This window comes from Ovis canadensis, chromosome 13 (assembly GCF_042477335.2).
Source record: "Ovis canadensis isolate MfBH-ARS-UI-01 breed Bighorn chromosome 13, ARS-UI_OviCan_v2, whole genome shotgun sequence".
Classification (NCBI taxonomy): Eukaryota; Metazoa; Chordata; class Mammalia; order Artiodactyla; family Bovidae; genus Ovis; species Ovis canadensis.
In genome coordinates, this window is record NC_091257.1 from 42,794,118 (window position 1) to 43,890,373 (window position 1,096,256).

At 43.1% G+C, this 1,096,256-nt stretch overlaps 3 protein-coding genes, 2 long non-coding RNA genes, 1 other non-coding gene and 1 pseudogene across 19 annotated transcripts; 4 read left to right on the plus strand and 3 right to left on the minus strand.

Moving 5' to 3' along the window:
• Positions 1-14,302: 14,302 nt before the first annotated feature.
• On the minus strand, positions 14,303-18,222 carry LOC138417328 (mitotic checkpoint serine/threonine-protein kinase BUB1 pseudogene; annotated as a pseudogene).
• Positions 18,223-20,871: 2,649 nt separating this feature from the next.
• BEND7 (BEN domain containing 7) lies at positions 20,872-106,612 on the minus strand. Of its 5 annotated transcripts, none has more exons than XM_069547502.1 (9): positions 105,371-106,612; positions 102,899-102,982; positions 76,134-76,433; positions 73,049-73,171; positions 69,231-69,496; positions 57,657-57,882; positions 35,539-35,658; positions 26,537-26,590; positions 20,872-23,190 (listed from the first exon to the last, which is right to left on the minus strand). In XM_069547502.1, the coding sequence occupies exons 1-9, from the start codon at positions 105,429-105,431 to the stop codon at positions 23,129-23,131; spliced, it is 1,296 nt and encodes a 431-aa protein (XP_069403603.1). In that variant the 5' UTR covers positions 105,432-106,612; the 3' UTR covers positions 20,872-23,128. The 5 variants fall into 5 exon arrangements, with proteins under 5 accessions (XP_069403603.1, XP_069403604.1, XP_069403608.1 ...); XM_069547503.1 differs by having other exon boundaries at positions 20,872-24,803; XM_069547507.1 differs by lacking the exon at positions 76,134-76,433 and having other exon boundaries at positions 105,371-106,086.
• A 56,410-nt stretch (positions 106,613-163,022) lies between these two features.
• On the plus strand, positions 163,023-224,037 carry PRPF18 (pre-mRNA processing factor 18). Of its 2 annotated transcripts, XM_069547517.1 has the most exons (11): positions 163,023-163,302; positions 181,748-181,825; positions 181,941-181,967; positions 184,496-184,600; positions 187,449-187,562; positions 194,042-194,188; positions 195,630-195,698; positions 197,157-197,297; positions 197,420-197,491; positions 200,038-200,193; positions 221,412-224,037. In XM_069547517.1, the coding sequence occupies exons 1-11, from the start codon at positions 163,237-163,239 to the stop codon at positions 221,490-221,492; spliced, it is 1,056 nt and encodes a 351-aa protein (XP_069403618.1). In that variant the 5' UTR covers positions 163,023-163,236; the 3' UTR covers positions 221,493-224,037. The 2 variants fall into 2 exon arrangements, with proteins under 2 accessions (XP_069403618.1, XP_069403619.1); XM_069547518.1 differs by lacking the exon at positions 181,941-181,967 and having other exon boundaries at positions 163,070-163,302.
• Positions 224,038-230,068: 6,031 nt separating this feature from the next.
• LOC138417421 (uncharacterized) lies at positions 230,069-233,534 on the plus strand. The gene is made up of 2 exons (XR_011248120.1): positions 230,069-230,423; positions 233,168-233,534. It is a non-coding gene; the product is annotated as an uncharacterized lncRNA (long non-coding RNA).
• Positions 233,535-233,921: 387 nt separating this feature from the next.
• On the plus strand, positions 233,922-244,970 carry LOC138417420 (uncharacterized). 3 transcript variants are annotated; one of them, XR_011248117.1, is made up of 11 exons: positions 233,922-234,386; positions 234,587-234,741; positions 236,839-237,075; positions 238,174-238,280; positions 239,344-239,452; positions 240,106-240,178; positions 240,789-240,976; positions 241,118-241,265; positions 243,331-243,524; positions 244,078-244,594; positions 244,747-244,970. It is a non-coding gene; the product is annotated as an uncharacterized lncRNA (long non-coding RNA). The 3 variants fall into 3 exon arrangements; XR_011248118.1 differs by lacking the exon at positions 234,587-234,741 and having other exon boundaries at positions 234,222-234,386; positions 241,129-241,265; XR_011248119.1 differs by lacking the exons at positions 233,922-234,386; positions 234,587-234,741; positions 236,839-237,075; ... (2 more) ...; positions 240,106-240,178; positions 240,789-240,976 and having other exon boundaries at positions 241,144-241,968.
• FRMD4A (FERM domain containing 4A) lies at positions 234,135-752,188 on the minus strand. 7 transcript variants are annotated; one of them, XM_069547510.1, is made up of 23 exons: positions 751,904-752,188; positions 453,362-453,427; positions 402,176-402,270; positions 387,465-387,557; positions 373,361-373,445; positions 358,198-358,254; positions 357,305-357,327; positions 341,997-342,080; positions 336,465-336,530; positions 336,139-336,196; positions 331,024-331,110; positions 305,142-305,218; positions 300,019-300,157; positions 293,676-293,817; positions 266,399-266,532; positions 261,635-261,757; positions 258,390-258,618; positions 255,901-255,957; positions 254,026-254,263; positions 253,100-253,267; positions 250,455-251,314; positions 247,817-247,913; positions 234,135-235,244 (listed from the first exon to the last, which is right to left on the minus strand). In XM_069547510.1, the coding sequence occupies exons 1-23, from the start codon at positions 751,934-751,936 to the stop codon at positions 235,142-235,144; spliced, it is 3,114 nt and encodes a 1,037-aa protein (XP_069403611.1). In that variant the 5' UTR covers positions 751,937-752,188; the 3' UTR covers positions 234,135-235,141. The 7 variants fall into 7 exon arrangements, with proteins under 7 accessions (XP_069403611.1, XP_069403610.1, XP_069403609.1 ...); XM_069547509.1 differs by lacking the exon at positions 751,904-752,188 and adding an exon at positions 602,147-602,817; XM_069547508.1 differs by lacking the exon at positions 751,904-752,188 and adding an exon at positions 559,623-560,201.
• TRNAE-CUC (transfer RNA glutamic acid (anticodon CUC)) lies at positions 548,475-548,547 on the plus strand. Its single transcript has one exon. It is a non-coding gene; the product is annotated as a tRNA-Glu (tRNA).
• Positions 752,189-1,096,256: the final 344,068 nt, after the last annotated feature.

A 1,096,256-nucleotide genomic window follows, 5' to 3' on the forward strand; every position in this document is an offset into this window, starting at 1 on the left:
CTGCATCCACTGGACCACCAGGGGCATCTCCCCACCCCCTCCCCGTGTCTGCATCCACTGGACCACCAGGGACATCTCCCCACCCTCTCCCCGTGTCTGCATCCACTGGACCTCCAGGGGCGTCTCCCCACCCCCTCCCCGTGTCTGCCTGGACCTCCAGGGGCGTCTCCCCACCCTCTCCCCGTGTCTGCATCCACTGGACCTCCAGGGGCGTCTCCCCACCCCCTCCCCGTGTCTGCATCCACTGGACCACCAGGGGCGTTTCCCCACCCCCACCCCCCATGTCTGCATCATCTTCCTTTTGTGCATGTCTGTGTTCAGATCTCCCCTTCTTACAAGGACACCAGTCATATTGAATTAGGGCCCACCCTAATCATGTCACTTTAAATTAATTACCTCTTTAACGGCCCTATCTCCAAATATAGCCACATTCTGAGGTACCTGGGATATAGGGATCCAGTATATGAATTCTGGGGCCAGTTCAACCCATTGCAGTCTTTTACCAACTGGTCTCAACTTCACCAGCAGAGAAATAATGGGTGAGCCTGTGGTTTCCCAGATTTCTCCCACTTTTAAGCAGATTAAGGTTCAGCCTAGAATTATGCATTGACCTGCCAAATGCAACTGAATATGTAACTTAGACCGCGTCATCTTTCCAGGTTAACATTTATTTATAAACCGCAGATAATAAAAATAACATCTATTTGTCTCCCTCAGAACACTCAAGGTGTTCTGAGCCTTAAATTATGGATGCAGCAATTATGCCTTTCAGAACCAAGCAAATCAGTCCTTAGGACAGACGACTCAGGCAAACCAGCCAGCACCACTGCCAGCAGCACAAAACAAGCTTTCAGACCCACACGAGAAGACAAGATTGTAATGCCTCCGTGACAACATTGCTTTATTGATGCAAGGCAAGGAAAACTACATTAGATTCTATTGATTCTCTTGGAGATCTAATAATATGCTTTATTCAGATCTTATTCACATCCCTCTTTCTCCACAGGGCTGTCTCAGGAGCTGAAATGGGCCAGTTACAAACAGAATTGGTTCTGCCGTCATAGAAAACCACAGAAGCGTATGTGCTTGCAGACACAAAAGCACCACGCTTTCTTTGGAAAAGAAGGCACAGGTGAAAAAAAAAACTCACTTCTAAACAGAATGGAAAGTATGGCTAACTTGAGATTTATCTGATTACAGTGTCTTTCTCCGGGCGAATCAGTTTTAAAACCCATTCCTATTGGTGCCGATGAGCCAATAAAAGATCCAGAAGAAAAGAAGTATTATATCAACTCAGAGACACAAGGTTGTTTGTTGTTGTTTTTTTTTTAAGCATTGACTTAATGTTTACACCACTGAGTCAGATTATTTATACATAGGCTATAGGTTTTGCGTCTCCAGAATTTGTTGGCACTTAAGAGTATGATAAATTGTACCTGACTGACTTGTGAAAAATCATCTCGAGAAAGATTTTTCCCCCTAGGAAAATATGGAAATGACACAATGGTGTGTACAGCCAGAAACAGCGAAAGGAAAGGCGGGTTTTGAGCTGTCACAGTGGATGGTTAAGAATTTCAGCTTTGGGGCAGAAGTTTTGCTCAAGTCACATTACTTCAAAACCTCATCGTCTTCATCTCTAGACTAGGTTCCAAGCTCAGGGTTTTCTGTGTATATTCAATGGGATACGGACTTCCCTGGTGGTCCAGTTATTAAGAATCCACCTGCCAATGCAGGGGCATGGGTTCGATCCCCGGTCAGGGAACTAAATCCCACATGCCACAGGGCGGCAAAGTCCACATGCCGCAACTAGAGAAGCCTGAACACTGGACAGCCAGAAAAATTCAGTGGGATAATTCATGCGCAAAGTTCAACATTAACCTCCCAGAGGCCAAATAAGAATCCAGTAAATGCCAATGTCTTTACCATTATTAAAAGGAATCTTTGCATGCTTTATCTCTCATCTGGAAAAAAAAATCACAAAAAAGGATTAAATTTGTTGGGGGGAATAAAGGTGAATCTTGGGTCCCCCTTAGCACATGTGCACTCCATCCTTTCTAAAAAGTGACGTTTGTAAGTTTACAGGTTTTAGGGAGAAAGGGAAGCAACCAGAATGCTCCTACCTTACTGGTGGGGATGTCAAAGGTCACAGACCTTTTGGAAACTCTTTTGTGGCTCCTCAACAGTTAAACACAGATACAGCTCAGAAGTCCCACTCCTAGGTGTATACTCAGAAGTGAAAACATGCATTCATACAAAAACTTGTTCATAAATGTTCACTTCAGGATTGCTGAAGTGAAATATTAGTTGCTCAGTCACATCTGACTCTTTGCGACCCCATGGACTGTGGCCCACTGGGCTCCTCTATCCATGGGATTCTCCAGGCAAGAATACTGGAGTGGGTAGCCATGCCCTTCTCCAGGGGTTTCTCCCAATCCAGAGATCGAACCTGAGTCTCCTGCATTGCAGGCGAGTTCTTTATCGCTGAGCCACCTAGGAGGCCCTAGCCAAAAGATGGAAAGACACAGCTCAATTGTCTATCAACATGATAGACAGATAAAATAGATTAAAAAAAAAATGCTGAACAGCCATACCATGGAATTTTATTTGGCAACGATAAGGACACAAGCTACAAGTGGATCAACCCTGAGAACGATTCTAGTTGTGAAGAAATCAGTCACAAAAGGCTACACACTGCATGACTTCATTCATATGAAACATCCAGAATAAACAACTCTGTAGAGACAGAGAGTGATTAGTGATTGCCTGGGGCTGGGAGGGAGGGCAGGTATGGGGAGTGATTGCTCTTGGAAATAAGGTTTTTTTGTTTGGTTTCGCTTATCTTAATATTCACTAGTATTTGTTTGGCTGTGCCAGGTCTTAGTTGTGGCATTCCGGAACTTCAGTCTTCATCACAGCACTCAGGTTCCTTTTAATTGTGGCATGTGGGATCTAGTTCCCTGGTTCTCCAGGGATCAAACCTAGGTCCTTTGCATTGGGAGCACAGTCTCAGCCACTGGACCGCCAGGAAAGTCCCCAGGGTTCCTTTTTACAATGATGACAATTTTCTGGAATTAGACAGTGATGATGGTTGTACAGCTTTGTGAATAATCTCAAAAACACTGAACTGTACCTTCTAAAATGGTGAATTTTGTGGTTTACCAATGGTATCTGGGAAAAAAATCAGTGAATGGTTGATGTGGAAAAAAAGAAAATAGAGAAGGCAATATTGTCATTGTAGCACCCAGAGATAATCACTGCAAATGCTTTGATGTAGATCCTTCCAGACTGATGCAGATATAAATATTTAAAAAAAAAATAAAATGGTGTCATACCGTACATACTGTTGAATGAAAGTTTTGCTTTTTTTGTATTACTGTCACTTTTCAATATTAAGAAATTGCCTCTCTAAACATAGGTGGCATCTAACTCTGAATCTTCTCAAATGTCTTGCCTTTCCACTTCCCTCTGCCAAACTGTGTTTCTTCTCTTTCCAGAGTCTTCTTAGGACTTTGCAGACAAATCTGTTCACCTTGGCTCATCAAAATGTGTTCAGTGCTTGCTGTCACAACTTGACCTATGTTATAAGCTCTGTCATTCATATCCATGATTTCAGTGGCATTGATCCCTAAATCCGTATTTTTACTTTGACCTCTACCCTATATACTAGACCTTTATCTCCAAATGCCTACTAGAAATTCCCACTTGGACATTCATCACTGACACTATCATAAGACTAAAATCGAACTCATTATACTTTTTAGTCCTCCAGCTGGGCACAGAGGAAGATGTGAATTATGAATTTTGAAATGGAGGTTCATGCCCACACTTAACCTTTCTCGTTCAAGCCAAGCTTCTTACAAGCCATGGAAGCCTACCCTAGCTAACTTAGGAAAGGTTGATTTGGAGGGAGACAGGGTGGCTCACGCCATGGTCAGAAGAGAAGGCCAGGGAACCAGATTTGGAAAAAGGGCAGGTAAATGGCCTCCCAGGGCCTGCACGGCAGTGACAACAGTGACGTTGGGCCCTGAGCACAGTCTGGGCTGATGTCTGCTGGCTGGGATGCGAATGATCCTCATTCACCTCAAGTAATTCCTCAGAGTGCAGAGAGGAGTCGGATATGGGGCGATGTAACGAAAAACAAACTCCTGTCCACATAGTCTGGGTTTCCTTAAACCAAGGAAAACAGAAGTAATTTTCCTCCCCACCTCATGGGATTGTAAGAAAGAGCTGGTGTGTTGGAAGATAGTCTGTGACCCACGGGTCCCTCCACAAAGTGTAGGTTGTTTCTCCAGGTTTTCCTTCCAGTCTCTGTTCCTTACTTTGTGTACCTCTGTTCCCCCTCAGGGCTTCCATATTCCCTCAGTGTCCCCAGGCCCCCCTCTCAGCCCCCACATCGCCTCACTGATCCCCATCCCACTCATGGCCCCCGCATCTAAGCCATAAAGTCTTTGCCTATAATTCCTTCTTCACCCCAGCTGTCCCTTATCGTCTTCATTGGCCCTTAGAATTCAGCTGCAACAGTGAAAACCAGTTGCTCCCAAGCTTGATGATACATTAGACTCACCTGGGTCAGTAGCTGCTTCAGAGGAGCTGTGAAGAGACCTCCAAAGCTGTATTTTTCAAAAAAACTGCTGAGGAAATCATAGCAAGAACAGACCCACTGACCCACCGACTGAAATCTACAAATTGAGCTTGTGACATGGCGCACTAGCCCTCAGTGAAAGGGTTCTGTATTGAAATGTTTGTAAAATGTAGCCTGCAACGTACCCCTCCAGAGATTCATAATTGAAGAGGTCATGCAGGTAAGATACCTGTGAAACCATCCAATCCAGGATATGTAAGACCTATGAGACTGCAAGACTCTTTTGTCTGGGATATTGTGATTTATAGTAAGAAATAAGCACATGGTTTTCATCCTATTTCTGGCAGAGAGCTTCCTGAACTCTAGGGATTTTCTAAGTGGTGATAGCCTCAAAGGTGTCTTTTGTTAACACTAGTGAGGTGACTTTTGGAGGCACATAAGGGTGGGGGCTGGTTGCCATGGAGTCTACCCTGTGATTGGAGGGCTGGAACTTTTAATCCCACCCCCCTGACCCAGCAGAGAGGGGCCAGTGGTCAATGATGTAATCAATCATGCTTACATAAGGATGTCAAACCATTGAAAATCAAAAGGAGTGGGTTAGAGAGCTTCTGGGTTGGTGAACACGTGAAGGTGTGAGGACAGTGGTACCTGGAGAGAACATGGACTCTCCAGGCCCCCTTCCCTTTCCCTACACATCTTGTCAGTCTAGCTGTTCCTGAGTTACATCCTCTCCTGCTGGTATAGTGAAATGAAAGCTGACACAGTGGACTTTTGAGCAAACTCCAGGAGATAGTGAGGGACAGGGAAACCTGGCATGCTGCAGTCCCTGGTGTCGCAGAGTCAGACACGACTTAGTGACTGAACAGCAATAACAATGATCCGGTAAGTAAAATGTTTCTATGAGCTGCTTTAGCAAATTACTTGAACCTGAGAAAGCTGTGGCAACCTCTGGTTTATAGCTGGTTCATCAGAAGCATAGGTGACAACCTGGACTAGTCTGAGGGGAGCAGGTGCAGTCTTATAGGACCAAGCCCCTAAGCTGTGGGATCTGATGCTATCTCTGAGTAGAGACTGTCAGAACTGAGTGGATTTGCAGGATGCCTGACTGGGGTCCTGAGACTTTACCTGTTGGTGTGGGTGGTAGAACCCATTTAGTCCCATAACATGTATTAAAATTCTACCTAGAGAAAATTCTGAGAAATGTACTTCCACTATGGGGAAACCCTGGCCTATAGAATCTGTTCGGAATTAGTTCCTCTAGTTTCCAAGGTTTTTGACTACTTGGCTTCAAGCTTCACCTCCTCCCATGTCTCTGTATATACAGTCAGCCCTGGGTGTCTGCAGGGGATGGGTTCCAGGAAACCCTGCAGATACCAAAATCCTTGCTTGCTCAATTCCCTTATGTGAAATGGCCTAATGTTTACATATAACCTACCTAATACCATTAATACCTAACACAATGTAAATGAAATATAAATAGCAGGCCAGGCATGGGGCAAATTCAAGTTTTGATTTTGGAAACTTTCTGGATTTTTTTTTTTTCCTGAATGTTTTCTATTGGCAGTTAGAGGAACCTGAGGATCCAGAGCTCCTGGAGCTTGTCCAGCCTCTGTAATTGTGCTGTGTGATGTCCTATGCTCTCATCTACCCCTAAAAGGCAGGGACTGCATGTTGGGTACCTTAGTCCCCTTTCCTGGGGCAGGACCCCCTGCCATAGTAGCCTGGTAAATAGCTGTCAATTTGCTGAATGTCTTTTGGGGTTTCTGGGCTTGGTTTCTTCTCCAGCTGATGCTGCCCAACCTCCTGGGCATTGTATCTGTGGGGTTCAGGCTCATCCTGGAGGGCAGAGTGCTAGTCAAGGCTGTGGAGTGGGTTACGTGACTGTCCAGGGCAACCACAGAAGGGATGGAGGGGAGGTCCACAAGGAACACGCGCTGAGCAAGTCTAGGGGAGAGAGTGGCCAGCTAAGCATGTTGCCCAAGGGAGTGAGGGTTCTGGGGTTAGTCCCTGCCCTCTAGGGGCCTCTGTCCAGCAGCTAAAATAGAGAGGGCCCAGGTCTGAACTTCTTTACATGCTTGCCCTGCCTCCAACCAGCCACTGGGGGACTGGCACCTCCAGTAGCTTCTGTGATTAATACCTCCCGGTTCCCTCCGATCAGAAGGCCAGGGGCAGTGATGCTAGCCCGGGGAAAGTGCTGAATCCACCCTGACTTGTTAAGGGAGCAAATTCACATTGTCGTCCTTAGTCACTAGTTGCTGGTTGTCCACGTTGTGCTCTGAGGTTGGGGCCTCCCCATATCTCCCAGCTCTCCTGGGGCTGTGGCTCTCGAACTTCGGCATGCATCTGGGTGATCTGCAGGCCTCGTCCAAACACACTGAGCTTCCACCAGATCTGTTGGGTCGGCAGACCTGGGGCAGGGCAGGAGGTTTTGCATCACTAAAAAGTTTCCCAGGTGATGCTGCTGCCGCCCATCTACAGAATCATACTCTGAGGGTCATTGATTTGGGGCATCACACCCTCTGGCTTGCCCAGCCCTGCTACCTGCAGCAAATGTCTCCCCACCGACATGGAAGGTTTTCAGTGGCTCTCGTCATTCTGGGGATAGTCTGACCTGCATTTCAGTGTGTCTCCTCTAATTTTTTGAGTGGACAGATGGACAGTGACGAGGTGGAGGAAATTAGGAATAAAAAGATAGCTGAGAGGACTTCCCTGGTGGTCTGGTGGTTAAGAATCTGCCTTCAAATGTAGAAGACTTGGGTTCCATTCCTGGTCGGGGAACTAAGGCTAAGATGCGGCCAAGTAAATAAATATTAAAAAAAAAAAGATAGCTGAGTCAGTATTTAAACCGTGGTCAATCTGATGACAAAAGTCTATCTGCTAACCACTCTGCTGTGTACATCTGGAACCCTGTAACAAAGAAACTGTTTCAGATTAAGACACTGGCTATTTCCCTGGCTCTTTCTGACAGTATGTTGAGGGTATTTCAAACAAGATGATTTAGTTAAAACACTTAAAACAAGGTCTGACAGAGAACAGACATTCCCAAGACGTGTACCTAGAAGTACATCCTATAGCACAGAGATTAGAAGCACAGGCTCTAGATCAGAATGCCTGGGTTTGAATCCCATCTCTGCCACTTATTAGCATTCTGGGCAAGTTACTTAAGCTAACTCGGTCTCCTCATCTGTAGAATGGGAAGAATCCTAGTAGTATTTCCAAGCTTAGAATTGAGATAAACTGAATTCTTGTCTGTAAAGTATATACAGACAAGAATATGTATAGACAGTGTTATCGCTCTTGGTTCAATGCTTTTGTGTGAACTAAAATGCAGTGTAAATAAAAATGCAATGTAAAGAGCAGGTTGGGCATGGGGCAAATTCAAGTTTTGCTTTTTGGAACTTTCTGGAATTTTTTTCCTGAATATTTTCTATTGGTGGTTAGAGGAACCTGCAGGTCCAGAGCTTCTGGAGCTTGTCCAGGTTCTGTAATTGTGCTGGGTGATGTCCAATGCCCTCATCCACCCCTGAAAGCAGGGACCACATGTTAGGTACTCTTAGTCCCCTTTCCTGGGGCAGGACCCCCTACTGTAGTGGCCTGGTAAAAAGTTGTCGGCTTGCTAAATGTCTTTTGGGATTTGTGGGTTTGGTTTCTTCTCCAGCTGATGCTGCCCAACCTCCTGGGAATTGTGTCTGTGGGGCTCAGGGTCACCCTGGAAAGTGGAGTGCTGGTCAAGGCACTCTGACCAGCCTTGAGGTCAAGAATAAAGGGCTTAGTAAAGGTGACTCCTATAGGCCTGGCCCTCAGAGGGGTTATTCTGAGCATTTTACTGAAAGTCTGGGTGAATGGGAGCTGGTGTCACACTTCCTGGATTCAAATCTTGGCTAAAAATGACTCCTTAGTGAATTGGAATAAACTGCCTCCCTTATTTCATCTGTTAAATGGGGATAAACGTAGTAGTTACTTCACAGGATGGTTTTGAGGATTAGGTGAGTTACACTGGACTTTAAAGCATTAGGACAATGCCTGGCCTGTGCTATGTGTCCGATCCGTGTTGGTTGGTAGCCACAGAGAGTGGGTGTTACCTGTGGTCCTGACAGCCATCAGTCCCATCTGTTAGGTCCCTGTCACCTTGCACAGAGGGATAAGCATGTGAGTGAAGACTGTGGTGGCCTGGCTGCTCACGTCTTGGTTTCATTTATTACAGGAACCCACCGGTTTTATTTTTCTTAGGTAGCCATTCTCCCCAAATCCCAAGGGCCCTGGTGGAATTGTCTTCTGAACTGATGTGTCAGATGCATTTAGACGTCAGATGGGTTTCTTCTTATCTTGCAGCTGATACATTTTTTATAAAGCATCAGCTCCAGTGTCCTTTCAAGCTACAGAGACAATATGCTTTCCGTGTTAAGCTGCAGAATGACTTTTCCCCCCATTCAGAGTGAAGCACTGACTCCCCGAGCTCTGTAACTGGGTTCAACATACTTATTATTGGAGCAACAAGGTGAAGTTTTCACTGGAGCTTATATGATTCTTTGGAACTCTGTGTTATAAGACTTTACATCGATATTTCAGGTATTCCTAACAGTATCCAAGCAGTAAGCATGACACACATACACACAATATAGACCTGTGAGCCTTTTCTTCCTTTACCTTCAAATATTTAAATTTTTATTGGAATATAGTTGATTTACAATGTTGTGTTCACGTTTTCATTTTAGAACATGATAAGTGAACCCTGGTGTGCTGCAGTGCATGGGATTGCAAAAAATCGGACACAACTGAGCGACTGAACAACAACAAAAAGTGTTCATTTTAGAAAACTTACACAAATAATTTTTTCAGTCACATATAGTTCTAACCACTGTTAACAACTTCTTTTTTTCTGTGTGTGTGTGTGTGTGTAAATATTGCTTTTACAGAATGTGATCAGGCCAGTGGGTAACACAACATCTGTACCTTTTTAAAGCTGTAGAAGGTTGTTGATGTAGGTATGCTTTTGAACATGTTGCAATTTGGCTATAGTTGCACACAATGACCATTAATCTAACTTTATAAAAATAAAGGCGTTTCTGAAATAAGAAGTGTGATCAGGCTGAACATACTATTTAATATTTTGTTGTCATTTAGTTGCTCAGTCGTGTTCGACTCTTTGCTACCCTGTGGACTGCAGCACACCAGGCTTCTCGGTCCTTCACCATTTCCTGGAGTCCACTCAAACTCATGTCCATTGGATGCCACCCAACCATCTCATGCACTGTCACCCCCTTCTCCTTTTGCCTTCAATCTTTCCCAGCACCAGGGTCTTTCCCAGTGAGTCAGCTCTTCGAATCAGGTGGCCAAAGTACTGGAGTTTCAGCGTCAGCCTCAGTCCTTCCAATGTATATTCGGGGTTGATTTCCTTCAAGATTGACTGGTTTGAGCTCGTTGCTGTCCAAAGGATTCTCAACAGTCTTCTCTAGCACTACAGTTCAAAAGCATCAATTCTTCAGTGCTCAGCCTTCTTTATGGTCCAACTCTCACATCCGTACATGACTAGTGGAAAAACCATAGCTTTAACTATATGGCATTTCTTCATGCTATAAATATTTTTCTGCACTATTAAAAAGTCTTAAGAATAACCTCCCTTTTCATTCCATGTTCATTACAGGAAAGTTAATTTAGGTAAATAACAATAAAATTTTTAATTTCCCATAATCTAAGCATTCAGAGGTAGCTATCAGTAGTTGGGCGTATGTCCCCTTAGAATTTGTTTTGAGTTTGTGTATTTAAAAAAAAAATTTAGTATTGTTCTTTTTGCTCATCTGCTTTTTTTTTGTCTCTTGACTGTTGATCTGTGTATACCACTGAAAATGAATGTATAGTATTCTTTTCTAAAAACGTATTGAAGTTTAGTTGATTTACAGTGTTGTGTTAATTTCTGCTGTAGAGCAAAAGGACTCAGTTATACATATATATGCATTCTTTTGCATATTCTTTTCCATTATAGTTTATCACATGATATTGAATATAGTTCCCTGCACTATAATAGGACTTTGTTGTCCATTCATTCTACAAATAATAGTTCGCATCTCCTAATTGCAAACTCCCAATCCACCCTTCTCCTACCTCCCCAATTTGACAACCACAAGTCTATTCTCTGAGAGTCTGTTTCATAGATATATTCCTTTGTCCTTTAAATTCCACATATAAATGTTATCATATGATACTTGTCTTTCTCTTTCTGATTTACTTCACTTAATATGATAATCTCTAGGTCCATTGATGTTGCTGCAAATGGCATTATTTCATTTGAATTGTTTTTTGTTGTTGTTGAGTTGTATGAACTGTTCATATATTTTGGAAATTAAGCCCTTGTTGGTCATATTATTTGCAAATATTTTCTTCTGGTCCATAGGATGCCTTTTTGTTTTGTTTATGGTTTCCTTTGCTGTACAAAAGCTTGTAAGTTTGATTAGGTCCCATTTGTTTTTATTTCTATTGCTTTGGCAGATTGACCTAAGAAAACACTGGTACAATTTATGTCTCAAAGAATGTTTTGCCTATCTATGTTCTTTTCTAGGAGTCTTATGGTGTTATTTCTTAAATATTTAAGTCTTTAAGACACAAAATGCCTGTATAGTATTTTAAGGATGTATTATAATTTAAACATAAATTTACATTATAACATGTAAATTATTTTAATTTTTAAAAATATTTAAACAATATTGTGATTAATACCCTGTACCTTGATTTTGGGGCAAATCTTTCTTTCTTACAGATGAATTCCTTCAGGTAAAATTGCTGGGTCAAAAGTTTTAAACAAATTTGATATTTATTTCCAAACTGCCATCAGAAATATTGTAGCAATGAACATGCCTATTCATAATGGCTAAGAGTTCCCTTCAGCACAGAGAGAAACACTGGTGCTATCTTTCAATATTTGGCAACTGAATAATTTTCTTTCTACTACTTAATTTGCATTTCTTGGTTTAATTTTTAGCATTTTAATGTTTATTGGCCATTTGATTTATGAGAGTTGGATATGTGATAAGTATATTCTTTCTTAAAAATCATTTATTCTGCATATATTTTTCTCATCTTGTCACTTGCTGTTTTTCATTGTAAACTTTTTGAAGTACACTTAAAAAATTTTTAATTAAATAATTCTTAGTTGATTATTTCTTCCTATGGCAACATATGTAAGAAATCCTTTCTCTCCTCAAGCTTGTATAAATATTAATTTCAAATTTTCTAGTTTTTTATTCAAATTCTTGAAATATCTGGAATTGTCACACATAGAGTAGGATAAGAGGGTCCAACTGTACTGTAATTTTTTAACAGCTTGATTGAGGTATAATTCACATACTATAAAACTTGCCCTTTTAAAGTGTATAGGTGATATTCTTGGTGGTCCAGTGGTTAAGACTGTGTTCCCATGGCAGGACCACAGGTTTGATCCCTGGTTGGGGAGCTAAGATCCCACATGCTACCAAAAAATAAAATTTAGAAAAAGTTAAGTATACAAGTCAGTGGTTTTTAATGTATTCAGGGTTGTGCACCATCACCACTATCTAATTTTAGAACATATTCATAATTCCAAAGGGAAACTCTGCATCCCTTAGCAGTGACTTCCTATTACTGCTCCCCATCCTGGCGCTAAGCAACTGCTAATTACAATATTCTCAGTCTCTTCAGATTTGCCTAATGTGGACATTTCATATAAATGGAATCATAGTATATGTGACCTTTGTGTCTAGTTCCCTTCACTTAGCATAATGTTTTCAAGATTCATCCATATCAACATGTATCAGTATTTCATTTTCTTTAATTGCTGAATAATATTTCATTGTATGGGTATACCACACTTTATCCATTCATCAGTTGATGGACTGATGTCCAAAAACTTGAGTCCGAATATTCAAGTTTCTGGGCTTTGGCTACTATGAATAATGCTGCTCTGAACATTTGTGTACAAATCTCTGTGTGCTCAGGAGTTTTTCAGTTCTTTGACTTTCCCCTCCACTCTTTTCTTTTAAATTGTTTTGTGGGATCTTCTTGGATCACAGATTGAATCTGTCTCCCGCATTGGCAGGTGGGTTTATTTTTACCACTGAGCCACCAGGGAAGCCCCATTTCCCCTCCATTCTCCTCCTCTCCCCCTTCCCAGAGTCTTAAATATAGACTTGTGCTGGTGAGTCAGCTTTGACCACTTGGGTGAGGATGTTTCCCAGGGGTGATAGCACAATAAGATGGATATAACTGGGTTTCTGGATGACCACATGAAGCAGAGCTGCCTATGACCACCCTGAACCCCGAAACCCACTTCTAGGCTATTATCAGTTGGAGGGGAAAAAATCTGTTTTGCATTTGAGTGCCTTACTGGGTGGCGGGGCTCTTTGTTATAGCAGCTGAACATAAGTTATGCTAATTATAACAATACTTTTAATATATGCTATATAGAGACAAATTTTTCCTTAAATCTCCATTCTGTTTCATGGATCTGTCTATTTTTATACCAAAACCACAGCTTCAATTTCAATAATTTTATGTTTAAATGGGAGAAGGATGGGAGGGACCTATGTCTCTCTCACAATTTCTAGAGCATTTCCTGACTTGTCTCTTGCATTCAATCTTTCAAATGAATTCACACTCATTTTGTCAGCTTCTACCACCTCCTCTTTTCTACCTCCAAAGTCACTGGGTACTGTCCAATCAAAAGTCATTTTTTGATCTCTGAGAGTTTGCTCATTTTCTAAAGCTATATGTCAAAATGCTAGCCTCAGCATTATCAAAGTGTATTTGGGCTCCTCTCTCTTAATATGCAATGGCAACCCACTCCAGTACTCTTGCCGGGAAGGTCCCATGGATGGAGGAGCCTGGTAGGCTGCAGTCCACTGGATAGCTAGGAGTCAGACACGACTTCACTTTCACTTTTCACTTTCATGCATAGGAGAAGGAAATGGCAACCCACTTCAGTATTCTTGCCTGGAGAATCCCAGGGATGGGAGAGCCGGGTGGGCTGCCGTCTATGGGGTCACACAGAGTCGGACACGACTGAAGCGACTTAGCAGCAGCAGCAGCTCTTAATATGACCACCAGCCAACATCCAGGAGTCAGCTGGACATTTAAAATATACCCAGTCCTCCATGACCGTTGAGCCCATCCACCCAGAGAGAGGGAAAGACCAGCTGTGGTTATGGCTTCCAGGGAGGCAGGGAGGACACATACACTTGAACTGTCCATGACACAAACCACAGAAACAAGCAAAATCGTACTGAGTCCAAGATGCCCACAGCTCTGGGTCTGTGTTACAGGGAGCGTCTGTGAGGTCGCAGTGGAGGAAGGTGGCATTGCTTCACACCAGTGAGATACTTCTCCTAAAGACAGTGCAGTGCTGCAGTGTTGATTACAATAGAGGAAGGGGACTGTTAACTGAGCCTGATTTCCCCCTATTCAGTGGTTAGGAATACGTCACTGTAGAAGAATTCTTAATTCGGTCATATACAGAGTGAGTGCCATCTATTGAATGTATCCTTCCTCCCTCCATTGCTCGAGGACGGCAGAAAGCAGTTCTCCTACTGGAATGTGCAGTTGGTCCACCACTTCATTACCGATTTAGGATGCTCAATTTCCTTTTTTTTTTTTTTTTTGCTCCCTATTCACATCGAGGGCCCTCGACATTTGGAATCTGGATGGCATCATTTTGGAGAGCATGCACATCTGGAGTTTAGGAATGTTCTCCGTTTAACACACTTGCATAAGCTTAATTGTTTTTCTAAAATTCATTTCTATATTGTACAGGTTGTTTACCTTAAAAACAAATTTCTCCTTATTTTTGCTATTGTTCACATCTCCATGGGTAACTTCATAGACTTGGGCAAAATCCCCGTCTCCAAGAAGGTGATCAACGTAGACCAGCAAAGAGCCTAATTGGAATTCAATCTTGGGCTTGATGGCTGGAAGCTTACATGTCCATTCATAAGTATTTGGATAGGAACTCACTGGTTTAGAAAGCCTGGATAAAAGTTTGAGAATCAATTCCTCATCCCAGGAATTCTCAACAGTGAAGTTTGGAACGTCTACAATCCCAAGCGAGCCAGCCTGCATCAGTTCAGCCTGGAGCCCGGCGCTGGCTTCTGCCGGATCCTCTGCAATGGCAAAGTCAGGGGGTCCCATTCTGCCTTGCTGGTCAGCATGGCTGAAGCAGGCTGGCCCAGACGGAGCAAGGATGTAGAAGGGACATCTGTGAGGCACACTGAGTCTCGGCTTATGTCTTCAATTGGATTGAACTTTCTCTCTTTCAAGGGTTTCACCTTGTTTCTTTTGAAAGAATCCAAAGCCACATGGGTGTACTGGTTTGCTACCATATTTTCTTTATCTTCCAGTGGGTGCATGGAGTCCACAGGAAGCCTCTGGAAGGGCATAGACGTGAGCTGCATGGAGAACCTAAAGTCTCCTGGGCTCTTGGGGCTGGGCACCAGGCTTTTGTTGCAGTGGACACCCCCCATGGCTGAATCATCCAGAAACTCATCAGTGTGAGGCACTTCAGTTGGTTTTGTAGGAAACCAGCTCATGGAATGTTCTCCAAAGGTCCTGGCTCCTGCAGGTTTATTTTTTGGCTGTGGTAATCCATAATTTTCTTTGTTTCCATCTTCAAATACAGGAAAAGCAGATGACAAAGAAGAGATGATTTTACTGACTTCCCAAGCCCCAGATGTTACATTTTTTTGAAACTTGGCTTTGAATGCATCTTCATTTTGACCTAGAGATGGCCATTCCTCTTTGTCATCAGAAATATCAGGAACTGTAGGAGCCTGAAACATATTCATGATGAAACCAAGAGCTTACTTTGTGTGCACAGTGGGTGATGGCTGCACTTTGGATGGTGTTGCCTGAAACAGTGCCAGTGATGTGTTTGGAGTTGTGTGAAAGGAACTTGTGTTAATAGCCTCTGTGTCTCACACCCTCCTTTGATTTCTGCTCCACTCTGTGGCCTAAATTCATGAGTACTTTTGTTCACATATCTGGCATCTTTGCTGGCCCCTGAAAACATGGCGTCCATCACTGGCTGGCCTGCCAAAGGAACCGGGCAAGCTACACTCTGGTTGACGGCTGGGAACACCAAACCAGTGGTGACATCATTTGCCATAACAGGAACAGAAGTTGCCTCTTTGGGTTTCTTGTCTGCATTCTTCAAGGTCTGCTGAGGGATGGCTGGAAGACTCAGAGCTCTTAGTTCCTGCTGGGAGTCTGTGTGTGTCCCCAAACATGTTGGACTGACTTCAGACATCCCCTAGGAAGAGGGCAGGTTCTCATGAGACATCTCTGCTACTTGCTGTAACTTATTATGAAACTCATCCATTTTCTGTTTTAATAGTTGTTCTTCAAAAGTATTTACTTCTTTCCTTTTCATATAATGTCTCTCTTCATTTACCATCGTTCATGCTTTCTCCGTAGATTGTATTTCTGGGCTCTCAGCTCTTTGAAGGAAAACTCCGATTCTCCGCGAATAAGCTTCTCCTTGCAATACATGACAAACTGCCAAACATCATCTTTGTCTGCTGTAGATGGGTGTGCAGAATATCCCAATTTAGAAATCATGATCACCCTTTGTTCCATGTTCGACCCTTTATCACCAGCTGCAGGTGTTGCTCCAGAAAGTTGTGGACTCTGATTCTTAGAAATGCAGGCTGAGTTATTTCCTGGATTTGATTTTGAGTTACCTTTGATTTAAAATCTGAGCATTAAGCAGAGGTGCTGAGGTTCTCACTTGAGTTGGCAAATGGTTTTAGTGAGGCGTGTCTGAAACATCCTGTACTGTTGTTGCAGTAGCTCCCTAGGTTTGACAGAGGAGCTGACCAGGTTCCGATCCCCTGGTTGTACAGAAACTCAAAACACTGGTGATGGTCACTGTTGCACTTGGCAAATTTTAAACAATGGTTGATGAACCTTGGGTCACTGTGGTATCACTTCTTATCTAAAAATTCCTTCATTAGATGCTCTGATGAAGTTGTTCACAACAAACTGTGGAAAATTCTTCAAGATGGGAATACCAGACCACCTGACCTGCCTCCTGAGAAATCTGTATGCAGGTCAAGAAGCAACAGTTAGAACTGGACATGGAACAACAGACGGGTTCCAAATCAGGAAAGGAGTACATCAGGCTGTATATTGTCACCATGCTTATCTAACTTATATGCAGAGTACATCATGAGAAACGCTGGACTGGATGAAGCACAGCTGGAATCAAGATTGCTGAGGAAAATATCAGTACCTCAGATGTGCAGATAACACCACACTTGTGGCAGAAAGTGAAGGAGAACTAAAGAGCCTCTTGATGAAAGTGAAAGAAGAGTGAAAAAGTTGGCTTAAAGCTCAACATTCAGAAAACTAAGATCATGGCATCTGGTCCCATCACTTCATAGCAAATAGATGGGGAAACAATGGAAACATTGACAGACTTTATTATTTTGGGATTCCAAAATCACTGCAGATGGTGATTGCAGCCATGAAATTAAAAGACGCTTACTCCTTGGAAGGAAAGTTATGACCAACCTAGACAGCATATTAAAAAGCAGAGACATTATTTTGCCAACAAAGGTCCATCTAGTCAAGGCTATGGTTTTTCTGGTAGTCTTGTATGGATGTGAGAGTGGGACTATAAAGAAAGCTGAGCACCGAAGAATTGATGCTTTTGAACTGTGGTGTTGGAGAAGACTCTTGAGAGTCCCTTGGACTGCAAGAAGATCCAACCAATCCATCCTGAAGGAGATCAGTCCTGGGTGTTCATTGGAAGGACTGATGTTGACAATACTTTGGCTACCTCATGCAAAGAGCTGACTCATTGGAAAAAACCCTGATGCTGGGAAAGATTGAGGGCAGGAGGAGAAGGAGATGACAGAGGATGAGATGGTTGGATGATATCATTGACACAATGGACATGGGTTTTGGTGAACTCCGGGAGTTGGTGATGGACAGGGAGGCCTGGCATGCTGCAGTTCATGGGGTCGCAAAGAGTCAGATACAACTGAGTGACTGAACTGAACTGACAGCATATTAAAAAGCAGAGACATTACTTTGCTAACAAAGGTCCATCTAGTCAAGGCTATGGTTTTTCCAGTGGTCATGTATGGATGCGAGAATTGGACTATAAAAAAAGATGAGCACTGAAGAATTGATGCTTTCGAACTGTGGTGTTGGAGAAGACTCTTGAGAGTCCCTTGGACTGCAAGGAGATCCAACCAGCCAATCCTAAAGGAAATCAGTCCTGAATATTCATCGGAAGGACTGAAGCTGAAGCTCCAATACTTTGGCCACCTGATGCGAAGAATTGACTCATTTGAAAAGACTCTGATGCTGGGAAAGATTGAAGGCGGGAGGAGAATGGTTGGATGAGATGGTTGGACAGCATCACTGACTCAATGGACATGAGTTTGTGTAAACTCCAGGAATTGGTGATGGACAGGGAGGCCTGGCATGCTGCAGTCCATGGGGTTGGAAAGAGTCAGACACGACTGAGCAAGTGACCTGAAGTATTCTTTATTCTCAGGAAAATTCTCTTCTACCCATTGCACGTAACTTTCCTGTTAACCAAGTGGGTCATCGCCCTTTTAGCTCTGCGTATGGGCTTCAACCATTTCAAAAACATTTTCCGGGTTATCCATGGTGAGAGGACCCAGGCCAGTAGCAGTTTCAACTGTTCAGCTTCATTTTTGAAATGTGTTTTAAAGGAATTAGCTTAAGTAGCTTAGTTTCAAAGTTTAAGTTTAAAATGTCCTTCAATTTCTCAGCATTAACAGATAAAAATGGCAAAAAAAAAAAAAAAGTAAAACAATTAAAAGGCCCATAAGCATTGAGTCTATTTGGAACATCAGTATAAAAGCACAGAATGCTGTGGATTCTCCCACAAGGGCTCCATTTCTTTATTGTTCTTCAGCTTTCCCATTATGACTCATTTTACATTCTTTTAATTTCACCAGTAACGAAATAGAAATAAATAATACATGCATGCATATAACATGTATTTTGGGAGGGATGATGAATATCATACCTTTCAGAGGTTACAAAAATGCAAACAGTTGGTTTGTGAAAATTCAAAGCTTTGTTCTGAATCATTAGTTACCGGATTCTACTGGGGAGCACCCATAACTCCAGCAGTTACGGACACTTGTGAAGTGTCAACATAGGGACAGAAAGTCCATGTGATCGAAGGTTATGGGACACAGAAGAGGGTGAGGGAAGTGTGTGTCCTAGTCTGCCTCTGCTGGAGAGGATGGGAAGTGGGGGTTCTGAAAACATGTTTTCCCCAAGGACTGAAATCTATGTAGCCTTAAACATCCCTGTGACATCATGGTGCTTAGATTCCAGAGGGAAAACAGATAATAAACATAAATAAGACAATCTCAGAGCATGGTAAGTGACCCAAAGGGACTGAAAGACTGACTTGATGGGGACTGGGGGCTTCTCATGAGCTGACAGACCCCTCTGTTATGGTGTAGTTTAGTTCAGACTTGAATTATGTGGAATGAATGGGGCTTCAAATCTTGATCAACTCTAGCTTGGGACAAAGCTGCTCAGTTTAAGTTCCCTCTTCTTGTTCCGGAACTCAGGAACTCAACAGAGTTAAAGCGCTGATGTTCCCTGGGGCTCACGGCTGTGCTCCCAGCCCCCAGACTGTACCAGGCAGACCCTAAGGGTTCAGCGACCACTCACTGAAGGAAGAAACAGAGTGCCATGTGCACTCTGTCATCTTTTCCCAAACTGCCCCTCCCCCCATGTTTCCAATCTCATGGTTCTCCAGCCAGAGACCTGGGTGTCGTCTTCCACACCTCCTCCTCCAGCCGAGCTAGTGCATCACTGAGTCCTCTTGGTCCTCCTGTGCTTTAGCATGTGGGGCTTGGTCCTCTGGGGGTCTTCTATCCATCCTTAGTTGTTCCCACCATTTCTTAATGGGACTCCCTGCTCCTGAGTACCCCTCCCCGCAACTTAACATCCCAGACTTTGGCCAGACCCATCAAGGGTGCCTGTAACTCTGATCAGACCTCTTACTCAGAATCCTTCGGTGGCCCCCACAGCTGCCCCATTTTGTGGGATGGTCCCAGGCTGCCCCAGCTCCAGCCCTCAACCCTTGCTTCCCAACCCTGGCTGTGCTAAACGAACACAGCATCTACTGACAACGAGTGTTCAGTAAATGCTTGGGCAGGACTCGGAGGGCAGGACTGGGAGATGAGTTAGCCGCCATCCACCCATACTTAGTTTTAAGGGCGGGCCTGTAGGAGGGAGACAAGTGAGGCAGGTGTGTGAGCTCTTATTCTAAAAAAATGCAAGCGGTGCCCCTTCTGGTGGTGAAACTCGACCCCCTCCCCTCACTGGATGAGAAAAGCTCTTCAGGGTGTCAACCAGGAGAACTAGAGAGCACAGATCTTCACCAGTAGGTGGGAACAAAGGTGTCCGGGGCCAAATCACATGACATAGCAATAATTAAAAAAAGAAAAAATACAATTCCCCGGCAAAAGGGCCATGTCGAGCCCTGTGTGGGGCTGGGGGGAGGCGGGCAGGGGAGCAGTTACAGCATGAGGGGCAGGTTGGGGCCAGACCCTCAGCTTCCAAGGGATGCGGGTACATGGAGGGTTCATGAAGGACCAGTTGGCAGGAGTTTCAATTTCCTTTCTTTCCAAGCAGCTCACCCTTGTCACCTTCATTCCTGAAGTCCAGCGTCTTTCTTACCCTCCTCCCAGCGGTGGACTAGCCCCACCACCCCCATACCCCCAAACGAGGGCCCAAGAACTGGACCTGAACCAAAGCCTGGACAGAGCTGACAGACCCTCCCGGGGGGCCTTTGGAAGCAGGAGGGGGCAAGGACCCATGAAGAGCAGCGCCCTTCTGTGTTCAGAGAGGAGAATAAAAGCAATTAGGTTTGAACAGCCACTTTGCATTAGAGGAGATTGACTTGTCCTTCTGATGTGTTGTTTCCATAGAAGCGGGGCTTAACCTTTTAAGTGAAGATTATGAAGGCACCTAATTCATTTAAAATTAGGCTTCAAGCATATCAGTACTTACTGCTCAAGTGTTACTGTGGGGCTTGCCATTGATCTGATCACCAGGCACAGCCTGTGACTTGAGACGCTCCAAGACACTCTTTCTGGTGGCGATCTGGTCCGTGCGTTTATTTTTTAAAATTAACTTCATAAAGAGATGATAAAACTTTCATGTAAGATCACCAGAGTATTAATAAATACCTTTTAATTAATGGCTTGCACTGGCTCCTCTTCATAAACACGGGAAGGCTGGCACACAGGCACGAGACAGGCGCATTCAATTAAAGTAATTTATTGTTTTCTTCCAGAACAGACATAAAGGGCGTCTTGGGACTTGATATCACAACACATGTTATACACCATTTTCACAACTAGCCTTGCGTGGAATTTTTTTTTTAAAGAACATAGTAATCTTAAAAAAATCTAAATATTTACATATTAATAAAACATATATACAGAAGATTGAGACATGATCCATTGGTATGGAATAATTTTTTTTTTTGCTAAGAAAGCCTATAAAAAGGATTTCTGAGTAGAGTCTGAACAGTAGTCACAGTTAAGTAAACACAAATACACTTTTAATTTACAAAAATGATTTTGCTGTTGCAGTTTTACAACACATATTTCCAATTTGTGAATCCATTGCACATATCTGTGAGCTGAACAATCCCCACCCCCCTCTCAAGTAGTGAAAAATTCAAGCTCTCGCCCAGTCTTGGCAGGAAGTGCTTTGAAGTTTCATGGTGTATATTTAACAGATTCCACAGCCGTAAGGTAAATGTTTCTACCTTTATTCCCAACCTATTCATCGTATTCATAGTATTGTAACAGAGGTGAAAGGTCACTAATTAATCTTTTCAATTCCCTTAAGACTTCCTTCTGAGAGGCAGAAGACAAATTTTAAAACATGCCTTGCAGAAAAACAAAAGCTTGGGTTCACAGTACTTCATTAGACTCTGTGATGAACAGAGGGGTGGGTTTCAGGGAAGGGGTTATTAACTGGCCTGAAATGGAAAAGGCTGACTAAACTTGTGATGGAAACCATTTCTCTGAACCATCCTGGAGGCTCCAAAAAGGAGACAAAAGACACACATGGATGAGATGTAGCACGCTGCGACCAGCCTTGTCATTTCACAGGGACGCCTCCCATGGCCTTGGGTTAACTAGCTGGTCTTTAGTGGATTCCAGAATCCCCCTGGAGCTCGCCTCCTGGCTCAAGGTCAACTGCCCTGTGTCACATGTATGGCACAAGTACCTTGGATAGGGTAGGAAGGAACTGAGGCTCCTGGTTTCGCTAGCTAGTTGACGAGTTGTTGCCCAGCCCAGGATGGCCCTAGCCCTCACTCCTCAGCCGCCTTACCGCAAAACGAGGGGATGGGACTGAGGGCCTGAGCTATAACTCTGAGCCCTAACACTCTCTGCTTCGATCAAGTAAGTGTTAGGGACATGTGTTAAATGACAGCGTAGCATACCCCCTTTTCCAAGGTTTGGTGTTTGTGCTGTCCAAGTTCCTTTCAAGCCAACTTTTGGCCTTTGGGTCAAGTGTCAAAGATTCAAGGTAATTTGCTTTCTACAGTAAATGAGGTGTAAAAGTAATGCTTCTAAACAAATAGGTTATTTTAAATTCACCATCTCAACTAGAGAAAGGAATCTGGAGATAAATATCTCTGTAAAACAAATACCCACGTGCCAAAATACTTCTTGGAAATGAACCCACATTTTCATTTGTTGGTTTTATGTCAAGTGGAGAGCACGTGTGCTAGAACTGAATGAAGTGTGAAGGGTAAGTACATTTGTGGCCAGTTGCCACATGATGCCACAAGCCTGGACTACTCAGTTAGAGCCATATGTTAAAACAGTTGTTCGGTATCATGTGGAAGGCTGCTTACTCTGAGTTTCTCACCTTTCAGTTAGGTATTTTGTCACTGTGTTGACACAACCTACGTGAAAGGTTTTTCTTTCCTGACAATTCATGTATCATTTGCACTTATCAGGGACATGATTATTTTGGGGGGAAATGATGTCACAAATGATTTGGTTTTTGGTAATTGGTTAGAGTCACCCTGTCTCTCAAAACAACTTTTCCATCTTCGAGGCTGATGACAGTTTTAATTAATCTTGGCTTTCACCACTGCTCCTTCAGTCCTGAAAGGGCCACCCTCCTTTATAAAATGCATTGAAGCAATTTATGTTAAAATGTGTGCTTCCAAACTCTCTACCATATTCACATTGAAAAAAAAAAAAAAGAAAAGAAAACTGCTCCTTTTTGATGGACAACGAACCAACTGAATGATATGTTGGATGTCAAAAGGCTGAAAGTTCAACTCTAAAGATGATTTTTTAAAAATCTTAGACCAAATTGGAGGCTTGATTATTGCATATGACAAAGAAAGAATATGAAAACTATTCAGACATGACGGGTCAGCTCCACGGAACGCCCACACCTTGCAGTGACCTGAAATGCTAGTGGATCTTTGAGGAGATTCAAGTGAAAGAGCTGTGTGTACTAAGGAGCAGGGTCACTAAAGAAAGTCTAGGCAGTGAAAGCTGTCCCTGTGTCTTCCGGTTTTTCTCTCCTGGTGTCAAGTATATGACCTACAACAGAGATAAGAGCGTGAAGGGGGTCCCTTTTCTAGGGAGGCCTTGTGTGCTCTTCTATGACACAGCCAGACGTAGGACCTCTTGAGGAGGCGTCTGTGTCTTATCTCTAAATCACTATTTCTTAACCAAGGCTTTAGGTGTGCCAGATGAGCAATTTTAGGCCATTAGAAATCTGCAATAATGATTTTTTTACAGGAAAATCCATGAAAGTGTGTTACTTCTAGAGGATGTTCACATCTATTATCCAGCAATAGAAAATGGCTAAATAAAATATGATTTACCTATAAAGCAGAATACTGTGCAGCTATTAAAAGAATGTGTATGGTGATTTGTAATAAAATGGAAAATTCTTATTAGGTGGTCAACCAAAACAGAACAAAACCTTAGGGAACCAACTGGATGGATTTGACCTCCAGCATATAAATTTTTAAAAAATACAGAGAAAAGGCTGGGAAAAAAAACACCCAATAATAATGACTGTGTCTGGGTGGCAAAAGTAATTTACTTTTTCTTTGTTACACTTTTCTGTATTTCTAAAAGTATGTAAATGGATGCCAAATGATGACCCCAAAATCTAAGCCTAGGTACACTCTGCACTAACCTATTTCAAATTCAAAAGTCTCCCAACTCAGTGCTGATTCCTGGCCTTGCTCAAAAACGCTTACTGAAAGGGTTGAGGGAAGAGAAATTAAGAAAATGTTTTTCCACTATAAAATCTGTGTTCATTTTGTTAAAACTAGACAAACAGAAGGTTGCTTAAGTGTGGTGGATTGAGATTAATGTCATCTGACGCCTGACTATAAACTTGGCCTGGTTGGTTCTGGTTCATAGAAACACTTGGGGAGTTATACCCCTGCCCTAGCCCTCCTCAACACACAGGAATTTGGAAGGGGCAAAAAGACCTTAACCGGATAATAAAGGCATTGTTAAATCTTTCATAAAAGACCAACTGTGGCTGGCTCAGATAGACCAGATGACCAGATGAGGACGATCTGGCCAGTGAGTCTCAGATCTAGGAAGGAAGCTGCATGGGACGGTCTCAGACGGTCTCATTAGGAGACTCATAAGAAGAGAGCATGCGGTGGTGGCGCTGTGTTCAGAGAAGCCCCAGGACATGAGTTTAGGTTAGAGGCTCTGGGGAGACATGCTAGTCTAATCAAGATCATTTAATTCCACAACCGCAAGATTCGGGCACCAATCCGTGACTTCTTTTCCCTTTTCCGAGATGATTAAGTGGTATTATTTCTCATGCTGTCTAGTGATTTGTATCAAATCTCTAGCAGGAGTCTAGTGAAAAGACCTGCTGGGGGTGTCCCACAACTGCCCTCACTGGGACCTCACAGCCTCAGAATCTGAGGACAAACCCGAGAGCTGAACTGCAGCAGACTTCAGGCCGGCTTACGACAGGGCGACACTGAAATGGAATCCTACAGGGATTAGTACATCCATCAATTCTTAGGATCTTTAGGAAACATGCAGAGAAGGTTTAAGAAAGCTACGCAGTGGACCGGCTGGGAGTTGAGAGGCCTGGGCTCCGGCCAGGCCACCAACCAGCTGTGAGACCTTGAGAAAGTCATTTAGTGTTTCTGGGCCTCAGGCTTTTTTACCTGTAAAATAAAAGGACTGGATAAAAACGGGGGACGGGACTAGATGATCTCTAATGTTCCTTTTTTCTCAGAGTCCTTGAAAGTGTTTTCAGTTCCATGAGGTGGTTCTACCATCCCAGATTCAATTTTCTCATCTGAACCATCTTTCCGCCTCCATCTTCAGATGGGAAAATGCAAAGGTATTATTTCAAGGGGAGTGGTTTTCAAATAATATACTTCTTAAAAGCTCACTGTGGCAGATGGTAGCCGGGATGGGCAGTGCAAATGCCCTGGGGACAATGAGGCTGGTTGGGGAGGAACCCTGAAAAGTACTGGGTTGGCCAAAGAGTTCATTGGGGGTTTTCCATAAGACTTTGGAAACAAAAGTTTCCAATGAACTTTTTGGCCAACAGATACAAGTAGAACAGCCAGGGGTTCCTCCAGAGGGCCTCCCGAAAGGGGACAATCTCATCATTAGTAGCAGCGCTTCCTGCCTCTACTGAGAGGGGGAGGTCAGAACAAGGATAATGGGAATTGTCCTGACACTCAGAGAAGCACAGGAACAATAGAGATCATGCATTTCAGTTCTCTTCCTTCATAAATATGGACACATAGCCAAACTAGAAGAGAAACCACTTTTCTGGCATTTCTGTAATGACTATATCCAGTGAGACCTTGATAGAAGCAGGTTGCTGTTGGCTTCCGCAGTTTATTTCATTTATCTATCCATCTAGCTGTTGCTTAGTTACTCAGTGACAGAGAAGGCACGTTCTCACTTGTGCAGCCGTGCCTACTCTGAAGTTCACTAATGTGTGTCTGTGCACCTTGAAGTCAGGGTGAGTGCTGCCTGTGTACACGTGGCCTGGCAGAGTTCCTACACATGCCTTTCATAGTTGCTGGCTTTATCATGTCAAAGGGAGAGAGAACACTGAGCTGAGCTTGTTCACTGACAGGGTTTTTGTCGGGGAGGTGCAGGGTAGGGGGTGTCTGGGTTTGGTTGGTAGAGGCTCTTCAGGTATTTCGAGAGCAGTCAATACAGAGTCTTGAGACCAACTGAGGGATAAACTCTGTCACGTGGCTCACTGATCGGACACCTGTCCCTCGGGCTTTCAGGTGAGAACTGAGGCACAGGTAGAGTCCAAGGTTGGAAGGATTACTGGAGAGTTAAATAATAAGTTTGAATGAAGTCTGCAGCTTATCCCTGCTGCAGATGCAACAGTGAGATGCTATATTCAGCTGATCCGGTTACAGTGTTAGCCACCCGGCTAGATGGATCAGCTTATTCACTCATTCAAAGCACAGTATTCAAAGGGTGCCCATTATAGGGAAAGTGGTGATACTGCCCCTCAAAGCCTTTGGGGGGAAGGAGGGAGAGGCCAGAACAGACAGGAGTCCCATCATAAAACAGATGATCCCCAACCTAAACAGAAATATCATTTTATGTTAAAATAGATATCTTTTTAATGTCCCAAGGTTTGGGAAGGCAAAATGTGACACTAAATTCTTAGGACTTGCTGTTCTGAGGTTTTGAAGAAGATGAAACAGAATGTGAGAAAACTGTAGCTTTTCATATTCAATTTGCAAAATCTCCCTGAACGCAGGGCACTGAGCTCCTCTGAGGACTAAGGGCTGGGTCTCTTAATGGAAGTAGTCTGCTCAAGCATCGGCATCTCTGATGTTAAAAATATTTTCAACGCAAATATTCTCATATGCCATATTTTCCAGTGGGTGATGAAAATGGAAATGTGTTTTACCTGTTGGGGTTAGAGAAACACTGTCCAGCCGTTCATCACCGTCAACTGCCTCTGCTGGTTACAAACATAAAATACAAATCTCATTAGTTTCAAGGCATTCATTCATTCTGCCTAATACGGTAATACAATTTAAAAACTCCAGCATACGTAATAGTTTTCACCTTTCTTTTCCCTTCTCAGTTTACGCTGGATCACATTAGAGATTTTAGGAGCATTATTTAAATGAAAAAAATTTTTAATGATATAAAATCTTTTTGTGTATTAAATTTTTTTATATCTTATGATCCTTATTGTATCACTCATTGATGATTTCGGTTCATTTTCACTTATTTACATAGGCTTCAGTATATACCCAGAATCTGGGGTGTATTGTTTAAACATGATTGTTGAAAGCATGGAGGTCAGTGAATTCCTATGGCAGAATTTTACTGGTCATCCCCAGAAACATTCCAGTGGGGCAGGCTTATGATAGCTTGGGAATGAAACCTTTTTTGATGGCTGGAAACTCAATCTAAAATTGATATCAAGTCATGGATAAAATCAGAATAATAAGCATTTTTTCAAAAGATTCATGACTTCTATGCTTTAAAATGCAAAATGCTGCTCATCTCATATATTTCAATCGCCCTGAAGAGTTTTCCAAAGGTAGATCCTTTTGTCACAGAGAACCTTCCACCAAGTACAAAAAAAAGAAGGTGCCTGTTTGTTTCCTGGTAAGTGATGAGCTTGTCAATTTCCCGGACGTGCCGTGGACGGGCCAGAACATTCCACGGCTACTGGGATCACTCTGGCCTGCTCCCTCTGTCTGAAGGCTGTGGCTCTGTTGGAATTTCCTGCACGTGTGCCCAAGAGGGCCGTTGTGTGAGGGCTGATGTGCAACACGCTGTAATGCTGAGTTTGTGGGATGCAAACTAGTGCTTTGTTCTTGTTCTGCTTGCTATGGTTTTGTTTTTTGGCTGCTTGACATCTTAATTCCCCCACCAGGTATGGAACCCATGCCCTCTGCAGAGGAAGTGCAGAGTCTTAATCACTGACTGCCAGGGAAGTCCCTGATCGTTGTGATTTTAGACACAATCAGGGTTCAGAGATGGATGGAGACATTCAGAGATTTCCCCTCGTTTACCTCTCTACCATCCTGTCTGCAGATTGCCACACGCTGGCCCGTGAAAAACCCATCACCCCTCACCTAAACCCACCAGAAAGAGAAAACACCGAGAGAGTAGTCAAGACCAGTTTTGGTTGGAGAAGATGGCGATGTAGGTGAATGCTTAATAATGAAAAACATATCCAGATGGGACAAATGGTAAGATTAGAATTCTGACAATAGATTTATGGGCAAAATACGCTCACACTAAAATGTTAAGTGTTTCTCTCTGCATGAAAAGTTTATGGCTATTTAAAATTTTGTTCAAGTTTAACAAATTTTAAAATTTTATTTCATATTTAAAAAATAACAAGCATGTTATTTTCATATTTAGAAGACATTATTCTCTTAAAAATTATTTATTTATTTGGCTGTGCTGGGTCTTAGTTTCAGCATGTGGGATTTATTCCCCTCACCAGGGATTGAACTCAGGCCTCTTGTATTGGGAGTTTGGAGTCTTAGCCAATGGACCACTAGGGACATCCTGACATTATTCTCTTCTGATTGGTTTCAGTGAACTTAAATAGGAAGATGATCTTTCATTGTCTGGGATTTAAAATTTTCTTCAGTAATATTAATAGCTCTGATAGGCATCACCATTTACTAAACGCTTACCACCTACTAAGCACTTACTATATGCACCGTGTCATCTAATCCTTAGCAATCCCTACAAGGTAGGTCTAACTTATGCCCATTTTAACAAATGAGGCAATGGAGTCAGACATTAAGAAATTTACCTAAGGTAATAAAACAGCTAGTAAGTGACTCTGCCAAGGACTTGACTCAGGTTAATGCCTTGACTTAATCTCTTTGCTATTAATAGTCCAAACATATATAACATGCATCACTATATGCTACATTTTTAAAACTTCAGGTTTTTTACATTAATTTTTTAAATTGCAGTATAGCTGATTTTACAATGTTGTGCCAATCTCTGCTATACAGCAAAATAACTCAGTTACATACATAAAGACATTCTTTTTTTATATTCTTTTCCATTATGGTTTATCCCAGGATATTGACTATAACTTCCTGTGCTGTACAGTAAAGCCTTATTGTTTATCTGTCCTATGTATAAAAGTTTACATCTACTAATCCCACACCTTCCCTCCCTCACTCCACTTCCCCTTGTCAACTACAGGTCTGCTCTCTAGGTTTATGAGTCTATAAAACTTCAAGTTTTAGTTCATTTTACACTTTAGTAACTTTCTCTACTTCCTATGAAAAACTGCATTTCACTCAGTGATGACAAAACTCAGTTCCAGGGATGAAGTTGATCACTTTGTAATTCAGCTATCCTCATTTTTTAAAAACAGGCCTGTGCAAATATGTGCTCTGTAAGAACCAAACATACACAACCCCCACATCTGTAAAGGATTATGTATAAATTAGCAGCTGACCGCTGCACGAACAGGGCCAAGTGTCTCGGATGAAGAACACGACTGTTACTTAAATTTAATTATAACATCTGCCTGTAACAACAAGCTCACAGTCTGTCTTCTCTGGTGACAGGCAAATTGTGAGATTTGAGGAAGATTGAACAAGTCCAATAAAAATGTAATAGCAGCGACAGCTTTACTCTTAGATCCAACAACAACAAAAAAATTGTGATTTCCGTGCCAAGGAAATAATCTAATGAAAATTATAAAAAAAAATCTACACCAGGAAAGGAATCATTCCAGTTATCGAAGAAAAATTATTACATGTGATGAGAGCCCTGAATGAGTTTCTATTTGGATTTGCAGAACAACCTTTCAAGTCTGTGGGGGGCACTCTTTTTTTTCTGGAGGCTGTGAGGGCTGGCTTTAGCAGTGAGTTGATTGTTTGCCCAGGTGGAGTTGTGTACCTAATTCCAGGAACTGGGCCAAATACGATAAATCAGGTCGAAGCTGTGGAATACCTTTGAGGCACTGTATTGTCACTTAGACCAAGAAGGAGACACAAAAAGAGCAAGCAATAGAATTGAAGCCCGGCCCCTTAGTTCCCATCACATGACGACAGCAACACACGTGGCTCCTGCTCGTTTGCTGGGGTCCCACTTCCGTGCTGCTTGGAGAGAATGAAGTGGGGCAAGATTTGACAAAACTGGGAGACAGAGCCGACTTGGCAGTCACTGCAGACGCGCTGCCATTTTTGCTCTCCCGTGGTCTCTGTGTGGTCTCTATGTCACCTTCCACTTCTCAGACACTGATAGAACCTGCTAGAAGGGCAGGTGAGAACTGCCAAGGTGCCAATCACAGCTCTCTGAGCAGAGAATCTAAAGCCAGGGCCAGAAGTGAAAAAGTCCTAAATCAGATAAGACAATGACCCCAGAGCAGGGTAGGCAGTCATCTGGGCAGGTGAGATGGGGGAGGGGGCGGAGACTGCACCCCATTCTGTACCAACAGGCATGGGAATTACTAACCCAAACCCTGAGATGGTTAAGAAGTGTGTTCCCTGGCCAATCTATCTGGGGGATGTGGAGGAAGGTCCCCACTGTGTGTGTTACAGGGAAGCGAATGGAGGCCAGAGCTTAGAGTAATTGGTCTCAGCATCCAACAACGGAAAAAAGCAACAAAAAAGAGGCGTGTTTATGTATAAAATATACACAGGAGTGGGGAACAACATCAAAACGGAGCCTATTGCTCTAGTCCAGCGTCTCTGAGAACAGTGCTCTCCAGTGTACTCAGCGCAGGCCCGGCGCGCTACACCCGATGCACGTCTTCTGCCTTCGAAGGTGACTCTTCAGACCAGAACTTACCGGTCCTTTCGGGATCAGTGAGTCACTCGCCATCAGTCAGGTGCAGGCTCTGGGACACCGAGCCCGCTTCCTCCGGGTGGTCTCTGTAGCTCCTCAGGTAGCAGCGTCAGGATGAGAATTTATCCCATCCTTCCCCCACAAGCTTCCGAGGAGCTCCGAGCACTCCCTACACCCTCCGTGTGCTCCCATCAACCCCTTGTAACACAGGGAAGCGGTTTTGGTGGAAGGAGCCTGTACAGATTTGCTGGAAGCTGATGGCATGACTGGGACCAGGGTGCAGGGACCAGGGTGCAGGGACCACAGGGCAGCAGGTGGCCGGGTGGGGCGGCTGTGGCTCGTGGGAGTAACCTTGTATTACATTTCAGTCTCTTCACAGTGATAAATCTCAGTTCTGTCTGATAATAGACTTAGTGTCTTTTGTTCTGGGGGTTCGAGAATTTGCTCTGAAAAGCAACAGGTAGATACAAGTGCTCACATACTCAAAACAGTCAGGATGGGTTAATGCAGAATTCAGGCAACATAAGACTTAATACTAACAGGGACAGTGTTCAGGCTTATTCTTGAAATTTGATTAGGGATCATCTGAGACATGCACCCAACATGACACCAGGGCTCACTGAACAAGGGGCGACTCACGCTGCTGTCGTTCCTAACACCTGCTAGTCAGCTGCAAAGAGCTCTTTCCTTGGAGCCTGAGATCTAAGGGGTCAAGAGTCACAAGGAGGCCTTTGTAAGGCGTCTCCAGGTGGAGACAGGGGACCTTCAGTCTGAGAAGAGATGAGACCCGTGGCAGAAGGTTGACCTTCCCAGGTGTTACTCAGTTAATCCACTCGGCGTGAGGTCCAGGCATCCTGACCCACGACTCTGAACCTTTGGGGGAGGCTGGGAGAAGCGGCAATTGGGAGGGAAGAAAGAGGACTGAGGAGATGGGGGCACAGAAGTGAGAGGAAAGACCCGAGGAGGAAGGCCAGGCACCTGGAGAGTGGCTACAGGGGTGCCCAGGACACAGCCACCCCCAGGCTCTGGGGGTGTGGGGAAGCATTGGAACCTCAAGGAACCGACAGGTTATTCTCTGGGATTTCACGTGACTGCAATGAGCTAAGTCCTGTTTGCTGTGGACTGCTGTCCCTTTGTTTCTATTCATTGGTTCATTGGTTCATTCAACAAATATTCCCACGTGTCCACGCTATGGCACACACTGCTCTAAACATTTAGGGACACACAGCCTCTGCTTCCAAGGATCTCATGGAGGAGACACGTGTGTCCCTGTCATGATTCCGGTGGCGGAAGATCGAAGTGTCTGGGCTGCCTGTGAGGCCTCCGGGAGGAAGTAGCCTTTCAGATGCTGCATGTTTCCCAGGCAGAGAGAAAGTGGGTGTGGGGGTGGCAGCCGATTTCAGACCAGGGAGGGGGCTGATGTGGCTTAAGGGGCAGAAGCTGATGGCAGGAGATGAGGCTGGTGCTAGATGGTGAAGAACCATGCATGCCGTGCTGAGAGGGGTGTTGAGCAGGGATTTTATTTGGGAGCCAATAGGAAGTCAGATGTATTTAATCTGGGGAGGGGCATGAACAGACCCCATTAGCAGAGGCACAGGGAATGAAGACTCAGGTCTCAGGATATGGCCAAGCCTAGAGCCGAATGCTGGGGACGATGGGTCAGTGCACGTCACCAGGGAGGATGCAGAACAGAGGAGACAGGCAGAAGTGAAAGAGCCAGGGAAGGAGACCCCAGACACTGAGGGGGAACCTAGAAGAGAACCAGAATGAAATCACAGAACCTGGGGGAAGAGCGTGTCAAGAAGGAGACTAGACAGGGTAAAAATCACTATGGAGGTCAAGTTCAACTGTTAATATAAACAAGTGAAATCTGATGATCCGATGCGAACGTGGCAAATGTAGAGGAGTGAAGTCAGAGGGCAAAATGCAGTGGATTCTAAGCGTGGGGAGCTTAGCCAGTGACCTGTGATGACCCAGCAGGGTCGGATGGGAGGGAGGGGACTATGTATATATATACATATAACCGATCCACGATGTTGTCTGCAGAAATTAACACAACATTGTAAAGTGATTATCCTCCAGTAAGAAATAAAGTGAACTGGGATGGGGACGTGAACTCTGGGAACACAGACCCTTTGGGAAGAAATCTGACCAACGATGCCAGGAGAAAGACATGGAAGTGCTTTTAAGATGTGCAAGGAAAAAAGAGTCACTTTGTTTTGTTTTGAGTTGGCAAAGGGAAGGAGAATAAGGTCATGGGCATTTTTTGAGCATTATATATCTGCTCTCCATCAGTGGCAATACTTTATCTAATTTTAACTCTGAAAACACCTCGTGGAAGGCATCAGCCTCGTTATATAAATGAAGAACCCAAGGCTCAGAGGTTGAGACATTGGTCTAGGTTGCCAGGAGATTGTAAATGGCAGACCAGAGCTAGCAGGGCAGTGTGTCCTCTGCACTGCACTGTGCTGTTTATTGCTGATGATTTGGGGATGCAGGAGGCAGTGAAAACCGGAGACAAAGATGAGGTTGAGGGCATGACTTACTGTACAAGCCTGAAAACCTTTGAGAGCAAAAGGAGCATCACTGATAATCACGCCTGGACCGTAAGAGCAAAGCGGCTGCCCTGGCATAGCAGGCCGGTGGGTCTCCTGACTCAGGATGCAACTGTGGCTGCCCCAGGGACCCCCCACTGCCAAGCACGGCTGTGCCCAAAGACAGACCTCTTCTGAGAGGTACGCTAACTTCATTGATAGACATTCCTGTACAGCACACATCAGGAGCCTCAGGACAGCGCTGAGACTGGCTGTACTTCTCGACCCCTTAGTGATGGAGACTCAAGGATAAGAAGGACCTAGTGACTGGTCTGAGGGCCAGAGCTGGTGAAGAGCAGACATAAGTCCTGGGAACTGGATCTACTGACTTCTCTGTGACTTGTTACCTAAAGCGATAATCCATTTGTTTACCAGTTAAATTAGTAGTCCACTGCTCTTTATAAAGAGAGAATCAGTTAAGTGTAAAAAGAAGCCAGAAGGGTAAAGAAGGAGGAAGGGAAAATTTTTAATAGAAAACTCATCCAGGAGTTGAGTCCTGCTGCTGCTGGTGCTGTTGCTAAGTCGCTTCAGTCGTGTCCGACTCTGTGTGACCCCATAGACGGCAGCCCATCAGGCTCCCCTGCTCCTGGGATTCTCCAAGCAAGAACACTGGAGTGGGTTGCCATTTCCTTCTCCAATGCATGAAAGTGAAAAGTGAAAGTGAAGTCGCTCAGTCGTGTCCAACTCTTAGCAACCCCATGGACTGCAGCCCACCAGGCTCCTCCATCCACGGGATTTTCCAGGCAAGAGTACTGGAGTGGGGTGCCATTGCCTTACTTTTATAGACCTGTAGGGGTTTATTTATTTATTTATTATTTATTTTTGGCTGTGCTTATGGGCTTTCTCTAGTGTGGACAGCAGGGGCTATTCGGTGTTTTGGTGCAAGGGCTTCTCACTGTGGTGGTTCTCTAGGTGTAAGAACTTCAGTAGTTGCGGTGCACAGGCTTAGTTGCTCCGTGGCATGTGGAATCTTCCTGGACCAGGGACCGAACTCGCGTCCCCTCCACTGGCAGGTGGATTCTTACTCACTGTGCCACCAGGGAAGTCCGACTATAAGGTTTTTCACACCAAAAAACCACGCAGTCCCTCAGTGCTCTGTGTCCTGTCAAGGGCACTCTGAGCCTGAGCCCAGAGCTTTCCTTCCAGGGGCTGGTAACTGGGCTCCTCAGCAGGCTTGGTCACTGTTACTTCTACTCATGGTGAGAATTCCAAGAGGCTGTGTTACAGATAGTCTCCTGAGTTTGTACTGCTGTTCTCATGGAACCTCCAAATCTCTGTTAAATCCCAAAGTATGACATTCTAGCATCTAAAATCTGTCTCCCCAGATGATGGGAAAATATATAGTACATATATGCAATGGAATATCACTCAGCCATAAAAAATGAAATAATGCCATTTGCAGCAACATGGATGCAACTAGAGATGATCATACCAAATGAAGTAAGTCAGAGGGAGAGATGCCACGTGATGTCACTCATATGTGGAATCTGAAATATGGCACAAATGAGCCCGCCCACGAGACAGGAACAGACTTAGAGAACAAGCTTCTGGTTGCCAGAGAGAAAGGGGGAGGGGGAGGGATGGACTGGGAGTTTGGGGTTGGTAGATGCAAATTATTATATTTAGAATGGATACACACAAGGTCCTTCTGTACAGCACGGGGAACTATATTCAATATCCTGGGGTAAACAATAATGGAAAAGAGCATAAGAAAAGAATGTATGAGTTAGATGAGTCACTCTGTACAGCAGAGACTGGCACAACATTGCAAATCAGCTATATTTCAATAAAAATAAATAAAATCTGTCTGCCAAACTCTCACATCACAGCCACAGAAGCACAGAAGGCTCTTAGAAGGCCAGGGGTCCTGAGGTTTGATTAGAAATTTTTTTTTAATAATAACTACACAATGGCAGAAAAATGACTCCAAAGGGATTCTTCACTGGTAAACTGTCCCATTGCTAATTTGAGGAGACTGCAAATGCAGATACCCAAATCTAAATGGGCAAATGCAACCGCTGTTCACTTTTCCTGGAAGAATTATCCCAGAATAGCCAAGCCCAGGTTGAAAAAAAAAAAAGGTAAGTTAATATTTTACTTAAAAAGCCCTTTCTACTTCACATGGTATTTCTGGTAGGATGATTATTGTTATTTCATTTTTTTAAACCTTAAACAACTAGTACTTTTTATATAGGCATGCAGATCCAAATAAAAAACCAATAGGTAACATAACAGATCATAAAAGAGAGACCTTGTTTCAAACTTAAAACTACCAATGAGATTAGCAATCTTTTTCATTTGTGCTAAAATAAATGGCCTGATGTAATTTTCACTGTTTAATCTTAGGATGAATTTCAAAATCATTTGAATAAGATTTTAAAATACAAAACCAAGGCAAATTATATAAAGCTTCTCCTTCAAAAGACAAAAGACAATGAAGTATCCGAGAGTAAAGAACTGTATTTTGCAACATCTAAGAATTCAGTTGAGGGCTTCTGCAATTAATCTTCTTGCAGCTTATTCATACCTGAGCCTCTTTTTAACCTTCTTCTCGCCAGTTTGATTTGATCCTGCAGAATCTGAACCCAGTCTCTTGGGCCAGGAAGTTTATCCACGTGATTAGCAGTGCAATATTTTTCTGTGAAGACTGAAAGAAAATGTGAAATATTGTTAAACATTTGAAAAAAGAGAATGCATATTTGAAATAGGAACATAACCCCAAGAAGGGGGGTGGGGAAGAGTATATTTCTAAAAGATGTCACTTCTGCAGTGGCTATCGTCCAAATCCATATGACATTCTTTTGGTGAAGATGGAGCTTGGCGGGGCCCATCCTGCACACCATATCCTGTGCTTCTACTGAAACTGCTTTTTCTGATTGCTCCATGTCCATGTGTATGTGTCTTATGGACAGAGAAAATGCTTCCTAGGGGGTACCTTGGCCCCATGACAGAATTCTGCAAGTGTATTAATGTATTTCACTTTTCTGTTGTTAACTCAAAATCAAATGGAGGGGACTTCCCTGGCGGTTCAGTGGTTAAGACTTCCAATGCAGGAAGTGCGGGTTCAATCCCTGGTCAGGGAGCTAAGACCCCACACGCCTTGAGACCAAAAAACCCAAACACAAAACAGAAGCAATATTGTAACAGCTTCAATAAAGACTTTAGAAACGGCCCACACCAAAAAAAAAATCTTAAAAAAAAAATCAAATGGAAAATTACACAGAGAGATGATGTTCTCATGGTGATTCCCGCTAACTGGATCAGCGCTCAGTGGAGCAATGCAGTTGGGTCATAGTGAAAGCCCCAATCCTACTTTGAGTCAACTTCTTGCATCCTGAGCTAGCAGCTCCTAGAGAAGAGCTCCCTAAAAGCACAAAGGAAGCTCTGGGAGTTGTGTGCCAGGACACAAGGGAGCAGGACAATTATCTGAGCGAAGCCACACAGCGTGCGGCGGTGCCGGGGCTGGCACTTCTGCTTCGCGCTGCGTTCCCGAGCACTGTTCAGCCTGCTCCCCTCAAGGCCAAGGCCTGCCACGCGGTCACGGCACACTGCCTCTTCGGTGTTTAAAATAGTGATGGTTTTAATGTTTCAAAGGTTTCTTTTAAAAAGAAAAGGACAGAGGAAAATGTCAGATTCAACTAACTGTAAACAATTTCTATTGAATAAAAAATAAAATTTTCATTTGAATGGGCAGAGCTAGTGGCACTAAATCCACCACCACAGGAAGAGCTCGTCCCAAATAAAAGTGTAACTTTAAGCCTCCATGGATAAATGGACAAAGCAGACTTAGCAAAAACAATATGGAAGACATTCAAGTAACATGTAAGCCTCTAAGCTGCAAAACACACTTTATACCTACTAAATTAGATAAGCGATTAAGATAACACTAATATTGATAAAATTGTGTCGACCTGGCACATGCAAGTTTGACTGTTGGCATAAACTGGCAAAACCCTTTTGGGAAATAAGATGGCTGTGTATGACGAGGGATATAAAACTGTTATTCCTCTGGATTGGTAATCCTATGTTGATAAATTTATCCTAAGTAAACAGTAATGTGAAAGAAGGGGAGAAAGTCATAAACAGTCTAGAATCTGTGGGGGATGGGTTTCAGGACCCCCATGGGTACCAAAATCCATGGATGCTTAAGTCCCATAGGTACAATGTGTATTATAGGCATACCTTCCCATATACTTTAAATCATCTCCGGGATGATTTAGATTACCTAATACAATGCAAATACTATGTAAATAGATGCCTGCACTTGGCAAGTTTGTTTTGTTTGGAACTTTCTGGAATTTTTTCCCAAATATTTCGATTGGCAGCTGGTTGAAACTGCAGGTGCAAAATCCGTGGATGCGGGAGCAGGGTAGGGTTGGAGGGAGTGTACAAACATCAACAATCCAGTTGTGCAGGAAGAGATGCAGGGTGGCCTGGGGCGGGTAGCTATGTGTCGGGGTTGGGCGGGGGAGCACGGATGCCTTTGAGGAATGTGCATAGTCATAGAGTCAGGGTGGCGCTAGTGAAGACAGAAAGGACGATGGAACAGATGGGGAACTGGCATTTCTGGAGACTCACACGACTTGTAAATCCAGGAGGAGGGATTGTGAGGGGATGGGCCAGACGCATTAGGCACGGTTTGGGACACACTGAGTTTGGGGCATCTGTGGAGCCCCCACGGGGGATGGCTGGCAGTTGTTTCAACACAGATGCCTGTAGTTCAGGGAAGGGGTCTCTGCCGAAGACGTAGACTTCAGGGGCACAAATGTGTGTGGTTGTTAAAATGACAAGAGAAAACACAGTGGGCAGGGAGGTTTCAACAGAGTGCTGGGCAAGCACAGAACAGCTGGAACCCCTGGGGTCTGAGGGAGGCTAAGGCACAGAGTCCAGGAAGCAGCTGGGAAGCATGGTCTGGTGCAGGTGGGAGTGTGTGAATACACTAAAGGGGAGAGACCCACAGTCCCCAGTGCAGAAGAGCCAGGAAGGTGTGGAGAGGGTCCCTGGCAGCCAGCAGGGACGTGGGGAGGGTGACCAGAGATAGCACTCTCCAAACACCAGGTTTGTGGGAGTAGGGAAGAAGAGGAGGAGGAAGGCTGGGGTGGGGGAAGGCAGGCAGCACTGTTGGAGGGGGTAGGATCCAGAGAGAAGGAAGGAACAATCAGAGGGACCATACACCAGAGGAACTGGGGGTTGGGATTCTGGAGAGAGAGGGGTGACCCTCAACCAGAATCAGGAGGAAAACTTCCTCCTCTGAACCCAGAGAAGGGGAAGACAGGGATGGACTTAGAAGTGGCGAGAGGTGGTCATCACTGCCCCTGATGCCTCACTGAACCTGGAGAGTGCGGGAACATCTGGAATTGTAAGGCAGTGAGGATGCAGGGTGCTGAGCAGGAGGGCCGCATGCTTGTGGCGGCAACTGCAGGGCAGGCGTTTTCTCCAGGGCACCTAGCAATTCCTTGTCCAGAGTGGAGATAGCGATGGGAGGGCTGGTCTAGGGTTAGGCATTTGCTGGCTGGCTTTGGCAAAGGTACAGGATATAAAGGACAGCACTGGAGATGTTGGTGAAGATGCCCACTCCCCTCCCCGGAATGAATTACTGCTTCCTTCAGCCATTTTCCTTTCCACCCAAATCTAGGAAGCAAGTGAAGCCAGAAAATGGTTCAGACTTAGGACGATCTAAGAGACCAGGGAATGGAAATCTCAGTGGGGTTGGCAAGGAAGTGCCAGGGAGAAAGGGCAGCAGGATATGCGGTTAGTGGTGTAGGGCTGAAGCGGAGGCTGAGAGCCAGTGCGGACGAGGTCGGGACACTCTAGCTCTAGGAAGTCACGTGGATGGTGAGGTTTTCCCAGATGCCAGCAGGACCTGGGGGAGAGAGGACGATGTGGAGTGGTGCTGATGGAAAGGCTGTATCCTAACTCCCAACTGAGAGGAGGAGGAGGCAGAATTAAGGTCCAGGGAAAACATGGACAGGCTGCCCACCACAGGGCACATGGGCCATGCAAGTAAGCAGCCTCCACCCGGGAGAGAGGCAGAGGGGACAACATCCTGGGGGTGGGGCTGCCTGTGAGTCTCCTCTACCAGATTGTAGACAACTGCAGGGGCCTGTGTCTTGTCTCCCTAAAAGCACCTACTGCAGTGCCCCCAACTAAGAGCCCCATAAACATCTGAAGAATAAACAAACGTACTTTCTGCTTTTGTTTCTGATGGAAGTAAATACAACAGCTCAGACATTTACGCCAATTGGAGGAGCAAGGCCTATCTGAATTAATAGAAAGTCTTAATGGCATATATTTAAAGTAACAGGTTTTATTATAGTCAAATACCCACAGTGACATTTCTTATTGTGACACTTCTTAATCAGAGTTGCAGGAAGGTTCTTGAAATTCTGTTTGAATGACTATAAAAAAGTACCTGTATTTGGCACCCTATTAGTTTATAAGAAAATTGTACCACAAAATGATTGAGTGTACCATCTTACAGGTAAACATCTCCCTCCTTCCTCATAATATTATTTATGTAATTAATTTCCATAGCAACCCCTCTCTTCCTAGACTGGGAAATGCATGCATCCAAATTAGCCCAGATTAGGAAGTAAAGATTTGAAATAAACCAAATAGATTTGGATTATGCTGACATCGAAGTGATTCTTAGCAGATGCATGTTCAGGAGTAGAGGGAAGGTCCCCTAACATGTGGGTGGCATCCAAGGGGATCTTTCTAATCTCATCCTGAGCTCAAGAATTCTGCTGCATGTTCAAAAGGCAACAATTGCTGGCTATTTTTTTCTCCTTTCAGCAAAAGCTTATCTGCTTTCAATCACAAGAGACCAGGGAACTCTCTGCCTCCTGGGTCTGCATCTGAGACCTTTGAAGGCAAAGTATTAGGAAAAAAATACATCTATAAACAATTATTTCCACTGAACATATTACTGACATTCTCGTTTCTGGCTTACATTCAAACTTAAAAGAAACTTTTAACTAGAATCTACCTACAGAGGACGAAATCGTATTCCTTGTGACATGGGTAGATGAGGCCTGAGAAAGGGGCCAAAGGTTTGTGGTTGGATTGATCTGAAAACATCCCATATGCTATGTGGATAGGTATTGGGTAAGCAGGACATATTTTTGCTATCTGAATCCATAGCTAAAGGTCAAGCTATTACCCTGCTAACAGTTTCATTAGGAGTAATGATGTGAAAAGAGGTATTGCAGTAATGCGTTGGGCTTCCTACTATGTTAATAGTGGGCCATTAAGAATCAGAGGAGAACAATTTGCGTTTATCCTTAGAATGCGATAGGTCCTGGAAGAAATTTCCCTTCTCTCCTAGTTTAATATATTAAGAGGAAGCGAGGGATGATTTTACACAAGTCCAAATCATCTGAACAAGTGGATTAAGGCCAACCATTAAACTGAATACAACTGTGGAAGCATCCACTCTGCTTGACATCATCTGAGCTCCCAAGGCACAAAGATGCGTGAAGTTGCCAGGGAAATGACAACAGTTCAGTTTCATCTGTAGACAAATAAGGACTTTTCCCAGATGCCTGCATGCATTCAAACCCTGCCCTTTAATTGGGCATCAATAATCAATAAGCTAGTGGTGGCTGAGCGGATCCTTCCCTGGGAACCTGGCATCTGATGTCATCATCAGTGAACACAGTGGTGTGGCGTGTGTCTGGATGTGGCAGGAGAACAGGTCGGATCAGCCATGTTCCCCAAACAGCTGTCTGTTCAGTGATGGTTTCTAGAGCAGTGGTCCCCAACCTTCTTGGCACCAGGGAATGGTTTCTTGGAAGACAATTTTTCCATGGACCCGGCGGGGGGTGGGGGGACGGCTTTGGGATGATTCAAGTACTTTACATTTTGGGGCATGTTCTTTCTATTATTACATCAGCTCAGATCATCAGGCATTAGATCCCAGAGGTTGGGGACCCTTGTTCTAGAAGGCTCTCCACGTGGGGTTTTCTGGCTCTCTGCACTGGGAAAAGCAGGGCACTGTACAGATGTTGAAAGCAAGCCCCTGCATCACACAGACAATGTAAGAAGCAGGGGAAGGCTTGAATAACTCAAGGCAGCCCTGAGAGCCTACTTCTGATTGGCAGACTTGGTATAAACTTCTGATGAGAAAAACGAGCAGAAATCAAGGTTTATATCAAACAGAACTGAAAGTGGAGTCTTCCTTAGATCTGCCAAACACTTGGACCTTGTGAGGGGCTGGGGACTAAGGGTGAGAAAGACAACTGTCCACAGCAGGGTCCTGGGGATGTGCAAGTGGGGAGGAAGCTTGGGACCAACCCCAGAGGAGAGGTGGAGAAGCCGACTAGGTTTCCCTGCAGGCTGCTTGCACCTACATCCACCCACCTAAGTGAGTATAAGACAGCCAGCACCCTAGCCCACAATCAACCATTCCCTCTTTCCTTTGCCTCTTTCCAAGCTATGATTTGAAACTCCCTGTGTGCTGAGCACAGTCTATCTCATTTAAGCTTGGCAGGAGCCTGGTGGCACAGGTATTGTGATCCTATTTCTTTTGTGATGACAAGCTGAAAGCTCAGGCAGGTTAAATAAGTGGCGCAAGGTGGCACAGCTAATAGAGATTATTTTCCATATAAGTTATTTAATTTTTAAGGCAGTCATGAAATTAAAAGACACTTGTTCCTTGGAAGAAAAGCTGTGACAAACCTAGACAACATATTAAAAAGGAGAGACATCTCTTTGCTGACAAAGGTCCATCTAGTCAAAGCTATGGTTTTTCCAGTAGTCATGTTTGAATGTGAGAGTTGGACCATAAAGAAGGCTGAGCACCGAAGAACTGACGCTTTCAAACTGTGGAGCTGGAGAAGACTCTTGAGAGTCTCTTGGACAGCAAGGAGATCAAACCAGTCAATCCTAAAGGAAAACAATCCTGAATAATCATTGGAAGGACTGATACTAAAGCTGAAGCTCCAGTACTTTGGCCATCTGATGTGAAGAGCCAACTCATTGGAAAAGATCCTAATGCTTGGAAAGATTGAGGGCAGGAGGAGAAGGGGGTGATAGAGGATGACATGGTTGGATGGTACCACTGAATCAATGGACATGAGTTTCAGCAAGCTCTGGGAAATTGTGAAGGACAGGGAAGCCTGGTGTGCTGCAGTCCATAGGGTTGCAAAGAGTTGGACACGACTTAGCGATTGAACAACAATGAGAACACAGATTCTGGAAAAGAACAATGGTTGAATTGTCTGTCCATAGAACAAATCTATAGCTGACTGAGGTAACGCTTATGTATGACAGCTGTGAACGCTGGTGGTACTTTACCCACACGACACAGAAGGATGGCAGCCATTGGGTGGGAGACCCCTCCCCGGGTCTGTGGGATCATGCCTCCCCCTCCAGAGCAAGGGGCCCCAGGTGGCCTTGGTAAGGGACACAGCCTCAGGCAGCTTGGGTGTATAGCAAGGATGAATAAGACATAAGCACAACAAAGATGGAAAGACAATGCCACATTGTGTTTCCGCATTCAAAGAATGGCCTAAGGCTGCACCTGAGGCAGAAGAAACAGAAGGTGGGGGGGAAGAACAGGAAGGCGGGGGTGGGGGGGGGGGGAAGCGGACAGGACCTGTGAGATGGTAAGAATTACAGCAATGCCAGACTGATGGAGACTGAGTGGCACTGGCTCAGAGGCAGATAGAAGACCAAAGGTAGACACGGAAAAGGAGCGATTCGTCTATCACAGAGCTGGATTACAATTCACATTAAAAGAAAAAAAAAGGATGGTGTTAAACAACTGACGACCCACAGGAAAAAAAGGCATTCAATCCCTCCCTCAAATTTTATAGCAAAGGTAAATTCCAGATGGATAAAAGACTTGAATATGAAAGAGAAAACTTGAAAACTTTGTTGGGGGGGCGGGGGAGAATATCATTACATAATCAGGGCAAGGAGGACTTCTTAAAAAGGGCACAAGAAATGCACTAGGCATAAAGTAATCCATCTGACTGCTAATTCTAAACTCTGGTATGATAAAGGTCAGAAGTTTCTACAAGCTGGAAAATAAGAAAAAAATATTTTTAACACCTGAAAACAGAGTAAAGAATTCATGTAAGTCAATATGGAACCAGCAACCTGATGCGAAACACAGGAAAAGGATGGATGTTCACAGGCAAATAACCAAATAGTAATAAATATGAAATGATGCTCAACCTCATTACTTATCAGGGAACCCACCCCTGAGGTGCTACTTGAGACCCATCAGACTGACAAAAGTCAAATCTGTTAACACCAGATGTCAGTGAAAATAAGGAAAAATGGGATTTTGGATCCATTGCTGGAGGATGTCTAAACGATACTGTTGGCATTACAGAGCTGTTGGACAAATCTTCGTGGTGATGACAACACTTCTACCCTGAGACTTGGTTCCACTGCCTGCTGCACATCGCCTTCCACAGAGAATAAGAGCAAGGAGGACCAACATAACTGTCTCTTAACAGAAGACGGGAAAGAAAGTGCTTTATTTATACAGGGGTGAGCAGTTAAAAGGAATAAACTAGATTTATAATGGACTGATATGGATCAACTTGAGAAAAAAGGACACAAACTTGCAAAAAAAGTACCACATGAGGCCATGTATGTACACTCACAGATTTGCAAAATAGTAAATGTGATGAATGGATACATGAGCAGTAAAGATGGAAAAACACGTAGAACAGGGAAGATTCACACCAACTTCATGATACTCTGGAACAGGAGGGAGAAAGAGCAAGAGAGTCTGGTGGAGGAACACTGTGATTCTTAAAAAATTAAGGAGCAAGGCTGGGGTATGAAGTAAGTCTAACATCTGTTTTTGATCTCGGTGGTAAGACGGAGAGAAAACGAATCTTGGAAAATATCTCCAACACACTCAAGATGAAGAGCAATGTATTATTTCCACTTTTGACCTCAAGACTACTTACTGCTAATTCGGACAAATGCTGTTTGTAGATCAGTCTATGAACATATCAGACAACGTCTCCTAGGATGAGGTCGTGGATCTACCAGTGCTGATGGGTCTCAAGATCATGCCTTACACACACTTTTTCTTGGAATGAGCATCAGCAGCTTTCTGTAAAAGAGAGCCAGCAGGGACTTCTCTGGTGGTTCAGTGATTAAGACTTTGAGCTTCCACCACAGGGGACATGAGTTTGAGCCCTGGTCGGGGAACTAAGATCCTGCACGCTATGCAGCAAGGCCAAAATATAAATAAAAGAGACCCAAGAGAAGTCTGGGTGATTTGCCTGCTAGAAATAACAGGTGAAGGTGAGAATCCATCATCCTGCAGGTCTCAGCTGAAGTGTGACCTTCTCAGGAAGGGCCTCCCTGAGTTGGTTAACCAGTGGTTTTTAAATCATACCATCTAGTGATCGTCTGGACTATCAACTCAACAAGCACAGAGATCGCAGCTCTCTTGTTTGTGGCTGGCACATGACAGGCAGCGTAAGTGCGTGGTTGGTGGAAGAATGCATCAGAGAAACTCTTTTTCTCAGGTCTGCGACTCAACTCAAAAAAACTGAAGGAAGAATTCTTCAGTAAATAGTCATCAATCTTGAAAGACACTGAGTCCTGGAGTTCATTTTGGGTTTGATTTAACAAGACTGAGCTTAAGTGTATCAACAAATACACCTAAATATGAAGTCTTCAGATTAGAAAGAAAGTTAAGGTAAAGCAGTCATGCAAACAATAATGTGTTTACACATGAGATCAGAATATCATACTGAACTGCATACGGAGGAGCCTGCAGGGCAGTCAGCTGGCCCAGCAGAGTCATAGCTGACCTCAACGACCATGGAATACTTTGTCCTTGGTGCTGAGCCTTCCACAGGGCATGAACTTCTAGGTGGTTGTTGTAATGAAGAAGACTTTGGATAGCCATTTAATTATGAGAATTTGGACAAATTTACTGAAGGTGGCGTGAGTGGTAAAGAACCCACCTGCCGAGAGACATGGGTTTGATCCCTGGGTCAGGAAGATCCCCTGGAGGAGGAAATGACAACTCACTCCAGTATTCTTGCCTGGAGAATGCCATGGCCAAAGGGGCCTGATGGGCCACAGTCCATGGGGTGGCAGAGTTGGACATGGCTGAAGCAACTTAGCAGCATTGAACCACAGAATTTCTGAACTAGAAGCAGGTGAAAAATTAGCCAAGTGACACTCCCCCCCCCCGCCCCCCCCAGGAGAGGGTAGCATCTCAAGACCTTACGTGGCAGTCGGGAGTAAGTCTACATCCACGATGCCCCTTTCATTGTCCCCAAACTGGTGGGACTTGGAGGTTGAACAGTCTTGGGGAAATCACAGCAATTCTCAAAGTATCAGAGGCCAGAGAAGAGTCAAGAGGAAAAGAACTAGATCCCTTGTCTCTTTTTTTAAATTTGGTTTTGGCTACAGTGGTGTGTGTCTAAGAGGAAGTGCATCAGTGGTGTCTTATATTAAACAAATTTTATTTTAATTTACGTTTATCTAAGGAAGCCCTCAAGGAGCCCTTGTGAAATACAGGAGATGCCAGAGACGTGGTTTCCATCCCTGGGTCAGGAAGATCCCCTGGAGGAGGAAATGGTAACCCACTCAACCCATGGACAGAGGAGCCTGGTGGGCTACAGTCCTTGGGGTCCTAACAGTTGGACATGACTGAGCGTGAGCACGCACACACACACAGGAGGAACCCCTCAGTAGGGCTCATCTGTAACACAACTAGTGAGAAGTGTAACACTTTCCTCTGGCTTGTGGTGCAGCACGTGGAAACGTTCACTTCCTGTGCTGGGTGTGTTTCAAGGGGATGAATTATACCTGCTAAATACTAAGGTCTGGTTAATAACAAACTTTGACCTAATGGTGTTTCACTATGTACCCCCTTTTTTGGCAAAGAGAAAATTTTCAAGATCATAGATGAAATTCTGCTTGGAAGGCATCCTGGAAATAATGTGACTCCTTTACTTCATAGATCAGGAACTGAGAGCCTCGGGTAAAACTAAATTTAAAAGCTCAGGAATCATCAGCTCAAATAGTTGGGCAGCGGCGTAAATCACGCATCCGTTGAGTGGCTAAGTATCTGTTCTTTATAGAAACAAATGAGGGGAAAGTGCTGAGTTTTCTTTCCTCTTGGTTTTTAAAGCTAGGATTCTCGGCTTGTGAACTTTTGAAGTCATTCCATGAGGTCCTGAGCACACCTGCTAGCCAGTTAATAGTCATAGGACCAGAATGAGTGATAACATATTTGGGAAGCTCAGGGACCACTCTGTCCCTCACCACCACCTAAATTCAGAGATGGCTGAGATGGGAAGTACAAGAATGACAAGCTGTGCAAGCAGTAGGGGTGCTGAGGTCTCACCCATGGGGATCAGGCCAGCAGAGCAACACACTCACCCCATCCCTGCCTCCATCCGCCCATGGCTGATGTTGTTAGGGAGCATGGCAGTGAAGATGCTGGGCATTAGGACAGGGCTGATGCCTCGGAGCTGGGGTTCTATTTCCTCTTCTTTCTTAACGGTGAACAACTCCCTTCTAATTGAGGTCGGCTTAAGGAAATTTGGGAGTTATGTTGAGACTGACAAGAGGAAGTTCTCAATCTTTCAGTACTTTCTTTTTTGAGCCACTGAGGTGCTGTGATGATGGATGCTAGGGATGGATAACTATGCCGACATTATCAAGAAGCCTTGAGATGGTAAAGACCGGAAATGGCATAGTTAGCTTGCTTTGGAATTCAATTTGGGAGTTTATTTAAAATCAAAATCCCATGAGGAAATTATTACACTTTACCTTTTGGAGATGATTACTTTCTGGTGTGAATGAAAGTGGGAAAAACTACACTTCCTATATTGCATACTGTGGTGGCTGCTCTTTGATATATAATGATAATTCATGCTTTCAGAGCCTTCACAGAATACAAATTAGGCTTTACAGTCAGGATTGCTTTGATGGTTTTGACTGACAAGATTTATACCATCCTCAACTGCTCTATACCACCTGATTTGTCTGTTACTGTTGTTTCTTCTATCTTCAAACTTATAATTCTGCCTTCTCTAATTTCAGTGGCTCTCTTCCAACTGGTCATGGAGAAGTTGTGTGCTTACCCTGGTTTCCTGTCCTGTGGGGTAGAGTTGTTTTGATTTTTAAGACACCAGCTTTTTCAGTGAGGATGAATTGACTGCCTAATTCCCTCCATCCATCTTTCCTTCCTTCCTGCATTTATTGATCATTAACTGCATTTCACATACCAAGGAGCACGCAAAGCAAATATCCCCCATGTAAGATTTGCCCTCTAGGCGTTCACAGTCTTGGAAAGATAAGATGCCCAAGCACAAGTAGGATGACCAAAGATCCTGATTTTCACTGGAGAGTTCAAAATGCCTGTTTTCCCAGTGAAGCAATTAACAGCACCATTTTCACTCTCAAAGGGTTCCAGTTTGGGCAATAAATGATAGAGCCATCCTCCACCTAAACTATGAGTAGCAAAGCTAAGGGTGAGGATGTACTGCGAAGCTGGATAAAGGTAACGTGTGCTGTAAGAGTTTAGAGAAAGGAAAAATCGATGGAGGCTCAGGCACCAGGATAGTCTCACCATCAAGGTAATGAGACCTGGGCTGGACCAAGAATGGGCAGGATTTGTCTACAAAGAGAGAAGAGCACTGTAGCCTGGGGAACACAGAGAGACTCAAAGTCCAAGACAAGCAAGTGATGCTTAAGGAACAGTGTCAGTGCTGGGCTGGTTCACCACGTAGGAGCCTGGGGGAAATGTGGTCAAGCTCCGGGGAGTCTGGGGAAAGGCCAGAGATTGCACTTGATTTACCAGGCAAAGAGGAGGTAGGAAAAATGCCATGGCTCTTATCTTACAAGTGGCTGTTAGTATACCGTTAGTACAACCTAGATGAAAAAGTGAGGGGTAGGAAGTATATTTAAAAAGTGTTTCTGCAGAGCTTCAGGGTCAAAGTGATAGACAGCTGGACTAGGATGGTGTCAGAGAAGCTGAGACCAGTGAACGGGAGAGAAAGGCCAGAAAGCACTGATAGGACTGGGTCGTGATCAGACCCAGTGATCAGTGGCAGAGAAGAAGAAAATGGCATTCATGATGTCTGAGCTTTCAAACTTGAAAAGCAGAATGCTGATGCTGCTGTCAATAATGATGTGTCTGGTGGTCCAGTGGTTAAGACTCTGTGCTTCCACTGCAGGGATTGTGGGTTTGATGGCTGGTCGGGGAACTAAGATCCTGCATGCCAAGTAGAACAGCCAAAAAAAAAAACAAACAAACAAATTCCTGCCAGGGAATGTTAGTGTAAGAAGGCCCAAGCCACCTTTCAAGTGATGCACGCTTGGGTAAGAAGGACCAGCCCTGACTCTAGGAAGAGGCCAGGACAGGTCCCCACATCTTCTAGTGGTTAGGTTGGATGGCCTGCATGTCTTGGTTCCTGCTGTCACCTGTCTCCTTAGCACCTGGCTTCCATTCACATTTCTAATTAAGATTTTCTCCTACTTAGTTGTAGGTGGCTAAGCTGCTTCCATGTGGGACGGGTGGTGATGGAGAGGTGTGGGGACTCCTGTACGTAACATAAGGCCTGCTGGATGGGCTCTGTGATCAAAAGGAAAGGGTTGCTAAGGGGACGATATGGTTCTGAGAAATACCAGGAGCTGATGATGGAGAAGCATCACAATCAAACCAAGTGCCAGAAGGAAGAAAGAAGATCCTGGAAACACAGTCAGTGTAACAGACTTGACTATAGGGAGAGTCGGTGTGAAAACCCGACTAATTCCAAGAGGCAGTTTCTCTCTCTTCTAAGACAGCTGCAGCCAGGCTTGCTGTTATACGGAGATGTCTTCCAGGCACCCACAATCCATGACAGCTTTCAGTTCAATTTTAAATAAAGGCCTGTGGATTTTGAGGCATTTTCTTAATGGAAACTGACATGTATCCTAGGTTTTTTGTGAGCTGACCACCAGTCCCTGGTACCACAGTGACAGCAAATATCCCACGATCACTGCATAGACATCTGTGGGGCAGCTGTCCAAGCGAATGTCAGTTCTCAAGTCTCAGAAGTCTGTTGAGTCTCTTGTAGGAGACAGTCAGCAACTGTTCATGGAAATGAATTAAAATAATTGCCAGATCACTAGCACCAATGATAGGTCCAGGAGAAAAGTAACGAGGAATGTAATTTGACTAGTTTGGGACTTATTATCCAATTCTGCTCCCTGGCAATGGGAAGGAAAACAGAGACGAGGCATTACCTGAAGATGCTGATGAGCATTTCAGATTAGCCGCGCAATTCAGGGATTTAAAGAATAGTGAGGTGGGCTAAGCAGAAAATACTGCTTCTTCTGTCCAGAACTGTGGCTAGGCCACATCATACTGTGCCGTGGCTAGAGATTAGAAAGGTACCTCTCCCTTAGGACATGCGACTAGCATCTGCCGGAAAAGTGTCATAAGAAATAAACAAATCGACAACGTCCACCCCAGGAAGGGTGCCTGTAACGTCACAAAACGCACAGTGATGTTGTGGTGGCCCTGCCTGTGTGACAGAAACAGGAGGCTGTTTACTTCAGCCCTGGCTGTGGTGTTGAAAGGCTGGCTGGGTGAGAATTCAGTACCCAGGACTTAGAACTGAGTCCCTGTGAGTTAATCTAGGGCAGGCTCCCATCTGTGATGAAATGGGGTGGAGACAACATCAACAAAAGACAACATCCTTCTCAACAGTCTCCATGTGTCCCTTTGCTCCTTATGCAGATTGACTTGTCACTTTGAGGAAGGGGAGGAGGTTCCTTTTCTGAGCTTACAGATGACCAGTGACAAATGAGGGACAATCTGGCTACTCCCTATGGCCCCAATCCCAAGTTTTCTGGTTCATTAAGTCCGGGATGGGGCTGAGGCAGCTTTAAGAAGCACCTTTAAGAAGCACAGCCCCAGGGACTTCCCGGGCAGTTCAGTGGTTAAGACTGAATGCAGGGGGTGCAGGTTTGATCCCTCCCACTTAGCTGGGGAGCTAAGATTCTACATGCCTCCAGGCCAAAAAACCAAAACATAAAAAACAGAAGCAATATGGTAGCAAATTCAATGAAGACTTAATACTTAAAAAAAAATAAAAAGCACAGCCCAGGTGGAAAACCCCTGAGCGTAAACTATGTTTATGTCCATGGCAATTGGCGTTTATATTCATGAAGTTAAACACTCGAAGGTAAACAGCTTGGCGAGGACTCAAGGCCCTATGCTTAGAACAGACTTTAAACTGTTCTGGAGGCGAAAGGCTCCAATGTCTTACTGTGTTGAAGCTTCATTAATCTTACTCGGTAAGTTAACCTTTTCCATTCTCTTTGCATCTAGGACACTGCTCATCCTTCAAGGTTGAGTTCCAACGTCACCTGTTCCGTGGGCCTTTCTCTGAACCGGGATTTGCAATCACTCCATCAGTAACGGGCACCTGACGTTCATCCTGTCCTGTCTTGGAGATGGTGCTAGGTTTAGCTCACCGTTTACAGCTCTGTGGCTCTGCGGGACTGCACACCCTGAAGGTCAGGGCACCTTTTCCCAGCTCTCAATGGGTCGGTAATAAGCCTGAGTGTTGTTACCAGAAATGTCTTGCCTGCTGATGATTTCTAAGTTTGTGAGGTCAATGAAAACACTGCAAATGTTTGGGTGTTCTTGTGACTTAACTGGAATCAGAAAAGCGGCCAAGACCACGTCTTCTGTGTGACACTGTTTGGTGTGGAAGTTGGTGGCAAAGTGCTCCAGATATGCCAGTGAGGAGTCTGGGCAAATGCTTGCCAAGAACAGAGATGACTTTCTGTGCAGTGACAGTAGAGCCTCCCAGCATCTACACATGTGTTTATTGATCCACACACTAGTCTCCAGCTGAGTCTGGCTATGCCCTTTTTCCATTTTGGGAAACGAGGCAGTTCATCCCGCGAGTCCTGGGGAGCCACTGAGGGTGTGTCTGAAACCAGTACCCTTGTGTCAGACAACAGGAAAAAATCAGGCTAAGCCCAAGACAGTCTGTGGACATAGGTTATCTTGTCATTTGCTCCAGGAGAGACGCAGGGCAGCCTTCAGAAAAGAAGCACTCTTAGCAAGAGGGGGATGGACATGTGCAGGAGGGCCAGGCAGCCCAGACAGACAGTGTCTCATTGGAACCAGTCATTACAACCTGAGCTGCGATGGTGCTGCTCTGCCAAGTGTGTGTGTGTTAGTAACTCAGATGTGTCCAACTCTCTGCAACCCCATGGATCACAGCCCGCCAGGCTCCTCCATCCACTGGATTTTCCAGGCAAGAATACTGGAATGGGTTGCCATTTTCTTCTTCAAGGGATCTTTCCAACCCAGGGATGGAACCCGGGTCTCCTACATTGCAAGCAGACGCTTTTCCGTCCGAGTCATCAGGGAAGCCCTGCCAAGGGGGTGGTCTGGAAACAGCCGCCATCAGTCATCAGCAGCTGCTTGTTCAAAATCCCGATTCCTGGACTACCCTATACCTACTGAATCAATCTCCAGGAGGGGACCCAGAAATCTGAATTTTTAACCAATACCTGCGGTAATTCTGATGCACCTTGAAATATGAGACCAGCTATGGCAGAGGTTGAACATAGAGGGTTCCAGGTGCAGAATGATCAAGGTTCAACATCACCCACGTGTTGCTGGGCCTCCATAAAAAGAGGAAGAATGCCAATAACAGCAACTAGGTAGTAGTCACAGACAAGTTATGAATGTGATGTCATTAAACAATCTCTTAGAGTTTGTCGTCATATAGTATGCAATCCTGTCCTGTTCTAAGCTGCTCTGATACGTAAACTGATGAACAGATAAATTCACAAATGGTTCAGTTCAGTTCAGTCACTCAGTCATGTCTGACTCTTTGCAACCCCATGGACTGCAGCATGCCAGGCTTCCCTGTCCACAATGGTGAGTCATCTTCTAAAAGGATTCTTTTTTAAAGTAATTTACTTTTTAATTGAAGGATAAATTATGTTTATCCTTTACAGAATTATGTTGGTTTCTGCCAAACATTAACATGGACACTTCCAGTATATAGAACCACAAGAACCACAGAGAAAGAGCATGCCAGTTGCACTGTGACTTCCAATGTTGTAACATGGAAACTAAAAGGATTCTTGAATGAAAGCATTCACTGATTGGCTCCAGTGGGCAAACACTTCACCTAGAACTGAATTTACATACAGTGCTGGAGTCGCTCATGCAGGGGGACTTGCATGCTCCTTCTCTGTGGTTCTATGTTCTGAAAGTGTCTCTTTCCCTAGGGAAAGGATCATGCTTCTATTTCCCTCCCTGCTGTCAATGGGACTGATTCTCACTGTCTTCAAAGAAAGACCTGCCCTTGAAACTAGGAAATAAACTGAAGGAGAGCTAAGCTTATCTAGAAATTTGTTCTGAATACCACACAACTGACCAGTCATTTCAAATCATTAGCATGGCCACCTTCCCAGTGGAATTTATAAAGAATCCAAAATGCTAACATTTAAGATAAAAATTTAAAGTTGAGATACCTTCCTTTCTTTTCAATAGTCTTCATAGAAGAAACGAAGTAATGGCTTTGGGGAGAGGCCTGGGGTTCAATCTTGGTTTTCCCACTTACTAGCTGTTTCCTTTAAGTTTACTTAACTTCTCACAGCCTCAGCTTCCTTTCCCATAAATGGAACGAAAATTATCAGCATCACAGGCGTATCTGAATGCAATCTGATGTTTCAGCCTTGTTCTTAAAGAGAGCTCTCAGAACACAAAGAAATTACTATCAAGAAATAAGTAAGGGCTTCCCTGGTGGCTCAGGGGTGAGGAATCTGCCTGCTAATGCAGGAGACACAGGTCTGATCCTGTTCCAGGAAGATCCCACATGCCGTGGAGCAACTAAGCCTGTGCACCACAACCGAGCCTGTGCTCTGCAGCCCAAGAGCTGCAACTACTGAGCCCATGCGCTCTGGACCCAGTGTCCTGCAGCAAGAGAAGCCGTCTTAGGGAGAAGCCCGTGCATTGCAACGAAGAGCATCCCCCGCTAGCAGCAACTGGGAAAGTCCTTGCAGCAACAAAGACCCGGCACGGCCATAAATAAATAAATAAATAAATATTTTTTTAAAAAAGAAATGAATAAGAAACCAGATGTGGATTCCACCCCCAAACATATTAAAAGCCTATTAGAGACCAGATAGAAAACAGCTATTCACTTTTGGGGAATAAATCCAAGGAAATGAGTGATGATAAAAAGGTGGAGAATAAAGGAGTTCTAAAATGGCAGGGACTTCCCTGGCAGTCCGGTGGTTAAGACTCTGCGCTTCCACTGCAGGGGTTGCAGGTTCGATCCCTGGTCAGGGAACTAAGATCCCACTTGCCAAGAGGCACAGCCAAAAAAGTTCAAAAAAGTAAAATGACAAATATAGACCTCGGATGTCTCTTGAGTTTCTGGAATAAAAGGAGAGGTTTTGGTTGTCTGTTCAGCAGAGCCTATGAAAGGGTGGGTCTCATGAAGTGTCAGAAACAGCACCACCCAAGGAGAGCACCCTCCTGGGGATGCGCTGATCCCTGTGGACCACCCCAGCAGGTCAGCAGCCTAGATGGCCCCAAGGGCAGCATCAAAGTCTGTGCTGCGTCGTGTACTGCATGGAGTGAGCAAACGGCAGTAGAGTGGTTCTTGCAATTGACAAGCAGACATAATTTGCGTTGAATGCAAGAGGATTCAAGAATCTTGTTTGTTGGATAGTACTGGGTTGGCCCAAAAGTTCGTTCAGGTTTTTACTTAAGACCATAGAAAACCCTAATGAACTTTTGGGCCAACTCAATAATAAAACTCTCTCAACTAATTACTCTGAAGCTGAATTAAAAACCATAACCCAGGCTCTAAAAACAGCTTTACTGCAACAATACTTTCTGAAGAGGCTTCAGACAGGAACGATTATGTCAATATCTAACAAAACTCTCACTAGGTCACCCTGCATGGTCTCCTGGCATAAGACATTGAGAACTAGGTGGTCTCTGGCAGGTAAAGCATGAGGGAGGAAGGCCTGCCTAGGTCCTGAACTCAATGCTGCATCCTGGCTGTAAGATCATTTCCAAATTAAATCTAGGATTTAATTTAAACTCTCCTCAGCATCAAAACCCAAGACTCCACTTAATAAGATCCTAAGTTGCTTCTTCCCAGAGTTAAATTCAAAGTGCTCAGGTGGATGTTTCTAATTAAGGATCCTTCCATCATCAACACCTCGGGTCATAACCTATAAATGAATTTTTAATGAATTACCAATAAGTGTTAGCTACCATAAGACAGATGAGACTACGTTGAAAGCATGATCTCTATAAAGAGGTTTATATTTTATTTTCCAGGTACTATATACTATGGGAAATATTAATTATCACTACAAAGAGCTATGTTAACAATCGTACAATAAACTCTGTTTTTTCAGCACATTTCTGTTCCTATCTATAAGCATTTTACAGGTTTTCCTTCATCTTTGTTCCCATTCTTAACCAACCTTATCACTTCGAAACAAAATCCAGCCCCACTATTGTTTTCACTTTGAAGGTTTTATAAAATTGACTGGTCTTTGTATATCCCTAAGTTGTAAAACTTTGCAAATTAATATAGTATTGGTGAACTGTCCCATAAAGGACAGAGGTAGGAAGACAGAACACTTAATATTTGCAAAATCTTTTCAAAGTATGTAGTAGACAGCAGGGGGTACATGAGTAGTCTTGTCATAATTATAAAGAAAGAAACCATTTTATTACTTTGCCAGATTACTGAGATTCAAAAGACTTGGTTGGGGAAATAAATTTCGTTTTTGCTCTAATAATAGCAAGAAAAACTGGGTATAATTATTCTGTAAGACCTTAAATTAAGAGTTGCTTAGATTTCTTGGGTCTCTTTCATGTATGCATGTTATTTTGTTATTTTCTCTCTCTCTCTCTTTTTTTTTAAAGAACTGTGGGAATCCCTTGGTGGTCCAGTGCTTAGGGCTATGCTTACAGTGCTGGGGATCAGGGTTTAATCCCTGGTCAGGGAACTAAGACGCTGCAAGTCACACAGCACAGTGATAAACAAAACAAGACAAAACAAAAAAAGAACTTCAGTTAATAACTACTTCCAAAAATCACTTTATATTGTAGTATGTACGTCAATAAATTTTTAGTGAGTCAAAGTATGATATGAAAAGAAGAAAATTAGGGCATTAAGAGAAGTGTATTCAAATTTACATTCAATTTTTGTTTCCATATTTTTGGTTTCATTGGCACTTTATTAACAAGTAACAATTTATCACAACAACTGATGTCAGCTGTTCCAAATTAGGTGTGAGAAGCCCTGAGGATGGATGCTTAGTACTAGGCCCACTATGTCAACAGATTAAGGCAAAGTCAGCATGAGAAACAAAGACTTAGGTCCATTCACCCCGCATATATTTATGGAAACCCGACTGGGGGTAGAGCTCTCAGTGAGGTGCAACAGGTGATAAAAAAAAAAACCAGGATGACAAAGCTTGTCCTCAAGGTGCTTGTAAGAAATTGTCAGAAAAATCAGGTAAAAATGCTGGCTGATTAGTATGAACAGAATGTTCTCGTTAGAGAGACAAAGCCGACACCTCATTCATAGTTTGAACGAAGATTACAGGAATGCACACAGACACTCTGAAGAGCGGGATGATGGAAGCCTTTCAGCTTTCTGTGTCTTTTCATGGTTTGGATTTCTTTTTTTTTAACAAGCATGTGTTATTTTTGTAAGAAGGAAAAGAAATCAAAATAAAAATGTTTCTATGAATCAACACTGGAAGCAAACAAGTGACTGTGTGGTATCTGTTGACTTAGGCTGTTGGTGCCTGATGGGTGGATTTCCGTCTGTCTTAAAGTTATTGTGTTTGTCTGTTGTCCTAAAACAATTTTTAATGCCAGGTTTAATTCAACAAAAAAAGAGTATGGAAAATTAAAGTTCTTTGGTTTGAATAATCTGCTCTACGATGAACTAGGGTTTGAAGAGGGCTCATTGCCATTTTTATTTCTAGCTAAAGAGGAGAGATGTGAAGAAGATTAAGGCGTGTTTTTTACTTCTGATTGTAATATACTTTCTCAGGCTACGGTATCATGTCCAGTCTAAATGGAAAATGGTAGAAGAAAACCCGTATCGGTTTGATATATGTAACGATATATTTCATTATCATCTGTGATTAGAGTAACTCTTCTACTGTCATGAAAATGAAACGTGGTCTTTTATGATTCCCTAATTTCCAAACACTTTCATACTGTTAATATACTGCCCTGGAAAAAAAAAGAAAATTAAAACAATTCTTGGCTACATTGCAGCATGTTTAAGAGCTTCAGCATGAAAAGCATCATCAGCCTTGACCTTCATGTTTCCACAAGCCCCAGCCATATTAAATCCAAATGGGACCCTTTTTCACTTCAGCAAGCCCTAGTTACATCACTGACTATTTTTCAAATTCTGTAATCTTGTTTTCAGTGTCGCTTCAGGCTGAATCATTCTTTTTAGAAGTGGCACCGATTGTGATATCTCTGTAGCTTATTTACTACAACTCAACTGTCACTTTAAGTGAAAAAACTCTGTTGGAGAATAAGAAATTTTCTGCTAATGAAGGCTTATGTGCTTCTGGCCATGAACAAAGGCTGCCTGGTACTTGCTAGCTCCATTTAAAAATTGTATTATTTTCAAAAGTCAGTCGTGGGTTTCCAAGTATACTCTAAGTGCTATTACGTTCATTGACTCATTTTGCAGGGACCAAGAGATAGAGGGCTGGGGGTGCTTTCTGGGTGCCAGTCCCAGTCCACGGCCAGGAAGGCACATTCCAGTCAGTGATGCTAGAGGGACTAAGGCTTGACCCCAAATTTCACGTTCATGGTGGCTGTGTTTTACATTTGCCAACTCACTGACATTCTTCCTGAAAGTCACACTGAAATACTTCCATTACCTCAAATTACATTTATCAGAATCCTAAATAAAGACATGTTAAAATTAAGGAATAGGAAAAATTAAATTAAAAAATACATCCAGGATGTGGAACTGGAATTAAATGAAGATCCACATATGCATGCACCTGGCTATACTAATGCAGTGAGATTCAGACACAGCTTCACAGGTGTGAATGGGAAGGGTCTTGTCTACATGTAACTGGCCCCACTCACGTCACAAAACCCCAGGGAGCAGAGTAGGGTCTGGCTTCACAGTGGGTTCACTTCCACTTAGGGTGTCTTTAGAAGCAGTGACCTGGTAAAGCAACTTCTCAACTTTGGAGAGAACTGTTTTACCTTCTTTCAAAAGAGCATCACAGCTGTATTCCTTCTGACAACTAAAAATCTAAGTAGAAATTCTGTGTTGAAGAAGTTCTTAGTGTGAAATGACTGAGAGGAAAACGTACTTTCATTTTCAAAGTTAATTAAGGAACAACTTCATTTTGGTTCTGCAGCAGATCAGACTGGCTTTTAAATTCTGATTTTCACAGGTTAACATCACCTCGAAACAACAAGTTCTAGTGGTATTTGGGGCGGAGGGTTAAGGATCTCATACCCCAAAGCCATGCCGGTGGGCAGATGTCCAACGGCAAGTTAAGTTCATCTCTAGTTCACTGACTACAGTTTCAGCTGCATCTTTACGGAATGAAGGCAAAGCTTAACAAAGACCCCGTTAAAATGAAATGAGGCAGACCAACCTTTTATTGCACCCACAATATTTTGGTCTAGTCCTTTCCGGTTGTCATTGAGTCCTCTTTTCCTCTTCCCATTGGGTAAGGAGTTAGCCAAAGTCTTGTCATCAAAAAACGCACACACCAGTTTTCTAAACAGAAGGCTTCCTGAGCGAGTGTAGTTTGACAATATAGAGTCCAGCTGAGATTTAGGCATAAACACATCGAAGCCTTCAGCAAGTTGCACTTCTGGCTACCAAAAGAACATAAAAATGTCATTAAAAGCAAGATTTGAAGTTACCAATGTTGGGCATATGTGCAACAAAAAAACATCACCAGCGCTTGCAATGGCCATATATCGTGAAAACCACACAGCCTCAGCTTTGTATGCCAGTGTTTGCGATTTACAAACCCAGGGACTAGCTGTAATTCACCAACAAGATGCTCTAATCCCAGTATTAAGTCTTGTCAAAAACAGTGCAAAGGAGTATACTGAAAAAGCATTCTCGTCCTCAGAAAGAGTTAAGAGAAAGCTGGATAATTTCCAAAGCATTTAAGTCTAGAGCTAACCCAGGGGACTTGAGACTTCTGGGTGAAACGTCTTCATTTTGTAAAGGAAGGAACTCAGGCCTAAAGAGATCATAACAAAAATAACTTAAATAATTTAGAGGTATTCAATTGCATTACAGTTTACAGATCACTTTCTCCTGCATTAAATAACTTGATCTCATTTGCCTATGGACATGGGGCTACCCCAAAGGCCTCATGCTCTTTGTACCAGGCCAGTGGTTTTTAGCTGTGGAACTGTTATTCCCCCCGCCTCAAGGAAAACTTATGTCAACTAATGTATAAAATAAACCAAAATCCTGAAGGTGCCCTGACCCCTTCTTTGGGGAGGGAAATCTGAAGCTCTATTCCAGAGCACCATTGGGAGACCAGTGTACTAGTACCAGTGTTTCCTTGCTAGGGATTTCCTGGCTGGGGATACTGGGTCAGAGGACTGATAAGGGGCCTTTCAACCTGAACTCTACCATATAAGCTCAGACACTGATAATACATTCTCTGTGTATATGCCATGGATGTTTACAACCCATCCTTTCATCTTTCAACCCGCTCATACCATTTCCTTTTCAAAGCTTTTCTTAGCTCCTTCTTTCCCAAGGAGGCTTGGGGGGAAAAAATTTATTTATTTATTCATTTATTTGGCTGCACCAGGTCTTAGCTGTGGCACTCAGGATCTTCAATCTTCACTGCAGTATTCACAATCATTTTTTTAGATGTGGCATGTGGGATCTAGTTCCCTCACCAGTGATCGAACCTGGGCCCCCTGCATTGAGAGTGTGGAGTCTTAGCCACTGGACTATCAAGGATGTTCATATTTATCTGACTGTATTTATTATATTATAATTATTGATTAAATTGTGGCCCTTCCTGATGCCTAGAACTCAGGCTTTATGTCTCCAGGGCCTGGAACACAGTAGGCACTAAATAAATTCTTGTTAAATGGATAAAAGTTAATTAGTCATTACATAAACTACTAAGTCATTTACTACTGATTAGAACATGATGACTCTAAAATAGTAACTTTAGGATGAAGAAATGCAGTTGGTAAACTTTCCTTTGAAAAAAGTCAGCAGGAAATCTCACTTAAGATATACCATAAAAGCTAATTCTTAGATCTCTTATTGCAAACGTGGCTAACCTGATGCCGTTTTAGATTTTCTAAATCATATGAGATATGTGAGGATCTGGGTCTTGTTTTTCTCCTGGAGTATAGGAATTATTGTTTGTCCTGTTGCTTCTCAAAATGCATAGCTGTGTGCACTATGCCCTGTGGTCAGAGAGGAGGTTCAGGGCGCATGGTCAGTCACTGAGTCGTGTCCAACCCTTTGTGACCCCACGGACTGTACCTATCCATGGAATTTCCTAGGCAAGAATACTAGAGTGGGTTCCCATTTCCCACTCCAGGGGATCTTTCCGACCCAGGGATCAAACTCCAGTCTCCTACACCTCCTGCATTGGCAGGCAGATTCTTTACCACTGGTTGCCACCTAGGCTTGGGGAAAGGCTTAAATGACTCAGACTGTGTGGGGACCATCTAGGGCCCTGCTCCTCCTCCAAAGTGGAATTCTCAACTGGATTGTCCAGAAAATCATCTCCCTTCTTTGCTTTGCTCTCCCACTTGGCTTTTGGTCTCTGAATGCGCAGTGAATATCACTCTAAAAACAGTGTTGCCGGGTGGGTCCCTGACTTTTTGCCCCTCGATGCTGGTGATGGTCTGCAGAGGAGACTGATGGGAGCCGGGGTCTGGGCCCCCAATTCCTGGGACAGAAGCTGTACACTCAGGCAACTCAAGGCACATCTGTTGAATGACTCAATGTAGAAACGTTAGGATTGAAGGAATTCTACATCCAAATCTAAGATAAAGTTGTATCCATAGTCACAATTTTATTTTGCACATCCTATGGTTGCCTAATTTAGACCTTTTATGCTAAATGAACTGACCAGATTTTGGCTGAATGCTCCTGTATCATTTGAAAACCATTTAAAGAGTCCCTGTCTACTTTATAGAAATAGCAACTCACAGCTATTTGAAGATCCGGGGCTTTAGGGGGGTGGTACAGAAGCTCTTAAATTCACGAGAGAGAAAAGGGAAAGATGAACCATGGTCTCTCATTCATGTATGTCTGCTGGGCTCTGATAAGCACCAAGCAGGGGTTTGGAGCAGCCACCTGACCTGAGACTCCTAGTACCTCCCCTTGGATTCATCGTGTAGGACTTGAACCTGGTTTGAGAGACTGACCTAGACTAGCCCACCAGGCAGGACTGGCCACTCCTCTCTTCACAGGCGCAGTGTTTTCTATGAACTACATTTCTGGCACTTTCCATGATGCATTTGTTTAGTTGGGAGTTTGTTTCTCATCAGAATGTGTGCTGTCTTTCGCATTCAGAGTGCCACACACCCGGCTAGCGCCTGATAGATTTTTCTCAGGATGAACAAAACACTATGGAAGAATTCATTCAAAATGACTAGTATTGATTTCAAGGTCTTTTATCCCCACATAAAGGAAGTGGCTGTGGAAGTCGGCTGTGCCCCAGTCCAGCCCACCAGCTTTCTCCTAGCAGGGCTGGAGCTGGCTGGGGGAGCAAGCTACCAAGAGAACACGGCCCTGATTCAATCAGTATTTACTTGGCATCCTCCATGTGGAAGGAGTTTAAGGTCGGGCTCACTAGGTGAAACATACATAAACCCCGATCATACAGAGTGGAGAATGACCAGTGCTGCAAGAGGGGTAAGGACCATTGGGCAGAGTTGGCTGGTGAGGGGAGAAGGGATGTGGATAGAGGGGGCAGGATAGCATTTTATTAGGACCTTGGAGGTTTTAGGATTTTGGAGAGATGCAGTTGCTGTTTGGGGCATCTACTCCGCCTCCTAAAACTAAAGCATCTGGAGGTTTCTGTGGAGCTGAGACTCCCTATGGGATCAGAGCCGTGTTCTGATTTCTGAGATGCTATCCCGATGCACAAACTGTCAATACTTTGTGCTCTACTTTCTATTGCCAGACGTTTGTTGTTATTTTGAAGACTTCCCTCCAGATCAAGGAACACGAACTCGCCCAGTTATGCCTCCTTTACAAAGGACTCAGTTTTATTAGTGGAGGCAACAGCCAGGGGCAGCAGTAGAGGCCAAGGTGACTGGTCTCTGGCCCTCCCTGCTCCTCAAGTCTTTTCTTTCAAGCAGATTTCTTAGCTGGTTGTCACCTTAGTGAGCACTAAGGTGTCACAAAACTACAAACCAATTCCTTACAAAGAAAGAAAAGGGGTGGGGAGCCTTACTTCCTAAGGCACGAAGAATTTGATGGTTGATTAATCTCAATGTTTTACAATGAAACCTTTTTATCGCCTCCATTTTATAAATATAATCACAGTGGCCCTGGTAGTGATCCACAGCTTTGTACTTACATTTAAAAACAGGTTAAAACTCTGTATGCTTGAATCTCTTCTTTTTGTTTACTGTCTAGTCTAAGTGAGATCCCTCTGCTTACTGATGATGGCTGTGATAGAAACCACCACTATTCCAAATGAATATCATTTTAAAAGCTAGACTTCCTTTGACAGAATTACTGTCTGATATTCTAGCGAGGACAGACAGCTAATACACTGATTTACAGATTCTATTGATTACTGAAGTAATATGATTTTTAAATGATGACATTCAAAGTATGGGACAGGATTTACAGCTCTTGGAGTCATCTTTTTAAGAGTCGGGAGTCTGAATGCCCACTATAAATTTGGATTCCCATGGATGGCCTGCCTATTTTCAGTACCTCAGCCACTTAGCACAGTAATGTATCAAATGTTGAATTTTCCTATCCAATGGTATTGTATCTTATACCCAGTGAAGTTTGGGAGGCAAAAACTGCATGTAGTCATGACGATGCTTAAAAATGTTCCTGGCCCCAAGCCTGTAGACTGACCATCTTATTTCTCTTCACGGTTGCATTTCAACTGTGGTTCCCCTTTGATTAGAAGTAGGTGAGGTCAAGATCTAGTTTGGTTGAGGGATCCCATAACACCTGGTAAATTAACAGATTTCCCCAGGGACTTTCCAGGTGGTCCAGTAGTTGAGAGTCTGTGTTTCCACTGCAGGGGCTTGGGGTCGATCCCTGGTTGGGGAACTAAGATCCCATATGACGCAAAGTGTGGCCGAAAAAGAAAAAACATTTTCCCCCTAAGTCTCTCTGAGTATATGACTCCCCTGTATAATCTAAAGAAAAATACAAAAAAAAAGAAAAATACATAAAACAATTTTGAGATCATACAAATTAATCACACAGGCAATATTTCTGATATTGGCTCTTTTATGTAAGGCATTGTTGGCTGCCAGTTATAGGAAGACATGTAAAAAGTGACATATAGTCATCAGGTTAAAGTAAACAAGTACAGGAATATTCATCTTGGGCATTAGTCCCAGATTTTCAATCTCAAATTAATTAATTATACACAATAGTTTGGAAACTTGAGTTGCTACCTAGTCAAGTTTCAGACTGGCTTAAGATTGAAACCTATAAAGAAAACTATGGATGAAAATTTAAGGAGTCTTTCAAGTAAGACTACCTGCTTTTGAACTGAAAATGTATAACAAAACTTATAAGAACAGTGAATTCAGTCCTTGTGTTCATAACATTATTATATACAATGATCTGTTATTCTCATTTAAGAGTTTATTTAGCAGTGCGCTAGATATACTTCTAGGAAAATAAGCTTTAGTTTATGAAATTTAAAAAAAAACACCCACAAAACCCTTTCATAACTGATTTTGTTTTGCTCGCAAATGTGATCTGCCTCTCTTTGAGAGACTGAAAATGTTCCCTCTAACTCAGGTCTGCTCCAGGTAGATTTAGCAAGTGTTACTGTCACTATTTATTAAGCCATGCCAAGATCATGGCCAGTGAGCTGGGCAGACTCAAGAACCCACTGGATTGAAAGGCAGACCTGATTTTATTAGTTCAGCTGTCATAGCCCCAAACAGTGTGACCTGTGGATGTGGCACAGCCCTGAACCACTGCTTTGATGGGGCAGAGTGGGTGGACTCATTGTGTAAAAAGGATGTTCTGTAATGAGTGAAAAATGCTCAGGCAGGAGCTGTATCAAAAAGTGTACATAATCTCTTAGACTAGCATACACTGAATGTTGAATAGGGTGATAATTACCAGGAAGTCATTAAAGAGCCAATCCTTGATTGATTTTTGTTCAACATAATGTTGGTAGAATTTAAAGTGAGAAAAGAAAACATAGGGGGTCACTCACTGGCGGTCCAGTGGTTAGGACCCACCTGGCTCCTTCACTGCCCAGGACCCAGGGTTCGACCCAGGGTTCAATCCCTGGTTATGAAACTATGATCCTGCAAGCTGCAAGGTGTGGCTAACTAACTAACTTAATTAATTAACTTAAAAAAAAAATAAGGGAAAGGCAGTACAGTTTGAAATTGACCCCACGCACCTGCAGAATGAGATATTTCAGTGCCTTCCTTTCTCAGGTGGTAAATTAATGACTCTGTGAACTTGGGCTTGATTTATGCTCCTGCTATTTGAGCCAAAATGTTTCATAAGATTTCAACCACTGTGGTCTAATCTCTCCCATCACAACTCCATGGAAACTGCTCTTTGAAGAAAATGGCCACCTCGGAGAGCCTGTCCTTAACACCCCGAGCAGAGGACATCTCCGCTTACATCCCATTACCCTATGATTACTGCTTATGTGTTTTCCTTATATGGTCCTTGAAGGGCGAGGACTATTTCATTAGCCCTTGACAATGGTGCAATAATTAGCATGTCCATCCTGCATTACATGGGTTTCCTAATTCAATTCTCATCATCCTATGAAGCAGTCACTTTCATGATCCCCAATTTGCAGATGCATAAACTAAGGTTTAGAGAGATTAGGTAACTTGTTAGGATTATCCAGCTAAGTGGTGAAGTAGGGCTGTGAACCCAGGCAGTCTGCATTAGAACTTTAACTCTCAAGCATACATTGCCTTAAACTTCAATGTGTCAGTGAATAAATTAAAAAATTGCTTGCTTGGTGGACATGCTTTACCAGTTCCCAGTGGGTTACTTTACTTATTGGGCTATGAAGAAATTAAGAAACAAATTCTGAATTCAGTAGCTATTTATGTTGAAAGCACCAATTCATTTTAAACTATTTAAGAATGATATACATTAACAAAATTATCTTAAGTTGATGGATATGCAGCTTTATCTTCTGATAACTTTTGTGTAATCTGGGATTACTGGAAAATATTCACAGTAACTACAGAAAATAGAGAAACATTTTCTATGTTTTTAAAAAAATATTTAAAATATAAAAGAACTGATCTTAGTGTTTCATCAAGACCAATCAATAAGCCAAACAGGAAGCAACAACAAGGAAGTAAACCTAAGCCATGTGTATCTACTCTGAAAAAAAAATCAATAAATCCAACTAGGTAGGGAAAACTGTCAAACATTTACACCTGTCTTCTCTGAGTCCTGATAGAGTACTGGGTTGGGAACTCCTAAAGAAAGAATTGAAAAAAAAAAAAAAGAAAGAAAGAAAGAATTGAATATTGTGTTTAAACCTGAAATTTGGTTTGGGGTTTCTGTTTTTGCTTCTGTGCAGTTCAGATTTCAGTTTTATTTAATGCGCTAACTTAAAACGGGTCAAGTAATCTTGCCCCCAGAGAGAACCATTTCTGGCCACTCTCTTTTTAAAAATACGATTAGTTCATGTGTATTTGCTCAAGTGTATATACTTGTAAGTTTACTTAACAAAGTTATATTTATCCCTATAAAGGTACTTAGCTAGGACTGCTACGGTTTAAAAAGGAACCAGTATTTACTGAGTGCTTAAAAAGGTACCAGGTACTATTCTAAGTGCTTTACATAGATAATGTCATTTAATTCTTCCAGCTGGCCCACACTGTGAGGTCAGTACTACTATTACTCTCATTTTACTCAGGGAAAACTGACGGAGGTGAGGGTGGGTACCTTTGTCAGGGTTACACGCAGGGCTTCTAGCCTGGGGATCCTGACTAGACATCCTGGACATTTCAGAGCTATACCCTTGACCAGGAAGGTCTCCCCTGGAAACTTCCAAGTGAACAGCATACACGGGGACTTCCATGGCAGCCCAGTGGTCAGGACTCTGAGCCTCCTCTGCAGGGGGCACGGGTTCAATCTCTGGTTGGGGAATTAGGATCCTGCAAACTATAGGGTGTGGCCAAATAAATAAATAACCCAAACCAACCAACCAGCCAGCATACAAAGCCATAGTCTAACCTTTCTCTTCTCCTTTGTGTTGCCATCACCTCATGAACAGTGAGTGCTGGTCACACACCAGAGCTGGGCTAGTGCAGGCACTGAGTCGAGCACTGGTGGACAGGGTGCACTCAGCCCTGGTCTGAGAACCAACTCCACCTCTGACTGCATGGGCTCGAGCAGGCTACTTAACCCTTTATGCCACAGTCTTTTCATCTATCAATTAAAAAAAAAAAAAAGGTATTTATTTGGCTGTGCCAGGTCTTAGTTGTGGGCATGTGGGATCTTGTTCCCTGACCAGGGATAGACCTTAGGCCCCCGGCATTGGGAGCATGGAGTCTTAGCCACTGGACCATCGGGGAAGTCCTTCCTTATCTATAAATTGAGGATAATAATAATACCTCAAAGAGTAAGGATGAAATTTGAAAAATTACTTAACAAAGGATAGCATACAAACACAACTACAACTACTATTATTATTATTTTTTAATTTAATCCCTGCCCTTGAGAAGCCAAGGGGGAAGGAGGGAAAATCACATTAAACTGAGGAGAGGGTTCTAATTAAAGCCAAATCCTAGAACCAAAGTTCTATAAGGTGATTTCGTATATTGTGCTTAATGCAGCTGCGATGCGTGGCTGTTTACTGAGCACCTTTTCTGGGCCAGGCACTGGGGCAGGGTTCCCTGCATGCTTGAGGTTCTTTACTGCGGGTAGTGCTGACTAGGATGCCCTGCTTTTCCGCACTGAGCAGGGCTGCCCATCAGGTGTCAGGGGCTCGGTGGTCCCCTTGCAGTGATCCACAGCCCCTCATGTTCCTGCTTGTGCCCAGACACACAAATTTGTATTTGGGCAATGCTAAAAGCCACAGCATAAAAAAAGGTAACTTCATACATTGTGAACTTTAAACAATTTACAGTATTTTTTTTTTTTTAACATTTAAAAAGCAATAAAGGAGCATCCCTGGCAGTTCAGTGGTTAAGACTCTGCACTTCCACTGCATGGGGCACGGGTTCCATTCCTGGTCAGGGAACTAAGATCCCACACTCTGCAAGGTGTGGCCAAAAATAAATATATAAATGATTTTTTAAAAATTCTGATTAAAAAAATTTTTTTTAAAGCAATAAAGGCACAGGTTTTATGTGTCCTTTTTTTCATTGCTTCCAGCTCTAATATTTTTCCTGGGCTTCAAACATCTACTGGACTTTTTGAAGATACTCAACCTCCTGTTACTTCCCACCCAGAAATGAAGGCCTGCTCCTGCCTTCCCTGTCTCAGGTAAGGAAGTCAATACTGACTAACCTCATTTTCCAGGATAGACATGTGGGGCTTGCTTCTCCCAAGGCACCAGGTCCCCTGTGGGGGGTACCTCCTGGGCGCCGCTCACTTCTCTGTCCCTTCACTGCTCATGGCTGGACTCTACCCATCTCTTGCCTGGCTGGCTGAAATTATCTGTCTCCTGGTCTCTGGTCTCTTCTCTGTGTTGATCAGTCATCCACAAGGCGCTTCCAGATTCCTGTCTAAACATGGATATATGACTATTCCTCTACTTAAAACCTGCAGTGGCTTCCTAGTGCCCACAAGATAAAAAAAGCCAAGGGCCTTGGATAACACGTTGGGGCTTTCACCGTCTGATACACTGCTGAGCCCATGTTCACGTGATCATGTGCTACCAGCGCAGCCACAAGGCTGCTCCAGACATACTGGCCCACATGCCCACTCCTACAATTCTGGACCTAATCTCCTCAACACTGGGTATTTTCAGAGCCTGTCTTCAGATACATAATGCCCATCTACTTACATATAATCCTGCTTTATTACTTTTTTCTCCAAGCAGTTTTATAGAAGAATTCCTATAAGATCATTATCTATTTTCTATTTTCTCCTCTGGACTTCCACAAAAGTGTAAAAGGTTCATGGCTAAGGAATAATAAAAGACGAGAAGGGCATCTAAATTTAGACACCTTCAGCACTGATGGACCCACCACCTAAGGGGCCAGCCTCATCCATGCCAGCAAGACTCTCGGAGGACAGTTTCCAGTGATGGACTCACTGTGTGGTTCTCTAAGGGCAGTTAGTTTCCATTCAACAGATGACTCAAAGGGCCAAGCAGCTGGATAACATAAAGATAACATCTATATACAGTTTTGGGTTTTTTTTTTTTAAGAAGCATGTTATTCTTCTATCAAAGATAGTCAGCCCCTGAGTCTTCATGAACAATTCTGAATGTACTTTTTTAAATTTAATAGTTCTTGTTAGCAAAACTCATCATGAATAAAAAGCAAATTATTTTTTTGGCATTCTGACATTGGTAAAGGAAAGTTCTATTTCACTAATGTACATATAGCCTTTATCAGATCTTTCTCAATTTATCTCTGAAGTATGTTTAGAGCTTAAAAATTTAAAAAAGGAGGAAGTTCAGTGATTAGCATGAGATTGACTCATTTAGAAGATGATTTTCACAGCTCCAGTGATTGCTCCTGATACACTAATGCCTATCACAGGAAAGAAGGCTCTAAATAATTCAAGAAAAATATAAAAGTATTGTGAAAGCTGCTTCAGGCTGAATGTACTTTGTGCTAGGGTATCATCTGCCTCTGCTTCCAAATGTGTGATTGACAAGGGTTTTGAACCTAGGGCCTCAGCTACAACAACCGGATAGGATGAAATGAACCAGCTAGTCCAGGGTGGAAGGCTGTCACCATTAATGACTTTCTAAGGCTAAGTTTTTAGTCTGGAAGGACTTCTTAACAATCATGTGTGTTCCTGGATAAAAAACAAACATGAATTCTTCTCATCAAGGAGGGGATAAAAGTTCAAGTGATTTTCTAGTCCAATAAAGTCACAAGACGATCATTTTCGTTGCCTCCCTTTATTAAAGACCCAAGCTAGCAGCTTGTCTTTCTCCAATGTGAAAGGAATGCTGTTTTAAAATAGCAATGTATTTCTTATTTAAAGTTGAAGAGTAGGACCACACTTGCATCCTATATAGGCCTGTGGGAGTTCTCAGCAGGGTTCTCATCCTATGCCATCTGGTAATAATAGCCCACTCGTTCTGGTTTATTTTAGGAACTCTCCCAACAAGTTGGGGTTCACAGCATCAGCGTACTCAGACACTAAGGCAAGTTTGCTGTGGCCAACAAAACACGTTGCTAAGTTCGTTTATGGCCATGTGACTCTAAAACAGTAAGTCAGACGGTTGTCTTAGATGCCATCCAGTATCTTGGGCTGTGATGACCTTCGAGCTATGATATTAAAATAGAAAAACCTTTGCAGAGTGTTAACCTATCATTACACAGACTCAATGGCACGGCACTGCAACCTAATTAGCAGTGTGGCTTGCATCCTTGCATCTATAAAATAGAATTAGTGTGAGTACTGCTCTTTTTTTATTATTAGTTTGTGTTTCTAGAAAGGTGTGACCTTATCTGTAGGGTTCTGCTCATTTATGTCCATCTACAAAGGATTTAATTACATTCTTTTAGCTCTCTATGCTGAGGAAATTGAAAACGGCCGCTTCGAAATTACAAATGTTAACGAAATTAGTGAACAGAATATTTACTCCATCACCCGTCTCCTTTCGGAGAGAATGGAAACATGCTGAGGTAAATAAGGCCTAAGATTTTCAGAAGAGAAAATTCTGGGCAAGGAGAGCATTAAGAGTTCTCCTTTCCTCTTTCCCACGTGTATTCTGCAAGTTTCTCTGGTTTTCTTGGGCAGAACTAGTGAAGGGCAAAGTGTATAAATATGGCACAGTGTCTGAAAGTTACATATTAGCATGAGCAGCTAGAAAACATCAACTTACATCGGAGGCTGGTGATTCGAGCACGATGCCGAATCCTAGAATGTGGCTCTCCCCAGGGGAGGGGTGCTCGGCCACGGGGAGACTGGAATTCTCGGGGGCCCCTGCAGCCTTCTTCTCAGCTTCCAATGCACTGGGCTTCTGTTTCACAGTGAGAGGTTCCATAGTCTTTGGGGGCACTTTTTTCTTTTTATTTCTCTTGCGCGAGACGGCAGTTCGCTGGGAGCAGATAAGGGAAATTGGGGGTTGTTGTCTGTTTTGGGTTCCAACTGTGAACAACAAACAAAAATATGGTACAGGCATGTGTGTCTAACCTAGGAGAATATTCTTGCTCCATCAACTGAGGCTGAAACGGGTTCACTGGAGGATGAGGCACATCAAGATCAACCTCACACTGAACCTGAGCGTGACCAAAAGCTGCCTCAAAAGGTCTACAGGCAGGAAAAACCCAAGAGAAAACTCTCCTCCAAATCCTGGTGGCTAATTGATTACCTGGTGGGTAATCAATAGGAGGAAAGGATGATGAGCTATAGGAAAACAGTGAAGCATGATTTTACGCATCACATGACATTTTTGTATAACCAAGAACCCCAGAACTTAAATTGAGGTGTAGACATCTGTTTTTTGGAAAGCCAATCTCGGGAATACTCCACTTGAGATTAAAATGATTGGTAGCCAGCAACCTACAGGTGCCGAAATTAACAAAAGTCGGGTAACGATGCTCATTTGGGCAAGTCTGATCAAAAGCATCGCTTGAGAATGACCAGTAAGCATGTGGGCTAGGTCTGCTGGTCAATTTCAGGTCCAGTTACTCCTGCCTCACAAACCAATACTGTGCACACATCAGCCATCTCCACACACTATGCTACTGCGTTCTGACCAGGCTGTTTCTCCATAATCCAGTTTTATGTAGCTGAAAAATAGGAAAAATATAGTTCAGTACAAGAACAAATCAGTAAGGTCCAGGAATGGTCTGAGTTCCAAAGACGAGAAGCGCTCATTGAGAGCTGAGTGCTGATGTTGAATATATACTTAAGGGAATCAAGGATGGTAATTACAGTTCTCAGAGGTACCCTTCAAGATGTAGTGTTTGTTAACCATTTAAAAATACTCTGATTTAAAGTTTAGTAGGGAAATATGGCATTATTACTTAAATCTTCATGTGTTAATATGGTTTTTAAAACTATGACCACAGCTGCTTTTTCACAGAAATACAGCTCTGAAAGTAAGCCAGATGAAAACCTAAAGATCTTGACATGCACATATGGATCATTTCTTATCAGGTTGTAAATGGGGAATATTTGTACTCTGAACTTGATATCTGCATCTCTCAGCTGGACAGAAATTTATAAATAAGTATTAGAAACACTACTTGCACTGCAAATGAGCACTGAAGTTTTTTTAATCACCCATGCAGTAAGCAGTCTGGCTCACTGGTTCTTAACCTCAGCTACACATTAGTCTCATTGGATTCACCTTTAAAAAAAAAAAAAAGAAAGCCAGTGCCTCAGCCTCAATCCAGACTAATTGGGACTGGAATTTCCCAGGGAGATGCCTGGGTATCGGGATTTTTTAAAAGCTCCTCCAGTGATCCCCAATATATAAGCCGGACTGGAACTTTTCTCTGTTAGATCTGAATCTTCAGCTGAGGCTAGGTCTCCATTTGGAAAGTTAGACAAATGGAAGCAGTCATCAGTGATCTAGGACTCCAGCCTCACCAAGCCTCACTTTCCAAAATTAAAAGCGAAAATGTTTCAAGTTTAAAGAACACAGGGTCTGAGGTTTTCTTCTCCTTCTGCAAGTCTGGACAGAGCTGTGTTCTTTCGAACCAGATCTTATCGCTTGATCTTATTCCTTGCCTTCTCCCTGAAGTAAAAGTGAAACTTTCTAAGTAGAAGGTAAATCTACATTTTATAGGTAATAAACCTTAAAGTCAATCTACTCACTCAACACAGATTCTTCAGCTTAAGAAAATTAAAGGAGACTAATTTATTCAGTTCATCCTTTGGGATCCCTGACAGCTCTGGGGTCGTTTACTGCCCTAATCTGCAAAGGTTCTTAAAAGGAAACAGGGAGACACAGTGGCATTTACTTAATAGATTCTCAAAAGGCTTCAGTCAAGGATTTAAATGGTTGCAATTTGTAGTTTGCCATTTTGGGAGTAAAGAGCTTAAGTAACAAAATAAATCATTACCATTTCATACGCATATTTTCTTAAGTGCTAACAAATTCTTCCTCTGAGGAAAGAAATCTGTACAGAACGAAGTAACCTTTCTTTCTGAGCTCCTTATTTAGGAGATGTTAGCCTCTGCTGGGTTAATAAGAACACAGATTATCCTTGTGGAACAAGGTGAGTTAAATGCTTACTGGCCTGACCAAAATGCTTTCATTTTTTCCCTTAGGATAAGACTAAATCCAGTGCATAAAATTAGATGTTGCTTTTCAGAAAACCTTTTGCTCATTTTACTTGCACGTGATCTTGGGTGACTGATATGTTTAAGTTTTTTAAGTATCAAACCACATCACTGAATATTAACATTTTACTAGAATTAACTAAACGGCACCAAGGACAATTTCTGAGCTGTCTGAATACCTTTACAGCGGAAAGGGGGGAAGTTAGTTACATATGACTGGGCCACTTTCCAGCTTAAGGAGCAGTTTTCCCTGATGAAGTGGAAGGCTTAATGAAATGATTTATTATTTTCTGTTGCTGTTGTTCAGTCACTAAGTTGTATCTGACCCTTTGGGACTCCATGGACTGCAGCACGTGAGGCTCCCCTATGACAAAAAAAGCTTTTTCTCTCCTAATTTTGGAGACTAGAAATCACAGCGACTGTAATAAGGACCTAGACTTCCAGACTTCTAAGAAATGCTCCAGGTCTTCGTAACAACACTCACAAAATAGCTGAGGCTCAGATTATGCTTTACCGAGTTCAGTTGCATTTACTATCCCTTCTATTTTCAAAACAACCCTGTGAGTTAGATATTAATACTCTAGTTACAGATGAGAAATCTGAGGTTCAGAGAAGTCACCCAAGCCAAGATAGGGGAGACTGGGACTCTGACCCTAAAATGCAAGTTCACTGCTCTTCTGTTCCTCAACGTTTCTAACAGGAGCGAGAACAACAACAACAAAAGCATCGTGTAAGTAAAAAGACAAAACCAGAGGTGTCTTGGAGCCTCTCTGACCTTAATGTTAGGGAGAAAAGCCACAAGCAGAGCCTGAGTGTCAGCTGATACTCTGGAATCTTTACCAGCAGAGCCCAGGCTTCCTAAGGGCTCCTCTGCATGTACAGAGCTGCTTGGCTCCTCACCTATCACAGGGAGCCCAGTGTGGGAGGCAGGGTGGGCTTCTGCAGAAGCGAGGGTTGTAAGATGCACACAGCCCCTCAAACCGAGCCCCTCAGGAGGGAAGATGAGCCATTCTCACCTCCTTCCCCATCATGAACCTCCTCGTCAATTTACATTAGGGAGATGAGCCAAAGGGCTCTGCCCACCTTCGGGTGTAATTGTTCCGAAGTTTAATTAGCTGACATTTGTGAAGTACCCGAAGCACATGTACAGAAGGACTGAGCAGTATCAGCCAGAAAGCATTTGTGAGACTGGCTAACAGGAAGGTGGGTTCTGGAAAAAGCAGAGAGAAATGGATGCTTGAAGAAGTATCCCATCAACTATACTTCCATGAACATTTTTAAAAATAAATTATATATATATATAAAGGAAACCTTGCTGGTGAGACAGCAAGATGGGAGGCACAGCGTAATCAAAGCATAATGAACATCCCCACTGAAGATCCTCCCGCTGAGGCCGGATCTGCGTACCTGCCTGAATCTGCATCAGTTTCCGCATGGTCTTGAGCTCTTGGAGGATGGCCTGCAACGTCGACTGGCAGTTACAAGTGCAGCAGTTGGATCCAGCCGATGAATTCACCACTGGAAGTTCTCCTGAGCACGAAAAGAGAGAATGATGGCCGCCAAGCAACAGCAAGATTATAAAGAGGAAAATAAAAAAGGTGCCCAGTGATTTTCACAGCCTGCTGGGGTCTGATTTAGCTAGCCGTCCAGGTTTCTCTACTGCCAGGAGTGTGGCATGTCATGGGGTGGCGGAGCCTGTGTGAATGGACACACACAGTTTGCTGTCACAGTGCCCCACCACCACTGTCACCCCAGTTCATCTCAGATAACGATACAGAAAACATTTACTAAGAACACACTTGTGCTATTTTGCACAAAAAACTAGCTCTTTATCTAGTGAACAGCCTTTATCTAAAACCAAACAAACTGGGTAGCTGCACACGTCCTGAGAGTTTATACTAAGAGTTAAGTGTATCTAAGTATTTAAAAGATAGTTTTAGCATTAACCGTATGATTCCAAAAATTAAGAACTGTCAACACATTGCTTTTGTGCTGGGTGTGGTATGCCTGGGTAGGGGGAAGCAGGGGCACCAGGGTCTGGGAGTGCCCATGTGAACTTAAGAGGAGGCTGCTGGTGTGTTGGCTCTTCTCCAGCTTCATAAAAGAGTGCCCTTCTACATTGTCCATTCCCAGTTCTTCAGTTTCATTTTAGTCTCGTTTTCACTGTTTGAAAGTGAAAGTCGCTCAGTTGTGTCCAACTCTTTGCGACCCCATGAACTATACAGTCCATGGAATTCTCCAGGCCAGAATACTGGAGTGGGTAGCCTTTCCCTTCTCCAGGGGGTCTTCCCAACCCAGGAATCGAACCCAGGTCTCCTGCATTACAAGCGGATTCTTTACCAGCTGAGCCACAAGGGAAGCTCAAGAATACTGAAGTGGGTAGCCTATCCCTTTTCCAGTGGATCTTCCCGACCCAGGAATCAAACCGGGGTCTCCTGCATTGCTGGCGGATTCTTTACCAGCTGAGCTATCAGGGAAGCCCTTTTCACTGTTTAATATGTCATACAATTGTCCTACTCTGTTTTCCTTACATGTAAACAAGTATCTTCCTGTTATTGCTGGAATAAAATAGGACATTTGGAAAAACATGCTTTCAGTACAGTACCCCTGGCCTCAGTATCCAGGTTCCCTTAAAGGCGATCAGGATAACAGATGGCTCTCACTCGGGTTTTTCATAGGTGGAAGAGGGAAGTACTCCAGCTATATTCTTTAGTATATATTAAATGTAATTTACACCCTACAATATGCATTCTTTGCAAATATTAATTATTGAAAGTTTCACTGCAGCAGAACCATGGACTATTTAATGTGTGGAGCAGCACAATTATTTACATTCAGAGTTGTAGCAAAATGAGATGTTACAACTTTAAAACTACAAATGATTAAATTAAAACTCCAATGAGATACCAAATGTATTCCAATCGACAGTACTCCATTAACACAGAAGTATTTTAAAACAAATATGGGCGAATTTAGGTTTGTAACTCTGACCATTACTAATATTTTTCAAAGTAAATCCACCATCCTTGTTGGGGCCTGGAAAATAGAACACTATTCACCCAATACTTCCTGATGGGGCCGCTTATTAGCTTCATAGATACCTGAGGCCATTTTATTTCTCTAGTCACGGCAGTAGAGTTAGGAGGACTTTGTGAATATTCCTAGTCATTATTCCAAGTCTATATCATTTAGAAGACAAAACCAATCCTTTTCAGCTTGCTATAAATCATTTTCTAATTTTAAAGAGAACTACCTTTTTATTTTTAAGGACTCTTTAAAGAGCCATCTCTTTCTAACCTGGAAGCACGCCAGCATGAGAATCTGATATTGGCTTATGTAATATTAAGAGAGACAGAAGACACCCATACATCTCTTGGGGTCCCTCCCTCTCTCTTCAGCAGTGGCTAGTGATGGCTTTTTATACCTTTGAACTGGTTATCACAAACTGTGTTTAAAAAAAAAAAATCACAATAGTTGTCTTTTTCTCGAAGGAGGATGAATGGGGGGGAAATCCTTAACTTTTTAAAGAAACTAGAAATGTGTTCTTCCTTTCTTCTCATTCCCTTTGTTAAAACTACAGATCTGCACATCTGTATGTAATTTATAACACGAATAACAGTGTTACTGGAGGGAAAATTAACATGAATGGAGAAATCAAGTTTCTCCTTATGCTTTGGGAAAAAAAAAATTTGCCATTTGAGTTTTTTCCCCCTTAGCAATTAGGAATTTAAAATAGATAACTAATAAGAACCACTGGATAGCACAGGGAACTCTACGCAATATTCTGTGGTGACCTACATGGGAAAAGAATCAAAGAAAGAGTGGATATATTTAAGTGTATCGCTGATTCCCCTTGCTGTACACCTGAAACTAACACAACACTATGAATCAACTATACTGCAATTAATTTAAAAATACCCATTAGGAATTTAAATTAAGGAAATTTTACTTTAAAGGAATAATTGTCAACCTGAATGAAGCAAGTTATAAAATATGGATCATTTGGTTCAGGAGCTTGAAGGGGAGGTTAAAGTCAAGGTGTCACTTGACTGGCGGGGTCATGAGTCCTCCCTTTAAGTGACTCGTCCTGTAATGAAGAAAGCCCAGGACTTAGCAAGGGGATGTGTTAATAATGCACCATGTGACCAGGAAGCTTCTTTTAATGACACAGTGGAGCTCTTTCTGCCCTAATGTTCAGCTGTTTGTGACAATAATATCCGTATCTCAGCCAGTGATGGCTTTGACTTCTTAAAGAGCTAAAGTGTCTATCAAGAAACTATCCCTTCTAATAGAGAACCCCCAGCTTTTCCTGCATCTCAAGTCTAGATTTTTTTATACTCTTTTTCCTTTATGTCTTCCCTGTCTTTTAAAATAACTCAATTAAGGTACGTGATTAAAGGAGGGTTTACTATATAGAACTCGAAGAACATACTGAATGTTTCTAGGCAGAAAACATATTGGGACGACTGTGAGCATCTGAGGATGGCCATACCGTTGGAGGTCCCAGCGGTGTGGGGCTGGCTCTGGAAGGTTCTGGAGCGGGTGCCATACTGCCCTGAGAACTGCCCGCTCTGGGGTGGCAGCTCGTTCCACGCACCCCGGGAAGATGGGTGGAGGCTCGGGGGGGCCTCTGCAGAGTTCAAACGCTGAGGCCAGATCGCATCCAAATCCTGGGGTTCCTCTTTAAGTTTCTCCCCCTCCTTGCCCACACGCTGATATATCCTCCCAGCGCTGTCATTCAGTAATCTTCTCATTCCTGTAATTTGTTTTTTAATTTCCATGCTTTCATCTCCTAATGGAAACAGGGCCAGAGATAGCACTGTAAATTAGTGAAAGAAAAAATAATCCACTACCAGAAAAAAAAACAAAACGAGACACCCTCCCCTTCCTTCTTTGGAATCGGGGGAGGATTACTGACTCCAGATGCAAGCTTCTCTTTTAAGAATCTTCTTTCCTCAGAGGAATTTTTGTTTTTTTGAACCAAGGTATCTGTATTGCACCGAAGGTGCTTAATAAATATTACTTAAAGATGACTCTGAAATTATACAGATATAAAATATTTTCTGTAAATCATATCATTAAAGGAGCTATTAGATCTAGACCTATTAAGGGCTGCTGCGCACACGTGTGCATGCTGGCTCAGCCTCTCAGCCGTGTCCACCTCTGTGTGACCGCATGGACAGCAGCCCCCCAGGCTCCTCTGTCCATGGAATTCTCCAGGCAAGAATACTGGAGTGGGTTCCCATTCCCATCTCCAGGGGATGTTCCCAACACAAGGCTGAACCCTTATCTCCTGCACTGGCAGCTAGGTTCTGTACTGCTGAGCCACAAAGGAAGCCCACCACAAACATACTATCTTCTTAACTTGTCATCAGCCAGTAACTTTACAAAGGTTAAGGGAAGTAGTCTTTTCTTTTTTTTTTCTCTAATCTGGGTTTTAAAATAAAAGTCTAATGCCACGGTATACACTCATACAGTCACTCTACTAAAGGCTTGAAATTTCAACTATGAAGAAAGGAAAAGCCCCGCAGAAAGCATCTATTACGAAAACCAGCTCCTACAAATAAATCTAGCACATTTACTTATTTATTTTTAATTTTTGGCCGCGTCTGTGTAGCATGTGGGATCTTAGTTCCTGACCAGGGATCAAACCCATGCACCCTACATTGGGAACTCAGAATCTTAACTACTAGACCACCAGGGAAGTCCTGAGTACATTTAATATAATTATGTTGTTATAACCTCAGCATCATATTAGCCAGATTTCTCTGTCACACTGGTAACTGCACAATGAATGTAGGTATTTTGCATTGTCTAGTTAGATATTCAGCTTATTAAAACACAAATACATTACTGAATGTAATGGAGAAGGAAATGGCAACCCACTCCATTATTCTTGCCTGAAAATGTCCGCGGGGTCACAAAGAGTTGGACCGTCGAACACGATTCAGCAAACAACAACAGTAACAAAACTGAATGTAAGGAAACTTTCCTATTTTTATGCTGTGAAGTTAGTATCTTCAATTTTTAAAATGGTAACAAAAGTATTAATTGTCTTTAATATCTAACATGAACAAATGCAGAATTAATACATATTTCCAAATTTACAATACTGCTCTGTGTTGGCATATGCTTGAGAGGAGAAATATTTTACGTTGTCATAAAACTCTTTTCATTTCAAACACCTGTGAAAACGACAATACAGAAACAATAAATCACGTTCCAGATTTTTATGAGAACGAATGACCGAGCACAATTGAAGAAATGCGGAGCCAGCATTTACAACTTTCTCAGGATGTCTGGGGAACAGGGTGTGTCTGGAAGAGGTCCCAGAGGAATTCTGAGAGATAAATCTGTAAGCCAGTGTGGCTGCTGTTACTTTCAGCATCCAAACCCGCCCTTTCCCGGCGTGACTAACAGCATAGTTTGGGCAGGAAGGAGCTTCTTTCCTGCAGGGCTTTTATTCTGGACCAGGGACGTCACACACGCATCCAGGCTGCAGCGTGCTGATCTCGGTTGACACTGGCTGGTGGCTGCCACTCCCCTCCCTCCCAGGGCCCTGGCAAGAACCATACCAGCCAAGCCAGGCAGAGGTGGGCACGCTGCCTGGGGCCTGGATCAGTGCCAGCTTATTCCCCACATGAACCCTGACACATCACAGCCAAAGGGCCACTCTCTTTTCAAAGGTTCCACTTCTGCCCCAGTGTCTGAATCCTATAATATAGTGCTGTCTTCAGAAGGAGGGAAAAAAGGTCATGAGGATCCTGGAACTTTCTAAGATCAAAGCTGCTTTGTCATGAGCTTAGTTTCACAGTCCCAGAACCTATAGCTCTGAAACTTATAAGACTGAGAGTACGGTGTGAATTCTGCACACTTGATACTTTCAGGAGGACAACCAGGACTGTGGAAGAAAGAGGGAGATCCTGGCTTTGGGCTGACACTTAGAAACATTTCTTACAAAATCAAAACAAGAGGCAAACCATGGCAACAGATTAGGACCTGGGACTGAGGAGGAAGAAAGGCAGGGGGCTGTGAAGGCAGGTAGCAGAGCTGGCTGTTTGAGAAGAGAGCTCACAGTCTATCCAGCTGCGGGACAGCTGAAAGGACAGAAAACAGCTAAGTGTAAGAATTGCTGGAGTCAAGGAAAGCTGAGAGACGCGGAGAAGGCTGGAAACGGGCTGGTTGTGGGGCAGCCTCTTAGAGGTGACAGGCTGGGCGTCCCCAGAGGGCAGCGGGATGAGCTGTCCTTCCTTTAGCCGGAGAAGTCAGGAGCAGCCCTGACCACACCACCTGGCGAGGAGGCCCTGGGACCAAATCTCTCTCTCTTGAGCTCTGTCTCTGTCTCTCTCTCACACACACATGGGGCGGGGGTTGGGGAGTGGGGGTAGGGTGGGGATGATGCACTCCGCAAAGAGAGGGGAATTGAGTCCTCACATATTCAGGAGGGATGCGGCAGAGGATAGGAGGGAGACCTGAAGACTAAAAGTGGGGACGACAGAGAAAGCTGAGCAGCCTGCACACACTGGGATGGAGAGGGTGAAGCTTGCAGGCTTGGACCACGGATGCTGGGGGGTGGGTCAGGGGTTAGGTTGGGGCTGGGGCTCCCCAGACCTGGACTCATTTCCCAACTGTACTGACTTGCTACTTGATACGAGATGAGCCACCTGCTATTTTCAGGCTTCAGCTTCCCGACCTGTAAAAACAAATTCTGAACCAGACCATGCTTGGCATAACCCAGGGAGAGCAGTCGAGGAGGGATGTAGGTTTTCCCATTACCAAGATGTTCACAGGGCACCAAACAGCTCTAAAAGTCACGTATGTCCTTCTCAGAAAGAGTGGGTTTATTCTGATTGCTACAGTGAAGCCACGTTCTCTGACTCAAAAAAAAAAAAAGTGGGATAAATTAAGATATTGAGATTTGAAGCACTAGTTGACCTCTTTGTCTTTCCAGTTCTAATAAGTTGATGTCCTCTCCATGTATAAATGCCAGGAAAAAGAACCTCTAAAGAAGCATGATTCCAGGGAATTCCCTGGTTGCCCAGTGGTTAGGACTCCACACTTTCACTGCCAAGAATGTTTCAGTTCCTGGTCGGGGAACTAAGACCCCACAAGCTGTGCAATACGGGCAAAAAACAAAAACCCACAACAACAAGCAACAATTCCATAAGGAAACCTGTTCACTTTCCAAACCTAACCATGCCTTTTTTCATGTTTAACCACAAAGGGCTGGATCTTTTTAGAAAAAACGAACAGGAATGTTACAAACATGGATCCATGGTATGTGGCTGCACTACAGTAAAACAATCTTAAATGAAAAACGGTTTGTATGTTTAGTAACTGGACTCCTTGGACAAGACTGACAAAAGATTACAGGTTGGATTTTACCCTTTGCTAAATTTCAAGACTCACTTTCCTTTACATAGATCACTTTCCTTTACGTAAATAATCTGTATACTACACAACAGAGAGCCTTGCAACACAGAAGTCATCATACAGGACGGCTTGGTCAGGAGAGAAGAACATATCCCACAGAACACGATTATTCACGGTTTGGGCTAATGAAAGAAAAAAGGCAGTCATGCTCAAAGACAGAGTGAGATGGGGTACCTTAACATTATATATCCATTTCTATATACCTTCTCTTCACAAAGACTCAAAATAGTCACATCTTTGCATCGAAAATTAACTAGTGTTGAGCTGTAACAGTCATTTCATACATCTTCCTTACGTAAATGAAAGAAATGTTGTATCACAACCAGAATAAAGTCTAGTAGAATTAAATGATACAGGATGCTCGGGGCTGGTGAACTGGGATGACCCAGAGGGATGGTATGGGCAGGGAGGTGGGAGGGGGGTTCAGGATGGGGAACACGTGTACACCCGTGGCAGATTCATGTTGATCTATGACAAAACCAATACAATATTGTAAAGTAGCTAGCCTCCAATTAAAATAAATATATTTATATTTTAGAAATTAATTAATTAAAAAAAGGATTAAATGTGATACTAAGATTATAAACAAACCATATACAGAGAAAAATCCAAATGAATCTTTTGGCCAACCCAATATTAATAGGATGGAGTGAAAAAGTACCAGAAATACAGTAAGAAGAATATGTTACTGAATTAGAGGCATAAAGTTTGGAATAAGAGGAATCAAGTTATTCAGCTCCCATTCCCTTGGGGCTGGGGAGGGTGGCCCCTGAGCATCACTCTTGCAGGCAGAAGCTCACTGTCTGGGTAGATGCCACAGCTGTACCACCTCCCCCTCTTCTTCCTGAACAGCGGTCTGTGTGCCGGGAGTTCAAGGTTCATAAAGAAAAGTGGCAGGTGATGAAGGCAACACATATAGCAAGGTCATCCCATTAAGGTGCCAGGTTAAGGAAGAATAATTTTGCACTGGAGATACTGGGTTATTGCTCTGGGTTATTTATTTCAATATTTTTATTTATCTGGCTGCACCCAATCTCAGCAGTGGCAGGCAGGATCTTTAGTTATGGCACGTGAACTCTTGGTTGAGGTATATGGGATCTAGTTCCCTGAGCAGGGATTGAACCTGGGCCCCCTGCATTGGGAGCATGGAGTCTTAGCCACTGGACCACCAGGAAGTCCCTGCTCTGGTAATTTCAAATTCACTCTCTCTTTAACATAAGGATGGTAAACAATCAGACCTTTCCCTTAGAAAAACAAATCTGGCAAAACTACGGTGAAAGTAGCATGGGGAGAGGAAACCAGCTAGAAGGTTATTGCTAAAGGCTTCATGAATGGCTGTGACAGTCTGGGCCAGGATGGGGGATGGGAATGGAGAGGGAGACACTGAAGAAGGCTCACCAAATGGACTTGCTGATTCACTGGATGTGGGGATGGGGGTGAGGATGTGAAGGAGAACCAGTGAAAGATAAATCCGAGGTTTCTAGCTGGGGTGACTGAATGGATGCTATCTAACATTGGTCAGAGAATTAGAAGGTTGCAGGGGAGTGGGAATACAATGAGGCTAGGTTTTTAAGAAATATATTTATTATTTTATTATTTATTTGGCTGTGTCGAGTCTTAGCTGAAGCATGTGGGATCTTTAGTTGTGGCATGTGGGATCTAGTCCCCTGACAAGGGATCGAACCCAGGCCCCCTGTACTGGGAGCACGGATTCTTAGCCACTGGACCACCACCCTGAGGCTAGTTCTGACAAAGGAAATTTATATAGTCAGCAGGCAGTTGGGAATGCACAAGAAGCTGATGGTGATGAAATGGGAATGCTGGCGGCAGCAGTAGCTACTGTTGCCCCCAGTGGTACCTGGCCCCTCTGGACTGAGACAACCCCTTGGGCTCACAAACAACTCAGGGGGTGGCAGGACATCTTATATGGAGATGCTAGGTTTCCTGTTAATCTAACACGTAGAGAGCTCAGCACCCTCATTTCAACATTAAAAGCTATGAGCTCATGTGTGTCCCAGCTGGCCAAGCGAGTTCCCGGGGCAGGCAGCAGTCACTATGGTCACGACTGTGTCATCTCTAGCTCCTTGCACGCCCCGACCACCGTCCAGTCCATCCCCAGGGTGCCACTCCCTAACTCACGTCTACAGAAGGACTGACGGACACTGAGAGTACTGAGGGACAGTCACCACTACATCCAGTACGCTTTGGCACTTACTGTGGCATCATGTCCAGCCTTTTTGTTTGTTTCTGGCTGAACCACAGAACTTGGGGTATCTTAGTTCCCCAACCAGGGACTGAACATGGGCCACAGCAGCGAAAGCACAGAGTTCTAACCACAGCCGCTAGGGACCTCCCATCACGTCCAGTTTTGCACTCTTTTAAAGAGGTTGTCAAGAAACTTGAGATCATGCAAAAGTCAACAAAAAAGATGAAATGTTCAAAGAAAGGTTAAAGAAGTTGGGTCCTTTCTCTGAGAGACAAATAGCTACTGAGTGACTCCAAACACTTGACGGGTTATCGTGAACACTGTTCGTTATCCATAGGAAAAAGTGGCCTCAGACTGTAGCGTCTAGGCAGGAGGCTGGGCAACGTTACGGTCTAAAGAGCTGACCCTTCCAGTTCTAGAGACAGAGGCAGAACCTCTAAGAAGATATGCTGAAGGAGCGGCATTAAGGACGCCTCCTGTCTGGGATGCTGCAGAAGTTCTGGAAACAGCGGCGATGGCTGCACCATTGTGAACATCCTTTTTGGAAAAGGCCTTTTAAGGGAACTTCCTGGCAGTCCAGTGGTTACGACTCGGGGCTTTCACTGCTGTGGGCCCACGGTTTGATCCCCAGTTGTGGAACTAAGACTCCAAAAGCCACAGAGTGCAGCCCCCCAAAAAGGTTTAAAACTCATTGCAAACAAACAAAAAACAACTTGCATTTTCCAGGTAATGGTAGTTAAACAGAAAAAAGTTGAGTTTATCAATGAGAAATACTGAGATAACCATGATTTATACTGAACAGTTCAAGTACCTCCTTCTCAAACACTAGCAGAAGCTGGCATGGAGCCGTATTGCAGAAAAGGCTGAACTCTGACCTGTCAAATGGCAGCAGTGAGAAAAAGAGCAGGAAAAAAGGAAGCAGGGTCCATCAAGACCACACAGCAGCTCTCTCCACCACAATGCTCGACACGTGAGTGGAATAGCCAGGCATCGGCAGTGGACTCTGCACTCTGAGAAGACCCGAGTTAGCACCATTGCCCCAAACCTGAGCTGACTTGCAGACACTACCAAGGCCCTGACTGGCCATCCCTGGGGGCAGCAGCCACGTTTACCAGGGACATGCAAGCCTAGGGGTGCTAATGGCAAGAAGGGGCTGAAAAGCATAGAGAACAGAGTGATGGCTGCCAAGTGAACCCTTTGCCCTGAAGCAATCTGAAGTGGAATCCCCCAAATAAAGAGGACCCAAGATCTACTGAAGAGACTGTGTCAGAACCTGCATTCCCAAAACAGTCCTTGGAGTCCAGCTGAGAACACTGTGTAGTCTAAATGCCACTGAGAAGGAAGGACGCAAACCTCGGCTGCAGGATCGGTGAACTGGTGGAATCAAATATGTTGATCAGGGGGAGTTAACCCGCACACGTGCTGCCACGTGCTGGGGGACCCTCATATTCAACTGAAGTGTTAGATGGAATATAATTAAGAAGCCCAGGGCATAGATAGTGTTTTCATTGAAAAGACGAGGTCTCTTACAAATCTGTTTAGATGACATCAGGTTCATTCATCTATTCAATAAATATTTACTGTACTACTACTACTCAATATTACTACTACCACTACTACTAGATTTCTGTAGGACCAAAGAAAGAAAAAGACAAGAAAGACAAGATACCATCTCTCCCCTCCGGGAGTTTACAGCCTCGCTTGGAACCCAGATGAACGCACAAGGATTCCGAGGACCCAGGGCCTCTCTCCTGACACGCGGGCAAGCTCACCCAGCCTGGGCCACCCATAGCCAGTGTGGGAGGCAGGAGCTTTTTCTAACTGAGGCTGAGGAAGTGATGCCAAGACAGGTCCCAAGACAGAATGCCATGGGTCCAGGCTGGGAAAATGGGCCTGCAAAGCAGAAAGGGGAAGAAGGCCTTGAGACAGGTAAGAAGGGCCAGGGGAGCAAAGAAACACCAGGACATGAATCAACATGGGCCGTCATGCTGCTTTCTCCAATGTGTCCCTCAGTGGGACGAATTGAGAGAGTAACACTGACACGCACACTGAAGTGAAGTCGATCAGTCGTGTCCGACTCTTTGCCAACCCTCTGTCCATGGGATTTTCCAGGCAATAGTCCTGGAGTGGATTGCCATTTCCTTCTCCAGGGGATCTTCCCAACCCAGGGATTGAACCCGGGTCTCCCACATTGTAGACAGACGCTTTTTACTGTCTGAGCCACCAGGGAAGTCCTCTACCGTGTGTAAAACTGAGAGCTAGTGGGAAGCTGCTGTACAGCACGGGGGGCTCAGCTCAGTGCTGTGATGATCTAGAGAGGTGGGATCAGGGTGGGGTGGGAGAGAGGTCCAGGAGGGAGGGGATATATGTATACATATGGCTGACCAACTTCACTGTACACCAGAAACTAACACAACATTGTAAAACAATTATCCTCCAATTAAATTTTAAAAAGTATGTCCCTCAAAGAACATCTACAGACAGAGTAGGAAAAACATCATGAGAAGTTTAGGGGCAAAGCCCTAAAAGGGGATGAAGGAACAACTTTCTTTGATGGCTTCATGCTTTATCTAACAAAACAAACGCAAGTATTCTCTGCTTTGAGCCCACTGAAATATGCAGATCCCTATCTCCACGGAACAACCCAGGGCCCCATGGTTCCCAACTCAGAACCATTACAGAAGGCAAAGGGCTGTTGCTTATGACTGTCCCCAGCTACTTGCTCTAGGAATACATTTATAGCATGATTGGACAGATTAAACCAAGAGAACACAGGATAAATGCCTTGGATGATGCCTAAATTACGAGCGTTTTGGGAATTGACAGGACGAGATCACTTTGTGAGGATTATGGCTGACTCCACGAAGACAGGAAGCCCTGAGTTGGAGAAGAACACGTGGTCAGCAAGTCCGTGGGCGCTTTGAGGGAGAGAAGAGGGAAGAGCACTGAAGGCAGAGGAAAAACCAGGCGGGCCGTGGTGAGAAGCTGATTAGCTGGACTGAATGATCACCGAACGCGCAAAACAGAGAACACGGGGACCTTGATGTTTTTACTTTATCCTGAAAATGACAGGGTATCAGTGAAGAAAGCAATATGATACCACTAGAACTACCTAACCAATTCAGAGAGTTTACCTACTTTTCTCTTCCCCAAATGTACTTATAACAAGGAAGAATTTGATTTTATAACAAATACAGCATGGCCTCCCAATCGAATGTTCCTTCATCAGACATGGACTGTAACTCCAGCCACATTAAGTGGGTAGGTCAGAAGCCACCACTTCAAATAATGTTAAGGAATAATCAAACCGAAGAGTTCAGATCCCAAATGTACAGGAGAGGTCTTACAAATCAGTGAAGAAGATGACGACACATACCTACTAACAATGGAAAATGGGCACAAGACATGAACATGCAATTCACAAGGGAAATAAACAGTTCAAATCTCCTAATGTCCCTAGCGATTAATGCAACAAAAATTACATAATGGGAAATTCTTTGTCTATTAATTTGGCAAAGACTATAGATTCATAGGGCATCCCAGATGGTGTAATGGCAAAAAATCCACTTGCTAAGCAAGAGACCCGAGTTTGACCCCTGGGTTGGGAAGATCCCCTGGAGAAGGAAACGGCAACCACTCTGGTATTCTTGCCTGGGAAATGCCATGGACAGAGGAGCCTAGAAGGCTATAGTCCATGGGGTTGCAAGAGTTGGACATGATTTAGTGACTAAACAACAACAAACAAATAGATTTTAAAAGCCCATTTTTGATGAAGGTGTAGGGTTACAGTCCCTCTCATATGCTGCAGGTATGGGCCCTTTTCGGGGAAATTCGGCAATTCCACTCATAGGTATTTATCCTACAGAAACATTTAGACAAGTATTCATGACATACTTAAAAGAACATTCACGGTAGCATCATTTTCACTAGTGAGACATTGCAAACCACCCAGACATCAATCAGTGAGTATTAGATACGTGAATTATGGCATATCTATAGACTGAGATTACAGTGTATCTTTACATGTCTGAAAAGGATGAAGTGGACCTTTTTACAGTCATTTCGAAATAAGTGCAGGATTATCCTATAAACTCCACGAAGGCTGAGACCATGATTATTTCCTTCAATACTGGATAGTCAGAGCCTGCCTGGCTTAAACTAGGCACTCAACCTGTGTGGAACAGATGGAGATTTGGTTAAGCAAAAAAAAAAAAAAAACAAAACAAAACATTACACAGGATAATTCTATTTTCCCTGTTTTATGGTTAGTTTATTTTGCACTCGTTTCTGGCTGTGCCGGGTCTTAGTTATTGCGTGCAGGCTTTCTCTAGTTGGAGAGCGCGGGAGCTACTCTCTGGCTGTGGTGCTGGGTTTCTCACTGTAGTGGCTTCTCCAGCTGTGGAGCATGGACCCCAGGGTGCACAGGCTTCAGGGGCTGCAGCTCACGGGCTCGACAGCGGGGGCTCAGCAGTTGTGGTGCAGGGGCTTAGTTGCTCCACAGAATGTGGAATCCTCCTGGACAAGGGATTATCAAACCTATGTCTCCTGCACTGGCAGGTGGATTCTTCTTCACTATACCACCAGGGAAAGCCCCATTCTCCTTTTTGCAATACACACGCCTGTATTTTTTACACATACTCTATGGTTATCGCTGGAGAGGGTGACTGGGACAGGATTTTTTAAATTTTATATCTTTTTTTTCAACTTTATAAATGAAAACTGTAAAAAATGATTTTGAAATGAATATGTATTAATTTTTGTAAGAAAAAAATAATCTGGAAGAATTATGTACACTCTTTTCCCTGTGGGATTGTAAAGTTGGGTATAAGGCAACTGGTGGAAACAGTTTTGGACATTAAAAAAAGCTTCTTTGATGTTTCCCAGGAAAGATGAAGCTGGGCAGGAGTGGGAGGTAGGTGGCCGAAAGGAAGTCAGGGAGGGAAGGGGCTGCCTGGGGAGCACTTTGCAATCCAGGGGCGCAGGCCTAAAATGATTTTCTCTTGAAGCTTACAAACCGTGGTTGTTTTTTGGCTGCATCTGGTCTCAGTCGCAGCTCGCCAGATCTTTGCTGCACCATGTGACTGCCCCTGTTCTGATGCACAGACTTTCTAGTTACGGAACATGGTAGTGAGCTTCGTTGCCCCATAGCCTGTGGGATCTTAGTTTCCCAACCAGGGATCTAATTCGCATCCCCTGCATTTCCAGGCAGATTCTTAACCATCGGATCACCACAGAAGTCCCAAGCTATGTGTTTTTTAAAGGAATTTGGACGTGCTTAGGAGGAAAAGGGTTAGAGTCACCATTTATGGACCACCACTTACTATGTACGGGGCCCTCGGGCAAGCACACTGCCTACCCTTAATCCTGATCACAAGCTAAGAGGTTCAGAGGTTGATGAATACATCCTCCCCAGGAGAAAAGAGAGACTTTGAGTTTAGACATTTGAGACCCATCACGCTCCAAGGTCCATGAGCCTCACTGTTCTACCAGCGTGGGCAGGAATCTAACCAGCTGGCCGGCAGGGAGGGCTCCATCCATGAAGCCCACTGTACTGCATCCAGGAAGCTGTAGAGACCTGCACTGGGCACTGCATGAAGTCGTCACCACCGTAACCACCCACTTATCAGAATACACACGGTGGAAACAATGCAATCTCTGGACCACACTATCTCTATGGCCTCCAACTTTGTTGTGCGGTTTCAAACTAAGAAGGCAGCTCAGACATGTACTTTAAATTCAAAACAGGGCTCATGTGAGTCCTGTTAGTCCTACAAAAGATGATAGTTTATTTGTGCTCATGGTTCTATAAGACATAAGGCAAAAGTCTTCAAAGGCTGACAACACACACAGGAAAAATATAACACGACTGCAGACCAAGAGCTGCTTTCATTTTCCGAGAGGAGCATAAACAAAATCTTGCCCTCGTTTAATCAGAAATAAAATGTTCATAACTGACTGTCTGGAAAGAGACAATCTGTTTCCATATAACCTGAAATCTTGACCCTCTGCTCTGCTGCACAGAAAACTCTTAAAGAATGCTAGTACAGAACTGCACATTGCCCCTACTGACTTAAGTATTAACTTACATATCATATTGTGGGTCAGTCAAGGATGAACAAGATTAAGTACTGGCGGTACTGTTTCTTCGGTCATTTAAATTTTTAAAATATTCCAACTTAAAATACACATGCTGTTGTACAGTTTCGTCTTAAGTATTCAGTTCAGTTTAGTTGCTCAGTCATGTCCGACTCTTTGCGACCCCATGAACTGCAGCACTCCAGGCCTCCCTGTTTATCACCAACTCCCAGAGTTTACCCAAACTCATGTCCATTGAGTCGGTGATGCCATCTAACCATCTCATCCTCTGTCATCCCCTTCTCCTCCTGTCTTCAATCTTTCCCAACATCAGGGTCTTTTCAAATGAGTCAGCTCTTCGCATCAGGTGGCCAAAATATTGGAGTTTCAGCTTCAGTCCTTCCAGTGAACACCCAGGACTGATTTCCTTTAGGATGGATCTCCTTGCAGTCCAAGGAACTCTCAAGAGTCTTCTCCAACATCTTCAGTATAAATAATGTTAATGAGGATGAGAAATGTATGACGTTCACAGCATCTTTCTCTTCCACAAATCTCAAGAAACTGATAATTGTGGGCCCGAAGGCACCTGGAGACTGCAGTGGCCTTCTTCCCTGAGCAAGGCCAGGGATGAGGTGACTGCGGCTGTAAGCAGCAGCTTCCAAACTTTCTGGACTGTGAATCACAGCAAGAATATCAAAGTTTCATGAATTTACCCTTTCTGCATACAAGACACTCTGATATTTTCTAATCTATTTCTCTTATTATTATTGTATTGATAGTTTGTGTGGGTGACAGTCTGCTAAACTGACTTCATGACCCACTTACAGGTCACGGCCACTGCCTTAAATGCTGAAGTTTTCTTGGACCCTGTCCCACGTGGGCCTCTCCCTCTCCACACACGTCCTGGATTCACCCCACCCACCCTACCTCTCTTCTGGCTCCAGTGACCATCTGTCTGTGAGGACTTCAGCCCTGATCCCACTTCAGGGCTCTAGATCCATACATCCAATTGCCCACTGGACAGTTCCACTTGGACATTTCAAAAGCAATCTTAAAACTACGTCCAAGAATGTATTTTATGATGACTATCACCAAGCCTTGATAAACAGCACCAACTTGGCTATCCAAGCCAGAAAACTGGGCCTCATCTTCCATCTCTTCCCTCCCACAGCCACTTAAACACTGAGTCCTGCTTACTGTAACTTCTAGATTACTCAGGAGTCCTTCCACTCTTCTCTCATCATCACTTGATGGGGCGACGGCCAAAAGCCTGCAGCACTGCTCCACCCCGCCACAGTCCATGCTGAAGCCAGGGTGATCTTTCGGAAACGCAGACCTTGTCAAGTGACCTGCCTCGGTAGGAGGTGATGGGGCCCAGCTCTCACACTGGGGGCTTCTCCAGCCTTGGCTCTGGCCACGTCTCCCCCTGTTCTAGGCAGTGGCTCTTGGGTCTGATACACATTAGAATCACATGGATAGCTTTAAAAAAAAAAAAAGCCTAACTTCAGGACAGTTGAATCCAAATCCCATTAGTGACTATACTGGATGGGGAGGCAGAGGGCTCCCCACTTCAGCTCTATGGAAGGTCTTCAGGGACTTCCCTGGCAGTCCAGTGGTTAACACACTGTTCTTCCAGTGCACAGGGTGGCGGGCTCAAACCCTGGTCACAAGCCATTTTCACGGCCAAAAAAAATTTTTTTTAATAAAAGAAAAAAAGAATTACTCTAAGGAGGGTCTTTAGCTCCTAGGATGGGCTTTCACTTCCATACTGTCTCACAGCCTCAGCCCCACCTTATACTTACTCTTTAGGTCCTTCTTTGCTTAAATGTCCTCTTCTCAAGGGTCACCTCCCCCAGGTAAGGTCCCCTGGCTCTGTCTTTCTATCACAACCTATGGGCTGTCAAATTTCCCAGCCTGGCACCAAGGGCTTGCTCAATAAAGACCTACCAATGAGTATAGGAATGGTTAATTCTACAATCAGATACACTGAAGCTACTGTTGAGGAAAGCTAGGAGGGAAAAAAAAACAACCCCCAAACACCACTGATGTACTAGGCATAAACTGACATCTGTAACAGAAGTTCTCCTTGCTTCCGTGGGGTGCGTGGGGTTAGCCAGATGAGGCTACTTGGTGCCTGAAAGTGAAAGGTGCTCCGTCATGTCTGACTCTTTGCAACCCCATGAACTCTACGTCCATGGAATTCTCCAAGCCAGAATACTGGAGTGGGTAGCCTTTCCCTTCTCCAGGGAATCTTCAAGACCCAGGGATTGAACCCAGGTCTTCCGCATTGCAGGCAGATTCTTTACCAGCTGAGCCAGCAGGGAAGCCCAAGAATACTGGAGTGGGTAGCTTGTCCCTTCTCCAGGGGAATCTTCCCAACCCAGGAATGAGACCAGGGTCTCCTGCATTGCAAGCAGATTCTTTACCAACTGAGCTATCAGGGAAGCCCCACAGTTGACAGTGTCTTCCTACAAAAGCTCCCCAGGGGAACATGTCTTATTCTCTGCCTCTTCCCAGTTCACCCAGGAAGACAGACAAGAAATCTGCACCCCCAGGCTCCCGCCAAAACAAACAGATAGGGGCTTCCCTGGGGAACCTTCCAATGCAAGAGGCAGCAGTAGGGTGGGGTGAGGGGGATGATGGTTCTATCCCTGGACGGGGAGCTAAGATCCTACATGCCTCGCAGCCAAAAAACCAGAACATGAAACAGAAGCAATGTTGCAACAAAGTGAATAAAGACTTTAAAAATGGTCTACGTCAAAGACTTGAGTTGCCCAAAATGGCCAAAGGAAATCAGAGGAAGATGGATTAGGTCTGGGTCCATGTCCCTGCCTCTCATAGGAGGAGTTAAACAGTTCACAGGGACACTTCAAGCTCCCACTCCCGCAGCAACAACGGCACCGCTATATTTCACACGGCGCTTATTAAGGTACCCATTAAAGTCTTGCTAGTAATTGAAAAAATTATATATGTGCGAGGAGAATGAGTTAATGTTCACAGAAGAACCTTTACTCGTGCACCTCCTGACTCCTTACTTGCAAGGTGTGCCTTAACCTTGCATTTTTGTGGGGTTCTTTACATCTTATATGTGGGCGTAAAGTCACATTTGAGATATAATTCCATTAGCCACACAAGCAACTTCGGAGGCTATTATGTTGCATCAACTTTTTCTGTAAAAAATAAATTGTTCAGGATATTATTCCTGGAACAGAATAAATTCTTGGAATTACCGAGTAACTTATGTGCCGCACCACTGTTCCAAGAACACATTACTTATTTTATCATGACAAAGTCAAGTTATTAATCTTCTGGCTTCCATTTCAACAATGAGAAATTCTGCGAGATGCACAGCAGACACCTGCATTCCATCTCAGTTCAACTTTATATCGTCCATAAACATCTCTGTTTTGGACACCTCATCCAAACAAATGCTCACGGAATACTCGATGTAGCATTCGATTTTATGAAACTATAAAAGCTCCTTGCTGTTAATTACAGAGACAAATGTCCCATCACACATTCGGTTACCAGATAGCATAATTAGTTTTCTCCATTAACCTTTCAGATGTAAAATTTGATTTCCAAGTTAAAAAAAAAAAAAAAGACATTGTAAACCCTTGGAATTCAGAGAACACACTATATATTTGTACATGCTGGGGGAAAAAACTGCAATACTCAGAAAACAATTTTATGGATTCTTATTTACCAGGACACTATCTGGAAACTTGAAAGAAAACCTGTCTAAAGTTCTTCATGGTTTTAAAATATACGCTCAGATATGCATGCAGTAAGCCATCCATTGTGTGGAAAGGAGGTGCAGTAACCTGACCATGAATGGAATGCACCCTTTGCTCTCTCCTTTCTCGGAATGGTGATGCAGCTGAATTGGTCCATCACAGCCTCTGTCTTTGTTGTCCCCCTTCACACAGGGCATCTGAGAGAGAATGGTGAAGGAAGGATTATCCAGGCTTTTTCCTCACTCAAAGCTAAAGGACCTGGACTTCCCTGATGGTCCAGTGGTTAAGAATTGGCCTTACAATGCAGGGGACACAGGTTCAATCCCTGTGTCCAGGAAGATTCCACATGCTACAGGGCACCTAAGCCCATGCGCTGCAACTACTGAAGCCCATGCTCAGAGAGTCCGGGCTCCACAACAAGAGAAGCCACCGCAATAAGACCACACACCGCAAGAAGAGAGTAGCCCCTGCTCGCCACAACTAGAGAAAACCCATGTACAGGAACCTAATCCCAGCATGGCCAAGAACCCCACAACTCTGGCATGCTAAGGACCATGTGCTGGAGGCCGATCGTCACAGTGACTGAGTGGGAAGCTCTCGACCTGCATGTGTATTTATGATGCCAACATTCAGAGGGTGCGATCCTAACCTCCTTCAATGTGTAAGACAGTCCTGTCCAAGAAAACCTGCTCGGCTTAACAAACCTTCCCACTCGGATCAGCTGATAACTGGAGGCAAAGTACATTTCAACAGGTTTTAACATGGTACTCATTTATTCAAAATTAGCAACCCAGAGTCTACTTGTCACCAGGTATTGTGCCCTGGGAACAGGAAACTCAAAGTCTTGCCCTGCAGGAATTCAAGCTCAGACTCGAGGGTCAACAGAGATCTCACAGACAAGGCAGTTAAGTAGAGGTGATGGCAGGCAGGGACCAGCACTACAGTACTGCAAAATTTCAGGGATACCTTCACACGGTGGGGTCTAAGTCTCCAGGACCCTGGGGGCAGGTGCAGGAACACACACAAGGGCATCCTAGTCTTGAGTTCAACTTTAAAAGGGGGCTAGCTATTAACTTAATAGGAAAGAAAAAAACATGTAATGAAAAGTAACCGTGGACTTCCCTGGTAGTACAGTGGGTAAGAATCCACCTGCCAATGCACGGAACACAGGTTTGATCCCCTGTCCAGGAATATTCCACATGCCTCAGAGCAGCTAAGCCTGTGCACAGCAACTACTGAGTCAGCACTCTAGTGCCTGTGAACCACAACTACTGAGCCCTCGTGCCTAGAGCTCTGCAACAAGGGAAGCCCATGCACCAACCCCACAAAGAGGAGCCCCAGCTCTCTGCAACTAGAGAAGGCACGAGCACAGCAGTGAAGACCCAGCACAAACAAAAATTTTAAAATAAATGAAATTAATTACTTTAAAAATTATTTTCAAAAAAAAAGAAAAGTAACTGTTCTGTTGGGTATTTTACTCCTGACATGTGAGGTCCAGATAACTCCTGAGATGGAGATGTATATTTTCACCTTGTGATGCCAAGACGGGAGCTTGGAGGTAAAAGAGGTGAATGATAAAGCTTCAGAGTAGCTGATCTCACTATTTTTAATTTGAAGTGGAACTCCTTGCTCATTCACTGAGCATCCTTGGATGTTTGTAATGTGCCCAGCATGGTGCTGGGAAGTGGGGACACAGGAAGAGAGAGAGAGAGAATTAAACTGGCAGTGCCTTCACTTTGGTAGAAATGGTGTGGAAGGAGATGGGAGGGGAAAATCAAAGGGACTGCCTGGAAGAAGCAACGTCAACTTGTGTCTTCAGGGATAAGAGACAGCCAAGCACGGAAGAGGGGGCATGGTGCAGGTACAGGGTTGCAAGCAGAGGAGGTGGTCAGTGCAGGCAGTAAAGAGGGGAAGTGAGGTGGCTGCAGGAGTGGAAAGTGGTTTGGAGTGGCTGGAGCATAGGAAGTGGGAAGAGCAGTGTCAGGAATCAGCCTGAGGCAGGAAGGTGACAGATCCTGTGGGATCTTAATCTGTCTTCTGAGTCCTGATCTTAGAGCCAGAGACGATAGGAGGTTCAGCTGGGGGCCGGGGAGAGTGGATCCTCCAAGGGCCCTCCAGGCGCCCCTGTGTCAATTAGCACGGGTCCCTGCAAGTGTCCTGCTACTGCATAACCTTCCTTCACAGGTAACGTTCTCTCCAATACTATTAAGAATAACAGATGTGCTGCGTAAATGTCCTAGGTCTATTTTTAACTTTGAGATGTGAAACACACTGTTCCCCGGTCTTTTCTCCCCTTATGAATGACCATACTCTTTCCCTCCAAAAGGAAAAAAAATCCATATTCCTATGGGAACCAGGGAGGCTAAACTGTTAAGACACCTCCTTAGAGTCTGTCCCTTGTGAAGATTTGTTTTAGTGATGTGGTGGTGATCGGTAGGGGGAAAGCCAACTCTTACAACCCCACCCCAAGTTTCACTCACAGGGCGGTCGCTGAACCACACCGAACTTTTAGGAGAAACAGAAAGAGGTGTGTGTAGACGCAAGCATCGGGGGTGGGGACAGGGGATCCAAACGGGACAGTTCCAGGGTCTGTTGCCATCTGATGCATGGATTTTCTTAAATGCAGGTAGGAAAACCTGCTGTAAGTGGAGCCCAAGAACCAGTCGGTTCTAAATATGGTCTTACGAACAGGGCAGGACCATCTTCAGCTCCTTTGTAAAGTTCTGCCAAGATCGTGGTGAATTACAGAGCCAGCAAAACATATGTTATTTTTCAATTTGGGTTTTCAACATGTGTTGCTTTCGTATGTGAGTGCCTCTCCTTTTTTTGTCTTTACTAGATTTAAAAAATAAAAGGTTTCAAGTTGTCTCTCACCCATCAACATCAGAAACCCCCAATTTCTATGTTAGTTTAATATACGACCAAAGCTTGTTTGGTTAAATGAGACATGTCTTTGGCTCACTGCTGCTGCGGCTGCTAAGTTGCTTCTGTCGTGTCCGACTCTCAGCGACCCCATAGACGGCAGCCTACCAGGCTCCTCCGTCCATGGGGTTTTCCAGGCAAGAGTACTGCAGTGGGTTCACTAACCATCTCTAAAATCTCAGGATGGTGCTGTATTTTAAAGCACATCTTCAGAGTCCTACAGAACTGTATCCGTGTCCAGTATACTCATGCACGGAGATAACATGGATTTGAGTACCCATCATGTGGGGTACCTATTGTATTCAAACAAATCACTGTGCTAAGTGGTCTAAAGCAGTGGTCCCCAACCTTCTTGGCACCAGGGACCTTTTTCATGGAAGATGACTTTTCCATGGACCGGGGGCAGGGCATGGCTTTGGGATGATTCAAGGGTATTAAATTTACTATGCACTTTATTTGTAATCTAATACCACCACTGATCCAACAGGAGGTGCCGGTGCATGGCCCAGAGGTTGGGGACCCCTGCTCTAAAGGATTCAAAAAAGAGTTCAGGTCCCACTTTCTCTGGGATCCTCCAATGTACAGGAGGAGAGGTGGGTTAAAAGCAACCATAGTTCAACGTGGGACGTGTTCAGGGTGACATGAAGCACAGTAAAGGCACGTACAAAACAAGGAACTACTATGGGCAGTCTGCGGTAAACGCTACAGGACAGCGGTATTTCTATTTAGTGCTGAAGTGCCCAAAAGAAAAGATAACCTCTAATTCAGAGAAAAAGGGGACAAAAACAAATGCAGTGTTTTCTAGTTTGAAAATGTGTTTCACCGCAAAGGATGTGTTGAGTGCTGTGGGAGCACTGGATGAGGGAGTTAGGATCTCTATTAGCATTTCACTATAGACGATAAAACTCTCACGAGTCTGTCCAAGGTGTGCTGAACTGTTAACCCGAGATTCAAACCAAGGCTTCACCGACCACAGTAGGCATTAAACAAACCTGAGTCTCTTTCTTCCCAAATGGGTCCCAGGCTTCCCATCGACCAAGCTTTTGGCCATACTGTTCCTTCTACCTGCACTGGGGCCCCCTTTCTCACCTGAAATCCTACTTTGCTCGGGGTAGGGGGGCAGTGGGGCCCAGGGAGATGAGTTACATCGAAGTTGAAGATGGAGATGGAGATTAGGGGCAGACTGGATACTCAACACTAAGTTAAGGGGTTTCAACTTGACCCTAGAATCCATGAGAAGACAGTTCAGTCTCTGAGCATGGGGTAAGATGATGAATTACATGTTAAGATCAGCTTCTGTGAGCAGAAGGCGGGGGTGGGGGGGTGGGGGTGGGGAGGCAGCTCTGGCACAGAGAAAAGAGGACAGAATGAGGTGTCAAAGGATCCGATTTTAAAGCCTGGTCAGCTACTAATTCGTGTGACTTTGGGCAAGTCGCTGTCATCTCTGAGGTCAGCTTCCCATTTGTATTCATCTAAGGGACGTAACACCTACCTTCTGGAGGGGTTGTAGTATTAACTCAGTGATTAGTGGAAGTATGAGACAGCCTAGCAGCAAAAGCTCTCAAACTTCAGGCAATAAAGTGAGTCCTCTCCAAGGACGACTAAGCCTGCGCCCACAGCCACATAAGCGCAGGTACTTATGAGCACTTATGTTTAAAGAAGCCACCAGTCCTTAAGGCTCCTCAAGAGGCTCTCAGATTGGACTTTGCTTGTTCTTGTTTTTGAAACCATTTCTGGACCCACAGTAGAACCAGACATAGCATCAGTGCTGTAGGAATTCTCCGAAACCATCTGAACCAGAGGCTTTCCCACGATGCTGAGGGTACCCTGACCGTTCTGCAGAGGCCAGCAGAGGAGATGGGACATGGGGCAGGTGCTCAGGACCTCCTCCACCTGCTTCTGGCTGCTCTGCTCCCCTCCAAACTTTGCATCCCTGGGAGCTCATTTCAACAAGCTTCCCACGTGGGTAAGAGAGTTTTGGAGACAACAGACCCTGGTTTGGATCCTGGTTCTGTCACTGAATAATAATACTTTTGGGGGACAATTAATGGGATAACATGCAAAGTTCTCCACATGGGGACTGCCGTGGTGGTCCAGTGGTTAGGACTCAGGACTTTCACTGCTGTGGCCCTGGGTTCAGTTCCTGGTTGGGGAACTAAGATCCCACAAGCCTCAAGGTGTGACTCCCTCCACCTCCGCCCCAAAAAACTCCCAAAACAAAGTTCTTAGCATGGTACCTGGCACCCAGATAACTTGGTGAATGATACTACTCTGGTTGGCTGGATTCCTAACTTTAGGAGACACTTCGAGATTCGGGGGACCCTGGCTGGCTGTCATCAAGAAAGCCATTTAAAGATTCAAAACATCAGAGATCTCGACCCTGCTTGCTCAGCTTGGCTACTGCACCTTGAGCTTCGTCTTCTAAAAGCTGTTTCACAGAATCAACATTAGAGAGAACAGCCAGCACAGCACATAACCGGATGTGACTAAACAAATGAATGGGACCAGACACCTGAAAAGACATGTTTCACATCTACTATTACACTAAACCTAGGACAAAATCTAGATATAAAAGGATTTTCCAAAATGTTTGCTACTGTTATGGATAATAAATTCGTTCTTGCATTAAAATACTTCCTAAAAGTGCCCCGATGCTGGCTGAGGTCTCTCCAATGATCCCTGGATTTGCCCAGCTCAACCAGGCAGAGGGAAAGACCTTGGGACAGGAGTCCTGGGTTTAGTCCAGGATCTGCTACTTATGAGCAAGTCACTTAACTCTGAGCTTCAGTTTCTTCCTCTGGGCAATGGGAATAATGACATCCACCCAGGCTACACACAGGTCCGTTGTAAAAGTCATGAGATGGAACTTCCCTGGTGGTTCAGTGGTTAAGAATTCACCTGCCAGTGCAGGGGACGTGGGTTCGATCCCTGGTCCAAGAAGATCCCACATGCCATGGGGCAACTAAGCCCACAAGCCACAACTATTGAGCCAGCGCTGTAGAGCCTATGCTCTATATCAAGAGAAGCACCACAATGAGAACCCCATGCACCACAACTACAGAGTAATCCCCGCCTGCCAAAACTAGAGAAAGCCCACACCCACGGCAGCCCCCGCCCCCCCCCAAAAAAATCAGGGGATGTGACCTCCCTGATGGTCCAGTGGTTAATTAACACTCCGTGCTCCCAATGCAGGGGGGCTAGGTTTGATCCCTAGTCAGGAACTAAGATCCCACATGCTGAAACTAAGAGTTTGCATGCCTCAACTAAAGATCCGCATGTTGCAACAAAGATCGAAGATCTCAGGTGCCACAACTAAGACCTAGTGCAGCCAAAACCAAAAAAACCCCATGACAGCTGGGCCAGTACTGTGCAAACTTCAGAGCGCAACCCTCACTTAAAGTCTGATTATAGTGATACTGAGCTCTCTTCTGAGGCTCCCATCACCTCTCCCACCTGGAATCTTCTCCAGCTCCCCTGCCTATTCAAACCCTCCCTGAGGTCACAGTGTCGCCTTTCCAGCATTCTCCACCCCACCCAGCATTCTCCACCCCACCCGCAATGTGATCCTTTCCTTCTAGCTCAGCTTTTGCCCTAAAGGCTCACATCTGTCATTTAACACACACACATGCTGTGGGGTGTTCCCAGCTCACACAGACTAGTGAGCTCCCAGCGATGGCACCTGCCCCTTGGGAGACCTGTGGCAGCCTCCCTGACACCTCTAGTGAAAATTGCTCAGTTGTGTCCGATTCTTTGCGATCCCACGGACTATAGAGTCCATGGAATTCTCCAGGCCAGAATACTGGAGTGGGTAGACTTTCCCTTCTCCAAGGGATCTTCCCAGCCTAGGAATTGAACTCAGGTCTCCCGCATTGCAGGCAGATTCTTTACCAGCTGAGCCACAAGGGAAGCCCAACACCTCTAGTCTTGTCTACAAAACACAGATAGTGAGGACTCTTAGAGATTTGCTCGGAGGGGTAAATGAGACCCTTCTTGTCAAGGACTCAACTCAACGCTGGGCACACAGGAAGTGCTCAGACTAAGGCAGTTGTTCGGATGACTGAATTTTGCTCCTTCACTGTGTCCTGAATTTGTTCAACTGGATTTTTTATATTTTTGGCTGCACCAGTTCTTAGTTGCAGCATATGAGGTCTTCACTGAGGCCATGTGGGATGTAGTTCTCTGACCTGGGATCGAACCCAGGCCTCCTGCATTGGAAACACAGTCTTAACCACTGGACCACCAAGGGAAGTCCCTGTTCCGCTGGATTTTAATCATTGAGAGCAGGATCCCTGTCCTATCCACTTCTTTGGTTGCCCCCAGTACCACTCCCATTTCAAAACAGTGCTGAGTTTTTCATATATTCTCAAAAAAAAGAGAAAAATCTGTTAAATTGATCAAAAGGAATTAAATTTTCTCCAAAATAGTACTCAAATCTTCATAATGGCCCATCACGGCCAGCCGGACAAGGTGCATGTCCACAGGGTAATCTCTCCTGACGCTGTCAGCAAGTTAAACATGTGGGAGGGATGCACAAAAAGCTCACAGTCAAGTTGTTCACACCACTGAGCCATCCTACCCTGCTGAATATGCTGCCTTAGTCAACAGCCTAAAAATATCCCAGGGAAACTGATTTGAGGCGGGAACCTCTGCCAAATTCTGGCGTGCTCTCCTTCCCTGAGGCATGAACTGTAATCTTACAGGTGCAGATAGTATCAGGTATGACACACGGACATTTGAACACAGAAAGTCCCATGTAGCATGCCAGAGGCCCTGTTTAAGGAATGTGTCACAGGTCAAACAGCTTCTGCTGTTTTGCTAACAATCTCCCTCGGGTGTCACAACCTCATGCAGAATTCTACACCACGATGAGTAATATCACGGGTGGACTCAAACCATTTACAAAGCAAATGTGACTGACATTTGCATAAAAGAACTATAACCTAAAAAAGTCCACTTTACGACACCATCAACAACAGAACTGTGTTTCATACGTTATCAGTAACTATTCTCAATTACTCTAGAAATCAGGTTTGCATAATCGTTTGCTCTTCTGGTTTTGTTTTTTTCCAAACTGACCTGAAGATCACAAAATAGAAATGTTCTATGGAAGCCATATCCCACTTTCCCCAGAATGAGCAAAAGACTGAGAATAACCCAGGCACTTTCATCCTGTTCCATCTTTTGTCTCTTGATGTCTAAGGCCTCTGTGACCAATAGCGACTTAGAAACTTATCGCAAGCCTGGCCTTACACTGATGTTTTCTTACCTTCCTGGGCTCAAGCTAGGAAAGATGAAGCCAGGCCTGCCCTTTGGAGAGTTTGCCTCTTACCAAGTCCCAAGCACTGGTGCCTGCTTGCTCTACACCCTTCACTCTCTTGTACCTGGAGTCCACCCGCTGTATCGCAACCTCACCCTTCTCCGAGTACCCAGCAGACAGGGGGAACAGCCTGCTGTGTCGGAGATGAACTAAACCAAGGATATGATGTTCCTTTTTTATGATAAATGTACCTCTTTCTACTAATTGGCAAGTTCTTCCTTTCAAATGGCTAGATTGAGTGGTGCTTTGATATAGAATTCCAACTGATCGAGTTAAGGGAACTGAAAATACAGGGTTCTGAATAAGTGGAAGGAACTGAACAGAGGGCAGTCCAGGAATATTCTCCTCCTGGGTCACAGCACCTCTCTTGACTGTGAACCTTTTGGGTTCTAGACCCTCAGAACAGAAAACAGGTGCTGAGAGCGGTGCTGGCCCCAGCCACAGTCTCTGCCTGGATGGAAAGATCCACACACCTTCGGTGCTTGCTGGTGGAAGAAATGTCATCATTCCCCTCCTGTTTTACCTCTGTTCCAGTGGTCCCCTACCTTTTTGGCACCAGGGACTGGTTTCATGGAAGACAATTTTTCCAGGGACTGGGGCAGGGAGATGGTTTCAGGATGATTCAAACGCATTCCATTTGTTGGGTACTTTATTTCTATTATTATTACATCAGCTCTACCTCAAATCATCAGGCATTTCAGATCCCGGAAGTTGGGGGCCCCTGCTCTATTTAGTACCCATCTGACTTCTCAGTCCTTTGCCACCCACCCTTTCTCTTCCTTCAAGCAAGATCAAGAGAACCCTCAACTGCCTGGCTTCCTTGTTTTAACTAGCGGTACCCTGAATCTGAGCACCCATCTTGCTTCCAAAAGACCTACTATGTGTAAAATAGATAGCTAGTGGGAAGCTACTGTACAGCACAGCGAGCTCAGATTAGTGCTCTGTAATTACCTAGATGGGTGGGATGCAGGAGGAGGTCCAAGAGGGAGGGAATATATGTATATATTATAGCTGATTTACGTAGTTGCACTTCCCTGGTGGCTCAGATGGTAAAGAATCTGCCTGCTATGCAAGAGACCCAGGTTCGATCCCTGTGTTGGGAAGATCCCCTGGAGTAGGGAATGGCAACCCACTCCAGTACTTTTGTCTGGAGAATCCTGTGGACAGAGAAGCCTGGCGGGCTATAGCCCCTGGGGTCACAAACAGTCAGATACAACTGAGCTAACACTCACTTTTCACACTAGAAATTAATAAAATACTGTAAAGCAATTATCTTCCAATTTAAAAAAATTCTTTTTAATGACCTATCAACTTTCCCCAGAGACACGGCCATTCTGGCCCTTGCTTTCAGCGGCTCTTGCCAGGATTGTCTCTCACTTCTGCTGCCTCATGGGGCACCCAGCTCTCACACAGCCACTCAGGCTCTAGGAGGTGCTGGGAAAGGGTACCGTGGAGGCCCAGTGCCATGATTTGTCCTCCACTCCGACCTCACAGGTACTTCATCCTTAGTGGCAAAATCCTAATTTGTTTCATTTTTGGTTCCTCTGTCCATGGGAATTTTCAGGTAAAAATACTGGAGTGGGTTGCCATTTCTTTCTCCAGGGGATCTTCCTGACCCAGGGATCAAACCTGTGCCTCTTCTGTCTCCTGCATTGAAGATGGACTCTTTACCCGCTGAGCTATCGGGGAAGCCTTTTCGGCTTATGGTCTACAAGTAACAAACTGCATGGGCAAGGCCCCTTGGGTACAGTTTCTGCACTAAAAACCACACGTGGACAGAGCGGCAGCATTTTAGAGAACCTACTCATCCATCATGCAGTTCCTCTTGTCGGAGGACCTCCAAGGTGCTGCTTTGCTCCACTTGGCCCTGGGGTGGCTCAGGAAGGAGGGTGGTGAGAGCACTGGCCTCCCTTCTCTGACATGGTGCGAAGTGAGCACAGAGCTGGGAGGATGAACAAGGAGCAGCTCCGTGATCACCAGTCCTACCTAGAGGTGGTTCAGCGGACCATCACACTTTCCTTTTCCTTCTGCTTTTTGGCTGGAGAGTTAATTTAATTTTTTCATGGCAGGATTAGCAATCAGGCCACAACGGTGAAGGGACATTATCATCAGACAGCATATTAATTCTCTACCCCACCCAAGGAGGAGGCAAAAACCAAACAAATAGCAGCTTTCTGGAAATTGAATTTCTGTTATCCAGATGTCAAAGATGTAATACCCCAATTACACAAACTATTGCCAATGAAGCATGCCAGCGAATATGCGATGTAAATGGGGTGAACACAGAGCCACAAAACTGCACGGTCAGCTTCTGGCTCCGGGAGTGAGTGATAATTAGCACTGTGTGTAGACACTAATAAACATTTATGTCTGAAATTACAACTTTTAGCCATGTTAATAAGGGATCTATTGGCAATCTGTAAAATAAAAGGTCTTGAAAAGAATGTCATACATTAAGCGGTGGCAGACATTTCCCATTCTGGCACAATCTTTTTTTTTCCCCCCTTCCCCCTAATTGCAAATGGCCACACTGTTTTGCTGAGAAATTAATTGACATAAGAACCTACCTAAAAAAATGTGTTGTGTCTCTTTGGCCTCCCCATTAACATCGCTGCTGAAGTCTGAGATCTTATAGACCTCATGGTGATAATCTGGGGTGAGAAAACAGCCAAAAATTAGAATTCTAATGACCTGCAAGATATGAATAAGCAAGAAAGGCGAGAATCTCATTATATACATTATGTGTAAGCTACACTTTATAATTTTTTGAAGTTCATCACAGAATTTGCAGTCACTGGTAATCTCTACTGCTCTGCTTACTCTGGAGAAGTACACAAACTTGAAATTATTATTTTGACTTTAGAAAACAGCTCTGCTTGATCACACAGTTTTCACAGGAAATTTGGTCCACAGATGCCAATTACATACCACGCTTCTTTTCTTCCAAATGACAAGTATTTTTATAAGGAAAAGAAAAAACCTTGCCCAATCATAGACCAGGAGAAGATTCCAAATTTATCTCCACAAGCCATTTGCATGAGTAGATGATAGTACGCTTCAGAGTTACCTGGTACTCTTAGTTTATCCAGAGAAATCCTAGCCTTTGAGCAGCTTGCAGGCAAGCATACATGAAAAATACTGATTTGTACTTCAAATATAGTATAATTTGGAATAAGAAACCAAGTCTTGCATTCGGCTACCACACTTTAACATACAATCGTTTAAGTTCTAAAAATGCACCTGCAGAGCAGAGAGAAAAATCAGACCCGTAATTTTTTTTTTTTAAAAAAAGGAAAAAGACAGACTTGCTATGTCAGTCAGACTTTAAAATACAGTATTTTACAAGCTTCTCTAAAGAGGCTACTGCACTTTGGCAACTGTTTCCAAAAAGTAGGATTGCTTAAGTAAGAAACTAGACAATCCTTCTTAACAGTGATTCCCTTTTGGGGGCCTTATCCCTCCCAGAACAAGGTCTACAAAACTTATCTCACTTTTAAGATAAAGTAGTAAGTTCCATGAGTTTGAGCAAACTCCAGGAGATAGGGAAGGACAGGGAAGCCTGGCATGCTGCAGTCCCTGGGGTCGCAGAGTCGGAGGCAACTCAGCAACTGAACAACAAAGTAAGTTCCCTGAGGTCATAAATAAGAACGCCACCTAGATTCCAGAATGAATCAGATAGACCAACAGGCCAGTCACAAATGGAGGTACTTTTAAAGTACAAATGACTGAGTAATCAACACTGCTGGGGAAAAAAAAAACAAAACTGTACAGAGTAAAAAGCAAAGCCAAATATTTTGAATATGTACAGCTACGGCAGACTTTTTTCATCAAACAGTATCCAAACTAAATTGGAGTTAACAGATAGAGGAGTAGATCTTCAAAATGTCTATAATCAAAATCAGTTTCAGACTCACTGAAAGCAGGCTTTATTGAATCTACACCATAGTTAGCTTAGCTGGAAATTGCAATCGCCCTCTAATTTTCATCAGCTTACATGTGACTTCTCCAGGTTGTTAAAACAATCGCCTTGCTCTCTAGTCTGATGCCAATGCTAGATACTACAAAAGAGGAACAAAGCGAACAGGTTCTCTGGTTTGGTTTTGACTTCAAGCTGATTTAAAGACGACACTTAAACAGGATTATTCTAAACTCAATATTGCGACTTGTGACATGACAGGGAGAAAAAGTCACCTGCCTCTAATTTAAGGTGACACGATGCATTTTGATAGACATAATTTTTTGTCTGCCCTTACATTATCGTTTTTTGAAAAGTCAAATCAGGAAAAATAAAGACTCTTTAACAAGTCACTGAACACAAGCAGGACTATTCAACTTTCCTCTCCCCTAATAAAATAAACCGAAGTCCAGAGACCGCGGTGTACACCTGTTAAATCGTCAGGGACCGGCTGGATTTTTTGGGTTTTTTTTCTTTTTAATGATAACTTATCTGACTGTTACGTGATCTATTCGAAAACATCTTTCCTGCCCAAATGACATATCCGGGAAAGATGCTGCATGTCAACAATTCTTCTCTGGGCTTGGACACCTAATGAGCTTCTTTCTCGGTCTTACAACAGCCACCACCACCTTTTCTCCTTCTTTTTGTAGGAGGGGGGCGGAAAAAGCAAACCAACCCCAAACCACCACGACCATTGGTCCGGGTGGGTGTCCGCACGGCCTCATGGAGACGCGTCCTCCACCACCCGGCCGCCAAGCCACAGGAGAGGAATACCAAAGAAGGCTCCCCGCTCCCCAAGTGTCATTGTTTGCTAATTTCCTGATGTGCCCTCCGACTTGTTTACGCGGAATCACATCCTGCCTCCCCCCTCACCCCCAGCCGCACAACTTTCCTCGCCGCCCGGTGTGTGTGCGGCCGAAGCCCGACTCGGGGAGGGGACCCGGGGGGGTTGGGGGGGTGTACCAGGAGCCCCGGCCCTCGGAGTTGGCCGCACCGCGGGCCGGGGGCTGTTTACGCGGCAGCCAAGTCCTCCCTCGGCCGCCCGCACGCCCCCCGCCCGGCCCGGCCCGGCCCCGCTTACCTCGGTTCACCAGTTTGAAGCTCTGGGATTTCCTGCTCCGCTTCCTCTCCGAGAACTCCATGGTGCGGCGGGGGGGCAGGGCAGGGGCTGCGGCCGGGGGCGGCCAGGCGGAGGGACAGAGAGAGCGGCGGCCGAGGCGGCGGCGGCGGCGCTGGCTCTTGTCACCCGGCAGCGGGAGCGCGGGGACCAAGGTCCGTCTCTTGGATCCGCAGGGGGGAGGCACAAGCAAGGGAAAAACCACTCGAGCCCGCCCGGGGGCTGCGGCCGGCGGGGCCGGGCGGGAGGCGCTCTCCCGGGCGAAGTTGCCCCCTCCTGGCCGCCGCTCAGCTCGCCCCCCGACCCCGGCTCATCCCCGGCTGCCGGGCTAGACGCCGCCGGAGCCGAACTTTCCGTTGGGGAGCGAGTTGGGGGCGGGGAGGGCGGGCCGGGGCTGCCGGCGCCCTGGGCGCTCGCCGCGGGCCGGCCTGGGTACAGCTCCGGACGCGGCGGCGGCGGCGAGCGCGGCCCCGGGGACGCGGCGGGCGGGCCGAGGGCGGCGGCGGCGGCGGCGGCAGGGTGCGAGCCGGGTCGGGGCGCTGACCGCCCCCGCGGGAGGAGGGGCGCCGGGAGGAGGCGGCGCCGCCGGGACCCCGGGGCCACCTGCTGGCGGAGCGCGGCCGCCGCCATCCCCCGGGGCCCGGGCAGCCGCCACCCACCGGCCTGGCCGCGCGGCGCCCGGAGGAGGAGCCAGAGGCCGCGGCGCAGCGCCCTCGGCCCGGCCGGCCCACCCGCCCCCGGGGACCGCCGTCCCTGCCAGGCGCTGGGATCCCGACGCCGGGATCCCGACGCCGGTGCCTCGGGGGCCGGCGAGTCGGGGTGCGGCTGCCCGGGGGAGCCTGGCTCCCGGCTCCGAGCTCGCCTGCATCTTCCCGGGGCCGATCTGGTTCTCAACGGCTCTGGGTGTCGGCGACCCTTCTGGCCAGCCCACTCCTCTCGCCATGAGATTCAGGGTGTCGGAGGGCCAGACACTGGTTTCAGGCAAGTTTTAGGGGGGAAGAAAAATCAACCAAAACCCAAAAACTTACCCATCTGAGCTCTGCAAGGAAAAGAGATTTTAGAATTTACTGATCAGACGAGTATGGAAAAGAGTGAGCTTCAGTTCTTTACTCCAATGCGAGGAGGGATGTAGGAAGATTGGGAGTTAAGTTCAGGGAGAGAACTTCGAATGTGGGGCTTGGAGAGGGTGGATAGGGTGAGCAATGCGACGTCAGTGGGTGCCCCACCTCTCTTCTGACACTTAGGGAAGACATGGCCAAGGCAGGTGCAGAGGGCTCTGCCATTGGGTGTGCTAAAGCCAGAATAATCGGCAGGAATGGAAAGCTTGTGTTCGTTTTATATTGTATCCTTTTCTAGGGAGCTAAGAGTACCCCATTGCTTTTTCAAAACAACTTTATTGTGGGGATGGAAGAGAATTCTATACCAGCGGGGACTGGCAGGTCAGAAATGTGATCGGATAAGCTTGAAAAGTACCGCCACCAAACTGGTCATCTCTAGACGCAAATACAAAGAGAGTAAAGAGATGGACGTCGGAACCAGCAGTGTGACTAGTTCAAGTGACCTCAAAAGAGTGGAGAGGAAATAAAGGGGGAGAATATGTTGATAAATGTGGTAACACTGCCAGTCTCACGCAAATGAGGAGGCAGCTGCTCAGGACTCACTCTTTTTCTTTTTTTATAATTTTGTGTATTATTTATTTTTGGCAGTACTGGGTCTTCCTTGCTGGGCAGGTTTTTTTCTAGTTTTGGTGCTCAAGCTTCCCTTTGCAATGGCTTCTCTTGTTCTGGAGCACCAGCTCAAGGGCTCCGTAGTTTCAGTTACCAGGTTTTAGAGCACAGGCGCAGTAGTTGTGAAACTTAGTTGTTCCTCAGCATGTGGGATCCTCCAGTATCAGGGATGGAACCCGTGTCTCCTGTATTAGCAGGCAGATTCTTTACCATGGAGATACCAAGGAAGCCCCAGGATCCTCTCTTATTTAACAGGAACACCTAAGAGAAAGAGGTAAGTTGGAGGCAACCTGCGTAAGCATATACACACCAGGAAATCAAGGAACCAGATAACCCATCAAACAGCAGAAGCAGAGCCTGGTATACCTTCTGAGGTCTTATGTTAGGCTGTATGTATATATGTAATAAGTGGGGAGGCTGGTTTCAAAGTGAGAGAAAGGACAGTTCAGGGGACTTCCCTGGTGGTCGGGTGGTTAGGACTCCGCACTTACTGCAGGAGGCTCAGGTTCCATCCCTGGTCAAGGAACTATGATCCTGCATGCCAGTGCAGCAGGGCCCCAAAAAACAGGAGTGTTCCTTCTGTTCCCTAAAATGAACCCTTAAATAAGAGGTTTTTAATCTTTTGCTCAGTCTCCTTGGAGATTATATTCAGAGTTCAGGGCTTTTTCCTAGAAGATATGTGTAGGACAAACAAAATTGTATACATTTTTTGGAGTTCTAAAAGGTAGCAGAAAGGATTAAAGTGATAACAAGGATTGGTCAACTACTCTATTTGGTTTTCTACTGTTTTGTTTTGTTTTGCCTCTCTTTCTTTAAAACCATGTACCTGAAGGTGTTTTGAAGATTTCTAAAGAAACAAAGCACCTGATTCTGTCCCCTGGGCAGAGACCCTTTCTTTCTTTTTTTAGTGCCTTTAAAAATGTTATTCCAGAAGCCACAGGCTGAGGACTGTACTGATTGAAGGACGTTCAGGATTGTTCATGCCTTGGAGCATAAAATGAGACTTTATTATGTTTGCTATGATAAAATCGTTGAAGGTACCATACCAAGAAGCAGATCCCTAGGGGGATATTAACAACTTAGCATTTTCAGTTCAAGTGGGAATATGAATTCCGTTTGCTGAAGAAAATATTTTTTATATAGTTAAAAAAAGATATTTCATTGTGATAATGTTTTAAAATAATGAGTGTTCTTCTTGACCCTTCTTCCTGGCTCAACAGAAATGGTCTATGAGCAAGTTGGGCTACTGAGGCCATAGATCAGGCCTGTCCCTATTAACAGGTAGAGAAAATCAACAAATATTTGTTTATTCTCCACATTGTGCAAATCACCATGCCTTTATATAACAAAAAAAGGTAATATATTCAAAATTACCATTAATAAAAGATTAAATAAGAGGGCTTTCCTGGTGGCTCAGTGATAAAGAATCCGCCTGCCAATGCAGGAGATGCTGGTTCAATCCCTGGGCCAGGAAGATCCCCTAGAGAAGGAAATGGCAACACACTCCAGTATTCTTGTCTGGGAAATCCCACGAACAGAGGAGCTTGGCGGGATACAGCCCATGGGGTCCCAGAGAGTTGGACACGACTTAAGCGACTAAACCAGAACAAAAGATTAATAATGATGTTTAATTAGAGATTGCTTTAAGTGGTAGATATTAGTTGCTTGAGCTGCCATACAAAATGCAATAGATGAAGTGGTTTCAACAATTGAAATTGACTTTCTCATGGTTCTGAAGACTAGAAGCCCTGGATTCAGGTCTGGCAGAATCAGTTCCTGGTGAGGGCTCTCTTGTTGGCTTGTAGGCAGCTGCCTTCTCAAAGTGACCTTCTCACGGTGGAAAGAGAGTTCTGATCTCATAATCCCATCATCAGTGCCCCATTCTCTTGGCCTCATCCAAAACCTGATTACCTCCCAAAGGCCCTACCTCTTAGTACCATCACGTTTGGGGGTTGAAACTCCTGTATTGAAACATAGGAGTTTGGGGGCAGGGCACATAATTCAGTTTGTAGCAGTGTTTTTTTTGGTATTTGGTTTGGTTTGGTTTTTTTGGCTGCCATGCAGCATGCAGGATCTTAGTTCACTGACCAGGGAACTTGTGCGCCCTGCAGTGGAAGTGCAGAGTCATAACAGCTGGACCACCAGGGAAGTCCGTAACATATGTTGTTTTTGAGTTTTTATGTAGGGGTGTTCTGCATAATCCTACAGGAGATGTATTAAGGTCATTTCTCTGTCTCAATAGTTCAGGTATCCCCAAAGATTTTAGAACCACAGGTTCACATATTATCAAAGCTCAGGGAAAACTGGTCAAATATTTCATGACTTCAGGTAGGCCAAATATTTTATCATATGACCATTCTAAAATTCAGTTGATTATAGATAAAGATTAGGTTTTAATCTCTGATATAGGCAGGTAATTTGGCCAGAGAATATATAAGCAACTGTAACCCTAATTTTTAAAAATCCTTTTCTGAAAACTCTATCCTGAGAAGAACAGTGCTAAGAAGATCTCCATCTTTATTTAGAGCCCTGCTGTCCAATAGAAATATAATGCAAGCCATATATGGAATTTAAAGTTTTCTATTAGCCACATTTTTAAGAAGTAAAAATGAATTAAATTTATTTGAATAATACATCTTATTTAACACAATATATTAAAAATATTATCATTTTGATATGTAATCAATATAAAAATACTCAGTGATACAATTTACGTTTCTTTTTCTTTGTACACTATTTTGAAAATAGTGTGTAGTTTACACTTAGAGGACAAACCAATTCAGATTAGCCAAGTTCACATATTTAATAGCCACATGTGGCTAGTGCTACCACATTAGATGGCTCAGATTTCCAGGAACTACATGATTTGACCCACACTATGTGCATATATAATGACTATAACCTGGCTGTTATTTATGTAATAACCCTCAAAAGAGATAAGTGGGATAGTATTATGGCTTGAGGCTGTTTATAATCTTTGATTGGAGTCTCTGGAATTGAAAATCCTGTCAGTTGATTCTGGAATCCTTCAGGAAGATTAATAAGTATAAATATGAACTTTTCATTTTGTGATGATCACCCGTCAGAGGGGTCATGGAAAGAATAGAAGTAAGCCTTACTCTAGACTCAGTTTATCACTTTGTTGCTGGCATAACTCAAGTTTCCATTTTCATTTACTTCATGGATTTTAGCAATTGTAACTTAGAGGAGGTAGTATTTGTAAGAGATTACTTAAGTGAAAATGAGATCTTGAAATGTGCCACCAAGAACATTGCCGTATATTTATATGAGGCTTCTCATATAGGAACTCAAGAATACTTATACATTATCTAATGCTGTTAATTGCTATCGGAAGTTGATAGGTATTAATGTCCCAAATTTGCAAATGGGAAAATCAATTTTCATGAGGTTGTGTTTTAGTGAAGCACGAATGCCATATAGGTTTCCTGACTCTTAAGTGTGATGCATTAACCTTACTTACTTTCTGCCATTTCTTTAAAATAAAAATTTAATGTTTTTTAAATGAAGATCTAACATATATAGTAAAGAACATGAATCTTAAGTGTTCACTTCAATGAATTTCTTTTACTTATGTCTACATCCCTATAAAACCACCCTCTGCCAGGTTAAGATCTAGGACATTTTCAGCTCCACTGAGGTCCCTCCCAGCAGATAATCTCCCAAGGACACCGTAAGTCTAACTAACCACTATCACCAGAGCTTGGTTTCCTGTGTTCCTGAACTTCATATAAATGGAATCATACAATGCGTATCATTTTGTATCAAACTTTTGCTCAGCATTATGTCTGTGAGATTCATTCCTCTTGTTGGGTACAAGAGTTCATTCATTTTCTTTGCTCTATATTATTTCATTATGTAAATATACTGCAATTATTTTATCCATTCTACAGTTGATGGGTATTCTTGTAATTTTAGTTTATGTCTTTAGGTAGACATAAGCACACTGTATCTTGTGTATATGTTCTGTTCATGAGTGGAATTTCTGGATTAGAGTGTGTGTGTATTAATATGTTTGGCTTTAGTAAGTATTATCAAATAGTTTTCCTGAGTAGTTGTATCAAAGGTTGTACAGTGGTAAAGAATCTGCCTGCAATTCAGGAGACTTGGGAAACTTGGGCTGTATCTCTGGGTCAGGAAGATCTCCTGGAGGAGGAAATGGCAACCCACTCCAGTATTCTTGTGTGGGGAAATCCCATGAACAGAGGAGCCTGGCTACAGTCTAGGGGGTTGCAAAAGAGACAGGACTGAGCACGCACTCACACACTGTCACCTGCAGTATATGAGAGTGTTAGCTATCCCATATCTTCACCAACATTTGGTATCAACTGGAGCATAGTGGTATGTTTTTGCCTCTTTGGGATTTTAATTTGCATTCCCCAATTGTCCAATGACACTAAGTACATTTTCATGTGCTTATTGGTCAGTTGGACATCCTTTTCTTTCACAAGCCTGTTCAAGTCTTTTGGCCATTTAAAACTTTAATTTTATATTGGAATATAGTTAGTTAACTATTAATGGGCTTCCCAGATGATGCTAGTGGTAAAGTACCCGCCTGCAGATGCAGGAGATACAAGAGACACGATGACTTCAATCCCTGGATTGTGGAAATCCGCCCTGGAGAAAGGAATGGCAACCCGCTCCAGTATTCTTGCCTGGGAAATCCCATGGACAGAGGAGGCTGGCAGGCTACAGTCCAGGGGGTTGCAAAGAATCCAGTACACTGAGCCCATGCAGCACATGCTTAATTAATAACAGTGTGTTAGTTTTAGGTGTACAGCCAAGTGATTCAGTTATATTATACATATACATGTGTCTATTCTTTTTCAAGTTCTTTTTCCATTTAGGTTATTAGAGAATATTGAGCAGAGTTCCCTGTGCTATACAGTAGGCCCTTGTTGGTTATCTGTTTTAAATATAGCAGTGTGTATACATCAATCCCTGTCTCCCAGTCTATCCCTCCTTCCCACCTTTCCCTGTCTGGTACCGTAAATTCATTCTCTAAGTCTGTGAGTCTGTTTCTGTTTTGTAAATAAGTTCATTTGTATTTTTTTAAGATTCTGCTTATAAGCGATATATGATATTTGTCTTTTTCTTCTGACTTCACTTAATATGATGATCTCCAGGTCGAACTCTTGCTGCAAATGGCATTATTTCATTCTTTTTAATGGCTCATTTACCAGTTGTTGGTCTTTTTTCTTTCATTTGAAAGAGTTCTTTCTATATTTGGATATAAGTCCTTTGTAGAATATTATTTTGCAAATGTCTTCTAATCTGTAGCTCGTGTTTTCATCCTGAATGTTCTTAAAATTCTGAATTTTAATGACTTCACTTTCACATTTCACTTTCATGCATTGGAGAAGGAAATGGCAACCCACCCAGTGTTCTTGCCTGGAGAATCCCAGGGACGCGGGAGCCTGGTGGGCTGCCGTCTATGAGGTCTCACAGAGTCGGATATGACTGAAGTGATTTAGCAGCAGCAGCTTTACAGTTGACCCATGAACAACTCCGCAGTTAGGGATGCTGACTCTTGGCATGGTAAAAAATCTGAATATAACTTATAGTCCACTTTCCACCTATGCAGTTCCTCTGTATCCAAGGTCCCACATCTGAGGATTTAACCAACTGTGGGTCATGCATTACTGTAAAACTTACCACTGAAAACACTCCAAGTATAAGTCCAAAAACACTCCAAGTATAAGTGGACATGCACAGCTCAAATCAGTGTCGTTAAAGGATCAATCATGTAGATCTTTTCCAGTCACATAAGAAACTTAAACTTGCATTTTTCAGTGTGTTAGTTTCCTGAGACCGATGAAATTACCACAAACTAGGTGGCTTAAAATAATGGTAATTTATTCTCTCCTAGTTCTGAGGGTCAGAAGTCGGAAATGGGTCCCTTGAATGGACCTGAGCTGGCGTCACAGTTCAGGTGGCAACAGGGGGCTGCGCCCTCCCGAGGCTCTGGAGGGGATCTGTTCTTGGCCTCTTTCTGGGCCTCACCTCTGCTAGCTCCTGGAGGCTGCAGGCATTCCTTCGCTTGTTGCCATGTCATTCTGATCTCTGCTTCCGTCTTCACGACACCTTCTCCTCTGTGTGTGTGAAGTCCCACTCTGCCTGTCTCTTTTGTTTATTTATTTAGCTGGCTGTGTCAGGTCTTGGTTGCATCATGCCGGACCTTTCACTGTGGCACCCAGACTCTCTAGTTAGGGCACACAGGCTCCAAGGACTAGGACGGGGGTCTTTCCGAGATCCAGTTTTCAGTCTCTTGGTCATATGGACTCCAGAGTAACTAAGCTTCAAGACAAGACAGTAGTATTACAAAGTCCCAGCTGGGAGTCGGGAGACTTAAGTACAACTGTGCATGTAAATTTTTAGTGTCTCTGGGCCTCAGTATCTATAGGAATAAAAACATATGCCTTATCACCTCTACAGAGCTGTTTGGGTCAAATCCTGTGTGTGAAAGTGATCTAAAATATTAAATCTATGGTGGTGTGTGGTTTTGTGCATGCTAAGTAGCTTCAGTCATGACAAACTTTTTACAGCCCTATGGACTGTAACTTCTAGGCTCCTCTGTCCATGGGGGTTCTCCAGGCAAGAATATTGGAGTGGGCTGTCCTGCCCTCCTCCAGTGGGTCTTCCCCACCCAGGGATCAAACCTGCGTCTCTTCTGTCTCCTGCACTGGCACTTTACCACTAGCGCCACCTGGGAACCCTACTTGAGGAGATGCATTTGAGTACCTTCCTCCTCTAACACTATTATTTTTTGCCATTGAGTGAGATTCTAGGTAAGTAAGTACTTCCTGTGGCATGAGTGGTATCCAGGCAACAGGGCAAGTTAACCTGAATTTTCTCCTAAATGTTTGAGACAACTTAGCGTGGAAGTTTGGAGTGTGTCCTCTGGTTCCAGATCTCCTGGCTTTGAAGCCCAGCTTGATTGCTTCCCACCAGCAGCATCTTGGGCGGTTCATTGTTTGATATAGCATCCTCCCAGCACTGTATCTGAGGACAATTTAATGTGAAGGCTTGGTAATTAGTAGAAGGCGCTGAGCTACTGACCAGGGTAAAAAGCATCCAAGGGCTACAGAGGCTGCAACCATGACGTCTTGGCTGAAGGAGAGGGGACAGTAAAGGGACAGAGGACCAGGGCGGGGGCTACCTCAACCCCACCCCTAAACCCAAGGCTAAGAGTCAGCCCCCTTCAGAGAGGCTATGGCTACCTCATGTGCTGCAATCCGTGGGGTCACAGAGTCAGACACAACAACCAATGACAACAACAACCTCGTGTGGGGGAAGACATTCCAGAAGGTGGGGCCAGAGCTGGACTGCAGAAACTGTTCCCAGTGAGGACAGAGTGGCCGGAAGTGCAGCTGGACTCCTCCAGGCTGGCCACCAGCCTCCAACATCAAATACCAGCCATGGAGGGCCAGAAGGTGAACAGGATGTCTTCCTGGGGCGGAGGTGTGTCCCTCTGGCGCCCTCTGTTGACAGCCTTGCATTCCACCAGCCTCCAGCTCAGAGAAGGGAGAGTTTGGAGCTGGGAGACACAATACATTGGTAACTGCCAATTATTCAATAATGCTCTTAAAGCCTGATGTTATGAGCTGGAAACTGGGGGGTAAGACTTGTAACCCCCAACATAGAATTACTGTAAAAACAGTAATTTAGTTAACACATAGAGATGCCCAAATCAGGGACTAAAACAGTCCAGGCCAGCTATTCCAACTGGTTCTTATTTATTACTTTATCCCAGGTCCACATCATGAGCTGATATCAAGAGAAAAATGAGACACTGTCTCTGCCTTCATGAGCCTTATCTTCAAGACCATCATTAGATGGACAGATCTTAGATGCTTCCCAGTTACCTTTAAGGACTAACACTATCTTAAAGCCTATCTTTAGGAAATTAAAGAGCTTTTCCCCATTCTGTATTAGTTTTAGGGGGGAGAGTTAGCTCTTTTTAACGGAAAAGTACACATGGTATCTTTCTGTTTTGTTCCTTAACCAGAGAATCAGTGCCAAGCTGTATCTTCAAGCTGTATTCATTAGCTGTCTATTCTGTGTCAGGTCATATCTAGGTCCCCTGGTTATAGAGGTGAGCAAGACAAAACAAAATTTCTGCCCACATGGAGTTTGAATTCTAGAAGGGGTTGGGGGAAAGAATAAAAATAAAGATATAGAGTAAGTGATAAATACTATGAAGTATAATAAAACTAGGAGCAAAAATGAATTTGATCATTTTCCTCAAGTCTCACTACCTAAAAAGATGTGTGTGTGTGTGTGTGTGCGCGCGCGTGCACATTTTGGTGCCAGTTCCATGTACATGCTGTGGTTCTGTATCAGCTGTGAAAACCAGAAACTCCAGGATCCCTGATGAGCCTGTGCTGAGAATAGTTTCCTTTCCACCTAGCAATTTTGGTAAATTTGAGTTAGATTCTCCTTTTTAAAATCTTTCCTTTGCAGTATAAACACCTTTGCTTCTCAGTCAACTCAGACTCATTGTACCAAGTTGCACAAATACTCAGTGGGTGAGAAAGTTCCGTCCTGCTTGTCAATAGTCTTAATTCTCTTTATTGCCAGATTGGTGGTGATAATGTCTGGTGAGTCGCTAAACCCGGTTTTTCTCACATGTATGTCTGAATGTCAACATCTCCGTAAATCTGAGTAGGTCCTCTGTGTTAAATTCTTTTTTTAAAATTCTTCCTCTTTTAAATATTCATGGGAATGGCTGATCTCTATCCCATGAAATAAAAGTAGAAGTTTTAGACTAATCTTCCATTTAATTCCTCCATTCCAAAGACCTTAGAAAACAGGCCCGAAAGTTATATGAACCACAAATTTAAGAAGTGTTGGTTTGATATGTCTGAAATTAATGCTTTAATTTATTCACCACGGAATGTCTTCACACATCGCTGTTTTCTGTAATTTATGCCATATACTGTCTACTCAAGTTAATGTGTGAAGCATGGTTAAATTATGCCTGAAAAGGAATGTGAAAACGATCCACAGTGTGTTGACAAGGGACCGGTCTAAGTAGGAGTAATGGGGCAAAATTGAAATAAGGCAAACTGAAATGGAAATCTCAGAATAACCCTCAGGTGTCAAAGTTGTGCCTAACTGGAATAAGGAATCTTTCCCTGATGGTTCAGTGGTAAAGAATCTGCCTGCCCAAGCAGGAGATGCAGGTCTGATTCCTGGTTCGGGAATGTGCCCTGGAGTAGGAAATGGCAACCCACTCCAGTATTCGTGCCTGGGAAATCTCATGGACAAAAGGAGCATGGTGGGCTACAATCCATGGGGATGCAAAGAGTTGGGCACTACTGAGTGATTAAACAAAAACAACTGGAATAAATTCTTCAGAAAAAGACTGAAACAAGAGCAAATCTACCAGAAATGGATTAGACAAAAGTTCTAGAAAATATTTCTAGGAACTTCCATGGCGATCCAGTGGCTAAGACTTTGCCTTCCAATGCAGGGAGTGTGGGTTCAATCCCTGGTCAGGGAACTAAGATCCCAAGTTAGTTGGGTCGCTCATCATGTCCACCTCCTGGCCAAAAACAAAATTTTAAAACAGAATCAATATTTTAACAATCCAATAAAGGGTTTTAAAAAATCGTCCACATAAAAAAAATTCTTTAAAAAAAAGTAGAAAATATTTCCCTAGGGAACACACAATTTGCACACAGGGCCAAAAAATGTGGACTAGATAATCCAATGGGCTTTTGTTTGTTTCCCATCTTCAGTTTTCAAACTTTGGTTAATCATGTCAAAGAAGGTTTGGGAGAAAGATCCAATGAACAAATTTTATAGAAAGATGAATTTTATCAATGTGATTTCATTTGTTCTTTCCCCAGTGTGTGTGACATGCTAACAGGAACTTTATTCATTTTGTGTTGGCTGATTTAGTGCTGGTCAGAGTTTGGTAAAGCTGCAGCCATATCTTCGGTGTCTGCAGTCTGTTTTCCTCTCCCCTGACCTCATGCTTCAGTCTCATTCTGAAGGAGTCTGGGTGAGAGGTTAGTACAGATCCCAAGAATATAAAGACCTTCTTTGCATCCCCAGCAGGATGGTCTCTGTGATGCAGTCTGGTTTGTTTTTGGAGATTAATAATATACTGCTAGTTAGTGTTTGTAAATGTTAACCATTTGGAGATTGCATTTGTTAATTCTCTGAAACTCCTATCTATGTGCAAAGCACTTGCTTCTGGGTTTTAGAACCCTAGGAAATACAGATCTGAGAGACTTCTCCTGCCATCAGTGAGTATATACTTTGGTTAGCTGCCAAAGTGAGAAAAAGCTGCTGTTTTTCACATGGACTGTCACTTCTAAAACTGAATGAAAAATAGGAAATGGAATTTAGATGGTGAGTGGTTGGGGCTGGGCAAAGAGGATGTGCCAGAGGAGGCCTCCAGGTTGGCAAATATGGGTTCATGTCCCTCTGTGATGCTTCATGGACTTGTTTTTACTCTCCTATTAGGGTTTTCCCAGCGAAATAGAACCAGTCAGTTCAGCTCAGTTCAGATGCTCGTCATGCCCAACTCTTTGTGGACCCAGGACTGTAGCATACCAGGCTTCCTTGTCCACCAACTCCCGGAGCCTGCTCAAACTAATGTCCATCAAGTTGGTGATGCCATCCAGCTATTTCATCCTCTATCATCCCCTTCTTCTGCCTTCTATTTTTCCCAGCATCAGGGTCTTTTCCAAGGAGTCAGTTCTAATCAGGTGACCAAAGTATTGGAGTTTCAGCTTCAGCATCAGTCCTTCCGATGAACACCCAGGACTGATCTCCTTTAGAATGGACTAGTTGGATCTCCTTGCAGTCCAAGGGACTCTCAAGAGTCTTCTCCAACACCACAGTTCAAAAAAATCAATTCTTTGGTGCTCAGCTTACTTTATAGTCCAACTCTCACATCCATACACAACTACTGGAAAAACCATAGCTTTAACTATATGGAGCTTTGTAGGAGAGGTATAGCTATAGATACATGGATACTATGCAAATGAATGAAGGGAAACTTCGCTGAAATGGAGTTGGGAGGCAGAAGAGTACTCACACACATGCTACTTGAAGTCAATGCAGATACCAATAATAAGAGACCTTTTTTGCATCCCCAGCAGGAAGCGACACTGCTTTAATACTAACAACAAAAGCAAAAAAATTTTCTCTCTGCCTGGCAACAGCTCAGCCAATCAGATTGTTACAACCCAACCAATGATTATACAGTGGAAGTGAGAAATAGATTTAAGGGACTAGATCTGATAGACAGAGTGCCTGATGAACTATGGACGGAGGTTCATGATATTGTACAGGAGACAGGGATCAAGATCATTCCCAAGAAAAAGAAATGTGAAAAAGCAAAATGGCTGTCTGAGGAGGCCTTACAAATAGCTGTGAAAAGAAGAGAAGTGAAAAGCAAAGGAGAAAAGGAAAGATATAGGCATCTGAATGCAGAGTTCCAAAGAATAGCCAGGAGAGATAAAGCCTTCCTCAGCGATCAGTGCAAAGAAATAGAGAAAAACAACAGAATGGAAAAGACTAGAGATCTCTTCAAGAAAATTAGAGATACCAAAGGAATGTTTCATGCAAAGATGGGCTCAATAAAGGACAGAAATGGTATGGACCTAACAGAAGCAGAAGATATTAAGAAGAGGTGGCAAGAATACATGGAAGAACTGTATAAAAATGATCTTCACGACCAAGATAATCACGATGATGTGATCACTCACCTGGAGCCAGACATCCTGGAATGTGAAGTCAAGTGGGCCTTAGAAAGCATCACTACGAACAAAGCTAGTGGAGGTGATGGAATTCCAGTGGAGCTATTTCAAATCCTGAAAGATGATGCTGTGAAAGTGCTGCACTCAATATGCCAGCAAATTGGGAAAACTCAGCAGTGGCCACAGGACTAGACAAGGTCAGTTTTCATTCCAATTGCAAAGAAAGGCAATGCCAAAGAATGCTCAAACTACTGCACAATTGCACTCATCTCACACACTAGTAAAGTAATGCTCAAAATTCTCCAAGCTAGGCTTCAGCAATACGTGAACCGCGAACTTCCAGATGGTCAAGCTGGTTTTAGAAAAGGCAGAGGAACCAGAGATCAAATTTCAACATTCACTGGATCATGGAAAAAGCAAGAGAGTTTCAGAAAAACATCTACTTCTGCTTTGTTGACAATGCCAAAGCCTTTGACTCTGTGGATCACAATAAACTGTGGAAAATTCTGAGAGAGATGGGAATACCAGACCACCTGACCTGACTCTTGAGAAACCTATATGCAGTCAGGAAGCAACAGTTAGAACTGGACATGGAACAACAGACTGGTTTCAAATAGGAAAAGGAGTACGTCAAGGCTGTATACTGTCACCCTGCTTAGTTAACTTCTATGCAGAGTACATCATGAGAAACACTGGCTGGAAGAAGCACAAGCTGGAATCAAGATTGCCGAGAGAAATGCCAATAACCTCAGATATGCAGATGACACCACCCTGATGGCAGAAAGTGAAGAGGAACTAAAAAGCCTCTTGATGAAAGTGAAAGAGGAGAGTGAAAAAGTTGGCTTAAAGCTCAACATTCAGAAAACTAAGATCATGGCATCTGGTCCCATCACTTCATGGGAACTAGATGGGGAAACAGTGGAAACAGTGTCAGACTTTATTTTGGTGGGATCCAACATCACTGGAGATGGTGATTGCAGCTATGAAATTAAAAGACACTTGCTCCTTGGAAGGAAAGTTATGACCAGCCTAGATTGCATATTCAAAAGCAGAGACATTATTTTATCAACAAAGGTCCATCTAGTCAAGGCTATGGTTTTCCCAGTGGTCATGTATGGATGTGAGAGTTGGACTGTGAAGAAAGCTGAGCGCCGAAGAATTGATGTTTGTGAACTGTGGTGTGGAGAAGACTCTTGAGAGTCCCTTGGACTGTAAGGAGATCCAACCAGTCCATCCTAAAGGAGATCAGTGTTGGGTGTTCTTTGGAAGGCTGATGTTGAAGCTGAAAGTCCAGTACTTTGGCCACCTCATGTGAAGAGTTGACTCATTTGAAAAGACTCTGATGCTGGGAGGGATTGGGGTCAGGAGGAGAAGGGGACGACAGAGGATGAGATGGCTGGATGGCACCACCGACTCGATGGACGTGAGTTTGAGTGAACTCCGGGAGCTGGTGATGGACAGGGAGGCCTGGCGTGCTGCGATTCATGGGGTCGCAAAGAGTTGGACACAACTGAGCGGCTGAACTGAACTGAACTGAACCAATGAAAAGCCACTACTTCCCGCTCTCAGTTTCCTCCGTTGGACTCTTTAATAACCCCTCCCAACTCTTCCTTCTACTCTATAAAAAGTTTCTTCTCCTTTGTTTTACCACGTGGTTCACCATCATTGTGTGCCCTGAATGGCAATCCTTTGCTGCTCCAGAATGAACCCATTTTACTGGTAAAATAATTGGCTGCTTTATTGTTTTAGGTTAACAATATACATGTAGGGAAAGAGATTTATTTGAGGAATTGACTCAAGTCATTACAAAGGCTGAGAAGTGCCATGAAATGCATCTATAAGCTAGAGACCCAGGTAAACTAGTGGTGTAATTAGAGTCTAAATCTGAAGGTCTGAGAATCAGAGGAACTGATGGCGTAAATCCTAGTCCCAAGTTCAGGAGAAGGTCAGTGTCCCAGCTCAAGGAGGTAGGAAGCAAAAAGGGTAAATACCTCTTTCTCTATTCTGTTTAGGATTCTGCTGCTGCTGCTAAGTCGCTTCAGTCATGTCCGACTCTGTACGACCCCATAGACAGCAGCCCACCAGGCTCCCCCGTCCCTGGGATTCTCAAGGCAAGAACACTGGAGTGGGTTGCCATTTCCTTCTCCAATGCATGAAAGTGAAGAGTGAGAGTGAAGTCGCTCAGTTGTGTCCGACTCTTAGCGACCCCATGGACTGCAGCCCACCAGGCTCCTCTGTCCATGGGATTTTCCAGGCAAGAGTACTGGAGTGGGGTGCCTTTGCCTTCTCCAGTTTAGGGTTCTACACCAGCCTATAATGAAGATATAGGATACTGGATAATGCCCACCGGCACTTGGGAGAGTGATCTACTTTAGGAGCCTGCTGATTCAACTGCTAATCTCATCCAGACACACCCTCAGACACACCCTGAAGTAATGTTTAATCAAACTAGTGAAGTTGACAGATAAAATTAACCTTCATGGCTCCAAAATCATATTTCAGCAGAATAGAGTCTGTTTCCTTCAAACAGAGCTGAGCATGTGGAGTCATTTTTGGACTTTTTCAAAGGAGACATAAATAGCACAATCTTATCTGTGACTACCTGAGCCTTCACTCTAAAGCCTCCTACTGCGTCATTCTTTTTACTTGCTCGGAACACCTCTTCCTGTTTCACTGATCTGTTCTCAAGGAAGCTCTGCTTTCACTTGCACTAAATCTCATCATTGACTCAAACTCACCCTGGATTCACCATCCTATTGGTGGGAATAGCTGTGGGTGCAGGAAGCTGCTTCGCATTCATCATTTTCCGTAGGTGCTGCTACCATTGAACTAGCACATGTTCTGTTCTGTCCTCGCTGGGAAGCCAAACAGTCTCATTTCACCTGTAAAATCCTTTGTAGTTACACCTTTACTCAAGAATGCTTTGATACCTGTATCTAATAGAGGTATGTATTGGTAGTCTTTAAAACAGCAAAACAAGACAAATAAATTGGATATCTGCTATGAAATTTAGGTAATTTGGTGCTTCTTCTGGTTTTATAATTTGATGATTAATAGTAAATAACCCATATAGATATATCTGTGTTGTTTAGTTGCTAAGCCCTGTTGGACTCTTGTGATCCCATGGACTATAGCCGCCAGTGTCCTCTGTGGGTCCACTGAAGTGCGTTGCTGTTCCCTTCTCCAGGGGATCTTCCCAACACAGGTATTGAACCTGCATCTCCTGCTTGGCAGGTGGATTCTTTACCACTGAAACCACCAGGGAGACCCAGATATATCTATGCAATGCTAATAATTTTCACTAATTTAACTGAAATTGTTTATAATTACATAAACATATATTATGTATTTATCTTTAAAATAATGATTTGGCTCCATGAAGTGACTCTGTAATAGTTTTATTCTCTGAAGAATTAGGGTCAGACTTATTTCCTCCTTTTTATGAGAATAATCAAGATTGAAGATAAGAAAGTGAGAATTAGCCAGATTAGACTGGATTTATCACTTCAGATTTTCACTTTTCTACTCAATTAGTGTTTTTCAAGGGGGGAAAATAACGATTTTTTTTTTTTTACACATTGCCTGATACCTACCCTCATCCCTTTTAAGTTTTCCAAGTCATTGTAGTTTTATTTTATTGTAGTAGGATCTTTGATCTATATCATCTCTCAGTTTGGCAATGTAGATTTCCCTCAGATTTTTAAACATTTCTATAAGCATTTTGCTTTGAAATTCCCAACTCCCCCTTCCAGGAACCAAGAAGAGACTTTAAGCTCATCTATACTTACTGACAAGTAAATTTTCATGTGCCTACAACACCGTATACTCTTTTAGGACAAGCTGACTTGGTCTCTCTAAATGTAGGAGACCAATAAGATATGTCTAGCTACTTAAGCATCTTAGCGCTGCAGACTCCCTCTGTCTGATCTTGGTATTTTCAGAGACTGCTTTTTTTTTTTTTAATTGAAATATAGTTGATTTACAATGTTGTGCCAAATGTGCCGTATAGCAAAGTGACTCAGTTATATGCATACAGACATTTTAAAAAGCATTCTTTCCTCTTATGGTTTACCCCAGGATGTTGAATGTAGTGCCCTGGGCTATGCAGTAGGACCTTGTTGTTATCCATCCTATGCATAGTAGGTTTCATCTGCTAACCCGACTCCCAGCCCTTCCCTTCCCCTTGGCAACCACAAGCCTGTTTCTGTTTTGTAGAAAGGCTCATTTGTGCCCTAGTTTACATCCCACCTGAGCGTGATATAGTATTTGTCTTTTAGAGACTGCTTTCTTGATATTTTCATGTTTCAGGTACATTTTCTTGTGGGCAACTCAAGAAGCAGATTATACCTGAGAATTCCCATTTTTTAAGCTTAAGATTTTTTCACTCTTGGTTGATTCTCATAAATTAGGGTTACCAGCCTAGGTAAGAACAGATAATCAAACAGGAGCATCCAGTTAAATTTGAATTTCACATAAAGAACGAGTGCTTTTTAAAATAAGCTTCAGTTGAGTTCAGTCGCTCAGTCGTGTCCAACTCTTTGCAACCCCATGAATTGCAGCACGCCAGGCTTCCCTGTCCATCACCAACTCCCAGAGTTCACTCAGACTCACGTCCATCAAGTCAGTGATGCCATCCAGCCATCTCATCCTCTGTCGTCCCCTTCTCCTCCTGACCCCAATCCCTCCCAGCATCAGAGTCTTTTCCAATGAGTCAACTCTTCACATGAGGTGGCCAAAGTACTGGAGTTTCAGCTTCAGCATCATTCCTTCCAAAGAAATCCCAGGGTTGCTCTCCTTCAGAATGGACTGGTTGGATCTCCTTGCAGTCCAAGGGACTCTCATGAGTCTTCTCCAACACCACAATTCAAAAGCATCAATTCTTCAGTGCTCAGCCTTCTTCACAGTCCAACTCTCACATCCATACATGACCACAGGAAAAACCATAGCCTTGACTAGACGGACCTTAGTCAGCAAAGTAATATCTCTGCTTTTCAATATGCTATCTAGGTTGGTCATAACTTTTCTTCCAAGGAGTAAGCGTCTTTTAATTTCATGGCTGCAGTCACCATCTGCAGTGATTTTGGAGCCCCCAAAATAAAGTCTGACACTGTTTCCCCATCTATTTCCCATGAAGTGATGGGACCAGATGCCATGATCTTCATTTTCTGAATGTTGAGCTTTAAGCCAACTTTTTCACTCTCCTCTTTCACTTTCATCAAGAGGCTTTTTAGTTCCTCTTCACTTTCTGCCATCAGGGTGGTGTCATCTGCATATCTGAGGTTATTGATATTTCTCCTGGCAATCTTGATTCCAGCTTGTGTTTCTTCCAGTCCAGCGTTTCTCATGATGTACTCTGCATAGAAGTTAAATAAACAGGGTGACAATATACAGCCTTGACATACTCCTTTTCCTATTTGAAACCAGGCTGTTGTTCCATGTCCAGTTCTAACTGTTGCTTCCTGACCTGCATACAGATTTCTCAAGAGGCAGGTCAGGTGGTCTGGTATTCCCATCTCTCTCAGAATTTTCCACAGTTTATTGTGATCCACACAGTCAAAGGCTTTGGCATAGTCAACAAAGCAGAAGTAGATGTTTTTCTGGAACTCTCTTGCTTGTTCGATGATCCAGCGGATGTTGGCAATTTTATCTCTGGTTCCTCTGCCTTTTCTAAAACCCGCTTGAACATCAGGAAGTTCACGGTTCACATATTGTTGAAGCCTAGCTTGGAGAATTTTGAGCATTACTTTACTAGCGTGTGAGATGAGTGCAATTGTGTGGTAGTTTGAGCATTCTTTGGCATTGCCTTTCTTTGGGATTGGAATGAAAACTGACCTTTTCCAGTCCTGTGGCCACTGCTGAGTTTTCCCAATTTGCTGGCATATTGAGTGCAGCATTTTCACAGCATCATCTTTCAGGATTTGAAATAGCTCCACTGGAATTCCACCACCTCCACTAGCTTTGTTCATAGTGATGCTTTCTAAGGCCCACTTGACTTCACATTCCAGGATGTCTGGCTCTAGATGAGTGATCATACCTATAAGCTTATCTCATCAATATTGGGGGCATACTAAGAAATTATTCATTCTTTATGTGAAATTTAGGTTTAACTGGGTAACCTGTATTTTATTTGGCAACCCTGTAATAAATAGGAATTTCTGCTCCTGCAGCTTCCCTATACATCAGTCCTCAGAACTTCACCCAAGGTTCAGAGTCCAGAGAGAGCAGAAGGGTGTGGGGATGTAGGAGGGTTCTTGGCACTTTCTGGAGCTTTAAACACCCTTTCAGGCCTAGGAAAGTGGTGCTGAGGTATCAAATAAAAAGAAGGGGTCCTGAGGAATGAGGTAGTCCCAGGCATGAGATAGTTCCTTGTATGTAGTGGTAGTAGTGTTAGTCGCTCCGTTGTGTCTGACTCTTTGCAATGCCATGGACTGCAGCACCAGTCTCCTCTGCCCATGGAGTTCTCTAGGCAAGAATACTGGAGTAGGTTGTCATTTCCTCCTCCAGGGGATATTTCCAACCCAGTGATTGAACCCACATCTCCTGCATTAGTAGGCAGACTCTTTACCACTGAGGCATATTTTATGTAAATGCATGTAAACCCATCCATGTAAATCAACCAATCTAATCAGCTCCCAGCAGGGCTGCAGCCATATTTCTCAGTGACTACGTGGTCCCTGAATTGTTCACCTGGACTCTATAACCAGGCTTTGTTGTACCTGATGATGTCCTAAGAGTATATCTGGTTAAGGTTATCCATCATAGTTTGTAGTGAAATGTAATTCTGCCTGTCAGATGTTGGTATGACAAGAAACAATAATATTTGAGGACTCACAGCCTCACCCCCTTGTCACCTTCAGTCAGTTCAGTCCCTTAGTCATGTCAGACTCTTTGTGACCCCATGGACTGCAGCACCCCAGGCATCCCTGTGCCATCACCAATTCCTGGAATTTACTCAAACTCATGTCCATTGAGACGGTGATGCCATCCAACCATCTCATCCTCTGTCATCCCCTTCTCCTGCCCTCAATCTTTCCCAGCATCAGGGTCTTTTCAAATGAGTCAGTTCTTCGCATCAGGTGGCCAAAGTATTGGAGTTTCAGCTTCACATCAGTCCTTCCAATGAATATTCTGGACTGATTTCCTTTAGGATGGACTTGTTGGATCTCCTTGCTTCTATCCTTGGCAAGGCGAATTCTGTCTTCACCAACGCTGTGTCCCTGGTCCCAGGATTGCACTGGACCAGGTTAATGGGAGAGAGAGGGAATTAAAAACAGCCCAAAACAATTACATTGATCTCAGGAAGTGACAAAACAAGAACGGAGCAGATTCAGAAGATGAGAGCAGTAGAGCAGAAAAGGAAGAAGTTGGTGTATGTATGGAAGGGGGTTATGAGACAGAAGTGGAGAAGGAAGATGGCAGTGGGTGGGTGGGGGTGGGGTGTGTGCGCAAGAAAATGTAGAGAAAGACCAGGACAGTGTTCCTGCCAGGCCCAGTGACACACCAGAGGGGAGAAAGCAAGCAAAGATTTTCAAGAAGTTTTGCTGTGGGTTGTAAGATCTATCCCCCTTTTGGAAATTTTTGAAACACTGTGGTTACTATTTATATTTATCTAGTGACTTTTTGCCATCACAACGATGCTTCCTCTGAATGTAAAGGGTCCTCAGGTATCCCTACCTACAACCTAGCATATGCTGTTTAGACAAAGTGAAGAGAAAGGAAGAAAGCAGGGCCTTAAGGATCCGTTAAATTCTGATCAAACAAATGTTGAGCAGCAAAACTGTAGCACTAGTGCCTCATTTATTCCATCTTAATAAGATGCCCTGAGAGCACTAAAACTGATTCTCAACAGGAATATTAGAAATTAGATTGACATTATCTATTCACGTCTTCATGACATTGTGGATTTCTTTACTGTCTTCCCATTATCCTCATATAGATAAATATATGCGTTACATGACGTGTAACCATGATATAAACACATTTTTGTCATCCCAAGTAGCACTAATACTCCAAGTGGAGTTTTTCTTAAGTTGTCAACATGTATCCATACGTCATTGCTTTGCATTGCATTTGAACATTGCATTGTTCAAAAACATGGAGGTCTCTGTTTGGAATTACCTTCAGAGTTTATGTCAAATTATTTCAGTTCTCAGCAATGAAAAACTTTCATCCTTAAAGATGCATTGGACTTTTGGAAACAGTCAAGGACAATTTGGAACATACTTTGGGGTTCAGTTCAGGTCAGTTCAGTTCAGTCGCTCAGTTGTGTCCGACTCTTTGCAACCCCATGAACTGCAGCACGCCAGGCCTCCCTGTCCATCACCAACTCCCGGAGTTCACTCAGACTCACATCCATCGAGTCCGTGATGCCATCCAGCCATCTCATCCTCTGTCATCCCCTTCTCCTCCTGACCCCAATCCCTCCCAGCATCAAAGTCTTTTCCAATGAGTCAACTCTTCACATGAGGTGGCCTAAATACTGGAGTTTCAGCTTTAGCATCATTCCTTCCAAAGAAATCCCAGGGCTGATCTCCTTCAGAATGGACTGGTTGGATCTCCTTGCAGTCCAAGGGACTCTCAAGAGTCTTCTCCAACACCACAGTTCAAAAGCATCAATTCTTTGGCACTCAGCCTTCTTCACAGCCCAACTCTCACATCCATACATGACCACTGGAAAAACCATAGCCTTGACTAGGCAGACCTTAGTCGGCAAAGTAATGTCTCTGCTTTTGATTATGCTGTCTAGGTTGGTCATAACTTTTCTTCCAAGGAGTGTCTTTTAATTTCATGGCTGCAGTCACCATCTGCAGTGATTTTGGAGCCCAAGAAAATAAAGTCTGACACTGTTTCCACTGTTTCCCATCTATTTCCCATGAAGTGATGAGACCGGATGCCATGATCTTTGTTTTCTGAATGTTGAGCTTTAAGTATATAATCATAATAGGTTACACTTTTGGATAAAAACATGATAGCAAAATTAATGAAACTTTCTGTATCACTCCTCGACTGAAATAAAGCTGAAATAAAAATATCATTCTAAATTATTTTTTGAGCAATGGATTGAGTTGAATGAAAGTATCAGTTCAGTTGCTCAGTCGTGTCCGACTCTTTGTGACCTCATGACTTGCAGCACGCCAGGCCTCCCTGTCCATCACCAACTCCGGAGTTCACCCAAACTCTTGTGCATTGAGTTGGTGATGCCATCCATCCATCTCATCCTCTTTTGTCCCCTTCTCCTGCCCCCAATCCCTCCCACTATCAGAATCTTTTCCAATGAGTCAACTCTTCGCATGAGGTGGCCAAATTATCGGAGTTTCAGCTTTAGCATCAGTCCTTCCAAAGAACACTCAGGACTGATCTCCTTCAGAATGGACTGGTTGGATCTCCTTGCAGTCCAAGGGACTGTCAAGAGTCTTCTCCAACAGCAAACATTATCCTCAATGGTGAAAAATTGAAAGCATTTCCCCTAAAGTCAGAAACAAGACAAGGGTGCCCACTTTCACCACTACTATTCAACATAGTTTTGGAAGTTTTGGCCACAGCAATCATAGCAGAAAAAGAAATAAAAGGAATCCAAATTGGAAAAGAAGAAGTAAAATTCTTACTGTTTGCAGATGACATGATCCTCCACATAGAAAACCCTAAAGACTCCACCAGAAAATTTCTAGAGCTAATCAATGAATATAGTAAAGTTGCAGGATATAAAATCAACACACAGAATCCCTTGCATTCCCATAGGTAATAATGAGAAAATACAAAGAGAAATTAAGGAAACAATTCCATTCACCATTGCAATGAAAAGAATAAAATACTTAGGAATATATCTACCTAAAGAAACCAAAGACCTATATATAGAAAACTATAGAACACTGGTGAAAGAAATCAAAGAGGACACTAATAGATGGAGAAATATACCATGTTTATGGATCAGAAAAATCAATATAGTGAAAATGAGTATACTACCCAAAGCAATCTATAGATTCAATGCAATCCCTATCAAGCTACCAACGATATTTTTCACAGAGCTAGAACAAATAATTTCAAAATTTGTATGGAAATACAAAAACCTCGAATAGCCAAAGCAATCTTGAGAAAGAAGAATGGAATTGGAGGAATCAACATGCCTGACTTCAGGCTCTACTACAAAGCCACAGTCATCAAGACAGTATGGTACTGGCACAAAGACAGAAATATAGATCAACCAAACAAAGTAGAAAGCCCAGAGATAAATCCACGCACCTATGGACACCTTATTTTTGACGAAGGAGGCAAGAATATAGAATGGAGAAAAGACACTCTCTTTAACAAGTGGTGCTGGGAAAACTGGTCAACCACTTGTAAAAGAATGGAACTAGAACACTTTCTAACACCACACACAAAAGTAAACTCAAAATGGATTAAAGATCTAAATGTAAAACCAGAAACTATAAAACTCTTAAGAGGAGAACATAGGCAAAACCCTCTCCAACAAAAATCACAGCAGGATCCTCTATGACCCACCTCCCAGAATATTGGAAATAAAAGCAAAAATAAACAAATGGGACCTAATTAAAATTAAAAGCGTCTGCACAACAAAGGAAACTATAAGCAAGGTTAGAAGAGAGCCTTCAGAATGGGAGAAAATAATAGCAAATGAAGCAACTGACAAAGAACTAATCGCAAATATATACAAGCAACTCCTGCAGCTCAATTCCAGAAAAATAAATGACCCAAGCAAAAAATGGGCCAAAGAACTAAACAGACATTTCTCCAAAGAAGACGTACAGACGGCTAACACACACATGAAAAGGTGCTCAACATCACTCATTATCAGAGAAATGCAAATCAAAACCACAATGAGGTACCATTTCACACCATTCAGAATGGCTGCGATCCAAAAGTCTACAAGCAATAAATGCTGGAGAGGGTGTGGAGAAAAGGGAACCCTCTTACACTGTTGGTAGGAATGCAAACTAGTACAACCTCTATGGAGAACAGTGTGGAGATTCCTTTAAAAACTGGAAATAGAACTGCCTTATGACCCAGCAATCCCACTGCTGGGCATACACACCAAGGAAACCAGAATTGAAAGAGACACATGTACCTCAGTGTTCATTGCAGCACTGTTTATAATAGCCAGGACCTGTAAGCAACCTAGATGTCCATCAGCAGATGAATGGATAAGAAAGCTGTGGTACATATACACAATGCAGTATTACTCAGGCATTAAATAGAATACATTTGAATCAGTTCTAATGAGATGGATGAAACTGGAGCCTATTATACAGAGTGAAGTAAGCCAGAAAGAAAAACATCAATACAGGATACTAATGCATATATATGGAATTTAGAAAGATAGTAACAATAACCCTATATGTGAGACAGCAAAAGAGACACAGATGTATAGAACAGTCTTTTGGACTCTGTGGGAGAGGGAGAGGGTGGGATGATTTGGGAGAATGGAATTGAAACATGTATAATATCATATATGAAACGAATCGCCAGTCCAGGTTCGATGCAGGATACAGGGTGCTTGGGGCTGGTGCACTGGGATGACCCAGAAGGATGGTATAGGGAGGGAGGTAGGAGGGGGGGTTCAGAATGGGGAACACGTGTACACCCATGGTGTATGCATGTTGATGTATGGCAAAACCAATGCAATATTGTAATTAGCCTCCAATTAAAATAAATAAATTTATATATTTTTTTAAAAGTCTCTTCTCCAACACCACAGTTCAAAAGCATCGATTCTTCAGCGCTCAGGTTTCTTCACAGTCCAACTTGAATGAAAGTATAGTTCCCCACAAAATTATTTTTGAAAAGCCATGTGTTTGGAATTGTGTTTATTCTTTTGTTTATTTACCCATTCTTCAATAGACATGTCTTGAGGACCTAAATCCAATCTTAGATGTTGGATTTGAGAATGCCAAGATAAAAGGACAAGCTGTGGCGTTTAATTGCCATTTCTTTTTGTTCTATAGATCAGAGTAAATCAAGAAAAGCTCACTGTGGAGATGGACATGAGTTGTCACACTGTCCCTTTTCTTTAATCTATTTTTATTTATTTATTTATGCTGGTTTCCACAAGTGAACTTTCAGCTGTGGCATGTGGGATCTAGTTCTGTGACCATGGATTGAACCCAGGCCCCCTGCATTGGGAGTACAGAGTTCTAAGCCACTGGACCCACAAAGGAAGTCCCCTGACTGTTCCTTTTCTAATTCAATTTTTTATCCAAGTAATGCATATATCATCTTTACAACATGAAACAGCACAAAGCACAGAATAAAAGCCAATGTGCTCTGTACCACATCTCATTATCCCAGTCTTGTTTCATTAAGTCTCCCATTTTTACTCCTGTAAATGGTTACTTCTGGGATTTACCTGCATGACCTAAGTAATGTGCTCCATCTGTTATAAATAGCAGAAAAAACAATTGATAATAACTTAAATAAGAACATATAATCTCACATAACAAGAAATTCAGATTGGAGAAGCTTCAGACCCTGTGTCTCCCTCCATCTCAACTGGCTCCTCTCATGATCATAAGATGAATCCTTTGGTTCCAAGAGTCACAGAAATAAAAACTCCAGTGGAAAGCAAAGGAGGACTATCCTCACTGCAAGTATTTGTTTTAGTTTATCAGCAAATATTTTTCAGAAGCTCTCTAGCTTTCTTCCCCTCCTGTGCCTTTGGCTGACTTGGGTCAATGCCCTGGGTTGGATTATCCCTTGTTGATTTGGCATCATCATCACCCCTGCTAAGTTCTCCTTTGCTTTGAAGAGGAGAAGCCAGGAGCTACATTTGCCAGAATCCCCTTTATCATATGGTTCCATATTAGAGCATGTGTACAGGAGGAACCCTTGAGCCAGAGTGATGGAAAGATCATTATTCTCCAGTCTGTTTCAGCCAGAATTGTGAGTAGATGTGGTACTCAGAAACTTCAAGGTGAGTTTTGAGAGCCATCTGCTTGAATGCTTCAGGTTGAGAAGATGAGCAGTGATTTATCTGACCATTGCTCTCTTAGGCCTTTTTTTTTCTTCTGAGTAATCCACCAGTTTCCTATATTAGAACCCTTTATATCTAGCCTGCAAAACATAGCTTCTAGTTTCCTGACTGATAGATGACCCTTCCTAAACATATCACTGAAGCAGGGGAGATGAATTACAACACTGATCTAAATGAGTCAGGGTTTACCCCCAGAGATATGTGGGAGGAGAAAGGACATTTAAGAAATATTTATATATTTGGCTGCATCGGTTCTTAGTTGTGGCACTCCAGATCTCTGGTCTTTGTTGCGGCCTGTGGGATATTTAGTTGCAGCAGGCAAACTCTTAGTTGTGGCATGTGGGATCTAGTTCCCTGGCCAGGGATCGAACCCAGACCCCCTGCATTGGGAGTGCAGAGTCAGCCACTGGAAAGTCCTGAGAATGGACATTTTAATAAAATTCATGTATACATACATTCCCTCCCTCTAGAGCCTCTCTCCCCACCTCCCATCCCACCCCTCTAGGTCATCACAGAGCACCAAGTTGAGCAACCTGTATTATATAGCTGCTTCCTACAAGGTGTTTATCTATTTTACACATGGTAGTGTATATATGTTAATGCTGCTCTCTCAATTAGTCCCACCCTCTCCTTCCTCTCCTGTGTCCATAACTTTGTTCTCTTTGTCTGCACCTCTATTCTTGCCCTGCAAATAGATTCATCAATAACCACTTTTCTAGATTTCATATGTATGCATTAATATATCTTTGTTTTTCTCTTTCTGACTTACTTCACTGTGTATGACAGCCTCTAGATTCATCTACCTCACTTCAACTGACTCAATTTTGTTCTTTTTTATGACTGAGTTATATCTCATTGTATATATGTACCACATCTTTATCCATTCTATCCATTCTATCCATTCTATCGATGGACATCTAGGTTGCTTCCACGTCCTGGCTATTGTCAATAGTGCTGCAATGAAGATTGGAGTCTATGTATCTTTTTTAATTATGGTTTTCTTAGGGTATACACCCAGTAGTGGGACTGCTGTGTCATATGGTAATTCTATGTTTAGTTTCTTAAGGAATCTCCGTACTGTTCTCCACAGTGGCTGTACCAATTTACAATCCCACCAACAGTGTAAGAGGGTTCCCTTGTCTCCATACCCTCTCCAACATTTATTGTTTGTAGATTTTTTTGATGATGGCCATTCTGGCAAGTAGTTCTTAAATACTACTAATATGTAATCATGAGAATATACCAGTTTTGATGACAGTGTTGTGATCATGCAGGATAAAATCCTTTCCTATAGGAAATACTATTTGAGAGTGAAGAACATGATATTGGCAACTACTCTCAACTGGTTCAAGGGAGACTGCATTTTGTACTTTATCTGCAACTTTTCCTAAGTTTGAAATTATTTCTAAAATAAATACCCACTTCTAACAACAACAACAAAAAAACAACCAAAAAAAAAAAACAAAAACCCCATGAGATACCATTCTAATGGCTAAAATATATTTTTTAAAATGAGGGTGGAAAATGTTGAGGATGTGAAGCAACTGGTGGGATGTAAAATTGTAATATCACCTTGGAAAAGGTTTGGTAATTTCTTGTGATGTTATCCCTTTCTTTGACCCAGCAATTCCACCCCTAGTTATTTACTCAAGAGAAACAAAGTTGTATATCCATTCAAACATACAAACATGAACACTTGCGGCAGCTCTCTTCATATTAGCCCAAATCTGGAGACAAAGTATCTATCAGTAGGAAAGTAGGTTAAAAATTGTGATATAATCATACAGTGTGATACATACTAGTAAGTAATCAAAAGGAATATACTACTTATACATGCCTGAATGTCACAGGCATGCTGAATGAACAAAGCTGGAATACATACTATTCGATTTTATTCAGTATCTTGCCTGGAGAATCCCACAGACAGAGGAGTCAGGTGAGCTACAGTCCCTAGGGTCACAAAGAGTCGGACGTGACTGAAGCAACTTAGCATGCACACATATTAGGTTTTAGAAAAGACAAAGTTAATCTATTGTAGAAAAAAATCAGAAGAATTCTGTGGAAGGGTAAAGGAACTAAAATATCCAAACCAGTCTTGGAAAAGAACAACATAGATGGTATTCCTCAATTGCTCAGTGATCATAGGTTGTCCTTTTACAGTTAAAAGTCGGATATTTTAGAAGTCCTACTTGGCAACTTAATGAGTATGAACATGGCTTGTTGTCTGGTGTGCTTGCTTCACTGTAGGGTAATTGGCAGGCATATAGCTGTTTTACTGGTTGACCTTCAAATGCAAATGTATGTGCACTCCATCCCCAGGAAGTTAGAGGCAGGGATGGGGAACAGTGGTGAGACAGGTTGGTGGTTGGTGGTCTGAGCTTGGGAGATGACAGTGGAGTAGGGGACCTTGAACTACACCATCCACTATACAAACTTTCATGCAAAGAAATCTTAGGGACATTTCTTCACTGCCTTCCTCTACTCTGTCTGGTGTCCATGTGCAGATTGTAGGGTTAAATTTCTCCAAAAGTAAACCTCCCACTCCTTCTCTGAGTTGGTGAGGAGCACCCAACTTCATAGAGTATGGAAGAGACTTTTTACAGCCACTTTCAACTAATCCATCTTGCCGGGGGCCAGCGTGAGGAATTCCGCCCATGGCAAAGGTCATGAGGAAGGAGGCTTGGCATACGCAAAGGCGTGATCAAGCCTCAGGAAACCCCCTGTTCCCGAGCATCTAACCCCAAAACCAGAGTCTGTTTTATGCTCTCACCTACACCTCTGACTTTACGGGGGGCTCTCCCCCATAACCGTTTCTCTCTGAGAAGGAGTAAACGTGCAGCTCCAAGGCAATAAAGGTTCTTGGGCATGACAAGAGTGTTTCAGCTTACGGACTCCTCTGAAGGTTATCTAGCCCACCTGTATAGGTTTGTCCGGCCACATGTGATTGTTTACAGCCTCCCAACCTGAGAGGCACGAGATGTTTTAGACTTACTAAAGGCAAAATCTTTTGGGGAGTTGGAAATTATTAGTACAGTTGGTTAGGAATTATATTGGTGAAGGGTTTTTTCATTTGTTGTGTCAATAATTGTTGCTAATTCCCTGCTCTGGGTGGGACAAGGATGTCTCAGGTCAAACCTCTCTGCTGACAGACTAGCTTGTGTGACAGGATTATCCATACTCCTGCCACATGATTGTTTACTACCTCTCAACTGTAAACAGCACAGAGAGTTTTGGAGTATTTTGAGAGTCTTAATTAGCATAGGACTTTTTCTTCTTGTTGAGTCAATGATTGCCGCCAGGCCTCCATATCCTTAGGCACTTGGGAATATATTAATCAATGTATTTGGAATATAGCAAAGGGAAATATAGTAGTTTTTGATGTTAGTGATACTAGACTTTTTGAGTTAATGGATTTTCTCTTTTGTAATAGATCACTGTGCTTTGTTATATATCACTGTGTCCTTGCCATGTAAAAATGTAGCTTTATCATATCTTAAGACTAAATAGATCTTAAGAGGAGCATTGGTGAAAGGATTTTCATTTGTTGGGCTGATGTTTGCTGCTAAATCTCCATGTTCCCTACCCTTAAAATGAATATAACTAACATATAGGAGAAATAAGTATTAACCTTTAAACATATAGGAGAAATAAGTATTAACCTTTAAGCATATAGGAGAAATAAGTATTAACCTTTAAGATTAATCATGTTAACCTTGGGTTAAATAAATTCCTTTCTTGATTGTAACTCACTACACCCTCACCCTATAGGAATGCAACTTTATTTGGAGGGTGGTGCCTGGTTTAAGAAAAAACACCCTTGGAAGAAATAAGTTTTTTGGTTATCAGAAAGAAAGGATCATAAAATGTCAGCAGGTCTCACTCATGGCCAGAAGATGATGTAATATCCCTAAGACCTTTTTTTTTATACATTTATGTGAAGCACCTGATTTTGATAAAGGTCAGGACTGCTGACCCCCGCACGACTCTGTATTCATCCCTATGTGTAACAAAAGGTATATAAGCAAACCCCAAAATAAAGAAATCGGATCAGTTTCCGGAAAGACTGATTCCCCCATGTCGCTTCTTTCTTGCTCCCGTTTTTCTGGCTGAATTCCCATCTGGAGCATGGATGCTATTCCACGTAATCCAAGTTATTCAGCCTCCTTTTCTCCACTAATCTTCCTACTACACTATCCATTCCTAATCTCTCTATATCTGTGATTAAATATGTATTTTTCCAAAGACACCGACTCCGTCCCCCCACCTTCGAATCACCCTGGATCCACCGGGGCTGGACCCCGGCACCATCTATTAAAAAATTTTTTTTTATTTATTTGGTTGTGCAATGCAAGATCTTTTTTTAAGTTGTGGCATTCAAATTTTTGGTTGTGGCATGTGGAATCTAGTTCCCTGACCAGGGATTGAACCTGGGCCCCCTGCATTGGGAGTGCAGAGTCTTAGCCACTGGACCTAATGGGAAGTCTTGGTCCCTCTATTTCTAGTTTCATTTCATGCCTCGCTCTGCCTTATTTAGTGCCTCTAATTTCCAGGGCTTCCCATGTTTCTTTGAGGTGAATAGCTTGCTTCTTATTGATTATGAAAAGCAGAGACATTACTTTGCCAACAAAGGTCCGTCTAGTCAAGGCTATGGTTTTTCCAGTAGTCATGTATGGATGTGAGAGTTGGACTGTGAAGAAAGCTGAGTGCTGAAGAATTGATGCTTTTGAACTGTGGTGTTGGAGAAGACTCTTGACAGTCCCTTGGACTGCAAGGAGATCCAACCAGTCCATTCTAAAGGAGATCAGTCCTGGATGTTCTTTGGAAGGACTGATGCTAAAGCTGAAACTCCAATACTTTGGCCACCTCATGCGAAGAGTTGACTCATTGGAAAAGACTCTGATGCTGGGAGGGACTAGGGGCAGGAGGAAAAGGGGATGACAGAGGATGAGGTGGCTGGATGGTATCACTGACTCAATGGACATGAGTCTGAGTGAACTCTGGGAGTTGGTGATGGACAGGGAGGCCTGGCATGCTGCTATTCATGGGGAAAGAGTCGGATACGACTGAGCAACTGAACTGAACTGAACTGATTGATATCCTATTACCAACAAGTCTGGCTGATTTTTAATTTCTCCTACCTACCAAGTAAGTTACCTCTACCATCTGTTTTCCTGGGTCTTGCTGATTAGCCTTTGGGACCCCAACTCACTTCCACTTGGTCTATAAAGGTTACAATAGAATAGTCAAATTATACCAGGTGATGGAAGGCAGACAGAGAAGGATATCTTAGGTAAGAAATTGATGTGACTAAAGTGGCATTTTTGAATAATTAATCTCTTAGTGTTATGCAGGATAGATCAGAAGCTAGGGAGACTGACTAGCATGTGAATTCACTCATGGAGCTATGTGATGCTTAAGATCTGGCCTAGAGTGGTAGTAAATACAAGAAGTAATGAATCTAAAATACTTTATGCAAATAAAATTCCATTTGCATAAAGATGTTCACTGCAGAATAATTTATAATAGCAAAAACTTGCAGTGATCTAAATATCCAACAGGAGCAGAATGATTTAAATTAATTTTGGTTATATCTCAATTAATGAAATATTATAAAACTAAATAAACTTATGAAGACTATTACTCAAAATGGAAAAGTGCATATGATATAATATTGTTAAGAAGGCAGGATATGAAATAATATGCATAGAATTATTGCAAAGTCTATAAATATGATTATAAAATATGTATATAAATGTTATCAAATGATAACAGTGATTATCTGGTAGAATTCAAATTGTGCCTGATTTTATTTTGTTCTATTTCCAAATTTCTATGATGTAGTTGTATTCATTTGAAAGATTCTATAATCCTTACTTCCTATTTAGACTAATGCTTTCTTTGATTTAAATAAATCTTTTTTTTTTTTTTTTTTTTGCTCCACTGGGTCTTTTCTGCAGTGTGCTGGCTCTTTGTTGTGGTGTGTGGGCTTTCTCTAGTTGTGGTTCTTGATTTTCTCATTGTAGTGGCTTCTCTTGTTGCAGAGCATGGGCTCTAAAATGCGAGAGTTTCAGTAGTTGCAGTTTGTGGGCTCAGTAGTTGCAGATCCTGGTCTCTAGAACACAGGCTCAGTAGCTGTGGGGCCTGGGCTTATTTCTCCACGGTGTGTGGGATCCTCCCGGAACAGGGATTGAATCTGTGTGCCCTGCATTGGCAGGCAGATTTCTTAACCACTGGATCATCAGGGAAGCCCCTAAATAATTCTTTTCATAAACTTACTGCTGTCCTGGTGTTTCTTGGGTCCTGGATTGTGCCTTCAGTGAGTACTGTTGTTTTTCAGTTGCTAAGTCATGTCCAACTCTCTGTGACCCCATGAACCACAGCACCCCAGGTTTCCCTGTCCTTTGCTATCTCCTGGAGTTTACTCAAACTCATGTCCATTGAGTTGGTGATGCCATCCAACCATCTCATCCTCTGTCATCCCCCTCTTCTCCTGCTCTCAATCTTTCCCAGCATTAGATCTTTCCCACCTAGTCATTTTGAGAAACTCATCATTTAACCAGCAAAATCAAGTTTGGCTCTTGATTTAAAAAATAAAAACAAGCAGCAATAACAAAAGAACTTCTTTTTCCAGGCCCCTCAACAAAGGTTTATGGAAAATCCCCATACTGGATTTAGATGGATTCTAGAATAGCTAGGTCCTTCTAGACCACCAGGTGCCCATCATTTATACACACTTTCTCTTCCCTTTTGGCTGTGATTGGAATTAATGTTGAAATCAGCAAGCCCTGACCAGTGTCTGACTGATGTGTCCTTCAGTTGTGCTTTTTGTCCCCCAAGACTGTTCTCTACCTTGAGGCAGTACTAATTTAGTTGGTAAGATCATGGACTTTGAAACAATGCCAACCTAGGTTCAAGGTCATCTGCTCAGTGCTATGTGACCGGGCAAGTCACTTGATCAGGTCGTATGTCTTTGCCCAGGGGGTGATATTATTCACCTGATGGGATTGGAGGGTGATTGTAACAAGGTCAAGGAAGAGTACTGATAGAACTGTCACTGTGCTGAGGGGGAAGGGGACTGACCCCCAAGTGGATCCTCTGTCCCCCATTCTGGGGAGGTCAGGGCAGGGCTGTGCGCAAGGACCCTAAGGCTTGTGACTTAGCGGGCTCTGAAATATTGTCTGCATTAATGACTCTCCTGGGACAGTTTGGAAGTCACCATCATCAGTGCCCAAATATTCTTATGCAGCTGTGGAATTTATTGAGGACGACACTTTTCAGAGGAGGTTCGGACAGTGGCACTCTTTGTATTTAATTCCAGCAAAGATGAACAGGTAAGTGAGTTATCCAGAAATAACAGCTCCCGGAACTCACCTCCCCTGGATACTCCCTTTTGTGGTATTTACAGTTTTACCTCCACTTCTTCCTGGTATCATCCTAAACCTCTGTGAACCCAGCTCCTGGTCAGATCCCTGTAGGTACTCAGGTTGCTCGGAAATACCTACAGTCCTCCGTTAGCATGACAAGGGACATTACAATCTAAGGCCTGATCAGTAAGTACCAGAGAGCAAGGGGAGGGATTCAGATGGGAGAGCTGCTGACTCTCCTTCCACCATCCACCCCATCTGTCTTTGCCAGAGAGTCTATTACAAAGTTCAGAATTGCAGTGTTCATAGCTCTGATTGCCTTCCCCATGCAGTTCCCCTGGTATGTGCTGTCCTACACATTTCAGCACCTGGCCTCTATTATACACCTTGAAGACTGACTCCAGCAGTCTTACATGAGGCCCCAGGTAAATGCTTAGTGAAGTTGATATAGCCACAACCTTCAAGACCTGTTCCCACTCTGGTCCAGTAGGAGGGGCCCCCTGAAGTGTGCCCTTGGATACTCATACACACCCAAGAGAGCAGCTCCGTCCTCCATCAAGAAAACTCAGATGGGCAACTCTGGGTCTATCCTGTCTGATAGGAGGGATCTCTTGGACGAGATTTATCAGCCCTGTGTCCTTAAATTGGTTAGCTATCCTAGCACACGAGTCCAGGTCTCGGGAATGCCTGCTCTGACACGCTGTGCAGGCCTAGTGTTTATTTCATGATTGCACTCTGCTTCATGAAAATATTAGAAACATTCTGGCTTTGATCCCTTGCCCCTCCTCCAATTTATGGCCTTAGACTTGTCTCTCTGATCCCATGCTTGATGCTATCCTTTTAGCATGAACTTCCGATTTCTCTTCACAGCAGTAATTTGCATTTACCCCTAAGATTGCCTGTGCTTCCACCTCTCTGAGTCAATACTTCTGTCTGGTCCAATCCAGCCTCCGTAACACCTGACATGATCTTCTCATTCCCCCAGCTCTGTTAACAGGAACTGCATCTAAGAAGCTAACATGTCTGTCTACCGTCTATGCTAAGGACTATAAGCAATTTTCACCTTTTACACCACTAAGTCCTAGTTTGATAGCTGTAGGAGAGCTATCAGGAGAAAGGTCTTTAATAAGGAGCAGAGCAAGAAGGTATCTAAGTACGAGCACTTTAAGGCTGACAGGATAGCAAAAAGAGGTGTGGAATGCTGATTAAACCAGAACCTGTAAATCTTTCATTCATTAACTGTATGCCTTGTGAACTCTGATCTCTGCACTTTGTTACCTATTTTTCCTCTCTAACTGTTCCTGAGTCTACCCTGTTTCCTCTTGGCAGGTCATGAACTTGCTGGTTATTCTTCTTGTCTTACTTCTTCCTCTTGGCATTGCGACAATGGTCCATATCCTCACCCATGGCTTGTCCCCCACCCCACCTAACCAGTATGGATGATCTGGTCTTCCGCACTAACCTTTCTTTTGTCTCAAGGTCTAGCTCTCATTGAACACCTCACCAACACTGGCCAGAGTTGATGCCCCCGAACACCCCAGCTCTGTCCTTTAAGCAACTTATTCCTTTGAATGAGGCTAATAGTCCCTGTGGGGGACTTAGAGAAAAGGTGGTTGAATGATAGGGGAGGGAATGAGGCAAAGAGTTAGTAGGAAGTGGAAAAAAGTGAAGCTGTAAGGGAAGAACCAAGGGAGAGGAAGAATGGTAAAGCTGTTCTTGTGATAATTTGAGGGGGAAAACACTTGGAAGAAGTATGAACGGTGAATAGAATTCCTGAGAACAAAATTAAGTGTGTGGAGGTGACACCTGAATTAGGAAAAGAAAATAGGTGTATTAAGGACTTCCCTGGTGGTCCCGTGCTGAAGAATCCACCTTGGCGTGCAGGAGACACGGGTTCAATCCCTGGCTGGGGAACTAAGATTCCACATGCTGTGGAGAAACTAAGCCCGTGCATGACAACTGCTTAGTCCATGTGCTCTGGAGGCTGCGCCACAACTAGAGAGTCCATGCGCCGCAACAAAAGACCCTGCATGATGCAACAGAAATTCCACACGTTGCAACTAAGACCTGACACAGCCAAAATAAAATAAGTAAATTTAAAAAATTAATTATATTAGTCAGAAGGGAGGTATAAGGCAGGAGTGAAGGTTGGGGAGATGGGATGCAGGGTCATTCCACAGTGAAATCGAAAGGTGGATAACTGAAACAGCAGAGGGAAGGTGTGATTAGCCTCTAGACGGCTCAGCGGAAATGGGCCTCATCTCGCCTGGAGGGGAGAACCTTCTGGATTTTCTCGCGTTGCGGCAGGTGCTCTCGAGTTACGACGGGGACCTCAGGGACCCGCTCTGGTGGCCTCAGGAAAGGCCAGTCCCCATGCGAGTTGCTAGAGGGCCTCTCGGGATTCCTCTCCAGTCGATGCCGGGGGCTAAGACCTTGTGTGGAGTCGGGGCCGGAACCTGAGGATTCCTCTCCAGTGCTGACATGGATCTTGGGGTACTTCTGGAGTCTCCACAGGGAGTCAGTCCTCGTCTCGAGTGGGGGCATGCACGTGCGCTTTCCTCCCGAGCTGTAGCAGCAGCGTCACGCTTCCCGTCGCGTGGATCAAGGGATCTGTGGCTTTCCCTAGAGGCTTTCCCATGAGGCTTTCCCACAGGGCTGTCCCACGTGCCACCGTGGTGTGAGTCGATTCTCTGCGTGAAAGTCGAGGCAGTGCAGGAAAACAGATTCCTCTGGAATGGACTGAGACATCTGGGGGACTCTTGGAATGGTGGCGCAACCCTGGAGTTCCTCTCGCCTTTCCTGTTGAGAATGTCTCCTCTTGAGATGCGACAGGAACGCCGGGAATGTTCTTATCTTCAGGAAAGGTATATTCTAAAAGATAATTTAAATACATACAAAAGTAATTATACAATAAGGTGGACTATTAGCCACAATAAGAAAAGTATAATTAAAGGGTGATAGGGGTACAAAAAAGGGATAATGACGTCAGGAGAGAAGTTGACATCGGAAAGTGTATTGTTGCAAGTGTGTGATTTTTAAATAGCATGGTAGTGGTGGTGGTTGAGCTGCTAAGTCGTGTCCGACTCTTGCGACCTCATGGACTGTAGCTCACCAGGCTCCCCTGTCCATGGGATCTCCAGGCAACAATAGTGGAGTGGGTTGCCATGCCCTTCTCCAGGGGATCTTCCCAACCCAGGAATCGAACCCGGGTCTCCTGCACTGCAGGCAATTTTTTAACTGACTGAGCTATGAGGAAAGTCATGCTGCTGCGGCTGCTAAGTTACTTCAGTTGTGTCCGACTCTGTGCGACCCCATGGACGGCAGCCCACCAGGCTCCCCTGTCCCTGGGATTCTCCAGGCAAGAACACTGCAGTGGGTTGCCATTTCCTTCTCCATGAGGGAAGCCATAGGTGGTGTTTAATTTGCTACCAGTGATTCTCTGTATTGAATCACACTACGATCACTTGGAAAGCTTTTAGAATGACTAATGTCCAGATTCTGCCTTAGTCATTCTGGGATAAGTCCTGGGCATCAGTGTTTTCAAAAGCCCCAAATGATTCTACTGAGCAGCCAGGGTTGAGCAACCTCTGGTCTAAACTTGAAAGGCTAAGGGGCTTGGAATCAAAGGAAGAAATACAAATTTGGAAAATAGAAAGTACAGATGACAGATGTAGCACTAGTGCCCATTAATTAATCTTGGATAATTTCCTTTCAATACAATAAAAAAATCATATCTAAATTCAGAGAAATATTTTTCTCTAGCTCTCTTAGGAATTTTACTAAAAATATTCATCAATCAAAAGAAAATAATTTTTAAATTAAAAAAAGGTATAATTGACATATATTAGTTTTGGAATACCATATTATTCTTTATTACAAAATCTATAATAATGAGTCTGCTTATAACAATAAATTTATGCATCTTGACATATAATTTCATTTATTTCTCTCAAAATCTGTGCTAGTGTAGTATTATCTTTATTTAGCAAATGACTGCCTTACAATAACACCTCCTTCCGTAATGAAGCCACTTTCTATTTCTCTTTTTTCAGCCTTGTATATTTTTCTAGATCATTATTGGCATGCAAACAGCTGGGATATTCTATGATGAATCAATAGTATTGGTTTTAATATAAAGAATAAAACCTTGGCTCTATTTTCAACTAATTGCTTAATTGGCAAGATATCGGAACAAATAAAATACATTGAGGATGGTAAGTAGTTGAGAGTATGAGGAACTAGTGTTTGTTACTGGCTATTTCTAAGCATATTAAAAGGACATAAAGAACAGTGACAAAATACAATAAACTATCCAGCTCCTAGCATCATAACTGCTAAACATGCTTGTTGAAAGAATGAGTGAATGAATGAATGTAGTTTTGAGTATTTACGGAAGTGACTATAATGACACATAAATTATCGAGTATTACCATACGCCAGGCTTGTTTTTAGCCCGGAGATGTTTTTTTATGTTTTAGTCCATGTACTCATTCTGTTAGGTTGGTATGACCATTATCCCTTATTTTACAAATGAAGAAACTAAAGTTCAGAAAGATAAGTAATTATAGTGGGGAAGCCCTGTCCTCTCATCCCCTAGTAGCACTGTGGCAATTTAGTACCTAATTTCATAATGCAGTTGGCTATCCATACTCTCCCTCACCTGCTGCTGCTGCTGCTGCTAAGTCGCTTCAGTCGTGTCTGACTCTGTGCGACACGAGAGACGGCAGCCCACCAGGCTCCCCGTCCCTGGGATTCTCCAGGCAAGAACACTGGAGTGGGTTGCCATTTCCTTCTCCAATGCATGAAAGTGAAAGTGAAGTCGCTCAGTCGTGTCCGACCCTCAGCAACCCCATGGACTGCAGCCTACCAGGCTCCTCCGTCCATGGGATTTTCCAGGCAGGAGTACTAGAGTGGGGTGCCATTGCCTTCTCCCTCACCTGAGCCAGGCCCAAATCCTTTTGTCTTCTCTGTGGTGCCACCTGCTGGAGATGGGACATGCACTTGTTACCTTTCCCTAGCATTATTTCTTCCAGCTTGTTCCTGAGTTTGTTAGCAACTATTTGCCAGCGTACCTCCTCAGCTTTAACAAGGGACAGGAATAAGTGGGGACAGGGCTGTTCATTTCAAATGTAACATGAAGACTCCGGCCCAGGGCATGGTTCCAGTCCTCTGGATTCAAACTTTGCTCTTATCTCTGATTTCTTACCCCAGAAGCCACAGCCACATCCTGCGCATCCTCTGTCCAGCCATCTTGCAGTTTATTGACTCTGGGGTTTGCCATTAGTTCTAAGGTGCATTGTTTGAAAAAAGGTATTGCTAAGAAAAAGAAACACAGCCAGTTATAATTGCATGATGTCATCAACTGAAGATGCATCCCTGTTTCAAATAAGTTAAAATATGAAAAAAAAGCATCTTAGAGTTGATGAAATATAGCATATAATTCAGAGAAGGCAATGGCACCCGTACTGTTGCCTGGAAAATTCCATGGACAGAGGAGCCTGGTAGGCTGCAGTCAATGAAGTCGCTAAGAGTTGGACACGACTGAGCGACTTCACTTTCACTTTTCACTTTCATGCATTGGAGAAGGAAATGGCAACCCACTCCAGCGTTCTTGCCTGGAGAATCCCAGGGACAGAGGAGCCTGGTTGGAGGCCGTCTATGGGGTTGCACAGAGTCGGACACAACTGAAGCGACTTAGCAGCAGCAGCAGCATATAATTGTGCTTGAAAGATTATTCTAACGCTCAGGGGCTGTTCATAGCTGGCTTTTCTCATGACCATTGCTTCTGCCAACTTGCAATGCTTTGTCTCTCCTTATGAACTGTAGTGACTGTGGTCACAAATAATGTCCTCCCCAACAGCCAAACAGGGAAGTGTGTATATTTTGGGTTAGCACAGGACAAGAAAATGGTAGAGGGTACTAAGGAATGGATACAATTGGAGGACTATGGAATACTCCAGATGATAGGAAGTTTAGGATGTGCCTGCTGCTGCTGCTGCTGCTGCTAAGTCGCTTCAGTCGTGTCTGACTCTGTGCGACCCCATAGACGGCAGCCTACCAGGCTCCCCCATCCCTGGGATTCTCCAGGCAAGAACACTGAAGTGGGTTGCTATTTCCTTCTCCAATGCATGAAAGTGAAAAGTGAAAGTGAAGTCGCTCAGTTGTGTCCGACTCTTTGCGACCCCATGGACTGCAGCCTACCAGGCTCCTCCGTCCATGGGATTCTCCAGGCAAGCGTACTGGAGTGCCATCACCTTTTCCGTTAGGGTGTGCCTAGAAGTGTTTTTTTTTTTTTTCAACTTTATGATATAGAAACAATTTCATTCCCCCCGCCCCCCCCCCCCACCCAAAAGCTCCTTCCTGCCCCTTTGTAGTCAATTGCCAGCAAGTCCTGCTCCTAGTTGAAGAAAGAAATGGCAACCCACTCCAGTACTCTTGCCTGGAATATCCCATGGATGGAGGAGCAGTGTAGGCTACAATCCATGGAGTTGCAAAGGGTCGGACACTACTAAATGACTTCACCTTCACTTTCCTGCTCCTAGTAATCACTGATGTGCTATTGATCACTGTAGTTTCCATTTTTAAAGAAATCATATGCATGGAATCACGAAGTAAAAGGTATTTTGTGTCTGCAATATTTCACTTAGCATAATGTTTTGAGACTTTTTCATGTTGTTGCATGTCTCAGCTGTTCATTCTTTTTTATTGCGGAATAATTATTCCTTTGAAAAGATTATACTACCATTTGTTTCTATCCATTTATTAGTTGACATACGTTTGAGTTGTTTCCTCAAACCAATGGGAACCATTCATTATTTCACCATTCAGTATGATACTAGCTGTAGGTTTTCTGTAAATACTCTTTCCTAGTTTTCCATCTGGCTGTAGGTGCTGGATTTTGTCAACTGCCTTTCTCTCTGTCAATTAATGTAGACACATGCTTTTTCTTCTTTCTCCTATTAATAAACTGAGTTACCTTGACTGATTTTTGGATTTTGATGTACCTTGCATTCCACTTTATTCTTTTTATACATTGTTGGATTCAAGAACTTTAATATTTTTTGCATTGTAGTTTGCTGAATTATCCTCTCAATTTCTTTTGTATGAAAAAAATCTTTAGTTCGCCTTCATTTTTAATAGATCAATTTGTTGAGTGTAGAATTCTAGATTGACAGGTTTTTCTTTCAGTATTTAAAAACGTCACTCCTTTGTCTCCTGGCTTATATCATTTCTGATAGGAAGTCTATAGTCAATCTTTTCTTTGTTCCTTTTTCTTCCATTTCGCTCTCTAGTATGCCTGTTTTTCCCTGCATTTTTGAGCCTCTGGGGCATATTTATAGCAGCTGATTTAGAAGCTTTCCTATTTCACCATCTCTGTCATTTCTAAGTATATTTCTGTTGATGGACTGTCCTCTTGGTTATGAATTATATTTTCTGTATGCCAGTAGTTGGATTTTTATATTGTTGGGTGCTAGGTATTGTTGTATCCCTTCAAAAATATTGACCTTTGACCTGACACACAATTAAGTTAGTTGGAGTCAGATTGACAGTTTTGAGGATGGCTTTTCTGCTTTTTTTAAGGTACGTCAGAGCAGCCTTCCATCTAAAATCAGTTAGATCACCGCTGTGCGAGTGACTCCCTTCTGAAGACTCTATTCTATGCCTGGTGTGGGCCTGTCCCTGTTTGAGTTCTGTGTATTGTGTGGTCTCTGCTTCAGGGTGATTCTTTACTCAGTTTCGGGAGTTCATCTAAACACGAAGATCAGGATTCAGTCAATGATCTGAGGGGACTCCTCTGCAGATCTCTTGAGATTTCTCCTTCAGTGCCTCTCTCCTCCCCAGGATTCTGTCCCACAAATGTAGCTTCATTAGTGTCCCAGAACTCCTTTCCTCAACTAAGTGAGACAGCTGGGTTCTGCCTGTGTCTTGTATCCTGGAAACATGTATCCAGGTAGCAGTCCAGAGCAAGCGATCACCTCATTGGTTTCCCTGGTTATAGCGTCACAGGTCTGTGCTGCCTGTTGTCCAATATCTGAAAAAAATAGTTTGTTTCATATATTTCCCCTATTTTTATAATTGTTTATGATGGGACAGTGGGCTTCCCTGGTGGTTCAGTTGTAAAAATCCACCTGCCAATGGGAGAGACATGAGTTCAATCCCTGAGTTGGAAAGATGCCCTGAAGAAGGAAATGGCTACCCATTCCAGTATTCTTGCCTGGGAAATCCCACGAACAGAGGAGCTTGGTGGGCTACAGTTCATGGGTTCACAGAGTCAGACACAACTGAGTGACTAAATTAAACCATAATAGCATGGGACAGCAGTTCCTTAGCAGTTAGTCCTTTAGGTTAGAAGTAGCAATTCAGAAGCCAACACAATATTGTGAAGCAATTATCCTCTGGTCAAAAAAAAAAAAAAAGGTGGAAAAAAAGAAGTAACAATTCACCCACCTTTTCACTATTTTTTGTGGCTATTATTGGAAATATTTACTTCCATGTGATCTTTAAGATAATTTTCTCCTCTGACAAAACCCCACTCCATAAAAAGTATAAGTGGAACAAGAATTTATATATTACATTTTAGAAAGCTGACATTTACATTGAAGGTACAAGAGCAATAGTAAGTTCACTGATGCATTAGCATGAACCAAAACTGTGGCTCTAAACTGTGGCACTAGTCAGATTCTTCATATTCATGCCCTCACACACACGAAAGCCAGCTTCACCTAAAAAGTTCTTAATAAAGCAATAAAAATGATTAATTTTATCAACTCTTGCCACATGGCTAGGCATCTTTTTAATATTCTGTGTGATGAAACCGGAAGTATGCATGAAGCACTTCTGCTGCATACTGAATTCTAATGGTTGGCTTTAGGAAAAGCATATGTGTTGTCTGAATTGCAAGCTGAGCCATCTCTTCTTTCTTTCTGTGTGTGGACTACTACTTTTACTTAAAAGAATAAGCAAGAGACAAAATATGGTATTCAAACTTGGTTATTGGGAGACATCTTCTTGTAAATGAACAAAGTGAGCTTGTGACTTAAACAAGCTGACAATATCTGTTGCTAGTGATAAAATACGAGATTTCAGTAAAAACTAGCATTTTACAATTAGCAAATTGTATCTGCCACCATGAGCTTAATCTCTCCCCTATAATTAAAAGGCTTAAAAAATTTTTTTATTAAAGTATAGTTGATTTACAATGCTGTGTTAGTTTCTGTTGTACAGCAAAATGACCCAGTTTTACATATATATATATATATATATATATTCTTTTTCATATTCTTTTCCATCGTGGTTTATCACAGGATACTGAATATAGCTCCCTATGCTATATAGTAAGACCTGTTTTTTTTTTTAATGCATCCCATTTATAATAGTTTGCATCTGCTAATCCCAAGCTTCCAATCCTTCCCTCCTCCACCTGCCCTCCACCTTGGCCAACCACAAGTCTGCTCTCTGTGTCTGTGAGTCTGTTTCTTTTTTATGAAGGTGTTCATTTGTGTTGTATTTTAGATTCCACATATAAGTGATATCATATGTATTTGTCATTCCCTTTCTGACTAACTTCACTTAGTATGGTAATCTCTAGGTTTATCCGTGGGGCTGCAAATGGCGTTATCTCATTCTTTTTAATAGCTGAGTAGTATTCCATTATATATCTATATATCTCACATCTACTTTATGCATTGTGAATAGTGCTGCTATGAACATACAGGTGCATGTATCTTTTCAAATTATAATTTTGTCTAGGTATGTGCCCAGGAGTGGGATTGCTGAATCATATATCAACTCTATTTTTAGTTTTTAGAGGAACCTTAGACTGTTCCCTAGTGCTGTACAAATTTACATTCCCACCACCAACAAAAGGCTTTTCTGAGGAGATGGAGGGGGTGATATTAATAAATGTGATTTTTAAATTATGTAATATAGTGTGTTGGGCTTCCCAGGTGGCTCAATGATAAAGAACCCACCTGGCAATGTAAGAGACATGGGTTTGATCCCTAGGTTGGAAAGATCCTAGAGAAGGATATGGCAACCCGCTTCAATACTCTTGCCTGGGAAATCCCAAGGACAGAAGAAGCCTAGCAGGCTACAGTCCATGGGGTCACAAAAGAGTTGGACACGACTTAGTAACTAAACAACAACAACAATATAGTGTGTTAGCCTTTGGAAGACCTGCATAAATCAGAGAACTAATATTTTCCAAATGACCAGTGCATGATGTTAGAAAATCATGCATAAGTAAATGATACATTTAAAGTTCAAGATATACCTGAAACTAACTCAACATTGTAAGTCTACTCTACTCCCATAAAAATTAAAAAAAATAACAAATAAGTTCAAGAAAGACTGATGGACATTAACGTAACAGAGTAGGAAAAGTTTATTCATATGGTTTTGATTCCACACTGCAACTAATGTTTAGAAAACTACCATTTGTCATGTTGGGTATAGTATCAAAGAAGAATGTCTACGCTAGTCTGATTAAGGTACTGCTCTTTCCCACCTGCATAGCTGTGTGAAGCAAGATTTTCTTTTTAGTTTCCTGACTGAACTCATGCCCCCCACAGTGAAGTGAGGAGTTCTAATCACTGGACCAATGGGGAAGTCCCCTTTTCACATACTTTAAACAAAATAACATATTACAACAGACTGAATGTCAGAAGTGAATGTGAGAACCTGGATTTCTTTTTGTTTATTCTAGATACTAAATAGATGTGAAATAATGTGAATGAATACTGGGTTTCCCAGGTGGCTCAGTGGTAACGAATCTACCTGCAAAGCAGGAAACGGGAGTTGGATCCCCAGATCAGGAAGATCCCCTGGACCAGGAAATGGCAACCCACTCGTATTCTTGCCTGGAAAATTCCATGAACAGAGAAGCCTGGTGGGTTACAGTCCATTGGGTCACAAAGAGTCAGGCACAACTGAGCAACTGAGCACACACGGCCAGTAAATATCACTCTTATCCCTAAATTTTTTGAAACCATTATTTTCCCACAAAAAAATATCTGTTTTAAGATATAGTGTGTTGTTATTTTAAAATGAATTAATAATTTAAGATTTGTATTTTAATTTTTGGTATGATAATTATTGATAGATATGATTCACCTCAACAAAGCCTTCCTGAAATCTCTAAGAATTTCTGAGCCCAGAAAGTTTGAATTACTGTTCTTTAAAGATTATGTGGATCTCTGCAGTGAAAACATCTGAACCTGGTGTCTTTTAAAATCAGACCACCAGGACCACAGCCTTGTCTAACTCAATGAACCTATGAGCCATGCCATCTAGGGCTGCCCAAGATGGACAGGTCATGGTGGAGAGTTCTGACAAAATGTGGTCCACTGGAGAAGGGAATGGCAAACCACTTCAGTATTCTTGCCTTGAGGACCCCATGAACAGTACGGAAAGGCAGAAAGATAGAACACTGAAAGATGAACTCCCCAGGTCGGTGGGTGCCCAATATGCTACTGGAGATCAGTGGAGAAACAACTCCAGGAAGAATGAAAAGATGGAGCCAAAGCAAAAACAACACCCAGTTGTGGATGTGACTAGTGATGGAAGTAAAGTCCGATGTTGTAAAGAGCAATGTTGCATAGGAACCTGGAATGTCAGGACCATGAATCAAGGCAAATTGGAAGTGGTCAAACAGGAGATGTCAAGAGTGAACGTCGACATTCTAGGAATCAGCGAACTAAAATGGACTGGAATGGGTGAATTTAACTCATATGACCATTATATCTACTACTGCAGGCAGGAATCCCTCAGAAGAAATGGAGTAGCCATCATGGTCAACAAAAGACTCTGAAATGCAGTAAGTACTTGGATGCAGTCTCAAAAACAACAGAATGATCTGTTCGTTTCCAAGGCAAACCATTCAGTATCACAGTAATCCAAGTCTATACCCTGAACAGTAATGCTGAAGAAGCTGAAGTTGAATGGTTCTATGAAGACCTATAAGACCTTCTAGAACTAACACCCGCCAAAGATGTCCTTTTCAGTATAGGGGACTGGAATGCAAAAGTAGGAACTCAAGAAATACCTGGAGTAACAGGCAAATTTAGCCTTGGAGTACAGAATGAAGCAGGGTAAAGGCTAATAGAGTTTTGCCAAGAGAACACACTGGTCATAGCAAACACCCTCTTCCAACAATACAAGAGAAGACTCTACATGTGGACATCACTAGATGGTCAACACAGAAATCAGACTGTATATATTCTTTGCAGCCAAAGATGGAGAAGCTCTATACAGTCAGCAAAAACAAGACTGGGAACTGATTGTGGCTCAGATCATACTGTTCATACTGTTCATGGGGTTCTTAAGGCAAGAATACTGAAGTGGTTTGCCATTCCCTTCTCTAGTGGACCACATTTTGTCGGAACTCTCCACCATGACCCGTCCGTCTTGGGTGGCCCTAGATGGCATGGCTCATAGTTTCATTGAGTTAGACAAGGCTGTGGTCCATGATCAGATTGGTTAGTTTCCTGTGATTGTGGTTTTCAGTTTGTCTGCCCTCTGATGGAGAAGGATAAGAGGCTTATGGAAGCTTCCTGATGGGAGAGACTGACTGAGGGGGAAATTGGGTCTTGTTCTGATGGGCAGAGACATTACTCTGCCAACAAAGGTCTATCTAGTCAAAGCTATGGTTTTTCCAGTAGTCATGTATGCATGTGAGAATTGAACTATAAAGAAAGCTGAGCACCGAATAATTAATGCTTTTGAACTGTGGTATTGGAGAAGACTCTTGAGAGACCCTTGGACTGCAAGGAGACCCAACCAGTCCATCCTAAAGGAGATCAGTCCTGAATATTCATTGGAAGGACTGATGCTGAAGGTGAAGCTCCAATACTTTGGCCACCTGATGGGAAGAACTGACTCATTGGAAAAGACCCTGATGCTGGGAAAGATTGAAGGCGGAAGGAGAAGGGGAGGACAGAGGATGAGATAGTTGGATGGCGTCACTGACTCAATGGACATGAGTTTTAGTAAACCTCGGGAGCTGGTGATGGACAGGGAGGCCTAGCCTGCTGCAGTCCATGGGGTCCCAAAGAGTCGAAATGACTGGGCAACTGAACTGAACTGGAGGGACCTCCCTGGTGGTCCAGTGGCTAGGACTTGGTGCTTTCACTGCTGTGTGCCCAGGTTCAATCCTTGGTTGGGGAACTAAGATCTTGCAAGCCATGTGGCACAGCCTAATATAAATAAATAAATAAAATGGGAGGAGGGCTTTCCTGGTGGTTCAGTGGTAAATAATCCACCTGCCTGTTCAGGAGACACAGGTTCACACCCTGTTCCGGGAAGATCCCACATGCCATGGAACAACTAAGGCCGTGCACCCCAACTACTGAACCTGTGCTCTGGAGCCCTGGAATCACAACTACAGAGCCAGTTTGCCCTAGAGCCCATGCTCCACAACAAGAGAAGCCATTGAAGTGAGAAGCCTGTGCACCACAACTAAGAGTAGCCCCTGTTGGCCACAGCTAGAGAAAATCCCATGCACCAATGAAGACCCTGCATAGCCCAAAATAACGAACTAAAATTATTAACAATAAATAAATAAAATGAGGGATTTAGTGGTTCACTGGTTAGGATTTGGTCCCTTCAATATTTTTATAGATTATACTGCATTTAAAGTTGTTAAAAATATTGGCTATACTCACTATGTTGTATAATATATCCTTGTAACCATTTTATTTTTTAATCTTCAAAATATATTTATTATTTTCAAATGGAGAATGAGCATCCATAGACAATACAAGCTTCTAAGAACAGATAATTAGGATGAACAGTTTTGCAAAATAATGCTCTCTATTATATTGGCAACTATAGTGGAATTTTCCATGGAACAATTGGGTTATTTCTTATCTATACTTTTTTATTTTATACCTTTGAGTCTGTATCTTATTCCCCTTCCACTATCTTGCCATTCCGTCCTTCCCTCTCTCCACTGGTTTGTTCTCTATATCTTTGAGTCTGTTTCTGTTTTGTTACAGCCATTCAATTGTATTTTTTCAGACTTCAGATATAATTGAAAACATACAATGTTTGTCTTTATCTTATTTCATTAAGCATGATACACTTTCAGTCCATTCATGTTGTTGCAAATGGCACTGACTCCATCTTTCATTCATTTCACATACCCCACTAATAAGACAGTATAAAATATTTGAGACAAGGAGACTAGAAGGGATGACTAAAGTAGACAGGAACTGTTAGGCAAGAAAAAAGGGGAACTGATATGGTATATGGTCTGTCCCCTTAATTTGATCCCCAAAAATGTCCTGGAAAACAAGGTATCGGTAGGAATTGTCTGCTGGGGATTGTCTCAACCAGGGCTTCACAGGGCTGATATTTACAAACCTACCAGGATCCAAGCTCTGCTTCTCAAATTTTAGTGTCCAGAAATTCAACTTTGTTTGTGTCACCAGACTAGGATCAGGCTCTGGAGTAACTGGTCAGCCACAATCACAACGACTGATGTCAAAACTAGCAAGCCAATTTCATAATCTCCTAACAACTGAACCACAATACCCATGTCTACCTCTCAAAGCATTTGTTTGCTTTGCACACATGTATTTGTGGTTTCCTAGAGACTGTTCTTGGAGATGCATCTGTAAGGAAGTGAGGAAGGCAGGATTTGGCACAGAGAGAAGCTGGACTGCAGAGAAGTTGCAGCTAAGATCCCCTGTGGTCCTTGGGGAGCTCTGGAGCTAGAATGACTCTTTAGAGTTGCCCCCAAGTTGAGACAATGGAGCTGGACCTTGGAATCTCCAGGCAGTCATTGGTGGTGGATGCCCCCTGGAGGCGCTCTAACTTTGGCTGAGGCAGGTCCCTGCATCCAGAGTCTGTGTCCAGTGAGGGAGGCAGCTGTGTGCCCCCAGTTCAGGGCAGGTGGGGGATGGACACCTTAGCCCTGGGTAGAATACCATAGCAACTCGCTACAAACACACTGGTTCTATAATGCATCCTGAATTCAGAAACATTAAAGTGTGAAAAAAGAGTACCTTAAAATGGTAGATTCAATAGGCTTCTTTCTTTCTTTTTTTGATATGGAGTGGGAAGAACCACGGTAGAGAATTGGGAATCCAGGGGCTTCGGGGACTCATCTCCATTATCTTGTCACTCAGGATTCTTCTTGCAAATCTGTGTCACTTTTTTTCCTTGATATTCCAACTTTCTTCGCTGGATGGTTTAGCAAAGCCCACCTGGGAGGTGAGCCATGGCTGGTGCCGTGCTGGCAGCTGTTTAAATATTGGCCCTCTGGACAAAAAGAAGTGCACACATATATTTGTGTCGTTTTTACTGATACAAAGGAGACAGGAAAATGTATAGGTGATAATGAATGCTATTATACTCTGTATTGTAAATTCCATATAGCCCATTGATTCTCACACAATGCTTTCATTGATTTTTGCAGAACTCTTGTATCCCCAGCCAACCTGCGGTTATAATTGATGAACACGTCCAGCTCTGACATGAATACTGATGGACATTTTGCCTTAAATTAATGAATAAAAAGTGAAACAACAAAGATGCATGTCAGAATGTCACTTGTTGGCCAATGATGTGAGAGGCTTCTTCTTTCATAATTATTACTGAAAGCTGAGTCATTTTACTTATTTTTGTCATACTGGGTCTTTGTTGCTGACTATGGCCTTTCTCTGGTTGCAGCAAGTGGGGGTCACTCTCTGTTGCGGTGCTGGGGCTTCTTATTGTGGTGGCTTCTCTTGTTATGGAGCATTGGCTTTAGGTGCTTGGGCTCAGTAGCCATGGTGCAGGGCTTTGTTGCCCCAAGGCATGTGGGATCTTCTTAGACCAGGGATCAAACCCATGTCCCCTGCATTGGCAGGTGGATTCTTATTCAATGTACCACCAGGGAGTGAAGAAGAACTAAAGAGCCTCCTGATGAAAGTGAAAGAGGAGAGTGAATAAGTTGGCTTAAAACTTAATGTTCAGAAAACTAAGATCATGGCATCCGGTTCCATCACTTCATGGCAAATAGATGGGGAAACAATGGAAACAGTGGCTGACTTTATTTTTAGGGGTTCCAAAATCCCTGCAGATGGTGATTGCAGCCATGAAATTAAAAGAAGCTTACTCCATGTAAGGAAAGTTATGACCAACCTAGACAGCATATTGAAAAGCAGAGGCATTACTTTGTCAACAAAGGTCCGTCTAGTGAAGGCTATGGCTTTTCCAGTAGTCATGTATGGATGTGAAAGTTGGACTGTGAAGAAGGCTGAGCGCCAAAGAACTGATGCTTGTGAACTGTGGTGTTACAGAAGACTCTTGAGAGTCCTTTGGGCTGCAAGGAGATCCAACCAGTCCATCCTGAAGGAAATCAGTCCTGAATATTCATTGGAAGGACTGATGTTGAAGCTGAAACTCCAATACTTTGGCCACCTCATGCGAAGAGCTGACTCATTGGAAAAGACCCTGAAGCTGGGAAAGACTGAAGGCGGGAGAAGGGGATGACAGAGGATGAGATGGTTGGATGGCATCACCGACTCAATGGACATGAGTTTGAGCAGGTTCTGAGGGTTGATGATGGACAGAGAAGCCTGGCATGCTGCAGTCCACGGGGTAACAGAGTCAGACATGACTGAACTGACTGAAGAGGACTGTACCACCAGGGAAGTCCTAGAGGCTTCTTTTTGATTCACATATAGTCTTCAAATCCTGGAAGAAGAACTACACAAATCTTTGTCCTCTTTACTATGTAATGGCCATAGACATGATGCTTTAAATTTCATTTGTATCAATGGTTCTCACCTGGAGAGAAATTTTGCCCCTCTGGGGATGTTCAGCAATGTCCAGAGACATTTTTGGTTGTCATAACTATAGAAAGGGTGTTACCAGCATCTATCGAATAGAGTTAGTGAAATTTCTTTTCCAAAAAAGAATTATCTGGCCTAAGGTTGAGAAACTGTGAACCATATTATTAACTTTTTCCCCATGACTATTTAAAGGTTAGATAAACAATAAATCAAGTCCAGATTGGTAGTATTTGCCAATTTCTGTGGTGTAAATACTCCCATTTTGGCTGATTTCCAGTTACCAACGTGAGCTCCTCAATTGTGGCATCAGGGAAAGACATGCACTGAGCTCAACATTCTATAATATTACCACCACATAGATGCAACAGTCATAATTAACTCCAAGAGCATAAAAAATAGTAAAATGCAGTAATATAATTAGTGAATAATCAGTTCTGTGTATTTATTACTGTTGTTTATAATATAACATGTTTAATTGTTAACAAACATTTAATTTTTAATGATAGCTATGCTTTATTGACTATGCCAAAGCCTTTGATGTGTGGATCACAATAAACTGTGGAAAATTCTGAAAGACATGGGAATACCAGACCACCTGACCTGCCTCTTGAGAAACCTGTATGCAGGTTAGGAAGCAACAATTAGAACTGGACATGAAACAACAGACTGGTTCCAAATAGGAAAAGGAATATGTCAAGGCTGTATATTGTCACCCTGCTTATTTAACTTCTTTGCAGAGTACATCATGAGAAACACTGGGCTGGAAGAAGCACAAGCTGGAATCAAGATTGCCGGGAGAAATATCAATAACCTCAGATATGCCGATGACATCACCCTTATGGCAGAAAGTGAAGAGGAACTAAAAAGCCTCTTGATGAAAGTGAAAGAGGAGAGTGAAAAATTTGGCTTAAAGCTCAACATTCAGAAAACGAAGATCATGGCATCCGGTCCCATCACTTCATGGGAAATAGATGGGGAAACAGTGGAAACAGTGTCAGAGTTTATTTTTCTGGGCTCCAAAATTACTGCAGCCATGAAATTAAAAGACACTTACTCCTTGGAAGGAAAGTTATGACCAACCTAGATAGCGTATTCAAAAGCAGAGACATTACTTTATCAACAAAGGTCCATCTAGTCAAGGCTATGGTTTTTCCAGTAGTCATGTATGGATGTGAGAGTTGGACTGTGAAGAAAGCTGAGTGCCAAAGAATTGATGCTTCTAAACTGTGATGTTGGAGAAGACTCTTGAGAATCCTTTGGACTGCAAGGAGATCCAACCAGTCCATTCTAAAGGAGATCAGTCCTGGGTGTTCATTAGAAGGACTGATGCTAAAGCTGAAACTCCAATACTTTGGCCACCTCATGCGAAGAGTTGATTCATTGGAAAAGACTGTGATGCTGGGAGGGATTGAGGGCAGGAGGAGAAGGGGACGACAGAGGATGAGATGGCTGGATGGCATCACCAACTCGATGGATGTGAGTCTGAGTGAACTCCGGGAGTTGGTGACGGACAGGGAAGCCTGGAGTGCTGCGATTCATGGGGTTGCAAAGAGTCGGATATGACTGAGCGACTCAACTGAACTGATTGATGCATAACAGCTGATTCACAAAATTTTTTTAAAAATGGAGCAATGGGCTCTTTTTTAAAAAGAAATATTTATTTATTTACTTGGCTGCATCGGGTCTTAGTTGCAGCTTGCAGGATTTCTAGCTGTGGCATGTGGGATCTAGTTCCCTGACCAGGGACCAAACGTGGGTCCCCTGCATTGATAGTACAGAGGCTTAGCCACTGGACCATCAGGAAAGTCCCACACAATAGCTTCTTGCAGTTCAAAATGGACTGATCTGGCTCCAACATGTCCCTGGAATGGTTTCCACCACTCTCCAATCCCCACCTTCTCTACTTGCAAAGACTGACTCAATTCCAACATCAATTTTCCAGGGCACAGACTCTGATTGGTCTACATGAGGCCAGGTCCCAGCCCACTCTCTGTGAATACACAGAAGCAGGCCTGTGAACATGGCTGGCTCCAAAGGGAGCCGGCCCCTTCTATTTAGGAAATTTCCCAAAGCACCACTGTGAGTGGGCAGATGCCCTGGGAGGCCCCATGACGGTACTGTAGACACCGACACAGCTTCCTCCCCCGTCTTGTTTATCAGGACTTCCTGCAGACCGAGTTTCTGACTCACCCGATGCTCCAAAATAATATATTAGATCAGTGATTCTCAAAGTGTGGTCCCTGGATCCACAGCAGCTGCCTCACTTGGGAATTTGTTCAAAAAGCAAATTCTTGGGCTCCTCCACAAACCTTTTGAATGAGAAATTCTGGGGACCCACAATCTGGGTTTTTAAAAGTCCTCTGGGTTATTTTGAGGCATGCTGACAATGGAGGGCCACTGTTTGAGATTTTTAAATTTAAATGTTTTAATGAACGGATTAAATTTTTGTTGTTGTTGTTGTGCTTTGTGGCTTCTGGGATCTTAGTTCCCTGACTAGGGATTAAACCTGGGCCCCAGCAGTAAAAGCACCAAGTCCTCATCACTGGATTGCCAGGAAACCTCCCAGTATAAGATTATATAGCTTTCAAAAAAGAAATTACAGTCTATCCTTTAGGACAGCAAAAAAACAAACCTAGATCAGCCTGATTAAATCTGGTATTTCCCCATTTTCTAGAAATGGCAGATAATCTCTTAGAAGGGGTTATTTCAATGGCAGAATAATCTATTGAGTTTTTACTATTTCTTGTTTTATTTTCTGTAAATACTTTTAATAGCCCCATATATGCTACAAAATCATGTTTATCTTATATAATTTAACTTTTAGCTGGTAGCATCCTCACGGGTAGGACTATGTATGGTATCAATATTTGGTTTAGTCCACAGAACCTAAAGTAGTACAGAGCTCATAGGAGACATCAAAATATTTCAAAGTCTTTCCTTATTTCTGGTTGTCCTGGCTTTTCCTCGCTGTGCACAGTCCTCCTCTTGTGACCCCAAGCCGGGGCTATTCTCCAGCTGTGGTGTTCAGACTTCTCTTCCTGCAGAGCTCAGGCTGTAAAGTACCGGCTTCAGAAGTTTTGGCTCTTGGGATCAGTAGTCGTGGCACACGGGCTTAGTTACCCCAAGGCTTGTGGGATCTTCCTGGACCAGCGATAGAACCTGTCTCTTCTGCACTGGCAGGTGGATTCTTAACCCCTGGACCACCAGGGAAGTCCGAGACATCTAACTATTGACTGAATAAGTATGAAGGTTAGAAAACATTCTCTTTTTTGTTTTCTTTTACTGGCATTATTTAAAATTTATTATACATGATTTTTAAAGTAGTAATGCTGAAATTTTATAAAGAATTTCAATAATAATGAAATAAAACAGAAAATGACTGCCTCTCAGGATTTTTCCTCCAAAATTATGGATTTGGTACAATTATAGTATAAAGAAGAATAGGTAATAATCTGATATTTGGATATGTTTCTGTTCAATCATTTTCTAGGTTTACATGCCTTTTTTTTTTTTAACCAAATGGAGACTGTATGTTATACCTCTAGTTTCATTATCTTACTTTCTAATTTTTATTTAAAATTTTTTCTTGGCTGTGCAGCATTTGGGATCTTAGTTCCCCAATTAGGGATCGAACCAGCAGCCCCTGCAGTGGAAGCATGGAGTCCTAACCACTGGACCACCAGGGAAGTCCTCTACCTTTTTTTTAACTAAACATTATGTCATGAGGATTCTCATATCACTGAATATTTTTCTGAACATATTGTTCAGTCATATGTATGAATTATGACTTTATTTGACCATCCCCCCAGATATGACACTTAGATTGTTTCTAATGTTTTGCTCTTTAAAAAACTACGATAGAAGGGGATGCATATTTTAAAAATGAATATGACTCCTTAGAATCAGGATTAACTGGTTCTCTTCAGGATTTCTTAGCTCTCCTGGTCATCTGTTTTTCCCCTCAGTATAAACTGAAAAGCTTCCTTATCAGTTTGCTTGTTCAAGTGCTTGTCTCTCTCACTCTTCCATCTTAGGCCTTTATTAAGATTTAATGCACATATTTACATAAACATCAAGATCAATGAAAATCGGAAATTTAAAAGGAGCCTGTTTATAGAAGCTACCGTCTTCCCTGGTATATGTGAGCTGTTCCTTCTCTGTGAACTTCCATTACTGTTACAATTACTTGTGTCAACCTTCAGGTTTTTGTGTCATCATTTATAAACCCTAAACAGGAATAGGCTAATAAATTATTATTTGCTTATTGAACTATAAGTGACTCAGGAAACAAATCCATGTAAAAATGTGCCCATGTTTAATGATTCAAGACCATTTTTTTTTTTTTTGGTGAAAGTTTTCAAAAGCCCTAAAAATTAGCAAAGCATCTTAGCTCAGACACTGAATTAACTTTCTATGTTGATTTATTTCTGGCAAAAGTCAGATATCTTTTAAAGGAAATATAACCAACACATACACGTATACAGTAAAACTACTTTGTAAATTGAAACAATTCTCTATCATCTTTTATTTTGCTAAACCATCTCACCCATTAATGAATTGACTGAACTGAATATCTCTTTCCTTTTTTGACTGGGGAAAAGTAGTATGTCTAATATTGTTCAGTTATAACTTAACTAGAAACTTAAACAGAGCTTCAGTGGCATAAAACCAAAAATAAATGTAAACAGTTTTTAGGGTCTTTTAAAAATTAAAATCTCTGACATAATTTCCCTCCAATTTAATTTGTCTTCTTGAGAAGCCATTAAAAATTTTTTTCAATTACATCTTTAATCATCTCACTGAAAATTTTCATTGCTGAACACATGACCAAAGAGATTATCTCAGTTTGCTGGGTAAGAGAGTTCCAGAAAAACATCTATTTCTGCTTTATTGACTATGCCAAAGCCTTTGATGTGTGGATCACAATAAACTGGAAAATTCTGAAAGACATGAGAATACCAGACCACCTGACCTGCCTCTTGAGAAACCTATATGCAGGTCAGGAAGCAACAGTTAGAACTGGACATGAAACAACAGACTGGTTCCAAATAGGAAAAGGAGTATGTCAAGGCTGTATATTGTCACCCTGCTTATTTAACTTCTATGCAGAGTACATCATTAGAAACACTGGGCTGGAAGAAGCACAAGCTGGAATCAGGATTGCTGGGAGAAATATCAATCACCCCAGATATGCAGATGACACCACCCTGATGGCAGAAAGTGAAGAGGAACTAAAAAGCCTCTTGATGAAAGTGAAGAAAAAGCACCGAAGAATTGATGCTTTTGAACTGTGGTGCTGGAGAAGACTCTTGAGAGTCCCTTGGACTGCAAGGAGATCCAACCAGATCAGTCCTGGGTGTTCATTGGAAGGACTGATGCTAGAGCTGAAGCTCCAATACTTTGGCCATCTCATGCGAAGAGTTGACTCATTGGAAAAGCCTCTGATGCTGGGAGGGACTGGGGGCAGGAGGAGAAGGGGACGACAGATGAGATGGCTGGATGGCATCACCGAACTGAACTGAAATGTTCAATTATCGCTAAGATATACGAGCAATCTACAACTCAGGGAGGAGGGATATATTTACTTCTGAAATTCAGTTCAATTCAGTTCAGTTCAGTTCAGTTCAGTCGCTCAGTCGTGTCCAACTCTTTGCGACCCCACGAATTGCAGCACGCCAGGCCTCCCTGTCCATCACCATCTCCTGGAGTTCACTCAGACTCACGTCCATCAAGTCCGTGATGCCATCCAGCCAATCTCATCCTGGGTCATCCCCTACTCCTCCTGCCCCCAATCTCTCCCAGCATCAGAGTCTTTTCCAATGAGTCAACTCTTCACATGAGGTGGCCAAAGTACTGGAGTTTCAGCTTTAGCATCATTCCTTCCAAAGAAATCCCAGGGCTGATCTCCTTGAGAATGGACTGGTTGGATCTCCTTGCAGTCCAAGGGACCCTCAAGAGTCTTCTCCAACACCACAGTTCAAAAGCATCAATTCTTCGGCGCTCAGCCTTCTTCACAGTCCAACTCTCACATCCATACATGACCACAGGAAAAACCAGTGCCTTGAGCAGATGGACCTTAGTCGGCAAAGTAATGTCTCTGCTTTTGAATATGCTATCTAGGTTGGTCATAACTTTTCTTCCAAGGAGTAAGCGTCTTTTAATTTCATGGCTGCAGTCACCATCTGCAGTGATTTTGGAGCCCAAAAGAGTCTGACACTGTTTCTACTGTTTCCCCATCTATTTCCTCATCTATTTCCTATGAAGCGATGGGACCAGATGCCATGATCTTTATTTTCTGAATGTTGAGCTTTAAGCCAACTTTTTCACTCTCCTCTTTCACTTTCATCAAGAGGCTTTTTAGTTCCTCTTCACTTTCTGCCATAAGGGTGGTGTCATCTGCATATCTGAGGTTATTGATATTTCTCCCGCCAACCTTGATTCCAGCTTGTATTTCTTCCAGCCCAGCGTTTCTCATGATGTACTCTGCATAGAAGTTAAATAAGCAGGGTGACAGTATACAGCCTTGACGTACTCCTTTTCCTATTTGAAACCAGTCTGTTGTTCCATGTCCAGTTCTAACTGTTGCTTCCGAAATTACTTAAATGAATATACTGTAATTGTCCAAGTTTCCAGGTAGTTTCACCGGCCAGCAACGAACACCTTTTACTCTATACTTATGAGTTAGTATTATTGTTCTAGGTTTTCTCACTTGAGTACATCAATTTTGGCACGCAGGTAGCTTCAGGAACTCCAAAGTGAGATTCTCGTGTAGTCGGTAAAGATCTGACTTCAGAAATCATAAATGAAGTGTTCCGCTATGAAGCTTTTGCACCTCAAGTAGCAGGTACAAAAAGGTATAACCTTTATCTTCTTTTAAAACTGAAGTATAGTTGACATAGGTATATAACATTTTTTTAAAATGCAGCTTCCATTTAGAACACTCTTGTTCATATTTTCCACGTTCGTATCACCACGGAAACTTAGGCACGCTGTCAGAGAGGGCCGCCAGGGGGCGCCAGCCCTCGGCGACTACGTAAACAGTAGGAGCCCTGCAGCGCTCTGTCCCCTCCTCTCGCTCACCTCAGCTTCCGCCGGAAGCCGTCCTGTCAGTTGTTGTCCTCCGGTATTTGGGCTGGGTGTGTGTAAGTAGGTTAGCCGCGGCTGGCTGGGTGAAAAGTCTTGGTCCAGGGAGCTGGAGAAGGAGAAAGAAAGCTCGAGACAGCCTCAACCCGGACAGCAAGATGGACGTTTTGAAATCGGAGATCCTCCGGAAGCGGCAGCTGGTGGAGGACAGGAACCTGTTGGTGGTGAGAAGCCTTGAGGTCGTGGGCGTTGGCGACGGAGGAGCTGAGTGTCTGCGTCGGGGAGGGCCTGGGGAGAGGGGAACGGTGCTGAGAGGGTCCTTGCTGGGTGGGGCTCAGCCAGGACCCCGCCGCGGCCCCAGAGAGCCAGCAGCTAGACCCACTGTGCCCTTGGCACTCACTCGGGAGCCTTTGGGATGGAAGTGTGGGAACTGCAGGAAAACCCGAGACTGGCAGTTCTCTTTCCCCCTGCTGTCCCTCACGCCCATTCCCGTCTGTCGGTATTTTTCGGACCGCCCCAGTCCTTCAGGTCTTACACTTCTGTCGTTTTTCGAAGGCTTTGCACTTTATGTGTACTTCCTGCTTTGTTGCACAGGATACTAAAAAGATGTGGTTAAGGACCACGACTTAGTAAAATCAATAATTTTACAACTTCAAGGAGGTGGTTAAGTGAAACTGCCCTCACTCCATCAGTGCTCAGCATGTTCGAATCTGACAGCCGGTACAGTTTAGTGCTGTTGTCTTGATGGTTGTGAAGTCTTCAGGAGACTCCCTTTTCACTCTCAGTGAAATGTAACAGAGTGAACGGGTAAATAATACCTGAGTACTGAGGATAGTTTTGACCTCAGGTACCCTCTTAGAGGGTCTTAACAACCCCAGGGACTCTTGTGGACTACGCCACTGTGAGAACACCTGACTTAAGTATTTGATGTAGTGTAAGTTGGGATTGTTAGCTTGGCAGATGGAGGTTTCATAATCATGGAAACTTTAAGAAATAATTAAGAAAGTGGAGCTAATTAAATAGACTTATTTAGCAAATGGTGTGGGGCAGAGCTTGTTCATATTTGTAACTTGGTATTTTCATCTCTTAACTGGGGGCCTTTTACCTTTGATGAGTGGTTTCTCGAGTATTTGAAAAAGCTTATTTAGGTGTTGGAATGCACAGTGGGTGTTAGAAAGGGCCAGGTGTTGAAGTACAAAATATTTTGGGGGAAAATGGAATCAGGAAAAGCTCAGCGCATTCTCAGGGTTTACAACATGCATGTTTGCATAATCAAGTTCTTTGTCTTGGAAATAGACCAACCTTTAAAAATGATTAATTATAAACACTGATTCTACATAATTGTTCTTAATTTATCATCATGTATAAACTTTTTCTGGTATGTCTTTAATTTTGTAATTTGATAGTTGATTTAATTACTCAGATATCCCTGGCCAGGAGGTAAGATTGATTTCCCAGTTAGGGCCAGCAAAGGGACATACATGAGATGGGGATTAAAATACTGAAAGTCATAGTTCCAGTAATAGTAATCTGCAAGGCAGTATGCAGAAGGCTTCATATCTGATAGCTTGTTTAATTTGTACATCAATTCCATAAAGTTACTTGTTGCTCTCATTCACAGATGAGGAAATGGAAACTAACAGAAGCTAGGTTGATTTACAGACTGACATAGCACTGCATAGCTAGCAAGAGCGAGAGCCTGAATTGGACTCCTCCTCTTCCACTCTAAAGCTTACATCCTTAACCACTGCAGACCAGCTGTTTATCTTCACCTGTGAACATAGAACTGGTGTTCATAGGGTTAATCTAAGAATTAAATTACTTTAAATTAACATGCACAATTTGTGTTTTTCAAAGCACCATAGTATGCTTTCTCATTTGAGCTTTACAGCAACTCTGCTTGGTATATAGGGCAGTTAGTATGTGCTTTCCACGGATGATGAAGCTGAGGGTTGCATGATTTTCTCCTGGCTCTGGGGTGGATCTCAGTCCCCACTGCGTGGGTGAGTTCTCCTGCATAACATAGGGCAGTATGTATAGTGAAAGTTGCTCAGTGGAGTCAGACTCTTTGCGACCCCATGGACTATATAGTCCATGGAATTCTCCAGGCCAGAATACTGGAGTGGGTAGCCTTTCCCTTCTCCAAAGGATCTTTCCCACCCAGGGAATCGAACCCAGGTCTTCTGCATTGCAGGTGGATTCTTTACCAGCTGAGCCACAAGGGAAGCCCAGGAACACTGGAGTGGGTGGCCTGTTCCTTCTGTAGATCTTCCTGACCCAGGAATTGAACTGAGACCTGCTGCATTGCAGGCGGATTCTTTACCCACTGAGCTATGAGGGAAGCCCGGACTGGACTTTTTCTTTTTAATGCCTGGGGAGACGTCATTTGCTTTGCCGCCATATAATTTTATATGGAATTGTTTGCTTTGTAGCTTTTATCTTTCTATATCATAGTGTCTGTCAGTAACTTTCAAACTTTCCACCACCCCAGCCATAGTAAGAAATAAATCTATATTTCGATCTGATATGTATGAAAAAAGTTTCATGCAACATTTCTTAAGTACATGTGATTCTATCATACATCTCTTTGTTTTAATCCATTGTCCTGTTTCATTTTTTAAACAATTTCTGGTCGCGGGCCAGTGAATCCTTTTCACTACCCTTTCTGTAGCTGGGAAATGCCCATTTCTGCTGTACTGTTTTTCCAGAAGCACCACCTCCTCTTTGGTCATTTTACAATGTAATGTTTAATTTCTGCTGTGACTTCTACAGCAAAGTTGTTGAGTTATATATGTTCTTCTTCATATTTTTTCTGTTATGGTTTATCATGGGATATTGACTACAGTCCTTTGTGCCATACAGTAGGACCTTGTTTATCCATCCTATATGGAGCTTGCTGTTACAGCTTTTTCTTTTTTAAATTAATTAATTAATTTTAAATTCTAGCAACATTTAGAATGTGCTGGGTCTTTGTTGCTGCGAGGGCTCTTTTGTAGTATTGCCAAGTGGAGTCTGCTCTCTAGTTGTAGTGCTTGGGTTTCTCATTTCGGTGGTTTCTCCTGTAGATTACGGGCTCTAGGCGTGAGGGCTTCAGTAGCTGCGACTTCTGGGCTCTAGAACTCGGGCTCAGTGGGCTCTGTTGCTCCTTGGCATGTGGGATCTTCCTGGATCAGGGATCAAACCCGTGTCTCCTGCATTGACAGGTGGATTCTTCACCACTGAGCCATCAGGGAAGCCCCTCAGCTTTTTCTTATTCGTCAGTAGTTGGATATAGTAAATACTTAGCTTGTGAGCGCCCCGTTGTCAGAACTGGAGGAGCTTCTAAAGCGGCCTCCTGTCCCCTGTGTTCAGTGCTCTGCCAGGTGTAACTACTTGGAGGTAAATTCGGCCTCCCGGTTGCTAAAATGCCAGTGCTTTGGAGCCCTGGTGTTGGTGAGTCTTCATTTAATGCAAAGCCTCATTCACGTGGAAAGCCAGGCCACTACAGCACTCAGTGGGGCTTAATTAGCAGTTTTATTAGTTGCAGTTTGGAAGATGGACTTTGTGTAGAATTTTAGCTTTGTTTTTTCCCAGTATTTGTTGAATGTTTCCTCTGTGCAGGTGCTACACTGTGCCACAGAGGATTTTTTTTTTCAATAATGCTTGATCCTTTAAGGAATCCACTTTCAGTTTTATAAAGAGAAGCCATCAGCCAATAAATCCCTCACCTTTCTCCTGTGAAAGTGGATGAGGTATTGGCTGTATATTGGGTCACACCTTCCACTTACATGTTGGAGCCCAACTCTTATCTTCATTAGCATCATCAGAACCTAAATATCACTTGTCTCCTTTCCTCCTGTGTCTTAATCTCTCTGCTGGCTTATCGCCAGCAGCACTGAAACGTACATGGTGTATGTATGTATGTTTCAGTGCTATATGTATGTTTTAACAAACATACATACATCTCCTTTTATTGTTTGTTTAACACAACTGTTATCAAAAATAAAATCAGAAAAAAACCCACACAGCTGTCCTTTTTCTTTACAGCCAAGCTTCTTAAATTCTATTTCTCACTTACTCCTTAACCTGATTTCCGCCCTGGCAGTTACACTGTATCCGTCCTAATCAGGGGCCGCAGTGACTGCCGTGGTTTCTTAACCTCAAGAGCATTTGTACTAGACTGGTCCACTTTCTCCAATCTTCCCTTGGCCTCTTACCCCACAGTGTCCTGCATTTGCGTCTACTTTTCAAGCTACTTATTTCTGATCTCCTTTAGAGGCTTCTCTTTTGTTGTTGTTTTTTTAGTGTTTGGTTTTTATTCGTTAAATGTTGGTTTTCCTTAAAGTTTAGGCCTTGGCTACTTCACAGTGAAAATTCTCATATATATGCATACATATATGTATGCATATATATTTACTTTTCTTGGCTGGGCTGCATGACATGTGGGGTCTTGGTTCCCCGGCCAGGGTTGAACCCGCACTTCTTGCATTGAAAGCACAGAATCTTAACCACTGGACCACCAGGGAAGTCCCTCCAAGTTCTCTTATTTGAATTTCATATTCCCCTTCAGATTTCAGTTACCATCTGTATCAGAGGTTCTTAAGTGGAGCCTTTGGATGGACTTCGCAGTACCCATCAGCTCTTTGAAATATGAGAAAAAGTTTCAGTTCAGTTCAGTCACTCAGTCATGTCCATCTCTTTGTAATCCCATGAACCGCAGCACGCCAGGCCTCCCTGTCCATCACCAACTCCCAGAGTCCACCCAAACCCATGTCCATTGAGTCGGTGATGCCATCCAACATCTCATCCTCTATCATCCCCTTCTCCTCCTGCCTTCAATCTATCCCAGCTTCAGTGTCTTTTCCAATGAGTCAGCTCTTCGCATCAGGTGGCCAGAGTATTGGAGTTTCAGCTTCACTATCAGTCCTTCCAATGAACACCCAGGACTGATCTCCTTTAGGATGGACTGGTTGGATCTCCTTGCAGTCCAAGGGACTCTCAAGAGTTTTCTCCAACACCACAGCATCAATTCTTCGGCACTCAGCCTTCTTCACAGTCCAATTCTCACATCCATACATGACCACTGGAAAAGCCATAGCCTTCACTAGACGGACCTTTGTTGACAAAGTAATGTCTCTGCTTTTTAATATGCTGTCTAGGTTGGTCATAACTTTCCTTCCATGGAGTAAGCGTCTTTTAATTTCATGGCTGCAATCACCATCTCAGGGACTTTGGAGCCCCCCAAAATAGTCAGCCACTGTTTCCCCATCTATTTGCCATGAAGTGATGGGACTGGATGCCATGATCTTAGTTTTCTGAATGTTAAGCTTTAAGCTCCTCTTTCACTTTCATCAAGAGGCTTTTTAGTTCTTCACTTTCTGCCATAAGGGTGGTGTCATCTGCATATCTGAGGTTATTGATATTTCTCCTGGCAACCTTGATTCCAGCTTGTGCTTCTTCCAGCCCAGTGTTTCTCATGATGTACTCTGCATAGAAGTTAAATAAGCAGGGAGACAATATCCAGCCTTGATGTACTCCTTTTCCTATTTGGAACAAGTCTGTTGGTCCATGTCCAGTTCTAACTGTTGCTTCCTGACCTGCATATAGGTTTCTCAAGAGGCAGGTCAGGTGGTCTGGTATTTCCATCTCTTTCAGAATTGTCCACAGTTTATTGTGATCCACACAGTCAAAGGCTTTGGCATAGTCAATAAAGCAGAAGTAGATGTTTTTTCTGGAATTCTCTTGCTTTTCTGATGATCCAGTGAATGTTGGCAATTTGATCTCTGGTTCCTCTGCCTTTTCTAAAACCAGCTTGAACGTCTGAAAGTTCATGGTTCATGTATTGCTGAATCCTGGCTTGGAGAATTTTGAGCATTACTTTACTAGCACGTGAGATGAGTGCAATTGTGTGGTAGTTTGAGCATTCTTTGGCATTGCCTTTCTTTGGGATTGGAATGAAAACTGACCTTGTCTAGTCCTGTGGCCACTGCTGAGTTTTCCCAATTTGCTGGCATATTGAGTGCAGCACTTTCACAGCATCATCTTTCAGGATTTGAAATAGCTCCACTGGAATTCCATCACCTCCACTAGCTTTGTTCGTAGTGATGCTTCCTAAGGCCCACTTGACTTCACATTCCAGGATGTCTGGCTCTAGGTGAGTGATCACACCATTGTGATTATCTGGGTCATGAAGATCTTTTTTGCATAGTTCTTCTGTGTATTCTTGCCACCTCTTCTTAGTATCTTCTGCTTCTGTTGGGTGCATGCCATTTCTGGTATGGTATATAAATAAAAAGTTTAGCATGTATATATATCTATGACCCCACGTCCCCTCCTCCTGTTGATTATATTATTAAAGGGATCTTTGACTCAAAAAGGTCAAGAACTGGTCCTTTCTGGGCTGGTGAACATCTCTGTGCCCATTAATCCCTAGCCCCAGGCAGCTGTCCTAACTCTCCTGACCCTTCTTCATTTATTCCAGTCCTTCAACTTGCCTTTATTCACACTTTCCCTTCATTCTCACAGTCTTCTATAAAACTCTCCAACACCTTTCTCTGTTTAGCGCTTGGTGAGGAGCCTTTCACAGATTTTTTGGTACAGTCAGAAAACAACATGGAAGGGAATTTGTCATGTTGGTACCATGTCTTGACATCTCCTGCAAAGAATTTTTTTCTCAGAACTTCACTGTGAAAGCTTTTAAATGTACAGAACACTCAAAATAATTGTACTGTGAACACCCATATGCCTGCCATTTAGATTTGCAGTTAAACCTGCGATTAACATTTTAATATATTTGCTTTATTCTTTGACTGTCCATCTGTCCATCATTGTATATCCATTCGTCAATCCATCTAGCAGTGCAGAAACTGCTTTTACCTCAGGACAGTAAAACAGGCAGACCATTTTAGAATAGTGGAAGGCAGCTGTTCCACACTTTGACAAGAGACACAGGCTAGGTCGTTACCGTTTCACCTAAAACAGATGAACCATAAAAACCTGGGAAACCGCTTGAAATGACCAAAGATGGCTCTTTAGATGAGTGTTTTCCAGCTGCTTACAGGGTCCTGAAGCCAAGGTACTGATCTTGATGCATTTCAGATTAATTTACAGGCATTGTTAAACTTTACCCTTAAATATATATAATTGCCAGAATATAAGTTGACAGGTTTTTCATCGACTAGTGTTCAGTGTTTGTCTATACATATGAAGAAATACACAAATCGTAAGTGTCCCACTCAGTGATTTTCGATAAATGCATACGCATCTGTGTGACCCTGTGTGTATCAAGGTACAGAATATTGTGTTCATTCCATCTTGCAGTCAGCCTCTACCATCCCCAGAAGCAACTGCTGCTTCCATTTCTTTCCACCATCCATTGGCTTTGCCTGCCCTGCTGCTAAGTCGCTTCAGTCATGTCCAACTCTGTGCAGCCCCATAGACAGAAGCCCTCCAGGCTCCCCCATCCCTGGGATTCTCCAGGCAAGAACACTGGAGTGGGTTGCCATTTCCTTCTCCAATGCATGAAAGTGAAGTTGCTCAGTTGTGTCCGACTCTTAGCAACCCCCTGGACTGCAGCCCACCAGGCTCCTCCGTCCATGGGATTTTCCAGGCAAGAGTATTGGAGTGGCGTGCCATTGCCTTCTCCATTGCCTGCCCTAGGACTTCGTGTAAATGAGATCATACTATGGGCTCTTATATGACCCACTTTGTTTAATCAGAATAATGTGAATTTTATTCGTGTTGTTGCGTGTGTCAGTTGTTTGTTCCTTTTATTGCTGAGAAGTATTGTTTTGCACAAATGTACCAGTCTGTTGATCTGTTACCCTGAGGATGGTCACCTGGGCTGTTTCTAGGATTTAGCTGTGGACCCTCTTGTGAAAGTCTTTTGTTTTTTTAAGTCACTGATTTGTTTTTGGCTGTGCTGGGTCTTTGTTGCACTTTCTCTAGTTGTGGCACATGGGCTTCTCATTTCAGTGGCTTCTCTTGTGGCAGAGCTCGGGCTCTTGGGTTCGCAGGCTTCAGTAGTTGTGGTGCATGGGCTTAGTCGTGCCACGGCCTGTGGGATGTTCCTGGACCAGGGATCGAACCTGTGTCCTCTGCATTGGCCCCTGGGACAATTCCCTGGAACACCAGGGAATCCCTGTGCAAGCCTTATGTTTTCATTTCTCGTAGGAAAATGCCGGGGAGTGGAATTGCTAGGTCATGGTGTTCGTTACATGTTTAGTTTTGTAGAAAGCCTAACCCTAACCCCAACCCCGCCCCCTCCTTCTGAAGCTCCGCCCTCCTTAAGCCCCACCCTTCCCGGCCTAAACCCCGCCCACTAATCAGAACTTTTCCCAGAGTGGTCGGACTGTGTCACACCTCCACCAGCAAAGTAAGACGGTTCAGATCTTGACATTGTGTCAGCAATTTGTGCTTCAGTCTAACTTCAGCCAATCTGGTGGATGTATTGTAATATCTCATTGTGGTTTTAGTATACATCTCCCTTATGATTAATATTAAGTAGATCTTGTGTGTTTTTCTATTTGTATGTCTTTTGTGATGTGGCTTAAAATTACTTGCATATTTTAAAATTGGGTTGGTTGGTTTATCCTTGGTAAGTTCAAGGAATTCTTTATATATATCATGGATATCACTCCTTTGTCAGTATGTATTGTGAATTTTCTAGACTGTGGGTTTTCTGTTCATCTTCTTAAAAGTTTTTAATTTTGATGATGTCCAGCTTATCGATTTTTCATGGTTAATGTTGACTGTATCCTATCTGGGAATATAAAATAGCGTAACCTATTGAGAAACAGTTTGGCAGTTTCTTAAAAGTAAAACATAGGCCTGCTGAGTGATTGAGCTATTCCACTCCTAAGCATTCACTCAAGAGAGTAAGGTATTCTCTTATAATATCTTCTGAAAGTTTTATGGTTTTATCTTTTACAAAAACAAAATTTTTTTGAATCAGTTTTTTGGTATGATGTGAGGCAGGGGTGTGATTTATTTTATTTGGATATCCATTTGTTCCAGCACCCTTTATTGGTAATGTTTTTCCTTTCCCTTTGGATGGTTTTGGTATCATCAAAAATCAGTAATAGTTTGTGTGGCTCTGTCCTGCTCTGCTCTCTTGTCCTAATCTGTTTGTTGATCTTTATGCCAGTGCCTCACTGTCTTGATTGCCGTTGCAGTTTGGTGAGTTGTAAAATCAGGCAGTGTAAATGCTAACACTCTGTTTAATTTTGTGTTTTTAATTGAAGTATAGTTGCTCTACTTATGTAAGTTCCAGGTATACAGTAGAGTGATTCACAATGGTAAAGGTCCTGTTCCACTTAAAGTCATTATAAAATACTGACTCTGTTCCCTGTGTTGTGCAGTATGTCCTTGGAGCTTATACGGAGTAGCTCGTACCTCTTACTCCCCGCCCCTATATTGCTCCTCCACCCTTTCCGCTGGTAACCACCAGTTTGTTCTCTACTGTATCTGTGAGTCTCCTTTTTCTTTTTTATATTCACTAGTTTGTTGTACTTTTTAGATTCCACATAAATTTGTTTTTCTCTGCCTGTTTTCACTTAGCACATGCCCTCCAAGTCCATCCATGTTGCTGCAGATGGCAAAATTTTGTTCTTTTTTATGACTAGGTAGTATTTTGTTGTGTGTATACGTACCACATCTTCTTTATCCATGTGCTTATTGGTGGACACTGAGGCTGCTTCCGTCTTGTGCTGCTTGCCTAAGCAGCTTTATTGGGGAATACTTGACACGCGCATGTTTAAGGTGCACAGCTTAGTGAGTTACGCCACGCCTGCACTGTGATGCTGTCCCCACAATGAGGAGCGTGAACATGTCTGCCTCCCCCCAGAGTTCCCTTGTGCCCCTGTGATCCTGCTTTCTTCCCCCTCCCTGGGCTCTACGTACCCTTCCACAGGCTGCTGTGGGTCCGCCTTCTGTTACTTAGATTGTACTTTCTAGAGTTTCATGCAGAGGTGTTTAATACAAGCTCTCTTGTCTGCTTCCTTTCATTCTAATTTTGAGATTCATTCATGCACTTATAGCAGGATTTCATTATTTTTGTTACTGAACAGTCTTCTACCGTTGTATGATTTTACCCCCAATTTGTTTGTTCATTAGCCTGTTGATAGACATTTGCGTTGTTTCCATTTTTTGGCTCTCATGATAAAGCTGCTGTGAACATTAGTGTACAGGTTTCTGTTTGGACATATACTTTGATTTCTCTTGAATAAATGCCTAGGAGTGAAATGGTTGGATAATACAGTAAGTGTATGTTTAACTTCTTCATTCAGGAGCCTGTGTAAGATTGGCGTTTATTTCTTACATACATTTTTGTCTAATTTTATATATGGTGATATGAAAAAAGTGAAAGTCATTCAGTCATGCCCAGCTCTTTGTGACCCCGTGGACTATAGAATCCATGGACTTCTCCAGGCCAGAATACTGGAGCGGGTAGCCTTCCCTTTCTCCAGGGATCTTCCCAACCCAGGGATTGAACCCAGATCTCCTGCTTTGCAGGTGGATTCTTTACTAGCTGAGCCACAAGGGAAGCACAAGTATATTGGAGTGGGTAGCCTATCCCTTGTCCTGCGAATCATCTTGACCCAGGAATTGAACAGGGGTCTCCTGCATTGCAGGTGGATGCTTTACCAACTGAGCTACCAGGGAAGCCCCCATATGGTGATACAAATATATATAATTATGAAGTACATAGAATTCATCTGTGCAAGGTAAATTTTGGTATAGTTTTCTACTTTGGACGGCATCATTGAGAAAACATATTGCCTAGCTAGCAGGATCCCTTGACAGTTTACAGTTCTTACACTTTGAAAAGTATTGTGTCTGTTTAAATTCTGTTTGGGTGCCCAACCATTGGGTTTGTTTCTCCATACTCTTTCAGGCTTATTTCCATTCTTCAGCAGGAAACTGACCCTGTCCCATGGTTCGTGATCTCTCACGTTCTGCTTTGGGTGTTCAGGCTGTGTATTTGTTAGCTCTCCAGTGTCTTTTTGTAGAACTCTTGATGATGTTTGTGTTTGATGTTCTTTTTTTGTAAACACTAAAAATCTTAAATCTGATGGAAGGAATGATGATTCTAATTAGTGAAATGGTGACAGTCATGTTGCATTTGGTTTTTAGTTTTGACTCTTCTTCATTAGTGTGGGCTGAAGGTTCAGGTGATGTGGTAGAAAAATTTGTTCTCTTTAGGCCTGGGAATCTCAGGTTTATAATCCAGACAGTACAACTTGGACAAAGCCCAAGAATAGCATGTGTGAAGCACCACGCAGGAATGAGGCTCTGTCTTTAAAAGAAGTGCTTTTTATGTATACCCTCTTCAACTTGTTTTTATAATCTGCCGGAGTGAGAGGTCCAGTGGAGAGTTCGAGTGCTTTAGGAGGGAACACACATTTACCTTCGGTTCACATGCTGTCTTAAAATCACTACCAGCCACTTCCAGGCTTGTGTTTGTAGGGCTGTGTTGTATATTCTGTCATTGAGTCAGCAAACGTAGAGTTCAAAGATTTGGAATATAGCTAGAAAGGAAACTAACTTTGTAAAAGGAGTTAACAAGTCCTCCGTGACAGAGGGCTCTTTAAGTTTGGGCACATCCTCTATCCTGCCCAAGTTACCTATAAAGGGGGATGTGTTACTAATCTTAGGTTTTGAAATACTGCAGTGTCAGTTGTGTCATGAATATATCTCCCCTAAGTTCGTTTGGTGTTTTCAGTGCGCCTTAGAAAATGTTTTAAACAGAAATCACCGCTTGATTCCTTTCCTTACAAACTGCTCTTTTGTTTCTAAACAAAAAGTGTGCAGGGTGATAGTGAAACCTGGCTGGGAGCCTTTTGTTTTGAACGACCTTCTTTTGCCCTGACGCGAAGGGTCACATAGTAAGAAGCAAAACACCTACATTTTTCTCAATATAACTTTTAAAAATGAGAAGCAAACTAGTTTTCAAAAATTAAATTTATTGTTAATAGATAACGCATTCAAATGATTCAAAATTCAAAACATACTGAAGGGTGAACAGTAAAAAGTGTCCTTCTTACCCATGTGCTCCAACGTCCAGTTCACCTCCTCCAAAGCAGCTAATATTGTCAACTTTGGGGTCTCCTGTAGTTATTTCATGCTTTAGAAGCAAATGTGAAGAAGCAAAGGTGTGTCTTTTCTCCTTTTTAAATAAAGATGGCAGCATATAGATTCTTTCTTCTGCACTTGCTTTTTTCATTTATAAAAGTATAGAAACGACTTAATTAAAAAAAGAAAAACCTCCTTTAACAGAAATTGACAAAACCCTGAAACTGAAACAATAAATGAAGGAACTATAGGAACCAGTGTGGAAGTTACTGGAAAAAAGGAAATAATAAGTACAATAATTAGGTCAAATAATGCATTAGTATGTTCTAATAAATTGGCAAATCAAAGTGAAACAAATGACCAGAAAAACAAGAAATAGAAAATCTGAACAGACCAGTAAGGAAGAAATAAGAAAGGTGTCTGACAGCTGAGAGAAGGCAATTGAAAACAAAGAGAATTGCAGTTGATTTGAAGATCCTCAGATTAGCACCTTGCAAGTTAGTGATGAGCTCAAGGAATTTTTTGGTGGAGCATTAAGATGGACTCCTGTTGGTGGCCAGCTGCTCAGAGACCTGGCAGTGAGGAGATGGAGACAGACTTCAGTTCAGTCGCACAGTTGTGTCGGACTCTGCGACCCCATGGACTGCAGCACGCCAGGCCTCCCTGTCCATCACCAACTCCCAGAGTTTACTCAGACTCATGTTCATTGAGTCAGTGATGCCATCCAGCCATTTCATCCTCTGTCGTCTCCTTCTCCTCCCGCCCTCAATCTTTCCCAGCATCAGGGTCTTTTCCAGTGAGTCAGTTCTTTGCATCAGGTGGCCAAAGTATTGGAGTTTCAGCTTCAGCATCAGTCCTTGCAATGAATATTCAGGACTGATTTCCTTTGGAGACAGACTAGAGAACATTTTATGGTAGTTCTGCTGTAAATGGTGCTTAGCGTGATACCCAGCACAGGTAATGAATGTTTCCTTTAAGGTTGCAGAGTCTTGAGCCATATGTAAGTGATGATCATTTGCACCAGTAGAGAAATAAAAGGGGGAGATGCAGGAGAGAAAATAGATACTGAACTATGAGAAAGGCAGGAGGATTTGAGATCTGGAAGACAGGTAGAAGGGGTTGGCCTTAGACAGGACAAGGGTTTCCTCTTCCATTCTTAAATGAAGAAGGGGTCGGTGCTGGTAGGAATTCAGAGTTCTTGTTTGCTGGCTTCCCGTTTCTTTGTAGAGTGGCTTCATCATATGCTAAAAGTAACAGGAGACATAAAGGGCTTAGAGGTTTGAGAGAATGGAGAGTGAATAATGATCAGTGTAGACAATAGGGGAGGAAACTGGGTTAAATACACCAGGATCAGTGGGCAGCATTGGGACCCAAATGGCTTCCCAGCATTTAAGAGCTAGCGCAGGCCTGGAGAACGCCAGCAAGTGGACTTTTCTCAGACAGGACACTTTTGGTCTTAGAACACTTGTTGGTCTCTCTCACGTTCTTAATTACAAGTCCAGAGAGCTTTTGTTTGTGTACAATGTATTGTGTAGATCTCTACTCTATTAGAAATTAAAACTAAGGTATTAAAAACGTATATGTATATGCCATGTAGAAGTATAGTTAAGAAAAACCCATCGTGTTAGCATAAGTAACGCATTTTTATAAAAACTGTTTTCTAAAACAGTAGAAGTTTATTGAGAAGAATGGCATGTTTTATGTTTTGCCAGTCTCCCCAACTGTATTAGTAGACAAATGGATCTTCCTGTTTCTTTTTTTCAGCCTGTTGCAGTATGTTGTTTTTATTCAAGTAGCTGAATAAAATTCATCTTGAGAAGGAGACGTAGTTAGAAAAGGGAGTATTTTAATAACCTTTTCAGTAATTGTGGATATTTTTCTTTGATATTATACCAGAACTGGTAACCAAAAGTGGTGAGTTTCTTAAAAATTCCATTCTGTTCAATCGCTCAGTTGTGTCCGACTCTTTGCGACCCCATGGACTGCAGCACGCCAGGCCTCCCTGTCTATCACCAACTCCTGGAGTTTATCCAAACTCATCTCCATTGAGTCAGTGATGCCATCCAACCATCTCATCCTCTGTTGGCCCCTTCTCCAGCCTTCAATCTTTCCCAGCTTCAGGGTCTTTTCCTGTGAGTCAGCTCTTCGCATCAGCTGGCCAGAGTATTGGAGTTTCAGCTTCAGCATCAGTCTTTCCAATGAATATTCAGGACCGATCTCCTTTAGGATGGACTGGTTGGATCTCTTTGCAGCCCAAGGACTCTCAAGAGTCTTCTCTAACACCACAGTTCAAAAGCACCAATTCTTTGGCGCTCAGCTTTCTTTATAGTCCAACTCTCACATCCACACATGACTACTGGACTGCAAGGAGATCCAACCAGTCCATCCTAAAGGAGATCAGTCCTGGGTGTTCATTGGAAGGACTGATATTGAAGCTGAAACTCCAATACTTTGGCCACCTGATGCAAAGTGCTGACTCATTTGAAAAGACCCTGATGCTGGGAAGGATTGAGGGCACGAGGAGAAAGGGACAACAGAGGATGAGATGGTTGGATAGCATCACCAACTCAATGGACATGGGTTTGGGTGGACTCTGGGAGTTGGTGATGGAGAGGGAGGCCTGGCGTGCTGCAGTCCATGGGGTCGCAAAGAGTCGGACACAACTGAGCAACTGAACTGACTAGATGGGCCTTTGTTGGCAAAGTAATGTCTCTGCTTTTTAATATGCTGTCTAGGTTGGTCATAACTTTTCTTCCAAGGAGTAAGCATCTTTTAATTTCATGGCTTCAGTCACCGTCTGCAGTGATTTTGGAGCCCCCAAATATAAAGTCTGCCACTGTTTCCACTGTTTTCCCATCTATTTCCCATGAAGTGATGGGACTAGATGCCATGATCTTTGTTTTCTGAATGTTGAGCTTTAAGCCAACTTTTTCACTCTCCTCTTTCACTTTCATCAAGAGGCTCTTTAGTTCATCTTCATTTTCTGCCATAAGGGTGGTGTCATCTGCATATCTGAGGTTATTGATATTTCTCCCGACAATTTTGATTCCAGTTTGTGGTTAATCCAGCCCAGCATTTCTCATGATGTACTCTGCATATAAGTTAAATAAGCAGGGTGACAATATACAGCCTTGATATACTCCTTTTCCTATTTGGAGCCAGTCTGTTGGTTATCTGAGAGTGAGTTCTGACCTGTATCAGTGGACCTTTCTTATATTAGCGTCTGTTGATTCGGTCTGTTCTAGACCTGTTGTGTGTTCTGGTCTGCTCTTCTCCTAGATCTTTTGCCTGTGCATGGTTTTGTAACATCTTGCCTTTGTGACATCGTGAGTTTCTCAGCTGTGCTGAGTTATGCCGATCTTCTAAATGTTGATTTTCCCATTAGACAGTATTTTAACAGTCACATTTGTTAATATCACCACTGATTTCATCAGTGGAACCTTTATGTGTCAGGAAGCCAGCAAGTTCACAGTGAAGGATACCGCTTTTCTACCATTCTCATTTTCCCTTGACAGGTGGACTTTCATCATAGACAACAAATACTGTCATTGTTTTCCTTTAGGTGACAGGGTTGCTTTGTTTAGTTTCGAGAAAATGTTTGCCAAAAATGCAAGTCTGAATAATCAACCAGTTGCCCAAGTGTTTTTCTTTGAGAGGGCTCTCCTACTTCATTATGTAGTGGAAGTGCTTCATATGCTTCATTTCCTTTCATTTCATCATACCAAGTGTTAAAGGGCCACGTACTTAAGGGTTAAGATTTAGTAAAATTGTTCTTTATCAAAACATTCTTCAGAGAAACTGGCCTTTTTATTTTCTGGCAAGAGCATGGTGGTGAGGAATACAAGCGACTACTGATACACCAACAATGTTTATGCCAAGGTTCTAGTAGTTTTCTTCACCATTGCTTTTGTACCATCAGTGCAGATCTGAGCATAATGAAAAGGGCAGTGGGGTGGGGCACATAACGTCTTAGTATTGGGTTGGCCAAAAAAATTTGTTCAGTTAGTGAATATGTTTTCTAATGAAGTTCTTGGTGAAAATGAAAAGTGTCTTTTATTTTTATATAAAATCGGATGAACTTTCATAACACTGCCCTACTTCACTAGCAGTAACCATAATAATACCTCAATAATACCTCCACACAGGTATTTAGCGCCTCATAGTTCCACAGCTCACTCAGGCAGTGATCATCAATGATGCTATACTCTGACAAGGAAGCGTAATGGTGAACAATGGAAAGATCAGGTTCCCACACCTGAACCCACTGCTCAAGCCTGGCACCAGTAAAACATCAAGGAAATACACAGCAAACCACTGTTTATCATGTGTAAAAATTCAGCTCAGTGTTATGAAAATGAATTTGACCTGTGCAGTCTCTGGAAGGGTCTTAGGGACCCCCAGAAGTCTACATTTTGGGAATGGATGTTCTAGGTTTAAGGTTTTGGTAGGTATGTTCACTGGAATTGACTCATGGTAGTAAAAGATTCCATAGTATAAAGGCTGGACCATGGTCCGCGGCCTGGGGAGTCCTGTTACTTTCTTCCTACATACCAGCTCTTTCTGAGAGGCTACCAGTCCATGTTGTCAATTCATTCATTTGAAATACGACCAGTATGTTCTATTATACATAGTCAAAAGGAACAATTTGCGATGCTGAAGTGCATTTTGGGTGTGAAAAACTGTAATGTGGAATACTGGATCAGCACAAAGGATTTAAGGACCAGAGGTCTTAGTCCTGTCTCTGTTATTCATGAGGCTTATTGAGTTCTGGGAATGTCACCTGACCTTTCTAACTCTCAGGTTTCGCACCTCTCCAGTGGGATTAATTTTATTTGCATCCACCTTTTCCAGAGTAGTTTTGATGTTCAGATGATGCCATCAGTTTCTTACACTGGGTAACGTCTTCCTGTTTATATCTGTAAAGTTGTGCTTGGGGTGCATCAGATAAGTCAGTAAATATTTATTGAGTTAATGAATGAACTTAGAAAAACCTGTTAATTTTAAGCTGTTAGTTTTTAATATATATACAAATAGAGTTGTATAATGAACTCCTGTCTACCTAACACATGTAGCTCTAGAAAATAAGGACATATCTTTATAGAACTAAGATCACACTCAACGAAATTAAAATTGGGTCCTTAATACTATGAAATACTCTTCTCATATTCAAATATCCCCAGTTGAATTAAAATACGTATAAATTAATATATGTTTTTACAGTTGGTTTCTTAAATCAAGTCTACACAAAAATCCAGTCATTGCATTTATTGTGACTCTTGGTTTCTTTTAGTGAAAACATTTTCTTTTCCCTCAGGTCCCCCACTTTTTAAATTCGTCAACCTGTTGAAGAAACTGGGGCTAGTTTTATGAAATGTGTTAGTGTTTGATTGCTTTCCTGTGGTATTTGAGCTTTTTCCTGTCTCCTTTACGTTTCTAGGAAGTTGTATGATCAGAGACTGATTTAGATTTTTGGGGAGGACATATTTAAGTGGTTTGCTGTGTACTTCCTAGATGTTTTACTGGTGCCAGGCTTGAGCAGTGGGTTCAGGTGTGGGAACCTGATCTTTCCGTTGTTCACCATCAAACTTCCTTGTCAGGGTATAGCATCATTGATGATCACTGCCTGAGTGAGCTTTGGAATTATGAGGCGCTAAATACCTGTGTGGAGGTATTATTGAGGTATTGTTATGGTTACTCCTTATGAAGTAGGGCGGTATCTTTATTTGAATTAAGTCATTAGTGAAATAGTATCTAAGAGGCAGAACTGCAGATAGTAACAAACCTGCAAATGAGGAACTGTATTTTTTACATTATAACTGACATAAAATATGACTTTCAAGTGTTGAACATAGTGATTTGATAGTTTTATACATTATGAAATGATCCAAGGGACTGCATTTTTAACAGAATAATTTTATGTATAGCATGGAAAGAACTAACCTTTTATCCCCTGCTACAGTAGGTTGAGTTTGTCTCTTAACATCATGTCATATTAAAACCAAATGCCTTTGAACCATTTTTTTACTAGAGAAGCTCTCCAAAACCATCCTATGTCCAGATTATTTTTTAAAATTGGTTAATACAAATACAGTTAACTAATCATTATAATAAGATTCCAGACGACAAAAAAGAATGTGGACATATCCTTGGAGCTCTCTTGGTAATGAGATTTAAAATGTCAGCTGAAGAGACCATAATTTTTGTTTGATTGGGTCTGTTAGGAGAAAAGAATTAAAGGATCACGTTTTATGTGGTTCACAATGAATCCATTTGTAGAAATTGAATTAAAACCCCAGGAAATTAAATCAAAACAATATTAACATTTGGTAAGTGGGATTGGTTCTTTCTCTGTGCTGTTGGATGATGTCTGTTAAAATGATGCTGCAAGAGAAATGTCTTCATGTTTAGACCAGGGTGGAGGACAGGTGGTGTGTTCAGGAAATCACTATAATCTCTGTGAGACCTAAAAAAACTTCATAGTTCTTGAAAAACTTTCACGGTTGTTGATCAAGAGACATGAAATTTGAACTTCTTTCTTCAGTAGGAAGAAACTTACTTGTATCTTCAATAGGAAAGTTAAAACTTCCATTATTATTAACTTTCTTCTTTCTTCAATAGGAAAATAAAAAATATTTCAAGCGTAGTGAACTTGCAAAAAAAGAAGAGGAAGCATATTTTGAAAGATGTGGCTACAAGGTATGAATGCCTGCTTTTATGTTAAATTATATATTTCTGAGTTTAAATTTATATAGCCATTGTTAAAGTAACAAAACAATTGATCTTTGTTCAATTTATCAATGTTATACATTAGCCTATAAATGAGAAGCCATCTGGAGAGGTATGATTTTGTTTTTCTTTTTTTTCTTTTAATCTTAAATTCAGGAAAATACATGCATGACCTTTGGCTTGGAATGGTTTGGCTTTTTGTGGACAGCATGAAGTGGCTTGAGATCAAAGCTTGAGTTTTTTCCTTTTAATTAAGTCCTGGATCCGATACTACCTCATTTTCATCACTACCACCACTCCTTTCCCCACCTCTCCCAATAAAAGTCCATTTGTAAAGGGTTCAAAACATTTTATCATTCAGCAGCAGTGGTATCAGCAGTGGTATTTCCCCTGCTTTCTCCTGAATATTTTAAGCCACTGTTTTATGTTTGCAATGTGAATCATCCCTTTTGGCCCTCAGTACTTCTACCTGAGATATAGCCATTTTATATGATAAGATATCACATTTCAAACACTGCTCACCCTACTGGATAGAAAATGTGATCTTGAAATATTAGAAATAAATGAGTTGTCTAGAAAACTTTGAATACTTTAGAAACATGACTAAAATTATCTTTGAGATTACCTAGTTAACAATGTATTGGGGTTTTTATTGGGAGGGGTTAAAGGTTACAAGGTGAAGTTGTGTTTAATTTATTTTGAAAGATGACTGATCTAGTCTGATTTTTTTAAACAAAGTTCAGAGGTTCTATTGAAATACTTTTAACAAATCATAAATTTGAAATCGACTCTTTGCTTGTGAAACATTGATTATACAATAATACTCTTGTGCATGTAATGGGGAAAGTTCTGGAAATTAATTTTATCTGGCATAGCATTTCTAGAAGAAAGCCCATGAAGAATTCAAATGGTATGTATATGGATTTGCTTTCATTTTGTACTTTTGGGAGACGGTAGGTGTTAAAACTGTAGTTGTATTTCTGATAGGTTTCTACAATATGAAAGTTTACATTGGTATTTTGATATTTCTCTTAAGTATGTTGATTTCATTTGCTTCTAGTGTAAGAAATTAAAATATGTGTTAAAACCATCTAAATGTCAAATAGATAGTCAGAAAGGATTCCCATTATTTGCTTGCTAGCATTGTCTAACTCACACTTAGAGTAAAACAAGAATCACTTACCTTTGGTTTAGTCCACTGACTCGGTTGCTTTCCCATATCCTTAGATTCGAACCTTTTTAACTTTTTGGTAAGGTTGGAAAATAAACAGTGACAGTTTTCCTTTGTTTACATTGCTCTTGCTATAACAGCAGTTCTTTCTTGCCAGTATAGAGGAAAGCACTGAAGCAAAATCATTGCTGTAAAGATACCGCTTGTGATGTTGAGTCCAGCTGACAGAATGTCTTAGGTCTTTTCCTTAAGGCTATTCACTGCCATTTTATAATTGAAAATGCTTTCCATCGTGAGATTTTGGGAGAAATACCTGTTTTTATGCTTAAAAAGAAAGCACAGGGTTTTCTTTCTGAAGCATATTTAATGTTTCCTTGTTGGTAGTAGTGAATATACAGCATGTTACTTTTATTCACTTATAAAAACTAGTTACCATTTATTGAGACTTGATGCTGATTTGGTTTGTGAAAATGGTGAAAGTTTAATTTATACTTACATTTTCTGTTATCACTATTAACGCTAATTAATATAACCTTTAACCTAAAGTGTGGAATCATCAAGTATAAAATTGTAACCATACAGCCTTTCTTAACTGAATGGTTTCCTTTAATGTTGATCTTCTTTGATTTTTTTTGGATTTTCTTTTGACATATTAGATTTGTCTTAGGGTCAACTGGAAAACCATGTTTCAGTATCTTTTTACAGACCATGCAGTGGGACTTATAAACTGCTGAACTCAATTTTCCTAAACTGTGACTTGGGAAGCTGACTCAAGAAAATGTTAGAAGAGATTTTTTTTCCCTGCAGGTTCATATGAACAACAGTGTCCAGTTTCATCTCCGTGTGCTATGAGTAGAGAGTGGCTGGTTTTCATTATTTTCCTTCATGGCTCAGTTCACGGGCAAGTTCTGTGGAGCACTGGGAAGTTTTTTTACACATCCAGCAATGATTGCTGTGCACTTGGAATATACCTTTCAAAAATCAGGATAGGAAAGAGCTTATGCTTGAGGCTTCACAGGTTTTTGTTATCAAGCAGTTCTTTTTTTTTTGGTGTTCATTTTAAATCTAGAGCAAGGATCAAATAACCCTGTAAGATGATTTTCTCAAAGAGGAGAAGCAAGCTGATTGTTTCCAAGAAGAAAGTAAAAATCTTGGAGTCTAGGGAGAAAGTGAGTCTAGATTTCAACCTTTAAGTTTTTGATTGTGGAAACCATTTTATTAATAACTTCTATTGCTCTTCTGTAGCAAGAATGCTTCCAGGGTGCACGCTCTCTCTTTGGGTGTCCCTGTGCTCTCTCAAGCATGTATGTCAATTATGAGCTGTTTGCTCAGAGGAACACTTGAAAAACCTTCAGTATGTTAAACATGTTTCATTTTGATAGATACGTAATGTATAGAATGGTACATGTTAAAATAAACCATATTGTATTTTAAAAGGAGAATTTCATTTCTTTTGGCTATTAATGTAGATACAGCCAAAAGATGAGGACCAGAAACCATTAACTTCATCGAATCCAGTATTAGAACTTGAACTGGCAGAGGAAAAATTACCCATGACTCTTTCTAGGCAAGAGGTAAGTTTATATATGAGTGCTTTGTTTAAAAAAAAAAATCTCCACAGGATTACATTCATCTCTAGTTCTAATAACTTTTATGTCATCATTTCCCATATAAAATGACTTACCTGACCAGCACAGTATTTTAGTTCAGTTTTCTTTATGAGGTTCTAAATTTCTGCTTTTCTTGATACTGTTGTCTTAAATAGTTTAAAAAATATCTTATGTCTTAAATTTTTTAAAGAATATATTCTTCTAAACTTTGATGGACATGGAGGCCTGGCGTGCTGCAATTCATGGGGTTGCACAGAGTCTGACACGACTGAGCGACTGAACTGAACTGAAACTTTAAAAACTAAACACATTCTAGTACTGCTAAGTCGCTTCAGTCGTGTCTGACTCTGTGCGACCCTGTAAGACGGCAGGCCACCAGGCTCCGCCTTCCCTGGGATTCTCCAGGCAAGAACACTGGAGTAGGTTGCCATTTCCTTCTCCAGTGCATAAAAGTGAAAAGTGAAAGTGATTCACTGAGTCGTGTCCAACTCTCAGCGACCCCCTGGACTGCAGCCCACCAGGCTCCTCCATCCATGGGATTTTCCAGGCAAGAGTACTGGAGTGGGGTGCCATTGCCTTCTCTGAAACTCATTCTAAATAAGTATAATTAAATGCATATATTTGAAATAATTATATTTAGATAATTTGTCAAAATTATTTAAAATAATATCATTTATGTATTAAGAGAAAGTAAGTTACAAAACAGTAAATTTTGTTGTTGTTCAGTTACTAAGTCTGTGCCCAACTCTTTGCAACTCCATGGTCTGTATCCTGCCAGGCTTCTCTGTCCTCCACTGTCTCCCAAGTTTGCTCAAATTCATATCTTTTGAGTCGGTGATGCTATCAAACTATCTCATCCTCTGCTGCCCTCTTCTCCTTTTGTCTTCAATCTTTCCCAGCATCAGCATCTTTTCCAGTGAGTTGGCTCTTCACATCAGGTAGCCAAAGTATTGGAGCTTCAGCTTCAGCATCAGTCCTTCTGATGAATATTCAGGGTTGATTTCCTTTTACTTTCTCTTAATATATCATTCTAAGTCAAAATATAGAAGTCTATATAATTTTTTTATGACTGCATAATTTCCCATAATATTTTAGAACTACTACTTTATTATTTTTAAAACCAATTCTTTGTTAATGGTCATTTAGATTGCCCCAGTATTTCCGTTTTATAGGTTATACTGAGATGAACATCCTTATACAGATGTCATTGCATGTGTAATAATATATGATTAGTTTCCTTTGGAAAATTTTCTGGAAATATGATTTCCGGAGTCTACTAAAGCCTATAGATAAATACATGTCTAACACTTTGGATATGAATTACGAGAGAGCTCTGTAAACACGTTCCACCAGTTCATACTCTAGCCTATAGGCTTTGTCCATACCCTGGTCAATATCAACTATTATTTTCCTTCAACAACAGCAAAATTTTAAGATATTCATGTGAAAAAAGAGTTAAGATTATATACACAAAGTACGCAATGAAATGAACTTTGAGCAGAACGAAATGTTCAGAGGAAAGGAGGGCTGACTCCAGAAGCTGTCATGTGAAGACTAGATGAAGGACTTTTGAATACTTGGCCTGAGGAGAGGAATATTAGAGATTTTTGAAAACAGATCCATTGACCACAGCTCTAGTTTTGAAAAAACATTGAGTATTCTGTCTTTTCATAAAGCTGAGATAATTGAAAGAAGTAGGTTTTCGTTTATCTTGAAAAGCATAGTATAGCTATCCAAAGATGAGGTGGGCTGCTCCATGAAGAGGTGTGATTCCTGTCATTCGTCAGACAGTGGCCTGAAGAAGGTGTTGTTGAGGTCATTTCTGCATTGATTGGAGATAGCACTGCTGCTGCTAAGTCACTTCAGTCGTGTCTGACTCTGTGCGACCCCATAGATGGCAGCCCACCAGGCTCCGCTGTCCCTGGGATTCTCCAGGCAAGAACACGAGTGGGCTGCCATTTCCTTCTCCAGTGCATGAAAGTGAAAAGTGAAAGTGAAGTCGCTCAGTCATGTCCGGCTCTTCGTGACCCCATGGACTGCAGCCCACCAGGCTCCTCTGTCCATGGGAGTTTCCAGGCAAGAGTACTGGAGTGGGCTGCCATTGCCTTCTCTGGGAGATAGCACTAGATGACGTCTAAGTTTTAGTTTCAGTTAACCCAGTGGAAGCCTTGCCAGTGGTTTCTAAGTGTGATACTATTTCAGTTCCCAGACTAAGTTCTTGGTAATTTTTTCTGATTACAGCTTATTTTCTTAATTATGATTTTATTAGTCCTTTTTATGAAATACAGCGTGTATACAGAGTGTGTGTAAAATGTGCAATACGGGGGACAATTGCAAAACAAAGCCGACACTCAGACAACCGTTACCAAAGTCAGGGAGGAATACTATCGCCCTCCAAAAGCCCTGCATGTGCCCCTCCACCCATTTGTAACTCACTTTCTTGTCTAAGGGACTAGTTTTGGGTTTTAATTTATAATTACAGTGCTTACCCTTGCCTGTCTGTGGTCATTGGCTTATCAACTGACTCCAGACTTTTTTTTTTTTCCTTCTGTATGAATGTTATCACTCCTTCCCATCTTAATGGTTTTCTTATGTTGCCTACTACACAAATTGGTCCTTTCTGTAACACTCACCAAATGACCTAAACCATTAGGGTTATTTAAGGTGTGACAGTAATTCAGTATATCTGTTTGTGGAAAACTAAAGAAAAAACAATATAACTTACTTTCGCATCTAATTTTCAAAGTAAGTGTTTAGTCTTCTAAAATAGAAATTACAATTCTTTCTTTCTTTCTTTCTTTCTTTTAAATAGGTTATCAGAAGATTGAGAGAAAGAGGAGAACCAATCAGACTATTTGGAGAAACAGATTATGATGCTTTTCAACGTTTAAGAAAAATAGAGATCCTCACACCGGAAGTTAACAAGGTAAGAAGACCAGAGCTAGAATATCATTGTGCCACATAGCTAAGAATATTGCAGGCTTTGACAGACTTAAATAATTGCCTTATTATAAGGGAAAAAGGAAAAATGAAGTTGCCAGATTATTGCTGCTGAATGTAAATTTTCTTTTAAAAGGCATACATCTTGAGCATGCGATTCAGTGCATTTTGAAAATGCTTGCAAGTGTGTGGCCACTACCCCTATGAAGATATAGAGTATTTTCATCACATACACATGAAAACTCCCCAGCACCCCTTCTTGGCCAGTCCCTGGATTCTTCCTCCTCCATTCCTGGGCAGCCACCGTTTTAAATTCTGTCACCGTCAATGAACTTTACTTGTGTTAGTATTTCACTTGGGTGGAGTCACAGAGGATATGTCTGGCTTCTTTTGCTCTGTGTAAGATTTTGTGGATTCATCCATGTTATTGTGGATGTTGGTAACTTGTTCCTTTTCATTGCTGGTGATATTCAGTAATTTGAATATATCACAATAGCCTTGGGCTGTTATGACTAAAACTGCTGTGAACGTTCTTACACAAATCTATTTTGGCTCTATGTTATTTCTCCTAGGTTAAATACATTTTTATGTCTCTGGAAGTGGAATTGCTAAATAGTAACAGTATATGTATGCTCAACTTTTTAAGAAATGCCAGATATTGCCAGTGTTGTCTCATTAGTGTTTGTTATTGTTAGTCTTTAAAATTTAACCATTCTCTTATTTGTGTGGTAGTATCTCATGTGGTTCTATTCACAGTTCCCTGACAACTAAAGATTATGAGCATCTTTTTATAGACTTACTAGCCACATCTTTCTTTATGCAGTGTTCATGTTTCAGTTGGGCTTTTTATTTTTGAATTATAGTAGTTCTTTATGTATAACCTGGATTCTTCGTTAGATATACAAATTCATGTTTTGTATCTATTTTGTTCCAAAGCTTTACCTGTTTTCTTAAAGGTGTCTTTTCATGGGCAGGACTTTTGAATTTTGACAAAGTTCACTTTATAATTACTGCTTGTGGTGTTTTGCTTAAGAAAATGCTTTGCCTACCCTAAGATCTTAAAGAGATGGTATTTTCTGTATTTTCTTCTGAAACTTTAATAGTTTCAGCTTTACTTTTAGAACTCTGATCTTGTTTTATGGCTCAGCTTATAATCCATCTTAGTGAATATTCCATGGACTCTTGAAAAGAGTATGCTTTATGCTTTTGAAATGTCAATTACAGTGGTGTTTAGATCTTTTGTGGCCTTATTTACTTATTTACTTGCTCTTTCAGTTACTGAGAGAGACAGATGTGTTTATATGTAGTTGTATAACAAACCACCCCAAAACTTACATCTTAAAACAATTCATTATCATAAAATCTTTCTCAGTCATTTGTGATGGTAACAAACCACTCTGAGACCTTGTGTCCTAAGATAGTTTGTCATTCTCCATCACGTTCTGTGGTTCGATTGGGTTAAGCTAGGTAGTGTTTTGGTTGGGGTCTCACCTGTGATACAGTCAGGTGAGGGTTGTGGCTGAGGTCACCTGAAGGCTCCAAGTCTGGCCTTCTTACTAGGCATGCTGACTTAAAGGTGCAGCTTCGTTGTAGCAGAGGTCAGCATTTCCTGCCCTTTTAAAGCTAATATCCCATTGTACGTATGGATGCCATTTTGTAAATCCATTCATCCTTGTTGGACAGGTAGGTTGCTTCTACCTTTTGGTCTATTGTGAATAATGCTGCTGTGGACACAGGTATAAAAATATCTGTTCAAGTTCCTTGATTTCTCTTCTTTTACACATATTCCTAGAAGTGGAATTGCTGAGTTGTATGGTGGTTCTATGTTTAACTTCTTTTTAAAAACATAAATGAATTTAAAACATTTTCTTCACTTATATTATTAACATGCACAGCAATTTGTTTTTATTTTCAGTCCTATCTGAAGTTTCCTTACCTAAATCCTTGGAAAGAGCTGAGTGGTTTTATAATGCCTCATTTCAGCAGTATTTGTTCCTCTTCTATATCCCAAGTCACTTTCCTTATCAAAAGAGTCTAAAATGCTAACATGCACTATTCAGTTTTTGTTACCTGATTTAATTTTTCTGCTACTCATGTCTCATTACTTGAGAAATTTTCTAGCTTTTAATATTAACTTACTACAACCTGCTGTATTCTGATATTATTCAATACTAGAATTTATTTGTTGGAGAAGGCAATGGCATCCCACTCCAGTACTCTTGCCTGGAAAATACCATGGATGGAGGAGCCTGGTGGGCTGCAGACCATGGGGTCGCTAAGAGTCGACACGACTGAGCAACTTCACTTTCATGCATTGGAGAAGGAAATGGCAACCCACTCCAGTATTCTTGCCTGGAGAATCCCAGGGACGGGGGAGCCTGGTGAGCTGCCGTCTATGGGGTCGCACAGAGTCGGACATGACTGAAGCGACTTAGCAGTAGCAGCAGAATTTATTTGTACTTTTAAAAGTTGAGGTATAATTGACGTATAACATATTTCAGGTGTACAGCATAATGACTTGATATTAGTATATATTGCAAAATGATCACCACAGTAAATCTAATATTCATCACTGTATGTAGTTACAAAAATTTTTTTTTTGTGAAGACTTTTTTAAAGATCTACTCTCTGAGTAACTTTGAAATGTGCAGTGTAGTATTTTTAGTCATCATGCTGTACATTATATCCATGTGACTTATTTATTTTGTAACCGGAACTGTCTAAAAGTTAATAACTTAAGTTTGAACACATTCTGAAGCTCAACACTTTTCCTCCTCTCCCTCCACATTTTTTTCTGATACCACATTTTGCATTTTTTTGTGTTGTATAGCCCTTAACTAATTATTGCGCTTATAGTTATTTTTACTACTTTTGTCTTTTAATCTTCATACTAGCTCTATAAGTGATTAATTTACCACCTGTACCATACATTTACTTTTATCACTGGGATTTATACTTTCATCTGTTTTCTTGCCAGCTGAAAGAAGTCCCTTTAGCATTTCTTAACAAGGATAGTTTAGTGGTTAGAAACTCTCTTAGCTTTTGCTTGTCTGAAAACTCTATTGCTCCTTCAATTCTGAATGATAACTTCTGGGTAGCGTGTTCTCAGAAGTTTTTTCTTTTAGCACTTCAAATATATTGTGCCACTCCCTCCTGGCCTGCAAAGTTTCTGCTAAAAAAATATTCTGATAGTCTTATTGCGGGTGTTTCCTTACACAAAGCAAATTGTTTTTCTCCTGCTGCTTTTAAGATTCTTTCCTTTCTGTAACTTTTTTTTTTTTTAAAGTAGAGTGTAATTGATTTACAATATTGTGTTCACTTTAGATAGAGAGCATAGTGATGTATTTTTTGCAGATTATACTCCATTATAGGTTATTACACAATAATGGGTATAATTCTCCATCCTATACAACATTCTTGCCTGGAGAATCCCAGGGACGGGGGAGCCTCGTGGGCTGCTGTCTATGGGGTCGCACAGAGTCGGACATGATTGAAGCGACTGCTGCAGCATACAACATCCTTGTTACTTCTCTATTTTAAATGTAGTTTGTATATCCGGTACCCCTAATTTGTCACTCTCCCCTTTCTTTTTCTCATTGGTAACCGCAAGTTTGTTTTCTGTATCTGTGAGTCTGTCTGTGTTTTGCATATACACTCATTTGTATCATATTTTAGATTCTACATAAGTGGTATCAGACCGTATTTGTCTTTCTCAGTCTAACTTATTTCACAAGACATAACACTCTCAGATCCGTCCATGTTGTTACAAGTGCCAGAATTCCATTCTTTATTATGGCTGAGTAATATTCCTGTGTTTTGTGTGTGTGAGAGAGAGTTAGACAATGCCAAAGAATGCTCAAACTACCACACAGTTGCACTCATCTCACACACTAGTAAAGTAATGCTCAAAATTCTCCAAGGCAGGCTTCAGCAATACGTGGACCGTGAACTTCCAGATGTTCAAGCTGGTTTTAGAAAAGGCAGAGGAACCAGAGATCAAATTGCCAACATCCGCTGGATCAGGGAAAAAGCAAGAGAGTTCCAGAAAAACATCTATTTCTGCTTTATTGACTATGCCAAAGCCTTTGACTGTGTGGATCACAATAAACTGTGGAAATTCTTCAAGAGATGGGAATACCAGCACACCTGACCTGCCTCTTGAGAAACCTATATGCAGGTCAGGAAGCAACAGTTAGAACTGGACATGGACCAACAGACTGGTTCCAAATAGGAAAAGGAGTACGTCAAGGCTGTATATTGTCACCCTGCTTATTTAATTTCTATGCAGAGTGCATCATGAGAAATGTGGGCTGGAAGAAGCACAAGCTGGAATCACGATTGCCAGAAGAAATATCAATCACCTCAGATACGCAGATGACACCACTCTGATGGCAGAAAGTGAAGAGGAACTAAAAAGCCTCTTGATGAAAGTGAAAGAGGAGAGTGAAAAAGCTGGCTTAAAGCTCAACATTCAGAAAACGAAGATCATGGCATCCGGTCCCATCACTTCATGGGAAATAGATGGGGAAACAGTAGAAACAGTGTCAGACTTTATTTTGGGGGGCTCCAAAATCACTGCAGATGGTGACTGCAGCCATGAAATTAAGAGATGCTTAGTCCTTGGAAGAAAAGTTATGACCAGCCTAGATAGCATATGCAAAAGCAGAGACATTACTTTGCCAACAAAGGTCCGTCTAGTCAAGGCTGTGGTTTTTCCAGTAGTCATGTATGGATGTGAGAGTTGGACTGTGAAGAAGGCTGAGTGCCAAAGAATTGATGCTTTTGAACTGTGGTGTTGGAGAAGACTCTTGAGAGTCCCTTGGACTGCAAGGAGATCCAACCAGTCAATTCTGAAGGAGACCAGCCCTGGGTGTTCTTTGGAAGGAATGATGGTAAAGCTGAAAGTCCAGTACTTTGGCCACCTCATGCGAAGAGTTGACTCATTGGAGAAGACTCTGATGCTGGGAGGGATTGGGGGCAGGAGGAGAAGGGGACAGCAGAGGATGAGATGGCTGGATGGCATCACTGACTCCATGGATATGAATATCTGAGTGAACTCCGGGAGTTCGTGATGGACAGGGAGGCCTGGTGTGCTGTGATTCATGGGGTTGCAAAGAGTTGGACATGACTGAGCGACTGAACTGAATAATTAGTAATGTAGAACATCTTTTCATGTGCCCATTAGCCATATGTATGTCTTCTCTGAGAAATGTCTTCTCAGGTCTTCTGACCATTTTTGGATTGGGTTGTTTTTTGATATTGAGTTGTATGAGCTGTTTGCATATTTTGGATATTAATCCCTTTAGGGTCACATCATTTGTAAATATTTTCTCCCATTCAGTAGGTTGTTTTTTCAATTTGCTGATGGTTTCTTTGCTTTGCAGAAGCTTTTAAGCTTAATCAGGTCCCATTTGTTTGGTTTTGGTTTTATTTCTTTTGCCTTAGGAGACTGATTAAAGAAAATACTGCTAAGATTTATGTCAGAGTGCTCTGCCTGTGTTCTCTTGTAGGAACTGTCTTTAACATTTTTGACATTTTAATGTGCCTTGATGTAGGTATGTTTAACTTTTTCAGATATTGCCCTAACATTTTCCACAGCAGCTGTACTATTTTACATTTCCAGCAGTGCACAATGGGTCTGTTTCTCCATATCCTAGCCACGTTGTTATTTTCTGTTTTCTGTTGATAATATCCATCCTGATGGTTGTGAAGTGGTACCTCTGTGGTTTGGTTTGCATTTCCCCAATGATTAGTGAGGTTGAGCATCTTTTCATTTACTTATTGGCCATTATGTATTGTCTATTCAAGTCTTTTGCTTATTTTAAATGAGATTTTCTGTTGTAGTTAACTCTAAAAGTTACAGTTTTATAGTTTTAACCCTTACATTTAAGTCTTTGATCCATTTGTGTTAATTTTTATATGTGGCATATGGTAAGGGTCTGTCTTTAAGGCTTCCATTTTAATCAAATGATCACAAACTAGAAGTGAATAAAATGTGGAGTTTAGTGGTTTGTTAGAAACATAGTGAAGTCTAGGACGTGGTTGAGACTCTGGCTTTATACTGTTGGCGTTGCCAAATGTTTTGGAAGTTGAAAGCAGTTGGATTTGTTAGACGTTTTCAGTGAACCAGGAAAATGGGTGGAGTACCTGGTCACTCTCTCTAGGCCTCATTAGAAAATTACAGCATTTATGCAGATTCTTAATTGGATTTGTCACTCATATTTTTTATTTTTCTGACTGTCAGACTAGCTATTATAGTATATTATTATATATTCTTTTACATTTGAATATGTTCATAAGAATTGACTTTGAATGGACAGTAGTGATAGCTGTGTAATAAACTGAAATATTGTTTGAGTTTCCTTATGGAGAAAAAAATGAATTATACTCATTATCAGAGAAAAAAATCAGAAGTGAAACATCAATGAAATTTCATACTAGGTGTAACTTTTTACCTTTCCTCAGGGATTGAGGAATGATCTGAAAGCAGCTTTGGATAAGATTGATCAGCAGTACCTCAATGAACTTGTGGGTGGCCAAGAGCCTGGAGAAGAAGACACCCAGAATGATTTGAAAGTTCACGAAGAGAACACCACAATTGAAGAATTAGAGGTGATCCCTCCGCCGCCTCCCTCACTGCCCCGCCCCGCCTTTCATTTCCTGGAGCCGATGGCTGAGCTCATTAGGCTGCCCAGTTCACGGCACCCTGGCATCTTTGGTCGCTACAAAGGCCCTTCTTCTGTTTCATGCCTGTTGTTTATTCACTCCCTTTTTTCTCATTTTCTACACACATTCCCCTCCTTCCTGCCTTCAGAAGTATTCATTCTGATATGCTTGATGTGTACATCCTTTTATATTTATTGATGGTCTTGTAAAACCAGTAATGTTTTGTATGCATGTGCTGTGGTGTACGTAAATGATGCTTTACTGTGAAATTCTTCATTCTGTTTTTTATTTTCAAGTTCCATCCTTGATATTCTATGTCATCTAAACCTTTGATTTTAATTGTTACATAGTATTTTATACAGTGTGACTTTCAGTGCCTTTTAATAGCACGATTGCTCCCCTCTTCCTATTACCACAAACAGTTTTGTGACGGACAGTCTTGTACATAACCCCTCTGGACCAGAAACAAGGTTGCTTCTTAACTTGTCTGAATACTGTCAGGTTTCTCTTTGGAATGGGTGTACCAGTCTTTACTCCACCATCAGCAGTATATTTGTACATCCCTGCCAACGTTTGGCAATATCTTGCTTTCTTATTTTTGCCAGTGTATTGAATGTGGAGTGATTTATGTAATATTACTTGAAGTAATTTTGAATTATCTATCTAGCATGAGCAAAAATAATGACTTAAATTTCTTAATAATTGTGAACTCATTTTTCTGTTACCTTTCATTCCTTGCTCTGAACCCATGTTGACTGCTGTGAGATTGTAGTTGAGGTTATTGTTTGTTTTTTTGAGATGTTCCCCCTTTTTATTTATCTTTTAATATATATTTATTTTTAATTGATTGACTGCTTTACAATATTGGTTTGATTTCTGCCATACATCAACATGAATTAGGTTTAGGTGTACATATGTGAGGAAGTTATTTTATTTGTACTCCCGCCCCCTGAATTTTAACTGAAATAATAATTTTACTGAAATAAAACTGGTGAGCAAACCAGTTCTGGGCATTTTAAACAACTTTGGAGATAGTCACATACTATGCAATTTATCCTTTTAATGTGTACAATTCAGTGGTTTTTAGTATATTCACAAGTTTGTACAACTATCATCACAGTTTAACTTTAGAGCATTTTTATTCCCCTAGAGAGAAACCTCGCATATATTAGCAGTCACTCCCTTTATCTTTAGATTCACAAAAGATAACATGCTGTCTAAATTTAAATGGCAAATTGATATTTTTAACCTATCTAGAAATTCTCTCAGGCTTTAAATCAAAATTGGACCGTACATGTAATAAAGAGCCACGTTTGGACTGATGTTAATAGCATATATATTCAGCTGTTCCTCCTGACTAACAAACAGAAGCATTCCTTCTTTTCAGGCTCTGGGAGAGTCTTTAGGAAAAGGTGATGATCATAAAGACATGGACATCATTACCAAATTCCTTAAGGTATGTACTTTCTGGCTAGGAAAGGAGGATGTTTTCTTTAGATAAGAATTGGTCTTACTTTGTTTTTTTTTTTTTTTTTTTTTGGTCTTACAGTTCTAAATTGTTTAAGAGTTAAAGACTGGAAAAGGAGACTCTCATTAAACATTTCTGCATTTGTAGTGTTTATAATGTTGGTATGTGTTTGCATATAGAGGTTAAACAAAATGTATATTTACTATCTTCACGGCACTTGTAAATCTGACTTATTATTGCAAACACACAGAAAAGAATTCATAGCAGTAGAATGAACAAGAAGTTTTAAGGATTAAAAATTTTTTTTAAACATCCTGGGAAAGAGTGTAGTAAGGAGAGGGTTCCAGAAGCTTCTCTGAGAGATGACATAAGGACAAAGTGGCAAGACATTGGCAGTGAAAAAAGCAAACACTCGGGTAACCTTTCACAGGATTATCAGTAGCTCATTCTATCTTCCCAGATTTTCTCTCTTTAGTGGTTTAGGTAGAGTATGTGCAAACCCCAGATTCCTTTTAACATTTCTTCACCAATTATCAATATTTCTATTCAGACCAAGAGATTTAAATGCAAGAAATGCTTTTACGTGTATTTACAATTTAAATGCAACATAATCGGTCATCAAGATTCTTAACCCACTGAGAATTTTGCATGGAATTAGCTAGGGCATGGGATCTAGTATGGACTAGAATTTCCTCTGAGTGACAGCCTCTCCCAATAGCACATGCATAGGTAACACCACCAGGGGAATGTGGCCTCCTCAGCCTTCACTGTTTAGCTGCCTCCAGAAAGGATGCTCTTTGTGTAGTTAAATTCAAGGAGCACCTGGGTAGTTTTCTAGGGTGGGATGGGGGCTGGTCATAGTTTCTTGTATTTTCGTTCCTTTTTTCCTTCTTTCTTTGGTCAAGTGTTTTAGAGGGAATTTTTAATTGAATTGTGGTCTCTACTGCAAAAGTACAAAGTCCAAATACAGCATCATCATCCTTGGAAAATTGATTAAATATCACAGCACATGGCATTATGGCTGATAAGTCTAGGCAGGTTAAATTTTATGTAATAGAAATACAAGTAAAAGTTTATTTCTATCAAACAGTTACCTGTGAAACTTCTTCCTATTTCATCCCAGACACTTGGGGCGCAGAGTTTCTGGCCTGAAAAAGGAACTTTTTCATATTTCAGCCTGGGTTTCTTTTTAGGTGGGAAATGGATTACACTTGAGCTAGGAATATGTGTAGAATAGGGAGGTTTGTGACTTGCCAAAAGCACTGCTTTAAAACATCTATGAGTTACTAAGCAGAAACAGTTCATTAAAACATCAGCAACTAATATTAATCAGTTAAGACATTTACTCTAAGGATGAATGTATACTGTTTTGTGCATCAGAGAACGTTCGTGCTTATGAAACCACTGGGTGGCATTGTAGTCTAAATTTACCCTTTCTTTCCACAGTTTCTTCTTGGTGTTTGGGCTAAAGAGCTGAATGCCAGAGAGGATTATGTGAAGCGCAGTGTGCAGGGTAAACTGAACAGTGCTACTCAGAAACAGACTGAGTCCTATCTCAGACCCCTTTTCAGGAAGCTACGGAAGAGGGTGAGGTTTCTCAAAAAATGCTTTCATTAACTGATTTTTTAAAAATAGAATATATAAAGTTAGGATACATGTGATCTATAACTACATACTGAACTTCCATAATTATTTTTTTCCTTTTCCAGAATCTTCCTGCTGATATTAAAGAATCCATAACAGATATTATTAAATTCATGTTGCAGAGGGAATACGTGAAGGTACATTGTCATGCTGTGCATTGGAATATATTTATGAGTGTATCTAGATTGTGTGCATGATAATTTCATCTCATGTGGGGGTATTTTAATAGCAGATTTAAGAATAAATGTGAAATAAATTTTAAAAACTTTACATTTTATAATTTATTGTCAGCTTTATTGTTAGATATGAATAAATATTGTTAGGTGTGAATAAATAAAAAAACTTTCAGACCACATTTTATTTTTTAGTCATTTTGAAGGAAGGTATAAAGATTCTGCAGAGCACAAATTGGATATAGGCAGTGTTCATTTCATGAATGGGACTGAATTTCTAAGTTTATAGATGGTTGATATGGCTTGGAACAAATTTTCCCATAGAAGCAAAGTTACTAGATCAGTTTCTCAGGCCAGCTGTGAAAGCCTGCTTAATCTATAATATAGCTGAACTGTTGAACTAATGATACCATGGAACTTAACCACTTTCAGGCTGGTTTCTCTGAGAAAATGTTCCAGGTCAGGCTGCCAGAATTCCTTGCCCCCCCTTTCAGTGCTGCAACATAGCAGAGCCTGGTAAGGGAGGACTCTTCCCCTTGCTGCAGTGTTTTTATTCCTGAATGGACTTGGGGAGGAGGTGGCTGAGGAGAGAGATCTGGTGTCCACGTGCTCTGAGGGCAGAGTTTAGAAAGGTGGGTGGAAGGCTCTCAGTTGGTGGTGATGAACAGGAAGAGAAGGGCCTCCTGTACCACTAGCAGCATTGGAAGTATGCCATTGCTCGTAGGCCGTCAGCCAAGTTGAGGAGGGAGGCTCCCATGGGCTGTGTCTTCCAAGGGAGGAGGAGGGGAGGGCTTCCGGGCAGCACCTCCAGTGACAGTTCCAGAGCAGTAGACAGGCTCTACCAGGAAAGCGGGGAAGCCATTGCTTATTCCTGTGCTCTGAGTGTCTGTCCTTAGCTCGGTGATCCTGGGTAACTGAAGGGCTCCCTGATGAGCTACTCCCTCTGCATGGGGGCCAGTTCATTAGTCAAAGAAACTGTTTCTATTTTATGAGTGTCAGCTTTAATTTCAGGTAGTTTCTGTGAGTTGCCTGTTGCTTAGGAAGGGTGATCCCATTGAGATGGATGGATAAGGTCACCATCACTGCAGAGAGAATTCAGGTCACTTGTCTGCTCGAAACCGTGGCTTCTCCTTGGTACTTTTCTCATTCTCATATATTATGTGAGAAGCTGGTGAAAGTTTATTTTATATAAAGTATAGACAGAACTAAAACTTTAATATTTGGACAGTTTTCTTTGAAAATTGGGGAAAACCAAATATTGGAAATTTTATCAGTTAATATCCAGTGATTTCTCATGCACAAGAATCAGTGGTAAAAAATGTGTATACCCTTCTCAAATTCTGCATTATCAGTCTCATGGGTGTTTGATTTTTAAAATTAAAATCTCTTTGAGTCCTGGCTGTATAAGCCTCTCTGACACCATTGGGTCTTCTAGAATTTACTTGCTTTGTGTTTTGTATTTTTCCTTCTTTCCCTCCACGAGTAGCCACGCTTGGTTTAGAAAAAGCTGTTTGTCTTTGTTGCTTTCTGTCTTCTCATTTTGTAGCCTTAAATTTTTTAAAGATACAACTTTATTTATTTATTCATTGGCTGTGCCTGGTCTTCATTGCCGCGCAGACTTTCTCTAGTCGCAGTGAGCGGGGGCTGCTCTCTAGCTGTGGTGTGCAGGCTTCTCATTGTGGTGGCTTCTCTTCTTGCTGAGCATGGGCTCTAGGGCATGTGGGCTTCAGTAATTGCAGTTCCCAGGCTCTAGAGTACAGGCTCAGTGGTTGTGGTGCACGGGCTTAGTTGCTCCATGGCACGTGGGCTCTTCTTGGACCAGGGATCGAACCCGTGTCTCCTGCATTGGGAAGTGGATTCTTTACCACTGAGCCACCAGGGAAACTGTAGCTTTTATTTTTAAGATTCTTGGCAGGTGGGAGGTTTTGGGGGACCAAAGTGAAACGATCTCATCCTTGAGCTATTCGAGGGCCAGTTTTTAATCTGTTTACACATCTGCTTTGGGACCAGTGTGATGGTCCCAGCACACAGAGCCCACACTACTTTCAGAGGCCCACACTGCTGTGTGGGGAGAGGATGTAGCTTCAGGTGGGATTATGAAAAACTAGTTAGCCTCTGTCTTCCCTGTGACCACCTATGGAGAAGACTGGGTCTAACAGAGACTCAGACTGGAGTCTATATCAGTGCGTCAGATTACCTTACCTAGTACTTCCAGATCTGAGCTGCATTAATATTTAATGCCTGAAGGCTGCAAAGAATGTTTGTCTTTTTACTCACTGGGTTAGTTAGCATTGGTTTCTGTTTTTCCACAGACATTTGTGGTTGTGGGCAAGCAATCAGTCACCCCTGTTCTAATTTCTTTTGTTTGAATAATGGGAATAGTAATATTTTCAACATGCCTAAGAGATGGATGAAAATTACATCATGTAGGGCTGTGAAATACTTTAAATGAAAAATTTGGACCAACAGAATATTTCTGCCTTTCTGATCTCTATGTAAACTCTCTTCAGGCTAACGATGCCTATCTGCAGATGGCCATTGGAAACGCCCCTTGGCCCATTGGTGTTACTATGGTTGGCATCCACGCCAGAACTGGCAGGGAAAAGATTTTTTCCAAGCACGTTGCACATGTTTTAAATGATGAGACACAGCGGAAATATATTCAGGTAAGTAGTTTGGAGGGCAAAGTGCTCTGGAGGTTAGCATTCCGCACTTCTCAAACTGAGTTTCGAGAGAAGGAGAATTCCAGCAGTAGGACATAGCGTGGCAGGGTGCAAGTCCACACTTTGTATAAGCAGTGCTTGTATTTAAGACACCTTCACTGAACCGTGAAACAGAAACCTTAGGTGTCATAGATGATGTAAGACAGAGTCAAGTGGTGTGCTTCAGTTACCTTAGTAGTGAAGTAAAACTATTACTGTTTGCTTTGGGAATTTACTGAAGAATGATGAATTTAGAGTATTTTGCAATAAGTCACAATTTTGTTATTTTCAAGGTAAGTTTAACATCTAGACAAAAAAGGTACGAATAGTTAAAATTTGGCTAGTAGTATTTTTTAAATAATTTGTAACAACACTTCTCTATACAAATAAAGTATTTACAGTTTATTTTCTTAAAGTTATTGAGCCTCACATAAACCTGATAATACTGTTGTTGGATTAAACTTTTGTTTTTAGTGAGGGAAAAAAACCTCAGTTATAACCTAGTTTTTGCCTGGTTATCAATGATCCCAGGTTGTGTCTGTATAATTACTTTTGCTGGATGTTAACTCTAAAGCTTGAAGATGAAACTCAAAAGTTTATTTAAAATATAAGATTCACTTAAAATGCATAACGTGTTTTCAGAATTTGTGCCGGACAATAGTCGCTATCATATTCATGCATTACCATTTTATTTCATTTCAGTTCCAAGTGCTAGAGGTTATTTTGCATGTCATACTTTATGCCTTATTCATATGTATTAACATTTTAAAATATGATTTCAACTTGACCCCCTAATGGGAACTGCAGAATTTTAGAGTTCAAATATAGTTGTGGAAATCAAAGACATTTCCATTTTTTAAATAACCACCATTGACAGTATTGAAGGCAAAAAGCTTTTAGTTGGGGGAAAAAGTGGCTTGGCTTTAACAGTAGAATATTGTTTCCAGTGATTAAATTTACTGATTGTCTTCAGCTATACCATGGCCAAAGCTATAGTGTGTATAAAAGTTCATTTTGTGTGTGTGTGGCGCGTGCTCAGTCTTGTCTGACACTTTTTTGCAACCCAATGGACTGTAGCCCACCAGGCTCCTCTGTCCATGGAGTTTTCCAGGCAAGAATACTGGAGTGGGTTGCCATTTCCTCCTATAGGGGATCTTCCTGACCCAGGGATTAAATCTGAGTCTCTTGCAGTGGCGGGCAGATTCTTTTCCGCTGAGCCACCTGGGAAGCCCTGTCTTAAAGACAGCATGCCTTTTTTAAACAGTGGTTTGATTACCATCTTAGAAACATTTTTCCTTTTTTAAAATATGCCTAGTATTTTAAAGATTTCTGGTTTATTTTGGAATACTATTTATTATTATAGCTATGCAATGACCTAAACTCCCTCCATTGTTCTTCATTTTTGTAAAAAAATTATTTTATCTTTGGCTGTGCTGGGTCTTGCTGTGCTTATGGAGAGCAGGGGCTACTCTCTGGTTGTGATGTGTGGGGTTCTCATTGTGGTGGCTTTTCTTGTTGTGAGCTTGGACTCCAGGCACCCGGGCTCTGCAGCACAGGCTCCATAGCTGTGGCGCATGGGCTTAGTTGCTCTGCAGCATGTGGAATCTTTCTGGATCAGGGATTGAGCCTGTGTCTTCTGCTTTGGCAGGCAGATTTGCTACCTCTGAATCACCAGGGAAACCCCAGTGTTCTTTCTTTTTAACTTTTCTCCTTCCGTTCCTTTTTCCCCAAGGTGATTAGGGAATATTGGTGAACATACTATATCTGAACTTTAGGAAGGTGTTTAACCTAAACCTAATGATATTCTTGTGTACAGATGTAAATATGATAAGACAACCAGGTGGACTCAGCTTGTTGAGTGAGAGTAGCCATGAGGACTGAGTAACGAATCCATGTCTTGTCTGGGTGGATGCTGGTGGACGGGGTTCTTAGTGACCTGAGCACTCTCCTGTTCAACAGTTTTCATGACCAACGTGGATGACTCTACCAAAAGGTTTATATATCAGATTTACAGACAGTAAGAAACAGAAGAGATAGGCTGTACGTTCAGATGGAGAAGAAATTTACATTCTGGAAGTTCTTGACAGACTGAAGAAAAAGACTGATTCTAAAAAATTAGTACTTATCTTATTCTAAAAGATTATGATGACCATAAAGAAATTTGAACTGTCAGTTGCTTGAGCAGTTTGAGCAGTGTATATCTGGAAGAATTAGGGAATTTGGTGTACTGTAAGTACAATAACAGTAGTGTAGTATGGCTACTGGAAGGTCTAGTGAGAGCTCATGCTACATTGTTAGAGAGACACAATAATTTAATTTAGTGTACGTTCCACAAGGCAGGAGCATAGCTCACTGATGTGTCCTCAGAGTCTAGAAACAGTGCTCGTGGTGGGTGCTCAGTCAAGATTCGCCCATTGAATGAATGCTCAGAAGCAAGAGAGGTGAAAGTCTGGCTTTTATTCTAGTTCTTGAGAAAGGAGACTCTTGTTGGGGGTCTGGGTAACTGTCAAGAGAGAACTTTGTGGTAGAAAAGGGGTTAAGTTTGTCCTCTACAGTTAAGGCCCTGGTGACGCAATGGTAAAGATTCCACCTGCCAATGCAGGAAGTGCTGGTTTGATCCCTGGGTCGGGAAGACCCCCTGGAAAAGGAAGTGACAACCCACTCCAGTATTCTTTCCTAGAGAATTCTATGGACAGAGGAGCCTGTGTCCTTGTGATCACCAAGAGTCGGACATGACTTAGCGACTATACAGCAGCAAGGTATAGGAAGGAAGACACATTTCTAATCAGTTTAAGGAAAAGATTCTTCCTTTTTTAATCTTTTTGTCTTGAAACAATGGTAGACTGGTAAGAGGTTGCAAAAATAATACAAAGAAACTTTTTAACAGGCAGAATTGCCCCAGAATAGGAGTAGGGCTGCTTTAGAAGATACAGGGGAGATCCCTACCACTTGATATTTGAAAGAATCTGGTTGACTATTACCCTTTTCTGGTCCGTTGATAGCTCTTTGCTGTTTTCCCTAGAGGCCATTGCTTAAACCTGAGGTTGCAAATTAACACGCACAGGGTAGTCAGGTAATGAGTGAGCTGAGTGGTAAGAAACCCCTGACCCTTGATCTGACTTGTCTTTTCCTGCTTTTCATGTAGACAGAGAAGCAGTATTTCATTTTCCTGTCACCTCTGTGATGAGAAAGGGGGACAGGTGATTAACAATGTTGTTAGTTCCATTGTACTCCAATATGAAATAAGAATTTAAAACCGTGGCAGTGCAAGCACAGCATGAAGTGTCAGCTGCATCTTAGCCTTAGCATCACTGGTGTCACCTCAGCTCATTGTTACTTTGTAGGAATATCTTTCTAATGTTGCTCCATCTTCCTTTGTTTTTTAGTGAGATGCCAGAATCCTTAATTTTTTAAAAAAGCATATGTTCCTATTTTTAAAATATTGGCAATAACAAAAACAAAAAATTAGCAGTTTGTGAGGCCAAATTAAGTGCTAGTTTTTTATCTATCTTAAACCCATGGTGCAGCTCAAGGCAAAATGCTGCCACCCCCATGTTAGCATTTTATGAAATTCTTGATTACAATTAACTGAGTGATTTACTAAGCTGTCTTTTGAATCTTTCTCTTATTTTGGTATTTGAGTGAGACTGATTTGAATTATTCCTACAAAGGGATGGTTTAAATATATGATTTGAAGTTGAAGTCAGGAAGTGACCCACTTTTTCTTAAAGGAGTAGTAAATACTTTAGGCTTTGCACTTCACAGGTTTCTGCTACAACTCTCCAACCCGGCAGCTGTGTGAAAGCAGCCAGCGGCCGTGTTCCGGTGAAATTCCATGTATAAAAGGGATGAGCAGCCTGTGGGCTGTAGTTTGTTGACCCCATAGTAAATGTGTAAACCCAAACCTTTTCATCGTTAAGGTATTTGCTGAGGAGGTAATTGTGAAAGTCACTTAACAGGGTATTTTCTTAAACCTTTGTAAGTAGTGAAGCATGTAAAGTGTACTGATCTTAATTGTACAGCTCAGTGATTCTTCATGTACGTGTGATTTTGTATCAAGATGTAAAACAGGTCTAGATAACAGGAAGTTTCTAGCAGCATCCCTGAAGTTTCCCTCATCCCTTTTCTGAGCCTAAGCCCTTCTCCCATCAGAAATGACCATTATTTTGATGTGTGTCATTATTGGTTAATATTGCCAGGTCTTGGGCATCACTTAAATGAGATCTTGGAATGTATAGAAGAATTACTTTTTGCATAGAAATACTGGTAAGAAATAACTGTCTTCTGAAATACAGTGAAAACAATTCAAGGGGATCTTTACTGGGGGTTCCCTGGTGGCTTAGCTGGTAAAGAATCTGCTTATAGTGCAGGAGACCTGGGTTTGATCCCTCGGTTGGGAAGATCCCTTGGAGAAGGGAAGGGCTACACACTCCAGTATTGGGGCCTGGAAACAATTCAGGGGGCTCTTTACTATAACATGATTTCATCTTTGGATTTTATGCAAACCTCTGTAGAATTTAAACTGTGAAAATTGTTTGAAGTGTTCTCTTTCTCACAAAAATTAAACACACCATAGGGAGGGTTTTCTCACCATGCAGATCAAAGAGAAGTTGGATGACATATTAGTTAACTGCAAATCTCAGATGAGATGGAACTGTTGGTAGGAACTTCAAGGACTTTGGTTGGTCTGCCAAACCCAGATGCAACCTTTGGCCCAGATTGGGGTAAAGCTTCTCCACAGTTTACAGGAAGTTCTTCCTTAGTTTGTCTTGGTAATTCAGTCATTTCCAGACATCTCTTGAAAAGGTTCATGTTGTGACAGTTCTTTACTTGTTGGTAAGGAAGAGGAGGACGAAAAGCTGAAATTGACCTCACATGGTGATTTGCCCTCCAGATCCAGTCCATCCTTCCTTACCTGGCCCCGTACCTTGTGCCCTGGAAACCTGGCTTTTATGAACAACAGTGACAGGTTCCCTTGCCCTCTGACTTCTGAATGGGGCGGGCTGTGAGAGAGATGGGAAGGCATTTTGTAGGTGGGAGAGGAACGAGTTTGGGGTGTTTATTTTCCTGGCTTCCTCTTGTGGAGTCACTGCACCCCTCCTCAGGGCCTGGCCATCTCTGTCTACTTTGAGTCACCACTTTCTTCCCTCACCCCCTTGGAAACAGGCTGGCCGTGGCTTTAGGGTATTGCCGGCTGGCGGATGCTGTGCTGTCTCTTGTTGGTCCCGGTCTTGCCCAGACCTTTGTAAAATCCCTGAAACTACTACCATCATATTACCCAACTTGAATGTGCCCTTCCTTTTCCTGTGGATACCCTTCCTAATTCATGTAGATTAACTGCTCTGTGTGCTGTGTTTCAGCACATGTTTCTTTGGGAATTAGAAGATTAAGGAGTAATATTCATCCCAAATAATTTCTCTTAAGTCTTCACTATTCCAAAAGGCAAAATGTTCCTTAATACTCTTCTCCGGTAAGTTGTGTTCAGTAACCTCAAGTTTGTAAATTCCCTGGTGAAAACATCATTCCAGCATTTTATGTCAGATATTTATATCTGCATTTCAGAGTTTGGCATATTTCATCTGGACTTTGCTTAATTTGTTTTTGTGAAACATTTGTAAATTTATAACATGTTTATGTATTGCTGAAAATGGTATAACAGAAACATTCATTACTGCAGGGAGCAATCACAGCTTGATCCATGTCCTGGATACACAATATCATTGTTAGTTGGTAAATACTCTCCATGCATCAGATTCTATGTCACAAATTTGTGGGTCAAGTGGCCTTATCCTACCTTCTGGCATTCTTGGGTCTGAAAAAGCATTTCTTAAAGGCAAGTTACTTTGGTAACAGTTTACCCACTTAATAACTTCCTGGCATATTAAAACAAATTTTTAGAGAAAAATACTGCTTAGCATTTCTCTTTCATCTATATTACCTTAAAAAATTTTTTTTAAGTTTATTCTATTTTCGGCTGTGTTGGGTATTCATTGCTGCACGGGTTTTTCTCTAGTTGTAGTGAGTGGGGGGCTGCTCTTCGTTGGGATGCACAAGCTTCTCTGTTGCAGTAGCTTCTCTAGTTGCCGAGCGTGGGTTCTAGGTGTGCAGGCTTCAGTAGTTGCGGCACGTGGGCCCAGTCGTTGTGGCTCCCGGGCTCAGGAGCACAGGCTTGGTAGCTGTGGTGCCTGCCCTTATTAGTTGTTCCACTGCATGTGGGATCTTCCCAGACCAGGTATTGAACTTGTGTCTTCTGCATTGGCAGGTAGATTCTCTATCACTGGGCCCCCAGGAAAGCCCTACATTACCTTTTAATATAGAACACTCAGGGTTGGTGCCATGATGCTTATTAGCTGGCAGCTGAACAGACATTTTGCTTGGGATTTTAACATATATTTCTCAATCACGTGCATGAGAGAAAAAAAAAGAAAAGATCATCTTGCACTGTGAAGTCCTTGTAGGTCAGATAAATAAAATCTTTCCTCAAATTGGTCTTTCACCATACATTTTTACCTACTTTCATTAAGTAGGTGAGTGCTGTTTTCAAAATGTAATTATCACCTGTCATTTGATACTACTTTCTATGAAATGATAAACCTTTGAATTTGTAATTCTGTTCATTTATGTAACAAACATTCAGACAGGTAAAAATGGGAGCAGCTCTGTTTCTTACTGTAAACTCGAGAAGAAGATTAAGTTAGTCCCAAACTGAGTTTTCTTTAATTTTCCACTAAGTCCTGCAGAGCCTGAGCAGTTGAATACATTTGGCAGTTGCCCCGGGACTCTTCATAGGAAGCAGCGTGAGATTGCTTTTGTCCCAAGCAGCTTGATCCAGATCAGAAATTGAAAAGTCTGGAATGAGTAATTTAGATCCACTCAATTTTAATCATATACACTTGTGTGAAAAGAATTCCTGTGGACACTTTTTGAAGGATTGGCCTTGGTATATACATGGCTATGAGTGTTGAAAGTGTAGAAATTTTTATTAAGTACACATTTTTAGAAAAACACACTTTGGGTTAAAGGTGTATTCCATTGAAGTTAGGATTAATTTTTAACTATCTCATGTTAATTCATTCCTTTATTAGAACATTGGCAGTTCATTCAGTTGCTCAATCATGTCCAACTGTTTGCAACCCCATGGACTGCAGCATGCTAGGCTTCCCTGTTCATCACCAACTCCCAGAGCTTGCTCAAACTCATGTCCAGTGAGTCAGTGATGCCATCCAACCATCTCATCCTCTGTCATCCCCTTCTCCTCCTGCCTCCAATGTTTCCCAGCATCAGGGTCTTTTCCAGTGAGTCAGTTCTTCACATCAGGTGGCCAAAGGATTGGAGTTTCAGCTTCAGCATCAGTCCTTCCAGTGAATAATCTCCTTTAGGATGGACTGGTTGGATCTCCTTGCTGTGCAAGGGACTCTCAAGAGTCTTCTCTAACACCACAGTTGAAAAGCATCAATTCTTCAATGCTCAGCTTTCTTTATAGTCCAGCTCTCACATCCATCCATGACTACTGGAAAAACCATAGCTTTGACCATACGGACTTTGTCAGTAAAGTAATGTCTCTGCTTTTTAATACACCTCTCAGGTTTGTCATAGCTTTTTGTCCAAGGAGCAAGCGCCTTCTAATTTCATGGCTGCAGTCACCATCTGCAGTGAATTTGGAGCCCACCAAAATAAAATTCTTTCAGTGTCCTATCTTTTTGTCTTTTCATATTGTTCGTGGGGTTCTCAAGGCAAGAATACTGAAGTGGTTTGCCATTCCCTTCTCCAGTGGACCACATTCTGTCAGACCTGAATGACTGTTCACTGAAAATGGAACTCTGAAAGATGTTCCCTGAAAGATGAACTCCCCAGGTTGGTAGGTGCCCAATATGCTACTAGAGATCAGTGGAGAAGTAACTCCAGAAAGAATGAAGGGATGGAGCCAAAGCAAAAACAACACCCAACCGTGGATGTGACTGGTGATCGAAGCAAGGACCAATGTTGTAAAGAACAATATTGCATAGGAACCTGGAATGTTAGGCCCATGAATCGAGGGAAATTGGAAATGGTCAAACAGGAGATGGCAAGAGTGAACGTCAACATTCTGGGAATCAGTGAACTAAAATGGACTGGAATGGGTGAATTTAACTCAGATGACCATTATATCTACTACTGTGGGCAAGAAGCCCTTAGAAGAAATGGAGTAGCCATCATAGTTAACAAAAGAGTCTGAAATGCAGTACTTGGATGCAATCTCAAAAACGACAGAATGATCTCAGTTCACTTCCAAGGCAAACCATTCAATATCACAGTAATCCAAGTCTATGTCCTGACCAGTAACACTGAAGAAGCTGAAGTTGAATGGTTCTGTGAAGACCTACAAGACCTTTTAGTGCTAACACCCCCAAAAGGTGTCCTTTTCATTATAGGGGACTGGAATGCAAAAGTAGGAAGTCAAGAAACACCTGGAGTAACAGGGAAATTTAGCCTTGGAGTACAGAATGAAACAGGGCAAAGGTTAATAGAGTTTTGCCAAGAGAATATAGTAAACACCCTCTTCCAACAACACAAGAGAAGACTCTACATGGACATCACCAGGTGGCCAACACCGGAATCAGATTGATTTTATTCTTTGCAGCCAAAGTCGGAGAAGCTCTATACAGTCAGCAAAAACAAGACTGGGAGCTGACTGTGGCTCAGATCATGAACTCCTTATTGCCAAATTCAGACTTATATTGAAGAAAGTGGGGACAAACACTAGACCATTCAAGTATGACCTAAATCAAATCCCTTATGATTATACAGTGGAAGTGAGAAACAGATTTAAGGGACTAGATCTGATAGAGAGCCTGATGAACTATGGAATGAGGTTCGTGACATTGTACAGGAGACAGGGATCTAGAACATCCCCATGGAAAAGAAATGCAAAAAGGCAAAATGGCTGTCTGGGGAGGCCTTACAAATAGCTGTGAAAAGAAGGGAAGTGAAAAGCAAAGCAGAAAAGGAAAGATAAAAGCATCTGAATGCAGAGTTCCAAAGAACAGCAAGGAGAGATAAGAAAGCCTTCCTCAGTGATCAGTGCAAAGAAATAGAGGAAAACAATAAAATGGGAAAGACTAGAGCTCTCTTCAAGAAAATTAGAGATACCAAGGGAACATTTCATGCAAAGATGGGCTCAATAAAGGACAGAAATGGTATGGACCTAACAGAAGCAGAAGATCTTGAGAAGAGGTGGCAAGAATACGCAGAAAACTGTGCAAAAAAGATCTTCATGACCCAGATAATCACAATGGTGTGATCACTCAACTAGAGCCAAAAATCCTGGAACATGAAGTCAAGTGGGCCTTAGAAAGCATCATTATGAACAAAGCTAGTGGAGGTGATGGCATTCCCGTTGAGCTATTTCAAATCCTAAAAGATGATGCTGTGAAAGAACTGTACTCAGTATGTGAGCAAATTTGGAAAACTGCAATGGCCACAGGACTGGAAAAGGTCAGTTTTCATTCCAATCCCAAGGGAAGGCAATGCCAAAGAATGCTCAAACTACTGTACAATTGCACTCATCTCACATGCTAGTAAAGTAATGCTCAAAATTCCCCAAGCCAGGATTCAGCAATATGTGAACTGTGAACTTCCAGATGGTCAGGCTGGTTTTAGAAAAGGCAGAGGAAGCAGAGATCAAATTGCCAACATCTGATGGATCATGGAAAAAGCAAGAGAGTTCCAGAAAAACATCTATTTTTGCTTTATTGTCTATGCCAAAGCCTTTGACTGTGTGGATCACAATAAACTGTGGAAAATTCTCAAAGACATGGGAATACCAGAGCACCTGGCCTGCCTCTTGAGAAACTTGTATGCAGGTCAGGAAGCACAGTTAGAACTGGACGTGTAAAGCTCAACATTCAGAAAACTAAGATTGTGGCATCCGGTCCCATCACTTCATGGCAAATATATGGGGAAATAGTGGAAACAGCGGCTGACTTTATTTTTTGGGCTCCAAAATCACTGCAGATGGTGATTGCAACCATAGAATTAAAAGACACTTACTCCTTGGAAGGAAAGTTATGACCAATGTAGACAGCATATTAAAAAGCACAGACATTATTTTGTCAACAAAGGTCTGTCTAGTCAAAGCTATGGTTTTTCCAATAGTCATGTATGGATGTGAGAGTTAGACTATAAAGAAAGCTGAGCACAGAAGAATTGATGCTGTGGTGTTGGTGAAGACTCAAGAGTCCCTTGGACTGCTAGGAGATCCAACCAGTCAATCCTAGAGGAAATCAGTCCTGAATATTCATTGGAAGGACTGATGGCTGAAGCTGAAACTCCAATGCTTTGGCCACCTGATGCGAAGAGCTGACTCCTTGGAAAATACCCTGATGCTGCAAAAGATTGAGGGCAGGAGGAAAAGGGGATGACAGAGGATGAGATGGTTGGATAGCATCACCGACTCAATGGACATGCGTTTGGGTGAACTCCGGGAGTTGGTGATGGACAGGGAGGCCTAGCGTGCTGCAGTTTATGGGATTGCAGAGAGTTGGACATGACTGAGTGACTGAACTGAACTAAAAATAAAGGTCTGTCACTGTTTGCATTGTTTCCCCATCTATTTACCATGAAGTGATGGGACCAGATGCCATGATCTTCGTTTCTTGGATGTTGAGTTTTAAGCCAACCTTTCCACTCTCCTTTTTCATCAAGAGGCTCTTTAGTTCCTTTTTCCTTTCTGCCATAAGAGCGGTTTCATCTGCATATCTGAGGTTATTGATATTTCTCCCGGCAATCTTGATTCCAGACTGTGCTTTATCCAGTCCAGCATTTCGCCTTATGTACTCTGCATAGAAGTTAAATAAGCAAGGTGACAATGTAGAGCCTTGATGTACTTCTTTCCCAATTATGAACCAATCCGTTGTTCTGTGTTCAGTTTTAACTGTTGCTTCTTAACCTCCATACAGATTTCTCAGGAGACAGGTAAGGTGGTCTGGAGTTCCTATCTCTTGAAGAATTTTCCAGTTTGTTGTGATCCACACAGTCAAGTCTTTAGTGTGGTCACTGAAGCAGAAGTAAATGTTTTCCTGAAATTCCCTTGCTTTTTCTATGATCCAGCAGATGTTCGCAATTTAACCTCTGGTTCCTCTGCCTTTTCATAAACCAACTTAAACATCTGGAAGTTCACCGTTCACATATTATTGAAGCCTAGATTGAAAAATTTTGAGCAATCGTTTGCTAGTGTGTGAGATGAGTGCAATGTGTGGTACTTTAAACTTTCTTTGGCATTGCCTTTCTTTGGGATTGGAATAAAAAAAAACCCAAAACTAACCTTTTCCAGTCCTGTGACCATTGCTGAGTTTTCCAAATTTGCTGGCATACTGAGTGCAGCACTTTAACAGTATCATCTTTTAGGATTTGAAATAAATAGCTCAGCTGGAATTCCATCACCTCCATTAGCTTTGTTTGTAGTGATGCTTCCTAGGGCCCACTTGACTTTGCACTCCAGGATTTCTGGCTCTAGGTGAGTGATCACACCATCATGGTTATCTGGGTCATTCAGATCTTTTTTGTATAGTTCTTCTGTGTATTCTTGTCACCTCCTCTTAACATCTTCTACTTATGTTAGGTCCGTGCAGTTTCTGTCCTTTATTGTGCCCATCTTTGCATGAAATGCTCCCTTGGTATCTCTGATTTTCTTGAAGAGATCTCTAAGTCTTTCCCACTGTATTGTTTTCTTCTGTTTCTTTGCATTGATCACTTAGAAGGCTTTCTTATCTCTCCTTGCTATTCTTTGGAACTCTGCATTCAGATGGATATATCTTTCCTTTTTTCTTTTGCCTTTTAGTTCTCTTTTCTCAGCTGTTTGTAAGATCTCCTCAGACAACCATTTTGCTTTTTCCTTTTCATCATCTTGTGGCTGGTAAAGAATCCACCTTCAATGTGGGAGACCTGGGTTTGATCCCTGGATTGGGAACATCCCCTGGAGAAGGGAAAGGCTACCCACTCCAGTATTCTGGCCTGGAGAATTCCATGGACTATATAGTCCATGGAGTTGCAAAGAGTCAGACATGACTGAGCAGTTTTCAGTCACTTGCTCACTTCTTGGGAATGGTTTTGATCACTGCCTCCTGTATAGTGTTAACAAACCTCCATCCATAGTTCTTCAGGCACTCTATCAGATCTAATCCCTTGAATCTATTTCTCACTTCCACTGTATAATTGTTAGGGATTTGATTTAGGTCATACCTGAATGGTCTAGTGGTTTGCCCTGCTTTCTTCAATTTAATTCTGAATTTTGCAATAAGGAATGCATGATCTGAGCCACAGTCATCTCTCGGTCTTGTTTTTTGCTGACTCTGTAGAGCTTCTCCATCTTTGGCTGCAAAGAATATAATCAATCTGATTTCGGTGTTGGCCATCTGGTGATGTCTGTGTCTAGAGTCTTCTCTTGTGTTGTTGGGAGAGGGTGTTTGGTATGACCAGTGTATTCTCTTGGCAAAGCTCTGTTAGCCCTTGCCCTGCTTCATTTTGTACTCCAAGGCCAAACTTGTCCATTATTCCAGGTATCTCTTGACTTCCTACTTTTGCATTCCAGTCCCCTGTGATGAAAAGAACATTTTTTTTGGTGTGTGTTCTAGGAGGTTTTATAGGTCTTCATAAAACTGTTCAACTTCAGCTGCTTCAACATTAGTGTTTGGGGCATAGACTTGGATTACTGTGATATTCAATGGTTTGCCTTGGAAGTGAACTGAGATCATTCTGTTGTTTTTGAGATTGCACCCAGGTACTGCATTTTGGACTCTTTTGTTAACTATGAGGGCTACTCCATTTCTTCTAAGGGCTTCTTGCCCTCAGTAGTAGATACGATAGTCATCTGAATTAAATTAGCTCATTCTGGTCCATTTTTAGTTCACTGATTCCTAAAATGCCAATGTTCACTCTTGCCATCTCTTGTTTGACCACTTCCAGTTTACATTGATTTGTGGACCTGACATTCTAGGTTCCTGTGCAGTACTGTTTTTTTACAGCATCGGATTTTCCTTCCATCACCACTCACATCCACAGCTGGGCATTGTTTTTGCTTTGGCTCTGTTTCTTCATTCTTTCTGGAGCTATTTCTCCACTCTGCCCTACCAATCTGGGTAGTTTATCTTTCAGTGTCATATCTTTTTGTCTTTTCATACTGTTCATGAGGGTCTCCAGGCAAAAATACTGAAGTCATTTGCCATTCCCTTCTCCAATAGACCATGTTTAGTAAGAACTGTCCACCATGACTACTGTCTTGGATCGCCCTACATGGCATGGCTTGTAGCTTCTTGAGTGAGACAGGCTTGTGATCCAAGTGATCAGTTTTCTGTAATTGTGGTTTCCATTTTGTCTGCCCTCTGATGCATAAGGATAAAAGGCTGTGGAAGTTTCCTCATGGGAGGGACTGGCTATGGGGAAATCTGCATCTTGCTCTGATGGGTGGGGCAATGCTCAGTTCAGTCACTCAGTCCTGTTGGACTCTTTGCGACCCCATGGACTGTAGCACGCCAGGCCTCCTTGTCCATCGCCAACTCCCGGAGTTTATTCAAATTCATGTCCACTGAGTCGGTGATGCCATCCAACCATCTCATCATCTGTCATCCCCTTCTCCTCCTGCCTTCAATCTTTCCCAGCATCAGGGTCTTTTCCAGTGAGTCAGCTCTTCGCATCAGGTGGCCAAAGAATTGGAGTTTCAGCTTCAGCATCCAGTCCTTCCAATGAATATTCAGGACTGATTTCCTTTAGGATGGATTGGTTGGATCTCCTAGCAGTCCAAGGGACTCTCAAGAGTGTTCTCCAACACCACAGTTCCAAAGCATCAATTCTTCTGTGCTCAGCTTTCTTTACAGTCCAACTCTCACATGCATACATGACTACTGGAAAACCATAGCCTTGACAAGACAGACCTTTGTTGGCAAAGTAATGTCTCTGCTTTTTAATATGCTGTCTAGGTTGGTCATAACTTTCCTTCCAAGGAGTAAGCGTCTTTTAATTTCATGGCTGTAGTCAGCATGAAATCTGTAGTGGTTTTGGAGCCCTCAGAAATAGTCAGGCATTGTTTCCACTGTTTCCCCATCTACTTGCCATGAAGTGATGGGACTGGATGCCATGATCTAAGTTTTCTGAATGTTGAGTTTTTAGCCAACTTTTTCACTTCTCCTCTTTCACTTTCATCAAGAGCTTTTTAGTTCTTCGGTTTCTACCATAAGGGTGGTGTCATTTACATATCTGAGGTTATTGATATTTCTCCCGGAAGTCTTGATTCTAGCTTGTGCTTCATCCAGGCAAGCGTTTCTCCTAATGTACTCTGCGTATAAGTTATATAAGCAGGGTGACAATATACAGCCTTGACGTACTCCTTTTCCTGTTTGGAACCAGTCTGTTGTTCCATGTCCAGTTCTAACTGTTGCTCCCTGACCTGCATACAGATTTCCCAAGAGACAGGTCAGGTGGTCTGGTATTCCCATCTCTTTCAGAATTTTCCACAGTTTATTGTGATCCACACAGTCAAAGGCTTTGGCATAGCTAATAAAGCAGAAATAGATGTTCTTCTGGAACTCTCTTGCTTTTTCAATGATCCAACGGATGTTGGCAGTTTGATCTCTGGTTCCTTTGCCTTTTCTAAAACCAGCTTGAACATCTGGAAGTTTATGATTCATGTACTGCTGAATCCTGGCTTGAAGAATTTTGAGCATTACTTTGCTAGCATGTGAGATGAGTGCAGTTGTGCGGTAGTTTGAGCATTCTTTGGCATTGCCTTTTTTGGGGAGGGGCCATGCTCAGTAAATCTTTAATCCAATTTTCTTTTAATGATGGGGCTGTGTTCCCTCCCTGCAGTTGGGCCTGAGGCCAAACTATGGTAGGGTTAATGATGACCTCCTTCAAAAGGGCTTTTTCCAGGACTGTTGTATCCCATGCCCCTGATCACACAGCAGGCCACTGTTGACCCACGCCTCTGCTGGAGACTCCTGGACACTCACAGAGCAGTCTGGCTCAGTCTCTTATGGGGTCACTGCTCCTTTCTCCTGGATCCTGGTGTGCACAAGGTTTTGTTTGTGCCCTCCAAGAGTCTGTTTCCCCAGTCCTGTGGAAGTTCTGTAATCAAATCCTACTTGCCTTCAAAGTCAAATTCTCTGGGGATTCTCAGTCCCTTTGCTGGATCCCCAGATTGGGAAATCTGTTGTGGGCCCTAGTACTTTCGCAATAGTGTGGGAACTTCTTTGGTATAATTGTTCTTCAGTTTGTGGGTTGTCTGCCTGGTCGCTTGGTGGGATTCACATGCTGCGCCTCCCAGGTCTGCTGGAGCCAGAGCCCCTGTTCCCATGGCAGGCCTCTGCTGACCTGTGCTTCTGCAGGAGACACTCAAACACTCAAAGGCAGGTCTGGCTCAGTCTCTGTGAGATCCCTGGGTCCTGGTGTGCACAAGGTTTTGTTTGAGTCCTCTGAGCATCTGTGGTGAGTATGGCGTTTGATCCTAAAACTGATTTTGCCCCTTGTGCTGTCTTGTAGGGGCTTCTCCTTTGCCCTTGGACATGGGGTATCTTTTTTGTTGGGATCCAACCATCTCCTGGCGATGGTTGTTCAGCAGCTAGCTGCAGTTTTGGAGTTCTCACAGGAGATGAGTGCACATCCTTCTACTCTGCCATCTTAGGCACATCTTATGTACCTCAAAGTCCCCGGGAGGGAGGCCGCCGAGGAAAGGGTCCAGCCAACATCTCCAGGCCACGTGACCCCTGCCGCCAGCCACTCTGGAGGGTGTAGGGTAGCTGTAGGAGGCCCTCTACCACAGGCCCCAGTCCCAGGCAGATAGGCACCAAGTGAAGCAATGGGACCCCAGGCAACATGCAGATGTGGAGAATGAGGGTGATGATATTGTCCAGTGCAGATAAGACGCTCGTGAAAAACAGTTATTAAGCATCCTTCGACTTCTTTGAGAGAATTTAAATAGCTAAGTGGAGAACATTCTTAACTTACCCCTGTTCTTCATGTTCCTATGCTGCACCACTAAACACATCTATGCTTTCATTTTGGAGACTCTGTTCTTACAGGGTACACTAGTGACAGGGACAGAAATAATTGATTTAATAATGTTTTCCTTTGATGTTACTCAGGCCCTAAGTTGTATCCAACTGCCGTCCCATGGACTACTGCATGCCAGGCTCCTCTGTCCTCCACTGTCTCTTGGAGTTTGCTCAAATTCATGTCCATGGAGTGGACCATCTCATCCTCTACCGCCCCCTTCTCCTTCTGCCTTCAGTCTTTCCCAGCATCAGGGTCTTTTCTGATGAGTTGGCTCTTTGCATCAGGCAGCCAGAGTACTGGAGCTTCAGCTTCAGCATCAGTCCTTCCAGTGAATATTTAAATGTCTTATATTTCAGTAAAAATATTACTTAACATCTTCCTCAAGTTCTGTTGACTAATGATAGTTCATAAGGTAAGACAAATCTAACTAAAAGGTTATGGTTGTAGTTTGGTTAGATTTTAACAAGTTTTTGTTTTCTGGAGTAATAAAGAATTGGTGTTGCTTCATTTGATGCCAGTTGATTGTTTTAATGGTTCATTGATTTATCTGGATATAAACAACTCTCATTATCCAGGATTTGTATCCTGTATCACAAGCTATCATACAGCAAACTGTAGCCATATTTGATATTCCTATACCTTATCTAGAATATTCTCTAATGCTTACTATTAGATTTTTTAAAACTGAAGTATTTGTCATAAATTTTACCAAGTTGAGCATTAAAAAATTTTCTTACTCAGCTTTACCATCTTGAGTGTACAGTTAAGTGTACCATCTTAAGTGTACAGTTCATCAGACTTCTTAAAATGCAGAATATTTTCCTGGAAACAATAATGATTTAAAAAAATCAATTTAGTTAATACTGTGTGGGGAGAAAGTCACTAAGGAGTCATTAATGAGGAATCTGTAGAATCTAGAAAGGCTCAGGATGTGGGGTGTTTGGGCACTTAAAAAAGGCCAGACTGTGGGATGGGTCTGAAAATGAAGGAGTGGTTGAAATTAGGATAAATTGTCCAGAGGTTCTTTCTCCCTGTGCAAGCGGGCCCCCATTCCTGTCTCCTCTCTTTCAGAAAACAAACGTTCTGAGGGTTCTACGCTCAGGCTAGGTGAGATTCCCTACTCAGAACAGACAATTCACGTGAGAGTGTATGTGTTGACAGATGGGACCCCCATTTCCTCTTCTCTTTTGGTTCCTCTGATGCTGGCAGGTGGGCTTTTACTGCCAGCTCAGGAACAGAAGTTCTTCTCTGAACTGACCCAAGAGAAAAAATGTATAGTTACTAACATTTAGCATTCCAACACTGAAAAAATTGGCTTACTGCCATATTGCCCTAAAATGAAGTTCCACTGATAAGCCCTGCCCATTCAGTGAGTTTCCTTTAGCTCCTTATTGCCTTACTCATAAATATGCATGTTCACCTAGGATCATTAGGTGTTCGTGGAAGTTTCCAACATGAAAGACCGAGACCAAAACACATAGTAACAATGGAGTTGAGAGTAATGGAATTACAGTATAGGAGAAAGAAAAAAAAATCCTTCAATTAAAAATATAGTTCATATTCTTAGATAAAGTTGTAACCATGAGATAAGAATAGTAGCTACAAAAAGAGTCAGAATCAACATTTGATTGATTCTGAGCTCTCAGAAGTTAATCGTTACAGCAGAAATTTTAAAAATTAGATAAAAGAGAAGATGAAGTTGAAGAACTCTCAGAAGTATAGAAAATAAGAGAATGAAGGAGTCAGCCTATAAGGTCTGCAGCTGTTCAAATTCTAGGGAAAGGAGAACAGAGAAATTGGAGGATAGGAAATAAAGAATTAATGCAAAAAACTTCCCAGAACTGAAAGACATGCATTTCTAGAATGAAAAGAAGAGCTCACTGAATGCATGACAAATGAAGAGTCTCATATTGAGGCTCAATATAATGAAATATTGGAGGGCCAAAGATAAAGGCGAGATATCCAGTGCTTCTGGAGAAAAACAGGTTGCTTACAAAGGCTCAGGAATTAAAATGCCCCCATACTTCTCATTCCAGTACTGGAAGCAAGAAGACAGTAGGGTAATAACTTTGTAATAGTGAGGGAAAAAAATCTCCCAACTCTGAATTCTGTTCCTATATGAACTATCAATTGAGTGTAGGCTTAAGATATTTTTAGACAGGTGGTGGCAAAAATTTGGCCCATTTTGTGTCACATGCTCTGTCAGTTTTGTGTCCCATTCTTTGGAATCATTATCATAGCTGACACTTATATGCTGTTTAATACTGTGTGGTCCTTGTAGCAATTTAGCGTACGTATTCTCTCTTCTCTCACATATGTAATACGAGTATGATACTATGATTTATGTGCTTTACAAGTTGGGAAACTGAGGCATGGAGAAGTAAGTTCCCAAGGTCCCACAACCAGTAGGTGGTGGGATTGGGATTTGAACCTCAGGAGTCTTAATACCTCCACTGTGTTATGTTGGGTCTACTTGGAGGATGTGCTCCACCAAAACGAGGGAAACAAACACAAAAGATCCCGGAAATAAGATCCAGCACACGAGCAGGGCAGAAGGAATTCCCAGATGGAACGTGAAGGGATGCTCCAGGATCGTAGCAGTACAAGGAGGTCTGGAATTCAGCTGGTCTAGACTGCAACAGAGAGTGGACCCCGACTACCTGTTGTGCTTGGTCATGTTGTGAGTAGTCTCACTGTTGGAGAAGGAACTGATAGTTACACAGAAAAGCAAAAAGATGGGGGAAAATACCCAAGAAAAAGGATATTGGCTCTGTTTTGGACAGTATTTATGTAGACATTATGAAGTATGTCCTGAATATGTGCTCACTGAAAATTGTGATTTGTGGAAGGAATGGGGAGAGAAAGGTGCGTGCACGCTGTGTGAGGCCAGTGTACAGGTGTAAGAAAATTAAATTTCCAACTTTGGTAGTATTAATAGAGAAAAAAATAAAAACTAGAAAAAATCAAGCACTGTCAATGTAGTGTTTAGAAATACAGCAGTAAATACCAAAAGAAACACTTCAGAGATTTGAAGTGGTTGCGTTTGCGCTGCAGGAATTAGGGATTGGAAAAGATGAGGCAGGAGACTGCTATTATTTGATACAAGAACTATGTGATTAAAAAATATGTATATATATAATAACATGCACACAAAACATGGCATTATCCTTGACTTTTCTCTTTCTCAGCCCACATCAGCAAACCATGATGGTTCCATATTCAAATTACATCTGGAATCTGATCCCTTCACCACCTCCACTGCCCCCACCTGGTTCCAGCCACCAGCCTCTCTTCTCTGGATGGTTGCACTGTCTCTGCTCTGAACTCCTCTCCTTGCCTCTCTTTTGTTCAGTATCTGTACAGCACCCAGAGGGATGCATTTAAAATACAAACCAGACTGTGGTGTTCTCTTGCTCAGAGCGCTTCAGTGGCTCTTGTGTTCAGGGAAAGCCAGAGTCCTGGTCACTTCTCACAGCATGCACACCTCTTGCCTGCCTGATCTTCTCCATAGCACTTACCATCATTCAACATATTAGACATTTACATAGTCATTTTGTTTCTTGTCTTACACCTGTTCTCATCGTCCTTTATTAGAATGCATTCTCAATGAGAATGGTGATTTTTCTCTTATTCTCTGCTGTATTCCCACAGCCTAGAACATTGCTTGGCATATAGTAGGTCCTGAATAAGGATTTATTAAATAGATGTATTATTTTTATATAAGTAAAAACTATATTTAAGAATACTACTGATTTTAAGCTATTCGCAGTAAGCTAAGCTAAGCAGCTCCTTATCTTACTGGTTTAAGCATCCTCAAGCAACTTGAAGCTAAAATCATGAGAGATCTAATTGGGAAGATTTGTTTCCATTTGGAAAATATTCATAGGCTATCATGAGATTATGCCCCTTTAAAAATCTGTGCTGGGTGCTAGCAGTCCTTATTGCAAATACTTATTGTCACATTCCATAGTAACTTTATGATGGAGACTCTTTTTTTTTTTTTTGATGGAGACTCTTTTAATATTTATTTTTAAATTAGAGAATCACCTTAGTGAGTGTATCTAAGCATCACAGTAATCTCCTGTAAAGGCACAGACGCCTAAAATTCTAATTCTGCTGTGTAAGGAAAATGACCCCCACTTGTCTACCATCAGTTTGCCTTTATTGGTTCATAATAATGGTTCATAATAATTCTTGCTGTGTTTTGCTGTGGACTGAAGCTATTTCGTATTTCATCACAGTGTTCCCTTTCCTGGCTTTGCCTCTCTTCTTACCTGTTCCTTCGAGAAAACTTAGGATCCCAGATTAACAATATCGCAGACATTTTCATTGATTTCATGGATCCAATTCTGCATCCACATTAGAATTCACAGTAGGAAAAGCTGGTCTAAAGCCAGAAGGGTCTTTATCCTGAAGCAAATACCCTCTTAGATACAGGATATAACAATAAAAAGCTAGGAAGAAAGCAAATTCCCTGGTCTGTCTTTGCCAGCACGTCTTCCTTCTTGGAAATGAGCTGAGAGATAGCCTCCCTCCACACTCCCAGTCCTTAGACAGCATAATATGGACAGTCTTTGAACCCACAAAAGACTTTAAGTAAGATGTTTGAAAAATCTTGTTTCTCTGATGTTTAATCTCTTAGATTATAACTCACTTCATAGAAGTAATTTATATTTGTGTTATCTGCTTCCTGTGGGACCTCAGAGATTGGCAGGCATTTTTTTCTTGTTGTTTGGTTCTGTTTTTGGTGATTTTACTTACCTTAAGAGTTGTTTGAGGGCTTCCCTGATGGCTCAGTGGTAAAGAATCTGCCTGCCAATGCAGGAGACATGGGTTCAATCCCTGGGTCAGGAGGATTCCACATGCCTCGGAGCAGCTAAGCCTGTGTGCCACAACTTTTGAGCCTGTTTTCCAGAGCTGGGGAGTCACAACTACTGAAGCTCACACACCGTAAAGCCTGTGCTCCACTAGAGGAGAAGCCACCACACCAAGAAGCCTGCGCACTGCAACTGGAGAATAGCCCCCACTCCCCACACCTAGAGACAGCCTGGGCACGGCAGTGAAGACCTAGGGCAGCCAGAAGCAAACAGTTAAATAGAGAGTTTAGAAAGTTTAATCATACCATAGCCAACCACTATTTCTTTTTTAAATTTTCTTAGGGACTGAAGAGGTTAATGACCATTTGCCAGAAGCACTTTCCTACAGATCCATCAAAATGTGTGGAGTACAATGCACTATGAGATCTGTGTGCAGTGTGTAAATATCAAGAGAAGCTTAAGGAAGCCTGTCATGGACTTCTGGAATTACCACCAGTTGCAATGAGGGAAGAAGAAAAAAGGAGTTTGTGGTCTCTGAGTTCTACCTAATGCAGCTCTTGGTTTTAAGAACCTGTGTTGACTCTCATGTCACATCTGACTGCAGAGTGATTTTTGTGTCTTACTTTTAAGTAGTCAAAAAATTAAGTACTAAAGACTTTCCCCAGTAATTTAAATGTGTAAATTTAAAACAGTCACAGGACACGGTTTAAAATAACTTTTCCCCTCTAGACTTAAAAGTTGAAATGAGATTAAAGAGGAACATTTGAGGATGGACTTAATGATTTCTATAAAATATGGTAATTTTCATGTTGCCTTTTATGTTGTGTTTATAGAGAAATATTTTTGTATTTTTCAACAAAAATATGGAACTATGTAGTGAAACTTGATCGTCCTTAAATGTTGCTTGACTTTTGCTACCTTGCAATATATTTGAATGTAAATGTTTTTACTATTAAGTGTCTATCTTGCATTTTAAAGCTTTTATCCTTTAAAGATATACATTATAGTATTGGTCATCTCTCAGAACAGAATTAACAGGAAGTAGAACTTTGGAAAACAAAGATGGTATATTAAACCAACAGAAGTTCAAATTCAGTAGCCCCAGGCATCAAGGTTTCAAGGTGAGGAAATGGATTGTCAGGGCCGCTGCTGGCTCTTCCTAGAATAGGACTGCCTGCTAATGTCATCCTCCTGAGACCATGGTGGATGGCTGGTCCCGCTCCGTCTCACCGGCCAAAGAGAAGGGTGCTGGACTCTTGTCACTGTCCAAGTTGTAGGGCTTGGTCTGATTTCACTCAAGTGAGGACTTCTTTTGACTCTTGCACAGTGTCACACCCAGATAACTGTGATGAATCACTGCGCTTTAGAAGTCGAGAGGACTCCGTGGATAGAGACAGGTGGGTAAATAGAATGGTACTTGACCAGGTGGAGTGGTGCTGGCGGCTCCTGGTAGGAGTGGGGCTCTGACATCAGAACTGCCTCGCCTCAAATTTCAGCAACACAGGCATGTGTATGTCTGTACACCCACAAGCAAGGTACTTCATCTCTCTAAACTTCAGCTTCCTTGTCTGCAGATGGTGGTAGTCATTGTCCATGCCTCTTAGCATCACTGTACTAAGTAAAATAAAATGTATAGCACGCTACCTGGCAAATAACTCAGTACGTAACAATTGTGTCCTTGTTGTTGGTAGCGTGAAGACAAAGTAGCTTTCCCAAACCACTGGTCAGGACGGTGCGTGCTCACCTCATGATGACAGCCATGCTGCTGGTGGCAGCGTCAGCAGGACTCGTTAGTGGAAGTACTTATTAAGCACTTACTGTATCCACGCTGTATAGCTGCTCACACTTTCAGCCATTTCTGAGTTTAGAAGAATCCAGAATGTGGGGCCTGGAGTCAGCTAAGTGAGTGCAGGTGGATTCAATTACTTATTCTGGCCCCTCTTGGAAAGCCTTGAAAGCCAGTTTTGGCCACTTGTGGGGTCTGTGTCTACGCTGGGCTGATTGTGTCCGCTGGTTATTTGCTCGATGGTGGCTGAGGCCTGCTGTCCTGAATTGAATTAGTGTTCCTTGCCCTTCACCCCACTTTAGAAAACCATTTCATATTAAATTAATTAGAACTGAATGAAGCTTGCTGCTGCTACTGCTAAGTCGCTTCAGTCATGTCCGACTCTGTGCGACCCCGTAGACGGCAGCCCACCAGGCTCCCCCGTCCCTGGGATTCTCCAGGCAAGAACACTGGAGTGGGTTGCCATTTCCTTCTCCAACGCATGAAAGTGAAAAGTGAAAGGGAAGTCGTTCAGTCGTGTCTGACTCTTAGCGACCCCATGGACTGCAGCCCACCAGGCTCCTCCATCCATGGGATTTTCCAGGCAAGAGTACTAGAGTGGGGTGCCATCGCCTTCTCTGGAATGAAGCTTAGTAGAGCAATAAGAGACAGACTTTCATAAGATGTGACAACAATGTAGACTTCAGTTATATAGCCTTGTATAGAACTTGTTTATAAATATTGTTGAATGAATACTCCACAGATCACTTTTTTTTAAAATTCATAGGCAGCCCACACCACGGTAGTCAGCTCATTTTGTGTTGTCTTCCCATTTGCTCTGAGTTAATATTCCACACAGAGAAGAAACTGCATCATGTAACACCGGTACCTTCTAGAACTGATCAGCATGGGTAGATGGTTTGAGGGGGAAAAAAAGTGTGTAACATATTCTGTGGCGCTGTGAATGTTAGTCATTTTGGGGCTTGGGTAGAGGGAGGCAGGTTGAAAGGTGTAGATTCCTCATAGAGAAGTTTTCTATTTCCCAGAAGTTAAAGGTCTTCAGAGAACTGTACCTGTCATGGGGGTTTAGTAAAAAATGACCTCTCTCATTCTCCAAATCATGAAAATTATAGTGCAGCAGATGCTACATGTTTCTAATTTTTAACTGTTTCTAAAACAATAAAGGCCTATTTTTTAAAATCAGTTACACTCCTGAAATAAGTATATTCTTCTCTCTCTTCCTCCCCACCTCCCCAGACTCCTTTCCAAAGGAGTTGTGTCTTTCTGGATTCAAATCTAATAAAACACTGGTTCTCCCTCAAAAGTAAATCCTGTGTTTCTTAGGAGTGTTCTTGCCAGCTGCAAAGACAGCAGTATTTTTCAGCATTGCAGTACAGGGCTGTGGCAGTCTGGAGGCCATGGCTCTGATTTCAGCCCTTGGGGAAAAACTAGGAAAAGAAAACTGAGGCCAAAAACAATTGACACATAGAGAGGAGAGGGGGGCAGCCCAGATCTTGTAGGAAGAAGGGGAAGGTCCTAAGAGACCAGAGCTGGGAAGGTAGCTGTTGCTAGTATGAGCATTTAGGATGCACTGCGTCTCTGAAAAGAATTTGGAGGAACAGAAAATAGGGTTGATTAGCAGTACAGCTTCTGAATATCAAGTTTTTCCTTCTGATGATCTCCTGGCCCCCTTTAGCACTTTAGATTGTCCTGGGATTTGACTGCAGTATATATATTAGTACTTACTTAGCAGTAAAGAATCCACCTGCAATGCAGGAGACTCAGGTTCTATTCTTGGGCCAGGAAGATCCCCTGGAGAAGGAAATGGCAACACACTCCAGCATTCTTGCCTGGAAAATCCCATGGACAGAGGAGCCTGGCAGGCTATAATCCACGGGATTGCAAACGAGTCAGACACGACTTAGCAACTAAACAACAAATTCTGTAGAAATCCAATTATTTGAAAGAAAGAAAGAGTTCGGTAGATTTGAACTTATGGATCTTATCACTGGCTCCTTTTCAGCCCTACAGTAACCCCTTTATTATTTTTGGACCTACAAAGGTAGTAGAGCTGAATGGTGAAAGGCGAGCTTCGGTTGAGATGTGGCTGTTCCCTTTGTCTGAATATCTGCAAGAGCGTAACCTTGTGGATCATGCCTCCTTCCTCCCCATCCTCGCCCGTGAAGTCCCTTAACTTTATCCCCTAGAAATTTATGGTATGGAGTCATACTGGGAGGCTTGCACTGAAAGTACTTTCTCACGGCAGGTTTGTGTAAGAGTTTCCAGCTGTCTAGAGTGTGAGGAGCCAACCCCAGTCCCCAGAGGGTCGCTGTGGGAACACTGTTATGGCAACTGGTTTTCATCAGACTCGGCAATTGGATGGGCTGAATTCTGACTACACACTAGTTCGTCCTGTAATGGTTAACAGTAACCTTAAAATCTTTTGAAATTTAAAAATAAGTTCTGGTGGCGTGGACTAAGTCGAGAGAATGCAGTGTGGGTTGGCAGTTGTCACTGTGGTGTGAACTGACCCCTTTCAGGATTTTGGAAACATACTCATTTAAAATACACACACACATAAAATATGTGTGTGTATATATATATTTTTTACATTTTCCAAAACAGTTTATTTTGAAAGTATTGATTATTTACTCCTTTTTCCACGAACTCTTACAAACTCTCCCAAACTAATCCTTGTGTTGATGGTAATGGTTACTCTTGTTTAGCTAGGCCACTTCCTTTTGTTTAGTCTCTCCTCTGTCCTTAAGCACCCGCTTTGAAATCATTGTCAGCTTTCTCCCAGCATTCAAGATGAACACATACTTTGACCACGGAGGGCAGCTGAGGTTTGAGCTGCTTTTTGAGTGTCACTGGTGATCACTGAGGCATTCAGCAAGCTTCCTGCCATGACAGTCAGGAGTCATCTGCACACCCGGCTCTCCTTGCCAAACCAAGTTGCCTTTACTCTCCAACTTGCCCTTCCCTTGAGACTTAGGAGACATCACGAACCATTAGCATTGTCCTCTGAGCCTGATTTTGGTTTTGCCATCTTGTAAAGTGGGAGGATTAAAGTTGTGGCTTTGAGATGTTTTGACTATAGCTCAACAATCAGCCATAACAAATAGGTGGGACCCAGTATCACCTATGTGTATTTCCTGACCATGCCATGAGCGGTGCGTTCTTATTGTTCTTTCCTGTTGTGTTTCTTTTAAAAATATGCTGGTGTGACTCTAAAGTGGCTTACAACTCATTAATGTGTTGTGACCAGCAGTTTGAAAGCCACAAATTAAAAAGAATTAATCAGAGTTACAGAAGGAAGTGACCTGGTGGATGAATTTAGGGCAAAAGGACTCTTTATTTCTTCTATTTATTTTTTAATAGAGAACACTTAGCTCTTAAGGTTTATGTGGAGTTTGGCATATTATAAAACCTTGAGTACTTCAGATGTTAATTTTGGAACAATAATTCTTAGGTTTCAAATGAGGTGACTTGTGCATAGAGAGAACCTCCAGGATAGGCCTCATGTAAGCAAATTGAAGGTAAGAATAGGTGACTACCTTGGGCTGGCTATACATTGTGTAAAGCAAGAATAAATGAAGATATTATAAAATATGAGATTGTTTAAACTATGAGTTAGGGTTGAGGCAGAGAGAGATAGCAGGAGTCTAGTATTAATCAGTTACCTGTTGAGGGTTTGTTTAGCCCTTTGAAGATTATTTCCCAAGACTCACAGCTAGATTTCATTTCCCTTCATTGTAAAGTTTTATTCAGTTGTAACATATACAGCAAAGTGCACACATCAGAAAGATACCATATCATACAACTTTTTCACAGTGAAACTGTCTCAAAGTAAGTATCATCCAAGTCAGGAAAGAATGTTATTAGTGCCCCGGAAATCTCTTCATGCCTCGTCAGGACAGAGCCATGGCCTTGATTTCTGCTGTCATCATTTAAAAAAACATCTTTCTTGATTGGATACATGTACTGTGAGATTCACCCATTCAAAGGGTACCCTAGTCTCTAGAATATTCAGAGCTGTGCAGTCAGCAGCACATGTAGAACATTTTCATCACCCCGAAAGAAACCTGGGGCCCATTAGCAGTCATTCCCCGTGTGAGTGAGTTTGCTCATTGTTTATTTGACTGCACCAGGTCTTAGCTGTGGCAGGCAGGATCTTCAGTCTTCTTAGTTGCAGCAGGTAGGATCTAGTTCCCTGACGGTTTTGAATCCGGGCTCCCTGCAGCTTCTTAGACACTGGACCACCAGGGAAGTCCCCCGTTGTGATTTCTTTTATTCTCATTTCTCTATCCCATTCTACATTTGATAGACATTTGAGTTGTCTCCACTTTGGGTATGAATGCTGTACATGTATTTTTTGGTGAATTATAAATTTCTCTAGGGTCTTTATGAAGTTGAGAAATGTTTGGGTATGTGTGTACTCAGAAGGTAGTGCCAAAGAGTTTTCCGAGGGCTCGTGCCAGTCCACGGTGCCACATGCGGGACTCGAGGGGTCTCGGCCCTTCCTGGAATGTCCTTGGCCACCTCCACTTCAGCTCTTGTGACGGGCTAACATGGTACCATGTTATGGTTTCACTTTGCGTTTTGCTGAGGAAAATTAAGTGGAGCATTTTTCATATGTACTTCATGGCCATTTGGATTTTAACTTTTGTGAAATCTTCTGTTCAAGATTTTACTTTTGTCCACTTTTTCCTACTGAATTCCTGGCCTTTTTCTTACTGATTTAACATAGTTCCTTATATGTTCTGGCTGAGCCCTGTGTTCAATGTACGTTATAAATACTTTTACTCTGTGGCTTGACTTTATGTTAGGTTTTCTATGCATAGAGTTAGTCGCTCAGTTGTGTCCGAGACTCTGTGTGACCCCATGAACTGTAGCCCTCCAGGCTCCTCTGTCCATGGGATTCACCAGGCAAGAATACTGCAGTGGGTTGCCGTTCCCTTCTCCATTTCTCTGTGTAGGGGAAATAATCTTATCACTAGCTCAGATATTGACATAACCTTTGTCAGCTATCTTTGCCAGATAGATTTTATAAAAAGTCATATGAATCCTAAATAATATAATCTTTGCATAGTACAGTGCCTGCACATGGGATTTGAGAGGAGAGAAATAATGTGTTTTTGTATTATTGTTAAACATTGTAGTGGTACTAGATCGCCATTTCGTTAAGACTTGGTTCATTTTTGCCATTCTCATAAGATATGTGTTAAGCATGTCAGCGTTCCCCTGAATGAGCTCGTGGGTATTGGCACCGTGTTGCTTCAATTGCAGGAAAACCCGGACCCAGTGCGTGTTAATGGGAGTCCATAGACGACCAGGTTGTAGAGCAGACAGAGGTCGACCTGTGGTAGAGATTCGTGTCACTCTGTAGGGACAGAGGCATCGAGCTCTTGTTCCTCTGAGTTACTCCCAAATCTCCACTAGGCTTAGGAGTGACTTTGAGAGGAATAATCTCTGGATACCTCTGTGGGTGTGAAAGATATCTGAGAAAACATACACTTGTGATTCTGTCATTCAGGGAGAAAGTGTCTTGGTATGCTTTGATTTGTTAACTACCCTTGTTCCTTCTAGGGCAGTAACTGACATTACATAAACTTGAGCCAAAAAGGTATGTATGGTTTTTGTCCTTTATAGAAAATTGCTTTTTGACTGACAGCCTCTCCCCTGCACCTGCCACACTCTGCTTTGGGATGAGGCTCTGCAGACCACGTTTCTCCTCCGCGAGGCTTTGTGTTAGGTTCTACCGATCATGGGCCGCATGGGAGGCAGGAGCCCCGAGGAGGGAGGGAGGCCCTGTTCCTCCGTGTTCACTACCTGTCCCCAGTGGTGGTGGCCCAGCCGCGGGCCTGCAGCCCACGGTGACACTTGGCATTCCTAGCGAAGGTGGTCCCCGCCCACAGCTTTGCCACACCTCTGTAGAACCATCGCAGCAGCATCAGCCAGTGCCCTTCTCCAGACATTTGAATCCTAGCTCTGTGGGGTCCCGCCAAGTTCCTGAGGCACCCGAGCAGCATCCAGGCCTCAAAGGTCTGATTCCGAGCTCCTCAAGCCTCTAGGTCTTTCTTCAGAGTCCCTTGTCTTTGTTTGCAGCCCTGAGACCAGTGGCTCTTCCCGTGGTTCTCATCTCTGTGACACCTGAGGGTCCCCCTCTTCCTGTCACCTCTTCAGTTCTGGTTGACAGTCTTTTCTGTTAGACTCTTTCTGTTAAATAATTGACATGCTCGGCCTCCGGACTGAACAGGCAGCCAGATTTCTGGTTCCTGCTTGAGGGGAAGTGTGATGGGTCCCCTTCCCACAGCCTTCAGCTCAGGTTGGCTTCCCTCCAGCACACGTGGACTTTGCTTCCAGATCGTGGGGTTCACCCCAAGTGTGAAGAACCAAGATGCTGGGGAAACTGGTGTTACCTCCTGTCTGGTCGTGAAGTCCTGTCCTTGGGCCCTCTCCCTTTAATTCCCTCTCTTCTCTGCCTCAGTCTCTTCAACACCTTCTCTCTGTTCATTCCTCCGCTTCCTTTTACTTACTTGGCGTCTTCCTGGCTTTGCTCTTCTCCGTAATCCATCTGGAGTCCATCATCGTCACTCCAGTTTCTCACCAGGACCGTCTTCTCTCTTCCCCGTTGTCCTCCGGTCACACTGCCCCACACATCTGGGCCTGGCTCATTCCACTGACCCCCCAGCCCGGCGTGGTGCCACTGGAGGGGATTCCCACCCCGTGTCCGGTGTCCTTGGGCGCCAAGGGAGGCCTGGAGCGCGTGCCCCACCCCCTCTCCTCTCGGGGCTGTTCTCCCCGTGACCGCTGCATCCCGATCCTCCTTCCCTTGTCATCTGGAAGGTGGCCTCACCTAGTTTTCCTCAGAGCAGGTGGAACACGGACGCAGGCCTAAGGTCTGCCGCTGCCTCCACACTCACCACCTCTTCTTACCTTACTTGGAGGAAAGGTGTATCCCCACCTGTCACAGGCTGAATCTTCCACTGACCAACCGTGCTTTCTTCCAACCTTCTAATGTGTTACATAATTTATTATCTGTCTCCCTTCTCCCCCAAGAGAACAAGGGCAGGGATTTCACATCCATTTGGTTGGCTGCATATGTGACAAGGACAGGAGGTCATCATGGGTGAGTCCAAGGATTTGGGCCTGAGCCCTGGGAGACTGGAGGTGCCTCTAACTCGGCTGGACGAGGTCAGTGATGGAGCGGATTTGGAGGGCAGCTCAGAAAGTCACTTCCAGACGTGTTAGCACACTAGACATTTGTGTGGAGCTGTTGAGTGGGCTGCAGGATGTGCACGTTTCAGAGAGGAGGTCCAGGGAGAAGTACAGATGCCCTTAGCACACAGATGACATTTTAAACCATGGGCCGCTACAGGAAGTGTCTGCACAGTGAAGCTTGAACTGAGCTCTGGGACACTCTAGCGCGTAGACCTCGGGGAGATGGAGTAAAAGCCATCAAGGAGCTGGACAGAAGCCCCAACTGTATTGAGGAGGAAAAACCAGAGGATGTCCTGTCCTGGATTCAAGTGACAAGAGTCTTTCCATGAAGGAAGCAGAGGGATCAGCCATGCCCAGTGCTGCTGGTAAGTCACCTTACAGAATTAAGAGAATTAACCACCTAAGAGAATTAACCCTTGCATGTGGAGAGTCATTCTTGACCTTGATAAGAGGGGTTTTGGTAGAGTGGGAGGAAGGGAAGCATTATTGGAAAGGGTTTGATGGAAAATAGGATGAATGGGTGAAAAAAGGAAACTACTTGTTTATGGGGATAAAGATTTATGGAGAGCAAAGTGGGTTTCTGATGAAAAAATAAATTTTGGTGCAGCTGCACATGGATGCACCTCATCAGCTAACCTGCTGACCTGCAGGTTCATCCTCGTGAATTGCAGTACAGGCCCTTCAGCTCTTACCTGGGTAGATACTGACTGTGCTGGGAGTGGGACGCTGTGCAAGGCAGCGAGGTCGTGCCTCTGTCCGGTCAGCTTGTCTCTGCTGTCTCACCAGGCAGCCTCTTGAACGAGAGATACCTGAGGGATTCCACTGACACACTTGCTTATCTCCTATCTACCGGACTCGTTTTACCTTCTTCCATTAGATGCAGAGGACCTGGGATCACTGCAGAAGATGCAGTGAAAGGCTGACTTCAGCTGTGGCCACTGCCTGCTGGCTGACCCCCATCAGGGCTTCTCTGATATTCCTCTTTTTAGAGGAATTTCATGTCTGAGCTTGTTTGAACTGGTATTTTGGGAGTAAGACCTGGCTATTTTTAATGCTTTCTACAGGAACCAGCTATTTACTTTGTGTTCTCTAGTAACCAAAATAATGACTCTTTGGGATTGCCTTGTCACAGTGTAAGGGGAGTGTGTGTGTGTGTGTGTGTGTGTGTGTGTGTGTGTGAAAAGGGAAAGTTCCATCTTCCTGTGGGTTGGTTGCTTTCAGGTGATAGAGCTTAATAGGAGACAGTAGATTTATTTCCTGAGCAGCGACATGTTTACATGTAAAAGACTTATTAACAGAAGATCCTGTTTGTTGGAAATCAGTGTTGATTATCTTTTGATAGGAGGCCCTGGTAGCTTTGCCAAGGACACACAGGCTTCGGTGTAAGATGCTGTCCTGATGGGCTCGCTTCCAGACAGACGCACTTTGAGTCCGTTCTCAGTGGCTAGCTTCCCTTTTTGGGAGGGTTAGCCCACATTGGCGGCAGATGCTTCAGCCAGGCTGTCCATCCTGGAGTGCTTTTGCCTGTCAGATTTCTAGTTCTGTGCTAGTGAGGAGGTGCAGTGTGGGTTAGGGGGCCAGGGTGCGATGGCAGCAAAGGCTCCACTAAGTCAGCCCGTTACCGCTGTGTCCCTCAGTGCAGGGCTTTGTACCTGAGGGCCCAGCGGGCTCTTGCTTTGGTGATAGGATTTGGAGGGTGAGGGAAAGAGTCTGAGCTGTGGTACAGTGAACAGCAGTGGTAGGAAAGAGGTTGAGCTGCCTGCCCATCTCCTCAGTTGGCCTGTCAGAAAGGGAGCCCTATGAGGACACAGGCAACCGATTTACATACAGCTCCCCGGAGCGGGCGTAGGCATTGATCAGTCAGACACAAACAGAATGTCCAAGAGGCAGCTGAGATCTTTTCATTTTGAAAATGCTTTAATAAGTGTTGACAACACTGTTTTGCAAAATGTAAAGGTACTATACAAATTCTTAATACAAAAAGAATAAATTAAAAGCAGATTTCTTTTTAATTCTGCAACTTTGTCTACAACATACATCTTTGTCATTGATTACAGATGAACAGAATCCAGTAAAATCATCTTACATGCTCTACAAGTCAGTTTCAGGAGCAACCTAATCCTTTCCTCCCCATTATTAAACTAGAGTCCGTTTTACACAACTTGTAATAAACTATTGACATGAATGTATATGTAAAACTTTACACCTAGTTAATTAAGCAGTAACTGGTCATTTGATAGCACCTGGATGGGGTTTGCTCTATGAAGAACTAAACTAATACTGAATGAAAACAAAGTGGAATTTGAACAGTTTCAACACTCACCTGCATATAAGAAAAGTAAAAAACCCACCTGTCTCACAACAAAGTGTGATGTAGGTGTTTTCACCAGCCTTCTGACTTAAACAGGCAGTTTCTTACACGTATCCAGAGAATCCAATAGGGACTTTATATCAGACCAGGGTTTCGTGTTTCATCTTAGTTTGCTTTAAAGAAATAGGGAAATACAAAGAGCTTGCCAGTGCTTGTGTACAATAACTGTATCACTTCCCACCACACTGATCATGAATCATGTCAGTCTCACAGGACCAACACTTTATGTACATCTTGTAGGAACACGAATGCAGCTCAACAGTAAAACCTGTTTTACTTAAACTCTGTCTTTGCTACCAGACTATAGGGATGTTTTTCTGAACTGTAATTCCACCCCCCTCCCCCACCTCTGCTCCTTTCTGCCTCCTGAATCCCAAACCCACGTGTTGAGAGAGAATTTTTGTCATTCCTTATCACCCAGCTGGGCTAAAGATCGAGTTGACTTCCAACTTGATTTCAAACTAGTGTCCATGTGTATGCCCTGTAGCCATAGAAGCTCGTCACCTCCTCTAGTTCCCTTTTTGACTTTTAACTCTGGCTCAGAGTTCAGTTTGATTATTTGTGCATCTTCTTTTGGGAGAAAGAATCTGGCCTCATAGAGACTTGTTTCCAAATGGGAAGGGAAAAAACTTGCTGTTTCTAACTCTTGACTGTCAAAAGTAAGAGCAACACTGCTCCCCCCATGTCAATCCCCAGAATCCTTTAATAACATTATCATCAATTTTATTTACCCTGCAGGGTCTACCCCCAGAGTGTTCTGTGAATATTACTCCCTTCCGCAAGCTGGTATCACCAACGCAGCCAAGGAGCCAGGCCCTGAACCGTCCTGACTGGCCCCAGCCTGCTTCGTGCCCCAGAGGAGTCCCACGGTGCTTCCCGAGCTGCAGCGGGTGAAATACCGCGGCTGTTGCGTTTTTAACCACTGAGTAAGTATCCATTCCTACCCTCCTGGTCTGGTAGAGTCTATTGTTATTCTTGGATTACATATACACTTAAAAAAAAAAACAAAAAACTTTTCTTTTTACGCTAAAACTAGCTTCAGTTCTGCTTACCCACAAATCTACAGCCAACCCAGCTCCTGTCTGGCTGTCCACTGCCTTTCCAATGGGAAGAGTCATTATAAGTGAGAAAAAAATTAATCCCACCCCCCCCCCGCCCCGCCCCGCATCTCCCCCCACTTGCGCCAGGTAAGCACAGCGTCCCGTCTCTGTGGAGACCGTGTTTGTGCCATTTGAAACAAGCCAACTCAGAGTGTGCACTTGTTAGTATTAGAAAAGTATTTCGAGGCCTTTGAAGAAACAGATGGCTTTCCAGTTGTGTACTGAGCATAGCTCAACACACATGTAAACGGGCAGCTCCCACACACCTGTTTTCTCTCTTCCTTTTTTGGTATCTGCAGACCAATGTGATAATTAAGGTAGCTGATGGTGTCACAGGCATCCGGGCCCTCTGGGAGCCGATTATTTTTTCAACCCTGCTCTGCCTGCCAGCTAGTAGACACGTGAGTACAATCTTCCTATCTAAGGGCATAGTTGGGTTCTTGGAAGAAGTGACACATTGGTCACCGGGTGCGGAGAGACGTCGGATCTGAGCTCTGTCACACAAGTGCTAACAAACAGAAAATGGGCCATGACAGGTAAATACTTTAATGGATTGTAATGTGCTTTTTTCCCTTGGCTTCCCGTAAAAAATCAAATGAAACACCTTGTGCGAAAAAATAGGATACATTTTTACTGGTTGTTTTAATGAGAGAGAACCACTTTTGGCAACCATCACCTTATGCTTCCTACAGATCCCCAGAAGAAAGCAGCTCTGTGTCTTGGACTGAGCCCCCACGCAGACTGGGGCCGAGTGGACTCTCTGTTGCTCCCTACAGGGCTGTTCTTCGTGGCCAAGCTCGTGGAGATCCAAGTCAGCAATGCTAGCTGGGGGCTCTCCAACTTGCCCATCACATTGGGTGAGTTTTCAGGCTCTCGGTGGAGAGGGAGGTGAATGTTCAGGGAAGGGTTACAGAGGGGGACACGTCACAGATGGTCGACTTCCACGTGTGGGATGTGGTAGCAGTTGAGGATTTAAGAAATTTCATTGCAGAAGGAATGTCTTCCTCTTGGGCCCTCTTAATTTTTGTGTGTGTTTTTTTTTTTAAATCTTTGGCAGCATAGAACTGATTGTGATCCTCGGATGCATCTCTGACGTGTTCAGCTTCCTGTTTCCGTTCTTCCCCTCCCCCAACAGCCACTTCTCCTAGGAAATATTTCAGCTGAATAGTCCCCTGAGGCAGCCTCTTCACAACATGCTTGGATGGCCTACAGGTGGGCCTCGGCTTCCCTAGTCTTTCTGGATCACCCTGTACTAAGTCCCTTCCCTGGTCTCTCCAGTGCCACTGGTCCACAGGAATCCATGCCAACCAGCTTCCCCGCCGGTTCCTGGCCTGGGGGCTGTCACGGAGGGGTGGGGGGGCACCAAGATGCCATTGAGGACTGGTGCCTGGCTCTCTGGGCAAGAGAGCCAGGGGACACACAGTGGGACCGGAACCTTCCAGAATGTCTCCTCAGTCAGGTTTTTTGAGGGTGAGGGGTTGTGGAGACAGGAGAAAAAAAGTGCTGAGGGCTGAAGCTGGTGCAGGGAGACAGTGTGTCTGGGTAAGGCAAATGAGAGGCAGTGAGGTGATCTCAGAATGGTGGCGAGGCGGTCAGGTGGAGGCCGGCGGGCTCACACAAGGGTCCCAGGCTTGGCTTTTTCCTGCCCGTACCACTGGACATCAGCTAGGTCTGGATAGAGGGAGGAGTCCAGGAAACAGCTGTCACCGTAGCTCCTGCAGGGACCCAAGGAGAAGAGGAGACCGTTAGTGGGGAATGACACTTTGCAGCCTGCATTCAGAAGGACGTGTTCACAGGGCCTGCGACAGTGCTGTGCACAGCAGACGCTCAGGGACTGGAAACATCCTTGCCCGTCTGTGGAGGGAGAGGGAGCGACCATGCAGCAGTCCTCGGGCTCAGGTGCATGTGGGAATCACCCGGGAACCTTCGAAACACTCCTGTCCGGGCCCCGCTAGCTTAATTGGTCTGGGTGTGCCTGTGTGGCAGGAGCTTTCGAAGCCCCCAGGTGACTCTCCGTGCAGCCAAGGCCTAGAACCTCTTGGGCTGGAGTCCTTAGGATTCTTTTCTTCTCGGGATAGTTGCTTGGTTTGTCCTCCTCAGACTCCAGGCATAACTAAGTTTACTAGATTTTTATTCTGTCCTGGTAGCACATTTGAAGTGGCAGGTTTCTCTGTAGTGAAACTGCAGTGATATTTTTGAATGGAGTCTTAAATGCTGTTTACTTGATAACATGTATTGTGTGATGATCAAAAAAGTGTTGAAAATATATAGGAAAGTGTACAGAAAGGCCGTTAAAGATTTTCAGGTACGTGTCACGATGCAGGTTGGGTGGAGGTACGGTCATCCGTGGGTACCTGGAGGCAATTGGGTCCAGGAGCCCCCTGGATCTCAAAGTCCAAGGCTGCTTGAGCCCCTGATGTACGGACAGTGGCCCCTTCATATCTGCGGTTCCTGCTCAGCAGATATGGAGGGCTGGCTGGCTGTGTATTTACTGGAAAAAATATCTGAGTGTAAGTGGACCTGTGCAGTTCACATCTGTGGTGTTCAAGGGTCAGCTGTAGTTCTTATGTATCAGGAGGCCATCACAGGGCTGTGTCAAAGCCCAGAACCATTACTCGGAATCATTCCTTGGAAAAACAGTCCTTCTGCACTCATCCTGAGCCAGCTCTTGCAGGGCAAGATGAAGATCACACCTCATCTCAGTGAATATAGGCCTGAATTTGCCCAGGAGGCTCCCAGAGGCTGGCTCAGAAAGGCAACCCTGGCACCTGAGGAGAGGGTTCCTGCCTTCCTCTCCTGTCCTGCTCCGCAGGCCCTGATGTGGGGACGGCTGACCTCCGCGCCTTGTACGGAAGCAGCCGTAGGCAGGATGGCCTGGATCACCTCTTGTGCTTTCCCTTCGTGCTGAGCTTCTACTTCTAGTAACTCCAGAGAGTTCACTTGTGCTGATTCCAAACCTGCAGGCCTCTAACCTCAGCCTTCGGTTTTGAGTAACATTCCTGTGAGTGACATTGGTCGGGGCTTCTCGGTTAGTAGGTCTGGGTGGTGTTCAGGCTGGATTTTTGAGTTTGACCTCCCAGAGCACATGCTGCTGGGGGTAGAAACACCTGTCTGGAAACAGCAAAATGTCAGAAGGGGATCTCTCCCCTTGCCCACTGCTGACCCTTCCCATGCCCAGTGCTGGGGCAGGAGGAGATGCAGACAACAGTGGGTTTAAGAGCATCTTACACACAATGTCGTATCCCAGTTTATGACTGAGAATAAGCCATTATCACCATTTTTCTGTTTGATTTTCTGTCATTTTTCTAGGAACAAGGGGATGAAGGCATTCTGGATTTTGTGAAGGTTTCTCATCTGGCTTTTTTAAAAAACCCATCAATGCGGCAAGACCCAAGGCCTCTGGGAGCATTCTGTGGCCTTTAAAGAGAGTCCTGTGCCTGGATCCCCTGAAATGTATGCTGGAGTTAATATGCTGAAAGGTGGCTTCAGAAGCAAAGTGACACCAAGGTCCTCAATTCTGGAACTGGCCATCATCACTGTCTTCAGGTGATAAGTGGCTGACTCCATCACACCCACCCTGTACACTCTCCTCCTGACACAACTGACCTTACCGTTGTGCCTGAGACTTTCCATGGCAGAAGGTGGTTGGACCCCACGTGGACATATGCTGTTTACTGGGGGGGGGGGCGCGAGCCCTCTCTCTCTGTGTTGATCTGGTGGTGCCCTCCACCAGTGTGTCCGCCCTACCCTCACTGAGGGGAGCCAAGTGGCCCAGGGGCACCAGTGGAGTCCTCTAACCCCAGTCACTGGTCAGAGATGGGCAAGTGACTGAGTGTGGACAAGTGGCTTTCTCAGTACAAGGCTGACTACTTCCTCCTGAGGAGGTGACCACCAGGGGCAGGAAGGAAAGGCAGAGATGAAAAGAGAACCGGCAAGCTCCTTGTTTGCCCTTAGCCGCGAGGCAGGTGCTATTATGCAAAACCCTCTAGTTTATAAAAGAACATGCGTACATGCTAAGTTGGTTACTGTGCCCTCCCCTCCAGGGGATCTTCCTGACCCAGGGATCGAACCCATGTCTCTTACATCTCCTGTGCTGGCAGATGGGTTCCTTACCACTAGCACCACCTGGGAAGCCCTTATAAAAGAACAGTTGGGTCCAAGTCATGTTTCTGGAAGCTGGAATAAATTAAGGTTAGCTGCTCAGTTGTGGAGAAGACACTTAAGGCTTTTCATTCACCTAAGCTCCCCATACCCTTGCTTCTCTTTTTTTCCTTCTGATAAGAATTACCTCCCTGAAGTTTCTAAGAGCTAGCCTGGGTTAGAGTTCCTGGAGGAGACCAGGTGGAACATTCCCATCTCAAAGGCACCGGAAAAGAATGGGAGTTCCTCCAAGAAGGACTTTCCTTTCCTAAATCCAGGTCTTTTACAGTGTCTGCACCTCCCCCCTTTTGAGATGAAGAGGGGTTGCCTGGGGATTGATAAAAGGTTGGTTGAGCTTTGAATGGCTTCTAGAGCTGTATTTCTGTTCTTGTAGAGACTAGGTTTGTAAGACAGGACTGTTTCTAATTCCCCAAGGAATTGGTTGCAACTTGAATGAATGAAGCCAACAGGATTTTTACTTAGTTGAATTTTTTTTTTTAACAGCGGTGACAGCCTTGGGATCCCAAGAGGACTTCAGAGTCCAAGATTCCTCTGTTTTGGGTTCTCTCCAACTTTATTCTGGATTTGGACAAAGACAGATTGTCCTTCTGGTGAGTACTTTTTTAGTTTCTGAATTAGAGTGCACTTGGTTTACATTTAAACATGTAGTTTTTCTGAGAGAAAAAACAAAAATTGGAGGGCATGGGTCAAGCACCTGATGAGAGACAACCATCTCCAGAGCCCAGGCTCCCAGATAGGAAAATGTGGTCACGGCCCAGAAGGGGCACAAGGTCACTGGCCACCTGCAAGAAAATTGAGTGTATGGAGGAAGCCCTGGTCAGGGGTCTTGACATACAGGGCACCCGGCCATCTACCAAGAAAAGGACGTATCCTTGAGAGACAGACTGTCAGACCCGAGTCCTGGCCCTCAGTTTACCTCTGAGGCTGTCGAGGATTTTCTCTGCTCTAGGAAAAACTCCACAAATGGATCCCAGTCACCTAAATGTTTTAGGAGTGCCCTCCCCCCCCCACCACCTTAGGAACTACCCCCAGCAGTTTTATGTTAAAAAACATTGTGGTCTCTCCACTTGCACATGGACTGCTCTTACTGAAGATAAACTAGAATAAGGGCGGTCACCAGGAGGAATGTTCTTGTTACACAAGATTGTTCACTTCAGGAGTCCACATCAAACAAGTGGAGTGGGATGCCTAGTTTAGTCGGTATGATAAAGCTTGCAAAAAGCTTCAAAATTCCCAAATAGCTTCACTGAAACTCACTGCAAAAGGCTAATAAAAAACTTAAAGACACAAGAGATACCTAAAGTAAGAGTAAAACTTTAACTCCTCCCACTCCCCTCTATCCTCTTGGATTCATTCCGCTTGTCCTCTGTCTGCATTCTCTCTCCACTCTGAAGAGACTGCGAGATTGTAACAAAAGCCTGTCAAGTTAGTGCTTGTACAGACACCCCTAAATCTATCCCCACCCCCTGGGGAACCACCCCACCCCCACACCCTGCGCTCTCCCAGGGTTGATGGGACTTCATGGGATTCTCCTGTAACTGCTCCCAGTTATTCCCTTCCAAAGCCAAGGGGAAACTAATAATAAAATTAATGGAAAACCTTGCGGAATCTCAGTAGCTAGTGAAGCTACACTCTAAACCCTACTTGTTCCAGAGCCTGCAGATGGGATCCTGGTCAGTCCGGCAGACAACAGCCAGGGTGAGCATCCTGACCAGAGTCAGTTCTCCCGAATCTGCCTGCCACGGCCAGCTGAGAGAGAAAGGTGAACTTTCACATCCCTCCCTTTCCAAATCCAGACACACTGATTGATCTTTTCTCTCTCAGGGGCCATTCAGGTTGGGCGAATACCACAGAAATGTAAATTGCACCTGTCTGTAGCTGAGGTCCTGCCTGATGGGTGCCAGCCCTTAGGGGGAACGGAGTCTTCCCTTTTGGTTATGGGAGTGGCTCTGGATCTGGGAGGGTGGTATCCTTGGCACCCTCTTTGGGAATGCCTCTTGCGTCCATGAGGTCTTTCAGTATGGCCAGGAATATTTATTGTTTGTCCTCCTGACAAGATATTTAAAAGGTTGTTTAAATGGCTCTATGGTCTGATATTCAGAGCCTATTGGGGATAAAGTTCCTAAGTCAAAATGGAACTGTGTACCCAGAGGGAAAGAAAAACATTGCAAAGACAAAGCTCTAAATCTGGAGCATAGGAATCTTTTGAATTCCATCATAGTCAATCTTCATGATCTAAAGAAGCAAACAGAAGATGATATAGTTGGAGGCATGGGACAGCCTGTAATGTCATTCACAGTGCAACCTGTCCTTTGTCTTATAAACCTGGTCTTTACAAAAATAGAAATGCAGGTTTAGAAGCAAATCAAAGGCCACCTATTCTATCAATCTCCAAACATACTCTTTTCACTTCAGAATGCTTGCAGACATTGTAAAAGATCTGAATTTAAGAAAGAAAAGTCCTTGAAGGAACTCCCATTTTGAGCAGGTAAGTTTAACTTACTCCAATGTCCAGAAACAGGATTTGGATAAAACAGTTCTTCTATAAACTAGCAAGTTCTGCTTTACTGTACCTGTCTCAAGGCTAAAATTTTAAAACCAAAGCTTCCCGACCTCTGCATCTGTCTGTATGTTTGTGTATGTACATGGTAGGTTTGTAATGTGTTTCTGCCTCTGATGGGTACTGTATAATCAGTTTGTAAAAAATGCATCTAATTGGCTTAAAGAAAAATGATTATCAAATGAAGTATTCTAAAACTCAGAAATTTTCAAATTCACATCATATGGGATAAATCAAGAGTTATCTTATGTTTGTTGGTTTGATCAAAGTAGGTATGTTAAATATTGATATAATGCAGACATAATTTTGATTCTACCTGTGTTTACTAGTCAAATAAGTTCATGTTATCTTGGTTATAAAATTTGTCCATAAAAAGATAAGACACTGGCTAGCTGTTTAATGGCTAGAGAAAATTTCTAATTAAACATAATTGTTAACAACGAATAAACAAACGGAGAAATACGTATTGGTCATGAGCTGTATGTTTTTCTCTGGGTAGAAGCGTTTTCCTGTTGATAAGCAGCTGCCTCTTTTGTAGCAAAGAAATGACTTCAAAACATCCTCCCTGTGTGGGGCACCCCCATCATTTCTGCACAGTGACTGAGACTCACTTCACTGGCACAGCCTAAGAACTCTGCAGAGTCCCTGCTTCTGCTGTACAGGCTGCCTCCAGGACAGGACAGAAGACTGGTGACATCACTAAAACTCAGTGAGGAGGTGACCAAGGTGCTGTCCCTGGGCCTTCTGAATCTAAGGGCCCCTGCCTTCGGAAAACAGAGGCTCACTCCCTCTGCCTCATTCTCCGCACTCTGACCCTCACATTACCCAGCAGAACCTATCAAAAAATTGCTGGTCATCTATTGTCAGTTCCTCCTCAGGTTGAAGAAACTTACGCTGAACAAGATTACAACCTGCCACTGACACCACTCGTCCACTACTTGCTGGAGAAGATGTCCACTGAAAAAGACACCAGCTGAAGGACTCCTGCTCCTCTCCTGGGAAATGACCTTTTCTGGTACTGCTCACCAGTCCCTGCACAGCTAAGCTTGAAAACCTCTGTCCCACCTACAAGGAGTCACAGGACCTGACTGGACAGCAGAGCCGTCTGCGATCTCAGCCTCAGGCTTTCCTGGCAGCAGAAGCAGATGACGTGGACAGCGGTCCCCAGACGCCGGGCCAGGCCTGCGTAACCTGATTTCTACCACTGTTCTCCTTTACTGTGAAATTCATGGCGGGGCGGGGGAGGGGGGGTTATTAACACATTATTGACCAGAGACATATCAATACACTTTTAGAGGGTGACACAATTAATATCACCGTGAGAAACTGTTAGAGCTTAAAATTGATCAAGGGTTCATTATAAAACTTGTGATCATCGTGATCACATTTTGCTCTGTTAGGTTTCTGTTCCCACCTTGTGTATAAGTGTGACATTTTAAAAAATGACACATTGCAAAATTTTGAGTGAAGAGTTTTATGCAGGTATTTCCTCTGATTGTCCAAGTGACATATATACTAGTGTCTTGAAAGATGGTAGTTCTTCAGAATATAGTTCTGATTCAGACATTTAATTAGACCAACAAGGAGACAAAAAACCTGAGTGATTGATTCTGATAAAGAAAGTGAACATGAAACTCACAGTGCTGGAGAATGCTCCTTTGCTTCTACAGAAGAGTGGATGGAAGGCAACATTGCATGAAAATTAGAAGACTTTACAGGTGTGTCAGATGTAATAACCCATAAAGTGTTAGTGACACAACAGTTTTTGGCCAGCCAGGTCACCAGCCACAAGCATTAGTTTCTGCAAAACTCCCCTGGTCAATAATGAGTTAACCAGACTCCTCCACGTACCCATTTTCTCTTCTGTTTGCCTGCTTCTGTTGCTCCCTGATCAGGAGGATAACGCCTTGCCTGTGTCTCCCGGGTGACTGACTGCCCAGGGAAGAGACCTTTCAGACTCTGGATCTGCCATTTAAAACTCCAATCTGTCCATGATGTTGGCAACTTCCTGGTCTGCCTGTAACCTGATTTTTCCCCTATCCTTAGTGCGATCATACACACCGATGTCAACTACAAAGTTAAAACTTTTGCAGCCAAGCTTCCCGGTGCCTCTTTTTACCTTTCTCTGATTAGAACTCAACTTGCCCAAGTTGACACACACATCTTGTCAACTGTAGTACCGTTGTACCCCATTTCCTTACGGTTATCTTAAATCAGACTTCAAAGGATCTCTTACCTTATGAAAAATGTTATACTAATTAGTTTTATTGTTTAGGTACACAGGACACATTGTCAACTAACTGATGATAGACCTTTTTAGGTTATTTGTATGGATGCATGTTATTAATATAATTAAGTACTCTAGAAATTGTGTGAAATTTCTAGAAATCTATCTTGGTATAATGTTATCAATCATAATTCTGGTTATCTTAAAATGCTGTGTATCACATATCTGGAGAAAAACATCTGTAAGGACACATGCACCCCAGTGTTCACTGTAACACTGTTTATAATAGCCAAGACAAGGAAGCACCCTAAATGTCTATCAACAGGGGAACAACATACACACAATGGGCTATTACTCTGCCCTTAAAAAGAGGGAAGTAATGCCATTTGCAGCAACATGGATGGACCTAGAGATTGTCACACTGAGTGAAGTAAGCCAGACAGAGAAGGAGAAATATCCTATGATATCCCTTATGTGTGGAATCTAAAATCAAATGGTAACAAATGAACTTACTTGGAAAACAGAAATAGATTCACAGACTCAGACTCACAGGTCGCCAAGGGGGCGGGATAGATAGGGAGTTTGGGATGGACACGTACACACTGTCCATCAGTGTGGACATGTACACAACATCCATCACACAATATGACCAACAAGGACCTACTGTGCTGCACAGGGAGCTCTGCTCAGTGTCACGTGGCAGCCTGGATGGGAGGGGTTTGGGGAGAATGGATACATGTAGTATATGTATGGCTGAGTCCCTTTGCTGTCCACCTGAAACTATCACAACATTGTTAATTTGAGCATTTTTAAGTTATTTACAGACAGATCTTTTACCCTAATGCTTTTGCAGAAGTGAGATTCATGGAAAGTAACCTACCATGAGCTCTTGATGGCCACATGGCTGCCCAATCACAAGGCATCAAACCTTGGGTAGAGACGTTACAACAGATGAAGGCTCCACCTACCTTCTGGTCCCTCCCCTCCTGTGCAAAAGCTGGCAATCTCAAACCAAACTGACTAGGGAGAGAAGTGGCCACCACAGAGGTAAGACTGCTTCCTCCCAAAATGTCAGATCAAGGACATTTCTTTCCATTCCTCCTTCACTCTCTGACCCTCCTTTTCTTAACTGTTACCCTGTGAAGGTTTTTTATGATTCTTCTGTCCATCCTTCTGCTTTGGAGAGAGAATGCCATTGTCCCCACATCTCAGACCACTGCAAAGGGGGACAAATCCAAACCTCCAGACGACTATTTGAATGATTAACACTATGATGCTGGTGACCACGTACTTGTGCCCATCACAGCTCCTCCCTGATTTCCAGGGCCTTGGTTTCTCTGGAGAAGCTCAGCCAGTCCCACTCCTTAGCCCGGGGGTCTGCTTTCCTGTCTCTGGTTATCGACTCAGGGAACCTTGCATCCAGGCTGTGTACAGAGAAAGCGACACAGGCAAGGGAGACCAGAATAAAGCCACCTGTGCTGTCTACAGACCCTTCCCTTTTACTGGCTTCCAGGGCTTCACCTTCCAAGTCCCGAGCCACAGACTCAACACGAATTCCCAGGCAGGAGTCAGATATCTCAAAATTTGCTTTCTTTGGCAGATCCCTCATCCCCCGGCCAAGAGCTGATGCAAAGGAGGCCACGATCAGCAATCTCTCCTTACCTCCTGAAGATACTGCAGACCCTGCTGGTAAAGCAACAGCTGCCCAATAAAAAATCTAGACTGACCAGAGTTGTTCCTGATGAGACAAGCCTCTGACAGCCTCTAGTCGAGCAAGGAGCTGTCTGTGCTGTGACCCACACCCCTGTACCTGGATTGACATTTCGCGGGAAGGGGAGACTCAGCCACAGAAGACTACTGAACAAGCCCAGCACTTTCTTAGGCCAGCAGCCCAACCAACACAGTCGTTCTCTGGGGGTCATTCTGGTTACAAGAGTAGTCACCGTAGGGTGCTGTGTTCTCTCAAAACCTTTAAATACAGCTTTGCAGCCACAGGCAGCCAAGTACATGCTCTCCCTCGAACAGAACATCAGAAAAGGAAAAGAATGACTGACTGAAAGAATGTGAACCCAATGTCATGACCTGTGAAGACCACACAGAGATTCAGCAAAAAGCCGGTAAGAACCCCAGAGCCATAGCTGGGGGTAGCCCTACTGCCTTACATTTGGATCATTTGGATGAAAAGGGGAGAACTGTTAAAAACAGCAGACCCGAAATGCAGTTGTATAGGCTAAGCTCCACGTCATCACACCGAGACTTGTCTTTACAGTTTCAGCTCCCCCAGGAATGGAATCCCCCAATCCACACGATGACGACTTCACCTGCCAGACACCTGCTGTCCCCGCCTGCCTCTTCACCTGGTGTAACTGCCTGTGCTTGCCTACACGTCTCTGCCTTTTGTGCAGCATCTCGGAGCTCCTTGCTTTCTGCTGGACTGGAAGCTCCTTGATTCACAAATCACTGAAATAAAGCCAGTAGGATCTTTCAAATTTACTCAGTTGAATTCTGTTCTTTAATACCACCTTCCTCGCAAAGGCTAAGCCCGTTTTCCGAATTCCCCCATCTGTCAGCTCAGGGCATCTGCAGCAAAAGTTGTTCTTTGTCTCTCCTTCTGTTGAGGGTTTGCCCCACCCTATTTTTCAGACTGAGCTCTAGCTCTTTCTCTACAGCAAAAAGGCACTCTCTTGTTCCCCCACACACCCCTGCTTGTTTCTACATCTGTGCTTTTGCCCTTGGAAGGGTGTTCCTCAGCCTCTGCCTGTCAAAGCCCCTGCTCCCACCCTGGGCCTTTGAAGCCAAGTTCACACAGCATCTCTAGAAATTCAGAGTTTTGAATACATAAGTGCTACAAGAGTTAGCACTGCCATCTTTTGATTGAGTAAACTTACCATTCGGAAGTGGCTTTAAAAGAAGCTGTATCATTATCTTCTTAGTTAACCCTTGAAATGCTATTAACTTAAATACTTTGTCACCCTTTAAGAATAGGAACCAGACCAAGTGTTCACATTTTTATGCCCACTGAAGCAGGGCTTTGCAAATTCCAACATGCAGGTGATTCACCCAGGGGTCCTGTTAAAATGCAGATTTGAATTCTGTAGGTCCAAGAGTCTACCTTCTAACAAACTCCTGGCTGACATGGGGGACAAGGCTTGTCTGTGGACCCCATGCTGGAATGCACAGCATTTGGTAGAGTAGACAGCTGTCACTAAAAAACACTGGGAGGAACTCATGGGTGATAGATGCTTCTAGACCAACTCAGTCTGCCCCTGGTGTTTTGAGATGTAAACTGCACGATGCTATTCTTTTCAACAAACACTGGTTACTAAAAGCAGCAAAAGATTCTACAAGTATCTGCATGTACAAAGAGCCCAGGAAGGTCTAAAACACACTTTGAGGTCTTTTTGGGGAAGGAGCGGTGGGAATATCTAACATCTAATCTATATCTAACATCAGGGATGTAGAAACAGACACATAAACATCGAGTCCCACATGTGTCTAGAGATAGGACATGAAGATGACAGCTTCCACACCACTCAGATGTTTCCCCCTGGAAATTATGATCCATACGAGCAAAGGCAACTCCCGCACCACATGTGAGATCTCCGACTCATGAGCAGGGAATGGGGAGGGCTGGAAGAACAACACGTTCCCTTACGATACCTCTATTCATCAGTACTTTGGTGGGCTGGAGACTCGGACCCATCCATAATGGGTGAGTTTTCTGTCGCTTCTCTGAACCAAGGAAAGCAGGAAAAGGAAGAGAAGAGAGGGCATGTTAAAGAGAGGAACTGACAGACATGATGAGTAGCTTATCCATACACTGCAAAGCCCAGCTGACTGCACCCAAGTGTTAGTGACAAACAGGATATTTTCAACCCCGTGCACGACTCAAAGATCACTTTGGTTTTGTTAGGAAGGCTGCCAGACTTTGGCACTTTCTCATTTTCTTATCACATCAGAGAATAGTTATTCTTCATTAATGATAATTCAACCCAATCTGATAAAAGAGCTTAAGGACCAACCAAACATTTTTTGTTTCAAATTGGTCTCGGGTCCTCACTAGCTGTGTGTGATCAAACATAGGCAGCCACCCAGACCCACTCCAGGGTAAAGGTGCTCCTAAGCTCCACAGCCTGCTGTCAGTCAAGTGGCAGTCATACATTTGGAGCAGGTGAGACTGGGTGTGACCCAGAAAATGTGGAGGAGCCGGACAGACGCCCTGAAATCAGAAAGTCCTTACTTGAGGTGAGAAGGCTTGGTCAGTGGAGGTACAGTATACACAAAAGGTCACTCTTATGGATCTGTCTCTTGAAACTCTTGGGCCCGAAGCCTTGCAGCAGCTGCCTGACCACAGGAGCTAGAGCTGGGGTGCAGATGGTACGTAAGGAAGTGTTATAAGGTGTGTAGTAAGGACAGTGGGTAGCTGCTGCCCAACAGACCAGTGAGAGTGGACAGGGAACCCTGGCAGCTGAGACTACAGGCTCTTAATTCAAGAGGAGTAAGAGGCGGCGTGGGGTGGTTCAGTGACATCATCGGAATCCCCTGGAGGGCTTATCACCACACTGACTGCCAGCGTCCTCCACCCTTGACTTAGGTTCTGACTCAGTGGGTCACTGATGGACCCGAGATGTTTGTGCATTTCTAACAGTACCCCAGGTGATGCTTATGCTGCTCGTCTGGGTACTGCATTTTAAGAACCACTGGCTTAGTGGAAAAGACAAGGCTTTGGTTTGGGGTAACGGAGTGCAGGGCTGAAATCCCAGGGTCATCCAACTGTGTAAGATGAAAAGACACTTACTTTCTCTGAGCCTCATCTATAGAACAGAAAAAAGCCTGGATACTTCCCTTACAAAGTTGCAGTAAGGATTACATAAGCTGATATAGGTTAGAAGAAGCTCCTGGTCTTCGAGTACACAGCAAGTACTCAATCTTAACCCTCCTGTCAAACACTAAGACAAAGCCTGGCTTAAAATCACTAGAGATAAATGTGCAGAAACTGAAAAATGTCTGCCAAACACAGACATCTGGTCAAACAAGTGCACTCACCTCCTCCACATTTTTGGGATTATCACCAACTTTGAAAGAGAGTAGAGAGAATCAGCTGAATAAAGAGACCATGCTGGAAGGGGTGGGGGTGACGAGGTACTAGCAGGGCCTGGGGCCTCCCCGGAGAGGAGGGAGCTTCCCAGTGCCGTCCGTCATTCCCAGGACATCGTTCTTCTGCTGACACACTCTCTGTTACTAGGATCTTATACCTGCTATCCTCTAACCCACAGAGAAGGCTGAGGAGGGTTCCAGAACCTGGGAGGGAGAATCAGAGGTCTGCCAAGGGAACTCACCCGGTCTGCCAGGTTAGGATGTGGTGGGGGCTGCTGGGGGGCGTCGCTCCAATTTCACTCGACGGTGTTGAGCTTCTCTGGCTTTGAGGTAAGGCAGCTGCGTGTGGGTGGTGCAGAAAAAACAGGGGTCAGACCCAGGGGAGTGGAGGAGCTTCCTTCCAGAGATGCTCCCAGGACCTGCTGCAGGGTCCTGATGGGAAAACATCGGCCCCTCTCCCCACATTTGGCCAATACGTTTTCTCTCCTGAGCCATTCTAGCTCCATGTGGGTCGAGCTCGCCTGGGATTCCAGGTCCCCTGCTTTGCCATTGGGAAGTGGCCACAAGGATGGTGACAGTCCCCACAGTCCTCAGAGGGGGCCCTGGGCTGACCTAGTGCAGCATGACTGATTTCTCCGGACACCAGCGAGATACGCCCCAGGGAGTTTCCACATGTGGCCCCAAGGTTAAAACTCTTCATTACACAGAATCGAGAACCTCCAGAAAGGTTCTCAGAGCTTGCAGTCTCTGCTGTTTCAGGCTTGTCATTTACCATATTTAGGACACTTCAAATGGGGCAGGGCTTTTCAGAGCTCATCCAAGTTTGACTACTAGGAGCTTATTGATAGGGACAGGATTTTCTTAGTTGGGAAAACTCACTAGGAAGCAAATCCTACTTAAATGCATCCCTTTGCTCCCTTGGGAGGCAATCTTTTTTATTAGGAAAGGTCAGATACAGCTTCCTAGAATTTTTAGCTTAAAATATGTTTCAAAAGATTTACCGAATCTGTTCAGATAAAGCAAATCTACTAGAAAAGCACTACAATTCTGACAGAATATAAACACTCCTGACCTGTCCAACCAAGGCTTCTCCTAATAGGGTCACAGGGAAACACGCTCTTTAAATGCTCAGTTCAGTCGCTCAGTTGTGTCTGACTCTTTGCAACCCCATGAACTGCAGCACTCCAGGCCTCTCTGTCCATCACCAACTCCCGGAGTTCACTCAAACTCATGTGCATCGAGTCGGTGATGCCATCCAGCCAGCTCATCCTCTGTTGTCCCCTTCTCCTCCTGCCCCCAATCCCACCCAGCATCAGAGTCTTTTCCAATGAGTCAGCTCTTCGCATGAGGTGCAATTATTCTCAAAATCCTCCTAAGAAGTTGATGGCAAATGTCACTGGGCTGATTTGACAGATGACAGAGGCATCTGAAGAAGCTTTTAGGACACTGAAGTCCATGGTTCTCTCACAATGGCTTGAACCATGTTTATTCTTGTCTCTGAAATTTGTCATTTGGCCGATGAACCTTAATACATGAGTCAGTGGGGTGCTGGGGAGAGGATGTAGGAGCCCTGTGGCCTGGTATACCCAGAAGCCGGCCGGGCCTTCCTCTTTGCCCTGCCCTTCCTAGGCCCCAAGCATCTCCTTCAGTTCCCCAAAGAGGGACCCCTCGTTTTCCTTAAGATCACTCCTCTTTCCCTGGGTTTTTGCCCTTACTTATCCTTCTTTCCAGTCCCAAGTTATATCCTGACTTGGACTTCCTTCCCTTTGTTGCTGATGTCTTACTCTGAGAATCATTTTTTATTATGTCTCAAAGTCCTCCCCTGTTTTCTTTCCTACAGCCAGGGGAATGCAGTTGCTCTCTTTTTCAAATTGGCATTATCAGGTGATTCAAGAATGAGCAGCACCCATCCACCAACTAGAAAGGTGCTCTTATCACTACAATCTCCCCCCTCTTTGTGGAAACTGAGATAACCTACACAAGCTCGTGTGTGCAGGTGCTGAGAACCCCTCAGGGATGTGGAGAAGGCAGGACACATCCTGGCTGTTGTTACCATTATTCTTTCTTGGAGATGGAGAGGGGAAAGGAATGTAACTGAAGGAGGAGGATGGTTTCTTCCATTTTTTCACTGGATTTGGTACTGCTTAACGCCCAAGTACAAGAATATAAGGTAACCTTTCATCTGATGATGAAAATGTGAAGGTGTAACCTCAGGGCATCAGAAGCACTTGACAAAAATTACTTTGGTTAGATCATAACATCACTGGAAAGGGATACTGAGGTGCAGTCAGGAGTTCCATGAAGTCATTGGGGAACTCAGGCAGAACTGCACTTCTTTCTGCAGCCAGTCTGCCCCACCTGGGGGGCGGAGGACACTGGCCGAATCTCAGGGCCTCAGGACCAAGCATCGCCTGGAGGGAGCTCTCCTCTGCAAGTGTGCCGCTCAACTCTCTACCGCCAAATCCCTTCACCAGGGCAAAGGCGCACCTTTGACTGGGCAAACCTGGAGACACGGACTTCACCACTTCCTGCATCTCTGTCCTTCCAAGGGGAAGTGGCTGGACGGGTGGATGGCACCAGAACTTAGGAAGCTGAAATGGGAGACTGTGCAGCCCGCTGTGGGTGGGCTAGGGTGTCGGATGCACCGCCCTACCCTCTCCAGGGTCTTCCTCCTTCCGCAAAACCAAGGGCAGAATGGAAGGGATGGGAAAGGAGGGGAACGAAGGTCTTGCACATCGCACAGCTAGGTTTCTAGAATTAACCATCTCTCCTTACTGCCAACTCTAAAAGCTGCACTCTCCACCGGTTCACAACCTGACCGATGATCAAGCATGCGCGCGCCCGGCCGCCGCGCCCTCCCAGTCCCCAGTCCCTCCTCACCTGACGTGGCCTTGCACATCTGGGGCATCCGGGTGACCCTGCTGTGCGCCACGAAGGTGCTCTGGGAGGAGGTGCTGTACTGGGAGCCGCTGTCCGAGGAGGCGGAGCTGGTGTGCGACAGGCGGCTGTGCTCCTTGTGCGAGGCGCTCGAGCGCTGGTACCACTGGCGCAGCTCGTCCGAGACGGCGGCGCGGCCGGCGCCCTTGTCAGGGGCGCCCTCGCGGCCCAGGGATGGAGTCCGCAAGATCTGCGAGCGCGAGGGCGTCAGGCGGCCCGCATCGCCCTCGTCGCCGCCGCGCCAGCTCTCCCGGAAGAGGCCCCCGGCCGTGTAGGAGTTGGAGGTCTTGAACTGCGCCTTGACGCTGTAGTGGCCTTCCTGGTCGCTCTCCAGGCTGCGCACCACCACCGGTGTGGCACCGCCCTCCACGTACAGCGGGTACTCCTTGATGCGGTACTGCGAGCTCGGCTGGCTCTGGCTGTGCAGGTAGACGCCGTGGCCGCCGCCGCGCGCCGCTAGGTTGGGCATGCTCCCCGAGTTCGCCGCGCCCAGCGCGCCCGCCGCCCGCTGGCGCTGGCGCTGCCGCGCGCGCGCCTTGGACGGCGAGTCCTCGGCCAGCGTGGAGTAGTTGGCGTTCATCTGCGCCGGGTAGTAGTGCTCCGAGCTCGAGTGGCTGGTGCACGACGAACAGTCGTCCATGGGGTCCGAGCCGTTGCTGCTACGAGTCCGTGGAGTGTAGAAGTCGGGGCTCCCGGTGTCGTTCTCCGAGCCCAGGAGCTTGCCCTGGGACTCCAAGCTGGAGCTCCGGTGCCGAAAGTGCAGGGCCAGGCTGTGCAGCCGCGTGGGGCTGAGGTCCACCGACCTGCGGGGAGAGGACCAGCGAGGTGGGTCTGGGGGCGCCCGGGGGAAGGGGTTGGCGGCTCTGGGATCGCGGTTCGGGGCCTTCGGAAACTGAGTCCAAGAGCCGGTGCTTCCCAACCCTCCCAGGTGAAGGCAGGGCGAGAAGGGGACGGCTGGTCCCCAGGCCTCCGCTCTGATGTTTGATTTTGAATGGGCGGTGGGGTCAGAGACAGTGCCCAGGTGTTACTTCTGAAAAAAGCACGCCAATAGCCAGCGCCCCCACCGCCCCCGCCCCCGCTTTTTTTTTTAAAGATGAGAAAAGAAGCTATAGACACAGCGAATCAAGATTATCCCCGTTTTAGCATTATGTTAAGCCGCTGAAATGCCATTTTAGTAGGTTAAAAAAAAAAAAAAAAAGCCTTGCAGAAACAGTCATATGGTTCCACCCAGTACTATTATGAAACCCATGTCAATAGATTTATATTTCCCTGTGAACACCTGTGTAAAAAGGAAGACTGGTGGCACGTGGAACACTTAAAAATGAAAGAGGCAAATAAACACTTACTCCTCCACTACTTTGTTATAATCCATTCCACTTATTGGAGCCACACAATAAATATCCATCAATATGGCCATGGGGGCAGAGTGTAAGGACTCCACAGAAATTCACCATGGCTGGGTTAACCAAGTACATGAAGAGGCGAGTCCCAGCCGTGACTGTCACTCGGGGTAGACTGCGAAATCCCAATCATGTGGCCCTCTTTGACTCAGGCCTCAGTTTCCTCTCTGTGTTCCACCCCCTACTTCCACTCAAGCTCATGGGAACATGCCAAGTATAAGCCTGAATCTGGCTCTTTGACCTTCTTGTTTCCTGAATATCCTTAGAGCTCACCACCCATCCCACCCACGTCTCTGCTCAAATGTCATCTTATTAGAGAAGCCTTCTCTGTTGGTTTCATTTAAATGATAATCTCTCCCTTCACTCTCTAGCTTCTTGCTTGCTCATTATTCTTCTCAACACTTATCACCGCTGACATTTCTTTACTGTGAACTCTCTTCCGACTAAAACATCAGTCTGATGGGAGCACGGTGTAGTCTTTTTTGTCCCCTGCACTGTGCCCAAGAATGGTACTTGGTACATAGATGCACTTGGTAAGTATCTGTTGTATGACTGAGTGAATGAATGAATGGATGGATGGATGGATGAGAGACTCTTGCCTGGAGAGCTCAGTTTTATCCTGTATAAATGGTTCACCACTTACTGCAGATAACACTATCTGTCCTTTGAACTACAGTGCCTATGAACTTAAGTATTAGAGAAAATTGAGTGATGGCATTGATTTTGCCTCTTTTTAGGAAAAGAAGGTGGGATTCACTGAAAACTCACTTTTCCTTTTGCTGTTTAATTTACCCCCTGGGGCATTCAAGGAAGTCCAGGATAAATTTAGGCTTAAACTTAGGTACAAGGGGACCTCCTCTGGGCAAGGCTGTTCTGGTCCCTGCTAATCCAGCTCAAGTTCCCGCCTCCGCTCTTGTTGGGAAAGCTCCTTCCATATCCACAGTGTCTGGGGGATTCTCCGACCCAGCTCCTGGTGCCCCATTGATGCAGACAGTGGGATATAATGTGTCTCTTGGCTCTTGGGGTCCTTCTGCTGCCAGCTTACTTTTTAATTCTGCTTCACTTACAGAAGAGCCTACCTCATCGGTCCAGTCCTGACTCTAGTTCACCAGTTACCTGGGCCAGTTGTGGGGCCAAATTTTTACAAAGGTGGGGATCTGGCCCATGGAGGGAGATGGGGAGACTCACCTCGTGGAATGCACGTAGTGGGGACTCCGGACGCGGAGGTCGGGTGTGGATGGCATGCTGCACTGCGAGTTCCAATGTGGGAGGCTGCGGATGGGGCTGGTCTGCAGGGAGCTGCTCCCGCCTCCCGCTTCCGCACAGCTCCCCGTGCTGGGGAAGCGCTTGTGGCTGCTGCAAACCAGAGGAGGCCACGCTGGTCACTGCCTGCCAGGACTGCCCCTTCTCCGAGGTTGCTGACTGTGGCCTCAGGACATCCCTTTCAGGGTCAGGGAAGTTTGCCCAGGACTCCCCCAGAAGTGGGTGGGCGTCCTTATCCCTTACCCTTCATGCCTTAGGGCAGTGTGAGATGAAGCCGCTGTTCTGTGAAGCCCCTGCCCTCAACCACAGTTTCTGTTTTCCGTAAGACAAATATGTACCTGTCTGGGCACCCACTGGGAGTTTTACGGGGCATAATGAAGGGAAATGAGAAAAACAGAGAGGCAGACAAAAACCCCCCTCTCCCATATCAGCTGAATAATGAACTGGTAACACACAGCTAAGATTACAGCTGTTTGGCTTTAGAATTTTGTTGGATGATGGTTTAGGGTTCTCAGCCACTTTGGGATTCTTATGTGTGGACTATCATTTGCCATTTCAGAATACTTCTGCCTATGATTTCCTAATTAATTCCAATGGAATTTAAGGACATTCAAGCAAGCTGCTGCCAACGTGGATTGTGAGCCAAAACCCCCAAATTTCCCTGCGAATGACAAATCTGTACCTCCAGCAGGTCGGCAGCAGAGGGCGCTGTGGCGCAGCCCTGCTAGAAGGCAGCCCAGGGGAGGCGCATGCAGGGTGCGGGGGACCCGAGACTCGCAGATGCTACTTAGCCCTTGGATTCTGTCCAAGTGTGGACAGTGACTCCGTGTGGCCTTCCCGGCCCAGCTCACCTGGAGTGACTGTGCGAGGAACGTTTCTTGACCTTCTCGTAAGGCTCATCTAGCGAGGACTCGCTCCACATTTTGGGCTTTATGGGCGACTTGTCATAGTCATTGCGGCGATAGTGCATCTGCCTGAGTCCCTCCAGGGACTGTGGGGGAGGTGGCCGGTTGTGCGATGGTGGCCGAGGAGGGAGCCCCTTGTGAGGGGACTGTAAGGGGGACAGTGTGCTGGTGACCTGAGAGTCTTCTGCACCAAGACGGAAAAAAGAGTAGAAGTGAGCAAGGGGCAGCCTTCCCCCCTACCCCTGCAGGCTCCGCCCACCCCAATTCCACCCCCGCCATCGGAGGTCAGTGGACAGGAGCTGTGGTTCCGCTGTTTTACCCCTCAAATCAGTAAGGAAAGTGCCCCTGGAAGGAGCTACCTGCGATGGGAGTGGGGGGCCCAAGTGATGCAGTCATGCCCCTTGGTAGGTCCAGGGTCTGGCACATGGGGAAGAAACTGACCCCACGCAATGCTAAGGACAATCTATTCCTACCCCAGGTTCTCTTTACAGAGGAGTCTCCCTCAAGTGTTCCGCTTTCCTCCCCGGAAGACTGCAGTCCACAGAGGTCAAGACCAGCGCGGGATCTCTGATATTCAAAACATGGCCCCCACTCCCCTGCAATTCTGGCATTTCCTCCCACCCATGCAATGAATAAAAACATGATGATCTGACTGCAAATAGCAGGACCAAGACAACTGGGTAAGTACCCTGCCAGCCTCATCTCACATCAATGACAACGAATATTATCCTTATAGTTATCATTATGACTAGGAGCAAGATCTTCCATGTTTTCTGTCTGAATCACCCCTTACCACCTTAAGTTTTCCTAAAGGGCAAAAAAATAAATAATTACCACTTAATACAATGGATTGGCCAAAAAAAATTTTTTTTTCCCCAAAAAGTTCTTACAGTAAAACCTGGATGACCTTTTTGGCCAATCCCATATTTCCATGTCATTAATGCCCTGACCTCCCCAGGATGGGCTTAAATTCATGGGAACATTCTCTAATACGGTTCTGTGTTTGGAATTCCTTCTTCCCTGATCGGTGGTGGTGGTGGTGGTGATGGTGGGCTGGGGTTGGGGGGTGGTAGGTGTGCAATTGCTTCTAGTTTTGTAAGAATTTCCCAAGAAAATATCCTGAGAATCACCAGGTTTTTGGAGGTCAATGAGAAATAAGACGACAGCTTTCTAGGTGGCCAGGAGTCTAAAGGGACATCTTTCTTTCACTTTCACCATTTCTCAGGAAGGTATAGAGACTTGCTTTCTTCCGGCTGCCCGTAGGCTCTCCTAGCAGGTTTCAGTCTTTATGACCCAAACCAATGTCCACTTCTTTCCTCCAGAAATTATACTCAGAAGGAAACTATACATGGTGTTTAAATCATCTGTTCAGGTAAAAATGTGGTTTTGGCAACTAAAAAAGTCGAACACCATCCACTCACTTGGATAGCATCACCAACTCAATGGACACGAGTTTGAGCAAACTCCAGGAGACAGGGAAGCCTGGCTTGCTGCACTGCATGGAGTCACAAAGAGCTGGACATGACCAAACAACTCAAACCACTCACCATCACCTTAACTCTTACCTCTGGGCCCCAAGACATAATGAAATTCCAATAGGCATGTGTTTCTGTAGTGCCCACCCACTCTCAGCCAAATAGGTGACCGCTGAGAAGTGAAAGAATCACAGGGAACCCAGTGCCATCTTGATCCAGCTCCTGGCTTTCCATTGAGCTGTTTCAGACTACATATAGCTTAATCCCAGGCTATCCCAGGCTACATTCAGCTTAATCCCAGTTTAATCTATGCTCTGAGTTCTCAAGCAGGAAACAGACAACATACCATCTTCAAGAACAAGGGCATCTGACAGGGAACTGTCTTCACTGGCAATATTTCCATCTGGGAAGACAAAAAGCATAAAAGTATGAGTTAAACACATGCCTTAGACAGAGCTCAATCGGTGAACATCGCTGAGTTTCCCACCATCCCATTTCTTTCTAATCAGAAAGAACCCATGAAACACAATCAAAATGCTGTTAGGCACTTCTTTTGACAGTCTCTGTGGTAGGTCATGACTCACCCCCCATCCCTGACACTGCAATGTGCCCGTTCTTTGTTTCACTGGCGACAGCAATACTGAGCAGCTTAATATCCAGCATAAAGGCCGCCTGGCCACATCATCGCCCCGGCCCATCTCAGGGCGCGTTCCGACTCAACCCAAGGAAGTGGCCTGCTATTTATTCTACACACGCAAAACCAGGGTGAGGAGCTTGGTTTGGCTCATATGACAGTAAATGACTTCTCAATAAACTTCTTAAGCCATTAGCAGACAAAACAAGCTTCTAAGTACAGCTTCTCTCTCCAAAGCTTATTTTCACAGACACCATTCAATTAACCATGAGAACACACCCAGAGAGAGACAGAAAGATAATCCCCTTCCTTTAGCAGCTAGGGAAACTGAGGGATATCTAGGGAGGGATGGCTTGTCCAGAGCTATGTTGCTCTTCTGGCTAAGTCAGCAAAAGATCCCAGGTCTTTAGATCCCAAGCTTAGCCTTTTATCTCTTAAATAACAAACCAGGCTAAGGCATGGAAGAAGAAACGGGAATTACTCTATTTCAAGTGGGCTCTTAAGATGAAACATTATTTCAAGCAGGCAGCAAAATGGAGAAGGTATATTCTTAAGGAGGTAACACACATGGCTAACAGCTTGGACGGGACCATTTGCCAGCTGGTCAGAGAGTGAGTTACAGACGGACTCTGCCGGCTGTCCTCACAGAATGGCCCTCACTGAGCAGGCGGGGGAACCATGCTCTTCTGTGGTCGACCAGCAAGACGTCTGTCCCTCAGCTGTCCTTCCCACACTCTGTCAGCTTTGCTGATGTTTCTGCAGAGCTGGGGACACCCCCCGCCAGGTCCCTTTAAGGGTGCAGAAGGAAGTCCCAAAAGGCAGAGAAGATAGAGGAAGGCAGGCTGACTGCAGCTCTTTTAGGGAAAAATGACAACATCTTCACCAAGGACAATAGGGCAAGAGGCAGAAGGACAGTTATTTTAAATTTCCTAGAGCAAAACAATTGTTTTATGATCTTTCTCTCTCCGAACTAAGAATTCTCTTTATCTGTATTGCTTGATGAACTATGAACTGCTAGGAGACATAGCCTTGACTAGCCTCTTGGAGTCGCCAGTCTATTATCCCCTCCCCAGGATGCCCACAGTTTTAGGCTACAGCGATATATACATACACAGTGGTAAGACATATATAATAGAAAGTTTAGCATTTTAGCTGTACAGTTCAGTGAACTTAAGAACATCCACACTGTGGCGCAGTTATTACCACCATCCAGCCCCAGAACTTCTGTCATCTTCCCCAAACTAAAGCTCTGTCCCCATAAAGCAGTAACTCCCCTGTCCGCCTCCCCCAACCCCTCATAACCTCTCTTCTACTTTCTGTCCTCCTGGAGCAAAAGTATGATAAATGTGTATAAACTATGAAAGAATACTTGATAATATATCTTAAAGAAATTGATAAGGAAGGACCTACTATATTCAGGGAACTATAGTAAATTATCCTGTAACAACCTGTAATGGATAAGAATCTGAAAAAGAATAGATGTATATATCTAGTCTTTTGTGAATCACTTTGCTATACACCTGAAAGGAATGCAGTGTTATACAACACAACTATACTCCCATTAAAAGAAAGAGTTTGCTGACTTAGAAAAAAAAAAAGGATCATGATAGTTGGGAGAGACTTGAGAGCTGATGATTAATTCTGGGTTCTTCCCTTCTAGTGTTCACCAAACATAGTCTCCCCAGCTCCTAACCCCTCCTGGACCAGGGTTTTGGGCTCTAGACCATCAGAGTGGGGAGGCCCAGACCTCTCCAGCTTCAGCAGTGGGACGGAAGCCTATGGAGGCAAAAGAGGGCTGCAGGGGTGCTGGCCTCGGGGTAGCCCAGCCTCCTGCCTTTCCTTCCAGACCTGGGTAGGGTGATCAGGTCCCTGAGGATGTTGGAGCCTAGGCTGGCTGAGGACTTAGTTTTTAGGAGACTGAGAGGAGTGCACTTCCAAGAGGCCATAAGAGTAATAACACTCCTTTGATTTGTATAATCCCTTTTATCTCAGGTTCTGAATGCATCTTATTGCTCTCACTGCTACCAGGTCTTTCTAGCTTCATTTTATGGATGGAAACATTAACGCACAGGGGTAGCTCAGCAGCTTGCTAGATTACTCAAGGGCCTGGGTTTTAGGTCCACGCTCTGGACAGGGACACCCATCCCCTGAGGCCAGTTGGGGAAGGGACACCCACAGCAGGGAGTGGTCTTAGCACTGACCGTCGATGATCAGCGAGGCCCTCTGGGTGGGTTTCTTCCCAGATTTGACACGGTTCTCGTTGATGGCGCTTTCAATCTCCTGCAGCTTCTTCAGTGCATTCAAATAAGAGGTTTTCCTCTGCTTCTTCAGTTTTTTGCTGACATTGGGGTCACTGGCCAGGCGGCGGGCAGCCTCTGTAATCTGGGACTGAATGGCAAACTCCCGCTCCAGGCGCTCCAACTCGGCTTCCTGTAGGAGGGGGAGCCGAGGCCGCACTTAGGTGGATGCTGAACAGGTGATGCCCATCCTCCCACCCCCACCCCGCCCCACAAGACTGGCACACTAGGGAACCAAAGGCCTCAGCGCCCACCCCGGCTGGGCCTGGCCCCTCAGTGCTGGATCTTCCAGTCCCTGGCAGCCAGGGACCTTGACACGCTCGCTTTTGAGACTCTAGGCTTCTGACCCATCCTGCGGACAACCATCAGCCCTGAGACTGGCACCGTCACTGAGAAGCAGGGAGTTTTCAGGCCTGGGGGCCGCTAGGTTTCATTTCCAAGGTCTCCAGCAACGTTCTGGAAGACCCAGCATAGAGGCAATCCAGGGCCCACTGGGTTGGCGTCTGCTTTCCATTAGGGGCATGGTCTCTCTGTACTCTTCTGTGGGTTTGCTAGCAGGGGACTCACAGGGACATCCCCACCCCCACCCCTGCTGCCCCTAGCCGCAGCACATGCCCTCTGTCTCTATTTTGAGCCCTTCATGCTGGGCCTCATCCCTACTTAATCAGGCCTCCTTCAGATGTTTTTCTGTGAGCTCTGCTGTCCACACACACCTGCTCTGCACATAACTTCTGCTGAATGACCAGGGACCCCCTGTGAGTCTGGCTGGTGGGTGGTAGAGCTGGACCCCTGCTCCTTGGATCATCTTGGGCACGCCTTCCTTTCCTGTGTGCCTCCCTCCCTTCTTCCTCTACTCCTGACTTTGGCTGAAAGGAGCAGGGGGATGAATTTTCCCTCAAACAGGGTTTTGAACCCAGGAGAAATGCAACTGTGGCTGCCAGAAGGTGCCTGGTGGGCCCAGAGGATGAAGGGGGAGTTCAGATTAACTGCTGGCTTCTCTGCAGCTCAGCTGGTCCCTTCTGCAGACACCACCCAGACCATCAACACCAGGGGAGCCCAAGCCTGCACTGTAGCTCTGGAGGATCCACAGCCTGGCTAAAACTTGAAAGGAACGGATCTAACCACGGAAGAGCAGATCGCCGAGCTCGCTGGAACCAGCACTTCCTAGTCAATGGCCAAATACTCCACCCTCACCTGTGGGCACCGTGTGCCAGGCAGGGTGCCTCCATCAGGCACAAAACTCTGAGCTGGACTTCACTTCCTGTGGAGCCCTGAAGGGACAGGCCCAGGGGGAGACTGAAAGGAACGAGTAAGGGGCTATAAAAGTCCCCGGGGCCTTCAAACACCCACTGCGTTTCCTTATCCTTGGAGAAGAGTAACCATAACCAGGTGGACTCTTGCCCAGACCCTCAAGACAAAAAAGTCACCAAGGACACAGCCCAGTCTGCAAGAGTGACCTCAGCTCGCAGCTGCTCCTGGGCAGGCAGAACAGCCCTAGCCCAAGACCGTGACTGCGATTTTGTGGGAGCCCAGGACACACTTAAACCGAGCCAAGGACAAGGCTGGCGGCTCGTCCGCAGAGATGGCTGCCTGCGTGTGAACAGGGAGGTCAAGGGCATTCCCAGGAGAAAGAGGCATCTGCTGATGACATCTGCAGGAGACAAGGATTCTTCGGGAGCTGAGGCATCTTTTACTGGGAAGTGTGACAGAGGCACTGTGAGAAGGCGTGATGCGAACGTGGGAAGAACAGCAGGGCACGGGTAGGGTGGGGTGTTCACTCAAGTGGGGTCTCCCCTGGAAAGTTCAGTGCAGGTGTCTGACCAGTACAAGAGGAGTGGAAGTCTCCAGGCAGTTCCGACGACAGCCAGGTTTGAGAAATACTCCACCAGCTGGTTCTTTAAATCGCACCGCCTGCACCCCAGTTCTGACTCTGATAAAGTCCCAGGCCCATCCACAGCCCAGCACCCCTCCTCTGACACCCCTCATGGTTACCAAGCATCTAGCATTTGTCAATACTGAGTTAAATATTCTCCGTCCACTTGCTCACTTAATCCCAGCGACAGTCAGAGAAATGAGGGTCGTGGCCTTCATTCTACAGAAGAGGAAAACTGCCTCCAGGTTTGGGTGAAGGGTTCTGGTGCATCCACCGGTTCCCCCCACTGCCTGGGGATGGGAGGCTGCTATTACAGATTTCAGGAGGCTGCTCGCCCCCCTCAGTCGTCTCCATGTCATGTGTGTTTGCCCCCACACTCAACCACTGCACGTGTTCTGTGACAACATCGGGTTCTCTTTTTAAAAACACTAAGCCCGTACAGAATTCCCTTCTCCACTGGCTCTGATTCCTGCCCTTTGAAACCCTCTGTTCAATAGTATTGTAATGAGTAACTGTATTCGGAATAAATTTGGAAAGCCATTTCCTGGACGTGCCCCTGGGGCCTGAGGTGTGCCTGGCCTTGAATTTCTCTTGCTCTGAGACTGGATAACTTATTAACCAACTGGGTGCCCAAGGCTCACTGGAAAACACTCTGATGCTGGGAAAGACTGAGGGCATGAGGAAAAGCCGGTGACAGAGGATGAGATGGTTGGATGGCATTACTGACTCAATGGACATGAGTTTGATCAAGCTCTGGGAGATGATGAAGGACAGGGAAGCCTGGCGTGCTGCAGTCCATCAGTCCATGGGGTCACAAAGAGTCAGACACAACTGAGTGACTGAACAGCAACAAGGGCAGCACCCCTGCACCTGCGGACATGGGCTCGGCATTCTTCCTGTTTGATTGTTTTCTCTCCTAGATCACACAGCACACTCGGCTCTCAGTGACAAAGAGCCGGGAGGAGCACACATGACTGTTAGGGAATATCCTCCCGTTAACTTTGCTGCCTGCGACAGGCCTACTGAGTCAGACACACAGCCTCTGCAGAAATCAAAATGCTTTCAGATTAACACAGGTAACCGACCCTACCAATGGGCACAGAATACTGACCAAACAGATAATTTAAGAAAAGATTACAGGAGGGCTACTCAGGAGGAAAAGAGGGTGCGGTGTTGGGTAGAATGAAACATCATTAGAGAAAACCCTGGGGTCCTCACAAATAGGCCAGTAAGGCGGGAATCAGAGAACCTAGCCACAGAGAGAAGAAATGCACACCTCTCCTTTAGGCAAGATTTTCTGCTCATCCAGCTTGAACGATGTCCCAATTCTTCTTCGAACAATGGGTGGTTCCTCTCCTGGATCCAGAGGATACTCTACAGGCAGTTTGCCCGTCAGCTCCTATAGAGGTGTGACATCATGGGAGGAGGGATCAGCAGAGTGTCCATTTCTAGGACATGGACACATGCACGCACGCACACACACACACACACACACACGCACACTCTTCAAAGTACAGATCCAATACATAGATTTGAAACCATAACCTTACACAATATTAAGGTTAACAGGAGTTCCTACAGTGCAATTTCATTTCTACAAATGTATGAGAGCACTCCTCCTTTTATAGAACAGAAGCACTTGGAAAAGTTTTTCCCAAAGTAAATTCCTATCAGGTAAGTTAAGTCACTGTTGCTATGCATCATAAAAACCCGAATTTCTTTCACTTGTTAAGTTCACACGCGTGTCTGGCGTGTCTACTGAGTGCCCGGCGAGACTGCACAGCCAGTAAGAGTAGTGGCGACATGAGGTCACTGGTCTTCCTGGGTCTAAATTCTGGTTCTTTTCACTGCATCAACTCTTCCCTCTCAAATATCAAAGTTTAAAATGAGCTTTCTTAGGAAGATTGGCATCTATTGGGCAAATCCCAGAAAAGGGCATTATTACATTATTTAAAACCTGAATATGAGTAATAATTATTCCACTTTGGCCGGATGCTCAAGGAACAGGCTAAGCTCAAAAGAAATTAAATGTGTACAGATATGAGTTTCAGTTGAAAGTGAAACATAATCCACACTACTGACAAAGCTATTTAAAAACATCTGGTGTATGTGCCTTTGGGGCTCTGGAAATCTCACTGTTGTGAGTAGAAGGGCAGTGAATTTAGTGGGCAGATCACCATGGGGACAACTGTCCTAGGAAAAGGCGAAGAGAGGCCTGTGGGATGATTCATGGTTAGGATTAGGCTCTCTATGAGTGGTTAACTTTGGGCTGAATAAAGATTATAGTTGAGTCAGCAGCTAATCCACCTAGTGGAGCCCAGGTGTCTATTGCAAGGAGTCACTTCCAGAAAAGCCTGGGAAACCCACTGCCTGCCTCCAAGGCACAGGTAGCCCTTCCAGGCAGAACCGAGCCCTGGTCTCTAGTCTCAAACCAACATGGATGCTACATAAAGACCCAGTGCAGGCTCTTCTTGGGAACATCTGTCACTCACGCAGAAACTTCTATGCCAGGGAGCCTCCTATGGGCAGGTGAGCCCTGATCATTAGATTCCAGAGGCAGACTGGTCTTCCAACAGAAGGAGTGATCTGGCTTCTCTGCCACTACTGTGTGTGTCACTGGGTGTGTGTCTGTACATGATGGGTTGTGTGTATGTGTGAGTGCATGTGTGGATACACCTGGCATGTACAAGCACACCCACTCCCTGCGATCCCAGGCCTCTCCTCCTGGGTTCAAGCCATCAGGAAATGACCTCTTGGGCTTTTTATGCCCCAGTGTAAGCATTTCAGAGCACAGTGGCCAACTCTCTGAGTACAAAATGCTCTGCAGTTTTCTTCCTTGTGTGTTTTTTTTCCTCTCTTCTTTTTTTAAACGTGGTTCAAAAGTCTCCCAAGCAGTTATGTGTTTACTCAACAACATTTTTATCTACTGCCCTGAAAGTCTGCCTATAAATAACATGACAGATATAGGATTTTATGTTGTTGTGACTTTCTTTTTGACTTTGTGACTTAAAAAAGAAGGGAAAAGTTGTTAAAATGGGCATTGATTTAAAACTCGAAAGAGTCGGTGGTTTTCTAACACAAAATTGCAGATCAATTCCAGTCCAACATAAAATAAAATTTTTTAAAAATCTATGAAAAATTTAAAGGCTGTCTCTAAATTTCCTCTTGCATTGTAAGCTACTACAATGGAAGAGGAAATATTAAAAAGTTGTATTGATAATTACTGCAAATTGAGAATCTGTATCATCCCAGCAACAGTACCAAGCCTTCTGAGAATAATGAAATAAAACTTCAAAGAAGACAAAAAAAAAGTCTGTGGTTTTAAAACAAAATATCTTTTTAAAAAAATGAGGCTACTGATTTTCCACCATCTGCTTGAAGGTATTTGAGTCCAGGCCTTGATTCTCCATATTTAATCTGATTTCACGTGTAACCAGAGCTGCTGGTGAAAGGGGAATTTAACACACTTTGGTGAGAGGCTCAATAGACCCGGTTTCCCTTCTATTCTTATGTCAGTTATATTCTGCCAAACACTCCCACTGCATCTCATTTGGGCTGCCACATGCCCCGGATGACAAAAAGCTTCTTGATACCCTGAACTGAGGGGCATGATGTGTGGAGGACACAGAAAGAGCAGGACTGTCAGGAGACAAGTTCTCCTGTCCCCTGAGTTCAGAGGAGGTGGGAGACTGTGACCAGCTTCTTGTGAAGTCATTTCTGCCACTCGAGCTCTATTTTCTGGTGTCCACATTACAAAAAGTAAGAGCTTTGTTTTCCTTATTTTGCTTTTATATTTAAGAGAGGCCTGCAGACCTTTAACAGACACACTAACCTTGCCCGGACATGTTTCACTAGTTTTCTAGTGCTGGTTCCCTGCTGGGTTTAAGGATGCTGCCTTTATTAAAAGCAAAATCAGGCTTTACAAATTAACAACTGCAGATATCCACACCCATGTTGTCTCAGTCTTTCCAACACATTCTTTATAAAAAAGCTTGCTGATATTAACAGTATCACAGAGCACATCCCCCAGCCGGGCCAACTGCTTTTCCCAAGATTTGCAAAGGATTTGCACTAATGTGGGTCTGCTTTGAGCTGGCTCCGGTTTAAATCAATCCAGAGCATAATTAAGCCAAGTTGAACTGTAATGTGATCTCCTTCTGTGGCCCCTGCTTTCATTCTTCCTGGAGTAAGGCATTATGATTGGGGGAGGGGAGTAACACTCTTCAAGTTAGTTTGGGAACACCTTTCCACTTCCCTTTGGGAGTTTTTGACCAACAAAGCTCCTTATACTGTTACATGCAGGACTATCGCTCCCCCAAGGGTTCCCACCCCATTGTATCTGTGTGCAAGCATGCTCACAGTAATGTGAATTGCATTAAAAGAAATCAAGCTTTCAAACATAACAAAGAACTGTGGAATAAGCAGAAGGTGGTGGAAAAAGACACACAAATAAATATAAATGGTGATCTGCTACAGCCCCTAAATCTCAATGAGATGCGAGACTAGTGTGTGTATGTGTGTGTGTGTATGTGTGTGTGTGTGTATACCTGAAGAAGCATTGCTTTGCATAAATTAGAATATTTTTTAGATGATTAGGCTAAGATTTCATTTACAAACAGCTCATGCAACTCAATATCCAAAAAGTAAACAACCCAATCAAAAAATAGGCCAAAGACCTAAATAGACATTTCTACAAAGAAAACATACAGATGGCCCAAAAAACACATGAAAAGATGCTCAATATCACTAATTATTAGGGAAATATAAACCATAACTACAGTGAGGTATCACCTCACAACAGTCTCAATGGCCATCATCAAAAAGTCTACAAATAACGCTGGAGAGGGTGTGGAGAAAAGGGAACCTTCCTACACTGTTGGTGGGAATGTAAATTGGTACAGCCACTGTGGAAAACAATACGGAGGTTCCTCAAAAAAGTGAAAATAGAGCTACCATATGATCCAGATATATGTCTAGGAGCAATTCAACTCCTGGGCATGTATCTGGAAAAAAACTTTTCTGAAACCAGAAGAACTTTTTTCGAAAGTATACACGCATCCCGGTGTTCACTGCAGTACTGTCTGTAGTAGCCAAGACGTGGAGGCAACCTAGAAGTCCACTGAGAGATGAATGGATAAAGAAGATGTGGTACACAGATACAATGGACTATCACTCAGTCATCAAAAGAAGGAAATAATGCCATCTGCAGCAACACGGACGGACCTGGAGACTGTCACTCAAAGTGAAGTGAGCCAGACAGAGAAAGACAAATATCATAGGACATCACTCAAATGTGAAATTAAAAAAAAGAGATACAAATGAACTTATTTACAAAGCAGAAACAGATTCACAGACTTAGAGAATGAATTTATGATTACCCGGGGGAGTACAGATTAGGTGTTTGGGATTGACATGTAGACACTGATATATTTAAAATAGATAACCAAAGACCTACTGTAAAAACAAACAAACAAAATAGAAAAAACTAAAGGAAAAAAAGCATCATCTACCAAAAAAAAAACCACTAAAAGACACACACCAGATCATGAGTTTTAAAGATATATCAGATGAAATCCTGATTTTCTTGTTGATCCCCAAAGGTGCTTCTCACTATGATCTCAACAAAAATAAATCTGAAATAGACTCAAGAGAAACAAAAGCCATGACACTGATAAACTCAGGCAAAAAGTCTTAGGAAGATGGCAAACCATTCCATCCAACATGGTCCTGTCATATGAGGACCTGCTTTATAAACTATGAGGTGCCCAAATGTTGCTGTTTACCTTGCTATCATGACTGTTATCACTACTTGTCATTTGGCCCCTGGGGGGAGGTTCTCACTGGGAATTCTGCCAAGACGTGCTTTCACTGCTGTCAGAGTGTTTCACTGTGGTCCAGGATGAGAGATGCTCATGCCCGGGGCTGGGTGCCATCAACAGAAGAGGTCCTGCTTCCCTCTTATGCCCGCGGCGATGCCCACCCTTGCCTTGTATAAACACACGAGCGCAGATGAGCGCACAGGATGAACCGGGGTACTCACTGCTTCTCGGAGGCAGAGTTTCTTCAGCTCCTCCAGCCGCTGGCGCAGCGTTTCCTCCAGAGCTTCCTGCCTGGATTTCAAGGCCGCCAGCATGTCTTTCTTGGCCGACTGAGAGCTATCCGATTCCTGAGAACCTGTCAATTAACAGCAGGGTTACCAGGCCAGTCGATGAAGGGATGCACATCTGGACCACAAAGGAACTGAACCGAAGCCCATGCTGTGCATGTGGGATTTACCCCTGGAATCAAGGGAGTGTGAAATAAAACAGGTGCTTGGGGCTCCAAGCTTGAGGAACAACTCAGCACTCTGGGTAATTTGCAACTGGTCAGAAAGACTGGCAGGGAAATGTATATGCCTGAAAGAGAATTTTCTCTTCCTTGATTATCTTAAGATATGTTGCACATCCATTTTAATTTCACTAGCAAATTTTAATAAATATTTTGCACCAAGAAGGCAAAGTAAATTGAGCAAGTCATTTGTTTAATTTTTTTTGGCCATGCAACACAGCTTGAGGGATCTTAGTTCCCCCACTAGGGATTGAAATTGCACCCTTGATAATGAAAGCACAGAGTCCTAACCACTGGGCTGCCAAGGAATTCCTGAGCCAGTCATTTTAATACATAGTTTTAATTTCTTTCAATTTAAAGTGCTTATTTTTTTCTTAGTACAAAGATAATGCACGTTTATCATAAAAATCTGACAATGCAGACAGGAATAAAAATAATCCATAAGCTAGTCACCCAGAGGTAACCGCCAATAAGCATTGTCTTTTGGTCTTTTTAGCTAAGCACATATAGTTAAAAAATAAAATTAGATTTTTATTGTAGTTTTTGAATGCAAGACTGAATCATGACCAAATTCTCTCCTAATAAATGTTATCCCTATTTTTACATGCAGCATAGAAATATCTGCTTGCTGATTCAAATAGCAGCCTGCTAGATAGGAAACCGTTGTGTAAGGCAAACTGTAAACTAAACAGAAGGAAAATAAGCTGAAATGCCAACCGGAGAGATTTACGTTAGATCAGAAGAATCGTTTCTGGGCTGCAATGCATGGACTCTGAAATTAGGTTTCCTGCAGTGAAGATATTATACCTTTTCTACCTGGACGGTTAGACAAGGGACCTTAACTCCCTGGGAAAGGAAACGTTGCTTATTGCTTTGCTTCCTGTGCCATGGAGAATGGAAATCTCTCACACCTAGAGATTCACCGAGTGAAAGGTGGATGGGATCTCCACAATGAAAAGCAGAATACTCTGATAAGGAAAACACAAGACCACCAATATAATACTGTAAAGTAATTAACCTCCAATTAAAATAAACAAATTTATATTAAAAAAAAAAAAGACCTCAAACAAGATAGGGAAGTACTCTGGTCATGGATTGGAGGCTTGGTGTTGTAATGATGTCAGTTCTTCAGGAACTAAATCAGTGAATCACTGTAATCCCAATAAAAATTCCAGCAGGATTTGTTGGAGGGAGGGGTGGGAACTATAATGCTATAAATGCTTCCTTAGGAAGCATTTTGGGATAATTCAGTGAATGGATGACAGATTTGAAAATAATCCAAAAGGAATTCTCAAGAGTCAACTGTTCTGTTACTTCCAGTGGTTAAAGATGGTATCTCAGAATCAATACTAGAAAAGACTTCTATGCTTTTACATCAAAAACCCTGCGATGCTCCAATCATCCCCATAGATATATGATTCCTCCTTCTTCTTTAGGCTCTGAGCAGGAGTCCCCATGTTCCCTCAATTACCAGGCACCTGGGTTCTTATAACCTTAATCCTCGAGAATTTTCAGTGTTTAGGTACACTTTGACTCCCTTTTAGGCTTCCCCTACCCCCTACTCCCTTCTAACTTGAAACAGAGAATCTCCCTCGCTGCAGGAATGGACCATTTTTGTCTCCATACTGGCTAATACATATTAGTTTGAATGAACAAATACTGTTTTCAATCATATGCTTAGATGCTATAATTAAGTTGTATCACATCTTGGTAAAGAAATCTAGTCCCTGTAAGTGGTTTCATTATAGAATCGGCCTTCCAAGCTTTTAATCATTTCTGAAGCTCTTTCCTGGATTTCATCATGCTTCAGTTGCATGTTTCCAAATTCAACAGTAAATGCAAATAAAAACTTGACCCTCACAAAGCGTCTATGACCGCATCTCTCTCAGATTCTAAATCCATATGGTGTGCTCATGTAGCACATGGCTGGACACTGCTGCAGGCTCCCCTTTTTGAAATGCTTCAGGTTTTCTACCCCCATAAGTCAATTACCCTGAGCTTATTAGTCCTGAACTATATCCAGTCTACATCCATCTAACATAATACAGCTATTAAAAAACCATTTTGAATCTTAATTTCATTCTCTTAGCCATAGTCAGCAACCACAGGTGAAGACACAGGAAAATTTAATGAGCTAAGCTCTATTTCATCATTGAAAAGATTAATAAGAATATAAAATAATACTGGAAGGAAGTCAGACTTTAGATTTAAAAAACAGACCTGGGGAAACTTGGGTCCAAGAAGATTAAAGGATTTCTAGCACAAATGAAACATTCATTGTTTTCCCTCTCACCTCTGCCTAACCCCTCAATAGGAAATGATGATTTATGAAGTCTAATCTAAGAATGAATTATATTTAAAGGATGGCAAAAATCACAACATTAAACTCTGGGTGGTAAAGCACAGTGTTTCTGGATGATCTGACCTCTAGTTATGAGACTAGTTAAGCTTTGGTTTTGAGCTCATTAGCACTACCTAAATTATTATTATTTATAATAATTAGCCTAAATAATTCCTAAAATGTGAACATCAACATTTTAGAAATCAGTGAACTAAAATGGACAGGAATCAGCAAATTTAATTCAGATGACCAATGTATCTACTACTGTGGGCAAAAATCTCTTCGAGGAAATGCAGTAGCCCTCATAGTCAACAGAAGAGTTGAAAATGCAGTACCTGGATGCTGTCTCAAAAATGATCTTGGTTTGCTTCCAAGGCAAACCATTCAACATCACAGTAATGCAACTCTATGCCCCAACCACTAATGACAAAGAAGCTGAAGTTGAATGGTTCTATGAAGATTTACAGTACCTTTTAGAACTAACACCAAAAAAAGATGTCCTTTTCATCACAAGCGATTGGAATGCAAAAGTAGGAAGTCAAGAGATACCTGGAGTAATAGGCAAGTTTGTCCTCGGAATACAACATGAAGCAGGGCAAAGTCTGAAAGGAGTTTTGCCAGAGCACACACTGGTCATAGCAAACACCCTCTTCCAACAACACAAGAGGTGACTTTACACATGGACATCACCAGATGGGCAATGCTGAAATTAGATTGATCATATTCTTTGCAGCTGAAGATAGAGAAGCTCTATGCAGTCAGCAAAAACAAGACCAGGAGCTGACTGTGGCTCAGATCATCAGCTCCTTATTGCAAAACTTCAGGCTTAAATTGAAGAAAGTAGGGAAAACCACTAGGCCATTCAGGTATGACCTAAATCAAATCCCTATGACTATACAGTGGAAGTGACAAGTAGATTCAAGGAATTAAATCTGGTAGATGGAGTGTCTGAAGAACAGGAAGCTGTGACCAAAACCATCTCAAAGAAAAAGAAATGTAAGAAGGCAAAGCGGTTGTCTGAGAAAGGCTTCCAAATAGCTGAGAAAAGAAGAGAAGCAACAGACAAAGGAGAAAGGGAAAGATTTACCGAGTTCCAGAGAATAGCAAGGAGAAATAAGAAAGCCTTCCTCAGAGAACAATGCAAAGAAATACAGGAAAACAATAGAATGGGAAAGACTAGAGAGCTCTTCAAGAAAATCAGAGATACCAAGGGAACATTTCATGGAAAAATGGGCACAATAAAGGACAAAAATGGTGAGGACCTAACAGAAGCAGAAGAGATTAAGAAGAGGTGGCAAGAATACACAGAATTATACAAAACAGCTCGTAATGACCCAGATAACCACGATGGTGTCATCACTATCTAGAGCCAGACATCCTGGAGTGTAAAGTCAAGTGGGCCTTAGGAAGCATTACTTCCAACAAAGCTAGTGGAGGTGATGGAATTCCAGTTGAGCTATTTAAAATCCTAAAAGTTTATGCTGTTAGTAAAGTGTTGCACTCAATATACCAGCAAATTTGAAAAACTCAGCAGTGGCCACAGGACTGGAAAGGTCAGTTTTCATTCCAATCCCAAAGAAAGGCAATCCCAAAGGATGTTCAGACTACCATACAATTGTGCTCATTTCACATGCTAGCAAGGTAATGCTCAAAATCTTTCAAGCTAGGCTTCAATAGTACATGAAACGAGAACTTCCAGATGTACAAGCTGGATTTAGGAAAGGCAGAGGAACCAGAGACCAAATTGCCAACATTCGCTGTATCACAGAAAAAGCAAGGGAATTCCAGAAAAACATCCACTTCTGCTTCACTGACTACGCTAAAGCCTTTGACTTTGTGGATCACAACAAACTGTGGAAAATCCTTCAGGAAATGGGAATACTAGACCACCTTATCTGCTCCCTGAGAAAGCTGTATGCAGGTCAAGAAGCAACAGTTAGAACTGGACATGGAACAACGGACTGGTTCAAAACTGGGAAGAAAGTACGTCCAGGGTTTATATTGTCACCTTGCTTATTTAAGTTTTATGCAGAGTGCATCATGTGAAATGTAAGGCCGGATGAATCACAGGCTGGAATCAAGATTGATGGAAGAAATATCAACAACCTCAAATATGCAGATGATACCACTCTAATGGCAGAAAGCAAAGAGAAACTAAAGAGCCTCTTGATGAGGGTGAAAGAGGAGAGTGAAAAAGCTGCCTTAAAACTCAATATTAAGAAAACAAAGATTATGGCATCTGGTACAGAGAAGGCAATGGCACCCCACTCCAGTACTCTCACCTGGAAAATCCCATGGATGGAGGAGCCTGGTAGGCTGCAGTCCATGGGGTCGCTAACAGTTGGACACGACTGAGTGACTTCACTTTCACTTTTTACTTTCATGCATTGGAGAAGGAAATGGCAACCCACTCCAGTGTTCTTGCCTGGAGAATCCCAGGGATGGGGGAGCCTGGTGGGCTGCTGTCTACGGGGTCGCACAGAGTTGGACACTACTGAAGTGACTTAGTAGCAGTACCATCACTTCATGGAAAACAGAGAAGGAAAAAGTGGAAACTGTGGCAGATTTTATTTTCCTAGGCTCCAAAATCACCACAGACAGTAACTGCAGTCACAAAATTAAGACACTTGCTCCTTGGAAGAAAAGCTATGACAAACCTAGACCATGTATTCAAAAGCAGAGACATCATTTTGCTGACACATGTCCATATAGCCAAAGCTATGGTTTTTCCAGTAGTCATGTATGGATGTGAGAGTTTGACCATAAAGAAAGCTGAGCGTCAAAGAATTAATGCTTTTGAACTGTGGTGCTTGAGAAGACTCTTGAGAGTTCCTTGGACAGCAAGGAAATCAAATAAGTCAATCCTAAAGGAAGTCAACCCTGAATATTCATTGGAAGGACTGATGCTAAAGCTGAAGCTCCAATACTTTGATCATGTGATGCAAAGAGCTGACTCATTGGAAAAGACTCTGATGCTGTGAAAGATTGAGGGCAGAAGAAGGGGGCAACAGAGGATGAGACAGTTGGGTGGCATCACTGACTCAATGAATTTGAGTTTGAGTAAACTGGGAGACAGTGAAAGACAGGGAAGCCCGCCGTGCTGCAGCCCATGGGGTCACAGAGTCGGACATGACTTAGTGACTGAACAACAACCTAATAATTAGCCTAAATACCAAGCTCACATAAGATAGAGTGCTGGTTCAAGAGCTGTCTCCATATTGGGCACCACTAACACTTGGCTGGCACTGTTTCACACCTTTAATTTTGAAGTTGCTTCAGTAGGAATATGGTGCCAGGCACCAAGTTAAATCTTGTAAATGAGCTGGCTGGCCTAGACATGCAGAGTGTTATTATCATGGTAACTGGATGGCGAGGAGAGGGTGAAATGATCTGGTCTGTATTCTAAACCACTCACTAGATGAGTGGCCTTGGGCAAGCGACCTGCCTTCTCCAATCTGCTGAAAAGACTAATGAGAGGGCTTCCCTGGCGATCCAGTGGTTAGGACTCTGCACTCCCAAAGCAGGAGGCCTGAGTTTGACCCCTGGTTGGAGAACTAAGATTCCGCATGCCACGTGTGCTAAGTCTCTTCAGTCGCGTCTGACTCTTTGCGACCCTATGGACTGTAACCCACCAGGCTCCTCTGTCCATAGGATTTCCCAGGGAAGTATAGTGGAGTGCGTCGCCATTTCCTTCTCCAGGGGATCTTCCCTCCACATGCCATGTGGTGTGGTCAATAAATAAATAAAAGGATGTCTATAAAATAAAGACTAATGAGATCACACACATTCAGCATTTAGCTTGTATCTAGGGGTAGACTTGAGTGAGCGCTCATACTCACATGGGTCCACACTGGGTAGAATCAGAAAGAGAGATATGATTGAGATGACTTTCTCGCCACTGCTCCAGGAGGCCACTTGCCAAGGAAAAGAAGCTCTCTGTGCCGCCACTTGGGCTCCAAAGCTCATCTTTAGAAGAAGAGACAGAGGTCTGGACACTTCAAATTCTGTTTCTTGAGCCCCTGAGTTTCTAGTTACACTTTTTAGGGTGGATGAGGGTGGGATGGGGATCAAGGAAGTTCAGCAGGTCCTGGGCTCCCCACTCCACTATTCTCTAGCTAAGGCAGCTCTGCACTGGGGTTCTTGTCACAACGCATTTGAAAAAGTTTCCCAGTGCCTCTGTTTCTGAAAAGGAAATGCACCATCTAGGCAAGTGTGCTGAGTTCTTACAGCTGCTCATTTCTAGAGCTTATGGGATCTAAGTCTATGGGGCTCTTACCTGCAACCAGGCAAATATGGCAACCACGAGGGGAGGCAACCGAGTGCCCAGTGACAAGGGTGCGCCAGTAACAGCACCAAAGAAACTCAAGGGCATCAGAAAAAGGAGCCCCAAGTGCTCTATGATGTTGATGCTATTACCCTTCAGACATCCCTGCAAGGCAGGTGTGACATCTAAAAGGTAGACGAGCCAGACAGCTAGAAACTGGGTGGCAGACATTCACTCGCCATCTTATCAAGTGACAGAATAGAATGAATCCTGGGAGAAACACAATCAGAAGCGCCTCAGGGGCTCAGGGCAATGAGCGTCTTACAAACTAAAGGATTGTGAGCACACCTGGAAAGATTCTAAGCACAGAAATAATTTCCAGTCAGCACCTACACATGGTGAATGGTATAAAAGTTCTCGGTTACTACAATTCATCCATTTCCAGGTATGTGAGCACACACATGCCTTTTCACAGGCAACACCACTCCAAGGTTACACGTTCAGACCCTTAGAAATGAACAAGATGGGAATCTGCTAATTTTGAGAGCAGCTGTGAAGGATAAAAGACATCTGGATTTCCAACATAGTTCAGTTCAGTTCAGTCACTCAGTCATGTCCGACTCTTTGCAAGCCCATGAACTGCAGCCCGCCAGGCCTCCCTGTCCATCACCAACTTCTGGAGTTTACTCAAACTCATGTCCATTGAGTTGGTGATGCCATCCAACCATCTAATCCTCTGTCGTCCCCTTCTCCTCCCACCTTCAATCTTTCCCAGCATCAGGGTCTTTTCAAATGAGTCCATTCTCTGCATCAGGTGGCCAAAGGATTGGAGTTTCAGCTTCAACATCAGTCCTTCCAATGAACACCCAGGACTGATCTCCTTTAGGATGGACTGGTTGGATCTCCTTACAGTCCAAGGGACTCTCAAGAGTCTTCTCCAACACCGCAGTTCAAAAGCTTCAATTCTTGATACTCAGCTTTCTTTATGGTCCAAATGTCACATACATACATAACTACTGGAAAAACCATAGCTTTGACTAGATGGACCTTTGTTGGCAAAGTAATGTCTCTGCTTTTTAATATGCTGTCTAAGTTCATCATAACTTTTCTTCCAAGGAGCAAGCATCTTTTAATTTCATGGCTGCAGTCACCATCTGCAGTGATTTTGGAGCCCAAGAAAATAAAGTCTGACACTGTTTCGTCTGTTTCCCCATCTATGTGCCATGAAGTGATGTGACCGGATGTCATGACTTTAGCTTTCTGAATGTTGAGTTTTAAGCCAACTTTTTCACTCTCCTCTTTCAGTTTGTTCAAGAGGCTCTTTAGTTCTTCTTCACTTTCTGCCATAAGGGTGGTGTCATCTACATATCTAAGGTTATTGATATTTCTCCTGGCAATCTTCATTCTAGCTTGTGCTTCATCCAGCCCAGCGTTTCTATGATGTACTCTGCATATAAATTAAATAAGCAGAGTGACAATATACAGCCTTGACGTACTCCTTTTTGTATTTGGAACCAGTTGGTTGTTCCATGTCCAGTTCTAATTGTTGCTTCCTGACCTGCATACAGATTTCTCAAGAGGCAGGTCAGGTGGTCTGATATTCCCATCTCTTTCAGAATTTTCCATGGTTTGTTGTGATCCACACAGTCAAAGGCTTTGGCGTAGTCAAAGAAGCAGAAGTAGATGCTTTTCTGGAACTCTCTTGCTTTTTCAGTGATCCAGTGGATGTTGGCAATTTGATTTCTGGTTCCTCTACCTTTTCTAATCCACCTTGAACATCTGGAAGTTCTTCACGTACTGTTGAGTCCTGGCTTGGAGAATTTTAAGCATTACTTTGTTAGTGTGTGAGAGCATTACTTTACTAGTTTGAGCATTTTTTGGCATTGCCTTTCTTTGGGATTGGAATGAAAACTGACCTTTTCCAGTGCTGTGGCCACTGCTGAGTTTTCCAAATTTGCTGGCATATTGAGTGCAGCACTTTCCACAGCATCATCTTTTAGGATTTGAAAGAGCTCAACTGGAATTCCATCACCTCCACTAGCTTTGTTCGTAGTGATGCTTCCTAAGGCCCACTTGACTTCACATTCCAGGATGTCTGGCTCTAAGTGAATGACCACACCATCGTGGTTATCTGGGTCATGAAGATTTTTTTGTACAGTTCTTCTGTGTATTCTTGCCACCTCTTTTTAATCTCTTCTGCTTCTGTTAGGTCCATACCAGTTCTATCCTGTATTGTGCCCATCTTTTCATGAAATGTTCTCTTGGTATCTCTAATTTTCTTGAAGACATCTCTAGTTTTTCCCATTCTATTGTTTTGCTCTATTTCTTTGGACTGATCACTGAGGAAGTCTGTCTTATCTCTCCTTGCTATTCTTTGGAACTCTACATTCACATGGGCATATCTTTCCTTTTTTCCTTTGCCTTTCACTTTTCTTCTTTTCACTGCTATTTGTAAGGCCTCCTTAGACAATCACTTTGCCTTTTTGTCTTCCTTTCCCTTGGGGATGGTCTTGCTTCCTGCCTCTTATACAGTGCCATGAATATCCGTTCATAGTTCTTCAGGCACTCTGTCTATCGGATTTAAACCCTTGAATCTATTTCTCACTTCCATTGTATAATCATAAGGGATTTGGTTTAGGTCATACCTAAATTGTCTAGTGGTTTTCCCTACTTTCTTTAATTGACGTCTGAATTTGGCAATAAGGAGGTCATGATCTGAGCCACAGTAAGCTCCCATTTTTGCTGACTGTCTAGAGCTTCTTCATCTTTGGCTGCAAAGAATATAATCAATCTGATTTTGTTATTGACCATGTAGTCTTGTCCATGTGTACAGTCATTTCTTGTGTTTTTGGAAGAGGGTGTTTGCTATGTCCAATGTGTTCTCTTGGCAAAACTCTATTAGCCTTTGCCCTGCCTCATTCTGTACTCCAAGGCCAAATTTGCCTGTTACTCCATGTTTTTCTTGACTTCCTACTTTTGCATTCCAGTCCTCTATAATGAAAAGGACATCTTTTGGGGTGTTGGTTCTAGAAGGTCTTATAGGTCTTCATGATGTCATATCTAGGGTTGTAAGAACTTCCCACGTGGCTCAGTGTTGAAAAACGCACCTGCCAATGCGGGAGATGCAGGTTTGATCCCTGGGTTGGGAATACTCCCCTGGAGTAGGAAATGGCAACCCACTCCAGTATCCTTGCCTGGAAAATTCCATGGACAGAGGAGTCTGGCAGGCTATACTCCATGGAGTCACAACTGAGCACACACACACACTTGGGTGTTAACCTCTCAGAACCATGATGTCTCCAGCTAGAAAATGACCAACTAACTAACCCCCAAGATTTCTCCAAACTCAAAGAATCTGGTACCTCAGACACTGCTGACCAGGGCGTTTTTGTGGAAACTAACACCTGTGGCTGGTGATTTGTTATGTAAGTGAATGCTGAAACACTGTATACGTCTCTGGTAAATAAGCTGTTAATAAACGACTTACTGAGGCAGTTCCCACCCACCTCTAGGAGTCATTTTTACATATTTTACAAAAGGAACCTTACATACGGTGTCATCTTCCTCCTCTTTTCTTTCCCATCCCTGCCTCCAGAACAGACAAACATCGTGGCAACTCTGGTCCCTCTCCCAGCTATTGCTACAGAGTGCTTCATATCAAAAGGAAATGTCTAATTATCGACCAGCGCCTAAAGGACTGACCTCTGCATCTTATCAAAAGACCAAAGCAAATAACTGTAGACTTGCACACTGTTTAATCTGAGCTGTGTTTGTGATTAATGATATATGAAGATGCACGGCAATTTCTTGGAGCCAGAAGAGTGATATTTCAAAATGTATAGACTGACAAACAGTAGCCAAGTGCTACTTGGAAAGGGCTGTCCAAAAATAATCAATTGATGTAGCAACCTTGGGAAAAACAGGAGTGATTATGGATATTTATGTAAGATCTAAGTAGCACATAAATACTTTGTTCTTGGTGTCAAAATTTTGAGCAGCACGAAGGTTGTAAGGAAGTGCTGTGAATACACCTTGAGAAACTTCTACTGGTCTTATAGCCTCTGGAGGCAGAATACTACTATCTAGCAGTTTAGAGGTAACAAGTCTAGGCCTGTGTCCTGGCTCTGTGACTTACTTGCTGGGAGGACTCGGCAATGTGACATGACCTCTCTCAATCTGTTACCTCTCTTATACTGTGACAATGAAAGCAGGACTTCTTCAAAAGTTGGGATAATCAAAGGAGACGGTGCTGGCAAGATGTTTAGACCAGAGCTCAGAACATCACAGGCACTACATGAATATTTGTAGTTACTTGTATTAAACAGTCTCACTGACTTTTGTTGGGAGCTGGCACCCTGATTCTGAGGAGCCTCAGAATGTAAAGAGGAAGAATGATGAACAGGCAGGAAATGCAGAAAGCTAGTGGAAGGTCCACATGCAGGAAACATGGGAGAAAAAAGGGAAGGGGGGGATTTTTACAGAACCCCTGACAGGAGTTTCCCACACAGTCTACTTCATTTCATTCTCACAAAAACATTAACCCCATTTCCATAGAAGTCACCAAGGAGGCAGAGCTGGGATTCCAGCTTCCTGTTTGGTCTATTTCATCCTAAGGATGGAAATACCACGAGGGGAGGAACTTTGTCTTGCTGTAATATTGTTAGCATGCAGTCCTTTCTGTCTCTCCAAGCCCAGACAGACCCTTTCTGCAGGATGTATGGAGGAACATATAGGCAGAAAGAAGGAAGACGAGCCCATGGGTCCTTCCAATGCACCAATGAAGCAACAGAAGTCTCTGAAGCACCATCTGTGTATACGGTGGGGGCAGGAGATGGGGAGACAGGTAACCAGATGTAAGCCCAGCTCTCAGAGAGCCTTGGGTTTGGCCACAAAAAACTATCTAGCAGGAGGAAGGAAATAAACCATGCACTTGAATGGAAGAGGTAGTGGCAGCCATATAAGGAGTGAGCCTACATCCCAGGGCCAATTAGATAATTAGCCTGCAGGGCTGATGAGGTCCTTAAGTCTAGTCTGAGGAGTCTGAGTCTCCCTGTGGTCCACTGCCAGGAAGGCCAGCATCAAGATTAGTTCTCTGGAAAACCTTTCATCTTACTCACTGCCTAGTCAACATCTCTTTGAATGAGCCCAGATTGAAAATATCTTTTTTCTTTGCCTATCAGATGATCATATTTCAATCCACATCCTTTATAGAAATCAGTCATTCATCAACTGGCCAGTGAAGGGGAGAAAAAGATCTGAACTCTAAGAAGACAATTCCTAACCAGACACAGCCAGGAGAGTCTGAATGATGTGCTCAAGACCAGAGAGCGACTTTCAATGGGCTTTGGGAAATCTCTGGAGTGAACACCCAGATGCTAGCGATGTTGGCAGGGATATGGAGAAAACTTGTTCTGCCACCTCTGGAGAAACCACATTTAGGACTTTCCAGAGGTTCCAGCTGGGGAACTCCAGTTGTCACCCAATGGGCAGCTGGTTCCCTGGGGCAGGATGTGAGGAGAAGGCCAAATCACACAAACAGCAGCTCCCTGCCCCGCCGGCAAATGGGAAGGATGTGCTCATCAGGCTGAGATGGAGAATGGGCTCCAGTCTTTCAAAAGACTCTGGGCTACTCCGCACCGGATATGAGAATGCATCCTCTTGAAGAGAATGTTGTCAGGAACCAGGCTCATCTGTTTTTACACAGATGGAATTTTGATGACCAGTCCGCTGACCTCAGGAGACAGAAGGGGTGCTTTCCTCTCTGAAAGCAGGGGGAAATTTGAAACAAACAGTCCCCCAAAGAAGAAAGAAATCCGTTGTCCTAAAAGTAAAGGAAGGAAATGACTATCTGTCTGTTTAGACTTTTAGGAAAAAAAAAAAAAAGGAAGAAGGCATATTCCCAGCAGATCTATAAAAGCTGTAAGGAAAAGTTTTGGCAGATACCCCAGGAATAAATATGAGGGAAAGGTCTGAACCCTTCTTTATGATGAGAGATATTTATTTGCCTCACAAATCCTCAATTATGAATTTCTTACAGAAAAGATGTCCTAAGAGAACATGGGAAATAGAGCCACCTGGCAGATTTCAGGATAAATGTGTGATCTCTGGAAAGCGTCTCAGGGAATGAAATGTGATTTTTTTTAATGTGAAAAGTTCATGCCCGGAAAACTTTTCATTAGGGTCAGAAATTTTAAAAATAAAATAGTTCATGTTAAAGAGTATTGAAATGGGAGCAGTTTGAAAATAAACACCTTTTGGTGGCAGCTAAGAGTCTCTGGGACTCAGAAAGAAAAAAAAAAAAGATTCATTGGCACTTTTACCCAAGGGTGAAAAGTACAAAGATAATTAAAAAGAAAAATAGGGGGAGGAGGAGAGAGAATTGAGCAACTTATTTTAAAAATTAACAGCATCTCAAAAGAAACCTGGAGTAGCAATACTCATATTAGACAAAATAACCTTTAAAAAATAAAACATTGTTATAAGAGACAAGGAAAGACACTACATAATGATCAAGGGATCAATCCAAGAAGAAGATATGATTGTAAATATCTGTGCACTCAACATGGGAGCACCTCAATATATAAGGCAAGTGCTAACAGCCATAAAAGGGGAAATCTACAGTAACACAATAATAATGGGGGACTTTAACACCCCATTTACACCAAAGAACAGATCAACCAGATAGAAAATAAGGAAACACAAGCCTTAAATGACACATAAGACCAGGCAGACTCAACTGATATCTATAGGATATTCCATCCAAAAACCAGTAGGATACACTTTCTTTTCAAGTGTGCATGGAACACTCTCCAGCATAGATCACATTTTGGATCACAAATCAAGCCTTGGTAAATTTAAGAAAACTGAAAACATATCAAGCATCTTTTCAGATTACAGCCCTATGAGATTAGAAATCAATTAGAGGAAAAACTGTAAAAACTCACAAACGCATGGAAGCTGAAGAATATACTACTAAATAACCAAGGGATCACTCTAGAAGTCAGAGAGGAAATAAAAAATACCTGGAAACAAATGACAGTGAAAACACAACCCAAAATCTGTGGGATGCAGCAAAAGCAATTCTAAAAGTAAAGTTTACAGCAATACAATCCTCCCCCCAAAACAAGAAAGATCTTAAGTAAACAACCTAACTCTTCACCTAAAGCAACTAGTGAAAGAACCCCTCCCCCGCAAAAACAAAACGAAACAAAACAAAACCCAAAGTTAGCAGAAGGAAAGAAATGATAAAGATCAGAGCAGAAATAAATGAAATAGAAATGAAGAAAACAATAGCAAAGATCAATAAAACTGAATGCTGGCTCTTTGAGAAGGTAAACAAAATTGATAAACCTTTAGCCAGACTTATCAAGATAAAAAGGGAGAGGACTCAAGACAATTAAATTAGAAATGAAAAAAGAGAAGCCACAACAGACAGCACAGAATTACAAAGGATTATGAGATTCCACTACAAACAGCTGTGTGCCAATAAAATGGACACTCTGGAGGAAATGAACAAATTCTTAAAGAAGTACAACCTTCCAAGACTGAGCCAGGAAGAAACAGAAAATATGAACAGACCAATCACAAGTAATGAAATTGGAACGAATTAAAAATCTTCCAACAAAAGTCTAGTACCAGATAGCTTCACAGGCGAATTCTATCAAACATTTAGAGAAGAGTTAATACCTATCCTTCTCAAACTCTTCCAAAAAATTGCAGGGGGAGAAACACTCCCAAGATCATTCTATGACACCACCATCACCAGATACCAAAACCAGACAAAGATATCACAAAAAAAGAATATTACAGGCCAATATCACTGATGAACATAGATGTAAAAATTCTCAATAAAATATTAGCAAACTGAATTCAAGAATATATTTAAAACACTACACACCATGATCAAGTGGGATTTAAGGATGCAAGGATTCTTCAATATCTGCAAATTAATCAGTGTGATACATCACATTAACAAACTAAAGAATAAAAACTACATGATCATTTCAATAGATGCAGAAAAAGCTTTTGACAAAATTCAACACTTAATTTATGATAAAAATTCTCCAGAAAGTGAGCATAGGGGGAACCTACCTCAACATAATAAAGGCCATATACGACAAACCCACAGCAAACATTATTCTCACTGGTGAAAAACTGAAAGCATTTCCTCTAAGATCAGAATCAAGACAGTAGTGTCCATTCTCACCACTATTATTCAACATAGTCTTGGGAGTCCTAGCTATAGTAACCAGAGAAGAAAAAGAAATCAAAGGAATCCAAACTGGAAAAGAAGTAAAACTGTCACTGTTTGTAGACGACCTAATACTACACATAGAAAATCCTAAAGATGCCACCAGAAAACTACTAGAGCTCATCAATAAATTCAGTAAAGTCATTGGTTCAGTTCAGTTCAGTCACTCAGTCGTGTTTGACTCTGCGACCCCATGAATCGCAGCACGCCAGGCCTCCCTGTCCAGCACCAACTCCTGGAGTTCACTCAGGCTCATGTCCAGCCTTTGACTGTGTGGATCACAATAAACTGGGGAAAATTCTGAGAGAGATGGGAATACCAGACCACCTGACCTGCCTCTTGAGAAACCTATATGCAGGTCAGGAAGCAACAGTTAGAACTGGACATGGAACAACAGACAGGTTCCAAATAGGAAAAGGAGTGTGTCAAGGCTGTATATTGTCACTCTGCTTATTTAACTTGTATGCAGAGTACATCATAGAAACGCTGGGCTGGAAGAAGCACAAGCTGGAATCAAGATTGCCGGGAGAAATATCAATAACCTCAGATATGCAGATGACATCACCCTTATGGCAGATAGTGAAGAGGAACTTAAAAGCCTCTTGATGAAAGTGAAAGAGGAGAGTGAAAAAGTTGGCTTAAAGCTCAACATTCAGAAAACGAAGATCATGGCATTTGGTCCCATCACTTCATGGGAAATAGATGGGGAAACAGTGGAAACAGTAAAGTCATAGGATACAAAATTAAAACAGAAGGGTTAAATTTAATTCTGAGAGAAGTCATTCAGTCATGTCCGACTCTTTTTGACTCCATGGACTGTAGCCTATCAGGCTCCTCAGTCCATGGGATTTTCCAGGCAAGAATATTGGAGTGGGTTGCCATTTCCTTCTCCAGGGGATCTTCCCGACCCAGGGATTGAACCCAGGTCTTCCACATTGTAGACAGACGCTTTACCATCTGAGCTGCCAGGGAAGCTAAGCTTTACCAAATCCCAAAACCTACATATAACTTAATCATTCTTCCTTCCCTCTAGTTTCAAGGGAAGAGGTGTTACAATTTTTATATAAAGACAATGCTTACAAGTGCTCTGACATTTATTTCTTTCTTTTGCAGTGATTTGTTTTCTAGATTATACTTTATTTCCTTCTCTTGAATTCTTCTTTTCATTAGTTAGACATTCTCTAGTTTTCTATTTTAAGAATGAATCTTCCTGATTCAATCCTGCTTTCTGTTTCAATTAGCTCAATACCACTCTCCATTCTTCACAGCCAAACTCTGTCTTCAAATATTTCTTCACCTCCTGTTGACAATTCAGTGCTGCACTCCCTACTCCAAAACTCCTTTGGCCAAGGTTGCTCTATTACTCACCTCTTAAAAGCTCACCCACCTCCTTTGGATAGCCTAAAAATTTCACTCTGTGTTATTATTTTTAAGAATGTTACTTGAGATCTCAAATATAAATATGACTAGAAAAAAAATTAATACAGACATTTCTTGCATTCCTATATACTAACAACAACAGATCAAAAGGAGAAATTACGGAAGCAATCCCATTATCATTGCAATGAAAAGGGTAAAATACCTAGGAAAAAACCTATGTAAGTACTGATGTATGGCAGAAACCAACACAATATTGTAAAGTACTTATCCTTTGATTAAAAAAATAAATAAACTTACCTAAGGAGGCAAAATATCTGTATGCAGAAAACCATGATATACAGATGAGAGAAGTCAAAGATGACGCAAACAGATGGAGAGATATACCATGTTCTTGGATTGGAAGAATCAATATTGTGAAAATGACTATAATACCCAAAGCAATCTATAGATTCAACCCAATTCTTATCAAATTACCAATGGCATTTTTCACAGAACTAGAACAGAAAATGTTACAATTTGTACAGAAACACAGAAGACCCTGAATAGCCAAAGCAATCTTAAGAAAGAAAAAAATGGAGCTGAAGGAAATCAGGCTCTTTGACTTCAGACTATACTAGAAGTAATCAAGACAGTATGGTAACTGGCACAAAAGCAGAAATATAGAATGGAACAGAAATATCCAATGGAACAGGATAGAAGGCCCAGAGTAAGTTCACACACCTATGGTCACCTAATCTATGACACAGGAGGCAAGAATATACAATGGAGAAAAGACAGCTTCTTATTCAATGAATGGTGCTTGGAAAACTGGACAGCTACATGCAAAAGAATGAAATTAGAATACACCTTAACACCATACACAAAAATAAACTCAAAATGGATTGAAGACCTAAATGTAAGGCCAGACTCTACAAAACTTTTAGAGGAAAACATAGACAGAACATTCTTTGACATAAATCACAGCAGGATCTTTCTTGACCCACCTCCTAGAGTAATGAAAATAAAAACAAAAATTAACAAATGGGACCTAATTAAACTTAAAAGCTTTTGCATAGCAAAAGAAACCATAAACAACACAAAAAGACAACACTCAGAATGGGAGAAAATGTTTGCAAACAAGGCGATGAACAAAGGATTAATCTCCCAAATATATAAATAGCTCATGCAGCTCAATAGAAAAAAAAGAAAAAAATTAAAAATGGGCAGGGGACCTAAATAGACATTTCTCTGAAGAAGACAAACAGATGGTCAATAAACACATGAAAAGATGCTCAATATCACTATTAGAGAAGTGCAAATCAAAACTATAATGGGGTTTCACCTGGCACCCATCACACGGGCTTCCCTGGTGGCTCAGATGGTAAAGAGTCTGCCTGCAGTGCAGGAGACCTGGGTTCAGTCTCTGGATTGGGAAGATCCCCTGGTGAAGGAAATGGCAATCACTCTAGTATTCTTGCCTGGAAAATCCCATGGATGGAGGAGCCTTGCAGGTACAGTCCATGGGGTCGCAAAGAGTTGGACACAACTGAACGAACATGTCCATCCAAAGAACACAGGCATGCACATACATAATCTGAGCTAAAAACCCAGTTCAGGAAAAAGATACAAGTTCAACATTTAAAAAAAAATCACACCCATCAGAACAGCCATCATTTAAAAAGTCTACAAACAGTAAATGCTGGAGAGAGTGTGGAGAAGAGGGATCCTTTGCACGGTTGGTGGGAATATAAATTGATATAGCCACTATGGAGGTTCCTTAAAAACTAAAAAACAAACTACCATATAATCCAGCAATCCCATTCTTGGGCATATACCCAGAAAAAACCATAATTTCAAAAGACACATGTACCCCAATATTCACTGCAGTCCTATTAGCACTGTTTGCAACAGCCAGGACATGGAAGAAACCTAAATGTCCATCAAAAGAGGAATGGATAAAGAAGATATGGTATATATATAAATGGAATATTACTCAGCCATAAAAAGGAATGAAATTGGGTCATTTGTAGAGATGTGGATGGACCCCGAGACTCACATGGAGTGAAGTCAGAAAGAGAAAAACAAATATATATCAATGCGTATATGTGGAGTCTAGAAAAATGATACAGATGATCTTATTTGCAAAACAGAAATAGAGACACAGATGTAGAGAACAAATATATGGATACTCAGTGGGGAAAAGAGGGGTGGGATAAATCAGGAGATTGGGATCAATCAATCAGTATCACTACTGATACCAGGTATAAAAGGGATAACTAATGAGAACCTACTGTATTACTCAAGGAACTCTACTCAGTGCTCTGTGGCGATGTAAATGGGAAGAAAAATCCAAAAAAAGAGGATATATGTACATGTATAGCTGATTCATTTTGCTGTACAGGAGAAACTAACACAGCACTGTAAAGCAGCTATACTTCAAAAAATTAATAAAAAATTGGCAGCATCTGGTAGAAAGTACCCAGTTGAAACTACCGTTATGAGTTAACTTACATGGTTTCTATTTCTTATATTGTGAAATACTAGGGCTTATCCTTTTGTCTCCAAAATTCTGATTCGACGGCAATATTGAGAAGGCTAGTCTCAATAAATGGGAAGAGTGCAAAAAGCCTATGGGTGGGGACAGTGATTTCTTTATCACTGTTTAAAATTCCATCAGTTTCAAAGTCATTCACTTAGGCTATAGATGATCATTCTGTCCTGGTGTTCTTTAGTAAGCAAATATTCCTTTACACAGGAGGGCATAAATATATCAGTATAAATGGCTTTATTCATGTGTTTTGTTTTTTTTTTTAACCCCATGATGAGAAAGCAGAAAAGGATAACCATGCTGTCTTCTCAGTATTTTGACTCAGGCCTGTCCTTCACAAGCCACGCCAGAAACATCTATTCCACAGAGATTTCACAGCCCTCACCAGTTACACAGTCCTTTATAAACACACCCGGGCAGAAGGTGAGCCCTCTGGCAGTCCTGCAGGCTGACCCCGTCTGCAGGGCACTGAGCCCAGGAATCTGGTCATCATTAGACTTAAGAAGACAACAGAACTTGAAAAAGCTGAAGAGAAATACAGGGAAGAGGTAGAATCGAGAGCTGAAGAGAGAGGATGGAGACGGGACTTTCCTGCAGGTCCAGTGGTTAAGACGCTGAACTTCTAACGCAGGAGGCCCGAGTTCAATCCCTACTTGGAGAACTAGGATCTCACATGCCATGCAGCAAAAAAATTATCAAGTAATTGCAAAACATAAAGGAAATACATTTGAACTATAGGAATAAAATCTACATTAAAAAAAAATGACAAAAAGAAGAAAAAAGCCCCCAAATATCGTGTGATTGATACCAACTACAAGGCTGTGTATTCTGAGCTGAACACAGCCCTGAACTATAAAGCTGGCAGGCGCCTATCAGATCAGTCCTCTGGAAGGAGGAGAGATGGCAGATAGCTGGCACCCTCATTGTTACACTAGTTATTAATAAACTTCCCAACAATGGCAGGAAGTGCTGGCATTCAGAGAAGGTGAGCGTGTGAAGAGCTGAGTCACGGGCATGGATGGGTCCCAGACAGAGCAGGCCCTACGCTCAGTACAACACGTTTTCCCCCAGAGCGGAAAAGGTCAGAGTTGAGGGATCCCAGCAGACTGCAAGGCTTTGTGCTATTTCTTTTTTATTTTATTTTTTAAACCAAAGATTCATCACCACATTCTTTGCACCACATTCCAGCTCTTCACAATGAAGATGACTCAACTGCCATCTCATTAATCCCACAGCCCAATTCCTATTTATAGACACAACATGCCGTTCTGTTTTGGAGAGAGTGGGTGGCTTCTGCCCCTGTATTTCCATTCAAAAAGACAACATGTCTCATTGTTCTATTTCTTTAAGAAAGGATGCACAAGTGACTTTTTTTTTTTGTTTGGGGGGAGGGATGGTTAATGCAACAGTCCACATGGGGAAGCAGAACACATCTCTCCTGAGAGTCCTTGCCATTTTCTTTAAATTGGCTAAAAGCAAAAACACATCTCCCTGAGCCCCTTCCTTCCCATTGAAACCAGAACTGTCCTGGGATGGCAAATTCCAGAAGCAATGCTACGACAATCCTCCACTCTCTCTCACCTTCAGAGGATCTGTGGAAAGGCCATGTGTGTTCCACATGCAGTTCTTGTGTCTTTTATTTTGTCATTCCATTTTTTCTCCCCTTCCCACCATTTTTGAGATTTTAAGAAAAAGATGGTGAAGGACAGGGAAGCCTGGCATGCTGCAGTCCATGTGGTCACAAACAGTCAGACAGGACTGAGTGACTGAGCAACTAGGCAGAGTGACTACAACGTCCCCTGCTCACCCCCACCTCCCCCACAGCGGTCAGGCGGGAGGCTGGCTGGGTACCCAGAGGTGCAGAGCTTGTGAGGAGACCACGATGGGGGCAGTGAGTGGGGCTCTGGGGGCCTGGAAGTGGGACTGCGCCTTGAGCTGCCTCCATATCCCCTCCTCTGGGGACCCTGGGAAGGCCAGGCCATCTCTCAGTAGATGTGCTCTGAGACAAAGGTCCTCATGTCTTTCAAAGCCTGCCCACCGGCACCCCTTTACAAATGGATTTGGGATTCGGTTCCCTAACCTTCCTGGAATCTGAATCTCATACAGTGCAATGTCAGGAAGTAAGAGCTTGACCCCTTTTAATCCAACAGAGCTCAGAAGGCTCAGCACCTCTAAGGGTCTCTACTCAGATCTCCCATGGGACAGCCCTAGGTGTCACCACTGAAAATCTCAGGGGGTCCTGGCCCCAAGCCTTAGTAAATCATTTCAACTCTGAAGATTGTTTCTTTTTGAAATGCTAGACCCTGAATGGACCATTAGTAAGAGTGGACTTCTGACTTCTTTGACGATACCCGTAACATTTCTTCATTTCTTTAGCATCTGAGACCTCAGATTCCTTTAAAATGACTGAAGTCCAGTACTTGGTAATGATGTGGCCTTGTTAAATAGGAAAATCGCCTTCAGAGTTACTAGAAGTTGACAGTATTTTATCTCTGTTTTACATCAATACACAGTATGCAAACTCTTTGAGGAGAGAGGCTATAACTTTTAAAATGCTATGCATAGTTCCTAGTCAAATTCAGGAGCTGGAAAAAAATGTTAATACTGTAAAATACCACAGTGTGGTTATACAGCTCGGTTACAACACAATTTGGAGACAGACAAGGGTGGAAGGATGAATGAAAGAGAATGAAGATGGATGGTATTTGCAGGAGGGGCCTGATCTGGAAAGAGTAACCTCTGATGGTCTGATACCATCATGATAATCTGATGGAAAATGTTGGTGGTAGGTTTATGAGAGATCCTGACAAGGACCAAGATACCATATACTCTGGGAACACAGAAGGTTCTTAAAATGCAGCACATGCAGGATTCTTACTAGTATCCTTCAAAATTTAATTTTAATAACTGTGTATCATTGACATCAGTCTTGGCGATGATATCTTTAAATCTGACACCAAAACCAGAGGCGCCAAAAGTAAAAATAAACAAATGGGACTCAGGACTTCCCTGGTGATCCAGTGGCTAAGGTGTCTCACTGCCAATGCAGGGGGCCAAGGTTCAGTTCCTGGTCAGGGAACTAGATCCCACATTCCACAACTAAAGATCCCACAAGCTGCCAGGAAGATCAGAACTTCTGAGTATGGCAACTAAGACCCAATACAGCCAAATAAATAAATATTAAAAAAAATAAACAAATGGGACTACATCAAACTAGAAAGGTTCTACACAACAAAGGAAATCATCAAAAAAGAGAAAATACCACCCACTGGATGGGAGAGAATATTGGCAAAATCATACATCCAATAAAGGACTAATATTCAAAATGTGTAAAAAACTCACACAACTCAATAACAACAACAACAACAACAACAACAACAAATCCAATTAAAAAATGGGCAGAGAGTCTGAAGAGACATTTTCCAAAGAAGATATACATATGACCAGTATCATTAATGAAAAGATATCCAGAATCATTAATTTTCAGGGAAATGCAAATCAAAACCACAATGGGAAATCACCTTGCATCTGTCAGAATGGCTATCATCAAAAAGAACCCATGTTGGCAACAATGTGGAGAAAAAGAAAGGGAACTCTCCTTACGATGCTGGTGGGAATGCGAGTTGGTGCAGCCACCATGTAACAGTATGGAAGTTCCTCAAAATACTAATAATAGAACTACCACATGACCCAGCAATTTCACTTCTGGGTATTTATCTGAAGAAATGAAACCCTAACGGGAAAAGATCTCTCCATCCCCATGTTCACTACAGCACTCTGCACAAGAGCCAAGACACGGAAACAGCCTAAGTGCCCCCAGTAGACGAATGGGTAAAGAAATTGTGACTTTATAACACACACACACACACACACACACACAATGGAATGTTATTCAGCCACAACAAAAAAATTAAATCTTGTCATTTGCAACAAGATAAATGGACCCCGAAGGCATTATGCTAAGTGAAATAAACTGGAGAAAGGCAGATACTGTTTGATTTCACTAATACATAGAATCTAAACACAAACAAATAAAACCCATAACCTCCCCTGAGCTCATAGATAAAAAGAAGAGACTGGTGGTTGTCAGAGGCAGGGGGTGACAGTGGGGGGAAATAGGTGAAGGGGGTCAAGAGGTACAAATTTCCAGTCATCAAATAAACGAGTTATGGGGAAATAATGTAAAAATTAAAAAAAAAAATCATGTATGGAGCAACTATTGGGTGTCAGGCACTAAGCTAGAACAAAGGATTTTCGAGTGATGATTAGTTTTACAAAATGTTTTTCAGGACTATTAGACACCATCTTTTTTGTCTGTTTGTTTTAATGAGGCACTAGGTGGGCTTCCCAGGTCAGTGATAAAGAATTCACCTGCCATAGGAGGTTTGGGTTTGGTTCCTGGGTTAGGAAGATCCCCCTGGAGGGGGAAATGGCAACCTGCTCTAGTTTTTGCTGGGAATATCCCATGAACAGAGCTTGGTGGACTCTAGTTCATGGGGTCGAAAAGAGTCAGACATGCACACAAATACAAAATACAGGGGAAGGAAATAAAAATAACTGATCAAATAGGACACTGGGTTATTTGTATCCAATTTCCTGAATGAGAGGTAGATCATAGTTCTGGCAAGTATCACAGAAGAGTGTTTAAATCAAGTCCATCCAGAAAGACTGATGCTCTCTCATTTATGCAAGCCCATCACTAAAATTTAGGCCTCTCAATGTGCAGGTGAGAAGGATTCACTAAGGCAGTGGTCCCCTACTTTTTGGCACCAAGGACCAGTTCCATGGGCTCAGGGCAGGGGTGAGGGGGTTGGGATGATTCAAGTACATTACATTTATTGTGCACTTTATTTCTAATCCAATGCTGCCACTAGACTCGGGCACCCCGAGTCTAGAGGATGAAAAGCACAGGTGGGGAGCCAGCCTATATTCTCACCTGGGGGATGGGCAACCATCCCTTCCAGGTGGGACCACAAGGCCTCAGGAGAAGGCATCTTTTTCTCCTGCATATGGAAAGTCAGAGGCGCAGCAAGCACACACCTGGAGGCCACAATGGCCTGAGGTACAGGTCCTAGAAGTCCCCTGTGTTGGCTGATGGAATACTTTCGGTGCACCGTCTCTCCCTCCACTGACCATGGCCTTTCCTAAGTTAGGACGGAAACCTCCCCACAGAGCCTCCGCCTCTGCATTTAAGGCCAGTTCTTCAAGATCTAACTCACAGGGCTGGGTCGAGTGCCACACACTCCATGGCCTGGTCACAGGCACGACTCACACCTCCCCACCTTCTCCTCCACCCAGCCTTCCTCTTGCTTAGCTGAGCAGCAGAGGGCAGGCAGAGAAAAGCCAGAGGGCCTCGGTCCTACTGATGAAGCCACTGCAGAATGCTGCTGTCAGGGGACCCCAGTTGCTTCCATCAACTTCCAAACAGCTTTGCATGGGGTCTTCATCACTAAGTTAGAACAGCTCTAATATCCTGGGATAAAGATATTAGATGTGGGAGTGGATTCGGCAGTTGATTCATCTCCTAGCCCTTTGGATTGATTACTGTCAAGCTGATGGCGATAACAGAGAGGAATTGCTTCCTAGTATTAAAACTGCCTGGATCTCATCTCTGATGGTTGAGTAATGTCGTTCCATGTTAGAAGATTTGGGGCTCCTGCTCACTCGTTCCTCTGTACCTGCTGTTAGCTTTGCATCCCTGGAGGCTGCCAGAGACACAAGGCCCCTGCAGGGGGCCAGGACACAGGTATAAAAGTGGGGAGAGGAGGGACTTCCCTGGAGGTCAAGTAGTTTAGAATCCTTGCAATGCAGGGGACGTGGACTCAATTCCTAGTTGGGGAACTAAGATCCCACATGCCAAGGAGCAACCAAGCCCACACGCCCCGATTACTGATGCCTGCATGCTGCAATGAAAGATCTTGCACGATGCAATGAAGATCCCACATGCCACAGCTCAGACTCAATGCAGCCAATAAATAGTTGGGAAAAAAATACTAGTTAGGTTCATTTGGTAAAAGTGGGGAGACCTAGGTTCCTTGATCTTGAGCTGTACACCCACCTCAGGCTTTTCTCTCTTCTTCGAGAAGAGAGACTCTCAAAGCAAGGTCCCCAGACCAGCGGCATCAACAGCACCAGGGAACTTGTCAGAACTTGCTAGAAAGGCAAACTTCCGGTTTCACCCCAGTCTCATAGATCAGACACTCCAGGGATAGTACACAGCTATTTGAGTTTGAAGGAAGCTCCTAAGGAGTTCTGATATACCCGAGCTGAAAGAATCTATTCTCCTCCTGGGTATAACATATCACGTGCAGAAAGAATGTGGATTTCTGAGTGGATATGAAACCACAGCAGGGATGTGCCCCTAGCTGAGGCTGGAGGAAGAGTCAGCCTCATAGGGGCTAGAGTAGGAGGATGGTGGGCAGATGAATCCAGGCTCAAGTCTGAGACTCTGGGCTCCCAGGTGGCTCAGTGATGCCTGCCAATGCAGGAGACACCGGAGATGTGGGTTCGACCCCTGGGTCAGGAAGGAAATGGTAACCCACTCCAGTATTCTTGCCTGGAGAATCTCATGGGCAGAGGAGCTGGGCAAGTTACAATCCATGGGGTCACAAAGAGTCTGACACGACTTAGCAACTGAGCACGCACATAGGGGAATGTCTCAGGGACAATCACAGTGCTGGCCCTGCCCTCCCTCATTCAGCAGGGAATCAGGAATGGCTGAAATTCCAGGCAGGGGTCTTGGACTTTGGAAGGCATTCTCTTTGCTACAGCATTGTCCATGGTCTTTCCTGGAACACTGTAAGCCTCAGGAATAATGATTACTCAGACCACTGTATTGATGAAAACATTTTAAGGATCCAAGATGGGGAGGGGTTGACAGTGATCCTTAATGGTGGCCTAGCAGAAGCAGAGCCAACTGAGTAGGGCCCGACACTTATATAGTTCTGGTGACTGGATGTATCATGTTCACAGATTTTATAAAACCCATGGCCTTGTGAACATCTGGCCGTGGGTCCCTTGGGACCTTACAAAGGCCTGTCCATCCCCACCCTTGCCTTTCAGGTCTGCATGTGTTCCAGTTCTGACTGGACTCCACCAGCCCAGAAATTAACTAGACAGATTTCAGCTTTTCTCCCTACTCCTGTCTTTTTCCTTTTTTTTTTTTTAAAGTTTATTTTTTATTTTTAATTGGAGGATAATTGCTTTACCATGTTGTGTTGGTTTCTGCCATACAACAGTGCAAATCAGTTATAACTGTAGATATATCCCCTCCTTCTTGATCTTCCCACAACTCTCCCCCATCCCAGCCCTCTAGGTCGTCAGGGTACTGATGAATCTTTTTCCTTTTTAATTTCACTTTGTTATTGTCTGCTGCCACCAGCTGTATAGAAATGACTCTGGAAGATAAGGTAGGGCAAAGCCTTCTTGTTTCACTCTCTGGCTCAGGGGCAAGGAAGAGGACACTGGCCCTAAGAATAATCCGGCCGTGACCGTGTGGCCTGGGAGGTGACCAGCATTATTATACTTCTGTAACACTTTCAGGCAATTTTTGCCTCCTCCTCTTTGATTCCCTGCCCAACTCAAACCACTCCCCTTCCTGTCACTTCAGCAAACAGGGTCTCTTCTCCTGAATCCAGCCAGACCTGAAACCTCAGGGCATTTCTGCCCCTCCCAACATCGCACGAAGATAAACACTTGCCCAGGGCCCTGCAGAGACAGACGACATCAGACCTACTGATCCTCTCTTTCCAAAGGCGCCAGACAGCAAGACTCTCCTTTGCAAATGATCAAGAGTTTTCTGTACTTTTGAAAGCCTCAAGAAGTTCCCCTGGGAACACGGTGCAGGTCATTCAGCGCCATGACTTGGACCTTCAGCCCTTTCTTAGGTAATTCTTCTTGAGTGGCACCCAAGGGATCCCACCTTCCGCCCCTGGAGCAGACACTCCTGGCCATTAGCCTCAAGAAGGATCTAGACGCTACTCTAAGACCCTTGTGCGTCCTCCCCACACTGTGTGGTTCTTCCGCCTCTCCCCACCACCCCCCATTCCTTTGGCCATTTTCTCCGATCCCTGCTGGACTGCAAACCTTGCTCTGGATGCCAGAGCCAGCTTCCGCCAAGCCTGCCACATGGTCCTGACCGCCCTACCTCACCCACCCTCAGAGTGCTCCCCCGCAACCCAGGGCTTGCAGCCTTCCTGCACAGGGACCTCTTTTGGAGTCTGCTCACCTGAGGACAGGAGGCTGCCGCTGCTGCCGCTGATGATCTTGCCTTTGCTGCCCATGTTGGCCAGCTTGGATGTCTTCAGCGTCCCCGTCTCTGTCAGGTCAATGGCAATTTCACTCAGGCTGCGGGCGGCATGGATCTTGGACTAAAAAGATTACCGGGTTGGACAGATTAGGTGGAGGACACTCCCCTCCTGGCGAGGACACGCTGACTACAGCGATCGCTCGTCATCCTGAGATCTAGCAAACGGCCTCATGGCCTGAACTGCAGCATTTTTCTGTGTGTGTCCCAGGGCCCATCGCTCATCCTCTGAAACTTTCCCTCGGGAGCAGATAAGACCCCAGAGGTGACTCACTAGGAATTTTCTAAACCTGTCATCCCGCAGGCTGTGTGTACAGAAAGCTTACAGAGTGTGGATGTGGAGTCAGATAGATCTGGGTTGGGGGGGGGGGTCCCGATTTGGGGAACGACTTAGGCTCATGGAGCCTCATTATTCCCAAGGATGAAACAGGGAAACACCACCTACTGCTCAAGGTTTTGTGAGGGTCAAAGGAAGTCAGACAAGTGAAAAGCTTCCCTCCCTTCTCCTCCCCCTTCTTTTCCCCTCCCCAAGCCACCTCCTACATAGCTGTCAATAAACACTAGTGATTATACAGGATTTTGTGCTTAAAGGAGGAGAAAAAAACAATTGTCAGCTTGGTGAATGATTTAAGAGATGTCTGAAATAAGTTTAGGAAGTTTCAGTAAGTTCTAAAGTGGTTCAAACTCCTAAAGTGTTAGCCACGGAGCTACGAAAACTGAGGGTTGGGAAGTGACCACACCACCAGCCTACAAGCATGGTGTGCAAGCATGTTGTATGAGCATGGTGTGTATGGGTTTCTGGAACAAATGCTCATTGGGATGTTTGGTTCCCATTAAGGGGCACCCGACATGGTGTCCTGCTTCCATTTTGATAGCTAAATGTATGAGCCCAAGTCTTCAGATTACGGTTAAGACTCCACTGACTCCACAAATTAACTGGCCCACTTTGGCAAACAACAGAGCAATCAAAAGAGGACTCTGTGTTCACAATTACATTCCTAAAAGTAACTGCTGCAGGGAAGATTTCTGCTCTAGTTCCCAGCTCTGGAGGTGGAGATGGGTTTGCGTGCCCCCTGACAATTAGAGCGGGTTTTTTTGTTTTTTGTTTTTTTCCTTCATCGGGAAATCAGTTCATGATAATGCTTCAGGCAGGGGCTTCTGCTGTACTGTGGACTTCCAGAAAACAGCTATCAGTGCCAGTGTAACCTGTACACGTGTGCATCTTTCTGTGGTCATTGGCGATATGCCAGGGATGCATGGATAGAACCAGGTGAGGCTCCCCACTGAGGTCTGCAGTTATTTGATGTGTGTTCACTCCTGGATGGTGGGAGGCCCAGTCTGTCCCTGACACAGGAGAAACCATGGAATGTGGGCAGACCACTGCCCGGCTCCCTTCACACCCTGTGCCCACAGTGGTCTCCGGCAGGGTCTGTCTGAACCCTGCCCTTCTTCTGGCCTCCGTGTTGATGCCAAAATTGGTGAAAGACAATGACTTTCAACTGCCAAGTACTTTCCTCACTGAGAGTCTGAAAGGCAGAGGAAATGCTGAGATTTTTTGCTTTTTTTGTTCATCAGGTCTGACTTGTCTTCTTCCTCACACTCTTCTATCTCATTGATCCTTCCTTTTTTTTTTTTTCATGATGTGGCTTGTGGCATCTTAGTTCCCCTACCAGGGACTGAATCGGTGCCCCCTTCCATGGAAGCACAGAGTCCTGGCCACTGGGCCGCCAGGAACTGGTCCCTCCTTAATTGTTGTCTCCTCTCCGACCTCAACTTCTGTCCCTACATTCAGAACCAGGCCGCCTTCCTGGGGTGAAGGCTTCCTTGCTCGTGAAATAATCCCAGCTGCCAGCCCCTGGCAGGGTTTTCTGGCTTATAGCAGAAAGCAGGAAGGCCTCCATTTCGTTTGGACACAGAATATCAATCACATGCACCTGGCTAAGTTTTATCCTCTGAGCAAAGCAGAGAAAGCACAATCCATCACTTCCTTTCTTTCAACACTATTCTCTTACCAAGGCCCACGCGTCACCAAGAGGAGCCCACGCTTGCAGTTATGCAAGAATAACTCATGAAGTCACAGCCCAATTCACCCTGGTGAAGGATCCAGGCACTGGAGTCAGAAAGACCTGGACTGGAATCTTGGCTCTTTCCAGCAAATCACAGATTGACCTTGATTTCCAACCTCTCTGATCCTGAGATCCCTGTTTGTAAAATGGAGCTCTTAAAACCCACATCACAGAGGTGTGATGTCAGGACTAAATTAGATAACAGATATCAAGGTCATTGGAATTGGAATAAGCTATAAATCAGGTCCTGGGAGGAATTTGCTAAGTGAGGTTCAATGAATGACTGCACTGGATATTTTAGGGGATCTCATCAATCTCGTGGGAAACCCGTCCCCCTCGACCCCATCCCTGCCTCGCTAACCTTGGAGACAGGAAACAAATTAGGAAAAAGGGATAATATGTGTGCTTTTGAGGGAGATTAGATGCTCAGAAGTTTTAGGAAATTACTGACTTCTGTCTAGAATGGAAATATCACAATGCCCGCGTGGATCAGAAGGAGAGAAGGCACTAAGAGGAGACAACTTGAGGGGGAGACGCCCTCCTTGTAAAGTCAAGTCTTTGGGTCAAAGAGCCTCCAAAGTTCTAGATGTTTTGCTTGGAGGGTCTTGCTGTACTAAGTATTACTACAGGCATTCTGTGAGCCAGGTTTAATCAGCCTCTACCATGCTTTCACTTGGCTTTTGTTCTAGACAGAATAAAGAATAGCAGATTGGATCGAGTGGGGAAAAATGATTCAGAAGGAAAGATGTTAGATCTGGGGGCCAACTCAACAAGTCCTCAATCTGAATTCAGAGGAACAGTGACTAATATTCACTCTAAACAATTTAAGTTTTCAAATATTTTCCTGTGAACTCTATTAGAGATTCTTGGGTTGGCAGGATCCAGCTGATGACACTTCTGACCTTTGGGGTCAGCAGATGTAATTTACCAAGTGTCACTGGTGACTGTACAGCCCCTCATCCTGAAGGAGCTACCAGAAAGGAACCAGCAGGGCTTCTTTCTGCTGTCTTTAGTGATGGGGGGGGGGGGGGGGCGGGGAGGTGGTGGTGGTGTGTCTGTGTCTGTGTCTGTCTGTGTGTGTATCTGTGTGTGTGTCTGTGTCCATCCTCTTTCTGCTCTGTCTTTAGTGATGGAGGCTCTGTGTGTGTGTGTGTGTGTGTGTGTGTGTGTGTGTGAGAGAGAGAGAGAGAGAGAGAGAGAGAGAGAGAGAGAAGGAGAGATTTTAAGCAATTTACCCAGAAGCAAGTAACCAAGTGCCAGTATATGAATACAAGACTTCTCGGTTACCTACCCCTGCTGACTCCAACCACCAGACCACACTTGTTTCTGGGGTTGAAAAGAATCCCTTGGGAGGCTTGGGCTTTGCTGAAGCACTTCAGAGAAAGGAATGGTTGGCATGGCCCACTACAGTAGAGTGTGAAGCAATGGCTAGCATGCCAGCCAATACTGGCTGCTCAGAAATACTTGGAAACACTTCATCCCAGGTCTGCCAACCATCACTCACCCAGAACCATCCTGCCCACTGGAGATGGGTCATGCTGCTATTGTCTAAAGAACATTCCAGAAGTGAAAGGTGTTGTGACACAATTCCTGAGGCAAATTTTATCATCTCTGGTTTGGGGGTACTTTTAAAGAGTTTAAACTTTACACAGGTGTTGGCCAGGGAACAGTATGTTCGATTAGTAATGATAATAATGAAAGATAGCTCACATCTCCTGAAGCAATCACAAACACTGTGTCACTGGACCAGTCGATGATTTTGGTCAGGGGTTTCTTTGCTGTTCTTTAATTGAGGAAAGCAAGAAGGAGTGAGCAAAGACTTGTCCAGGGTCACAGAAGGAGAAGGCAGAATCCTTGGACTTCCCTATGGGGCAACCTGTTCCTCACCTGATACTGCAGGCAGAGGAATTGGTTCCAAAGGAAATGCATGGGCTCTGGAGCACCTGTGAATATTCAGAGCTTATCTGGGGAAAATTCTCCTGCTCCTAGGAATAGGTGTATTTCCTTCAGCCCTCCAGGGGTTGCTGAGGTGAAAGTTCTCTATAAGCATTTGGTCTGGTCTCTTAAAAGACACTTCTTGCTAATAGGTAATCCTTGATAGTCACTTCTAATTAATTACTTTTGGCTGCATTGGGTCTCCATTGCTGTGCTCGGGTGTTCTCTAGTTGCGCATGGGCTTCTCACTGCGGTGGCTTTTCTTGCTGTGGGGCATGAGCTCTAGGGTCTCTGGGCTCAGTAGCTGTGGCACACGGGCTTAACTGCTCTGCAGCATGTGGGATATTCCTGGATCAGGAATCAAATCCGTGTTCCTTGCATTGGCAGGCAGATTCTTAACCACTGGTTCACCAGGGAAGTCCTTGATGGTTACTTTTAAAGGTTTACTTGCTGTATCAGTGGGTTCACCTGTAAGCCTGCTCCATAAAGCTTCCCCAGCTGCAGGTGACACAACCTTCAATAGGGCTGTAGAACCCTAAGGATGAGCCTCCTGAGGTACCCCAAAGATGTGCTAATGCAAAAAGCCAGCACAAGAGGGAAGAGTTCAAACAGCTGATCCTTAGGGTGAAGCATGCTTTTTCTTTTCTGCATTCAACATTGTGGTATCAGTGTGTGTGGGGTCCTCGCAAGAGGAATTGGTAGTGGGGTTCAGGAGGGTTCTCAAACTCTCTTACCTCTCATCATGCATTGCACAGTACGGAGGATAGAATCAAGGTTCTAAGGTTTCGACCTCCAGCTCTTGCCACTGGAGGGCAAATCGCTGACACCCACCCACTGTCTCAATACAAAGCATGAGTCAAAACACTTTGGCCCAGTTTCTTTGGATCTAATCAGGCCTCAAATTCCTGTGCCAAAGCCCGTCATCACCAGGAGAGCTGTAGAACAGTCTCATTATTCCTGGCAACAAAAATATTCCACCCTGTGCCCACTCATCCCAGAAAACGACCAAAAGTGGGGTCAGGAAGAAGACCTAGGAGAGGAGAAAATGTGTTACAGAGGAGAGAGTGACCCCCACATGGGAAAGGCCATGATTAGAAGCTGAACGATGACCTCAGGGTTTGTCTGCTTTCTTTCTGCTCTATTGTCCTACTATCTTTCTCTTACCTCCCACTCAACAGCTCTCCTTCCAATCCTCTCCCCAAGCCGGGGAAAAAGCATTTCCAACCAGAAGGAAAATAACACAAAAGGGGAAGCCACAAGAATCCCAAAGGGCACCAAATCCAATAAGTCTTGGGCCCAGTAAGCCCAGAGTCCTGCCACCTCCTCCCCTTTCAGGACTCACGGAGTGGGACAAAACCTCCCATGGGGGATGGTATGGCTAGGCAAGGGGCCAAGGTCCATTCCCCACCCTTCCTGAGCCACCAGAATCCTGAGAAAGATACAGAGCTCATCTTGATATGGCTCTTCACCTGAGGGGTAATGGATGGGAGAGGCTTGGGTGGGAAAGGCGAAGGGAGCCCAGAGCCAAGGCAGGAGGAAGAAGGGGCAGAATGTTGACAGGAGCCCTGTGTGAACTGGGGAGATGTCGTTTTCCCACCCACCAGAAAATGCACCCCTCCCCCACCCCGTGTATGTGAACTTGGGCTGGATCAAACCTCCCTTGGAGGATGACTGTTTATCAAGGCCTGAGGCTCTGGGTCTACCTGAGGGAAACAGAGTTGTTGCTTTTAAATATATATTTTTTAATGTTTCCAGTTTTGCATTTTAAGAAATGGAGTTGGCAGTTGGAAAAGCCTGGAGGGTTTTCACAAGCAATTATCCTCAACAGTTAGGTGGTGTCTATTAGTTGAGACTAGTTGCTTTTTTTTTCCCTCAAAAGGAAAACAACATGCCAGTGTTTACACACTGAAAAGGGCTCAAATGCTTTCTCCTGGGAGAGGCTCTAGGGGTTTGAAAGCATGGGCAGAATTCCTACCTGGCTGTGTCAAATGGCTTAAGTGGCTCTGACTGTTCTTGACCAGGTCGCTGAGAAAGAATCGTTCTCTTAAAGAGTTGATCTCATTCCTGCCTCTGATAGCCCTAAATGGCCAGGCTGTACCTGTGCCCATCTCAGAGCAAGGGATGCAGGGCCTCCCCCAGCCATACAATGCCCAATCCCCAAAATACAAGATCCAGACAAGGGCTCTGCCCTTAGGAGAGCTCGAAGGCTCAGTGGAAGGTCTGGTCTCAGCAGAGGCCCTCCCTACCCCAGGAGAGGGTCTTACCTTACTCTGCTTTCTGTCCAGATAGAACTGGTGTTGGCTAATGGCCATAGCCCAGATGGACTTGATCAGTGCTGGACATGCGTACCACGTGTGCACCGCGATGCCGCTGTGTCCAAATGTCCTCCTTGTCACCGAAGCCCTGGGAGAATAAGAACCAGAAGGGTCAACCAACGGCGGTGGCCATGAAGGACTCCAGTCCTCAGTCCACAGCTTTTACCAAGAACCCACTGGGTCCAAAAGTTCTGGCATAAAGGTAACTGAAGGGCCTTGTGTGCACACACGTGCAGCTGGCTGACAAAGGCCAGCTTTTCATTTTATTAAATAGAAATGGATTTTATTTAAGGTATAGAATATGATGATTTGATCTTCATATACACAGTGATCACTGCAGTCAAGCTAAAGAATATCTCATCTCCTCCAATATTACCATCATGTTTGCTTGTGTGTGTTTATGGTCAGAGCACCTGAAATCTGTTCTTAGCCAGTTTCCAGCACATTATTAACTATAGTCACCATGCTGTACACTCTGCCTCTAGGCTAATTCTTCCATAACTACCCCTTTGTACCCTCTGACCAGTATCTCTCCATTTTCCCTGCCTCCTTGCCCTGCCCTACCCCTAGTGATGGCCATTCTGCTCTCTGCTTCTGTGTATCAACTCACTTAGTTTCCATCTATAAACGAGACCATGCAGTTCTGTTCTCTGCGTCTGCCTTATTTCACTTCATAATGTCCTCCAGGTCCATCCGTGTTATTGCAAACAGCAGGGTCTCCTTTTTTTTAAAGGTTGAATGATACTCTGTTGTGCATACGCACCACAATTTCTTCATCTATCAATGTACACTTAGGTTGCGGCTATATCGTGGCTATTGTGAATCCTGCTAATATTTTTATTTACTGGCTCCTTAGGGGTCAAAATTTGGCTAAGCCTCTGCCTTGTCTGGAATAAGATGGGTCATTCGAGGTCATGGGATGGTCTTTTCTGATCTTCAGCTCTTGGCACTGGGCCAAGGCAAACTTTGGAGACAGGAAAAGCCTTTGACAATGCCGTTTATTAACCAGGCAACCCTGCCTGTGGTGAAGGATGAGTAAATTTTCTTCTAATCACCACATCATCTAAGGCAATCAGGACTCCTTACGTTATTCTCAGGCAATCTTCCTTGAAAGAGCTGGTTTCAATTTCATATATTCAGAGGGCAGGTAGGGTATAAAAATAATCAGGATAGGGAAGGCAGAAAGAAATGGGCCCGTCCAATCTCTCCCCTGCTACCCAAACCACTTCCACATACACACGGATGTAGATGTGGAGGATGCTGGATGGTGCAGAGAAAGGCAATCAGACTTTAAATGGAAGGTGGGAGAGACTGGTCCTAATGTAATTCATCACATTAATGGAATCATGGGGGGAAAAAGTTATATGATCGTGTTTTTAGTAAAGTATATTTTATAGGATGGGTACACGATTTTGCAAGTAAAATCTCAGAATGTGTGTGTGCATACTTGTGTGTGTGCATGTGTAGGGCAAGGTGAGGGGGCAAGGGGGTGAGGCTTGGGGTATCTTATGTGCACATCAGAAGAAAAATATGTGTTCCCGATTGAGCTATCGCATTTCCAGAACCTTGGGGGTGATCAGGACTTGTGAATAATCACATTATTTTCATGGCCAGTTTTTTTCCTTGAAGGAAATTAGAAGCTGCTCCAGTCATCTTCTCTTAGGGTCTCAAGATTTAACAGCAAGTGTTCTACAGACCCACTTTTAAGGAGGAATTCCAAACTGGTGGTTAATGCTACAGATTCTAAGCAGAGCATTATTCTTTCTTTTGGTTAAAACCAAAGTTAAAATGCCAGCTCACAGAAGAACACACAGTTGAAAATAACAGAAAAAGAGCCGGCGAGAGAGTGAGAAGGAAACACCCATGGTCTCTGAAACTGCGATGAGAACACTCAATCTGGCTTCCATAGCAATGGCTGATCCTGGGAGTAAATACATTTATTCCCCCCTCCTATAAAAGGTGAATTAGAAAGGAAAAGTCATTTGAAATGTGCTTCAGTGGCAGCAGTGAGAGCAGAGCCAGGTGAGGTGTATTTTTCAGGTAAGGTGGAGGGGTAGGAGGCGGGAGGGGGCTGGCTGGCCTGGGAGTTCCCAGCAGCACCTGAATCAGATGCTCCCAGAGTGTTTCTCACGCTCGATTATGAGTTGGTCTCTTCTCTACAGGGTTCCCTTCAGGCTCTTCCCATCCCACCGTATCTTCTGTTTGGCCAAAACCTTCGAAATGGAATATCTGCCAAGCCCAGTGAACCGCAGACACAATGCTGGGTATTGTGTCAGGATGCATGTCCAGGAGAGAAAATCTTGAAGTATCTTCTGTGGCAGCTGAGCCACCCCCTGTACTCGCCATGTCCTGGGACACTGCTCTTCACGACACGATTCTGCCCCCGCTCTTGCCATCCTATAACTTCAATTCTGGCTTCCTTCCTGGTTTGGGGGAGGGGCTGAATACTGAACCATCCCAACAAAGTACAGACTATTAGATGACTCTTCCGTGTTCAAATAAACACGGCAACAGCAACAGGATGACACGTTTAACTGGAGGAGCGCCAGGAGGCCTGTGGAGGAGCGCTTACTGCAGCACCAGGCGGAAGACAGGTTTGGAGCTTTGGCTACACCACTCAGCTTAGCAGCTAATCTAGAATGGCCCCCTTTGCCTACTCTGGTGCACCTTTAAAGCCATCGTCAACCTGGGTTTCCAGCTCTGACATCAAGGAAGCCACATCTCTGGCCTCTCCTTGCCTCCCCTCTCCTCTCTCTGCTGGTCTCTGGGCTGACAGAGGACTGCATTCCTTGAAGGGATGTGTTCACTGCTCCAGTTCACTGCTCAGGCTGCCTCGGGCTCCTCTACCTTCCTCTTCTCTCTGACACCCACCTGACTGACATCTTTATCCCCCAGAGGGCCCACTTTGAGCTCTACATTCTTAGCTAAAGATTTCTCCTTCTCAGGATGCCTCTCCAGACCAGCCTGGCCAGCTGTAGCATTTATAGGCTGTGTTGTTTGGCACTTGGTACCCGCTGCCCATGTATAATGTGGTGGAAGGCATGTGAGCTATGGAGCCAGACTCCCCGGGTTCACACCCTGCCTCTATCTGACTGCTTTCTGTAACCTGGAGCAGGTTACTGTGCTGCTTCTGTGCCTATTTCCCAAGTAGGACAAGAACACTAGTGCCTACCTCCCAGGGTTATAGCAAGGACCCAAGGAGATAACAGTCCAGGTGTTTAGAACAGCAAACACTTAATAAACATTAAGTTCCTTATTCCTTCTCCCTGGCTGTGCTAGTTCTTTTCAGGGCAAGCAGACCCTGTCTGACCTTTTTCTATACAAAGTAACACATAGCAACTTATGAATACTGTTACGGGACAGTGCCCGAACACCGATGCTACTCAACAAATGTGAGATGGATCACATTCATGTAATAGGCTAAAGGCCCATGTAATAGGAACTTGTGAGGTTTGGACTCTTTCCGATACCCCTGGGCCCTGGGAAAAGGAAGGGAATTTGGTATTACAACACGGATAGGACAACAGGCCTGGAGAGAACAAGAACACAAACCCACAGACACACACGCAAGGATGTGTCCAAGGTACCTCTGCCTTAGCGAGATTCCCAACAGAACACAGGCTTGGAGAGTCTGTCTAGTCCTTACCCCCAGTCTCTTAGGCCACTCAACCTCCATCTTTATGTTGTCAGTTGCCCGTGTTTTCTGCATCTGACCCACTGTAGCACTCATCTGGGGAAACCGTTTTCAGCATCTCTCCCCTACCACCTGTCCTGCACCAATGGATTCCTGCTCTGTAGAGACTGGGTCTCCAGACTGTGGGACCCTTCATCACTGGACCCTGAAAAGTGCCGCCAGCACTCCTGTCATCACCTGAGCACCGCCTGGACTTACTTAGGTCGTTTTCCGCTTGCTGACTGCATAGTAACCATGGCGCGTGGAGGGCGCTCTTGGCTACACGGGAGGCTGCTTCACACAGATTACACGACCAGGCAAGCGGTGCATCAGTCCTCTTGGGTTATCACTGGCTGCAGAAGCAGAGATGCCACCCCGCCCCCCCAAGCCTCACCCTCTGATGGGGCATGAATCTTACTCCGGAGGTCTTGTGCTGAGAGCTTTCTGGGAGGCACCTCGGCCTGAGCGCTCAGGAGCTGTGTGTGGGAAGCTGGTGCCAACAGTTCCTCTGCCCTGAGCCATGGCTGGGGCAGCAACAGCACTTCACATCCCCATTTACTCCCCTAGAGACCCTGCCCTCCGCCTGTCTTTCCAAGGCTTCCTTCCTGTTCTCCGCATTTGGACCTGTTGAAAGTGATTTATCCTTAAGCGTTAGGTCTGTTTTCAGGGAATTTTGCTGCCGCTTCTGAGCTGCCTGTAACTCTAGGACTAGCAGACAAAGAGAGGAAAAGTCACAGTTCAGCCCCCACTGCCCCCCCTCGCTGAGAACCTTCCTCGAAGTGCTTGCTGCATTCCAAAATGGGACCCTATTGTTCGCTGCTGGACTTGGGGAGCACTCATTCTGACACGAGTGCTCCCTGGGGTACAATGTGAGGTGGAGAGAAAAGACTTGCATTTCTTTCATATTCACCCACCACTGCGGATACCCTAAAGTTACAGCTCACGGAATGAGACCATTCAGCACAACTCTTTAGACTGGAGGTTCCCTCTACTGCTGACCATCCAACCAAAAACAGTCTCAGAAACTGACAAGCCGTCTCTCAGACTCTTCTCTGGCAAAAACTTCCTAAAAGGACTCCAGCCACAGCTCACTTTAATTTGGTAATCGTTCCAAAGCGCTACAAATCTTTCCTAAAATGCTCCGGCTTGTAAAGACAACTCCACATAGACGGGCAAGTAACACATGTAGTCAGATGAGATGATCATGGCATTGCTCTTTACACACACACACTACATTTCTCAACACATGGAACAAAAACAAAACTCAATTCTCCCAATCAACCACCTTCTTCCCCCTAAATTATTAATAACACGAACAGTGACAGCACAAAAATAGTAATGTAAGTAACATGTCAGCAGGCCCACGCACTCCCAGGAGGAAAAAACATTTCTAACTTACCTGCGTGGGTCATGAACTTCCACAGAAAACTTCTTCTCTCTGAAATACAGGTTTTCCAACTGTCTCCACTGGAATATCTGGACAGAAAACAACGCAGTTGAAGTTCAAGTGCGAGCGGTTCACGGCTGCAGTCCTCTCCCTGCGGCTGAACTTACAGCTGGCAGTTTCCTTATCAGAGCTGAACCCGTACAGTTGTTTGCACCTCCTATGCCTCTTGCTTCACACACACACACACACACACACACACACACACACACACAGCTCTCCAGTTCAAAACCCTGGCAACGTGGGTGTGGATTTTCCTGCAGGCTTCTCAACAGGAACAAAACAAGTTCTTTTCAAGTGGTTCCCCCTGGCTCTGCTGGGCCTTTGTTGAATTCTCCAAGACAGTTCCCGGCTCCGCAGTTTTCCCTCCAAGGCGAGGGGGAGGAGGAGGAGTGGAGGGCGGGCTGGTGGAGGGAGGGAGGGAGCCGGCGCTCTCAGGAGGGAGCAGTAGCCATCTGCCTGCAGTGCTGATTCGGCTTCCTCCCTGCAGTGCTCCAGTGGTAAGGCGCTCGCATTCCCAGCCTCCCCTCGGGGACTCCACTTCCCGCCCACTAATGTGTCAGCGGCTGGACTCGCCCTGGTGATCTGGGGCGGCCGGGGAAGCTTCCCCTCCAAGGGTAGGGGCTTCTTGGACCCTATTTTGGGGCAGGCGACTCCAGATGACAACAGAAACCTGACAAGCCCAGCTTCTTTCTTCAGCACAAAGAAAATCAGGGCGAGCGGGACACTGCAGCCAGGGGCTTGTGGCCACTGGGGCATCGGAGAGTGAAATTAGGGCTGTTCTGAACAGTGGGAGCTAAACAGAGTTCCTGGCACTGCCCAAAGGCCCTGAAGGCCCTGGTGGACATTCTTCCTTGGCTGAGCGCGTCTGTTCACTAAGATGTTTGAGAGTAATTAGGGTGGCAGCATCGCTCTGTGAGGGGGTTCTTGCATTAGATGAAAAAGAAAGTTACTTCAACTCTGAGGGAAATGTCAAAAGAAGTTCAAGTTATGCCCACAGCATTCATATTTGTATCTGATGCAATATTGCAGTCCCTTCGATAGAATTTGAGTTTGTTTAGCCCAAAGAAGGGCCAAACAGATCTTCACCCTGCAAGTGGCTGATTTTTTCCCCTGGTCCTCCCTTGCTTCGCCCACTGAGTTAAGGTAGATGCTTTTCAGGGTCTTATCTTAGACCCAGAATCCTCTCACCTGACACCCCTGACACTTTCTGATCTGCTCACATTCTCTCCTGCAAGACAACAATTTTGTGTCCCATCAACCCTCCTTGCCAGGCCCAAGACACAGGCCTGGCCAAAGGACTCCGCCTTGTTGTCAAACTGGGCTGGAATAAAAACTGTTTCTGGCAAGGCTGCCTTCTTCTCACAACCTGCTCTGCAGAATCTTATAATGATTCTGTCTGCCTAACGGCGAATAGGACATGGATTTTCTCTGACTTCAGAGCCATCTCTTTTGTTTACAGCTCAGAGTACATTTTGCTCTGAAGTCCAAGGAAAATTGTACTTCCTTTTCTCCTTTCAGGTCATTTCCAAGGAAAGCAAGCCCTACAGGAGCTCAGAGAGCCTTGTGTCCGATCACAGATGAAAAGCCACCTGTGTAGCTGATGACTCGAGTCCCAGATCTGAGCCTTTTGCTCTTATCTGATGCTCTGCTAAACCCCTTAGTGAAATGCACAGAGTTCCTCTCTGATTCCCCACTGATAGGTATTTACCGAGGTTCCACCTGAACTTGGACACAGACATGCAAGCACCAGAACTAATAGCTCCCTGACCTTGTAACCAGGAGGTAGGTAGTACACAGAACAAAGTGGCCAGGCAGATGCTCTGGAGTCCGGCTACATTTGTTTGAATCCTGAGTCCCCTACATCCAAACTGTGTGACATCAGGTAAGTGACCGCATCGCCTTTAGCCTCAGTTTTCCCATCTATAAAATGGCAATAACGCTTCTAAGGTAGAAGCAACAGAGATCCTTAGCATGGTACAAAGTAAATGCTCAGTGAACTCAGGTCTCAGTGCAATTCTAGTTGCTCTTACTTCTCCCAAATCCTGGCAAATGAAGTAGATTAACTCCAAAACAATCAAAATTATTAAGCATTTTTTTTTTTTAACTTCTAGCCCTGTCATTGGGGCTTAAGAGAATAAAAGTCCCAGAAATCTGAAGTGTATGGATTTAGTACCCTGCCTACATCCCATCGCCTTTTCTCCAAAGAGAGGGGTGGGCAGGAGGTGGCTGATCCCTGAGGGGGACTTGCAGCACGTGTGTGGCACCCACCTGGCCAGCTAAGGTGGAGCCTCTGCCAGGACCTGTTTCTCGGGTGTGTGCCCGAGGGCCCTGCGCTTGGTCTGACATTCTGCTGTCTCCATCTCAAAATTCTCAATAAGCTTGATCAACAGGCCCTGAATTTTCATTTGTCCTGGGCCCTGCAGATGATGCCACTGGTCCTAACTGATGCTCATGCCTCAGGCACTGTCTTTGGGGGACAACACGTGGGGGAACATGCATCTGATGGGCAGACCTCCTGGGCTTTATCCTCTTGGCATTGGTGCACTGACGAGCACCTCACATGGGTCTCAGGCTGGGAGCGCCCTCCTTCCTGGTGAAAACTCCCAAAGCCCAACACTCAGGGGGTGGGTTCCCTGGCAATTCCTCCCTTCCTGGCTTTTTGCAAAACAGAACTTACGCCGGGCGTTCCCCAAAAGTACTCCCCATGGAAGGGAGAGTCCCTGGAGGCCCCTGGAGTGGAGAGCCTCGCGTCTGCCAAGGACTAGAACACAACCTTGTGTCTGCTGTGGCCCATCCGCCTGCTGATGGTGCACTGCAGATTCCTGCCTCAGCACGGAGCCCTGACGGCCCAGCTCCCAGCATCTGTAGACATTTCCAACAGGAGCAGAACAGTGGCTTTGCCTCCTGTTTGCTCTAGGCAGGGTTTTTTCCTTAATTTCTTCTTTTTTGTAAATGAAAACATTGGGAAGGGAGGAAAGGAAGGTAGTTTTCCAGGCCAGGAAGGTCCCAGGAACCCAAAAGGAGGTGTTTATGAGGGACCTTTCCTCCCACACCTGGGGGTACATGGAGTGCTTGGGAACAGGCAGGGGGATGCAGGCAGCTAGACGCCCCACACATCAACGTGGCCTCTTGTGCTTGAGGGCCCCTGTGCCCACCGTTCTGAGGCTGTGCCTACTAAACCCTCCCTCTGAGGCTGGTAGAGTCGAACAACAAGGAGATAAACAGCAGACATTCGGCTTGGCCTCCCCTTTGTGAACAGGGTACATGAGGCTCCAAGGCGCTGGTCTGGGGTAGCCCTTGATCATCTGTGTCACTTCAAAAGAACCCCTTTGACTCACTGCAGCCATCATAACCCAGCCACTAGCTAAAGACACCAACATGTTTTGGGACTCCACATAAAGAACTCATTGAACACACAAAGATGGTAACGGCTGGGCTAGATCCCTTCGGAGTTTGGCTAATTCCTATGGCCAGTTCTGCCCAAGGAGCTACCTAAAATCTCAAACACAGGTCTATCAGTAATCAAAGGACTTATTAATTAATACCTATGAAAAAGGCCTAATGCACTTCATTGGGGCATCTTTAAAAAGCAGACACCTCTTTTTTGATCTTTTAGTATCTCCACCCACCCCGCCCCGCCCAAGAAGAGCAAGTGGGAAACTTTCTTCTTGGGGAAAATGAGGCCCAGAGAAATGAGGGGGAAATGCCTAAGGCCACACAGCAAGTCAGTGAAGGAACCGGAAATAAGAGTCAAGGGCACCTGGCCCATTACTTTAACCTCTAACTATGTTCCTTTCCCTACGGGGTCCACCAATTAGCGGGAACAGCTCTTACTCACTAATGGATGGTTAACTTTACGAGTGGAATGATTTTTTTTTTTTTTTAAAACGAGCAGCTAGGTAGGACGTATAAGCCACATCTTTTCCATCCTATACTGTGGCTTTTCTTTCCTTTACAGGCTGTAAATGATAACACATATTACTCCTTTCTCGCCTTAGAGTCCTGGCTTCCTCTGGTTTTCTACACAGAGATGCTTCAGTATCAGCATCTTTCCATCCAGGACTAACAAGTAACAATCATGATTAAGAACAGACTTAATAATATGGCCTTGCTCGGAAAACAAAGAAGAAGAGAAACCTTCCCGAAGTGGTTTTATGGAGACCTTGCCTGTTGCCATGATTGGGCCCACGGCTGGTCGTAGATGTGCATTGGTGGCTTCTGACCCAGATGTGTAGTTTCCAAGCAAACACAGGTCCTCCAGTTCCCCTTGCTGGGGCTCAATGTGATGTGTAAAAGAGGAGACGGAAAATATTTATGCACAGAAAGCAGACAAGAGTGGCTAATAAATACAGCCTCTGTGCCCTGAGTGCTGCAGAGTACACTAAAAACACTTAACAAGCCGGACCAGGTTCCTGGATCCCATTAGCTGGTCTGCCTGATTCCCACATCCTGTGTACGCTAGAGGTCAGGGCTGGGAAGGACTCATGTCCTGTTCTTTCGGAGTGGGTGAAGGCGCAGTGGGGATGGGCCAAAGGGCCTTGACTCCCTGAGACTTCCTCTGTAGCCACTGTTTACTGGGCACCAGCACAGCACGTGGGGTGATGGGTGAGCTCTTGAAATGAGACGGAAATAAAGGCTCGAGAGGAAGCCGGCTCTAGTGGCTCTGATTCTTAAGCAGGACTTGGGGGTGGGGTGGGGGCTTGTCTTCCTCCTGTCCCTGAGGCTGAGTCACCGAGCCTCTTAATGACCTCTCTCTGAGTAACTTCCTGCTGCTTCTAGAGGGGCCATTATACTGAATCCCGGGGGCCATCTGGCCAGCCCCCGCCTCCCACAGATAAAGCAAGCCCAGGGGGGAGAAGTTAAGGGACTGGCAGAGGTTAAATGAGTAACTGATGTCAGGCCCACTCTTGTGGGCTCTTCCTAACACACCAGGAGGATCTGGTAATGAGTGAGAACAGAGTTGTTTCCAGCCGATGGTTAAGTAAGTCATCACTCCTCCAAAGGTTCTTGGCCTCCTGCTTTGCAAACACCAGCAAGGAGTTCTCTTGTATTATAAGAAGAATGAGAATCAGGCCAGGAATAACTTTGGAGCTCAGGATGAAAAATACCAATAGAAAACCACTTCCTGATTTCATTTTTGCTCTGTTCACCCTCTAGAAGTTGTCACCGTCATCTCCAGGTGTATTTATACCTTCAGCAAATAAACATGAGCTGACATACACGGAGACGGATACAGCACAAAAGAAGTCACTCAACCCCAACTGGACGGACTTGAGTTAAAATAGGAGAACAACACAGAAAACCCCAAAGCCTGCACTCAGAAACTTTTACAGGAGTCCCCTGATGAGGCTCCCGTGTCATTCAGGAACTAATTCTACGAACAACAGAAGCAGTGCTGCTTTTAATGGGTTAACATTCTATGCCGGAGGTTTTTATATCAGTTGCATGGGTATTCAATATATTGGGCTGGTTAGCAACTTTGTTTGGGTTTTTCCACACCATCTTACGGAAAAACCCAAACGAACTTTTTGGCCAAGCCAGTATTTTATGCTTAGAGAAGACCGAAACAAGGCCCTGGGGATTTAGGTCACATCCAATCCCCATTCCTCTTTCGAACATTCAAGTCGTGGGGTCTACTCTGCACAAACCTATGCTAACAGGACGGAGGAGGAGATGCCTCACATGTGTCCCTGTGTCTAAGGCGCTTGCTGGGAGGATGTGATGTACATAAAGCAGACTGTATCCATGGCATAGGAACTAACTTCATGATGGGGTTTCAAACCTCCTAGAGTTTCTGTATCAGGCTTTTGTTCTAGGCAGGGACTTCCCTGGTGGTCCAGTGGTAAAGAATCCGCCTGCCAATGCAGGGGGCACGGGTTTGATCCTTGGTCTGGGAAGATTCCACATGCTGCAGAGCAACTAAGCCCATGTGGCCAGAGCCTGTGTTTTACAACAGCAAAGACCTCTGCAATGAGAAGCCCATGCATTGCAACAAAGAGTAGCCCCTGCTTGCCGAAACTACAGAAAGCCTGCGCAGCAATGAAGAGCCAGTGCAACCAAAATAAATAGTATTAAAAAACAAAAACAAAAAACAACTCCATGGAGGCACCGCACCAATTTATGAAATATGTCTTGCACTTCTGTCTCAGAATCAATATTCATGAGCATTACTGAGACTCCCTGGTTTTGGTTCATCATTTTTAGGGATGAGAACTCTGACTTGGAAGTCAGGAGGCCTCAGTGCCAGTCCTGACTCTGTAAGACCCTCTTTATCTTGGCTTCCTTTTCTGCCTTCCCTCACCAAAGGAGGGGCATGTGTGTGGGCCTTCTGCATCCAAAGCCTGGAGTGAAGGTCAGCACTATAAATCCTTGAAATGCCACCCAGCTACTCTTTGGAATTTAAAAATAAAGTCACTTGTTTTAAACATTTCCTATTTATGGGAAACAGTTGACCCTGGATATCCTCAGGAGCTTCATTCTAGGACCTTCCTTGGATACTAAAATCTGAGGATGCTCAAGTCCATTATATAAAATGGAGTGGTATTTGCATAAACCCCAGGCACATCCTCTGTACACTGTAAACCACCCCCAAGTTATTTACAATAACCTAATATAAATATAACCAAAATCACTGCAGATCGTGATTGCAGCCATGAAATTAAAAGACGCTTACTCCTTGGAAGAAAAGTTATGACCAACCTAGATAGCATATTCAAAAGCAGAGACATTACTTTGCCAATAAAGGTCCATCTAGTCAAGGCTATGGTTTTTCCAGTGGTCATGTATGGATGTGAGAGTTGGACTGTGAAGAAAGCTGAGCGCCGAAGAATTGATGCTTTTGAACTGTGGTGTTGGAGAAGACTCTTGAGAGTCCCTTGGACTGCAAGGAGATCCAACCAGTCCATTCTAAAGGAGATCAGTCCTGGGTGTTCATTGGAAGGACTGATGCTAAAGCTGAAACTCCAATACTTTAGCCACCTCATGCGAAGAGTTGACTCACTGGAAAAGACCCTGATCCTGGGAGCGGTTGGGGGCAGGAGGAGAAGGGGACAACAGAGGATGAGATGGCTGGATGGCATCACCGACTTGATGCACATGAGTTTGAGTGAACTCCAGGAGTTGGTGATGGACAGGGAGGCCTGGTGTGCTGCAGTCCATGGGGTCGCAAAGAGTCAGACACAACTGAGTGACTGAACTGAACTGAACTGAACTGAATATAAATGCTATGTAACTAGTTGCTGGCATGCAGCAAATCCAGGTTTTGCTTTTGGAATCTTCTGGAGTTTAAAAATTATTTCTGAATATTTTCAATCTGCAGTTGGTTGAATCCACAGATGTGGGACCTGCAGATAAGGGAGCTAACTATTTCACTGACTAAAAGCATGGTTTTCAAAGCTGCACTGTCTATAACTTGTTGGCTGTTTATCCTTGGCAATAAAATTTGTTTTTCTTTTATCATCTTTGAAATAAGACTACCAACAACATCAGTTTTGTTTTCATAGCGATTCTGTATCAACGACCTAATACATACTAAGTGCTGCATACGGAGCTAGGTATGTAGTTAGCACTTAAATATCAGCCATTATGTTCTCTTTCTGCCATCACTCACAGGACAGTATTACTTTTCATGTAAAAAATATAGTTCTCATTACTTTGAACACATAGCCCAAAGTACAGGTTTATGAAATTCTTTTTTAAAAGATGGCTAATATGGTGCCATGGGCATTTTTAAAAATGATTTTTGTTCATTAAATTTTTCACCACACAAGGATAAGTCTAACCCAGTTTCTCCTGCATCTGCTTGAGTTGGTTTTTGATGTATTCTCTTCAGGTTCTTTGCTTCCGGTTCTTATCCAGTCAGTTCCTGGGTCTACCACAATTTTGACCAGAGTCAGTTTTGACCATTTTCCTGCTGATATTTTTTGGGGGTATCACACACCTTGTGGGATCTTAGCTCCTCAACCAGAGATTGAACACCTGTGCCCCCTGCAGTGAAAACATGGAGTCCTGACTACTGGACCACCAGGGAATTACGCCTGCTATGACTTCTAATCTCACAACATTCACCCTGAGAGGAAATCGCCTCCTATGATACAGCTCAGTAGTATTCACATGGCATGGGCCAGACTGGAATCCAAACCATGGCCTCCAAGATAGGCAAACTCTGTCCCCACGTTACTAGCTCACAGAGTGGTTGTGAGTGTGTCCTCAGGACCAGCATTGATGGAAGGCTCCCTGGCCTCCATCTTCTCCCGAGAGGGCCAGATACCCAGCCAAGAAAACGATAGCTAATTTTTCAGCACCGCCGTACGTAATGGAAACAAGATGTTCCTCTGGCTGACTCCTCAGTGTCAGACTACAGGAGCTCTCAACTGATTTGGTTAATTCAGAGACAGACGTCCGGAGCACCAGGCCCTGACCCTTTAACGGACGGCCTCTTTTTAACCCATCAAAAACCTTTCAGCTTCCTTTGGCTTCTGGGTCGTCACTAGGGGCCGAGAGAGAAAGAAGATCCGCAGATCCTTAAGAGGTCCACGGAGAAAGCAGGCCATTTTCTTTGTCCCCACTGGATGCAATTTTCTTTTAGCTCTCTCCTTGAGGGGCATCTCTCTGTATCATTTTCTTGTGTGTATTTGGGCTTTTTCTCAGGGAGACCTGACCATACAGCTTTGGCAAATGTAAAAACTTTCAAGAGAAGCTGAAAGCGTTTTTCCTTCCTTATCCTTGGCCTCCTGATGGAATTTCTCTCCTCCTCAACGTGCCTCTGGGAGGATGGATGCAAGTTAGTGTCCGAAGGGAGAAACTGGCTAGGGGTTTCTGGCCAGGTAACTCATTTTACCCGAGTTGAACTTTGCTTTTTTCTAGCAGTGAGCATGGGGGCTCAGTTTGGTGTGGCTTCACTTCTCTGCGTGCCAGGCTTTTCTTTAAAAAAACAAAAACTTCAAGGCTTGGGACTTCCTTGGTGGTCCAAGGGAGCTCTTCCTTGGGAGACTCTGCGCTCCTAAGACAAGGGGCCCGGGTTCAATTCCTCGTTAAGGAACTAGATCCCACAGGCCACAATTAAGACCCAGAGCAGTCAAATAACTAAATAAATACTTTTTACAAAACCATTCAAGGCTAATCACATCTGCTATGACTTCTGTGAATGGGATGCTTCAAAGATGGAATTGGCCTGTGAAGTACTAAGTCCATCTCGGGTGGGGAATTTTAATGGGAACCACTTGCAATGGCAAAGATCTTTTCTTGGATGGCTGTTAAGGGTTCTTTTTTTTTTTTTTTTGAAACCTTTGGAGGACAGACTTTGGGTAACTCTTATTTTAAAAAGTTGTTTTTTGGGTGATATAGTTGGCAGTTAGGAGTTGGCTCAGAGGTTAAAGTGTCTGCCTCCAATGTGGGAGACCCGGGTTCAATCCCTTGGTTGGGAAGATCCCCTGGAGAAGGAAATGGCAACCCACTCTAGTATTCTTGCCTGGAGAACCCCATGGACTGAGGAGCCTGGTGGGCTGCAGTCCACGGGGTCACAAAGAGTCAGACACGACTGAGTGACTTTACTTACTTACTTAAGAGTTTGCCTGGAAGCCCTGCCCAGAGGTGTTGCATCACAGTGAGATCTGATTTCCCTGATAGGGGCTACCTGAATCCTTGGGAGATGGGGTAGAATATTGGATAGGATGATAACCAGCTTTACATAAATAAAAGTAAACACTCATAATTAAAAGCCTGGATAATCAAGCTTTAAAAAAAATGACAATACTCTAGTGTTATCTGTAAAACAAAATTTTAAAATGTTAATCAACCAGCAAAGGCTCTTTGGAAATAATCACTTAAGAGGAGTTGGCATGTACTTTAAACCAGCCAGTGTTTCAAGAGCTGGCCCATTCTTCTGGGGAGGGGAAGGCCTGGCAGACCCTGGTTTCTGTGGGGACCGCCCAAAGTGCAGGTGTGAGCTCCAGGCTCTCCTGGTTGGAAAGTGTCCTAGGGAGCATGGGGGCCGGGCAGGCTTGGGGCCAGGGCAGGCATGGGACGGCTGGCTCAGACTGCTGCCGAGAACACTCAGCAGTCCTGCCAGCTGCTCTGTGATGGTAGTGCAGCCAGGAGGGGTGGGGAGGCTGGGGTTGAGCCGCCATCTCTGCAGCTGGTGCCCTGGCTGACTTCGGTGATTTCCCTCTCTTTCTCTCTGGTCCGTCTTACTAAGCAGTTCTGTATCTGCTCCACAACTTAGCCTTCCCAAAAAGAAGAGACAAGGGGATGTTTTAAGGAGATGTGGTAAGGATTCCAATTCTAGAATTCCTCTCTTTCCAGAAGGGTCGCTTCTATTTCAAGCCCTGCCCTGGTTCCCGTTTCCCTAGAGGAATCCTGAAATGGTCAGGTCGATGTGGGAACTGTGAATTTGGGAGAGGAGCCGTGAGGGCAGAAGAGGAAACGGGCACTTCTCTGCAGCCTGCCCTAAACTACATTTTTTCATGAGGGCTGTTCCCACCCCCCTCTCCCCTCAGACGTCCCAGCCCTCAGCTGGGCTGGTTCTCCTTGATATTCATTCATCTCCCTCTGTCAAGCCAGTTCTCATCCTGTGTCATAAAATGTCTTTTTTTTGCTCAAATGTCTTTTCTACTAGACTCTAGGCTTGTTGAAGGTATTTTCCCAGCACATAGCACAGTGCTTCAGGGCATATTAGGCACTCAGCAATTGTTAAGTGAATAAGTGAATGAATGAAGAACTCTATAAGGTAGGTTACTATGGCAACCAGAGTTCAGAGAGGTTAGGTCACTTTCTCCAAGTCACACAGATCATAAATGATGGGAGTTGGTATTTGAACCCCTATCTGCTCAAAATTCAGATAACCTCCATGCCATGAGGAACCACCAGCCCTTGAACCTGTACATCTTGTTAATACATTTCTAAACCATATGGAAAATGGCAATGGGGAAGTGGCAGGGGGCCCAGCCTGGGAGCTGCAACCCAGGAGCTATAGCTCTTCCTTCTTCTGGTAGCTCTGTCTGAATTCAAGTAGGTTCCAAAGTGAGTAGGTCTCCAGGAGCTCAGAAGCTCAAGCTGGAATCCTCTTGAGTCCAGACCTGGAGTGACCCCTCACAACCCATTCTGGCTAGACAGATGGAAGGCTCTTTGCTAGGCATGACCTGGAGCAGGCTGAACCCTCCAGTCAAGTCCCCCAGCCCCACCTCCAGGCTCGGCCAATGAGCCCCCAGGTGCGGGAGTGAGAGCTTGACAGTGTTCAGGCTGTGCTAGGGTTTAGTATGAAACAGGTTCACACTTGAGGAAGATCACCTGGGGATTCCCCTCTGAATCATGCTCATTAAGAAGGAAAAAACCTCACAGAGCTTCCTAAGTATTGTGGGGTTCAGCAGAAACTAGTTGAGAGCCACGACAAGGCAAAGGGTACTGGATCTGACAAGCAGGGTTTCTCAGCATGACATTTCCTGCTTCTAAGCAAGAAAAGGCATCCAGCTGAGTGATTCAATGGCCTGCCATCCTCCAGAGATTCACTTTTGACATCTAGTGACTAGTAGTAATTTGAGTCCTTTTTGCTCCAAGAGACAAAAAATAAAATCAAGAGACAGTCTAGAGCAGGAGTCCCCAATCTCTGGGATATAATGCCTGATGACCTGAGGTGGAGTTGATGGTATAATAATAGAAATAAAGTGCACAATAAATGTAACGCTCTTGAATCATCCCCATACCATCCCCCACCTCACCCCAGTGCGTGGAAAAACTGTCTTCCATGAAACTGTTCCCTGGTGCCAAAAAGGCTGGGGACCGCTGCTCTAGATGGACTGGTAGGGAAATGTTATGCTTTTTGTTTTTCCATCAACAAGTCTAAGCTGTTAAAAGCTCTCCTGACTCCCTCCCTTTCCTTACAGATGTCTGGTCTTTTCCTCCAACCCTTCCTTATAGAAGCTATACTATTTATCCTTCTTTCTCTGAGACCACTATACACATATATATGGAGGTGGCTCACAACATGCTAGCAGATAGCAGAGATATTCCGCTCTGTCTGCCTTTTTTTTCATTTAACCACTATTTTCTACCTTGGGTCAGGCACTGAGATACCAGTGGGCATGTGGCAAAGAAAACACCGACAACAGTCTCCGCACATTTCTGTGCGGTAGGAAAATAAATCAGAGAACTATACAGAGGACACTAGAGGGTAGCAGGTCTGAGGACAAGCATCAGGGGTAGGGCAGGGGTTGTCACTGTTTATAAAGCAGTCAGGGAAGGCATTGCTGAAGTGACAGCCGAGTGGGTACCAGAAGGAAGCTGGGGCAAAGCTCTACCCCCTTATCAGGGAACACTGTAAGTATGAAGACCCAAGGCACCATTTGTGTATATGCCTTTGCTGTGTTAGAGCAGAAAATGCTGAAGTAAACAGAAAATGATGGAAACTTATTCAGCCATGAGAAGGAATGAAGTTCTGATTCATGCTACAACAGGGATGAACCTTGAACAGATTATTCTAAGTGAAAGAAGCCACAGCTTCTGGTTCCATTTATACAACATGTCTGGCACAGGCAAGGCCAGAGAGACAGGAAAGTAGGTTTCTGGGTGACTAGGGCTTGGGGGGTTGTATAGAAAAGGGGGTAACCAGGAGCTCCTTAGGCCTTTCCACTGCTCTGACTGGTAAATCCTACTCTCCATGAACCATAAAACAGAAGATGCTCTTTGGTTAAAACTCAGTGAAATTAATTACTTAAAGGAGCCAGCAGTCCAGGATAAGGCCCCCTAATCCCAGGACTGTCCCTTTTCCACAGGCAGCTTCCGACTCCCCATGCTCTGACGGTCCTTCTATAGGGCTTTCCTTTCGCGTCTGCTGGGGTGGGCTCTGCAGATGACAAGTGACCTCCCCCAGCCCGACTGCTTTGTGCTGTCGTAACTGAGGTATCTCTAGTTACATGACACTACCATGTAAGAAATCTGGCCAGGGACCTGTTTCTCAACCCCCACAGCTCCAAGCATCAGCTCCATGATGTGGTTAAAGATATACACCTGTGCACGGCCACACAGAGGCCATTCCCTCAGCTGTAGCTCCTGATCCTTGCTACAGGCAGGGCTAGCAGCTGGCTTACGGTCCGGGGAGGCCTGGAGAGATGGGCACTCAGAACCCCTTTGATTCTTCGACCTCTTGATAAAAGGTTGGAACAGAAACACTCGTAATGAGGAAGCTGGGTCCACTCGGGGTGGGGGTAACCCACAGGCCAAATTTGGTGATGCTAGTGGGTAAAGAACCTGCCTGCTAATGCAGGTAGATGTTAAGAGACACATGTTTGATCCCTGGGTCAGGAGAACCCCCTGAAGGAGGGCAAGTCAACCCACTTCAGTATTCTTGCCTGGAGAATCCCACGGACAGAGGAGCCTGGTAGGCTACAGTCCATGGAGTCACAGAGTCGGACATGACTGAAGCATCTTGGCATGCATGCACACTTTCTAGAATGATTCTCAAGATTGGTGAGGAATCTTTCAAAAACCCATGTAGCATCAGAAACATCTGATGCAAATGCTGGAAAGACCTGCGCGCTGGGATTGTCTTTGGGTTCACTGGCCAGGGCTCTGTGGGGTTGCCCCAGGTCTTAGCACAGTTGGTCAGGAATTATGTTATCGGTAGGTGATGACACCACTACACAACCAGAGTTGCAGGATCCGACAGCGATGTACTAGCCAGGACTTTATGATAATCCATCTCAGAGGAGTCTGGCGGGCTACAAGTCCATGGGGTCGCAATGAGTCAGACATGACTGAGCAACACACATACACACATACCAGCCCCCACCGTTGCCTGGAGAACTTGACAGGCGTCTCCTAAAGTTAAAGGCTGAAGCTGAGATTGCCACTTGACCCCTGCTCACATCTAAGCAATGAGGAGTGGGCTGCTAGCTGCCATCAGAGGAGGTATGGAGAGATGGAGGCTGCCCAGCTGGGAGAGGGGACGAGATTTAATGTTACATCAAGTTGGGGGCTTTGGCTGTTATCAAGGATTGGGCACTCTCATTTCTTTTGTTTTCAGTTTAAACTTTTTATTTTGTATTGGGGTATAGCCAATTAACAAACAATGCTGTGATCGTTTCAGGTGAACATACTGTTCACCTGGTGGTCCAGTGGCTAACATTGTTTACCTGAAATTATCAGGGACTCACCCATACATACACCTGTATATATTCCCCCTCAACCTCCCCTCCTATCCAGGCTGCTACATAACACTAAGCAGAGTTCCATATGCTAGACAGTAGGGCCTTGTTCGTTATTCACTTTAGGTATAGCAGTGTGTACATGTCCATCCCAAACTCCCTATCTCATTTCTTAATGAAATTAACTTTGCTATTTAAAGTGACTCTGTATTACCTGGGAGGTCAGAAAAGTCATGCACTGCTTTCCTTTCCATCTAGGGAAGAATATTTTTTAAAAGAACAGTGGGAGATAGAAGAAATGTGTCTTTTGAGTCCCAAGTCATTGATATTCTTGTTAGCCTGGCCAGGTCTTTGGTTTTTAAGCGAGAGAAACCCAGCCAGGTCCTAAGTCACTACTAGTTCAGGGCTCCCTTTGGAGTGGGTGGGGCCACTGGAGATGCCTCTACCAAAGACAGAGATCCAACAACAGCCTTTGGTTTTCATTATCATCTTCAGATTACACCAAGGTCTATGGGGCACCTTGGGTAGCAGGAGTCTACTTCTGCTAGTTATCTACAAGTTCGGCAATCTCAAGGGCGCTACTGGCCTGTCTGGCTGGGTGTTTATTTGGATGTTATAAACACAGATAGTTCCATTGGTAAAGAATCTGCCTGCAATGCAGGAGACCCCAGTTTGATTCCTGGGTCAGGAAGATCCACTGGAGAACGGATAGGCTTCCCACTCCAGTATTCTTGGGCTTCCCTTGTGACTCAGTTGGTAAAGAATCTGCCTGCAATGCGGGAGACCTGGGTTCAATCTCCTGGGGGTTGGGAAGATCGCCTGGAGAAGGGAAAGGCTACCCAGTCCAGTATTCTGGCCTGGAGAATTCCATGGACTGTATAGTCCATTGGGTCGGAAAGAGTTGGACATGACTGACAATCTTCACTATAAATACAGAGTGTAGAGTCTGACCCCTACTCCCCACCCTCCCCACTATCAACGTGGTTGTGTATACAGTGATCCTAGTGCTTGACACGTGCTGCTTAATAAGATGATGATGCTCAGCCACGGGTGGTGAATGAGCTCCGGGAGACCTCACACCCCACAGGAGGGACAGATGCTCAGCTAGGGTGGGGGCAGGGTGGGAAACTATTTCTGGTCATCTGCTTGGATCTAGCTGGGGTTTCAGTGGATCTGGACAATAGTCAGAGACAGACAGGGATTTACCCACTTAGAAACTGGTGTTCTCTCTCTCTCTACCACTACATTCTTCCTTTCACGAAGGACTGACTCCCTTCTGGCTTTACAGCAAGCTTGCCCCTAGCTTCATTCCTCTCTCTCATTTCTTGTTTCCTGCTTCTCTTGACCTCAAGATTCCCCATCATCTGCAGCAGCTGCCTTGTTGATAGGCAACTGAGGCCCAGGGATGCAACTGAGCTTGGAGACCTAGATCTAGAAATGAGGGGCCTTGACCACCAGATTGGACATCTTGCCATCAGAAAATAACAGTAGGAGGTGGGAGCAGGAACAGAATACCCAAAGGGTAATGCCAGGCCTGGAGAGTTACCCTGGTAATCAGATAGCACTTGGGTGAGTTCTTCACCCAAGAGGTACCTCTAAGCAGGTCAACCCACGAGAGATTTGGATCTGCTTCTCCTAAAGTAAGAATTGCATTGGGACCTCCCTGAATTGCATTGGTCCAGTGGTGAAGAATTTACCTGCCAGTACAGGGGACATGGGAAGTTCCCACACTTAGCTGCAAGGCAGCTAAGCCTGTGAACCAGAACTACTGAGCCTGTGCTCCACAGCAAGAGAAGCCACCTCAATGAGAGCCTGTGCACTGCGACTAGACTAGCCCCTGATTGCCACAACTAGAGAGAGCCTGCGTGCAGCCACAAAGACCCAGTGCAGCCAAAAACAAAAACAAAACATTTTTAAGAGGAGAACTGCATTCCTGTCCTCCTGTATCTTTCCAGAGAAATGACTCACCTTATAGCTCTTGAAGATCACCCACCTGGATGGGCACATGCTTTTATTTTCTGCTCATAGACATCATGTTCAAAAGGGACAGTCTGACATTAGTACGAGTATTATGGAGACAGTTCCAACAAGAATACAAGTTGGTGAGGGGGAGGGTTTAACTCAGGACCAGGCTTTGAAATGGCCTCCAGAGGAACCTGTGGGAACCAAGGGACCCTGGGTTCTCAGATCCAGTGACCAAGAAAAAAATCAATCATCTTAACAAAGAGACGCTGTTTGCTTTTCATGGTGATCCTGCCTCTTGTGTTCAGCAGAAAAGAGACTGTAACAATATTTGCTACGTCAAGGGCAACAGCACTTTTATCGCGGGGAATAGGTAACTCTTTGAGATGTAAACATATTCACGTTGAAGGTAATTGGACTATTGCTCATGTTTTAGAGCCTCCATTTCACAGACATAAAAACAGAGGCACAGAGAAGTTAAATAAGCTGTTTATCACAACTCTGAATCCCTTGAAGTGAGTTAATAGTCCTCAAATTACTTCTTGGTTGAGATTTTGAGATTTATTTGGGGCCTTTAAGTGGATATGGAGGCCACTGGCTTATAAAACCTCTTTTTAAATCTGTTATAAGAAGGAATTTGACTTTAACTTAGATGACACTATCTTAACAACAAAGCTGAACAACAGAAAGTTTCTGTTACCTGTGTGTAGAGCAGCCATCCTCAAACTCTATAGCCTGTCTCCAAATTTTTCTGAGGACTCGTGAAAACCCACACCGCCACGCCCCAGCCTCTGAATTTCAGAGTCAGATGGGTACCTGGAATACGTGGTTCTCATGTGTTCCCAGGTCACGTAGCAGTGATCTGCTGGCTCAAGGGCCACACTTGAGGAACCACCGCGGTAAAAGCGACTGCACCGATCAGCATCTCCTTCAGGACTGCAGGATTTATCACCTCTGCACAATCTCAGCTGTGCAGAGCCAATCTTGCCCAAGGTCACGACCCCACCCTGGCGGGTCACCTGTATCTAGTGATTGGTTGATGCTGAGCTAAGGTGATGGGTCTGCTGGCTGCAGTTTCTCAGCTTTGCCTGAGGCTGCATCACAGCTCCAGTTCTCCCTCTGCCGGGTCCTGTCTGCTTCCCTTTGTTCTTTGGTGTTAATTGCAGACCATTTCCCAGTACCTCTCCTATGAGAGAATCCACCTCCGACTCTGCTTCTCAGGGGATGTGCAACACTTGGGGCAGAGGCACTTAGACATCACCTCTTCGGCGAGACCACTCCATACCCTCCCCCTCTTCCTTACTGGTTGGTTGTCTTTGTCCAGTTCACCACTCTGACACTCTACGTTAAGAGACCTAATGCTTTGACCATCTTCTTCTCTAGACTCTAAGCTCTGTGAGGGCAGGGACCCATCTCTTTTGTTCACTGTATCATCTTCAGGGACTGGCTCAGGACGGGCAATTGGTATTTCTGGGACCATTTTACTGAAGGATTTCATATTCAACACCTTCTACTGGAGTTCTGAAGCTCCAGCTCAGCACATTCAGGGGACTGAAATTCTTGGATGAGAGGAGAGACTGGGATTCCTGTTCCAAAGGGAGAGAATCCAGCTATGCTATTTCACATGCTTTGAGAAGAGGATGTCTTCTCAGGTGGTACAGTGGTAAAGAATCTGCCTGCCTAATACAGGAGATATAGGAGACTTGGGTTTGATCCCTGGGTTGGGAAGATACCCTGGAGGAGAAAACGGCAACCCATTCCAGTATTCTTGCCTGGAAAATTCCATGAACAGAGGAGCCTGGGGGGCTATAGTCCATGGGGTCACAAAGAGTCAGATACGACCATGCACATAAATGTATGCACCACTGATGGTTTGAGAAGAGCATCTCAGTCTTCCTAGAATACAACTGCTTTTTTCCTTTCCTGGGGGGTTATTTTAAGATGGCAGATGTTGGTGACTCTCTGCCCCCACTTCTTCCCTGCACCCCAGCATCCCTCCAGCAGGCCCACTCCTCAGCTTTGAGGCCGGCTCACCTTGGTGACCTGTGGCCAGGACCTGTCACCCACAGGCGCTGAACGCTTCCTGGTCCACTCAGTGTTGAGTGAGATCTGAAGGAGGCAACAAAGGAGCCCTTTGATCAGACACTGAAAAAGCAAAGGCTGCAAAATGCTTGGAATGCTGAACATACTCCGTGGAGCTCTTTCTCCCTGGGGAGCCCAGGGTGCAGTCTCCCAGGGGAGTACAGATAACGGGATGAGGGAGGCACCCGCCCAGGGCCTGCCAAGGCAGAGAGCTCAGCAGCCCAAGGATGAGTCAAGTGTATCCAAACAGAAGCTGAAAAATAAGTCGGCAAAGCACTTAAAGGCATGCTTATCACGTTGAATAATTCAGCAGGCTGGCTGACTGTGAGCTGGGAGCTGGTTCACAGTTAATGGAATATTTCCTGTAAATATTATTTTCTCTTCCTGTCTCATTGTTTCATCCAGTTCAAAAATCTTTACTAATCTGGGGCGGTGACAAGCAATGCATCAGTTCTCTGAGCTAATGCTCCCGATTCTGAAATGCTCGGAGGAACCATAGGAAGCTGCACTGGCTGCTCTGGGGGGAAGGGGCAGACCATTTACTCTGGTTCCTTCTCCTAATGTCTCAGAGGGGAGCCCTCGGCGCTCCTAATTGTGCATCTAAGTGAACATAAGAGCGCCCCTAATTGCACATCAAATAAATAAGTAAATGTTGTCTGTTGAATACGTAACAAGGACCAGCACTGTCATCCTCCCCCGACAGAGAGATTTCATTAAATATGGGCTGGTGAGTGGGCTGCAGCTATCAGTGATGATTTACAGATATTGAATATTGCTTCCAAGGTTTCTTTGGAGTCACGTGTTTCACACTGTTCTTTTTTTAATGCATATAGTGTCTGATAAAGCCTGATGGACGGATCTTTATTCTGACTCTTCCTGGCGCCCCATTCAGAAAGCGTTTTCTGTTGTAAATGATAATGTCTTCTGATGATTCAATGGCTAGGCTCTCCACAGGATTGGGGAGTGCAGACTACAGCCAGAGGACAGAGCACACAGCTCAGCTTGGTGCTGGTGGGAACTGAGTCTCGGGCGTGGGAGAAGTGAATCACCTGAAGCCTTTGGTCCCCGTGCTCCCAAGAAGAGGCAGATTGTCCCAGAGATCAGAATTTTTCAGGCTCTGATCTAAGGAGTGCAAGGTCCTCCTCTAAAAGAGGGAGCCCTTTGTGATTGACTTTACCCAGCTTTATTTACCTCTGCCCCATGTGATCCTGGTTCCACGGGAGCTAATAAACAATGTCTTTTCAGTATAGATCATTTAATTTTCATTCAAATGTTCTCAGCGAAGTAGAAACACTCATGCTTGTACCAACACAGCTGCCTGAGACTGACATGCCAGCTGATTTGTGGCGTGTCCCCACTGACGGTCACTTTATGTAGTGGCATTTACTCTTGTTTGATGCCTGTGTGTCTTTCCTTGGCCATAAATATAACCCAAGATGAAGTTTGATATTTTCCTTCGAGTGTCCAAGCGCACTCAAACTAACAGGTTCAACTGATAATGTTTCATGATTCCCTGAAGTCAACCGGACAGTTGTTGTTTAGTTGCTAAGTCATGTCCGACCCTGAGACCCCATGGACTGTAGCCCTCCAGGCTTCTCTGTCCATGGGATTCTCCAGGCAAGAATACTGCAGCGGGTTGCCATGCCCTCCTCCAGGGGATCTGCCCAATTCAGGGATCAAACCTGTGTCTCCTGCATTGGCAGGTGGATTCTTCATCACTGAGCCACCAGGGGAAGCTCAACAGGACGGGTACCTGGTGGAATAAAGGATCTCTCACCTGTAAGAGCTCCATTTCTACACACGCAGAGATGTGCTCAAAGGGAATGTGGTACCCCGGAGAAAGTAGGGGAAAATCATCTATGTAACTGCAAGGTTTTTTCTGTTTTTCACCAATGTAACCCTCTCTGTACTTCTGTGACCACTGCTAAACCCAGACAGCTAGACAGGAAAATACTGCCACTCCCGTTCTCCGAAACCCCACTCACGACAGTGCCTAAAATGATCTCCCCATGATCATGGTAAATAAGAGAGGCATGTTTGGCAGTGTGTGAACAAGCGTGCAGGAGTGGGGAGGCAGGCTGAGTGAGAGGGAAAACATCAGTGGGTGAAGGAGAGAAACCACAGGATTCGGTGAGAGTTGATGGTGAGGGGAGATTTAATGACTTATAAACAATTCTACAACCTATCCTCAGACACTGTTTGGGATTCCATCTGTTCATTTTGAAAGAACTCATCTTGAGACTTCCCTGGTGGTCCAGTGGCTAAGAATCTGAGCTCCCAATTTAGGGGGCCTGGATTTGATCCCTGGTTGGGGAACTAGATCCCTTCCACATGCCACAAATAAGACTCCATGAAGCCAAAAAAAAGAAAGTCATCTATGTAAGCAAGCACCACTATTCTAGTACAGATGGGAGCTTGGGTATTTTGTTTTTAGTCCTATGTGTGGGCTTTTTAGGCATCTGGGGGGCTATTCTTGTGCCACACATCATTCTGAAATAGCTCTGAGCTTCTGAACACACTCAAGAGCCACAACATCCTCTTGGGATGCCCACACACGCCTTGCTGTTCCTGACAGGTGTGCCCTGAGGGCAAAGAAGCTACTTTTTTCCCCTAACATCAGCAGCTTGCATTTTGGGCTGTGCTTCTGCAAGGCCAGGTGCCCATCTGTTTAGAAGATCCAGGTAATAGGGGCGAGTGATTGGACGGGGCCTAGAATGCTCTCCCTGCTCCACCTACGAGGGATCCCATGCTTTACTCCATCTCCCCCAAAGCCCCCAGGACTTAAGAGTGAGGATTAAGCAATTTAGGGAAGACTGCAACCAGAGTGGGAAACTAGTACCCCACAAACCCCAGAGAAGCTGGACAGCTGTGGTGCTGCCCGCTTTGGGACAGTCACTAGCTACTCGCTTCTTCTCAGGGCCCCTATGGAGGCACCTGAGTGCATTCTCACAGGAGGCTACTGAGGGCCTGTTTCCGGCTGTGCGCATGATCTGCTGATGCTACTGCAGCCGAGGACGCCGAGAGATGCCTCCAGCTCCTCTGAAGGCAAAGGTGCGGCTCACCCTGGTCCTGCCCCTACTTGAAAGCTGGCTCCCATTGTCTCGGTGCCATAGAGCCTAGCTGCTGTAACTGGGTCAGAGTGTCAGGGAGACTCCTGCCTGGGCACTGTTGCTACAAAAGGGCCTTCAGGTGCCCAGAACTGGGTGCCACTCCCTGTTTCCTGAGCACTGCGGGGGTCCCGGGTGGCAAGCTCTGCCTGGGCCCCTTTGCCAGGGTGTGATTGCTGCCTGGAGGGCCATCCCTCATTCAGAGCCGGCCCAAACTTGAGCCCTGTGCCCAGCTCCCCAGGTGCAGAGGCCCTGCTGGGCGCACCTGCCATGCCTGGCTGATCCTCCTTGAGTCTGAGTTCGGAAAGGACCCACTGCTGGCCGCAGGGGTGATCCTCAACTCTGGCCCCCATGTCAGGATTCACTGTGAGGCTTTCTAGACATACAGCAGTGGGGACAGAAATGAGGGGGGCAGGATCAGGGGGCACTGGGGCCTCTCTCCATTCTGAGAGTTTCATGTGAGTTTCCGATCTTTCGCTGAAGACAGATTTGGGGCACTCATATAAATGTGAACTGGTGGTCACTACCACGTGCCTGCCTCTCCTCAGATCCACAGGTCTGGAGCCTGGGAGTGTGATCTGTGCATTCAGAGATTCTCAGGTGCCTTACAGGGAAGAGAAGTGGCCTTTTATGATGGTGATGGTGCTGGCTGTGAGCAAAAGGGACAGGAGCCTTGCCTTGTGTTCCCTGAAGCTGGGACCTCTTCATTACAGCTCAGGCTAAGTCTTTAGGGCCCACAGCATGTCTCAGCAGAGGTGGATACCCCTTGGGCTAATGAAATTTCTGCTCTTTTCCTCATGGGCTTTTCAAAGTTCTTAATTTTGTATTCCAATTGCACATTTATTTCCTAAGAGGGCTCCCCAAGTTATAGCAGAATCAGGGTGTCCCGGTCCCCAGTCTGCCCTTCAGCCTCACAGGGAATGTCACGATGGGGAACGGAAATTCACTTAAAGCTACTGTAACTTTTTCAGTGTGCTGAGTACCTCTCCCGCTCCTCGCTCTGTTCAGTTATGATTTGGAAATTGATACTGTCGAGCTCCAACTGAAAACTCATTGCCTATCTGCCAAGGCTCCCCGAACGCCCCATCAGCCTAAGACAAGGCGTGTCCTAAACTGCTCTTCTCTCCCCTTCTCTAACATCCCAGGATCTGGTCGATCAAGAAGCCTGGGAGTTGTTCCAGGTTCTCCTCCTCCTCTGACTGCCATCCTCTCAACCCCTGCCATTGATCAGTCACATCACCTTCTAAACATCTCTCTTCCAATTCCCCTTCTCCACCCTCAGCACTGACAGCCACCCCCAAGCCCCCACCAGTTCAGACCTACACTAGTGTAATGACGTCCCAGTCTGCAACTATTATCCTGTATCACTCCACTTATCCTCCACCAGCTGTCAGAATGATGCTCCTCTGGCTATGGAAGTCTGAAACGGCCACTCATCTGCTTCAGAGACTCCTGCTGCCTCAAAGAGGATATCTTCCCAGCAAATCCTCAGGATTCTGGATGCTGGAGCCCCATCAGCCTCCTCTCCTGCTACGTTCCAGCCCCAGTGGTGCCACGTGCTTCTCCATCACGCCATGCTCCTCTCCTTCAAGGTGCTTTCATGCACACCTGTGTGTCTCCTCACCCCACTGGTCCATCTTCAATACCTCTGACACCATTGTAAGATACAACTCCTTCTCCGTGCTGCTGCTACATCGCATCAGTCGTGTCCGACTCTGTGCGACCCCGTAGACGGAAGCCCACCAGGCTCCTCTGTCCCTGGGATTCTCCAGGCAAGAATACTGGAGTGGGTTGCCATTTCCTTCTCCATGCCCAGCCAACTCATCATCATCCCTCATGCAGACCTGTCTTATCTGTAAGATGCGATTATTATACCTGTCTTTCTAATAGCCTGGCAGGACCTGAGGACCTGATGTGTGTGTTATCTCAGAACCCTGCAGACTTCTTGGAGCATAGAGGGTATGCAATACACATTTCTGAAGGAATGAAGAAACGAATGAATAGTGACTCTGATGGCCTGGTTGCCCCTCAGTGAGTGACAGACTTGAGAATCCCAAATGCTTCCTTGGAGGACACAGAAGCAGGTAACATTTTCAGTAACAACCCAGTTTGAATACAGTGAATATACTGAATACATGTATTCACCACCTGCATAAATTCAACCAATGAGAGTAAATTCTCTTATTCAAAGGGTGATTATTCACACATTTTACTTTCCACTTTTCATTATTTTGAAGTCTCTTTTGGAGTCTTACAGGAATAGTTACAATTTATTGAACCCCTGTGCTGCATTTTGTATGTTTCACAAATATCAAGGCTACCTCACTACATCTAAAACCTTCATTAGCACCTCAATTAGAGAAACAAAGCAAGCTTAAACATTAATAAATTGAACTGAACACGTACCAATACTAGTTAGCACGTTTTTCAAAAACATTCAGAGGGAGAGAAGAGTTTAACCATGGGATTTTAATGAATTCCACTGTAGACCCCAATTGTCCAAGCTGGCCTTGGTCTCCACCAGCGGGGCAATTGAGAGATGCATACGTTGTTACTAGGACTGGGTTAAAGGATCTAGGAGTATCTGTGGCTCTTGCAAGCAGAAAAAATAGCCAAGCATGTTGGAGAGAGGGGACAGTCAATGTACAAACGAACTTATTTACAAAAGAGAGGCAGACTCACAGACTTAAGAGAACGAACTTAAGGTTGCCACTGGGGAAAGAGTGCAGGGAAGGGATAGTTACAGAGGCTGGGATAGACATGTGTACACTGCTATATTTAAAATGGATAACCAACAAGGTCCTACTGTATAGCACAGGGAACTCTGCTCCGTGTTATGTGGCAGCCTGGATGGGAGGGGAGTCTGGGGGAGAATGGATACACGTACATGTATGGCTGCGTCACTCTGCCATTCACCTGAAACTTTCACAATGTTGTTAAACAGCTAGACTCCAATATAAACGAAAAAGTTTTAAAAAATAAAAAGAAGAAAGGAGTAAAGAGAAAACTCAAAAAAAGCACAGAAATTTATAAAGGTTATAGAGAAAGAGGTAGAAAAGAAACAGAAAGTTAAGAGTGTTTGAAGAAGTACAGACCCAGTGACTGAGAAAGACAAAGAAGAAAAAATAAGAATGCAGAGTCCAAATCATGTATTGCAGCAGGAAACTGGAGGGGTTTTGAAAATAGTCACAAAACAATCATCCCTGGAACAGCCAGGTTCCTCCTGAATTATCCCCAAGGAAGAATTCCTCCATCACAGGCTCAGGATCTTTTCATAGAACTTAACTGACTTACTGATCAATTGAGTGAAAATCATCCTCAACACAGAGCCATTTTTTCTCTATCAGTTTAATGAGAAGCTGGCTAAGGGCAGATAGATGTCCACTGGATAGACTACAATAAGCTCGGATGTGTAGCGTGGATTTCAATCCCGCTTGTGGATAAAGCAGCTTGGAAAGCATTTTACAGTGACATAACGAAATCATACGGCTTTCTCCCTCCAAAAGCAAGTGTGGTTTTGATAGACTTTTAATCTGTATTTCAGGGTCTGATTCTCATATCATCTCCCCGTTTTTTCCTCTGCCTGGAGGAGCTCAATGACAGCTCTCGCCTCAGAGACATTTTTTCCATTATAATTTTTCAATTTGTTCTGGTCTGAAAAATGTGTAGAAATGAAAACAGAAAATCCAAGTCCTATGTCCCCTTCAAACATTCTGTTTTGGCTTTACCGTGACTCTATACACTCTATTAAGCTTCCCTTTCTTTTTTGGCAAGTGATCTTATTTCTTCCAGATTTCTGATCACTTCTAATATGCCAGAAAATATTTACTGGATTGGCAGGCAAGCCTCTCATGCTTCTTTATTTTTCACCTCTTTTTGACCCACAATCTCTTCTTTTAGGTCCCCCACCCCTTTCTAAAAAAAACAAAAAAGAAAACCTTTGGGAAAACTCAGATTAGCCTCAGGATTCAAGAGAGACACTCCTTCACATTCCCATTAGCACAGCATCCCAGAGAATGAAGGGCCAGAATGGTCTGTCAGAGTCCCGTTGTCCATCTGCTCTGGGTAAGCTGACCTAGTCTTCTTCTTCTATATGCGCTAAGTCACTTCAGTCATGTCTGACTCTTTGTGACCCCATGGACTGCAGCCTGCCAGTCTCCTCTGTCCATGGAATTCTCCAGGCAAGAATACTGGGATGGGTTGTTATGCCCTCCTCCACGGGATCTTCCCAACCCAGGGATCAAACTCGCATCTCTTGTGTTTCTTGCATTGGCAGGCAGGTTCTTTAACACTAGCGCCACCTGGAAATCCGTCTTCTTACCTTAAATAATTTTACAGCTTCCATTTCCTTAGTGACAGGAAGGAAAAGTATTTGCCCAGAGAAGGCAGACTGGATGAGTTTGGAGTAGTTTGTATACACCGCGCTTATCAGGAGACTGGGGAGCCCAGAGGCCCTGAGGCTGCATGACTACAATTTTTGTCACTTCTCAGCCTGTTCCTCCCTCCACCGGAGCACCACTAGCCCACCAAGGAGAGCATGCTTACCTTCCTGGGCTTGACTTTATCATGGTAGTCATACTGGAAGATGCCTTTGTAGCTCAGGCCCAGCCACCACGGTATCCCCTGCTTGTCCTAGGACATCAAAAGGAGCACGGGTAAGCATGGGACCAGAGGATAGAAACATGAGCCAAGAGACCTGCTTCATCTGAAGACAAAGGGAAAAGCAAATTCCTTCAAAGGGATGGAGCCCATCTCTCTACAATTTACCTTGACAGATGTGCTCTATCATCAAAGGATGCTCAGTGATGTGACTTGGAAAGTGCCCTGGGCTGGGGACCCAGCTCTATTCCTAACTAGCAGCACAGCTGTGGTTCTCTCCCCCATTCTGAGTCAAAAGCGGATGCCTTGTTCTCTGTTCTCCTTCGAAGACTTTAGGTTTTCAGCGCCACCCCCCCATCCCCACTAAAGAAAATCTGAGAGACGCTGAGCACTGACAAAATGACCTTCCGAGCCGAGAAACTGTCATCAGCAGTCAGAGCTGGAAGGAACCACGGAAACTACAAAAGGTGACTCCCCTAAAAATTGTGCCTTAAAAGATTTTATTTTATATTTTCTTTACAGCGGTTTTAGGTTCATGGCAAAATTCAGAGAAAGGTACAAGGATTTCCCATATATTCTTGTCCCTACAGCCTCCCCTATCAATAACATCCCACACTGGAATGGTACTTTTGTAGTAACTGATGAACCTACACTGACCCATCTCAGTCACCCAGAGTCCATGGTTTCCCTCAGGATCCATTCTTGGATTGTACATTCCATAGGTCTGGACAAACGTATATAGATACGTATCAATCGTATAGTGTTGCACAGAGTATTTTCACTGCTCTAAAAATCCTGTGTGTTCTAGCTATTCATCCCAGGTTCTGGCAACCAGGTTTGTCTTTTCCAGGGTGTCATTTAGTTGGAATCATACAATATGCAGCCTTTTCAGATTGACTTCTTTCACTTAGTAATATGCATTTAAGACTCCTCTAATTTTAAAAAAATTTTTTTGGAGTAGGGTTAATTTACAATGTTGTGTTAGTTTCTTCTGTAGAGCAAAGTGACTCAGTTATACATATATCAACTTTTATTTTTTCTTAAGTTGTGCATCTCTTCCTTATGTTAGCTATTTTTTTTTTGATGTGGACCATTTTTACAGTCTTTATTGAATTTGTTATAATATTGCTTCTGTCTCATGTTCTGGCCCTTTGGCCCTGAGGCATGTGGGATTCTAGATCCCTGACTAGGGATTGAACCAGCACCCTCTGCATTGGAAGGGAAAGCCTTAACCACTGGACTGCCAGGGAAGTCCCAAACTCCTCTCATTTTAAAGGCAAAGAAATCATGCAAACGTTGCGTCCTACTGTGCTTAGGACCCTCCCTTTCCCCCACCCCCTCCCCACCGCCCCCAGCAGGCCGATGGCAGTGCAGGGTGAGCAGGTGCTTCCCAGTGTATCCTGCTCACTTACTAGGATAGTGGCTTCTGGGCTGGCCTGGGTGACTCAGGCTACAGACAAAGTAACAAAATTGAAGCCTAGACACTCCAGGGGCAGAATGAGAAACGTCAAGACCCTCTGTTTATTCCTTTAACAGAGACTTCTGGCCCCCAGATGGTTAATCTCCATTCAAGTAGGGTGATTGTTAATGAGAAGATCCCAAATGCTAGGAGCTGGCAGCGGGCATATCAAGCAGCCTTTCCCTGGATTTGTTCTAATTGCCACATGGATGAATGGCCTAATAGAGCCCACAGCGGATATCCTGAAAACTCAAAGTTGGCTTCAGAGTTTTGTGGGGCATGAGTGTGTGCTTCAAGGTAAACACAAAGATAAAAAGCAAAAGAACTACATTTTTAATTTTTAGAAGAGCTTCTAAATTTCTTTAAAGGTATAAAGCTCGCGTCTCTGGAAAGTGCCCATGTGACTGCACTGGTTTTGGAGAACAGAATAAGAGGACAGATGAAGGCCACTGTGGTTTCAGATTGTTGAGGCAAGAGGTGTCATCACACTGAGACGTGGCAACTGTGAAATTTACAAGGAAGGCCACCAAACAGTGAGTCTTGATATAGTTGCTTAGGCTCTTTCTCCAAATAAGTGGGAGAGTAATCCCTCAAGCTTGAGATTCCAAGAGTCAAACACACAGGCACACCTGGCACCTGGAAATTCACAAGGTCTGCTTCTGGTCTCTCACAAACAGCAAAGGAGCATATTTCTAAAGTTTCATTGGATGGCAGATAGCGTGCATATCAGAGGTTGTCCTTTTGTCAAGTTCCAGGGCTGACAAGGAAACAGAATTCAGGTTTACGCTGTGTTCGTAAAACCCAGATGAAGTTCTATTTGAAAGCCTTTCCATCTAGGTATCTCAATCTATCTCAATAGTCTTCTAATCCTTAGAAAATTTTTGTGGAGTAGTTGGTGAAGCAAATTTCTTAATCTCTATTTTATTTGTTTATTTTATTATATATATACACACGCATATTATCTTCATTTATTTATTTTTGGCTGTGCTGGGTCTTCGCTGCTTCTCGGGATTTTTCTCTCATTGTGACAAGGAGGGGCTACTCTCTGCTTGCGGTGTGCCAGCTTCTCAGCGTGGCGGCTTCTCTTGTTGGGAAGCGCAGGGTCCAGGGTGCTTTAGCTTCAGTAGTTGTGGCATATCCGCTCAGTAGCTGCAGTTCCCAGGCTCCAGAGCACTGGCTCAGTGGCACATAGGATTAGTTACTCCACAGCATGTGGGATCTTCCCAGACCAGGGATTGAACCTGTGTCTTCTGCACTGCTAGGCAGATTCCTTACCACAGAGCCACCAAGGAAGCCTCCATTTACTTTCAATATGTATTTATTTGTTTAGCTGGGCCAGGTCTTAGCTGCAGCAAGCAGTTGCCATGTGGGATCTTTCACTGTGGAGCTTGAGCGCAGTAGTTACAGTGCAGGGGCTCCTGGAGCTGTGGTGTGGGAGCCTAATTGCTCTGCAGCATGTGGGATCTTTGTTCCCTGACCAGGGATTGAACCTGTGTCTCCTGCCTTGCAAGGTGTTTCCTCAACCACTGGACACCAGGGAAATCCCTTAATCTCTCTTTTAATTATGAGCAGCAGAGGTGAGATCATGCTTAGAACAAACAGCGAATCAGAGAATGGAATGGAGTCAGGGATTCCTGAATTACTGGCTCCATTCATGAATTCAGACTTCTCCGCTAAACATCACTGTGGAATATTTCCACAAGTGACAGAGAGACTCACAGTTTGATTTCTGTGATATGCCTCTTTTTAATAATGTCAGGACTATTGCTGGGTCCTCCTGTTTCCTTTATGGTAGCAAGATGGCAAAATGGGCATGGGCTCTAGACTTGCTCACAGTGTAAGAGTTGAACCCTGGCAGCCAGCAGGGGGGATTTTGAATCTCTTTTCATGACTAATTCAATTTCCTTTTGGGGAGTTGACAGCCCACTGATTTCAGTGGCCATATCCCTGGGCAGAGCAGTACAGAGATTGTCTCCTTAGATGATTCATACTTTTTATGTGGGACAGAATTTAGCCCAGAAGGCCAGGTCATACTTCTCATGACAAGACTATAGCTTAGACTTGAGAAAGGCAGGGATGACTGCCATGGTTCTGAGTTATATGCATCATGGTGAAGAGAGAAGAAGAGCTTCCATTGGTGGGAAGGGTGTTGGAAGGACATCAGGAAGAACTGAACCACTGCAGGCTGTGATAGATCTGGAGATGAGCTGCTGGGTGGGACTGGAGTCCCCACATATGCCTCAAAACTGAGCTCCACAAATATCACTCTGATATCTGTTCCCATCATGGAAATGCATACATCCAACTACTCAGTTCAATTCTCAATAAAGGCACTTGGTAAATATTTGCTGGACACCTACTACATGCCAGGCCCTATGCTAGATTCTGCTGGATTCCAGAAATATATAACATAATACAACACAGTCTTCGCTATCAGAAGGCTGCAGTTTAGAGGAAGACACAGGCCATTAAATGCACACCAAGGATGTGCAAAATGCCGTTGAAGCTGCCGTGGGTGACACAGTAATGAATGAAACACAGCACACTCTGGTCTAAAAGAATTAAAGTCAGGTGGGTCTTCCCTGGTGGTCTAGTGGTTAAGAATACACCTTGCAATGCAAGAGATACTAGTTCAATCCCTGATCCAGAAACATCCCACACAGCACGGAGCAACTAAGCCTGTGTGCCACAGCTACTGAAGCCCGAGCACCCAGAGCCAGTGCTCTGCAACAAGCAGCCACCGCAGTGAGATGACCAAGCACTGCAATGAAGGGTAGCCGCCACTCACCGCAACTGCAGAAAGCCTGCATGTAGCAGCAAAGACCAGTCACAGACAAAAAATAGAGTAACTAAGTAAATCTAAAGAAAAAAAAAATACAATCAGGTAGAAACATGGGGAAGGAAATTGGTGGAAGAGCCTGAGAATACTGGGTTGCTTGGTGGGACTGTCTTGCATTCAGAGGGGTTTTCTGTTCCTTTTGTCCAGACTTGGGGCAATGACTTTGATAAACTTCACGTCCGGGTAAATGAAGGAAAGGAAGTAATCCTTTCTCAGGATAGAAAAAAGAGCCCGGGAACATCATTATCCATTATTTCAAAGGGATCCCAGTCTTGGACATTATGTATCAAATGTAAAAGAATTGACAATGGGGCCAGTATCACAATGGACTTGCCATCAGCATATTTAAGAAGATAGAGGCTGTTGATTTCTCAACCCATAGTCCCACTTCTCCTATTTGGCTGCCTACGTGGCATCTGACCACTGAGAGAAACACTGCTGATTCTGCTTAAGTTTTTGTTCTCTATAGTTCCTCGGAATCTTCCTACTGAGAGGCTCTGTGGTCCTGATCTCCAGGATTCTTCTGAGAATTGAAAGGAAGTAGGCATTTGTCACACCCACTTCACAAAAGGGAAAGTAAATTTTGGAGAGTCTTTGAATCAAGGCTTACTACACTAGGGGGAGGTGGTGGTGTTCCATTGTCCCAACTCCCCCAGCATGCAATCCTCCCAAAACCCCAAAAAACTTCACTAAGATTAAAAAGAAAGAAATGAAAATCTTTTTTAGGGCATATTGGCAGTGTTCACCAAATGAGCTCACTTACCTTCACTGCGTAATAGTGAACCCCATAGGTTGGGAGAGACTCTACGATGCTCATGTAGCTGTGAAAACAAAACAAAACACACATACACACACACACACACGCACACACGCACACACACACACACGTGGTCATTCAGCAGAACTGGTATCATACACACACTGGTGTCTGTGTGTACATGATGAAAGCTTTCAGAATGGTTATTTACTTGAAAATTTAATGGAACCACCACCCCCTGGAGTCTCTCCCAGAAGAACTGAATAACCCTGACATGTTCTATGTGAATACACACACAACCTCATCAGCACTGGGAGGGCTGGGGTACTTACTTGACGATGGCTTGGCCTCTGGTCTGGCCGTTGAGTTTCTTGTAGTGCTCGATGACCCGGTCCTCACTAGAACGAGAAAAGGAGTCTACCTCAGTCTCCAGGTGATGGCCCCAAGCCCTCCTTGTGAAAAGACCATGAGCCCCACATCCTCACAAGAAGCTTCAAGGAGCCAACAGCTCCTGGAAGAATGATTGTCCTGGAAGCAGCATTCTGAAACCCAGCCAAAGTGAGATGTCCAGGGCGACAGAAGTACCAAAAGAGTCCACTTTCCCACTTGTCTTTGTCTTGAGTTTAGCTCAGGTTTTGGGGGTCAGACTCCTTGTGGGAACAGAGGATGAAAGGAGCACGCATCCCAGTGGGGAGGGACATAGGACGAGGACATGCAGATGGCCACTGCTGGGGGTCCACGTGGACGCTCCAGGCAACCTCGGTCAGGCCCTCCTCCCCTCCTAAACTCCAGCTGCCCAGTCAAGGGGAAGCCGGTGCTGACCTCGACAGGACATTCATGGGCTCTCTACCCTGTTAGCAGTTAATGGTTCAGAGTGTCCAAGGAGGATTGGAAAGTTTGGGAATTTGGGGCTGGTTAACACAAATCAACCTCAGATATGCAAATGACACCACCCTTACGGCAGAAAGTGAAGAGGAACTAAAAAGCCTCTTGTTGAAAGTGACAGAGGAGAGTGAAAAAGTTGGCTTAAAGCTCAACATTCAGAAAACGAAGATCATGGCATCTGGTCCTATCACTTCATGGGAAATAATGGGGAAACAGTGGAAACAATGTCAGACTTTAGTTTTTTGGGCTCCAAAATCACTGCAGATGGTGACTGCAGCCATGAAATTAAAAGATGCTTACTCCTTGGAAGGAAAGTTATGACCAACCTAGATAGCATATTCAAAAGCAGAGACATTACTTTGCCAACAAAGGTCTGTCTAGTCAAGGCTATGGTTTTTCCAGTGGTCATGTATGGATGTGAAAGTTGGACAGTGAAGAAAGCTGAGCTCCAAAGAATTGATGCTTTTGAACTGTGGTGTTGGAGAAGACTCTTGAGAGTCCCTTGGTCTGCAAGGAGATCCAACCAGTCCATCCTAAAGGAGATCAGTCCTGGGTGTTCATTGGAAGGACTGATGCTGAAGCTGAAACTCCAGTACTTTGGCCACCTCATCTGAAGAGTTGACTCATTGGAAAAGACCCTGATGCTGGGAGGGATTGGGGGCAGGAGGAGAAGGGGACGACAGAGGATAAGATGGCTGGATGGCATCACCGACTCGATGGACATGATGGACAAACTCTGGGAGTTGGTGATGGGCAGGGAGGCCTGGCATGCTGTGATTCATGGGGTTGCAAAGCGTCAGACACGACGGAGTGACTGAACTGAATTGAACACAAATCATAGAGCAATAAAAGGCCCACAGCAGCATTGTGAGATAAGAAGGCAGCTACCGGAAGTCAGATGGGGACCCGGTAACCTTCTGAAATCTCAGGCAGGTCTAACATAGCAAGAGGTTAGCTCGCTTCTTGAGGGGCATGGGGGCCTCACCCGCCGGTGACGAGGCAGACGGTGTGAAGGGCCTCCTGGGAAGTGACCCTGTACCTCACTGCCTTTGGAAATGCCAAGCCCAACTCAGGAACCACAGTCCACCTGTTGGGGGGTCAAGTCCAAAAACCTGGCCTCTGGGACCTTGGAACCTTCTTCCTCAGGCCTCCACCTTACTCTTTCTCCCCACAGCCTGTGGACTCCACAATGGGAGGTAATTCCAGGGATGAACCCTCAAGACCTCCTCAGTTGAACTTCATGATCTATGATTCATTCATCATCCCAGAGCAGGCAGAAAGCCTTCTTTCACCCACCTCCTGTTAGTGAGGCCACTTCTGGGGAACGGAGCACACATCTGTATGTTCATTACTGAGTACTTGGGGGTAGTTTATTTTTTTTCTAGTTACTCGCTTAATCTTCTGTGAATATCTCTGCATGTTAGTATTCTGAAATTTGACTTGTACAAGATTGGCCCCTGGCAGGAAAGTGTCTTTCCTGATGTCCCAGATGGGGAATGGCTGGCTACGAGGGGCCCTTGTCTAGCTGAGAGTCAAGTCTACGGGGTCCGAGCACCCTCTCTTCAGAAAGGGGCAGATGCAGCCATGTTTCTCCTCAGCTCCCACACACCTCACACCATGGCGGCTCTGCACTGAGGGGGACAAGGCCCTCTCCTGACAGAAAATTCTCCACAAGTGTCCTTGCTGGGGTGACGCCAGCCTCACAGTCCATCAGAGTGCGGTCAGGACATTCTGGGGTCACCCTTCCAGCTTCCTCTCCAGCTGCCCGCTGAATCAAGAGCTGGGTGGGCACACGAGGATGTGGCATTTAGGGAGGCTGACCCTCAGATCCAGAGTCAAGCCACACAGTAGAGCTACGAGCCCACTTCCTTTGTACAGAGTCGCAAAGAGGGTCCCCGGCTCCCTAGGCTGGGATGAGGCGGGGGTGGAATTCAATACAGCGCTGTTGTGGTGAACACCAGCACGGCTCAGGAAAAACACCAGCAGGTCAGAAACACCAGCAGGCAGCTGTGCAGCTGTTCATAAACTAAATGGCCTGACCCTTGGGGCCTTGCTGAGCCTGACAGCTGCAGGGATCTGCCACCCCACCCTCTCTAGCCTAGCTTCTCCTGCTGTCTGAGACCCTCTGCGAGGCCTCGGTATCCTCCTTTTTCCTTGGCTCTCCCCTCTCTGTCGGTCCCAGTGGAAACACCATGGGCAGGCATGTGACAGCGGCTGCCACACTTCCTGGGACTCGCTCCACTCCCTGTCCCTCCATGGGGACTGACGGATGATCATGGCACCAACCACCCCTCCATGGGATTACTGTCAGAGACCCACCAGCCAGAGGAAATGGAATCCCCAAACACCACTTGGAGGATATGGCGTTACATGAAGCAAAAAGGCAAGTGACCGAGGCTGATGGTGCCCCCAGGCAGGGGCTGGCTCGTGCTGCTAAGGTCAATCATCTCTGCACGCAGGGAACCCAGAAACAAGGCGACGGCCATGGGCTCCCTGTCTCGGAGGAGCCGTCAGCCTGCAGCGGCCAGTGATTTCAGAGTAAAGGACCCCTCACGCCCTGTCTGGGTGTATTTGTGGTCCCGCAGCAAGAGAAGCCAGGTCAGGGCCCTGATGCTGCCTTGTGCTGGGGCCCTGGGCACTGCGTGACTCGACGCCACCCTCCCATAAGGAGATCACGCAGGGTGAGAAGTCCAAGCCTGTGGAACGCTTGAGGAAAATGAGCAGAGAGGATTACTGGGTGATGATCTGGCATTATTGTGTACCACTCACAACTTTCCAACTGCGTTATGTGCTTGTTTATTAATATTTCCTCCCTTAATTACAGTCTGGATTTGGCTGCTACGGTTAGTCCCATTTTACAGATGGAAAATCAAGGCAGCAGAGCTTCCTGGACTGTCATCACCCCGTAGCTCAGAGACATGGCTGGGATCCTAAACCTACTCTTCTGCTCACTAAGCTGCAATGCCTTCCCCGCCAGCATGGACAGGATCCCTATGGCTTCTTTAGGCCTGAAGCTTGTCCACTGCATCTGCGTGTATGGGCATTTTTTTTTTTTAAGCTATGCATCATGACAATGGTTCATGCCACTGGCCTGTTTGTGTAGAAGCTGAGCTGTAGAACCTGGGGGCACCTGCTTCAAAAGCATCCCTCCCTTTGTCCTGTCATCCTCCTAGGACATTTAGACAGTAACATGGTGCCTCTGGGTCCCAAAGTGTGGGCCTGGTCACAGAGATGCAGGGCTGTTCTGGCAGGACAGCTAGAGACGTGGATGAGGATGAAGCTGTTCACACTGACGAGAGAGAGAGCACCGGCATGAAGGAAGGAGTCACGGCTCAGTGAGGATTTCTGGGCACAGAGCAGGCTGTGGAGATAACCCAGAAGGAACCCGGAGACAGGAAGGGGAGAGAGGAAAGGACTTCACAGCTCGGAAAGGAGCAGCCAGGGTGTAAACAACATTTGGAAACATACAACTGAGATAACTGAGGGATTCAGTAGGCTCAAAGCAACTCTGACTCCAGACAAGCCAGCAACATTACAGCCTCTGCTGGCTAATACATTTCACCAGGTAGGAACCACCAGTTCTGTGAACTATCTCCTTGCAGCTCCAGTCCCTTCATCACTGGTTTCCTGAAAATAAACCGCTGGGAGGGCAGAGAAGGTAAGGCCCAGGGAGCATGAGGAATTCGGTAGAGGGCAATTTGTTTCCACAAAAAAGGAAACAAGAGTGCCATCTGGGGTGTTTGTATGCGCACGCTGCCAGGCTGGAAGTTTGGAAACTGACACATGCAAAGCCTTTGTGTGTTAAACCAATCTTGTTCTTGAAGGCAAATTATAAGGCTCTGAGCACTGTTTATCACACCTACGCTACCAAAGGAAGACTGGCAACAAAACAGTTCAGAGAAATGAAACCGAGAATGGCAGCACACAGGTGGACGCTCCCAGTCTCAGGGTTCAGCCCTTTTATTTCCTGTCCAGCTGCCCTGTCACTTGGTCTCTTGGCAAGATATGGTTTATGTCCTGGAGTTTCACCCTGCTAACGCCCTCCACAGTAAGATGCACCCCATCCCAGCCAAAGGAGTCCCCTGAAGCCATCCCGATGACTGAACTACTAGTCTGGCAACTGGAAAGGTGTCTGGACAAGATGAAATGTTATACACTGTAAACTTTATAAAGTGTATTAGAGAAATGCTGAAAAGTCATATGTTATGATGCAAGAAAATTGACCTGTTCTGTGATTTATATCTTATTATTTTTAAATAAAAGCCCTTTCAAAAGCCTAACAAAAAGTGCTTTTGGTTACAGAGTCGTAAGAATGATTAGGAAAGTGGCGTTTTGCTTTCAAAGGATAGTGGTTGGGGCTCGCTGGCCCTACAGTATTTCAGCACACTACCCAGCCACGCAAACCCCACTCCAATGTGACCTGAACCACAATCTGGGAACAGTTCAAACGCCCGATTCATTAAGAATCAGTAGTGTAGGGCCTAACAGATGAACTATGGTGTAATGTTACACAGCAGCTACATCGGGAGATATGAAACACTGTGGGAAAAGAAAAGAATCAACCTCCCTCTTCTGCAAAGAGGAAACCCCTCTCATTCTCCCACATCTCAAAATCCCACACATCCTGTCATTAAATGACAAGGATCCCAAAGCGAAATTCTAGCAGTCCATGAAGGGATCTCCAAGGAGGCAAGGCATCCAAAGTGAAATTTTAGAAGTTTTCCCTTTTATTAAAAAAAAGAGGCAAAGAAAGAAAATAGGAAAGACAGCTCTCATATTCCTTGTCATTTAAATAAATGCAAAAAATGGTTTCATGAAGGCTCAGGCCACTGGATACAGTTTGGAATCACTCTCTGATTGGGGACCAGGTTGACCCGTGGTGGTGGGGAGGGTGGACAGTCACTCAGAGTCCCCTGCCTCCCTCAAAGGGGCTCCATCCTTAGGGGGATGACTGGGGCATGCAGAGAAAAGGGTCTTACCAGTAAGCCAGGGAGGGGTGCTCCTTCAGGGCCTGTGTGGGAAGCGCTGGCAGCTTCTTCAGGTCAGTCCTCACCACTTCATTGCTGCAAGACAGGGGCAGACAGCGGGCATGGCAGAAACACACTTGGCCCGGGAGAAGACCACTGCACCATGCCAGGAGACCCGACCCCCGCCATCTGGTCCTCACACCCCACATCTGCGCCCCTTTAGTGGAAAGTGGAGCTTTCTTTGTACTGATTTAGTTACACAAGGGGACACACAGCATGCAGAGCCCGGTGGCCTATCCTTGTGGTGCACACAGCAGGGCAGGGTGGAGCCCTCTGGGACGCCTGAGGGTTCTTTTCAAGCCCTGCATGCCAAGCGGGCACAGATAAGTGTCCCTGGGCAACAGGAATGTGGGAGAAGAGCCACCAGTGTCCCCAAAGTGGGGACCTTAGGGAGCTCCTCGGGACCCAGTTGTGGGCTCTGAGAATGGAGCTGTTTTTGACTGTTCTCGCCTTAAACTGTTTCCCCCACTATCCCATAGGCCAGTTTTCTTTGCCTGGATTAACCACATACTAGAAACTGTTGTCCAAAATCTGACAAATCAATAACATTTGCTCTTTAAAACCAAGATAATTTAAAAATTCATTATTATATAAAATGTGGTGTTCTTTATAAAATGTTATCAGCCTGTAAATAAGGCATGGCTTCACTATACTAAGTTATCTACATTCAGAAATCCTTGGTCTAGTGTATTAACCTCTTTCTTCCTAAGTAATAAAGAAATTCCCACTTACTTATGTTTTGAAATATGATAATTACAATATATTTTCAAATTTTCAAAAAGTTCTACTTAAAAAATTTTTTTGATTGGAGTATAGCTGGTTTACAATGTTGTGTTAGTTTCAGGTGTACAGCAAAGTGATTCAGTTTTACACATATGTATACTGCAAAATAAAGAGCGAACGTTTCTATGCTACACAGCAGGTCCTTGGTGGTAACCATTTTGTATTTAGCAGCATGTGTACGTTAGTCCCAAGCTTCTAATTTATCCCCCAAGCCCTTTCCCCTTTGGTAACCATGAATTTGTTTTCTATGACTATGGGTCTGTTTCTGTTTTGTATACGAGTCATTTGCTTTTGACAAGGTCCAGAAACAACTCAGAAGGTGTGAAGCTGATTATTAGGTACTAGAGAGGAAAACAACAGAATGGGAAAGACTAGAGATCTCTTCAAGAAAATTAGAGATACCAAGGGAACATTCCATGCAAAGATGGGCTTGATAAAGGACAGAAATGGTATGGACCTAACAGAAGCAGAAGATATTAAGAAGAGGTGGCAAGAATACACAGAAGAACTGTACAAAAAAGATCTTCATGACCCAGATAATCACGATGGTGTGATCACTCATCTAGAACCAGACATCCTAGAATGTGAAGTCAAGTGGACCTGAGGAAGCATCGCTATGAACAAAGCTAGCGGAGGTGAAGAAATTCCAGTTGAGCTGTTTCAAATCCTGAAAGATGATGCTGTGAAAGTGCTGCACTCAATATGCCAGCAAATTTGGAAAACTCAGCAGTGGCCACAGGACTGGAAAAGGTCAGTTTTCATTCCAATCCCAAAGAAAGGCAATGCCAAAGAACGCTCAAACTACCGCACAATTGCACTCATCTTACACGCTAGTAAAGTAATGCTCAAAATTCTCCAAGCCAGGATTCAGCAATACGTGAACCGTAAACTTCCAGATGTTCAAGTTGGTTTTAGAAAAGGCAAAGGAACTAGAGATCAAATTGCCAACATCCACTGGATCATTGAAAAAGCAAGAGAGTTCCAGGAAAACATCTATTTCTGCTTTCTTGACTGTGCCAAAGCCTTTGACTGTGTGGATCACAATAAACTGTGGAAAATTCTGAGATGGGCATACCAGACCACCTGACCTGCCTCTTGAGAAATCTGTATGCAGGTCAGGAAGCAACAGTTAGAACTGGACATGGAACAACAGACTGGTTTCAAATGGAAAAGGAGTACGTCAAGGCTGTATATTGTCACCCTGCTTATTTAACTTATATGCAGAGTACATCATGAGAAATGCTGGACTGGAAGAAACGCAAGCTGGAATCAAGATTGCCAGAAGAAATATCAATTTGCAGATGACACCACCCTTATGGCAGAAAGTGAAGAGGAACAAAAGAGCCTCTTGATGAGAGTGAAAGAGGAGAGTGAAAAAGTTGGCTTAAAGCTCAACATTCAGAAAACGAAGATCATGGCATCCAGTCCCATCACTTCATGGGAAATAGATGAGGAAACAGTGGAAACAGTGTCAGACTTTATTTTGGGGGGCTCCAAAATCACTGCAGATGGTGACTGCAGCCATGAAATTAAAAGACGCTTACTCCTTGGAAGAAAAGTTACGACCAACCTAGATAGCATATTGAAAAGCAGAAACATTACTTTGCTGACTAAGGTCTGACTAGTCAAGGCTATGGTTTTTCCAGTAGTCATGTATGGATGTGAGAGTTGGACTGTGAAGAAGGCTGAGTGCTGAAGAATTGATGCTTTTGAACTGTGGTGTTGGAGGAGACTCTTGAGAGTCCCTTGGACTGCAAGGGGATCCAACTAGTCCATTCTGAAGGAGATCAGCCCTGGGATTTCTTTGGAAGGAATGATGCTAAAGCTGAAACTCCAGTACTTCAGCTACCTCATGCAAAGAGTTGACTCATTGGAAAAGACTTTGATGCTGGGAGGGATTGGGGGCAGGAGGAGAAGGGTACGACAGAGGATGAGATGGCTGGATGGCATCACTGACTTGATGGACATGAATCTGAGTGAACTGTGGGAGTTGGTGATGGACAGGGAGGCCTGGCATGCTGTGATTCATGGGGTCGCAAAGAGTCGGACATGACTGAGTGACTGAACTGAACTGAACTGAACTGAGAAGGACGTCTTATGTGTCTGGTCCCCAGACCAGACTTTCCCTGCAGACTCACACGTTCTCAGGTTTGGGAGATACTTTAAACTTGTCAAGTTTAACCAGGGGTTTTCAGAGGCTTGACTCCCCCACATGCACTCAGCAGACCTGCATCCCCACTGGGACAAGACATCTGGGTGTCGGCCCCCACTGTCTACCTCTAGAGCCATCGGCAGTCTCCCTTTGGGATGGTTTTGGTGTGTACTGGGGCCTCTCTGTACTGGTCCACCAGAGTGTCTCGAGGGCCCTGCTGGGGAACAGAGGCCACCTGTGGAGCCTGCCTTCACACACAGGTCTAACCTCAGCTATAGTAGCAGCTTCCATGCTGTTCATGAAAAGCAAGGCAAAGACTGACGGCCTGGACATTGGACAGTAGCATCTAAAAAGCAACGAGACAGGTGCTCAGTAGATAAATAGAAAAGGAAGAAGGAATGCTGGAATCACATGACTTTCTGTGGGTCCCCAACCAGCCAGAAACACTGCCTCCAGCCATGCCTTTTGGATGCCAAGTGTCACTGGGCAAAACCACTTCCAGACTTCGAGTTCACATACATGGTGACAAAGAAACACATGGATGCTACTCCTCGAAAGGGCATTTTTCAAGTGGACTAAGAAACAGAAGCCTTTCCCTTCCCCAGGGGAGCTTTCCAACCCATGGATCGAACCCAGGTCTCCTGCATTGCAGGTGGATTCTTTACCAGCTGAGCCACAAGAGAAGCCCCACAAGAAACAGTGACAGTGAAGTTTATGAATCTTGGCTTTGAACAACCAACTGGAAAGAATAACTCAATTTGTAACTGCTGAAATCAATAAACCCAAGTCTTGAACTGTTATCACTCAAGTGGCAAGAATTTATTGATTAATAATCAATAGGTTGAATGTATTTATGGAGCCCCTGCTATTAGGACGCAGTGTAGGAAATATTAAAATAAAAAGGATAAGACATAGTCCTCAGTCAAAAGATGCTCACAATTAAGGGCATGGAGCAAGAGGTACAAATTAAAAGGCAGCCGATGACATGGGCAGTACTGGATCATGTTGATTCAAACAACAAACTGAAACGCGTGGAGGAAAGGATGGTCTCTGTGGGCTCTAGTGTAAAAGTAGGCTTTAGGGCAGGACCTTCATGAAGAAAAGATTAGGAATCTCATTTTTCTTCTTAGTGGAATCCAGCAGAGTATGGAGGTCAGGCACTATGAACTGAAGAGATCAACCAGGGTAGGTGGTGTATAATAGGCAGCCTGGCCAAATAAAGGGCAGACTAGGCATAAGATTTTGAGGATCTTCCGTGCCAGGCTGGCAGAGTCCAAGTTTGGGTAGGAGACATTTGTCAGTCACTGGAGCTTTTCAAACAGGTCGCCTCCTTATGTTTAGGAAAATTCAATTCCCAAGCACAGCTTGGGATCTTTACTCGTGCTATTAAGACATAGCTTAAAGAAATACTCAGGTCCCCAAACACCCAAGAGCCCATAATAATGAGTTTTTGGGTCTGATCTCTGTTTATTAACTATAAGCTCCCCAAGAACAGGGATTTGATTCACTGACTCATCAGTGCCTAGGGAGGCACCCTATGGGTTGAATTTTACTGGATGCAACTGTAAGAAAGGCAGTTAAGCTGAGGCACGGATTTGGGTTTACTCAGACTCATCTAAAGCATATTTGGGGAAGGATGGAACTAAAGGAGGAAGGGATTGTCTTACCCACTAAACACTCATTTGTTGGCAAACAAGCATCCCTGATGAGAGTCCCAGGCCTGACATCCTGGCTGGAGCAGCAGTGGCTTTTCGAGCGCTCCCCCCAGGGCAAGGTGACACAGAGAAATACAACAAGAAATCACAAAGGCGTGAAACCCGTCCAAATCCATTACATTCTGGAAGGGATCCAGGGCTCTTAAACCTTCCCAAAGGACAGCTATGTAGAAACGTCCTGTTTGCTTTTTTGCTGTCTGTAAACATCTGTGATAACTTAGAGGGGGACCGCCCGTCAGGCGATCTGGCCAAACTCGGACTGCAAATCACAAAGCTGCCTTAACAGGACAGCTGGTCACTCTATCTCCAGGGACTTGGGAAGCTGAAACCAAAAGAATGTACTAGAAGTGCCCAGCTTTCTCTCTCAAGATCTTCCACTTGGACATTTCCCCCAGAGTTCAGGGTACCTGATAAATGCCAACTTATAAAACACTCTAGAACAGTTTTTGGTTCCAAACAAAGGTTAGGTTCCACTTTTATTAACAGAAAAAGAAAAAAGGTCTCTTTGAAAGTCACTTGCTAAACTGAGAGTAAAACTGAAGTCTTATTTTTAATATTTTATTTTATTCAAAACTTTTAGATAGTGATTAATGTTGCCAGCAAAAAAGTGATCTCTCAATGCTCTGTTGGTCTTTGATTTAAGGCTCTTTTTTTCTCCTTAAGATGATGGACCTTGCTTTTACTGTTTACCCTGGTCATAAAACACGGGAAGTTTGAAGGACTTACTCTGGAAAACTAAGCTTTCTAGCAATACATCAACTAGGGGATTTGCCACACACACACACACAAAAACAGCTACAATACATTTAACCAAGACACCATAAAGTGAAGAAAGCAAGAATTAAACTTGATAGGAGTATTAGCAAAATCCACAAGGTGCATGTGAAAGTGAAGTCGCTCAGTCGTATCTGACTCTTGGCCACCTCATGGACTGTAGCCCACCAGGCTCCTTCATCCATGAGATTTTCCAGGCAAGAATACTGGAGCGGGCTGCCGTTTCCTTCTCCAGGAGATCTTCCTGACCCAGGGATTGAACCCAGGCCTCCCGCATTGTAGGCAGACACTTTACCATCTAAGCCACCAGGGAAGTCCTTGTTGTCCTTTAAAAATGAGGGAATGCTTTTTCAGAAGATTCCTTCTGGGTCACGTAAGATGTTCATAATTTACAGGGCAAAACTTGGGCAAATAGAACTGGCTTTCCATGGAAGAATTCTTCCTGAAACCAGTGGTTTTGAGGTCCCCTGGTACTAAAACGCTACAGCACTAAAGCCAGAAGGCTACATTAGTGTTACAGAAAGGATGAACGGGAAACTCAGAAGCAGTAACAGGCAGCTAATGTTCTACCAACTCTTCCATATTTCGTAAGTGTATCATGAAGGTCAAGTGCTCCAGGAAGAGGGGTTTCATAAGTAAAAAAGAATATTACGGGTCCTCATTAGCCACAATTCCAAAATCTGAAAACCTGTAAGAAACAAAGCCTTCTAGGGACCTCCCTGGTGGTCCAGGAGTGAAGACCCAATGCAAGGGGGCCTGGGTTCAATCCCACATGCCACAGCTAAGCACAGGCACAGCAACTACTCAGCCCACATGCTGCAACTAAAGAAGGCCGAGCACCGCGTGAAGACCCAGTGAGTCAAAGAAACAATATAGAAAAAACCCTTCTAGCCAACTGGGTGGCAAACCTAATGTTTGACCTTTCTCTCTCTTCCACTTGGTGTGAATGTCCACATTCTGATGCGGAAGTGTGAACAGACTGGGGTCCAGGGGCTGTCCCAGAGATTGTCGTGGGTGTTACAGGATAGCCTGCATTACCATCTAAAACCCACACAGCTCTCAATTCAGAAACACTGGGAAAAGCTTCAGAGATGTGGGTCTGTATTGCTTTATCCAAGGGTACAACAGATCTAGAAAACTCTGAGACAAATGAATAAGGAGCCTTGTAGATGATCTCTGCTGACTGTAATTAACCATGAAAGAAACAATTTCTCTCCTTTTTCCCTTTTTTCCTTTTGTGAACCAAGCTGAAGTTCAGGTTATAGCACAGAAGGTGATGATCTCTTCCCTATCACCTCCTCTCTCAGGGGTGGAGGGAGGCTCACAGAGCTGGTGGCTGGGGGCAAAGGCTACGACGTTTCTCTTGTCATGACACTTGGAGACACCTGGGAAGCACACGGAATCCCTCTGATTTTTCCAGCATGGGACTATGGATTCCAGGCATGCATCATGGATGAATATGCCCCACTAATTTGCCACCTGGATGGAGGGGCAAAGCCAGTATGTATGTGCCTTTATTTCTGATGTTAAAAGCTAATTTATCTAAATAATGATTTCTTTCTCGATTGGTGAGTTTGGTTTTCTAGGAAGACAGGAACAACTTTTGTGAGTTTCTAACATAGCTGTAAACTTGTAAAATTCAAAGCAAGTTAAAAACTTTTTATAAGCCTACAAGGTGAGGCAAGAATTTTAAGGGCACAAGAAAAAGCAACTGATTAATTTTCTACAACATTATGCTTCTGAGACAGAATCTTAATTCTGAACAACTGACATAATGTCATAGTCGTAAACCTTTTTGCTGTTATCAAGGTTAACTCAAAATATAACATTGATATTAAAGAAATGCTTAGCAAATGAGACAAGCCGTCATAATACACAAGTTCTTCTTTCACTTTTTACTTAAACAATTCCCATAGGATTTGAAGAATATCATCCTGCAAATTACCCTATCTGAATACTTTTCTATGTTTGGAAACTGTGAATTACACACTTGAAAAGCTCAGTGAAACGGACTGTTGTGCACAAAACAAAGCTTTCTGTAATAACTTTTCCATTTGAACATTTTGTTTCAAAATTTCAGATTCCATTCCTTTCAAAAGGTCCTGCTGGTGTGAGAGATTCCAGCTGTTTCTCTCTCAAGTCCTTTATAAGTCAAGGGAAAATATCACATACTCCTTTCTCCTTTCTTGATAAAATAAAATAATATATGAGATTTATATACATTTAAATTCTTCTTACAAAAACTCTTCTTGGGGCTTCCATGTGTTTCAAGCTTAACAGATGACTTTTTTTCCTAGGAATTTTCCAATAGGGAAATTTGCAAGTTTGTGTATTAAAGATACTAATAGGTTATGTAAGTTGTATTCCAAATGTTGACTCTTCCAAACACAGCTGTCCAAGTCTTTTTCTTTTTTTTACTAATTATCTAAAAGTCTCAGTAAATCTATTTCTCTTACTATATGATCATACCAGCTGCTTTCTTTCAAGAGGCCAATTAAAACACTGTAGGAAAATATACCCCAAATGATCAAATGCTCTAAGACTGCTATAAAACTGAGCTCTGACTTGCAGTAGTAAAACTACTTATGTAAGTGCAAAGTAATGATGCTGGAGGCTCAGAATTGTGATTTATAGACTGCCGCCTGCAATTAATCAGCTTTCAATGCTCTTTTAGCACAGCAAGAAAATAATGCTGTCATCTTTTAAAAGATAGTAATCTATATAAATGTTTATGTTACCAAAAAAGTCTTTTAGAAGAAAGTCAGCCCTTTGTCTTCTTTTCCTGTTGATCTTTTAAAGTTCTTCGTTTAACCTGCATGTGTGTGTGTGCTGAGTGGCCTCAGTCATGTCCGACTCTATGCGACTCTATGGACTGTAGCTCACCAGGCTCCTCTCTCCGTGGGATTCTCCAGGCAATAATACTGGAGTGGGTTGTCATGCCCTCCTCCAGGGGATCTTCCCAACCCAGGGATGAAACCCTGGGTCTCCTGAGTTTCCTGCATTGGCAGGCGGGCTGTTTACCACTGAGCCACCTGGGAAGCCCTCCTTTAACCTATGACTGCCTAAAAGGCATCACCTAGTCTGACAAAAAGACCAAAAAAAAAACCAAAAAACAAAAACCAAACCACAACACCTACAAGCCTGGAATTTTCAGATACCAGTAAGCATTATTTCATTCCATTAATTCACAAACGCTCTTTAAAAATGCAGAACAGATATCACACAAAAAACAAAAAAAATCAAGATGGTATATTTTTTCCCCACAGAAATTTCATTTTATCTCTCTGTCTTAGTGAACACATGGTCCCATGGTTTACAGAAGATAAAATATTAAAAGTTCTTCACTTTTTTTTTTTTTTTTTTTGCTTCTAACTGCTCTTCTAGAGACCTAAGGCCAGGTAAGTTTGTGGAAGCTAAAAGGAATTTTTTGGGACAAATAAATACTCCAATTGCTCATCTAAAATGGAGTTAAAAATCAATTTCTTTTGTTAATGAAGGACCACTATTCATTTCTCTTGAGGGAGTAACATGCTGCTCTGTATCTAAAAGTAGTATTATCGTTATTAAGGAGAATTAGAAATCTGCAGGTTGATAAATCAAGGTTACAGTAAGACTCTTACTGACCCTGGAACTCTGAGAGGCAGATATTGTCTCACTAGGACCAGCCCATAACCTGGGACAGGTGTCATAGAAACTCCTTTGACTCTGGTTGCGATGTTTATTTGGAACTGAGAAGCTGCAGATGGAGGGCAGCTTGCTATCATCTTTAAAGCAAGCACATGATGAGCTTTGCCTAACAGGTAAGCAAAGTGTGACTCACAGATCTTTACATGGGATTTCCTCAGTACAAGCCTTTTTCAAGTGCTGACTGCTTACTGGTCCTCATAAGTCTTTCAGTGATTAGCACGGCTTTTCTGATAGCTCAGTTGGTAAAGAATCTGCCTGCAATGTGGGAGACCTGAGTTAGATCCCTGGGTTGGGACAATCCCCTGGAGAATGGAAAAGCTACCCACTCCAGGATTCTGGCCTAGAGAATTCCATGGACTCTATAGTCCATGGGGTCACAAAGAGTCAGACACGACTGAGTGACTTTCACTCTCACTTTTCATTAGTACATCCGGTTATCTGTAGCAAAGCTATTTCCAGGTCCCATCAGGTGGCCCCAAGTAACCGAGCTGTCCTGATCTGGTTTCTGTAAATCTTGTTCACAAAAAATTCTACAGAACCTATTTTATTTTTTACTAGTCCCTATTAATTTGTGGATGATTCTTTATATCAAAGGTAGTGTGATTTGAGAATTTATTTATTTTAACCTTATATAACTTTGACTTCTTTATTTTTTTAAAAATTATATATTTATTTTAAAAATAATTTTATTAAAGAATGACTTTATTTATTTTTTGGCTGTGCTAGGTCTCCAGTGCTCCATGGGCTCTTCTCTAGCTATGGAAAGCGGGCGTTTTGCTCTCGTCGCGGTCCGCAGGCTTCTCTCACTGCAGCGGCTTCTCCTGTTAGCCCAGGTTCTATGGCGTGCGGGCTCAGCAGTTGCAGCACGTGGACTCAGTGGTTGCAGTTCCTGAGCTCTAGAGCACAGGCTCAGAAACTGTGGTGCACGGCTTAATTGCTCCAAGGCATGAGGGATCTTCCCATATCAGGGACTGAACCCTTGTCTCCTGCATTGGCAGGTAGATTCTTTACCACTGAGTCACCAGAAGCCCCCGAATATTTTAATTTATTTATTTGGCTGCCCTGGGTCTTAGTTGTGGTATATGGGATCTAGTTCCCTGACCAGGGATTGAACTTGGGCTCCCTGCATTGGAAGGATGGAGTCTTAGCCACACTGGACCACCAGGGATGTCCTGGCAGCATAAAGTATTTTTAATCAATTCACTGATCTGGTAAAATGTTTAAAATGATCTTTTTTCCTTTTTTTTGGTGGCCCACTTCAGAAGGGCTGACAGAAGGTAAAAAGTGAGGCTATTCTCAAAACCAGAGTATAAAGATTAGACACTAGGGTTTTCAGTTAAGATCTCTTTAGGGACAAAAGCAAAAAAAAAAAAAAAAAAATCAAGTTCTGTAAGTAGTAACTTGCTTAGTACAGTGTACTAAGAAATCTTCTATTAAATTAGAATGTAACTATACAATGTGAGGGCTTCCCTGGTGGCTCAGAGGTTAAAGCGTCTGCCTCCAATGCGGGAGACCCGGGTTCGATCCCTGGGTCGGGAAGATCCCCTGGAGAAGGAAATGGTAACCCACTCCAGTACTCTTGCCTGGAGAATCCCATCAACGGAGAAGCCTGGTAGGCTACAGTCCATGGGGTCGCAAAGAGTCGGAGACGACTAAGCGACTTTACCTTCACCTATACGATTTGAAAGTCCTGTTCAGTTGATTAAATTAGGTGTTCCCTGCATTAGCTTTTTGTTTTTTTGACCTTTTAAAAGGTGAGAATATTATTTTTCTACAGAAACCTAATGTTTAAAAAAAATTTTTTTTTTTTAAACAAGAAAAGTCAGGGTTTGGCATTTAAACCACTGCAGAGTTTGTGGTGAATAAAGTACATATAAATCCTGGAAAATGCATATTAGCTAATGACTACAGGAGAGATAATCTCAGGAGAGATTATCAAAGGAGAACTGTTTGTTTTCAAAACTGTGTTGAGCCTTTTCACCCTAATATTGCCTATGTAGCTGCCATGATGGACAGTTCTTAGGCTATTCAATTGTTTTTAAACAGAAATGCCAACTCCACTGATTTCCTCATTGCTGATGGACATTCATGTTTTCAAACATATGCATGTACCAGGAAATGAAATATGATAACTACATGCTGTGCTAAGGAAAATACTACAAAGGAGAAAATATTATTTTTAGATAAGATGATTTCCTCAACCTTTCAATATATCTTATGAATTTGCCCACTCTATGCCAGAATACGGACTGAGTGACATATATTTCTCCCTGTTGTAAACAACACTTAGTATTCATCTATACCTCTCTCACTCTCTTTCAGCAACACTGAACCCAAGATTTCATTGTTAAGTTCAATAAGACAAGGAAGTGAACAATTCCATTAACTGGAAAGAAAAGGGGGTTACGTAAGAATCAGCCTTCAGGGGTCTGCTGAGCAAAAAGAGTCCAAAAGAAGAAACAGAACAGCTGTGAGTTTCATGAGAAAGAGTAGTTATGGCTCTGGGCTGACCCTACATAGTTCTTATTCTAGTAAAGTAATATCAGCACTTTCGACTTCTCCCTTTTGTTAAAAAAACACTTTTCTTCCTGTGCATCAAGGAACTTGCTCCCATAGATGTGGATTTTTTTTTTCCCCTGCACTGAGCAGCTTATAGCATCTTAGTTCCTCAACTAGGGATTGAATCTGGGCCACAGTAGTGAAAGCTCCAAGTCCTAACCACTGGACTGCCAGAGAATTCCCATAATACGTAGAATTTTAATAGTCATTCTATGTAAATATAATCTGTATCTATTCCCTGAAATGTAAATGTATAGGATAACAGCATCCTGGGCAAAGTAACCTTTTAAAAAGGATGGCAGAGATTCAGGATCTTCAGGCTATGAAGGGGCTACCCAGGAGGCTCAGTGGGTCAAGAATCCGCCTGCAATGCAGGAGACGCAGGTTTGATCCCTGGGTTGGGAAGAACCCCTGGAGGAGGGCATGGCAATCCATTCTGGCATGCTTGCCTGTAGAATTCCATGACTAGAGGAGCCTGGCAGGCTGCAGTCCATGGGGTCACAAAGAGCAGGACATGACTGAAGTAACTTAGCACACACGCACGCACGGGCTATGAAGAGTTCCTTTGCCATTTGTGCAGCCATTCATTTAAAAGGTTATTGGGGGAAAAAAAAAAAAGGTTATTGGATCCTCTAGATTCCAGGAGGTCTCAGAACAAAGCCCTGGACCACATATTATAAAAAAGGTTTCCAAAGTGCTCTGTGTGTTCTAAGCTGACATCTTATGTTACAAATGTTTCTCAGGAAAATGCATTTTATTTACAGGATCTGTATATGAATCAAAGGCTTCCTAGGTGGGTGGCTCAGTGGTAAAGAATCCACCTGCCAATGCAGGAGATGTAAGAAACATGGTTTCGATCCCTGGGTCAGGATGATCCCATGGAGGAGAAAATGGCAACCCCCTCCAGTATTCTTGCCTGTAATATCCCACGTACAGAGGAGCCTGGCAGGCTACAGTCCATGGAATCACAAAGAGTCAGACACAACTGAGTAACTGAGCATGCACATAAGTCAAAGCTATTCAGTTAAACACAATTAAGAATGTAGAATCTGGCATTCATTATTAATAGAGCAAAAACCACATTCTCCAACATTAAATTCTGAGAAGGGGACATCTGAAACAGCTGATGTTCAGCCACCATATCAAATGGGGTCCACTTCAGTGTTACGGGGATTTTCCCAGATATGGATGGAACATACCAACAAGGAATTTTGAATTTTTTCTCTGGTTCCAAACTCCAGGCCACTCAAACATACTAACTGTGGACCCCTATGGAGAACAGTGTTTATCAGGGAATCCTATCTTCCATGATGTGAGTTTTATGCTGGGAGATAAAATGACCTTTTAGATAAGGTGTCTGACCTCTCCCCTCCCTTGACAGCTATTTCTCACTCCAGACAGCTGCTGCTACAAACAAACTTCGATGAACACTTTGACAAATGAAGTCAAACCAGGGTCCTTTGTTTCTCTGCAGCCAACAAGCTGGCATTCCACAAGCTCATGAGGGGGCCATGAGTTACTGGAGGCCAAGCCTGCCCCCCTCACCGCTGGTCACCCCTTGTGGCCCCACGTTCCCAGGATCTGTGAGGCCAGATGATGCTGTTCCTGGCTCACATTCCATCCTATCAGGGGACTCTCAAAAATAAACAATATTTACAGCAGAGTTCAGAGCCGGTGAAAGAAAAGGGGGGTAAAAGTACCTTCAGAGTAAGTAGACCAGACGATGGAGGTCATTAGATCTGTGGTTATTAAACCGTTTTTCATGGGACTCCTGAGCCCTTTTTCAGTAGATATGAACCTGCACTTATCAAGAGCCTCAAATGCAATGAAGGACATAAAAAACTAACAAATAAAAACAGAACAAAGTATAGTTTCTAAATCCTGAAAATGTTTCCCTCAACCCATTTGATCAATGGTTATCGACCACCTACAATGTCCAAGGTCTCCTGCTAAGGTTATAAATAAACCTTTGTCCAAAAAAAATGGACTACCTCTGTTTCATAGCAAGAACTTGGGAAACCTAAATAAAAGGGGCCTGGAGGTCTCCTTCTACAAATAATCAAATTGAGCTGAAGGGACTATATTTTAGGAACAGGGGTCAGCCTACTGCAACCCACTGGCCAGATCCAGCCCCCTGCTTGTTTTTATGTGGCCTGTGAACTAAGACTGGTTGGGGGGAACACTCTTAAGAAAAATATCTTAAAAGGTTGGGAAAAAAGTCAAAAGATTATTTTGTGGTACATGAAAATGTATATGACATTCAAATTTCTGAGTGCATAAATAAAGTTTTATTGGAATACTGACATACTCATTTGACTACCTACTGTCTCTGGCTGCTCTGCACTTAGAAAGGGAGAAGTGATTAACTGCAACAGAGTGTCAACAACTGGGTGGCCTGCAAAACCCACGTGTGCACTGGCTGGCCCTTTACAGAAAATGCTTACTGACCCTTGTTTTACATTGTAGAAGAATTGTCTTGCTTTTGCTAAGATATCTGAATGAGAACATATGCCTCTGCCTTTGTCAGAAAGCCTTAGAAATGCACGGGGAGTAGAAGGAAGGCAGCGAAGACCTGAAAACCTAGTCAGCATGAACTTGACAAAGCTGGACAAGTAGAGGTAGACATCAAGCGAAGTAGGTTAGGTTACATTTACGGATCAGATTCCCCAAAGCATGAGAAAACATCCAAGTTCTTTACTGGAGAAGAAGTAGGGATCCATGTTTTTCATACCACTTTTGTTAATTTCCTTTCAATGGGCCAAAATCCTATGCCCTGATGCTGTTTTTCTGTATATGAGGTTAATCTTTATGTCTCTAGGCCTCAATTCTAAAGAATGGGCTGTTCTGGAGACTTCCCTCAGGAGTGCCTAGTAAAACAGAATCCCAGGAATGGTATCTGTTTTCGAGCAGACAGCTCTGTTGGTGGATGATGAACACCCCCTACCTGACTCCACTAAAGATCAGGAGAGACAGGCAATATAGCCCTGCTAGTCAATGGGTCGTGCTTAATGAAATGAAAGATTGAGAACGAAGTTTGCAGGTCTATAGAGTTATTAAAGCTGGGCACAGTTTTCCCCATGGTTAAGTCTGTTTTTGTTCTCTCCCTAATGTCATACCCAGAAAAGGAAGGAAAGTAGAAGTAGGGTATTTATGTTTAACACTTTCATGAAAGGTATCTTTTAGAGGCTAGCATTTTGTCTGTTCAGGGTTGGAACTAAAAGAGGGGAAAACAAGTCTAATGGCAGCCCTTTAGTAACTTTCATTTTCTTTTCTTTCCGTTTTTGGTCATACCATGTGGCATGCTCGATCTTAGTTCCCTGACTAGGGATCAAACCCACACCCTCGCTAGTCTTGACCGCTGGACCACTAGGGAAATCCCTAGTAACTTTCATTTGGTACAGGATATTCTCCTGCTATTACTACATCTTCTCTGCTTGATGTAATTTTTCCACTGACAAGTCTGGAACTGGATTTCGTCGTTAATATATAATATTAATAAACTGTCCTCCTATGAAGAATAACAGAATAGTTTCTTTTCATACAGATGCAACAGAATACATTTTTAAGCCAAAACACTTAGGGAAACTCACCTAGAAAAATCTCCCTTTGCCTCCTGTAGAAGAAGAAAATTCAACATCAGTGACTCATTCTGATTCGTGTTACAGATTTTAAAATGCACTGTAGAATCATGAACTCCTCTACTGAATCATTCCAACTGACTGCTATTTCATCCTGTCAGCTACCAGAATATAATTAAGGAAGGATGCATGCATTTACCACCTGAATAGGAGACAAACTTTAGAAAGTTCTATACAAAGAAAGCAATTCATAATGCAAAGGTAAGTTTCCACTTCTAAGGCCTGATCTAACTTTTTCCACTGTAAAGATTCTGAACCTGGACATGTGTCTGGGTAGCACTGTGTGTCTTGTGGTACTTGCTGTTCTGTCTTGTACTGTGGGCTTCTGGGGGTAGGGACCATGGAGTCTGTAATGAATCCAGCATAATGCCTGGAGCACAGTAGTTGCTCAATAAATCTTTGCTGAAGGAAAAAGTTAATGACATCATTTCAGTTCATTCTGCCAGTGTTTCTGATCTTGCCCTTGTGGCTAATATTCAGTGATCCCTCTTTTTCCGCACAAGCTTAAAGGTATTTTCCTCGTCTTTCATGACAGTGCTTCTCCTGGCAATTAAATTCTAGCATTTTTTACTTGGCTTTCTCCAGTGACCTGAAGAAAAGGGGGTCACCAGATGATCTCAGTTTCCCCATCTCAGGTTATACACACAATTTTCCCTTGCAGAGAGATACTGTCTTAAAATTTTGGACAAGAACAGAGAATAGAGGAGACACTGTTTATTGCTATGGTGTAGTTTCCCTAATAGTTCTTTCCTGCTTGGCTATAGCAACTGCCACACATGAGGTGTCTTATTCCTATATCTTCTGTGTATGGCCCTGGAATACAAAGATGGAGGGAAACAACTTACCTGTAAAATATACGAGGCCAATTCAAACACTACTTCACTGTCAACATCAATCAGCTCCTGAAAGGAAAACCAAGTAAGATAAGTTTGGTACTTTAACAACGATTTCTTTATGATCTCCCCCGAAAGAGGAGAGGTCTTTGTTATCTGAGATGTTACCCAGAATCTCAAACACCCATAGAACATCTTTTCTGAATTACTTGGACACAAACGCCCCCTGACATCATTTCTACAGCTCTTATATGAGCTCCAGTGGTCCTGTGTCTACACAGTCACTTCCGGGGCTTCATCTCTAGGTCTTCATGAGAAATTAAGGAGTGGATCAGTCTCCAGCTTTTTACAAATCTGTCAATCTGATTAATTGATGGATTAAGGTTACTTGATCACCACATGCATTTTTCTTTGTAAACTCTACTTCAGAACCAGTAGTAAGACTTTGCTAGAGAAAAGGTTATGATGGAATTATGACTCTTTAAAGTTACATAAAGTTAAAAATGCAGTTTCCCAGTTGTGTGAGACACATTTCTTCATGTACTCAATACTTCAAGGTAGCTGTTGACTACCATGATGTCAGAACAAATATGGGCTCTTCACTCACTGCAGAAAGTTTAAAACCATTTCTCTCAGGACTTCCCTGACGGTGGTCTAGTGGTTAAGAATGCATCTGTCAGTGCAGGGGACACAGGTTCGATACCTGGTCTGGGAAGATCTCACATGCTGCAGGGCGGCTAAGCCTGTGTGCCACAGCTGCTGAAGCCTGCACCCTAGAGCTGGTGCTCCACAATAAGGGAAGCCACCGCAGCTAGACAGTAGCCCTGCTTGCTGCAACTAGAGCGAGCCTCTGCGCAGCAATGAAGACCCAGCACAACCAAAACTAGTTACTTTTCTCTGAATTATAAACCAAATTCTGATTCATGGATTTGCTAATGATTTTTGTGTGGTCCAGGACTTGCCCCTGTATTTCAAAACAATGCACTGAAGCACACCTATATCTTTAGAGGGAAGGATATCCTGCAGGCTCCTTCAGGTTGAGGAAATTCAGAGATGGATAATAACGTTTGCTACCAAACCACCTTGGAGTGCGAGCTAAGAGAGACGTGGATGGATCGGGGACAATAATTCTTTATGCTTAACCAGCTACAGGAGCTTTACGGCCACTGTAATTGATACAGACTGTCAGTGCTGGAGTGTGGAGGAATGCCTGGAATTGCAGTCCTGGGATTACCAGGTCCCATCTGAATGTAAATCATTTAACAGTGGACAAATGATTTAACAGAAACACTGTCCAGGGTTTCCACAATGGATCGTTTCTACTCGCACTATATGCTTTTCCATTCCCACCAATCGACTTCCTGAAGTCACCGGTGTGTGCTTGTCGGTGTATCGGTATGTGTGCTCTGTCAAACATTTACACCGAGGTTGCAGGCGATGGTCAACAGTGGCTAACAGTTAACATCCCAGGAGAGGCCAACTCAAAACCGACCATCAGGAACAGCCCTGGAACATGTGCACATGGTTTTTGGTTCATTACTCGACTCATCTGCTAAAGGAAAACATCCACACTTTTGGGGAGGGGACAAATGTGGGGAGGGTGGACGGTGGTCATTTTCTAATTGATTTGGTTTTGCACAGTCCATTCTGCAGTTCTGGGGGGAACTGCCATCCCCTAGTCATGGGGCAACATTAATCATGATGTACCACTTTTCAGAGTCAAGCTACCTAAGATGCCCATTTAAACACTGGCCTGATTTATATGAATTTTTTCTTACCAACTGCATGTGTCCTCAGGATAAATGAAAACTAGCAACTCTAAATGGGGTGAGTTTCCACCTTCTCTGTCCTCGACCACCTCCCAGTGAAGATATTAAAAATACTGAGAATCAGAACATGATCAGTAAGAGTAAAAAGAATTGAAAAATAAGGTGGCGCAGACATCCCCCACTTTTGTAAAATCTGATGGGAAAGAGAGCTGCAGTATTCCTTCTCACTGTTTCTATTTAATATTGAGTTCAAGAATCTCAGCATTAGGCTTCCCTGATAATCTAGTAGTTAAGAATCTGCCTATCAATGCAGGGGACATTGGTTCCATCCTGGTCCAGGAAGATTCCACTGTTATGGAGCAACTAAGCCCGTGCGCCACAACTACAGAAGCCCACGCACCCTAGAGCCCGTTCTCCACCACAAGAGAAGACACCATAATAAGAAGCCTGCGCACCACAACAGAGTAGCCCACGATTGCCGCAACTAGAGAAAGCCTGGGTGTAGCAACGAAGACCCAGCACAGCCAAAAATAAAAAAAATACATCTTAAAAACAAACAAACAAAAAATCACGGCATTGTCTGTCCTCAGAGGAGTCAGTTCAGAGATCTAGGAATGGGGAATGGGGGCTGGGGAAGAGATCCTCCAACTGGGAAGAAAATTCTTTCCTACTTTGCAGTCTCTGCCCAATTCCCTGAGGTCTGTTTACAACACAAGGTTTACAAAGGAGAAAACCTTGCCCTTTGCATCCCTGGCCCTCCCAGGTGACGGTTACCTTTAAAGTTCCCCTGAGATGGAGCAGAGCTCTAGGCTTCCTGCCCACACCACACATTTCCCACTGTGCCTCGAACCCCAAGAGCGGAGTCCCCATGGGGAGGAGTGGATAAATGTTTCCAGGTGTCCACTTCCCACAGAACATTCGAGAGACGACTCCACCTTCCATCTTTCCTTTATCTGGCTTCTCTTGAACACAGGTGGCCTCTTTCAAGTGTTTCTGCTCAAGCAGAGCAGATTAACTGAAGAAGACCACAAAGAGCGCCTGCGAAAACCTTGTGCTTTCCTGGGGCGCTGGGTTTTCCTTTGACGGAGGACAAATCAGAGAAGGATAGGGAGCAGAAGGCCCTTCAAGGAAGGGGTACGGGTGCTTTCCCATTTGGCACCACCCACGGGCTGAACATGTGACACTACTCTGTGTCCCCAGGGCCCCAAGAGCCATTGGGGTGGGGGGCTCTGCAGAGCAGGGCTGTTTGCTGAGCTAGAGTCTTCCTTGGGAATCCAAGGTGGTCTGGAGGGCATGGATTCGTTTTCTTTTGAGATTCGCTGGTAAGACGGAGATGCTGATAGGAGGGAAAGTGATGTCATGGGGTTCACATGTCCTCTGGACATCTGATTTACTGTGTTGTTTTTTAGTTGCTAAATTGTGTCTGATTGTGTCCAACTCTGCGATCCACGGACTGTAGCCCACCAGGCTCCTCTGCCATGGAATTTCCCAGCCAAGAATACTGGAGTGGGTAGCCATTTCCTTCTCCAGAGGATTTTCCCAACCCAGGGACTGAATCCTGTGTCTGCTATATTGGCAGGGGATTCTTTACCCCTGAGCCACCAGGGAAGCACTGTTTCACTTTCCACTGAATGACGCATGCTGCTTTCTCTGATCTTCTGATACATGGTATGGAAAGACAAAATGTGACTCTGCCAGGGGTGTGTGTGTGTGTATGTTCAGACAGGGCTGGGAAGATGGTGCCACTTTCTCCCACTCCACAAGGTTTTATCCCAGGTAATTAAGTTGCTAAAGGAAGAGGCTTGGAGGTCATTTATCAGCAGTCTCAGAGTTAACAATATTCTCAGAAAGATTTCTACTTTAAGGGTCTCCAAGTGTTCCAAAGAAAGAGCCCCCTGAGACCCCCAAGTGGCAGGTGTTATGGACCTTCTCCAAAAGTCCTGAAAGCCGGAGGAACTCGTCACGATTGCCTTGCTCCGGGGACCTTAGTGGTGGTCTTCAGACTCAACTGAGAATCTTAACAAAAAGCATTCCCCCATGGTCAGAAATGAGAGAAATTCCAGCTTTCATGGAATATTCATGAGAGAATTATAACAGAAAAGATGATGAGCAACCACATGGTAGGTTGAGGAGATTTCCATGAGGACAACCTTTGTAAAGTTCAAGCGAAACAACCTGCTGGGCTGTCCAGCCGTTTTCCTAGTAAATCACCCGTTGTAATAACCATCTTTCTTTGCACCCACAAAACGCCTGAAGAAGATGGTTTCCTGCCGTCCTCTTTAAGACACTTTCTACTTTGGGACTTTGAATAAACGCATCACTGGACCTCGTTGAGTTTCAGTTTTTTTATCAGTAGAATGAGAACACTTTCTTTTCTTTTCTTTCTTTCTTCATTCCTCCCTTCCTTGGCCATGCCTTGTGACTTGTGGGAACTCAGTTCCCTGACCAGGGATCAAACCTATGGCCCCTGCACTGGGAGCAAGGGAGGCCTGACCACTGGGCCTCCAGGAGCTCCCAGGAGAACAATTTCAAGTGCTGTGCTGAGTCTGGTGAGGTGGGCCTGTACAGGCGATTTGGACTCTAAGACCCACCACAAAGATCAAGTCTGTATTATTATTATTTTTGTTCCCTGGTCTTTACTGATCATCTGAATGCCACAGAATCTCTGTTCTGTTCACAGTTCTGTTCACTGTTTTTTTTTTTTGCATTTATGTTTTAGAATTTATTGGAATCTTTAATAAGACTTAAAAAAAAAGAGGTGGGAAGCATTGTGCAAGTGTGTGTCTACACGTGTCTGTATATTCGTCACCGTGTATATCATCCCAGTGGGTCCTCACACCCACATTCAGCCTCGCTGTGCCCGGTGACTGCCCATCTCATTGCACAACCTGTAGTGGCTACAGGAAGGTACCCCCAGGCAGTGAGGGGCTGGGGTGCAGGATGAGACTGATGTGGTCTTGCACAATTCCTCTTTCCGAGCCCTTTGCCAGGTTTTCATCAGTCAAGTCACTTCATGTTTGTCTGGGGCACTCGCACTTGGTGGCCCGGGATTTCTCTCAGTGTCCACGGCACACACTGCATTTCATGATCTTGAGGAATCTCTCCTGTGGAGGTCATGGGCACAGCACAGATGATGGGTCTGGGTGCGTTTGTTTCTAGAGAGCTGAGGACGGAAGTCCCTCTCTGTCTTCTTTCCCTTCCTCTCTGTCATGTGAGCACACACACCAAGCCGGCATGCATCCATCTAAGAGATAAGGACTGGGATTCTGTGAGTCTGAGATGAATGCTTACATTGGTTCCTTTGTCCTGTGGGACTTGATTCTGGGCTTTTGTTTCTCTCATCTTCAGAAGGGATATCATCTGCTCATTAGCAAACCTCCTGGAAGATCTTGGCTAAAGACTGCTTATTTCAATTTCAGCAAGAAGATGGTACTTAGATTCAAGTAGCAAATATGGACCAGGGATGACTGTTCAAACTTTAATCATATGTGATATTCTCAGTTCAGTGGGGACATCTCAGTCCAGGAGGCTGGACAAGACCCCCAGCACAAAGGAGGGATTTTAAGCTCTTTTTTTTTTTTCTGACATGCTCTTCTCAATGGAGACATGTAGGCTCCAAACTTGCTAATTCTCTGGGACTGGAAACAATTTATTGAGCACTGACTATGCACCTGGTTCAGTGATACGTCAAAAGAAGCTGATTATCAAAATTTACTTAGAAAACGCTAGTGCCAACTTTTTCTCCAACCTAACAAGACATATTTCTGTGCTTCCTCAGATGGTGACCAGGGGTCCTGCCTCTTTGGTTATAATATTTGACAAGATACATTTTGAGATCAAGCATTTAAATGTGATGGATTTAAATGTGATGGATTTATTTAAAGAGTGGATGGTCATCTCCTTCAGTTTAAATGTGATATTCAAACAAGGCAGCTAGTCATCTTGACCAGTCCCTTACTTCACCCAATTTAAGTCATCTGAGGGTCAGATAACTCCTCTGAGGGACTGAACAGCAGTGTAAGGTCCTTCAGCAAGTGAGCCTCTCTTCTTGTCTCTTGGAAGGTATGCCACTGAAGACAACTGGAAGCTGGACTGCAGAGTTCTTTATTTCCTTATAACTTTAAGACCTATCATCTAAGGGAATCCTTCTTCCTAAAAACTGAAAAAAAACACTTGACATTTTATGGCCTAGAAATTGCTGTTTTGCGAAGCTTTTGAAAATGATTGTGGCAACTGATTTTTGACGGCAATCTCACTCTGCCAGTGGAGAATTCCAAGTAGACAGGATTCCATCCTGAAGGTGGGGAAAGTGCTGGGATTAGAGTCCATGTCCACCCCACCGCTCCCTCCAGCATGACAAGTCCACTGTTCCCTGGCCGGACTAACTGATGGGCCTCTCCAGTTGACGGAGGAAGCTACATCCCAGGAGAGAGACGGCCAGATGGAAAGCCTGGCAGGAGGAGCTCTGGTTTCCTGTGTCGCTTCCCAGGAAAAACACATCATCCCAGGCCCACTTCCCATGTGAGCTTTCCTAGGAACCAGACACACATTTCTGAATGAGCTTTATCCATCCCTTGGCCATGAATTTCCTTTCCATCACCCACCTGAAACACAACCAAGCTGAAAAACAGCAGACATGCTGTTGGAGCAAAATGGCCACATGGGGCACCAGTGACCCCTTTCTAAACCTCCTCCTGCTCCACTTAAAGGCAATACTCCCAGCCCCGGTCACTGCTGACCATATTCTAACATTCTGCATGTTGGACAGATTATGACTGTTATTTTCTGCTCTTTTGGTAGAAAATAGGGGGACTGAAAAGAAAGGAGAAGTGAGAGAGGATCCACTGTAGTTATGTTTTCTGCCTCCTGGTGAAGGAAGAGTGGAGGGCGGGAGCTGGCATTCGTGGCTTGGGGAAAAGGACAAGATAAATAAACAAAACACCTTTCCTCACTTTTGTGCTGTGGAAGAGATCAGAGGTTGGTTCTCTGGAGAGGATGATACATAGGAAGCTGGGATGAAGTAGGCAGAGAGATCAGGGATTAAAAGGAGGTCTACACCCCAGTGGAGGCCACTCCCTCCTCCAAATGCTAAAGTGGGAGCTGACATCCCAGGAGCAAAGTAAGGCAAGGAAGAGTCACGAGAAAAGACCCCAAGTGCTGATACTTGGGGTTCCTGTAGAAAGAACAAGCTCGCCACGGGACACAGACACAGGGACCGTCTCCACCTGGACACTGGGAGCTTTGGGTGTCTCACTCTTAGTTATGGATGGAAAGCCCCCTACATAAAAGGCAGAGTGCATGCTTGCTCTATCACTTCAGTCACGTCTGACTCTTTGCAACTGCATGGACTGTAGCCTGCCAGGCTCCTCTGTCCAAGGGATTCTCCAGGCAAGAATACTGGACTGGGTTGTCATGCCCTCCTTCAGGGGATGTTCCTGACCCAGGGATCAAACCGGTGTCTCTTACGTCTCCTGCATTGGCAGGCAGGTTCTTTACCACTAGCGCCTCCTGGGAAGCCCACATAAAAGACAGAGACCAAAATAAATCAACAGGAAACAAAAAGAACTGAAAAGACACAGAACATGCATGATAATTAATATTACTGGAGAGATAAGAGGATATTTGGTTCAAAGACAATAACAGGATAATATGTATCTACAGGGAGAAATATCAATAACCTCAGATATGCAGATGACACCACCCTTATGGCAGAAAGTGAAGAGGAGCTAAAAATCCTCTTGATGAAAGTGAAAGAGGAGAGTGAAAAAGTTGGCTTAAAGCTCAACATTCAGAAAACGAAGATCATGGCATCCGGTCCCATCACTTCATGGGAAATAGATGGGGAAACAGTAGAAACAGTGTCAGACTTTATTTTTGGGGGCTCCAAAATCACTGCAGATGGTAACTGCAGCCATGAAAATAAAAGACGCTTACTCCTTGGAAGAAAAGTTATGACCAACCTAGATACTATATTCAAAAGCAGAGACATTACTTTGCTGACTAAGGTCCGTCTAGTCAAGGCTATGGTTTTTCCAGTAGTCATGTATGGATGTGAGAGTTGGACTGTGAAGAAGGCTGAGCACCGAAGAATTGATGCTTTTGAACTGTGGTGTTGGAGAAGACTCTTGAGAGTCCCTTGGACTGCAAGGAGATCCAACCAGTCCATTCTGAAGGAGATCAACCCTGGGATTTCTTTGGAAGGAATGATGCTAAAGCTGAAGCTCCAGTACTTTGGCCACCTCATGCAAAGAGCTGACTCACTGGAAAAGACTCTGATGCTGGGAGGGATTGCGGGCAGGAGGAGAAGGGGATGACCGAGGATGAGATGGCTGGATGGCATCAAGGACTCGATGGACGTGAGTCTGAGTGAACTCCGGGAGTTGGTGATGGACAGGGAGGCCTGGCGTGCTGCAATTCATGGGGTTGCAAAGAGTCAGACACAACTGAGTGACTGAACTGAACTGAAAGAAAAATCAGTTAATATGAAGGAAGTCTGAGAAATTCAAAGCATGATAGCAAAGGTTAAAAAGTCAATAGAGGAGATTAAAGATGACATTGAGGAAAATCTTCCAGAAAGTAGAACAAAATGACAAAGAAGGAAAATAGGAGAAACGAGATGTCAAAGCAGGAGGTTGTGCCCAGCCTCTGGTTAACGGGGGCTCCAGAAGGAGGGCAGAGAGGAAACAGAGGGACATCATACAAGAAACAATACAAAAAACCTGCCAGAAATGAAGAGGAATACGAACCTCGGACTAAAAGTGTCTGTCTACACAACATAGAGGATTTACCAAGGCACACCATCCTGCAATTTCAGATAAAGGGGTATAGAAGGAAATCCTAACAGATCCCATGGAGGTCATGGTGGGGGCAGTCCACTTACACTGTTCAGACACGGACTTCCCCAGAGCAACTCTTGAAGACTCTGAGGCAACACCTGAGGGAGGTATTCTGTATTTTCACAGCCAGTGAAACTATGAAATCAGATGTGAAGGTAAAACAAAGACTTTTTCAGGTGTGCAAGGACCCGAACATTTTACTTCCCTTATACATTTTCCCTGGATCACTGCAGGATGTTCTCCGGTGAAACAAAAGTGTAAAAACACAGGAAGACTCGGGACCCAGGAGGCAAAGTACCTACTCCAGAGTTGGGGTGAAGGAAAGACGGGACAGGAACGGGGACATCCTGGGCTGAGGGCTGCAAATGAGGCTACATTCACACAGGAGCAGAAGGTCAGAGCACTCCAAAAGGGAGGTCCCAGGAAGAACAACAAAGGCAACAAAAACCCAGCCAAAGAGAGGAACAGATGAATTACCCGATGTGTATGGAAATTAACGTCAGTAGACATTTGAAAATCTGTAGGCCCTTTTGGGAAAAAAAGATGGATGCATAGAAACTAAAGCAAGTAACGGCAAAATGGTTATTACCTTTAGGTAAAATAACTGGTTGTCTAAAAAGGAATCGCAACCCTAGGATGCTACTTGGGTTAGTCATAACAATGGTATGCTGATGGGTACGCCTTTGGCCTAGGATTGTGGTTATCACCACACTGGGAGAAATGGGAAGGGGAAAGTGTGGGTGGGTGCATAGGAGACCTCAGTCCTCACCTATATAAAAAACGAGTAAATCAAGGAATAAGACCCTGTTCCAATTATTTAGAAGCAGAGGGAGGCAAATACAAGAAGAAACAGCTAAAAATTGTTGGAAGTGGTTGGGGGTGGGCTCTTTTTCACTAACAGCCTCTTGACTTTTAAACTATATCATATATTACTTAGATGAACATAAATGTGTTAAAAGTGGATGAAGGACTTCCCTGATGGTCCAGGGGCTAAGAGTCTGTGCTTCCAATGCAGGAGGCCCTGGTTCAATCCCTCATCAGGGAACTAGATCCCACAAGCTGCAACTAAGGTCTGGCCCAGCCAAATAAACAAATAAATATTTTAAAAAATAATAATCATTTTTTAAAAGAAGTGAATGAAATAAGTTGGAGGAAGCGGGAATGAACAGCTTCTTGTATCTGAACAACGTAGATTTCCATTCTAGTACACTGTAGGAATTGCTTCCCAAGCCACAGGGAGGGTGCTGGGTCGGCCAGTATCAGCATCACCCACCAGTGATGTGTCTGGCCCTGCTCTTGGGCCCCTCAAGTCGCCAGAGGGCAGTGCGGGCTGCACAGAAGACTGCAGCCAAGATGAACTTGGATCTGATTCCAAGCAAGCAATTCTACCTCAATGGGAACTAATAAGGTGCCTGGTGGGGTGCTGGCCACCTTCACATCTATCTCGCTTAATCTTCCCAAGAAGCTGGTGGGTGGGGTTTTTTTTAATATTCTTGTTCAACTGAAGAGGAAAATGAAGTTTGGAGACATCACGGAAGGTGTCCACATTTATCGCAGTTGCTAAGACGCAGAGGTAGGAAGGGAACCCAGAAATCCAAATCCCTAATTACAGTCACTCTGCTCCAGAGCCTCCCGCCATCTTTACATATTTACAGTGGTGCCAAGCCTGTCCCACTACTTCAGGTTCCTTGTCTTTGACTAAGTTACTAAGTTTCTCCAGCACTACTTTCCTCCCTCACTCCTGAGTCTCACATAACGTAATGTATGTGAAAGAAATGTTTAAATGAAACAAGTGAACTTATTTACAAAACCGAAACAGACTTAAAGATATAGAAAACACACTTATGGTTACCAAAGAGGAAAGGTGGTGGCGGAGGGATAAATCAGGAGCTTGGGATAAAACATACACATACCGTTATGCACGGAGATAAAGCCTGAATATTCATTGGAAGGACTGATGCTGAAGCTCCAATACTTTGGCCTCCTTATGTAAAGAGCCAACTCATTGGAAAAGACTCTGGTGCTGGGAAAGATTGAGGGCAGGAGAAGAAGGGGGCGACAGAGGATGAGATGGTTGGATGGCATCACCAACTCGATGGACATGAGTTTGAGCAAACTCTGGGAGATAGTGAAGGGGAGCCTGGTATGCTGCAGTTCATTGGGTTGCAAAGAATCTGACATGACCGAGCAACTGAACAACAACAATCACTACTATATATAAGACAGATGACCAACAAGGACCTACTGTATAGCACAGGGAACTCGACTCAACAATCTGGGATAACCTATATGAGAAAAGAACCTAAAGAAAAAAAGAATATATATATGCTGCTGCTGCTGCTGCGTCACTTCAGTCGTGTCCGACTCTGTGGGACCCCACAGACGGCAGCTCACCAGGCTCCCCCGCCCCTGGGATTCTCCAGGCAAGAACACTGGAGTGGGTTGCCATTTCCTTCTCCAATGCATGAAAGTGAAAAGTGAAAGTGAAGTCGCTCAGTCGTGTCCGACTCTTAGCGACCCCCAGGACTGCAGCCTTCCAGGCTCCTCCGCCCATGGGATTTTCCAGGCAAGAGTACTGGAGTGGGGTGCCATTGCCTTCTCCACGAATATATATATAACTGAATCATTTTGCTGTACACCTGAAAATAACACAGCATTGCAACTATACTCCAATAAAATTAAAAGAAAAATTCTATATACTCTGAGTGTCAATTATGCAAATAAAAATATTATTTTCGATGATGAGAGACAGGTGGCCTTGTGACATGATTCTGTCTCCTTTGTCACCATCAGAAAAGCCATCTCTGGCTCACTGGCAGGACTCACTACGCTCCAGGACAGATGCTGAGAAGAGAGAGCAGGGGCTCTAGAGGGGCACTCAGGTCTGCAGGGCAGATAGGGTCCAGGTCTGATGCCATGGGCACCTGGACCCTATATGTGGCTTGTTCCTAATGTATCACTTCCTCCACTTGGGGAACCTATAATATTTAGTTCTGGGGATTTCTTTTTTATTTCCCATTAATCCCAGAGACCTCTGTGATCATGATTCAGAAACACCGAAGTGTCACCTTCAGCTAAGCATCTGTTACTAGACTGAACTGAACAACTCTGGGAGAAACCACATCTGCTCCCTTAACCTAGGGGCCTGGATACGAACAATCTGGGGGCAACTTTTCACTTGCCAGGGTTGACAGCCATCTCACCCCAGCAGCAACTTTCCAAGCATTTACTGTCCAAGTCTGCCCCCTTGTGGACAGTCCTCACTGCTTATTTCTTTCAAAGTGCTCTCACATGGATTAAGCAAAGCCCACCAGACACTTGCTACCTATGAGATAAGTAAGACTGGTATTATTTTCACTTTATGGTGAGAAAATGAGGTTTAGAGAGATAAAGAAAACCACAAATCCCTAGAGTGACAGTTAGCATCTTTGTGCTGCCATTTAGAAAAATCCCCAAACACTCTAGTCAGAGTGCCCTGCGCTTGAGCTCAGGTTAAGTCCTGGTTCAGCAACCGTCACGGAGCAAGGTTCTTTCACAGATTGAATTTGATCACTACCGTAGCCTCCAGGATTCTGAACACTTGCATTTGGTGGAACTATTTTGTGCAGTGAGGTGCTGAAATCTTTCTAGAAGGAAAAGTGATGGCTGATAGACCATTTCAAGTCTTTTGTGTGCTTCAGTGTGTGGTGGGTTGCTGCAGTCCCTCAAAGCTGGGTTTAGTTAAGCAGGAAAAGTACAGACAGCAGGATGGGAACTCCTTTGAACACAGCCATTGACTATGTCACAACAGGTGTACCTGGCTTTGAAGTTCTCTGTGGAGGGTTTGACTGCAAGGGCACAGGGCAGCCCAGAGCCTGAGCTCTGTGATCCTGAGTCAGGCTGCCAGCATCAGCCATTCAGTAGATATGCAACCCTGGTGAATCTCATAACCACCCTGTGTCTCAGCTGCCTCACAGAGAAAGCTAGGATAAAGAAGAGTATTCACTTCAGAGATGGTGCAAAGTTTCAGCCACATAACTTACAGAGGGCACTCAGCGCCAAGCCAGCCACGCTGCCACGGGAGCAGCTGTCAGCAACCCCTCTCCCCGGCCGCTGATGAGCTGGCCTAAGGCTGCACTCGTGAGACAGAAAGAGGTTTGTCGGCAGGTGCAAAGCAGGTCTCTACTTTAAATACATTGCCCCAGGTACGGTTCTCAACCCCAGGACAGAGTGTCCTCGGAATTTTCTGTGGGCATTTTGGGTTATCCAGTGAAAGGAAACACTACAAGAATATGGGAAATTGGATGCAAGAGACTGTCCCACTCAATTAAGAACTGTCCCATGAAGGGACATGGCCCTAAAGAAGATGTACAAATGGCCAGGGAGCACATGAAACGATGCTCAACATCGCTCATCATCAGGGAAATGCAAATCAAAGCCACAAGGAGAGATCATCTAACACCACTAGGATGCTGGTTTATTTTTGAAAACCCAGAAAGTAGTGAGCGTTGGTGAGGATGTGCAAATTTGGAATCTTTATGTGCTGTTGGTGGGAATATAAAATGATACAGTCTTTATGGAAAGCAGTCAGGCAGGTCCTAAAAAACTGAAAAACAGAATTACCACATGATTGAGCAATTCCACTTCTGGGTATTCACCCCAAACTACTGAAAGCAGGGATATGAATAGATACTTATAAAGATACTTATGTTCTTCCAGTAGTCACATACATATGTGAGAGCTGAACCTTAAAGAAGGCTGAAGAATTGATGCTCTCGACTTGTGGAGTTGGAGAAGACTCCTGAGTCCCTTGGACAGCAAGGAGAGCACACCAGCCAATCAATCCTAAAGGGAATCAACCCTGAATATTCACTGGAAGGACTGCTGCTGAAGCTGAAGCTCTAATACTTTGGCCACCTGATAGGAAGACATACTGGAAAAGATCCTGATGCTGGGAAAGACTGAGGGCAAGAGGAGAAGGGGGTGACAGATGATGAGATGGTTGGATGGCATCGTTGACTCAATGGATGTGAGTTTGGGCAAACTCCAGGAGATAGTAAAGGACAGGGAAGCCTGGCATGCTGCAGTCTGTGGGGGTGCAGAGTCGGAGCCGACTGAGTGACTGAACAACAACAATGTTCACAGCACCATTACTCCTAGCAACCGGAAAGTGAAAGTCATGCAAGTATCCACTGAAGGACGGATGAACAAACAAAAGGTGGAAAATGCATACGATGGAATATCAGCCGTCAAAAGGAAGGAAATTCTGACACATGATACAATACGGATGAAGCTTGAGGACATTGCACTAAGTAAAATAAACCCAGCACAGAAGGTCCTATATTGCAGGAGTCCCCTTATATGAGGGACCCAGACTAGTCAAATACAGAGAAATAGAAAGTAGAATGGAAGTTGCCTGGGTCTGGGGGTGTGGGGAATAGGGAATTATTGTTTAAGGGATACAGAGTTTCAGCTTAGTAAGATGAGGAGTTCTGTGGATAGATGGTAATGGTGGTTGCACAACAGGCAAACATGTGATACCTGTTAAGTATTAACATACACTTATCAGTGGTTACCATGGTAAATTCTATCACAGTTAGAAAATGTCCCAGTGCCATAGAGAACAGTGGTTGATAAGAGGGTCGGGGTGGGCTGGGGAGGGATGGATTGGGAGCTTGGGATTAGCAGATGCAAACTACTATTTGTAGAATGGATGAAGAAGGCCCCCTACTGAACAGTGCAGGGAATGATATGCAATATCCCAGGATAAACCACAGTGGGAAAGAATGCAAAAAAGAATGAATATGTGTATAAATGACTCACTTTGCTGTACAGCAAAAACACTGTAAATCAACTCCTTGTTCTTTTCCAGTCACTAAGTCGTGTCCGACTCTTTGCAACCCCATGAACTGCACTACGCCAGGCTTCCCTGTCCTCCACTAAATCAGCTAGACTTCAACAAATAAGTTCAAAAAGTTGTCCCACCCACAGTACCAATAGCATCCTTTTGAGAGATACTTCCAGAATATCTAAAAATGATCAAACATACATGCATTTGGTTAAAGAGGCTCATTTATACTCATGAGACCTAGTGCATTAGTCACTCTAGGCTGGGTCTCCCCTTTTAGGTCACAGCTGCCAAATTAAGGAGACACCTAAAATCAAGTTAAGAAACACCTCCAAGGAGCCTAACACAGTTACAGGATTGGAAGGAGTCATGTTATAAACACTTGACAGCTTTAGCTCCTTGGAGTTTATAGCCATTTATTTATAGCCATTAATTTAGAAATTACTTCTACTAACCAATAGAAGTAGTAGATGCAATGCAGGAGACCGGAGTTCAACCCCTGGGTCAGGAAGATCCCCTAGAGACGGGAATGGCAACCCACTCCAATATTCTCGCCTGGAGAATCCATTGGACTGAGGAGCCTGTGGGGGCTATAGTCCATAGAGTCCGACACGACTGAGTGACTAACACACTTTCTACTAATCAATAGCATCGCGATAGGAGCAGCAAGCTGGGATTTTCAGCTACAAAGGAGACTTTCAGATTTCAACATAAAACTCCAAACAGGAAGAAGTAGTTCTTACCTTGTAGATACAGGACTTGGCATTCAGGAAGAAAAGCTCGATGGTGGCATTGTCCTTCAGGTATGAGATGCTCTCGATATAGAACCTGCAAAAGAACAGCTGCCAATGAACCACAGACACACCGACCGATGAGGCAGAAAATGAAGTTGTCTGACTTACATGATCTGACTGGAGGATGAGGACTTCCAACCCAACAGGAACAAAAGAAAAAGTCATCAATTCCTTAGTGCTTTTCAAGTTTTATTATAGTGGATTAGGACCATCAAGACTGACAGCCCTTCCCATAGCTAGGAGCCAGGTTCGCCGTCAGCCTCCAGGAGTAAACTTGAACTTGACCATTTACTTCTATTTTCCTTACCTGTTCCCAATTTTTTTTTACAATGTCACTTGTTTGCATTACATTACTTTCTGTCCTAATCACTGGTAAGTTGGAGTTTTAAAAGATAATTTCTTTTGTTTAGTCGAATAAAAGGCCTTATTTTTCTTTGAAATGGTTATGACAGATCCTCTGAAGACAGCAAGGTGGGGTTTGACATCTCCACCTCCAGAAGGCTGGGGCCGGTGTTCTTAACACTGTGATATTCATGCACATGAAGCCAAATGAAAATCAGATTCTTATGCAGATGAAGCTTATGGGGTTTTTTTCAAGATGACACATGCTGAAATTATTTAAGTTTGCATTCAATAAGTCTTTACAAGTTGATTCTGGAGTTTATTCAATTCCCTAATTAGATAAGGCACTTGTACTTGTCTCGGGATCAGCTGTACTGAGGGAGCCGGGATGACAGGGAGAAGGAAATGACTGGCACCAGAGCCTTGGAGAGGAGGACGCTCTGAGTGAGGGGTGACAACTCCTGGGGGGCCTCATGGAAACTGGGTACCTGCCTTGTGGAAACTGGGGGCACCTGCCTTGTGGAAACTGGAGGCACCAAGAGGGAGTGGAAGGCGAAATGAGAAAAAAACAAGTGCTGTGGTCTTTCAGAACAGCATTAAGATGCGATGGAAGGAGTCACAGGGAAGGAGCCAAGAGCCCCGTAATCTGTGCCCAGGGATGTGTGATTCAGGACAAGTCATGCTGGGCTTCTGCTTACCAGACTATAGAAGACAGCAGCACGCCATCAGCAGTTCCCCACCTAAAATATTTGCTGCTTTCAAATACTGGAACCTAATTCAGATTAAGAGCTTCCTGGTGGTAAAGAATCTGCCTGCATGCAGATCCCTGGGCTGGGAAAATCTACTGGAGGAGGAAATGGCAACCCACTCCAGTATTCTTGCCTGGAGAATTCTATGGACAGAGGAGTGACAGGCTACAGTCCACGGGGTTGCAAAAGAGTCGGACATGGCTTCGAGAGTAAACAATAAACACAGCAAAACCAACACACCAACACTGCATAAGACAAACAACATGTTTGTGTAGGCTAGGGTAAATCCACGGCATCCCACTTTGCAACCTCTGGTCTACAGCTAAGTAAACAACAGCTTTGACCATTTCACAGATATGCACAGAGGCTGTTGTGATGAATACAACACAGATTCAGTTAAATTTGTGACTAACTCCAGAGTAACTTTAGATATTAGTATATATTTTCGATCCACAGATATTAGTCCTACAATTACCATCATGAAAGGTCTACCAAATTTCTGGAAATGACAACACCATCTTCATTTGTGTGAAGCCTGGGAATGAACAGGCTGGCTGATTACCCCTTTCCCCTACTGAAAATACAAAGCACTTGCCTCCTGCTTTTGGACCAAGCGTTTTAGGTCATGAAGGTCTCCATAAAGCGTCTGCAGCAGTCTCAGAGAAACTGGGAAGCTGCGCCCCTTCCACTCTCCTAATAACAAAGACTTGAAATGCGGTAGCAAATTCTACTTCTCAAAGCAAAACACAGTTGTCTCTCTGTATTGGCAGGGGATTGGTTCCAGGACCCCCTCCCCAAGGGTATCCCTTGGATGCTCAAGTCTCTGATATAAAATGGTGCACTACAGTCAGTACATATCAGGGTTTTACATCTGATCCATGCATATGGAGAACTGACTGCAAGTTAAATGTGATGTCATTTAAAAGTCTCCATCCCTTGTAAAAGGTTCTTGGCGATGGGTAGTCAGAATAGCAAAATCAGAAGGAAAGAAGGCAGACAGATGGAAGGGAAGGGAAAGGAAGGCAGGTGGGGGAGGGGAGGGTGACAAAGGCTCAGGACGGGCTTTGGGGCAGGGGGTTGGGGAGAGCAAAGCCAGATTAGCTGGGAGACTTGCTGTGCTGTGCTTACTCACTCAGTGTGTCTGACTCTGCGACCACGTGGACTGTAGCCTGCCAAGCTCCTCTGTCCATGGGATTCGCTAGGCAAGAACACTGGAGTGGGTTGCCATGTCCTCCTCTAGGGGATGTCCCCAGCCCAGGAATCGACCTGGGGTCTCCTGCATTGCAGGTGGATTCTTTACCAGCTGAGCTACCAGGGAAGCCCAGAGACCTGCAAAGGTGGCCTATTACAAATCAATTCTGCCTCTATACCTGTGTCCAAACTATTCCTCTCACCCCAGAACAATCCTGCTGCAGATCCCAGCTCACTCCTGCTCTCTCTCGCCTTGCTCAGTCATGACATGTTTTCATTGACTCTGCGGACGGTCCCCACAGAGGATCTCCTCTCCTGGGCTCCTGTGACACCCTCTGCTTATTGTGTGGCCCCTGGTCCTGTGATTCCCTGTTCCCTGAGATGCCTTCTCACTAGGCTGCTGACTCCTTAAGTGCTGGGACCCAATCTCATTCATTTTTGCATTTCCAGCACTAATCCAAGACCTGGCACCAACATGTACAATTTTTTAAAATTTTATTTCTTTATATTCTTATTATTTTCCATTATGGCTTATCACAGGATATTGAATATAGTTCCCTGTGCTATATAGTAGGACCTTGCTGTTTATCCATGCTAAATGTAACAATTTGTATCTGGGGTACCCTGGTAGCTCAGACAGTGAAGAATCTACCTATAATGCAGGAGACCCAGGTTTGATCCCTGGGTTGGGAAGATGCCCTGGAGAAGGGAATGGCTACCCACTCCAGCATTCCTTTTTTTAGATATATATGGCTGTCCTGGGTCTTCGCTGCTGCATGAGTTTTTCTCTAGTTGCAAGAGCAGGGGCAACTCTCTAGTTGCAGCTCGCAAGCTTCTCATTGCACTGGCGTCTCTTGTTTGGAGCACGGGCTCTGGGGTGCGAGAGCTTCAGTAGGTGCTGCACCACATGGGCTCAGCAGTTGCGGCTCCTGAGCGCTGCACAGGCTCAGCAGCTGTGGTGCACTGGCTTAGTTACTCTGCAGCATAAGGGATCTTCCCAGATCCGGGGTCGAACCCGTGCCTCCTACACTGGCAGGCAGATTCTTTACCACTGAGCCACCAGGGAAACCCTACTCCAGCATTCTTGCCTAGAGGATTCCGTGGACAGAGGAGTCTGGCAGGGTACCAAACCCCAGGTCCCAGTCCATCCCTCTCCCTTCCTGCCTCCCCCTTGGCAGCCACAAGTCTGTCCTCTATGCCTTGTGAGTCTGTTTCTGTTCCACAGATGAGCTCCTTTTGTGTCACAGCTTAGATTTCACATAAAAGTGATATATATGGCCCTTGTCTTCCTTTTTCTGAGTTACTTCACATAGTATGATAATCTCTAGTTTCATCCATATTGCTGCAAATAGCATTATTTTGTCCTTTTTATGGCTGAATAGTATTCCACTGTATATATAACATGTAAGTTTCTATGAGTGAAAAGGTCTGATTTTCAACTGTTCTCCTCTCCATACACCACTGTTGGGAGTTCTTATTGGACAGTGAAATGAGTGACAAAGACATGTGGGAGGGAGGAAAAAAAAATAAATGATTTCCCAGACCATTTATAATGATTAGGGGTCCTTACACTCCACACCCAGCCCCTGCCCCTCTACCCCTTCTCTCAGTGTGAACATGCAAAGCTGTTCACAGAGATATGCTGATGACTTTGAATCCTAGAGCCAGGAGAACAGCAGAGGCTTCTGGAATTTGCCAGTGAGTGACCTTAGTTCTGTAATAATTATGAACCTAAAGCTGTTGGGTCTGAAATAACTTGATTTTCAAAACAATGCCTTATGTCTCGATCCCATTCATTTTAATACTTGACAATTAAGGAGTGAAGACATTCTGTCCCACCTCCTCCCAATTTTTTCTTCAACAGCATATTAAGCAAAAACATTACAATTCCCTTTCCAGCTCTCTAATAATGAGAAACTGAAATGAGAGGGCAAGTTTTATGCCTTTTGAGGTAGCATTTGTTCTCTGGCTTCACAAGAGACAGGAAGGTGGAGGAAATAACTATATTCTGAGGTGGAGGGGAAAAAAAATCACTTCTCTTTGACAGAAACTGGAAAGCAGTTTCCTGTTAACCTTTATCACCAAGAAACAGCCTGGGAAACCCGGTGAGTTCCAGGGCTGTCTTATTATTGTTCTGTAATCCTGGATATTTAATTCATCCTGGACTTTCCATCTGTGCTAGGGAGCTGGTGAGTCAGCAGTGCCCAGAGGAAAACAGACCTTGGACATCTCAATCCCACGCCAAGGCCCAGCACACGCTCGGAGAGAACTTCTAGGGAAATGGGGAAGGTTGACAGTGTCTGTTCAAAGTGGAGATCCCAGTTCTGTTCTTTTGGGCTTTCCTGGTGGCTCAGATGGTAAAGAATCTGCCTGCAATGCAGGAGACCTGGGTTTGATCCCTGTGTTGGGAAGATCCCCTGGAGAAGGGAATGGCTACCCATTCCAGTATTCTTGCCTGGGAAATCCCATGGACAGAGAAGCCTGGCAAGCTACAGTCCACGGGGTGGCAGAGTCTGGCACAGCTGAGCGACTAACACTTATCTGCTCTTTTGGTTTTTCCTGAGAACTTTGTAAAAGGTCCTCCTTTGAGGCTCTAGATGGCGATGTTGCACTTCCTTACCTACCAGTGCGGACTGTCAGTGTTAGAGCGGGTTCACAAAAAACATTCCAGGTCTCCGGGTAAACCTAAGGGAACGGATGACATCTCTCGTATTCAGAGGGTCTGTGTGGATGATTCCAAGTCTGATTCTGTATTAACCGAGGGGTCTGGATGCCTTGACATCTGGGGTCTTGCTTACCCTGTGGGCAATCCAATGCCTACAACCCCTTTCCTCGCCTGCCCCGGGAATTTCACACTCCAGGCTGCTATTCACCTTAATTATCTCAGAGCCAAGAACTGGATAAATTGGGAGAGTCCACATACCCCCAGAGGCTGCTGAAGTTATTCAAACTAGCCAGTCCTAAGCCTGCTTATGGCACCCGATCTATTCCTGCAGAAACCACAGTAACGGCTCTTGCCCACAGGTATCTCACTCCCTCTGCTTCCTGGCTGAGCCTGGGGCTTCCCCAGGTGCTTTACTCTGCTGGGAACCCTCTCCTCTTGGGAATCAACTAGCAGCCTCTCTTTTCAATGTTAGTCATTTCCTTATCTGTTGGCCCCAAGTATCTGAATAATAATAAGGCCTACACTCTAAAACAGGTTCTTCATGGGAACTTCCCTGGTGGTTTGGAGATTAAGAATCTGCCTTCCAGTGCAGGGGATGCAGGTTTAACCCCTGGTTGGAAACCTAAGATCCCACATGCTTTGGGACAACTAAGCCAGTGAACCACAACCAGAGAAACCCACATGCCATAACAAAGATCCCACGTGCTGCAACTAAGACCCAATGCAGCCAAATAAATAAATATTTTTTCAAAAAACCTAAAACAGGTTCTTCAGCACATTTAATAGGGCTGAATCTTTTTCTTTATTCTCCCATGCGGTGCAGCTTGTGACATCTTAGTTCCCTGCCCAGGCACTGAACCCAGGCCCCGGGCAGTGAAAGCACCAAGTCCTAACCACTGGACTGCCAGGGAATTCCCAGTAGGACTGAATCACAGGGCTTCTTTTTGAGTCAAAGGAAACAGTGCTCTGGGCCACAGGTAAACCTGGCTCAGTACCATGACTGATGCCACACGCAACCTGACCCAGATGACGCTAGTCTGAGGATATTTTATCAGATGGTCTGAAGTAGGAATATGTATGTGCTATGCTAGTACATGTCTGAGTGTATTCAATACTCAAGGCTCTGGAGCCTTCGGGGAGTCTGGTCCCCTTAACCTGTAGAAGCCTCAGGTGGCGGCAGACTGAACACCACTCTGCAGGATGACATCAGCTAGGGGCTCCTACGGGACCCCTCACTCCTCCTCTTCCCTCTCACATCCCCACTTGGCACTTGGGAATCACTGACTATTTACGGCAAGTGTTAATTAAATGGCCCAATGATTTCATTTCGTAATGAACACAAATGTCACATTTGGAAAGCTGGCTTTTGGTAGCAAAAAGGAGCGATAGTAATGAGAAGGATAATTAATACTGCTGTGAGTTTCTGCAGCCAAGTATCTCTGATGTTGAGAATTTCAACAGCGCTGAGAATCCTAACTGGGACACCCAGTTGAGATCTAGCAAGTTCTGGTTAGCAGACACCTCCTTTTAGGTCCACACCATCGTCATTGCTGCGAGTGACAGGAACCAGCACTTGCTGTCTTAATCAGCCCGGAAAGATACCAACAGGCAGGTCGTGAACTCGGCTATAATGTCCCCCCTCCCAGATGACAGCTTCCTGGCATCTCCTCTCTTTTCTTTTTCTTCTCTGTAGCTCACTTTAGTTTATTGTTTGTGAAACTCTGGGTTTGAAGAGACACATCTAATTTCTGTTTATTTTCCTACAAACAGGGTCAATGACCAGAGCTCCAAGAACACTTGGCTGGAGAATACACAATGAAAGGAACACCCAAACATGGAGGAATTATCCTGAGCACAAACTCAACTCCATTAGAAAAAAAAAAAAAAGGAAAAAAGAAGGGGACTTCCCTGGCAGTCCAGTGGTAAAGATTCTGTGCTTCCAACGGAGGCACCATGGGTTCAATCCCTGACCGTAGATGAGATCCCACCTGTCTCGTAGTCAAAAAAAAAAAAAAAAAAAGAAAAAGGACAGAGCGACTTCTTTGGGTGAGTAGGCATATTTTTCCTTCTATCTTTTCTTGTACTATTTCTTTTTTTTCGTAATTGTGCTTGGTTGTTCTGGGTCTTTGTTGCTGTGTGTGGGCTTTCTCCAGCGGTGGCAAGTAGGGGCTACTCCCCAGTTGCAGTGCACAGCTTCTCATTGTGGTGGCGTCTCTTGTTGCAGAGCAGTCTCTAGGCACATGGGCTTAGCTGCCCTGTGGTATATTGGGACTTTCCAGACCAGGGATCAAACGAACCAGTGTCCCCTGCACTGCAAGGCGAATTCTTGACTGCTAGACCACCAGGGAAACCCTCTTGACCTATTTATTAAGTTTGACTGGTGGTCCCTACCAGAGGGTCACTGCTCTCAATTTGGGGAGCTTGCCTCATGGCATTAAACAATGATCTTGTCATTGAATGTGATCTTTGTCAAACACTGATCCCTGGGAGGCTTGTAGAGGATGTGTGAGGCATCAGGGGATGGGGAGAGATGAGGCTGGAGAGGCATGCACAAGTCAGGTCACCCAGGACAAGTGAGGGCAGCCTTAGCACGATAATGCATTGGGGGTCAAACGACAATCCTAGAAAGGTGCTCAGTGACAACATATAGAAGAGGGTGGGAGGGGCCAAGACCTGAAGCAGAGATGAACAAGGAGATTTCAGGATCAGCTGAGACTTATGAAGGTCCTAATTACAGACAGGGGCATGTACAGGGAGGGTAAAAGTGAAAATGTTAGTCACTCAATTGTGTCTGACTCTTTGTGACCCCATGGACTGTAGCCCACCAGGCTCCTCCGTCGATGCAATTCTCCAGGTAAGAATACTGGAGTGGGCTGTGATTCCATTCTCCAGGGTTATCTCCCTGACCCAGGGATTGAACCTAGGTCTCCTGCATTGCAGACAGATTCTTAATTATCTGAGCCACCAGGGAAGCCCATGGTAGGTAAAGGACAGAGCTATTTAAGATATATTAGATAAGAGGAATTCACAGATAAGAGGACAGAGAAGGGAACAGGTGGGAGAGAGCAGATGACATCCAGGCTGACTTTCAAGTTACTGGCTTGGGCTAAATGGGTGGTGGTGCCCGCTGCAGAGATAAGGAGGCATCAAAGCAAGAAGACCAGGTTTGGGGCAGAAAGATGATGACGCTATTTGATTCAGACAGGAGGGCAGAGAAGCGCCTGTGCAATTTGGTGCCCAGAGATCTCCAGTTACCATGGGGCTGATGGGACCAGACAATGGACCCTAGAGACTGAGGGATCAGTGGGACATGGGAAAGGGGGCAGCAAGTCCACCCTTCTGAACCTCTGCCGTGAACAGAAGGGGGCATAGGAGGGGGAGCTGCAGGAGGAGGCAAGTCAGGGAGGGCATTTTCTTTTGTGAGGGTGAGAGTGCTGTGGATGTGGAGGGGAGGGGTCCGTGGAGAATAAGTGGCTTAAGATAGAGAAAAAGAGTGGAGACTGAGGGGAGTGAGCTCCCTGAGGTGGTGGGAGGCGCTGGAACTAGAAGGTTTGTGGACCTGCCAGCCTCAGATGATGGAATGAGGGGTGTGTGTGTGTGTATGATGGAGAGGAAGAGGGAGAAAGGGATGGAGGTGGGACAAAGGGACCTTGGAAGTTGGAGGGTTTAATTTGTTCACTGATCTATTCTTAAATCCTCAAACAGCATCTACATCATACAAGCCCCCAATGAATATTCATAAACCAATAACCAAACCCATCAATGATGGTGAGTACTTAGCATGGAGTTCACAAGTTAGAAAGCTGTTGACAACCCATAGTTGAAATGATAGGCTTTTGGCTCTTAATGTCCAGCAGTGATGCAGCTCAGAATGACAAAAAGGGACCAGCTGGACAGAGGCGTTTTCTCTGTAGAACAGGAGAGAGCACAGCACAGGGCAGAATGTCTCCATACTGGAGGTCCCTGTTGTCAGGAGATGGCAGGTCCCTCTCAAGAGGGACTAATGGCACACAGCTCTGCTTCCCTGTTTAAGACTCCCCTTCCATTTGCTAAGGTGGTTTCCAATGGGGCTGCCAAGCTTAGGGAGTGCAGGTTGTCCCCGCAGGGGCGCTCTGTCCATGGTGCTGACTTGGGCAGTCCCAGAGCAGCAAGGTCAGGTCTGAGAGGGCTGCCTCTTTCACCAGCCCTCTCACCCAGTGCTGGGTGAAGTTGTCCTTTGCAGATAGACGCCAGGGCTGCAGATGAGGCCAAGCATGGAGCCGAAGATGGGTCAAGGATAGTGATCTCGACTCAGGTTCTCTGGCCCTGCCTGCACAGGGAGCAAAGGTGGGCTCCCTGATTAGCAATCTTGATGTCCCTTTTCATTTGTGAGAGGGAGACTACGTGGTGCAGGGGGCAGGGCCCCAGGATAGGAGTCAGATCTGGCTGGACAGATATAGTAACTTACTAGCCATGCTGGGGAGAGAATTTACCTAAACATCTTGGTTCCCCATCTCCTTATCTTGATTAGGAAAAACAACAGCTGCTTCAAGGACTGTTGCAAACTAATTCACCCATAGTAACGGACAGTTGCCTTCTCTCTGACCTTTTTCCTTTTTAGGTAATTACTAAGACCCTGATCTTGCTGTGGCCATTCCTGGTCATTTGATTGATGAGAGTTGTAGGGATCAAGTCCCTTTGAGGCTAAATAACGGGTCAGTGATGGCAGGTTCTCAGCCCTCCTTCCTGTCATTCTGAGGCTGTTTGCAGCTGAATGCTGCTTCACACCCTCCAAGGACGTGAAAGACAGTGAAAGTTGCTCAGTCATGTCCAACTCTTTGCAACCCCAGGGACTCTACAGTCCATGGAATTCTCCAGGCCAGAATACTGGAGTGGGTAGCCTTTCCCTTCTCCAGGGATGTTCCCAAGCCAGGTCTCCCGCATTATAGGCGGATTCTTTACCAGTTGAGCCACCAGGGAAGCCCAAGAATACCAGAGTGGGTATCCCTTCTCCAGCGGATCTTCCTGACCCAGGAATCGAACTGGGGTCTCCTGCATTGCAGGCAGATTCTTTACCAACTGAGCTATCAGAGGGAAAAGTTTATTTCCTGGCTTAGAGGATGAAACAGAATTCTGCGAGTTCCAATTCACATTATTTATTAATATATTTGGGTCCTATTTTTAATTGGCTGAAAGGAGGAGCTAATTCTGCCTTCACTAGATGTTTTGAATATGCACTGCAGTGAAAGAATATATAAATGCCAAGGAACAAGCTATGCTGGGTGGCAGCACAAACACAGATCTTTGGTGACAAAGGGTTAAGATTTCTACTTGATGAGTTCCTAAATCTTGGCTTAAGGCAGCCAATCTCTTCCATGGTCTCTTTTATCAGGTGGTTTTCTTCTGCCTTTATTCTCTGATATGACTGTACACATGTTATACAGATGTAACATAGATGTTTAAAGGAAAGGAGAGTGGCAGTGAGGGGGTGGAGAGTCAGGATGCATGGGGAATGCACGGACGATGGACACCTGGCTTCTTGCTTAGAAAGGTCAGTATGGACACAAAGAGAAAGAGCCCAGTTGGATAGGATGTCTTTCGGAGACTGGTATACTCCAAGGTCTGGGTCTTTTATGAAGATAATTTGTCATACCACTCCTTTGGAAAAATATAGCCTGTAGCCATCCTCAGAAAGGCATGAAGTTATAAACTGGGAATTCTTCCCAGGCTGAAAATCAAGGTAAAAGCACAGAATTCATCTCCGAGGGAGAATCTGCCTCCTCTCTGGGAGAAGACAAATGATCATAGTTTTGATCTGTGCTGTTCAGCCAGCTGCAAAGTGGGGACTCAGGAAGTAGGGGCTCCGGGAGACACCCTCCCTGGGAGGTTGATGTAATAATTCAAGTGACAGAAGATGAGGGCCTGAGTTCAGGTAATAGAGAGGAGAGGGAAAAGCTGAGAAAGATTTTGTAAGCAGCAGCAGAGAATTAATGCCTGTAACAATCTGAGGGAAAGGAAAGGAGGACAGACTTTAAGATTTAAGCCTACTGACATTGCTGCCTTTCAAGGTAGGGGAAAGGGGCCTTAAGTCTAAGAATGTGGGCAGTCTCTTGAAAGTGGCAAAAGTCAAGGGAACAGGGCCTACTCTGGTCGTCTGGTGGTTAAAAATCGGCCTTCCAGTGCAGGAGATGCAGGTTCGATCTCTGATTAGGGAATTAAGATCCCACGTAACTCGGGGCAACTAAGCCTGTGCCACAACTAGAGAAGTTCTTGCTGCTGCTGCTGCTAAGTCACTTCAGTCGTGTCTGACTCTGTGTGACCCCACAGACGGCAGCCCACCAGGCTCCCTCGTCCCTGGGATTCTCCAGGCAAGAACACTGGAGTGGGTTGCCATTTTCTTCTCCAATGCATGAAAGTGAAAAGTGAAAGTGAAGTTGCTCAGTCGTATCTGACTCTTAGTGACCCCATGGACTGCAGCCTACCAGGCTCCTCCATCCATAGGATTTTCCAGGCAAGAGTACTGGAGTGGGTGCCATTGCCTTCTCCAAGAAAAGCTCTTGGGCCACAACAAAGACCCAACATAGCCAAGATAAAATTTTTTTAAAAGTCAAGGGAATTGACTCTTTGAGAACCTTAAGCAGGCAACACAGGCCTGTTGAGACCTTTATTTTAGATCAATGTAGTTAAATTAACTAAGGTTAATTTTGAATTTATAGTCATAAGATTAAAAAAATAAAAAGGGCTTCCCTGGTGACTCAGATGGTAAAGAATCTGCCTACATTGCAGGGGACCCAGGTTTGATTCCTGGGTTTGGGAGATCCCCTGGAGAAGGGAATGGCTAACCACTCCAGTATTCTTGCCTGGGAAATCCCATGGACAGAGGATTCCATGGGGTCACAAAGAGTTGGACATGACTGATAGACTGACACTTTCACTTTCAAGACAAAAAAAAAAAAAAGATTTAAGACTGAACTCTTGAATCTGGAAAGGGCAAAGAAAGGATCCTCCCCTAGAGAATCCAGAAGGAATATGATCCTGCTGCCCATAGCTTGATTTTAGCCTTATAAGATCCTTTTTGGACTTCTGATCTCTAGAACTTCTGATCTCCAGAACTGTAAGACAATAAATTGTGTTTTAGCTGAAAAAAAAAAAACAAACCAACCCAACAACAATGATTTAAGCCTATAATAAATGGATAACAATGTCACATTTGATGCGATCACAGGAGGTCTGGGGAGGTGGATGGGAAGATGATGAATTTGGCTTTGGACCTGTTGAGTTTGACCTCCACACATGGCCAAGAAGTAACCAGAAATAGAAACCTGAGGCTCTCCAGAAAGACCTGCTGGTAGGATGAGCTACAGGAAGCTCTGCCTTGTGTTTCTGTGGGGTCTCCATCACTAAATGTGATTTTGGAGAGATTTTCCCAGTGAGCATTTGGGGAGATGCCTGCTTCAGCAAACCAAGAAAACACATGTCCTTGGGTCTTCAGTCAGCCTGTTGCCAGGCTGGTTGCACTGGTCTACCGCAGCAGTCCTCTGTGTATCTGGTTCCAGGGAGAGACATCGGCCTGGAAAGATTTGGATGTTTTGGCACACAGATCCTCAATTGCAAACATTGCAACCAGGCAATCTCATGCTGTCCCAAGCTTTTCTTCAAAGCTTGGTTCCCCAAACCCACAAAAACTCATCTCATAGCAAACACTTGAAAAATAGCTAATATGCAACCAGCCCAGTGTTTCTCTTCTTGACTAATCTTGGCAGAAAGACACCAAGAAGAAGGGGGGCCAGGTACATGTCAAGTATATGGACGGGTTCCCCTCTGATTATGAGTTCATGACCTGCTTAAATGCAAGCAAGTCTCCCTTGATGCTGCCACCCCTCCTGGTGTTACTATTCCTCTTTGCTTTATAGAATGAATTTTCCATTTATCTGAGAAAATGTAGCCCCCATTAAAGAGAATATGACACAGAAAGCAGGCTCATCAGGGATGGGAATGGTGAAGATCAGTTCTGATATGTTCCCAGCTGTTCAACAATTCAAAAAGGCATTAAAAACAAGTTTAAATTTACTCCATCAGCTGAAATACAGACACATGTTCCCACCTGGGAGAGGCACCTTTACCTCTGATTTTTGCCCTTTGTGGTATCAGGGTGGCTTTGATTAAAACTGCATTCCTAGTTGTGTTCTTTGGGAAGAACTCAATTCTAATGCAATGGTGTTCTGCTCTTGAATTTCTATTCACATATTTTAAAGGCACTGAGTCTATGCCTTGGGTGGGAGGGTTGGTGTGCATTTTAAGACTGAAGCATTTGAACCCAAACACCTCTGCAGTTATGCAGCAGAAACAGCCTGGTGCTCAACAGACAGGGTACTCAGCTGCTGGATCTGGGGGCTCAGATTCTGGATCTGTTTCACATGATTTGCATCAATACTTTGCCCTTGAACCCCTGACGTGATCCCCCCTCTGGCTTCACACAACCTTTTGCAAGCCCAAGTGGTAAGTCTGGTTGATTTCATTAGATTGTTGCAAACATTAAATGTGAGAAGCATATAGTTCTCTGCAGTCACAAAATAAAAGTTCTTACACTAAATTAATGGACAGAAAATTCCTACTGTTTCTGAAATATTATTATACCTTAGCTTCCCATACTGGGAAATGCATTTATCTGTGGTTTGTTGCTGGGCTGCACCTATTCCTATCTGGGATAAAGCACACAAGTTTCAAGAAGCCAAGCGGCACTGGCGACAGAAGAAAGAATACACAGACTTTTGTTATGTGGCTTCAAACACCAACAAAGGAATCCACAGGTTTGTGTTATTCTCAGAGACTCAGCTTCCTTTGAGATATATGCCCTCTTCCCCTTTCCCCCACCCAAAAAGCAAAACCAAAAAGGTTTCACCTTCATTCCACACAAGCATCCTAGTGCCAGAGCAAAAACATGTACGTCCAAGCCTTACACACTCACGCCCTGTGTTTACACGGAACTCTATACCATGACCTCTACTCCTGGCAGTGAACCAAGATAAACCTGAGTTCCCTTTTCTTTGTTTGCTCTACCCTCCTGAGCTTTTCTGACAAAAGGGAAAAAAAAAAAAGCAAAAGGGTGGATACCCAATGTTCATACCTGACACAAAAGTATAAAACCACTGGTCCCGACTTTTTGGGGAAGTCATGTTCCAAGACTCTTCGATCTAGCTGAAGCCAGTTCAAGTGTCCCCTGTGGAAAAGAGAGACCAGTGGATTAGACCTTTGGGTTTTGCCAAAGTTTCTTGGGATGACAGTCTATGTCTGCATATACGGTACATGCTGGAGCACAGATAAACGCGGACCTCTGCTTCACTCTTAAGTTCTAGTAATTTGCAGACACCAAAGGAAACATCGGAGAAACACTGCATCAGGAGGAGATACCATGCAACAGTCAAAGCCGGGGATTTGAGACCCGCAGTCCATTTCCTCCATGGCACTGAAATGAAAAGGCAATCATTCTTTTTTTTTGTCCTGAATTCCCTGACCACCACAGGGAAGAATGACAGTCTTTTCTGTCTGAAGGCCTCCAAACACACTTTAGAAACATGTTAGCAGTCTTCACCATATCATGCTGGAAGCAGACAGGGTACAAAGTGGATCAGAGACAATTTCTTTAGAAATGAAGCATACACCTAGCACAGGACCCAGCCTCTCCACTCCTAGGAATTTACCCAAGAGAAATAAAAGCAGACATCCATACAGTGACTTTCACACACAGATGTTCACGTTATTTGTAATAGCTCGAAACTTGAAACAACCCCAGTGTTGATCACAGGGGAATGGACCAGTTACGATATAGCAAGGAATACTATCCTGTAACAAAGACAATGAGCTATTAATACAAAGAGCAACAAAGACGAATCTCAAAATAATTATCCTGAGTGGGAGAAGCCAGACAAACAGAGTGCAGATTGTATGATACCATTTATAGAAAACTCTAGAAAGTTCAAACTAATCTGCGGCAACAGAAAGCAGATTGGTGGTTGCCAGGGGTTTGTGATGGGGGGACAGTGTGTGTGTGTGTGGTGGGGGACGAGCAAACCTTTGGGTGTGATGGAGATGTTCATTATCTTGGAAGTGGTGATGGTTTCTTGAGTGCAGACATATCAACACTTAGGAAATTGTAAACTTTAATTGTGTAGTTTACTGCATGTCAATTTTATCTCATTAAAGCTATTTTAAACAGTGAACCATGGAAGTACTTGATGATATGCAAATGGAGTCACTTCTGCATTTATTTCTTCCTTCCCTTCCTCCCTCCATAAATATTAATTGATCATCTTCTCCAGATAAGGGTCTGGAGATGTAGCAGTAAGCAAAATTGACACAGTCCCTTTACCCCTGATGCTTATATTCTTGTGAGGAGACAGGAACTTGGCAATTATTTTCACGATTAATTCTGCAATTACTAATAGTATTAGGACCTGTAAGGACCCGATCTAGTCTTGGGGTCCAAGAAATGCTGCTTGGTGTTTGATTGAGATTTGAAGAATGATGGGAGGAAAGCAAAGAGGAAGAGGAAATAACATTCCAAGCAGCAAGGCCAGCATGTGCAACGGCCCTGAGGTGGGGAGAAAAACCTGGCACCATGGTATCAAGTGAACAGAAAGGGATGAGGCTGGAGAGTGGGGACCAGGGTCTTGGTGACAAGTTGAGGAGCTTGGTCTTTGAAGAGCAAGAGAGAATCACAGAACAAGGATGAGCAAAGGGATCCACCTTGTCCCTTTCCTCTCCTCTCCTTCCCCAGTCTCAGCCCATCATTCAGAAGGGTTCAGAGTCCCATCATCTCTGTGACTCAGTAAGCCCAGCTGAACAGACACTATTGCACAACATTTCTTTAGGGGCCGATGCTGTGTAACACTGGTGTTTATAACGTATACACCCATGTGAAAGGCTGTGCTTACTGAACAAAAGCTGTTGCATCACTGTATTAAAAGGTTTGCTCCGCCAAGCCTCCAAATAATGAAAGCTGGAGGCTTTCCATCTCCATTTTAAGATGTCTTTCAGACCGCACCTTCTGCACACAAAAATAAACACACCCCTCTTTCAACTAAGCCCAAGCCCATGGCTCCAGAGATGAAGGTGAGGGCTGCCTCAAAAGAGCATCTGTTGGAGGAACTCTGGCCTCTTTCTCCTCCAGGAATTTTCATCTAGACAAAACATTTTTTTAAAATTAACTTTATCTTTCATGTTTAAAGCAGTTTCTCAATTCTGAGTATAAGGGTTAAAAAAAAAGTAGAAAAAAGTTCTCTGTGCAAAACAATTGGACCAACATCTTCCAGAAAGGCAGGATAAACTTTTGCTCGAAAGAACAAGGGGTCTGGAAACAGAAGGCCTCAAGCCTACCACTGTCTCTGGTGAGACCTGAAATGTTGGCAATGCCCGATGGGGCTCATGTTGTTTTAAACCTCTGTGCCTTAACTCATGCTGTTCCCTCTGCCTAGAACGCCCTTCTTCCTCTCCAGTGCCCAGTGAAGTCTGGCCCATCCTTCAAGACACAGCTTTCCTGTGTCTCCTCTGCGAAGCCTTCCCCGGTACCCCTTCCTCACACCACACACCAGCCTGGGCTGCGGGTCCTCCTCTGGACGCTCACAGCACCCATCCTGGGCACAGCTCTGTGGCTGCCCTCCCCAAAGTCCATGGAACTTACTCCGTGTACACACTTTTCCTCAACAGACTTTCTATATACAAAAAACACAGAGAGATCTACTCCCTCAGGTAACAGCATGTGCATTTTTGATTAACTGGAAGGTAAGACAAACAGACCTCATTATCAAGGTGTAATAACCCACAGTCTCCCCCCACCCCCACTTCGGCCTCTGAAAATGTCCAACGTCTTCCAGGATCCTCTCTTTGTGCTCAGCCTCCTGCAAACATGTCATATGCACGCTCACTCCAGGACTTCGATCATTTGGTTTCTCCTCCTTGGAACATTCTCTCTATCCTCTTTATCTGAATGCTAGCCACTGTTCAAGGTTGAGTTCAAATCTTACTTTTAGTGAAGTCTTCTGATTGCCTAAGTCTGGGTTTTCTTTCCAATGTCTCCAGAGCTTTTGGTTTGTGTCATCTGCAAGGCATTTAGCATAGCCTAGTGTAATTAGCTATTTAAAAAATAGGACCTGTTTCTACAGCTCACTTATGATTTCAACATTAAAACAGAATCATCCCTAGAACACAGCACAGCACTTGGCAAATATTATGGACGCCAAAGTACTTGCTTACTGGTTAGATGACTACCTCTGAAAGAAGCTGAGGTGTGCCCTGAGCTCAGCTCACAAAAGTGACTGAGTGACAACACTGAGAGGTCAATGCCACTGGAGGGAAAGTTCAATGTTCCTCATGGTTTCCTGGAAATGAGAGGCACCCACCCCATGCAGGGTCATGAGAAGCTCCTGTGTTGTTCAGAAAGGAATGTGGGGAGGACACAGGAAGAGACTTCACTGGGGTTTTCATGGAAAAGGCATGGGGGACAGCTTAGGACTGGCTAGCCTGAACAGTGCTGGTAGACCCTGAGTCTTCAGAGCTATCCTTGGTTCTCTGGTAACTGGCTCTGGGGTGATTAAGGATGGGAGGGGGAGTACTGGCTTGGGGTTTGGGAGTTACTTAAAGGAGGTGGTTCAGAGTGTGGCCTCAGGGTCACAGAAGTTTGGCTGTTAGTTTGGGATGGAATGGAAACAACTTTAGCTGTTAGTCTGGCCCTGTAATTAATGATCCCAAACAAATACAGAATCTGTAAAAACAGAACAGAAATTCATCCAATGACTGTGCAGACTTAAATTTTAATCTTTTGCCTTGCAATAACTCCTGATAAAGAGTCTGCTGAGACTAACCTTTTCCAGAATCTTGCAAGAGAGAGACTAGAATGGTGCACAGCGGTTTTCCTATGGTCCCAAATGCAAGGAATCAGGAGGAATCGAGATGGAATGTTCTACCTGTGCCCTGAGGATCCATCAATGGGTCAGGCTTGGGAAATTCTCATTCCACCCAAGGGCACAACATTTCTAACCACTCAGAGCACTGGGGATTTGACCTGGGAGTCATAATTCACTTGGTGGAGAACCTTAAAGTGGGAACCCTTTGAAGAAATACAGACCATGTTACTAGGGTACCACTCTACAGGGTTCGCTCCTTGCCCATCTTCTTCATCCATGTTAATGGAGAACAAACAGGTAGATGGATCCCACTTCCCAAGGTAATTTCATTACCCACACTAAACTTTTTAAAAGAACATTATAGGGACGAATTCCTTGGTTTCTAGCCATGTATTAGTTCAGTTCAGTTCAGCTCAGTCGTGTCCGACTCTGTGACCCCATGAATCGCAGCACACCAGGCCTCCATGTCCATCACCAACTCCTGGAGTTCACTCAGACTCACATCCGTCGAGTCAGTGATGCCATCCAGCCATCTCATCCTCTGTCGTCCCCTTCTCCTCCTGACCCCAATCCCTCCCAGAATCAGAGTCCTTTCCAATGAGTCAACTCTTCACATGAGGTGGCCAAAGTACTGGAGCTTCAGCTTTAGCATCATTCCTTCCAAAGAAATCCCAGGGCTGATCTCCTTCAGAATGGACTGGTTGGATCTCCTTGCAGTCCAAGGGACTCTGAAGAGTCTTCTCCAACATCACAGTTCAAAAGCATCAATTATTAGTGCAGCATTCATCAAACCATGAAATGACTAGATTAAGAAAATGGTCAAAAAGTAGAAAGAACAAGGAGGCCAGAATTCCCCCGTAACTGAATAGTTGGCCTTGGAGGGAAAATGAACTTCCTCCCCTACTTCCTCTACTCAGATTCCTCAACCCAGTTCTGCAAGGAATGACAGCACACACACACACACACACACACACACACACACACACACGGTTCTGAAATGCTCCAGGAGGGCTCTTCCTGCACCTGGAGTCCCGCGGCCCTTCCACTTTATGTGCCTGTACAATCTCTCCACTACAAAGGTGCTACAAAAGGAAAGACTGAAGCACCAGAACCCACCCTGGGTCCCTGAGGATAACTGCCCAATATCTTGGCAAAAGGTAAGAGATGGATTAAAAAAGAAACTGGAAATCCCATTTCTGAGACCACCACTTTCCATGCATTAAAATATTTTCTGCTGATTGCGTTGGGTTCAAGGTCACATTTCCTACACCCAAGAATATCAAGGATAAGGATTCCTCATGGCCATGATTTTTTTTTCCCTTATGTAATACCTCTCATTCCCAACATCAGGTCTCTCCCTCAAACTTTCTTTTTCTTTTCTGTAACCTTAGGTAGGATGGGAAGCAAAGAGTAGAAGAAGCATTTTCTCTATACAGTTTAACTAAGAGATGCCTGATAGCTTGGGTTTCATTATCTCATTGATTTTTCATTTGAGAATTCATATCAGTACACTGGCCTATAATAAAGCAAAAAAAAAAAAAAAGTCCCAGCAGATGCTCATGGTATTTTGGTTATTGCTTGACTGATACCTATCTTTAAAGCTGAGTAAGATAACACCTATTTGGTTTATGGCAGCAATAGGTCAAACTGTTGGGTCAGCAATAAATATGCAATTGCTTCTAGGCAACAGAAATTGGATGCATTTATTTAACAGATTGCTTTCAGCTTCTCCATACAATACAAATAGATTTCTGGTTCACACAATGGCACCTTCAATAGAGAAGGCCTTAAAGGGAGTTTTGTTTATAGAGAATCACTGGGGTAGGGGTGTATGATAAGTCTATCTGAACCCAACAGTCTTGAACCCCAGGGGAGAACGAAACTTGGTGCCTTTTAGAGGTTTTTATTGTAGACAACTGATTCTTAGGGAATGCGCTTCCAAAAAATGTCAAAGCAAGAAGATGAAGTTCTTTCAGATGTCACTAGATGGAGAGGCTAGGTTTGAAGTTCTTCAAAAGGAAGATTTCTGCTCTTCATTCAGTCCAGTATCTTAGGGTCAGAAGTACGTGTGCTCAGCAAGGACAGCGAGGAATACTGGTGTAAGTTAGACTCTCTCAAAGAGTGGCTTTCAAGCGTGCGTGTGTGCGTGTGTGTGTGTGTGTGTGTCTACAAGAGAAACACACACACACAGATGAAGTTTAAGAGAAGGAACATATAGGGAGGAGACTGGATGACTAAATCATGGGCTATTTTGCCCATCTGAATTTATGCCTTTAATTTTTTTTATTACACACAGAGGGATTGTTTGGTCTATAATGTCCTCTGAAGGCTACTCAAAATTTTCTTTTCTAGCATCTCCTACCTATATCTTAGATATTTACTGCCGAAACTAAAAATACAAGCTCTCACAGGCCAGTTAATATTGTTGTTGGTTCCACAACTGCCCTCCACGTCTGGACACTGCTCCTGCCGTAACTACACAATCTTTGTCTCCAATGAGAATTCGCCTAGGCCAGGCCCAGGCTCCCCTGTACCACTGGGCTTTGGCAGGAAAAGGTCACGAGAAAGATTGGATTCCTAAGACCCCTTCTGGTTGCCTCATTCTTTTTTCTCTTAGCTGCACACAGGAAGAGTTCTGCTAAAGCCCTTTTCTGGTTCCTGAACAGAAGGTCCTGTTGTTTGCCACGGCGTCTGAAGGTCTCAGCGGCCTGTCTCTGAGGGGGTAATGAACGCTGAATGCCGTGTTCCCAGAAGCAGCTATTACAACCCGGGCACCGAGGTTGTAGCCATTGATTTTCTCCTTGGTCGCACAGTACAAGGCATTTAATGAATGGAAATCCCAAACCTATTTCCAAATAAATTACATTCCCAGGGCTGCAACTTGTGGTGGTTTCTTCTGCAATTGGAAAACTGCTTTTCTGCTTTTTTAAATTGCACATCCACTTGTGACTGGGGATGCTCATCGACTCGGCCCTTTTCACATGTCTCGGTCCATGCTGGTCCTGGTTCTAGTGTAGGGACACAGGACTCAAAGGTGCTGCTGAACCGAGGGTTCTCCTCGTTGTCCTGGCATTGGGTATACGGATGCAATTCCAGTGGGCATTTAATTATCCAGATAAATCACACTCCCTTATCAGTACCTATCCACGGCTCAATTAATTAAGACACAGCATGTTGTTTTTTTAAAAAAATCCTTAATCGGTTCTTCAACTTAGATTCTGGCTTCAGAGTGCCTGTGAACCTTCTAAAATTTAAGCACTAATTATTCTGTGTGTAAACAATTGTGGGGGTGAGGGAATGTAACTTCTTAAATTTCACAGGGGTCTGTGATTAAATAAGAGGTTAAGAACTATTCATTTTCCTAATTGGTACGTGAGAATATATTGGAACTGTACATGGCTTTGAAAATGTGCAACAGTGGCTTAACTGAGTTTTGTATCTTTCTCCTTCAACTTTCTAAATACTTCTCAATGTGTTCTTACAAAGATACTCATTTACAGCATTTGACAAAAAATCCTTAAAATTTATGACAGGAAATTAAAATTAAAATTAAAATATGTTACAATTAGCCATGACTTCACCTTGAGGGGTATTTGACCATTTCTGCTAAATAGCCTAAAAGCTACTCAGTTGTTGCTGTTGATGGTGGGATCCTCTGTCAACTTTTTAATTTTAAAAATGGAAAACTTGGGTGTTACAGGTGTTTGCCTATGCCAATATTCCATAATAACCTAAATGGGAAAAGAATTTGAAAAAGAATAGATATATTTATATGTATATAACTGAATTACTTTGCTGTACACCTATACATTGTAAATCAACTATAGTCCAATATAAAATAAATCAACTAAAGTCCAATATAAAATAAAAAATTTTTAAATTAAAAACTTGGGTGTTATCCATGTTTGCCTATGTCCAGACTCACTGAACTGTACACTTTAAGTATGTGCTGTGCTTGCTTAGTCGTGCTCCACTCTTCGTGATGCTTGGTACTGTAGCCCACCAGGCTCCTCTGTCTGTGGGATTTTTCTGGCAAGAATACTGGAGTGGGTTGCCATTTGCCTCCTCCAGGGGCTCTTCCTGAGCCAGGGGTCAAACCCGAGTCTCCTGTGGCTCCTGCACTGCAGGCGGATTCTTTACCTTCTGAGCCATGGGGGAAAACTTCAATATGTGCAGTTTTGTATGTCAATTTGACCGCAATAAATTTTTTTTAAAAATAGAAACCCAAACAGAGGAAAAATTATGACTGAAAATAGATCAGATAACTAAAAATAGGGCTTTACAGATTTAAATTATACCATCAGAACCATGACCTCCGAAAAAAAAAAAAACCAGCCCGGGTGTTGAAACAGCAGTGGGAATATTTCAAAAATAACATACAAAAATAACTTTCCTTAAATGATGAATGTTAGTGTTTGATAAATGAAAATCTCGGTTACTCTATTTGCACTGTAGGAAACACGAAATCTGAAGTTCTGAGTGGGTTCTAAACAGGTTTCCCAAATCTGGAATGGGGAAGAGTTTACAGCTTTGCAGGCTCGTGGCATGAGTCCTGATGGGCCCCAAACATTCAAAGTTAGAATGAACTCAGCTTCTCTTCCTGGATCTGGAAGGAGGGGGCAGAGACAACTTACACCAGCATCCCTCTGCTCTGCGACAGTGGTTTTCAAACTGGCTACACACAAGAATCACCTGGAGAGCTTTCAAAAATCCTCATGCTTGGGCGACACCCCAACCAATTAAATCAGAATTTCTGGGGGTAGGGCCCGGACACTGGCATTTTATAAAGAGTCCAAGGTGAATCCAATGTGGAGTCAAGGTTGAGGACCATGTCAGTAGCAAAACATTGATTATTTTAAGGTCCAATTTTTACTAGGACTTCCCTGGTGGCACAGTGGATGAGAATCTGCCTGGCGACACAGGCAACACGGGTTTGGTTCCTGATCCAGGAAGATTCCAAATGCCATGGAACAACTACACCCAAACACTGCAACTACTGAGCCATGTGCTGCAACTACTGAGCCCGTGTGCCTGGAGCCTGTGCTCCAAAACATGAGAAGCCACCTCAATGAGACACCTGAGCACAGAAACGAAAAGTGTAGCCTCCGCTTGCTGCAACGGAAGATTGCATGTGGCAATGAAAACCCAGCACAAACAAAAATACAATAAAAACATATTTAAAAAAAACTTACACTAAGCTCTTACTTGGCTTCAGAACATTTTAAAGACTGCTAAAAGGACAAAGCTAGTGGAGGTGATGGAATTCCAGTTGAGCTGTTTCAAATCCTGAAAGATGATGCTGTGAAAGTGCTGCACTCAATATGTCAGCAAATTTGGAAAACTCAGCAGTGGCTTCAGGACTGGGAAAGGTCAGTTTTCATTTCAATCCCAAACAAAGGCAATGCCAAAGAATGCTCAAACTATCGCACAATTGCACTCAGCTCACACGCTAGTAAAGTAATGCCCAAAATTCTCCAAGCCAAGCTTTAGCAATACATGAACCGTGAACTTCCAGATGTTCAAGCTGGTTTTAGAAAAGGCAAAGGAACCAGAGATCAAATTGCCAACATCTGCTGGATCATGGAAAAAGCAAGAGAGTTCCAGAAAAACATCTATTTCTGCTTTATTGACTAGGCCAAAGCCTTTGATTGCGTGGATCACAATAAACTGTGGAAAATTCTGAAAGAGATGGGAATACCAGACCACCTGACCTGCCTCTTGAGAAACCTATATGCAGGTCAGGAAGCAACAGTTAGAACTAGACATGGAACAACAGACTGCTTCCAAATAGGAAAAGGAGTACATCAAGGCTGTATATTGTCATCCTGCTTATTTAACTTCTATGCAGAGTACATCATGAGAAATGTGGGCTGGAAGAAGCACAAGCTGGAATCAAGATTGCCAGGAGAAATATCAATAACCTCAGATATGCAGATGACACCACCCTTATGGCAGAAAGTGAAGAGGAACTAAAGAGCCTCTTGATGAAAGTGAAAGAGGAGAGTGAAAAAGTTGGCTTAAAGCTCAACATTCAGAAAATGAAGATCATGGCATCTGGTCCCATCACTTCATGGCAAATAGATGGGGAAACAGTGTCAGACTTTATTCTTTGGGCTCCAAAATCACTGCAGATGGTGACTGCAGCCATGAAATTAAAAGACGCTTACTCCTTGGAAGGAAAGTTATGACCAACCTAGATAGCATATTGAAAAGCAGAGACAGTACTTTGCCAACAAAGGTCTGTCTAGTCAAGGCTATGGTTTTTCCTGTGGTCATGTATGGATGTGAGAGTTGGACTGTGAAGAAAGCTGAGTGCCAAAGAATTGATGCTTTTGAACTGTGGTGTTGGAGAAGACTCTTGAGAGTCCCTTTGACTGCAAGGAGATACAACCAGTCCATTCTGAAGGAGATCAGCCCTGGCATTTCTTTGGAGGGAATGATGCTGAAGCTGAAACTCCAGTACTTTGGCCACCTCACGCGAAGAGTTGACTCATTGGAAAATACTCTGATGCTGGAAGGGATTGGGGGCAGGAGGAGAAGGGGACAACACAGGATGAGATGGCTGGATGGCATCATGGACTGGATGGATGTGAGTTTGAGTGACCTCCGGGAGTTGGTGATGGACAGGGAGGCCTGGCGTGCTGCGATTCATGGGGTCGCAAAGAGTCGGACACGACTGAGTGACCGAACTGAACTGAACTGAAAATGTCATCATAGTTTTCATTGATCACCACACTTCAGATATTCATTGATAACTATCTATGGACACCTCAGAAATAAACTGTGTGATTGCTTCCAGACCACCAAAATAAAGTGAGTGTCACAAAAATGAGAGTCACATGGATTTTTTGGTTTCCCAGTACATATAAAAGTTATGTTTACACTATACAGTAGTCTATTAACTCCACAGTAGCATTGTCTAAGAAAACAAGGTACATACTTTAATTAAATATACTTCATGGCTAAAAAATGCTAACACTCATCTGAGCCTTCTGTGAGTTGTAATCTTTTTTACAAGAGTAACATCAAAGATCACCGATCACAGAAAACCATAAAAAAATACAGTAAAAATGAGAAAGTTTGAAGTATTGTGAGAATTACCAGACCATATGACACAGAGACACAAGATGAGCGAATGCTGTTGGAAAAATGGCACTGACTGACTTGCTCAATGAAGGGTTACCACACAAACCTTCAGTCTGTAAAAAACACAGTATCTGTGAAGTGCAATAAAAGAAACCATAAAAAAACAAAGTGCGCCTGTATATCTTTTTATTTGTGCTGAGTTATTAAAAATAAAAGGGGCTAAATGCACATGAATCCGGAAATAGAAAAAGACATTCAGTGGGAAAAGTGGTGAAATTTGAATACAGTCTGTAGTTCAGTTACTAACAGTATCAATACCAAGGTTGATGTCTTAGTTTTGATACTTATCACATGGTATTTATGAGATGCACATTAGGGGAAGCTGCGTAAGGGGATATGAGAACTCTCTACTATCTGTGCAGCTTTTCTGTATAACTAATTATTTCTACATAAAAATTTTAAAAATTGAATTTAAAAAACAGAAGATAGACCTAGTACTAATCCTGCATTGATTAACTAACAATAGGAAATATCCCTGGACACAGAGTCTGGCACTGTGGCCTTGGACGCTATTAATGAATGCAAGTTAGGGGTGAAAGGAACTTAGGGAATCTTCCAGTTTCATCTACATTCTGTTTCATATCTCTTTTCTCCATGCCCATCCAGATCCCACAAAATGTCATCAACAGCAGTTCACACTGAAAGACTCACTGACTATACACGAGTCACATATTGTACTATTAGGAATTATAACACTGCTGGCAATTCCTAACACTAGTGCAGTATTTTATAGCTTATAGCATTTTTTTCTTCTTTTTTTTGGCTGCACCATGCAGCATGAGGGACCTTAAGTTCCCTAACAAGGGATGGAACTGCCCCCTGCACTGGGAGAGTGGAGTCTTAACCACTGAACTGGCTGGGAAGTCCCTACAGCACTTTCTAAGTCTTGTTTTGATCTGAATTAAGAAAAAGGCAAATGCATGGGGTATGCCATGGATTGCAATAAAGGAAAGAAAATGCAGAAAGTTCAACTGCATTTTATTATTAAATACACAGTGTAGTACCTGCGGAAATCACCCACACACAAACACACAATACACACGCAAAATTTGAAAATCCAATTATTAAATGATCTGGCATTACTGTCTAGCAGTGCCCAGAGTGAGAGCAGAGGCGGGATACAGGACAAGGATAATGGTTACCGACATATTATCACCACCCTAGACACTTCCCTGGTGGCTCAGATGGTAAAGAATCTACCTGCAATGTGGGAGACCTGGGTTCGATCCCTAGGTCAGGAAGATCCCTTGGCAACTCACTCCAGTATTCTTGCCTGGAGAATTCCACGGACAGAGGAGCCTGGCGGGCTACAATCCATGGAGTCACAAAGAGTCGTACATGACTGAGCAACTAAGCACCCTGCACAGACCAAGCCTCACCCACAGGCACCGTTCTTTGGTCACAGCTTTCATTCATTCCTTTCCCACCAAGAAAAGGAGAAAAGATCAGATGACCAAAGAGGCCATGAGCCAACGCCCTGGCCCCCGGCGTGGTCAGCCCTTGACTGACAATGCCCTGAGTCACGGCCACCCCTGCCTTCCCTTTGTTCTGTCTCTTCATCCTGGTCTCTTGGAGGCTGGTTCCTGGTTTCCTAGGGGTCCCTGATACTCACTGTCCCACGGTGAGTCAGGCCCATCTGCCATCTCTTTTCCAGGAACTGTCTGCCAGCTGCAAAGTCTTGTCCACCAATCTCGGCTGGCTGTTTACCACTTCTACAATCGCCAGAGGAGCCCTCTCACCCACACCCAAGTGAGGAGGTTGGTGGCGGCCACTTTTCCTCTGGACGGTGCCAGACGATGGTTCATATCCTCCTTATCACCCCCGCCCTCCCCAACAGGGCTCTCCACCTGCCAGTTCACAGTCCAGGGAGAGGGACCCTTCCCTGCAGCCTGTGTGCCTCCGGCCTGCGTGCCTCCAGGCTGCGTGCACGTGTACACACACAGACACAGGCATGCATGCACACACACACACACACACACACACACACTCCCCACCAGCCCAGGGAGCCAGGAGAGTCAAGACCTGGAACAGACAGATATATACACACACATAGGCACACACACACACTTTCCCCACTGGCCCAGGGAGCTTGGGGCAGACAGGCTCCATTTGATGGGACAGGTGGGTGGTGCTGTGTGGTTTTCCTGCTTTCATCTCTCCTGGGAGCAGAGCGACTTTCTCCCTGACGTTCATTTCTTCCTGGCTGGTGCCATTAGGGCTGTGATTTGAAACCTTCGGCAGGTATATTTTTTCCTCCTGGGCCCAGGACAATAAGCTCATTCTCTGACTCGTTTATCCAAAAGGGAAGTCGAATTGGGACCCATCTTGAGTTCACTGGCTCTCTGAGAAGAGGAAATGTACTTGGGAAATGTGAACAATGGGATATGATGAATTGAAACTGTGGTTTCCTTCTAATTAGTGAAATATGTCTGAGTATCAGTTGAGAGGGTTACAGTGGTTTTTAGGAGAAAGGGTAGAAAATAACTACATTCGTGAAAGTGGGTATTCTCCATGTATATTTGTACATTTGTCTTAAAGCATTTTTTAAAATTACTCTGCTGGCTCTTTCCCATCACAGCCCTCCAGGTCACAGCCCTGTTTACGAGGTCCCACCCACAGGCACAGCAATCCTTCTATACCAGGAGCAAGCCTTCCTGCCTCCCTTCTGGCTCCCTCCGAGGCTCCAGGGCCAGGGGCAGCCTGTTCCTCCCGACTTTCTGGAGCCAGGTGTGACTCTGCCCCCAGTACTGCTCACACTGCCACCTGAAAGGTTGCTATTTTAGAGTGTTGATTATCTGCCCAGTTTGCCCCAGACAGTCCCAACTTTCACCCTCTTTTACCCACAGGGTCCTGATATGGATGATAAATGCTGCGGCCGTCCCATCCATCTGCAGCTCCCAGAGGGTCCTCGCACATATACACCTGATCATCTCTCCCACTGACCGATGTGGGTGCCCGCAGTCCTTGCTCCTGAGCCCAGCCTGCTTCAATGGGACCTGCCTCCCTGAGTCGGCTCGTCCAGATGCTAGCCTAACCCTAATCTATTAATGTTTTAGGACATCATCTCTGTAATTCCAAGGATCTGGAGGAGCATGTGTGCAAGCGTGTAGTGTACGCACAGAGGAGGAAGAACTGTAAAACATTTGCTTAGAACAGAGTATCGAGGAATTTGTGCAGGTGTACACCGTACTCTTTTATCAACAATATATAAAGAAGGAAATTGAAATTTTAGTAAAGACACTCCTTCCTTGTGTTGCAAAACACCACTTTAGAGAGCCACATTGAAAGATCACTGAACACAAATGTACTTTTCTTCAGATGAGCAGTCTTGAATTTTCCATTTTTATAGTCTACTTCATCGTTGACAGTGAAACTGCACAGATACTCTTCATTTTGAATGTATCATCGCATTGACTTCCTGTTATTGTTATTCCAACACTGGAAAGAAATGCTGCATTTCCAGACGTTTTCGTTTAACTCTAACAGAAAACAAACCCAGACAAATCTACTTTTTTTAAAAAAAGAAACATTTCAGTTCTGAACACGCACTGGCTTGATTATAGGAACTGGTTTACCTAATAATTTCATAATATGAGCATCACCCTAATTATATCCTTTGGCTGTTCCAGGCATGATCACAAGGCCTTTGAAATTCAAATGATGAACTTGGACTGACCCTGAACCATGAGACCTAAGTGGCCTGCAGCAGCCTTCACTGCAGACAGTTGAGACAGTGCGATTTCGGGTTCCATATTTTCCTTTCAGGTTCTCTGAACATGTGCGTACTTACGTCTCATCTGTGAAGGCAATTCCAAAGTATTCCTTCTCCTTCAGGTTAAAGTGAGAGGCCACGAGGTCAAGCAGCTCCTTGGCCAAAAGCTTGGGCTGGAGAGAGAACAAAATGGAAGAGCAAGTGATGAGAGATTCCGTTTCCTGAAACATGCAATCTCAAGCTCATATATCTTGAAGGGAATGTCTCAAAGTTCAAGAATTGTCCATACATGTGGTGTTTATAAAACCCAAGGAGTTGACAGTGAGGACAGGGCCGTCAGTGGACTGAGACCGTCTGCCTTTTTTCCTGGTAGTTTGTTCTACCAGCAAATGGTACTTGCTCACTGACAAGGCTGTCAGACCCCACAGCTCTCCTCCCCCACGCAGGAGAACATTTGATGCTAAGTTGACAGGAAGATATCTTATTAAAAAAAAAAAATATATATATATATATATATACACGTGAAAGTGGAGTCACTCAGTCATGTCCGACTCTTTGTGACACCGTGGACTGTAGCCTACCAGGCTCCTCTGTCCATGGGATTTTCCAGGCAAGAATACTGGAGTGGGTTGCCATTTCCTTCTCCAGATCTTCCCAACCCAGGGATTGAACCCGGGTGTCCCGCATTGTAGGCAGACGCTTTACAATCTGAGCCACCAGGGAAGTCCCTTATATAAATACAGAGTCATACATACGTAATGGGCTACCCTGGTGGCTCAGATGGTAAAGAATCTGTCTGCCATGCAGGAGACACGGGTTCGATCCCTGGGTCAGGAACATCCTATGGAGAAGGAAATGGCTGCCCACTCCAGTATTCTTCCTGAGAAATCCCATCGACTGAGGAGCCTGGCAGGCTACAGTTCATGGGGTTGCAAAGAGCCAGACAAGACTAAGCAACTAAGACTAACATATGTAATATATATATGCTATGACATACATCAAATATACATTGCATAACACAAATGTTACATAATACTATATTAACACTATAATTAATATATTATAGAATGTGAAGATAGATATATTGGTTTGGCCAATAAGCTCATTTTGATTTTCCCATAAGATATAGTGGAAAAACTTGAACTCTGTAGCCACCTTATATATATATATATATATCTATATATATATCTATCTCTCTCTATATATATATATATTTACCATGCACTTATATAGTATTTGCTATGTGCTATCTGCTATGTGTTAGGGCCTGTTCCAAGCACTTTACAAACACCAGCTTCTTTAACCCTCATCACAACTCTATAAGGTGGTTCTATTATTAATTCCATTGTATGGGGAGGAAACAGGTGCTCAAAGATTAAACATCTCTCTTTAAGTACTGGGGTTGAGATTTAAACCCTGGCTCCAGAGACTACCCTTGACTATTCTATGCGTGTGTGTGTGTGTGTGTGTGTGTGTGTTGTGTGTTACTCAGTCGTGTCCGACTCTTTGCGACCCCATGGACTATAGCCCATCAGCCTTCTCTGTCCATGGAATTCTCCAGGCAAGAATACTGCAGCGGGTTGCCATTTCCTTCTCCAGGGGATCTTCCCAACCCGGGGATCAAACCAGTGTCTCCTGCATTGGCAAGCGGATTCTTTACCATCTGAGCCACATGGGAAGCCCCGATCATTCTATATGCTCCCATAATTTAAAATTCAAACAATAAGAGTATCTTCCTGCCAGAAATGTTGACATTAAGGCCAAAGGAACTTGAGAATAGTTATTTAAGAATAAACCAAAAATCTGCCTCTCCAAGAATATTTTTATCACCAACTCTTTCCTGAACATCTCTGCCAATCTAAAGGAGTGTGTCAGAGCCTTAGCTATGAAATCATTGTAGCTGTTTGCATCGTCAACACATCCATCACTCTGGCCTATCACTGTTGAGATGACCACAGACTACGAGGCTCATATTTTATTTTCTTGGGCTCCAAAATCACTGTGGACAGTGACTGCAGTCATGAAATTAAAAGGTGCTTGCTCTTTGGGAAAAAAAGCTGTGACAAATATAGACAGCGTATTAAAAAGCAGATGCCTCTCTTTGCTGACAAAGGTTCATATAGTCAAAGCTATGGTTTTCCCAGTAGTCATGTATAGATGTGAGAGTTGGACCATAAAGAAGGCTGAACACCAAAGAATTGATGCTTTTGAACTGTGGTGCTGGAGAAGACTCTTGAGAGTCCCTTGAACAGCAAGGAGATCAAACCAGTCAATCCTAAAGGAAATAAACCCTGAATATTCATTGGAAGGACTGATGCTAAAGCTCTAATACTTTGGCCACCTGATGCAAAGAGCTGACTCACTGGACAAGACTCTGATGCTGGGAAAGACTGAGGACAAGAGAAGAGTGTGGCAGAGGATGAGATGGTTAGACAGCATCACCAACTCAATGGGCTGAGTCTGAGCAAATTCCAGGAGGTAGTAAAGGACAGGGAAGCCTGGTGTGCTGCAGTCCACAGGGTCACAAAGAGTCAGACACGACTTGGCAACTGAACACCACCACCACCACCACCACCACCAGGTTCAGATGTAGGAGGGGAAGGAAAGGCTGATAACAGAGATGCGGAGCCAAAAGGTATCAACTATTTCTAAATTGCCTCCAAGATCAGGTTTTTGTAGATGCATTGCCTTTATTCTACAACTGCCCTGTTCCAAGCATACTCCCTGGATGTCTCTAAGCACAAAGCAAAAAAGGATTCGAGAAGGGAAAACGTGTGTGTGTGTGTGTGTGTGTGTGTGTGTGTGCACGCGCATGTGTGTATATTTCCATTAACACACATTAGTATACCATTCCTGAGTATATTTCCTGTTCCGGTGGTTACTTGGTTCCATTTTTCTATTAAGAGGGTGGATAAGATGTGTAAATCAAGAGTTACATACCAGGACTTCCCTGATGGTCCAGTGGTTGAGGATCTACCTGCCAGTGCGAGGGACACGGGTTCGATCCCTGATCTGGGAGGATCTCGTGTGCCATGGAGCAACTGGACCTGTGCACTGAAACTACTGAACCAGTGTGCTGCAACCACAGAAGCCTGAAAGCCTAGAGCCTGTGCTCCACAATAAGAGAAGCCACCGCAGTGAGAAGCCCACACACAGCAACTGAGTAGCCCCCACCCGCCGCAACTAAAGAAACCCTGTGTGCAGCAGCAGACAGCCAACACAGCCACAAACAAAATACACAAAAATTAATTTTAACAAAGAGTTACATAACAGTTTTAGAACTAGCATAAGATCTAGCAATTCCACTTCTGGGTATTTATCCAAAGTAAACAAAAACACTAACGTGAAAAGACATATGTACCCCCTTGTTCACTGCAGCATTATTTACTACAGTCTAGACATGGAAGCGAGCTGTGTCCATCTGTAGATGAATGGGTAGAGAAAATGTGGTATATACACAGTGCAGTATTATTCAGCCATAAAGAAGAGGGAAAGCTTACCATTCACAACAACATGGGTGCACCTTGAGGGTATTATGCTAAACGAAATAAATCAAACAGAGAAAGACAAATACTATATGGTTTCACTTATATGCGGAATCTAAAAAAGAAAAAAAAAACACTTCATAGATACACAGAACAGACTGATGGTTGCCAGAGATAGGGGGAAGGAGTAGGGGTGGATGAAAAGAGTTAAGATGGTTAAAAAAAAAAAAGAGTTACAAGACAGTTTAGTTTCTTATTTCACTTTTTTGGTGCTACTAAGGACTGTACTGTGTCCCCTCCCAAATGCATATGTGGAAGCCCTAAACCCCTCCGTGATGGCATTAGGCAGTGAGGCCTTTGGGAGCTGATCAGGGTTAGATGAGGTCATGAGGGCAGGTTCTCATGATGGGATTAGTGTCCTTATAAGAAGAGATCCCAGTGAGCTGGCTTGCTCTCCTTCCCCCAAGTGAGGACAAAGTGAGAAGGCTGCAGTCTCCAAGTCAAGAAAAGAGCCCTCATAGAGCCCAACCAGGCTGGCACCCAGACTTTGGACTTCCACCCTACAGAACTGTGACAAAATCAGTTTCTCCTATCTAAGCCTCCAGGTCTACTGTATTTGTTAGGCAGCGACTAAGACAGGGGCACTTCCTTTGATCCAACAAACATTTATGGAGTGCCTAAAATGTGTAGGGTACTAGCGAACCCTGCAGGAGATATGCAAATGCACAGCACACAGTACTTGCCAACAGGCCCTTAGACTCTCGTGAGGGCACAGAGTAACAGCTAGTGTTCATTGCAAAAAGCCAAAGCAGATGGTTCCGTCTCTGCTGCCTCATCCTGGGCTCCCAGCATGGCAGCCTCAGTGTCTCATCACCACCAATTTACCAATGAAAACTGCCAAAAATGATGACAGTGGTTTTGAAGCGGGGGCAGAGCTTCCTCCCCTCAAAGGACATAAATCAACAGGAGAATCCATTTTGATAAATCAATGTCATCCCATATGCTATACTTCCATTCACACTAAGGCGGGCAGGGGAGTAAATGTGGCACATCTCAGAGCGTCATTAATGAGTGACAAGTAGAATCTAAGGGGAGGAGGGCTCTTGGAGCTTCAGGCTGTATTTGTTAAGGGACGCTGTGGGGCTGTGTTGCGAGCATCACCTCCATCCCCACGAGGTACCTGGCTGCCCAGATAAAAAGTATTTAATGCAGAGACTGTGACCCACTGGAGGGAGGCAAGGCAGATTTTTACATTGCAAAGTACCGTAACTCATCCTTCCAAATGCTCGCATCCCTTTCAGAGCAGTCACAGCATTTCTATAATCTGCTGTTTCTTTAAACATTTTGATCATCTTTGGGGTCTGCCTTTGAAGCTTGTGTCACATGTGGAAAAGCATCCTCACTGGTCTCGGAACAGATTTGATTTTTTTTTTAATGGCAAAAGTCAGATGAGGTCAACTCTGGTGAATGGTGATAGAGGGTGCATGGGGGGAGCACACTGGATCAAACTGGTTTCCTAAAATGACATGTCACTGCCATTATTTGTGGGTTCTTAGAGGTAATGGGGAGATTCCCAGTCCAAACTTGGAAAATGATGGAAATAAGATTTCCTTCTCTTTGAGAGTTAAACTTGAAAGCCATCATCTCAAGAGAAATATCCAGAGGTATACAAATCTACCCAAGAAAAGAAGAGAGTTAAACTTGAAAGCCATCATGTCAATGGAATTGACCAGAGGTACACAAAGGAGATCCAACCAGTCCATTCTGAAGGAGATCAATCCTGGGATTTCTTTGGAAGGAATGATGCTAAAGCTGAAACTCCAGTACTTTGGCCACCTCATGAGAAGAGTTGACTCATTGGAAAAGACTCTGATGCTGGGAGGGACTGGGGGCAGGAGGAGAAGGGGATGACAGAGGATGAGATGGCTGGATGGCATCAAGGACTCGATGGACGTGAGTCTGAGTGAACTCCGGGAGATGGTGATGGACAGGGAGGCCTGGCGTGCTGCGATTCATGGGGTCCCAAAGAGTCGGACACGACTGAGCGACTGAACTGAACTGAACTGAACACAAATTTACCCAGGAAGAGACTAGAAGTCATCTATCACATGACTAAATACTGTAATCGTTCCATAGAATGGGCTGGGTGAATGACCAACCAGTGTGCAGGAGAGGTGGTGGGGAGTCTGGAAAAAGGAAATGAGCTGAGAAAAGTACTGTAGTCTTAGCCCATAGGCCTTAAATATTAATATTTGAGTCCCAGCAGTAAGGCCTTTTCTCTGTAGAAATGGAGGCATGGGGCTACCTTAGCCAGTCATCTGAAACACTCAAATTACATATTTAATTCCCCTTCTTCCAATCTCATGCCTTTCAAAGAACTTACTGAGGTACTGCCATGTCCTTCATATGAGTAGTCTCCTATATGACGACATTATCATCTAAATTAAGAGATTTCCTGGCAGTGCAGTAGGTAAGAATTTACCTTCCAATAAAGTAGTGCAGGTTTGAACCCTGGTCAGTTCAGTCAGTCAGTTCAGTCACTCAGTCGTGTCCGACTCTTTGCGACCCCATGAATCGCAGCACGCCAGGCCTCCCTGTCCATCACCAACTCCCGGAGTTCACTCAGACTCACGTCCATCGAGTCAGTGATGCCATCCAGCCATCTCATCCTCGGTCGTCCCCTCTCCTCCTGCCCACAATCCCTCCCAGCATCAGAGTCTTTTCCAATGAGTCAACTCTTCACATGAGGTGGCCAAAGTACTGGAGTTTCAGCTTTAGCATCATTCCTTCCAAAGAACACCCAGGGATGATCTCCTTCAGAATGGACTGGCTGGATCTCCTTGCAGTCCAAGGGACCCTCAAGAGTCTTCTCCAACACCACAGTTCAAAAGCATCAATTCTTCGGCGCTCAGCTTTCTTCACAGTCCAACTCTCACATCCATACCTGGTCAGGGAGCTAATAATATCCCAAATGGCTCAAGACCGAAAAACCAAAACATAAAACAGAAGCAATCTTGTAAGAAATTCAATAAAGACTTTTTAAAAATGACCCACATTAAAAAAATCTTAAAAAAATAAGACACATTCCTCTTCTGCTGTCATGGTGACTGGCAATGCCCTAGCTGGTAGCCGCTCTACCAATGAGAGCAAGCTCTCCCACCCGCCTCATGGATGAGTAGCATGAGTGAGAAATAAACCTCATTGTTCGGTTTCCACTGCGACCTTAGGGGTTGGTTTGTCATCAGACAATAACCTAGCTTATCCAACTGATTCAGGCACTGAAATTTTAATTCCCTGTATGGTAGGTTTAAAGCTATTTAAGGCATCAGTCAGTGATTCCCTGAACTTGCAAACTAAGACAATATCCCACCTTGATGCGGTGGTGATTAATGAACTTACATCGTTCAGAATGTTTCCTAAACTCATTTGGTGAACACTGCTGGGTAAGCAGAAAGCTTTATGCTATTAGTTACTTTGAAGGGACATTTACAAAATATGCTGATTATAATTTGCCAATTAGTTGTGCTGTAAACATTTGTGGAGCTTTGCAGGATTTGGCTGGGAGCAAGGCCAGCCAGGTGGCCTGTAGACTGGTCAGGTTCTACAGGACAAATGTGGCTGAGGCCTCAATGCCAATGAGAGCAAGCAAGCCCTGTGCGTTGTGGGTTAGAAACAGCCTGTTCTGGATCACTGGCACCATCCAGGCTCTCCAAGGTCACGACATTTAAGACTGACTTTCTCTTAATCCATACTGAACTTTGTTCACTCAATAGCTTTTCTCATTTTCTTTTTCTATCTCAAATTCTTTTCCCATGTGCCCTTCTTGGCTTTAAATCCTCCTTATAACTGACAAGTAGAATTTATTTATAAACGTCTTACTCTACCATGCAGATCTGAGTTCCCAGGGCTCTGGACTGCTCCAGTGGGAAACTGAAAACACACCTGCATGGACAGGGTTCCAGAATGGGCCCCGTCTATACTGGCTTCCAAGGAGGGACATGATTGGATTGTAAAGATCAAAAGAACACTTCACACGGACACATGGCTATACAGTGCTCCGGGCACACACGATCCTTTTAGCTGACCTTGTGAACTGTTCAAGCAAAGTGTGGCGAGAGGAATCAGCTGACCAGATGATACCCTAGTTCCTCTCTAGTTCTCCCTGGAATATTTTTATTATCAATCACACAGTGTACTTTCCGCTTAACATGGATCCATTCCAAAGAGACACTCTTAGACAAACTGTGTAACTGCTATGAATCTCAGCATTTTCCTCTATAAAATTATGAACTAGATTGATGAATTAAGACTCCTGCCCTTGGATTCTTTATTCACTAAGCTTTTTATTAAATTTAGTTCCTTCCTTCCCTAAAACCTGCCCAATGTTCTCAAGGGTCTAGTCACTTTTTCTAAAAAACTCTGCAACCATTCTGGATCTCCCTGGATCTCTTAAATCTATCAGTTAACATAGACATCCTTCTTATCCAATCTTGGGCAAGTCACTTGACCTTTCTGCACCTCAGTCTGCTTGGCTGCAAAATGGGGATGATCTCTATGCCCACATCATAGGACTGCAATGAGGACTGAATGAATTAATATTGACCCGCGTTAGGTGCCAGAGCAAGTGCTTGAGACAAAGTGAATGTTCTATGTGTTCACCATTATTTCAGATGCTCATTATCTCACCTATGAATTATTATAATAATCTCCTAAATGGTATCAAGTTGTAAAGGCCAGTCTGGTATTTAAGGCCACTCTTTTGAATATAGGGCCTATCCAATCTCACTTTTCTCCAATTCTCTCCCAAAGTGCTCATTTCTGTCCAATCTGTTTGTATCAGAGTGAAAAAAAAAACAAACCCACCAATCTCATTTCTATTTTCAAACCTTTGTCCACAATATCCTCTCTCCCCTGCCCCCTCCCATTTAAGTTCTATTTTGCTCAAGGCCCACTTCTTCCAGGAAGGACCCTGGATCATCCCATCTCTAAATGGTCTCATTCTCCTCTGAACTCCTCTAGCATTTACCACAGGGATTTCATTCATCCTTGGCATGCACACTCTTATGTTGCAGTAAATTTACTTATTTTTATTATCCTTTAACTTTTTTTTAATTGGGGTACAGTTGCTTTGCAATATTATGTTGGTTTTTGCTATGAATCAGCTATATATATACGCAAATATATCTCCTCCCTCTTGAGCCTCCCTTCCCTGCCATCTCACCCCTCTAGGTCATCACTGAACTGAGCTCCTGTATTATACAACAGGTTCCTGCTAGCTATCTATCTTATACATGGTAGTGTATATATGTTAACCCAGTCTTATAGTTCCTCCCCTCTTCATGTCCACACGTCCACTCTCTATATCTGTGTCTCTGTCCCTGCTCTGCAAATAGGTTCAACTGTACCACTATTTTTTTAGATTCCACCTATATGCATTAAGAAACAGTATTACTTTTAATTCAAACATTTTTTAAAGTATGGTAAAACACACATAACATAAAAATTGAGCATCTTAACCACTTTTAAGTATGCAGTTCAATATTATTAAGTATATTCACACTGTTATGCAGCCCTAGAATATTTCCTCTTGCAAAATAATTCCCCATCCCCCCTCCTCCAGCCCCTGGCAGCCATCAGTCTGCTTTCCATTCCTATGAACCTGACTACTTCAGGTACCCCATCTAAGTACAATTATAAAGTGTTTGTCCTTTTGTGGCTGGCTTATTTCACTTAGCATGACATCTTCAGAGTTCATTCACGTGGCAGCAGGTATCGGAATTTCCTTTCTTTTCAGGGCTGAATAATATTCCACAGTATGAATGAACCACATTCTGTTTATTTATTGATCCACTGATGGACACTTGGGTTACTTACGTGTTTTGGCTTCTGCAAATAGAACAGGGTGCTCTGAACATGGTGAATTAGTTTGTGACATGACTTGCTGTGCCCTGTAATGGGCTGAATGGTGACCCCCTTCCAAAAGGTCTATCCTAAATGCTGGAGCCGGTGATCATGACCCTCGATTGTAAATGATGTGATTATGAGCCTTGAAAGGAAGTGCAATCACACAGATCCTTCTAGGAGAGAGACGGATGGAGTTCTGACACATACAGCCGCACACCAGAGGGCCGTGTGAAGACAGAGATGGGAGTGATGAAGCCGGGTGTCAGGGAAGGCTGGCAGTCACCAGAAGCCGAAAAGAATGGATCTTCCCCTCCAGCTTCCGGAGGAAGCTCAGCTCTGCTGACAGCTTGACTTTGGCTTCTGCCTTTCAGAACTGTGAGAGAATGTGTTTGCTATTTCAAGCACCCAAGTTTGTGGTGATTTGTTACGGCAGCCTCAGAAAACAAACGCACACCTACAGACAGAAGCCCCGCAGAACCTGGCGTTCAGGTCCTACCAACAGGAAAACCCAAACCTCTTGGTTGTTTGAGACACAGAATGGGGTCTCCGCAGAAAGCCCTGTACTAGTATTTGCACTTTCTCTTTATAATGCCATTGACCTGGGCAAGGAGGCCGCAAACACAAGTCCAGCTGGGGACACCTTTGTCTTAGGGGCTGATCGGAGGTAGCCGATGGCTGCTGGCAGCTTCAACTCAGTCACTTCTCCCCTCAAGCCCTTTCCTGTCATCCCCCATTCCTTGGGGGCAACTCACAGATTTGAAATCAATGGAATTGCTACTTCTTTTTTTTTATTTTTTTTATTTTTTTTTATTTTTTTATTTTTTATTTTTTAGTTTTTTATTTTTTAAATTTTAAAATCTTTAATTTAAATTAATTGCATTAAAAAATTAAAACGGCACACGGCCCCCATCTGTGCTTTGGGAGGAATCACGGGGCTGGGAGACTGAGAGATCACTCTCGCCCCTTTCCTTTCTCCCCAAGGCTGTTCTGGACAACTCACTTGTGGCCACAGTGCCCCCTGTGACCGCCAGGCTGCTGGGGACAGCTGGGTCTCACCTCCCCCTGGGCACCGGGTACTGCCATCCCCCATCCCAGGAAAATGTGATTCCCGCCCCGGAGGAGGCGGAGGTGGAGCAGCTGTAGCGTGGCAGAGTCCTGTGCGGAGAGTGGAAAGAAAGAGGTCAGTGCTCTTTCTTCCCAACTTTTCTGAAAACCTAGAGGGAGACAGGGAGGTGAAGAGGGCCAGCTCTGAATTACTGATGCCAGAGCTTGCCTTCGGCCTCTTTGAAGCCCTGCCTGTTATTGTTTCCTGGAGCAGCTGGAAACCTGGCTCCCGCCCTCCCCTCCCCCCTGGGGGGCTCGGCAATAGGCAGCCGAGCGCTGGTTGGCTGCTCCTTCATCCTGGGGAGGGGTCGCAGCGCAGGCGGTCGAGAGAATGCATGAGGTCATCCCGCACACAGCCGCGGGTCTAGCTGCGCTCCCCTTCGCGGTCGCCCCCTTGATGCTCTGGCTGATTAGCTGGGGAGGCGGGCTTCCTTCCTGCCTCTTCCAGCAGCCCTGGGTTCCCGTGGCTGGGGGCAAATGCGGGGAGGCTTTATGTAGGCTGATTCGTTCTTCAGGGCTCCCAGGCACCTGGGATAGACAGGGGTAGGGATGGGGGTGTTGTAAACCTCAGTGGATCCTGACAGAGCATTTCACCATTTGGGAGGTCCCCATTCAGTCTGAACCCCAACTCATTAGAGGACAGGAGACAAATGCTTGACCTCCAGCTCAGGAGGGACCAGCAGCGGAGCATCGCAGCAAAGCTGACTCCAGACACAGCCAATACTAAGGGTTTCTGTTTACTGGTGCAGCATCTCTCCCAGCAGAGAAGTGAGTCAGTCCTTACCCAGGAGGCGGATGTCAGGATCACCCCAATGTAATATACAGAGGAGCCAAAGCCCAGAGAAAGGAGTAACTTGCCAAATGCACAAAGCTAGTAACCAGCAGATTTAACTCAATGATCAGGCGGGTATAAATCACCTAGGAACACCGGATTATATAAAAAGCTACTGACTGGTTACCCAACCTATGTTTAACTGATAAGGCAGGAAACTAAGATTCATGGTGTTGAGAAGCCTGTCCATGGACAAGGGAGGTCACCTTAGTGATCAGCAAACATGGGGCCAGGACAGCCCTTTGCTAGTCCATTTTGGGCTTCTCTGTTGGCCCACCTGCCAATGCAGGAGATGCAGGTTTGACCCCTGGGTCGGGAAGATCCCCTAGAGAAGGAAATGGCAACCCACTCTAGTATCCTTGCCTGGGAAATCCCATGGACAGAGGAGCCTGGTGGGCTACAGTCCACGGGGTCACAGAAAAGAGTCAGACAGAACTTAGCAACTGAACAACAGTCCACTTAAGCAGGTGGTTTGAGAAAAGGCTGCAATGATCTGAAACAGGAAGGAAAGAAAACCAGAGGGCATCAATCACGTGGGAGTCCTGGCAGACAAAAAGCTGTCTCTGCACACACCATGCTAATGTCCAGGTTTCCTGGCCCTTTCCCGCTTTCCCTCCCGCTGCCGCTACCCCTTTACCCTGGGGCACCACCATATTCTACAGCCCCCTGCCCCCTCCAGGTTCTGGGCTGCATGCTTCACTTATATCATCTTATTTCATCTTCAAAGCAAACCTGTAACACGTTGTAAGCATGCAGGCACTGGAGCTTAGAACTGTCACTGTGCCCAAGGCACAACCCCACAGGGGCACAGTGCAGCCAAGGGGCTCGAGACCGGGACTGACTCCAAAGATTTGGTTTTAAAAGCTGCATAATCCAGCAAGTAACAGACAGCACAGACAGGAAGAGTTTGAAGCTGCGTTTTTTAAATGCAACAGAATTCTGCCAGACAATATGTTCCCAGAGGGCAGGATCAGATTTGATCAATATGTGTAGCCCTGCATCCAAGCACAGTGCCTGGCACACAATAGGTGCCTAATAAAGGTGGTTTGTTATTTTTTTTAATTGGTAGATCAGGACAGACTGAAGGGTCTTGGTTTGATTGCTCTACCAGTCTAGCAAGAAAGCTGACCATGGGGGAGAATGAAACCTCCATGCTCTCTCAAGCCTGGTTGGAAGCACAGAACTCCTAGGCAGAGACTGTGGGGCCCCATGTGGTCCAGAAACCACAGACCCAGATGCAAGACAGTCCCCAGGTTTCAACAGGGTCTTATACCTCCAGGTACCCACGAAGGACACTCTGACATATACTTTGGCAAAGTTACTCGTATCCCCAAGAAAGGATGTTTGTGTCTGTACTCCTAACCCCGCCTTTTAGTGCATCTTTTCTTCCAACCTGACTTCTCCCTGCAACCAACTCCCTTTAACTTCATCCCTCTGCCTCCTCCCCATTCTCACTCCTTCCAACAGACCCTGTCATTTAATCCAGCATCAGGGACTTCCAGGGAATAACCTCTGCTTTCCCACTTACTTGGCCCCTTCCTTTATACTATTCTTCTATATATACTATATACTTATATAATATATACTACCTATATATTATTCTAATATATACTACCTATATATTATATATAATATATACTACCTATATATTATTCTAATATATACTACCTATATATTATATATAATATATACTACCTATATATTATATATAATATATACTACCTATATATTATTCTTTATGTGGTACTAATGTATTCCCTTGTTCTCATCCTCTCATTTCCACATGGTTTCTTCCATATTTTGCTAAGATACACCCTGGTCCCAGTGTGGGGAAAAGTTGGGGTTGCTATCAGTCTGGGAAGCTGAGTCTTTTTCATCCGTGCATTTGAATGATGCCCAGTGGGGAGGCTCTGACAAGGGCACATAATCATTACTCCTCCAGAAATGCAAAGTGCTCCTGCCAGCCGGCTGGGGAGCCTGCTTTATTCAGGGTCTGCTCCCCGGGGACTCCGGGTGGGCGGGCAGGTGTTCAGGAGGGAGTGCCTGCTGATTAACACAGTACTCCCCCAGACTCCAGCCTGCTCAGGGCAATGTCACGCAGACTGCTCGTCCAGGATGGCTCCCCTTGGCAGCCTCTCCGAATTCATGAGATGAGATAACCGCTTCAGTGAGGCAAAAACACAAAGAGATGCATGGTGTTCAGATGGTCTCTATAAGGTTGGACTGGCTGACAGTCTGCAGCCCCAATTTGGAGATGCTAAGGGTCTTGGGATTCACTGTCCATGGTAATCATGTCTACTACTTCTATTTTTCCCTTTAACTCAAAGCCTGCCCTGCATACCAGGTTATGACCCTATTTTGTCCTACCACGGGTGATAAATTACTATTTTTGACGTAAACCACCCATACATTCCCTGGAAGGTGAAGTGAGTTCTCCAGGATGAAACTGGCCAATTGGTCACCTTTCCAATGGGACAAATGACACTCAAACCCATTCAAACTTGAGGTCTTTGTGACAGTGCACACTGAGGTCTTAGCCCTTGCCTAACGTTCAGGCAAGAGTGAAGAAGAGCATCGTTCCAGGGCACAGGACATTGGAGCTTTGAATTAGCCCTGTGTGTTTCACCGGAGGCTGTGGAATCTAAGGCAAGGCTCGACCATTCCAACCATAAGTTCTGTAGTCCACGGTATCGAGGAGCTCTTAGGAGTCTCATTGGTAAGGGGGCGATATGGCAGTAGCGCAGAGACGAAGAGTTAGGATAGAGCCATTTTCTGGGACAGGTACATGTGATATACAGAAGGATGGCACCTGTTGTCTTATGCCAAGGGCATGGATGGTTTTCAGAGAGTATGGCTTCATCACCCACATACAGGAAATAGACAGCTTGCCTTCTGGCATGATGATGGGGAGAGTGGGACATTGTGAGGGGCTTAAAAATATATATGGTGCTTTGATGGATCTTAAAATGTAAGAGCCCTTTTCACGCAGTCTAGTCAGTGGATTTGTAGTCAGACGCCAGGGCTTGGAAACCCAATTCTATTCCACGTGTAACATGACCGGCATTTATTTTCACTTTGAAACATTGGAACAATAACACCTACTTCATGGGTTGCTGTGAGGAGTCAATACATGATCATTTATAAAGTACCTGGTGCATGAAGGTGCTGAATAAAAGCACACTCTCCTTTTCTCCTTCCATGAGTAACTGAATCCCCATACAAATTACTTATCCCCTCATCGCTTTGACAGGGGTCTACTCTGATCGGAATTTAAATCCTCTTTTGAGTGAAGTGTCATATCCTTTATCTCAGGGACCATGAATAAATCATCACTAGGCTAGGCAATAAGGAGAAGAGAAAGCAGACAACTTCCCTTGGAAACGAACATTTGGGTAGACTTGCCCTAAATAGCACCCATCTCTGCTCCCAGTGTCTGCTCAGTGATGCTCGCCTCCATTCACTACAGTGATGTACTCTCCTGCTTCTTTAGGGTTAAAACGACATTTACTGGCCAGAAAGAAATCTCTCTCCTGCTCCAGGGACTTATCCAGGCTTGGTGCTGGCTTTCTGAGGTTGGTTAGCATTTTAATTTGGAAGTTCCCCAAGGCTCCTCCCTGTGGACCCTCCCCCCATGGCTCTTGCAAATTGCTGGCAGGTACAAGCTAGAGAGAGATAGTGAGCTCTGCCCATGATGTCATTTCCAATATAATTAAGAAGGCACTCTCGCCGCCGGGGGTGGGAGAGAGATGAGAAAGTGCACAGGCACTGGTGTCTCAGGAGGTAAAGGAGGGAAGAGCAACTTTTGGCTGAGGAATATTTATTCCTGAAGAGCCGTTTCTCTGAAGTCAGCCGACAACAAAGCACTGCAGCCCCTCCCATGCAATGTGCTAATTAAGTGGATGAGAACAGATGATGTGGTACGGGGTCCAAGGAAAAACCGGGCGCCTATAAGACCCCCATTCTCAGATTAGAAATACTATTTTATTATTTGCCTACATTAACCCCCCAGCCCCACTTTCAGAAGGCTCAAAGGAAGCTTACAAAAGTTAAGATGGTATAAAATAGTGGGATTAAAACACTAAATAAGACAGACTCCACTGAAGGTGATCAAACACGTGAAATAAAGTAGTTTCTGGTGCTGACCAGGTTACACCAGTTTTGTTAGCAGACCCAAGAAGCACGCTAAGTTCTCACACACAGGCAAGCCTTTCCTGGGAGTGCATCCAAGAAGGAATTTATCAATTGGTCCCACATGGGAAGGGACTACAGACAGCATGTCTTCAGCACAGTCCCTGGGAAGGACAGGATTGTTTCGTAGTTTAGCCCTCTACGCATCCCCCTCTCCGCTTGGAGCAGGTTTTAAAGCAGTCTCCCGGAGCCCGATGGGATATTCTGGGACAGGCCTTATGTTTGATTTATTTACATAAGTGAATTTGGCTGGAAATTTTGGAGGCGATATTTTATTAGGTTCTTAACACATGCTCGCGTCAGCCATTAGGCAGCTTGGCACTGATGTTCTGTCTTGACTCTGAAGCCAAGCCACCGAAGAAATTGGCTGGCAGTCCAATTCAGGCAAACCACACCAGCCTCCTGCAGACTGATAAGGTGAGAGGAAGGAATTGTGTCCAAAAATTCCCAATGGGAAAAAGGAGAAGCAGGTGAGCTGAGCCAAGTGCCCTTGGACATGGCGGGGATGAACTGGAGGTGCTGATACAAGGCCAGGAGGCAGGGATGGTCTGCAAGCCCACAGGGAGGAGACCTCCACACCAAAGGGGCAGGTGGGAGCCCTGTTCTTTCCTTTACTGCTGGGCTTTTCCACTGCACATTTGCTCCCGGGGCCTCCCGGCCCCTTTCTCTTCCTCTGCTGCCCCTACTAGCAATTTTTTGGCCTCTCAGTGTGGCATGTGGGATCTTAGTTCCCCAACCAGGGATTGAACCTGTGCCCCCTGAAGTGGAAGCATGGAGTCCTAATCACTGGACCACCAGGGAAGCCCCCTCGCCCCCAACTACCTTTTAAATTTAAAACCCTGTGCTGTAGCCTCTCTGAAGGGGGAGCTGCCTTGACCTCACACCTGCCCTGGAGTTCCCGCCCAGGCTGCCCCAGCACCTCCGTGTGAGGTCTGGTTTCAGGCTCACAGGGCCCATCAGCCTCCCCGGATGTTCAGGTCTTATAGCAGGTGCATCTGTGCTCAGAGTCTATTCCTCTTCAAGAATGACCGTGTCTGGGGAGCAGGAACAGCATCCTCTTTATCTTCATTTTCCCGGAGCCTGACCCAGATGGTCAACATTAAATGACTGCCCAGGTGGATCAATGAATGAATGGATGGATGGATGCATCCATCAATTAATGAATAGTGGAGGAAGGATCAGAGCAAGAGGAGCCTTCACACTGATAAAAACCAGTGTCCCCTGAGTTCTGTCCCCAGGTCCAGGCCCTCCTTTGTCTTCACACAGGCCCCAAGGGAGCTTTCCAAGTCTTACCAGGTTCAAGTGCCTTCAAAGCCAGCAAGGACATCCATCTCAGGAGGTGTCAGGGAGTCACCCTCAACTGCTGGGGTCTCTCTATTTATTCAGTGGGACTCTTCTAGAAGAGGATCCAGCTCGGGGCTCATGCAGCCTCCTGGCTTATTATCCAGAGCGTGAGCCCCAATCACCCTTACTAAACGGAGCCAAGGAAGTGTGGGGGGCCTGCCAATGAGGAGAAAGGAAACCACGACAAAGGTGTACATCCCAATCTTTCTGCCCTTGTCACCCACCTGTCTCTTTGAATCAAAAATCCTTTCATCAGAATAAATCCAGGCCCTGGCAGAGCTATCTGCTGTGACACGTAACTCAGACTTGCAGGGAAATGGTTCACATGCAGCGCGGGAGACCCTCGCATCCCCCACCGGGCATTGCTGGTGTCTGTGCTGAGTGGTGACTCATCTGGGGGCCTGACCTGGTGCCTCTCCAGACTCCCCCCACCCACTCTCTCTTAAGGCCCTTCATTTCCCTTTGTAGAGTCGAGTCAATATGCTTTACATTCTTAATGGCATGTCAGTCTGCACAGAGAAATCATCATGGCCTCTGACCCTGTGGCAGCAGTGTCGCTTGGTTGCTAGGCAGGGTGTCTTTTGGGGAGGGAGCTCTCACTCCTGCCCCCCTTTCCTCCACTTGTGTGATGAAGGGTCAAACTCTGGCCCAGGTCAAAGGCACAAAAGAGATTTTGTTCTGTGTTACTGCCTTGCCAGGCCCATTGGAAAGACTCCTATTGATGAAGTCAAGGATTCAAGATGGCAGTAGCATTACAATGAGAAGGGGGAAAATTATGAAAATAAGATGAACTTCCTCCCAGAGCTTCTCCAAAGTCAAGGTGTAGTAGGAAGAGCCCCGGGATGAGATCAGAGATCCCCCGTTCTCTCCTGGCCACCAAGTCCTTGGATCTAAGAGCAGAGAAGCTGGGAGACATAGCCGACTTTCAACTGCTTCATTTCACCTATGCCTACCCCTGCAGACCAACGCGAGGCTTCACATGAATCCAACTCCAGCATGGCCACCAGAATCTTCATAGGAGGCTAAAAGAAAAAGAAAGTTTGACCCTGTACTTCTGTGTTCATGTTCACACAGTGTGTGTGTGTGTGTGTGTGTGTGTGTGTGTGTGTGTGTGTTTGGCACATGTGTGCTCAGTACTTTAACCTCTGATTTTTAAAAATTACTCCATTTTATAGCACCACTTACAATAGTCAGGACATGGAAGCAGCCTAAATGTCCATCAGCAGAGGAACGGACAAAGATGTGGCGCACACATACAGTGGATATTGGCCGTAAAAAGGAATGAAAATGGGTCATTTGTTGGGACATGGATGGACCTAGAGACTGCCATGCAGAGTGAAGTAAGTCAAAAAGAGAAAAACAAATATTGTATACTAATGAATATTGTATATTAATGAATTAATATTATTCTTGCCTTGAGAACCCCATGAACAGTATGAAAAGACAGAAAGATAGGACACTGAAAGATGAACTCCCCAGGCTGGTTGGTGCCCAATATGTAACTGGAGATCACTGGAGAAATAACTCCAGACAGAATGAAGAGACAGAGCCAAAGCAAAAACAACACCCAGCTGTGGGTATGACCAGTAATAGAAGCAAAGGCCAATGCTGTAAAGGGCAGTAGTGCATAGGAACCTGGAATGTGAGGTCCATGAATCAAGGCAAGTTGGAAGTGGTCAAACAGGAGATGGCAAGAGTGAACGTTGACATTTTAGGAATCAGCACACTAAAATGGACTGGAATGGGTGAATTTAACTCAGATGACCATTATATCTACTACGGGCAAGAATCCCTTAGAAGAAATGGAGTAGCCATCATACTGAACAAGAGAGTCTGAAATGCAGTATTTGGATGCAATCTCAAAAACAACAGAATGATCTCTGTTCATTTCTAAGACAAACCATTCAATATCAAGGTAATCCAAGTCTATGCCCCGACCAGTAATGCTGAAGAAGTTGAACTTGAATGGTTCTATGAAGACCTACAAGACTTTGTAGAACTAACACCCCCAAAAGATGTCCTTTTCATTATAGGGAACTGGAATGCAAAAGTAGGAAGTCAAGAAACACCTGGAGTAACAGGCAGATTTGGCCTTGGAGTACAGAATGAAGCAGGGCAAAAGCTAATAGAGTTTTGCCAAGAGAACTCACTGGTCATAGCAAATACCCTCTTCCAACCACACAAGAAAAGACTCTACACATGGACATCACCAGATGATGGTCAATACCAAAATCAGATTGATTATATCCTTTGCAGCCAAAGATGGAGAAGCTCTATACAGTTGGCAAAAACAAGACCAGGAGCTGACTGTGGCTCAGATCATGAACTCCTTATTGCCAAATTCAGACTTCAATTGAAGAAAGTAGGGAAAACCATTAGACCATTTAGGTATGACCTAAATCAAATCCCTTATGATTATACAGAGGAAGTGAGAAATACATTTAAGGGACTAGATCTGATAGACAGAGTGCCTGATGAACTATGGACAGAGGTTCAAGACATTCTATAGGAGACAGGGAGTAAGACCATCCCCAAGAAAAAGAAATGCAAAAAAGCAAAATAGTTGTCTAAGGAGGACTTACAAATAGCTGTGAAAAGAAGAGAAGCAAAAAGCAAAGGAGTAAAGGAAAGATATACCCATTTGAATGTAGCGTTCCAAAGAACAGCAAGGAAAGATAAGAAAGCCTTCCTCAGCGATCAGTGCAAAGAAATAGAGGAAAACAATAGAATGGGAAAGACTAGAGATCTCTTCAAGAAAATTCCAGATACCAAGGGAACATTTCATGCAAGGATGGGCTCAATAAAGGACAGAAATGGTATGGACCTAACATAAGCAGAAGATCTTAAGAAGAGGTGGCAAGAATACACAGAAGAACTGTACAAAAAAGATCTTCCTGACCCAGATGGTGTGATCATTTACTTAGAGCCAGACATTCTGGAATGTGAAGTCAAGCAGGCCTTAGGAAGCATCACTACGAACAAAGCTAGTGGAGGTGATGGAATTCCAGTTGAGCTCTTTCAAATCCTAAAATATGATGCTGTGAAAGTGTTGCACTCAATATGTCAGCAAATTTGGAAAACTCAGCAGTGGCCACAGGTCTGGAAAAGGTCAATTTTCATTCCAATCCCAAAGAAAGGCAATGCCAAAGAATGCTCAGACTACCTCACAATTGTACTCATCTCATGTGCTAGCAAAGTAATGCTCAAAATTCTTCAAGCCAGACTTCAACTAAACATGAACCATGAACTTCTAGATGGTCAAGCTGATTTTAGAATAGGCAGAGGAAACAGAGATCAAATTGCCAACATCCACTGAATCATCAAAAAAGCAAGAGAGTTCCAGAAAAACATCTATTTCTGCTTTATTGACTATGCCAAAGCCTTTGACTGTGTGGATCACATTAAACTGTGGAAAATTCTGAAAGAGATGGGAATACCAGACCACCTGACCTGCTGCCTGAGAAATATGAATGCAGGGTCAGGAAGCAACAGTTAGAACTGGACACGGAACAAAAGTCTGGTTCCAAATCGGGAAAGGAGTACGTCAAGGCTGTATATTGTCATCCTGCTTATTTAACTTATATGCAGAATACATCATGAGAAACGCTGGGCTGGAGGAAGCACAAGCTGGAATCAAGATTGCTGGGAGAAATATCAATAACCTCAGATATGCAGATGACACCACACTTACGGCAGAAAGTGAAGAGGAACTAAAGAGCCTCTTGATGAAAGTGAAAGAGGAGAGTGAAAAAGTTGACTTAAAGCTCAATATTCAGAAAACTAAGATCATTGCGTCCGGTCCCATCACTTCATGGGAAATAGATAGAGAAACAGTGGAAACAGTATCAGACTTTATTTTTGGGGGGGCTCCAAAATCACTGCAGATGGTTACTGCAGCCATGAAATTAAAAGACACTTACTCCTTGGAAGAAAAGTTGTGACCAATCTAGACAGCATATTAAAAAGCAGAGGCATTACTTTGCCAACAAATGTCTGTGTAGTCAAGCTATGGTTTTTCCAGTAGTCATGTATGGATGTGAGAGTTGGAAAGAAAGCTGAGCACCGAAGAATTGATGCTTCTAAACTGTGGTGTTGGAGAAGACTCTTGAGAGTCCCTTGGACTACAAGGAGATCCAACTAGTCCATTCTGAAGGAAGTCAGTCCTAAATATTCATTGGAAGGACTGATGTTGAAGCTGAAACTCCAATACTTTGGCCACCTGATATGAAGAGCTGACTCCTTGGAAGAGACCCTGATGCTGGGAAAGATTGAAGGTGGGAGGAGAAGCAGACGACAGAGGATGAGATGGTTGGTTGGCATCACCGACTCAATGGGCATGAGTTTGAGTAAATACTGGGAGTTGGTGATGGATAGGGAGGCCTCGCGTGCTGCAGTCCATGGAGTTGCAAAGAATCAGATACGACTGAGCATGTGAACTGAACTGATATTAACAAATATATGTTAATATCTAGAAAAAGAATCTCAAAAAATGGTATAGATAATCTGATTTGCAAAATAGAAACAGAGACACAAACATAGAGAACAAACATATGGACATCAAGTGGGGATGAATCAGGAGATTGGAATTGACACATATACACTATTGATACTGTGTATAAAATACATAACATGGCTATGGTTTTTCCAGTGGTTGTGTATGGATGTGAGAGTTGGACTGTGAAGAAAGCTGAACACCGAAGAATTGATGCTTTTGAACTGTGGTGTTGGAGAAAACGCTTGAGCGTCCCTTGAACTGCAAGGAGATCCAACCAGTCCATCCTAAAGGAGATCAGTCCTGGGTGTTCATTGGAAGGACTGATGCTAAGGCTGAAACTCCAATACTTTGGCCACCTCATGCAAAAAGTTGACTCATTGGAAAAGACCCTGATGCTAAGAGGGACTGGGGGCAGGAGAAGGGGACCACAGAGGATGAGATGGCTGGATGGCATCACTGCCTCGATGGACATGAGTTTGAGTAAACTCTGGGAGTTGGTGATGGACAGGGAGGCCTGGTATGCTGCGATTCATGGGGTCGCAAAGAGTCGGACACGACTGAGCAACTAAACTGAACTGAACTGAATGAGAACCTATTGCATAGCACAGGGAACTCTACTCAGCTCTCTGTGGTGACCTAAATAGGGAAGAAATATGGCTGATTCACTTTGCTGTACACCAGACACTAACACAACATTGTACAGCAACTATACCCCAATAAAAATAATAAAAAAATTAAAATTACTCCTGACCTAAGTCTTCCCACAAGACACTTCTCAGCTGAACAAAGAGGAACATAGAGAGAGGTGGGACCCTTGGCTACAGTCTCTGCTGAGTTTTCAGACCATGCCTTTCTGGTCCCCAAGCAGGGCTCCTCTGGATGAGGTCAACTTCACAGGCCGCCCCTTGGAGACCTGAGCATCAAATGGTGGCCTTAAGGAATCTGGATCATTATCAGGAAATGGGGAGGGTTTTGAAGTCAGAGACCTGGATTGCAACCATGGTTCGTCAGCTGCTGTGGGGTCCTGACCCAGTTGCTTAGTTTCTCAGAGCTTCTGCCTTTTTCTGTAAAATGGGTGAAATTCCACAGACCTTACAAATGCTGTGAAGATGAAACAAGACTGTATGTGTAAAACAGAATTCAGTTCTTGATGAGAGATGTTTACTTCCTGTCTGTTAATTCCTACCCCACTTGCTCTCTGCACTCCCCCACCCCCACCCCTCCCACAGCCACCTCTATCAACATCTTCATCTCATGCTGCCTTCCTTGGGGAGGACTTCCTACCAGCTGTTGTCACCAGGGAACATCCTGGCATTCACTGAGGGCAGGGCTGAGTAACTATGAGATAAGCCACATGCCCGGGTCCATCAGAATTCATCAAGCCTAATCCCTCAGGTGGAGAAGGCAATGGCACCCCACTCCAGTACTCTTGCCTGGAAAATCCCATGGACGGAGGAGCCTGGTGGGCTGCAGTCCATGGGGTCGCTGAGGGTCGGACACAACTGAGCGACTTCACTTTGGAGAAGAAAATGGCAACCCACTCCAGTGTTCTTGTCTGGAGAATCCCAGAGACAGGGGAGCCTGGTGGGGCTTGCACAGAGTTGGACACGACTGAAGTGACTTAGCAGCAGCAGCAATCCCTCAGGACCATTTTAACACAGACAAAGGGGAAAAAAGGCACTTCATCTTCAAGGCTTTCACTTTCTTAGACAGAGAGTGGAGGGAAAAATAAAACAGAGCAAAAACAAAAATAATACCCATTTTTTAATGCATGTGAGGTGGGCCCTGGTGATACATTAGTTCAGGAGAATCAATTCTCCCCATTTGGGTCCCTGGATACTGAACCCAGATTCTGCATTTCCTGTATACGCTAATGACAGTGGGCCCTCAGTATCCATGGGGGATCGGTTCCCAGACCTCCTAGGGAGACCAAAACTCCCTCATGGATGCTCAAGCCCCTAAGTTGGTCCTACAGATCCTTGGGTTCCACATCTGTGGAATCAAACAACCATGGATCGTGTACTATTATTTATGATCCAAGGTTGGCTGAATCCTCGCACACAACCATCGAGAGGGAGGGCCTACTGTATCCTCTTTTAGCATCTCTTACAACATAAATTCTAGGCAGACTTTTCGAACTACTTGATTGATGTGCCCTCCTGATGAACCAACAGCAACAGTGAAATCCAGGACTCTCTACTGCCCTCCAAAAATCTGTTCCTCCATGGACCTTGGGGCTCTATTCAGAGTAGGAGGTTCTGAAACAGGAAGCAGGAGGCCTGGACAGAAATGTCAGCTGGGATATTCTAAATTAGCCATAACCAGCCTTGGCAACCCATGAGGACCACCTGGGAACTTAAAGAAGCCACCACCACCTGAGCCCCACCCTAACGAGGCTGGGCTTAATTGACCTGCAGGGAGAGGGGCAGTTCAGGAATCACTGATTCTAACGTGCAGCTGGGATTGAGCTGCCCTGAAGGAAGTAGCAGAGTGTTGGGGGCACAACTGTCTGACACCTATCAGTTTACACACGGCCTTCCCATAGATGCTTCCCCTGGATGCCAAGCAGTATTTAGATGGAGCACCCAAAGTGTGCTGGGCAGAGTGCAAGGTGCCAGGGTCCACAACAGGAAGCCAAACCGCCCCACCTGAAGGAGCTCACAGGCACGCAGCCACAACCACACACATACATGGTACACCTGCCCCACTGTCTCCATGGGGTTCAGAGTCCTGATTCAGAAGCCATTTATGGACTTCCCTGGTGGTCCACTGGTTAAGAATCTGCCTGCCAATGGAGGGGACAGGGGTTCAGTCCTTGGTCCGGGAAGATTCCATATGCCTCGGGGCAATTAAACCTGTGTACCACAGCTATTGAGCCCACTCTAGAGCCTGAGAGCCACAACTACTGAAGCCCAGGCACCTAGAGTCTACGCTCTGCAACAAGAGAAGCCAACACAATGAGAGGCTTGCGCACCGCAGCTAGCAAGCAGCCCCACTCACTGCAACTTGAGATAAGCCTGCTCGCAGCAACGAGGAGCCAGTGCAACCAAACCCCAGCTCCTACCCAACCCCCACCCCAAACAAAACAAACAGAAGCCATTCACAACCTCTGGGGCCTTAGGCAGGTTAAATGAAACTCTCGACAAAAATCAGTATCTCATCTGCTTCTTGTTGCGAAGAGTAAAACTCTTAGAACACTGTCTGGCGTCCAGTAAGGCCTTCAGTAATATACACACCATTACAGTCATTCTTCTCTACAACCTCATGAAGCAAGTACTATGGTTAACTTTATTCCTACAGGAATGGTCACACAGCTGTTTCTCAGTGTGTCTGGGTTTCACACCAGACCTAGATCCTGTGCACTGGACCCCAAGGCCAGACTCCTCACTTCTGATGCTGCTTGTGGAGAAGAAAGACTTAAAAGCCGAAAGCCAACTCTCTATGTGTAATATGAATACAGTATGTGAGGGTTATAACAGAAAGCAGAGCCTGGCATGACTCCATCAAACCTGTCTGAATAATAACACATCTAAGGGGCATAAGACCCACAGAGGAAGGACTGTGAAGGGACACAACAGGTCTCTGAGCCTTGTCACAAAGCTGGGATTTGATTCTATACATTTAAGGGGGTTACACGATCAGATGTGCCCATTATAATTAGGAACTCAAGAAAAAGGTAAATGTCCCCATTGTATGTCTGGAGAGACCAAGGCAGGACAGATTACTCCAGATCAGAGCGCTAGCAAGGGGCAGGGGCCGAATTCAAACCAGGAGGATCGTTGGCTGAGTTGCCTTAAGCACAGTGAGATATCACTTCTTGTTGGTGGAGAATGTTTAAACATCTCTACATCTGTTTGAAAGAGAAACTATAATTTCACGCCCTTTGTTGTTGTTCTGTAACTAAGTCATGTCCAACTCTTGCGACCCCATGGACTGCAGCTCACTAGGCCTCCCTGTCCCTCACTATCTCTCGTAGTTTGCCCAAGTTCATGTCCATTGAGTCAGTGATGCCATCTAACCATCTCATCCTCTGCCTCCCTCTTCTACTTGTGCCTCAATCTTTCCCAGCATTAGGGTCTTTTCCAATGAGTCAGCTCTTTGCATCAAGTGGCCAAAGTACTGGAGCTTCAGCTTCAGCATCATGCCTTTTACGCTGCCCTAAATATCCTAGCATTCTGCCTTGGAGACTAGTAGACTGGGTGGTATCCTACAGCCAAGGTCTGAACATGAAGCCAGAAGCAAAACACTCCAGAAAAGCCAGAGGGCACCACCCTGAGCAGGGCTTGCCAGGAATCATCTGTGCTTCCTGGAGGGAGAGTGAGTGTGGATGGAAGAGGCTAAAGAGCGAGCAGCCTCTGACAGTGGCTGCGGGGACCTCTCCCTTTCTGGGAACTCCTCCGGGCTACCCTCCTTTCTGGAACTGCTCAGCTGCAGGAGCACAGTGCTGTCGTCTGGGTTTCCCATCTTGCTCCAGGGAGCACCCTCAGGGCAGCGGGCTGGCTCTGGCCCCTGCCAGGGGTCAGGTCTAGACGACAGAAGGTCTGAACCCTAACCGTGAGGTCTCAGCGGCTTTGAAGAGCCATCCCTTCCTCTTCTCTTCGTGAGTATCCAGCAGGTCAGAGAACACTAAGCAGTGTTACTCTTTAGCCCCATTTGTGCTTGTGAAAGCGTACTTCACAGGTGGTGGTAAGCTCCTCCTTCTTTCTTTCTTTCCCCTAAAGAAGCTATGATGTGAAATTCTATGAGGAGAGAATTTGCAAAGACATTAAGAATTCCCTTACTCCCTGGAGATGAAATGGCAACTCACTCCAGTATTCTTGCCTGGGAAATCCCATGGACAGAGGAGCCAGGCAGGCCATAGTCCATGGGGTCTCAAAAGAGTCAGACACAACTTAGCAACTAAACAACAACAAATTGCATTTTATAGTTATTTTTTCACACTGTTTTTTAAGGTAATTTTTAATTAATTACCTTTAGTGCAATTAATTAACTGCACTAAATATTACAATAGAATCCTGAAAATAGACCTGGTGAATTCAATAAAAATTTCCAGCTCTCAAAAAAAAAAAAAAAAAAAGAATTCCCTCACTAAGGTTTTGCAAGGGCTTCCCAAGTGGTGCTAGTGGTAAAGAATCCACCTGCCAATTAAGGAGACCTAAGAGTCAAGTTCGATCCCTGGGTTGGGAATAGTCCCTGGAGGAGAGCACGGCAACCCACTCTGGTATTCTTTCCTGGAGAATCCCATGGACAGGGGAACCTGGTGGGCTACAGCGGGACTGTAGAGTCACAAACAGTTGGACATGACTGAAGCAACTTAGCACAGCATAGCACTGTATAGTACCGGCAACTATATTCAATATCCTATGATAAACCATGATAGAAAACAGGAAAAAGAATATACGTGTATAACTGAGTCATCTGATGTACAGTAGAAATTAACACAATACTGTAAAACAACTATACTTCAATACAATTTTTTTTTTAAAGAACGTTTTGACCACTGACATGCTTTCCAAGAAGGTTGCAAGATTATCAAGGATATTTTTTAAATTGTGGTAAAACATAAATAATTCAAAATTTACCATGTTAACAATTTTTAGGTGTATAGTTAAGCACTGAGGACATTCACTTTGTTATGCAACCAATCCTAAGAACTCTTTCATTTTGCAAAACTGAAACTCCAGCCCCATGAAACAAGGTATCAAGTATATTTTGAAGGCAAGCTATTTTCAAAATTCACTGGGTATGGCCTCAAAAAAGGAAAGGAGAGGAAGTACACAAACTTATAGCTCTTTAATATCTTTAATTCAGAATTCTAGAATTTACCCCATTTCTATCGTCCAATCTTTCACCAAAATGTTTCATGACTACAACATCTTAAAGATGTAAGAAATAAAGATAATAAACATGAAAGTTTAGTTGTACAGAAAACACACTAATTCACCAAGAATCTAACCTTAAGAGTATCTTTGTTTGTAGACCCACCATAACTTTTCCAGCAAAGGATACACACATATTACGTTCTTTAAACGGAATCTGAGAACTAGGGAATTTTTAAAAAATTCTATCTCAAAAAGGCAGTCTTGAAACTCTTAGTCATCTGAGAAACTGCTCATGTTCTCCTGGCCTGAATTGGAGGCTGTGTCCTCTATAGTCACTCAAAGCAGCATGCGCTGATCATCATGTATTACAGACACCATTTGCATTTCATTTTTAATTGACATGGGACTGTGAAAAAGGTTTGACCCTCAACTTACCTTTATCCATATTTTTCTGAATAAATCACAACCATGACACTGAAGAGCAAGCCGCAGGAACAATCCAACTTAGAATCTTCACAGAGCCAAAATACAGCACGACATGGAACAGAAAGGGCACACGGCACGCTGGAAATTGGGCCAGGTGAGATACACCCTTTTTTAAACATTTAATTTTTTTGCTCTACCAGGTCTTAGTTGCTGCATGTAGGATCTAGCTCCCTGACCAGGGATCGAACTTGGGCTCCCTGCACTGGGAGCGCAGAGTCTTAGCCACTGGACCATGAGGGAAGTCCCTACATCCTTTTTTTGAAAGTATATTAAAAAAAATTTATTTATCTGGCTGTGCTGGGTCTTAGTTGCATCTTGCAGGATCCTTCGTTGCAGTGCATAGACTCTCTAGTTGTGACAAGGACTCAGTTGGCCTGTAGCACCTAGGATCTTAGCTCCCAGACCAGGGATCAAACCCACGTCCTCTGCATTATAAAGCAGATTCTTAACCACTGGACCACCAGGGAAGCCCAGAGATACATCATTTGGATTAAGTTTGTTTACAAAGCTCTTGCCCATAAACAAAGCTACCTGGCCTGTTCATGTACTGTACTCAAACCAAGAGGAAAGATGGCCATGACCTTCAGCTTGGGGCACGACCTTCTGCATGTGAACTGCAAGTAACTGCCTTTGTGTGACAGTCAGAGGCACAAATTAGAGGTGTGTATCTGAAATAAAACTTTCACAACATTTTCAAGTAACACAATGCTGGTCCTCTTGACTTGTTATGACTTGTCTGGGAGGAGTGACTACACACTGGGAAGAGACATGGAACTTTCTCAGGAGTTGAGGGCCTGATCCACAAACTCCCTACCCACCCCACCCCACTCTACTGGTGCCCTCCTTCAGCATTTATTAAGGGTTCAGTTCCTGCTGAAATGCCCTGTTCCTAGGATTCTTCCTGCCCAGCCTTCCTGCCCCAGAGCAGATGAAGAAGTGAAACCCTTTGCCCATGTTCAATGTGCCCTAGAGCCAGTTTCCAGTTCCCTGACAGCTTGCCAAGGCCAGGATAGAGTTCTTTCTTGCATTCATGCCCCAGCATCCCCAAGCTCAGAGTCTGGAGGTAAAGGCATGGAGAAGTAGAAAAGAAACACTCACCTTTCCTCCACAAATCCCCTAAAATTCCTAAGGTGATTTCCAGAGAGCCCAAGAGTACCGTGACAATCTGATAGCCCGGCCATCTGGGGACGACATTACTGAGTCTCATGGCCAACAACAGCTTCACCAAGAAGGGATCCTGAGTATCTGGGCGTCTCTTGTGGGCTCAGGGAAGATAAGCCACTTGTTGGCTGTGCTTACAGAACTAGTTAGACTTTTTGATGGTTTTATAGATGTATGCACACATCAAAATGACAAAACCATACACGTTAAATATATGCAGTTTGATGTATGTCAATTGTGTCTCAAAAAAGCTATTAGAGATACTTAGAAGCTTTCTTTCTTTTTTTTTTTTTTTTAAAGAGAAAGATAGCACATGATCGTAACCAGTAAAAGGCACCCACAGTGAAAAGTACATGAAAGGAAGTCCCCCTCTCCAGCGCCAGCTTGCAGGGAGTTTTCAGCCAGATGTTCTTTTCTGGTCACACACAGAACTGGGCTTACAAGTCAAGCCCACAGTGGACACACTTAATGAGGAAGGAAGTTCTCTTCCCTGAGGATGCGTAAGCTGGTCTGAAAAATACCGCGGCTCGTGGCAAGAGAGCCAGTTCTCTTTAAGAAACCAGTCTCTGGACACAAGTTAGTTTAATCTTCCCTAAAATCTGACTGCAGACAGGAGCTGAATCCCCTGGCTGCTTCTCCAGAATGAAGAGAAATGGGGAGGAGTCAAGCTCCTTAACCCTGAGGCTCTTCTGAGCTCCTCTAAGTATTAATGTTTGAATGCTCACAGGATACCAGAATTTGAAAGCCTGACATTAGAAAGAAAACTTTGAATAGACTGACATCCTCCCCGAGGGCATAGGGAAGACAAAATTGATGTGCCTGAAATTTCTGGTCTGGAGAACAGTCTTCAGGGTTACAAAGGACATCAACAGAAAAGGAATGGGGCCCATACATGACACACTTCCAGGAAGGCTGCTGAAAGGGGGTGCTGTAAGATGTAGGGGAAAGGAGTTGTAGCATGTAACAATGCCAGAAGGGGTGAGGAACAGAACGAGCTGAAGACAGAAAATGCCGCACTGTTGGGGGCCGAGCATCATAATTTCAAGCACCTACATTCACGTTGGTAATGTGGGGGTGCATGTGAAACTTTCAAGGGATTTCGACCCAATTTCTAGTCATGACACCAGGTTTGCATACGAGCTGAAGTGTTGCAGGCCACACCTAGGAGACATTGTGGGTTTGGTTTCAGATCACCTCAATAACGCAAGTCACTCGGACTTCTTGGTTTCCCAGCACGTATAAATGTTACTCTACCGTAGTCTGGCGGTCTCCAATCTTTTTGGCACCAGGGAGCGGTTTCGTGGAAGACAACTGTCCCATGAACTTGGGGTGGGGAGGGAATGATTCAGGCAGTAATGCGAGCAGTGGGGAGTGGCAAGGTGAAGCTTGTTTGCTGACTCACCTGTCACTCACCTCTGGCTGTGCAGCCAGTGTGTTACTGGTCCACAGCCTCGGGGTCAGGGACCCCTTCTGTAGTCTATTCAGTGTGCAGTAGCATTATATCTAAAGAAATCTACATAACTTAATTAAAAACACTTCATTGTTAAAATATGCCAACTGTGATGTGAGGCTTTGGCATGTCAGTGTAGCAACATCAAAGATCACCGTAACAATTACAATAATTAAAAAATCTGAAATACTGTGAGAATTACCAAAATCTGACACAGAGACACATAATGAGCAAACACTGTTAGAAAAATGATGCTGATAAACTTGTCCGATGCAGGGCTTTCACAGACCTTTGAAGTGCAATAAAATGAAGTACAATTTTAAGAAGGTTGAGGGATGACGTAAAGGCATTGGACAGCCAAGTGACTTTTTAAGCCAATAGGGCCAACATTTCTCCTTTGGACTATGCAGACCTCACTCTTACCTCTGGAATTCTACCTTGTTGAGTTTTTTCCTTACTTCTGTTTGGGCAAAGGAACATCCAGACAATTAGATCCTTCCTGTGAGGGCCATGTACACAGACAAGTAATCACACCTTCATCTCTCTAAGACCAAAGAGTCCAGCTGCCAAAGGACGGCCTGAGACGGAGGTCATCACAATGGACTAGAAAGAAATACATTTTTCTTTCCTTTTCAAAATGCTTTTATTCAGCATGACAGCAAACAGAATGGTAATGAGAGTTCAGATATCACACAAACTGGGGTTTGTCCTGAGCCCAGTTCCTTCACTTCTGTGCGATCTTCAGCAATTAATTCCACTCTCTGTGACTCAGTTTCCTCAACTGCAGAGCAGAGCTAAAAACAGTTTCTCCCTGGGATGTCACGAACATCAGTCAAAATATATAAGTATACTTAGAAGTACGCCTGGTATATAAATATTCATAATTGTCATATGTTGTTATATGGGACTTCCCTGATGGCTCAGCAATAAAGAACCCACCTGCCAATGCAGGAGATACAAGAGACATGGGTTCAATCCTTGGGTCGGAAAAATCCTCTGGAGGGGGAAATGATAACCCACTCCAGTATTCTTGCCTGGGAAATCCCACTAACAGAGAATCCTGGTGGGCTAGAGTCCACGGGGTCACAAAGAGTTGGACACAACTAAGTGAATGAGATGTAAATATTCATAACTGTCATACATTGTTATATACTTCTATATTTATTGACTCAATGAATACCTAGAGAGTGCCTATTGTGGGCCTGGCATTACATAACTCAGTGCAGAATCCGTCGTAAGGAATGGACACCAGTTTTCTTAGAAGGAACTCTCAGGGCATTCATCCAACACTGGTGGCATCAACTTTCTAAAGCACTCAAAATACTTTTGTCATTTTGCCACGATCTTGGTAGCTTTCCTGAGAAGGAAAAAGAGGTGGTACCGAAATCAGTGTTTTTTGTCAGGAAAACTGAGGCACAGAAAGGCCGATTGGCCTGCTCAAAGTTATCCCACTGGCCCCGGTAGGGCTGAGACAGGATGTGTCTGGATGTGGAGTCAGACATAGCATTTACCAGAGTGTTATAACATAGACTCCTGGTCCCATAAACCCCACTAAGTGGGCCCACCCAGGAGAGAGGGATTTTCATTGGTACGGAGGCCTGGGAAGACTAGCTGACCAGATGCTTTCACCACAGATCTCCTCGATGGTTTCAAAACGCAGATGTGCCCATATCTCAGATGGGAATGTACCGTGAGGCATTTCCCAAACTTCCTTGACACAGGACCCTCTCCTCTCGGAGAACATTCTGGGCTTCGTGTTCCAGGGAGCACATTTGGGTGAATGTTGGTTCAGAGAGTGGTTTCCTTACAAGGGTGGCTTTCTGAGAAAACCATCCCAAATCAGAAACACAAGATTAAACCAAACTGCCCCCTTTCTCTCTCCCTTAATATGGTCACCGAGCTACAAAGAAACTTGTGCTGCAGCACACTGGGCTGAGGTCAGCAAGGTTCAAGGGCCCCGATGCCCAGGTTTGGGAGTCCCAGCTGGGTTCTGAATCACTGTTCTCCCATGATGCATGCCAGGAAGCTGAGAATTCCAGCCAAGACTCCTGACCTTTTTAAAATGAAGCTGTTTAGAGCTTTCTACAGATTACAGAAAGTCCACGGTGGGGAACACTCGACAGTTACAAAGGATCGGAGGGTCATGTTCTCGGCCACCGCACTTTTTCCAATAGTTGGCTGGAATGAGCAGCTTCTGAGTTCTACCCTCTTGGGCAATATTCTTCCTCAAAGTTAATCTTGACTCTATGCTGGCATCATATAGACGCTAACTCGGAGTGCTGACTCTGATGGTATAGCCGTGCATTCACCAATAAGAAGCTCAAACATGAGCTGCTGGCATGACCTCCTGCTTCCTTCTCATCAAAGCCCAATTCCACGCCTCTTCCGCAAGGTTTCCATCAATCCATGCGACTCTCGTTACACCAACCCCCTGGGCATCTTCCGTTCACTTCCTCTGTCTTTTCCTTCTATTTCCTGTTCTGACAACATGAAAACAGCCCAGAATCTATCTCTGGCCTCCATGGTAACCTACCCAGTGAGCACCTTTGAAGACGATGGACGAGGAAAACAGGCTTAACTCCACCAGGAATCATCCTTCCCAAGAAAGACATGGCATAACATTTCTTCTGTAGTCATTCAGTTCAGTTCAGTTCACTTTAGTCGCTCAGTCGTGTCCGACTCTTTGCGACCCCATGAATCGCAGCACGCCAGGCCTCCCTGTCCATCACCAACTCCCGGAGTTCACTCAGACTCACGTCCATCGAGTCAGTGATGCCATCTAGCCATCTCATCCTTGGTCGTCCCCTTCTCCTCCTGCCCCCAATCCCTCCCAGCATCAGAGTCTTTTCCAATGAGTCAACTCTCCACACGAGGTGGCCAAAGTGCTGGAGTTTCAGCCTTAGCATCATTCCTTCCAAAGAAATCCCAGGACTGATCTCCTTCAGAATGGACTGGTTGGATCTCCTTGCAGTCCAAGGGACTCTCAAGAGTCTTCTCCAACACCACAGTTCAAAAGCATCAATTCTTCGGCTCTCAGCCTTCTTCACAGTCCAACTCTCACATCCATACATGACCACAGGAAAAACCATAGCCTTGACTAGATGGACCTTAGTGAGCAAAGTAATGTCTCTGCTTCTGAATATGCTATCCAGGCTGGTCATAACTTTTCTTCCAAGGAGTAAGCGTCTTTTAATTTCATGGCTGCAGTCCTCTGTTGCAAACGTCATGGGAAAGAGACTCTGAATTCCAGCACCCCATTTATGGTCTCCTCTCATAAATTCATTCTCCCTGATGCAATTCTTGGCTTAATGCATCACTTACCCTCTGAACTGTTTTCCACATATCGGAAGGCACTGACATGAGGGTCTTTAACTGTGAGCTCCTGGGAGGTGGGGACATTGCCTGTCTCTCTTTATCATCTGGTCTAAAATACTGACCCTGGCAGTGGCATAAGATGGGGGGGATGGGGGTGTGCGGGAGGGAGGCCCCAGTGGGAGAGGACATGTATGCGTGCAGTTAATTCTATTTGCTGTACAGTATTGTAAAGCAACTACATCCCAATTAAAAAAATACTGACCATGACCTTGAGTAAAAGCCACCTTATGATGAATAAGATAAATACAAAGATTAACATAACTTTAGGACTTGGCTGAAAAAATCACCAATTCTGAAGACATTTTGAGGACATCACCTCGAAATGGTATTTAGTCATCTGACTGGACAGAGATGAAGGAAATTCTATTTACTAGGAAATACTTTTTGAATGACCTTCCTCAGTGGTCCTCTCAGCCAACAGGATCCCTGCCATATATGGCCACTATAACCATCCTGAGGAAGTCTGTAGAGGCTTTTCAGTGAGGTCCCGATTCATTTGGACTCCAGTGTTCTTGCCTGGAGAATCCCAGGGACGGGGGAGCCTGGTGGGCTGCCGTCTATGCGGTCGTACAGAGTCGGACACGACTGAAGTGACTTAGCAGCAGCAGCAGCAGCGTTCTTCTCTCCTTTCTTTCTCCTTTAAGCTTTATGAACATCAAAAACATTTTTTAAAAAGTCATTTTATTGAAGTATAGTTCATTTACAATGTTGTATTAATTTCTGCTGTACAGAAGAGTGATTCAGTTATACATACATGGATACATATATGGAGAAGGAAATGGCAACCCAATCCAGTATTCTTGCCCGGAGAATCCCATGGACGGAGGAGCCTGGTGGGCTACAGTCCACAGGGTCTCAAAGAGTCGGACACGACTGAGCAACTTCACTTTCACGTATATATGTACATATACATTCTTTTCCATGATGGTTTATCACAGGATGTTGAATATAGTTCCCTGTGCTATACAGTAGGACTTTGTTTTTTAGCCATTCTATACATAATAGTCCACACAGCATAGAGATTATCATCAACAATACTGTACTATAAACTTCAAAGTTGCTAAGAGACTAATGGTACTCATATTGCAATACATAAATATATCACATCAACACATTGTATACCTTAAACAATGTTATATGTGTTATTATACTTCAATAAAAAATGAAGAAAAGTCATGCCTCTGCAGTGGAACCCCAATAAAACCCTGGACAGTGATGCTTGATGGAGCTTCCCAGTAGGCAAACACACAGTTGCCCTGAGAGAGTGATGTGTCCTGATTCCACTGGGAGGGGACAAGGAAATTTGGCATTTGGGACCCTCTAGACCTTGTCCTATGTGTCTCTTCACTGGCAGGTCTGATTTGTATCCCTTACAATAAAATCCTATAATCCTTATAAGTATCATGCTTTCCTGAATTTCATGAGTCATCCTGGTGAATTCCTGAGCCTCAGAGGGTGATGGGAACCCCCAAATTTACAGCCAGCTGGTCAGAAGTGCAGGGTGATTGGGGACCCCCAGGCTTGCGGCTGGTCTCTGAAGGGCGGGGGGTCTTGTTGGGGACGAGTGGAGTCTGCACTAACTCCCAGTGGGTGGGACCAGAATCACATTTCGGGTTTGCAGCCTCTTTCCCCCACCTTAGATCCCCCAAGGGACGCTGCTGCCTTGTGAGTGTCACAACCAGAGGCTTTGTCAGTCACAGAGGGGCTGTTATTACGCAGCTGAACACTTGAAGACAGAGGTGTTTGGGGGCTAAAAAACGACTAAGCTCAAGGTTGGTTGGAGTTTAGGAATTAAAGTCATTACTTGTGCCCTCTCCTATGTTACCCTCCTCTCTCTCTCTTTTTAAAGTATATCTAGTTCCTATGCTTTGAGTCACTGAAAAATAATCTGGTCGTCCCTTTTGCCACAAGTAAATGAGCACAGAAGTGCTAACTTGAAGATTCGAGAAGTTCTTATTTTGAAAGCAATTTGTTCATCTATTCATTTGTTCAATATCGTGGCATCAACTTTTGGATGAAAGCAGCCACCACAGGACCCCCGAGAAGAGGGTGCTGGGTTTCATTATTTCTAATTCTCACCACAATCCTGCAAGGTAGTTATTACAATTCCCATGTTAGCAACAAGAAAGCTGAGGTTCATACAGATAAATGTTTCCTAAGCCCACACACCATCCACAGGAGCGGGGCAGGTCAGGATTTTTACTTTATCTGAAGTATGAACTTTTACTATTTTATTCTATTTAATTACATCAATAGCTCCTGAGCCCTGATCCATTTTTCCATGGGTCAGTGGTGAAACAAGGAAAATAAGATTAATGTACATAAATGTTTTATAAAACAAAAGGTATCCTACACTTAAAGGACTGCTCTTTATTCTCCTTGTTTATCCTTTTTGGTATGTTTTTCTTTTTTATTAGATAAATGAAGGTTAATGTATTCAGCAATATTGTTAAATATTCTTACTTGATAAAAAAAAATCCAGCTCCACTTTTCTATTTTCTTTACATTTTATGGTTCCTTAAATTCCAAAGTCTGCGAACCACTGCCTCACACTGACCCTAACTGTGAGCCCCAGAGGGAAACTCTGGAAAGGCATACAGGCCTGCACTCTCCTCCACGTCAGATTCTTACTATCTTAGTATGCAGTGTGCCTGGGAGCATGCAGGCTCCCATGGTGGGCTGCACAGAACCAGATGCTGGCTCCATCACCGGGTTCCACCAGGGATGTGCTGAACCAGAGAATTCTGCATTTCTAACGTGATACTCAAGATTTCCAAGTGATGCCGTCAATCTCAGACTACACTTTGAGAAGCCCTGGCTTATGCCTACCACATCATTTCTGTTCACCTTGTCAGGGACTAGCTCAGATCTATGAATATAAACCAACAGAGTGTGGGGTGGGGAGGGAAGTAGGGCACAGAGAAGGTTTGTCCTTCATGATAAAAGAGTTACAAGAGGAGAAACTCCCTTCCTTCTTTGGGATGTGGCTGCGTGAAGATGCGCTACTTGGAGGTGCTGCAGCCAGCACGTGACCAGTGGAGTCCAGGAGCCTGAGGACTTCCAGAGAAGTAACTGCGTTTAATCTGGAGCTCAAAGTGAAGCTGAACAGAAAGATGATTGTTTCCGTGCTTCTGAATACAATCTGGTGAGACCACAGCTGTTGAACTCAGGGTCACAGGGCAGCGCTACTCCCTAAAATATAGTGTGTGTATGTGTGTGTGTGTGTGTGTGTGTGTGTGTGTATTTGACAAAGCCAACTGAATGCTGGAGGCAGCTCAGTATCATAGCATTCATTAGTTTATATATCATTTTATTCACCTCTGAAAGGCAAGCGAAAAGGCAGTTATCTGGTCACACCTCTCTGATTCTGTTATAGATATACTATTAAATGAAATGGAGAACTGGAGTCATTTGGAGGATTAGTACAATCCAACATACCTTTGTATGAATTCACTGATAGTCTCTCTGTTGTTTTAAAAATCACTGAGTCTATTACAAGAGTTAAGGAAGGTTAATCAATAATTTTTATAATACTGATATCCAGCTAGCTTTAATTTAGCAATGCATCCATCAACAGTTTAAGATTCACTGTACTTAGATTGGGAGTTTGAGATTGCCATGTACACACAGCTATATTTAAAACACATAACCAAACAACAAGGACCTACTGTGTAGCACAGGGAACTCTGCTCAATACTCTGTAACAATCGAAATGGGAAAATAACATGAAAAAGAACAGATACAGGTATATGTATAACTGAGTCACTTTATACCTGAAGCTAACACAATATTGTTAATCAACTATATTATGATATAAAATAAAAATTTTTTAAAAAGAATCACTGTATTCATCTAAGCCACTGTCAAAGGAAGTCACGTGAGATTTTAAAATCCTCTTCTCCTCAAGGAAAAAGTTGTGACCAGTTTTGAACTGGCAGTTAGGTGTTTCTGGAACCAGGCAGTTCTCCTGGGAATGATCTCAGATGGTTGGTATTCCAGCAGCCCTGGTTAGACACACGTTCTCCTGAGCCTTGCAGAGAAGCAAAGAATGCAACTGAATGCCCCAAAATGTCCATCCTGCTCTGGGCTACAAAATCTAGCTAGCACACCATATCCCCTGGAAAGGATACAGCCCTTAGTGGGAAATAACAGTTAATGCAAGAACTTGTAAGAACTTGAGGCCATGAGTAATGAGCTGGGAAACTAATCACTAACTTGTTTATGAGGAATCATGCTTGCCTTCAGTTCTTACCCTACCACATTTCACAGTCAATATGATCCATTTGTATAAAACTAGGCTTCAAGATTATTTCAGTGTAAAGTATTATAGATAGGGTCATTTATAACAGACTGGGTTGCAACCATCAAAATCTGTTTTTCCCCCCATTTTATTCCCCAGAGTGACGAGCACTTAGCAAGCTTTGACATAGTTGGAAGTTACAACTGCATTCACTCATCTAGATGGTTATCAGTACTTGGCATGAATACATTTCCACTTACATCCCGTCTGTCCTCTGTGTGTGTGTGTGTGTTCAGTCGTTTGGTTGTGTCTGACTCTTCGCGGCCCCATGGACTCTAGCCATACTCCTCTATCCATGGAATTTTTCCAGGCAAGAATACTGGAGTGGGTTGCCATTTCCTACTCCAGGGGATCTTCCTGACCCAGGGATCAAACCTACATCTCCTGTGTCTCCTGCAATGGCAGTCAGATTCTTTACCACTAGCACCACTTAGGAAGCCCCCTCTGTCCCCTACGACCTTGTCATATGAGTGGTATATGACACTGGGAGGATTAGACGTGATAACCACTGTGCATAAAAGGCTCGGGGGACCATGTGTCAGGAAGCCTAAAAGGTTAAGCAATTAAGACATTTTTGACCGACACTCAACCCCATCCCTTGTCAAGGGAACTTGCACTGCACTCTAGAAATACTCCATAAAGCCCTGTACAGAGTTGCAAGGAAGACCAAATTACTAGGAATAATTACACCACAAATTATGTAGCATTTCCCCAGAGGCCGAGGTAGTTAACAATTCCACTTTACAAAGAGGTAGCAAAGGAAGAGGCTTGCCCAGGTTACCACAGCTACTAAGTGGTCCAGTTTGGGCACTGGATGGCCCAAGATGTGCGGAGAAGTCTTCTGAGCATGTTACATGTTCTAATTCATTGAATCCTAATCATAGCTCCATAAGTTCTAAAATTAATGTATAGATAAAATTGGCAGGAAGATTGGAGGCAGTTTTGATTCCCCGGTTACAGATAAGGAAACTGAAGCTTAAAGAGGCTGGACAATTGGCCAAGGTAATGGAGCTACTAAGCATCAGGTTGGTAACTCCGAGACCTTGACTGATTTAAATTCTGGCCAGGTTTTGAAGCTGGGCTGTCTGGCCCTTGAATCTGTGCCGTCAGTGTATCGGTGATAAGCTGCTCTTCCCCAGAGCCATACAGCCTAATTTTGAATCAGGTATCTACTCTTTCCCTGCTGTGCCACCCTGAATAAGTTACTTAACTTCTCTATGCTGAAATTTCCTCATCTGAAAGATGGGAAGAATGATGGAGTTAATTATCATCTGATGATTCAGCACATATGGAACACTTAGAACAATTTGGCACAGAAAGAAGTACTCAGTTAGCTACATTGATGATGAATCACTAATCCATAAAATTTCCCAAAGCATTAAGAATTGGCTTTGAGAATTAAAGCTCGAATTGTATTGAACTGTTTGGGAATGTGTTCATTTGCATAAAGTAAAGGATAGTTATACTTTTATCAGCTGGATTCTATCTAGTGATTTCTAAACCCTGAGGGCTCTGCTGAGACCCCTCAGGTGAATCCCTGTCAGGGGTAAGGGACAAGCCAGAGGGTTCAAACTTTCTCCATCTACATGACACTTAGACTACAGTATAGTATAAACAGAAATTTTAAAATCAAAGTTGATCTACAGTATTATATTAAGTTCAGGTGTATAACATAGTGATTCGATATTTTAATAGAATGGCTACCATCAAAAATACAACAAATAACAACTGTTGGCAAGGATGTGGAGAAAGGCAACCACTAGTACCACCGCTGGTGGGAATGTAAGTTGGTGCATTCACTGTGCAAAATAGTAGAGTCCTCAGAAACCTAAAACCAGAACTACCATGAGATCCAGCAGCTCCTTGCCTGGGCATATAGCTGAAGAAAATGAAAATACCAATTTGAAGCAATATATGTACTCTAATATTCAGAGCAGTATCACTTACAATTGCTAAGATAATGGAAGCAACTTCAGTGGCCATCAACAGATGAATGGGTAAACAAGTTGTGATACACACACACACACACACACACACACAATGGAATATTACTCAGCCATAAAAAGAATGAAAATGTTGCCATTTGCAACAACATGGATGGACCCACAGTATTATACGTTGTGCAGTAAGTCAGACAGAGAAAGACAAATACTGTAGGTTTTCACTTATATGTGAAACCTAAAAGATAAAGCAAATGGAACATAAACTTTATATATATAAAATTCAGGACACAGAAACACTGTGCGACTTGATATATTATAGTCCTCAGAACCAAACCTGCAATATCTCTGCGTCTGCTGGTACCCAGCAGGTGGCTTGATGCATGAGATGGGGGCTTTGGCAAGATCTGGAAATCTTCTGTGTTGCTTTGATAACTAAATTGTTGGTTCTTCACTGGGCAAGTGAGCAAACTGGCCGGTAGAGAGATTCAAGGGCTCTGGGGCAGGGCTCCAGGGGTGGGAGAGACAGGGAAGAGCACAGAGCAGCCGAGAGTTTCCCAGACCTCTGATCCCTTCACCACCTCTTCCCCTTCTCCCTCCCTTCCCTCCATCTCTGGGCAGGATGGGACAAGTTGCAGCAGAGGCTGCCAGAATGCACAGCTCTGTCTCCCCAAATCTTCCTGCACCCCCTCCTTATAAAGGAAAAATGGGGTGCCCTTGGTATAACTGCACAGAGAAAGGGGTGCTGTTACAGCCAGTGGAGAACACACAGCCCATTGTAGAAGTAAGAATACCCCGGATGTGCAAAAAGTCGCCCAGCCCACCTCTAGACATGACCTTCTGCTGCAAAGGGAGGCACACTGACATCTCTGCAGGGAAAGATGAATAACAGAGCTTTACCAAATGAGCAATGAGCCAAAAGATTAATGTGAGTTGTGGGTAAAAAACAGAAAACACCCAGATTTGTTAACACCCAGGTTCCCGTGAAGCCGTCCTTTCCAGATGGCCGGCTTTCTCTCCATCTCCACACTCTCCTGGGCTGGGGGTGCACACACGTGTGTGTGTTTTCTGTATATCTTTCCCCTCAGTTCAGTTCAGTCGCTCAGTCATGTCTGACTCTTTGCGACCCCATGAATCACAGCACGCGAGGCCTCCCTGTCCATCACCAACTCCCAGAGTTCACTCAGACTCAGGTCCATTGAGTCAGTGATGCCATCTAGCCATCTCATCCTCTGTCGTCCCCTTCTCCTCCTGCCCACAATTCCTCCCAGCATCAGAGTCTTTTCCAATGAGTCAACTCTTTGCATGAGGTAGCCAAAGTACTGGAGTTTCAGCTTTAGCATCAGTCCTTCCAAAGAACACCCAGGACTGATCTCCTTTAGAATGGACTGGTTGGATCTCCTTGCAGTCCAAGGGACTCTCAAGAGTCTTCTCCAATACCATAGCTCAAAAGCATCAATTCTTCGGCGCTCAGCTTTCTTCACAGTCCAACTCTCACATCCATACATGACCACTGGGAAAACTATAGACTTGGCTAGACAGACCTTTGTTGGCAAAGTAATGTCTCTGCTTTTTAATATGCTATGTATCTTTCCCCTAGTGACACAATTATTCACATTTTGCTGACCTGCATTGGGTGTTAAGCTCGTTTCTGCCCCTCAACTTTCTCACCCCTCTTGGGCAGAAAGGCTACACCAGAGAGCCCACAGTCCCCACCTGTCTCCCAAGGCTCCTTTCTGCCAGCACTGCTTTGGGTTACCTTGGAGAATTTGTGGAAATGATTTTGTAAAAGGATCAACAAAACAAATAACTCAGCAGTAGCACACACACACACAAAACAAAGCCACAAAAATCAGCTTTCTAGAGGGTCATTTCTGGCAGGTAAGGTGTCGCACTTTCTTCCTCTCCTGAAATTCCCTTTCTTGCCCTCCACACAGTGTGAACCCCATAAAACTGTCTTTTCAGTAGGACATAATCAGCCAACACTGGCCATTTCAAAGTATTCCAAGTGATATGCTTAAAAACTGGTTAAAATTAACATCAAGGGAGAATGGTGTACGGAAATGGAGGGCTGGAGTGGAAGGAGGGTAAGCGGGGAAAGGAACCAAAGAAGGGGATGTTGCTAAGGAACCAGAGCCTGGACCTCAACTGCCTGGAACCTGGTCTTTCCTCCTTGCCCTGAGCTGGCTGCTCCCGGAGTTGTGTGTGCCTGTATGCTGGGGTGTGTGTACTGGCTGTGGCCCCTGGATGACTGCACAACCAGCTGAATCCTGACACTCCTCTGTCACAGCCCCACAGGGAGACTGGGGTTTGCTTTGGTTATCAAGCAGAGCAGAGCTCCCCAAGTTTTCCATAAAGGCCCTCCATGCAAAAAGGAGAATGTAAAGGTTCCTCCCTCCTCTCGCCAGAGGCGGAAACTCCTGAGCTGCTTGTGGTCCCCAAGGTTATACTTTAAGAACTATTTCTTATTCCTCCAAGCCATTAATTTTGATTCCACTTAGAGTGACCATTACATACCATTATGTCCTCCGTCTGTGATCTATACTTTAACATCTATTTGCTTCGCGATGTGCCTTTAAGATGTTAAGTATTATCAGCCACCCCCAGGGGCTGGGAAGACATCTGTTTGGCTCATTTGGGGGCATGCCCAGCTTTGCAGCCAGAAGCTTAATAAATGATGATGGCCATCGCAGTGACTCTGAGGTCAGCCCACAGCACTGCTGCCTGACCCCGCTGGCTCTCATTTTATGAGGCGGCCTGGGGGCCTGGGAGGTCCCAGACAGAAGGTCCAGAACACCCAGGGCCCTCGATCTGCTCCCAGCTCTGCACAGGGCTTCCCACCCCTGGCTGAGACTGTACCTCCTGGTGACTTCAGCCCAGACAGGAGCAGATGGCCCGGCCGGCTCTCACGAAGCAGACCACCCTTCTCGGCTGAGAAGATATGGAATCAACTCTGTATATTTCTTTTCTCGGCAAAGTGCGTTTTGGGGAAATTCTTGGCTTCCTTGATAGAAAATAATCCTTTGCATTTTTATAGAAGAACATGATAAACCATGGAAGAAGCTAAGGATGGGGGTGAGGGTGAATATGAACGTGTGTGCGCGCACAGAGGAAACTCAGGGCTCGTTCATTTATCCCATGCAACACTATTAGACTTCCAGATTTCTGAAAAAGTCATGTACAGGTTGTATTTTTCAAGCCCATTATAGGTAAGAATATTACTTTGCCTTCAATGCTGCTTTATTCAGAGGCTATATAAATTTACTTTAAGCCGGTATCACTAGCATCTTTGTCAGGCAGAGGAAAGTGATGAGAATCTAAGAATTATTAAATCTGCTGCTAAGTTTCTCTCATACCTGATACCCTCAGGCTTAGACAAGATGTTGAAACTCTTTATCATGTGTCAGATCTGTGTATCTTGACTTTATCGATTAGAAACTGAGTTCAAAGAAACGAAACGACCCCAGGAAGCCCATGTTCAGTTCTCGATCTGAGATGAAGTTTGTTTTTTAAACTTTTATTTATTTATTTGCAGTGGTGCTGGGTCTTTGTTGCTTCATGAGCTTTTCTTCAGTTGAGGAAAGCGGGGGCTACTGTCTGGTTGGGGTACACAGGCTTCTCATCACAGTGGTTTCTCTTGAGCAGGACAGGCTCTAGGGTGCATGGGCTTCCACAGCTGTGGCACGTGGGCTCAGCAGTCGCAGCTCCAGGCTCAAGAGCACAGGCTCACTAGCTGTGGCACACGGGCTTAGCTGCTCTGCAGCAGGTAGAATCTTCCTGGACCAGGGATCGAACCTGTGTCTCCTGCACTGGCGGCAGATTCTTTACCACTGAGCATCACCAGGGAAGCCGTGAGAGGAGGTTTGAAGTCTTTAACTCTAGTCACTTATGAAGCTGGTGTTGGGGCCAACATGGCAGCCACATATCACATGAACCATCTCACAAGTCTGATATTAATCATATATATTTCTTACTTGTGCAATGAAAGAGAATAGGCTGAAATGTCAGAGGAGCAGTGTTCCAGCTGCATATACTACTCTGTGACCCTTTAGCAACTTAATCAACCTGTCTGAATGTCTGTTTCTCCACCTGAGTTATCATCTTATTTACATAATTAATGTGAAGATTAAATAAGATATACTCCAGGGAAACTTTGTAAAGTGCCATCATTATTATAGAGGTCATTCAATAGGAAATTTGGATAACCTTAAACAAGTTTATTAAGTTTATAATTTTTCTCTTGCTTAAATGGTCTACTCTTTATCCTTCAGAGATAGCTGCCCAACAGAAATATCATGGAAGCCTAATAGGAAATTTCCATGTTTTTTAGTTAGCCACATGAAATAAGGAACAAGAAATCAGTGAGATTAATTTTAATTATGTATTGTCTTTCATCTCACCATAGCCCAATAATATTTCAACATGGAATCACTGATATAAAAATCATTAATTAGATTTTTTAAAAAATGAAGTCTTCAGAATTTGGTGCATGTTTTACAGTCACAGCCCATCTTAATTGGGACTGGCCACATTTCAAGGGCTCCAACTGTACCCCACAGTGTAGCTTTAAATCTCTCTTGATGCTTCTGTCCCACTGGTTTTATCAGGATTAGGGACACCATGTAATACACAAGAACAGTCCAGCTACTATCTTTAATTCTCTTGAAAACACACTGATTTGTTTAAGTTTGCTCCATTTCTCAGAATCACAGGACACTTCATTCCTCTATTTTAATGGAAGTAAATAGTTATAAATATGATGTCAATGGCCACTTAGAGATGGGGTCAGAGAAGAGAGAGGGTAATCTTAGGATTCACCCCGCATCACTGGGGAGCTCCCTCTGCGGCAGGGGCTGGAGAAGACTCTGGTGTGCTCTCATCAAAGGGAGGAAATTCTGCCATGAGCATAAGTACCCACTCATCCAAAGAACCGGGAAAGACTTTGACACAAGGCATCTCTGGAAGTAGAAGGTACACATCTGTTTTTCTCTCATTGGCTTGTCTTCCTGGAAGACAAGCTCTCACACAGTATCATAAACCTCAAGAGACCCTAATAAGGAAGGACCACACCTCAGCCATTCCAATCTAGTGAGAATCTATTGTATTTTTAAGAAACCCAAAAGAAAGAGCCCAGAATCTTCCCATTAACGGCTTCCAGTCCTCCACCTACTGACCCTGTCAGGAAATTCCTCTCCATCTTATTGAAATGATTCTAAGAGTAAAGCTCATTTCTCTTTCTTTGCTTCCAAAATGTTCCCTTAAATACACATTCAGATCAGAAAAAAGTGGAGAAAGTCATTTTAAAGGAATAACTATATGAAGGCCAGATGCAAGAAGTTCAGTTTAATACAAAACAAGCATGGCACCCTCCTGTCTGGTTATAGAAGTATCAAAAGGTTGGTTGAGAAAAGTCCATGATGGTGGCCTCTTGTATTTTGATGCAGGCTTTTTCAAATATGTTTCTAAAAGGTTGAAACAATTTGGTGCAATGGAGAAAATGCCATTGACTCTGTTGAATGGGAGTGCGATGTGGCTGGACAAAGTTCACACAATGATGATCAAGGCTGAAGGGTTGACTTGTTACTAAATCACATCTTTGTGTCACAGCATGGTTCTAGCTGTCCGTAAGTGCAATTCAGTGACTTAGGGCATCACACGGTCATGTTGTGGGTGTCAGGAACCTGCCTGTGGATTGAGGGATGAGCCTTCTGAATATTAATATCCCTGTATGTGAATTCTTGACCTCTGTTCTTTTCCTGTATACGTAATGTGGGATTTACTCAACACCATCAGGAACTTGGAAGTGCAGATTCCACTTGGCCATCTCAAAAGGGTTTTGTAATAAACCTTTAATATGGGGATTATGGCCATTTTGCTCTGTAACCCTTAGAAGGGAAATGCTTCCATCACAGTGGCCAGGTCTGCACAGGTGCAGGAAATAATCTCTGTAGTTGTCTGATTACCAGCATCCTTCTGATACAAAGCAATTCTGGTTAGATGTTGATTCTTAGTTAGCCCAGGGTTCTACCACTTCTGTTGGAAACTGTGCTGCTTCTGAAGGTCTGTGGTCTAGCCTTAGATGAATCTCTTACCTTAATCTTTAGTAGCTGAAAAGCTTGTCCTCCCATGTCTGTTGCTATTATCAATGCCCTTCATTCCTTCATCCTTGTGTGTAAACCTGTTTTCATCTTTGTAAGAGATGACCATTTCCTCCAAACTTGCCTCTCCATCTTATAAGCCCTGTGAGGTGAGCGTAGGAAACATCCACCCTTCCCCACCAGATCAAAAGATTAGGAAGGGTACTGCTCAGTCTACAGCTTAATACAAATATTCTGGAATGGTTCTTAACAATGGCAAAAACTTTAGCGTTTAATATGCATAATACTGGTGACTAAACAACTTACAAGGTTCTCAGTCTATGAAGCTGCTAAAAAGAGAAGGGTTCCAAGTCAAAATATTTATATGCTATTAAAAACTTAGAGATGGGTCCCAATGAATTCAAGAATAGGGAATCCCCTAAAGCTTCTGTCAAAAGAGTACAATCCTGGACTACAGTAGTTTATAGGATACAAACAAAAGTCATATATTTAAGTTGGCTTTTGTCCATCCTTGTTTCTCCAAGTTCTGTTGAAACTCATATTGTAATAATATATGAGAGTTTAGAATCATTTCTTCTTCATTTTTTATTTCCTGAGGCAAGGAATACAACTTTATTCGGAAAGCCAGCTGACCAAGAAGATAGCAGACTAATGCCTCAAAACAACCATCTTCTTCTTCTTCATATTTTTAAAATTAACTTTATTGGAGTATAGATTTATACCATTATGTATGTTAGTTTCTACTGTACAGCAAAGTGAAATCAGTTATACATATATCCATTCTTTTTAAGATTATTTTCCCATATAGGTCACTGAAAGTGAAAGTGTTAGCTGCTCAGTTGTGTCTGACTCTGTGACCCAATGGACTGTAGCCCACCAAACTCCTCTGTCTGTGGAATTCTCCTCTCAAGGATACTGGAGTGGTTTGCCATTCCTTTCTCCAGGGGATCTTCCCAACACAGGGACTGAACCTGGGTTTCCTGCATCACAGGCAGATTTTTCTTTTTTACCATCTAAGCCACTAAGGAAGCCCCATATAGATCATTACAGAGTATTCATTCAGTAGAGTTTCCTGTGCTATACAGTAGATCCTCATTCAGTTCAGTTCAGTTCAGTCAATCAGTCATGTCCAACTCTTTGCGACCCCATGAACCGCAGCACACCAGGCCTCCCTGTCCATCACCAGCTCTGGGAGTCCACCCAAACCCATGTCCATTGAGTCGGTGATGCCATTCAACCATCTCATCCTCTGTCGTTCCCTTCTCCTCCTGCCCTCAATCTTTCCCAGCATCAGGGTCTTTCCCAATGAGTCAGCTCTTGGTATCAGCTGGCCAAAGTATTGGAGTTTCAGCTTCAACATCAGTCCTTCCAATGAATCCCCAGGACTGAGCTCCTCTAGAATGGACTGGTTAGATCTCCTTGCACTCCAAGGGACTCTCAAGAGTTTTCTCCAACACCACAGTTCAAAAGCATCAATTCTTCGGCACTCAGCTTTCTTCACAGTCCAACTCTCACATCCACACATGACCACTGGAAAAACCATAGCTTTGACTAGACGGACCTTTGTTGGCAGAGTAATGTCTCTGCTTTTTAATATGCTGTCTAGGTTGGTCATAACTTTCCTTCCAAGGAGTAAGCGTCTTTTAATCTCATGGCTTCAATCTGCAGTGATTTTGGAGCCCAGAAAAATAAAGTCAGCCACTGTTTCCCCCTCTATTTGCCATGAAGTGATGGGACCGGAGGATCCATATTAGCTCCCCATTTTATATATAGCGGTTTGTATATGTCAATCCCAACCTCCCAATTTATCCCTTCCCTCTTTGGTAACCAGAAGTTTGTTTTCCACATCTGTGACTGTATTTCTGGTTTTCTAGATAAGTTCATCAGTAACTTTTTTTTTTTTAGATTCTACATACAAGTGATATCATATGATATTTGTCTTTCTCTGACTTACGTTACTCAGTATGACAGTCTCCATCCATGTCACTGCAAATGGCGTCATTTTGTTCTTTTTTATGGCTGAGTAACATTCCTTTGTATATATGTACAACATCTTTACCCATTTGTTTGTCAATGGACATTTAGGTTGCTTCCACTTTTTTTTTTTTTTTTTTGGTGCTAAACTCAAAGCAATTGGTTCTATGGTCCTTGGCGGAGGTACTTCCAGAGTATCTTAGGATTTGCCCATTTTTTCATTCACAAGGATTTATTTAGTGACCTATGTGCCAGGCCCTGGGCTGGGTGCTGGGGCTACACAGTGATCATGACACAGATCCGGCCCTCACACTGCTGATGGCTCTGGGAAATGCCAAGTAAACAGGCCATGGCAGTGAGTCGTGATGAGTTGTGACAGTAAGACGGAAAGCTTAGGGGCAAGGGTGAAAGTTAATGTCTTGGAGCAGGACTGTCAGCAGGGGGTCTTCCCAGGACAGACACCCCCTCCCCCGCCCCGACCATGTCCTCTGCCTGCCTCTTATTTGTAGAAGAACATTAGCCTGATCCAAATTCCAGAAAATAAATTTAATCACACAAGTGAGAAAATACAGAAACAAAGGAAATAAGCAAGACAAAATAACAATAGCTCAGCCATTAAACAATGTCAAGGACCTAAGGACCATAGATAATATATTCTGAGCCATAGCCTTCGAGTTGCTCTGTAGATACTAACCCACCCCCTTAACCAGGTGGAAGAAGTTAACTCTGTGCTGACCACAAACACAAAGACCCCAGGCTGGCTGGAACCAGAAAGCTGATGATGCTGACTTCCAATTACCTCACTACAAAAGAATCTGAAGAAAGTCCACACGTTGACCACAACCTCTCCATGTGTTTAAAAGCCATTCCCTGAAAACCCCTGGGGTGTTCAGGCCTTTAAGCATTAGCTGCCTGGACTCCTGTCTTGGTGAGTGAAAGTCGCTCAGTCATGTCTGGCTCTTTGCGACCCTATGGACTAAACTGTCCATGGAATTCTCCAGGCCAGAATACTGGAGTGGGTAGCCTTTCCCTTCTCCAGGGGATCTTCCCAACCCAGGGATTGGAGCCAGGTCTCCTGCATTGCAGGCGGATTCTTTACCAGCTGAGCCACAGGGAAGCCCTTAGCACCTGCAATAATGCTGCACTTCACTTCATCACAAGCTTGTTTCAGCAACCAGCTTTATTGTGTATGGGTGAGCAGACACAAGTCTGGTTGGGTAATGGTAAGACCCAGACCTGGGGGACAAGGAAAGTCTTAGAGGGAAAAGTGTCTTCATATCTGGGAACTGAAAGCTTAACAGAAACCATCCAGGGACAGAGGTGAGGACATGGGAAGGAGTGTTCCAGGAAGAGGGAATAACATTTGAAGCACGTTCTGAAAAGGGACGGGAAGAGTGTGAACTTCTCTTATTCGGTCCAATTCAACATTTTCTTGATGGTAAACGGTTGAACATGCCCTTTCCAATACTGCTGCACATCAGTAAATGCATCTCTTTTCAGTGACTTGAGACTGCTTCAAATGCCCCCAACCATATTTCCCCAGAGCAAATCAGCCAACCGACTGTCATTTCATTGCCACTGAGGTGTCATTTCCTGTTTAAGAGGGTAGCTGCTTTCTAAGCCTCTAAGAGCTGATATTAAAAACCATCTAAAACACACCAGACCACTCATCTCTCAGCATCTCAAGTTGACTCTTAACCATTTAGAGCTCCAAGTGCTTTATTAGTTTGTGATGCTGCTAACTGAAGAGATCTTGCTCACTTTATAGTCTTATCCACTGCCCCACCCTCCAATCCAAGCCAAAGTTTCAACTCTTAATAAGCCTGTGGTCTTCCGAATCTAGTCTAACAAGGACATAATCCAAAACATGGGAGAACAGTACAAGGGTAGATAAATTAATCACAACATTTAGTAGCAATAGCAAAAATGTGATAGTGGAAAAATTGTAAAGAAAGCTTCAATGGACCCAAATGAGTAAGTGACTCAATACTAATGGAATATCCATTTCTGGAATTTATGAAGCTATTCACAAAGATGACAATTTTCAGTAACTTAGAAAAGGCTAATGAAAGACAGCATTAAGTGAAAAAGAAAATACAGAGAATTAGTCACACATGACTGCAACGATGTAAGAAACACAAATATGAAAAGTGCTGGAAAGAAATCTATCAAAATGAGAATAGGAGTTGAACTGTTATTTGTGGTTTTTGAGCTTCTTCCCGCAGTTTCTTTCCTACACTGCATTTGTAACACCTTTAAAACTGAAATCTTATTAAAAGTAGTCACTCTTTAAGTTAGCAATTTGAACATTTTCGAATCCAAGCGGGAACATGAGATCTGAGTGCCTCTATGTAAATCTCCCCACGGGAGCATAGTTTTCCCTCGTGAATGCACAGGTGGGCATTGTTTCAACCCACTGAGGGACTGCAGCATCTCCAGGGCAAATATTACGGAAGTTAAGGAGCACTGCCCTCAGAATATGATAGACACTGGAGAATATTAAGCAAATATGGTTAGAAAAGTTGGAGGTGAGTAAGAGATTTGGAATTAAGTTCTTTAAATCAAGTTTCCAAACTTCACCATTCTTTAGGGCTTTGAGTAAAACAATGATACGTTATTTTTTGAAGCTGAACAAAAACTAGGGTCCATTTCTAACGGACTAATTCTAATGCCTGGATTCTAAGGCCTGTTCTGACTTCTCTGCCATGGATAAGTTCTTTGTTTGGGGATAAATGATTTCCTATGTGTCAACTTACAGACAATCAACAGTGATGGCAATGATGACCTCTGGGAGGGAGTTGGAGTTACTGAGCCTTTAGAGAGAAGACAGAGCCAGGAGACTGCTCTTCTTTCGTCACACCTATGAAGGCTTGACTTGAAAATAATGAACTGTTTTCTGTAACTCGAGCAAGGAAGATGACAAAATCAGTCTTGCCGCAAGAGTTCTCTAGGTTATACTATAGCCAACTCCTTCCATTCAGAAAGATTAGCTAATGGCAGTTGTGGAATTTCCTTTTCTAGAGATTTGTAACAATAGGTTTGATCTATATCTGGCCTTGAATGCCTTAGGGGTTCTGTTCAAATAAGCAGAATGAACAAAAATAGCGTGCAAGCATGTGCGCTTGCACAAACACACACACACACACACGCACACACACACACACCACAGTGTGCCCCAATCTTCTCTCAGAGATTTTAATAGAGATTTTTAAATGATTTATTTTCTTACCCACCCTTCAGCTGAATCAATATCTGAACTGCATCAGTCACAGAAAAAACTTAGAAAGTTGGCCAAGAGTCATTTACCTGAACTAGGAGTTCCAGCTTCCGGTCATCAAGAAGATGTACTTGACATCGACGGCCCTCCGTCATCTAAGAAGAAAGACAAATGATGGTCACTAAGAGTCTAGTGGCCTTTCACAAGGTTAGAGGGTCCCCATGCTGGATGCCAGCAGGCACATTCCTCTGGGCAAAACCTCCCCTGGGAGCTGGAGACTATAAGGCCAAGAAACGGCAGGATTGGTTCATTCATTCATTCAAAAATATTTATTGAACATTTTCTACGTGCCAGGTACTATTTTGGGAGCTGGTGCATAGTGGCACACAAGACTAGGTCCCTGTTCTCACGGAGGTTACATCCTTACGGGGGAGATGTGAAATAAACTAGCAAATGCATATATAACATAATATCAGGTGGTAATAGTTCTTCCTTCTTGAGTCACTCTTTAATAATTTTATCACTGTGCATTAGGGTCACAGTTCAGTATCTGGTCTCTGCCACCTCCCAACTCGTTCCCCTATTTGACCACAGGGAGCAAATGACCACCCCACTGGCAACTGAACTTGATTTCCGTGTTAATCATCCCCTCTCCTCATGAGACTCTAGTCCCTACAGAGCTATCACTTATGTTACAGGAACCCTGGAGACAAAAGCTCACAGCTGAACTTGACCTCTCACCCTTGTGCCTTTCACCAATAACATATCTGGACAATAGAAAGAGCATCTTGGCAGGCATCAGGAGACCAAGTCAAGTCTTAACCCCGCTGGTTATTGGCTGCAGGACTTTGAACAAGCCTCTGTTCATCTCTGCACCCCAATCTCATATATTAAAACGAGTAGGTGGGCCCACTGGGAGCAATTGCAGCATTTGCTGGAGCCCTGGCATCATCCTCAAAGGAAATCCTCTGAAGACCAAGCTTTCTGGGAGATGTTAGACGGCCACCATTCTAACAAGACTCTTGCTATTCCAAGAAGCTTCACCATGTCTGATTTCAAGCAACTGTCAGGACAACACGCAGAGTGTTTCTGACAGACAGAGACAAAACACACCACCTCCAGGTAGAATGATGCTAGGAGAGGGCAAGGAAGCTCCGTGCCTTCCCCCATAACTTCCCTATGTGTTTCTTCTATCGGGGTGTTCCTGGGTTTCATCCTTTTATAATAAACCAGTGGGGCTTTCCAGGTGGCTCAGTGGTAAGAACAACAGCAATAAACCAGGAATCTAGTAAGCAGAAACAAAACAAGAAAAACCTAATATATACCGCTTCAAGAATGGAGATACTAGCAAAGGCCAGTAAAATAATTAGGATGTGTTGATTTATTTAGTTATTATAGTATGTATTAACTTTGTTTTAACATAACTTATTTAACTGTAAGTTTATATAATTAGTGTTAATAATGGCTATGTTTTACAACTGGAGCACAGAATTCCTGAAAAGATAACAACTATGCTCACAAGTGAATGCGAGCCACCCCAACACAGCTGCCTGGACCAGAAGACTCCGAGATTCCTTCCAGCCTTTGGCTTTACATATGGCTGCAGCCCCCGCTGAAGCCACCTTCTCTTTCCCCAGCTATCAGCCATGTCATGCAGACCCAAAGGAAAGATGAACATGGACTGACTCCAGCCTCGCCTCACTTCATGGGCATCACAGTATGTTCTCAGGAGCGCTTTCTCCAGGAAACACAGAGAAGGCAGCCTCTTCTCTCCTTGCCCAACCCGGCTCCTTCCCTGACCACTGGCATGTGCGAAGCTCTTGTCTGTTCCTACCAGAGAATTCTTTCTCCTTCCCTCAAAGAAGCCAACCAAGTCATAGTATTATTCATGCTTCCATCAAGTCATATTATCACTCATAGTTATTCATAAGAGTATGATTCAGCCATAAGAAAGGAAATCTAGCCATTTATGACAACGTGGATGGCCTTGTAAAGCATTCTGCTAAGTAAAATAAGTCAGACAGAAAAAAAATACAGTATGATCTCACTTATATGTAGACTCTAAAATAAACCAATGAAACCAAAAAGTCATGAACTGCTAGAGACTGAGAACTTGGTGGTGGTTGCCAGAAACAGGAAAGTGGGGGTCGGGGGTAGAAATTGGGTGAAGCTGGTCAAAGAGCACAAGCTTCCAGCTAAAATAAATAAGACCTGGGCATGTACTGTACAGTCTGCTGACTATAATGAATAATACAATATTGCATATTTGATAGTTGCTAAGATTAGCAGATATCAAAAGTTCTCATCACAAGAAAAAAATTTTGACACTTATATAGATGTTAACTAGACTTATTCTGGTGATCACTTAACAACATATACAGATATCAAATTATGCTGCATGCCTGAATATAATCTTATAAGCCAACTATATCTCAATTTTTTAAAAAGGAAAACTTTTACAAAGTGAATAAAAAACTTGGCTGGAAAAAAAAAATCCATCAGCTTCATTTCAATCATTGCCCAATCTAAGTTCAAAGAAAGCTACTATAATTTTATAGTATGCTAAAATATACCAAAATGTATAAATGATTCTCTTAACAAAAAAGAGCACCCAAAATGTTCACGTTTCAATAGGGCAGCTGACAGCAACTGCACAGGCATTTCGGATAACATTTCAGATATTTAGCAATTCAGTTCTTATTAGGACGAACTCAAGGTCAACAGAGAGGGGGTTCTAGGAAGGCGAGTGCTACAACCATCTTGAATATTATTTTGGAATTCCTTTAAAAACATTTATTAATATTAATTGTTTGAGAAAATTTTCTGAAGGGTGGGGAAACATTTTTAAATTTTTAAATTTATTTTAGTTGGCAGATAATTGCTTTACAATGTTGTATTGGTTTCCACCATACAACAGTGTGAATCAATCATAAGTATACATACATCTCCTCTCTCTTGAACCTCTCTCCCTCCCTCCCTATCCCTCTAGGCTGTCACACAGCACCAGGTTGAGTTCCTTGTATTATACAGCAACTTCAAAGCTAAGGACAATTTTAAGGAATTTTAAGAAATTCTGTTTGTCCTCTCCATATATAAAACACAAAGTTTTGAACTTCTTTTAATTGTAAACAGTCAAGGGTATACACATGTTCTTGAGTTGCTTACTCACATTCTAGTAAGTTGTATAAAAACCAAGGAAAGTTGGTATCCAAGAGACATTACTATATCAAATAAAGTTCTACTCATGGCCATAAAGAAGAGGTAGCCGTATTATTTTTCTCAAAATATTTCCAAACTTGGGTATAATATTTCCAAACTTGGGTATAGTATTTCCAAACTATGGGTATAATTCATACCCATATCTAAAGTCTGAGACTCTCATACCTGAGTCTCATTTTCATCTGAAACATACAGTTCCATTCCCTACATCTCATCTTCTCTGCTCAGACATTTAAAGAAGTAGCTGTACATTCAGATGTTAAGACCTACCCAAGGATCTTCCAACTTCATTCTTCCTTTAAACAAAATCTCACAACTAAATCTTGGGGGATTTACACGCACACTCCCTATTCTAATAGGAAATTTGGTTCCCTGGTGGCTCAGACGGTAAAGCGTCTGCCTGCAATGTGGGAGACCCGGGTTCGATCCCTGGGTCAGGAAGATCCCCCAGAGAGGGAAATGGCAACCCACTCCAGTATTCTTGCCTGGAAAATTCCATGGACAGAGGAGCCTGGTGGGCTACAGTCCATGGGGCTGCAAAGTGTTAGACATAACCAAACAACTTCACTTTCCCTTTTGGAAGGCAAATTGCCTCTAAGAAAAATCTGGCTATTATAAACAGTGCTGCGATGAACATTGGGGTACATGTGTCTCTTCCAATTCTGGTTTCCTCGGTGTGTATGCCCAGAAGTGGGATTGCTGGATCATAAGGTAGTTCTATTTGCAATTTTTTAAGGAATCTCCACACTGTTCTCCATAGTGGCTGTACTAGTTTGCATTCCCACCAACAGTGTAGGAGGGTTCCCTTTTCTCCACACCCTCTCCAGCATTTATTGCTTGCAGATTTTTGGATCGCAGCCATTCTGACTGGTGTGAAGTGGTACCTCATTGTGGTTTTGATTTGCATTTCTCTAATAATGAGTGATGTTGAGCATCTTTTCATGTGTTTGTTAGCCATCCGTATGTCTTCTTTGGAGAAATGTCTATTTAGTTCTTTGGCCCATTTTTTGATTGGGTTTATTTTTCTGGAGTTGAGCTGCAGAAGTTGCTTGTATATTTTTGAGATTAGTTGTTTGTCAGTTGCTTCATTTGCTATTATTTTCTCCCATTCAGATGGCTGTCTTTTCACCTTGCTTATATTTTCCTTTGTTGTGCAGAAGCTTTTAATTTTAATTAGATCCCATTTGTTTATTTTTGCTTTTATTTCCAGCATTCTGGGAGGTGGATCATAGAGGATCCTGCTGTGATTTATGTCTGAGAGTGTTTTGCCTATGTTCTCCTCTAGGAGTTTTATAGTTTCTGATCTTACATTTAGATCTTTATTCCATTTTGAGTTTATTTTTGTGTGCGGTGTTAGAAAGTGATCTAGTTTCATTCTTTTACAAGTGGTTGACCAGTTTTCCCAGCACCACTTGTTAAAGAGATTGTCTTTACTCCATTGTATATTCTTGCCTCCTTTGTCAAAGATAAGGTGTCCATATGTGTGTGGATTTATCTCTGGGCTTTCTATTTTGTTCCATTGATCCCCCCAATGTTCATCGCAGCACTGTTTATAATAGCCAGGACATGGAAACAACCTAGATGTCCATCAGCAGATGAATGGATAAGAAAGCTGTGGTACATATACACAATGGAGTATTACTCAGCCGTTAAAAAGAATTCATTTGAATCAGTTCTGATGAGATGGATGAAACTGGAGCCGATTATACAGAGTGAAGTAAGCCAGAAAGAAAAACACCAATACAGTATACTAACACATATATATGGAATTTAGGAAGATGGCAATGACGACCCTGTATGCAAGACAGGGAAAGAGACACAGATGTGTATAACGGACTTTTCGACTCAGAGGGAGAGGGAGAGGGTGGGATGATTTGGGAGAATGACATTCTAACATGTATACTATCATGTGAATTGAATCGCCAGTCTATGTCTGACGCAGGATGCAGCATGCTTGGGGCTGGTGCATGGGGATGACCCAGAAAGATGTTCTGGGGAGGGAGGTGGGAGGGGGGTTCATGTTTGGGAATGCATGTAAGAATTAAAGATTTTAAAATTTAAAAAATAAAAAACTAAAAATTAAAAAACAAAACAAAAAAAAAAAAAAGAAAAATCTGCACAGAGAAATGAGTCTAAACAGAAACTCAACTTTGAATCATCATGTTTTTGAAAGCACAACTTTCTTTTGACAGCACAGCTGTCGCTTTTTTTTCCCCTCAAAAAGGAGACCTGTTTGTTGTTCCACATGGATGGGAAATAGGAGCATCCTGCTTTCATCATCAGCTGAGAAAAGGTTTGCCATCCTGGGTGTGTGTACAGAGAGAGTGGCTGGACATCTGTAGCTTTGTCTGGCTTCCCAGGCACAGTGAAATTTTCTTCTGAATACTAACAATTGCAAATTAATACTGCTTTCCTTGTTCTCATTTTCAGCTGCTCAGGCACAACTGGAGGGCTGGCATTACCCTCAAAGGAAATCCTTTCGGAGAACAAGGCTTCTTGCAGATGTCAGCTGGCTACCTCTCCAGCCATGAATCGACTTGTTACAGAACAATTCTATACCAAGCAGACGCCTGCCAAGTGCACTGTGATGCCAAAGGATACACAGAATAGTATTATTTTGGAAATAAGGTGCCCGCTCCATTTATCCAACTTTGCTGTTAAGACACACCGTGAATCATGAAAACTGCACACAAACATGGAAATGCATGTATGATACAAGCTTAAGCAAACAGCAGGATATGAAATGTGTACTATAAAGGTAGCCAATAAAATTGTGGGAATTAAGAGGCAAAAATAAGTAACTGATGTGCTGGGGTAGTAGGGTTATGGGTGGTCCTCCACCTTCACCCAAATTCGACCTCACATCTTTTTTCCTTTTTTCAGTTAAAAAATGTAAAAAAGAAACTTTATCTGGAAAAATGAAGGACTCTGCTTGAGGTCAGCTATAGGAAATGGAGCTTGAGAGGCTTCCTTCTCAGCAAATTCATTTTAGATTGCCTGTGAGATATTCAAATTAATTTTTAATTAGAGTTTGGTTGATTTACAATGTTGTATTAGTTCCTAATGTACAGCAAAGAAAATCAGCCATACACACATCTAGTCTCTTCTAGGCTCCATTCCCATATAGCTCATTACAGAGCACCGAATGGAGTCCCCTGTGCTGTACAGCAGGTCTTTATTAGTTACCTATCTTACATGTAATAGTGTACAGACATGAATCCCAACCTCCCAATTTATCTCTCTCTGCCCCTTAGGAACCATAAGTTTGTTTTCTACATCTGTGACTCAATTTCTGTTTTGTAAATAAGTTCATTTGTACCAATTTTCTATGACTTTAACATACCAAGTCATACCAATTAATGTACTAATGAGAATTACCATGGTCACAGACATTAGAACTCTTAAGACTGGCGGTCTCCCACCTTCTCTCCCTGCAGGAGGGAGGTTGACTGTGGCCAGAAGGGGTCCAGGGAACACAGAATGTGAAATGGGGGATTAGAAGTATCTGTGTTTGAGGGCCTCCATCCACCAGAGCCTGACATATTCCTGATGGCAGAGGGGGTCTGTCCCAGTATGACAGAGGGTCCCCTCTGCAAGGTGTTACTGAAAAACAACTACCTAATCAGTGACGACAAACTCCCCCGAAGGCTGATTTTGAAGAGCTTCACATGAAGAAGTACCAGGTACTGAGTTCATCATGTGAAAACATGTTCCGTTAGGAATATTTTCTCTTCAAATTCAAAACGAAGTAAACCCAGATTCAATATCTTCTCATTATCACCTTTTCCTCTACCTAACAGCCCCTCTCCCTCTCTGAGTCATTTCTTGGATGTCCTCTCTGCCCTATTCTTGTCACTTTTCAAGTAATGTGTCTATTATGCTATGCACACCACAAAGAAATAACCCTAGTCCCCCTGTTAATAATATTTTCATAGAAAACTAATGATATTGTGCCAAAGACGGTAGGGTAACAGATCTTGAACTCAGAAAAACATACACTTTTAAAAAACTAAAATAAATTAACACATGTTACCACGATATTTCCTGAGATTAAATCATACTGGAACTGTTACCACTAAGACACTGGGGGCTGAGGAGAGTGTAGGGACGGGGAGGAGAGCCAGGTTCACAGTTATCACATGACTACTCGTTCTGTGCCTAGTAAGTTACCACGTTGCAATTCACATTCATTCTAGAGAGAATACTTTCTGGAGCAATAAAATAAGAAATATTAAAGACTCAATGGAATTGCATGAAACAAAGAATTAACATTTCCAAGGCACACTTAGGAAAACTATCAATACTCCTCCAAACACCCTGAAATCTCATCCTTTATACTTCCTTGGCAGTTCAGTGGTTAACACTTCGCCTAGGGGTGTGGGTTCAGTGTCTGGTTGGGGGACTAAGATCCCACATGCCACAGGGCCAAAAAACCAAAACATGAATCAGAAGCAATACTGTAACAAATTCAGTAAGGAACGGGGCATCCTGAGGATGCCGGAAGCATGACAGCAGCACCGCACAATCTGCCCTCTGACCCAGGCCCCTCTGCGGCTCAGAAGGAAATTCCAGATTCATGACGACGAGCTCCCAGGGCAACGCATTGTTGGAGCATCTGCTCTTTGGGTCACCTCAACATGTCACATCCCTTCAGTTTCCTCTACAGACAAATGAAGACCAGGGACTCACCTAAGCACCAGAAAGTCTCAGGATCCCAGAATCTCCAGAATCATGAAGCTGTCATACCCAGCAGACGAATAAACACAGCACATCCACAGAGGCCTCGAGAAAGTCAACCCCACAGTAAATAAGTTCACAGACAGGATATTAAACAAATTAAAAGTTGTTTAAAGTATTCATCATTGGGACTTCCTTGGAGGTCCAGTGGTTAAGGATTCACCTGCCAATGCAGGCGACATGGGTTCGATCCTGGTCCAGGAAGATCACATACCTTGAGGCAACTGAACCCGTGGCCACAGAGAAGCCACCGCAATGAGCATGCCACACACCGCAACGCTGCAACTAGAGTCCCTGTTCCCTGCAACTAGAGAAAGCTCACACGCAGCAACAAACACCCACCCAGCACAGCCAGAAATAAATTATTAATTTTTTTTAAAAAGCTGTTAAAAAATATTCATCCATCTGCTACTCACATCTAACCTGTGCCATGGAAATATCATATATAATAAGCTATTGTAATATCATAATATAGTAAAAGTGCATGAGGAGCCTCTGCCCACAACCTTTAAGAAAAATTGAAAAGTACTTTGTCCTTTTTATTATAATTTTTCCTCTATCTGATTTATCTCAAGGTTACCATTTTTGTTTTTAAGTGACATCATATTAAAATCAAGAAGCTAATGGAAAGAAAGAAGATGCCAGGTATTAGACAGCAGAAGCCCAGTTCAGGGATAATAACCTTGTCCTGACTTTGCTCCATGACTTCTGGCAAATTAGTTCACCTCTGTCTTTACTACAAGTCTCTGAAGTACAGAAGGACACACACAGGCATGTCCTTGAGGTTCTTGGCTGTGGAATACAGTTGGAACCGATAAATCCCAGATGAAAATGATTAAATGTGTGTCTTCATTAGAAACAAATTCACATGGCAATGCAATGTAATAGGAACTGAAACAGCCTAGCATTCTTCAAAGCTTCAAGTGTGCATTTGATGAGGTCATGAGTGTAGTCCGTGGTTCACTGGAGGATCTTTGAAAGCAAATTGTGGTGGTGGTGATGCTGCTGTCTGGTCTCTCTGCCTCCAGCAAAAGGAAACTGGGTTTTCTCTGGTAACGCAGGAAGAGAAGTAATGGAGTTGTGGAGCACTAAGGGCTGGGGACAACAGAGAGCTGCCATGGCCCAATGCGTCATAGGGAAGAAGACATGTGATTCCATATTGGATCTGTTTCTTTTTCTTTAATCTTTGTATTCTACTGCTTGAAAGAATGCTGCCTACAGTCTGAAATATACAGGACACCCCATTCTCAAGCCTCTGACCTTTAAAGGTGTAACTTTTCTATTCATACAGAGATTAAAAAGTTGCAAAATAGAGAAGAACATTTATCTTGTTGGAGGTTTATAGGAATACTGTGACCAGAACTATGGTGACAGCTGCAAGACCAAAGGATTCCAACACCAGGAAGTTGGCCACAACCAACCACACCCCATCTCCTTCAGTATAAAAGAAGCCTGAATTCTAATTAAAGCAAGCTGGTTCTTTTGGACATGAGTCCACCATCTCTTTGATCTGCTGGCTTTCTGAATAAAGGCTGTTCGTTGCTCCAATAACTCATCTTTCAATTTATTAGACTGTCATGCAGTGAACAGTACAAGCTCCGACTTGGTAACAAGTGGACAATTTTAGTCTCCAATTCTGCTGCCCTGCAGACCACTGCTGTGTGTGATCAAGCCACGAGTCCTTCTGGACCATCATTTCAGTCCTCTCCAGATGGGGCTGCAGGCGAGAGGGTCAAAAAATTCATTATCAATCTTGGGATATAAAGTGGAGATAATGAGGGACAGACTTAGAAAGTCAAAGGAGAGGACAGCCAGTCCTCTGATAGGCTCATGTGATCCCAGTGAGGAGGAGCTCCCAGCCAGACCTCTGTTGTAGGACATAGGGAAGGAGGGGACTTTTTTCTCTTCCAGCAAGACACTGCAATCTGAAGACAAGCTATAGACATGGAGGTCGGACAGGTGTGTCTCAGATCCAGAAGGTCAAGGCCTAAGAGGGGAATTTCAGTCCAGGGCTAGAGTGTGACAATCAGACTCTCCTGTCTGAGAGCCAACTACATAGTCAGGATGAAAAGGACACTGGGAAAGCCACACGCATGGGCCTGGTTTATGCACCACAGACACCTGCTTAGTGAAAGAAAGTGAAAATGAAAGTCGCTAAGTGGTGTCTGACTCTTTGCGATACCATGGACTATACTGTCCATGGAATTCTCCAAGCCAGAATACTGGAGTGAGTGGTCGTTCCTTTCTCCAGGGGATCTTCCCAATCCAGGGATCGAACCCAGGTCTCCCGCACTGCAGGTGAATTCTTTACCAGCTGAACCACCAGGGAAGCCCAGACACCTGCTAAGTGACCACGGAATAGTGACAATACTACGGTTCGGTTAACAGACGTGAATGGAAGTGCAGGTGAGGCGTCCAGTTCCTGGAAGGCAGCAGTGCTTTCTGAATTACATTCTAACCAGCTGGACACTGAAAGAAGAATGACCTGGTCATCACACTTGGCTCCCGCTGCTGCCAGAGCGTCTTCTGAAGACAATGATTTTCTTGACCAACATTTTGAGTACATTAGCAATATCTCAATCGGCTAATGCAATCCAAAATACACCTATCAACACATATTCACCTCAGTCACAGCACATCTACAGGCAAGCTTTTGCTTTCTACCCAAAAAATTTCTCCACACAACTTTGGTTCTGCAAGCAGAACAACTGAAGTCTTTGAAGATCCATGGAGACTCCACGCTACTTGACGTTGTATTATTATGATCATTATTTGGAGAGGGCTGGGCAAAAGGAATAGCGCTTTCTCATAAGTGAAGGTGAGTTGGGGGTTTCGACATGAGAGGGAATCCTGGGAAGTCTGGACAGAGGATGTCTGGGAAAAGAGGTGGGGATGTGCAGACAGCACGATGCTGAGCAGATCTGGACAGAAGGCCTCGGGGAATGAAGGCCCAAGAACTAGATTCCTGAGGAGGTTGTAAAGCATCTCTTGTCGATTACACACTGTTGCCACCACTTGTGAGAGACTAATACCTGAATGCTGGATCACGAGCCCTCTGAGATCCGGCCTCATCTCACCAGACCTGGTTTTTTTTTTCCAAATGCTCTCCTTCCTCCCTAACCCCATCCCCGCAATTCCAAGACCAGCCCAAGTCCAGGACTCAGCTGCCCTGGACTTCTAAGTTCTGTTCCTCTGAGGGCCACCCTTGCTTCCAGGTCCAGCCCACGCCATCTCTTTGGCCTGGAACCACTTTCTCTTCCCTCATGTCCCCAAAGGACAATCCCTGCCTGCCTGCTCCAGATTGCACACAGAGCCAGGGGCTGGACACACAGCAGTGACTAAAGGAAGCTTCATCTTGTTTCTCGGAGGTCGCTAGCTTAAGGAAAAAATGGATGTCACTTTCACTCATTCTTCCAGACTCTATGATGATGCACAAGCTTTCTCCGCCCCATTGGCGGGGGAAGGGGGTGATTTCCCAGCCCGGTCTGGCAGTTCTGATGCCAGGCCTCGAGCCTCCCCTGCCTCTGTCCTCCCCAGGTCACTGTGCCAGGGCTTAGAGAAGATGAGAGGAAGGCTTTGGGGCTGGACCACCTAGGTTTGTGTCTTATCCCAGCTTCACCAGGGGCTAGCTGGGTGTGAACCCACAAGAACTTCACCAACTTGTGCCTCACTCCTCAGTCTCTGAAATGGAGACCACCTTCATGCCAACCTCGTGGGGCTGCCAAAAGGAATAACCAAGTTAACGCACACAGTGTATGGAACTCTGCTTGGCACAGAAGGCTCTAGTTTGGGAAGGTGACGTTTGTCTGATCAGCATTGTCAGACAGATGAGAGACAATGTATCCTGACCTGCAGCATGGAATCCGGTTTTCATCAATGATGCAGACACCTCTCCCCTATAGGCACAGGATGGCCTTGATGAGGCTGCAACTTTTTGCCACTCACACTAGGCTGTCCATTACTGTGGCCGGGTGGAAGGGGATGATGGGCCAGGTGGGTATCTTTTGGATAGCTATTCCTTGCGCTGAGTAAGTACCAGGCCTTCACAGAGCAGAGTCCCTGGGGCCCTGTGTCAGCACCCACAGAGAGCTGATGGAAGGCACGTCAGAGCCAGTGAAGGAGTGGAGGTTTAGGGGTGTCAGTACCCCATGTTGACATTGGCGGGGACCACAAGAACTGCTGGGCAATACACAGTCTGTTATCAGAGGAGATGAAGCCCTCCTGCTGCCAAAGAGACCCCGCCTGATTCTCTTAGCAGATTCAGGGTGTTCTTTTTTTTCAGGTGTTATTCTTACTGACAACTCTTTATAAGACGGTGTCCATTGAAGACATCCTTCAAAGGTGACTGAGAAGGTATAAAACCCAAAGAAACAAAACACCCTTCTAACCCATCCAACATTCCAGGGTTCTCCTTGAAGTGAGCAAAGAAGAAAGAAAATGACACCTGTGCTTAGGCAGGTGGAGTTCTGACTTCAGAGTCTCAGAGATAAGAGTGTTGGTGGACCTGAGGGATGGGATGGGGAGGGAGGTGGGAGGGGCGTTCAGGATGGAGGATACATGTACACCCGTGGCTGGTGTATGGCAAAAATCACTAAAGTATTGTAAAGCAATTAGACTCCAATTAAAATAAATTAATTAATTTTAAAACAGAAACCATAAAAGTTATAAGCAAAAAAAAAAAAAAAAAGAGTGTTGGGTGGAATGGAGACGCTTCCATAGGAAAAGGCAAGTATCTATACTTTCCTTTGTTCTGATGACTGCACTTGGATTTTTTATAGAAAAGCACTGATGGGTATTCCTGTGGGGGCCCAAGACTCAAGGAAAATGGTTTTAAAGTCCAGAAAAAAAAGATGAGGTTGACTCTGTGGATCTGCAAGAATATCATCTGCATGAGATCAAAATTTCAATACAAAAACTTTAAAGATAAAACTAACACAATAAAAATAAAATTGAAGGAGAAAGTGAAGATTCTGACATTCAAAGAACACAAAGTATCTGCATGAAGAATTCACGAAGGAATTTAGTATAATATATAATTTAGTATATTTTAGTATAATATATACAACGTGTCAAGGGCATGAAATACATTATATATGGACATAGATGGACATAGATGAGGGAGTATCACAACCCTAGAGGGACAGAGTTGGAAAACTGAAGCAAAGGTTTAAAATGAGGAACATCTAAGGACAATAGAAGAGCCTTTAAAGATACGTCCCAAGAAATAAGAGGGAGGAAAGCAATGTTTTCACTGTTTGACACCGATAAATCTTTGTTAAAAGATGAGCTGCTGGACCACTTAGATCCTGTTTCGTTTCAGTCTCCTCACCAAGAAGGTACATGGTAGGACTAATGACTAAAAGAATGTGAATTGGACTTCCCCTGTAGAAGCCACCTGCCATTCCCAAGGACGTGGGTTCAACTTCTGATCCAGGAAGATTCCACGTGCTGTGAGGAACCAAGCCTGTGTGCTACAACTACTGCGCCTGTGCTCTAGAGCCCGTGTGTTGCAGCTGCTGAAGTCCACACACTTAGAGCCCCTACTCCGCAACAAGAGAAGCCCCCACAACGAGAAGCCCAAGCACCACAACTAGAGAAAGCCCACCTGCAGCAACGGAGACCCAGCACAGCCAAGACAGAATTAATTAATTAAAAGATTTCAAGAATATAACCTCTACTTCTTTTCCCAGAATAAATTCCAAGTGGTTCATACAGTGAAATATTAAAATAGACAGGCTTATCATGTTTTTTTAAGTATAAAAGCAATGGATAGGCCAAAAGGGAAAAATTCATACATTTGATTACATTTTAAAATTCTTTTTCAAAAAACTAATTTTACTCTGTAAATCACCATAAGCAAAAAGAAAAAGCAAATGCCGAGATGGTATGGTTAACAACTATAAAGTGATTAATATGTTAAAGATAAAATTATTTAATTATTAGACGATTATAAGTTAAGTAGAAGACCACTAATATCCTACTGGAAATTAATTGCAAATGGCTAAAGAGTTCATGGGATTCCCTGATAGCTCAGCTGGTAAAGAATCCGCCTGCAATGCGGGAGACCCTGGTTCAATTCCTGGGTCGGAAAGATTCCCTGAAGAAAGGGGTAGGCTACCCACTGCAGTTTCTTGGGCTTCCCTGGTGGCTCAGATGGTACAGAATCTGCCTGCAGTGTGGGCAGATTCCCATTGCAGAGTTCATCTCCTTTGATAATAATTTCTCCTCTAGAGGAGATCTATCCATCTCTCTAGTAATCCAGGGAGTAAACCAGAGACCAACCCTCATGAAATAAGAGAAATGAGGTTAGACGATTATACATAGCTGTGTCCATCATAGTGTGTGTTCATCTGCAAATATTTATGGCACATAGTGCTGTGCCAGGCATCTTATTCGATATTTAATGATGAACACAATTTTGTTCCTATATTTAATGAGCTTCTGTGTTCAGCAGAAGTACCTAAGTTAGGAGATTACAGTGTAATGTGTGACAAGGGGGTGGGCATAAGATGCAATGGAGCAGAGGGTGGGGGGACCCTCACTCACACCTGGGAGATTGGTGAATGCTCAGGTGAGGAAGTGCGGTCGGAAGAGAGGACGTCCAGCACAGATGACCTGACGTAAGAAGACCTGGATGGAAGAGAACGCGGTGTGTTCTCAAAACATCGGCTGGGCAGCAGAGCTGAGGCAGAGGGTGGCATGTGGGTACAGAGCACTGAGAAGTACAGCCGGAGAACTCTCTCTACAAGAGGAAGGAGGCGCAGCTTCCAGCCAAGAGTCTGAGGATGGCTAAATCACTGACATATCTACCAGACAATATTTTCACATCAATCCAATCCTAACTGGTGTAAAAATGAGGGGAGTATGGAAAGAGGGTTCTAATTGCAAGTGTTGAGGCTAAGTGCTTTAGAAAAGATACAAGCAGTTGGAAAACTATAAAGAGAGCCTATTATAGGGATTTCCTTGGTGGTCCAGTAGCTAAGACTTGGGTGCTCCCAATGTAGGAGGCCCAGGTTCGATCCCTGGTCGGGGAACTAGATCCCACATGTCACAAGGAAGATCAAAGATCCAGCATGCTGCAATTAAGACCCAGAGCTGCCAAATAACTACATACATGAATATTTTAAAAAAGAATGTAGGCGACAAACTATAGTAGTACCTGTGACCTTCAGATCAATAAAATCACAGATATTTTCGTATCATAAAAACAGATGCTATCATAAATATAAGCTCTCAATATCCGTATGATGCCCTCACAACTTATAACCACACACAGAAAGTGTGCCAACCACATTTACAGATAACAAGGGGCTTGTTTAGATGGTAACTTTAACAGCTACAAAGTGAAGTCATATTGTTTATGGTTTCAGGTCCTGTTCTTAGTCCACATGCTAGAAGTACAGCATCCTGAATAACGAAATCAGGATGCCTCCTATATCCTATTACAGTTAACCGTGTCTGGAAATCTGTGTTGAATTCTGAATACCGTATGTTAGGTACCAAATGAAAAAACCTGAGCAAAGCCAAGGAATGGTAATCAGAGGAAGTAAACATCTGGAGACCATGTCTTCCCAGGGCTGATGGGAAAGCTGCATGTGGGCTTAAACAGCAAAGGCTCCAGTGACAGGGTGACCCTGTCATCTACCGCCCATGCACGACCCCCCAGGCCACCCGCTCTCATAGAACCGGCACGGGATGCAAAGTCACGTGCCACCCATGGCTGAGCACCGGGGCCCAGCGCACAGACGCCAAGTCCTCCAGGTTTGGAAGGCAGTGCTCCAGCCCAAGAACTGATCCTTCGAGACTGAGGCTGAAATCAGACCAAATTTCCAATGGCATCACACACAGCAGACGCAGGGCACACAGTCCTGCAGGGTGGTCTCAGCTCTTGCAGGAAGCAGCGAGCCCTCGCCCCTCCTTGGCCCAGTGCCGCCAACACAAAGCTGCAGAGAGAACTTGAGAACCTGGAGACTTGCACTGAGGGCCACTTTCACAGCTACCTTAGACTGTGTCAGCATGGGGCCGTCCATCTGGCCTGGAGGCTGACGCCTGGATGTTTACATAACCGAGTTCTCTGGAAAGGATTCGGCTGGAGTGTCGCTGGCAGGGACTGCTCCCTCTTGCACGAGCTGCGCTGGCAGGGCTCACCCTCCATTCATCTTGTCGGAGGTTGCAACGCTGGCCAGCTGCCCCGTGCGCCACCCCAGACGCCTCCTGGAGACCTGCTCCCCAGCCTCCTGGTTCTGCTGTGGCAGTGCCACGGACAGAACAGGAGCCCTGGTTGCCAGTATCATTTACAAACAGGGGTGCGGCATCAGGTTAGGAAAGAAAGGGAAGTGGGGGGAGGGAGAAGGAGGACTGCAAAACCAAAAGAGGGCTCCCCACTCTTTTCACCCCAGGAGGCACAGCCTCTCAGTGGCATATTATTTTCTTGAAATACTTATTTGTTTACTCGGCTGTATTGGGTCTTGGTTGCATCAGGTGGGATCGTTTGTCGTGGCGCATGGACTCTCTAGTTGCAGGCTTAGTAGTTGCAGCGTGCAGACTTAGTTGCCCTGTGGCCTGTGGGATCTTGTTAATAGTACCCCCATGTCTCCTGCATTGCAAGGTGGATTCTTAACCACTGGAATACCAGGGAAGTCCCCAGGGTGCATATCATTGAGAGTAGTCATAGAAATAAAGACAGGCTGCTGGATCTATCAGTCAAATCAAAAATTCTAATTGGACACGGAATGATTCCTCCAAGCTTTCAGCAGGAGGTAATTACTATCCTGCCTACACACAGTGAAAAAGGGGGAAATAGAGCTTACTGTTTGGGCCGTTTCCATGCAAGAAGCAACTAGAGAGAAGTTTCGGCTTATATCAGAACCGATGAAAAGATGGCAGGGTTCCTGACCTTCCCTCTTTCCCAATTTAACCAGGAAAGCAGGTGTCAAACAGTTTACACATGTCATTCCAAAGCCTTTGGTAACCAAATTTGAGTGTACTTTCAGCAAACGTGGGAGGAAAGACCTGGAAATGAGTGTACGATGCGATAACTCTTTAGGGAAAGGCAGCATTTTAACTTTGAGCAAACACACAGGCAGGGAATAGTGATTTCATCTTTTATCCTCACAGCGTCCAGCAGGGAGCTTGAAACACACCAAACTCTCAGTAAGCATGATTGATGAAAATATGGAGTTATAATTCTTGACTGTGGTGATGGTTTCATAGGTGTGGCCATATGTCCAGAGCAAGAACCATCCCCCTAGACCAACCAACCTGCTTGCAGGTGTGGACATATGTCTGAACTCATTAAATGGTACACTTTAAATATGTGAAGCTTATTGTATGTCAATGGTACATCAATAAATCCGTTTAAAATACAAAACTCAGGAACTTCCCTGATAATCCAGTGGTTAAGAATCCGACTTGCAATGCAGGGGACTTGGGTTCGATCCTTGGTTGGGGAACTAAGATCCTACACGCTAGGAGGAGCAACTGAGCCTCTGCTCTGCAACTAAAGATCCCACATAACACAACTAGGACCCAACAAGCCAAATAAATAAATAAAATATAAGAGTTAGAGTTATTCCTTTTGTGCATCAAAAAAGGGACAGACCATCAGGCTGATCTGAAAAGTCCAATTTGTTTTTGTTGTTGTTATCACTGCTATTCCTCTGAATTGTATTATAGTCCCACCTGGTGTACACACACCACACACTTGTCACCTAAGGAACGTTTGCTGAGTGAATAAGTGACTGAAGAGTCCAATGTGTGCAACTATACATCTCAGCAGGGTTCTTTGCACTTTGAGGAGAAATTAGTTCATTTTTTATATATTACCTTTTTAAAAATTCCAAGTGTGAACTGGATTTACAGTGTCTTTTTCTCAGATGTTGTCCCATCCAGGACTGAGCCATGAAGTCTTTAAATATCAGCTCTACTTGGCTGAGTCCCACTTTGCGTCCCTGCCGGGACTTCCTCCTTTCCTAGGTTTGTACGTGATGAATGCAAAATAGCCCACTCAGCATCTCCTTTTGGATAGCTGCTAAATATCTCAAGAAAAGTGAACCACTGACCTATCTTCTACAAAATGGCAATCCACTCTAGTATTCTTGCCTGGGAAATCCTATGGACCTATGGTGGGTTACAGTCCATCGGGTTGCAAAGAGATGGACACAACTCTATTACTGAGCACGCACGTACTTCCGCAAACCACCTTCACCCAAAGCTTTTCCCTCTCAGCTAACAGCTACTCCAGCTCTCCATCAGCACATTCTGTCCTCTCACAAACCACATCCAGCTCACCAGAAAACTCTCCAAATATCCAGACCCTTAAGCCTGTTCACCATCGGCACTTTATCACTTGCCCCATTCCTGTAAATGGCCACCCAACTGGTACCCCAGCGGTTCCCTCTGCCTATCTCGCAGTCTGGTCCCCACACAGCACCCAAACCATCCCTGTGCAGCCCACATGGGATCAGGGTGCTTCCTAGATCCACACGCTCCAGCAGTGAGTCCTACTGCCCCCAGTCCAGACAGCTTCCTACCTCTTTCCCCACCCTCACTTCGTCTGCTGTTTCACCCTCATCTCCTTGCTGTTCCCGACAAGCCACTCTTTTCGACCTGGGGCCTGTGATGAGCTCTGTCTGGAATGTTCCTGCAAGACACCCACATGGCTCACCGCTTCACATCCTACAAAGCTTTGTTCATGTCACCTTTTTATAATATCACATCCTGAATTTAAAACAGCAACCTTGCCACGCTTCCCGGCCTCTGCTTCGTTTTCCTTACAGCAATCAGCACCTCCCAGCACAGGATATAATAATCTACTTACTCATTATGCTTCCTGCCTGTCTCTGCCTTGTAGAGGGCAAGCTCCCGAGGGCAGGAAGTTTGGTCCCTTTCGTTTGCTGACATTCCCAGGACAGAAGAGGCACATAAGTAAGTGTATCAGTCAGAATAACTGCCTGACCATCTGACTGAAGGAATAAAGGGAGGAACTGGATGCGCAGGCACTTTCTGCCTCTCTGCCAGCTGGGGTGCCAGGCTCACCTTCACATGAAGGACACAGCTGTGCCGCACCCTTCTTGTTCTCTCCCTCTTTACTCTGTGACACACAGACACATGCAGACAGGAGGGCTGGCAGTGAAGGATACTAGGCTTGAGCACTAAAAAAATTAGTTCCAGCTATATGCAAGCCAGGAAAGAAACGAGAAACCACAAAACGTGCCAAATAATCACTCACTTATATTCTTGAGCACCCACCAAATGCTGGGCACGATATAAGGTGCTTTAGGACCAAAGACAAATAAAGTGCAGCCACTGTGGAGAACAGCATGAAGGTTCCTCAGAGAACTAAAAACAGAACCACCATACGATCCTGCGCTCCCACTGCTGGGCACAGAATCCATAAAGAACTATAATTTCGAAAGATATACACAGCCCAATGTTCACTGCAGTACTATTTACAATAGGTAAGACGTGGAAGCCAGCAACCTGCAATGTCCATCAACAGGTGAATGGATGAAGAAGACATAGCACATATACACAGTGAAACACTACTCAGCCATAAAAACAATGAACTAATGCCATCTGCAGCAACAAGACTTACTGATCATACTAAGTAAGCCAGACAGAGAAAGGCATACACCATAGGATATATAACTCATCAGTTCAGCTCAGTTCAGTCGCTCAGTCGTGCCTGACTCTTTGCGACCCCATGAATCGCAGCGCGCCAGGCCTCCCTGTCCATCACCAACTCCCGGAGTTCACCAAAACTTATGTCCATCGAGTAGGTGATGCCATCCAGCCATCTCATCCTCTGTCGTCCCCTTCTCCTCCTGCCCCCAATCCCTCCCATCATCAGAGTCTTCTCCAATGAGTCAACTCTTCGCATGAGGTGGCCAAAGTATTGGAGTTTCAGCTTTAGCATCAGTCCTTCCAAAGAACATCCAGGACTGATCTCCTTTAGAATATGTGGAATCTAAAAAAATGATACAAATGAACTTACTTACAAAATAGAAACAGACTCACAGACATAGAAAACAAACTTATGGTCACCAAAGGGGGAAGGAGAGGGGAGGGATAAGCTAGGAGTTTGGGATGAACAGATACAAACTACTACATATAAAAAAGGTAAATAACAAGGTCCTACTTGTTGGGAACTACAGTCAACATACAGTTCAATATATACAATTAAACATCTTGATTGATAATGGAAAGAATGTGAAAAAACATGTCTGTTTGTATGTACATGTATATAAAGAATCTGCCTGCCAATGCAGAGGAGGCAGGAGATGTGGGTTCTTGCCTGGGCTGGGAAGATCCCCTGGAGGAGGGCATGGCAACCCACTGCAGTGTTCTTGCCTGGAGAATCCCGTGGACAGAGGAGCCTGGCGGACTGCAGTCCACGGGGTCCTAAAGAGACACGACTGAAGCCACTGAGCACCCATAGACATATGTATATATGTATCTGAATTGCTTTGCTGCACACCAGAAACTAATACAATACTGCAAATAAACTAGATTTCAATTAAAAATAAAAGATACAATCCTTCCCTTAGAGGCTACAGTGGGAAAGTGAAAGTGAAGTCGCTCAGTCGTGTCCGACGCTTTGCGACCCCGTGGACTATAGCCCACCAGGCTCCTCCGTCCATGGGATTCTCCAGGCGAGGATACTGGAATGGGTAGCCATTTCCTCCTCCAGGGCATCTTCCCGACCCAGGGATCGAACCCAGGTCTCTTGCATTGCAGGCAGACACTTTAATCTCTGAAAGTGAAGTCACTCAGTTGTGTCTGACTCTTTGTGGCCCCATGGATTGTAGCCTACCAGGATCCTCCATCCATGGGATTCTCCAGGCAAGAGTACTGGAGTGGGTTGCCTTTTCTTTCTCCAGGGGATCTTCCGGACCCAGGGATCGAACCCGGGTCTCCTGCATTCCAGGCAGACGCTTTAACTTCTGAGCCACCAGGGAAGCTTCTAAGCTTCCCTAAGAAGCTACGGTGGGAAACATATACACAAACGAGTCATTTGAATTTGAAATCAAACTGGACAGACACCTGGTGAGGTTGGTGCAGGAGATCAGAGGAGGAAGATGTGCTCCACTTGGAGGAAGAGGAGGAGGTGACACTGCAGGCTGGACCTGAGGAACAAGTAGGAGAGTCCAGGCGAGAAGGGACTGGAGGGGCCTCTTAATGTGAAAGGTGAGTCAGCAAGAGCCTGGCGTGCAGCAGAGGTCGAATGCGGGTGGGAAAGGCGAGGGTGTGTGGGTGTATGTGCACAACAGACAGAATGCCTGTGTCCCTCCAAAATCCATCTGCTAAACCCTTACCCCTCATGTGATACTATCAGGAGGTGGGGTGTTTGGAGGTGATGAGGTCATGAGAGTGCAGCCAGCAGCAATGGGATTAGTGTTGGTAGCAAAAGGGGGTCCAGAGAGATCTCTCGCCCTGGACAACAGTGTGCAGGACATAGAAGGCGCCGTCCGTGAACCAGGAAGTGGTCCTCACAAGACACCAAATCTGCTGGCACCTGGACTCCCCAGCCTCCAGATTAGTGAGAAATAAACGTGGGTTATTTATAAGCCTGCGTATCTTGTTACGGTTGCCTGAACAGACTAAGTGTATGAAGGATAAGGGGAGAGAAGAAGTTTAAGAAATAAGAAGCTGGGCTTCCTGGTGTAATCCAGTGGTCGGGAGTCTGCTTCCCAAAGCAGGGGGCACGGGTTTGATCCCTGGTCCAGGAATACTCCACATGCCTCGGGGCAGGTAAGCCTGCGTACCACAACTACTGAAGCCTGCACGCCCTGCAGCCTGTGCGCTGCCACAGGAGAAGCCACCACAAAGAGAAAGCCACGCCCTGCAACTAGAGAGTAGGCCCTGCTCGCCACAACTAGAGGAAGACCTACTGCAGACAAAAACAAATACATACACACATAAACATAAAAAAATAAGAAGCTTCCAGGTGGTGGGGGGGCCTTCTATTCCACGTTCAGGGCTGTGGTCTACAGAGAATGAAGGGAGGAGAGGTAGAGAGGAGATGTTTGTATGCGTGTGTGTGTGGTAGGAAGATGGTAAAGGGACAAGTTGTAAAGATTTTACAATAACTCAGGAAGGAAAGAGGAGGCCTTGAACCATCATGGCAGTGGCAGTAGGTACCTCAACCCAAAAGAACTTGGGAAGAAAACATACGAATGAGGCATTGGAGAAATTGATGGTAAAAGGCCAGGAGAGCTTGATGCTAGTAAGGTAGCAAAAAGGAAGAGTTAGGCAGGTGTGGTGAGTCATTCATCACAGGACAGTGAGTTTTAAGCCTTAGGAGGAAGAGGAATGGGGTAATCAAAAAACCAGGTGGAACTAGTAAGAGCAAAAGCAAGTACAGCAAGGCGCTGGCTAACTCTGGACTTCTAGAAGAGAGAGGTTCCTCTGGGGAATTGTATTTCCCAAACGTTGGTAATTAGCCAGACAGAGACTCTGGAGTTTCAGAGCCAGTCTGAAAGGCAGTCTTACCAGGCAGGGTCTGATGGGGAGGGGTGAGCAGATGCCAAGCTATTATCGGCCTCACCTTCTGTGCCACAGGGAAGTGATGGTAACTCGAGCTTCCCCACTCCCACCTTTCCACAAACAAGAAACAAGGATGCTCACAGATTAACTTTTCTCTATTTCCACCAGAAAACCCAAAGCCACAGTACGAAACTTAACAGCTTCTGGGTTTTTTCAGCTGGGCTTTGTTCATTCTTTAGGCATATGATCAGACCTACTGGCAAGACAAAAAAGAACTCTGCCATTAAAAAACCCAAAGGACTGTGGTTTGGGATATTATTCTTTGGAATATTGGATAATATGATCATGATATATTTGAGTATCTTTGCAAGTTGGACGTTATAGACTTCTGTATCTCAAGGGCACGAAATCTCCATGGATAAAGTTAGAACCTTAGGAACGGGAGGGCAGAGAAACTCAACTGCGGTGGGCTAGAGAAACCACATTTTCCACATGAAAGAAAGACGGAACCATGAACAAATGGCAGTTTATAATTTCTCCATAAAATGACAGACACACTCCACCCTGTCTAGGCAAACGGAGCCCATAAGCTGTCCCTGAAGATCCACCAAAATATACCCTTGTTCTGGATGTGGCTATTATGGCCTATAAATACTTTCCTTGTTTAACGCTTTTATTCTGTTGCCTGTGTGTGTGCGTGTTTAATCTGTCTCCAGAAGATGGACAACCTCTCATTCTAATTTATTTTATTTACCATCTCAAAGGTTATTAGGTGCTTAAGTAATTTCTGATGAATATTCTGCAAACTGGCCTGTTGACTTCTACTACGAGGAAACTCTTGCAGTATTTTCAGAGCGGTCAGATGGTGGGTTCAATTAAAAAACTCACATGAGCATCTGGTACACTCAAGTTCTAGGCTTATTTCTGCCATTCACTTGCTGCACAAAGTACTTGGGTGAAATATAAACGAGAAAATTGGAGTTGAAAATCTTTCTAGCTGATGACCATGAATGGAAAACTTTTATATGGTGATTGGATTGTTTTCTTTGCTGTTAAGAAACAGATGACATGAACAGGCTCATGAAAAGATGCTCCACATTGCTAATTATTAGAGAAATGCAAATCAAAACCATGACGAGGTACCACTTCACACCGGTTAGAATGAACATTAACCAAAAGTCTACAAGTGACAAACGCTAGAGAGGGTGCGAAGAAAAGGGAATCCTTCTACACTGTTGGTGGGAATGTAAATTGGTGCAGCCACCCTGGAAAACAGTATGGAGGTCTCTCAAAAACTAAAAATAGAGTTGCTATATGATTCAGCAATCCCACTCCTGGGCATATATCTGGAGAATACTCTAATTCAAAGAGATATATACACTCCTATGTTCATAGCAGCACTGTTTACCACAGCCAAAGTGTGGAAGCAATTTCAATGCGCATTGAGAGATGAGTGAATAAAGAAGATGTGGTGCGTACATACAACGGAGTAATACTCAGCTACAAAAAAGAGTAAGACACGGACAGACCTAGAGATTGTCATGCTAAACGAAATACGTGAGACGGAGAAGGACAAATGTCATACGCTGTCACTTACATGTACAAGCTAAAAAATAGTACAAATAAATCTATTTACGAAACCGAAACAGTGCACAGACATAGAAAACAAATGTATGGTTACCAAAGGGGAAAAGGAGGGGGAGGGACAAATGAGGAGTGTGTAATTAACAGATGCAAACCACTATACATTAAACAGATAAGCAATAAGAATTTACTATATAAAAAAAAGCAATATTCAATATCTTGTAATAACCTATATTGGAAAATCATCTGAAAAAGCACATATATAACTGAATCACTTTGTTGTACACTTGAAACTAACATAATATTTTAAATTGATTATACTTCAATTTTAAAAAAAAGAATGATAAAACATTGACTGACATACCCTTATTTCTATTGGAGAATTTTTTTCAAGATAAAAGCCTTAAGAGCTTTCTGATCAATCCTGAAAACTGAAGAATTTCAGAAAGGTAGGGTGACAGAATCCATTAGTGCAAAGGTGAAATCATATTTCTTCTCTCTCTTCCCCTCCCTCAACCAACCCTCCCTGGATGAGTGCTCCTGGCTTCACTGGAGACTTGCTACAATGCTGCAGGATACTGGCCCCTTCTCTGTAAGCCTGCTCTGTCCCAACGAGGTAAGGGTCATTCCAGTGATGTCTTTACCCGCAGAATCCTTTCTGGAAGGATGGGTGACTGTTATGGAATATCAGAGTTAACAGGGTTTTTTTTTCCTTACACTACTTTCTCTTTATAAAATTCATTCCAGGACAGTGGGTGAGGAGTCCCCTTTTACTTCCATAGTACAATGGAATGGCATACATGGCCCACTTCCTTGACCAGTGGCCTTTTTACACTCCATGTGTGTGTTTTTTTTTTTTTAAGAATTATTTGGCTGCATTGGGTCTTAGTTTCGGCACATCATTTTCATCCTTCATTGCAGCCTGTAGGCTACATTGCTCCATGACATGTGGGATCTTAGTTCCCCAAACCAGGGATTGAACCTGCATCCTCTGAATTGTGAGGTGGATTCTTAACCCCTCGACCACCACGGTAGTCCCCATCTTACGTGTTCTAAACCTCCTGCAGTTAGTATTGCTGGGTCTTCCAGGGACACAAGCAAGCCAATAAGGGAGGGGAGAATGCAAGGATACAACTGCTGATTCTAGATAAGTTCCTTATAATTTTGTGCTGGGTGCTTCACAGATATTATCTCATTGGCTCCACTGAATATAACTTTTCTGATAATTAAGAAAATTGGGGCTCAAAGAGATATAGTATTTCACCCAAGTCCTCACAGCCAGGAAGGGGCAGAGCTAGAAATCCAAGCCACGGTGAGGTCAGATGGCTCCACAGCCCCACTCCTTTTTTGCCAAAACACACTGTCAGGTAGTAGGGACTCTAGTCTTGGCCCTGCAAATGAGACCTCTATAGGCAAGGTCCCTGAACCTCTGTGAGCATCTCCTAATTTGTAAAAATGACCTATATGCCCCCTTTCTTTCCCTAAGCCCCATCTGAGATGTCCGACTCAATAGAGAATCCCCAGATCTCATCTGCGCGTGGTCCACAGTTTGAGCTCAGCATTTAGTGTGACTGCAGCTCTCTGCTGCTTTGCTCAGTCGAGGTCTCTGCTCTCATGCCAAGACCTGCAGGCTACATCTGTACTACTGGACACTCTGTAGCTACTCTGTTACAAAACACTCAACCATCCCAATAAAAGGGGATTGAGAAGGCAGAACACTGCCCTGCATTGTGCCGGGCTCCAATCTGGTTCTTGTCCTCGTCACCCTCCCCTCTCCTCTGCTCTCTCTCTGAGCAACAGAGAAATAAGTACCCAGGATCTCTAGGCAGGTAGCTGAAGGGAGCAGAGAAACTGGTAAGCCTGCACCGCACTACCCACTGTTTGTAGGTGTGCTGCCTAGCTCCAGATGGCCCCACACTATTAGGATTTCCCAGTTTGGGTTTGTCACATTTACATACTTCTTCACAGGCATGTGGGGAGGGCATAATTGTGCATTTTATGGTTATGAATGGCACAGCCTGGCAACTCTCCGATTATTATTTCCATTTGCTGTCATGCATTATCAATCTAAGATCCATTACACACTGTTTTTTTCATGCATTCCTCATATCACAAGGACAAAGAAAGGCAAAAAGCCTTGCAAAGAAGCCTGCATCACCAGAAGAATGGGCTAATTCTGATGGAAATGATGGAGTTGGAGTCCAAGACTGAGATGACAGCCTTTGGTTAATTTGAAGTGAAAATTACTGTCAAAAAAGTTTGGTATTCCACATGAGTACCCAAAGGGCAAGGTATTGCTAAATGGGAACAAGGGGCCACACCACAGAACAGACTTTTTTTTTTTTTAAAGTTAGATACAGGACAACCTAAGAGGTTCCAATTTTCTTTAGATCACTGGGTTTTCCAGGTTTCTGAAGATGCTGAAATACATTAGTGTTGGGATTGGTATGAAGAGTCACTCTATGATTTTCTTATTCAAATAGGATCTACTGAGTGCCTGTCATGAGCAGCCAGTAAATTCAGGGAGCCTTCAGTGAACAGAAAGTATGCAACAATTATGGATTGGGAAATAATCACTAATAAGATAGCACGATAGCACATGCTATCGTGAATGTAGTGAGAATTTGAGAAGGCTGTGCACGCACAACTGTTCTTGATCACACACAGCTCACGTCTTCTTGTACTGCATCAAGGAATGGCCAGCGTGTCAATTTTAAAACAAAAAACCAGAAACCACCACATATGATGGAGATTAGCCTTCCTAACAAGTTGGATCCTATCCGCTCCATCTATGACCTGGAGTTAGTGATGCTTGAACATCTACAGAGAGGCTACCCATTCAGTTCAAACAGAACCTACCAGCTCATTTTCTCTTGATCGTTTGATAGTCATAAGGTCACTGAACTGAACCAGACCCCTTAGATCCCTTCCAACAATCACAGCCTTTATTCTTAGCAGTAATTTCCATCTTTAAAGGTAAAAGTATTTCTCTTTTGGAGGAAAATACCTAATTTCCACTGATAGAATTAAGAACTGAACACCTCCTTTCCACACACACTCACTCAACAGCAAACAGCACCCCAAATAAGCATTCGTGAAACTCACTAAACAGTAGCAGTAGCTCTGATGATCTGAGAAAGTAAGAGAGGCATAATGCTGGATATTTTTTGGATAACGGTGCGAGTGGTGGAGCTGGTAGCTTCAAAAGTGTCTAAATTATTCCTTATAAGAATAAAACGGTGTATCTAAATTATTCCTTATAAGAGAAAGAGATGCTGATCCCACAGGGCAGGGGAAAGGGTGGCAGCTGATGGATTTAGGGAACCAAAAGGAAAGTGCTGTGGAGAGAATTTCTGATAAGCTGGATTTATGCTGATTCAGAAAACTTGCAAAAGAGAGTAGCAAAACCAACAGGCTTTGTGTGCAATGGTGACGCTGGAGCCCAGAGTTCCAAGAGCTGTTGTGCCAGCTCTGGAGGTTAAATGTCCTGGGAAAACCAAAAACAAAAATGGAAAATATTGCCAATACACTTCAGTGTGACTACGGCTAAAATGAACAGAACAAGGCAAAATACTCAAATCTCACCCTTCTCTGACAGGTTCAACTTTTAGTGGCCACTTTCCCCAGATTCTTTATGTCTTTGATTTTTGCTTATGTAGGAAATGTTCAAGCATCTATGTATCCTATGTAATGGATGGAATGATCCTTTCTCTTCCTTTTCTCACATCAACTCCTACCTTTTAGGAGACATCCAATGTTTACTTTTGTTACTTTAATTACCTATTTAGAGAGCAATAGATGGCAAGGAACCAGAAATGGGCAAGATAGAGAGAAAGGTTAAGCAGTGTCCTGGGGAGGTTACGAGTACATGCTCATCTTATAAGGCAGTCCCTGTTTTGCATCTTTAGCTCAAGAAGAATGCTATTTTTAAAATTTAGATAAAAGATTTTTGCCCATGGCTTCTCTCCCTATGAGGTCTCAGAGATCCTTTCTAATAGAGATGCTGGAATTTTTTACAGTGAATACATTCAAATAGAGAAGTCCTGCTACAAAGCCTACTGACATATCTGCTGATACTCAAAAATATAACCTGGTGGTCCAGTGGTTAAGAATCCACCTGCAGATGCATATGACACAGGTTCACTCCCTGGTCTGGGATGATTCCACATGCCGCGGGGTAACTAAGCCCATGGGCCCCAACTATTGAGTCTGTGCTCTAGAGCCTGTGCTCTGAAATAAGAGAAGCCACTGCCATGAGTAGCCCCTGCTTGTCACAACTAGAGGAAGCCTGCACAAAGAAACAAAGACCCAGCACAGCCAAAAATATATAAATAAATAAAATTATTTAAAAAACAATAATAATCTTAAAAATAAATCAAAAATATTTTTAAAAGATATGAGACAAGTCTTAAGAAATAAACGAAAAACATGGATGAAAGCCATTGGTGAATCTAGACTTACATATTCTGATACTGTGTAGAATGTGGTTTAAACTAACTTTATAACCTATTTAACTGTGAGCGTGTCTTTCTCATTTCCCCTAGTTTAAATGGAAATTCTCAAGAAGTTACACTGTTTCTTTTTTTTCTTTTTAAAGAAGTATTGACATATGCAAAAATTTCTTAGAACAAAACTTGAGCTTTGAATGTGCCCGATCACATTTCAGTCATTTGGTGTGTCAGGCTACACGCAGCTCTTATAACTGGTGAATATATGACATATGAATAGAACTGGAAGTCTTTTACTTAAGACACACATGAGCACAAATGGTGTATTTATGCAGTGAAGTTGGTAACGATCTCCTCTGGAGGCAGTTACGTCCAACCCCACATTTACTAAGTGACCACGGTGCCCTGGCAGGTCCCCCTCAATACACTAATGCTTGGACCTTTCATCTCATCACTGCCTCTCCCATTACAGATGGATCACACTCACGCATCAACCCATCAAGCCTGACTCAGGAGCCCTTTCTTTATAACTCTGGCATCCCTACTAGTCCACAGAGCCTTTCCCCAAGTTCCAGGACCCATACAAGGACGCATTCTTTTGTTTGTTTGTTTTTTGCCATACCGTGTGACATGTAGGATCTTAGTTCCCCGACCAGGGGTAGAACCCATGTTCCCTGCAGTGGAAGCTTGAAGTCTTAACCACTGGACTGCCAAGGAAGTCCCTCAGACTCATTCTTCGTTTATCTTTTGATCTCAGACTATAACCTGAACATTACAATAAAGCTGAACACATCCACATCTGGGAGGCAGTTCTCACGGATTATGAAATCAGCAACTCACTGAATGAACCTCAAGAGGTTTCGGTTCCCCCCACAACAAGATAATGCTAATGGCACTTGCCACCTGCCAGGCTGTCAGGGGACTTGGCAACGATGTCTACAAATAACAAAGCAGCCCTATGCCATAAATAACAAGTCTTATTAATAAAATTAGTTCAAGTGCCAGAAAAAATACTAGCAACAGCAGTGGCAGATCACACTTGGTCAGAATAAAAGTAGGTGGAGAAATTAAAAAATGTGCAGAAGATCTAAACAGACATTTCTCCAAAGAAGACATACAGATGGCCAATAGGCACGTGAAAAGATGCTCAACACTGCCAATTATTACAGAAATGCAGATCAAAACTACAATGAGGTATTACCTCATACTGGTCAGAATTGCCATTGTTAAAGAGTCTACAGACAACAAATGCCGGAGAGGGTGTGGAGAAAAGGGAACCCTCTTCCTACACTGTTGTTGGGAATGTAAATTGGTACAGTCACTATAGAAAACAGTATAGAGGTTCCTTAAAAAACTAAAAACAGAGCTACCATATGATCCTGCAATCCCGCTCCTGGGTAGATATCTGGAGAAAAATGCGGGTTCAAAAGGATACATGCACCCCAATGTTCATAGCAGCACTGTTTACAATAGCCAAGACATGGAAGCAACCTAAATGTCCACTGACGGATGAAGAGATAAAGAAGATGTGGTGCACACATATATATGCGATGGAATAATACTCAGCTATTAAAAAGAATGAAATAACGCTATTTGTAGCAACATGGAAGGACCCAGAGACGATGGAATAATACTCAGCTATTAAAAAGAATGAAATAACGCTATTTGTAGCAACATGGAAGGACCCAGAGATTATCATACTAAGTGAAATAAGACAAACACAGTATATGATATCACTTATATGCAGAATCTAAAAAAAGAAAACGGTACAAATGAACTCATTTACAAAAGAGAAACAGACTCGCAAACAGAAAACAAGCATGGTTACCAAAGGGGAAAGGCAGGGAAGGAATAAATCAGGAATCTGAGGTTAACATATACATACTACTACATTTAAAATTGATAACCTATTAGGTTATCTACTATACAGCACCAGGAACTATATTCAATATCTTGTAATAACGTATTATGGAAAAGAAGCTAAAAAGAATACATATATGTGTATACACATATTTGAATTACTTTTCGGTATACCTGAAACTAATAAGATTGCAAATCACTTGTATTTCAATGAAAGAATTTTAAGTGGGTGGAGGAGGGATTTTCCGATCCTCATTTCAACCAGCATTGTTCCCTTTTAACACAAGAAAAGTTTAATGTTGTTATTCTAAAAGGTTACTTCTATAACGCATCCAGCATCACTTTTTTCCAAGTTATTTGGAGGCAACACTGTATTCACTAACAGGACAATAGTGTTGATTTCAAAGCAAGTCCAAATATTGCTTCCTATAAAGTAATTACAGCTATTTAACTCCATGGACAGAGGAGCCTGGTGGGCTACAGTCCATTTGGTCGCAGAGTCAGACACAACTGGGAGACTAACACACACACACACACACACACACACACACACACACAATCTTTCTGGACCAAAGATATTCAAATCTATTTGCAGCAAGACCCCCATTCCTGGTGTGCCTTAAAAAACCCAGATTTCATTCACAGCAGAAAGGATCCCCCGGCCAACAGAAGAGGCTCAGCCTCCGGCCCTCTGGTTGCAAGAGATGAACACTTGAAGAACCCAAATCAGATGTCTACTGATTTGAACTGTTTTTGGTCTTCCCACCTTGTTCAAGTCAGACTCCAAAAGGGGCCAGATGCTATGAATGAACTTGAAGCAATTTAAAAACTAGAAACAATGAAATGTTTATCTTCCCCAACTCCCCACTTCGTGGCACATTCAAAAGATGGCACGTGGAGCTAAGTTCCACCTAGTATAAGGAACAGATTTCTGCATCCAACTCCTGAGACAGTGCCCCCAGGGTCAGCGGTGGCTTCCATGAAGGAAGTCAGGTCTGCCCCTGGCTCTTTCTTGGACTTGTGCTCTCCAGAACATCACAGCCATGCTTTCAGAAAAAAAAAACAAAAACAAAAAACCCACAGACTTGGAGATGCTGAGGTGTCAGGGGGATGCGAATAGCTGTTCAAAACTCACTCAGGTAAATAAAGATCAAGTCAGCCTGACCAGGGATCTAAATACAGCTGAGTCTATGCCAACACCTAATATAAGCCATCCGCCCTGAATAGCTCACATTTAGAAACTGGTGCTTGGCTTAGGTGTTCTGAGAATCCCTTTCACGAGATGCTGTGAGGATTCAAACAGAGAAGCCACAACAGCGGTAGGAACCTCTACTGGGATGTTCCATTCATAGGGGAGAAAACCTCCTCCTTTCACGGTGGGGTCAGGGAGTCCTTTACTGGCATTGGATCGCCTTTTAGCATTAAGCAGAGCTTCTGGGGGACCGGCATGGCCGCATCATTCAGAAGGAGTGTGTCTATTAGGAAGGCACCGCCAAACCTATTATTAGAATAGCCAGCCATCCCTTGGAAATTCTCTCGAATCTACTGAGCAGTTACTCGGCTATCGAGGTTAGCACCGAGTTCCTGATGACACACGGGCAGCTTGCACACAGGTTTCAAAGTACAGGGCCGGTTCACCTTTCCTAAATGCACTATGCACCCACGTTGGGGCAGCTGCTTGCAATACACAAGTATGGCGTTTGGTCATTTTCAAATGACCCCGTCCTGAAGGGGCTTCCCTCCTCCCCTCCTCCCGCTGTCTCCCTGCATCGAACTTGCTGCAGCCATTTGGAATGTGACGAGCAGTCCATTTTAGCAGAGCCGATCTGCAGCCTGCCGCCTGCACCGAAAGAAGGACTATCCTGTCACTTCCAGACAAATGAGTTTAAAAAAAAATATCCCGCCCAGGTCTGCCCGCAGCAACGTCCTTTCCTTTCTCCCCGAGTTAATCCAGCCTGAGTGAGGTCAAGGTGCCCAAGAAAGTGGGTGTGGGGGAGGGAGCAGAGCCTGTCCACACGTGGGGTGAGCACTGGGAACAATGTCACATCTTCAGCACTCAGAGCTCTGTGTCCTCAGCAAAGCACAAGTGTCATGCCCCTCTCACTGGCCAGACATGGACCCAGAAGTGCTGCAGACTCTACCGCCTGTCCGCAATCGCGGACGGGAAACAAAGACACATTACCTTTTATTCGTGGCGCTTCCCGGGGAGCCGAGGAACTTCAGGTTTGCAGCGGCGGATCCACCGAAACGGGAGTCCCATGCGCCCGGGGTGCGCAGGCCCGGGGCCTACCCGGCGGCATCCGCGCCCGGCGCCTCCGCCTCCGCCGTGCGGCGCCCGCAGCCGCCCCGCCGGCCCCGGCGCGCCCCCGCCCCCGCCGCCGCCGCCGCCGCCCCGCCGCCCCCGCGGGTCCCCAGTCAGCCCATCGCCCGCTCGCGCCGCTCACGCCGAGCCTGGCCGCGCGCCAGGGCGCACCACCGCCCGCCCGCCCCTCGCCCGCGCGCCGAGCCCCGGGCCGCCGCGCCCAGCCCGCCGCATGCTGGGCGGCCCCGCGCGGCGGCCCCGGGCACGGCGAGCGCGCTCGGGGCGGCGGGAGGCCGGGCGGTAGGCTGGCTCCGGCGAGTCCCCGCGCGGCGGAGCGCGTCGCCGCCTCCCGCGCCCGCCGCAGGGCTCCGGAGCGCCGCCCGCACCGAGACAACAATGAACGCGCCCGGCCGGGCCCGGCCCCAGTCCAGCCGGGAGGTCCCCGGTACCGCCGAGCTGGCCGAGCCCCCGGTTCCCTCGCTGCTTCGCAAGAGATCGGGACAAAGTTAGGTCTCGAATCAGCCGCCGAACAGCAGAGGCTGTGCGGAGGAGAGCGGCGATTCCGGACCCGAGGACCCCGACTCTGTCCCCAGCGAAACCCCAGCGAAACCCACCGCGACAGGCCCCCCCGCCTCCCACCTGGGAGACCCAGGAAAAGGCTACCTTGGCTAAACTTGGCTGAAGGGTCGGCTCTTCTCCCTCGATCTAGCCCAGTTTTCTTGCATTGATCTCCCCTCAACTCTTTGGAAATGGAAGTTCCTGTGAGATAACCTAGTCGTGGGCTATTGTCAGAATTCGCAACAATTACTGCGGAGGGGAGACTCCCCTTCAGAGCCCGGGGAAGGAAGACGGCCTGACACAGTCTCTCTTCAAAAAAAGAGAAACAGCCTGGGAGACTATCCCGACCGAGAACAATAACTCAATTCACACTGTATGTCTAAATGTTTATTACTTCAGGAGCTCAATTTGCCTTAGACACGTTTTCTTTTCTTTCTTTTTTTCTTCAGCAATTGTCAAAACACGGTTGATGAAATAAAGGGAGAGGCAGACAGGAGCACACGCTTAGTGAAGGTGGAAAAGCCAGCTTGTCTCAGAGGGAAACTTTCTCTAGAACTCACTCTTCCCTTGAATTCCCAGGATCCATCCATCCACCTAGCCATCCTTCAAGGGAGGGGCTGGTTCCCTGTTCACCCTGGTTTGATGGGGACTCTAGTGTACTGGCACCATTATTTCCAGGGCACTGGCAGGAGTGAAACTTAGAAACTTTATGTTATAATGAAAAGAAATCTCACACATCCTGTCTTCCCAGCTGATCTTACCAGACACAGCTTGTGTATTCTCTAAAGATCTCTGGGAAACACATCTGACAGCTTGAGGTCTGTCAATCAACAGAAGGTAAAGTGCATGTACAGATAGTGTAGGAGGGAAAGTTAACACCTATGATAAGGACTACCCATCTTATTTCAAGCTGTGGTGATCACCATGCTCCTGGCTGGAGGACTTGATTGTCTGAATCTGAGTAATGGGAAGCTGAAAGGGATGTTTCTGTAATTTTGAAGTCCTTGGGGATTGTTCTTCAGCAAAGCCCAGTTCTTTCATGCTGCCACTGAAACCCATCTCCTTGTGTTCTGAAGCCCTCAGGGGGAATATTATTCTTTAGAAGCAGGTTATTTCTGGTGCTGATTTGTTTACTGCAACACCTAGCAGGTGGGGATTAAAGAGATGTTCAAAAGTAACATTTCTCTTCAAACTGTTAGTTTGCATTCTTAGAAGAGTCTTAGGATTCCATCTACATCCACCTCCTGCCTTTCCACTGTGGCCATTGGAACTCTCAGTTTATCCTGAACTCAAGTTGACCCACAGGCAAAGCCTCTTTCCAGGTTCCCTAACTTACAAAACAGCATCCTTCCTCTCCCCTCAGGGAGAGAAGGACCTTTCCTCTCCTTCCTTTCATTCATCCTTCACCGTCAAGGTATCACCAAGCCTGTCCTCATAAAGAGCTCTGGAAAGTTCCTTGAGACCAGCCCCTTGTCTGATTTCAGTGCCTGGTGCCGGGTGGTTAATCTTTGTGGCACGAGTAACCCATGCCCCTGGCCTTGGTCAGTGAGTATCACCTATCACCGTTGTGTCTCTAGCAACCTCCTGACTGGATCCCAGTCTTGTCTCTCAAACACATTGTCCACACCACCCAGAGTCATTCTACTGAAACCCACATCTGATCACAGGACTTCTTTGCTTAAACCCATCCAGGTTTCCCTGGCTCTTAGAAATGAAGTCTTCACTTCTTCAGATGCCTGACAAGTCCTGAGCACCAAGCCTTCCTTATCCATCCATCCTTGTCTGTTGCCACCAGACCTCCACCAGACCTTTCTCCCCTTGAATTCCATAACCCGATTCCAGGTCCCCTAAGTTCCTGGTTCTCGCTCGCCCTGTTTTTCCCCCAGCAGCCAGTGACTGTAGAAGCGACTCAGATCATGTCATATCTCTGCTTACAACCATCCGGGATTCTCTCTGCTCCTGAAGCATCCACCCCATCGTCATCCCTTGTTATTCTCCAAGTCCCTCGCTATGTTTTGCCACCCAGGCCACTTTTCTGCCCATGAATGGCTCTTTCCTTTTCTTGGCTTTTGCGTGTCTTGTTTCTCCTGCCCAGAATGCTCACCTCCGCCCCTTCACTCTTTGTATTGCTGGCTCCTTGCCATCCTTCAGGTTTTAGCTCAAGTGCTGCCCCCTAGATAGCCTTCCCTGATCAGCACTTGGGAAGTGACCTCCCCATCTGCTCTTTGTATCATCAGCCTGTTTATTTCCTTCTTAACTAAGGTTGGTACTCACAGCTGCATGTTAAAGGCACAGACTAATGTCAGACTTCCAGACTTGGCTCTTGCCTCTGCCAGCTGCTAGTTGTGCAACCTTGGGAAAGTGTCTTAACCTCTCTGTGCCTCAGTTTTCTCAACTATGAAATGGGACTCATAATACTGCCAACCTCAATGAGTTGTTGTAAGGATTAAATGAATCAGTATATGTGAAAAACTTAGAACAGGACCAGGCAATATTAGTGTGTACATGTGAGGGCCTCTATGTGTTTTATTCTCACTCTGACCCCAAGGCCTGGGCTAGTACCTGATGCAGCTCTCTTTACCCCCTAAGTATTTTGTGTTTGGATCCCAAACTGAGAATGGATAAAAATTTAGAAAAGGAAAAACTACATTTGAAGAATTTAAGTACTGAGAGAAATTGGCCATGGTTAAACTAGATTAATGAGATAAAAATTTAAAGTTAAATTATCTGGAGGTTAATGAAAATATGAAGGGAATCTATTCTCTCTTTCATCAGCAGTGATCCTTGGAGTTAATGGATGACAAGCTTTGCCAGTCCAAATTCTATAATGGTTTGTTTTCCGAAGAGAAGCCAGATCCAACAGTGACAATTCAGGCAGTTTCTTGCAAAGACATGAAGAATCAAAGGACCTTGGCAAAGGGTTGGCCCATCGGCCAGCCCTAACCTGTGGTTGTGATGAAAGAATAGAGAATGTTTCCATTTTAAGCTCGAATGTGATGCTTTCTGCAGCATTAAACTGAAAAAAGAAACATAGAAGGCCAGTTTCTGGACATATGCCTTTGTGTTTTGCTTTCAGTACTGGGGAAGATTCAGAAGGAAGGAGAAATACTTTCCTTTGGTTGTTCCTGAGGGCAAGCAGGATTTTGAGACCTGATAATGTGGGATTCTCATACAGAGCTAGGGAGCTTTGTGTTGAAAGGAGTTGAAGTCTCCAGTAGAGGAGAGGTGCTCTGAAGCTTGCAAATGGGGGATGGAGAAAAGGGTGGAGAAAGGCAATAGCACACCAGGAAGAAGACAGGGGTACCGCAAATGGAAAGATGCTTGCTGCATGTCTACAGAGTGCCTCAAGAGGGCGCTGCTCATCTGCCAGGGTAGCATGAGGACGCTGGTAAAGGTCGCAAATTCTAGGAGGTGTGTCTTAGGCACAGCAAAGGATCTTAGGCATGGAATCTTTGGCTTTAAAAATGGACCTCAACAGGACTTCCCTGGTGGTAAAGTGGTTAACAATCTGCCTTCCAATGCAGGGGACTCAGGTTCAATCCCTAGTTGGGGAACTAAGATTCCACATACCATTGGGAAACTAAGCCGGCGTGCTGCAACTACTAGAGCTCATGTGCCACAACTAGACAGCCCACACACCGCAAGGGAGGTCACACATGCGGCAACTAAGGCCTGCCGCAACCAAACAAATGAAAGTCACATAAAAGGGAGGCTTCCCTGGGAGCTCAGCGGGCAAGGAATCCTCCTGCAATGCAGGAGACCCTGGTTCAATTCCTGGGTCAGGAAGATCCCCTGGAGAAGGGAGAGGCTACACACCCCAGTATTCTTGGGCTTCCCTGGTGGCTCAGATGGTAAAGAATCCACCTACAATGCAGGAGACCTGGGTTCGATCCCTGGGTTGGGAAGATCTCCTGGAGGAGGGCATGGCAACCCACTCTAGCACTATTCTTGCCTGGAGAATCCCATGGACAGAAGAGCCTCGAGGGCTACAGTCCATGGGGTTGCAGAGTCGGAAATGACAGAGTGACTGAACAACAATATACAATGGACCTTGTTCTCAGGTCCTTGAGCATTTCAGTGGCATCTCTGCTGGACCAATGACAAGAGACCCTTTTTATGTCATGAGGTCGAATGTGAGTTGGGGGAGAGGAGAAAATGAGTACATTCCTGCCACCTTGGTGAGAAATGACAGAGATTTAACTGGGCTTAGAGGAGTAATGGAGAAGGCACTGGCCACCCACTCCAGTACTCTTGCCTGGAAAATCCCATGGATGGAGGAGCCTGGTAGTCCATGGGGTGGCAAAGAGTCGGATGCAACTGAGTGACTTCACTTTCACTTTTCACTTTCATGCATTTGAGAAGGAAATGGCAACCCACTCCAGTGTTCTTGCCTGGAGAATCCCAGGGACGGGGGAGCCTGGTGGGCTGCCGTCTATGTGGTCGCACAGAGTTGGACACGACTGATGTGACTTAGCAGCAGTAGTAGCAGCAGAGGAGTAAACTAATATGACTTTTTTTTTTATGCCCAAAGTTGCAGAGCAAAATTTATATACTCTTCACTAATAGAAAGTACCTGGTTCTCAATTCTGGGATCTCAAGTCACGGCTTTCTTAGCAAGCTCAGGGCAATACATGGAGCAGTTAGGAGAAGATGCCTCAGCTTGGATCTTAGCCAGAGTAGCTCAGATGGAGGAGAAAGATGGGCCCCACTCTTTCTTTTGTGTATCTGCCCAGCTGAGGACAGACACCAGCATGGGGTGGATCTGAGTCAGGGCTGCATAATCCTTCTGTAGGAACCTGTAACATGGAACAGCCCTAGAATCCTGCTCTGAAGGTGCAGTGTGACCTTGAACAAGTCTCTTAATTTTTTGGCACCCATTTCTTCACCTTTAAAACTGGCCTGATAGGGACTTCCCTGGTGGCCAAGACTCCTCACTCTTAGTGCAGGAAGCCTGGTTTCCATCACTGGTCAGGGAACTAGACTCCACATGCCACAACAAAAATCGAAGATCCTGTGTGCCACAACTAAGACCCAGCACAGCCAAATAAATATTTTTGCAAAACCGGCCTAATAATCATTTCTCTCTCTAGCCTTATTAAGACCATGGATTCAATAGATATTAAATATTTTCAAAACCATACAACTGATCACAATTGATAGCTAACGTTATTTTGAGTATATACATTCTGCGCCATGCACCATGCTAAGAACTTTCCGAAACATTAGTTAATTTGATCATCACGAGAATCCTATAAGGTGGAAATTATTTATCTCTCTCTTCTACAGATGAGGAACCTGGGGTTTTAAAAGGTGAAATAACAAGCTGAAGGGACTGTGTTCCTCAGAGTCATCCTTTTGTGACTCTGAGCTCTTTTCTTCCAAGCTTGACCATTACATACTAATACACATGACATATACAGGCAATCTCAGTGAGCAGGGCCATGCACTTACTTTGATAGACACTTTTAATTGTGGATTGAGGGACTTCCCTGGCGGTCCATTGGTTAAGAATCTGCCTGCCAGTGTAGGTGACATGGATTCAATCACTGGTTGCTGCAGAGCAGCTAACTGGTTGGATCTCTTAGTTGCTGCAGAGCAACTAAGCATGTACACCACAACCACTGAAGCCCGCACCCTCTAGAACCTGTGCCCTGCAGCAAGAGAAGCCACTGAAATGAGAAGCCTGTACACCGCAACTAGAGAGTAGCTCCTACTTGTCAAAATTAAAAAAAGGCCACATGTGGCAATGAAAAGCGCGGTTCACCGTAATGAAGACCCAGCACAGACAACAATGAATAAATTTAAAACTTTAAAAGTTATGCATTGAGTCATGCTTGGAAGGCATCTAGGGAGAGGGTAGTATGTTGTATTGTTATATTAGTTCCTAACCTGTACCAAATAGACATTGTTTTACATTCCATTCATGTTTCTGGAGAACAAAAGCGGCATGTTTTCTTTCTACACTTTCGCCAGATTTTGAGGATAAAGCAAGACTCCTTTGGGGGCAGGTTAAAGTCCTTGACTGGCTTTAAGTAAACCTGATTATATTTTTATACCCAATCCTTTTTTCTTCTTACTCCCAGGTCAATTAAAGGCCAATTCTGAGCCACTTCAATCAAAAAGAATTATATCTCCTCTCCTGGCCTGACAGCAAGCACTTAAGTCCACAGTCCCTGGGGTAGATGAAGAACTCATCTAATAGCTGTGTTTTATGTCATTATTTTTTTAAAAATAGCAATGCCATTTTAAAATAGCTATGTTTTATAATCTTGTTATGTTCTCATTATATGAAATTGTTGCTTATTATTTTTCCTGTTTGGGAATCCTAATTTAGATTGCCTCAACTCAGGGCAGCAAAAACCCAGGGCAAGTCTTTGTGAAACACAGACAAGAATCAATCAAAACATCACAAGCTAATTAATGTCATTTGGAGCCCTGGGAGCAGCTGTATCACAGTGAGTACCATATTATAAAATTGGTGTACATCAGAAGTACACTCAAGGACATAGGTTAACTCTCTCACCAAACCCTTTCTGTTTATTTGCTCTGAAATATGTATTAACAATAGATAAGTCTTGGCACTTAATGCCAGATACTGCTTATGCACTTTACATACAACAACTCATTTAATCTTTTCAACAACCCTGGGGGGTCAGTGCTATTATTAATTCCATTTGGAGGGACGGGAATAAGGCAGAGAGATGGTTTATAACCCACCTCAGATCCTATAGAGGACAAGTAAGCAACAACTAAATATCAAACTTAAGCGGTCTGAGTTCAGAGTTGAGATTATTGACCCTCACTCAACTCACCGTCCAATGGTCAAGTATTAAATTAGGAGGCATTACTTCCCTTATTCCTAACACAGTGTCTATCAGCGAGAACTTAGTATTTGTTACTTGTGGGCCCATCACCGCATTATGAAAGGGCATTAAGAGAAATATTTGTGAAATTGAATGGAAAAAATTTTCAGCAAGTATTTCCCTTTCAGTTGAGACTTCTAATAGAGAAGCCTTTTGTGCAAGTGACGTCAATCATCAATCTCTCAAGCAAGCAAGAAGAATGTATTGGAACCATGAGCCAGTGTTGGGGGAAGGGGCCCAGGATTTAAGAGAACAGAGGCCCTTGTGCCCCGGGGGAGAAAGCAACTCAGTTTCCTGGACTTGAGGTGGGGCTGAAAACTGTCATTAAGTGATGACTTGTGATATGATGACTTTTTTTCTGCCATCAAGTATAGATCAGACCTACCCTAAGTTATAATGGCTAAGAATTCGCTATAGTTCACGTCATAAATAAAGTGGGCTCAGTGCAGCAGATTTCTAGGGTTCTGCTTCAAACAGGAAGTTGGTTAGGCTGTTTGCTGAGATGGGAATTGGATATGCAAGATTAGAACTCAAAAAGATTTATGGCTGGAAAAAGAAAAAGATTGGCAATGCCTGTACACAGAGGAAGGAAATCCTAAAGGAAATCAATTCTGAATATTCATTGGAAGGACTGATGCTGAAGCTGAAGCTCCAATACTTTGGCCACCTGATGCAAAGAACTGACTCACTGGAAAAGACCCTGATGCTGGGAAAGATTAAAAGCAGGAGGAGAAGGGGATGACAGAGGACGAGATCATTGGATGGCATCACCGACTCGATAGACATGAGTTTGAGCAAGCTCCAGGAGTGATGATGGACAGGGAAGCCTGGCATGCTGCAATCCATCGGGTTGCAAAGAGTAGACACGACTGAGTGACTGAACTGTACACACAGGGCATTTAAACCTATGGCACTTGATGAGATTGTCCAGAAAAGATACCATAGAGGGAAAGAGGGCTCAGGATCTAGCACTCAGGTAGTGGTTCTCAGACTTAAGCCAGCATTGGGATCACCTGGAAGACTGATCACAACCGATCCCCTGCATCTCACCTTCTCCAGCGAACTGCCCCCACCCCCCACCACCTCACAACAGAGTTTCTACTTCATAGATCTACTTCACAGATCTGGGTTGGTGGTGCAAGAATCCGCATTTATTTTTTTTAACTTTGTATTTTGTATTGGGGTATAGCCAATTAACAATGTTGTGATAGTTTGAGGTGAACAGTGAAGGGACTTAGCCATACATATACATGTATCCTTTCTCTCCCAAACTCCCCTCCAATCCAGGCTGCCACACAACATTGAGCAGAGTTCCAAGTGCTATACGGTAGGTCCTTGTTGGTTCTCCATTTTAATTATAGTAATGTGTACATGTCCATACCAAACTCCTTAACTATCCCTTCTCCCCATCCTTCTTCCCCGGCAATCATAAGTTTGGATTATGATTTCTGATCAGTTCCCAGGATGTTGATGCTGCTGGTCAGCGAGCATCACTCTTCTGACACTGTGGCCTTGGCTTTGCTCCAGGCACCCTGGCCTCCCCACTGTTGTTCAGACCCTTCAAACTCCGTCTGTCCCAGGGCCTTTGCATGGCCTGCTGCCTGGAATGCAGCTCCCCAGATATCAATGCAATCAAGTCCAAACCTTTTTCAGGTCCCTGCTCAAATGTCACCTTCTTAAAGAGAGACTTTCTGACCATCTTTTTTTTTTTTTTCTAGTAATGAGACATGGAAGCAAGTTTTCTTTCTTTTTCTTAGTGGTGATTTAGTTTTTCAAATGCCAAACTCACTATGATCTATGACCATCTTTCTTAAGAAAGTAACTCCTCTCACTCACTCTCCTGCTTCTGCCCTTCACCCTCATCCCTTCCCTGTTTTTCTTTTTCTCTAGGTTGCCCTTCTCACCTTCTAACAGACTATATGACTTATTTACTTGTGTGTTTTGTTCATTATCAGTCCCTCCCAGGAGAGGAGGGATTATGTCTTCTTTTCTTTTTTGCTGACTCTCTCAAGCCTAGAACTGTCCCTGGCACATATCAAATGTTCAACAAATATTCATTAAAGGATGAACTTAATGAAGGAATAAAGATTCTTGCCTGTAGAATTATAGATTTAAGAATTTAATTCTGGGACTTCCCTGGCAGTCGAGTGGTTAAAACATTGGAATGCAGGGGGTGCAGGTTTGATCCCTGGTCAGGGAACTAAGATCCCACATGCTTCCTGGTCAAAAAACCAAAATGTGAAACAGAAGCAATGTTATAACAAATTCAATGAAGACTTTAAAAATGGTCCATATCAAAAAGAACCTTTGAAAAAAAAGAATTTAATTCTGATGGAAATTCTTTATAAATGGTTTCTTCCATGTCAAAAATGAAATATGATCATGTTGTTCCATTATGAGAGAAAAAAAAAAAATCTCCTCTCATACCTGGAGGTAAAGTCCAAGATCTTTGATATATTCACCAGTAGGCCCTGGCTGGGCTGGGACGTGACAGGGAACACACTCTGAGGTAGTTCCCATCCTCCTGTTGCCTATCTGGTTAACACACCCTTGCTCTATAATAAACACCTGGTTAACAACACTCTCTTGCTCTATAATAGCCTATGCATATCTCTGCCCACTTTAACTGCAACCATTTCTGCATTTGTCCTCATGCCTCACTCAGGATTTCCTCCAAGGTAGGAATCATGGTGGTGCTTATTTTTGTTTTTATTTTATTTGAAGTCCTACAACGTTGTTCATCTGTATACAGTATATTTAATGTTGCTTTATCACCATTTTTTGGCTAAGCATTATGATCATTATCCAGCAGATTTTTTTAAGTGAATCCATTCAGCTAATAAAACACAGAAGAAGCATCTGTGATGGTAGGAAACAGCATTTGATCAGTGTTTATATGCAATTCCCTATAATTGTTTTAATAAAAGTGGCCTAAATTATAGTCAATCTGAAGCTATAAATGAGCTCCGTCGCTCATAAATGAGCCAGGGTGAATTGTGCACCGTTGGCACCGTTGGCGGTGTGGAACTTCTGCACTGTGTTCTAAAGATTCCTAAAAGCATTCATGGAGGCCTGATGAAAACACTTAATAATCCTGCAGCTGTAAATTCTATCTTGAAATGGATATTTTTCCATCTCCCCTCTCAGTCTCTACTTAGTAAACTCTAAACCATTTTGATGTTGACTTTCCAAAACACAAGGTTCTTCCTTGGTCTATATTCTTTTATATTCTTCTTGAATGGCATCTTGGGAAGACACTTAAGGGTGCTTTCTTGGATTCCACCCTTTTTCTCATTCTTTCAAAAGTGCAAAATAAAGAAATTAACACTGCGGTCTGAATAGCTGAGGATGTGAGAGTCACTCAGTCGTGTGTGACTCTTTGTGACCCCATGGACTAAACAGTCCATGGAATACTCCAGGCCAGAATAGTGGCATGGATAGCCATTCCCTTCTCCAGGGGATCTTCCCAACTCAGGGATCGAACCCAGGTCTCCCACATTGCAGGCAGATTCTTTACCAGCTGAGCTACCAGGGAAGCCAGAGGTGGGGATGCTTGAGGGCAATTTTGGTCTTGAGTTCTCAGTAGAGGAGTGGATACAGCAGAGACAAAGGAAACTACCTTGAGAATCTTCAGAGGATGCCTTCTGTGCTATTTGCAAAGAAAATTCCCTTGGAAATGGTTACAACCTAAACTGGGATCAGACAATAATAATGATAATGGCTATTATTTACTGAATGGCACCAGGAACATTATGTGAATCATTTTTAATTCCTGCAGCAATACTGCAAGTAAGTGTTGAGTCCAGCCCCAAGGCCACAGGTGGGAGGCCTTGCCCCAAGGCCACAGAAGTGGAGCCCAGAACCAACGCTACCTCTGAAGATGGCTGAGCCCCTTTGTAACTGTTGCCAAAAGCCCCCTTGACCACTGCCAGCAGGCTTCCTGACCCCAAATTTGGCAAAAATGCCCACCCCAGTAGTCACTCTATGGCACCCTAACCAATCACCTACTGCCAACCTTCCAGCAGGAATTTTCTTTGTCTTGAGGTTATAAAAATTGGTTATTAACCCACGAAAAATGGTTGACTCTCCTTGGTCTGTCAGGAGGTTGGCCCACTGCACTCGCAGTGCCCACATTATTTCTGCTGTTTATTCTTAATAAACTCACTCCGTTATGAAATGCTGCATGTCTGGAAATTCTTTTCCAATCTGTGCTTGGACAATTTCCATTATATAGATCCAGAAAATGAGGCTCAGAAACATTAAGTAACTTGCTGAAAGTTCATACCCAGAAAGAGGCAGATTTGAATCCAGGCATCCTGGAATGCAAGGTCAAGTGGGCCTTAGGAAGCATCATTACAAACAAAGCTAGTGGAGGTGATGGAATTCCAGTTGAGCTCTTTCAAATCCTAAAAGATAATGCTGTGAAAGTGTTGCATTCAATATGCCAGCAAATTTGGAAAACTCAGCAGTGGCCACGGGACTGGAAAAGGTCAGTTTTCATTGCAATCCCAAAGAAAGGCAATGCCAGAGAATGCTCAAACTGCCATACAATTGCACTCATCTTACACGCTAGCAAAATAATGCTCAAAATTCTCCATGCCAGGCTTCAACAGTATGTGAGCCATGAACTTCCAGATGTTCAAGCTGGATTTAGAAAAGGCAGAGGAAACAGAGATCAAATTGCCAAAGCACTGGATCATTGAAAAAGCAAGAGAGTTCCAGAAAAAGATCTGCTTTATTGACTATGTCAAAGCCTTTGACTGTGTGGATCACAACAAACTGTGGAAAATTCTTCAAGAGATGGGAATACCAGACCACCTGACCTGCCTCCTGAGAAGTCTGTATGCAGGTGAAGAAGCAACAGTTAGAACTGGATGTGGAACAACAAAATGGTTCCAAATCAGGAAAGGAGTACATCAAGGCTGTATATTGTCACCCTGCTTATTTAACTTACATGCAGAGTACATCATGAGAAATGCTGGACTGGACAAAGCACAGACTGGAATCAAGATTGCCGGGAGAAATATCAATAACCTCAGATATGCAGATGACAGTACCCTTATGGCAGAAAGTGAAGAAGAATTAAACAGCCTCTTGATGAGAGTGAAAAAGTTGGCTTAAAACTCAATATTCAGAAAACTAAGATCATGGCATCTGGTTCCATCACTTCATGGCAAAAAGGTGGAGAAACAATGGAAACAGTGAGAGACTTTATTTTCTTGGGCTCCAAAATCACTGCAGATGGTGACTGAAGCTATGAAGTTAAAAGACACTTGCCGCTTAGAAGAAAAGCTATGACCAACCCAGACAGCATATTGAAAAGCAGAGACATTACTCTGCCAACAAAGGTCCATCTAGTCAAAGCTATGGTTTTTCGAGGGGTCATGTATAGATGTGAGAGTTGGACAATAAAGAAAGCTGAACACCAAAGAATTGATGCTTTTGATCTGTGGTGTTGGAGAAGGCTCTTGAGAGTCCCTGGGACTGCAAGCAGACCCAACTAGTCCATCCTAAAGGAAATCAGTCTTGAATATTCATTGGAAGGACCTATGTTAAAGCTGAAGCTCCAATACTTTGGCCACCTGATGTGAAGAACTAACTCATTGGAAAAGACCCTGATACTGGGCAAGATTGAAGGCAGGAGTAGAAGGCGATGACAGAGGATGAGATGGTTGGATGCCATCACCAACTTGATGGACGTGAGTTTGAGTAAGCTCCAGGAGTTGGTGATGGACAGGGAGGCCTGGCATGCTGCAGTCCATGGGGATGAAAAGAGTTGGACACGACTGAGCGACTGAACTGAACTGAATTGATGGCAAATAACATAATTTTTTTTCAACAAATTATAGGAATGTTCTTATTGAGCCCAACAGCCACTGGAACCAGTAAATAATCATATACACAGCTGGGCACCATCTGTGACAAAACAGCTGTATCACACCATTTTGCCCTGTGCCTGCACCAGTAGCCACTGAGTCATTTATCAAGAATGCTCTACTTATAAGCCTCTGGGAATTTCATGGCAAAAATCTAGTATTTTTAAAATTTGTCTTTTTAAGAAAACTTTAAGAAAAGGAAAAGCATCTCAGAAATTTGACTTTTAAAAAGAGTAGCTTGCTGAGCCGGAGAAGGCAATGGCACCCCACTCCAGTACTCTTGCCTGGAAAATCCCATGGACGGAGGAGCCTGGTGGGCTGCAGTCCATGGGGTCGCTGGGAGTTGGACACGACTGAGCGACTTCACTTTCACTTTTCACTTTCATGCATTGGAGAAGGAAATGGCAACCCACTCCAGTGTTCTTGCCTGGAGAATCCCAGGGACGGGGGAGCCTGGTGGGCAGCCGTCTATGGGGTCGCACAGAGTCGGACACGACTGATGCGACGCAGCAGCAGCAGCAGCAGCAGCAGCAGCAGCAGCAGCAGCAGCTTGCTGAGCATACCTTTTCCCTCAGCCAGAGGAAACTGCTGGCTGAAATTTTCAAACTCAGAGATGAATTGTTAGTTTTCTTCATGGAATGCAAATAAAAACAAACAAACAACCGCCCCCGCCCCCAAACTACAGCCTTTAAAAGGAACCCTAGTACATTGTTGATGGGAATGTAAATTGGTGCAGCCATCCTGTCCCTCCACTCATGAAGCTGCCATTCTAGTGGAGGAGGCAGGCAATAAACAAATAACTGAGTAAGTACATAGTTTATGAGATGGGAATGGCTGTGGTCAGGAGGGAGGTATATCATGTGGAAGCTGGAGTGTAGAGAGAGGGCAGAGCCACCGAAAGGCGACTGTAATGAGTGGGTAAAGAGGTCTGGAAGGTGAGATGAGGCTTGACCATATGTATACCCAACACTTCTCTATCTCCCTGGGGCACATTTGCATCCTGCAAAAGAGAAGAAGGCCATGGGCAAGATGAAGAGCTATCAAGTGACTCAGCTGTGGCCCCTGCTGTGCCCAAGAAGGGGAAGGCACCAGTGGACACCTCCTGTTCTAAAGGTATCCTGGTTTCCATTTTGCTAAGGCTAATCAACAGGGTATACTTTAGTTTCAGTGAAACATTTTACAAAGTTCCTCATATATACCTGAATTCTATAATTGTAACATGAGGTCTGAAAACATTCAAAAAGGAGTGTATCTTGGTGTCTGTATAGCCAAAGGTATGGTTTTTCCAGTAGTCATATATGGATGTGAGAGTCGGATCATAAAGAAGTTGGAACGCTGAAGAATTGATGCTTTTGAATTATGGTGCTGGAGAAGACTCTTCAGAGTTCCCTGGACTGCAAGGAGATCAAACCAGTCAATCCTAAAGGAAATCAACCCTGAATATTCATTGGAAGGATGAATGCTGAAGCTCCAATACTTTGGCCACCTGATGCAAAAAGCTGACTTATTTGAAAAGACCCTGAGGCTGGGAAAGACTGAAAGCAAAAGGAGAAGGGAGAGCCAAGCATGAGATGGTTAGATAGAATCACTGACTCAGTGGACATCAGTTCAGTCACTCAGTCGTGTCTGACTCTTTGTGACCCCATGGACTGCAGCACGCCAGGCTGCCCTGTCCATTTTACCAACTCCCAGAGCTTATTCAAACTCAACGACATGAATCTGAGCAAACTCTGGCAGATAGTGGGGGACAGAGGAGCCTGGTGGAAAGAGTCAGACACGATTTAGCAACTGAACAACACATCTGGGGGAGGGATAAATTAGGAGTTTGGGATTAACATATACACACTACTATATTTAAAATAGATAACCAACAGGGACCTACTGTGTAACACAGGGAACTCTGTCCAATGTACTATAATAACTTGAATGGGAAAAAAAGTTGAAAAAGGGTATATGTATATATGTTTAACTGAATCACTTCGTTGTACACCTGAAACTAGCAACATTGTTAATCAACTATGCCCCAATATAAAATAAAAATCTGAAATAAAATAAAAATTAAAACAAATAGGAGTATACTCTTACCATGGGCAAGTTCATAACTCATAAAATAACCATGTGCAAAGAATGTCAATTAATGAAATCATACACTAAATATTAAGTAACTGTATTCAATATGCCTGTGATGAGTACTGACAGTAAAACCATTATTAACAGTATGCTAAATTAGTATTATTGACTAATATCAATAATCAATGGCATTCAATATTACTCAAAATAATAACAGTTGTAGTCTAAAAAAAGAGTTTTATTGGTCCCTGGTTGTGTGGCACAGAACCTTGTTCATGTACAGATATATACATGATAACTATTTTTAGTAATCCCTTGGTTGTAATTATGAAGAATTCTTATCAGATTTTCAAAATGACCAAAATGTAAAAGAGAGCTAAAAAGCAGAATTCATAAAGGTCTGAAAAGCTTTATGAGAATGATGGATTTAACAACAGGAAATATGGGTTTAACCAAACCAACTATATATACATAGGATGAGAAAAAGCAGTTAGTATTAAAAAAAAAATTCTGAATTTTGTTGATGATACACTTAATTAGGAACCTGGAGTGTTACAGGGTTGGCTCAAAGTCTAGTGAAATATTAGTAAACAAAATAAACCAGAGTGTTAACTGAGGGGTTTATAGGACCTATTCAGAACATATGCGAATTACTGAGTCTAATTTCATGGGCTTCATTTTAAGATGAATGCTTGCAATTTTAACTGTGTCAAGATGAACATAATTAGGGATGCAAAGCTTTCAGGGCCAACTTCAGTGGTTGAAGGGAACAGCGATGTTTAGTCCTTGAAAGAATAGCTCTGGTGAGGGAAGGCAGGAGCCAGCTACCTGGAGAATTGATCTCAGGGAGATCTGGTGTGTTAAGTGCTGGTACAGGAAACTAGATCCCTGTGGGGACAGAGGGGCTTTAAGAGTGCAGACTTTACTGTGACTTTGTAACTCAGAGCTGCTAACCAATGGGGTGGCCTCCTTGTGACACAGTGGGTGGGTATCCCTGCAGGGGCTAGGCACCACCTGTGATCCTGCAGGTGAGAAGCCCTCCCTGGGTGGGCAAATGGACTCCTGACCCTGAGTTCCCTCTGAGTCTTGGAGTCAGGGAGCAAGTACCACCAATGAAGAGTTCCACTTGGGTGGCTGGCTCAGGCACTATGGGTTCCCAACACTAGTAATTTGTATTCAGAGAACAAACGTCACATTGTCTGACTTTAAGCAGCACTGAAGGCATGGACTTTGAGAAGTAAACACTATCTGGAATGGTGCTGACTGCAGGTCAATTAGAAATGCAGATCCCTCCAAGATAGAAGTCTGCTGTTCATTTACTGAGTTCCTCATCTTCAAAGGTCGCCTGACCTAGCTTGGCCTGGAATCCTCTAGAAGGTTTCATCTTATCCACACGCCCCCCACCCCCCCACCCCTCCCACTGCAGACTGTTTCAGAGAGCTCCTCTCAGTTCTGTCAACTCAACCACACAGTTCAAGCTGCCTGGTCCCCACTCCAGACTCTTCACTCTGGTTCTGGTTTCTGCCTTCTCTCTTGGGTTTTCTGGATGGTTCCCCAGTTCTTGAGCTGTGTTCATCCAGTTCCTGGACCTCATTGCTCCTTTGGCTGCTCTTGGGGTTTAGCCCTGTCCACCCCTCTGGCTTTGGAAGCTTGTAGCCCAAGTCAAGTCCTCACTGCCCTGGAGGAAAGGGCCAACAGGTGTATAATTGGCATTCAATGGCCCTGCAATAATTCCATTTATTGACTATCTATTTATGTGCCAGACATGTAACAGTCTATGTTTCATTCAACTCCTGTAATGACATTTCAAAGCAGGTGTTATGCCCACTTCACAGAAGAAGAAACTGAGGTTTAGTGGCTAACTTGCATAGGTTACTCAATGAGAAACAAAACTGGAATTCAAATCTCTCCATCTGCTTCCCACATCTATATTTTTCTCTAGTTTTGAGTCAGCATTTTAATAAAATGATGCCAGGTTTTCAGTAAATATTTGTTGATTAATGCTGTTTTTGTTTGTTCACTTGATTTTAGGGGATGAAGAAAAACATTCTCCTCATTTTCATTTAAAAAAAAAAAAAAAAAGCAGGCCATGATCTTAGGACTCTCCTGAAACAGTGGCTGAGTGGATTTAAAATGAAAGCTCTATGTTTGACAAATTTTCTGTGAGATTTTATACTTGGATAATTCTAGATGGGAAAAGAATCATCTCTGTGGGCCTACTGAAGTTTCAGCTCTCAAAACTTAATTGAAATTATAAATGAAATTTTAAAAAATTCAGTATAGCAGGAATGAGTCATACTATCTGATAAAGACTCTCATCACCAAGTAGTGGCTTGAATTTAATGAATAACAAGTCAGGCGATGGCCAAGATGACAAATGTGTGTGGCACCAATTGTGGCAGCTAGGGCCTGATTCAAAATTTATAAGTATGGGATGGATTGTTGGGAAATTCTATGATTTTACCCAATTCCTCTCTTTTTTTGTATCTTAATACTCTGAAAAAAAATTTTTTTTTTTAATAATAAGCACACATTGTACTTTTATTCCCCCTGGGGAAGAAGAAAAATCCAAACCCAGAAAGTGTAACTATCAGACCTCATGAAGCAGCAACTCTGAGCAGAATAGAAACACACCGTTACAGGCTTTCTTGGTTCCCAAGTTGACAGGAGTAACAGAGACGCACCCCTCGTACCACAGGCGGATGGGACAGGAGGGCCAAGCCAGCACCAGGCACCATCCCCACTGGGTGTATGGCTCTGGCTAAACTGTTTAACCAGCTTCGGACCCTCAGTTTTATCATCAATAAACAGGGAGATAAATTAAGCAAAACATACAAGAGAGCATAGTAAACTATAAAGCACTCTATGGAAAGTGGTTGCTACTACTTTAGTCCACAGTATTCCAGTGGGGAGAAATCGACTTATCTGCTATTAGAATTTCACAAAATAAAGTCATGGATGTAGGAAACAAACTTAACGGTTACCAGGAGGGAAAGGGGAGGATAAATTGAGAGATTGGGGTTGATATACATATACTACTACATATAAAATAGGTAACTAATAGGGACCTACTGTGTAACACAGGGAACTCCACTTAATACTCTGTAATGACCTATATGGGAAAAAAAAAATCTAAAAAAGAGTGGATATATGTATGTTTATAACTGAGTCACTTTGCTGTACACTCAAAACTAACACAAGATTGTAAATCAACCATACTCCAATAAAACTCTAAAAAATTTTTAAAAAAGGAGATCCTTGTTCTAAAATTGCTCACAACACATTCTCTCCCTGATTACTGATTTGTTTTTCTCCTTTGTACTCACCATTTCCTAACATAACATGTTTGATGATTTGTTCATTGTCTGTTTCTCCATATTAGATGATTTCCTGAAGGCATTGATTTTAGCCACTTTGTTCTGGGTTGTATCTCAGAGCCTTGAATGATACTGACACAGATTAAGCTCAGTAAATTCTGGTTGAATTAATGCATGTCAAATGACATTTCTAGTTTCAGTGACCCCATCCTAGCCCCAACTGGGGCACCAACGTTGTTTCGGAAAGAGGCTTTGAGAGTGACTTATTCATCCATTTATTCATTCATTTTACTGATGTTTACAGAATGTCTACTATTGGCAAAGCTCCGGACCAGGTGATAAATGAACCGTGCTAAGTGTGAGGCATGGATCTCAATCAAGACTATTATGAAACAAACAAGATCATCTGTACCCTTTTGCTAGATGTATGTTACTATATGACATCTATTTTTCTCTTTCTGACTTACTTCACTCTGTATGCCACTCTCTAGGTCCATTCATGTCTTTACAAAGGACCCAATTTTGTTTGGAAGCCCAAAAGGGGATATATGTATATGCATGGCTGATTCATCTGTTCATGATATTGTAAAGCAATTATATGCCAATAAAAATTAATTTAAAAAAGAATATTGTAAAACAAAGCAAAATAGGCCTTGTAAAAACAGAACACACACACAAAGGATTTCAAATACATATTTAAATGATAGTGAAAGTCACTCAGTTGTGTCTGACTCTTTGCGACCCTAATGGACTATACAGTCCATGGAATTCTCCAAGCCACAATACTAGAGTGGGTAGCCTTCCCCTTCTCCAGGGGATCTTCCCAACCCAGGGATCGAACTCAGGTCTCCTGCACTGCAGGCAGATTCTTTACCAGCTGAGTCACAAGGGAAGCCAAAGAATATGGGAGTGAGTAGCTTTTCCCTTCTCCAGGGGATCTTCCCAACCCAGGGATCGAACTCAGGTCTCCTGCATTGCAGGTGGATTATTTACCAACTAGGCTATCAGCGAAGTCCAAATGTCCCCTAATTCCCAGGTTCCATTCTACTTGGTATCTTTATAGCTCATTCATAGATATCTTGCTTTGGGCAGCTTTGTCTTAGATTTAGAAGGTTTCTCTTAATTTCCAAAGTGATATTTGATTGGGTGCTGAAGAGGAAATACTGTATTCTCTGGTTTCTTCCACACTTGCCTAGGAAATGGTTGCAATTACACTAGATATGCATGTGTGTAGGGTGCACAAGAATTTAGGTAGAATTGATTTTGTGATATTAGATACTGATTACACATTTGTTTCTATGTACACATAGAAAAATACGACATTCTTTGAAAACCTCTGCCTCTCTCACTAATTTTTTTGGTAAAATTTTACTGTTTGATAATTTAGTTGTTGATTTTTTTAAAGAAATGATTTATTTATTTTAATTAGAGGACAATCATTTCACAGCACGGTAGTGGCCCCTGCCACACAGCATCACGAATCAGCCACAGGTGCTGAAAATTAATATCTACTTTACAAGGAAAAGGAAATAGAACAAAAACTTCCAAGTAAAGCAAAACTTGAACTTCAGCTTATTGCCAGCTTTCACTGAAAAGGCTATTGAAGTTTGACTTACAGAAGTAGGAGAAAGTTTTGAGTGTTTTTCTTTTTTTCACTGCAGTATGCTTCATTTTCCATAGTTTATTGTGATCCACACAGTCAAAGGCTTTGGCATAGTCAATAAAGCAGAAATAGATGTTTTTCTGGAACTCTCTTGCTTCTTCCATGATCCAGCAGATGTTGGCAATTTGATCTCTGGTTCCTCTGCCTTTTCTAAAACCAGCTTGAATTCTGGGAGTTCACGGTTCACGTATTGCTGAAGCCTGGCTTGGAGAATTTTGAGCATTACTTTACTAGCATGTGAGATGAGTGCAATTGTGAGGTAGTCTGAGCATTCTTTGGCATTGCCTTTGTTTGGGATTGGAATGAAAACTGATGTTTTCCAGTCCTGTGGCCACTGCTGAGTTTTCCAAACTTGCTGGCATATTGAGTGCAGCACTTTCACAGCATCATCTTTCAGGATTTGAAATAGCTCAACTGGAATGCCATCACCTCTACTAGCTTTGTTCGTAGTGATGCTTTCTAAGGCCCACTTGACTTCACATTCTAGGATGTCTGGCTCTAGAGGAGTGATCACACCATCGTGATTATCTGGGTCGTGAAGATCTTTTTTGTACAGTTCTTCTGTGTATTCTTGCCACCTCTTCTTAATATCTTCTGGTTCTGTTAGGTCCATACCATTTCTGTCCTTTATCGAGCCCATCTTTGCATGAAATGAAATGTTCCCTTGGTATCTCTAATTTTCTTGAAGAGATCTTTAGTCTTTGCCATTCTGTTGTTTTCCTCTATTTCTTTGCATTGATCGCTGAAGAAAGTTTTCTTATCTCTTCTTGCTCTTCTTTGGAATTCTGCATTCAGATGCTTATCTTTCCTTTTCTCCTTTGCTTTTCACTTCTCTTCTTTTCACAGCTATTTGTAAGGCCTCTCCAGACAGCCATTTTGCTTTTTTGCATTTCTTTTCCATGGGGATGGTCTTGATCCCTGTCTCCTGTACAATGTCACAAACCTCATTCCATAGTTCAGCAGGCACTCTATCCATCAGATCTAGGCCCTTAAATCTATTTCTCACTTCCACTGTATAATCATAAGAGATTTGATTTAGGTCATACCTGAATGGTCTAGCGGTTTTCCCTACTTTCTTCAATTTGAGTCTGAATTTGGCAATAAGGAGTTCATGATCTGAGCCACAGTCAGCTCCTGGTCTTGTTTTTGTTGACTGTATAGAGCTTCTCCATCTTTGGCTGCAAAGAATATAATCAATCTGATTTCGGTGTGGACCTTCTGGTGATGTCCATGTGTAGAGTCTTCTCTTGTATTGTTGGAAGAGGGTGTTTGCTATGACCAGTGCATTTTCTTGGCAAAATTCCAACCAGTCCATTCTGAAGGAGATCAACCCTGGGATTTCTTTGGAAGGAATGATGCTAAAGCTGAAACTCCAGTACTTTGGCCACCTCATGCTAACAGTTGACTCATTGGAAAAGACCTTGATGCTGGTAGGGATTGGGGGCAGGAGGAGAAGGGGACGACAGAGGATGAGATGGCTGGATGGCATCACTGACTCGATGGACATGAATCTGAGTGAACTCCAGGAGTTGGTGATGGACAGGGAGGCCTGGCGTGCTGCGATTCATGGGGTCGCAAAGAGTCGGAGGTGACTGAGCGACTGAACTGACTGATGCTTCATTTACAAAGTTATGCTGGTTTCACATATACAGCAGAGCGATTCAGTTTTATATATATATATATATACATATATATGCATGCATTTATCTATTCTTTTTCGGATTCTTTTTCATTATAGGTTGTTACAAGTTATTGAATATGGTTCCTTGTGCTATATAGTAGGGCCATGTTGTTTTATCTATTTCATATATATTAGTATGAGTCTTAATCCCATACTCTGAATTTATCTCTTCCCCCCACCTTCCCCTTTGGTAACCATAAGTTTGTTTCCTATACTTGTGAGTCTGTTTCTCATCTGTAAAGAACTTCATATCTACCTTTTTTTTTAAGATTCCACATATAAGCAATGTCACATGATAAGTTGTTTTTCTCTGTCTGACTTGCTTCAGTTAGTATGATAATCTCTAGGTACATCCATGTTAAAAGTGGGTTTAAAAGATAACATTAATGAATAAGGTTGATGTGCCAAAAAAAAAAATTCCTTAGCAAAAAAGATTTAAAAGGAAATCCCTGTTCTAACGTGGTGACTTTTAAATAAGCCAGTGGTCGGTGACTTTGTTTACACTGCAGTTGGGGGTCATTTTACTTAGGAAGCTGCTCATTCATCACTGTACTAATGAGTTAATAAGCAACTAGATTCCTGTTTTTGCCAGTTGTGTGCTGCCCCACTTTACTTCTGGGCAGCAATAGCATAAACAGTTTGAACGGAAGGGTTTGAGAAGGAAAGAAAACTTAGAGCTAGAAACTTTCAGAAATATGCTTGCAGAATATGTATCTCGAAGAATAATGCATTATTGCTAGACTTAGAGTGTAGAAAATGTGTCACAATGATGTATATTTATATACAATAAAAAGTGCCAACGAATGAAAAAGTAGCAATTAGGTGGAAGAGAATCTCTTTCGAAATCTTAATTTTTTAAAAGTCTGGATTGAAATTCTGCCCCCAAATGTACACCTGACCATCAAAGAGGCCACTGAAAACTCTCCCTCCACAGTCCCAAACCTCTCCCATCAGTCAGGAGGGGAGGGGGAGTTTTAAATTGGTCACGTTTACAGCAATGGGAGAAAGCCTTCAAGGGAAAAGCAATTTCGAGTCACAGCAAATCTATCTGAAAGCAGTTAGATGAAGGAAAATAAAGTCAGGCTTTTTAGCATTCCTCTAATATCTAGGCACTATTTTGGTGGAAGCAAAACTATGTAGCCACTGATGTAGTTTCCATCCAAACATTTGGGTCTTGTTAGGACAACACTGCAGTGTTGTCCTTAAGATCACAAGATTCTTTAACTGAACTCCTGCATCGCCTCCCTCAAACCCCACCTGCCCTCACCTACTCCTACTCAGTTGTTTAGACCCAATTATTTTGTATATTGAGCTCATTCTTCCAGAATGAGATGATTCTTCAAGGTGATTATAGGTATTCTTTCTAGGCTGTTAGAACCTATAGTACAACATACCCTTTAGTTGCACTCAGATTCAGACACATTATCAGAACTTGAGTTTTAATATTGTGGATGTGTATTGGAAAACCACTGTACCTAAGAGTATTTCCCCAACAGTCCTAGGAAGTCAGAAATCAAACTCTGGTTCTCCCCTGGGAGCGCTTTGTTTTAGGCAAGTACTCTTCATTATTATTCCAAAAATTTTTTTACACACATTATGTTTAAAAGGGTCTGGGAGCCAGTTTCTATATTTAATTCATTGTTTTCTTTTTCTTTGAAAAATCCTTCTGTTGCTCTTAGAATGGGAGGAGTTCTGTACAGATGCTTCAATAGCAGAACAGTAACAAACAGATGTAAATTCTTACTGTGGTCAGGCATCATGCCAAGCACTCTATCTTAAGTCACTTAACTCTTTATCCCCATTGTACAGATAAGGAAGAGTCACAGAGCTAGTGAGAGCCGAGATGAAATTCAAACTCAGACAGCATGGTTCCAGTGTCCTCACATCATTCCATATTCTTTCTCTAGCAAGCTTTGCCTCCTTATGTTAAGAATTCAGAAATTTTGTATGGCAGCTGCTACGGACTAAATTTGTCCCCCACCAAATTCAGATGCTGGAGTTTTAACCTTCAATATGATGGGGTCCTTGGGAGGTGATTAGGGCTGGATGAGGTCATGAGATTGAGATTAGTGTCTTTGTAAGAAGAGGAAGAAGGACTTCTCTGGTGATCCAGTGGCTAAGACACTGTGTGCCCGATGCAGGGAGCCTGGGTTTGATCCCTGGTTAGTACTCTTGCCTGGAGGGTCCCATGGATGGAGGAGCCTGGTGGGCTGCAGTCCATAGGGTCACTGAGAGTCGGACACCATTGAGCGACTTCACTTTCACTTTTCACTTTCATGCATTGGAGAAGGAAATGGCAACCCACTCCAGTGTTCTTGCCTGGAGAATCCCAGGGACGGGGGAGCCTGGTGGGCTGCCGTCTATGGGGTTGCACAGAGTCAGACATGACTGAAGTGACTTAGCAGCAGGGAACTAGATCCTGCTTGCCACAAGTAAGAGTTCACCTGCTGCAATTAAAGATCCTGTGTGCTGCAACTAAGACTTGGCACAATCAGGTAAATAAATAAAATATTTTTTAAAAAGAAGAAGAAGAAGAGGGAGAGACACCAGAGCTCCCTCCCTGTGATGTGAGGACACAGTGAGAGGATGGCCACCTGCAAACTGGGAAGAGAGCCCTCACCAGACACCAACCTGCCGGCACCTTGACCGTGGACTTGCTGGCCTCCAGAACTATGGGAAATAAATTTCTGTTGTTTAATCCATCTCATCTAGGGTTTTTTTTTTTTTAAATAGCAGCCTGAACTAAGACATGGCAATTCACCTGTCCATCTTCTATCTGCCTACCCCTGTTATTGTTGATACGCAGTGAAGAATAAGAAGTTAAGGAACTATGAAAGTAAGCAGATGGGCAGTGGTCTTTAAGAGCAATGTTAATACATGTGTTATAACAGCAGTTAAAGATATTTATGGAGCCAGAAAATTTGTTTGTGAATATGTGGTCCAACTCTTGTTATTTTATAGAAGAAGGCAGAATCCAGAGAGGTTAAGCGACTTGCTCAAGGTCACATAGAAGTTAGAACAAGGTTATTTATTTTGTGGGATTAGAGAAGATTGATTTCTGTCTATAGGGTAAGTGGAAAGTGAAATTGAAGTCGCTCAGTCCTGTCTGACTCTTTGTGACCCCGTGGACTGTAGCCTACCAGGCTCCTCCCTCCATGGGATTCTCCAGGCAAGAGTACTGGAGTGGGTTGCCATTTCCTTCTCCAGGGGGATCTTCCTGACTCAGGGATCGAACCCGGGTCTCCTGCATTCCAGGCAGAGGCTTTAACCTCTGAGCCACCAGGGAAGCCCCAGGGTAAATGGAGTCTGCTCTAAAATAAAAAGCTCTCATTTTCCTCCCACGTTGACTCACAGTAGTGGATGCAATTCTCATTTTCGTATTCTAATGACAAGATCGCACTGCTTCTGATTAGAAAAAGCCAAAATATGAGACACAATTAGAATCAGATGATGCTGCTTAAAAATAATTCAGAAACCAGCAAGTTCAGTGCTTTGTCATTTTTTTTTCTCTTTCTAGGATATAGTCAATAGAACTGAATCATTACAATGAAGCATGTGACAGAAATGTTGACTATTTCTGCCATGTCTGTCTATTTACAACTTCTTCAGACTACAGCAATTGTCAGCAATAAATAGATGAGATTCAAACAGTGGGCTGATTTGCTATGCAGTATTATAACTAACTGGGAGTAGTTCATTCTTTGGCTAAATTATACTTGTAAGAACTAAGAAAATGGGTGAAAAAAATGCACTCCATCCAAAATGATAACCAAGGGTCATTGTGTATTTTCTTGAAAGAAATAACAAAGTACGCACATTTTAGACCCAGAATAAATCAGAGTAGAAGACTCTGTGGGAGTGAGTCTTTCCAGGAGTAGTTAGATATATTTAAAAAAAGTCCACTTGTTTGAATTTTATAAACTTGCCAACATTCCCTTCAGAGGGATACTATAGTGTACATGTAAATAAACCACTTTCTTCCTCAGGTGTTTACCAAGACCAAGGCCAAGTAAAAAGGTCAAGGACACAACACACCAGCCACCAGCCTGGTGTTCCTGAGTGTGGACTTTTCGGCTTCCAAATTACTGGCATCACAGTTTCAGTCAGGCTGTGCCGGCTGGGCCAGCAGTGGTTAGAACAGTTCTTTAAAGTCATAAGCCCTGAGCACATTGGAGCTCAGAGTCCTCCAATACTTCCCATTTGATTCAGAGTAAAATCTAAAGTGCATACACCAGCCTAGAAAAAACATTAACATTATCTGGAACACTTTTTCCTGACTCTCATTCACTCCTCCCACTGTCCTTCTCTCTCCCTCCCTTTATTCCAGTCCCTGGACAAGCCACGTTCCCTCCTCCTGGCCACGGCACTTACTGTTCCCTCTGCCTGGAACTCTCTTTCCCCGGAGAGTCTGATGGTGTACACAGGGCTTCTCTCCGTGGAAAGCCATATGGATCACCCAGTCTAAACCACATCCTTTCCCCTGCTACCTCTCTTTGCCTTCCTATGCTGCTTCACTTTGCTTTGTGGTATTGCCCACCATCGGATACAGTACAGGTGTGTTTATTTTCTGCTACCCTGTTTCACACAAAGGGACTCCCATGAAGATGGGGATGGGCATGTTTTGTTCTCTGCTTTATCCCCAGTGTTTGGACAAGTATCTGGCATATCACAGACACTTGTTGAAAGAATGACTTCACAGAGAAGTCAATTGAACTATTTCTTCACTGACTATTGCCTGCATGTCTGCCTGGTGACATCATTGGAGAGACACTGCAGTCCCTTAGAGACCGCTAGGACGGCTAAGACTGATCATGTCCCTGGTCAGGACTGAGATCCAACCAATGCACCTAGGATAGGGCTTGAACTTGACCAGCGGGACAAGAGAGAAACAGATGTAAACGTCATAGGAAGAATTTCCTCTAAGGGCAGTTTTTATCATCAGCCAAAAGCACTTGTACGCTTACTTTTGTGTGTAAAGATTCAGCCTTGCTAATCTGATCAGTTCCCACTTAGAGTTCCTGTTTATTCAGATCATTTCCCCAAGAAGGTTAATTGTGGCAAGAGGAGAATGCCAATGTTTTTTAATCTTACCCTCCTCTTTATTGTACATGTGTGTGTACACTCAGTCGTGTTTGACTCTGTGCAACCCTATGGACTGTAGCCCGCCAGGCTCCTCTGTCCACAGGATTCTCTAGGCAAGAATACTGGAGTGGGTTGCCGTGCCGTCATCCAGGGGATCTTCCCGGCTCAGGGATAGAACTTGGGTCTCCTGCATTGCAGGAGGTCTCTTTAATGACTAAGTCCCCAGAGAAACCCATTTTTAGTTTAACACTATGAAATTTTCCATTGTAGTGAAAGGTGTTCTTTTGTTTGTTTTTATAAATATAAAAGTGTATCTGTAAGTGTATCTGATTGATTGAAAGTGTACACGGTAAAAATTACTGCTCAAGGAAATCAACTTTGTATTTCTTCCATTTGGGCGTCTGGTTCAAAAAAGAAATTCTTGGCTGCAGAGATCTGAAAACCAGAGTGAAGGAGTACATTCACTTGTGACCTGCTTCTGCTTTGGCCTTTTGGTCATTACCGAGAGTCATGTGAAGAAACAGAAGAGCAGAGAAAGCAAGGCTGTACGTCAGGAAACCCTGCTCAGTCTGTGACCACAGACCCTCAGAAAGGCGATCAAAGCCTCCTTGTTGCAGTCATTTTCAGTCAGACTGGTCCAGATGCCGGAGATGTAGGGAATAATCCTGTCTGGACACCTTAACGCACAGGGGAAGGCTGGGTGAAGATGATCTAATAGGTTGTTCCCTTTTATAGTGGGTATTGATTAAGGCCAAGGGAATACCCAGGGCAACTCTTGTCCATAGTAAAAAAGCAACACACACTTATCGCTGCCAGGGGGGAAGGGTAGGGTAGAGACAGTTAGGGAGTCTGGGATGGACATGTACTTAAAATAGATAACCAACAAGGACCTACTGAATAGCACAGGGAACACTGCTTAACGTTATGTGGCAGCCTGGATACGAAGGGAGTTTGGGGGGAGAATGGATACATGTTTATCTGAAACTATCACAGTCTTGTTAATTAGCTTGACTCCAATATTGAAAAAAAAAAGTTAAAACACACACAGACACAAGCAACACAGCAGCAGTGCCAATGACCAGCCAGTAACTTAGAAGCCAAAAGTAAAGACCATAAACCTGGATACTGATTTGCAGGCTTTTTAATGCCACCTCCTCTAACCAGTAGCATAAAGCACAATATTTTCTTTGTGGCCCCCGTTGCTGTTGAAAACAGCTTTGACTCTAGCTGTAAGAGAGGATGTTTGCCTCACTCAGAGCTCCCTGAGCGCATGGATCTTCATGTGTCCTCCTTGACTTAGGCAATTTCCTCATATAGATAAATAAGAAAGGTGTGCTGAGAATGTACAAGGATACACAGAATAAAGGGAATAAAGACATCCAGAGGCACCACTGAGCACCAGATTACTCCAGAACAGAGAAATAAACAGCCACTGCAGGGTCACTTGGAAACTCCTGTCTTTACTCCTACTTAACTGAATCCCCAACCTTTCCAAAGAATTCAGAGAGTCCAAAATAAATCTCTATTTATGATTTCTATTTAGAATGATGCCCAATGTCATTCATCATCCTCTCCTCTAGCATGTAAAACCATCTGTTTAGAAAGACCAGTTCCATGATAATGGAAATCTGTTCAGGGTTCTATAACAAGTGTCACAAACTGGGTAGCTTATAAACAACAGAAATATATTTCTCAGAGTTCTGGGGGCTGGAAGTCCCACATCAGGGTGGCAGCTTGGTTGGGAACTGCTAAGAAAGTTCTGGGCTACAGACTGCCAACTTTATTCTGTGTCCTCACATAGTGGGAGGGTTCAGGATGTCTCTGGGATCTCTCTTATAAGGGCACTAATCTTATTCATGGGGGCTTCACCCTCAAGACCTAATCACTTCTCAGACACCTCACTTCCTAACACCATCACATTAGAGGCTAGGTTTCAACATAGGAATATTGAGGGAATAGAAACATTCAGACCATAACACTAGATTTACCCTAAATTCATGTCTGCCCATGAATTTCTGCTTGAAGATGGATTTTTACAGCATCCTGTAAATCATATATTGGTATCTGGTTTTCTCACACCACTGAAGAAGCAAAATATCTGAATTTCAATTAGTTCCTTCCTTCTATCTGGATACAAGGAACAGCAAGATAATTTGTGCTGTCTGCTCAGTCGTGTGGACTGTAGTCCACCAGGCTCCTCTGTCCATGGGATTTTTCCGGTAAAAATACTGGAGTGGGTTGCCATTTCCTACTCCAGGGGATCTTCCCAACCCAGAGATGGAACCTGTGTCTCCTGCATTGACAGGCAGATTCTTTACCACTAGCACCACGTGGGAAGCCCAAAGATAAATTTAAAAATAGCTGAGAAATACCGCCAGTAGCAGGAAAAGGTCAGGAAAAGTTTAGTTATTCCATTAGGCTGTCTCCTAAAAGTGAAGGTAACATGACCACAAATGTAAATGCTCTGTAAACTCTATACATGTGGAGAGAGGTCAGCACGGAAGACGGGTTGTAACTTCATAACAACACATGAAAAATGAATGCAATTTGATTTTTAAATTCTAAAATAGTTGGCAGTGTTAGAAGTCGAAGAAATTTAAGCTTTTTTGGAACATGTACATTAAGCTGGAGATCCTAAGAAATGAAACTGATTTTTGGAATTCCTAGTATATTTTTAGAGTACATTTTCACAAAAATTGTGTTCAGGATTCAAAATGATAACTCAATGATCTATTTTAAAAAGTAGAAATTCATCCAGAAGAAAAAGGATGGTTCTATTTAACATATAGTTAGCTGATTTCACAAGTGAGCCTGTTTGTCTCTTCTACTTACAATAAAATAAAATAAAATCCTGCACTGTGAATCTGAATCAATGAAAATCCAATTCTAAGTGTTTGGATTAGCATTTGTATCTTGGATTGAGGCAAATGATCTAAGGCATTGTTTTTAACCTGTAGAATTGAAAAATAAAGACTCTGGGACCCTCCTGGTGGTCCAGTGGTTAAGAATCCTCCCGCCAATGCTGGGGACACGGGTTTGAACCCCAGTCCAGGAATATTCCACATGTTGCAGAGAAACTAAGCCCACACCACAGCCGCTGAAGCCCAGGAGCCCTAGAGCTTGTGCTCTGCAGCAAGAGAAGCCACCACAGAGGGATGTCTGAGCACCTTCCCTCCGGCTCAAGAGCAGCCCGCCCTCCCCACAACTAGGTCACCCTCACCACGAAAGCCCATGTAGCAGTGAAGACCCAGTGCAGCCAAAAACAGGTAATTAGACATGAACATAAATAAAGACTCCTTATAGAAGACTGACAGTTTTTTATTAAATTTTAGTGGCTCCATTTCGTTTCTTTTTATATTCAGTGATAAATGGACATTATATGTTTTCTTTAATAGGCCATTCTGTGATTTCACACAAGCACTGAGGCCAGCAGGATGGCTACTCTGAGGATGTGTGGCCATGTGGCAGGGCAGGAGGTGTGAACTTCTGGGAATGAAGTCCTATCACTGTTGAGTCCACCCCAGGGCTGGAGGACCACATGGACACTCAGCCACTCAGAAGGCCCAGTGTGTATAAACTGCAGGGAAATTTCTCCAATGCCCTTGCCTCTTCCTTCCACTTTATCAGAGATGTGAAACAGAATAACAAGAAGCAGGAGGCCTGTTTGGAATAGTGTTACATGGAGATTTTATGAAGCCATGCCTCTACTATTGTGCTTAGTTGCTCAGTCGTGTCTGACTCTTTGCAACCCCATGGACTGTAGCCCACCAGGCTCCTCTGTCCACGGGGATTCTCCAGGCAAGAATACTAGAGTGGGTTGCCATGCCCTCCTCCAGGGGATCTTTCCAACCCAGGGATTGAACTCAGGTCTCACACACTGCAGGCAGATTCTTCACCATCTGAGCCACCAGAGAAGCCCAAGAATACTGGAGTGGGTAGCCTATCCCTTCTCCAGGGTACTTCCTAACTGAGGAATCAAACTGGGATCTCCTGCATTGCAGGTGGATTCTTTACCAGCTGAGCTACTCATTTCAAATATGATTGAGTGTTTGGTGACATATTAGAAATTGATTTGAAAGTAATTAGACATGCTTGGGATCCTTTTCTTCCTGTGCCAAGCCATCCTGTTAGCCTCACATTTTATTTCCTTATTATTTGTAGAGTGGCTGCACAGCAAGCTGCACATTATTTGTGGGATGGTAGCCTGCAGCAGATTTTTATTTTTAAATTACATTACCACTCAACACACCAAATGTAAATTTCCCTCATCCAGTAGTAACAGTGACAGCCCCATGTTTCACAGTTTGTCCCGTCTGTTCCTCTCCATACAGAATAATTAACGGGATGTTTGGAAGACTTCCTTATATGTTCTCCAGGATGAGACTATGCTCCTGGGCTATAGGTACATGCCCTTGGCATCAAGCCTGCCCACGCCTTGGGTCCCCTGTTCACAGGAATGAGGCACATTTAAGGTTTTCAATGGTCAAGTCTGGAGGGATGAAGTGTCATCACTTTCAGAGGGAAACCAGTTTCTGAAGATGAGAAATACAGTCCATTATGGAAGGAGAACCCTGAACTGGAGAAATGGTTGGCAGGCAGCCTAATTCTACCACCTGAATAAAAAGAGGGGAGGAAACTAGAGCTCCCCAAAGTGAGAAGTCTAGTTTCTGATGTTGTACCAAATGGGAACTGATACCAAGTTAATATAACCTTTGGCACTGAAATTCTCAGCAGGCATAATGGCAATGAGGTGCAGTGATACAAAAGCAAGATCTGGGGTCAACCTCTGCAGATTTGAGTCTTGACTGAGCTACTTCCCAGCTCTTTAATGGGGCAAATTAAACTATACAATCTGTGCCTCAGTGAGCTCATCTATTTTTTTTCTTTTTGGCCGCACCATGAGACATACAGGATTTTAGTTCCCCAACCAGGGATTGAACCTGTGCATCCTGCAGTGGAAGTGTGCAGTCTTAACCACTGGACTGCCGGGAAACTCCCTAGCTTATCTGTTAAATAGGGACCATATCTGTCTTATAACGATGTTGAGATTAAATGAGATAGTCCATGAAAATCACACAGACAAGCCCAGTAATAATAAGCAAGGAATAAATATTAATCATACTGATCATAATAATTATTAATCTGGGCCAGGACAGAGTGTGAGAATTAATCTTTTTCTGCAAGAAAAAGACTTTGAATTTCCATCAAGAAGAGATGAATGTGATAAAGCTGAATCTAAAACTTAGAGGCAGAGATGACCTTACGGTTGCACAGAACTATGTGTGTCGGGAGCACGTCCGGCTAAAATCCCAATAGGCTAAGTCAGGTCTTTACAGGGCAGATTTGACACTGCCTCTGTCACTCATGGCAGCCTGCTTTGTTCAGAGAAAGTTCTCTGGATTTCCTGGCTTACAGGGCTCTGGCTGAGAAACTTAACAGAGGGGTGATGAGTGAGCAGAGAGTAGGTTCCTGCCACTACTTGACTTCCTTGTTGAGTGTTTGATAATGCTGGTTTCTGCTAGATAAGCAACAGGGTTCTCTGTCCTGTCTTCCTAGGAATCAGAGAGGAAGCCATCAGCTCCACGAGCCAATTGGTGCCTGTGGAGGCTGGCGAATGACCTGTGGATAGTTTTGCAGCAAGGCATGGTTTGTTCCCACCGGGTACAAGATGATTCTCTCTAATCAACTGTAAAATCCAGTCACAAGCAGAGGATCATTGCAAAATATTCCCAAAAGGGGTCGGGGAAGAGACAGATGAAGAGATTTCAACTTTAGGGAAAAATGTGCTTTGAGTGAGAGAACACTTAATTATGGAACGTCACAGGGCAGAGTTAAGAATAATAAGGTAAATGGGTCCTTTAATTACCAGCAAATCCCAGCGCCTGTTCTTTTTAGTCTTTGCCTAAATGATACCGGTCCTGGGAAAACTGTCTAACATTTTAACCTGAGACCCGAAGTGTGATGGGGCCATTTAAAGGTCAGGGGAGGAGAGACATTTCAAGACAATTTAGTCTATCAGCATGCTGCCAGCTCCTGAGAGCCCTGGCCGCTGCTCAAGGCTCCACAGCTGAATTGAAACCAAGGGAGGTCTAGGATCCAAGGACCTAGACCAAGGAACTTGGTCTTGACCCCTCACCAAGGAACAGGTCATTTGTTTACACAGCCCCACTCACCCCTTTAGGACAGGGACAGCTCCAGCCCAGGCTGAACAAATTCAATCTCCCTCCTGGACGTATTTCTGCACCCCCAGGGGACTGCTAGCTGATGAATTCTCCCATCACTACCCCTGGCCCATTTCAGAGCTAAGATTTCAGCACATTATTTCCCAAAATGGACTTTTCCGACCAGCGTGTGCTGGCTGCCTGCTTCTCCCTGTGCTTCTAAATGCCTAGCACCCCTGATCACCACATAGCTCACACTTGGGCATGATTCCCTGTTCTTGAGAAAGAAGGGGGGAAAAAAAAAGACAGTGAAATAGGAACAAACAAGTCCAGAATTAAGAAACAATAAGGCAAATAGCGACTGACCAACAAACCTAACCAAACCACATGCCCCCCTTGGGAAATCTTTTCTCCTGGTTTCACTACAGCAAACTCCAAGTTTTATGAAAGCAGTGACAAGGCCCTCTCTCCTGCCTGTGGTGTCCCTTCCCTGGTACACAGAAAGTGCTCCAAAAATGTTTATTTAATGAATATTGAATGAAGGCGTTAATTGTAAGTAATGACAGATAAATCACATCCTTCCTATGTCTTTTCTTCTTTAACCTAAACATTTTTTTTTTCTGTTTCTCAAAAGAAATGTTTCCAGACTCTTTATCACCTGAAAATCTCTCCTGGGCAAACTACAGGTTCTCAGAATTCTGTTTATCTGATGATTAGGCAGAGGCTATATCGTGCTTGAGGTACAGAGTGCTGGCCAGTCTGGTTCATCTTCCCCACTATCTGGACCTGTGGTTTTATTGTTGTTGTTCAGTTGCTCAGCCATGTCCAACTCTTTGCAACCCCATGGACTGCAGCACACCAGGCTTCACTTCCATCTCCTGGAGTTTGCTCAAACTCATGTCCATTGAGTCTGTGATGCCATTCAACCATCTCATCCTCTGTCATCCCCTTCTCCTACTACCTTCAACCTTTCCCAGCATCAGGGTTTTTTCAAATGAGTCAGTTCTCCGCATCAGGTGGCTGAAGCATTGGAGTTTCAGCTTCAACATCAGTCCTTCCAGTGAATATTCAGGGCTGATTTCCTTTAGGATTGACTGGTTTGATCACTTTGCCATCCAAGGGACTCTCAAGAGTCTTCTCCAACACCGCAGTTCAAAAACATCAATTATTCTCTCTCAGCTTTCTTTCTGGTCCAGTTCTCACATCCATACATGACTACTGGAAAAACCATAGCTGTGACTATATGGCCCTTCATCAGCAAAGGGCTGTCTCTATTTTTTAAATATGCTATCTAGCTTTGTCATAGCTTTTCTTCCAAGGAGCAAGCATCTTTTAATTTCATGGCTGCAGTCACCATCTGCAGTGATTTTGGAGCCCAAGAAAATAAAATCTGTCACTACTTCCACTTTTTCCCCTTATATTTGCCATGAAGTGATGGGCTCAGATGCCATGATGTTAGTTTTTTGCATGCTGAGTTTTAAGCCAGCTTTTTCTTTTTCACTTTCCTTTTTCACCCTTATCAAGAGGCTCTAAAGCTCCTCTTTACTTTCTGCTATTAGGGTGGTATCATCTGCATATGTGAGGTCATTGATATTTCTCCTAGCAATCTTGATTCCAGCTTATGATTCATCCAGTCCAGCATTTCACATGATATACTCTGCATATAAGTTAAATAAGCAGGGTGACAACATAAAGCCTGGTCATACTCCTTTCCCAATTTTGAACCAGTCCATTGTTCCATGCCTGGTTCTAAATGTTGCTTCTTGACCTCCATAAAGGTTTCTCAGGAGATAGGTAAGGTGGTCTGATATTTCCATATCTTTAAGAATTTTTCACAGTTTGTTGTGGTCCGCACAGTAAAAGGCTTTAGCATAGTCAATGAAGCAGAAATAAATTTTTTTTTTCTGGAATTCCCTTACTTTCTCTATGATCCAATGAATGTTGGCAATTTGATCTCTGGTTTCTCTGCCTTTTCTAAACCCAGCTAGTACATATGGAAGTTTTCGGTTCAGATACTTTGAAGCATAAATTGAAGGATTTTGAACATAATCTTGCTAGTACCTGAAATGAGTTCAATTGTTCGGTAGTTTGAAGATTCTTTGGCATTGCCCTTCTTTGGGATTGGAATGAAAAGTGACCTTTTCCAGTCTTGTGGCCACTGCTGAGTTTTCCCAATTTGCTAATATATTGAGTGCAGCACTTTAACAGCATCAAAGGATTTCAAATAGGTCAGCTGGAATTATATCACTTCCACTAGCTTTGTTTGTAGTAATGCTTCCTAAGGCCCACGTGACTTCACACTCCAGGGTGTCTGGCTCTAGCTGAGTGACCAAACCATAGTAGTTATCCTGGTCATTAAGATATTTTTTGTATAGTTCTTCTGTGTATTCTTGCCACCTCTTTTTAACCTCTTTTGCTTCTGTTAAGTCCTTACCATTTCTGTCCTTTATCATGTCCATCCTTGCATGAAATGTTCCATTGATATCTCCAATTTTCTTGAAGAGATCCCTGATCTTTTCCATGCTATTGTTTTCTTCTATTTCTTTGCATTGTTCATTGAATAAGATTCTCTCTCCTTCCTGTTCTCTAGAACTTTGTATTCATCTGGGTATATTTTTCCCTTTCTCCCTTGCTTTTCATTTCTCTTCTTTCCTCAGCTATTTGTAATGCTTCCTCAGACAACCACTTTGCCTTCTTGAATTTCTTCTTCTTTAGGATGGTTTTGATCACTGCCCCCTGTACAATGTTATGAACCTCTGTCCATAGTTCTTTAGGCACTTTCTCTACCTGATCTAATCCCCTGAATCTATTCATCACCTCCACTGTATAATTGTAAGGGATTTGATTTAGGTCATACCTGGATGGCCTAGTGGTTTTCCCTACTTCCTTCAATTTAAGTCTACGTTTTGCAATAAGGAGCTCATGATCTGAGCCACAATTAGCTCCAGGTCATGTTACTGCTGACTGTATAGAGCTTCTCCATCTTCACCTTCAAAGAATATAAATAAATATGATTTCAGTATCGACCATTTGGTGTTGTCCATGTGTAGAGATGTCTCTTGTGTTGTTGGAAAAGATGTTTTCTATGACCAGGGTGTTCTCTTGAAAAAACTCTCTTAGCCTTTGCTCTGCTTCATTTTGTACTCCAAGGACAGTCAGACTTGTGTATGTTTAAAAGTTTTCTGTTTTTCAATAGGTAAGGATAAGTTTCATTGTTTTTGTGATATTTTGGATGATTATGGCTAATATGTATTGCCTGCCCCTGCATCTCTTTCCCAGGGTGCATTGGGGCACAGAAAGAAAGGACTTGGCATCCTCTTGGACTTAGGCAACAGATGAGGGGGAGGCAGGTGATAAGACAGACGTGGAGGAGAAACTTATTTATGTGAGCCATCAAGTGAGCTGAACTCTGGGAATAACAGAGCAAAATATAGAAACATCACCCTTGTAACTGTGTAGGGAAATAAAGAATCCTTGACAGCTCAATAACTATTATGCAGAAATTAGCAACTGCCAGAATCACCCAGGATTGCAAAGGGACCTTAAAACTGTTATGAATGAATGTCTAAAAGATGTGATCCAAAAAAGCACTATGGGACTTGGCAAGCACCTGTATGCAGGGTTAATTACATTTTCCCACTTTGGAAAAAATATTTGAGTCATACTTATCCCTAAAATTAATTGATGATGACAGCATTCAGGGTAGTGAAAAATATGGAAGGAGGTCTTGAAAAAATTCTAAAAGAAATTCAGTTTTAGGGACTCATTAAGCTGATATCTTATATCCAAAGGACTGCTGGAACAAGGAACAGATCCTAGTAAAGTGTAGACAATCCAGCTTCTGGTTCTGCTGGTTAGCAGGACAGAGGAAAGTATTTGTTTTCGACATGTGGACATCCGATTTTGGAGAAAAATCAGATTTCCCTCAACAAATATCTGAGGATCCACTTTATTCATTTAGTTGCTGCAGAAGACAGGCTTATTTTTAGAGCTAGAAAAACAGGGTTCTCAAAGTGTCCTTGCCATCCATCAAAAAGTCACAAATAATGAATTCTGGAGAACGTGTGGAGAAAAAGGAAACGTTCTACATGGTTGGTGGAAATGTAAATTGGTGCAGCCACTATCGAGAATAGCATGGAGGGTTCTTAAAAAACTAAACATAGAGCTACCATATGATCCTGTAATCCCACTTGTGCACATATATCTGGGGAAAACACAATATTATTTGTAGCACTATTCATATCTGCTGCACTATGCACAACAGTCAAGACATGGAAGCAATCTCAATGTCCATTGACAGATGTGTAGATAAAGAAGATGTGGTGTATATATATATGTACACACACACATATGTATACATACACACAGACATACATACCTACAAAACGGAATATTACTCAGCCTTAAAAAGAATGAATCAATGCCATTTGCAGCAACAAGGATGCAACTACAGATTATCATACTAAGTGAAGTCAGACAAAGACAAATATTGTATGATATTACTTTTACGCAGAATCTAAAAAAAATTATACAAATGAACTTATTTCCAAAACAGAAACAGATTCACATACATAGAAAACAAGTTGATCATTACCAAAGTGTAAATGGTGGGAGGGGATAAATGAGGAGTTTAACACGTTCACACTACCATATATAAATTAGATAACCAACAAAGTTGTACTATAGAGCACAGGGAACTGTAGTCAATATTTTATAAAAAAAAAACCTTTAAGGGAAAAGAATCCCACTGGTGTGTGTGTGTGTGTGTGTGTGAATTATTTTTTAGTACCCCTGAAACTAACACAACATTGTAAATCGACTATACTTCAGTTTAAAAAATACTTTTTAAAATTGACTTTTTTTATACTCATTTACCAAAGGACTCTCACATCCATACATGACCACAGGAAAAACCATAGCCTTGACTAGATGGACCTTAGTCGGCAAAGTAATGTCTCTGCTTTTCAATATACCATCTAGGTTGGTCATAATTTTCTTCCAAGGAGTAAGCATCTTTTAATTTCATGGCTGCAGTCACCATCTGCAGTGATTTTGGAGCCCCCCAAAATAAAGTCTGACACTGTTTCCACTGTTTCCTCATCTATTTCCCATGAAGTGATGAGACCAGATGCCATGATCTTTGTTTTCTGAATGTTGAGCTTTAAGCCAACTTTTTCGCTCTCCTCTTCCACTTTCATCATGAGGCTTTTTAGTTCCTCTTCACTTTCTGCCATGAGGGTGGTGTCATCTGCATATCTGAGGTTATTGATATTTCTCCCAGCAATCTTGATTCCAGCTTGTGTTTCTTCCAGTCCAGCATTTCTCATGATGTACTCTGCATAGAAGTTAAATAAGCAGGGTGACAATATACAGCCTTGACGTACTCCTTTTCCTATTTGAAACCAGTCTGTTGTTCCATGTACAGTTCTAACTGTTGCTTCCTGACCTGCATACAGATTTCTCAAGAGGCAGTTTAGGTGGTCTGGTATTCCTATTTCTTTCAGAATTTTCCACAGTTTATTGTGATCCACACAGTCAAAGGCTTTGGCATAGTCAATCAAGCAGAAATAGATGTTTTTCTAGTCAAGGCTATGGTTTTTCCTGTGGTCACGTATGGATGTAAGAGTTGGACTGTGAAGGAGGCTGAGAGCCAAAGAATTGATGCTTTTGAACTGTGGTGTTGGAGAAGACTCTTGAGAGTCCCTTGGACTGCAAGGAGATCCAACCAGTCCATTCTGAAGGAGATCAACCCTGGGATTTCTTTGGAAGGAATGATGCTAAAGCTGAAGCCCCAGTACTTTGGCCACCTCATGCGAAGAGTTGACTCACTGGAAAAGACTCTGATGCTGGGAGGGATTGGGGGCAGGAGGAGAAGGGAATGACAGGGGATGAGATGGCTGGATGGCATCACTGACTCAATGGACGTGAATCTGAGTGAACTCTGGGAGTTGGTGATGGACAGGGAGGCCTGGTGAGCTGCGACTCATGGGGTCGCAAAGAGTCGGACACGACTGAGTGACTGAACTGAACTGAACTGAACTACCAAAGGACAGAGGAAAACAAAGCTTCTAAGCGCTGTCTCTACACATTTGCTGAAATAAAATGGCCTGTCTCTGCTCTCAATCAGTTGCAGAATGTTTTGCATGTATAGCATTAGAGTAGGATGCTAAGTAGTATTTTTGCTTTCCTGCAGAGAAACTAGAAGTGAACCCCAGGATAATTACCTTGCAAAAAATTCAATATCAAGTTATGACAAGAACTGTATAGATTCAGGACAGGGGCTTTTGCTCTGAAAACGATAGCCATTGATGGATGATATTCAAGAAAGTCCCAGGATGATGCAGGAATAATATGCTAAGTGAGAATATTTTTATATAAAGGGCACCATATGTTTCAGGAAATGGGTCAAAACAAGTGGATTGTCTCTGATTTGAGTTTTCCAGAGAGGAAGTGAAGAAAGACCATCAGGACAGAAAAGCCATGGGGAGTCTGTCCTGAACATTCCCCACATTCCCTGAGGTGACAATGGACTCTTCCCTCTTGTCACCCTGTTGCTCTCTTGCACCAGCCATGACCTCTTAGGTTCTCCTCCTTCTTACAGACTGAAATGGAGGCTCAGGAAGTCACCTGACTTTCCTGTAGAAACCCATCTTTCAAGTGGAAAAACTATGACTCGGATCACAGTCTGCCTGCTTCTCAAGTTCAAGTGTGCTGCACCAGCTTGTTCTGATCAGGATTCTTCTCTCTTCTCTGCTCCCTTTGACACCCAGCCCCTTAGCCCCATCCAAGCAAGATTTGTGTAAATAATGGGAAATGGGTTTGCACAAGAGGAGGTTCTATATTGATTCAAAGCTGGGGGTCAGACACTGCGAACAAGATATAAGGAAATGGATGGAACCCCTACCCTGACCTGCTGGTACACAAATAACCATAGCACAGACACACACATCCAGGAAGGCTTCATGGAGGAGTCCGTAAATGAGCTTGGGGAAAGTCAAGAACTTCAGCTTGTTTCAGGCTGTACAGTAGTCACAGACTTACATCCCACAGGGGTGGTGGAGAGGCAAGAATGGCCCAGGGCTAGAATCTGAGCATCCCACGGGATTCCTTGGCCCAGTCTCTTCCTGTGGGTGGGCTAAGAATGGCTCTTCATTGTAAATGAGGTGGTGAACCCAGGATGCTTGTGTTGCTTTGAGTCCCAAATATCTACAAGTCTTTGTTCTTCTTTGATTAGAAAGAAAAAACATTCTCCTCTTGTTAGGCTTTCATCACTTATGCTGTACATTCATGTGTTAACTAAGCATTTCCCCTTAAATAAATTGTTTTGACATTTCTTTGTGTTGCTTCTGATCCATTTAATAAATGCAGCTGAGGTCTCTGCCGCCCATGGCTAGACAGGCAGAAGGAACAAACTTAGCCAGGCTAGCCTAGGGAGCCTTCACTTCTCAGCAAGATGGAAAGATTCCTGACAGCAAATAAGAGGTTGAAAAAGGCCTCCAGGGGTGACATTTTTGCAATCTTTTTGGAGGGTAACCCCCTTTATTCCTGGAAAGCATGAAATGCTTGCCATTTCCAGAAGTTACGCGTCTTTGGAGAGAGCAAAGAGAAGCTCTCATTTTGCTAATAGCAAACCTCAGGTGAATTGTTAAGGGACTTCTGATGACAGAGGTGCTTCCAGTAAAGATCTGGAATAATTGACCCCATGGAAAATGTACTTAGTGAAGCAGAAAGGACAGGTAAAACCATAGTTAGCAGAGAAATGGAGAGAACAACTTGAAGTCTATGTGCTGATATCTACAGACTCTTTAAGCAGTGGGTGCCAAAATTCATCCTACTGCAACCCAGTGCCAAGCCTTTCTCATCATACTTGGGACTTTTCTGGTGGTCCAGTGGTTAAGACTCCACCTGTCAGTGCAGGGGACATGGGTTCAACCCCTGATCCAGAAAGATTTCACATCCCATGGGTAGCTAAGCCCACGTACTGCAACTACTGAAGCCTGTGTGCCTAGACCAGCACTCTGCAACCAGAGAAACCACCGCAATGAGAAGTCCACGCACCACAGCTAGAGAGTAGCCTCCGCTCACCACCACTAGAGCAAACCCTCGCACAGCAACGAAGACCCAGCACAGCCTAATATAAAAATAAATGAATGAAATTTACAAAATACATCCTACTTAGGGTGCTGTTTCTTTAAATGTGGTCCTAGAGAAGGAGGGGTGTCTTTGCTTTAGCCCTGCTTCAAACTGAGTAGCACATTGTCAGGCTCTTTCACATTCATGCTGCTTTTAGTGAACTGCGGCAGTGATATTTATTATTCTTTGTGAGAGGCTATGTTGAGGCCCTTTGGGCATCGTGCTCATAAATTAATATTTATGCTGAAGATTAATAAAACTGAAGTGAAAAAAAGCGGACTTAAAATTAAACTTTAAAAAGCCCTTCAATCTGTAAATCCATTTCCAGTGAAAGGGATGGAAGAGCAGTTAGTAACATGCATATTCTGAAGTATTTATCAGTAGGCAAATCTCTTAATTGTAACCATTATATTCTGTTATGAGTGATCCACTAATTTCTCAATTTCATTCTCCGCTGTTTCTCATTCAAGCTTATTCTTGGTGTCTTTTTTTCCTCTCCAAATGCCTAGCTCTTTAGTTACAGAAGGGGAAAAAAACATCTTGTGAAACAATCTACTTTTCCTTTTTTCTTTTGTATTCTTGTATACTCATATCCTTTCAGTTCCATATGAAAGAAAGTAATCAAAAAATTTAAGCAAGCAAATTGTATTCTACTTACATGCCCTGACCTAAATCAACTGCCTACTAGTCTTCTAATTGAATTTTCAAAGATCTTCAAAGAGTCACACTAGATATGTCATAATTAATGACCCTCAATATTAGAAAAGTTTTTTTCTGAAAGCACTCCTGTTGTGGCTTTAATGTATATTCTTTGCTCTGTTGCAGTACACCCTCCATAGATAATAATAACATATATTCACACAGCACAAATTCAGGTTAACTCTTGACAAAGCTTCCTTCTGGGCACAGAGGGGTTAACAAGTTCTCAACAGTGAGGTGAACGCTCAAGGGATGTTTGGCAACATCTGGAGACATTTTTGATTGCTACAACTTGAGAGGTGCTACTGACATCTGGTGGGTAGGGGCCAGGGATGCTGCTAAAGACCTGAAAATGTACAGGACAGTGAGAATTGTTCAGACTGAAGTGTCCACAGTGCCCAGGTTGGCAAATCCTGGATTTGGAGGAATAAGGGCTGCAGGGTAAGGAGAGAACCTTGGAAACAGCTACAGGAAATTCAACTCTGGTATCAACTGTGTGGTTTAAACGGTTCAGCGTCTCATGGGATTAGTCAATGCAGAGTGACTTCAGAGACAGAAACCAGCCTGGAGATCATCTGAGGTCTTGAGAATTCTTACCCACATGATTTTAGTTATACTTTGGACCTACTCTTTACTTTATCGTCGGATTACCAACCCAATTTGCCTCTATTTTTCATCAGGTAAAAAGCTGTAATTCACTATTTGGGAATTCTAATTTTTCAGGAAACATTTTGGCTTGGCTAGCTTCACTGTCAGCCTCTTGACATACTTCCCTGGCATAACGTGTGGGATTTATTTGTAATACAAACTTCTGGTTGGTTAGTCCCTGGCTCTGACTTTAGAAACTGTCACATTTGGGCAGGAGAGGGTTGGACTTTCCCAACATTAACAAGAGAGCTTGAATGTTTTTGTCCGTCCAGAAAAATGTCTATGTGTCAAATGTCAATGACATAAAAGTATTCCTGATTTCATAGCAGGCATGACTAAATATAGACTGGAACGAAACCTTCCAGTGGCTTTGTGGAGCCAAGAACAATAATGATCTGTGGTACTGCAGAGTGGTGTCCTTGCCTGACAACTTTTAAATGTATTGCCTGTCTTTTCAGCAGGATGGCCACAAGGGGAGTCGGTGCAGAACCCTACATTAAAACAGATTTCCCATCCTGGCAGCAAAAAGATTTTCCCATCTCATCGCTGAAGTTGGAAAACAAGGTTCCATGTCCTGATGGGCAGTTGGAGCACATTGTAAACCTTGGAGGGATCCACACTTGTAAGTCTTACCAAGATATAAATTTTCAATTGTTGGCAGAGCAGACAGTGCAGGCCTTTGATGGAAATAAATACAGGAAAACAGCTCGACACTTGTTGAAGTCTTGTCCTACAAGCCATTTGGCCCTAGGAGTTAGAAAGCAAGAACTATTATTACTGCCCAGGTTCTGCTTGGTGACTCTGAAGGAGTTACGAGCAATATCCTTCCTTCCCTGTGGGTGTGACATTGTTTCATGCAGAACAGTGTCAACTGAGGTCAAGGTCATGGGTTTACTCCTCCCATGGAAGCCAGTTTCTTCGAGTTCTGTGACCAAAGCCAGACATGACAGCCTTCCCTAGTGTCCACTTATAAGTATGAGAGTGCCACTCTCGGAAGGGGCAAAAATGTAGAATTACTCCTGGTCCCCTCCCAAAAAGGACATTCTTTAATGTCATGCTGATTTCATTAAAAAAAAAAAAGAAGAAGAAGACAGGAACCTTTACATTTAATGTGATGCTATATATGTCATTTCTTGTTCTATTGAAAAAACTATCTGTTAAAATTAGATGTCTGCATTGCGTCCATCTATTATCCTGGGAACCTTTCTTTTTCTCAGTCTTGAAGCTATGAGTCTGGAGCAAAAATGACTCCGTTTCTGCTTCCTCACACTCCTGTTAATGTTCTGAGCCAGTGGACTCTGCAGGGGCTGAGGAACAGAGGGTGATGTGGGTAGTGATGAGAAGCAAAGCCTGCCGGGGAAGGGTCTGGCTGATGCCCTGGGAAACAGCTGCAAGAGGAGGATGATCTGTTTGGCCTCTCCAGGCAACCTGACCCTGTTGCGTTATCCACAGACTCATGCAAGGTTGCAGCCCAGCATATCCTCAGTCCTGCCCTCCAGTAAGTTGTCAGAGTGGTTAGCCTGTCAATCATGACACAGCTGGTCAGTGGCCAGGATGGGACCAGGTCTCTACAGTACCAGTGCCACTGACAACAACGTGAGAGAGTAGGGTGGGAGAATTCCAAAGAACCTACGAGGTGGATGAAGAAAGAACCTTGGACATTCCAGTGTCCAAGGACCATGTGTCAAAAGAGTCCAATTAAACTCAGTGCAAAGTGCCAATGGAATCAGCTGAACACCTGAAACTAACACAACATTGTAAATCAACTATACTTCAATTAAAAAAAAAGAAAAACAAAGTCAAACTAAATTAAACTGAAAGGTGAGAGAAGAATCTCAGTAACCTGACAGGTTACCTAGGGGAGCTTTTCTGCTACCTACAGGCTCAGGCTGGTAGAACTGTAGTTTGGATGTGTGCTTGCCCTTTAAAAGAAGGTGACCACAATCTCATGACTGTCCCTGGAATGGAGTGCACCTCTCCTGCTATTTCAGCAGGATCAGTCTTACCCTGGTCTAGAATCTCCCAGGGCGATGTTTCTGGTTGGATGCCCACAGGAGGAGAACCAGGTGGCAAAGTGTGATCCCAGAAAAGTCTTGAGGTCTTCTGAGACATTGACTCTGGCTTGCTCCTCAGGGGTTCCCTGAGGACACAAGACCGTGTTCCAAGCCTGTTAGTAGAGTCTGGTAGGATTATGGGACGTGCAAGTTAGAGGCCAGCAAGCCCAGCTTGCACCCATAGCCTCCTGTTCAGGTGAGCTCTGAGAGGCTGCTGGTGGAGCCCACAGAGCCGAAGGCTGGTGCCTGGCCTACCCAGGCCAGCATGGTGACCCCACGCTGGGTGGTAGTATGTGTTCATCCCAGCCTCTCTGGGATGCCAGAGCCCTCGCCTCTCTGAGGGTGGTGAACCACTCTGCAAACTGGTCTATGACAGAGTAAATGACTCAGAAAGTTTCTGATTCAGCCGCAAATGAAACCGGAGAAGGCTCATTAAAGGCACTAATGAGTTCTCCCTTTCACATTGCTCTCTGGCTCCCTGCCTGTGCTATCTCAGCTTCTCCATTGCTCTCCCTGCAAGGCTGAGCCCCTGTGTCCTTCACAGGAGAGTGAACTTGCTGGGGCTGAGCTCTGAGAACCCAGGATGCCTTCAGGTCTGAAAGGCATGTCCAGCTTGAAGGCATCTGATTGAGATCAGGGACTCTCTGCAGGCTATTGAGGCTTCACCAGGGAAGGAGTGAGGATGGTTGAGGGCATATCTGGGTTTCCACGATGGGAACAGTGTACAGGACATGTCTGTGCTCTCCTCCCACCAGTCAGATCTTGAAATCTCATCCCCAGTGTGATGGTGTATGGTGATGGGGCTTTGGGGTGGAGCCCTTGTGAATAGGATTAGTGCCTTCTAAAAGATACCCCAGAAGTTCCCTTGCCCCTTCTGCCATGTGAGGACACAGTGAGAAGACCATCAGTGAACCAGGAAGAGGGTCTCACAGGACTCCAAATCTGCTGGCACCTTGATTTTGGAATTCCCAGATTGTGAGAAGTAAATTTATCTATTATTATTAAGTCTCAAGTTTTGTTACAACCTGAACTGGCTAAGGCATATGGCTTGATTTTCTGATTGTGATACCTAGAAAAGATGTGAGTGAATTTTGCTGAGGCCTCTGAATTTTCTGCAGAAATGAAAAACCTTCCTGTAGAAAAGGAGTTAAAAAAAAAAAAGCTGCGTCTTCTGCTTTTATTTGCCTTTTGAAAAACAGCTGTGTTGTGGTTTCTATCATACTGTGTCTGATCTTACACAGAGTGGGGTGGGGAATGGTTTTGTGAATTATAAAACACTGGCAAGTCATTCTGAAACTATGGGTTATGTATTTCATCTTGCAAATTTCTATGGCGTTTGTGAAGAACTGGCCTGTTTCCCATGGCAAAACATCCAGCATGAGGACACAAAAGCCAACTCTTGATCAAAATAGATTATTTGATGAAAAATAAACCTAAATCCAAAAGTAATGGTTTTGGTGTAATTATAAAGCCAAGACTTTTAATTCCTTCTAGATAATACTGATATTCAATATATTTCATGTGCCTTTCCTAATACCTGATAAGGTAGTAGGTTGGTGTTTGTGGTTACATTAGTCTTGAAAGTCTGACTCAGGAGGCGCTGGAGTGGGGGTCCTGTTTGTGAGATGGGAAGGCAGGCAAAATCTACGGGGCTGTTGAAAGAGATAAGATCTTACAGAACCCAGACATCAGGAGGAACTTGCAGTGTTTCTTCCAAGTGGAGGAAGCAAAGTGAAAGACTTGGCGAAACCAGGAGAGGCCTTCTGTCTAGGAGCCCCTTCCCCAGTAGGTGAATACTGAAACCATTCGGGAGGTCTGCTTTATTTCTTGGGGATCTTTTATGAGCCAGGGGCACCATTAGCAGGGTGGACAGAGCACAGTAGTGTTTGGCCTGCTTAAATATTAAAGGTGTTCTCCCTGGCACTGGACAGAAAACTCCCCTATTCAGAAGTTCATAGCTATTAATATTTTTGGAGACAACTGCTGTCTCAGCTGCTGACAGATTGTTCTGGAAGCTTCTTTTGTGACATGGGAAGGCTTGACAAATACCTCCTAGTGCTGTGTCCTCCCCACTTGTACCCACAGCAACATGCAGAAAGCAGACCCTAGCCCTTCAATCGGGAACACAGAGTATCTGAGTCTTGGCGAGATATCTGAGTATCTGAGTCCTCGGCCCCCTGGGGCTGCTGGGGACAGTCCTGCAGTGTGGCCCTCATCCAGGAAGGTCAGTGCTATCAGGTGGAGCCATGCTGATGAGATGTCATGTGGGTGGACACCAGCATCAGTTCTTCGGGAGCGTTTCTGTCATTATAGCCCCTCATGCCTCTCTACAAGCATTGGCATGGTGGGAGTAACACCTGAAAAGCACATCTTAACTGGAGGGTGGCTGGGCAAAGCCAAACCTGGACCCAACGGGCACACGTAGAGTCAATAGACAAGGAGATTTTTTTTAAGGCATTTCTAGGGTGTGGTAGGTGAAAACTGCCAAGTCAGTGTCTTAAATATTTTCTGTCCAGTAAAATTTTAATCTTCTACCCTGGGATGAGCTTTGTGTGGTTAGGTTTCTCTTAAATTTGGGTCCAGCCACTTTGTCTGCTCATATAGTTCTTTTGTTTTTCTTTTTTAAAGCAATGGTAAATTTTTCACAAGTTCCTTTCTTTTCGTTCCCTCCTACAACAGATCTGGGAAAGAATCTTAAAACTAGAATGTCATCAAATCCTTTATGAAACATTTGGGGCTAATTACCCTTGCTGGAAGTCTCAGGATATTTTTTTCTTTGCCTATACCCCCACCACCTTTTTTTTTTTAATTTTAATGGAACACAGTTCAAGTTTCATAAATGCTTAAATATCGAGTTGTAAAGTTTGAGATGTCTCATGGGCACCACTGTCTGCAAATATGCCAGGCAGGGCTCTGGGGAGGTTCAAATTCAAACCGGTTTCCGCCTCTGGAACAGTATGTTAAGTAAACCGGGCTGGGAGAACTTACATGCTCAGAGTGACAAGCAGTTCAATAAAGCTTGCTCAATTATATATTCAGGGTCAGTCCTAGCAATCCTGCCACCTCCACATTTAAATGGGGGGAGGGGAATCTCTGCATTTGGCTGTCCTTTCTTTCTCCTTATCCAATTATCACCAGCAACGAAGTCCTTCACTTTTTTGCTTACTTGGCAGGCATTGAGAAAGAAGGCAGAACAGGCTAGGAAAATGCATCAGCTTTACGTTCCTCTGGCTGAAACCAAAGGCATGAATCAGAGCCCAGGCATTATCCACGCATCCCTATGATTCGCCTTCCTCACTCGCAGAGTGATACACCAAGCGGTTTAGGGCTTCCCTGGTAGCTCAGATGGTAAAGAATCTGCCTGCAATGCAGAAGACATAAGAGACCTGGGTTTGATCCCTGGGTCAGGAAGATCCCCCTGGAGAAGAGAATGGCAACCCACTCCAGTATTTTTGCCTGGAGAATTCCATGGACAGAGAAACCTGGTGGGCTACAGTCTATGGGGCTGCAAAGAGTTGGACATGACTGAGCAACTGACACACACAGGTGTGGAATAATTTTGGGGTGCACAATGATAAGTTGGGATCCAAAGGGGCAAAGGAAGGGATCAGATCTGCTTTGAACTCTGCTTGATGGTAGCCCTGCCCTGACGCAGTGTGCCTGACCACCAGGCAGCTGGGATAACTTGCGGTTGCTTCCTAAGCTCAGGGCTAGAAGAATTAACTCAGCTGGACTTTCCAGACAAGTCCTTCCCTGAAATCAAGGAGCACATTTTATGGGTTGAAGGTCTGAGGCGAAACCAAGCACTGAGATGCAGAGCTTTCCCCAAATCCCCTGTTCTCTTCTCAGAAGCTAGCTGATACTGGAGGTACCTCCTGACATGGCAGAATTTTTCCTCCTCATCACAGAGATTTCAGGTGCTCTGGGTGGTGTGATGGTCACTTGTCCATTTCCCTCATTTCCCCAAGTCACATAAATGTGTCTTTTATTCACGGAACACACTTGATCTCCCTTGAGCCCCTCTACAGACTCTAGTGGCCACTGACTCACTTTTTAGTGTAACTTTAGTGCACGTTACCATGGGAATAGAAACCAGTCTTCTTTCTCATCTTTTCTTTTACATCCTCCAATCTGTGCTTCTTTTCTTTTGCCACCTTTCTCCGGCTGAGCTATAAAGTGATCAGTTAAAAATCAGCATGTATTTTAAAATAATGAACTTATTGCCAAAAGAGAAAGAGATTCACAGACATAGAAAACAAATTTATGGTTACCAAAGGGAAAGTGGGCGCTCAAGAAGGGATAAATTAGAAGTTTGGCATTAGTATATACATGCTGCTATATACAAAATAGATAACTGAGGACCTACTATATAGCAGTAGGACCTACTGTATAACATAGGCATCTACACTCAATATTTTGTAATAATCTACAAAGAGAGAGTCTATAAAGGAATATATAAATATGTATGACTGAATCATTGTGCTGTATACCTAAAGCTAGCTGAGCACAAAAGAATTGATGCTTTTGAAACATGGTGCTGGAGAAGGCTCAAGACAGTCCCTTTGACAGCAAAGGTATCAAACCGGTCAATCCTAAAGGAAATCAACCCTGAATACTCACTGGAAGGACTGATGCTAAAGCTCCAATAGTTTGGCCACCTGATGCAAAGAGCTGACTCACTGGAAAAGACCCAGATGCTGAGAAAGATTGAAGCCAGCAGGAGAAGAGGGTGACAGAGGATGAGATGGTTGGATGGTATCACCGACTCGATGGACATGAGTTTGAGGAAACTGGGAGATAGTGAAGGACAGGGAAGCCTGGCACGCTGCAGTTCATGGGATTGCAAAGAGTCAGACACGACCGAGTGACTGAAAATCAACACCGCCACCTGAAACTAACATGACATTGTAGATCAACTATACTTCAATTTAAAAAAGAGACAAACAAACCCACAAACAATCATTTTGGTACGCCCCGCCCCCCCAAAAAAATCAACATGGATGGCCTATCATGGTTGTAGGAAAACAATCAGCAAGCCGAACTATGGGACAATAAAAAAGATCAGGTGCTTTGGGCAGGGGTTGGGGATGAATAGACAGAGCAAAGTTTTAGGACACTGATCATAACAATGGACACACATCATTTTACTTTTGTCTAAACCCATAGGATGTGCAACATCAAGAGTGAACTCTAAGATACACTGTGTGCTTTGGGTGATTATGACGTGTCAGTGTTGACTGATCTTTGGTGAAAACTGCACCAGTCTGCTGAATGAGGACACCCAGGGCAAAGAAGTTGTTGACTTTGGTATGGGGGGTTTTGTGAGAGGAGTTTCGTCTTGTTCTAAATTAGAAGTTTTCTGCATTTTCTAAAACTACATTTTTTTTTTTAGGTAGAGCTTTGCTTACTTACACAGTAATTTAGTTCACATAGGAATTAACACATGGCTTCAGAAGTGTTTTCTTCGTGTACTCATCTGCCTGAGATGGGAAATAAGGGTCCTAGCAGCTCAGGTCCAGTATCATATTTTATCAATAAAAACATAATGCAGACAAGAATTGATACTGCCAAGATTCTTCCAAAGTTTCAAACATACTCAAATTTTGTAAGATCTTTTATGATTCACAAAGCTTGTGATCTTCACATCAACTCTACTGGGTAGATTTTATAAATCCCTATTTTTGTACACAAGACACTGAGTCCCAGAGTTGGTGACAGTTAATAATTACTACCAGGCTGGCTTCTCTGGTGGCTCAGTGGTAAAAGAATCGGCCTGCCAATGCAGGGGACATGAGCTTGATTCCTGTGTCGGGAAGAAACCCTGGAGGAGGAAATGGCAACCCAATCTAGTATTCTGGAAAAATCTCACGGACAGATGAACCTGGTGGGCTACAGTCCATGGAGTTGCAAAGTGTTGGACACAACTTAGCAACTAAACACAACAACAAACATAACACCACCAGGCTGATAACTGAAACTGGGTGTAACGTTATGATTTATCAGAAATATATATTTGGTCTTCATCCCTGTTCCTGGCACAGAGCTGCTAAAACCCTCAGATATCTTCAGTGATAAGCGTGATGAGATGTCTTTTGTTATTTGTAAAAAGCCCCTTTCAATCACACCTGAGTTTATGTTAATGGAGTGGCTTTTGGAAAGCCCCTAAGGAAGGGGATCACCAACTTGATGGACATGAGTTTGAGCAAGCTTGGGGAGGTGGTGATGGACAGGGAAGCCTGGCATCCATGGGGTCGCAAAGAGACAGACACAACTGAGCGACTGAACTGAACTGAAGGAAGGGGACTGATTGCCAGGGAAAATACTTCGAGATTAGAGGGTTGAGACCTTTAGGAAGGGGAGAGGGGCTGGAGGTTGAATCAACTACCAGTCTGTCATATGGAGTGAAGTAAGTCAGAAAGAGAAAAAAATCGTATTGATGCATATATACGGAATCTGAAAAAATGGTACTGTTAAACCTATTTGCAGGGCAGGAATAGACATGCAGACATAGAGAACAGATGCGTGGACACAGCAGAGGAAGAAGAGGGTGGGACAAATTGAGAGAGCTGTGTTGACATGTATACACTACCATGTGTGAAATGGATCCCTGGTGGGAAGCTGTTGTATAGCACAAGGAGCTTACCTTGGTCTCTGTGATGACCTAGAGGGATGGCGTGGAGGGTAGGAGGAAGGGAGGCTGGCTGATTCACTTCCTTGTACAGCAGAAACTAACACAACATTATAAAGCAATTATACTCCAATTTAAAAAATTGCCAATGATTTAATCAATTATGCCTACACTTTGAAGCCTCCATAAAAAACATCAAAGCATGGTGTTTAGAGAACTTCTGGGTCTGTAAACAGGTAGGGCTGCTGGGAGGGTGGCACCTAGAGAGGATGTGGAATGTTTTCACCCCCACCCCCCCACCCCTACAACATACCTTGCCCTGTGCATCTCTTCAATCTGGCTGTCCATGAGTACTATCCATTTATGATAAACCAGTTATCTAGGAATTAAACAGTCAATCCTAAAGGAAATCAGTCCTAAATATTCATTGGAAGGACTGATGCTGAAGTTGAAGCTCCAAAACTTTGGCCCCCTGATGCCAAGAACTGACTACTTGGAAAAGACCCTGATGCTGGGAAAGATTGAAGGCAGGAGGAGAAGGAGATGACAGGGAATGAGATGGTTGGATGGCATCACCAACTTGATGGACATGAGTTTGAGCAAGCTCTGGGAGTTGTTGACGGACAGAGAAGCCTGGTATGCTGTAGTCCATGGGGTCACAAAGAGTTGGACACGACTGAGTGACTGAACAAACTGTTTTCCTGAGTTCTATAAGCTACTCTAGCAATTAATGGAACTTGGGAGGTGGTGGTGTAACCTCTGATCTGCAGTTGATCAGATGCACAGGTCACAACCTGTACTTGCAGCTGGCATCTGAAAAGGGTGGTGGTGGTAGGGGGTCCTGTGAGGCTAACCTCTTCACCTGTAGTATCTGATGCTATCTCTAGGTAGATAGTATCAAAACTGAGGTAAATAGTGTCTCAGAACTGCCTGATGTGTGGAAAACCCACACTTGTGGTGTCAGGAGTGAAGCAGTAATGTAGCAAAGTACTCCCTGGTAGCAGGTTCAGTCCTTGGGTCAGGAAGATCCCCTGGGGAAGAAAATGGCAACCCACTCCAGTATTTTTGCCTGGGAAGTCCCATGGACAGAGAAGCCTGGCGGGCTACAGTCCATGGGGTCTCGAAGAGTTGGCTGTGACTACGTATTGAGAGTAGAGGCGCAATGTGAGTGTTGTCCCTTTATACTCAGTTTTCCTACTCTGAGATTTCTCAGCATCTTGTTTCAGAAGCGATGGGTATGGAGAAAAGACATTCACATCTGTGTATCTTTCTCTTTGGAATGCATGAAACGAGATGCTAGTCATTCCCCATGTCATCAAGAGTCAATACTTCTTATGACAGATCACAGCATCTCAGAAAACGTTTCTTTAATTAGCAGAGTTACTGACTTTGCAACACACAGACGATTTCCCCAGGAAAGAGTCCTCTGGGTAAATGCAGTGTGACCCGATCCTGTGTGAGGAATTCTCCTCCACCCACAGCTGGTCCTGTGGAGATGAAAAATAGGCACACACCCTAACATCTTGCCCCAGATGAGCAGCTTTGGGGGATGCTGAATTCCCAGTCAGGCGGAGGCGAAAAATAAAAAGGTGGGGGACACTTTGCTTCAGTTGTTTTGGCTGAATTTCACTCATGTTTCAGTGTAATGTTATTTCTGGCATCATCTTGATCAGTGACTCAAAGACTGGTTTTAACTTGAGGAAAGGCTGAATCTGAACAGATTTCATCGGTCTTTCCTTATCTCCTTCACTGAAATTTAGCTAACTTAACACAGTGTTGATCTAGCATCAGAGAAGACAGGAAAACAAGCAAGATCTGATTTTCTCACTCAGGATTAGATATAAGACATTCTTTAAACAATGCTGTTTGAAGGTAGGATGATAACAATAGGTGACACAGGTTTGATCCCTGTTCAGGGAACTAAGATCCCACAGGTTGCTGTTGTTGTTGCTGTCACTTCAGTCGTGTCCGCCTCTGTGTGACCCCATAGACGGCAGCCCACCAGGCTCCGCCGTCCCTGGGATTCTCCAGGCAAGGACACTGGAGTGGGTTGCCATTTCCTTCTCCAATGCATGAAAGTGAAAAGTGAAAGTGAAGTCGCTTAGTTGTGTCTGACTCTTAGCAACCCCATGGACTGCAGCCTACCAGGCTCCTCCGCCCATGGGATTTTCCAGGCAAGAGTACTGGAGTGGGGTGCCATTGCCTTCTCTGAAAGATCCCACATGCCATGCAACAACTAAGTCCCTGGCTACAGTTACTGAGCCCGAGCCCCATAACAAAGACCCAACACAACCAAGTGAATAAATATTTTTTAAAGTTAAATTATATCTGAGAACATACAACTTCACACCTGACATATGGGAAGCACACATATCCTACTTTGGTCATGACACTCTTTTCTACCTGAGTTTTCAAAATGAATGTTCTGCTCTTTGTGAAATGGAAATTCCTGTTTCTGAAGGGTTGTGTATCCTATTTTTGTTCCCACATACCATCACCTTGTGAACACTTTCCTGTAATGTCTGCAGCATTTCCCTTTCTATTCTACAGTGAGCTATGGCAAGTTTTCCCCCAAGAAGTGAAAGAGTTACATATTGTTGTTACCCTAGCAGCAGTGGCAATTTTTAGCCTTTGTAAAATCTCAGAACTCAGCCTATCATAATCAGACAAGAAGTTCACTTTGAAAGAATAACCACAAGGCAGCCAACTGTCCTCACTCCTTCTTTACCAAAAAAAAAATATATATATATATATACATATATATATATATCTGGAGCAAAAAGGAATCATCTAGAACTATGCTAGGAGGTCACGGCAGAAATAGACTCAGATGTATGAAGTTTTCACTTCTCCACCAAGTCTTCACTGCTTTTCTCTGGGTTTGTACAGAAATAAATAAGATACCTCTTTCAAAACTCCCTATAGTGCTTCACCTCTCTGGTGGTTCAAGAAATGGGAATGGGTCTCTAGGTGAAGCATGGCCCCTCAACCATCAGAGCCCACCCAGACGGGGTGTCACAGTCCTATGGCAGGACACCCCCATCTCCTCCTGCTGGCAGCCTGTGTGATGCGGTCCTCAGTCAGGCTCTGCCAAGGTCACACCTGGAGGATATCACAGACCCCCAGGGTCCAAAACCCTGCATCAAATTCACCCAGAGCACCCACGTGAAACTAGGGGTGTATGCAATCGGATTCTGTTGCTACCCTTTTAACTTGTGATACTTTAGGTCTCAGGCAGGCTAGAAATAATCAACACACTGTCTTCAAAAGCAGTCTGCATGCACCCCAATGTTCATTACAGCACTATTTGCAGTAGCCAGGACATGGAAACGATCTAAATGTGCACCAACAGGGGAGCGGATAAAAAGATGTGGTACGTATATGAGGTGGAATGCTACTCAGCCATCAAAGGAAGGGAACTGGCTCACTTGTAGAGACATGGATGGACCTAGAGACTGTCGTATCACTGAAGTAAGAGAGAAAAACAAATATCATATACCGACATATACATGTGGAATCTGAAAAAACTGGCACAGGTGATCTTATTTACAATGTGGAAGTAGAGACACAGACACAGAGAACAAACGTACGGACACCAAGGGGGTAAGGGTGGGGTGGTGGGACGAATCGCGAGACTGGGATTGACGCCTATGGGTACTGTGTAGAAAATAGGTAACTAGTGAGAACTTACTGCATAGCACAGGGAAGTCTACTGAACGCTTGTGTGACCTAAATGGAAAGGACATCCAAAAGAGAGGGGATATATACACATAGGGATAGCTGAACCACCGCACTGTACAGTAGAAACTAACACACCACTGTAAAGCAACTAAACTCCAATGAATTCTTTTAAAAAACACTTTGAATTTTCTCCTAATAAAGGACCTTGACTTTGATTCTTTTAGCCTTAGCCATGATTTTCTTTCTTGGACTGGCTTCATTTTCCAAATGCTCATGGATCTTAACAAAGCATACATCATGTCCAAATGTGTAAGGTAGTCATTCTATCCAACTGGAATAATTCTGCTCCTAAATGCTACTTAACCATCTACTGTCCTTTAACCCAAGTTCCTGAAATGTAAACACGTGAAGAAGAATCTGGTGGCTGGTGAGGCTGAAACAGTGCAGGAGTGGAGAAGGTGCTCTCTGGCTCAAGGGCCTCTGGTCCCAGAAGAGTAGTACTATTAGCCCGCGGGCTTTCACATGGGGCTGGGTAATTCACCTTGAAGTCCGGGGCTGCGATTCCTTCTTTAATTAAAAACACACTGTAATAGCGGAGGTGTCACCTGATGCAGACTTACTTGCCAACATGGACCCAGTGCCCTGCTGGGGTATATTTTGTTCCAGAATTTCTCGTGTATTAAAAACCCTACTGAGAAACTGCTCCATAGTGGAGAGACCCAGCCTACCAGAAAGGCACCCTTGGAGAGAAGAGGGGTACTGATTCATAGCCAGTGCTAGGAGGGGAAGGACATTGTTCTTAAATATAAAGTAATACATCTGAAAAATATTTCTATATTTTCCAGGCTCTCCTGCTCTTGGTTTGAAATTGGTAATGCATGTGAAAAACATCAAGGTGGTTTTTATGTTGTTGAGCCCTTTCACATTTTATCTCTAAAGCTATTGCAGAGGGCCTTCCTAGCAAAGCTGGATTTCCAAGAATGCTCAAATGATGAATGAAGTGTTAATAATGAAACAGCTACCCTTTACTGAGCATCTCCTGTGGGAACATAATATGCTGAGTGCTTTAGGGAGGATGTCTTATCCTCAAAACAAGCTTACAAGAAATTGACTGTTACCCCATTTTACAGAAGAGGAAACCAAGTCTCAAGATAACTATGGAGCCTGCCAGGTTCATGCAACAGGTAGATGATGGACCTATGTTTGGTGGAGACAGGTAATTTGGACCTGAATCAGTCTGACACCAAGTCTCTGCTTATTTCAGGTACACCATGAAGTTAATCTAAAATTACAAGTGGCTCCCATGTTTACTCCCATTATTTACAATGGCCAAGACATGGAAATAAGCTTAAGAGTCCATAGTGATGGATATATACATAAAGAAGTTGTGGTATACATACACAAAGAAATATTATTCATCCGTAAGAAAAGAAGGAAATCCTGCCATTTGTAACAACATGGATGGACCTTGAGGGCATTGTGCTAAGTGAAAAGAGTCAGATGGAGAAAGACAAGTAATGTATGATCACTCCTATCTGTGGAATCTAAAAAACACAACAACGAAAACCCCACCAACTCATAGAAAAAGAGATCATGTTTGTGGCCACCAGAGGCAGGGGTGGGAGGTGGGAGGATGAAAATAGTCAAAAGGTATAAATTTTCAGTTATAAGATAAATCATACTGGGGATGTAATTTAACATATGTCATGATGACTGTAGTTAACACTACTGTATGAGAAGGAAATGGCAACCCACTCCAGTGTTCTTGCCTGGAGAATCCCAGGGACGGGGGAGCCTGGTGGGCTGCCGTCTATGGGGTCGCACAGAGTCGGACACGACTGAAGCGACTCAGGAACAGCAGCAGCAGCATGCTATGTGAAAGCTGTTGAAAGAGCAAACTCCAAGACTTCTTATCACAAGGAAAAACAGTTTTTTCCTTTCTCTCTCTCTCTTTTTTTGGTATCTTTGCAAGATGATGGGCTTCCCCAGTGGCTCAGTGGTAAAGAATCCGCCTGTAATGCAGGAGTCACAGGAAGCACAGGTTCAACCCCTGGGTGGGGAAGATCCCCTGGAGGAGGGCATGACAACTCACTCTAGTATTCTTGCCTGGAGAATCCCATGGACAGAGGAGCCTGGTGGGCTACAGTCCATAGGGTTGCAAAGAGTCAGATATTACTGAAGCGACTTAGCAAGCATGCAAGATGATGTATGTTCACTAAACTTTGATGTATGTTCACTAAACTTACTGCAGTAACCACTCAACAGTATATGTAAGCAAGTCATTATGCTGTACATCTTAAATTGATACAGTGCTATTCGGCAGTTACACCTCAAGAAACTGGAAAAAAATAACTAGCTGGAAAAAAGAGAAGTAATTGTGGATGTACGGCTGTTTATTTTTTCCGGTGGCACAGAAAATGGATTTAGCAGTGGCTTTTAAGATACAAATAAACTGATATGCATTTCTGAGCATTATGAATGATTTGGAGAACTGTACAAGGTTGGAGGAGAAAAATAAAACAAACGGACTCTCTGAGTCTTGGCCTCACAAGTGCTTGGGAGGGACAGAAAGCAGGAGACTTTCAGCATTTTTGAAAGCAGATTCACAATGAGCTCCATGTTTAGCTCTGACCCTCCCTCCAGCCCCCACACTGGGTACTTCCTCAGTTCCTGAGAACTGAGTGTCTGCTTTATCCAGAACATTCTTGCTAAATAACTGGCTTAGAGAGTCCTGGAAAGAGTCAGCAGGCCCTGAACCAGTGACCCAAACAGTCGGTTAATAACAAGATCAGCGCTCTCTCCTGGGGTGGCCCTGGACGGGTGTGGGGGAGGCAACTGTGTCTTGAAGCTGAAAGATTCAACAAACAGGCAGTCTCCTTTGAAAGGCTCTTCTGCCTGACTGTTAATGTTTATAAATCTTCCTGCTTCTCCTTGGCTTGTACTTCATCATCAGCAGTCTAAAGAAAAAGGAGGGGGAAAGTGTCTCATATTGAGAATCTAGCTGGGAATTGGGAATCCTTGGTGTTATTTCTGGCTGCAATATTAATTCATGGGGTTGAGTAAATCACTAGCTTTTTTGCTCCCTTCACTTCCCCATTCCATTCAGTCCTATTTTGGTCCTTGTATCTCTCTGGCCCCAAAACTCTCCCTCCCTTCTTCTGTACTGCTAGCCACTTAGAAAGTTGATCATATATGGCAACTGTGAATACATCAGATGCTGTTTCTCCTACATCTTTTCCAGTATTTGTAATAATTTTTCTATTTGGGAAACTTTCCTTCTCCTATAGCCTAGCTAAATCCTGTCTGGTCTTTGTCTTCCTCCCTGATTTGGCTCTGAGCTCTTGTCCCGTCTTTCTCTGAAATCCCACAGGATTTGTTGTCTGAACTTCTTACTTGGGCTCTATCTGCTACTGCCACACATCTCTAGTTATCTTTTTTCTACTCATCTGACTGATTTACACAGCTGGTTTGAAACTTGTAGCAAATGCCTTACTGAGGCTTTTGTTTTCTCTCAGTATTAGTACACTGACTGTTGGAACTTAGTCAATGTTTGCTGATTCAAATGTAAAAGAGCAACGTTAACAATGGCAATGGGTGCATGCTAAGTCACTTCAGTTGTGTTCAACTTTTTGTGACCCTATGAACTGTGTAGCCTTCCAGGCTCCTCTGTCCATGGGATTCTCCAGGCAAGAATACTGGAGTGGGTCGCCAAGCCCTCCTCCAGGGGATCTTCCCCGATCCAGGGATCAAACACAAATCTCCTAGGTCTCCTGCATTGGCAGGTGGGTTCTTTACCACTGAGCCACCCCAATAATGACAATGAAAGTGAAAGTGTTAGTCACTCAGTTGTGTCTGACTCTTTGTAACCCCGTGGACTGTACAGCCCACCAGGCTCTCTGTCCATGGAATCCTCCAGGCAAGAATACTGGCGTGGGTTGTCATGCCCTTCTCAAGGGGAATTCCCAATACAGGGATTGAACCTGGACAGATTCTTTATATCTGAGCCACCACAGAACTTCCTTTTATTGAATGTTTCCTGTTCACCAGAATGATGTTAAGAGTTTTATGTTAATATCTCACTCATGACAACACAATTGTGAGGTCTTATATATCACCATTTTACAGTGGAGAAAACTGAGGCTCAGTAACAAGATAATGATCACCTAGCTATTACTTGTTAGAGCGGAGATTCACCAAGTTCCATAAGTACCATGCTGCCCTGCTCCAATTAAGAACTATGTCATGAGTGAAACAAGCCAAGAACACTTGCATTTATGGCTAACATGGCTGTAAACAATGACTGTGAAACTGAAACAGAAGCAACAAGGAGGTATTGCAAGGATTCCACAAAAACAGATTTGCAGTCAGCACCCCAGCATCAGCTACAGCGCCTGGTGCTTCAAATTCTGAACTCTGAAGTCAAACTGACTTGGTCTGAATCTTGGCTCCACAGCTCGGCAGCTGTTTGATCTTGAGTAAGAGACATTAAGTTCATGGTGACTCAGTTGCCTCATGTATAAAGGTGGACTGTGATGGCACCCTCTCGTCTGGTAGCCTTGAAGATTAAGTATAAACATGTGAACGGCACATATAGTGAAGTGAAAGTCGCTCAGTCATGTCTGACTCTTCGTGACCCCATGGACTATATATACAGTCCACGGAAGTCTCCAGGCCAGAATACTGGAGTGAATAGCTTTTCCCTTCTCCAGGGGAATTTTCCCAACCCAAGGATCGAACTTAGGTCTCCTGCATTGCAGGTGGGTTCTTTACCAGCTGAGCCACAAGGGAAGCCCAAAAAAGCACATATATGGATCCTTGAGTAATTGTCAGCTATTATTATCAAGAACCTCTAACTCAGACCAAGGTAATAGAATCTAGCCAGGAGGCAGAAATTTCAGGCAATGAAAAAGAGCTCTGTTTTTATCCTTCAATCCCAAATACAACAAAGAAACTGCAGATAGGGAATTCTAGGAGACAAAGGCCACCCAAGGACTGTATTGCAAGGATTATCAAATATGCCAAAACATGGTGACCCAATACTCGTCACTCAAATGGCTGTGGGAGGCAACGGTGGCAACATAAGGGACCTCCTGGCGGTAGATGGCTAGCAACGCAGAATGTCAACAGGTGATTTCTACAGTCACTAGATACCTGGCCTCTGATTGTTTCTTAGGAGCTGCAAGACCTTGGGTTGGGTGACCTAATCTCCCTTTTCTTACCTGTAAAATGGGATAATCGTAGTAGCTACGTTAAAGGATCATGGAGAAAATTAATGTATATGTAAAGCGCTTAGAGGACTTCCCTGGTGACTCAACAATAAAGAATCCATGTGCCAATGTAGGAGATGAAGGTTCAATTCCTAGGTAAGGAAGATACCCTGGGGAAGGAAATGGCAACCTATTCTAGTATTCTTGCCTGGAGAATTCTATGGACGGAGGAACCTGCCAGGCTACAGTCCATGGGGTTGCAAAAGAGTTGGACATAACTTAGTGACTAAACAACGACCACAACAAAGTGCTTGGAGCATAACTCAATAAATACCTTCAATTTATTTTAGTTTTATAGTCACCACCAGTCTCGACAAGTAGTTTCCTTGGGTGCTTGCAATATAGCCTTGGCAGAAAAGAAGGAATTACTCTCGCAAAGAGTCAGACACGACTGAGCGACTGAACTGAACTGAACTGAACTGAAGTTAATGAGATTCCTCAGCACTCCAAGTATTTTATTTTACAAAGTGGCTTAAATAAGGGAAATTTATTAGACAACAAGGGCTGGAATTTTCACTATCTTTTTTCAGCAACCTCCTCTCTCAATGATAATCAGATAATGTCTATCCACCTTCTTCAAAAGCTGGTTTTTTTTTTTTTTTTTAAGATTTTATCTCAATACCCTGCAGTGACATTTAAGAGCAAGGCCAGGTTGTGACAATAGCTGAGCCAATTTTTTTTTTTCCAAGGGTTTAGCTAAGGTTTTGTGGGCACAGGAGGAAACTAAATGTAACCTCAGGGGTTCAAGGAGGTCATACCTACCTCATCAGGATCCTCTAGACCTGCCTCTGAGCACACCATGAGAGCTGGCACTTGCTGGCCCTCTGCTGCTATGCCTGGATCAGAGCCCTCACATGAAATGTCAGGTGTAATTTTCACCCCAGGCCTGGAGAGCAACAAGGATAGCCTCTTGCTTGGAAAATGCTGGGGGTGGGAGGTGCCCTGCCCTCTGGACTTGGCCAAGAGAGAAAGCAAACTGCAGGTAATTTGGCCCAAACCAGTAAATGCTGCTCAAAAAAGCCACAGTGGCTGCCCTGAAACAGGGAAATAGCAAAGCAAATGCTTGCCTAGAAAGCACAAACAAAGCTGCCTCGTATTGGAGAGGCAGCCCCCGTGCTTGGATCCAGGCTTGGCGGGGAAGATAGATCAGAGGGCCCTTCAGATTTCTGGGAAACACCAACCTTGGGACTCTCATTCAGTGCTGGGTCCCCAGAGGCCACCACTACCTAGGATACCAAAATTGCCTACTTAGAATCTTGGGTCACAGATTACTTCCTGACATAATTGTCTGTAAAAAGACTTCCTTAAATTATCCCTGGAAACTGAAAGGAGGCTCATGAAGAACAATCTTGTACAAATTTTGGAAATTGAGTATTTTTTTTCCTTCATTTAGAATTTAAAGAATATTGTTTTATATCCCCATTCATTTCTCAGAGTAGATGATACAAAAGGCTCAGGCACCTTTAAATTTGCTCTTATTTTATAGCAAATGAATAAATTAGTAATAATAGCTTAACCTCTATTGAGCTGGTGTTATTTATCATACTCGCTCTAAGTATTTTATATGTAATGCCTCATTCAATCCTAAAGATAACCCAGGTCTCCTGCATTGTAGGCAATTCTTTACCATCTGAGTCACAAAGGAAGTCTCCTAAAGATAACAGTAGGTGGTAAATAGAGTTATTTGTTTCCTGGATGAGCAGATGTGCTCTGGGGTTTGGGATTTCATACCTAATTCACTGACTCAGGGCACAAGCCCTAAGCCCGCTGCAATAGGTGGGCCAGGTACCCACCTACCTGTTCTTCCCAGCTTTCCTAGCAGGTGGGGGTGGTCATGTGACCACCTTCTGGCCAATGTTATGTGAGTATAAGGGAAGAGTTCTACCTCGAGGTCTGGACCATGAAAAACTCTAAGGGCGCTTCCCTGCCCTGTTCTTCTTTATTAAATAAATAGGCCACTGAGACCCTAGAGGAGGGACAAGTCATGAGATGACCCTGAATGATTCTGGGGAGGGCTGTATGCAAGCCAGAACAAGTTAGACTTACTATGAGTGAAAACTACCTTTCTGTTGTGTTAAGTCATTGAGATTTCCAAGGTATCTACTGCAGAAGCCCAGTTACTTTAATTCATGTACCTGGTGAGGAAAATGAATTGACTGTCTACAGTTAAATTGCTATTGGGACTTCCTGGTGGTCCAGTAGTTAAGACTCTGCACTCTCAATGCAGGAGGCCCAGGTTCGATCCCTGGTCAGGGAACTAGATCTCACATGCCGCAACTAAAAGATCCTGTGTGCCACAACTGAGACCTGGTGCAGCCAAATAAATAAATATAAAAAGCCCATTAGTGTTAGTGGACCCTTAGGGCAGAAGTGCCTAGTTCTACACTGTATGTTTTCTCTCAAAATGCAGGGTGTGCGAACACAATGGGGAATTCTCTTCCAACTTAGAAAGATGATAAAGAGATCCCACGCTCTGCTTCCATCTTCCATCTTCCAAAGAGAGCTAGCATGACGAAAATAATCAGATTGCACAATCATCATTTATTAGGAACCCATCTGGTGTGGGGATGAGCTCATAGCCTTGAGAATAAAGAAAATTTCCAGCTAAGACTGTACGGTGAGGCTTCTAACAAAGGCCAGCTGGTTTTCAGAAGGTCCAGTGCCAGGTTAGAACAAGGCTCAGTGAAGAGCAGCCAGTGGTTAAGCAGTATGGACATCATTACTGTAAATGATATAAATCACATTACACTTATTACATAAGGACGCATGATTGTTAGCGTAACAAATTCAGTCTAGTTGCGCTCCTTTTTGCTGCAGCAACTTTAAGCTGGCACATTGTGTTGTTTCTGCTCATTGCCTTTACCTAGTTCATACCCACTTGTCTTTATTAACAAGACCTCTGCTCATCTATTGTCTTCTCAGGAAGCCTTCCTTGATGTCACAGAACAAGTAGGTTTCCCAGTGAAACTCTCTCAGGCCCTTAGATAACTTGTCCTCAAAGCACTGACATTCAATTTTAATTTCCTGTGAGTTTGCATAATTATTAGTTCTGTTGAGTGAGTGATTGTCAGAACTCCACCACTGTAATATAATCTATAAACAAATATGGTGCCATGTTCAGTTTTGTTCACTCTCCCATCTCTAGAACTCAGCACAATATCTGCACAGAGCAGGTGTTCTTTAATTATTTGTTAGATGAATGAGCAAACACCTGAATAAATGAATGAATGAATCTTCATTTAGTGAAGAAACTGAGGTAGAAATATGTCATACCCAGATTTATTGGTAAAGATAGGAATATATTTTAGAATATTGGATTTCTGCAGCTACTACTGCCCATCACCTTTCAAACGACTCTGCAGAAAGAGATGCCTTCAAATCAGGTGACACTTGAATAGGTGACCATCACTCCAGAACAAATGTTGATAACACAAATGCTGAGATCGTATGCCACAGGAGGCTAGTCACTAACTTCTCTGAGCCTCAATGCAGTATCCTCATTTATAACGCACCCCTCCACCGCACTGGCACTGAGAATCAAAAATAAGAGAATTCATTTGACAATACTCTATTGACTCTATGCATGTATGTTTTGCTTAAAGTTAAGAAGTTTGAAAATTGCCTCTCAATGGGATTTTTGAAAAGACTCTGCTTTGTGAAGAAGACGGCATTTCGAGGATATTAGACAAAGACTCACCATTTAGTTAAATAATCATTATTTCCAGGCAATGGCAGAGAAATTAGATCTCCCACAGTTTCCATCAGTCTCAGCCCTAAGACCTTTAAACAATCATACAATTTAACTAAAAAATTGGCTATTCTCCTTCTGTTGGGATGACTATTTCCAAAGCCCAACCTGAGTAGAAATTTAGAAGCCCTCATTATTCAAAGGTAATGTGATATTTGTCAAAAGAGAAACTTCTGAGTTGATTTCCACAATGCTTTCAAAGCAGATTAGCATCTGTTGGGAGGGACTGGCCCAAAGTGAGCATTGCTTGATGCAGTAACTGACAGCTAATTTTAAACCTTGAAGTAGTATTTTCTCACTGGAACCAAGGAAAGTGCTTTTAAGAAGGATGAAAATCTACTGCATGTCAGACTCAAAAATATTTTCTGAACAAAGTAAAAACTGAGATCCTACTTTGCAAATACATTGCTAGAAAATTCAAGAATGAGCTTTGCAGATTCATGAGGTTCTATTGCAAAGACGTGACTCCTATCAATGTAAGAAAATGCAGTCGCAAAGGTGTGTGTGTAACATTCAAGCACATCAGCAGAAATGCATTCATATAACCCTTTACCAACGGGCATTAATAGCTATAATGAGTGGCAGAAAAGGTTGATGTAAACAAATGCACAGACTTGACAAAAGGTAGAAAGAAATAGAACAAATTTGGTAATTGCTTTGCTTGGTGCAAACCTATTTTTTCCCCTTTAACTATAACATATGTTGTAGATCATTGGAGGAAAGGCTCAGCTCCACAGCATATGTAGGCACTAAATAATACAAAAAGCACAACCCCTGGAAAACATACATTGCCGGAACAAAATGATGAAAGAGTAACAGCAAAAATAGCAAATTGAGCATCAAAGCCTAGCTTTGCACATGTGGGAACGTTTCCTGGAATCATGGCATCATCCATTGGTCCCAGACTGGTTGTATTAGTTGCTTTAGAAGATACAAATAAATCATTGCAAACCCAATCCCCTTTTAGAGGAATTATTCACCATTAGAAGAATTTACCACTGACATCATTATAACTCATCATACAGACAGTTGATAAAAATGCAGTTTCAATATCATTCCTATTTCTAGAACCTCTCAGTTTCAGAAGCACAATTCCTATTAAAAGAAAAATACACAAACCATTTTCTGTGACTGTAAACTCCATCCCAGGGTGATAAAGCAGTCTCCTCTGTCATTGACTTTTTTGTTTTTGTTTGTTTTTCTGGCAGTGTTTGTGGGAAATTCAGTACATACAGGTCAATGTAGGGCTGATTCTGTGGGCCATAGAGAGGCAGTGTCAGAGCACTGGGTTAGAACCTCTCAGTATAAATAAAAAAGGACTCTCCCCAAATTCCCAACACCTGGGTGTCACTCTGGTTCCTGGTCCATATTCTCTTCTAGAAGAAAGTGATGGGTGAGCCATGGATGATTTTAAATATACATTAAGAAACCATACTCCTTAGAGGAAGGTGGGAACATACACTGGAACATTTTTCCACTCCTAGTTTCTCCCCTACAGCTTATATCCTAAAGTCAGGAAGAGCAGGTAAATTTCCTCTTTGGACTTCGTTCAGCAGCCTCAAAAAATAAAAAACAGAAACAAAGCTAACAACTCTCATGAAGGGTGCCGTTTCCGCAAATAGACCAAAAATAAAGAAACAGAAAAAATGAATGACATCCAACAAAAAAAATAAACTAAAACAGATGTCCATATGCCATGCATATGTGCTCTTCATCTTTGGAGCCAGAAGCAATTTATGGCACAGCAATAATTTAGGTTACTGGTCTTATTTATCTTATTTCTCCTGTAGTTCATATTCATGATAAGCGGTTGGGCAGGAGGAAAAAAGGTGGCTTCATCATGATGTTAATGAAGCTTAAACTTCAGGGCCTGTCACTTCTTGGGATCTCTCCTAGGGCTCTAGGATGATTGCTGGTAATATGTGTACACAGTCACAGTTGCATAATGGAGCTATTGTAATTGCAATCAGTTATGTCTACTGTCTATTTCTGCACTGACCTTCCCTCTGCTAAACTTCCCTTCTTGATCACGTAGCATTGGAATGGCCATGGACACTTTCTGGAGCTCAGCTCAGGGGCAGTTGAGTTGCGATACATGTAGTTTGGGTTAAAAGAATACATGTTTGAAGTTCACGGTCATTTCCATTTATCTATGAAAATATGGGACTACCTGGTGGCTAAGATGGAAAGGAATCTGCCTGGGTTCAATCCCTGGGTTGGGAAGATCCTCTGGAGGTGGGCAAAGCAACCCACTCCAGTATTCTTGCCTGGAAGAATCCCCATGGACAGAGGAGCCTGGAAGGCTACAATTCATGAGGTCGCAAAAAATCAGACACAGCTGAACGACTAAGCACACATGAAAAGGTGGAAATGGATGATGTCATTGAAGGATCGGCTTTCAGTCATATTCTTCACCCCTAAGCGTTGACTTAACCTGTACTGTCCATACAGGTGCAGGGCCTGGGGTCTTATCCAGATATTACTACATCTTACAGCACCTGGTTATGGAACTATGTGGCCTCCACATAGGAGAAATCAGGCTTAAAATGCAGGGAGCCAGATTTCAGCAACATGATTATCATGATCAAGATTATCATACTAAGTGAAGGAAGCCAGACAGGGAAAGACAAATGTCCTATGATACTGCTTACATGTGGAATCTTAAAAAATGATACAAATGCACTTATTTACAAAACAGAAATAGACTCACAGGCACAGAAAATAAACATCTGCTTACTATCTGACAGTGGAATGAGCTTCTTTCAGCTCAGAGGCTCTTCAGCTGGAGTGCACAATAAATACCTAGAAACCTTAAAAAACATACATACATAGGCTCTAGATCAATTAAACAAGAATCTCTGGGAGTCAGACCTGGGCATGGGTGGCTTTAAAAGCTCCCTGACAGAATCAAAAGTCCAACCAGGGAATAACAGCCATCACTTCAGGCAATGGAGAAACTGTCAACCATGAAAGCATTGCTGTGAAATAATAGAAAAAAAAGTTATATATATATATATATAGGTCTCTGTCTTCCATTTCTGGCACAGAGCTCCTTAAACTCCTGTAATTTTTCCTTAAAGAGAAGAGCACTGGGAGCATTTTCTGTTCTTATATTTGGACTTCAACCCTGGTTCCTGACACAGAGCTCTTAAACCCCTTAGAATTCCTGAGTGATAGGAATGTCTTTTGTTTTCATGAGGTGACTCTGTTGGGCTCTTGGATGGCTTCAGAATGGGGACTTGTCACCAGAAAGATCAAGCCATGATTGGAAGCTTGAAACTTTCATCTCCATCCTCATCCTCCGGGAATGAGAGAGGGGCTTAAGACTGAGTTAATGATTGAGCATGCCTACATGATGAAGCATCCATAAAATTTCAAACATATGGGGTTCAAAAAGCTTCTGGGTTGGTAAACATATCTATGTGCTGGGATAATATGCATCTCAGTTCCACAGGGCTAGAACTCCTGCACTTGGACCTTCCCAGACCTTGCCCTATGAATCTCTCCATCTGGCTATTCGTCTATGTCCTTTCTCATTTCCTCTGCTGCTGCTGCTGCTGCTAAGTCGCCTCAGTTGTGTCCAGCTCTGTGCAACCCCATGGATGGCAGCCCACAAAGCTCCCCCATCCCTGGGATTCTCCAGGTAAGAACACTGGAGTGGGTTGCCATTTCCTTCTCCAATGCATGAAAGTGAAGTCGCTCAGCCGTGTCCAACTCCTAGCGACCCCGTGGACTGTAGCCTATCAGGCTCCTCCATCCATGGGATTTGCCAGGCAAGAGTACCGGAGTGGGTTGCCATTGCCTTCTCCGCTCATTTCCTCTATCATGTAATAAACTGGTAAATGTGTTTTCCTGGGTTCTGTGAGCTCTTCTAGCAAATGACCTAATCCAAGGAGGGGATCATGGGAACCTCCAATTTGCAGACAAGTCAGCCAGAAGTTGTGGGTAAACTGGGGATGTGTGATTGGTGTCTGAAGAGCAGGGCAGTTCTCAACCTGAGCCCTCAACCTGAACTTGTGCTCCCTCTAGGCAGTTAGTGTCAGAATTGCTTGGTGTGGAAAATCTACCCACACCAAAAGCATTGTGAGTGTGATAGCAGCATGAGAGTAAAGGAAAACAGAGTTTTCCCTAGACAATTGCCTAAACAAAACACATAAAAATGGCCATTCATCACCTTACCACTAGGAAGTAAAGGCATTCTGGATGAATGTTTCCCAAGATAAAAGCCAATAATAACACAGAATATTAACAAATAATCATTGTTCATTGTTTTGCATTGGTGTTCAGTCGCTAAGTCATGTTCAACTCTTTGTGACCCCATGGAGTGCAGTATTCTTGGCTTACCTGTCCTTTACTATTACTAAAGGCACTCTATTCTTGATGAATTTTTCCCCAAGATAAAAAAACAGTAAGGATACAGCATATTTAAAAAACGATAATGAAAAACTAAAAATAGAACTGCCATATAATCCAGCAATTCTACTCCTGGGGATACAGTTGAGGAAAATGAAAACACGAACGTGAAAAGAAACATGCACCCTAACGTTCACAGCAGCACTGTTTGCAATAGCCACGACATGGAAGCAACCTATCATCAAAAAAGAAAACAAATAACAAACGTTGGTGAGGAAGGAGCAAAAGAAACCCTTGTAGATTGTTTGTGAGAGTGTGAATTAGTGCAGCCACTGAGGAAAAGAGTACGGAGGCTTCTCAGAAAACTAAAAATAGAACTACCATATGACCCAGCAATCCTACTCCTGGGTATACATCTGAAAAAAAAACAACACAATAATTTGAAAAGATACACATACCCTAATATTCACAGCAACATGATTTACAATTGCTAAGATATGGAAGCAATATAAGTGTCCATCAACAGATGAGTGGATAAAGATGTGGTATTTATGTGTATACAGACACACACACACACACACACACACACACAATGGAATACTACTCAGTAATACAAAAGAATGAAATTCTGCTCTTTGCAACAATGTGAATGGATCTAGAGGATAGTATGTTTAGTAAAATAAGTCATACAGAGAAAGACAAATACTGTACAATATCACTTTTTATGTGGAATCTAAAAAATAACACAAATACAACAAAGCAGAAATAGAATCACAGATACAGAGAAGAGACTAGTGGTTATCAGTGGGGAGAGGGAAGGGGGCAGGAGCAAGAAAGGAGGAAAGGATTAAGAGGTACAAATTATTCTGTATAAAATAGATCAACAGGGATATATTGTATAGAACAGGGAAATATTGCTATTATTTTGCAATAATTTTAAATGGACTATAATCAATAATCCATAATAATATTGTCATTGTGTTTTACACTTGAAACTAACATAATATTGTAAATCAACTATACTTCAATAAAAAAACAATAATTTCCATTTGTATATACTTCAGCAGTTGCAGCACACTTTCACAAATACGTCTTATTTTACCCTTACACTTTAAAAAAAATTAATTTATTTTAATTGGAGGCTAATTACTTGACAGTATTTTAGTGGTTTTTGTCATACATTGACATGAATCAGCCATGGGTGTACATATGTTTCCCATCCTGAACCCCCCTCCCATCTCCCTCCCTACCCTTACACTTTAGCTAAGCTATATTCTATAGTGGAGAAGGCACAGGCTAGGAGAGAAAAAAAGACTGTTTGATAAGTCTTCCCTGAGCAAAATTAGTTACTCTCCACTCTTCCTTTGAAAACTCTATTTGTTTTTTGACTCTTCCTCAGGAGGCGGTGAGCTTCTGAAGACAGGCAGGTACTTTGCTTTGCATGTCCATTTAAACCAAACCTGCTTGCCAGTGTGAATGGGCCTGGGAATAGGTGAAGGTGCCCAGGAGATGGTAGGTCTCATTTGGGATTCCTTCAGTCCACCCCCATTCCTTCAGTTCCAATCCCCAAAAAAGGCAATGCCAAAGAATGTTCAAACTACTGCACAATTGCATTCATCTCACATGCCAGCAAAGTAATGCTCAAAATTCTCCAAGCCAGGCTTCAACAGTAAGTGAACTGTGAACTTCCAGATATTCAAGCTGGATTTAGAAAAGGCAGAGGAGCCAGAGATCAAATTGCCAACATCCATTGGATCATTGAAAAAGCAAGAGAGTTCCAAAAAAATATCTACTTCTGCTTTATTGACTACACCAAAGCTTTTGACTATGTGGATCATAACAAACTGTGGAAACTTCTGAAAGAGATGGGAATACCAGACCACCTGACCTGCCTCTTGAGAAATCTGTATACAGGTCAAGAAGCAACAGTAAGAACTGGACATGGAACAACAGACTGGTTCCAAATAGGGAAAGGAGTACGTCAAAGCTGTATATTGTACTCTGCTTATTTAACTTGTATGCAGAGTACATCATGAAAAATGCTGGGCTGGATGAAGCACAAGCTGGAATCTAGACCATGGGGAGAAATATCAATAAACTCAGATACACAGATGACACCACCCTAATGGCAGAAAGCGATGAAGAACTAAAGAGCCTCTTGATGAAAGCGAAAGAGGAGAGTGAAAAAGTTGGCTTCAAACTCAATATTCAGAAAACTAAGATCATGGCATCCAGTCCCATCACTTCATGGCATATAGATGGGGAAAAAATGGAATCAGTGAGAAACCTTATTTTGGAGGGCTCCAAAATCACTGCAGATGGTGATTGCAGCCATGAAATTAAAAGACGCTTGCTCCTTGGAATAAAAGCTATGACCAACCTAGACAGCATATTAAAAAGCAGAAACATTACTTTGCTGACAAAAGTCCATCTAGTCAAGTCTATGGTTTTTCCAGTAGTCATGTATAGACGTGAGAGTTGGACTATAAAGAAAGCTGAGCACCAAAGAATTGATGCTTCTGAACTGTGGTATTGGAGAACACTCTTGAGAGTCCCTTGGACTGCAAGAAGATGCAACCAGTCCCTCCTAAAGGAGATCAGTCCTGGGTGTTCATTGGAAGGACTGATGTTGAAGCTGAAACTGCAATACTTTGGCCACCTCATGCGGAGAGCTGACTTATTGGAAAAGACTCTGATGCTGGGAGGGATTGGGGACAGGAGGGGAAGGGGACAACAGAGGATGAGATGGCTGGATGGCATCACCGACTCAATGGACATGAGTTTGAGCAAGCTCTGGGAGTTGGTGAAGGACAGGGAAGCCTGGCGTGCTGTAGTCCATGGGGTCGCAAAGACTCAGACACGACTGAGTGACTGAGCTGAACAGTCCACTCGGGTCCAGTGCAGCTGTCTTTTGCTCTCAGTTATGCTTTCTTTTCCAAGACCCCTCGCCTGGCTCTACAGACAGCTCACTGGTCAAAATGGCCTCTTAGGTCAGTGAACTCATTTAGACCTGCTGCCCTTGCTTTCCCCGCCACAAATGCCTTTCAAAGCCACCTGTGGGAATTACCTGTTGGCTGAAGACAGGCTGTGTGGGTCATAAGCAGCTGACCTCTAGGCTGACCATTTTGGCTTGGCTGGCCAGTCTGGCATGGCCAGAGACAAATCATGGACAAGCATGAGGTGTGATTAGCTTCTGAGTCCCAATTGCCTCCCAAGGGCCAAGTATAAAACTGCTATTCAGTAAGTGTCTGATGAATTGAGTTGAAGTTGTAGCAGGAGGAAGGTGTCTTTCAGGTCTGATGGCCAATAATTCCATGTTCTCTCCAGTACACTTATAACATGAAGGAAAGTCTTTAAAAAGCCCACCAACATGGGGCTAGTGCACCCTGCTCCCTTGATTTAGAATCCTGATTTGCATATAACTTAATGAAACATAAAGCGAAGAAAACAGGAGAGAAAAGGATGTGCAAGAGGGGCTTCCTTGGAGATCCAGTGGTTTGGCATGCTTCCACTGCAGGGGGCATGGTTTTGATTGGTTGGGGAACAAAGATCCCACCTGCCCCACAGTGCAGCCAAGAAATAATAAAAATTACAATAAAAAAGAAAAGGGGAAACAGAGGTAAGAAGCCAGGACTCCCAAATTCATTTGTAATTAGCAACAAATAAGATAGACTCATCTTGTTTAAGGAATTAGCCTCAACACCAAGCTGTTGAGATTTGACTCTAAAACCAAGGTTTTAAAAAAATCCTAAAATGGACAAACCAGCCACATTAGTTACTGTTTGTATCTCCTATCTGGGTGATTTTTTCCCCCAGATGTCTTTCAGAATCACAATTTGTCATGGGAAACATTGTAAAGACTTTTCAGATTCTTGTCAAATTTGGGAAGACTTCTTTCAAGTTTCTTTTATATATGATCTATTACAGACATATCGTTATTTGCTGTTTACAGCAAAACTATAGGCATATGCCTTTCAAACACAAGAATTCTGGGGAAAAAAATCCTCATTTTTAGAAATGACTTGAATGGTCTTCATCCCATCTGCCAACAGGCAGATGAAGTAGGAGGAAGGGGTTCTGAGAGGGCTGTGTCTCTCTGTGAAACCAACCCAGGGTACCTGGGCTCATCTTCCAAGAAGCTGTTCACTCAGTGCAAGTATGGACAGTCCACCGAGAGGGCTGGGGGGAAGGTGGCTACAGGGGCCTCTGTTTAGCCACTATGGTACATTAAGAGATTATATGCAGCCAAATTATGCTTAAGAATACAAATGCCAGCTGTGCCTGCTTGCTTCCAAGCAGTGTGGGAAGCAGAGAGGGGGCCAACACCCCTCAAACTAACTAAGTGAAAGAAACAGCACTACAAGGAAACATTAACTGAAGCCAAGCTAGTGACACCTGCCTCCAAGAAGCAGGCAGGGACAGAGCTGGCCCTTTACTCATTCGCCTTCATCTCCCCCAGCCTTCTCAGTCGGTCTGGATCCTTCTTCTCAGGCTGGGCTGGGCTATCAGGACTGAAGCCCCATGGTCAGCAGGGACCTGGCTTCATGCCACAGTCTGGATGGATGGGTGGGAAAGCAGACCCTCTCCCTTTTTAAGAGCTCTGTGTCTCCAGCCAGTGGGCTTAGAAGGGCTGCCCAGTTGCAGAAAACTTTCCCCATTTCTCACGTTTGTGTGGGAATGTCTGAGAAGGGAAGCTACCAAATGGGAGGGAGATGAAATGGGGAAGAGGGGGACTCAATACTGCTGCTCAGTGCTCATCCCTCCTCAACTCCTGTCCTGCCAGCCAACACCCTGTATCAGGTTTTCGCCACCCCTATACACACACACACACTCTTTGAGAAAATAGCATCTCTTGTGAGGGAGCATGAACTTGTGGGGAGGGCATCCTCATCTTTGTAGCCAGAAAAACTTGGGTGCAAATCCCAGAGCTCTATCATTTATCAGCTGGGTAACACTGAACACCTTATATCCCTTCCTGAGTTTTAATAACCTTATCTCCAAAAGATGCCACAAACACCCATTTTTATCAGGTTGTCCGGAAAACTGAATTAGATCCTGCTTACAGCGCACTTCTCCCATTGCCTGGCACCAGGAAGATGATGCCAGATGAAGGTGGACTCCTCCCCTTCTTACACATGATGCAGAAATGACAAGAGCTGACGTCCCTTTCCCACCATTCCCCAAGAATTTCTCATGCTACAAAGAAACAGAAGAGGAGTTTCTGGTCCCACCTGGTAGACAGCCCTGGAGATGCACCATGGTTTCAGCATCAGTTGCAGGACCCGCACGTTTCCGCCTTGGCACGTCCTCAGAGCCCGGCAAGTCAGGCCCCACACCAGCCGGTCCCAGGCACTCAGCAGGTCCTCAGAGCCCAGCGGCCCTGCAGCCATGCCAGCCAAGGCCCCGCCTCTGCCCTTCTGGTCCCAGGCCCCATATGCAGGGCTGTGTTCTTTTCCTGACGCCAAGTTCAAATGTCACTGAGATGTCATCAGACCAGGAAAAATGCAGGCCAAATAACTCTGCCTCCACTGGGGCCTCTGTCCTACCCCCTACCCTGCCTCCCCAGCACCCTCACTAGGCTTCAGAGACTGTTTCTGCACAAGGACGAGCTAACAGCTCCTAAATGAGAATGTTTTCTCCCTGTCTCCAGAAAGTCTCCCAGGACAAGGTAAAAACGAGCCTCCCCTGCAGACAACAGCACTCGGTGGACCTCAGAGGACACCCAGCTGACTTTCAGGGCAGATCAGAACAGAATTTTAGAAAGAACGTGGACCCAGAGTCGTCACTGTGTGCTCATGGTTCCGGGATTCCATCCAGGGTGAGAAGCAAAAGGGATGGATTTTCAGCCTCCCGCCAACATTCCCAAGGCATTCCGTCCAGACTCTTAACTCTTTAAAACTTTCAGAACCAGAGTTTCTTCATGACAAAGCCAAAAGGCCATTTTTTTTTTTTTCAAATCAACACTGGAAAAACTGCTATATCTGTCGACAATTTGTAAATACCCAGGCATTTACTTTGGAAATCTCCCAAGTTTAGGTTAGGAAGAGAAGGGCAGTAAGAAAGCTTATCTGCTAGATGTAATATCCACATCTGAGATTTTAGAGGAGAGGGGATAAGGGGGATAAAGGTGGCCTATCTGCTTTTCCCCATGATGGATAATTTTCTATAAATGTTCTGTGACTTTATCATGTTTTAAATAAATCCTGTGGTGACCTTAACTCAAGGAAGGGCATCCAGTTAAATAAGATAAAGCTCTTTGAGATGTCAAATTATTTTGAGTTTTGATTTTTTTGTGATTATTATTATTTTGATTATTTTAAACCATGTTTCAGAAGGGCATCTGCATCTAGTTCAATAGCTTACTGACCAAAAGACAAGATTTCAAAGTGAGAAGGGGAGGGAGGATTAGCTCATAACACAACCTGTACAGTTAAGGAAACATCACGTTTAGTCTTAACATCATTTTGAGTGTTTGGTAGTCACTGAGGCATATTTGCTTTCTGCACATCCTTTATGTTGATTGATTATCTTGTCTCTTCAATTGGAACCTTTACGATCATCAGAAAAGTAGTAGAACATAACCCATGGAACTCATAACTCACTACCTCCTGGAGTGTCCTGATGCAAGACATAACTGAGTTTGAATTCGGCCCTGCCATTTACTGTGTGACCTCAGACACATTGACTTCTCTGGTTTATTGTGTTGGCCAAAAAATTCGCTCAGTTTTCTCATAACATGTTATGGAAAATATCTGAACAAACTTTTTGGCCAACCCTAGTAGTTCTTTATCTGTCAGGTGGAAAGCATACCAACCTCACAGGGCTGTTGTGAGGATTAAGTCAGGGGATATACTTAAAGTGGATAACACAGGGTGTGGCATGTATCTGATTTTAATTTGGGGGGAGTGTTTCCCATAATCAAGTAATTCTAGGATACTATCCACCACTGATAATATAAAACTCTTGAGATCATTTCCAGATCTGTGTTTCTTTGAATCACCTTTTCGGAATCCCTTTTGCTATGGATCCATGCACTCATTCATTTAATGAATATGTGAAGATCACTTTCACCGACAATCTTCTTGGATGATTTTTATCATTTTCCCGTGGGTCATGGCTCCAGGGAAAAACTGCATGATTTTATTCCTGTATATTATTCCTTTATTTTCACACACCCCAAAATAAAAGGTGGTGGTGGTGCGGTTACGAAGGAATCCTGTCTTTCTACAAAGACATCAGCAGAGATAGTTTCACTTTCAAGTGAAAGAAAGAAAGAAAGAAGGTACAAAGGAAGGAAGAAAGAATAAAAAGAGAGAAAGAAGCTAAATTAATTTTTAAAAAGTAGTATATGGAAAGTGACTGCTCCATTACCATTAGCTAACTGCTTTGGTATTTTCAAAAAGAAACAAAGGCAAGCGATATCATAGTTAGCTGTTGTCTATGTCCCCAAGCTCATACATCTCCATGGGGATTTTGGCCGTGAACCAGGCTCTTAGAGCATGTAATTATGGAAAGGATAGGGACCAGTTTAAAGGTTCTGTTTTATACTATTGTTAAATAATGTGATTAAAACATTTCTTTATAGTTAAATATATATTTAGCTTATAGTCTGGGAATCTTTGAAGTCTAAAGGTACCCTAATAAGGTTTTTAAAAATATGCCTGAATATAAACATATTAATCCCTGAGAACAGCAGGGCCTAATCACACTGCCCTGAAGTCTTTGGTGCACACAGGGACAGGGCTGTCCTCTGCAGGGGCTGGCTCAAGAGCCTGCAGCTCGAGTCTGGTCGTGCCAGCGAATGACTTTGAACCTGGGGAGGCACAGGTGGCAGAGACAGGTCATACCCTAGTGCCGGTGGAGGATGCTACCTGGTTTCACTGGTCCCGTCTTTTCAAGCATATCCGATTCTGTCCTAGACTTTCAGTCATTAATTCAGACTTTCACAGGGCAGCTTCCCTGATGGCATCTGAGAATGTGCATGCAAACACCACTAGCATCAAAGATTATGCCGTGTGTCTTTAAAGGGATTTATGATGCTCAGAGCAGTTAGATATAAATGTGTGTGTCTCTGTGTGTTTGTCTCTGTGTGTTTGTGTGTCTTTGTACCCTCATATTACAGAGGAGAAATCAGAAAGACCTGTCCAGGCCACATGGATATTGTGCAGATGTTGGGACATGACCCCAGGGCTCACCAAGCCAACAAATGACCTGGATTTGTCTTGCTACTCCCAAATCCCTTTAATCACTTTCTTTATTCTTTTTTTGAAAATGATAGAAAACTAGTTTACTAGGTGGTTTATCCCTTAGACATTTGATCACCAAGCCTCAGGAATAATGAAGTGGTGAACCGCTGGGTGTCGAAATGGAGAGCAGCACCATGAGATGCTGGGAAGACATAGTCAAGATCCACCCTGCATCACCCCTCCTTTCATGAACTTTTTTGCTAATGTTTGGGGTAAAGAGTCCAAGTCTTGAGTTAGTTGGCAGAACTGGATCAGTTGCTGTGTGTTTGCCTGCTGTCTGCCCTGGGGGAACATCACTGATAAAACTGGTGTCTTAGTCCTATGGTTCCACCTTTACGAAGGGAACTGACTCCAGGGGGAGGCAAGCCTGGTGAAGCCGGGAGTTCCTGCATAGAGCAAAGGCAGGAAGAGGTGGGCAGGACCTCCCAGGGAGTGTGGGGCCAAGAGCAGGGCTCTGCCTGGATCCCCTCCCCCATCTGCTCCACCCTTGCTCATTTTCTCCATCTCCATGCCTTTGGGTATTCCATCTCTGCTCCTAGACTCTCCTCACTATTTTTGTTAAGACAGAGGGATTTTTCTTTTTTAAAGCAATAATTGTCTTTGCCTGACTCAAGGGATGTTTTCAGACATAATTACTACTTTGAAAAGAATTTGGAAAAACTCAAGTTGGAAGTAATGCCTAGCATCATTATGAACAAAATTTGCAAATATATAGAGACACAGGAAATGGCACACAAGAGGAGAAGTTTATTTATAGCAACCAAAGAAATATGTTCAGAAATGCAATCTAATTAACCCATCTTAATTATCCACTGATTATTTAGTGACATCTATTTTAGAAAATGTCAGCCAGAAGATTGACTGGCTATACTCTATGTTAGGTTAAATTCAGCTACCAGAAGGCACAAATAGCCGTTTTTAAAAGATTCGCTTAGATGAGTTATGTTGTGCTTTGCTGGTAGAACTGGAGGGGAAAGGTTAGTTTCTCCAGCATCAAGGCCCAGTCTGGTTGAGATCCAATGCCACGACATTTCAGCCAGAATTAACACCTTATTGAAGCCACATCTGCTTTCTTGGAGGAACTAAAGAGGATCAACAGGCAACTTATTCCTAAGTGAGCCTGAGAAGATGAGAGCAAACAAAGGGATCCACAAGAGTGAGGCAAAAAGCAGGGATGTGTTCAGAAACACCCATCAACCACATCTTCAGGTTTTGTAGAGAGCAGATTTCTATGGGGTTTTGTGTACAGAAGTGTCACAGACCTTATCAGCCCTTAGCACTAATTCTTATTTTTATTCTATATTCCCCACACTCCCTCCCACCCCGGGTTCCAACACAGGATCAAACAGGCTGAAATCTATTGCACATTTAGTTCTTTCCACCAATAGAATGCTTTTGTTTTTAAATCTTCATGTGTAACCAAAATGCAAGTCTGGGTAGAACTGGAAGCTTCATTCTTTACATGAAACTGGCCCGTCATTCTTTGTCTTTCGAACTCTGTGGGAGAGGGCGAGGGTGGGATGATTTGAGAGAATGGCACTGAAACATGTATAATATCATATGTGAAATGAATCACCAGTCCAGGTTCGATGTATGATACAGGATGCTCTGGGCTGGTGCACTGGGATGACCCAGAGGGATGGTATGGGGAGGGAGGTGGGAGGGGGGTTCAGGATGGGGAAACACGTGTGCACCCATGGCGGATTCATGTTGATGTATGGCAAAACCAATACAATATTGTAAAGTAATTAGCCTCCAATTAAAATAAAGAAATTTATATTAAAAAATAAATTAATTAAGTTAAATAAATAAATAAATATCTCAGAGAAATTGCTGATTCAGTTCAATAAAGTGAATATCATAATAGAGAGAGTCACACAAAATTTTTGGTTTCCCAGTGCATATAAGAGCTATGTTTGCACTACGCTATAGTCTATTAAGTGTGTAATAGCATTATGTTTAGAAAATAATATATATACTGTAATAGAAAGAATATTTTATTGCTAAAAATGCTGCTGCTGCTAAGTCACTTCAGTCGTGTCTGACTCTGTGCGAACCCATAGACGGCAGCCTACCAGGCTCCCCCATCCCTGGGATTCTCCAGGCAAGAACATTGGAGTGGGTTGCCATTTCTTTCTCCAATGCATGAAAATGAAAAGTGAAAGTGAAGTAGCTCAGTTGTGTCCGACTCTTCGTGACCCCATGGACTGCAGCCTACCAGGCTCCTCTGTCCGTGGGATTTTCCAGGCAAGAGTACTGGAGTGGGTTGCCATTGCCTTCTCTGCTAAAAATGCTAACCATCATTTAAGCCTCCAGTAAGAGATATAATCTTTCTGCTAGAGTAACATCTAAGATCACAGATCACCATAACAAATATAGCAAAAATGAAAAAGTTTGAATTATTGCAAGAATTACTGAAATGTGACCAGAGACACAAAATAAGCAAATGTTTGAAAAGTGGTGGTGATAGACTTGCCTGACACTGGGTTGCCACAGAACTCCAATTTGTAATAACCAAAATATCCACAAAGCACAATAAGTGCAACAAAATGTCTTATGACCACAGCTCTTTCTTAACTAGCAATTTTAAAAAGAAATTTAAAATTTTTAATAGGGATTGTTCATTCTAATGGAAATTATGACTGAATTTCATCAAATGATTGATGTGTCCTTTTGAATTTGAGTAAATGTTACATTTAACTGTATTATATGTATCACTATTTTGAGACAAAATTATGTATGGTATGGCCCAATAAGCATATGCTTGTTAAGTACACATTGATATAATAATCTTTTTCACCTTTAAAAGAAAAGAACCCTTGATTGAGATATATTTTACATACCATTACACTTCACTCATCTACAATATACCGTTCAATGGATTTTAGTATATACACTGGGTTCTATAACCATCACCACAATCTAATTTGAGAACATTTTCATCACCCCAAAATGAAACCACATACCCATCAGCTGGTACCACCACTTCCCATTTTTCTCCCTCCTTCCCCCAGCCACCTGCAACCACTAATCTACTCTCGGTCTCTATAGCTTTGCCTGTTCTGGACATTTTATGTAAGTATGATCTCTGTGCCTGCCTTCTTTGACTGAGCATGTTTTCAAGGTTCATTCCTGTTGTAGCTGCTATCAGCACTTCACTTCTTTCTCTTACTGGATAAAATTCCATTGTATAGAGATAACACATTTTGTTAATCCATTAATCCACTGGTGGGCAGTTGGATTGTTTATACTTTAGGGCTATTATAAATAATGTTGTTATGGACATTCACGTACAGGTTTTTGTGTGGATGTACATTTTGCAAAAAAGCAAAATGGCTGTCTGAAGAGGCCTTATAAATAGCTGTGAAAAGAAGGGAAGCGAAAAGCAAAGGAAAAAAAGCAAAGATATATCCATTTGAATGCAGAGTTGCGAAGAATAGCAAGGAGACGTAAGAAAGACTTCCTCAGCGATCAATGCAAAGAAATAGAGGAAAACAACAGAATGGGAAAGACTAGAGATCTCTTTAAGAAAATTAGAGATACCAAGGGAACATTTCATGCAAAGATGGGACAATAAAGGACAGAATAAAGGACAATAAAGGACAGAAATGGTAGGGACCTAACAGAAGGAGAAGATATTAAGAAGAGGTGGCAAGAATACACAGAACTGTACAAAAAAGATCTTCATGACCAAGATAATCACGATGGTGTGATCATTCACCGAGAGCCAGACATCCTGGAATGTGAAGTCAAGTGGGCCTTAGGAAGCATCACTATGAACAAAGCTAGTGGAGGTGATGGAATTCCAGTTAAGCTATTTCAAATCCTGAAAGAAGATGCTGCGAAAGTGCTGCACACAATATGCCAGCAAATTTGGAAAACTCAGCAGTGGCCACAGGACTGGAAAAGGTCAGTTTTCATTCCAATCCCAAAGAAAGGCAATGCCAAAGAATGCTCAAACTACCGCACAACTGCACTTATCTCACATGCTAGTAAAATGATGCTCAAAATTCTCCAAGCCAGGCTTCAACAATACGTGAACCGTGAACTTCCAGATGTTCAAGCTGGTTTTAGAAAAGGCAGAGGAACCAGAGATCAAATTGCCAACATTCACTGTATCATTGAAAAAGCAAGAGAGTTCCAGAAAAACATCTATTTCTGTTTTGTTGACTATGCCAAAGCCTTGTGTGGATCACAATCAACTGTGGAAAACTCTGAAAGAGATGGGAATACCAGACCACCTGATCTGCCTCTTGAGAAATCTGTATGTAGGTCAGGAAGCAACACTTAGAACAGGACATGGAACAACAGACTGGTTCCAACTAGCAAGAGGAGTACATCAAGGCTGTATATTGTCACTGTACTTATTTAACTTATATGCAGAGAAAATCATGAGAAATGCTGGGCTGGAGAAAGCACAAGCTGGAATCAAGACTGCCAGGAGAAATATCAATAACCGCTGATATGCAGATGACACCACCCTTATGGCAGAAAGTGAAGAACTAAAGAGCTTCTTGATGAAAGTGAAAGAGGAGAGTGAAAAAGTTGGCTTAAAGCTCAACATTCAGAGAATTAAGATCATGGCATCTGGTCCCTTCACTTCCTGGCAAATAGATGGGGAAATAGTGGAAACAGTGACTGACTTTATTTTTATGGGCTCCAAAATCACTGCAGATGGTGACTGCAGCCATGAAATTATAAGATGCTTATTCCTTGGAAGGGAAGTTATGACCAATCTAGATAGCATATTAAAAAGCAGAGACATTACTTTGTCAACAAAAGTCTGTCTAGTCAAGGCTATGGTTTTTCCAGTGGTCATGTATGGATGTGAGAGTTGGACTATAAAGAAAGCTGAGCACCAAAGAGTTGATGCTTTTGAACTGTGGTGTAGGAGAAGACTCTTGAGAGTCCCTTGGACTGCAAGGAGATCCAACCAGTCCATCCTAAAGGAGCTCAGTCCTGGGTGTTCATTGGAAGGACTGATGTTGAAGTTGAAACTCCAATACTTTGGCTACCTGATGCGAAGAGCTGACTCATTGGAAAAGACTCTGATGCTGGGAAAGATTGAGGGCAGGAGGTGAAGCAGACGACAGAGGATGAGATGGTTGGATGGCATCACCGACTCAATGGACATGGGTTTGGGTGGACTCCAGGGGTTGATGATGGACAGGGAGGCCTGGCGTGCTGTGGTTCATGGGGTCACACAGAGTTGGACACGACTGAGTGACTGAACTGAACTGAACTGAACATTTTGCATGTCTCTTAGGCAGTTACCTGGGAGAGCCACTGCCATGTCATCTCTACGTTTAACCTCTTAAGAAATTGACAAGCTGTGTTCCATAGTTGCTGTACCATTTTACATACCCATCAGCAGTGTGTGAGGGTTTTCATTTCTCCACATCCTTGCCAACCTTGTGAACATCTGTCCTTTTGATTACAGCTGTTCTGGTAGGTCAAGTATTGTGCTTTCCTGGCCGGGTTCTATGACACAGCCTTTGGATAGGGTGGGGCACAAGGGCCAGCAGGCAGTGCCCACCTTTCATGGCTGGCTTGCCGTCTTTCCTGACTTAGCCTCAAGCATGTGAATGGGCTCTGGGGACACAGAGGCAGAAGTCTTGGAAGAGCCCAGAATTTCCCCTTCCTCTCTTCCTTCTGCTCCTGACACTCTCATGCCTACCATTTGGGACAAACCTCCGAACACTTTGGAAGTTCACATTTGTCACTTTATAATCCCAGTGGCAGTTCTTTGGGAAAAGGATATTTAGAAATAGCACTTGTGTGATGAAGTGAGTGGGTGACACGCAAAACCCAAACCCAAACAATTTTTTGAAATTCTGAGGCGTTTCAGAACTGCTCACTAACACTGAATTCCATATTTGGGTCTGGAAAATGTCCCAGCTCTGACAGAGTCATCAGTGCGTCATTATTTTTCAACCTGGGAATAAAATGCTAGGGAGCACATTCTGATCATTTAGGGGTAGGAAAATCATTTAAAAAAATGCTTGGCTGTGTACATGAAAATATTTTGGGTCCCTGGGAAAGTAGCAGAGAGGCAGGACTGCCCTCTGGTTTAAGGGCTCCAGAGCTGCACGCCAAGAGCTATGTTTAGAAGTATTTCCCCTAAGCACTAAAAACCATTATACAAGGGATCCTGGGGCTGTAAAAGTGATGTCATCCTATCAATTACTCTGGTTAGTTCTCAGATACATGCCAGGCCCCTGTAGAAATAAAATCAGGGCTGCCTGAACCAATCAGTCCAGACCTTGAAGAGATATTAAATGTCCCACCTCCTCCCTTTCTTAATCTCTCTCACTTGGTTTCCATGGAATTCAGTGGCCAAGGATGTTTTTTAAGCATATATTTTGCAAGCCTGTTTTATATGATCACAGCCTTAATGTGAAAAAATAAATGCATTGTTTTGTTTAAGGTTTGTAAGCAGTTGGAAGGGTCTGGGGCCTTTTGTGAGTGGAGTTATAAAGCTGGGGCAGGGTCTGCTGGCCACTTGAGAACTATCTCTTCCCTCTCACGGAGGGGATTAGGATGAGTTACTGCTCAGAGGAGAGCTGCGAGAGATAACTTTCCCTCCAAGGGGGAACCAAGAAGACGTTAGAAAATCTGTGTCTAGAAACTGAAGAGGTTTGAGGGAAGCTCATCGAGGAGGAAGTTAATGTTTCTCCCTCTAATGGAAGGCAAGTAGAATTGATAAGAGGTAAATCAGGAAAAAGAACACTTACTTTTTACTGATAGCTTAAATTCCTTTGGACCCTTGCCCTGACTGTGGACTTGACGTTCTTTATACTATTATGTTGTTCATAATATATTAGGTTTTAAAAACTTGTTACTCATTTCTAGTGAGGTTTGGCTCCTCTTTAAAATTTCTTCTAATTTAGCAAATCCACTTAAAAAAAAAAAAAAAAACCTCAGTGTCTTGAGCTTAACAGAAATGTTGGAAATAGCAGAGAAAGAATAGAAATGGCAAAGAATGAATGAAAATGTGTCTCTTACATAAAAGCATAGGCTTGTGGCTCTTCCTGCTGCTCTTGGGTGACGTGCCTTCATAAAATCTACCCTGGAGTAGCTTAAGCTCTATAACGGGAGCTTCTGTGGTTCTTCTTGCTCTGGTTTCTCAAAGAGTAGGTGTGCAGGGTTAGCCCTGCATCCCTTTTCTCATTGAGTAGTGAAGACATGACTCATTATGACAGTGATGATGCTGGAGGCTTGATGAATGCAGATGGAAGGGCCTTGCTAATGGAAGTGGGGTTAATGCCGCCTTTGTAGATCAGATGCCATTTTGGTGAGATAATGACTTTGGGAAGCTGTTCTCTAGGCTACGTTTCCCCCTTGCTTTCTTGGAATGCTTTTCCCAAGGGGAAAAGAAAGCAGAGAAATAAAGGATGTCTGCCATCAGAAGAACCCAGCTAGGAGACTACCTCCTGACCACCCCCCTGGGCTACCCCAGGGCTTTGTATCCTTATCCTTAGTACCACCTAGGCCAGAGGTCCCACAGTTATGCCCGGTTCCAGAGACTGTATTCCTACATGGTTGTGGCAATAAATCTGTTGGTCACATTTATTCTAATCTGTCACATTTTCTAGAGTCAATAAAAGTCCTCTCATGAACAAGATCCATAGTAGCGACAGAAAAACCCCCAAACAGATAAAACAAAACAAAAAACAACCGTGAGTTCTTTAGTAGAGTTGATCAAGAGGGATTGGATCATTCCAAGAACTGGATGTTTGTATTACAAAACTGAAGTGAGCCAAGAAGCAAATCCTTTAATATATACAAAATTAGGCCTGTTTTAGGCTCAGCTTCTTAATGTAGTGAGTTGCCTAGACTACTGTTGAAGAATTTACTACTATATTTTCTCATTAAGATCTCTTATGGGTAAAAATATTTATTTGGAGTGCTGCTTTTCAGAACCATTTAAATTAATCTGATTCTGGGTGGTGGGGTCTCTTCTGCATCCTTGACTGACCAACTATAATAGAAATGGCTTAGGATTTAGCGACAGAGCTTGGAAAACTAAGAACTATATTGAGGCTGGAGATCTAGGAAAATTATGGCTAGGAAATCATGTCAGTGGTCACAGATATTCAGAGTCACCAAGAGTTTAAAGGCCAAGGTGAACCAATGAGTTCAAAGTGGGCAATCAAAATATCTGCACTTAACAGGTTAATGAATGTAGAATTCGAGGAGGCCAGAAACTAGGTGGGCTGAAAGCAAACAGATGAAATGATATACGGAAAGGTAAGCCAAGGCTTCACAGCTGGACATAGGGCTGGATGGAAAAACCCTCCTCCCTCTGCCTTTGCCAGGGGATTTCACAACCTTCCCTTTACAGCAGTGGTCAAGCTCCTCGCGGGGCATAAGGATCTGCAGGTAGAAGCAGGTGGGTTGGGACCTGCCAAAGTACAAGCGCACAGATGAGAAGTAAGGCTCCAGCAGGTACGCGTATCCACCAACCTAAAATTCCTTTTACTGGGACTTCCCTGGTGGTTAAGAATCTGTCTTGCAATGTGGAGGATGCAGGTTTGATCACTGGTCATAAGAATAAGATCCCACGTGCCATGGAGTAACTAAGCCTGCCCACCACAACTAAAAGTCCAAGTGCCAGTCTAGGCACCACAACGAAAGAACCAGTGTGCCACAGCTAAGACCTGATGCAGTCAAATAAGTAATAGAAAATAAAATTCCTTTTATTTAGATCTCTCCTATGTCTTCCCAATTTCTGACAGAGGCCAAACAACCCATATAAGTGAAACACTTAATCCAAGGCTCACTGTGTATCCTAATTTGCAAGAGGTCCTTCTCCTCAATTGGCAACCCTAAAATTGCATAGGCAGGAGGGCCAGGGAAACAGGTGATGGAAAGAAATGTAACACCCTTTAACAATGCAAGAGGGAAAAATATAATAATACCCACCCAGGCCATGAAATCATCTGAAAATCTGTAAGGAAAACTGGCTGAGACTTTATTGTTTGATTTGTTATGAAAGATATAATGAATTCTTTCCTTTTTTTCTAAAGAAGTCTCTGTGTGGTATGCTGCTGCTGCTGCTGCTAAGTTGCTTCAGTCGTGTCCGACTCTGTGCAACCCCATAGACGGCAGCCCACCAGGCTCCCCCGTCCCTGGGATTCTCCAGGCAAGAACACTGGAGTGGGTTGCCATTTCCACAAGAGAGGGAGGAAATTGGATTGGGGTGGTTATTACTTGCTTGATGCAGAAAAACAAAGGTGATGATTTAGGATTTGGCTGTGAGGAGGCGCTTAGGAGCTCAGTGCCTTCTGCTCCTGTCTCTTAATAAACCCAGGACGATGGCCTCATTGTACCACGGCTGGGAGCAGGCGTCTTGTCAATTTAAGCACCCATAATGGGCAGGTCTGAGATCTCCTTTGTGAGTTTGGCCACAATTAAGCAGCCTGAAACACTCTTTTGAGGAACCACTCCACTTGCTCCACTTAAACTCATGCTGGATTTCAAAATGTGGAAAACAGAGCAGCCCACATGGCAGGGATTTCATGAAATTGAACATGTGTTCAGAGCCCAAACCAGGATGACCACCACCTCCTCATTTCCTGTGTGAAGCATGGAAGCATATACCTGTTGGGTATCACACCCTCCAACCCTCTAGGTTACAAATACTGATCTTTAAAAAAAATATATTACAAAATATGCATGCATGCTGAGTTGCTCTGTTGTGTCTCTTTTGCAACCCCGTGGACTGTAGCCTGCTAGACTCCTTTGTCCATGGAATTCTTCAGGCAAGAATGCTGGAGAGAGTTGCCATTCCCGTCTCTGGGGATCTTTTCCACCCAAGGATCAAAGTCACATCTCCTGCATTGGCACACGGGTTCTTTACCACTGAGCCACCTGGGAAGCCTTGTAAAATATATACAAACATGAAATTTACCATTTTGACCATGTTAAGTGAACAGTTCAATGGTATTAAGTACATTCACACTGTTGGGCCATCATCACCATCATCCATCTTTTAACTACAAAATTGAAATTATTATCTAACATACAACTCCCCGGGGTCCCTAGAAACCACTGTTCTGACTCTATGAATTTGCTTATTCGAGATAGCTCATGAAAGTAGAGTCACACAGTATTTGTTCTTTTGTGACTAGGCTTATTTCATTTAGCTATTTTCAAGGTCTATCTACGTTGTAATCTGTGTTAGAATTCGCTTCCTTTTTAAAGGCTGAAAAATACACTACTGTGGGCTTCCCTGGTGGCTCAGTGGTAGAGAAATGGAAGTGAGTCAGTCATGACTTTTTACTTTTTACAGTTTCATTCCTGGACATCTTTTCATGGTAGAGGCTAGTGAATGACCCCTATCCCATACACAGAATGAAAAATCAACATTTGAGGACCTTTTACCCAATGATTCTTGCCCTCCTCTAACCTCCCCCCAAATAATTCAATTAGTTAAAATAATTATTTTGTTAAAAGGATTTTCTTCCCACCATGAGAACACGCTTATTGACTTGAAAAGCCTGACTCTTAGTAATGCACCTTTATTTTTAAATCAAAATGGCTTCTTACTGATGTGATATTTCAGGACTTGACTCCCCAAACGCAGGGATGAAGCACCCAAGCTGAGAGCCTGAATCACTTACTCCTTTGTCCCTGTGGTCAAGAGGGCAGAACGTTTCAGAGGTTAAAATCCACATTAACAAAGAGCATTTAGACTCTTGTTTTAGAAATGAGTGACTCATCTTTGGGTCATTTTCATGTCTTTCTGTCCTCTCTCTCTCCCCTAACCATGAGGAAACTGCAGGCAAAACGCTCTTCTTTATCTCAACACACAAAGGACACAAATGTTGCTGATCTTGAAACCTGACTTCCTGTTATTACGGAGGACATCCTACAATTTCATGGAGTGAGATTTCTAAGTAAAGAAGAAAGTTGAATGATTTCAGAGTTTGCTCCCCACCTACAATTAACTAGGTCACAGCTGTAAAGGAAGAGGGGAAAAAAAAAACCCAAATCATTTCAAGGCAGGGGCCCTCAATATCATCTGTGGCCAAAAAATAAACACTTGCTTTTATTTTTTAAAAGGAAAAGCAATACATTTAATAGAGACAACTATCTTGGAGGATGTAATAGAAAGTGAAAAAAAAAAATCTCATAGGATAGTAGGCTGAGGGCTGGTGTCACAGGCCTAATTATTTTATTATTTGGGCAGAGTGAGATGGAAATTATCTCCTTCATACATATAAACCCTGATCTGCCTTTAATCTGTGTAGAGGACTTCTTGCTGCTGCTGCTAAGCTGCTTCAGTTGTGTCCGACTCTGTGCGACCCCAGAGATGGCAGCCCACCAGGCTCCTCCGTCCCTGGGATTCTGCAGGCAAGAACACTGGAGTGGGTTGCCATTTCCTTCTCCAATGCATGAAAGTGAAAAGGGAAAGTGAAGTCGCTCAGTCGTGTCTGACCCTCAGTGACCCCATGGACTGCAGCCTTCCAGGCTCCTCCTTTCATGGGATTTTCCAGGCAAGACTACTGGAGTGGGGTGCCATTGCCTTCTCTGGAGGACTTCTTAGGATTACGCAAAACCCATAAAGATTCCCATTTGGTTATGCAAGGGTTAAAGACTTTCTAGGACCTAGAACTGTTTCAGGTCTGTTGGACTTCCAAATTTGGCAAATGTAAAATTCTCACAGTGGACTCTGACTGTGGTGGGACAGACTATTTCAGAGTGGATTAGATATTTAAGAATTTACACTCTCCAAGGAAGGAATGCTTCTCAGAAATGAAACATCTCAATGTGCTGCGTCCTTTTCTTCCTCTCTTATGACCCCCGACACCATGGGGCTTTCTTTGCTCACTGAGTGGGCAAGATCTATGTAAATAACACTAACCCATCGACAAAAAATTCTTTCTTTCTTTCCTGCATCTCAATATAAGCAAATAAGCAAATATAATCTATCCCTAGAAGCCTGGCTAAAATGTGGCTCTTCATTCCTAAATATGGGTATATCACACACACACACACACACACACACACACACACACACTCCCATTCAAGGATGTGCTATGGGGTGGGAAACTATGAGAGTCCCAGGTGAGATGTCTGTACAAAACTGAGGGCCTCCTTGATGACATAGTTGGGTTTCTTACTTGTTATATTTCAAAGCAATGTTTCACTTAGAAAATGACTCTAGAGGGGATCTTCCTGACCCAGAGATTGAACCCATGTCTCCTACGTTGCAGGCGGATTCTTTACCACTAAGCCACCCGGGAAGCCCTGAGATGTCCTGAGTGTGACTGAATAACAGAAAAGAGCAGAAAGAAAACCAGGGGAGGTTCAGCCTGACACCGTGGTCTAAGTCTGATGTCTAGTTCTATCACAGTCACTTCTGCTGTTCTGTTAAAAAGAGCCTGAAAAGAACCAAAAGACACATCTAGAGTCTATCCCGATCAGCAAGGGGAATAAAAGAAGGTCAGCGTCATCTGCCTAATAGCTCTTAAACACCAGATGGCAATTTCCAGTTAGAGTTTGGTACATACAGAGCATGACTTGGCAGATGGTTTTCACCTGACAGAGGGGTAGAGCACATTCTCCTGGCAAACGGCCCACAAGAACATTTCATCACAGCACAGTGACTTGGGGATACCTCACTCTTTCTTATATATATATATTAAAAAACTTCCATGACCTTCATGTGCAACAATAGCATGAAATCTCACTCTGAAGACTCATAAGCCCCCAGTCTAAAGAAAAGAGATCAAGCCCTGAGCCTTTAGAGTGGGAGCACTGACTCTAAGACCCTAGACTACCAGAGAACTAACCCTAGAGGGTATCAAATAGTGAGAACTCACTCAAAGGAAACCACTTGAATACAAGACCTGGCACCACCCAACCACAGGTAGCACCCTGTGGAGGATGCCTCATCTAACCAACAAACAAACCAAAATTACAAATTCAATCATCAGCAGACAGGAGTAACACCTCACTCAGCCTTGCCCATCAGAGGAAAAACAAACAAACAAAACTCAGCACAAATCTCACCCTTAATAAAGCTTACACAAACCACTGGACCAATCTTAGGAGGGCAGATATGAAAAGGAAGAAAGAACTCAACCTTGAAGCCTGAAAAAACGAGACCTCAAACACAGTAAGTTAAAAAAAAAATAACGAAAAGGCAGAGAAATACTACACAAATGAAGGAACAAACTAGAACCACAGAAGTCCAAACAAATAAAAAGGAAATAGACAAACTACCTGAAACAGAATTTGGAATAATGATATTAAAGATGATCAAAAACCTTGAAAACAAAATGGAGAAAATGCAAGAATCAATCAAAAAAGACCTAGAAGAATTAAAGAATAAACGTGCAGAGACAAACAACACAATTACTGAAATTAAAAATAGTCTAGAAGGAATCCTTAGCTGAATACCTGAAGCAGAAGAACAAATCAGTGAGCTGGAAGATAAAATGGAGGAAATACCTTCTGAAGAGCAGAATAAAATAAAAAGAATGGAAAGAACTGAGGATAGTCTCAGAGACCTCTGGAACAATATCAAATGAACCAACATTAGAATTACAGAGGTCCCAGAAGAAGAAGAGAAAAAGAAAGGGTACGAGAAAATCTTTGAAGACATTATACTTGAAAAGTTTCCCAACATGGAAAAGGAAATAGTCAATCAAGTTCAAGAAGCACAAAGAGTCCCATACAGGATAAACTCAAGGAGAAACACACCAAGACACATATTAACCAAACTAACAAAGAGTAAACACAAAGAAAGAATATTAAAAGCAGCAAGGGAGAAACAACAAGTAACATACAAGGGAAACCCCATACACTTAACAACTGATCTTTCAGCAGAAACTCTGCAGGCCAGAAGGGAATAGCAGGATATATTTAAAGTATTGAATGAGAAAAATCAACAACCAAGATTACTATACCTGGCAAGAATCTCATTCAAAATTGATGGAGAAATAAAAAACTTTTCAGACAAGCAAAAGTTAAGAGAATTCAGTACTACCAAATCAGCTTTACAACAAATGTTAAAGGGACTTATATAGTCAAGAAATACAAGAGAAGGAAAAAGATCTACAAAATCAACCCCAAACAAGAAAAAGGCAATAGGAACATATATATCAATAATTACCTTAAATATAAATGGACTAAATGCTCCAACCAAAAGACATAGACTGGCTGAATGGATGCAAAAACAAGACCCATATATATGCTGTCTACAAGAAACCCACTTCAGACCTCAAGACACATATATACTGAAAGTGAGAGGATGGGAAAATATATTCCATGCAAATGGGAAGCAAAAGAAATCTGGAGTAGCAATCCTCATATCAGACAAACTAGACCTTAAAATAAAGCAGATTACATGAGATAAAGCAGGACGCTACATAATAATCAAGGGATCAAACCAAGAGGAAGATATAACAATTGTAAATATCTATGCACAACATAGGAGCACCTCAATACATAAGACAAACACCAACAGACATAAAAGGAGAACTGACAGTAACACAATAACAGTAGGAGACTTTAACACCCCACTCACACCAATGGACAGATCGTCAAAGCAGAAAGTTAATAAGGAGACACAAGTCTTAAATGATATATTAGATGAGATGGATCTCACTGATATCTTCAGGCCATTCCATCCAAATGCAGAAGAATACACCTTCTTCTCCAGTGCACATGGAACATTCTCCTGGATAGACCATATCTTGGGTCACAAATCAAACCTCAGTAAATTTAAGAAAATTGAAATTGTATCAAGCACCTTCTCTGACCACAACACTATGAGACTAGATATCAGTTACAAGAAAAACCTCTAAGAAACACAAACACATGGAGATTAAACAACACGTTTCTAAAAAATCAACAGGTTACTAAAGAAATCAAAAGGGAAATAAAAAAATTTCTAGAAATAAATGACAATGAAAACACAACTCAAAACCTGAGGGATGCAGCAAAAGCAGTCCTAAGAGAGAAGTTTATAGCAATACAATCCTACCTCAAGAAATAAGAAAAACATTGAACAGACAACCTAACTTTACACCTAAAACAACTGGAAAAAGAACAACAACAACAAAAAAACTCCAAAATTAATAGAAGGAAGGAAATCATAAAGATCCGAGCAGAAATAAATGAAAAAGGAATGAAACAAACAATACTAAAGATTAATAAAGCTAAAAGCTGGTTCTTTGAGAAGATAAACAAAATTGACAAATCTTTAGCCAAACTCATTAAGAAGAAAAGATAGAAGAATCAAATCAACAAAATCAGAAATGAAAAAGGAGAGGTTACAATAGAGAATGCAGAAATACAAAGGATTATAAGAGACTATTATGAACAGTTCAGTTCAGTTCAGTTGCTCAGTCGTGTCCGACTCTTTGTGACCCCATGAACTGCAGCACACCAGGTCTCCCACCAACTATCTATCTATCACCAACTACCAGAGTCTACCCAAACCCGTGTCCATTGAGTCGGTGATGCCATCCAACTGTCTCATCCTCTGTCGTCCCCTTCTCCTCCTGCCCTCAATCTTTCCCAGCATCAGGGTCTTTTCCAATAAGTCAGCTCTTCCCATCAGGTGGCCAAAGTATGAACAACTATATGGCAATAAAATGTATAACCTGGAAGAAATGGACAGATTCTTAGAAAAGTTCAATCTTTCAAGACTGAAGTAGAAAGAAATAGAAATGATGAACAACCTAATTACAAGCACTGAAATTGAAGCTGTGATCAAAAATCTCTCAAAAATCAAAAGCCCAGGACCATATGGCTTCACAGGAGAATTCTATCAAACATTTAGAGAAGATCTAATACCTATCCTTCTAAAACTCTTCCAAAAAACTGCAGAGGAAGGAACCCTTCCAAACTCATTCTATGAGGCCACCATCACCCTGATACCAAAACCAGACAAAGGCAACACAAAAAAAGAAAACTACAGGCCAATATCACTGATGAACACAGATGCAAAAATCCTCAACAAAATTTTAGCAAATAGAATTCAGCAACACATCAAAAAGCTCATATGCTCATATATCAAGTTGGGTTTATTCCAGGAATGCAAAGATTCTTCAATACACACAAATCAATCAATGTTATACACCATATTAACAAACTGAAAGGTAAAAACCATATGATAATCTCAATAGATGCAGAAAAAGCATTTGACAAAATTCAGCACCCATTTATGATTAAAACTCTTTAAAAAATGGGCATAGAAGCAACCTCCTTCAACAAAGTAAAGGCCATATATGATAAACCTACAGCAAACATTATTCTTAATGGTGAAAAACTGAAAACATTCCTCCTAAGATCAGGAATAAGACAAGGGTATCTACTTTCACTACTATTACTCAATATAGTTCTGGAAGTCCTAGCTATAGCAATCAGAGAAGAAAAAGAAACAAATGGAATCCAGATCAGAAAAGAAGAAGTAAAGTTCTCACTGTTTGCAGATGACATGATACTGTACATAGAAAACCCTAAAGATAGCATCAGAAAATTAGTAGAGCCAATCAGTGTGTTTAGCAAAGTTGCAGGATATGAAACCAATATACAGAAATCACTTGCATTTCTATATACTAACACTGAAAGATCAGAAAGAGAAATTAAGGAATCAATCCCATTCACCACTGCTACAAAAAGAACTAAATATCTAGGAACAAACTGACCTAAGGAGACAATAGAACTGTACACAGAAAATTATAAGACACTGATGAAAGAAATCAAACATGACATAAACAGATGGAGAGGTATTTCATGTTCCTGGGTAGGAAGAATCAATATTGTGAAAATGACTATACTACCAAATGCAATCTACAGATTCAATGCAATCCCTATCAAATCACTAATGGTATTTTTCGTAGAACTAGAACAAAAAATTTCACAATTCATATGGAAACACAAAAGACACCAAATAACTAAATCAGTCTTGAAAAAGAAGAATGGAGCTGGAGGAATCAACCTGCCTGACTTCAGATTATACTACAAAGCTACAGTCATCAAGACAGTATGGTACTGGCACAAAAATAGAAATATAGACCAATGCAACAAGACAGAAAGCCCAGAAATAAACTCATGCACCTATGGGTACCTTATTTTTGACAAAGGAGGCAAGAATATACAATGGGGCAAAGACTGCCTCTTCAATAAATGATGATGGGAAAACTGGACAGCTACATGTAAAAGAATGAATTTAGAACACTTTCTAATACCATACACAGAGATAAACTCAAAATGGATTACAGACCTAAATGTAAGACCAGAAAGTATAAAACTCTTAGAGGAAAACATAGGCAGAACACTTGATGACATAAATAAAAGCATCCTCTATGACCCACCTCCTAGAGTAATGGAAATAAAAGCAAAAGTAAACAAATGGGACCCGATTAAACTTAAAAGCTTTTGCACAGCAAAGGAAACTATAAGCAAGGTGAAAAGACAACCTTCAGGATGGGAGGAAATAATAGCAAATGAAACAACTGACAGAAGATTAATTTCCAAAATATACAAGCAGCTCATACAACTCAATGCCAGAAAAACAAACAACCCAATCAAAAAGTGGGAAAAAGACCTAACCAGACATTTCTCCAAAAAAAGACATACAGATGGCTAACAAACACATGAAAAGATGCTCAACATTGCTCATTATTAGAGAAATGCAAATCAAAACCACAGTGAGATATCACCTCACACTGGTCAGAATGGCCCTCATCAAAAAGTCTACCAAGAATAAATGCTGGAGAGGGTGTGGAGAAAGGGGAACACTCTTGAACTGTTGGTGGGAATGTAAATTGATCCAGCCACTATAAAAGACGGTATGGAGCGATGGAGGATACAGGATGCTTGAGGCTGGTGCACTGGGATGACCCAGAGAGATGGTATGGGGAGGGAGGTGGGAGGGGGGTTCAGGATTGGGAATATGTGTACACCTGTGGCAGATTCATGCTGATGTATGGCAAAACCAATACAGTATTGTAAAGTTAAAAAAAACTAGAAATAAAACCACCATATGACCCAGCAATTCCACTCCTAGGCATACACCCCGAGGAAACCAAAATGGAAAAAGAAACAGGTATCCCATTGTTCATCACAGCACTATTTACAATAGCTAGAACATGGAAACAACTTAGCTGTCCATAAACAGATGAATGGACAAGAAGTTGCGGTACATATACACAATGGAACATTACTCAGCCATAAAAAACACATTTGAGTCAGTTCTGATGAGGTGGATGAATCTGGAACCTATTATACAGAGTGAAGTGAGTCAGAAAGAGAAAGATAAACATCATATTCTAACACACACATACAGAATCTAGAAAAATACTGAAGAATTTATTTATAATATATTCTTGCAGCAGTGGAGAAACAGACATAGAGAACAGACTTATGGACAAGGGGAGAGGGGAGGAGAGGGTGAGATGTATGGAAAGAGTAACACAGAAACTTACATTTCCATGTGTAAAACAGATAGCCAATGGGAACTGCTGTATGGCTCAGGAAACTCAAACAGGCGCTCTGTATCAACCTAGAGGGGGAGGATGGGGAGGGAGATGGGAGGGAGGTTTAAGAGGGAGGGGATATGTGTATACCTATGGCTGATTCATGTTGAGGTTTGACAGAAAACAACAAAATTCTGTAAAGCAGTTATTGTTCAATAAAAAAATAAATTAAAAAATTCTATTCAAGATGATTCTTCTGTTAGGATTATTTTCCAGTGTAACTCCACCATCAATAAACAGCATAAAAGAAAAAAAAAATGAGTTAGTGACATTCACACTGATCTTGCCGAAACATCTGTGTAAAATAGTCATGATAAAGATTATTGATTGACATAGAGATACATAGATACAGATAGATAGAGGACAGAGAGATAATACATGAAAGAAAGATAGGGGGAAGAAATCTGTGTCTGTGTACAGCAGTTAGGACATCCTCCAGGGGATCTTCCCAAACCAGGGATTGAACCCCTCTGTTGGCAGGCAGGTTCTTTACCACTAGTGCCACTGGGAAGCCCAGACATGTTAGTGCACCAGTGTTATTTGGGAGCCTATTAGGAACGCAGAGTCCCAGGACCCACCCCAGAACAGCTGAATCTGAATCTGCATTTGATGAGATCCTCAGATGATCCCTTTGTTCACTGATACTGGAGAAGCACTGCTTTGAGCAGCCTAGAACAGCGATCTTCAGTAACTGTTGCCCAAGTGACACTGAGGGTAGAAACATATATCTTAACAAGCACAGCTCCTCTGGTTGAGTCAGGGGCGAGTTATATAAGTCTTCTTGACCCCCTAGTGGTACCTCCCATTGCTGCCAGTGGGTACTTTTACTTCTATAGGGGAAACAAGGGTGCCCAGTGCTTGTACCCTAATGTCTACTGTCCCAGAGGGCATCAGCCACCACTTTCTGAACAACATCTAAGCCCCGGCTTACTATGGGAGCTCAAGCAATAATCAAGTCATCTCTAACAAGTGGTTTTGAAGCAAGTTTATGTGCAGAAGCACAGGACATAAGAAAAATCAAAGAAAGCAGGCAGATAGCACATTTAATATGAAAGAAAGATAAGACAAAGAGAGAAACGAGAGTAGCCCTATAGTCAGAACTGTCAGACAAAGTATAGAGTGCCCAGCTGAATTTGAATTTTACGTAAACAACATGAAGACAGACTTATACTAAAGCACTATTTGTTTGTTATTTACCTGAAATTCTAAATTTACCTGGGTATCCCATATTTTCACTTGCCAAATCTACCAACGCTCATTCCTCCCTCAAGAACACTTTTCTCCCAATCTCAAGGTCCAGGAATTTCCTTCCAGATTGGACTCCAAGCAGATTCCCCTCAAAGAGGTCTCTGCCTGGGTTCAAACCCTGGATCTGCCGATGGTGGCAGCTGTGGAACCCTGGGAGAATGATTTAATCTCTGTCTTCCTCTTCTGTAAAGCAGGGAGGCAGGAAAACCTATCTCACAGGACTGTCTGGGGGCTAAAGGAGAAGGTATCTGTAAGTCAGTGTGTTAGTCACTCAGTCCAGTTCAGTTCAGTCGCTCAGTCGTGTCCAATCTTTGCAACCCCATGAACCATAGCACACCAGGCCTCCCTATCCATCACCAACTCCTGGAGTCCACCCAAACCCATGTCCATCAAGTCGATGATGCCATTCAACCGTCTCATCCTCTGTTGTTTCCTTCTCCTCCTGCCCTCAATCTTTCCCAGCATCAGGGTCTTTTCCAGTGAGTCAGCTCTTCACATCAGGTGGCCGAAGTATTGGAGTTTCAGCTTCAGCATCAGTCCTTCCATTGAACACCCAGGACTGATCTCCTTTAGGATGGACTGGTTGGATCTCCTTGCAGTCAAAGGGACTCTCAAGAGTCTTCTCCAACACCACAGTTTAAAAGCATCAATTCTTTGGTGCTCAGCTTTCTTTATAGTCCAACTCTCACATCCATACATGACCACTGGAAAAACCATAGCCTTGACTAGACGGACCTTTGCTGGCAAAGTAATGTCTCTGCTTTGTAATATGCTGTCTAGGTTGGTCATGACTTTTCTTCCAAGGAGTAAGCATCTTTTAATTTCATGGCTGCAATCACCATCTGCAGTGATTTTGGAGCCCAGAAAAATAAAGTCAGCCACTGTTTCCCCATCTATTTCCAATGAAGTGATGGGACCAGATGCCATGATCTTAGTTTTCTGAATGTTGAGCTTTAAGCCAACTTTTTCACTCTCTTCTTTCACTTTCATCAAGAGGCTTTTTAGTTCTTCTTCACTTTCTGCCATAAGGGTGGTGTCATCTGCATATCTGAGGTTATTGATATTTCTCCTGGTAATCTTGATTCCAGCTTGTGCTTCCTCTAGCCCAGCGTTTCTCATGATGTACTCTGCATATAAGTTACATAAGCAGGGTGACAATATACAGCCTTGATGTACTCCTTTTGCTATTTGGAATCAGTCTGTTGTTCCATGTCCAGTTCTAACTGTTGATTCCTGACCTGCATATAGGTTTCTCAAGAGGCAGGTCAGGTAACTCAGTCGTGTCCAACTCTTTGTGACCCCATGGACTGTAGCCCGCCAGTCCATGGACTGTCCATGGGATTCTCCAAGCAAGAATACTGGAGTGGGTTGCCATTTCCTTCTCCAGAAGATCTTTCCGACGCAGGGATTGAACCCAAGTCTCCTGTACTGCAGGCAGACTTTACCATTTGAGCCACCAGGGAAAACTGATAACAGTAAAGTAAAGCACAAAGTCGGAGCTCACTGAATAAAAATGTACTTTATATCGTTGTCTATCAAGGTCTTGTGGGTCTCTTCCTTTCCATCTAAATTTGCTGCTGGTCATTTCCTTGGAGAACTGAGATTAATCTGCAGGCGGAGGGGAAGGGAAAAGAGGATGTGGTGCTGGAAAGACACAGAAGGGGTTGCTTTCCCTCATTCTGAGGGGCCTGGCCTGGCCAGGCCACCCTGGTCCCTGCATTTCCGTTCTATCTCCCCCAGGGGCCATGCTGGGGGATGTGCTGGGGAAGGAGGGAGGAGAACATGTCACTTAACATTTGCTCCTTGACCCCGGCTGACCCAGTTCATTCACTGCAGGATGGAAGGAAGTGCACTCGGGAGCCCTTCCTTTGCCAGAGCTTCTTGGCCGGATGTCAGCCATCAGGGAGCGAGATTCTGCCTCTGTGACAGTGAGCTGAGCAACGGGCGTTCCCATAGCCTGGCCAGGTGGACTAGCCCAGGACAATGACACCTGAGATCTCAAGGTCAGACATGCTCAGAAAACTGCTGAGCAACAGAGCCAGCATTTGGGAAGTGTTATTTCTTCTTCTGGGAGTAAACATGACATGGAAGTCTCATCACCTCCCAGCTTTTGTTTTCATTTTTGTTCCCATGAACGCCAAGATCAGAGACTAGATTCTAGTAATGAACTGGCCTTCTGCATTAAACAAATAAAACAAGAAAGCCAAGGTATCAGGGGGTAGGGGCGGAATTTAAAGTCTCCTCCCCACAAAGAGAAGATATTGAGGCCAGGTTTCGCGGTTGCTTCAAGCCAGCATCCCTCATGGAAATCAAACAATTCTCCCGAAACTGTGATCTGAATGCTGCGGTTCCCCTGAAACTGTCCCAGGCTTTCCTCCTCTGCTTGGCGCTGACCCATCGCCTGCGGCAGCAGCACTTTCCCAGGAAGCTATTGTTATTTGTGTATCTGATGGTTGACAGCAGAGCACGCTGACAGCAAAATTTAGAAAGGCAAAGAAAAAAAGAAGCAGAGGGTGAAAAGGACAAAAAGGAAGCTTCCAGCATCCTGGTGGGAACATGGAAGCAGACACACCTTTCTTTTAGCCCTCAGCTCAGCAAGTTAGGGCTCCTCAGAAAAGCCATCCTCAGGCAGAGTTACAGCCTGGCTGGAGGGTGGGCGTTGGGCATGGAGACACTGAATGAGGCTGTGCCCCTCTGACCCTCCCCTGGGGCTACTGTCTGGCGTGTATTCTCTGATCTTCCCCCAGAATATCCCTCCGACCGCCACCGAGGGGCTGCATTAAGTCACTGAGCCCACACAGCACACAATGGGGGTGACATGGAGGGGCTCTGTTTTTTGGGGCTGAACATTCCAAATGAATTCATTTCCTTCTGGGAAAAAGCACTGCCTTGTTCAGAGCATGAAGTTCCCAGGGCTCGGCTTACCGGGCAGCATTCTGAATACACCTGTTGGGATCTTCGGCGCTGCCAGGAGAAGGGATGCTGCATGCTTTGCTTTGTTTTCTCCCCCTAGCTGACTGTTTCCAGGGTGTTGATTTCCCTGACAGAATCTAACTGAAACAGGGTTTGGGTTAGGACTCCACGCTGCTTGGGAGGGAGCAAAACATATGCACACAAATATACAGCAGACCCTTCAACAACACGGTTTTGAACCATGTAGGCTCCCTTATATGGATTTTTTTTTTTTTTAGTAGAACACTACAGTACTACCTAATCTGTGGATGGTGAATTCTCAGATATGGAGGAATTGCGGATAGAAAAGAAGTGCAAATCTGGATGACTAACTATAAACTACACGTGGGTTTTCCACTGTGTCAAGAGCTGGCACCACTACGTGCTACGTTGTTTAAGAGTCAACTGCAGGGGCTTCTCTGGTGGCCCAGTGGTTAAGAATCGCCTTGCAATGCAGGGGACACAGGTCTGATCCCTGATCAGGGAACCAAGACCCCACATGCCTCAGAGCAACTAAGGCTGCGTGTCGCAACTACTGTGTCTGTGCGCCAGAGCTAGAGAGTTAGCAAGCAGCAACAAACGGTCCTGCACGATGCAATGAAGAGCCTGTGTGCCACAACTAAGACCCAATGCAGTCAAATAATTAATTTAGAAAATTTTTAAAAAGTCAACTGTATACATGGAATATAAGGGTAAACTAGGCAATTAAAAAAAAAAATGAAATCGCTCAGTTGTGTCCGACTCTTTGCGACCCCGTGGACTGTAGTCTACCACGCTCCTTTGTCCATGGGATTTTCCAGGCGAGAGTACTGGAGTGGGTTGCTATTTCCTTCTCCAGGAAATTAAGGACAATGTAAAAAAGAAAAAAAGAGAAAATAACAGAAATGAGTTAAATGGAAGAGAAAAAATGAAAAGGCAGCTAGAACAAGCAAATTAGCCCTACTTTAGCTCTAAGTTTCCTGGCGGCAGAGGTAAAAAAGGTAATTGAGCAGAATTATAAACTTATTTGCTCCAAAAGGAATGAACAGGATGGACCTTATATAAGGAATACTGAATAACATAATCAACATTATCTTTAACTGTCACTTTGAAAAAGTCCCAGAAGCATTTTTACACATGTTTCTTCTGTCGGCTTTCTGAGCAAGGTGGAACCTCACCCACTCTCTGCTTGTCCACAGTTCAGTCTGTGCCCAGACCTGTCTGTGGCTCTGTAACTTGTTCAAGGGATTCCTCCGGACCCTTCCTCCTAACTCTGCTCTGAACCAACTTCTCCTCTGACTTCTCTGGTCTCCATCGACCATTTCAACCCTGATTTTCCCCAGGTCCATCCAATTCTTTCCCTCTCAGGACACACCCACCTGTCCATAGGGCTTCTTTTAGGGATTCCTGCCAATAGTGAATTCTCATTCCTTGCCTTGGTTTTATGTCCTATAAATCCTGCCCACCCTACTCCATGTTCTGCCCAAGTCCTAGCTCTCTTGGCCTTAGCGCAGACCCAGATAGCATCCTGCATGACTGTGAAAAAGGGTTTCAGCCTTCAATAAGGATGGTGGTGGTTTAATCGCTAAGTTGTGTCCAACTCTTGCGACCCCATGGCGACTCTTGGACCCCAGGGTAGCCTGCCAGGCTCCTCTCTCCATGGGATTTTCAGCTCAATAAGGATGAGCTAAATCTTAATTTTAAAAAATATCGTCAGGGAGCTGAGAAAATATGGTTCAGGTGTGTTGATATTTGATTGTTTAACTCCAGAATGATAAAGTTTAAAGGGATTAAAGTAATGAATAGATACAATGTCCCTCAAGGGATTAAAATAATGAATAGATACAGTGTCCCTCAATTTGCTCTTCCTACTCATCCCTAGGAAGACTTTGGTTAAGTGCTGGAAGGCAGGCAATTCACAGTTGCCTCATGTAGCTAGAGGTAGAAATGGAGATATTCTGAGATTAAAATTAAAGAGATACATCTCTGCTATAGGTCCGAGTGAGAGGAGCCACGTGGAAGGGACAGTTGGAAAGTGTGCCTTGTACTGTCTCTCTGCTGGAGCAGCATTCCACCTTGACCTCCCAGTAAGATCAAGAGTTCCTGTGGGTAGAGCCAAGGCTTTCATCAGAAAAGGAACTGTGAATCTATTCAAGTTCCTGCTCAAGGACTTGGCTGAGACCCCAGAATTCTCCTCCATCAAGCATGAAAGAGATGATTGAAAATGAAAAAAATATTTAGTTCAGCTGTTACTGGCCAACCACCTGGATCATAAAAGAACTTCATTTTGGTTCTTGTGCAATGTCTGGTTTGGGGTAAGACCACACACTGCTGCTCTGTAAATATGAGTTAGCAGCAAAGTATACCTCTAGGTGATGGAGTGATTGCTTCATTGGATGCAATTGTTCAATATAGTCCACTTTGATATCAGGGAACATTTGCCAAAAGCAAACAAATGGGCTGATGCTTAGATGCCCTAATAAGGTTATGATTAGATCATAGGTTTAGTAGCTTCTTGAGTTCTATTCCTCTTCAGTTCAGTTCAGTTCAGTCGCTCAGTCGTGTCCAACTCTTTGTGACCCCATGAATCACAGCATGCCAGGCCTCCCTGTCCATCACCAACTCCCGGAGTTCACTCAGACTCACATCCATTGAGTCAGTGATGCCATCCAGCCATCTCATCCTCTGTCGTCCCCTTCTCCTCCTGCCCTCATCCCTCCCAGCATCAGAGTCTTTTCCAATGAGTTAACTCTTCGCATGAGGTGGCCAAAGTATTTAGCATCATTCCTTCCAAAGAAATCCCAGGGTTGATCTCCTTCAGAATGGACTGGTTGGATCTCCTTGCAGTCCAAGGGACTCTCAAGAGTCTTCTCCAACACCACAGTTCAAAAGCATCAATTCTTCAGCGCTCAGCCTTCTTCATAGTCCAGCCCTCACATCCATACATGACCACAGGAAAAACCATAGCCTTGACTAGACAGACCTTAGTCGGCAAAGTAATGTCTCTGCTTTTGAATATGCTATCTAGGTTGGTCATAATTTTTCTTCCAAGGAGTAAGTGTCTTTTAATTTCATGGCTGCAGTCACCATCTGCAGTGATTCTGGAGCTCAAAAAAATAAAGTCTGATACTGTTTCCACTGTTTCCCCATCTATTTCCCATGAAGTGATGGGACTGGATGCCATAAAACCCTGCTCTCAGCCAATAGGATGCTGTCTTCCTATTTCTTATAGCTGAAGGATATTCAATTTATTTTAGTGTGTTTTAAAATTTGCATTTGATCTATCAGGTTTGTTTTTTTTTTAATTCTGATTTAGTAGTAGGATTATGATGCCAGCTGGAGGGTCTAAAGGATCTGTTCCAAGATTCATTTTTTGTATCACCACGTCTCCTTTTTATGATATGCAAGACTAGGAAGAGAGAATATATAGGTATTTGGTGTGGGATGGTGCTCATTTTATTGTAGAAGTAAAAAACTGGCACCTTATGGACCAAATGTAGCCGGTAAACATGGTTTCTTTAGCATGTCATGTTTTTCTTTAAGCTTAGACTTGTTGCTGGCATATGAAAATTGAGATATTTCACCTCTTTTTCACACACATATATACATACACACATACATATATGTGTGTATATATATATTCTTAATTAAAAGAAAATTGCATTAAAATTTTCCTCTGGAAAATCAGAAGATCCAGGCAGGAACACCAGCCCCAGTTTCCCAACGGTAAAGCTCAGTAGTAACTGGCCATTGGCTAAGACACAAGTTCTCCAGTTTGCAAGGTACCACTTTCCTTCCTGACCTCCGTGTATTTGACCTGCTTGACTCTGGTAGGCATCTGAGTTGTGATGCCTGTGTGGCGCCCTATTTTATAGGATGGCCAGAATGAACAGAGGCAGCCCAGGGGAGTTACAGAAGACTGAATACAAACCCTTGAAAACAGTCCACTTCTGATGGGTGGGTCTCAGAAGGAGCAAGAAAAGTCTTGTCTTGCTCAGGCCCTATTCTAAGACACACAATCCATGTTTCTCCCATGCCACCTTAAAGCCATTCGACTGAAGGAAAAAGGAAGTCACAGACTTGAGAAGACACTTTTGTTTGCGGTTGGCCTTTGGTTCTGTGCTCTCCAGAGAGGACCTCAGAATACAGGTCCAGGGATGGTGCTAGAAATAGGACTCAGACGGTAAAGAATCTGCCTGAAATGTGCGAGACCTGAGTTAGATCCCTTGGTCAGAAAGGTCCCCTGGAGAAAGGAATGGCAAACCTCTCCAGTATTCTTGCCTGAGAAGTCCATGGACAGAGGAGACTGGCAGGCTCTAGTCCATGGGGTCACAGAGAGTCAGACATGACTGAGCGACTAATACTTTCACAGTGATTAAGAATGGACTCTGAGCCTGAGCCAAATGCCTCAGGATAGTGGTATTCACCCCTTCTCCCCACCCCCAGGTGATGGAATGAGATGGCTCACAGCCTGGGGACCTTGGCTTCTGCTCCCTGGACACAGCCCTCAGGAGGAGGACAGAGCTGTCACCAGGGGCCCTGGTGTGAGCTTATTATTCTATGCTGCTGATATCAAATCAGCGAGTGACCCCTCCCATGTGTTTCCAGAGGACTCTTCTTTCTTTGGTAGCTCCTCTCCCTAAATGCTCTGATACTGGAAAACTTAGAACTAGGACCCAGTGGGATGGTGGAGGGAAAAGGGGTTTCCCTTCTTTATTCTACCCCTAGGTTGACATCTTAACAAGAAGGATTCTAGATCCTAGCACCTGCATTGCTGCCTATATGTGGATGGACCTGGCCATGCAACACAGCAGTGCAAAGCAAGGATATTACTGCACACATGCAGAAGAAGAGCTTTCTTGATGGCACTGGAGACGGAACTCATCCAAACCCAGACACACCTGATTCTGCTTGAGAAATGAAACAGTTTAATTCCCTAACATCAGCCCAGAATCGTGGGCGGGACTCACAACACATCTGCCTTTAAAGTTTTTCTTTCAGTAGTTTAAATTTGATGTACCTAAATGTAAGATGAAAGTGGGCGAGGAGAGGAACTATGTATGTGCTAATCTGGTGGATATTTTCAATTGTCCCACATAGAAACCCTTTGATCAATAGGATCTGCATAAAGCACCGTGTTTCCATTACTAAAGGCCTTCACCTTCCTTCAGCCCAACTGGCAGATAAGACCAAGATTTTCTTCTAAAAGAAATGCCGTGAGGACTCATTGAGACAGAGCCTCATGTCAAAAACATGATTTCTTCCAGTTCAATCCAAAATCCATCTGCTTTTACAGAATAGGTCTAAACCCCAACACTCAGGGTTCAAATCAGGACCTACTCATTTCAGGCATTTGGTGGCTGCCTCAGCCCTAAATTATACTTTCTAAATCTATTCTGGGACTCGGCTGGGTTATGAAGCTCTGACACATGATAGCAGCAACCCATTTTTAAAACATTTTCAGGAGTGAAACAAAACAAACAAAGCAAAAGAAAAGAGGTGTGGTGTTTTTTTTTTTAGAGAGATCTTAGGAAAATTAAGCACAATAGTGGTGGGGTGCTGGCTTTTGACACAGGTGACCAATGTGAGATGTTGAAATTGGTCTTTCATTTTTTTTGCTTTTTCTTTCCTCGCTGGACTAGTTCTCAGGGACTGACTGCAGTTCTATTTTTCTAACATAGTGGTTCAAGTTGAGGAGGGGGAGCTGTTTAAAACAGGAGCACTGAGTTTCTAGGATGCTTCGGGGAGGAAGATTCACTACTGGCCTTGGTTGTGGTAACCTTCACCCATTAGTCCTCATCCTGGGCTCCACTTGCTTGGTCCAGGACTGACCTCAGGTTGAGTAAGAATTGTCCTGAGAGTTTCTCCCTTTTCCTGTTTCCTGTATTTCCCCCTCTCTGCACTGTGCTCTTTTCTCTCCCGCACTGGTACCTATTATTTTTTTTCTTTCCAGGAAGGCTTTCCAGGTGGCCCAGATGGTAAAGAATCTGCCTGCCAATGCAGGAGACACAGGAGATGCTGGTTTGATCCCTGGGTTGGGAAGATGCCCTGGAGGAGGAAATAGCAACCCAGTCCAGTATTCTTGTCTGGAAAATTCCATGCACAGAGGAGCCTGGCGGGCTGTAGTCTGTGGGATCACAGAGAGTTGGACACAACTGAATGACTGAGCACACACATACTTCTGGTAATGTTTCTCAAACTTTAGTCCATGTTATAACCCTCAGAGGTTCAGATTCAGTATGTCTTGCGGGGAGACCATGTATCAGTGGGTTTTGACAACACCTGGGTGACTCTGATGCACATGGTTTGCACACAGGCTTTTTGATAACACTGTATTCAGATGATCTCCTAGTCCTTATAGTACTAAAGGCAGCCCTGGATAGTCCAACATTCCTTCTAAGCATTTCTCTTCAATTCTCTTTGCACCTCACTCGATGCACCTTCTTTGCCTTCTTTGTTGGTTCCCCCTCCTGGGACTGACCTCTAAACGTGGGTCCAGTCCTCTGACATTTCTTTGCGCCACTGTTCAGGTCTTGTGGCTGTTAACATCATCCTCCAAGAGTGTCCCAGACAATGTTCAATCATTGACTCCCCACGGAAAATAGCCCCGAATTATAAAGTTGGCCAATTTCCGTGGTGTAAATTCTCCCATCACCAACCCTTTCAAGCTGGCCACTGTGGTCACTGAAAGTGGCCACACATCGGGAAGAGATGCCATAGTCAGCTCTTCAGGGCCAGAGATATGCCGGTCCTATCAACCACAGATTACTGTCCACATTTACATCTCCAATGCAGACTCTTGCCTAAACACCAAACGTGTTTTTAACGTCCTCCATTTGCATTTTTAGTCATCCTCTCAGGTTTAACACATCCAAACAGAACCCCTTATCTCCCTGTCCCTGCTGTCAACACCACTCAGCTTGTCTTGCAGTGTTTCCTATCTTAATGTCAACTCCACTCTCTGGGTGCTCAGAACTCCTTCTTGACTCCTCTTTCTCTGTCGTTCAATCCATCAGTCAATCCTGTCAACCCTACATTCTAGCTAAATCCAAATTCATTCATTTCTCACCACCTCCAGAGTCAGCATCTCTCATCAAGATTCTTACACTCATGACCTAATGAGTTACCCACTTCCTTGCCCAGTTCTCTCTTGGCCTACTAGCAGCAGGGGCTCCTTTAAAAACGTGTCAGCTGAGGTCATCTTTCTGTCCCCAAACCACTGGTCTCCTTCTGTCCTGCTTAGAGTAAAACCCCAAAGTCCTTCTTGTGGTTGGTGCAGCCCTCTGTCATCAGGGCTCCAGACACTTCCCTGGCTGCTGCTCCCAACCACTTAACCCCACCCCCTCACGTGTACACCCGTGGAGGATTCATGTTGATGTATGGCAAAACCAACACAGTATTGTAAAGTAATATAAAGTAAAAAAAAAATTTTTTTTTGTAGAATTAAAAAATTGAATGTTGGGCCCTAGACATTAGAATCCTTGGGATATTTATATTCTAAGACTGATTTTGTTTGATTGAACTTGAACCACATTTTCCAGAAATTATTAATACGCTTCTAAAAGCCTTATTGGTTTTTCCTGATTAATGTTCCAATAGAGGAATTGGAAGGACCATTGGGAATGCAATCTATCCATGTGGAAATGTGACCTTGGGCATGTTTGAGAGAAGTCAGCAGGCAGTGGAGGAAAATGATCTGGGCATATTTATGGACTATTACTGATTCTGACTGGTAAGGAATAGGGTTGCCCATGCACTCGGAAGGGTTAATTGTGTAGTAGGGTTTCAGGAAGTTTTTCTTTTTTTCCACTCTTTTAAAGATTCTTTTCCCATATACCTGATTACAGAGTATTGAGTAGAACAAGAAGATTTTCATGAGCAAGTTCCCTACTAATACAATTAACATCCTAAATTGAGCCACTCTGTTAGAACTGACCAGGACACAGATATTGACATGCATAAGGAAGGCAAGCACTTTGCAACCTCATCCTTTGGTTGACAATTCTGTTTGAGTTTATGATCGTGAAAACATTCTTTTTATTCATGTACTCATTCAATAAATGTGTATTCATTCAATAAATATGCTATATATGTGCCAGGTACTGCTCTAGGCTCTGAGACTTAGTAGAAGAATTGATCACATCCTTTGAAGCAATTAGTTATTGAGTGTCCATGAAAGGAAGAGAAAAGAGACTGAAAATCCACAGATGTGGTTCATCCACTCCCAGATTAGAAACCATAGACCCACGGCAGAGTCTTCTGCTCTATTGTTTCCTACACACAGATGCTTGTTCTCAGAGGTGCATTGATAAATCAGTACAAATATCAGTGGATTGTTTTCAACCATGCACTCAAAAAAAAAAAGAACCCTCTTATATTACACAGGTGGATAGTGTTCACCCTGCTAGAGCAATTTATAAGAGATCTGCTTTCAGAATACCTATAGAGAGTGTCCTGAGAATAGAGGATTGGTTTTAGGAACATGGCTGCAAGATGGTGGGTTGAAATATACCCAGAAGGGACTCTCTCTCTGCTGCAATGCAGAACAACTTTGCTGGAGTAAATGGATTTGGGTGTTTTAGATCCCAACTTACCTAAAAGGAAGTCCTACATGGTACTAGCCCCTCTGACTTCAGAAGGCTGTGTTCAGTTCTCCAGAAAGTGATCTCAAAGTGTTGGGCACTTCATAAGCTGTCCTAGGAATATGGACTCAACTTTCAAAGAGATTAATTTTTCTCTCCAATTGAGAATGACACTCATGACTAAAAATCCAAAACAACCGACTCATTTATTTCCTTTTTATGTGAAGACACAGAAAGCACCGGAACTAGCTAATTTCTTCAAGCTAGCATCTTGTCCAGACAATCTGTCTTGGCAATAATCTCACCATGGGGCAGTGGTTCTCAATGTGGCCATGCAATAGAATCACCTGGGGGCTTAACTATGATGGTGCTTGGGTCCCTTCTCCAGAGATGCTGATATTTGTTGGTTTGGGGGTATAGCTTGGTTGCTGGGATTTTTAAAGCTTCTCAGGTGCTTCCACAGTGAAGCCAAAGTTGAGAAGCACTGTTTTAGGAGGAGTGATGGTGTTTGACCCAAAATGTTAACAAGAGTCCTAAGAAGAAATCAGGACCTGGGGGCAAGTAGTCTAAAGAGGAAAATCATTGCCTGGTTTCATGCTGAGCTTGAAAGCTAAAGTTTCGTGCAGGATGGTGAGGGTCCTGTGGGTCCTGACCATCTGAATGTTAAATAACCACCAGCCCCAGTTTTGCTGGTGCAAAATGTGTCCATGCCACTGTGTTTCACCTTTCCTCCAGCCTGAGGAATGAGAACCCTGGTGTGGTACCCAGTGGAGGGACAGCCTTTCAACTATGCCATCTCGTTCTGGCCAAGACAAGAAGCCATTGATTTAAATTTGACATGAGCTGCTGTGAGAAATAAAATAAAAGTTGGCGCACCACATTTGGGTGGGTCGAAATTCCATGGGACTGACCCACGTGTACAACATGGCCTTCAATACAGCCTGTGAACCCAAGAACTGGAGTCCCTGATACAATTCATGTTCTTCCTCCTCCAGAGATGTGTAAATTTATAGAAGGAACAAAACCTATGCAGGATGAGGGGGTTGGATAATAATATGTGTGAATACACTGATCTGTCTGAACCATTTCTTGGCTGTCTGCTTTCGATGGTAATAAATATCCACTAAAAGCTGTCTGCTGTATGTGTTTTTGGTAAAGTCTTGCACTTCCCTGCATGAATACATTCAGAATGTAAGCACCACACACTCCACGACAGAGACTCTGTTGTACTCTGAATGCCTAAGTTATGCAGCTTAGCAGCTGTGATAATGTAGTGGTTTGCAAAATAATAGATGGGCCACACGTCAACCTGGAATAACACGTCAAGTAATGAATAATGTGGGTGCAAAAAGGTTTAATTTATACTGTGTTAAAGATACTGCTCCAAAAATACCACACCATTTCAGATTTTCCAGGACAAAAAGAAATCCTATTTTACTTGGATATTTAAATAATTGCAGTAAAAGAGAATGCTATCTTATTTATTTATTTTTTTCAATAAAGATATCCAATTTCTACTACTCTGTGAAGAGACAGATACTGAATCTGATCAACTGTTCAGATACACACGTTCCCCTGCAAGACACATGCTTTGGTCTGAGATCTCAGAATGAATAGGAGAAAAGCATTTGTCTCCTCAGTTTGCATATAAGCATGGACACATTTTCCACCAGCAAAAATGGGGCTGGTGGCCACATAACATGAGATGTGTGGCTCTTCCTGTTTATGGCTTCATTCTGATCCTCTTCCCCAATTTTCTCCCTGAGGGAAGCTTCTGGCATCTTTCAGATTTCATTCATTCTCTCCTCTAGGGAATGTTATCACCCTCCTGTTAGGAACCAGGGGCCAAGTTGTGCCTCCCATCCTCCAGGAGCATGTCATCATGTGGAGAATGAACGTGAAGGAAACAGGTTGACAATAGGCAGATTCAGTGCAGTGTCATTTGTGCTATTATAAAGGACATTTTACCACTTCAATATTCTTGGGCTTCCCTCATGGCTCAGGTGGTAAAGAATCCACCTGCAATGTGGGAGACCTGGGTTCAATCCCTGGGTTGGGAAGATCCCCTGGAGGAGGTCATGGCAACCCATTTCCATATTCTTGCCTGGAGAATTTCATTGACTGTATAGTCCATGGGGTCACAAAGCGCCAGACATGGCTAAGTGACTTTCTCTTTCACTTTCAAAGGACATTCAAGGGTTTCCTAGACAGCGCTAGTGGTGACAGAAAAAAAGAACCAGCCCGCTAATGCAGGAGAGGCCAGAGACACAGGTTCCATTCCTAGGTTGGGAAGATCCCCTGAAGGAGGGCATGGCACCCTGCTCCAATATTCTTGCCTGGAGAAGCCCATGGACAGAGGAGCCTGGTAAGCTACAGTCCATGGGCCACAAAGAGTCTGGCATGACAGAAGCGACTTAGCACACACACTCAAGGGACATATGGAGAGCTGAGAGAGCCTGAAGGAAGGAAAAACAGTTATTCATACTTGGGGAAGGGACAGGGTACCTGGAAAGGCATCCCACAGGATGCTATCTTTAGGCTGAAGGGTGTGAATAGGGAGTTGAGTAGGTGGAAGGAGAAGGCAGTGTGTATCAAGCCTACAAAAGCACATGCAAAGGCCGTGTGCAAGGGAGAGCATAGGGAGGAACCACAGATATGTTCAGTATGGTTGGAGGGTGCAATATCCAGAGTAAAGGGGGGGAGAGATTAAGCTGGAGAGGTTCTTAATTATGAAGGGCCTAGTAATTATCTTTAGGCATTTGTACTTATCCTGAGGCAGGGATTTTAAGTACACAAGTGGAAGATGATAGGGGCCTGAACTAAGAAATGGGGAGGGTGTGAGATGAGAGATGTGAGAGAGATTCTGGAGCTAGAACCGGCAGCATATGGTGAGTGATTAGATGGGGGACCCTAAGGAAGGGGAAGATACCTGGGTTCCTGTGTGGGTGTTCAGGTGGCTGGTGGAGTTGGAGGAAGAGGAACAGGATTGTGGGTGAGATGATGAGTTCCACTTCGAACATGTTGAATGTGAGGGGTTGAGACACTCAAGAGAAGAGAGGTATCCAGTCCACCCTAGGACACGTGGGTCTGGCTGATAGAATAAATAGCAGGGAGATGGGCATCCTTAATAAATGGACACAGTACAGACTTCCCTGGTGGTCCAGTGGCTAAGACTCTGTACTCTTAATGCAAGAGGCCTGGATTCAATCCCTGGGCAGGGAAATGGATCCCACATGCCTCAACTAAAAGATACCTCATGCCACAATGAAGATCAAAGATCGCATGCCACAACTAAGACCCAGAGCAGCTAAATAAATAAATATTTTAAAGAAATACACACATTAAAGCAATGCAGGCCAGATATAGCTTGGCCCACTTTTAGGTTTTGGACATACAAAGGTAATCTCCATCATGAAACCATTTCCTCATATTATAGAGTCATTGAAGTTTAATAAAAACGTTCCTCCCATCACCAAAGTAAACTCCTCCCCCCACTTACAGGTCCACACTTGCTCTTTACTTAACTCATTTATACATTATGTTCTTACATTTATTAGAATTTTCCATGAAGTTCAGTTTTACCTTTCCAGCTGTAGAAGCAAAAGGCCTTACAGAAGTCATCTAGGCTTGAATAAGTTGACTTAGTTGGCACTGGTGTGCAGTGAATTTGAAACACTCTGATTTTCATGTTTACATAAAATTGGGAGTCCAAGGAAAATTATCACCAGGAAGTACTTCTGTCTTGGCTTTATCAAGTGAATGACCCTTAAAGAACCTCTCCAGGTAACAGTAAGTGCGACTGACAAGTGTGTATAAAAGGCTATTGATTGTTAAAAATAAAAGACAAGTGTTCCTCTACTCAAAGGTAAACTTCAAAAATATGCCTATTGAATGTAAATTGGTACAGCCACTATGGAAAACAGTATGAAGGTTTCTAAAAAAACTGAAAATAGAGTTGCTATATGATCTAGTAATCCCAATCCTGGGCATACATCTGGAGAAAAGTCTAATTTGAACAGATACATGCACCCTTATGAATGGTAAAGAAGCTACTGTATATGTGTGTGTGTGTATATATATATATATATGTATATGTATGTATATATATATGTGTGTATATATATATATATATATATATGCAATGGAATACTACTCAGCCATTAAAAATGAAACAATGCCATTTGTAGCTACATGGATGGATCCAGAGGTTCTACTAAGTGAAGAAGTCAAAGAGAAAGACAAATACCATACGTTATCACTTATACGTGGAATTGAAGATATGACACAAATGAACTTATCTACAAAACAGACTCACAGACAGAAGGGTAGACTTGTGGTTGTCAAGGGGATGGGGGTGGGGAAGGGATGGATTGGGATTAGTAGATGTGAACTATTACATATAGAATGGATGGACAACAAGGCCCTGCTATACAGCACAGGGAACTATATTCAAAACACTGGGATAAACCATAATGGAAAAGAATCACTTTGTTGCACAGCAGAAATGAACACAACACTGTAAGTCAACTATAATTCAATAAAATAAAAATATGCCCATCATTAATGGTTGCCTCCTTTCTACATGCCAGGTATCATGGTAGGTCTTACATACATCACTTCTAATCCTTAACAGCCATCTTTGAAGGTAGACAGTTCAGATGAATAAACCAGGCTGAGAAAGCCTGAGTCACTGCCAAAGTCACACAGTTAGTGTAGAGTGAGGCTCTTGTTTCTTGGGACAGTGTGGCTGCCAGGTCCACCCTTTCTAACCCACCTAGGTGCTTCCTTCTCCACCTGAATCATCTTCATTTCTAGTTTCTAGCGTGTGTGTGTTAGTCACTCAGCCATGTCCGACTTTTTGTGACCCCATGAGCTGGAGCCAACCAGGCTCCTCTCTCCATAGAATTCTGTAGGCAAGAATACTGGAGTGGATAGCCATTCCCTGCTCCAGGGAATCTTCCTGACCCAGAGATTGAACCCGGGTCTGCTACATTGCAGATGGATTCTTTACCATCTGAGCCACCAGGGAGAAGGGAATAGCTACCCACTCCTGTATTCTTGCCTGGAGAATTCCATGGGCAGAAGAGCCTGGTGGGCTACAATTCATGGGGTTGCAAAGAGGTGGACACTATTAAGTAACTAGTGCTTCCACTTTGGGCTTCCCAGGTGGTGCTAGTGGTAAAGAACTTGCCTGCAAATGCAGGAAACTTAAGAGATGCAGGTTCACTCCCTGAGACAGGAAGATCCCCTGGAGGAGGGCATGGCAACCCACTCCAGTATTCTTTCTTGGGAAATTCCATGGACAGAGGAGCCAGGTGGGCTACAGTTCATAGGGTTGCAAAGAGTCAGACACGGCTGAAGTGACTTAGCACACACACATCTCCATTAGTTAACTGTAGCTGGATTGTATGACTATTGTATGCTTTATAACTGTTTCGTTTATATAAACCCCAGATCCCTAATCTCTGCTATATTACCAAACACAGGCATGTTAGATGTCTTTTTCCACTCTGCATAGTATGGTGATGGGCTGATGGCAGTCTGTGAAAACATGAACAAGAACCAGGCTTCGTCTCCTAGTCTGAGTGTTTTTGTAATTCAGGATTTGATGGTTGTCAAAGTAGCAGAGTTAGAAATGTGCAATTCTGTTTTTTCACCTCAACTTCTAGCAGTTGGAAAACAGAAGCCCTGTTTTTAATCCTGAACAGCGCATGACTGTCAGTGTACTAGGCCATGGGTTCTCTTTGGTTGCCAGAATCTCTGCCTTTGGTAAGTTTCCTTTTCTGTGAAGTACTAGTGACAAGCGGGGTATAGCCCATTTCTCAGGGCCAGGTTGCAATGTCAAAGCTCTTTCAGGGAGCAAAGGTGATGAAATATGGACTCAATGGCAGGGATAAATTTATATCAGGTCCCTGATTGAAGTCCTGCTCTATCCTTGACTCTGTGTCTTCGGAGGGAAGATTAAACCTCCACATGCCTTGGTTTCCCTGTTCATACAGGGCAAGGGCAATAAATAAGTCCAATTCTCTGTGCCTCCCTACAAAGTGCACTGGGCAAAGGTGTTGTAGAAAGGCAAGGTTTTACCGCCATTAAATATCATGAGGCCATTGAAGTCACTCAGATGTCTGGCACCATGTAAACTGCTGATGTAACCAAGAAAGCTGTCCCTTCTTGAATTCAGGGAGTCCCAAGAAAAGAGCACTGGTTCTCAGTGTTTGCCCTGAAAGTAGATGCCACCTCTAGCCTTTCCTGCCCCCTTTTTATATAAATATATGATGCTGACTCTAAAAGTTGTCATAAAACCAACAATGGCATAAAATATCCAATTGAAATCAACATGACATCATATGCTCCAGTTAGTCTCCCCCTCCCCACGGTGGAGGGTGAGTGTGGAGCCTCATAGGAACATAAAGGGGCTCCTCTTGTGAGTGATGGGATCTTGGACCCCTCCACTTCACAGCTGGCCATGGAGATTAATAGGACATTTGATGCTCCAATGATAAACATGCTTCTCTTAAGGGCCCAGAAGCTTTTAGATTAGACTCCTGAGACCCTGGCGACACTGGTGTGTCCAAAGACAGGACATAGGTCTGTGTCTGGAATGTCAGTATATACCAACACATGCAATAGACAAGTTTCACATGTGACACCGTGTTCATATATTGTCAGCTTGTCTTAAATAACAGAAACGGTGCCTGCATACATCTGGACTCATGAAACATACGTGATTCATTACACCTCCATCTGGAGATTCTTATGGTTAAATAGGTTACCGAGGATTTTTTGTGTATATGTGCAGGATAACACTCTCGTTAGTTTTGTCACAGCTCTAGTGTGGGCAACTCACATTTGCATGTGAGTTCTCATGAACAGAACATATTATATAAACTTAATTATCATACAGGTCAAAAAATTTTCACTAGAACCCAAAATCACATTCAAGATAAGCTACATTTGTAAACATAACAGTTAATTTGTCAATTTTGCTGTAACATTCGGTCCTATAATCTAAAGCTCTTGGTATAAAAGGGAGCACACATTAGACACTGAATACATTTAAGTTGATGACCCTCATATGCAGCCCAAGAAATATGTCTCAGAAGAAAGACCTACACATGGTAAGAAAAGGAAGTGAAGTTTTTTCATTGTTACTCAAACGGCAGAAAAAAAAGTAACTCATAGAAAGTCAGGCAATTAACTCCCTCTGGAAGTCTAGATTGCCCCTCCTACTTTTAAAACTTAAATCACGTTTTCCTTAAATTTAAAAATTACTGAGTAGCCAGTATACAAACCAGAAAAAGTCACTTGAATTAGATGCTGCTCCCCTTTATAAGATGCAGCAGGTTCGCTGATCTATCATGAGAGCAGTCTGTGATGCTCTTTGCCTTACTGATTTAAGATTACATCTTAACCTAAAACGTCTAAGTAGACATCCACAGCTCATGGAGGGGCCTGACATGATGCAAATGGATTTTGGGTATTTCTGAGACCCCTCCATGTGTGGATACAGGCACTGCCCCCACATGCATGAGCCCCCCACATCCCAAGTATGACCAGATTTGCATTAACAACAGTCATTCCCCCAAACTGTATTAGTCACTCCAGAGAAGGGCAAATCTCTGTTATTGTTTTACAGCATCTTCTCTGCCAGGCGCTACCGTAAAGTAAGCATGTTTTCAGAAAATTAACAGAGCCACCATCCATAAGGTTAAAAAAAAAAAACAACTGAATGATAGCAAGGTATTTGAAACAACAACAAAACAGAGGGGATTGTAATCAACCAGGTGCATCATTTAAACCCTCAAAGCATCACAGCTCCTTCCGTCTTTATCACCTCCTTTGAAGACACTGTCACCCAGAAAAGGACAGGGAATTTGCAGCCCTGCTGCACTAATGGATTTGTTTCACCAGAGAGGAAAACAGGTTTTACAGCCCAAAGCTCTTCTCAGCAAGCACCTGCATCTTCCATCCTCTTTCCAGAGGGCAATCCCTACCCCAATCTTTTATCTTTCATCGCTAACAGCTCCCACCTCCATGCACAGCCGACCAGAATTTGCTTCAAATCTCTTATCATTATCCGTTAAGAATAAAATTGCATATACTATAGATTTCTCCAGTCCCTGGAATTTGAATTTTTTTAGGAAAACATGACTTTCACAAGGGATGCTATGTACAATGAAAAGAAGCCTCTCCTTTTCTTTGGAGCAATTGCCCGAGTGAAAAGCAAACAGCCCGCCACGTTGCTTACCCTCTCCACACTGCGTCTTCTCAGAGATCCATACGGAATTTTCAGTAGGAGTCTCTGGGATCTATTTGGAGCCACTGCAGCTTGAACCACCATGGTGTAGAGCCGTGGGCGAGTGTGTCTGCGTGAGTGTGAGTGTGTGTGTGTGTGTGTGTGTGTGTGTGTGTATCTGTTCCCAGCAAAGAGAGAGATGGAGGAGTCCTCAAAACTAAGTTATGGTCTCCTGGAGGTTTCCCAAATATCAAATAACTGAAAGAGGTTTTTTTTTTTTTTCTTTCGACCGTATGAGTCAAGATGTGGTGTGTCTGGAGGTGGGGGATGGGGAAGAAAAAAAAAGAGCCCAAGTTCTGCAACTTCAGCGCACCGCCCGCAGCTCAGCCCCACTCCCTCCTGCCGGCCCCTGCCTGTCAGTCCCTCCGTGAGACTGCACGTCCCAGGAGTGGGCCAGTGAGTGACGCTTCTGGGGGGAGTGATCCTGAAATGTCAACTTTGCTTCCCGCGGCTCCAGACGGTAACCAGGTCAGTTGTCCAATGGCAACCCTATCAGACGTAGTATTCACTCTGTCACGTGACTCCAAAGCCCCTCGCCGTACAGTCGGTCACATGCTCACCTTAGAAAGACTATTTGGAATATCACCATCTGGTGCAGAGATTAATGTGCAATTCTGCATTCTGATTTCACTCTCTTCTGGACACAGGGAAAATATTTGAAGGGCAGTGGCATAACACAGTGGGGACTTGAGGGGGAGTCCCTCTTTGTAGTCATAAATTATACGGATGACCCTGAGCGTCAGACGTGCATATTTTTTTCTTCCTGCTTTCCAATAGATAGAAAACAAATGTAGGCATACAGTTAATTATATATGTGAATGGCATCCACAAAGAGGAAGTCTGAGGGAAGAAAGGAGAAAATGTTTGTATCACATGGTTCAGATGAATCAAATCAAATACACCAGACAGACTCCCATTTGGCATCTCCTCATTTAAATGTTTGTGTTACAGAGCATTGATTTTTATGTGTGCCAGTAAACATGAAATAATTATGTTTGATTTTACAAGGCTCTGAAAAGGACTATCTACGCTCAGACTCACCCATCACATTTGTATATTCTTCTCTAATCAGATAGTGTAATTCTACATCAGACAAGCTTCTCAGACCGAGGGCACACATGCTCTAAAAATTTAAGTGTCCTGTAATATTTTGTTTCTGACATATTGTTCACTTATGAGACTGCCCTCATCTCTACGCCTCCCTAAACCTGCTTATTTCGATAGCAGACAAAATTACTCAACAGGAAAAACAAGTAAGGGGCTTCTAGGATTGGAGGTATTTTAGGTTTTTTTCTGTTTAACTTATTTTTGCCTCTGCTGCTCTCTCTGTTGTGGGGTTTTATGAAAGGGATGCCATTTCCTTTGTAAAAATCCCGGACTTTTGGGTGTTTGCCTAATATCACTCTTATGTTTTGGGAACCAGCTTTTATTTATTCTCTACAGACCCGTTTATTGAAAACGATGGAAAAGAAAGTTCTGTTTATTCTAAGACTCTGATGGGAAGTGGGGGTGGGGTGCAGAGGGGAAAAATGTGGAATTTTACACTGCTTGAAAATGAATCCGGAAAAAGACTCTTAGAAAGGGGGTGCTCCTGGGGGTGAGGGTGGGGGAATGGAGACGTGGGTCTGGTCACCCAACTCAGACACACATTAAGAGGCAGTTAAAGAAAGCATCAAGTTGATGTGGGAAATTCCAAATATACAACAATCGGGCTTTGTTCGTAATGGGTTCCATATGTGCTGTTGGAGAGTTAGTGAGAGGGTGAGAGGGAAGGGGCGGGGGTAGACGGGGTGGGGGGGAGATGGAAAGTTCTCCAGCATGACCTGCACAGAGTCTTTGGCGAGGTGGTTTAGGCTAACTCTTCTTCCTCTTTCTCATTTCCTTTCTGCACTGCCTGGTGGAAATGCATCTGGAAAGCTACCCAGTAACCTGGCCAAATCAAGCCTCTCTTTCCTTGTTGATTCCACAGTGGTTTTGAACAAAGGAGAGGCACATTTTCAAAACCCTGATCTGGCCAGAGCCCTGGATTTCTGTTCGCAAGTGCAGCTTGAGAGGGGGGCCGTGGATCAGATCGACAGAGAAGTCACCGTCTCTTCCTAACCCAGGCCAGGGCAAAGCCCCTGGGAGCTGGATTTATTTATATTTGACTAAATGCAACTTCCTGTTTCCCAGGGGTATTAATGAAGGTTTCGATGCAGAGCTCGTCTTTGCGGCATAGTTCAGAACGTAAGAGACACTTTGATGAACTAAGTGCAAATAAAACAAAAACATATGCCTTTGATTAAAGTTAAAATACATATAGAAGAGAATGTTAATGGAAACAAAAAAAATAACCTTTGGCCAGACTCCCACACATTTGAGCCCCACACATTCTACCCCTCTCCCCTAGGGGTAGGGTGTGGGGCAGGATCATTTCTCATATCAGCACTGGCGCTTCCTCCCAGCTAATAGAGAATCCTCCCCAATCCCCACAGAGTAGGAGGTTTGAACCTCAAACCTCAGAGAGGGTTGAAGACTCTTAACATTCAACTTGTTCAAAATTATCTTTCTGACGGTCTTACTCTAGGTGTTCGAGATTTACATGTTTTAACTAATTATTGAATCTAATGTACTTATTTTCAGAAGACTATTATTGTTGCACTGTTACAATACAAATATGTTTCTTGGGAGCGGATATAACCCGTACCTTAGCAGATATGACCACTTTAGAGAGGTGAGGGTAACTGATATTTAGTGAATGTTCAGCCATTGCCAGGCAACATGATAGAAGGTTACCAATGACTTGTCTCCATGGCAGAATTGTTTCATTATCTCAGTGGTAAAGAATCCACCTGCTGATGGAAGAGACACAAGGGACTTGGATTTGACGCCTGGGTAGGTCGGGAAGATCCCCTGGAGAAGGAAATGGCTACCTACTTCCCAGTATTCTTGCCTGGGAAGTCCCATGGACAGAGGAGCCTGGCAGGCTACAGTCTATGAGATTGCAAAGAGTCAGACATGACTGAGCATACACAAACATCCATGTTTTACAGTTGATGAAATTAGGGCCCAGAGAGGGTTAATAAGTTGACCGAGGTAGCACAGCCAGAACTGTCAGAGCTAAGATGAAAACCAAAGTCAATTTGGCTGATTTCAGGGCCTGACTTGGTCCCTTGTACTCTCACCTACTGCAGAGGGCTTTATCCGATTATAGCACTTTGGAAATCTAAAAAAGAGATGTATCCACAGTGCCCAGCAGAGGAATGGGAAGACCACTGTCTTTGAAAAAGAGAATGTTCATACAGGAAATGGTGTTAGACGGAGCAGTGCTAGTGTCTCTGGAACCACTGCTTTGATGTCCCTTGGAGCTAAGCCTTTGTAATGGGGTACAGCTGGCTACCCCACCCCCATCAGTAGATTCAACAACCTGGAGACAGGTTTTGACCCACAGTTGGTGGAACTTACGAATGTGGCATTCACAGATACTGGGATTGGTCCAGGAACCAATCCTCTGCTGATACCATCAAGCGGCTGTATTACTTAGAGCATGTCTTTACCAGGGTGGTGGACGATAGGGTTCCCTTTGCTTCCAGGGAGCAGCAGCCTAATGCGCAGGGGACAGACCGGGAGGATCCTGCCCCTGTGAGCCCTGCTGGGAGATGGTGTGGAGATGACAGACCTCCATTCTCGAGTCCCTGAAACTGCTGCTTCTGATGCCTCTGGGAGCACAGCACCCACTCTAGGCTGCTGGCGCTTTTTAATTGTTCATTCTGAATATTTTCTTCCTATGTCAGTGAGAAGTATTCATATTCAAACTCTGGAATGAAAATGCATGGGAATCAATCAAGCGATATTTCAGGAAAATCAATGGTCTTGACAAACCAAAGAAGTAAGATGTATCCAATCAAATGGGAGTTCATGGTCAGGGATAGCAGGGGGAGAGAAAGGGGGGTCAGGGAATGATGGCCTGTTGTGGGGAAAGCATTTCCTAACAGCACAGCTAGTGGGAGGCAGGAGGGAAGCTCACCTGGGGTGATGTGTGTGCCTGGGTGCGATGCTGACTTCCAAGTCAGGCCACTGACCATGAGGGCACCTGCGTGGCAGCCATGGGAGGGTGCCACGAGTGATTCCTGGGAGAACTGGGCACAGAATGGGGACTGATGTTTATACCCTCCTGCCCAGAGTGAGCCTGACACACTAGAACCAAGTGCTTATCCCCCCTCCTGGCCCAGGGCCTGCAGTTACCATTTGTGAGGCCAATCCTTTTTGGCCCTCGGCAGGGGCATGGCAACCCACTCCAGTACTCTTGCCTGGAAAATCCCATGGACAGAGGAGCCTGGTGGAATGCAGTCCATGGGGTTGCTAGGAGTCGACACGACTGAGTGACTTCACTTTCACTTTTCACTTTCATGCACTGGAGAAGGAAACGGCAACCCACTCCAGTATTCTTGCCTGGAGGATTCCAGGGATGGGGGAGCCTGGTGGGCTGCCATCTATGGGGTCGCACAGAGTCGGACACGACTGAAGCGACTTAGCAGCAGCAGCAGCAGCAGCAGGGGCACGTGGATGCCAGTCTCACCACTGACTGTAACTTACTGGCACTCAGTCAATTCATTTGCACAGCATGATTTTGTTCATTTGGCAGAACACAAAGAGAAGGGGTTATAGGACGGCGAGTGTCTGAGAGAGGTGACTGAGGGCATACTGTGGGGGAGGTGAGGGGTCAGAGGGCAGCCTGAGGTCACTGTGAATCTGGGGTTGGGGCAGAAGGTGGTGAGCTAAGAAGTGTCAGAAAGGTGAGCTGAAGTGCCCTTCTAGAAAGAAGGACAGAGTCCATCTGAGAAACGTCAGCCCTGGCCTTTTTGGCCACTTGCATCCTTTTGCTGGTGAAAGGTGGACTATGACTCATACTGGGGAAACAGGACAACAGAAAGCGGACAGTTGAGACCCTTCTCCCAACATCCGTCTCAAGCCATTATTTCTTGTCAGTTGAGGAGGATGTGAAAGGGCTCTTGCTAAGTTTTATCTGTGGTTTCAAGGCAGCAGGAGCCACCTTCTTCCAACCCCCCTCAAGGGTTTGTGAGGGAGGTTCTGAAGCCCTCAGTTGACCTTCCCTTCAGGCTGTCCGGGCAGGAAGATGAGAGAGAAGGGGGCGCCACTTGTCCCTCACCTCAGACCTGGGGAAGGGACTGGCTGTGGGGTGCCCGCAGGGAAGGTGACCGGGAAAGGGGATCGCTACTGGAAGCAAAAGGAAGGAGGTCACTCCCATCCCACAGCCTTGGCTCATCCCAGGTGCTTAGCGTGTTGTGTGAAGGAAGGCAGATGGAGGCTGGGGGCAAAGAGAGGGATTTTATGTGACCACCTGGGAGAGAGTTAGATTTTGTGATCTACAATAAAAAAGTATCCCTTTGAGGGCTTCGCTTTGAGGGCTCAGTGGTAAAGAATCTGCCTGCCAGCACAGGAGACACAGGTTCAATCCCGATCAGGGAGGATCCCACGTGCCATGAAGCAATGGGTACCACAACTGCTAAGTCTGCGCTCTAGAGCCCGGGAGCTGTAGCTTCTGAAGCCTGCGTGCCCTGGAGCCCCCGTCCCACAAGAGAAGCCACCTCAACGAGAAGCTCGCACACTCTTGCTGCAACTAGAGAAAAGCCCGTGCAGTGGTGAAGACCCAGCACAGCCATAAATAAATACAATTATTAAAAAATAAACAAGTGTATACATTTGGTCTTAGTCTCCTTTCCTGGCACAAAACTCTTAACACTCTTGGAATTTTCTAAGCAGTGAGAGTGATAGAGGTACTTTTGTTATGTTCATAAGGTGAAGTTTGGAAAGTCCCTAGGACACCGAAGAATGGGGCTGGTCACCTGAGGAACCCAGCCTGTGACTGGTGGGCTGCAAATTTCAGCCCTACTCCCTGACTTCTGGGGGGAGGGGAGGGGCTGGAGGTTGAATCAGTCACCAAGGGCTGATGATGTAATTAATCCTGACCATGTAATGAGGCATCCATAAAATCCCAGTAGTCTGGGGTCTGGAGAGTTTCCGGTTGGAGACGTGCGGGAGATGGGTGCACTCATAGTTTGTCCCGTGCTTCTCTTCCATCTGACTGTTCCTGAGTTGTACCCTTTAATAATCAATTGGTCACCTAGTAACTAAAATGTTTCTGAGCTCTGTAAGCTGCTCTAGCAAATGAACCAAACTCCCAAAGAAGGTCTGATTTATAGCCATCTGGTCATAACAACCTGGACTTGCAATTAGTGTCTGAAATTGGGGGTGGGGCAGGCTTGTAGGGCTGAGCCCTCAACGCGTGGGAAATGATGCTGTCTCCAGGTAGACTAGAACCTGCCTTGTGTTAGAGAATCACTGATGGCAGAACCGCCTCCCGTCCACCTTCCCCACATGCTGGCATTGGGTTTCGGAAAGTTAAGAGGTATCACTTGTGCCTGGGAACTGCAGTGAGAAATCCCTAGCAGTGATAAGGTGGGGGTGGGGAGGTAGGCAGGAACTTCAAGCAATGCACAGGCATCCTTTGAGGACAAGTTCAGTTCAGTTCAGTTCATTTCAGTCGCTCAGTCGTATCCGACTCTTTGCGACCCCATGAATCGCAGCATGCCAGGCCTCCCTGTCCATCACCAACTCCCGGAGTTCACTCAGACTCACGTCCATCGAGTCAGTGATGCCATCCAGCCATCTCATCCTGGGTCATCCCCTTCTCCTCCTGCCCACAATCCCTCCCAGCATCAGAGGCTTTTCCAGTGAGTCAACTCTTCGCATGAGGTGTCCAAAGTACTGGAGCTTCAGCTTTAGCATCATTCCTTCCAAAGAAATCCCAGGGTTGATCTCCTTCAGAATGGACTGGTTGGATCTCCTTGCAGTCCAGGGGACCCTCAAGAGTCTTCTCCAACACCACAGTTCAAAAGCATCAATTCTTTGGCGCTCAGCCTTCTTCACAGTCCAACCCTCACATCCATACATGACTACTGGAAAAACCATAGCCTTGACTAGACGGACCTTAGTTGGCAAAGTAATGTCTCTGCTTTTGAATATACTATCTAGGTTGGTCATAACTTTTCTTCCAAGGAGTAAGCGTCTTTTAATTTCATGGCTGCAGTCACCATCTGCAGTGGTTTTGGAGCCCAAACAAACAAAGTCTGACACTGTTTCTACTGTTTGCCCATCTGTTTCCCATGGACAAGACTGGGTTTAAACCCGTCTGACCCAGAGAGAGACTGTCTTGATTTGACCTCTTCTACCTTCCCCACATCCAGCATCATCAGGCTCTGACTCTTGAATGAAGTGTGGAGTTTTTAACGACTGTCATGTAAAATGGATGAGAGAATCGATCAGCTGAGATGGACCCAAACACAAGAAGACAACGCATTCCTAACCAGTTTGGAAAATTCCTCCAGCAGGAGGGAGGGAAGCCCTGTCTTTCTTCAACATTCCAACACCTTTTCCATCAGCTCCTAACTCAGCTAACTTGGGTAATTCTTGTCACATCATATTAGAGTAAGCTGTGACTGAGGCTGTGCAAACAGAAATACTGCCGACAATTGTAATTTTCTGTTTGAAAAGTGGCTGGAATTTAGGCCAAACGTGAAACCCAATATCCTAAAGAATAGAACCAAGATGTGGAGCAATACTGGTGTCCCTGGACCTCATGTGCCCAGAGCCTGTGGGATTATCTACAGGTCCCCGTACAGGAGTTTTGGTTTCTCTTGGTTGGAACTAAGGTTTGCCCAGGTGCTAGGCATAGTAGTCATTACCCAACTTTAGACAGACCTTCCCTCCTCCTATGGCATTTGGAAGAAGCAGTAGGTAGGATGGCAGCTAGTTTGACTAAGCAGATGAATTTTTCCTTCCCTTCTTTCCCCTACCCCTTTTCCTCTCTTTCTGTTTCAAGCTTCTTTTATTTAGTTGGGCTCTGTCCTGGGCTTCATGGAACAGGTTTTTTCCATGACCATCCAGACAAGGAAAAGAAGTATAACCCAAATCCTTCAGTTTGACTCCCACTCATCCTTGCTGGGAAAGGTTTGGTGGACGAAGATGAATCTATTATTTGCTTCTGAGGTGACAATGACATTGTCTGTGCTCTATTTGTATTTCGTACCAAGCTCCACACTAACCTTACCCTTGTCTAAACCAATGTTGTCTATTTCAGGAACTCTTCTAAAGTTGTTTTTTTTTTTTTTAAAATACAGTCCTTCCCTTAATTCTCACAACATCTTATCAAATAGGTACTCTTGTTTTCCCTGGATGAAGAAACTAAGGTAGGGAGAAGTGGAGTCACCTGTCTGGGGTCCCCTGTAAGTGGCCTCACGGTCATGAACTGTTACACTCTCCTAGGTGTGCCTAGAATTGAAGACACAAGAAACCTTTTGCTTATTGGAAGAGTTTTCTTTTGTCCCTAAAACTCAGTTCCTGTCCTTGAGGGTCTCTGGGGAAGTGAAAGAACGATGACCTTATACCTGACCTGGCACCTGGAAGGTTACTGAACACCTACCCATCAGGAGAAAGTGAAATCATGTTTGTGAAAGGTTTTTGTAAATCACACACACACTCTCTCTCTCTCTCTCTCTCTCTCTCTCTCTCTCTCTCTCTCTCTCTCTCTCTGTTTTCCTGTTGCTCCTGTCACCGCAACAGCCTTCCTGGGCCTCACCATCTACTTCTCTCCCTCTTCATACAATATCCTGCTATGATGGCCACATTTCATCCATCTGAATTCCCTAAAGGTCATCCAGCTAAGCCCCACTTTTTTTGGTGGGATAAAGAGATTTTGAGAACTCCCTCTTGAGGATGTTTCATTTGGGTAGAGAATTAATTAGTCCAGAGTAAGACCCTCTGTCTCCATCAATTCAAAGACACACATCCCATCACAAAAGAAAAGATCTCAGTCTTCCAGGACAGTGAAGAAAACGTAGCATTTTGCTGATGGAAACCTTGCTTACTAACCAAGCATCCCAGAATCTCATTCAATGTGATCAAGGGGAAGAGAATGTCAAGTGGAAGACATTAATGGCTTATGTGGAGGATTAGTCCATATTCTGTCTTAGTAACTCTTGCTTCATGGACATCAAACAAAGGACTCATCAGCTTGCTGGAAGGATTATTTCAACTAGTCACCCAGGAAAAGAGGGGACAGGCAGAGCTCCTGGATTGCAAGCAGCTGATGGATCTTATTCCTCCACAGGAAAGTTCTTCACATGGAATCTGGGTATGATTTGCTCCCTGCCTCCTCATCAGAGCTGCACTTGCCCTTCCCAGCATGAGGCTAAGTCAGGCAATCAATGGCTGCAGCCTGGGATGATGGCCCTTCTGCATGGCAATAATGGCTTAGTGTATGTGCTGTTAGGAGTGATGTCACGGCCAGGTCCTGAGGAATCAATAAGGTTGCCAGGATGCCTGAGTGATTAAGAAGTCAATAAGCTGACCTGTGTGGGACTGGTCATGTAGATTGGCTTTCAAGGCCATTTTGCAAAGCCCTTTTTCATGTGCTATCGGTTGTGGATGGATTTTGATAACTAGCATTGATTTGCTATATTTATGAAGTGCTGTTTGTACTGGTTAAACTGTGTAATTGCACCTAGAATGGACAGATAAATAATGTCCTTATCTGTGGTATTGACCACCCAGGATTAGCTGAATATATATGTAGTATACTTCCAAACAGTCAATGGAGGTTGACTTTTGATTTATTTTTTAGCTGTCAAATTTCAGTTAAGCATTGGGTGGTAAATGACCCACTCTTAAATCTGCTGCTAATTTCCATGCTTCCTTTTCCCAGAAGGAAAATTTTAACATGCAATTTTTTGCAATATGAGAAAGGTTCATCTTGGTTTAAGTGATATCTTTGGTACTGCAAAAAGGGATGGTTTTCTCTTGGGCCATCAGCTTGCTTTCTTTCCTGTGCCCAGGAGTGTGTCACTCCTCTGCGTAAGTGCCCATTTACCCAGGGGTCTCTGTAATAAGCCACATTGTCTGTATTTGCCCTAGAAGAGGAAAAAAAAAAAAAATTGAATCGATTAGGAAGTTGGGTGATACATTTTAGGAATGTGGCTTATCTTGAGTGTGCCTTCGAGGGCTCCTGTAAGTCAAAATGCCAAATGTTTTCTCAATATCAAATCATGGCCAAAATGGGAAAAATACTTTCAGTGGGCAAACCCTTAGATTTCAATGAGGATGAGTAGGGGATTTTATTACTGTCTTCTTGCATATCCCATTCTATTTGAATTTTAAATACCTATAGCATGAACACAGATAATAGATTGTTGTGAAACTTGAATGAGACGGTGAATTACATGTGTGAAAACAAGGTGGTCACAAATGACAATGAGACCATATTCTGACTTTAATGCTATAGAAGAATATATTTTAGATCTTATTCGATTTGCAAGGAAGAGTCATTAAAAGTTGTTTTTGAAAGGAATGATACTAGCTTCCTGAATATTTTTAACTTGAGGAATAAAGGATGAAGGGTAGAATGGAAAGTCAAGGTGTGTAGAGAAAAGGAGAGCAGTTACAATGTCAACACAATTGTCCAAATGAGTAATGATTAACTCTAGAACTAGAATGGTGGAGAAAGGTTGAATACATGATGTTGGCGAGTTATAAATGCTGGAAGGAAGAATAGTGTTCCTCTCTACTGAGGGGCTAGAGGAAGAAAGGTCCCATAAGTTCAGACAAGTACACAGGAGACAGGGGAAATTTGGAGAGATGATAAGCATAGCTCTGAATGTATAGAATTTTTGGTGCATGAACGTTTTGACCTGAAACTAAAGAGGGACATCAAGCTTGGAAATGTAGGTCTGGATTTCAACAGCAGACACATAACCACTAGACAAGTTATTAGTCAAGTGTAAGGGAAGACATTCAAGAACACAAAAATTTACTTCTTATGCACTTTTTCTCAGGAGCTTACTGGAAGATGATCTGCAGGAAAAGAAAGTTAAACCTACAAAGCGGAGAACCTCAGTTCTAAGAGAAGGTGCATGAATCACAGGACAGGTGCAAAGGGATTCCCAGAATAATGGTGAAGAAAAGGGAGCCTCAAGAAGACAATCATTTAGGAGACTTAGAGAGCTAGTTCAGTTGGTGTAGAAGGATGGAGGGATCTAGGAAGGATGCCTCAAAAGAAAAGGAAAAAGAATAGCTTGAGTGGCAAATAATGAATTTGCCAAATTGAGAGGAGAGACACAGCTCTACTGAAGATCTTAGAGAAGAATACTTGATGGGCATAACAGAATATTAAGTGAGCGAATAATTAAATAAGGCAACTATTAATTCCTGGAAAAACATAAAGTTGGAAAATCCAGGCTATGTAATGATACTATACAATAGTTTTCAGCTGTAAACAATACCTTGATAGTCATAATAAAAGTGAATTTTGATTTAAACTGTGATATAGATACTTTGAGAAAATAGGAAAGGAGATGTGTGAGCCTGTAGGGATGTGGAGTAACAACTGAAGTAAATTTTAAGCCTCATCTCTCAGGGTGGCAGCATAAAATGCCAAAAATTGAGTGATTAAGAAATCACAGTATACACAGATGATCGAGAAATCTGGCATTAACTACCAGAAGCAACAGTTGAAAGAAAATGTCCATGGCACCCCTGGGGAGAGGGACTCAGAGATGAAAAGAAGTGGAAATGGAGCCTGCTGTTTGTGTTTATAAATCTTCCAGTATTCTTCAACTTAAAAATGCTATGAAAATTGCCATGCACACGTATAATTTTGATAAAAATGAGAAACTGTCAAGAGAAGGAGCAATGTTCAAGATAATTTGAGCCAGATAAGGCCTGGGGGTAGTGAGTGGTAAGTAGAAGGGCATTCATGGCCCTGAGAAGGCGTGCGTGGAACGCTGACAGCAGATGCTGGCTGCGGAAGCAGAGCCGGGTTGCCAGACCTCTTTCTGAATGGACAGATTTGGGTCCAGATACGGGGGTTATTTAATTCAACGAGTAAATGTTTCAGGAGACCTGCTTCATTTCCTCTGGTGTCTTTTCTTTCATTGTCTGTTACTGGGTTCTCTATCCATGAATATGCTATTGAAATGGCTGTTGAAAATGGCTGATAGCTTAAAATGCCTAGCTTTTAAGCTACACCTAGGAAAGAAGCACCATACATCTTTTGAAACAAGATGAGGATAGACAGACAAAAGGAAAAAGACAAATACATCAGCAAAGGCACTGCCATCAATTCTGGAGCCAGTCCTGAAGGGTCATTCATGCTTTTCAGTGATCTCACCTTTTTTTTTTTGCTATGCTGCATGGCATGTAGGATCCCAGTTTTCCCACCAGGGACTGAACCCACACCCCCTGCAGTGAAAGTGTGGAGTCTTAACCACTGGGCTGCCAGGGAAGTCTTGATCTCACCTTTTGAACTCTTCATCTCAGTGTTGGGTTGTGTTTGCGTGTATGAATGCTCATGCATATACACATATGTTATTTCCTTTTGTGAGCCTAGCAGCACTGCAGCAGTTACAGAAGCCTCAGAGTGGTGACAACTAATTATGAAACACTACGCCTGATGTGTCCCTTTTATCTCATCTTGCAGAAGCCTTGCATTCCCACGAAATTCCCCAGTGGATCTTTGTAATCCTGGAAAGGAAGTGTCAATATGGAAACAGCTGTTGTTGAGATAGTTAGATGACATTCTAATGAGCTACGAAGGAAACTCAAGGCTAATGGGACTCGGCTGCAAATATTCTTTCTAGACAATTAGACGCACGTGAGAAAGCCTATAGTCCCTAGGAATGCAGAGAGGGGTACACTGGGCTGTAGATATCACATCCTCTCATTCATACATGGGCTTTTATCCTCCCAAGCCATGTGAGATGTCTAACAATCTCCCTGGCTCTCTACTGGGAGCTGCAGACTCAGGTCCCTTTGCTAAAAGGCCCCACCAGGGGATCCCAGATGGAGAGCAGAAGCCAAGCACAGCCTGTGCCCAGGGCTCCATCCCTGTCCGCTCGCTGCTGGGTGAGTTCAGGACGAGGTATCTGCTGCCATTTTGGAAGGAGTCAGGAGAAATGGCCACAGGTTGATGTGATTGAAGCAGGGAGCAAATACTGTCCTTCCACAGAACCCAAACCCTTATCATTCAAAGGGGAAGGTCTGGTGATGGGAGTGAGAGAGAGCTTTAGAGGCAAAGACATGGGATATGACCTTTTACCATTAGGGACTTAAAACCGATGCCTTGGGACTTCCCTGGTTGTCCAGTGGTTAAGAATCCACCTTCAAATGCAGGGGATGTGGGTTCGATCCCTGTTTGAAGAACTAATATCCCACACGCCATAGGGCAACTAAAGAACCCATGTACTGCAACTAGAGAAGCCTCCGCATGCTGTAACTAGAGAAAGCCCATGAGCCACAACAAAGACCCAGTGCAGCCACAATTTACAAATAAATAAATGAAATTTATTTAAAAACCAACCAACCAATGCCTTTTCTAGAAGGCAAAGGGAAGAAGATAATTCACTCACCCAATGCCTTCTCTGCATCAGGCATGGCTCTCGGCTCTTGCTCTAAATGACCTCTTTTAAATCTTCACTGTGATCTTATAACCTGGGTAGTATTAGCTACATTTTGATAAGGAAGACAAAGCTCATCAAGATTAAACACTTGCAAAGCTGTGATTGAGACCTCAAATCCATGTGACATTGAAGCTCATTCTCAATATTCTTTACGGATGTGTATGTATACAGCAGAGCATTCTGTGCTTCTGAACAAGGCTGCCTTCAGGAGAAAATATGTTACCAGAGGTTGAATCAGAGCATAACCTACTTGCAGGAAGGGAAATGCCAATTCCAGCTCCCTCCATCCATTCTGTCTCACCTAAAGGGGGGGAATCCCCAGAAGTGCTGTGAAATTCACAGCCTAAGGGCATAGGCTTCTAAAATAGTGATACCTCACATGGGACTATCAAATGCCCCAATGCTCACCTCACTGCCTCATTGCTAAAAGCCCATTCACCACAGTTCCTTTTATACAGTACATCATGTCCACCTTGAAATTACAAGGTTTCCTCAAAGGTGAGAAACAGTTTAAAGATACAGTTCAGTTGAACAAGCATCAGAGCCAGAGTCAGACATATAAGGAGTGTTGGAACTAAATCAGACCAGAAAGCAAGCAAACAAACAAACAGCAACAATAGAAACAATGATTTTTACCTAAGGGCATTAATGGAAAGGTTAATTATATAAAGGAACAGATGAATAACATAAAAAGAGAGATGGAAATTCTAAGAAAGAATCAAAAAGAAACTCTAGAGATCAAAAACACTGTAAGACAAATGAAGAATGCCTTTGATGATTCTATCAGTCGACTGGACACGGCTGAGGAAGGAACCTCTGGGCTTGAGGATATGACAACAGAAACTGCTAAAATCGAAAAGCAAAGAGAAAAAAAGACTGAAAATAAAACCAGAATGGAATATGCAAGAACTGTGGGACAGCTACAAAACATGTAACATACACATAATGGGAACAGGAGAAGAGGAAAAAAGGAAAAACAGAAGCAATGCTTGAAGAAACAATGACTGAGAATTTCTCCAAATTTAGTGTCAGGCACAAAACAGCTCTAGAAAGCTCAGAGACTATCAAACCAGATAAATCCCCCTACCTACAAAACCCTAAAATCAGCCCCCACCACAAAACCCACACCAAAAAACCCCCACAAAAACAAATAAACTACACTTAGGAATATTATTGTCAAACTTCAGAAGATCAAAGACAAAGGAAAAAATCTTTTTTAAAAAAAGTATTTTTCATATTTTTCCATTATGGTTTATTATAAGATACTGAATACTGTGCCCTGGGCTATAGAGTAGGACCTTGTTGTTTATCCATTCGATGTATAATAGTTTACATCTACTAATCCCAAACTCCCAGTCCATTCCTCCCCCATGCCCTGCCTCCTTGGCAACCACAAATAGATTCTCTGTGTCTGTAAGTCGGCTTCTGTTTTGTAGATATGTTCATTTGTGTCATCGTTTCGATTCTACATATAATAAGTGGTATCATATGACATTTGTCTTTCTCTTCCTGGTTTACATCACTTAGCATGATGGTCTCTAGGTCCATCCATGTTGCTACAAATGGCACTGTTTCATTCTTTTTATGGCTGAGTAATATTCCAATTATATATATATTTTTTGTTATGCAAGTTGCTTTATTACTTCAATATTGCTATTGAAATACATGCATATGTATTTTTTTCTTTATTTGTCCATCTGTCATTGGACATTTAGGTTGTTTCCAAAGTGGTTGGCTATTGTAAGTAGTGTTGCTATAAGCATAAAGAAAAAAATCTTATATGTGTGATACAGAAAAAATCTTGAGAGAAGTCAGAGGGTAGGTGGGATTCATTGATGAATTCTACTGAACATTTACAGAAAAAAGTACACCAATTCTCGACAGTCTTTTCCAGAAAACAGAAACAGAGAGAAGACTTCCTAACTCATTCTATGAAGCTAACATTGCTCTAATGTCAAAACCAGACAAGGATATTATTGGAAAAGGAAACTACAGACTGATATCTCTTGTGAACATAGATATAAAAATCCTCAACAAAATATTAGCAAATAAAATACAACAGATATAAAAAGAATTATATACTATGCCCAGGTTGGATTTATCCCAGGTTGTTTAAACATTCAAAAATTAACTAATGTATTTCATCATATTAGAAAGCTAGAGGAAAAAAAAATCACATGATCATATCAATATATGCAGAGAAGAAATTAGACAAAGTTCAACACCCATTCATGATAAAAGAAAACCTCTCAGTAAACTAAGGATCAGAGGTAAACTTCCCCAACTTGATAAAGAATATCCTCAAAACCCTACAGCTAACATCATACTTAGCAGTGATAAACTTGAAGTTTTCCCTCTAAGATCAGGAACAAGGCAAGGATATCCTTTTCAGCATTGCTTTCAACATCTTATTGAACAAAATCCTAAATAATACAGTAAGACAAGAGAAAGAAACAAAAGTTATATAGATTTGGGAAGAGGAAATAAAACTATCTTTCTTCACAAATGACATGACTATTCATGTAGAAAATTTGAAGGAATTGACAAAAATATACTTGGAACTAATAAGTGATTATAGGAAGTTTACAAGATAGAAAGTTAACATACAAAAGTCAATGGCTTTCCCACGAATTAGCAATGAACAAGTGAAATGAAAAATGAAAAATATATTATCATTTACACTGTGTGTGTGTTAGTTGCTCGGTTGTGTCCAACTCTTTGTGACCCCATGGACTGTAGCCTGCCAGGCTCCTCTGTCCATGGAATTCACCAGGCAAGGATACTGGAGTGAGTTGCCATTCCCTTCTCCAGGGGATCTTCCTGACTCAGGGATTGAACCCAGGTCTCCTTCATTGCAGGCAGATTCTTTATTATGTGAGCCACCAGGGAAACCCTCCCATTTACATTAACACTCCCCCAAACAAAATGTTTAAGTATAATTCTAACAAAATATGTATAAGATATATATGAGTAAAATGAGAAAACTGTCATAAGAGATACCAGAGAAGAACAAAATAAATGGAGAAATATTCTATGTTCTTGGATAGGAAGGCTCAGTATTACAAGAATGCTAGTTCCTCCCAACTTAATCTATGTGTTTAATACAATCTCAATCAAAACCCCAGCAAATAACTTTATGGATATCAACAAACTCATTCTGAAATTTATATGGAGAAGCAAAAGATACAGATTAGTTGACTCAATATTGGTGAAAAAAAAAACAAGTCGAAGAGCTGACACTACCTAAGTTTGACTTACTAGAAAGTTACACTAATTAAAACAGTATGCTATTGGTACAAGAATAGATTAGACCCATATAACTGAATAAATAGCCCAGAAATAAACCTACATAAATACAGCCAAGTGATATTTGGCAAAAGAGCAAAGGTACTGAAAAGATGCTCAAAATCATCTATTATTAAGGAAATGCAAAGTAAGACAACAATGAGATACCTCTACCTACTTATCAAAATGGTCAAAATCCAAAACACTGATAATACCAAATGCCGAGAATGTAAAATAACAGGAGCTGTCATTCAGTGGGAATGCAAAATGGCACAAACAGTTTGGAAAGAAATTTGGCTGTTTCTTGCCAAATGAAATATGCTTTTATCATATAATCCAGCAATCAAGCTCCTTGGCATTTACTCAAATGAACTGAAACTTACAGCCATAATGGAACCTGCACATGGATGTTTCTAGAAGCTTATTCATAATCGCCAAAATTTGAAATTAAGTTCTCTTTCAGTAGGTTAATGAGTAAACAGACTGTAGTATATCCAGACAATGGAATAATATTCAGTACTGAAAAAATGAGCTATCAAGCCATGAAAATAAATGGAAGAAACTTAAATTCATATGGGCTTCCCAGGTGGGACAGTGGTAAAGAATTCTCCTGCCAGTGCAGGAGATGCGGGTGTGATCTCTGGATTGGGAAGATCTCCCTGGAAGAGGAAATGGCTGCCCACTCCAGTATTCTTGCCTGGGGAATCCCATGGAGCCTGGAAGGCTACAGTCAACGGGGTCTCGAAGAGTTGGACATGGCTGAGCACACGCACCTAAATTCATATTGCTAAGTGAAAGAAGCCAAGCTATATATTTATGATTCCAACTATATGGCATTCTGGAAAAGGCAAAACTATGGAGTCAATAAAAAGATCATTAGTTGCCAGGCATTAGGGGAGGGAGATGTATGAACAGATGGAGAACAGAGGATTTTTAGGGCAGCGAAACTATCTTGTGTGATACAGCAATGGTGGATACACATCATTATACATTTGTTCAGACAACACCAAGAGTAAACCTTAATGCAAAATATTGACTTTTAGGGATAATGATGTGTCAGGGTAGGTTCATCAATTGTAGCAAATGTACTACTCTTACTGAGGATATCTGTAGTGTGGGGTGTTGTGAGTGTGTGGGGACAGGGGTATATGGAAAATCTTCATACTTTTTGCTCAGTTGTGCTTTGAATCTAAAACTAGTGTAAAATTATTTTTTAATGAATTAAAAAATGGAGTGTCAGGAGATTGATCTGGAGATGATAATGGTAGGATGAACTGGAGGAGAAACACTGGGTACAACAGGAGAATAATTAGATGCTTAGTCCAAGTGAGAGGTAGTGAGGACCTAAACTGGGGCCATGAAATTATGGGTTGCGTTTCTTGAAAAGGGTGGAGGGTGTGACAGCAGTCCTTTCTAGGACCTTCCAAACAAGACAATGGAGATGGAAGCATTGGTAAAAGAGCACAGGGGTACAGGCGGTTACGGAGAGAAGGATGATATATTAATGACTTCATGATATTTAGAGAAAACAACTCCTTGGTTAATTTCATACCCCCCCCTCCAAACTAAACTTACATTAACTCTTTGATATACCACACACCGTCCCACACAAGACCCTATGGCCACCCGCCACCAGCCCCACCATGGCAGGCAGTGGTGGCTGGATAGAGGATATCAGCCATTAGACAAACCCTCTCATCCAGCCATTCCATCTTTATTTATACTTCAGATAAGGTAAGGATGCTAGCTGTGGGTCTCCCATCACTGGAAACCCAGAAGGACCCTCTCAGTTCTTGACAACTCTCCTCCTTAAGGTGTAATTTCCTGGCCCTATGGCCAGCGTGACCGTGAATCCCTGAGATCCTGGTTCCCAGCCCTGGAAAAGTTGATTCCTTCTGGGAATCCTGCCAGCATCATGTTGCCTCAATTTGAAGACAAATTATAAATTAATAAAGAGAAAAAAGCCCTGGACTCTCACATCTGCCAAAACACACCATTCCCTGAAATGTTCCTGAAAGGGCTTCACTGATGCAGAGTACAGAAAGAGCCAACCATCCGAAAGCCTTTTCCAGATTTGAGAGGCAGGATGGCTTGGCCTCCAAATGCACTCCAGCTGCCTTTTCCCAGGGCAGAGCCAGCGTTGTTCTTGGAAGGTAACCACCTGCATGTTTCACACAGTCTGGAGTTCCGTAAACCCCCACCAAGCAGACAGACCCTATCATTGACAAAAAAAAAAACCCAGGAAAGACTGAGAAAGACTATGGCCGGTGTGGCACAGCAACACTGCTTAGGTTGTTACGAACGCCAAGGGTTTTCAAAGACTGTGTTTCTGAGCTCATCAAGGCACAGAAGTTGTCCCTGTCAAGTGCTTTTTCTTTAAAAGAGAGTCACTCAAACAGCCTTCCCTATAAAATCAACTCCTGAGGAAGTCTTAGTAACCTGATACCCATGAAAGAGGAAAGAGGCAGGGATCCAGGCACTGGAGAGGGGGCTTCAGGCTGCCCTGCCCTCTGCATCCTTCATCAGCAAAGTACACACTTTTCAGGCAACCCTCCCCCTTTTTTCTAGTGTGATTGCTTCCCTTTACAAACGAATCTGATTTTCCTAGGCAATGCCTTTTGAAGCTGCTTTGGTCTCTTCTGGCAAACGCTTTCTATTTCTTCATCTCATTCATTCCTACTTCTGCAAGTTATTTGGTTTAAAAAGCCGCTACTCTGCTTTGTAATCCACATAGACCAATCTGCACAGCTCAGGCATTTAGTGACTTGATGGTTTTCTCCCCCTAGAGGCACAGGAGGAAGAAATTAACAACAGCACAGGAAGGATTGGATGATTGTGGAAGAGACTCAGACCCAGGGATGGGGACACAAAGACCCTGGGGGTGGCAGAGGGAGGGTCTGCTTTTACTTACAAACACATCCATGAGCAGGTGTTCCAGTGTCACCTCAAAGTCCTCCAGTTTGGCAGCTAAAGTCATAACGGACGATCCGATGGGTGATCTGGTCCCCCCTGATGGCCCAAACCTGTAAACTCCTCCGCTCGGAAATTTGGTGACAAATTTAATGACAAGGCAGAATCGCCACTAATAGGAAGTAGAAACCCTCAAAAGAGAACAGAGCATTGCAGACTGCCCGGGTAGAGCTTTGTAGCCAGAAATCATAAAGGATTGGAAAAAAAAAAAAGAAGCTGTATTAAGGGTTCTGTGGAACCAGTCTGGATATAAAGTGATGTCACGCAGTGAAGAATCCTGGCTCTTGATAACTTCAGGGTCTGAGGTACTGTACAAAAGGCAAGGAAATCCCGACAGTGGGTGAAAGAGAGACAGAAAGAAAGATGGGGTGAGTAGGGAGAATGGGGAAAAAATGGACTAAACCGTCTGGCTCTGATATTTATAGGGCCACATGTTTTTGACTCCAGCCCATTTCTCAGTTCATCTGTGACCTTTCATAAACGGCCAAACACACTGGAGCGTATTGTAGAGCAGGGGCAGTGGGTCCCGCCGAAGTTGGCTGTGACCGATGCCGGGGCAATTCACACAGACACACCATCAATGGTTCTTTGTAAAACCCCCATCAGACCTTGTTCTGTACACGATGACAGAAAAGCACATAGTCTTGTGAAAAACAAGGAAACGACATTTTTCCTCAGAATATTATTAGATCCTTAGACTCACCCCCGTCCTGTATCCTCCCCACCCCCTCCTCTGTAAGAGTAGATAAACATCAAGGAAAAAAATTGAACCTCTTGCATCAACTCCTCAAGGTTCTGCCAGTGGAAGACTATACACTCAATCTGGCAAAGGCCATTTCTTCTTTTCTGCCTCCAAAGTTTGCTTCTTCTTGTTTTTACTTAAAAGATTTTAATTGTGGTAAAATACGCATAGCATGAAATTAACCAGCAAGCCTTCCTCAGCGATCAATGCAAAGAAATAGAAGAAAACAATAGAACAGGAAAGGCTAGAGATCTCTTCAAGAAAATCAGAGATACCAAGGGAACATTTCACCCAAACATGGGCTCAATAAAGGACAGAAATGGGATGGACCTAACAGAAGCAGAAGATATTAAGAAGAGGTAGCAGGAATACACAAAAGAACTATACAAAAAATATCTTCACAACCCAGATAATCAACGATGGTGTGATCACTCACCTAGAGCCAGACATCCTGGAATGTGAAGTCAAGTGGGCCTTAGAAAGCATCACTAAGAAAGCATTACGAACAAAGCTAGTGGAGGTGACAGAATCCCAGTTGAGCTCTTTCAAATCCTAAAAGATGATGCTGAGAAAGTGCTGCACTCAATATGCCAACAAATTTGGAAAACTCAGCAGTGGCCACAGGACTGGAAAAGGTCAGTTTTCATTCCAATCCCAAAGAATGCTCAAACTACCGCATAATTGCACTCATCGCACAAACTAATAAAGTAACACTCAATATTCTCCAAGCCAGGCTTGGAGCAATATGTGAACCGCGAACTTTCAGATGTTCAAGCTGGTTTTAGCAGGGCAGAGGAAACAGAGATCAAATTGCCAATATCTGCCGGATGATCAAAAAAGCAAGAGAGTTCCAGAAAAACATCTATTTCTGCTTTATTGACTATGCCAAAGCCTTTGATTGTGTGGATCACAATAAACTGTGGAAAATTCTGAAAGAGATGGGAATATCAGACCACCTGACCTGCCTCTTGAGAAACCTGTATGCAGGTCAGGAAGCAACAGTTAGAACTGGACATGGAACAACAGACTGGTTCCAAATAGGAAAAGGAGTATGTCAAGGCTGTATATTGTACTCTGCTTATTTAACTTATATGCAGAGTACATCATGAGAAATGCTGGGCTAGAAGAAGCACAAGCTGGAATCAAGATTGCCGAGAGAAATATCAATAACCTCAGATATGCAGATGACACCACCCTTATGGCAGAAAGTGAAGAGGAACCAAACAGCCCCTCTGTGAAAGTGAAAGAGAGTGAAAAAGTTGGCTTAAAGCTCAACATTCAGAAAACTAAGGTCATGGCATCGATCCCATCACTTCATGGCAAATAGATGGGGAAACAATGGAAACAGTGGCTGACTTTATTTTTCTGGGCTCCAAAATCACTGCAGATGGTGATTGCAGCCATGAAATTAAAAGATACTTACTCCTTGGAAGGAAAGTTATGACCAACCTAGATAGCATATTAAAAAGCAGAGACATTACTCTGGCAACAAAGGTCCATCTAGTCAAGGCTATGGTTTTTCCAGTGGTCATGTATGGATGTGACAGTTGAACTATAAAGAAAGCTGAGCACCAAAGCATTGATGTTTTTGAACTGTGGTGTTGGAGAAGACCCTTGAGAGTCCCTTGGACTGCAAGGAGATCCAACCAGTCCATCCTAAAGGAGATCGGTCCTGGGTGTTCATTGGAAGAACTGATGTTGAAGCTGAAACTCCAATATTTTGGACACCTGGTGTGAAGAGCTGACTCATTTGCAAAGACCCTGATGCTGGGAAAGATTGCAGGCAGGAGGAGAAGGGGACAACAGAGGTTGAGATGGTTGGATGGCATTACTGACTCAATGGACATGAATTTGGGTAAACTTTGGGAGTTGGTAATGGACAGGGAGGCCTGGCATGCTGCAGTTCATGGGGTTGCAAAGAGTCGGACATGACTGAGCAACTGAACTGAACTGACTATATTGCAGTGGCTAGTTCAGCAGTTTTAAGGACATTCACATTGTTGTGCAACCCACCTCCAAAACTTTTTCATCTTGTAGGACTCAATTTCTACACCTATTAAACCATAACTCCCCACCGCCCCAGCTCCTGGCAGCCCCCATTCTGCTTTCTGTCTCTATGGATTTGATGGCTTGGTACATCATGTAAGTGGAATCATACAATATTTGTCCTTTCATGTCTGGCTTCTTTTATGTAACATCAGGTTTTCAAGGTTCATCTAGGTTGTAGCTTGTGTCAGAATTCCTCTCACTTTCAAGGCTAAAATCTTATATCTTAAGAAAGACCACTGCTTTGGACAATTTTTCAGGCCTGAGTAAATCTCTCAGGAACACTCGGTTGTCAAGCCTACAGTGGTACAGATGCCACCCATCCTGTTACTGTCCTATAACAAAAACAGCCTTGGTCTACTGAGTTCTATTCTGTTCCTTAAATAATTGCTGAACAATCCATGCAGATTCCAGCTTCTGACTCCAAACAAGTATGATCACTTAACAGTTAATATTGATGCCAAAGGAGAAGATGGCCTACATGCATTGGAGAAGGAAACAAAAATATCAAACTCTCTGGTTTATAATAAAACTCACCCCCTTCTCATGAGCTCTTTAAAGTGGGAACAGCTGAAACTCTCCAATTTAGTACCTTCCCATGAATTTTCATTTTCCCAAAGGAGGTACAGACCCACTTTACTTGGCATATAACATTTAAGCAAAGCAAGCATAAAATAAAGGACCAAGAAAAGAACTGATACAAAGCATCATGTTATTTATAAAGCAGATTTCGAGTGTGTCAGAGTAGTTTAGCTTGACAGTCAGTCATAAATTGTACATAAATGTTCTCTGAATTATAGTTTTGATTCTGTTTTCAAGCCTCTAATAGGGGAATTAGAGTGGGTTCCATGACAAGCATCTCTTGTTAGACAAAGGCACCATGGAGGGGGTGACAGTATTGTGATGAATGGCTCTAATAGCCAAGAGTGTACAGAAAATATATTTCCCTGATGGGTGAACTCATATTCACAGACCTCCCTATGAGCTAATGTGTTTCCCATGTCTTCAGTGCAGGCAAACACCAGAGCAGACGATGTCAGCCACCAGGACTCAGCACCAGCAGAAGTCCTGCCGTGTAGCTGCATCTTTTAAACGGGTAGAGTTAAAACTCCACCTGCCATGAAGGACCCCAAAGTGCCAGGTACCTACTCTCACCACATCTAAGAGTGACCTGTTGGCCTTATAACCTGGAGACTGCAGGAGAGGCGCGGTGTATGCACAAATGTAATACTGTTCTGGTCTTCTGAGACGCTCCGGAGAGCTTTCAAAATCAGGTTTTCTTGAGCCCCTTGCCTTTAGAATTCAGTTTGGACAACGTATTTCAAAAATCTGGGATTTCATAAAAGATATACTTGTGTATTTCTTTAATCCTCTTCCTGAAATGGACAGGGATCAGCCTATGGAGAACAGTTAATATTTCTCATTTAAGGCAATCTATCTCCCAGTCTCAGCAATGACTTTACATGATTTTAAGGGCAACCCAAGACATGGCTTCTCTTAAAATATACACAGCAAACTTCAGGGACAAGAAACTGTGCATAATTTGGGATGTGAGTAATTAATAATCTTGAGCTAGAGCTCTAAGAACGATGTATCAAAAACATCCTACTTTTAGGAGTAAAGCTGCCTTAACAGTTTCCGAAGGGGAAAAATGGACTGAGGTGATGGGTCACACCCATGATGTCATCCATTAGAGGTAACTCTAACTGATACACATTTTTGGTAACTATGTTGGTTCGTTCAGTCACTCAGCTGTGTCTGACTCTTTGCAACCCCATAGAAAGCAGCATGCCAGGCTTCCCTGTCCTTCACTATCTCTTAGAGCTTGATCAAATGAATGTTCATTGAGTCTGTGATGCCATCTAACCATCTCGTCCTCTGTCATCCCCTTCTCCTCCTGCCTTCAACATTTCCCAGCATCAGGATCTTTTCCAGTAAGTCAGCTCTTCAAATCAGGTGGCCAAAGTATTAGAGCTTCAGCTTCAGAATCAGTCCTTTTAATGAATATTCAGGATTGACTTCCTTTTGAGTTGACTGGTTGGATCTTCTTGCAGTACAAGGGACTCTCAAGGGTCTTCTCCAACACTACAGTTCAAAAGCATTAATTCTTCGCTTTCAGTCTTCTTTATGGTCCAACTATCACATCCATACATGACTGCTGGAAAAGCCATATCTATGGAGAAGCTTTCACTGATGCTTATATTAAGTTTGGATGCTTATTTGTTCACTTATTCACACAAGATTTTAACAAGTATTTATTCAGCAACTGGGCCAGATATTGGGATGAGTCCTTGTACTGCTAAGAAGATCAAGACATGGCTCTTTCAAACACATGAAAAGATGACATCACTAATTATTAGAGAAATGCAAACCAAAACAACAATGGTGTACCACTCACACTGGTCAGAATGGCCACATCGAAAAGTCTATAAACAATAAATGCTAGTGAGGGTGTGGATAAAAGGGTGTGAGGGTGTGAACTCTCCTACACTGTTGGTAGGAACGTAAGTTGGTGCAGCTGCTGTGGAAAACAGTATGGAGGTTCCTTAAAGAGAAAAATAGAGCTACCATATGACCCAGCAATCCCACCCCGGGCATATACCTGGTGAAAACCATAATTCAAAGATACATGCACCCAAGGGTTCATTGCAGCACTATTTACAATAGCTATGACAAGGAAGCCACCTAAATGTCCATCAACAGAGGAATAGATAAAGAAGATGTGATACATACATACAATGGACCATTACTCAGCCATAAAAACAAGCGAAACTGTGTCATTTGCAGAGATGTGGGTGGACCCAGAGACTGTCATACACAGTGAAGTAAGTCAGAAAGAGAAAAACCAATATCTTATATTAACGTATATGTGAAATCTAGAAAAATAGTATAGATGAACTTACTTTCAAAGCAGAAATAGAGACACGGACATAGAGAACAAACATAGGGATATCAAGGGGGGATGGGAGGTGTGGGGTGAATTGGGAGGAGTTAGGATTGACATAGTATACACTACTATGCATAAAATAACCAATGAGAATCTACCATATAGCACAGGGACCTCTACTCAGAGCTCTGTGGTGACCCAAATGGGAAGGTAATCCAAAAAAGAGGGGATATATGTATACTTATAACTGATTAAATTGGTTGTTCAGTAGAAGCCAACACAACATTGCAAAGCAACTATACTTTCAGAATAAGAATAAAAAAAGACATGGCTTTTTCTTTGAGATTTACGGTCTACAGAAGACATGGCAAGATGTGCTGGTACAATTTTACAATTTTATACTATCCTTTTTTGAGAGTATGAAAAAAGGATGTACTTCCTTATTGGGGAGCACTGACTCTGGGACTTGGGAGATGAGAGGGTTCATTGATGAAAAGAAAGGACATGACTTCCACCCCATGGGAAATGAACAAGAATGAGTGAGGTGTAGAGCACATCCTGAGGATGGGGTTTGCAGAAGTAAGTGGCAGGGGTATGGCTGGGGGCAGTGATGGATCCTGGGGGTCTGAGCTCAGAGGTCATTGGATTTGAGAAGGTAGCAGCTAATGTCTCAATATTGGCAGCGCGGGGTCCTGATACCATCCCACAGATGTCACTGTGATGGTATACATCTCATTGAGGAAACGAATACACTTCAGTCATTGACCAAAGCCTCAAGACCACCTGAGAAGGATCTGACACTCACCACTGCGCTGAAGCTCGCCAACTGAGAACAATTAATAAGCAACACATCTAATATAGTAGGCAAATGCTAGAATCTGCTCTGCATATTTAAATCATAACATTGGTTGGTATTTTTAAAAATTTCAAGTTTCTTTCTCTTTGAATCTCATTGACCATTTCCTTCTCCCAAAGTCCATGAAAAACCTCCTTCAGCAGCCTCAGTATTTTGGTGACAGGACTTAGATGAAAGAAAAGTCCTTGGAAGATGGACTGGCAGGATTCCTTGAACAGACATGAAACCAATCTCCCTTCAGTCCTCCCTAGGGAAGCTATTTGAGACAGAACCATGTTATTCTGCAGCTTTGAAACAAATCATCCACTTCTAGAGCTTGAGCATTGTGCAGAGGTGAGGTTCTCTTGTGGTTCAAGTTATATTGGACATTTTCTATTACGTACAATGGTATGCAAGCAAGGGGCTTTCCAGTTGGCACTTGGTAAAGAATCTGCCTGCCAGTGCAGGAGAGCTGGGTTCAATCCCCGGGTCAGGAAGATCCCCTGGAGAAGGGAATCTCTACCTAACTCCAGTGTTCTTCCCAGGGAAATCCTGTGGACAGAGGAGTCTGGCACGTTACAGTCCACTGGGTTGCAAAGAGTCGGACACGACTGAGCAACTAACACTTTCACTTTTTCAGACTGATGTACTTGTCTGTCAAGTTTCGGCCTTACCTTAAAACTAGAAAGAGAGGGATTTTAAGAATATGCACGCTTAAGTAAAACAGGCTCTTTTGATGGCCTACAGACAGCTGCCTGTCTGGGTCGAGTAATAAAGGCTCGCCTGACTGCTCCAGCTGTCTCTCAGAGAACAGACATGTTAATTTAAAGGTTTGCCTGTATAGGGCCTGTGGCAGGCTGGCACTGCTGTGGCACAGGGCAGGGGCCTCTATCAGCAGACCATGCCCACAGTGTCTGCCTCATTTCATTTGTCAGATAGCTTACACAAGCAACCTTGTCTTCTCCACTCACCAAGCGTTTTCAATTTTGGCAGCCTCTCTGGCAAATACAAGGGCTCTGTTTCTCCGCATCTGTCCTCTCTACCCCGCTCTGGCCCTGCCTCCCATACCCGTATCCCCTACTCAATCACAAGGATGAAGTTCAAGGCTTTCCAAACCAATAGGCAGTGAAACTCGTGTCAGGCACATGCAGTGGTGCTCTGGGCTGATGATGGAGAAAACACATAAATATTTGTCTGATTTCTTTCAGTCCTGCCACCTGTCACTTGCTCTACCATTTGGAGTAAAAGAAGCTTGTAGAGATTCCAAGTTCACCCCCTGCAGCACACCTTGGGATGTGCCGAGGATAATCATTCCAACTCCACCACCCATACCTTTCAGGGCACCTTGCTTCCTGGAGTTTATTTTGACTGTGGCAGGCTGGCCTCTCGTTAGTGTATCTCTCTTAAGAGTTCACAGTGAAGCACTTCACACAGTCAGAATGGCCATCATCAAAAAGTACACAAATGATAAATGCTGAAGAGGGTGTGGAGAAAAGGGGAACATTCCTACACTGTTGGTGGGAATTTAAATTAGTATGACCACTATGAGGAAGAGTATGGAGGTTCCTTAGAAAGCTAAAAATATAATAGAACTATAATATGATCCTACAATTCCACTCCTGGGCATATATTTGGAGAAAAGCCTAATTCAAAAAGAAACATATATCCTAATATTCATCTCAGCACTATTTACAATAGCCAAGACATGGAAGCAACCTAAATGTCTATTTACAGATGAATTGATAAAGAAGAAGTGGTATATTTATGCTAAATGAATATTACTCACAGCCATAGAAAAGAATGAAATGATGCCACTTGCAGCAACATGGATGGATCTAGAGATATCATACTAAGTAAGTCAGATAGAGGAAGACAAATATCATATGATATCACTTATAGGTAGAATCTAAAAAGAATACAAATGAACTTATCTACAAAACAGAAATAGACCCACAGACATAGAAAACAAACTTATGGTTACCAAAGGGGAAGGCAGTGGGAAGGATAATTAGGAGTTTGGGGTTAACATATAGATATATATTATATATATATATAATCATATGTAAATTAAATAATTAACAAGAACCTGCTGTATAGCACAGGGAACTATACTTAGTATTTTATAATAATCTATAAGGGAAAAGAATTTGAAAAAGAATAGATACATCTCTGTGTATAACAGAATCACATTGCTGTACACCTGAAACTAACACAACATTGTAAATCAACTATATATTAAGTTAAGGGCGGGGGGGAAAGAAGAGTTCCAAGATGGTCAGCACCCAGGCACTGGTTCTTGATATTCTCCATCCTTCAGCCAGGAGAGCCCTGCACTTTCCATGCCTGATCCCAGAACTTGGAGGAGCACTCTGAGTGCAGCTGGATGAAAAATGGCAGTTGTGAATGGCTCTTGGCTTTTAACCCTCATGAGACTGATATAATCTCATCACTGAGAAAAATGAAGTTTCCACAAGACAGCAAGATAAATATTTTCATATTGGGTAGGGAGAAAGATGATCAGATCCTGGGCTTTGGGTGGGTCTCTACCCATAACTCACAGCCCTAATCAATAGATAACCCGAGTTCCTCATGCAGTTGACAAACCCCTATTCAAGTTTAGCTGAAGTATTAACCCCAAAGAGAGAAGAATACAAAATGACCTGGATTTATCTCACTATGGCAGCCCTGCTCCAGAGACCAGGCCCTGACATTTTCACTCAGGCCAGACCTAAAAAGAGAAAGGCTCATTCCACTAGAGGTGCAATGACATTTCTGCAACAACTTCCATTCTGGGGGTGATTTCATAATAGGGAGACTCGCCTGTCAATGCAGGTGCCAGGAGGGATTCTCCACAGATTTTCCTCTGGCTTAAACAGAACCTGAAGCATTCAGGTGTCTTTGGCTACACTTCTCCTCTGAGACGTCTACACCACACTGTGCCCTGATTAGGGTGAGATGAAACCTTTTCCTAAATGTGATCAGAGGAATTCCCACTGGTCACACAAAGATCACAGGGCACAAAAGAGGGGGAATTTTGGTAGCACATGCTCTTTCAAGTATGTTATTTAATATACTACATGAATAGGAATTTTTCACATGCTACGTGTCTTGTCTCAAGCTTTTATGGTAGCCCCATGGTTAATATCACTTTTTCCCCTTTTTTAGGACCTTTGGCTAAAGATGGAGATGAAATGATCTGAGCACTTTACCCCATGGATGGCTTCACAAACAGCCAGGATTTGCCCTCATTAGGCTTCCATGAGGCTGCCAGGGAGGTCAGTGCTCCCTCTCATCTTGCTTGGAGGCTGTTCAAGCACAGCTGAGGCAGCAGTGACCCTGGGGTCTCCCATCTGTGACCTGAGGTTCACAGCCTCTTTGGGCTCAGTTTCTGCATGTGTCTAAATCCAGGCTGAGCCTACACAAGGGATTCTAGACTACGGGTGTCACAGAACACAATTTGTACATCAAATTAAATATTTGGAGGACCAAGCTAGGGCTGCCAGTATCTTATACAATAAGTTGGGGCATTAACAAGAACAAATAACAAAATTAGCCTGTTCCCATCTGCCATCACTGAGATTGTACTAAAGGAAAGACATTTTTAACACATACTAAAAATAGGAGAGAGAATCTCAGAATTTTAAGTGGATGGCATTTAGTTGGATGGAGAACTCCCTCTGTTGTCTGTATTTTTTTCCTGTGATACAGACTGGTGAGGAGTTTATTACAGGCAGGGATTGGTCCTTCCTGGAACCAGAGGAACGTCAGCTACGATCAGCTCTTAACATCTGCAGTTCTATCTCTGGTTTTCAGTGCATCATCACACCACTACTAAAACACAGACCAAAGATATGCAGAAACAGCCCATAGGTAAATCACTGCAAGCAGATCCTCTGTCTTCCTCTCCATGTGTTTACTCTCTCCCACAGTTTCAATGCCAACCCAGGGAAGAGAGCATTGGCCAGGCAGAAAAGGGAAGCAGAAAGAAACACTTGCCTTCAATTTTAAGGGCGTGGAGAAAGGACAAAGCCAGGCCAAGGGAGAGTGTGGTGATCTTATTTCACTTCTTAGTTGACTCAAGTCATTGCAAAGGTGTTCTGGAAACATCGGTGCTCTCTGGGAACTACTGCTCCTCACCAGGATGAAATCTCTTGCCTATGTGTGTGCTTGAGAATGAACAGCTGATTTCTAGGCACAAGACTGAGCTCCAGTTTTTTGAACCTTTTTTTGTCAATGATTTTTATATTGGTAATGTATGCAGGTGGCACAAAATTTAAAACAAATGAGAACAGGTTAAAAAGTTTCTCTCTTTTATATCTACAGCCATTCAGCTGGAGATGTTTCTGGAGATGATCTGATCAGATTCAGGCATAAAATATCACAACTTTTGTATGTTATATGTATATAGAAGATTTATCACAAATGTTCACAATTGCAAATAGTACTTCACTATCTGGAATATTTTATTAATCTGCACCCTATTGATGGGGATTTCAATGTGTTGGTAAAACGAGATGAAAATACATTTTGTGTGTGTAGACTTCTAGAGGTGGAAATGCTGACTTAGAGGTCATGTACACTAAATTTTTTTTTTTTACACACCATAGAGTTTGTGCTAATTTACACTCCCCACAAAATAGAGACTGCCTGATTCCTGACACTGTCAGCCACATGGTGTGACAAAAACGTTTGAATCCTGGCAACATGACAAGTGAAAAATGACATCTCACTTTTATTTAAATTTATAATTTTCTTTAATAATTGAAAAAAATGGTTCACAAAAATTCGCTAATATGAGTTCCCCCTTTAAAACCAAGTATTCATTGATCCAGATGGGTCCAGCTGTATCTCATGAACATTCTGATAATGGGTACAAACTAATGATTAGCAGCAAGATGTTAGATGCATGTATTTGCTGATATCCATACTTAAAGGCAATATAAGAGAATCTTTATTAATGGCTCCCTTATGCACCTCTGTATCACCTATCCCCCAAAATACACCTGTCAGGATGAATGGAAATTAAAACCACGCTAAGCCAGAAAAAGGGTAATTCATTCCTTTATAAAATTTCCCCTTGTCTTTGAGAAGAGGTCTCAAAGCAATGAAAAGGCTGAATCTTGAAAGACATTGGACCATGACCCTTGATCAGAGGTGGACTGCATAAAATGGATAACATTTGTCAGTTACTCCATTTCACATCTCCCAAACTCAGAAGCTAATCTCATCAAGGATCAGCAGCACAGGCAATAAAGATCCTTAGAATTTCTACTATGTGCCAAGATATACGAGACTTTCACCTCCACTAGGTACAGCTACCGATTTCCTGGTGACTTTGTGGATCAAAGACTTGTGACCACTGACTTGCATCCATAAAGCTGGTCCTCCTGCCTCACTGAATTTATGGTGCCCTCTGTTTTCTATGGTTGCTCATCTATGTTCAGATTTCCACTTACTCTCAAGGTCGCTAGCTGTGTTTGGACAAAATGATAATAATATTGATCTTCAGGACACCATGTCTTGAGCATTTTTGAAAGGGGCAATGCAGATCTCAGTCATTTCGCAGATACATAAAAAATCATTACAGAATGACAGCCAGCAAACTAAATAATGAATTTAATTAATTTAAAGTAATTAAACATGTTAAATAGTTACTGAGTTTGTTGTTTTCTATTGGATTTGCGTTGAGGTTATAGTGATTTTGTCATGTGCTATAAGCAACAAGCTATTAATCCTGTGGGTGGAAATGCTTAGACTCACAAATTGTTAGAAGACTATTTTATACAACATAACCCATACTTAGACCATGTACTTTTATTGTTATTTAATGATATCCCTTTTTATTTACATTCATAATGGGGTAGATATACATACTATGGGTGAGCCAGGTCTTTCACAGCTACAAATTTGAATTTCTAGTTTCTAAGTTAGATCTTATGCTTGTTTACTTGCTTATCTATCATCAATCTATATCCATATTTCTTTTATTCCTTCCATCCATCCATCCATCCATTCACCCATCTGTCCATCATTTATCTATTTTCTATCCATCCATTTATTATCTATTATCAATTGATGTTTCCATTTTCTCCCATCGACCCATCCTTTGTCTATCTTTCCATCCATCTATTCTCTTTATATATCTTTGAATGTACTTATGTTTCTATATATCACACCCATTTAATCTTTGGCCTGTGCCAGGCATTGTACTGGGCTTCCCTGGTGGCTCAGATGGTAAAGAATCCACCTGCAATGCAGGAGACCTGGATTCAATCCCTAGGTTGGGAAGATCCCCTGGAGAAGGAAATGGTTACCCAATGCAGTATTCTTGCCTGGAGAATTCCATGGACAGAGGAGCCTGGCAGACTACAGTCCATAGGGTCACAAAGAGTTAGACACTAGTGACGTGACTAACACACACAGGCATTGTTCTAAGTGCATACAAATATGAACTTATCCTCACTATAATCCCATGAGATGGTTATCATTTCTCCATTTCCATCTTACAGATGGGGAAACTTAGGAACAGAGAGTCACTTACCAACAGTCACACAGCCAGTCTAATGATGGAGTCAGAATCTGAGCCCAAGCCTTCTGGCTCCAGAGTCAGTGATGTAACCACTACACTGAGCTATGTGTATCCAACATCCTAGTTTTGTGAACCATTGCTTGTTCCCTGTCACGGAGGGAAAATCATTCTTCTGTTGGGTGAAACAGAGAGAGTTCTTGTGAAGAAGCAAAACTGGTTAAAAAGTGTTTGGTGGTGATGGGGCTCACTGGAAAATGTCTGTTATTCATTTACAAGATAATCTTAATAACATCTCCCTTGTGTAATGGAGAGATTCAACAGTGGTACTAAAGAAATTCAGTTGAAATTAATGTTGGCGCAAAAAGCACAGAGTGATGCAATTCTTAAAACTGGGAGGAGTATAAGGTTCATCTGAGGCTGACTGTATCTTGGAGTTGAGGGAACAAGCCCCGGGGACTGTGGCCTCAGTTGGCCTGAGTGCTGGAGACCATCTTGGACCCAGGGACCCAGATCCAGATGTAACATCTCCAGGTGCAGTGGTCCCACTTTGGTCCTTTATTAGCAGAACTTAGGACTCCTCAGAGGCCTCCGATCAGCTCAGGTATCTCTTTGACCCACTCTGAAATGCATTCATCACGGGCACCGAGAGCTTTCTGGCCTGCAGTGGACACAGTGGAGCAGTGCTCACTCACAAGGTGCTCCCTTTCACGAGGTGATGTTGGGAAGGTGCCTGGACCAGAAGAGGCCAGGGATGGAGAAAGGGATGATGAAGAGGCCAGGAGTCTTCAGAGTCTTGCCCACAAGCCTGCAGAAATCTATTTCTCAGGGCTGTGGAGTAGTATGCGCCAGGCCTTCAGGGTGGGATAACTGTTTTCTTTCCTCTTCATTAAAGGAAAGCTAGGACTCCTTTATGAGAAAGCAAAATGACTTATTTGATCATAATGCAGCTTTGGAAATGGAAAATTGCAGGGTGTCAAAAAGTCATAAAGAATGTGGAGTCCGATCGATTCCTTTATTTTTATTGTTTTGTTGTTTGTGTTTTTTTTTTTTCCATGCTGAAATAGGGCAATTTGGACACTTCTGCTTTCCCCAGATAAACCAGAACTCTTTCTGTCCTTTGAATTCTTCACAGTTGCTTTTAAAGGAAGCTAACTTGGCTTTCTCGTGACGTCTTTCAAAAAGCCTTTCTGATGACGCTCTCAGAAAAGACTTGCTTTGCTGTGGTACTTCCGATAGTTCCACATTTCGGTTACAGATTAGCTTTTTGTCATGAAAATTCCAATTTAAATTATTTTTGTTTATAAATGAATTTGTTTTCTGCACCAAAAGGGAAGAAACCACACTATAATCTTCATGCCTAAGCTATTTGTTTAAACAAGATTTAAAGTCAGGGAACATTTACAAATAAGGTTCACATCTAGGAATGCACCCATCCTCCAAAATAAGTGTCCCATAAAAGTAAGTTCCCTCCCAAGTAAGTGTCTATATAAGCACCAGAAGACGTGCTCAGGGACTTTCATAGAAGCATTATTCATGACAGCTTTAAAATAAAAACAACCTAAATGCCCATCAGAGGGATAACAGATAAATATGTAGTATGTTCCTACTGCAAAATCACTGCAGGTGGTGACTGTAGCCATGAAATTAAAAGACACTTGCTCCTTGGAAGAAAAGCTATGACCAACCTAGACAGCATATTAAAAAGCAGAGACATTACTTTACCAACAAAGGTCTGTCTAGTCAAAGCTATGGTTTTGCCAGTAGTCATGTATGGATGTGAGAGTTGGACTATAAAGAAGGCTGAGTGCCAAAGAATTGATGCTTTTGAACTGTGGTATTGGAAAAGACTCTTAAGAGTCCCTTGGACTGCAAGGAGATCCAACCAGTCAATCTTAAAGGAAATCAGTCCTGAATATTCATTGGAAGGACTGATGCTGAAGCTGAAACTCCAATACTTTGGCCACCTGATACAAAGAACTGACTCACTGGAAAAGACCCTGATACTGGGAAAGATCGAAGGGAGGAGGAGAAGGGGATGATAGAGGATGAGATGGTTGGATGGCATTACCAACAAGATGGACATGAGTTTGAGTAAGTTCCGAGAGTTGGTGGTAGACAGGGAAGCCTGGCGTGCTGTAGTCCATGGGGTCACAAAGAGTCAGACACAGCTAAGCAACTGAACTGACTGATGTTCTTACTGTCTAATCATATAATGGAATAAAATACAGCAATGAAAAATTAAGACACAATTGAGCTTTACAATCCCTGCTGCACTAAAGTGACCATAGTGATTAGAAATAGTGACCCTTTTTTCTTCATAAAACCTGAAGGCGAAAGCTTACTAATGTCACAAGAGAGGCCATGAATTTCCTTTTCTATATTCTCCTGGGGAATCTTTAAAAACAGTATATAAAAGACACATGGCAACATGCAAAGCTGTTCTATAACCTTTTGGTAAAACTCTTTTTCTGCATCAGTTGAGTCCTTGGGGTCTAATTGACCATGTTTAAGGAAAAGGCAATATTGGCGGTCCAGTAGGACTCTGAGTTTTCACTACCATGGACCTGGGTTTAATCCTTGGTTGAGGAACTAAGATCCCTAAGACCATAGCCAAAATATGTGTAAATAAATATATGTGCCTGATCCTAGGTAGAGGGGCCAAGTTTTTATCAGCTTATCAACTGAACCAAGATTCCAAATAGCAGAACATCATCACAACAAAACAAGACGAAAACAAACAAGGAAAAGAAAGAAGTAGGAAAGAAGAAAGAAAAGGAGAAAAAGAAGCCATTGGGTTCATTTCAGTTTTTCAAACCAGAGCCCATTCAGCTGTACTCATTTCAGAGGCCAAAGGGTCAGGGAGGTTGATATAAACTATCCAATCTTTCTTTGATACAAACTTGAATGCTTACCACAGACTCTTAGTGATGGGGAAGATAATTTAAATATTCCTATTGGTTTCTCTCCCATCTGTTCTGAAAACCCATTGTACTAGTGCTGAATACTCTAGAAAGCAAAACTGACTGTAAAAAGAAAAGTGAAACCTGAGGATGAGAACCACTTTCCATCCCAGAAATATTCCCCTTTAAGGGATTTTCAAGTCCAAGAAATGTGGGAGAATGTGACTCCTTGGAGTTTGAATACCAACGAGTTGTGGGGTACTGGTGTGAAATAGAAAGAAGCCTTGGAGTCAGGCAGAACAGAGAGAATCAAGGCATTGCTGCTTCCCCATTGGGAGACCGGAGATAGACTCTTGAGGTCAAGTCTCAGCTTCTTTCCCCAGCAAGGGGGACCATAGTGCCTACTTTAGAGAGCAGTTCTGACCAGTCAATGAACAGTATATGAAGCACTGAGTACACAGTCTGGCACACATTCACTAGGCAACCATTAGACGTCATTTCTGATTTGTTAATCAGTGAAATCCCAAGATCACAGAGGAAGGAGGTGGAGTTCTTACAGGGGAGGAGGATGAGGAGGGATGTGGGAGTGCAGGGACAGTAACCTAACGCCCAGAATCAGGCTGAAAGTGAACCAGCCTCCCGAGACACTGCTAGGATGGACACCAGTTATCGGGAGCCCCACCAGCCACAGGACTCAGAACTGTCCCATGGATGTTCATGCTATTGCACACAACTTCTGGGACTGGAATGGATTTGGATGAAGAAACAGGAACTTTGGAAATTCTGGTCGGGAGCTTCGAGTATGCCTTCTTCATTTCGTTTTCCTCTTAACAGCACAATCCTCTCATTCTGCATAGCTGATTTTTTAGAGCTCCCTACTTATTACATATTCAAAGTGATTTAGCACACACACACACACACTTATTATATAAGGGAGCATTTTATAGTAGTAAAAACAATAATGATTTTTGTGAACAGAACAGACTCTCCCCAGTTGTTACTGAAACAAAAATATTTCTTTCCTTCTGGCCCTGGAGACTGCCACTCACCAACTGACCTCCAGTTCCTAGAGTTTGCTCGGAAATGTCAGGGAACTTAGTCTTTAGCACCAGCATCTCTCTTCGGCAGAGCATGGGGAAACTCCCTCGTAGTTAAAAAGAATGCATGAGATGACCATGACAAATAGGATTTTGGATTCAGGACCAACAGAGGGCTCATAGAATGATGTAGAAAGAAGGTGAGGCGCCAGTTACTGGGGAAAATAAGTGTTGCATTTGTCCACTGTCAATTCCTCTTATACGGATATGCTGGTTTAATTTCTACCTGAGACCCTTCTCCTACCTTTTTCAAATAAACAAGTTTACAAAGATGGTAAACAGAGCAATTAGGACAAATGAATTACAAATATGCAATGGTGACTTGTGGAGCAGAAATGGTAACCCACTCCAGTACTCTTGCCTGGAGAATCTCATGGACAGAGGATCCTGGCAGGTTACAGTCCATAGGGTTGCAAAGAGCCAGATAGGACTCAAAAGACTTAGCATGCAAGCACAATGGGGACTTGTGGGGTGAGGAGATAATGGTCTATATAAATAAGGAATTCATGGTGAAGTGGACAGTTTCACATTAGACAGTCTTCATAACAGGTTGAGAACAGGAAGTTGAAGAAACATGCTGACAAGCATTCCAGATCTTTCAGAACCAAAGATAGACTGTGGCCTTTTAAAACCGCAGTTCCTTCTCCCACTGTGGTTGTTGGCACATCAGGAAAAAGATCAATCAAACTGTGTCCTTCTACGCCTTGCAATTCACGGTGGCCTACAGTAAATCCTTTTTTCTCTTTAATGTCCTTAGGAGCTATTGGATCTTACGCTTTTAAAAAGTTGGACCTCATTGTGTAAAGATTTTATTAAACATGAGGAAAAAATCTTGCTTTTATGAGTTGACCACGTATTTACAGTTTCTCTCCACATCATGCTTATCACACCTCTGTGCAACCCATCTTTTCATACCAAGAAGTCTTTATTGAGCCCCTATATGTGGAGGCAAAGAGTCATGATGTGGGAAAGCTTGGTTCCATCACTTACAACACACATATTGGTGTTAGATAGTTCCTTTAACTTCTCTTGGCTTCAGTTTTCCCATCTGTAAAATGGGGCTCATGGTACTAATCTCCAGAGTTGTTGTGAAGATTAAATGGGTTCATCCATGCAAGGCAGTTGGAACACAGAGCAAAGGCATGTTAGGTAGAAATGGCTCTTACTTACTGCATTGCTCCCTTGTGCTAGATGTTGCTGTCCTGAGAGTTTTGCAATCATCAACTCATTTAATTCCCACAAGAGCCCTGTGAATTGGGTACTGTTATTATCCCCTCTTTTGTGGATGATGAAATGGACTTTGAGAAGTTAAGTGGCAGGGCACGCTGATTGGCTGCCCCAAAGGAGATTTGCAGCTCCATGAGTAATTCTGTTCCTGCACAGGAAAACACCTCTTAAAATGTGTGGATCTAGGGAATTCCCTGGCAGTCCAATGTTTAGGGAGCTTCCCCGATGGCTCAGGGATAAAGAATCTGACTGCAATGCAGGAAACACAGGTTCAGTCCCTGGGTCAGGAAGATCCCCTGGAGGAGGAAAAGGCAACCCACTCCAGTATTCTTGCCTGGAGAATCCCAGGGCAGAGGAGGCTGGTGGGCTACAGTCCAAAGGGTGCAAATAGTCGCACATGTCTAAGCAACAGAGTATGAGGCAAGAGCCAGTGTTTAGGACTGTTGAGGGTGGAGGTTTAATCCCAGGTGAGGCAAGTAAGATCCCTCACTGCACAGCACAACAACAAAAAAAGTGCAGCTCTTGGGGGGAGGGTATACATGAAGCATGGTGTGCAGCCTGAAAGTCCCGTCAGTCACAGGGCTTGGATATCAGCAGAGCCCAGCCTGCAGACTTCCCCCAGCTAGCAATTATTATTTTTTTTTCAGCTTTCATTTTATTTTATTTATTTATTTAATTTAAAAAATTTTAAAAATTTTTATTTATTTATTTAATTTATTTAACTTTTATTTTTACTTTATTTTACTTTACAATACTGTATTGGTTTTGGCATACATTGACATGAATCCACCACGGGTGTACATGAGCTCTCAAACATGAATCCCCCTCCCACCTCCCACCCCACATCATCTCTCCGGATCATCCCTGTGCACCAGCCCCCAAGCATCCTACATCCTGCATCGAACATAGACTGGTGATTCGTTTCTTACATGATAGTATACATGATTCAATGCCATTCTCCCAAATCATCCCACCCTCTCCCTCTCCCTCAGAGTCCAAAAGTCCGCTCTACACATCTGTGTCTCTTCTGCTGTCTCGCACACAGGGTCATCATTACCATCCTTCTAAATTCCATATATATGTGTTAGTATACTGTATTGGTGTTTTTCTTTCTGGCTTACTTCACTCTGTATAATCGGATCCAGTTTCATCCATCTCATTAGAACTGATTCAAATGTATTCTTTTTAATGGCTGAGTAATACTCCATTGTGTATATGCACCACAGCTTTCTTATCCATTCATCTGCTGATGGACATCTAGGTTGTTTCCATGTCCTGGCTATTATAAACAGTGCTGCAATGAACACTGGGGTACATGTGTCTCTTTCTATTCTGGTTTCCTCGGTGTGTATGCCCAGCAGTGGGATTGCTCCCCAGCTAGCAATTAGAATGATTACTGTTTGCATCCCAATTTCCCTAGAACTTCACTTCAAATATACCTTTCCTGTGACTCTTAGCTCACTGTGTGTGTGTGCTAATCACTCAGTCGTGTCCGATTCTTTGTGACCCATGGACTGTAGCTCGCCAGGCTCTTCTGTCCACGGAATTCTCCAGGCAAGAATACTGGAGTGGGTTGCCATTCCCTTCTCCAGGGGATCTTCCCAACCCAGGGATGGAACTCAGGTCTCCTGCATTATGGGCAGACTCTTTTACTATCTGAGCCACCAGGGAAGCTCCTCTTAGCTCACTATCCTCACTCAATCCATTTATTCTATATTCCCTGAGTGTCAGCCCCTTTGGGCTACCGTACCAGAAATACCACAGCCTGGTGGCTTATAGAAAACAGAGTATTTCTCACTGTTCTGGACAGCGGGCATCAGATTGGGGTGCCAGCCTGACTGGGTTCTAATGAGGACCCTCGATCAAGCTGCAGAGGCTGCCTGCTCTTCATATGCATCTGTGGCAAAGAGTAGGGAGCAAGTAAGCTCTCTCCAAATCCTAATCCCACCCTCTTGACCACATCTATTTCCTAATAAGGGCCTCACCTTCATAACCTCATCTAACTTCTACTACAGTAAATCCCCAACATATGAAACTTAAGTTTTGAACTTTCAAAGATGTGAACATACCCCTGTGTGGAGCTATTGTGCTGTTCAGTTCAGTCGCTCAGTCGTGTCCGACTCTTTGCGACCCCATGAATCACAGCATGCCAGGCTTCCCTGTCCATCACCAACTCCTGGAGTTCACTCAGACTCACGTCCATTGAGTCAGTGATGCCATCCAGCCATCTCATCCTCTGTCGTCCCCTTCTCCTCCTGCCCCCAATCCCTCTCAGCATCAGAGTCTTTTCCAATGAGTCAACCCTTCGCATGAGGTGGCCCAAGTACTGGAGCTTCAGCTTTAGCATCAACTAGGTTTCCCTGGTGGCTCAGGTGGTAAAGCGTCTGCCTAAAATGTGGGAGACCCGGGTTCGATCCCTGGGTTGGGAAGATCCTCTGGAGAAGGAAATGGCAACCCACTCCAGTACTCTTGCCTGGAAAATCCCATGGATGGAGGAACCTGGTAGGCTACAATCTATCGGGTCCCAAAGAGTCAGACACGACTGAGCGACTTCACCTCATCTCATTGTACCCTTCAAGGAACTGCCCTGTAAGATTAAACAGATTTTCTTTATTTTTAATGTATTATTTTTATGAAAACTATTTTAAAACTACCATAACAGCTTCCCTGATAGCTCAGGTGGTAAAGAATCTGCCTGTAATGCAGGAGACCCCAGTTTGATTCCTGGATTGGGAAGATTCGCTGGAGAAGGGATAAGCTACCCACTCCAGTATTCTTGGGTTTTCCTTGTGGCTCAGCTGGTAAAGAATCCATCTGTAATGTGGGAGACCTGAGTTCAATCCCTGGGGTGGGAAGATCCCCTGGAAAAGGGAAAGGCTACCCATTCTAGTATTCTGACCTGGAGAATTCACGACTGAGTCATTTTCACTTCACTTCATTAATGGTACTATATAGTTAATTGTGTTATTTGGTTACCTTGGCTAACATTGTTGGACTTACAGACAGATTGGACTTGCCAGTGTGCTCTCATAACAAAACTCACTCATATGTAGGCGCCTTACTGTACCCCTACCAGCCCAAACTTTTAATACTATCATATTGGGAGTGGGGTTTCAACATCCAAATTTTGGGGTCACAAGTATTCAGTCTATAACACTGAGTGCTTGGTTTAACTTGTTGATCTTCCACCCCTATAGCCAAGGAGTCACCCACATCTGCCTTTGTCAACTGCAAACTGGCACTTGCCAAGAGCATTTGCCAGCGACTGAACAACAACCTCTTCCGACAACACAAGAGAAGACTCTACACATGGACATCACCAGATGGTAAACACCAAAATTAGATTGATTATATTCTTTGCAGCCAAAGATGGAGAAGCTCTATACAGTCAGCAAAAACAAGGAGCTGACTGTGGCTCGGATCATGAACTCCTTATGCCAAATTCAGACTGAAATTGAAGAAAGTGGAGAAAACCACTAGGCCAAAATCAAATCAAATCTCTTATGACTATACAATGGAAGTGAGAAATAGATTTAGGGGACTAGACCTGATAGACAGAGTGAGTGATGAACTATGGATGGAGGTTCATGACATTGTACAGGAGACAGGAATCAAGACCATCCCCAGGAAAAAGAAATGCAAAAAAGCAAAATGGCTGTCTGAGGAGGCCTTACAAATAGCTGTGAAAAGACAGGAAGCAAAAATAAAGCAAAGGAGAAAAGGAAAGATATACCCATTTGAATGCAGAGTTTCAAAGAATAGCAAAGAGATATGAAAGCCTTCCTCAGCAATCAATGCAAAAAAATAGAGGAAAACAATAGAATGGGAAAGACTAGCGATCTCTTTAAAAAAATTAGAGATACCAAGGGAACATTTCATGCAAAGATGGGCTCAATAAAGGACAGAAATGGTAGGGACCTAAAACAGAAGCAGAAGATATAAAGAAGAGGTGGCAAGAATACACAAAAGAACTGTACAAAAAAGATCTTCACGACCCAGATAATCATGATGGTGTGATCACTCACCTAGAGCCAGACACCCTGGAATGTGAAGTCAAGTGGGCCTTAGAAAGCATCACTACGAACAAAGCTAGTGGAGGTGATGGAATTGCAGTTGAGCTATTCCAAATCCTGAAAGATGACGCTGTGAAAGTGCTGCACTCAATAGGCCAGCAAATTTGGAAAACTCAGCAGTGGCCACAGGACTGGAAAAGGTCAGTTTTCATTCCAATCCCGAAGAAAGGCAATGCCAAAGAATGCTCAAACTACCACACAATTGCACTCATCTCACACACTAGCAAAGTAATGCTTAAAATTCTCCAAGCCAGGCTTCAGCAATACGTGAACCATGAACTTCCAGATGTTCAAGCTGGTTTTAGAAAAGGCAGAGGAAACAGAATCAAATTGCCAACATCTGCCGTATCATTGAATAAGCAAGAAAGTTCCAGAAAAACATCTATTTCTGCTTTATTGACTATGCCAAAGCCTTTGACTGTGTGGATCACAATAAACTGTGGAAAATTCTGAAAGAGATGGGCATACCAAACCACCTGACCTGCCTCTTGAGAAACCTGTATGCAGGTCAGGAAGCAACAGTTAGAACTGGACATGAAACAACAGACTGGTTCCAAATAGGAAAAGGAGTACGTCAAGGCTGTATATTGTCACCCTAGTTATTTAACTTATATGCAGAGTACATCATGAGAAATGCTGGGCTGGATGAAGCACAAGCTGGAATCAAGATTGCTGGGAGAAATACCAATAACCTCAGATATGCAGATGACACCACCCTTATGGCAGAAAGTGAAGAAGAACTTTCATCAAAGAGCCTCTTGATGAAAGTGAAACAGGAGAGTGAAAAAGTTGACTTAAAGCTCAACATTCAGAAAACTAAGATCATGGCATCTGGTCCCATCACTTCATGGCAAATAGATGGGGAAACAGTGGAAACAGTAGCTGACTTTATTTTTCTGGGCTCCAAAATCACTGCAGATGGTGACTGCAGCAATGAAATTAAAAGACACTTACTCCTTGGAAGGAAAGTTATGATCAACCTGGACAGCATATTAAAAAACAGAGACATAAAATAAATAAATTAAAAAAAATAAAAATAAAAATAAACCAGAGACATTACTTTGGCAACAAAGGTCCATCTAGTCAAGGCTATGATTTTTCCAGTGGTCATGTATGGATGTGAGAGTTGGACTATGAAGAAAGCTGAGCGCTGAAGAATTGATGCTTTTGAACTGTGGTGTTGGAGAAGACTCTTGAGAGTCCTTTGGACTGCAAGGAAATCCAACCAGTCCATCCTAAAGGAGATCAGTCCTGGGTTTTCATTGGATGGACTAATGCTAAAGCTGAAACTCCAATACTTCGGACACCTGATGTGAAGAGCTGACTCATTGGAAAAGACCCTGATGCTAGGAAAGATTGAAGGCAGGAGGAGAAGGGGACGACAGAGGATGAGATGGTTGGATGACATCATCAACTTGATGGACATGGGTTTGGGTGGACTCTGGGAGTTGGTGATGGACAGGGAGGCCTGGAGTGCTGTGATTCATGGGGTTGCAAAGAGTCAGACACGACTGAGCGACTGAACTGAACTGAGGAACAACAAGGGTGTTTGCTATCTGCCTTTGCAGAGACTGCATCCTGTGCCACTGCAGCTGCAGACCTTCAGCACCTCCTGAGGGAAATGCAGGGTGGAGAGTGAGGCACTCTGTGCTCCAGGGAAACTGGTGGAATGGGTCTTTATTCAGCTAGATATTTTCAGAAACTATTTCATGATCCCAATCCTTGCATCTCTTCATATCTAGAAAATCACTAAATCATTTCATGGTGACATTAGGCCTTGTGACAAGCAGAAAAACCTTTTGTAAAATAAGTGCTTGATTGCACTGAGCTCTCCCTTCACCAAAATCTTTTATTTTGACCTTCCCCCCATAGCTCTTTGGAGCAGTTTCTCAGAGCTAACTGTGGTGCTATCTCCGGGACTGTAGTACTCATAAATGAAACTTAACTCACAACTCTGATGCTGTGCATCTTTTTTAGTCAACACCTTCTAAACAAAGATACTTATTTTATATACCCAGATTATTATGGTATCAGCCCATCTCCATCAAAAAGACCCCTGCTATTTCAGAGCGTTTTCTGAGGCCCTGTCTTTGGTACATTCCAGAACAAACAGCCCTGGGTCCTTGGTTTGGGTCCTTCATGTGTAGTTATGTCCCTGCCACCACCTCCATTGCTGGTGACCCTGGAAAGACTGCCTCTCTGGGCCCAACCCCTGAGACTCCAATTCTGGTTTGTGGACAGAGACCACTCCTCTTTCATTCTTCTCTACACAACTCTAAGAATGGAAACAAGTCTTGCCCTAATTTCCCTCATGACTGAGACCAGGCTGACATTTTTATAGGGTTTATTGAAAATTCAATGATAGTGCAAAGAAAAATGGAAATTGCCCTACATATGTAGTCCCTATTTGGTACATGGCCAGCCTCCCACATAGAAACTGGATAGTCTCCAAGGAGAGAGGCCAGACTACCAGCACCATCCCAGGCCCCAGTCTCTCCAGGCAGTTTTCCTCTCCAGTTTCAGTAAAAAACTATCTTCTCAGATCCTAAGAGAGGGAGTATTTCACTCCAACTCTCATCTCAAGTCCACTTCGTTGGGGCTTCAATTTTGTCTCCTTCCATGAAGATGGGTGGAGATGAAACAGGAGGGAAGTGGGCAGAGTACAACCTTTAAATGAATGACATAAACATACCACATGACAAAGACTGGTGAGAACTACCTGGGTTCAAAATGATGGAAGATTTGACTTCAGTAGGCCTTGAGCCTCATTATACACTCATTGTAGTACATTCAGCTCAGTTCAGTTCAGTTCAGTTCAGTTCAGTCGCTCAGCCCTGTCCGACTCTTTGCGACCCCATGAATCGCAGCACGCCAGGCCTCCCTGTCCATCACCATCTCCCGGAGTTCACTCAGACTCACGTCCATTGAGTCAGTGATGCCATCCAGCCATCTCATCCTCTGTCGTCCCTTTCTCCTTCTGCCCCCAATCCCTCCCAGCTTCAAAGTCTTTTCCAGTGAGTCAACTCGTCGCATGAGATGGCCAAAGTACTGGAGTTTCAGGTTTAGCATCATTCCTTCCAAATTAATCCCAGGACTGATCTTCTTCAGAATAGACTGGTTGGATCTCCTTGCAGTCCAAGGGACTCTCAAGAGTCTTCTCCAACACCACAGTTCAAACGCATCAATTCTTCGGTGCTCAACCTTCTTCACAGTCCAACTCACACATCCATACATGACCACAGGAAAAACCATAGCCTTGTAGTACATTAACAAAAGCCAAATGACATACCCACCAGAACCATGACAGTTCTGATGGCAATCATAAAAGGCCCAAAGTGGGCAGTGGCCCAATTCCTGGAAATCTTTCCCCCTCCCCACTAAATAATTGGAATAATCCTCCCACTAGTTAGCCTATGAAATTGCCCAGACCATAAAAACTAACCACATCATGTTTTGGGGCTCTCTATCTCACCTTCTGAGATGGGCTATGCTCTGTCTGTGGAGTGTGTTTCTTTCTAAATAAATCCACATCTTACCTATGACTTTGTCTCCAAATTCTTTTGTGATGAACCAAGAACCTCAAATTCACTGGCAACAGAAAACATTGATTCACTCCAGAGAAAAACTTACCTCCAACTACCTAAGTATCATTTGGTCCTTGTCTCTAGAAATTCAACCACAGTCTCTTTGTTAACAAATTAATGAATACATTAATACTGCTTCCTTCCAAGGAAGATTTGAATCGGTTAGGTTTTCAGGTTACTTTACAGGAGCGCTAGTGGGTCTGCTCCTTCCAGATGCCACCTTCATCTTCATGATCTGTCTGTGTTCCCATCCAGACAGTAAGAACCTCGGGAATAGACAGTGAGGTTTGCATCCCTTTTTCTGACTTCCCTGTACCCTCCACCCCTCCACTGTTCTAGCTACACACACACACACACACACACACACACACACACACACACACACACGTAGTTAAGACCTAAAATCAGTGAATTTTGCACACATTGGATGATCCCTAGATTTCTTTTCTTACAAAGCTTCTGAAATGACTGAAGGATTAAAAAGACTGTAAATAATACCTGCTTTCATTTTAAAGATATTTGCTTTTTTCTTTTCTTTTTTTTTTTAAAATTTTGTCCAGATTTATTTATTTATTTTTTTACGTATATTTTTTAATTTTTATTTTTACTTTATTTTACTTTACAATACTGTATTGGTTTTGCCATACATTGACATGAATCCACCACGGGTGTACATGTGTTCCCAAACATGAACCCCCCTCCCACCTCCCACCCCATATCATCTCTCTGGATCATCCCCGTGCACCAGCCCCAAGCATCCTGTTTCCTGCATCAAACATAGACTGGTGAATCGTGGACTGTAGCCCACCAGGCTCCAGGCAAGAATACTGGAGTGGGTTGCCATTTCCTTCTCCAGGGTGCTGTTTTCATTTTTAAAATACCAAACTCATTCTGTTTTAAACTGAAAATTTATTTATTTCTTTAAGGCTGTGCTATGAAGTATGTGGGATTAGTTCCTCTCCCTTACATTTTAAAGATTCTCTCAATATTTCTTCAGGACCAGTCTCAGCTCCAGTTACCACTTCCCTGGACCAGAGGTGCGCACGGCATCACTCCTTTGCTATTGGCCATCTAACCTGCCACTCACACATCTTTCAACCAATCCAAGCCCACAGCCTAGGAGGCCTCCCCCTACACCCGACATCTGCTTCGGTTCATTCACGTGCAAATACTCAGCCGTTTCAAATGCAGAGCTCAGCTCTGCTGCTTCTTTGTCTCTTCTAGTGAGAGAAAAGCACTGGAGGAGCGTTCTTGCTTTCTTGCCCCACTTACCTTTGAAAGAAAAGATATTGGTTACAGAATATTTAGGGGAAAAAAATCATTGTTCCTGACATCTCCTTTAGTAAGTGAGTTTTTCTATGGTTATATTTAACCATGCCAGGCCTGGCAGATTATATTTTGTCACAAAACCTTGAAACCTTAGTAAATGGACTGACATAGTTTGTATTTCTTTGGACTTGTCATATTTAAAAAGCAGCCAACAATAGGAATTCAAGAAACTTCAGCCAGGTTTGGAGAGTGAGACTGACAGAGCTTCGCAATGAAGGCATTTTGCTTTTAGGTCAGTGGGAATTTAGTCATGCACTATTGTCAGTACAGACCTTAGACTGGGTTATTTATTTCTCTCTCTGGTAAGAAAGACAACACAGGCACACAGCACACTGGCACCTTATTTTTCAAATCCCAGTGAATACAGCAACATTCTTGATGAAATGAGAAAGCAAAAAGAGAGAGAAAATGTTCTCCTCACCACAATCTGAATATAGCATCTTCCTCACATATTATCTTTACCCTAGAGCTGGATTTATGAGAATATGTTATGTCGACAAATACAAGAAAATAATAAACATTAGGTTCTGTAGCTATTTTGCCTTATTGCTTCAACTCAGGACATTTCAAAGAAAGGGAAACACAAATCCAACAAGATAGAAGACAACATGTTCTATTTTTAATATCTGGCAAGTCGACTCTGGATATTTATCAAAATAAAATGAAAACATTAATTAGAAAAGAAATATGCACCCCTATGTTCACTGCAGCATTAATTACAACAGCCAAGTTATGGAAGCAACCTAAGTGCCCATCAGCAGATGAACAGATAAAGATGATGCTGTATACATGTATACAGACTTATATACACAGATGCACGCATGCTTAGTTGTGTCTTACTCTCTGCGACTCCATGGACTGTAGCTCAATCAGGCTCCTCTATCCATGAGATTTTTTCAGGCAAAAATACTGGCTGCTGCTGCTGCTAAGTCGCTTCAGTCATGTCCGACTCTGTGCGACCCCATAGATGGCTGCCCGCCAGGCTCTCCCGTCCCTGGGATTCTCCAGGCAAGAATACTGGAGTGGGTTGCCATTTCCTTCTCCAATGCATGAAAGCGAAAAGTGAAAGTGAAGTCGCTGAGTCATGTCTGACTCTTAGTGATCCATGGACTGCAGCCTACCAGGTTCCTCGGCCCATGAGTGGGTTGTTATGTCCTCCTCCAGGGAATCTTGCCAACCCAGGGATTGAACCTGTGTCTTCTGTATCTCCTGCATTGAAGATGGGTTTTTTACCTGTGGAGCCATCACTGACACTCACACACACACACACCCACACACCCACACTCACACACATACACACATACACACACAGTGTATAATGGAATATTACTCATCCATTAAAAAGAATGGTATTTTGTCATTTTTGACAACATGGATGGACCCAGAGGGCATTATGCTTAGTGAAATAAGTCAGAGAAAGGCAAATACTGTATGTTTTCACTTATAGGTGGCATCTAAAGAACAAAGCAAACGAGTACAGACAGACAGAGCAAACTAGTGTTACCAAAGGGGAGAGAGGTAGGAGGAAAGGTGAAATAAGTGAAAGGGATCGAGAGATACAAACTACCAGTTATAAAGCAGGTAAGTCCCAGAGATGAAATGCACAGCACAAGGGATATAGTTAGTATTTTATAATAATTTTGTATGGTGTGTAATCTATAAAAATATCAAACTATTTTTGGTATACCTGAATATAACATTGTAATATACTTCAATAAATTAAAATGAAAAGAAGTCAATGTGTGCTAAGCTAATTTTGAAACTAAAACACCCCTTTCCCCTCTAGTGTGTTTGTTTACTCTCGACACTCATCAGAGTCTCTAGGGACCAAACTTAGTCTGCGTTGGTGAATGTGATTAAAAAATAATAGTCAAACTCACCCAGAAATAAAGGAACAGTTTTGATCAGGGAAGTAATCTCTAGTTCCCTATAAAGGAATCAGTGAATTCACCTTCACTAAGGTTTTAAATTCACCTTCACCTTCACTAAGGTCTTAAATTGAACCCACCATAGATGTGTGTCTATTTCTGGTTCCTTTAAGAGGTGAAATTGGAGAGAAATGATTAGAAAAAGCTAGGCTTGGTTGAGGGAGGTGGTGGTGGGTGGGAGTTCCTCTTACCAAATATACCATATCCCCAAATGCAAGCTTCCTTTCCTTCTTTTTGTCCTTAGAGATGAGAAAACAGAGTATATTTTAGCTATTCTCATAATGAATTCATCCACCATGTAGAATTCATTGGTTTAGGCCCAATCTGGAGTTTAAATTTATACATCTTTTGCTTTTTTCAAGGACAAAAATGTACTTAGATATATATAATTTTAAATGTATGCTTTTAAAATCTTCATTTCTCCTTCTAGAATCCTTCCACCGTTTAAGTGTATTGAGTGGTGCAGTGGTAAATAATCCACCTGTCAATGCAGGAGATGCAAGAGACACAAGTTCAATCCCTGGGTCAGGAAGATCCCCTAGAGGAGGAAATGTCAACCGACTCCAGTATTCTTGCCTGGAAAATCCCACGGACAGAGGAGTCGGGCAGGCTAGAGTCCATGGGGTCACAAAGAGATACGAGTGGGCACACACAAACACAGACACACACATGCATTGTCTAGTCTGCATCAGTAAGACACTGGAAGAGGATGCAAGAGTCTAAGAGAGAAGAAATGTAAAAGGTGTCTTTTTCTTACATCATGTTACTATTCAAATCCAGGTCTTCTCATTTATTGCAGTGTGGTAGAAACTAGAGAGAAAGCTGAGTAAATTTCACAGAAAAGGATAAACACAGACACTCGCTGTTGACTGAGCACCTCATCTAGGTCAGCAGGGATGTGATTCTCATGGTCCTTTCTCTGCAGCTTGCTCGACAGAAGCACTGCATACATCCCAGCATGGCAGTCTTTGAAGCCCAAGTGAAGCCCTTTGGTGAAGGAACACACCACAGAGAACCTGCAATTGTAGGGTCTCCAGAGAGCAGACTGGTTGTACGTGTTTACACACGCCCACCAGCTAAACCACAGATCCAAACAGGATATGCAGCACTCAGAGGCCCCATGTGGTGTTTTAGGCTGCCATAATCACATATAATGTCTAGCCTTGGTTTAGAAGGTGGGTGGGAGCAAGGAAAAAATGCTGTGGTCAAACTAAAAATGTTTTTTGTAGTCAAGGCAATCGTGTTGAATTGAGATATAATGGAGGTGAATTAAAAAAGCAAAATGCAAAGCATTCCTACTTTATCCAATAATTGTGGTTAACAAACAACTAAGAAAAAAAAAAACCAAAAACCAAAGAGCTTATTGAAAGTCATACCAGGATTGAAAGAGAGAGAAAACCTGGTCCAAATCTAGTTATGTTTCGTGGACATCACTGTGGAGTCTAATGTTTGTATGTAAATGAAACCAGGTGGCTACAGTATTAGCTCCTGTCTTCCTTTGGAGTCCCAGTGCTGTTTCACAAAAACTCAGGAGAATCTAAAAGCTAGAGGTGGGATTTCTTGGGAACTGTCTGCTATGGACTGAATTATGGTTCACATACAGCCCAAATCCTGTCTAGAGAGAGAAGAGGGATCCCTTCCTGTAGCTTTCCTGGTCACCTCCCAACAGATTTCCTTTTTGTCTTGTTGACCGCATTCCCACTGAGGGACTGGAATTAGCTGTAGGGTAAGGAAGGTGTTGTTCTAGCCCAAAGGAGCTGATCGTTAGAACTGGGGGTGGGTTGGCTTTACCTGAGTGATGGCTATTGAACAAAATCAAGGTAATGTCCAGAAGTAGGTGGGGGTAGATGCGCGGAGGGTGAGCATTCTACAGGGTCCACTAATCCACTATGCAGGCAGTCATTTTATTCCTCCAACTTCCTTGTTTTAATTCCCAATGATTTTGTCTCTAGGGACATAATGTGATGATCTTACAGACACTGTACATTTTCTGTTTTGTTGTGTTTTTTTGACAGTGCTTCTCATGTTAACTCTAGTCACACAACTTATGTTTTAGTGATTATTTATGAGCACTTAATAGGAGCCAGATACTATTTTAAAAGCTTTATACATAAGGAAAGAATGTACTTGTTTTGAAGACATAAATATTTCCAGTCCAAGTAATAAATCTCAAATAATAAAAATAAATATAAATTTCTAGCATCTTGGTTCCCACCTCAGTTTTCTGGATGCTATAGTTAGTATCTGTACATCTTTCCAGCCTGAATTACTCCTGGACATTAGCAAGTATCAACCTCCAACTCTTAAAAGCAGAGGCAAGAAGCAGATTCTTCTTTTAGTTTTGGCCCTGATTTGCCTCATCAAGCTGAGCCAAATATTTGCTATGCCATTTATATTTATTATGTTATTTTCTCAACTACACTATTCAGTTCAGTTCAGTTGCTCAGTCGTGTCTGATTCTTTGCGACCCCATGAATCACAGCACGCCAGGCCTCCCTGTCCATCACCAACTCCCAGAGTTCACTCAGACTCACATCCATCGAGTCCGTGATGCCATCCAGCCATCTCATCCCCTGTCATCCCCTTCTCCTGCCCCCAATCCCTCCCAGCATCAGAGTCTTTTCCAATGAGTTAACTCTTTGCACGAGGTGGCAAAAGTACTGGAGTTTCAGCTTTAGCATTACTCCTTCCAAAGAAATCCCAGGGCTGATCTTCAGAATGGACTGGTTGGATCTCCTTGCAGTCCGAGGGACTCTCAAGAGGCTTCTCCAACACCACAGTTCAAAAGCATCCATTCTTCAGCGCTCAGCCTTCTTCACAGTCCAACTCTCACATCCATACATGACCACAGGAAAAACCATAGCCTTGACTAGACGGACCTTAGTCGGCAAAGTAATGTCTCTGCTTTTGAATATGTTATCTAGGTTGGTCATAACTTTTCTTCCAAGGAGTAAGCGTCTTTTAATTTCATGGCTGCAGTCACCATCTGCAGTGATTTTTATTAGGCTGGTTTTATTATCTCTGGAGATTTTACATACCCGGAAACTGAGGCTCAGAAAGTTCAAGTAACATACCCCAAATTAAAGATAAAAGCCAAAGTTAGTTTTAATTTGTTTCCTTTCCTCTTAAAAAAAGTTCTATGACATAAGCTTTAATTCCATGTCCATAATTTAGTGATAAACTTGTTACTGCTCTGTTGAAACCCAACAGGCTTCAAACTATTGCTAAGCATGTAGTTATTTCTTATTAACTACCTGGCCATTATCTAAACAAACTAGTATAGACTGGGCATCATGGCTTTAAACTGGAGTTCCCAACCTCTGGGATAAAATGCTTGATGATCTGAAGTGTAACTGATATGATAACAAAAGAAATAAAGTGTACAATAAATGTAATACACTTGAATCATTTGTAAACCATCCCCCGACCCCCACCACTGGTCCATGGAAAAACTGTCTTCCATGAAACCAGTCCCTGGTACCAAAAATGATGGGGACTGCTGCTTTAAACCATTCAATTGTGCATGTGGATTTAGCTAATGCCTATCTGATATGCATTCTCTTGCCAATGCATTCCAAACTCCTTAGAATTTCCTATCTACCTCAGTAATAAAGGTGAGGTAGTCAGAACATGAAAATTAAATCTGCTTGCTATATACATCTCATAAAAAATTGCTCCATGAGTTTTAAGTACACTAAACAGTAGAAATATGAAAATGGACATTTTGCAGCTTCACCGAGACTTTTGAGGCCAACTGAATGGTTCAAAAGCTTAAGAGCAGCTATAGATCTACAAGGGATTTGAAAAATCAAGTCATGTTCTTTTTGTTACTTAAGTCAATACCAAGAGTAAAGATTTTGCAGTCAGAAAGCACTAGCAATTTCTCTGGGAAGTGCTCAACAATGGAATGCATGCTTAATCCCCCCCAGCTGGATGGGAGCTGGAGCCCAACAGTAGCCAAGTGTGTCCTCATAAAATATGACTCAGAAGAGTCCACGGAGCTGAAGATATTGAGGTCCTAAAAATAGTTTATTTTTATATTGATGTTTTCCCTAACTACAGCCTCACTGAAAGAACGCATGAGTTCACAGTTCCACTTTTCCTTTCATAGTGCTTTTAAATTACGCGTCGTTATGATCACTTCCAGCAACCTCAGAAATATTCCTTATTGTAAAAGAGCACCATGTGAAAGCGGCTATCCAAGTATCTAACTCTTCCACCCGACATTGCCATGGCCACCAGTGGGGAAGGCGTCCCTTCAGCCTTTGGAAAACAGTAAAAGCTTATTCTTGGAAAATTATGATTTTTTCTGCGTAAACTTTAAAGAGCCCTTTGCTAGTGCCCATTACTGTGAAGTTCCTGGTGAATTTCAACGATCAGAATACTATGCTTATTTTGAACACTGAGGAAGTGATCAGTCATTAAAACAGCAGCAGAGGCAATTTTAGCATGCGAAACTGCAGTGATAATAATATACTCTAATAATGTTACCAAGCATTTATCGAATGCCATATCATTTTCAGGCATTCTCCCAGTACTTCCTAATTTGAATGGTAGAGTATCATAAACCCCTATTGCTGGCTATGGGGTCTTTGCCCACACCCATCACCGATACTTTACCAGTAATGGGAGGAGACAGATGGAGAATGGGAGCCTTGCCTTATTCAGTCCAACTCTATTTTTCCAGTTCTTGTTTGAAGCAGACTATGGGGAGAGGCCTTTATGCAACCTCTCCAATTTGCACTGAAATACCTAAGTCACTAAAAATGCTAAGAACTCATTCAAGTATCCAACATTGGAACATCAAGTAACAGAATCCCAGAGAAATTTCTACCATCAGAAGGGTTGTTGTAATTAAAGTGAAATAAACAATGGTCTAACCTTGCTTAGGGCTTTCCAGGTGGTGCAGTGGTAAAGAACCCGCCTACCAATTCAGGAGACTGGGGTTTGATACCTGGGTCAGAAGATCCCCTGGAGAAGGAAATAGCAACCCTCTTAAAATATTTTTGCCTGCGAAATTCCATGGACAGGAGGAGCCTGGCATTCTACTTACAGTCCATGGGGTCGCAAAAGAGTCGGACATGACTGAGCAATTCAACAACAACAAACCTTGCTTAACTTGATGAGGCAAAGAAGCCCCACTCTCATGAAAGAGGAGGACCCCATCTGCTTCTCTTTTTGTACACCTCACCTCTTGGCTCACAGACTCAGGGCTGAATAAAGCATGAAGAGGGTCATAGTAACTTCTTCTCCAGGAAATGTTTAGAGGTGACTTGAGTCCTAGCCCCTAATCCTCCCTGCTCACATCATCCTACTGGGATAAGTATCTAGTTAGTTAGTTAAGTTGCTCAGTCGTGTCCGACTCTTTGCGACCCCGTGGACTTCCAGAAAACAGAAACAGCAAAAACATGAAGCGGGGAGGAGTGTGTGGCATGCACACACCCCCATATGCATACACAGAAAAGAGTCATCCATTGGCAGGAATAGGAGCAGCAGGACCAGGACTGATTCTAGGGGTCAGACATAACAGAAGCAGAGCAAGGCTTGTGCTGGGAAAGTTTCCTTCCACTCCAGTTATAATATCTGTTCCATCCAGTGTTACTCCATCTGAAATCCTACCGCTGAAAGTTCATCATAATAAATGAAGCCATCTGCTTTCTAGGATCATCTTTTGCAGTCCAAATATGCCCAAGAGTCAGGTATGAAGTCACCGACACCTAAGCAGAAACTGTGGGTCATGTTACAAGGTCGACCGTTTCCAGCCCCAGGCCCCAGGGAGGGTGTGTGAAATCTTGGGTGATGTCAATGAAAGAAGCAAGACTTCATTTCCCTGTTGACTGTGCTAAGGGGTGATTATACCTGAGGGGAATATATAGGAGACTGGTTATGATCAAGAGTATATAATACAGACCAGATCCTTGCTATTTATTTCCCTGTGACTTTATCATTCAAGTGTGGTACAGAAAAATTTGAGCTCAATAAAGCTTTGATTCATTATAATCTAGCAAGTGCATATATTGGCTTCCCAGGGGGCTCAATGGTAAAGAATCTGCCTGCCAATGCAGGAGATGCACGAGACACTGGTTCGATCACTGGATCGGGAGGATCCCCTGCAGGAGGGCAACCCACTCCAGGATTCTTGCCTGAAGAATCTCATGGACAGAGAAACCTGGTGGCCTATAGTCCACGGGGTTGCAAAGAGTAGGACACAACTGAGCAACTGAGCACACACACGAGTGCGTGTGTTGCTATATTTTGTTCTTTATGTTTGTATGTACATCTGACTTTGGGCTGGGCTCAGTAGCTCTACTCAGAGTTCTTAACCCTGGGCTGTAAAAAGGTATTGGGAATGGGAGGAAAATTTTCCTTCCCTTTTCATTGAAAATAATTAAATTATATAGAAACAATAATACCTTCCGTTGGATATCACTTACATATGTGTGAGTCTGAGGATCTCACACAGATATACACTGCTGGGTAGTGGTTGAACTAGGCACGTATTGTGATGTTAGTTTTATTAGGGTTAATTGGAATTGTTTCCCGATTTTTCCTCCCTTAGGCTAAGTGAGATGAAGGAAGCTGTCTTATCTGGTCAATTTTCTTTTTCTCTTAAAAACATCCTGACTGATTTGTGAGTATATTATTTTCCTCAAGTCCAAGGGCATTGCTTTTGCTCTTTCTGTAATGTCGCTCTCTTTCCATCAGCCCCACCTCCCCCCATTCCCAGCTGCCACTCCTGCCTCCAGGGTAGGGAGAAAGGAGATTTGCTGATTTACTTCTCAGTACTTCTGGGGAAATATCATTTGCCCTCTATGTTACATTCTCAGAATGTTATGTAGTTTAGCTAAATCAATGCTGAACTTAGGTCAGTTCAATTCAGTTGCTCAGTCCTCACCGACTCTTTGAGACCCCATGAATCGCAGCACGCCAGGCCTCCCTGTCCATCACCAACTCCCGGGGTTCACTCAGACTCATGTCCATCGAGTCCGTGATGCCATCCAGCCATCTCATCCTCTGTCGTTCCCTTCTCCTCCTGCCCCCAATCCCTCCCAGCATCAGGGGCTTTTCCAGTGAGTCAACACTTCGCATGAGGTGGCCAAAGTACTGGAGTTCCAGCTTTAGCATCATTCCTTCCAAAGAAATCCCAGGGTTGATCTCCTTCAGAATGGACTGGTTGGATCTCCTTGCAGTCCGAGGGACTCTCAAGAGGCTTCTCCAACACCACAGTTCAAAAGCATCACTTCTTCGGCACTCAGCTTTCTTTATAGTCCAACTCTCACATCCATACATGACCATTGGAAAAACCATAGCCTTGATTAGACAGACCTTTGTTGGCAAAGTAATGTCTCTGTTTTTAATGTGCTGTCTAGGTTGGTCATAACTTTCCTTCCAAGGAGTAAGTGTCTTTTAATTTCATTGCTGCAATCACCATCTGCAGTGACTTTGGAGCCCCCCAAAATAAAGCCAGCCACTGTTTCCCCATCTATTTGCCATGAAGTGATGGGACCAGATGCCATGATCTTCGTTTTCTGAATCTTGTATTTTAAGTCAACTTTTTCACTCTCCTCTTTCACTTTCATCAAGAGGCTCTTTAGTTCTCCACTTTCTGCCATAAGGGTGATATCATCTGCATATCTGAGGTTATTGATATTTCTCTCGGCAATCTTGATTCCAGCTTCTGCTTCTTCCAGCCCAGCGTTTCTCATGATGTACTCTGCATAGAAGTTAAATAACTAGGGTGACAATATACAGCCTTGACATACTCCTTTTCCTATTTGGAACCAGTCTGTTGTTTCATGTCCAGTTCTAACTGTTGCTTTCTGACCTGCATACAGGTTTCTCAAGAGGCAGGTCAGGTGGTCTGGTATTCCCATCTCTTTCAGAATTTTCCACAGTTTATTGTGATCCACACAGTCAAAGGCTTTGACATAGTCAATAAAGCAGAAATAGATGTTTTTCTGGAACTCTCTTGCTTTTTTGATGATCCAGCAGATGTTGGCAATTTGATTTCTGGGTCCTCTGCCTTTTCTAAATCCAGCTTGAACATCTGGAAGTTCACGGTTCACATATTGCTGAAGCCTGGCTTGGAGAATTTGAGCATCACCTTACTAGCGTGTGAGATAAGTGCAATTCTGCGGTAGTTTGAGCATTCTTTGGCATTGCCTTTCTTTGGGATTGGAATGAAAACTGACCTTTTCCAGTCCTATGGCCACTGCTGAGTTTCCCAAATTTGCTGGCCTATTGAGTGCAGCACTTTCACAGCATCATCTTTTAGGATTTAAAATAGCTCAACTGGGATTCTATCACCTCCACTAGCTTTGTTCATAGTGATGCTTCCTAAGGCCCACTTGACTTCACATTCCAGAACTTAGGTCATGTGAATTGTTTCCCTCGTTCTGCCACTAATTCATATGGTGATGGACTCTAAGTTATTGAACTACCATGCCTTGGTATGCACAGCTATAAAATTAAGATAAAATTGCAAAAATGACTGGCTATGGTCTGATGAATTCAGATGACTGATCTCTATTCATATAGAGGTTCTCTAGAGCACAAGTGCTTATCTTAGAGATGAACTTCTGAAGTTGTTTGCAAAAGCGTGTATGCATCTGCCTGTTTCCTGTGAGAGAGTTCATGAGTTTCATCTGAATTCAGCCTGTTTACCCTGGAGCCTCCAGGACAGCTGTGCATAAACACTGGTATGGGGAATCATGAAGAAGTTTTATTGGTCCATGACAAAATGTAAAAAATAAGAAAATTGTAAGGGAATTTTCCTGAAGCCAAATGGATACAACTTTAAAGAATGTGCTTTATCTAAAAAGTTTATATTTTCCAGTGTTTTGGTGTTTCACTTTTTATGATGGTGTTAATGTAGGGTAGTCCCTTGCCTCCTCTCTGCTCCAGGGGCTTACCAAGGCAAAAATGTTAAAATTAGGTTTAAGGAAATTTTAAATATTTTTGTGGCCCCAGAAACCAAATATTTGGGAACTACACCTTTTATAGAAGATTCTCATGGTCTTTAATTTTCCTTTCTAACATTTGCTATCTGTCTTTGGCTGTTTTGAGAGTAATACTAATTAAGGGGCATTTGAATGTCTCAGATGTGAGTGTGTGTGTGTGTTTGCATGCATGCGCTCTCAGTCATGACTGAATCTTGTAACCCCATGGACCCTAGCCCACCAGGCTCCTCTTTTCATGGAATTTTCCAGACAAGAATACTGGAGTGGGTGCCATGTCCTACTCCAGGGGGTCTTCTCAACCCAGGGATCAAACCTGCATCTCCTCTGTCTCCTGCATTGGCAGGTGTATTCTTTACCACTGTGCCACCAGAGAAGCCCCATTGGGCTGCTTCTAGGGCGGGTCTATTCAACACAGATCAATAGTCACCAGCTTTGAAGAAAAAAAGTCTTGATGAGGGTGTTCTTGATGGAATGGTTTGCACAGAGCATCACAGTGTATTTACTTTCCTTCCCCTCAAACCTCACATGGACCAGAACTGCTCCATTTCTTTCCTTCACACTGGCATCCACCCCTGCTCCCCCTGCTCTGTATCCTTCTGAGCTTGGTACCATGCCCATCCCCTCCTCCTTCCTGGGGAGACTCCTGTGGGGTGTGATCCAGCATCTATTCCCTCCATCCCCCTACTTCCTCCTCCAAGTAGTCATCTTGGAAATTTGGAAGATCCCTCATCTTGTAATGGAGTTACAGTTGAAAGAAGTGATACTCAATGCCAACTGTACACAATGCTGTAAAGCAATGATACTTTAAAAAAAAAAGGCAACTATACACTACGTTCCTCACCCTTAATCTTTCATTTTACTTGTCCCCGCCCCCCCCCCCCCAGTATTTTTCTTCTACCAACATTTAATTAGCAATATAACAGGCAGCCCTGTTAAATAACTGGAGAAGAACTGGATGAAAGTAAAATGGTCAAGGAGAGTGAGCTGAAGAGAGGCAGACAGCAAGAGCTAGTCTTCCCTCTGAGAAAGAATGGACTTGATAATGCAATGCTGTCCATCTGGGGACTTCAGAAGCACCAGGCCACTCATCTCTTTCAGGGCTCTGGAAATCCTTTAGACTGTTACCCATGGTTAGGGCTATATCTTGGTTCATTCATTCATTCAGCAACTATCTACTGAATGTCTACTGTGTACAAGACACTGCTAGACACTGGGGATTCAACGGCAAACAGATGCAGACAAGATTTCTGCAAACAAGGTGGCTCAGACCACCACTGATCAGCAGCGTAGGGGAGAAGTTTAGGTTTCAAGATCACTGAGTTGACAGATGCATTGCCAAAGGAGGTTTCCTCAGCATCTTAAAAGGAGATGCAAGAATTTCAAGTCAAGACTGATATACCTAATGAAAGAAAATCGAAAAGTTGCAAGATAAGATCCATACTGGCTAACTCTTTATTAATTACTCTCTGATTAATTACTCTAGGTCACTGATGTGCCAAGTCAAACATCTCTCACCAAGGAAAGAGCCCAGATCCCTGACCACTGGAACCCTCCTCCATTACCTTTCTGCTGCTCCTTGCGGCCATTCCAGTTGTGAGGGTATTTAGAATGAAGTCTCTTAGAAGCTTGTCAAGAGCAAACGTAAATCCAAGACTGACTTAGTCCCCCACAAATTCCATGCCACACTCAGAAAGGCAACCAATTTTCCAACGGATCAAAATCAATCAGGCTGGCATCTTGACCTAGCTGGGGATGAAGTCTGCTAAATGCATATGACTTTCAAACAAAGTTCGTGTTAACACTGGTCACTGTAAATCCTGATTTTCCAGCTTCAAGTTAAGCTTAGCTTTCATACATCATACCTTCATCCTCCAAACACAGGAGAAACCTTTGGTTTGGAATTAATTATATTTAAAGTTGTAAAGCAAAAAAAAAAAAATCTTCTTTGGAAATGATCCCAAAATACTCTTAACATCTGAAAATACTTCATGTAAAGAATTGATTTAGGAGGAAAAAAGGCCTACTTTGGATTGGAAAATAATTTTAAGCTAGGAGAGGAAGAGAAGGAGATGGCATAGGAAGAAAATGTAACTTCTGAATTTTTATTGTCTCTGAACTGTGTTCTTAGGAGTTGGGTGGATAGGACTTGAGTGCTGCTGGTGGCTTAAGATATGACTGGTAACGGGGCAGAGAAAATGACTGGACACATGTGCAGAAAGATCTGTGCTTGCTGGGCATCTTCTCCAGATAATCACTGAATGAAGAAGGACTCGAGAAGACTCAGGGATGGTGCACTGGGGTGGACACTTCGACAAGTGGGAGCTGGTGGTTGAGGTGAGAGAGAGAGTGTGTGAAAGAGGTGCTGGGAAGCGTTAGTGTCCATGTACAATTACCAGGCTGCTTCTCTTAATTTTGTGGTTTTGCCATAAAATCCAAAGAACTGTGACCAATGTTTAATAAACCTTCAATAAACATTGATGTTTCTACCTGAAATTCCACCCATCAGACATTGATTTATTCTAACAACATCCTCATTAAAAGAACAGTTCTCTTGGGAAGGTTCAAGTCAATTGACCATTCATTCATCTTTCACGATGTGTGTTTAAATAAGACTGCTTCTGGATATCTAGCTAAAATCAACTGCATAAGGAGAGCTCGATGGCCAAGTGGAGAAGAAAAGAAGGGACAAGGTGATATAGGGTCAAGGAGATGCTGGGCTTAGGCACAACTGGCATCTTGGGAAGTCAGTTTTTACTTCTCCAGGATGCTGTCCTCAAAGTGCCAAGTGAAGGAGGTATTAGCAAAAACAAACCACAAATAACAACTGTGTCTGTGCAGCCTTTTTAGCATGATGCAGCATTCACATAACCCTTACTCTTCAAAGTTGTAAGCATTCTTTGGCAATTACAAATCTAAAAGATTTTAAAGATTTTAAATTCTGTGAGTTGGCCTCAGCTGGTCTTCTAAACCTAGTGCTTTCCGAACCTTGGTGGCGTCAGCCAGTGAGTAAACATCCACATTTGCTGTCCACAGCTGCAAAGCTCTAATTTTCAGCAAGATGTAAAGTAGGCGTTTGACAGCATAAAGGCAGCACCACAACCACCACCACAAAGGATCATTTATCAGTTATTTTGGGAATGAGGAGGCTTTTTTTTAGAAGAGAGGAAACTATGCTAATAAGCTTTTTGTCTGCACACATTCCTCATGGAGATTCCGTATCTGTGCATCTCAGTTCGCTACATATTGAACCTTAAAGGAAAATGAGGTGAGATGGAGATAGTTGAATCATCAAAGTAATAAAACATGCTTCTGGAAAATAACTTTATACTTTCTCTTAACCCCACACACTTCCCAGTTATGTGATTTGTTTCTTCAACACAAGTCTTTGGAAAATAGAGTTATGGATACTGATCACTCGGAAAATATATACATATGTTCATAATTGATAGGAAGGGTAAGAGAGAAAGGGCCTAAAAAAGGATTAAATAAAAATAACTTCATATTAGAAAAAAAGAAAATATTCAAGGATAAGACTTACTCTGTGAGGATACCCTGTAACCTGCACCCACACCAGCTTTCCAGGGAAAACAGGGGGTCCCTATCTCTCGACTCAGATGTTAGTGCCAGGCACTGTCTTCTATTTATATGTTGTTTCTAGGGATCTTGCTGATTGGCAAACTTCTTACAACTCCTTTAGTAGGTAGGGAGTGAGGGTGACCTGCAGGCTGGGTTGTTGGTGGAGCTGAGAGAAGGCTTGCAAGGAGGTTTGTGGGATGGGAAGCTTGGAAGCATTTTTGGTATGAAAGGAGGTGTTCTAGGTCATAAAGAACCAGATCACTGGGTTGTTTGTAAGAAATGTTAACATTTGTCAAGTTCCCAGGTTATTTCTTTAATTTGCTCATCATCTTTGGATGGTTAGCCTTATGGTTGGGTGGTTTAAACGAAACACAAAGGACCTTGAATATGCCCTCCAAAAACAAAACCTGACTGAGATCTGAGGTCAGATGCTACATGGCTGGTATCCATGATGGAAAAGATCTCAGATGATAACTGATGAGACTGGGGGTGTCTTGCCTTGTTCAAAGGCTGCTATAGAGTGAGGGGATGGAGTGAGGGGCAATGCAGGATAAAGTCTGCCCTTTCCATGGGTTTTTCACCACCAGCACTCATCTAACTCCCACACAGTAGAGTTGACATTCCTGGTAAGTCAGGTGTTGGGAGACTGTAAGTTGCCCTGTATGAGCTGAGTTACCAAAAGTTCCTTTTAAATTTTGTGTAGGTAGTACCTTGAAAAGAAAGTGAAAGTGAAAGTCGATCAGTCATGTCCAACTCTTTGAGACCCCATGGACTGTACAATCTATGGAATTCTCCAGGCCAGAATACTGCAGTGGGTAGCCTTTCCCTTCTCCAGGGGATCTTCCCAACCCAGGGGTCAAATCCAGGTCTCCCACATTGCAGGTAGATTGTTTACCAGCTGAACCATAAGGGGAGCCCAAGAATACTGGAGTGGGTAGCCTATCCCTTCTCCAGGGGATCTTCCCGATCCAGGAATCAAACTGGGGTCTCCTGCATTGCAGGCAGATTCTTTATCAACAGCTATCAGGGAAGCCCAAGTAGTACCATGGCACCAAAAAGTACTTAGGTGGCAAGTAGAAGGGTAGTCAAGGTAGATTGTAAAGGTAGGGGTTATGGGAGTTGGGTCTCAGTAGGGGACAGAGCAAAACTGGAAGCAGTGGAAGGGTGAGAGAGGACGTGTGTCTCTGCCCTCAACCTGGGCTCTGTGCTCCTGTCTCCCACTTGTCCCGAAGCTAAGGATGAGAGTCAGCCAGTGCAAATGCTTAAGACCTGCATCTTCAACCAGATGTATTATCAGCAGTTTCACATCCAAAATGCTGAATGCACCCAGTTCAGGAAAGCAACAGTGATCAAAGTCAACAGTCAAGAAGACATCACAGCTACTGCAAATGCTATAAACTATTGTGCAGAACAAAAGCATTTCTGTGTCTGAGTGCAATGACCTTGGGGATGAATGCACTCAGAGTTCATGTTTAATGAGCACATAGAAGAGGAAATGTCTCATCCAGGAGGCTGTTGGACTGATTGGGCATGTCTGGCTGCAGAACTAGCTCTTCCTTCTTAACATTTTGAGTCTCTATAGATTCTGGATAGTGTCCAGAACTTGTACAACTGCATACTTATGGTTACTTATAGCTGGAAAAGATGCAGCTTCACTGAGGAGAGGAGACTCACACAAGTCAAGAGGGGTTTTTAAGATGGTAACACAGGTCATTCCTGGATAAGCATGTGGGAGAGGATGAGGGGAGGCATGTAATATAAAAGCCTTCAGGTCTTGACTTCAAGGGAAGTACTCTTAGATGGTTTAATAGCTATTTCAGAAGCTTATAATACAGCAAGTCCTGCAGACAGGGAGAGAAGACTACTCAGATTTACTTGACAGTTGAAATACTGGTAAAGAACCTGCCCGCCAATGCAGGAGACATAAGAGATGCAGGTTCGATCCCTGGGTTGGGAAAATTCCCTGGAGGAGGGCATAGCAACCCACTCCAGCATTCTTGCCTGGAGAATCCCATGGGCAGAGGAGCCTGGTGGGCTACAGTCCATGGGTCACAAAGAGTCGGACACAACTCAAGTGACTTAGCATGTAGCATGACATACTTTGTACAGTCAAACAAAGATGCACTAATAATTAAAGAAAAAAAGCTATACTAACTCATGCCAACTCCTGTGAATAGAGCACTGCCAAGGGAAAGTTCTGCAAGATCATCAGCAATGACTAGATACAGCTTATTTTAAATTACACTCATATTTGCATAGAAATAATCAGTGATCTACATCTTTTTTTAAAATGTTCTTTTTCTCTTTAGTCAACTGTTTATGTTCTGGTGAAATCCTGCTCATCTGATTACTATTACTACATTGGGAAGAAGAGAGGCAAGGAGAGGAGGAAATATTATTTCCTTGGCACCTAATCAATCCAGGTACTTAGTAAATACTTTACCTCCCTTATCATATGTAATCATCAGAACAACACTATGTATTACCTACAATTGATTCTATTTTTCAAATCAAGGAACCAAGTTCTGAAGAGTTGATGTAGATTTTTAGGGCTAAGAACATCCAGGGTTATCACTCCTTCCTAGACCATGTTACTTTCCCAACCTAACAGTGGCAAAATATACTTTAGTCTAACATGAGCTTGTAATATACCGCTTACCTTTCTTTAATTAACAGGAAAGTAAAGTCGTTCAGTTGTGTCTGACTCTTTGTGACCCCATGGACTGTAGCCTACCAGGGTCCTCTGTCCATGGGATTTTCCAGGCAAGAATACAGGCGTGGGTTACCATTTCCTTCTCCAGGGGATCTTCCCAATCCAGTTATCAAACCCGGGTCTTCCACATTGCAGGCAGACACTTTACCATCTGAGCCACCAGGGAAGCCCATAATTACAGGAAGGTACTAATATTTGCCAGAAGAGCTTGACTTAAGTTATAGGACTACCTGGTCTTGGGTCTGTCTGTCACTCCTGAGGCTCAGAAAAACCAGCCTCAGGGCTATGAGGCCAGTGCACCACACACACCATGCATCCCTTCACCTGTTCATCTACACAGTGTGGGTCGCACCCAGAAGCCTGCAGCTGTGTCACAAGGGCCTGTGAATCCTGACTGGCCTCTCCCAGGTAATCTGCATGATTATGAGGACTGCAGAATTTGTGAGCGTGGCCAAAGAATATAGTATGCTTGGGTTTACTTTGCCATTTCTGGAGTTAAACCATCACCTTAAGAAGCTAAAATGTATGAAGTTGTTAAATGTCATTACTATTTATTTTGGGGTGATGGGGGAAGGAGAAACAAGATAGATTTAGTCCACCAATTTGCCTTCTCATACACTTGCCTGGATCTCTCTCTAGTAATGAATTATTTGATCAATTCTTCATATGTTCATTTCACACATATTCCCTCAAACAGGACAACTCTCCTTAGCATATGAGGTTGAATGAAGGGTGGCTCTTTTCCTCAGTGAGTTCTCAAGTAGGGGAGACAGAAGGGGTAGTAAGAGATGAAAAGATACGAGGCTGAGAGAGGACATGTATATGATGGAGTAAGCACAAAAGAGAGGGCAGAGTCTAGAGCCTTGTGGGGAAGACAGCCCTTGGAATTTTGCACTTTAAGCCTCTTAATAGAAGGCCTGGGTCTAAGAGTATTAATACTTTCTTGCAATTTCCTTCAGGGCTAGCTCAAACAGTGTCACTCAAACAGTTAGAGAAGTGAGGAGACACTAGGAATCCCAGATTCTGACATGGTGCCTGAGTAGGTATCACAGGGACCAAAAATGCTGCTTGTCCATGAGAAGAAAACAGATGGGAATGGAAGATTTTGGACCAGGTCACTGGCAATGCCAGTCCTTCCTTGCTGCCTGTGGAACCTCAGGGCTTTGCTTTCTCATCCTCCAGTGAGGGTGAGAACAGGAAAAACAATGCCCTCTCCATGTCTCTGAGGGCTGTTATGAGGCTCAAAGGGGACAGAGCACATGAGGATGCTTTGTAAGTGGGGAGTATTTGCAGTCACTATTATTAGTATTGGCAAAACATCAATTTCTGCATCTCTCTCCAACTGAGTGGAAAGGCTTTCTGTTGCCCTGCTCTTAAGAGGCACCCTTGTCAATTCTGAGATGCCCTCTGCAACATGGAAATGTATCAGGAGCAATGCCTTTGGAGTAATGTCCTCTTAAGGATTGGTAATGCACTCATTTTTTAAAAGCAAACCCAAGGTGAAACAGACCTATTTGGATTGAGGTTTTATGTCTAATGTTCAAGGGATTACATAATTAAATCAGGGACTGTATCCCCTGAAATACTCAGAAATAGACCTGCTCTCATAGGCTCAATGTCCATCTCAAATATTCCAGTTGCTTGTGGTTACATGGTGCATGTGTGTGTGTGAGGATGCCAGTGTCCTCACTCACATGTGAGTAGGGCATTGGGGTAGGGAAAGAAGAAGATGAGAAAAGGTCTTATAAAATGAACACAACTGTGCAAAATATCACACAATGGTGAATCATTTCAGCCTCAGTCTACTGATGATCACCCTGGCTTCAAGGATTAATGACCCTCATCATTAGATTTCCGAGGCAGATAGCATTCCATTGCAAAGAACCATTTCCACGAATGAATAATCATAGCAAACAAAAAAGTCATAGATACAAGCCAGAGGTTCATCTACAGTCTACTTTTCTGGACCCTAATGGAACCACAGCCCCGGGTGCAACATTCTGCGGTCTGCTCTTTTAGAATCCAAAGGGGAGGAAGAACTCTTGTTTGTCTGTATCTCCAGACAAGATTATCCTGAAACGAAACCTAACAGGGCTATAGGGGACTTTGATATTCCTGTGAGAATGATGCTGACTCTCAGGAAGTCTGCCTACTGTGTGTCAAATCTTGCATGCCTCTTTCATTTAGTGGGAGGCAGACTACACCCAGGACAATGGATTCATTTTCAGTGGCACATGAAGCAAGCTGCCTTTCTCTCTGTCCATGAGATACACAGGCTCATGGAACAAAGTTGCCTCATTCAACAGTCATGCACTGAGCACCTACCATGCGTGAAGCAGTCTCTGAAACATGTTGCATTTTATAGTGTCTGACATCTGTTTTTCATGTGACCCTCACAATAACTCTCTGGGTTTGGGCATGGTAGAGGTGGTGACCTCTAGATTGGGAGTCTCCCATCTCAGGGATCTAATACCTGATGATCTGAGGTAGAGCTGATGTAATAATAATAGATGCAATGATAATAAAGTGAAAGCGAAAGTGAAGTCGCTCAGTCGTGTCTGACTCTTTGCGACCCCGTAGATTGTAGTCCACGGAATTTTCCAGGCAAGTAAAGTGCACAATAAATGTAATGCACTTGAATCATCCCCAAACCATTCCTCCACTCCTGGTCTGAGGAAAAATTGTCTTCCATGAAACTGGTCCCTTGTGCCAAAGAGTTTGGGGACTGTGGCTCTAGATGATGGACAAAGGAGCTGATGCTCAGAGAAGTTGTAACAGTGAAGTTCAAACCCAGGTCTTCCGGCTCCAAATCCACATTTCCGGTTTCACCTCTCAGCCTCTGGCTGTCCTGGGTTGTCATCCCTCTGTGGGGATGGGCGCATTGCATGCAGCGCTTCTGGCGGGCCATTTGCATTAAGGTTCTGTGTTCTGGATGAGTCCTAGGAATTCCTCCCTGGAAGAGGCAACCAGTAATACTTCCAGGTCCTGAAGGATTTCCCTTAGAGACAGCCCAGGTCTGGCCATCTCAGAGGGTCCAGAGCCCCTCATTTTTCTTTTCTCCCTGACCCTAGCAGTCAAGCGCAGCTGTGCAGAGGGAGGCATCCCCGTATGGCAGACAGGATAACAGTAGATCCCTGCTGATGCTGTTCAGGTAGTCAGTTGTGTCTGACTCTTTGCAATCTCATGGACTACAGCATGCCAGGCTTCCCTGTCCTTCACTATCTCCCAGAATTTGCTCAAGTTTGTGTCCATTGAGTTGGTGATGCTATCTAACTATCTCATCCTCTGCTTCTGCCTTCGCCTCCTGTCTTCAATCTTTCCCAACAACCAGATCTTTTCAAATGAGTCAGTGCTTCTCATCAAGTGGCCAAATGATTGGCCAGTAGATCCTGCAGATGGTCAAATCCCAACCTTTCCTCTCACCACCTGTGTATGTAAAGCCCCCCCCCCTTCCCTGTCTATTTCTTGGGGATAACAGCAAACTCCTTATGAGATCAATGTGAACAGTAAACATGAATGCTACAGAAAATACAGCAGAGGCCAGCATTGAGGAAGTGACAATACATGCTAGATTTTTATGTCTCACAATGTGAAGAAAGTAAATGATATAAAAACAATAAAGTGTCTTCTAATATTCCTAGTAATAAAAATTAAATGACATTTTCTGATCCATCTTTTTTTTTTTTTTTTACATCTAGCATGCATTTTGAGATGATCAAGCCTTCAGAGCAATGGTATTTAATGAAATGGGTGAAATCTACAGTGGTTATAGACAAAAAAAAAAAAAAAAAAATCCCTGGCCACAGAGTAACAGACCTATGTCTTGATTCTATGTATCCTCTGGTACCTCAAACACCACTAGCACTCAAGACTGGCACTCAAGCCAGACTGTTCTGTACTAGTGTTGGGTCGCATGACTACTCCTTCCCCCAGCTCTATCTGGAGGGTGTTATAGAGACAGACTTCCACACAGTCCACTTTTTCCACTAATTCCCCACTTTGTTTGTTACATAACAGCTGAAGGCTGTGATGATATTCTATCCTTTCCTCCATATTTTCCCAGCCATGGACATGGGAACTGGGTCCTATGTGCAGGTTAGTCCAGGAAGGGAACCCTCATCCACAATGACAAGCCCTCCAGCACTTGAAGTCTCATTCACTGGACTCACGGGGATCAGTGACTTGACAGGCAGGGCATGTTCTTTGTTGGGGCCTCTCTTTCCTGGTGCCGTGAGAGTGCCAGGACTGAGACAAGATAGTGAGCCCCTCCTTGCTGGGGGCTTTTTTCCAGGACTTTGCCGGCCAGATGCCTTTGGATCCTTCCTGAGGGCAGCTTGCAATTAAGAACTGGCGATACCAGCCTCTCATTTTGCAGATGGGAAAACTGTAGCCTGAGAGGGAGCCTGGCAAGCCAGCAAGGGGCTGAGTTCGAAGAAGAATCCTGGGGTCAGTGCCCAGTTAGGGTCTCATTAGGGCTCTTCTGCTGCCATTTCTGGATCATCTACCAGGCTTGGGTCAGCAGAGTGAGAGACTGATCACAATGAGATAAATAAATGTGTCAAGTCAAGGAGAGGCCTGGAGAAAGGCAGTTGGATTGAAGTGGTGAGTGTGCTGCTGGGCATCTAACCAGCTCAGATGTTGGTGGGTCATCGTCATCTCTGTAAGGGGAGGCAGCAAGCATCGTCCTAACCAAATCACAGCTATCTGATGCTTTTATAGAGAGATGACTCGTTTTGGGATAAAAGCCCACAAATTAATAAATGCCATTAAATTTATGGGCTTCTCTTAGTTGGAGTTCTTTTTAGCTATCAATTTACTTTTTAATAAACTCTCCACATAAAACCCAGCAGTCAATTTCTAGTCTGTGCTGAAGTGACATTTCTGGTCTCGACTTCCTTCTGCATGTGTGTGACAAAGGGGAAAGGGCCAAAATCAAAACGAAACGTTGGTGGCGAGACATTTGTCAGTTTACGTTAGGCAGTCCGATGACGGCTGGTGTGCCTGGCTGCCTCTTCCAGGGTCTGCCTGTACTGAGGGTCTTGTAAGCACTTTGCTGGATAGCTCAGATGAAGAGGAGACAGGAAAACCACTTTGGACTGACACCCTCTGAAGCAGAATTGAGTGGGAATCATGGTTGACCCATGATTGACTCCTTATCTAAGATAGTACCATCTCCACATACCACATAGCGGTGATGGAGGAGAAAGTAAGTGAATGCTCAGTAGTAAGCTTTATATCCAGGAATATGTTAAAGTGCAATAATGTAGTAGTAATAATAACAACAATAAATGATGATGTTCATAATAAATACCACATTAATATATTGAGTGTGTTCTATGATGTAGGGAAGTATGTCAAACACTAGACATTCATTATTGTTTTTGATCCCCATACATTCCTAGGAGGCAGGTTCTCCTTTGGATCAGAGTGGACGGGTAACTTATTGGAGGCAACACAAGCCAATTCTTCCTGTGGCAAATTCAGCCTTCCAATATGGTCATCTGGTTCTAGTTATGGTCTTGCACTGCCCTAAACCTTTTAACATGTAATTTTTTTAAAGTTTATCTGTCTTAATTCAGACCATACTTTTCAAAGATTTTTCTACTCATTGTTAAACACAGATACAACCTAGGATGTTTCTACTAATATTCCAGTCTTGGATTTTGCAAAAGATGTACCATCTTTGTTGCCAACCAATGCGAGAGGCTTTGCACAGAACTCAACGTTTCTTTCTCAAAAGTGACTAGCAGCCCTGTAGACATGGAGGGTGAGAGATAGGGATAGATATTGGGAGTCCCCGAATCTGCTTATTCAAGAAGAGCTAAGAACTCCTAATTGTATTTAGAATAGATCTCCCATGAGCTGATAAAGCTGGAAGAGACTGTAGAGTTCTTGAATCCAACATTCTTATTCTGCAGGAGAAGGTTCTGAAGCTCAAGGATTTTGTAGTGCTGTGTCTAAGGTCACCAACTAGTTTGTGACAGAACTGGCTACATTATCTTAAGTCACTGTGCCCCTTCCTCTATGGGATACTATCTCCTGGGGTGAGTGGTCCAGTCAATGAATTACCCAGTGCTCTGGCATTTTCCTGGAATCTGAGCTGTAAAGAAAGGGAGAGCTATAGTGCCTTCCACCAAGATCTGACAATAATCTGAACAAGTAGGTTTTTCAAGAATGTTCACTATTACATTCCCAGCAACTAGAAGGGTGTCCTATACATAGCATCACTGATAAATATTTATTGAACAAAATAGATGTTAATATCTCAGTGTATTGAAATGGCAGCTCCAGGAAACTATAAACTCAGTAACTTGTTCAGCATCACATAGGTCTATTTAAGGGGGGAGGTGAAATCTGAAGTTAGATCTGCCTGCCTGAAAAGTCTCTATCCTTAAAGTTTCTCTGTCTGACACTTTCAACCTTAAAGTTTAAGGCGTGGTTCTCACATATTATATATAAGGACTGGCTGGGGACAGAGCCCTGGAAACTCCCTAGAGAATCTGATTCTCTAGGACCATTGCCAAAGCAGCATAGGTTATTTTGGTGTAGGTGGACCATGGGCCCCACTTGGGAAAATACTGTTTCAAAGATTATTAATAACAGCTGATATCTGTGAGCCTAACTCTGTCCCTGAAATAGTTAATTAACCTTCATACCAATTCTACAATATAGGTTCTGTTATTATCATTGCATTCTAGAGATTAGGGGAAAAACCCTGAAGCACATAGAGGTTAGGTGACCAGCCCAGGCACTGAGATGGTCAGGTATGGAGCCATAAGAGGAACCCATGTCATACTGCAGAGCATCTGCTCTTAGCCATCAGCCTCTCTAAAAGGAAGAGTGAGGACGGAGGGTGGGGTGTAATGGACTGTTATTGTCTCCACTCAGTTTTGTTTGAACACAAAAGGTACTGGATCCTTAGGTGCCTCCAGGTGAACGGCAGTATGGCCAAGGTGATCTCTCTAGGCATGACTTCAGTCTGAGGACACCCCTAAAGGCAGGGTGAAGCTGTGAATTGACAGAGGAATCTGACAGTGACTCTACCCACCCAAGTTACTGCTACTGTCTGGTGTCCACCAATGGATGAGGAGACATCTAAGCAGATTTTAGAGTTGATTCCTCTCATAACCACAATTCCTTCACTTTTGGTAGCGAAGAAGACAGACTATTGTCAAAGACATAAATAAAACAAACAAAAAAAAACTTGATATGAGCATCATATAAAGGTTATAACGACATCCATACTTTTGAACGCCGAGGAATTGATGCTTTTGAATTGTGGTGCTGGAGAAGACTCTTGAGAGTCCCTTGAACTGCAAGGAGGTCAACCCAGTTATTCCTAAAGAAACTCAACCCCTGAATATTCATTGGAAGGACTGATGCTGAAACTAAAGTGCCACTACTTTGGCCACCTGATTCGAAGAGCCGACTCATTGGAAAAAGACCCTGATCCTGTGAAACACTGAGGGCAGGAAGAGAAGGGTGCAACACAGGGTGAGATGGTGAGAGAGCATCACCGACTCAATGGACATGAATTTCAGCAAACTCCAGGAGACAGTGAAGAGCAGGGAAGCCTGGTGTGCTGCAGTCCATGGGGTCACAAAAAGTCAAACATGACTTCCTAACAAAACAACAACATACTTTTCTTAGGCATCTCTTCCCCACCTTTGTCCCACTGAAATTCAGGGAATGAAAAATCTGGTTGTTAAAGAAGCAAGCAGGTGATCCTATTTCTAAAGAAATATTTCCAGGAGCCAAATACCTGCGCTAATAAAGACTCATTTATGAGAGGTGAGACAATTTACCGTCTGAGCCACCAGGGAAGTCCTATACCTAGAGAAAATGGCACACAAGCCCATGTTTCAGCCTCCTTAGACTTGTGAACAGTCCACAGACTGTGCTCTGAAAGCAGCAAAACTGTCCCATAAAACATCTGCTGCTCGAGTTGTCATGGCAGAAAGTAAAAAAGGTATGTGCACAGAGGGTTTTGTAGGGGCACTCTTGTATTCATCATACTTTTTATTTCATACCACACCATCCCCATCCGCAGGGGATACATTCCAAGGCCCCTAGTGGATGCTGTAAACAGTTTAGTACTGAAACACTTTCACTTTTTCTACTACATATAATGTTTTTTCCTATACATACATACCTATGATAACCTACAAATTAGGTTCCGCAAGGGAATAACAGTAACTAACAATAGAACAGAGAGTAATTATAACAATATGCAGTAATCAAAGTTATGTAAATGTGGTCTCTCTCAGTCTGTCTCAGAATAACTCATTGTACAAATTCAATGCCTTTTCCATCTTAACTAAGCACTCACTGCCCACTGTGACTGTGACTTTTGCAGTTCCAAATACAGCAGCAAAACTAGCACGAGTTTCTTTTTCCTTTTTCACAACTTCATGGATAGAAGATGTGTTCTCTCCGTAGATCTTGGCAACCTCAGCATGCAATTTTTCCCTTTCCTCATTAGGTTGAGAAATTTTACCTTTTCACTTAAAGTAAGTTCTTGACACCTCCTCTTTGGCAGATTTAAATGGCCAGCATCATTCCTCTTGTGCTTTGGAGCCATTATTAAGCAAAACAAGGATGACTTGAACACAAGCACCATGATAAATGGACTGTCAATCTGATAACTGACGTGGCTGCTGGGTATATAAATAGTGTGATACTCAGGACAAAAGAATGATTCACATTCTGGGCAGGACACGGTGGACAGCTCAGGATTTCATCACATGACTCAGAGTGGCTCAAAATCTAAAACTTGGGAATCATCTTTTCCTGGAATATTCCATTTAATATTTTTGGACTGAGGTTAACTGTAGGCACCTGAAACTGTGGAGAGCAAAACCACAAAAAGGGTGAGAGGGCTCCTGTAATTATTAATAATTCCTAGAGAGAAGAAACAATTTGATAGCCAATATACCTTGACATGCAAACCAATCAATTCTGAGTCCATTTCTCCACCCACCTCCTTTCATCCAGGCTCCTGCAGGTTGGGACATTATCCCCCAGCCCCAAATCATCCCAGGGACGGATACAGCTAGAGACCATCTCTATTCCCAGAACCTGCCAAAGTTAAAGTATCAGATCATTAAGTGTGCCCTGCTGCTCAGCCTTCCTTGTCCAATCATTCCCATGAAAATCCACAGTAACAACTTGTACCCCTGCCTTTCCCTGCTTCTTCTCTCTCCAGACTGACCCTGGTGCTTCCATGTGTGGTGCTGTGAGGTGGGTCACACCCTCTCCCCTTAGGAATGGTGACTAACAAATCCTTTTCCACAACAACTGTCTCCTGATGTGTTGGCCTCACCAACAGATAAAAACAAAATCCTGGGTCCCTTTTGAAACACCTCCTTGCTCAATGCCAGAATAAATCCTCCTCATTTTCACTAACCGATTCACTCTTCCATCTGTTTATAAATCAAGAAGTTTTCATCACAGGCTCTGAAAATCTTCTTGCAAAGTAGGTTGCCCTGTGCCATTATATAATAGGACAGTGGGTATGTGCCTGGAGGCAGCAAGAGGTGGTTGCATTCTAACTCCTATTTTCTGGGCTGGTTTATTCCCTCTAAGTCCCAGTTTTCTCATCTATAAATGTGGATGTGAATTTCCATTTCCCAGGGTTGTGGGTTTACAGAAAATGGTGTCTATAAAGAAGACAGCCCCCTGTTTGGGTTCTAGTTAGTACTAACTGAAGGGCAGCTCTCAGGTGTTCTTATTTTCTCCAATCACCAGTCTTGCTCCTGTGGCTTGACAACCCGCAGGTGACGCTCTGACAGTTTGCAAGCAATAGGCCCCCTTATCAAAAATTCTTTCTGCAGCAGAGAGATTAAACAGGTCTCAGAATCTTATATTCAGAGGGCTTGCCTTTCAACTCAGTGCCCATGGGGATGCTGGGAAAAAAGGCTGCCTCACACGTCGGGCACGCAACATGCCAGGGAAAGCTCAGCCTGTGGGATTGGTGGAGGGGGGAGTGTGTGGGCAGCCGCAATCTTCCCATCTATTCATTTGCACTCACTGTCCTGTGAAAACCTCCTCTCTGTGAAATTGGTGTAGTCACGATTTTGGGCATGGACCATCTGCCTGGTCCCAAATGTGATTCATGAACTTGAAGGGATTTGCATTAACTGTTCATTTCAGCAGCAGGAATCATGCATTCATTTCACAGCTTTGAGCATCAGCACCCTTTTTGGCCTGCAACAGGCATGCAGGGGCTCATTTTGATGAGCACTGCAACAAATTTCTCTCTCTCTCTTTCTCTCTCTCTCTCTTTTTTTTTTTTTCAAAATCCTCTGCCTTCAACTTTAGTGGGATTGGCAGGAAGCCTTTTGTGCCTTGGTCTTTTAAGAATTCTCCAGCTTATTTAAAGGCATGTAATTCCACTTTAGATATATATTTCTCTAGTCAAGGTCCACATCTATTATAAAATAAATGGAAGTGATATTTCCAGCTTTACTTTCCAAAGAAGTAAAACTAATTAGGTAGGCTAGGGAACAGGATATATTGATTAAATCTAATTACTGTTTAACTAAGTCTAAATGAAAGTCTCAGTTTGGTTTCCACTATTCTAACAAAAAAAAACCCTTTCAAATGTACCAATCAGTCTGCTTTTCTGCCTTAGTAGACTGAACATTTGATTAATCTTGGATAACTCAGCATTTGATAGTACTTCAAATTCACTAATATGAACAGCAAATCTACCAATATAAAAAATTTGACTCCATGTTCATGTATTCCAAACAAAGGATAGAAAATACTTATACTAAAAGCTTCTTCATAATGTACTTTGTTATGATTTACACCTTACCTTCTATAAGTGAAATAAGGCTGTTTCCAATTGACATAATTTGGGATAATCAAATTTGTTTTAAAAGTATTACTCAGCCATTATATATGTAGAGTACATCATATGAAATACTGGGCTGGATGACTCACAAACTGGAATCAAGATTTCTGGAAGAAATATCAACAACCTCATATATGCAGATCATATCACCCTTATGGCAGAAAGCTAAGAGGAACTAAAAAGCCTCTTGATGAAAGTGAAAGAGGAGACTGAAAAAGCTGGCTTAAAACTCAACATTCAAAAAACTAAGATCATGGCATCCAATCCCATCACTTCATGGCAAATAGATGGGGGAAAAGTGGAAACAGTGACAGATTTTATTTTCTTGGGCTCCTAAATCACTGTGGATGGTGAGTGAAATCATTAATTAAAAGAAGTTTGCTCCTTGGAAGAAAAGCTATTATAAACCTAGACAGCATATTAAAAAGTAGAGACATCACTTTGTCCACAAAGGTCCATATAGTTAAAGCTATAGTTTTATTAGTACTCATGAATGGATGTGAGACTTGGACCATAAAGAAGGCTGAGCGCTGAAGAATTGATGCTTTCAAATTGTGGTGTTGGAGAAGACTTTTGAGAGTCCCTTGGACAGCAAGGAGATCAAACCAGTCAATCCTAAAATAAATCAACCCTGAATATTCATTGGGAGGACTGATGCTGAAGCTCTAATACTCTGGCTACCTGATGAGAAGAGCCAACTCATTGGAAAAGACCCTGATGCTGGGAAAGGTTGAAGGCAGGAGAAGAAGGGAGTGACAGATAATGATATGGTTGGATGGCATCACTAACTCAATGGGCATGAATTTGAGGAAACTCCGGGAGATAGTGAAGGACAGAGAAGCCTGGTATGCTGCAATCCATGGGGCTGAGAAGAGTCAGACATGACTTAGCAACTGAACAACAACTCAGCCATATACCAAGTAAAGTTTTTTTTTAATATTTCTCAGCCATAAAAGAACAAAACTGTGCCATTTTCAGAGATGTGAATAGGCCTAGAGGCTGTCATCAGAGTGAAATAAGTCAGAAAGAGAAAAACAATATGGTATAGAAATGTATAATCTAGAAAAATGGTATAGATGAATCTATTTGCAAAACAGAAATATAGACAAGGAGAACAAATGTATGGAGACCAAGGGGAAGAGGAGGGTGGGATGAACTGGGAGATTGGGATTGACCCATATACATTGCCTGGTAGCTCAGATTGTAAAGAATCTGCCTGCAGTGCAGGAAAACTGGATTTGATCCCTGGGTCAGGAAGATCCCCTGGAGAAGGGAATGGCTACCCACTCCAGTATTCTTGCCTGCAAAATACCATGGACAGAGGCGACCGGCGGGCTACAAGCTATGGGTGGCAAAGAGTCAGACTCCACTGAGTGATTAACACTTTCACTTTCATAAAACAGGTAACTAATGAGAGCACCTTGTATACCACAGGGAAATCTACTTGATGCTCTATGGTGACCTGAATTGGAAGCAAATCCAAAAGTGAGGGGATACATGTGTATGTATGGCTGACTGCCGGGAGAAATATCAATAACCTCAGAGATGCAGATGACACCACCCTTATGGCAGAAAGTGAAGAGGAATTAAAAAGCCTCTTGATGAAAGTGAAAGTGGAGAGGGAAAAAGTTGGCTTAAACTCAACATTCAGAAAACAAAGATCATGGTATCCAGTCCCATCACTTCATGGGAAATAGATGGGGAAACAGTGGAAACAGTGGCAGACTTTATTTTTGGGGGCTCCAAAATCACTGCAGATGGTGATTGCAGCCATGAAATTAAAAGACGCTTACTCCTTGGAAGAAAAGTTATGACCAACCTAGATAGCCTATTCAAAAGCAGAGATATTACTTTGCCGACTAAGGTCCGTCTAGTCAAGGCTATGGTTTTTCCAGTGGTCATGTATGGATGTGCAAGTTGGACTGTGAGGAAGGCTGAGCACGGAAGAATTGATGCGTTTGAACTGTGGTGTTGGAGAAGACTCTTGAGAGTCCCTTGGACTGCAAGAAGATCCAACCAGTCCATTCTAAAGGAGATCAGCCCTGGGATTTCTTTGGAAGGAATGATGCTAAAGCTGAAACTCCAGTACTTTGGCCACCTCATGCGAAGAGTTGACTCACTGGAAAAGACTCTGATGCTGGCAGGGATTGGGGGCAGGAGGAGAAGGGGACGACAGAGGATGAGATGGCTGGATGGCATCCCTGACTCGATGGACGTGAATCTGAGTGAACTCCGGGAGTTGGTGATGGACAGGGAGGCCTGGCGTGCTGCGATTCATGGGGTCGCAAAGAGTTGGACATGACTGAGCGACTGAACTGAACTGATAGCTGATTCATTTTGCTGTACAGTAGAAACTAATATAACACTGTAAAGCAACTAAACACCAATAGAAATTAATTTTAAAAATAAATAAAAGCAAAGAAAAAAATGAGTTACTTATGAGGAAGTCAGTAGGGCTTGTTCAGCCAGCTTCTGGTCACCACCACTTCAAAGCCTCTTTCTTGGCGTTTGCCCAGTGCTTGGAGTCCATTTACTTTCCCAGTTGATTTTACAGTTCCAAAGCTTCTCCTGATTTTACCTATGTGCCTCCCAGACCCTGCTGATGGCTCCCTGGAAGTAGTTTCCACAGGGGGAGCACAGTGAATAGGGCCCCTGCCTGTGACTCCCTCCCTGCCATCCGCACCCCCTCCATGGTCCATTCTTTCCCTCCAGGGACTGGGCCCACCAGTCCTTGCATGCACATATCAGCACTGTTCCCAGAGAGGATGGACTGTTCAGACTCTGAACAGTTACCTGTTGCAGGGAAAACAAACACCCCTTTCCCCACCTCTTATCCAGTGTGCTAGGCACAGGGCCAGTCCATTCTATGCTTTCAGTAAGTTTTCAAACATGCTCCTTTCAGTGGCTGCTTTGGTGGTGATTATCTCATTAGGGTCTTGGCCTTTAAACACCTTATTTATTGTGAATTGTAAAACAGTATACCCTCTCAAGCTTTTTTTTTTTTTTTTAAATACAAATTCTAGTTTTACTGGAATTTTTTCTTCTGGGAAAATCTCTCCCTGCCCCATTGAGAGATGCTACCACCCCCAGTGTGGATGGATTATGCGGGGACCTGGCCTGGTGCCATGGAACAGGAGCTCACAGCCCAGACGTCAAGGTAATTTCCAGACCTTGTTTTGTTTCCTGCATCCCCTTCACGAGTTCATGGGTTAAACCACATGAGGTGACCGGCTCCTGATGGCTTTATATAAACTGCACAGATTTTTCAGGAAACAAAAATAAATCTTGCTCGCTCCTAACAGAGCAGGGGCGATATTCTCTATGAGAGAGAGGAATAGTTGAAATGGCTCTAGAATGGATGGCAGTTTGGATTGTGTAACCCAAACAGCCAGCATAAAATTGTAAAACTCTGCCTCAGGGGCAGATGGCTGCTGGGAGGATATTTATAGCAGGGACCTAGAAATAACTGTAATAGAAAAGCCTCCTGAGTAACAGAAGACAGGACTTCAGGTAGCTCTGGTCTAGAAGATATTCTTGTTTTTGTCTGAAATTCTGGAGGGCTGCGCATCCCCTAGCACGCAGGAGAGAATAGCCGGTATACTCACAGAGTATGCAAAAGTTAACCCTCGCATAGGTTTGTGCTGCACAGGCCCGATAGACAGGAAGTGGAAAAAGGAAGGGAAGAAGTAAGATTAGCAGAAGCATGGGTGAGGCATTTCACACCACGTGCTGAGAGATGCAGGGAGAGAGCCTGAGGACACTCCGGAATCAGCATCATGGTGGTCATCATATCAGGAAGGGGCTGCTTTGCAGGGATGTGCATGGGGCAGGGGCAGGAAACACAGAATGGGGACACAGAGATTGGGGTCTGGGTTCAAATAAGGATGCAATTACCCAGCCCCTCTGTGCTAAAGCCTTCAACAACTGGCCAAGGAGGAGGGAACCAGACTACAATGGACCTGTGTACGATTTGTGATTTTTTTTCTCTGTTTCTAAGTTTATGAGCTGTATCGAGCATACTTTGTTAGCATGGGTTCAGGACTCTGTAGTACATCTTTTGGTTACTGTTATAAATTTTCAAGCTTCAGTTCTCATTACAGAGAAGCACTCAAATTAAAGCACCCAAACCAACACTGAAGTCACCACTCTTGGATCCTGTCAGTGTAGATTGGCAAACCATGAAATGTCTCCAAAGGTCTTAAAAGTATAAGGCATGAATGAGACTGCAAGAAAGAGAGGGAAGGTTGTTCAGATTCCTAAAGGGGTGTTCTTTATGTACTTAATGTCTTAAGTAAGTCATTTTATCTTTTAGAAATCACTAAAAAGCCATCAGGTGGTTCCTGCATACGTGTGTGAATGTATGTATATGTATACAGTAGACAAGGTAGTGCCACCCAGCATTCAAAACAAAACAAAACAAAGCAAAACACTCCTATAAGCGCATGAGAAAATAGCTCCGTGGAAAAACTGCACCGTGTGTGTAAGGATTTTTTTTTTCTAAGAGAACTGATTGAACTGATTTTCCCAATCTTAGTTTTCCTATGAGTGTATCTTTCTTCAATGCCTGCCTCATTCCAATGGGAGAACCAGAGAGGAGCTTGTTTTTTCTTATTTGCCGTCCAGCTAGCATATCATTATGGAGAAGGCGATGGCACCCCACTCTAGTACGCTTGCCTGGAAAATCCCATGGACAGAGGAGCCTGGTAGGCTGCAGTCCATGGGGTCACTACTAGCTGGACACGACTGAGCGACTTCACTTTGACTTTTCACTTTCATGCATTGGAGAAGGAAATGGCAACCCACTCCAGTGTTCTTGCCTGGAGAATCCCAGGGAAGGGGGAGCCTGGTGGGCTGCTGTCTATGGGGTCGCACAGAGTCGGACACGACTGAAGTGACTTAGCAGCAGCAGCAGCAGTAGCAGCATATCATTAAGATTTATCACATGCATCTTTAAGTCCTCAACTGGAACTGCCAATGTTATTAACAACCCACACTACTCACTTAGAAGATAATTAACAGACTAGTCCAAGCACAGCTTTTCTAGAAGGTACAACTCTCCACTATTTATAGAAACTTCTCCCCAGTTGTTTTCATCCTCTTAGCAAGTGATGCCTTATATTCAGCTCAATGCCACCTCAGGATCTCCTGATCATGTATGTGATTAAACCTAAGGAAAAGGTGACTTTTGGTGAAGGAAACGGTAATCCACTTCAGTATTCTTGCCTGGGAAGTCCCATGAACAGAGGAGACTGGTGGGCTACAGACCACGGGGCGGCAAAGAGTCGGACACGACTGAGTGACTGAGCACACGGATGACTTCACATTCCAGACACATTCATCTCTCATACAGCAAGTTCATCAGGCAGGATGTAACTGGTCCAGGGCATCACACCCCAAACCAGGCAGGTTCCTCATGTCTGTTCTGTGCTGCACTTGCTGATGGGGACTCCCGGCCATGGAGACCCAGGAAGAAGACAGTGATTATGTGACTATTCAGCTCTCCATTTCCCTCTTCAAGTTGAATAACGGTAGCCCAACCTGCTTGTGGACAGAGAACATAGGAGTTTACCTGAAACTGCGTAGGACGTTTTGATAGCCTCAGGCACACCCAGTCACACCCCAGTTTGCAGCAATAGGACCAGACAGACTGGGAGCGACTGTGGCCTACCATGGGAATGGACCCTGAAGCCGGCTTTGAGGGGAGATACCAAGGCAGAACACAGACCTGGAGGTGGGTGTGAGATCTCTGACAACAGGGGCCATGTCTGATTCCCACTGTATCTCTAGTACCTGCTCAGAGCCTCCAACATAGTAACCCTCCTTAGAGCTTATCAAGGGCATCAGCAAAGCTGGAGTTTTTCACTGTGATCTCATGGGAGGAATTCAAAGGGAAATCACATGGTATCCAAACAGCTCAGTGGAGGACACTTTCAGGGACCCGGAAGTTAGCAATATCTAGTGATCAGAGGCACTTGGGGGTAGTCTGCATCAGATAGTGGGGTCCTGAGACCAAGCTCAGATTATAAAGGCCTCGGAGAGTGTCTGGTGAGACCAAGGCAGGACAGTAGGAGTGGACTGGTTATCAAGAGCAGGGCAGAGGCCTGCACAGGGAGAAGGATCTGGAAGTTGGAGGAAGCTGAGTCATGAGAGCTGGACTCTGAGATCAGCACCAGAGCAGCAACGTGGTTGACGCAACGTGCTGTTGTGTCCAAGAATGTTTGGCGAGAAACAGAGCTTCCTGCATCACTGCATCACTTCTGTTAAGTTTCCCAGGCCAGGGCCAGAGTCAGGGCCTGGGGAGGGCCATGGGTAAAGAAGAGGAGGTGCAGAGGCTGTGACATGATAGTCCCTGCATTCCTGATCCCGGTCAGGTCAACCTCTCCAGCCACAGCACAACTCAGTAGTTTATGGAAACTGCCTTTCTAGTTGATTTATAATTGTTTTCTTCCCCTCTGCACAAAGTGCATTTAGGTTAAAAACCAGGCGGCATATAAATAAACTAATTGAGATCATAAGCACTAAGATTTTACTGTCCTTTCATAAATTTGAAGTTTTAGAGTCTTCTCAAGGCAGAGGCAATATAAGATTCCAGGCTTTGCCTGTTGCAAAAACTGTGGCCCTAAATCTAATAGGGTAAAAGGGAGGTGATAATTACCTAGAGAAATTAATCAAAGAACAACACCTAAATCCTCCAAGGAATCGTGAGGCTCACCTGTCTTCTAAAGAAAACACACACACCTTCACACTTACACCCACTCACACTTACACACACAGTAGAAGTTTTGACTGGACAAGTGGGACCTGATTGTAATCACTGTTTTCTGAAAAAGCAATATGTTTATAGGCAATGAATACATGTCATTGGCTTCAACAATTTTGTAAATATAACCAGAAAAGAAATTAGCAGAGAGCTAAGAGGAGTTTTGACGACGAATCTTGCATTTCATCGTTTAGTAAAATACTAGGTGTTCCCTTAAAATTGCAGGTCGAAGGACTGCCTGGGTGGTCTACGTGGTTGAGACTCTGTGCTCCCAGCGCAGGGGGTACGGGTTTGATCCCTGGTTCAGGAACTAAGTTCCTTCATGCCACAAGGCATGCTCCCTCCTCCCCAAAAAGTATATCTAGGTTTGATATCCTAGAATGTTCAGTCACACTTGCCCTCGAAAGCCTCTCAAAGGCAGCCTTCTTTCCCTCACCGTTCACTGCCACCTAGTGAATTTATGTGGAAAATAAACCAGAGCTAGAAAGGAAATGCTTTTTAAAAGGAAGATGGCTTTAACCATACACTTCAACTGTCAAATCGTAAAGGGTGCCTGGAGCAGGAAGGTGGAAGCTCTTGCCAAAAGGGCTGTGGAGGAGATAATGAAATTCAAACCACTGGAGCAGAACATATAAATGAAGCCGCTGTCCGGTGGAGCCTTCTGGAAAGAGCAGGTTGAGGTCAGCAATTCGTGACAGCACGGGGCTGCCAATCAGGACAGTCTGGCTCAACAGAATCATCTGTTCCTTTGCCCGCCCCTTGGTCGACCCCAAAGGCAGGGACACGTGTCACATTGCCCTATGCACAGATGGAAAGCTAACAATAGAGGAGAAAGGTGTTTGGCATAATGCTGTGGCCGGTGCTATAACTCCAGAGTTTGTGCATGGAAGGCATGAAAACTATGTTAACCAGGCCCCCTGGGGGGATGATCACAGAAGTGGGGGAAGTGTAATCAGAATGGAAATGTAATGATGTGCAGCTTTCCTAACCCCAGCTCTTGCCTTGACCAGCCTCCCTGCAGTGTGAACACAAAAGGCTGCAACCTCCCACATGGAGAGCCAGCCAGGGTAACCATCTACTGTTCATCTACTACTCCTCCATCATTCCACACACACAACTGCAGGCGAGAGGTGCATGGATACCAGTTCAGTGAGTGCTACTGTGTGGCTCAACCTGGTCCTTGTGCTTCAGAATCCACCTTACCTCTCTCTCTACTGGGATCATGAGAGCCCTCAGCCCTGCCCAGATTCTCGGGCCTGCCTAGGTTCTATGAACATGATGGAGAAGTGGATTTTTCCAGCTCAGGTAACAATATTTGTGCAAATTAGAGTTGCTGTGGCAACTGCCATTACAGTGTGTGTGTGTATGCATGCACACACATATCCCTGGTTGTATATGCGTATATACGCTGTATAAACACTAAGAATCTGATGATTGCAAGTCTCTTATTGTCTTCATTGTCTCTGAAGGGTGAGTTTTAATGACTCTGATCATTAAGGAAATTGTGAGGCTGTCTGGCTCAGAAACTAAGAAAAAAAATCCACTGATTTTAATACTTAAATGAGACCAACATGAAACGCTGAGATTTGCTTTTTTTCACTCAAGAGACCATGGACCATTCCACTCATGACATCTCCCCCAGGCATCCTCCAGAGCAAATAGTTCAGTGTTAAAAGATGCTGCATGCGCTGTTGCCTGTCTCCTCCTAGCCATCACTTTCACACTCAGAGCAGATTTACCCTGATGCAAAAAGGGTGATATTATTATTTTGGCACTAGGCCATTCAGTGATTTGATGCTATTTGTATTGTAATTTACAGCTGTCAATTGAATTTGAATGCTTGCTCGGTCTGTGGGGACCTGAGCTATTAATAGTGCAATGCATAGAGAGTCTAAGCATATCGCTGGGGATCACTGTTTGAATAATTTTATGTGTGTACTTCTCAACATCATCTCCTTCAGCACTGTGCAGCCTATGGGCCAGTGTTGTTTCCTGGATCCATTTCTACAGAATCATTGTTCCTCTAACGCAGCAGGTCAAATCCTTATTCAATACGAAGGAACGAAAAAAAGACCACACGTGAAGGTGTTAGCCCATACACAATTCGACATATAATTAAGCACAACTAATATGCTTTCCAAATCACATCTAACTCCTCCAGAGCTTAGTTATACCACACTTCATCCAGAGGTCCGTGGTCCCACCCCAGGGTAAGTCCAAAGGGCATCAGTGTGAGACCAACACAGGACTCGCTCTCCAAGAATCAGTAAAACCAGTAGAACAATAAGATTTGAGGAGTAAAAATGTAAAACTAGAACACTCTAGTGTGCTGTGAATTTGGATCATCTGTGCCTAACTGAGAGAGGCTGTAAAAATAACCCTCACCATCCTGTTCTTGGAGGAAAAAAATAGTGCCAAGCATTCTTAATTAGTACTTCCCCTGGCAGCAGTTTGGGGACTCTGTGACTCCCCAGTCCCCCTAGAGGTAGGAAGCTGACTTCACAGAAATCTTCTAGGCGACTTTGGGAAAAACGAGTCCTTAATCCAACTTTGCAAATAAACAGGTTTTTCGTTATTAGATATTTCCCTCCAAATTTCAAGCAGAGAAATCACACAGAGTAAATTTTAAGCAACCAATTTTGCATAAGGCTCACTCTGCTCAACATGAAAAGAATCGGGAGGACCTGGACTCTGCTGTCCAGGAGTTGGGGACCCAGGAGGGCCTGAGCCAAAAAGGCAGTGAAATAAAAACAGGACAGCAGCAGGTAATTCCCCATCCATGCAGAGGGGGCGTTAGCAAGACAGCTTGTTCAGATGCACTGCACGTTACTCATTCACTAAAGAACAACAATTTAAAAGAACGACGAATTTAATTCAGATGACCATTATACCTACTGCTGTGGGCAAGAAGCCCTTAGAATAAATGGAGTAGCCCTCATAGTCAACAAAAGAGTCCAAAATGCAGTCCGTGGGTGCAATTTCAAAAATGACAGAATGACCTCTGCTCATTTCCAAGGCAAACCATTCAATATCACAGTAATCCAAGTCTATGCCCCAAACACTTCTTCAGTTCTATGATGAGCTACAAGACCTTCTAGAACTAACAACAAAAAAAGATGTCCTTTTCATCATAGGGGACTGGAATGCAAAAGTAGGAAGTCAAGAGATACCTGGAATAACAGGCAAGTTTGGCCTTGAAGTACAAAATGAAGCAGGGCAAAGGCTAACAGAGTTTTGCCGAGAGAACGCACTGGTCATAGAAAATACCCTCTTCGAACAACACAAGAGAAGACTCTACACATGGACATCACCAGATGGTCAACACCGAAATCAGATTGATTATATTCTTTGCAGCCAAAGATGGAGAAGCTCTATACAATCAGTAAAAACAAGACCGGGAGCTGACAGTGGCTCAGATCATGAACTCTTTATTGCCAAATTCAGACTGAAACTGAAGAGAGTGGGGAAAACCACTAGACCATTCAGGTACGACCTAAATCAAATCCCTTATGATTATACAGTGGAAGTGACAAATAGATTCAAGGGATTAGATCTGATAGACTGCCTGAACAGAGGCACTGTTCGTGGACAGTGGTTCATGGACAGAGGTTTGTGACATTGTACAGGAGGCAGTGATCAAGATCATCCCCAAGAAAAAGAAATGCAAAAAGCCAAAATGGTTGTCTGAGGAAGGCTGACAAATAGCTGACAAAAGGAGAGAAGCTAAATGAAAAGGAGAAGAGGAAAAATATAGCCATCTGAATACAGAGTTCCAAAGAACAGCAAGGAGAGATAAGAAAGCCTTCCTCAGTGATCAGTGCAAAGAAATAGAGGAAAACAATAGAATGGGAAAGACTAGAGGTCTCTTCAAGAAAATTAGAGATACCATGGGATATTTTCACGCAAGGATGGGCACAATAAAGGACAGAAATGGTATGGACCTAACAGAAGCACAAGATATTAAGAATACGTGGCAAGAATTCACAGAAGAACTATACAAAAAAGATCTTCATGACCCAGATAATCACAATGGTGTGATCACTCACCTAGAGCCAGACATCCTGGAATGTGAAGTCAAGTGGGCCTTAGGAAGCACCATGAACAAAGATAGTGGAGGTGATGGAATTCCAGCTGAGCTATTTCAAGTTCTAAAAGATGATAGTGTTAAAGAGCTGCATTGAATATACCAGCAAATTTGGAAAACTCAGCAGTGGCCACAGGACTGGAAAAGGTCAGGTTTCATTCCAATCTCAAAGAAAGGCAATGCCAAAGAATGTTCAAACTATCGCACAATTGCACTCATCTCACACGCTAGTAAAGTAATGCTCAAAATTCTCCAAGTCAGGCTTCAGCACTACATGAACTAAGAACTTACAGATGTGCAAACTGGATTTAGAAAAGGCAGAGAAACTAGAGATCAAATTGCCAACATCAACTGGTCCATAGCAAAAGCATTCCAGAAAAAAATCTACTTCTGCTTTATTGACTACACCAAAGCCTTTGACTGTGTGGATCACAACGAACTGTGAAAAACTCTTCAAGAGATGGGAATACCAGACCACTACTTGCCTCCTGAGAAATCTGTATGCAGGTCAAGAAGCAACAGTTAGAACCAGACATGGAACTATGGACTGGTTCCAAATGGTGAAAGGAGTACATCAAGGCTGTATACTGTCACCCTGCTTATTTAACTTATATGCAGAGTACATCATGCAAAATGCCAGGCTGGATGAAGCACAGCTCGAATCAAGATTGCTGGGAGAAATATCAATAACCTCAGATATGTGAATGATACTACCCTTATGGCAGAAAGCGAAGAGGAACTGAAGAGCCTCTTGATGAAAGTGAAAGAGGAGAGTGAAAAAGTTGATTTAAAACTCAACATTCAAAAAATGAAGATCATGGCATCTGGTCCTATCACTTCATGGCAAATAGATGGGGAAACAATGGAAACAGTGGCTGACATTATTTTCTTGGGCTCCAAAATCACTGTGTATGGTGATTGCAGCCATGAAATGAAAAGACGCTTGCTCCTTGGAAGGAAAGCTATGACCAATCTAGACAGCATATTAAAAAGCATATTAAAAACCTTGCCAACAAAGGTCCATCTAGCCAAAGCTATGGCTTTTCCAGTAGTCATGTATGGATGTGAGAGTTGGACCATAAAGAAAGCTGAGCGCCAAAGAACTGATGCTTTTGAACTGTGGTGTTGGAGAAGTCTCTTGAGAGTCCCTTGGACTGCAAGCAGATCAAACCAGTCAATTGTAAAGGAAATCAGTCTTGAATATTCATTGGAAGGACTGATGCTGAAGCTGAAGCTCTAATACTTTGGCCACCTGATGCGAAGAGCTGACTCCTTGGAAAAGATCCTGATGATGGGCAAGATTAAAGGCAGGAGGTGAAAGGGATGACAGAGGATGAGATGGTTGGATGGCATCACCAACTTGATGGACATGAGTTTGAATAAGCTCTGGGAGTTGGTGATGGACAGGGAAACCTGGCATGCTGCAGTCCATGATTGCAATAAAGACTGAGCAACTGAACTGAACTGAAAGAACAACAGCAAAATGTCTATTCGTGGAAGACATCAGCCTACATACCACAGATTCTCAACCCTACTCATCCTAGGAAACATGAGAAATATAATTGTTGAAAATTTTAAATGGTTTAAATGAGATCACAATGAAATATTATTTAAAATTCATTATTTCTTATTCTCTGCAGTTTTTTTTTCCTGTGATAGGAAAGACTGAGGCAGTAAGGAATTATTAGCAATTATTATAATGACAGTAAAGTAGCTATTATTTATTCAGCACTAAATATGGGCTAGGCCACTGTATTATTATTGCTTTTAAGTGATTCATCTTTTTAATCCTTGCTTTCACAATACATTTTAAGGTAATATCATTACAATGAATTGAAAGTTTGTGTATATTCATATAACTCATATGTTGAAATCCCAACCCCCAGTATGATGGTATTAGAAAGTGGGACCTTTGCGGTAATTAGGTCATAAGGATAGAGCCCTCATGAATGGGATTAGGGCCCTTATAAAAGAGACATCAGAGAGTTCTCATATTCTTTTTCTGCCATGTAAGGTTACAACGAGAAGCTGACAGTCTGTAACCCAGAAGAGGGCTCTTATCAGAACTCAGCCATACTTGGACCCTGATCTTAAACTTCCAGCCTCCAAAACTGTGAGAAGTGAATGTCTGTTGTTTATATGCCCCTCAGTCCATGGTATTTTGTTATAGCAGCTCTAACTAGCTAAGCCAATCATTGTCTCTGCTTTATAAGGGAGGAAGTTGATTGTTCAGTGTTAAACAATTAGTAAGTGACAGAACTAAGATGCAGACTTTGGACTGTCAGTTTCCAGAGTCAGTGTCCTTAACTGTTACACTTGCGGATATATGATGTCCCAGATCTTTGTTTATATATATACATACACATGTATATATGTGTGCATGTATGCATGCTCAGTTACTTTGGTCATGTCTAGCTCTTTGCTACCCCATCAACTGTAGCCGGTTAAACTCCTCTGTCCATGGGATTCTCCAGGCAAGAGTACTGGAGTGGGTTGCCATGTCCTCCTCCAGGGGTTCTTCCTGACCCAGGGATCACACCCACATCTCTTAGTCTCCTGCACTGTCAGTGGATTCTTTACATGTAATTTCTTTTCTATTCCCATTTTCCTAGTCTAGGAAGCTCTCAGGGGACTGTTGTCATAGTCTTCAAACTGGCCACCTCTGCCTCCCATCTCTTCTCCAACAAATCCATCCCCATAAGCTGCCAACAGAGTTATGTTCCGAAAATGCAAGTCATAGGATTCTCTCTAGTGTCTGAAGCTCTCCATGGCTCTTTGCACTTGACCAATAAAGTAAATGCTTCTTATATGGTGCTCAAGGGTCCATGATCCAGCCTCAAGTCCTTTTTACATCCCTCACAGTCACATGAACACCTGGTTCAGTGTTCCAAAAGTCTAAGACTTTTGTTCATGCTATGATCCCAATCTGGCCTGCCTTCTGGCAGGCAGTGTGGCATAGAGGACAGGAATATGAGCTTTAAGGGTGACTGGACTTGGACTGGAATCCCAGCTCTGCCACCCACCAGCTCTGTGACCTTGGGCTAGCTGTGTGAATTCTCTAAACTTTATTTGTTCATCTGAAAACATGCATTGTTTAGAGCATCAAAGGAAAGAGCAGATACACTCCACTTAGCACAGTGCCCAGCACACAGCATTCAGTACAGGGAAACCAGTTTATTGCCTTGGGAAATTCTGTGCTGTCTCTTCGAACTGTGTTTCGGGGGGTACCCAGCAATACAGGGTTTGCTCTGTCTACGTGACCTTCACACTCCATCAATGTCACATTCAGGCTTACTTTTGGTTTAAGCCTCAAACCTATAACTATGGTTCATCTTTGTTTTGGCCTTCCAGATGCATCCAATAAAATAGTCTTTCTAGTCTAAATTTCCAGGGCAGGGTTAGAAGACAGACAGGAGATCAAAGAGGCTAAAAATCTTATTAAATCTTAAAATATTGGTACCATTTTTAGTTCTTCCTTTATAGATGGGGGTGGAGATGGTCAGAGAGAGATTAAAGAAGTTTCAAGGTACAGAACCTGGTTTGAACCAAGACACTTTGACATTCAGGCAAGCATCATCTCCCCATCCACTGTCCGGCTCGCCTCTCAATTCTCTGTTCCTGACAGTTATGGACTCCAGGAGTTGGTGATGGACAGGGAGGCCTGGCGTACTGCAGTTCATGGGGTTGCAAAGAGTCGGACACGACTGAGCGACTGAACTCAACTGTACTGACATTTATGCAAACTCTCAGGTGGAGTGCAGACCTCTGGTTTTTACCCCAAATGTGTTGGTTTTTGATGGCTCATTCCATCCTTGTTTCACAATCAGCCCAGCAAAATTCCACGTGGGCTACCCTGTTATTTATGTCATCCTCATTTCTACTTTCACCACGATTCACCTGAGCCTATGAATTTAGAATCACTTAATGCATGTGGTAAAGAGGCATTTCATTTTCTACCGCTTTTTAAAATTTGAAGTAGCATCCATGCTGGAGCTTCAAAAATACACTAGAAACATTCAGCCGCAGCCAGAACTTGATATACTCAGATATTTGAGAGAATTGCCTAGAAAAATGCTCTGTTGCAAATATTTTAAAATTATTCTATCATTCTCTATAATGATACACTGTGTTTGGGTGCTGGGATAACTAGTTATTGTGATTTTAGGAAGAGCAATTTCAAAAAGACTGTTCCACCATAGATTTCTCCTTCTTAAAATTCTGAATAATGGAATAGCTTAATCTTTCCATACACAGTTCTGATCTATAGGGCCTGGGACATTCGATTCTCTGTATTGACTGTCTCAGAATCAACCACGCATTTGAATCAACTACACATTTGAATCAACCTGAGAAAAGTCAAGTATGTCTAAGAGTCTTGAAGTCAAGATTATACTGGAAATATAGCATGTACATTTTTCTGATTGATAGGATTTTAGGTAGATTTCATTTTTCCCCTTATACTCCCTACACTTTCTGGGTTTTCAAATAACTGGCAAAAATAAACATTGAAGGGAAGATCAGTCATTGGCTCACTGTTATGGGCAACTTCTGAACTAGAAATTTGGAGTGTTGAGTCCAGTTTAATGCAGCCCCTCCTGACTGTGTAACTTGGGGCAAGTCTTTTAGCATCTCAGAACTCAAGCTTCTGGATCTTTGTGACATGGGGGTTGGATGGTGCCACAGTGTTTGGACTTTAAGCTCTAAATCCCAGAGGTCCCTGCAAGAGCCTCTGGCATCCTCTTCCCCACTCCAAATCTTCTCCCTGATGCCCTCCCTGGTTTCCACCAACACAGCTCTGCTTAATCGGCTCAATGTTTTATGTGTTAAGAATTCTCCTACTTTTCCTTTGAGGAAAGTTTTCCTTTTCTGTGAAGGAGACACAATGGCAAAGACTCAAAGGAACACTCATACAGAGAAGTATGGACCTTTGCAGAATACTGCTGGATATCTTTCACCTCCACATCTCTATCCAACCCGTGTTTTTAACAGAGGAAAGAAAAACCTTAAAAATGTTGTTCAAAATTATGTGATGAAACTATACAAGTCAAAGAACTTTGGCAGTTAAAATTTATGTGTGTGATTAAAAAAAAAAGAATCCCTCTACTGTTTCTACTTACAAATATTTTGCTTAAGATCAAAAAGTTTGATAAACCTCTGATTAGGTGATAGTTCCATGGGTCACAAAGAAGCAACTGAATAACAATAACAGGTAATAGCTCAATGAAGTTAAATAACTTCTCACCTGTGATATTGTAATCCTTTTGTCAATTCTATATCTCATGAAGATTACAGGATTATCCAGAACTTCCTACAGTTATCCTGTACCACCCTGGGGGCAATGAAACTAGTGAAACTGACTTGCAATAGAGAAACTTGCTAAGACACTTCCCAGGCATTTTTCTTATAAGTTACTTTCTGATATATAAAATAGATAACCAACAAAGACCCACTGTATAGCAAGGGAACTATACTCAATATTTTTAATAATCTATAAGGGAAAAGAATCTGAAAAAGAATATATATATATAAATGTATATATATATAAAATTTATACTTATATATATAAAAGAATTTATATATAAATATATATATATATAAAATGTGTGTACACACAAATAAATAATCACTTTGCTATACACCTGAACCTAACACAACATTGAAATCAATATTTTAATTAAAAATAAATAAAAGCAATGAAAAAAGACAAATCTATGATTTAAAAAAAGAGTTACTTGCCACATAGATAGCCCTTGGAGTAGGTAAAAAAAGGCCTCTGTGATCTGCTAGTCAAAAGATCCTTTCTCAGATATTGATCATTGGCTGAAATTCCAATGGAATTCATTACACTTTATAACAATTAGGTAAATTAGGTTCAACAGACTCTTTTGAGACAAGAGAAGAGAGGGGAAAAAATGATACTGGGAATCAAAGTAGAAAGAACATCAGGTAAGAAGCAAAAACAACACAAGGAGATGAAAAAGGAACCAACGATCCTTCTACCTGCTTCATGTTCTACTCATATTTGGACCTGGTCCATGTGGTCACCATCTCGGTGCTTGAGAATTGCTACCTTCCAGCGTTGAGCCTGGCTTAATGCTCACACAACACAACACGTCCTCCTTTGTGAATTACACCCATCAACCACTCATGGAACAAATCCCAGAAGTATATTCTCTTCCTTGTCTTCTTCTTCCTTCCCTCTTCATTTTGGCATTTCCTATCAAGGTCATCAAATAGAATTTTAAGCATACCTCCCACCAGATGTTTGAGGACCATCATCTCTCAATCATTTCTAGAAACTAAACAAGGAGATCAAGTTGTTTTCAGCAGATTTCAGTCCAACTTGTGGACTGCTTTTAGAGAATTGAAGATACAGATTTCCTCCTAGTTAAGCACATTCTGAAAAACAAGATGCAAAAGCATTAGTTGCTCAGCCATGTCTGACTCTTTGCAGTCCCATGGATTGCAGCACAGCAGGCTCCTCTGCCCATGGGATTCTCCAGGAAAGAATACTGGAGTGGGTTGCCATTTCCTTCTCCAGGGGAATCTTCCCTACCCAGGGATTGAACCTGGGTCTCGCATACTTCAGGCAGATTCTTTATCATCTGAGCAACCAGGGAAGTCCAAGATGCAAAAGAGCTCAGTAAAAGCTATGGGAGAAGAACACAAGTGGGGTGGTCCAGTGATTGGAAGACCTGTTGACAAAGGACAGAATCGATGGCCCCACAGCAGCAGTAAGGCTTCAGCAATATACATTCACAGCATGTAGCTTAATGTCTCTCAAGAGAGAGACTGAATAATTTTCTGCTCTTTTCTTATTAACCAAGCTTTTGATTACACAGGTATGTCAGGGCACCCTGGTCATGGATTATCAAGACCCAATTGAACCTCATATAATGTACGAGGCATCAGCCCGCTGCATTACAATCCGCAATTGGATTTGGAACTTAAGGGACTTGTTATGGGAAAAGATTCTTCAGAGAAGACTTCCCTCAGTTATACAGAATCTTCTGTAAGTTCTCTAAATTTTATATACAGCAAATATCTGAACTTCAAAAGCTTGCTGAATGAGACGGGACTGGCTCCTAGTAAAATGCTATTGTTAAGTCTTGAAGAGTGAAAAGAAAAGGTCTTGCAGAAATGTATTCTTGAAAAGAGCAGGGCTTGGGTGTTCTCATTTGGCATGTAGCCCTTAAATATATCTGACAGCTCAATTTTCCAATATGATATGCAGGAAATATGAAATTAGCTCCCAATTATATCTGGTGCAGTGATTATATGCACGGGAAGTTTCACGCAGGGCAACTTGTCACAGTTACTTCCTGAAGCTTTTTTTTTCCTCTCTGAAACTCTAAACCCAGCCTACAGCAAATTAGGAATGTTTAAAAAATAGACAGGATGAAGAGCATGACACGATTTACTTTTTGTTCTATTTGGGCACCTTTAATATTTGGTTTCATGATATGAGTCTCTCCTTGACAAAGGTGCCTTGGACAACATAGGCTCCACTGCAGAAGTAACAGAGCCTGTGGCATCAACCTCAATATTCTTTTTTATCCGGTGCTCCATGGACCAAAACATGTGTTAATCAGATCAGCAATGACCCCAACTAAAATGGGTATACAAGTGCATTCTCATGCAGATATGTTCTGTGATTTTGCTTTGCTTAGTGGGTGTTAATAAAGTCTCCTTAACCAGGAGGACATAGCCTCTCCCCTTTCTGCTTCACTGCAGCCTGGAATACAGATGTAATGTGTTGATCTTAAGCCATGAGGGGATATATTGAGGACGGTGGAGCACCACAACTCAAGAACCCTGGGTCCCTGCTGACCGCATTTACAGAATTAATAACTTTGGTAAGTAAATTTAATCAACAATAGATATGAACTGCTCCATATGGGTACCTAAATGTCTTCACCATCTCTATATCTTACAAATGGTCTTTCCTCTATTCCTAAATGTTCCACCTCTGAGGCACTAAAACTCTTATCAAAAGTAAATATGGTTAAAAAAAAAAGTTCTGTATACACAAACACTGCTTATAAATATGTAATTATAAGAGAGATTTCATGATAAAGCTGCCAAGATATTTCAGTTTAATTTAGAAGACCAAATAAAGAGAAACTGGTTTGTAAAATGAATGGGAAAAATTCATTTGAAAGAATTGAAAGAAAGAAAAATCACTTTTGCCCACGATCAACCATGGAAATGAGGTGCTATAGACCTCTGTGACATTCTCAAGCTTGAAAAAAATGGCAAATGAGAGTGATTTTATAAATTGTAAAGTGATCTATGAGGTTTTCTTCTTTGTTATGATTCAAGAAGATGATGTAGAAATACACATTCTAGACAACTGAGATGTGTATCTCATTTATTTTTTTAAAAAGGAAAATTGGAAAACCTTCAAGGGAAGGGTGCATCTGGTCACCTGAACTATGTTCAGTCAGATTTCTCCTTTGTTTTGAGAAACAGCTGTCAATTCCTTTGACATGCTGAAAATAAGAATTTTTTTTGCCACTGTTGAAATGATTTTAATGTGCCAAACACATTTCTAAGAATTATCTCATGAGCAGTTATCTGTTTCTTTTAATAGTAATTTAAATTTTAAAAGTTATGATAAAATATACCTAACAAAATATTTACCATCTTAACCATTTAAAACTATAAAGTTCACTGGTGGGAAGTCCGTTCACATTGTTGTGCAACCCACCTCCAGAACACTTGTCATCTTGCAAAATGGAAATTCTGAAGCCACTAAACAACTCCCCATCCCTCTCCCCCAGTCCCTGGAAACTACTACTCAACTTTCTGTTTCCAGGCATTCGACTACTCCAGGTACCTCATAGGAGTGGAATACACAATATTCCTCCTTTTGTGACTGGCTTATTTCACTTAGCATAACGTCCTTCAGGTGCATAGGATATGTTTTAACTCTTATTTATTACACTTCTGTTTTGTAAAACCACAGGGCTCTATGCCTTGGGTTTCCTTGAGACCTGGACCCATTGAGAGTGACTTGACTTGTGGTTTTATCGGATGGTGTATAACCATGTCCATGTGTCTAACTCATGGACCACTCTCCCCTCCACATCCCTTCCTTCAGGAATGGGTTGCTGGACTTCCCTGGTGGTCTAGGAGTTAAGAATCTGCCTTGCAATGTAGGGCACATGCATTCAATCCCTGGTCCAGGAAGATTCCATATGTTGTGGGGCAACTAAACCTGTGCACCAAAACTACCGAGGCACTTGAGCCCTAGAGCCTGTACTCTGCAACAAGAGTCACCCCTACTTGCCACAACAAGAGAAAGCCCATGTGAAGCAACAAAGACCCAGCACAGACAAAATTAATTAATTAATTAATTAAATTTAAGGAGAGAGAGAGAATGGATTGCTTAGGCAGCACTACTGCCTCTTCCCTGGAGAGATTTCTAAGCCTGAAATGCTACGGTTGGGAAAAGATTGCTACTGTGGGAAAGATCAGAGTGCAGACATCATTAAGACTGAATTTTAACAAAATGAATCCATTAATTAATTAATTCATCCATAGAAGAAATATGTATTGGGCATACCTAGTTCTGTCAAAGCATTATGTCACGTACCAAAAAGAATAAGACGTGATCCTTGTACTGAGAAACTTGAAATCTCATTGAGAGATGAGGTAAATACATTTTAAAAAATGAACAGTATATGCTATAGTCTGATTCTTCTTCCCCCTCAAATCATACACTAAATCCTATTCCCCCAACCCCCAGTGATGGTATTAGGAGGTGGGACCTCTGGGAGCTGATCAGGTCATGAAAGGGAAGCCCTCTAGGATGGGATTGCATGCGTGTTCAGTCGCTCAGCCGTGTCCAGCTCTTTGTGACCCTATGGACAGTAGCCCATCAGGCTCCTTTGCCCATGGGGTTCTCCAGGCAAGGTTACTGCAGTGGGTTGCCACTTCTTCCTCCAGGGGATCTTTCCTACCCAGGGACTGAACCAAAGTCTCCTGCATCTCCTGCCACTGGTAGGCAGAATCTTTACTAGTAAGCCACCTGGGAAGCCTCCTTGAATGGGACTAGTGCCCTGATAAAAGGGACCCCAGAGAACTCCTTTGCCCTTCTCACCATGTGGGGACACGGCCAGAAGACAGCCATCTATGAGCCAAGAAGCAGGTCCTCACCAGACACCAAATTTGCTGGCACCTTGATCTTGGACTTCCGGCCTCCAGAACTGTGAGAAATGAAGGCGTGTTGCTTACAAGCCTACAGCCTATGGTCTTCTGTTAGAGCAGCCAGAGCTAATGTAGTGGACTACAATAGAATAAACCAGCGGTCCCCAACCTTTTATGGCACCAGGGACCAGTTTCATGGAAGACAATTTTTCCATGAACTGGTGGTGGGGAGGGATGGTTTGGGGATGATTCAAGTGCATTACATTTATTGTGTGCTTTATTTCTTTTATTATTACATCAGCTCCACCTCAGATCATCAGGCATTAGATCTCGGAGGCTGGGGACTCCTGGCATAAGTGACTGTCACAGGAATCTATGACTAGTGGACAAATTAATGACAAAAATGATCAAAAAAGTCGAGTGCTGTGTGCCCCGGGGAAGAAGGACGTTTCACACACAGTTCCTCCCCACAGGCGCTCAGCGATTACTGGAGCAAGGAGGAGAGCATTTGAAAAGGCAAAGAATTACACCCTGGGGACTAGTGTGAGCAAAACTTTGTGTTGGGGAAGTTCAGGAATTGTTTGAGAAACACTAAGCTGAGTGTTTTGTCAGAAGGACCGGGACCAGCCTGGAGGTACCTGAAGGTGAAGATCAGATATGAGGACGTGAGTCCTGCTGGGGTGGGCCTGTAGCAGTGGGATGTGGTTTTTAATTTAATTCTCTAAGTAATTAGGAGCAGTGAAGATCAGTGTGCAGGAATAACATGATTAATGTGGCATTTTAGGAGGATTAATCTGGCAGGTATGTGCGATGGATTAGTGTGGAGAAGAGAAGGGAAGACAGAGCAGTGAAGAACACTTTGCCAGGGTCTGGATGAGGCCAGGTCTGCATTTTCTCTCAATTGATTTCAGAAGAATGAGATGGCTTTGAAGAGCTCACAATGCCTCCCCTGAGACCTCCCCATCTGCTCACTTTAGTTCAGGATTATGGAAAGGCAATGATTAAACTTTATTTCTTCCAAATTCAAAAGGACATCTCATTCTATGCTCCCATCTCTATCCTCACTCAATGGGTATAATTATTATAATTAAGGCAACATACAAAGGGGTTATTAACTGGTGGCTGTGTAAGTGTGTGCTAATTGGGAAACACACACCAAGGGGCCAGGCTGGATGACTTGGTGGGGCTGGGGGGTACAGGAGCTTATGTCTAGTACAGATACATCTATAATATCCCTTTTAATGACATTATATTTTGCATTCTTTGACAGAAAACCAGCTCAAAGAATGCTGCGGGGTACACGGATTTTGCATTTCATTTGTCCTCACCATTATTGGCTAAAATGTTCCTTTAAAAAAAAGGCACCTATACACAAGAAGCCCATTTTCAGGAGTCATTTGTTGTTCATTTCTCCAATTATCTGAACCAAAGACCAATTAGTGAAACTCTAATTAGAAATGTGCATATATGTATATATATGTACATATGTTTGTTTTTCTCCTTCATCAAATTTCAACTATTGAGCAAACACTATTTGAATAGCCTGGAAGTCAGATCTCTTGACCTCCAGGGTGAAGGATCAAGAAGGTCTGTTCTTCTGTACCCCACACCATACCGCCAACCTATCCTATCTCCAAGGATACTGAGAGGTGATGTGGGCTGGCCAGACTCCAGTGCATGGACTGGGCTAGGTCTTAGTAGCTTTTCAAAAGCTTAACATGCTTGGGTATGGCTTGGTTTGGAAATTTAGTCTCCCCTTCCCAGGCTTCTCTGAAAGGTTACCCCTGCCCATAGTCTGCTCTGTGTCCCAATAAAGATTTAGGGAGGATGGCTTGGACAAGCTCCCGAAGGCTTAGGGAGATCCATCCCCCATTCTCCTTCATGCTTTTCCCTGGGTTCATCTCTTTGTGGGTGAGCTCTGGTCTGCCACCTGCTGGCTGCTACCCTGAATGCAGATTGAGTTCTGAGAGCATCATTCAATACTGCTTTGCAACTTAATGTCCATCGACAGAGGAACAGATAAAGAAGATGCATGCCTGTGTGTATGTGTGTGTGTGTGTGTGTGTGTGTGTGTGTGTGTGTGTGTATCTACTAACTAAAATGTTTGAAGAAATGTAAGAGGTAAGAAATCAGTGAGCGAAAACAGCATGGGCAGTTGAGCCCCCTTCAGAGAGCTTCTGAACCCCACAGATCCACTGGCAGCTATTTGAGTTTGCAAAACTGTTGAAGCTGCCAGGATTAGCACAAGTGGGTGTGCTTCAGGACCTGTGACCGCCATCGGGACGCCTTAGAGTAAGTTCCTAAGGGGCTTGTCAGAAGGCATGAATGAGCCATGGAAAGAACGTGAATGGGCTACTAAGAGTGGGTGCAGAGAGATAACAAACCATCACCTTCCTGCTACTGACAGTGCTAACGTGCTTAACTCTTGCTCTCACCCACTTGGAAAACATCTTAGACCACCTTGCACATTCCAGGAATTGAGTGTGTTCTAAGGACACAGCAGGAGAGTCCATCTCAGAGAAGCCTACAGGCTAGAGCAGCCCCAGTATGGAAACCCAGTGTGTCATTTATACGTACAGCACCTCAGCTCTGACCAGGCACATTGCAAATGTATAGTAACCATGTGTGTGAGGTGGCCACTGCGTTGTCCAGTGCATGGTTGTTCAGACATTCCTGGTTATCCTTTGATCATTCCATACCCAAAGGTCCCAACCCATCATTGGTTGGGCTACATGTAGGTTACCTCTTAGTTCTCATGGAATCACCGACTACATAAGAAAAACTAGATAATTGCTCTTTTATCTGGTTAGACAGATGATGCCCCGTCTTACAGTCTTTCTACCACAGACTAAGGTTTTGCTTTTATGATTATACTCTCCTCTACTTTATGCAAGAAATGGATGCACAACTCCATTTAACTCAGCTGAACCCCACCCCCTTTTCAATCAGCATCTCTGGCTGTACTGTAGTTTCTTAAAAACAAAACAAAACAAAAAACCATGCCCATAATAGACACTCAATAAATATCTCTGAGTGAAAGAATGAAGAAATATTTTGTAAATGTCATCTGCACTCATCAATTTCAAAGCATGGGTTGGGGGTGGGGAATATTCAGCCCAATATTCAGAAACACTTCAGATCTCTGTGCGATTGTTGTTTTTCTCCTCAGGCAATCTCAGCTCTCGTGCATGCAAATGGGGGGTTTGGTTATGAAAATTTCATGCCCTGCCTCATTGCTCTGTCCTGTTAGGAATCAGAGCTGACACAGGAAAACAGGAATATGTTTCACTCTGTGAAACGTGTGTAGCATCTGTTAGGAAAACCCAAACGCTACTGCGACAGCTTGTTTTTTCACCTCAGATTCATATGAAGAATGCACACTGGTGTGTGGTTTTTGCATGTTTCTTCCTCTGTTACAATCAGATTGAATCTGTTGAAACTGCTGAGTTGAACAGACTTCAGTGTTACGCCTTTTGTGTTTTCTAGTTTGGCTGAAAGTGGATATTGAGAATTACCGTAGTACTTGCTTATCCTGGGATTTACTGAGCCCTGACATTGCAAATAAAGAAGCCCTGATGTAAGTGATAGCAGAAGGGGTGAAAGGGGCTTCTAATGGGGGGATCTTGAGGCAGAAGGAAGCCTTAGAGAGGTCTTCCTTGAACTCACTATGCAAAACCTCATTCTTTTAAACAAGCAGTAAACAAATGCCATCTCATAACATCTGCCTAGTCCACCCTTTGTATGAGCTCAGACCAGCACCTGGCACAATTTATATAGTCACCCATCATAAGTTACTTCTTGCCTTTAGAAGACAGAAAGTGGTTAATAGACAAGCTAGTCTAAGCCATCCCACAGAAAGATGGATATAACTTCTTACCTTAGCTCTGACTTTACGCCGAAATTTACTCCTGCTTCCTTTTTCATTCTGATTTTGTGAAAAACATGGCTCTGTGACCACCAGGGGAATGCACCTGATAGACCTCCTAGAGCTGAGAACATGACGGGCCAGGGCCTTCTGCTATGCATTGAAATCCATCATTGTGCTGGCCCTGAGGTATCACCATCCATGGGCTGCTCCCTATATCCAAGTGCAGCAGAGATACTCAGGCAGCCCATTCCTCGCAGACACTGGACTCATCTGTTGGCCAGTTTAGGCTCAGGTACTCCTAGTGGCTCAAGCACAACAGTTTGTTATGCTTCCAACCAAACTGCTCCATCTATCTTAGTCTGTTTGGGCTGATACAATAATACACTGCAGCCTGGGTGGGTTATAAACAATAGAAACATATATCTTATGGTTTTAGAGGCTAAAATCCAAGACCAGGGTGCTGGCATGCTTGGTTGAAGGACCTTTTCTGAGACACAGATATTTTATCATGTCTTCTTAAGGCAGAAGGTGGTGAGGGATCTCTCTGGAGCCTCTGTCTTACCATGGCACTAATCCCACTCAGAAGGGCTCCACTGTCACAACTTGCAGCTGTTGTAGTTCAGTCACTAAGTTGTGTCCAACTCTTTGCAACCCCATGGACTGCAGCACGTCAGGCTTCCCTGTCCTTCACTATCTCCAGGAGTTTGCTCAAACTCATGTCCATTGATTCAGTGATGCCACCTCATCCTCTGTTGCCCCCTTCTCCTCCTGCCTTCAATCTTTCCCAGCATCAGGGTGTTTTCAAATGAACTGACTATTCACATCAACTGGCCCAAGTATCAGAGATTCAGCATCAGCACCAGTCCTTCCAATGAATATTCAGGACTGATTTCCTTAAGAATTGACTGGCTTGATCTCCTTGCTATCCAAGGGGCTCTCAAGAATCTTGAGCACTTCTCAAAGGTCCCACCTCCTAATATCATAGTCTTTGGAGGTAAGGATTTCAACCTAAAAATTTGGAAGGGATGCAAACCTGCAGATCATAGCATTCCCTTTCTCCTTCACTCCAGGTCAAACTTGGACTGCCTTTTGAGGCCTCACCCAGCTTCTCCCAGCTCTACCCCATTCGGTCACAAAGAGTTGGATACAGCTGAGTGACTGAACAATAACTCCGTTGCCATTCATGCAGGCGTTTCCCTTGCATGTTTAACCTTGACTTGGTGTCCACTTCTTGCAAGGCCCAGAGTCACACTGGCTCCTTTCCTCCATCCCAGGAGAAGGCCTGAGTTCATCGCAAAGCAGGGTCTGAACAGGGCCTCGCATGCAGTGGTCACTCAAGTCATATTTGCTGAATGAGTGAATGAAGGAGCGAGTGAATGAGAGCCGCTTATTCAGCGCTAGGTATGAAGATGAGCCTTCATTCACTGTGCAAGTGACAGTCTGCTGGCCTCCTTATCATCAGGGCCACTGCCCTCCAGTTCTAAGGAAACAAGGGTCCCACTGTCTAGAAGCTGATGGGTTGTCGTACTGCCATGGGGGTCATGGTGACTTCAGGTCTCTGAGACTCTGAGAACCCAGCAGCCTTCTTTACTGAGCTCAGTGTTGCTAAGGCATCAGGCAATGAGCATTTTTTTTTCACCCAGTGAGGCCAAGAAAGAGGGCTCTATCAAGAGGCCAAAATTGTCAAGTAAAGGTTGAAGTTAATGCCAAGCGAGATAGATCAGTTAACCTGGAGAAGGAAGGTGGAGGGAGCTGGCTGCTGTGTCAACACTAATAGTGTGGTGTGGGCATCTCCTGATGGAGTGGAGAAGATGACTCACACCCACAGAGCATCCTGGGGACTCGGGGAGCCCATGCAGCATAGCCTGGAAGTCTAGGACAGCTGCCACGTGTCTTCTTGGATATGTGAGCCTGTCTAGAGGCTGGGGCAAGCTTGGATGCCCTAAATAGTCAAGCAGTGAATGCAGCACCTGGGAAATGGGGATGTTCAGAGACACTGTGAAATTGCCAAAGAATTTAACCTTCACACCTCGAGACCAGTTTTATCAGACACCCACGACACCCTAATCTCAGGAGCTAGGGCCCAGGAATCTGAATCTTCAGATGCAGCCCTGAGATTCTTGGCCCTAAATGTAGTCAACATGGCCAACGCTAAAGGCACAAAAACTGGAGACCTTGAGAGCAACAGAGTTCATTTTTGGCAGCAAACTGATAAGGTAGGGAGATTACAGATAGAGATTTAATTGAAAGGACATTTATCCTTGGCCAGGACTTCCCTGGCAGTCCACTGGCTAAGACTTTGCCTTCCAATACAGGGGGTGTAGGTTCAATTCCTGGTCAGTGAGCTAAGAGCCCACATGCCTTGCAGCCCAAAAACCAAAACATAAAAGAGAAGCAATATTGTAACATATTCAATAAAGACTTTTTAAAAAATGGCCCACATTAAAAAAGACAATCTCAAAAAAAAAAAAAAAAAACAAGACAACAAACAAAAAATTCCGAAGACCTTTTTCCTTTGAAGAGGCAACAAGTCAGAGGCAGCCAACCCTTATTAGATGGGGATGTAGACATCAGTTCCTCAGATAGTGAAGAGTCTGCCTGCAATCCAAGAGACCCAGGTTTGATCCCTCGGTTGGGAAGATCCCCTGGAGAAGGGAATGGCTACCCACTCCAGTATTCTTGTCTGAAGAATCCCAGGGATGGAGGAGCCTGGCAGGCCACAGTCCATAGGGTTGCAAAGAGTCAGACAGGACTGAGTGCACACACACATCAGATGTTTATAAGCGAAGACTTTGTGGAAATGGCAGGAAGGATGGAGAGTGAACCCACTATCAGTGTCTAAAAGTGTTAACTGTCTATTGTGAAGAATATTACGAGCCACCCAGTGTTGATACATTTAAACCTCACTTCATCCACCAGAGGCACGACAAAGAAGCCGTCAACAACAGACCTCTTTCCAGTTTGGGGCACACCCACCAGATGAGATTTGGTGGGCCTGAGTCCATTTCCTGCCAAGGAAGCTGAAAATATTTGGTGCTTCCTCACTCTCCCAGCCACCCTGAAGGTAGGGTGTGGGCACTGGACCTGGGCATCCGCACTGACTTTACATCTGGATTCAGAGGCTTGTTTTGAGGAGTCCTGCCCGGGCACTGAGGGGCACCTCCAGTGTCAGCAGCCTAGCCATGGTAGAGTGTGTGGCTTCAGGGCAGCAGCGATGGCAGCTGTCCTAGTGCGGGTGTCTGGTGTCTGGGGTTGTGGGCTGCAGCATCTGGGTGTGGTATAGAGGTGACGGTGTCTTCAGGGCATCCACTGGGAGGTGAGGTCTGGGGCATCTCTCCCAGCCATCTAACCTGAATATCCCAGCAATTCTCTGGCTCTCCTGGAAATTCTGTAACCTCTGTAGTGGTTTCCCTTTTAACCAATTTCCTTCCTTTATCATCAGCCAGTTGTGTTTCCACAGTGAGGGATGGAAAATCCCAGTTGACTGCATGGTCTTTTGTTGGAGGAGGAATTGGTTTCCAATTGAGAGTCCAGTTCAGGAACATGGCCAGGAGCAGTGAGTGCTAGGGACCCAGGGGTTGTCACCCACCAGCAGCCAGGGCAAGTCATGTGAGCACCCAAGTTCAGAGAGGTGACAGACACAAGAGGGTGACTCACTCTCACGCCGCCTGCAGACACCAGGACTATAGGCTCTGCGAACCGAGAACTGCAGGGAAGCATCTCTTGGGAGCATCCTTAGGAGGGGAAGAGGAGGTCAGGGAGGAGGAGCCTGCGGTCTGTGGGAGAAAGTGAGACAGCGAGAACAGAGCTCAGAGTTCCGTGGGTGGGATTTAACTTTGTAGAACTTCCTCATCTGTGCATCTGCGTGGCAGTGGCTCTGAGGATCCCCCTATGGGAGAAGGGGGGATGGAGCAAGTGTCCTCCACGTGCAGATATTACATTTCCCTGTCCCAGAAGTTCATCAGAAATAGAGGCTGACGGTGCTGTTCACTGTGATATATTGGCAGCCTTTGTCAAGCAGATCAGGGAGCAGCAGCGAGGTTACCCCAATGCTAAGCTTCAAATCAACCTGTCTCTACTGCATTCAGAATGTCCTGTGATTGATGGGGGCTCAGAGCCCAACAAATGAGAGGGGGTAACACCTGTGGGCTGCTCTTTGTTCTGATTAAGTTATTAATCACTCTCCCTAATTATGATGGACAGAACTTTGTGTTCTGTCCCACAGACCTGCTAAAGGACATATTTGGGGCTGAGAGTTTGGTGGAGATAGTGTGCAGCTGTTCTGAAAACCCAGTACCACCCAAGACTTAGGTAATGGGTGAAATCTGCATATCCCTCCTTCAGTAATGAGCTCTCCAGGGCGAGGCAGGTGACAGCTGTTCCAGGACTATAAAATATGGGGCAATTTAAAGCAGCTTGCACCTCCATTCTTGCAGAGTTGTAAAGGGCATTGTAGGGAGGGAGCTAGTGTGTGTGTGTGTGTGTGTGTGTGTGTGCAAACTTCACTCTGCCTTGTTTATTCTTTGTGTTGTGTTAGTCACTAAGTTGTGTCCAACTCTTTGCAATCCTATGGACTGTAGCCTGCCAGGTTCCTCTGTCTTCTCCAGGCAAGAATACTGGAGTAGGTTGCCATTCTATTCTCCACACAATCTTCTGGACCCAGGGATCAAACTTGGGTTTCCTGCATTGCAGGCAGATGTTTTGCTGTCTGAGCCACTAGGGAAGCTTGTATATTCTTTCCATATGTCTAAAGTCACTTCAGCATCACTCCTGCCAGGAAGCCTTCCCTCATGTCCCTGCCTGACGCCCATCTTGTCTGGGTTCCCAGAATGTCCCTCCTTACTCTTGTCCATGGTGTCCAGTCACTGGGCTGCTGTTTATCACCCCTCTGGATACTGACCTCTTGACAAGATGGAACACTTCTATTCCCTTGTTATTCTAAGACCTTCCATATATCAGGCATTCACAAATGTTTGTTGAAGGAATAAATAGATGAATGGGTGCATACATTAATCATTCATTTTTCAACACTATTCATTCAGTCATTCAATGAATAAATGAGCATTGGGAAATAAAAGGATACCAGTGAACTATGGTGGGAATGGCTGGCTATTCACTAAAGCTTTTTCCTGAACACACAGCCAAAGCATCTTTTCTACATTCCCTTACACTTAGAGGTAGGCGTGGAGGGTGAACTGAAGTATTAATAATAAGCATCACTTCCAATTTTCTGGGAGAAGAGCCCTCCCCAGATTAGATTTTACACAAGTGAGAAATACTTACTGTTAATCACAGAGATTTAGGTTACCTGTGTCAGCATCTGCATGCGTGCTAAGTTGCTTCCATCATGTCCGACTCTGTGCTACCCTCTGGACTATGGCCTGCCAGGCTCCTTATCCATGGGATTCCCCAGGCAGGAACACTGGAGCAGGTTGTCATTGCCCTCTTTTACCTTAATCAGCACACAGGCCTTCTAGGTGATGGACTGTGTCTCCTGGCTGCTTTCTCTCCAGCTCTCTTCTCTTGTCTCTGGAGCAGCAAGATCAGAGGGGGATCTTGTTGGTGTGATCTTTTTGTTATAAATCAGTGTCTCTCAGCCTCTCATGTGCATGTAAATCACCTAGGGATCCTGTTAAAACACAGCTTCTGCTTCAGTAGATCTGAGTGGAGCCCTGAATTTCTAACAGACTCAAAGGTGATGGGAACATTGTTAGTTTAGTGATCACATTTCAAGGAACAAGAATTTAGAAAGCAGTGTCATCTCTATCACCAGTGGGTGAACTGGAGAGAAACCACAAGCAGGTGTGAGTGGGCCAGGCCAGATCACTGTGGGCCTTGATTTTGGGCATTCTGGGGAAAGGCCTGAAGTTCTGAGTGATGTTTGTACTGCGGTTCCAGGGACTGGACGTCAAGAGCTCCAAATGGCAAGCACATGGGACCCATCCACACTGGCTCTTCACCCTTTCTCTGCTACCCACTAGCTGTGCAACCTGGAGCAAATCTCTTAGCCTCCTGGTGCCTCAATCTCCCCATCAGTTAGATGGGGATGGTACTAGCCATATATTGACCTCATACGGTGGGTGTCAGCATGATGGTAACATAGGGAATGTGTGTCTATGGCTATACCACCATGACTGTGCCCGATCTCGTCGGATCTCGGAAACATAGGAAATGTGTGTACCTGGCACAGAATGGCTCTACTGTTACACAATTAGAGTGTGCAAGTGTGAGCATCAAAGGGTGAGAAAACTGGGTTCTAATCTCACTCATCTACCTTCCAACTTTGTCTGCAGGCAAATTACCTAACCTCTCTAAGCCTCATTGTCTCCATTTGTTAAAGGGGAATCAAAGTACTTGCTTCATAAGGATGTTGTGGGGATTGAATGAGAAAGTGAACACAAGGCATTGCATGACCCAAAAAGTAACTGCTGCTAAAATAATCACAAACATGACTTCCGGCCAAACTGAAGCTTGTACTGGCCCTGCCAGGGCTTCCCTTGTGGCTCAAGGGTAGAGAATCCACCTGCTAATGTAGGAGACCTGGGTTCAATCCCTGGGTTCTGGGTCAGGAAGATCCCCTGGAGAAGGAAATGGCAACCCACTCCAATATTCTTGACTGGGAAATTCCATGGACAGAGGAGCCTGACAGACTACAGTCCATAGGGTCACAGAGTCGGACACGGCTGAGCACACACACACTGGCCCCGCCATGCAGAGGCAGGACCTATTCTGTGGTCATGTTCCTGACAGGCTGAGTGTTGGTGGTTTCACACCAGTCTGTTCCTGGGGAAGACTCATTAGCACACAAGTGCCCCCCTTTGCTAGCTCTGCTCCAGAAGTTTTCCTTCTTGCCAGCATCTTTGGGTTTCTGGCCAAAACTTCCAGCAACTGTTTCCAGTTCCATTTCTTTTACCAGTTGGAAGGATAACTTTGTGAAAACAAAGACAAAATGCACAGGACTGGAGGGCCTCCAGTCTTCTCCCTGAATAAGAAAACCAGGCTTATCCAGAAGGGTCAGGTTCCTCTGCAGGTCTAGGGCCACCCTACTGGGCTCTCCCATCTTTCCTTCAGTAGTGAAGGAACTCTGCTTTCTAAACCACACTCTACCTACAGCCTTTCTTCAATAGGAAATCCTTCTGTGTCTTAGAAGTCTGCTTCACCTCTCAGAACCTTCAAGAATTCTGATGTACCTGACCCCAGTCCTAGGAGAGAGGCCACCATGCTGTCTTGGAACTGATGCTGAAGTTTAAACACTACCATCATTGTGACTCCTTTGTGAAGCTTGTGCCCAGTGGACCCTGAGGTTTACGTGGATCTCAGTGCAGTCGTCTTCTTCTTCATGTCAGTGGCCCTCTGAGTCTTTGAGACTCCATCTCAAAGATGGAGACTGGCCATTTTATTGGCAACTCCCTGTATACCCATGTATTCTCCCCACATACCCTAGGATAATGCAGAGGTTTCTGTAAAATGCTACAGAGAGCAGGGCTTAGGGCAAATATTCAACCAAAAGCTCATCCACTGAGATTGTTTGCAACTGGACAGCACTAGTCTCTGGGCTTAAAATGAGGGAAACTCTTTATGGAGCAGAAACTGTAAGCATCCGTACTCCAGGGCCTCCTGACTATGGGGTGTAGTTGAATCAGGCCAGACTTATAAGACATGAGAGTCTGAGTCCATCTTCCCCATCTCCCCCTTTTGTGACTCTGCTGCTGCTGCTGCTAAGTCGCTTCAGTCGTGTCTGACTCTGTGCGACCCCATAGATGGCAGCCCACCAGGCTTCCCTGTCCCTGGGATTCTCCAGGCAAGAACACTGGAGTGGGTTGCCATTTCCTTCTCCAATGCAGGAAAGTGAAAAGGGAAAGTGAAGTCGCTCAGTCGTGTCCGACTCTTTGTGACCCCATGGACTGCAGCCTACCAGGCAAAAGTACTGGAGTGGGGTGCCATTGTGACTCTAGATATAATAATAATTTCAGTACCCAGGTACCAAGCACTTGCTCTGTACCAGGAACCATGAATTTTGCTTGATTTGGGGTTCTCACAATAGATGCTTACAGGCAGATGTTATAATCCCTGATCTCACAGAGGAGAAAACCGAGGTTCTGACACAGATAAGTAGCTAGCTAGATAGTAAGTGATGGAGCCAGGATTTAAATTCAAGAGTGCATGATCACCAAACAGGACTCTATCCACTACTGGGAGTGCATCACTCCTGACTCCATTTTTCCCACCTGTAAAAAGATCTGGATAGTGTGTAATCTCCTGTTGCCTCTGAATGAGCCCTTCTTTGGGGACCACAGTAGGACCCATGAACCTCTAAATGCACGTATAGATGGTGTTTGAAGAAGGCTAGAAAGGAGAGATTCTACTTTGTTTTGTAACATCAGCTTTTCCGAACAGAGGCGCATGAAGCCCTGTGTGGGGCTGTTTTCTAGCTTCCGTTTACAAATGAGGTTGAAGAAAGTAAAGTTAATGAAGCAACTCAGCTACGACCGAGATGCAGCAGGAAGCCATCAAATCTGGGACTGTGGGATGGTTGCCATGACACTCTGGAGCAAGCACCGTGTTCGACGTCTATGAAAATGCCCTCCCTTGATTGATGGCAGGTTGCCTCTGTTTTCTTGTAAGCAAATGTGATAATAATATTAAGCAATTACAAGTAATGTCCCCCAGCTGCTTCTCCCCAGCCTTCGAATATTATTTTAGATTTGCCAAAATAATAGCAAACGTTATTTGGAAGAACAGGGAGAAAGCTATACCCTATCCTCCAAAGAATAAATGGTGACGGGCTTCAGATAGTCAAAGACACGGCTACCCTGTCATCGGTCCAAGGCTTTCAAAGGTCCATTTGCACTTAGGAGAGGGTTATGGGATGAACTCTTCAAACATGCAACCACTAAAGGCACAGTCAGGAGTGAGGAAAGCTGATGCGGTGGGCGTTCTGTCCTCTCCAAGGTTAGAACACAGCTCTTCCACCAAAGTATTGCTGTCTGATTCTCACAAAGCTACAGCCCAGCTAAATCCAGCAAATATTTATCAACTGCTTATGTGGACAAAGCAGTAATCTGCTGTGGGGAATGCAATCACACACACACCGCACAGGGTGGGGACACGTCTCCTGTTATCTCCAAGTTCTCAGGCTGGTCCAGGGAGGACATGCAAACATTAGTCAGTAAGTCTAACTATACAAGGAGAAATGTGATAAACAGGACAATAGGGGGCTGGACATGGTACAATAGAAGCAAACAAGAAGCAGAGATGAATTTGGACTTGCTTTAATTTATGGAACTGATCGCAGAACAGCACAGGATAATCTGGCCTGGATGAGCCTGTTTATCCAGTGTTTTCTATCCTGGTAACTGGGGAACCTCCATCTATCACCCAGTGGTCCAAGTCAGAAATGAGGGGTCTTCCTTAAGACTGTCTTCTCCCTCATTCCTTATGCTACCAAACACCACCAAGTCCTGTTCACTTTTACCTGCTAAACTTCTCTCCATTTTTTTTCCCAACTCCACCAGCACTACCTTGGCTACAAAATGACCACCAGCAGCAGCTGGGTCAACAAGCACCCTTGTTTGTCTCCAAAAATATGTCCTTTCCTTCTGTCTGTTTGGGCAGCTTTGGCCATGGGCCAGAGAAATGCCCCAAGGTGGCAGAACAATCTGAATCACCATGTGGGACAGGGGGTAGTGTGGCTATTGAAATGAACCTGGGTTTTATGGGTGGTGCCAGTGGTAAAGAATCCACCTGCCAATGCAGGGGACACTAGAGACATGGGCTTGATCACTGGGTCAGGAGATCCCCTGGAGTAGGAAATGGAAACCCACTCCAGGATTCTTGCCTTGAAAATCCCATGGACAGAGGTGCCTGGAGGGCTACAGTCCAGGGGGTCACAAAGAGTTGGACACGAATGAGCACAAACACTTGGAGGGTATAGGAAGAACAAAGAGGATAATGGTTTGGGGTGAGGGGAAGAAACTCATAGTAATTTGCCTCAGGGAAAAGCACCATAGGAGAATACAGCGTAATGAGTAATTTTCCATATTACATATTTATTGTAGTCCTCGGGCTTCCAGGTACTGGAAAAAGCTATTGTTTATTCACTGGACAAGTATTTGAACGGCAGGCACTAGAGAACCAACAAGGACAAAAAAGGAACAGAGTTCCTTCCCTCACTGAGCTTGACGTCTAAAGGGAAGGGCTGATACTAATGACACGGTCACATAACTAGAAAGAACAGCCCTGCTCCGAGGAGGAGACCCACGGGTACTGCAGGAGTCTTGGAAGTGAAGCAGATGCCGCGAGGGAGTCAGAAAGGCTGCCCTGGAGAGCTGAGACCAGACCAGGGAGGTAGTAGTGAGAGCAGTTAGTCACTGGTAGAGGCTGACCCAAAACCTGGAGCGGGAGGGGCAGGGAGCACCATAGTCTGAATGTGAATGCTGAGCCACTGAACTGACCAGTGATGGCTCATGCCTGACCTCTGAACTTCGTGTTCTGTGAGTTCATCCATTTTCTTTTGATTTCAGCTGGTTTGAGTTAGAGCCTGTTACTTGCAACTCAAAGCAAAATAACCGATGCTGATCCCACTGCTCTGTGAAGTAGAGAGGAGGCCTCACCACACACTGGGAAAGCTGAAGATGGAGAGGGTTTTAGAGCATCCAGGCTAGAGGTCCTGTCATGTAGCCTCTAAGAGGATGGCTTCTGAAAGACCACCCAGACCCATATCCTGGCTTTCTGACCATGTCCTCTCTCTGCCTCAATGTTCTCATCTGTATAATAGGATGATAAGAGTATCTGTCTCTCCTTCTAAGACCCTTCAAAATTGGACCAATTACCAACATGTTTGGAGAAGGCAATGGCACCCAACTCCAGTACTCTTGCCTAGAATATCCCATGGATGAAGGAGCCGGGTAGGCTGCAGTCCATGGGGTCACGAAGAGTCGGACACGACTGAGCAACTTCACTTTCCCTTTTCACTTTCATGCATTGGAGAAGGAAATGGCAACCCACTCCAGTGTTCTTGCCTGGAGAATCCCAGGGACGGGGGAGCCTGGTGGGCTGCCGTCTATGGGGTCGCACAGAGTCGGACACGACTGAAGCGACTTAGCAGCAGCAGCAGCACCGTGTTTTGTCTTTTAGCTCAGAACCATCTTTCCTGTGTCCTTTGCTGCATCCTAAGTGGATCACTCATTGCTCTCTCACATACTTGTGTTTATCTCTGCTATGTCACTGCTCAAGACATTTACTCTCCCCAGAGTAACTTCGGTCCACCTCCTATTGAAATTCAACCCATCCTCCAAACACTAATTCGAATTCCATCTCCAGAAAGCCTCCTTCAGTCACCGCCCCCCCCTTCCCCCCCCCCCCCCACCTCGGCTATCTCTGAGCTCACTTTTAGAGGTTGGACCACTTTTCCTATCACTTCTTATCTTTTGCTTTCTTGGAGAGTATGTGCACTTGTGATTCTTCCCTCTATTCGAACGTGACATTATTGAGGGCAAAGGCTGTTTGTATAGTCATTGTATTCCAAGAATCCTAGGCACTCAAATCTGATGCAAATTTTGGTTATGGTTTCCTTGCAAAAATAGAATACATTTGCTGGTTGGCACATGGCTTTGAATATGGTAGTTGAGCAAATCTAGGGTCTAAGGTTTTCTACCTCCCAATACATTACACAGATGGGTCTCTTAGTTGTGTGATGAGAAAATGCCCGTGATAACTCTGTAGATCATAAGCACTACTGACATGCCAATGCAGAGATATTGTGGTTTCAGTTCCACATTACCACAACAAACTGAATACTCTGATAAAGTGAGTCACATGACTTTTTTGGTTTCCCAGTGCATATAAAAATTATGTCTACACTCTACTGTGCAATAAAACTATGTCTCAAGAAACGATGTGCACACCTTAATTAAGAAGCCCTTTCTTGCTAAAAAGTGTTAACCATCAACTGAGCCTTCAGTGAGGTGTGGTGACATCAAAGATCACAGGTCAACAAATGTAATAATAATGAAAAAGTTTGAAATATTGGGAGAATTACCAAGATTGGACACAGTAACACAAAGTGAGAACATGTTCTTAGAAAAATGGTGCCAGCAGACTTCCCTGATGCAGGGTTGCCTCACACCTTTGCTTTGACAAAAAAAAAGAATGCAATGAAGCAAAGCACAATAAAATGAGATCTGCCTGTATATGCATATCATTTGCTGCCATCATCACCACCACCGTCATCACCATCATCACCACCATCACCACATCATCACCACTGTCATCATCACCATCATCACCATCACCATTATCATCATCATCTTCATCACCATCTCCTTTAACCTCATTTAACCTCACCTGTCCTGTATTCCCTGTGTTTGGGTTGTGAGAGTCGGAAAGATGATGAACATGAAAAAGTGCCGGGTGCATACATGGGAGGAACACTGCTTGTTGTCAGGCTAAGAAAATTAGCTTCCTTTGCAAGTATGAACATCCATAGTACAGCTCTGTCCCTCAGATAACAGGTCTCCAGCCCCCACCCCCTCTTCGAACCCATGCCTTGCCTCATATGGATGAAACTTTCCATTGATATCTACTTCACCCCAATAGCCTTTCATCTTTCTCTCTCTTTTCACCATTGTGAATGGGAATGAAGCATCTTATTACAGTCTATCTAGTTAATAATTCAAGGAACCAAAGCACAGAGACACTTTTCCCTTTGATCATTTGATTTAAATCAGGAAAAGACCAAACAAAAATGGTTCCTCTGAGAGGCTCAGGGTTGCTTACTGATTAAAAATCACCCATAATTTATAATAATACCATTACTACTCCTAGGTATACATGAATAGCAGAAGCAATTTGGAATCAGCAAGTGCAAAACCAGCTAAAGGTCTCAGAGAATGTCAATACGACAGTGGAATTAGCACTGACTTTGGGGCGCTCCCAGCTAAGAAAGAGATTTCCTGGGCAGCCCATCTGCTGGGGAGGACACCAGCCCCTGCAAACAGAGGCATCTGCCCGCAGGCTGCCAACCTGGGAAGACCCCTTCTCACCCATCAGCCAGCAGGGCCATGCATGCATCATCCTGGGCTGAGCTGACCTGTTCCTGCTCCCTCATCTTTCAGGGTTGCTGGGAAATATCTGAAGTACAAGACAGGAAGTCTTACTGTTGGGTGATATTAACAGCTTTAATTAACATGCTGCTGCTGCTGCTGCTGCTAAGTCGCTTCAGTCGTGTCCGACTCTGTGCGACCCCATAGATGGCAGCCCACCAGGCTCCCCCGTCCCTGAGATTCTCCAGGCAAGAACACTGGAGTGGGTTGCATTTCCTTCTCCAATGCATGAAAGTGAAAAGCCAAAGTGAAGTCGCTCAGTCGTGCCCGACTCTTCGTGACCCCATGGACTGCAGCCTACCAGGCTCCTCTGTCCATGGGATTTTCCAGGCAAGAGTACTGGAGTGGGGTGCCATTCATTGCCTTCTCCGTAATTAACATGAAACAACAAAAACTCAGTGGTTGGTCTTTGAAGTCTACAAATCTCTTTGCCCACATGCTGCCAGATTTTCCATCACCTAGCTGCGGGCACCTGGCTGAAGCTTTGGGTAGATGATCCTTCCAGCTCCTCCCATGCTGCAGCATGCCCTCTCGGTTCTCCTGGTTTCCTCAGGGCTGTCCTCTCCACAAACCTCCCCGGCCTGTGGTCCTACAGTTGGACTCAGGCTGCTTCCATGCCTTGTGGACCCGCTATGCTTCTTCCCCAATCCTCCATCTGCCCTCAGGAACCCATGGCAACTGCCGCAGATGAAGGGAGCATATCTCCTTTTGCTGTCACAGCACTTTCTCCCCACCCCAGATGTCTGCCGTTCTTGTCTTTACTGTATTCAGAGACCTCTTTTCTCCACCACCTGGAAACCTTTGTCTGTCTCACCCCCGTCAGTATTCTTAGCTGTTTCTCCTTAGAGGTCATTGCAGTGTTTGGTGGCATTGCTAAGTTCCACCTAACACAGGACATGTACTGTAACTTCTCATTCACGTTTGAAAAACAGTGTGATGATCACATACCTAAATATTTGTATATAAGCTACACAACTTAGGTTTCAGCATTGAAACCTACCCAGTAGGATCTATATGTAGATATGTGTATGTTTATTTGACATAGGAAATAAAGCTTTATATACTTATCTCAAAACTCCTAACACCAGGCTCCAAGAAGGCTTTGAAATCTGTTTAGCCTGGGCTCAAGACTCTGTAATTCCTAAATTCTCCAAGGGGACATTCCAGTTAGATCCTGGGTTGAAGCTCAAGCTTTAGTCTGAGGTTAACATGCCTGGGTGAAATCTAGCATCTCTGGCTTGTATTCTAGTCACCTGGAGAGGCACAGTACTGCTGTTCTTTCGGAAAAGGTTGGCTGCACCAGACAGTATTAAATTCTCACATGCCATCTCCGTGGTTCTGCTATAATTGGCCCTGTTACACCCTAAGCACTGAACTGCAGTGTTTGTAACATGGAGTTGAACCACACAAATCCCCTAATTATACTTTTGCTAGAACAAAGGAAACAGTGAGTTGCAGCGTTCACAAATCTCTCTTCTAATTATGCCACACCCCAAACACCGGGGCTGGCAAAACCACCAGAGGGAGGAGAGGCTAAGGTGATGTGGAAATGCTGAGGGACCCCCAGAGTAAATCAGAATCAGATTCAGGGAAAAGGAAAGGGAACCTTTTGGATGCTTCTTTAGTTATCCGAGTTACTGCCCCCCACCACCGTGTTGTTGCTTCTATCTGGTGTCTCTCCTGAGTCACCCTGCTTCAATGCTCTGCCTTGATGATGGAATCTAGTTAAGGTGTGACCGTCTTGGAGACTATTGTAAAAGACAGAGACCCAACCCATGAACGAAATAGACAGAGTAACTTAGTTAAGTGTCTGTGGCTCAGTAGTGTGACTGCTCCAGCTCCCATGTCAAATGTCTGAGGCTTTCATCTGAAGATTCTCATCCACTTGCCAGGCCATTACAAACAATTTGGGCATAGATGAAAATATACTTTAAAACCTTGGCTCAGGAAAGAGAGACGCCAGATCACTGGGTGGACGGGGGTCATTTTCTGCATATCACTGACCCAGGAAACCTGGTTCCTCCTGTCCTGCAAGGGTGGCAGCAGTCAGGCAGGGCTGGGAGCTGGGCTGTCAGATTCATGGACCTCTATCCTGCACTGTGACCACAACTAAGGCCTCTTTAACCTGGAAACAAAACACCCCACCTCTGTACTCCCATCCCAAGCCCCCTGCTCTGCTGGCCATCATCCTGTGACCTGCAGTCACACAGGCAATTTCTAATTTCTTTTCCCTGACTGGTGGGGCAGAAAACTCACATATACACAGTCAGATGGGAGTTCTCAGGGAGCCACGCTTGCCTTTCTAAGTTGTCAACCAACCAGATCGAGAAATATTGAGGGAAAAGACAGCAGAGTGTGTGCTGAGGATGGAGAGGCTGCCAGGGGTTTGTGGGAGCAGATGTCAGGCAGCTTTCACCTCCTGATATCTTTGACCCTTTGACCCATAGGCACCTGGGACTCTGTGAGGCTCTCATCGTGGAAAGAGGAGGATGAGCCAGAGACCTCTGGTGTTGTGGACTGAATGTCTGGGTCCTCAAATTCCTGTGCTGAAGCCCTCCTCCTCAGCATGATGGGATCTGGAGATGGGGCCTTTGGGAGATGGTTAGGGCTTCCCTAGTGGCCCACATTGTAAGCGTCTGCCTACAGCGTGGGAGACTGGGTCAGGAAGATCTCCTGGAGAAGGCAATGGCACCCCACTCCAGTATTCTTGCCTGGAAAATCCCATGGACGGAGGAGCCTGGTAGGAGGAGTCTGACAAAGAGTCAGACACAACTGGGCAACTTCACTTATTTACGTACTTAGGCTTATAATATTAGGTCATGGGGCTTCCCAGGTGGCCCTAGTGGTAAAGAACCTGCCTGCCAATGCAGGACATGTAAGAGATGCGGGTTTGATCCTTGGGTTGGGAAGATCCCTTGGAGAAGGGCATTGCTACCCACTCTAGTATTTTTTTTTTTTTTTTAGTGTTTGTGTCTTTACTGATTTTTTAAAATTTATTTATTATTTATTTATTTTTTACTTTACAATACTGTATTGGTTTTGCCATACATCAACATGAATCCACCACGGGTGTACATAAGTTCCCACTCCTGAACCCCCCTCCCACCTCCCTCCCCATACCATCCCATTGGGTCATCCCAGTGCACCAGCCCCAAGCATCCTGTATCCTGCATCAAACCTAGACTGGTGATTCATTTATTATATGGTATTATACATGTTTCAATGCCATTCTCCCAAATCATCCTGCCCTCTCCCTCTCCCACAGAGTCCAAAAGTCTGTTCTGTACATCTGCATCTCTTTTGCTGTCTTGCATACAGGGTTATCATTACCATCTTTCTAAATTCCATATATATGTGTTAGTATACTGTATTGGTGTTTTCCTTTCTGGCTTACTTCACTCTGTATAATCAGCTCCAGTTTCATCCACCTCATTAGAACTGATTCAAATGTATTCTTTTTAATGGCTGGGTAATACTCCATTGTGTATATGTACCACAGCTTTCTTATCCATTCATCTGCTGATGGACATCTAGGTTGCTTCCATGTCCTGGCTATTATAAACAGTGCTGCGATGAACATTGCCTGGAGAATCCCATGGACAGAGGAGCCTGGCAGGCTACAGGCCATGGGATCGCAGAGTTGGACACAACTGAAGTGACTTCACACACATGCATGTTAGGTCATGAGGGGTTTCCATGGTGGGGATAGCACCCTTTAAAAGGAAGAGACACAAAATATCTCTGAATCTCTCTTTCTCCCTGCATGCACACGTCACAGAAAGGCCAGGTGAGAACACAGCAAGAGAGCAGCCACCTGTAAACCAGGACGGGGGCTGAATCTGCTTGCACCTTGACTTTGGACCTCCCAGCCCCCAGAACTATGAGAAATGAAGTCTGCTGTTGAAATCACCGGGTCCATGATAATGTGTTATAACAGCCCGGACTGAGTAAGACAACTGTGTCTTGAGTACATTCCACCATCCCTCCATTTCTCTCTTTTAAAACCTTTCATTCAGTGTTGGGAGCTTTCAAAGGACACAACATGGCCATCACAGGAAGCCACAAGAGAGATAATCACCACCCAGTCCTGCCTGTGTCTCACAGTGTGAAAGTGAGTCACATTGTGAGTAGAGGGAAACCAGTTTTATTCTGCCACAGGCATGGTCTGTACTCACTGTGACCTCCTGAACAGGGGTTGAGCACCTATTGTGGTTTCCAGTTGATTCAACAACTGTTTGTTTGTTTGTTTGTTTTTGATTGAAGTACAGTTGATTTACAATGTTTCAGGTGTACATCAAAGTGATTCAGGCTTTCCTGGTGGCTTAGCTGGTAAAGAATCCACCTGCAATGTGGGAGGCCTGGGTTCAATCCCTGGGTTGGGAAGATCCCCTGACGAAGGGAAAGGCTACCCACTCCAGTATTCTGGCCTAGAGAATTCCATGGACTATACAGTCCATGGAATCACAAAGAGTCAGATACAACTGAGCGACTTTCACTTCACTTTCAGACTGATTCAGTTACATCTATCTAGTTATAGATGTGTAAGTTCATTTTCAGATTTGTTTTCTTTGTAGGTTAATACAAGATACCGAATATAGTTCCTTGTGCTCTATAGTGGGTCCTTGACAACAACTGTATTTTTCTGTACCATCAGAATTCTAAAGACAGGGCAGCCATCCTGATCATCCAATTTATGAAGAGCTAGTCCTGTTTTATCTTGTACCCTTGTCAGGAAGATCAGGATAAGAAGGAGAAAAAACTCAATGAAATCCGAGTAAGTGAATCCTGACCAAATTTTCAAGGATTTGGCTCAAAAATTTGGCTGTGGAAGGAACAAGTGATTTCACTCCAGCCTAAGATAGAATCTATTGATGTTCAGTTAGGAGGGAAGAAAGGCATCTTGCTAAGAGGTTCTTGGGACATGGCTAGTTGGGGCCAGATGAAAGCTCTCTGTAGAAGTCTCTAGGCTTTAAATATGAAGATGGCATAATGAAGTGAATAATTGAGTTCAATTTTAGGTGCCAAAGTGATGGTAGAGAATGTAAAAGGCAGGCAGGCATTTGGCTATATGTTTTCAAAGCATCCGTGGGTCCCTGCAGCCTCAGCAGTCAGTCTCCAGAAGCTTGGCCATCTCAACAAGAAACATGATCACGGACCATGTGAGGAGAGTGTGACGACTGTGGCTGGGGACAGCCTGAGCCAACAGGATCCCATCCAATGGCAGCTGAGGCCCAGCTGGCAGGTGTCCCGTCCTTCTCTGGTTGGAGAGGGAAGGACACAGCTCTTCTGGGGGCCCAGTCCCTCCTGTGTGCAGCATCCTGCCTGGAGAAGTGGGCACACAATCCTCTGCTCATCTAGGACACTTCTTCCCCACTTGGAGAATGGGAGGTGACTTGAAAGCATGCTTACTCACTGTCCATATCTTGTGATTCTGTACTCTCTGAATAAAGCCCACCATTTAGAGGACAAAGGGCCTCTCTCTTTCTCTAGTTCTAGAATTAATAGTTCGTCCCACATATGGTGAATCCAGATGGGAAAATAATTTGTTAGGAGCATGTAGTGATGGGCAGAAAGAGGAGAAAATGAGGTAAAGTTTGCAGGACTCATTTCCCTTTAGCATCTGACATGACCTGAGTCTTGGGACAGGCTGATTTCTTCCATTTGCTGTGAGAACTAGCAAATTTGGGTTTCCCAGGTGGCACTAGTAGAAAAGAACTTGCTTGCCAGTGAAGGAGACGTAAGAGATGTGGGTTTGATCCCTGGGTCAGGAAGATACCTTGGAGGAGGGCATGGCAACCCACTTCAGTGTTCTTGCCTGGAGAATCCCATAGACACAGGAGCCTGGAGGGCTATAGTCTATAGGGTCACAAAGAATCAGACATGACTGAGGTGACTTAGCACATATGCATTTGTTAATTTCTTTTGATAATTTCTACATGACTTTCAATAAAAGAAGACTAACTTAGTCTTTGGTTTCCTTTGACTCTTTTTTCCTTTGTTTTCTTTCTTTGTTCCTTTTCTGCTATAAAGTATGTCTTTTGCAAGATGTCTTTAATTCTTTTGATTTCAATGAGCCTTAGAAAGCATACATAGATGGGTGGGTGGGTAGATGGATGAATGGATGGACAATCAGAGAAAGAGAAAGATAAATGAGGTGGAGAGAGCGATGGAGACTAAGGCAATAGGGGCAAAACATTCACTACCCATGTCTGGCTGTTGACGAGGGAGATTTAAAAAACAGGATTACTGAGGATGAGGATGAGACTAAGTTTAGAAATGCATGGTAACAAACCCTATCATGTCAAGCGTCTGATTACAGTGCCCTTGACAACTACATTGAAGGGAAACAAAAGAGTTTTTGAGGCACTATTTTGTTTTAGGTCTAGAGGTGGCAGAGGTAACCTGCCATTCTATTTCCATAATATTTTCATAGAAAAAAAATTTAAATAAGAAAGCAAGCACTGAGTACAAAAGCAGCATTGAAGTGAAAATTCCGCTTCTGATTTACTTTTTCAAGTGCTCAGAGGTACAGGGTCATGAGATGAATTCTAAATACTCGGCCCACTGAGAGCATACACTAGGTCTTCCCTAGCTTGGTTTCCCATTTTCAAGGGTAGCCCTGGTCCTCTCACTGCCCTCTCTAACCAGGTTGCTTGAAGTTTTCCTATCATCTTGTTAACGTATCTAGGAAACAGGTTTTAAGTGCTCATAATTAGGTTTATGCATTTTGCAGATGTGTAAGAGATAAATTCAGGCACTGCCATGAAGTCCCCATGCTTGCACGTAGCTTGCCCTCTCCCTGCAGGCAGCATCCTCATGTTCTCATTGCCCCCTTGATTATTGGCACTTACTGATTATTCCAACTCAACAAAAACCATCCACTGGTGACGTGAGGCCCCCAGGTCCTGCTATTCTGACCTTCCAAAAGCCAGCACACATGGAGGAATTTTCTTTAGGTGACTCCTACAAGGAAGATCTTGTGATTTCTGCTTTTTCTTCTACTGGAATGGGAAGAGTATAATTTGACTCTGAAGTTATTAAAAACTATCTTTCTCTACAGGAATACCGTCCCCAGTGGAAAGATGACTTTTGACTCTCAAGCCAGATTTGTAGTCTACAAATAAGCATATCGGGCTATTTGAGCTGGGCTTTAAATTCTTCTTGGGAACTTGTGTGTTTTGAAGCTATGACAAGTGACAAAAACGTATTGGGTTTGACTGAATGAAATCTTTGAGTTGAGTTGACGCCTTTCTCTCTTTTTTCCTCTAGCATTGAAACACCCACCTTTTGAATTTTCCCCTGTGACTTGAGAGCCACCAGTACACACTGATTTTGATGTTACAAAGTTGTTTGACTAATATGAGTGAAGTGATTGGAGCTGAGAGGAGATGAGTAGGGAGGTGTGAAAAAAATTCATGTCACGTAGCCCAGGAAAACCTGCTCTCACTGAATAGAAACACCTCTGAGACGCAGTTTCCAGCTCTTCCCCGTGCCAACCCCTTCCCCGCCAGCTTCCTCGCCTACCCCAATCATCCCTCTTCTCAGTAGCTGCCACCTGCTTATATATTTTTTCCACCTCCAAATATAAAAGGGTGTTCTGCTGTCCTCCTTTTCTGTTCCCTAGTTTCATTTTCATCCTCTCTGAACCTATTTCATTCCTGCCTCCTTTCCTTTTCTTACAGGATTATTTAAGCCCCAAGTGCTTTTTCGCTGGGGAGCATTTTTGGGTTGGACACATCAAAATCTTTAAGCCTTTATTGATTTTGTTAATGAAATTACTTCTGTTTTTATGTTTTTGGTCCTTTGGACATGAGGAGTGTGGGATCATAGCTTCCCAACCAGGGATCGAATCTGCATCCCCTGCATTGGAAGGTGAAGTCTTAACTGCTGGACCACCTGGGAAGTCCCACAGCAAAATCTTTGAACAGAGTTGTTCCGCACTCACTCTGCTGGTAAGCAAGTGTGGACAGGCTCTTCATAATATGAAGCTATTGTTAGACAGAATGACCATTTCAGCATTCCAGCAGGTAAGCTGAGAGACCAAAAGCTGACCAACATATTTATTGAATGGGTCATTGAGTTTTCAACTAACTCTGGGTGCTGAATGAATCAAGAATAAGCTTGTTTAAGAAACAGACTCATAGACCTAGAGAACAGACTGGTGGTTGCTAGCGCGGGGGGCTGGGGGAGGGATGGAGTAGGAGGCTGGAGTTAGAAGCTGTAAGCTACTGTATATGGAATGCACAAGCAATAAGGTCCAATTGTATAGCACAGGGAAATAGTACCCTGTGACAAACCATAATGGAAAAGAATTAAAAAAAAAACAAAACAATGCACAGATACATATAATTGAATCATTTTGCCATACAGCAGAAATTAACACATCATACTTCAACTAAACTTCAATTTTAGGAAGTCAAGTATTAAGCAAAGGAATGTATTTGGAATTGCTTTTATAAACATCAGGCTGATTTCTATATGAAGAAAAGATTTGGAAGAAATTGATGTGGTAAACTTATGGCAAGATTGCAGGTGAGAAACATTAATAACAGTCTGGACCAGATTAGTAGTTTAAATTAAACATAGACCTGTGTCAGTCTCAACACACCCCAAAACAAATTCATTTCTTCTATGCTAAATTATCTTTTCCTGTGTTTACCATCTTAGTGAAAGGAAATGATTAACCAAAAAAATGCAAAAGCTTGTTTATTCCTTCACAAACTTCCTACATGTCTTGCTGAGTGTTCATTGTTGGTGACACCAAGGTGCCCAAGACATGCCTTTATTCTGCACAATGTGGTGGATAGGATGAAGCCAATGAATCCAGCTGTGTCTTGTGAAAAAGACTCTCCACAGCCTGTTAAGTGGCTCATCTTTCTCCCTAAGATAATGATCTGGTATTGGTAATGCAGTAAATGTTTTATGACAATGATAGCAAAATAAATACATTCAATCTGCTTAATTATCCCCTTCATGCTGCTGGGACAAGGGACCAAAGCTGGAAGTTTTGTAATTTTAACCGATCTGCTAGCATCCATGCTATTCAGCTAATACATTGCTTCTTGTTAAAATACTGAAACACAAAATGGCAAGTGACTGACCAGCACTCCTCCAAGGACAGCAGAGACTCATCACAAAGGGCAATGGGAGGCTGTGACAGTTCATTCCAAAAGGGCATCTCTCCAAAGGGGCTAGCTGGGGGCAGACCGGCACTGGTAAGAAGACACACTGCAGGGAGAGGCGGAACTCAAGCGGACAGAGACTGGACATGTTTTCTAAGCTAGAGAGACGGTGGTGATCTGATATTTTATCAGAAGCCAGGTATGGGTAGACAAGGACCTTGAAATGTCTCCCCTCGGAAGATGCAAGGGAAGGTGCAAGTATTTTTGAGCTCCCAGTACATGCCAGTCACTGCAGAAGCCACTGCAGGAACTGCACTTAAACCTTACAGCACCTGTGAAGCAAGCGTTTTTATCACCATTTGACAAGTGAGGAAAAGAGGTCCGGAGAGCAGGGCACCTAAGCATTGTCACCAAAGCGTCCTGCACTACCTATTCAACCTCATCTCTCATCACCTTCTGCCTCTTCTCATGTCGGAGACTCATCTTGAAACACACAGAGTGTCTTCTCTCTGCTCTGCCTTTGCCCAGGCTGTGACTGTTAGTTTTATGTGTCACCTAGATTGGCCCACAGGGTACGCAGATATTTGGTCAGACATTATTCCAGGTGTGACTGTGAAAGTGTTTTTGGATGAAATTAACATCTAAATGGGTGCACTGAGTAAAGCAGATTGCCCTCCCCCTGTGGGTGGGCCTCATCCAGTCAGTTGAAGGCATGGATAGACCAAAGGGCTGACCCTGCCCAGAGTAAGAGGGACTTCTTCCTGCTTAAGTCCCTTCAAACTGGGACTTGGGCTTTTTCTCCTGCCTTCAGACTAGAACTGAACACTGGCTCTCCCTGAGCCTCACATCTGCCAGTCTTTGGACTGGAACTGTATGACCCTACTGCGGCTAGAGCTCACTGACTCACTCTGCAGATCCTGGGACTTGCTTTCCATAACTACAGGAGCCAATTCCTTATAATACATCCCTTTACATATATATAAAGTGTGTGTGTGTGCGTTTATGTGTGTGTGTGTGAGCCTGGTGGGCTACGGTTCATGGGGTTGCAAACTGTCGGACATGACTGAGCATGACGCATGATGTGCACATGTAGACACACATCCTATTGGTTTTGTTTCCCTGGAGAACTCTGACTAATACAGGAGCTATTCCTCTTGCCCAGAATGCCTTCCTCCACACCTCCTTCTCCCTCTCCTCCACCTACTGAAATTCTGTTTCTCCTTCAAGTACACCTCAGAGGTTAGCCTTCCTGTAACATCTCCCCTGATGATCACCCCAGCCTTCCCCACCCCACTCCCAGGCAAGATGAATTGCTTCCTCTCTCTGCACTTTCATATCAGGGTTGGGTGCTTCCACTTTATTTCCTCCAGTGCTTCTCACCATGTGGTCTTTCTGGTTTAGCATTTGGGGTGTGTATGTGTGTGTGTGTGTGTGATCCTCAATGTGGCAAATTCCTTGTGTCATAAGGAATCCTCTGGTGCCTGGCATAGTGACGGAATTCAACAAACATTGGTTGACTGAAAATCTCATTTCCCCTGAAGGATCACAAAATGTGTATTTGCTCTAATAGGCTCTGTTGTCACAAAGGAAGATTTATAATAAAAACAGAGTTTGAGTGGCTGGCTTTTATTAATATTAGGATCGATAATATATGGGGAAAGTTCTTTCTTATAGATGGAGACACGACAAAGAACTTTCTCAAAAAATAGTTTTTTAAACAAAGGTGCTAATAAACAGGAAAGATGTTTTTATCAGAAAGTTTCAGCATCCTCATTGTTAACCCCTTTGGTATGCCTCCTCTCTGTCTAGCAATAATGGTTATTCAAGATGTGTGCATCATTTATGCACATGATCTGGTGACATCCTCTAAATTGTTGAGCACAGATTTTCCAAGCAAAGTGTACTCTCTGCTATTAAGGGAAACTGTCAGGCAATTTAAGCAGAAAATATGACCTTGTAAAATGCTGACCCTTCAAAAGCTGTAATCTCATGATGACTGCTTCCTAGAGAACAAATACTGTCAAAAATCTATCCTGTGCCCTAAGAGAATTAAGAGAAGCAAGTAACACTGAGATGAGCACCCTTAACTGGAAATCTGGTTCTAAGACATGGATTATAAGAGTTTGCACCCAATAAACTCTCCAAAACTAACATTTGCTTCATGACTAGCATTGGGGCTTTCCAACCTGGAAGAGTCTCTGAGTGATAATACAACCCAACACTCTCCTTTCCAGATGAGAGAAAATGAGAACAGATTACAGGAAAGTACCTAAAGCCAGACAATATTTTAATGGGTAGAATTAAAGCCTGAGCCCCCTAGACATCTGAGTTTGGATCTTCCTGTTGTTTCTGGCTGCCAAAGTAAATGTTAGTGTAATAAAAATGGGACCCAAAGATCATGTGTATGTATCATTTTCGCTTAATGAGAACAAAGGGCGAGGGCATAGAAGAGCTGGAGTAAACTTAAAACTGAAAAGATGTGGAAGTTTGGGTGACAAAGAAGTGAAAGAGAAGACCCCTACATGCTACTGGGGAGATTTGAGGGCTCCCCAAAAGTTCTCCCCATCTGCTGGCTAATATTCAAAGTTTCTTCCTTGGAAGTTCATTCATTTGACTTTAGCTTGTCTACATGCAAATCAGTGTTACTCCTGAGAGCTACAGCACTCAGTCACATGGTCACATGTGCCTTAAGAGAACAAGGATGAGGACTCCCCTAGGAACTGGTTCTGAGGGTGTAGGAGAGGGGAGGAGGGAGAACAAGAGTCTAACAACCCGACAGGATTCCTTCTTATTTCTCTTGCTCCTTTTTAGTCTCTGATGTGTTTAGGTGAGTCTTTCAAATAGTAGCAATAATTATCTTTGCTCAGCATCACACACAATTTACACTGCCCAAATTGAAAAATACAAAACCTTGATGGGTTTCTGCTCTAAACCATCTTCCTGGCAGTAAATGTGTCTTTATAGCACTTTTTCTATCTGCAGTCGGTGGCCTTATCATGTTTGGTAATTGTCTCAGCACAATTTGCGTCACTCACAAGGGTATTATCATGCTAGGTTGCCATGTGGGAATTTGTTCTGACAGATGGTGCGGCCATCTTGAGCATGAAAGACAGAGGATGATTTCTAAAGCCTTGGGTCAAATGGGGAAGTAGCCTTGTAATGAGAAAAACTTAAACTGCTTCAAACCCCACTTGATTCTGGGGTTGGGTGGTAAGCCTGATGAATGGGATGCTGCAGAGAAGGATGTGGTTTTAAGAGAAACGCTGGAGATGGCAATCACGGGGTTGAGACAAAGACATGGAAACCCACACATACTCTCTCCTTCACTAGTCAGGCTCCTCTAAACCCTCCAGGCCTCCACGTCCAGTGTCCATCCTTGTGTCCTTACTGGGCCTGCATTGCCCAGCTGTAGCAAGAATCCTGTCAAGGCGGTTTAGAATCCCCGTCCTAGACATCTGATCATGTCAGTATCTGATCAGATTCCTCAGGCGATTTCTGCCTTCAGCAAGAATCCTATCAAGTCCTTTTAGCCAGAATCCACTCTTACCTCTAAGTCTCCTCTTAGCAATTTTCTATCCACCGACCCCGACCCCAACTCCTTGGCTATAAATCCCCACTTGTCCACGCTGTATTCAGAATGGAGCCTGTTCCATTTCCCCTGGGTCACTTTCCCCCCATTTCAATACTTCCTGGTTAACACCTATTTCTACTGCTGTAACTACTATCCAGCTCTGAAGGACAAACTCTTAGAACTGAAGGGTCCTTTGAAACTATCTAATGCTGCTCCTTCGTTTTACTGATGCCTAGAGAAACTGATGCCTGCCAGTGTTACTGGCAGAGAAGGGAAAGGAATCCAAAGTCACTTCAAGGTTCATTTCTGGGGTGACCTGGAGACTGGTGTTACCGTGAACAGATAAAAGCTTACACGGAAAGAGCAGACACATACATATAAAGGCAAGTGAAAGAAGCATAAATAGTACACACAAAGGGGGTGACAACCACAGAGGACTGCTGCTGCTAAGTCACTTCAGTCGTGTCCGACTCTGTGTGACCCCATCGATGGCAGCCCACCAGGCTCCCCCATCCCTGGGATTCTCTAGGCAAGAATACTGGAGTGGGTTGCCATTTCCTTCTCCAATGCATGAAAGTGAAAAGTGAAAGGGAAGTCTCTCAGTCATGTCCGACTCTTCGCGACCCCATGGACTGCAGCCTACTAGGCTCCTCCATCCATGGGATTTTCCAGGCAAGAGTATTGGAGTGGGGTGCCACTGCCTTCTCCAGAGGACTGCTAAGTAAGCACAAAAACCTCAGGAAACTACAATTCTAAGCCTAATTCTACCACTGACTTATTGAGTGACTTTGGAAGAGTCACTTAATTAACCTCTCTAGATCTCACTGTTCCTTCTCTTCCCCATGTGGAGATAATATATACAATTAACTAATGCTCACCAGTTTAAAAAATGACTTCTATACACAGGTCACTGAGACGTTCAGTGTTTCATCCTCTCCATGTTCAGGTCTGAGTGCTGCTCTTGAGACACTGTCCCCAGGGTCGGGGTGGGGAGTGTGTGTGCGGTGAGTCCCAGCAATAATAGCACTGACTTGCTCTGTGCTAGGCCCTGTGTTACACGTACAAACAATTTAGACATTATGACCAGGATATTTTGCAGATTTTATTGTAACTTTAGTAGTTACATCTTCAAAAATTATATTTAACTGCTACTGGGTGAGGAAGTTGAGACACTGAGAGGTTAAGCATCATGTCCAGGTCATGAGACTATTGACTGACAGGATGAGGACTTGAACGTACACTGCTTGGGTCCAGAAGACAGGCTCTCAATCTCTCACTCTGTTGCCTGAGAGGCAGAAACTATCTAAAGCCTGGAAGGGTATTCGCCTTCCTAAGAAGTGAAGACTTGGCTCTCTGACAAAGGTTTGGGAGCATTTTCTTTTGGAAGAAAAGACTTACTCTGTACCGATAGGATAAAACCAGATCACTGGGTCTCAGCACATGAAGGTAGGTTTCAGACAAACCTTACAACATTTTCCTAACAATACAATGTGGAAATGAAATCATCATCTCAGAAGGCTTAGTGGTTGACAGATCTGCTGCGTGCTGACCCTGTGACCTTAATCTAATGACTAAACATCTCCGTATCTCAGCTGGGGGCTGGTAACAGGACCTACCCCATAAAGCTAGCATAAGGATTCAGTGAGCTCTACATTGTTGTTTAGTCGCTAAGTCATGGCAGCCTCTTTTGCAATCCCATGGACTATATAGCCCGTCAGGCTCCTCTGTCCATGGGATTTCCATGGGCAAAAATGCTGGAGTGGTTTGCCATTTCCTTCTCCAGGGAATCTTCCCAACCCAAGGATCAAACCTGTGTTTCCTGCCTTACAGGTGGATTCTTTACCACCGAACCACCAGGGGAGCCTGAGTTCTACGTGAAGAATGCTGAAAAGCTGACTCATGGAAAGTGCGGGATAAATATTAGCTCTTCTCTGTGTCAGCATTCCTCTGCCATGTTGGATGTGGCAGCTAGATGATTCACAGAATGATATAGGAAGGAAAAGACTCCTACATAGTGTGGGAGGTAGTCAGGATAGGTACTCCCTTTGAAGACCTATGGGTCCAATAGCATTACAACATGATATAATTCAACACAAGAGGACAGAACACAGTTGATAGCAAAACCATTTTGATCAGCACCTTATTCATCTCACTGCTGTGGACTGTTATGGTGGCCATACCTATACATGATACCTGTTGGAATCCTGGAAATATAGGGATGAATTCTTCCACATGCGACGGGTTTTTCACTTCTCAGAGCCCCTTCTGACACAATTTCTAACATAGTATAGCATAGCATGAAGTGTGATCTTGTTCTCATCTCTTCATTCACATATACCAGACTTTCCCTAAGGTTCAGTGTCAGCATCTAGCCATCTCTTCAACAGCCATATCTTCAGCATCTTTGTCTCACAAAGAGCACCTAGCACTGGCTGGGCACAAGGTAGTTTCCAAGTACAAATGAGTTGATTGATGGGTTGAAAATAAAACTGTTTTGTATGTGATTAGTTGGGGAAAATGACAGGAATGCTTAATTATAGTAAATATCATCTATTTGCTTCATTTCCTTTTCAACTGTGCAATTTTCTATTTCCATCTAAGAAGTACATGTATGCGGCTATATTATGCTGCCTCAACTCCTTTTTTATACACAAAGTATAAATTATGAATAAATAAACAAAATGCCAGACAGGCCAGTTCATTGAAAGATAGCTTGGATTATAATTTCAGAGCCCCAGGACATATTACCTTTTGGAAAAGATACAAATTTTCCTTTCCTCATGCCAACCTACAGCTGGTGAATAGCTTATGACTCTCAAAGCAGATGAGAGTCTGAAGGATAGACTCTCCTGTCTGGGGATGAGAAGGTCCAGAGCCAGCCCCAGTGAGTGTCCACTATGTTCCTAGTGGGAGTCAATTTTCTACATGCTGGAGCCAAACACCAGTTCCAGATCAGAGATGCCATAGAGACTTGCTAAGGATGTAGGCTCTGCACCCACACTGCCTGGGTTCAGCTCCTAACTCCTTCCCTTACTATGTGATCTTGGAACAGCTGCTTAGTGTTTCTGGTGCCTCAGTTTCTTTATCTGTAAAGGAGTGAATGGCTGAAATTCTTCCTGTCTAAAGGTGTTTGAGGATCATTTAATTTCATTAATTTCTTGAGAACCCTCTCAATAATGTTAGCTGTCCTCATTCCCTTAAGAGGTACACTCTCTACTAGTAAGTACTGTGCTGTGCTATGATGTTATGGAGAAGGTCTTGGAGAAGACTGAGCCTCACTAGGCACTTGAAGAGTGTACATGCCCTATTTACCATACTAGAGTCCATGAAATGTAGTCAGATAAAGAAAGAAAATAAAGTATTTTAACTGTCTTTTTTCCATTTCCAGGTTAATGAGCTCCAGGAAGTTTACACGTCATGACTGTGTTATTCTTTTCATCCATTTTATAGAAAATACTACTCCATTTTTCAACACATTCGACCAGAATGCATGGTCATGAGTTGACCCTGGCCTCAACCAGGAACTCTCCTTTGCAAACAATGAATGAAAAAGAAAACATTCTCAAAGGGTTCTAAAATCCAGAGGAAACCCCCTTTTAAAAAAGAAACATTGAAAAAACCCTCCCCACCCCTGTTTCTTTAAGGAATTGTAACAACAGAACCAGGAATATTTAACATTAAAATCTAGGGTAAGACCTCATAGTATTAAAGTGTTTCTTCGATGATTAAAGGTTTACACTATGATTTTATTTCCCATATATAGGCCCAGATATATGCAAACACTCACATACTTATAATTATAAATGAACTATAATACATGATTATACACAAATCACTGAAAATAAACCTAATTCACACACCAAAGCACAGAAATGACAAAACATTGATAAGGGTGATTTTAATAACCTATAAATATCACAAGGAAGTCAAAAGCCAAGTTCTTAAAACTTACTAAACTATACCTGCTTACAGAGAAACTGGACTCTTTTAAGGACCATTGTTTTTGTAGAAAATGCATGTCATAGAAGAATTTCAACTGAAAAATAAATTATAATACTCATTAGACAACTCAATGCTACCCATAATATACTTACTATTTCAATATTAATTATATTATAGGCATAGACATATCCAGTGGATTTGATGTAACTGTTTTTTACATATTCCCGTCACCTTAAGATATGGTATCTGTATTGGTCTCTCAGTCATGTCTGACTATTTGTGATCCCATGGACTGCAGCCTGCCAGGCTCCTCTATCCTTGGCATTTTCCGGGCAAGAATACTGGAGTGGATTGTTATTTCCTTCTCCAGGGGATCTTCCTGACTCAAGGACTGAACCCAGGTCTCCTGCATTGCAGACAGACTCTACATCTGAGCCACCAGATACATTGCCAAAATATGGAAGCAACCTAAATGTCCATCGATGGATAAATGGATAAAGAAAATGTTGTGTATGTATGTGTGTGTGTATATGCATGCATACATACATACAATGGAATATGATTCAGTCATTAAAAAAAAAAACATGAAATCTTGCCTTTTGTGATTACATGGATGCACCTTGAAGGCATTATGCTAAATGAAATAAGTCAGATAGAGATAGAAATATACCATATGATATCCCTTACATGTGGAATCTAAACAAAATAAAATAAAAACAAAAAACAAACATGCAAACAAACAAAAATCAAGCTCAGAGATACAGAGAACAGACTGGTAGTTGTCAGAGGTCAGAGTGGGAGGGTAAATTGGGTGAAGGGGGGCCAAAGGTATAAACATCTGGTTATAAAAGAAATACATCCTAGGGTTGTTATGCACAGCATGGGGAAGAAACAGAAATTACAACATTCATCAGGCAATGGAATTCCTGCCATAATGTACTTAATACTTCAATATTAATTATACTAGAGGTACGTAAATATCCAGTGGGTTTGATGTAAATGCCTTTTCAATATTCCACCATCACCTTAAACATGTAGCCAGCTCCACTTCCCATCCTCAAGGAAGGTGGAGGATAAGGCGTTAATTTATAGGCTTCTTGTGCCCAAGGGTCCTAGCCTGCACGCTTCCATTTAGGATCAAGGTCTATACTTTGGTCATGAAAGGAAGGAGATGGAGGAGCATGGACATCTCACGCATTTCATACATGGCCTCCACTGGTAAAAACAAACTAATGCCTATGACTTGCTGATAGGGAGTAAGTAGCATCATCTTTATTCTCAGAGGATAATTAGGTTGTTTTTTTCATTTATGCTGGGATGCCAAAGTAGAGATGATGCTGTTATTTCATTTGTATGTTGCTTAATTTTTTGCATATTAATGAGATTAGATTGCATTCCAGTCCAGCCAATATACCCATTTTGACTTCTCCTGCCCTCTACCCACCTCAAATTTATCAGCAGTTCCAAAAGATTTCATTAAAAATAGAGTATTTACTTTGTGAATTAAAGACCATGGGGCTCAGTCAGTGATTTATTTTTTCCTTTCCCTGTGCATATTGGCCATCATTTCTCACTCCTCCCCTCCCGTTTTGGAGAGTCTACTGTGCTCCATCACACGTGGTTTCCTAGGAGACACACTCACAGCCAGGAACCTCAAAGTACACATTTCCATTTTCCTCCCCAGCTCATCTCCCAGGAAGCTTTAGCTAATGAAACAAGGTGCAAATACATCAGCACTTTTAAAAATTACTCTACAAATTACTACACCGATTTCATACTCATTCACGAGAAGACCTTGTAATCGCCAACTGTGGGCTTTTTCCAGAGCAATCTCAGTTAAGAATCACACCTTAGTGATATCCTAGGTAGTGGATTTGTCACACGCTCAGGGATTTCAAATGCTGCTCAGAGGCAGAGACTAAGGTTATTGAAATTCCTTGACTTCCTAGTTCAAAGCTCCATAGGGTATTTCTGGTCATTTATTTGCAGGCACAGCCCCCATGCCTGGGAGAGTTGCTGCCCATTGCAGGAGGATGAGTATCTGATTGGAAGAATGGAACTTTCTACAGGGAGAGCAGCCATCCTCGCTGTAACCCTTCCTCCCTCCCTCCCAACCCCAGGCTGTGCTTCTTGGAAATACTGTACATTAGTTTTAGAGATGTTTAATTAATTTCTTTTATCCTTGTATTTTTCTTTCCTTTATTTTGGGAAGGCAGCGGGCCCCCATGCCTCTCACTTCAGAAAGATTTCCACCCAAGCCCAAACAAGAAGTAGCTTTCAGGGCACGTTCTACCCCACTTTCTAGTTTCCTAAAACTCAGCTTGTTGAAAAGATGTTGTCAGGAGTCCCAGGGGAAGAAGAGTGAGAGAATGGGACACTGAGCAGCACAAAGAGAAGGCAATGTAATGCATTTATGCTGTCTCTTAATACACCAGAATCTGCCAGAAAATAGATATGTAGCCAAACCAGATATATCCGTGTGTTTCCATTAGAGAAGTGTAAAGAGAGCAACTCGGCCAGTGAAACTGAGTAAAAATATCTGGCTGGCATCTTGGTTGTTGCACTGACCAAGAGGGACACTTGGGGACAAATGTCTTCCTTTTGGACCACCTTTATTGAGCATCTTGGACTTAACACATTACTGACCAGAGAGGCATCCATATGTTTTTAGAGAGTGATACAATTAACATGACTGTGAGAAGTTGTTAAAACTGATCAAGAGTTTATTAGACAACTTATGATTGCCATTATGACTGACATTTTGCTCCATTAGTTTTTTGTCCCAACCTTGTGTATATTATAAATGCAATTTTATTACCGTAAAATTTTCAAAAATGATGCATCATGAAGTTTTAAGTAAAGAAGAATTTTTCAGTGAATTTTATGCAGATACTTTAATTATAGAAACAACATCTATACTAATGTCTCAGAAGATGATAGTTCTTCAAATAAGTTCTGATTCAGACAATGTGAATATGAGACCAACAAAAAACAAAAAAACCTGAGTGACTGATTCTGATACGGAAAGTGAAAATGAAACTCATGGTGCTAGAGAAGACTTTAGAGGTGTGTTGGGTATACCTATTAAATGTAATAAACAGCAAAGCATTAGTGATATAACAGAATTCAGTTTTGGCAGGCCAAAATAAAAATTGCTTGCCACAGGAGTTAGTTTCTACAAAAATCCCCTGGTCAATAATGAGTTAAGAATGTAGAGAAGAGAGAGTCCCCTAGCCTGGGATGTAGATAGAGGTCAGGTGGTTCCCTGAGCAGTAGAGATCTTTACCCCACTCTCTGGTGGAGCCCCAGGAAGAAGGCAAGATCCAAGAAGAAGATGACTGCAAGGGGCTCCTGGGAATGCTGGACCCTGGGCACTAGGGTTTCTGGCCTTGGCAAAGACTCTGGGCCCCATACAAGGCAGGGAAGCAGAGAGCTACCCAACTTGCCTCATGTAGGCTGGACAGTGAGCTGTCAGTGGTGACCACGATGGACTGAAGAAGACAGGTCTCCTATTTTCCAGGTACCATGAGAAAAGAATGACAAGAGTAATCCCTGCTCATCTATAGGGATAAAGACTCAGATTCACACTAATTCAATTTAAGAAAATAAAGCAATGGACATTCTTACACACCTACTCTTGTGCATGCATGCTAAGTCGCTTCAGTTGTGTCCGACTCTGTGTGACCGCATGGACTGCAGCCTACCAGGCTTCTTTGTCCATGTGATTCTCCAGGCATGAATACTGGAATGGGTTGCCATTTTCTTCTCCACCCTTGTAGATAGACTAGGATTCAAATCTGTTACATATTGATGTTAACTATTGTATGTTGTCTCCTGAATGATTTTTAGCATGGAACCAGAGGATAGAGATAGCATATACCAAACATGAGAGCTGATGCTCCCCTTCTGTGCTCTTGACAGACATGACTAATCAACCCACTACTCTTTCTCCAACTGTACATGCACAGATAGAATCACAGGGACATCAACAAGGGTACCAAGGCAGCCACAGCAACCAATCACACTGGCACAAAATAAGAATCCTGTTGGCCCTTCCTGACATACAGTGAGGCCATACCAGTGTGTTGAAGGGGGAGTCACCCAAAATGGTCATTCCCAGTATCGGTTATCCGAAAGAAGTGGAGGGCTGTCATGCAAAAAAAAAAAAAAACAACAACACACAACTCGGGAGTCACACCTTCATATGCCTGTTTTCCTCCCTTCCCTTGTTCTGTGTCACAGGAAGTGCATTCCCAGACTCCCTGGTTGTCTTTGTCAGTAGGGAGTTATGAGGGAAGACAGCCCCCTTCTATCAGGGCTGTCTCTCCTTCACTGTCTCTCCTTCCATGAACTTGGTTCTTACCAGGCAGCCCCTGCTGGGACTCTGACTCCTGACAGATGGCTCAGGCTGGGGTGTTGAAGTGACCTCACCTCCTCGCCCGCCCCTGCAGCCTTATGTGGGGTTGAGGAGGGGTGGGGAATAGTGGCTTCCTGCTGTCACTTCACCATCCCCTGTTCAGCTGCTTAGCTCTTCTACCACCTGGGTAACCAATTTCCTGTCTTAGATGATCTGGGGCTTGAAACACATGGCTGGACCTGACTGACACAGGAAGTAACAAACCGGAAGTGATCTCAGAGAGATGGGGCAAGAAGGTTATGTCTATTTCTTGACCTTAAGCTCTAGAGTGTTGATTTTGAGAGCTTCCAGCAGCTTTGCAGGAACTGCAGGTGAGGAAGAAGGAAAGCTTCTTCCAAGGAAGGGGACAAGCAGGAGCATTCACAAGGACTGAACATGAGTGAATTACTCCTCCTTAGAGAGATGAGAAACTCACAGGAAAATGTTCCATCTGAGTCTTAGCTATACCGAGAGGTTTGATTTCACTTCAGAAATGTGTGGACCCCTTTCAAGGACAAAACAATTTTAGTTGCTTAAATGTGTGTGACCATTAAAAAATATAATTTCTTTATGCTTAGAGTTCTTCCATTACTATAAAGTTAAATTTATAACTTAAATACACATATATAAGTATAAAATCAATAAAATTCAAATTAACATCATTGATTGACCCTAATGATGATGTTTCTGGGGGACTAAGACTAAATTCAGTGTGAATATGTTTCTGATTCCCACATGGCAGTTTCTTTCGAGTGTGGCATGCTTGTATTACCATGTGTGGGTTGAGAAGTCAATTCTCCTCTCATTTTTTCCCTATTCAAACCTCTGCAAAACCTTTAATAATGCAGGGCAATGCCTAAGCCTGCATTTGGCAGAACCACATCATTTGTTACTAAGTAAATCTCTGCTCTTTCTTCTAGCCTGAAAGAAACAACTGTCCCCAATTGTGGGCCAGTGCTCAGCTATGAGGTGATCATCAGATGGTGTACAGTCCTCTCCTACTCTTTGTCTTTTGAAGATTATTGGGTAGACATGTAAAATACAAATTCTCATAGAGGTCCCCCAAGAAGTAGAACTAGTAATAGTGCCTCTGAGGCCAGCCTAGTTTTGGTGGTAATATTTCCCAAGTGGTTCTCTCAGGGAAGCTGGGTTGTCAGGAAAAGGGACAAAAGTTTGGAGGATTAGCTGCTATCTTTTTCCATATGGAGATTCTCCTTCCTTCAGTTCAGTTCAGTCACTCAGTCATGTCTGACTCTTTGTGACCCCATGGACAGCAGCACGCCAGGCCTCCCTGTCCGTCACCAACTCCCGGAGTTCACTCAGACTCATGTCCATTGAGTCCATGATGCCATCCAACCATCTCATCCTCTGTTGTCTCCTTCTCCTCCTGCCTTCAATCATTCCCAGCATCAGGGTCTTTTCAAGTGAGTCAGCTTGTCGCATCAGGTGGCCATGGTATTGGAGTTTCAGCTTCAACATCAGTCTTTCCAATGAACACTCAGGACTGATCTTTAAGATGGATTAGTTGGATCTCCCTGTAGTCCAAGGGACTCTCAAGAGTCTTCTCCAACACCACAGTTCAAAAGCATCAATTCTTCAGTGCTTAGCTTTCTTTATAGTCCAACTCTCACATCCATACATGACCACTGGAAAAACCATAACCTTGACTAGATGGACCTTTGTTGGCAAAGTAATGTCTCTGCTTTGTAATATGCTGTCTAGGTTGATAATAACTTTCCTTCCAAGGAGTAAGCAACTTTTAATTTCATGGCTGCAGTCACCATCTGCAGTGATTTGGGAGCCCCCATAAATAAAGTCAGCCACTGTTTCCCCATCTATTTGCCATGAAGTGATGGGACCAGATGTCATGATCTTCGTTTTCTGAATGGTGAGCTTTAAACCAACTTTTTCACTCTCCTTTTTCACTTTCATCAAGAGGCTCTTTGTTCTTCTTCACTTTCTTCCATAAGGGTGATATCATCTGCATATCTGAGGTTATTGATATTTCTCCCAGCAATCTTGATTCCAGCTTGTGCTTCTTCCAGTCCAGCATTTCTCAAGATGTACTCTGCATATAAGTTAAATAAGCAAGGTGACAATATACAGCCTTGACGTACTCCCTTTCCTATTTGGAACCAGTCCATAGCTCCATGTCCAGTTCTAACTGTTGCTTCCTGACCTGCATACAGGTTTCTCAAGAGGCAGGTCAGGTGGTCTGGTATTCCCATCTCTTTCAGAATTTTCCACAGTTAATCGTGATCCACACAATCAAAGGCTTTGGCATAATCAATAAAGCAGAAATAGGTATTTTTCTGGAAGTCTCTAGCTTTTTTGATGATCCAGCGGATGTTGGCAATTTGCTCTCTGGTTTCTCTGCCTTTTCTCCTTCCTTAGACAGCCTTAAAGAAGGTGGGCTTAGCTTTAGTAGCAGTAGCATGAAATTATCATTTCATGAATTTTATGTAAAGAAAATTTCTTTTTCTATATGTTTTCTCTTATGTCAAGGACAGAGCAAAGCAGCACATGTCAAAAACCCCAGTAAAATCAAGCAGTCTCAGATCAGGTAATGCTGATTAATCCTATAAATACAAACACACATACACACATTAGTGACACATGTTAAGGTCATACATATAATGCAATGCACAGTAGGGAGGGTGCTGGGATATGGGGATGATGACTTTAAAAGTACATTTTAGTTGGAAACAACCTTAATGTCCATCAACTGATAAATGGGTAAAGAAGTGGTACCTATATACAATGGAATATTACTCAGATATAAAAAAGAATGAGATGCCATTTACAGCAACATGGATAGACCTAGACATTATCATATGAAGTGAAATAAACCAGAAAGAAGAAGACAAATATCATATGATATCACTTATATGTGGAATCTAGGGAAAAAAATACAAATGAATTTATGTACAAAACAGAAAAAGACTCAGAGACATAGAAAGTAAACATATGGTTATCAAAGGGAAAAGAGGAAGGGGAGTGTTAGGGAACATTTAACAGGAGGATTTCTGCATGCTGTTTTCTATTTCTCAAGGATTCTCTGTTCCTTATCAGTTCCTATTCTGAAAATGAGTAGAGCTGCACGCAGTTCTCAGGACTGAGGTCATAGGATGAGACATGCAGTGACTTTTTTCAGCGTCAGTGACCTTGTATGTATTAGACTATCCATATTGTGGCTATTGATAAAATTTCATCCTGTGTAACAGCTGAGTAATCATCTTACTACAGATATATAAGCCTGAATTTCTGCTAATAAAGCATCCTTGCTCCATCAGAGCTTGTGTCCCTGTGTCTTTCTTTCTTTCTTTCTCTCTGGCTCTTTCTCTCTTTCACTTTCTTATCATCGACTCTGGACCGCCAGGTTCCGGTCCATTAAAGGACCGCACAGGGGAGGGATAAATCAGGAGGATGGGATTAACATATACACACTACTATATATAAAATAGTCAACAAGGACCTACTGTATAGCACTGGGAACTCTATTCAATATTTTGTAATAAGCTATAGGAGAATTCCTGGTTGGGAAGACACCCTGGAGAAGGAAATATCAACCCACTCACTGGAGTACTCTTGCCTGGGAAATCCCATGGACAATCCATGGGATCACAAAGAGTCAGATATGAATGAGTGACTTCACTTTCACTTTATAGGAGAAAAGGATATATATGTATAATTGAGGCCCTGTGCTATACACCTGACTCTAATATAATATTGTAAACCAGCTATACTTAAATAAATAAAATTTTTAAAAAGAGAAAGTACATGTTAGAGCAGAATGACAGCAGATGGAGGTTTTGGTAGAAAGTAATCAAATACCTCTCTTACTTTCATCCTCTGGACACAATGCAACAAGTACAACAAAGGCTGTATATATAGACAAAATCATTTATGCCGTCCCTACCACAGAATACGGTGAAGAGAGAGTCATAACATGGGGAAATAAAATGTTCTGATGGTCATTGTCTTTGCAGAACAATTTAGTAAATGTTGTGATGTCCATACCTCCCAGCCCAGGTATTTTGCTCCCAGTGTAGACGCTGTGGAAACTTCCCCCATGAGTTCAAGGAGATGTCTGTAAGAGTGGACTTGGCAATATTGCTTGCAATGACTGAAAGAGGTGAGAGAGGGCTATATCCACCCACAAGAGAATGGATATAAGACTTGTGGTATATTCATGCACTGCTGTGCTCTAGCGATTCCTTCAGGAGGGAAAATGAATGGCCTGCAGCTCTACACATCTGTGTTGGTGACACACACATGCCCTGTTAAGGTCAGAGAACAAGTTGCAGAAGGTTCAGACACTTAGGTACTGTTTCTGGGAAGCACTAAAATATACATACAATATCACTGACTTTTCATGACAAGTGTTGGTAGTAAAAATATACATAAAAGTATAAAATGGTAAATCTCAAATTCAGAATGGATGTCAACTCTGGGAAAGTAAGAAGGGAGATGATACTCTATCAGCAATGTTTCATTTCTTAATCTGGGTGACACATATATAGGTCTACAGGTCTATTTTCTTTGTGTGTTTTTGTATACCTGAAATAAGTCATGATGAATAAGGCATTTTAGCCATTTTACATATAACTCAATACTGCTTGGAAAATATTTTGATGGAAACCTTTGAAGATCCATAGACTCCTAGCTATTCCTGGACCACAGCTTGTAAACCTGAGCATGAGCCTTGTCTGATGATCTCATTGGGTTCATCAAAGAGGCTCATTAGTCCATCAAGACTCTCTTCATGAAAACATTAAGCTGTAAAGCAAAATGAACTTTACAGCAATCCTGGTACATGTTTTCTTAGAGCAAATGAACTCATGTCAGAGTAGTTGGCTGTATTGCTGTTGTTGGTTCATTCATTTAATAGAGGTAGGTCTCCTGAGAGAAGAGCAAAGAAACACAAATATTTCACAAACAAAACTCACTACCCCTTGGGAGCCCTGAGGTTCAGGTTCAAGAGTTGCAGTGAAGTCCAAACTGAATCTAAAACTAATGCAAAGCAACCCACCTATGCTGTGAAGGAGGTCCCATACATCAGACCAACCTAATAAGAGGACATTCACAGCATTTTCTCTGATACTGTGGAAACTGACCTTACATGGAGAGCATCTGAGTCTTCTCCACAGCTCCTAGACTATCTTTTGCCCAACTGGAGCCCAGAACCTACCATAATCTGGCTCATTCTTTACTGGATCACCTTTATATCATACAATACCACCAACCACATCACAGATTTGGGAGGCATTTGGTATAGTGTAAAAAAATGTGGGATTTGAGGTCAACTAAGGGGTCAGGTCCTGGCTCTATCCTCATGATGACTGTGATGATCTTGAGAAAGTTACGTGACTATCTCAAGTCTCAGTTGCTCTGCTTTAAAATGAGGATGAAAACATTTTTGAAGAGCTGAGAGAAAAGCAGTGTGCGGCACATGCCCCCTGCACATGCCCTGAGATGTGAGCAACCACCTCAGCCACCCCTCCAGCCTGACCCCTGGACACACCCCTACCCTCACCAGCTTCCCCCCTCCTCAGAGAGTGAGCCGGAGAGCGAGGGCACCTATTACTTCTTCTCACTCTTACTGCAGCAGGAGCCCAACAAAGCCTTGCCTGGATTTCCTGTCTGGCCTCGAATCAGTTTCTATTGACTAAGGAGGCCAACAACTCTGACTGGTAACATTTACCCAGATGTCACACTAGAGGGGATAGTTTCTTCATAGGCGATGGAAGCAGCTAGAGAAGAATTTTGAGAAGAAAGGGGACATGACTGGGTTTGTGTCTAAGAACAGTGGCTCTGTCAGGAATAAATCGATGGATTAGAGGAAGTGAGTCTTGGTGACCAGAAGCCCAGTAAGGAGACTGTAGTAAGAAGTCAGTCAAAAGATGACCACTTGCACTACAAGTGTGACCTCATGGATGAAGAGGAAGGGAGACATAAGACAGAATGCAGAGATGAGAAACCAGGACGTGGGAACTGATGGGATATGAAGAGTCAGGGGAAGAAGAGGGTGTAGAGACCAGGCCTTTGGCTTGGGCCTAGATGGAGCGGGCTGCCACTTAGTGAGGTGGGGACATAGGAAGGAGCAGCTTGAGGAGGTAACAATGAGTTCACGCTCATATTAGGTTTAAAATGTCTCTAGACTATCCAGCGAGTGATGAAAGCAACAACAACAGAAACAAACAACTATTTGGATGTGTAGCCATGAAACTGGAGGGAGAGGTGTGGACTGGGGTGGAGATCATGGAGGATCAGCACAGCCAAGAACTTCAACTCTGTTGTTTGAGGAGAGTGGAGGAAAATGCTCCCCCAGCTGACAACGCCTTTGCATAGAGTGCTTCGGTGTCTGGAGCAACCAGCTAGAGAAAATCCCTACAGAAATGTGATTAAACCAAAGGGAAGGACCTGAAACAACACTTGGAATGGCGAAGAAAAAAGAGAGAGAAAAACTCAAGTATTAATGTTAAATTGACTGGGAGGGAAGTATAGAAAACAACCCCATGAACCACTTAGAATTGCTCTGTTCCCTGGTGTCCACATGCCCCCTCTGACTTGACCCCCATCCCTCCCACACAATGAGGGCATTGAGATCATTCATGCTTTGTGTGTGACCATCAGCTTTCATGGTTGAGGTCAAAGAGCTCTGGGCATTCATCCCACCAAATACGCTTGTACCAGAGCTCCTGGGCTGCACCAGCATCCCAACTACAATACAGCACTGGGGAGAGCCGATGTTGTCAACATAAGCTATTAGAACAGCAATTGTAATTAACCAGCATTAGACAAATCCCAGCTTTATGGCTTCTGTGGTTGTACCAATAAATCAGTTAGAGACGCCCTGTCTAGCATGGTGGCCACCAACCATCTGTGCCTACTGAGCCCTTGAAATGTGGCCAGTCTCAGTCCAGAAGTGCTGTAAGCATAAAATGCACTCCATATTTTGAAGACACTATAAAGAAAGAACATAAAATATCTCATTCATAATGTTGATATTGATGACATGTGGAAATGATAATATATTAGATGTATTTAGCAAATAAAAGACATCATTAAAATTATTGGGTTGGCCAAAATGTTCATTAAGATTTTCCTGTAACATCTTACCAAAAACCTGAATGAACTTTATGGACAACCCGATACTTATAGCTATGTCTTTTTTTTTTTTTAAATGTGGCTACAAGCAACTTTAAAATTACTCCTATAGCTTGAATTATATTTCTATTGGCCAATGCTGAGTTAAAGAACTTGCATTCTCTTCACTCTTTGTTATATTCTATAGCATATCCTTGGTACATACTATGATTTTACCCTTAAAATTGAAAACAAAGTACCTTACAGTAAATGTTGACATCTTTCCAATCTATCCACAATGCACATGCCCAAGAGCCCTACCCAAGAGCTAGCCAAGACTTACTTAACCTGTAAATTGAAATTTGTTTTATAGCCTATAGGAAAATATCTAAATTCTGCTCCATTTCTATGACATACACTAGCATTTGAATCATTTTCAGAAACATCAGTTTTGAAAGCGAATGAGAGCTACACACACACACACAAATATGAATCTCTCACCAAAAATCTGTAGAGACAGAAGAATAATAGAAAGTCCACCTGTGTAGTTTGGGTTATTCTAGTTATCAAAATGAATTAACTAAGAACTTTGGTCTTTATCAAATTTCATCATACTTGACACTGCATTTTCTAACCTGGTTTTCCCAGTGCTAACTAAAGCATTTGACTTGAAATCTTTGGAGAAATAACTGTGTTCAGTTTTCCCATTTAGAAAATACATTGGAGTTCACGCTCTTCACGTAGATAAAGGAAACCTTCCAAGATGCAGTAGGATCCTCCTGGAGGCATCTTTATCCCTTTGAAGACACTCAGTTATTACCATTAAAGTAATTCCCTTTGAATACCAATGCGGAGTTAATTTATCCAATTGCTATCATCCACTTGTGAAAAGCATTTCACTCAGTGAAAAGGAACGTGCCCTTCCGCGAGAGCACTTTCTCCTGCTTCCAGCCTCTAGAGCATGTGCTCAGATTTTTTTCAAGGGAAGGGACTGGGCTGCTTTGTCTGGTTTGTGGATCTTTAACATGTTCCCCTTTTGTCTGTACAACCTTGACAGAAAGAAACAAGTTTATTCCCTGACACTTGATCTGAGCACTTAATAAATCCTTGCTGGATAGATAGGTTACTTTCTCTTGCTCAGCAGCTTTGTTGTTGAGATCTCTTCTTCTGCTGGAAATGTACCAAATAGATCTGACTGGAAAATGAACAGAATTACCACAAATATATCAACTCTCTATTTTTTATAGGGCTTCCATGGTAGCTCAGCTAGTAAAAAATCCAGTTCAAAGACCCCAGTTCAAACCTTGGGTTGGGAAGATCTCCTGGAGAAGGGAATGGCTACCCACCCCAGTATTCTTGCCGGGAGAATTCCATGAACAGAGGAGCCTGGCAGGCTACAGTTCATGGGGTTACAATGAGTCAGACACGACTGATTTTCATTTTTTTTTTTTATATTTCAGAAATGCTCAAAAACCTTCATCTATGCCCTCTCTTCCTCAGTCATGTTAACATTTACCTGCCACATTCATATTCCAGTTTAATTATATAGCATAAGCTCAGTAGCTTGAGGGCCCTCATCTATGCTGTTTTTCCTGGCTTACCGGCCCAGGATGTGGCCACCCGGGACCCTGTTACCGGATCTGATGAAGCCAGGGGCCCATTCCTTTTCTGCTTCCACAGGGTCGTCCAGTCAGCCTCCTCTGTGACTTCATAAAATCTCCTGGACCAACAGGACTTTTGTTGGGACATGATGGAAAAGGCTTTAAACCAATCATGGCTTGGAGCGTCCAAAAGTTACCAGGCTGTTTTGCGGTCTTTCCTGGCTCTTTTCATCTACCTTCTGGGGAGTGGAACAAGCCTTGCATCCTGTATTTGCCCAGGTCTGGTCTCCAAGCACCAAGGCCCCACTGCCAGGAGACAGGAGAGCAGATCTATCTGGGGAGACCCACAGAGGCATCTCTCTGCCTGTTCCCAGCTCTTTCCTCCCTGAGGTCTTGTAACCACTGCAGTAAAGATCACAGAAAATAATGCACCTTCAACTTGGTAAGATCTAAAGCACAAAAGAAAGAAGGACTGTTCTTTTATGAAGGTGTCAGTGTGGAGATGACAAAACCAAAACCTGGAGCAGAAAACTGATTTTCTCGAGGTTCTGGAGAGGAAAACTTTAGGCTTCAGCTGAATCTATAGTCTTTTCTTCTAAACAATTTCTACATCATCATCATTTTTTGTGAAGGCCCTGACTGTAATGAGAACTGATTTACACTCCAAAGGTGTCTGTTTTAGTCTCAGCTCTTGGAGCTTCACCTTGACAGGTGAGGGCCTGACTTCACAGGGACCTTGTGGTGAGGAGGGGCTCTCCTCCTGCGTTTCAGCTTGAAGACCAATGCTCTGCCTTTCCTACTCGTGCTCATGACTACGGCAATTCATCCCAAACATTTGTCGCAAGACTTGCATTTTGGTATATATTCATTCACACAAGGATACTAGTAATGGCTAACATTTATTATCGGAGAGGGCAATGGCACCCCACTCCAGTACTCTTGCCTGGAAAATCCCATGGACAGAGGAGCCTGGAAGGCTGCAGTCCATGGGGTTGCTGAAGGTCAGACATGACTGAGCAACTTCACTTTCACTTTTCATTTTCATGCATTGGAGAAGGAAATGGCAACCCACTCCAGTATTCTTGCCTGGAGAATCCCAGGGATGGGGGAAGCCTGGTGGGCTGCCATCTATGGGGTCACACAGAGTCGGACACGACTGAAGCGACTTAGCAGCAGCAGCAGCAGCAGCAGCAGCAACATTTATTATAATGTGACAAGACCCTGTAGCCATTATGTTATTTACTTCTCAAAACAACCTATGCAGCAGTCCCCAACCTTTTGGGCGCCAGGGACTGCTTTTGTGGAAGACAGTTTTTCCACGGACCCAGGTAGGGTGATGGTTTCCAGATGATTCAAGCACCCTACATTTACTGTGCACTTTAGTTCTATTATTATTACATCAGCTCCACCTCAGATCATCAGGCATTAGATCCTGGAGATTGGGGACTCCTGATATGGTATTGGTTTCATCACTGTATGCATTTTGTACATGAGAAAACTGTCTCCGAAAAACACCCAAGTCAACAGCAGAGCTAGAGTGTGAACCACAAGTTTTACAGGTTTTTGGGAGTGTGATGTAGTCTATCACCTGATTAGGAAAGGTTATGTTGCCTTGTGCATCTCCTCTCATCAAGCAAATAAATTGTCCTATGTAGACCCCAACTTCCTCTCCACAATTCAGTTTGCTTGCAAGAGGCTGTTTGAAAACAGAATTAAGTTGTTTCCTGTTCGTACCCAACTGAGTTGAGTGATTCAATACATGTAACTCTTTATAAAGGAGTCTAGTGCATGCCTTGTCAGCAAACGTATATCTGGTTTTATTGGCTTTATGGTGAAAATTCACAGCATCATAAAAACAGGGTGTGTCTTAAAGGCTCCTCTTGGCTTCATAGGTAGGATCATCCTTACCTGTCTTAGAAGCCTCTAGATTAGAAACCACATAAGCCTTTCTCAGGAAAAACAGTTTGATGTCAAGAAACACTGCCTTGAATTTAATCTACAGCTGTCATGTTTCAGCTCCTGTAGTTTTCCTCTTATTTAAATCTCCATTAAGATAAAGTATAGCCTGTCATTAGCTGGTGAATAATCTTGTGTATATTTAATGTGTTTGAAAGTAATTGTCAAGGCTCTACCTTAGACTTCCTGGCTCAGACTACAGTATTCTTTAGTCTGTAGTGATTTCAAGGAGCTCTTTAAAAGGAGATTTCAGTATTTTTTTCAAAATCTACGTATTAAGCAGGCAGAACACAATGGCTCATTTCACACACTCCTCCATGGAGTCCTGACAAAGTCTTGAGCAGAGTTAGCACAATTCTAAGTGACTTGAAGGGTTTCCTATATTGCATGATAATTGATCTAAAGAGCCAGAGAGCTTTGCACTCTTTTGATTCTTTTGCTCTCTGTATTGCCTGCAATTTTAGGATGCTCACATCTTACATCTGTATCTAATGTTTCCAAAATTGCAGTGTGGTGGAAAAGGATTGTCCTTGAAGTAACAGCAACTGCTGCTTGGGGAACTTACTCTGGGTGCACAAGAGCCAGACACAATTCTTGTGTTAACTTCAAATGCTTATACTGTATCAGCTCAGTTTACATTTCTCCTTAGTATCCCTTTCACAAATGGCCTGAGCCTTTCAGAATGACTTCCCTTAGAAAATCACCCTAAGCCACAGATCAGAAATCATTCCTTTTAAAAACAGTAACTGAAGTGAAGTAATATCCACAATATCCTTGAGGCAGAAATTAGGGAGGTTCAAACATAAGCAACGCTTTTTCTGGGAAAGTGAAGTCGTTCAGTCGTGTCCAACTCTTAGCGACCCCATGGACCGCAGCCTACCAGGCTCCTCCATCCATGGGGTTCTTCAGAGAAGAGTACTGGAGTGGGGTGCCATTGCCTTCTCCGTTTTCTGGGAAGTTAGCTAATTATTAATGGAAAGGAGATATAAAAGGCAAGAATGTCATGGTATTCTAAAAACCCAAGTTAGTACACAGAAGAGTTAATAACCTGTCAAGTTAAACTTTCTAGAAGTTAATACTCCATCCTTTGTAGAGAAGTTCATTTCAATCCATTTACAGTGCAGTCACTTGATAAAACACACCTTGGATATAAAATCTTTTGGACATAAAAGATAGACCTCACATTTCTCAAAACATAGAAAATAAAACTATCATATGATCCAGAAATTCTATTTCTGGGTATTTATCGAAAGGAAATGAAATCACAAACTCAAAAAGATATTTGCACCCCTTATTCATTGTCACACTACTCACAATAGCCAAGCCATGGAAGCAACAGAAATGTCTATCAATGGATGAATGGATGAAGAAATTGTTTTATACACACACACATACATGAAATACTATTCAGCCATAAAAATAAGGCAACCCTGGCCATCTGTAACAACATGGATGGAACTTGAAGGAATTGTGCTAAGGGTGATAAGCCAGAGAAAGATGAATGTTGTATGATCTTGCTCATCTCTCTCAAATGTGGAATTAAAAAAAAAAAACTCACAGAAAAAGAGATCACGTTTGTGGTTACCAGAGGCAGAGGATGATAAAAGGAATTGGGAGGAGGGTGGTCAAAATGTACAGTTTCCAATCATCAGATCACTCAGTACTAGGAATGTAATGTACAGTGTGGTGAGAACAGTGAACACTATTGGCTGTTACATTTGAAAGTTGTTAAGAGCATAAATCCTGAAAGTTTCCATCACAAAGGAAAACTTTTTTTGGTAACTATATGAGGAGCTGGATGTTAAATAAACTCGGTGATATCATTTTGAAATATATATATATATATATATATATGTTAAGTCATTACACTCTACACCTTAAACATATGCAGCGTGGTATGCCAATTATAGCTCAGTACAACTGAAAGGAAAAAAACAAAAGATGAACTTTTAACCAAGCCATCTTCCCTTCCCTCCCTCCTCTCCCCTTCCCTCCCCTTTTCTTCTCCTGCAAATTTTACAGCAGGCACTGGCAAGCAGGAATAACAAGAAGCTGAAAATGAGAGGAATTTTTCTGCCAGCCTCATTCACTGGAGGCAGTGCACAGAGGATTAAAGAGAATTATGGAAGTTGGGGGATTAAAAATCAAATTTAAAAAGGACACATTTTAAAAGTTCACAAAGAAGATTAATTATAAAATTCTTTCCTGGACCCTCCTAGGAGAAATGACTCAATCAATGCCTCTCTTTTCCTCCCCCCAACCCCCAGTCTCTGCAAACATCATTTGTTATGGTTAGAATCCCGAGGCCTGTGTTGTGGCCTGCCAGGAGAGCAGTCGCAAGTCTATCCATCGGCCTGCAGATGCTCTGAGATTGCATTATATATAAAAGGAAGAATAAGTAGTGTACTCCAGTGAATCCAGCCACAAGCCAAAAGCTTCAGTGAGTCCCTGCATCACTGACAGCTGCTGCCCTGTCTGTTTCCAGGCATGTCTGGTGTGGCCACCACCCAGGAAATGCAGTGATCAGGTGCCCTCCTTGCAAATGCCTTATTTGAACACTCATGAACATTTTGCCCACCTCCTTTTGCCATTTCCAGTTAACCTCATGCATATTTATGTGTCAATTATGCAAATCCCAAGATAAAAATGCATTAAGCACCCATGATTTACACTGGTTAAGTCTATTACACGGCGTAATGAAATTAGTGCATGATGTCCAATTTACCTCAACACTTGCTTTAAACTGTCAGAAAGTTATTAAGTAACCATAACATACCAAAATTCAGCGCTAGGAGGCTTTCTTTGTTCAACCTATTATGATACTCTGAAGTCAGAAACTTCCAGCTAAATACTTATGAAAGGGGGAATCTATTCCAGAATAGACTTAATGAGACACAGTGTGGATCAAAGTTTAAGAACAAAAACCCACTGCCACTGATCTACATCTTTGGATAGATTTTTACAATTCACAGGGTAATTTCAACAACACGGGACAGAGCAATTAAGGAACCAAAGCTGAAACCCATCAAAGGGATATTCTTTTGACTCCTGCACAGTCAGGTCTTGTCCCCTGAGTCAGGATGATACTGGAAGGTACCAAATTCAATGTAATTTGAATCTTCAATATGGATATATCGATTTCCAGTGTCAGAAAGACAGTTAAAAAGATTTCATAGAAGCAGTTTAATTCACACACACAAATCTCACGAAACTTAAAAATTAGTGGGTCTGAATGAGTCCATTTGCTATGAAGAGACTATGTTTGAACTCTAGCGGGACCACCCCCTACTCCATAGTTTCACTGGGTGATATAATGGTTAAGGAAAAAGCTCTGATGTGAATTAAACTGATAAACATAATATATGAGTAGTCTGACCCACTGACATTTATATCTTCCCCTGCAAGAGCATGCCATTCTAATTGGCCCACAGTGTGATTTACGCCTCCGCCACTGTGCTTAGGTCTTGACTCATTTACATTGGGAACTCCCGTCCAAGTCTTTGAGAGTTGTACTCACGTTAAGGTTATGAGCACAGACTCATTGCTCTGATGGAAGCCTGACCACGCACAAGACTAGGGAAGAGTGCCAGTGGCAGCAGTTTCAGAAGCTCGCCATACAGATTTCCATGCCATTCCCTAAAGCATTCACGCCGCACCCTGTCAGTAAAGACACACAGGAATTCACTGCCATGTGCCACTCTCTTTGCAGTGGTACACAACATAGGAAAAGATACCTGCTGTTTCCGCAGTACCTTGAATTAAGGCATGCTGCCTGCAACCATAACGATGCCAGCTACATGCTTCAAGAGAGCAAATGGGTCACAGAAGAGGTCTTGCAGGAGATCAGTCAGCCAGTCAGCCCAGGGGCTGAGATTAGAACCTTTGGTAACAAATTCACTTGGGGCTGTCCATCTAATGAATGACTGTCACACAACTGGGGACCAAGAGAGGAAGATGGGGAATTCTCCCTGAGGATGGAAGCTGTCATGTGTAAGACTCTAGTTCTAATAGTCTCTTAAAACACTGTGGTCATGCTCATTAACAAACAAGAGAAAAAATGCTCAATGACAAAAGAGTCTATTTGTGTTGGAATCACTAAATAGAGGATCAAAGAGGTGAAAATCAAATCAAAGCCATAATCTTTTGGCTTTAACTCTTCTGGGTGGTTATGGAGATAATTTCCCTCTAATTTTTTTTTTTTTTTAGAAAAGGTAGTATTTCTAGCATAAGGTAGAACTTTTAGTATACCCATTTCGAGTTACATATGGGTATAGCAGATATCAAATATACTCCTCATCTGAGCTTTTAATGCCCCATCTTAACGGCATCCCTTTTTCAAGCAAAAAAGCAAACTCCAGCCCGGAGAGCAAGTTCCCAGAGCCTCCGGGAGAGGGTGAGCTGTTTCTTACAAGCTCCTCTAAATGTTAGAGGACTGAGTTCTAGACATCAGGCTAGCCCAGTGCACTGGACTCTTTTCCGCGGGTCTGGCAGTTCCCTGAGAATACGCTGGCTTCCAGAATGCATTAACCTACTTTCCATTGAGGATTCCCTGGCCCTCTCGCTCTAGAGAAGAGGAAGAGGCAAGAGCATATTTTGAGTGGGAGCTGGGCATGCTCTCCTTTCAAACATGTTACTCTTTCTTCTTAACAGCAGTGCAGAAATTGGTACTTCCTGCAACGAGCAGCTCTGAGGGCTGCACAGCCTCCGAAGAAGAGTGATTGGAAATCCTGCTAAAATATGGCTGTCTAATCACCCGAGAGGAGAACTCATTCACTAAGATTCCCATTGTCCGCACTGACAGATGGTTCTCTCCCCCCGTGCTTTCCCCTTCCCAGGATCGCACTGCCTTTGAGGCGAGCCTATTCTTTGAGAGATCCAGTTGTATCCGCCAGCCTAGTTCTGAAACAAGACAAAAGCTCCCTAAGCCTCCCATTCACAGAAGCCTGAGGACACCTCAGCCGCCTTTCCTGTACCTTTGAGCGGAATTAAAAGAAATGGAGATCCACTCCCCTTACCTTCGTCCTCATCGGAGACAGGAGCCCTTCCATTTTGGCAGAATCCTCATGCCAGTTTTCCTCTCCTCCAAGTTACTCTGTCTGCGCGCTGTCTTCAAGCATCCCACAAGAAAAGAGCCATGCCGGGAGTCGCCGGTCACTCCCCTCTTCCCGGAGGCGCCTTGCCACCCTGTCTAACTTGAATCTCCGGTGCCTGAAAAGCGCTGTTCCTGAAGAAGCCTGCTCCTCTCCTCGCCCTCTTCCCTCGCTCTTTCTCTCTCTCCCGCGCTCCCTCTCCCCTCCCTCCCTCTCCTCCCTCTCTCTTTCCATAATCTGCCTACAGCTCTCTGTGTACCAGGCTCACTTGACAAATGATCCCTGTCTTAGGTACCACATTTGAGCCAAGAAAAGTGATCTGCACCAAAGCACAGGGACCGCTCACCCAGGACAGGAGGCAAGGTGGCTTAGCCGTTCCCCGGGGCATCCCCCTGCTCCCCAAGACCCACTGGCAGATGCCCTCTCTAGAGCTGACAGCCCAAGGCACTGCAGAGCTTCATTCATTCATTCCTCTTTTAAGGAATGGACCCAACAGCCGGGCATCTAGTCGCCACCATTACTCAGCTGGTTTTCTGGCTGGTGTGCAGAAAGCCAAAAAAGAAATCTCATCACTTGGATATTTCTAGGTTGCCATTTTTTTTTTTTTAGCTCAGTGTTGACATAACATCTGGATAATTAACTGGGTTTTCTTGCTATTCGGCCAGATGTGTATGAACGTACAGGCAGAGCCTCTTCCTAGGAAAAGTTTCAAAAGCAGATTTATGGACTCAGTTCCTGAAGGGCTAAGCATGAAATATTAAGTGTGAGTGCTGCCCAGGACTCCACATAAACAAGGATTGAGTGTTTCATACAGACTTGTTGGTTGGTCCCTTGTAAAAAGTAGACAGTGAAAAAATATTGCCAAGACCTGGGTCAGAGCATAATGAAATTGAAAAAGATGAGGTTTTCTGGAACTTTTTCATGTTTGAGAAATTCTCTATGTGGAAATAATTTGAAATCTCTATACCATATGTGTGACATGCACATACTACATGTGAAATCATCAATGAAATTTAAAGCTAATGTTCCCTGTCCCTGGATAGAACTTGCTGCTTTTATGCCTGACTCTCAGTTCATCTCCAGGATAGGGGTGACCTGCATGCTGACCCCCAGATGGTATCAGAAGTTGATCCTCTTATCCAGCCTCTTTCATTTGTGTTCCTCATCCTTCATTTGTGTTCTTTGTCCTTCATTAACCCGTGTTTTCTCCTCCAGTTCACACACTCACTTTCTAAAGATTCCCAGGGTCTACACTGTCACCCTCTGAGTCCTCTCCTCTCTCAGTCCTTTACTCTTCACCTTTCTCTACTACATGACACGTGCACACTGTAACCTCATTCTAATTCAACCAATTATATCCATAATTTGGCTTGAGTCTTAGCATCCAGAAAAATCCTCAATAACCCTAGCATACTGAGTGCAACACTCTGCCTTGATCTTTGGCATTCTCGGGGGCGGGGGGGTCTCTGGACCTTGTTCTTTTAGTTACTGGCTTAAACATGACATTTTTATATTCAGCATACTAATACTCAGGGGTTATTTAATCTTTTATGTATTCAGGCATCTGTCTGACAAAGTTGTACTGTACCTACTATCAGTGGGGACCTATTCTAGTTTCAGGTGATACAGTGGAAAATGGGGTGGAGAAAGACCTTGCCATCTCACTTTCCATATCAACCTCTGCCCATTTCTTGTGTTTCTCTGTAGGATTGTCACCCTCCCACCATGGCTCCTCATCTCCTAGCGGGATACCCATTAGTCACTTTCTGGGGCAACTAAAAACCAATTCATTCCACAAGAATCCCATTCCTCCACCTCCATCTTTAATTATATTCCCACCTCCCAAATCCTTCTTTTATCTCCTTAAGGGCTTTATTTAGGGGAGGGAGAAAATCACTCTTGGTTTTTTAAAGACAGCAGTGGTCATTTGCCCCACTTCCTAGTGCTGGACATTGAAACAGGCTTGCTATTCCGCTTATTCTGACGCATCACCCATTCCACCCAGCTTTCATTCTCTTTGACTTCTCAACAACTTGGACGAGGTACACCCATCTTGTGCCTTTTATTTTCCACAATTCTTTTCTGAGGCTTTCTGTTTGGTCTTCTTCCTTCCTACTCCTGGAACCCGACTCACCAGGCTACCAATTCCAATCACTTTTCTCAAACTTTTCTTTGCCCTTTTATGATTTTGCCACAGCTAATCACTTCCTGCTTCCTGTCTCTCTCTTTGACCCTAAATCTCTCAGAGGGTTAAAGTGGTACAACAGAGTGGGACTATGTCAAGGTTTTTTAAAAAAATAGACCGATTATATGTTTGAGGCCAGTTGGTTTCTGACAAACTCAAAGCGTAGTTTTTGGAACCATAACAGCCTTCCTGAGCCAGAGGAGGAAGCTTGACAAAGGAATTTTGAATTTCCTGTGTCATCACACCACATAAAGAAAGTGTAACTTTTCTGGTTGCTCATACTCCATAACTCTAGCCCCTGGAGTCTGGGGTTGCTCAGCATGTTCACGGTGGTCTGAGAGGTCCCTGACTAACCCAAACCTTTAAGCATTTATAGGACCTGGACCAAATTAGGATCTTGAGGTGATGCTGATGCTGATGATGAAGATGAAGATGATGATGGCTGTTAAACACTTAACTTGTATTAGATGCTGGACTAAGCGATTTTCATCATTAGCTCACATCACCCCCTCAGCTACCCTATGAGGGAGGTAATGTGCTTATTGCTATTTTGTGGATGTTTTGGTTAAGTAATTTGCTCACACAATGGACCTCCATTTAGCTCAACAAGGCCACAGATAGTGAGAACACCAGTTCCTTCCCATCTCCTCCAGCAACAGGAGACATATAAAGAGTTAATGGTCTATTTTTTATTAGTTACAGACCGCAAATTAAGCATTTGAAACTGCATTATTTTAGGCTATTGTGTTAACTTTAGTACCTCATTCACTTATTCGTTGATGAAACCAATGGATATTCATTGGCCATCCACGTCAAGTCAGTTACCGTAAGATACTTATCAAGCACAAGTCTGGTGTTTATTAAAGATAATGAGTTATTTGTGAAAAGGAACATACCAGTCAATTTACTGTCTATATCTAAGTCCTTTAAATACTGACCATTCCATCTCTTATATCTAAATTCATTAGATTTATTTGGGGGATGGGAATGGGCAGATGGTGGTGGTGGTAGGGTTTTAGGAAATAGTCTAACCTGGGCAATAGATGTGCAATGTCAGTTGACAATAATCACCAGCTCATTAGACCTCCTGACATTCTTAAGGATGATTAATGTTGCCAAAATATGCAAAAGTGGGAACACTCATTCACATCTCTTCCCCCAGATTTCCTTAGATTGAGGCATTCTCCATGTACTATTTCATGTTCCAGAGGAGTTCCTTCTGCTTCAAAAAGAGCGGGAGTTACAATCTGGTATTAACTCAGCCTTGGAAGAACAAGTCAATGGATATCAAATATACAGAAACAGGTAAAATATCAATTAAGTTTGCATCACAGGGAAAGAGAGTCTCGGCTCAAAGAATTTCCACTGCATGGTAGGGTCTTCTGACCTTGGAGGCAACATTCCTGCACTAAGGAACCTCTCAGCAAATGCATTTGTCCTTTGGGCAATCCATCTTCCCTATTTTGACATTAAAAAAAGAAGAAAGAACTTCATAATAAACCTCTCCAGGCCAGAAGCACTTGGAAATGTCACAAAGGCCATCAGACAGGTCTCTGTCAGAGGCTCAGGTTTCCCATCTCTCACTTTAGGATGCTGACCCTTTCTTCCCCACCCTCTCCATCTTCAAGGTTAATTTCTATGGTCCCTTGTAGTCTCTGGGGATCACAACCAGTTGCACATTTAAGGTTCATTATCTGAGGATGGTATTGAAAGGGGAAACACTGACTGAAACTGCTGGCTCTGGCCAGGAAAGCACTAGCACTAGCCACTTGCGTGAGTTATGTTAGCAACAGGAGGTCCTGGTAAGGAACATGGAACTAAGAGGCTACCACCAACTGGAAGAATCCGGAAAAGGTCAGAAGGAGAGAGGCAACACTAGCCCGTATGTCTGACCAATCTCCCAGAATCCGTCTCGCTGGAATCCATCCTGACTGAGTGATATGCATGTACCACCAGTAAGGAGCCTGAGTCAGAATGATTGGGCAGAGACAACCTGGAAACTAACTGCATCACCATAAAACCCGAGACTGTAAGCCACGTGGCAGAGCTGGGTTCCCTTACCCTCCTGCTCTCCACCTGGGTGCCCCTTCCCAACAAAGTCTCTTGCTTTGTTGGCACATGTGTCTCCCTAAACAACTTCCAGGTGTTAGACAAGAGCCCACTCTAGGGTCCTGGAGGCGTTCTCCTTTTTGAAACAGTATTGCCTGGCTTCATAAACAGCTTTTTATTTATTAAGGTAAGAAGACTGTGACCTGACAACCATCAGGGTTTTCCCTCTGTGACCCATCACTCCTTACTTCTTGTTGGGAAACTTCATCATTAAGACTGAGGCTTTCAGGTGATGTGATGAGATGGTTGGATGGCATCACCAACTCGATGAACATGAGTTTGAGCAGGTGATGGACAGGGAAGTCTGGTGTGTTGCAGTCCATGGGGTCACAAAGAGTCGGACACAACTGAGCGACTGAACTGACCTTGCAGATGATAAAGCACAGAAAAGACCTTATTCCTGGATGGGTTCCAGCTATCCTGGGCAACACTCTGAGTGTCACTTTCGCTCATGCCATACTTTCCCCACCCATTTGCACTTTCCCCTACCCCTGCCCTTGATCTTGGGCCACATGTATTTACTTTACTTTATAATCCCAGGGGTGGGGGAGCCTGGTGGGCTGACGTCTATGCGGTCACACAGAGTCGGACATGACTGAAGTGACTTAGCAGCATAATGTAACTACCACAGCATATCACAGAGAAAATTTCCACTTACTCCATGCTGAACCAAAGAACTCAATGACAATTGTGAATTAATATCCATATGCTTGAATTTATGTTTGTATCTGGTAAGAGGAAGCATTCTCTAGTTATCACAATACAAAAATTATGTACCAACTGACATTCTTTCCAAGTGCTTTCACGTGCATTTCCTTTTTAGAACCTCACAATAATCCTATGTGGTGTAGCAGGTATTAATTTCCATGCCACAAAGTTGGAGAGGGGAGTAGGAAGAAAGTAACATTTATCAGCTATTGACTTTGTTCTAGCTTTGAGGTGAGTAGTCATGAGTACCATCTTGTCTCGTCTTCAGTGGTGCATTATTATCCCCATTTAACAGATGAGAGAACAGAGACTGAGAGAATTAAGTATCATGGTACATTGCATCATTTAGCCTCAACCCTTCATGCATTTTGTTATCTATGCCATCTTCCATCTAGACTTTACTATACTCTCTCACTTCCTCTGGGTGTGGCTATATGACTGGTTTGAGCTAGTGGGATGTTAGCAAATGTGTTACAAATAGATGGCTGACAATGTCCATCAGAAGGGCATATCTCAGGTAGTGATATGGTGCCTGGTCCCAGGCAGTGTGTCTGTTATGCAGCCAATGGATGCAATGACTTATCCAAGATCACAGTTCCGAGAACAGTACAACCAGTACAACAGTACAGACACACATCTTCCAAGCCCAAATTTCATGTTTTCCTATTCCAGATAGTTCTGACAGCAAGTCATGCAGAGTTTGATGGAAATGATGATCATTCAAGTACTTTCCAGACCGCTGGATCAATATCTGAGTTTCAGACACACACTAACACTTTTAGGTTACTGAGCATCAGGCACAAGACTGGCAACATTTCATTCTCAATGCTTTCTTCCCTCCACGATTTTCATTCTAAAATTGAGGAAGCCTGGGGGTAAGTGGGTGTTAGGTTTTCAGTCTCAGTTGATCAGGCATCTTGTCTTTATGATCTTTCAGATACTCTGTCCCATTTTCTAAAGAACTGGTGATTGCCAAAAGTTATCAGCAATCAGTGCCACAGTTAATTGGAATCTAGCCCTGGGAGACATCTTACTTCAGCAGTTCTTGACTTTCTGAAAAAGTGCCACACAGTAGGAAAAAAGAAACTGCTTTTGTTCATCCTCATGCAGGCTTTAAGTGGAAATGGGTCTCTAGCTATTCCTGTGTTATACAAAAAAGGATAAAGAACAAAGTGGCATGATTTTGCAAGGCATTTAAAAAGAGGTGTTTATATTTCTCTTTCTTTTCTTAAGGTTTTTGGTTTAAGTGCTTTTGTCAAGAGGGAGGAAACCAACAGCTGCTGTGGCCTCAGACCATTACTCTGGTATTTGCTTAGAAGACCTTTGGGAACACAGATAAGGAGAAAACTAAAACGGTATTTGGGCCCAAGACACTGAGGAAGCTGCTGGCACTTTCCTTCCTTTGAATGCTGAGGAAGAAGGAGAGGCAGCTGAATGTTCCTTTAACCCTCTCCATCCTCTTCCTTGCAAAGAAGGCATCTGTTAGCATTTTTAAAGGCCCCCTGTTTCTCTTGGGGTCCTTATTTCAAAGCTCCAAAATGAGGCATTGTGCTGAAGAATATTATGTAAGGGAAACACCTTGTCTTGATCCTTCTCTCAAAATGTTCAGGAAGGTCAGGCTGTAGACACATTACTTTCAGAAATCAAACCCTGGGCACAGATGGGACAAAAATGATAATGATATGCAGAGAGGATGGGACAAAAATGACAATGATACGCAGAGAGGGGAATCCTAGCAGTTTCCAGCTCGGAGACTTCTTTGAACCCTCCAGCTGTGTAAATAGAACAAGAACCTTTTTTCCCAATGTGCCCATCCTGCACTCTGAGGGTGTGAAAGAGAGCCCCTCATTAATGACTGAGCTCACTGAAGCTGGGCCCAGGGCGCTGCAGAGCTCTTTCAGATCACACGTATGTGTTTAGAACTGCCTTAGCCTTCTCAGGCTGCTCTAATAGAAACACCATAGACAGGGCTGTACGCTAACAACAGAAACTTACTTCTTACAGTTCTGGAGGCTGGGGAGGCCGAGATCAAGATGTCAGCAGACTCACTGTCTGGTGAGAGCTCACTTGCTAGTTCATAGACTGCTGCTGTTTTCTGCGTCCTCTCAGGGAGGAAGGGACAAGGCAGTTCTCTGGGGCCCCTTTTCTAAGGGCACTCATCCCATTCAAGGGTTCCACCCTCACAACCTAATCATTTCCCAGAGGCCTCACTTCCAAATAACATCACATCACGTTGGGGATTAGGTTTAAACATTTGAATTTGGAGAGGGGGGCACAAACATTTTGTCTATAGGAAGAACCTACTGTATGTTAGGCCCAGCCAGAGGCTCTGCTCTGAGGATACCAAGCTAATGAAGACTAGTTATGGCTCTTGAAGAATTCCAAGGATTGGAGATGAAAATGCCTTCAAAGACCTGAATGATACTGGAGAGAACTAGCATAGGGGGTTGGACAGTTAAAGTGGGACCGAAGGTGGGGAAGGACTGATTCACCTCACACTGTGGATGAAGACTTCATAGGGAGGGCTATTCTTGTGGCTTCAAGACCATTATGTGGACACTGTATGAGACTTACTGTTGTCAAGTTGGTGGAATGAGTGTGGAGAAGGGTCAGACTAAAGAGACGATGTCAGGCAGAGAGGTTAACACATGAAAACCAAACACAGGGACTTCCTTGGTGGTCCAGTGGTTATGAATCCACCTTGCAATGCAGGAGACACAGGTTCAATCCCTGGATAGGGAACTAGGATCTCACATGTCGCAAAGCAAGTACTGAGCTTGCACACTGCAAGTTGAGAGTCTATGTGATGCAACAAAAGATCCCACTTGAAGCAATGAAAATCCTGTGTGCCACAACTAAGACCTGACACAGCCAAATAAATAAAAAATAAATATTAAAAAAAAGAAACACAGAGGCCGAAAATAACACCATGCTTGAGGACAAAGGTAAGAACACCAAGGTGTGCAAAGTGCCGACAAGTGATCTCCAGGTTATATGATCTCAGATGTGATTTTTCCAAATTTAAACCTTCATTTACACCTCACATTGTTTGAAAAAAATCTGTACACCACACACAAATGAAATAATAGGATAGTTCACTTTATACCGTCAGTGTTTTCTTGAAAGTTCCATATTAATTTACTTAACATTCTGCAGGAAATTCTTGTATATTATGAATTCTGATTCTTTAAAGTTATTTTACATGACAAGCTGAAGTGTGTGTACCTGCGCAGTACTCAATGGTCTCTTTAATTACCAGCAGTGAGATTACCTAATAATGGAATTATGCTGAGAACGTGACCTTTCAAACAATAAAATATGCCTCAATGTGCATTATTTTCATAGCTCTGAGGAGTTTTTCAAATCAACTTAAGTTTCATTGGCCAGTTTTGGCCTGAGGCACAAAGGAAAATAATTGCTTAATTCGATTTCTTACCATGTCAAACTCATGGAATTAATGATAGATATTGATAGGCATCTTTTATCCCAAACCTGGAAACACGCTCTGGTTCACAAACTATATCTGAACCTTGAGATCTAAGTATGTGCCTTAAAAGCAAGACTAGTGACTTTCTTTCATAAACAGAAAAAGAGGCACCAGTACCTGAGGTCACAAAGCCATTGGCATTTTAATTAGACATGAGGAATATTTCTGCCTCAGTTCTGATAATATGTAATTTTTCTGATTCAGAACCTCAGCCTGAACCCAAGAAACCAAACTCTGAAGGTAAAGCATATTGACTTTAAACATAATGGTAATTAATCACAAGAATCAAGAGAAATTATGAGATATGGAACAGCTATAGAGGGGGACAAAAGAAGGAATTATTTTAAACTTTGCTATGATCATGGAATGACCACCTGGCCAAGGTCTGGGGAAAGTGACCGGACTTTTTAAAACCAGATCATCGAAGTTCTTATACCTGAACTCATCTTCTCTATCTAACTTGTTAAATAATCTTCGTTATGTACCCCACTTCTCTTAGACAACAGTCTATTCTATTCAACAGGAAATGGGAAAACTGCTAGTTCTCAAATGTCCCCAAATCTTCCTGAACAAATGGTACTTCTTTCCAATTTAAGTGAATTCATTCACTCAACAAAGATTAAAATTCCCTGTGCAAGGCACCATGCCCATCTCCCGAGGGACATCCTGACTGTTTGCAGAAGCACATGCCCAGGCCGGGCAAGACATAACTTCTTTTTCACCTCTCTATGAAACAAATCTCCTGAAGCTGTGTTTCAAAGGAACACAGATGTATGGTACATAGGCTATGGTTCAGAAATGAAAGGAGAGAAGTGTGAGGAATAAAGCGGTTTTTTTTTTTTTTTTTTTTAATAAGGAAATTCTGGATCCTCAGGCAAGGATTGTGCAGGACGCAACTCTGTGGGCAAAATGGTGCATAAACAAACATGACCACGAAAGTAGTTCAGTGTGTCTCCCTTTCATGTCTGAATATGTTTAGACAGTTACACAACCAGAGAGCTTGGAATGAAAGAAAACAATGCCCAGGAGAAAGGAATGCTTTGAATCTGGGTCGCTGGGCCTTGATTTTGCTTACTTTTTCTCTGAGAAACCAACCCAAGACCATTGCACATCTTGACTATCCTTTGCCAGAATCTGTGTCTGGACAAGTTTTTCCCAGGCATATAGCTCAGAAGTCACCTTCATCCCACTTTTCCTATTATGTATATAATATGGAGAAGCCCAAAGCCACTGTGGGGTCTAACCTTGCATATCTGTTTCAAGAAGCTCAGACACACCAATTGCCTAAGGTTCTTGCTTCCTGGGGTAACCTTAGGAGTAGGATTCAGAGACGGATTCTCTGAATTTATTCCAAGATGTACTATAGGTCAGAGCATGGCAGCAGAGGCAGACTCCAAAGCCCTGGTAAGTCCTGCCGTCTTCTGATCCTCTTGGGAACTTAGGCTAAGTCCACAAAACCAGAGAACTAGATTGCTAAGACCTCAAAGACGTATTATAGTAGGAAAAACAAAATAGACACAATGCACAAAAAGGCAATGTACCCCATGGGTGTGAAGCAGTGTGAAAGTCGCTCAGTTGTGTCCGACTATTTGCGACCCCATGCACTATACAGTCCATGGAATTCTCCAGGCCGGAATACTGGATGGGTAGCCTTTCCCATCTCCAGGGAATCTTCCCAACCCAGGGTTCGAAACCAGGTCTCCTGAATTACAGGCAGATTCTTTACCAGCTGAGCCACCAGGGAAGCCTGAGTAAAGCTGTAGGGACACCATTTAGCACTGGAAGTGGGGCTGACCATAGCATCCTTGCACTGAGGTTACAGTGTCTGTTGGTGTTGCTTTCAACAGAAGAGCTCATGGTGGTGGTAAAGTAGGAAACAGGATTGAGCCTGTGTATGACTGGCAGCGGGGCTTCCTAGGTGGCTCAGTGGTAAAGAATCTGCCTGCAATGCAGGAGCTGCAGGAGCTGGGGGTTGGATCCCTGGGTCAGGAAGATTCCCTTGGAAGAGGGCATGGCAACCCACTCCCGTATTCTTGCCTGGAGTATCCCATGGACAGAAGAGCCTGGCAGGCTACAGTACACAGGGTCACAAAGAGTTGGACACAGCTGAAGCGATTTAGCACAGCATAGCATGAGTGGCCAGAGAAGGAAACGGCACCCCACTCCAGTACTGTTGCCTGGAAAATCCCATGGACAGAGGAGCCTGGTAGGCTGCAGTCCGTGGGGTCGCAAAGAGTCGGACACGACTGAGTGACTTCACTTTCACTTTTCACTTTCATGCATTGGAGAAGGAAATGGCAACCCGCTCCAGTGTTCTTGCCTGGAGAATCCCAGGGACAGAGGAGCCTAGTGGGCTGCCGTCTATGGGGTTGCACAGAGTCGGACACGACTGAAGCGACTTAGCAGCAGCAGCATGTGTGGCAGCAGCATCGGGGGTTGGTAGCCAAGGTGGAGTACCTCCAGCAGCCGCAGGGGAGCAGCGGCAGTGGTAGCAGCTTCATGGATGGGCACTTCAGCCATTCGAGAAGGCCTTCATGGTAGAAGAGGCAGAGAAGGCTCATACCAGCCAAAACCACTGGGAAGGGTAATCTAGACTAATTGTGGAAGGTGTGGAGCTGAGTTGGGCTGGAGCCAGCAGAAGCAGCAGTGGTCAGATTTTGTAAAGAGTAGGACAGACTGATAACAGCACTGGGGCAGAGACAGGCTGCAAGGAGATCCCAAAAGTCCATCCTAAAGGAAATCAGCCCTGAATATTCATTGGAAGGACTGATGCTGAAGATGAAGCTCCAATACTTTGGCTACCTGACGCAAATAACTGACTCACTGGAAAAGATCCTGATGCTGGGAAAGATTGAAGGCGGGAAGAGAAGGGGATGACAGAGGATGAGATGGTTGGATGGCATCACCAACTCAATAGACATGAGTCTGAAGCAAGCTCTGCGAGTTGGTGATGGACAGGGAATCCTGAGCTGCAGTCCATGGGGTCACAAAGAGTCGGACATGAATGAGTGACTGAACTGAACTGAACAGGCTTAGCAATGCTCTGAATTAAAAAATAAAATAAAAAAGGGACTTCCTTGGTAGTCTAGTGGTTGAGGATGCGCCTGCCAATGCAGGGGACATGGGCTCAAGCCCTGGTCTGGGAAGATCCCATGTGACACTGGGCAACTAAACCCATGAGCCGCAACTACTGAAGCCCAAGCAGCTCAAGGCTGTTCTCCATTACAAGAGAAGCAATGAGAAGCCCATGCATCACAACTGGAGAGTCGCTCCCACTCCCTGCAACTAGAGAAAGCCCATCAGCAGCAACAAAGACCCAGCACAGCCATAAATAAATAAATACATAGCAGCAGGCAAACGTGCAGCCAGAACAGAGTCATCCTGGGTCAAACATAAAATAGGAGCAGGTCCAGATGATGAGCTGCACAGAGTCCATGGTCAATGGAGAAATAGAGTGGGGAAGGGTGCAAGCTGGGACCCAGGTAGTTCAAAGGAAACATGATGATCTGCGGACCCTGCTGCTCTCATATTCAGTGTCGCCCACATGTAACCCACAGGTCTAGACTGCGCATCTTCTCTCTTAGTTATATTCAGACCCTCCTGAGAGAGGAGAGTCATTCAGCCTCAGAGGCTACAGAGGCTTACTGAGCTTCAGATTTCTAACCAGGAGATGAAGCAGGACAGACTGGTCTTTGACTGCTCAAGGTGCTGCTGGGCACAGTGTACCCTTTAAGAACAATTTATAATAAACACTTATAGTCTGGAAATATAGTGATGCTACTTCTCAAAGGCATAGTAAGCCTAACTCCATGATATAAAAGCATTATTATACTAGAGCTGAATTTTATATCAACTAGCCTATCCACTTATTTCAACAGGTAGGTAAAAACTGAGTGCCAGGGAACTCAGTGAATTTCCTAATGTTATACAAAGTCCTCAGCCCTCCTAATTTGATGTTCTTTCTCCTTCAAGTCTTCTATTATATATCTTTTGCCAATAAATGTATTTTATTTAGACCAGTCTTACAATCACTGGTGAAATGACTTGGAAACTCTCCCTGGACATTTGCTTTGACCTGTATCCAAAGCATTTCTCCATTCAGTGTACAGAGGGAAACAGACAGTGAGTTATGGTGGGAAGAAGTGAGAGAGGACAAGTGTCTGTCAAAAAAAAAAAAAAAGGTACCCAGAGAGAACTTGCTGAATAATGTGTCTTGGGATGTCAGGCTTGGAGAATTTGGTTTTTATTTGAATTTATAATTGGCTAGGAGAAAGGAAAGTGATATAAAGAAAGATAACACAAAGAGAGATGGAACTAAAAGAAATAGAGGGTTCACATTACCTTAGGGCACTGGCCAGAAAGTAAAAGCCTGGAGGCATTCTGCCCCGGTAATTAGGCAGAATTATAGAATTACAGGATTATGGGCTTCCCTAGTAGCACAGATGGTAGAGCATCTGCCTGCAGTGCAGGAGACCTGGGTTCGATTCCTGGGTTGGGACGATCCCCTGGAGAAGGAAATGGTAACCCACTCCAGTATTCTTGCCCAGAGAATCCCATGGACAGAGGAGTCTGGCGGGCTACAGTCCATGGAGTCACAAAAGAGTTGGCCACGACTGAGTGACTAAAACATACACAGGATGACCAGAAGGTAGTTTCTAATGGTGGCCAATCTCTGCTGCTCCCTGAAGCGCGAGGATAAGATGCCCAGGTACGCTCCGCTGTTAGGCTGCGTCCTTCCCGCTTCCCCATGAGGAAGGGGAGGGGAGGGCTTTCCAGCAGCCCTCACAATGCAAGTCCCCCATCTCTAATACTCTAGAGGGAAGCTCTCTTCATCTGCTTGTGGTCCTCTCAAATTTAATACATCCAAACTCAGCTCTAACATTCTTTCTCCCAGTTGAGCTCCCGCCCCTGGACCTCCAAATGCTGCCGCTGATGGTAATGATTCTTCTGATCAACCTTATACTCTCCCTTGCCTTCTGCCTTTCCACCTATGTCCAGGTTCCACGACCTAATGCCTGGGCTATCTCAGTGGTATTCTGCTTGATTTCACCAGTGTTTCTTTCCTAAATTGTACAATTGGGTATACAGCATTCTCTCCAAAAAAAAAAGGTTTGATAGCTCCCCATGACTTGAAAATGTAGTTCAAATTCCTTATTTTGACTTTTAGATTCATTTACTATCCTCTTTCCTGTTTACCCCTTCTCCTGCCGATCATTCTCACTTCTAGGCCAATATTCCCACTTTTCCACTTCGATTTCATTACCAAGAGTCTCCCTCTTAACGATTTCCCTGGTGGTACAGTGGCTACGACTTCCCGCTCTCAACTAAAAGATCTTGCATGCTGCAATGAAGACTGAAGATCCTGGGTGCCACAACTGAGACCTGACACAGACAAATAGGAAAATAAATAAAAATAAATATTAAAAAAAAGAAATTGTCATACTGGGTGAAGTAAGTCAGACAGAGAAAGATAATATCATTAAAGAAAAAGACTCTCCCTCTTAATCAGTGAGATAAAGTGACCAAAGGGCCCAGTGTCCTTTACGTACTAGGCACTCAATAAATGTAGCTCTCTTAAAAGTCCACAGTTATTCCTCTTTCTTCAGGAAGCTTTTGTTCAGTACCCAGCCCCACCCCCCTTATCTATATTTCCTAGTTGACGTTTAGCTTAGGTTACCTTGTTGTTATCTTTTATCCTTTAGCTGCCTTTTAACCCCTCTGATAGCTCTTAGCATTCCCATCACTATGTGTAGTGTCTTGTGGAAAATAAGAGCTTCATACCTTGCACTGACACTGCTGCTGTAGCATCACTAGAATGTTATACTCAGCTTCAAACACACATTCCTGGCTCACCTCTCATCCGCCTATAGCAAAATTCCAGAAATGTAAGAATCTTAGATGGAGAAAGGATTAAGAGGAGGAAAGAGGACAGGTATTTATTGGTTGCCTCCTGTACACAAAGTAACAGTGTTTGTTAGTGTAAAAACATCTTCTCCTACAGAGGAAGAGTAACGTATTGGAGTGAATTGATTTAGACAGGATAACAAATGTGAGTGTCACTGCTTAGAACTAGAGTCCATAAACTTCTGACTCTAACTGAAAAACAGCCAATGTCAAGGTGAGTTTGGATGGATCTTAACTCAGCCAGATACTCATTAATGAGAATGATGGTGAAAGGGTTGGGAACGTCAGTAAGAAAATCCTTGTAAATTTAATGAGAGCTCAGGAGAGATTTCTATCTTGTAAGCTTCACGGTGTTCTGGCTTTAGGTTAAGCCATGAAGCACCTTGATACCTCTTATATAAAAGCTTAGGGCAATTGGGGTTCTCTTGAGTAAGTCAACTTCCAAAACATGTTTGACAAAACTGGTCTAAATGCAGACATCACCTTGTGAGTAACAAAAATACTTTGTTCATCATCCCCTTTCATGATGGGAAAACTGAGGAATAAACCATTATAGCGACTTGCCAATTTTTCCACGACACACCACTGTGCCTCTGTCCTAGCAGGTTAGTCTGGTGCTTATCCTAGAGTGAAAATGGTCAGTAGCCACTTCATGGCTATCAACCACCATTTATATATCATACATATTGGTGGCAACTTTTAAGAAAATTGGGCAACACAAATAGAAGGGGTCACCTGCTCCAAAGAACTTTATCAAGATGGACACACAGTTCATTAAGCTAAGAGTGCTATTGATATAGAGCCATGGTTCATCAAAGCAAAGGTTGACACCCAGTTTAAGTGCTAGCTCACAGAACAAAGGCTGTCGCATCACGGCTCCAGTTTACAAGGCTCAGACCCAACGCCAATAAAAATTCTTCCTGATTCTGGTCTCTGTGTCACTAATTAAGGATTACAATCAACTGCTTCTGTTTCTCATGCAGTGCATCGAGCATCATGCGACAACTCAGAAGAACAAAAAGTAGCATCGGGCTGTTGCTATGGAGACCTAACAACCATCTGAATTGCTGTGGCATCGTAAAAGCAAAATCCCAATCATCAGTCTTTAACTATAGGGCTGTTGAAATCTATCTCATATTTTTAGAATGTGTGACATTTAACACACTGATGAATATTTCCAGCTTCAGAATATATTCCCTGCTTTCACATTTAGATGGGAGTTTTCAGTGCAACTCGTTGGATATTCCCTCCCCCCTCCCCGGTAAATGCTCCATCTCCTTATGCATGATTGCAGCTTTTTATATACTTACTTCCTAGATGTTGCTTCATTCTTCCTTCCTATTTTCTCTTTATTCTATAATTAAAATTATTTTCTCACTGGCTGTGGATCTCTTCTTCCATCAGGATATCTTCAGTTATATGTTTCATATCCCTAGTTGAAACATCATTCAGGCCTTAATTCCCACTGGTCCTAACTGATCACCGTTTAAGCCTTCATTGCTAATAATCAACTGTTCTGAGCCCCAGTCAAAGGTGCATAACTGCTTACCTGGTGATTCTTTATCTTTGAAGTTACTATCCCCTTATTATCCAAGGTGATCCCAACTTACTGACGTTTCCAGGCTTTATGTAAAAAGCCTTCAGGGATTTGGACTAATAGATATGTCATTTCCACTTTTATCTCTGTGAGAATTGCTAAAAGGATTTGGTTTAACTGTATGCACCATTTTGGGAATACACACACACACACGCACACACACATGTTGCTTACCTTATTTGAATGATGTTGAAAGAGACTAATCAGCTGTTAAAAATAGCAACCCTAATAACTTGTTGGTGTGAAAGAAAAAGAAAATTTTGAATACTCAGTCTGAAAACACAGATTCTGTTCAAAGGTACTGAGTGCATGGCTTTGTGAAACAAGTCTCCTCCACAATCTTGTTCATCCAGACTGGACTCTTCAAACCTCTGGTTTAGGTAAGAGCCTTCTCCTTTGAACCTCTTTCCTTAAGAGAGTTTCAGGATCTCTCCAGGCTTACTTATTTTTTCCCACTCTCTAAACCTCTCCAAAGAAGTGTCTTCTTGCTCTCTCCAGTGTTAGACAGTAAACTCAAGCACTCTAGTGGGCACGGCATTACCAGTGTATGACTTTTAGTCTGTGAATTTCCAGGATCTGACATCTCTGCCTCTATATAACTGGATTTAAAACCACAATGAATTTCTTGAAGAAGCTTTTAAGTATTTTTGAGTCAAGGTTTTCTTCTAGAGGTCTTCCAGAATCTACCAGAGGATGATATATTTATTTGCTCTTACAGCTCTAATCACCCCCAATGGGCTTTGGTGTCAGGACTGTGTACACAACAATGTGCACCAAATATATTTGCACAGAGAGTCATGCCCAAAAGAAATAAAGAATAACAGCCTGTGTTTGCTGACTTCAACATCAAGGATTGCACTGTTATTCTTGTCAATATCTAGGTCAAGTTAAATACTCTGTTCAGAAATTCCACTCTGGGCCAACCATGGCTAATTTTGTTTTATGTCTGAATGGGATTTCTGACAATCACAGAATGGTGAAGAACATGCTCTTCCTTCAGATGATTTTTAAATACATTTTGATTGCTTGTAAACCTATAAACCAAAAAACTCTACCTTGCTTTTTTCTGATAGGCTGCCTCTTATTAATCCACCAAGAATCATGGACCCAGGGATGTACCTTGCTTTGAGAGCTGTGCTATGGCAACGGGGCAGCCCTTGGTGACACTTGTAAGTATTCTTCCCTCTCCCCAGCTCCTGGCAACAACTAATCTGTGATCTGTCTCTATAGATTCACCTATTCTGTCATTCATATAAATGGAATCACATAAAATGTGACCTTCTGTGTCCAGCTCCTTTAACTCAGTATAATGTTTTTGGGGATCATCTGTGTTGTAGTCTGTATCAACACCTTATTCCTTTTTATGACTGAATGATATCCATCAGGTGATTTGTTTATGCAATCAGCAGTTGATGGGTATCTTGAGTTGTTTCCACCTTCTGGCTATTGGAATAATGTTCCTCTGAATGTGTGTGTGCATGTATTTTTTTGAGTCCCTGCTTTCAATTCTTTGGGGTCTAAAACTGGGAGGGGAATTGCTGGGTCACATGCTAATTCTATATTTAACTATGTAAGGAAATACCAAATTGTTTTCCACAGTAGTTGCACCAACGTCTGGATTTAAGCTGAGAGCCCGAAAAGATTGGATGTAGGTGTCTAAAGCCACTTTCTGCCTTTCTTATCCCCCAGCAGGTGACCAGGCATGAGAACCAACTCTATTCACTTCCTTATGGGAGAGACAAGCTTTACCTTCCCCAGTAAAACAGGCACGCAGGCAGAGAGCATGACTAGGCAAAAGGGAGACGTAGAAGAGGTTGATAAAAACATACATAGCAAATCAAGATCTTAAAGAATGGCCTTCCCACTACATCTAGGAATTATCCTAAGGAAGTTGTCTTAAGATGGCATAACTATTTACAGAAAAGGAACTCATGACAGAATTATTTTCATAGTGAAACTTAAATGCTCAATCTGTAAGACAATTTAATCCCATTGAGGTACATCCAATCATATTGTTAACCACATTTTGTCTGTGAAAATCTTCACAATAGAATACTAATCGGAGAAACAGTTAATCACACGACTATATTATGATGTCAAATTAGAAAAATGAGGTTATAGAGTTATACACAAATATCCACGTGTGTGTGTGTGTGTGTGTGTGTGTGTAGTCTGCATGCATGAAAAACAGAAGGAAATATGCCAACATCTTTACAATGTGAACCCCTGTGATTATTATTTTCATTTTTATATTTGTCTCCATTTCCCAAACTTCCAAGAGTCAATTTCTGTAACAGAAACAAGCAAAAACAAACCACTGGTGACACACCAGAACAGTCATGTTTCTTCACTGGTTCACCCAGCTATACATTCCTATACTCACTCATCAACTTCATACCAAGTCCTTTTTCATACCACTGGGTTAAGCACTGAGGAGGCTGGTGGTAAAGGGGGGGCAGTTTTGAGAACTTTTAATTTCTGAAATGTCAAGACCAGGAACTTGATAAAAATCTTGCATTTCATGACCCCCCTTTCTTGGCTTTTCAAATAAAATTCAAAATCTTCCTTTGTCCTTAAAGAATATTATCCTTTATATTTCAAACGTCCTTTGAAAAAAATGCCTCATCTGGTTTCCTAAAGACCACTGGATGAAAATTATGAATCACATCCCAGTTTTGAGGAGGAGTGCCCCCTACTCCACTTCAGACTGGTCAAAGCATTAAGTAATCATCTCTCTGCTTATTTCCCTTCCTTCCTTAAAAATTAAATAGCAATTCTTATTCTCAAGGCAGGTCTAAATAGAACAATGAGAATTATTATTAGTAGTATATGTTATTTCTTTCTTCTAGAATGTCAAAAATAATCTACCATATTCCCCTGACAATCCTTTTTATGGAGTCTTAATGTCCTAATTTTTATTTTTGCTTGAGTGGAAACACCCAGAGGCTATTTCCTATTATAATCCAGTAAATTAGAAATGGAACAAGAACTAGAAACAAAATCTCTGAAACCTGGCTCACGATTTCAGGGAAATTTTAAAAGAAAAACATACCTGAGAGAGAAGCATACGCGCGTGTGAGAGTAAATCTTTCTCACAAAAGTAAAATGTCTCCCCTGTGTTTCTTTGCATTAAAAATCAGTTGCCATCAGGAAATAACAGAGACACGCAGGGCTGCAGTTATAGACTGAAAACTACCTGCAAAAATTATTTCCCTGAGGTTCCCCCATTTATTCCGTTCTCGCCTCAGATAATAAATGAACTTGCTCAGTTTTGAACATCAAGTCTGACTCTTTGCGCTGAGAGATCTCCAGGTGTCCCTGCTACAGGAAGAGTCAAGCTGAGTCCAATCAATTCTTCACGTGATTGCCAGGCAAGGAGGTGGTAAACTCATAGCAGAAAAGACCAGAGGGAAACTGGCTCCTTTTCTGAGGCTGTATACCATTAGGAAATTAACAGTTGCAAGTTGGATTAGGTCCATCCAAGCCTTGAGCATATGCACAGCCCAGGAGAGGTTCACAGAGGAAGTGAACATCCTCTTCCACGGTACACACCACCATAGTTTCCTGTACCACACTGCACATACACAAACAAAGAATCTGAATCAAGTAATTTTTTTACCACTTGACAACACTGAAATGTTTCATGTAATGCATTCAGAAACCAGTGATTATGTCTCTTTACTAGCTTGTTGTGAAAGATCAATCCACCAGTGAAGTTGGTCAGTTGTGTCCGCCTCTTTGCGATCCCATGGACTATAGCCTACCAGGCTCCTCCATCCATGGAGGAGTAGGTTGCCAGTTCCTTCTCCAGGGGATGTTCCCGACCCAGGGATCAAACCCAGCTCTTCCGCATTACAGGCAGACACTTTACCATCTGAGCTGAGATTCAGTAAAGACTTTCTCAGGGAAGGCAAATCAATTACAACAGCCAGGAACTGCAAAAGCATATTCTGTTGTTTAGTTGCTAAATTGTGTCCAACTTATTTATAACCCCATAGACTATAGCCTGCCAGGCCCCTCTGTCCATGGGATTTCCCAGGCAAGAGTACTGGGGTAGGTTGCCATTTCCTTCTCCAGAGGATCTTCCCAACCCAGGGATCAAACTCGCATCTTCTGCATTGACAGGCAGAGTCTTTATCACTGAGCCACCAGGGAAGCAAAAGCATATTCTAACTCCCATCTGAAAATCTTTCCAATATAACAAAACATACACACACACACACACACACACACACACAGTCACAGGGGAATGTGGCAGGAAGCTCATTAGTAGAAACTGGTGTCTGGGACCCAATCAGAAATTAAGATCAGGTCAACTGTGAGCTACTCAGACTTGACCTACTCTCTAAGGATCAATCCCAGAGTCTCTCTGAAGAATGACCTTCAGCCATAGACCCAATAGTTCAACCTGCAAAAGTTGCAGAGATATTGAAAAATTTTAAAACATACCTATTAGCAACTGGCTTTGGGGCACATGAGGGACACGAAGGATTCAAAGCAAAGGCTAAAACTCAATTTAAGTCAAAATCTGAAGGCTCCACTTTTATTTAAAAAAAAAATCAAGCACAAACTAAAACAGTATTTCCTACATGTATCACACATACAGAGAGACATCCACGTCAGTGGAGTTGATCACAGGGTGTGTATCATAACAGAGTCAACAGGGTACTTACATTTATCTGGTATTTGATTAGAAATGACTTTCTTAATGTAAACTGTTTCCACTGTTTCCCCATCTATTTCCCATGAATTAATGGGACCGCATGCCATGATCTTCGTTTTCTGAATGTTGAGCTTTAAGCCAACTTTTTCACTCTCTTCTTTCACTTTCAGCAAGAGGCTTTTGAGTTCCTCTTCACTTTCTGCCATAAGGGTGGTGTCATCTGCATATCTGAGGTTGTTGATATTTCTCCTGGCAATCTTGATTCCAGCTTGTGTTTCTTCCAGTCCAGCGTTTCTCATGATGTACTCTGCATAGAAGTTAAATAAGCAGAGTGACAATATACAGCCTTGACGGACTCCTTTTCCTATTTGGAACCAGTCTGTTGGTCCATGTCCAGTTCTAACTGTTGCTTCCTCACCTGCATACAGATTTCTCAAGAGGCAGGTCAGGTGGTCTGGAATTCCCATCTCTCTCAGAATTTTCCACAGTTGACTGTGATTCACACAGTCAAAGGCTTTGGCATAGTCAATAAAGCAGAAATAGATGTTTTCCTGGAACTCTCTTGCTTTTTCCATGATCCAGCAGATGTTGGCAATTTGATCTCTGGTTCCTCTGCCTTTTCTAAAACCAACTTGAACATCTGGAAGTTCACGGTTCACGTATTGCTGAAGCCTGGCTTGGAGAATTTTGAGCATTACTTTACTAGTGTGTGAGATGAGTGCAATTGTGCAGTAGTTTGAGCATTCTTTGGCATTGCCTTTCTTTGGGACTGGAATGAAAACTGACCTTTTCCAGTCCTGTGGCCACTGCTGAGTTTTCCAAATTTGCTGGCATATTGAGTGCAGCACTTTCACAGCATCATCTTTCAGGATTTGAAAGAGCTCAACTGGAATTCCATCACCTCCACTAGCTTTGTTTGTAGTGATGCTTTCTAAGGCCCACTTGACTTCACGTTCCAGGATGTCTGGCTCTAGATGAGTGATCACACCATCGTGATTATCCGGGTCATGAAGATCTTTTTTGTACAGTTCTTCCGTGTATTCTTGCCACCTCTTCTTAATATCTTCTGCTTCTGTTAGGTCCATACCATTTCTGTGCTTTATCGAGCCCATCTCTGCATGAAATATTCCCTTGGTATCTCTAATTTTCTTGAAAAGATCTCTAGTCTTTCCCATTCTGTTCTTTCCCTCTATTTCTTTGCATTGATTGCTAAAGAAGGCTTTCTTATCTCTTCTTGCTATTTGTTGGAACTCTGCATTCAGATGCTTATATCTTTCTTTTTCTCCTTTACTTTTTTGAGCTCCAAAATCACTGCAGATGGTGATGGCAGCCATGAAATTAAAGGACGCTTATTCCTTGGAAGAAAAGTTATGACTAACCTAGATAGCATATTCAAAAGCAGAGACATTACTTTGCTGACTAAGGTCCATCTAGTCAAGGCTATGGTTTTTCCTGTGGTCATGTATGGATGTGAGAGTTGGACTGTGAAGAAGGCTGAGTGCCGAAGAATTGCTGCTTTTGAACTGTGGTGTTGGAGAAGACTTTTGAGAGTCCCTTGGACTGCAAGGAGATCCAACCAGTCCATTCTGAAGGAGATCAACCCTGGGATTTCTTTGGAAGGAATGATGCTAAAGCTGAAACTCCAATACTTTGGCCACCTCATGCAAAGAGTTGACTCACTGGAAAAGACTCTGATACTGGGAGGGATTGGGGCAGGAGGAGAAGGGGATGACCGAGGATGAGATGGCTGGATGGCATCACTGACTTGATGGACGTGAGTCTGAGTGAACTCTGGGAGTTGGTGATGGATAGGGAGGCCTGGCGTGCTGTGATTCATGTGGTCGCAAAGAGTCGGACACGACTAAGCGACTGAACTGAACTGAACTGAATGTAAACTGATGAACCACAGGAATCTGTCAATAAATGTTAACTATTATTGTGATTACCAGTGCTAACTGTGATAACTTTGTTGCTGTTCAGTCACTAAGTCCTGTCCAATTCCTTGTGACCCTATGGACTATAGCACTCCAGGCTTCCCTGTCCTTCACCACTTCTGGAGTTGGCTCAAACTCATATCCATTGAAATGATAATGCCATCCAACCATCTCATCCTCTGTTTCCCCCTTCTCCTCCTGCCCTCAATCTTTCCCAGCATCTGGGTTATTTCCAATGAGTCAGCTCTTTGCATCAGATGGCCAACATACTGGAGCTTCAGCTTCAGCATCCGTCCTTCCAATGTATATTCAGGGTTGATTTCCTTTAGGATTGACTCGTTTGATCTCCTTGCCATCCAAGGGACTCTCAAGAGTCTTCTCCAGCACCACAATTCAAAAGCACCAATTCTTTGGTACTCAGCCTCCACAGAAAGCTAACCAAAATGATCACATGGATCACAGCCTTGTGTAACTAAGTGAAGCTATGAGCCACATCATGCAGGGCCACCCAAGATGGATGATCATGGTGGAAAATTCTGACAAAATGTGATAACTTAAAATCAAATATAAATTGATTTACCCCCATCTCTGTGCCCATCCCTAGTTGTCTAAATGGGATGGACAAAGCTTTGTCTGAGGGAAGGATACTGTTAAAAGGAAGGCAGGGCCAGGCAGAAGGCAGGCAACCCCATCTAGGATGGGTGAAGGTGTCTGCAGCAGTTTGCTAGCCCAATTGCCATGAACTGAAGACAAACTAACTGGGAGAATCCTAGAATTGCTACTGTGTGTGCTAAGTTTCTTCAGTTGTGTCCAACTCTTTGCGACCCTATGGACTGTAGGTCACCAGACTCCTCTGTCCATAGGATTCTCCAGGCAAGAATACTGGGCTTTGCCATGCCCTCTTCCAGGGGATCTTCCTGGGATCCCACATAGATTCAAGGGATTGAACCCACATGTCTTCTGTCTCCTGCACTGGCAGGCAGGTTCTTTACCACTAGTGCCACCTGGGAATTGCCACTGTGCTCTGCTAGTTACTCAGTTTTGTCCAACTCTTTGTGACCCTATGGATGGTAGTCATCCTCCTCTGTCCATGGGAATTCTCCAGGGAAGAATACTGAAGTGGGTTGCCATGCCCTCCTCCAGGGGATCTTCCCAACCCAGAGATTAAACCCTGGTCTCCCTCATTATGGGTGGATCCTTTACCATCTGAGCCACCAGGGAAGCCCAAGAATTCTGGAGTGGGTAGCCTATCCCATCACCAGGGGAACTTCCCGACTCAGGAATCGAACCAGGGTCTCCTGCATTTGCAGGGAGATTCTTTACCAGCTGAGCTACCAGGGAAGCCACCTGGGAATTGCCCTTCAGTTCAGTTCAGTTCAGTCGCTCAGTCATGTTTAACTCTTTGCGACCCCATGAATCGCAGCATGCCAGGCCTCCCTGTCCATCACCAACTCCTGGAGTTTACTCAGACTTATGTCCATCAAGTTGGTAACGCCATCCAGCCATCTCATCCTCTGTTGTCCCCTTCTCCTCCTGCCCTCAATCCCTCCCAGCATCAGAGTCTTTTCCAATGAGTCAACTCTTCGCATGAGGTGGCCAAAGTACTGGAGTTTCAGCTTTAGCATCATTTCTTCCAAAGAACACCCAGGACTGATCTCCTTTAGGATGGGCTGGTTGGGTATCCTTGCAGTCCAAGGGACTCTCAAGAGTCTTCTCCAACACCACAGTTCAAAAGAATCAATTCTTTGGCACTCAGCTTTCTTCACAGTCCAACTCTCACATCCATACATGACCACTGGAAAAACCACAGCCGTGACTAGACGGACCTTAGTCGGCAAAGGCGCACTAAGTGCAGGCAGCGGCGACTGGTGCACTAAGCGCAGCTGAGAGGAGCTACCCTAGGTCTGAGGTCAGGGGCAGAAGCCGGGAGGACCCCATGTCCGAAGGGCGGTGGCCAAGAGGAGTTACCCCACGTCTGAGGTCAGGGGCAGAGGCCGAGAGTGCCAGGCTGTGACAGCACAGGAACGGCCGAGAGGAGCTACCCTGCGCCCAATGCCAGGGGTGGCAGCCAGGAGGAGCAACCCCATGCCCGAGGCCAGGGGCAGCAGCCGGGAGGAGCAACACCACGTTCAAGGAGCGGTGGCTGCGCGGGCGCAGGAGGGCCTAGAGGAGCCATCCCATGTTGAAGGTCAGGAGGGGCAGTGGTGAGGAGATACCCTTCGTCCAAGGTAAGAAGCAGAGGCTGCGCTTTGCTGGAGCAGACGTGAAGAGATACCCCACGCCCATGGTAAGAGAAACCCAAGTAAGATGGTAGGTGTTGCAAGAGGGCATCAGAGGGCAGACACACTGAAACTATACTCACGGAAAACTAGTCAATCTAATCACACTAGGACCACAGCCTTGTCTAACTCAATGAAACTAAGGCATGCTGGCAGGGCCACCCAAGATGGGCAGGTCATGGTGGAGAGGTCTGACAGAATGTGGTCCACTGGAGAAGGGAATGGCAAACCACTTCAGTATTCTTGCCTTGAGAACCCCATGAACAGTATGAAAAGGCAAAATGACAGGATATTGAAAGAGGAACTGCCTGGATCGGTAGGTGCCCAACACGCTACTGGAGATCAATGGAGAAATAATGAAGAAAGAATGAAGGGATGGAGCCAAACCAAAAACAATACCCAGCTGTGGATGAGACTGGTGATAGAAGCAAGGTCTGATGCTGTAAAGAGCAATATTGCATAGGAACCTGGAATGTCAGGTCCATGAATCAAGGCAAATTGGAAGTGGTCAAACAGGAGATGACAAGAGTGAACATCGACATTCTAGGAATAAGCGAACTAAAATGGACTGGAATGGGTGAATTTAACTCAGATGACCATTATATCTACTACTGCAGGCAGGAATCCCTCAGAAGAAATGGAGTAGCCATCATGGTCAAGAAAAGAGTCCGAAAAGTAGTACTTAGATGCAATCTCAAACACGACAGAATGATTTCTGTTTGTCTCCAAGGCAAACCATTCAATATCATGGTAATCCAAGTCAATGCCCCAACCAGTAATGCTGAAGAAGCTGAAGTTTAAAGGTTCTATGAAGACCTACAAGGCCTTTTAGAACTAACACCCAAAAGAAATGTCCTTTTCATTATAGGGGACTGGAATGCAAAAGTAGAAACTCAAGAAACACCTGGAGTAACAGGCAAACTTGGCCTTGGAATGCAGAGTGAAGCAGGGCAAAGACTAATAGAGTTTTGCTAAGAAAATGCACGGGTCATAGTAAACACCTTCTTCCAACAACACAAGAGAAGGCTCTACACATGGACATCACCAGATGGTCAACACCAAAATCAGATTGATTATATTCGTTGCAGCCAAAGATGGAGAAGCTGTATAAAGTCAACAAAAACAAGACCAGGAGCTGACTATGGCTCAGATCATGAACTCCTTATTACCAAATTCAGACTCAAATTGAAGAAAGTAGGGAAAACCCCTAGACCGTGAAGGGATGACCTAAATCAAATCCCTTATGATTATACAGTGGAAGTGAGAAATAGATTTAAGAGCCCAGATCTCTTAGATAGAGTGCCTGATGAACTATGGAATGAGGTTTGTGACATTGTACAGGAGACAGGGATCAAGACCATCCTCACGGAAAAGAAATGCAAAAAAGCAAAATGGCTGTCTGGGGAGGCCTTACGAATAGCTATGAAAAGAAGAGAAGCGAAAAGCCAAGGAGAAAAGAAAAGATATAAGCATCTGAATGCAGAGTTCCAACAAATAGCAAGAAGAGATAAGAAAGCCTTCTTCAGCAATCAATGCAAAGAAATAGAGGGAAAGAACAGAATGGGAAAGACTAGAGATCTTTTCAAGAAAATTAGAGATACCAAGGGAACATTTCATGCAAAGATGGGCTCGATAAAGTACAGAAATGGTATGGACCTAACAGAAGCAGAAGATATTAAGATGAGGTGGCAAAAATACACAGAGGAACTGTACAAAAAAGATCTTCATGACCCGGATAATCACGATGGTGTGATCACTCATCTAGAGCCAGACATCCTGGAATGTGAAGTCAAGTGGGCCTTAGAAAGCATTACTACGAACAAAGCTAGTGGAGGTGATGGAATTCCAGTTGAGCTCTTTCAAATCCTGAAAGATGATGCTGTGAAAGTGCTGCACTCAATATGCCAACAAATTTGGAAAACTCAGCAGTGGCCATAGGACTGGAAAAGGTCAGTTTTCATTCCAGTCCCAAAGAAAGGCAATGCCAAAGAATGCTCAAACTGCTGCACAATTGCACTCATCTCACACACTAGTAAAGTAATGCTCAAAATTCTCCAAGCCAGGCTTCAGCAATACGTGAACCGTGAACTTCCAGATGTTCAAGTTGGTTTTGGAAAAGGCAGAGGAACCAGAGATCAAATTGCCAACATCTGCTGGATCATGAAAAAAGCAAGAGAGTTCCAGAAAAACATCTATTTCTGCTTTCTTGACTATGCCAAAGCCTTTGACTGTGTGGATCACAATAAACTGTGGACAATTCTGAAAGAGATGGGAATACAAGACCTCCTGACCTGCCTCTTGAGAAATGTGTATGCAGGTCAGGAAGCAACAGTTAGAACTGGACATGGAACAACAGACTGGTTCCAAATAGGAAAAGGAGTACGTCAAGGCTGTATAATGTCACCGTGCTTATTTAACTTATATGCAAAATACATCATGAGAAACGCTGGACTGGAAGTAACAGAAGCTGGAATCAAGATTGCCGGGAGAAATATCAACAACCTCAGATATGCAGATGACACCACCCTTATGGCAGAAAGTGAAGAGGAACTCAAAAGCCTCTTGCTGAAAGTGAAAGAAGAGAGTGAAAAAGTTGGCTTAAAGCTCAACATTCAGAAAACGAAGATCATGGCATCCGGTCCCAGCATCATGGAAAATAGATGGGGAAATAGTGTCAGACTTTGTTTTTTTGGGCTCCAAAATCACTGTAGATGGTGACTGCAGCCATGAAATTAAAGGACACTTATTCCTTGGAAGAAAAGTTATGACCAACCTAGATAGCATATTCAAAAGCAGAGACACTACTTTGCCGACTAAGGTCCGTCTAGTCAAGGCTATGGTTTTTCCTGTGGTCATGTATGGATGTGAGAGTTGGACTGTGAAGAGGCTGAGCGCCGAAGAATTGATGCTTTTGAACTGTGGTGTTGGAGAAGGCTCTTGAGAGTTCCTTAGACTGCAAGGAGATCCAACCAGTCCATTCTGAAGGAGATCAACCCTGGGATTTCTTTGGAAGGTATGATGCTAAAGCTGAAACTCCAATACTTTGGCCACCTCATGCGAAGAGTTGACTCACTGGAAAAGACTCTGATACTGGGAGGGATGGGGGCTGGAGGAGAAGAGGATGACAGAGGATGAGATGGCTGGATGGCATCACTGACTCGATGGATGTGAGTCTGAGTGAACTCCGGGAGTTGGTGATGGACAGGGAGGCCTGGCGTGCTGCGATTCATGGGGTCGCAAAGATTTGGACACAACTGAGCTACTGAACTGAACTGAATGTCTCTGCTTTGTAATATGCTGTCTAGGTTGGTCATAACTTTCCTTCCAAGGAGTAAGCGTCTTTTAATTTCATGGCTGCAGTCACCATCTGCAGTGGTTTTGGAGCCCCCCAAAGATAACGTCTGACACTGTTTCCACTGTTTCCCCATCTATTTCCCATGAATTAATGGGATCGGATGCCATGATCTTCGTTTTCTGAATGTTGAGCTTTAAGCCAACTTTTTCACTCTCCTCTTTCACTTTCATCAAGAGGCTTTTTAATTCCTCTTCACTTTCTGCCATAAGGGTGGTGTTATCTTCATATCTGAGGTTATTGATATTTCTCCTGGCAATCTTGATTCCAGCTTGTGCTTCTTCCTGCCCAGCATTTCTCATGATGTACTCTGCATATAAGAATTGCCCTTTGCTATTGCTAAGTCACTTCAGTTGTGTCCGACTCTGTGCGACCCCATAGATGGCAGCCCACTAGGCTCACCTCTCCCTGGGATTCTCCAGGCAAGAACATGGAGTGGGATGCCATTTCCTTCTCCAATACATGAAAGCAAAAGGTGAAAGTGAAGTCACTCAGTCATGTCCGACTTAGTGACACCATGGGGTGCAGCCTACTAGGCTCCTCCATCCATGGGATTTTCCAGGCAAGAGTACTGGAGTGGGGTGCCATTGCCTTCTCCGGAAATGCACTTGAAGTGGAGTGAAGTGAAGTGAAGTGAAGTCGCTCAGTCGTGTCCGACTCTTTGTGACCCCATAGTCTGTAGCGTACCAGGCTCCTCTGTCCATGGGATTCTCCAAGCAACAGTACTGGAGCGGATTGCCATTTCCTTCTCCAGGGGATCTTCCCAACCCAGAGCGCAAACCCAGGGCTCAACCCAGATCTCCCGCATTGTAGACAGATGCTTTACCGTCTGAGCCACCAGCCAAGTCCTACTATCCTTCAAATCTCAGCCAGTCACAACACCCAGAATTGTCCCTATAGATATTTGTTATCCCAGAAACCTGCCACCAGGTGGCGCCACAACAAGGTTGTACCCAAAAGACTGACCTAGGCGCTCACTTGTTCTTTCTGCGCAGGCATGCTCAGTCATGTCTGACTCTTTGTGACCCCATGGACTGTAGCCTGCCAGGCTCCTCTGTCCATGGGATTTTCCAGGCAAGAATACTGGAGTGGATTGCCATTGCCTCCTCTAAGGGATCTTCCCAACCCAGGGATTGAACTTGCGTCTCCTGAGTCTCCTGCATTGGTAGGCAGATTCTTTACCACTGAGCCACCTGGGAAGCCTCACTTGTTCATCAGTCTCACAATTAAGGAACTTTGTATTTGATAGAACCAACACATTGGAATTCCCATTTACTGTATTATGGCTCTTGTGTAATGATAACTTTTGAGAGTGAAGGAGACTCTATAATAATGTTGGAACAAAAGACATAAACCAAAACCATTCTTGGCAAATAGGATATATGTCACTCTAGTTATAGCAAGATTTATACTATATTATTACTAACACTACTACTACTATTTTATACCATAATATTGCTTCAAAGTATTTGTTACCTATGTATACACATAAACTTCATATTAAAATGTCAACTTCATGCTAAAGCCTGAGTGTCTACAGATTATTAAACCTGGAAAGCGAGAATACTGCATCCTCAAGCTTGAGAAACAAATATTCCCAAACCATTCTAAAGAGACAGAAAAGTCCTACTTCTTCACTACCCACTGCATGCCATGCCAGCTTGACCTTTTTTCTGGTATTTCTGATGTTGGGCTCTCTAGGGAGTAAGGAGTCTACAGAACAGACCAGGCCAACTTAGGTGGCTTCCTCACCTTCACCTTTATCCAGCAAAGCAGCTCCTATCAGGAAATGTGCCTGAACAGTCTCCTGGATATTCACAGTACATTCCCAGACTTATAACAGTTGAGATTGACCCAAATGGAAGATCCCAGTGAGGACTGGCTGCCTGGACACAGAGAACATCCTTTCTTTGGGATCCCCAGGAACAACAGAGGAGCAGATCTCTACAAGAACAGAACAGACTCTTCAGAGTTTCAGGGTGAGGGAGATGTGGGTATTCATGTTAGATGACCTCGTGTGGACCAGCACATGGGGGAGACCTGAGATGTTGAGGTAACTGCCATGCAATGTCCACGAAGCAGTGGAACCTGAATCAGTCAAAACACATAGGTCATCAGGGCTCAGAAGGGCCAGGGGTACTCTGGAAGCCCTCTTGTCATGCAAGGTAAGAGCAAAGTGGATGAAGGGGCCTATATCACTCTAACAAGCTTGAGGCAAAGGGCGGAGGAGACACCCCAGGCTCTGGTGACCCAGGGACAGGACAGTGAGGAAGTGAGGATGCTGATGGGAATCAGTTTCTCAGGGGACTTTATTGATAGCCCAAACCCTTTCTTGGTTTCCTCCTATTACCCACTTTATCCTCTTTTCTGATTTGATCCTCATTTTATCTTATCACAGGTAGGTTTTATTGACTAGATAGGCAATTCAGCATTACTCTGGGATCTCATTGACATAATATGTACTGATGCTTTCTCCTCTTTCTACTGTTCATTATCCTGGAGCTTTCCTACAAAACTTGGGCTCTGCATCTAAACAGATCTAGCTGAGTTTAAACTCCAGCTCTAGGATTTTGTGAGCTGGGAGAACTTCTAAGTCTCATTTTCCAACCTATGAAACTTGGGGATCTAATAGTACCTGCCTTATGAGGTGGTATGCATGCATGCTAAGTTGCTTCAGTTGTGTCCGACTCTGCAACCCTATATAATTGTAGCCTGCCAGGCTCCTATGTTCATGAGATTCTCCAGGCAAGAATACTGGAGTGGGTTGCCATGCCCTTCTCTAGGGCATCTTCCTGACCCAGGGATCAAACCCATGTCTCTCACATCTCCTGCACTGGCAGGCAGGTTCTTTACCATTGGCACAACCTGGGAAACTCCTATGAGATGATAGTGAGATTTAAATGAAACAATACACTGAAAACACTCAGGACAGTGCCTACCAACCATTCCTTAAATGCTTGATAAAGGATAGTTACCATTATTTTCTATTACTTAAGCTCTTTGCCTTTATTAACTTTTTATTTTGTATTGAGGTATAGCCAATTAGCAATGTTGTGATAGTTTCAGGAGAACAGTGAAGAGATTCAGCCATACAAATACATGTACCCAATTCTCTCCCAAACTCCCCTCCCATCCAGGCCCTTTGCTTCTATCTTATTTTTACTGTTTTCTCTTACTTTCATTTCAGTTCAGTTCTGTCGCTCAGTTGTGTCCGACTCTTTGGGATCCCATGGACCACAGCACGCTAGGCCTCCCTGTCCATCACCAACTCCTGGAGTCCACCCAAACCCATGTCCATTGAGTCGGTGATGCCATACAACCATCTCATCCTCTGTCGTCCCCTTCTCCTCCTGCCCTCAATCTTTCCCAGCATCAGGGTCTTTTCAAATGAGTCAGCTCTTCACATCAGGTGGCCAAAGTATTTGAGTTTCAGCTTCAGCATCAGTCCTTCCAATGAACACCCAGGACTGATCTCCTTTAGGATGGACTGGTTGGATCTCCTTGCACTTCAAGGGACTCTCAAGAGTCTTCTCCAACACTACAGTTCAAAAGCATCAATTCTTTGGCACTCAGCTTTCTTCATAGTCCAACACTCACATCTATACACGACTACTGGAAAAACCATAGCCTTGACTATATGGACCTTTGTTGGTAAAGTAATGTCTCTGCTTTTTAATATGCTGTCTAGGTTGGTAATAACTTTCCTTCCAAGCAGTAAGCGTCTTTTAATTTCATGGCTGCAGTCACCATCTGCAGTGATTTTGGACTTTACAATTAACTTAAAACTAAATTAACTAATTAAAGTTAATTGAATTTAAAAATAATTTTTCTTTCTTTCCCAAATAAACATTTTAATTCCATATTACTAGTTTTATTTTTAAGTGTTATCTGTTGATTATATTCTTAAGTTTTATTTTTAAAAAAGTTAATCCCATTTGCTTTAGCTATTGTTTTAGTGTTCATTTATTTATCCTTTATTGTTTCCCATGAATTCTAATATGTACTAGATTTTTAATTTTCTTATTTATTTACTTTTGGTGGCCACATTTAAGTTCTACTGTTTTAGCAGATTTCAACTATACAATATATTTTCAACCAGTAGTAGTCACTAGGTTTTACATTATATCCCCAGACCTTATTCATCTTAGAGCAGAAAGTTTGTACCCTGGAGGTCTGTCCAGGAAAAGGTGCCCTTTTCCCAAGCACCCCATTAGTTTTGACTGTGCAGTTACCATGCATCTCATAACTGGATGTCTCTAATTTTGCAGGGCTGATAGGGTATTTAGAATCAGATTGGTGCCCACATGGATGGAATGCAGAAATGTGGTTGCACACTCAACGTTTACCGATAGTCTTTCTTTCTTTTTGCTTCATTTTCTTCACTTTTTAAATTTAAATGTTTATTGCAATGCCTATGCATTTTCATATAAATTAAATACTCAGTTGCTTGAATATTTGATATAGTAGAAGAAGTTGACAACTGATACAATTTTCTCATTTTCCACCTCAAAAGTGGGTAGGGATGAGCTTTCCAGGTGGCATTAGTGATAAAGAACTTGCCCCACAATGCAGGAGACATAAGAGACGTGGGTTCAGTCTCTAGGATGGGAAGATCTCCTGGAGAAGGAAATGGGAACCCACTCCAGTACGCTTGCCTGGAAAATCCCATGGAAAGAAGAACCTGGTGGACTACAGATAGGGTTGCAGAGTCAGACATGACTGAAGTGACATAGCATGCAGCATGCACGTGCTCTCTGAAACTGGGCCTAATTATTACACAGGCCATCTTCCTATAGTTAACAGAGAATGTTTCTGCAAGTCACACTTGTGAGAGGGGAAAGCCAATAAACTATTGACAACACTAGATTCTAGAAAATGTCTAGATCCTAGAAAGTAAGCAGTTATGTTAATTAGTAATAACAGTGTTCAAGTGGCCCCTGTCACTCTCTAATAAACATATAAATCAGATAGTAATTCAGCTACATTTACTTTTTTCCCCTCTAGTCCTGATCACCTGTACTTTCCATGGACCCACGGATGTCACCTGCCTTGTCTGCACCTTGTCATTAGGCTCTGTGCCATCATCATTGGACGTTTTTGCAATTTTCTCTTTTTTCATCTTTGCACTTATTGATAGTAGACATGGATTGAATAATTATTTTGTAGAAAATGGAAAAGATATGAAAGCAACCTAAGTGTCCATCAATGGATGAATGGATAAAGAAGATATGGTATGTATATACAATGGACTATTACTCAGACATGGAAAAGGAAGGAACTCAGCATGGATAGACCTTGAGGGCATTATGCTAAGTGAAATAAGTCAGACAGATATTATATGATCTCAAAAAATAAACAAAAAAAGGAGCTCATAGATACAGAGAACACACAGATGGTTGCCAAAGGAGAGAGTTGGGGTGGGGGTAGATGAAACCAGTAAAGAGGGTCAAAAGGGAGAAACTCAGTTTAAAAACTCAGTTATAAAATAAACGTCATAGGATGTAATGTACAGAATGGTGACTGCAGTTAATAATACCATATTTGAAAGTACCTAAGAAAGTAGATCTTAAAAGTCCTCATCACAAGAAAAAAAAAAATTTGTTAACAATGGATGGGTGTTAGCTAGACTTATGGTGATCATTTCAGAATAGAGACAGATATCAAATTATTATATTGTACTCCTGAAACACAAGGTTGATGTCAATTATACCTCAACAATGGATAAATTACCATTAAAGAAGTGAGGCCTTTTGTAAGAGATGTGCAAGGTAGTTTCTTCTTTGGACAGTCAATTTTCTTATTTACCAGGCTTCCTTTAGCATTGAAAAATGGTTGAAAAGAAGAAAGAGGGGCTTATTGAAAAAATATCACTGTACCATCATAAATAATTATTAATTATGGTAATGATGGTTTATGTAAGAGTGGAAACTCACAACATCCTACGTCAAGGCGGATGGCCATAGTTAAGGTCAATTCTTTTTCTCATAATTGTAAAATGAATCGACTAGCACCTAATCCCTCAAGGAATAGGAAAGACATGGCAACCTTTGGGGCTCTGATACTCCTCTTGCCCAGAATAATATCTTTTTTATTCCATAAGGTTGGATTTTGTTTATTTTTCTATGTGGGCACATCATAGAAACTGTCATCCTTGATCAGTGCCTTTGAGAAAGATGAAAGCGTCACATTCACATCTGTGCAGCGGGACCAAGGAAGGAGGAATTGGGAAGATCAGGCAGAGAGCTTTCACACCAAGATCCCCCAGCTGTGCGAAAAATCAAGCCTATTGAACATGAAACCCCGAACCACCAAAATAACCCTGCAACCAGGAAGGAAAGGAATCAACGCCCCAGCAAATCACATCCCAGCAAAGCAAATCCAACTTGGTTGCATTTCAAACAAATTCATCCTCTCTAAGCTCAGCTTCATGCCTGACAACTCAGCTGCTCTTTACCCAAGTCTGCTGCCTCATTCTTCTTTTTTGATGAAATGATAATGAAACAAAGCAGGACCTATGGTCCTTCCCTACTGTGTCCTCCACCTGCTTTTTGTGTGTAGAAAAACTTTAGCCAAAGAATAAGTTTAATTAGACAAGTGAGAAAATGCAGGAGCAAAGAAAAGCAGTCAAGCAAGACAAAATAATAATAAAGTCAGTAGGCAAAGCTAAGGACCTTTAGTTCCTCCTCATGGGCTATAGGTAATATTCTGAGCCATATCCTGTGAGCTGTCTTGTAGATACTGAAACCCACACCAGGTGGAAGAAGTTAACTATTTGATGACCAGACCGTAGCCATAAGCTGCCATAATTCCGAGAATCAGCCTCAGAGAAACTGAGCCTGGAATTGAAGATTAACTGTATGTAAAACAACCAGAATGACACTGATCAGAACACTGCATGACTAAGTTCAAGAAGATTGTCAGAGTTGACTGTGATATTTCTGCATGTAGCCCCCTCGCTTCATCTATATAAGCTCTTGCCCACTGATTGTCAATTGCGGGAGTTGGTCTTCTGACACGAAACCACCCTCTCCACCCGTACTCCAACCCCCAGTTGCCATCCTTCAAAATAAAGCAAACTCTCTTTTCTACCAACCTGGTGTCTTTATTGGCTTTGAGTGGCAAGCAGCTGGATCCCACTTTTGATAGCAGCAACATTTTACTTCTGTGTATAAATTAAAAGTTTACTTAAAACAGGACTTGGACTTTCAACAGCGTTAGCCATAAACCTAAAAAGGTTTTCACGCTTGAAAACACGTGCTAGCCAGTGCAGCAGCCAATAGCCACAGGTGACCATTTACATTATAATAAATTCTAAAAATACCATTACAGATTCAATTTCTCAGTTGCACTGGACACATTTCAAATACCCACCACATGTTGACAGTGGCTACTATATTGACCGTGTAGACATAGAGCATTTGCAACTCCGCAGAAAGTTCTCCAGGCAGTTTAAGAATTACAGAACTTACCTTCCACTATGCAACAGGTTTATATTCCTATAAGCTTTCCAACACCTTGAGAATCTATTCAGTTCAGTTCAGTTCAGTCGCTCAGTCGTGTCCAAATCTTTGCGACCCCATGAATCGCAGCACGCCAGGCCTCCCTGTCCATCACCAACTCCCAGAGTTCACTCAGACTCGCATTTATCGAGTCAGTGATGCCATCCACTCATCTCATCCTCTGTCATCCCCTTCTCCTAGTGCCCCCAATCCCTCCCAGCATCAGAGTCTTTTCCAATGAGTCAACTCTTCACATGAGGTGGCCAAAGTACTGGAGTTTCAGCTTTAGCACCATTCCTTCCAAAGAAATCCCAGGACTGATATCCTTCAGAATGGACTGGTTGGATCCCCTTGCAGTCCAAGAGACTCTCAAGAGTCTTCTCCAAAACCACAGTTCAAAGGCATCAATTATTTGGCGCTCAGCCTTCTTCACAGTCCAACTCTCACATCCATACATGACTACTGGAAAAACCATAGCCTTGATTTGACGGACCTTAGTCGGCAAAGTAATGTCTCTGCTTTTGAATATGCTATCCAGGTTGGTCTTAACTTTTCTTCCAAGGAGTAAGCATCTTTTAATTTCATGGCTGCAGTCACCATCTGCAGTGATTTTGGAGCCCAAAAATATAAAATTTGACACTGTTTCCACTGTTTCCCCATCTATTTCCCATGAAGTGATGGGACCGGATGCCATGATCTTCGTTTTCTGAATGTTGAGCTTTAAGCCAACTTTTTCATTCTCTTCTTTCACTTTCAGCAAGAGGCTTTTGAGTTCCTCTTCACTTTCTGCCATAAGGTTGGTGTCATCTGCATATCTGAGGTTACTGATATTTCTCCCAGCAATCTTGATTCCAGCTTCTGTTTCTTCCAGTCCAGCATTTCTCATGATGTACTCTGCATAGAAGTTAAATAAGCAGAGTGACAATATACAGCCTTGACAATATGCAACCAGTCTGTTGTTTCATGTCCAGATTTAACTGTTGCCTCCTGACCTGCATACAGGTTTCTCAAGAGGCAGGCCAGGAGGTCTGGTATTCCCATCTTTCTCAGAATTTTCCACAGTTGATTGTGATCCACACAGTCAAAGGCTTTGACATAGTCAAGAAAGCAGAAATAGGTGTTTTCCTGGAACTCTCTTGCTTTTTCGATGATCCAGTGGATGTTGGCAATTTGATCTCTGGTTCCTCTGCCTTTTCTAAAACCAGCTTGAACATCTGGGAGTTCAAGGTTCACGTATTGCTGAAGCCTGGCTTGGAGAATTTTGAGCATTACTTTACTAGCATGTGAGATGAGTGCAATTGTGTGGTAGTTTCAGCATTCTTTGGCATTGCCTTTCTTTGGGATTGGAATGAAAACTAACCTTTTCCAGTCCTGTGGCCACTGCTGAGTTTTCCAAATTTGCTGGCATATTGAGTGCAGCACTTTCACAGCATCATCTTTCAGGATTTGAAAGAGCTCAACTGGAATTCCATCACCTCCACTAGCTTTGTTCATAGTGATGGTTTCTAAGGCCCACTTGATTTCACATTCCAGGATGTCTGGCTCTAGATGAGTGATCACACCATTGTGATTATCCGGGTCATGAAGATCTTTTTTGTACAGTTCCTCTGTGTATTTTTGCCACCTCATCTTAATATCTTCTGCTTCTGTTAGGTCCATACCATTTCTGTACTTTATCGAGCCCATCTTTGCATGAAATGTTCCCTTGGTATCTCTAATTTTCTTGAAAAGATCTCTAGTCTTTCCCATTCTGTTCTTTCCCTCTATTTCTTTGCATTGATTGCTGAAGAAGGCTTTCTTATCTCTTCTTGCTATTCGTTGGAACTCTGCATTCAGATGCTTGTATCTTTCCTTTTCTCCTTTGCTTTTTGCTTCTTTTCTTTTCATAGCTATTTCTAAGGCCTCCCCAGACAGCCATTTTGCTTTTTTGCATTTCTTTTCCGTGAGGATGGTCTTGATCCCTGTCTCCTGTACAATGTCACGAACCTCATTCCATAGTTCATCAGGCACTCTATCTAAGAGATCTAGGCCCTTAAATCTATTTCTCACTTCCACTGTATAATCATAAGGGATTTGATTTAGGTCATCCCTTCACGGTCTAGGGGTTTTCCCTACTTTCTTCAATTTGAGTCTGAATTTGGTAATAAGGAGTTCATGATCTGAGCCATAGTCAGCTCCTGGTCTTGTTTTTGTTGATTTTATACAGCTTCTCCATTTTTGGCTGCAACGAATATAATCAATCTGATTTTGGTGTTGACCATCTGGTGATGTCCATGTGTAGAGTCTTCTCTTGTGTTGTTGGAAGAGGGTATTTGCTATGACCAGTGCATTTTCTTGGCAAAACTCTATTAGTCTTTGCCCTGCTTCATTCTGCATTCCAAGGCCAAATTTGCCTGTTACTCCAGGTGTTTCTTGAGTTTCTACTTTTGCATTCCAGTCCCCTATAATGAAAAGGACATTTTTTGGGGTGTTAGTTCTAAAAGGCCTTGTAGGTCTTCATAGAACCGTTCAGCTTCAGCTTCTTCAGCATTACTGGTTGGGGCATTGACTTGGATTAATGTGATATTGAATGGTTTGCCTTGGAGACAAACAGAGATCATTCTGTCGTTTTTGAGATTGCATCCAAGTACTGCTTTTTGGACTCTTTTCTTGACCATGATGGCTACTCCATTTCTTCTGAGGAATTCCTGCCCACAGTAGTAGATATAATGGTCATCTGAGTAAATTCACCCATTCCAGTCCATTTTAGTTCACTTATTCCTAGAATGTCAACGTTCACTCTTGCTATCTCTTGTTTGACCACTTCCAATTTGCCTTGATTCATGGACCTGACATTCCAGGTTCCTATGCAATATTGCTCTTTACAGCATCGGATCTTGTTTCTATCACCAGCCTCATCCACAGCTGGGTGTTGCTTTTGCTTTGGCTCTGCCTCTTCATTCTTTCTGGAGTTATTTCTCCATTGATCTCCAGTAGCGTGTTGGGCACCTACCGATCCAGGCAGTTCCTCTTTCAATATCCTGTCATTTTGCCTTTTCATACTGTTCATGGGGTTCTCAAGGCAAGAATACTGAAGTGGTTTGCCATTCCCTTCTCCAGTGGACCACATTCTGTCAGACCTCTCCACCATGACCTGCCCATCTTGGGTGGCCCTGCCAGCATGCCTTGGTTTCATTGAGTTAGACAAGGCTGTGGTCCTAGTGTGATTAGATTGACTAGTTTTCCGTGAGTATAGTTTCAGTGTGTCTGCCCTCTGATGCCCTCTTGCAACACCTACCATCTTACTTGGGTTTATCTTACCTTGGACATGGGGTATCTCTTCACGTCTGCTCCAGCAAAGCGCAGCCGCTGCTCCTTACCTTGGATGAGGGATATCTCCTCACCACCGCCCTTCCTGATCTTCAAGGTGGGATGGCTCCTCTAGGCCCTCCTGCGCCCGCGCAGCCACCGCTCCTTGGACGTGGTGTGGCTCTTCCCGGCCACAGCCCCCGGCCTCGGGCGCTGGGTGGCTCCTTCCAGCCATTCCCCCCGACCTCAGACGTGGGTTAGCTCCTCCCCGCTGCCCCTGACCTTGGAGGCAGGGTAGCTCCTCTTGGCTGTTCTTGCGCTGTCGCAGCCTGGCACTCTTAGCCTCTGCCCCTGACCTCAGATGTGGGGTAACTCCTCTTGGTCGCCGCCCTTCGGGCATGGGTTCCTCCCAGCTTCTGCCCCTAACCTTGGACGTAGGGTAGCCCCTCTCGGCCTCACTTAGCGCGCCGGTCACAGCCGCCTGTGCTTAGCGTGTCGGTCTATTGGGTTGGTCAAAAAGTTAATTTGAGTTTTTGGTAACTTCTTACAGAAAAACTTGAATTAACTTTTTTGACCAACCCAATACCTTCCCTTATTCTTGGTTGAGTTCCTAATATTACTACGAATGTGAACTTGTTGCCTGCATGTTTCAAAAATACTGGAGTGGGTAGCCATTTCCTTCTTCAGGGGATCTTCTTGACCCAGGGTTTGAATCTGTGGCTCCTGTATTGGCAGGCAGATTCTTTACCACTTGAGTCACCTGGGAAGCCCCATGAATGTGAATTTACATGCCAGAAATTCCCTGGGGCCCAATGACTCAGGCTATTTAGAAATTGTGTTCATTCTTGTTGGTTCTGAGGCCTCCGCTTCATTTGGGATGCGAAAGATTTCCTAATCTTTAAAGTAGCCTCACAAGATCATTGTCATGGTGAATTTTGTATGTCAACATGACTGGATACTGGGATGCCCAGATTGTTTCTGGGTGCATCTGTGAGAGTGTTTCCCAATGAGATCAGCAGTTGAAAAGTTGGATGGTCCTCCCCTGTGTGTGTGGGCGCCATCCAACTCGTCATGGCCTGAATAGAGAACAATGTGAAGGAAGGAGAAATTTACTCCTTCAGTCCTGCCTCACTGCTGAGCCGGGACATAGCTCATGTTCTCCTGCCCTTGGACTGCATTTTATGCCATAGACTCAACTAGTTCACAGGCTTTTGGACTCAGATTGCTTTACACCACTGCCTTTCTTGCTTACCCAGCTTATGGATGACACATCGTGTGACTGAAACCAAGCAAGATCCTTGGGGTTCCTGGGCATGGAAACCCCTCTGTCCCATTTCTTGTTTGTAGGAAATAGGCTTCAGCCTCCAAAACCTTTCCTGAGTTTCAGAGGGCAGGTTCAAACAACTGTTACTGAGGAAAGGTGGGCAATCTGGAGAGGAGAGAGGAGCAGCCAAGAAACAACAGCCTTGGGGCAGGGTCCTGGTTCCCCTCAAGGAATATACACAAGAATGTCTTGGAGCTCTTCTGTAGGTAATGAAACCCCCAACAAATGGAAGATGTCAACTACCTGATGAGGTATTATCAGTTCCAGAGAGAAGGTCACAGTTTGATAACCTCAAGAATCACAGCTCTTGAGAAGACCATCTGAGGCCAGATTAAAGGAATGCAGGCCTGCACACACTCCAGTTGCAGTGTGTGGACTGTTCATTGCAGTGGCTTCTTTTATTGTGGGGATGGGCTCTAAAGTGTTCAGGCTTCAGCAGTTGTGGCACATGGGCTTAAGCACCTCACAGCAGGTAGAATCTTCCTTGACAAGGGATCGAACCTGTGCCCCCTTCAATGGCAGGTGGATTCTTAACCAGTGGACCACCAGGGAAGTCCACCTTGCCAGTTCTTGAGGCTCCTATTTCTTCCCAAGATTTATTGTATATTCTGGAGGGAGTAGGTTCAGATAGATAAAAGCTGGCTCACGGCTGCTCACAGGCCAGGCCTTGCGTCAGTGACCCAGCCTGCATTCCTGTTTGATGGGCATCACATCCAGCCACTGCTAATAGAAGCCCAGCCACTGACCTGTTGGTTGTTTTCAAAGCTAAATATTCAGAATAATCTAACAGACTCTCACATAACCACATAGACTCACAAGTTTCTTACAACCTTCTCAACATGAAAGCTCACATTTCTTCCTCCCACCTCAGCCACACACAGATAACCAACTAGTACTTAAACTGGAACAAAAAATGAAAAGATGGATCTACCACTGACAAGTTTTTTTTTTTTTTAAAAAAAAAACAAAACAAAGAACAAAAAAACTATTGTTGCTATTTTTTTTTCCACATTAGGGGTCTGTATTTTGAATTTTAATATATATTCATCTACTTTATGCTCCATTGCTCCTTTTAATCCTAATTTTTTTTACTCAGTCTCCTATTTGTAGACCCAGATGTTCCATGGTAAAAAGCTAGTTCAAAACTCAATCTTTAAAAGGAGAAACAAAATACATAAAAAATAATAACATAAAACACTTGAGATGAGATCAGCAGGCTCATGTCCCACTGATTGAAATGCAAAGTGAAAATGTTAGTTACTCAGTCGTGTCCAACTCTTAGACCCCATGGGCTGTAACCTGCCAGCCTCCTCTGTCCATGGAATTCTCTAGGCAAGAATACTGGAGTGGGTAGCCATTCCTTTCTCCAAGGGATCTTCTTGACCCAAGGATAGAATCCGGGTTGTCTACATTACAGGCAGATTCTTTACCATTTGAGCCACAAGGGAAGTTCATGGTGGAAATGCAAAATAATACAGTATTTCCGGGAAGCAGCTGCATCCGGGCCAATCAACAGCTTTAAAAGCATTCAAAATCTTTGACCCAACTGACACCTCTGCTTCTAGAGAGCTGGCCCAAAAAACCACATAGTCCACAAAGATCTCTGCTCAGGGATGTTCATCACAATATTATTTATGATGCTGAAAAGCTGAAGAGAGGACCCGAAATCTTTAAGAGATCTATCTCTATGTGAGATGTGAGATCTATCTCTAGTGAGGTTCTTAGATATTTCTACAGCACTGTGATAGGAATCAGACTAAAATGTACATATTGCTTATAAAGGCCCACACACTTTCTGCTAAATTACCCTCTCCTTGTCTGCCATAATAAGGTTTTTAGGGGGCAACAATTGTATTTTACTTATCTTGGGTCCCCCAAAGCTTTATTGTCGTTGACAGGGTGAATGACAAGTGAGGGTCTGGTGTGGGCCAGCCTGGGATATCATGCATTTCCTGGGATAGCATGTTTCCAAGACCACAAAGTATTTAGAGCTGGGATCTAATATTTAAGTAAGAATCTTAAGAATGAGTCAAATTAAGTGACTTGGGAAACCGTCAGACATTGCAACCCATTTCTTATGGAAACTGTACGAGGGCTGCCATGAGAGGTATTTCAATATAAAGTGCTTTAAAGCCCTGCATGTATCTCCGTGATGCCTTAGCTGAGGAAAACAGGCTCCAGATCTTCTTCATCTGTTTAGTGAATCCATGTGATAAAACGAAGCAGATTTGAGCTCCAAAAAGATGCCTAGGGTATGAATAGACATCCTCGTTTGATGCTTGAGACAATCTGTCTTTGTTTGGGCTGAAGAATGCCCCCAGGACAGCTCCAAATTGGCACTCCTCTCCCAGGAGGAGAAAGGGGGGGCCCTCCCCATGCTATCCCCATTCGACACCTTCCCTATGGGACCCTCACTAACAAGGGCTGCTCAGCAGCATCCACACCAGAATTCAGAGGCACCGAGGCCTTTGTATCAGCTGCCATGGGAAGATAGCCTTTGGGAGAATATTAATTATAAGAGAAGGCACATCATTACCCTTTGCCTCCAAAGACCTCCTGCGTCTAGCAAGCAGTGGAGCAGTCCCTGCTGTCCTTCCAACTTCACCTAACTCCACCCCCCATGCCCACCCCCACTGCCTTATCAGAGCAGTGGGGGCTGGATCAGATGTCTGCCCTGAGCTTCCAGCATCCAGTGATCTTATTTCCCTCTTAATGGAAGAACAGATCTGCACTCCTGATACTGAAAATCATTTAGTCTGTGTGATGCTAGCCACAAGCTCAGCCAGCTCTTCTCCTGTGGATACTGGACACCAGGCAGAAATTATCTATATCCTTAAAGCATAGGAAGATGCCTTGAAACCAGAGTAGGAGAGCAGGAGAATGACTCTGATTTTGTGATGGATGCCTCACATCAGCACCTGCAGAGGTGTGGGTCAGCAGTGGGCTGCTGCAGGTTTGGGGGCAGTGAGGGTAGCAGTGCATGATGGGACCTTTTTGAAGGAGGTCACCATTATCTTCATTACCTCCACCATAGTTTGGGCTCAGATCAAACAACAGGGAGGGAACACAGCCCCGCCCATCAATAGAAAATTGGATTCAAGATTTACTGAGCATGACCATCAGAACAAGACCCAGTCTCCCCCTCAGTAAGTCTCTCCCATCAGGAAGCTACCATAAGCCTCTTATCCTTCTTGATCAGAGGGCAGACAGACTGAAAACCACAATCACAGAAAACTAACCAATCTGATCACGTGGAGCACAGCCTTGTCTAACTCAATGAAACTATGAGCCATGCCATGTAGGGCCACCCAAGACGACGGGTCATGGTGGAGAGTTCTGACAAAACGTGGTCCACTGGAGAAGGGAATGGCAAACCACTTCAGCATTCTTGCCTTGAGAATCCCATGAACAGTTTGAAAAGGCAAAAGATAGGACACCGAAAGATGAACTCCCCAGGTCGGTAGGTGCCCTATATGTTACTGGAGATCAGTGGAGAAATAACTCCAGAAAGAATGAAGAGACAGAGCCAAAGCAAAAACAACACCCAGCTGTGGATGTGATTGGAGATGGAAGTCAAGCATGATGCTGTAAGAGCAATACTGCATAGGAACCTGGAATGTTAGGTCCATGAATCAAGGCAAATTGGAAGTCATCAAACAGGAGACAGCAAGAGTGAACATCGACATTTTAGGAATCAGCGAACTAAAATGGACTGGAATGGATAAATTTAACTCAGATCACCATTATATCTACTACCATGGGCAAGAATCCCTTAGAAGAAATGGAGTAGCCATCATAGTCAACAAAAGAGTCCGAAATGCAGTAATTGGATGCAATCTCAAAAACAACAGAATGATCTCTGTTCGTTTCCAAGGAAACCATTCAATATCACATTAATCCAAGTCTATACCCCAACCAGTAATGCACAAGAAGCTGAAGTTGAATGGTTCTATGAAGACCTATAAGACCTTCTAGAACTAACACTCCAAAAGATGTCCTTTTTATTATAGGGGACCGGAATGTAAAAGTAGGAAGTCAAGAAACACCTGGAGTAACAGGCAAATCTGGCCTTGGAGTACAGAATGAAGCAGGGCAAAGGCTAACAGAGTTTTGCCAAGAGAATGTGCTGGTCTTAGCAAATACTCTCTTCCAACAACACAAGAGAAGACCCTACACATGGACATCACCAGATGGTCAATACCAAAATCAGATTGATTATATTCTTTGCAGCCAAGGATGAAGAAGCTCCATACAGTCAGCAAAAACAAGACTGGGAGCTGACTGGGGCTCAGATCACGAACTCCTAATTGCCAAACTCAGACTTAAATTGAAGAAAGTAGGGAAAACTACTAGACCATTCAGTATGACCTATATCAAACCTCTTATGATTATACGCTGCAAGTGACAAATAGATTCAAGGGATTAGATCTGATAGACAGAGCGCCTGAATAACTATGGATGGGATTTGTGACATTGTACAGGAGGCAGGGATCAAGACCATCCCCAAGAACAATAAACACAAAAAGGTAAAATGGTTGTCTGACGACGCCTTACAAATAGCTGTGAAAAGAAGAGAAGCGAAAGGCAAAGGGGAAAAGGAAACATATACCCATTTGAATGCAGAGTTCCAAAGAAGAGCAAGGAGAAACAAGAATGCCTTCCTCAGTGATCAGTGCAAAGAAATAGAGGAAAACAACAGAATGGGAAAGACTAGAGATACCAAAGGAACTTTTCATGCAACGATGGGCAATAAAGGACAGAAATGGGATGGACCTAACAGAAGCAGAAGATATTAACAAGAGGTGGCAAGAGTACACAGAAGAACTATACAAAGATCTTCATGACCCAGATAATCACGATGGTGTGATCACTCACCTAGAACCAGACATCCTGGAATGTGAAGTCAAGCGGGCCTTAGGAAGCATCACTACAAACAAAGCTAGTGGAAGTGATGGAATTTGAGTTGAGCTATTTCAAATCCTAAAAGATGATGCTGTGAAAGTGCTGCACTCAGCATGCTAGCAAATTTGGAAAACTCAGCAGTGGCCACAGGACTGAAAAGGTCAGTTTTCATTCCAATCCCTAAGAAAGACAATGCCAAAGAATGCTCAAACTACCACACAATTGCACTCATCTCACACGCTGGCAAAGTAATGCTCCAAATTCTCCAAGCCAGGCTTCAACAGTATGTGAACCGTGAACTTCCAGATGTTCAAGCTGGATTTAGAAAAGGCAGAGGAACCAGAGATCAAATTGCCAACATCTGCTGGATCATTGAAAAGGCAAGAGAGTTCCAGAAAAACACTTACTTCTGCCTTATTGACTATACCAAAGCCTTCAACTGTGTGATCACAACAAACATGGAAAATTCTTCAAGAGATGGGAATATCAGACCACCTGACCTGCCTCCTGAGAAATCTGTATGCAGATCAAGAAGCAACAGTTAGAACTGGACATGGAACAACAGGCTTGTTCCAAGTAGGGAAAGGAGTACATCAAGGCTGTATATTGTCACCCTGCTTATTTAACTTATATGCAGAGGACATCATGAGAAACGTAGGACTGGATGAAGCACAAGGTGGAATCAAGATTGCAGGGAGAAATATCAATAACCTCAGATATGCAGATGACACCATCCTTATGGCAGAAAGCAAAGAACTAAAGAGCCTCTTGATGAAAGTGAAAGAGGAGAGTGAAAATGTTGACTTAAAGCTCAACATTCAGAGAACTAAGATCATGGCATCTGGTCCTATCACTTCATGGCAAATAGATGAGGAAATTCCAGTAAGAGCCTTTATTTTTTTGGACTCCAAAATCACTGCAGATGGTGACAGCAGCCATGAAATTAAAAGATGCTTGCTCCTTGGAAGAAAGGTTATGACCAACCTAGACAGCATATTAAAAAGCAGAGATGAACAAAGGTCCATCTAGTCAAGGCTATGGTTTTTCCAGTAGTTATTTATGCATGTGAGAGTTGGACTATAAAGAAAAGTGAAAGTGAAGTCACTCAGTCGTGTCCGACTCTTTGCGATCCCATGACCATGGGATTCTCCAGGCAGGCATACTGGAGTGAGTTGCCATTTCCTTCACCAGAGAATCTTCCCAACACAGGGATACTATAAAGAAAACTGAGCACCAAAGAATTGATGCTTTTGAACTGTGGTGTTGGAGAAGACTCTTGAGAGTCCCTTAGACAACAAGGAGATCCAACCAGTCCATCCTAAAGGAAATCAATCCTGAATATTCATTGGAAGGACTGATGATGAAGCTGAAACTCCAATACTTTGGCCACCTGATGCGAAGAACTGACTCATTGGAAAAGACTCTGATGCTGGGAAAGACTGAAGGCAGGAGGAGAAGGGGTCAACAGAGGATGAGATGTTTGGATTGCATCACTGACTCAACGGACATGAGTTTGAGCAAACACCATGAGTTGGTGATGGACAGGGAGACCTGGCATGCTGCAGTCCATGGGGTCACAAAGAGTCAGACATGACTGAGGGACTGGACTGAACTGAACTGAACCCAGGGAACAGAAGAACCAGAGGTTCCAGTATTTCAACATTTGAAGACTGCAACCTCCTTGATGCCATTTGAATGAAGGGCACAGTGCTTAACAGTCACTCAGGGAGGGATGCTACAGAGCTTTCATGCTCTCTGCCTGTGTAAATCTCATTCATTTATAGAATGTCTTCCCCTTCAGGACCTGGTCATTAGCATCTATGGGGCCAAACAGAGCGATGTACAGAGTCAAACCTGCACAATTCTACCTGGAGTCTCTGAACTTAGTTCTTCAAAGTGCAACTCCAATCCCATGTGTTCTATGAAGCCTTCCTTGACTATCCTTGTGACAATAAGAAGAGGCAGTGCTGGGACCCAAAGCTCTGGGCTGCAAGTTAGCATATGTTGATTTAGCTGTGATTCTGCTGAATGTAGAGCCCAGACAAATCATTTAACTTCTCCAGATTTCAGTTTTACCTCTGTAAAATAAGGGAGTGGAATAGGGTTAGTCTAAAGGTCCTGCCAGGGAGTTCCCTGGTGGCTCAGTGGCTAAGATTCTGAGCTCCCAATGCAGGGGGCCTGGGTTTGATCCCTGGTCAGGCTTCCCTGATGGCTCAACAGGTAAGAATCTGCCTGCAATGCAGGAGACACGAGTTCCATTCGTGGGTCTGGAAGATCCTCTGGAGAAGGAAATTGCAACCCAACCCACTCTAGTATCCTTGATGGGAAATTCCATGGACAGAGGAGCCTGGTGGGCTACAGCCCTTGGGGTCGCAGTTAGACATAACTGAACACTCATGCACACATACAAAGGGAACTAGATCCTACGTGCCACAACCAAGAGTTCTCATGCTGCAACTAAAGATACTGCAGTGAAGATGGAAGATCCTGAGGGCTGCAACTAAGACCTGGGGCAACCAAATAAATAAATAAAAGATTGTTGAAAATTAAAATAAAGGTCCTACCAGCTCAAAAACTGTATAATCTGTCTCTCTTTTGAGCTCAAAATTTTTGTAACTTAATACTTCACATGCATTATCTTGTACAGCATTATTTCCACATATCTCTATTTCTATCAAATTTCTCTAAAATTTTTGAGTTTCTTGTAGGCAGCGTTTCTCTAGATTTTCAATCAAAACAACAATTTTTGATGTCTGGAGTCCCACTGTTCACAGATACTCTTGTATTTGTCATATTTCCCCTGCGCCTAGAACTCCACTGCGATACCACATAGACATAATTAAGTTGAAGCATTCTGGGAAACACAGAAAGGAAGAAAACCAGCTGTGATTTTTAAAAAATCTTTGTATTTTAAATGCAAACAAAGAATTATCTAAGTAACAGCCCCTTGCTAATTTATACTCGAACATCATAATTTGTAAGGCAGAATCACACCAATAAAACTAATGGGTTTATAATAAAAAGCACATTATTCCACCTTTTTGCAATTTATTATTGTGGCTGAATTAGCACAAGCGTGATGAACTGGGTAACTTCATCAGATTAGATTTCAGATAAAAGACAGTGAAAATTTTAAATGCCAACAGTTGGACTGTTGAAAGGACACAGTAGCAGCCGGTTAAATAGGAAAAAGGTAGATACCATCAACCCTAGAAACCTTTGTCTTGACTTTAAAGGAAAAGCCATGGAAAATAAATACATTCCAGGGGTTCAAAAGTTATTTTAAATTCCATCTATATACTTAAGGAAAAACAAGCCAAGTCCTAAAATAATTAAAGCCATCAATATAAACGACTCTGGTTTGAAAGGGACCAATATTTCTTACTCATAAAAAATGTAATAGCATGCTCAACTTGTTGTTTTTTTTTTTGTTTTTGCCATCTGCTACTTGAATTGCATGGTATGGTTGCAAAGTTAATATAACACCAGAATATCACTAATAAGACTATAGAATGCCTACCCTTAGTCAAAACATGAAAGCATGGTTTTCTTTTTTCACTGTAACTCTTTCAACTTTATAAACTGAAAGTAGCAAGAGTGGCTTTAGATTTTCTTTTTTTTGCTTTCCTCCTTTTAGAGAAAAAACATTAAGTGGGAAGAAAAGAAAATTTAATAAAATTGAGTGTAATAACACAATTCCCTATAGAATACTAGGTGGAGGTGTCCAGCTGTTTCTCCCACTCATGTTGAAAGCTTTTACTAGGGGTTCTATTTGAAGAGCTTGGGGGAAAACTTGAAAGAACAGTACAAACACACAAGTGAAAGTCTATATTAACCAGTCAGTCAGTAAATTCACCAAGTTTTGCCAAAGAACAAGGAGAGCCTACTGTGAAATTAACCATTTCACACTATTTAAGAATTTAGTCATGGAAGTCTTAGTGGCCACTCTCCCTGCCTCTGTCATCTTTACTGAGAAAGTCTTATCATTCTGAGCAGGTCATTTCACTTTCTTATTTTTCAAACTTTGTCTGCTAACACTGAATTAACTATTGGGAAAAGAAGTTCAACCTTTTTCTGACAGTGGCACCTAAGGCCATATTCTGCTGCTTTGGGGCATGAACTCTGTGTGTAGGCTGAGGAAAACGTACTAGTTTCACATAAACTGTGGTTATTCCCAGTTCCCTACAGAATTCTGAGATTTGCTGAACAAGTATTCACCCCATCCATACCATTCATGATGGAATTAACATCAAGCATAAAGTCAGTTCAATTTCCCCCCTCTCTTCACAAACACCCTAATATTAATATTTTGGGGATACTTCTTGGTTTCTTTTTATTATTATTATTATTGGAGTAGTACACTGTTGTGTTAGTTTCTGTTGTACAATGAATTGAATCAGCTATATGTATACATATATCGCCTCCCTCTTGGACCTCCCTCCCTCCCACTCCCATCCCACCCCTTTAGGTTATCACAGAGTACTGAGCTGAGCTCTCTGTGCTTTATACCAGGTTCCCATTAGCTGTCTATTTTACACATGGGGAATCACATCCCCATCTCAAGTAGGGATACAACCTGAGTTTGCTGGGAAGGAAAACAGACTTCTGGGTTTTCAAAAATACCTTTGGTCACAAGATGAATATATTTCTTTAGTGAGTGACTGAAAGACACTCAGTCATGTCCAACTTTTTGTGACTCCATGGGCTGTAGCCCGCCAGGCTCCTCTGTCCATGGAATTCTCCAGGCAAGAATAACAGAATGGGTTGCCATAGCCCTTCTCCAGGGGGTCTTCCCAACCCAGGCATCAAACCCAGGTCTCCTACATTGCAGGCAGATTCTTTACCATCTGAGCCACCAGAGAAGCCCAAGTTCTTTAAGGAACCTGTAAATTATCAGTCTTGTACCAACTACCAAACCAAGCCCTCTTCCTTGGTGAGATAGCAGATCCCAGAGAAAGGTCCCAGAACCTCCTTCTGTATGTTCCCCCTATTTCCAAATTCCCACCCTTTCTTTAGTTCTTTCTCATCCATTTCCTGAGCATCAACTATATGCCTGAAACATAACTGGCTGCTGAGGACATGAGAACATGCTCGGAACTTTTCCCAAAAACCCATCCACAGGATTTCCTAAGTGTTAACTTCAGTTCCTCACTTTTCTGTAATTATACCTAACGCATTCATCTTTTTGTTTAAACATTTTATTGTATAGAATACGTTTTCAAAATGAATATGCACCGTACTCTGTAGACGATTTTTAAAATGTCAGAGGAAACAGTCGTAAGCATTGATCCTTGGAGGACATGTGGTTCCCACTCTGGACTACACAGCAGGATTGACAGGTGGTGGCCTGCACTGGGACACCTGGTCACAGTTGGCTCTCTGCAGTCTGGGGCCCCCTTCTGGGACAGGGTTCTATTAATCTACAAGAAGGACCACCTTTAGCAATTCTCACAAAGGTGCTCTGTAGGCTAGCAGTGTCTCCTCCAGAATAGTCATCATTTCTCTCTACTCTCTCCTCTTCTTTTGTAATCTATATCCAATCATTTCCCAGTTTCATGTCAACTTAGTTGGTTTAAATTGGCATGAAATGAAGTTAAAGATGTTCCTAGAGATTAGATACCTGGATTCCCTTTGTTATCCACATCTTCATTCAGACCAGCATAGAATTTAATAGATTTTTGGACTCATTTCTTCTTTCACCAAGAAGACATAGTTGTTTAAAGGCTCATTAACTGACCCAAATAAGAACTCAAAACTGCTGAGTTATCATCATTAGGGTTAAACTGCTGGGCTTCAGTCATAATGACAAAGCATCATCCCAACCACCAATGTCATCATTCTTTACATTTATACAACATTTTATAGTTTACAAAGTTTTCTTGTATATAGAATCTCACACCATCTCACGCAATCCACGTAAGCTGTGGTACATCATAGATTAGATCTAGAGGGTCTTAGCTATGAAGCTGTTTGTGAAAGAAAGAAGAGGAAGTAAGGGAGGGGCCAGGAAAACAGGAGGTGAGAGGAAGCCAAAGAATAAGCAAGAGTAAGTTAGGTAAGCAGGGCTCAGTCTGTGTGACAAAAAGAACTAGGAACAGAATAATGGAGACCTCTCAAAAGCCACTGTTTCTATTCTGCATTGTCTTAGCACTCATATAAGTTCTTTGTGACTATGGGCACCTTGAGTCTCTGGATTCTTTCTGGATCAAGAACAGCACTGGCCAGGGACTTCCCTGGTGGTCCAGTGGCTAAGACTCTGTGCTCTCAATACCAGGAGCCCAGGTTCCATCCCTGGTCAGGCACTAAATCCCGCATGTTGCAACTAAGAGTTCACATGCTGCAACTAAATGTCCTGCAGGCTGCAACTAAGTTCCCAAGTGCATGCCTCAACTAGAGCCAGCACAGCCAAATAAGTAATAAAATGAATAATTTTTTTAAGAAGAAAGAAAATATGAAGGACTAAAAAAGTTTTAAAAGAACTGCCTCTATTGTCTTTGTCAGATGTTTTTGATGGGGACCTGGATGTCCTGGAACTTACATCAGGAGCAACGCACGGGAAATTGGCTCATCCACAACATTCTGCAAATATTTACTGAGCACCTACTCCATGCTAGGCTTCCCTGGCGACTCAGACAGTAAAGAGTCTTCCTGCAGTGCGGGAGACCCAGGTTCAACCCCTGGATGGGGAAGATCCCCTGGCGAAGGAAATAGTAACCCACTCCAGTATTCTTGCCTGGAGAATTCCATCGACTATAGTCCATGGGGTTGCAAGGAGTCGGACACGACTGTCTAAGCAACTTCACTTCTTCATTTTACTCCATGCTAGCACATGCTAACTGCACCATGAAATTGTAACCTGGATATTACTATTCTTATTTATTTTGGACATTGTTTCTATCCAATGAGGAAACTGTGGCTCAGAAAAATAAGTTTCTGAGACGACAGAATGAGGCATTGATGATCTGTGAGTCCATCAAGTGTCAGGCTACAAACTCTTGCTCATTTGACCAAGTTGTGCTGATCCATGGTCTTGTGTCCAGTAACTGCATTTATTACTGTTTTGTTTTTCAAGAATGGAGCAGCAAGCAGAGACAGCTAAGCCAAATGGAATACCTTCAGACAGGAGTCCTGAGAACTTCTGAGGGGCCAAGGGAAGGTGGGCATGTGCTTGTGAATGTCCACATCCAAGACTCATTCCAGGAACAAAACCTGACTGTGGGAAGGAGGGAATCAGCTTTGGGTCAGGGCCTGGGTTTTTAAGATGAGTCACATAAATCATGTGACAGGAGAAGGGGGTGACACAGGATGAAATGGTTGGATGGCATCACCGACTCAATGGACATGAGTTTGAGCAAGCTACAAGAGTTGGGGATGGACAGAGAAGGCTGGCATGCTGCAGCCCATGGGGTTGTAAAGGGTGACTGAATTGAATATGAATCTTTTTTAAAGCTTGGAAGTACCAGCAGTCAAGAGGAATAAAAATATTCTCCCCTTGACTTCAAGACAAGAAAGTAAAGTGGAGATTCCTTGGATTAATTTTACATGGTTTGTTATGAATCTCATCAGAGACACTATCTGGAGCAAGAGGCTGGTTTTCAAGCCCGGTTGTCCATTTACCATCATGATCACCTGGCCCTCAAAGTCCAAGATCTGTGTTTCCCTCTGCTGTCATTCCAGAAGTTAATGTTCTGGTGACTCACATTGGTTTACTCTTGTCCTCTAAGGGCCAAAAACACAACTTACCATTCTTCTCCAAAGAGATCCCCAACACCAGGTCAATGTGAATTCACTCCATCAAGTCAGCCCTCAATTGCCTCATTTATACTGTGTCATCCCAGAAAGCAACTTTAACTTTACTTGTATTGCTGATAATATTACTAATTTGGCATGCCATTCAAAAGATCCCTTCACCTCTTTTAACTGAGCAGAGCAATTCAAAATCCTTCCTGGAAATCATAATGCCCTCCCACCCCAATGCACTAAAGTGGGGTCAGGATAGCATCTCTATCTCCAGCTTTTCAGCCAATTGTTGAATTTGTTTGGTATGTTGGAGCTATACGGCCTGAAAGTCCTCTCATCGCTGATGCACTCTCCAAAACAATCAGAGAAAATTCACTTGAACTGCTTGAAAGCATTCTGATTTTGCAGTAAGTAACTTTTAAAGTGGCTGGAATCAGTAAGGAAGGGAGAAGGTCAGAACACAAGGTCCTCCAGCACTGGACCAACCAGGTGAGGGGTTCTAAGTGGGTTGCTTGGTAGCCTTGGCATCCAGAAAGAAGGCAGGGGGTATTGGAGAAGTTGCATGGTTTGGAGTGGCAGGGGTCTGCAGCTCAGTGGCAGGACATAGCTTATTGAGGCAGGCACATGGAATAATGTAGGGAGGGGGCAGGAATCTGACCACACTGACTGAGAAAAGATGTCCCCCCAAAAAAGTGGGTCATTCAGCCAATGTTGGAAAGATTTAGGCAGAGGAGAAGCAAGGGGCTGACCCAGGATCCTGGTTGGACAGAGCAGAAGTAAGTCTGGCAAGGCTAGTGCCCTGGGTGCTGCCCTACTGACCCAAGGGGCCTTAAACCCTCTTGACTAGGTGTTCACTGTTGTCTGAACTTGACCAAGGGCCTGCTCAATACAGGCAGGGGCAAACTTCTGCATTTATGGGGGTGGAGGCTTCTCAGGAGAAGGTTAAGTCAGGGGTTTTGGTAACCATGGAGGCCTCATATCAATGTTTAAAGAAATGCAGAGAAGGAAGCCTGGGGTCTGGGTGGGATGCCTCAAAGAAAGTGCTGTGTGAGGGCAGGCACCCAGAATGGGCTCTCTGACCCCAGTGAGCCAAGGCCAGTCCTGGATGGTGTGATCTGGGGAGACAGATCACAACACCTTCCTTTCTTCAAAACCAAACCAGCTTCCTGCAGCTCTAAAATCATTACTTTGGTCTACAAGCAATAAATGCTGGAGAGGTGTGGAGAAAAGGGAACCCTCTTACACTGTTGGTGGGAATGCAAACTAGTACAGCCACTATGGAGAACAGTGTGGAGATTCCTTAAAAAACTGGAAATAGAACTGCCTTATGACCCAGCAATCCCACTGCTGGGCATATACACCGAGGAAACCAAAATTGAAAGAGTCACGTGTACCCCAATGTTCATCGCAGCACTGTTTATAATAGCCAGGACATGGAAGCAACCTAGATGTCCATCAGCAGATGAATGGATAAGAAAGCTGTGGTACATATACACAATGGAGTATTATTCAGCCATCAAAAATAATACATTTGAATCAGTTCTAATGAGGTGGATGAAACTGGAGCCTATTATACAGAGTGAAGTAAGCCAGAAAGAAAAACACCAATACAGTATACTAATGCATATATATATGGAATTTAGAAAGATGGTAACGATAAACCTGTATGCAAGACAGCAAAAGAGACACAGGTGTATAGAACAGTCTTTTGGACTCTCTCATTCTCCCAAGTCATCCCATCGGGAGAATGGCACTGAAACATGTATAATATCATATAAGAAATGAATCACCAGTCTAGGTTCGATGCATGATACAGGATGCTTGAGGCTGGTGCACTGGGATGACCCAGAGGGATGGTATGGAGAGGGAGGTGGAAGGGGGGTTCAGGATTGGGAACACATGTACACCCGTGGTGGATTCATGTCAATGTATGGCAAAACCAATACAGTATTGTAAAGTAAAATAAAGTAAAAATAAAATTTTTAAAAAAAGGAAAAAAAATAAATAATACAATTTAAAAATAAATAAAATAAAGAAAAAAAATAGAATCATTACTTTGAAGAAGGTTAATCTGTCAATCTGTATCTCTTAGTTGGTGGGCTTTTCATGCCCATGATTTTGTTTCTGAACTCCCCTGTGCTACTGGAGTGGGCACAGTTGGCTACTGAGTAGTGAGGCTCTGGTTTACTTCTCTAGGTAACAGATTTTAAAAATGATGGTTGCTTCTCTCAAAGATGGTTAATTCCTTCTTGTGGATTTTGCTATCCCTGCCTTCCTAAGAGAGAAGGTGATTGTTCTCTTGCCCACAAACACACACATGCCATATGTGTCCAATGTCTCAATTTTAGTTCATCAGTGAAGTATGAAATTATTTTTAAATGACATATCTTTCAATATTCAAATGAGAATCAATCTGGCAAGGGAAAATTACATGATTTGAATTATTCTTCATGCATATATATCAGCTGTGAAATCCTTTGAAACTCCTGAGTGTTTGGGTTCTCTATCAGCAGTGCAGAATAATTATCAACAGGCCTTAGTAAGCCTCACTTAGCAAAAGTTCTCATTACGTAGAGAACGTAGGTTTGCTTGGTGCTCCCTGGTCTGCAAAATACCTGGCCCAGTTTGTGCCTGCCGTGGTACACATGTAAAAGACGTGTGTGATGCTTATCCAGTTGTCAAATAATCAGAACTATCCTTTTAGAGCAGAAGGTATGAAAATCTGGATTTGAAGAGACAGACAGAAACTAAGCTTTCTGTAACAGAGGATTTTCTGAACCAATAGTATGAACAGATACTCAGAAATTAGAAGTACTTCTTATAACAATATTCAAAATATGATTCTCACCACACGTGACCATTTTCCATTCAACTGTGCTACTCCCGGGCTTCCCAAGTGGTGCTAGTGGTAAAGAACCTGCCTGCCAATACTGGAGAGGTAAGAGACACAGGTTTGATTCCTGGGTCAAGAAGATCCCCCGAAGGAGGACACAGCAACCCACTCCAGTATTCTTGCCTGGAGAATCGCGTGGACAGAGGAGCCTGGCAGGCTACAGTCCATGGGGTCACAAACAGTCAGACATGACTGAAGCAACTTAGCATGCACCCACACACATGCTATTCCCACCCATCCCCAACTTGTTGCAGAACTGGGGCACAGTCTTGAATAGGCAAGTCCTGGAGATCATTGGAGTAAAAGCATCTTGAGGGGAGAAATATTATTTATTGCTTTCTTGTCGTATTCAGTTGGTACTTCTGACTGTTGGAGCTCTGAAATCAATACAATCCTGAGAACAACTGGTCTAGTAATTTTCACTTCCCCTGAGAGAAAGACCTCAGTGGTCCACATTTCTCAGGTGATCAGGCACAACTGCTAAGCAGGGCCAGCAAGCACCATCACCCTGGCAGCACCATCCATGCCAGGGACACACATTCCCTCCTCCTTCCTTCCCCACGGTGGGCACAGCCATGCTTCTATCTGGGGAAGAGCTGCTGTCTAGAAGGTGACAGACTCTGGTGCTGGTGGCTCCGATTATTTCCTTTGGGATTCTTGGAGAATCATTGAAAAGAGCCAAGTGTGATATGTGAGCAGAGGCAGGTGACGAGGATGGGAACCCCTGGCCCCTCTCCTCTGTGTTGAGCTCTCCTCTTCAATCCCATAGGCTCCTGTAATATGGATCCCCCTACCATACAATAACTCATTTCTGCTGAGTGGCTAGCTGAAAAGATTTTGGGGGACTCTTCTCTAAAGCTGGTCATTTACAGCAAGGAACTTTGCCCTGGGTCCCCTCAAATCAGCCCCGTTGAAAAGTTGGCTCTGTGGCTTTTATCATCCATGGCTCTGCTTGGGGAAGAAGTCCTGACCATTTCTCTCTTAGGACAGGGCTGCTCTGAATCCTCAGATGGAAAGAAAATTTCCCTTTTCAAATCCGCATCCCCCAACAACACGTGCAGAAAGCCAGCCTCGTAGAAACAGCCCAGTTTCTGTGGAGTGTCTTCAAATCCAGGTCTTTATTTCTCAGTGTGGGACCACATGTGCACAATCCCCTGTCTTCTAATGGGGCTGGGGAGTTCTCTGCCCATCCCTGACCTTCTGCAACATCACGAGGCTCCTTTAGGATGTCTGCCACCGGGTGATTGTCTCTTGTGTGTGTGTCTGTCTCCCCATCAGATGGGGCCCCTTTGAGTGCAAAGCTGTGTTTATTTACTTATTTTTTCTTCCCTCACTTCCACTCCTTACTCAGACCATGAAGAAAAATCTGGGGTTTATCCAGTTAAAAGACCAGTTAATATAGTTATAAGGGAAGCGTTTTTGACTGTGAAAATGGCCAAATTCTGAAATATTTTTCCTGCAGAGAACTTCAATATACCAGCAACTTGCAAGTAAGCCTACGTGGATAAAATTCCAACTGCCAGTATCAGCCATTCAGGGGTCCACTCCCATCACTGTTCAGAAGCAGCAAAAGATGAAAGCGGAAGCTTAAAAGAGGCTCATGTTTATCTCCTTAGAGCATATGACTTTTGATGACAGTCATGTTAAGAGGGAAGACTTGATTAATTTAATTTCACTGGCCTGCAGCTATGGGGAGAGAGGCCGAAAGTTTTAACAACTTTATTTGTAAGTCCAGCCTGTCACTGATGGAGACCAGCCCCACGGGAAACCATTTTTCACTTAACTAAAGGAAAAGGAAAATTTCCAAGAAGGCTCAAAGAAATTAACCAGCAAACCTGAAATAAATGTGCCCTGCCTTTCCCATTATGATCCATGTCATCTGAATTATAGACAGTCCTAAAAACAAGAGTCGCCAGAGTGAGTCACCTGACTCCAAAGAGACCTAGCATTTGTGTTAGAAATGAGAGAAAGGGGAAATATACCCCAGAGGAGAGTGGGTATGCAGAGAAAACCCTAAAGGTGGTGGTGGCAGTGGTTTAGTCACTAGGTCATGTCCAGCTCTTTCCGACCCCTTGGACTGTAGCCCACCAGGTTCCTCTGTCCATGGGATTCTCAAGGCAAGAATATTGGAGCAGATTGCCATTTCCTTCTGCAGGGATCTTCCCGACCCAAGGATCAAACCGAGGTCTACTGCACTGCAGGCAGATTTTTCACAGACTGAGCCATCAGGGAACCCCCAGATGAGATGAACAACAACAAGTCTGCTGCAGCCTAGAGTGGTGGGATGAGGGGTGGGAGGGAAGCTCAAGGAGGGAATATATGTATACACATAGCTTATTCTCATTGTTGTACAGCAGAAACTAACACTCTAAGGCAAGTATACTCCAACAACAACTAAAAATAAAGAGATAAAAAAACCGAAAAAATAATTTGCTGCAAAGCATTGAGCTGGAAATAACCATTACTGAAATCACTACTTTAAAAATATTATCTTTATACCTATTTAAGAAACTGACATGAGAACCACAGTGAGGCCTCATCCCCAACCTTGAAATCCAGCCCTCACAGCCAAGAATGTAGAAATAAGGGAAATGAAACATGAAAGTCAGAACATAATGGATGAAAGCAGCAATATGCAGAATTATTTCAAAGGAAGTGAACAGTTCTTCGGGCAGCAAGGCAAGTCTTTAATCTGATGGAAGATATTCATCTTTCAAAGACAAACCACTTGTAATAAACTATAATAGAAAAGAATATGAAAAATAATATATATATATATTCAGTATATATATATATACTGAATCACTTTGCTGAAAATCCCATGGATGGAAGAGCCTGGTAGGCTGCAGTCCAGGGGGTCGCTAAGAGTCGGACACGAGTGAGTGACTTCACTTTCACTTTTCACTTTTCATGCATTGGAGAAGGAAATAGCAACCCACTCCAGTATTCTTCCCTGGAGAATCCCAGGGATGGGGGAGCCTGGTGGGCTGCCCTCTATGGGGTCACACAGAGTCGGACACGACTGAAGTGACTTAGCAGCAGCAGCAGCGGCAGCAGCAGCAGTCTGCTAAGAGTCGGATACGACTGAGCGTCTTCACTTTCACTTTTCACTTTCATGCATTGGAGAAGGAAATGGCAACCCACTCCAGTGTTCTTGCCTGGAGAATCCCAGGGACGGGGAAGCCTCATGGGCTGCCGTCTATGAGGTCACGCAGAGTCGGACACGACTGAAGCGACTTAGCAGCAGCAGCAGCAGCAGTATGCCAGAAACTAACACAACATTGTAAATTAGCTATACTTCAAAAAATTAAAAAAGAAAAATCACATCTTCATTAATATGGAGTGGATTATCTATGGATGCAAAGAACACTGTAGAAATAAAAGTTGGCAGTACCTCACACGCACAGAGGGATTCCCAGGTGGCTCAGTGCTAAAGAATCCACCTGCCAATGCAGAAGATGCAGGAGACGTGGGTTCAATCCCTGGGTCAGGAAGATTGCCTGGAGAAGGGCATGGCAACCCCACTCCAGTATTCTAGCCTGGGTAATCCCATGGACAGAGGAGCCTGGTGGGCTACAGTCCATGGGGGTCACAAGAGTCAGGCACAACTGAATGACCCAGCACGCTTGCACAGACCAGGGTGGAGAGTAGCCAGCTGATGGCTGGAGGGGATGAATCTATGTGCAGTCTGCTTGGCATCCCCTCTGGATCATGAGGAGTGCTACAAGAGGCTATGAGAACCTGAACTCCTTACCAGTTCAAACCATGAAGCTAACTGCCTTGTTCTGATCATGGGTACCAGCACCATTCTAACTGTTTGTTCCTCTCTGCAGCTCTTCTGTAAGTGGTTGAAGAGGTTGGTTAGGAAGACACATGTGTCTGTTCTACTTGCCAGTCCTATCTCGCATTATAAATTAATAATTTGGTATTTGGGGTCTAGATAACATTTCTTGTAAGGTTTGTGATCATGAGTCTGTTCTGGGACCAACTCAATGGGGCAATTTCTTAACCCAAGAGGCAGCCAAGGCTGAACTCTGGGCAGCCAGACATTCTATTTGATGCCCTAATCTTACTACGCCATTTTTTGTGAATTCCTACAAGCAACTATTTTGAAGCAACGTATTAACAAAGCCTTTTTTCATCCACTTGAATGTAAAGAAAGCATTCGGTACCAAAGTGACAGCAGGACTCTCTTTCTGTTCACCCCTCACCGCAATCCCTTCCCTGAGGCCCACTCCCACAGCATCAATGCCTGAGAATCCTACTCATGATGGCTCCTGAACCTGGAACTCCATCCCAGCCATCTTTCTGGAGCCTTGACCGGCCGCGTCCAGCTGGACCTCTTGACTCTGTGGTTCAGTTCAGTTCAGTTGTTCAGTCATGTCCGACTCTCTGCAACCCCATGAACCGCAGAACGTCAGGCCTCCCTGTCCATCACCAACTCCAAGAGTTTATCCAAACTCATATCCACTGAGTTGGTGATGCCATCCAACCATCTCATCCTCTTTCGTCCCCTTCTCCTCCTGCCCTCAATCTTTCCCAGCATCAGGGTCTTTTACGATGAGTCAGTTCTTCCCAACAGGTGGCCAAAGTATTGGAGTTTAAGCTTCATATTTAGTCCTTCCAATGAACACCCAGGACTGATCTCCTTTAGGATAAACTGGTTGGACCTCCTTGTTGTACAAGAGACTCTGAAGAGTCTTCTCCAACACCATAGTTCAAAAGCATCAATTCTTCAGTGCTCAGCTTTCTTTATAGTCCAACTCTCACATCCATACATGACTACTGGAAAAACCATAGCCTTGACTAGATGGACCTTTGTTGGCAAAGTAATGTCTCTGCTTTTTAATATGCTGTCTAGGTTGGTCATAACCTTTCTTCCAATGAGCAAGCATCTTTAAATTTCATGGCTGCAGTAACCATCTGGAGTGATTTTAGAGTCCAAGAAAATAAAGTCTCTCACTGTTTCCACTATTTTCCCATCTATTTGCCATGAAGTAATGGGACCAGATGCCATGATCTTAGTTTTCTGAATCTTGTGTTTTAAGTTAACTTTTTCACTCTGCTCTTTCACTTTCATCAAGAGGCTCTTTAGTTCTTCTTTGCTTTCTGCCATGAGGGTGGTGTCATCTGCATATCTGAGGTTATTGATATTTCTCCTGGCAATCTTGATTCCAGCTTGTGCTTCATCCAGCCCAGCATTTCTCATGATGTACTCTGCATATAAGTTAAATAAGCAGGGTGACAATATACAGCCTTGACGTACTCCTTTTCCTGTTTGGAACCAGTCTAACTGTTGCTTCCTGACCTGCATACAGATTTCTCAAGAGGCAGGTCAAGGGATCTGGTATTCCCTTCTCTTGAAGAATTTTCCACAGTTTGTTGTGATCCACATAGTCAAAGGCTTTGGCGTAGTCAATAAAGCAGGAAGTAGATGTTTTTCTGGAACTCTCTTGCTTTTTCTATGTGATCCAGTGGATGTTGGCAATTTGATCTGGGCTTCCTCTGCCTTTTCTAAAACCAGCTTGAACATCTGGAAGTTCATGGTTCACGTACTGTTGAACCCTGGCTTGGAGAATTTTGAGCATTACTTTACTAGTGTGGAGATGAGTGCAATTGGGTGGTAGTTTGGGCATTCTTTGGCATTGTCTTTCTTAGTGATTGGAATGAAAACTTACCTTTTCCAGTCCTGTGGCCACTGCTGAGTTTTCCAAATTTGCTGGCATATTGAGTGCAGCACTTTCACAGCATCACCTTTTAGGATTTGAAATAGCTCAACTGGAATTCCATCACCTCCACTAGCTTTATTCGTAATGATGCTTCCTAAGGCCCACTTGACTTCACATTCCAGGATGTCTGGCTCTAGGTGAGTGAGCACACCATTGTGATTATCTGGATTGTGAAGATCTTTCTTTGTATAGTTCTTCTGTGTATTCTTGCCACCTCTTCTTAATATCTTCTCCTTCTATTAAGTCTGTATCATTTCTGTTCTTTATTGAGCTCATCTTTGCATGAAATGTCCCCTTGGTATCTGGAATTTTCTTGAAGAGATCTCTAGTCTTTCCCATTCTATTGTTTTCCTCTATTTCTTTGCACTGATCACTGAGGAAGGCTTTTTTATCTCTCCTTGCTATTCTTTGGAACTCTGCATTCAAATGGGTATACCTTTCTTTGTCTCCTTTGCTTTTGGCTTCTCTTCTTTTCACAGCTATTTGTAAGGCCTCGTCAGACAACCATTTTGCCTTTTTGCATTTATTGTTCTTGGGGATGGTCTTGATACCTGCATCCTGTACAATGTCACAAACTTCTGTCCATAGTTCTTCAGGCACTCTATCAGATCTAATCCTTTGAATCTATTTGTCACTTACACTGTATAATCATAAGGGATTTGATATAGGTCATACCTGAATGGTCTATTGGTTTTCCCTACTTTCTTCAATTTAAGTCTGAGTTTGGCAATTAGGAGTTCATGATCTGAGCCACAGTCAGCTCCTGGTTGTTTTTGTTGACTGTATAGAGCTTCTCCATCTTTGGCTGCAAAGAATATAATCAATCTGAGCCAAAGCAAAAATCAATCAGAGCCAAAGCAAAAACAACACCCAGTTGTGGATATGACTGGTGATAGAAGCAAGGTCCAATGCTGTAATGAGCAATATTGCATATAAACCTGGAATATGAGGTCCATGAATCAAGGCATATTGGACATGGTCAAATAGGAGATGGCAAGAGTGAACATCAACATTTTAGGAATCAGTGAACTAAAATGGACTGGAATAGGTGAATTTAACTCAGATCACCATTATATCTACTACTGTGGGCAAGAATCCCTTAGAAGAAATGGAGTAGCCATCATAGTCAACAAAAGAGTCTGAAATGGATGCAATCTCAAAAACAACAGAATGATCTCTGTTCATTTCCAAGGCAAACCATTCAATATCATGGTAATCCAAGTCTATGCCCTAACCAGTAATGCACAAGAAGCTGAAGTTGATTGGTTCTATGAAGACCTACAAGACCTCCTGGAACTAACACCCAAAAAAGATGTCCTTTTCATTATAAGGGACTGGAATGCAAAAGTAGGAAGTCAAGATATAGCCGGAGTAACAGGCAAATTTGGCCTTGGAGTACAGAAGAAGCAGGACAAAGGCTAATAGAGTTTTGCCAAGAGAACTCACTGGTCATAGCAAACACCCTTTTCCAACAATACAAGAGAAGACTCTACAAATGGACATCACCAGATGGTCAATACCGAAATCAGATTGATTAATCTTATTATTCAGACATAATTTTAATAACATTTCCATTCTCTCTCACAAGTGCACAGGCTTGGGTGATCAATTATTCAGTCACCTACTCATATATCAGGAAGATCTCCTGGAAGAGGAAATGGCAACCCCCTCCAGTATTCTTCCCTGGAGAATCCCATGGACAGAGGAGCCTGGTGGGCTACAGTCCTCGGGGTTGCAAAGAGATGGATACGACTGAGCAACTGACCACTACCACTCATATACCAGTTTACAAATGTCTCATTTTGTAGGTGAAAATAGTATTTTCCTAACTCTGTTTTCTTTGGAGAAAGTAAATAACTGCAGTCCAAAGATACAGAATGAAGCTTTCTTAAGAAAAATGTGGTTTGGAAACAAGAATGTGATAGTAGCTAAGCTTTATAAGATGATGCAGACTTCTGACATAAAGCAAACAATACATTTGAATCAATGTGTAGTAGAGCCCACAGGGGATGCATGTATCTGGAGTAACTGAGTTAAAGCAAATTAGGGTCTAGATTAAAACAAATCACCAATTTCTGTTTGTTTGAGGTTTTTCAGTCATTAAGAAATACATGCAATTAATTTCTTACATTTAGAAAAATTATGATCTAGCCCTCACAGTTCAGAGGCATAAAGCAGGATGTGGAAATCAATTTTCCAGAACTTTTGCGTCAGATTGCCCAAGATTGCTCCGTGATTTAGTTTCAACCATTACGTATTCTCACATAATCAGCTGAACTGCTATGTAATACGAGCACAAAAACACACCACACAGCTTCATATAGGTACTGCTGGGATTATCTGCTTATGTAAATTTTCCTTGCCCTGTTCCCTTTCTTCATCACCAATGCTGGAGAAATGTTTTTAAGATAAAAGTGAACTTTTTAATGACGGGAGGGTGGGATGGATTTATGTCCAGGGTAAGAGTCTTTTGTCATCTTTTGCTTAACATAGTTCAAAATTTAAAATATATTCAGGAAAAGAGGTTTTCATAGAGGTAATATTCCCTGGTGGCTCAGACAGTAAAGAGTTTGCCTGCAATGTAGGAGACCCAGGTTCAGTCCATGGGTCAGGAAGATCCTCTGGAGAAGGAAATGGCAACCCACTCCAGTGCCCGGAAAATCCAATGGATGGAGAAGCCTTGAGGGTTATAGTCCATGGGGTCGCAAACAGTCGGACATGATTGAGCAATTTCACTTAGACTTTCTTTCTATTGCACAGCACAGACACAAGATTAATTTAAAGCCAACTTGGTGACATGAGTAGACATTGTGTGTGTGTGTGTGCATGTCTACACCATCATTAAAACTTGTGCTACTCAATACATAGCATTGCTTTAAGAGCCGTTGTTTGAAACTAAAATTAGGTATGCAAAAATGGCAACCACAGATACTTCCATAAACTTGTAAAATGTATTTGAAGATCTTGGGTTTTTTAATGGCCAATTATACAAGACTGTTATAATAGATCACAAATATACAAACATACATGTATTTTTATTTCAAAAACCAAGAGATTTTGTCAACAAGTTCTATATAAAACAAAACTAAAATTCAGACTCCTCAGAACTCTTGTCTTGAAACAGAGTTGAACGCTCATACCATCTAGCTAGCCTGTCCTCTCTACATGGGGTCATTCTGCCCCAAATCAAAACTTGAATTGTCCTGTGAACTATAAACGTTGAGTTCATGCCCTTTGGGAATTGGTGGAAAATCCAATTTGCTTCATTCCACCCCTGTCTACAGAGACGAGCTGATCTTACGGTCAGAGAACTCTCAGATCCCAACTGCTCAGAGGCCTTCTTGTAAATGTAGTCATTGATTATTTTTCTAATGACAGCACTGCGTCACACCCCTGGGTAAAACACAAGAAAGGCGTGTACCTCTCATTTACAATCGATAGAATCTTTACAACCAGCTGAGCCAAGGGAAGCCCAAGAATACTGGAGTGGGTAGCCTATCCCTTCTTCAGCAGATCTTCCTGACCCACAAATCAAACTGGGGTCTCCTGCATTGCAGGCAGATTCTTCATCAATTGAGCTATCAGGGAAGCAGAAAGTTCATTACAGTTTCTCATTTCAGAAATGAAAAATGTGGGATCCTCTTCTTCTACCTACTTAATACCAGATTTAAGAACACTTTTGATCATTGTTACTGAGAAATAATTAGGAACTTGGAGTGTAGATACTGGATATGAAATTCTGGGTCCCTGAGCAAGTTTCTTTAGCAATCCTAGGTATCAATTGCCTTGTTTGTAAAATAGGAATAAAGTTAATATTAAATCACAACATTATTGTGAGGATCACAAAGATAATGCAAACAAAGATCCTGGCATCTGGTAAGTGCTCAATAAATACTAGTTATTATTGTTGTTTGTTTTTGTTGCAGCTGTTGTTCTTGCTACTCACAAGAGCAATCATTTGCACTCCTAAGGCTGCATGATCATTTTTAGTTAGGTAGAGTGGTAGAGCAGAAAAAAATTCCAACCCAGTTCTGACACATAATAGCTACATGACCCTCTGCCATTTTCTTAATCCTTCTGAGCCTCAGTTTCCTCATGTGCAAAATGCGGATAATATCTACCTTACAGGATCACTGTGAATTAAAGGTAATGTAAAATTATTGTTACTGATATTATTGGGGCTTCTGAGGTGGTGCTAGTGGTAAAGAACCCACCTCCTGCCAATTAAGGAGACATAAGAGATGTGGGTTCTATCCCTGGATCAGGAATATCCCCTGGAGGAGGGCATGGCAACCCACTCCAGTATTCTTGTCTGGAGAATCCCCATGGACAGAGGAGCCTGGCGGGCTACAGTCCATAGGTTTGCAAAGAGTTGGACATTACTGAAGCAACTTGGCATGCACACATACACACACACACACACTAAAATTATTAGTTTTCAACTTCCACTGAGGAATAAAAATATATGTCCTCAAAACCATCTGATTTCACGGTATCCCCACTTCCAGAAACAAAACCATTCTGGGCACTTTTGTGACCCTACTCAGTTCAGTACAAGATGTAAGAGCTTTGCAAATTCATGAGCATAGAAACAGACTAAAAAAGAATAAAAACAGGTGAGCCAAAAGAAACCCACTGGTTTTGCTTCCTCACAGAAGAACCGACTCAGCACAGAGAGGCATAGGCACCCAGTTGATTGCCTTTTGCAATGTAGAGAGCTGAAGTCAGAATAAGAAACCATTTCAGGTCCTAATTTAAGATTCAAAAACTAGAAAGTTGTTTTTGAAAGTGGGTCTGAAATAATACATCAAGGTGACACAAGGAAAAGATTCTTAACAGGCTGTGTTTTGTCACTGCTGAGAATTCAAACATCTCTTCTTTGCTCTAGTGCCAACATGAAGCGGGGAGAAAGAAATCTCTAGCTAGAAATCTACCATTTTTCCTCCTGAGACCAAGCCCAGAACGCTGGGTACTCTTACAGAACTGGGGGCCAGGCAAGCAGGTAAAGGAAATGCATCTCTTTTTTTTTGTCTGAACACTTGACATAGCATCTCTGAAGATACACATTTGGTATGTTGATTGCCTATTTGCTAGGACTTCCGGGGTTGGGAAAAAAATTCAGTTCTGGTTAAATCAACTGCTCCAACCCTCTGTTTCTGGATTGGTTTGCATCAGTTCCTGATGAGGAGTCTGAGTTCTGGATCAGCCACTCCCACTAATCAAAACATCAGAGACTGATTCTGTTTTCTCTTTGTGTTCATATATAGCTCTTAGCAATTTCCTCCCATTCCTGGTCCTCTGAACCACTTCAGAGGGATCTTAGGGTTGATGTGAGTTGGGCACAGGGGTATTTCTCAAAGGCAGCAACCAGCCCATCTTACACAGGGACGTTCAGACTTATTGCCCCAGAATGGAGCCCCAAAGGGCTGGTTTGGGCATTCAATGCCAGAGCAGGTCTTATGTAGCTCTGGGGTATGAATGTGGGCAGAGGGCCACAATCAAAAGGGACCGGATCTTGTCCTGGAAACATAACTTAATAACTACAGTGTGAGTCTGATGCCAAAGACCAATTCTTCCATATTAAAATGGCAGAAACTTTCAGCCAAGAGCAGTTGGGGAAATGTCTCTATATTAGACATTCAGATCTTCTCTTTTTATGATCAAATTCTGGAAACTTCATGGTTCCACATCTACTAACAGCCCCTGTGGCTCTGCGTTAGATCAATCACTTCTGTGGCTCATGAAGGAGTCACAGATTATAGGAAATTTTCAGCATTGCTCTATGCTCTAAAATCTCCATGCTCAGGTTTTAAAGCATTTATCTTTATCAACTGTACTTTTGTAGCTCTTGTTCCTTTTTTCTTATTTGCTCCTTCATAGACACATGCCAACATGGAAGTTTCTAGCTGTCTTCCAGTTAGCAACTAGTCCACCTCTAGTCCTGTGCTCACCATTACCATGTTTCTGGATTTGCCATGCTTCAGTAAGGGCTTTCTGGGAAACCCAAGCTGTCTTTTAGCAGCAGTCCCCATCTTCCCCCACATACCCACTGCTGCATTGCTGGAAGTGCTTTACTTCCAGTACCACACTATTATACATCTTCCAGACCAATGTTAACAACCATCCATTTGTTGCTTCAGTGGGGTTTGGTATGGGATATTTGTTATGTCTGATAACATGTGTATTACAGAATCAGCTGCTGCCATATGTCCCATAGGGGAGCTTCCTTCCAACGACTCTCCAGCCAGCCCAAGACTGCTGCGCTGTTGCAGAGCTAACAAAACTGAGGAGAGAATCCCAGAGTATGAAAGGATGTCTTCTGTCCTCGGAACTACTTGCCGGTTGTGCCATCTGCCAGGCAAAGGAACTAATTAGGATGACTTTGTAAGGACTCTACAGAATAAGAACAGATCATAATCCTCATTCTGAATTATATTCACCTATGACACTTCTAAGAATCAGACAGCAAATCCAACCATTGACAGTGAAGGATGCAACCACCCAGGGCAGGAGAGAGTGTATCTGAGTCTCAAAAAATCCCATAACAAGAATTTACAGGCCTAGGAAGAGACTGAGAGAGAAAGAACTCCACTGAGTCTCAGGCGTGACTCTTCTCCACAGTGCCTCTGAGTCTTCCTTCACACTCTTTAGGACTTCCTACAAGGGATGTTCTTCATGTTGCACTTGCCTTCATTCCAATGGTAAAGAAAAGCAAAGTAAAACCCTCTCCCTCGATCCCATTCCTGTTTATGAAGCCTCTTTTCCCAGGTAAAACACCCACCAGTAAAAGGTAGCCTGGATTCCTCAGCAGCATGGATGAGAGTTCTTGGTTAGAATCCAAGAAAGCAGCTCTGACTGATTCAAGCAAAAGAGGCATCACTGGAAGAAGGCAGAGAAGCACACCTGAACTGAGAGGGAGACTAGACAAGAGTAAAAGAAAGAAGATGAGTCAGGAGTCTGGGGAGCAGAGGAGATAGCCGAGGTCTCCCAGCATCAGTCAGTTGGGACAGCTGGCCCCATACCACTGGGAGCTTGATGCTGTCACTAAAACTACAGCACCTCTAACAACTAACCTGCAACTGCCCCTGCACTGGTACATTATCTCTGCACAGGCAGAGAACCAGGCAGAGAGAGCCAACTGCTTGGATTCCTCCGGGCAGTGGGAGCCTGTCTTATATATCAGGTGCAAGATGCCCTTAAATAGTCAGAGAGTTCAGATGGTAGCCAACAAATAAATAAACAAATGAGCAATCCAAGAAGCAAACATTCTGAACAGGTGATACTTAACACTAAGTCCAACTAAGGCTGCAAGTAAAATCCCCCCTCATCTTGTGTGATGTTGATCAAGTGATTTGGGGTCTTGGGGTCTCAGTCTCCTGTTCTGTAAAGAACAGATAATAAAGCCTATATTTCAGGAATTGCTGTGAGAATTAGAGACACTGTGTATACAGTACCCACAAGACATTGGCTTATTTATAAGTCAATGATTTATTCTTATTCAAACAGGAAAAATGGTTTCACCAAAGAAGGTGGTGGTGAGAGAAGGGACAGCTCATTCATGTTCTCTGCAGGATTTAGAAGCAAAACCACACAATCCAAAGATGTTAAAGTGTGGCCCATGTTATAAAAGCGGAGGACTGGAATAAGTTGGTCATGTGACTTCCAGTACTGAGCTGGATCTCTGATGGAAATTCTGGGGGGAAGCAAAGCAAGTAGGCAGTGGTGGGTTTGGGGTGAAGGCAGAGAAGAAAAATTCCCCTGTGCCCCAGCTTCTGTGGTGGCCAGGGTATTTTGACAGAGATGAAGCAAAAACAAAGTAGATGAGGAGTGCTTCCAGGACCTCTGTTTTCAGGAGCTGATGCAGGGGTGGGGGAGTTGTGGGAACACAATCCGTGCTGGTCCTGTGGGCAGCTTTGTAACAATGGCTCTTACAGCAGGATAACTGCTGTGTCTGGCTTGTGGCTAGCAACTACCCTCCTAGCACTATTTAAGGTTACTGTACTTGGGGACACCTTGATTTCTTTCTACACTGAAGTTCTATACTGAGTTCCCTGGGGGCTCTTCTGCTGAGCAGGAGCGTCAAGGTGGGTGGAGTGCACCTGGGAACTGCTGAAGGCTGCAGTGCCTGGTTGAGCCTCCTTTCACTAGTTACTCTCCTTAGATGACTGCACCCAACTTATGCTCTGAATAGCAGGGCAATTTGATGTTGCCCACATTTTTCTCTATCCTAGACCTCCCTCAAGCACTGGACTCCAGCTGTGTGTATAGTCACCACTGACATGTCTAACAGATATCTTAAATCAATACAGAGACCTTGACTGGACACCCCCTTTATTCTTCTAAACCTGCTCTTCTGCCTGCGTAAGAAAAATAAAGAATGATGCCAGCGAAAATTGCAAATACCAAGTACTATCAAAATACCTGTACTGGGAGCCTACCATAAAGTAGCTTTGTTTTGTTGTTGTTGTTGTTGTTATTCATTTTTAAATTTTATTTTGTAGTTATAAAAGCAGTAAACATGTGACCTACCCTCATCACATGTTTAAGTGTATGTTATTGCGACTATAGGTGCAATATTATACAGGTGATCTCTAGAACTTCTTCTTACTTGACTGAAATGGTGCCTATTGATTAGTAACTCCCTGTTTCTCCTACACTCTGATACCTGCGAACTGCCATTCCACTATTTGATTCTACAAATTTGACTGTTATTAATACCCCATATAAGTGTAATCATGCAGCATTGTATTTCTGTGGCTGGTTTATTTCACTTAATAATGTCCTTGAAGTTCATTCATGCCATTGCCCATTGCATAATTTCCTTCTTTTTTAAGCTTGAATGATATTCCATTGTATGTGTATATCACACTCTTTTTATCCATTCATCTGTCAATAGACATTTAGGCTGTCTCCACATCCTGACCATCATGAACATGCTACAGTGAACATAGGAGCTGGGCTGTGGCCCATTTAGGGCTCAGAGCACGTATAACCTTTAGTGATATATGCTGATCATAGTATAACATCAAACTATCATCACACCTTTCTATTCTTTGTTATTTAATTGGACAGGAAAGATCAATAGCTATCATGGACTGTTAGTAGTAGTTTCATACTTATGACATTAAGATGAGCACAAACATGAAAGTTACAACAAAAGGTACCTGTGTGTTAAATCACTACAGAGATTGACTACTGAACTGTTGCTTAAATGTGTCTAAAAAGATTTAGATACTTAGCACAGAGCAGCAATATTTCTGACATTTAAATTTTAAGCTTTTTGAAAGACGCATGTTATGTTCAGTATACTGAAATTCTGCAAGGAATTTTCACACACACACACACACACACACATATATATGTATAAGATGTCTATCTTTCATTGTCACATGCTTCCTGCATCTTCAGCACTCAGTAAATGAAAGTATTCCTTCCATGAAATGAAAGCAGGTGGAGTGGAAACTTATTTTTTAAAATTTACAATGTAGCATATTGATAAGGTGAGCTGTTGATGGCATTTATTTTGTTTACTGACAAGTTTTCAAACAGGCATGTTTACTTAAATCTCCAAAGTGCAGAATTCAGGGCTTCCTTCACCTTCAGGAAAAGCTGCGCCTCCTAATTCTAAACTTGGATAAAGTGACTCTAATGTCTATACCTAAGTCAATGATTTGTTCTTCACCTAGAAAAATATCCGATGGTTTGTACTTTCTGACATTTTAATAACTATGCTGCTGCTGCTGCTAAGTCACTTCACTTAGTAACAAGGTTAAGATTATTTAGACCAAGTATATTGCATCTTCAAAATCTCAGCCATGGAGTTGTTAATACAGCATATCTGCTCTCATTTTAGTCTCTTATCCCCCATTTTTTAGCACACTGCATGTCAGACACTGGGTTTAGATACTGAGGTGAGGCAGTATTGAGGCACCGTCGTCATGGGGCTGTAGGGAATGCAGGCAAACCACAGGCAAGGAAGGAAGAGCTCTGACAGGTTAAGTTCAAGTTGGTATGAGGGCACAGAAGCACCTGCAGAGACATAGTGGAGGGGTAGTCCGAGCGGGCTTCCTGGAGCAAGTAACCTTTAAACTGAGATCAGAAGGCAGAGAGGAGCGGGCCGGGCAAAGAGAAGAAGAGCGGCTGCAGCTGAAGGGGAGGCAGCTGTGTTTAGGCAGAGGGAGCAGCCTGAGGGGATGGAACTTCCTAAGCAGGGTTCTTGTAACCTTTTCTCTCCTTTCTCTTTCTCCTTCCCCCCTCTCCACCTCCTAAAAATTAAGAACACTTGTATTTTTCTCTTTGGTTTTCTAAGCACTTTCACATATATCTCCACCTTTGTGACTACAACAGCCTCATAAGTTATATATATACATCTTCATTAGTTTTGCTCCCCTTTTTTTTTTTTTTTGTCCAGTTGAGGAGCCAACACTCAGAGAGCTAAGTGGCTTACTCCTGTTCATATAGCAGGCAGGAATAAGAGCCTGAACTCACACCAAGTTCTAACCCTGCATCCCACGGGCATCCCACTGAATGATAAGGAAGAGTCCAAGCAGGGGGAGGTGACCAATTCTGAGAGCTCAGGCCCCCCTGATCCACTGCTGGCTCTTGCTGGCCTCCCTTACAGAGCTCTGTGGTGGGATTTCCAAGGCTCGGGGGATGGAAGACCCTTTACATTTCTGTATGAATCCAACAAAGGAAATAGACTGTATGGGGCAGCAAAGGTCCTCAGCTGTGCTCCAGCTCTGTGCCTCTGGGCGGCACCATGGTTAAACCTGCAAGGACACAGACCACCGGGCTCCACAGAAGACAGAAGCCGCTGCTCTGTGACAACCTGGAGGGATGGGGTAAGGAGGGAGGTGGGAGAGGGTACAGGACAGAGGGGACAAATGTATGCCTATGGCTGATTCATACTGATGGATGGCAAAAACCATCACTCCATTGTAAAGTAATTATCCTCCAATTAAAATAAATAAATAATTTTTTAAAAAATACATGAGGAAAAGTCTTCTTTGCCCTGTTGAATTTTGAATCCAGTTGGAATATTTTTCAAGTTTTTCAAAATTTACAAAATGAGAAGCTTTGAATTATTCAACTGGAATATTAAATATGGCCTTTGTCCTTCCTGCTTAAAAAAGCTTCTATTGCCTTTAGAGCTTCCTTGTTAAAGGTTTGTTCCTTTCTTGGGTTTCTCTGAATGCAGTATGTGAGTAGTTTATCAGAGAGTAAACCCTAGGTATTAGCATGAGAGGGCAGAAAAGTGAGACAGAGGAAGTGAAGTCTAAAAAAGTTATTACTGGGTGATTACTGCTGTGGCAAGGGGTGGGCTCAGTCTCACTGGGGACCCCTAAGGAGCCCTGTAGGATGTCCCCCAAACTGTCCCCTCAGGGAACGGAGGCTAGGGCATTTGTCCACCATCTCTTCTCCACCCTTCTCTAGCATCTCTTTTCCACCCTCCCATTGGTTGGGAGTTGCCTCCAAGGGCATTAAACTCTCCTACTTCAGGATCAGGAGGCTTCTGGGAGAATCCTGGGATGGGAAATAGAGAGCAACCAAGGTTCTTGAGGTGGGTCCTTGGCTGTATGTAAGTGCTGACCCCTCAGCTGCACTGAAGCCAAATGGGTCATGGGGGCATGATAGAGCACTGTTACAGAAAGCCAAGACTCTAGCATGTGGGATCTGGGGGTAGAACACACGTGCTAGGTCCCTGTGCCTTCTACTTCTTATGCTGGATCATTTGATCAGGAACAAGTCACAGGTTTTGACCATCAGTTTCTCTTCAATTGAGAAAGAGAGAAACAGAACAGAGAAGAAGGGAAACTCCCAGCCCTATTTATATCATAGGCTGTTGCTAGGATCAAAGAGGACAACATGAGAAACTATGAAGTTCACCATAAATGCTATTCATTATGTTGACCGCTTAAGGTCCCTCTGGGAATCCATCATTCACTCTGGGTCTCTGAGCGTCCACCACAGTCAGGCTACTGAGGTTATTAACGAAGGGCCTCCCTTGGACATCTCATAGCTGCAGGCAGATGCTGCCTTGGTCCTCATCTGTTTCCAGAAGCTTTTGTTCCTACTCATGTCACTCCAGAATTTGGCCATAGGTGCCACTGAGAGGACCATTCCAACCTGCCAACATGCTCCCCACGTTCAAATAACACTCGCTGCTCCCTTTAGGAATCCTCCCTAAAAACAGCTTTCCCAGTGATTTACAGCAAAAATAAGGCACCAACCTCCCTAACATCTATTGCAAACTTAGCACTGCCAGGCACAGTCTTAAGCATCTTACATACTATGTATCATCAAATTTTATAATTATATATTGCATATACATGATATATTTATTATCCGAGGTTTGTAGGCGAATTGGGAGCTTATCTAGATAAAATCACACCTGATGGGGGTCATCAGCAAGTGTTGGCAAAAATAAATGAGTCCAAACCTGATCTCAGAGCCAGAGCCCTGAGCTATTGCATGATGCTCCATCCAGAAACCAGATCATCACCCAATGTACGTCTTCCTAGTGTGTTAGTCGCTCAGTCATGTCCAACTCTTTGAGACACTATAGACTGTAGCCTGCCAGGCTCCTCTGTCCATGGGATTTTCCAGGCAAAAATATCAGAGTTAGTCACCATATCCTTCCCAGAGGATCTTCCTCACCCAGGGATCAAACCTGGATCTTCCACATTACAGGCAGATTCTTTACCATCTGAACCACCAGGGAAATCCTACATCTTCCCTAGGGAAATAATATCATCTTCTGACTCATCACTTCTCTAAAGGACCTTTTAAACATCTGTTTCTTTCCCCTCTTCTTTTTTGAGCAAGAGAGCAAGATGCATTTTTTTTTCATCGATTTATTTCTACCCTTCCTGACGGGTGACCTATAAAAGCGTCTTCTAAATGCAGTTCTAATATTGAGAACATGGGAAGGCAGGTATGACATTTCACCCTGGAGCTACTGTCATTTTAATTATCTGGCACATTCACAGAAAAATGTCCTGAAGACTCTCGCTTCCTTTTCGTTTCCTTTGTGGTAACAGAGCTGGATCATTTAAGAGTTGAAATTGTTGAAGCAGGGGTGTTGTTTAGGTGGTATGACGCTCCAGGGGTTAATAAATTTATAAACTCCTTTAATTTGCTCTAATTAAAAATAGCTTTTTAATTGGTTTTTAAAAAGAAAGTCTTGTAAAGAATTGCTCCTTTAAAACCAGTAAAAACAAAGTGGGGTCAGGCAGGTTTCTATTGATTTACGATCTAACTACTCAAACCACACACAACTCAGCCCAACCACTGAGACTGCATAGATTGCCAAGTGGAAAGAGAATAGGAAAAGAAAAGACGCCCTTTCAAGCATGCGCTCGGCTCAAAGAGCAGTGTGATTTTTGGAAACACCCACTTGGGCTCTGCCTATGCTGAGCTAATCTGTTCAATGAACAGCATCGACATTTTCTGCTGCAATAGATGTAACACCTTTAGAAGAGCAAGTAGGCTTCTGCAATAGGACCTTCTGAGCCTCAGGAAGGGAATTATATCACGAGATATCTGGTGAACTGTAAACTGAATCAAGTACTGATTGAAAGTATGCTTTGAGTGTGTGCTCATTTGATTTGGATATTGTAACATAGGGTACCACATGGGTTGTTACTAGAGTTACAGTTGATTGTTACCAGCAGCAGCAGCAGCAGAAGCAGCAACATAGGGTACCACATGGGTTGTTACTAGAGTTACAGTTGAATGTTACCAGAGTTATAATTCTCATACTGATCGAGCAATGACATCTTCATTATTCTTCACTCGTTCCATCTTCCCTTCCCTTCCCAGCCTCCCCCAACTTAGTAGGATGGTCACACTGTACATTCAGTGCTGTCAATCACTGAAAGCCTGTGTTGTAAGTTTCAGTTGGAGATCACACAGGCAGGGATGTGATACCAGCTGCATGACAACTATTTCTGATTTCTCAGACCATCCCCAAATGCCTCCCTTTCCCAGGGTGAGTGTGACATTTCTATCACGTGGCCCACTCAATATAAGTGTCAGGCCCTTCCCCAATCAAGCCCGCTGGTGTATGATGATAAACAGTGCCCTGATCTTCAGTGATTCCCACCCCTCCACATGCTGGCAAAGGTCGCCTAGCAACTGTTGTTAGGGGCAACACTGGCAATGTTTAGTTTAATTCAGTTCAACAGGACAACCTTGGTCTCCAGATGAAGGTTCAAGTTTATGCCCTAGAGATCAGGACCCCCTCACAAGCCCACCCCCATTTTAATCCCCCTTATGTTTGCCTAAGATTTAACCATTATTACTAAATTTGCCCATTTAACAAGATCAAAATGGTCATTCTGAGTCTATCACACCTTCTACCCAGGCTGTGATAAAGGGTTAGTATCTGATTTTTACGAGGTAACAGCTTGGCCTCATTCCCTTCCCTGTTTAATATTCACCACGTTGACTTCAAAATGGTTTCCAAGCTATAAAGCCTGGAATGAAAATAAAAAGTTTAGAAAAAGGAGAGAGAAGTCCTTTATTAAACCCCTGCTGGGATGCCTTTTCCTTAATGCACTTCAAAAATAAAATCCTGAACAATTTTTCATTCAGATGCATGAACAGAACCATGTGAAAAATGCCGGTGTTTGTGGATTACACCACCCCCTACTGATTGATCCTCTTAATGGCTCAGCATTTTGCAAATGAAGAAGCAGTTACACAACTTCTGTTGGCTATTAATTCAGTCTACATAGGTTTCTGCTGGTTTAATGAGAACAGAATATCTTCTACCAAAATGCAGTGCTTTCAAGGTATATAATAAAGCAGTCCTATAAAACAGCCTGTATTAAAAATAACCTATAATAAAATAGCTAGCTAGTGTAAAATGTAATTTCATGTCACCATATTTATAAAATAGCCTGTCAGTCCATTTAGAGGAAAAAAGAATGTATATTAAACAGACTTGGCTTTGACCTGGACTTTTTATATTAAACTACACAATAGTGACTCAGTTGAAACCATCTAAACCTGTTGTTACTAGAGCCTTTTTGCTATTGTCAGTATTTTGAGGACAACTCCAAATAATCAGGTGAGGCTGATTATTCAACAGCAATTAGTATTCCTATTTAGCATAAGAGATTTCAGTTATGAGTTTATTTTAATCTCTTTGTTGTTTTAAAATAGTCTTCCATAAAGAGCAGAAATATGGAAATACAATGCTTTGAAGGACACCTGTGAATTCCCACACTTGTGTTCAGAGTTTATGTAACTTTCATTCAAATTATTTATTAGCCAGCCTAGAATGTCACAGTGACTCTAATCCCCTTTGACAGAGTATTGGCTGCTGCTGCTGCTGTTAAGTTGCTTCAGTCGTGTCTGACTCCGTGTGACCCCATAGACGGCAGCCCACCAGGCTCCTCTGTCCCTGGGATTCTCCAGGCAAGAATACAGGAGTGGGTTGCCATTTCCTTCTCCAGTGCATGAAAGTGAAAAGTGAAAGTGAAGTCACTCAGTCGTGTCTGACTCTTAGTGACCCCACAGACTGCAGCCTACCACGCTCCTCTGTCCGTGGGATTCTCCAGGCAAGAGCACCAGAGTGGGTTGCCATTTCCTTTTCCTTGACTGAGTATTGGAGGGAGTTGTTTTTCCCTTCTAAGAAAAAAGCCAAATTGAGATGACACAAATGAGATAAAACAACAGAACTGTCCCTTGTATGTGCATGTCTGCCTGGAAGTACGGGGATGGCTTCCCGAGGACTCCAGGACCACCCAGGTAGGAATTTCCTGGCATTGAAGGAAGAACTTGAAATAGGCTATTTTCTGTTTTCCTAAGCAAGTATCACCATCAAGCTACTTTTCTTGGAAAGCTATGCACCCAGGTGGGATTGGTGGTGGATGGGTGTGGAGCACTGTTTGCTCAGACAAAACTGATGGAGAACTGATGGCTGCAGGAGTGAGAAGCAGACAGGTGGAAAAGTCGGGGCTGTTTTCTCTACACTGCTCTTCAAAGCATTTGTTTGTACCTCTCCTCACAGGCTAACTTCTCAACTCTAGGAAATTAAAGTCTTTTCAGGCTTGGGACCTAAGAGATATAGGGGAAGTCATCATTTCAAGTAAAAGGTTATAGAGTATATCGAGAAAATGAGGGGCAGATTCCACTGTTGGGATATTTATTTCCATCCAGAGTCATGGAGAGTGAGGAAGGAGAAGGAAAACATCCACAGGTTTAGCTAGCTTCCCCGAATTTTGTTTTGTTTTGTATTTTTGATAGAGTAGCATGTAGTATATATATCTAGTATACCTAGAAGTCAGATGCTAACTAAACATCAAATACATTCCTTAAAGTAACTTTATTCCCACAAATCTCTAAGGGGCTGCATGTTTATATTAGACTTTGTGTTTCTTACACATCATTACTAAGAATACTGGAAAAATTCTATGATAGATAGCCCATAGGTATAACAAGTGTATTAACAGTAATAAAAAATGACAAAAATCCAATAAAGACATACCAAGGATAACTTGTTCCCATGTTCTTTGTCAGGACTTAAAGTATAACCTATGCCTGTAGTACATGACCTCTGAGTAACATTACAAAGTAAAACAAGGATAAGGAGACAATAAATGCCAAATGAAGTCATGATAAATGGGATGCAAGAAGGACTCTGTCTTTTGTACAAGAACGTGAAACCAGCAACTTATACTCTGAAGACCTCCATGGGGAGGTCAGCCAGGGTGTAAAAAGTACACCCTGATGGAGGGAACGGCAAGTGTTGTAAAAACTATAGAAAATGATATGGCAGTGCCTCAAAAAATTAAAAATATAATTATCACAAAATCCAGTACTTCCAATTCTGGGTATAGATCTCCCCCCAAAAACCGAAAGCAGAGGATCATACAGGTATTTTCACACACATATTCAGAGCAGCATTACTCACAACACCCAAAAAGTGGAAGCAACTCAAGTGTCTGCAGACATGAATGGATAAATCAAATGTCTATACATATAAGGGAATATTATTCAGCCTTTAAAAGGAAGGAAATTTAGGCACATTATAATATAGGTAAACCTCTAAGACACTGTGATTGACTGAAATAAGCAGTCACAAAAGGACAGATACCGCGTGATTCCACTTATGTGAAGCAGTGAGAGTAGTCAAATTGATAGAGACAGAAGGTAGGACGATGTTGCCAGGAGATGGCGCATGGGCAATGGAGGGTTACATTTCAGTTCAGTTCAGTCGCTCAGTCATGTCCGACTCTTTGCAACCCCATGAATCGCAGCACACCAGGCCTCCCTGTCCATCACCATCTCCTGGAGTTCACTCAGACTCAGGTCCATCGAGTCCGTGATGCCATACAGCCATCTCATCCTCGGTTGTCCCCTTCCCCTCCTGCCCCCAATCCCTCCCAGTATCAGAGTCTTTTCCAGTGAGTCAACTCTTCGCATGAGGTGGCCAAAGTACTGGACTTTCAGCTTTAGCATCATTCCTTCCAAAGAAATCCCAGGGTTGATCTCCTTCAGAATGGACTGGTTGGATCTCCTTGCAGTCCAAGGGACTCTCAAGAGTCTTTTCCAACACCACAGTTCAAACGCATCAATTCTTCCGCGTTCAGCCTTTGTCACAGTCCAACTCTCACATCCATATATGACCACAGGAAAAACCATACCCTTGACTAGACGGACCTTAGTCGGCAAAGTAATGTCTCTGCTTTTGGATATACTACCTAGGTTGGTCATAACTTTTCTTCCAAGGAGTAAGTGTCTTTTAATTTCATGGCTGCAGTCACCATCTGCAGTGATTTTGGAGCCCCAAAAAATAAAGTCTGACACTGTTTCTACTGTTTCCCCATCTATAGAAATCAGCGAACTAAAATGGACTGGAATGGGTGAATTTAACTCAGAGGACCATTACATCTACTACTGCGGGCAGGAATCCCACAGAAGAAATGGAGTAGCCATCATGGTCAACAAAAGACTCTGAAATGCAGTACTTGGATGCAATCTCAAAAATGACAGAATGATCTCTGTTCATTTCCAAGGCAAACCATTCAATATCAAAGTTATCCAAGTCTATGCCCTAACAAGTAACACTGAAGAAACTGAAGTTGAACGGTTCTATGAAGACCTACAAGACCTTTTAGAACTAACACCCAAAAAAGATGTCCTTTTCATTATAGGGGACTGGAATGCAAAAGTAGGAAGTCAAGAAACACTTGGAGTAACAGGCAAATTTGGCCTTGGAATGCAGAGTGAAGCAGGGCAAAGACTAATAGAGTTTTGCCAAGAAAACACACTGGTCATAGCAAACACCCTCTTCCAACAACACAAGAGAAGACTCTACACATGGACATCACCAGATGGTCAACACCAAAATCAGAATGATTATATTCTTTGCAGCCAAAGATGGAGAAGCTCTATACAGTCAACAAAAACAAGACCAGGAGCTGACTGTGGCTCAGATCATGAACTCCTTATTACCAAATTCAGACTCAAATTGAAGAAAGTAGGGAAAACCGCTAGACCATTCAGGGATGACCTAAATCAAATCGCTTATGATTATACAATGGAATGAGAAATAGATTTAAGGGTCTAGATCTGATATATAGAGTGCCTGATGAACTATGGAATGAGGTTCGTGACACTGTACAGGAGACGGGATCAAGACCATCCTCATGGAAAAGAAATGCAAAAAAGCAAAATGGCTGTCTGGGGAGGCCTTACATATAGCTATGAAAAGAAAAGAAGCAAAAAGCAAAGGAGAAAAGGAAAGACATAAGCATCTGAATGCAGAGTTCCAAAGAATAGCAAGAAGAGATAAGAAAGCCTTCTTCAGGGATCAATGCAAAGAAATAGAGGAAAAGAACAGAATGGGAAAGACTAGAGATCTCTTCAAGAAAATTAGAGATACCAAGGGAACATTTCATGCCAAGATGGGCTCAATAAAGGACAGAAATGGTCTGGACCTAACAGAAGCAGAAGATACTAAGACGAGGTGGCAAAAATACACGGAAGAACTGTACGAAAAAGATCTTCACGACCCAGATAATCATGATGATGTGATCACTCATCTAGAGCCAGACATCTTGGATTGTGAAGTCAAGTGGGCCTTAGAAAGCATCACTACGAACAAAGCTAGTGGAGGTGATGGAATTCCAGTTGAGCTCTTTCAAATCCTGAAAGATGATGCTGTCAAAGTGCTGCACTCAATATGCCAGCAAATTTGGAAAACTCAGCAGTGGCCACAGGACTGGAAAAGGTCAGTTTTCATTCCAATCCCAAAGAAAGGCAAAGCCAAAGAATGCTCAAACTACTGCACAATTGCACTCATCTCACACGCTAGTAAAGTAATGCTCAAAATTCTCCAAGCCAGGCTTCAGCAATACATGAACTGTGAACTCCCTGATGTTCAAGCTGGTTTTAGAAAAGGCAGAGGAACCAGAGATCAAATTGCCCACATCCGCTGGATCATGGAAAAAGCAAGAGAGTTCCAGAAAAACATCTATTTCTGCTTTCTTGACTATGTCAAAGCCTTTGACTGTGTGGATCACAATAAACTGTGGAAAATTCTGAAAGAGATGAGAATACCAGACCACCTAACCTGCCTCTTGAGAAATGTGTATGCAGGTCAGGAAGCAACAGTTAGAACTGGACATGGAACAACAGACTGGTTCCAAATAAGAAAAGGAGTCCGTCAAGGCTGTATATTGTCACCCTGCTTATTTAACTTCTATGCAGAGTACATCATGAGAAATGCTGGACTGGAAGAAACAGAAGCTGGAATCAAGACTGCCGGGAGAAATATCAATAACCTCAGATATGCAGATGACACCACCCTTATGGCAGAAAGTGAAGAGGAGTTAAAAAGCCTCTTGAGAGGAGAGTGAAAAAGTTGGCTTAAAGCTCAACATTCAGAAAACGAAGATCATGGCATCTGGTCCCATCACTTCATGGAAAATAGATGGGAAAACAGTAGAGTTACATTTAGTGACTGGAATTTCAGTCTGGGAAGATGAAAAAAGTTCTGACAATGGATGGTGGTGATGGTTGCACAATTATGTAAATCTATGAATAACACTTAGAAGAAATGGAGTAGCCATCCTAGTCAACTAAGTGGTCCAAAACACAGTACTTGGATACAATCTCAAAAATGACAGAATGATCTCTGTTCATTTCCAAGGCAAACCATTCAATATCATAGTAATCCAAGTCTATGCCCCGACCAGTAATGCTGAAGAAGTTGAAGTTGAACAGTTCTATGAAGACCTACAAGACCTTCTAGAACGAACACCCAAAAAAGATGTCCTTTTCATTATAGGGGACTGGAATGCAAAAGTAGGAAGTCAACAGACACCTGGAGTAACAGGCAAATTTGGCCTTGGAGTACAGAATGAAGGAAGGCAAAGATAATAGAGTTTTGCCAAGAGAATACATTGGTCATAGCAAACACCCTCTTCCAACAACATAAGAGAAGACTCTACACATGGATATCACCAGATAGTCAATATCGAAATCAGAATGATTATATTCCTTGCAGCCAAAGATGGAGAAGCTCTATACTGTCAGAAAAAACAAGACAGGGAGCTGACCGTGGCTCAACTCAACTCATGAACTCCTTATTGCCAAATTCAGACGTAAATTGAGAAAGTAGGGAAAAATCACTAGACCATTCACGTATGACCTAAATCAAAACCTTTACGATTATACAGCAGAAGTGACAAATAGATTCAAGGGATTAGATCTGATAGATTGCCTGAAGAACTATGGATGGAGTTTCATGACATTGTATAGGAGGCAGGGATCAAGATCATCCCCAAGAAAAAGAAATGCCAAAAAGAAAAATGACTATGTGAGGAGGCCTTACAAATAGCTGTGAAAAGAAAAGAAGCCAAAAGCAAAGGAGAAAAGGAAAGATATACCCATTCGAAAGCAGAGTTCAAAAGAAGAGCAAGGAGAGATAAGAAAGTCTTCCTCGATGATCAGTGCAAAGAAATAGAAGAAAACAATAGAATGGGAAAGACTAGAGATCTCTTCAAGAAAATTCGAAATACCAAGGGAATATTTCATGCAAAGATGGGCTCAATAAAGGACAGAGATGGTATGGACCTAACCGAAGCAGAAGATATTAAGAAGAGGTGGCAAGAATACAAAGAAGAACTGTACAAAGAAGATCTTCATGATCCAGATAATCACAATGGTGTGATCACTCATCTAGAGCCAGACATCCTGGAATGTGAAGTCAAGCGGGCCTTAGGAAGCATCACTATGAATAAAGCTAGTGGAAGTGATGGAATTTGAGTTGAGCTATTTCAAATCCTAAAAGATGATGCTGTTACAATGCTGCACTCAATATGCCAGCAAATTTGGAAAACTCAGCAGTAGCCACAGGACTGGAAAAGGTCAGTTTTGATTCCAATACCAAAGAAAGGCATTGCCAAAGAATGCTCAAACTACTGCACAACTGCACTCATCTCACACATTAGTAAAGTAATGCTCAAAATTCTCCAAGCCAGGCTTCAGTAGTACTTGAACCGTGAACTTCCAGATGTTCAAGATGGATTTAGAAAGGGCAGAGGAACCAGAGATCAAATTGCCAATATCTGCTGGATTATCGAAAAAGCAAGAGAGTTCCAGAAAAACATCTATTTCTGTTTTATTGACTATGCCAAAGCCTTTGACTGTGTGGATCACAACAAACTGTGAAAAATTCTTCAAGAGAAGGAAATACGAGACCACCTGACCTGCCTCTTGAGAAATCTGTATGCAAGTCAGGAAGCAACAGTTAGAACTGGACATGGAACAACAGACTGGTTCCAAATAGGAAAAGAAATACATCAAGGCTGTATATTGTCACCCTGCTTATTTAATTTATATGCAGAGTCCATCATTAGATGGGGTCGATGAAGCACAAGCCGGGATCAAGATTTCTGGGAAAAATATCAATAACCTCAGATATGCAGATGACATCACCCTTAGGGCATAAAGCAAAGAAGAACTAAAGATCCTCTTGATGAAAGTGAAAGAGGAGAGTGAAAAAGTTGGCTTAAAGCTCAACATTCAGAAAACTAAGATCATGGCATCCAGTCCCATCACTTCATGGCAATTAGATGGGGAAACAGTGGAAACAGTGGCAGAATTTACTCTTTTGGACTTCAAAATCACTGCAGATGGTGACTGCAGCCATGAAATTAAAAGACTCTTGCTCCTTGGAAGAAAAGCTATGACCAACCTAGACAGCATATTAAAAAGCAGACACATTACTTTGCCAACAAAGGTCCATCTAGTCAAAGCTATGTCTTTTCCAGTAGTCATGTATGGACATGAGCGTTGGACTATAAAAAAAGCTAAGCACCGAAGAATTGATGCTCTTGAACTGTGGTATTGGAGTAGACTCTTGAGAGTCCCTCGGACTGCAAGGAGATCCAACCAGTCCATCCTAAAGGAGACTGTTCCTTAGTGTTCATTGGAAGGACTAGTGTTGAAGCTGAAACTCCAATACTTTGGCCACCTGATGCAAAGAACTGACTCATTGGAAAAGACCCTGATGCTGAGAAAGACTGAGGGCAGGAGGAGAAGGGGTTGATAGAGGGTGAGATGATTGGATGCATCACCGACTCAATGCAAATGAGTCTGGGTAAACTCCTGGAGTTGGTGATGGACAGGGAGGCCTGGCAGGCTGCAGTCCATGGGGTCGCAGAGTTGGACACGACTGAGTGATTGAACTGAACCGAACTGATGAATAACACTAAATACTTTAAAATGGTTTAAAATGAACTTACTTACAAAACAGAAAGAGATTCACAGACTTAGAGAATGACCTTATGATCGCCAGGGGGAAGGATGGGAGGACTGGATAGTTAGGGAGTTTGGGATAGACATGTACAATCTGCTATATTTTAAATGGATAACCAACAAGGACCTCCTGTTCAGTGCCAGGGACTCTGCTCAATGTTATGGGACAGCCTGAATGGAAGCAGAGTTTGGGGGAGAGTATATAAATGCATGTGTGTGGCTGAGTCCCTTTGATGTACACCTGAAACTATCACAATGTTGTTAATCAGCTGTACCCCAATACAAAATATTTTTTAAGTGCTTAAGATGGTAAATTTTATATTACATAGATTTTACTGCAATTTTTTAAAAAGTTAAGGGGAGCAGTCAGTACTGGGCTGGAATGTAATCACATCCAGGTCAGTGCTAAAAAGCATAATGGACCTCAGCTGAATGAGTCAGATAAAAATAACCAACTGTGACTTTCAATCTCTGCCCAAGACACACAAATATATGATGTCGCTGACACATTCCTAAAATATCCTTTTCAGTGCATGGTCAAAAATGTTTTCTTTTTATAGATGAATCTACACAGCTCTACCATGACAACTCAGAGAATAACAGCTGACTTTGGGATATTCATAGATAATTTTCTCCAAGGGTGAGGCAGCAAGAGGATATGTACCTCAAACAATTAGTCCACTTGATTAGGATTCATTCAGCCCTTCTGGAAAGAGAGCAAGTGAAAGCGAGTACAGTGGTTTTCAGTAAAGGCAGACCTCGTTATAAGAATGTTGGTTGTCTCATTCTTTTGTGACCCCATGGACTGTAGCCTGCAGAATCCTCTGTCCATGGGATTTCCCAGGCAAAATTACTGGAGTGGGTTGCCATTTCCTTCTCTAGGGGATCTTCCTGACACAGAGATCAAACCTACATCTCCTGCATTGGCAGGCAAAATCTTTACCACTGAGCCACCTGGGAAGCCCCAAGAATGTTGGTACCATGCACTCAGTACCTACAGAGTGAAGTGTCCTTATTGCTCTTCACCTACTCCTCCTGGCAGGTACTGGAAGGTTTGCAGGCAGGGCCCCCTTGCACTTCTGTGGAGCTACATGGCTGGGTTCAGCTAGTGAGTGCTGAGCAGCAACGTTTGTCACTCACAAACAGAAGCATTTCATTGATGGTACAAGATTCTCGAGAGAGGGCTGGTGACCAGTGATGCTTGAGATGGTGGCTTTTCTATCAGAGTGAGGAGTCAGGGGGAGACATACTACACTAGGCATAAATATTTGTAGGGATAAACCACTAAGACTGTGGGTAATTTGTTACTGCAGTTTATTTAGCCTAGCCTATATTTTGTGACAGAACCAAAAAAAACAAAAAAACAACTGAGATACTGAACTGGGTACCCTATCATATATACAAACAGACCTCAAAGATATAGCAGTTTCCATTTCAGGTCACCTCAATAAGGTGAATATCACAATAAAGTACATCACATAGTTTTGTTTTCCTAGCAATTAGAAAGCTTTGTTTTACTATACTGTGGTCTACTAAGAGTTCTTTTTTTAATGTTTAAAAAGCACATCCCTTAACTGAAAAACACTTTGTAGCTAAAAAGATGCTAGCAGTGACATATATGCACCACTATGTATAAAGTAGGTAGCTAGTGAGAAGCTGTTATATAGCAGAGGGACCTCAGCTCTGTGCTCTGTGACAACCTAGAGGGGTGGGACAGGGGTGGGGTGGGAGAGAGGCTCAAAAATGCTAACCATCACCTGAGCCTTCAGAAAGTTGTAGTAGTAACATCAAAGGTCAGTGATCACTGATCACCATGACAAATATAATCAGAATGAAAATGTTTGAAATACTGTGAAAATCACCATAAATGTGACACAGAGACATGGAGCAAGCAGATGCTGTTGGAAAAATGGTGCTGATAGACTTGCTCAACAAGAAGATGTCACAAACCTTCAATTTGTAAAAAAAAAAAATACACACACACACACACAAACAAAACAGTATTTGTTTAGCACAGTAAAGTGCAATAAAACAAGGTCTGCCTATAATCTGTAAACCATCAGCAACTCTGCAATGAGATAGTATGTACCCATTTTCCAGATGAAGCAGTTGGGGGCAAAACATCACATCCACTAAGGTAGTACTAACAGCTAAAACTCTAAGAGCTGTTCACTTTCCACTGTAATGTAAAGTTCCCTTTAACATTCATGTCTGGTTTAACCATTAAGAACCATTATGATAGCTTAGTTGGTAAATCATCTGCCTGCAATGCAGGAGACCCAGGTTTGATTCCTGAGTCAGGAAGATCCCCTGGAGAAGGAAATGGACTCCAGCATTCTTGCCTGGAGAATCCCATGGACAAAGGAGCCCGGCAGTCTACAGTCCAGGGGATCGCAAGAGTCGGACACAACTTAGCGACTAAACCACCACCACCAACCATTATGAGTCACTGTCATCTCTAAAGGGTTATGCTGTTTATCCTTGAGATAAAATAATGATTTATCTGCCCCACTTGATTCATGTCTAAATAAGCACTACCTTTCTGGAAGAATAGTCTCCTTTGGAAAGCAGGGCCCTCCAGTGCTGTTGGATCCCTTGAATACAGAATCTTCCGCAAAAGGCTCAACATCCTATGACCCTAGCTGTAAAATGAGAGAAAAAACCCTAATGTTCACTCTTCTGACACATTTGCTCACAGACACTGCACAGCACAGTTTACCTTGGGTCCCGAGGACCGAATTAAGTCTCGAGTCTTTCTTAGGCTCTCAGATCAGGATGAGCACTGCTGATGCTGGGATGGGGGGAGGGCTAAAAAACAGGGGTAGATCTGCTCAGGAAAGAGAGTGTGGGGCTGGAGTCTGGCCTCTGGTCCATGGGCCGGTGACCAGCTATGAGGTATCAGCAGGTTATCCTCCCTTTACTGTTTCCTTGTGAAATGGAGAAAAAATTAATACCTACCCAAGGGATTGAAGTGTGGATAAAGTGAGTTCCTACTTATAAATCACCCAGAGGGTAAGGAACATATACAGTATTTATGGCATCAGAAGAGAGCATAGTGCTTTCCAGTAGGTGCTTGAGTCCTGTTACAGCCGAATGGCATTCCCCTTAAATTCTTATGTTGAAACCATAATCTCCAGTATCTCAGAATGTGACTCTTTTGGAGACTGGGTCTTTACAGAGGTAATTAAATTAAGTTAAATAAGGCCCTCAGGGTGGGCAGTAATTCTGTCACCGGTGTGCTTACATGAAGAGGAAATGTGGATGCAGACACGCATGGAGGGGAAGACAATGTGAAGACCCTGGGAGAAGGTGGCTCTACAGCCAAAGAGAGGCCTCAGAAGAAACCAGCACTGCTGACACCTCTGTCTTGGACTTCCAACCTCCTGAACTGCAAAACTCCTGTTGTGTAAGCCTCTGAGTCTGTGGTTCTTTGTTCAGTAGCTCTAGCCTCTCCTGGTTGCAAGTGATCAGAGCAACTCTGAAAACATTCATTAGCTAATGATGCTAGAAAATTAAAGCTGGCTTTGCCGTGAGAACACAGCAGCACCCTGGCCACAAAGAACCCCTCTCTCTCATAGGCCTGGGCTGTAACCATCCTGCAAGGGACCCAAAGGGAGGCTTCATGGGCTGCTGACCTACCCCTGCAAGGGGCTCCCCCAGATCAACTCTCTACCCTGCCCCCTACCAAGGACAAATCTAGTCCTAGGCTCAGTAGGAACCTTCCAGAGAAACTGTTGGTCGATGCTTGGTTTCTTGTTGAACCACCAAAGTTTCCTCAGGTTTAAATAAAGATCTAGGTCTTTGATTCATGGAGTGAATGGAGGCAATAGAGGCAATGTCAGTTTATCAAGAAGAAATTTTATATCACAATCAAACATGAGATCTAAGGCTACTCATATCAGGAAAGTATTTTTTCAAATACATAGGCCTAAGGAGTCCTGGTTCAGAAAAAACTAAGAAAGCACACACACACACACAGATAGAATGGGCTGTAAGAAATTAAGCTGTTTTGACAAAACACCAAGTCCCCTAGGCAGAAACGTGTAGCACCATTCCCAAAAGAAGGTATGGTGCCAACAAGGTAGCTATAGAGAGGGAGGTAAATGCCCTCCTCAAGGAAAACAGAGAAGAGAGAATATGTGGAGACACAGAGGGATTGAAGACATGTAGGAGAGGAAATTTGGTATGTCCTGTAGCAGAGGGGTCCGAGAGCATGCAGTTCATGCTCTCAGGGACGTGGAAAGGGAGGGGGCCGCAGATACGAGCCACAGGCTCAGCTGCAGAGACCCGGCAGCCTTTACACATATGTGAAGCCCTGGACCATTTTTCTTCAAAGGAGACTTTTCCAAATAATCAAAGGATGCTGGCAGTTCTCCACTTGGCTATGTGAACAGCTTCTTCAGTATGTAAACCAACACGAGGTGGGGTGGGATAGAAACAGCAGGTCTCCTCGGTATCCATATGTACACACTGCTGGCCACGCAGGGGGCCTAGGGACCCCAAGAGGCCAGTAGGAGACCAGATGGCATCTTTGGGGGAATCCTGCTTTCATCCTGGTGGAAACTGAGTATGCTACCTAGGTGGCCAGAGAGAGCCTCAGAAAGACAGTTATTTATCTTTCCAGTGGTCTCACTGCTGAGCACTTGCTCCTGCAGACCTGGGTTTGGGCCTCAGGCCCTGGGATAAAGACATTACACAGTCCCCAAAACCCGACAAAGGAAAACGCAGCTCAGAGCCCCTGTTGGGAGGAATAAGATCACATTAAATTTCTTGCCACTTTCTTCTTCTGCTAAACTAGCTGGCTTACCGTGCAGACAGCCCTCTCTGCCCCTCTCTGCTTCTCTGTCTCTCTCTACCTCTCTCTCTCTCTGTCTTTGTGTCTCTATCTCTATAACCCTCTGTATCTCTCTCTGTTTCTCTCACTCTCTGCTTCTGTCTCCCTCTCTCTCTGTATCTCAACCTCTCGGTCTCTGTTTCACTGTCTGTCTATCTCTGCCTGTCTCTCTCTCTAGCCAGTGTTCTAAACAGCAGCCCAGGGATCCATACGTCACGATCTGGCCGAGCAAGCTGGCATGAAAGACACATCTATCCTCTCCCTTTCAAATGACAAATGGGAATGAGCCCCATTGAGGGAGACGCAGATGACGAGGAGAGGGAATGGATGCCACAGGGGGCACAGGACTCACACAATGAAGTCTCAACCATGAACTAAAGCTCAGCTCTGCTCCATGCTTCTATGTGTCGTGAGGACATGGAGAAGCTTGGGGGGGTGGGGGGGGAGGGTGGTAATTTGTAAAGTGCTTCCACACACTGTGCAAGAGCCAGAAAGCTCTACTGGGGCCTCACACAAAACATTATTTCTAAGAGTTAAAAAAAAATTGCTTTTGGAAACAAGCCACTGTAGATGGTCAAATCCTATCCTATGCCACATAATAGAATAAGCAAGTGTGCCTTATGCTTCTATGTCCTAAACCCCCTGCCTCCCCGACCCCTAGCTCCCCAATGGGTACTCATCCAGAGTTGATGTCTGCCATCTGACACCTCGTGATACAAGCCAGCAGACTGGAGCACTTGCTATGTGCCAGGCAGAGGCCTGAGCGTCAATAAACATCACATCTTTATTCTCACACAACACCAGGAGTCAGATAACTAATACATCTATACCCACATATAAGCAGACCCGTCCTAATGAGAAGATCTTCCCAATACCAGTTTTTATCCAGTCACTTATATAAACTCTTAGGGCTGTAGCTAAAGTAAATATGACTTACAAAATTTAATTTATTAATATTAATTTGGTTGCACATACATATTTAAAACCACAAACTATTTAAATTATGCATTAATGGAGAAATATTGCCTCTTCCCAGTCTGACATATCATTACGTAATTTTATTCACTGCATGTTCATTATCTCTAGAGCCAATTTTTGAGTCATTCATTTTTCTCGAGAACATGTCATCTTCATTTCCGTCTGAGTTGTTCGAGATATAGTACTCTGTCACTAGAAAGTTTATCCCAAGCCATGAATACCCATTAATATAACATTAGGACAGCTAATACAGTTTTATGTATTCAAACTATAGGTGTGTATTTATGAGTAGCACAATGTAACCAATTACTGCCTTTGAAGGAAATCTTCAGAAGCTCTGTTTACAATGGCATCCAGTATTCTCAATTCATGAGGTCAGATTCTCTGAAATAACTGCTAAATCTATGTTCAATTCATTTGCCTCCTTTCTGTTGACTTATTCTGTATTCTGTCAAGAAACCCCTGTAAGCATCCCAGACAAACGCTGGGGTGTTTGGGATGCTTACATTTCAGGGATGCAAGTCATTTCATGCCAATGTGTTTTCTTTAAACAATGTCTGGTTCTGTGTGTTGTGCTCAGTAGTGCCCGACTCTTTGTAACTCTGTGGTCTGCAGCTCACCAGACTCTTCTGTCCAGAGAATTTTCCAAGCAAGAATACTGGAGTGGCTTGCCATTTCCTCCTCCAGGGGATCTTTCTGACTAGGGATCAAAGCCATATCTCTTGCATCTCCTGCACTGGCAGAAGGATTCTTTTATCACTGCCACTGTTTTTAGTTAAAGGATCTCAAATTTTCAGACACTTTGTAAGGATCCCAGTTTTTAGACATGGCTTCTTTAATAGGGATGCTTTTGGTAAAAGCCTTTGGACCTATATTCTGAGTCACTTGAGATCACTCATCCTATTTTACAGATAATGAAACTGAGGTTCAGAAGTTGAAGTAACTTTGCTAACATCAAAGAGCTAGTGTTTGACTGCAGCCCAGGGGGCCACTAACACCACTGCCTGTACTCCCTCACGTGGCCCCTGACCTCGTGTCCACTGTCTTCAGCCAGTTGCCTTTCCATGGCTTCCTGCTGGTCTCAGAATCCATGGCAATCATCATTCTTTCCTCTGACTCAGTAATTTCACATACAGAAATTTATCAGAGGGAGCCCGTCAGAAATTCACATGATTATTTAGCCCAAGGATATTCATGATAGCATTATTTTTAAGGACAAAACCTTGGAAACAAACTAAGAATCCACAATGAGTAATGTGATAAAGTACCTACATGCTCACAATGGAATGGTAAGCAGCCATATTTAACATTCATGAAGTGTTAAGTGGAAAAAATGAGAGGTTGTGTAATGTGATTCTAGCTTTATTATTATTATTTTGACCTTGCAGCTTCTGGGATCTTAGTTTCCTGACCAGGGACTGAACTCAAGCCCACAACAGTGACAGTGTGGAGTCCTAATCACTGGACCACCATGGAATTCCCTGACTTTATCATTTTTAAAAAATAAAAGTATGCATACATCAAAAAATATGAGGAAAAAGCACAACAGCAAGTTAACTTAGTTAATCTCTGGGTGATGGAATTAAACGAGGTGGTATTTTCCCATTTATATTTTCCTTTTTCTCTCTTCAAAAAAAAAGTCATGTGTATTCCAAAAGCATAACTCCAACAGCGAGAATTTCAGGGAGTCAAGAAAGAGGAAGCAGGCCACATGGAATGGCAGGAGACAGAACTGGGTGGAAATGATGTCTTTTATAAACTGTTGCCTGGACTACTTTCACAGAGGTGTCGCCCTGCAAAAGGATTTTCCAATTAAGGAGAAAAGATTAAGGCTGTAATCCTGAAAAGTTATCAAGTCCAAGATCAGTTTGGTCTCCCCATTACAACGGCACAGGTATAACAGCCTGTCTTATAGAACCAACCAAGTGTGCAAAGCACTTGGCATATGTCAGACCCTGTGCTATGGCCAAAAATCAATCAAACTCTCCTAGGGAAGAGGCCAATGCTCTTTTAACCCAGTTTCTGGCCCAGGGTTTGTGCTAGGTGGGAAGTAACCGTTTTGGCAAAAATGACACATTCCCTACCCTCAGGGAGTCCACTAATCCAGTTCAGCCAGGTGGATGAAGACATGGACCCAATGAACAGTAAGGAAATGGGCAGTCTCAGGGAGAGGCCCCAAAGTCACAGCCAGTCACTTGGTGGTACCTGGGAGGGATGTCCAGTACCTAGAGGGCTAATGGTACTAAATGGGAAAAGGGAATAAGAAGCCAACTGTACTCCTTGCCAGGACAAACCATCTCTTAGATAGCTGCCACTCCATTCTTCTGTCACATGTTTCTAGCTGCATTCAAAAATCGGCCTCTTTCAAGAGATCACTGGACTTGCCTGGGGGCCCAGTCATTAAGAATCCACGGGCCGATGCAGGGGACACAGGTGCAATCCCTGGTCTGGAAAGATTCCATATGCCTTGGAATCCACATGCCGCATTCCACTAAGCCTGTGTGCCACGACTACTGAAGGCCATGCTCTCTAGGCCCTGCACCCCACCACTGCTGAAGCCCTTGAACCCCAGAAACCATGCTCCATAACAAGAGAAGCCCCAGCAATGGGAAGCCCCAGCAATGAGAAGCCCCCGCAATGAGAAGCCCCCTCACTGCAGCTAGAGAGTAGCTCCTGCTCGCCACAACTAGAGAAAGCTTCTGCACAGCAACAGAGACTTAGCACAGCCATAAATAAATAAAACAAAAATTTAACAGAGAGCGCTCACTGTACCCAACAAGAATAAATATGAAAACATGTACACAACTAATACATAAACTCTGTGGCAAGTGGCCTCTAAGACAGCCACCAATGATCCCCTCCTCCTGGTATTTACTCCCTAGTGAAATGTGAAATTCCCTTCTCTTCCCAGGTGAGATGATCTTATTGTTTCTCATAAGTAGAATACAGCACAGGATGTCACTTCTGAGGTGCAATTATAAGAAGACTATGGCTTCTGTCTTCAGCATTCTCTCTCTCTCTCTGTCAGTCTTTTTCTTTGCTTGAACTGGAGGAGTCCAGCTGCCACATCACAAGGCAGCTTTGTGGGAGAGCCATATGGTACAGAACCCAGAGCTCCTGACAACCAAGGGAGTGGGATTGGATGCAAATATCTCCCAGGCAAACCTTCAGATGAGAGCACAGCCCCAGACAACAGCTTCAACTACAACTACAACCTTTTGAGAAATCTTCAAAGAGACACCCACCTGAGCTGCACCCAGATTCCTGACCAACAGAAACTGTGAGTATTAAATGTCTGTTATTTCAAGTCAGTAAGTTTTGGGGTAACATGTTAAACAGACACAGACAATTAATACAGACTCTAAACAGAAACTTCCGAAAAGCAGTTCCAGGTATTATGAATGAGTTTTGAAATAAGAAGTCTATTGTGATTTACTCAGCCCTTACAAGGATTCTGGATCCAGATTCTTATGAGTTCATATCTCATGTCCTCCCTTTACTAGCATGTATATATACAGGCAAATTATTTAACCTTACTGTCCCTCAATCTGGGTCTGAAAATGGGGAAAACAATACCACTTAGCTCACAGGATAAAAACTAAATGAGTGTGTGTGTGTGTGTGTGTGTGTGTGTGTGTGTAAAATACAGGACCAAAGAGCAAGTGCTATGTAAGTGCTTATTAGTATGGCATTAAAACATGGTACAAAATGAGATCTCACTATCATATTTTTACTTTTAAGACTTGTATTTGCTTATATTTCATTTTGATAAGACTTCAGATTTACATATGACCAGACACTCTTCTATATTTCTCAAAAGTTAAATTTTATTCCACTTGTTTTGTTTTCTTTCTCTTTCATATTTTTTTTCAGATTTAAAGAAAAATGCGTCCCTTAATACTCTACTATGTCTTACTGAAAACCAAACTATTTTGTAACATAACCACAGGAAATCATCAAAATTGAGAAACCAACATCGAACAATTATTATCATCATCTACAAATCTTACGGAGGTATTTTTGTCATTTGTCCCAATAATTTCCTTTATAGCAAAAGAATTTAATATCATGTACTGCATTCAGACAACACATCAGGCCTAATCTACAATTCTTGACTCTTTTATTTGTCTATATTTTACGATATTGATATTTAAGAAGAATTTAGGCTAGTTATTTTGGAGAGTATCCTTCACTTTGGGTTTGTCCAATGTTTCCTCATAATTAGAGCTCAGTTATGCCTTTTGGCAGGAATACTCCACAAGTGATGCCGAGTTCTCACAGCATGGTGTCAGGCGGCACTTGCTGTCCATTTATGCCATTTTTGGCAACATTACCTTTGATCATTGGTTCAGGAGATGTCTGTCATAATCTGTACTGTAATGTTACTATTTTTCTCTTTGTAACAAAAAGTAGCTTGTGGGGAATATACTTGGAGACCATATAAATATCCTTTTATTCCTCAAATTTTGATCCACTATGCTAAGCCAATTATTATTATGCTGGTTGGCAAATGGTGTGTTTTTAATTCCGTAATTTATTTTGCATGCATTAGTTGACATTTTACTTTAAGGAAGAGCTTTCTTTTCTCCCCCATTCATTCATTCATTCATTCACATTAGTGTAGACTCATGGATTCTTACTTTTTTCAACAGATTATTATCTTTTGCTCTCCATAATTTGTAATAAAGCCAAAGATAAATCTGAATAGCTCTGAATAAAATAGATTATTTTAATAACATTTAAGGACCAAGAATATATATACATTCATCTCTAAAAGACATGGGTATATGTTGGAACAGAGACTTTGCTCATGTTAAGAATTTTTTGTTATCTTCATCTATGCTCTGGTCAAGGTTAATTCCACTGAAGACTAAGTAACTGAGTTGGCATCATCATTAATCATTCTGCAGAACATGACAGCATGAAACATTCAAGATAAATAGTGAGCATCTCTACTAAGATTTAAGAAAACTATCCTAATATTTCAACAGCAGTTTGGCAAAGAATTGCAACACAGTACTACCCACTCCAGATCTCCTCCACCCAACTGGACAGAGCAATTCTCAGGAAAAGAAGCAGGGTATGAGACCAGACAGGAAATGGTAGGGGACATTGTGCTAAAGCATAATCTCCAAGAGGAAACGTAGATGGGGACCCAAGAAGAGCAGTGGTGTTACTACTCACTGGAAATTGTACATTTTAATGCACCATGATGCTTAGAATTCCAGAGAACAAAGAAACAAAGGCATGAGAAAATCAGACTAGTAGAATAGCACTTGCTGGACACTGGGAATCTAGTTATGAGCAAACATGCCTCAAATTGCAGATCTGAAAAGGTAATTAGTCCAGACATGAGAAAACAATCATGAAAGGGACCCTAAATAAATAAATAAAGTTTAAAGTTTGGATATCAAAAGGAGATAAGAGCAATTTTGAAAATCATTGAATAGATAAAAGGTAGTTTAAGTAAGTCACCAGATAAAATATAAATATACCAAAAACATTCAGGTTTCTATACAGTAGCAGAAACTGGGTAAAAAAGGTAATAGAGAAAAGAAAGACTCTGTTTATAATGGAAATCAATAAGTAGAAATATTTAGGAATGATGCTAATAAGAAATGCATAATAGAAATCCATACAATGAAAACTATAAAACTTTAATGAAAGATATTTTTAAAAACTTACATTAAAAGAAGGCATAAACAGATTTCTCTGTGGTGTAACTAAAATTGAAAAAAATGGCAGTCCTCTACAAAATTGTACATTGGTACAATGCTAGTTGAGTAGAAATTATAGTGGATTTGAACAATGTTGACTAAATTATTTTAAAGTTCATTTTGACAAATAAGCAAGAAAAACATAAAAGTATGAAAGTTTTAGGAGATTTGCCCTGATAATTGTTAAAGTCAATTATAAAGTTACAATGATTATTAGACTACAATACTGGTAAAAATCTCAAAAGCAGTATTAGAACAAAATGGTCATTAAATTGGTCTTACTGTATATGCTAATAAGAACTTAAAGGAAGAAACAGAAAGGGCAAGAGATGAATTACCCCTGAAATGGAAAATGTAGGGACTTCTGGAGTGGTCCAGTGGTTTAAGAATTTGCCTATCAATGTAGGGGATACATATTCCATCCCTAGTCTGGGAAGATCTCACATGCCACAGGGCAGCTAAGCCCTTACAATTCAACTACTGAAGCCTGTGCCCTCTAGAGACCATATGCCACAACAAGAGAAGCCCTTTCACCACAACTAGAGAGGAGCCCCTGCTTGCTGCAGCTAGAGAAAGCACATGCAGCAAGAAAGACCCAGCACAGCCAAAAATAAATAAACAAAAAATAAAATTTAAAAAGGTGTATGTAAGCATATACAGATATTTATATAAATTATCATGTATATATCTTCAGAAATTAAAACCTAAAATAAATACTAAGCACTAGGTAGGAAAAAAATTGGTTGGAGGAAAAAATAACCTTACAGTGTAACTATATAAAATACTCCAAAATATACCCCAATTTTTAAAAGCCAAGCATTTAATAAGTTGGAATAAAACAGAGGTTAATATTTGATCTCAGGATGATAAATGACTTTTGAAGCATTAAAGCAATGAACTAAGTCAGAGAATATAGGTCACATACGTGGTTAACTGATTTCCAGCAAAAGTGCCCAGGTAATTTATACTGGGTTAAATGCGTGTCCACCCAGAGTCCCAAAATGTGAAGTTAATTGGGAATAGGGTCTTTGCAGATGTAACTGGTTTAGACGAGTTCATAAGGAGCATGGTGACCCTCATAACCTGTATGACCGGTATCCTTATAAGAAGAGAAATCAGACACATAGAGGAAAGACTGTCACGTGGAGTCAGAAGTAGACAATGGAGTGGCTGTAAGCCAAGGAATGCTAAGGAGTGCCAGCAACCATGAGAAGCTAGGAAGAGAAACAGAAGGATTCACCCCTTATTTTGACTTTTTATCTTCTAGAACTAGAAGAAAATAAATTTCTGGGTTTTAAGTCACATAGATTGTAATTTGTTATGTCAGCCCTAGGACACCAATGCAAAATTCAGAGGGGAAAGGGAATCTTTTCAACAAATGGTGCTGGAAATATTGAAGAGCCTTGTGTATGTCTATGTGTGTGTGTATGAGTGTGTGTGTGTGTTTGCTCAGCTGTGTCCAACTTTTTGCAACACTATGGACCATAGCCCAAGATTTGGAAAATATTTCTAAAATAGGACACAAAAAACATACACTAGAAAAAAAAGAAATCAATAAATTTAACTTCATCAAAATTTAAAACTTACACTCCTAAAAGACATGTTACAAAATAAAAGGCAAGCCACAGACTGGGAGAAAATATTTGCAGACATATATATGACAAAGGGATTTTATCTAAAATATTTATATATTGATGTTCAAAGTTCAATAATAAGATAAATTTAAAAATGGACAAATGATTTTAACAGACACTTCACTAAGGAAGATATAAGAATGGCAATATGATATGAAAATATGTCCAGCATCATTAGTTATTTGAAAAAGCCAATTAAACTATAATTAGATACTATTAGATACCCAGTTGAATTGCTCAAATTTAAAACAATAGGAGAGGGATTACAAGGGACACAAGGAGACTTCGAGGAATGATGTATTGGTTCATTATCTTGATTGTGGTGATGGTTTAATGACTGTATATATATATGTGTGTGTGTATAAATATATATGTCAAACTTCATCAAGAATGTACACTTTAAATATGTGCAATGTATTATATAGTAATCATATCCTATAACAAAAAGAATGGAATCATACAATTAAAAAAAGTATGAGCCAGGGACTTCACTGGTTGTCCAGTGGCTAAGACTCCAGGCTCGCAGCATGTGATCCCTGGTCAGGGAACTAGATTCCACATGCTGCAACTAAGAGTTCAAACGCCTCAACAGAGATGGATGAACCCAAGTGCCACAACTAAGATCTGGAACAGTCAAATGTATAAATAGAAAAAATAAGAAGTATGAGACAAACATATGCTTAATGTACCAAACATACAAAGTGGCCTCAAAAATCAAAAAGAACACATGAACAAATTTTAAAAGTAGTCAAAACTGTGAACAAAAATTCACAACTAAAATATATATATAATTTTTCAACAATTATATTAATAAAATATTATTTAAAACAATATTTTGCCCACCAGTTCTTATCAATAAAACTGGCACTTTTTTCAATTTTAATAATTAATGCTGGCTTTGATGCAGTGAAGTGAGCATCCATATTCCAGCAATGGTAATGCAATTGGAGAAACTTTTCAGAGAAAATATTTGCCAGTATTAAAATCTTCATATTGCTAGGTGTCACAGTACAAAATAATCTTAATTTTCTCTTCCATAATTTCCTTTTCATATTTTTAATAGTGACCATAAATTTTTTCACCAAATAAAAAAGTTTAAAAAGGAAAATGCTTGAATTAGCTTCATTTTGAAAATGTACAAGCACAAAGAGTTGGATGCACCTTGCAGGTCTCCATCCCTGAGCTACAGGGTTCCCACACTGAGGGAGGGCAGCTTGACACTGTCACCGTGGGATCTGCTTCCACACGGTTCATAGGATACATGCCGTGATGACCACAGTGTCCCATTTAGCACCTCCCATCCACACATGGTTCCAGCTTATTCTCTCATGTATACCTCTATCTCCTCTTAACAATACTCAGAGGAAATTAATACTAGCATCGCAAGAAAGAAAAAATCTCTATGTCATAGATAATGTCCAGATACAGAGAGAAAAAAGAAAATCCACATCTCATCCTGTTGGCAGCTCACCCAGACTCCCAGGGCAGACTATCACTGATATCATGCAGAAAAGGGAACAAAGAGGAATGAATTAAAGTGAAGTGACCTGTAGTAGAGTCTCACTGGGTCATGGAAAGACCCAGACTCTAGCTCAGCATGATCTACCTTCCAACCACTGCCCTCTCTCCCTTCCATACCATGCAGACTCTCATTTGCTTTCACAGTAATCCAAGTTCTAGGTGGGGATCTGTTTATCTTCAAGTAAACCAATAAAGAAGTGTTAGTCCCCACAAGTAAAACAGTCTAGCAGAGGGAAACTGTCCAGTCTGCAGATATGGACACCAAACAATGACTGAGTCGACGGGTCAAGCCAACAACAGCTGCAACAACACAGAGAAAACATGACAAGTCTTCTGGGGCTCAAGTTTCACACACTGATCAAATCAGAGGGTTACCAGTTGTCCCAAATACTCATTAAGTCACAAGGGAAGAGTGTTTTCTTTCATGGCCTGACACCTCAATGATAGTGTTGAATCATTATGAAGATTAGAACCAAAGCCAGAAATAATCACCATTCAAGGCACATGCTGATCTTGACCACTTCAAATTGACCACCTCCTGTCAAGGAGCAAAACAGACTCAAGGAGCATTCACAGCCAAGCTCACAAAACAGTCAAGGAGCATTCACAGCCATGCTCACAATCCCCACCTTTGTTCTTAAGAGAGACTCTCCCAGGAAGGAGGAAACATGACTTTTGTCAAGGCAAACTATTTCCTTAACCATAAAAATGAATTAAAAGTAAAACATGAATATAGGAGAAAACCTGAGTGTTAGCCCTAATAACAAAGAAGATACAGTGATATAATGTTCAGAATAGCTCAATTCCAAAAAGAGCATTTGGGTCAAGTTTTGGGCTGTGCCACTAACTTCTTTGAGTATGTCACTCACTTTTTTAAGTCAGTTTTTTCACTGAGAAAAGGAATAGGTTGACATAGATGATCTCTAAGAGCTTTATGCCTAACTACTTGGGGAGAATTTTAATACAAAATGGTATCTGGGCAATGAACACATGAGATTGAGAAGCCTACTAGAGTCTGACCTTCAGCCATCAACATGGTCCCAGCCCCTTTGTTCCAGACAGCATCCAATCTTTCCTTCCTTGGGGCAATATGCCTCACGAATCAGTCTTTGAGGCTACATGGAGTCTAGATTGAAAGGAGCATCAAAATATACTGAGAAAATATTGGGAGTATTATTCCCATTACATTTGCTTATATTCTTGTTTATGGATTCTTTAGGCATGGTGGGCTAAATACATAACTGATGAGTAAATAAATAAATGAACAAACTAAATGTGAAGAATTCTCCAGACCATATTTTAATGTAGCTAATCTGACTGCTCTCATCTACTTGGACATCAGCAGAAGCCAATAAATGAGAGAACAGATATCAAAAATGTAGAAGAAAACTTTACCAAGTATATATATTAGATATACAGTAGTTACACAGTAGGCATGACAATGGCATTATTAAATGCACATAGTGACATATAAAGAAAGCTGAGCACTGAATAATTGATGCTTTTGAACTGTGGTATTGGAGAAGACTCTTGAGAGTCCCTTGGACTGCAGGGAGATCCAACCAGTCCATCCTAAAGGAGATCAGTCCTGAGTGTTCATTGGAAAGACTGATGCTGAAGCTGAAGCTCTAATACTTTGGCTACCTGATGTGAAGAGCTGACTCACTGGAAAAGACCCTCATGCTGGGAAAGATTGAAGGTGGGAGGAGAAGCGGGTGACAGAGGATGAGATGGTTGGATGGCATCGCTGACGCAATGGACGTGAGTTTGATCTAGCTCTGAGAGTTCATGATGGACAGGTAAGCCTGGCATGCTGTGGTCCTTGGGGTCTCAAAGATTTGGAAATGATTGAGAAACTGAACTGAACAATGTACAGAGTCTTTAAGGATACTGGATAAGACCATTCCGGGTTCTGGGGCTAAGACTTTTGCTTCATGTAATCGGCTATTTATGCTGCATGATACCAGCCCCTATTAAAAGACAGTTTTGATATCTAGCTGGTTGTCAGACTGCATCCCTGTTATCTCCCCATCCAGGTAGTCCTGTACTGAAAGGTTTACCTCCTCACCACCAGCCCAAATGCCCAGCTCTTTCCTTTCAAGGACCCCAATCAAAGCTGCCGCTTCCACCATTGAAACAGCTGACAGAGAAGTGGCTTTCCAACAGCTGCCTTTTCCAAATACTTTTCCTTCCAAAGGGCTTCCCTTGTGGCTCAGTTGGTAAAGAATCCACCTGTGGGAAACCTAGGTTCAATTGCTGGGTTGGGAAGATCCCCTGGAGAAGGAAAAGACTACCTACTCCAGTATTCTGGCCTGGAGAATCCATGGACTGTATAGTCCATGGGGTCACAAAGAATCAGACACGACTGAATGATTTTCACTGTAAACTCACTTTTCCCTTCCAAAGAGGATGCCATGGCTGTGCCACTGAATCCCATTCCAACCTGGTGCGCATCAGCCCCAGAGAGGGAGGCAAGATGCACCGTGTGAGGAAAGAAGACCTGGGCTGTCATCCCGGCTCTGTCGTTGGTGAGTTGGTGACCTTGGGTAAATCATTTAACTTCTCTGCACCTTAGTTCTTTCATCTGTAGCCTGAAGGGAGGGCCAGGACGGACCTTTTTTCTTGGCATTAATGTAGTCAATAAAGATCTTCTAAAATTACCCTACTAGGTTCTTTTGAGGCCACTTGTGTCCAGAGAAAAGTAACTGAGAGACTCCAACTCAGGTACTGGCCTCGAGGGAGGCTGTTAACCAACCAGAGGCTGGTGGGAGGCAGCTATTCACAGTCTTACACACACACACACACACACTCTCTCTCTCTCTCTCCATTTCCCTCTGTCCCCCTCTCAATTTCTCTGTCCTTCCCTCCACATCTTTGTGTCATTCCTCAACATACTTCTTCCACTTCCATATGCTTCCAAAATTTCAAGAATAATCTTTGATTCGTAAGTGGAAAGAGTCTGGAGGAAAACCTGTCTTCACTTTTCTTCAAATATCTACATGAAAACTGGGCTGAGACATGGCTTCCTATCATCTCCCTACCCTGGTTATCTCCTCTCTGGTTCCCTAATACTAACTAGGTAACTCTAGGCAACTTTCCTCCTCCTTTGAAACCTGGTTCTGTAAAACGGCCTTTAAATAACTACAGTTTGAAGTTGCTGTGCATGTTAAAAATCTCATTGCTGGCACTTTGCAAATTCTGGATAATGATTATACGTAAATATTCGTGATAATATTTTGTGTAATGAGGCTTATCCAGAAGGCTCTGGAATGCAAGCATATATGGTGCTGTTGGCATGATGATGGTGGGACAGGCAGAAAGGAGCCGGAGCTGAGTGTTTTTGCTCAGAGGGCTGAACCATTCTTACCTCATCCTGCCAACTGAGACCCTCCCTTGCCAGAGTTCATGATTTACAAACATACAAAAGGCTTCTGGGTGGTGAGCAGCAGAAGGAATTTAGAATGAGCCTCTTTCTCATTCCCAGAGGGGTTGAGAGACAAAAGATAATGCTCTAGTGATGGAGAAAAAGACAAAGCACATCGCAAACCCCAGGTGGTCCTGGGGCCTCAGGCTTCAGGTGTGTTAAGATCTCAGTGAAGAGACTCCCCTCCTAAAGAACATTTTCTTTTACAAGTAGATTAAACAAGGCAGCATACTGAATAGCTCCCTAATTCATCAGGAAGACCAGAGGGCAAGCCATAAAAGAAGTAAACAGCAAACCCAGTCCGTGCTGCTCTCATTCTGTCAGTCAGATCCAGCGAAAGGGGTGAATAAACTAGCACAGCACCCCCCTGGCCTGAATTCCTGTCCCATCCTTGCTCAGAAATTTCCTTTCAGGACAAATAGCCAGGAGGGGACCCGTGTGCTATTTTCTGATGGCAGTGTTTAAGGAGACAGTGCCCTGAAGTTTGGACAGACTTAATTTGAGAAAACAGGACAGTGATACCCTCTCCTGGGAGCTGGAAGGACAGTCGGATGGCCCAGCATGGTCCCTCCCCACCAGCCCCATCCGAGTGAAGTGTCTTCTAGGTAGAGCTGAGGTCCCTGCACAGAAACTCATGAACCCATGATCTTGACTTTAGCCAATCCAGAGGGAGGTGGGACTAGCCACATAAATCACTTGGTAAAGCTTCTGGACAAGCTTGCTGCTAAGAATCACCCAAAGTTTCCATTTTCTTCCTTTGTTTCATAAACTTTCTTTTTAAAAAAATATTAATAAGTGGATCCATTTCATGTGCTTTGGAACCTCAAAATATAGAGGTTGTTTCTTGTAAATCTCCTTCACCAGAAAGTCATCCCTGTCCACAGCCAGCTCTGAGTTTCCTCAGTCTGTCCATGCACCACACACCACCGCCTGCTGTCTCCAGATGTTACAAGGACTGGTAGAGGTGGTGGTGTCAATGATGGGATCTTTGGATCCCAGACAAGACCTCCTAAACTCCTTAGTATTCTGGGGTTGGAGTGTGCGCAGAACAGGGACAATGTTCAAGGAGCCCTTGGAGTCATCAGAAGAACTAGAAGACACTTAATTTCCACTGTGACTCAGGCCTGCCCTTGATAAATGCTATAGACTGAAGGTTTGTGTCCTCACAAAATTCATCTGTTGCAATTTAACCTACAATGTGATGGTGTAGGAGGTGAGGACTCTGGGAGGTGATTAGGTTATAGGGGTAGAACCTTCATGAATGGGATTAGTGCCCTTATAAAAGAGATCCCAGAGAGCTTCCTGGCCATTTCTGACCTGTGAAGACACAACAAGAAGACAACCATCTGTGAACCAGGAAGCAGGCTCTCATCAAACAACAAATCTGCCGGCACCTTGATCTTGGACTTCCCAGCCTCCAGAACCATGAGAAATAAATGTCAATAAGCCACCCATCCTCTGGTGTACTTCCTGGTGGCTCAGACACTAAAGAATCTGTCTGCAATGTAGGAGACCCTAGTTTGATCCCTGGGAAGATCCCCTGAAGTAGGGAATGGATACTCACTCCAACAATCTTGCCTGGAGAATTCCATGGACAAAGGAGCCTAGCGGGCTACAGTCCATGTGGTCACAAAGAGCCGGACAACACTGAGTGACTAACACATCCTCTGGTATTTTGTTATAGCCACCCGAAACAACTAAGACAAGAAGGAAATCCCAAACCTAATTAAGACATTCCTGCAGACAATTCAGTTGCCAGGAGAGGTAATCCAAAGAAGGTGCTTAGACTGGGGCTGGGGAATAAGCAGTCAGTGGGCACCCAGGGGAAGAGATGGTGTAGAGCAGCATCAGACTCTTCTCCCCTGCACAGACATCCCCACACTACCTATAAAGAGCTGTGGCATTAATTACACACCTCCTTGCTCAAGATTCACATAGACTTGGACTGTCTATGAAAATTAATGAAGACAATCAGAGCACCACTCAAAACCTTTCCATCTGCCAAGCACTTCACAAGGCAAGCTCATTAATCTACATGGCCCTCCCATGAAGCTGGTAGTTATGGTTATACCCAGTTTAGAGATGGAGTAACTGAGCAGAGATAAAGCTACTTCCTGGAGTCTCTGGGTGCACTGCAGCCACTCTCTTCTTTTGTCCATAAAGCAAACCACGGGTCTCTGAGCAAGGATTTTCCTGTCTTTTCTTTTACCCCAGCTTTCACTGAGATGAGTATCCCGAAAGAGGGTAACAGATATACAGGCTGGATGGGACTTCCCTGGTGATCCAGTGCTTAAGAATCCACCCTGCAGTACAGGGGACTCAGGTTTGATCCCTGGTTGGAGAACTAAGGTCCCACATGCCATGGAGCAACTAAGCTCACATGCTGCAACTAGTGAGCCCGAGCCACAGCCAGAGAGTCTGTGCACCGCAAGGACAGATCCCACATGATGCAACTAAGACCCGAGGCAGCCAAATAAACAAAACAAGATATACAGCCCGGTTCTTCATGTTGTACAATGCTTAACTAGTTCCGTTTAGAAGTAGTCATTATCCTCAAAGTTACTCTTTCGTAGCTGAGGTATTGCTAAGACTGTTACTGATGACCGATTCATAGCCATCAATGAATTATTAATTTTATCAACAGATATTTATTGAATCCCTTCTATATTTCAAATGTTATACTATGCCCTGTGCTCAGTGCTAACTTAGTTTTAAAAACAATAAAGTGAATGCCCCCTCAATTTTGTTGTAATATTATTTAGCCTGAATATAAGGAATTCCTATGGAATATTTCATTAAAATAACCTATTGGTCCACATTTTCCCTGCCTTCAACTTTTGCTCCCTCTAAATTTCATTGACACAAGGATGAACTAGTCACTTAATACTGTAATCCATTACCACAATTCCAAGTTTTGGAAAAAAAAGAACCCTTTTGCCCATTATTGTTTCTCAACTTTTCCCATAGCCACTTGTGCTACTTCTGGAGCAAAGAGGTATCCCTCCCTGTTTCCCAAAGCACAGCAGATACCCCTAAGAGGCATGATTCCTTATGTCAGGCAGTAAGAAACCTCTGGTGAATCACGTGTGACTTTTCAGGGTGGTCACTTTTGTCAAAGTTTCAGGAAGTAGAAGTAAATAAATTACCTGATAAGTAACTTAAAATATTAATTTTCTAATAAAACAAGAAAGACCATATTATGGAGTTAAGTTCAAGCTCAAGACCTAAAGAAATGTCAAATTCACAGCCCACCTGCAGCTAGCTCACTGCTATGAGATGCTGGGAGAACACAGACGGAGTGGTGCTATGGGTCTAAACCATCATATGATGCCTCTGGACAATTTGGGTTGGTGATGGACAGGGAGGCCTGGTGTGCTGCGATTCATGGGGTCGCAAAGAGTCGGAATCGACTGAGCGACTGAACTGAACTGAACTGAATGAGTCAGCACTAGAGGGAATCAGAAGCACTCGGTATTAGAGTTAGAGGTCCATAGATCAAAGGAGCCAACTATCATAGCCATCACCGCCCTATGAGAGATGTCAAGTTAATGGGTAGATAAGATAGGATGGATATATGTCAGGGAGAAAACAGAGATGAAAGAATGAAAACAGTTAACCTATATACATTTCGTGGAAGTTGGAGTGACTGTTCCTGACACTGTACCCTTTTTAATCAGCATGATGGTGCTTGTGAAAGCACATAGTTAAGAACCCCAAATCTGGGACTTCTCTGGTGGTCCAGTGACTAAGCATCCCCCTGCCAGTGTAGGGGACATGGCTTCCGTCTGGGAAGATTCTACATGCCTCGGGGCAACTAAGCCGGCATGCCACAATTACTGGCCCTGCATGCTCTAGAATGTGCTCTGCAACAAGAGAAGCCACCACAATGAGAAGCCCGTGCACTGCAACTGGAGAGTGGCCCCCGCTCCCCACACCTAGAGACAGCCTGGGCACAGTAACAAAGACCAGTGAAGCCAAAGATCAGATTGTTAAAACTGCTTTAAAAAAAAGAACCCAGAATCTGATTACACGGGTCTGGGTTCCAATCCTGACGCCACTTACTACATTAATGTGACACTTAAATATCTTCAGGTCCTTGGTTTCTTCATTTCAGAAGTAGATTAAGAGTGGTAGTGTTTCATGGGACAGTGGTGAGGATAAAATGGGATAAGTCATACAAAATATTTGTGTGCCTGATCTGTAATAATCCCCCAATAAAAATTATTATGATTTCTAAAGTTTAAAGTGCTACACAATTATAACAAAATATGTTAATGTTATTATCATTCTCCTTTTAAAAAATCTCTCATTCAGTGCCCTTAGTTTAAGGTTATACCTGATTAAAATGAGCAGATGTTATTTTAGCCTTGGTTATATCTGTAGGATCATTGAAATGGGTTTTTCTTTTTAACCTAAAAGTTTTTCCATAGGGATTTGGCAGATGTTTTGTGATTTATGCTATATTCAGAAAAATCCATCACTTCTTAGATGAAAAATTTTTAAGTAAATCATATAAACTTTAGAACAAGGACTCATATTTATAAAATTATACAAGCTAGAAATAATGAGAATATACTTTTAAAAGACACAGGGCATTTCTGAGAGTAAAAATGCAAAACTGATTATTTCTATCGTGGTTTCTAATAATCCTTCCAGAATTATAATGGAATGGCTCACTAGCTACACGACAAGGATTTAGGAATGGCTCTGAGGGATAAGATCTGGCTATGGAATTCTAGGATGTCGAGATATTTTAGATCTGCAAATTAACATCCCAAATCAGTGCCCTCCAGATAGGTTGGGACTGTGGCTTCACGTGTGTTTGCTACTGGTTGCCAGAGCAACCAAGGAGAAAGAGAAAACCATTCATCATAAATCCCACCTGGTGCTGCCCCATCACTCTCCCTATTCACATTGCAGTAATGATATTATCTACCTGCCCCAATAGCTACTGCAACAATGGATTGTCTAAGTATGCTATGTGTGTCTCTTCCTATTATTTCAACAGGAGTTATTTATGCAGTCTAAAAATAAAATAGGTGAACATGATGGGAAAACGGACCTTATAATATAAATTAGTTGAGAAAGAGTGATCTGGACGTCAAATGGGTAACAGCCACCATTTGCTAGAGGGATATATGGAGAGGAGATTGTGATGTACTTTGAAAATAAAGAAGTATTCAGAGTAGCTCAGTAACTGGCTACCAAGTCCCCTCTTGCCTCAGCACAAATTTCAGACTTGGGAAAAAAGAAAATAATCTGAAGATTCAGTTCAGTCCAGTCGCTCAGTCGTGTCTGACTTTGCCGCCCCACGGATTGCAGCACTCCAGGCTTCCCTGTCCATCAGCAACTCCCAGAGCCTACTCATGCTCATTGCGTCGGTGATGACGTCCAACCATCTCATCCTCTGTCATCCCCTTCTCCTCCTGCTTTCAATCTTTCCCAGCATCAAGGTCTTTCCTAATGAGTCAGCTCTTTGCATCAGGTGGCCAAAGTATCGGAGTTTCAGCTTCAACATCAGTCCTTCCAATGAATACTCAGGTCTGATTTCTTTTAGGATGGACTGGTTGGATCTTCTTGCAGTCCAAGGGACTCTCAAGAGTCTTCTCCAACACCACGGTTCAAAAGCATCAATTCTTCAGTGCTCAGCTTTCTTTATAGTCCAACTCTCACATCCATACGTGACTACCAGAAAAACAATAGCTTTGACTAGATGGACCTTTGTTGGTAAAGTAATGTCTCTGCTTTTTAATATGTTGTCTAGGTTGGTCATAACTTTTATGCCAAGGAGCAAGCATCTTTTAATTTCATGGCTGCAGTCGCCATCTGCAGTGATTTTGGAGTCCAAGAAAATAAAGTCTCTCACTGTTTCCATTTTTTCCCTACCTATTTGCCATGAAGTGATGGGACCAGATGCCATGATCTAAGTTTTCTGAATGTTGAGTATTAGGCCAACTTTTTCAATCTCCTCTTTCACTTTCATCAAGAGGCTCTTTAGTTCTTTTTTGCTTTCTGCCATGAGGGCGATGTCATCTGCATATCTGATATTTCTCCCAGCAATCTTGATTCCAGCTTGTGCTTCATCCAGTCCTGCATTTCTCATGATGTACTCTGCATACAAGTTAAATAAGCAGGGTAACAATATACAGCCTTGACGTACTCCTTTCTTGATTTGGAACCAGTCTGTTGTTCCATGTTCAGTTCTAACTGTTGCTACTTGACCTGCATATAGATTTCTCAGGAGGTAGGTCAGGTGGTCTGGTATTGAAGAGGGCCAGTATCAAAAGTGCTGAATCACAGGGACTGGTGAGCTGAACAACCTGCAAGCTTTGAGCAGGTTTCCTAAGCTTGACACTATTGACATTTGGAGCTGGTTAATTCTTTGCACTGGCGGTCTGTCCTGAGCACCGCAGACTGTTTAGCAGGCCTGGTCTCTATAGACTACATGTGTTCACCCCTTCTCTCTAGCTGTGACAACCAAAAATCTCTCCAGACATGGCCCAATGTCCTCTAGGACAGTGGTCCCCAAACTTTTTGGCACCAGGGACAAATTTCATGGAAGACAGCTTTTTTATAGACCAGACATGTAGGGAGGTGATGGTTTTGGAATGATTCAAATGCATTGCATTTATTGTGCAATTTATTTCTAATCTAATACTGCTGGTGATCTGACAGGAGGCACCGGTCCACAGCCTAGAGGTTGGGGATCCCTGCTCTAGGGGATGAGTCTTGGAGGGATAAACTAGCTCTTGACTGAAAACTACTGCTTATCCCTCAAGGTTTCTCTCAAAGTCAGATGAAGTTTGGGGAGGTGCTTTCAGATTATTGGGGCTTCCATGGTGGCTCAGACAGTAAACAATCCACTTGTAATGCAGAAGATCCAGGTTCATTCCCTGGATTGTGAAGATCCCCTGGAGAAGGGAATGGCAACCCACTCTAGTATTCTTGCCTGGAGAATTCCATGGTCAGAGGAGCATGGAGAGCTACAGTCCATGGGGTCACAAAGAGTCGGACACAACTGAGTGACTAACATATTTCTAGATTATTAATATATTTTCTGGTACAATACCATTGAATCACTGAATTAAATGAGCACAACCCTGTTTAATTGGATGCTTTTAACTCTCAGGGTGTGTGTGTGTGTCTTTGTGTGTGTGTGTGTGTAAGGCTATGCAGGACTATTTTACACAACATTCAGTAAAGCAGAAGGCAGAAAAGGATGTTTGAAAATGTTTCCTCAAAGGTTAATGACATAAAGAGAATACATTCATAAAAGAGAAAAAAATTGGAAAGGAAGAAAATGACATTTTCATATTTGAGAATATACATTATTTTAACTTCCTTTATTTTCTTTGTTATGAAGAGACTCCAAGAAATGTAATTTGCAAATATAATTGAAAGTTAATTATACTATTATAAATTGTATCCTTTTACTGCTCTCTGGAGAACACTAAGAATTTTACGGTGAATAGATGGGTATAAATGTTCATATTATAATCAATACACAATTTATATCATTGAGCTACCATTAAATATAATGAATTCCCACACTGTGTCATGGAAATAATCAAGAACGGAACTATTTTTTTCTTCAGAATTCCTAGGCAGCATTTAAGTTTCAGTGTTGCTAGCACTGTGTATTGACAAAACACGTTTTATTTAGGAGACACAACGCCTGGGGCAGGAGGATAGATGCAGCTAATAGAGTCAGAACAAAGGCACATAGAGAAAACATAATTGGCTCCAGTTCTACAAATCAAGTCCATGGCTAAAGAAATAAAGAGAGGTTACGAAAGGTAAGAGATCAAGACCTTAGGATTTTTAGAATCATTTCATACGTCACATGTTTCTTTCAGACAAATGAAGTCTGTGTGTATTGTAGTTCTTGTGAACACATGTCTGGAGGTTTGAAAGAAGGAAGAGAAGAAGCAAGGAAAAATACATATTGCTTAAAGTTGTATCTTCACATACCATCACATTTAATCCTTATAACATCCCTAGGAAGTGCATGTTATTAACCTGTGTTAAAGACGAGGAAACTAGAGGCCCGTTAAGTAAGTTGCCCAATGTCAGGCGATATGGTTTTGCCAAATTTCAAGGCCCTCCTCTTACTCATAAGCCACTCAATACAGCGTCTCTTGGCAAAATGTTTATTTTTATTTCCAGAATGGACTACTCTCTTCATTTTATTTGTGTATGCAAGTCAGCCAATTACGAATTCAATGGAGTGAACAAATAACCTCTTTTAAGGCTCCAAATACTCTAAGTTAAATGTTTATAAATCATTTATGTGTCCATATAAATCAACAGAATTTTCAGAATTTAGATTTGCGTCCTGAATTTTCTATTTACTAGCTGTACATCCTGGCAAACATCCCTAGTGTTATTATGACATAAATTGTTGTTTGTGACCTAGGCCTTAGATACCTAATCGCTGTAGGATTATTTTATAGGATATAATGCATTCTAGATTCCAAATTACTGATTCACAAATATTAGAACGTGATCGAATTTAAAACAGAGGATACATATTTTAAATGTCTAGCTCAAACTTAATCATTTATTAGTGGAATAACCTGTAGGTAGGTATGTGTTTGTGCATGTGTATGTATATTAGTTTTATTTTTTGCTTCAGGTATGAAACACAACTGTCAAATCATGACATTGCTATAAAAAAAGAAAGAAGTGACATGTTTCAACAAATATGCAGTAAAAGGCAGTTCTTCCAACGTTATAGGCCACTTGTACTGCCTACAGTGACACACATGACAGATAATTGAATGTGAATTCTTGGTATAGATTCTTCATCTAATCAATGAATGCCTTCCACTCTCTGCATCCATAATGCTTCAGCCCTAGATCTATTTATTTTCTGCAAATAGGCCTAAACACTGAAAATGTAATATACTGTAAGACTTCCTCAAATCATTTACTTTTCCATTTGTTAGGACCAAACATGACAAGCTTCATGGGGCCAAGGTAGGCCTAAGTCTCCTTTACAGAGGGGCTGAGTTATTGCCAAGAAGGAGCTGAGATCATCCTCTGCAGGCGCCAGGACTCGACCAATCAGTATACTCCCTGTAGCCTGGTTCAGGCTTATCAGGACAAGGAGGAACACCCCCCCCCCCCCCCCCGCCCCCACCCCAGGAAGCCCGCGCGCGCGAAAATCTAGCCAATTAGCAGATGCTAAGGAGCCCTGGCAACCAATCCGCCCCTGCCAACGCCCTGTCTTTGTCTTAACCCTATAAACACTGCTGTAACTCAGGGCTCCGCGCCCTTGTTCCACTCCATTGCATTGGATGAAATTTGGGTCCTGGCCCGAGCTAGCAATAAAATTCTCTTTTTGCGTTTGCATTGCTGTGGATGTCTTGTTCTCTCAGTTCTGGGGATTGGGACCTCGGGCATGACATTTGGGGGCTCGTCCGGGATCCCCTGACTGAGAAGAACACCACTTTCCAGGCACAAGGGAAGCCTTGCTAGGAGGAAGTATATTAGGACGCCGGCATCAGGTCAGGGGGCGAGAGAGTCGCCCAGCCAGCATAAGTCCGGAGCCCAGCACTCGAGCTGGAAGGCAGCTGGTTCTGTGAGCCGCTCTGTAAAGGAACGGGGGGAAACGTCTCTCCTGATCCTGAGTCTGGTGGGCAGTGGACGCCCTTCGGTAAGGTAACTTTGGGGAACAGGACAACAGCAACGCGGGATAAGCCTAGTTCAGTGTTTTCGGCCGATATTCGTTCGTCTACTGTCTGTCGCTTGTCTTTGTGTGCCGGCGGTGTGCTTGCTGTTTGTGCGTTTATTGTGGGTGTTGCCGCCGTGGGTCAAAGTTATTCTACACCGCTATCTGTAATGACTGATTTTAAAATTTTTCCGATTTTAAGTCCAAGGCTCAGAATCTATCCCTGCTAGTAAAGAAGAGCAAGCTAAAAACCCTATGCTCATCTGAGTGGCCGACATTTCAGGTCGGTGGCCGCCGGAGGGAACTTTCGGGCTGCCAGTCATCCAGGCTGTTAAAGAAAAGATAATGGCTCCTGACCCTCAGGGCCATCCGGACCAAGCTCCCTACATCCTGGTCTGGGAAAATCTAGTAGAAGACTCTCCCGTCTGGCTGAAACCCTTTATTCACAACCCCCCCAGTGCTTCTGTTCCACAGGTCCTGGTCATGGAGACCTCTAAGGAAGAAGACGACCGGGAGGCATGGGAGAGCCAGAAGAAACCGATACTCCAGGAATCTTCCCTATACCCTAGTCTGATTGATTTAGACACTGAAATCTCGCCTCCCCCGTATATTCCACCACCCTTGCTCCCGCAGGTACCTCAGGTGTCGTCCGGAGAACAAAGAGGGAACTCAGAACCCTCAGCTCCGCAGCAGGAAGGGGGACCAGCCCAGGGAACTCACGGAAGGACCCGAGGGGGCGGGGACTCGTCTGACTACGGGAGCCGAGAGGCCCCTTCGTCTACTGTTGGAGCGCTTCCTGTCCCGGTCGGGCCGGCAAATCCTGACGGAAAACGGAATTATCAACATTGGCCGTTCTCAACCAGTGACCTATATAACTGGAAAGCTCAAAACCCCTCTTTTTCTGAAAAGCCCCAAGGCCTTATTGATCTTTTAGACACTATCCTGTTTACTCACAATCCTACTTGGGATGATTGTCAGCAGCTGTTACAGGTACTTTTCACCACAGAGGAACGGGAGCGAATTCTGTCGGAAGCGCGGAAACACGTTCCCGGGGTGGATGGGAGGCCGACCATGCAGCCCCATCTAGTGGAAGAAGGGTTCCCTTCCATGCGGCCGAACTGGGACTTCGAGCGTCTGGACAGCCGGTAGGGAGCGTCTTCGGGTCTTTCATCAGACTCTAATGGCCGGCCTCCGGGCAGCCGCCAGAAAACCGACAAATTTATCTAAGGTAAATCTGATAAGACAGGAGCCAAACAAGAGCCCGGCAGCCTTCTTAGAGAGGTTAATGGAAGCCTTTAGGCAGTATACGCCCATGGACCCCCAGGCTGATGAGTCACGCGCAGCAGTTCTGTTAGCTTTCCTGAACCAGACAGCTCCAGATATCAGGAGAAAGTTACAGAAGATAGAAGGGCTGGGGAAATTGTCAATACAGGATCTGGTAAGGGCAGCTGAAAAAGTGTTTAATAACAGAGAGACCCCTGAAGAGAGGGAGGAACGGATTAGACAGGAAGAAAGAGAATATGAAAAACGGATTAGACGGGAGGAAAGAAAATATAGGGGTGAAAAAAACCAGAGAAATCAGAAAGAACTGGCTCAGATCCTTTTTGTGGGGACGAGAAAGGGGCCTGAAGCCCCGAAAACTAAAGACACCCGGTCGGGAGGAAAGGAAAAACCAGCTAGTCCTGCCCTAAAGAGAGACCAATGCGCTTACTGCAAAAAGCAGGGACACTGGAAAAATGAGTGCCCCAAGAGAGATCTGAAGAAAAAGACTGTAAGACAGGAAGAATCTTCCTCGGGGACCCACGTCTTATATGCAGGGGAAGATAGTGATTAGGGGGGGTCAGGGCCCGGCACCTCTCCCCGAGTCCTGGGTAACTATTAATGTGGAGGGGAAACCGGTCGGCTTCATGGTGGATACGGGAGCCCAGTACTCAGTTCTCAGCCAAAAATTTGGGCCGATGTCCAAAAAGACTAGCTTGATCCAGGGAGCCACCGGGACAAAGAGATATTACTGGACTACTAAACAAAAAGTGGACTTGGGAGCTCAACGGGTGTCCCACTCATTTCTGGTGATCCTGGAATGTCCGGCCCCTTTATTAGGAAGAGACCTATTGGCCAAAGTCAATGCGCAAATTCACTTTGACTCTGGGGGGATATCAGTCACAGACGGGCTTGGACAACCAATTCATGTTTTATCCCTGGCACTGAGAGATGAATACAGACTATATTCACCAAAACCCCCTGCAGCAGTGGATCCTGCTATGCAGCAGTGGATTCAGAAATACCCTCTGGCCTGGGCAGAGATAGCGGGAATAGGACTGGCTAAACAAAGACCTCCCACTGTTGTTGAATTAAAAGCAAATGCTACTCCTGTGAGGGTGAAACAGTATCCCATGAGCCAGGAGGCTTGGCAAGGAATTATGCCACACATCCAGCGCCTCCTAAAGGCAGGAATTCTCAAAAAGTGCCGGTCCCCATGGAATACTCCCCTGTTGCCTGTGAAAAAGCCCGGAGGAGCAGACTTTAGACCAGTCCAAGATCTTTGTGAAGTCAACAAACGGGTGAGTGACATTCATCCCACTGTCCCTAACCCATACACCCTCCTGAGCAGCTTGCCACCAGACTATGTCTGGTATACAATTTTAGACTTGAAAGATGCCTTTTTCAGCTTGCCCTTGGCACCCCAGAGCCAGGAAATCTTCGCATTCGAATGGGCTGATGAGGACGGCCAAACTATGGGGCAGCTGACCTGGACTCGCCTCCCACAGGGGTTCAAAAACTCGCCGACGTTCAGTGAGGCTCTAGGCGAAGATCTCTGTATCGAACCAGACACCCCGAAGTTGTTCTGTTGCAGTATGTAGATGACCTAATGCTGGCCGCTACGACTAAGGAGGTTTGCCTAAAGGCCACAGGCGATCTCCTCCAGACTTTGGGGACATTGGGGTACCAGGCAAGTGTGAAGAAGGCCCAAACTGCTAGACAGGAAGTCATTTATTTGGGATATAAAATAAAACAGGGACAAAGATGGTTGACTCAGGCTATGAAAGAGACTATTCTACGGATCCCTGAGCCAACAACTCCCCGGCAGGTGAGGGAGTTTCTAGGGATGGTTGGGTACTGCAGGCTGTGGATTATGGGGTTTGCTGAAAAGGCCCGACCTCTATATGAAAGAAGCAGAGAAAATAGAGACTGGACTTGGACTGAGCCAATGAGGCGGGCATTTCAGGAACTTCGACAGGCATTACTGGAAGCCCCAGCCCTTGCTCTTCCGGACCCAGCTAAGCTGTTTCAACTGTTTGTGGATAAAAAGCAGGAAGTAGGGAAGGGAGTCCTGACGCAGCAATGGGGACCATGGAGATGGCCTGTGGCATATCTCTCTAAACAACTGGATCCAGTAGCTGTGGGATGGCCACCCTGTCTCCATATCATCGTGGCCACTGCTCTCCTTGTCCATGATGCTGACAAGCTGACTTATGGACAGCGTCTCCTGGTCTACACTCCTCATGCCATAGAGGGAATCCTCAAACAGCCACCTGGTAAGTGGATTTCTAATGCTCGCTTAACCCATTACCAGGCCCTGCTGCTGGATGCTCCCCGGATACACTTTCAAACACCTTGTTTTCTGAACCCTGCCACTTTGCTACCCATCCCGGAGGAGGACGGGCCCCTCCATGACTGTGTTGAAGTGTTAGCTGAGGTAACCGCCATACAAAAAGACCTCAGTGACTTGCCATTAAAAAACAGTGAGCTGGTATGGTTCACGGACAGGAGCAGTTCTATAAAGGATGGACAGAGAAAAGCGGGGGCAGCCATAGTAGATGACACTGGTAGGATCATCTGGGCTGAGGCCTTGCCCCCTGGAACATCTGCCCAAAAAGCAGAACTGATAGCTGTGATACAAGCACTAGAGAGGGCAAGAGGAAGAAGAGTCACTATTTACACTGAGAGCCGATATGCATTCGGCACTGTGCACATTCAACGCCCCATATATAAAGAGCGGGGGCTCTTGACGGCAGAGGGAAAAGAGATTAAAAACGTGCCTGAGATTCGCAGACTCTTGGCAGCGGTCCACTTGCCCCGGGCAGTGTCCATAGTGCATGTCCCGGGACACCAGAAAGGAGAGGGTGCCAGGGCCCGAGGCAACCATGCGGCCGATGCAGCAGCCCGTGAGGCAGCTGCTGGAGACCACGAAGCCCATATACTGACTGTGGGATTGCCACCGCCGGCAATGGGAACACTCCCCTCAAGCCCCATATACTCCCCCTCTGATTTGAGCTGGGTGCAAGATAATACCACCCGTCCTGCTGGCAAAAACGGATGGTATCGGGACCAGGATGACAACTTGTTGCTTCCTGCCAATCTGGGCAGGCATCTCTGTACCCATTTACATCAAACTACCCATTTGGGAGAGAAAAAGACTTTGACACTCCTACAAACAGCACAGCTGCAGTTTCCCCAACAGAAGAAAACCATCCAGGATACAGTCTGTACCTGCAAGGCCTGCCAGATGATGAGACCGGGAAAAGGACAGCACACAGGTGTAAGATATCGGGGGGAAAGGCCAGGACATCATTGGGAGATAGATTTCACTGAGACAGAATTGGACCCTGGGTACATTGCAACCACGTGTGACAGGCCACTCCAGAAAAACAAGAGAGGGCTCAAAGAAAATGGAAGTCAACACTGCATCCCTCCAATCCCTTAAAATTGAAGCTCGTCCGACAGCAGATCTCAGACAGATCACTCTGACTCTCCTGATGATGGCTGTCCTCCTCAACCCCGAACTGCCAGCACTGACCCATATCAAACTGTCAAGATTACCTGGAGACTTCAAAATGGGCTGACGCGAGAGGTACTCAATACGACCACTGAGACACATCCTCCGAACACCACCTGGTGGCCTGACTTATATTTTGACTTCAAGGACTTAGTGGACACCCTGTGGTCAGGGTTTTTGGTCCAAGCTAAAGGTTTTGGGGCATGTCCTGGTCATAAAAGTGACGAGGAAACTTGTGGGGGTATACAACATTATTTCTGTAGGTCATGGAGCTGTGTGACTTCAAATAATGGGGTAGGGAAATGAAAAATTAGCAACCGAGATTTAGTCAACTTCTCCTTCACTCAGCCTGTGTCAGGACATGAATTCTATGAATTCTATGATCAGAGAGATGAGATACCTAAAGATGAGATTGCTCAGGTAAAATTAATGTTTAACTAGAAGTTGGCTATGCAGGAAAAGTCTTGGGTGTCTGGATTATCTCGGGGCTTCCAGCTACAGGCCAATGGGTTCAGTGTAAACCCTGGGAGACTCTTGATTGTGAGACAGATCATAGAACCTATCCAAACCCAAAGTGTAGGCCCCAATCAGATTGAAAATCCGGGCCCACAAAAGGTGTTTAAGGCAGATCCAACTCAGAGGGCTACAATTCTGAGCCCTACGCCCTCCGTTTCTCGACCAGGAGGCCAGCCTAATATAGCAGAGGCCCTCAACCCCTTGTCCTCCACCTCCAACCTTGAAACGTGGGACCCATTATGGGATCTAGCTAAAGCAGCCTTTAAAGCCTTAAACCATTCTAACCCCAGAGCAACTCAATCTTGTTGGCTCTGCTACACTCTTTACCCTCCCTTTTATGAAGCAATAGGCTTAGATGTTTCTTACAATCTGTCCATCAGCTCAGGTCCACCTCAATGTCACTGGAAAAAACATAGGGTCGGTCTCACTATGAAAAAAGTTTGGGGAAGAGGACTTTGCTTAGGTAAAGTTCCACTTGAAAAGACTTCCTTGTGCGCCCGAACAGTCAATCTCACAGAACTGGACCAAATAAAATGGATTGTGCCCAAGGCAGGGGGATGGTGGGTCTGCTCACATACTGGGCTGACTCCGTGTCTATATGCACCGGTCTTTAATCCAAATAGAGAGTTTTGTGTATTAGTGACTGTGATGCCCAAAATCTTATATCACCCAAAAGAAGATATGTATGACTATTGGGCCAAGGAGACTATAGATTGGTTAGGGAAAAACAGAGTTAAGAGAGAGCCTATCACAACCATCACACTAGTGAACATGTTTGGTCTCGGGATTGCCGGGGCAGGGACAAGAATAACATCCCTGACTATGCAAAATCAGGGATTCACTTCCCTACGAGCGGCAATAGATAAAGACATTACCCGTATAAAACAGTCAATCAGCCACCTTGAAAAATCCCTAACTTCACTGTCAGAAATAGTTTTACAAAACAGAAGGGGCCTAGACTTTATCTCCCTACACTAAGGCGGATTTTGTGCGACTTTGGGAGAAAAATGTTGCTTTTATGCAGACCATACTGGGGTGGAGAGAAAGTCTATGGCAAAAATAAAAAAAAGATTAGCACAGCAGAAGCGAGAACAAAAAGCCCAGCAGGGGTGGTTCGAGTCTTGGTTCCATCAATCTCCTTGGCTAACAACACTACTTTCTACCCTACTCGGACCGCTCATTATACTCCTACTCATTCTAACTTTTGGCCCATGTATTTTAAATAAATTGATAATCTTTGTAAGAGAACAAAAAAGTACCGTTCAGGTAATGGTACTGAGGCAACAATATCAGGCAGTGTCTCAAAATGGAGAGAAAGATTCCTCTCAAGGATCAAAAGACAGGGGGTAATGTTAGGACCTGTAAGACTTCCTCAAATCATTTACTTTTCCATTTGTTAGGACCAAACAGGCGCCATGACAGGCTTCAGGGGGCCAAGGTAGGCCTAAGTCTCCTTTACAGAGGTGCTGAGTTATTGCCAAGAAGGAGCTGAGATCATCCTCTGCAGGCGCCAGGACTCGACCAATCAGTATACTCCCTGTAGCCTGGTTCAGGCTTATCAGGACAAGGAGGAAAACCCCCCGAGGAAGCCCGCGTGCACGAAAATCTAGCCAATTAGCAGATGCTAAGGAGCCCTGGCAACCAATCCGCCCCTGCCAAAGCCCTGTCTTTGTCTTAACCCTATAAATACTGCTGTAATTCAGGGCTCGGGGCCCTTGTTCCACTCCATTGCATTGGATGAAACTTGGGTCCTGGCTCGAGCTAGCAATAAAATTCCCTTTTTGCGTTTGCATTGCTGTGGATGTCTTGTTCTGTCAGTTCTGGGGATTGGGACCTTGGGCATAACACCATTCATCTTCATAAAAAAGTGTAGCAACAAAATTGCTATAGTTCTTTTTTTTTTAATTTTTATTTTTACTTTATTTTACTTTACAATACTATATTGGTTTTGCCATGTGCTACCTACCTGCCAGGGCCTCCAACAAACTACTGAAGATTAACTAATACTTGGAGAAAGCCACTTAAGGTCTGAAATATCTGACAAATTATGAAATTGACCTGGTATCCCTATGGAAAAGCAAAGATTCGTAGCTCTTCATTTGCAATTCATGCGCATGCTCAGGACATAGGCAATGTTTTGCCCAAATTAAGCCAAGAGCCAGTAGAAGCCAGTAAGCATTCCCTTGCATGTCAAACCATTAAGAGAGCCAAGGCTAACTGTTCAGAGTTACTACATATTTGGGGCCTATCCTCAATTTAAAAATGCTCCAAATCAAGTGTTGTTGTTCAGTCACTAAGTTGTGTCCGACTCTTTGGGATCCCATGGACTGCAGCATACCAGTCTTCCCTGTCCTTTGCTATTTCCCAGAGTTTGCTCAAACTCATGTCCATTGAGTTGGTGATGTCATCTAGCCATTTCATCCTCCGTCACCCCCTTCTCCTTTGGCCCTCAATCTTTCCCAGGATCAGGGTCTTATCCAATGAAAAGCATCAAGGTCTAATCCAAATCAAATAGCAACTACATTTTAAAATATTGCCTCACATTTGAAGAAACCACTGGGTAAGAGTCCACACTAAGTATACTCCTTGGGATAAAATCCAAGGACAGGGAGCCAGTGACAAAACTATCTGAGGTTTGGGTACAGGAATTGGGGCAAAAGTAGGGGAACCTGAAATAAATTTTGATTTCTCTCTGTGTTTAGATAATTGCATCCTGAAACGTAAAGTCGTACTACAGCAGCCCTGTGGATGCTGCTGGTTGGGCAAGGCCATGGGATGGGGTGGTGACTCTCACAGGTGGGCATTCTCACTAAATGCCACAGTGGTCATAAGCGCAACAAAGAAAAGGCCTGAAATGGCAACCACATCACAGCTTTTGTGAGTGGCCTTAATATCTGCCACGGTTGTATCCTATTGTTGCTGTAACAAATTATCCCAAATTGAGCACCTGAAACAACTCAAATCCATTGCCTTTTTGTTTTGTAGGTTAGAAGTCTGATATGAATCTCACTGAGCTAAATCAAGGTGTCAGCAGGGATGTGTTCCTTTCTGAAGTCTCTAGGGAAGAATCTCTCCTTGCCTTTTCCACTTTCTAGAGGCTGCCCACATGCCTTGGCTCATGGCCCCCTTCCTCCGTCTTCAAAGCCAGCAAAGGAGGATCTCTCTGACCTACTTCCATTGTCTTGTCTCTCTTTCTGACTCTGACTGAGGAAAATTCTGTTTCTATGGACTCGTGTGATTAGGCTGGGTCCACCTTGATGATCCAAGAGTCTTCCCATCTCAAGGTCTTTAACTTTATCACATTTGCTAAGCCCCCTTTTGTCATGTACAGTAACATACTCATAGGTTCCGAGGATTAGGATTAGGACATCTTTGGGGAACTATTAACCTGCCTACCAAAACGGTTCCATGATCTGAAGATTCCCAAATCCTTTACCCATTCAGCCCCTTTAATGAGAAATCCCTCCTACACACTGACAAAGCAATTTTCATACAATTTGACCCATAACTCAGTTGTGTCCGATTCTTTGGGACCCCGTGGACCATAGCCTGCCTCTGGGTTCCTCTGTCCATGGAATTCTCTAGGCAAGAATACCAGAATGGATTGCCATTTCCTTCTCCAGGGGGATCTTCCCGACCCAAGATTTGAACTTGGGTATCCTGCACTGCAGGCAGGTTCTTTACCATCTGAGCCACCAGGGAGAACCCATGATTATTATTGCTAATTTATATAGCAAACATCCTTCTGGCAGATGCCATTATGATAACTGTTAGAATACAGCTGTGCTCTTATTTACTCTAAAGGACATCCTATGATACTGGATTCAGGATACCTTTGCATTAAACTATTTTCTTATTTAATAATCAGCATCTGTAAAATTTTTAAGCTGAGAGGGCAATGAGGCATTTTCTTTGATCTCAGCTTACAGGATCTTAATTCCCTGACCACAGCTTGAATCAGAGCCATGGTGGTGAAAGCCCAGAATCCTAACCACTAGGCCACCAGAGAACTCTCAAATGAGGCATTTTCTTCTTGTTCTATAACATGATCTGCATTTTTACAAACATACTTTATAAGTCATTAGCTGGGGGGTAAAATTAACCTACCCTGCTCTGGAAATTATAGCAGCCAACATCATGGCATTTTTTGTTTGTTTGTTTGGGGAGGGGGTGTTGGTCTTTTGGCCATGCCATGTGACATGCAGGATCTTAGATTCCCAACCAAGGATTGAATCTGGGTCCCTTGCAGTGGAAGCACAGAGTCCTAGCCACTGGACAACCAGGGAAGTCTCCATCATGGCATTTCTAAAATCTTTTCAGTGAAACTCTTATGGCTATTACTTAATAATTAGCTTAATAAATTCATTTGTAATTCATTATAACTAATATTAATTAACAATGCATTTTATTTGTTACTTTACCCAACTACCCGTCAGAAAAATCATAAAAAGACTTACCACATTGATCAGGTAAGAACAGCAACAAACAAATCCCTTCCCCACCCTTTCTTTGAGAGTTATGTTTTATTCAGTGGACAAATTTGAGGACTTAAGCAGATTATCCTGAGAAACTACTCCCAACAAATCTGGATATCTCAAAAAATACGATAAAATAAATGTTTATTTTTTTCTCACACGAAGCCCAGTGCAGGTAACTTTTCCCCATCTTATTGCTATGCCATCAGGAAAACATGGTTTCCTACAGTCAAGGTTGCTGTAGGCAGGAGGAGAGAGATGGAGAAGGCATACTGGCTCTCAATTGCCTCACCTGAAAAGTGACAAGTATCACTTCTTCCAGGCCATTGGCCAGAAATAGTCACATAACCCTAACTTGCCTTCAAAGAATGCTGGGAAATTGAAGGGAGTGCATGGGACTTTTAGTTGGGGCTAATTGTCTACCACTCCATCACCTTCATTCTTTTCACTGACTTCTTTGTCTTCCTATTATTGAACAAGCAGAAGTAGAAATAAAAGTGATCTGTAGCTAAGCCATCCAAGCCATCTTCTATCCCAATACCTCCATGACTGTTCTGCCATTTTGCAACTCTGGTATTTTGAAGGCAGGTTCATTTTCTCTAAGAGTCTCTCAAGGTTTCCTAAAACAACTATTATTTCCCTTAAAGTCATGGCAATTTCAGTGACTGACACTTTGAAGCCACCTGATTTGTCTTTCTGTGAATGATTTACCATTAGGATGGTCGATAATGTTGACTTACTCAAAGTTCATACCTTTGCAAAGGGGCTTGAATGCCACATCTCAGTTATATTTGAAGTTAATATTTCAATCAATTTAACTGGCAAATATTTTGCTCAAATAGTTATCTCAGGCTCTGAAACACTTTTCTGTTCTTTTTTTTTCAAAACATACCTCGCCTGGGGGCAAGGAGGTAACTAATTCTGCCACCGTAGAGAACTATGGTGATTTGAAATTACATTGCCAGATGGCAAAATGCTGGTTAAAGATTCCCTGTTATTCTGTTGATCTCTCTTCAAGTATTCAATCTTCATCTCTTAGTCATAACACTGGCTTCCCAATTCAGCAAAATTCATTTTGCAAATGAAATAGGTAATATAAAATGCATCAGCTCACAGAGCTGGCAAATTTTTTTTTTTTTTGAGTGAATGAAATTAGCAGTCTTCCCTGCTAATCTTTTCAAATTAGAACAGAGTTTAGATTCAAGGTAAAAGTGAATTCTAAACTTTTCATAGACCTTCCAGATCCAAACAATAGACACAGATGTGGCAGGAGACTTGGTGGACCTCATCTCTATGTACCTCCAGCTTGGGACTCTGGGTGGTTAGAGTTAACACCAGGATTCTTTTTTGAAACTGGTCTCCATGTCTTTTGGATGAATGGGGAGGAGACTTTGGGTCCTTTGGTTAAAATCTCTGGCTGTCAAGTTTCTGTTTGGCAGCTGAATCACAAATTGGTTCTTACCCCTGACCTTGGTCTTGGCATTGGAATTTCAGTTTCCAGGTTGACGTCATTCTCTCCTTCAAGCTTTATACTTGGTTTTTCTGTTTCCCACAATCTCTGGGAGGACACGTCCTGCTCTGGTCAGCTCTTCAAAGCCTAACTCTGACTCCAGCTGCTGGCTGGTGCCAGGCAGTTCATCTTGTTTCCATAAGGGGAGGGTCTGATTTCCTGGATGTAAGGATCTCTGCCCCTTCCCGGGGAAATGAAGAAAGCCTTGTGTCCATCACTAATCTCCCAGACTTATGTTCATAATGCTTAGACTAACTGAACAACACAATGGTGATTGCCAAAGTCTCAACCTCTCCTAATAGAATTAAACAAAATAAAGCCCACATAAGTTTTGTACAGGGAGTATTTAAAATGCACAAAGGCACAGATGGACAAAATATATTAGGAAGTGCACACAACAATATTGCCTTTCTTTTAAGCCAAAATATGCAAATACAAGTTATACATCCAACATCAGCCACGTGCTTGGTGGTCATTTGAGTATGCTAAGCCTATGCAAAGATGTCAGGCAATGCAAAGAAGGGGAATATAGAAAGAACAAACAAAGAAAAATGTCTGAGAGCTGAGAATAAAGCCAATTTATACCTTTGGATGATATTTAAGCTGTTTCAGTGTGTTCTGAAGTTTTTGCTTTGTCTTATATACAGCCAGAATGCCATTAGATGATAAAGGTGGTTAAATGCAGACCTCTCTTTAGGTAGAAATTTAAGTCTTTTCCATCAGGAATCCATTTCTGGCCTTTATAAACACACCATCAGAGTGCATCACTAAACCAAGAATCTAGTCTTGGTCTGCCAGCGTTTGACATTGACCAAGTCAAATGAGCTCTAGGGGATGCTTTTCTGTTTTCTTTTTAGCAGAAAACAGTATTTTATGTTAATCTGTAAGGACCTTTCTGGCTCTAAAATTCATGCCTCATTGTCCTGACTACGAAAACATTGCCTGAAACACTGCCCTATGAACCCATTGTGTGCTTTTGAGAGCCAAGTGGAAGTTCAACATATCCAGCTTCACAATCTGACCCAAAGTGACTCAACTTGAATACTTCCTCTAAGACAGCTGCCCAAGACCCCCACAAAAAGCCACTTGGAACAAACCTCACCTCCCTCTATTGCTTTCCTCCCCACCTCTCGGGAAACCCATTCAGGGAGAGCTCTCCCTCCAAAGTTGCTCATTGAGAAGCCCCAGCTTCTGGCCTCTCCACTCAGGAAGTCTGTGTTCCCATTTTCAAAGTCCAGCTTGCCACTCTGGCGCTCTGCCTCTGGCTTCCATTCCTGCCCAGGGAAGTTGGAATTGCTTAAAATCATGTGAGGAAAGCTGGCCCCATGTCATGGACCCCCATAGGCAGCAAGAAAAGGCTAGAATTCTCACCTCACTGGAGCCCCCTGAGCTTGAGACAGTTTTCTTTCTGTTTACTTTCTGTTTCTCTTTGTTATATAAAATTCATTTACTTTTAATTGAAGGATAATTGCTTTACAGTATTGTGTTGGTTTCTGCCAAACGTCAACATAGCCTTGCCCTTCCTTCCAATGTGATCAGCAGTGTGTCTGCCTCCTCCTTTCTTCCCTGGCCCACATTTCTCACATTTGTGGGGAGTGTCACAGGCCCAGTGCCCCACCATCCCCACCAGATGAGATGCTCAGGACAAGCCCTCACTGTTGTCAGGGAGGAACGTCTGAATCTGAGCATGAGGGCTGGGAAGGATGGAGGAATCATGCTTAGAAATGAGAGAATCATCTCAGCAAACAAGCAGGCAAATGGAGTATTATTAAGCCATACAAAGGAATGAAATTGGGTCATTTGTAGACACATAAATGCGTCTGGAGATTGTCACACAGAATGAAGTAAATCAGAAAGAGTAAAACAAATATCATATATCAACGCATCCATGTGGAATCTGGAAAAATGGCGTAAATGATCTTATTTGCAAAGTAGAAATAGAAATACAAATAAGGGGATGAACTGGAGACTGGGATTGACATAAACACACTATCGATACTATGTATAAAATAGATAACTAAAGAGATCCTACTGTATAGCTCAGGGAACTCTACTCGATGCTCTGGGGTGACCTAAATAGGAAGGAAATCCAAAAGGGAGGGGATATATATATACACACATATAACTGATTCACTTTGTTGTACACCTGGAACTAATACAACATTGTAAAGCAACTGAACTCCAAGAAAAATTTTTTTAAATTAAAAATAAATACATAAAATGTATACCCTTGGGCTGTGAAGGAGCCTATGAATCTACAGTTTTAGTAAGAGGTTGGAACATGGTTAAGGGGATGGCTTGTGAAGCCTGACTGCCAGGGTTTGAAACCTGGCTTTACCACTTGTGAACCTGGACAATTATTTAACTTCTCTGTGACTAGGTTTACTCAGCCGTTGAATGAGGTTAGAAATAGAACCTACCTCTTACAGTTGTTGTAATGATTAAAAGTGTTAACCTAGAACATACAACTTAACGCCTGGCAGTAAACATTCAAGATGTCCAGCCCACACACTGTTACTATACTCTCCACCTGGTCACCTTTTCTGGGCCCTCCTTCCCCATGCTAGGTTGCCTACTGAGGATGCTCTTGGTTGATCCATAAGCTCTTCACCTGCCAGGGAAGGGGCACCAGCCCAGCAGGGCCCAGGGGGCGGGGAATCTAGGCATGTACTGACTTCTCAAAGTCATTTACATCCAATGGCTTGAGCTCTGCACAATCAACACTGCAGTTAAATTCAGCACCAAGGAAACACATTATTACGTGCCAGGCTTTGAATGGCACCCATTTCCCCCAGCCCAGGTCCCTCAGCCAACATCTGACCTGTTTTCAACTCAGCTCCCAGCAGCAGGACTCCCTGTGTCATCATGTCAATCATGGTTTCTGACGTTCTAACTGTAGGGATCTCTTTGACAGCTTAGAGCCCTAGATTTCAGATCAGTTAGAAGTGGAAATTGGGGATCCCCTGGGCAGAAATTAACCCTGTTGGGTTCCTATTCTCTGCTCTAAGGGAGAAAGATGAAAAAATGATCCTTGCTTGAAACTCCATTTGTAGGGACTTAACCAATGAGGGTTACATTAACTTCTTTCTAGATTTCCTCTCCACTTTACTCTGTTCCTCTAACTTACAACTAATTTCCAAGTAAAGGTTTAATTTCTTCCCCACTCTACTGTCCCCAGTGCCCAGGTGGGTCTCCATCTTCCTCAGCAGGCTATGAAGTTCAAGCTCAGAATGTGGCTTTAAATCAATTGGTAATTTTTTTCCAATACAGCTGATCTTCGGACAATGCAAGGGGATAATCCAAATATATAGTCAGCCCTCCATGTCCAAGGTGCCACCACATCTGTGGATTCAGCCGTTTGGGAATCATGTCTTTCTACAACATTTTACTATTGAAAAATATTCATGTAAAAGGAGACCCCATGCAATTTAAATCCACTATACTCTAGGGTCAGCTGGAAAACACTTATCTAAGGTCACCATAATTCAACATGAAAATTCAGCAATCTCCCCAAATTCATAGAGATCTACATCTCAGTCACCAAAGAACTTTGAACATATTTATCCGTATAACCTTTTGTTGAAAAAAGTAATCGAGGCCAGGCTCCGTTTCCTTAGGAGTGTAAATAAAGTCACAAAAAGGTGACACAGGTTGAGAGGTTTAACGAAAGAGATGAGGGGAAGAATCCTGCCTGGCCCCAGGCCTGGGGTTTGAAGGCGGTCCTGTGTCTTCCAGGTAACCATGTGACTCTGCAGTCTTTGCAGCTCACAGAACTCTGTGCCTGGCCTGGTGAAGCCATCAGTCTCATCCTGTCTGACAAATGTTACAGAGGAGACCCACAGTGAGGACACTGAGAAGTGAATCTTTATTTTCTGTATCTTTTGCCTTTAATTCTGTGTTCTCAGGTTGAAATGTATGGATTTCCTTTCTCTAGTTCATCACAGCTGTGTTGTTGGAATTCTCTGCTTTCTCTTTGGTACTTTGGTTTATTTGGTGCATCAACTGGGGGAGCCATGGGAACCTCACAGGGTCCCAGTCACCTCAGGGTGTTCTGAGCACCTGGCCTGGGCTCCAACAATCGGCTGGTATTGATCTGTAGGTGTTTGGAAAGTATGAATAGCTTCAACCTAAAGCCACTATCAAAGTAAACTATTTCCTCCAATAAGTGGGGTTTTTCAGCTTTTATAAAACTCATGTCAAGAGTCTGAATTTACTGCTTATAACATTCTTTTTTTTCACACCTCTTTCAAAATATGTAAACAACTTATACAACTCAATATCAAAAAATCCCAAACAACTCAAATAAAAAATGGGCAGATCTAAATAAACATTTCTCCAAAGAAGACATACAGATGGCCAAAAGGCACATGAAAGGATGCTCAATATTGCTAATTATTAGAGAAAAGCAAATCAAAACTGCAATGAGGTATCACCTCCCACTGGTCAGAATGGCCATCATCAAAAAATCTACAAACAATAAACGCTGAAGAAGGTGTGGAGAAAAAGAAACCCTCCTATGCTGTTGGAGGGAATGTAAGTTGGTGCAGCCACTGTAGAGAACAGTGTGAAGGTTCCTGAAAAAACAAGAGCTACCATATGAGCCAGCAATCCTTCTCCTGGGTATATTTCTGGAGAAAACCATAATTCAAAAAGATACATGTACCCCCCATGTTTACAGTACTGCTATATACAATAGCCAAGACATGCAAGCAACCTAAATGTCCACTGACAGATGAATGGATAAAGAAGATGTGGTTTATATATGAGTGTGTGTGTTTATAATGGAATATTTCTCAGCCATTAAAAAGAATGAGATAATGCCATTTACAGCAACATGGATGGGCCTAGAGATTATACTAAGCCAAACAGAAAATATATATCGCTTATATGTTGAATCAAAAAAAAAAAAAAGGTACAAATGAGCTTATTCCCAAAAGAGAAAGGACTCACAGACAAATTTCCAAAAGAGAAAGAGACTCACAGACAGAGAAAAACCTTATGGTTACCAAAGGGGAAAGAGGGTTGGAAGTAGGGATAAATCAAGAGGTTGGGATTAAGATATACACACTACTTATGTAAAACAGATGACCAACAAGGATCTACTGTATAGAAGAGGGAACTTACTCAATGTTTTCTGACATCCTTGGGGAAAGAGAAACTGCTGAAGTGTGTGTGTGTGTGTATATATATATATATATATATATATATATATATATACATGAATCACTGTGTTATACACCTGAAACTAACACGATATTATAAATCAACTATACCTCAATTTAAAAAATGAGACAGTTGCCCATCTTGTCAAGTTGAATCCCCTTCTTTGTGATTTAGCATCATAGAACAATGATTCTGAATCAGAAATGGACGTTTAGATGGTAATGGTGGTGATGATGACCAGTCATGGGTGCCTACTAGATGCTAGGGTTTCACGCACTACCTCAGTGATCCTCACAACAACTCCATAAGATAATGAGTGTCTATTATTTTTCCCATTTTGAAGAAACTGGGGTCAAAAGTGAAGTCACCTGTTTAAGACAACACAGTCTTCCAGCCCAGGTCTGCCTGACTCTAGCCCACATTCATAACCACTGCACATTCTTGCCATCTAGTACACACCCCACACTTCATAGATGTGGAAACCAGGACCCAGAGAGGTGAACTGTCCAATATCACCATGTTAATTGTGGAGGAATGACAGACCACCCAGGCTCCTGACAGCTCTTTACCTATCTTGAGTAGAATTTGACCCTCTGGGGACATAAATGGTCACTTAATTTCTAAGGACAATACTACCTGGGGTTGGGGTGTGCAATGTGGGAGAGGGACAAAGCAGAGGGGCATCAAGGGAGTTGCGTAGGTCCCTGCAGCCCAACTTGGTAGAAAAGCATCTTGATAACCACCCCCTCCTGATGTGTTGGCTTTGTTCCACCCTGACCTTGGCCATGCACATTATGAAACTGCTTTTATCTCAGATCTACTAAGGTCAAGCCAACCATGTAAATGCTTTGTATGTATTATAAACAACATAATCTAACTTTACCCAATAAACAACATAATCTAAATTTACTCAGATCAATTTTTAAATTAAAAAAAAGTATCCTTTCCAAACAGCTCTAGTTTAAGCTGTAAAAGTAATTGACTGTATCCATTCTCTCCTCCTTTCCTAATAGACTTTGTTCCTAGGGAGGTATTTCAAAAGATCTAATTCCATATATCAAGATTCTGAAAGGCATGTGAATTTTAGAGAATGTGCAGGCTATTCTCTCACACCTCAGTTGAGATTCACTAAGTCAGAAATGGGAAGTTTTGAAGTCCTTCTGATAATCAAGTCTAATCTACTTTCTAAAATTGCATTTTTCTTATAGGCTGAGTTGTGTTCTCTCAAATTCATATGTTGTTGTTGTTCAGTCACCTAATTGTGTCTGACTCTTTCGACCCCATGGACTGCAGCATGCCAGGCCTCCCTGTCCCTCACCATCTCCCCAAATTTGCCCAAGTTCATATCCATTGCATTGGTGATGCCATCCAGCCATCTCATCCTCTGATGCTCTCTTCTCCTTCTGCTTTAAATCTTTCCCAGCATCGGTGACTTTTCCATTGAGTCGGCTGTTTACATCAGGAGACCAAAATACTGGAGCTTCAGCTTCAGCATCAGTCCTACCAATGAGTATTCAGGGTTGATTTTCCTGAAGATTGACTTAATGGTTCATATTATTGTTATTAAGATTATTTAATAATTCATATGTGGAAATCCTAACCCCCAGGATATCAGAATGTGATAATATTTAGAGATGGGGTCTTTAACTGCTAAGTCACTTCAGTCGTGTCCGACTCTGTGTGACCCCATAGACAACAGCCCACCAGGCTCCCCCGTCCCTGGGATTCTCCAGGCAAGAACAGTGGAGTGGGTTGCCATTTCCAGAGGGAGTTAAATTAAAATGAGGTTCTTGAGAGTCACCCCATTCCAATACAACTGGTGTCCTTTTAAAAGGAGGAAACTGGAACACAGACACACAGAGGGAGGCCATACGGGTAAGATGGCCATCTACAAGCCAAGCAGAGAGGCCTTGGAAGAAACTACCTCTGCTTTATCTTAGGCTTCTAACCTCCAGAACTACAAGACAATGGATTTCCGTTGTTCAAGTACCACCTAGTCTGTGGTAAAATATACATAACATGAAATTTACCACTTAAATCCTTTTCAAGCGTACAGTCGGTGGCAATAAGGACATTCACACACAACCATCACCACCGTCCATCTCCAGAACTTTTTCATCTTCTCCAGTGGAAACTCTGTACCCATTAAATGCTAACTCTCCATCCTAACCTACTCTTAACCATTTGCAGTCCAATTCTCTGCCTGTTCTGAACCACAAAAACCCCTTCTCACTTGACTTCAACCCAGATATAGTAAACGTATACAGGGACATGTAGTACCAAACTAGTCAATAAATTAAAATAAATATGTGTGAAGGTATTTATGAGGGGCTGGCAAGTGCCCTTTTTAAAAGTAGAGGCTTAACCTAGATTGTGATCCCAAGAAGCTCATGGCTTGCTAAGTCAACTCTCCTGCTTACAGACAAGATAAACTAGCAACTGTGGTTCATGGATCCTTCCAGAAGGCTCAGAAGTCTCCAGACAAGCTCTCTAATAAAATGAGTAATTGCCTTTGCTTTAGCTATGAGGAAGCAGTCACAGCCCAGCAGATTAAGCAAAGGTAAGAGAGAGAGGGAAACCTGTATATTCTAACACAGCCCTGTCATGGGCTTCCAAAGAGATGTTCTTAAGTTACCCCAATGATAAATGGAGTTCAATGCAGCTAAAAATGTGGGAAGCTTTCAGAACAAAAATGCAGAAATAAACCATGAGAGAAACTGAGAATCAACATGGCTCAGACTCCAGGTCATAAATGAACTTTGTAACTGGAAAGATACAGGTTTGATGAGAACCCATCTGGAAAGAGACACATATGTGTTTACTCATTAATTAATCATCCTTTTAGCTGTTGTAAGAATTTGAAATCAGGGTCCTCCAAGCTAAAGTATACATACACAACCTCCTCCCTTCTGTCTATTGCTCTCAGAGGGATCTTCTTATACAGGCTGGAAGGTCCTCTTTCCCTTCCCTTCCTTGAACTGCTGAGCTAGGAAACACCTTAGCTATAACCAGAAAAAGCAGTTCCTTGCAGTTTGCTCTGACGCCAAAATACCTCTCTCCAGAAAGGACTGTAAAAGCTAAAGTGCAGATAACATTTCTATTGGACACTTTGAGTTGTGTCCTCAAAGGACATCAGTGTCTCTTTTTAGTTCCAGGGATGGGTTTTAAGCTCAACTCACAAATATGAAGGGGTTATCACACAGCAGTGTCCACAGAAAACAGTGCTTGCTAAATGTCATTTACAAGCGCTCCTCCAACCACAATTCTCAGCTAAATCTCTCATCTTCAGTTTCAGATTCCTAGCAGGTGCTAACTTTAACTTAGCAAAATTTCAGAGTTCGAATGGCTTCAAATCAGAATGACCTCTGCCAAAATTTGAAGTTGTTAAAGCAGCAGAGTTCAAACTGAATGGTTGAAAAGCTGGTAATTGAAAAGAAATAAGGCTTGATATAAAATATTTAACACCTAACTACAGACTTATAGCATTGCTTTGTGTGTGTGCATACTAAGTCGCTTCAGTCATGTCTGACTCTTTGTGACCCTGTAGACTGTAGCCTGACAAGCTCCTCCGTCCATGGGATTCTCCAGGTAAGAATACTGGAGTGGGTTGCCATTCCCTTCTCCAGGGGCTTTTCCTGACCCAGCGATTGAACCCACATTTTCTGCATTGCAGGTGGATTTTTTACCAGTAGGCCATTGAGGAAGCCCCATAACATTGCTTTACCTTACCCTATATATTTGTATAGCCATGGTAAAGATGAAAAGACTAAAAACAAAACTTCAACCAACCAATAAACAAAGAAATAAATTCAAGAAAGGAAAATTCTTAAATTTCAGATTGGGCCCATGTAGTGGCATTCAAAACTCTGTTTTCTCTTGGGTTCACATCCATTTACTCACTGCCTCATAATAACAAGAATTCCTTCGATTGTGTGTAATGTTGACCTTCAACTATTTATTTATAATACATGTTGTTTCAACAACTTTGTTTTTCTTGCAAATAATCCCTGTAGGTCATAGAATCTGAGCTCTAATTGTAAAGCAGGCATGTACATGTTTTGGAATCAAGTAGAATAGTGATTAATTCTGGGTGAGTTTCTTAACCTCTGTAATAATAAATAAAAATAGTCATACTTCACTGAGCACTTATACTGGGCCAAGGGTTGAACACAGATCATCTCAACTGATTCCCCCACAACCTTTTGTAAGTCTACTATTATTACAACCAATTTGCTGATTGGAGGGCTTAAGTAACTGGTTCACGATCAAACAAAAACTAGTAAGTAGGGTATTACCTAAACCCAAACAGTCTATATACACTATTTTACCTCTCTGAGTCTTAGTTATCTTGACTTTTAAAAATGAGCAAAAATACTCATCTCATAGGACTGTTGTCAAATTTAAACAAGGTTATATGTGTAACCAATACCCCAGAGGCTGACATAAAGCAGGTACTCAGTAAACATTAGGCTGCCAGTATCACATACCTTCCTTTGTTGTTGTTGTTTACTCACTAAGTCTGTCCAGCTCCACAGGCTGTAGCCTGCCAGTCTCCTTTGTCCGTGAGATTTCCCAGGCAAGAATACTAGAGTGGGTTGCCGTTTCCTTCTCCAGGAGATCTTCCCAACCCAGGGATTAGACCCGTGTCTCCTAAATTGGCAGGCCGATTCTTTACCACTGAGCCACCAGGGAAGCCCATATCTTGTTAAGATGCCCCCAAATTGTCTCCATGCATATCACCATTGAATGAACTCTACTCATTTGAACTTAATGTATGCATGCCAAATAATACCTTCTGATAGTAACCATGGTAGCTAATATATACAGCAACAAAAGAAAAATTATAAAATACTCTTAGAGAGCTCATTGGCAATAAAATATGTAAGGTGACTGCAAAACTTGTGTGGTTCCATATGCACTTTGTCAGTACTTATTCTGTATGCTTGTGTGGTGGTCATATACCTATAGCCTTCATTCTTGCCTTCACTTCCTAGAAAACTCCTATTCATACCTCAAGGCCCATCACAAATGTGTCTTCTTCTGGGAACTTTCTCTTCAATCCACAGTAGAAGGGAGCTATCCTCTTTTCTGTACTACTACAGAATTCCTTTAGATGGCACTCAAGAGTGGGGACTACACTTGGGGAAACATTTGATAAAGCCAGGTCCATCCTGGGGCTTATGGCTTCCGGGGGGTGGGGCGTGCTCAGTGGTAAAGAATCCACCTGCCAATGCAGGAAGACACGGTTTGAACACTGGGATAGCAAAGAGTCAGACACAAGTAACACTTTCACTTCACTTTCAACCTGGGCTTGATATATAGAAGCTACACAGTAATTGTTTATTTAATGAAAGAACATTTTGAATGTGCTGATTTAAAATTCCTGTTAATCTGAATTGCTGAGGTACCATAAAGCAGGGTTTAATATGTTTAAGTATTGGAATTCACTAGACATCTGAGAATAAGTGATGACACTTCCCAGTAAGGCTATAGTGAAGGTCAGACTTGGGGTGATGAGCAAAGCATATTACAGACCCCCAAAGTGAATCCCTCCAGCAAGACCCCCTCTAGCTCTCCTGCTTAGTTTTCATATTTACATTCTTGGGTCTGGGCCCAAGTCTTGTCATCACAAAGCCCACTCTAGGGGTTCGAGTCCCACTGGGGCTTTTAAGCTGTAGACCCCAGCAGCTGCCAATATTCTAGACATGAGGAAAGATGTGCGTGGATAACACTAGTCTGAACAATGAGGTTAAACTGCAAGGAACATCAGAGGCTCTAAGATGGGTTCTCTGTTTAACTTGGAGTCTACAAAATTCTACTCATGAGACAGTGTGCACCCCTGAGGTGCACAGGACACAGAATTCTAGCTGACACTGCTGGTTCCCATCTCTGCCTTGGTATAGCCGGAAGGGGGCAGCTTCCTAGTGACTCAGGTCTGTCCCCTTTAGATAAGCTGTCTGTGAGACCATGAGCAAGTTACTCAACTTATCTGACCATCTGTAAAACGGGATAATAATACATCTTGAGGCTGTTGTGAGGATTATACAAAGCGGTATATATGAAGCACCCACTGCAGGCAATGGTGCTGAGAATGCACAACAAATATCTGCTCCCTCATCTCCCCTCCCCAACACCAGCATCCCCTGAAAAGCAACGACTCTCTCATCTGAAGGTTTAAGATTACGGATCAGTGGCAGCCAACCGGCAGTCAACAGATCAGAAGCTCCACTGCCGTCAAGGACCAGTAAATGAATCAAAGGGTGGTGATCATGTTCTGGTCTGAACAGTCTGGGCTGGGGAATACTAGTTTCCTATTTTATTCAAAAATGCAAAATGGTGGATCTGAGCAATAACTTCAAAATTTCTAAAATATCATCGCTGTGCAACACATGTGGACAATTAGAATTCTCCTCACACCTGATGGTGCTAATTTAAGATCAGAAATTGCCCTTCCCGATTTTGCTTTGCAAAGCTTTGGCATTCTCAGCGAAGCCCCAGTTCTTCTTGGACTCAGCAAATGGATTTGTACTTGGCTGTCTGAGAAAAGGAATTGCAAATGCTCACTAAAAATTTCTTTGCTCATCGAAAAACAGTTTAAAAGGGAAAGAAAGGATATGACAGCTTTGTAGTCTATTTTCACCCAACTAGCTCCTCATTGTCTCTTAAATGAAAGTGCAGGCAGGACCGGACCTGGCTTCCTCAGCCATATGGTCAAGTCTCCAGGCTGAACGAGCCTTCACATCTCAACCTATTGCTTTTGCAAGTTTTCTGCTCAAATTGTATTATTCATATTCATGCTGCTCTCTCTTTAGTAATGGCTTGAGGAAAACTGTGCCAGGAAAACTGAAATTGTTATGATAGGGAAAGAGCTGTATGAAGAGAAACCTACCTCTTTGTTCCCTATGAAGCTGAGTCTCTAACAACCAACCCCCAGGAGCCGAGCAGCTGTGTTTCATAGCATAAGGCCAGTGGCCTGCCTGGCTTGGAGGCAGAATTCACTTCCACTGTTGCACAGGGAGGCCACCATCTCCTCACCAGCATGGGGGATGATGGAGAGCCCTGGATCTGCTCTACACCAGTGAAATCTAACAGAATAATCCTTTAGAAAGTCAGATGGGTGTGGAGGCTAGGAAGAGACCACATCCATGTGCGTAAGTTTGCCAAGGACTTTTGGGGTCAGGAATGTAGTTGCCCACACAGTGGGGCCAATGAAAGATTCTGAAGGGTATGGTGGTTACACGGCCCCCGGTGAAGTAATAGAAACAGCACATTTCTATTCTCATAAGAAGTATGTTTTGAGTTGCTTTTGGGATTCTGTACTGTTACGGTTAATCTTTATCCCTGGGTCAGAAAGATTCCCTGCAAAAGGAAATGGCAACCCACTCCAGTGTTCTTGCCTGGAAGATCCCATGGATGGAGGAGCCTGGCAGGCTACAGTCCATGGGGTCGCAAAGAGTCAGAAACAACTGAGTGATTAACACTTTCTTTCTTTCATGGTCAATCTTTAACAAAATTGCTAAGCAGACAGTTTGTCTTCTGGCTTCACCTATAATGTTTCAATTCTTTTCTTGCCATCAGCTTATTCTCAGATGTGCTCACTCTGTGACCCATTCATGCTCTCACACGGCCATCAGGTCATCCCTGCTGTGGGGTAGGGTGGCAATCAGGTGTCCCTCTTCTGAGTTTCTACAGAAAGTGTGTGTGTGTGTGTGTGTGTGTGTGTGTAGACACAGTTCCTACAACTGTAATTATAGCTTTCTTAAGTGTATTGTACCAGCCTGCAAGGTTTTAAAGGGAGAAGGTTGTGTTGCCTTTCTTTTTATATCCCCTGATCTTAGCATTGGTTTTGGCACTTAGTAGTTCTGGCAACCCACTCCAGTGTTCTTGTCTGGAGAATCCCAGGGACAGAGGAGCCTGATGGGCTTCTGTCTGTGGGGTCGCACAGAGTCAGACATGACTGAAGCGACTTAGCAGCAGCAGCTATTAAACACACTTTTAAAGCAACTGAATAAGTTGATAAAGATAGCAGTAATAACACCTTCAGTATATTTCCCTCAGACGTATAAACATTGTAACAGAGATTACAAAGGATTAGAAGATCCTTAGGGCCCAAGGAGATGTCAGTCACTGGGGATGGGACACCCCACCCAACACCCTCTAAGATCCAATCATATTAGTAGCCACCACCAACTCTTATAAATAAGACCATTCCAATCATAAGGATGCTTGTCCTTTTACCAATGAGAAACAAGATCCCTCTTCACCCTTGCCCACATCCCTTTCTTGCACTGCCCCTATTAAAGACGTATTCTTAACCTTCTTACGGTCTACCTCTCTGCCAGCTTTTGAGGTATCTTTTGCAAAGACCCCAAAAATGGGAAAAAAACAGTAAATATCAGATTTCAGAAAAACAGGATGTTAAGACGATAATTCCTTAATCTCAGAAATTACAAAACGACTCTTACCTGAGAAGCTCAAAGTGCCTTACAAACTAACCACAGAATCTTCCCTAGACTCCTGTGGAGAAGAAAGGTGCTTCTCCTTTGCTTTCAAAAGAAATTGATGCTCTAGATGAAATGACTTTCTCCAGGGAAAAACTGGAGATGAAAAGACACCAACTCTGAGAAGAAAGATGTATGCCAACCCGCCCCTCACCAGGCTCTTCATCTTCACCATTAGTTTTTTTTTTAAGAAATGTGAGTGTGGCTTAAATACTTAAAGAGGTAGTTGAGAGGGGGACATATAGTCCAACTTCCTGATAGTGAAGCAGGAGGATACTCCATTCCTCCCAGAGAGAAACTGTGAAATCTTACTTTAAAGTAAGCCTCCAGGCTTCTTGGGATGCAGCAATCAAGTTTGCCTAGAGTTGAGGGGATGGGAGAAGGGAGAATGGATAGTTCCAATTAAGTTGAAATTTATTATACAAGAGGGAACAGGTACAATTTCATGCTGGGAATTTAGACTTTCCTCATCCAAGTAAGCCACCACCATGTATTAAAAATACTAATACCTGAATAAACCAAGGGAAACAGCACTGAGGTATTGAGGAAAAATGGCCTTGCAGGTTCCATATTGTAGGATCTTTGAAAAGTTACTCAATTCCTTTTAAATTCAGTTTCCTCATCTGTGAAATAGGAATAACAATAGCTGCTTCACAGGGTTTGGGTTCTATAAATATATAAAATATACACAAACTGCCTAGCACAATGCCTGGCACAGAGGAACTCAACAGGCATCTCTTACTAGTAGTGAAATTGGTTTTGGACTCCACTGTAAACAACTGATCCTCTAGGAACACGGGCTTTATTCACAGCAAGTTGGGAAGAGAAATAAAGTGAGGAAATTTGGACTACGATATTTTACACTCAAACACTTCTTCTTGATGCTGGCACAGGGTATGAGAAACAGGCCAACTGAACAAATGCTCAGAAATATGCCCATGCTTATATGGAGATCTTACCTATGTCAGAGTAACACAGATGAGTGTAGAGAGGACAGACAATTCTATTAAAAAATTAAATTTCTTCTTATCTACACAAACATAAGTCCTGGTAGATTTTATTAAACCCCATAGGGAAAATGATAAAACTTGAGAATAACTAGGAGTTCATCTTTTCACAAGGGATCTACAAGATGGTGGAGTAGCAGGACATGTGTTCATCTTCTCCTGGGAGAACTCCAAAATTACAACTCACTACTGAACAACTGTAGCCAGGAGACTTTTGGATCTGACCACAAAAAGATATCCCACATCCAAGGGCAAAGGAGAAGCTCAAGCAAGATGGTAGGAGAGGCAAAATCACATTTAGAATCAAACACCACACCTGCCAGAGATGCTCAGAGGGCTCAAACAAAACCTTATGCATACCAGGAGTCCCCACAGAGAGTCAGCCAGACATGCCTTTGAGTGCTTGAGCGTCTCCTGTGGAGGTGTAGGTCAGCAGCAGCCTGCCGCAGGGGAAGGGACTCTGGGTGCAGCAGACCTGGGTATGACATAAGCCCTCTTGGAGGAGGTCGCCATTAACCCCACCATAGAGCCACTAGAATTTGCACAGGGCTGGGGAAACAGACTCTTGGAGGGCACAAACAGAACCCTGTGTGCACAAGAACCCAGGAGAAAGGAGCAGTGACCCCACAAGAGACTGACCCAGACTTGCCGTGAGTGTCCAGGAGTCTCCAGCAGATGCATGGGTCTGTGCTGGCCTGCTGCAGGGTCAGGGGCACTGAGGGCCACAGTGCATACATACATGGTACCTTTGAAGGAGGTCACCTTTATCTTCATTACCTCCACCATCGTTTGGGCTCAGATCAAACAGGGAGGGAACACAGCCCCACCCATCAAAAGAAAATTGGATTCAAGATTTACTGAGCATGGCCCTGCCCATCAGAACAAGACCCAGTTTCCCACTCAGTCTCTCCCAACAGGAAGCTTCCATAAGCCTCTTATCCTTATCCTTCAGAGGGAAGACAGAATGAAAACCACAATCACAGAAAACTAACCAAACTGATCACATGGACCACAGTCTTGTCTAACTCAATGAAAGTATGAGCCACACCATGTAGGGCCACCCAAAACGGATGGGTCATGGTGAAGAGTTCTGACAAAATGTGGTCCACTAGAGAAGGGAATGGCAAACCACTTCAGCATTCTTACCTTGAGAACTCCATGAACACTATGAAAAGGTAAAAAGACAGGACACTGAAAGATGAACTCCCCAGGTCAGTAGGTGCCCAATATGCTACTGGAGATCAGTGGAGAAATAACTCCAGAAAGAATGAAGAGACAGAGCCAAAGCAAAAATAACACCCAGTTGTGGATATGACAGGTGATGTAAGTAAAGTCCAATGCTGTAAAAAACAATATTGCATAGGAACCTGCAATGTTAGGTCCATTAATCAAGGCAAATCAGAAGTGTTCAACAGGAGATGGCAAGAGTGAATACTGATGTTTTAGGAATAAGTGAAATAAAATGGACTGGAATGGGTGAATTTAAATCAGATGACCATTATATTTACTACTATAGGCAAGAATCCCATAGAAGAAATGGAGTAGCCAACATAGTGAGCAAAAGAGTCCAAAATGCAGTACTTGGATGCAATCTGAAAAATAACAGAATGATCTCTGTTCATTTCCAAGGCAAACCATTCAATATCACAGTAATTTACGTCTATGCCCCAGCCAGTAGTGTTGAAGAAGCTAAAGCTGAATGGTTCTATGAAGACCTGCAAGAACTTCTAGAACTAACACCCAAAAAGATGTTCTTTTCATTTTAGGGGACTGGAATGCAAAAGCAGGAAGTCAAGAAGCACCTGGAGTAACATCAAATTTGGCTTGGAATGTGGAATGAAGCAGGGCAAAGGCTAACAGAGTTTTGTCAAGAGAACCCACTGTTCATAGAAAACACCCTCTTCCAACAACACAGAGAAGAATGTACACATGCACATCACCAGATGATGGATACCAAAATCAGATTCATTGTTTTTTTGGCAGCCAGAGGTAGAGAAGCTCTATAGTAAGCAAAAACAAGACCGGAAGCTGACTGTGGCTCAGATCATTAACTCCTTATTGTCAAATTCAGACAACTGACAAACTGAAGAAAGTAGAGAAAACCACTAGACCATTCAGGTATGACCTAAATCAAATACCTTATGATTATACAGTGGAAGTGACAAACTGATAGAGTGCCTGAAGAACTATGGATGGGAGTTTGCGACATTTGTTCAGGAGGCAGTAATCAAGACCATCCCCAAGAAAAAGAAATGTAAAAAGGGAAAATGGTTGTCTGATGAGGCCTTACAAATAGCTGAGAAAAGAAGAGAAGCTTAAGGCAAAAGAGAAAAGGAAAGATATACCCATATGAATGAAGAGTTCCAAAGAATAGCAAGGAGAGATAAGAAAGCCTTCCTCAGGGATCAATGCAAAGAAATAGAGGAAAACAGTAGAATGGGAAAGACTAGCGATCTCTTCAAGAAAATTAGAGATACCAAGGGAACATTTCATGCAAAGATGGGCACAATAAAGGACAGAAATGGTATGGACCTAACAGAAGAAGAAGATATTAGGAAGAGGTGGCAAGAATACACAGAAGAACAATACAAAAAAGATCTTCATGACCCAGATAACCATGATCATGTGATCACTCACCTAGAGCCAGACATCCTAGAATTTGAAGTCAAATGGGCCTTAGGAAACATCACTATGAACAAAGCTAGGGGAGGTGATGGAATTCCAGTTGAGCTATTTCAAATCCTGAAAGATGATGCTGTGAAAGTGCTGCACTCAATATGCCAGCAAATTTCGAAAACTCAGCAGTGGCCACAGGACTGGAAAAGGTTTTAGTTTTCATTCCAACCTCAAAGAAAGGCAAGACCAAAGAATGTTCAAACTACCACACAATTGCACTCATCTCACACGCTAGCAAAGTAATGCTTAAAATTCTCCAAGCCAGGCTTCAGCAGTATAGGAACCATGAACTTCCAATGTTCAAGGTGGATTTAGGAAAGGTAGAGGAACCAGAGATCAAATCACCAACATCCATTGGATCATCAAAAAAGGAAGAGAGTTCCAGAAAAACATCTATTTCTGCTTAATTGACTATGCCAAAGCCTTTGATTGTGTCGATCACAACAAACTCTGGAAAATTCAAGAGATGGGAATACCAGACCACCTGACCTGCCTCTTGAGAAATCTCTATGCAGGTCAAGAAGCAACAGCTAGAACTGGACATGGAACAACAGACTGGTTCCAGATGGGGAAAGGAATATGTCAAGGCTATATATTGTCACTCTGCTTATTTAACTCAAAACTTATAAGCAGAGTACATCATGCAAAATGCCAGACTGGATGAAACACAAGCTGGAATCAAGATTGCCAGGAAAAATATCAATAACCTCAGATATGCAGATGATACCACCCTTATGGCAAAAAGCAAAGGAGAACTAAAGAGCCTCTTGATGAAAGTGAAAGAGGAGAGTGAAAAAGTTGCCTTAAAACTCAACATTCAGAAAACTAAGATCATGGCAAATAGATAGGGAAACAATGGAAATAGTAAGAGACTTTATTTTCTTGGGCTCCAAAATCACTGCAGATGGTGATTGAAGCCATGAAATTAAAAGACACGTGCTCCTTGGAAGGAAAGCTATGACCAACTTAGACAGCATATTAAAAAGCAGAGATATTACTTTGCAAACAGAGGTCCATCTAGTGAAAGCTATGGTTTTTCCAGCAGTCATGTATGGATGTGAGAGTTGGACCATAAGGAAAGATGAGCACCGAAGAATTGATGCTTTTGGACTGTGGTGTTGGAAAAGACTCTTGAGAGTCCCTTGGACTGCAAGGAGATCCAACCAGTCCATCCTAAAGGAAATTAGTCCTGAATACTCATCGGAAGTACTGACTTCATTAGAAGTCCTTCATTGGAAGGACTGATTCATTGGAAGGACTGAAGCTGAAACTCCAATACTTTGGCCACCTGATGCAAGGAACTGACTCATTGGAAAAGACCCTGATGCTGGGAAAGATTGAAGGCCGGAGGAGAAGGGGACAACAGAGGATGACATGGTTGGATGGCATCACAAACACAATGGACATGAGTTTGAGTAAGTTCTGGGAGTTGGTGATAGACAGGGAAGCCTGGCGTGCTGCAGTCCATGGGGTCACAAAGAATCAGACACGACTGAGGGACTGAACTGAACTGAACTGAACTGAGGAGTTCATCTTTATGACCTCTGGGTAGAATTTCTTAAACACACAAATGTGTAATTCAAATTGACTACATTAGAATCAAGAATTTCTGCTCACTAAAAATTATTATCTTAAGAAGAGAGAAAATATAACCAATCAAATGTAGATAATACAACAATTACAACTGAAAAGAATAAATGTTATGAGTTTGTAACAAATTGCTAAACTAATAACAAAAAACAAGCAACTGATTGAAAAATGTGTGTAAGACAAAAGCAGGAATTTTATTTATTTTTTTTAAGCGTATTCTCGGACATAAAATTTATTGTTTTTTTTAATATAAATTTATTTATTTTAATTGGAGGCTAATTAGTTTACAATATTACATTGGTTTTGCCATACATTTCATAGAAGAGGAAACCTTGAATGTCCAGTGAACAAGACTGCGCTGTTTCACAAACAACTGGGGAAATAACAAAAATCATTTCACATTTAGATGATCATTTCACACTATCAGGTTGGCAACCCTAAGTTTTGATGAAGATGTAGACAGAGCAGGTAATGCTTGTCCATAGCTGGTTAAAGGTTAAATTCATGCAACTTTGTTGAAACCATTTTACATTATACATGTTGCATTTACCCCAAGCCCCAACAATTCCATTCCTTGGTGTAAACCCTGGAGAAACTCTTGAACTTGTGCTACAGAAAACACATTCAGGATGTTCACGTGGCACTGTCACTCTAGCAAAAATCTAGAAACAATCCAGATGCTTATCAACAATCAAATGGATAAATAAATGATGGAATATTCATAATTGAACATTATATCCAGGTGAAGGGACCTCAGCGATCCTATCAAGTTAAAGAAGAAAGTCAGAGGGAAATGCATACAGGATAATTTTGTCTCTAAAACATTCAAAAACAGGCAAAAATAAACGTATTGTCAGGGGATAGCAACTCAGCACCACTACCAAGAACAGCAAAGAAATGATTAATGTGAAATCAGGCTGGTACCTCCAGGTGGGGTGGGAGAGGGTACAGACAGGGAGGGCACACAGGACCTCGAAGAGCTGCTGCTAGTCTGTTTCCTATTCACACCGATGGGTACATCGGTGCTTATTTTATTCTTTTTTAGAATGGACATGCCTTTTATACTTTCTTTCATATGTACGATCTCCTACTTTTAAATTTAAAAATAGGTAATATCTGCTTTAACTCATCAGCGATGCAAAAAGTCAAGGCCTTGAAAACCAGAAGTCCAAATGACCTAACACAGACCAATAAATAAAGGGACAAGTAAATATATTAGGTGTCCTCCAGAAAAAATAATAAGGCCATGCCTGTGGCCATGCAGTAAATGCAATATCTCTGCCAAGTATTGCAATCCATAGTTCACTGACCCTTGATAGAGGCATGATTACTATGCCCCCTTCATCCATAATGTAAACTGGCCCCAAATTCAGGCAGATTTGAATGGACAAAGCAATAAAATGGAGGCCTTTAGAGTCTTTCAAAAAAAAAAAAAAGTACAAGAAAGACACAAAAGTTTTTCTCTCTGCCACGCTGAGCACATTCTGCATTGTGTTAACCTGCTGACACTATTTATAATGTCAAAAAAAGGTCACTGAAGCCTAAATCTGCTTGGCAAGATTCCCCACCACAGTCTTCTCAAAAGCATAAGCTTGAGTAAATATCATCTCCCATATTATTTTCGAGAAGGCTGCCCAAAGGTTGCAGTGGGCTCAGGTGTTCTGAGCTCCGCTATTATTCTGTCCCTCATTTGCATGGCATCTGTCCTCTGCATCGCTCAGCACGTGTCCTTCGGGCTCTCCCATTAATCCTGTATCTACCCTTGCAACACAGGGATGGGGTAAACCGGGAGTTTCTCCTGTTTTCCAATTGGAGGATAATTGCTTTATAATGTTGTGTTAGTTCCTGCTGTACAACAACATGAATCAGCTGTAAGTAAAAATATAACCCCTCCAACTTGGGCCTCCCTCCCACCACCCCACATCCCATGCCTCTAGGTCATCACAGAGCACAGAGCTCTGTTCCCTCTGTCTCCATCTCTATTCCTGCCCTCAAACAAGTTCATCAGTACCATTTTTCTCGATTCCATATATATGCGTTAATACACAATATTTGTTTTTCTCTTTCTGACTTACCTCACTCTCCACTTTTTGTAAATGGGAAAACTAGAGTCTTTTTATACACAGAGACAAAGCGTTTTTAGTACAGATAGACTTTGTTTTATTGTGCTTCGCAAATACTGCAATTTTTACACATTGTGTAAATTTGTGGCAACACTTCCCCAGATTTGTGGCAACCCTGAGCAAGTCTACAGGTGCATTTGTTCACTTCATGTTTCTGAGTCACAGTATGGTAATTCTCATAATATTTCAAGATTTTTCATCATGATTATATTGGTTATGGCGATCTGTCATCAGAGATCTTTGAAGTTACTGTTACAACTGACTAATGGTTCAGATGATGGCTAGCATTTTTTAGCTAGTCAGAAATACTAAGAATACTAAGAAAATATTTTTAAATTAAGGTACATACTTTTTTTAGACATTATTGCACACTTAATCGACAACAGTATAGTGTAAACATAACTTTTACATGTACTGGGAAACCAAAAAAATTGTGCACCTTTCTTTATTTGCTTTATTGTGGTGATCTGAAACTGAACTCTAAGATCTACCTGTAATGAGATCAATCTCTCCCTCCTTAAAACAGTGGTTCAAAGGAGGATCAGCCTTTATAAATTCAGGTTTGGGCACAAGTATACATGGAGCAGAAGAGGTGATGAGAGCCCCTTATCAACATAGTGTGACTCTTCCAAGTACCTGGGGGTTGAGCCCCATGCAAAGGTTTTAGGCCACATTTCCCTTTATGTGATAACTTAACTTACTCTAGGATCTACCATAGCTGTTGGCATACCTAATTTCCACTAAAGATCTGATTCACTGGGAAGCTCTGATTTGGTAAAAAGTCAAATGGCTTTCTTTTTGGGTGCAAAAAGTAGGCCCAGTCTCTCTGACCCTATATGTGTCTTGAACTTTCCATGTCAGTTTCTGCTGCCTCAGTCTCTCCATGCTCCCCAATTCCAGACCAAAGAATCCGCTGCACCCAGCTCACATTTTGTGGGAGGTCTGTCATGGCCATATGTCAAAGGTACTTCCTCCACTCTGGGCTTCCCCTTATCTAGTGGGGCTTGGATCAAAGGAAATGAGGAGAGGGAAAAGCATATACAATAAGGTGGCTGCAGGGGCTATGGATGGACAGTCTTCCCCTACAAGAAGTTTGGGAGAGGGAGGTGGGAAAGAAATACATAAACGTCAGTTTAACACACATTTGAAAGAATAAAATTTACTGCTTGATGGCAAAAGCTTTTGCAAATCAACTTATGTAAACTCAATAGCATAAGCTTTCAGAAAGCTCTATTATTTCAAAAAATTCCGGAAAGCAGGATGCAGCAGTCCAAACCGGCTTGAAATAAACAAAATGGAAAAAACCATCCTTTTGGAACTAGGAAGAAGGGCATGATACAGTTCTCCAAGTCTAAGCGTTTTGTTAAGAAAATATTTTTCCAATGACTGTTTCTATCTTTTTAATTATGTAACAAGAAGTGTCTTTATAAGATAAAATTCAAAAGTGAATCATCTGGCATGGCAGGGAAACTACTGTAGTCATAACTCATGTCCTGCTCCCACCAGAAGAAAAACAGAGCCAAGAGGGACCAGGTGATGTACACAAAGTCATAAACATTTGTTGGATAAAGATATTTCCTGTAAAGGCCTTTGGCCAAAGCAATAAAATTCTGGTCTGACCTGACAAGGCTACTCACAGGTAGGAACATGCATACTGAAAAATAGAGGCTGGTACTCAAGAGAAAGAGCTGATCTTAACCTCCAGTTCCTAGATATGGGTGCAGCATGTCCTTTACCCTGCAACAGGAGCTCTCCACTTCCCCATGTCTTGCCTGTCATCTTCTCAGAAAGAGTTTCCCGTCCTTGACTTGTCAGTCTTATGGCTCTGTCCATCCAGAAGCCACTTTTCTGATCCCCAAGCCCTCGTAATCAACCTTCATTTGCCCTCAGGTATCAGCACGATCCATCTTTCTACATCATCTATAACATTCAAATGATCGCAAACATACCAGCAAAATGGGTTAATAGCTCTGATTGCTTAGTAGTATAAAATGCTAATGCGGAGACTACATGAGAAGAAGAGAGGCCAAGTTCTTAATGCCAAAGGGGAATTAATGCATGAATTTCTGCCTATCTTCTCATTTACTTTCTCGAGAGTCATCACCATGAATTACAACCACTCTCCTTCCTGACTTAGTACCCTCTAGGGCATCTCTTCATCTCAACAGCCTCCTTTCTATAGCTTTGTCTTCATTACTGCCCCAGAAAGGAACAACAAGGAAGAAGAAAGTTAATGCAACTTCTTCCCAATTATCTTCCTGTCCTAAATTAGTGACAGAAACATGTAGCCTGCAAGCCTATTTCCTTATTTCTGTGCCTTGGCAGACATCACTGGTCAATCACAGAGCTCTCTCTCTGAGCCTGAGCATTCCACAGTACTTCTCATCACAGTGCTTCAGGCATCCTGGAACAACTGAACAAATGTATCTTAAAAGATGAAACCTATTTGCTACCTTCCCCTTAACTCCACCAGCTACATTTCCTATGCTGCTGCTGCTGCTGCTGCTAAGTCGCTTCAGTCGTGTCCAACTCTGTGCGACCCCATAGACGGCAGCCCACCAGGCTCCCCCGTCCCTGGGATTCTCCAGGCAAGAACACTGGAGTGGGTTGCCATTTCCTTTTCCAATGCATGAAAGTGAAAAGGGAAAGTGAAGTCACTCAGTCGTGTCTGACTCTTCACGACCCCATGGACTGCAGCCTACCAGGCTCTTCCGCCCTTGGGATTTTCCAGGCAAGAGTACTAGAGTGGGTTGCCATTGCCTTCTCCACAGTTCCTCTAGGTCCAGAGAACCCCAGGTCTCCATAGGCTCTTTTCAGAAGATATTTTTCTATATGTTTTTTTTCTTAGGAAAGAGGATACAAAGAAGATTATGAATATTTATAAAGAAGATTGTGAATATCATTCAGGCTTCCATTTTAAGAAATCATGCTCAGAGCAAAAATGAAGGATTTCTAGGTACCATTTTTAGGTACACGAGTGTCAAGCTGTTATAGACTTGGCGGCGGGGGGAAGACACCTTATTATAGGTTTGGCTACGTTCCATCACCTGTACCTTCCACCCTTATTTCTATAGCTTCAGTCATATTGCTGTGTCCAGCAGGGTGGAATTAAAGCTCAGGAGGGAAGCTCACCAGTAGTGGATGAATAATGACATGAAGTAGAGGTATTTATGTTGGCCTTTTGAGGTCTAAAAAGCTGAGACCTTAGATGAGTTTTGCTACAAACTAGCAATTGATGTTATCGCTCTGGTTTCCTTAGCTGTAAAATGAGGCAGATGAATTATATCAGGAACTAATATGCACCAAGTGTCAAGCTTAACACAATGCCTGCTTTTGAAAACAAAGTTTTATTAGGACACAGACACATTCACTTATTCACATGCTAGCTAAGACTGCTGTCATGCCACCAAGACAGAATAATCGCTGTCTATTTTAGGTTCTGTGGGACATAATATTTCTGCTTGGTCCGTTCTTATGGTTTCTACTTCTTCACTAAAGTTCTCACTTTATTTCATGCTTAGTTTTTCCTGATCTTTTTTAGTTGCCATCTGTGATTCCTTGCCTGCAGGTAGCAGTGGAAAGGGGAAGGTGGGTTAAGGAAGGGCAGGCCAATCCCTGCTCTGTATCATAACTTCCAACCTCAAATGCCTACATGAATCAGACAAGCAACATAAATCAGTGAACTACACCAGGTTTAAGGAAAAATCACTGGAACCACTTGTGACCTTGGGATTGACTATTCTCCGATTGACTGTATTTGTGTTATTAGCAGCCTTTATAGAGAAAAGCACTTCATAAAGGGGGAGAAGCATGCCGGGAGGACAGGGAGCAGCTGGTAGGAGCAAAGTATGAGGCGTGAGGACATTAAAATGAGGCTTGGAAGCAAACTGGGGCCATATTGGGAAAGACTACAACTGCCAGACTGAACAAGGGAAAATCTGGGTTATTCAGATGATAAAGGGTATGTTGAGATCAATTTTAGGATGGTATTATCTAAGGTACTGGGGAAAGGGGGTGTTCACTGTAGGTTGACTTACTGCTCCCATTTGCCCTAGAGTAGTTTCCTGGGTTATAGGACTTGCAGTGCTTAAACTGGGACAATCCTGGGAAACCAGACATTTTCAGCCTTGTAGAGACAAAGAGATCGGTTCAGAGCTATTCCTGTGGTCCAGACACAAGGTGACAAGACTCCTAAGCGAAGGACTCTTTAATCCATTTTTTTCAGACGGATAACTTCCTGCCAAAGTTTCCATGGAAAGGAATGGCCTCCTCTTCTCTGTTTATGTCTTGTTCCATGTGCATCTAACTGTGATCTTTTATCAGCAAAAGTTCTTATCCTGAAGAAATATACTAGTTAGTGGCAGGAATGTAGGCATACGGTTGGCCAGTGGAGAAGCTAATGGATAGCAAGCTTGGATGAAGGAGGGAAAGCTAGCTGCTGCTAATAAAAATAAATGCTCCCATGAAGAAGTATTGATGCTTGACCTGCAACTTCATTTGATATTTATAACAACTAGTCAATGGAAATATTATTTTCACTCCATTTTTCCAGCAAGGTAGCTGAAGAGGTTGACTAACGTAACCAATGGCACACAGCTTGTGGGAGCCATAATTTAAGGTGAGTCACCCCAACCTCTACTCCTGCAGCACATCTTACCTCCCCAGCTGCGGTCACCCCTTTGTCCTTGGGGCCTCCTTGTCATAAGCACCAATGCACAGCTCCCAGGAACTGCATGAGTTGCTTCAGACAAGACTCCCAACTGCCAGAAAAGAGCCAGTAGCCTGAAGGGAATTCAGAGGAGAGCCATAGGAATAATTAAGGGCTGAGAAGGATTGATCTATCAGGAAAGATTAGAAGAATTCAATATGTGTTGGTGGGCTAAGTTGAAACCCAAGGACGAGTAGGCTGGGGGCAAGGAGGAACAGGAAAGCGAAGTCATTATAGAATAGGGCTTTCTGCTCAGTACAGCACAAGGAAGCAAGGCAGAGAGGAAGGCAAGAAAGTGGAAGCATACAGGGAAGGTTCTAGAAGGATCTCCCAAGGAACAATTTTTTGCCTCAGAATTCAGAGGAGAATCTAGCTAGACAGCCACCTTGTGTGACATAATCCAGAAAGATCCACCTGACAAAGCTGGTGAATGTATCAGAAGTCTGACTTTCCTCTTTCTAAGCGGAATGCACTTCCTGAGCAAAGCATAAATTCAAGGTCCTTCCCTGTTTCTCCAGCCTTTGGATCTTCCTCAGGTCTCTTATTTGTGAGACTGAACTGCTTAATTCTACCCAGAGTCAACTTTCAAGTACATGAGAGGCAATGGGCTTGGAGATGTGGAGGATTAACCCAAGTACCGCTGTGCCAGGCCCTGCTTCAAGCACTGTATAAACTTCAGTCCTTTTCTCACTCGTCCAAGATCACGTAAGTCGTTAGCCAGTCTCCAAAGGTGTTTGTTGTTTTTAATTGCCCTTTGTTGTTGTTATTCAGTCTCTCAGTCATGTCCAATTCTTTGCGACCCTGTGGACCGCAGCACACTAGGCTTCCCTGTTCTTCACTATCTCCCTGAGTGTGGTCAGAGTCATGTGCATTGAGTTGATGATGTCATACAATCATCTCATCTTCTGTTGCCCCCTTCTCCTCCTACCCTCCATCTTTCCCAACATCAGGGTCTTTTCCAATGAGTTGGCTCATTTTCCAATCAGGTAGCCAAAGTATTGGAGCTTTAGCTTCAGCAGCAATCCTTCCAATGAATATTTAGGGTTGATTTCTTTTCGGATTGACTGGTTTGATCTCCTTGCAGTCCAAGGGACTCTTAAGAGTCCATGTGGATGCCGTGTGGGAAGTATATGATTGAACCTCAGTGAAAATTCTTGACAACAGAGGCTTGGGTGAGCTTTCTTGGTTGGCAGCAGTACTGTATGCATGGTGCCAAACATCAGTACCAGGAAAGTAACACTCGTCCAGACTCCATGGAAAGGACAATGCAATATGATCCAATCCCACTTTTGAATGTATATCCAAAGGAACTGAACTCAGGTTCTCACCAAGATATCTGAAGACCCATACTGTGTGCTAAGTCACTTCAGTCGTGTCCAACTCTTTGTGATAAACTCTTGTATATAAACAATAGAATATTATTCAGTCATAAGAAAGAAGGAAATCCTACCATTTGTGCAACTTGGAAGAATCTTGAGGGCATTATGCTATGTGAAATAAGTCAGACAAACAGCATATCACTTATATGAGGAATCTTAAAAAAAATGCTAACCTCACAGAAACAGAGAGGAGATTTGTGGTTACAAGGGTCTTGGGGTAGGTGGAAATGGGGTGATATTGGTAAAAGGGTATAAGATTCCAGTTACAACAAGATCCCCCTTGTACTAAGGTACATCATAGTGACTATAGCTAATAATATTGTATTTCTATATATATTTGAATGAGAAGCAGAAGATATTAAGAAGAGGTGGCAAGAATACACAGAAGAACTATACAAAAAAGATCTGCACGACCAAGATAATCAAGATGGTGTGATCACTCACCTAGAGCCAGACATCCTGGAATGTGAACTCAAGTGGGCCTTTGATAGCATCGCTACGAACAAAGCTAGTGGAGGTGATGGAATTCCAGTTGAGCTATTTCAAATCCTAAAAGATGATGCTGTGAAAGTGCTGCACTCAATAGGCCAGCAAATTTGGAAAACTCAGCAGTGGCCACAGCACTGGAAAAGGTCAGTTTTCATTCCAATCCCAAAGAAAGGCAATGCCAAAGAATGCTCAAACTACCGCACAATTGCACTCATCTCACATGCTAGTAAAGTAATGCTCAAAATTCTCCACGCCAGGCTTCAGCAATACGTGAACCATGAACTTTCTGATGTTCAAGTTGGTTTTAGAAAAGGCAGAGGAACCAGAGATCAAATTGCCAACATCCACTGGATCATCGAAAAAGCAAGAGAGTTCCAGAAAAACGTCTATTTCTGCTTTATTGACTATGCCAAAGCCTTTGACTGTGTGGATCACAATAAACTGTGGACAATTCTGAAAGAGATGGGAATACCAGACCACCTGACCTGCCTCTTGAGAAATGTGTATGCAGGTGAGGAAGCAACAGTTAGAACTGGACATGGAACAACAGACTGCTTCCAAATAGGAAAAGGAGTCCGTCAAGGCTGTATATTGTCACCCTGCTTATTTAACTTCTATGCAGAGTACATCATGAGAAACGCTGGGCTGGAAGAAGCACAAGCTGGAATCAAGATTGCCGGGAGAAATATCAATAACCTCAGATATGCAGATGACACTACCCTTATGGCAGAAAGTGAAGAGGAACTAAAAAGCCTCTTGATGAAAGTGAAAGAGGAGAGTGAAAAAGTTGGCCTAAAGGTCAACATTCAGAAAATGAAGATCATGGCATCTGGTCCCATCACTTCATGGCAAATAGATGGGGAAACAGTGGAAACAGTGTCAGACTTTATTTTTGGGGGGCTCCAAAATCACTGCAGATGGTGACTGTGGCCGTGAAATTAAAAGACGCTTACTCCTTGGAAGAAAAGTTATGACCTACCTAGATAGCATATTCAAAAGCAGAGACATTACTTTGCCATCAAAAGTCTGTCTAGTCAAGGCTATGGTTTTTCCAGTGGTCAGGGATGGATGTGAGAGTTGGACTGTGAAGAAGGCTGAGCGCCGAAGAATTGATGCTTTTGAACTGTGGTGTTGGAGAAGACTCTTGAGAGTCCCTTGGACTGCAAGGAGATCCAACCAGTCCATTCTGAAGGACATCAGCCCTGGATTTCTTTGGAAGGAATGATGCTAAGGCTGAAACTCCAGTACTTTGGCCACCTCATGCGAAGAGCTGACTCATTGGAAAAGACTCTGATGCTGGGAGGGATTGGGGGCAGAAGGAGAAGGGGACGACAGAGGATGAGATGGCTGGATGGCATCACTGACTCGATGGACGCGAGTCTGAGTGAACTCCAGGAGTTGGTGATGGATAGGGAGGCCTGGCGTGCTGCAATTCATGGGGTGGCAAAGAGTCGGACATGACTGAGCGACTGAACTAAACTGAACTGAAGAGGGTAAATCTTAAATTTACCACCACCACCACAAAAAAAGTAACAGGATGCAAGTGGTAACTAGTGTTATGGTAATAATAATGTTGCAACATATATAATGGACATAAGTTTGAGCAAACTCTGGAAGATGGTAAAGAACAAGGAAGCCTGGCATGCTGCAGTCTATGGGATCACAAAGAGTCAGACATGATTTAGCGACTGAACAACAACATATATAAATGTATGAAAGCAGCACATTGTACATCTTGAACAATGTTATATGTCTATTATATTTCATTAAAGCTGGTGGGGGGGGGGGAAGGCAATGGAGTAATGTCCCTGGACTCTGCCCTACTGTTTCTTTCTTTGGCTGGTTTTAACCTGAATCATTATACTGTAATAAATTGTAACTATAACATCTTTCAGTGAGTTCGGTGAGTCCTTCTAGAGAATTATCTAACCTAAAAGTGTCAGAGTGGTAATGTCTCCCACGGGAACTGTCCACATCTCAGATGCTGAAAGAAGAAATGTCCCATGAGCAGAGGGCAGGGTGTTTTACTTTCAGCACTGGGCCAATTTGCTCTTAATAGCAAAATTGGTTTGTTTGTTTGTTTCTATAAACCATAAAGCCTCATTCCATTGACTACATATTGCCTATTATAAAAAATCTCAGTGTCTAGTGGATCTTTTTGAATTTTTTTTCAAACATTATCTTCTTTCAACAATCTCAATACCTATGAATACAACTCCACTCCATGCATAATTCTTATTTTCCTATAAGAAAACATCTCTTCCAATGTAACAGTGTGCTTTAGAAAGGCTAAATTTACAATGAATCAGACAGGATTTGTAGGCAGTGAAATTAATAACACGATTCAAGAAGGGAGAATTGAGCCAGTGATTTTAAAAAGGCAAAGATAAATTACCTGGAAAAGGAGCGGGTAGAACCCTGAATGACTGGGTACAGGTTGAAGGAATTCAGTGAGTCATGACAACAGGGCTCAGCTGACCCATGAAGTCAGTTGGGTAAAGCTTGAGAGAGGAGAGTAGTGCCCAGGAGCTTTCCAGCTGGAAATGGAACTGAGAAACAGTGGCCTCCAAGTTCAGGTGGCTATGGAACAGATCTCACTGAAGTGGGAGAACTTTGATTAGTATATATTGTAGCAGATGGCCTTTCTTCCAAAGTCCTTTCCTGGACATCTCATCCCCTTCAATCCACTTCTTACATACATGGTTTCCCTCCAGAATTCTTTTCTCTTCCCACAACTTCCCAAGTTGTGTGATCTTGAGTGAGTTACCAACCTTCTCTTTGCTTTCAATGCCTGAAGTCAGTTGTAGGCCAATAACAAAGTTTAACCACCAGAGGCTGAACTGGCTAGCCTGGGGGTGTGAGTGAGGGGCCAGTGAAAACTATTAAAAATCAAATTTATATGTTATGCAGCATCAAACTAAATTCAGTGAAGGAGCTTCATAGTGAAATCTGCCCTGCATGGAATGTATTCACAGGGGCCTTCTCTCTTAGCATTAAGGGGACTTTTATTCAAAAATAGCATAATGGGGGGACATCCCTGGTGGTCACAGTGGCTAAGACTGCAAGGGGCCTGGCCTCCATCCTTGGTCTAGTAACTAGATCCCACAGGCCACAACTAAGAGTCTGCATGTCATAACTAAAGATCCTGCACACCACAACTGAAAAAAAAGAACCCACATGCTGCAATGAAGATCAAAGATCCCACGAGCCACAACAACCACAACTAAGACTCAATACAGCCACAGAAATAAATATTTTTTTTAAGATACTTTTAAAAAAATCACATGAAGAACATGAGCTTTGGAGTCAGACTCCGAATTTCAACTCTGCCATGGACCAGCTATGTGACTTGAGCAAGTTACCAAACATCTCTGTGCTTTCAGTGCACAATGGAGATAATAACACGGCCCACATTACAGGGGTTTCATGGGCTTCCCAGGTGGCACAGTGGTAAAGAACCTGCCTGCTAATGCAGAAAATGCAAGAGACCTGGGTTCCATCCCTGGTTTGGGAAGATCCTCTGGAGTAGGAAATGGCAACCCGTTCCAGTATTCTTGCCTGGATAATTCCATGAACAGAGGAGCTTGGTGGGCTTACAGTCCATGGGGTCCCAAAGAGTTGCACATGACTAAGCATGCATTCACAGGCTTAAATTATTTAACACGTATTCTTAGAACAGTGCTTAACACATAACTTAACACAGTGCTTAACACAGTGCTTTTACCCCAAGGCAACACAATTAAAACTTCAGACTTACTAGCAGTTTTTCTAAAGCTTTCCCCATCTCCATGATTTTAATATACATCCAGGTTTGAGAACCATTGCTCTGAAATTTATCCAACTGCTTTTCCAATGTTAATGTACAAAAGAAACTGGGGGTTCTCATCAAAATGCAGATAGTGATTCCATAGCTCGGGGTGAAATCCCAGATTCTGCCTTTCTAACAAGTTCCCTGGTGATGCTGATGCTGCTGGTCAGTGGACTACGGATGCTAGGGCATGGCAGCACACACAGTATTTAGAGAGAAGCCCCAAGTGCATGCTCAGTGGTTGCAACTTGGCTGATAGGTCCTTGGGTTGGGAAGTGTGCCTCTGTCTATGCCTACTGGGCAGGAAGATAAAGCACTGAAATCCCTCATGTTCTTCACCAGATGGTCAGGACTCTCGGGGAAGGTGTGAGGTTGCACACACAGGTTGTCAGTGAATTCAGTTGAGGGGGTAAAGACAAGGGCTGACACAGGTAGCATTTGTAGCCAGAAGGAAGGGATCAAGACTTGAAAGTAAAAAGAGGGAGATGAATGAAGTCGCAGCAGACTTTTTTCCTCTCCTCGTTCTTTCTCCTGCAGTCTCTGAGAGCCATCATTCTACATTCTTTCTCCGTGAATTTGGCTAGTCTCGATACCTCATCAAGGTGGAATCATACTGTATCTATCCTCTTGTGTCCATCGTCTTTCACTGAAACATAAGGCCTTCTATACTTGTGTCCAAGTTTCCTTCCTTTTTAAGTCTGAGAAATATTCTCTTGAATAGATATACCACATTTTGCTTATCCATTCTTCTGACAGATGGCTCAGTGGTAAAAAATCCACCTGCCAATGCAGGAGATGTGAGTTTGATCTTGGGTTGGAAAGATCCCCTGGAGAAGGAAATGACAGCCCACTCCAGTATTCTTGCCTTGCCTGTGAAAGCCCATGGACAGAGCCTGGTGGGTTAAAGTCAATGGGATCACAGAAGTCGGACATAGTGACTTAACAACAACAGTTATGCTTACAGTCACTTGAGTTGCTTCCATTTTTTGACTGTTATAAATAAGCAGCTGTGAACATAGGTGAACAAATAACTCTTTGGACCTTACTTTTAATTCTTTAGGGTATATCTAGAAATAGAATTGCTGGGATCAAATGGTTATTCCATTTTCAACTTTTTAAGGAACTTCCATACTATTTTCCACAGCAGTTGCACCATTTTGTACTCCCATTAACAGTGCACAAGTGTTCCAATTCCTCCACATTCTCACCAACTCTTGTTATTTTCTGGGCTTCTTTATTTATTTATTTCTTTGGTAGTAGCCATCCTAATGGATATTAGGCCATAATTCATTGTGGTTTTGATTCACATTTCCCTATTGATTAGTGATGCTGAGAGGAATAGATTTAATAAACTAGATAATCTCACTCTAAACATTTACAGGCACCATCTCATTATTTACTACTCATGAGCACTAGTTTACAGTTCGATGGAACACCGCCTGAATTATGTTGAAGCCAGAGTGGCTGCTCTGTGCATTGCCACTAAGGTAGGCACTCCCTATGTCCTGCCAGATCCCCTCATCCTCAGTCACTGCTAAAAGAGTCTGCCTGAGGGCTTTTTTCCTAGCAGTGGGAGAATACTGTTTCATCACAAAGCGCTGGGAAGTGCCAAATCAGAAGTGATGGAGAATGAAAGGCCCCTGGGCACCCTGCAGCCCGTGGCAGATGGAGGGCTGGTGGACAACTACCCCGGTTGCCTCTCCCCTGCACTGGGATATCTAAGGCATCTCTGCACTTCTCCGTGTGTTTTTCTGATTGAGTGGTTCATGCCTGCAGTGGAAATCAGTTGGACAATGCCTCCTTTTTTGGCTTCCTTTTCTTCTCTGCCTCACTTCCCCACCTCCCTATAAGCATTTCCTCTGACCACAACCTGTGCTCAAATCCTGGCCTCAGGGTCTGTTTCTGGGAGGAACCCAAATCAAAACAGAATGCTGCACCTCTTTCTGCAACCTGTATTTGCAAGCAGCCCATACTTGTTTGTGGTTAGTGTGGGAAAAAGTTAGGGAAAGATTTTGAGGTCTTTGAAAATATTCAAGAGGGTCTGTAGTTTGTCCTTAACCTTTCTTCCAGGCTTTATTATTCACATTTTCCCCAGATATGCATGTGCCTCAAGAAGATTCATATGTCCTATAAACCCACCTCTAATTACAAAACACTTCACAGTAGCATACTGCACATAGGAAATTGCTGGAAAGAATTTTAAGTAATACAGTTTGCATATTTTCCCATAAAAATGCTTGAGTTTCCAGCACGATATAACATGTATTAGAAACCACATACATCTCAAGCCAAGGGAACATCTTCATAGATTTTAATGCTAGTAATAAGATAATACAGCTCATAATCATGGCAAGCTTGTGTACCAGATGTTTTCTCTATTGGGCTCCCCTTGGTGGTTAGTTGCTCCTTCATAAATATCTGATTCATAACCATTATACTGAGAGTGAAACTACAGAAAGCAATTATTATATGAGAAACATATGTTTTTCCTGAAGGAATTATGTGCTGTGCTGTGCTGTGCTTAGTTGCTCAGTCATGTCCAACTTTTTGCAACCCCACAGACTGTAGCCTGCCAATCTCCTCTGTCCATGGGATTCTCTAGGCAAGAATACTGGAGTGGGTTGCCATGCCCTTCTCCAGAAGATCTTCCCAACCCAGGGATTAAACCCAGGTCTCCTGCCTTGCAGGCATATTCTTCATCGTCTGAGCCACCAGGGAAGCCCAAAGGAATTATATACATTTTAAATAGGAGAGTGAAAATTAAAATGAACCAAGTTCAAAATGGAAAAGAGGGGAAGGAGTTGAGAAATAGCTTCTCCCAGCACTGAGAGGTTATCAGTGCTACCCTGGTGGGAAAGTAAACGTTTACCCAAGAGAAGCCCGGAGACTCCTCTAAGCTGGAGCCAAAATAGTAACCAGTTAATTCTAGAATGCAGTGAACAGCTGAGGAAACTGAGATGCCATCAGACAGCTCCAATGTTCTGTTTCAAGGTTATGGATGTTATAACAGCAGGCAGCACTAACACCCAAGACATTCTGAGTATTAGGATGTGAGCAGCAAGGGACAGAGGCTCTCCCCACCAGAATCTTCTCATTTTCTCCATGGAAAAGAATTAAGGATGTCTGTTTTGGTATTTTGATGTAGGTGCATAATAGAAACGCTATGTTCCCCTGAGGGAAATGCACATGTTACAAAAGAGAAGACATGTAGACCTAGTGACTCAGTTTAAGGTGCAGTGATTAAAGTTTTATTTTAAATTTCTCCAGGTCTTGAAAATGGTAAAATTACTTGTGTGTGTGTGTGTGTGTGTGTGTGTGTGTGTGGGTATTGGTTGCTCAGTCATGCTCTTTGCGATCCCATGGACTATAGCCCACCAGGCTCCTTTGTTCTTATAACTTTATCTAAAGCACTCAACCCAATATGTCTGTGGGGAAGGGCAGGGGAATCAGGGAGAATATCTGGAAACATTTAGCAAAATCAAGACCCTATTAAAAAAATTTTTTTAGCTTCCAAAAAGAATCTATCCTTATGACTAATGTAGGAATATTTTCATACTTATCAGCCATTAAAGCTGTTTATCAATTATCTTTATTCTCAGTTTTGAACTTCTGATACTTCTCTTTTGATAACACATTTGCATCCATTTGTCACTAGAAACAAAATACACATTAATAATGCTATTAATTTAAAGCCAAGGATGGAATCAGAGACAATTAGGAAGGAAAAATAACACCCAAGAAAGGGCTGGGCTTTGCATGAAGCTATGTTAACCATTTCTTATGGACTGAATGGTTGTATTCCCCTAAATTTTATATGCTGAAGCCCTAATTCCCAGTGTAACAAACATTTGGAGACAGGGTCTTTATGGAAGCAATCAAGGTGAAATGAGGTCATAACGGTGGGGAGGGGGTGCCCATTCTGGTAAGACTGCTGTGCTATAAGAGGAGGAGACATCAGGAACTTCGCTGGTCTCTCTGTCATGTGAGGACCAGTCAGAAGGCTACCATTCCAACCATGTGCAAGCCCCTGTGTACCTGTTCTCTGAAGTAAAAGGCTTTTACTTTAGTCTCAGGCCTCCTTTGAGTCTCAAAAGGCTGACTCAAGAGTTAATGATTATGTTCTTCTGTACCATTTTTCTAGATTCCACATACATATGTTAATATATGATCTTTGTTTTTCTCTTTCTGACTTCACTCTGTATGACAGACTCTAGGTCCATCCACATCTCTAAATGGCCCAATTTCATTCCTTTTTGTGGCTGAATAATATTCCATTGTATATGTGTACCACACCTTTATTTATTCATCTGTCTATGGACACCTAGGTTTTTTCCATTCCTGGCTATTATAAACAGTGATGCAATGAACATTGGGGTACATGTGTCTTATTGAATTATGGTTTCCTCCTATATGACATATAGTGGGATTGCTGGGTCACTTTCTGGGTACAGCAGAAACTAATGCAACATTGTAAAAAATTATACTCCAATTACAAAAAAAGGGGGGTTAATGATCAGGAAATGTGAAGCTGTAGAAACACAGAATAACTGTTGAGCTGAGAAACTGGTAACAATTTAGACTAAATCTGCCACATAGCAGAATCATTGAACACCTGGTTCTCTGAAAGATATAAAGTCTTGACACACACTCCTAAATTGTTTTTACAGGAAGCAGACCCCCTGCAGATGAAAACTTCTGACCACAAGAACAGAGACCCTAGACTACTTGAAACTTCACCTTGATGCCAAACAATCTGGGAATTTTGCACGAGCTGATCAGGTACTACAGCCCCCTCCCTCACACTGCCTTTAAAACGCCTTCCCTGAAAGCCTTCAGGGAGTTCCGATCTTTTGAGCATGAGCTACCTGTTCATCCTCCTTACTTGGTGCCCTGCAATAAATGATGAACTCTCTTCCTCCAAAACCCAGTGTCAGTAGATTGGCTTGACTGCACGTGGGCAAGCAGACCCAAGTTTGGTTCGCTAACACCAATGGCAAGCTCAGAAGAGAGCTCACGGCAGAAACCCAACTGGACAGTACCTTGATCCTGGATGCCAGCCTCTGTAACTGTGAGAAATAAATGTGTATTGTTTAAACCACTCAGTCTGCGGGTTTTGTTAAGACAGCTCAATATACTGACTAATACACTAATCAAGGAGAATGTCCTCAGGTGAGAAATCACCCTCCCCAAAAACGAGTCATGAAAAGAAAAAGAACATGATCACACGACACGTTCTACTTGGTCTGACTTGAGGTGGCCAGTAGTGACATTTACACAGTGTTTTTAAAAGATATCTTGAGATGCAAAAGCTAAACCTCTGTTTCTTATTTTAATTTCACACCTTCCAGAGCCAGAACTATGAACCTACCCACTGCCCCTCCTGTTGGGGGTGAGAAAGCACCTCTCTCACTGGCTACATTGTTCAGGTAACTGAAGAAGAAAACCCAAAGGGAAGAAACAAAATGTTCCCTGCCCAGAGCGACAATTTGTATGACAGGAATCATAGATTCCACTGAAGCTATTTCAGAAAAGACAAGAAAATAGTTGGAATATTCCACAGTTTTTGTTTAGCAACATTTATCTGCCTTCCCAGACTCCAGAGAAGATAAGAAATTAGTCTTAACAAAGCTTTAAGTTTAAACACACTCCCTGGGTAAGAAAGGTATATTTGATCTTATCTTAGAACTGACTCTAGTCCTGATTCCCAATTTTTACCTCCTTTCTCCATGGGATTCCTCACAAGACGTGTGGAAGTCAGTGACAAACCCTTTGTGTTGGAAAGTATCTAAGATACATCAGTTTCTCCGTACCCAATCGATAGCCTTACACACACACACACACACACACACACACACACACACACACACACCTGATTTTCAGCACTCTGAAGCCCAGTCTTTCAAACAAAGGAGGGCTTGACTTGCTCAATGAAATTCCATTTTCTAATCATTCAACCACACTTAAACGTAGTCATTTCTGAAGAGCATTTAGAAGTCTATTGATGGACAAATTGTATTATTGATTGGACCAACTGTAAACTCAAACTTTCTCATCCAAATCCTTTTAATTGGCCTTAAGTGACACTCTTTTAAATGACTTTGGGAAGAGAAGAGAGAGAAACGTGCCAAGGATAACTCACACAAAGAAAATTTACATGCTGTCTTTGTTTCCTTTTCTTTGGTGTAGATACTACAAATTTATTATTTTTTTCCTTGAGGAAAGGAACGAGAGTGTGAACAGCAGTGTGGATTTTTCTTGTTCTGTTACCATAATTAGAAAAGTCAGATAAAATTATGCAGGAGCAGATTGAGAGAAAAATATCGCTTGGCTTTCATATGAATAGCTACCTCTTATAAATTCAAAGGTTTTTATCTCCCTGCAAATATCTTTCATCTCTGAGTAGTGTACCTCTTTTAAGTCTGTTTTCATGTTGAAAGACAAGCACACTCTTTGAAAACGTTCAAGCATTAATGGGACGCCTGTGCACCACCACTGCCACCATTGTTAGGAATGGTACCTGATGGACTGGTGTCTTCCCAGTGGAGAGAGGCTAAAGATCATCACCCTGTAATTACACAGTACTGACAAAATCAGGTCAGGATCGAAAACACTAGACAAATCATTTTCACAAAAACTGAAAATGCATCAATTTCCTTCTCCCACCACTGCCCCCAGTCTTTAGTCTTTTGCTGAGCAGATATTCAGGTCCTGGACAACAGCTAGAAAATTTTTGATAAATTCACAAAGCTTTAGAACAAAGAAGGAAGGCATTTTACATGTGGGACACTAAGAAGGGTCCACTTCGGATTTAAATGGCTGAGTGTGAGAGACCAGACCACAAGCCACTTTGGTTCTTGGCCCTCATTCTCCACCCATGACACGTCTTCTTTCTCCCAAAGCCTCCTTCCAGTAGATCACACTCAATTCCTATTGTTTCCTGTAGATTTCTACCAACAAGCATGGTCTTTTGTCACATGGTCCCATCTCATCCACCCAAGCCTGATCTCACTCAGTTCCATTGGCTCAGAGCAACTCCACCTGTCTCCCCATTTCTTTGGGGAGAGCTTTTCCATTTCACTTCCCATCCCACAAAGCCAAACCAACACCCATCTATTTCACAGAATCCCTGACAGCTCCTCTTCCTTCTTTGCATTGACAAGTATGAATAGCTAAATTATACATATAGCATTTAGATTCTGCTTTGTATTTGGCCTTTAATCATTTACATTTTACATCAGTTTTTCAACCCAGATTGTAAGATCACTGAAGGTAGGGACTTTCTGACTTTGCTTGGATGGTACTCTGCAGTGTTTAAACAATTGCTGGGACCCCATATATGTTTCTTTAGTATTACAGTCCTAGATATCTGCTTACTAAAGTGAGTAAGAGAGTTTCATTGTGCTTTCTGTTGAAATTAATTTGATAGGTGACAAGTGCAATAAACCGTTTCTCAGTGGAAGTAAAAGAAGAGAGGGGAGGAATCTGAGGAAGAGAGATGAAATTTGGGTATAATTCTTGGGATATAAAATTAAAATGCCATCTGCCTTTGAGATGGAACAGATGTGTAATTGACATTCAATGCTCATTTGCCACTTGAATTTTGCAGACATTTAATGCAGTAATTGTTTGTACAGTAAGATTCCAAATACCCTTTGGAGAACAGCTCACTTTTCCTACAGTGTCCATATTCAGTACCAGCAGTACCAGCAGACAGAAATGGGTTCTTATATACCTAGAGCTTTGAAAGTATAAGTTTAAAAGACAAATTTTCATGGTGCCTTTTTGAAGAGAATAATATGATAATATCTATAAAAAATTTTAATGATATACCTTGATTCAGCATTCTCCATCTAGGAATTTGACCTACAGTAAAGGGCCTCTTAATAAAGGTGAAAGGAGAGAGTGAAAAAGCTGGCTTAAAACTCAACATTCAAAAAAATAAGATCATGGCATCCAGTCCCATCACTTCATGGCAAATAGATGGGGGAAAAAATGGAAACAGTGACAGACTTTATTTTCTTGGGCTCCAAAATTACTGTAGATGGTGACTGCAGCCATGAAATTAAAAGACACTTGCTCCCTGGAAGAAAAGCTATGACAAACCTAGATAGCATATTAAAAAGCAGGGATATCACTTAGTCAACAATGGTCCATCTAGTCAAAGTTATGGTTTTTCCAGTAGTTGTGTATGGATGTGAGAGTTAGCCCATAAAGAAGGCTGAATGCCAAAGAACTGATGCTTTCAAACTGTGGTGCTAGAGAAGACTCTTGCGAGTCCCTTCTATAGCAAAGATATCAAACCAGTCAATAGTAAAGGAAATCAATCCTAAACATTCATCTGAAAGACTGATGCTGAAGCTGAAGCTCCAAGAGTTGGGCCACCTGATGCAAAAAGCCAGCTCATTGGAAAAGACCCTGATGCTGGGAAAGATTAAGGGCAGTAAAAGGGGCAACAGAGGATGAGATGGTTGGATGGCATCATCGACTCAATGGACATAAGTCTGAGCAAACTCTGGGAAACAGTGAAGGACAGGAAAGCCTGGTGTGCTACAGTCCATGGGGTTGCAAACAGTTGGACATGACTGAGTGACTGAACAAAAATAATATTAAAGCCATCTGCACAAAGATGGAAGCACATGAATCTTCACTGCAGGATAGTTTGTAATTACAGAATGTTGAAAATAGCCTAAGAAGGGACTGATTAAATAAACTATAATTCATACAATACTGTATATTCTTTTAAAAGAATGAAATAATGCTATAGGGATTGACAAGTAAAGATATTGCATCTGTATGGACAATTTCTGGAAGGATACACAATAATCCAAAGGATTAAGGAACTAGAGTGGGAGGTTATATATTTTTTCCCAGAGGGTGAAAATATATATATATATATATGAGTTACATATATCATGTAAAGTTATTTGTATTTTTAAAAAACTTATAAAAACCAAATAACCTTAATTTATAAAAAATGGTTTTAATAGTCAAAAGAATTTGGATCCAGGATTCAAATGGTTAAGTATCTACCAAGATTTTAAAAAACCATATTGCCTGTGTGTCTGTGTAATTAGTCATTCAGCTGTGGCCAACTCTTTGCGACCCCATGGACTGTAGCCCACCAGGCTCCTCTGTTCATGGGGATTCTCTAGGCAAGAATATTGGAATGGGTTACCACGCCCACCTTGCCTGTGTGTCTACATAATCATAAGTAAGATTATAATATTTATTTAAAAAAACAATCCTGCTTCCTTCCTACCTTCCCTTCTTTGGATTCTATTTTGGAACTGCCATCCCTCAAAGCTAGATGGTGACCTGACTGGTGTTTCAGAGGCTATTATCAGCAGACAACAGAAATGAAATAGATTTAGCTTTTGTACTATTGGCTATTTCACATAAACCACTGTCATAAAATGATGGTTATACTTTAAATATTTTGATGGTCCCCAAAAACCTCTTGTACCAAATAAAACACTTACCCAGTCTGTTCTATTTAAAACCTATTTGAATTGAATCGCCAGTCCATGTCTGACGTAGGGTGCAGCATGCTTGGGGCTGGTGCATGGGGATGACCCAGAGAGATGTTGTGGGGAGGGAAGTGGGAGGGGGGGTCATGTTTGGGAACGCATGTAAGAATTAAAGATTCTAAAATTAAAAAAATTAAAAAAAAATAAAACCTATTTGGGTCCGCATTTATCTCTGGCAGATCCTTTTGGTTCCCTACACAACAGCCATTTCCTGAAACTTCAGCTCTCTAAGAAGAACATAAAAAATCCAGGGATTCCCTTTTCCAGTCCCTCTTACAGCTGGAGCGGGTCTTGTGTGTTCTTCCAGGTTCTTTGTTGCAAACAACAAAATCCACTCTAATTAGCTTAAGCAGGAAGGAAATTATTACAGAGTATTAGGGAATTTAGATCCCCTGGAATAGGAAAGGGCAACCCACTCCAGTATTCTTGCCTGGAAAATTCCATGGACAAAGTAGCCTGGCAGGCTACAGTCCATGCAGTTGCAAAGAGTCAGACATGACTGAGAACAGGTGTGCATGCCCGCATGCACAGACACACATGCAAACACACACACACACACACACACACACACACACACACACACACACACACACTAGGAAGTTTAAGAATATATGGGAAAACCAGTTGACCAAGATCATTCACCGCAGAGCCAAACGTAATGACAAAGCATACCTCCAGACCCCAGACTGTCACTTAGCCACCACCTCTGACACCAAAGACTAGACACTGGCACCTCCACAACAGTTGGTCCCAAAGAACCAAACACTCTGCCTTCTTGCTTGCCAGAAACTCTATGACAGCCACTTCAACTCATTCACTTCACTTCTCCAAGTCTGGTGCCAGAGAGCTTGCTTCATGGAAACCAGATCACATGCAGAAATCCAGCTAAAAGGGAGGTCGGGAAATGCATGTTTTAGGTTCCCAGTCAATAGTTTAGGAGGGGATGTGGGAGGGGAAGCAATTTTCCTCCTTGATAGAAATTAGGAGACACAAGGAGTGCTCTCTTTACTGTTCCTCCTCTTTCTGCCTTTGGACACAGAAGTGAGGGATGTGATGGTTAGAGCTGCAGCAGCCATTTTGGAACTGTGAGGTCATGTCATTGCCAACATCCCCTCCCCAATCCCTTCCACTTTTAATGTTGCAGTCTCTCTGAGCCTCTCTCATTGAGTCCATAGCAATGCTTATGATTTCCCCATCTCTGAAATGCCTCCCTTGTTTCCTCCCACCCCTCAGGTTACCATCTCTTCTAGCCTTCACCTATATCTTCTCTGTGTATATTTACTTACTTTCTATTCCCTCATCATTCACTTGCAACCTAGCTTCTGATTTTATCACATCTAAGAAGCATCTCACCATAAGGTCACCACTGCCATCCTGATTGGCAAATACAATAAACACGTTTCACTTTTTATTTTCCTTTATCTCTCTGCTTCACTTGATGGCCTCAATCATCAATCCTCGGTCTACCTTCGAACTCTCCACTCTTTTGTCATCCAAGACAGCGTATGCTCCTGGACCTCCTTCCACCTTCCTGACTTTCTTTGTCTCTTTCTTTGGGCTTTCTTCCCACTCCCTACCCTTTCAGTGCCTCATCCATGGCTCACGGCTCCATCTAGTCTACACTCCCCAGGTGGATTCATTCTCTCACATTGTTCAAACTGGCACCTGAATACCAGCAATTCTGAATATGCATGTCCTAACCAGAACTCTTCCCTGATTCACACGCAAACACCTGACCACAGCTAGACACCTCCCCTATAATGTTTCACTGGCTCCCATGAACCCATCCAAAATGAAGTATCATTAATCCTTTAAAATCTATTCTTCCTTGTGACCTCCCCCTGCCTCCTCACCCAACATAATGACCTAAGGTCATCCTTGACTCCTCTCTCTGCCTACACATCCCATCAAAAACTAATCAACTGCTGATTTCACCTTATCATGTCTCGCTCATGTTCTACACATCTTTGCAGAATGATCTACACAAATGTGCATGGTATTACTTCATTCTCTTGTCTAAAACTTGTCAGGTGTCTTCCATTCTCTGTAAGAGATGACCCAAGCTCCTCAGCAGAATATGGTCATTCCTTAACTCTCTAACATCATCCTCAGCCTTGCCCTGCCTTGGACTTTCGTGCCTGTGATTCTAAACTTCTTAACTTCACTGAAATGTATGATGCGACTGTATGATGCTTTACTGTTGCAAATTCTTTTAACTTTGCTTGAAATTCTTCCTCTACTTCATCTCATGATCGGTACCTTCAAGCTCAGGTACTGTCTCTTTCTAGATGAGTTTACTTAGTCAACAAATGTTTACTGAGCACTTACTATGTGCCAGGCATTGAGATAAGAGCTAAATCAACAATGGTGAATGAGACATATGTCCTTCTCTCAAAAAACTTACAATCCACATACTGACCTCTCTCTTCCTCCAGTTCTCCCAAAGGAAGGGTGGAAGGGTTGAGTGCCCTTTTCTGCGCTCTAGTCATAGATACTGTTGTCTCTGCAGCAACCACACCCACCTTCTTCTCTTCCTCTTATGTGAAATTGACCCCATTCCCAGATGCAGCATAAATACTGATGTATCCAAGCCAAACAGGCTCACTCCATGCCTCTTGGCTAGTGATCAGTTCATAATCCCAGGCTTAAGCCAACTGGTGTTTGACTTCAGATGACCTGAGTGGGTGCTCTCAAAAAGAAAGGAAGAATTTATTGTTCCTATTTTGAGGAAAAACATTTCCTCTCTCCACCTAGGCTTGAACAGGTGTTGCTGGCAGCCACCTTGTGACCATGTGAGGGAAGTCAGCCTGCAGACAGAGCAGAGAGAGCAGAGGAGGTGGGAGTAGGGGTGGGATCAGAGTCTGGTAATGACTTTACCTTTGGACTTGATATCTGAACTACAGAATTTCCTACTGTAAGCCTACTGTAAGTTGAGGCGAGTATTTATTTTATTAGTGGGAGTCAGGACGAAGCACCCATCTCTGCCTTCCACTTCAGTGGCCCATGAGTCTATCCCCCTCCCCCATCCCCACTGGCCTGGCATTTGTCCAACTGGACTGTCAACAGGATGATTTCCATATCTTCTTACCCAGGTTCCCTCCCCTCTGGTAACTTCTTCTTTCTATCCATTCTCTGTACTACTTCTTAAGTGATATTCCTGCATCCCAACTTAGAGCACATCATCCCATGTTTATAATCATTAGTGACCCTTAGTAAGTTTCAAGTTCAAACTCCTTACCATTTGTTCAGAAAACAGCCTGTGTCCATGCCTAGCCAGGATCTTGATCTCATCTCTGCCATCCCCTCTTACTATTCCCATACCCAAATGCCACATAGTTGCTGACACATACAGCTCTCTCATTTGTATTTGTGTACACTGTTCCCTATATCTGGAGCTCCCAACACCACCGTCCACCTCCCATCCCTAATCCTTCAAAACTCACCTGAGACATCAGTGCCCTTTAGAGGTTCCTACTCTGTGCTCCTGCGTTCTGCAACACGTTGATGATTTCTCTGTCATAACATTAACTTGCTGGGTTGAAATTATTTGCGTATTGACATTTCCAGCAAAACTCTAAACTTCTTGAGAGCAGGGACCAGGTGGTATTTACATATCTATTCCTATATCCTAGCAATTTACCTAAGTGCTTCCTTCCATAAACATTTTTAACAGAGAAGGGAAGGGAAGAAGCAGGGAGGGAAAGGGAGGAGGGAGAAGGGGTGAGGGGGGAAGGGAAGCTTCAGATTTTCCTGCCCTTGGTGCTTCATGGTTTTGGAGTGTGTATTACTGCTTGGCTCAGTAATCATGGGGAATGGGGAGGTAGCAAATAGTTGTTGACACAGGTAATATTCACGTCCCCGATCGTAGCGGCATATGGCAGTGATTGTAATGGCCTAACATAAAGCACTCCTGGACAATATTAATGACCAACTAGGTTAATGACCGAAGACTAAGCCTCAGGCCATGAACACATTCTCCCTGTCATTAATCCCTGGGAAATGACCTTAGCCATGTTCATTACGGCTCAATTATGCTCACATTCTTCAAGAGGGGAAAAATAAAAGGTATTTCAGTCCTAACACCAAGCTACATCCCTTCTTTTACCCTGACACATGGCAGTAAAGACACAAAGCAAATTAGGAGTCCAAACACCAAGCACGTGAAGGAAGCACCACTATTGCAATTTTAGCTCCCAGTCCTCAGTGGGGACTGAAATCTGGGGTAGAGCCCAGAGATCTTGACATGCTTCATGACTCATGCATTCTCTGGACAGTCTTTGAAGGTACAACATAGAAGCATGAAACACTTGTGACTCTTCAGATATTTAGAGTTTTGATAAAAACCTGAAAAGTCAAATGCAACTCTTTGCTAACAGGCAATAAATAAATAAATGGCTTATTTAGATATCAATCTACCATTCCATCAATAAATATTTATGGAGCAAAATTCCATAGACAAGTTGTGTGTAATACAAGTAAAAGACCCCCAAGGAACATGCAATTAGATTACAAAGAATGAACACACACTGTGGTGACTTTTAAACACATCCTAAAATATGTTGACATGTTTGCATCAAAAGGTGGGGGCTCAGCCTCTCCATTTAGGATTAGACTCTCCTCTGAGTCTAGCCTTAGTGACTTCTGGCAACCAAGAAAATTCAGCAGAAGTTGGTCTCTGTGACCACTGAGGCTGGGTCCCCAGAGGTCACACAGCTCTGCCTTGTTAGCTCAGATACTTGGTTCTGGGTACTGAGCCATCATGTAAGCAGTGCAACTATTTGGAAGTAGCCATGTTGTGAGGAAGCCCAAGCCTTAGGGAGAGGCCCTGGACAATCACTGTAGTCAACACAACCAGCTGTGGTCCAGCTGACAGCAACATCACTACCACCACATGTAAGTGGAGACACCTCCAGGAGATGCCAGACTCCACCTATTCAGTGACACCAGACTGACTCTTTCCAGCCAAGGCTCCAGACACTTGAGCAGAGACAAGCCATTCCCATCATCAACTGTTAGAACTTGTAACCCATAGAATTGGTGAGCACAATAAAAAGATTGCGTTAAGTCACACAGTGTGAGATAGTTGTATACAGCAGTATAATTGGAATACACGTGCACACACACACACACACACACACGACAGACACATCAGCTGCTTTGTGAAGTTTAGTAATAGTTTGCTTATGTACACTCCCAGCTCAGTCATGCACTACAAAAATCTGACGAAGTGCAGTCATCTAATGGAACTGCATTTAACCAACATCTAGCAAAAAAAGCTCCTTGGCTGCTCCAATGAGGCCATGTGGTATATTTAACACAAGAAAAATTAATTTTGCAGTCAAGGTAACATTGATACGGTCCAAAGGTGGCCTCATATACCAAGGTAATATGAACTCTTTCTAACCACATCTGCTGGCATTTCCCTTTCACAGGCTTGACCTCCTGTTCTTCTCTCCCTACAGTCTTTCTTCAGGATTCCTGAGTTTCTGGTCTCACTCCAAGTTCTGCCCCTTCACATCTAATCCCGGACCTAAAGGGACCAGCATCTCCAGCTACCCATCACATATCTCTGCTGGAAAATCTTATTATTACCTCAGCACATTCTACTCAGACTGCTAAGTTAATTGCAGCCTGCTCTTCATATTGAATTTCCCGCCCGGAAGCTGTTCCTATGTGTCTCCACTCCCTGCAGCTCCAACAGCCAACACTCTGTCAACTTGGCTACTTCTCCCTGTGTGTGGCCCCTACTGTCAATCCATCGGAGAGTCCTGAGGATGCTGCCTTTAGGACAGTTCTTGAATTTGTCCACTTTGCTCTTTTCTCATGCTGCCTCTTCATCCCCCTCCCTGAACTGGTGAAAATGACTCTAACCTGAATTCTCCCTTCCATCTCCCCAGTGCACCCTGCATGCCACCTCTGGATTGAACTTCTCCACCCCCACAATCATTAAGTCAGTCCCCACCCAAGGCAGGCTCTTAAGTGCCCCTGATTCCACTCCAGGTGCTCACTGAAGCATTTGTAGCATCTTCCTTTATCTGGTCCCAACTCGATTCACCAGCTTTCTTCCTCCTCCAAGTCCTCTCCTTCATTTAGACCATTGGCTCCTGACCAATCCCTCCTTCACATCCCCACCTCTGCCATTATCCCCTTTCCATGCTTGGCCATTTATAATCATTTCCTCCTGAATTTCCCTCTTCATTTTGTTCCTTTTGCTGGGAAGATACCTTCTCTTTTCCCTCTCCCATCAAAAATAAATATACCCCAATTCCACTCCTGGGTATTTATCCAAAGGAAATGAAACGAAGATCTCACAGAGATATCTGTGAGAACACCCATGTTCACAGCAGCACTATATGTACATTAGTCAAGACATGGAAACAGTGTAAGCACCCATTAACAGATGACTGGATAAAAAAGATATGGAATATATATGCAATGGAATGTTGTTCAGTCATATAAAGAAGGAAATCCTGCCTTTGCAACAACATGGATGGACCTTGAAGGCACTTTGCTAAGTGAGATAAGCCAGAAAGAGTAAGACATTACTGTGTTATCTCACTAATACATGAAAACTAAGAAAGCTGAACTCACAGAAACGGAGAGTAGAATGAAGTTATCAGGAGCTGTGATGAGGGAAAAGGCAAGATGTTGATCAAAGGGTAAAAACTTCCAGTTAGGAGGTGAATAAATTCTGGAGATCTAGTGTACAGCTTGGTAACTACAGTTAGTGAGGTATTACATGCTCAAAAGTTGCTAAGAGGGTAGATTTTAGATGCTCTTATCACAAAAATGAGCTGGTGATTATATGGCAAGAAGGAAGAGTTAGTTAATGAATTTGTCCATTTGGTGGATGAATTCTTTATGGTGGTCATCACTCTCCAATATATAACTGTATCAAATCAACATATTGTACACTTTAAACTTAATACAACATTGTACGCCAATTATATCACAATAAAACTAGGGGTGAAACGCACCATTGACATGACTTGATGTTCTTTTCTTCCACAGATTCTGTCTTAGCTAGATCTCTACTCTTCACTCTCCCGTCCCCCTGACCATAGCCACATGCCTCTGAACTCCTTCCAACATGTTGGCACCACACCCATTAATTTGGGGCCATTTCCTTTCATGCAGTGGTACCTCATTGTTTTCTGTAATTCTTCTTCTATAATGAGATTTAAGCTCTGGATAAGGACTATGTACTTACCTCAGATTCCTCCCAGAGCCTGGCCCAGTGCTAATGCTTGGAAGTGTTTGATCCAGACATTAATCTACTCAATTTACCGAGTGTAGTGTCAGGCACTGGGGCTTGCTAAACTCTGTCTGGTCCTATAGCCTTTTCTTTGGATGAAAAACCTAGCCCATAGCTTCCAACCATTGATTCCTTGTTACCAACTGCTCTTTAGCTGAAAAGTCACCTAATCTGAGAAGGTTTCCTTGATCACCTACTCTAAAGCTAGAGAAATGTCTCTCCATGATTGCTTTACATTCCCAGTAGGGCTCTTAAACATGTACATTTCTGTTTATTTTCAATATATTTATTTTTTAAATCTCCCCCCAGAGAATGTAATCTCAAGGACAGAAGAAGCCTCATTCAGCTTGTTCTCTGCTGCACCCTTTCCATTAAAGCTGTCCAGAAACTAGTAGGTATTCAGTAAATATTTGTTGAATGAATAGATGACAGTTATTCTGTTTTTGACGGGCTCGCACTCTATTAAGGAAAATAGATACAAAAGTCAAATATTATACAGCAGTGTTACCAATAAATGAGATGATAGAAAAATTGTGGTGGGTGTGTGTGTATGAATGAAATAAAGGGGAAACTAAAAGAATGAGACTCCAGATAGTGGAAAGAACATGTCATGCAACTGCTAACAGGAATTTTGAAGGTTGGTGGAGGGAACAGTGGGACATAAGGCCAGGTAGGTGAGCAGAGGCCAGAACTTGAAATGACCAACATGGTATACTGAAAAGCTTGAGCCTTATTCTGTGTGTAGTTGGGTATAATCAGAGGATATTAGGTCTAGAAAGTAGACCTTTCTTTTGTAAATGTGCAGAGGGATGAAGAGGCAGCACGAGAAAAGAGCAAAGTGGACAAATTCAAGGAGTATTCTGTGTCTGACGGAAGCAGGAAGACCAGGTAGGTGGCTCTGCAGGTAACCGAGGTACATGAGATTACAGACTTATTAAACAGTGGTGGGAGTGGGGGAGGATTGGGAGGAAGATCCAGATAGGGAAAAAGAAAAGGAAGCAGAAGTACAAGGACCTGGAGATAACTGGACAAGGGGGATGAGGGAGAAGAAAGAGTCAAAGGTGAATTCTGAGATGACAGAGAAAAATGATGCTTTCACCAAGATGTGCAGACGACTATGAGTAGAACATAAGTCCTCTTTGGAGTGATTTGAGTCTGAGGTACCTGCAGGATATGCAGAAGAATAAATCGATAAGCATTTGATTTGGTAATCACGAGGAGCTTGGGGGCAAGCCTGAGCCACAGATACCACCAGAGAGTCAAGAATGTAAAATGAAAATTAAAATCATGGTTGTGCTTGACGTTTCTGAGAACAGGAAGTGTCTCTACTGCTCAGGGAAATTGCTTCTCTAGGTCTAAACAGCGAGACCAAAAAGTCAATATCCAGGGTTATAGAGCACACTCATCACTATGCAACATGAGATGCAGGTCACTTTTACCCCGACACTGGAATTGTGTCCTACTCGGTATGTACCACATGATCTTAGTCAAGCATCTTTTCAGGACCTTTGATTACAACCAGGCTACATACCATATGTTCCATTAGATTTCCTATTTTGGCAGAGAATTCAATGAGAAACTGCTACCTGCACCAGGACCATACGCTCTCCACACTGCCATTAAACTTTGCAAAGCAGCCGCGCAATTAATTTTTAGCAGAGATGCACTAATAGCTGCCCAGTCATGTGTACCAGGCCTGGATGGTGGGCATTTTGCACTTGCCAGAGAGAACATATTGCAGTCCATATTTTAATCACCTCCCCTCAGAGGGTAAGAAAATTGTTAGTTATTCAAGACAGGAATGCAAATTTAAATTTGACTAGAATGGTTCACCTGACCCTCAGAGCATCAGTTTTTCTAAAACCATTGGCTGATTGTCCAAAAGTGGTCACTGATTGTCCAGAGACTGGGTTACAGAAAGAGAGAATTGGGTGATTTTTTCTTTTAGGTTGATTCTGGCTCCTGTAGGGATAAAATGAGATGAGTTTGGGTGGATGGTTGTTTCATATTATTTTAAGATAAAGCAAGCAACTGTTAATATAGTTGGTCCTCTGTATCCACAGGTTATGCATCCCCCTACAATTCAACCAAACATGGGTCAAAAATATTGGGGAAGAAAATTCCAGAAAGCTTAAAAAAGCAAAACTTAAATTAGCCATATTCTGAGCACTATAGTGAATACACTTGAATAAAGTGATGTGTAGGTAGGTATTCCCTGCTAGAGCATCTACCTTCTCAGATCCTCAGTCTTTCCCCAGCACTCCCTGAATAAGCCTTGTTCAACCTCATGTGTTATTTATGCATTGTTATGTTTTGTGCACCCTTTCTTTCTGTGAAAAAAATGACTCCTACAAAGCAAGTAAGTGGTCAAAGTCACCCCTTGAAGTTTAAGAGAGCATAAAGGGCTGTTTCTTGATGAAAAAGTGAAAATCCTATATCTTTTAGAAAGTGGCGTGCCACTTGCCAAAGTGGGCCATAGAGTCGATAAGTTTAAATCCAACATTTGAGCAATAAACCAGAAAGCAGCTGAAATCCATAGCAGAGTGTGCTGCCCTACAATGGCAAATGAGGTCTCTCTGGTTGGTGACAAAGTGCTTGCAAAGACTGAGAAAAGGTGGCTTGAGGACATGTCACAGAAATGTGTCCCTGTTGATGGCAAAATGATGTGTGAGAAAGCACAAGTCTGCACGAGAACTACTGTGAGGAGGTTGAGAAGATGGACTTTAAAGCTAGTGAGGGAAGGGTGACTAGCTATGCAGAGTGCTACAGCCTCAAGAACTTAAAGATCACGGGAGAACCCACATGGCCTGATGTCAAGGCAGCATCACGGTTCCCAGAAGAGCTCAGGAGAATCACAGAAGAGAAGAGAAAGGCTTCCGTCCAGAGCAAGCCTTCAGTTGTGATGATCCAGGCTTGTTCTGGAGGATGATCCCCAATCACACCTATATCCATGAATGCCAGTGCCAGAAGAGCCCCGGGGCTCCAAGTCTGAAAAGATCACCTCACTCTGGTGCCATGTGGCAACACAGCAGTTCACAAAAGCAAATGAGCAAACAATCCCCAAGCCCTTAAGCACCAAACCGAAAACTACCTGCACTTGTTCTGGCACCACAACAAGAAGGCTTGGGTAATGGCCATCTTGCTCTTGGAATGATTCCATCAGCGCTTCATTCCTAAAAGGAAGAAGCACTTCGAAGAGAAGGCACTGCCATTCACAATCTTTCTTGTAACTGACATTTCATTGGCTCCCAGCCACCCCAATCTCTGCTTCTCCTGCTGAGAATACGGAGGTGATGTTTCCACCTCCTGCACTGCATCACTGCCGCAGCCCCTTGATCAAGGCATCATCAAGTGCACAAAGGTGACATATACCCCCCTCACCTTCAGGAGGATCTGTGGTACCCTTGATGTCAAGCTGACAGCAGCATCTCTGATTTATGGAAGCACTTCACAATTACAGAGGTCTGTCAATGCCCTAAAGCCAGAGCCAATCAATGTGTGTTGGACGCTATTATGGAGTGAGGCAGGCAGGGATTTCAGGAGCTTCCCTGCTCTTGATGCAAGTCAGGAACACCTTGAACACTGCAAGGGAAATTGGTGGGAAAGAATTCTCTGACATCATCATGGGTGATGTTGAGAAACATGTAGAAGAACACAGAGGAACCCTTACCAATAAGGAACTTGAAGACATGCTGAAATCCTCAAAGGTGATGATGATGGCGGTGGTGATGCAGAAAATTTAAAGGAGGCAGAGCCATCAGTTTGGACACTTGAAAAATTTGAAGCAGACTTTCAACAGGCATAAATGTTTTTAAAGGATATGATTCTTGAGCACAGTCTTTAGATGGAACAACATTTCTGTGTCACCAGAGTAATAACAACACTCTTACAAACACCACTAGATTTGTTTGCTGATGCAAAGGAAACGAAAACAAAAAGAAAAACAGCTTCTAATAACAACGCTGCTTACTAAAGCATCTGCAACTGTGGAACCTCAGCCTTCGATGCCTGAAGATCCTGAGCCCTCAAACTCTACAGATCCTGACGCCAATACCCCTGACCCCCTCCACAGCATCAACATCTACCAGGGGAACCCAGTTCTTCCCGTGCAGATGATCCTTCTGACATTCTGTGAGACGGTTCAAGTTAGCCTGATGTCTCACCACTTACCTAGAGCCCACACCTTGTAATCTCACCGCATCCACACCGTAGGCATCATATAGCAAACATCACCATCACCATCATCATCACAAGGGTTCGCAACAGAAAAGGACCAGGGACTTCCCTGCTGGTCCAGTGGTTAAGAATCTGTAACTCCAATGCAGAGGACACAGATTTGCTCCACAGTCAGGGAACTAAGATCCTACATGCTGTACTGTGCAGCCGAAAGAAAAAAAAAAAAAGAGAGAGAGAGAGAGAGAAGAGCCAGGGTTTGGGTCCGTGTGTCTGTATGAGAGAGAGAGAATACGCTTATATTTTATATATTTATAATTATATTTTCTATTTGTATTTTAAATATTCTGTTTTATGCTATGTATTTCTCTTTCAGATCATTAAGTGAAAGCAATCCCTAATAATATTATAGTGTTGCTGACATGCTCTTATAGTCAGGCCTACGATATTTATGTCTGAGCTGAACATGCACAGATTTCTTTTCTTGTCATTATTCCCTAAACAATACAGCATAACAACTGTTGACATAGCATTTACATTGTATGAGGTCTTATAAGTAACCTAGGGGATGATTTAAAGTGCCTGGGAGGATGTGGGTAGGTTATACTCAAATTCTATACCATTTTATACAGGGAACTTGAGGACCTTGGTTTCCACTGGGGTACTGAAACTAACCTCCCAGGGATACTTAGGGATAGCTGCACTTCCTGTACATTACCTTTGGTCCAGGAATAGTGCTAAGTACTCTGCATACACATCTCATTGAATTATTCCAAATCTTATGTATTAATAGTAGCTATTATTATCCCACTTGAGTGATGGTGAGACTTGTTCAACCCAGCATAAACTATTTAGACAATTGGGGTTTCCCATTTATCTTTTTGAATGAAACTGAACCTATGATTTAGGGTTCACCAATGCTTTCCCTCCATGGAAAGTTCTGTAGCTTCCCATAATGGTAAACTGGGCGCAATGCCCATTGTAATGGACTTCTATTGTTTTTGCCTTGCTACCTCCCTTCCCCTCTTACAGAGAGTTCTTTTCCTTTTGGAACCTGCCCTTCCCATTTCATGTGATTCAGGTGGATTTTTCAGCCAATTGACCCACCTCCTTCCTCACCTCAGGTCTAGAGACAGAAGCCAACCTGCTTGATCAAAGAACACATTCCTGGACCCAGTGATTGTCCTAGGAAAAGCCTATTATCCAACAGGGTCAAATAGATGGTAACAGATGAACTTGTAAAAAAAAAAAAATGTCTTGTTCATTTAGCTTGGTTCACTAACTCCTAAGGACAAATAATCCCAGAGTTGCTGGAGGAAGAATCTTCCAGAGCCTGAAGTCAATGAGAGCAAAGTAGAATTGAGCCACAGGGAGAGGCAGAGAAACAGGCCTGAGGCCATCACCCGAAGGCCTTGATCCAGTTTTTCCTGGAGCCGTGTCATTCACTGGTCTTCCAAATTGCATTGGTCAACATCTTCCTCTCTTTGTGATGCTAGTTTGAGTAGGTCTCTGTCACAACCAGAGAGACAGATTTGATATAAAATGAAAACAATATATATTCAAAAAGAATGATCTGAGAGAAGTGATTTGTCTGTCATTGATTTCAAATTTCATCTTCTGAGAACAGATAAATTTATATATTAAACATTAATGACAAAAATTACTGATATCAAGATTTCAGATTTACCCTTTAGGAAATCATACCTTAGAAACTAGACAATTGAGTGTAAGAAGGATTTTAGCTACTGCCTTAGTTGTAACAATGACAAGACATTTCCCAGAGACTTTGCATAATTATTCTACTTTAAATCAGAAAGATAAATGAACAGTCACACCTGTAGACTACCACATCCAGGGTCCCCATCCCTGGCCCCATGCTTAGATGGTCCCATTTCATATACAATGCTTTAGATGGCTACACTTTGTATCATTCTTTGAATTTCCATAAAGGTTGTCAATAACACATTTTCAAACTTATGAGTTAGCTATCATGGAAACCTGGGTAATATTTCAATTTCATGTTGGGCAAGTCATTTAAACTTCTCTGAGTCTCAGCTTCATCATATAAAAGAATGATAGAGTGCTTGTCCCACTTGAATTGTAGAGGACATCTGATAAGACAACAAATGCAAAAGCACTTTGAAAAACATAAGGATTATTGTTAACTCAAGAGCAAGATTCCTCAAGGCAGAGTTCAATTTTATTCTATGCCATTTACCAACTAGGGTCTGGTGAAAATCTATAGTTTTATCAGAAATTCTGAATAGATACCTGTCACTGGTCAAATTTAGATGAAAATTAGGCCTATATAGTCAAAGCTATGGTTTTTCTAGTAGTTATGTACAGATGTGAGAGTTGGACCATAAAGAAGGCTCAGCACCAGAGAACTGATGCTTTCAAATTGTGATGCTAGAGAAGACTCTTGAGAGTTCCTTGGACTGCAAGGAGATCAAACCAGTCAATCCAAAGGAAATCAACCCTGAATATTCATTGGAAGGACTGATGCTGAAGCTGAAGCTCCAATACTTTGGCCACCTGATGTGAAGAGCTGACTCATTGGAAAAGACCCTGAGGCTGGAAAAGACAGAAGGCAAAAGGAGAAGAGGGCAGCAGAGAATGAGATGGTTAGATAATATCACGAACTCACTGGATATGGATCTGAGCAAACTCCAACAGATAGTGAAGGACAAGGAAGCCTGGCATGCTGTAATCCACGGGGTCACAAACAGTCAGACACAACTTAGTGACTAAACAACAACAAACAGAACTAGGACTTCAGTTCAGTTCAGTTCAGTCACTCAGTCGTGTCCGACTCTTTGCGACACCATGAATCGCAGCACACCAGGCCTCCCTGTCCATCACCATCTCCCAGAGTTCACTCAGACTCACGTCCATCGAGTCAGTGATGCCATCCAGCCATCTCATCCTCTGTCGTCCCCTTCTCCTTCTGCCCCCAATCCCTCCCAGCATCAGAGTCTTTTCCAATGAGTCAACTCTTCGCATGAGGTGGCCAAAGTACTGGAGTTGCAGCTTTAGCACCATTCCTTCCAAAGAAATCCCAGGGCTGATCTCCTTCAGAATGGACTGGTTGTCACACCCTAATCTACTCTCCTGACCATTTAACCCTTTGTTACCTATAGCCACGCTATGCAAACCAGTTGATTTTCCATTGCCCAAACACAATACAGATTTAAGTGTAATTCCATCACTCTCCTCACCTCGAATCTGCTCTCTCAACACATCCATTCCTCAACACTATACTTAACTTAATCAGTTCCCCCATTCTGACAATCAGTGCACCCCAGGGCTTTTGAACTCAGCACACCCCAGAGCGCACTTGGTAATGGTTATGTGCTGTATTATTACAGTTCTTATGTCATTCTCTGAAGTCATCCTGTGAATGCCTAGTACAGTCTCCACATGTCTCTATCTTGTCTCTCCAATTAGATTATAAGTCCACTAAAGCCAGTGACCAGTTTTTATTCTTTTTGGACAGAGCAAATAAGAAGAAAATGTCCAAATGAAGAAACTGGTTGAAGATAGAAGAGTCTATAATGAAATGAAATGAGAAAAATAAAGCTACAGGACAGCAGATTATCAACTGGAATCAATTTAAAACAAACCATGGAGTGACTCTATTAGAATTTCAGAAATATGAAATCAAAGTTTTATAATGGAAAGAACCTGCTGGATAGTCTAATTCACACTCTTCATTCATTGAGAATAATCACATGCTAATTCATCTGATTTATGAATTAGAGTTTTTACATATTTAATTTTCCTATTGTAAAATGTGACTCTTAGAAAGGAAATTTCTTAGAATCAGAGTCTGAGAGAATGGGACCTTGAAAACACAGCAAGTCTTTGATGGATATAAAAATACTTCATTTGGCTAGAGTCAAACCAGATGTCTTGAGTCATATTTGTGGTATACCACTTTTTGATTTTACATCTCTACATGGAAAAGAATAATGATAACCAGGAAGACAGGGTTACCCACCTAGAAACATGAAAAATGCAGAAGGGCTCCAAGGTGAGGCCTCCCTTGAGGGCCTGATCCAAAGTTAGAAGATCCTGGTGGCCCATTTCTCAAGCTTTAAAATGGTATCAGAGCACTGGCTCAAGAGTCAGGGGACCTCCATTTTGAGACTTTGCACCATCAATTTCTGCTGTGTGACCACTGACAGGTTCCCACATTCTGATTATCAATTTTCTCTTAAAAATAAAATTATTGAAGGGATTATATGAGATAATATATATAAAGACTCTTTGTTTGCAGAAAAGCATGATGTGCATTATTGACAAGCTGGCTAATTTACATTAAAAATAATTTTAATTAGTGTCTTAGCTTTCAGAATCTCAAAGCTAAAACGTCATAATGCCATCTTGGTAGCCCCTTGGTTGTGTATCTCTATCCTGTCACTACAAAATAATCAATGAACCCACTTTAGTGTGTTCCAAACTCACATGACTTCAGCAAATGACACACAGCCAAGAGATTCCTGCTCTACAATTACTCACATCAGGCTGAAAGCTCATAACAGTGTGACAAATGCATATCTTTTCTTGCTTCCCAAGTTTTCTGCAAAGATGGGCTTTTCCACAGCATGGGAGACTGTCCCCACCACCTGTACCCATCCTCTCCAAGATCACCCTTTATTGGTTGTTGAGGACCTTCATCTTGTGTGGAATCTCATCACCCACCACAATACAACCCAGAACCCCACCCAGATGCCCAAACCCAGCCCCATGTTACAAAGGTAACTAGGCACTTCTCAAAAGTCATCTGCTCTTGTCCAACAATATAAATCAGGCTTCCCTGGGGTAGGACTCCTGACAGCAGAATATGAATGAATCCTAATGCTCACCCATTCCAGCAAATAGTATGAAACATACTTGCCCTGGCATAAAAGACACATGGATGGGAACACATTTCCAAAAGCACTAAAGGTGCAAATAAGACATGATGCTAAATAAAGCATTAGGAGCCCTCTTCTAAATATTTAATACTATTTTGAGTGGTCTGAAATCACGTGTAACCGAGTTGTAAAGAATCCTGGTGATGAGCATGACCCCTTCAGTTTAGACCCCTTCAGAGTAAGGCACAGAGAGGTGAAGCAACATACCCAGGATCACCCAGTGAATAGCAGAGCTGGGCACAGAACACAGGGTTCTCCACCTCTAGACTCTGCTGCCATTTCCACTGCCAAATAAACATCTTCTGCCCTGAACCAGTTAGAGGCTACACTGAATATAACCTCTGGCCGCCTCCTTATCCAAAAGCAATGGGCGTGGACATATGTTCCCCCTTCCTCCCCTCACCCCTGGATTCCCTGCAGCCTAGTGACTCCAAGGCTCAGAACCAGAATTGCAATCAGGCTTCCTGATATTGACTTTCCCCCAGATTGGGTGTTTGGGTGGGGGGGGGGCCCTCCCATTCTTGATCTTACATCATGCTTCTTCCCTTAGTCATTGAGCACTCCGTAAATACTGGGAACTGATTGGCCGATCAATTAGCTAATAAATAATGTTTATAGCTTCCTTCCTCAACTCACAGCCAAAGCAACTCTGCTAAATGGCCTCTTTTCCTTCTTTCTTTCCTTGTGGACTTGCTTATAATTTTTGAGACTCATCATGTAGTTGGTCAGGGAAACAATTGCTTTAAGGCTTTACCCTTAAAGATGAAAAAAAGCAGTGAAGTCCATAGGGGAAAATTCCCATGAACAACACATGAACCAGAAAACATGCATTGACTCCGATTACACACAATGCTCCAGGGTTTTTTAATCTAATGGTCCATCATGGTGTCAAGAGCTATTTCCCCATGCTTCTGAGCGAGAAGTGCACACAGTCCTTTTATCTGGGCAGGAGGTGAGTGCTGGGAAGAGATCTGAGGGCAGAGGCTGCTGACAAAGGGAGGATAAAATCTGAGCTCCAGAGACCTCCAGGTTGGTGACCATAATATCTGGGAGCCCCAGGAACAGGAGAACCTGGGTGTGTCTGTATCAGAAGCAGCTAGATCAGGATGTTGAGCTGTCTGGGTACTAAAGATGCAACCTTAGGGCTTCAGGAAAACAGACACATATCCCAGTGCTCAGAAGCCCAGGAGAAAATTCAGAGCAGAAATCTGGAGGCAAGCAGGCCATTTCTTAAGAACATGTTTCTGCTTTGCATTAGCACAATACAGAATTTATTTCTGTATTATTTAAACAATATAAGATAATATACATGTGCATACCGGCATGTGAGCACGCACATCTCTACTCTTCTGGCATATAACCCAGCCTCTCAGTTTCCTGGGAGTACCCTGGTCCTCACAGTTCCTGCCACTTCAGTGCCTGCCACGGTCACAAACACTCAGCATCCCCACCATCCACTTCTGTGGCCACTGGGTAGACGATGGAGGCTAAAGCATCACCAAACAATAGAAGTTATGAGGGAAGGAAAATGTATAAAGGGTAATTTCTCCAGAAAACAACATTCATTCTTTCCCATCCTTCTCCCCCAGTGACATAAGAAGCCAGCAGAGGCTCATGAGATCTCAATTATTTCAAACACCTCTGTGGCCTAAACCACATTTGGGATAATGCAGAACCAAGGAATCTGTCTCCTAGCTTGACCTGGCTCACCACCCAGGAGACAGGCTCCCAGCCTGCTCATTTTCCAAGTGGTCTTAATGAATTCTCCAGGTCTCCAAAAAGCAGCATCTCCCCTTCTCCATCGGAAAGGAGAGGTCAATGCACACAGCAGAAGTACTTATGCTTTGTATGTAAAATTTCCTGTGTCACTGTGACATCCATTCGCATACCCAGCTTAATGTGGGCTGCTTCCGTCAGAAGCAGCATCCCCAGAGCACGTGGGCTACTTGGTGAGGAGGAGGGTGGAGCCACAGGAGAGGAGAAGCAAACCCTGAACCCAGAGTCCAGCAAAAGGTTGATCAAGTAAAAACAAGGCAATGCCACTGACCTTGTTTGTTTAAATATGCTAAGAGCAGAGGCCTTCTTAACATAATAGAAATCACAGAGCAGCTGAAAGTAGGTCAGTGATCCATACAGAGCTTGCCACCATCTCCTCATTTGTGGTTGGGAGATAAGCTTTCTCCAGCTTTGCAGCCCAAGTGCCACAAAAGGCCACAAGCCAACCCCATGGGCTGTTTTTATGGGGAAATCTGAGTAGACACATGGGCACCTGGAACGAAAGGCCTATTCCATCACTCCGTGGACAAAAAATTATACGGTTGCCTCGAGAAGACATAAACAAACAAATAAACAAACCTGATTACCTTGATTTAGATTGGAAAAAAAAAATGCATGTTGCGGGGCAGGGAGAGGATGCTGAGATCCAGGGGGAGGCGTTGGTGGGAATCTATTTCTGGAGGCTCTCAGCACCTGTTTGCAAACTCATCTCTCAAAATAGCATTAAGCAACAAGTTTCTAAAATGGCAAATCTAAGGCTTCTTTTCCCTGGAAGTGCTTTGTCATGGCTGAGATACTTTACTCAAGAAATCATTTCAGAACAGCGTGTGGGATAAAGCAGAGATTTTGAACATGTCTGCAGCTACGGAAGCAGCGGGAGCAGCAGCCCACAGTGTGTGGTGTGTGATGCGGAGAGGCTGGAGCTGGGCGCTGCCCGGGCCCCACCTCCTCCCGAGCACTCACCATCAGCAGGCTGAGCGCAGAGTCTGGCACCAGCTGCACTGCCATGGTCTCCGATTCCCATGCACGAACCTCCTGCACACTCAGTCCGCCTGGGCCCTGGGCAACTGCAGAGCATCCACAGAAACCTACAGCAAAACAGCAAAATATCCAGACTCAGGTGCAAAAGGGCTCAAGACACTGAGTGGCCACATTTCACATGGGGTGGCAGGGGAGGTCAAGGAGATGTTGGCAAGAAGGGGTGGGAATTCTGCTTAGGGAGAGAGAGGAGAAAAAGAGGAAAAATAGGAAGCTGCAGGTTTTTTAAAGGTAAACCCTGCCTAGCTTCCCTAAGCCGTGCAAGCACAGAAGCCACATCAGACACAAATATAAAAGCTGAGATGCTTCACTGGCACCTGAGCCTAGGCAGCAACTCTTCTTTTAACTGACAATTAAAATAAAACATTTCCTATTGCAGATAAATCAGGCAGCCCAAATAACCTCCCCTCCCCGCCTTCTCTGCATCTCTCAGCAATTCTGCTGCATAAACAAGCTGGATGTCAACCTACCGCTCGCAGTCTGGTCAGAATCTTCTTTCCTGCAGAAAGGTGTGTTCCCTTTTGCAAAATCAAGTCTTTGGGAGCGAGAGAGCGGAGCCTGACCACGAGCATCAGGCAGTCACTGGAGATGAGCAGATGCTCTCACCAGAACCAAGCAGGAAGTCAGTTATGCACTGACCCCTTCCACCATCCCCAAATCTACTTTTCCTCCCCAAGTAGACAGGCAAGCCGAGTTCCCCGTGGGGCTAACATACTTCCGAGGGCCATGTAATTACACTGCCTGTTCTGTGAGCGTTCTGATCTCCCTGCCTGCACCACATGTACACGGCAGACAGACACCCTCTACCTCTCTCTCCCTCCCTCCCTCCCTGCCTCCCTCCCTTCTTTCCCTCCCATCTCTCCACCAGGCTGCCTGTTAGGAATTTTGAAGGAGACTCTCTATCTTAGGGAGGCTTGGAAGGATAATTTGTAGCCAGGGACAGTGCTTAAGACAAAAAAAGCAAATTAGCCTTGAAAATCATATCATGCAGCATTTGCCTAGGAAGATGTCAATGGAAAAAAAGAAGAAGTCAGCCCAGGCTTATTGTATAAAGGCTTCCCAGAGTCAAAGATTTAAGAAAATTAGATCATCCTTTTTTTCTTTTTTATGAGCACTGCCAAGCTTATATCTTCTTCTGGAGTCCACCTTTTCAACTAAAAATAGCAATTACTAATACTTCTGGCAAGTTTCTCATGCCCTTTTCTGATTTCTCCCTTTATTCATCTGCTGTAATGGCTATAAAATTCTTTGGAATTAACTACACAGTATGAAGTATAGGAACATGGAAATCAATTTTCTAAATAAAAATTGAGGGAAAGAAATCAATAACCTTTATATGTTCCTATGGACGAGTACAGCTGTTTCCCCTACATAATTTATACATTAAAAAGCATTTATTTGATCATCACAATGCTTAGCACAAAGTAAGTGCTCAGAAATATTAATGGAGTGAACAAAAAGTTTCTTATGGTGATCCAATGGGTCAAAACTCTCTTCCATATTGTTGGATTGGATTCTAATGTCCTTGACCTTGGGAACGTCTGAGAATCAATCCCTACTGTCAGGTGCTTGAAAATTCACAGTATGATCTGAGTGTGGCTTTGCACTGATCTGCAGAACATTTGTTCTTGCCTGGAGAATCCCAGGGACAGGGGAGCCTGGTGGGCCGCTGTCTATGGGGTCACACAGAGTCAGACACGACTAAAGTGACTTAGCAGCAGCAACAGCAGAACATTTTAGATTTGTTGGTGGGTTCCATAAAAGAATTTTAAATTAACCATAATAATAATAGTAATGATTTAAGGAACATATTTACAGGTTCTCTTAACCTTGTGGATGGGTTGCTAAGTGTATTCAACTCATCATTGCTGAGTACCTACTATGTGCTGTATTCTGTGATAGGCTTTGCAGAAGGTACAAAACTCAATTATAATCTCTCTCTTCAAGGGGATTTTCATCTGGTAGGTGCAGTGATACCCAAGAATCATTTACGAGACAAGACAGTCTGCTAAATGCTATAAAGTGGCCTAAACGGTTCAGGCATCACAGAGCAGAGAGAGTTTACTTTCAGCTTCATGAATGTCATTGTTTCCGAGTTGGAATTTAAGGGAAGACATAGAACTTATTTTTTATGACTTCTGGTTTATGATTCCATGTGAATTACATACTTGGAAATTATAGAAAGCATAAGGAAAAGAGTAACTATTGTCGCTATTGTAGCTGGTGGACAAGGGAGGGGAGTCGTGTATCCCACAGTTGGCCCAGCCTGAGGAATTCCTGGTATGGAGAAGCCCAGGACACCTGCAGGTGAGAGGCTGCATGTCAACCACGGATACCGGACCTCAGCACACCTGCCTCCCTCTCTCTGTACTTTGCTTGGAAAACCTAACCCTGAATCCCTGCCACAGAAAGAATCTAGAAAACAGATCCAGCAACACGCCTCAAGTGTGAGGACATTATTGGGATATGTCATCTCAGGGCTGCAAGAGTGAAGGAGATGGGAGGGGATGGGAGTGGATACTACATGGTACCTTTACAGCTGCTCACAGTACATTCCTCAGTAGTGAGGAATGGAGACCACACAGGCATAGGACTTTATTCCCTGGCACACTCCATCAAAGAGTGGGAGAGGGCAGTTACGAGCCTGTTCCTGTCCATCAACTGACCCTTGTTGGCTAAATGGGCTGTAGAGGTCATGAACTCCCTTACATTTCAGAGTTTTATCTGACCTCCAGATAGCTATCCACATAAAGGCATAACATGTGAGCCCAGAAATGAAACGACATCCTTCACCTTTGCGGGTCAGTCAAATGGGACCTGGGCCCCGGGGCTGCTAAGGGTCCTTCCTCAGTGTATGTGATAGAAGCTGGCTCAAAGTCTGGCCTCCACTCTGGAGGAGCCTGGGATGGCAGGCTGTGCTAGGAAGTGAAACGACAGTGACAGCAGCTGGGCTCCCCACCAAGCAAAGAGCTAAATTCCAGAGGCCATGATAGGGGCCAAGCAAGTCCGGGGGCTGCAAAAACTGGGTCGGGTGAAAGTATATATGTTTACATAAATTTCCATATCAAGAGTTACAGCCTCGATGCAACATTTCCTGGCTTTTCCATTTGAGCATTCAAATGTGCTTTGTTTGTACAACTTTAAAAAAAATTTAATTGGAATAGAGCAATATAGCAATTTTAAATGCTTTACCATCTTTTTAAAATTTTTTATTGAAGAATAATTGCTGTACACAATTTTGTTGTTTTCTGTCAAACCTCAACATGAATCAGCCATAGGTACACATATATCCCCTCCTTTTTGAAACTCCCTCCCATCTCCTGCCCCATTCCACCCCTCTAGATGGACACAAAGCCACCGTTTGACTTTCCTGAGCCATACAGCAAGTTCCCATTGGCCATCTATTTTACATATGGTAATGTAAGCGTCCAATGTTACTCTTTCCATACACTTCACCCTCTCCTCCTCTCTCCCCATGTCCATAGGTCTATTTTCTATGTCTGCTTCTCCATTGCTGTCCTGTAAATAAAGTCTTCAGTACCATTTTTCTAGAATCCATATATATGCATTCAGCACAGTTCAGTCACTCAGTCGTGTCTGACTCTCTGAGACCCCATGGACTGCAGCACACCAGGCCTCCCTGTCCATCACCATCTCCCGGAGTTTACTCAAACTCATGTCCATTGAGTTGGTGATGCCATCCAACCATCTCATCCCCTGTCGTCCCCTTTCCCTCCTGCCCTGAATCTTTCCCAGAATCAGGGTCTTTTTAAATGAGTCAGCTCTTCACATCAGGTGGCCAAAGTACTGGAGTTTCAGCTTCAACATCAATCCTTCCAATGAATACTCAGGTCTGATCTCTTTTAGGAAGAACTGGTTGGATTTCCTTGCTGTCCAAGGGACTCTCAAGAGTCTTCTCCAACACCACAGTTCAGAAGCATCAATTCTTCGGTGCTCAGCTTTCTTTATAGTCCAACTCTCACATCCATACTTGACTACTGGAAAAACCATAGCCTTGACTAGGCGGACCTTTGTTGGCAAAGAAATCTGTCTGCCTTTAAATATGCTGTCTAGGTTGGTCATAATTTTCCATCTGAGGAGTAAGCGTCTTTTAATTTCACGGCTGCAGTCACCATCTGCAGTGATTTTGGAACCCCCCCCCCCAAAAATAATGTCAGCCACTGTTTCCCCATCTATTTGCCATGAAGTTATGGGACTGGATGCCATGATCTTAGTTTTCTGAATGTTGAGCTTTAAGCCAACTTTTTCATTCTCCACTTTCACTTTCATCAAGAGGCTTTTTAAGTTCCTCTTCACTTTCTGCCATAAGGGTGGTGTTATCTGCATATCTGAGGTTATTGATATTTCTCCCGGCAATCTTGATTCCAGCTTGTGCTTCCTCCAGCCAAGCATTTCTCATGATGCACTCTGCATATAAGTTAAAAAAGCAGGGTGACAATATACAGCCTTGACTCCTTTCCTATTGGAAGCAGTCTGTTGTTTCATGTCCAGTTCTACCTGTTGCTTCCTGACCTGCATACAGGTTTCTCAAAGGCAGGTCAGGTGGTCTGGTATGCCCATCTCTTGAAGAATTTTCCACAGTTTATTGTGCACCACAGAGTCAAAGGCTTTGGCACAGTCAATAAAGCAGAAATATATGTTTTTCTGGAACTCTCTTGCTTTTTCCATCATCCAGCAGATGTTGGCAATTTGATCTCTGGTTCCTCTGCCTTTTCTAAATCCAGCTTGAACATCTACAAGTTCACGGTTTACCTATTGCTGAAGCCTGGCTTAGAGAATTTTGAGCATTACTTTACTAGCATAAGAGATGAGTGCAATTGTGTGGTAGCTTGAGCATTCTTTGGCATTGCCTTTCTTTGGGATTGGAATGAAAACTGACCTTTTCCAGTCCTGTGGCCACTACTGAGTTTTCCAAATTTGCTGGCATATTGAGTGCAGCATTTTCACAGCATCATCTTTTAGGATTTGAAATACAGCAACTGGAATTCCTTCACCTCCACTAGCTTTGTTCATAGTGATGCTTCCTAAGGCCCATTTGACTTCACAAATTCAGGATGTGTGCCTCTAGGTGAGTGATCACACCATTGTGATTATCTGGGTTGTGAAGATCTTTTTTGTACAGTTCTTCTGTGTATTCTTGCCACCTCTTCTTAATATTTTCTGCTTCTGTTAGGTCCAGACCATTTCTGTCCTTTACTGAGCCTATCTTTGCATGAAATGTTCCCTTGGTATCTCTAATTTTCTTAAAGAGATCACTAGTCTTTCCCATTCTGTTTTTTCCCTCTATTTCTTTGCACTGATTACTGAGATAGGCTTTTTTATCTCTCCTTGCTCTTCTTTGGAACTCTGCATTCAAATAGGTATATCTTTCTTTTTTCCTTTGCTTTTCATTTCTCTTCTTTTCACAGCTATTTGTAAGGCCTCCTCAGACAGCCATTTTGCTTTTTTGCATTTCTTTTTATTGGGGATCATCTTGATCCCTGTCTCCTGTACAATGTCATGAACCTCCATCCATAGTTCATCAGGCACTATACCAGATCTAGTCCCTTTAATCTATTTCTCACTTCCACTGTATAACTGTAATACGGGATTTGATTTAGATCATACCTGAATGGTCTAGTGGTTTTCCCTACTTTCTTCAATTTAAGTCTGAATTTGGCAATAAGGAGTTCATGATCTGAGCCACAGTCAGCTCCAGATTTGTTTTTGCTGACTGTATAGAGCTTCTTCAACTTTGGCTGCAAAGAATATAATCCATTTGAATTCAGTGTTGGCCATCTGGTGATGTCCATGTGTAGAGTCTTCTCTTGTGTTGTTGGAAGAGAGTGTTTGCTATGACCAGTGTGTTCTCTTGGGAAAATTCTATTAGCCTCTGCCCTGCTTCATTCTATACTCCAAGGCCAAATTTGCCTGTTACTCCAGGTGTTTCTTGAGTTCCTACTTTTTCATTCAAGTCTGCTATAGTGAAAAGAACATCTTTTTTGGGTGTTAGTTCTAGAAGGTCTTGTAGGTCTTCATAGAAATCTTCAATTTCAGCTTCTTCAGCACTACTGGTCGGGGCATAGACTTGGATTACTATGATTATTGAATGGCTTGCCTTGGAAATGAATAGAGATCATTCTGTTGTTTTTGACACTGCATCCAAGTACTGCATTTCAGACTCTCTTATTGATTATGATGGCTATGGCATTTCTTCTAAGGGATTCTTGCCCACAGTAGTAGATATAATGGTCATCTGGGTTAAATTCACCTATTCCAGTCTATTTTATTTTAGTTCACTGATTCCTAAAATGTTAACATTCACTCTTGCCATCTCCTGTTTGATCACTTCCAAATTGCCTTGACTCATGGACCTAACATTCCAGGTTCCTGTGCAACATTGCTCTTTACAGCCTCAGACCTTGCTTCTATCACCAGTCACAGCCACAGCTGGGTGTTGTTTTTGCTTTGGCTCTGTCTCTTCATTCTTTCTGGAGTTATTTCTCCTCTGATCTCCAGTAGCATATTGGGCACCTACCAACCTGGGGAGTTCATCTTTCAGTGTCCTATCGTTTTGCCTTTTCATACTGTTCATGGGGTTCTCAAGGCAACAATACTGAAGTGGTTTGCCATTCCCTTTTCCAGTGGACCACATTTTGTCAGAACTCTCCGCCATAACCCATCCGTCTTGGGTGGCCCTACATGGCATGGCTTAGTTTCATTGAGTTAGACAAGGTTGTGGTCCATGTGATTAGATTGGTTAGTTTTCTGTGATTGTGGTTTCAGCCTGTTTGCCCTCTGATGCTCTCTCTCAGCACATACTGTCTTACTGGGGTTTCTCTTACCTTGGACATGGGGTATCTCTTCACGGCTACTCCAGCAAAGCACAGCCACTGCTCCTTACCTTGGACATGGGGTATCTCCTCACGGCCACCACTACTGATCTTGGATGTGGGGTATCTCCTCTTGGCTGCTCACCGCTCCAGCGCTATATGTATTAGAACACAATATTTATCTTTCTCTTGCTGACTCACTTCACTGTATAATAGGTTCTAGTTTCATCCACCTCATCAGAACTGACTCAAATATGTTCCTTTTTATGGCCGAGTAATATTCCATTGTGTATATGTACCACAACTTCTTTATCCATTCATCTGTCAATGGACATCTAAGTTGCTTCAGTGTTCTAGCTATTGTGAATAGTGCTGCAATGAACAATGGGATACATGTGTCTTTTTCGATTTTGGTTTCCTCAGGGTATATGCCTAGCAGTGGGACTGCTGGGTCATATGGTGGCTTTATTCCTAGTTTTTCAAGGAATTTCCATACCATCTTCCATAGTGGTTGCATCAATTTACATTCCCACCAACAGTGCAAGAGCATTCCCTTTTCTCCACATCCTCTCCAGCATTTATTCTTTGCAGACTTTTTGATGAGGGCCATTCTGACTGGCATTAGGTGATATCTCATTGTAGTTTTGATTTGCTTTTCTCTAATAATGAGCAATGCTGAGCATCTTTTCATGCATTTGTTAGCCATCTGTATGTCTTCTTTGGAGAAATGTGTGTTTAGGCCTTTTTCCCACTTTTTGACTGGGTTGTTTGTTTTTCTGGCATTGAGTTTTATAAGCTGCTTGTATACTTTGGAAATTAATCCTTTGTCAGTTGTTTCATTTGCTATTATTTTCTCCCATTCCAAGGGCTGTCTTTTCACCTTGCTTATCATTTCCTTTGCTGTGCAAAAGCTTTTAAGTTTAATCAGGTCCCACTTGTTTACTTTCGTTTTTGTTTCCATTACTCTAGGAGGTGGGTCACAGGGGATCTTGCTTTGATTTATGTCATTGAGTGTTCTGCCTATATTTTCCTCTAAGAGTTTTATAGTTTCTGGTATTACATTTAAGTCTTTAATCCATTTTGAGTTTATCTTTGTGTATAGTGTTAGGAAGTGTTCTAATTTCATTCTTTTCCATGTAGCCGTCCAGTTTTCCCAGCATCATTTAGAGAAGGGCTGTCTTTGCTCCATCGTATATTCTTGCCTCCTTTATAAAAAATACAGTACCCATAGGTGCATGGGTTTATCTCTGGGCTTTGTATCTTGTTCCATTGATCTATATTTCTGTTTTTATGCCAGTACCATACTGTCTTGATGACTGTAGCTTTGTGAAGTGAAGTGAGGTGAGTGTCCAACTGTCGCTCAGGACTGACTGTCACTCGGTCGTGTCTGATTCTGCGGCCCCATGGACTGTAGCCTACCGGTTCCTACTTCCTCCACTCGTGGGATTTTCCAAGCAAGAGTACTGGATTGGGCTTCCATTTCCTTCTCCAGGGGATCTTCCAAACCCAAGGATCAAACTCGGGTCTCCTGCATTGTAGGCAGATGCTTTACTGTCTGAGCCACTAGGGAAGTCCTATCCAACCATAATCTGAAGTCAGGAAGGTTGATTCCTCCAGCTCCATTCTTCTTTCCCAAGGCTGCTTTGGCTCTTCAGGGTCTTTTGTGTTTCTATATGAATTGTGAAATTTCTTGTTCTAGTCCTGTGAAAAATGCCATTAGTAATTTGATAGGAATTGCACTGAATCTGTAGATTGCATTTAGTAGTATAGTCATTTTCACAGTATGGATTCTTCCTACCCAGGAACATGGAATATCTCTCCATCTGTTTATGTTGTCTTTGATTTTTTTCATTAGTGTCTTATAATTTTCTGCATACAGTTCTTTTGTCTCCTTAGGTAAGTTTATTCCTAAATATTTAATTCTTTTTGCAGCAATGGTGAATGAGATTGATTCCTTAATTTCTCTTTCTGATTTTTCATTGTTAGTATATAAAAATGCAAGTGATTTCTGTGCATTGATTTTGTATCCTGCAGCTTTGCTAGACTCACTGATTAGCACTAGTAATTTTCTGATGCTATCTTTAGGGTTTTCTATGTACAGTATCATGTCATCTGCAAATAGTGAGAGCTTTACTTCTTCTTTTCCTATCCGGATTCTTTTTATTTCTTTTTCTTCTCTGATTGCTGTAGCTAGGACTTCCAGAACTATGTAGAATAAGCGGTGAAAGTGGACACCCTTGTCTTGTTCCTGATCTTAGGGGGAACACTTTCAGTTTTTGACATTGAGAATAATGTTTGCTGTAGGCTTATCATATATGTCCATTACTATGTTGAGGTAGGTTCCTTCTATGCCCATTTTTTTTAAGAGTTTTAATCATAAATGGGTGCTAGATTTTGTCAAAGGCTTTTTCTGCTCCTATTGAGATTATCATATGATTTTTATCTTTCAGTTTGTTAGTATAGTGTATCACATTGATTGATTTGTGTATACTGAAGAATCCTTGCATTCCTGGAATAAACCCAGCTTACTCATAATGTATGAGCTTTTTGATGTGTTGCTGAATTCTGTTTGCTAAAATTTTGTTGAGGATTTTTGCATTTATGTTCATCAGTGATATTGGCCTATAGTTTTCTTTTTTTGTGTTGTCTTTGTCTGGTTTTGGTATCACAGTGATGGTGGCCTCATAGAATGAGCTTTGAAGTGTTCCTTCCTCTGCAAGTTTTTGAAAGACTTTTAGAAGGATAGGCATTAGCTCTTCTCTAAATGGTTGATCATAGCATCCGGTCCCATCACTTCATGGCAAATAGATGAGGAAACAGTGGAAACAGTGACTGACTTTATTATGGGGGGCTCCAAAATCATTGCAGATGGTGACTGCAGCCATGAAATTAAAAGAGGCTTACTCCTTGGAAGGAAAGTTATGACCAAAATAGACAGCATATTAAAAAGCAGAGATATTACTTTGCCAACAAAGGTCCATCTAATCAAGGCTATGGTTTTTCCAATAGTCATGTATGGATGTGAGAGTTGAACTATAAAGAAAGCTGAGCACCAAAGAATTGATGCTTCTGAACTGTGGTGTTGGAGAAGACTCTTGAGAGTCCCTTGGACTGCAAGGAGATGATTTTCCAGGCAATAGTACTGGAGTGGATTGCCATTTCCTTCTCCAGGGGATCTTCCCAATCCAGGGCTCGAACCTGGGTCTCCTGCATTGCACATAGACAGTTTACCATCTGAGCCACCAGGGAAGTCCAGAGATCCGAGTCCATTCTAAAGGAGATCAGACCTCAGTGTTCAATGAAAGGACTGATATTGGAAGCTGAAACTCCAATAGTTTGGTCACCTGATGCAGAGCTGACTCATTTGAAGAGACCCTGATGCTTGGAAAGATTGAAGGCAGGAGGAGATGGGGTCAACAGAGTATGAGATGGTTGGATGGCATCACTGACTCAATGGAGATGAGTTTAAGTAGACTCCAGGAGTTGGTGATGGACAGGGAGGCCTGGCATGCTGTGGTCCATAGGGTCACAAAGAGTCAGACACAACTGAGCGACTGAACTGAACTGAATTGAAATGGTTGATAGAATTTTTCTGTGAAGCCATCTGGTCCTGGGCTTTTGTTTTTGGGGAGATTTTTTATCACAGCTTCAATTTCAGTGCTTGTAATTGGGTTGTTCATAAATTCTATTTCTTCCTGGTTCAGTCTTGGAAAATTGAACTTGTCTAAAAATCTGTCCATTTTTTCCAGGTTTTCCATTTTATTGCCATAAAGTTGTTCATAATACTCTCTTATAATCCTTTGTGTTTCTGCACTGTCTGTTGTAACATCTCTTTTCCATTTCTAATTTTGTTGATTTGATTCTTCTCTCTTCTGTTCTTGATGAGCCTGGCTAAATGTTTGTCAATTTTATCTATCTTCTCAAAGAATCAGCTTTAGTTTTATTAATCTTTACTATTGTTTCTTTCATTTCTTTTTCATTTATTTCTGCTCAGATCTTTATGATTTCTTTCCTTCTCCTAATTTTGGAGTCTTTTTGTTCTTCTTTCTCCAGTTGTTTCAGGTGTAAAGTTAGGTTGTCGTTTGATGTTTTTCTTGTTTCTTGAGGTAGGATTGTATTGCTATAAACTTCCCTCTTAGAACTGCTTTTGCTGCATCCCATAGGTTTTGAGTTGTCATGTTTTCATTGTCATTTGTTTATAGAAATTTTTTGATTTCCCTTTTGATTTTTTCAGTAACCTATTGGTCATTTAGAAACATGTTGTTTAATCTCCATGTGTTTGCATTTCTTACAGTCTTTTTCTTGTATTTGATATCTAGTCTCATAGTGTTGTGGTTGGAGAAGATGCTTGATACAATTTCAATATTCTTAAATTTACTGAGGTTTGATTTGTGACCCAAGATGTGGTCTATCCTGGAGAATGTTCCATGTGCACTGGAGAAGAAGGTGTATTCTTCTGCATTTGGATGGAATGGCCTGAAGATATCAATGCGATCCATCACATCTAATGTATCATTTAAGACTTGTGTTTCCATATTAATTTTCTGCTTTGATGATCTGTCCATTGGTGTGAGTAGGGTGTTAAAGTCTCCTACTATTACTGTGTTACAGTCAATTTCTTCTTTTACATCTGTTAGCATTTGTCTTATGTATTGAGGTGCTCCTATGTTGGGTGCATAAATGTTTACAGTTGTTACATCTTCCTCTTGGACGGATCCCTTGATCATTATGTAGAGTCCTTCCTTATCTCTTGTACTCTTCTTTATTTTAAAGTTTTTTTTTGTCTGATAAGAGAATTGCCACTCCAGCTTTATTTTGCGTCCCATTTGCATGGAATATATTTTCCCATCCTCTCACTTTCAGTCTATATGTGTCTTGAGGTCTGAGGTGGGTTTCTTGTAGACAGCATATATATGGGTCTTATTTTTGTATCCATTCAGCCAGTCTGTGTCTTGTGGTTGGAGCTTTTAATCCATTCACATTTAAAGTAATTATTGATATAAGTGTTTCTATTGCCTCTTTCTAATTGTTTGGGGTTGATTTTGTAGATCTTTTTTCTTCTCTTGTATTTCTTGACTACATAAGTCCCTTTAACATTTGTTGTAAAGCTGGTTTGGTGGTACTGAATTCTCTTAACTTTTGCTTGTCTGAAAAGCTTTTTATTTCTCCATCAGTTTTGAATGAGATCCTTTCTGGGTACAGTAATCTTGGCTATAGATTTTTCCCTTTCAGTATTTTAAATATATCCTGACATTCCCTTCTGACCTGCAGAGTTTCTGCTGAAAGATCAGCTGTTAAGCATATGGGGTCTCCCTTGTATGTTACTTTTTGCTTCTCCCTTGCTGCTTTTAATATTCTTTCTTTGTGTTTAGTCTTTGTTAGTTTGATTAAAATGTGTCTTGGTGTGTTTCTCTTTAGGTTTATCCTGTATGGAACTTTTTGTACCTCTTGAACTTGATTGACTATTTCCTTTTCCATACTGGGGAAATTTTCAACTATAATCTCTTCAAAAATTTTCTCATACCCTTTCTTTTTCTCTTCTTCTTCTGGGACCCCTATAATTCAAATGTAGGTGCATTTGACATGGTCCCAGAAGTGTCTGAAACTATCCTCAGTTCCTTTCATTCTTTCTACTTTATTCTGCTCTTTAGAAGTTATTTCCACCGTTTTGTCTTCCAGCCCACTGATTCATTCTTCTGCTTCAGCTATTTTGCTATTGATTTCTTCTAGAGTATTTTTAATTTCAGTAATTGTGTTGTTTGTCTCTGTATGTTTATTCTTTATTTCTTCTAGATCTTTTTAAATTGATTCTTGCATTTTCTCCATTTTGTTTTCAAGGTTTTTGATCATCTTTACTATCATTATTTTGAATTCTGTTTCAGGTAGTTTGCCTATTTCCTCTTCATTTATTTGTACTTCTGTGTTTCTAGTTTTTTCCTCTATTTGTGTAATATTTCTCTGCCTTTTCTTTTTTTTTTTTTTAACTTATTGTGTTTGAAGTCTCCTTTTCCCAGGCTTCAAGGTTGAATTCTTTCTTCCTTTTGGTTTCTGCCCTCCTAAGGTTGGTCCAGTAGTTTGTGTAAGCTTCATATAGGGTGAGATTTGTTCTGAGTTTTTGTTTGTTTGTTTTTCCCCTGATGGACAAGGCTGAGTGAGGTGATAATTCTGTCTGCTGATGATTTGGTTTGTATTTTTATTTTGTTTGTTGGTTAGACGAGGCATCCTGCACAGGGTGCTACTGGTGATTGAATGATGCCAGGTCTTATATGCAAGTGGTTTCCTTTGTGTGAGTTCTCACTATTTGATACTTCCTAGGGAGAAGGGGATGACAGAAGATGAGATGGCTGGATGGCATCACTGACTCAATGGACGTGAGTTTGAGTGAACTCCAGGAGTTGGTGACGGACAGGGAGGCCTGGTGTGCTGCAATTCATGGGGTCACAAAGAGTCAGACACGACTGAGCGACCGAACTGACGGGTTAGTTCTCTGGTAGTCTAGGGTCTTGGAGTATGTGCTCCTACTCCAAAGGCTCAGGGCTTGATCTCTGGAGGTGACCATGTAGAAATGAAGGGGTGGAGTTGGAAAAGAGACAAAGAAGGTTGTAGCTTAATATCGGTGTTCACTCTAGTTCAAATGAGGTGGGAAGATGGAGCGGAGTGAATGCGGTTGGACCCAGTGGTGCCATGAATGCCTCTGCTGTTTGTACAACTTTTAAGTTACTGTTTTTTTGCAACAATTTTTCACTTTCCTTTATTATCCTCCTACTAGAGAATGAACAACCTGACATCAGAATCAGGCACCATTCCTCTCTGTGAAATCCCATAGCTCCAAGTATCAAGCACAGATCAGTAGGGGCTCAATAATATCAAAATGGCCACCAATAAGGATGCTAAAATGTCAAATACAAGATGAAGGGGGCAAGGACAGCACACTAGAAGGGGTGGGTAGAACATGGGGCTTTTGTGAAGAAAACTAGCAGTCTGACAGAGGAGAAGAAAGAGAACCTCAGAGCTCCAAATATAATGGTCCCTCCACAAAGATGCCTGGAGTTTTTAGTAGAGTTACAGATGTAGAGATTAAACTGGGAAGGATAATGGAGTAGTCTGAAGAAGAAAAATCAATTAGTATAAAACACCCGTATCAAACAAAGAAAGAAACAAAGCTATGATCTCTATAGATCTTTGCAAAACCTTAACCAAGAACAATCAAAATCAGCAAAATAGAAAGTTTGGAGAACAGCAATCCTTTCCTCTAAGTAACTAAGTTCCATCTTTGACTACTGTAACATCTCAAGAAAGCTGCATAGTAATTCCTTTCAATGTTGCTGCTGCTGTTTAGTCACTCAGTATATCCAGCTCTTTGTGACCCCATGGACTGTAGCTCGCCAGGAAAAACTCTATCCATAGGATTTCCCAGGCAAGAATATTGGGGTGAGTTGACATTGAGTTCCTTCTCAAGGGTATTTTCCCAAACCAGGGATCAAACCCATGTCTCCTGCTTGGCAGGAAGATTCCTTACCACTGTGCCACCTGAGAAGCTCCTCCTAAAAGCACCTCAGTTAAAGCACAATTTAATGTCACCCCCAACAAAACCTACTGCCAAAAAACAATAGCCAATAAAAACCTCTTCTGTACTTAGTGTGAAGCTGTTGGGTAGACTCTGATGTTTGGGTCACTCACTGCTGCCTGTGTAAATTGCCCCATGCAACAAATTTATCTTGGAATTTAGTACAAGGAAAATGTCTGTCCCTCCTGAGGTAGTCTGAATGACCAATGGCTTTAGCCCCAGAATCCTTGCTATGACATTTTACTCTTGGAAATCAGAACGCTACTCTGTTATTTGCTCTGTGACACAGGGTAGGTACCAAGAGGATGAGGTGAAAATCAAGTCAAATATTATTATACCTTTGGTTAAGCAGCACACTGCTGCTGCTAAGTCCCTTCAGTCGTGTCCGACCCTGTGTGACCCCATAGACGGCAGCCCACTAGGCTTCCCTGTCCATGGGATTCTCCAGGCAAGAACACTGGAGTGGGTTGCCATTTCCTTCTCCAATGCATGAAAGTGAAAAGTGAAAGTGAAGTGGCTCAGTCGTGTCTGACTCTTAGCAACCCCATGGACTGCAGCCTACCAGGCTCCTCCATCCATGGGATTTTCCAGGCAAAAGTACTGGAGTGGGGTGCCATTGCCTTCTACAAAGCAGCACACAGTTGGCCTTAAATAGCTGTTAGTTCCCATAAATCTCCTTTACATCTGTAAAATGAAAGTAATAGAACTCATCACAGTTGGCACCAGATGGCATTTGGATGCCAGAATACTTGAAGCCTAATTTTACTTTCAATTAGAGCAGATATTATCATAGTTGGCATTATTACGTTCTTGGTTTTCCTCAACCTTGTTTTTCTTTTTAATTCATAATGTATTACTTTTATTTAGTAGGCCTTTTTGTCAGTAAGCCATCTGAAATTCTTTTTCTGGAACCAATCATTCTTTAATGTATAAATTGCTCTCAAATAAATTTGGCACACTGTGGAATACTTTGCATCTACTAAAAGGGCAATAATGAAAGCTATTTAGAAATATAGAAACTGTCTGAGACATAATGTTGATCTGACCATAAAATGATACATATATTCTAATTGCAGCTATGTAAATATTTGTATTTTAAGAGGATTTAAATATATTTTCAAGAATTTCTGCTTCTAGCCAAGACGGAGTAACAGGGACAAAGTTTGCCCTCCCACCCAAAACAAACAAACAAACAAAAAACCAGACAAAATATATGAACCAATATTTTTTAAGATACTGAAAGCAGGGCAACAAAGGACAATGATCCACAATTTGCCTTATAACTGTCTCAGATTATTGATTAAAGGTGTTTTCGGCCACAGAACAGAGAGGGAACCCCAAGTGGAATCAAGCAGATTCCCCAAATTTAGGAGACAAAGTTGACAGTCATGGGGGACCAAGATGGACAGAGTTCTCACACAGGCCCAGGAATTGTACCTGTTCATACATCCAGTCAGGAAAGCCTAATTCGTGTTGCATTAGGTAGGATGCTCAAAAAGTTCTCGCCTCAGTAGCAAGGAATGCGCATGCTCACTCACTCAGTTGTGTCCAACTCTTCGCAACTCCATAGACTGTAGTCTGCCAGGTCCTTCTGCCCATGGGATTGTCCAAGCAAGAATACAACAGTGGGTTGCCATTTCCTCCTCCAGGGGATCCTCCTGACCCAGGGATCAAAGCTATGTCTCCTGCATTGGCAGGTGGATTCTTTACCACTGCACCACCTGGGAAGAAAGGAATAATTAGCCATAGATTGATCAGTGCCTGGCAAATCTGAATAGCAAGACATGGAAGCATCAGACTACTTCCACGTAAGTTAACTGTGTTCCGAAACAAAGCTAAAGAACATTTATATAAGTTCAAAAATATCCAGTACCCAAGAAGGTAAAATTTACAATGCCTGGCACCTAATAAAAATTGCCAGGTATGGAAAGCGGTAGGGAACTATGACCATTAAATAACAGACAAATCAATAAAAATCATCCAGAACTAACACACTTGTTAAAGTTATCAGAAAAGAACATGAAAAGAGTTATTATAATTTTATTGAATATGTTAAAAAATTAAGTAGAGATATGGAAGATATAAAATAGGACAAATTTGAACTTTCAGAGATTAAAAACTACAAAGTCAAAAATAGAAAAAAACATTGGTTTTGATTAATGGAGATTACATATTAAAGAAAGAGAAATTAGTGAACTTGAAAACATAGATACTATTCAAATTGAAAGAGATAAAATTTTTTTTTCTAAATAAAACAAAATGAGCATCTGTGAACTGTAGGGTCCCTTCTATCAGCCTAGTGTACATGTAATTTATATCCCTGAAGAAAGGTAAATATAGAAAATATATTTGAAGAAATAATGGCTAAAACTTCCCTAAATACATTACAGATGAACAAACTCTAAGCATAAGAAACATGAAGAAAACTATGCTAAGTCACATTGTAATCAAATTGCATAGTATCAGTGATAAGGAAACTATTTTGCAAGTAAGCAGAGTGAAACAAACCTATGTCACACACAGAGGAATAAAGGTAAAGGTAACATTAGATTTCTTATCAGAAATCAGCAGAGCAACATCCTTTAATAAATTTAAAGGAAAACTATTAGGATTCTTTAATCCAACAAAAGTGATTTTCAAAAGCAAAAGCTATAAAGACTTTTTCAGAAATACAAAATGAATAAATGGAAAAGAGATTTGAAAGAAGTAAAACTTCCCACCCTGTACCCCCGCCCCTAAAATCAGGCCCAAATGGCTTCACTGATTATAGCAAATATTTAAAGAAGAAGTAACAATTCTTTATAAGTTATTTGAGAACACGGAAGAAGAGGAAATATTTCTGAACTCATTTTATAAGGTCAGCATTACCTTGATATCAAAATCAGATAAAGACAATATAAGAAAGGAAAGTTATAAATTAATTAACCCTCATGAACAAGGATGCAAACATTCTAAACTATAGAAAATAGAACTTAATGATATATTAAAAAGATAGTATATTATGACCAGCCAAAGCTTATCCAAAGAATACAAAATTGACTTAACATTCTGAAAGCAACCTATGTAATTTGTCATAATAACAATCTAAAAAAGAAAAAAAACATAAAATTACCTCAATTGATGTATTTAAAAAGCAAATGACAAAAAAAATAAAAGTAAAAAGCAAATGACAAATTTCAACATCTATTCCTTATTTTTTTAAAAAAAATTCAGCAAACTAGTAATAGAAAGGAACTTTCTCAACCTGACAAAGACAAGGAAGGAACAGTCAATACAGGCAACAATGTGGATCAATCTCAAAGTAATTACAGTGCTTGAAGAAGCTAAACCAAAAAATATATATTATGTGATTCCATTCATATAAAATCCTGGATTGTTTAAACTAATGCATAGTGATAGCAGGTCAGTTGTTTCCTGGGGAATAGGACTGGTGTAGGAAGGAGTAAACATATAGCAAAGGGTCCACAGAAGGGAGGGATTAACACAAGGCATGAGGAAAATGTGGGTGGTGATGACTATGTCATTATCTTCACTATCGTGGTGATTTTAAGGATGTGTAAACGTGTAAGAACTTTCAAATTGTGTTCTTCAAATATGTGCAGGTTGGGACATCCCTGGTGGTCCAGTGGTTAAGAATCCGCCTTCCAATGCAGAGGACATGGGTTTGATCCTTGTTCAAGGAACTAAGATCCCACATGCCATGTGGCAACTAAGCCCATGCACTGCAACTAGAGAGCCTGCTTGCCACAACTAGAGAAAACCTGTGAGCTGCAATGAAGACCCAGTGCAACCAAAAAAAAAAAAAGGTGCAGGTTACTGCATGTCAATTTTACCTCAATAAAGTTGTCTTTTGGGGCGTGAAGTAGAAAAGAATTGTTTTATGGCTTTCCCAGGCAAAGGAGTCCACAGAAGGGCAATACCTTAGAAACCATGTGTCCCAACTTGAGGAAGATAGAAGTTTTATTGTAATTGTTCAAAGAGCGCATGATCAGCTCATGGACAAGAAGAAAAGTATAGATTGAGGAGCTCATAGGGTTAAGAGAAGACATTGTTGTTTGTTGGTTGTTGCTGTTCAAAGCAGAAGAGTCGCAGGTATATTTTAAAGAAGCCAGCAAGAAGAAAAGACAAAGGACATACAAATCCCAAAAGAATCAAAGGAGAATAGATTCCCAGACAGAGGGGCTGTCATTGGGCAGCAAGCTGTATCTTCCCATGAAATAAAAAGAAAGGTGAAAATGCAGACATGTTGAGAAAACACAAAGGAGGCATAGAAACAGTGATATGTTAATCTGCTAAGGAGGGCTTGAAGCACCTTTGTTCAATGGTCTTGATCTCAGTAGAGAGTTCCCATGTTTTTCCTTTCTTTCTTCTGCTTCAACCAGGACAATGTGCTCTGGGACATGCTGGTCCCAGAGGGATGGTTCACGCCTCCAGCTTCCTCCCCTATGCCAGGCCTCTTAGTTGGAGCTGTTACCTAACATGAACACACAAAGTTCCAGAGTGGATGACCACTTCATACAAGGCCTGCATAAGGGCAAGCTTACCTGGACACTCTCCCTAATATCTTTTAGTGACCTGAGCCCAGAACCCATCCTGTCCTGCTGTCGCTCAGACCCAGACTCAAACAAACTTCTCTGCCTACTCCTCTGAAGTACAACTGTGGATGGTAGCCCCACTTATGGCCTCCCTGGGCCACCCAGGGGAGTTACAGATGCCACTCACCAGCAAATGCAGTCCGTCTTAGTTCTAAACCAGAATAAGGCGTCCGTGATATCCTGTATTGTGCCAAGGGGTACCCACAGCCTTCATATGCCACTTCCTTGCTGGGCTGGCTGGATCCACACAGCTGGTTTTGCCTTTGTTCTCTGCCTAGCATTCTAGTTCCACAAGACTCCAACCCTGTCCCCAAACCCTAGGATATATGTTGTCCATGCAGCACCGTGGCCTGATCAGCTTCACCAGCCCACCTACTCCACCAGTCCGCCTACAGCCAGGACTCCCCTCCCAAAGGGCTAACAGAATGCAGGTGCCGACAGCCTTGACATTTTTGCCACCCCAGTTCTAAAATGAAATGAGCAATACTGTGTAAAGAAGACAAAGCATAGAAACAGGCAAATCAGTACATTTCTTATAACACCCAAATACCTCCGATTCATCCATTACTATATGCAGATGTTCACGTTAATCCTTTAATGTTGATTTTTAAAAATTCTACACAAATTACATTACAAAGTCCTTTACCAAGACTCCTTTACCAAGACTCAACTATCTTTCATAATAACATCTCTCATCTTTAAGCACAGGTAAACCTTCTGTGATATTTGAATCATAGTCAAAATTTTGTGTTTTGCTATTTTCCCCGATAATCCTTATCTGATAACTACTTTTCTAATTCCTCACCTTAGGCTCATTATAAACAGCTCGCATCAGATTGTTAAACTATAGGCTACTTCATTATAATGCTGAACTTTTTTTTTTGCTCCCCAATGGCACCCCACTCCAGTACTCTTGCCCGGAAAATCCCATGGACGGAGGAGCCTGGTAGGCTGCAGTCCAGGGGGTCGCGAAGAGTAGGACACAACTGAGCGACTTCACTTTCATTTTTCACTTTCATGCATTGGAGAAGGAAATGGCAACCCGCTCCAGTTTTCTTGCCTGGAGAATCTCAGGAACGGTGGAGCCTGATGGACTGCCATCTATGGGGTTGCACAGAGTTGGACACGACTGAAGCAACTTAGCAGTAGCAACAGTTATTGTAACTATTCAAGGTAATACTGTAACTCAGGTTTGTACAAATAACATTTGTTTTCCTTTTAAATTATTTTCCTACACACACTGCCCCATACTAAGATTATTAGAATAAAGCTAAAATTAGTTTCATGTTGCCTAAAACATTGCCCTGTTGAAGTGAATCAATTTCCAGTGTTATCTCTAGTGCAAGAGGCAGCTTCAAGATTCATCAGCACTTCTGATGTTGACTTATTTAATAGGTGTGTAATTTACTCTGGAATGAGTTTAATTTCTATTTATTTTCTGATAAATGAGGTTAAGCAATTTTTCGCTCATGTGACTTGTTTATTCCTCATTTGTGTGTGCGTGTATATATATATGTGTGTGTGTGTGTATGTATATATATACATACACATGTATTTGTCTATTGGAGATTTGGTGGTGGTTTTGGGGATTTTGTAAGCTGTTTACATATTTTATCTATTAAATTTCTATCTGTTGTAAAGGTATATTTGTAAAACATCAGAAACCCTAAAAAACATTTAATAACACTGTGATGTGACACTTGGATTTCCTGCAAGAACTTAAATTTTTTTTTCTTTATTTTGCTATGTTATCTTTGTTATATTTTAATTGTACAGAACTTTGAATTTTATTTAAAAACCTTTGCCCATTTTTTTCTTAACTTCTCTAATAATCTAAAATGATTTCTGTCTTTGGTTAAATAAACTATCTCTTTGCAGATGACTTAGTTTTCTATTTTAATTCTTTGAGGTAAATTTGTCTTTTGCCACACTGAAATAAAATTACTCTAGAAGCATGTATGGAATAAGTTTGTTCTATATAATTCTATTATACTTATTTGCCATGTATTATCTTTTCATATGTACTAAAAATTATTTATGCATGCCCTATTTTATTTCAATGATCTATATTTTTCCTTCTAATACCAGCCCAATTATTATTTTTTAAAATCTATTTTATAATTATTAGTTCTTCATTAACACATTCATATTTTTGTCTGTCTTTCCAAGAATACTGTAGAACCAGTTATTTTGAATTCTTTAAAACACCAGTGACATCATTGGTATTTCAACTGAAGAAGTGAAGGGAAATAAAGTCACTCAGTTGTGTCTGACTCTTTGCAGCTCTATGGACTGTAGCCTGCCAGGGCCCTTCACCCGTGGGATTTTCCAGGCAAGAATACTGGAATGGTTAGCCATTTCCTTCTCCAGGGAATTTTCCCGACCTAGGGATCAAACCCTGGTCTCCCGTATTTCAGGTAGAGTCTTTACTGTCTGAGCCAGAAGGTGTCTTAAAACTACAAACAGAAAAAAATGCCACCTTCATTTAACCTTCATCTCCAAAAAGGATGTATTTTTCTATATATTCAGGCCTTTTCGTCCACCATGAAACTTTTGTAGTTTTTTAAAATATGTTTTATATACTCTCACATAAGTTTAATTAATATATAATTCAATTTTGCGGCTATCATAAATTGGAAGTCTTTTTTTTTAGCTGGATAATAAAGGCATTTGAGTACAGGACTTATCTGCATGATTCTGTCTTTTGACCAGCAGTTTTTCTCACTGTTCTATTATCTCTAATATCTTTGGTTGATTATTTTAGCTCTTCTAGGTATATAATCATAGTTTTCCAATGGAGTTCCTTTTAAAGCTCATTTCTTTTTTATACGTTATTATGTGGACAAGAAATGTGGATAGAAATTTCTGCAAAATAGCCATTGTGAAAGTCACTCCATCCTGCTACTCATGCTGAAAAGAAACTCACATCCACATTTAAGTGTCAGCAAAACTTGCTGACTGTACCTTCAAAACACTTCCAGAATCCCAGTCCTTCCTAGCATCTCCACTCTATTTCAGCCACAAGGCCCTCTCACAGGGATTACTGCAACAGCCTCCTCAGCACAGTCCAAAAGAGCGATTAGAGTGATTTTCAAGATGTTAGGTCAGATTTTGTCACACTTATGCTCAAAATCTTCCAAAATCCTGATAAAAAGTGAAAGTGTTAGTCGCTCAGTTGTGTCCAACTCTTTGTGACCTCATGGACTGTAGCCCACCAGGCTCCTCTGTCCATGGAATTCTCCAGGCAAGAATACTGGGTTGGGTTGCCATTCCCTTTTCCAGGGGATCTTCCCAACCCCAGGGATCAAACCTATGTTTCCTATAGTGCAGACAGATTCTTGATAGTTCTTTGCAAAGCTCTTAATGGTCTGCCTCTTCCATCTGTGCAACCTAAGACTTCATTACTCAATAAATTCTTTCCAGTTACAGGAGACGCTATTATTACTTGAACATATCAGATATATTCCTGCCTCAGGGCCCTTGCACTTGCTACTACGGATGCCTGGAAAGCTCTTCCCTGGTATTTGGATGGCTCACCCCTTTACCACCTCCACGTGTTTGCTCAAATGTTAGATTCTAAGTGATGCTTTTCCCCTGACTCCCCTATTTAAAATTACTTCCTCTCCTTGTGCTTCCTAAGCCTTTCCCGCTTTACTTTTTTTTCTCCATTGTACTTTTCACCATGTGACATTGCATCTATGCATGTGTTTCTCATCTCCTTACCTTTCTTCTTCCCATACAGCCTGAGATTAAAATATAAATTAGGCTCTGAGAGAGCAAGGTTCTGTCTATTTTGCTTTTTACTGTGACCTCAGCATTAGGAAATAGTTGCTCAATACATAATTTTATTGAATAAAAGAATTGAATTGTACTGAATTATTTTTGTATCAGGTTGAGGGTGAATAATTCTGAATATATGTAAGCTCAGTATGATTTTTACCTATGACATTAAATGGACAGTTTTATCATATAAAGAATGTTTAAATTTTTATTTTATTGAAATATAGTGGATTTACAATATTGTGTTAATTCCAACTGTACAGCAAAGTGATTCAGTTGTACATATATATACTTTTTAATATTCTTCTCCATTATGGTATGAGCTTCCCTTGTGGCTCAGCTGGTAAGGAATCTGTCTTATTTCTTCTTATTTTTAAGTAAAAGATTCTTATTTCTTCATATTTGAATACATTTAGGTGATCTAAATAAAGGAGACTTTATCACCATGGGATTTGCTGCATTTGAAGGTATAGTCCATGAGATCACAAAGAGTTGGACACGACTGAGTGACTTTCACTTCCACTGTGGTTTATCATAGGATATTGAATATTAGTTCCCTATGTTATACAGTAGGACTTTGTTGTTTATCCACCCTATATATACTAATTTGCATCTGCTAATCCCAAACTCCCAACACATCCCTCCCCCAATCCCCTCCCTCATTCCCCTCCCCTTTGGCAAACACAAGTGTGTTCTCTATATCTGGGAGTCTGTTTTTGTTTTGTAGATAAATTTTTTTGTGCCATGCTTTAGATTCCACATATAAGTGATATCATATGGTATTTGTCTTCCTATTTCTGACTTGCTTCACTTAGTACGATAATCTCTAGGTCCATCCACATTGCCACAAATATTTCATTTGAAGAACAATATTTTTATTCCCTCTTTTCATAGGTCTGATTGGGAACTTGTGCTCAATTTTATTAAGCATCTCATCAGGCAAGTGTAATTTTATATATTATGTCATCCTACACAGTGTTAATATATTTCACTAAACATTTCTCCTGTAAATGATCAAATGAAATTAACCTCCAGGGATATTCTTAAAAGTACTGGATATACTGTTCAACTGGGCATATTGCCTTCTTATGGATACAGGCCAATGGCTGGTCCACTAGAGAGCAAAGAAGAGGAAATTCGAAATAATTGGACTGCATGAAATGAAGTAAGATGGGGAGAAAATGCTTTGCTGACATATTTCAAATTTCCCCTGTGAATATGTCTTCTTTCTTTGTGTATATAACATTGATTAATGACTGCATCTGGGTTGGCTGATGGAAGTTCCAGTTATCAACAACTAACTTTTATGCAGACAATGTTTCATAGTCACATTACACAGCCCATGAGTTATCATTTCTTTTAACATTCTTAATGACTTGACTCTTCTTCCAACGTCTGGTAGTTTCCCTAATCCTTACTTTTCCTACAAAGATGGGTCCACGGTTAAGAAAATGTAAAACCTTGCTTTGTAATTCTAACATATATCTCTGTGATACCAGCACAGCAACATGTTCAAATATTTTAATGAATAAATTAGATTAGCATTTGTCTTTTAGTAGTAAAAAGTCTAGTGTTTACTACAATATAGGATTCAGAACAATTAGATGCAATTTTTGTGTTTTTTTCATACTTGCAAATATTTAAAAATCAAATGAAACTTTAACTTTATCAGAAATCCAATTGTTTTGTCAATTATAGGTAGTTTTGTTTCATTCCATATTCATGCAATCTCTCACTGCCCAAAATTAACATTATAGGCGTAATTTCTTTCAAGTAAAACTGCGTCCTAACAGGTGACACATAAAGAAGTTTCTTTATTGTCTTTTTAATATGCAGTGGGGATTTGCCTATTGAAAGAGTCCCTGACTGACATACACCACACCTTGGCCAGGTGATCAAGGTCAACATCAACAGTGAAGAGTTATACTGACAGTATGTACCCTTGATGCAACATGATGAAAAGTGAAAGTGAAAGTCGCTCAGTGCTGTCCAACTCTTTGTGACCAGATGGACTATACAGTCCATAGGATTCTCCAGGCCAGAAAACTGGAGTGGGTAGCCTTTCACTTCTCCAGGGATTCTTCCCCCCAGGGATCGAACCCAGGTCTCCTGCATTGCAGGCGGACTCTTTACCATCTGAGCCACCTCAAAGAGGCAGATTATTTTTTACTAATTTCTCTCTTCCCAGAATCCTTAACTCCAGTCTCTCCATGAGAAAAGCACCAGACCAACTCCAGCTGAGGGACACTCTATAAGATATCTGACCAGTGCACCTTAAACGTGTTAAAGTCATCAAAAATAAGGAAAGTCTATATAAACTCTCACAGCCAAGGAGACTCTATAGAGACATAACAAGTAAGCAAAATGGGGTTATCCTGGATGGGAACCTAAAGCAGAAAAGGGACATTTTATAACAACAAAGAAAGTCTAGATGAGGTATGCACTTTGTCTTATTATTGATATGATAATTATATATCAATATTGATTCATTAATTTGGGCAAATATACCATACATATATACTATGTCATAATAAAGACTTTAATAGTAGAGGAAACTGTGTGTAGACTACAAAGAAAACTCTCTGTTCAATTTTTCTACAAATCTAACTCTGTTCTAAATTTTTTTCAAGTTTGTTTAAAAAAATAGAATTGTGAACAGGGCTGAAATTTGGCCAAAAAAATTTATTACTGTGACTTATTTTTATAACTGATGATGAAAAAACTCCCAAAACTATGTGTGAAAACTTAAGGTGAGTGGTAATATGGATTCAGGTATACTTTTCCTACAATTTTCAGGCAATATCAAAGTAATTTGGGGCTTGGATTATCTAGACTATTGTCTTAATATTCCCTGTTGCTTATACTTGTGAAAGTAGCTTTATCTTTACAAAAATCCAAGCAAATAAGATAGAGACTCTGCTTCTAATTAATTAAGGAGATAAAGAACAGAGATGGACGGATCCCACTTTTTAAAAATCAAGCACAATGGGGACTTCCCTGGTAGTCCAGTGGTTAAGAATCTGTCTTCTAGTACAGGTGATGTAGCTTTGATCCCGGGTAGAGAAATTAAGATCCCACATGCTGCAGGGCAGCAGAGCCCTCTCACCACAACAAAGAGCCATTTAAAAATTGAGTATTATGATGAATATTTTTTCAAAACTACTGATCTTTGTAAATTATGCTATCAGTGGATTCTTCCCTTTCTAAATCTTGATTTTTGTGCCCAAATCTACTTAAAGCAATGCATATGTCTACAAACAGCAAACCATGCTATCCAGTAGTGTCAAAGCAAAGATCACCCAAGAACACTGGTGTCAGCCAGCCAAGCAACAACCACAAAGATGAGAGAGTTTCAGCCTTAATTGTACACTGGAAATCAGACATGAGACAGAAGGGGAAATTTTTGCAAGTAGACAAGAAATGACAAATTCATCACCATCCCATAGGAACTAACAGGATTGGGCCCTATCAGGCCAACAGGGTGAAGACATAGAACCCACAACTTGAAGTTATCATCCTTTACTTCTCACTTTGAGCTAATGTCAAGATGGAAAAGTCAAGCCAAGAGTTGGAAGCAAAGAAAATTCGAGGTTTATAAACTCAGCATTTCTGTGAAGTTGAGTAGACAAATTCTAGCATGGCGAACTCTGTGAATGTACCTTTCAGGGTTGACTTCCAACTTTTCCCTCACAGGAGAATGAAGACTAAACACTCTGTGTGATGTGTTTTAATACAAGAGAGAACACAAAGGTGTTTTAAAATGAATTCAGTAATCATTCTCAAAGGTCTAGCTTCTAGGACCATGACCAAATCCACCACTAACACATTATTTTTTTTAAGAAAGAGTTTTATATTATAAATATTTACTAATTTTTTAAAAGAGAACAATATTGGCATTTCATAGGAATGTACTAACTATTTCTATTCACATTCTCAGGAAGAAGTCTGCTTAAGAATACTAAAGATGGGACTTTCCAGGCAGCTCAGTGGTTAAAACTTTGCCTCCCAATACAGCGGGTACAAGTTCAATTCCTGGTTTGGGAACTAAGATGTCTTGTGGTCAAAAAAACAAAACATAAAGCAGAAGCAATATTGTAACAAATTTAATAAAGATTTTTTAAATGGTCCACACAAGAAATCTAAAAAAAAAAAAAACACACACACACACAAAAACTAAAGATATTAAAGAGGAAGTTAAATTTCACCATTATGCAACATAGAAAAGTTTTCCATTCCAAAGTATTTCTAAATATAAAATTATCCAAGTCATGCAATATACAAAACAGAAGAAAATTAACCTAAAAATATTGATAATCCAAGAGAGAAAAGCAAACGTCTCTCCTAAATACTATTGCATTGTTTAACAAAAGAGTTGCTATTAAGTGCTTTATTTCCATGTTTGTCCCCTGTTCTTCCATCACATTAACTCTTGTCTTAGTAATGATTTCTCCCAGGGCTGTGTATGGGCAAGACCAGCATTAACATGGAATTTAAATGTTGTTTCTACTTGAGAATCAAACCAGATGCTGGCAGCCAACACCTCATTCTTTCTTTTGATTGCTGTCAGAAGGACCAAGGAGCTCCTGAACTGGACCTAACATAAGAACAAAGGACAGTTGGGAAGAGAATGAGAAAGCAATGGGAATATCCTCACTCCCTATTTTTGCTAGAATAAGAGCTAAAAAAGAATTAACTTCACAATGTCTAGAGATAAGAACCCTCCCCTTGTGAGGCTTCCCAAATAGAAACAGAAATACAACCTAATTAGTTCCTGAAAAATAGAAAATACAGAGAATGTTCAACATAAACTAATTAATACCAAATGCCCAAAAGGTCAATAAGTAGATGGTAAATTTCAGACTCCTCTAGTAATTTATTGTGAAATGGTCTTAACTATGTAGTTATATTAAATATTAATGCTTCTATTCACATGTGTTCTCATAGAATGAGAAAATAGAGTGCCAAACAACAGAGAAGGACCCCAGGCAAGGGAGCCCTCTAAGTGCCTGAACGGGCGGAGCTACGGAGAAAGACTGGCCAAAGAGGCCTTCTGATCGCCAGCTACAAGAGGCTCAAAAAAAGACTGATAAGGCCATAACTCCTGCCGTGGAGGCAGTCTGTGTCCCCTGCACACTTGGCACTACTAGGGTCCCTGAAAGCCAAGCAGCTGCATCACCTTCACAATCAACTCTCACTGGGGCAGAGCTGCCACAGGGGGAAAAAAAAGTCTTGTTTGTGCTCACAGGGTTGCTTCGGTCCTGTCCGACTCTTTGCGACCCTGTAGACTGTGGCCTGCCAGGCTTCTCTGTCAGAGATGGGGTTCTCCAGGCAAGAATACTGGAGTGTATTGGCCAATACTGGTTGCCATACCCTTCTAGAGCACTGTATTTCCTACTACCTGCCAACCCCCCTGAGTACCTGGTGCTGCCAGAACCCCTGTGACCCAAGCAGCTGCACCACCTCCACACCTGGCCCTCTCAGGAGTAAACCCAAGCCCTACTCTAAGGCAGCCTCATGAGCTAAACCCCAGTGGACGACCCACATGTAGAGGTGGAAATAAAACCACAATTGAAACCCAGGGGCAGTGCGGCTAAGGAAGAAGACTCAAAACCTTCCCACCAGCTGTACAAGCTGTAGATTAAATCCACGTGATCAACTAAGCAGACTCTGTGTGTATGGAATATATAAAAGGCCATCGAGAGCTCCCACAAAAGAAAATGCACTAGCTCTGATAGCTGTGGACATTGGAGGCAAGAACACACAGGAGTAGGACCAAATTAAAATCTGAGGAGCCCCCATAGCAGGTAGAGAGATCAGTACAGTGTTGGAGGGCATCCTAGGGAGGTAAGTTGGACTGATTCCCAGCACAGGGAAGGACTCTGACAGCAGTGACTCAAGAAAAACATTTACCTTTTTTTTTTTTTTTTTTTACTTGTTCTGTAGATTCTTTTGGATTTTTTTTTTCTTTTTTCTTTCCTCCCCCCTGCCCCGTTGTAGTTGTCGATTTTATTGGCACTAAGAAATCCTTTTGAGTTTTTTTTTCTTTTTCCTCAGTCACATTTTTATTGTTGCCATAAACCTCTGCCTCTACATTGGGCTTTTGCAGTTCTGTGGAGTTTTCTTCTTTCTTTTCTTTTCTCTTTTTTTATTTTAATTTTTAAAACCTATTATTATTTTTTTCTACATTTATTCCTTTGTTTGCTTCTCCTACTGTTCTTTTCCCCTTGCAGTTAATCTTTAATGTATATAAATCTTCCTTATCTACCTCTGTTTAACTTCGCATATCTATTCTTTCTTTCCTTTCTCTCCTTTCCTCTCAACGTATTTGTTAATTTTATTTTCATGGCTTTATTCCCCACTTGGCACCTAGCTTTAGTTTTGTTTTCCAGTTTGTGCTTTAATTAGTTTTGTTGTGATAGATACAATTTTTTGGTTTCCTTTGTTCGCCAGGCCAATCTATTGCACTTAATTTTTGTTGGACTGTTTTGATTCTGCTTATGGGTGTATACGCACATGTGTATATTCAGTGACACTTTCTATTGTTGTTATACACCTCTGCCTCTTCATTGGGCTTTTGTTGTTCTGTGGAGTTTTCCTCTCCGCCCACCCCCCCACACCTTTTTTCTTTCTTCTTCCATTTTATCTCTTTTCTCTTTTTTATAATTCTAATTTCTAATTTTTAAACCTATTATTTTTTCCTATATTTATTCCTTCATTTGCCTTTCCTATTGTTCTTTTCCCCTTGCAGTTAATCTTTAATGTATACAAATCTTCTTCATCTACCTTTATTTAACTTTGCAGATCTATTCTTTCTTTCTTTTTCTTCTTTCCTTTCCTCTCAACATATTTGTTAGCTTTGTTTTCATTACTTTATTCCCCCCTGGCACCTTGCTTTAGTTTTATTTTCCAATTAGTGCTTAAGTTAGTTCTGTTCTTAACTGGTAAAATATAATTTTTTATTTCCTTTGTTTACCAGATCAATCTACTGTACTTTATTTTTGTTGGACTGTTTTCACTTTGCTCATGGGTATATAATATATATTTGTATATTCCATTATTTTAATTGTTATTTGCCTGATTTTGTAACTGCCATTTGTCTGGGGTTCAGCTTTGGTTTCTGATTTTTGGATATTTCTTTTACTCCCCTTAATACCATAACAAACCACTTGTGCAATCTTCATTCCTGACCAGAGATCAAACGCTGAGCCTTTGGAGTGGGAGCACTGACTTCAAGACCCTAGCCTACCAGAGAACTAACCCTAGAGAGTATCAAATAGTGAGAATTCATACAAAGAAAACCACCTGAATATAAGACCCGGCATCACCCAACTACCAGTAGCACCCTGTGCAAGATGCCTCATCTAAATAACAAACAAAACAAAGATACAAACCCAATCATCAGCAGTCAGGAGTACCACTTCACTCAGCCTTGCCCATCGGGGGACAAACAAACAAATAAACAAAAACTCAGCATAAATCTTACCCTATGTGAAGCTCACACAAACCACTGGACCAACCTTAGGCGTGCAGAAATCAAAAGGAAGAAAGAATTCAACCTTCTTCAAGGAAAGAATTCAACTTTCCTTGAAGCCTGGGAAAAGGAGACCTCAAACACAATAATTTTTTTAAAAATGAAAAGGCAGAGAAATACTGCACAAATGAAGGAACAAACTAGAAACAGAAGTCCAAATAAATGAAAGGGAAATAGGAAAATTACCTGGAAAATAATTCAGAATAATGATGGCAAAGATGATCAAAAACCTTGAAAACAAAATGGGGAAAATGCAAGAATCAATTAACAAAGACCTAGAAGAATTAAAGAATAAGCATACAGAGACAAACAACACAATTACTGAAATTAAAAATACTCTAGAAGGAATCAATAGCAGAATATCTGAAGCAGAAGAATGAATCAGTGAGCTGGAAGATAAAATAGTGGAAATAACTTCTGAAGAGCAGAATAAAGTAAACAGAATGAAAAGAGCTGAGGACAGTCTCAAAGACCTGTGGGACCATATCAAATGCACAAACATTCAAATTATAGGGGTCCCAGAAGAAGAAGAGAAAAAGGGTATGAGAAAATTTTTGAAGAGATTATAGTTGAAAATTTCCCCAACATGGAAAAAGAAACAGTCAATCAATCCAAGAGGCACAAAGAGTCCCATACAGGATAAACCCAAGGAGAAACACATCAAGACACATTTTAATCAATTTAACAAAGACTAAACACAAAGAAAGAATATTAAAAGCAGCAGGGGAGAAGCAAAAAGTAACATACAAGGGAGACCCCATATGCTTAACAGCTGATCTTTCAGCAGAAACTCTGCGGGTCAGAAGGGAATGTCAGGATATATTTAAAATACTGAAAGGGAAAAATCTATAGCCAAGATTACTGTACCCAGAAAGGATCTCATTCAAAATTGATGGAGAAATAAAAAGCTTTTCAGACAAGCAAAAGTTAAGAGAATTCAGTACCACCAAACCAGCTTTACAACAAATGTTAAAGGGACTTATGTAGTCAAGAAATACAAGAGAAGAAAAAAGATCTACAAAATCAACCCCAAACAATTAGAAAGAGGCAATAGAAACACTTATATCAATAATTACTTTAAATGTAAATGGATTAAATGCTCCAACCAAAAGACACAGACTGGCTGAATGGATACAAAAATAAGACCCATATATATGCTGTCTACAAGAAACCCACCTCAGACCTCAAGACACATATAGACTGAAAGTGAGAGGATGGGAAAATATATTCCATGCAAATGGGAAGCAAAATAAAGCTGGAGTGGCAATTCTCATATCAGACAAAAAAAAACTTTAAAATAAAGAAGAGTACAAGAGATAAGGAAGGACTCTATGTAATGATCAAGGGATCCGTCCAAGAGGAAGATGTAACAACTGTAAACATTTATGCACCCAACATAGGAGCACCTCAATACATAAAACAAATGCTAACAGACGTAAAAGAAGAAATTGACTGTAACACAGTAATAGTAGGAGACTTTAACACCCTACTCACACCAATGGACAGATCATCAAAGCAGAAAATTAATATGGAAACACAAGTCTTAAATGATACATTAGATGTGATGGATCACATTGATATCTTCAGGCCATCCCATCCAAATGCAGAAGAATACACCTTCTCCAGTGCACATGGAACATTCTCCAGGATAGACCACATCTTGGGTCACAAATCAAACCTCAGTAAATTTAAGAATATTGAAATTGTATCAAGCATCTTCTCCAACCACAACACTATGAGACTAGATATCAATTACAAGAAAAAAAACTGTAAGAAACACATGGAGATTAAACAACACGTTTCTAAATGACCAATAGGTTACTGAAGAAATCAAAAAGGAAATCAAAAAAAATTCTATAAACAAATGACAATGAAAACACAACCTCTCAAAACCTGTGGGTTCTAAGAGGGAAGTTTAGAGCAATACGATCCTACCTCAAGAAACAAGAAAAACATTGAATAGACAATCTAACTTTACACCTAAAGCAACTGGAAAAAGAAGAAGGAAAAAAAAAGCCAAAATTAGGAGAAGGAAAGAAATCATAAAGATCTGAGCAGAAATAAATGAAATAGAAATGAAAGAAACAATAGTAAAGATTAATAAAACTAAAAGCTGGTTCTTTGAGAAGATAAAATTGACAAACCCTTAGCCAGATTCATCACGAAAAGAGAGAAGAGAGAGAGAAGAATAAAATTAGAAATGAAAAAAGAATAAGAAATATATATAAATATTGGAAATTCTACCTAATTACTAGAGTTTTGTCCATTTCATATGTAGCTACTGTTGGGATTACTTCTGAGGATGCAGCTGGAATGTGATTAAGATAAAGACTAATTGTATATAATATCTCTCCACCTCTCTCATTTTCCACCAAAGTGATGAGACGGGGCTCCTTATGCCCTCATTATCTGCTCATTAGCACCCTATAAGGCCATTCCCAGGCTGGCACACTTTCTAAAGAGTTTTCTATGGAAGATTGGCCCTTCTTTTGAACCTGCAAAGAGGCAGCACTGCCAAGTCCCCAAAATCCCTTCCGAGGAGTTCATTTACATACTGGGCCATAGGACTGCTTCTTCCCAGGACCACTAGGGCCCCTCTATGTAGGGAGAGAGCGAAAGAGCTCTGGGCAAAGGTGTCTGCCAGTCAGGTGGTGTACTGGCTCCCTGCCCAGGACAAATCCTTTGTTACTACGACCTTGAATGGAAGGCAGGCATCAGTACTGCTGAGTCATCAATACTGGCTGGTAGTGTGGAAACTCAGGCAGCATCCTTTTTGTTGCTGCAGTGACCAATGCTGTGCTTCAGATCCCTTCCTATTCTGATTCCAGATACAACTCCTTAACACAAATATAAAACACCAACCTGAAGGTTGAAAGCCCAAAGGACTAGCAGCACTGATAACCTGGCAGACTTAAGGCAACCAGCTTATCATAAAAGAAATATAATTGATTTTTCCTTTCTGGTTCACCCTTTTTTGCTATCATGGATTCATGCAGGGCCAGGGAAATTCTAGGGCCATATACAGTGGGCAAAAAGTGGAAATCACTGAAATATCTGTAGTGGAGTTGGGACCAGTGAGACAAGGTGAAAGTGATCTGGGTCAACGCTCAGCTTTCCCAGGAGGCCAGTGCATTGGCGTCTTAGGATGGGGACAAGTCTAAGAGGCCGGGAGGGTGGCAAGAAGCATTCTCAGACTGCATTCTAAAGGTTCTGAAAGGAAGGAGTGGGGACCTGGAGGAAGAGAGGGGCACTAGAGCAAACTCCAACTCAACAGCTTCCCTCATACTTCAGTGAGTAAAGACTCTGCCTGCAACGCAGGAGACCTGGGTTCAATCCCCGGGTCGGGAAGATCCCCTGGAGAAGGAAATGGCAACCCACTCCAGTATTCTTGCCTGGAGAATCCCATGGACAGAGAAGCCTGGCTGGCTACAGTCCATGGGGTCATAAGAGTTGGACATAACTTAGTAACTAAACCACTACCAACTCAACAAGTCAGACTGCCTGCTCACACCCTTATTTCTGGACTCAGAGCTCAAAGTATACAGTGAGTCCACACATTCCACCTCAAAGGCCAGCTTTCAAATGTCGGGGCATCTGTTCCTAACAAGTTGGAATTCCATTAGTGATTTTGGATCCATCATTCTCCAAGTCCACATGCAGGCTCATGGACCATCAGCTTCAGGACCCCTATAAGGCTCTTTTCATGGTAATCCCTCAGTCCTCTCCCGAGCTCTCTCCTTCACTACTGTATTTATATGTGTTTGGAGCATACTTTCTTTCTTGCTACATATGGTTGCTTATTAACATGCTAGGGAGCCCTGTAAGCCATAAAGCCTTAGGCAAAGCTAACACCTCTGCATCTTTATGTTCTGCAGTTTCCTAAAGATGGTAGTGCTCAATAAATGTTTGCAAAATTAATAAGTTATGAAAATATGGATAAAACATAATACAAAAGTATTGTCTCTTATAGAATTCCAATCTGTGAGACACCTGAGTAAAGAAAAACTTTTTTGTGCCTGGAAGTCTTTCCTGTAGGTCCCATCAACTTATGCAGACATGCATGAATTTATAAGCATTCTTTGAAAGGTATTTGAGGGACATAAATCACCAAGAAACTGAAATCACTCTGCTTCCTGGAACATAAAATGTAAACCTAACGAATATTCTCTTTTGCACTGAAATTGGACATTACATGATTCATAATCATAAATCACAATACAGTATTCTTTCTCTTCTCCCAATACTAACTTGAATTTTCAGTAATTCAAGAAAATTTTCAGTCTTCCAGGCTACCAAAATTTTTACTAATTGTTTATTCTTAGACAGTTAACATTTTTAAGACAATATGTCCTTTCTAGATCAACTTTGCTTGCCTGTAGCATGGTGCTCTTTTGTATCATTTTTATGATTCCCATGCCAGTATAGAGTTATAATCTGTTATAATTAAATTATTATAGATGGTTTTAATTCCTTCTCTTCAAAAAGAAGACAAGAGAAAATTATTTCTATTTGTCTAAAGTTCAGTAAATTGGCATGTTCAAGGCAAAGAATAGTTTTTCTCCCACCTGTTTCTTCTGCTTATAAATAAGTTCTTATTTGTAATTAAGTTTTAACACATGAGCAAAGTCTCTGCTTATATAAGCACAGGGATGATGGATAGATAGATAAATAGATTAGAGATAGATAGACATAAATACATACAAGTGGAAGAAAGTGAACCCATATTTGGATTTATATTATACATTCATATTACATAAAGGTAAAATACCAATCAATTTTGGAAATTTTCTTACAGGTGGTGAGATATGGTTTAGACATGGAAAAGAATGGAGGGACAAAAGGTTAAGCAGAGGGAGATTACACCAAAGATGGAGGCTTACCAGAAAGATTGGGGAGGAACAGTGTTGAGATCAGTAGCCATGACGCATGAGTGAGTGATGAAAAACGGGCACAGTGAGGGAAGTCTTAATTAAGACAAAACCGTGAGTTTTGTCTTAGTTATGTTGACTAAGGTCATTAATGACCAGTGCCAGTGAATTAGTAGAGATTCATTTGTTGTAGGTATTATTTCACTCATTTTTCCAATAGTTTCAAAAGAGATAGTTTATATATAATGACATATACTTAATTATGGATAAATATAATTTATTTGCATACACAGAAATCCCTTCTAGTTTAGTAGTAAATTATATTCATGACAATTATATTTGAGGTAAGAGAAAGTGAGAAGATAGCCCAGATATACATAGTATAGATTTAGATTCATTCTGTCAAAAATATAGAAACTAATGTTACGGGATTAACCATTTGAGAAATGAACTTTTTGTGTATTGTTTTGTTTTGGTCTTGAACTAAAGTTTTCTCACAACAGAATAATGGATTTTCCCAGCACTTGACCATTTAAGAAGACAGTCCAAGGCTTTGAACCCTAGAAATCAAGAGTTATCTTGTTGCAAGGAGTTAAGTTTTATTTTTAAAAATGTGGGTTAACAAGGTAAGAGAGGTCACTAGTCCAAAAGATGAGAGCACTGAAAATTTGGATTCCATAGAACTGGCCCAACCCAGTCTTAACTCCTTGAACTGAAGGATGGGAACATGGGGTATAAATGGGTGGGTTTTGCACAAGTGGTGGGGACGTTCTCTCTTCCCCAGGATGCTCCCTGGAGACCGAATGACAGGCTGGACACCAAGCCTGCAGTTTTATAAGCTGTGACAAAGGTCCCTTCTGGTCAAGCCTGTGGTTGGAGGAACACCTTGGTAAAGAGCTCCCTGCAGCTCTCCCAGTGCCGCTGGGAGATCAGAAACAGGGGAAGCAAAGTTACCATGTAGCAGAAGTTGTCATGGCAACAATAGTGTAGCTATAAGGATGCTTGGGTTGTAAGCAATGAGAACAATTAAAAGCTAATTGTTTTAATAGTAATTAAAAAGGTCATCTCAGAGAATCAGAAAACTGAAAACCCAGGTCTCCAAAAGGACAGAAACCAGAAAAGTTCAGGGTATCAAGGTAACAAGAGATGACCATCTCCTCAGGGAGAAACCCATGGACTACAGCCTGCTAGGCTTCTCTGTCCATGGGATTCTTCAGGCAAGAATACTGGAGTGGGTTGCCATGCCCTCCTCAAGGGGATCTTACTGACACAGGAACGGAATCCGCATCTCTTATGTCTCCTGCATTAGCAGGCAACTTCTTTACCACTAGCCTCACCTGGTCTAGGAACCAAGTACTCAGCTTCTTCAAACTTTCAGAAAATTGAGTGTGATTGGCTTGGTGGGTTGGCTGCCCACCCCTTGGCCAAAGAAGGGCAGGGCACTTGGTTAACAATCTGCCACAACCAGTATACGTACAACTAAGGGGAAGTCATTTCCCGTATGAACATGAGAGGCTATGTGCTAAAACAAAGGAACAAACTGCCAAAAACACAAAGGTGTCTACTACAGAAAGGGCCCTTACAGCTTTTCCCACAGTCACATAAGAGCCAGGACAGTTTAAAACCCAGTGTCATACAGGGGTGTTTCTCAGTAACTGATATTCATTTGTGATTTATGATAATAATGGTATCTTGAGCCAGTTTTACCTCAATTTAGAAAACTAAAGCAATGAGGCATTTCTTGTGCCCAAGTACAGTGGGGGAAATTCATTCTAGTATGTTCCACTGAAGTTGTTGGTGATTTTCTACTTATTTCTCCACTTCCACTTTGTACCCGTCATCGAACCCCAGGAGGCTGATCTCTGTAGGCTGCAGGTGAGCTCCTTGCCCTCTGGCTTCTGGCTGGTTGGCTCAATGAGGGGTAAGAGATGGAGGGCAGGAAGAATCTGAGGCTGTGTTCCACCAGCCCCTCCATGCTGGATGCCATGGAGTGGCTGCTCCTCTGAACCTAAGCACAGGCAGGCAGGCAGCCCTCTCCTGTCAACCCCTCTCTCCAGAGTTCTCAGAATTGCTCCTCGGTCTTGCCCTTTCAACCCAGCAAAGAATGCTTCACAGTCTCTTGCTGGTACCGCTAAACTACTCCCTCCACTTTATAAAAATTGCCTTAATTAACTTGCTGCAATTATTTCTTTGGAGGAGTCCATCTGTTTCCTGCCTGGCCCCCTGACTGACATACACAGTAAAAAACGAATTCAAGTTGAGGAATCAAGGACACGATAGCCAGCTTGACTCAACCAATGACATCCTGTTGTCAAGTACAAGTGCCAGCCTCTCCTTCACCCAAGAATAAATATGATCTGAGCAGCTGTAGCAGCAAATTTATGTCTGTCAAAGAGCTTAGCAAAGAGCAGAGAGCAGCTTTCAGTATAGCTCACTCTTCAGGAGAATGGGGGGCCAACAGTCGCAGGAGCCCATGAAACCCCCAACCCCCTTTTTACCTCCCACCAAAGCGATACAAATGCAATCAGCTCAACTGCCATTCTCACACTTCAAGAGAAGGGGCAAGATGGCACCCAGGTTTGGGGACCATGACAATGTCACTCTTCCTCACTGGATCATGCGGGTGCCATTTCCAGAGCCTATGTACACATTGCTGGATGCTGTGGACTGTGCCAGGGTGATCTCACAAGGCTTGTACCCTGGTTGCCATAGTGGAAGAGAGTGGCTAGACCACACACATTACATATGTGTGACTGTGTGCTGATGCCAAGAAGCAGCATGTGTTGTTGATCCTATTTCAAAAGCACCCGGCAGTCAGCTGCACCAGGGGAGAGAAGAATGTATTGCTGATCGGAGGTAGAGTGAGAGGCAGGATGCCATGTGGTGCTATTGTTAGACAGAGCTGCAGCCAGTCCCAGGAAAAGAACTCTGAGGACAAAAGCGATAGCAAAGAGAGGAGGCTCTTGGTGGTTTCAAGAATCGGCTTCTGCCTTGAACATGTTGGGAAGGCAGACCGACCAAGTTTCTATGGACTGGGAAATAGATGCTATGAATTGTCAGAGCTTTTGAAACCAGGTACTAATGTCACCTTCACAAAGGAAAGGGCAGGAAAGAGTTAAATCTCAAAATCCAAGACTACCAGGGAGTGAGAGGTGGGTAGAATTAAACAGTATGCAAACTGGAGGCACTATGGAGAAGTTCTGAGATGGGGAAGACCCTGACACAAACCAAGGCAGTAAACATCCTAACCTCTTATTCAGGGCTACAAGCCGGCTCTCTCAACACCACTTCCACTGCTCGTGTGCCTTCTTGCATCACCGAGACTCAAATGTCAAAAAGTATATTTCTCAGACTCTCTTGCATCCAAGCAAAGGGGGTGTGGGCTTCAAGATACCTTTTGGGGTACTTGTTGCAGGTACAACCTTCAGTAGTCCACTTTTTCATTTGGAAAAGAGGATTGAAGTTCACTCTAGATTCTTGCTGTGGTAATGGCTGTGTAGTTTGGTGGTTGTTGAGTTAATTGAAAAACATTTCAACTTTCATTCAAAAGAATGTCTACTACTACTAAGTCGCTTCAGTAGTGTCCGACTCTGTGCAACCCCATAGACGGCAGCCCACCAGGCTCCCCCGTCCCTGGGATTCTCCAGGCAAGAACACTGGAGTGGGTTGCCATTTCCTTCTCCAGTGCATGAAAGTGAAAAGTGAAAGTGAATGTCTAGCCTCTCAATTTATCCTTTTGTTGCCTTTGAAACAACTCAGACCTTCAATAGCCGCTATGGCATGCAAAAGTTTTGCAATGCAAAGTAAAAATACACTACTGAGAGAAAATAAGAGAAAGGAAATGAATCAAGGTGTATGACATGTACATGGACTGTAGGACATGGTATTATAAACATCAGATATTCTCCTAATTTATCTATAAGTTTAATGCAACCCCAATCAAAATCCCAGAATTTTACTTCTTTTCTTTTTTTTTAGAAATTGGCAAGCTGATCCTAAAATTCATTAAGAAAATACAAAAGGCCAAAAACAGCAAAGGCAGATAGCTGTCAAAATATTATTTCTGGGTCATTATGCCTGTGAGGGTGTTTTCAGAAGAAGAAGCATTTCAATAAGTAGACTGAGACAAGAAGAGATAAGCATTTGAATTAGTGGACTGAGCAAGACCACCCTCCTCAGCCTGGTGGGTGGGCATCACCCAATCTCTCGAGGGTCTAAATAGAACAAAAAAAAGTGAAGGATGGGCAGATTCATTCATTCATTCTCTCTCTCTCTTCTTGAACTGGATGGTACAAACATGGGCAGCTATGGCAAGGGAGATGACCAGTCTGGTGACAATGTTGGCATCCTGGTAAGCAAATGCCCCTTTGCCTCCTGGTAAGAGCCCCAATGGCCACTAGGGAAGTAGCCACACACTGGCATCCAGAGATCCCCTCAGGATTGCCTTCTCCTGTCCAATGTGGGAACTGGAGCTTCCTCAGGATTCTTAATAGGTTGCTACCCATTTGGACTGGCATAACCCCATCCATAGCTGCCCATGCTTGCACCATCCAATCACTTAGCTTGTCACACTGAGGTTGCCTGGTTGCCCTCCTCTTGCAACCATACTGTAGGTGGGGCTAGGAGAAGCAAACATTATTTCACCTTCATACCCTGGCACCATGCCCAGGTAGGTGCAGCAGCCATGATGATCAAAATGCACAGTTTTCTGCAGATGGGCCAAGCTTTTGTCCTCAATTCAGTTAACTGAGCATTGGCTGTGTAGAGTCCAGAGGCAGATGGGGGACTCATCTGTAAGCTTCTCTAACATCCCCTTCTGAAGCCAGAGGACCCATCCAGCAGGCTGACAGCTGCCTCCAGTCCACTGAGCCATTAGGAGGTGCCATGCACACAGCCAGGCCACTGACCTGAACAGGCCCAACACATCATGAATCCTAAACAGCCATAAAAGCCATCATCTGGGACTGAATGGCCTCTATCCCATCCAATTTAAATAACACTGTCTCCAGGCTCGTTGGCACTCCATTTGAATAACTCAGCCTACCGTTTTAGGTAAAGATGGAGTTATCTGCTATTTCCAAATTAGCTTCCAGTGCTCACCATTAAGTCATCAAATCTTTCCCTGCCAAAACTCATATACCTTAATGCTGAAATATTCCTTGTTTGATTTATCTCTAGTAAACAGCCGATTTTCCCCAAAGTTGGCAGTCAAAGATCTGCCCTCCAGCCTAGGCAATCAGCTGCACTGTTTCCTCATTCATGATGCTATTCAGAGTGCCTTGTCACCTGCTGAGGCCCTTAATCTGGACCAGGTTTGCTGTCGAAAACTGCAGTTCCCTGTGGGTAACAGATGACTGTCAGTGGAACACCGGGGGAGAGTGTTATGGACAGATGTTTGCTACTTACCCAGGTTCTGCTGTAGCTCAGCAGAGGGAAAGGGCTTTGGTGCCAGGCAGACCAGAGTTCAAATCCCAGCCCGGCTGTATATCATTTTGGTGACCTCAGGCAAGTTACTTATCCTTTCTGAATTCCAGTTTCTTCTTCTACAGAAATTGGGCTAACCATTCTCAGCATTGGTGTGAGGATTACATGAGATGACATATATATATATATATAAAGTGACATATATATATATATATATATATATATATATATATAAATATATATAAAGTGCCTGGTACTTAACAGGCCTTAGATAAATGCTAGTTACCCTTTCCATTTGCTATTAACTTGTATTATTAACATAACACTGTATTTTGTGAACTGATAAGAAACAGCTGGGCTTCCCAGGTGGCGCTAGTGGTAAAGAACCTGCCTGTCAATGCAGGAGACAGAAGAGATGCGGTCAAGAGTCCCCTCGAGGTGGGCACAGCAACCCACTCCAGTATTCTTGCCTGGAGAATCCCATGAACAGAGGAGCCTGGTGAGCTACAATCCATAGGGTCGCAAAGAGTTGGACACAGCTGAAGCAACTTAGCAAGCACACTCACAAGAAACAGCTAGGAGGAAGCTTACTGGAGAGACTCTGGCACAAGTTGCTTTGTTCACAGATTCACAGACAATGAAGTCAGAGATGACTCCCCTGCGGAAACATGAGAGAACATGTGGCCATGCAAACTCTGCCCGTCCCTCTTGACTGTAGATTGCCCTAGCTCCCCTGTAGAGCTGGAAACCCTTCACACTGGCCAGAGAGAGATTCTGCTTGGGGGGCCTCAGCACCGGCGCATATGGTTGCACAGGCACAATCAAGGGAGTGCATTCATACCAAAAAATGAAGTGGTGCCTCCGGATTTGGGGACATGGGTCCCTGGACTTCTCCTTGAGGAGACAGACGTACTTTCTCTCTTTATGTGGAGCCAATAACCTAGCTGCTAGTGTAGAGCCCAGGATCCTGCAGAGAGTTGGCTGGGAACGCCAGTCTAGAAAATGAAGCAGGCTTTCAGCGGTTTCTAAGAGCTATCCAGCTTGGAAAGGAGACCTCATATGACTCTTGGAGGGGAGTTCTGGGTATGTTGATGAGACTATTTGAAATGTACCTAAAGATTCTCAAGGATGGGAGACCCTAACTAGCGTTAGAAGTTAGTATTTATTGGGCAGTTACAAGTATCAGGCACTGTGCTAATTGCTCTTCCTAAATTTCATCATTTGATTGTCTCAACAAGGCTATGAAGGAAGGACTACCTGTTTCCTCATCTTAAAGAGGGGGAAACTGGGATTTATTGAGAACAAAAAATTTATCTGCAGTCACACAGCTGATAAGTGACGGAGGCAGGATTCAAATGCTAGGAGTTTGGTGTCACAGTCCACCCTGTTAGCCATTCTCCAATACTTGATTAAAATACATGATATCAAGCTAGAAGGAGATGCGTTTTCAATAATCCAAAAGTCACATACTTAACAGATAGAAAGATTACAGAGACGTTCACTAAAAGACATTGTGCAGACCAAAAATATTCGCAGGCTAAACTTAGGGTTCCTAACTTGAACCCTAAATCTATTAAAGTGAAGTTGGATATATTGAAAACATAATCCTAAACTACTGAGGAATAACTAACTACTAATTAACCCAGGTTAATTAGTATTATTAGTATTAGTATTAGATTTAACTGCTAGAACAGATAACTTCACTCTTACATAAATATAAGCCCTTAAGTCTCAGTGCTCTACTCATCTCTTTAAGTGTCTTCCATTAGGTCCAAAATGACTGCTCTAACTCTAGCCATCACATCTACATTCCAGACAGCAGAAAGGGAAGAAGGGGGAAAAAAGGCACATTCCATCCTTTGAAAGCACTTTCTAGAAGTTGCACACATCACTTCCATTTCCATCCCATTGGCCAGGATGTAGTCACATGGCCGTACACATTTGCAAAGGAGGCTGGGTAATGTTGTCTTGAGTCCAAGAACCCATATGCTAACCAGAAATAGAAGACTGGATAAAGTGAGGAAGGGTATTGGTAGCACAAGCACCATCTATCATAGGATGATAAACAAGGACCTTTATGATTGGGTCACTTCTCTCCTGTCTTTGATGTCCCATCAATCCCCTGTCGATACACACCCACTCCATTTCAGCCGTGTTGAACTGCCTGCATTTCTCTAAGCACACCAAACTCCACACTATGTACTCTTCTTCTTGCCCAGTTGAGCCTCTCCATTCTTTTTCTTTCCACCTCCTTCCTTCCCAACTCCATTTCCAGCCCCATCTCCTATGGGAGTTCCATGTTCCTTTCCAGCCCTCCTCCAAGCACCAAAGCATCCTGTACTTTCCTCTCATGTGAGTCTCAGTGCAATGTGTTATCACCAGCGATTTACTTACCTGCCCCTCTGCTAGGCTGCAAATGCCTTCGGATAGAGCCTGGGTCTTATTCCCTCCCCCAGAGCCTGCTCTCAACCCTTGCCTTCCACTGGCTGGTGTTCAAAAATTACTTAACTATCAAAGCTCTTTGCACTTCCCTGCACCACTGTCAGAAGCCACTGGAGCCTGGACACAGTTGGCTGTGTCTGACTTTTAAAAAAATTGTGGGGATAAAATATTTGATGACTGTAGCATCAAAACTTTAATAAATACACTGCATCACATCTTCATCCACTCCATTTCTCTTACCCCCAAAGGAATAATTTTTATCAATTTCTTTTCCCTTCTAATGTTTCTTTATGATATGCAAGCAAATACAAATATATGCTTATTTTCCTCTATTTTATGCAAAAATTAGCACTGTTTGTCTTCTTTCACTCTTCCACTAAATCACATATCATAGAAATCATACCATGTTGGTAAAAAGAGCACACCCTGATCCCTCTTTACATGGCATAGGGTCCCGCTATTGTGGCATTGTGTTTTTTTTTTTTAACAAGTTTTCTCTCTGTCACTACAAACAATGCTGAAGATGTTATTTCATATACAGGGACGTGAACTTACAAAATAATACCCAAAGTGGAAATTCTGCATGAAGGCAAATGCATTTGTCATCTTGTAGATATTAAGGCATAGCATTCCTAAACTTAAAACAAACCCCCAAAAAAGCCAAATCTGAAGAAGGGTATCTCCTGTGCATTGAAAAAATCATCTTTTCAAAATATCTCATAATAAAAATTTTAAAAGAGCAACAAAGAATAATCTTCTCTAAGGAAACAGACCATGAAGATAGTCAGGGCAAAGGACCTCATTGCCACCAGAATGTTTTGTCACATTCGCAGTGAACAGGGGAAGCACCAGGTGTGAAAAGTCACTCCGCCTGAGTTCTCTTTATAAACACAGTACATTTGAACTCAGTGATTTTCTTGGCATTTAGAGAAAGGCCATTTCTGCCTGGGGTTTATACTACTACAAAGCTTTTAATGGAGCTGGAGACAAATGACAAATTCCCCACACTGGAGGCAGTTTCCTGGAAGCAAGCAGTGTGGCTGCACACACCACACAGGGAGCTTTGAAAACATCACAGCACATGAAATTGCCCAGCCATCTGTGGTTTCCTGTCCACAGGTGGGGAGGGGCAGGAGTTGCCTCTCTGGACTTCAGCAAATGCGCTGGGGTCGGGCCACAGCCACGTTCATCTGCATCCGTCCAACAGATGCCCTTCTATGAGCTCAGAGTTCCTGCCTCTGGTCTGAACAAGCACAGAAATCACAGCTCAAACATCCTCCCCATAAAAGCTGGTCTTCAGGAAATGTATATATTTAGCAGCATGTCCAAGGTCACAGAGACCAGAGCTGAGTAGGTGTCGAGGATGAGGAAGAGGTAAAGAGAGTTAGTACCTCCAGCCCTTCCATCAACAAGCCTTCAACCCATTCTGCTTGTGCAGGAGGTGATGAGGTGCCACTTGGCCAGGACATGTGTGGTGGCGGGGAGTGGGGGGTTGGGGGATGGAAGGAGAGACACATGGCCTAAGCTCCAGGGCCTGAGACAACAGAATGAGTGGATGCCCTCTCCAATGGTCTTATCTGTGATTCTGGAAGCAAGTGCGTATGCCAGGGAGATTTAGAGAAAAATCTACAATAGACCAACTTATACAGGAAATAGCTACTGTCTTCAGGGTCCCTGAATCATCCCTTGCACAGGCCTACCCCTTTTGCAGGGTCCCTTCTGTCATATCTCACTTGGGTTACAGCCAGAGCCTCCCAGTTGATCTACAGTTTACACTTTTGTCTATCCTGAACACAGTGCCCAATGCAATACTTTCTGGTATGTGACCGTGTAGCTCCCCAGTTCAAAAGCTTGCAATGGTGTCCTCACCAATGGTGTCCACATCTGGTGCTTTCAGAGCACAGGGCTGTACCTGAGCTGATACCCTCCAGCCTCTAAACCCATCCCCTCCACTCTCCCCATCTCCTCCACTCCAGCCACGCAGCCTCCTCATTGGTCTCCAGTCACCATCAGAATCCCACCTTTCAGCTTCTGCCCTTGCTGGTGGAACACCTCCCACCCCATCCCTGAGAACTGCATAACCTCTTTCTTTTCCTGTGGGCTTTCCTGACCATTCTACTTAAATGGGTATCATGAATCCCCCTCCCACTGGAATTCCTTACCTCCCTCTGCATATCTTCCTCCAAAGTACTTATCATCATCTATTACACTATTCATTTTACTTATTTATTTCTTCACTGTTTCCTTCATCGCTGCTAGAATATAAACTTTGTGAGATTGAGGACTTCTGTTCACCATTCTATCCCCACATCTAAATAGTACCTCGCACGCAGCACTCTCGCTAATATTTGTCAAATGAGTAAATACAGGAAAGAGGAGATGGGTTCCCCATAAGTAACCTCGTTCCCCTGGGCACAGAAGATTATCTAGAAACTGCCCCCTCCCTGTCCAGCACCTTTAGAAATGACCACAAAGAGATTACCACCTCCGACCTCTCAGAATGGTTATCATAAAAAAGACCACAAATGACAAGTTTTGTTCACTTTTCACTTTCATGCATTGGAGAAGGAAATGGCAGTGTTCTTGCCTGGAGAATCCCAGGGACGGGGGAGCCTGGTGGGCTGCCGTCTATGGGGTTGCACAGTCGGACACTACTGAAGCGACTTAGCAGTAGCAGCAGTAGACAAGTTTTGACAAGGGTGTGGAGAAAAGAGAACACATATGCACTGTTGGTGAGAATGTAAATTGATGCAGTCACTATAAAAAACAAAAACCTAAAAATAGAACTATAATATGTTCCAGCAATTCCTCTCCTGGTTATATATCCAAAATAAACAAAAAATGATATTTTAGAAAGATACATGAACCCCAATTTTCATTGCCAAGTAATGCAAGCAACCTAAGTCTCCATCAACAGATGAATAAAGAAGATAACACATACATAATGGAATATTACTAAGCCATAATAAAAGATAAAATTTTGCCATTTGCAACAACATAGATGAACAAAGATGAACTTGAAGGCTTAGTGAAATATGTCAGATAGAGAAAGGCAAATATTATATGTTATCACATACACAAAATTTAAAACTTAGTGAATAAAGCAAAACAGAAACAGACTCACAGATACAGAGAACAGATCAGCGGTTACCAGTGGGGAGAGGGAAGGGAGGAGGGACAACATAGGGGTGCAGGATTAAGAGATACAAACTACCAATAAATAAGCTATAAGGATATCATATATTAGGAATTATAGTCAATGTTTTATAATAGCTTTAAATGAAGTATAATCTACAAAAACATTGAATTGCTTTGCTGTACATGTGAAACTAATATCATATTTTAAGTCAACTATACTTCAGTGTAAATACATTAAGTAACTGACTTGCTGGTCTTTAATACAAAGGGTATTTCATGCCACAGTGAGGGGGATGATTTTGGACAGACAGCTTCTTCCCCCAATGTCTAGGGCCTGTCTACGCCATCTGCTCCCAGCCAGCCTCAGGGAGCAACAGAATGAAAGAGCTCACAGAGGTCTTCCGGGGTCAGCACAGTCAGCATGGGGCTTCGTGAGCTGTAGCAGCTCTGGAACGGCACCACATGCCAGAGATGGACTCTGATCCCACGGACCTTGGCAGCTAGAGGCAGGTTGGCCAAGGGTGACCCAAGCACCTGGCCACCCCAGCTCCAGTGCTATGACCTTCATGAACAAAGAGCACAGACACTGTTCCTCTTCCACCAAAACCATCCTGTCCTAGTTAGTCTGTATTGGACTTCAAGGTCAAAGGACATGCACATTTTTGTTTCATTTCTATAGGGACCTCATGGCTGATACTTTATCACAAGATAAAAAATAGATGTAAGATATGAAATAAAATATATTTTCAAATTTTATATATAAAGTATATTTAAATATATATATTTATAGGGCTTCCCAGGAGGTGCTAGTGGTAATATTCACACATGAACATGAATGTGTGTACATATATACATATATGGTCCATGCACACACACATATGGATAACTTTTATTCTGCATGATTGGTGTTGATCCCTGGTCTTTGTAGAAAGTGGTAGGCTATAACATAATAAACTCTCTCTTTAGCCTTAGGTACAGCTTCTCTTCAGGACATATGATGCTGTGAAGAGAAGGTAAGGGAAAAGATAATAAGAGTCGATAACATGACTGGGAGGTCCATAAGATGATGTGAGAAAAGGAAGTAAAGAAAAACAGTCCAGGGTCCATGGCTGGAGCAGGAAGCACCCAGCACTGGGGGTCCAAAGCCCTCCACTCTAGCCCTTCTTCCTCCCATGGTAGCCCTGAGACCCAGGGAGGTTGCACCCTCCGTGCTCTCATCTCCTAAGCTGATAAGAAGAGTGTTACACCAGATGCAATCTGGTGTCTTCTCAAAACATCCATGTCTCATCAAGCTCAAAGCAGCCTGTACTTCTAGGCAATTAGGAATGTGGAGAGAGGCCAGTGCAAGAAGGTGGTTACATGAGTTCTGATGGTATTCCTAATCAAAGTTGCCTGAAGCCTAGTTCACTGGTGCTCAACTTGCCCTCATGGAGACTTCATGGTTTGAGCCAGATGAATAAGCCTCACTGTCACCTTATCAGAAAGGCCTGCCCTGACCATCCTAACTTACATACTCCATCATATTGCCCTGTTAATGTTACAGACCAGCATCCTATGGGGCCTTTCCAGGGCAGATTCCCCACCCTGGCCTCAACTACCATGTTTTCCACCTGCCTGCTGTAGGAAAACTTTAGTCAAAGAACAAATTTAATCAGAGAAATGAGAAAATGCAGAAACAAAGGAAGACAGTCAAATAACACAAAACAACAATAGCCATTAAACATAGTCAAGGACCTTTAGTTTCTCCTCAAGGCTACAGATAAACTCTGAGCCATGTCCTTTGATCTGTTTTGCAGATACTGAAACCCTCACCAGGCGGGAGAAGTTAACAGTGTGAAGAGCAGACTGTAGACAGGACATGAATTGCTCCGTTTTACACAATTCCAAGAGCTGGCCTCAAGGAAATGAGAACAAACTGCCCTTGGAACTGAAGATTAACTGTACTTAACACAATCAAGATGGTGCTAGTCATACTGCCGCACAATCAATCTCACGATGACTGACAGAGCTCACTGTGCTGCTCAACACACAAGCCCCTCCCCCACACACGCACCCCTAAAACTCTCTTTTAAAAACTCATCGGAAAAGACCCTGGAAAAGATTGAGGGCAAGAAGAGAAAGGGGTGACAGAGGACAAAATGGTTGGATGGCATCATCAACTCAATGGACATGAGTTTAAGTAAACTCTGGGAGATAGTGAGGGACAGGGAAGCCTGGCATGCTGCAGTCCACAGGGTTACAAAGAGTCAGTTGGACATGAGTGAGCGACTGAACAGCAACAAAACTCTGGCTCCCTGATGGACAAGGGGGAGTTAGCTCTTTTATGAGCCCACCTTCTCCCTAGGGTTGCGAACCTCCTCAATAAAGCTGTCTTTCCTTTTACCCAACACTTGTCTCTCAGTATTGGATTCCTGAATGACAAGTAGCCAAACCTGAGTTCAGGAACATGAATCCTTTCTCTTCATTGCACTAGCCACCGTTTGATTGTCTTGCTTATTTGTTACTTGTTATTTGCCTGTCTCCCTCACCAAATATCAGCTCCATAAGAAGGGGTCTTGCTTTCTCCATTCACCACTCTACGTAGTGCCTAGAACAGTTCCTGGCACATAGTAAGTCCTCAATTAGTATCTGTTGAGTGAATCAGTGATGTCACCTTAAAAAAAAAACAACAGAGCTTCTTTTGTTCTTCATCCTCACACTATATTGTGGGCATTTCTTCCAGCAAGTTCTTCTAGTATCTCATCAGATGATGTTTTTTTCCTCATGCAGTGAAGATTAATGGGACAGTTTACTCTTGAGTGTATATTATAATAGAGCTGTTAGCAGTTATTAATCACACACCACTGAACACCCCTCATGGCCCAAGGCAGCCCAATGGAAAGCATCAGTTACACCCTGATGGGCATGTCCACTTTGCAGATGAAGTGAAAATGTGAAATGAGGGTAAAATAACCCATCCTGCCCACCTACCAAGTCAGGTGCACAAGCCCCCCCGAACCAGAAAACAACCCTAAAATGGTCTCTCTCGTCTGCCTGGACCAGCCATGACCTTGATAGCAGAGAGTGTCTCCTAGGAGCCCCCTAGGGTCATGGCATTTGCTCCCATCTTTACAGACTTTGGGTCTCTCCCTCTCCTCAGCTCCTGTCCTCAGGGAGGCCCTGGCCACTTCACCTGAGGTTCCTTTGCAGTCACTCTCAGCCATCCTCCAGCCTTTCTGGGGATGTGATTTTCTGCTTCCCTTCAATCCTCCTCAGACTGTTGAGACTGTCATCTTGGCAGTGAAACATCACAGCGTCACCTTCATGGTACTATAATCCCACACCCTGACCCCAAATGCACAGACAAGTACCAGCAGCTGATGTGAGTGGAACTTATGGGTTGAAGAGACATAGGACCATGGCAGAGCGAGCCTGGGTTGCAAGAAAAACAGGAGCCCCAGGAATAAGGGCACAGAGCAGAGAAGCCAGCTTCCTTCTGAGCACTTTTGTTAACAAGCAAAAAGACATAGCCCTGAACGAGTGTGAGTCAGTGTTACTGAGGTAGATGAACCTAGAGCCTGTTATACAGAGTGAAATAAGTCAGAAAGAGAAAAACAAATATCGTATATTAACACATATATATATATGGAATCTAGAAAAATGGCACAGATGAACCTACCTGCAGGGCAGGAATAGAGACACAGCAGGGAGAGAGCGGGATGAACTGAGAGCAGCACTGACATACATATACCTCCACGTGTGACATAGATGGCTAGCGGGAGCCTGCTGACAACACAGGGAGCTCAGCTCAGGGATGACCTAGAGAGGTGGGTGCGGCAGTGGGAGGGCGGCACAGGAAGGAAGGATATAGGTATGTATATGGCCGATTCACTTTGTTGTACACCAGAAACTAATACAACATTGTAAAGCAATTATCCTCCAATTTAAAATTTTTTTAAAAATCAGTATTTGTTCATTAATTGTAACAAACGTATCATAATAAAAAATGGTAGGCAGATCATGGCAAATCTCTTTTATAATCTTTCTGTAAATGTAAAATGTTTGTAGATTAAAGACTTTATTTCTAAAAAATAAAAAAAAGACATAGACCTGAGAAACTGTGTTCTCTAAAACTATAAATTTCCAGAAACTTTCCTGTCCCAAATCATTTTCATAAGAATGGAACATCCCACTCCTAGCTGAGAGAGCCCAGTCATCTTGGATACAGACGAAGTAGCCTGAATTTCCAACCCAGATGCAGAGCCTCAGATAAGGGATTTTGGATACAACCACCCATGTTTCTTTTAACCCTGTCGTTTGCAAAAAAAAAAAAAATCTGAGTCTGCTCCTTTAGCCCAGGAGGATGCTAATTCCTTTACACACAGCCTTACTTTGCTTAGAAACCACCACATTGATTTAGTTGAATTTGAGGTAAATCCCACCGTTTCCCCCAGTCCTGACAACCTCATCACTTCCTCTGTGTGATGAGACACTCTGATTTCCCTGGAGCGCTCTCCCCCACTGTCACAAATCAATAAACCTCATGGTGGATTACACATTTAGCCCTGGAGGTCTAAACTTTATTTCAGACATTCCAGGGAAAGTGATCCCTGAAAAGGACGCAGGAATCTTGTGGAAGGGGAGAAATTCCATCAGTAGCACAGAAAGGAGACAATGACTCCAAAAGTTGTAACACTTGGGGTTCTCTGGGTTTTATATACATACATAATAAAGAAATGTAGAGCAATAGGGAATAACTTGGATTTTTTGAAGTCAGACAGTCCTGGGTGAAACTCTAGTTCTGGATGAAATTGAATTCTGCTTACTAGCTAGGTGTTACTCAACCTGTCTAAGCTTTTGTGGTCTTTATTCTGGGCAGTTTGTGAGGATTCAGTGTGATAATACATGAGAAATGCTTATTACAGTTAACTGTCATATTTTAACTCAATATGTTAATAATGTTACCTACACCTCTGTGTAAACTACAAATGAATAGGACTAGGAAATGGAAATAATTACAAAATAAAAGTGTCAGCTCTGCTGAGGTTGTAGGATCTGGGTGATTTCCCTTTATGTCTTATATTATTTTCCTCTCTCCTGGGTGCTCAGCTAGACCACGGGCCTGCTTCTTGTGCACGTTTCCCGGGATAATTGCCAGTTAATTACTGGCAATTCTGTTATTCCAGTTGCTGGACTCAAAGAACCTGGAGCCATCCTGGATCCCCTCTCTCTCCCCTTCCCCTCAATCTAAATGAGTAAATCCTTCAGTGTCTTACCACTCATCACCCCATTTGCATCCTGAGCCCCTCAACCATTATGACTCATCTTGGTTATTGAATCTGCATCCTAACTGGTCTTCCTGCCTGCCTGCCCCCCATAACTCCCTTACAGTGCCACCAGCAGCTAAGAAAATCCTTTTAATATATAAATCCCACTGTACCCCTTCTCTGCTCCAAACCCTCCAGTGATGCCCACTTCATCTCTTTACAATAGTTTACAAGGTCCTATGCAAGCTGGTCCTGGTTATTTCTCTGACTTTCTCTCTCACCCTCTCCTCTTTAATGTGGTTCCTCACCAGCCACCCTAGCTTCTTGGCTCTTCCCTGAAATGCCAAGTGTGCTCCCATCCTAGGACCTTTGCACATGCTGTTCCTTCTGCCTGGCACACTGTTCCTTCAGATTTTCATCTGGCTCACTTCCTCACTTCCTCAGAGGCTATGCCCAAGTGCCATCTTCTCAGAGACACCGGCCTGACCACTATGTGCGTACACATGCACACACACACACGGCAAATCTTTCCATTCTCACCACATCCTGTCTCCCAGACTCTACACTGTTTCCCCCACAGCATCTACTGCCATCCAACATACCACATACTTACCTTTCCATTTGTTTATTTCATATCTCTGCCACTAGGAAAAAAATTTTAATTTGTTCAGGGACTGATTTGTGTTCACTGCTGTATCTCCAGAATGTAGAACAAAGTTTTCATAAGGTGGATGTTCGATTAATATATTTTTAATGAGCTGTCTGAATGAGATCAAAGATTTTCACGGGTGTTAATTAATGCCTGTGTACTGCTGAGCAATAGAGACAATAGCATTATTCCTTTTCATCACATGAAACAAACAGGAGAGAAAGAGTAGGTAACTTTCTCCCAGCCACATCAGGGCCTGGGGCTTTCTACTTACAATGTCTGCACAGAAAAGCAGTGGGCTTTGAAGAATCCCCAGGGGTCGTGGACTGGCATGTCTGTGTTCACCACCCCAGCCACCACCCCCCACATGCACACCTTCTGCACGTATACTGCAGTGCAGAACAAAACCTCCCCAGAGGATGTAGCTGCCTATCACCAGGCCATGATGAACAGTAGCTGAATCACCGCTATTTGAAGAACTCTAAATCAGCTTGCTCTCTGACTCCACAGAGCTAGGCTTAGTGTCTTCAGGTGACGGTTCAACAGGGAGGCCCAGACCAACAGCAGCAGCAACCCCTGGGAATTTGGGAATGTACATTCTTGCCCACCCCAGTCCTACTGAGTCAGAAGTTTGGGGAGACTGGGCCCAGCACTATGTGTTTGAACAGGCCCTTAGTGGAGCCCACTCCAGTGTTCTTGCCTGGGAAATCTCGTGGACAGAAGAACCTGTCAGGCTACAGTCCAAGGGGTCGCAATAGTCGGACATAACATGACTGAACCACCACCCACAGACAATTTCAACACACTCAAGTTTGAGAACCACTGCCTTAGTGGGTAAACGGGAACACAGGACACTCTCGAGGTCCATCCACATCTCTACAAATACAGCAGGTAACTAATGAGAACCTACGGCATAGCGCAGGGCACGCATGTGTGCTCAGTTGCTCGTGTCCAGCTCTAATAAACTGATAAAATTGTCAAGTGCTCTGTTAAGTCTAATATCGAATTCTGACTTGAACATAATGGGATGTATAAAACCAAATGAGGGGAACTAGCTCTCAGGACTGCAGAAACCCTATCGCTTCCCCGTCACTGATCTCTTACTCAGACTCTGGTGTTCTTGTTGGGCTGGTGTGAAATAAATTGATAATATCACCAGTTTTTCAAGGAACAGGTTTCTTTGCTGTAATCACAACAACCAAGATCAGTGCCTGAACTAATTGAGTTCCCTCATCAGGCCCTGTAAGAATCACAGGTCACGGTGGAGGCAAGGGGCGGAGAGGATAAACTAGGACTTTGGCATTAACACATATACACTGCTGCTGCTAAGTTGTGTCTGACTCTGTGTGACCCCATAGACAGCAGCCCTCCAGGCTCCCCTGTCCCTGGGATTCTCCAGGCAAGAACCCTAGAGTGGGTTGCCATTTCCTTTTCCAATGCATGAAAGTAAAAAGTGAAAGTGAAGTCACTCAGTCGTGTCCAACTCCTAGCGACCCCATGGACTACAGCCTACCAGGCTCCTCCGTCCATGGGATTCTTCCAGGCAAGAGTACTGGAGTGGGTTGCCATTGCTTTCTCCAACACATATACACTACTATATGTAAAATAGATAAACAACAAGGACCTACTGTGTAACACAGGAATTATATTCAATACCTTGCAACAGGACTTCCCTGGTGGTCCAGTGGCTAAGAATCAGCCTGCCAATGCAGGGGACATGGATTTGATTCCTGCTACAAGAAGATCCCACATGCTGCAGAGCAACTAAGCCCAGGCACCACAGCTACAGAGCCCATGAGCTGGAGCCACTGAGGATCCCTGTGCTCCAGGACAAAAGAAGTCACTGCAATAAGAAGCCTGAGCCCTGCACCTAGACAGTAGCCCCAACTCACCACAACTAAAGAAAGCCTGCATGCAACAATGAAGAACCCAACACAGCCAAAAATAAATAAATGTAAATATCGTGCAATAAGCCACAATAGAAAATAATCAGGAAAGGTACATCTGAAACATTTAAAATCAACTATAAGTCAATTTTTAAAAATTCACAGAATTAAATGGGCCCTGGAGAGTGAATCATTTTCACAGATTCAGAGCTTTGCCCCACCCCCACCCCATCTCAGCCTCAGTATATGAAAATTTGGGACACTATGGGAACAGCATAGAAATATAGGACGTTGCTGAAGTTTGTGGGAGGAAAAACAGAACCTAAGCCTTCTGCCCTAATTACGTGACATTTTTAGCTCATAGTGAACAGAGACTCTTGTGCTTAGTGATGTCATCCATATCCACCCACTCTGCTTCTGAACCCAGCAGCTTGTGTTGCTGGAGAATTTCACACAATCCTTTGAGAAAGGCATAGGCTCTCCCTAAAACATCACTTCCTTGCTTGAGTGCCACGATGCCTTTCCATTGCACTGAGAATAAAATCCTAACCCCCTCAACAACAATTAAAAACTAAACAACCCAATTTTTAAAAGCCCTAAAATTTGAATAGACATTTCTCCAAATAAGACTGATAAAAATGGCCAGTAAGCACATGAAGAGGCTCAAAATCACTAAATATCAGAGAGATGCAAATTGAAACCACAGTGAGATACCATTACTATGGGTACTATTCATACCCATTACTAGGGTTATTATTTTTAAAAGAAAAACAAAATTATATCATGTTCATGGGTCAAAAGAATCAATGTAGTGAAAATGAGTATACTACCCAAATCTATAGACTCAACGCAATCCCTATCAAGTTACCAACGGTATTTTTCACAGAGCTAGAACAAATAATTTCACAATTTGTATGGAAATACAAAAAACCTCGAATAGCCAAAGCAATCTTGAGAAAGAAGAATGGAGCTGGAGGAATCAACCTGCCTGACTTTAGGCTCTACTATAAAGCCACAGTCATCAAGACAGTGTGGTACTGGCACAAAGACAGAAATATAGATCAGTGGAACAAAATAGAAAGCCCAGAGATAAATCTGCACACCTATGGACACCTTATCTTTGACAAAGGAGGCAAGAATATACAATAGAGAAAAGACAATCTCTTTAACAAGTGGTGCTGGGAAAACTGGTCAACCACTTGTAAAAGAATGAAACTAGAACACTTTCTAACACTACTCACAAAAATAAACTCAAAATGGATTAAAGATCTAAATGTAAGACCGGAAACTATAAAACTCCTAGAGGAGAACATGGGCAAAACACTCTCCGACATTAATCACAGCAGGATTCTCTATGACCCACCTCCCAGAATATTGGAAATAAAAGTAAAAATAAACAAATGGGATCTAATTAAAATTAAAAGCTTCTGCACAACAAAGGAAACTATAAGCAAGGTGAAAAGACAGCCTTCAGAATGGGAGAAAATAATAGCAAATGAAGCAACTGACAAACAACTAATCTCAAAAATATACAAGCAACTTATGCAGCTCAATTCCAGAAAAATAAATGACCCAATCAAAAAATAGGCCAAATAACTAAATAGATATTTCTCCAAAGAAGACATACAGATGGCTAACAAACACATGAAAAGATGTTCAACGTCACTCATTATCAGAGAAATGAAAATCAAGACCACAATGAGGTACCATTTCACACCAGTCAGAATGGCTGCAATCCAAAAGTCCACAAGCAATAAATGCTGGAGACGGAGTGGAGAAAAGGGAACCCTCTTACACTGTTGGTGGGAATGAAAACTAGTACAGCCGCTATGAAGAACAGTGTGGAGATTCCATTAAAAACTACAAATAGAACTGCCTTATGACCCAGCAATCCCACTGCTGGGTATACACACTGAGGAAACCAGAATTGAAAGAGACACATGTACCCCAATGTTCATCACAGCACTGTTTATAATAGCCAGGACATGGAAGCAATCTAGATGTCCATCAGCAGATGAATGGATAAGAAAGCTGTGGTACATATACACAATGGACTATTACTCAGCCGTTAAAAAGAATACATTTCAATCAGTTCTAATGAGGTGGATGACACTGGAGCCGATTATACAGAGTGAAGTAAGCCAGAAAGAAAAACACCAATACAGTGTACTAACACATATATATGGAATTTAGAAAGATGGTAATGATAACCCTATATGCGAGACAGCAAAAGAGACATAGATGTAAAGAACAGACTTTTGGACTCTGTGGGAAAGGGAGAGGCTGGGATGATTTGGGAGAATGGCATTGAAACATGTATACTATCATGTAAGAAACGAATCACTAGTCTCGGTTAGATGCAGGATACAGGATGCTTGGGGCTGGTGCACTGGGATGACCCAGAGGGATGATATGGGGAGGGTGGTGGGAGGGGGGGTTCAGGGTTGGAAACTCATGTACACCTGTGGTGGATTCATGTCAATGTATGGCAAAACCAATACAGTATTGTAAAGTAAAAAAATAAAATTTAAATTAAAAATTTTAAAAATTAAATTAAATTAACTTTACCCATTTCTTTTTACTTTTTAAAACGTTACTAGAAATGCAAACATTAACACATTGCCTTGATGTGTGACATCATTAGAACTGTATCCTTCTACACCATCCAAATTACAATGCATAAATCACTGATTCTACATCCTCTTCTGAGATCTCCAAACTCATTACCAAATAAATCCAAAAATGGTTCAATAAACTGGAAAGACAATTCATTACAGACGTGTTCCCATGTAGATGTGCAATTTCGTTTCATAACCAGTTTGTTTTAGGTTGAAACTATTTATAAGAAAGAAAGCAGGTACAGCAATGAAACAGCTACAAGGCTGAAACAATCTTAATGGAGACAATGAAAGACAAAGGAAAAAAAAAAGGATCTATATTCTGGATATGGGGTAGCCCTGGGTGCTTCCCTAAGCCTTAGATGTGTTACTGGAAAGGCAAAAAGAATATCTTTTTGTTTGTTTGTTTCACTCATTTCAAAAATGACCAAAGTGTGAGGTGAGCTGGTGGCGGGGCTGGTAGAATTACAGAAAAGAGAAACAGTGATGAGAAGTGTGGGTAAAAACCAGTGTTCATATGAGAAATGAGGAATCTGAGGGAAGAGGAGCAGGACCAGAGAGAGAAACCAGGAGAGCAATTATGGAGTTGGCTTGCAGGATCAGCAACAGCAGCATCACCTGGGAATGTGACAGAAACGCAGACTCTTGGGCTCATCCCAAGTGGTTGATATGGGGACCCTTATCGCCTATCTACGACTTTTCATGGAGTCTTGGGAAAACATTCATCTAGGACTGGGGTTTCCAAGGAGCAGGTCTCAAATATTTTTGTGATAGATCCCCAAGCCAGCTATTGTCACACATTCTGTTTTACATAAACCCCAGCCCACAGGGCAGCTGGGATTACCAAAACGAACTGCGGAGAGGGTTACCTCTTCTGGCTGCTTGGTGTCTTAACTGTCAGCTAAGTCTTCCTTTTAGCTTTCTACCATTCTATTCCCTCCCCAGGGACTTCATCACATCACAGGTAAGGCTGATGCATAAAGTTATAGATCTAACAGTTTCCAAATGAGTTGTTCATACTCTGTAAACATGATGTTACAAAATAATTTATCCCTGGATGTCTTGTATTTTCATGGTCTCAGTAATCAAGCACCAGAGATAACAGGGAGGGAGAGAAATACCCAGGCAAATTCATTTTTAATAGAACAAGAGTTGTTTTAATTCTCAACCACACCCTTAACAGAAATGGAATATAAACATAGTGCAAATAGTGGGGGAAAGTGCAAATAGAGAAGCCATGACTTCAGGAAGAAAGTCACCTCCTCTGGGAAGCCCTCAGCCCAGTCAGGTCCCCACTTTCGATTACTTCCCTTTCACTCCTCACAACACTTTACACAATGGAAAATTATGAGTGTATGTATAGTTTCTTGTTCTATGTAGGTCTCTTCCACTCAGCCATCAGGTCCTTGAGAACAAAAACCTTGTGTACATTTTCAGTTCTGTATTTTGTTCATATAGGACTCTCAGTGAATATCTGCTAAAGGCATGAACACCCAAGAAGTGCTTCATGACTATGAAATAACTGCAAGATATGCTCCAATATTTTCTGGGTCTGCAGAAGGATTGTGGCCAAGGACAGAAGAGAGGTGAGAGGAAGGGTCAAGGCTCTGAGAGCTCTTGTTCACAACATTTTGTCCACAACAGACATGGGTCAAAAAACTTGATTGGGAACTGGGGCCAAAACCCCATCTGTCGTCAAAGGGGAAGGAAGAGATTCTGGGAAAGGAAGCCTGGGATGTACTTGACGCATAACCAAGAAGGAGATAAGAGGAAAACTCCAGAAGTTGAATTAGAAAAAAAAAAAAAAAGTATGGGACGTTTCCCAAAGCCAAATTAAGGATCAAATTCCTTCCTGAAATAGGTATGCTGCTAAGTCACTTCAGTTGTGTCCGACTCTGTGTGACCCCATAGACGGCAGCCCACCAGGCTCCCCTGTCCCTGGGATTCTCCAGGCAAGAACACTGGAGTGGGTTGCCATTTCCTTCTCCAATGCACGAAAGTAAAAAGTGAAAGGGAAGTCGCTCAGTCGTGTCTGACTCCTAGCAACCCCATGGACCACAGCCTACCAGGCTCCTCTGTCCATGGGATTTTCCAGGCAAGAGTACTGGAGTGGGGTGCCATCGTAGGTATAAGTTGGGTCAAGTCCAAGCTGAGTCTCTAAATATTTATTCGATCTTATTTTCCACAGCTGAGTGAACAGTCCTTGCCCATCAAAATGTTGTGACCCGAAAGCCACTCACTTCAGTTTCCAGTGGCCTCTGTTGACACCCCCACTGTCACTCTGTTGGACTCCTGATGCTGAGAATAGACCATTCACCGATGCTGACTTCTACCACTAATAAACCATGAATCTTTTAATCTGAATCACCAGAACCTTTTAATCTGAAGATACCAGAGGAAAGGGACCTAGGTAGACACACATCAGGAACCCTCCCAGCAAACAGTTATCTATTTTCTCCTCAGATCTACCATCCCATTTGTTCAGCTGGGGACATTACTAGGCCACTTCTCTTGTCCTAAATAAATAAATAAGCTCTGTAGAAATGAACAGATGGAGGAAAATTTCAAAGCAGCATGTGGGCGTTTCAGGCTCAAATCCCATCAACAGATAACAGGATTTATAACAGCCACTCCCACACAGAGCTTTGGAAATTTTAAACTTGTGTGTCATAAGATAGGGCTTCCCCTCCCCCAAACTATCTACATTGAGTTCAGAGACATGAGGTCCTTCCGTTTGGGTCAAAACCTCTTTCACCAAGCTAAACAGTCCACACTGCCACCCAAGAAGTGTGGTAGGGGCTAGACAGTCCACACTGCCACTCAAGAAGTGTGGTAGGGGCTAGACAGTCCACACTGCCACTCAAGAAGTATGGTAGGGGCTAGACAGTCCACACTGCCACCCAAGAAGTGTGGTAGGGGCTAAACAGTCCACACTGCCACCCAAGAAGTGTGGTAGGGGCTAGACAGTCCACACTGCCACCCAAGAAGTGTGGTAGGGGCTAAACAGTCCACACTGCCACCCAAGAAGTGTGGTAGGGGCTAGACAGTCCACACTGCCAGTCAAGAAGTATGGTAGGGGCTACAGGAGTGGAAAGGAAACCCAAAGTGGGCAGCACTGGGTGTGGTCATTTATATTGCTTCTTGGTTCTCTCTTTTTCTCCCAGGCGCACGTGCCTGCATGCTAAGTTGCTTCAGGCGTGTCTGACTCTATGTGACCCCACAGACTGTACCCTGCTAGGCTCGTCTGTCTGTGGGATCCTCCAGGCAAGAATACTGGAGTGGGTTGCCATGCTCTCCTCCAAGGGATCTTTCCCACCCAAAGATGGAACCTGTGTCGCTTACGTCTCCTGCATTGGCAGATGGATTCTTTACCAGTAGTGCCACCTGAGAAGCCCTTTCTCCCAGGGGCATTGTACAATTTCTGGAGAAGCAGTGGGTTGACTGTGACAAATTGGAACCCTCACCTTGACTCAAGGGAAAGACTACAAGCATGGATGCTCTTCGTAAGCCAGAGCACATGGCCACCTTGTTCCAACAAAACAAGAGAACCTAGACTCAGGTTAATGTCAAAATATTCAGAGGCACCACCTGGCACTCTAGGGAAAGTATCAGTACAGTGGAGAAACCATGTAGTGAGCAAAACAGGAGGATCATTCTGAGACATCCAGGAAAGGATTCTCAGAGTCACTCCGAAGTAGTAATAGATGGAGAAGACCCCGAGAATCTTCGGCTGGACTGGGAAGGATGTAGGGCTGTGTTCATGGAGGGAGCCCTTGACTAGAAGCCATTATTAGTGAGACCCACATTATATGACTTTCCCCTTGGAACTGATGACAGTAGAAATCTAAATCACCCTGCTGCTGCTAAGTCGCTTCAGTCGTGTCCGACTCTGTGCGACCCTATAGACAGCAGCCCACCAGGCTCCCCCGTCCCTGGGATTCTCCAGGCAAGAACACTGGAGTGGGTTGCCATTTCCTTCTCCAGTGCATGAAAGTGAAAAGTGAAAGTGAAGTTGCTCAGTCGTGTCCTACTCTTCACAACCCCGTGAACTGCAGCCCACCAGGCTCCTCCGTCCATGGGATTTTCCAGGCAAGAGTACCGGAGTGGGGTGCCATTGCCTTCTCCTACTCATTAGTATTAGAGTAGAAGGAAGGGCTCTTAATTTCTTCACTGACTATCCAGAAACTCGGGATACTCAAGGGATTAAAGTCCATAATGGACATGACTCATCGTTGAAGGAAATCTTTAGGGTTCCCTCTAGCCCCTGGTCTGGGCACAGCCTCATAGTTTCATGCATGGCCCATTGAATCACTGCCCCCAGAAATGCAGAGACAAGTGAAACAGCTTTACGGCCAACTCAGGTGGCAACTAGAGCACAGTAACTGGGACTCAGGCACATCCTAAAACCCAGTAAAAATAGCATCCTGCCACACAGTCATATGTAAATGCATCCGTCCTATTTCAGCTTCACCTTCCTCAAAGAAATCTTCCTTGACTTCCCCAACTTTGAGGTCTGCCTGTTAAACATTCCCATGGCACCCAGACTTCCTTTACAGCATTTCTCATACCTGTAATCATGCATTTAATAGTCATAATTATATGTTTAATGTCTGTTTTTCCTGCTAGATTGAGCTCTGTGATAGTTGAAAGCATGTCTATTTTCCTGTTTTATCCCTAGAGCATTAAAATTGCATGCCTATTAATTCTGGACTAATAGTCAAGAATAGTGCAGGCATTATTTATTAAATAAAGGACCCAATGAATAACTGATAGAATCAATTAATCAACAGCATTTCATGACAGAGGAGAGATTATGAGATTCTCTCAAATAGGAGAACACTTTGTGTAAAGCAATATGATACACACCCTCAGTCACATACCATGAGATCCAAAACATGTAACAGAATTTGGCTGGACTGGATGGAGACATTGACCTTGAAAAAGTCCCATAAGAAGCCTCAGTCGAAGGATGTGCATGTGCTGTGCTAAGTCACTTCAGCCATATTCAATTCTTTGCAACCCTATGGACTTAGCCGACCAGGCTCCTCTGTCCATAGGGATTCTCCAGGCAAGAATCCTGGAGCAGTTTGCCATGCCCTCCTCCAGGGGATCTTCCCAATCCAGGGATTGAATCTGTGTCTCTTCCATCCTCTGCATCGGCAGGCAGGTTCTTTACCGCTAGCACCACCTGGGAAGCCCTCCGTTGAAGATAATGAGTCAAAAACTCAACTTTGGTGGTTGTTAAATGCACATTTCTCCAATTTGGTATATCTTCAGCAGCTCAAGATAAGCAAAAAATGTCTTAATATAATTGGTTTGCAGAACTGGATACCTCAGGAGAATTACGGTATCAACTTTAGCAAACTTCACCTGTAGTTTTAAGAAACCTAATGGGTATTATTCAAGAATTCAGAATGTGTAAGTGACATAGAATTCTAAGGACACAGGAATCCTGAAAAGAAATCTTCACTCCACCCCAATGCATATACACACTATTTGCCAAGCTATTCTGTTACTAAAAATCTAGAACATTATTCCCTGAGCATGTAAGGTGATTGTAGTGAGAGCCCTATATTCATTACATAACCTTGACTTTCTACTTGAATTTAGGTAAAATCAATCAGAGTCCTCACTGGATACAGATGGACAATGGAATCATCCACACATATTAATCTCATTGAGTTAAGTGAGGTTCTTGTGTTTGATTTAAGAGGAAATATTTGAATTTTCTCAATCTCCCACATTTCCTCAGTGACAGTCTTAGGACCAGGTATCAGTGTCTTGGGTTCTGAGGGCTGAAAGCATCCTGGAAACATAGGATTCTCATGCAGGTTTAAGAATAAGGTCCCATTTTAGCCCTTAAACACTCTCCAGGGTTCTCCTATTATCCTATTTCTTGGAGGAGAGACCTCCAAGAAAGACTAGAGTATTCTACTATCTTGGAGAGTGGGGTGAGCTGCGAAATTATGAGAATTTGTGGTTTTAGACATAAACAAAACCTTATTTTACTTGTATAGCTAACTCTCAAGGAGGAAATTGTGGATTGTGAAATATTTTTCTGAAAAGAGAAACTTAACCTGATTTATATGACTATAGCCAGTAAAATCATACAGAGGAGTTTAGTTATTAGGGAGTAAATTCAATTTCCTATAACAGGGTTTATAAGTTTAAAGGAAGAAACATCATTTTCTTTAATAACTACTTTTAAAGAAACACAGAGGTTAACACAGGATAATGATTACAGGTTCCAATCTTGAGTGATAATTATCCAAAAATAAATAACTTCTAAATGAGAAGCCAGATCTTTTCTCCCCTTCTATTTGCCATGAAGTGATGGGACCAGATGTCGCGATCTAATTTTTTTGAATGTTGAGTTTTAAGCCAGCTTTCTCACTCTCCTCTTCTACCCTCATCAAGAGGCTTTTTGGTTCCTCTTCACTCTTTGCTCTTAAGAGTGGTATCATCTGCATATCTGAGGGTGATATTTCTCCCAGCAATCTTGATTCCAGTTTGTGATTCATCCAGCCTTGGCATTTCACATGATGTTCTCTTCATGTAGAGGCTTCCCAGGTGGTGCTAGTGGTAAACAGCCTGCCTGCCAATGCATGAGACTTAAAAGATGCAGGTTCGATCCCTGGGGCTGGAAGATGCCCTGGAGGAGGAGACGGCAACCCACTCCAGTGTTCTTGCCTGGAGAATCCTGTGCACAGAGAAGCCTGGTGGGCTACGGTCCATAGAGTCACAAAGAGTTAGATGTGACTGAAGCGCCTTAGCATGCATGCACTATGCACATAAGCTAAATAAGCAGGGTGACAGTATACAGCCTTGATGTACTCCTTTCCCAGTTTTGAACCAGTCCATTGTTCCATGTCTGGTTCTAACTGTTACTTCTTAATCTGTATACAGATTTCTCAGGAGGCAGGTAGGGTCGTCTGGTATTTCCATCTCTTTAAGAATGTTCCACATTTCTTTGTGATCCACACAGTCAAAGGCTTTGGTGTAATCAATGAAGCAGAAGTAGATGTTTTTCTGGAATTCCCTACCTTTCTCTGTGATCCAACAAATGTTGACAAGTTGATCTCTTGTTTCTCTGCCTTTTCTAAATCTAGTGTGTCCATCTGGATGTTCTCAGTTCATGTACTGTTGAAGCCTAGCTTGAAGGATTTTGAGCATAACCTTACTGGCATGTGAAATGACTGCAACTGCACAGTAGCTTGAGCATTCTTTGGCATCGCCCTTCTTTGGGATTGGAATGAAAACTAACCTCTTCTGGTCCTGTGGTCACTGCTGAGTTTTCCAAATTTGCTGATATATTGAGTGCTGCACTTTAATAGCATCATCTTTTCGGATTTGAAATAGCTCAGCTGGAATTCCATCATGTCCACTAGCCTTGTTCATGGAAATGCTTCCTAAGGCCCACTTGACTTCACACTCCAGGATGTCTGGCTCTAGGTTAGTAAACCACATCATCATGGTTATCCAGGTGTGGATACAGAGTATTCTTGCCACCTCTTCTTAATCTCTTCTGCTTCTGTTTGGTCCTTACCATTTCTGTCCTTTATTATGCCCATCCTTGCATGAAATTTTCCCTTGATATCTACAATTCTCTTGAAGAGATCCTTGGTCTTTCCCATTCTACTGTGTGTGTGTGTGTGTGTATGTATATATATATATATATATATATATATATATACATATATATAGTATCGTCCATTAAGAAGGTCTTCTTGTCTCTCCTTGCTATTCTCTGAAGTTCCGCTTTCAGCTCGGTATATCTTTCCCTTTCTCCTTTGTCTTTGACTTTTCTTCTTTCCTCAGGAATTCCTAAGGCTCCTCAAGACAAGCACTTTCCCTTCTTGCATTTCTTTTTCTTTAGGATGGTTTTGGTCACTGCCTCCTGTACAATGTCACGAACCTCTGTCCATAGTTCTTCAGGCTCTCTACCTACCAGATCTAATCCCTTGAATCTACTTGACACCTCACTGTATAATCATAAGGGATTTAATTTAGGTCATACTTGAATGACCTAGTGGTTTTTCCTATTTTCTTCAATTTAGGCCTGAATTTTGTAATAAGGAGTTCATGACCTGAGCCACAGTCAGCTCCAAGTCTTGTTTTTGCTGATTGTATAGAATGCCTCCATCTTCGGCTTCAAAGAACATAATCAATCAGATTTCGGTACTAACCATCTGGTGATGTCCGTGTGTAGAGTCATCTCCTGGGTTGTTGGGAAAGGGTGTTGCTATGACCAGCATGTTCTTTGGACAAAACTCTGTTAGCCTTTGCCCTGTTTCATTTTGTACTCCAAGATCAAAGTTGCCTGTTATTTTGGTTATCTCTTGCCTTCCTACTTTTGCATTTCAATCCCTTATGATGGAAAGGACATTGTTTTTTAGTGTTAGTTCTAGAAGGTGTTTTAGGTCTTCATAGAACTGATCAACTTCAGCTTCTTTGGCATCAGTGGCTGGGCCATAGACTTGGATTACTGTGATATTGAATGGTTTGCCTTGGAAACAAACCAAGATCATTCTGTAGTTTTTGAGGCAGCACCTAAGCACTACATTTCAGACTCTTTTGTTGACTACGAGGGCTACTCCATATCTTCTAAGGGATTCTTGCCCACAGTAGTAAATATAATGGTTATCTGAATTAAATTCACCCATTCCTGTCCATTTTAGTTCACTGATAGGATCTTAAGATGTCAATGTTCAAATAGGTTCATCAGTACCATTTTTCTAGATTTCAGGATATTTTTTTTATTTTATTAAAAAAAAATTTTTTTCCTGAGCTGCATGGAATGCTGGATCTAAGTTCCCTGACCAGGGATCAAACTCACACCCCTTGTAGTAGAAACGTGGAGCTTAACCACTGGACCACCAGGAAGTCCCCCTGCCTTTTTTTCACTGTGTTTATGAATCACTCAATATGAGCCTGCTTAATGTAATCTTTCTTATCTCTCTGAGATATGGAATTAATTACCTGCACTCTGAATTCTTAAGTCAGATTTATCAACAAAGTTTATTCTATTTCATGGTTTGACCCTATCAAAACCATCATAATCTTATTTCTTTCAATTTTAACCAAGACCGTAATAATGTAATTTTAGGTTTGCCATTTTTAATTTTCACAGGCTAGTTTTAATTTAGGGAATAAAGGAGAGCTGATAATATTTACAACCCACTGGCTATTGAACAGTCCATACCTGTTGTTTTAAATATAAGTGTAACATTGTATTTTCCACTTATCAGCCCTTGTACCATGACTTTGCAGGAAAGCCCTTGTCCTACTTCCAAAATGGCATCTGAAGAGCCAAGGAAAGAGACTAAGCTGCCAGTGATGGTCTATGAGTGCTGTGTTGGGTGGGAGTAGGAGAGGCAAAATATATATTAAAGTATCAGGCTATGTTTTACTCCAGAAAAAATTATTATAAGACAAAGGCCCTGGACCCTAATTAACACTCTGCTGTATTTTAAGATATCGGCTGGATCACCCTGTCTCTCTCTGCTGCTGCTAAGTCACTTTAGTCATGTCTGATTCTGTGTGATCCCATAGACGGCAGCCCACCAGGCTCCTCTGTCTCTGGGATTTTCCAGGCAAGAACACTGAAGTGGGTTGCCATTTCCTTCTCCAATGCATGGAAGTGAAAAGTGAAAGTGAAATCACTCAGTTATGCCTGACTCTTAGCGACCCCATGGACTGCAGCCTACCAGACTCCCCCATCCATAGGAATATCCAGTCAAGAGTACTGGAGTGGGTTGCCATTGCCTTCTCCTGTCTCTCTCTAGGAGAGCAATTCTAATCATACCTTTTTCCTCACTGTCGCTGTCATCCAAGATGTCCTGATATCCCATCACTCCATTCTTCATGGTGCCAAGCCTAGGAAAATACATGAAGGTAGCCTCGCTCTATCATATCTTACCCATGACCCTCTCCTGATTCCTCACTTCATTCAGACATCCAGTGCCCTCTTTCTCCCTCCTGCACACTTCCAACAAAACCTAATCTCAGCAGATGATCCAACAGACACCTGTATGTTCAAATAGATGTGTCTGAAAACAGATGAATTGGCTAGCCCTCCCCAGAGCACTTGCTCTTCAGTAAAAGGACAGGCTGACATCAAAAGAATGATTCTCGGCTAGTCTCAAATTTCAGAACTCATTGACCTGGTGGCTATGAATGGTTATCCTGGTGACCTTGAGATCACACTTCGGGACACACTATACCCCTCCTACCTTCTTGTCAACTTGTTGAGTGTCCCTATCCCCCAGCAACCCAACTCAAGAGTTTTAGTATGTATCTCAGTTTTGAAATTCCCTCAAAGATACAGAACACTCCAAGTTCTGGCATCATCGGAGAAGGACAAGAAATGAAAGTCAGCTTCAAAAGTATCTTGGATTCTAATCATGGCAAGCTCTGTCCCAGAACTGCTGGCATCAATGGCACAGGCTTGGGCAAATCGTGACTAAAAAAAAAAAACAAAGCATCCAAGAGCTCATAAAAATCTGATCGTCATCTTAAAGGTCAGGGGCCAAAGGACTTAAGAAATCACCTGAGTGCTTAAATCCCCATCAGTAGGACAGTGATAAAAATGGCTGCTACTGACCACAAGCAGCATGACTGCAATGTGCCCCATCTGCTGGGCATCTCAGCATAATCACCAGCGACTCAGCAGCTGGCAGTCTACCACCAAGCTGAAGCACCAATGAATCAGGGCTCACAGCTGCACAGTTGACAAAGTCTTACCAGGAGCCAGCCAGCTGCCTCCCTTGCTCTAGCAGCAGGCTGAGTGGAGCTGGCAGGGCTGGCCAGCCAGCTGCATCTGATGTCACTACTGTAGATGGATAGATGGACCTTACTTTTCTTTTTCCTCCACCTATTTCATCTGGGCTTCAAAAGTAATGAATGACGCAAATCCAAACAGTGCAGAAACAAGGGAACTGAGCACCGTTCCCTATGCAGTCTGAATACTGGACTTTCCTGAAGAATAGTCCATAAGGAACTTGGACTTAAAGCATCCTAGAGGGACCCTATTAAATTCCTAGGTCATTTTTATGAAAGCATGTGACTGAAACTTCCTTTCTCTATGTGAGGCATGTACATAGAGGTTGCTCTGTTTATCAGTAATGAAACACACTCAACATCACTCATTATTAGAGAAATGCAAATCAAAACCACAATGAGGTACCACTTCACACCAGTCAGAATGGCTGCGATCCAAAAATCTCCAAGCAATAAATGCTGGAGAGGGTGTGGAGAAAAGGGAACCCTCCTACACTGTTGGTGGGAATGCAAACTAGTACAGCCACTATGGAGAACAGTGTGGAGATTCCTTAAAAAAATTGCAAATAGAACTACCTTATGACCCAGCAATCCCACTGCTGGGCATACACACCGAGGAAACCAGAACTGAAAGAGACACATGTACCCCAATGTTCATCGCAGCATTGTTTATAACAGCCAGGACATGGAAACAACCTAGATGTCCATCAGCAGATGAATGGATAAGAAAGCTGTGGTACATATACACAATGGAGTATTACTCAGCCGTTAAAAAGAATTCATTTGAATCAGTTCTGATGAGATGGATGAAACTGGAGCCGATTATACAGAGTGAAGTAAGTCAGAAAAACACCAATACAGTATACTAACACATATATATGGAATTTAGAAAGATAGCAATGACGACCCTGTATGCAAGACAGGAAAAAAGATACAGCTGTGTATAACGGACTTTTGGACTCAGAGGGAGAGGGAGAGGGTGGGATGATTTAGGAGAATGGCATTCTAACATGTATACTATCATGTAAGAATCGAATCGCCAGTCTATGTCTGACGCAGGATACAGCATGCTTGGGGCTGGTGCATGGGGATGACCCAGAGAGATGTTATGGGGAGGGAGGTGGGAAGGGGGTTCATGTTTGGGAACGCATGTAAGAATTAAAGATTTTTAAATTAAAAAAATAAAAAATAAAAAAAATTAAAAAATTAAAATTAAAATTAAAAAAATTTTAAACAGACCATATTTGTGGGTGTATTCTGGCTATCACTACATTTGAGCAGCCATTGTGTTCTAAGCTATATGGGAAACTAGAAGCAGCCCCTTGTACCTGGATATCACTTATTTTACAATAATCCAAGGGGAATTTCTGAAAAAAGCTTTAGTTATGTGTTGAGTAGGCTTCCCTGGTGACTCAGATGAAAAAGCATCTGCCTGCATTGCGGGAGACCTGGGTTTGATCCGTAGGTCAGGAAGATCCTCTGGAGAAGGGAATGGTTACCCACTCCAGTGTTCTTGCCTAGAGAATCCCATGGACAGAGGAGCCTGGCAGGCTATAGTCCATGGGGTCACAAAGAGTCGGACATGACAGAGACTAACACTTTCACTTTTTTTATGTGTTGAGCACCTAGCATGTGAAGACACATTACCAGGGTCTTTGAAGATAAGGTAAGGATCTCACAGTGAGATCTGAGATGAAATGAGATCCTGGGTTACCCAGATAGGTCCTAAACCCAATAACAAATGTCCTTATAAGGAATGCACAAAAGACAGACACATTGAAAAGAAGACCAGCTGACAATGAAGCTAGAGATTGGCATGATGTGGGCACAAGTCAAAGAGCTTTGGGAACCACCTGAAGCTGGAAAAAGTGATGAAGGGTCCTCCCCTAGTACCTTCAGAGATAGCACATCCCAGCCAACCCTTTGACTTTGGACTTCTGGTCACCAGAACAATGAGACAATGTGTGTCTTCGGTTTAAACTCTCCAACTTTCAGGGACTCCTTACAGGCCTCCCCAGCAGACTGACTAATGCATGGGGCATTTCAAATCCTTCTGCAAGAGGACACCAGAGGACGAGGCTATGGAGGACACACTTGGGGGTGTGAGTGTCCCCACTCCTAGAAAACAGTTCAGAGAAAATTTTGAATCAATAGTATAGTAATATTTATTGGTACAACAACAACTGCAAGACTAGTTTCTATCTACAGAGCCTTTCTCAAGTATGGGTCACTATTGTAATCATTCCACACCTAGAACTTGCTTAGTAGTCTTAACAACCCAATGAGACAGCTAGTGAGTCTACCCCCATTTTACAGACAAGAATACTGAGCTCCAAGGGGCTCACTCGTTTGCCCAGGTTTTCACAGAAATGAGCAGTGGGGCATACCTGGCCGTGTCTTTGCATTAAGCCTATTCAGATGCAGAGAAGAAAACATTTACTCAGCGTTGAGGGCCCAGTTCTCAACTCAAACGTCCTTGGGCAGGTTTCCCAGACCCTCTGAGCTGGATAGAAGCACTGGCTGGTCTCCTTGACTGTGATATTCCGGGGTCTCCCAAATCTGTTCCCATTCTGAACTGTTATGATTTGCAAACCAGGTTTTTCCTATTAACTGTGATTTGCTTTTACATTTGCACAGTGTCTTCCTGCCAGACTCTGGACACCTGGTCTGTTCTGCCACACAGTCCGGGAAAGCAACCAGAAACACAAGAGAATCAGCACATTCCCTGAGCCATACGGAGGGGAGGGGAGCGATGCACCTCATATTTTAAAATGTCCTTTTCATCCTGCAGCCAGGCCTCACTGAGAAAGCAGGCCCCAGGGCTGCCAGGAAACCAAGCTGCCTCTCGTTCTCATATTTAAATTTAATTTAACCATAGCACTACCCTGCATGTCATCAGTTCAGGACAAATTGATAGATTCTAGTTTAACTATTTAGCTGTGCCAGTGGTAATACGTTCAATCATGCATTAAATTAAAAATGACAGTTGGAAATATATATATCCTGGACTCAGTTCTGTGCACCAAATAGGAAAAGATTTAAAATGCTGTCTGGTGGAAGATTACCACTGAAGAAGCATGAATCTCATTACCGTAGGTTGCATGGCACACATTTACAAAGCTCCATTTAAAAGACCCTGATGGTAGCAGTTTGGTTATGCAGCTGGCTAAATGGGCCATTTCCTTTCCACAGGAGAGGACTCAACTGCTGCCAAAGCTAAGAGGTCATCATTGCCCCCCACCTCCTCAGACCCACCTGAATTCCCAGGTACCCACGGCTCATGTGTCAACTGCTCCCAACATACAGTGTGACCCTTCACAGAGGCTCAGAATTCATCCACAAACATAAACAGCTATAAAATAAAAGCAGTTACCATTTACTAAGCCCCTAGTGTGTGCTACCCACTTTGCACTTCTTATAATATGTTGTTCAACAGCCCTATGAACTCATTATTATTATCTCATTTTAGCATATGCAGAAGTTGATGCTCAGAGAGGTTAGGTGTATTTCTCAAGGTCATACAGTGAGTGGTTCATGGCAAAGCCAGAATTCCAAGCCAGTCCTGTCTAATTCTAATACCCAGGCACTTAACTACGGGCAGCACTGCTACTTAAACCGTCACTCTGGAAAACAGCCAGTTAAGCAAGCTTCTGGTCACCTTCATTTACCAGCCATGAACCCAAATGAGACTAGGGTATTTTGTAGGTAAGAACTGCAGAGAAAATGGTGTTTTCTTAGGATTCCTCCACTCATTTTGCCCTGACTGTTCCCCCCAGGGGCAGGCAAGTCCTATACCACTACAACCGTGGACCCTTCGTGGACAAGGATCAGACACACTTATCTCCTATACCTCAGCGCTCAGCCAGGTGCCCAGTCTAAAAAAGGCACACATGGCCATTTGTGAAGCTTGTTGACCTGGGTGCTGGGGCAGAGAAAGGAGGGAAGTTGGGGCAGCACCAAGGAAAACAGCAGAGGGTGAATAGAGGACCAGCCCATCAGAGGAGCACAGCCACCAGAAATGTAATGGTGAGAAAGAAAAAGCACATTATTTTCCCTTTCACCTAATAGAAAGGTATTTTCCCTAAGGGTCAGTATAACTGTTACCACAAAGATGACAGCCTTCGGGAATCCTCCTATACTGTCGGTAGGAATGTACATTGGTACAGTCACTATGGTTTCCTTAAAAACTATAAACACTGTTCCAACAGTATGAAGGTTTCTTAAAAACTATAAATAGAGTTACCAATCCTACTCCAGAGAAAAACATGGTCCAAAAGGATACATGCACCCCAGTGTTCATAGAAGCATTGTTTACAATAGCCAAGACATGGAAGCAACATAAATGTCCATCGACAGGAATGGATAAACAAGATATGGTACATATGTACAATGAAATATTACTCGGTCATTAAAAAGAATGAAATAATGCCATTTGCAGCAACATGGATGGACCTACAAATTGTCATATTGAATGAAGTATGTCAAACAGAGAAGGAGAAATATCATACAATATCTTTTATATGTGTAATCTAAAATGATATAAATGAACTATTTATGAAACAGAAACAGACTCACAGACTTACAGTACAAACTTATGGTTGCCAAGGGTGAGAATGGGAGGAAGGGATGGTTAGGGAGCTTGGGATGGTCATGTACACACTGCTGTATTTAAAATGGATAGCCAACAAGGTTCTACTACATAGCACAAGGAAGCCTGCTCAAAGTTCAATGTGGCAGCCTGGATGGGAGGGGAATCTGGGGAGAATGGATACATATATATGTATGACTGAGTCCCTTTGCTGTCTACATGAAACTATCACAATATTGTCAACAAAAAGCTTTTATAAAAAAGAGGGCAACCTTCAAATTCTTTCCTCTTCCCCAAATTTAAGTTCAAATCATTTTGACTGTGAATCACAAGTGAAAAACCTAGAAGCAGATTTTCTCAGTGTAAGTACAAACTTGAGTCAACAAGTAAGCCAAAGAGAGTGCCGAGAAAGAGAAAAACAAATGATCCTTGAATTACTTCTCTTTCTTTCTGCTTCTCCACATGGGTCCACACTACTGTCACAATGGGAAGATACAAATAAACCTTATTGTTTCATAAAATTTCAATCACATAACCCAATTAAGTCCAGTGTTCCTGAAACAATTTCATCTTCTAGGAAATGAACATAGATCAAGTGCCAGATATCTCCCTATTCACCCGACTCTGCTTCTGTGTCTTTGTCTCCTACTTTCTATGCTCAACCATCCTCCCATCTCCTAATGATAGGCTGGCAATTTCTATTCCAAACAGAAGCCATCCAGCCGCCCAGTTCTGCATTTATTTAGCACAGATCCTACTGAGAAATGTCCATTAGTGAGAGCTTTACCATGACCTAACCTTGAGAGTTCTGGGTTGAGTTGGTGTTGGCTATGAGTGGGCAGCCCCAGGACAGGGCTGAAATTAACCTGATTTCAGCAGTTGGCTTCAGAGTCTGTTTGCATCTGCTGCCTTAATGGACTGTGAGAGGGCTGCCAGGTTGTCTTCCAGAACCTGTCGTCAAGGTTGAAGGACACAGGCAGGCAGCCCAGTGGGAGCCTGGATGATCAGCAGTCCTCTCTGGTCAGTGGTCCCATGCTGTCAGGCAGGTTTATCTGGAAGGCTTGGCTTCTCCTTTTTCCTTTTAATCTAAAAATAAAGGAACTAATAAACATGTGCTGAGTTTGTTCAATCAGAACAAAACTAAATATTTTCATCAGCCTTGTTTCTTGGGGATCATTTTCGCATTTTGTCCTTTGTGGGAAGGCAGGTTTTTCTACACATGCATGCATGTTAAGTTACTTCACTCACATTCAACTCTTTGCAAACGTATGGACTGAAGCCCGCCAGGCCCCTCTGTCCATGGGATTCCCCAGGCAAGAATAGTGGAGTAGGTTGCCATGCCCTCTTCCAGGGGATCTTCCTGACCCAGGGATCAAACACACATCTCTTATGTCTCCTGAATTAGCAGACAGGTTCTTTACCTCCAGCAGCACCTGGGAAGCCCTTTCTCCCCATTACACAGCTCAAGCAAAGGACATTCACCATAAACAGGGGTTCTGTCCAATCAAACTGAAATTGCTCAGTCTTGGCCTCTCAAAGAATAGTCATTGTTATCTTTAATAAACAGTAGCTATTATTTGTTGAATAGTAATTGTACTCCAAGCCTTATGGTAAACAGTTTAAAGAGACCTACTAGTGACAGCAAGGAGATCAAACCAGTCAATCCTAAAGGAAATCAATCGTGAATATTCATTGGAAGAACTGATGCTGAAGCTGAAGCTCTAGTACTTTGGCCACCTGAAGCAAAGAGCTGACTCACTGGAAAATACCCTGATGCTGGGAAGGGTTGAAGGCAAAAGGAGAAGGCGGAGTGGGGTACACAGGATGATATGGTTAGATAGCATCACCAACTCAGTGGACATGAATATGGACAAACTCCAGGAGACAGTAAGGAACAGATGAGCCTGGCATGCTATAGTCTATGGAGTTGCAAAAAGTCAGACATGACTTAGCAACTGAACAACAACTATTGTTCCCATAGTACAGATGAGAAAATTGAGGCACTCAGAGGCCATGGAACTTGGCCATAGTTACATAGCTAAGAAAGAAGGAACAGGACCAAAATTCATTCCCAAGTCATTTGATCTCTTGGTCCATTCTGGCCAGTTCCTGTAAGGGGAACAAGTTCTGTGAGGAACCAGATAAAGTGATGGAGGGTCTGAAGAGTTAGGTGCTCTTCTGAATCTCATTTTCTGCCCCACTGACTTCCATCTTTTTTCAACATTAGAATCCCTTTGTGCTTTTCAAAACAATATCTTCATAATCACTATACTCAATACACACTGAAAGAGCCAAAACTACTACAAATTTAATAATGTTTATAAACAAGTTTGTATCTTATTCCTTACAATAAAATCAGTGAACATTACACATGTGCGTAAGTCATTACTATCAAGTTAACACACAATGCTTAGGGCATATAGGGCTTCTTGGAACCCCTGAACTAACTGAGAAAGAAACAGCCAGCAGTGATTTCAGTTCTTCGTCTCGGGGTGCCCAAAATAGATGGTGTAAGGATGGGTAAGGATTGTGGCTTAAAAATAACAGCAAACAACAATAACAAATGAAACACATTTAAAGGTTTAAATAAAGGGGGTAATTTAAGGAAACAGTGAATTTACTGTCAATGTCCTCTTTTTGGAACAAGACAGAAACTTGGCCTGCAAAAGGATTAGCAATTCTGGGCTTGGAAAGGACATTTCCCTTTGGAGAAAGTTTCCAAAGCATTTTCAGAAGAAGGTGGAAGGGAAAGGGAAGAGAAAGAGGAAAGAAGAGGAGAAGGAGAGGAAGAAAAATGAATGAAATGAACAGTTCTCCTTACCAGGACAAAATGCCTAGGACTACCTACTGACTGCCTGAGGTCAACCTGAACTCTGTGATCTACTGTTTTGCTGTGTTTGCTTTTATTGCAATACCAAAATCTTACCTAGTATGTCCTGTAGGTCACACTTGTCATGCAACCATACTCAGCAAAAGAACACAGAATCAATACGTCCCTTCTTTTGGATCCAGTCAGTCATGAAAAGGCTCTAACAAAAAGTAAAGAAGCTTCTTTCCGATTGTTATTAGTCTCTTGATGGGACGACTTTATTCTGGGTTTCTTGGTCTCAGATGCAGTAGGGAAGCTAGGCAATCTGCTAACACAAGGCTGTGCTGTGCTGTGCTTAGTCTGTGCAGGCAGATTCTTTATTATGTGAGCCACCAGGGAAGCCCAAAGGATACTGGAATGGGTTGCCATGCCTCCTCCAGGAGATCTTCCCAACCCAGGGATCAAACCCAGGTCTCCCACATTGTAGGTGGATTCTTTACCATCTGAACCACCAGAGAAGACCCGACCACAAAAGCACAAGATCTGATGGCCTTCCCATTGCCAAATAGTTTGAAATGTCAGAAGAGCAATGAGTAACCCCTGGCATCAAAAGAAACACTAGCCTTCATCCAAATATTCCCTAAATTTCAGAAAGGCTTGCAAAGGAAGAAGTGCCCCTCTTCCATCCAAGCAACAAACATGCTTGGATGTGCATTTATTATGAAATCAGTATCAAGAGTGTTCATTCTGAATTTGTTTGATAAGAGGACTAGAATTTAAGTCCATATTACTATCACTACAATTTATCCCAAACAAAAGAAGATAATGAAGGATAACTTGTGTATGTAATATGACAAGTGACCCATTGAGTCACACATCTATGTTTGGATAGGGTTTATTCTATAGGGTCTGACACTCCAGTCAACAAATGTACATGTTCACTCAAGGACCTTTGCCTGCTCCAGAGACACCTGGAAGAACCTTTCTGGCCCCATCCCTTCTCACCCCCAATTCTCATAAGTACAGAAGTACAGCTCAAATTCTGAATTCTACCTCAGCAACAGAACCAGAGTCCCAATCAATCCTTGGTTTGCCAAGGCATTAATTTAATAAGGTCTTGTGAGGAAGACTTCAGGATGATTATGGGAAGAATTCAATTCTCGTTGACTCTACTAAGTGCTCTACTCCTGAGGATCTGTATGGCAGCCCTGCCTTTCTAACCTCACTAACTCTCTGTGAGAATGAAAATAACATTTCTATGTCTGTTTTTCACTTGGGACGATCTGAGACAGAGATCTTAAGGCTCCCTAGGTCAAATGAGCCAGCCAGCAAAGCCACACATAGGACTGGCATTTCATCACCCATCTTTTCTGTTGAACATCTTCTAGAGCAGAAGAGAAAGACCTGTGATGGGGCCTTCAGATTGAGAGAAAAAAGAAGAATAGATCTTGAACTCGTAAAATGTTGTTTAAAAAGGGCAGAAAGGGGTCAGAGCACGGGGCCAGCCTATTGGAGAATGCATGTGGGTATACACTGTCAGCACTCGGTCAACCCAAGCCTCCTCTCCAAATCTTGGTCCTCCTTACCCATACATGAGACAAAAGAGCATCAGTATTAGACAGCTGTTAAGTAAACTAAATAAGATAACATACACTGGAAACAGCAGGCTTTTTAAAAGATATTTTGATGTGGAAAATTTTTAAAGTCTTAATGGATTTTTTTAACAAAAATGCTTCTATTTTATGTTTCAGTGTTTTGGCCAAGAGGCATGTGGGATCTTAGTTCCCCAACCAGGGATCAAACCTGTACCCCTTGAATTGGAAGGCCAAGTCGTAACCACTGGACCACCAAGGAAATCCCAGAACTTGTGGGTTTTTTGTCCTCCAACACAGATCTAGTCAGGAAGGAGTGGTCTCCTGTCACTTGGATCTAACAGTCTTTTTTTTTTTTTTTAACTTTACAATATTGTATTGGTTTTGCCATACTTCAACATGAATTTGCCACGGGTGTACACGTGTTCCCAATCCTGAACCCCCCTCCCACCTCCCTCCCCATACCATCCCCCTGGGTCATCCCAGTGCACCAGCCCCAAGCATCGAGTATCCTGCATCGAACCTAGACTCTGACCCTTACTGTACAACTGTGGATCAGGGTCCCAGTGACAGAAGAATGGCCCAAATGGGAATTAACATCCTCACTTCTCTCTCAAACATTTAAGGATGGTCAGAAAATCCCTGCATCTCCTACTAGGATTTACTCCCCTTTAGACTTCTCTGGTTCCCCAAATCTTTAAGGAGTCACTCACATTTTTGCCCTAACCACATCCCCCTAACCACTCCTTCCTGCTCCCATATTTGCTCCCAGTTCTCTTGATCCTCCTTTCACATTGTCTAATTTTCTCACCTCTAAGAAATATTTTTACCAGAATCTTTGCATGTGGTTTTTGTCCTTTTTACTTCTGAAAAAGGAGAGTTGAAGGAGAAGCTGAGACAAAGGGGATCAGGGGCTGTGAACTTCATATTCACAACTTTAATGCCACCTGGAAGATTTAAAACACAAGTATTCATATTTTTTATTTTCTCAAGTATTATCTTGGTATATACAGCTTTAAAATTTCCCAGGAGTTTAAATACAACATTCTATATAGTCCATAAATTGTGATATTAGCCTTTAGATGGCATGAGAAACACTATAATATTTTTCCTGGCCATCAAAGTCATAACCAGCATCATTGCCAACACAGTACATTTTACAACCCTCTCTGGATTTTTTCTTCATTCCAACTCTTATTTATATTTTAACAGTCATTTGACCATGAATTCCTTTTTCTTCTTAACTTAAATGAAAACATATTTTCCACTCTTGACACAGTCATGCTGAATTCTAAAGTGTCAGCCTATTTCCATGGATTATTATAAAATGAGAATATTATTGAATATACTTATACCTCAAAGAACAACCTTAAAGACTACAAATATACAAAATTTTGATTTCTTCATTATAAAGGTTAATTGACAAGGGAAATGATGACAAAAGTGAGTCCTAAGTGTGTCCAAACAGCTTTTAAAAAATTACATTTCAATAAAAATCAATATCCTACCACTATTATTACCTTTTTTTTTTGGCAGCTGTGGGATCTTAGTTCTCTGATCAGAGATCAAACCCCGGGCAGTGAAAGCACTGAGTTCTAACCATTGGACATCCAGGGAATCTGACACCCTATCGCTATCTTTAAATTACAAAATTAGATGGAAGGAATGTCTGGACCCTGGTTCTCTGGAGCTCAGGGCCTCTGCTTGGGGGGTCTTGAGTCCTCTTATTTCTGCATGCCAACTATTTTCTTGATTTCTACCTTCATGCCACCCCTACAAATGCATCTCACCTGCCCACCCCTCACCGTGTCCATGGCCATCTGACCTCCAGTAGATGACAGTCTGTTTTTTTATCTACCCCTTTAGTCTTGTCCTCTCAAATGACCCCTCCATCCCTCGTTTGTTACTATGAAAATTAAGCCAAGTTGAACCCTAAATGCCAAAAATACAAACACAAGCTATGTTTTCAACTAAAACTCTGCTTAAAACACAAAAGACTTAAGAGGAGATGCTCCCATGCAGAAAACCCATTCCTCTAGAACCATAATAGGAAGCAAGAAAGTTGCTGCTTTGAGTTGAGATGAAGACAAAGAGAGATTGAGCCAAGGTGAAGAATATGCCGCCATGGCTGGAATTCCTGACCAAGAGGACGGAGAACAAACAGGAAGGATATAAAGTCTAGGGCTCTGGTTCTGCTCTAGCTTTGTCCTAGATTTGTTGTATCACTTTATTTTTTTTTAACGCTTTTAATAGGAACAATTTTAAAAGGCTTCCTTGAATTTTGTTTGCTTCTGTTTTATGTTTTGATTTGTTCGCCCATGTGGCATGTGGGACCTTAGCTCCCCAACCAGGGACTGAACTCACACCCCCTACTCTAGAAGGCAGAGTCTAAACCACTGGACCACCAGAGAAGACCACGTTCCATCACTTTATAGACAACAGTTAATCTCTGGATAAAAGAGAATGTCTTTAAGTACCAATACCTTTATTATTCTCATTTTCTTTCTTACCATTTGGCAAAAATGGTACCATCACCCCCTGCCCCCACCATCCATTGAGCCACTCTCAGTAGAGAGATCACTGGAAGTGACTTCATATTTGGATAGCTCCTTACTAGCAAGAGTAATTAGCCAAAGTGGAATCACATGGCTGCTAGCCTGCATCAGAGGAACACAAATGTCCTTGGAAATAAAACCATGAAAAACAACAACCAGTGCTTGTTTTCTGAGTCATAGAAATAATCATCAGACAATTAAAAAAATTATTCTTGTTTCAATTTTTAAATTTTTCCTAAAGGGACATATATGGCTGGACTAGTAATAAAACTGTAAATAATTTTATAATAGTTATACGTTATCTGTATTTGGGGGAAGATAGATGTTCGTGGTTATTTTTTTCAGTGATGTTCTATTCTAAACCATATGTTATTTGGTATAAATTGATAACTTCATTGTTAAATTTATGGCATTGTTAAATCTACTGCTACTGGCTGCTGAGTCTCTGTCAAACAGCCTGTGGGGAGCTTTACCGTGGAATTCAGAGACACAATCAGTTTTTATCAAGAGCACCTGGAGTGTTGCTCCTTTCACTGCAATTAAAGGCCTGTGTTCTCTGAGATCCATTGATAGCAACAGTTCCCTCTGTTTAGTGGCGCCTTCCCTTAGATTTCTCCTCATTTACCTGACTTGCTCAAAGAATAAGGATTTTCTGACTTTCCATGCCCTTCCATTGAAGAGGTTTGGATTCAAAAATTCATTTAAAAACATATTGTAGTTTGAAAAAAAATTGCCCTTGTAATTAAAACAAACAAATGTGAAATTCAAAACACATATTCCAGACTGTTATCTTAGATTTTATTAACCAATGTTACAACAAATGGAATTTTACACGGACAGTTAAGAGAAAAGGCTATTGTTTTAACTCTCCTGACATTTCAGTGTGCTTCCGCTCTCACATCAAGATCTGGAGCCCTGAAGAGCCTGCTGGCTACCTAAGCAGGCGTAATGGGGACATTAAGAGTACATAGCTCATAAATTCACAGCAGGGATTCATTGCATAATTATGCACTTAGGAGCTTAGAATGATGACCAGCACCTACTAAACACTGCATATTAGCTACTGTCCCCTTGGTACCATGGAACTCAGTGAAGCTGTGCAATTGTCCATCAACATCCTTTCATACTCCCAGCTCAGTCTTAAGCCCTAGAAACACGTGTAGCACATAAGATGGTTTAGTCCATCCTCAGAATCATCTGACCTTGACTCCATCTTCTATCCAGATATTTATGAGGATAATCTGATCCAGGTTTGAATCCCAGTCTTATCACTTTATAGTCGGAACCCAGGTCATCTGTAAAATGAGGGCACTCTCTGTTCTGTAAGGGGATCTTGAGCATGTAAGTCAATGTGTGTGAAGATTACTGCACAATACTTGGTACATTATGGATGCTTCATAAATGGGAAATATAGGATTTTATCATTATGATTTTTAAAAGCTAAAGATATCATTGAGTTTAATGGGAGTTTTTTTCTTTTCTTTTCTTTTTTTGCTTCCTTGTCTTTGGTCTTTCCATGAAGAAAAGGGCTTCTCTGGTGGCTCAGAAAGTAAAGAATCCATCTGCAACGCAGAAGATCTGGGTTCAGTCCCTGGGTAGGGAACATCCCCTGGAGGAGGGCATGGCAACCCACTCCAGTATTCTTCGGTCTTCCCTGGTGGTTCAGATGATAAAGAATCTGCCTGCAATGCAGGAGACCTGGGTTAGATGCCTGGGTCGGGAAGATCTCCTGGAGGAGGAAATGGCAACCCACTCCAGTATTCTCGTCTGGAGAATCCCATGGACAGAGGAGCCTGGTGGGTAAGAAAAGACTCTGAGAACATTCCTGCTCTTCCATACCAGAAATGGCCAGTGGGAATATCCCTTTGAAACAGCTAAAGCTCTACAGGAACATGAGATGTCTGGTGGTCTTGGTTTTCCTGAGTCTTGGCAGATTCACTGGTGCTTCAACATGTCCAAACTGCTATATTTTAAATGGATAACCAACAAGGACATTCTGTATAGCACAGGGAACTCTGCTCGATGTTATGTGGCAGCCTGGATGGCAGGGGAGTTTAGGGAAGAATGGATACATGTATATGTATAGCTGAGTCACTTTGCTGTCAACCTGAAACTATCACAACATTGTTAATCAGCTATACCCCAATACAAAGTAAAAAGTTTTAAAATGAAGTACCTTGTGGAGTACCCTTGGGGAATGAACGGTTCACTAAATGAGACAGCCCCATGATACTCTGGCAGAACCAACACAAGTGCCTGGTTACAGCTGTGATAAATATTACTCCACATTCCAAAATCCAAAGCTAGCTCTCCAAGCTAATCCCAGAACAGATTGGAATCTAGCAAAACACACTATACAGTAGAAGTACTCATAGGAAGTTACTTTCTATGCAACTGTCAGCCTACATTGTGTGGGCTTCATTTGAGTCAATTATTTGATTTATGAATGGTCAATGTTATTGACCATCCAGCTACCCATAAATGTTTCCACTTAATAAAACAATGACTTACTAGCCCACAAGTTCAATAAACAGGCATTGAGGGAAACAGTACCAATGGGGACTACTGACAAAGGTAGCCAGACACTCCTGGCTCCACAAGCAGTCTCCCAAAGACAGCAGAGAATTCACTTTGGATCTATAGATGCCTTGTTTGAGCCTGCATAAAGAAATTATTGCATGATTCAACTCAAACTTAGTTCTTCTAAATAGCAATAAATATTTGAATGTTGTAAGAAAACTGCTGAATATGTTACTGATTAGATACACACATGTAAAAACAGAACCCCATGAACAGTATGAAAAGGCTAAATGATAGGATACTGAAAGATGAACTCCCCAGGTCGGTAGGTGCACAATATGCTACTGGAGATCAGTGGAGAAATAACTCCAGAAAGAATGAAGGGATGGAGCCAAAGCAAAAACAGTACCCAGTTATGGATGTGACTGGTGATAGAAGCAAGGTCCGATGCTGTAAAGAGCAATATTGCATAGGAACTTGGAATGTCAGGTCCATGAATCAAGGCAAATTGGAAGTGGTCAAACAGGAGATGGCAAGAGTGAATGTTGACATTTCAGGAATCAGTGAACTAAAATGGACTGGAATGGGTGAATTAAAATCAGATGACCACTATATCTACTACTGGCAGGCAAGAATCCCTTAGAAGAAATGCAGTAGCCATCATAGTCAACAGGAGTCTGAAATGCAGTACTTGGATGCAATCTCAAAAACAACAGAATGATCTCTGTTAGTTTCCAAGGCAAACCATTCAATATCACAGTAATCAAAGTCTATGCCCTGACCCGTAATGCTGAAGAAGCTGATGTTGAAGAGTTCTATGAAGACCTACAAGACCTTCTAGAACTAACACCCAAAAAAGATGTCCTTTTCTAGCCAGGGGACTGGAATGCAAAAGTAGGAAGTCAAGAAATACCTGGAATAACAGCAAATTTGGCCTTGGACTACAGAACAAAGCAGGGCAAAGGCTAACAGAGTCTTGCCAAGAAAACGTACTGGTCATAGCAAGCACCCTCTTCCAACAACACAAGAGACTACTCTAAACATGGACATCACCAGATGGTCAATACCAAAATCAGACTGATTATATTACGTGCAGCCAAAGATGGAGAAGCTCTATACAGTCAGCAAAAACAAGACCAGGAGCTGACTGTGGCTCAGATCATGAATTTCTTATTGTCAAATTCAGACTTCAATTAAAGAAAGTAGAGAAAACCACTAGACCATTCAGGTATGACCTAAATCAAATCCCTTATGATTATATAGTGGAAGTGAGAAATATATTCAAGGGATGAGATATGACAGACAGAGTGCCTGAAGAAATATGGATGGAGGTTTGTGACATTGTACAGGAGGCAGTGATCAAGACCACCCCCCCCCAAAAAAAAAGAAATGCAAAAAAAGCAAAGTAAAGTGCCTGTCTGAGGAGGCCTTACATATAGCTGTGAAAAGAAGGGAAGCGAAAAGTAAAGGAGAAAAGGAAAGATATAGCCATTTGAATGCAGAGCTCCAAAGCATAGCAAGGAGAGATAAGAAAGCCTTCCTCAGCGATCAATGTGAAAAAATAGAGGAAAACAATAGAATGGGGAAGACTAGAGAGCTCTTCAGGAAAATTAGAGAAACCAAGGAAACATTTTATGCAAAGATGGGCACAATAAAGGACTGAAATGGTATGGACCTAACATAAGCAGAAGATATTAAGAAGAGGTGGCAAGAATACACAGAAGAACTATACAAAAAAGATCTTCATGACCCAGATAATCACAATGGTGTGATCACTTACCTAGAGCCAGACATCCTGGAATGCAAAATCAAATGGGCCTTAGGAAGCATCACTACAAACAACGCTAGTGGAGGTGATGGAATTCCAGTTGAGCTATTTCAAATCCTAAAAGATGATGCTGTGAAAGTGTTGCACTCAATATGCCAGCAAATTTGGAAAACTCACCAGTGGCCACAGGACTGGAAAAGGTCAGTTTTCGTTCCGATCCCAAAGAAAAGCAAAGTCAAAGAATGCTCAAACTACTGCACAATTGCACTCATCTCACACACTAGTAAAGTAATGCTCCAAATTCTCCAAGCCAGGCTTCAACAGTATGTGAACCATGAACTTCCAGATGTTCAAGCTGGATTTAGAAAAGGCAGAGGAAACAGAGATCAAATTGCCAACATCCGCTGGATCATGGAAAAAGCAAGAGAGTTCCAGAAAAACATCTATTTCCGCTTAATTGACTATGCCAAAGCCTTTGACTGGGTGGATAGCAACAAGCTCTGGAAAATTCTTAAAGAGATGGGAATACCAGATCACCTGACCTGCCTCTTGAGAAATCTGTATGCAGTTGAGGAAGCAACAGTTAGGACTGGACACGGAACAACACACTGGTTCCAAACTGGGAAAAGAGTATGTCAAGGCTGTATATTGTCACTCAGCTTATTTAACTTATATGCAGAGTACATAATGAGAAACGCTGGGCTGGATGAAGCACAAGCTGGAATAAAGATTGCCGGGAGAAATATCAATAGCCTCAGATATGCAGATGACACCACCCTTATGGCAGAAAGTGAAAAAGAACTAAAGAGCCTCTTGAAGAAATTAAAGTGGAGAATGAAAAAGTTGTCTTAAAACTCAACATTCAGAAAACTAAAATCATGGCATCTGGTCCCATCACTTCATGGCAAATAGATGGGGAAACAGTGGAAATGGTGGCAGACCTTAATTAGGGATCTACTCCTTAATTAGGGTAACTACAGCCATGAAATTAAAAGATGCTTATTCCTTGGAAGGAAAGTTATGACCAACCCAGACAGCATTTTAAAAAGCAGAGACATTACTTTACCAACAAAAGTCCGTCTAGTCAAAGCTATCGTTTTTCCAGTAGTCATGTATGGATGTGAGACTTTAAAGAAATATGAGCACCAAAGAATGACGCTTTTGAACTGTGGTGTTGGAGAAGACTCTTGAGAGTCCCTTGGACTGCAAGGAGACCCAACCAGTCCATCCTAAAGGAAATCAATCCTGAATATTCATTGGAAGGACTGATGCTGAAGCTGAAACTCCAATACTTTGGCCACCTGATGCGAAGAGCTGACTCACTTGAAAAGACCCTGATGCTGAGAAAGATTGAAGGTGGGAGGAGAAGGGGATGACAGAGGATGAGATGGTTGGATGGCATCACTGACTCAATGGACATGAGTTTGAGTAAACTCTGGGAGTTGGTGATGGACAGGGAGGTCTGGTGTGCTGTAGTGCATGGGGTCACAAAGAGTTGGACAAGACTGAGCAACTGAACTGAACTGAACTGATATGTAAAAAGAGCATTCTCATCTTATGGAATATTCAGCATCTTGGCCATTTGTCAGCCAGTATAAAATAATTATTTCAGGGACTTCCCTGGTGGTCCAGTGGTTAGGAATCTATCTTCCCACACAGAGGATGCAGGTTTGATCCCTGGTTGGGGAACTAAGCTCCTATAGGCTGCAGGGGCAACTAAACTTGAGCGCTGCAACTACTGAACCTATGCACCACAATAAAAGATCCTGCACGACGCAACTAAAACGCAAAGCAGATAAATAAATAATATCATTCGTGTGATGTGGATTTGCTGCTCCTATACATTAAACCATGGTAAGGTTCATAGCACATGGGAAAGAAAGCCCTTTGTGATGCCATAATATTCAGTCCACATTGAGGAAGTTAGAGGTTCCTTAAAATGATAATCCCAGCTCGAGAACAAGGTCTGAAGGTCTGTGTGCCTCCACTTCCTTTGAAGATTTGCTGAATCTCACATCTTACAACAGGGTTTAACTCTGAGCTATCCTCATAATTAAATGCTTCCCTACTCTGGTCAGTTTCTGCATCCCCAAACCTCCCACTGTCATCCAACTGTAATCCAGGAGTCCTCATTTTAAGCACCTACAAGAAAGATGAGAGTCTAATAACTTGTCTCTTGCTGCCTGCAAACAGACTGTGAGTTCAGTTCTTCCAACAGAAGTGCACATTAAAAATGCTCAGTCTCATAGTGAACAGACTTGTGGACCCAGTAGGGGAAGGAGAGGGTGGGACGATTGAGAGAGTAGCACGGAAATATGTACATTGCCATGTGTAAAGTAGATAACAACTAGGAGTTTGCTGTGTGACACAGGGAACTCAAGCCAGTGCTCTGTGACAACCAGAGGGGTGGGGCGGGGTGGGAGATGGGAGCAGGGTTCTGGAGGGAGGGGACATATGTATACCTGTGGCTGATCATGATGATGAATGGCAGAGGCCAACACAATATTGTAAAGCAATTATCCTCCAGTAAACAAAAAAAAATTTAAATGCTCGGTCTCTGTGTTCCTGACTGTAAGTGATGCTTGAGACTTGCTGACAAACCCCACAACAGCATGCAAACAAAAACCCAGTTCTGCCTCCCTCAGCCTGTGTTCCTGCAGAAAGCCTGGGGTGGACAGCACAAGGAGAGCATTCTTTGGCTCTGTACCATCATCCACATAGGCAAGTCCCTGATCTGTTCTTTCATTTACTCAGACCTCTCTTGCAAGCCCCTGAGTCTGTGTGGGTACATAGGAGGGCTGGAAAGAGGGGGCCAGCTTGTGGTGACAGATCCTATATGGGCAAGGCCAGAAGAGGTCCAATCAGTCAGCTCCATGCTTGGGCAGAATTAACATAAATGTTACACCCACATGATAAAACCTGGTAACCTGAAAGCCACGAAGACACACAGAAGAACTAAAAACGCTGAGAATTTTATTTGTCATTTTGTTGAATATTTACAAAGTAATTTTATTGCTTATAAGACATTGTTTGTGAATTGATCCAATACACTTGGGTCAATAATCTTCACTGTTTTGCATGGTTTATCATGTAAACATATAAATAATTTGCATCTCAGTTTGGTTTTCATGGTATGGTATAGTAGTTATTTATGAAAAAAAGTGCAATTCATGCTCCCAATACTGTAAAACTTATATAACTGGAAGAGGAAGAAAAGGGCATCATATATACATGTGGGTGGTGAGAGCATTTATGTAATTTCTGTGTTGTCATAAGAAATAAAAATTTTTTAAGTTGCTTAGAAACTGACATTTTTACTTTTAGCCAAGCACCACTTCAATTTACTAAAACATGTTGCTCATTCTATTGGATGGAAAAGATCAAAGAAAACAAAACAAACTCATATCAGGGATTTATTTTATAACTTTTTTATACCTTCTTCACACAATCCAGAAGTATATGTAGATTATATATATTCTACATATACAGAACTGTCAACGCTATAAGATGGTCTTCAAACTTTAAGTAAGGGCTGCAACAGACCCCTTTGACTTCCCAGGAGGTCCATTAATTTTATGACATCTTGCCAGATATTTTAATTAATCATGGTCTTCATGACTAATGAAGGCCGTGAATACATGTGCCTCAGTTATGATTCACTGAGCTCCACACACAGATCTAGAAAGAAAGAATCCTGCAAATGTTGAGTTCAATAGACATCATATGCTTTCATCAACCAGGAGACAGAAACTCATCAAAGGATAACCAATAAAATTCAATCAACCTGGAGACAGAAATTCATCAATGGATTCCCAATAAAAGTCAGTCAACCTAGAGACAGAAACTCATGGACAGATACACCAGCAGAAGAAAGTTTGATGAGAAACAGGATGTTTATATAAGTCTCATAGTGACAGTGTTAGTCACTCAGTCGTATCTGACTCTTTGCGAACCCATGGACTGTAGCCCACCAGGCTCCTCTGTCCATGGAATTCTCCAGGCAAGAATACTGGAGTGGGTTGCCATTCCCTTCTCCGGGGGATATTTCTTGACCCAGGGATCGAACCCAGATCTCCTGCATTGCAGGTGGATTCTTTACTGTCTGAGCCACCAGGGAAGCCCTTAAAGTCTCACAGTATCTCCTGACAAATCACTACAAAGGAAGCAATGGTAACTTTACAAGGGAGAGACATGGGAAGCACCATCTTTACCAAGTGAGCAAAGTCACCATCACCCAAATTCAGACAAACAGACATGGGCCTCCTGATGCAATGCACCAAGAAGGACACAATAGTTTCTGCTGTTCCTGCCAAAGGCAGAACCCAAATCTAGTTATGAGGAAATAGCAGATAAGTCAAACAGAGAAACAGTCTACAAGATATATGGACTCTACTTTTCAACACAATATCAAGATCAGACTTCCCTGCTGGTGTGGTGGATGAGAATTCGCCAGAGGACATGGGTTCAATCCCTGGTCTGGGAAGATTCCACATGCCACAGAACAACTGAGCCCTTGAGCTACAACTACTGAAGTCTGCATGCTCTAGCACCTGTGCTATGCAACAAAAGAAGCCACCACAACGAGAAGCCCAGGCACCACACTGAACAGTAGGCCCTGTTTGCTGTAACTAGAGAAAGCCAATACAAAGCAATGAAGACCCAGGGCAAACAAAAGTAAATATTTTTTAAAGGTCAAGATCAAGATCATAAAAATAGGCTGAGAAACTACATTAAAGGAAAACAGGCTATCAAATAAAGGTAATCTTTGACTTTAGATTAGGTTTAAAATGGTCAGAAAACCCACAGACATAGAAAACAAGCTTATGGTTACTAAAGGGAAAAGGAGAAGAGAGATAACATAGGAGTTTGGTATTAACATATATACATTCAGTTCAGTTCAGTTCAGTTCAGTCGCTCAGTCATGTCCGACTCTCTGCAACCCCATGAATTGCACCACACCAGGCCTCCCTGTCCATCACCAACTCCCAGAGTTCACTCAGACTCACATCCATCAAGTCAGTGATGCCATCCAGCCATCTCATCCTCGGTCGTCCCCTTCTCCTGACCCCAATCCCTCTCAGCATCAAAGTCTTTTCCAATGAGTCAACTCTTCACATGAGGTGGCCAAAGTACTGGAGTTTCAGCTTTAGAATCATTCCTTCCAAAGAAATCCCAGGGTTGATCTCCTTCAGAATGGACTGGTTGGATCTCCTTGCAGTCCAGGGGACTCTCAAGACTCTTCTCCAACACCACACTTCAAAAGCATCAATTCTTCAGCGCTCAGCCTTCTTCACAGTCCAACTCTCACATCCATACATGACTAATGGAAAAACCATAGCCTTGACTAGACAGACCTTAGTCGGCAAAGTAATGTCTCTGCTTTTGAATATGCTATCTAGGTTGGTCATAACTTTCCTTCCAAGGAGGAAGCATCTTTTAATTTCATGACTGCAGTCACCATCTGCAGTGATTTTGGAGACCCAAAAAAGAAAGTCTGACACTGTTTCCACTGTTTCCCCATCTAATTCCCATGAAGTGATGGGACCAGATGCCATGATCTTTGTTTTCTGAATGTTGAGCTTTAAGCCAACTTATTCACTCTCCTCTTTTACTTTGATCAAGAGGCTTTTTAGTTCCTCTTCACTTTCTGCCATAAGGGTGCTGTCATCTGCATATCTGAGGTTATTGATATTTCTCCCAGCAATCTTGATTCCAGCTTGTGCTCCTTCCAGCCCAGCGTTTCTCATGATGTTCTCTGCATATAAGTTAAATAAGCAGGGTGACAATATACAGCCTTGACGTACTCTTTTTCCTATTGGAACCAGTCTGTTGTTCCATGTCCAGTTCTAACTGTTGCTTCCTGACCTGCATACACATTTCTCAAGAGGCAGGTCAGGAGGTCTGGTATTCCCATCTCTTGAAGAATTTTCCACGTTGAAGAATTTTCACGTTGTGATCCACACAGTCAGAGGCTTTGGCATAGTCAATAAAGCAGAAATAGATGTTTTTCTGGAACTCTCTTGCTTTTTCCATGATCCAGCAGATGTTGGCAATTTGATCTCTGGTTCCTCTGCCTTTTCTAAAACCAGCTTGAACATCAGGAAGTTCACGGTTCATGTATTGCTGAAGCCTAGCTTGAAGAATTTTGAGCATTACTTTACTAGCATGTGAGATTAGAGCAATTGTGTGGTAGTTTGAGCATTCTTTGGCATTGCCTTTCTTTGGGATTGGAATGAAAACTGACCTTTTTCAGTCCTGTGGCCACTGCTGAGTTTTCCAAATTTTCTGGCATATTGAGTGCAGCACTTTCACAGCATCATCTTTTAGGATTTGAAAGAGCTCTACTGGAATTCCATCACCTCCACTAGCTTTGTTCGTAGTGATGCTTTCTAAGGCCCACTTGATTTCACATTCCAAGATGTCTGGTTCTAGATGAGTGATCACACCATCGTGATTATCCGGGTCGTGAAGATCCTTTTTGTACAGTTCTTCTGTGTATTCTTGCCATCTCTTCTTAATATCTTCTGCTTCTGTTAGGTCCATACCATTTCTGTCCTTTATGGAGCCCATCTTTGCATGAAATGTTCCCTTAATATCTCTAATTTTCTTGAAGAGATCTCTAGTCTTTCCCATTCTGTTCTTTCCCTCTATTTCTTTGCATTGATTGCTGAAGAAGGCTTTCTTATCTCTTCTTGCTATTCTTTGGAACTCTGCATTCAGATGCTTATATCTTTTCTTTTTTCCTTGGCTTTTCGCTTGTCTTCTTTTCACAGCTATTTGTAAGGCTTCCCCAGACAGCTATTTTGCTTTTTTGCATTTCTTTTCCATGGGGATGGTCTTGATCCCTGTCTCCTGTACAATGTCATGAACCTCATTCCATAGTTCATCAGGCACTCTATCTAACAGATCTGGGCCCTCAAATCTATTTCTCACTTCCACTGTATTATCATAAGGGATTTGATTTAGGTCATCCCTGAATGGTCTAGGGGTTTTCCCTACTTTCTTCAATTTAAGTCTGAATTTGGTAATAAGGAGTTCATGATCTGAGACACAGTCAGCTCCTGGTCTTGTTTTTGTTGACTGTATAGAGCTTCTCCATCTTTGGCTGCAGAGAATATAATCAATCTGATCTTGGTGTTGACCATCTGGTGATGTCCAGGTGTAGAGTCTTCTCTTGTGTTGTTGGAAGAGGGTGTTTGCTATGACCAGTGCATTTTCTTGGCAAAACTCTATTAGTCTTTGTCCTGCTTCATTCCGCATTCCAAGGCCAAATTTGCCTATTACTCCAGGTGTTTCTTGACTTCCTACTTTGGCATTCCAGTCCCCTATAATGAAAAGGACATCTTTTTGGGGTGTTAGTTCTAAAAGGTTTGTCTTCATAGAACCATTCAACTTCAGCTTCTTCAGCGTTACTGGTTGGGGCATAGACTTGGATTACTGTGATATTGAATGGTTTGCCTTGGAAACGAACAGAGATCATTCTGTCATTTTTGAGATTGCATCCAAGTACTGCATTTCAGACTCTACTGTTGACCATGATGGCTACTCCATTTCTTCTGAGGGATTCCTGCCCGCAGTAGTAGATATAATGGTCATCTGGGTTAAATTCACCCATTCCAGTCCATTTTAGTTCACTGATTCCTAGAATGTCAACGTTCACTCTTGCCATCTCTTGTTTGACCACTTCCAATTTGCCTTGATTCATGGACCTGACATTCCAGGTTCCTATGCAATATTGCTCTTTACAGCATCAGACCTTGCTTCTATCACCAGTCACATCCACAGCTGGGTATTGTTTTTGCTTTTGCTCCATCCCTTCATTCTTTCTGGAGTTATTTCTCCACTGATCTCCAGTAGCATATTGGGCACCTACTGACCTGGGGAGTACCTCTTTCAATATCCTATCATTTTGCCTTTTCATACTGTTCATGGGGTTCTCAAGGCAAGAATACTGAAGTGGTTTGCCATTCCCGTCTCCAGTGGACCACATTCTGTCAGACCTCTCCACCATGACCCTCCCGTCTTGGGTTGCCCAGCGGGCATGGCTTAGTTTCATTGAGTTAGACAAGGCTGTGGTCCTAGTGTGATTAGATTGACTAGATTTCTGTGAGTATGGTTTCAGTGTGTCTGTCCTCTGATGCCCTCTTGCAACACCTACCATTTTACTTGGGTTTCTCTTACTACACATAAAACAGATAACCACCAATGACATACTGTATAGCACAAGGAACTATACTCAATATTTTGTAATAACCTATAAGGGAAAAGAATCTGAAAAGAACAGATATATATGTATGTATTGGGCTTTTCAGGTGGCCATAGTGGTAAAGAATCTGCCTGATAATGCAGGAGATGAAAGAGACTTGGGTGTGATTCCTGGGTTAGGAAGATCCCCTGGAGTAGGTTGGAAATGGCACCCCCCTCCAGTATTCTTGCCTGGAGAATTCCATGGACAGAGGAGCCTGGCAGACTACAGTCCATGGAACCAAAAATTCAGACCATGACTGAGCAACTGAGCACTTACTTACCTTATGTAAATACTTCGCTCTATGCCTAAAACTAATACAACACTGTTAATCAACTATACTTCAATTTTTAAAAATAGTCAGAAAAGAAATGGTGATAAAGAAATGCCATCTAGGGAAATACTAAATATAGACTGTGGACTGAATACTAGCATTTTATTAATGGCAAATATCTTGATTTTGATCATGATAGTAAGATTATGTAAAAGAATATTAACGCTTTAAGGAAATCCATGACAAGGTGTTTAGGAGCAAAACAATGCATTTAGATGTATTTAGGGACATCTCCAACTTCCATATAATTCAGAAGAAAACAAGTGTGTGCATGTACAAAGAAAAGGAGAGAAAGATAAGATGTAAATAATTGATAATTCCAGGTAAAGGGTATTCAGGAGATCCTTGTAGTACTCTTTTTTTCTTAAAAAAAAAAAAAAGGCTTTTTATTTCATATTGGAGTATAGCCTATTAACCATGCTGTGGTAGTTTCAGGTGGACAGCAAAGTGACTCAGCCATATATGTAAGTGTATCCATTCTCCCCTAAACTCTCCTCCCATCTAGGTTGCCACATAATATTGACCAGAGTTCCCTGTCCTATACAGTATGCTCTTATTAGTTATCTATTTTAAATATAGCAGTGTTTCTTGTCCAATTCTATAAAGTTTTCTATAAGTTTTAAATGGTATTCAAATAGTATCAAGGAAAAAAAATCACAGCTGGAAAAAAAATCATCCATAAAATATTTATGTCACAGTGTGTCAGCTGGATGGAATTTTGAAATTTTTCTAGCCTGTTCTGGCTCCTTTAGAGAATACCAGGCATCATTTTGAAGCAAATTTTCATGATAGTATGGACAGAATCACATGAGTGGCCACTGTTAGCCTTGTCAGCACCCAGTAGCACTTGAGGGGTGTCTCCCTGGGAGACCCTGATGTAGACAGACTAGAGGGGACAAGATGGACTAAAAGCTCAGTGGAAGAAAAGGACCAAGAACTGTTCCAGAAATGATAAAAGATCCATTTTGTTATTTGAATTATGTGTCCTACTTTAATACATTTGGAAAATTCCCTCAAAATGCAACATATTTTTTATAAGAACCCCTGAGCTGCCACCACATCATAATTTGTAAAAATATAGCTTGAAGCAAGATAACTCTGCAGTAGTATTTAAATTGTTTTCAGATGCAAGCAGTGAGATAATGAGCTTTTCCCCAAAGCAAAAGAACAAAGCTAAAACCCTCATCTTCAGTTTCATCCAATAATTAATCCAAGGAGCATCATGTAATCACCTACGGGGTAGTTAGTAGACAAAGGCCCTTCAAATTATTTGGCATTATGTGGCATTAGCGATACACTTGGTCTCTAGCAGGCATGTCAGAGTCACACATCCAGATCATGGTCCTGATTCCCACGCTGCCCTCCAAACCCTCTCTTTAGCCCATCCTCGCCCTGTCTTCCCACCTCAGAAAATGGCAAAGTCCCTTTTCTAATTGCTCACACAGTGAACCTTAGAGACAGTCATGAGTCTGCTCTTGGTCTCACATTCAGTATCTAAGCCAAAAGCAAATTCCATCTCTCTACCTTCAAAATAGATCCCAGGGGGACTTCCTGGTGGTCCGGTGGCTAAGACTACACAGTCATAATGCAGGGGACCTGAGTTCTATCCCTGGTCAGGGAACTGGATTCCCACATGCCACAACTAAGTGCAAATGCCACAACTAAGAGTTAACATGCCGCAACTAGAGATCCCATGTGCTGCAACTAACACTAGGCGCAGTCCAAATAAATTAAACAAACAAACAAAAAAATCAGATCCCAAATCTGACCATGTCATAACTCCTCCACTTCGACTTCTCAGAACTAAGTGCCAGCAAATCTCACCTGGATTACCTAAACAGCATGTACAGTTCTTCCAGCTTTTGCCCTTCCTGAAACGTTCTGCACTCAGAGGATAGAAAGACCTTGTTTGAAAAGTAAGATCAGTGTTGTTTTAGTCTGCTTAGATTGCCGTAACAAAGTACCAGCGTATGGGGGGCCTTAAACACAGACACTTATTTCCTCAGAGGTTTGGAGGCTGCAAGTCCAAGACTGAGGTGTGGGCAGAGTTGGCTCCTCCTGAACCTTCTCTCCTCAGTCTGTGAGTGGCTGTCTTCTTCCTGTGTCTTCACATCATCCTCCTTCTGTGCCTGTCTGTGTCCTAATCCCCTCCTGTTATAAAGGCACCAGTCATATTGGATCAGAGTCCAGCCACATGATTGAGTGAGTAAATGTTCAGTCATGTCCAACTCTTTGAGATCCCATGGACTATACAGTCAGTGGAGTTCTCCAGGCCAGAATACTGGAGTGGGTGGTTGTCCCCTTCTCCAGGGGATCTTCCCAACCTAGAGATCAAATCCAGGTCTCCCACATTGCAAGCAGATTCTTTACCAGCTGAGCCTCCAGGGAAGCCCAAGAATACTTATGTGGGTATCCTATCCCTTCTCCAGCACATCTTCCTGACCCAGGAATCGAATCAGGGTCTCCAGCATTGCAGGCGGATTCTTTACCAGCAGAGCTACCAGGGAAGCACTGCTGCTGCTGAGTCGCTTCAGTCGTGTCCGAGTCTGTGCAACCCCATAGATGGCAGCCCACCAGGCTCCCCGGTCCCTGGGATTCTCCAGGCAAGAACACTGGAGTGGGTTGCCATTTCCTTCTCCAATGCATGAAAGTGAACAGTGAAAGTGAAGTTGCTCAGTCATATCCGACTCTTCGCGACCTCATGGACTGCAGCCCACCAGGCTCCTCTGTCCATGGGATTTTCCAGGCAAGAGTACTGGAGTGGGGTGCCATTGCCTTCTCTGAGGGAAGCCCTACTCCTACCCATATGATCCAATTTTAACTAAATTTGTTTTTAAAGTGAAATGAAAAAATGTGGGCCTCCCTGGTGGCTCAAATGGTGGAAAAAAAAAAAAAAAAGCCTGCAATGCAAGAGACCTGGGCTCAATCTCAGTGTCAGGAAGATCCCCTGGAGAAGGGAATGGCTACCCACTCTAGTATTCTTGCCTGGAGAATTTCATGGACAGAGGAGCCTGGTGGGCTTTAGTCCACAGGGTCACAAAGAGTCACACATGACTGAGCAACTTTCCCTTTATGTTCATATGACCCAATTTTAACTAAATTTGACCTCAAAGTCCCCACCTCCAAATACAGTCACAGTCTGAGGTACTGGGGGTTTGGACTTTATCTTATGGATTTTGAGGGGAACACATTTCAGCCTATAAAAGCCAGAGAACACCCTCCTCTTGGAGCCTTCAGAAGCTCCCCCTAAGACTCAATATAGAAATCAAAATTCCTAGAGAGACCTAAACACCCTATAAGATCTGATCCCAAGAACACGTTGATCTCACAACCTGTTATTCTGCTGCTTGCTCACTCCTTTTTTGCCCCTCTGACATCCTTGCTGTTCCTACAACATGCCAAGCACACCCATCTTGGGATCTCTTCAAGGCTACTCCTTCTGCCTGAGTGTCTCTTTCCCCAGACATCCACATGGTCTTCAGCTCATTTTCTTCATGTCTCTGAACAAATGTCACCTTATCAAGGCTAAGCCTCCCCAATCATTCCATAAGTAACAGCAGACAATCCTCAGCACCCCTACCCTTCCCTGATCTGTTGTTCCCCACAGCCCTGGCCACCATCTCAACTGCAAGTTTCCTAAGGCACCTTTTCCATCCAGTTTGTGGACCACCCTCAGCACTTAGAATACTACATGGCTCAGAGTAGGCATTGGTGAATATTTGTTGTGATTAAATAAACTGATGTTATCAGTTTGCACTAGGCTCTGAGAGAAATATAAAAATAACTAGCACATTCCTGCCTTCAAGTAGAAAAGATTACAGTCTTGAATGTTAGGAAATCACTTAGTTTCCATGTTTTGTTTTGTTTTTTTTTTTTAATGTGAAGAAATAAAGAGGGATAACCCAATTTGTTGCATTTGTGTATTATTTTTTAGATAATATCTAGCATGTGACCAGCTCAAAAATAAATTAACCAATACCATGAAAAATACAAAAAAGAGGGAAGAGCAAAATACTCTAGTTTTGTAAAATGACTAAAAAGCATTTTCTAGCCAATTCATTTCCTTGAGACATCTAACAATTTGTATGACAGCATATACTTCTTTTGTCTCTTTCTTTAGTACTATATCTGCCACAGAACATATCAAGGCTCTAAGGGTATTTTTAGGTTTCCTTTTTTAGACTATAAACATATACAACTCAAATGGAATCTGCCCACTTTTGTTAATTCTGCCTGGATAATCTGTTTACACCATTGCCTCCAAAGTTTACTCCCTCTAAAGAGCTCTCCATGAGCCCAGGGGGGATTGTCTGAAAGACCCTCATAAGTTGTATCACTTCATTTAATGGTATTTAGTGACAGCAAAGACTGAAAGTCTGAAGTGGAAGGACAAGCCTTAATTCTACCCCTAACTATCATGATTAAGCTCTGACATTTGATTTGCTCCTTTTATTTGGGAGTCTTGATGTCTTCCACCATCTACACTCAGTGTGCTGTAGTAATGAGCAGAACTCCTGGGCTGTCAGAGAGCATTCTGCAGCCACACACTCTACATGCAGCCAAAGAAATCCATGCATGGTTCTCCCAATATGTCGAGCTGTTTCAAGCCCCTAAGCCTTTGTCCAGGATGTTTCCATTACATGGAAGTTTCTCACTAGCCTATCTGCCTAGCTAAATCTTAATCATTTTTCCTGACTCAGCTCAAGTTATTACCTCCAAAGTCCCCTTTTTGACCCCTCAGACAGTGAGTTACTCCCTTCCCTGGGCTCCTATGGCACTTAGCTCGTACCTGAATGCCAGCATTAATCATCATATTAGATTGCTGTTGTTTTTGTTGTTTAGTTGCTAAGTTTTCCCCAACTCTTTGCAACCGCGTGGACTGCAGCCCTCCAAGTTCCTTTGTCCATGTGATTTCCCAGGCAAGAATACTGGAGTGGGTTGCCATTTTCTTCTCCAGGGGATCACCCCAATCCAGGGGTTGAACCCACATCTCCTGCTTGGCCAGTGGATTCTTTACCACTGAGCCACATGGGAAGAACAGGCTAGGTTATATTGCAGTAACAATCAACTCCCCAAATCCTAATTATTTATAAACAAGGGTGTATTTCTCTTTCAAGCAAAATCTGCTCGGGTAATGGTGATCCTTGTCTTCCATGCAGACTTAGTGACCCCAGCTAACAGTGCTTTTTCTGCCTGTTCCAACAGGAGCATATGATCTATTCATTCAGGATAACTGAATAGGAAAACACTTGTCTGGAAGTGAAGTTTCATCCACAGCCCATTAGACAGAAATGGTCACTCTGATCCTGCCTGACTACAAATGTGTACCCAGGAGAAAAGCTTAAGGTATGGATGAACATGACAAGTCTGACTGCAGTGAACTTTGATGTCGTCTGTCTAGTCAAGGTAAATATCTCCAATAATAGAGTGTGAGCATTTTAACTGGAGGGAGGAATCATAATTATTCTTCTCAATTCTGTAGCCCCAGTTCTGAAAACAGTGCCTGAACCCTAGAAGGTACCCAATAAATACTGAATGAATGAATGAATGAATAAACTAACTGAGATCAGCTGCCTGGAACTGAGTGCGCTCAGCATCTCTAAAAGTACATAGTCATCTAGTATCAGGAAGAAAGCAAGGTTTGTTGGGGAAATGAAAGAAAAAAAATAGATGTTAGGAAAGCATTGGTATTGACTATAACACTTCACAATTAGTTGTTGATTGAGTAAATGGATGGATGGGTGAATAGATGGATGGATGATGGATAGGTGGGTGGATGGATGATGGGACAGAATACCTCCCCATCCCTGCTGCCAATGATCCTACTCTTGTTCAGATCATCATCGTTATCATCTACTTTATTATAACTGCCACCATAATAAACTTTATTGTCTACAGTCTTGTCTATCCCTCTCAATATATTTTCTTTTTTTTTTACTTAATATGGGCTTTTATTTACTTAATATGGGTTTTTTTAGATTAATTAATTTTACTTTACAATATTGTATTGGTTTTGCCATACATTGACTTGAATCCGTCACGAGTGTATATGTGTTCCCCATCCTGAACCCCCCTCCCATCTCCCTCCTCATCCCATCCCTCTGGGTCATCCCAGTGCACCAGCCCCGAGCACCCCGAGCATCAATATATTCTCTACACTGATGTCAGTCAGTCATCATTCTAGAACTGAGATTAAATCCTGACATCACCCTACTTTCTTTAAAAAAAAAAAATCAATTATTCCATCATTTAAAGAAAGGAAAAACACTCAAAGTCCTTCATATGATATTCAGTGTCCTTTGCAGCATGATTGGAACTTGTGCCTTTACCATCCTCCACCTGTGTCTCCCTACACTTCTTCCCACACAGACCCAATTAGCTGTGGCCACAAAGCTTAGGCTATTAGCTATTCTCTGAAGAGGATGTGCATGATCCTGCATCTGATCCTGTGCTCACGTTTTCCTTTCCCTCCCTATTACAGGTGTCTAAGTCAACTGGTATTTCCTCTGTGAAGCCTCCCCAGGTCACCTTCAGACGGGGTTCATCACTCGCTTCTGTGTTCTCCCATTATCCTTAATTGGTGCTTCTCTGTAATACTGCACTTAGGATAATAGGCTTTGTATCTGGATTTAAAAGAGAAGAGCTGGAAAAAAGGACACTCTAGTTGTATACGCATTATCTATTAGACTGTGTTTCCTTGAAAGCAAGGACCACATTTGACTATTCTGATAAGGATGGTGCACTACACATCATAAGCAACCAGTCACTCATTGTTTCATTCAACAAAACTTATTCAATGTCTAACATGGCCAGGCAGTGAGCAAGACAATTAACATTTGCAGAAATTACAATTAAATCCTAAGTAGAGTTCTGTTCTCCCAGAGCCCTCTTTAAGTTACACATAGTACACTATGCCATGTGATGTTTTACATCATTAATAAAGCCAATTTCATAATTAAATGTACCTTCATTAGCTTGTCCAGATGCCTATAGCACCTTTGATGTATATTCTTCAAAAGAGCAAAACAAAGACCCTCACTGTGAACCACTTCCCTGATAGTATCTCATATTCATTTTTCAGGAGATTGGATTGCCACTCTCTGAGTTTTATGGAAGTTTTATTGGTCAATCTGACCTTTTGGATATGAACACATATTGGTTACAGGATGCAGAAGTCAGGCTCCCCATTGCTGGTGTGCATTTATTGCTACACACATCCCCATTACTCAAGACAAAATGTCTGTGGTGTTTTTAAGATGATCCTTAATCTTTTCAAGAACCACATAAAATTGTTCTTGCACTCATCAGGCTTTCATTGTATTTCTTTTTAAGGCATCAATAGAGCTAACTGTGAATGATTTCAAACAGCTTCTGTTTTCTTCATGGTGGAGAAGTTGGGTGCATTTCCTCCCAGAGGATTTAACAGCAGAGAACCAGCTCTCCATGCTAAACCATCCTTCTCCCTTCAGACCAGGCCCCAAAACTCCTATTAAAGTTAATGGAGACAATTATGTCCACAAAGCAAAGGGAAAATAAACCCCTTCATTTGTAAATTAGTTTGATTCCAGGAGATTTTCTCTATCAAACCAAGAAAGAATAACGTGAAAACACGTCAGTCATGACTCCCTTAATTTAATTGTCTGAAACAAACGTTCATCTGGGCAGCCTCCCATTCGCTCCAAGAAGAAAAAGAGAGACAGCAAATTCTCAACAGTTCCGAGGGATACAAGTCATGAATTCCTCCACTATTTCCTTCCCAAGAAAGGCCTTTTAGTAAATGATAAACGGTGAGTCTGTCGATCGTGTTTGGTAATCCTATACAGCTTTATAGATCAGGTCTCACTTTCCAGAAGCCATTTACTATGGAGATAGATGGTTTTGTTTTCAACTGTGCTCACTATTTGTTTTTTTTTTTTCTTTTTTTTCAGAAAGAATAGAGTAGACATCTCTCTCTTTTTTCATACTACAAAAAGCTGAAAAATACATTTTCCCCTTTCTAAAAACATCTAAATTCAGTTCTAACACAGTGATAAACTGACTGTTTATGATAGAGCTGGCTGGCTGGCTGGCAGGAGCCTGGTGGGCTGCCGTCTATGGGGTCGCACAGAGTCGGACACAACTGAAGTGACTTAGCAGTAGCAGCAGCATGATAGAGCTGAGACTTCCAAGAGCACTGACCCAGAATAGTACCTATAATTAACAGTTTCCTTTGGAGTGTCTTCCTTTCTGGGGAAATGCACTCAGCAAGCATTCAGTCATCATTTAGATATGCGGACTGCAGGGACACTTCTGATGTAACAGTCAAGATTCACCTGCCCGGACTCCCCTGGTGGTCCAGTGGTTAAGAATTCGTTTGTCAATGCAGAGGACATGGGTTCGACCCCTGCTCTGGGAGGATTCCACATGCTGAGGGGCAACTAAGCCCATGTGGTGCAGCTACTGAAGCCCATGCACCCTACAACCCATGCTCTGAAACAAGAAAAGCCGTCACAATGAGAAGCCTGAGGATTGCAGCTAGAGAGGAGCCCCCGCTCCACTGCAACTAAAGAAAGCAAGCGCATAGCAACAAAGACCCAGCACAAACGAAACTAAGTTAAGTAATTTTTAAAAGCGAGTCTCTTGCCCATTTTGCCTTTGGAATAAAACTGCTGCTGCTGCTAAGTCACTCCAGTAGTGTCCGGCTCTGTGTGACCCCACGGACTGCAGCCTACCAGGCTCTTCCGTCCATGGGATTTTCCAGGCAAGAGTACTGGACTGGGGTGCCATTGCCTTCTGCAGAAATAAAACTGACATATCTCAAAAATACAATGAGGTAGGAAGTTTATCTTCACATATAGACAGGTGTCATCCATACAGTGTTCTCCTGGGACGTTCTATCTTCATTTTCCTACCAGCAGACTGGCCTCTCTCCTTCTGCACCACAGTGACTCAGGGCAGAACACACAACAAGATTATGTGCTTTATCCCAACTGGGCACTTTGTCTTCTCTCGGATGTGCTGCCCCTTGTAGATAATGGCACTATAGCTATGGCTGCTTGGTCCTGACGGCCAGAGTTCCCAATAGGTTAAGTAAGAAATGGTTTCATTCTGCTGTCGTCATATTCCTTCTATGTTCAGTGACAAACCTGTTCTCCTTCAAAAATAAGCAAATGTTTTAAAGCAGGGGTTCCCAGCCTCTGGGTCTCAGACCAGTACCTCCTGTCATATCAGTGACAGCATTAGATTAGAAATAAAATGCACAATAAATATAATGGGCTTGAATCATCCCCAAACTATTTCCCCCCCTTTGCAGTCTATGGAAAAATTATCCATGAAACCAGTCCCTGGTGTCAAAAAGGTTGGGGACCCCTGTTTTAAAGGTTCAAACTCAATATTAAAGCTACAAAGGATAACACAAATTGGTATATGTAATATATAATACATTTCAAAATGATACACACTTAGAATAAAATTAAAGGGGAAAAAACCCTTCAAAATATAGTTAGACTTATCCCAGCATTATCTATAATACCAAGAAATGGTACAAGAAATGACTCATCACTGAGTCTCCAGTACCTATACAAATTCATTAGAGAGTGATCATCAAATATTTATTAAATAAATTAATGGAAAATAAATTATGGGACTTTCCCATAGTTTGAAACTTTAATTCCTTTTAGATAAGAAATATAATGCTTTGATGATGCTGGCAGACAGTAGTTACTTTTGTAGGGATGAAGTATGCACTGAGAAGGAATATTTCATACGATGCTGGGGGTATCATCTGAATAGTAGTTACGTGGAAATATTGGATTGGCCAAAAACGTTGTTCAGGTTTTTCTGCAAGATGTTATAAATGCTACAGATGTTATGTGTATAATATATATATATGAAAATATGTACATATGTGTAAGATACATATATATAAAATGTAAGATGTGTATATATGTAAACATATTTGTATATATATATGTGTGTACAAATTCATCCAGATGAACACTTTAGATTACCTATAGAGCATATAATCACCTCACACCAGTGTCACCCAGGGAGTGTGCTCTTAGGGAAAGAGACACCATTAGCCACATGACCTTTGAACTGGTCACGCAGACCCTTCATTAGGCTCCAATTTCAAAACTCTTTAAAAACAAGACACTATGATTAGGTCCAAGGCCACTATCAACTCTATCTTTCTATATTTCAATGAAAGATGAGTTTTATTGTACAAATAGAACTTCTGACGTCTTCAACTTGATTTAAGAGAATACCTACAGAAATAGACTTTTATGTTTAACGTTTCATCTACATAAAATTGGTTTTGCTTTCATTTCCCAATTCAATGATAGAAGTGACTATTGTCTCATATGATGAACATTCAACAAATATTAGAAGCAAAGAACTTTATCATTTTTTACACTGTGCCAAATTGAATATACTCTGTTCATCCTCAATAAATATTAATGGCTTTGATGCTCATAAAGCTAATTATCTCCAATTCCCCAGATTTAACATACCACCACAAAGTAAGTTAGCTCATCTTCATTTAGGAGTCTGCACCATCCTCAAAATTTTTTATAAGACAATCCCTGATATTATAAATTAAACATTCATATTTTGACCAAGCTGGATGAAAACTAGGAAAGCTCAAAGACTGAATCTCAGTTTTGAACTTGCTCTAGGATCATAAAGGGCCAAAAACAAACGAGGCATATCCAAGTAAGTTTCTATGCACTAATATGCTAGCAGGATTAGTGTAGTTGCTTTAGAGGATTAATGAACTCAAGGTATTGTCTTAACCTAAAGCTGGAGCTTCTTGATATTGATTAAGTGTCACCATGAATTACACAGCCTTGTGTTGCTGGACCAAAGATATCCATCATTTATTCCCCATCAACAGTCTCTTCTTAAAGAAGCTGCCTCACCTACTGCTCAGAATGGGCAATTGCCCACCACAATTGCTAGGATTGGGGAAGACAGAACATGCTCTAGGCTGGATTGTCACGCCTTCCAGGCAGGAATCTGGAACTAAGAAATGGACTCTGAATCAGGCAGATGGTGTTGGAGCTGAAGATTCATGTACAGTCAGGTCAGCATGGCAGGCAAAAGACGGATATTGTGCAAAGCTATCATCTTTGTCCATTGAGCTGCTATAACAAACAGAATATTGTAGACTGAGTGGTTTATAAACTGAGTCATTTCTCACAGCGCTGAAGCCTGGAAGTCCAAGATCAAGGTGACAAAAGTAAAATGATTCAGTTATACATGTATTTTTAAATACTCTTTTCTGTCATGCTTTATTATAGTGTAGTGACCTTGTTGTTTAACTTGTGTTCAGTTGCTCAGTTATGTCCGACTGTTTGCAACCCCACAGACTACAGCATACCAGGCTTCCCTATCCTTCACCATCTCCCAGAGTTTGCTTACATTCAAGTTCATTGAGTTGTCCATCCAACCATCTCATCCTCTGTCAGCCTCTTCTCCTGCCCTCAAAAATCTTCCCCAGCATCAGGGTCTTTTCCAATGAGTCAGCTCTTGGCATCAGCTGGCCAAACTATTGGAGCTTCAGCTTTAGCATTAGTCCTTCCAATGAATATTTAGGACTGGTTTCCTTTAGGATTGACAGGTTTGATCTCCTTGCTATCCAAGAGATTCTCAAGAGTCTTCTCCAGCACCACATTCAAGGGCATCAATTCTCCTGTGCTCAGTATTTTTTATTGTCCAGCTCTCACATCTGTACATGACTCCTGGAAAAACCATAGCTTTGACTTTGTTGTTTAATAGCATACAAACTACACCTTTTGCTAAATAGGTGACTATTAGCGAATAGGTGACTCTACCTTTTGCTAAATAAAAGTCCCTTGTGGTTCAGGTAGGTGCACCACAGGGACCACAATGAGAAGCAAAGAGCAAATGGTAGTCTGGGCAGCAAAGAAGACCCTTTAAACCCATTCCTGGGAATCATGGTCCTGGCAAGACAAAGACCCACCCATAGTCACTAGAACTGCAGAAGCAGGACTGGGACACTCACTGCCTGCCATCTAACAGCAGAGACCACGTATCATACTCTCACCATTGAGGACTAGCCTTATGACAGAAGGCAGTCTCTAAAGAGGGGACTGTTCATCTTTTTTACAAATTTTTATTTAATAATGCAATATAGTTGAAATGCAATGTTGTGTTGGTTTCAGGTGTACTGCAAAGTGATTCAGTTGTATATACACATATCTATTCTTTTTCAAATTCTTTTCCCATTCAAGTTATTACAGAATATTAAGTAGAGTTCCCTGTGCTATACAGTAGGTCCTTGTTGGTTATCTATTTTAAATAGTGTGTGTATGTCAATCCCAAACTCTCAATGTATCCCTCCTCCCCACACCTTTTCCCTTTGGTAACCATAGTTTGTTTCCTGATTCTGTGGTTTATTTTTATTTATGCAAAGTGCAAGTCAGCCATAGGAGTCTAGAAAACTTCTATGAGCTTCTGACATTTTTCTAGACCTCAAAGGGGCTTTAAAAATAATACTTTGGAGAGTTAGACATAATGATTTCTGAATACATGGATTGCACTTACTTGGATAGATCAGAACCTGACAGCACAAAGTGGGTTAAAATACTTGGGTACATCCTATGCTCTGAGGTAGCCAAATGTCTAGGGAAAGTGTGACAACATGGACACCACTGGGCTGCCTCCCTCACTGTTCTGCTTCCATGTGCATCTCTCTCTTTTTATTTTTTTTCTTCCATGCTGCCAGGAACATGTACTAGACTTAAAGGACAGCATAAGGAATAATAGCCTGCAGCTCAAGAGATCCCACTACTATTTCTCATGAAGAATCTGGATTCCCCAGAGGTGCCATGTTCAGCAAATATGAACAAACACAGCAAAAATCCACTGTGTCTCAGCCACACCAAGGTGGTCTTTTTAGTATTTCATCCAACTTCACTCAATTCCAGCTTTCTGCTTATCTGAGAAACAGATGAGGGCAGTGGCCACCGGAGCAGCTCTATAATTTGAGGAGCTCAGTGCAAAATAAAAATGTAGGCCCCTTGCCCAGGAAGTATTAGGAGTATCAAGACAGCAAAAACAGCATTTAAAGAAGTGAGGAAAGCACAGGTCATGAAGCCAGTTCTGCATGGCGATGCCCGGAGGCATTTCCTTCTTTCACATTTCCTATTGTAAAGAAAAACAAGATGATGGTAGAATAATCAGTGTGAATGCAGATTAAACATACAGTTAGAGGACTTCCCTAGTGGTCCAGTTGTTAAAAATTCACCTTGCAATGTGAGGGACTCAGGTTCAATCCTTTCCTGGAGAGGGAACTGGGATTCCACATGCCTCAGGGCAACTTAGCCTGTATGCCACAACTGAGCCCTGAGCCACATGCTGCCTGACCTCTATAACAAGAGAAGACTTGGTGCTGCAATGAAGATGCAACAGAACCAAAGATTTTTTTAAATTAATTTTTAAAAAATATCTTTAAAATGCAGTTAGGATGTGAGATTATGATTTAATGATTTGGATTTCCCAACCATTATTCATAAAAATAAAACTATTGTTAATAAAATCAAGGGATGGGATCAGATAGCAACAAAATTTCAAGTAGTATCACAGCAAGAGAGAAAAGGCTGATGTTTAGACTGAACCAGCGGAGTTTCAATGAACAGAGTTCAGGGGTGCCAGGAGAAAGGTGAAGTGATGGTCCTTGCAGCCCCTGTCGTGTGTCCTATGGCGGTTCTGATGCAGCTGTTGATGCAGTGAAATGATTCTCTTTAAAAACCAATGGCACCATTTTATAACAATAAAAAAAAGTTTTTTAATTGAAGTATAGTTCATATATAATGTTGTGTTAATTACTGCTATACTGCAAAGTGATTCAGTTATATACATATATACATTCTTTTTCATTATAGTTTATCACAGGATATTGAATATAGCTTTCTCTGCTGTACAATAGGACTTTGTTGCTTATCTATCCTATATATAAAAGCTTTCATCTGCTAACCCCAAACTCCAACTCCATCCATCCCCCAAATCTCTCTCCCTTGGCAACTACCAGTCTGTTCTCTATTAGATAGGGTCATTTGTGTCACATTTTAGGTTCCATATATAAGTGATATCACATGGTATTTATGATATACTTCATTTACTTCCTGACTTACTTCATTTAGTATAATGGTCTCTAGTTGCATCCATGTTGCTGAAAACAGCATTATTTCATTCTTTTTAAGGGTGAGTAATATTCCATTGTATATATACTATATCTTCCTTATCCATTCTTCTACTGATGGACATTTAGGTTGTTTCTTTGTCTTGGCTATTGTGAATAGTGCTGCTATGAACACAGGGGTCATGAATCTTTTTGAATTATAGTTTTGGCTGTATATATGCCCAGGTGTGGGATTGCTGAATCACAGTAATTCTATTTTTAGTTTTTTGAGGAACCTCCATACTGTTGTCCACAGTGGTTGCACCAACTTGTATTCCCACCAACAATGTAGGAGGGTTCCCTTTTCTCCACATCCTCTCCAGAATTTATCTGCAGACTTTTTAATGATGGTCATTCTGACTGGTATGGGGGGGTACCTCAGTATAGTTTTGACTTGCATTTCTCTAATAATTAGTAATGCTGAGCATCTTTTCATGTGCCTATTGACCATCTGTATGTGTTCTTACACCAAGAAAGATTTTAAAGGAATGTGGAATAGCTCCAGGAGGTTTAATACATGCTTTACAGACTTTAAGTTTACCATATGCTTTATTCAGTGCAGCCTAATAGAGATTTCCACCTCTTCTCTGACAGTTATCAGGGAAAACGTGCAGAGTAACAGCTTGGGTACAGAGTCATCGTATAACAAGCCCGTTTGATGTTAGTCTTCAAGGATCATAGTAAAATGCGGCTTCCCTGGTGATTCAGTGGTAAAGAATCCGCCTGCCAACGCAGGAGACATGGGTTCGATCCTTGGTCCAGGAAGATCCTACACGCCTTGAAGCAAATAAGCATGTATGCACAACTATTGAGTCTGTGCCCTAGAGTCCATGAGCCTCAACTACTGAGCCCAAGTGCCCTAGAGAACAAGAGAAGCCGCCTCAATGGGAAGGCCATGCACTGCACCTAAAGAGTAGTTCCTACCCTCTGCAGCTAGAGAAAAGCCCACAGAGCAACAACGACCCAGCACAGCCAAAAATAATTGAATAAAATTATTTTAAAAAAGAATCATAGTACCTAAATGTAGGCATTGCCGATAAGCAATTCTTTAAGAATAATCTGTACATGGCACAGATTTATCTATCTTTTAGAAATAACTCTTCCCCTGTGGGATAAAATTCTGAGCTTGTGGAGCACAAAATTAAAATCCCTTGGTTATTTCAATCTCTCCTATCTTAAGGAGCACATTAGAGCTTTTCTAATTTATCTGTAAGATTTGTCACATTATATTACAACGAGCATTTTATAAGTTCTGCAGTTTTCAGTTTCTCATCAGTCTTTTGTCTGTCTGCCTGTGGTGTCTATTAAGACTTGCCTTTAGGAAAAAATGAGACAAGACAGAGTCTGTTTTATGTTCTTTACACACAGTTCTCTCTCATTTTAAAAATAGAGTTTATTTTATTTTTTTTTTAGTAAATCAGCATGAGGTTCGTTATAAGCATTCCATTGTATCATGTGCTTTATCTTTTGGGGGGTAGAATTTTATTATCATTTGTTTCTTTCTTTAAAAATTTTTTAGTGTTTTATCTTATTTACTTGTGAAGATGGATGAATCTGTTTTTATATGCTTATCAAAAAAGTATTGGTGTCTTCCCTGGTAGTCCAGTGCTTAAGATTCCAAGCTTCCAGTGCAGGGGGCACAGGTTTGATCCCTGACCTGGGAACTAAGATCCCACATGCTTTGCAGTGGATCCAAAAAATAAATAAATATCAAGAATAAAAAACCAGTGCTTCATATATTTCAGATAAATATTAATTCAATAAGCAAACTAGAAAATGTTCAATATGTCAAAGACTTGGCTTTACATGAAGAATCAATAGAATTCCTCTCAGGAAACTTAAATGGATTAAGTATCTACCAGGCACCTTTACCAAGCTAGGTACTACAGATGTAAAGATAAATTGAACTTGATCCTGGCCTTGTGTGACTTTGCTATGTGTAAGTAATTGTAGGCAATAAAAGCTCCAAACACTGCAGTCTGATGATGGACTTGAAAGAAGAAGGCTTTTCTGGCACAGTGAACCAGATGATGTCATCATCTTTCATTTCAAATCTCTGGCATTTCATACACAGCAGAGTGTTGTCTAACAATACGAGGGCTTAATTCCCTGCATATGCTCCATATGGGGACATTTCCTAGCAGACTGGAAAGTATTTCAAACAACATAATCTACACTTGTCAGATTGAGTGAGCAAAGGCCATCTGAGGACACATTTATTTCCCTTGACTTTCTTCTCCAGAGATTTTTCAATTCCTTGCAAGTGTTCAAGATTCGGTAGTTGATGACTGATCTCGGAGCAACAGCGATGAATCAGGCAAGTCTGGCTGCAGGCACCGCGGACACATTCTACTTAGGCTGAAGTCATCCTGTGAAGCCATCTAAGTTAGACGTGGTTAGTGCCACATTAGTGATATCAACAAATATTCACAAATGAAAAAATAAGTTGGAAGTAACAGTCTTATTTCTTCTTATTTCTAAGTAAAAGATTCTTATTTCTTCATATTTGAATACATTTAGGTGATCTAAATGAAGGAGACTTTATCACCGTGGGATTTACTGCATTTGAAAGTGTATTTCTGGCCTGGAGAATTCCATGGACTGTATAGTCCATGTGGTCACAAAGAGCCAAACAGAAAAGCGACTGAGCGATTTTCACTTTGGGCTTCCCTGGTAGCTCAGTTGGTAAAGAATCTGCCTGCAAAGCAGGAGACCCCAGTTCGATTCCTGGGTCAGGAAGATCTGCTGGAGAAGGGATAGGCTACCAATTCCATATTCCTGGGCTTCCCTTGTGGTTCAGCTGGTAAAGAATCCACCTGCAATGTGGGAGACCTAGGTTCAATCCCTGGGTTGGGAAGATTGTCTGGAAAAGCAAAAGGCTACCCACTCCAGTACTCTGGCCTGGAGAATTCCATGTCCATGGCGTCGCAAAGAGTCGGACATGACTGAGCAACTTTCACTTTCACTTGTGAAGTTGGAGACGTATGTAGGTGTTCATTTCTGGGTCTGTGTGTGTGTGCATACACACCCATTTCTTTGGCAAGGAAAGAGAAAAGTTAGGTTGAGGTAGTGCAGCATTCAGGGACCTACTGAATCAAGTTTGAAGAGATGGACTGTCTGAAGGAAGCCAGGCTGCAGACTACTGCAGGTCCACTCTTTCATGTTGGAGGCATCTTTGGCCTTGCTCATCTGCATGCAAGGCAGAGCAGGTCCAGGGTGGACACAGAACTGGGCAGGCTTTAGTGGAGTAAACTGGGCAGACAACATATGATATGCTTGCTGTCTTAGCCCAGGGTGACCATAACAAAGAACCCAGCCTGCCTGACTTAAACAACAGACATTTATTTCTCACAGATGGAGGCTGGGAAGTCCCAGGCCAAGGTACCAGCAGATTCCATTCTTAGTGAGAACTCCCTTGCGGGCTTACACACAGCCACTTTCTCATGGTGTCCTCACATAGCCTACTTTCACAAAGTATATACTAGCCTTCACCTGACTGACCATTTCTGAGACAGTTTCAGTAAGGAGAAAGAGAAACCAATATGATCTAGCTTAATCCAAAAATGCTTACAATTTTGCCAATTATATATCAATAAAGCAGAATAAATTATTGTCAATTATTAAAATAAATAAGTAAAAGAAAGCATCCTTATTTTGTAAAGCAGGGAGGGAAAATATAAAATTACAGGCAAGTCTCACAGAACAGGAATGCATTCATTTATTAATTCAAAAACTACATATTGAGTAACTAATATGTGCCAAGTTCAGTGATATGTTCTGGGTATTCATCAGTGAAAGAGACAGGCCTATACCCTGCTTATATTCTGGTAGAGGCATACATAAACAAAGTAATCACACAACTACATATATCATTAGAAATTGTGTTGAGTCCTCCAAGGAAAAGGTATAGGGTGTTTGAGAAAGTTTAACAGGAGGGCCTGACTTAGCTTAGAGCTTCAGGAGAGAATTTGCTGAGGAGTACACGGCTTTCCTGATGAATTCTACTAAGCCTTCAAGAAATAAACAATACCAAATCAATCCACACACTTTCAGAAAACAGAAGAGAGGAGATTTCTCAACTGATTTTATGTGGTCAGCTTTACCATGATACCAAAATTATATAAAACTTTCCCCCTAAAGATAACTGGATACTTCCATGGAGATGTGACAGAATAATGTCCCCACACAAATATGTCCATGTCCGAGTCCCCAGAACCTTTAATGTTACCTCCAATGGCAAAAAGGACTTTGTAGGTGTGATTAAATGAAGGATCCTGAGATGGGAGATTATCCCAGATTACCCAGTGGGACCTGATGCAATCAAAAGGGTCTTATGAAATAGAGGCGGGTTGGAGAAGTCAAAATTAGAGAACATGGAGATGTGATGACAGAAGCAGAGATGAGAGTGAAGCTTTGAAGATGCAAAAAGGGGCCACAAGAAGCTAAACAAAAATCAAGGAAATGGATGGATTCTCCCTTCAGAATCTCCAAAAGGAATCAGCCCAACCAACACATTAACTTTACCCCAGTGAAATGGCTTTTGGGCTTCTGACCTCCAAAAATTGTAAGAAGATAAATTTGTGTTTTATGCTATGAAACGTATGGTAATTTTTACAGTGGCAACAGGAAACTAACACAGCATAGTTGTAAGAATCCTTAACAAAATTTTATCAAACCAAGTTCATCAATATACAAAGAGAATGCATCATGAGCAAGTAAGGTGCATCCCAGGAATTCAAAGTTGATAGTCAACATAATTAACTATATGAACAAATTTAAAAAGAAAAGCATATGATCACCTCAAATTAATATGAATAAGTATTTGACAAAATTCAACAGCTATTCATAATAATTAAAAAAAACTTTCTGCCAGCTATAACAGAAGAAAATGCCTCAACTTGATAAAGTGGATCTACTGAAAATCTACGCTAGCATCACACACAATTATGAAAGAAGGAATATGTTCAATTAGGAATAAAGCAAGAATGTCTATCCTTAACACTTCTATTTAATATTGTGCCTTATACTACTCAGCTATAAAAAAGAATGAAATAATGCTGTTTGCAACATGGCTAGACCTAGAGATTATCATACTAAGTGAAGTAAGTCAGACAGAGACAGACTAATACCATATGACACCACTTACATGTGGAATCTAAAGTATGACACAAATGAACTTATCTATGAAACAGAAACAGACTCACAGACAGAGAGAACAGACAGGCGGTTGCCATGGGGGAGGGGGTTAGGGAAGGGATGGAGTTGGAGGTAGGGGTTAGCAGATGTAAGCTTTTATATGTAGGATGAACAAAGTCCTACTGTATAGCACAGGGAACTATATTCAATATCCTGTGATAAATCATATGGAAAAGTATATGAAAAAGAATGTATATATGTGTAAAACGGAGTCACTTTACAGCAGAAATTAACACAACACTGTAAATCAACTATACTTCAATTTTAAAAAAGATTTAAAGCGGAGAACACATAGTGGCTGCCAGAGACAGAAAGTGAGGGGTAGAAGAAATGGGTAAATTGTTTCTGCTTTTGTTTTAGCTTAAATAAATTAAATTTTTAAGAAAAAAGATTTTAAAATTAACTAATAAAATTACATATACCAATAGATTTTTCTAAGAACGCATCTATGAAACATATAATGCTAAAAAGTTCATCATGGAAGCAGAAAAACCTCAGAATTCTATTTTTTTAATGGTAAAAACCACAAAACAAAGCCATTTACACTTATGTAGTAAGCCTATAATAAAAATTGAGGGAAGGATGAACACAAAAATCAAATAGTGTTTATCCCTGAGGGCTAAAGGCAAGGAATACAATCATAAAGTTCTTGCAATTTCTTAAACGAAATGATGAGTATGTGTCTCTGACTCATCCTTATATCTTAAACACATATACATGATATAAATCATTTTTATGTCTGAAAGATATCATAATGATTTTTCAACTAACAAGCAAAATATTCTTTAAAATGAGGGAGGATGTAAATAGCCACAGAATTCAGATGCATCAGAAAAGTTTGCTTCTGTTCAAAGCATACCATCAGAATATCTGTTACAAACTGCTGTTAGGCTTGGGGCTTCTGTGGACCACTTTTCATTTCTCATGGTCTGAACCCTTGCTTCAGGGCTACTGGCTGTAGCCAGGAGAAAAGCCCACTAAGTCCCTGGATGACATTTTCTTTTAATCAAAGTATATATTTTATGTCTTCTTATAAGCGTGGACACTGTTTGGGTGCCCCTTTATATTAGAAAAGCAGTTTATTTCTCAGTGGTAAACAGATTTGTCAGCTGTGCTGACAGCATGGACTGTCCAAGTGCCCGTGAGGAAAGAAAGGCGGGAAGGGGAGATAGCTGTAATTTTTATTTCATTGTCCTGTTTAATTATTGATACCTTGAAGACCCAAATGTATTTGGACTTTTTGAATAACGTGATTATGCTATAGAAAAAATATGTTCTTGCAGCCTACTCTGTCATTACACAGAAGCCATCCATTTAGATGTTCTCTGCACCCGTGCTTCTTTCTTCCAGAAAATACAATCGTTGCTTTGTCCGTTGTGACTACAACCATGAGAGAGAGGCAATGTAAATCTAATGACAGATTGTATATAAAATTGTTTTGGAAACATAAAAGGATAGTTATGGAAGCTGCTACCAGTTATTATGACCCCTTCCTGATAGATAAGTGAGGCAGAAAAAAGGTAAGTGAAACGAGGGGCTTGGGATTAAGGTATACACACTACTATATATAAAATAGATAATCAACAAGGACCTACTGTGTAGCACAAGGAACTATATCCAATATTTTTTAATAACCTATAAGGGAAAAGAATCTGGAAAAAAAATACATAGATAGAGATACATCTGAATCACTGTGCCATATACCTGAAACTAACACAACATTGTAAATCAACTCTACTTCAATTAAAAAAAAAAAAAAAAGTAAGTTTAAGAAGAAAAAAGAAACAAGGTGGGTAAGTGAGTTGCCACGATTAGACTTTGTCTCAGGGTTGGAAGCCTCCTTCCAAACCTGAAGGTGAGTAAATAGGGTAGTGGGTTTTCAATCTTAAGAGAAAAAAAAAAATAAACTCTTTGCACAATAAAGTCTAGCAAATTGTTAACAAATGAACAATGACTCTGACTGGAACTGAGGACCTGGAGACAGTCAGCTCAGTCCTGTCCCTGACAGTGAAGTGAAGTGAAGTCGCTCAGTCATGTCCAACTCTTTGCGACCCCATGGACTGTAGCCTACCAGGCTTCTCTGTCCATGAGATTTTCCAGGCAAGAGTACCAGAGGGGCTTGCCATCTCCTTCTCCAGGGGATCATCCTGACCCAGGGATCGCACCCAGGTCTCCTGCATTGCAGGCAGACACTTTACCCTCTGAGCCACGAGGGAAGATAAGGGACACACAAAGCCCTGACAGCCCAGAAATCCTCTCGACCTTGAAGGTATCTGAGAGGGGTGCGGAGATGAAAATCAAGGGCTCTCCTGGATACAGTGAAACCGAAGCAGTACGGTGTTTCATTGGTCCCAAACACACAGTCACTTCCTCCACAGCCAATGGCCGAGTCAGGGGAGAGTCCGGGGTCCCGACTACCTGGAACAGTGCCTGGCACACAGGACACTGTCAGTGACAGTCCATCACCAATAGACAAAAAGTGAATGGGTGTCGACGAGGCAGCGGTGGTGTTTAACCCACTCCCCAATGTGGCACCTGAGCCCTGGACCTCTCAGAGCCAGTCCTCCCATTAAAATAAGGAAAGATCACGTGAGCACCACACTCTGTGTCCTTTCGTGCTGTGGGGGAAGCAGGTGTCCTGCCATTTCGGGATGCTCTCCTCTGAGGATGGTGGCTATGCTATTCTCTTGTACCACCCTGTGGCTGACCACTGGTTCCCATGTCCTGAGCTTTAAGTGGGGGCTCCAGAGCCAAGAGGGAGATGCGGTGCTGCTGGGGATGAATAAAGCTCTGCCTTCCCTACGACAGGGAGGCTGGGCACAGGGGCAGGGATACATGGCGGGAGTTGGCTTTAAAGCCACTGCTACTGACAGAGATCCAGTTGCGAGCTGGGCAGGAGAGGGACAGGATAGAGAAGCAGGGCAGGAAGGAGAGGGTGCAAGGGGGAGAGCAGAGGAAGGATGAGAGAGAGGAGGGCTTCTGACTGGTTTTGATCAGGCTTACATCACCATCTGGGCGGAGGTTCAAACGCTGAGATAGGAAAGGATTTTGACATCTTTTAAGTCAGTTCCTGCCTCAGAAGCTGCCTCGCTGGGGAAGTTCACCTTTCTCTTCTGCCTTTATTTTATTTTTTTATAAATATTTTTTCATTTGTTTTTCTTTTTTTAAATTTAAATTTATTTAATTGGAGGCTAATTACTTTACAATATTTTATTGGTTCTGCCACATATCAACATGAATCCACCACAGGTGTACACATGTTCCCCATCCTGAACCCCCTCCCACCTCCCTTCCCGTACCATCCCTCCGGGTCATCCCAGTGCACCAGCCCCAAGCATTCTGTATGGAACCTGGACTGGCGATTCGTTTCTTATATGATATTATACGTGTTTCAGTGCCATTCCCCCAAATCGTCCCACCCTCTCCCTCTCCCTCAGAGTCCAAAAGACTGTTCTATATGTCTGTGTCTCTTTTGCTGTCTCACATACAGGGTTATTGTTACCATCTTTCTAAATTCTATATATATGTATTAGTATACTGTATTGGTGTTTTTCTTTTTCTTTCTGGCTTACTTCACTCTGTATAATAGGCTCCAGTTTCATCCACCTCATTAGAACTGATTCAAATGTATTCTTTTTAATGGTTGAGTAATACTCCATTGTGTATATGTACCACAGCTTTCTTATCCATTCATCTGCTGATGGACATCTAGGTTGCTTCCATGTCCTGGCTATTATAAACAGTGCTGCGATGAATTGTTATATCTTCTTCTTGGATTGATCCTTTAATCATTATGTCATGTCCTTCTTTGTCTCTTTTCACAGCCTTTGTTTTAAAGTCTATTTTATCTGATATGAGTATTTCTACTCCTGCTTTCTTTTGGTCTCTATTTGCATGGAATATCTTTTTCCAGTCCTTCACTTTCAGTCTGTATGTGTCCCCTGTTTTGAGGTGGGTCTCTTGAAGACAACATATATAGAGGTCTTGTTTTTGTATCCATTCAGGCAGTCTTTGTCTTTTGATTGGGGCATTCAACCCATTTACATTTAAGGTAATTATTGATAAGTATGATCCCACTACCATTTACTTTATTGTTTGGGGTTCAGGTTTATATGCTCCTTTTGTGTTTCCTGTCTAGAGAAGATCCTTTAGCATTTGTTGGAGAGCTGGTTTGGTGGTGCTGAATTCTCTCAGCTTTTGCTTGTCTGTAAAGCTTTTGATTTCTCCTTCATATTTAAATGAGATCCTTGCTGGGTACAGTAATCTGGGCTATAGGTTATTTTCTTTCATCACTTTAAGTAGGTCCTGCCATTCCCTCCTGGCCTGAAGAGTTTGTATTGAAAGATCTGCTGTTATCCTTACGGGAATCCCCTTATGTGTTATTTGTTGTTTTTCCCTTGTTGCTTTTAATATTTGTTCTTTGTGTTTGATCTTTTTAATTTGATCAATATGTGTCTTGGGGTGTTTTGCCTTGGGTTTATCCTATTTGGGACTCTCTGGGTTTCTTGGACTCAGGTGATTATTTCCTTCCCCATTTTAGAGAAGTTTTCAACTATTATCTCCTCAAGTATTTTCTCACGGTCTTTCTTTTTGTCTTCTTCTGGGATTCCTATGATTCAAATGTTGGAGCATTTAATATTGTCCTGTAGGTCTCTGAGATTGTCCTCATTTCTTTTAATTCATTTTTCTTTTTTCCTGATTCATTTATTTCTACCATTCTATCTTCTATTTCACTAATCCTATTTTCTGCCTCTGTTATTCTACTATTTGTTGCCTCCAGAGTGTTTTTGATCTCATTTATTGCATTATTCATTATATATTGACTCTTTTTAATTTCTTCTAGGTCCTTGTTAAACCTTTCTTGTGTCTTCTCAACCCTTGTCTCCAGGCTATTTATCTGTGATTCCATTTTTATTTCAAGATTTTGGCTCATTTTCACTATCATTATTTGGAATTCTTTATCAGGTAGATTCCCTATCTCTTCCTCTTTTGTTTGGTTTGGTGGGCATTTATCCTGTTCCTTTACCTGCTGGGTATTCCTCTGTCTCTTCATCTTGTTTATATTGCTGTGTTTGGGGTGGCCTTTCTGTATTCTGGCAGTTTGTGGAGTTCTCTTTATTGTGGAGTTTCCTCACTGTGGGTGGGGTTGTACGGGTGGCTTGTCAAGGTTTCCTACTTAGGGAAGCTTGTGTCAGTGTTCTGGTGGGTGGAGCTAGATCTCTTCTCTCTGGAGTGCAATGAAGTGTCCAGTAATGAGTTATGAGATGTCAATGGGTTTGGAGTAACTTTGGGCAGCCTATATATTGAAGCTCAGGGCTGTGTTCCTGTGTTGCTAGAGAATTTGTGTGGTATGTCTTGCTCTGGTATTTGTTGGCCCTTGGGTGGTGCTTGGTTTTAGTGTAGGTATGGAGGTGTTTGATGAGCTCCTGTCGATTAATGTTCCCTGGAGTCAGGAGTTCTCTGGTGTTCTCAGGATTTGGATTTAAATCTCCTGCTTCTGGTTTTCAGTCTTATTTTTATGGTAGTCTCAAGACTTCTCCATCTATACAGCACCGTTGATAAAACATCTCCTTTCAAAGACACTGGGCTGCTTTTCTGGGTGCCTGATGTCCTCTGCCAGCATTCAGAAGTTGTTTTGTGGCATTTACTCGGTGTTTAAATGCTCTTTTGATGAATTTGTGGGGGAGAAAGTGGTTTCCCCGTCCTATTCTTCCGTCATCTTAGGACCACCCCCTCTTCTGCCTTTAAATTCACTACTCATGCTGTTGCTGTCCTCACTTTTTATGACACCCCACCTCCAGTACACACACACACAGACCTACACACATCCATACATACACAAACATACACAGAAGACAGATATGTAATAAACACACTAGACACAGACACACACAGACACACACACATACACATGGCACAGATACAAACACACAAATGCACATGCATGTATGCACACACAGAGAGAAATGCATGTATACATACACACATTAACATGCACGCACAGACACTACATAGAAGCACCCATGCATGTACCCATGCATACACACAGATAAGCACACATATACATGCAGGCATGCATACACACACACACACACAAGCACAGATACAAATACAGACACACAAACTGTGATATTTAAAGCTCAAACGATCACACCTCATTCCAGTAAAGGAAACAAGACAAGGAAAGCCAAGGGCAGAGGAAGTTCTGGATCTGATATCCTGACCACATGAGTAGAAAGGGGCCCTTTGATGAGACTAAGAGGCTGAGACCTCCCCGGAGGAGCTGTGTGGGGAATCTTCCTCCGGAAGAAACAAATCCTTTTGTGACCCTCCAAGAAGAGCCGTCCTCTGGCCTGGCTCGACCGGAGGAGTTTCCGCTCAGACCAGGGAGTCTGGACCACATGGTGTAGCACTCACAGGGGGGCTCCTTAGGGTCCCCTGCACCGGCTTGTCAAGTTAGGTTCCCCACCCCACTTCCAGGTGGAGAAAAGCCAGCTGATGCGTCTCCAGGCTAGTCTGGCCTTTGGTTTATAGTCAGTCTGGTTAGCCACACAAGTTATTTATGTTCCATAAAGTCACTTGAATTTGTGAATACTGCACTGTTGCTACTAGGGGAAGTATGTGTGTATGTGTGTGTGTTTATACACACATGTAAATTGTAATCTGAAATTCTAAAACAAACACTCTGGTAGACTCTATCTTTGTTTTACAAAAGAAGAAACAGGGTTCAGAGTAGAAGATGATTTCCTAAAAGCAAAAATAAACAAATGGGATCTAATTAAAATTAAAAGCTTCTGCACAACAAAGGAAAATATAAGCAAGGTGAAAAGACAGCCTTCTGAATGGAAGAAAATAATAGCAAATGAAGCAACTGACAAACAACTAATCTCAAAAATATACAAGCAACTTATGCAGCTCAATTTCAGAAAAATAAACGACCCAATCAAAAAATGGGCCAAAGAACTAAACAGACATTTCTCCAAAGAAGACATACGGATGGCTAACAAACACATGAAAAGATGCTCAACATCACTCATTATTAGAGAAATGCAAATCAAAACCACAATGAGGTACCATGTCACACCAGTCAGAATGTCTGCGATCCAAAAATCTGCAAGCAATAAACGCTGGAGAGGGTATGGAGAAAAGGGAACCCTCCTACACTGTTGGTGGGAATGCAAACTAGTACAGCCACTATGGAGAACAGTGTGGAGATTCCTTAAAAAATTGCAAATAGAACTACCTTATGACCCAGCAATCCCACTGCTGGGCATACACACCGAGGAAACCAGAATTGAAAGAGACACATGTACCCCAATGTTCATCGCAGCATTGTTTATAATAGCCAGGACGTGGAAGCAACCTAGATGTCCATCAGCAGATGAATGGATAAGAGAGCTGTGGTACATATACACAATGGAGTATTACTCAGCCATTAAAAAGAATACATTTGAATCAGTTCTGATGAGATGGATGAAACTGGAGCCGATTATACAGAGTGAAGTAAGCCAGAAAGAAAAACACCAATACAGTATACTAACACATACATATGGAATTTAGAAAGATGGCAATGACGACCCTGTATGCAAGACAGCAAAAAAGACACAGATGTGTATAACGGACTTTTGGACTCAGAGGGAGAGGGAGAGGGTGGGATGATTTGGGAGAATGGCATTGAAACATGTATACTATCATGTAAGAATCTAATCGCCAGTCTATGTCTGACGCAGGATACAGCATGCTTGAGGCTGGTGCACGGGGATGACCCAGAGAGATGTTATGGGGAGGGAGGTGGGAGCGGGGTTCATGTTTGGGAACGCATGTACACCCGTGGTGGATTTATGTCAATGTATGGCAAAACCAATACAGTATTGTAAAGTAAAATAAAGTAAAAATAAAAATTTTTTTAAAAAAAAGAAGATTATTTCCTTGAGGAACTAGCATGTGTCAGAGTCAGGATTCAAACCCTGTCTGCTAGCCCCAGAGATGGGGCACCTTGCACAGCCCTGTAAACTGCCCTACATCTCCATCCTCTGGTCATCTCTGGACGGGGCTGAGACAAAGTGGCAGAGCCTTGTTCAGCCTCAGCTGGGGCCAGGCACATGGCTGATTCAAACATTCCATCACCAAGCACATATCCAGGAATGACCATGGGTATTGATTTTAGAGTTACACATAAATGTTTGCAAGTGGGTGACTTTGCCAGTACAGAATCCAGGAATAAGGAGAATGACTGTACTCATACACAGGGTGGCCCTGTCTGATATTATCTGAAGGAAGAATTTCTGTCTTAAAAATTGTTGAAAACCAGTGATATATTTTATCCCTTGTCTTACATGAAAAGAGGCAGGACAAATAGGATCCAGCTCTGTGAGCAAATCCAGTCATTGGTAGTGGCTTTCTGTAAGGTTCTGCAGCCAGTGGGAAAGGGGCAAGGTCTTGAGTGGCAGGGGGAGGGGACACGAAAGCTCCTGTTGACCATCACAGTTCTCAAAGGAACAGAGGCTGGAGAAGCTGCCCCAGACCCCACAGTGCTTAGTGGTGACTGAGCTACAACAGGCAGCAGGTCTTTGGCCACCAGCCCTCTGTGGTTCCCACTACACTGAACTACTTTCTGTGTCACAATGTGAAAGAGAAGTGTACTTAAAATCAAGGTACTAGGCTTCCCTGATGGCTCAGAGGGAAAGAATCTACCTGCCAATGCAGGACACAGGTTCAATCCCTGGTCCAGAAAGATTCCAAATGTCTCAGAGCAACTAAGCCTGTGCACCACAACTACTGAGCCTGTGCTCTAGAGCCAGAAGCCACAAATACTGAGCCTTCATGCCGCAACTCCTGAAGCCTGTGCACCCTAGAGCACATGCTCTGAAACAAGAGAAGCCACCACAATGAAAATCCTGTGCACCACAACTAAAGAGTAGCCCCTGCTCCCTGCAACTAGAGAAAAGCCTGCACAGCAACAAAAACCCAGCACAGCCAAAAATAAATATTGTATAATATATAAATAAATAAAATTAGCAAAAAAAAAAAAAAAAAAGACTTACTGGTTTAAAAAAAAAAAAAAAAACCCAAGGCACTGAGTTCCCCTGACCAGGCTCTGCTGATGACTGTGGACAAGGCACATGCTTCATAGACACCTCGTGTATGAAAGATCATGCCTGGGCTGCACTGGGAGAGATGAGAAACACTGATGCGGGCTGGGCCCTAGAACACCAGGAGTCCTGGGAAGCCCTCCCGCCATGGAGTCTGCTTTTGCCAATGAGGGCTTGAAAGGTAAGCAGAACAAATGTAATCCTGGGCACAGGGCTTTTAAAATTGGAGCTCCCATTTCCAGGCAAACACCTGGAATGCCTCCATCTGGCAGTTCTCATTCATACTGAGATGCTCTTTGGAAGTCTTCTGGGAAAGAAGTAACAGCAGGATGATGGCTGAGAGATGGCAAAGATCCCATGTTCTTTGAAAGACGCCAGTCACATGGACACAGTCCCATTCAGCACTTGGGATGAGACACATGGGAGAAGCTGAAAGGCAACAGCTAACAGACAGGACCCAGGGCAGGCAACATCTGAGGATGGACTCTGCGGACTGGAGAGGAGCCAAGAGTACCTGCTGTAGGGTCAGGGAGCAGCTCACTTCTGCAAGGGCTTCTTCCTCCTAATTTAACAGAATAACTCTCAACTTTTGGAAACAGAACTAAAGGAAAAGGAGAAGTAAAAGGATTTACCAGCAAAGATATTGGTAAGCTGGGATGGAGCAGAAATTAGTGAGTAGCTGATGTGCATGACCTTGGAATACAGAATGGCCCAATGCACCCAATTAAACAAGAGGAGAGAAAACTTAGCCATCAGCAGGCCCAAGCTTGGTAACATGTCCCTAAATAAATCTCCTCGCCTTTGGACTGAAGTAGTCAGCAGGCCTGCCGAGGGTGGGGAGTCTCTGAGGCAGAAGGAGGAAGGGGTTTCCACAGAGAACAATCTCCCTATGATCTTCAGTTTCCTTCCAGTTTATGCAGGAATCAAATACATCTCTCTTCAAGAGACATCTCCTGGGCTGGTTCCCTCTCCAAGGCGGACTGTAATGGACTGAATGTTTGTGTCCCCTCAAATTCATATATTGAATCTTCTACCGATAATGTGATGGTACATGGAAGCAGGGCCTTTGGGATAAAACAGGTTTAGATGAGGTCATGAGGGTGGGGTCCCCATGATGGAATGAGTGCACTTATCTGCAGAAGAAGAGACAAAAGAGATTTCTCTCTTGCTCTCACACACAAAGAAATGACATGAGCTCACAGCAAGATGGTGACGGTCTACAAGCTAAGAAGCAAGTCCTCACCAAGAACTAAATCTGATCTTTTGAAAAGGCATAGTCTAATAGAACACTCAAAAAAGGTTAAATCCACAGATGTTTAAGAAAATCATTTTTTCCACCTTCAGGCCTAGTACTCAGCCCTAGTACTCAGCACGGAGTGGAAGGTGGGTGGATATGGTGAGCACGTGACAAATGGTTGTTGAATGTAATAAAAAGAGGCATTTAGCATCACAAGCTCCTCTACTTGGTACTTGGGGGTATTCATTAGTTCCAAAACTGGATCCCAAATGAGTGGAAGAATCAAATACAGTAAATCTCCTCCATACGAACCTTTAAGTTGCAAGCTTTCAAAGACGCGGATGAGTGTTTGCATGTGCAATCACATTAGTCAGTTCACGTGTCTGGTGTACACTGTCAAGTGTGCATCCTCTACAGTGGTTGTGCTCTTGTGTATTTTACAGTACAGTAGTACCATATCATTATTTCAAGCCCAGGATACCCAGAAGCAATCATAAAAGCAGCGGTGATATAGCTGGTTCAGTTCAGTCACTCAGTCATGTCCAATTCTTTGCGACCCCATGGATTGCAGCACTCCAGGCTTCCCTGTCCATCATCAACTCTCAGAGCCTGCTCAAACTCATGTCCATCAAGTCAGAGATGGTTGTCCCCTTCTCCTCCTGTCTTCAATCTTTCCCAGCATCAGGGTCTTTTCCAATGAGTCAGCTCTTCACATCAGGTGGCCAGAGAATTGGAGTTTCAGCCTCAACATCACTCCTTCCAATGAATATTCTGGACTGATTTCCTTTAGGATTGACAAGTTGGATCTCCTTACAGTCCAAGGGATTCTCAAGAGTCTTCTCTAATACCACAGTTCAAAAGTATCAATTCTTTGGTGCTCAGCTTTCTTTATAGTCCAACTCTCACATCCATACATGACTGGAAAAACCATAGCTTTGATTAGACAGACCTTTGTTGGGAAAGTAATGTCTCTGCTTTTTAATATGCTGCCTAGGTTGGTCATAGCTTTTCTTCCAAGGACAAGGTGTCTTTTAATTTCATGTCTTCAGTCACCATCTGCAGTGATTTAGGAGCCCAAGAAAATAGTCTGTCATTGTTTCCATTGTTTCCCCATTTATTTGCCATGAAGTGATGGGACCAGATGCCATGATCTTCATTTTTTGAATGTTGAGTATGAAGCCAGCTTTTTAACTTTCCTCTTTCACTTTCATCAAGAAGTTCTTTAGTTCTTCGCTTTCTGCCATAAGGGTGGTGTCATCTGCATATCTGAGGTTATTGATATTTCTCCCAGCAATCTTGATTCCAGCTTGTGATTCATCCAGCCCAGCATTTCACATGATGTACTGTGCATATAAGTTAAATAATCAGGGTGACAATATACAGCCTTGACGTATTCCTTTCTCAATTTCAAACCAGTCTGTTATTCCACGTCCAGTTCTAACTGTTGCTTCTTGACCTGAACACAGATTTTTCAGGAGGCAGGTCAGGTGGTCTAGTATTTCCATCTCTTGAAGAATTTTCTACAGTTTGCTGAGATCTACTACTGTACTTTTCAAGGTACTGTACTGTAAAATAAAAAAAAAATTTGTGTGTGTTTGTTTCTTATGTATTGTTTGTGTGGAAAATATTATAAAACTATTACAGTACAATCCTATATAGTTGATTGTGTTAGCTGGGTACCTAGGCTAACTTTGTTGGACTTAGGAACAAATCAGTCTTATGAACATGTCCTCAGGATGGTACTCATTTGTATGTAGGGGACTTACTATAATAAGGTCACTGTCCACTTGATAACTGCTATCGTGCCCCCAAATTGGACAGCTTCTTAGGATTCTATGTGCATCCCATGACAAAAGGCAGCACCCCCAGAGAGAAGGAAGCCAGGCAGCACTGCCTCACCTGGGCTGGAAAGGTAAGGGACCTCACAGACCCCCGTCATGAAAATTACATTTTAATCTTCACTGTGTAGTTAATTCAGAACCAATTGCTTCTCTGTCCAGAGGCATGAATGCATTCTTTGAAACCCTACGGAGGAAAAGCATTCATGATGTGCCCTTTCATTTCTAACAAAAGATAATTTGCACATGCTCTTTCCAAGGGAGCATGTCATTTAAACTAGAATAAGCTTTGTGTGTTTTTTTTAAAGGAAAAAGAAAGAAAGAAAATTAATGAGACATTCATTAGAAAAACATCACCAGAAAATGTCCCCATCCATGCCAGAATGGATGGACAAGGAAGCCTGGCGTGCTGGGGTCACAAAGAGTCGGACACAACTGAGCAACTGAACTGAACTGATGCCAGAGTGATCATATCCATGGGAACTAGGCTTAGAGCATCATTACTGTATTCCCCTCACCTATTACTATTTAAAATTTAGAAGGCTTAATAGAAATCACTCATCAAACAATTATAAGAAATCACCATGGCCTGAGGTCCCGACCGCACTTGTGAGTATCAGATGGGAAAAGAAACTGCAAGGCAACAGCAGCCATGTTGGTTTATTTATGGCACAGGTCTTTTTAACAGAATGGATTACTGCCTGGATGTGATTATGATCTGCTGCCCTTGGGGCCACATTTATTTGGTCTGTGTAGCCTGATGATGAAAGAGAAATGACTCCAGCACATATATACAAAATGTTAAAGAAAATTGCTGGCTTTTTGAGTGTGAAGACTTGGCCCAGAGTGACAAATGAATGCGTGGCATCAAAATGCAGCCTTCATGAACTGTGCTACTAAACTAAATCTCCATCCTAACTCCGTACTGCCAAAGGAAGCACAGATCAGAATCAGTACATTACTCTCCATCACATGGTGGGCTTCATGCAATCACTTGAAGGCCTTAAGGGCAAGACCAAAGTTTCTAGAAAAGAAGGAATCTGACCTCCCAACTATAACATAGGAATGCTGCCTGAAGCTTCTAGACTGCTGGCCTGATTTTGAATTTGCCAGTCCCTGCCACAATCACATGACCCAGTTCCCCCAAAATAGATACTCTCTCTCTCCTTGTGTGTGTGTGTGCATGTGTGCACCTATACATAGATGTTCAGATGTATCTATGCTTGCCTGGGTGCTAAGTTGTCTCAGTTGTGTCCAACTCTTTGTGACCCCATGGACTGTAGCCTGCAAGGCCCCTCTGTCCATGAGATTCTCCAGGCAAGAATACTGGTGGTTGTCGTGCCCTCCTCCAGGGGATCTTCCCAACCCAGGGATCAAACACGCCTCTCCTGTGGCTCCTGAATTGCAGGCAGATTTTTTTACCACTAAAGATATATATGGGCTTCCCTAGTGGTTATATAAATATATCTATATAGATACATATGGGCTTTCCTAGTGGTTATATATATCTATAGATATATAGCTAACTGTACATAGAAATATATATTCTGTATGTAGAGATACATATACAAATATTCTGCATATAGATAACCATATATCTATATACAGCTATTCTGTTTCTATGGAAAACTCTGCCTAATACACACCCCTTCTCTTGCGTTTCCTTGGTCCTTCCCAGGTCTTATATATTTTACAAATATGTAATTAGAAAGCAAAACTTTGACTGGAACCGTGGAACTCTTCACGTGTAACAAACCAGTCTTCCCCAGCATTGCTGAGCCTCTGCGTCCAGCCCCCACAGTCTCAACTTCCCTTTGTCTTTCCAGCTAGTATATTGTTGTTGTGTATTGTTTAGTCACTCAGTTGTGTCCAACCCTTTGCGACCTCATGGACTGCAGATCACCAGGCTCGCCATCCATGGGATTTCCCAGGCAAGAATACTGGAGTGGGTTGCGTATACATTGTTAAAGAAAAGTAAACAGAAAAAAAGTGCAATAGTTTTGACTTTCCTTGTTTTCATTCTCATCAACAGCATGATATTTCATCAAGCACAAGTGAGACAAGTAGGCACACTGTGCCCACCCTAAAATTGTGGGCAGTGCTGGTCTCTAGGGCCTTAACATTTGTAAACTTTGTAAAACGGTGGTTAAACTCTCACCAATACGGTTTCCTGAGAAGTGTTCTAAACTGCCCTCAGAGATTAAAAAACCACAACCAGACTGCGTTCACATCCTTCCTTCCCTGAGAGCAGCCTTATTTCCTGTCTATTTCCAGGTTTGGCTGGGCTGAGGAGCACACAGGAAAAGAAAGAGGTGGTATTTTGAGGATTTGAAACACATCAGATCTGAGATCAGCCAGAGTGGTGACTGACTTTGAGAATGGGAGCTGCAGTTTGGCCTCACACTTTTTGCTTTTCATTAGCCTGGGTTGTTACCTGGCATTCTTTCTTAAATAAATGTGAGACTGGAAAAGGATGGAGTCCTATCAGAAATTCCCCCGCCCCACTTAAAGCAGATCTGACAAAACATCAGCATCAAAATAGTGGCATCAAGGGGCTTCCCAGGTGGCACTCACTCATCTGCCAGTGCAGGAGACATAAGAGACCCAGGGTTTGATCCCGGGGTCTGGAACGTTCCCTGGAGAAGGAAATAACAACCCACTCCAGTATTCCTGCCTGGAGAATCCCTGGACAGAGGAGCCTGGTGGGCTACAGTCCATAGAGTCACACAGAGTCGGACACGACTAAAGCGACTTAGCACACACTCACTTGATGCCATCAAGAATGGTATTTCACCAGGTTTCATTTCAAAGCAAAAAAAAAGAAAAAATTGAAATTCATAGTATTAGTTGATTAATTATTTCAGGCAGACAATGAAATGAATTTGGTATCTTGGTGAGAGGATGATAATGGTACTGTTGGCTTCTCTGCAGTTTCTTTCCCAGGTCCTGGACTCCAAGGTGGCAGAAGGACCCCTCTGCACCAGGGCACTCCCAGCTCTACCCTGTCCATGATGGGAGAGAAGACAACTAATAAGATAAAGAGAGTTACTGGGTCAAGAGCTAGGGAAGGAGAGATAAGATGGTAATGAGGACTGATTTCCCCTAGAAGTGTTTGCCAACTTTTAAGGCCATACTTGAGAGACCAACTACTGCTTTTGACCAAGAAAAAGGTTTATGGTCCAGATGCCAATCAGAAAGAAGTCCCAGTGAATGCCCTTTCTTTGGATTGAGACTTTACAGAGCTATGTATTAGGAGAGGGGTGATCAGGAGGTATAGTAGTCCTCCTAGGTCCCTGAATTATCTCAATCCCTGAAGTTGTGTCAGGGATGCCTCAAATGGTTAGTTCCACCCAAGCTATGGATAAAGGGGAAAAAAATCATTATTGAATGCAAATCAAAATCACAATAAGACACCATCTCACACTGGTCAGAATGGCCATGATTAAAAAGTCTACAAATAATAAATGCTGCAGAGAGCGTGAAGAAAAGGGAACCTTCCTATACAGTTGGTGGGAATATAAAATGGTACAGCCACTAGGGAGAACAGCATGGAGGTTTCCCAAAAAACTAAAAATAGCGTTGCCATATGATCGTGCAATCTACTCCTGGGCATAAATCCAGAGAAAACTATAATTACAATAGATACATTCAATCCTATGTTCATAGAAGCAGTATTTACAATACCGAAGACATGGAAACAACCCAAATATCTTATCAACAGATGAATGGGTAAAGAAGAGGTGGTACTTATATGCAATGGAATACTATCTGACAATGAAAAAGAATAAAATCCTGCCATTTGCAGCAAAATGGACGGACCTAGAGATTATCATACTAAGTGAAGTCAGACAGAGGACAAACACCATATGATATCACTTAAATGTGGAATCAAAAATATGACACAACAGAACTTATTACAAAATAGAAACAAACACACAGACACGGAGAACAGACTGTGGTTGCCAAGGGAAAGGTAGGATGGGGGAGGATTGGACTGGGAGTTTGGGATTAGCAGTTGTTACTATAATATATAGAACGGATAAACAATAAGGTCCTACACAGGGAACTACATTCAATATCATGTGATAAAACATAACTGAAAAGAGTATTTTTTCAAAAGAATATATATGTATATACATATATATATAGAGAGAGAATCACTTTGTTGTATGGTAGAAATTAACACAATATTGTAAGTCAATTAGACTTTAATAAAATAAATTTTAAAAAAGAAAAGAAGTCTTGGCTTCATATCATTCCTACAAATAATTCTGTAACTTCAAAATAAAAAATAACTTCACACATGAAATATATAAAGTCACATGAATGAAACAGTAGAAATAGGAGAGAAAAGAAAGAGACCTACAGGATTCCAGATATTGTAGTAATCAGACATAGTCTTTATGATAAAAATTTTCAGGGAAATAAACAAGACTGAGAATTTCAGCAGAGAGGGTGAAATTATTTGAAATAAAAATAGGAACAAATTAAAATTCTAGAATGGAAAAAATTCAACAATTGAAGTTAACAATTTGAAAGATGGATTTAACAGAAGATTGGACAGGTGAAGGATGACTTGATGAATAAAATATAGCCAAGAATAAAAGATCCAGAATGAGCCACAGAAAAGGATAGGAAATATAGAAAAGAATGTAAAAAAACATAAAGGGTGCTGGATGATGGTATGACACAGTGTAACTGGAGACCAAGAATGAGATTCAAAAGAAAACAGGGAAGACACGTGTGATTAAATATTGTCTAAAACTAACAAGATTGCCAGGAGAAATATCAATAAACTCAGATATGCAGATGACACCACCCTTATGGCAGAAAGTGAAGAGGAACTAAAGAGCCTCTTGATGAAAGTGAAAGTGGAAAGTGAAAAAGTTGGCTTAAAGCTCAACATTCAGAAAACGAAGATCATGGCATCTGGTCCCATCACTTCATGGGAAATAGATGGGGAAACAGTGGAAACAGTGTCAGACTTTATTTTTGGGGGCTCCAAAATCACTGCAGATGGTGACTGCAGCAATGAAATTAAAAGATGCTTCCTCCTTGGAAGGAAAGTTATGACCAACCTAGACAGCATATTCAAAAGCAGAGACATTACTTTGCCAACAAAGGTCCATCTAGACAAGGCTATGGTTTTTCCTGCACTCGTGTATGGATGTGAGAGTTGGACTGTGAAGAAAGCTAAGTGCTGAAGAATTGATGCTTTTGAAGTGTGGTGTTGGAGAAGACTCTTGAGAGTCCCTTGGACTGCAAGGAGATCCAACCAGGCCATTCTAGAGGAGCTCAGTCCTGGGGGTTCATTGGAAGGACTGATGCTAAAGCTGAAACTCTAGTACTTTGGCCACCTCATGCGAAGAGTTGACTCATTGGAAAAGATCCTAATGCTGGGAGGGATTGGGGGCAGGAGGAGAAGGGGACGACAGAGGATGAGATGGCTAGATGGCATCACCGACTCGGTGGACATGAGTTTGAGTGAACTCCGGAAGCTGGTAATGGACAGGGAGGCCTGGCGTGCTGCAATTCATGGGGTCGCAAAGAGTCGGACACGACTGAGCGACTGAACTGAACTGAACTGAAAACTAACAAAAGATATCAAGCCATAAAGTCAAGCCCTACAAATTCCAAACAGGATAAACAAGAAGAAATCCTCACCTGGGTACATATTATTAAAACTACTTTTAAAAAAAAGAAAGAAAAATTTAAATCTTAAAATCTGCCTGGGAAAAAAAGGACAACTCTTTTTTTAATGGAGCAGTCGTTATTAGTGACTGATAGGAAAAAATGAAAGATAGAAAACTAAGAAATGAAGTAACTGTAACTATATACAGGGAAAGCATCCATCAAGAATTAAGCTGAGATGAAGATATTTTCAAGCAAACCAAAGCAGAGCATTTATCACCAGCAGACATGCCCAGCAAGAAATACTAAGGGAGTTCTTCAGACATCAGAAAAATTACCCTACACAAAGTCACAGCTGTGAGAGGAAATGATGTACACTGAAAGGGTAAATCTGAATGCTTTGACAAATTAAAAGCAAAAAAATTTTTTTTTCTGAGGAATAAAATAGAATTAAAATACACAACAATGATGGCATATGAATTTTAGAAAACAAGAAAAGATCCTGTTTTATCCAAAAAGAACTAAAAGTACCAATTATTAATTAAGCTCTGAAAAGTCAAGGATTGTGTGTAAAACCTACGATAACCAAAATGATAATGAAAAGAATTGTATCAGTTTAAAATTCACAGAAGGTCAGCTTTCAAGCTCATAACAGGATGTCTTCCAAGTATCTTCCCTAAGGAATTCATCTGAAACTCAAGTAAAGATCAACGTAAACTTGTTCACTGCAGTAACAGTTGTGATAAACACTGGAATCAAATGTTCAGCTATAAGACCATCTTTGTGATAAAATGTTATACAGCCCCTCTAAAACAACAGTCCCCAACATTTTTGGCACCTGGGGACTGGTTTTGTGGAAGACAATTTTTCCAGAGACCACTGTGGGGTGTGGGGATGGTTTCAGGATGATCCAAGTACACTAAATTTATTGTGTACTTTATTTCTATTATTATTAAATCAGCTACATCTCAGATCATCAGGCATTAGATCCCAGAGGCTGGGAACCCCTGATCTAAAATAATGCCCTCCAAGGACTTCCCTGGTTGTCCAGTGGCTAAGACTCCACGTTCCTAGTGCAGGGGGCCCATTTGATTCCTGGTCAGGGAACTAGGTCACATGCCTCAACTAAGAATTTGAATGTGAAAATGAAAGTGAAAGTCGTTCAGTCGTGTCTGACTCTCTGTGACCCCATGGGCTATACAGTCCATGGAATTCTCCAGGCCAGAATTCTGGAGTGGGTAGCTGTTCCCTTCTCCAGGGGATCTTCTCAATCCAGGGATAAAACCTAGGTCTCCCTCTTTGCATGAGGATTCCTTACCAGCTGAGGTACCAGGTAAGCCCTCAGTTCAGTTCAGTTGCTCAGTCATGTCCGACTCTTTGCGACCCCATGAATTGCAGCACGCCAGGCCTCCCTGTCCATCACCAACTCCCAGAGTTCACTCAGACCCACATCCATCGAGTCAGTGATACCATCCAGCCATCTCATCCTCTGTCGTCCCCTTCTCCTCCTGCCCTCAATCCCTCCCAGAATCAGAGTCTTTTCCAATGAGTCAATTCTTCTCATGAGGTGGCCAAAGTACTGGAGTTTCAGCTTCAGCATCATTCCCTCCAAAGAAATCCCAGACCTTATCTCCTTCAGAATGGACTGGTTGGATCTCCTTGCAGTCCAAGGGACTCTCAAGAGTCTTCTCCAACACCACACTTCAAAAGCATCAATTCTTCAGCGCTCAGCCTTCTTCACAGTCCAACTCTCACATCCATACATGACCACTGGAAAAACCATAGCCTTGACTAGACGGACCTTTGTTGGCAAAGAAATGTCTCTGCTTTTGAATATGCCATCTAGGTTGGTCATAACTTTTCTTCCAAGGAGTAAGCGTCTTTTAATTTCATGGCTGCACTCACCATCTGCAGTGATTTTGGAGCCCCAAAAAATAAAGTCTGACACTGTTTCCACTGTTTCCCCATCTATTTCCCATGAAGTGATGGGCCCAAATGCCATGATCTTTGTTTTCTGAATGTTGAGCTTTAAGCCAACTTTTTCACTTTCCACTTTCACTTTCATCAAGAGGCTCTTTAGTTCCTCTTCACTTTCTGCCATAAGGGTGGTGTCATCTGCATATCTGAGGTTATTGATATTTCTCCCAGCAATCTTGATTCCAGCTTGTGCTTCTTCCAGCCCAGCGTTTCTCATGATGTACTCTGCATACAAGTTAAATAAGCAGGGTGACAATATATAGCCTTGACATACTCCTTTTCCTATTTGGAAGCAATCTGTTGTTCCATGTCTAGTTCTAACTGTTGCTTCCTGACCCGCATATAGGTTTCTCAAGAGGCAGGTCAGGTGGTCTGGTATTCCCATCTCTTTGAAAATTTTCCCCAGTTTATTGTGATCCACACAGTCAAAGGCTTTGGCATAGTCAGTAAAGCAGAAATAGATGTTTTTCTGGAACTCTCTTGCTTTTTCCATGATTCAGCAGATGTTGGCAATTTGATCTCTGGTTCCTCTGCCTTTTCTAAAACCAGCTTGAATTCTGGGAGTTCACACTTCACGTATTGCTGAAGCCTGGCTTGGAGAATTTTGAGCATTACTTTACTAGCGTGTGAGATGACTGCAATTGTAGGTGCAGCCAAATAATAAATATATATATATATATATATATTTTAAATAAATAAAATTATGCCCTCTATAACAAGAAAACAACAGATTCACAGAGACAGAACAAACTAGTGCTTGAAAAGAAAGTAAAAGCGAAAGTTGCTCAGTCGTGTCTGAGTCTTTGCGACTCCATGGACTACACAGTCAGTGGAATTCTCCAGGCCAGAATACTGGAGTGGGTAGCCTTTCTCTTCTCCAGGGGATCTTCCCAGCCCAGGGATCGAACCCAGGTCTGAGGCCAAGAATACGGGAGTGGGTAGCCTATCCCTTCTCCAGTAGATCTTCCCAACCCAGGAATCAAACCAGGGTCTCCTGCATTACAGGCAGATTCTTTACCAACTGAGATATCAGGGAAGCCCTAAACTAGCGGTTACCAGTGGGGAAAGGGAAGAAAGGTGCAGAGAGCAGCAAGAGAAGGGTAGGGAATTAACAGGTACAAGCTACTATGTACAAAATAAATAAGCTCAAGGATATATTGTACAACACAGGGAAATACAGCCAGTATTTTATAATAACTATAATGAAGTACAACCTTTAAAAACTCTGGCTCATTTTATTCTGTACACTTAAAACATATATTATTGTACATCAATTATACCTCAATAAAACACAAAAATGATATAAAAAATAATAAAATGATGCCCTCAAATAATATGTAATGGCAGTGAAGAAATGCTATGGAAATAATACCAACTGAAGAAAGCAGAAATAAACATTGTCAGTAGACCATGACCAAATTTAGTGTTTAAAGTATACAGGCTCAGAGAAGAATCTGACTCTTTACTATGGAGTCACCAGGGAAGCCCTTAAAAATAAAAGGAGTTAAGATATTGATACATCTTCCTCTTAGTTCCCAAAAGGGAACTAAGGATATGTTAATATAATATAGACTTTTTTTATTCTTTTTTCCCCCCATTATTTTGAATAAATAAGGGCATCCAATATCCACTATAGCTTTTCACCCAAAGTGGCTCTAGTTACATGAATATTTAACCAGTAAATTGAGTGCACTTATTCACTCAAAGTCTCAAATACCTTTTTTTCATATTATTTCACCTTTTACACTATAAGTGAATGAAGAAAAAAAATAATAGTTACTTATTGGTCTCTTGGGTTTCTAAGTGCTTCTTTTCTGAAATACCTGTTATTGCTATTATCCATGGTATGTGTGATTTTTTTTTTTTAAGTCTCAGCTTGGTTTAGCCAGTTCCATGGTAACCTCTGGAAAGGTGAAGCTTAGACTTCCCTAAGCATCCATCAATCATCCTCATGGAGCAAGATCTTGGAACTGAAAGCATGACTCGCTGGGACCAGCCATCTGTGACCTGGACTCATGTCCTTCATGGCTCGTGAAAACCAACAGTATGACATGAAGTCATCCTGGAGACAGGCAGCATGTGCTGATACCCTGGAATGCTGCCCAGATCTGAGAAGCAAACAGGCATCAGTCTATCCAGGTGCTAATGTCTTCTGTATTTTCTGCTCTCTCTGCTTCAAGTTCATTTCCAGGGTAGGTCACTGAAGACTGTAAGAAAGATACTTTGGCATGGCTCAGAGTTTTTAACTTCCTGGATTTTTTTTTTTCCTCAACTTCCCTATCCATCACTTAAAAAAAAAAAAAGACTACTTCCTGAAGTTAGGTATGTAAATCTAAAAGCAATATAAATCAGAATGTGCCAAGGAGGCATTCTGCCCTCACATTTCCCCAGAACTGCCTGCTGAAACACTACATCCATGTAAGCCACATCAGTGGCTTTCCTAGGACACAGACAGCACTCCTAACACAGCCAGGTGGAGACAGAATGGAATGGATGGTGTCAGCCACATAATGGATAGATCAAGCAGCAGAGCCAAGGTCAAAGTCTCACCAATGTATCATCAACACGTCCTGGGAGCTAGCCAGGAGAAGCGCCCCAGTGCCCCAGTTTCTAGACAGCCAATATCATTTCCCCAACCTTCCAAGAAAGAGGTTCATCTGTAAACATGAAAACCTTTGCAAAAAGACAAAAGAAAATATAATGCATGTCCCAGCTGGAGCTTCAGCTGGGACCTATGTTTGTTGAGCTTGTCTAGATAACTGGTGGGATAGACTTGCTATTTGCATGGGAGCTAAGGTGTTTCCTGGGAGAGAATTCATTCTGGCCAGGGTGGATGAGGTGGGGCGGGGGTGCAGGGAAGGAGTCAGGCATGGAGAGTATGCGTGGGAGGAAGGGCACACTGCTCTTAAGCAGGTCTGGGGGAGAGAGAAATTAGTAAAAAGTAGTAATTGGTAAAAAAGTAGTAAAATTAGTAAAAAGAAATTAGTAAAATTAGACAGTCTGGTCTATCAAAATATTTGTAAAACTCCCTGGTATAAGCATTACAGATTGTGCACACATGCACACACACACAACAGAGAGTAAGAAACAAACAGGTGTTGGCTCCCCAACTCTTGCATAGACCACCACAGAGCTTTGGCAGCCAGAGGGCCCCTGTGAATTTGGCAGCGTCCAGAGAAAGATGTGATGGTATCAATGGAGACCATTAAGTCCAACAAAAACAGCAGAGCATCAGATGTGCCAGGGAGGACCCTGCACACCCACGGCAGAAACAGTCCTCTGAGGAGCAAACTCATTTAAGGGCAATGAGGCATCCTCCAGGGAGCCCCTGAGATGTGGGAAGAACTCTGCACTGAAATGGAGGTCAGTGGGGGCACAGAGGGCCAAGGGGGCATCGGAGGAGACAATAAAATCTTGAGTTATGACTCATAATGTGACCCCATTAGACATAGTGCCTGGCAAAGCCTGGGGAAGTTCAGGCTATGAGAGTGTATCTGGGGCTATAATTATCAGTCCATTTATCTCTACCAGTGACAGGGACAGAAGCACAGTAATTGGGAGAAGGTTGTGCAGAGACTCAGACAAATGTGTTCTACTCTATTCCATATTTTATCGGGAACACTTACAACTGGACGAACTCTGGAACAGACTATGGCTCGTTACTTTTGACAGGCTGTGCCAGAAAGCCTGTATCACTGAGTGATTCATCACCATTTATACCCACATCATTAATCTTTATTTTCCAAAATCTATGCTTTGGACTCAGGGAAGACCCTAGTGTTTATTTTTGCTCATTGGCAGGACAAAGATAGCCTCTCTACGCCCTTCCCTATGGACTTTATTGCTTCTCCGGGAATCATTTTACACACTTTGTTGTGACTTGTTCTTCACCTGACTAAAAATATGCTGAAATTGTGGTAAGGCTTTTTTGTAAGTCAGTTTTCAAATAACTTCGGGATGCTTGTGTCAGCTTGACCCTCTGCTAAACCATAGTTTATTGATTCATCTATTATAGAGAATTATAAACTTTGCTGAAACCTAAAATAAACCTTCTGAAATTGCTAGGAAAGTGGAATGACTACTTTAATTTTTTTATTCTTTAAGACATTATTTTAAAACCATAAATTATCATAAGCCCATAAAGAGAACTTTGGTTTATCTCTTATCAGCTACCAGACCCTTTACAGAAATGTAATAAGCCTCATTTGTTATTGTTATTGTTGTTGTTCAGTCAATCAGTCATGTCCGACTCTTTGTGACCCCATGGACTGCAGCATGCCAGGATTCCCTGTCCTTCACCACCTTCCGAAGCTAACTCAAACTCATGTCCTTTGCTCAAGCCTCATTTAATCCCCCTGAAAAGCATGCCAACTGATCACTGTTGAAGCATCAGAACTTTTTTCCCTATAGCTGGAGACTTTGGAGGGCCTGGGGTATTTTAAAGATTGAAACCAATCTGGCCTAAAATGTTCCAGGGAGAATTTGATTGATGTGATGTCAGCTGGACATCATGGAAACCACACCTTGGATATTTACATCCATAGGGACATTCTGACAAGAAGTGTCTGTGAAAAACCAAACACCTCTCTCTTTTCATAATCCCTTCATGGTTTCACTCTGACCCCAACACAGTCCCATGTCCTGTGTACAAGCAGGGAGAACGCAACCAGAGAAGATTGGTAATATCAATACATGAGCTTTCTTCTAGAGCTCTCCATCTTAACTCAGAAACCTTGGTCCTAGAAGATTCTATCTCCTTTTTGAGCACTCCCGGCACCTGCCAACCCCAGCCCCTACAACCACCATTCTCTCTGCTTCTTGGAGCTGGACTCAGACTCCTAAGTCAGTGCTTCCCAAGCACTCAACTGTGACAGATTCATAGCTTCTAATTGAGGCCCAAATGGCAGGCTGGTGCAACAAGACAATAAAACAAATTAGTGAAAAATGAAATAAACCAAATACATATAAAAATAAACCCACATTTTAAAATATTACATTCAGGGCTTCCCTGGTGGTCTAGTGGTGAAGAATCCACCTGTCAGTGTAGGAGACAGGGGTTTGACCTCTGGTCTGGGATCCACATGCTTTGGAGCAACTAAGCCTATGCACCACTACTACTGAAGCTCACATGCCCTAGAGCCTGTGCTGCGCAACAAGAGAAGTCACAGCAACGAACCCCTCACCCCAACTAGAGAAAGCCTGCGTGTAGCAACCAAGATCTAGCGCAGCCAAAAATAAAATAAATAAATAAATCCTTTAAAAGATAAATAAAAATAAAAATATTAGATTCAGTGGACTTAAATGACTCAGTTCAATTGCAATAAAATTTCTGAACTCTTAATCTCTTATCTCCTCCTGGGCTAGTCACAAATATTGGCAGGATCCTACACTCTGGGTACCACTGCTCTAAATTCTCTATTCCCGTCCTTGTCACCTTGGTGTCAATGGTGCTTTAAGGATATTGATGCGTGTGTCAATCTGTTCCAGATGCTATGACATAATACTATAGACTGGGTGGCTTATAAAGAACAGAAATTTATTTCTCATGGTTCTGGAGGCTGGAAGCACAAGATCAGGGTGCCAGCAGACTCAGTGTTTGATGAGAACCCTCTTCCATTCGGTTATCTTCTCACTGTCCTCACGTGGCAGAATGGGTAAAGTAGTTCTCTGGGGTCCCTTTTGTAAGGGCACTAATCTCATATATGAAGGCTCCAGCTTCAAGACCTAATCACCTCCCAGAGGCCCCACCTCCTAACAGCATTCCCTTGGGGGTTAGATTTTGACATATGAACTGGGGAGAGACACAAACATTCAGTCTATCGCAGTACATGTTCCTTACTGTGATACTTCTCTTAAAGCCAGGAAATTCTGATGGTGAGGAGAGCATTCCCAGAGGAAGAGAGATGGAGGAGGAGACATACCAGCCGAGCAACTACCATGACCTTATAATTCTGTATTGCAGAATGTCTATAATTAGCACCATACAAATGCATCGTCTTTTCAGCTCTATGTGCCAAGTTCATGTTCTTGCCTGCAGTACCCAGCCTCCAACGTGAGGCTCCAACACCAAAAACCTTCCAGTATCCACATACTTATTCAACCTTTTCCATAGTGAACTGGACCTGGCCTTGAGTGGCCCACTGAGTAAAGAGGGATTGGGACTTCCCTGACAATCCAGTGGTTAGGACTCTGCTTTCACTGCTGAGGGCCCAAGTTCGATCCCTAGTCAGGGAACTACGATCACACAGGTCATGTGGTGTAGCCAAAAAGAAAAAAAAAAAAAAAAAGAGAGATTAGCAATGATAAATCTGAGGCTAGGTTGTAAAAGTTCTTCTGCCAAAGTTCCTTAGATTTCTGACTCAGCAGGTATGTAAGAAGTCCAGCTACTCTGAAGCAGTCAACCCCAGGAAGGGCATATGGGAAGAGAGACAATGGAGACAGAGAGATGTCAGGGTTGGGGAGGCCAGGGCCAGATCCTCCAGCTCCCATCTATGTAGTTAGCCCTGCTGAGGTCCCAGGTGTGAAATGAGTCATCTCTACTGTGTGCTTGTTTGCATGCTAAGTTGCTTCCATCATGTCCAACTCTGTGACCCCATGGACTGTAGCCCACTAGGCTCCTCTGTCCATGGAGATTCTCCAGGCAAGAATACTGAACAGGATTGCCATGCCCTCCTCCAGGGGGTCATCTCTGCTGACCTCTGTCCAAACTGTAGATTCATGACTGTTACAGGTTGAATTATGTACCCTCAAATTCATATGTTCAAGTTCAAAGTCCCAGTACCTCAGAATGTGACTGTAGTTAGAGATAGAGCTTTTAAAGGGGTTCAGTTCAGTTCAGTCCCTCAGCCATGTCCAACTCTTTGTGACCCCATGGACTGCAGCACGCCAGGCTTCCCTGTCCATCACCAACTTCCAGAGCTTACTCAAACTCATGTCCATAGAGTCGGTGATGCCAAGGGGTAATTAAGTTAAAATGGGGCTTCCCTGGTGGCTAAGCTGATAAAGAATCCTCCTGCAACGACAGAGGCCTGAGTTCGATCCCTGGGTTGGGAAGATCCCCTGGATAAGGGAAAGGCTACCCACTCCAGTATTCTGGCCTGGAGAATTCCATGGACTATAGAGAGTCAGACACGACTGAGCAGCTTTCACTCACAAGTTAAAATGAGGTAACCAGGATGGGATCTAATCCAATCTAGCTGGTGTCCTTATAAGAGAAAGGAGATGAGGACACATATAGATACACAGAGAGGGACAGCTATGAGAGACAGGAAGAAGATGGCATCTATAAGTCAAGGAGAGGGGCCTCAGGAAAACCCAACCCTGCTAACACTTTAACCTTGGACTTCCAGCCTCCAGAACTGGGAGACAACATGCGTGTGTTGTTTAAACCTCTTAACCATTCTACTTTGTTATGGAGGCCCTCCCTAGCAAACCAATACAATGATGATAAATGATACAGTTGTTTTCAGTCACTAAATTGTAGGGTAATTTGTGCACAGCAATTGACAACCAGAATACCCCAATCTCCCCCCAAATACATATTTTTAAATTACTGGCACAATAGAAGTTCTACACCTTTCAAAGGTGCATTTCATATAGAAAAGTGATTACACTGTTTTAAAATTGACATTCTACTTACTGGAGCTTAATTATTATTTGGCTGTGACCCCACTGAGGGGAGAATTGGGGGGATTTTCTGGGTACCTGCAGAACACACACGCACACTGTAGCTCAGAAACAAGAGAAGCTGTGAGAGGGAACCCCACCTGGAGATTCCAGCCTTTCAGGCTGCAGGAAAACGGAGGTGCTAATTGCCAGCCTATAAAAATGCAATGGTGACAAGGTCCTCAATGTGCTACCATCTATTAGCATCATGACAACTGTGGAATTAGGTGAAACAAATGTGCTTTCCAGCCTCCCAGCTCAAACCCTGCTAAAGGTTAATTGGATTCCATTTCAGAATCTGTGCACCTCATAGGAGGCTGTACGTGTTCATAACCAAACAAGGGACACAAGGCTGGGAAAACTCAGCTCACTCAGGGTCCAAGGTGGCCTCTTCCTAAATTAACCAGAATGCTACTGTCAGGTTTTGAGCATCTTTATCCCCAACGTTTCAAGCCATTAGCAAGTCACAGGTGTTCCTGCTCGTTGATTTGGAAATTACAGGGGCCTCTGAGTTGTGTCTCTTTGTAGGGAAAATAGAAGCAGTCAGGAGCCAGCAAAGGCATTTCCTGAGTTATTTCAGTACTGTAGGTGGGCCCAGAGTTGCCAATAACATATGAAACCCATTAGCTTTCCCCATACTTGTGGCCAGGTCACAGCCAGCTAAGTGGCTCTGCCAAAACCCCAAGCAGAATTACAGGGTGGCAAACTAACATGTCTATAATCTGCTGTGGGCTTTTGACATTGAGGCATCAGAGATATCTGTAGCGCCCCACCCCCACCTCCACTCTTTGTTCTTACACTCTTCACACCCCCAGCAAATGGAGTTTGGACTTATGGTTCCAAAACTCACTTGGAGACTCTCTGCACAGGCCCCAGATGTGTCTCATCTCATCTCTCGGTGTCATCCATTTAGAAACTAGTCAAAAATCACTTTTGAGCAAATCAGGGCAGCAGTGATGAAGGCAGAATTACATTGATAACTTACGTTTTCTACTACTTCCAAACAGGCCCCAATTCTATCAGAAGAAAGACTGCCTTGCAATATGGATGGACCTAGAGACTGTCATACTGAGTGAAGTAAGTGAAACAGAAAAGGAAAAATATCTTACAACATCCCTTATATGTGGAGTCTAAAAAGAAACAAATACAAATTTACAAAATAGAAACAGACTCACAGACTTAGAGAAGGAACTTACGGTTACCAGGGGGAAGGATGGGGGAAATGAATAGTTAGGGAATTTGGGATCAACATGTACACACTGCTATATTTAAAACAGATAACCAACAATGTCCTACTATATTGCACAGGGAACTCTCCTCAATGTTATGTGGCAGCCTAGACAGGAGGGGAGTTCGGTAGAGAATGGATATAGATATATATAGATATACATGACTGAACCCCTCTGCTGTCGACCTGAAACTATCACAACATTGTTAACAGGCTATAGCCCAACATAAAACAAAAACTTAAGAAGAAGAAAGCCTGCCTCAATCAAACAGTTGCTGGTTCAAATTTCCTTTGCTATTCACATTTTCGGCCAAGTACAAAGCCACTGGATTTGGCAAAAATCCTTAAGAACTTAGCTACTGGGCATGAAAAGAAATTTTGGCTACATTACATATGGGATATTCCCTAGTCCTAAGTACACACTGCTCTAGTTCAGGGAGCAATGAACATGGAACCAGAAGACCAAGAAACCCAGGATGGAGACCTTAAGACAACCCAGTACCACTTTTACATCTGGACAACAAGGGTCCTTGCCCTGGGCCCTGAGCTGGTCCTTTTCTGGCTGAGCCCCTAACATGGACTGAGAGGTTCACAGAGCTGAGAGGCTCTCCTCCTTCAATAACAAGAGCTCATGGCCCTGTTCCTAGACCCCAGAACCCTATGATCAAATTGCCGAGAGCCTTGTTTGTTCCAGACCCACTGCCAGCCTCTTCTCCAGTTTTGTGCTCTATAAGGTGCCCTCTGCCATCAACAAACAGTACATCTTTGGGACATAAGATGTCAAGAGGTGGGTGCTTATAGTAGACGGAGTTGGAGGCCCCTTGCAGTGCAGATAGAGATAGGCTACAGTAGATAGCCTATCAGTAGATAGGCTTTCCTGTGACCTGCAATGTTGCCTTTGGGAATTCATAGAAGATCAGTCCTGGAGAAATTACATTTGCTTTAGCAACAAGGAGGCCATAGACAGTCTCCTACTTCTGGCTACCTCCTCTTCCCTACTCAGCACCACAGCACAGAGTTGAAAGTTTATTAACTCATTTTCTTGAAAGACATCTTTCTAGTCTGTATTTTCTTTCCTTATTATTAATTAATTTTTATTGCAGTATAGTTGCTTTACAATGTTGTGTTAGCTTCTATTGTATAGCAAAATGAATTAGCTATATGGTATACATATATCCCCTCCTTTCTGGATTTCCTTCCCATTCAGTTCACCACAGAGTATTAAGTAGAGTTCCCTGTGCTATACAGTAGGTTCCCATCAGTTCTCAATTTTATACATAATTATCAATTTAAAGAAAGCTGAGTGCCGAAGAATTGATGCTTTTGAACTGTGGTGTTGGGGAAGACTCTTGAGAGTCCCTTGGACTGCAAGGAGATCCAACCAGTCCATCGTAAAGGAAATCAGTCCTGAATATCCATTGGAAGGACTGATGCTGAAGCTGAAACTCCAATACTTTGGCCACCTGATGCGAAGAACCGACTCACTGGGAAAGACCTGATGCTGGGAAAGATTGAAGGCAGGAGGAGAAGGGGACGACAGAAGATGAGATGGTTGAATGGTGTCACCAACTCAATGGACATGAGTTTGAGCAAGCTCTGGGAGTTGGTGATGGACAGGAAAGCCTGGTGTGCTGCAGTCCATGGGGTTGCAGAGTCAGACATGACTGAGTGACTGAACTGAACTGATACCATTTTTCTGGATACCACATATATATGATATTTGTTTTTTCTCTTTCTGACTTAACTTCACTGTTTATTCAGCCTCCAGGTCAATCCTCGTCTCTACAAATGACCCAATTTCATTCCTTTTCACTGTTGAGTAATATTCTATTATACATTATGTACCATATCTTCTTTATCCATTCTTCTGTAGATGGATATTTAGGTTGCTTCTTTGTCCTGGCTATTGTAAACACTACTGCTGTGAACATTAGGGTGCATGTATTTTCTAACTTAAGTTAAAATATGTTTCTCATTTCAAAAGTAAAAGTATGCACCTCAATTGATTTCTTACAAGTAACTGACCCTTGGGGAAAAGAATAAGGTACCCACTTAGATTCTCCTCTCTGGCACTTGCTGGTTGCATGTGAATAATGAACGTGCTTCAGGCCTGGATGGAGAAGGCAATGGCACCCCCCTCCAGTACTCTTGCCTGGTGAATCCCATGGATGGAGGAGCCTGGTAGGCTGCAGTCCATAGGGTCGCCAAGAGTCGGACACAACTGAAGCGACTTCACTTTCACTTTTCACTTTCATGCATTAGAGAAAGAAATGGCAACCCACTCCAGTATTCTTGCCTGGAGAATCCTAGGGACGGGGGAGCCTGGTGGGCTGCCGTCTATGGGGTTGCACAGAGTCGGACACAACTGAAGTGACTTAGCAGCAGCAGCAGGCCTGGAAGGAGCCCTGACCTGGATAATGAACAGCCAGAACTACAAGACCCTGGTAACCCTTGAGTTTACTCCCATACCCACCATTGTCAGAGGAAGTTAATTCCTATCCTAGGACCCCAGTATGGAGGCCACCCCAGTGGTCCAGCACACATCACAAATTTAAACCTGTCCGCCTGTACTTACAGAAACACCTGTGGGGGAAACAACACACACCAATCACAACCCTCCAACTCAGCTTTAGCAAGCTCCCCTTGCCCTAGAAAATAGGACCTGCTGGCCTTGGAAGGAACTCCCTGGCCTCCTAGCCAAGCATGCCCTGTTTCCCCACTGCCTCTTCTAACACTCTAGAAGACCCCCAATAAAAATTTAAAATGATAAAAATAAACCTAAACAGTCCCAGTGCAGCCAAATAAGTAAACAAATACTTTAAAATAAATAAACTGAAATTGTTAACTTAAAGTATTCTAGTTTTAAAAAAAATAAAAGACATTAAGATTAAAAAATAAAAATTACAAAAATAACAAAAAGAAAAGAAAAAAAAAAAACCTTGGGAAGAGGGCTCCACAGTGTGTGAGGCACCATACTTCCCAATCCATGGATTCCTTCCCTCAAATAAAGACCGTCAAACTGGCTACTAAATCTTTGAAGATTTGACATGCCCCTGTGAGGGACAAGGGGATCCCATTCCTTGCTTATATTCCATGGTGTTATTTCAGTGAAAAACTAGCAACCAAACCCAGATTGCTTCCCAGATGGGGCTGAGATAAAAGGATTTGAATAAAGGCACATGGCTAATTCAAGAGCCAGATATAAATAGAATAAAATTAAACTGGGGCTAGGATTTGGGGGGAGAAAATAATATTTTCCTTGTTGCTCTGCCAATGCCTCTGTGATGCAGGACTGATATATAAGATCTAATTTTCGATGCCACAAAGAATTCCCTGGTTCAAATTTCCTTTGCTCCTCACTTTTTGTTCCAAGTCAGAAGCCAGGGAAGTTGGCAGGGATCCTGGGCAGAGCCAGTGGAACCTGTGGAGGGAGGGACCTCTAGCGTTGGGCTACTTTTCTGCCACCCAGCAGCACTAACCATACACGTGCTCCTTCATCTATAGTTATCACAGTGCTTCTTTGCTAAAACCTTGATTTGAATGCAAATTTGATGCATGATGCAGGGCACCCGATTTCTGTTGATGCATGGCAAAAACCATAACAATATTTTCAAGCAATTATCCTCCAATTAAAATAAATTAATTAATTAATTAGAAAGTCACAGAAAATTGTAAGCTTTTTTTGACAAAAATAGAATATCTACTCAGGAAAATGTCAATCTGTTTTTATAGATGTGTATGAACTTGAGGAAAATGTAAATAAAACAAAACAGATAAAACATTTTTTAAAAAAGTTTAAAGTAATTATTTGTCTTTCACTTTGGAGATAACTTTAAGAAATTTAAGAATGGCAAAATACAAGCTATAAAATGTAAAGGAAAGCCTTAAGTAACCAAAAAATATTTATTAAGGGCCACTTAAATCTTTGGGCCTGGGATAGGTACTTAAAGTAATTTCAAGAATTCTATGATATGGGGACTTCCCTGGTAGTCCAATGGCTAAGACTCCACATTCACAATGCAGGGGGGCCCAGGCTCTATCCCTGGTCAGGGAACTAGATCCCACACGCCACAACTAAAGATCCTGTACATGCCACAACTAAGACTCAGCACAGCCAAATAAATAAATATTTTTAGAAACAGAATTCTGTGATATGAAAAGGTGATTAAGACACTGTAGAAAACAAGTCCCAAATGAATGTGAGGCTATTAAGTGTATATCAACTATTTACACACTCAGCATTTATGGAATAAATCCCGTGATCCAGGCACTTCACTGGGCATCAAACTATGATGAAAGATACAGTTCCTCAAGGGCATATAGATAATCAAAGGATGCAGACACTGGCACTGCATCCAGTGTTTATAACTGGCACTGAACAGTATTTGGTAATGTAGAATTTCTAAGTGGGGCCTCGAAGAAGGAAAGGTTTGTTGGACAGGCAGGGGGAACTGGGAAGCACCTCCAGACTTAGTGAAATGAAAGGCCCAAGGAGCTGGGGCTGGGAAGCATGGGGGCACAACCATGCCTGTTTGCACTTAGGTTTCCTACCAGGCACAATGGGAAGCAGTTGACACCTAGAGGTGCGTCCAGCTTCTTACATGCAACACTGATTATCATTCACTGATTCATTCTACTCACTTACTGAGCAACTGCCATCAAGTACTGAGTTCTGCATGGAGGCCACCAAGATGAGCAAGACAAGGTCTGAACCCCTCAGAAACTCACAGTCCAGTGGAGGAAGGAGGCAGGTAAGCAACCACCTGCTACCCCATGACATAGGTACAACCAGAAAGCTATCTATGCCCCAGGTCCAGCACAATGGAGGGAGTGCCCTCCTGGGTCTGAGCCCAGGATTCACAAAGGAGACCACATTTGGGTTGAGTCTTTTTGTTTTTCTTTTTAAAAAAAATATTTATTTATTTGGCTGTACCAGTCTTAGCTGTGGTATGTGGGATCCAGTTCCTCAACCAGGGATTGAGTCTGGGCCCCCTGCCCTGGGAGTGCAGAGTTTCAGCCACTGGACCATAAGGGAAGTCCCCGAGGTTGTCTTAAAGATGTGTGAGTAGCAGTGCCCAAATTGATAACAGAAGGAAAAGAGGAAGATGTGAGCACCCCAGGGAACCCTAGCAACTGCAAGTACTACTACAGATGGTTTCATCTAATCAGGATCCAGGGGAATTCTGATATAGAATCATAATTCATAACCAGCTCCCATGGAATTACAGCAGGGCCAAGGTAGGCTGTCCTCAGGGGCCCCCATGGGGAGATTATAGAGGCCTTTTCTCAGGAATCTGGAGCCGAGGGAAGGAAGTAACATGGTAAGATTTTCACTTTCTATATAATAACTGGAGCTGTATTTCTGGAGGGAAATGACTGTCCAGTTGGCACTGATGGGAATGACATACAGTTGAGGGATTCTTGAATTTGATTTTGGGGAATTTGGTTGACCAGAGAAGATCTGGAGTCAATTTTGTTTTGGCTATTTCTTCCTATTACTCTCTATAATTAATGATAATAGCAGTAATCATACAATGGCAATTATTATGCATTTAGAATATGCAAGGTCTGCTACTAAGAATCCATCTCACAGATGGAGAAACTGAAGCTCCCAGAAGCTGAGTAATTAGCTGAAGCTCATTCACTACCAGTTAGGGGATTGTGTATTTTTCAGATTCCCAAGCCCACATTTTTAATGCTATGCCATCTTCACTTTTTTACCGTGAATCAAGGCCCCTTGCTGATGACTTGTCCTCTTATTAGAATTTATGTAATTGTGTTATTTGCCTGAGATCTTGCAACTCGACCTGGGAGGATTTAAGGGGTAGCTTTGTTGTCAACATATTAAATACATTATTGACCAGAGACATGAATATATATTCTGTTATCAGAACATTGGGCTTCCCTGGTGGCTCAGATGGTAAAGAATTGCCTGCAATGCAGGAGACTTAGGTTCCATCCCTGGGTCTGGAAGACCCTCTGGAGAAGGGAATGGCTATCAATCCCAGTTTTCTTGCATGGCAAACTCCATGAACAGAGAAGCCTGGCAGGCTACAATCCATGGGGTCACAAAGAGTCAGACATGACTAAGCAACTAACACTTTCACTTTTCACTTCATTGTACAACTTACAATTTTTATCATTCACATTTTGCTCCATTAGGTTTTTGTTCCCGCCTTGTGATTATTATAAACATAAAATTTTCAAAAATGATGCATTGTGAAAGTTTAAGTAAAGGAGAATTTTTCAGTGAGTTGTATGCAGAGGCTTTCTCTGATTGTCCAAGAGACATATATACTAGTGTCTCAGAAGACAGTTCTTTGTAATACAGTTGTGATTCAAATGAGGTGAAAGTCACTCTGCATATTTAACTTATATGCAGAGTACATCATGAGAAACCCTGGGCTGGAAGAAGCACAAGCTGGAATCAAGATTGCCAGCAGAAATGTCAATAACCTCAGGTATGCAGATGACACCACCCTTATGGCAGAAAGTGAAGAAGAACTAAAGAGCCTCTTGATGAAAGTGAAAGAGGAGAGTGAACAAGTTGGCATAAAGCTCAACATTCAGAAAACTAAGATCATGGCATCCAGTCCCATCACTTCATGGCAAATAGATGGGGAAACAGTGGAAACAGTGGCTGACTTTATTTTTCTGGGCTCCAAAATCACTGCAGATGTTGATTGCAGCCATGAAATTAAAAGACGCTTGCTCTTTGGAAAGAAAGTTATGACCAACATAGATAGCATATTGAAAAGCAGAGATATTACTTTGCCAACAAAGGTCCATATAGTCAAGGCTATGGTTTTTCCAGTGGTCATGTATGCATGTGAGAGTTGGACTATAAAGAAGGTTGAGTGCCGAAGAATTGATGCTTTTGAACTGTAGTGCTGGAGAAGACTCTTGAGAGTCCCTTGGACTGCAAGGAGATCCAGTCCATCCTAAGGAGATCAGTCCTGGTTCTTCATTGGAAGGACTAATGTTGAAGCTGAAGCTCCAATACTTTGGCCACCTGATGCAAAGAGCTGACTCACTGGAAAAGACCCTGATGCTGGGAAGGATTGAGGGCAGGAAGAGAAGGGGACGGCAGAGGATGAGATGGTTGGATGGCATCACCGACTCGATGGACATGGGGGTTGGGTGGATTCCGGGAGTTGATGATGGACAAGGAGGCCTGGCGTGCTGTGATTCATGGGGTCGCAAAGAGTCGGACGCAACTGAGTGACTGAACTGAACTGAACTGAATGTTAGATCAACAAAAAGACAAAAAGACTTAGTGATTGATTCTGATATGAAAAGTGAACACAAAACTCACAGTGCTGGAGAATATTTCTTTGCTTCTACAGAGGAGTGGATTGAAGACAACATTTCATGAAAATTAGAAGATTTTACAGGTATATTAAGTATAACTATTAAATGTAATAACCCACAAAGTGTTAGTGAAATAACAGAATTAATTTTTGGCTGGCCAAAGGAAAAATCACTGGCAATAGGTATTAATTTCTACAAAAATTTCCTGGTTAATAATGAGTTAAGTGACATCTGAAGAGTTTCCAGGGCTAATGGTAGAGTGTCACATATCTGAATGTGTTAAGCACGAACCAGTACATACGATGATGACTTTGCTTCAAGGCACCTTTAAGGCTGAACTGGAGGCAAAACTTGCACAGGGGGATTCTTCCCATACTCCCTGATATATCCCATCACTTAACATCCCATCTGGGTTTGGTGCCACAGAGGGGTGCTAAACCAAGAGAGAATTATAGAGCATTCCTAACAGATATGGGATTTTCCTATAACAAGCTTTCACCAAAATGTACCCTTTGAGCTAGTCTGAATCCATATCCACGTTCTGGTCCTACGTGGCATCATAAGGTCAATAAGCAACGCTGAAAATCATTCTGGGAGCCAGAACAGCTTCTGGCTTCCTAACAATAACTCAAGACTCTGAATTACTAATTTATAAAAGGAGGAATTCTGGGAGTAGCCATCAGTATGTTTATTACATCTGTCCATTGGTACCAGCTTCAATTTACAACTGGATGATACCTGTGCCCTGAAATGCTGCTTCCTGAATTTATGGTGCACAAGGCAATTTTGGCAACACCAAAGCACTTCTGTTGACTTCTGTATTATTTTCTCCAGAATTCAGGGGGAAAGAGAACCAACTATGGTCCTATTAGTAAGTGTTCTGGATAGAAGATTTAAACTGACATCAGTAAGCAAAATTCTTCTATTACTTTCCAACAAAAAGTTTTCTTTCTTCCCCTGGTCTCTGCCTCCTCTGTTCCCTCCTTCCTTCCTTGGAACTGTTATTCTTCCTGGCTCACGTGTCTCTCCTGGAGGACTTTTAGTATGAATAGCACCTCATGCTCATGCTCAGTTGCTCAGTCATGTCTGACTCTGCGCCAGGCTCCTTTGTCCAAGGCTTTTCCAGGCAAGAATATTGGAGTAGGTTGCCACTTCCTTTTCCAGGGGATCTTCCAGATCGAGGGATTGAACCCAAGTCTCTTATGTCTCCTGCATTGACAGTTGGATTCTTTACCACTAGTGCCACTTGGGAAGCCCTGAAACTTTACTAATGAGATGACTAACCCTTGCCTTTGCCCAAACACTGCTTCAGAAAATCAGCCCACAATATTCGGAAACTCAGCTCTCCTCAGAACCTTCTTTCCACTCTAACCGCTCTGGGTACTTAAATCTTACATCTAGCAATGACTTCCCACCTTGAACAGTTAATGTCTACATAAACAGGCAGCTGGAGGTAATCAAAGCATGACTTAAATGATCGTTTACTGTTGTAAAGCTCCTTCCATCCAGAGGCTTACCGTTACTCATACTGCAAAATAATAGAAAGGCAGGGAGGGATTGCTGGTATTAATAAAATGATGTCAGCTGAGGACAGAACCAACCAGACACAGCTACTGGGAACTGTGGAACGGCCTTATTATTTCTGAATGATTGTCCAGCTGGCAAATCCAAGTTATATGCTCACAAATAAAAGGTTATACTCAGAGGGACACCCCAGACACCAAGGTGACAGGTAGCAGATTTAGATCTCTGATATGGTTATAGCTCCAGGCTTTATACCTCAATATCACAGAGGTGGATTTGTTAACTAGAAAGTTGACATATTACCATGCAATGAAATGCAAGATATATAGATAGATAGATAGATAGATAGATAGATATATAATCTAGGAGTAAAATACCTCTGAAGCAATAAGGTTAGTTGTAGTGTGAATCTGACATTATGGAAAAAGTGAGGACTGTGGTTTAGCTATCTCAGTTTCCCCATGGTCACACATCCTCACGTTCACAAATACAGACAGATGCTCCTGTGTGCCACTGTTCTAGGTGCTGGGGATACAGAAGTTGGCAAAGTTCCTGCCCTCTTCTGGAGTTTATTCCTACTGAAGGGGAAGGCAGAAAGCAAACAGATAAATACATAATACAATGTCAAGGAGTGACTGTTGTTGCTGTTATTCAGTTGCTAAGTTGTGTCTGACTCTTTTGCAATCCCATAGACTACAGCCCACCAAGCTCCTTTGTCCATGGGGTTTTCCAGGCAAGAATACTGGAGTGGATAGCCATTTCCTTCTCCAGGGGCTCTTCCCAGACCAGGGATCAAACCTGCATCTCCTGCATTGGCAGGTGGATTCTTTACCACTGAGCCACCAGGAAAGCCTATCAAGGAGTAATACATGCTGCTGCTGCTGCTGCTGCTGCTAAGTTGCTTCAGTTGTGTCCGACTCTGTGCGACCCCATAGATGGCAGTCCACCAGGCTCCCCTGTCCCTGGGATTCTCCAGGCAAGAACACTAGAATGGGTTGCCATTTCCTTCTCCAATGCATGAAAGTGAAAAGTGAAAGTGAAGTCACTCAGTCGTGTCTGACTCTTAGCGACCCCATGGACTACAGCCTACCAGGCTCCTCCGCCCATGGGATTTTCCAGGTGGGGTGCCATTGCCTTCTCCAGATACATGTTAAGAAATAAAAACAAAGCAAGGAACGAAGAGATGGGGGAAATGACTTGAGGAGGGGACATCGGAGCAGAGAACTGAGTGAGGGGGAATAAACTATGTGAATGTCTGAGGGAAAGGCCAGCATAGAGGTGAGGAGAGCCAGGCAAAGGCCTTGCGGAAGCATGCTGGGTGTGCACATAAGGATGGGCTTTGTTTCTTAACACACATATTATCACAGACTTGGCACACCCAAATGAGTGTTTCACCCTCAGAGTAAGCAGAATAGTGCTTATTACAACAAGGCTGCCATTTTAGAACTGCAAGTTGCATCTTCAGACTGCCATCTGTATCCCCTCCTTCTCAAATCTCCATGGATATCACCAAAACACACAAAAATCAGTCAAGGAAAGAGCTCTGGGAAATAGCAAAGTGAAATGATGGGAACTTTGCTGACAGTGTGATACAGATGGGGCAGGACTGACAGCTCAATGGATCAAGACTAACTGGCCTGTGATTAAGCAACTGCAAAGGGAGATATGGAAGCACTTCCCCCACAGAGTCTGGTAAAACCCCTGAGCCCAGAGCTGCCTTAGACAAGAATGAGTCAAAGGGACACATAACAAGGGATAAACAAAAAAACTACCGTAACCACACAGAGGCTGGCTGGTCCACACCCTCAGACCCACACAGAGGGGACTATTCACCAGGTCACAGGAAGATGTGCCTGACCATCTCCTCATGTCAACAAGGCAGCAGTGAGCCAGAGAACATGGACCAGAGTAACGTTCGTGCACCACAGCATCTGGAAAAGAGGGATGACTTTGCTTCTGAGTTGATTCCTGCCTGATTCCCACCATAGCAATGCCCAGAAAAATCTCACAAGCAGATGGCTGGCTGGCATGGGATGACTCAGGTTTTGGAAACTCCTTTCTCTGCTGCCTGCAGGCTCCCCTGGGAGAAGGCGGCAGAGCATCCATCCCCTGCCAGCGCCCACCTCACTGTGGGGAGCCCTGAGAGAAGTCCCCTGTAGTCACCTTCCCTCCCTGCCCACACCCAGCACCAGACTATCCCTTAACAGTCTGGAGCAGGAGATGGGGGAGTTGTGTCTTGTTGGTAGGTGAAGATGTTATTCTTACTCACTCCACTTACGCTTTCTATATATTATATTATCTCTATTTTTTCCTTTCCTAATATAGACTACATCCACTAAACTCTCTTTTTCCTTTCCTACACTCTTCTTGAGGACTTCCCTTGTCACTCAGAAGCAAAGAATCCACCTGCAGTGCAGGAGGTGCAGAAGCTGCTGGTTCTATCCCTGGGTTGCTAAGATCCCCTTGAGGAGGGCACAGCAACGCACTCCAGTATTCTTGTCTGGAGAATCCCTGTGGACAGAAGAACCTTGAAGGCTACATTCCTTAGGGTTGCACAGAGTCGGACACGACTGAAGTGACTTAGCACACTCTTCCTGAAGTTCTATGTTCTATTTCTAGTCTACTAGTTTTACTTCCATTTTTAGCTAAATCAATTAAACTATATTTTCTAGCAACATCAATAATTAATATTTTAACCTCCCTCTTCTCCAAATCAAACCAGATGATATGGTGACAACTTATTGTAGCCTCTCTTAATGACCCCTTGCCTTAAGCTTTGTGGAAGTAATGTTGAATTTTAGCTCCAGGATTGTAATTATTATCATGAGGGCTTTTTTTAAACTTATAATAGACTATTTCTTAGAGCACTTTTAGGCTCACTTTCTGTACTTTTGAGCAGAAAGTAGAGAGTTCCCATATATTATCATTTGCCCATGCCCCCATGCACACATAGTTTCTCCCGCTATCAAACTCCAAACCAGAGTGGTGCATTTGTTACAATCAGTTAATCTGATTCATCATTATCACCCAAAACCATAGTTTACATTAAGGTTCACTCTTGGTGTTGGTGTTTTATATTCAGTGAGTTTTGACAAATGTGTAATGACATGTATCCACCATTATAATGTCAGACAGGGTAGTCTCACTGCCTTCAAAATCCTTGGCACTCTGCTGTTCAACCCTCTTTTCCCTAACTCCTGCAGCCACTGATCCTTTACTGTCTCCATAGTTTCGTCTTTTCTAGGATGTCACATAGTTAGAATCATATAGTATGTAGCTTTTTCATATTGCTTCCTTCACTAAGTAATATGCATCTAAGTTTCCTCCATGTCATTTTTTTTTAGTGCTGAATAATATTTCACTATCTGGATATACCATAATTTATTTAACCATTCATCCACTGAAGGACATCTTGGTTACTTCCAAGTTTTGGAAATTATAAATAAGGCTGCCATAAACATCCATGTGCAGGATTTTTGAGGATATGTAGACACAACTTATAATTGTATTTGGATAAATATCAAGGAGTTCAATTGCTAGACTGCATGATAACATTATGGTTAGTCTTGTAAGAAACTGCCAAAGTGGCTGTACCAATCTACATTCCCCCAGCAATGGATGAGAGTTTCTTCTGTTCCACATTATCATCAGCATGTGAGGTTGTCACTGTTTGACATCTTTGCCATTGTAATGGTATATTTGATCATTGCTTTAATTTGCAATTCTCTAGGGACATATATTGTTTAGTTTTTTAATTCTTTAAAAAACTTGTCTTAGTCCATTGGGGCTTCTATAACAAAATGCCACAGACTAGGTGGCTTAAAACACAACAAAAATTTATTTCTCAAAGTTCTGGAAGATGAAAGTCCAAGATCAGGAAGCCAGCATGATCAAATGAAGGCCATCTTCTGGGTCACAAACTTCTCGTACCCAGCTGTAGGGTCTCTTATAAGGGCATGCATGTATGCGTTTTCAGTCACCCAGTTGTGCTAGACTCTTTGAAACCCCATGGACTGCAGTCCACCAGGCAACTCTGTCCAAGGGATTTTTCAGGCAAGAATACTGGAGTGGGTTGCCATTTCCTCTTCCAAAGGATCTTCTTAACCCAGGGATAAAACCCGTATCCCCTGCATTGGCAGGCAGATTCTTGACCACAGAGCCACCTGCATATCTCAAAAAAAGCCAGCTTGACCCTGATGTGACTTGAACATACAACCTTCTGATATGGAGTAAGATGCACTACCATTGTGCTAAGGGCACTAATCCCTATTAGGAGGGCTCCACCCTCATGACCTGATCATCTTCCAAAAGCCTAACCTCCTAATACCATCACCTTGGGGGTTTGGATTCCAACATATGAGTTTGGGGGGAACACAAACATTCAGACCATAGCAGTATTAAACCTTATGACAGCATTAACAGCAACAATGTAAATGTAACTTTAGGGCTTCCCTGGTGGCTCAGTGGTAAAGAATCCACCAGCCAATACAGGAGAAGAGGGTTCAATTTCTAGTCCAGGAAGCTCCCACATACCTCAGAGCAACTAAGCCTGTGCACCACAACTATCAAGCCTGTGCTCTAGAGCCCAGGAGCTGCGATTCCTGAGCCCATGTGCCACAACTACTGAAGCCCAAATGCTCTAGAGCCCGTGCTCTGCAACAAAAGGAGCCACAACAATGAGAAGCCTGCACATCATAACTAGAGAGTAGCCCCCACTCTCTGAAACTAGAGAAAGCCTGAGCACAGCAATGAAGACCCAGCACAGCTAAATAAATAAATACTTTTTAAAATAAATGTAACTTTAAATGTTAATGGTTTCATCCCTAACTATAGCATTCCTTTTCATTTTTTGAGTTTATTCATGTAATCCACAAATATTGACCTCCAGGGAGATCTAACAGCCACCAGCTCATAGTCTCTGTCTTCCTGAACCATACATCCCAGTGAGAGCTTTAAATTATTTTGTGTTTTGCTGGAGTATGCCCTTAAATCATTATTGTTTTAGTCATTCTTCCCCAAACACTCTTCCCCTGGAAGGAAGCATGGCTCTTCCTTGAGTTCCTCCAGGTGTTGGCTCAAACGTCACTTGCCCAGTGAGCACTTTCAAATCCACACCATTTGCAATGGCACCTTCCTATGTTATTCTCCTGTACAACACTTCTTATATTCAAAATACCACATTTCATTAAAGGCAGCAAGAATTTTCACATGCACCATTCGGTCACGTGTCACTAAAAGGGAAGTCAAGCCAGCTGAGTCAATGCCTTAATGTCAAGTCACACTGCTCAAGTTTCTTTGGTAATTTGTGTGAGTCAGAAGTTTTAAGAGTCATCTACAGCCTTGATATCCTTGGCATGTGATCAGCAATCCATTTGCAAATAGAGCTCACTAATAAAATATGATATGGCTACATCTACTTGGAGGTATCTTCCTTTCTTAAGGTGTCAAAACATTGTTAGTTGTTTATATGAAAATATGGTTAGGGTTGTACAGCAGAAACTAACAACATCATAAAGAAATTATAAATCCAATAATATAATTCAAAACCTAAAATCTAATGTCCTCAAAATTAAATACCCACATGATTTTGATCAAAAAGAATATAATGCTTTAAACAGTGAGAAAACATTAAATTTTTTTTAATTTAAAAAGAAAATATGGAATTGTGGTCATTCTTCCAAGAATGAGTATTTGCTTGTTGGTTCCCAAGTCTTTCAGTGTACATAGCTTGTTGTTTCAATGCCGAATCATCAAGGACTCTTTTTGGAGACATCTTTAAGTGGCAAATTAAATTCTATGCATAGAGTACCAACAATCTGCACAACTGGATTGGAGCAGCAACATTATGATCAACTGTTATCAAACTCAAGTCCATGTGCCTGATGCACAGTGAGAACAAAGGATAGCAATATGTTACAATTTGCAGCAGAGAAAGGTTTATTGCAGGGCCCCTGCAAGGAGACAGGTGGCTCATGCCTTAAAAACCCCAAACTCCCCGAGAGCTTTCAGCAAAGCCCTTTTCTAGGAAAGGGGCATGGTTAGTTGTTGCAGACTTCTTGGTGTCAGATCCTTTGTTCTTTTTTTTTTTTTAGATTTTTTTGATGTGGATCATTTCTAAAGTCCTTAATGAACTTGTTATAATATTACTTCTGTTTTATGTTTTGGTTTTGTGCCCATGAGGCTTATAGGATCTTAGTTCTGCTACCAGGGATTGGGATTAAACCTGCATCCCCTACATTGGAAGGTGAAGTCTTAACCACTGGACCACCAGGGAAGTCCTAGGTCCTTTGTTCTTGAGGTGAAGTCATGGTCAGGTCACGATGTTCCTGTAAACCTTCACCAAACGTTATTCTCCATTCGGATTAGAAAAGGCAAGGTCCTAAGGCTCGGCTTTCGCTCTCTGAGGGTCAGATCCTGGCTAAGAGGACAGAGTCCCAGGAGCATTGGCCGAGCCCCCAGTCTGGGTCCTCCTGCTAGCACCCAGGCCCTGCTGAAGAGGTTGATCTCAGCTGGCAGCCCCCTCAGATCCAAGTCCCCACCCAGCTATCATCAATGAGGGAGCCAGGCACCCAGGACCCCGCCGCCCCCAGACTTTTCATTTAACTGGAGAGAATCCCTTGTAGAGGATCAATAGGAATACATGTTGTAGCTAATACCAATTGGGTTAATTCCAAATTCACAATGATTGCTCTTCTTAGAACAGCCCAGATCACAGAGGTGGACCCGAAGTAATGACATGCAATGTCCCTGCAATTTAACCCTGACCTTCCAGAGTTAGACAACTCATCTAAGCCAGATTGATTTCTGAAACTTGAAAGGAGAGACTGAAGCTGGTTGAAGGCATTACCTGAATGGTGTGTGTATCCTTCCGTTGCTGGGGCTTCTGTGGACGGTGAACCGTGGAGACGACTAACGTCGCCATCAAGTCTCACAGGCGAGGACCGAGAAGAGGTTCACGGTCACTTCCAGGCTTGGACCCGACCAACGGGCAGCCGTGTGAGACACAGCCCCTGGCCTGTCCCCACGGCCCCCCAGTTCACCTGCTGGCCTGAGGGCAGAGCACCTGGAGGCCCCCGGGGAGAAGGCTGTAATCCACCTCTCACCACACTTTCTGCCATGAGGACCGCCACTGCCAGGCTGACCATTGGCACAGCGGGATCTCTAACGGTCGCTTTCCGGGTCTCGTGCCAATACTCTCGCGATAACGGCTGTGCACCTGCCCCGCTCCTATTTCACAGCTTGCTCAGCACAGTCGCAGTTGATGACATACTTAAAGGCAGCTGCCTGGCCAACAGCAGTTGTAAGATGCCCTGTGATTACAGAAAGGCCCCCAAATTCAGAGCAGCTAATGGGGAAACTCTGTACTTCCCCCAGATCAACAAAACATGGTAATTTGGTTGCATTGTCTTTCACATGCTCTATGAGCTTGCAAGTTCAATGAAAATAGGGATTTCTCTGTCTACTGATATACCATGGATGCCTGGAACAGAATCTGACCAATAGGACAGATATTCATATATTCAAATACTTTCTGAGTTAATGCATAAATGAAACAGGATTTGACTCTAGATCTGCTTACCTGGGAAACCACGAACTCCCCCTGCCTCGACACCTCATGGCCCTTCACTCCAGCTTGGAATGCACTTTTATGGTCTTGTTGTTTCTGTGTGTTCCTGCCCCTCCAGGGAGCTGGAAGCCTCTTTTTTGGTCAACAGGGAAACGGCTGACTGGCACACGTCATCCAGAAGATGAATGTTGATGTTCTAGGCTGTGGTGGGGTTTTTGTCAAATGCTTGTAAAAAATTCAGCCACGGTGCTCTTGTTATAAATCAAAACAAGAACAAAGAAAGAGGGAGGGACGGAGGAGAGAGGAAAGAAGGAAGGAAAAAGAGACATTTCCTAGGAAGTTACTCACTGATGATATTGGCTCTGGTTCAGTAGACATACTGGCAGAGCACAGGTATTGATTCCTGGGCACTTTGATGTTTGAGAGGCCAAGGAGGTTCTCGGGCACTACAACCCTCAGCAGGCCCTGGCCCTGTGCTTCTGTGGAGGGCATCTGTGCTTGACCTCCAAATCTGTGTGCCTGCAGTGAAGGCAGACTGCTTTCATAACCATTCAATTTCATACACAGCCTAGCAAAAAGAAAAATATTTCTCACTAACTACACATTGCCTTAAATTCCCACTCTTATGGTTCTATTTCACAGAAATTTATGTTTGGGAGGCATGATGAGTGACCCCTATGGACAGGTGCTTTTTTTCTTTTATTTTCAGGGCCCAGAAATTGGTTTTGACAACCACCAAGGGATCTGACAGGGAGGCCTGGCATGCTGCATTCCATGGGGTCGCAGAGTCGGACACGACTGAGCGACTGAACTGAACTGAACTGAAGGAAGAGATCCAAAGCTTTGGAGCCTGAAGTAGAGGATATCTCTTTTAATTCCCTTGAGAGGCCATCTAAACTCATCCATTATATTTACAATTCATTTAATAATCTCATTTTATGGGAAAAGATGTGATGTGCTATTCCACATGAATTAGCACAACTCAATTTTTTATTCCAGATACAAACAGAATCTTGATCTTTAAGATCCTAATACCACAAACACAGCCTCAGGTTACTGATGACCTTAGTGCTGGGTGCAATGGAAACCTATTACTGTTTTTCCACTCAAAATTAACAGAATAACAAGCTGGGGGAAAAGCCTCCAGATCCAGGGATCCTGAAAGTATGGTCAGGAAAGAGCACTAATGAAAGCGTGGATGCTGGACTCAGCGTTCACCTCATCCATTCATTCATTCAGTGTGATTCAGTGAGTCCCCACCAGTGGCTCAGTCCCCACCAGTGGCTCCTACCACACTAGGCACTGGTGCTGCAGAATAACATGGGGTATGTCCAATGTCTGGAGGGAAATAACTAAGACAGTCTGTTATTAGAATGAATTTAAATCTTACTTACTAGTTATTTATTCATTCCCTTACATGGTGCTCTTTTTGAAGAAACATATCCATCCTATTAAAATAACAGTAAAACCCCTTATAGAAGAAGCTGATGGAAATAAGACGCTGTTGCATGGACTTTACCTCCCCAAATGATACACTGAAGGTCCCACTTCGAAATTTCTAGTAGGAGCATCCCAAAGTACTTCTTCCTCTGAGAACAGCGGAGAGTCCGGTTTTCAAGGGCCTCACACTCCAGTGCCCCCAGAGCCCTCACGGACAGACAAATCTCTGTCATGTTTAACGCAGACATAAAAATGGAGATTAGGGCCAAAAGAAATTACAAAGTGAAAGTGAAGGGTAATTTATTATGCACGGGCTCTCCTCCCCTTATAACCTCCGTTTGTTCCATTTTTATAGGGATCTGGGCTTTTAAGTGAATTCCAAATAAAATCTCCTATCAACAGATGCTTGTACTCGAGCAGCCTCCCAATAAGCGGCCAGTAAAAGGAGATGAAGATAAGGGGGTCTGGGGTTTGCATGGACAGATGTGGTAAGGCCAATATACATCCTACAGATTTATTACAATGGTTGCCAGTGCTATTGATTTAAACAAGTAACAGGTGAAGCAAATCTAATCTAATTCCTTTTGCTGCAATGTGAATGCACCCTAATTATCTTACCTTTGTTCCTCAGAACAAATTGTATTCACTCCACTGCGTATTGGCAGTTGCTAGAACCCACAGGGAGAGCTGGTTAATAGGCAAGATAGTACTGCAGGGCAGAGGGAGAGAGGCCTGCTCAGAGGTGAAACTAGAGAACCTTTCTTCAAGACCATCATATTGTGAAAGCTCCTGGCTTCTTTCTTCTTCCCAGATATGCTGGTGTCCACTTCCTAGGGGACCAAGGTTTTTCTTACAGAACCAATCGTTAGGTTTAACCGAAATGTTGTCATTGAAAAAAAAGGGACTGTGGAATATTTCATACTAAGAAGAGTATGTACAGAATGTCTGTGTTGTAAATAATTATAAAGCAAACACTCATGCTCCCATGACCAGGTTCATTCAAAAAGATACATGCCCCCCCAGTGTTTATAGCAGCACTATTTACAATAGCCAAGCGCATAACATTATTTAAGAAAATGTTGTTTTTTAATGTTATAATTTCTCCCTGATTCCAAATTATTTCATATAAAGCAATTTTCATTTGCAGTCACAAAAGGCATTAACGTTACTCGTTTTTGAGTCTAGAACTATTATTCAGGAAGATCAGATAAATATGATGAAATGAGAGAAAGTGAAGACCAGAGAAAGAGGAAGACAATCTATTTAGAGAACAAGGGATGTAGTTTCTATTGTCACAGACTATATAAATCACATTTTGTCACACAGCCCCCCCCCTCAAAAAAAGACTCCAGATTTCACCTATCTAACTAATCCTCTAAAAAGAGAAAATTGGCTGCTGCCATAGGGAGCCATCCTTTGGAACTTACTTTTGACAACACACTGCACTCTTTAGTACTTTCCATTTATTAGATTTAAAAAAAATAACTATTTATTTTTCTGCACTGGTCTCAGTTGTGGCATGCGGGGATCTTTAGTTGTGGAGTATGAACCCTTAGTTTCAGGATGTGGGAGCCAGTTCCCTGACCAGGAATCAAACTCAGGCCCACCTGGCATTGGGAGTGTGAAGTCTTAGCCACTGGACCACCAGGAAGTCCCTCTTTGTTAGATTTTTAATTACAAGGGCAATTTACATTCATATTTCTCCACAATGCCCACAGACTTCTGATAATTTAGGCCAGCTCCAATTTATAGCCAAGGAAACCGCTTTCTAAAATCAATTAAATGACTCTAAGCAATGAGGCTGCAGAGCCAAGGTCTGAATCTAAGAACCCTAGGATTTGAAGGAATCCCAGAAATCATTTGGGGAACTCCTTGTTCCACTGAGAAGTTTAATAAGGAACAGTCAGTGAGGGGCAGAGCCCCAGACAGAACCAAGTGCATGAATCCGAGACCAGGGTCCTACCCATTTCCTCGTGAGGTAAAGGATGAAGAAAAAACTTTTCTCCCAGTCCAAGTCACTACAATGAAGCTACTTGGAGCTCTGTCAGTAGGGTCAAGGTTGCCTTTAAAACAAACAAACAAACAATTTTGCTGCACCGGGTCTTAGTTGCGGCATGTGGGACCTAGTTCCCTGACCAGGGATTGAACCCAGGTCCCCTGCATTGGCAACACAGAGTCCCAGCCAGTGGACCACCAGGGAATTCCCTCAAGGTTGCCTTTGTGCAAAGTCTGTGTCAGGATAGTTTCAAGTCTCTTTCTCAGTAAGTAACACAAGCACTTCCCCAGATAGTGAACCCTGGTTAAAATGGCAGAAGCCATCCTGAATTGTAATACTAAAATCAAGACCAAGAAATGCTCAGGCACAAGCGAACATTTCATCTCCTATATCTGTTTGCATTTTATAAAGGTATTTTAAAAGCATCTGCTGACTTCTGATTCCCTGAGGTTTTCCAGCATGCAGGGCACTCTCTCCTGAGCTGTTCATTTCCTGCCATTCAGCAAACCTGTGTTTCGTTCAGGCTGCTACAGGTGTGGATGAGATCCTGGTCACATGTCCAGGGAGGCAAATGAGTACGAACTCCGCCACACGTGATAAGGCTTGACCCAAGCAGGGGCCCTTCCAGGGCTGGGGGTGGCCAGAGCAGGGCCATGGATGTGAGGGGCAGTCTGGTGGTGCTCAGGACCTCTGAGCTGCCTCATGAGTTATTGATGAGATTTCACCAGACGGCCCACACACCAGATGTGAGCAGAGGTGCAGAAGCTGGAAGCTAGGTGGCAGCGTGGCACAGAAGCCAAGGACACGGGCTCTGCCATAAGTGGGACCTGGGTCTGAGCTCCAGGGACCTGCTCTTTACAAGCTGTGCAGCCTCAGGCCAGTTCCTTGGCTCCTCCCTGCCTTGGTTTCCCCATCGATAAGCAGAGGGTAGTGACAGGAGCTCTTGGGCTGTGGCAAAGATGAACAGATAAAGCACTTACTTGGCAGTGCGCCTGATGCCCAGCCAAGGCCACCTGCTATGAGTTCAAAACACCGGAAGCAGCTTGATGGAGCGGCCGGAATAG

Bases quoted from the DNA above. Each gene is read 5' to 3' on its own strand.
- BEND7 (XM_069547502.1), bottom strand. From the start codon at position 105,431: ATGGAGTTCTCGGAGAGGAAGCGGAGCAGGAAATCCCAGAGCTTCAAA. The intron at 57,883-69,230 runs GTAAGTTGATGT...TTCTTTTGGTAG, and splicing joins TCGAATCACCAGCCTCCGAT to CCAGAAGTGCAACTTGCTGA. The intron at 35,659-57,656 runs GTTGGTCTGCCT...ATTTTCTTTCAG, and splicing joins TATTGTGGGTGCAATAAAAG to TCTTCACAGAAAAATATTGC.
- PRPF18 (XM_069547517.1), top strand. From the start codon at position 163,237: ATGGACGTTTTGAAATCGGAGATCCTCCGGAAGCGGCAGCTGGTGGAG. The intron at 181,968-184,495 runs GTATGATTTTGT...CTATTAATGTAG, and splicing joins ATGAGAAGCCATCTGGAGAG to ATACAGCCAAAAGATGAGGA. The intron at 197,298-197,419 runs GTGAGGTTTCTC...TTCCTTTTCCAG, and splicing joins TCAGGAAGCTACGGAAGAGG to AATCTTCCTGCTGATATTAA.
- FRMD4A (XM_069547508.1), bottom strand. From the start codon at position 559,781: ATGGCTGCAGGGCCGCTGGGCTCTGAGGACCTGCTGAGTGCCTGGGAC. The intron at 357,328-358,197 runs GTAAGTTGTTTC...CTTCTTCTACAG, and splicing joins TGGCCTCGTATATTTTACAG to GAGGCAAAGGGAGATTTTTC. The intron at 293,818-300,018 runs GTAAGACCCTCT...TAATCTTTTTAG, and splicing joins TGGACAGAAAGCAGAGTAAG to TCCAAGATCCATGCCGCCCG.